At 37.0% G+C, this 941,264-nt stretch overlaps 12 protein-coding genes and 2 long non-coding RNA genes across 27 annotated transcripts; 8 read left to right on the top strand and 6 right to left on the bottom strand.

Annotated features, from left to right (window-relative positions):
• Nucleotides 1-40,612: 40,612 nt before the first annotated feature.
• Nucleotides 40,613-127,478, top strand: LOC126752746 (insulin gene enhancer protein isl-1). Its single transcript, XM_050463708.1, has 9 exons — nt 40,613-41,179; nt 107,254-107,443; nt 115,099-115,229; nt 115,303-115,491; nt 123,425-123,545; nt 125,237-125,399; nt 125,500-125,715; nt 125,793-125,976; nt 126,099-127,478. The coding sequence occupies exons 1-9, from the start codon at nt 41,044-41,046 to the stop codon at nt 126,482-126,484; spliced, it is 1,716 nt and encodes a 571-aa protein (XP_050319665.1). The 5' UTR covers nt 40,613-41,043; the 3' UTR covers nt 126,485-127,478.
• Nucleotides 127,479-133,187: 5,709 nt separating this feature from the next.
• LOC126752240 (39S ribosomal protein L13, mitochondrial) lies at nt 133,188-137,694 on the top strand. Of its 5 annotated transcripts, XM_050462907.1 has the most exons (7): nt 133,188-133,327; nt 133,385-133,508; nt 135,145-135,398; nt 135,469-135,620; nt 135,907-136,645; nt 136,733-137,061; nt 137,131-137,694. In XM_050462907.1, the coding sequence occupies exons 1-7, from the start codon at nt 133,304-133,306 to the stop codon at nt 137,591-137,593; spliced, it is 2,085 nt and encodes a 694-aa protein (XP_050318864.1). In that variant the 5' UTR covers nt 133,188-133,303; the 3' UTR covers nt 137,594-137,694. The 5 variants fall into 5 exon arrangements, with proteins under 5 accessions (XP_050318864.1, XP_050318868.1, XP_050318867.1 ...); XM_050462910.1 differs by lacking the exons at nt 133,188-133,327; nt 133,385-133,508 and adding an exon at nt 134,799-134,918; XM_050462908.1 differs by lacking the exons at nt 133,188-133,327; nt 133,385-133,508 and adding an exon at nt 134,800-135,017.
• A 3,883-nt stretch (nt 137,695-141,577) lies between these two features.
• Nucleotides 141,578-204,843, bottom strand: LOC126752032 (uncharacterized). Of its 3 annotated transcripts, XM_050462558.1 has the most exons (7): nt 194,739-195,299; nt 146,548-146,707; nt 146,001-146,479; nt 145,736-145,930; nt 145,518-145,649; nt 143,577-143,886; nt 141,578-142,319 (listed from the first exon to the last, which is right to left on the bottom strand). In XM_050462558.1, the coding sequence occupies exons 3-7, from the start codon at nt 146,319-146,321 to the stop codon at nt 142,117-142,119; spliced, it is 1,161 nt and encodes a 386-aa protein (XP_050318515.1). In that variant the 5' UTR covers nt 146,322-146,479; nt 146,548-146,707; nt 194,739-195,299; the 3' UTR covers nt 141,578-142,116. The 3 variants fall into 3 exon arrangements, with proteins under 3 accessions (XP_050318515.1, XP_050318516.1, XP_050318514.1); XM_050462559.1 differs by lacking the exon at nt 194,739-195,299 and adding an exon at nt 204,694-204,843 and having other exon boundaries at nt 146,001-146,707; XM_050462557.1 differs by having other exon boundaries at nt 146,001-146,707.
• LOC126752031 (uncharacterized) lies at nt 198,010-206,778 on the top strand. 2 transcript variants are annotated; one of them, XM_050462556.1, is made up of 6 exons: nt 198,010-198,250; nt 198,340-198,427; nt 203,067-203,355; nt 204,834-205,062; nt 205,131-206,505; nt 206,575-206,778. In XM_050462556.1, exons 2-6 carry the CDS (start codon nt 198,379-198,381, stop codon nt 206,703-206,705), a joined length of 2,073 nt encoding a protein of 690 aa, XP_050318513.1. In that variant the 5' UTR covers nt 198,010-198,250; nt 198,340-198,378; the 3' UTR covers nt 206,706-206,778. The 2 variants fall into 2 exon arrangements, with proteins under 2 accessions (XP_050318513.1, XP_050318512.1); XM_050462555.1 differs by having other exon boundaries at nt 198,340-198,431.
• Nucleotides 206,779-208,053: 1,275 nt separating this feature from the next.
• On the top strand, nt 208,054-209,185 carry LOC126752033 (uncharacterized). The gene is made up of 2 exons (XM_050462560.1): nt 208,054-208,222; nt 208,281-209,185. The coding sequence occupies exons 1-2, from the start codon at nt 208,148-208,150 to the stop codon at nt 209,130-209,132; spliced, it is 927 nt and encodes a 308-aa protein (XP_050318517.1). The 5' UTR covers nt 208,054-208,147; the 3' UTR covers nt 209,133-209,185.
• Nucleotides 209,186-209,269: 84 nt separating this feature from the next.
• Nucleotides 209,270-209,858, bottom strand: LOC126752034 (uncharacterized). The gene is made up of 2 exons (XM_050462562.1): nt 209,505-209,858; nt 209,270-209,443 (listed from the first exon to the last, which is right to left on the bottom strand). The coding sequence occupies exons 1-2, from the start codon at nt 209,742-209,744 to the stop codon at nt 209,342-209,344; spliced, it is 342 nt and encodes a 113-aa protein (XP_050318519.1). The 5' UTR covers nt 209,745-209,858; the 3' UTR covers nt 209,270-209,341.
• A 289-nt stretch (nt 209,859-210,147) lies between these two features.
• On the top strand, nt 210,148-216,282 carry LOC126752063 (uncharacterized). Its single transcript, XM_050462608.1, has 13 exons — nt 210,148-210,655; nt 211,325-211,482; nt 211,553-211,813; nt 211,893-212,089; nt 212,158-212,241; nt 212,303-212,577; nt 212,696-212,773; nt 212,842-213,030; nt 213,321-213,500; nt 213,649-213,967; nt 214,029-214,193; nt 214,265-214,559; nt 214,625-216,282. The coding sequence occupies exons 1-13, from the start codon at nt 210,652-210,654 to the stop codon at nt 215,105-215,107; spliced, it is 2,688 nt and encodes an 895-aa protein (XP_050318565.1). The 5' UTR covers nt 210,148-210,651; the 3' UTR covers nt 215,108-216,282.
• Nucleotides 216,283-216,293: 11 nt separating this feature from the next.
• On the bottom strand, nt 216,294-217,297 carry LOC126752064 (probable RNA-binding protein EIF1AD). The gene is made up of 2 exons (XM_050462609.1): nt 217,100-217,297; nt 216,294-216,995 (listed from the first exon to the last, which is right to left on the bottom strand). Exons 1-2 carry the CDS (start codon nt 217,280-217,282, stop codon nt 216,501-216,503), a joined length of 678 nt encoding a protein of 225 aa, XP_050318566.1. The 5' UTR covers nt 217,283-217,297; the 3' UTR covers nt 216,294-216,500.
• A 2,428-nt stretch (nt 217,298-219,725) lies between these two features.
• LOC126754034 (protein cappuccino) lies at nt 219,726-342,223 on the bottom strand. 6 transcript variants are annotated; one of them, XM_050465884.1, is made up of 11 exons: nt 341,774-342,223; nt 287,430-287,787; nt 272,715-273,413; nt 269,821-270,261; nt 262,662-263,405; nt 251,063-251,629; nt 235,079-235,239; nt 221,636-222,488; nt 220,600-221,574; nt 220,158-220,455; nt 219,726-220,095 (listed from the first exon to the last, which is right to left on the bottom strand). In XM_050465884.1, the coding sequence occupies exons 1-11, from the start codon at nt 342,206-342,208 to the stop codon at nt 219,987-219,989; spliced, it is 5,640 nt and encodes a 1,879-aa protein (XP_050321841.1). In that variant the 5' UTR covers nt 342,209-342,223; the 3' UTR covers nt 219,726-219,986. The 6 variants fall into 6 exon arrangements, with proteins under 6 accessions (XP_050321841.1, XP_050321844.1, XP_050321843.1 ...); XM_050465886.1 differs by lacking the exon at nt 341,774-342,223 and adding an exon at nt 293,036-293,633 and having other exon boundaries at nt 219,729-220,095; XM_050465885.1 differs by lacking the exon at nt 341,774-342,223 and adding an exon at nt 293,042-293,633 and having other exon boundaries at nt 219,729-220,095.
• LOC126754035 (uncharacterized) lies at nt 296,404-297,544 on the bottom strand. Its single transcript, XR_007666250.1, has 2 exons — nt 297,376-297,544; nt 296,404-296,598 (listed from the first exon to the last, which is right to left on the bottom strand). It is a non-coding gene; the product is annotated as an uncharacterized LOC126754035 (long non-coding RNA).
• A 15,305-nt stretch (nt 342,224-357,528) lies between the features above and the next one.
• Nucleotides 357,529-750,958, bottom strand: LOC126752280 (hemicentin-1). Of its 2 annotated transcripts, XM_050462979.1 has the most exons (8): nt 750,109-750,958; nt 550,752-550,950; nt 465,071-465,331; nt 456,866-457,062; nt 412,285-414,519; nt 410,636-411,169; nt 392,071-392,727; nt 357,529-362,192 (listed from the first exon to the last, which is right to left on the bottom strand). In XM_050462979.1, exons 1-8 carry the CDS (start codon nt 750,170-750,172, stop codon nt 362,164-362,166), a joined length of 4,176 nt encoding a protein of 1,391 aa, XP_050318936.1. In that variant the 5' UTR covers nt 750,173-750,958; the 3' UTR covers nt 357,529-362,163. The 2 variants fall into 2 exon arrangements, with proteins under 2 accessions (XP_050318936.1, XP_050318937.1); XM_050462980.1 differs by lacking the exons at nt 357,529-362,192; nt 392,071-392,727 and adding an exon at nt 397,204-397,636.
• LOC126752282 (uncharacterized) lies at nt 744,484-818,580 on the top strand. The gene is made up of 3 exons (XR_007665981.1): nt 744,484-744,550; nt 769,277-769,335; nt 817,992-818,580. It is a non-coding gene; the product is annotated as an uncharacterized LOC126752282 (long non-coding RNA).
• LOC126752281 (uncharacterized) lies at nt 815,081-815,888 on the top strand. The gene has a single exon (XM_050462981.1). It carries the CDS (start codon nt 815,271-815,273, stop codon nt 815,553-815,555), a length of 285 nt encoding a protein of 94 aa, XP_050318938.1. The 5' UTR covers nt 815,081-815,270; the 3' UTR covers nt 815,556-815,888.
• A 2,140-nt stretch (nt 818,581-820,720) lies between the features above and the next one.
• On the top strand, nt 820,721-821,053 carry LOC126752941 (splicing factor 1). The gene has a single exon (XM_050463989.1). It carries the CDS (start codon nt 820,721-820,723, stop codon nt 821,051-821,053), a length of 333 nt encoding a protein of 110 aa, XP_050319946.1.
• Nucleotides 821,054-941,264: the final 120,211 nt, after the last annotated feature.

Genomic DNA, 941,264 nt, shown 5'->3' with positions numbered 1-941,264 from the left:
TTTAGTGGTTAGATATGTAGATATATGTATGTATATACTACATACATATATTATAATGGCCAATGTTCTTTAGGACGTCACTCTTTTTCTTTTTGTATTCTATTCGCATCCTGAAATTAATACTTACATGGGTTGCATGGGTTTCCTCGGGTAAAAAACAGTCTATTTTCACCAATTTTTCTCATATAAAAAATAAAATATTTTTTTATAATTTTTTATTGTTATAAATGCATTATACACTATGAAAAAAGAAATTCTGAAATTTTTGGAAAAAAATATTTTAAACTCGACCATCGCGATACCATTTCCGGTGACTTCTTGGAAAAAACAGCGTCGGCGTTGGCAGGATAACTCTTTATGAGATCATCTAAAGTGAACAGAAATGATTGTTTTAGTGAAAAACCTTAACTTACAACTTTGAAAATTGTATCACAATTACTTGTGTAAAATTTCATGAAGATTGGTTGAGTAGTTATCGAGTAATCTTGCCAACCGACTTCGAAAACCGAGTTTCGGAAAAAACGCGTTTAAAGACGAGCACACAAGTTCTCGCTATATCTCCGAAACTATTACTCGAATCAATTTAAAATAATATTCTAGAGGTGTTGTAGAATTTAATATGACAAAAAATTCGATTCTTTGAAATCCGAAAATTCATGTAACCCCTTAAGACATCTGACCAGTCTGGGATTTCCTAAGAATCCAAAACTATTTAACTTGAATGTGTTTGAGACTCCTTATAAAATTATGAAAAAGGTAAAATCGTGAAAAAAATTGTTTCTATGTCGAAGGTGCTTTAGTATCGAAGCATTGAGTTCACTCATCTAGGCCCATTTGTCAAGGCCCTATTGAAAGGGGTCTAATAGTCGCCATTTTGTATCAACATGTCAATGTAAAGGATATGTCATACACCCAAATGCATTTTCATAAGGCCTGAAAGTGAAAAGTACGATTTTTTCCTAACACCCATAATTAAGCGTATGGTCTAGCCCTTAAAATGAGGGTGTTGTTTTGAGGATAATTGATTTTACAGAGGATTATTTCGGTAGGAATAAAAGAGGTCACTATTTATTCATATAATACGTGCCTTTTTAGAAGTGTGGTTTTCAATGAAGGAACACCTTTTTCAGAATTGATCTTTTTGACAGCTGTAACTTGAGTTTTACTCAAATTGAATAACCATTTCATAATGAATAGACTTACTCTGACACAATGTTTGCAAATCGTTAAAACTAACAAAATACTGATTTGGTTCGCACATCGCGCGCTTCGTTCAACATCCAGTCGATATAATACTCCCTCAAAGTAGGTAGTAGGTAATTCGAGTAACCATGGATCGGTTTCGCACCACGTTTACTCTAGTGGATAATGTACATCCTCAGAGACTCAGAGTATCCAAGAAAACGCGAATGGAGATATCCGCCATCGAGCGCAAGAATTGGAGCTGAGCTCATCCTTTTTATATGCTATGGTGCCATGATTAAAGACTTTTTCGTATCTGAATTGGATGATGTTGATATGGATGACCTGGTCTTGGTTTCAACAAGACGGCGCTGAACCCCCTACAGCCAATGAAATAATCAATTGATTCGAAAACTTTTGGTGAGCAATCGTGGTCTTTGGCGTGGCCTACAAGATCGTGCAATTTAATGCCCACTGGACTATTTTTGTGGGATTATGTGAAGTCGCTTGTCGTTGGAAGATAATATATGGCTCGTTATTGCTGACATACATATGTACGTCGCCAATTGTTGCAAATGCGTCTCGCTTTCCTTTTTAACTTTCGGTATCTATCTCATCCCGCACGTGTTGTGGTCGATTGTAACGTTCCGAGGCAGGCAGCCTGTTTTCTCTCCGCTGCGACACCGCACTCCTTATCGTACCAGCTGTTCTTTAGCCTTTTTCGAAAATCAAAGGTTTCGTTTGCAGCTGTACGTAAAGAGCTTGAAATGCTGGCCCACAATTCCCATATACCGAGCAGGAGTGCAAGTAGAATAGATAAACGTTCGGCTGTCTGTTGTGATTGCAGCTTCTCGAAGTCGAACTTTCCTTGCGTTTGTGAATGTTCGTTTTGTACTGCACAGAGGCTGGTGTATACCAAGATAGTGGTCCGAGTCAATGTTAGGACATCGGAGCGTACGCACGTCTAAAACACTGGAAAAGTGTCTTCGGTCTATCATAACATGATTGGTCTGGTTGGGGGATTGAATCCTATACCAAATTTGCGCTCTTTTATATGCCACTGTAGTAAACGCCACACGGACCTACTCATGTCAATGCTTGTCCCGTCCATCACACTTCTTGGACGGCGGTGATGTCAGCCTTTACTTTTACGAGGACATCAATCAGCTGGGCAGCGGCACCTTCCCAATTAAGGAACCGAATATTCCAGGTGCATGCCCTTAAATTATAGTCCTTATTACGTTTGCAGCGGTCGTCATCAAAAGGGGCGTTTCTCTTCCGAAGCCGCTCTTTACGTCTCATTGGGGCGCTTTTTTACGTGGAGGGTCCCAAACCCAACGCACAACCTTGGGAGGGATGATGCAAACGGATATTCTTTGGCTACCTAGAGGATACTTGGTCTAAGAACGGAAGTCGTGAGCTGCTTGAGCCATATGTAAACGAATCGTTTCTGGCCACTCCCAAGTGAATGGCGATCAGAGAACTTTCCTCATTTGCGTGAACTTTTACAAATGGCTCCATTCTCCTTAGTAACATTAGGATAACTAAATCCATGCAAAACGTTGATCCGCTAGCGATTGTCATGTGTTCAAAGAGAAGCTTCAAAAAATTAGAATCAACAGTAAAAACCAACTTAAAAAATTTAAAAAATGAGGTTAGGTAATAATACAATATGTGAAATAGTAATAGAATAGATAATTACTGACTCAATTACGAGCAGCTCTGCAGTCGCAAGGTCCTTCCGGTCGTCAGAGGTTTAGGGAACTCTTCGCTCTCAGCTAGGTTCACCTTCCAATGGTTGAAGGAGTTCTAACTGGACGCTGTCCTATCGGAGTTTTTGCAGAAAGATTGATGAAAGAAAGAAAAAAATGGGAGGTGTTCAAATAAAGCAGATCCTTCTCTCGATAATATTTTTAGCAGCTGCTTAATGTTTAAGTATAATAATAGAACCAAACGACTGAATTCATTTAAAGGACATTTAGTAATGGCCTGCCCGAAGTGGCTATGAGTTTGCGAGATATTTCTGTTTGTAAATATACTATATTTGCTACATATGTATGTACATTTCTGTGTTATTTGGAGTGAACATTATTGGACGCGCGTAAATGTCAGTCAACAACAACAAAAACAAAGCAAACGCTCTAAAAATTTAAAGCACTGCGCGATGCAATAATAAAAATGAAACGAAAGCAATGGTGTGCAGAGCAGTCAAACTGAAACAAAGAACTTTAAAACGACGAAAGAATATAAAAATTAAAAGTAAAACGAAATAAAAACAAAAGCAATGAAATCAGACGACAACAAAAAAGGCAAGAAAACAAATGGAATACGCACAACTGCCAAGGCAGTCAGGCAGCCAACAACAAATGGAACAAGCGACGCGTACGGGCCGGCGAATGGACGAACGAATAAACGCAGCAGCGGAATTTACGTGTGTCCGAGCGATTGCATTGGCGCCATGTTTATCTAATTTGGGGACATTATGCATGACATTCCGCGCGGTTGTTTATAGGTTCGGTTAAACCTGCACTGATAACAGCCCGCCACGGCTGCTCCAACGGCACAGACTGTGCGCGCACACACATATAAAAGCGCGCGCACAAATACATTCACACACAAACGTGCGCGCTTGCATACGCCTATACAGATATAAGAGCGCGCTGTCTACATGATACCACAAGCTGCAGGCGCTTGGCTTGAAATGAAGAAGAAGCAGCAGCTGACTACAAGATGCCAACGCGCGCTGCACTCGGGCTGTGACTCACCGCCCGAACAAAAGGTGGCAATACATGCCGTAAACAACGGTCAGCGGTCAGCAAGACAACAGCGCTGGTCAGTCAGTCAAGCAGTCAGCCTGACGTATACTTCAGTTATGGAAGCGCTTCAGCGCATAGCGCTCACCGCCACCGCGCGCTACCTTTTTATATATATTTTGTATTGATGTGAATGTCTGCGCGCGTATGTGTATGCGTATAAGACAATTAAGCAAATGCGGCTGGCGGCTGAAATTTTATAGCGCCTGTGTCCATTTTTTATACGCTTTCAGCGATTTTATTTTATTGAGCCACATACATACATATAAATATATTTATAACAACGGACTTACGAGCGCGTCGCACCGCCAACGACTACTACTGAATATTGATGATGAACGCCAGCGCGCTGGACTACTCCACAGCGGCAGCAGTTATGTGCGCGCAAGCGAAAGCTGTGCATCCTTTGGCAGAGCGCGCCTCTTCCTTCACCCTCTACTACCGCTTTCTTTACGACGCTGCTGCTGCTTGGTTTTCGTGCGCTGGCCGCTTATCTAAAGAATGTTCTTAAACTTTAAGGATTACTACCTTCAATAAATCTGCGATTTTTATATACCAAAACAAATGAGACGCAACAAAACGAATGACAGAGATTTTTATAGCGCGCGCAGCCGCTGCAGCCGCCCCAAAATCAAAGCGAAACCTATATGAGGCACAATCATATAAATATATTTGTATGTCGCGCGCGCGCGCTAATTGAAATAAAAGCAAATGCAACCGCCAGCAAAATGGTTAAGTGCAAAATAAAAGCAACAATAAAAATAACAGAAAAATAACAACAACAAAAAATGCCTATGCCATGAAAATGTATACCCTGTATGGCGCATACGAGAACTTTCGCACAATCTCACCCGCCTATCTAATGCCCGCTCTCGCCTGCGGCTACTAACCATTTAACCCTTTTTCGCAACCTTGGTGATTGTCGGCGACGGCGGCGGCGGTGGCGCGCAACCAGAGCAACTGCAGATTGACGCTTAATTAGACACCGTTCACGTTACGGGTAATCACTCGCACCGCCTGTCAAGCGTCAGTCCTTAGCGTTAATTAGCTGCAAAGTATGTGCGTTTCTGTTGCAAATGCTTGTGTGTTAGTGCTTGCCACGTAGGAAATTAGCGCGACTACATCACATGGATATAACCCCATAAGTACTAGGATACCGTTGCTCCCACATAAAAAGCTTTAATTATTCATCATCCTAAACGCATCCCATGTTAATGCCGCCACTGATTCACCTAGTGTTTACATGACAGACTTCAGAGCAAAGTGTCCGAAATTAAGACCTTGATCTCTCATGAAGTTTTACTGATTTGCATAGGTTAGGTTAATCTGGTACGCCAATAAGCCACGCATAGACCAGTTTTTGTTCTTGTGCTACCAGATGTAGTTCAGTTCCTAGGTCCAAGAGATGTAGTCATCTTATAGAATGCCTGCGCTTGACGCGAATTTTAACAGACTCTGCCGCCTCACTATCGATAACTCCTCCAGTGTATCATACCGTGAGGACCACAGATGCCTACAGCGTAGTATTGCCAGTTCGGAACAAGTGTACAAGAGAGTATCCATTGTTTCCCTAGTGACCTGCTCTAGACATTTCCTGCAGTTTTCTCGATCTGTCAGCCCCATCCTACGGGCTTGTGCCGCCACCAGACAGTGACCAGTTAGCATTCCCATCATGTTCCTACAGTCTCTTCTATCTTTTCTTTTTTCTGCAGTAGCCAGCTATGGTTCTAAATGTCTTGCTGCATATGGCATCACTGGACATAACCGCGAAGTATATGGCTTCGAAAGCTGCAGTCAGACTCAGAGAATCTGATCGTCTTAGATGACTGCGAACCTAGACACTCTGGAATCCTAGCAAACTTTTATTTCGTTTCAAAATACTTAGATTACCAAGTCATGGAGCCTAGCTCTAGCTCTGGTTTCTCTGTTCACATACCTTAGAGGGAGGCATGGGAAGAATGAAAGGACTCGCTAAAGGAGAGGGAAAGTGAGGGATGGATTGGTTGAAAAGTACACTGTAGACAATTTCAGCGTCTTTCACATGAAGCTGGCTGCCATAAAGGTAGCAGCCGATCTACTGCTTTGGAGCGTAGCCTGCTTAAGAGTAGTGACTATCCATTCCAATAATAAAGCAGAGGTATTAGCTTTGAGTTTTGACTCTACGCTCAAGATTAGTGAAAGGATGTCTAGACTTCTTATCTCTAGCATCGAACTACTTTATTATTATATTGGTTTGGGTACCTGATCACTGCGGTATTGTAGGAAACAATAAGACAGATGCGCTTGCTAAAATAAGTACTTCAGTCTCAATTACTGAGGAATGGGAACGGGTTGGAGCTCCATCTGGCACCTTGTGGTTCAGTACTGTACTGTTAGGCCTCAGACTTAGTTAGCAAGCGCTGGTCAACTACGAGCTGTTGTGCAGTCGTAAGGTCCTTCTGAGGCTCTGAGTAAGGTTAACCTATCAATGGTTGAAGAGTTCTAACTGGACACCGTCCGATTGGAAATCATGCAGAAAAATTTATTAAAATCGATTCCTTGTATAAAATCCTTTGTATCTGTGTAGCGTATTACAGCTTCGGTACAAACGAAGTTAACGTCTTCCCCTTTTATTTATCAAAGTGACAAATATTTAATTTCATCTGAAATGAATTTTTCCTACAGGGTAGTTTTGATAACGGATACATTTAAGCATTAACAAGGATTTCCTTTTGTAATTATTACGCTATATCTTCGTGTTTTGACAAAATACCTTCAACCCAATAAAAGAGTTGAATTACAACAACACCGAAGGTCATGAAAAGTGATATCTTCCTCAGATATGTAACTTATCATTAATTTCTTGTGTATTTGCAGGTGACTTCAAGTTCGCAAGTCCTTAGCTAATTATTCAAACGTAATTGATATATTTTCGTGTAGAATAGCTAACATTGAGAACGAGGAGGTTCTGTTTATATGTAAAGTAATAATTCGATTGCGTTTGTTTTTGTTTCTATTTTTTTGTTGTTTTAGAGGGGGAATGTTCCAAGAATGCTGCCGCTGTTGAAAGAGTTAGTATTATCTAACTTTTCTTGATTTGAGAAATAGTACTCCTACGTACTAAACCCTTAACTCAGGCTTTAGCTTGAATTTGGGCCTGCGGTATCGCCGTTAAACATTACTTCGCAGGACCAAGCCGGGCAAAAATGCCTCCTCACAAACTCACTGCGGGATTATTTAGCTCGCCTTGCGCTTCGCCACTGCCGTTCTCTTTTTATCCTTAGTTCTGGGATCGCTATTGCAGCCCACTCTTTCATTTTCGTCCATGCCAACTTTGATTGCAGCATGAGACTTATAATGTTGTCGGGGGCATTCCTTTGGTTATTTGTTCGATAGTAGTTCTCATCGTAGCCGAATCTATGAGATACTACCTGAAATAGCCATGGCCCGTCCAGAATTACGTCAGATAAAAGTCTGTCCCCCCGTGTTGTCTCTCAAACGATGTTACCGTTTCTAGTTTTTTAGCAGTCTGTCAGACAGATAGCTACTAATTATCTTCAGTAGATAACCCGGCGTATTTCTTGCCTACACTGCCCCCATGATATGTGGCCAGAATGCAGAATTAAAAGCATTTCACGTCAAGTGTAACAACTGCGCATTATGTTTTATCGCCATGTATCCTTCTGATTCCCTTTATGGCCTTGAGCACAATGTCCGTCAACTTTCCGACTGCGTTTATGGTGGATCGATGTCTCCTGATTCAAATTTTTTTTCTGACAAGCCAGGTAGCTCTTTTTCTAGATGACGTTCATCAGCTTCTCCAATATTTTAGCCATCGTATCGGTCATACAAAGCATTTCAGCTTGTCGCTCTAAGTCGATCGAGCTACCCACGCTTTCTTTCCTCATTTAGCGTCTTCACCTTTTATCCTTTTTTTCGTGGCTTTTTCAGAATGCCCCGATTTCGTGTCTGCTTGCCAATTTACAGCATAATGAGAGATGATCGCGATGTATGTAGAAGTCGCACACTTTCCAACATGCAGATCGAGCCAGTGAGCTGCTGATGAGCGTAACATCTATAATCGATCCACGACCCTTCTTCTCGAAGATATTTATATTATTAAGGTATTAAGCAGCACTGCACCTAGCAAGGCGAATGCTTTTAGCAGAGCATTACCCCGTCTGTTTGTGTTGCTACTATCCCATACTTGTACAATTGCCCACGGATTAAAATCGCCTGCTAAAACGTTTGGAGTGGTAGTAAGGGCATATGGACCAGTTCGTCGAGAATTTATTCATAATCACCTTACAGTACACTCGGTGGGAGATAGCAGTTATAGAAATAGATTCCTCCTATTTTCGCCCGCATAAAGTAGGATTTCCCCAAGAGCGGCTTGTGTTGGAAGGCATTTTCCTTACAGGTCCAAATGGCAATTTTGATTTCTTTGTCGGAAATTCAGGTACCAGCGCTTATGATTTTATACTGAATATTGTCACATCTTCTCCTCGTAGATTATCTGCTTCAGTAATTCTAGAGCAGCTGAGCAGTGATTTAGGTTGATTTGTACAACTCTCATACCGTTTGATAGCGTATTTATTTTTGTATGTAAATAAAATTATAATGCAAATCCTGGACGTTTCTTTCGCGTTTCAGAACTGTTTATTACGTATTTTTAGGTTATTTCTCCTTACCGATTTTTTTAACGATAACCATAGTGTACATATGGCTTGATAAAGGCTTCTGCCATAGACCTAATTTCCATTAGCAGACTCTTTAATTGTCGGAGATTCTGATTTTAGAACAAAAAACTGATCTCAAATAGTTAACAATTTTCTCAATACTAACGGAATCGACTCAGTTTATTTGCGAGGATTCTTCAAAGCCTCACCAACTCAAATGGCTCGGGAAGGTCCCGTTGAAGATTAACTTCAAATTCACTATATTAATTTAAACAGTATGTGAGGAGTGAAAGAATCTTGACTTTGAGTTTAGAAAAAAGAAAAGTAAAGTCTTAAGAACAGTAAATTTAACTTCTCTTATATCATGTGTTTCGAATTTCATGTTCTCATGTATCAGGGTTAGCACTGCATTGTAAAAATAACCAACTATTAACTTCGGAAAAAGATGAAATTGTGACACCAGAGTGAGCAACCAACATTATTAACATTAAAGGATAATTCCATTTTTCCATCCTCCAAACCTGTTATCACTGCTAAGGCTTCGGTTCGAGCAAGAAAATTTGAATCTATGAGAAATTCAATCACTTTTGTCTTTCAAACTCTTGAAGAAAACAAAAATTTTTATTACGAAGAATCAAAAGTTATAGCTAATTTTTCTTTCCAGCGCCTTAAACTATATTTTAATTTGCTTGAAAACTCTTTAAATTTTTCTAATATCCCTTCTATTTTCTTTTCAAAAGCTAAATCGCAGGATTTTTCCTTCCAACGCCTTAAACTATGCTTCAATTTCCTTGAAATTTCTATAAATCCCTCAACCAGTGTTGCCAATTTGCCATTTTCTTCTTCATAACGAAAGCGCACACACATAAGAAAATATTATTCAGCTTTTTATGAAAGCTACGCAAAATTAATTGAATATTTACAAGATAAACTTTTGTCAATTTAGATAAGACAACAAAATAACAGCTGCCAAGCGCGAAGCAAAGGGAGAAATTGCGAAAAAGTACGGATATAAGCGGCAAATAATAACAACAGTGTGCGGGAAAAGTAAGCAAACGATGAGAACAGCAAGAGGAAAAATAATATAACGGTAAAAGTGTACATTTACATATCATTTATGAGCAGCGACGCTTACCCTGCGCTGCCCCTTCCGCAACTCTACACAACACCACTGCTTGTAGCTGTGAGTCGTCGCTCCAAAGAGTTGCAGTTGAGTGCGACGGACCCTTGAGGCAAAATGGCATAAACTTTTATGAAAACAAATAAAGAAAAATTTGTATTTTTTATTTGACGTTGTCGCTTTGCCTTTGTAACGACGCTGCCTCGCCACCGCGCTTCCTTCACATTCAACACGGCAAAATCATAGTTAGACGGCGCTTTATGCTTAAAGCAGTTAAGTTGTTGTTGTTGGTGTTGTTGCCTTTTGCTGGGCACGCAGCTTTCTTATTTTCGGTCTTCAATTGCACTTGCTTTGTTTTTGTTGTAGTTTTGCTTACTTTTTTTTGCTCGGGGCTGCTAGTAACGGTTTATCTCGGTTATACTTTGACGAAAGGGTTACTCAGCTGCCAGCTCAGTGGGCGCAAAGCGATTGTTAGCTCATGCAAGTTGTCTAAGTTTCCCCCCAAGAATTGCTAGCACAACAACAGCAACAACAATATGTGTATACACCAACCCCAAATTGTACAACAACAAATAAAAAATGTATGCCCCTTTACCCATTCGCCCAGCATTTCGCATTCGAGCGCAGCACCCAGTTCCACCCACAGACAGTTTGTCATACAAGTGGCCATACAAATGCTCATATACATACACACAAACCAGTAGTGTCTGTTCGTAGCGTTTGCGCTTGTCCGCCATATTGAACAAAGTGGCAAAAGTATGACAGCAACAACAATAACAAGTGGTGGCGGAGGAGCTGGGTAGAAGCTGCCAGTGTTGGTGTTGGCAAAGTGTTGAAAGCAAAAATGCAAAACAGTAAAAAACGTGCATTTATTTTTGTTGTAGTCCTTTTTTTCTTGCATTTTATTTTCTTCTTTTTTTCATTGTTTTTTTGTGCTGCTAAGCGCGTTGGTAGCATGTTCTGCATGAGGTTGCCAATTAGGTTGAAACAGAATTTAAATTTTATATAAAATTATTTAAGAGTTAGAGAGAGAATAAAAATATTATTAGATCGTATTTATTCCTTTACTGTCTATTCAAATATATCTGAAACATATTTTGCTATGAAAAGCTCATAACCATCTCCAATGTTAGTAAGATGCTATTGGAAGTAAGTTCACCTTTGACCTTCAAAAGTCGCACGACTTTGTCATTATCCACAAAGCACATATTTTTTCTGGAAGCAACAAATTCAGTTGAAGTCCATCAAATACTTCTCTAGAAAAGCGCGTCTTCAAATCTCCGCCGATTGTATCCAACAGAGAATGTACACTGAGACCCTATAGTATTCTTTGTAAGTTCTCACGCATAAATTTTCGTTTTTAATCGGCCGCAAATTCTTGGTTTTTATTCGTTAACTTTCAGTTCTGCCGCCATTTTTTTCGTGTCTGTATAAATAGATAAATGGTTCCTCGGCGTTTTGTCTTCGATTTCGGAACATTTCAAGTAGCGTATCTATCATATTTGATGCCTTTTCCAGATCGAGCGGTTCTTTCTGAAGAATCACGCTGAGCGAATGAGTTTGAGATAGAATTCACATAAGCAAAAGAGTTTATAGGGGCCATTTTGTTTACTGAGTTATGTACATTTTGGTCAATGTAAGGTTTGCCATTTCATCATGTCTCTTTTCACTTTGGTACAACAGTTAGAAATTGTCCAAGATTATTATGCAAATTATCGTTCTGCGGTGGCTACTGTAAATAGAAAAATCATTCTCTCAGATGGGACCATTTCTGACCTAATTGCTTCATCAGCAAACAAAATTGTCGTTATTCAAGGTCACATCCTCGTTTGGTTCAAGAAACGCAATTGCATTAGTGAAAATTGACCGTTTGGTGCGGATATTATGAATAACGAGCATTATAAAAGGATGCTGACCGACTTTTTTTTACCGGAAATTGGTGAGATGGACGCGGACACTCACCATTTCCGACAAGACGGTTAAATCAAAGATTTACAAATCAACCAGCAAGTCTCGAGTAGCGCGAAGACAGCATTCAGTGTACTATAGCCGAAATTCTGCATCGAATTATCGTAAATTGGTGGGTTGAATATAGACAAACGTAGCCATGCTGGCCATTCGGGCGATATTTTGCTCAAATAATAAAAAATTACACAAAATTATATACACAACAAACAAAGAGAACCCCTTTTTACCAAATTTGAGTGTTATATTTCATTTTAAAATCACATCACTGAACACTCTATAGGTATATGAAAGCAGGAATAGTACGGTTTTTAAAATCTATTGCTGAAACTAAACCAGTCCTTTCTGATAACCTAAGTCATTGTCGAAGTGCTCTGAAGTTATCACAATGCTGTTGACAGATGATTTCAATTCCAAACTATTCTAAGCGTTAGCATTGTGATGGAGTTTAAGTCCGAATATTTCATTTATTCCATATTAATCGCAATCGTGATTCGTTTAATAAATAAAGCTGTGGATATGTGAGGACTGAAACAAGAGTCGTTCTATAGAAATCCACCAGAGAGATGCGGCCTGGCTCTTACCACTTTAATACCAGAAATTTCAGTTAAATTTTAGTAACACCGTGATGGATCTGGTAATGTAATTTTGAATCAATTATGTAATAATCTGATTTTGAATGTCACATTAAGGGGGTATTCTGGTCTAGGATTTTGAAAAAATCGATTTTTTTTTGCATATTTTGAAAGTTTAGACTTTCAAAAATATGACCTTATCAGAATTTTTCAAAATTCGACTTATTTTCGGAGATACAGCCGATTTTGTGACGTGGCGTTCGTTTTCACTAGAATTGTCTCCTAAACTTTAAACGCGTTTTTCTCGAAACTACTTTTTTTGAGGTGGTTGACATGATATCTCAAGTTCTACTGAACCGATGCCTTTGAAATTTGGTATATATCTTCTTTATACAATGCTCTATCGTGTCTGCCTTGGATTTCCAAAAATTTTGATTTGAAGTATTTTTAAAAAATTCGAAAAGGTCGAAAAAATCGGGTCCAAAAAAAATTTTTTTTTCAAGTCGACGCCATTTTGTTTTTTATTATTATTATTTTTTTTTTTTGAAAATGGTCAACCCGATAACGACATCCTTACTAATGAAGAATCTTCTTGTTTTTAGTGTTTTAGATCTTTACAATGGTTGAAATCACGTCAACCAGGACGAATATGGAATATGAGAAATTATGTAAGAAACTGTTGCTACATGTTTCATACTAACCTCACTTCCAAAGTGAAAGCAAAAAATCAGTTCAAAATCTGATAGTCACGTAACAGAATTTTCTCTCTTTAAGCAGAAATTTAGTCCTTATTGTGGCAAAGCTTAAGTTAAACTTAGTTTAAATTCTGTACAACATATTTATTTTCTACTTAAAATGAAGTTAGTTGGCAACCACGTTCGTGGACCACTGACTCTGTGCACAATACTTATATTATATACACAGAACAGAAATCTTCTTGCCATTGCCGCTCATCGCTTGGCTGGTTGGCTGTCGGTGCTTCCCTTTCTTCACTCACTTTTATGGCGCTGGATTTGCATGAAACGCCACAAAACAAACGCCAAAGCAGTCGCAAACATTCCGCACAAAAACCTGCATACATATATACAAGCATGTGCGTGTGTGTGTATGTAAATTTTTATATTCGCCAACTAAGCCATAAACTTGTAGAACCAAATGCGGGCGGTTTTATTATGCCATGCTAAATATGCAAATGCCCATTTATACAAATACACATGTATGTATGTATGTATGTGAATATATACTCATATGTGTCTGAGTGTGTGTATGCAAGCCAAAGTAAATGTAAGCTTGCATAAATGCACACATATGGTTGGATATACACGGCGAGCATACAACACGCAAATACACCCGTTCTATGTTTATGTACTTTTAATGGCGTCTAAGAGCCACCGCTGCTGCGCCGGTTGTGTGGTGTGCTCCTCCACCAATTGGATTCTCAATTGATATGCAAACTTGAAAGAGAACCGCAGAAATTATGCTCAAGTGAACTTTTGAGACGCAAGGATCAGTCATAGAACTTTCGAAAAGACAATAGTAGATGATTTAAGATGGTTGTGGATATAATACAAGGTGCGTTCCAAAGTAAACAGGACTTTGAAAAAAAAAACAGAACAAATGTTTTTTTCGGCAAAATTAATTTATTTTATTCAAAATAGCCGCCTTCTGCTTCAATACAGCTTTTTGCACGGTCCAAAAGCATGTTGAACGAGTGTTTTAGCTCGTTGGCCGGTATGGCCGCCAGTATGCCGGTGCAAGCCTTTTGAATGGCCTCTACGTCTGCATAACGCTTTCCTTTTATGGGCAAATGCATTTTTCCGAAAAGGAAGAAGTCGCACGGTGCCATATCAGGTGAATACGGGGAGTGGTTAATGGTTAAAATGTGATTTTTGGTCAAATAATCGGTCACAAGCGTCCTTCGAATGTTGGATTCTGAGCAATTTTTGGTCGTCAGTCAATTTGTGCGGAACAAATCGTGCACACACCTTTCGTAAGCCCAAATGTTCGGTTAAAATGCGATAAATCGATGTGGTGAGATGTTCAATTCCATTTCCATGAACTTAGATGTTGATTTCGGATGATTTTTGATGAATTCACGCACAGTTTCGATGGAATTTCCGGTGATCACGGATTTTGATTGGCCCACATGTTGATCGTCATTTATGTCCTCACGACCACTTTGAAAACGTTGAAACCACTCGTGCACTCTGCTGCGGGATAGGCAATCATTGCCATAAACTTGTTTCATCAATTGAAACGTTTCGATAAAAGTTTTACCAATTTTAAAACAAAATTTAATCTTGGCTCTTTGTTTGAAGCTAATTTTCGCACCAATAACACAAACGTACTGACACATAAAACGCAATAACTTTACTTCCAATCAATAAAATGTCAAGAAATTCTCACTGGACAATCGATAAAGATAGCAGATTCTAACGCACCAGTCAACATATAGATGGCGCCATCAGGGGACGATAGATTCAAAAAGTCCTGTTTACTTAGGAACGCACCTTGTATATATGCAAATATGTAGATATGTATATGTGTGTGTTATGTAGTAAATTCTACTTAAAATACATAAAAAAGGTATAAATATGGCAATTTAAACAAAAAAATATAAATCTTGGATTTCACACAAGAACTTGATTTTGGTGGTCCAGTTTGTTTGATTGAAATATGATATAGTAGTTCGATTTGGATAATTTCTTCAAATATTGTAGCGCTGCCTTAGATAATAATCCATGCCAAATTTCATAAATACATTTAATGGAATAAAAATTTTCCCATACATGGACTATATTTTGACCGATCTGTTTGTTTGACTCGATCTTAACAATTTCTCCGTAAATTGTAGCGCTACTTTATAGAATAAGTCATGCCAAATTTCGTAAATATATTTTGTCAAATGAAAAAGCTCACCCTAATATACGAATATCTGTATATAGCATTTTGAGCCCAGATATTTGAACTGATAATGTTTGTAGATGCCTATGCCCTTCTCCCACCAGCATACATTCGATATTGCTTTTGTTAAAACACAATTTTCAAAAAATGTTCTTTGGTGACTGACAATCGATCTTAACAATTTCTCTAATTCAAAAAATTGGCACAGGTAGAATCATGGATATATGCGTATACGAGCAATCGACCGTGTGGGTCTTCCAAGACGAGCCAAATCCAACGAAAGTTGTTCGTGGAAGAAGCACTTCGAAGCAAATGGTCGACTGTTTCTTCGGCAAAAGGTCATGTGGTGACTGTTTTGCTTGAGCACCGTAGGACGGTCAATTCTGAGTGGTACACCACCATTTGTTTGCCTGAAGTCTTCGGAGAAATTCGAAAAACGAACAAGAGAAGACGAATATTGTGCACCATGACATATGCGAGCTCTCATATAGCTCACCGGCCAAAACGTCGAATTGATATGTATAATGACTTCTTTTTATCCCACACATCAAGAAAATATGTACATATATAGCATTCAAGAAATGTTTTGAGTTGTCTCAATCGGAGGAAAAAGTGCTTCTGAAATTTATTTACTATATAAATCTTGATGGAGAATATTTTGAAAAACAATAAAACCATTTTCGTTGATAAATATTCCTATTTTCATTATTAGGCCAGAAATATGTATAGCAGCCCTCGTATAATATCCATATGTACATATAGTCTACAGTTAGGTAATTTAGTTGAGCTTAAGTATAATATATATTTGCATACTTATATCTTCTTCAGTTTTGATAATCTTGCTCTAAGCTCAGTTAAAGTGATAAAGGTCATGAAAAATTGGATGGCTTGCCCTTCTCCAACAAGCGTTATGCTTTACTTGACAAATTTAAAGCTTTTTGTTAAATTTAGAGTGAACTAACTAAACAATTTTCAATGTTGAATTGATTATTATAGTCTTTCCAATTCATTTTAATTTTTTTCCAAGGAAAAGTTAGCGTAAACCCTATACCATATAGTCATCCTTTAAATACACAGCAATATACATAGTTTCCCTCAAGTTTTACCGCAATTTCAAAGATAATAAATAAATAATTCAATAAAGTGACTCTTCCATTATTAGATTTGATTATATGTATGTATATCTCACGACCGAAATATTTAAGAAAATAATCCATCGAAATTTTGAAGCTATAATCATCGCAAGCCGTGTAAAGGATGATGTTTTGGCTCGACTTTATCCAAATTTACTTTATAATTGCTACGTCCTAAATTACATTCACTTTTATCACGTTTTACTTGTTTCTCGATAATATTTTTTAGACTAAACACGTCAGCATTATATCATTATATTGAGTATATGAAGGCCAGGGGCTCTTACGAACTGATTTAATCGAAGTTGGAGAGAAAAGAATCATATGTACGCAACTATCTGTGGTTTCGTTATATTTCTTATGGCAGAAAAAAAAATTGCTTTAATCGATTATTTACACTATAATTTTTTCTGAGTTATATTTTGCGGTGTCAAAAATTAGATTCAATAGTCTTCAGTTAAAAAAAAATTAAACTGATTTATGTCTTTTGATTTTAATAATGGTCTTGAGCGAAGCAAATTGTGAAATTGAATATTGCTTGATTTAATCAAACTAAAAGTTAGCCGTTCCGATCGTCGATACCGACTCTCTTTCGTGTGACTTCTTCAACCTACTTCTGGAGAAAATAATTCGAGCTGCAGAACTAAACCGAGAAGGTACAATCTTCTATAAGAGTGTACAGCTGGCGTTTGCTGATGATATTGATATCATTGGCCTTAACAACCGCGCCGTTAGTTCTGATTTCTCCAGAATGGATAAGACAGCGAAGCAAATGGGTCTGGTGGTGAACGAGGGCAAGACGAAACATCTCTTGCCATCAAACAAACGGTCGTCGCACTTCGCAACTTCGAAGTTGTAGATAATTTCGTCTATCTGGGAACCAGCATTAACACTAACAAGAACGTCAGCCTCGAAATCCAACGCAGAATAACTCTTGTCAATAGGTGCTACTTCGGACTGAGTAGACAATTGAGAAGTAAAGTCCTCTCCCGACGAACAAAAAAAGAACTCTCTAAGTCACTCATCATTCCCCCGTCCTGCTATGTATGTATATGGTGCAGAGGCATGGACGATGACATCATCTGACGATTTTTTTGCAATTATATTAATAGGAAAATTTATTTTTATAAGAAAAATTAAGTATTACATATAAGATAAGTGACATACAAAAGATAATTAAATATTATAGAGTTGCCAGCTGCTTAAGTTTTTATTTAAGAATAACATAAATTAAACGGCACAAAATAGACATCAAACTTTAAATCAAAAACCATTTTGTTTAGATATAATGAACAGAGAGTTAAGAATTTTTTTATTAAAGAGTTGCCACCTTTTTAAATTTAAATTAAAATAAATAAATGAAATGGTGCAAAATATGTTTTAAAATAAATAATTTTGATTTATTAAACTACAACTTAAAAGTTTTTTAGTGGAAGAGTTGCCACCTAATTCTTTTTTTTTAACAAACTAAATGAAATAATGAAAACAGACAACAAAATTAATAGTTTAGTCTTAATAAACTTAGAGTTAAAAATATTTTGGAGAAGAGTTGCCACCTATTTAACTTTTTTTAAATTAAAGTTGGTACAATGATATAGTGAAAATCAGACATAAAAAAAAATGATGAAAAAAAAATCTGCCGCATTGCTACATTATTAAGTAGGGTTGCCACTGCAATTTAATTAAAATAGATTCGAATACTAATGGCACCCTACTGTGGCAAGGAGTTCTATGAAAACCATTTTTTCTGTTAAAATAAAAAAATTTATTTCAAGAATAAACTCTTCCTTTCACCGACTTAACGGTTTTCACCGTATATTCCAATAACAATAAAATTTAAATAAATGAAAAAAAAGAAAGCAGGAAAAATATGCAAAATCGATAAAATGTTAAACCAGAAAAAAGCGCTGCCAACACAAATAGTCCGCAATTTCACGTGGAATTAGAATGTTTATTTGCGTGGGAGCTGCCAATATACAAACATACATATATATGTACATACATATGTACAACCGTTCATAGATATGTAAATTCAGTAAGCGTGTATGTGGCACAACGGAACTGAGCGCCACACAAGCCGAATCCTTCGTACGTGCTGTTGCATACTTAATTGGGAATTTGTTGCAAGCGCATAACAGCTGAGCCGGTGCATGGCGGCAAAGTTGAATGTGAAAGCGATTAGGTAGACAAATCAACACAAATACAACAATGAGTGCATGCCATATACTATACATACGCGTATATATGCATACGTACATATGTACATATGTGTGGTAAGTATATATGTATGTATGTGCCACTTGTCGATGTGGCATATTGCATGCATATGTGAAAGCAACGACTTACCGTTATAAACATGTGAAATCACTATGTCTTTTTATGTGTGTGTGTGTGTGTATGTGGCATAAAGTTGAGGCAGACACCGAATCAATGTACTGCGGTTGCACGTCATTCACGGCATATGCAGACAAAATTTGCTTAAATATGTAGGCTTTTAAACGGTATATGTATATGTACATATGTATTTACATACATACATACAAGCATATGTAGTCAGCTATGTATGTATTGTGTGGCACATAAAAGTCGTTGCAAGACACGAGTTCGGCATATTCAATTGTGGTTGCATGATTAAAAGGACGACGGAGGCTGGCTTGGCATTTAGGCGGCGCTAACGGTAATGAATAACGGTAAATATACAAATTTAATATACATACATACATATGTACATATGTATATAGTATTATATGCATATATGTATATACAAGTGTGTATGTAACTGTGTTGCAAGCGACAACGAAAATTCCAATTCGGCAATGTCTGCCAACGACGCGACGTTAAGGACGACGAGGATGCGCACGAAACAGTGTAGGCTCACCGCAAGCAGCGTTAAAGGCAGCAGCAAAGCAGCGACATGAAAGGAGCTGCTATGACGTTGCATGACGTGGCCAATGTGGCATGATTGCTACAACGCTGACTGACGACAGAGTTGTGGTTGCAACACGAATGCCACACTCAATCACAACAACAACACACAAACCCAAGAGTGTGTGTGTGTGTGTGTGTGTATCGGCGACGCTCTACAAAAGCTTTTGCTCCATTGCTCGTTGGTTTCTGTGTCAGTCGCACACCGCACAGTTTGCCACATGGACAATGGTTGCAGGCAGCCGGCGCGCGGTCGGGCGGATCACAGCAAGTGCCATGAGGTAAGGCGCAAGACTTACAAGAACAACAAAAACATTTTACATACTTGTATATAGGTATACATAACAACAACAACAGCTATAATAATAACAACAATAACAATAATAATAACAACAACAACACAAGCAACAGCTATGCCATGCCAGCGAGCAGTAGTAGCAACAGCCAATACACGTGCAAAAGTTGACTTTTATAGAGTCGCAATCACAATAAAGGAGTCTATTATCCTTTTTATATGCGGCAAAGGAAGTCAGTGGAAGGATCGATATCCATTAGGAAAATTAAAATTGTGGCAGAGGCAATGAACGCAAACGTAAACGTGCTACAACCAACAAAGACGGCATACACATGCACAAAGCATACACATATATACACACACATACATCCATATATAAAAACAAACACACACACACATACATATATATATACATACATATATTTGTATACATACATATCCTGCGAGAAACCGCCACTGTCGCCAGACCAAGCAATATGTAAACAAACACGCACACATGCACAAAACCGCCAAAGCTTCACATAGACATGCACATACACATGCACACTCATTTATATAGTATACATACATATGTATATACTTACACAGAAATTATATCCCCGATTATGTTGGCATTTTCGTTAGTTGTTGTTGTTGCTATTTTGGTTTTATTCCCTCTTTTGCGGAATTTGAATTTAATTTCGTTTTCAACGACGCGTTACAACACCGTTTCTCCGTCTGTCTCTTCGGCTGTCTGTCAGTCTGTCTAACGGCGCACTATTTGTTACGTTTGGTTGAAAGGCCAGGCCATAAGCGTACTTATGTATTTGTGCTGTGCGTACGTTAGGCGCTTTAAAGCAGTAAATTTTTCGATTCGAAATTTTTTCTAATGTTGCAAGTGATTCAAAATGGTCAATTGTTGGTCGTTGAACGGCACTGATACTGAAAGTTAATATGTATGTATATTCCTTTGAGATTCGCCTTGACACTTACTGCCGACCTTACCTCTTATTACTATTCTTCGACTGAAAACCCGTGATTCAAACTTAATCTAACCTTTATTTCGGTTAGCTAAATAGTATAAGTCCGTTTTTTTGTCGAACTTGGACTTTGTAAGGCCCTTGATGAAATAACATATAACCCATATGTGCACCAGGGAGCGAAATGTGAAGCAATCACAGTAGCAAGCGTGTTTTGTGGCAACCCTTATGTGACAAATGACCATTACTTTGCCTTTAAAGTCGAACCAACCACAATGCCTGGTTGACCTCCGCTTTAAGGGGCACACCTGGTGTAAAATTTCGAAAAAATCAATCAAAAAACAAACCTTTGAGTTTGTTACACCTAAAGGGAAGCGTCGGAGACTCTTTACGACAATAATGTGCGAAAAAGACCATGATCCAAGCGTGGTGAAGCTCAACAAATGGTCGCAAAGTCAGTCATTGACGTCTCGAAAGGTTATGCTGAGTGTTTGGTAAGATTGGAAAGGAATTATCCACTATGAGCTGCTCCAGCCTAGTCGAACTATTGATTCTACATTTTACAGTAAACAACTGATGAGATTGAAGCAAGCAATCGAAAAATAACGGCCAGAACAGTTAACAGAAAAGGCTTCGTCTTCCATCAGCACAACGCTAGACCACACACATCTTTGATCACTCGGCAAAAATTGGGAGAACTTGGCTGGGAAGTTTTGATGCATCCTCCATATAGCCCTGACTTTGCACCATGGGACTACCATTTGTTCCGTTCACTGCAGAACTCGCTTAATGGAGTGAAGTTTGCTTCAAGAGAAGCCTGTGAAAATTACTTGTCGCAGTTTTTCGCCGAGAAACCAGAAAAGTTTTACCCTGTTGGAATAATGTCTCTAGCAGAAAAATGCCAAAGTTGGTCGATATAGTCATAACCGTCTATTTATCTGTCTGTACAAGTACATATATTCATGAACTTGTCCTTCAGAGTTTAAGATATTGACCTGAAATTGTTTGCACGTTCCATTCGTAGGCACACCTGACGAGCTCGTATAACCAGTTGTACCAACCGCAACTCACACTCGTGTAACCAGTTTTGTGACCACCATCATGAAAACCGCGGATATAGCCGACCGCGACCCACTTTCACTCTCTTATTGTGGTTGCTGTAGCGGCAGAATTCTGGCGAGTTGACAGTCCTTGAGCACATAAAAAAATCAGGGTCCATTCAGATTTCGTAGATCCGATTGTCGTGGGAACGGCACACCTCATGGGAGATGGCTCCATCTATCCTGCTGCGTTCATACACCATCAGTTGTATTGAGTTAGCCCTTTAGTCTTACCGAAGCAAATTTCTTCTTATGCAACCTCCATTGCTTAATTGTTGCTTGGCACTCAGTCGAGCTCACTTATCCGCCGTCCGTGACGCCGCTAAGCGCTCTTCTAGCTCACCCAAGTGTGCTGACATGTTATTCAAATTTTTAAACAGTCTCTCTGCTACAGTAGCGAACTATTATTTTTTCTGATATGTGGTGGTCCGAGTTCAATTTCCTAGTTGTCGTCGCTTGTTTTCTACCGAAACTTTGAGTATTACATATACGGAAGCTCCCACCATGAAGTTAGCAGGGTCTCTCTGCTGTTGCTGGCGTCCCGCACTTCCGCCCTACCTACATACATATATGTCCAACCGGCAGATTTTGTTGACTAACTTTCTAGCCCCAAGCTGATTGCCGCACTTTAAAAATAAGGTTTTCCCGCTGCTTTTCGTGGAGTACTGTCCGACTTGATTTGATCCGCTGTGCTTTTCAGCGCCGTGGAGTAAGGCTGTCGTCAGCAGGTGCCCACGTAAAACACACCGGACGTTGTCCGACTTTAAGATCGGTTCCGACTTACTTCAACCCACATTCCTTCCAGTATTTTTGTTTAAATTACTCATGTCTGTCCCCACTCAAAGCCGTTATCTAACTCTCCGAAGGTAGTCGCATTTAATGGTCCCAAGGTCCTCTGTTAAGGAACCAAGCATAGGGTTGACCAACGTCTCTATGAGGCAATGCGTTCTGAGCCGCCCTGCGAAAACAGGTATTCTTCTCAACCTACAACTACCACATGAACTTAATGATGACGGAAGAAGAACGAACACCGAGGCTTGATAGGATTTTAACGGGTCTTTTTAGGTTTCAGGTGGCAACCCTTAAAAAAATAATATTAAAATAATATGAAAATACTTGAGGTCGTTAAATTATGGATAGATTGGAAAACAAATCCTTCTGAGATCTCGGCCGTCCAGATATTTAGATAACATATTACTCCATAGTCTCGAAAGAAGCGGGGTATATTGCATTAAGTTAAGATCACAATATGAGCTAAATTTGGAAGTGTAGATAATTTTATGAATTATTTCGACACCAGCGCCACCTATGATGTAGATTTTTGGTCCGAATATAAAAATTGTTATATGAGTTTCCTTGGGTAACAACCAGGCTTTCTCAAAAATTTTTCTCTCATATTAAAAATTAAATATTTTTTTGAATTTTTTATTGGTACAAACTTACACTATCAACAAATAAATTCTAAAAATTTTTGGAAAACTATATTTTAAACTCGGTCATTGCGATGCCATTTTCGGTGACCCCGCGGAAAAAAGATGTGCGAGGATAACTCCTTACAGGCTCATCTAAAGTGAAAAAAAGTGTTTTAGTTAAACCCTTCACTTGGAACTTGGACGAAGGAAAAAAAAACAGAAAGTTGGATATTTGGCAGACATTCTACAAAACAAATGAAAATTTCAGGGAAAATTTCGCCAACTTTTTTTGTAATCTTGCCAACCGACTTCAAAAACACAGTTTCGAGAAGAACGTGTTTAAAGACGGCGCATTTAGCTTAGCTAGCCTCGAGCGCCAAGTTTTCAAGGCTGTATCTCCGAAACTACTACTCGGATCAACTTGAAACTTTAGGAAAATATTGTAGAGGTATTGTAGAATTTAATAACATAATAAAAATATTCGCTTTTTTGAAACCCATAAACCCATGTAACCCCTTAAGCTCTCTATTATTTTATTTTATGTGAAGATATGTGTTCTCAATATGAATCCAGATAAACCAGAATATAAATAGGTTCGACAAACTGTGTATATTTTTTCAATTTCTAAAATATTGTTATATACATACATAATTATGTATATAATTATACTTGAAATAAGGTGTGATCAAGTTTTTTTTATTATAATTCCGGTTATACCTATCGGATACAGATACTGGAAGGGCTCATTGGACATGATCTGCTGTTTTCTGGTATAAACTTACATTTATTTTAATATTTTCAGTAGCATTCTTTAAGAAGAAGAATATTCTTTATAAATATTTATTTTTTTTATTTATTTTTTATATTAATTCTTTTTACAATCCCCCTGCTGTTCCACTATTTTCCAACTTTTTCTATTTGCTGCTCTCACTCGGCGCTTTTTTCTCTCATATTTTTCATTGGCCATTCAGTCCGCAATTCTCGTTTTTAATAGTTTCTTTTTTGTTTTTGTATTTTACGCTTTGTGACGATATATTCGCTTGATCATTGAATGTTGTAACATTTAACGGTAACTTTTGTTCAACACTTTTCCACGTTTTTTCTTTTAATTTTTTGCTCTATTCAGCCGTGTTTCTATTATGACCGTTATACACACGTTTGCATACATTGTGTGCATATTGTTTGTAGTTGTTGTTTTTGTTGCTGTCGCTCACCTGCCATCGTCTTTTTAGACATTGGCTGCCACACTGTCCGTTCGTGCGCCAAATTCAATCCATCAAATGTCAAAAGTGCACGCCATGCTTGCGCTCCAGCTTTTGTGCTATTGCCAACACTTTTTGTTGTTGCGCATTCATACACAAACATACATATGATATGAATGTGTGTTCATAGGTAAAGTATCACAATTGACTTTCATTAAAAAGTTGCTAGTCACATTTCAAATTGTGTTTGTAATTTTAAATGTTACGAAAGCAAATTGAAAAGCAACGGTAAATTTTCATGCGGCAACTTTTCACAAATTGTTTGGCAGTGATTTTTATAGATTTTTATAGTTGTGGTGAAGTAAAAGCAAAAAGTTGGTATAACGGCAGTGTGTAGGTACGTATGTATATACATACTATATAGGTAAAATCTTGTTATATAGGATTTAGAATTTAATATTAATATATGTATTAGAGTGCGTCGATTTTCATAATAGAAATAGAAATTTTATAGAAAATAATTTTATATGAAATTTTAACAAACAAAAAAATTAATTATATAATATTTTTCATTCTTTATTAATTTCTGATTGAGAATTGCAATATCCATTCATAAATTTAGCTTATAAACTACAATTTGCTTGAGAATTGCTTCAACTTGACTTCTCTAACACCTATCTGTAGCATACTTTTGTGCGCTAAAAATTTCTTGGTTTATTTTTAACCTTTTCTGTCAAATTTACCATATTTTCTGCTTAATTATACTGCAATAATTTAAGTAACGGTACGTTTTTGAGAACATGCGTAAGAAAATCTACTCAGTATCAAAATTTTTGAGTATTTTGTCTACATATATATGTACATATGAAATGCATTTGATGAGCTTCATGAACCAACGTATTATTTTTTAGGTATTATTTATCACACAGTGATAATTCTTTGGTCACAAAATTCTGGCATTTTTCAAAATTTTGGTTTTTTCTATATCAGATTTTGGTTAAAATACCCAATCAACTAAATTTTCAAGCAAAAAATAGAGTCTTCTTGTCTTTACATATTTGAGCTTGAGCAGAAAACAGAAAGCTTCTACGACGTTTTGAATAACAGAAGTCTGTAGTATTAGTTGTTAATGGAAAATGTAATTTTAACGAGATTGAGCTGCTGCCTCGGTATTTCAGTTTCGGTAGCCTGGTTGTAATACTGGCTGTAAATATGTTTTTTTTTTTCTTACTTTTTTCAAGAATTTGGCAACCCTTGTGTCCTTATTTTTATATCGAAGTGCTTTCGAATATATTTTTCTCTAACCTTCCATTTGTTATTTATTCTTTGCTAATAATAATGTAGGAAATTTAATTTTACAAACAGGTGGCAACGCTTTTTAAAATATTCAAAGTTCACAGGAATATCCAGCTGTTTTTTATACAGCGAATTTGATTTAAATTTCTGCAAAATTGGTGCAGTGATTTCGTTTTTACAATCTCCTGTAGTTTAAAGAAATTAATGCCTTAAGAAAGAAAAAGCGTTAACTTCGGCTGTTCCATAGCTATAATACCCTTTACTGGTGCATTCCTTACAGCAATGTCTATACTATGCTATACTATGCTATAGTCATCCGATCTGAACAATTTTTTCAGAGATTGTACCGTTGCCTTGTCCAAGAGAAGGATATACATATATTTGATCAGTTAGTTGTATGGCAACTAAACGCTATAGTGGTGCAATCTGAACAATTTCCTTGGAGATTATAGTGTTAACTTCAAAAATTATCCACACCGAAGTTCGTGAAGATATTTCATCAAATAAAAAAGTTTTCCATACAAGCACTCCATTCGAATCGAGCAATTAGTATGGCAACTATAGCCTATACTGATCCGATATTGGCAGTTCGAACTTATTAGCAACTTCTTGGGAAGAAAGGAAAAACATGCAAGATTTCAGCTCGATAACTCTATATATTGTTAATAAAGGATGATCCATTTCAAAGTTCCCTACTTTTTAAAGAAAAAATACAGAAACTTAAAATTTAATTGGGAATGTTTATTATCATTCAAAAGAACATTCTTTGGTATTAATTTCTTGAAGATAATCTCTTTCAAATGTTAGCCGCGGCAACGTCTTAGATAGTCCATCCGTTAAGTCAAATTTTCGTTGTCTAATTCGAGCATTTCGACTGGTAACTGGCGAATGACAGCGTGATGTTTTGCTCCAAGGACCGAATCGAAGCGGGATTGTCCATATGGACTTTAGACATTACACATCCCCTAAGAAAAAATCTAACGGTGTGATATCACACGATCTTGGTGACCACTCGACCGGCCGAAAACGTCAAATTATCTGCTCATTCAAGTGTTCTCTAAATAAATCCATTTATTGATGCGATGTGTGGGAAGTGGCGTCGTCTTGTTGAAACCAAATGTTGCCGAGATGACGAGTTTCCATTTCAGGCATCGGTTATTATGCCGCGATAACGATCACCATTGACGGATAAGTTCTCATCGGCATCATTGTTGAAAAAATATCGACCGATGATTCCACCGGGACACAAACTACACCAAACCGTCGTTTTTCTGAATGAAATGGCAGCTCTTGATTCTCTGCAGGTTGCTCTTCATTCCAATTGTGGCAATTTTACTTGTTTACATATCCATTGAGCCACAAATGGGCTTCATTGCTGAACAAAATTGGCTCGAAAACGTCCGATCTTCTTGGAACTTTTCAGGAACCCATAGATCGAAGCGATGACGTAAATCTTTCCATTATGAAATTATGAAATGCCAAACAATACTGAACAAAATAACATGACAGCTCGACACGACTCACGCCTGATCTGTCACGAAAAGGCTTTAAAAATGTACCTCAACTTGAATCACCCGTTATTTTAAAGAGTCTACGATATTTTCTTCTGTGTGTTAAAAACTTCATGGCCAAATTAATATACCCTTTCCATTAGGGGTTATAGTATAGCAAAATAGACTAGTTATTGTCTCATAAATATTCAGGCGTCAATTAATTGAATTTGACAAAGAATTGATTCCGTTATCGAGAAATAAATTGTCTACTCTGACACAAAATTCTCATAAAATTTAAGTAATTAAGTTGGAACAACTTGTTGTGCTGCCAGAAAAACTTAAAAATTCAAATATACTTAAATAAAAAAAACAAGTAAAATCATTAAATCAAATTTTGATGTCACCGCCATAATAAAAATGCAAATTTTTTTAATTAAAACGCCGAATTGCATAAGTAAACTGCGGAAAATTTGCGTAAAAATTTAAGATTCAAGAAGAAATGCTGAAAAAACAGTTGCAAATCGATTTTTAGGAAGGCGCGTGTAGGGCAAAAGTAAAATAACGGCAAATAATATATATATGTATATACATATGTATATATAAATATATGCACATATACCAGTATATTTATGTATTTGTATGTAAAAATTGCTCAACTACATGGCCAGCTGGCGCAACAGGAATTTTGAGTGACACGTCCTAATTTTAGAAACACTTTTACCGGCAGCCATTTTGCTTGCAACACATACATATGTATGTATGTACATGGTGGCAACAACAATATTGGCAGTGGCTGCGGCAACATTTCAATTAACCCAATTAATGGACGAACCTAATTAAATTTTGAGCACGAGCAACAACTACTACGACTAAAACAACAATTACAACTACAACAACAACAATAAAAAATTTACGACAATGAAAGTCATCGACCATACAGCCAATTGAATGCCACCACCAACCAACGGGCGGCTGTATGTAACGGTGATTACAATAACAACAACAAAAATAATAACAACAGCATAAACAAGCGTAATAAAACCAAAGTAATGGCTACTAGAACAGCTGATTTGGAAATTAAGTGCGCACAAACACATTAACATATACATACGTGTATATATATATACATGCATATATATAGTATATACACGCAAAATATTATATACATAAGGTAAATGCATATATTTATAATATACATATGTATGCATGTATATGCGTCGCATGCCACAAGTGTAGCGTCGCTTGACACTAACGTTGCCTGTTTGACTGCTGCTGGCTCAAATGGATGGACAGACGGACGAATGGTTGGTGGCCAGCTGAATAACAGCACTCCTTATGGCGCTGACGTTCGTATCGAGTGTGACTCGTTGTCGCTCGATATTTTGGCGACCATAAGCACTCGAGTGGCGCGCTGTCAAGGTCCAATGCGAATGACCTTGAGACGTAGCAAAGGAAGCTGGCGCAGCGACCAAAGTGTTATTACTCAAATTCGTCGTTTATTTTTTTTGGTTGCTGCTGTTCATTAGCCACGTCATTATATCGAATATAATTGTCCATTTAGCGGCGGGCGAGAGTTGACTGCGCGTGGTGACAGACAACGACTAGCAGCCATGCTTGCTAATCAAAGGAAATAAATTAAAGCAAAGAATTGACTTAACAATTAAAAAATAAAGATGGAATTGCAATAAAAAATAAAAATTTGTGAGAAAGGCTGGCAGTCTTTAGTTAAACTGAAAATTCTGTTATTTAAAAACAAAAATTAGTGCGCACGTTCAACTTTTTTAAACTCGCTTAAATGTGACGAAACGAACAAGCAAATGGCATAAATCAAGCAATTATAGAATAGCAAGTTATTTTATCATTTTTGATCAGTTTCAAGAAACATGCAAATGAAATAAGTATAGAATAGACGGTTATTATACCAATTTCGGCCAGTTTTGAGGAACATGCATAACGACATAAATGGAATAAGTATAAATTAGCTGGTTATTATACCATTTTCGACCAGTCTCGTGGAACATTCAATTGACATAAATGAAATAATTATGGAATAGCAAGTGATTATACCATTTTCGACCAGTCTCGAGCAACATGTAAATGACATAAATAAAATAAGTATAAAATAGCAAGTTATTATACCATTTTCGACCAGTATCGAGAAACACGTAAATGACATAAATAAAATAAATATAGAATAGCAATTTATTATACCATTTTCGACCAGTCTGGTGGAACATGCAAATGACATAAAGGAAATAAATATGGAATATAAAGTTATTATACCATTTTCGACCAGTCTAGAGTTCTTGAAAAAGGCTTAATTTTCACAATTTTTTCAGAGAGTAGCGAAAAAGGAATCGAATTTCTTTCATTCAGTATAATTTTTTTATATATTGTGACATTTTTATATGAAATGGCCGCTACTTTATCAATCTTCGGAATCACATTTTTCAAAAAGCGTTTACTTCGACTGCAGCGAAGCTATAATACCTCTCAGAGGCAAATTTCTTATTTCTTTTTTTTTATCTTGAATTTGATCGGTTAGTCTTAATGGCGTCTACATGCTATACTGGTCCAACTTGAGTAATATGTTCGTAGATTGGACCGTTTCAGTAACCACCGGTGTAAGCAGAGGAAGCAGAAGACCTTCACTCTGTTCGAGAGATCAGGTGGAGTAAGACCTGGCTACACTTGGTATCTCAAACCAATAAACGGTTGACACGCTCTTGTTAACTTGGCTATAACCGCGTAAGCGGTGTCTACGCCAATAAAGAAGAAATAAATTTGTACCGTTATCCACCTTATTGTTATTGTTATTTCGTGAAAATATCTTATCAAATGAGAAGGGTTTCAATACAAACACTTAATTTTGACCTATCAGTTTATAAGGCAGCTATACGATATAAAGGTCCGATCGCGAAAATTTCTTCCGATATTGTAGCATTGTCTTAAACAATAAGCTGTGCCAAATTTCGTGACGATATATTATTATATTAAAAAGTTTTCCATACAAGGACTTTATTTTCATCGTTCAGTTTGTATGGCAGCTATATGCTATAGTAGTCCGATATCGGATATTTCGACATATGTGCTACTTCTTGGGAAGAGAAAGATGTATGCAAAATTTCAGCTTGATAGCTCAAAAACTTCTCCACGATACGGGAACTCTTATATACAAAGAGAGGGACTTGGCGAAGTTCACTCAACTTTTAAAAGCTTGATTAAAATATGCTCTGTTTAGGGTATACTAATAGCTAAATATGAATACAACTGTAATTCAAGCACATAAATAACAAGTAAGGAAGAGCTAAGTATTGAGCATTTTAAACGCTTGCAACATGCAAGGATTAAAGCCAGGGAAATGCCTTCAGGTTACACAAGGCTTGTTAGTTATATTGTGTCTAGAGCGGATTTCACCCGATTTTATTCATTCTAAGAGATAACTCACTTGGCTATTGGCCGATATATGCGGTATAAAGTCTCCTGGAAGTTCGAAAATTCTTATATTAGGTACATATATGCGGGTTAAGCGAAGTATTGACCCGATTCAAACAATTTTTAGCACACAGAATTCCATTATCAGGAATGGATTCTCACTGAACTTGAATTACATATCTCACACATTGACCGACATTTTCGGTAAAAAGTCAGCTATAAGCACTGGGTCCACATATTCCGTACCTAGGGGCTACCTGACTGCCTCCTCTAGCAACATGTTGCTAAAGTCTAAAAATTTTACGCCTTTCAAACGATGACTTAGACACTACTAAACTTTACTGCAGAGTTTATATATTACACCCACACATATGCATATACACCTGTTCATATCTACACATACATACATATATTTACTGCTTTGACTTGTGCCATCGCCACTACTAAGGCACCTACAAAATGGCAAAAATACTCGTCTGCCACAAAATAAAGCATGAACTGCTACAATTTCGTCTCATTAAAACTGCATGAGAACTGCTACAACAGCGCGCAACAACAATAACAAAAAAGAAATAGAAATTCTTGAAAATAGATTGCTAGAAGCTGGCATGGTAAGCGTTGGCGCAAGCGAGACAGAGTAAACTGGCAAAAACCACAAAAGCAGACAAAATCAAAAGATCAATAATTATAACGATGTTGCAACATTGATGGCAGTCAACCACACCACAAGACACATGCGGCTTACTATGCAGCAAAATGTCTTGTCGTACAACAAGCGAGATCAAACGAATAGAAACATACAACCATACTTTTCTAGATATTTACTTATATAGAAGGATACATAAACTATTAATGCAGTATTCTTTTGCTACGGTGATACACCCAGTGGACAAAAAGAGACTGATTTGGAAATTTCTTTTAAAGGTCTAAGGTACAAATTTTGAGATAATATTCATTTAATTGGCAGGAAAACGAATACAGGACTTTTTTATTATTATTATTATTATTATTATTATTATTATTATTATTATTATTATTATTATTATTATTATTATTATTATTATTATTATTATTATTATTATTATTATTATTACATCTTTTTTGAATAAGCTATGTTTTATTTGCCACTTCTGCGTTTGAAATCTTGCACTCTTGTGAAAAAACTCTCATACATACATACATACATATACATATACATATGTATACTAAACAGAACCAACTAAATCACTTGGATTCTGCATAACAGTGTTTGGGGGTACTTTATTAAAAGTAATATGCTAATTTAATTTATTTATACCAGTTGTTTGTTCGATTGCCGTTCTTCAAATCATTATGCCAGTTTATAGAATCACACTAGTTGCCTGTTCGATTTGGCGTTCTCCAAAGTATTATACCAGTCTACATATTTATACCAGTTGATTGTTCGATTTGCCGTTCTCCAAAGTAATATGGTTTATAAGGTTCAAATCAATTGTTTGTTCGATTTGCCGATTTCCAAAGTGTTATGCCAGTTTATGAATTTATACCAGTTTTTTGATCGATTTGTTTTTTTTTCTCCACAGTGTTATGCGAATCTATTAGCTTTACACTAGTTGTTTTTTCGATTTGTCGTTTTCCTAATAGTTGTGCCAGTTTATAATATATAAATTTATACCAGTTGCTTGTTCGATTTTTCATTCTCCAATGTCAATTATTATGTCAATCTATTAGACTTATATTAGCTACCTGTTCGATTCACCACTCTATGAACACTGACGAATACGCAGCGAACAGCTCCCTTTTTAACTTATTATAAAATAATAGTTCAAACTTAGACTTATAATAGTTGTTTTTTCCATTTTCTGTTTTTCAATGTGTTATACCAGTTCTTAATTTATACCAGTTTTTTGATCGATTTGACTTTCTCCAAAGTGTTACGCCAATCCATTAGTTTTACACCAGTTGTTCGTTCGATTTGCCGATTTTCTCCTAAATTTGAAATCTGAAGTCTAAACCTCACAGAAATGTTCAAACATAATTTGCCGAAAATCGAGAGTATGAAAGGTACAACGGGCATTAACTTAAGTGGATTTCAAGAGAGGGACTAGAAAAAATACCGCCTTAACCTCTGAAACTCGTAATACCTAGAAAATATTACTATAATCAATGGTCAATAAAACAGACTCAAGTCATGTTACAAAATATGGATTTTGAAGGTGATTTGTCCATGATTTGAGATCGTTAATTTTTATGGCTTGTGCGGAAAATTGTAAAGTACAGTAGGCATGTTAGTTCACATAAAAATATAATAACTTTCGGCGATAGAGGATGCTGCTGAACACACTTCCACACGTTTCTGGGTTTTATATAACATATAGAACACATTATATTAAGTTTAATATGAAATTTGTATAACCTATATACCCTATAAAGTATACACAGTTGAACTTACCTAACTGGAATCACCATAATCCACAAAAAAACTTCGAGTTAGACTTCTAGTTCTGTAGACCTCGAGTCATGGAAGGAAATTTTTCTGAAATATGACTGATATGTATATTCCAATTCAAAAGTTCGAGTTATAGAGCACTTCAAGTTAAGAAGCACAAGTTATGGAAGTTCAACTATATTTAAATGATCAGCGCGACGAGTTGTCTTGATTTGTCCAGATTCATCTGTTCGTCTCTCTGTTTATACTAACTAGTAACTACACCAAATTAGCCCTCAGTTCTTGAGATATCGATGTGAAATTTAGCGCACGCTTTCCCTCACTAAGGAGCTCCTCACTTGTCAAAACCATTGATGTCGGACCACTATAGCATATAGCTGCCATACAAACTGAACTATGAAAATAAAGTCCTTGTATGGAAAACTTTTTTATTTGCAAACTATATTCACGAAATTTGGTAGACATTATTATTCAAAGCTATGCTACAATATCGGTAGGAATTTTTCAGATCGAAATAATATATTATATACCTGCCATACAAACTGAACATAAGAAATCTAGTCTTTATATAGAAAACTTCTTCATTTGACAAGATATCTTCATGAAATTTAGCAGATATTATTGCCTAAGAGTACGGTGAAATTTCGTGATAAATTTCTTTAGGCCGGACTTATATAGCATATAGCTGCCATACAAACTGAACTATGAAAATAAAGTCCTTGTATGGAAAACTTTTTTATTTGACAAGATATCTTAATCAAATTTGGTATGGTTTATTATTTAAGGCAATGCCATAATATCGAAAGAAATTTTTTAGATCAGACAATTATAGCATATAGCTGCCATACAAACTGAACATTGAAAATAAAGTCCTTGTATGGAAAACTTTTTTATTTGACAAGATATTTTAATCAAATTTGGTATGGTTTATTATTTAAGGCAATGCCATAATATCGGAAGAAATTTTTTAGATCAGGCAATTATAGCATATAGCTGGCATACAAACTGATCGATCAGAATAAAAATAAAGTTCTTTTAATATTTTAATTAAATAAAAAATAATTTGTGGGAATAGATATTAAAAAAATACAAAAATCTTAATTTTTAATTTTGGTATTAATATTTTGTTGCCTAGTGTATTTATATTTAAGTTTTTACATTGTTCTTCAAATTGTGCGCTGGTGCGGAAAATTGTTAACACCCAAAGCGTTGCTTTATGGCATTCACAGCACTAAAGCATACACTTTTTTAGTTATATACATATGTATAAATATATGTACATACTTATTTATATACCATATATGTATACAAAACTCTATACACACAAACATACATACATACGTAAGCTTAGAACGCGAAAAGAACTCTCCGCAGCCACCAAAGCCCATAAGGAATTTTATGAGCGCAAGTGTAGACATTGCAAACGGAGGGTGTATACATACCAAGTACATGCATATATGTATATTTACACACACACATCCACACATAAGCACATAACTACAGCAAGTGCAACCATTTTGTACGAAGAATGGCAACAGCAAGCTTTGCAAGTGCTGCAAGCGCTGCGAAACAGTAGCTAAGGTGAAGCATGCAAACAAAGGCAGTTTTTTTTTGGATGCATCAACAACAACAACAGTCACAAAGTGACACAATAAAGCGGTGCAACAAATTGACGAAGAGTACGAACACCATTTTGATTGTACTTTGCAACACACAGCGACAGCCGTGGACGCAACAACAAGTAGCGTCTTAAAGCAAAAACAACAAAAAATAAATTAGAACTTGCCAGCAGCAAGCGAAGCTGGAAACTAAACAAAAAATATAAATACAGCAAAAGAAGAGCACTCATATCAGCATCAGCTGCTGCGCTAAATCCACTAACAATTCTTGCAGCGGCAACTCACTAAATATTCTATGTAACTGTATATGTGCAGCAGCGCAAAATCTGCTTATGAATGTATGTAGAAAGCAAATTTAAGGCAGCGCAACTTAAAGCAGCATACCAATTGCGCAATGCGGCTCAACTTGTGTTGCACGTTGATCCATGCAACATACCGTATATACGCTTGTGTGGTTGTGTTCGCTTAAGATTATGCCCGCGACTGTGACTCGGCCAGCCAACACGCGCAATTAACGCCACGAAGCGGCAAACTTAAATGATAGAGGATTTTTTTGTTTCGGGTTTTGCAGCGCACAGCGCCCATTGGCGCACAATGGCGACGCACAGTGGTGTGGTAATGCGAAAATTCGGCCGAATATGTTGTCTTGCATATTCAATTAAAAACATTGCAACAAGTGATAATGATGACTTGCTCTGAGCTCTTTTCTGAAATTATCGCCGCTCATTTCCTCTAATCCCGGTACAATAACGGAGGTACCGGGATTAGAGGAAATGATTGAAAATTAAGAACTTGTCACGAAGTGATGCAAAATTAAACAACAACAAAAACACTTTGCTTTAGTAATTGGGTTTAACTGGAACTTCCTTAAACCACATCCAAAAACTCGTCCGTAGCCCACCTTTTGACACTCGCCTGGAACCAGACATTCTAGCAGCTAAAATGCTGACTGAAAATCATTTAGTTAGGTTTCTTAGTAACGATCCTATCGCAGTATTGTCGTCTTAGCTGTATGTTGGAAAAGTCGGCAGGTCACAATAGCTGAACGTAATAAAAAACGAGAAGATAAGAAGGAAAACAAGATAGTTCCCCTAAAATTTGGGCTACTTGAATCGAACAATATTTATACATATACATACATACATATCATTGTAACCACTCTCATATCAACACCACCCACCTAAACTATCAGAAAAAACTGCAATGTTTCTTAACATTTCAAAATAATAATAACCATATTGTTTTACAGATGGAACAGAATACCGAATACTCCAAGAAATAAAAAGTCTAAAGTCTAGTCTAGAAATAAAAAAATGTTTTTTTTTTCAAAGTCTAGTTATTCAAGAATATGTCTGTAAGAGAATTTTTCAAATTTAAAATTATTTTCGGAAATTTATCTGACTCGAAATCCAACTGGTTCGGCCGAAACTGAAACTGCTGCTTTTTCAAAACGATACCCACGATATTTCAGGTTCTACTTGATCGATTTACCTGAGGAGGAGTCTTCTTAGTAGACTTGTCTATGTCTCGAACTTCCATATCCCCGAATTTCAATTTTTAATATTTTTTCAAAACGTCGAAACAATCAAAAAAAATTTCCCATCTTCTTAATAGACTTGTCTATATCTGAAACTATCCCTATACCCAAAGTTCAATTTTTACTATTTTTTAAATTCGAAACAGTCAAAAAAAGTGTTAAAAAAATGTTCTTCTTTCGCAGTCAATTTCAATTTGATGAATAAGAAAATATCAGACAAAGCCAAATCTTCGGTCACAATCGTGGCTCGATGCGAGAAAATTCAGCTTTATCAGTGCGAGTCGAGCAAAAACGCGTTTCATACCCACAATATTCACCAAAATCATTCGAACGGACTCGGGAGAGATATCGAGCTCTCTTGCTATCCCTCTAACACTTGTTTAACGATTTTCAAGCCCATATCCTTCACTTTTTTAATATCTCTCGACCGTCTTTGAAGGCTTTGCAGACCTGTGTTTTTGATAAAACTCAATCACCGTAAGCCTCTTTCAACATTTGCAACGATTCCAAACACTATATAGTACGTAGATTAATGGATTTTGCATAGATTTTTATTTCAATGTATTCCAAGAACGATTGGTTAAATATAAAATAATAAATATAGATTTATAACATATGCATATATCAGTATATGACTATATAAGTAGTATGTGCTCACTATCTCTTCAAAATGATAATAAAAATTCTCCACAAGACTCTCGGAGAACCCATTTCTAATGCTTGGTTCTATATTCCAGATTTTCAATTAAAGCATCACATCCGCATACCATATTTTCTACAAGCTTCTCGCATCTCTTCTTTGGTATGGAGTACCAAGCTTCCTTAATGCTTTCCCATAAATCCTCAAAATTCAAAATTTTGTAAAAATTTTAGCTGCAATTTTAAGGTTAACATCGTTCCATAAGTTTTATATTGGATTAAGGTCAGGGCTTAACGCTGGCTAATCCAAAGCATTTATTTTTTCTTTCTTAAGCCAATCTTTTGTGATTTTCGCTGTGTGGTTAGGGTCGTTATCCTGCATAAATATACAGCGAAGGGGCATGCAATTCCAATGCAATTCAATGGTTCCATTTCGTTCCTTAATATGTCTAAATATTGATACCAATCCATTTTTCCCAAAATGGGAATAATTGGGCCAAAGCCATGCCAGGAAAAGGCTTCCCATATCATCATATTTCCACCTGCGTATTTTATCGTCTTTTTTGTATACCTGGGATCTAACGATGATGAATACTACTTTTATGTTTTCCCATCAGAAACGATTCTGGATTATTTTTGTGACAGAAGTGATTTTTTTCGACTAGGGCTGCCAAAGTTGTACCTCATTTAAACGTCTTCCAACAGTCTTCCGCGATATATTTAATCCATATTCTTCGTTGATTTCCGGCATTATTTGTCATGAAGATGTAAAAGGGTCGGTCATGCTTCTGCAGGCTATGGCTCTATCTTCAGTATTTGTTGTCTTTCGCGGTGCTTGTAGTTTTTTTATTTTTGGTCAAATAGATCTCGTTAGCTTTTAGGAGTTTAAGAGCATTATAAACCATTTTCCGGGAACAATTCAATAAAACAATGATTTCTGCAACAGTTTTCCCGGATTTGTTCATATTGTGCATAATGTGTCTTTTTCAGGATTACAGTGCTCACCACAATACCCATTTCCACTCGAATTAAATCACTTTATCGTAGACAACCTTAATTAGTAATAAAAATTCACTCTTTATAATTTTTTTTGCAAACAAATCTTCATTTTCTAAAAAATGTGCTCATTACTTTGGTATTATTTATTTTTTTTGCTCACCCTAACATTCATAGATGATTTTTTGCAAATTTAAATTTTTTTAAATATTTTAATAAAAATAACCAAACTGAGCAAACTACCCTAAACCCAACTACCAAGTATAAAAATAAATACATATGGCGCCCACTGCTTGTTCGAAAAATCATAAATTTCGTATTCTTCAAACCATCATTCTATTTTTAAACGATTTGATAAAAATTATTTATTTCTACGAAACACTGTGCAGCACCTTCGTCTAGCGGCAATAAATTCATATACATCTACATACATATTCATAACACCCATACAGCCATACACGTATTTACATGCATATGTACATACATACATGCAGTAACAAATTCACGCACAGAGGTGGGGCAGCACAAACCAGTTGGAGCCACTATTCGTGCCAAGCAAACGGTTGCATTTCCTGCTGCCACAACTACAACACCAACAACAACAAAGCAACGACATCACTGCACGCTCGGCCGACTTGCATGCACAATGCCCCCGAACACGTCAATGGGCAGCCAAACGCAGGCGCACTAGCCTCACCCGATTGGCCCGCTTGGACGCCATTTACAAAAATAAAACACGCACACACAACAACACGACGACCGAGTGAACGGACATGAAATGTCGCACACGGCTGGCTTCTAAAGAAAAAATGAAGAAGCAGAAAAAATGAAAAAATTCTATGCAGCGCCAGCAAAAGAAATAGCAAAAGCAAAGGAAGCAGCACGACGAATTGTCGTGAGTGGTTGGCGGCGGCCAACAACAAAGCGCACATGTCGTGTGGCGGCGCAAGTGCGAGCGAGACGAGGCAACTGCGAAAACAGGCGGATTGCAACGAACACCTGTTTTTCGAAGTTGAGAAAAGTATGTGAGTAAATGTGTGTGTGTGTGTGTGTGTGTGTGTGTGTGTGTGGGCAATGTGAGCGGCGTAATGAGCAAATAAAAGGCAGCGCGAGGCATAAAAGTACAACAACAGCAACAAAAGCGCTAAACAAAAGTGCCCACAGTGTTTCAGACTGCTGTTCGAGTTCGAAACCGGTTGCACCACTTGGACAACGCACTGCCAAATACAAAATAAATAACAACAGCAACAACAACAATTGCTGGCAGACACTCGCACTAGAGTGTTGCCGCTCTAACACATACTGCAGCTGCTTGGGCGCTTGCAGGCGTTGGCAGAGTGCGGCATGATGTTCGAAAAGGGGTGGGCACGCCACACACGCACACACTCATGCACACAGATGTTTTTCAACATTTTACAGCGCACAGCCTGCGTACAAGCACACATACACTCCGTGCGGCTGCTGCTGCTGTTGCTTTGGCCTTTTTGTGCAGCGCTGTCGGGTGGCTGACGGTTGGCGTGCGGACTTGACTCCGATACCGGTTTAGTCGCTCGTGAGACCTTGTCATAAGCATAGTATTTACCACGCAGAACGCTGTGTGTTGCCCAACTCGGTAGTGTTGGTGCGTTCTCGTGCAGTCGTTTGCCGTCGTTATTGTCTCTGATCCCAAACGTTCGGTGCGGATTTTTTCTGGTGAATTTAATAAAATATGTACGAAGTGCAGCGCGTTTGACAAATGTGCATTTATTGGAAGACAAATTAGAAACAAAATTTAAATGTGCGCAAGTGAGTGTGTGTACGCGGGAACGCAACGCCGTTAGCTGTAGTGCATTGCGTACAACGAAAGCGGAACTGGAGAAACATATTAACAAAGTGAAAAATGTTATAATGTGTGCTGAATTTTGAGTTATGCAATGAAATTCGGAAACCCAAAACTAGAAAAAAGTAGGAGCTGACTTGAAATTTGGCTCAGAGCGTGTTCTTCTGTTGTGTGAGGTGTCTCAAAACAGGAAAGTTGTTGTTGTGAATATTGTGCGCGTATTTAAAATGCACCGACGCATTGGAACAACAACAGTGGGAGAGAGATATATATAAAAAAATTAATAGAAGTTAAAATAAAGAAAAAAAAACTTTGAAAAAATCGCTAAATTGAGTTTTAAAATTTTTTTAAAAAGTTAAAGAAAAAATATTTTATAATATGTATATAAGCACAGCAGCAAAAAATAGATAAACTGAGGTCCTTAAGGATTTGCAAAACAATCGAATCAGTGTAAACTATGCCAAAGCGCCGTTTGGTAGTGCCTTAAAATAGCAAAAAAATATAAAAATAAAAACACAATTGAATAAAAAAATAATATATAAAACATAAAAACAAATTTAATACATAAAAAATAATATAAAAAAATAATTAAAAAAAATTGAAGCAAAAATATAAAAAAATAACAATAAAATTAAAAATAAAAGAAATATATAAAAAATAAACAGAAATTTAAGAAATTAAAGTAAAAATAACAATATAAAAAATAAAAATAATACATAAAAAAATTAAATTAATATATAAAAATTTCAAAATAAAATTTAAAAATTAATAATAATATATAAAAAAATTTAAAGGCAAAACAACAAACTAAAACTTCAATATTTATTTAACAATTTGCTCAAACGAAAACTCTTCGCTTCGCCTATAAGAGTTTTGATTTGCTTGAAAAATAATTAATTCAAACTAAGATCGGACTGTGTAAAAAAATAATACAAGAAAAAAGTTTTAAAAATAACAAAAATAATAAGAAACAAGAATAAAGATCAAATATTAAAAAAAAAAAACAAATATAATATACATACATACATATGTATGTATGTTAAAAATTCAGTAAAAAATAAATACAAAATTAGCTGATGACTTCTATAAAAATATAAAAATAATTAATAATAAATAAAAATAAATAAATAATATTAACAAATTATTTGTTTTCAAAAATCAAAAAAAAAACATTAAACGCTTCAAAATCCCTACAAATTCACTTCGTCGCGTTGTCCGTCGCTTAAATCACTTAAATCTGCTCTTCGTTTCACCTGCGCCGTCAAAGCGCAATTATTAATGCCAAATTCCAATATTCGTTTTGTGCTCAACATTCGCTTTAGTTACATTTTACGTTGTGCCCTTGCCAACATAATACAACAAACGCAACAACAATAATAATTAGAATAATTATAGATAACAGTGATTTAGTGTCGCGCTGGCAATCAATGTTGTCATAGTGTTTGTGCGTGTGTGTGTGTGTTTGCTTTAAAACTGCATTCTTAAACCATAAATTCATTCATTATCTATCAGCAAGACGCCCGCTTTAAGCTTAATATATGGTAATGGCAGAGATTGGTGGCCATTTGGCTCACCAGCTACCAAATTTGCACAATCACACACAAAGTGGATTACAACCGTCGCTGGTGATGAATCATCACCTGGAATTGGATTGCCATGGACATGATGTGATAAGTGAGTACAGCGAATGGCAAATATATTTTCAATATTTCTTATTATATATAATATGCAAATGAAATGCTAGAAAAGTGTATTTATGATGCTGTGTTGCTGTTAGTGAGCAAAGTTGGTTAAAAGCGCGCTAACAGCCATACAATTCTGCTGCGGCACTGTGTTGGGTAAATTTGTATCGCATTTAATGAGCTGAGGTTTTCTCAAAGACAAGAACTTATAAATTTGGTTGAAGTGAAGATTTTGAATTCTTGTGCAGAACTGCAAAAATTTGGTTTAGTAAACAAACTTCTCATATCTGCACTTGTTCTTATATTTATAATAACTCTAAAGCTGTAAGATTCATCGGAGGTGCATTTCTAATAGCATGAAAGGGTATAAAAAGTACTTTCTCTTGACTTAGATCAATTAGTTTGTATGGCAGCTATAAGCTATAGAGCTTCAATTTGCACAAATTCTTCGGAGATTGTACTGTTAGCTTGGGCATTTAGCCGTGTTAAATTTCGTGAGGATAACTCATCAAATGAAAAAGTTTTCCATACAAAAACTTGATTTTGAACGTTGAGTTTGTATGGCAGCTATATGTTATAGTGATCCGATCTCAAAAATTTCTTCGATGACTACACTATTGCCTTAGGTAATACCGTATATCAAATTTCATGAAGATATCTCGTCAAATGAAAAAGTTTTCCATACAAAAACTTGATTTTGAACGTTGAGTTTGTATGCCAGCTATATGTTATAGTGATCCGATTTCAAAAATTTCTTCGATGACTACACTATTGCCTTAGGTAATACCGTATATCAAATTTCATGAAGATATCTCGTCAAATGAAAAAGTTTTCCATACAAAAACTTGATTTTGAACGTTGAGTTTATATGCCAGCTATATGCTATAGTGATCCGTTCTAAGAAATTTTTACGGAGATTGCATTGTTGGCTTAGTTTATATTATATATTAAATTTCGTAAAGATATCTCAAATGAAAAAGTACAAAAACTTAAAAGTTGTGCCCTATATGTTATAGTCATCCGATTTCAAAAATTTCCTGATTATTTATACCGTATATCAAATTTATTCGTTGTACGACTTGAGAACGTTGAGTTTATATGCTGTAGTAGTCCGTTCTAAGAACAATATCTTCGTAAAGATATCTCGGAAGATATTAATTTCTTAGTATTTTGTACGACAGCTACATATATGCTGTAGTAGTCCGATCTGAACAATTTCTTTCGAGAAGATATTAATTGCTTAGGTAATAATCTGTGCCAATTTTCGTGGCGATATCTCGTCAAATAGAAAAGTTGTTCATATAAGGATCTGATTTTGATCAGTAATTTTGTATGGTAGCTATATGCTATAGTTGTCCGATATCGGCAGTTCTAACAAATGTGCAACTTTTTGATACGAAAAAGATGTATGCAAAATTTCAAATCGATAGCTCAAAAACTTTGGGACCAAATCGCATGTAAAGACTGGATTATGGCCGTTCAAAACTCATAAAAATGCTATCTTCCAGCATAAACTTATAAATAAGCTAAAAAATGTAAGAATGTACGAAAATCTTAAAAAATGGCGTTTAAAATCTTAAAAAATGGCGTTTAAGAATTTTCGCATAAAAAGTACAAACATTTTGAAGTCTCCTTTGTGGCACATTAAAGCTTTCGCGTACAAATAAAAAGTGATTTATTTTATAATGGTGGTAATATATGACATCGTAAATTCTTTCCTGCTCATTTCAGGAAAGAATTCTAATTTTGAAAATTTAATTAAAATTGAATATCTAATTTTCAATGATTTACAATACAATGAACAACAAGTTTCAAACTGAAAATTCGTGTTTAATGCAAATCGTTTTAATCCACCCGATACTTATAAACAAAAGTAAGCGCGAACATTGTCTAAAATTAAAAGAGAAAACGAGTTGTAGAAATAAAGAGATGAAAATTTGATGGTACGGTGTCCTGCGAAACCTAAAACCTGTTACACTTTTGAAGAAAATACAATTAATTTGAGTAGTCGGAGAGAATGAACTTTGTGTGAAATAAAACTGCAAGATTCTTATAACACAAATACTTGTACTTAATGAATAAACAACAATTATATAAGTTATATAGAAGACAGTCTGATATCTCGAACGTATTAAGAGGAGTTAGTTTTCTAATATTCAAAAAAATGCGAAATTCCACATCAAGTCATTGGGATCGCTTTGGCGATTTAAAGCAATCGTGATCTTTTTTTCAAATACTCGATGCTGAGCAAAAAACTTTAAAAGTGCAATAACTTGTTGTCAATATTTGCAGTAAAAAGTATTAAGCTCAGCGTGCTTATACTCCTATAAGTACATATATTAGGAGGAACTACTTACAGGGAAAAATTTTATTCGTATAAATTCTAAAAAATATTTCTATAGAATGTCCACTCATTAAGAAACACTCAATTCTTTGAAGAAAAATTGAAGGAATGACTGAACAATGCAGTTTGTTGATCAAATGCCAGAACAATTTTCTAAAAAATACCTTTGAAGAGCCTATAAACATTGATGAAGTCAACTTTTGAAACCGATAATAACAAGTGAATTGAAAAGTCAACGACCAACTATAGTTAAACACATTTTTTTATACATTTTTGTGTTTTCTTTATTGAACATAGTTCCCTTTAAAGATGATACACTGATTATAGCGAACCAACTTTTCGATACCATTTTTGTAGTACGACTTGTGCTTTGCTACAAAAGAAGAATCAGTTTCAGTTATTTATAATATATTTTTTGAGAAATGCTAAGATTTGCAGAAGACATTGACTTATTCGGAAAAGTATTAGTGATAAATTATCCCTTGCATTTGAGTAACGAGGGCAATAAAATGATACATGTTCAGAGTCTTATACTTACATATATACTCTGTACACGTCGGACTAATGTCATTGTGAAATCTGTAAACGTAGCTTCTAAAGCAACCATGTTCACAAAGTATTTGGGTCAAATGGAAATCCAGGTTCCCATGTCGTCTGTATATCCACGAGTGGATGTCCAGTATAAGTCTGTGGGTCCAGCGACCTTTGGATGAGGAATTTCACCGCTGCTGCCACATTTTAGTGCTATTGTTCCTCTCCTCTGTCGATACTGTTTCGGGCGCTGAAAGCTGTTCGAGTTCATCTCTCTGGATGTCAATTACTTCAGCAGCGTCGGTTGTCATAGTTCGAAAAGCACTTTTTACTCGAATTGCAGAAAGCCTATGCACTGCAATTATTTGTTATTTGCTTTTATATCCATTGACTTTATTTATATTCGTGCTGCATACAATATTACGGAACTTATTGCTTTTGCTTTTAAATCCAATATTACTCTCAGATACTTCAACTGCGGCTGTGAAGTAATCTCGCACTCCCCTATGGTGAACCATTGGCCTAAATGATGGCGGACTAATTTCATTTTTAAATAATATTTTTTTTGTTTGCTTATTTAGTTTCAAGGTCACATAGCTTAGATTATGAGCTTAATGTAATTTTAAATGGCCACATTTAATTCACGTTTATCAATGATAAAATGATTGTTGCTAGTGTCAGAACTAAATATTTCTAATGCGAAATTAAGTAATTTCGTTTAGTCGAATCGATTTTTAATTGTCTAGTGTTATTAAAAGCCAGTTATATGCACTGAAAAATACCAAAAAAAATATATCCATATATTTGAAAAGAAAATAAGAAAAAAATTTAATCAGAAAAATTAATCAGAAAAAAAAAAATTGGTTTGTATCAGCTGGATTTGTTAAAATTTTTATAAATAATGTGTTTATTATAATAATCACATAATTATTTTTTAGTGACAAAGGTTTTGTAAAATCACATTTTGTATAATTTATGCTCTCATTATGAAATATTGTTCATATATTTCGTCGAATTTGTTATGCCGGCTAGCACTTCAACTAACTGTGAGCTTCGCATGTGAAAATCAAAAATTTTAAAATTTTTCAAAACTTCATTTATGAGTATTTCGTTGAAATACAACGAAAAATATACAATTTTAAAAATATCTTGATTTTAAAACAAATAAAAAAATTTTCATTTATAAATTTTTAATTTTAAAATTAAATTTTTTTTAATTTTAATTTTTAAAACAAATAAAAAAATTTTAATTTCTAAATTTTTAATTTTAAAATTAAATTTTTTTTTTTTAATTTTAATTTTTTCTATTTAATCTGTGACTTTTGGCGCGCTCATAATATTTTTGCTAATTTTTTCTATATTTTTCTTTTAGATTTTTTCCTCTATTTTTTTCTTTATTCGGCTATAACCGCGTAAGCCGTGTCTATGACAAAAGAAAAATTCTTGTTTTGCTTATTATTATTATTTTTATAATATTTTTTATTTATTTTCGTTTTTATAATTGTACAAATGTATGTACATATATTCTTCGCTTATTTTTTTTTATTATTTTCGCCTTGTAAGCGGCGCTTAAAAATTAAATATTCCAAAATTCATTACCGCCGCCACACCTGACTGCCTCTGTGTGCCTGCACAGCTAGCATCTCAACACAACACAAAACCCTCTGCACTCTACTCTAAACATAAATAGAAATATTAAACTAAAAATGTCCATTCTCAGCCGCACTGAACTTAGACTTTATTTTATTTTGCACAAAAAATTTGTTGCAAAGTTGCTTGAAATGAAATTTATGTGTCTAGCAAGTGAATGAAAATGGCTTAGGTTAAGCTTTGCTCGCGTTTTTACATCGCTCAGCGCTATTTATTTTCATTTTTACACATCAAATTCTACTTTTATGCGCTTAAATTGTATTTCGTTCGTTTAATTATCGTTTTTAATGTGCGCCCGTTGCGACTGCGCTTGGACGATTTTTAACTGCGCGTTGATTTATGGCATCAACAATTGTTGGTCGTGTGTAATTACAGTGGTATCTGATGCTTTTGAGCTCGATTAGTTGGTTGAATGACATTTTAATTGTGTGCGCACTGCATGTCACTGCGCGTCAAAGTGGCTGCAAAAGTATATTTTTACTCTGCGGCGATAAAACACAGATTTCAATTTGTTTAATTTTTGTTAAATTTTTTTTTTAAAAGTGCAGGGAAATTAAAGTAAATGTTGTTAAATGCATTATAATTGTATGCAAACATAAATGAGTGATGTTTAAAAAAAATATCTATATGTATTTGAGTTCAAAATACAGATTTTTAATGCATTTTTGTTAAATCAGCTGCATAATAGAATTTTGTCATAAATTTATTAATTAAGTGGAGAGAAGTTAAGAAAAAATAGCTTAAAATTAAATATGTATAAAATTCACCAAAACTTAAAAAGACTTTCTATGAATAAAAAACACATATTATGTTATTTTCTGATCTCAAAATATGTATTAATGATCGAATCATTTCCATAAAAATTTTTTTTTGACAAATTTTAAAAATAAATATATTTTATTTTTTGAAATTTTGTATAAATATTTTAAACATTTTTTTTTGTCCTAACAATGGAATTTTTAAATTTCAAGCAGTCTGCTGTCAGTCAGTCTCTAAGCATATTTATGTAAATAAAAATTACTTCAAAATCCAAAACTTGAGAATTAATTCTTAATTTCAAATTGCACAGACATATTATTATTATTCATGTTTTAATTAAATTAACCGAATGTTTGAGGAATTTCTTAGAAAAGAATTTCTTATCCGTTTTTGAATATTAAGAATATGTAGAACTATGCGATTTTTTCTTAAAAAAAGTAAATTAATTATTAAAAAATATTCACCATAATCTTAAAAAGCTAATTAATTATTTTCTTTATTTAATAAAAATTAATCTAATTAAAATTAATTAAAATAAAACAATCTTTAATTAGATGCCCAAAATTAATTTAAATTTTGATATTAAACGTCTAAAATTTCAAAAATAAAAATTCAAAATTGCTTAAAACTTAAAAACTTTTAAAAATCAAAAATTTTCCGAAACCTCAAAATTTTGCGAAATTAAAATTTTTTAAAACTAAAAAATGTTTAAAAAATAAAAAAATTTCAAAAATAAAATATTTTCAAAAATTTACTCAACATTAAAAATTGATTGATTGATTTTTTAAATCAATAATTTTTTTGTATTTGCTAATGTGTACTGTAAGCATTGTTAAAAATAAAAATAAAATATAAATTTTGATAAGTTTTAAAGTTATTTTAAACATATAAATTAATTTCCTTCCAAAACATATTGCTGTTCATACAAGAAAGATTCGCAAATTAACAAGATTTCAAAACATTTTATGTATTGTTACATGTATAACTGCTAAAAAAATAAATTAAGAAAAAATTAAAATTAAATTAACAACATTTGCAAATGTAATTTTATATCTGCTATTACAAGACTAATTCGCCAAATTTTAATAAAAAAGCAAAAAAAAAATTAAATTAAGAAAACTTTGAAACATAAAAAAATAATTAAAAATTTTAATTTGAAAAAAATATATTGATTATTAAAAAAATTAAAGTAAAATAAATATTTTCATTAAAAAAATAAAAAAAATTTTAAAATTATTTAAAAATTATAAATAAAAAAATTTAAATTAAGAAAAAAATAAAATAAAATTAACAACATTTAATTTTATATTTGCTATTAGAAGACTAATTTGCCAAATTTTAATTAAAAAGCAAAATAAATTAAAATAAGAAAATTTTGAAAATGAAAAAATAAATTAATTAAAAAAGTTTGAAAATTAAAAAAACTAATTAAAAAATTTAATTTGAAAAAAAAATATTGATTATTGAAAAAAATTAAAATATAATAAAAATTTTAATTAAAAAAAAAGTAATTAAAAAATTTAAAAAATTAATTTAAAAAAATTTAAGAAACAAAAATTTTAAAATTAAATAAAAATTATGATTAAAAAATTTAAAGAAAATTTAAATTAAAATTGAAAAACAGTGACATTAAAAAAACATTTAACAATTAAAAAAAAAAATAACTAATTAACACCACAGAATGCATTTTTAAACGAATTATAATAATTATTATTACGCAATGAAAATAAAATAAAAATTGAAATTTGAAAAATTATTTTAAATAAAAAAAAAAATATAAATAAAAATAAAAATTAAAAAAACTAAAATTTGAAAGTAAATATCTAATTTTAATTAAAAACAGCATGCCATTTGAAAAGAAATTTTAATTACTTTTTTATGAGCGCTTTGAGGAACAATAACCAAATAAAACTTCAAACTTCTACACTTCAAATAAAGTATTCCACAAGCAACACCATAAATTTAAACAACAACAATTTTGTGCCCAACCTGCTGCCGCAGATCTCGTGCCATCAACTGTTTGCCATAAATTTTAGAGCGAACTTTGCAAAATTTACAAGCGTTAAATAAAAATTAATTACAATTGCAATAGTAAATATTGTACAAACCACAACAACAAAAACACTAAACAATGACAGCCAACATTTGCCCACACCCATGTGTGTGTGTGTGCATGTGCGTGTGTGCACAGCTATGCATACATAAATAGCAATAACTAATATTTGGGTAGAAACGCATAAATTATTTGTGACAGCCATCAAAACGCAGCGCACTAAAAGGCGGACGGACAAACTGCTGAGCGGTGTGGCTGGCCGGCGTTTGGACGGCCGAGTGGGTTCAACCTATGACCGCCAACTGCAGCGATCCTTTGGAGACACTTTAGAAGTGCGCAAATAGTGCAGCAAATTAATATTTTCAAAGCGATCTCTGGTGTTTGCCGTGATGGCACGCAGCGTGTGGAGCGCGTATGTGACGAAAGCGGGCGTTCGGTGGGGTTGTGGCGTGAAGTTGGCTGCGCTTTGAAGTACGCGCGGCAGCAAAACACACATTTAAAATTAGCTAAAAGCGCGATTTTTGTTTAAAATTAGTGAAAATCGGTGTTTGGTGTGCGTGTGTGAGTGTGAAGGGGGGAGAAGGCTTGAAGCGCTGGTTGCAAATAGCAAGGGAGCAGAGTATTTGAGGAACAAATATAATTATATAGACATATTTTAAAATTATTATGCAATTTAAGGAGGTATTTTTATATGAAAATGCTGTGGGATTCGAAGAATTTTTTATTTTAAAGATTTTTATAATTTTTTCACTTTAATTCGAATTATATTTAATGAGTATTACAGTTAAAGTTATCTTGCGGAAATAAGTATGTATATGCAATATTTTTATTAAGTTTTCGTATCAAAAAATGTTTAAAATTAAAAAATAATAAAATTTTTAAACAATTTTGAGAATTAAAAAAAATTTTAAAAATAAAAAGAAACAAATATTTAATATATTAATTTTTTCCGAAAAATTTTGTCTTATTTTAAAAATTTTCTAGGAAAAATTCTGTTGTTGTACTACAATCCTTTCCATTATTGCAAATTTTATTTATAATTGAAAAAAAAATTCAAAATTAAAATAAAAATATTTACCAAAGGCATAAAATTAAAGTAAGACTACAAAATTTATTTTTTTTCCGAAAACATTTCGAATATCCAAAATTTTTTTCAAATAATTTTAAGAGATATTTTATAGAAGCTCTATTAAAAGTGGTCAATTAATTTGTGATACTTCAAAAAAAAAAAACAAAACTAAGAAAAATCAAAATAATTTTTTTTATTAAATAAAAAAATTAAAAAAAATTAAAAAAAAAACAATAAAAAAAATTAAAAATAAAATTAAAAAAAAATAAAAAAACCAAAATCATTTTTAAATTATGAAAAAAAAATACAAAACTTGTTTAAAAATATTAAAAAAGTTACCAAAAATTATTTAAAAAAAAAATATAAAAAAAAATATAAAAAAAATATAATGTTAAAAAATATTAAAAAACAAAATTTATTAAATACAGTGTCATTTAACTGCCTGAAATATTGCATAAAAACTAAGTTACCAAAAAATATTGAAAAACAAAATACTCGTTAAAACTTCTAAGATCCAAATTTTCCAAAAACAAAGCTCATTTCAACCAAACAACTTCACCAACGTCACTCCCTTGCCACAAAAAACACCAACATTTTTTTCCAGCAACACCTCATCAACTTGCTGAAACAATGCACGCGGTTGACAAGCGAGCGTGCGTTGAATGCGCGGCGTAACTTTGGTTTATAGCCGCAGCGAAAACAATTAAAATACTTAAATATGTATGTTAAATATACATACGTACATACCTTTACTGTTTTCTGTGCAAAGTTGCAACTTTTGCTCTGTTGTTTGTTTGTTTATTTTTTATATTTTGCACTTCTGCGCGAACGTAAATATTTTAATGAGTTTCTCGTGTTTTAATATTTTTTTGTTTGGCGCAGGGTTGTTTGTTTTTGTAACGCCACCGCTGATAACTTCTCAAGTAGTCGTCAAATTAATTAAATAGAACTAAATTTTTGTTGTTTTTTGGGTCTCTTTTGTTTAATTTTGCTGGGATTTGTTTAAATAATTTTATAAATATTTATTTTGGAAATTTTTATTTTGTTTAAATTTTTTTTGTTTATAGGCTTTTAAACATTTTTTTTTATTTCTTGTTTACTTTAATTATTTGTTATATTTTATTTTAATTTTATTCATTTTTAATTTATATTGTTTAACATTATGTTTTTTTTTTATTTTTATATATTTAAGAAATTTTTGAAATTTTTTTATGTTTTTATGTTTATATTTTTCCACTATTATTTTTTTACTTGTTTACAATTTAATTATTTATTATTTATTTGCATTTCTTGTTTTAATACGTTTTCGCCCTTTTTGTTTAATTAGAATATTAATTTTAAAATTTTTATAAATGTTTATTTTGGTTTTATTTGTTTATTTCAATATTTTATTTATACGTTTTGATAACATTTTTAATTTTTACCAAGATTTTCGATTTTCTTTTAATTTTTTTATACAATTTTTGTTTATTCAATTGAAATTTTATTTATTTATTTAAAATTCTCATTGCATTTTTTTATTTGTATATTTCTAACATTTTTATTTATTAAATTTATTTTTGAAATTTTTTATTTATTTTAAGTTTTTATTTAGGCATTATTGTATTATTTTTTTACTTTATTTTATTTTTTTCTATTTAAAAAAAATAATATTTTATTTATAATTTTTTTTAACATAATAAATAAATTGTATATACATACATACATACATACATATGTATGTATTTTTAATTATTTTTTATCTTTTTTAAAACTCTAATATTTTTTTTAGACTTTCTAATACCTTTTTTATATTTAATAGTTTTCTGAATTATTAATGTTTAATATTTTTTATTAAAATTGTTGGTTTATTCAATTTTGTAATTTTTGTCGTTTTTTGAAAGGTCGTTTGCTTTTACATTTTATACATATGTATGTACATAGTTTTTACATATGCATACATACACGCAAATTTTAATTCATATACATATGTATGTATGTACATTTTACTTTTTTTTTAATTTCTTCGTTTTTTTATTTTTATTTTAGGTTTTTTTATCCAGTAAAATTGCTTATTTTTCCCCATAAATAAACTTAATTCATTTTTTTTAAATTTATTTGTATTTTTTATTTTTTTTTTTTAATTTCTTTGTTTTTTATTTTTTTTTGTAATTTTTTTATCCAATAAAATTACTTATTTTTATTTTTTCACATAAATAAATTTATTTCCAAAAAATTTTCATAATATTTATTTCTGTTTTCATTAATTTTTTACACACAACTCTTTTTTTCCATTTGCTTTTCCGTAAATATTTATTTGTTTATGCGCAAATTTGCCAAGTTGGCAATTGATAGTCTCCTTCTGCTGCTGCTGCCGCTACACCAATAAAGTTTCCTTCGACAATTACTTAACTGCGTCAGCTCCGTACTGTCATTAACGACAAATTTATTTCAGTAAACTTTTCACAAGATTCTGCAAATACGCGTACTTTAGTTATATAGACACATACATATGTATATACACAAGTGCGTTTGTGTGTGTGTTTTTGTCACCCAAAGGCAACTCTTCACTTTTCACAAGTAGTTTCAGTATTTATTATTTGCCTGCGCAAACAAATCACGCGTCAAGTGTAAGCTTTTGTATGCGTGTGTACGTGTGTGTGTGTGCGTACCGCTGAGTGATACTTTAGCGAATTTATTTAGCTGTTAAAAAGCAAATCAGCGCGCTAATTCAACCGCCGCCGTGTCTTGAGCTGAGAAAACCGATCGACCATCGAGCAAAATCGCCGCACTCGCCAGCCGTCCAGCCGTCTAATCCAGTTTCAGTGTGGCGCTTTTTCGCTTTTTCGTGCGCTCACTCGTAAAGTAAACAATTTTATGTCACCTTATAAATAATAACAACGCTAATGACCATGAAACGTTGTAATGAAGTGGCAAAAAGTGCGGCAGCCTAAGGATAGCGGTGGTTAAGTTAATTTATCGTTAATTTTTTTAAATGCCTTTTAAATAAATATTGAATTGCACACACATAAATTATTGTGTTTAAACAAATTAGAATTATATATTGACATAAAATGTTAGTTTTATTCAGTGAATATGCATTTCTAATGCTTCCCTTTAATTTATGACAAACGCGCTGTGACAGTGTTAGTAATTGGCGTAGATAAAAATTAAAAATTTATATATGTATGTATGTATGTATATGTGGCAATATTTTACAGTGACGTAAGTCAAGTTAGTTTAATGAGCACATATTTATTACTTTGAGACTCGTTGGAAGCTTTTGAAATGCTCAGCAACGGAAGCTGAAAATTATAGTGAGATACCGACGCTATAATAGCCGTCACAGGCGCATTTCTTATGATCATGAAAGCGTATAAAAAGATATTCAACTAGATTTAGAAGGTTCAGTTTATGTGGTAACTATATACATACATACCATAGTGGTCACTTGTCGACGGTTCCAACGATGACTGGCGAATGATACGCGTTATGTTTTGCTTCAAAGCCTGAATCGAAGCGGGATTGTCCGCATAGACTATAGAAAAAGTCTAGTGATGTGATATCACACGATCTTGGTGGCTACCGTCGCAAAACGTGAAATTATCTGCTTACCGAAGTGTTCTCTCAATAAATCTATTGAAATTAAATGATTCCATCGACTCACAAACCGTTGTTTTTCTCAAAGAAATGTCAACTCTTAAGTCTCTTCAAAATTCTATTGATAAAAGTACTTTCTCACCCGTTATATATTTTTTTTTCTATGAGATCTCCCAGGTGTCCTTTGCGATGTTACAAATTTTGTCGCAAATTCTTCTTAAGGACTATTATGAGTTCATCTATCGATAAACCTAACTGACCAGCAGTCTCTATGCGTTTGGATCATGGCTAAAAACATCTTAATTGAATGAGATCTTATGATCCTTTATATCTGTTGATCTCTGTCAGCCGATCCATGTAACATTAGGTAAGTCCAAGTCTAACCTGATCACAAAGGAATTTGTTCTACATATCTAAGTCATCACTAAATAACTCAGATCCAGTGCTGCAATTCGATCTCTACATCACTGATGTGTAATAGTTCGATTCTCTTAAGTGTTTAATGTTCTCTACTGACTACTCTAAGTTTGATTCTGCATGTAAAACGATACACCTCTTGATATCAGTATGAAAGGACTTAGTTTGTGGCAATTATTGTAATAATAATTTTTTTTTGTAATACCAGTTCACTTAAAAAAATGCGTCCAACAGCATTCTTTTCTCAGTGGACTACAGTAAGACGTTAAACTATTGGTATTTCCTTCATAAAAGTCTGCATGTTTTTTTCTCCAAAGATTGTGTGATATTTGTCATCTTTCTTTAAAGCCATTAATAAATATTGTGCTACCTTTGAAACCATTTCCTAGAGCTTTAAGATTAGGTAACATGTAAAATGCTGCTCTAAAATCTTCAGGATATTTTGATATATTGAATCTTGCTTGAGTTATACATTTTATGATTTATTGTCTTTTTCTTCAAAGTTTTCAAGGTTGTGTGACTAAAGAACTTTGCACCCAAAAATCCCAAGCATATACTCGTATAACATGTGGAGGCCTTAGATTTTGTGGTTTATGGAATGTTTGCTGAAGGTTTTCAAGTTTATGTGATTTTCAGATCACCATTAGCGGTCCATCTCTCTCTCACTCACTCAATTAACTGATTATAAGTGTCTGCCAAGCTTTTTATAACATGTGGAGTCCTTAGATTTTGAGGATTATGGAATATTTTCAAGTTTATTTGAGTTTTAGCTACGTCTTATTGATGAGTTTTTATGCATTTAGGATCTCTCTCCAGCATTCTCCCACAATTACTTGTATAAGTGTTTCCTAGTTGGAAAAGAATGACATTATAAGACTAGCTTCTCCAATAGTTTCACGTCATTCTTGATGAACTTGAAGTACGTCTGTCTACCGAGTTTCGATATCTAAGAGAAATAATCGCATTTAAGCACATAATTTAAGACATACATATGTATGTATGTACCTATAACACTACCACTAACAGTATATCGTCACCTAAAATGCAAAAAAAAAAAATCATCAAAATAATCCAATTTGAGTTTTATATTGCTTACTATTAACTACATCATATTACATATACATAGGTATGTAGCATAACATAACATGTGTGCTTCAATGTGAGTGCTTTCTATTATATGCTTTTTCCTTCGCATGTCAACTTATGAAAGGTAATGTTATTTTTTTTGCATTTAAGGTGAAACAAAATTTGAGTTTTGGTTATTAAATGGTTATATATTGGTTATCATACACTCATATTGAAACAAAATTAGAGTTTTCGTCATAAAATAATTATATATTGTTTATTATATCTGACAACGATTTCCAATTTTTTTTTTGATGATGCTTTGTTATGCATTTGAGGTGACGATATGTATGTCTCTCATCCAGTTCAAATCCGACGAATTCGAATTATCCAAGTTTTGCATATACAATCGATTACTTTTTTTGTTTATTAACAAATTACTAAGCATTATATTAATCCATACAATCACACATACTTAAGTTATGCATATACATATGTAGTTACCTTATATATACATATTTCTGTATATAATATATACCGACGCCATTGCTTCTCCCGAAATTTCGAAATTTCCAGCAAGTCTCTTAAGCGCAAGCAAACAAGTTTATTTTAATTAAAAGATTGTCACTGATTTAATTATATAAAAAATAAGCAGAAGAAGAAGCACAAAATACAAATTGGCTTATAAATTGCTTGTCAATTATTGCCTGCATATACATATGTATGCATGTATGCATTTTATTGCTTACAAATTTTTACGAGCCTCGCAAATTTAATGAATTTCTTGAATACCGCGAAAAAGTTTCCAATACTTAGGCGTAACCTCACCTTAACGGTATTTTATTTATTTAATTTTTTAAGCATTATTTTCTTTACGCAAATTTTTTACTCGTTCTGCTAATGAAGTGTTGATAAGCTGTAATTTGCATACAAGCGATTTGCGTATATCTCCGTTAACCAATAATATTTTTATTATCCTACATAACTTAAAAAATATTAATTATTGCATAAAATTAACGGCATTGGCTGTTAACTGGTTGTTGCGGTCAATCAAACTGGCATCAAATTACAGATTTTAGCGTACATAACTTTTTATTCGAGGTTAGGTGCACTTGTTGCTGCAATGGTTGTATAAATTTATATAGGTTTGGGTTAATTATAGCTAAAATTTAGAGTTAGAGGTATAAGTTAGCAATTTTTGGTAAATAATATTATAAAATTATCGCTTATAGACGAGTTTCAGGTATTTTATCGCACCTATACTGAACTCCTCAGTAGAAAATTTTCGAGAAAACGAACCCATTCAGGTTTATTCTAGATTTCGATATTCTTGATTTAAATCTCTGAATGACTTTTCGGGTATCTAACGAGCTAACTTCGTTGTTTAAAGTTCTTGGCGTGACATTTTTTTACTCATCAATTCGAATTGAAGCACAGAACTGCTCTGAGCTAAAAAATCCTACATTGCGATTAAGCAAAATTTGGTCGAATTGAAGTAGAAGTATGTCGCTGTTTAAAATTCCACTTTTTAAACTTTCTATATTCGAAGAAAGCTTAAAATTTTCCATAACTACAAAAACTTTTTCATTCTATATTCAATTAGTATATCTTTTACTAAGGTTCATAACGATTTATACCAGTTTTTAAGCGAGTTTACAAAGAAATGTATGTGTATATAAAGAAAACATCATTTTGAATGTAAAAAATCCGACGTAGGTTCCAAAACATCTTGTTTTAAATAAAAACCGGCTTTCGTTTGGTCAAAATCATCTAAAATATACGATGTGGCGAATCGAACAAGCAACTCGCATAAGCCAAACAAACTAGAATATTCAAATAGAGCTGAAAAAGCAATAGGTTATAACCCTTTAAGGAGGTATTCTAATAATATCTTCTGTTGAGGTTTATAACAATTTATACTAGTTTTTAAGCGAGTTTCCCAAAAAATATATGTAATATAAAGAAAACATTGTTTTGAATGCACAAAATCTGGCGTGGGTTCCAAAAAGTCATATTTTAAATTAAAGTCGAATTCGGTTTGGTCAAAATCACCTAAAATATATGATGTGGCGAATCGAACAAGCTACTCACATAGACCAAACAAACTGGCATATTCAAATTGAGCTGAAAAGCAAGTGTTTACAACATTTTAAGGGGATTTTCTTATAAACTCTAATACTAAATACTACTAAAAGCAATGGCGGGCACCGAATTGCTTTCTGGGGGGTTTTCTTTCCAACATATTTTTATTACTATGAAAATGCTTTCAACATATTTTTGATATTGACGTGACTATGTAAATTCTGCTGAATTTGAATTAAAAACTCCGATTGGCGCTCAAACTCCTACACCCCCGGACTCCGCGACTGTCTACAGCACACTGTTGTTACCCTCTCTTATAAATATGATAACCAAAAAACGGCGCTCAAACATAGCGAATGGAGAATTGCCGCAACAAAGGTGTCTATTATGACTAGTCTTTATTGCCAGTATTTTTAAAACCGAAATCGCTGAGTTTTCAAAACAAGCGGCGCCTAAACTAATGCGAATGATAAGTGTATGCGATTTTATGTTTGCGAATACTGATACGATATACGATAATACTACTGATTTTTACGACTTTCATATTAGCAGCCGAACAGTAACATATTAGCGCGCATCCTAGACTTTGTATTAGGACAGACAGTCACTGGAAAGCATACTAATTGAGTTGTTGCTGCAGTCGTAAAATTATAAATTACTTTATAATTAGGAGTAAATTATTATAAAGCTCATTATTGGCGCTGGAATTCAAATAACCGTTAAACAAAGTTGACACTTTTTATGGAGACAAATTTTCACGCTACAAAAATGCTTGTTCGACAACATAATTTCGCAAAGGTTAAGCCGCACAAGTGGTAGCACACATATATAATGGATTATGAATACACACATATAGTATATGCATAAGTATATGTATGTATATATAAGAATATATACATATACAATTTGCTTGCAACCCAAACCGGTTCTATAAATTAAGCCGCTGATTAACTGATTAACTAATTGATTGAGTATATGTAATAAAATGGTTGACAGTGTTGATTGCTGCAAAATGGTGGTGATTTTGCAAATGTTGCAAGTTGAAAAAGACTAACTGCAAGCGATATGGAAATTTTGTAAAACATATGTATATTCGTTACGTGCTTACATACATACTTTGATACTATGACTGTACATATAAATATAGGCATAACTGCCATGTACACAAGTGGCAGCAATTTTTATTTTTTTGTGCTCAAGTAGTCACAAGACACAATATCAAAAAATCTAGTTTTTATATATTTAAAAATTTGATTTCAATTTATTTTGTATTATAAAAAAAAATTAAATAATAAACCACACCCGGAACATTAAAAAAAGGGTGGAGTGGATCCATGAGAGATACTACGATCCTCTACTATTTTGCATAGTTTTTGCAAAAGATTGATGTATTTTGATAGCAATCTAGTATTTACACGCTTCATATCCAATACTATACCCAAAACATTAATTAAAATGTGTGGAGTTGATCCATAAGAGATACTGAGAACCTCTGCTATTTCTATAATGCCGACACGTCCATTTTCAAGAACTGTTTCTTTAAATTTTTGAATGTTATCGTCATTAACAGCGGTGAATGTACGACTCGCTCGAGTCAAGTTTTCGATGACTACACGACTTTATCTTTGAGCCATTCAAATATTCGTTAGCCTTGCAGCTCTATGCTATTTGGTAAGAAAGGTGGTAGAAACTTCTATTAGAAGACCTCAAAATATTCAGTATGACAATTTTAAACTAATAAAGTCGCTATAAACTGAAAAATAAAAGAATTTATGACGAAAAGAAAATACTTTCAACTAGCTCGTAAAGTGAAGACAGTCTTGTTTGATTCACCATATTATATCAATATATGTGGCTATATTTGAGGGTATATTGCTTTCATAAAATGTACATGAGAAAGCAACAACAATATAAGACAGTAGGAGAAATATGCATCACTCTTTCAGCTCAACATGTTCATACAAGTATTTGTGCTTTATACCAGTTTTTTTATTTTATACCAGTTTGTTCTATTCGCCAATTATAAGTAATTTTTTTTTATAAAAGCAAAATTAAATTAAATAGAGTTAATATTAAAATAGCCAGGCACTTTTTAGCGACTACATCTGTTTTTCAACATCATCTACTAACCATATTTTTTGCTATTTTTTTCATAAAATGTATATAAGAAATCAACAACAAAATAAAACAGTAGAAGAGATATTCAACACTCTTCTCAACATGGTTATACCAATTTTTGTCATTTATACCAATTTTTTTATTTTATACCAGTTTGTTCGATTCGTCAATTATATGTAGATTTTTTTTTATAAAAGCATAATTCAATTAAATGGAGTTAATTTTGAAATACCCAGCCACCCTTTTAGCGACTACATCTGTTTTTGCTCAAATTCACGCATAAATCAATTCAAGTCGCATTTGCATTTCTTTTTTTTTTTAATATTTCATTTCATTAAATTTTTGCGCATTTCTGCATTTGTTGCTTGTAGTCAGCAGCTGAAATTAATTTGCCATAAATTAGTGGAAATAATTGCTATGTCTGTGAAACAAACTAACCAATTTAACTAATTAGTGCAAACGCTACTCTTCACAATCGAATACAAATTATCGTTAATCAAATTATTGGCAACCGCGGTGAAAGAAACAGGTGTAGGCATTTGCATATAAATATGAAAAATATTCGCTTACTCATCTATATCCATATATCTTTGTATGTGCTCGCATGCTATTTCACATATGGCGCAGGGATAAGTGATGAGCCAATCAATTTAAAAACTAAGTCACTTTTTACATGTTGCCTTTTTTATTTTATTTTTTTCTATAACACGCATATTTTTATAATTTTTTTGAAGTTTTAACATAGTTACTAAGCGGCTTGGGTAAAGAGAAAACGGATTGGAAGTATGATGTTTCTAAGTATAATATATGTGTATACAATTTAGAGCGTGGTCTGATTAAATCGAATATATTTTTACTCTACTTCTACAAGACTCATCGCCAGTAATAATACGTTTCCTGATCCCATCGAGCTCTCACTTTCCTTAGACCTTTCCAATGACCTTTCAAAATGGTTTTCACTGATACTTCCGATATTCCAAGAATGTCAGTAAGATTTCTAACTGTCTCAAGCACCAATTTCTTCATTTTATTGACCCGTTGATCATCAGTAACTACATAGTGTTGCTAATCCACTAAAACTAAATTTCAACTGAATTGCAGCCTTCTTTAGGGGTTATATTACTGTAAAATGAAACTTTAAATACAGCAAACAGCTGAAAATGATTAGAAGAATGAATAAAATTATGATGTTAACTCTTTAACAATCTTCTAATTTTGGTGTATTGAACAAACAGCTGGTATAAGTCTAATATACTGGCAGAAGCAGATTTAGATAGAATAGCAGACGTTACACAAATTCAAAGAAAAAGAAGGAGGTCTTGAATAGAATTTAATTAACAATCCATAAAATTTGGCAAAACAAATAAACAACTGGTATAAGCCAAATAGACTGGTCTAATAGTTAAGTGATAAAATGGAAATAAAAACGATATATCACTCATAGTCTATTCAAATAACAGTTTCTAAGGTTTGGTGAATCGAACAAACAACTGGTATAAGTCTGATATACTGGTATAATAAGATTAAGAAAGAATAGAAAAAAATTATTCAAATTAAAATAGGAATAAAATCTTGAATAGAACTAACTAATACTTAATAAGGTTTGGCGAATCAATTAAAAAACTGGTATAAGTCAAATAGACTGATCTAATAGAATTGCAATGGAACAGAAATAAAATATGCCACTTTAAAAAGGTACATATAGTATCTTACCTAACACTCTTTAAGGTTGGTAAATCGAAGAAAAAACTTATATTAGCCAAGTGGTATAAAATAATTGAGATGGTTTAAAAAAGCTTTGAATCCTTTATTTTTGTTTTAATAAATTTTGACCCTTATGCTCACTAATTTCTAATCCCACACACAGCACTTGGAATTTATGGCATCACAATAGTTTAGTTATATCAATTTTATATTTTCCAGCACAAATCCATCATAAACGCTACTAAGTGGCGCTACCCAAACATTTATACCACCTCCACTAATTAGAGCCAACACACCGTCATATAAATCAACTCAAAATTATCTTGCTTTCTACCTTTACTTCACTTAAATTCCACGCTTATCTCACAGCGCACAGCTGCACCCACAAACCTACTAGAATCGCGCGCAGATGACACATAGGCTAAATGTATGTATGTACATTTGTGTGCAGGTAGCAATAAATATTTAACTCAAATTAACTATCCACCAGCAGCGAACGGCCAAAAAGGTATGCAAATACTTGAAAAGTGTTGGACTCTCTGGAATTTATGATTTGCACACGAAAATCTCAATCAGTGCAAAAAAAAAACAAAAAGTCAACAACAGCAGCAACAACCACAATGGGTACACAATACAAAAGAATGTTGGCACAAAAGTCAACTTAAGTCTAAAAACAAAATAATATGCTTAGCTATTGAAGCAGTTTTTTCTCACAGCCACACACACACACTCGCACCTACAATTATAGCTATAAAACACCGCTTATGTGTGTGTGTGTGTGTTTCCTTTCACATTTTAATCAGCACACATCTGTCAGCTGGAGATCGTATTTAAGCGCGGCTGTTCGTGGGCACTCGATTTCATTGTCGCTCTTGTTCCCAGCGCAAATCGCCATGTCACACCGGATGTGCAAAATCTTTGTGGCTCATAAACAAAACTACTCGATAGAACACCCTCACACTCAGTTATTTGTATGTGTTCATGTGTATTATATACATACATATATACAGCCTGCGTTGTTTAAGGCGCATAAATAAACCTAAATATTTACCTGTGGCCAATTTGAATGCCATAAATTTTTTTGTCACATTTTAGTGTCTTTATTTTTTGCCTCTTCTGCTGATCCCTGTGTCGTCTTTGTTTTTTTTTTTTTGCTGTTTACTTACCTCAAATACTTTACCTGATTATGCGGCGATAATGTTTGCCTAGCTTGCTGGCGTTACCCTTCCGTTTGGCATGACATTTTTCGTTTTCAAATTTGTTTTGCCAAATTTCGTAAAGGTAACAAAGTGGAAAGTATGCGAGTACCCATATGTACAATACATATATGTAAGCATCTTTTTCTTCTAGTCATATTTAAGTACACCAGTCTATGAAATTTATACCAGTTACTTGTTCGATTCGCCATTCTACGTTTTCCTTACACCTAAAGCAGGCGATTTCCTAATAGACAACTAAAGTGTTTTTGTAAATTTTTATTGTACTTAATTATACTTTTGTCCACTTGCTGAATTCTAAACGTATGTCAAATAAGCTAAGTAAATTTGCTAATATTAAGGTTGTAAGAAAGTGTTAAAAAAGGTTCAACTTGGATTATATTTTCTTAAAGATATTTAACAACAATACTAACAGCTCAGTATTCTTTTATACGCTACAATTTATTGACTGTGCTGTAATTATTTGCAGAATATTACTTTTGCAGTTACTTAGTTTATTATAAAGTTACCGAGCAGCTGTTTTACAAACATTTTACTATTTTAGCGAGTGTTCTTTTGAGGTTCGCTTACAAAATACTGATGCTGAGGCTGTTATATATAAATATTAATTTCAATTGTAGTAAAATAGTAGGTATTTATCCGTTAGAGACTGCAATTCGCAAAAAAGTTGCTCCTAGTTTACGAAAAGTCTTAAACAGATTTATTATTTTTAGAAAATTACTTTTGCAGTTGCTTAGTTTATAAAAAAATTCACTGAAATTTACCGAACTGCTGCTTTAGAAGTATTCCACTAACTTAGCGAGTGTTCTTTTGAGGTTTCCTTACAAAATATTGAATTTGGTGCTGTTATACATAAATATTAATGCTCAATTGTAGTAAAATAGTAGCTATTTACCGTTATAGACTCCAATTTGCAAAAAAAAGTTGGTCCTAGCATACGGAGAGTCTAAAAAGCTTCATTATTTTCAGCATATTACTTTTGAACTTGCCCGCTGTATAAATAAACTCGCTAAAATTTGCCGAGTTGCTGTTTTACAAGAATTTCACTAATTTAGCGAGTGTTCTTTTGAAGTTCGCTTGCAAAATATTGATACTAATGCTGTTATATATACATAGTAATAGTCAGTTGTAGTAAAATAGTAGCTATTTACCAGTTATAGACTACAATTCGACAAAAAGTTGGTCCTAGTATACGAAGGGCCTTAAAAAGCTTAATTATTTTCAAAATATTATTTTTGAAGTTACTGGCTTTATAAATAAGCTCGCTAAAGTTTTGCGAACTGCTGAATAGAAACATTTTACTATTTTAGCAAGTGTTATTTTGAGGTTCGCTTACAAAATATTGATGCTGATGCTCTTATATATAAGTAGTAGTACTCAATTGTTCTAAAATAGTAGCTATTTAGCCGTTATAGACTGGTTGTTGCACTAAAGCTTTAATTTTGATACTATCATACCGATTTACTAGAAATTTTAGTATTTTGTACATACTGCTTCCTAAATTCTCAAAGCGTGTTCATAAATATTTCGCTAAGAAACGATTCTCAAACATAAATCATGTATTTTTTTCTGTTTTTCTTCCCTCCACTCATTAAATACCGCAAATGAAAAAAACGTGGCATTTTTTGCCAGTATTTGTGGCATGCAACACTGCAGCACAGTGACACCAATGCCGTGCCCAATTGCGTGACAGGCGCACTGAGTGCCACAATCAAACATGCAAATGCACAAAAATACGAAATTATTCATTGGGGCACAAGGCGGCCGCCATTGTGGTCATTGTTGTGTAGCTGCCGCCAGTGTGGCATAAAATTGGCCAACCAACCCAAACGCGGCTGACGTTGCATGTCGCTTGCCGGTCGCTTGCATGTAGCGCGGCATATTGTGGCACATAAAGCGGCATAAGGAACGCCATATTGTCGGCACGTTTAAAGTCAAACGTCAGCGCGGCGCGTTTTTGCTGTTGTTTTTATTTTTAAAAATTCTTTTGCTGATTTTTATTTTTGCTTTCAGTGGTAGTTTTCCTTGTAGCTTTTTATTTTATTTTTGTATTATTTTTATTTTGAATTTTATTTTTATTTTGAATTTTATTTTGAATTTATTTTTAAAACGCTTACTGCTAGCTAGCCGCAGCTGACAGTTGATGGCCGCGCTGACTACTGGTGTTACTGCGGCCTCCTTTTAGCCCACCGCAGCGCGTATTAGGCACAGCGTTTTGCACCTGAGCGCATGCAACATGCATGAGGCGCATATGCAAAATACACAAACACATACAGCGACTTAACTGTAAATTTATGAATTCACGTGCTTGTGTGTGCGCGCCGCTCACGCTTGCACCCGCGACCACAGCGCAAAGTGTCATAACGCACAGCGGGCGTTCGGCGTGTGTGCTCCCAGGACGCTGCTGCTCATTTGCGCGCGCCTACCGTTAGCCGGTTGGTGGAGTGCGACTGCCGGCACGGTCGTCTGCTTAGTCCCGCGGGAATGCGCCGCTTAATGAGCGCGTAGCGGCATTCACACGCGATAAACGGGCGTGGCGCTCATTATGGTAATATTTATGTATTTTTCTTGTACATATGTATGTGTGTATAGACATTTGTAACTATGCGGTAGACTAAATAAATATCACATGACCGCAAAGTTAGCAAACGCCCCGCGCATTAGTAGAAAAGGTGCAAGCGGCGCTTTCAAATACAGTCAACCGTGTTTCTATGCATGTTTGTGTGTTTGTATGTATGTGTGCGTGATTTTGATTAATAAAAGCGCGTGTCTGTATGTGTTCTACTGCCAATAAGTGCACCCAAAAGGCAATATTTCTCTCTAAGTAACACAGTTCACGCTACACACACTTCGTAACCAGCCTTAGTGTTGCTGCGCTTTACGTTAAAGCGCGTTCTTGTTGTAATTGTGCACTTTTTGAAATTTAATATCTTTGTGCCACACAACGTGTCTGTATGTATGTGTGCGAGCGTTGTCAAAACTTGCACTTTTGATAAATAACTACTCCTTTGGCGCTTGCATTTGCAAATTGTTGTTGTTGTGGCATATTTTGTTACGCTGTTGGCTGTTGGCGGTAGCCAAAACGCTGACAAGCGCTGACACTTGCCAAGACAAGCTGCCAGCTGAGAAAACATATCGTTTGGCAAATGTCGGCGAGATAAAGTGTGGATTTGAGCGTGTGATAAGGAAAGCTGCACAGAGCTGCAAATATGTTTAAAAAAAAATTAAAAAAATAGCAACAACAATAAATGAGTATGTATGTACATATATATATACCTATACATTTAAAAAAAATTTAAAATTAAGTAAAATTTAATGAAGTAAATTGAAATAAAAATGGATTAAAAAAGACTGAATTTAAAATAAATTCAAGAAAATTAAAAAAAAATTAAAAAAAAAAATAAATTATATTAAATTAAAATAAATTAATTTAAGTTAAATTAAATTTAATTAAATAAAATATAAATTACTAAATAAGCAAACAATATACGATAATATATGAATTATATAAAAAACTAAGTAAAATTAAGTAAAAATAATTTAAATTAATTAAAATAATTTAAAAAAATTAAAAAAACTTTTATTAAATTATATTCAAATTAATTAAAATAAATCTATAAAATTAAATATACTCGTATTAAAGTATTTAAAATATAAATTATTAAATAAAAAAATTAAAAATGCTATTAATAAGTTTAATAAGTAATTCAAATGAAATAGTAAACATAAATAATATTAAAAAAAATATATATTTAAAAAATGTGCACTTGTCGAAGGTTTTTTTCAAATGTACATATACCATACTTTTTTTTAGCAAAAATTTATTATATATTATAAAAATTTTTTTTAAATTTTTTAATAATTTTTTAAAACACTAAATATTTCATATTCTACTTCTAAATTGTTTCGTTTTCAATTTTTTAAAAAGTTGCACTTTAATTTTTAAATAAATGCATATTTTTTAAAGGATTTATTTTTTTATTTATATTATAATTTTTTAAATAATTTAGGAAAAAAATCTTAAAAATATAACATATATTTAAAAAAAAATATTAAATATTATATTTAACACTTTATAGTTATAATTACTATAATTAAATTCATATAATTCTAAAACCCACTTCAAAAGTATATAAAGAAGAAGTCTTAATTTTGTAAACTTATTAATAATAAATTTAAAAAAATATGCATATATATATTAAGTTTTCTTTGTTGTTCTTTGTTCTGGAAATTATTTTTTTTCGACTTTTTTTCTTGCAAAAATGATTTAAAGAAATTAAAAAACATGAAAAGGTAAAAATCATTAAAAAGGAATGCTAAACTTTTTACATTATAAATTTTAATAATTTAATAATAAATTAAAACAATTAAAAAAAAGTAAAAATTTAAAAATTAAAAAAAAAAATAATGCTTAAGGGGGGGTAAGGTTTTAAAGGCAAAGAAAAGGATATATTTGTGTTTTTTTTTTTTGCTGCGACATGAGTAATATAATTTTATTAAATTTAATGACATATACATACATAATTGTACAACTTTTGAAGTATATTAGAAAAAATTTTCAATGAAAAATATTAATAAATAAGGCTGCATCGGGGAATCTCCAGAAGCGTTTTGAAAAAAAGTGGCTTAGCGGCGAACATTATAGCTCGTTACCGGATCATCTGAAACAAAAAAATGTTTGGTACGGGTGTTAAATTTTCTTCTTTTTGAAAAAAATATGTCGAAAATAATTGGAATGAACTAAATATTTTGTAAACTGGTTATTTTTGAAATATGTTTCCAAAAACTACACAAAAAACAAGGTCTTATTTGCAATACATACTGCATATAAACTGGCATATGCAGCATCCACAACAGCTTCCGTCGCTAAACCATCTCTTTATACACATGAATAAGTTCATCTACATAAGCATGTATGCATCAAAAAACGATTTCCCATGCACATATGCAATCGTTATAGTTTTCCCACATAAATACAAATGTACAAATTTTCTCTATTTCCCTACTTTTTTCCATTTTTTTTTATTTCTTCTAATTTTTTCTCAAGTGGCGGCATCGATATGACAACCGGTTCTAAACAGATTTCCACAATAACAACTTTGTACAAGTTGAGCAGCGTCTTTCAAAACATACCCTCAATCGGCTTAAAACTTGCACACTTTTTTACACGATTTATTTTGTTGTTGTACCCTTTTCGAAGTTGTTTTGTATGGAGCCTACACCAAAACGGCTTTACTATTTTGTTTTCTCGCCGTGTTTTTTAAACCCTTGCATGTTTTTAATATTCTTTAGACTTTTTTGTTCTTGTATATTTTTTTTTTTTTTTATTTCTTCTTCTTCTTTTTTATTTTATTTTTTATACTTTCTTTATTTTGTTCTATATACTTTCATTACTTGCGCTCAGGCATTTAATTAAACTCACTGTCGCTTGTAGTTTACACACGACCTTTGACATGATGCTTTTTTGAGATTTTTATTAGTTTTTTGTTTTTGTTTTGTTTTTTTTTTTGTTTTATAGCAAACTCAAAGCCTTTGCTGCTCTTATTTTGATCTGTGTTTTCATTATTTTTAAGTTCTCATGAAAAAAAATTGTGATAAAATTTTTAAATTGCATTCGCTCATAAGACGAGGAAAGTTGTAATGAATGTTAAAGTTTTGTATATATGTTCATATGTACATACATTTATATGCATAGTCAGCCTCTGCATTTTTATGAACATGCTTCTGATTTTCAAATAAAATTATGTATGAGCCAACATACATATACATACATATGTATGTATGTTGGCTCATATATACATACTTACCAACACATCTTTATGTCGTAAATGCAATAAAAGTTAGACCTAAAACTGACTTTTCGACAGTTCACTAGTTCACTAACAGTTAAGGGGCATTACGAGTGCAGTGAAAAAATTTATTATCTATATACATACATATATATATACATACATATAATTCCAGTCAATACTATTTAAGTTAAAAAAATATATGTAATAAAAAATTAATATTAAATACAATTTTTGAAACAAAGAGGGAGTCCTTTAAAAATTCTAGATTAAAGATTAAGATAAGAAAGTAATTATAATAAAAAAATTAAAAGAAAATTAACGAATTTTAATTCTAAAAAAATTAAAAAAAATATGAATTTTAATTCTAATTAATTTTAATTTTTTGTTATAATTAATTAAGTAATTAAAATTAAAAAAAAAATTACATATATGTATTATAGATAAATTTTTTAAAAAATTTAATTAATTTTAATTTTTTGTTATAATTAATTAAGTAATTAAAATTAAAAAAAAATTACATATACGAGTATTCATATAAATATATATTATACATACATTTTTTTAAAAATTTAATTAATTTTAATTTTTTTATTATAATTACTTGTTTTTATTTTTTATTTAAAACTAATTATAATAAAAAAAATTGAAATTAATTAAAATTTTAATTTTTTAATTATAATTACTTTTTTTAACTTAAGCTTTGTTTCTAAAATATTTTTAGAATATATTTAGATAATTTTATTTACTTTTATTATAATTACCTTTTTTAATTAAAAAAAATTAAACATATTTTTATATTATTTTTTTATGAACCAATACTTTAAAAGAACTCTGCCTTTATTTAATACATTTTTCTTCAATTCTCGCCTTGAAAAATTCTTCACCCCTGCTGCTCACAAAAACTGAAGTCAGTTTTAAGTGGCGCTTATGTAATTCAATACCACTTGTACTTACACACATACAAACATACTTATATACTTCATGTCGCGCCAGCAATGTCTAGCCGCAATTACTCATCGCATACATTAGACGCTTGTATATTTAAAAATCTTCATAGTGACACGTGAAATTGAGTTGTAAGACGTTTTGAATACGCAGCAACGCCAGCAAATGTCCATCAAGCGCCACTTTAAGACGCGCACACCACTTGAGTTGCCAAATGTTGCATCATATTGCGGCATAGAATTACTTACGCGCAGTCAGAAAAGCGAGAGCAAGGCGAAGAAGTGAGTGTAGAATGAATGTAGAGCAGTAAGAAGGTGTGCACGAACATGTGTTTGTATGTTTATGATATTATATATATGTACACATATATATATATAGTCCATATTTAAGTGTGTCACATGCCACTTGCGTTGCGGAAGGTACTTCAAAAGTCAAAGTACTTGTGCGAAGTATATATTTTTCTCTTGTGTATATGTTTGTATACATGTATAAATACATATCTATTTAATACTCCAGGGACCACCTATATAATAGTCGAAATTTCGCTGACCTTTGAAGTTATGTCATTTAGACATTGATTGAAGTAAGAGCAAGCGCTGGCTGGCGCCATATGGCAGTTAACTGAGACTGGGAGTATATACATATATACTATATGTACATACTTGCAACGTGAGTAAATATATATTTATTCAACAAGGTGATTGATTTCTATTCAATAAAAAATAGATTTCCGCATTCGTAATACCCCATCATGTCAATTTTAGGCAAAAAACCAAACTTCAAAATCCTAACCTCAAAATATGTTCCTACAAATTTACTGGTTGTCATCAACGAAAGTACCGTAAATTGGATTGAAATTAGATTATCAAATATAAAAAAGCAATAATTATTCACCAATAAATCATTTTTGCGCCAAAAACTTAAGCCTCAAAATCCTAACCTCAAAAAAAATTTCGAAAATAAGTACTATTTATCATCACCGAAAGTTTCGTAAAAATTTAAATGAATTTAGAATATCAAAACTCCCTTAAAAAGTAATAATTATCCATCAATAAGCCATTTTTATGTGAAAAACTTAAACCTCAAAATCCTAACCTCAAAAAAATTGTCGAAAAAATGTTCTTATGGTCATCACGAAAAGTAACGTAAATTGAATTGACATTAGATAATCAACAGCGATAAGTAATTTTTATCTAAAAAACTTAAACCTCAAAATCCTAACCTCAAAAACAAATTCGAAAATATATACCATTTGTCATCACCGGAAGTTTCATAAAAATGGCAATGAAATTAGACAATCAAAATTCCTATCAAAAAACGTATTTTGAATGAAACCACCGTCCACCGTCCATGTTCAACACACGCTCTCACCCTCATACTCCTCAGCAGCTCGTTGTGTCTGCTCACCACCAGCCACTCCTTCTGTCAACAAACAACAAAACCAGCAGCGCTGCTGACGCGCCTACTCTTTCATTTGGGTCCCGCGGCGCTGTCACCATTAATCCCTACACCAATAACTTAACAAATTCGGAAATTGACTCGCCGCAATTCGTTGCGCCTCGCCTCTTTTTGGTCGTGCGTTATCCGCGTCGAACGCAGCGGGTGATTTTTCATTCATAACTTGGTTGGGACGACGCGCGTAAGACACGATCGCCATGTCGTCAAGTGGTATTTTAAGGTTAGCTCATCTTACCGCCGCGCTGAGGGGCGTCTACACACAGCAGTGGCCGTCGCCACTAGCTGGAAGACACTTCATCATGTCAGTTATGTCTTTATATGTGTGCGTTTGTAGATTTCTCTCTCACTTCATATAAGGTGGCGCAAAACAATTAACCGAAATACGCCGCCGTCCAGCCTACAGCTACCTAAAAATCACGCACTTCTGTTTTTTCTATTCTTTTTCTCTTTTTACTGCTTACCTGTGCGCGTCGGCAGGACTTCTATGCATGCGCCCTGTCTAATAACCGCATATCCGCATTAAACTAGCAACTAATTTCTATTAATATTTATTTACATTGTTAAAATATTCCTGCAGACAGACGGCGCTCTTGCGAACATACACGAATATGTACGACTGTGTTTGTTGCCGCGTTTCGCCTTTTCGACGCGTCGTCGTACTTGCCTTTGAGATCCTTTTTGGTTCACATTAGCTGCTTTGTTGTCTTCCTAACGTTGTTTGCCAACAGTCAATCTCAAGCGCGCTTGCTTTCTCTTTCTTCTCCTCCTCTTTCCTTCCCTCCTTCTCTTTCCCTTTTGCTTACTCAGTTATGGTTTACCATGTGATTTCCTTGTTTCTTCCATTTAGTTGTTTGGGTCTGCTTCTATTTATTTATATAGGTACTCATTATAATGGTAATAGGCATTTTATGACCACTCATAAATACTTGACGTCGTAATTAGACGTGTCTATACGCCTAAGTAGTTGACCAGGTGTCGCGCCGCTTCACTGCTGCGTTATGACTTATTGGCTGGTGGCGCAGGTAGACGGCGGAAATATTTCCAGTGCCAGTGACTATGTATGCTGGACTAAAGAGTTAAGCATTTGTGTAAACGCTGCTTACTTGAACCTCGGTTAATTGCTTTCCGGCTCTTGGAGTCTACGATTTTACTATTGATTTTCAATTGCTTATGATAAATATACGAGGATTGCGCCGGGATCTTAGGTCTATTGTGCTTAGAGATACTTATTTTTGCAGGTTTTTATAATGAAATATATATTTTCTTCGCGAATTGTGAATCGAACATGCAACTGGCATAAATTTAGTAGAGCTAGATGATGCCGCGGTTATGGTTTATTTCTTAATCTTGTATCGTATTGAATTAGGTTATCTGAAGTCTTTGTGTCTATATTTTTGTGTAAAGAGAGTAGAGATGAAATATAGAGAGCCCAGAAGTGTCGAATCGAAGATGTCCAGTTAGGACTTAAGCGAGTTGTTGAATTGTAGAAAATTATAAGATAATGTTTGGATTTGTTAGCTATTGATTTCGGCAATTAATCCAACTAATGTGAACTTAAAGCGCCTAAAGGCCTTGCACATTATGAGATGGGTTTTTGGGTTATCATTGACTACTCGGGTTATAAACTAAGTAGGGAACCTCAAAATGACCACCCTTTACAATCGTTCAGCTTTGAATTTTCTCATCTCAGACTGCTGAAATTGGTTGAGATTGAAGAAAAACCAAATGAGAGAGCTTCGAAATCTAAGCTTTCTCAACACTTATCTTAGGTTTGAGTTCCAAGAACAAACTCTACCAAATTCTTTGTCATCTAAGCTTGAGATTTATATAAAACTCAACGCTTTCTACAGGAATGAACGATAGATTGAGCTCGTCAACGCTTAATTTTGAGTCGTAAGACTTCGAAAAATTCCAGGTCATTACTTTCAAGTCTCTTCCGCTTTAACAGCGATGATAACACAAACAAAGAGAAGTCCGATTTCGAAACTTTAAATAAGTGAGACACTTGAGAATGTTGTAGGTTGATACATTGACCCTAAGCTTAAGAAGTTAGATCCAAAGGACTTGAAGAAAAGCAAGGTCTAAATTTGAAAATGCTGCTTCTTCTTTATTTGGCTATATTCCCCGTAGCTAACGCGCAAAGACCATAAATCTTTCGCAGAACCCTTCACTCAAATATTCGTAACGATCTTGTATTGGTCCATGCCTCTGTACCACAAAGCAGGACGGGAATAATATTGTTTGGTTTTTGCTCGTCGAGAGAGGACTTAACTTCTCAATTGCCTACTCAGTCCGAAGTAGCACCTGTTGGCAAGAGTTATTCTGCGTTGGATTTCGAGGCTAACATTATTAATGGTTCCAAGATAGACGAAATTATCTACGACTTCGAAATTATGGCTGTCAACAACAATGACGTGGGATTCAAGTCGTGAATGCAACGACTGTCTGATGACAGGAGACATTTCGTCTTGCCCACGTTCACTAACAGACCCATTTGCTTCTCTTTTTTGTCCAACCTAGAAAAAGCAGAACTAACGGCCCGTCCTTTTCATTGAAGCGCTTTTAACATAGCGGGTCCCAAACCCAGCGCACAACCCTGGGAAGGAATGGTTCGGCTTCTCAATTTAGTTCGCCTTCAAACGGATGTTCTTTAGCTACCCAGAGGATACTTGGTCTAAGGAAGTCGTGAGCTGCTTGAGCCATATGTAAAATAATCATTTCTGGACACTCCCAAAGTGAATGGCACTCAGAGAACTTTCCACACTTGTATGAACTTTTACACATGACTCCATCCATGAAAAAGCTAACCTAAAAAATAAAAAAATAATCCAACTTGATGGAAGAGAACAAAATTGCTTTGCGATATCCAAAAGCTTTACAAGTCGCTACAGAGTCACTACTTATAAACGCTGCAAACTAAATGAAACGCAAAAAAAGATAGTGCGTGATAACAACAACAACAACGACAATAACAACAACGACAACAACTAACAGGGCAACCAACATATCAGCGCAACGCGCTCAAACAATCGGTGCGCTTCGCCGCTTCATTGATGAAGTACAAGTAAAGTAGCGCGGCAAGTTAAATATTACCTTATTACCAACAAAAAGCCACTTGCCGCAGATTATTGTAACATACAAACACTGCACTACTTGCCGCAACCAGTTAAGAGTGACTAATTTATGAGCAAAGCTTCAGCTTTAGCGGTTGCTACACATTTTTGCATTAAGCGCGCGGCACACACAACGCGCGGCTGGTGAGCAAGATGGCGGCGCGGTAGTAGTAAGGGCTGTAGGCAAAGCAAAGAGGCTGCGTATAGGTTGAACTGGTTGTCAGTGTGTAACGGCGAGTGTGTATGTGTAGCAAAATATAGCATTGTGGCTAACAGGTTACAATGCGTCGCGGCTTACCTATAGTGAGTGCAGCGTGCGCGCACTTGCTACGAGTAATTAATGCGAAACAGCTCGAACGCGCGCGCAACCTCAACCGCGCCACTTATTGCTATTTTGTAGTCAGGCGCGGCATGAGAGTGTATACAAGTATTTCTCATTATGTCAAATTGAAATGTTGCAGTGAATGAATGTGCGACCAGCTACACGTACGCTGCGCTGCGCGTTGCGGACAAAATGCGTACGAGAAGCGCACGTGTACTTCAAATCAGCATATGAAACGCCGCTTATGGTGACAAATCGCTGCGATCTATATTACAGATATGCGCTTGCGTTGAATTGTTGTAAATAGTTAGTTGCTTACTTAAATGTATTTGCACAACGGCGCGTCATTGGATACGTAATAGATTTTATCTCAACGCTTTTGTAAGATTTACTGTTGGCGCCGCGCGCGCTTTTACTTTGCTTATAGCTTTGAATAAATGCATGCGGGATGCATAGCGCGCATGTCTTAAGGTTATATTCACAAAGCAAAAAAATTTAATGAATGCAACAACAATTACCGCAATAATAATAAAAATTATTTTTACAACACCATTGGCAAGTGTTGCGCGAATGGGCCACCGCTGACCGTTGCCGCTAATTTTTATAGCGCGCATCATAAAGCTGGTATCTTAGCTGGTTGGCTTTTTGTGCGACTCGAAGTGCTGAAGCATAGAGTGATGGTTATAGCGCTTGAGCGCGCTGCGCGCTAGACTGAAGATGACTGAAGATTTAGTGGCGCGCGCAGTTGGAACACCCAAGTTGTGCGGCTAAACAGCGTGAAATTTATGTGTGTGCCTTAAATAAGTTTACCGCCAGCCCAAATATTCATTCACATATACTCATAGCGCGCTGTGTTATGCGCATATAAACGCTTGCGCGCACACACACATCCAGGCGTTTTTTCAAAATGCAAACATAATAAAAGTTTATAAAAGTAAAGGATGGCAGCGCCTATATTGCAACAATACTTAAATTGCAATAAAATCAGCAATTTATGTGGCGCAGTCGATCAGCTGATAGCAGGTAAGAACAGCGCGCAGCCAAAGCGTGTGCGTAGCGCCAGGCGGCGCGCGGTAAGGAAAACGCGCAAAATCGCACCAGAAGAGCACACTGACGAGAACTCATACATATGCGCGCGTAATTAAAAAGAAATCATCAGAAAAAAACAGCCGACTCCAACTCCTGTCATCAACGCGTCTACCTTAAGTCAACGCGCGGTGCGCTCAAAAGCAGCCACAGTCAGAGCAACAAGTATAGCAAACATGCCGCAGCGGTATTTTCCTCTTGAAATTCAAATTTTATGCCACTCATTAAATATAAATTTGTCGTTGGGTATTTTGTGGCGTGCAGCAAGCGCAGCGACAGTACGTATAGTAGCGGCAGCGGCAGCTGTGCGCCCAAATAAAACTTACGACGCCGCGTTTCATTATCCAGTCAGCAGCCAATGCCACTCAACGCACGCTCACGTGGTCTACATAAATGCTTTGTGAAACTCGTGCAACGGCCGGCAGCGCCGACGGCTCATTCAATGTTGATCATTGTAAAAGCAGAAACAGAAACAGAAACAAAAAAGAAAAGCAAATAAACAGCGCGCACGAAATACGACACCCAAATAAAATAATATAAATTAATTAACAAAACGTACCACAATGAACGCGGCGCAATGCAACGACGATGGTGGCACCGTCCACAAGCCGCTTTGCGGTATTTTACGGTTGCTGTTGATGATGTGCTGGCGCTGGCTTTTTAGTGGTAGCAGGCGTTGAAGGCTCCACAATATGTTGCATGCGCGCCGCATCACCACCTTAGTGTGGGTCGTATAAATCGCAATGAAAATTTGCATAAAATCAAAAGCGGCGCGCAAGCAGCAGAGACAAAAGGAAAGACTAAAGCGCTATGACGATTGAAGGCGCGGTCAACGCCGCACAAAATATAAGAAATAAAACCGCTTGCGTGCGTACTGTTGACCGAGAATGCGTGCGCGTAATCGCTTGCATGAAACCGCTGCGCGGCTTGCAAAGGACGACACTCATAAAATTGGTCAGTAAAAATTCGTAACTGAAAAAAAAAAAACAACAACAAGCGCAAAAGTATAAAAAAAGGATTCGCGTATATTTGACACACATTTGTGTGTGCAGGCGTCAGCGGTTAACAGCTAAATTGCTGTGGCGCGCCAAAAAGGTGTTGCCGCTACGGTTATTATTAGCGGCGCGGCGTTTATTGATTTTTTATTTATTGATGTGGAGTCGCCCTAGCAAGCGCGCTAACGAGGCGTTACCATAAATGCGCCACCTAACGGTTGTTGGGTGGAAAATGTCAGCCATTTATAAGCGCTTGGGCTAGGCGCGCTTATTCCTTAATAATTTGGAAGTGAGTTGAATAGTTTGCAACAAACTAGATATTATTTGATAAACTATACCATATATCGCGATATTTTAGCCGATAGTAGAACAAGCATATATTTGCCTAACAAACGTTAGCAAGCAATCAAGCAATCATTTGACTTTGTCGTGTCGCATTTCGCACTTTGCTCTGAAATACTTTCAAAGCAAATAGGTTCACAAGTGAAGGCAACGCGCAACTTTCTGTCAAATACGCGTGCGCGCTTCAAGTTCGATTGTCTTCGGAGTCTAGTGTAGCTAGCTCACACGTTCCTTATTTGCGGTAAATCGCGCCAGCTGCACAATATTTACACTTTGTTGAGAATGTTAAAGCTCGCACTAGTCTTATACTTTCCGCAAATATCTACGAAAAATGCCAACAAACAAATGTGAGTGCCCTGTGAGAATGGAAGACATTATGGGGAAAATAATGTATACCAAATGAGCTTTAAATTCAGAGTAGCCGGAGATTGAAAGAATTTGAAACAGTTGCCGAAAAAGCTTTCAGCCCCAGAAGAGCTTTTATAGCAACATCATTTAGTAAAATAGTTCTGGAGTAAGATAAAAAAGTTTAAGATTTATTTCTTTGCAAAACTTTCACTGATAGTTCTTTAGAATAAGAGTTTTTAACATAAAATGCGCTAGTAATATTCCGGTAGGTAAAAATTATACAAAGCTTTCTGTGTTCCCAAGGTTTAACTCCTGAAAAAGCTTTCACTTAAAGCTTACTTTAAAATAATTTTTTACCTCAAAAAAATATTTGCACTGAAAGCTTACTTTGAAATATTTTATAACCTCCTGAAAAAGCTTGAAAATTATCAGAAATTGAAAGCACTAGAAAAAGTCGCAAAAAACTTTCAGCCCCAGAAGTGCTTCTACAGCAACATCATTTAATCAAATAGTTCCGCAGAAAACTAAATAGTAAAAGCATATTTAAGAAAACTCTGACGCAAGCTTTTTTATGATAAGAGCTTTATTCCTTTGAAAAGATTTTACTGAAAGCTATTTAGAATAATAGTTTTAAATTCGAAATACTCTAGTAATATTCCGGAGGAAAAAGTTAGACAAAGTTTTCTGTGCTCGCAAAGCTTTATCTCCCGAAAAAGCTTTCACTGAAAGCCAACTTTGAAATATTTTATGATCTCCTGAAAATGCTTTCACTGAAAGCTTACTTTGAAATATTTTATTACCTCCTGAAAATGCTTTCACTGAAAGCTTACTTTAAAATATTTTATTAGCTCCTGAAAAAGCTTTCACACAATGCTTACTTTGAAGCATATTTTTACCTCAAAAAAAAAAAAGCTTTCACTTAAAGCTTACTATAAAATATTTTTTTATTTCCCAACGAGGTACTTTGTTTAGCCAAACCTAAACATACCTCTATAGATATAATTTTTGCTGTGTTTGTGCAACACATTCTTTTTGCTAATACTCCGCCGCCGCCTCGTCTCCGATTCATGGTAATTGTTAATCAAGTCTGCCCATTGCAACGATTACTTTGCGGCATATTTGCAACATTCGCTTACAACGCATTCCAACATTGTTTGCTGCATATTGCTACAATATTTGAACTTGCCACATGCGAACTGGTGACCTGGTGATCAGTACATTGTGAGAAATTATTGACATATTGAAAGAAAGTATGAAAGGCTTTTATTAACCACATTTACCAACAGTTCATTGAACTGATTGGACGAACCATATTGGTGCCATATTTGAACTTGCAACATGCGAGCTGATGACTTAGAGATGATTATTACTCTATTTTTTTTTTTAATATTAAAGAAATTGGTTCATAGAGGTCAAAGAACGAGTATTTCATTGATTGGATGAACCATATAGCTGCCATATTTGAGTTTGCAACATGCAAATTAATAACTTGGAGATGAGTAAACTAATTAAATTGTTAAAGAGGACGAGATGGCGCTTCGTAAAATTCGCTTTGTGAAGAATTCATCGATTGGATGAATATTATAATTAATGAAAAATCAGCAAATAAATAATTTCCCAGTGAAAATCTATAAAAAAAACTACGAAAAATTCCTTTCCAAAGGAATTCATCGAATGGACGAATATAAATATAGTTATCAAAATCGAACAAAAGTGTCAAAGAGATCCTCTCTAACATCTATAGATCTAATACTATCGAAAAACTGAAATAAAAATCCACTTTCGCTCAGTGTAGCCCACCACCATTGTTGCAAACCTTTACAATGCGTGCTTTCAAAGCAGTGCGTCTTCAAAGAGCCGTGTCCAACGTAACATTGTGTCGAGGTGAGACTGCAACAGAGCATAAGTTGTAGTTATTTGCTCGCATATGAGTTCTTGACAATGCAAAATGCCGATGCACAATGTTGCCAATGCTGCGTTTCCCTCGTGCTTATGTGCCGAAAGGCATTTTTGTGAAAAAAGGCGCGGAAAAACAACGCATTTCATAAGAATTGCGAAAGAATGTGTGTAAAGCAGTGTTAACGTTACACTGTGAAGCAAATATCAGCGAGATTTTTCACCCATTATTTGTAACAAATAAACTATAAAACCCAAAAGTCAATATGCAAACCGAACGCGCACAAATATTTGCGCAAAACAAGGCAATGTTGCAAATCACACACACACAAAAAGTCTAATGTGCACACATATTTGTATATGTGTGTGAAGCGAAACAAAGCGCTAGTAATGCGCTTAGAAGCGAAATAAACATTAAGCTCGACTTACTTGCATTACAAAAACAACACATGCAATAGTAAATTAGAGACAACTGACGGTTATTAAAAACAACAACAAAAGCTTCGGTATCATTAAGAATAAAGCTAAGTTTTACGACGTTTTTGTCTGCTAACCGAGAAAAGTTACAAGTTTGGACAGGTGCAAAGCTATGGTGAAAGGTGATGAAATTTACTGGTTTGGGGGCATTTAGCCTGCAACTGTCATTTGTCAGAAGATTCCACACAATATGTTGGCCCTAAATTCATTTCGAATAACTTAAAAAAAAATAATAATAATAAAAAATAAAGTTTAAAACATGAAAAAATAATTATAAAAATTAAACTTAATATATTTAAAATACATAATTATAATTATTCATTTAAATCATAATTAAATTAAGAAAGTATACATCACTAATTAGTAATTTTGAAAATTAAAATTAATTAAGCATAACAAACCAGTTATTAATTAATTTTTTTAATTGACTGTTTTTTTCTAGTTTTTGAAATCTATTAATTTTTTTTTTACCAAAGAACGTTTTAATCATAAAATACCCACTTGAACGATATTTGGGAGTAAATATATTTTTAAACTAATGCAATTAAATAAAAGTAATTACAGAAAACTTGCTTGAGTTAATTAGTTTTAATTTAATTACAATTAATTTAAACAATGTACAACTTCTAGTATTCGCTAATTAATTTTAATTAAAATTAAGAAAATTATTAAAAATTAATTTAATTAAAATCAAAAATATTTTAAATCCAAAAAAAATAATAATATAAACAAAAATTAGTAAAATTAAATTAAATTAATTAAGAATTCAAATAAAAAATTAAATGAATTTTAATGAGAATTAATAAAATTATACAAAGTTAATTTAATTAAAATTAAATCAAATCCAAAAAAATAATATAAACAAAAATTAGTAAAATTAAATTAAATTAATTAAGAATTCAAATAAAAAATTAAATGAATTTTAATTAGAATTAATAAAATTATACAAAGTTAATTTAATTAAAATTAAATCAAATCTAAAAAAATTAATATAAACGGCAATGAGCTAAAGCAAATTAAATTAATGAAAAAAATTAGGTAAATTAAAAATAATTAATTAAACAAAAATAAATTAAATCAAATGAAAACATATTGCAATAATATAAAGTAATTAAAAACTTTATTTCATTTAATTAAACTGAACCAAATAAAATAAAATATAAATAATAAAAAATTTATAATTTGTAATTAAATTGAATTAAATCATAATGAATTTAAATTAATTAAGTCAAATTCACAAAAATAATTTTATTGACCAAAACTAATTTTTTTCGCGGGTGAGGGGGTGTAACCCCCGCAACGGTTTGTGCCCCTTTCATATTCTTAAAAACCCCCCTCTAAGAAACCGTCAGCACATCCTGGAATCTCATTTGCATTACTTCAGGGTGACGTGCCATATTTCTCATTGAGAGATTTACATTTGTACACCTGTGTTATTGGGCCAATCAGGTCTTCTACGGCGGTGCGTTCTTGTTGCCATCGCACCCATTCAAAGACTGTGTGTCAGCGTCGTCTTCTGTCGCGTCGTTGTATAGGCATGACGGCTCTTCGACTTTTCCCATTCTGTGGAGGTACTTTTTGAAGTATCCGTGATCGTATAACAAATGAGTTGTGTAAAAGTCTGATTCTCCCATCATCGTTGTCATGTGAGCATCGTGTCTTTCTCTATTCTGTTGTTTCGTCTCGTCTAGCATTTCTAGTTTTACTTGTAGTATAGCGTTGTAGATGATGTTCCACAAGTCTCTAGTTTGGTACAGCAGTTTTCTGTTACGAAGGTAGCTCCGCACCACAGCTCTGAGGTTGTCGGGGATTTTAAAGCTTTTTCGAGGGCGTCGATCATCTCCACCCATCTAGCACTGTTGAAGGCGTTTCGTACATTTCTCGTCGTCGTTCGTTTTTTTTGTATTTATGCCAAAAAAAAATAGCAAAAAGTCCTAGCAAATCCTCAAATTTTCATACCGATATATATATTTTTTTTTTTGCTTTTTTTAACGTTTTCAATAAATCAATTTATTTTCTATTTTGTGCCATACTTTTGTACCGCACTGTAAACACGCAAGTGCCTTACTCGCAATACAACTTTTTTTTCATTAAATGAGCTATAAACCTTTGTTCCATATACTTTCTACAAGTGAACGAAGACAAAACATTGACGCTTACGAATTTGACAAGTGACCATTGTAAGTTTGACGTTAATTTGACAGCTCGTATGAGTTTATACGGACAACTATGACGTGTTATTTGCTGGTTTCGAACTGGTTAACATGCTGATGCTTTGAGTTGGTTCATATACTATATATGTATATGTATATATGTATGTAAGTATACATATGTATGTAGCAACTTTTTTGAAAAACTTTCGTGAAGATAATTCTGTTATAGAATATGAATGTAAAGCTGGTTTTTATGTTATTTTTACTGGTTTAATTGGAATTTCTAAAATTTTTTGCTGCATAAAGTTGATGTTGACTGTTATAAATATCATAAAAATATCTTTTTATTTAATTTTTATATCGTGAACAGGGTTTGTCAGCAAGTTTGTAACAACTAGAGAGTAACGTCGGATAGCCTATAAAATATATTTACATATATATTGATATTTTTAAAATATCAGTCTGAAATTTTTGTACACTTACTTTTTTCTTTAAGTAGCTACTTATTTGTTGGAACCACCTATGTACATACATACATATGTATATCGGACTCTGACCATCAATATCAACTTATTGTAGAGAAAACTTTTTTATTTGACACGATATCTTCATGAAATTTGGCATGGATTATTTTCCAAAGTAACAGTATAATCTCCGAAGAAATTGTTCAGAACGGTTCACTATAACATATAGCTGCCATACAAATTGACCGATCAAAATCAACTTCTTGTATAGAAAACTTTTTTATTTGAAAAGAAATCTTCTTGAAATTTGGCATGGATTATTTTCCAAGGCTATAGTATAACCTTCAAAAATTTTGATCAGATCGGACCCCTATAGCATATAGCTGCCATACAAATTGACCGATCCAAATCAACTTCTTGTATAGAAAACATTTTTATTTGACAAAATATCTTCATGAAATTTAGCATGAATTATTTTTGAAAGCAAAAGTATAATCTCCGAAGAAATTGTTCAGAACGGAGCACTTTAGCATATAGCCGCCATACAAACTGACCGATTAAAATCAAGATTAATATCTATTTATACATTTTTTTGTTAAAGAATTGCACATTTTTTTTAATTTTTAAAATTTTTTTTTTTCATTTTTTAATATAGTAGTATGTGTATAAAATTGCTCTTCTGTCTCCTATCATTCATTACCAAACTCATCAAAGTCAACAAATACCCTCGAATCACCCAATTAATCGCCACTTTCAGTTAGCACTCCCTCAAATTAGGCACAAATTGCGACACTTGTGCTCATACATCTATGCTGTCGGCCTAATGAAAATGAAAGCAAAGCAAAAAAAAAAATTAAAAAAAAAAAAAAATAAAAAATTTTTTTAATTAAAAAAATTATAAAAAAAATTAAAAAAAATAAGTGAAAAATCGTTAGCAAAAGTTTACATTTCATCAACAAATACTCAAACACCAACCTTCATAAGACTTGCAGACACCTACATATGCCAACTACCTTGCATACATACATATACACATATAAATATACAAATATATTTTGAATGTCGGCAAATCCTTTCATTTTGATGCGCCTTGTTTTGTGTCTTCAAGTGAGGGCTCCATCCTTTTCGTAATTTATTTTGTTTTTGTTGTTTTTGCCTCCACTTACAACTAATGTTTTATTTGTATTGACATTTGCTTGCCTCGGCTGTGTGTGCGTGTGTGCTGTTTGTGGTTGCATACAACATAAATTGTTGCATCCGTCAGCAGCATGAAAAAAAAGCAAAAACAACTAGCAAAACAACAACAACGCAAGCACAGCATCATTGAACAAAATCGGCTGCAGCTCGGTTGGTCAGCAACTTTGTCGCGCAGAAAAGTGTGGGCTTGACACAGGACGTGGCACACAAACCCATAAAGATACAGAAATACATATATATATATATACATACATACATACTTATATGTGCATATGTATGTATAAATATGTATGTGCATCGGTCAGTTTGTGCTTAAAAAGTCATTTGGCCGTGTCTGTCGGCTAGTTATCTGCGGCTCTGACAATTTTCTTTTTTGTTTTTCACTGTTTTTATTCTTCTTCTTCTTCTTGTTTTCTATGACCATCACCTTTGGCGGCAAGTTGTGAGCCGCACACTTCATTTATTCAAATGCTTTTTCAATAAACACTCACAGCACTTGAAGGTGCGCAGTGATTTTGTTGTTGTTGTGTTGTTGGTAGTCGGCATTTAGGCTGTCGTTTATATTAGCCGAGTAGCGCTTGACAAAATCTGCTTACTTTTTTGTTGTTATTTGTTTTTATTGTATTTTTGTTTGTTGTATGTTTTTGTTTTTGTTGTTTTTGATATCTTTTGTTGTTTTTTTTTATTACGATAGCATCTGCGCGCCAGTTGTGTCGCTTGTCACTCGTCTGGCAGCGCCTCGGTCATCGATTTGTGTGGTGCCAATACACTCACCGCCTGCCGCTTGACTCCTCACCCGCCTCCGCCGAATTTAATTAGCCACAAGCTCAACGTAAGTCTGCACCTCCATCGATTTATGGCATGAAATTAATGACGGACGGCATAAAAGAATGCAATATTTCGGTTGTATTGATGCTCTTTGTTTCCGCTCGCTTCTAGGAAATCGTAAATATTCGCCAATTTGATGCCAAACCAAAAATCTCGTGTCCCCATTTGCAACATTTTTCACATGTCAACACAGTAATTGCCTTAATTTCTCCGACACTGCAGCAATCCTTTCGTGTACGTGAATCATTTAGTCAGTCAATAAAAATCACCCACAATCACTGCTCGTAAATTAATTGACATTTATTAAGGCACAGGCGCTGGCGCAGGCGCAGGCACTATATGTGAACGTTCGCTGTTGAGTATGTTGTGTGCGGGCTGCTGTGGCAGTAATGAAGAAAGATCTGTCGATCAAATGGCATGTCGAGATTTCTTCAATTTGTGTGGTGAGGAGAGAAGAAAGGATTATACGAGGTATTGAGTTAAAGTAGGAGAAATTATAAGAAAAAATTGTTAAATTTAAATGAAAATTAAAGTAAATTAAAGTGAATTAAACTTAATTAATTAAATCAAATTAAAACGAATTAAAATTAAATTAAGTTAAATTTAATAAAATTTTTAAATAAAATAAAGTAAATAAAATAAAACAAATCAACAAAAAATTAAATTAAAATTAAAGAAAATTAAACTTAATCAAATTAAATTAAATTAAATTGAACTGAATTGAATTAAATTAAAATAAAATTAATTAACAAAAAATTAAAAAAAAAATATGAATTAAAATTAAAACAAATTAAATTAAATTTAATTAAATGAATCTTAATCAAATTAAATTTTAAAAAAATTAAAAAAATTAAATTAAATTAAATTAAATAAAATAAATTGAAATAAAATAAAATAAAATAAAATAAAATGAATTAACAGAAATTAAATAAAGTTGAATTAAATTAAAAGAAAATGAACTAACAAAAATTAAAAAAAAAGATTAAATTAAAATTAATTAAATTAAATCAAATAAAATTAAAATTAATTATATTATATAAAATTAAATTACATTAAATTGAATCAAATTAAATTAAAATGAATTAAATTAAAATAATTTTAAAAAAATAAATTAATTTTAATTAACTTAAATTACAAAAATTAAACTAAATGGAATTAAATTAATTAAAAATAAAATTAATTAAATTAAATAAAAAAGATAAAATAAAATTAATTTAATTTAATAAGTTAAAAGGAAGTATAAAGTAAATTAAATTTAAAAAAATAAAACAAAATATAAAAGAAACAAAATTGTCAAAGTTGGAAAAAATAATTTAATTACATCAGGTGAATTAAATATTAGAATTCAATTGAGTAATTTTGAAACAAATACACCAAAAAAGACTAGTATTGAAGCAAACACTAAATTCAATATCCAATTATTTTAACAGTAATTAAATAAAAAAAAACTAGAAAAAACACCATAGCTTTAATACCCTTCACAGGATCATTTCTTATAGCATAAAAGATTAGAAAAGGATCTTATCTTGATTTTGATCGGTGGGATTTTTATGGGAGCTATATGCTATAGCTCTTCTATCTGAACAATATTTTCGGATATTGTACTATTTTTTTCACAATAAAATCAAATCAAATCAAATTTCGTGAAGATATCTCGACAAATAAAAAAAAAAATTCATACAAGCACTTGATTTTGGTCGACCAATTTCAACATGCTTTAGTGAATCGAACTGATAAATATCTTGGGATATTGTAGCACTATCTTTAATAATATGTGTCCAATTTTGTGACGATATCTCGACAAATAAAAATACTTTCCATACCAGAACTTACTTTTTAACGTTCGGTTTGTATGACAGCTATATGCTATAGTCATCCGATTTGAACAATTTCTTCGGTGATTATGCTGTGGCTTTGGAAAATAATCCATGCTGAATTTCATGAAGATATCTTCTCAAATATAACAGTTTTCTATATAAGGAGTTGATTTTGATCGATCAGTTTGTATGACAGCTGCATGCTATAGTGATCCGATATAAAATATTTCTTTAGATACCGTAGTTTCTTGTAGGGAAAACAATATGTGCAAAATTTCAGATCGATATCTCGAAAACTGAAGGACTAATTCGCTTATATACGGATGGACAGCCGAAGGAAATGGCTAAATCGACTCAGCTCGGTACTCTAATCATTTATATACCTTTATGTATGTACATATATATATTATATGATATGCAAAGTTTCTTTTTACTTTATACCCTATATTCATATCAAATGCACATCCTTCCTAAAAAAACCCATTTGCCTCACATTCCTCGCTTATGGAAATTAATTAAATACATTTAACTAATCATGCACAAACTGAATTAACAATATCTGCCCTTATGTCAAACTTCCACTTCCATGCATTGCTTAACATGCAGCGCCAATGACACACGAAACCCTCTAAACCAACACCTACCCACACATACCTACATACATACACACTCACGTACCGTACCGCGTTCACGCCAAAAATGTGTCGCCTCCGTGCTTATCTACAAAATTGATGAGCCTGTCAAAATGGGCATTTCACGGGCACGTGTTCATACGTTGCGTTGGCGCGGCGTGAATGCCACGCCGAGGACGTCATCCCGCTTGAATCGAACAGAAGATTGAATTCGAACAGCAACAGTGACAGCCGTTGGCTGTGGTGGCACCGATGACGCCAATCGCCAATTGCCAATCGCACGTCCACCGACGCCACCAAGCGGCCCAAAGGCCGCAAACTCCGGCTACCTACACGCTTACACTCACACATATCCGTAGATATGGGATATGAGCCGCATTAGCGCTGGTATGTGTTTTATGTCTTCCTCTTTAGCAGCTCGCCGACAGGTAAGGCACAATGCTTGAGGGAAGACTGATTTCAGTTCTCTTTTTTTATGTGGCTAAAATTGAGCAAAAGAAACATCCTCGCATTAATGAATTAACGTAAATTGTAGGAAAGCAGGTAGTAAGAAGTGTATCACTGGATTTTTATTCCAGGAATATTGCTGATTTTTCGTAGAATCTACACCTTGTTGGTAATACGTTGCAAAGTGGCTGCTTACTGCTTGTGCTGCGGGTATTTCCCCAAAAGTGCAATACGAGCACATACAAATATATACATATACATATATATATAAATGTCTGTGTGTGTAGTAATTGTAACAAACAGTCTTTTTTAGATTTTTTTATTTTTTGTAAATATATCTCTAACATTTTTAAGCCATTAGGACTTATTATGAAATTTCAGTGTATTGCCTTCAGCTGATATCCAGTATTAGACTGTATATACTGACCAAATTTAAGACACGCCAATGATTTTTGCTTTAAAAGCAGGTTTCTAAGTGATTTTCCTATATAAAATACTGAAACTATTAACAGTCCCTGCAATTTTGTATGAAATCATTTAAGACTCTTTATAAAGTTCCTTTTTTACGGTTTTGAAATTATTTGAAATTATTTATTTTATGTTAGTTTGGTCTCGAATCAAAAAATGGCTGAGTGACGGAACATTTTTTCATACACAGTACATTCGAATGTTCCAAGATGGGCACAATGACCCTAGGTCACGGAGCAATCCTCACTTACTTATCTAATCTAATCTCCAGAAACCACTTCTACTATTGGTCGTGTTGTTTAAAATCATATTTTTACAAATAGTCTTCAGTCATAAGAAGCGGTTCTCAGTAATTTTCCTATAAGAGACACTGGAAGCTCTAACACACCCTTCTATTTTGCAAAAATATCTAAAAATTCGTTTGTAATGTTCCTTAAATATAAATTTTTTAGTTTATTTGACCTCATAAAAATTTTAGTTAGGTTTTGTTAATCTCTTTTGCTGTCTCCCGAAACAAAACACATTGAAGAGAGGAAGAGAATAACGAATTTAATAAACGAACTCTTTGCATGTTCCAAGTTGATATGTTTTCTCCTTGCCACCTTACAATATTTGTCGAGTCTTTTAAAAACAATGATGGTTCAAATAATCTTGACGATCTCGACCTGTAGTATAAGTTAGTTTGGGTTAGTCTGGTAGACCAATGAGCCTCGCATAGACCTGACTTTAAAATAAGCCTGTACACTACAACTATATTGCGAGAATCGCTATTCAACCGGACTCGGATATAGCCCACAAGGTAATAAGTGATTTTTTACTAGTTTCTGCGCTATGAAACTTGCTCATAACACCTGTAAGAGTTAGCTAACTGTTTCAAGGAATTTATGCTCATCTTTTATCTCTTACTTTTTATTAGATTTCTTCGTAAGTACGTCTAAAATCAGTTGACAACTGATTTCTATTTACTATTGAGAGATTTTACTCAAATTTCTTATACATAACCTCGGAAGAGGAAAAGTTTTGGGGACCAGTTTCTTTTGAAAAATTGTTTTTGAAAAGATAATGTGTAGTAATCGAGTATATTTCTGACACTTCCTGCAACTTATTCTCTCATTAATCATAAATCCTTTGAAAAAATCTTCGAATTTGCTGAGTTCCCAACTTTTTAGCATACTAACAAGACGCAACATACAATTTATAGAATAAGGTCGGTAAAAATATCAGTGAACCCTCACTTTTATCTGTTTATGAGCACAAAAAGAGAAAGAGATAAGGTTTTATCAGAACTGCTGCCGAAAAAACTTTCGAAAGCAAACCAGAGTTAAGAACAAAAACGTCGCAAATCTGTTTGTGAGCCCGATATTTTATATCATTATGAGCATATCAGAACTTCTCCCGCAAACTTTCGAAAGCAAACCAGAATTATGAACAGAAACGTCTCAAGACTCTTTGTTCTAAGCTTTTATGCCTGTAGATCACATAAAATCATAATTCCACACAAATCTTCGAAATCTTCAGCTACTTCATCAGCAACTTACAATTGTAAGACAAAGTGATTCGTATCGTCTAACTACACGAACACAACATGCCTTCGAAATTTATGCCGCATCTGCAGCTTTTTGTGTCTGGTCACGCTTGACGCGCCTAGCAATTACAAGACCTGTGACTATATACGGTAATATATTGTATTTTTTATGAACATGTGAAATTCCCTAGTCTACTGCGATTTGACTACACCAAACCAGTTAAACAAAGAATCAATGTTTTCATTGAAAAAACAACGAAAAAAACGAAAAAATATCGTTTTATGATGCCTCACATATGCTCGTGTGTTGATTTTGGCTGACTTTGTTGCTGTTCTTGTCCGTAACATTTACGATATGTTTTTAATCCGCTTTACAACAAAATCAAGCGCAGTAAATTTTACACACACTTTGTTGTATGATGCGCGCTTTGTTTTAGAGTTATGAGTCATAACTTCTACTCGTGCGATTAGCCAATAATACCCATAAGGCAAACATAAGCGCAACAATGTTAGAAAACAGACAATCGTTGACAAAGACTTAATAGATTTGTTGTCGCTTTCGGTAACTGGTAACTATTGGCTTATTTACCCATTAAACGCGGTTGGTGAATGGTCGCGTTGGACGCATATTTCGCAAGTCTTGACGTAGAACAGGCTGAAAGTGCAAAGAAAAAATCAAAAGTCGGGCTAGCAGACCGGCTTTGGCGGCCTATTGCTGGCTGTAAAGTATTGCGGATGCGCTAAAGTCGCACACACATGCATGCTATACATACATACATACACATATATCGATCAGCGATCGCCGTGCCGCTGGCGGTGCACACAAATCTCTGCCGATCGCTTGTCGCTGCACAGTAGTTGCAACGGATTTGCGTTTGCCTGCAGCTTCCATGATTTGCTGCTGCACTGCCGCTATGCAAATGCGCTGTTTGTTGTTATTATTGCAGTTGTTTTGTTCAAAGGCTATCGATATCTTATCAGCGGCCGCATTTGCGCAAGAGATTTGTGTTGTTGCGCTGTTGTTGTGCCCGTAGCAGACGCAACCAACTCCTTGTAGTCAAAGCAAAAGCAAGAAAAAACACAAAGCGTGTAAAAAAAAATTTTAAAAGAAGTCACAGAAGAGCACGTCTGGCAGGACGTGTGCGTTGTGCATCGTCAAAACTATGCCAGCAACATTTCTGCGCCGTCCTACTTAAATTTATGCTGTTCTTGTTGTTTTTTTCTCATTTTTTCTTCTCTATATTTTAGTTCATTTTATTATATTCCTTTTTTGTTCATTTTCTTCTCATAGCCAGTTCGCCTTGTTTAGGCCTTTCCTGTTCGCTTTGAGAGATTTCCGACTTGATAAGCAAATTCACGATCGTCGGCGATCGGCCAGCGATCGCGTTCAACAAACGCTATAACCACGAATAAATAAACTGTAATAAAAGTAAAAATGCCTTCAAATTGCAGCAATATAATAATAAGAAAAATGTGGAAAGGGTTGCCAATAACTGAGTTCGAAAAAACAACAACCAGAAATAGACAACGCCAAATAACAACAACGGCGAAATGCCTAAAACATTAAAGTGTATACGAAAATGGTGATAATCAATGTTGAAAAAGAACACAAAAGTGCGCAAAGCAACCAAAAGATTTACATAACATAAAAATCGCAAAAGGGAGGCAGCACTATAACCAATTTTGGAAGTTTTCGTAGTTTTTGTAGATCCAAGCTCACCGTTTATGACTTTTTTGAAATTAGTTCAATGTAAAATTCTATATATTTGGTTGGAAAAACAGATACATATGTACATAACCATCTCGTATTAAATTTTGAGTTTTCTATATATATTTTCATAAGAAATTTTTACTCGTATACCCGAGTTTAAATAACAAAAAAACTCAGAAATAATCTCAAAAAATAATTTAGTCGAAAGTTTAGTTTATTTAAGTAAAATATTAGTAACGGGTTCTTCAATAATAGTGCTACAAAAGGTTTTGTTTACATAAAACAAAAACGGTAGAACTCGATTTCTTTTGCATGGCCACCATGGACACATTTGCATTAGTCCAGACGCTGAATCCAATTCTCGACGGTTTTCAAGCATAAAACGGCCAATACTGCTGCAATTTCACGTTCGATATTCGTACGAAGTTCATCAATCGTCGCTGCCTTATCGGCCTAGTCCGCAGACTTGACGTAGCCCCACCGGAAATAGTCTAACTACGTCAAATCGCACAACCGAGGCGGCCAATTGACTGGCCCATTTCGTGAGATAACACGTTCGCCAAATTTGGTTTTCAATAAATCGATTGTGAGTGAATCGACATTCATTGTGTGGCTTCTGGCGCCGTCCTGTTGGAACCACATATTGTCCAAGTCCATATTATTTATACAATTCGAGCCAAAAATATTTGATTATCAATGAGCGGTTGCGATTCCCATTCACAGTAACGTGCAATGACGCCGCCGGTCCATAAACCGCACCAAACCGAACTTGTACTGTACTTGTTGGAAACAAATCAAAATTTTACGAATTGCCGTGAACAATCTCTGGTCTGTCAGGTCTTAAAACAGCTAGTAAGCATTTTTCATTTGAATAAGTCCATACTAGTATCGTCTCTTACTTGCCTACCCAGTAATCGGTACTTCATGAAAATAAACCACAAACAGCTGGTAAGCCCATATTTTTAACAGCTTCTTGGATCTTCACTTCCAGGTCAGAACGTAAAACACCCGGTAGTCGGTACTTGATGAAAATAAAAAAAAATTACTAAGTAACCGAAATCTTCACTCTACCATCAGGTCTTGAAACAACCCATATTTCATTCTTGATGGAAGTATTTTTAGAAGTATTGCGTATCTTCACTTTCCTGACTACCGGGTAGTGAGTACTTGATGGAAATAATCTAAATTTTTTAGAAATTATTGCTAATCTTCACATTGATTAAGGTCTTAAAATCCTCGAAATTCGATTCTTGAAGCAAATGAGCTCTTCTATCAGGTCTTCTTAGAATAGCAAGTAATCCATTATATGTACATAGATGGAATAAACTTAAATTTTAGGAAGTGACTTGTATCCGCGCTTCCTTATAAGCTACTAGCTCAAAATATCAGAACACCGGTATTGTTAAAAATAAGTCCGAATTTTACGATGTAGAAACTGTTAACAGAAAAAACTCCAATTGTTGCCTGCTTTGCCTGAACTAGAGGAAGATCATCTTAATGTAAATTATGCGCCTTTCGAGTAAAATAACCGTTAAAATTAAAATCGTTAGAGTCAAAGTATTTTTTATATTATTCACTGGTGGAAAAGTGAACATGCTCCCTACAAAAACAAAAAAAAACGTTATTTTCTGTTTGTAAAATGCCTTGTCATATATTTCAAATGAACGCGCCTCCCCCTGGACAGCACACATACATCATTTCATGTCAAACAACTGCAACAACAATTACTAAGTGTGGCGGTAAAAAAAAAGTCGCAACAAGCCGGCAAGCCGACAAGGCAAAAACCAGCCGGCAGTCGCTGCAAGTACCATACTTACAAAACGCTTAATAAAATGGAGAAAACCGAATGAAGGCTGAAAAGCCAACAAACACACTTATACATGTATATGTATGCCTAGTAGAGAAGGTGGGCGAAGGCAAACGTGTATGAGTATGCTTGTGTGTGTGTTGGCCGACAAGACGTATAGTTATGTATTCAAGAAAAACACGACAAAATGCGTGTAATTAGATAAAATAAAATGTAAAGTTTGTAAGATACGCTTTGACGCGTCACGAGCAGTCCGCTGGCAGTGGCGTGAAGTAGCGGCGGACAAAGCGATGGATAGTGAACAAGAACACGCCTTCGCCTTTCGCACAAGCGCAAAGACAAATGTAACTACAACGAATATACATATGTATATGCATATGTATGTACATAAATATATGTTTGAATGCATATATGTACATATGTATATAAATATTTATGTATGTATGTAAATCTGGCTGTTTGAAAGTTCTGTAATAAATATATACATATATAAACATAATGTATATAAAAGTGTGTTTGTTATCGCAAATGTACATATGTATATTTTTGCATATTATGCACATATGTATGTACATATATACATACATGCTTAGGTAATAAATATGCATTTAATAATGCTTATATTCAAGGTATTAGGGTCGCTCATAATTTTTTTAAGATTTTAATTTATTTTGTTCTAAAAATATTTTTTATAATAAGTCACCACTTCTCTGATTGTTACAATTCTATTCTGCTCTCTTTTCAAAAAAGTACAATAACAAGAAAAACCCTACACAGGTGCATTTCTCATAGCATAAAAGGGTATAAAAGGATATAAATCTTGATACTGATCGGCTAGTTTGTATGACAACTATTTGTTTTAGTGGTCCGATCTGAACAATTTCTTCGGAGATTATACCGTTACTTTGGAAAATAATCCATGCCAAATTTCATAAAAATATCTTGTTAAATGAAACAGTTTTCCATACAAGAGCTTGATCCCGAACGTTCACTTTGTATGACAGCTATACGCTATACTAGTCCGATCCGAACAATTTCTTCGAAGATTATACTTTTGCTTTTGGAAAATAATCCATGCCAAATTTCATAAAAATATCTTGTTAAATGAAAAAGTTTTCCATACAAGAGCTTGATCCCGAACGTTCACTTTGTATGACAGCTATATGCTATAGTGATCCTATATCGGCGATTCCAACAAATGAACAACTTTTTTAGAGAGAAAGTGACGTGTGTAAAATTTCAGATCCATATCTCAAAAACTGAGGAACTAGACATGGCTAAACTCTGCTCGTCAGGCTGAACGTTTATATTCAGGGTATTAAACTGAAACGAGAAATAAAGAACGGCTACCCAGTTGAACTTAATGCTATTTAGCTTGTGAAAACATCATAACAGTGACATAAACTCTTAATATTCCCTCTCAAACAGAATACACCAGCATATTTTACTTAAACGAGTTGCTTGTTCGTTTCGCCATTTACCATATGTGATCAAATCCAACCAATTTTTTGTATGTTATTTAATAAGACAGCTTTGAGGCAAAAACTACTTGAGTTAGTAAGAAATTAATGCTGGATTTGACTTATGCCAGTAGTGTGTTCTATTCACCACTTCTCAAATTCGGTGAAATTAGCGAATATTTTTACCGCATAAGTGATTATGACAGCTTTCAAAGCAAAAAATAAAATACCTGACCGAGTATGAAATCATTGCTACTATTCAAAGTACAAACTTGTATTTATGTACTACCCTAATGTGGTCACTTTCGCTGTACTAAAGTGTGTATATATTTATGGTCATTTTGCAATTTGAATTGTTGTGGAGGCTTATCGCAAAAAATAGTAAAAGTCGACGAATGGCAAAGCCAAAGTCGTATGAAGCAACAGCAAATAATCAGCAAGCTGGAAATAACAACAACTACCGAATGCCGATAGTGCTACGCCGATTTGAATATACTGCTCAATACCTGTATAGGTTTGTCGTATGTACATGTACATAGATGGATGTGTGTAACTCTGTAATAAACTAGTTATAGATATGATTTTTTGCTTGAGAAAAGGGGATTAAAGGATTAAAAGGCTAAGTCTTAAAAAATCCAAATTTTAGAAAGGGAGGCAAAAATCGAATTTTTCCCTATATTATTAAATTTTTTTTCTAATTGCAATAAAAAATCAGTATAAACTCATTTAATGTTATTATGTTAGTAAATGCAATTAGAAGTAATTCAAAATAAATAAAAATGATTTTTTGTATAATTTTTTAATTTTTTTTATTTTCATAATTTTTTTATATTTTTTTTATTTTTTATCACTTAAATGTTTTCTTTTGTCAAACAAATTTTTTTTTTTTAACTTTTTTCGATTACTCTCCGCTCTAGCTACTCTTTTATAAAAATACCTTCCACACACACATTAAAAATTTCTTAATAGAGGTAAATTCCCCCACCAGCTACGAGTGAACTGTATATAAATATACTAACTTATCTACGCACCAATTTCTTTTCATTTTCTACTACGATCTGCAAGTATCGATAAAAAAATAAAAAAAATTAGTCACTCTTTCATTTATACATACACTATCAACTACAATGCAACAAAGTCGCTTGAAATAGGACACTTTTCAGCATAAACGCCACCACAAACCATGTTAACCGCAGGCAAACTCTGTGTAGTAGTCCAAAAAAAGCCTGAAGCTCATCATCACACTTTGCTACTCTCGAGAATTTTCATACATTTTGTTGTAAGAGTTCATATACTAACACAGATACTTGCTATTTCTCATATAGTTGAGTGTATGAGTGACCTAATGATTTGCATACGTTGCATGGAGTTTATATAGTATAACGGTAAGAACTGCACTGGAAATGTTAGAGGGAAGCAAGAAAGGTTTAAACCTATAAATTGTGTTTCGGATCTTTTATTTTCATTAAACATACGCTTAACTACTAAATACAATTTTTTTGCACAAACTCGAGTTTATCCATTAAACTCTACACATAAACTCTGAGTTTATCGTATGAAAAAAATTACTCTGTCATGCCTTTAACACCATTTTCTTGTATTAATAAACATACAAAAATTATTTTAATGATAATTTTGAACTTGCATTGAAAAAATCTGGCAACATTGTTAAATATTTTGAGTCTACAACATTTTATAAACTTTGCGTTTATGAAACTCTTCAAAGATAATAGTCAATAGTTGTCTAAAAATATATTTGATTGATATTTTCCAACCATTTTGACAAATTTTTTAAATTAAAAATATCAAAATATTCGAAAAAATAAAAGAAATAAAAATAAAAATAAATAATTAAAAAAAGCTATATTTTTAAATTTTTAAACAATAATAAAATTAAAAAAAAAAAATATTTTTAAATATTAGCTCACATACTTTTTTATTAAAAATCAGTTCCCATACTAAATATTTTCAGTGTGTAAAAATTATGTACGTTAAAAAGTACCGAAATTTTCAAAAAAAAATTTAAAAATTATAAATTGTTTTTTCGAAATAAACTTAAAAAAAATATTTTTCCCCTAAAAAAGTTTTTTTTTTTTTCAAAATAAACTTAAAATAAATTTTTTTCCATAAATTTTTTTTTTTCGAAATAAACTTAACATAAAAAAATATTTTTTTCCTCTAAAAAAGTTTTTTTATTCAACTTAAAATAATTTTTTTTCCATAAAATTTTTGTTTTTGTTTTCAAAATAAACTTAACATTTTTTTTCCAAAATAATCTTAAGTGTTTAATTTTACCAAAATGCTGCTCCCATACTAAATATTTTCAAACATGATAAATATTGCATCCTACTCCTTAATCCACCCTGTGCTCCTATTCAAGAAAACAAAAAAAAAAAACCAAAACAGAAAAGTAAAGCAAAAAATAAAACAAAAAAAATCGCATTCAGCTGCTCGCCTGAATTGTGGATACAGAAATACTCCACCATACGCTCAAATTCCCATTATGACCGCAATGACAGTATCGGCTATATGCGCTAGTGGCCGACACATTCACCACCAAATGCCGGAAATACACGCATGCCTTACCCCACCACCCACTAGCCACAAAAACCCGCTAACCCCGCGTACACCACGCGCAAAGCGTTTCAGCTGCAGCAACATGAAACCACTGTACGTACCTCCGCCCCTCCAAAGTATGCATACAGTCAGCATGGCTGCCGCTAACGGGAAAAATTCTTAAAATAAAAATTAAGCAGAAAAAAATGGCGAGCAACTGTTGCGGCTGCGGTGTTTATGCAGCTGTTGTTGTTGCTTTTTATTGTTGCCCACCGTGCGCTAAGGGTTGTCAGCAGCCTCCCGCCTTTGCTTGCCAGTCGCCCAGCTTGGCAGTCAGTCTGTTTAACAAATGCGAACAAATATGGGGTCGACATACTTTGAGTGGGCGCAATGCTGCTACACGGAGCGCCAACAACAGTAACAACAACAACTACAATTATTAAGGTAGTAATAACTACCATTTGAGAGCACAATGTGGCAACAACAATTTCTACTATGTATTTTTTTTGGTATGATCCCTTATCCTTTGGTTTTAGTGTCGGTTCCACGCACGCACTGCGCAGAATCCATCATGGATTTGTTGTTTTTGTAGTTACAAGCATGCGATTTATGCGATTTATATACATAGATGTGTGTGTATGGGTGCACCGCCCGAGCACCGAATGCCGAGAACATACAGTCATATCCAATTATAGCCACGTTGCAAAAGACGATGCCGCTGCCGATGCTTGCCGACGGTCAGTCACGCATAGTTGTTATTCGGGTCGTGTATCCAACAGATACAGTTACATGTGGGGCGAGAAAAATCATATTAAAGCAATTGAAAAGGAAAATTTAACAATTTGTAATTTTTTCCTCGGTGAAAAGGAGTGGAAAAGAAGTGAAAAGCAGTGAAAAAACGAAAGGAGAACAGTGCGGTTTAGAATATGTAACGGTTATTTAAAAAATGTGAAAATTAAAGAGGTGTTTATGGGAAATTTGTGAGTATATTTGCATGCAGAAGGGAGTGTAACACGCTTCGTCAGTAAATGTTGAAGACGGAAGTATTGTAGGTAATTGAAAATGCAAAACTAGCGAGTTGAAAGGCAATTGAAAATATATAATTTAACTAAGGAAACATATAAAGACTAAAATATACTATATGACTAATTAAAACTTATATAAACAATTTCGTTATTGCTTAGAGTATTAAGTTCTTTACGGTTGAATTTAACCCTCCGTTGGTGGTGTCGGGTCATAATGACCCGTGGATTATAGTAAAGTATTTTTAGACCAAAAAAGAATTTTAAAAGCGAAAAATGTTGAATATACATATATAATTTTTTTCAATTTAAAGATACCGTTAAATGTTGAAAAAATGTTAAATATGTATTGAATAAATATTCGTTAAAATGAAGAGTTAAGACCAGTTCACGTATACATATCCCCCAATATATGCATATACTCATTGAGAAAAATTTGTCGACGAACTTGATCAATTACACTGTCTGATATTAAAAAAAAATATATAAATAAATATATATGTATATATAAAAGTATATATAATATGTACAGTTTTCTTAAGAAATGGGTGAATGAGGAAGCAATATCTTACTGATGTTTTCTCTCTCTATAAACTTTTCTTTTTTCAAATATAACCCACACTCTTCTTGAGATACATATATACTCCGGTGATTGTTTCACCTTGTTTTTAGAGATCTAGAGACCAAATACTTTCGCAAAGATATGTATTCATAAACAATTTCATGAAGAGGTATCCCGAAAAAATTAGTTATACATACATAAATCCAGTGGATAGCCTTAGCTAGTTTTAGTCTAGGCACCCATAATTTTGGAAAAAATGTATTCAAAAGCCATTTCATGAAGAGATGTACTGAAAAACTTACATAAATCCAGTTGACAGCCTTAGCTTCATCTCGAAAACTACTGCGAAAACCCAAGTGATTTCAAAAATATATATAATTATTGACAGGGATCTATGAGATAAACATATTTCTTTAACTTTTTATGTTTCAACAAGAATCTGAGAAACATTTACCTCCTTTTATCATAGTCCAGGAAACCAAATAAAGAGTTTAGTGAAGAAAAATAGCTGTCAGCTATGCAAATATCCAGCTGATAGCCTTAGCCTTATCTCAAAAACTGCTGTGAGAGACCGAGTGATTTCCAAAAATATAGTACAGGATAATTATTTAAAGGCTCTATCTGATAAACCTATTTCTTTAACTTTTCATGCTTCAACAAGAAGTTGAGATAGATTTAGCTCAGTTTATCTTCCTCCAGGAATCCGATATTGAAAAGCTCGTGAAGCCAAATAAAGAGTTCTTATATTTTATCTAAAGAACAAACTTCCATTACTTTAACATTTTATAAATCTGCCTGAGTTTGACAGTTTGTGAACCCTGATGATAGATTATGAATTTCTTAAAATACTGTTGTGATAGATCTCGTGGATCTCCAAAACGTGTGGCTACAATTTGATTGATAGACGGGCATCTTGGATATACATACATATGTATATTATCGCTTACTGCAACGGCACTTAGGAAACCATGTTGAATCCTGAATATAATATCTCTTACTTCATAGGCTCTTAGGAAACCATGTTGAATCCTGAATGTAATATCTCTTACTTCAAAGGATCTTAGGAATCCAAGTTGTAGCCAAAAACCCTGGTTATACTACATATTTTCTCTTCCTAGAGCCGTTGAACACTAAGATTCCTGTAACCTTGTTGTATTCAGGGTTCTGAAGTTCCTGGATATGTTATATCTTACTTCGGCGGTTCTTAGGTTCCTGCAACCATGTTGTATCCAGGGTTCTAAAGTTCCTTAAATGCTATTTTTTTTGCTATTTTGAGTATTTTTTTAGAACTTTGGAGTATCGGAAAATTATTCCTCTCTCGCTAGTAGTTCCTTTCAGTAAAAATATTTAAGATATGAAGGAATGCAATTTGATTTAGACAGTCAGAGCTCCAGACTCTTGACTAATTACAGATTTTTTGATTTTCTACTAACTTTCCATTGGCTTGATCGGCGATTTTTGGCTTAGTGATTCCTTTACCTGGGGCTTCAGATCCCTTAACCTGTGGCTTCAATTACATGGGTTCAATCGTAAGTTTTTGAGATCCCTTATATTTTTACAAAAAATATTCACTTACTCTCTTCTTGCAACTACACATACCGACGTGACAGTTATTTGTTTACCAAGCTACATACATATGTATATGGACCAAGCCTTAAACCATTCTTATAGGCAATTGTTAATTTATCAAACCATCTAAATATATAATAATTGCAATAAATTTATAATGCTAGCAAAAGCAGCAAAATTAAAACGGAGAACAAAAATAAGAACAACAACAATAACAACAAAGTAAAAACTTCAACCATAGCGGCGAAGATTCAACCAATGCGCCAATACTCGCACTCGTCCACTCACAAGCGCGAATATACACACATACAACACATACAAATACATAAAAACAAAAACAAATGCAAAATGCACAAAAGCCGAATGGAGGGCCGTAACTTTGCGCTGCCAACAGCAACAAAAGCAAAGCACAGCACAATAAGAATGCTGCTATACGCACACACACACACGCACCCAAAAGCGCTAAGTGCGCACACACACACACCCGTTTAAAAAGAAGAATAAGACATAAAATACATATATGTATATACACTCAAGACCACAGATATTCATCCATTCACGCAACGTTTGGCATCGCACCGCAACCATACACACTGGCTCGGCAGTCACCCTTTGCTCCCCTTTTCCCCTTTGTTCCTCACTCAAACACTCATTTTGCGCCATAGCACTCGCCTACTCGGTCTACTCGCTGCGCTTGTTGTTACTGCCTTCGCGTCTGTTGTTGTTGTGCGTTTGCGTTTTTTGCTTTTTGCCTTTGTGAGGGAAAAAATCTTGTCTGCTCCGCCTTCATAAATAATTCATGGAATCAGAAAACGCGCGATAAAACAGAAAAAGTAAAAGAAAAAAAGAAAAAAGAAATAAATGAAAAGAAAAGAAAAATCAAAAGCGACAAACGCCTGTTGTAGAGATACTCACTCAAGAAGGTAGACACTTGCGCACGCACACATACACACACAAACACACACTTAGTATAAGCACTTGCTCTCCACTAGCTGTTCGGATAGGGCGGTTGGTTACACATGGCAACCCTGTGGCTGCTCGTGGAGTAGCTGTGGCTATGACTGTTTGGCAAATGTGCGTTTTGCTGTACAAAAATATATAATAAATTACAACAACAAAAATATACTACGTACACGGTAGTGGTAGCGTCAGAAATATCTGATTTACTATCTACTCAAATGAAATTATAAAAAATGTATATGCGTCAGCAATAAATTTGTTGAGAATTTTTTCAAAAATTTTTGAAGTTATTTTTAGTTTGAGGGAGCATAAAGGAAGCGCTAATGATTTAATAACATACGACTTGAAGCGTCGTTTCACATTTAGAGACCAAAATATGCTTTAAGGAGCTTCAACATTTTTATAATGGAACTAAATTGTTTTCAATTAATGCTAATTGAATCAAAATTAAGCGTTCGATTTGCTTGATTATACTTAAATTCAAAATAACTGTATATATTTCTGTTATATAACATTTATTTTGCCACTTCAAACGTAGAAGCATTATAATTATTTCTGTGAATCTTTATTATTGTTCGAAAGAACATTCTTTGGCATTTATTTTTTGAAAATTATCTCTTTCAAATGTTTCCGCGGTACGTCTCAGATCGTCTATCCGTTGAGTCCAATTTTCGATGACTCGTTCGAGCATTTCGACTGCTAACTGGCGAATGACACGCGCGATGTTTTGTTCCAAGGCCTGAATCGAAGCGGGATTGTCCGCATATACCTTAGGCTTTACATATCCCAACAGAAAAAAATCTAACGATGTCATATTACGCGATCTTAGTGCCTAATCGACTGGCCTAGAACGTGAAATTATCTACTCACCGAGGTGTTCTCTCAATAAATCAATTGATTGATGCGATGTGTGGGAAGTGGCGCCATTTTGTTGAAACCAAATGTCGCTGAGATCACGAGCTTCAATTTCAGGCATCAAATAGTCGGTTATCATGTCACGATAACGGTCGCCATTGAAGGTTACATTCTCACCGGCATCATTTTTGAAAAGATATGAACCGATGAGTCCACCAGTCATTTTTTTTAGATGAAATGGCAGCTCTTGAATCTCTTCAGGTCGCTCTTCGTCCTAAATGCGGCAATTTAGCTTGTATACATACCCACTGAGCCAGAAAAATGGCAAATCGGTGAACAAAATTTGCCTGGAAAGCCAAAACTTCTTCTTGGAACTTTTCAAGAGCCCATAGAGCGAAGCGATTTCTATTGGGAAGGTCGAGCGGCTTCAGTTCTAGCATGAGCTGTATTTTGTTCGCTTTCAATTTAAGATCTCGACGTAAAATGCGCAAGTCGTTCCATACGTCAGTCCGAGTTGCTGCGATCTTCGCAGAATCGACTCTTTACGGTCTTCGTGTACACTCTCAGCTACGGCTGCTACATTTTATTCACTGCGTGCTGGACGTGGTCTATTCATTCGGTCGAATATTATCTAATAATGAGTGCTAGTTCTCGAGATGGGTGATGATATTGCGAATAGTCCGCTGAGTTGGCCGATACATATGTTGATCATAAGTTAAACGAAGGGTGTCAAACACATTCTTTTCAGAAGGTGAATTTTCGTAGTAATGTTGAACGATTTGTAGACATTGTTCAGACGTAAGTCATTCCACGATGAAATGTCAAACTGAAAAAATAACATGACAGCTTGACAGGACTCACGCGGGATCTGACAAAGAAAAGGCTATTGATAAAAGTACCTATAATTGGATCACCTGGGCTAGACCATCTAAGTCCCTTAAAAAACGTTGACAACTTTTACTGAAATCAGGCTTCATTAGAAAATTATTTAAATGTATAAAAAACCTTGTATAGTGACATTTTGTTACAAAATGGCGACTATTGAGCAAATATTCGGATTCAATTGCTTGAAGGGGGTCTAAACGTCGGAGTTGGTGACTTCTAATTGTTATGTTCAATAGTCTCCAAGTACGTTCGTTCAATTCGAAAATTGCTATTGCAATTGCAAAATATCGCGTTTGACGCGCTAAAACTGATTGTCACAGAGGATTGATGAGGATTTTTTCGATTTTTTTATAATTTAAAACATTTTATGAAATTATATAAACTCTATATTTATCCAATAACTTTCGTCATTTTTTGGACAAGAATTTTTGCTCCTTGCTGGTAAAAAACTGGTCCAAGTGGATTTTGATGTTCTGATTTGTGGCTGAGGGTACTCCCATCCGAAAAATTTTGCAAAGATCGGAGCTAGTAATAGTCTGAAGGTACCATGTCTGGAGAATATGGTGTGTGTGGGTGGCGAGTTATCAAATTTGTCTAAGATTTCGTTTTATCCTGCTGGAATAGAACACATTTTCTATTGATCAATTTCAGCCTCTGCTGTTTGAGCGCATCACTCAATTTGTCCAGCTGATCACAATACAGGATTAATCACGGTATTGTCGGACAAAAGCGCAAAATAAACGATATCTTTGAAATGTCATAAAACAGATAGCATAACCTTTTTTGGTAACTATCAGCCTTCGAAGTGGTTCAAAATTGGATCGCTTTTTTGACATTTGATTAGCAAATCTCAGTCGTTAAGCTGGCGAAAGAAATTTCGTTCTGTAAGTGCATGAGGAATACAAATGTCATGCTTTGAAATTAATCCTAAACGTTTCATGTGCTTGTAAACCGACGCGTTAGATAAATTTAATCTTTCAGCAAACTCTCGAATTTTTATGCGATGATTTGCCTTGATATCGATCAAAAAGTTTGAAAATTTTGTTTTACAAACAAACCTTACTTTATCAGCTGTTTAAATATATAACGGTAATGCGTTTAAGTGTGAAGTTAGCTGTGAAAAATTCAGCTGTTGTCATCAAACAAAAGTAACTAGTGAACGACCAATAATAATCGGTACAATAAAAAAATGGCGAAAAAGTTTCCCTGAACATTTTATTGAATATTATATTATTTGCTACAAAAATATATCAAATCTACCCAAAAACCTATAAAACCTTTGACACTTCTACGTTTTTTCCATCCACATGTCAATATAATCACGATTATTTTCTGCTTTACAAAAAATTTTAATACAAAATCTGCTACCAAATTTCACCCAAAATATTTTTATCACTTAAATTATGTACTTTTACCCTTTAACCTTAAATATCCGCCAGGCTTATGGCGCAAATAACACGAATACCCAGAAAACGGAAATGCAAATAGACACAAATTCGTTTGCAGCAAGATATTTTCAGAAATAAAAAATGCAGAACCAAAAGAAAATTACCAAAAAAATTCAAGATTTCCAACAGCTAAATGAAAAAAAATCAGACTTGCTTGCCACGCTGGCAATTCGGCCGGATAAAACGGCATTTAAAAACATTTAAGACGCAGGCAAAGGAAAAAAACTTGCAACATGACATGCCGAAGTTTTTGTGCCGTTACAGCAACTCACACTTGTGCCAAAAAGCCTTACGCAGCAAGTATAGCAAAAGTCCTTACACCAAATCGCTTCTATATGCGCCCGCACATATTTACAAAAAAGAAAAAATAAAAAAATGAAAACAAAGAAAAAAGGTAAAACAAGTCTTCCCATTGAGCTTAAGCAGCAAAGAGTCCGCCAACTTTGTTAATCCGTCGTGCTCGTCTTCTTTGCCACACTTTCATGCACCTTCTGCTGCGATTCTAAAATTCTGCAGATTCTTCGTTTTGTACATTTTCCGCCATTTTGGTAAATAAGTTGCATACACACGCACAAATACATACGTATAAGTATATAGCGCATATTTAGAGGGTTACTATGTGCTGCATTGATTTTTTTTTTCGCACAACTCATACACACACCTATATTTATATGTATATCACTTCCTCTCTCTTATCTTACTATTTTTGCTGCTATTCCCTTTCCTAATTTCACCACCTATCCACCGGGACGTATACTTAACTTACTTGCATTCCCTCGACAGAATCGTAACTGCTCCGCATTTTGCTACTTTTGTGCTACGACACACACATACAAGTGAGTAAGTGTGTATATATGTATTATTATATGTATATACTTAAACTTTTTCCTCTTAAAAGTGTGTGTGTGTGTGTATTTATGCGCACTTTTTCCACACTTTTGCAAGTTTGTCTTCATTTAGTTGCTGTCGTTTTTGTTTATTTTTTGTGAGTGGTGGTGGGGGTCCACAGGCAAGGTATGTAAGTTGCAAAAAATTGCAAGCACACAAAAGTTAGTAAAAAATGCCACTAAAAGAACGTTAAATGTGCGTAATAACGTTGAAGTTTTCATTTCGTTTATTATGAAGGATGGCATATTCCACTTGCCAAGTCCCCCGAGCGGCACTACAACTCACGTCTCGGCACGCTTTTGTGTATCTGTGTATGTGTGTGCGTAATTTTGCTTTAATAGAAATTTAAGTTTTGCGAGGATATAACGTTTTATGGCAAACTGGGGAAAACTTGTAGGCATATACTTATATGTATATGTAGATATACATACATACATATATGTACATGTGTATGTATATGCATTAAGGTGCTCCTAAAAAAATTTTAATGAAATTAATTTAATAAAAAATTTAAATTTCACCAGAGTCCCAGCATGGATAAAAATATTATTTATTAAATTTTTCGCACTAAGGTGCTCCTAAAAATCAAATCAATTTAAATTTATACAATTTTTAAGTTTCATCCGCTCACTTAGTGCCACCATGGTTAAAAATTTTATTTATTATTTTTTTTCATTGGAGTGTTCCAAAAATAAATAAAATTTAATTAAGTAAATATTTTTTTTAAATTTCACCACCTCAATGAGTGCCCCCAGGGATATAAATATTACTTAGTAAATTACGTGCTTAAAGTAACATTTAGCGTATGTCAAAAAGGTTAAAGGACAAGTTGATAGAGATGAAAAAAATCAATTCTTCTGTGGGGTATATAAATTAGTATGCGATACTTTTGATTACTATCGATGCTGAATACGAAAAAATATTTTATATTTTCGAGTCTCCATAGACAAATTAAATTCTGTGCGTGATGTAACTCAATTTAATTACTTCCAATCATTACCCAAATTTATACGTGATATATTCAGCCATAATAGTGTAGATTTAAAACCTGAAGTTTGAAAAATTTTTCTTCATATTTTTTTTTTTTTGAGAATTAAGGCACACCCTAAAAAATTTTTTTTTATTAAAATTGGTTTATAAAAATTAATTTTTGCTTCTTATGTTCGAAAAACGTTTTGGCAATTACACTTTGAGCTTTTAAGATATATTTTTTTTTACTCTTTAAGATATTTTTTTTTAAAAACCGAACTTAAACAAAATTGGTCAAAAATTTTTTCCCTCAAAATTAAAAAAAAAAATATTATTTAAAAAAATTAAGTAAAATAATTATTTTTTTTTGTACAGTAGCTAAAGTTTAAAAAATTTGCCTTCAAACATTTTTTTCGACAATTAAGGCACACCCTAAAAAATTCTTTTTACTAATATTAGCTTAAATTAATTTTGATTTATTATGCTCAAAAAAAGTGTTTGAAAATTACTATTTAAATTTTTCAGATTTTTTTTTCAATTTCTAAGAAGTATACTTAAATTTTATACGAATTTTTCATTAAAAAATGTTGATCAAAATTGTTTTTTCTTCGAAATTTAAGTACAATATTTTTTTTGGTGGTTGAGTAGCTGAAGTTTGAAAATGAATCTTCAAAAATTTTAAATTTCAACAATTTTCTTCAGGAAAATTAAAAAATTATTATCTTTAGTATTTGTTTAGAAATATTAAAAAAATGTCTTCAAAAATTTTAAGTAAAAAAAAAATTTTTAATAAATTAAAAAAAAAATTTCTTTCGTAAAATGTTTTCTACAGAAAGAAATCTTTAACAAACAATTTTCTTTATTAAAAACATTTTTTTTTCTTTAGTAATATTTTCTTTAGAAATTTTTATTTATTTATTTTTTTGTAATATTAATTAATAAATGTAATTTTTGGTTTTTAAGTTCAAAAAGTAGCTGAAATTACACTTTGAAATTCCTATAAATATTTTTCTTTAACTTTTTAAGTTAAAAAATATATATTTTTGATTAACAAATTTTGGTCAAAAAATTTTTTTTGCTCAAAATTCAAGCGAAATATTTTTTTTGTGAGTTCTATATGATTATTAATAATTTTAAACAATTCAAGTTCTCGAATTTTCAAACATACAACAACAAATGCGTGTATTTAAGCTTTCTGCTTTAATCAATATAGAATTTCCCATATTTGGACTCTTTCTGCGGTGCAGAGAAATATGAAAAATATAAATGAATAAATGTGTGTATATATTGTTCTATGTACGCATGTGTGAATTGAAAAAAATATTTCTATGTATTCGTATTTTTACTTAGCCGCCATTTTTTTCCAAGACCACAAAAAAAGGAATAAATTCATTTCAATTTGCGGCAGAAATAATTTATAATACAAAAACATTGAACACGTCAAAAATTTATAATATAATACCAAACCGAATTTTTACTGTAAAATAAAGTGAAGAGGAAAATACAAAATATGGCATAATAAATCACAAAAATCTGGAAAAAAGTACTATATGTAGTTGAGTTTGAAAATTAAGCAGATTAAAATATTTCCACCGAAAAAATCATAACGGAATTAATTACGAAAACCGCAGAGAAACAATTTACTTTTTGAGGATTTTGAAAAAAAAATAAATAGAAATAATTGGAATAGATTTAAATTGACTGAGTGTAAGCAGATTATTTCGATTATTTTTAGTTTTTGATTGGAAAATAAGCAAAAACTGATTTTTAAGGCTTCAAAAGCATGTACTGAAGTGCTTATTGTGGGCAAAAAATAGTGAGACTTTTTAATTTCAATTTCAGACTAAGACCCATTCGTCGAAATATTGTTTTCTAGGTTGATATGACTGTCAGTGACAGCTGGAGCCAAAAAAAATTTATTAGAATTTTAAAAATGCAAAATTACCCATACTTACTTTTGTCATATTTTCTGCTCATTCGACGTTGATGCATTAATTTGCACTAGCGAAAAAATTTTATTATAAAAATGCAAATGTTCTGAAGTGGAGAGCGTGTGCTAAATAAATTTAAAAAAAATTTTGCATAAATTATTGTTAGACAATACTAAAAAAAATTTAAAAGCCTTTTTATGTATTTTTTCATTTATTTTATTTTGTTTATAAACAAAAATTCCAACTCATTCTGGCCAATTCATATGTATAGTATACGCAAAAATTATTTTAGTGCATTAATTAAATATCTAAGCATATAAATATACATATGTATGTATATCTAAAGCAATATTTCACAATTAATGCTTTTCGAAAATATAAATTGATTTTTCGAATATTATTAAATTTGCAATAACCTAATTTTGAATAATAAAAATATTATTAACTTTTTAATTACTTAATTTTTAATAAAAAAAATATCATTACCTTTGATGAATGAAGATTTTTAATAAAAATATCATTTAATAAAAAAATCATTTTTTTTTTACAGAAAAACAACGTTTATCACTTTGCGTGGGCTGTGGCGGTCAAATTCACGATCAGTACATCCTGCGTGTCGCCCCCGATCTGGAATGGCATGCGGCATGCCTCAAGTGTCAGGAATGCCGACAATTTCTGGACGAAAGCTGTACGTGTTTTGTGCGTGACGGCAAGACGTACTGTAAGCGTGATTATGTTAGGTGAGTAGCGCAAGCAGATAGTCATTGTTATAAGCCATTCATAATAGCATGGAAATGAATATAAAATTAATAATAAATTAGCACATTTGCTATTGAGTAAAAAAAAAATAAAAAAAATAAAATAAAATAAAAAATTAAATAAAATAAAATAAATAAAATAAAATCAAATCAAAGAAAATAAAACAGCTAAACCAAAAAATATATAAAAAATCTAAGCATTTTTTAAAAGTTATATATCGTCACCTGAAATGCAAAACAACGTGTCAAAAAAAATCGAAGTTGAGTTTTTCGTTGCTTATGACATCACGTTACATATACATATGTATATAGCATAAAATTTTCAGCTTCCGCTCTCGGATATATCCAATATATAATCGATATATAACCATCTTATAACCATAGAAATAACCAATATATAACCAATTTATAACCAAAACTCCAATTTTTTTCAATAAGAGTGGTTTCTATTATATCGTTTTTCCTTTACCTGCAAACTCATGAAAAGTGATGTTAATTATTTTGCATTTTAGGTAACGATATGCTACATACAAATACACGCTTTAGTGTGAACTTTGCCTGAACAGATTTATTTTTACTCCTCAGCACGCTTATGTTTATTTAATCATAGTTGTGGTTGCTTTGCCATGAACTGCGAGTCTCTATGTTATTATACTTATATATAAATAAATTTTGTACATTTTTGTTGTTGTTTCCGCAATTAGTTTGATTTTGCTGAAATTTCCGCATGGCAACGATTGGAGTTCCTTTGAAAATAGTACAGAAATGTCAGGCGCTTTAAACACGCTCTTGCTTGCTTCTCGCGATGCCACGCGCCCACTTTCTTGGCTATTTATAGATCTCAAAGTCGTGAGGCGCTTAAGACCTACTTTAATGTGATTCACTTACATATGTACATGTCTAATATAACAGAAAAAATAATAATTTGAGTCATTTGATCATCTGATTATGATATACTTATATACCTGTATTGCTTAGGGATGGTTATTTTGAAGAATTTTACCTAAAAATATGACTTCAGGATAATAAATTGAAAGAATTTAACCCTGGATGTGCTTTGTTAGACGATTCGACTAAGAATCAAACAGCAAAATAACGATGCCCGTCCAGAATTAAGAATTAAGTACTATATATGGGAATAAATGTTATGACAGATATTTATCATATCTTAATAAGATACAAGTTTTCATTTCATTAAACATGGACTGGTCACATTTTTTAGTTATTGAAATAATTGTAGTGAATTTTTTTATTCAGAAAGTCCTTAGAGCTTTGCGTCCACAGCCTGTAAGCGCATCTCCATAATCTTTACAAGTCTTTACGCGTATTAAATTAGGTTAGATTAGCCTGGGAGAGTAATGTGCCACGCATAGACAAGTTTTGGTCCTTTGCAATATTAAATGGAGTTCAGTTACGAGGTTCGTAAGGAATAGCCTTCCTCAGGTAGATCATTTCATCGCGTTTTGATCTTTCTTACTATGCTTCTGTCCAGATTTTCGTAAAGACAATGTATGGATTTACCAATGCCGGTCACGTTTTCAGTCGTAATCGTCCACTATCTCATGCCGATATACGAAACGAGGCCTTGGTTTCTACTTGGCTGTCCACGTAGATGTTAACTGTGGAGCTCTCTGCCGAGGCATTAGACTTCGCGGTTTTTCCAATAGCACAAACCTCTGCTTGAAAAAGACTGCAGTACTCCGGCAGGTTAAAAAGCTGTCTTATACCTAACTCTGGACAGTATATATAATCATATAAAGCCTCATCAGGTAGTCGGTGCTTACCAAACCGCCATTACCAACCGAACTTTGCCCAAAGGTTCTATGTGAATATTTTCTTGTAGCCAATAGTCGCCACCTGATTTTGCCGCGCAGCTTTCAGCGAAGAGGTCTATAGGTGGCAGAGCTCCTGTTATATGTACTCGTACATAGGCAGATTTTTGTAACCCTGTCCACCACACTACTGCAACGTAGAGAGGAATTGGTCTCAGACAGCAGCTTATACTGCTTTTTGGATCTATTATACATATGTACGCTCATATACATATATGGTAATAAATTTATATTTAATTGTACCCAGAAGGGATGAGTCTAATTGTATTTACTACTCTAATTGTTGTCAATAGCAAAAAAACAGGCGACTAGTCTTAGTTTTGATCGCGTTTCAGGATCCTTATGTTCCAGCATCTCCTATGGAAGCACAAATTGTAAACTTCGGTACCTTACTGAATATAATTCTAGAGAGTGAAATAAAGAAATATCTTTTTTAATCTGCCCTAAGACGTTTCAAACCAATATATACCAGTTACACCCGTTAGTTATTCACTTAAAGCTACTTTATACCAAATGGTACACGCAAGAGCTGAGCTCAGAACAAATTTGTGGTCAACTGTAAGCTATAGAAAGAGAGAGAGCGAGAGGAGAAAGATGGAGTGGTGCGTCTGTACACTATTAAAAAAAAATAATAATAATTTTCGTAGACGATTTCGCACTACGTACGAATATATATAAATATCCAGAGGTGCGACTAAAGCTTCTGCTTATAGATTCATATAACTAGATGCTATAAAATAATATTGACATGTTAATTTGAGCACACAAAAAATCAGCTGATGAAATCTACGCAATTAGCAGTGTGAGATTTAAAAAAGTTTATAATTAGACTTTGAGGTTATGTCCGAAATTGACTGGTGGCAAGTGCGTGGTCACATGATTGTGGATGAAATGCGGTGTTTATGTTGTTAGGAGCAGCCGATTGAAATGAATAATAATAAAAATAAGCTAATTACTGGTAACATAGAGGAAATGGGAGAGCGGGAAAAAGAGAGCAACTAAACGAGAGTGAGAGAGAAAGAAAAAAGACAGAGATAGAACGATCAATATCATTTATGACTGGATATCCGATTTTTTGAAATGAATGTAGTGCAGTTAAGTATAATGAGAGCCAGTGAAAAAGAGAAAGCGAGAGTGAGAGAGGGAGAGGAAGAGAGAAAAAAACCAAAAGAAAGAGATAGAACGATAAATATTAGATATGACTGGAAAAAATTTTTTAAAAGAATTTAGATTTTTTTGAATTTTTTTATTTATTTTATTTTATTTTTCAATTTAGATTTTACTTTATTTTTTTGTTGTTTTTAATTTTACAAAATAATTTTTTTTTAGTACAGTCGCCTCATAAATATGAAAGCACATATTTATTTTTATATATTTTTATTTTTTTATTATAATTTTTTTTTTATAAAAAAATTCAAATAATTTTTTTTTCAACCAATCAATCACTTCTGCCGCGCTTCTGCATATTTACCACAAGAAATACCGTCAATATGCAAATGAATTGTACAAATTAAAATCTCCGAGCGCAAATTTGTACTCCACTACAATGGCATTTAGCAAATCTTCGATAAATAATGCGACAACAAAAGCATTTAAATAACAATGTGCGAGTATTTAACTCCGGTAGCCGAAATGCGCACACACCAACACACATACACACACACACGCGCATGTATTTATTTACAAATGTAGGTGTATAATAATTATAGCAAATATTTGTAAATAAACTTGTTTTTGTAACAAAACATGCGCGCTGTAGAAAGATGAAAATGCTTTACAAAAACAAGAACAAAACAACAACAATGCAACAATATTCAAATGCGGTGTTGCGGTGTTGCCGTGTACGAAAATGCCTCAATTTGTTTAACGATCCGACGATATACTCTAATAAAAGCTGTTAAACAGTTAAAAATAAACTTTGGCAGCATAGAGCAAACGCTTTGTAGTTGTTTATGTGTTTGTGCCGGCGCTGGCACTACCGTTGCCACTGTGTGCACAATGTACATGCGTAAACATTTAAATAATTCATTAACACGCGCCAGGCAATCGATAAAAAATTAGCACAATTTTCACCTCAAAATAAATAAACTCAAATAACGTCAAATAAAATGAGAAATAGATACAAAAATTAAAAAATTTAATAATAAAAAAAAAAAAAAATAAAAATAAAATAAATAACTTTTTTTACACACAATTTTTTTATTTATTTAAATGCCCTACCAGCGCTATATACGCTTTAAAGTTATGAAAATTCATTTTGTATAGATAAATTTAAAGTAAACAAGGAAATATAAACAAAGCACTGCACACACTTAGAATTTGTTAATAAATTCACAAAGCAATTTATCCAAATAAAAATTTGTTTAAATATTTAAATTACATGGTCGTGTAAGCAATAAAAATATGAAATTTTTACGATAATGTGGCAAGGTTGAGAAATACCTATACACTTGGTTGCATTCTTTGTTGTAAAATTTTTGTAAATCATAAAAACGTGATTTTTCTTTACAAAAGTATGGCAAGGTCATTTAATAACTATACAATTTTTTGCTTGTTTTTGTTGTAATTCTTGATTTTTCTTATTTCCCGTACTTATTTTATAAAATCCTTGATTTTTATTAAAAAAATAAATTTTATGGTCGTGTAAACAATAAAAATATGAAATTTTTTCAGTAATGTGGCAAGGTTATAAAACGGCTATACACTTGGTGGCATTTCGTGTTGTAGAAACATAAAAGCATGATTTTTAACCAAAATAAGGCAGGCTTTTTTTATAATATACAAAAATTATATATATGTATGTACAATAGAGTGATTCCAAAAAAAAAAAATTTTTTTTTCGTTTTGTACTCGGAAAAATAGGTTCCTGGACACCTCTAAGAAAGCCTCTCCAAACATGAGTTTTTAATTGTAACGGGAAGGTCCTCCTACATACAGTTTTCTATATTTTCATATTATCAGATAGAAAAGTCTTTATGATTTTTAACTAAAGGCATATTGTTTTTTTTATTAAACGTTTAAAAGATATTTACAGTTAAAGTTTGATTATTTTTGGGAAAATTTTTTATTTCTTATGAATTTTATAACTCAATGGAAAAAAATTATTATGAATGATGAAATTCACAGTTTTGTAGGAAATTTACTGCTCTATAAAAATGGTCTTATTTGTTTTTCGATTAATGCATATTATATATGTACTCTGAAAAATGTACATTGCCTCTCCAAAAATCTATTCATAATAATAATATTTTTTTATCACTCTTGTACAATGTACATTGCTTGTTTTTGTTGTAATTTTTTTTTTTATTTCCTGTAGTTGTTTTTAAACATAAAATCTTGAATTTTTATTACAAAAATAAATTTTGTGGTTGTGTGAGCAATAAAAAGATAAATTTTTCTACAATAATATGGCAAGGTTTACTTGTTTTTGTTGTAAATCTTAATTTTTTTAAACTTCATTCAAAAAAACTATAATTTTTAAAAACATTCTTCATGCAATCAATAAAACTTTCATTTTTTCACAAAAATATGGCAGCACCACAAAATTATATACATGATTTTACATTTGGTTGCATTTTTTTGTTTGTAGATTTTATTTTTTTCAGTTCAAAATTCATAAAAATATGATTTTTTACAGTAATATGGCAGTTTAACAAGGTTATTAAGAAATATTTGTTGTATTTGGTTGTATTTTTTGTTGTAAAATTTAATTTTCTATTTATATTTTCATTAAAAAAAAATTATGATTTATATTACAAAAGTAAATTACGATATTATTTCAGTCATATGAATATAATTTTTCTACAATATGGCAACTTAACAAGGTTATAAACATGACTATACACTTGGTTGTATTAATTATTATTATTTTAATAATAGTTTCAAATAACCTCATCAATTTTATAACAAAAATAAATAACACAGTTTTTATTATTTATGATTTATTTATGGCTTTATGACTTTTTTGAAAAATATATGGCAAGGTCATATATACAAAAGCTGTTATTTTTTATTTTCTATATTTTGTATTTAAGAAATTCTATACTTTCATTTGGAAAATAAATTTAATACTTTTTTTAAGCTTTGAAAGTGTAATTTTGCTTCAACAATCTGGCAACTTTAAAATATTATTTATATTATTTTTATTTTATTTTGTTCAAAAAAAAAAAACCTTATAAATTTAATTACTTAAATATATGGCTTTGTATGTTTTTATGGCTTTATTATTTTTCTAAAAAAATATGGCAAGGTCACATACATAAATTTAATGTTTTTATTAATTTTGTTTTTTAATTCAATACTTTTATTTGAAAAATAAATTTCGTGTTTATGTGAGCTAAAAATCTATGACTTTTCTTCAACAATATGGCAACTTTAAAATATTATTTCTAAAAAAATATGGCAGGGTCACAAACATAAATTTAAATTTATTCATTTCATTTATTTATAAATTCTTATATAAAAATTCAATACTTTTGTTTGAGAAATAAATTTCATTTTGCAAGCTATGAAAGTAAAAGTTGTCTTCAATAATATGGCAACTTTAAAATATTATCTAAATTAATTTTACATTATTATTATTATATTATTTTTAATAAAATAAATCAACTGTGAAAAAATTCATAAAAAAATACAATAATATGGCAGCTTTGCAAGGTTATATACACTTGGTTGCATATTTTTGTTGTAAATTTTAATTAAAAAAAACAATAAATTAAGAAAAAAACCAAAAAAAATATAGCAAATAGAAATTATATAGTTTTTATATTTTTATGGCTATAAGATTAAAAAATAAAATGGCAAGGTCAAATACATACAGAATTTTTTTGTTTTCTTTGTTTTTATTTGAAAAATGATTCTTTATTGGCAAAAAAATTTCTGGTCATGTAAGCCATGAGAATATGATTTATATTTAACAATATGGCAACTCTAAAATATTATACTTACGGATGTTTACTTGTTTTTGGTGTAAATTTAATTTTTTTATTTAAAAGAATATGTTGCTAAAAAAATATATTTCTATATATCTCTTATAATACGGCAACTCTAAACATTTTATTTTTTTGTAATTTTATAAGTTTTTGTTGAAACTTTGTTCTGTATTTTTTTTTATTTAAAAAATTAAGTTTTATTTGAAAAAAATATTAATTTTCAAGTTATCCATGAAAATATGATTTATTTTTGACAATATGGCAACTTAAAAATTTATTTTCAAGTTGTTTTTGTTGTAAATTTAAATTTAAAATTTTTTTATTTAAAAGAATATGTATGCCAAAAAAAATTTTTTTCTCCAATAATATGGCAACTTTAAAAATAAAAAAAGGTTACTTTTTGTTGTAACTTTAAAGATGTTTATTTAAAAATTTTACTTAAAATTTTGTAATGATTTTGATTTGAAATATTTTTATTTATTTTTCAAATATTTATAATTTTCATTACAAAAATAACAATATCAAGTTTTGCTATACATATCATTATTTGTAAAAAAAATATTAGAAAAGTAATAATAAATATTGGTAAAAAATAGAAAAAAAAATTATACTATATAGTTTTTTCTAACGATAAAACAATACAATATTTTTTTTAATATCAATAATAAACGTATTATACAATTTTTTTTTAATTTTCCCCCTTCTTATGTTGAATATTAAAAAAAATATTTATAGCAAAAATAATAATAAATTTTAATAAAAAAATGTTTAAAATAAATATATTATACACTATATAATTATTTTTAACTAATTTAACAACTATAATTCTTCAAATATTTTTTTTAATCTCAAACAATTTTCCTCCCAATTTTAGGTTATTTGGTACAAAATGTGATAAATGCGGCAACTCATTTAGTAAAAATGACTTTGTGATGCGCGCAAAAACGAAAATCTTTCATATTGAATGCTTTCGTTGTTCGGCGTGTGCGAGACAGCTGCTGCCAGGTAAATATTTTATTATAACAAACAACAAATAAAATAATTAAATTCTATTAATTCTGCTATTTTTCTGCTGCAGGCGATGAGTTTGCGTTGCGAGATGGCGGCATTTTATATTGTAAAGAAGATCATGATGTTCTAGAGAAATCCTCACAAAGTAGTCTAACGTCATCATCCATAGAGAGCAACAACAATAATAGTAGTAGTAATAATAATAACACGAGTCTTAGTAATAATAATCATTCCAGCGAGTTGGGTTCAATGTCAGGTGAGCCAGCAATAAAATTATTATTTTTTATTTTAACTATATTATTGGTAATTATTAGTGATGTCTATAAATAATAGGCTTTTAATTTGTTAGTTACATATTATAAATATTTATTTTTATATGAAATGAGATATTATAAAAAATTTTTACAACCAACAAATAAGCAACTAGATTCACTTGAACTATTTCATACTTAACCAAATGATGTATCTGCGATTTCCAGCTGTCAATATTTTTCGTTATAAACTGCTAATAAGCTCTCGGGATCTTATGTGATCGGAGAGATAAGCCGTCAAGGAAATAAAAATCATAACAGAAGGTGTCACTGTGTCACACTTTTCTCATTAACTAAGAGCTTTTGGAGCTTTTTTAGTCAACAAAATCAAAGCTGCGGCTTTTGGTTTTAAATACGGTCCGCAATAAACTGCGGATCGACTTTCTGAGTAAGACTTAGTTCAACGAAAAGCATAAGAACCTTAAAAAAGTGAAAGCTTTCTCATGATACATAAGCTTTTTGAACCAATAAAACAGTTTTTCATAGTTAGCCAAATAATGTATCCACTACTGTCAATATTTTCCTTATTAACTGCTAATAAGCTCTCGCGATGTTAGGTGATCGGAGAGATATCATAAGAGCCGTGAAGGAAATAAAAATCAGAACAAAGTTGTCAATCTTTCCTTATTAACTAAGAGCTTTTGGAGCTTTTTTGGTCAACAAAATCAAAGTTGCAACTTTCAGTTTTAAATATAGTCTTCTATACTATGCGGATCGACTTTCCGAGAAAGACTCAGATCAACGGAAAATATAAGAACCTTCAAAGAAGTAAATGCTTTCTCATGCCACGTAAGCTTTTTGAACCAATAAATCAAAGAAACAGCTTCCAGTTCTGATCTGAGTACCTTTGGGAACTTATTTCCTGAAAGCTGATGCTTCAAGCGGTGTTACAACGCAGTAAGCACAGCCCTTGGCCGAAAAAACCAGGTTAATTCACGTATTTTGTTCTGTCTGATTATTGCAATTAAGGAGTAGATCGGCGCACGTTTTTTCGAGTCATTTATATTGATATTTATAAAGACCATTCAAGCTCAGCGCTCCCAGTTTTTTAGACTAAGGGTCTGCCTTTGTACTCACTGTCTTATCGAGCTCACTAGTTTCACTACAAATAACTAAATACCTAGACAGAGCCACCACTTGTGGATATTTCGCTTTTGATGTTTTGACAGAAGTCAAAAATCCTCCAGAATCATCACTCTAGATCTGACTACTTTTCTGAAAGTATTAAATTTTTTACAGTAGACTCACAAATCCCCTAATCACCTAATCTGCTGTTTCTAAATCGCTTAACCACACACACGCATATCATTAACCGCATCTTCAATATGTTTTCTATTATCAAAATCTGTAATTTTCTAATCTACACTCCAATCTTTTTGTATCGCCTTGTAGCGACAATTGTGAGAACATTCTTAATTATGCCTTGTTCCCCGACATGACTACAAGTTGTTATCTAATTGCGGTCGCTTTTTGTTCTACAACTGCCCTGCCAACGTGCCCCCATCTCCCTCTCTACGTAATTTCTATTTCCGACAATCGATATTCAGTCAAGCGATTACAGTTCGAAGAACATTCATTTGTGTGCGTCGGCCGCTTTTTGATCTTAACTTCGTATAATGAAACAAAATGAATGAAATTAAAAACTGTAACAGTGAACAAGCTGGTAAACGAGATATCGCCCACGCTCTTGATTTTGATCGTGTTCATAACTGTTTTTCTTTTGTACTCTCTTTTTTTTGCTTGTTAACATGTGTGTATATGAAATAAAAAATCTTGGGAGAAATACTTTTCGTACATATTGAAAACAGAAATTTGGCTCGTGGCAAGGTCATTGGAAAAGTGGGGCAATAGTCCCACCTGTCTCATTGCGTAGAGAGTTGCTAATTTAACAGAGCGTTTAGATTCTATAGACTTTTTCTCATGAGAGTTGAGTTAAGTTTGAAGGGTTTAGGCTAGACCAAGGTTGACCAAAAAATTTAACTCCAGAGCCACACGACAACAACATTAAATAAAAATTATTAAATATAGTTCTCAGAATGACAAAAAATTATGTATGTCGACTCAAAAGCATATCTATTAGATCTGAGTCAGTGTCAGCCAGCACTGAATGAAGGAGGATTATCCGGTTAGTTTCGACCGAGCTACCGCCCGCCAGCCGACGCCAGCGCAAATTAATTTGCTTAAGATAAGATAAATAGACGAGGATTGCACCGCAACCTTAAGTCTTTGTACCATCTTCTAAATCACAAAGACACACCTAGCCCCAGTATATTGATAAAGTCCAATATACTTTTACTGCTAGTGACGCGATGTGATCTCTATTTGGAAATATGGATCCCAAGGCCTTTAAAATGCGTCTGCAGACTGCTATACAGTCAATTAAAAGGTGTCCTGGAGTTTCAGGCTCCCTGACGCTGAACCAGCAATTTACTCAAGATGCTAGTCCCATAGTTCTATTTTCAACTTGCAGTGGGCAGTGTAGAATGAGAGAAGTAGCCTCAGTTTGTCCCTTGAGAGGTTGCTTACATATTTAAGCCTGCTGAGTTTATAACCCCCATTAGTAATTTGGCATGGCGCATGCCTTGAAGTTTTTTGCCAATACCTCTCTCTGCTTACTTCTTCTTCCTTGCGGAAGTGTTTGTATGTCCGCGATGAAGAGTTCAGGTCTTACCATGTTAGTAGTTGCTGCAGAACGTGCGAGCTTATCAGTCAATTCATTCCTGACTATATCTTTGTGACCGGGGACCCAGATGATGTGCAATTGGTTACGTTCCGCTAGACCCTTCCCCTAGTAGCGATTTGATCTCATAGGCAGAGATTGTTTTAAGTGCCGCTTGACTATCGTTGCGATAGTTGTGTTAAGAGTATTGAGGCATGGTCCTGTGACACCTGCACCAATTCCTTCCAACGTTTTCGAGCCGTCGGTGTAATTAACTGGCTTAGAGCAGATATACCTCATGTCAACTGAGATGTTTATCTATCGAAAAGATGCAGATGCGCTATATTTTTTGCCCAAGAGATTGTTACAAGAAGCTTTCTCCATATTTTTCATAATTGACCACCTTGCGAGGTCCGGAAGAATATACTTAAATATACTGTGGTACTATTATTCTTTTTAAAGGATCTCTCGCTGAACTACCACGTTGAACCTTGAGGTATTGGATCTAGAGGATCTTGAATTCAAGTATATCAGTGTTTCAGGGAACAAGTCCCATGCTTTTATAATACTAAGAGCCTCAGTTAAGTTGATCTTAAGCATGTTTTTGCGGGACTTCTTCTAGAAGAAAACACTGACTGTGATTCGTTAATGACTTAGAGTGGCTTGGGGCTATGTAAACCATCTTTAGGCAACCAATATCGCTGTAAAAGACTCGACGCCCATTCATAGGTATTTGAAAAAATTATGTTTACACCAGCTTAAGAACAGTCTTCTGCTGCCTAGTTCCATAAGTACAACCAGTCCACTCTCTAAAACTGTCAAAAAACGTTGAACTATACACACACCAGCACGATGAACGTTCGTGCTCAGCTGAACAAGCGTCGTAGCAATGTTCGTTATGACGATCTAAGCAACATAAAAAGTGCCGCTAAAAATAAACAAACAACTATTGTACAGCAAAATGACAAGAGGAACAACAATTTCGATAGTTCATCAAACAATTGCCAACGATTGGAAATCAAACAGAAATCAAAAGCATAAAGAACAACAAAATCAAAACAGTGATCGCTATGATAAACACCAAACAACACGATCGCAATCGCGGACATACAAACACACACACATTTCGATTATAACGACTGCGATCGCGCGGTATATTTGTGGGCGGCCGGCAGTCGGAGACAGAGCGCACCGGCAGACAGGTGACACTGCCGACTATAAGAGACCATGTGTGCCGGTTTGTGTGTGCGTGTGTGTGTGAAACTTTCCCAAGAAGTTGTCAACAAAAAATCGACCAACATTGTAGTCTGCAGAGCAACTATGCCAACCAACCAACCAACGAAGCAGCTAACCGGGCAGCCATGCCACCAGCCAGCCAGCCAGCCGTTCACTTGCTCACTCATGCAACCCTGAGGCGCAGTTAGCCTAGTCATCTACTACACATTGTATTGACCCTTTGGTCTTGACCATCCACTACTTGTACGTAAGTAAATATGGAGTCTAACTGGCTGACTGACTGGGAACACGGCTGAGCGCTTCGCTGCTTTTTGTTTGTGTTTCATTGGCAACGCGGCGGTGTTCTTTAAAGTCGTTGTTTTTTTGCACATATCGAAATTCCATGGCCCGATGACGTTATATAAATATACATAGTGTGTGTTTGTATGTATTAAGAAAAATATTTACATACAACCCTGCTTGCATTGTCAACCAGCGAATTACAAGTTGACCAATGTAGGTAAATATACATATTTAGTACATATGCCTGTATATATATCTGTATATGTATACTTCTATATATGATACATATATGTATAGCAGAAAATATCTTTTCTAAATATTTTTATATACATACATATACACCTGCTTTCGTCCTCATGCTCTATTGGCCTTAGTCGCTCGTAACTTCTTAACTTTATGAGATACCGCCGCTCCAATCGGTGTCAACAACGCTATGATAAGTATACATGTATGTATGTACACGTAGTCGTTATGTAGCCACGTCGTTTTCATTCGCTTAAATAGCAATTCGCATTTTTCACTCGTTATGCGTACTAAATGTGCCAATTTCTTCCGACCGGACCGCGGATACCTTAATTATCGTAAATACCGAGATTGTAACTGCGATATCGTATTTGCAATCGACTGTGAATGGCTTACTCCATGGTAATCGCAATGAAATACATATACATACATACAGAATTCTGCCGCTACAACAACAACCATATACATACATACATACATATAAAAATTTATATAAGTATATACTTGTATGTAAATTTGAGCAAGCCTAGAACTTTACATTGACACATTTTTTCTTCAGGCATCTATGGGGTACACCTAGGACCTGAAAACACACAATTTTTTTCATACATCAATAGGTTATACCTTTAAATATAACATTATAAAATTTTAAATCGATATCTCAAATATTTTTTACAACTGGGCTGTAACAGCCTTCTAAGTAGCCGCTCAGTTGAATCAGTTTCTTCAGTTTATCTTTAAAAGGGGTTCTCAAAGCTACATTTTTCAAAGTTACTGTAGTGAATGCACGGAGATAAATAATTCTCATATGATGGCCTACCAGATTTTTGATCTAACCAAAAATCGTATTTCGCAGGCCTATAACGAGAAAATGCTTGAGTCAAAACCAACGCAAATCAAAAAGACGCCACCTTTTTATCAGTTTTGCGCCAAATCTCGGAAATCTTATTTTTCGACTATAATTCACTCTACGTACAATATTTTCTATACGAGATTTTATTAAATTTCATCCACGGAGAAGACCAGCATCACTGCAACGGCAGAGTACATTTTTAGCGCCATCGCCTTCTTCTTTACTGGTGCAAACACAGCTTACGCGGTTATAGGCGAGTTAACAACAGCGCACCAGTCGTTTCTTCTTTTTGCTATTTGGTGTCAATTCGAGATACTAAGTGCAGCCTTCTTCTTCATCTGATCTCTCCAGCGGAGTGTAGGTCTTCTTCTGCTTTTACCGGCGGGTACTGAATCGAAAACCTATAAAGGTGGGATGTTCTCATTCATACAGACAACATGACCTAGCTTGTGCAGCCGCTGTCTCTTGATTTGCTGTATATCTCACACAGTAGGCGATGTTGAGGAGCTATCCCGCGCAGATTGTGCGGTGTGCCTTCTTGTGGATTGGCCAAAGCACAGTTAAATTTCAACAAACTCCAAATTCTACAAAGAAACTGATGACGGCTCCTTATTGCTTCTTCGCCGCTGTATTTGAATAGCTCGGCCGGCAATCCATCTCCCCGCTTTGTTGTTCTTCAGACGGGTAATTGCAGAGTTGGGTGGGTGCGTAGCTTAGCTAGTACAAGATAGTGCTCCGAGCCAATGCTAAGACTTCGGAGAGTACGCACATCTAAAACACTAGAGACATGTTTTCCGTCTATCACAACAATTTGGTTGGCGGCTTTTCGATCCCAAGGTAGCCAGGTAGTAGTAGGAGATGCATTTTCGTATGTTGGAATCTAGTACTACAATAACCATATTTCGGGTCCCAGCGAAGTTGATCATTCTCAACTCATTTGGGTAGGTTTAATCATGGAAGCTGAATTTACCGACGTTGTGCCAAAGAAATCTTCTTTGTCCATAAACTGTGGAAATAAAATAACCCCTGAAGGGGTAAAAGAATAGTTTGGCGTAATATAAAAGATTACCAGGCATCAATAATATTTTTTTTTAACAAAATACCCACGCTTTTACAAAAACATTAGTTCATTCCTAAGTCACGAAGCGAAAACCTAAACGGGTCAATTAATGACACTCTCTATCACTGAGATAGCATTTTTTGGGTGTGGTTTAAGTTAAAGGATCCCGAAAACAAATTTTTCTATTCGAAATCTTTAAAATTTTCCGATAACACATGCCAAAAATGAGTGGATCGGAGATATGAAACATAATTGAGGAAATTATAGTATTCGACTTTTAGCAAGATCTTTCGAATACCACAGTGTATTCTTGATATACATATTCTCAGACAAAAATCCATCGGTTACGAAGCTTATGTAAGTCAAGCATATCAGAAACCCACAAAAATGTTTTTTGGGATTATGGTTTAAAAGTTTTTTTCGTTAGAGGAAGCTCGCAGCATGCTAACCTAACCCGTATACATACTATATAAAAGATGATTCATTTCGAGGTTCTCTACTTTTTTTTTTAAGAAAAATCACAGACATTTCAAGTTTCATGAGGAATGTTTACGACCAATGGAAAAAAACTTCTTTGGCTTTTATTTTTTGAAGATAATCTCTTTCAAATATTGACCGCGGCTTTTTCAAGATTATCTCTTTCAAATGTTATTCGCGGCTACGTCTCAGATAGTCCATCCAATTTTCGATGTCTCGTTTTTGCATATAATTGAATCACGAACTCATCCCGACTCTAAGAAATCTGACTTTTAGTAACAAAGATCAAAAATTGAAATATCTGAGATATTTCTTCTTTTCATACGCAATATAAGCTCCGGTTTTCCGTATAATATTGACAAGTGCACAGCTTGGGAGCTCATTTTTACACATGTTAACACCGAAAAAATAAAAAAAAAATTATTGAACTTTTTTAAGTTTTTATCTTACTGTAAAAATTTACAATCATGCTTAAGAATATTCACAAAAAGTCCCCACTCATTATTGATATGTAAAGACCATACAACAAAAAGAAATTATCGCATTTCTTTAGAGTTAATTTTAAAATCGGCAACATCTCAAAAATTCCACTGATTTCGAACAATTGATCTCGATACTTGTCGCTTTGTCGCAAATATTCGCTTTGAACACGCCGAAACGCGCCGGCAAGTAAATATTTTGTATGCAATTTTTCAACACATTCGGTGGAGAAAACTAATTATAGTTTTGCACAGCAAAAACAACAGCAACAAAAGTCGAAATCGAAATCGAAATCAAGTGCGCGAATGTCATCTGCTGGTTATGCTTTTTTTGTGTTGCTTTATGTGATTTTGGGCTGAGGAAATTGCCGATGCAAATTGTAAGGAAAAGCATTATTGTTATGTATACTTCTATATATTTAAAATTTTACTAATTTTTTTTTAGCCTAAGTGAGGTTATGTTAATTTTTTTTTTTCATTTGGTTAGATTCCGTTCTGGTTTAAAACCTAAACTAATTCTAAAATAATTTATTTTAAAAGTTTTTTTTAATAATTAATTTTCATCAAGATTTTTCAATTTCTTTTACAGATTCTGGTAGCGAATCAGGCTCACATAAAAGTATTAGGGAAAAAAGGCCTTCGGGTCCATCGGACGGTAAGCCGACACGGGTGCGAACGGTCTTGAATGAGAAGCAACTACACACGTTAAGGTAAGTTTCAACAAACTGCACGAAAGTTCTCAATAAAACCTTTAGAAGATATTTAGCTGAGGTGCGTTTCCTGTTTTCGATATGTGTCTTCATTTTTTGCCACAATTTCATGGCCCTATGACTATATATAAGCTAATAGGAAGTTTAAGTGGCCTTCGAACGATTTAAGTATTTTTATGATTAAAGCTTTCTTATCAAAAATATATTCGAAAACTTAATATTGTGTGCCGAAGAGCGGTTGCGTCTAGAAACAATGTGACTTAGCTCAAAATATTGGAAGAAGCACCCCGAAATCCATACCAGTCTTATCAGAAAGCCATTCGATGATATTGATAGCTAGGTTAGAGCAGCCCTGAAGGCTCTGTTAATAAGTTCAAGGCTAGTTTCGCTACTCCGCTATCTGAGTGGATGGTCACTTCTCTGAAGGCGGCTGCAATCCGAAGCAGTATATCCACTGCTACCTTAATGGCTGCAACCTCGACCTGGAAAACACTGGAATAGTCTGTAAGTCTGAAGCTGGAGTCGATAGAGAGATCCTGATAATAAATCCCTCCACCAACATTCCCACAAGCTTTGACGCATCCGTGAAGAAGCTCGCTGCACCTCTCCTCCAACGGCTGTTTCCCAACGCGCAACTCCCTCGCCGGTATATGGGTAGAGAAGGAGCCGGCAGAGTTTGGTTTGGCTGTCTAAAAGTATGAGATCCGAGATGTTTCTGCCTTTATCTGACAAAGGCGGAACATTCGAGGATTGTTCTTTCAAACAGCTGACGGAACTGGCAAAGTAAAAAGTACAAGGTCCACCTTCTGTATGCCAATCGGACAGTGTCCATATAGAACTCCTACAACCCTTAAAAGGTGGACTTTGCTGAGAATGAACTATTATGATTAATCTTGGGCCAGAGGACCTTGCACAGCTACTAGGAGTTGACCAACGCCTGCTGAGCTAATTTGACGCCTAACAGTCCAGTAGAGTACTGGAAAGACGAAAACCCTTTCCTACCATATCGCTTGAAACTACGTTTCTCTCAGAAAATTATTCTCTTGACCTTATTTACTGACAGTCTCATCTTTCCTTTGTATTTAGCTCTTCGACTCTATTCTATCTATCGTCTGATAATTATCCATAACTTTTTTCGACGATGATATCTTCAGAATGGCTTAAAAACAGTTGATAATTATGGGATTGTAAATAAAACCCTTTAAAGGACTTTTTTTTCCTTCAATCGGTTCTTTAAAATTAGATTGCGAAATCGTTACAAATTCACAAAAAAGCTCAGTAAGGTGGCAAAACTCCTAATCTTTCGTAAAAAAGGCTAGAGTTGAGAAAAGTCCATACAATCAAGGCTCATTAATGATTTTTCATAAGCAAAATACCAGAAGCCGTTAACCGCCATGCAAAAAATGCACTGTTTTGTAAATGACTTGGAAAATTGCTGTTGGCAACGTTCCGGTGAAGACCATCGTTTATCAAACGTCTCTTCAATTGTCAATGAAGGACAAGTTATAGTGTCTCGGAGTATAATTAAAACCTTATTCCAAAAAGTCAACAAACGAAAATGTCTTCTTCAAATCAATCTATCGAGTAACATAACCCTAACGTTTCTTAATTAAATTTCCTTGCCATCTTCTATGCCTAAAAGTATTTTTCATACCAAGAAATAAGGCAATCATTACTTTTCTTACTTGCAGAACCTGCTACAATGCTAATCCGCGACCTGATGCGCTCATGAAAGAGCAGCTTGTGGAGATGACTGGTCTATCGCCACGCGTCATACGAGTCTGGTTTCAGAACAAACGCTGCAAAGACAAGAAGAAAACCATACAAATGAAACTGCAAATGCAGCAGGAGAAGGTATGTACAATTCAGGAAGCTTCCGCGCGCATTAACCCTCTAGCAAGGGCATTCAATTGAGCTTAATTGATGAAAGTTTCTCTTTGCTTTGCGTTTATAGGAGGGACGAAAGCTCGGCTATGGCGCCATGCAGGGCATACCGATGATAGCGAGTTCGCCGGTGCGCCACGATTCGCCATTGAATTTGCAGGGCATCGATGTGCAAACATATCAGCCGCCATGGAAGGCCTTATCCGACTTCGCGCTGCATGCGGACTTGGACAGCAACGGTGCGATCAATACGCACACGCCCGCGTTCCAGCAACTTGTCAATCAGGTGGGTGCCGCTCAACTACAATTACACGCCAGTGCTGTGACTAAATTTGTAATTTTTTATCTCCTTCCTTCTAACAGATGCACGGTTATGATCTCAATGGCATGCCGCCGTTGCCGCCGCATCAACAGCAAGGACCACATCCGCCACCGCCCGGTCAGCAAATGAATGGACCACCCATTGGCAGCATGGACTCGGGCATCACATCACATCATCACCCGGACAGCACTGACTCATATGTGACCTATCTGGAGAGCGATGACAGTATGCAAGGCAGTCCGTAGAAAAGCATGTGCAAACGTATCTAATTTGCTCTTCTTCTTCTTCTCGTTCTTGTCGATCCAAAAAAAAAATTGAAAAAAACACAAAAAAAATTACAAAAACAGAGTCCAAACTGGCTTTGACACCAACATCGTCAATGTCTTTGTCAATGTCATCATCTTCATCGCTATCATCCGCATCGACATCGGCGGCCACCTCAATCGCTTCGCCACCATCAGCCTCGAACACGGCCGGTGCACTTTTGGGTAGTGCCGCGGCAGCTGGCGCTATTGGCGGTCTTGGTGTCGGTGGTGTTGTAGCAGCGGCTTGTGCGCTCAATCCCGGACTCGCTTTGGGAGGCATGGCAGTGGGCGGCGGTGGTGGTGGTGGTGTTGTTGGCAGTCTTGGTGTTGGCAACACGGCGAGCTGTGGACAGGCACAGTCTGCTACGGAGCAGTTGATGCAAATGTTGCAAAAGGTGACGGCTTCGCCGACGCACGCGGTGCTGTGAAGGATGTACGAGGAGTTCTGCCGTCAAGCCGGAACTCAGTGATGCGTGCGCAAAGGGGCAAATGTGCAATTTTACGGGGAGCGTAGCAGCAGTTGGTATGCGGAAGATGTAGAAAGCAGTTAGACGAAGTGCGTGTGTGACTAGTAGCCAGTGCGAGTAGCGCCTCATGAGAAAAATTTTGAGCACGTAGCACCAATAAAGCTCTCGTAGTGAAAGCTCTGAGTCGCTAAAGAGTCAAAAAGCTGCAGTGTTGGCATATTGTAAGACATTTTGCTGAAATTTCAACCAAAAAACTGTATAACGGTTTTTGTGAAATTTTTTAATAAATATAAAAAACGTTTACCGTTATTTGTGGATGAAGTTTTAGTAAAGTGTGTTACAAAATGCCCACATTGTCACTAATCTAAGTATTGTTACTTTCACTTATTCATTGTTGTATTATTTTTGCAAAATTTTAAAGTTTAATTTTCAAAAAAAAAAAAATTAATAAAATTCATGTGAATAGTTTAGAAACTTTCAAAGAAAACTTGCACGTAGGCATTCAAAAATGGCTGCAAATGCAAACGGAAATGCTCACTCACTTAAAAAGTTCTTTTATTAAAGCAAAAAAAATATTATTCTTAAAAATTAAATAATTATTATTAATGTAATTATTAAACAAAAAAAAAACAAAAACAAGCTGCAACTAAAACCAAAAGCAAAATAAATACTTATAGGGAATTAGAAGTTTGTAAAAGTATGAGCATTCATATATCCTAAATAACTGTATATACTTATGTAAGTACTTAATGCATAAATTTAGAAAGGACATAATTAAACAAAAATTTATGATAATTAAATTTCTAGTTAAACTAAACAACAACAAATAAATAAATAAAAACTAAAAATAAAAATTAAATCAAGAATAGATGCAACAAGAAAGAGAATAATTTGAGAAAAATACAACCCTGTAAAACAGCAAAAAGCGGTATGTTAGGCAAACTTGCGGTAAAAACATGTTTGTATGTGTGTACATATACTTGTATATATTTGTGTATACAAATATTTTCGACTTTAAAAATTCAAAAAATTAATTTTTTAATAAAAAAAATAATAAATATTTAAAAAAAATAATAAAACTTTTCTGTATTCTTTGTACGGACTGTATTCTGTATAAAAAAAAACTAAAAATTTTAAAAATATATTTTTCTGTAATTCGCGTCATCACGTTTTTCGAAATTGATTTTTACAAATTAACCAAAAAAAACGCTCAAAGTACGAAACTAATTTTTTAATAAAGAAAATAATACAATTTTTGTAAATATATTTTTTTGAAATTTTGAGTTTTTCGAAATTAATTTTTACAAATTAACAAAGAATTAAAACAAATTAAAAAATTTTAAAAATATGTTTTTCCGTAATTCTGTTTTTTCTTTCGAAATTAATTTTCATAAATTAACTAAAAAAAACGATTAAAGTTCAAAATTAATTTAAAAAAAAAAATAGTAAATAATTTATTTTTGTGTTTTTGTATAGTTCTGAGTTTTTAAGTTTTTTCAAAATTTATACAAATTAACCGAGAACACGCTTAAAGTTCGAAATTTATTTTGTGAAAAACATTAAAAATATATTTTTGCGTAATGATGCAATTTCGCGTTTTTCGAAATTAGTTCTTAAAAATTAACCAAAAAATTTAAATTGATTTGAAAAAAATTAAAATTGAATTGAAAATTTTTTTCCAGAGCTCTGAATTTCCACGCTTCTTGTTTGCAACTAAAAATTTTTCAAAACTAATTTTCAGAATAAAAATTTTACTTAAAAAAATTAACTACAAAAAATTAAAAAAAAATGTTGACTATAAAAAACCAAGAATGTACGTACATCTGTATGTATGTGCATATATACATATTTGTTTGGATTCAAAAACATTTCGACTTTGAAAATTAGAAATTAATTTTTTTAATTAAGAAAATATATATAAAATTATAAAAATAGATTTTTCAATAATTCTCAATTTTACGTTTTTAAAATCAACACAAAAAAAACAAAAGTTATAACAAAAACTTATTTTTCCAGAGCTATGAATTTTCATGTTTCGGTTTTTTTATCCAAAAAGTTATCAAAAATAGTTTTCACAATAAAAATTTTATTTTTAAATAAAAAAACCACAAATTCAAAACTTATTTGGTGAATTAAAAAAATTTTTAAGTAACAAAATATTAAAAAAATATATATTCTTTTAACATTTTTTTTGTGGATCCAAAAAATTTTCAGAAATAATTTTCAAAATAAAAATTTTACATCAAAAAAATAACTCACAAAAAATTACGAAAATTAAATTTCGCCTATGCCTATGTATGTATGTACATTTGTATTTGGACTTAAAAACAGTGGCAACTTTCAAAATTCGAAATTAATTTTTTTTAATCAAAAATGAAAAAACTTTAAATAAATTTATTTTTCGAAAAGTTTTCCAAAATTCGAAATTAATTTTTTGAATTTTGAAAAAAGTCAAAATATTAAAAAAAATATATTTTTCAAAAATTCATTGCTTTCAAGTTTTCCAAAATTCAAAATTAATTTTATGAATTAAAAAGGTAAAAATATTAAAAAAATATAGTTTTCGAAAATTCATTGTTTTCAAGTTTTCCAAAATTCGAAAGTAATTTTTTGAATTAAAAAAGTCAAAATATTAATAAAATATATTATATATTTTCCTAAATTCAGTGTTTTCAAGTTTCTCTAAATTAGTTTGACGAAAAAAAAATTATTTTTCGTCAGCTATTTGCTTTTCACTTTCGGATCTAAACGCTTAACAAAAATAGTTTACACAAAAGATATTTTATTTCTAAATAAATAAAACACAAACAAATTTCCAAAACTAATTTTTTGGGGTATTTGAAAAAAATTATAATGTAATAATTTCATTAATTTTACATAAAAAAATTGTATTATATAAAATATTTTGTGAAAAATTAATTTTTCAAAACAATAAGAGTTTTTTTTTCATAAAAAACTGTGGATATCCAAAATTATGCATTTGAAAAAAAGTAATATAATACCTGAATTCATTTTATACAAAAAAAAAGTTATAATATAAAAAATTTTGTGAAAAAATTATTTATCTAAAATACTAGAAAATTTGTTTCCCTGAAAAATTGTGAGATACAAAAAATTATGCATTTCATAGTACATGCCACTCAGCCCAAATGTATGTTATGTAATTTTTTTCAAATTATTTTTTATATTATAAATTTCCGAAACAAATTTTAAAAACTCATATATGTACAGCTTTTAAATACTTTCAGCAAGCCTAAATGTATGCTGTGTGAAAATGAAGCTTATTATTGTTCAGGCATAAATAATATATTTATCTTCATACTTAGTGCTTTAACAATGAAAAAAATAATAATTAAAAGCAAGAATTTAAAAAAATTAATTTAAACAAGTATATAAAAAATTAAAAAGAAAATTATTAAAAGAAATTATTAAAAAAAAATTATTAAAAAATATTATCTAAAAAAAATTATCTAAAAAAAATTATTTAAAAAAAATATTAAAAGAAAATTTTAATTATTAAATTTTTATTTAAAAAAATCAAAAACAAAAAAACAATGATTTTAAAAATTTTAGATTTCCAATACATAGCTAAATACAAGCATATGTACATTTTGTCGCAATTTTTACAAAGTACCGTTTTTTGCTGCGAAAATATTCGCACGAAAGTGCCATTCAAATGTTAACTAAACACCCAGCATTAGAAAAAAGAATAAAAGTCTTTATTAATATACAATGTAAATTAAAAAAAAAAAAACATTTATGTAATATAGCTAAAGAACATACATAGATAAGTAAGTAAACAAAGAAAAATGATTGTATATAGTATGATAAATAGGTACTTAACAAAAATTGTAACTATTAACATTATAACTAACTCAACAATAAATCTTAAAATGATTATGACAGAAATAAATTTAAATAAAAAATTGTTAGTTTTTAGTTATTTCAGTATGTGAAACAGTTGTATTATGCATTGTGAGAAATAAAGTAATAAAAAATAAATAATTAAAAAAACAGTGGCAGAATGCTGCAGGAGCGTGTCGATATGTATGTTGCTTTTACAGGCTGCCAACAACAAAGGGGCACACAAGCAGCGCTTGCAAGGCCAGCATTTTCTCATTTCTATGAAGGAAGGCAACTAATACAAACTAAATTAAAATAAATTTTAAAAAATAATAAAAATGTCACACTGTAATTAATTTTAGTATTCATAGAAAATGTTTGAAAATTATAAAAATGAATGAAAAACAAAAAACAAATAAACAAAATATTATTACAATATTGAAATTGAGTTGTGTTGTTGCTATTTGAACTTTTTTTACCTAACTCTGGAAGTTTATTTCAAACTAAGGCACTAACCGTTAAGAAAGCAAGAGAGAGGGCCATTTTTTTTCGAAGGTGCAACAGACGGGCATTAAAGCGAGCGAAGAGCCAGCTGTGGAGAGCATCTCTTGAAAATTAAGACATAAATATTTAAAGCATCTAAACTCATCAGATCTGGACTGCCTGATTGTCAAAAAGAGTTATCAAACAATAAGTTGGATATTGTCATCAGAAACCAATCGCTTATGGACAAAATGTTCGAATTTAAAAGTTTTGGACTCGGAATAAATAGAAAGATACTCGGAAACCCTCCCACAGCTCATTTCAATACCCTCACTTAGGAGAAAAAATCTTTTGAACGATTTTTTCCTCAAAAACCGGCGATTTGGGACACAATTTTTATTTTCTAAGTTTCTGGGTAAACTCAAATTTAAATTTTCTTGAATAAAAATATGCCCCATGCGATTCTACAAATTTCTGCATTTTTAGATTTTCTCTACAACCAGTAGTTTAGAAGTTATAAGCATTTTTGCAATCATTTGGATTCGGCGGCTGCTTGCTACATGCTCCTGGTCGCCTGGTAGAAATCCGAGATTTTGGCACCAAATTGAATGCAATTTTTCTGCAGCGGCGGCGAGTGCACTGCAAATTTGCGTGGTGTGTTGCATACGCAAAGGAGTAAAAATCGGAACACGGATGCGGCTATATACAACGCCCGGAAGTGGAGCCTCGACCGGAAGTGAAGTAACGGTACCACACTTCCGGCCCGAAGTCCAGGCCGGAAGTTACAAACCGGAAACCTTCGGCCGGAAACGGAAATGATAGTTATGTACTTCCGGTCTGAGGTCCAAACAGGAAGTCGCAAACCGGAAACGGATATTATCCGGTCCGGATGTTGTAAAACGGAAAACAACTTTCCATCCGTTTCCGGTTTATGACTTCCTGTTTGGACTTCAGACCGGAAGTATAGTACCGTGATTTCATTTCCGGTCAAGGACCTTTTCCGGTTTCCGAGCATTGCATATGGCCGCATCCGTGTTCCCAATTCTGCCCCTTTGCGTATGCTATACCCACCGCGCAAATTTGCAGTGCACCCGCCGCCGCTGCAGAAAAATTGCATTCAATTTGGTGCCAAAATCTCGGATTTCTACCAGGCGACCAGGAGCATGTAGCAAGCAGCCGCCGAATACAAATGATTGCAAAAATGCTTATAACTTCTAAACTACTGGTTGTAGAGAAAATCTAAAAATGCAGAAATTTGCAGAATCTCATGGGGCATATTTTTATTAAAGAAAATGTAAATTTGAGTTTACCCAGAAATTTAGAAAATAAAAATTGTGTACCAAATCGCCGGTTTTCAAAGAAATTCTGCAAAATGCCTTAGTATTTTGATTACATTATTTAGTTAAGGCACCAGGTTAAAGCTTTGTAACTAAAATATTAGGGTTACAAGAAAAAAATGCGCTCCTCGATTTGCTTCCTTTCATTGAAAACATTTAACCAAATCCTTTAATTGGCCAGTTTAGACCTTTCTTTGGCAAGCTGAGAATATCTGGAGGCTCGATTTTTTCAGAGATCTGCAGAAAATCTTGTAAGGAATTCCTTGAAAGCATGAAATCACCCCCCATACCAAATTAAGTAAGAACATCTTACAAATACTACATAATACATCGTACATTTGTACAACTAGCATACTACTAAAGAGTGATCTATTTAATTAAAGTGAGATTCCTTCAATTCCACTTATGACATGGCTAAGTCCACTCAGCTCGTCATGCTGATCATCAATTGTTTTTTTGTTGTTGTTTTGACAATTCTACATTTTAATGGTTTGAAACTAAATATCTAAAATCAAAACGGATAAAAACTGAAATTTCAATCAATGACTTACTTTTAGGTGCTAGATTTAGTTTTGTGCTGACTAGTAAATTTTTTCCTTCGAAAATTAAACAATTACAAATCATATATTGAAATATAGAAATAGGCAAAACTCATTCACTGATATGTAAAAATAAAAAATAAAATATTATCTTTACCAACTTCCCTTTACTGTTTCGTTTCCATACCATCCCTATATTTTTTCATTTTTAACATCAAAACACTATCAGCTGACAACAAGCGTCGCCACTTAGAAAAAATAAATTAAAGTGTTTGTTTATTTAAATTATTGCTGAATTATGCGCTAACAACATTTCAGCAAGTTGCTAAAAAAGTTTATAAATATTTCATATAAACATATTTTAATTATTTTGTAGCTCCTGTGCAACGCTCTTCGCATAATTTTGCAGAATAATTGAAGTCAAATACAAATCATTTTCCGAGTGATACCAAAAACTAACATCTGGCAACACGAATTCGTTCCAAGCACACCGTCCTCCAGCTGAAATGTGCAGCTAATTAGAAAATTGTTATTTAACAACATAAATCACTAAAGTATTGAATTAAAAACGCTGAAACATGTCGATTGTGAAACGTGTGCAGGTAAGCGATTATAAGAAACTTAAAAATACATTAATAATTGTTAATATACGGTTGCAGCAATGGGCAACCTTTGCGAGAACTTGGCACGTCTATGATTGCACCTGGCAAAATCCCTTCGAGTCGGCGCTGCTAATAAAGACACATTTGATGGGCTTGCATAAACCCATCTATCATCCAATGAGTGAGTAAATCCGTTTCATAAATATTAATGTTAAAGCCGGTTATCAGTATTTCGCCTGTGCGCATTTAATTTGATTTTTACATTACCGGTAAACGTAATTTCTTCTAAGTGTCTTGGTTTCTTACAAAAATGGAAATGAATTCCAATATGATCGTGTATTTATTTACAAATTTTAATTTGAAGTGAATTTGTTTGAAACCTTTGGTAAATATTAAATATTATTTTCCACTTCAAAATCAATTAATGCGCTTTACTTTTAGGCTGACACTGATTTTCGGCTTTAACTTTAATGGTACTCAAGTATAGCACAATTTTACACTTCTGCACTTCCAGATGACTGTGGTGATCATGTTGTTTGCATCAATACCAAAGAAATTGCGTTGCCCGGTGATGAGTGGATTAAGCGCGTTTACTTCCATCACACCGGCTATCCAGGTGGTGCTTCATGGACGCTAGCGTGGCAGTTGCACGAAAAGGATGCTACGATGATTATCAAAAAAGCTGTATACAATGCGATGCGTGGCAATTTACAACGTAGACACACCATGCAGCGGTTACATTTGTTCGCTGATGATCAGCTGCCGGAAGAAATACTAGAAAACATAACAAATCAAATTAGAACACCAAGAGAAGTGCCACAACGTCTGGATCACATTGATAAGGAGACGCTGGAGAATTTCCCATCTATTATGGATTATCCAAAAGATTATGTTTTACGTTAATAAGTGGAAGTGTGTTTAATAATGTTTACTATTAAATAAAGTTGAATTGTGAAAACATATAGAGATTTTAACTTGCTTAATTGGGATCTTTGCAATAATAATCAATTAAAGTAAGCGGAACACATATCATCAAGTAATATGAAAATTAACACAGCGTTGCGAGTTTTTTAAATAATTTTTAATAATAGTTAAGTTTCTAATATCGTCTTTGATTATAATTTATTTTTTTATATACAATCCTAATTACCGGATTGACAAAAAAATAATTTGATGTTTATAATTAAAATGCAAAAAAGAAATTGTTTTAAAATTCACATTTTTTCGTACTTCGTGTTCCGCCATTTTTTTCTTTATTTTTTTAAAACGAAAATTATTTTAATTTTAAAACCGATTATTGAGTTAATTTTTTTTTTTTTTTTTTTGATAAATGAGCTATTGCTTTAACAATCACAATTTATTTACTTTAAATGTGAAATCGATAGGTTATCGATAACTGCTATTTAATATCTGACTTCGCTGCTGTCTGGTTACACTGAATGCTGTGATGTTTGGTTTTAACTGTGTCATTTGTATTTGTTTTGCTTGGATTATTCCATTACGCTTTGCAGATTATTCGTGAAGAAATCTTCAACAATTGTACGTACATTTAAGTGAGAGTCTTTTTTTCAACACATTAATAAAGAAAAAGGTGATTTCATTCCGTTTTTTGGAAAAAAGGAAAAACGTAATAAACATACTAATTTAAACGCGTACATACTTATATGTGTTCCTGTTGAACGTAATATATGTAAGTTGCATTTAATAACTCCGACGTCAGCAGTTGCGATAAGATTGGCAATATTTATTACATTTTTACGAAGCAGATTAAAACTTCGAGTAGCACGTACTTATATATTTATTAACTCCACTTTTAGCAAACACACGTTCAGTTAGCACTCATCGACGCATTCTACAACAACCTTTCGCCAGTAGCAGTTCACTGATTTACGCTCAACAGCAACGCAATATGGGTCGTTTAAGTAAAGTAGATCCCAGCTCTTATTCCGAGCCCGAGCGCATTGTTACCAAACATAGCGCCTTCAAATGGACCGTCGATTTTACAAATACAAAGCTGTTGGGCAGTGTAACGCATAAATTTAATGTGTTGGAAGCAAACTTACCGGCTATTGTAAGGATCGCATTATCTCTCGCATTTTTTCTTTATCTGTATTTGGTATTTGCTTTCTCTTTGTGTACAGCTGTTGGATGTACGTGACATCAGCATAAAGAATGCATCTATACTCTGTAGTGGCGGCTCAGCCATACCCATCAACTACTTTATCAGTGATCCAGTGGATGATATTGGTGCTAAGTTGACATTGGAGCTACCGGAGGGTACTGCTAAGGGAGAGTAAGTAATAAATTTAAGATTTTGAAAGAATTTAAGTTAGCGCAAAGATAGTAGCAAATATTTTATCGATTAACACGCAATTGTAGCCAAGTCAAAATTATCTTTATTACTGGGTAGACCAAAAATTATAAATCATTTTGTGGTAAATTACAAACCAAATTTGCTTATCGCAAAATGTGGTCACTTATTCGCTCACTTGTAACGGAGTGTGAAATGTAGATAGTGAAATAATTTTGCTTTTCGCTGTAAAAAATATTCTTGAATTATTGTTTTTTTTTTCCATCAGCCTACTCGTACGCATCGACTATGAAACTTCCAATCGTGCTAGCGGTCTGCAATGGCTCACACCCGAACAAACACTGGGCAAGCAACATCCATATCTATTCAGTCAGTGTCAAGCGATTCACGCACGTTCTGTATTGCCATGCCAAGATACGCCCGCCGTAAAATTCACCTACGAGGCTACAGTGGAACATCCAAAGGAGTTGACTGCCCTGATGAGTGCTTTAGTTGAAAAGAAGGAAACCGGTGTAACCAAATTCAAGCAGGAAGTACCCATACCAGCATATTTGTTGGCTATAGCAATCGGCGATTTAGTTTCGCGTCCACTCGGTCCCCAATCCAATGTCTGGGCTGAAGCTGGTATTGTAGAAGCGGCCGCGGAAGAGTTCTCCGAAACGGATAAAATGTTGAAAACCGCATCGGATATTTGTGGACCCTATGTTTGGAAGCAATACGACTTGCTCGTGATGCCACCATCTTTTCCTTTTGGTGGTATGGAGAATCCTTGCCTAACCTTTGTAACGCCAACAGTGTTGGCTGGTGACAAGTCTTTAGCTGATGTAGTGGCGCACGAAATTGCGCACAGTTGGACAGGTAATCTAGTAACAAACAAAAACTTTGAGCATTTCTGGTTGAATGAGGGTTTCACGGTATTTGTGGAAACGAAAATCGTGGGACGCTTGCAAGGCGATAAGGAGCGCGACTTTCATATGCTGCGCAATCTGACTGAGCTGAGAGAGTGTGTAAGTACACAATAGGTATTTAGATGAGTTTAATATATACAAAAGTTATAAAAAAAAATCGTTAATTCTTTCACACTTCAACCTTAGATACGCACCCAATTGGCCAACAACCCTGAACTCACTAAGTTGGTGGTGGATCTTTCGAACTGTGGACCAGACGATGCTTTCTCCAGCGTGCCCTACAACAAGGGCTCAACATTCTTACGCTACATTGAAGATTTGCTGGGAGGACCAGAGGTCTTCGAGCCATTCCTACGTAGTTACTTGCAAAAGTACGCCTACAAATCGGTTGTGACTGATGATTTCAAAAGTGCCTTATATGATTACTTCAACAATACCGACAAAAAGGATAAGCTAACCGAAATCGATTGGGACTTGTGGCTTAGCCACGAGGGTATGCCACCAATAATACCAAAGTGAGCACACAAGCTTCGAAGTATATGTAAAATTTTAATAATACAATATTTCTGTTTAAACACTTACAGATTCGATGAAACACTCGCTGCTGTTTCGGAACAATTAGCGAAATTGTGGAGCACCAAGTCCACCACTGAGTTACGCGCTGACTCTGATATAACTAAACCGATTTCTTCACATCAACTAATCGATTTCCTCGGCAAATTAATCGAAAGCAGCGAAATTGTTGATTTGAATGCGGAAAAAATCGAATTCCTAGAGAACACTTACAAGCTAAAGGACACCAAAAATTCCGAGGTGCGTTTTCGGTTTTTGCGTTTAGTCATTAGAGCGCGGTTGCTGAAACGTATCGATGAGATTATTGCATTTGCCAATTCCAACTTCCGCATGAAATTCTGTCGTCCCATATATCGTGACTTGGGACAATGGCCGGAGGCTAAACCTATTGCGATTAAAAGCTTCGAGAGTGTCAAAAATCAAATGATGGCGGTTTGTGCGCACACCATCGAGAAGGATTTGGGCTTGAAATAAGCATTTATTAGCTCTTACTTTTTTTTATAAATCGTTAAACTAATGTATTAACTGGACGCATAATATTTTTTTTATTAAACAAAGTGTTTAACCAAAGAAAATTCGTTTTTTTTTTATCAAAAGGTTGAGTTGAAATTCTTAAAAAAAAGTATTAATGTATGTACAGCAAGTAACTGTGGGTGTTCGAAGTTTTTAATGTTGAGACTGTATAAAAAAATATATGTTTTGAATAAAACGCAGCTTGAGACGCTGCTCCCCCCGTCGATTGTAAAGCTTTTTGCGCGCGCACTTTTTGATATTAGTGTTTTATTAAAAAATAAGCAAAACTACGATTATAACAAGATGATTTTCTCTTCCATGCTTAGCCATCATTATTTTACTGATTTTCTTTAATTTTTTTTGCTTTATTTTTGCGGCTGTTTTCTAGTGTTCTTTTCGTATGTGTTTTTGTTTACTCTTACTTTGTCAAACGTCACAAAATCAGTGTTGTCGGCTAGCATTTCATTGTATTCATGATTTATTTTGTTTTTTATTTTTAATCATAATGATTCAATGTTTTTTTGCTTTATATGTTTTTGTTGCAGTGTTTTTTCGTTCATTGTTTTTTCTTCTTATTTTTATTTAAATCTCTTTTTATACTTTTATAATTGTTTCAAGTTACATTTGTTCTTCTAATATCAAATATTATAACTACCGGCTGCAGGATATTTTCCAAAAAAAATATATATATTATTTTAATTATTTGGATGTATACATTTATGAATGATTTTACAGTTTCTTGTTTTCATTTTTTTGTTTTCATTTAATTGATTTTATATTTCTTACTTATTCGTTTAATTACTGCAAATGATTTATTTATTTAATAGTTTCGCAAATTTGTTTTCGAATTACTTATTATTTTTTTATGTGCCTACAATTTTGTTTCGAATTCTGACTTTTTTTGTGCCTATATGCTTTCAAAACCCTAACTTCGTTTAAACGTACATGTACATACATATTTATTTCTTTATTCATATATCGACGTAGTTACTACAAATGTTGCTGCTGAGGGTTTGCTTGAATGTCTTCGTGCATACATACTTATGTACATACAAACTTGTTGCTGCATTGAAGTCTAGAGACAAGTGCGCTTGCACTTGAAAATTGTATTGAAAGAGGGAGAATATTTACCAAAGGCAAGGTAGTGGGTTTTCAGGAAATTTATTGCACAATTGGGTGAATTTCGTGGTTTGGTGAAATTAAAATAATAATTTAAAGTAATAATAAATATATTCATACATATGTATATGTACATATTTATTTAATATTCTATAAAAATTAATAAAAATATAAAAAAGTAAAAAGAATTATCCTAAATAGAAAAGCTAATGATTTCTAGAATTTAAAAATTAACACTGAAATTACGAAATTTACTAGTTTTCTATTTTTGTATTTTTTTTTTAATTATTGAATTCAGAAAGAAGATACTAAAGTTGTATTTTAGTCTCATAAAACATTTTTAAAATATTTAATTTGTGTAACAAATTTATTGAAATATACATATATAAAGCTATTAATCGTAAATAAAAAATTTTGATTTTTTGAAAAAATAAAAAAAGCAATGAAAATTAAATGTAAATATGTAACGTTAAAACAAACGTATTAAATTTTACTTTGATACAATTTTTGATGTTATGTAAAATAAAACTGATTTTAATTGCAAAATTTTTAAGCTTTTGAACTGAAATTAAGAAATTTTATTTTAATTTAATTTTAATTTAAAAAAATAGCCGAAATTATAAAACTTTGTAATTTTTTTTACATTTAAATTCATGAAATAAAACTTCAATGATTAAACATTAGAAAACTTATGCAAAAGTTGTATTTCAGTCCCATAATTTTTTTAAAAATTTTTCCACTCCTTTTTTGAGTACAAATTGAAATTTATGAATATTAAATTTCATTATTGTAAAAAATAAGAACAAATCATTTTATAAGAATTTACAAAAATATATAAAATTTAAAAATAATAACAATGAATAAAAAACAAATAAAATTAAAAATAAATATAAGAAATATAAAAAAACTAATAGCAACAAAATAAAAAACTAATTAAAAGAATTTAATAAAAATAAAAATTATTAAAAAAAAACAATGAAAGTACGAAATAATAACATAAAATAATTTAATAAAAATAAATAAATTTTAAAATTAGTTTAAAAAAAAACAATTAAAGTAAAAAATTATTGTAAAAAAAATAATGTATTATATTTCAAACTTTAATAAAAAAATTTTAAAATTATATGTATATGTATGTATGTATATTAAAATATGATATTTAAAATAATGCAAAAGAATTAATACTGAAATTAAAAAAATATTTAAAAAAAAAACTAAAATATATTTTTTTTAAATATTAAAATAATCAAAGTCAGAAATAATTTCAAAAACATAAAAACGAAAAATAAATAATTTAGAAATGTTTTTTTTTTTTTTATTAATTAAAAGCAAAATAAACAAAAAAGTGCTGCTTTGAACATTGTACTTTCGACTTCAAAAAGTTGTTTGTTTATAGATAAAGTATTTGAAAAATATGAAAATAACATTTTCGAACCAAGAACAACACAAATAATTGTATATTAAATATTTTGTATAAACAAATTTTTCTATAGTAATATAAATATTTTATTTTAATTTTCAAAATATTTATAAAATTTCCAAATAAATTATAAAAATTTAGTAGCTTCATTTTAATTTAATTTTTTTTTTTCAAAAAATGTAATAAATTATTTATTTATTTATAAAAATATACAAGATTTATAAATAATTAATTATTAATTTATAAGAAAATAATGTTCTCAGAAAGTTTTGTCATTATTAGCAAAAACAATTATAAAAATTATTAAAAAAAATAATATAAAAAAGTAAAAACCCACTTACATACATACATATGCATGTATGTATGTATGTACATATGTACTATGTGAAAAATATTAACAAATTGTTATAAAAATAAAAGGAAAAATATTTTTTTAAACATTACGTTATAGGCAAAGTAAAAAATTACCATAAAAGAAACTTAAAAAAATTAATATAAAAAAAATTAAGAGAAAAAAATACTTTTTAAACATTATTTTATTGGAAAAATAAGAAATTATTATTAAAATTATTTAAAAAAAGAGTAATATAAAAAAACCAAGGCAAAATAGTAAAAAATTAGTATAAAAATTATAAAAAAATAATATAAAAAATAAATATATATAAAAGAAAAAAATATATTTTTTAAACATTGCATTACAAGCAAAGTAAAAAATTATTGTAAAAATAATTTTAAAAATTACAATAAAAAAATAAGAGAAAATTATATTATTTAATCATTACATACATCACATTACATTTATACAAATAATTAAAAAAAATAATAATAAAAAAAAATGTATCATAAAAATAAGAGAAAAAAATTGTTTAAATTAATAATAAAATTTTGGCAAACTCACCAAATGTCAGAAATTTCTAAAAGTATAACTTGGAGTGGCTTGGACTACAAGCCAATTGCTTTCTCTTACTTTACAAACTTACATTTAATCTTTAGCAGCAAATGCAGACAAATGTATTTTTTCAACAACTTCGTAGTTTCTCGACATCATGGGACTCACAAAAATCTGAGTCCCTTTCAAAATGATGATTTCTAAACACTACTGGACGCTTTATTTGGCGCTGCCAACGTTTTGCAACCAAACCAATTGGTTATTCGATATTTAATTGCTATTATTACTTTTGGATTTTCTTTTATATTTTATTCTTTATATTTATTTTAGTACCTAACATACATAAATACATATGTCTGATCGTTACCTACGTTTACAATGTAATTTTAATTATTCTTTGTCGCCATGCTACTTCGTCTCCGTTATTGCAGTGTTTAAATTCATTGAATTCTTAGTGTTTTGCATTTACCATAATTTTTTATATTTTCTTTTATTTGTTTCGTAATTCGTTAAACTCTGTTTTACACACACACATTTAAAACTATTATTTATGTATTTATTATTGTTGCTGTTGTTTGCCTTTTTCACTTGGGTTTCATTTAAATGTTTGTTTCTTTATTTATTTATGTTTTGTTTTTCTTTGTTTTTGTTCAGCTATAAACAATTCGTTACAATTACCAAATGCATTTTGTTTAAATAGATTTTTCTTCAGTATTCGTTGCTGAAACAAAATTCAGCTGCTTAATTATGATTTTTTATTCATTTCTCATACCCGCAGATATACTTTTGCTTTTGCTTTTCTTATTGTTTTGTTGCTTCTCTCTTACTCTCTCTATCTCCCTCCCTAACTGTCTGCAACAACTAATCGTTAATATGTGTTGCGCATTTTCTTTCAATGCCATTTTTGCATTGCATACGCCTTCTTTGTTTCTTTTGTTGTATTTTTTTTTGCAAATTTTTTTATTAATTTTTTTTGTTGTCTTAATTGTTTTCTATTATTATTTTTTTGCATTTTATATTTTAAATTTATTACATTATTATGAGGAATAAAAACTATCACGCACTAGAATTATCATTGGATCGGGATGTGGATGGACCGGCCCCAATGTCATCGCCTAGGACGAATGTGGGACTCTGGCGGGACGTTGACGCAACTGGTTGATAATGATAGCCTTCACGGTAACGAGTATTTGGTTTCCTGGTTGTTTGGGTGTGACCCAGTGTTGGTCTTTGGTTAATCAATTCATTGGGTCGTTTGGCTGTAAGTAAAAGAGAATTATGGATTTCTTTTTGAATGGAGAGTAATACTACTTTTAAAATTGAAAAAAAAAATAATATTGAAATTGTGTAATTTCATCCAGTCGATGAAAAGCTACTATTCCGAATTTCTTCCAAGCCGTTCTCAAGAATTTGGACTGTCTCAAACCTGACAACTTTGCGGATTTTGAGAAAGGGTTTGAAAAGGATTCCAAGACGTTCTCAATAATTTTTGTTCTTATTTAAATATTGAAGCCATTTGACCACCGTAAACCTTGTGGCGTCCCCAAATGCTTAAAGCGTAGCCTTGCACATGCGAGACAAATGCACAAGATATACACCATTGTTTCCGTGGTGCTTTACTCTTGACATTTCCTGAAGTCTTCTAGGTCTGTTAACCCCATTATACAGGCATGTGCCCCCACCAGTGAATATTCCATGTTCCTCTAGTCCTTTTTATATTTCCGATCTACCGTTTAAAACAAGACTTTTGCACCCGAAGGTAGATTTCTCCATAGCCTTTTAATTTTCTTTGTCATGCCCCTGTCCGGGTTATCGTATGGACAATGCATAATGTTGCACAGGATTTCGTGTGACAGCCGTACATGTTGTCAATCTCAACCGCTATCTAATTGCACTCGATGTCTTTTCTGCTTGAAATATACTGCAGAGGTCTAGTCTCTGCCTAACTCTGGACAGCATATCGCTGCACCAACTTCGTCCTCCATTTTCGAGCCGTTCGTATACATTTTTAACGTGTTGCGCGCAGCTAACCCGCTTTTAGCCAAACATATTCTCAAACTCTGAATCCTCTTTCTCTTTTCACCGATGTATGCCGGAAGGTTTTATGTGTTAATTCTCCGCATATTGTGCCGCAAACCTCTAAGAACATTCCATTGGATTCCGGAAGATAGATAGGTCTTACAATCGCTATGGAAGAAAGCCCCCACGATGGGCCGAGCACCTGCCTGCACGTATATATGTATGGCATTGTTCGCCTTTCTTACTCTTTCTTCCACATTCTGCTTCCCCAGTAATTGACTGTCCAAGACTAATTCAAGGAATTTGGTGCGGTCCTTGAGAGGATTGTGTCCCATGTATCGAAAGGAGGCTCAACGGAGCGATTTTGTACATTTTAGTGAAAACAAAACAGATCAGTTTTTTGGATTCAACCCCACACCCGTTCTTGCAAAAATATTTTTCGATTCGATGAAGTAAAAACTAGGAATTTATACGAAATTCAATAAGTTGCTACTCACCAGGTATATAAGGCTTTTGATTATAGGACGACGACGATGATATTCGATTGTATTGTTGTTGTTGTTGCTGTTGCTGATTATTGTGATTTGATTCGCTGTGTGCAGTGCTATTATTTCGATTGTTATATTGTGTTTGATGGTGTGTATTCGGCACATCAGTACTCTCGATTGGACTCATTGGTGTCATTTCACGATCTTCGATATACATTTCGCTGCCATCATCGGGCACCTGACGATAATATTGCGTCCATGGCCATGAGGCGATGCCAGACAGTATAAACGACTCGATGGCACAAATGTAACCGATAAACTGCGGAGAAAGAAAAATTAAATTTTATGAAATTATTTTTGCTTCTACGAATCGGAGTAGCTATTCGATCACTGATTCTGCTTGTGTGGTTCTACTTATTGCATACTAGAAATTCGCTAATTATATTAATCTATGATAGAATGAATAATCCTTATTTATAGGGGGCTTAGTGAGGACTTTTCTAATATGAGCATTAAAAGAGCTCTCATTGATATCTAAGAACTCGGTAAGCCAGATGGTATAACCGATATAAGCGCCGATGGGAACACATCTGCTGATAACTGTACGATTATGGAATCGGAGTTACCGAATGATTATGGACGGTCGACCGCGGATGCAAAAATTGTATGTCATACAATATACGAGACTTCGGTTAGGGACAGGATGCTTTCTGATGTTCCCTGAGCTCCGACTACACAATTTAGGAATCTACTGACATCTACACAGAAGGGTGTTAGAATATTTAATGTTGACGTTCTGAAATTATGGGTTCAAGAGCTCGAGTTTCGACACGAGACTCACGTAATCCTTCCGCAATTACGGTCCGCATCTTATTAAGTATCTGACTACTTAGGCACATGACCTGCAATAATTGACTATAATCAAATGATACTAATCACCATTCTATTTGATTCAGTTCTGACGAAACAGCTCTAAACCTCGAATTTGATAGCTTTTCACGAAGAATGGTTTGGGTATTTGCCACAACAACTTCACCAACATATCTAGATCAGATGTATCGCTATTACACTAACTTTCTTAGTAAAAAGTTGATCCCAGCCACTTCGCTAGGTTCTCGGAAGGTGTGTCAACCGAGACATTTCAACCGCAGCCTGGAAAAGCCCGGGAATAGATGAGAACGTGAAATTATGAGTCCCCTTCGACTTCCACCATACAGCTTTGGTAACGGGCGTTCGACAAAATATCTTTTCGCACCGCGTATGTTCCCATTGAACAGTGTCTAGTCAGAATACTTACAATTGCAGCGAGATTGACTTTGCTAAGTGAAAACAGTTCGGAGGAGGACCTCTTACGATACACTTAGGGCCAGAAGAATAGCGCAGTCGCACAAGTTCTGGTTATTGACCAGCGGCTGCCAAGCTCGCTGGATTTCTATAGACCTAGCGCTAGAACGCAAGAGAACATCAGACAAGAATGACTAAACACATACTGATACATACGTCCAAAAAGTAGAAAGAGCTTTGCTTAAACTGTAGGCCTAAACCGTCTAGTATTAACCGACTAAATATTAATGAAACTAGAAAAGAGACTTCAGAATTTAAACTACTTTGTTGCAATCTGACATACAAGTAGTTCAGCGAATCAAAAGACAGCCGCCACACTGGCTAGGTCATGTCATCCGAATGGATGAAAATACTCCAGCTCTGAAAGTATTCGACGCAGTACCCGCCGGAGGAAACAGAGGAAGTAGAAGACCACCGCTCCGTTGGAAAGACCAGGTGGAGAAGGATCTGAAGAAGAAAAATGACTGGCGCGCTGTCGTTAACTCGGCTATAACCTAGTAAAGAAGAAGAAAAATATTTGCGATTGAGGGCTCTCCTCCCGCAAAACCTCTCTTGTGGATCGAATAAATAAAAACAATAATTTATACGCATAGTTTCTTGACATACCGCTGAAGTAAACAGTGTGTCTTTGGTGTGCTTGTTGACCAAAACGTATTCTTCTGCATAGAGCACCATATGCATGACCAGTGTCGAGCTCAAAATTAATATCAAACCAATGCTCAGGTACATCCATGTATTCTGCAAGAAATATTCAATACAAATAAAAAATATTTATTTGGAAAGATATAAATTATATTAAAATTGATAAAAAATCACTTGCTTACAACTTTAGTCCAATTGAATGGGAACATGAGTGCTATATGTGAAATGTCTAGAAATAACATCAGACAGGTGATTAGTAGGGAGAAGATCGCACAGAAGACCATTAATCTCAAGCGTCCGATGAGTGGCAGTAAAAAGAGGCCGACTTGTACCGTGCCGGCGGAGCATTCGCAGGCTAGACAAGCGGCTGACGATAACTGCATAGTAAAACAGAATATATTATATATAAATACATAGTAGCATAGTATTAATGATTTGACCACTGACCACCAAGAGAATACGCACAATCCCTGTAGGCGTTTTCAAGTGTTGCGGATCACAGTGTAGGGCTACACCCCATGGCAGTGGCGTTTGGCCGCTGCGCTGTTTATAATTGGCGTGCGAGTCCCACGACGTGCACGTGCCCAGCGGCGATTCTAAGGATAGTGACAGCTCACCGGCTCTGCTGCCAGCTATTTCAAAATCCTGTTCATCATCCAGCTGACAGCAGACCGGTTCTAATTCGCGTATTTCGTCCAGTAGGAGTTCTATCTCGTCCGTCCCATATAAATCAGATACAGACGGTATATAACGTTGGGTTTGTTGCATTTCCCGCTGCGGGGGTTGTCCCACATCACCGGATCTTGTGCGAAATTATGATGTATTTAAAAATACCGAAAAATAACACACCAACCGCCAATTTGATGTTTTATGTTGACACTTTGTTGGACGTTAAAGTGGCGCCCACCCCTTAAATCGATGTGCTCCTTTATGCCAGATGTCCAATAAACAAACCGGCGCTTAAATATATATATATATATAAGTATGTTTATACCTTGAATGTTTGTATGTAGTAGTTATTATTAGTAGTAGACGACGGATGGGAGGTATCGTGTTAACGCTGCTGCAAATATGTTTGTAGAATCTGTTTCGAGTTGGGAATTGTAGCCAATTTAGAAGGGTTTGCACTTAACGGACGATCTTCAATGTAAAATCTGTGAACGGAAATGTATTAAATATAGTGAAGTGCTTATATTTATTATTTTTATTAGTCATACATAGAAAGCTATAACTAAATATAATATTTATAAAAAACAAAAACAAACAAATAAATAACTTAAAGGACTAACAGAAAATCAGTTATGATGAAAAAAGCTGTTAAATACACTTAATAATAAAAAAAAATTAATTCCTTAAAATAAATTATTGTTTCTTTAAGCTTTTAATTTTCAAATAAATACTTTTGATTTTGAAATTTTTATTCTTTTTAATTTTTTTTTGTTTTCTTATTGCCTGTATTGTCGGTCCTCACTAGCAATACGAGGATTGCCTTTTATATTTGAGGATTAGAGAAAAAAATATTTATTAATCATCAAAAGCTTAATTGTTTTGAAAAATATGCTCGATTAAGGTCTATACACTTTTGCATCCGTCTGATTTTAGTCAAACCAACTTTCGAAGCACTTTTGCCACCTTGATTGAGGTATCTCCACAACATGCGTTTTGAACGCATAAAACGCGGGTTCGGGTATCGAAAAACGTTGACCTCTTTGTTTATCTCTTACGTACGGGAATAAAAAGAAGTCATTCGGTGCCAAAACAGGACTATACGGACGATGACTCATCAAATTGATGTTTTGAGTGCTCAAACATGCAGTTGTTTCAGTTGATGGATGAGAGATCGTATCGGTGGTTTGTTTTCCTGATTTCATGAAAGACAACTTACAAAAAAATGGTTGTGCACCATCGATGAACTCGGACTGGTCTTTCATTGACAATAATCGATGTACTGTTGCTAGGTTAATCCACGGCGAAAATTCTAAAAGATAACCGCCCGAAAATGTTAGCGATTTTTTTCCATTTTTTGGCCAAGATGAATATTTTCAGTTACTGTAAACAACACAAAAACAACTCTACCATATTCCCAGAATATACCACGGTGCCAAAACCCGAAAAATAAAAGGCAACATACATAATATGAAGCTATTTCATTATCAGATCGTTTGACTGCCGGGTCATAGTGGAATCGCTGGAGACTGCAAAACCGATGAGCTAGCAAGATGAAGCAGCCGCTCACAGCGGGTGTTTTCGCTATATACCTATCAACTTCATGTGGTCGACGACCAGCTTCTGTGCGACTGCGAGGTCCTTCTGACCTAGAGTAGAACGCAGGAGTTCTACTGAAGTACGTGACTGAGTGAATGAACCGAGAGTTCTTAGTAGACATTGGACAAGCAATTATGTGGTAAGACTAAAAATCTTGTCGGACGCAAGTTCTCAATGTTGTATGGAAGAAAGTGTGGTAGAAATATCTCGACAATCATACCTTCGGCCATACCTTACTAGCACTTCAACAAATTTGTGATGGGGTTACAGCGCACTGTCGATTTATGATGTTGTTTATGATCACTTTTATAGGGGTATTAGGTATCACAACGGACCGGCGTTATAAGCAGTCCAGGTAAAGTCTAGTTATAATGAACCGAGAGATTGAGTCCTTAGTGAGAAAGTAAAAACATGTAAAAGATTTTTCGGTCAAGCTTATAAGACAGATACTATAGAGTCAAGTATTTTTAAAATATAAAAAGTTTTTTCGGAGATCCGACCAGAAAGTGTGAATATTCTCTGTTAATAATAATATTTTCAACAATCCCGATTTTGAAATTGGGTGGCAAATATTGTATGTAATATATGTATATCTTGAGAGCAAAAAGATACATCAATGCCTGCGAGTGAACTCAAGACGACAAAAAGTCAAAAATTTCCAACTGGTATTTCACATCACACCACCGCCATACTTTCACAACTCAGTTTCGGAGGAGGATCAATGTTCTGAAGTCTTACTTTGCATTCTTCCGATCTAAATAGAGAACTAAATAGAGAAGGTACCATCTTCTATAAGAGTGTACAGCTGCTGGCGTATGCCGATGATATTGATATCATCGGCTTCAACACCCGCGTCGTTAGTTCTGCTTTCTCCAGGCTGGACAAGGAAGCACAGAAAATTGGTCTGGCAGTGAACGAGGGCAAGACGAAATATCTCCTGTCATCAAACAAACAGTCGTCGCACTCGCGACTTGGCACTCACGTCACTGTTGACAGTCATAACTTTGAAGTCGTAGATAATTTCGTCTATCTTGGAACCAGCGTAAACACCACCAACAATGTCAGCCTAGAAATCCAACGCAGGATAACTCTTGCCAACAGGTGCTACTTCGGACTGAGTAGGCAATTGAGAAGCAAAGTCCTCTCTCGACAAACAAAATCCAAACTCTATAAGTCACTCATAATTCCCGTCCTGCTGTATGGTGCAGAGTCTTGGACGATGTCAACAACGGATGAGTCGACGTTGCGAGTTTTCGAGAGAAAAGTTTTGCGAAAGATTTATGGTCCTTTGCGCGTTAGCCACGGCGAATACCCCATTCGATGGAACGATGAGCTGTACGAGATATACGACGACATCGACATAGTTCAGCGAATTAAAAGACAGCGGCTACACTGGCTAGGTCATGTTGTCCGGATGGACGAAAATACTCCAGCTCTGAAAGTATTCGACGCAGTACCCGCCGGGGGAAGCAGAGGAGGAGGAAGACCTCCACTCCGTTGGAAGGACCAAGTGGAGAAGGACCTGGTTTCGCTTGGAATATCCAATTGGCGCCACGTAGCGAAAAGAAGAAACGACTGGCGCGCTGTTGTTAACTCGGCTATAATCGCTTAAGCGGTTTCTACGCCAATTAAGAAGAAGAAGTTATTCTGGCTGGGTAGTTATAACTGTGACGAAAGCATTCTTTGAACAGAAATATTGAGCCGATGCAGTTTCGTGGAGCGGACTATGGTGGGGCCGGTATATAAATGAAGCCTCAAATTTCACTTGACCAGTAGTAAATTAACGGTTTTATAATTTTAGTAAAAGTGGCTCTCATTATAAAACTAGTAGCTAGTAAGGTAATAAATTTACTCCGCTGCGAGCTCTGATATAACACTTTTTAGAATGGGTTCAATGACACCTGTAAAACCATTGGTGTTGTCCTTAATAAAGACAAAATTCTTCCCATATATTTTGCTATTACTAAAAATATACACTTTTCTTCTTATCTTTAAGGATCCGCAAAATCCGGATGACACGCATTTCCTTCATTGGGATCTTTTTATAGACAGCTTTCACGTTGTTAAAAACGTTATTCGAATATTTCCATATACACAAATATATTACCGTTACACCGTTTTCTAAAACCTGTATGATATATGTAGATACTCTGTTCGAAGTTCTTTTCGACTTCCTTTCAATGGTTAACGGTTATTTTTGTTTGCACGCAAATCGGGTTCATAAATAACGAACGAATGCGCCCAACCAGGCAGACAACACTCACGAGTCAAGTCAACTATAAACAGGCCAAGTCAACTAAGTGCAACTTTTGCACATTACCGTTAGAGTGTGGTGCAACGTGCGATTTGTGCGACAACAACAACTGCAATGCATTGGTGCAACAATATGTCGGCATATTATGCCCAAGATACACATACCTACACACAAACACCACAATCAACACCGAAGCGAACTGCAATGCACGGCCGAACCGGCAAACTAACGGCGCGTGCTGACTCTGTGAACGCCTCAAGGAGTTGCATATGAAAGAAGGTGCAAAAAATCTATGGCTTTTATGCACTTCAATTGACAAATTTTGTTCGACGATGAGCCGGATGCACAGGCGACGACGACGACAATCGTTTAATGGTTAAGAGTCGCTTGCTGGATCAGGAGGGTGAGAGGTAAGGTGGGTGAAGGCGACAAGTGGTGAATGCGAGTTTTGACCGGAAATAAGTGGGGGCAGAGCGGTGCACTAAAGCCGTTTATATGCAGATGAGCATAATTGATTTCATATTGAATGCACTCAACACGACTATAAAAGCAAATGGGGTTTATCTATGGGCTGTGTGCTCAGCGACTACCGCACTTATGCATATGTACCCCTATGTACACACATCGCTTGGTTAGCAAATATTGTTATGCAGAAAAGTTGATATTAGTATGCAATCATATGCCACCGCCTACAGTCATATGAAAATATAAAGGACGTTGTAAGTTTTATTATGCATTTTGAGAGATCCGGTAGGAAATTTATGGGAAGAAAAATATTGGAAGTACTTTCTTTAACATTTTTGGTGTAAGCTTTCTTTCGGGAATTAATCTTTTCATGCCGAACATGAAGCGTGTGTACCAAATCGAAATATTTACAGGACGGTTCAAGGCTTGAAATAGGAACAGCAACGGAGCTTTTCTATACTAATCTTTCTCAGAAGATAGCTCCAAACTTAAAAAATACGAGACATCTCTGGAATCTTACCATGGGCCTACGTACTAACCAACAATTCCATTCACATTCTGGTGGACAGCCAAGCAGCAATTAATGTTATCTGTAGGGTCTCTACTAAGTCTCACTGCGTTAGGTTACGCAAGGAGACAATAACTAGAGCCTGAGTGGAAAACTTGATGAAAATGGGTACCCAGTCATATAGGAACAGAAGTAAACGACAAAATAACAAATTGGCTTGTTCGGAAGCCAACGGAAATAATAATTCAGCTCTTTCCCTTAACAGGCAAGAGGGAATTTAGTAATATTGTAGTAATCTCTAACTTCCCACATTCAAAAAATTGGTAAAGTAGATTCGGCGAATTGAATCATGCGTGGAGGAAAAAGAGACGCTAGAACACTACCTTCGCGAATGCATTTAGCCGGTTGAGGCGAAATATCTTCCACAGCTTCCAAAGTTCCAACTTAAGTGACATTGGGAAACTGTGGTGAAAAAATCAGGTATTTCGCCAAATCCACTTCATTGCTGGATAAGGCCTAACACATACTGGTCCAAATATAGCCTTTGATGATCTTGCCAACCAATCCAAACTTTCTTTAACGTTCCAGATGTTCGTTATAAATATGGGTTTCGGGAATCTAAAATTTCTTTAGTCACATCTTGCCTTCCCGATAACCCTTGGCCGATAAATCAAGGCTTGGTTAATATGTCGGTCGTTCCTTTATATTGATTGCTTATAGAGTTCCTATATTGAATGCCAATCGGACCCATCAGGGATAGTTCTATATAGTTTGAGAACCCTTAAAAAATATATATATATGGTATACTTGGCGCTAACATCTTTATAAAATACCTGGCTCAGCTTTTTATTCTAATTGTCTACAGTTTTTTTTTTTTTTGATGCAATTGGGGTCTGGTGGATCTAATTACTAATTTTATCCTTCAAAAATACTTTAGGCTGTATAAGAATGCCTTTTGTAAGTATTTTCCAACTATCTGATGTATCAGTTCACTTTGCTAAGTCGGGTCTCCAGCTACTTTCTTCTCTATTGGCCGACGTTTGCAAGACTGAGGCTGAAACATCTCTGGAATCTAACCATCGGCGAACCAAAAGACATATCCGAACTGTGATAGGCTCGAAGCGCTTTGTTGATCTGTAACCCCTTATGATTAAATTTTTAGAAGTTTAAGCGACCACAACGGATCGCCGTCCTCAGCTGTACAAGTGAGATACTTCTTAGTATCGACCTCGGTCTTAGGGTCTATTATTGAAATAAAAATTCTGTGTCAATTTAGAAGGTTCACGCCTGAGATTTCATATTAAACGTTTCCGTTCTTAGACAATCGGTTCTCATAACTGGAACGGATACGGATTTTATATCTGGCTTAACCCAGGCTAAGTTAGATTGGATGGCTGATCCAGAGAGATCGCACTTGAACTACTACTATATATAGTTCTTTGTGAAGTCATCGAGAAGTAGAACTTCTGTGTTCGATCAAAGTTGTACAGGCGTTTAATTTTCATTCCCACCAATCTGGTGGGATGTCTGAAGGTATGCGCTTCCAAGTAGTTAAGCCTCGATCTTCCAAACGCGGGACAGTTAAGAAGGAAGTGTTGAGATGCTTCCACCTCGTCTTCTTCCATACAGCTTCTGCAGCTGGCGTCCGCTATTATTCCCTACCTTACAGCATGGACGCCGATAGGGCAATCGGCTCAAGATCTCTTGCGATCGGTCCTGGGCAAAAAGGATATTGCGATAGCGCTGGCCAAGCTCACGCGAAACCCAGCTATCTAGTAGCAGAACACAAGAGGAGAAAGGAGCACCGACCTTCTCCTATTCTACTGACAGCGGTTCTATGGTGCCTTTCCATGCTAGTTCATCAGCTATACAGTTACCTTCTTTTTCGCTATGGCCTGGCACCCATATCAGGCTTATCACAAAGTGATTCGATGTCATTGATAACAAAATTAGGAATTCCTTAAGCGGCTCTGAACGCACTGTTAATGAGATCAATGCTAGTATAGCTGCCCTGTTATCCAAGTGGGATGGTCATTTCTCTGAAAGCGATCCCAATCCATCTCTAAACGAATTTTACTTGTATACAAGTAAAACGGCTTGACTCGAAAAATTAAATAATAATAAATAATGTATTTTTAACAGTATCTTCCGATAATGACATATTTTCCAAGCGAGTACTTCACTTCGAAATTCCTACAGGGTCGTCGGCATATTAAAGTCCCTACTGCATAATGCAAGTATTAGATTATACATATGTACATATAAGCTGATAGGACATTCATGCATCGATGCACCAATACAAATGGGTATATACACGAGTACACACGAGTGAGCATTTATTTTACGAACATATGTGTGTGCGCGCCTAATAGTATGCAAAGCAAATAGCACTTTCAATGGGCTATTGTGTGTGCGATATTGGTGCAGGCAATGCCTGCTTCACGGAGGAAACGCGCAAATAGCTTAAAAAAGAATTCATATAAAAATACAACAACAATGTAGTGTGTTTTGTTGTACTCTAATGTCGTTGCAATTTGATTGTTTTCCCCGCAACGCGAACTATGAAGTGCATGCACCACTTGATGGATGGATGTCGTTGATCGTGCGCCTGCGGAAGTGTAAACGAGCGACAAATAATGCCGCGTACCATGAAAAGTAACAATAGCAACAACATGCGGTATTGAATTCATGCATTTGCACACACTCCCAGCCCCCACACATACATACATTCATATTTGAGTGATAGCGCACGTAACGGCTGCCATTAGGAAGTTAGACGTGTTGCAAATACTTGCTCTAAGTATTTATTAAGTGTTTTTAAGGAGTTGAAACGCTTCTCGATGATATTCTGTGGAAATCGCTTAATTAAGTGCTTCCCATTTAATATGCAGTGCTTATAAAAATAAGCGCTTATGTGTGTGTAATGGAGGCATTGAGCGGCAGCTCCTTAAAAAATGCAGCATCAGTCGAAGGACACGCTTAGTAGTGAGCTACTCAGCGATTTGTAAGCATTTTTTACCCATGCATGCTTTCTATTGTTTGTAAGGAAGCATTCAAGGGGCAGAACAATGCCTGTCTTTAGATATAAAGAACGTGCAAAGAGGTGCTTGAGTGTATAATTACACTACATGTATATTAACTGCAACATTTTCTCCCCCTATTTTGCTGGCTAATACAAAACAGAGGCGGTATTTAAACAATGGAAAATATTGTAATATATACTAGTTCGCATACCGTCCTATATATAAAGATTTCCAATATAAGTGATATGATTTCTCTACAAAAAAAAAAAAGAACTCGGAGGCCATTCAATGTAACTATTTCTTGAAATTATCGAATCTCCAAATTTTTCTTGCAATAATTCGGTTGTTGCACGAGCTTGTGTGCCACGTAGGCCGACTTGTTCGAACCAGATGTTATCAAGATCAACTTCTACCAATTGTGGCCATAAAAAGTTGGTTATCGTCGATCTATACCTCTCTCCATTGACAGTAGCCAAGTCACCAGCTGCATTTCCAATGAAGTGATTTAGGTGAATGTAAGGGTTTGGAAGGATGGAGCCATGTGTAGAAGTTTACGCAAGTGAGGAAAGTTGTCTGACCGCCATTCAGTTGGGAGTGCCAGAAACGATTCCTTTACATACGGCTCAAGCAGCTCACGACTTCCGGTCTTAGAACATTTATCTTTTCGGTAGCCAAAAAACATCCGTTTGAAGGCGAGCTAGAGTGAGAAGGGTAAACATCCCTCCCCAGGGTTGTGCACTGGGTTTGGGACCCGAAACATAAAAAACACCCCCAATAAAAAGAAGAAAACAGCCTCCGATGGACGACTCCCATGTTGATGACGACCACTGCAAAGGATTACGATTTAAGAGCATACACCTGGAATGTCAGGGCCCTTAATTGGGTAGGTGCCGCTGCTTAGCTGGTTGATGTCCTCATAAGAGTAAAGGTTTACATCACCGGTGGCCAAGTAGTGTGTTGGACGGGACAAGGACTGAGACGAGTAGGTCTAAGTGGCATTTAGTACATTGGTCATATAAAGTAGCGCAAATTCGGGATTCATGATGGGAGAGAAACTTCGTCGCCGAGTCCTGGCAATCACCCCTGTGGATAAACGTCTAGCCACAATCCGCATCAAAAAAGTTCTGATTTACGCTCACGCTCCGACTGTAGAGAAGGACGATGCGACCAAATATGTCTTCTTTGAGCACTTGGAGCGCACCTATGAAAGCTGCTCCCACCATGATGTCAAAATCGTGCTTGTCGACTTTAACACCAGGACGGACTAAGAAGTTATATTTGGCACAACGGTCGGTAAATTCAGTGTCCATGATGAAAAAACCCCAAAAGGGTTAAGGCTGATCGACTTCGCCAGGGCTCGAAATATGGTTATCTGTAGTACGAGATTCCAGCATAGGAAAATTCATCAAGCTACCTGGCTGTCTCCGTGTCGAAAGGCCACCAAAATAAAATAACAGCTGCTACGATGACGATCGCAGTGGAAAAACCAGAGACGAGACGCATTTGCAGATAAAAAAAGAGAGAGTCCGAAATGCATGAGTACGAAGAGCTTGACAAGCTGGCCGACAATGGTAGTGCTCGAAAATTTTACTAAAAAATGCGGCAGCTAACAGAAGGTTTCAAGACCGGAGCATACTCTTATAGAACTACCAGAGATGATCTAGTGACTGATTCCCAGAGCATACTGAAATTATAGAGGGAACACTTCTCCAGCCTGCTGAATGGCAGTGTAAGCATAACACCAGGAGATGGTGAACTCGATTCCAGAACTGACAACAATGGAGTGGACGTTCCGATGCCAGCCCATGAAAAAGTTCGAATAGCAATCACTCGTCTGAAAAACAACAAAGCGGCGGGGGCCAATGGATTGTCGGTCGAGCTATTCAAATACGGCGGCGAAGAACAGATACTTAAGTGTGACACTTAAGTGTGCTCTGGTCAATCCACAAAAAGGGAGACCCCACTATCTGCACCAACTAGTGCCGCCGCAAGTTCTGCTTTCTCCAGGTTGGAGAAAAAAGGGAAGCAAAGGGGTTTGGTAATGAATGATAAGTGAATGCTGTCATCAGAGAAACAGTCGACTCCCACATCATAGATAATTTCGTCTATCTTGAAACCAGCATTCTGATCTGTAAAATCTAAATGAAATAAATACACAACTAACAAGCCCAAAGCCTAAAAAAATACCCCCACACATGCCTGCAGCTACCTCATTTATGCAAATGCATTTTCAAAATTAATTAAAATTGACTTAAGCACACCCTGTGCAATTATGCCGCCTTAATCCAATATTGTTGCGCTGTCGAATGAGAGCCCGAAACTAGTTTTAGGGGAAGTTGCTTACTTCTTAAATAATGAATCACAAACAAATGTATGTGTGTGTATGTATGTGAATGTCCTTGCAGCATTTTACTTCAGTTTTATGTGAAAGGATGCAGCAAACAAATTCCCCTGCTTGCTTACCTTACAAAGATGCAGCTTAAAAAGTTTTATTTCAGAGAATGACAGATGAGTGTGTGTGTGTGTGTGTGGTTGTTTGTTCATTACTATACATACATATGGCATGTACGCTAAGTATGTCAGAGTCTTATTTGCGAATATGCAACAACTCCGAAAAGTTGGCGCGCGTGTCCTTGCTCCACTTGCAACGCCGGCAACAATAACAAACAATCCGATGTTGTAGCCAAGCAGCCAAAACGAACGAGTCGGTCAGTATTGTTGTATATATGTAGGTATGTATATAAGCTGAACAAAGCATAATACTAAACTATAACAACAACAATAATAATATAGCTAGGATAATAGATTGAATGGATTTCCTTTTGATTATGCTTTATTCGTAAATTTCACATCATTTCACAGTTTCAGCTGAATTTAGGCCAACATGGCAGCATCTGCAAACGGGCTTTACCTCGACGAGTGCATACCGATTTACATCTTCATTCGCATTCGACATTGTCTGTCCGCACATCGGTTTTATATGTATGTTTGATGGGGTGTTAACAACGTGCTGTCTGTTTCATTGACTATTTCTGGTGGCCGAGTGAAAGCTGAGCGATTGTGCAACACGCTGTGCACACGAAATTGAAGGAGAATGCTTTTTGCTGAGATTTTTTGTGGGTTTCTGCATTGATTGATATTTACATATTTATATATACATATATACACAAGCAGCTACGGGATTATGGGCTTTATTGTCTTGTCTGCTTATCCTAAAAAATATTCTTCGTGTTGAGGAAATAGTTATGATGGTTTCCTTTTAAGTATTCAAAAATATATAATATAGTTTTTCGAACTTTATGTCATCGAAACTGCCAATATTATGGATCACTATTTCCTTTACGTGTCTACATTTACTCGCTTCATAATAGCGAACGTTCTTAACCCAGTTATCCAAGACCAAATTGTCTCCATCTAACATTTACGAGGATCATTCAATAAGTAATTAGCCTCGCCGCCCGAGGGCGATAGTATAGCAAGAGAGATTTATTGTTGCCAAGTTCTCGTAAACGAAGACAGTTGTCAAATTTCTGAGATTCCTTTTTTGATTTAAAAAAAAAGTGGAAAAAGAGCGATCAGTGCTTCAATTTTGGAAGCGAATCGCACAATGAGATTCCGATCTTGATGGTCTGTATCACTCTGCTACTTCGATGCTCCCTATCAAAAATTAATTTAACGAGTTTCAATGTGGTTGCATGTCCGGGCGCCCAGGCGCCCCTTAAATGACTACTGTGGAGAATAACATAACATATGTATGTATGTTCAACCACAATCCCGTATTGCCACATAGCTTTTTGAAGGTGCACGATGTAGCTGTGACAGTAAGCAACCCCAAATATCTGGCGAGTGACATCCTGCATTAAATATTGGATAAGAGAAAGCTGCCATCGCGGCTTCTTAGCAACGGAAACCACGAGAATTCACCACAGCTGTAGTTGATGCTATTTATGTGCAGTTCTTGCTCTGACTGGGTACCGTCGACCCGTTTGAATGCGGTTCAACTGATACACAACGGAGTTCAAGGAACGAAAAGGAGCCGAAACAGTGGACATCACCCGATCCTATACCGAAGAATGCGAATATTATTCCATCAATCGAAGCCCGCCCATGTTTCAACGTATTTCTTTGATACTCAACAGAATCTAAGAAACAGTCGAAACAGTGGACATCATGCGATCCAGTTCCGAAGAAGGCAGAGATTGTGTTCTGAGATTCACAATATGTGAGTGAAAAAGGTAAACCCCATTTAGCGAAAAAATTTGTACTCTTTCAACATGATAGCGCACCGGCTCACACCTTATCCATCTAAATGGTATTTTTTGAATTGGTAACTACTTATTTCTAAACTTAAGAAAGTCATCAGTCGGGAAGAAATTTGTGTCGAATAAGAAGTTTATTACCGCCACGGTACCTTACTTTCCAGACTCCATAGCAATATATTTTTTATATGATATATGTTAATGAAGTTGGAGCATCGCTGGGTCAAATAGTCGCATCTTTCCAAAACTTTGGGTTTTCTTTTGTAAGCTAAGTACTTATTCGCCAGCCGCAACTCATTTAAGGGTGTTTCAATATGGAGTCGAATTTACCGACCGTTCAGCCAAAGATATCTTCTTTGTCCACCCCGGCGTTAAAGTCGTCAAGCGTGATTTTGACATCGTAGCGGGAGCAACTCTCTTAGGATATGTTGCAGAGCTTCGCTTTGATGCGAATTGTGGCTAGACGTTTATCCACCGGGGTGAATGCCAGGACTTGGTGACGGAGTCTCTCTCCCACTACGAATCCCACACCAAATTTGTCCTCCTTTATATGGCCACTGTAGTAAATGGCACAAGGATCTACTCGTGTCAGTTCTTGTCCCGTCCAACACACTACTTAGACAGCGGTGATGTAAACCTTTACTCTTGCGAGGACATCAACCAGCTGAGCAGCCGCAGCTTTCCAATTAAGAGACCGGACATTCCAGGTCGTAAATCGTGATTCTTAGTACGTTTGCAGTGGTCGTCACCTCACAATATATTTAAGTAAATTCCGTTTCGCTACTACTTTTTTTGCTAAGCTTGAGCTCTATCGTCCTGTTATAAATTTGACAAGCATATTTGGATTCAACGCAAAGTAGTTTCAGATGTGTGATTCGGGTGGTGTAAGCGCCTTTCACTCTATTTTTATTTCATTATGCCAGTATTTATACCAATTTGTTCGATTCACTTAGTTCTGGCAATAAGAACTGACCATATCTTCTTAAGCGATTGTAGTAATCTTAAATAAATGAACTCTCCACACTTTCGATTGCCGAAGTGCAACAAATAGTTATACACTTAATGACCACAGCAACAACAACACAATGATCAGCGTTGCTATGTAGTCGTAGTGTTATAGTATGGGAAATGTTGATATAATCCGATATAGAGCATTGGTATATAAATCGTACATTCGGTCAGCCAACATAATCGTTTTCAGCGGTTTTAGCGAATGAGCGAATGAACAATAGTACGCAACTGAGCACACACATACCACAAACATATAATGAAAGCGAGTATGAGTGAATAGAGCTCCATTTGAGTGTGCTCCAACATGCAGTTCGACTCATTTGTACATTTGTGATACAATGTGACTCGTAAACTGAGACTCTTGTTGCGGCTTTATCGATTTTCATCAGCGTGAGGTGAGCCAAATGGTCTGGCTGCTGACTGTTTGTTCGCCGTTCGCTTCGGTTGAACTAGAATTATTTCAGTTTACTGCGGCTGACTGTGGTTTTGTTCTGGCTTTGGTTTTTGGTTTGGTCTCCTATGACAAGGCTTTCTTAGCAACGCATGTACTATTCGGTGTTGTTGTTGTTGTTGTAGTTGTAGTAATTATTGCCTTCATTGGATTCAAAGAGCGAGGGTAATAGCCTTATGTTGTTAAAATTAGTATTTCTGTGAGTATGGCTCGTACTTACATGGGCATGGCATGTGTTGTAGCACTTGGCTTGTTGGCCTAGAAGGCAAGCGACGCGTAACTATATTTAGCAGCATCTAACTTTGACTCCGCACACACATACTTCAAAGCAAACACACACACAAAAAAAGAGAGTGTACTAAATTTACAAAACAGCAGCGACATTGCCGCAAAGCCACCAAATGGCCGGCATAGAAAGGCGGCCAAGTAGAGTAGCGCAGTGTCGCGTAGAGCGGCTGGGTCGAGACGCCGCCACTCATTGCAATCAATATTAGTTAATGTGACGTCGTGGTGTCTGTCTGCACTTAGTGCCATGAAATTTCGCCTTTTGCCACGCATTCATTGCATTCGCTACATGAAAGGGTTGTAGGTTAACAACAATAACACCAAATGACATGATTTTCTAGTAAACAGAAATCAATTCCCACCCAATGTCTTTGGAACCAATGTTTAATTACCAGAAATATTGAGCTTTTGCACCCGCGGAAGTAGAAGCGAACATTAGTATCATTCTCCTGCAAGCGAGCGAGCAAAAACAAAAAAAAAAACAAGAAAACTTATGTGTTAATGGGTTCTTTAGGAACTACATACTAAACATATTTCAAAACGCGAATAGAATGGAAATAAAGCAAAAATAAAGTAAAATCTAAGATACCATTCGCGTTTCTCCGCTTGTCTGACAAATTTTTAAAGTCCTCTCTCGATGAATAAAGAACAAATTCTACCAGTCACTCATCACCCACGTCTACTTGGTGCTGAGGCATGGACGATGTCAACAACTGATGAGTCGGTGTTACGAGTTTTCAAGAGAAAGATTCTGCGGAAGATTTATGGTCCTTTGCATTCGATGGAACGATGAGCTGTGTGAGATATACGACGACATTGACATAGTTCAGCGAATTAAGAGACAGCGGCTACGCTGGCAAGGTCATGTCGTCCGAATGGATGAAAATATTTCAGCTCTGAGAGATTTCGACACAGTATCCGCCGGGGGAAGCAGAGGAAGAGGAAGACCTGCACTCCATTGGAAAGACCATGTGGAGAAGAACCTGGCTACCCTTGGAATCTCCAATTGGCGCCAAACAGTGAAAAGGAAGAATCACTGTCGCGCTGTTGCAAACTCAGCTATAACCGCGTAAGCGATGTCTACGCCAATAAAGAATGGGAAGTGAATCGCCTAAGATGGGAATGTATGTACTACTGGAGCTTGAAAACAGCCTGAAGTTGTATTTATCTCAAAGATCGAAGAAATCTCGCGACTGACAACGCTTCTGTCAGATAAAAATTTGAACGGCGTCAACAAGTCATTAAACCCATCGAATAAATTCCAGCCGAGAGGCCCAATTTCCGACCACTTATTCAACAACTGTGTCCAATTTTGTCGAGCTCTTTATCATAGGATGCCGACCTCACATAATTCAACAAGAAAGAAGAATGAATCAATGATCAGAAATCAGTCTTTTGGTGTACTCGATCTCAAAATGGCTTACTACATGAATTTCGAATTCGAATTTTTGAAGAATAGCCGGAGGAGGATTACCATAAGAAAATAAGTTTGATTCCGAATTGTTCATATTTGAAGAGCTTAAAGCACCAATTTTTGTGCTTTGCTAGTAGTCCAGCGCAGTTTCGTCACCATTGCATTAAGTTTATGGTTGATTAGCGCTCTGCTCAGTTCCTTCCACAAGTTGTAAACATGAGCTTCACTTAACACATATACACACTGACACACACAATACAATTTGGAGCATTCATACCAATTTATGACAGCATAATTTCAAGGGAGTGTATTACAATGGGTCCACCAGCTGTCACGCGAGCGCACATAATGAAAACTTAAATACACATTGTGACATGCGTCAAAAAAGTGGCCACTTTACAAACGCACACATACAAACAAAACACAAATGACGACCATAAACACATACAAACACATGCAAAGCTGAATCAAAAGGTAAATTGTCTGTTAGTTGTCAAAGCGTGTCGTGTCCTGTCGCTCATCAAATTCCTATTGTCTTCATTGTACTTGTGTTTATTTGTATTTTTATAGGCCACATTAAATGCTTACAAACATTTGTATATGCATGAGTATGTATATGTGTGTGCATATAGGAAAGGACGACAACACCTGTCATAAAGTGTAGCCGACCGCCTGAAAGCATTTTAGGCAACATTATCTTCAGTGGCCTCATTCAAAAACACACACACACACACACACATGACAGAGAAATCCGTAACTTTGCGCTAGCCAAGCCACATGAGTACTGTTAGGTTTGTGTGTATGGATTTGTAATGTTTGTATGTATGTTTGCATTTAATTTTAACTCCATGACACCTCAGTGGGGATGTTGCGCACTAATTACAGCCAACATGAAAGCCATCTATCGCCAAACAGCGGTAACAGCAATAACACACATACAGACACATATATTTGCATGCGCACATCCTTCAATGCTGTCAACCAGTATTCCGACGATTTGAATAAAAACGCACAAAGAAAAGAAATTGTGTAAAAAAGTGTTTAAAACATTTTCCAACACGTCACTCATTGCTTTCCGCACACAATCACACACAACCAACTATCTTTCTATATACATGTAAATGTGTGTGTAAGACGATATTGGTTGCTTTGGCGCGTGTTTGTGCCTCTGTGTTCTATGCTGACGCTTTTCTGCACATTTCAGCATAACTGTTTCTTGTTTGTTTGTGCTTTAGAACATTTAAATGTATGTTCTCTTTGCTTTCTGCCGGCGTTTGAATGAGTAACTGGCGTGCATGTAACACATATGCGCGCTGGTAGGCAAAAGGTACATGCAGGTGTTATATACCTAAGTTTCTATATATCCTGCAGGGAAACGCGTCAATTACAGACGGACTAGTTTTACTGTGCTTAGTACCACTAAGCGCCCGCAAGCTTTTTTCTTAGAGCAAAAATAATTATCTGTTTTTTAGATAAATATTTTATGAAATAAGAGATTTTTGCATATTGGTCCGGTTTGAACTAGTTTCGGTTTAGTCCTGTTTGAACTAGTTTCGGTCTAATGTTTTCTGGAATTTAGCCCATGAAGTATAAAATGTTGCGAAGATATGTTTTTCACTAGTTTTGGACTAATACTATCTTCGAAATTCACTGCATTTGGAGTAGCACTTGCTTGAAATTTATCGATCGAGTATGGTGGTATGGTATAAGATGTCAGCGGAGATATAGAGAGCTTTTGAACTTGAACTAACTTGAAGTTTACCCTATGAAATATATAATATTATTGGATGTATCCTTTACCACAACTGCTGGACTAAAACTAACTTGTAATTTATTACATTATGTGTAAAAAGTACATGGAGGAATCTTTTTTGAAGAGCACTTGATTTGAACTAACCAAAAATTTATTCATTGATGTATAAAAAGTACCTGCAGGGACTTTTTCAAAAAGTTCTTGACTTTTACTAATCAAAAATTATCCGCTGGAGTATAAAATTTCCCTGAATGTTTCCTTTTTCACTACTTATAGACGAGTGCTAACTTAAAATTTAGCGCATTTAATATAAAATATCCACGCAGATACTATTTTTAACATGTCCTGAACACTTACTAACTAAAATATATTTTATGAAGAATCGCTGGTGCTGAACTATTTCTAACTTGAAATTTCGCGCTTAAAATTTCACAGGAAGTATCCATTCGCACTACTTCAGGACTAGTACCAAATAGGAATTTAAGCTATGAAACCTTTTTCACTAGTTTTGGACTAGTACTGAGTCGGAATCCATTCTATGAAATATAAAATTGTTCTCTTCAAGAAACCTTTGTATTAGTTGTGAACCAGTACCGATACAGAATTTGTCATATCATGTATAAAATATCCCTTGAAATATTATTTTTCTCTCTTTCGACACTAGTACCAACTTAAGAAGAGTAAAGAAGCGAAGAAATGATTAATCTAATCTGGACTAGTATCAACAAAGAATTATTTCTATGAAATATGTCTCAGAATTTGTGGACTAGAACCAAGTTGGAATCCATTCTAGGAAATATACAATTTTTCTCTTCAAGAATTCATTTTCATTAGTTCTGGACTAATACCAAGAAACTGCTCCAAAACAGGTATTAAAAGGTGATTCAGATAATATAGGCAATATAAGTTATTGAAACCCGTAAAGAGCTCATAAAAGAGAGCAGAAGTTTAGGAGAGGGTTAATCTAGAGCAATGCGCGCTAATAAGTTTCAGAGCATTATTCTAAAAGAACGTCAAGCTCGTCTTAATTCTATTATTTAGAGCATTATTCTAAAAGTACGTCAAGCTCGTCTTAATTCTGGACTTAATTATTTCGTTTACAACTAGGCAGTGAAATAACCCGATTAACTTTAAAAGAACATAATCTCAAGAGAAAGTCACGAATTTTAGCGACTTCGTAAGGCTTCTAAGAGCTATTTTAAAAAGTCCATAACGAAAAAAGACGACAAAGCTAAGATATCGAATGATCGGGGCTCATCAAAATGCCTACATTTTAATTTATTACAGACATAGACCACCTGAAGCACACTCTGTATATAATTTCCACTGGTTCTGCCATGAAACCCGAACAATTTCTTCCACAGGCTGACTTTCCTACCTACATACTCCCATACATCACACATACATATATGTATATGTATATACATACATATATATACTTGTATGTATATAGGTGAAAACTACACTCGTTTTCGTAGCGTGTCTTTTATATTACGAGTGCCGTTGCAAGTGCTGAAGTATATATGTATGTGTGTACTGTGTTGGCTCATGTGAAAAGCGTGACCAACTGTAATGTCGCATTTCTGGTAACGAGCCTTAAATGATGTTGTCTTTGAAGCCATTATGGGCGCACTCATAAAGATTCAAGAGGACCCGCACAAATGTTAGCTATAAATGTATGTAGATATAATACATATGTATGCAAGTAGATATAAAGGTACTCAGGAACATTATAATCTTTGCTTTAAACTAAAGCTTTGCAGCATTAGAATAGTTTGTATGCTTGGAAAGTCTATTTTTCGCTGCAATGAGGCGCTAATTTGTATTGTTTGAAGAGCGAAAAAGATGGAACATTAATGGGATCAAGGACATTTTATTTTACACTTTAGAAACTATATTTTTTGTCACATTTGTTTTAGTAATTTGCGATTGTCGTGCTTTGCCACTTTTACTATGAAGTTTCGGTTTTGGTGTTTCACCATTGTCAGGTTTCGACAAAAGCTCTATAATTGCGCTCAAGCTATATAATTTTTACACAAGAATTGAGGTACAGCAGCCTAAAAACAAAAAAAAATAATATATATTTAATAGCTACCTAACCGCGCTATTATAGTCGATTATATACCGGGTCGGTCTACGCTAATAGTAAACGTTGAAAACCCCTCTGGATTGCCACATGGGTAGTTGGACTCAGACATTGATGGAAAGTTACTCATACGCCCTGTAATATTTTTCCAAAGTTGTTAAATGACATATATTATTTTCCGATTTATTCTAGACCCGGTAGTAAAAAATATGGTAGGAGTAACTCTGTTCGTAAAGCTAGCCCTTCATTAGTCGACCATAAGAGGCAAATTAGTTTATCATTACTTGTATAATAAGTAACATATATTAGTGTACATTGCTATATGAAATATTTACGGTTATAATTTTTTTGTATCTCTACAAACCTTTGTAAATATGCTCTACTGTACTTGTATGGTGGAGAATATTGCTTAAAACATCTAATATGTATGTATGTGGCAGCACCGCCATTCAAAGAAATTACGACACTCGTCCTCTTTTTTCGAAGAAGCTAATACATATATACATAGATGTTCAGCTGGAGGAGTATTTTGCAGTCATTCAATTGAAGGGCTAAGTTGTTTAGGATAAACTAGTTGCCGTCATGTTACTAATATTTTTCAGATGATGAATAGGAAGAATAAAATTCCAAGTAAAGAAGTAGATGAACCAATTGTAGAAACTACATTTCATGCTGTGTAGGTATTTGGGTAGTCTGAATACCGGCGAGGCATGCTAATAGAGACACCCTCTAGACGTTTGGTTTTTAATGTGGCAATATATTTTTTTTCCAAGTTGATCTTTTTAACAGCTCTTAACAATTCTAGCTCTGACCTATTACTTTACCAAATCGTGCAAGTATTGAGGCCAAATGACCATCAAGCGCGTTGCATGTTCGGTTTATGAGCTCAAAATAAGATGACTTTCGCTCCCGATTTTTTCAAGAAATTTTGCTCAGTGATGAAGCTTATTTTTGGTTGAGAAACCAAGTCACAGTTTGGTGTGTTATATTTGGGTGTATGTATGCCTTGATTAACGACTTTTTCGTGCCTGAGTTGGAGGCTATTGATGTGGACAAGCTTTCGTTTCAACAAGAACAGCCAACGAAACAGTCATTTTAGTGAAGAAAACTTTTGGTGAGCGATTATCTCTTGTCGTGGGCTTATGGCGAAGCCTTCAAGATCGTACAATTGAATACCGCTGAACGGTTTTTGTGCAGTTATGTGAAATTTCTTGTCTACTCAGATAAGTCAGCGATAATTTATGCCTTGGAAGAGCCTAATTGCTGCAAAAAGTGGTCAAAAGCTGGACAACTCGGACTGGACATTTATTCGAGCCGGCCACGGCGGTAACGCTCCCGAAATAATTTTTAAAAATTTGTATATAAAAGCTAAGTTTTTGGCCATAACATAAAAGTATATGCTTTTTATTTCTTCTTGAAAACCACGTGTTTAAAAAACACCCTTTATAAACGTTTGTTTAAAAAAACACAAAGGAAAAATATCCAAACCACTGAAGACAATATAAATAAATCAATTAGCCTTATTGATTAAATAAGTCGAAAAAGTTTTCGAACATCCAGTAATATCCAATATTAAGAGAAGTATTTTCCAGTTCAGAAATATTGTCGAGCATCTGCCAAAGGTGCTGACACTGTTGGACATAAATGCTTTATGCTAGTTGGCATAGGTTTAGAACCCAGGTACTACATCACGATCACTGCATAATCCCTTTGGTGCATTAAATTATTGCTTTGAGTACGCTTATTGCTTGCTGCGAGGCTATAAATTGCCGAACATGAAAAATTATCATTCTAAATAAATGTCACTCATACGCCATGTAGATCGAATTTGTGAAACTATTATGAAGGAGAAGTTAGAAAATGTCAGGTTATGTTGCAAAATATTTAATAACAGAGTTAATGTGAATGCATTGTAAAGACATTCCCTAAATAATTTTGAATAATGCAGCCGAGGATCACATTGTTGAGCGGCTATAACTTGTGACACCCGGAAATTGTATTTTAATTCCCCTGGTAAATGATATATTTAAAAAAATGTATTTTGTTAAGTTAGTAGGTCTGTCCTTAATTACTATGCCAAGTATGAGTACGATATTTAGTTTGTTTACAACTGCTTAAGTCGGTACACCTCAGTAGTGTTTTGCGATTTTTACAATGGATTGAGATATCGAGCAAAGAAATTGTCTCAACTTTTGTATTTTTAACCAAATTTCGTTGGGAATGTTGAAAAAGGCTTACGGTGGTCAATTTTATCAAAAATACAAGCCTACAAGTGGTGCAAAGCCTTCAAAATCAGTCGAAAAATCGTTGAAGACATGCCTTGTTCTGAACGACCTTCGACCTCTTCAACTGATGAAAATATTAAAAAAGTGAAGGCAATGGTGCTTGAAAATCGTAAGGCAAGTGTTAGAGAAATGGAGAGGCTTGACATCTCTCGCGAGTCTTTTAGAGTGATTTTGTGGATATTTTGGGTATTAAACGCGTTCTTGCTCGACTCGTCCCAATGAAATTGAATTTCTTTCAAAAAGAGTAAACATATCCTTTTGGACATGCTTGATCGTGCAAATTTCGATCTCACATTCATGGAGAGTATTATAACTGCCGATGAGATATGGTTTTATGAGTTTGAGATGCAAATAAGTCAACAATAATCGGAATGGAGGAAAAAACGAGCGGCAATCAAAAAAAACCACGCCAAATCCGCTCAAAACTCAAGATGATGCTCATTGTTTTTTCCATATTCGTGGTTTGGTGCATCATGAATTTGTTCCGGATGGACAGACAGTCAATAAGGAGTTCTATTTCGCCACATTGAGAAGTGTGCGTGAGAATATCAGTCGAAAACGGCTGGATTGTGGATTGGGGAAGAACAAAATCATGGATTTTACATGTTGATAATGAACCATTGCATCGAGCTACGTTTGTGACGGAATTTAAAGCCAAAACGCAATGATCGATCAACCACCGTATTTACCAGATTTGGCTCCGTTTGACTTTTTCTTGTTCCCCAAACTGAAATTGCCGCTCCGTGGAGCTTGTTTTCAGTCGATTGAAGTGATAAAATCAATTTCACTGAAGGAGCTGATGCCATCCTAAAAAGTGTTTCGAGGACCGGAAAAATCGTTGATATAAGTGTACTACAGTTGGTGGGCATTACTTTGCAGACGACAAAATAAATATTGATGAATAATTTAATATTTTGCGTTTTATTTAAAATTTCCGGGTATCGTTTTTGTTACAGTTCTTTTCTTTTTTTTCAATCTTACACTTAAAGTTGTATTCGGTTTCCAAACGATATTTTCGACTTTCTAACCACGAAATGCATTAGCAAGTCTACTAACGAATTGAGTTGCTTAAATGGAGGCATTTTTTATAATATTTCATATAATATTCATTTCACTTGAACACAAAATGTGCATTTAGTGTTAAAAACACCAACAGCAATTAGAACAGCGTAAACCCTCTAATTATTCACTTTATGACCATTTAATCATACACCATGGAAAAACTCGCAGTTCCGTCGTTTCTTTAATATTTCTGTTTGCCTTTACGAATATAGTTTAGGCAATTTGCAATTATAGCGCGCATATGAGTGCGCAAAGGACAAAAAAGTAATGTGAAAGCGCATAAAAAATTTTTACAAGCGAAAGGCAGAAGAAATGCTTTGCATACGACGCCTAAATGGAAAGTGAAATGCCAACACTATAATTTAAACGACGCGCCATATATACGTATCTATATACAAGTCAACACATAATTAAGCATATATGGTGTACATGTATGTAAGTGCATGTATTTATGTATGCATGGCATAGGCATTGCATATGCACACGCGACACAGGTGAAGGCAGCACCGCGGCAATTGAAATGGAAGCGCATGAAAATGCTGTTAAACACTTACCGAAGTACAGGCGCACACACAAATACATATTTACTTAAATATATACATATGTATATATATATAGACATATGTATATGTATTCTTTTATATACAATATATTTCCGAACTAGCTTCCAAACACGACGGCAACAGGCGAAGAGCAGACGCGCGCTGCGTCGCCTAGGCGAATGCGGCCGAACAAGCAACCGACCGCCTGCCAGCTGACTACGAACGCCACGAACCGTTAGCGTCGTGACACACGCGACAATCAAATAGTTGACAATGACGATTTTCGACACGCGAACTTTTTACGGCAGCTACTTTGCACAGCTTTTAACGCTTAAAATGAGAAAACGTAATGAAAAGTGAGCAAAAGTATGCACATTTCAAAAGCGAAATGACAAAGTAAAAGGAAGCACAAGCGCACACACAGCACGAAATACGCAAGAGAAAATAATTAAAAGCCCAAAAAAGTGAAAAAGTGGCAAAAAATAAAAACAACAACAACAAAAAATGAAAACAACCACAACAAAACATAAACAACAACAATAAAAACGGAAAAAACAACAAAAATAAAATACAACAACAACAACAGCAGAAATAATATACAACAACAACAATTAGAAATCAACAGCAAAAATAAAAAACAACAACAACAAAACAAAAAGCGACTAACAAAAAATAAAACAAAAAATAAAACACAAGAACAACAAAAAATACACCAACAACAAAAAAATAAATAAAACAACAACAACAATAACAAATAAAAGTTCAAAATCAAGTAAATAGCACATAAATGTTGAGTACGTTTGTGGTGCGCGGCTAAAGCGTAAACGCTGCGGTGCACAGTTACTGCAATTCATACGTAAGCGCACAAGCACAACAGCAGCAACAACAATAACAAACAATTAAAAATAAATAAAATCGCAAATTAAAAGCGAGCGAAATAGGCAAGCAAAGTCGCTGCACCCAAGCGGAATAAGGGAATAACGGTATAAGCAACGCGAACAACATGTAAATAATGCAACGGCACAAATGGCAACAAACACAAACACACACACACATACACATATTCGTGCCAATTGCAGCACGAAGCGCCTGCACATAGAGGCAAGTGCATAAAGCGGCGCTTAAGTGCGCTAAAGTCAACAGCAAGTGACTCTTACCATTGCCACACCCATAACACCAAAACAACAACAACAACAGCAGCACAGGTGCAACGCTGATGGACAAGTTTAACGCGCGAGTTCACCAGCTAGCAGTTTAGACGTGGCGTTTAGCCACTTTCACTGAAAATAAGCGGGGGTGACGTTGTAGGGGAGGGGTGTAGCGTGACTTTGATAATGGATGCGTTTTTTATGTATGCATATACATATGTATGTATAGACTTGCATGCAACTGTCATTGAGTTAATGTGCGAAAATACGAGCGCACCTATGTACACATATACACACATGCAAATAAGCGTGTGTGTGTGTGTGCACTGTGTGGCAGCCCGTTGACCTTGTTCCACTTAACTTGTATCTGCATAAACATAACAGCGCACCATATGCTCGTATTTACTACTTACTATGTACGGCTGCATTTGGAGGTAACAAATTAAACAGATTTACATGCACGTGCATATGTGTGCTTGTATGTATGCATACATGCAAGTATGTATGTCTTATATGTTAAGAAAGTGGCCAGCCATCGAAGCATAAGCGTGCACATGATCTGTCCACAATTGACAAGCTATAGACAAGTTGTTAGCGTCGTGTGTTGGTGTGCTGAGTGGCGCTCGGCATGGCCGAATGTCAATAGTGTGAAGATTTCGGGAATTATTTTCTTCAGGATATTTATTAAATGGTATTTCCTGTCGTAATCAACTTTTAAACCACAGGCGGCAATTGAAAATTTAATTGTGGTGTGTTTACTGCAGTTTCAGTGGACCTAGGTCAATGAGACTTAAATGAGAATTGTATGCAGACAAAATGTTAAGTGCGGGAATGAATTTGAAGATAAGCAGTGTTTGGATCAGCAACTTCTACTGTAAAGCGCTCAAATTCAAAAATAGAAAGACGACATTTTGATTATCACACTAAGGTGGTGTCTTCTATATGAAAGATTAGGTTAGGTTTTCCACTTTGAGGATAGGGTTGTTTCCACATATGATGTTCACACTTGGAGAATTTCAATCATATTTGTTGTGTTGGCAAATATTTCCGAACACAAATTACGAGATGTGTTCAAAAAATAATGGGAATTCTAAAACTAAAATTTCGCCGGCTTGGAGAGTTCAATTGTCAAAAACTTTTGTACCCTTGAAACATGTTGCTGCAGAGTATAATAGTTTTGTTCAGCTAATGGTTGTACGTGCCACATAAGTATAAATGATCAGGATGACGAAAAAAGCTGAAATCTGGGTGACTGTCTGACTGACCGTCCGTCCGTGCAAGCTGTAACTTCAGCAAAAATTGATATATCCGCTTGAAACCTGGTACACGCGTACCTTAATAAAAAGAAAAGTAAGAATTCGTAAATGGGCGTAAGCGGACCACTACCACGCCCACGAAACGCCACTCCTCATATAACGGTAATGATCCTAACTACTTAAAGCGCTATAAATTAATAGCTAATTACGCCAGAAACGTTAAATGGCACGAGAGAGCTTTATGGTAACCAGTGTGAAAATTGGACGATGGGTGCGGCACCACCAACTTTTTGGTGAAATCACATATCCCGGGACCCGACCGACCGATTTCGACTAAATTTAGTACGTGTCATTCTTATCAACATCCTATGTGACAGCGCGAAAGTGGGTGAAATCGGACTACAACCACGCCTACTTTCCATATAACACCATTTTAAATTCCATTTGATTCTTTCATTTAAATAATTAATATAACGGTATAATATTTTGCGCTAATGATTCCTTGAAAGCATGCCACTTTATAACCAAAAATTGCCCAAATCAAAACAAAAACTGTTTAAGCCCTTAGGTACCGAATATGTGGAAGCCAGTATCCATAGTTGAATTTTTATCAAAAATATCGATCAATGTATAAGAGATACAATTGAAATTCAGAGAGAACATGTATGTTTAATTAGCTCCAAAACTCCAAAAATTACCGAAATATTTACATTTACAACTCTGAATCACTTTTTTGAATCTAGCACCCCCTGGTCTCACCATCTATATGTCGACTAGTGCGTTAGAATCTGCTATCTTTATCGATTGTCCAGTGAGAATTTCATGACATTTCATTGATTGGAAGTGAAGTTATTGCGTTTTAAGTGTCAGTATCTTTGTGTTATCGGTGCAAAAATGAGCTTCGAACAAAGAGCCAACACTTAAATTTTGTTTTAAAATTGGTAAAATTTTTACGTTTCACGTTTAGAATAATATATATTCTTTCTTGAACCAATAACTTATTTACTTGGATAATTCTTTTTGTTTTTATAATTATTATTTTATAAATTGATGAAACAAGTTTATGGTGATGATTGCCTATCCCGCAGCAGAGTGCACGAGTGGTTTCAATGTTTTCAAAGTGGTCGTGAGGACATAAATGACGATCAACATGTGGGCCAATCAAAATCCGTGATCACCAGAAATTCCATCGAAACTGTGCGTGAATTCATCAAAAATCAGTCGAAATCATCATTGAAATTCATGGAAATGGAATTGAACATCTCCAAAACATCGATTTATCGCATTTCGACCGAACATTTGGGCTTACGAAAGGTGTGTGCACGGTTTGTTCCGCACAAATTGACTGACGACCAAAAATTGCTCAGAATCCAACATTCGAAGGACGATTATTTGACCAAAAATCACATTTTAACCATTAACCACTTCCCGTATTCACCTGATATGGCACCGTGCGACTTCTGCCTTTTCGGAAAAATGCATTTGCCCATGAAAGGAAAGCGTTATGCAGACGTAAAGGCCATTCAAAAGGCTTGCACCGGCATACTGGCGGTCATACCGGCCAACGAGCTAAAACACTCCTTCGACAGGCTTTTGGACCGTGCAAAAAGGGCATTGAAGCAGAAGGAGACTATTTTGAATAAAATAAATTGGTTTTGCCGAAAAAACCATTTGTTCTGTTTTTTTTTTAAGTCCTGTTTACTATGGAAAAACCCTTGTAATAATAATTGAACATTTGGTACTCCCTGCATTGTGTCAAAATATGTTATAAATAAGCGGGTTCTCATATGCTCAAATATAACACAACGCAGCTGATATATTCTTTATATTATGATTTCATAGTAATGTATTACACACACTGATTTATGCAAGAAACAGCAGGACTGCCAGTGCGTATGAGTGATTTTTTTTTCGATTCACCTAAAAAGGTTATACCATCTGATCAATTATGACCCAAACGTGGGTATAGACAGCGCGGATAAGCCCAATCGGTAGACATTTTTTTCGACAATCGCTTTTTGTATTCATGTGAAGTTTGATCTCCACATCTCAATTAGTTTGTGTTTGGCAACTCTTTGGAAAAAAATTGTCTGGCGATTTTTGCTGGGGAAACAAATTTATCAACGCGTTTGCTGGAATCGTTGAAAATATTGCATGAAATTTAAAGAATCTCAACATTTGCTATGAATCGATTATATTATTATTTTGCGTATGAAGCGCGTGAATTCTAGAGTCATGCGAAAATATCTGAATTTGCTACAAAAAAGACGACGTTTTGCATTTTAAGTGACGATATAAGGTTTATTGCTTCTATGTCAATTGATTCCTTTCTAATTTTGTAGCACACTAATACCTTCAATATAATTGCATTAAATGCCTACAAAAAATGATTAATTGCTTGATTGCCAAGTACTACAACAATGTATGGAAAAATCAATACGTACTCAATACACAAAACAACAAAGACAAAGCGACTAAAAATAGTAGGTAAAATAAAGAGATCCACTCGAAAGCCATATACTTAAATTTGAATAACATAATACTAATGCTAACACACCTCCTTAGTATTATTATTGTTAAATCTGCTATTTATACTTAAAAATATTCTTGTATGCAACCTGTACATGGCGTACCCCACATGTAAAATCTAATTTGGTCCCCTTGTTTTATACCAATTGCCTGCTTCAATGCCAATGGCCGAATATTTGCTGACGGCAAACAATAAACAAAACATTTGCATATAAATAATTGACTAGACACAAATGCATACATGCGTGGTTGTAAATATATCTATATACTAGGAAGTCTTGTCTTACTCCACCTACACCTTTCTTAAATAATATTGAGTGACCTTAAATGGGTCACATGCTTAGAATGACATTTATAACTATAAGTATATATATGTATATATATATCTGAAAAAAAAATTAGGGTGTCCGTTATTTCACAAGTCAATTGTTGTTTTTTTTGGAAGCTCCAACTGAAGTTATAGTTTTTGCCTTACAAAAAGGATTCAATGTAATAACGCTTTTTATTTTCAATTTAAACTGTGTCTAAATCATTTTACTTTTCCCATATCTATATATTCAAAAGAAAGTCGTATTAGTTACAATATTTATAACTCAAGAATGGCTGACCTGATTTTGGCTGAATATTAGTGGGGAGGTAGCTTAGAACCAGGGGACGGACGTAGGATACTTTTAATCCTTTTATTTTAAAAGTCAATATAATACATAAATACTAAAATCGTAAGCATTTGTTCAAAATTCATGTTTGTAAGAATCATTTGAATATTTTATTAATTCAAACAAGAAAAAACGTTAACTTCGGCTGCACTGAAGCTAATATACCTTTCACAGGTGCATTTCTTTTAGTAACTATGTGTCCAGTTTGTATGGAAGCTATACGCTATAGTAATCCGATCTGAACAAATTTTTTCGGAGATTATGTTATTACCTTAAGCAGTAATCCATGTCAAATTTCGTGAAGATACCACGTCAAATGCGACAGTTTTCCATACAAGCCCTTGTTTCCGATCGTTCGCTTTGTATGGCAGCTATATGCTATAGTTAACCGATCTGAACAATTTCTTCGGAGATTACAATGTTGCTTTAGAAAATAGTCTATACCAAATTTCGTGAATATATCTTGTCAAATGTAAAAGTTTTTCATACAAGCCCTTTTTTCTGATCGTTCAGTTTGTATGGCAGCAATATGCTATAGTAAGCCGATCTGAACAATTTCTTCGGAGATTACATTGTTGCCCTAAAAAATTATCTGTGCCAACTTTTGTGAAGATACATTGTCAAATGTGAAAGCTTTCCATACAAGAACTTGATTCCGATCATTTAGTTTGTATGACAGCTATATGTTATAGTGGTCCGATATCGGCATTTCCGACAAATGAGCAGCTTCTTGAAGAGAAAATGACGTTTGCAAAATTTCAAAATGATATCTTAAAAACTGAGGGACTAGTTCGTATATATATACAGACAGACAGACAGACGGACATGGCTAAATCGATTCAGCTGATCATTTATATATATATACTTTGTAGGGTCTCCGACGCTTCCTTCTGGGTGTTACAAACTTCGTGACAAACTTAATATACCCTGTTCAGGGTATAAATATAAAATATCAAGCCATAGCTGCAAGAGTACAATCAATTCAATTTTATGTTCCGGTGTGACTTGACATAAGAAAGTCATCATTATACCGAATATCTCCCGACAAGGCCGTAAAGAGCCAGCTGCCAGCTCTCCATGAAGTCACCTTGTGACTTCCAAATTGAATCACATAGAGGCACGAGCGTCACATAAGCACTTTCCCTGAACGGTGGCTGCTTTTCTTTTATAGAGCTAGCTGGCAGCATCTGAAGGCACCTTGTGACTTTCAAATCATATCATAATGAGACGCGAGACTCGCCTGTGCATTGGTCAGGCCACTTTTATAGAGCCAGCTGGCAGTCAGCTCTCTTTGAAGTCACCTTATGACTTCCAAATCACATTACATCGCACCGTGAGAGTCATCTGAGCACTGGCCTGGCCTGGTCCGTTGCTTGCATTACTTATATAGCGCCAACTGGCTGTTAGTTTCCCGTGACGTTAGCTCATGACTTTTAAATCACATCACATTGAGACGCAGTGACCAGGCACGGTGCCTGCTTTTCTTTTATAGAGCCAGCTTGCTGCGAGATCTTCCTGTAGTCATCTTGTGACTTCCAGGCACGGTGCCTGTATTAGTTATATACACCCAACAGACAGCCAGCTCTTGACTTCCAAATCATATCACATCGAGGCATAAGAGTCACCTGAGCAATGGCCAGGACGTTCCCTGCATTATTATATAAAGCCAGCTTGCAGCTCGTATTTTATATAGGATCTTTTCATCTTTCTCAATAAATTTTTAATCTCCAAAGCAAATAAATCTGCAATCTTTAAAAAGTGATACTCTAACACAAAATTATGCGTGACTTATGAAAAAGTTCAACATTTCATTAAAAGTTATACGTATCAAATGTACCGTTTACATATAGTACACCATGCCGGATGAGCAACACAGAATGTATAAATCACTTGTATGAATGCCCAGGCCGTTTAAGGTATAACTTTAACTGCATATAACTTTTAAAGGAATGTTCGTATGAAAAAATTCACTTGGACCTTTTTTGTAGAGTGAAAAATTCTAAATTAGAATATCACTTTTTCGAAGTTGTACATTTAGTTGCTTAAAGCAAAATATCAAAAAATCTCATGTTATATATGTATATGGGAAAAGAAAAATGCTCTAAGCGCAGTTTAAATCGAAAATAAAGGGCTTATCTTCGTTGGATCTTCATTTTTAAGACAAAATTATAAACTTCAGAGGATGTTTGCAAAAACACAATCAACTTGAGAAATAACGGATAGCCTAATGTACATATCGTCACCTAAAATGCAAAATAACGTAACATCACCTTTCATAAGTTCACAGGCGAAGGAAAAACGATATAATAGAAACCACTCATTTTGAAATAATATATGAGTTTTGGTTATAAAGAGGTTATATGTTGGTTATATATTGGTTATACACACTCATATTGAAACAAAATTTGAGTTTTCGTTACAAAATGGTTATATGTATATTGGTTATTATATCTGACAGCGATTTTCGATTTTTTTTAATGATACGCTGTTTTGCATTTTGGAGACGACGTAGACTATATACATACATATGTAGGTAAATTTCGAACTACATTGTAACGAAAGATCAAATTTATATGTAATATATTAGCTTACAACTAAAACTTATGATCAGGATAACACTAGAGTATATAATTCGAATTTCCAGACTAAAGGTGAACTAGTAAGGAAAGAACTAGTTTGCAACTAGAATCGTTTGACTGAAAACTAAGTAAGGAACTAGTTTACAACTAGCAACCTTTGACTAAAAACCCAGCCAGTCAAAACTTGGAAACGAGTTTACTGCGAATATTATCTAATTTATGACGCACTAGTCTCGAAACCTTTACTTAACCACTAGAAGTTTCGAAATAATATTCAATCAGCACACTACTAGTTTCTAATTGAAATTTCAGACAAAAAACTAACTAGTCTAAATAATACTAGCATAAAAATTATCTGCAAATTTTGGTTTAGCCAAAAAGACTTCGGACTAATAACGGACTAGTCACAGAAGAGACTAGTCACTACTTGAATTTTCGAAAGGAAATTGAATATATCAAGAAATTACTAGTTTCTATTATAAATATAAATTCGGACCAAAAATTAACTAGTGCAACAATTAACTAGTCCGTAATATACTAGTCCAAAAATGAAAATTATACATTGAAATCGAAACAGACCGCATAAAACTAACTTACAATTGAAATTTTACTCAAATTTTCTCAAAAACTGAGGAGCCAGTTCGCGTATATACAGTCGGAAAGATATGTATATGATCATGGTTAAATAAACTCAGCTCATACTGCTGATTATTCATATAAATATTTTATAGAAATTTCGACATTTTGAATGTTACAAGTATCGTGGAAAACTTAATTTAGCTTACTCAGGGTATAGAAATAACTTTCAGTTATGAAAAGATAACCGGTACTACACACGTACTAGTTGGAAAGTATGCGTTATGCCACTAGTTATTTTCACTGCCGCCTACTGATTAAATTAGTACTCGCTTATGAAATCTACATATTAGCTTCCCATTAACATTTAAGCACAGCTCAATATGCTAAACTACCTATTGTTTACCATAATATGCTTGAAGTTTACGCTTGTCAAGCACAGCAAGTCATATTTATGATTTTGTACATACGAGTATTTATAAACATATTTAAGCAGTATATATTAAAGGGATTGTTATTTGGGCGCTTAATGAGAAATCATAACTATGCGCTTAGCAATTTTGACTCATCTTCCTCATATATATGCACAACGCTGTATAATTAACAGTAAGAACACATGCTTACAATGCAATTATTTGTGTGCAAGTGTAAATGAGCTAAATCGTGCATTGCACTTAAGCTAATATTAGAAAATGAAGGCGTCCATTAAGACAAACCAAACTTCTCAAGGGACCGCTGTCAGCAGCAAAGCAAACTCAGCTCCACTCAGTCGATATTTGGCGTTGGGCGTTTATCACACAAAATCAAAGCATATATTTAGGAGAATTACATACAAATATTATATATAGAAGTAAATACATATGTATATACAAATACAAATTACTAATAATATATAAACGCATAAATGTACTTAAATAAGTCAATGCTCTCAATATATGCCTCTCTTATCACCTGCCATCAGTAAAAGGCACACTACCCACTCATACATACAAACCTACACAATCGCACAGATTGTTTTTGTTGAAAATATATTTATTACTTATTTAAGTCCACATGTTAAGTACACATGTATGTGTGTGTAAGTGCATAATTTATGCTTGCGTGGGAGTAATGAGGTCCTAACAGTGTTAAACAATTATGTGTCAATCCACTGGGACATGACCAAGTACACGTACGCCCTGGCAGATGAAGACTCAAACATGGCAGACAGTGCGAGCTGAGTGCTGTCCCTTCACTGGCGCATTACATACATTACATACAGTTTTTTTTTCAACATTAGATTTATGACTTAATTGCTGGTAATGGTCGCTTTATGTTGCGAGGCAATGGTAGTTTTAGACAAATAAATTATTGAGTAAATAAACTCACTTATTTACATAGGATCCTTGAGTAGATGGAAAAATTGGTTCATAGAGTTCTTGTTTAGAGCTTTATTGAGTCTTGGAAGTCTATGCAATATTAAATTATTTGACTATTAACTACTTGCCTGTTTGCTTTCAACCGAGGACTACCGGAGAAAAAGTACCACTCAGTACAAAATCATATTGATTTAGACTATTTGTCGTCATTACGTCAAAATTCTGTCATTAATTTAGTCGATTTTTCCAACATTTAAGGAACGATATGTGCACATAAATTTCTCTACATTTTCAACGCTTCTTTAAGGAGTAACAGATACCGAGAGTTGAAGAAGGAAGCGAGACCCATATGCAGACAAAAACAGAAAGCGGCCGAAATGTTTGAGTACGAAGAGCTTGTGAAACTGGCCGACAGGGGTAGTGCTCGAAAATTCTACAAAAAGATGCGGCGACTAACAAATGGATTATCGGCCGAGGTATTCAAATACGGCGCAGAAGAACTGATAAAGAATATGCATCGGTTTATATATAGAATATGGTCGGACGAAAGCATGACTGACGATTATAATTTAAGAGTGCTCTGCCCAATTCAAAAAAGGAGACCCTACAATCAACGCCAACTACCGTGGGGTAATCCATAGTAAGTATAAGGTTCAAACGAAAGTATTGAATGAAATATTATATTAAAGTCCACCGTCAACAAACTGATTGGACCATATCAGTGTGGCTTTAGGCCTGGAAAATCAGCAAGTCATCAGATATTCACCATGCGCCAAATCTTGAAAGAGACCCATGAAAAGAGGATCGACAAACACCACCTCTTCATCGATATCAAAACTGCTTTTGACAGGACGAATAGGAGCTGCCTCTATGTCTTTATGCCATTATATCTGAATTTGATATTCCCATTAGCTAATACGGCTATGCAATCTGACGTTGAGCAATACCAAAAGCTCCATCAGTATCGAGTAGGACGCCTCCGAGCCGTTCGAGACCAAACAAAGTTTCTGACAAGGCAACTTCTTATCGTGCGACTTCTTCAATCTATTGCTGGAGAAAGTAACACGAGCTGCAGATCTGAATAGAGAGAGTACAATCTTCTCTAAGAGTGTATAGCTGCTGGCGTACGTAGATGATATTGATATCATTGGCCGCGCCGTTATTTCTGCTTTCTCCAGACTAGATAAGATGGGTCTGGTAGTGAACGAGGACAAGACGAAACATATTCTGTCATCAAACAAACAGCTATCGTATTCGCGTTGTAAACACACCAGCTCGGAGACGCAGTACCCGAAGGGGGCAGCAGAGGAATAAGAAGATTTCTACTCTTTTGGAAAGAACAGTTGGAGAAGGTACACTTGGAATCTCCAATTTGCGTCAAACAGTGAAAAAAAGAGCGAGCGGTGTGCTGTCGTAAACTCGGCTATAACCACGCAAGCGGTTTCTACGCCAATAAAGAATTGTCAAGTCAATGAAAACTGTTATCAAAATATTTTCATAGAACATAATGAGAATACTGAAGAAAGTTCTCTGATTGCCATTCACTTTGGAGTGACCAGAAATTATTCTTTTACATATGGCTCAAGCAGATCTCAACTTCCGGTCTCAGACCAAGTATCCTCTGGGTAGCCAAAGAACATCGTTTTGAAGGCGAGTTGAAGTGAGAAGGCGAAACATCCACTCCACAGGGTTGTGTGCTGGCTTTGGGACCCGCCCTGTAAAAAACGACCCGAATGAAAAATTACCAACAGCTTCGGAAGAGAACCCCCCTTTGGGATCTCCAATTGGCGTTTTGCTATGTAGCGGGGAAGTGACTAACGCGCTGTTGTTAACTCGGCTATAACTGCTTAAGCGGTGTCTACGTCAGTAAAGAAGAAGAAGAAGTTCGTCAAATATAGAGGTCTTAAAATGAAAATCATATATTTAAAAATTTGATTGGCCGACCTTAATCAAATTTTTGCAAAACTAAATGTTAAAAATTCTAACTTTCATTAATCGTACACTGGAGCTAGACAAAATTTCAGTAATTCAGAGGATCTTAAAATATTAGTTTGCGAATAGCATGAATTGTTTCTGGAACAACAACTTCATTTTGGACAACCTTCACGAAATTCGTTTTGCAATGATCAAAGACCTCGATTGGATTCATCATACCATCGATAAACGCTGATGGAGCTTCATCGCCAAAAATTTAATTAAGTTCATCGAAGCACTATTGGTGAGATAGTCCACGTTGATAGTTGTAATAATTAATCACGTGAAAATCTTCTCAAATTAATCTTATTTTTTGGCCGAGATGAATATTTCAAATTACTGTAAGCAACACAAGTAGCGGTCGTATGTCAAAACGATTTGAGTATGCAATGTCAAACTTTACCATAAAAATATGAGTTGCCAGATTGCAACAGATTGACAACCCCAAATTCCGAAATATCACGAAAGGCAACCTACGTAACGGTTCAAACCGTTCAGCTGAGGCAGCCAAAACGGAACAGACCGCGATTTACATTCGACAAAGGACTTCCTACTGAAACTCATTTCTTAAACTTATTTTGTTAATGTTTTCTGATAAAACAACAACATGTCAAAATTAAATTCTACATTATTTTCGTCCGCACGGCAACTTTTATTTCGTTTATGTAAGGTAATATGAGAGATTTCGTCCTAAAATTAGCTGAACATGATTCCCTTGGTAAAATTTGGCTTCCACACGAACCTAGCTTCCCTTCCATATTTTTTCCTGTATACTGGTTGAGCGAACTGCCTAATAGACGAGTACAATAAGAATTTTTGGCGAAATGCCGATGTAAAATTATTTCATGTAAATTTATTAATTTCAAAAATATTCGACGCATAAATTACTTATCCTACAGATGATGGACATAGTCAACACATATCCTTAGGTAAGCAAAGGCATATATGCTACATATGTATATGTATTTATGCATGTATGTACATACGAGTATGTATTCGTATAATTGGTATGCGCCTCAAATATCATGGTAAGTTTTATATTTAGCGTCTTCAGTAATGAAAATCCACCCAAACTATGGAATCCAGCAAGCAACCAATCAACCAAACTATCAGTCAGAGTTTTGCAGCCGAAAGAACTTTGTGCGCTGCAGTGAAATTGTCAGAAGTTATAAATAAACAAACAAAACATAAAAGCAGCAAGGAGTGGAGAGAAACACATATGTAATCACTAGAGAACAAACGAGAGTCTAAAGAAAGAAAACGAGGGAGAAAATGTGTAGGTGTGCGTAATTGTAATCCTTAAAAGAGCGCATACATAGAGAGAGAGAGAAAGCGAGAGAGTGAGCGAGGTGAACAAGTGATTTGAGCTGTTATAGGAGCGCCAGGCTGAGCAGGTGCGCTTGATGGGGCGCATGCGCCAAGACAGAAAGCTTTTCACCGCGGAACACTGAGACATTGAGTAGATTCAATGAAAAGAGAAACATGAAAAGCTAAAACAAATAAGTTTGAAGCACGCTGCTGCTTTATAGTACATAGAAATTTGTGTGTATGCGAATGCGGTATACACAGATACAAACACATTTATTTGTATATGAGTTTGCACATACGGAGGCACTTCAAGGAAGTGGAAACGTTTCTGCATTTTGGGCTATAAAAAGAAACACGTTTTCATGTGACGGCTGCGGCGGCTGGCAAACTGGCAGGCTGCTTGGCTGTTAGCTGCTTTGGCTACTTAGTCGTGCCGTTAATGTGAGTGTATTTGTGTGTGTGTAGATATGCCATGTAGGAAAATGATATTTCATGAGACAAAGCTTTTTCTTAAAAAAAGAATAGGAAAATATGTAAATAAAATAAGACTGACGAAAATAAAATATATAAAGAGATCTGATAAAAATATATAGTATTTCGGCTACACCGAAGCTATAATAACCTTCACAAAAAAGAAATTCAACAAAAACTTGTTTTCGAGCGGTCAGTTTATATGACAGCTATATGCTATAGTCATCCGATCTGAAAAATTTGTTATAAGAGTAAACCTTTGCCTTGGAGCATATTCGATACCATATAATTTTTTGAAGATATTTCGTCAAATAAAAGAGTTTTCCTTACAAGGACTTGCTTTAGAACGATCAGTTTGTATGGCAGCTATATGCTATAGTGGTGCGGTATCGGCGGTTTCGACAAATGAGCAGCTTCTGGCGGTAAAAAGAACGTGTGCGAAATTTCGTATCGATATTTCAAAAAATGAGGGTCTAGTTCATCTGTATATGTGCAGACAAACGGAGAGAGGGCCATAACTAAATCGACTCAGTATATTTATAAGTATATTTTATAAGGTCTCCGACATTTCTTTCTCGATTTTACGAATTCCAGGGTATAAAAGTAAAGCACAGTATGAATTTTTTCTTCAACTTGTGAATTTTTTAATTTTGAATTTAGAATTAAATTTTAAAATTTTATCTCGAATTTTAGGATTAATTGAAAATTTAATTTTTAACTACAAAACAATTTTTCAATCCGATACTTAGAATAAAATTTTAGTTTTTAATACGAGATTTAGGGTTAGAAATTTTAAAACTATTTTTAAGTAAGATTTTCTGGCTTACAAAATAAGAAAAAAATAATTCAATAATTCCAGATGCTTTGAACCTTGTAATGTCTAATTCAACTGTTGACCTTATGAAAAACAAGATGAAGACGCTCTGATAATGGATTTTGCTTTAATGGAGTACACTAACTTAAAGCTTGCTCATTTCCTACAGGGTTGCTACACGTGCTTGAAATCTATTCACTTAAAAGGGGCAACTCCAGCAATTTTCATTCAAGCAACTTTTGTTTCCACGAAAATGCTGTAGTGAATAGTGTGACTTAGGGGAGTTCTATAATGTTTTGTTATGCAAAGTTGGATCTCACAAACTACGAAAATCAAAGCGTTTAAATTTGAACAATTTCGAGAAGCAAAATTAAAATTAAAAATCTTTTCAAATTTGGAAATATTTATGAAAAGACCTCCATGAAGTAAAATCTTAATACCTCAAGTTGTTAATATTTTTCTTAAAGCAGGACATTGATGCAACCAATTTGAACCAATCTAGTTTTTTACTTAACCTGTCTTAAACGAAATAAAACTTTAAACATAGAGAAGGAAAATCTCATCAGGCTAGCGCATAGAAAGTGTACTACCGAACACTGGGAGAAGATTTTTTTCCCATCTTTCCTAGGCTCAGAATAATTTAGGAACGGAATTCAATTCAGACCGCCGGAGGAAGCAAAGAAAGAGAAATACCTTCACTCCACTACACTTGGAAAGATCAGGTGGATCCAATTGGCGTCAAGCAGCGAAAAGGAAGAACGACTGGCGCGCTGTTGTAAATTCGGCTATGATCGCGTAAAGAGCGTCTACGCCAGTAAAGAGGAAGAGTTCAAATCAGAGCGCCATGAAACAGTTGAATGAAGTTTAGTGTCAGCTGAGCGTTACAGAGAAAATAGCCACAGAAGGAGATGCTTTAAATGAGAACTGAAGTAATATTTCTATAAATATGGTATGTGGGGGATATATGTATATACTTAGATCCTCTGGAGGAAAATATAACCGCAGGCAGACAGCTGGCTTAAACAAATAACTGCAACGTGATTTGGTGGTAGATTTAATGATATTTTCACTGTAAGCTTTGTTTTCTACTTTTTGGTACTAGTTTGCTCATTCACAGTCTTTTCCAAGAGTTGTTCGACACAATGGATAGAGAAATCATCATACATTGACTAAATATGAATGGAGATCAAACCACATATGTTTACAACAGTGATTCTGGCAGGCAATAATACCCATCCAATAAAATTCTGACACTATATAGACACGAACATGTCTTCAGCCGAAATATGTTCGAAGTTTTGACTATGTCTGCCGGGAACTTCCCCCAGCGTACAGGAGGTAGAATTTGCGTGCGGTAAGCAAGCATGTCGTAAGTGGCGACTAAAATCTAATATGCATTATGCCTGTTATTTGGATGACCTGGAAATTTCAGCATAGTCTTGTCAGAAATAGTGCTAAAACAGTCTGCTTGAACTGTTATCAGGGACTCTTAATGAGATTCCTTCTAATGAAAAGACATTTGAAGTTCAAGCGACAAATGTCACCAGCCATTGAGTTTGATGGGTTCTCAACAGGTAATAGGTCTGATCGAGGCTTAAATCTGGTATCACGGGGAACAGTTAGCCCTTGGGGTTCGATCCAATCAGTTCGTTGGGTTCGGTCTTTTGGGGAGATTCATGGTGACTGTGGTTTAAACAGGTAAGTACTGAAGGCAGGTAGAATTGAAAATTCCGTTGAGTGTGGAGTCGCTCTGCAGCCGGGTGCCGGACCTACAGCGCTGCAGGGCTATTAGGTTGGCCTCGAACCAGAACATGGTGGAAAAGAAGTCCCTACCACCTAAGCAATTGGAACTAAAGAATACTTTAGTATTTGGAGCGCCACCATCGGCAGGTACTTACGTCAAAACACAATGACTGTTTGCCTGCCGGGGGTCATTCAGGTAGGAATTCGGTAGCCAAGCCCAGAAGGATTACGAAAGATTGCCTAGCCTTATCTCTGGCATTGAGTTATTTTTGCTTAAACTGGTTACTAGCCGGCATTGCAAGAAACTGAGTAGCTGATAAGCTTGCTAAGACAAATACTTCTGTCTCAATAACTGGGGAATGGCAACGAGTAGGACTCTGTTGGCTGCTGGTGATTCCCTACTACAACAGTTGTTTAGTCGCAAGGTCCCTCTGGTCTATGGTAAGTAAGTCTACGGAACTATTTGATCTCAGCAAGGTCCACTTTTCAATGGATGTCGAAGCTCAAACTGGACACTACCCGATTGGAATTCATGTGGTAGAATTGAGCAACTTACCGCATGTCAGCTGCATCAGCTGTTGGAAGAAGATGGGACTCAAATCTTAACACTTCCTTCTCGAATTTCAACTGTTAAGGAGACTAGATTGGATATAGTCGTTGTAGAACAGTTGTTCAGTCGTAAGGTCCTTCGGACCAAGGGTAGGTAGATCTTGGGAATTCTTCGATCCCAGTAAGGTTCACTTTTCAATGGGTTCAGGACGCTTTTGCCCATAGCTGGGAGCTTTTCCGTCTGGCTTCACAAAAGATTGTAAATGCGATTCTCGAAGAAAAGGTTGAGGCAAATAAGACCCTTAAAACTATTATCTGGGAAACCTTTCGCGAACGCAGATAAGACACGATTTTGTTATAAAAATTTGCATACCAGAAGATAAACTTACATGAAGGCGACATCAAATATGAGCTTTCATAAAGCCAAGAAATTTATATATTGTTGAGTGTCTAGGAATTTTTAACTTTCTCTGAGCGGCACTCGCTTGGGAGAGAAACGATTCTTTTGCATATGGCTCAAGCAGCTCACGACTTCTGGTCTTAGACCAAGTATCCTCTGGGTAGCCAAAAAACATCCGTTTGAAGGCGAGCTAAAGTTAAAAAAGCGAAACATCTCCTCCGAAGGGTTGTGTACTGGGTTTGAGACCCGCCACATAAAAAACACCCCCAACAGCCTCGGACGCCACCTTGAATTATATTGACCATAAGGCATAGTGCAATTGATACAGAAGACGAGCCTACTTATGAGTTTAAACCACAAAGTAGCTCTCATTTCTTCTAAACAAGCTGGCTGAATTTTCGGCTTTAACCTCAGTATTATAGAGCCTGGAGTTAAACGATTTGTGGATGCCATTGAGTTATGTTAATATATATTGAAAGAGTGGAACGTTTGAGTGTGGGTTAATGCTTCTTAAGCAGATTATAATTGCATGGAATCAGTCGTAAACATAATGGCTGTATACACGCCCAAACATAGAACACACACACACATACACATACACGCGAATAGTAGAGTTATGCCAATGTTAAGTTTGGTCCAATGAATTGAAGCGCGAACAGTCGCGGCGCAACGAATGGGGGTTGTGGAGATTTGTAGCTATTGTTACGTACTGATATTACAGCAAATGTGCCAACAATAACAACAATGCGCTAAGCAAACAAAATCAGAAGCAGCAGCAGCAGCAGCAGTTGTGGCAAGCGACATCAAAGTTTATGTTGGCGCTGTACACAGCGGCGCAGAGGCCAATGTTGCCTTACACAAACACACAACTACAACGTGTATACACGAAGGCGAATGTGTGTGAGTGTGTGTGCGTAATATGTTGGGGCATAAATTTCACATTCGCGTTCGTGCTGGCGCATTTGTTGTTGGCACAATAAACTGGCTTACAAACACACACATGCATGTGTATGTACATATATGAATGTGAGTGTGTGTTTTTGTTGTAATGGCTACACTTTAGTAAGCTGACATGTATGTACATACATATGTATATGCACTTGTGAGCATGAATTCGCGCTTATTGTGTGTTGTGTGGCATGTCCTGCCGCAGGCGTGCTGATAATTTATGAAACTGGGCATAACCTCAACATAAATTTATCATCGGCCGAAGCAGCAGACGTGTCTTCGTAAGCATGTTACAATATTTCTTGAGTATTTTTCACAATAATTCATCTATACATATGGGTGTAAATGCACATGCATGTAACGGCTTTTTAGGTCATTGCGAGCGATATCTTTGCGCCAAGACTTCTTTTACTTATGATTTAATGCTTCTAATAATGTCACTGATTTTTTTGCTATTGTAGCGTAAGGTCGACGTTAAAGACGCGCGCTGCCCTCAAATGAAGCTGGCTTATTGGCACATAAAAATAATGTGTTTTTTTCACATTTGTATGTGTGTGCAAATACACACATACACTTACATATGTATCCTTTTCAAGCACATTCAATTATATACAGCAGCTCCTTTCAAAGCACATATGTACATTTGTATGTGTATGTGTGTGTGTACATATGTGTAAGCGCCGTCCTTTAGCGCCTCTTTAGTATTCACCAGCTTGCCTGTTTTCTGCACTTGACCCACCTTTTTGCAGCAATGCAGCTGTAGTAACTGTAATTTCGCGTGCTTTGCACTCTCACCTTTTCACTTTGTGCGCTCACCAGTTGTTTGTAATGGCATTTTGTTGGCGTAGGTGCACACATTTTTAGCGCACTGACGAATTTTCTAAAATTGTCAACACAAACAGCCATACATATATGTAGTACATACGTACATGGTGTAAGTGAAAATATTAAGAGTAAGCAAACACGCACGAGCATACAACAACAAGCATGCTAAAATTTTAGTTTAGCGAATTTAATGAGCTCAGCGCTCAGCCCGGTTGATTCTTCTACAAAGCAGATAACTTTTTAATTTTCAACAAGTTAAATATTGACATTAACGAGTTCGCGTTTAATCCTGGTTTATCTGGAACTGCAATACATGAGGTTTCTGAATTTTTATATTTTCAGAACACGTTGCATGAAGAGTAACTGCTCAAAATCTACAAAAAAAGGCGAGACAAATTGATTTCGAGATGACAGCTTGTCTGTGCGTACACGATATTACGGTGGAACAAGAACAAACCTTTCACAAATACAAACAACTATTTATAAGAACTTTGATAGACCAATGTGTATGGCCGAACATTTCTTCGGAGATGAAAAAGTTTTCCACACAAGTGATTCCAATAGTTCAGTTTGTATGACAGGTGCATGCCGTAGTGGTTCGATGTCGGGTGTTCCGATACGTGAGCAGCTAATTGGTGAGAAAAGAACGGGTGCAAAATTTCAAATCGATATCTCAAAAACGGAGGGACTAGTTCGAATGCATTGTGATAAAGAAGAAATTGCAATTTAAATTGTCCGGATAAATGATATTTCAAAAAAAAAAAATGTAGTTTGCTAAGTTGGTAGGACTGTCCTTAATTACTATGCGAAATATGATCACGATTTGTCAATCAGTTTGTTTACAGTAGCTTCTTAAGTCGGTACACCTCAGTGATTTTTACAATGGATCAAAATATTGAACAAAGAATTTGTCGCAAGTTTTGTATTTGTAACCAAATTTCGTGTACAGAATCATTGCTAATGTTGAAAAAGGCTTACGGTGTTTCAGTTTTATCAAAAACACAAGCCTACGAGTGGTATAAAGCCTTCAAAGACAGTCGTGAAGACATGTCTAGTTCTGGACGACCTACAACCTCTTCAACTGAAGAAAATATTAAAAAAAAGTGGAAGATATGGTGCTTGAAAATCATCAGGTCAGACAAGTATTAGAGAGATGGCAAAAGAGCTCCACATCTCTCGCGGGTAAATTCGAATGATTTTGCTAAATATTTTGGGTATGAAACGCTGAGGTTTTTTTTCCAAAAGAGTACCGCAAATAGCTCTCTTTGAACATGGTTGAACGTACGAATTCGCACATTTACGGAGAACATTATAACTGCCTATGAGACATAGGTTTATGAGTTTGATATGCAAACAAATCATTGGAATAGAAGGGAAAAAAACGAACCTAAACCAAAAAAAAAAAAAAACACGGCAAAAATCAAGTTGATTCTCATTGCTTTTTTCGATATTCGTGGTATGGTGCAATTTGAATTTGTACCGGAGGGTCAGACGGTCAATAAGGATTTCTATTTGGCCGTATTGAGGCGTTTGCGTGAGAACATCCGTCGAAAACGGCAGAAATTGTGGAAGAACAATTCATAGATTTTACACGCTGATAATGTATCGTCGCATTGAGCCACGATTGTGACCGAATTTAAGGCCAAAAACTATAAATCAACCACCGTATTCACCAGATTTGACACCGTGTGGTTTTTCTGGTACCCCAAATTGAAATTGCCGCTCAATGGAAACTGTTTTCAGTCGTTCGAAGAGATAAAACAAAATTCGCTGAAGGTGTTAAAGGCCATCCCAAAAAGTGCTTATGAAAAGTGTTACGGGGACTGGAAAAATCGTTGGCATAAGTGTATCACAATCTGGTCCAATGAAAGGGGCTGCATAGTAAGAGTTTTACCACCTCCTTTACAATGATGAACTTGCTCGCTCTGCAGCGGCTACTAAGCTGCTGGGGCCTGAACCCTTCTTTGCAGTGGCTATAAAATAATTATGCCGGAAGGAAGAAAGATTGGAAAGAGATAAGCATTAGCAGCAAGCCAGTGGGTTGCTGGAAGGCTCAACCTTAGGTTTAAACTGGTTAAAAAAATTATATCGTAGATGCTCTAAATATAACGATAACAAAATCCATAAATGCCAGCTTTAGGCATTCTCATAATCTTGCTCATAAGCACAGGAAAGGTGGAAGAAAGGGTATCAGTCACCATAAGGGAGTTCGAGATTACTTCAGCTGAAGTATTTGGGAGTAATATTAGACACTAAGTTAAAACTTAAGGAACACTTGGCGTATACTTCAAATCAAAACAAATATTTAATGCTCTATCGAGAATGATGGCCAATAGAGGCTGCGGGCGTTCCAACCAGCATTTTTTTAATAGCAAAAGCAATGAGTTCCGTGATATTACATGCAGCACCAATATGGATACAGGCGCTAGACATAAAATGATATCAAGCGATGCTGCTGAAGTACCAGCCAGCATGTCGTCTATTGACATTCAGGTAGACGAATTCACCCGACTATGCCAGCTATCAGAGCCGTCTAAAAGGAGGAAAAAAGCAGAAAGAACTTAGAGCCTTACAATGTGGCGGCAACGGTGGCAAATCTCATCCAAAAGACGATGGACCCACAGACTGAACCCAGACATTAATTCGTTGAGGGACAGACGATATGGGAATCTGAATTTCCACCTAACCCAAATAATGAGTGGAACACGTATTTTTTCAGTTCTCCCATTTTCTAAACATAAATAATAGCTAAAATCTAGGTAGTATAACGGTGGAACACTTATAGTATGTATCAGTCCTCTGATAAATGGAAAGCTATCTGCGAAGCGTCAGCTCTAATTAGGACACAACTAAGAAACTCACAATAGATTAGAAGTCAGTCAGTCCGTGCAATTAAAGAGACTTAAATGTATATTTCTCTCACATGAAGTAACACCTAATCCGGTGGTTCCGTAAGAGGGGATCCATGAGTTTGGAGTAGGGTAGGTTTAGCGGGATAAAGTCCGCACTCCGGCTTTTGATGCTTCTCCCTAAAAAAAGGCATACAATGCGGTAAAGACGTTGTTGACTGGAACAAGGCAAAAACCGCAAGTTTAGAAGAGGTCGAAGTGCTTACCCTTATCAGTTGGACTGACCTATTTCGTGACAAGGGTGCCTGTTCATCGGCGAATGGACAGGAATAGCAAGGTTGATGTGCTAGCAAGGAAACAAATCTTATTCTCGTTATTACCGATTTCTTTCGTTGTCTGCTTGCCGTATTCAGTACAACAGTTAAGCCCGACGAGTCCTGTTATACTGTCATTACAAGCGCAATTCTTTTTCTTCCTTCTCTCTTGCCAAACATTTTCTGATTGGAATTCATGCGGTAAGATAAAGTATTTTCAGAAGCTAAAACTGTTTTTGAGATGGCAAGAAAGAATTATCTTAGCATATACTTTTTGACTAAACAAAGTTTGACTCTCACTTTTTAAATCATCTTGAAGAACTCTGTGAAAATTAATCGCCATTGGATTAGTCGTTATACAAAGGTTTAATTTATCTTCAAGAATATTAGATTTGTAAAAGACGCGAGTGTAGTGTTTTTCCCTTATCGGAGTTAAGGAACGAAACCTAACCTCATGGTAAAACCTCCTTATCACATGTTTCTTTAGTGCTTTGCCTGTGAGGCTAAGGGATACTGGTCCAAGTAGAGGTATTTTTTTCAAAAGCCTCTTTTTGACAGATCACACGTGTGTCGAGTAAAGCTGTCATGCTATTTTGTTCAGTATTGTTTGGCATTTCATTATGGAAAGACTTACATACATTTGAACAATGTGTACACGAAGACCGTGAAAAGTCGATTCGGCGCCGTTTGCAGTAAATTGAAAGCGTTCAAAATACAGCTTCTACAAGTTCTGTTTGTACAAGTACTGAAGCCGGTCTATGGGCTCTTGAAAAGTTCCAAGAAGATTCGACGTTTTCGAGCCAAATTTTGTTCAGTGATGAGGCCCATTTCTGGGTCACATAAAGAGGCAAAATTGCAACATTTGGTACAAAGAGCAAGAGCTGAAGAGATTCAAGAGCTGTCATTTCATCCAAAAAACACAACTGTTTGATGTGCTTTGTGGGCCGGTGAAATCATCGTTCCATATTTCTTTAAAAATGATGCCGGTGAGAACGTAACCATCAATGGCGACCGTTGTCGCGCCATAATAACCGACTATTTGATGCCTGAACTTGAAGTTCTCAATCTCGACGACACTTCCCACATATCGCATCAATTAGTCATCGAAAATTGGACTCAACGGATGGACCATCTGAGACTAGCCGCGGGCAACATTTGAAAGAGATATTTTTCAAAAATTAATTGTAAAGAAAGTTCTTTCGGATGACAACAAACATTTCTCATTAAATTTGAAGCATCTGTGTTTTTATTTTTTAACTAGGGAATGGATCACTTTAGCACCTACTTATCACGTGTTTCTGTAGTACCTTGCCTGTGAGGCTAAGGGTTACTCTTATTTACATGTTTTAGAATATTCTCACAAACTCTACTAGTGTCTCCAAAACCATTCTTGTTGGAATATGAAATGTTTGGCTTTTTAAGTAGTACGCACTTGTCTTCTAGGAAACCTCTATAAGAAATTTGCATCGAATTTTAAGTAGCTTATTAACTTTAGTACCCACTGTACAACCTATATTCTACGCGAATTATTTCTACGCATATACATATATGTATATGTGTATATATATGTATGTACATAGGTATATTTTCGTGAATGCTGCTGAGCCTCTGCGTATATTTAGAGAATTTCAACTTGTTTTTTGCTTTACATCATAGTGGGTGTGTATGCAACGTGGGTGTATGGGTGTGCCTTTACAGATGCGAGTGCGAGTACGCTACACACGGAAATACAAACGAAATAGTGTTTGAGTGCGTTTGTGTGTGTGTGTGTTGAAGCTTGCGCGTGATTTTTCCTGGCAGGGGGTGAATTATACATATATTTCCATTCATGCTCAACACTCGGCTTCATGCACAGTCAATGAGTCTGCTGAGACGCGCTGCAAGCCATAGCGTAGCTGCTGCTTTGCTTTCGCCTGCCTATTTGCTGATATTTATTTTTTATTTATATTTTTATTTTTGGCAGCAAAAGACGGCAGAGTTTAAAAGAAATGTCCGAAAATTTTGCATATATTTTTATAAATAAGAAAAATATATATATATTTTAATTTTATGCGCTCTTCCTTTCACTTTTCGTTTTTCTACACACTTCACAAAATATTTGCACGTTACTGTAATTATGCGCAAATTTATTGCTTAACTCATATTTCGATTTTTTCACACTTTCGCACATTTTTTTTTTTTTTTTTTTTTCGCTCACTCTCCCTTAAAGTCACTTTCTTCTTCTTTCTTTACATATTTATTTGTTATATATATATTTGTCATATTTGCTGCCGTCGTAGTTTTCCCACATTTGCGCTTTATTTCACTCATATTTTGTGTGTGTGTGTTTTTTGTTGTTTTCTTGTTTTGTCATTTGGCTTTTACCGTTGCTGATGGCCGTTTTTACGCACTGCGGTGGACACTGCGGTCCAATGGTGCTTTCAAAATTAATTATTCACTTGCCCTGTTAAATTAACATTTGTTTAAGGCCTCATCATCATCAGCAACAACAACAACAACAGCAAAAATAGCAAAAACAATATCATCATCATTACCATCTTTGCTTGCTGGCCGTATGAATGGATGGCTAACAACGCTTGCACGAGGAAATTGAGTGCGCGAGAGAATGGTTGGGCAGGAAGTTGCCTGCACATGGACGTAACTGTAAAAAAAGAGCGTTGGGCACACAGCTACACACATTTATATGTATGTACATACATATATAATATATAAACTTATATAGTATATTATATTGAACTCCTACAAAAGTGAGCCGACGTACGAATGAGTACAAGGACTCTATAAAATTTTCAGCCTTTGCGAATGTACGACCAACCAAGCGACCTACCGACCGAACGAGCAACTGTAAAACGGCTGCCTGTGACACTAGAGCGACCAGCAAAACGCTGGCAGCACAGAAAGGCAGAAAAAAATTTAATAATTTCAAAAAAAAAAAATTAAGAAAATTAAAAAAAAATTAAAAAAATTAAAAAAATTTGGAAAAATTAAAAAAAAATTAAGAAAAATTAAAAAAAAAATTAAAAAAAAGATACGAAAAATTAAAAAAACATTAAGAAAAATGAAAAAAAAATTTACGTTAAAAAATTCATACAAAAATTTTTATTTTTCAATTTTTCTTAATTCACTTTGCGTTACAAAAACGTCATTTAAAGACTTGTGTCCAATAAAAATCACAGAAAAAATCTACTAAGGCCTACTGCAGGCAATGCCTTTCAGCAGCTTTACCGTCGTTTTTGGGCAGCGTAACACAAAACCGTAGATCAGTTACACATTTCCGCAACAACTTTGCAGCTTTCACGTATATATTTTCTGCCAAACATAGAAGCGCAGAATTATCATACATAATTTTTTGCACGATTATTACATTTCATTTTCGCATTTGCTTTGCGCACATTTCACATGTAATTTTCACGATTTCCGCAAATTGCACAATTTTCTTTCTTCTTGCTTTTTTTCCACACGATTTTCGCACAAAATCTTCAACTTGCTTTCATTGCTTCATTTTCAGCGAATTCCAATTACCGTGAAAAACTGTTACCGAAGTATTTGATGGAAAAGCACAAAAAATAATGGAAAAGTTGTCGCGAGTAAGGAAAGAAAAAACACAAATTTCTTTAATTCCAACAAAATCCACAACGGCAGCGGCGCAGCACAGCACAGCACAGCAAATTATCAACGACACCGACAGCGACTACAACGACTTCGAACGACGGCGACGACTACGACCACAACGCACGAACAGCAACGCCAGTACTCATCAGGCCAAACGGCTCACGTATCCTGCGAACCCAATATTGACGACAGCTGCTCCTGCCAATGCTGCTGCTGCAGTGTACAAGTATAAGCGCCTATTTCTATGCTTTGTGCGATGTTTTCGTTGTTGCTCAGTATTCACCGCTGCAGCAATGTAAGCGCGCTCACTACACATGCTCGCTGCTCTCTCTCTCTCTACACGCTGCGCTAAATTATGTACAAAGTACTTCCTAAGCGTATGTCGCACTAGCTACGCGCTCTCTTTGGCAGTTCCTTGATATTTTTTTTCGTCCTTAAAGTACATTAAAATTTCGAAATATTTTCACCATGGCGCCTTTCAGTTTCCTTAGCCGCTCAAAGCTTGCTGGCATGTGTGCTTTTGTACCCACGCGCGCTGTTTGGTATACTGTTGGCACTCTCTCTCTCTCTCTCTCTTCTTGTAAGAGAACGAGAGCGCCAGCAGAAATTGTGACGTGACAAGGATAACAGTATATTTGGCGTTTAGTTTGGCGTCAGCGTCGAAATGACAAAAAAAAAAACATCGCACAAACCATGTGCTGTTTGGTAAGGCAAATTAGTGTGCCGGAATTCGGATTTAGATTTTTATTTTGAACCAGAGGCTCGGAATCTAGACAATTATATATACAGTTGAACTTCCCTAACTGGAATCACTCAAGATTTCGAGTTATGGAAGTTCACTGTTATATATTTACATATGTACACGAAGACTGTGAAGAGTCGATTCGTTGCCTTTTGCAGCAACTCTGACTGACGAATGGAACGACTTGTCGCCGTTTAAGTCCAGATCTTAAACGGAAAACGTACGATATACAGCTTGGGCAAGAACTGAAGCCGATCGACCTTTCCAAGTGACATCGCTTCGCTCTATGGGGTCTTGAAAAGTTTGAAGAAGATGCGACGTTTTCGAGCCAAATTTTGTTCAGCGATGAGGCTAATTTCTGGCTCAATGGCAAAACAAGCAAAATTGTCGCATTTAGGACGAAGAGCAACCTGAAGGGATTCAAGAGCTGCCATTTCATTCAGAAAAACAACGGTTTGGTGTAGTTAGTTGGCCGGTGGAACTATCGGTCCATATTTCTTCAAAAATGATGCGGGTGAGAACGTAACCGTAAATGGCGACCATTATCACGCAATGATAACCGACTATTTGATGACTGAAATTTAAGCTCGTGATCTCGATGACTTTTGGTTTGAACAAGACGACGCCACTTCTCACTCATCGCATCAATAAATGGATTTGAGAGATCACTTCGGTAAGTAGATAATTTCACGTTCTGGGCCGTTCGATTGGCTACCAAGCTCATGTGATATCTCACCTATGTATGTGGATATGTAAAGTCTAAAGTCTATGGGGACAATTCTGCTTCGATTCAGGCCCTAGTGCAAAACATCACGCGCGTCATTCGCCAGTTACCAGTCGAAATGCTCGAACGAGTCATCGAAAGTTGGACGGATGGATCAACTGAGATGTAGATAATCTTAAAAAAATAAGTTCCAAGGGATGATCTTTCGACTGAAAATAAACATTCCCCATTACTTTTGTAGTTTCTGTGTGTTTCTTTCAAAAAGTAGGCAACCTCGAAATGGTTCACAAAGGTACATTTTTATCAGTAAAAAACGATCTCTCATTTTCACATGTTGGAGTTCAAAAATCATTGTATTGAGTCTATGTGAGCTAAGGGAAGTACTGACCCGATTCAACTCATTTTGGACACACAGGTATACCATTGTCATAAAGGATTATAACGCTAAACAATATTTGGTTCGAAGACGTAGGATCTACTTGCAACTTTTCAAGAGTCTATAGAGCGAAGCGATGTCAGTTGGGAAGGTCGAGGGCTCTAGTGCTTGCACAAGCTGAACAACGTGAATTTTCGTAAAAAAGTTGAACGATTTATAAACGTGGTTCAGAGCTAAGTCTTTCGATGATGAAATACCAAACAACACTGAAGAAAAATAACATGGCAGCTTGACACGACTCATAAAAAAAGTAGCTCTACTTGGATCACCAGTTAAATAGGAAAAAAATACATTTTTCTTATTGCTTTTGTATATTAATTGCCTTCGCTTCACGCGCCTTTCTGTGATAACGACTAAAATAGTAAAAATATACTAGTTTTGTTGTTGTATATAAAAATAGGCATATTTTCTAGTGGAGACAAGAAAAGTAGCATATTTTAGTCCTCTGAACATTCGTACGCAATAGGGTTATTCACTTTTTAGGTTTCACCCATGGATAAGTCCGAAATCACAGTATCATTAGAGGTCCTGTTTTAGCGCCATCGAATACTCCAAAAACCAAAAAATTAGTTCACGTATATAGGACAGACGGCTCATTCTCTTGAACTTACTGCATCTAACCTATGTAAAATCCGAAAAAGATTCCTGCATCTTTCCAAGAAATTAGTTGCCTCAGCACCCGACATGTACTTCAATTTCGGTTCGGTTCGAGCAGAGCACTACCTTACTAATGGCACTATCAACTACTGCGTGATGATGAATACGCTACTCATTCATTGCTGTTAGTAAAAAGCAGCTTCTATGGCGGTCTCTTTTGATTGTGCGCCTCTTCTACTCAACGAAGAGTGTATTTATAATTTGATGATAAGCGGACGGACGCTTGACACACGATCCGTGATAAGAGCAGTTGGCTGGCGCACCAAACAGATTACCCCCGGCGATCCAATTGAGCTAATAATTCAGTTTCAAATCAATACTCAAACGGAATAGACTGACTAATCGCCGCGAATGGTGTTTGATACGGAATAGTGGTTGATGAAATTTTGAAAAAGTGAAGACGAATTTGAAAAAGTGCAGTCAAATTTTAAAATAAAGTAATATTGAAAATTTAAGAAAATATTCGTGTTTTAAAATAAATGAACTTTACTAAAAGACAACAAAAAAGTGTGTCTCAAACGTTCAATTAGTTAATCCAGTGAAGTGGTGATGTGAAAAATGGAAAAGTAAAGTATTGCAAATTGCAATTCCAAGATGAAGTTATTCGCATTCAGCAAAAATAACCGAAATATTTATTACTTTATTTTTTTTTTAGAATTCTGCGTCAAGTAAAATCGTTTTTCAAAGCCTTATTATGTTTCCTAATTGCCTGCTGTCTGTTGCCGATGGTGATATTGTCCTTTGTATGTAAGTACGGTGATCATGTGTGCGCTTAACTAACAGGCATGATCATCAAATAGTGTATAAAAATTATACAAAAATCATTGTTATATTGAAAAACGAAATGCGGAGTTTTTTTTAAATTAAAAATAATACTAATATTACTTTAAAAAATTAATAAAAATAATCAATAAAAAATATAAAAAATCAGCGTAAAAAATATAAAAAATCATTGAAAATTTTATAACAATAATATGCACTGTATATTAGGGAGGTCCTTAAGAAAACAAATGAGCGTTTTTTTAATGGCTTTAAACATATAAAATATGTAAAGCCAATGAAAACAAATCACAATGTGCAAAAAATAGTACGACTTTGTTCATAATTTCAAAATTCTTAATTTAGTCTTCAAACACTAAGTCGTCTCACTCAAAGTAATCCAGTTCTGCGCCAATATACTTGTGCCAAGGTTTTTTCCAATCCTCGAAACAGTCTTCAATTGATTCAAAACGGTTTCTCCGGGGTAGTTATTTGAGTTCGCTGAATAGCCAGAAGTCACACGGCGCTAAATCAGGTGAATACGGTAGTCGCAGTACGATATTGGGTGAAAATTTGACTAGAAACTCACGAAGAATCAATTCAGTATGCGACGGTTCATTATCGTGGTGCAAAAACCAAGAATTCTCGAACCATAATTACGTTCTTTTTTACGAATAGCTTCACGAAAACGATGCATATAACTCAATTGGTAACCCTTGTTGACAGTTTGGCCGGTCGGAAGGAATTCGGAGTGCAACACACCTCACACCTTGATTTTTGACATGGTTTTTTTTGGCTTCTTCTCACCTTTGTCACAATATTCGGCCGATTGATCTCAGTTTCTGGCATCGTCATAGATCAAAGTCTCTGATTGATGGTCGAAGTCCTTTTTCGATCGTGCTTCTTTTTTTTTCAAATTATCTTTGCTGATCTTTCTGATATTCCAAGATCTCTGATTGATGGTTCGATTCTCAAGCACCAATTTCTATATTTTGTTGACGTATTGATCATCAGTTGATGTTTCTGGCCATACTGAACGTTTCGGCACCAGAAATTAATAAATACTAAACACTAATGATTGTTTTGATGTGACATTTGGCACAGAAGTCACTGACAATCATACCCACCTAAAAAAAGAATATTACGACCAATGGCCTTTCGCACGAAATTTAAATTCAGTCTTACTATTTTTTGCCCACAATAGAATTATGTGGTCATACTATCAGCGGAGATAAGTATATACATATAACCTTTCTAAAATTGAAACAATAATTATACCCAAACTTTGAGCAGCCACTGTATGCATGTCCTATGCAAAGAGTCTCTAAACTCTATGCACAAAAAATCATATTCATATATTTTGGTGGCTGCACTTTTTTTTTTGAAATATTCGGTGATAACAAATTATTGACTACAAACAAACCCATGCACTAGCAATCAAACGTATTTATGTATATATTTTGTACATAGTCCACCTATCAGCTAAATAAATTAAAGCAATGTGAAGGTATAGTGATAGCCGGTGTTGCGCACCGGCTCTAGTCTACAAAAGTTCCAACAAAAATGTTTATTTTTATTCTAAATAATAAAATACTATTTCGGATTTAAAGTTCAAGGCCAGATGCAGGGAAATACAACAACAAATATTGATAATAATATTATATATTGTAGAGTATGCAATGATTTCGAAGCGATGGGAGGAAGATTGTTTTCGAATTCGAAATTAATTTTGAAGCTGACATTGTTGTGGTGTTTATGTTGGTTTCAAGGGAAGCTAAATTAGTTGAGTACCCAGCTCAAGTTCAGGCTTAATCGATTATTGAGACTAGGATTTGGACTACATTCACAAACCACAATAAATTAATAAGCCCAGGATAAACTTAGAAGCTTAGAATTTGGAACACCTTCTCCTCTCCGTTCTGATTTATTTCGAATAGAACTAAAGAGGTTAAAAGTGTAGTTGCGTCAATGCATTTTTTGTTTTATCCTACACACATACATACATACATATATTTGTATTTGCATTTGTATTTGTAATACATATATGCCACAGAGTGGGAACCTATCCAACTAGCCAATCAAATCAAATAAATCACAGTGAACTTTGCACACTTCTCGAACTGTGTTAAGCATAAGCGTCATCAACAACAACAATTACAACAACGAAACAAAGTCAGTCATTATGAACTTTGAATGTTTCTATTACTCATTAATCGCCTTTTTCTGTGTGAAGATAAGCAAGCATTGGGCCTCACTCAATAAAAATTGTAAACAAAAAGAGAAAAGCATATATATGTACATAAGTATACATTATGACAAAAAAGCTGCCGGGAATCGTAATTAAATTCTAAATGATATTTCAAGAAATGTAAACAACCAGATAGCTTGATGACTTTTCCTATGCTAGAATCTAGTACTACAGATAACCATATTTCCTGACCCCTTTTGGTGTTGTTTCGTCATGGAGACTGAATTTACCGACCGTTGTGCCTAAGATACTTTCTTTGCCCACCTTGGCATTAAGTCACCGCTACTTTGTATGGCCCTGTAGTAAATGCCACATGAACTTACAACGCCAAACGCACTACTTGGACAGCGGTGATGTCAATCTTTACTCTTACGAGAATATCAGCCATCTCGGCAGCGGCATCTTCCCAATTAAGGGACCGGACAATCTAGGAGCATGCTCTTAAATTGTAATCTTTAATACGTTTGCAGTAGTCGTCATCCAAAGGGGGATCGCTCATCCGAGGCTGTTTTAATCTTTTCATAAAGATACTTAGCCCAAGACCGGAAGTCGTGAGCTGCTGGAGCCATATGTAAAAGACACGATTCTGGCCACTCCCAAGTGAATGGCGCTCAGAGAACTTCCCTCACTTGCGTGAACTTTAACACTTGGCTCCATCCATTCAATTTTGTGTGCGGAATCACATTTCTGGGACCGCAAATTCAGAACGTTCGATACGGTCCTCGGTGATAATTGTTTGTCGCGAGATTAATAGAAACTATTTAAAGAGGGTCGAGAATGCGTTGACGACGAAGCGCGCCCAGGAAGGCGATCAACAACTCTGTCAAACAACAACAACAACTGTCAATAAAATAAAGTAATTGGTGCTTGAGAATCGACCATTAACAGTCAGCAGTCTTACTGGTATCGTTGGAATATCGGAAGAATCAGTGAAAACCATTTTTAAATATCATTTAAGTCTAAGAAAAGTGAAAGCACGATTGGTTCCAAAATCATTCAATTTTTTCGAAAAACAGTGCGGCATTAACGTCTATGAAACAATACTCTCCGACTGCCTGCGTGTCAAGAAACGTATTATTATTGACGAAGAGTCTTGGATCTATGCTTACGGCCCGGAAACAGACGATCAATCGGCCGAATATCGTAGCCCCGATGAGCCGAAGACGAAAAAAACCACGTCAAAGCGTCAAAAATCAAGGTTATGTTTACAGTTTTCTTCGATTATCGAGGGGTGGTGCATTCCCAATTTCTTCCGACCGGCAAAACTGTAAACAAGGAATACTATTTCACTGTTATGTATCGTTTGCGCGAAGCTTTACGTAAAAAGGGCCGGAATTACGGGCCGACAACTCTTGGTTTTTGCACCACGATAATGCATCGTCGCATACTGTATTGATGCTTCGTGAGTTTTTCGCTTAATTTTCAACCAGTATCGTGTCGTGATCACCGTATTCACCTGATTTAGCTTCGTGTGACTTCTGGCTATCCAACAAACTCAAACGACCGCTCCGGGGAAACCATTTTGAGTCAATTGGAGACATTAAACGTGTATCGCTACGCGCATTGGAGGCTATTCCGAAAATTTACTTTAACAACTGTTTTTAGGATTCGAAAAAACGTTGGCACAAGTGTATTGTGGTCAAGGGGGATTACTTTAAGGGAGACGCCATAGATTTTGAAGTAAAAATGAACAATTTTAAAATTAGAAATAAAGTCCTACTATTTGTTGCCCACATTTTATAAATTTGGTTATCTCCGATCACGTCTCCAGGGTGTCCTAAATCTGCTCGGACTAAGATTCTAGAAGATGTTCCAAATATTTGTGCCTAGACTCCGAAGATAAAATATAGTTTCAATACCTTTGTAATTTGTTGAGAATATATGTAAGTGCTTTGATGCATATGTTATCAAGTGTGCTTTGAATGGAAGTATACTGTATACATATACATACATATGTATAGACAAGAAACTTTATCGCCAAATAAAAATGCACAATTCAAAGAAGCCAAATCTACAACCTTCCAAAATAGATTTATTAGCACTGCTCTTATCACAATGCAAGCTCTGAATATACATAAATAGAAATATATATGTATATATGTATATATATATATACATACAAACAATTATGTATATATATACTATATACAATAACATTCATAAGCACTTTTGTGGAATTCCGAATTAGATCCGGCATGCGGTCCAAAATTCAGATGTCAAAACGGCGCAGTTGTACATACGACTACAGTTAGACTTATACACATACCAATGCATTTTATTAAGAAATATGCACACTTATTATATAGTCATATATTAGCTTGCATCTACAAACACCCTTTACTTGATTAATTCTTTATTAAACCAATGCATTTCAGGTGTCCACTACAGTGATGAGCTGGTTAATTATGTGCTTAGCATCAAATACCCCACACTCACCATCTCAAAATCCAAGAAGATTCGTACTTTTGTCGATACACCACGCAATGCGGGAATATTTCACTTTCTTCTTCAAATTAAAGGTCAGTGTGACTTTGAACAAATAAGACAGTACTATGCCGACAATCTGACGGATGCGCGTGACAAGGCTGGCTACTTGCGTTTTCCGAAATTGCGCCAAAAGCTGGTGACCTGTTGGGGTCACTATGCTTGGGTGAATGATAATAGGTGAGTATAAATAAATATAAGTAAGGAAGAGTCGACTTTGAACGGAATCGAATGAAAGATACTCGCGTAAACTTTAGGATGGTTTTAGATATGCGTCACACTTATTGGCAGGAAAATATATAGTACTATTACCGGAGGAAATGGACAATATTTTTTCTCCTTATACAAAAGATAGGGGAAGTTTTTGTTCAATTTCGTCCTTATTTAGAACAAAACCCTCTTTGTGGTGCGGATACAGATGGAAAACCTAAGCAAACTACCTTCTTTTAGGTAGCGAAGCTTCAGATGAAAACAGTGAACGAGAGAGGGGTGTAGATCGGGGACAATTCATTCCGAGCATGGAATGCTCAGAGGTCTGTATTCTATATCCTCCACGCGCACCGATTTTTTCTTTATGGCCCTGGATAGATCTCTAATTTTGAAAGTTATAATTTATGAGACTGACGAATTTTACTATAATCTTTCCGAGTAGGAACAGATAAGTCCAATGCCACACTTGGACAATTACAAACCAAACCTTTGCAGCGCCAAAAATTCGTGGTAATAGTCCAAAAATTTGGTAAAGGGATTGGTTCATATGGATGGCTGAAGGTGTGAAAACCAAATTATTTTAAGTTTCCAATCGCGAAAGTGGGTAGTCAAGAATGGAGTACCAAACACTTCGACTGTAGGAAACATTTTAGCATTACCACATAGGTAACCCCATATATAGGAAGAGATGAGCTTCAATAAGTCCAAGAAGCTCACTACACCTCTTCATGGTATTAAGTGAGGTTAGGTTAAACTGGTATGCCAATAAGTCACGCTTAGACCAGTTTTGGTCCTTTGCGATACCGGTTGGAGTTCAATTCCTAGGTCCAAGAGAAGTAAACATACTTTAGGATGACTGCGCTTGATGCGAATTTTAACAAACTCTATATATCGAAACCTCTTCCAGTGTATCACACAGCTCTAAGAGTATTCGACGCAGTACCCGTCGGGGGAAGCAGAGGAAAAGAAAGAAAGACCTCCTTGGGAAAGACCAGGTGGAGAAGGACCTGGCCACACTTGGAATTTTCAATTGGCGCCAAACAGCGAAAAGGAAGAAACTGTGCCTATGCCAATAAAGAAGAAGACGAAACCCCTTATACTTTTATGGCGTTAGTAAAACAACACTGTAAATAGGTACCTTCGAACCTCTTGTTAGTCCAATATATTGATACATTTCAAGGAGAAATATGATTAAAAGCAGGACATTGTCACCCTAAGTGGGGTTCCAATATTTGTAAAAACAAATGAGAATTCAAAAATACTTTTTTGGCGACTCAAATAAAATAATTAAGAATTGCAGGTACTTACCAAGTTGTAAGAGATTTGATCTTGATCCAAAGTTCACTATTTATCTGGATCTCAATATATAAGCGCTTTACCAGGAACTTCAAAATACATTTCACCCATGCCTTTTTTCTTCCTTTTCTTCCATGCCTTTCTTCTTTCAGTTCCTTCAATATAAACAATCATGTTGTGCTCAGTGCACGCACGTATCGTGGACGTCCAGTGAGCGACAGTAATATACAAGATTTCGTAAGCGAATTGGCCACTAAGTACATACCGTCCGACTTGCCACAATGGCAAGTAATCATTATACCAACTGCAGTGACTACGTCCAATACAACGAATACAACAGAGGCTGAAAACGAAAATACGTCAGCTGCGACACAAACCATGGTTGGTATACTTACTAACTGATCGCTGTTGAACTCCTTTGTTTATTAAGTTTCTTCTTGCAACCTTAGGCCGATCACTACTACGTGCTCGTGAAAGTACACCATCTAATCATAGCCGAAGAGGAAGATTTACATATTAGCGAAATCTTAATGCTGCAGGAGAATGGACGCAAACCAGTGATAGATATCGATCAATATGGTGGTAGACGGAAGTCGCAAGCCCTATCCTATTTCGTGCGTGAACCCGTGCACATACGACGTCTGCTCCAACACATTGCCGCGCAGATAGTGAATGCCTGGAATGCTTTCATCTATGAGTTTGAATCGCTAGAGACACCAGATGGCTATAGGCCCGTGCATATTACGAACGTTACGCAATTGCTATCGGTGTTACTGATCGTCAGCGTGAATGTGTGCATCGATTATTGGCGCACAATGCAATTGCGTCAGAAGCTGCAACGGCGCTACAATGTGCAGAAAGATAACTATGGTCGTCTCAGAATATTCACGATGTTGTTGATGAAGGAGATCGAGCGACGCAATCTCTCATGGCAGTCGGCTTGGATGTCGATCTGCACTTCGTGGCATCCAACGAATATTGTGAAGACTTGGACTAAATTCTTGTGGCGACTCAATATTAACAATACCATCTTGCTGCCCTACCGCATCTACTGCGAACTGATGGCCATACGTGAGCTCATATTTCGGGGACAAACTCATCTAACGCACACGCATGTGGGTCGCATATCGATATATCTGCCAATGTTGTTGTATGCGCAAATCGAATTTCTCAAGATATGCTATGAAATCTTCAAGGCGCCAGTGAATATTTACGAAGAACTCTTTGTGAAACCTTCAAAAGAAGCGAATATACTGCAATTGAAGTCATATTCTGGACGTAAAATCGTTTCATTCTCCAAGTCCATCAATGCCGCCGAATTGCGTCAACGCCACAACTTTGATGCGACGACTTGTGAATCCGACTTCATACTGGCCTGCCTCGCTGGCGCATTACGTGATTACTTCGCTGTGCATAGTAGTCAGGCGCCAGTGCCACAGGTGCTCAATACGACGTGTCGCACCATTGCCAAGGGTTACTTCACGGAGAACACGGGCAATAAGGCAGAGAATATTGGTGGTGTGGTCTTTCTACAATTGCCGTTGCAGGCACCCAGCCGTGAGCTCGTCCATAAAGTACACACGATTGTGGAAGATATACGTCGCAAGCAAATCATGATCTATTTGGCGTCGCTGGGGCAAACACGCTTCGATCTGCTGACCGCTTTGTTGCCGCGTGTGTTGACGAAGGTTTGTTTGAATTTCTTCTCACACAATTTTCCCGTTACTATTACGGAGATACACGGCGCTACGTCAGATTTTGAAACACTCTGGGGTCATGTGGTGGAGGATGTATTGCTCTTCAGGCCGCCGCAATCGAAAACTTGTGGGTTTCTTCAATTGTTGTGAAATATGAATGTTAATTACCTGAAATAATTTTTTTATATTATTCCAGGTTTATCTTTGAATATTCATCGCTTTGGTGATAGATATCGTTTGGCGATAATGGCCGATACACAACTGGGTCCGGATCATTCTCAAATATCTCGTGCATTTGAAAATTATATAGAAACATTACAACTATGAAGGGGTTTCAACTTATTCATTCATTTCTGTGATTAAATAATTTTGTAATAAAAGTCGGCTAACGAAATTAAAATATTAATAGTTTAATGGGTTGAGGTCGGTATCAACTAATATCTAGTAAGCATTTCAACCAACTAGTCTGAATCATTCATTGAGTCACGTAACCCGTTCCCACGGTAGTCGGTTCAACGTAACCGGAACGGACCTGGATTTTTATCCGGCCAAGGACTGTCAACTCAGCATAATTCTGCCCCTACAACAACAACATTAATTGTGTCATGGGGTAGTTACTGTGTAGAAGATGGAAGGCAAATATTGAACTGTAAAATCTTAAACAGTGAATTTGAGAACTCTTCTGATATTAATGGCTGAGATCTTAAAGTTCTATTCAAGGAAATTGTGGAAATACAATTGGACATCTATATTTAACGTAGATTGTCAATATCGGACTACTGAAGGACACAGTTCCTTTCTCCTTCTTTCTTTTATCAAATCCTTGAACGCGGATCAAGCGGACCATTTTTCGCTGATTAAGCTAGAGTATGTAGTGGTGTATTTCGGAAGATTTGCAGGTATTCAGAAGATTTTACTGCCTCAGAATTTGCCTAGGTAAAAATAAGACGATAACTCCTGAGGTAGTTAAGGGCTTCTGGCGATTCCGATGTCCATCAAAAGGAATGCGTCAACGCGAACGGCAATAGGTAGTTGACAGTTCTTGGTCGAATGTAAATATTGGTCCAATCGGGTTCGGTCAAGTCAGTTACATAAAATCAGCAGTTCTTGTTGTTGTAGTGGCAGAAAACATTCCTGAAGAAATTTCGACGGTTGTTGCCAAGTTGACAGTACTTGCCTGCATAAAAATCCGTGTTCGTTCCAGTTACTTAGATCCGAATGTCGTGTGAACGGACGTAAAATCGACAGTCCTTGGAAGCGCCTTCGTGGTTTAGCGAATTCTTCGCAGTTATGAACTTGTTTCTGGGAGGATTGTATAACACTTACAACAAAGTGTTCAAATAAAGGAAAATATTTCCAGAACTTTTCCTGTGGACAGGCGACACAAAGTTTAAGGAAAAAGAACAGTAGATATCCGTCCTTTTTGATCAATCCTCTCAACAGTTTTCTGAATTGGTTAGAAACAAAGCTGTAGGTAGAGTACCAGTTAGGTATTAGGAAAAAAAAAATACCACTTCTTAGGTCGTGTATATAAAATCTTAATATTTTATAAAACATATAATGGCCAATATGTACATACATATATTACACTTTGTTCTGAAACGATGTCAGCTACAGCAAAAACTTAACTTTACATCAGATTCACAAGTCAAAACGGACAGATATTTTTGTGATTAGAAAAACATTTTTATGTACAAATCAGTAATTTTAAACTTCTTTTCTCTGCTGTATATATATTTTGTAAATCATTATTAAATTAGCCTTTAGCAATGGACAACACGACTGAAGAATATCGTACACAATGGAAACACCATTTTTTTGATCACATGAAATCGAAATTACAAGTAAGCGGCAAGGGCAGTTAACGGTAGTATCAATATTTATTCATGCTCAAACTTTCAGCCAAGTACCGGACAGACATGCCAGGAACATACGAGTCACATGAGCAAATTGCCCGAATTTGAGAGCTTCAAACAACAACGCCGGCATGCACAGCGCTCCAGCGGTGGGGATGCAGATCGAGCGCTCTACGATATGCATTTTCCCGGTCATAGCAGTCAGGCCGACAGTTATCGCGGTAATAGTTACAACGACAACGGCAACTTTAATCGTCACTACCAGCCCAAATCGAAACAAGCGCCTGCATTACCTTCGTCTAGTAACGCTAATTCACACAAAATGCATGGCATGGATACCAATGTGTATTTATATGAAACTGATTCCAATATGGGCGGCGTTGGACCAGGTTCCGAGGAAAGTAATAAATCACAGAAGTCTTCAAAAACTGTGGTTAGCAAAAAGAGTTCACAAGACTTACGCAAGATGGTGAAATCGCAATGTAAGCTACACGAAGTGATTGATGAGACTTTGAAACAAATGTGTACCACCGAACCGTTTACTTACTCTGAGAGTGTCAATGCTAGCACGAAGGAACAGACGGCACAAATGGGTTTGCAGAAAACACCGGGTTCGTGCAAGCGTTGCACCGATAAAGTGTATACACGTTCAAGCCAAAAAGATGTGATGACTGAAATGTCCAAAGGTGATTTTCTTGAATGCCGCTCAGGCGATACGTTAACTATATCGGTGGATGATGTTGTGAACTCGAAAGTTATTAATCCGATGATACGTAAATTGCAACGCATGTATCTGAACAACTTGCGCGAAGAGATGTCACTGATGGAAGATTTGGAACGTTTGCCACATAAAGTAAATGAAGTTTACAAAGCCACCATATTCAAACAGAAAGAATAAGACGCTGTTCGGTAATGTTACTTGAAGAAAGTTTCTTGTGGAGAATGCGTGAAATGGGCGTTGTGCATTTTAAATACATTTATTTTTTTATAAACACAATTCATCAACGCATTTTTTCGAATAAATATCATTCCTGATTATCGCACCAAACTGTATATTTTCGATTTCAATTAACTGCAAACAAAACAAAAACTTTATATTTAACTGTTTTAACCACTTCTGTAAAGCTCCTTGCAGTTGTTCAAAAATTCTACCATCATATTGTAGGCGTCTTCGTCGAGTTCCGGATCATCTTCGGCAAATAAAATGGACTATAAGATAAAAGCAAAATATGAAACTTACATACTTTAGTAGTCTTTCTCTAATAAATACCTCTTTGGCATCGATAACATCGCTTCCCATTGGCTTGCCAATGATTTCCACCCAGCTGCCGCTACGTCCACCGGTTGAATCATGCAGTTTTACGCGAATTTTTTGTTTGTCCGTCGACATGCCCACAAGATTTGTACCGGCTTCCTCTTCGATGCGCAGGAATATGCTCACATTTTGGCCATTGAATTTCCGTAGCATGCCACCATTTACAAATGTACGCCCCTCAAAAGACGGTGCCATTTTTAATAACTTTTGTGGAAAATTAAGTAAATTAAACAGTTAAGAATAATAAAATGGAATTGCAAAAATTCCGCCAAACGATGACAGTGGACGCTAAATCAGCTGTTAGAAGTGTTGTAAGGCGTAATACGATGTTTGTAGACTAAAATATTTTGTTATTTCTTTCAGCACAACTTTTATACAAGTATTGCGTTTAATTGAAATGCACGTTGCATAAAATATTTTTATACTTTATATAGTTAGTTTTGGAAATATAAAACCATCTTTATAGTGCTTTCAATAAAAATTTACCGTTCTAATACTAATTGCTTTTGAAACTATGGCAACTTTCCAATACCAATCGGAAATTTTATTTTCCAATTGGACCAGCAACCCTGACATTTAATTTTTTTCGCGGCAACCCGGTAAATGTACAAAAATCAATCGAGGCAAATCAAATTCTGCTACTGCTGCCAAAATTTTCAATTTGAAAAAATTCTAAATAAAAATTCTTTGCAAAATTTGCTCATCTTTATTAAATTAATTCCCTTACACATCATGCTAAGATCTTGCAACATAAAGTCGAGTTTTTAATTGAAAAATTTGTGAAAAGTGAAGAGATTAAAAAAAAAAAAAATTAATATAGAAAAGTGTATGGAAAAACCGTCAAGTCGCTTTTGTGTTCATTTTTTCACACCGCCCATCTACCACCGCAAAAAAACAACATCAACTTAATATTGCTACAATTCTAACAACATCGTCGTCGCCGTCAACGTTTTCCGGGCAGCATAAACAATACAATTGGAGTATTTAAATTTATTCATTAACACAGCAAAATTGAACGGACCATTGATTTTTCTCAGTTGTTTCAGCATACTGCTGGAATTTTTAGCGTTTGGAAGTAGTAGTGCGACAAAGAGCTGCTAAAATGAGTAGGTTAACTTATTAAAAATGTACATTAGAATTAAATATGTTTTTATTTTTTAATTCATTTATTTTATACGCTTTTATGTCAAGGACAAAAATGCCTGTCATCATGATGGTTAGGAACGATTTGTTTTGACTATATTTTTTCTTTTAATATGTACATATATTTTTTGTTTACACACTATTTGGTATGTGTTGCGATGTCGTCATCGCCGACAATGCCGCAGGCGCACAACAACAAATAATATCCTTAAATTCGTATAGGAAGCATGGGGTAGGATATTAATGGAGTGCCGTGACTCTAGACTTTAGAAGTCCTTGCTTGTTTAAAAATGCATTAATTGACTTAATTTCGTTACGCATGTAAGATATATTCTAGTATTTTAATTGTGGCATAAATAGAAATTAATATTGATTTTTAGTTTGGTGAACGTGCATATATAAAATATTTATGAATAAATACATGCATACACTTAATTATTATAATGTCACTAAGATTTTTTTAATTGTTTTACTCCTAATATTTATTTGAATTATAAATGTTTAGTTTCTAGTTTTTTTTAAATAAATACATATATATAATATTTTTTTTTTTTAATTTAAAAAGCGTTACACTCTGCAGAGACCTCTAAATCTAGTCCACAATTTTATTATTTATTCCTTTTTTGTAACAGGTGAAGAGGAGAACGATAAAGTCACTTTGGATCTCTCGCGGAAGCAATTGAAGAAAGTGCCAAAACAGGATGATGCCCAAAATGTGCGTGTACTCAAACTGGACGAGAATGAGCTGCAGAAGATCGACAACATCGACTCCTATTTGAAAATTGAAGTTGTAAGTGCGCTAACAGTAATAAAAACTACAGTAAAATTAAAAAAAAAAACGTTATTATATCACATTACAGCTTTCACTTAGTAAAAACCAGCTGCTACGCATGTATGGCGTCTGTCGTTTACACTGTCTGCGCGAACTAAATCTCTCGTTCAATGGCATACTCTCCATTGAGGGCTTAAAAGATTGCATACATCTGAGGCATTTGAATTTGGAGGGCAACAACATAAAAACCATTGAGCATTTAAATAATAATATTAAATTAGAATATTTAAATTTGGCTGAGAATAGTATAGGCAGTATATCGGATATATCGTTTTTGAAGAATTTAAAGGTATGAAAATCATATAAAAACTTATTTAAAGAAAAATAAAAATAATTTGAAAAAAATAATAATTTTTACTGCTTTTCAGGAATTATATCTGCAAGGCAACCGCTTAACGCATCTCCGACAATGTGATAAATATTTACCCGTATCCTTGGAAATTTTAACCTTAGCAAAAAATTCTATTAGCGATTTAAATGAGATCTGCACGCTGTCTAATTTGTCAAATTTGCATAGTCTAACGTTGAGTGAGAACCCATGTATTATGATGACTGGCAACGCCGAGTATGTTTTGCTTATATTTGAAAATTTTGCTGCATATTTTAATACTACTTACCACACATTTCTTACAGCGGCTTCGATCATCGTCCTTTCGTGTTGAATTGGTGTATGAGCTTAAAAGTGATTGATGGCTTTGTAGTAGATCCCATAGAGAGGTATTTATATCGATAGATATTGAAAAATATATATATTTATTGCTCTCAAATTCAATTGCAGCCTCAAAGCAGAATGGCTCTACAGTCAGGGGCGTGGGCGACAATTTCGCATTGGTGAACAAGCTCCTTTGGCTAAATATTTAAGTTCGGTTTGTCCACTTATTGGCAAAGCTTTGGAGAATGAGAATGAACGCAAATTACGTTTGATACTTAGCAAAGCTCAACAGCACCAACGACAGTTGCAAGAGGAAATCTCAGAGAATTCAAATGCGTCGAGCAATAATTCACCTTCTTCGTGTAGACGAAAGACCAGCAGTCGCATACAATCACCGAGATGTAAGAAAATATGCACATTTAATTAATTGTAGTTTCGGTGCAACCGTAGCTGACGTTTTTTCTTGTTTTTTGTTTCGTTGTACCTCACATTTTAATTTCGCCTCTAATTTATTTTTAGTTTCACGTTTAAGTGGGCGTCAAGGCTCACCTGACTCAATGGTGAATAGCTATCATGGCAACACTTCAAGTGAAACGAGTAAGTAATTGGATTTGGAATAAAAATTCTGTAATTTTCAATTTCTTGCGTAAACAATTTTCTTTCAGTTACGAACAATATAAATCATACCACACCGATGACCACTTCTTTGATAGAGAATATTAAACATGATTCGTTGTTAATGTCACAAAGCACATGTGATAGCTCAACAACCGGCGGTGGCAGTAATATGAATACACGCACGAATAATTCGCAGGAATCTACGCCTCGCACGATAACGCCAAATCCATATAACGGTTAGTGTGATTAAAATTTGTTGGTTAGGAAATGATATTTTTAGGTTAGGAGATGATATTTTTATAAGAAAATAATATTTTTAGCTTAGAAAATGATATTTTTATACTTGGAAATGATATACATAGCTTATAATATGATATTTTTGGGTTAGATATCGTTAACTTAACTATCATAAGCTAATTGTGACGCTATTCGTATGAAATTTTTAGGTTAAGTATCGCTAATTTATCGAACATAAAATAATTTGGTTGCTATTGCCTCAAACTAACGGTATTTTTCTATATTACAGATCAAAATTATACCAATATGCCCGTTAACGTTGGAGGTCCTTTGGCTGCCGCCTCCAAAATGGTGCCCGTACCAGAGGCACTCATGAGTCCAGATGTTTGTCCCGCCGCTGTGGCGCAACGCGTCACCGTCAACGCAATCAATACGCAAATGCAAAATTCGAAAACACACAAAAACAAAGGTGATTTCCGTTTGCTGTCTATTTTTTATATTTTTCATTTCGGCATAAGAGATTTTTGTATATTGTATTTTTTTTACAAATTTTTTGTTGTACAACTGTCATTTATTGTTTGTAAATATGAGAGTCATCGATATTGAAATCGTTTTAGATAACAAACTCAATTCACCAAAGATGCGCAGTCCGCACTTGAAACGCAATACAGAACGCTATAGTCCCAATATGAGTCCACGACGGGGCAGTAGCACTTCGAATATGACACAGCAACATAACAATGTAACGAACTTGAATCGCGCCGTGGCCGCGCATGCGCAGGCGCAAGTGGATAATCAAATGAAGTCGCGTCTAACGGGCAATACGATGCATGTGGTGGCGCCGGATACCGGTTCGGGCGGCATCAGTTCGGATGACGACAGCGATCACATAAATATTGACAAGCTGAAAACGATACGCAACAAGGCGGCACAGCGGTAATGCTAAATTATTACGCTGCTGAGATTTTGGAAAAATAATTTTTATTTACAATTACAGCACACAACAACAACAGAAAGAGGCAAGTGTGCAACATGCAGAGAATCATGCTACAGAGTCTTCGGCGGTTGTTATACAGAAGATTTGGCGCGGCTATCGTACACGCAAGAAAACCAAGGATATTGCAGAGAAGCTGCTTAAGATACGCACACACGAGTATATTGAGTAAGCAGTGATTGAAACTCGCCACGTTTTGGCTTTCCTTATTAATATTATTTCTTCTGCTCTACTTGCAGCAAACTTACCAAAGACATGGAGCTCACCAAAGCGCAACTGGAGAACGAACGTAAAATACAGCAACTACAAATGCAGGCTATAAATGCGCTGTGGAAGAAGGTCTCCACAATGCAGGGTGGCGCAACAGTTAGTAGCGCCACAACTAGTATGACTGACAGCGCCGCAACTGCTACTGTGGACGGCGGTAGCAATATCAGTGTTTCGACGGAGAGTGGGCGTACCTTAGCGCTGGATAACAGCTCCACCGCCGCGGTGCACGACTTGGCCAAGACGTGTACAATGCTCACCAATCAGGTAAAGTCGTTGTTTATCTCTTCATATAAAACTCTTTTTTTTTATAAAATTCGCGCTGCCAATAGGTGCAACAACTGCAAGGCTCCATGCGTGACATACTCAACTGCCTAACGTTATTCTGCAACTTGCCACAGGAGAATGTCAAGAAATTGCTTTCAGCCGGCGTAGCCGACGCACTGGCCACCAATGAGAAACGTGATTGCGCTGCTACGCAAACTGAAATCATCGCTGTGCACACACCACAAATTGAGAATCAAAGTAATTTTCCATTCTCAAAAATACGCCCATCAACATTGCCGCTGGACAAGCAGAAATGTGGCGCTGGCGCTGGTGGTTTGGGAAATACAAATCAACAGCAGACTATATCAACGAGCGTTGGTTGTGGCATGCAAACGCAACCATACCAACACTTGCAGCATGAACAAATCACCGAAGTTGCTGAGCCGGCAGAGCAGTTCAATGAGAGCGGCATACAGAGTGAGGACGTGCACAGCGTGGATGAGCAGGCCGATATGTGCGGTGAGAAATCCGATGGTGGCAAGGAATAAGCTGCAGTTTCTTAATTTTCGAATGTAAAATTTAATTGCGTGAAGTGAATTGGGTGTGTGTATGTGGAAAAAGTGGAAGCTTCTCACAAAGCAAATAGTTTACGTCATGTTATCTGCGCAAAAAAGATCTCAGCTACGGAATGTTTCTATTCCTTTTCCACTTTCTATTTTATAAGTGCTATGCTTCTTTGTGATTTTTATACATGAGCAACCTGAATTAGTTTCGGCGTCCACTCTCAGCCTTTGATAGTGTACATTTTGAATTTTACTCTTTTTTTTGGTTCTTTTGTGGTATTTATTTGGTTTAAGCAAAATTTACAATTTTATGTACATAATTTTATGGCTAATGATTTGTTAAAGAATTTTCCAAAATGATAAATGCTAAAACAATACAAACGGAAAATTATTTGTAAAACAAATAATGTTTGTACTCTTTTTTTAATGGAATTTTGCGGATTTAGTAATTTAAATGAAACCAAACATTGAATGTGTGAACACAAGCTTGTTTTAACAGCTGTTATTGTGCAGCAAACAGAAGTGTAGAAATTAAGTTTTTATTTACTTTTTAGTTTAAAAATCACTAAATAACACCAAGTATATGTATTGAACGAGAATTCAATGTTTATAACTCGATTTGGTTACAACCAAAAGGATTTAAGAGTATAAGTATACCAAAGTTTGTGGCTTCAACGCTTACATGGCTATGTGTACAATGAGATTTTTCGCATACTTTAAAGAATTTACCATTTATAAATATAATTTATGAATTTTAATTTAGTTCTAAATTTAAATTATTTTCATTTGCATTCCATTGCTTTTAATTAAAAGAAAAGTACTATTCGTTGATAAATGTAGTGAATATTTAGCTTGGTCAACGACTCGTTTGTGAAAAGCTTAAGGCGACGTCCACTGAGGAGCACTGAATATGCTTTATAACAATTAAGATTTAAATAAATGCTTTCACTCATACAATTTAGCGAAAAATATTCATTAATACACAAAAAAGTTAGTGCTATGCTTACGAAAATAAAAATGCAAAAACGAAAATAAAAAAATGTAAATTTCGAGCTTTTGCACTTTTTACTGATTTATACACTCTAAGTAACATTTGCATCTTAAACATTGCAGAGTTTGAATAAAAATGCAAATAAAAGCAAAATTTGGAAAAAAATCAACGCAGAAAAACTTTTGTTTCGCTCCTATTTATTACAATACAAAACCTAGAAACCTATTCAATTAACATATTACTGAAATACTTTAGCTCTAAATAGTTTATAACATACATACGTAGTTGCAAAAATAACGCAAATTAGTTGATAGCACAGTAAAGCACTCATTTGTTGACAGTATAATGGCTTAGGTTGCTGCAGGTTACAGCCACAATATGACATTTTTAATCGTCATCACTTGAGTTCTCTTCATCCTCGTCTTCATCACTATCACTATCTTCCTGCGTTTGCGCCGGTCTATTGGGATTTCTCATCAACAAGTCATCACCGTCTGTGTCTTCATCGCTATCCATTTCTACTTGTTCGTGTTCACGTTTTTTACCAAACGCTTTTGGCCATACACCCGCTTTGGTGTATTCCTTTATGTGTTCGGGTGTGAGGATTTTACATATTTCTGCCTTCACTTTGTCACCTTCTTCGATGGGTTCTACCAGCACATAATCGCCACGTTTAACCCAAACATTTTTACGAAACTTATTCGGCATGGATGCTAGGAAATTTTCCGCGTTTGCTTCGGCTGTTTCCACTTCGTGCAGATTATTGCCACGACTACTGACCACACGCACAATTTGTTGCTTCTCGGTGGGCAGCTCGAAATCATCTTCCATCATTTCCTTAAGCACATGTTTGCGGCGTACTACGCGAGACATTTTGTAGCGCTGGTGATTTGTGAAAATAAGCATGTTAATTTGGAGTTGGTGCTTGTAAACAGTAAGCTGTGCGGTGTTTTACTCCGGACACAATAAATATATATTCCACGTACCTTTAGTGTATTCAAGATTTCAACTCGACTCGTTTTCTTATATGTTTCTTTTTTATGCAATGTTGTGCTTGTAAATGCATTTAAAACCAAGTTAATTTGCGAAAATTGCCGCAAAATGCGTGCTTTGGAATTTTTTGTTAACCACGAAAAATTCACTACAATGACAATCAGCTGTTTGCGCATGAGTTGCCAGAGCGTGTGGGAAATTATTTAGCTTCATTAAAACTCGTATTGAAACGATATAGCATATCGGAACGGAAACGTTGGCAGCCCAGAAAGTAACGGGAAATCGTCCATTTGTTGCAGTTTTTCGTCCGGGAGTGCGTGTTTTAATTCGCAAATTTTTATTTGTAAGTTATAGTGTTTAAAAGTGTGTAAATATTAAAAAAATAGTGAAAAGTAGTGAAAGTGAAGTGCGTGTAATGAAAATTATATGAAATTCCGATTCGTGATTAGGTTTTAAGCGTTTAAATTGTGTTTGTAAATTTGACTCTTACGGCGTTACTTCCGCAGCCATTTTCAAATCATTCGGTCGCGTCGGGAATGTAGTTCGTTTGTATAAAAAGTTTGGTTAATTCGCGTTAAATATTCGTGTGTGTGTGTAATGCGTCGGGAAACAAGTTCGTTTGTATAATTTGGTTAATTCTGCGTTTAATTCGCGTTAAATATTCGTGTGTGTGTGTGTGTTAAAAATATGGACACAATTAAAATGCGTCGTTGGAGCCCTACGTTCTTGCTTACATACATATGTATGTGTTGGCGTAAAGGTTAGTGAAATTATATTACAAACATGCTTATGTGCCTATTTACATGTGTATAACCCAACATAGAAGTTGTAGATGTAGGAACTGCAAGTGGTCAGCAGCCATATTTAGAATTCCATTGCAGCAAATCTGTTCTAACGTACTTAAATTATTGAATGCGTGTGTCAAAAACTGACTATTGCTGCATTACTTAATATACATACACATACAGAAGAATGCAAATATTTTATATTTCGTTACCATGCACTGCAGTACGATTATGTTACTATGAAAGTATCTTCTCTTCTGACTGTTTTTACGAAATTTATTTCTCTTTTTTTTTAGAAGTAATCTATTATAAAGCGTTATCGGTAATAATGACTGGTGTTATTGATTTCTTCATTTATAGTTTGTTAAATATTGCAAATAAATATAATACGACTTATAGAACCATCTAGTTCTCCAGTAATAAGCACATAATAAATAGACAGAAAGCAAATTTTTACTATGTCGGTAGAATATAAAATGGAGCAATAACAATAAGCATATATTATTAAGTATTGAATTTAAATCCGACTTCCATTCCTCATTTTTCACATTTTTTCACTACTTGCTTTGGAAATTTTGCCATTCACACGAAATTCACTACAATGTCAATCAGCTGTTTCTGTGCTGCCAGAGCGTATAAAAAATGTATTGAGCTGAAAATGTAAATATATTTGTATGGATGTGTGTGCATACATATACACATGCAGAAACAATATTGAATTTCGGAACGGAAATATAGTTGGCAACGCTGCATGCAGCAGGAAACGGTTCATTCATGAATATTTCCTTCCTTAAATATATTTTGGCAGTACATATGGAAATTAAATTAAAAATTTTAAATTATATTTTAAAAGTGAATAATACATTTAAAGTTATGTTATAATATTATCGAAATATTTAATATAGAAATAAATATAAGAAATTTTATTTGGGACTACGTTTTATGCGTATAAATAAATATTGTAAATTTAGCTTTACTTCGGAATCTTCTTCTTGAAATCATATTCCTATAGGAAATCAGTTAAAACTGGTAAATTTGTGTGCGCAAAAAATTGTAAAATTTTTTATTTAAATTTCGAGCGAAAACCCATTCGTAGAAATATATTTTTTTCTAGGTTTGTATGACTGTCAGTGATATCTGTGCCAAATGTCATGATTTTGCACCACGATAATACACTGTCCCATATCGCATTTTTTCTTCGTAAATTTTTCGCCAAATTTTCAACGACCGTTTTCGCTTGATTTAGCTCGGTGTGACTTCTGGCTGGTTATTCAGCAAAGTGAAATGACCGTTCCGGGGAAACCGTTTTGGGTCAATTCCAGACATTAAACGTCTTTTTGGGCAAAGGGGTATTACTTTGAGGGGGATGACATATGTATGTACATAGATTTTGAAAAATAAATAAACAATTTTAAAATTATGAACAAAGTCTTACTATTTTTTGTTCATAGTAGTATTTAGTGGAAAATGTTTTTAAATAACCACGATTATTACATTTTCATTATTTTACTATTATTTTAGTAACAGTGTGACGGAGTACTACAAGTATTAAAATGAGATATGCTTTGAAAGATTTTTACATAATTATTTATTAGGTTTTTAGAGACAGCTTAAGACTTTAAGAAAATTTCATAGGGGGGAAATCTTGCTTGAATAAGAAAAAATATACTATGTTTTCTATATTTTTCAAAATTATACTTACAAAAAGTTAAATATTAAATAATTGACTGGGTCCAAACTCAATAAATTCAAAGTTTCTTCTGCATTACCTACATATGTATATGTATAAGCCGTAGTAAAAAACTTTTTTTTCGTAATTCTTTAATTTAAGCGTTTTTATTTAACAATTTCGAATTAAATATTTTCTGTAGTTTAAAAAAAGAACAAAAATAATATTTCTTATATAAACTTAATTTAGTCTAAAGGCTAATCATTATATAAGGCTACTTAGCTAATATTACAATTATAATAAATACAATGCGTAAAAAGCTTTTAGAGCAATATTAATGTATATATGAATGATTTCGTAAAATAATTATATTTCTAACAATTTTGCTCTCATTCTAATAAAAAAATTCGAACTGTGAGACAAATTTTATTTTTTACTCAATCGCAAGATACGTTCCTTAAGGCAGCCTGGTGTCACTTTTGTCGTTTTCACCTTCTTACGTGATTGTGTTTGTATCTGTTTCGACTTGCGTAACCTAAAAAGTGATACATTTGTTTAAAAAATGTTTTTTTTTTTTGTTTTGTGAAATGTACTTACAAGTCGTCATACAATGTGGCTATCTCCTTCTTCCATATGTCCTTAAAGTCATTCGTGAAATTGGTCCAATACTCAAAGAACTGATCGGGTGTGCATTGCTCCAGCGCACGTGATTTGGGGGTAAAATGATAGAAACGCATTGTCTCGATGAAGGTCGAACGTGATTCATCCAAGTCTTTGTTGAGCTTATCAATCGTTTTGGTTGCGCTCTCTATAAACTCTTCCATTTTCGACTTAAACGGCTCCAAAGTGTTGGGGGTTGAGGCGCTTACAACACGTTCCGTGGTTTTTTGATTAGCTATAATGACGAAAATATTTATTAAGTTCGCATTAAACATTTTTGTTTCGTTAGTGATATTATTACGTTAAAGTCATTAAAAATATTCTTAAAATGTATTTTATTCTTCTATAACTAATTTTTAACCTCTCATTCTCCACTCACCTTTAAGTTTTTTATGCAGGTCCATTATTTGCTGTTTAACCTCATCGAAATCCACTTGTGCAGCACGCTCTACGTCCGAGGGTTCCGGTATAGGTAATATCATTTCTAGCAACTGTACGCCTTCCTTTCGTCGCCTACTTATATAGGTACGCACGATGAAGTGCAGTAACGTTGTATGTGACTCTTTCGACTTGACGTCTTTGAGTTTGCCTAAAATCTCCAATGTAAAACCGTCCGCTTGTCCTCTCTGTCGATTGCCACCGTTCATATAGTTTCCCAGCGTCAATATTATAGCGAATACATGCTTCAAGTCTTCGCTCTCGATCAGATATTGCGAGAGTTGTGTGACAACCTCTAATTTTCGCGTAATTACCGTGGCGGCCTCTTCGAACTCAGCTTGGAAGACGATGCATGATATGCGCTCCGTAGACATTGAGATCTGTGAGATTTTGAGCAGAAATTGCTCGGGATAGTCTAGCGGTATGTCGCTTTGTGCTGCGTCCTTGATGAGTTCCAATTCCTCGTTTGTTGCTTTAATGTTAATAATCTGCTGCAAAGTTTCCAAACTAACCACCGATGTGTCGACGTGATAGATGGCGTGTTCGATCTCACAGAAGTCAACATGCAGACTCCGGGACACAATACCGACGTTCTGCGAACGTTTACTATCCAGCACCTTCATTGCCTTCACACGTACTACTTTTTTCTCTTTCGGCTTGCTAATGGGCACCACGGCCTGCCTTGAAAAAAGTTCGGTAAATTCGTCGATATTATCGAGATTTGTCTCCTCAATTTCCTGCCAGATTTCTTTGGGTGTTGCTGAGTCGACAGCATCATCTGGTGAGCTACCACTACCGCTGGAGTCTGTGCTGGCTTGTGGTGGTGGCGGTTTAGGTAGTGGTGCGTTCGTAACTATGCGTGTCCAGTAAAGCGGCTTCATAGGTTTGGGTGGGTTAACGGCAGTCTTTCGTAGAGCTGAAAGAAATAAATTCTTGAAGTAATTTAGATTTTCAAATAGCGCATATTTACTACTTACTATTCGTGGTGTGAAACCAAGAGCCTTCCGTTGGATTCGGCAGTGGCGCCGGCGTTGTGGAGGAAGGTGGTTTTGGCGCACCTGGTGGAGGTGGGGGTGGCACAGCTGAAACGTTTAGTGGAGGCAACGCAGGTGGTGGCGGTGGTGGTGGACCGGCTGCTGGAGCTCCGAGCGCTGGTGGTGGTGGTGGCGGCGGTGCCGGTGCATTCATGCCTGGCGGAGGAGGAGGTGGTGGCGGTGGCGGTGCTGTTGATGTTGGCGCTGTTGGAGGTGGCGGCGGCGGTGGCGGCGGTGCCAGTGCTGCATCGAATGGGGGTGGCGGCGGTGGTGGAGGTTTAGGCGCACTCGGCGCTACTTCCGCTTCCGTTTGTATTTCTTGATCACTGGTTTCTTTCGCTTTTACTTTGCATAGGGGACAAGTGGTTGTCGCCGTCACTAATATTTCATCAGTCTGTATTGCTATATCTTGTAGAGATTGCTTGGGAATAACGCCAGTTGGCGCTGCTGTTGGTTTATCAATTTCGTAAATAGTCGCTTCACTAGCATTTAGCAGATCGGTTAGTTCAATGCAGCGCTTAGATGGACGTCGTGTCATTTCGCTAACATTGAGCAGCTCGTTGACCACCGTTTGCACTTCGGTTAGGTTGCCACAGGCAAGCAGCCGCTTGCGGAGATTCTGTTGAAATGTGAGATCACCTGTGGTGGTATCCACTTGTACGCCCTTTGGTATGCGCGGCACTGTGCTGGGTGTACTGCAATGCGGCCAAACGGCTACTGTGTCCAACCGGCCAGGTGTCAGTGGCACAGATGTGGTTGGCGCCTCCGTGTGGGTCCATTGATACATATAATAAGGCTGAAGAAAACGAAAATGAAATTTCAAAAAAGGTTAGTTTTTATAGTAATACTATGCATAACATTTTTACGAAGGTAAGCAACATTAATTCTTTCTAAATTTTCTCATATTTTTTTCTTTATACTAATATATTTGAGGGTTCTTGGATTGCTTTTGTTTAATTTGATTTCATTATACCTATAATGCATGAAATTTTCTCTAAAGTGTCAGATATACTCAATACTAAATTTGATCAGAAAATTTCTGAGCACCACTGTAATTTTTTACCCCTAAAAGTAGTGCCATTAGGAAAGGCTAAACATTGGAATTTCACCAATTTTCATTTAAAAAGTCCTCTTTAATTCTGAATTTTCATTTAAAGCCGGAACAATTGCAAGGAGCGGCACTTGACGAAGAAAAACTTGTTAGCTACTGTAATACGGACGATGCCAAATTTGTTCGAGAGTGGCAAAAATATATCAGCGGAAACTCTCAGTTCTTTTGTGACCTCAAAATTTCTGGCAGTTATATAAACATTTTCCTTAGCTCATGGTGAGGTATCTCACTTTTTGTTTTAGATATACGGTTAACGTCCAAAACCATCCAAACCTCTTAAACACGTTGATCATCCGTCGAGGTAGAGAGCTAAGAACACTTCGAAGCAGTAAGTTACAGCTCAATGTTTTTGAGGTAGTGAAAATAGTCAGTTAGTCAGTCAGTATCAAAACACTGAGATACAAACATCGGAATCAATGAAAGTCCGCGTTATCTCCGATTGATCTCCATATGTCAGCTGTTTGATTTCGATACCAAAAGTTTGTCTGCCGATTTTTTTTAGATTGCTGCAACCATTTCTTTGTTCATCTGTAGATTGGTCTCCATATATCAGCTTTTTGTTTTCGACACCAAATGTATGTCTAGCAATTTTTACCACAAAAAAAAAAATTTAGCAGCGATTTTGCTGGAAATTTTGTGTGTTTCAATGTAATTATGGCTGCGGAATCGTTATGTACAGTGTTTTGGGGAGTCTATTTTGTCGCGATCCAAGTAATTGAGTGACACATAAACGTCGGTAAGGGTCGTGAAATCTTCAAAAACTTGCTATTAGGTATATACGGGCTCAGGGAAGCACTGAACCGATTCAATCATGACATACAGACAGACTATTATCAAAATAAAATTCTCTCCAAATATCAATTATATATCTCACACATTGACCGATATTTTCGTTAAAAAGTCAGCTGCAGGCACTGGACCATATTCGATTCCTAAGGGGTTACTTGGTACCTAAGGACTTCCGTGGTGTTCCTGTAGTCCGACTTCTCTCAATTTTGCACTTTCACATAGAAATATCAGAAGAATGTTATGTAAAAAATTTAGTTGATATCGCTCCAGTAGGTCCCTACATATGGATTCTCACCTCTGCCACGCCTACCGTTCAAATTTGTTTTCGGTTCCTATAAAGCTTTCCCACATAATTTATTGTCTTTGACGCAGTGATTTATTGATTTATAGTTCTTTTAGTATGATTATTTAGATAAATTTGAACACAACAAAGTCTACTACTAATGATTTAATCTTGGGTATAAGATCCGGGAAAAAGTACGGCACAAATTGGAACATTCGTTCATAAGGTCCATTCATTTGTCGTACTTGTAAATAATTTCAAGAAAGTCTATACGAGTATATTTAAAAAAAATAAGTCAACTCATAGTTTTCAATTTAACGTTTTGGTATGAAGAAACATATATTTATATCCAATGTTTCATTTGTTCACATAACGGTAAGCCTAAAACAAAAACCAGATATAGGGTTATATATAAAATGTCAATATTCCGATCCGGGAAAAAGCGAACTTGAGTAAAAATTGAGTCATGAACGGCAAACCCTCCAAACGTAATCGGCCCACTACGCCACGAAACCCTTAAAAGAGATCTCAGAAGTATGTAGGTCCATTCATTTGTCGAATTTTAAGAAGAAGCTCGGTTAAGCATGTAGTAGAGACCTAGGTCTATACGAGTATATGTAAAAATTTCTAATATTACGATCCATAATTCTTCTATATAGTTTTTAGAAGATCCCTTGAAACACGTGGCGTTTTGGTAGATGAAGTGAAGGAATGATATTTTCATCTATTTTTGTAAGATCTTCTACTTAAGAAAGACTTAAAATCATTTAAGGCTTTGAGCGACACTCACAATGTATCATTGGCCTCAAATCTTCCTGTGGAAAATTAAATTCCTAAAAACATAACTGAACTGTGTAAAAGCAAAAAATTTAAAAATTTCATTTCCAACAGTATTGCCTCACATTACCTGGAGTTATGCAATGTACAGCGCTTGTGACAAAAAAATTCGAAAATCACAACCAGGATAAGCCAACAGGGGACAGTGTAAGAATCTGCAATTCAGAAGTGTCGCGCGAAATAAGCAAAAGGGTAGGAGCAAACAACAAAAATAGAGGAAGAAAAAGAAGAAAAATCGAAAAAATTAGCAACATCATACTTACAATTGCACAAAGAGCGCAGCAACAGCCGTCGCGCAAATGAAAGCTGCTGCAAGAGAGAAGCTAGGAAGGGCTTCGAGTATCGGAGAAGCGCATAGCAATTTGCCAAGCCAAATTGTTAATGCCGAGGGGATTGAATATGCAACGGTACAAGGCAAAGGATATTGCGCGCTAACGAATATGAAGCGGGAAATGTGTAGGTGTGTGTGGTGGCGAATATATGTGTCTACAAACATTGTTTATACCCTGCACGGGGTATATTAAGTTTGCCACAATGTTTGTAATATCTAAAAGGAAGCGTTGGAGATCCTATATATATAAATTATCACCGTGACGAGCTGAGCCGATTTAGCCATGCTCGTCTGTCTGCTCGTCAGTATAGATGCAAAGTACTCTCTTATTTTTAAGATTTTGGTCTGAAAATTTGCATACGTTCTTTTTTCCCCAAGACGCTCCTCATTTGTCGGAACTGCCGATATCGAACCACTATAGCATATAGCTGTCATACAAACTGAGCGATCGGAAACAAGTCTTTCTATGGAGAACTCTTTTATTTGTCGAGATATATTCATGAAACTCGACATGAATTATTACTTAGGACAATGGTGTAATCTCTGAAGAAATTGATCTGATCGGACCACTATAGCATATAGCTGTCATACAAACTGAGCGATCAAACTTAAGTCTTTGTATGGAGTACACTTTTATTTGTCAGAATATCTTTACGAAACTCGACACAGGTTATTATCAAAGGCAATGGTGTAATCTATGAACGAATGGATCGGATCGGATTACTATAGTATATAGCTGTCATACAAACTGAAAGATCGGAAACAAGTGCTAGTATGTAAATCTTTTTTATTTGTTAAGATATCTTCATGAAATTCGACATGGGTTATTGCTTATGGCAATGGTGTTATCTCCGAAGAAATTAAACTGATCGGACCACTATAGCATATAGCTGTCATACAAACTGTATCCTCAAAATCATAAAAAAAATATTGGTATACCCTTTTTATGCCATAACAAAGCGCCTACGAAGGGTATTGCAGCTTCGGTGCAATCGTAGTTAACGGTTTTGTTTGTTTTGTTCTTCCTTCCAACATAAATGCTTGTGTATGTGTTGGTATAAACGTAAATGCAGGTGTATATTTGTGTAGCTGCTTGAAGTCATGCAATCTTTTTCAAAGTTAAACGTCACCAAACGTTGATTGGCATAACAAAATGTGTGGGTGTGAGGGGGCGAGGGGAAAAACGCTTGGTATTAAAAGGCTAATAGCTGCTGAGGTGCAAATCTGTACCCACACATATACATTTTTATGTTTATGTGCATGTGAGCGTGTGTGTAGATGTCCTGCCGTTCACCTCCCAATTACAAAATTGCTAATACCGAATCACTAAATACATATGTATGTATGTGTCCATATTCTATGTTGGATATGCCCCGTCACACACACACACACATATATACCGTCCACATCTGTGTTTGTTTACCGCTTTTTGTGGCGCATTTTAGGTTTAACAGCCGCTACATACTCCAACACTTCGCATTGAACACACACTCACACATACAAATGTTTGTATTTACCGTTGCATATGCACATACACACATTCATGCCACAAATGCATGTGGTTGTGTTCGTTTGTGCACTTGTTTGCAGAGTGCAAATTATCAACAGTGTGTAAACACTCTTCACAAATGGTGTGAAATGCGATTAAAGGTTCGTGTGTGATTTTTTTTTCATTCATTTTTTTATTTTTATTTTTTTTTGCTTGCAACTTGCCCTTTAAACTTGATTTGCATTTTTATGCGCGAACGTGTGTGGTGCATATGCTAGAGGTTGGGCGGGGAGAGCGCTTTAAAATTTTTCAAAAGTGTTTAGTGCCTTTGAGCGGCTGAAAGAGAGTATTTACTGTGTTTATTGATGGTGGCTGACTTATGAACATATATGGTACATTCATATACTTACTATGTACATACATAGTACATGCTTATGACTATGTTTCCATAAGTGCATAATACACACATATTCATTTATATATAAAACAAAAAGCAGATTCAATAAATAAAAAAGATATTGAAACAAAAAAAAAAAAAATTATATATACAAACATTGTATATTGATAGTGTTCGAAGAAAATCTTTAATAAGTTCAGAGAAAGAGGAATGATGTTAATCACAGTTTTGTTGCTGTTGTGGAATTTACTTAGTTTACAATTTAATGTTTTCTGCAAACTGGGATGAAATTAGAGGCTTAAGCTTATCAAACAAACTTAATTTTTTAGCTTAAAGTGCACTTTTGGATTCTAAAAATTTTATTCAATTAGCAAAAATTAAAAAAAAAAAATCGTTTATCTGTCCTATCAACTGTCGTGTCGAAGTGTTGAGCCAGTGAACTTCGTGTTTTTCTCGAAATCGGATTTTTCAAATCAAGACTACGCCAAAAAATTTAACTGTAACTTCACAGTATGATTTTCTAGATATTTATCACTCCAAAGTTTGACGTTTTCTTTAAAGACTGAAATTTTGGAAAAAAAAATTATTTAAAGTTACAAATATATACATATATGTACATTACTAAAAAGTCTAATACTATACTTTATACTCTTGCAACATGTTGCCACAGAGTATAATAGTTTTGTTCACCTAACGGTTGTACGTCTAACCTAAAACTAATCGATATAGATAGACTTGATGGGTTATTTATATATAGTTATAAATAATCAGGATGACGAGACGAGTTGAAATCCGGATGACTGTCTGTCTGTCCGTCCTTGCAAGCTGTAACTTGAGTAAAAATTTGGATATCTTGATGAAACTTGGTATGCGCGTTCTTTAGTTCGTAGATGGGCGTAATCGGACTACTGCCACACCCATAAAACGCCAATAACCGAAAACGTCTAAAGTGCCATATCTAAGCCCTAAATTAAGCTATAAAACTGTGATTTGGCATAGAGGATTGCAGTAGATAATGAAAAAAAAATTGGGTACAAAATTTTGAAGTGTGGATGGCCCCGCCCTCTAATAAGTTTAATGCACACATCTCCTAAACTACTAGCGTTGCTACAACCGAATTTGCTGAACGCAAATATTATAAGAACTCCTAACGAAAATGTGAAAACTCACTCCCCATATAACGGTACTATTAAATACTACATAAAGTGTAAAAATTGTACGATATGCGTGGCTTCGTCCACTTTTAGGGGAGAACACATATCTCGAGACCCGCTCGACCAAAGTCGGTGTATGACATCCTACTGACATGTCTATGTATGTATGAATGCGAATATGAGTGAAATTGAACAACAACCACGCCTGCTTTGCATACTCGTACTATAGTAAATTTTAAGTTACACTTGATTCTTTCACTTTCCTGTGTACAAATCAAGACGAAATTAATATAACGGTATAAAACTTTGCACGAACATTGCCTTTAAAGTGTGCCACTTTATGACCAAAAATTGTATAAATGGAACCAAAACAGTTCGATCTCCTGGGTACCGAATATGTGGACCCCAGTATCTATGGCTGACTTTTGACCGATAATATCGGTCAATGTGTGATATAATAGGTTGTCAAAAAAGTCTTGCGGTATTTTCGCTAGTTGGCGCTGAAAGCGCGTAGTTCTAGTTTTATTCGTCGCATCGGGTCATGCTATACCTTTTGGAAAGCTCATTTCACGCGCTAACACGTGTTTGATTGATTGTCGTTTCTCTTAAGTCGTTCGTGAGTTATAGTGTCGCAAACATGGAGCAAAATAAAGAGAAAATACGGCATATTTTACAGTACTACTACGATAAAGGCAAAAATGCATCTCAAGCCGCCAATAAAATTTGTGCAGTTTATGGACCCGATACAGTTTCTATTTCCACCGCACAACGATGGTTTCAACGTTTTCGTTCTGGTGTGGAGGTGGTCGAAGATGCGCCACGCTCCGGAAGGCCTGTCGTCGAAAATTGCGATAAAATCGCTGAATTGGTCGAAAGAGACCGGCATAGTAGCAGCCGTAGCATCGGTCAAGAGCTGGGCATGAGTCATCAAAAATTCATTTCAATTTCAAAAAAAAAAAAAAAAATTCAATAAAAATACCGCAAGACTTTTTTGACAAACCATTATAATAGAAATTCAGAGAGACTCGCTTCTTGATAGTACTATATTTGTGTGTTAGAAATGGGTTGAAATGGGTTAATATTTCCCTTACCCACCATATTAATAATCTAAAGATTTTCGAACTTCTAGGTGATTTTATACCGCATATATCGGTCATCTTAATAAAATTGAGAGAGATTTTCTGATAACGGTTCATTTTTGTACTTAGAATGAATAAAATCGTATGAAGACCTGCCCTAGACCCCATATAATTAACAAGCCTTATGTACCTGAAAGTATTACCCCGGTTTTAATCCTTGTAAGTTGCAAGATTATAAAATATTCGGTAATACCCGAACTTCTTTTTCTTCTTTACTGGCGTAGACTGAGCTGGAGTGTTTTCGTCCATTCGGACAACATGACCGTAGCCGCTGTCTTTTAATTCGCTGAACTATGTCAATGTCGTCATATAGAGTTTGGTTTTTGTTCGTCGAGAGAGGACTTTACCCTTCCTTATTTGTTAATATTATTTCAGATAGTTTCGATTTCCTAGAACCACCGTTGCTCGTAGAGACCCTCTAGGAAAAGATAACATCGAAGATTGACCCAGTTGTCGTTGAAATAATCTTTTCAGATTTAATACCTTTTTCATAAGTCTTCGAAAAGTTTTAGTGAAAACCACTTAAAAATATAATTGAAATAGCAATATTTTGTTGTTAAACAATTAAAGTTAAAATTTTTATTGAATCAAGTGAGAGCGGATTAAGTTGGACGAACGCGATCGCTTGATCGGATTGTAAACAGCACCATAATTGGATGTCAGACAAAGTCTATGTACGATTTTAAGAAGTGAAAACGTCCATCTTGTGATGAAAGAGGGTAAGACAAAGCACCTGGAGTCCAAATACAAAGATTCTTCATATCTTCGGACCCAGAATGAATTCCACCAATAAACTAAGCCTGAACATTAAACGCAGAATAACTCTTGCAAACAGGGGCTACTTCGGCATCGATAGGCAATTGGAAAGAAGATCTCTCTCGACGAATTTATATTAGTGAGAAAGTACTTGGAGCATTCGAGAGAATCTCGGTCACAATACCGCATCCGTTCGCGTGGCCGATGAATATCGAAGAAGATGGAACCACGAACTTTATGAGTTCTTCGGCGATATGCAAATAGTTAAGCGTAGTGGCAAAAAATATTCTTGAAGTAATTTCGAGGAATGGTGCCGCGTTGACAGTCTTTGGCTGTATAAAAATCCAGGTCAGTTCCGCTTCCTTAGAGCCGACTGGCGTGGGATAGTAGCTATTTTCTGCTGGTAGCAATTTCACTCTTCAGCTTTTTACGCTCTCAACTTGTGCTCTCTTCTTATAAGTTAAGAAACAGTTTTTTATGCTTGCCTAAACCCTCTTCGATTCGCCAGTTTTGTGCATGCTGTATTTGAGCTTCGTGCCCTTGTACAACCAAAAAATGAGAACATCAATACAACAGACAGTTGAAACCAATAACACTTTGGTTGGTTTAATGCACCAGGATCAGATGCGGATAAAAATCCTGGCAAAGCCTGTCAACTAACTAGCACGCTAATTCAACAAATTTTGTCTAAGCTTAGCTCTTGATTGCAGTAAAGAGTTTAAAGGATATGCTAAAACAACATATTTTGTTTGTTAAGCTTACTATCTTCCGTCTAGCAGCAAAACTTCGGCACCTTCAAAGACAAAGTTCAGTGAAACAGCAACAATGACATATTGGCTCTCACATTTTGCAGTTATTTAAGAGGAATTTTTGTTATAACCGAGCCAAGTTGCTTAATTATTAATTTAACTTTTACCTACTTCATTTACAAATCCCTGCCGCATATTCCACGTTTTACTTCAACCTTAACGGCTTTCATTATCCCTTCTGTAGTTAGTGTGTTAACAGCTGTAAATAAGTTTCGCTATTCTTTTATTGTGTCTACGTGACGCTTAACGGTGATAAAAGCCAAAAGGGCCAATGAAAAACTTAGAACACGTATTCCTAATTATTTCAACCGACCAACAGACTAAATTGGCGTGAAGTCACCTGTCATTTGATTTATTAACTTTGTTGCTTGACTATGTAATCGATTGAGTTAGCGAAGAATGCACTAAGCGGACACGAGCAAACGAAAGCAAAGTTCTAGCCACCTGTACACCGTGGCCACCACACCGAAGTGGACGCCAGTTTGTGTGGGACTTTGTGGCGGATCAAGGGAGTTTAAGAAAGTTGTAATCGTGCTAAACATATATAATTTGTGTGATAATCATTTTCGATGGCCATCGAAGCTTGTCCTCCCAATCTTATCGCATAAAAATGCATGTAATTGAATAAAGTTCGGCATTAAAGTCTTACACATAAAAAACTCAGCTACGCTTTTCGAACTTTTAATTACATTACTCGGACACATATTTGGTTTTTGCTTCTCTCCCTCGCTCTCGCTCAACCAAAGTTGTGAAGCGAAAAACTCGAAGACATTTTAATAATTGCGCATTCATCAAGCTGTCGGTCTTTATTTACTGTCCAGTTCAAAATTTACACTGTCTCGTCTTAACCACTCAAAGAATTGCGTGAATTTCAGGAAGTGCTAAAAGCAAAGCACCGAAGTCATTTCTTTAGATTGAATCTAAAATGGAAAATGCAATTTTTTTGCGCCGAAAGTCAACACAGACTTGTTGTAAGCGACGAGTCGAAATGTTGCTGAACTTTGTGGCTCTGAAATCTGCGACAAAAATTCCTCGGATTCTTTAAGATTCAGCTTTTCGACTGCTCTAAAGCATTGAAAGCGGCTATGCAGCGTTGCACTCAATGAATTTGCATTAAAAGTACCGTTATCAAGCGAAATAAAATGAAATAGAACAAAATGAAAGGAGTAAAAAGGAAAAAACAAAAATTTTGAAAGAGCAAAGAAGCAGCTCGGAAAAAATTGACACTTGAAACTGGGCACAGTTGTTAATGACACTTAATAACAACAACACTGGCAACAACAACCGTGCCCACGTCAAGCCTTTCATAGCCGTTGCGACCGTTTTCGTATTTTTTTTTGCAGCTAAAGCTATCTAAGTTTCTGTGCGCGCTTAACTGTCATAACTCTTCTACGAGGTGCGCTCCACAGTAAACGGAGTTTTGCGAAGTAAAGGAAATTATTGTTTTGTGAGCTCGCTCAGCTCGCTGATCAGATAAAAAAGAAAGTCTGCACGATCTCAGCAGTAGGGAAAGAACTTCAGAATGCCTCCTCTAACCAAAAAATATAAAGTCGAAATGCTTGGAGCGCGTTGCTCCTTTTTTGAGCAACGTTACGCTGATATTGGACAAATAGAAAATAGATGTCTCCTTACAGCCACCTCTGATTAGGGGATAGCTGTTGTGAGAAGCGTCTTTAAGTCAGCAATATACTCGGCCCTGCCCGATGAAAGAAAATAGTTTCAGGCGAAAACAATCTAATAAGCTTTTCGCACAGCCAAATTAATTCACTACTCGATAAATGATCAGCTGTTATACTTGTTTAGTTATTAATTTTTTATTTTTTCTAATGATTAAATTCATCATTTGATTGCTATTTTAGCAATGCACCCACCAACCAAATTTATAGCATAGACAGAAACCTTCAGAGTTAAACACAGCCTACAGTGTGGACAGAAACCTTCAGAGTTAAACACAACTCAACTTACAGTGTGGACAACAACCCGCAGAGTTGTAGTCCAGTTTCATATCCATTTGAATTCGATTAAGAATTAATGTAGTAAAATAACATTTTTATTTTGTATGGTAAACTGTCCGAATTTGCGCTTTAATTAAGAGAAGGCTGGTTAATTTACCAACTAATTACTTTACGAAAAGGCTATAAAATGGCTTTAGTCCCCTAGACTAGGACTTCAATTTCGCTCTACACTTTTCAGACGGTCTCACAAACGCTCAGTGCTCTAAAAAATTCCAAGATACTGCTGGGTGCTATTGAGGAGATATGATCCATATTAGGGATTATTATAAAACTTTAAGACCTTTAAAGCTGGGTTTACCGTTTGCTGTGCAGTCTAGAATCAGGTGCTCTCAAGTTTCCGACTCCATGTCGCCAAATCAGGTGTTTTCATAAGAGGCTAAACCCAAGTTGAGCAGGTGCGCGAGCCAGCTTAAAATGCTATTAAAATGAAATTTGTCTCTGGAGTTCAAATGGAACTTTTCAACCTTATGAGGTTACAACCCCAGTAGCAACTTTGCCTAGCGTTTGACTTTAGACGGCGTGACCATGGTCAAGCGCCCAATGCAATCATCTTAAAACGGTATAAAGGTACACGTTTTCCCCTTGGAATCTAAGTATATGCATAGAAGTTCGGATTACTTCGAAAGCAGAGCCGTAATACTCATGTATAGATCGCCGTCACCTTGATGGTAAGCACTTGAAAGCTAAACGAACAGTCTTGAGTTTAGGAATGTGGCTTTTAATGGAAACCAACTGTGTAGAAACTGAGTATACGAAGATAGAACACCAATGAGGTTTCTGACTACAAAAAGTACATTGTTGATCACGACGATCGCGGTAAAAGTTTAGCATTCAATACAATAAAGTCAGCCAAATATTGAAGAAAATGTAGATTGACTTGAAGAGAATGAAGGCTGGCTTGAATTTAATCAGTATTGAGTTTGTCAGTTGAAAAATTTCTTTATCGGGTTTCGAGTTCCAAAGATCTTTCAATTAGAAACTCTTGTTTAAATCCCAACCGATCTTCAATGGAAAATTTGTTTTTGAAGAAAATTAATTTTTTTTTGAAGAAAATAATTTTTGTTTTTTTAAATTAAAGAGGATGTGGTTTGTCAGTTGAAATTTTTCTATATAAAGTTACGAGTTCCAAAAATCTTTCAATTAGTAACTGATCTGTTTGAATCCGATTGAATTTTAGACAGAAAAAAATATTTTGAAGCAATAGAAAATATTTTTTCCAATCTTATTAGGATGGAGTTCGGCAGTTGAAAAATTTCTGTATCGGGTTCCGAGTTCCAAAGATCTTTCAATTAGATACTCATCTGTTTAAATCCGATCCGATTTTCGATAGGAAGAAATTGTTTTTGAAGTGATATATTTTTTCAAGATTTAAACAGTTTGTTGGTTGCAAGGTCTCTATATCAGGTTACGAGTTCCAAAGATCTCGATCTAATCGTCGACAGTAAATAATTATTTTTGAAGGGTATTTTTTCCAAACTGTAGTAGGAACAATTTCTATATAAGGTTCCGAATTCCGAACATCTTTAAATTAGTAACTGATCCGTATAATTTCGATTGAATTTTCGTTGGAAAAATTTTTTTTTGGAGCAAAGGATTGCTTTTTCTCTAATATCTTTTCAAACTCTAAGCATAATTTGAAGACCCCTTAATCCTCAGCAAATTATGTCCACACAATATGGAGCGCACCTTGTTGCTGTTGTGTGAATAGTTTAGTATGAATCGAAGCTGTAGGAAGTGCAAAACACTCGAAGGCAAGTAACTAAGTCGTCGGTTGGCTGGCCGGTCGGTGGTGGTGCGCCCGCCTTGACAACTTCAAAGTACTCTGAAAAGTTTGGTTGCATTCTTGCTTGAGCAAAGGATTTGTATTTTTCTTTATTTTTTTTTTCCGTTTTCTGTTTTGAGTTTTTTGCATTTTTGTAGCAATGGCTCACTCACGCTGAAGGAGTTGATAAGTTTTTTAATTCTTAAAAGTACCGTTTTTTGTATTTTTTGCTATTTCTTAAGTTTTCTAAGTGCAGTGGCAAAAGTCACTGAACGTTGGAATATCAATTTTTAATTTGTGGCAGGAAGTGTTGGTTGCGCTTTGGTTTTTTTTCTAGTTTTTAGTTTATTTTCGTTCACTTTTTGCCATTACTCCTTTCCACAACTTAGTTTTCGTTAGCTTCGACGGTAATTAATATGCATTAAACTTTACTACAGTTCGACTTTAAATGGTGTCTATAGCGCGCTTGCATTTTACAAATTCAATTTTTGAGTTATGTCATTTATATACTTACACTGAAGTTTTTAATATCCGTTTCCTCGGAGATCTGCTTTAACACACCCACATTGATTAGATTGTTACAATACTGTATTGTTAGATTATTCAAGTCTTGTTCATTGAGATTACTGCCCGATTGTTGCAGCGATGAAATCAGCCATTTCATTAGCATTTGACCTGTGGAGCAAAAGGAAGTTGAAATTCTGCTTTATAAAAATTCAAGTTATTCAATAAAAATTTCATTTTCTTTTAAAGCAAAATAAGTTTTGTCTCTCTGCTCTGCTTTCTGTCCGCTTTCACTCACTTATCTTGTAGGAACTATAGATCATGTGTAACATTTGTAAGAACGCCACCATACTGTGTAACGGTATATATATTAGCTCAAAATAGACGCTCTCACACATTGAACTGTTACAAAATTGTTTAAATAGAGCTTTTTTTAGTTATTTTTGTAAAGCTTTTAAAATAAAACAGGAAAAAAATATTTTCAAATTGTGACAAAAAAAGAATCAAAGAACGAAATATAGTGGAATTTCTTTACCTTAGAAACAATATTTAAGTATATTTATGAAAAAGTTTTTGAATACAGAAATACACAACAAATAAAAAAAAAATAAATTTTTAAGTTAAGGTTTTAGGATAACAATGAATAAGGCAAGCTACTTGGGAATAATTTTAGACAGGAAGCTTTCATGGAAACCAAAGTTAGATGCTAAGGTGAAGAAAGCAGCTACAACACTTTGCACTTATAAAAGAATGATGGGGTCCTTGGCTAGCTCATTGGCTCTATACAGCAGTTGTAAGGCCGAATACATCGAAAAGGAAATACGCGGTAGAAATAAGGAAAACTTTCATAGATAAGCTATTATATGCATCAGTGGAGCTCCCAGAATGACGCTAAATCAGGTACTAAGTCATTTCACATTTACTGCCAAAGACTTGTTCTGTAAGCAACTAACAGCGAAATCAACTCTTAGACTTAGGCATTCTTTCCTATTAGTTACCTGTAATAAGAGGCATTCAATGAATAGTGCTTTGATGTTTCTACCCAATACCACGGGTTTTCGAAATCCTACAAAATTTAACTTAAATTCGGTCCCCAATATTGCCTTTCCATCCAGAGAAGATTGAAAATGAGGTGAGGTGAACAGAGACGCAGGGATAGGCTTCTGTACGTATTGGTCCAAACTAGATAAATGAGTTGAAGGTGGTGTCTTCTCAGCAAAATTATATACCAGAATCACATTTCGTCTACCAGACACTCCAAGCGGAGATCAAAGGAATTAATCAAAGCCTTTTTGTTTTACAAGGAGTATGCTCACCACAAAGAACCAATTTTTATGCACTGAGTGTTTAAGATCACTAAAGTCTCTTAAGGTTTCATCACAGAAAGACTGCCATGACTTTTTGGTGGATCTATCATCCAATTGCAAGATAAATCTGCAATGGGTTCCAGGACATAGTGTTATACCAAATGAAGCTAGACAGAATACCACCCTACTATTTGCCTTTGACTACTTTTAGATATTTATTGGAAAAATATGTTAGTATATAACTGAGTCTCGGTGAAGTCAATATTTCAACAAGCTGACAAACGTGTTATGAATGAAAACATCTTTTATACGAAAGCAAAGCTTTGTATAAGAAAATAATGGCAACTATCGGTCGAGGGTTTCTTGACGAAGTTTCGGAAGTTGCACAGATAAAACCTTTTGTGCTGATGTACTTCATCAGAAGCATAAGGTGATGACAATAGATTGAAGGAATTTCAGTCCAGGTGGCATCACAATGGATCAACTAAAGGTACGTCGTCAGACAGCTATTTTATGCTCTGAAGGGTGATAAGCTGTAGATATAATAAGGTGAAAATGTCGTAAAATTCCGAAGTAGTTTTGAATAATATTAGCGAAGATCTTTGGAATAGTCCGCGTGAGCAATGGGTATCGAAGAAAATGGAACGACGAATTGTATGAGCTCTACGGTGAGATGGTTATAGTTAAGCTCATGAAACTCAACGTGCTCCGATGCTCCAGCGAAAAGCTCCTTCGACTCGAGACCTATGGGTGGATGACAGAAGCAAGGCGCCCACGCATCCAATGAAAGGACAAAGTGCATAGCGACATGTCTGCACTTGGGATGTACAACTGGAGTGAACTCGCAAAGGATAGAGGCAACTGGAGAAGTTTCGTTTCCTCAGCCACAGACAAACCCAAGGTTGTAGTGCCAAAGTAGAAGAAGAAGATAATTTTGATTTACCCTCTTATTTAAAACAAAGGAACGAAAGTTGGTAGAAGAGCCAAACAAACCTCTTTCGATAAAAAATGAAGTTGGAAAATCAAGTTCGAGGAAGACTGAAAATACTTTCCCGGAACATCTTTTGTTGGAAAATCGTTCAGATTTTATTGAGTTAAAATCTCATTCTGCCATACACAAGACGGATAATATTAAAAATTAAAAAAAAAAAGTAAAATTAGTTTACAGTTGATGAAAAGTCAAAGGTAGTCCGGTAATTGAAAGTAATAAAATGGCGCTAAACAATAAAGTAATGGTTGTGTTCAACTAATAGTTTAAAAAAAGAAGTCGTTCTTTATAACTTCCTTTAGGCAATCTTATCAGAGGACTAAAAGTTATATTTTGCTTGTGTATGATTGGGTATGGGTAATTATGAAAATTGGCTTGTCTGGCAATAACACGTACATATTGTATTAGAAGTGCATTTGGTTTTAGTACTCAATCGTCAGATAAGAGGTTTACAAGAAAAATAAATCAAGGTTGATATTTTTAGTAGAGATAACGCCTATAATCTAAGACCCTGGCCTTCACAAGGCCACACAAATGTTAACCACTTTGATTTATCATCATTTGGCTGACAAATCTTCAAATCAAGTACATTTCGATATTTTCAATAAGTTTTCTCAAATGTGAATAATTTGAAAATTCTGAATTAATAACTACATATTATTGAAATTTTGTCTTAGAGAATCTAAGGCTAAAATCGTAGTGAAACAAAGGTGAGAAAATACACCGTTTAAGAAAATTAATCAAAAATTTCCATATTTTCAATTAAGAGGTTAACTCAGGGTTCTATGATAAAGACAGCTTTTTATTTCAGTTTCGCATTTTTTTTTAAATTTATTAACTTAAAACAAGGGACTACAATCTGTCTCTATTGATTTCTGATGATAGAACCTTAGTGTTGATAACGACAGCATTTAGCTCCATACTATATACCATACAAAGAAAGAAGAATGTGCTTGAAGGTAAATAAAATTACGTAGAAAGACAAATACATAAAGCAATACAGTAGAGGCCCGCTAATCCGGATCAATTAAAACCGGCCCCTATCCGGAATATAAGGAAATCCGGATTACCAAAGACATGTATTATGAAAAAATATTTATAAATTTTATTACGTATATAACAAATAATACACATGTTCCAAAAAAAAACAAAAAAACTTAAACCAATAAAGCATAAAAGCATAAAAGCGAATGTAGTGAATAATAAACATGTGATCCGGATTAGAGAATGTCGGTCCGGATTACAAGGGACATAATAGAAATTTTGAGGTTTTTAACCCTGTCCGGATTACAGTGGAATCCGGATTAGGCCATGTCCGGATTAGCGGGCCTCTACTGTAAAAGCTTTCGGAGAAAGAGACTTATTTTAGTAGAGTGCTGCCACCTATCAATAATTCTAAAACCGGAATTTCGAAGGGTAAAATGTTTTAGGAAGTCTTCCCAAAAATTTTACATCTTTAAAGTAGAGAAATTTCGGAAACATTTGCTTTGAGTAAATTTTTTTATAATAGAGTTGCCACCTTTAAAAATCTAGAACCGGAAGTATTGGAAAATGTTAGTTACCATAGAAAGCGTTTGCTAGAATTTGTAGCTCTTTAAAGTGGATAAATTTTAGAAAGATTTGATGCGATTAAAAGTTCTATTTAATAGAGTTGCCACATTTCACAAAATATAAAACTGAGAGTTTTAGAAAATAAAAAATGTCGTATACAGTAAGCATTTACAAAAGTCTGATATGCTTCGAGTAAAATTTTTTTCCAATAGGGTTGCCACATTTCAAAAAATGTAAACCTGCAAGTACTTCTATCTATTTCAAGTGGAGAAATGTTGGAAATATTTGCTAGTAGTAACATTTCTTTATAATAGAGTTGCTACCTTTCACAGAATTTATAAAAGTGGATTTATTGGCAAATGTAAGGTATCTTGGAAAGCGTTCCACAAAATATGATCCTCTTTTAAACAGAGAAATTTTGTAAGGATTTGCTTTGAGTAAAATTTTTTCTAGTAGAGTTGCCACCTTTAACAAATTTATATCCGGAAGTATTAGAAACTAAAATTTAAGGTGGAGAAATTTTGGAAATACATATTTGCTATGAGCGCAAATTTTTTTCTAATAGAGTTGCCATCAGTTCCTTTAATAGAAGATGTAAGGTATTCCCCAAAATTGGATCTTTTTTAAAATACAGAAGTTTTGGAAAGCTTTGTTATGAGTATAACGCTTTTCTAATAGAGTTGCCACCTTCAAAAAAGTAAATCTGTAGTTATTAGAAGATCTCAGACATCTTAGCAAGCGTTCCCCAAAATCGTTTTCTTTTTAATGAAGAGAAAATATGTAAGACATTTTTTTGATTAAATTTTTTTGTAATGGAGTTGCCAGCTTTCAAAAAATGTAAACCTGCAGTTATAAGAAAATGTAAGGTATCTTAGCAAGAGTTCCCCAAAATCTTTTTCTCGTAGATGTAGAGAAAATTTGTAAGAATTTGTTTTAAAATTTTTTTCTAATGGAGTTGCCAGCTTTAAAAAAATTGAAGTTATTTAAAAATTAATTTAGGTATCTTAGAAAGCGTTCCATTAAATCTGTTCGTCTTTAAACAGAGAACTTTTGTAAGATTTTGCTTTGAGCAATTTTGCTTTAATAGAGTTGCCACATTTTATAAATTTAAGCCTGTGATTATTAGAAAGTGTAACGCGTTTTAGAAAGCGTTCCCCAAAAACGGTAGCTATGTTTTTAAAAATTTTACAAAACAGTGTTGCCACCTGTCAAAAATATAATAATTTTCGAAAATTTCTAATTCGTTTCGAAAATCGCTTTAAAATTAAATAAATTTTGGAAAGTAGAGTTGCCATCACATCACATACATATCGAGTTTCGAAAATCGCCGTCAAATACTCTTTACAATGTTTCAGCTAAATTTACTCAAGTTAAACATTAATTGCCTCAGCTTTAACTGAGTTGTTTGAACACGGTATAATTATTCGTAATTATCGGTGCTTCGATTTCAGAAATAAATTTAAAACTCTGCTGAGTAACTAGGAAATGTGTTTGTATTTAATCGTTCAACACTTGTGAGAAAACCTAATGAACTAGTAAATAAGAATGAACGGCTGAGCTCCGATGACGTAGGACAATCGGATATATAACACTTGAAAATCATTGTTTATATTTACTTTTTTATTTATTTAAGAATCTTTGTGCGTGTAAGTTCATAAGTATACCGCAGTATGAGTCAATAACACTCCATTTATCGATTGATTATTATTGTTGATATAATTTGTTATTGTTGTCTTTTATATAACTTCTAATCTGGCGCTGCACAGTGAGTTGTCAAAGCTACACCATAAATTTTATTGAATCATTAATTTAATTTTTATTTGTTGTAAACTTACATTTTGCTGCGAATTCGGTGGATGAATAAGCCACTGGGTGCAATTGTGGCAACGCCAATTTATCAGACGCGCCCACGTTGCCATTGTTTGCGATGCAAGGTTGGACGTGGGCTGATAACTTAGGTGCTAATACGGTTAAAGAACGCAATGGGCGTTCAATATGCGCCGCCAAGTAAATATCACAATAGTAAAGAGTGAGAAAATTTTGTAATTTGTGTGCGGAGATCGAAAAATTATATTCCTCATGCGTACTTCGTATGACCTTGAAGTTTAATTTGTCAAAATTTTGTGTGTGTGTCAACTTTATAGTACTGCCGAAATCACCAGCTGACACTACAAGTGCTTTACTTGCTGAAACGACACTTTCCGCTAACTGCTTTAGTGTCTGGTTCCCTGTCGTCGCTTCGCCGCCGTGTAGTACTAGGCTTTGCTGCGTCGGCACATCGATTTTGTAATCTTGCGCATCAATGCTGACCAATTTGGCGAGTAAAGGACACCAACCGGCCGACAACTGCATTTTGCCACGATTTCTCGCTTGTATGGGTGGGCTCAGTGGCGCTATGCGCAGCTCCTGCTCCCAATCACAGTTTTTTAGTTGCATCACAGTTAAGGCGTTCGCTGGCTGGAGTTCCAAGCTCTCGGCATAGTCTATGTCATCGTAAGCGAACATATCCGCGCTTTCCAGCTCATCGTAGAAACCTTGTAAATTCGGTGTTTTGAATATTTTCTGCACGATCTCATCACTTTTGTGATACTTTTCGCCATTTGTCAGAGACATTGTTTTATTTTTAAACACCTGTTTTCCTTTAATGCAATTTTTATTCTATTTTTTGTTTAAATTTTTTTATTTAATTTCAATTCTTTTCACATTTCCAGCAATTTATTTTTTATGAAATTGTTTCCGTTCGCGCTTACTTTTAACATTTGCATGCGTCAAACACTCGCGAAAAACTAACAATTTTGTTGACACACTCAACAATTGTGCAAGTCAAGTCAAGGTGTTTTCTAGCTGGCAAACACTTGAAAATGCGTCGAACGCTTATCAAATCACCGGCTTGTAGCTGATAACCGTTGACTGCTGCGCTGAGCGTAACACTGCCAGTCAGTCTGCGAGCAACTGATTTATTTTGGTAACTAATATTTGTTTTCACAAGAGTTGATGTCATTAGAGAGATAGAGCATTAAGTACTTTTGTGTGGCTACCCAGTTGGAAAGCGATAACTAATCTGACACCTCGATAATCGAAAAAAACTGTCAACATAACTTTGATTTTTGATACACTTTGAAGAGTTTTTTTGGTCTTCGGCTCATCTTAGCCACGATATTCGTGCAATTGCTCGTCTGTTTCTCGGTCTTAAGCATAGATCCAAGACTCATCGCCCATAATAATACATTTTATGACATCCTGGTAGTCAGAACGCATTGTTTCAAAGGCGCGAAACGCTACTTAAAAAAAATTCTGATTTAGTAACTAATCGTGCTTTCACTTTTCATAGGTTCAAATGGTTTTCATTGATCCCTCCGATATTTCAACGATGCCAGTAAGATCTCTGACGGTTGATTGTCCATTCTCAAGCACCAGCTCTTTTACTTTCTTGACGTGCTGATTATCAATTGAGGTTGATGGCCGTTCTGGACGTGGTTTATCGCCAACGCGTTCTTGAGCCTCTTTGAATAATTTGTACCAATCAGAAACCCTTTGCCCGCGACAAATAATTATCACCGAAGGTCTTTTCCATAATTCTGAATGTTTCGTCACTGGAAATTTGATTCCGCATACAAAATTTAATGGAATTGATAGATTGGAGACTAGATTAGAGCCCTCAAAATGGCCTAACTGGGACAATTTATTCTGGGAGTGAACAAATGCAATCGAATTCTATCTTCTAAGCTTTATTAAACATGAATTTGAGTATATAAAATCTTGTTCTATTACATTATGATTCAAATTGGTAGATTCCAGTCTTTAGAATCCCCTACCTAACTTCTAATCTCAAAAATTTCCCTTTTCTTTTGCGTCAGTTCGATTCTTGTAAGGAACCACTTATTACTTCCTGAGTCATCACATTATTAAATCTCCCTAACACTTGTATGGAAATCAGCTTGAATTCGTCTTCACGTAGGTCTCCTCTTAACTTACTGACGTCCTATCGATTCGTTACAATTGCCTTTCCTACAGGGTATTTCTAAATATGACTATACTAAACAGAGTCTTGTGAGGCATACTAAGCGAGTGTTTAGCATTTGCTTTATCGCACTGATAATTTCTAAACACTCTTCGATCATTTGTTTGCACTGAGCGCAAAATTTAACGTGTGTGCATTAGCTCGATGACACTGCTGTGTGAAATAATTTACAGTTATTAGAAATATATAAATTTATTGTTTTGAAAATAAATGTTTAGCGTGGGCGTGGGAAAAATTGAGTTGTGAAAATTATTGAGTTGTTTTTATTTCTACACATTAACAAAGAGCTTTCTTTTATGAAGTTTCTGTTTTGTAACAACCGTTATACAATGTATTTTGACCTTGAGCTTTTCAAAGTTAGAATTTTTCCAACTTTTACTACAAGTTTGAAAACTTTCTTTACACATTTTAATTTTTAGTATTTTTCAAATATATTGAAGTTTTTTTCAATAACTAATCTCTTTTTAAACCCGTTAGTATACACTGTATACTGAGTTTGCTGATTTTGTGTGTTCAGACGGCGCTAAAATTAAGTTCTTTTCCGTATACTTATGCTCTGATTTAGCTAATTCTCTAATTATATATTCACCAGGCTAGTTCTCCTTTTACAAAAAAAAAAAGCTCTCGCTAGATGGCGCAACAGCAGAATTATTACCAAAAATCGATTTGCTATCGGTTTTGGTTTATATCAGAAATATTTACTGACACCGGTATTGATACAAGGTATGAAAAAAGTTTTTCCGCTAGGTGGCGCTAGATCCTCGATAATAAAATTAGTATTTTCGGTGTAATTATTATAAATTATATAAAATCCATTGTTTATATAGTAAACTCATGAATCTTTTAAGGTAATTTAAGCTTTCATCCTAAAATATTTGCTTTTCAAGTTTCAAGTTGGGAAATTCTAAACATTTTATTAAATTTCAGTTTTATCTCTGTCATATGAACTCTGAAATTTAGTATTTATATATTATAATTATATTAATTAATATATCCATAATAGATAATTCCATATCGTCAAAATCATGTATAAAAATAAATTTGTCGTTGTTGTTCACCGAGTGAGCCGAACGAATTTTTGGTATCCGAAAAGCCGTTTGGGATATTAACTGCTTTTATTAAATTTCCTTATCTACTTGTGGTTGGATTTTTTGGATATTATAGCTTTGCGTTGCGAATGAAAACTGATCAATTTAAGTCTCTTATCTCTCTCTAGTCCAAATATTTGTTATGGTCGATGGATGAGAAAAGGAAACATGCATTGAGGAGGTTCCTATCTTGATTTTTACGATCTTTCACCAGAAGTCACAATAGCTTATCGAAACTGATACAAACTCTCTATCTCCGAAAGTATTTCCTGTGGAACAAGCTAGGCATAACAGAGGGAAACGTTTCTATAAAAGGAATAAATGTAAAAAATGGTTCTCATTTTGTGCTTTTAATATGGTGTCGACATACGAAATGAGGAAATACGAAGAAAAATATGCTAACAGACCGCTTACGCGGTTATGGGAGCTTGCAACAGCGCGCCAGTCGTTTTTCCTTTTCGCTGTTTTGCACTAATTGGAGATTCCAACTGTGGTCAGGACCTTCTCCATTTGGTCCTTCCTCTTACTTTGCTTCCCCGGGCGCGTACTGTGTCGAATACTCTCAGAGCTTGAGTGTATTCATCCATTCGGACGACATGACTTAGCTAGCGTGGCCGCTGTCTCTTAAGTCGCTAAGCTATGTCAATGGCGTCGTATATCTCGTACAGCTCATAGATCCGTCGACTGCGGTATTTGCCGTTGCCAGTGCGCAAAGGATCATAAATCGTTCGTGGAACCTTTCTCTCGAAAACTCATAACGCTGACTCAACAGCTGTTGTCATCGTCCATATTAGTAGCTAGACGGTAATAATGAGTGACTTATAAGAGTTTGGTTTTTATTCGTCGAGAGAGAACTTTACTTCTCAATGGCCTACTCAGTCCGAAGTAGCATCTGTTGACAAGAGTTATTCTGCATTGAATTTCGAGGCTGACGCATCGCATCGAATGGTTTAGAGAGGTCCTTCGCGATCCTTACGGAGCTTTTCGTATTGCTTAACGTCTGTTCACACACCCGTATTAGTTTTGAGGGATTTCTAAGATTTGGCGCTTGGTGGCAAATCTGGTCAGTCATAGATTCGCCAGGCCTGAAGTCACACTGGTAAGGTCCAATCAGCTTGTTGACTGTGGGCCGTAATTTTTAACACAAAACTCTCGATAGAAGTTTATAGGCGCCCTTAAGGAGGCTTATTCCATGGTAGTTGGCGCAGTTTGTGGTCTCTCTTTTTGTGGATTGGACAGAGCACACTAAAATTCCAATCGTCGGGCACTTTATTGTCCGACCACATTCTACAAAGAAACTGAGGCATTTCGTCGTATTTGAATAGCTCGGACGGCAATTCAGACGAGTAATTGCTATTCAAACTTCTTCATGGTCGGGCAATGGAACGTCCGCTCCATCGTCATTGAATGGGGAATCGGTTTCATCATCTCCTGGTTTTATGCTTTCACTGCCATTCAGCAGGATGGAGAAGTGTTCTCTCCATAATTTCAGTATGCCTTGCTCTCTGCCGTGAGCTGCTTGAGCTATCTGTAAAATAATCGTTTCTAGCCACTCCTAAGTGAACGGCGCTCTGAGAACTTTCCTCACTGGCGTGAACTTTTACACACGGCCGCATCTTCCGTACGGAAAAGCCAAATTTGTAGATAGATAGATACAATTATTGGTCTAAACATAACGAAAACCTCAGTAGAATTTGTTGGTTTTGTTCGATTTAAACTCTAAGCTCTTCAAATCTTCGAATTCTTGAGATTTCCCAGAAATTCCACTAAAATATTTTCAGTATACATATATTAAGCTATGAATACACCCTTAACACTTTCGTAATATTTTAATTTGAATATTGGTCCTTAAGTACTTGTAATAATTCAATAACTAAGCGAGCACAAGCAATCTTCACTACCTTCGTATCGTAACACCGCTAAATCCATCTATAAAATTTTCAATTCTCAAACCTAACAAAACACACTTTATTTTATCACCCACGTATGCCCTGTATGTCACTTGTTAAAGTAGGATTTACGACTTGCAACCAATTCGTTTTATATGTCATTTTCAGCGCCTCACCGCGACCTCATTACGCCTTCAAGTGCCTATTTCTCAACGCTACTAATTAAACAAACTTCATTTGCGCCATAATGATAATTTATAGCGCGTTCTTCGTGCCACCAACGTCTCACAAAATATCCCAAATTCCTCCCTTTCAAGCCTCCAGCACATTCCCCGAGCACCGAACTGATGAAAACGATAAGCCAATAGCGCATTTGAGATCGCGCGCACCTTACCTAATGAGATAAAATTTTTAATGCGTTACCGGTTAACGGTGTTGCAATGCAAAGCCATCTTCCCGGCTGCAGCCGCACATTGTCAGTGTCCTTCAGCTTGCCAGCAGCGCGCTTATACGGTTGCACCAACAAAGTTTAGATGATTATTGCCACCATCAGCGGTGTTTGCAAAATAAACGCATTCAAGTTGGCAGTCTTCACTGCACACACCCTCACTCCCTGCCTAGTCCACGCTAAACCCGAAGCGCCGCGCTCCTCTCGACCGTTTGTTGTGTGCTTTGACGGTATGGATTTTCGGTAAACAACGAAAATCTGATTTATACGCGACAGCAATAAAACTGACAACAGTAACAGCGGCAGGAAGACAGGCAGGCAGGAAGGCAGCTCGAGTGTTGCAAGGTTCCTTGCAATAACAACACTTGTCGCTGTAAGTATCCTGTGCGCCACAATACAAGTCATCGCAGATGGTTGGCGTGTGAGCTTTCGTTTCACGTCGTGATAAAACTGCTAAAATGCCAAAGGTGGCGGCTGGTGGGCGGTTCTCTGAATGTTGCTGTTTTTGTTATCTCTGGTGCTGAAAGCGGCAGGGTAAGGGAGGAGGGAGTGTCGCTGCACAGATGGTCGCTCCGTGTATTGCAATAATGAAATGCGTTGCCGCATCTGCATCTGTTTGCAATGTAAAATGTTGCATGCACATAATTTTGCAACAATATTTGCACTACGATCACTCTTTGCACTGCTATGCTCTATGCCGTTCAGCGATTTTATGGCATCTGTTTTGTTGTTGCCTTTAATTTTGTTGTTTGCATTGTTTGGTAATATGCAACAGTGTCGGTTGCTGGCTGGCTGGCTTGGTTATGTGGTTGTTGTAATATTCATTGTAGGTTGACTGTTGCGGAATGATGGCGCACAGAAGTTTTGCTAAGCTCAAAAGTCGCACAGTGGTGTTGTTGGGTTGAAAAATGTGTTAAAATATTTTTTTTTATCGATGAAGAACACTGAATGGTCGAATATATTTTTATCCAGAATAATCTATCACACTTTCGGGTATCGAACTGAAATTTTGCACACATCCTTCTCTCTACAAGAAGCTACTTATTTGTCGGAACCGCCGATATCGGATTACCATGGCATATAGCTGCCATATAAACTGAACGATCGCTTCTATTGAAAGTTCCTTTATTTGATATCTTCAAGGAATTTGTCATGATTTATTGTCCTAAGCAGCGGTACAGTCTTCGAAAAAACTGTTCAAATCGGACCACTATAGTCTATAGCTGCCATACAAACTGATCGATCAACGACTTCAATTTTTCTAAGATTGTAGTGACGATATTAGATTCTAGTACCGCTCAATTTTACTTATGGACAAAGATCATGTTCTTCATACCATTTTATGTAATCATTATTTGCACACCTCGTCTATCTGTTCGAACGCAACTTAGGTTTTCAAACCTTGAGTGCTGTGCTGCTAACTAAATCCAAATTTTTCAAAGGCCAAATTTTGATAGGTGCGAAGACATGATCATGTGATCTGATATAAAATGATGCTCTCTTCTTCTTGCATAGACATCGAACATATCTCAAATGGTTTTTTGGAAGAGGCAGTGCTTGGTCGATTATTAACCCATTTCGTTTTAATGGTCACAATTGTTGTTAAAAGTTAGACCTCCATCATCTTGTAACATATTGCTCGAGAAAAATATTCGCCCCTATCGACAACAGAAATTAATATTTCTAAATGATATCAATATAGTATATTGGTCGACGTATTGTTTATACTACATTTATAATAAATATTTTATGAACCAAAGATGTACCATTTTGGTCGACCACTTTTTGCCATTTTTCTGCTAGAGATATTATTCTATCAGTGTGTTCCTTTCCACTCCCACCAAACACTGAGCAAAATCTTTCGAGGCGTCAATCCTGGCTTTGCGACCATTTGTTGAGCTTCACCAAGCTTGGACCATGATCTTTTTCGCACATTATTTTCGTATTTGATCCATTTTTCGTTTCCCATTACCAATCGCTTCAGAAATGGTTCGAATTCATTTTGTTTCAGCAAAAAATCGCAAATGTTAATTCCGTCCCCTAAATTTTTCACAGACAATTCATGTGGTATCCAAACATCGAGCTTCTTTTTGTAGCCAGCCTTTTTTAAATGATTCAAAACCGTTCGTTGATGAATGTTAAGTTCCTTAGCAATGTGATGGCTGCTTATGAGATGGTCCTGGTCAATCCTTTCCATAATTTCATCGACTTTTTCAACGATAGGTCGACCAGAGCAAGATGCGTCTGATACAGCAACGTCTCCGTAAACTTCACAAATTTCATTGGTTTAAGTTTAGTTTAAAAGGTGAATAAATATGAACATTCTAAGATGCCTTTGTTTTTCCTTCATTCATATTGAGCCTTTTTTTAATTAATTCGGAATCCTTTTGTCTGTTTTAATATTTTATACAAAAGTTTAGGTCTTTTATTTATCGATTGAGGCAGTGCAAGGTTTCGAGTGTCAGCTAGTATGTATACATATATAACATCATAACAAATTTTCATCTTCGAGCTGCTTTTAGGAACAAGCTTAACAAAGCAGATTGTTCTCTGCTTACGATTGTTTATTCGACTGGAGTTGTGTTGTTGAATTCCGGTCATAATTTTCAGCGAAAAAGAACGGTCAAAATATGAAAATATCTCACTTATTACTTCTTCGGACTTTTACAGTCTCACAGGCGTATCCGTTGTATTGTAAGCCGAGTGTTATTACGATGCTCTTCACTTTATATTTGTCAGTAATCTCGATAGTTTCAGTTATCGCATGTCATTATGTACCTATGCCGTTTGGTTACCATTCCTGTAGATGCCTTATATTGAGGTTAAGTTTACTATGACCTTAATATTCTTTGCTGTATGTAACATTCATTGGAGTTTTTTCTAAAACTTATACAACTTATACAAAGATAGATAACTATTACAGATCCTATTTTATATAGGGTTCTGTAATGGTTATCAATCTTTGTATTTAAAAAAAAAACTCTTTAATCTCATGGTTTGAAGAATGTTCCATGCTTTAACAAAGTATTATTTTTAAAACTTGAATTGGGAATATGTGGATCTTTTTACTCATCGTCTGCTCGACAACTCTCTGATAAATGTATATTTACTCAAGTTCCTTTTGATCTTTCTAAGTAGTTTCGGCGGCCTGTGATTATTATTGCCTGGCTATATGAGTTCAGGATCGCTTATATTTAATACTTGTAAGGATTACATTTGATCTAAAACTGGAATAAAAGAATAAATTATGTATTTGGACAATAAGGAGCTTTTTATACCCAGAACAGGGGTTTTTAAGTTTGCCACGAAGTTGGTAAGGCCTAGAAGAAAACTACGGACACTATAAAATATATAAAAGAGTCGACTTATCCATGCCCCTCTGTCTGTTTGTTTGTATATACGCGATCTAATCTCTCCGTTTTCGAGATATCGACCTGAAATTTTGCTCATTTGACAGGAATTATCGTTTAAAGGAACGTTATAATCTTTTATAATCCCATTGAAGGAATAACGCATTTTAATATTTTTCCTGGGTACAAAAAAATCCGAGAAAGTTTTAGAGGTCCCTGTGATTATAAGAGCTTATCTTTACGAATACGGGATCTCTTATATTTAGTCTACATATATTTAGTCTATATACTACAGGTAGATCTAAAACCGGATAAAAACCATATCTTGTGTTTCTTGGAAAATAAACAGCTCTCTAGAGGTTGGATAGGACATCTTTTGACATTTATACACCGTTACATTTTTAAATAATAAAAAGACTGCAGAAAATCCTAATTCGAAGCTAAATTTAACACACTGTGCGACTGTTACTCTTCCAACTTTGCAATGTAGTTAGATTAACTGAGCTTGTGGCATCAAAATTTATCAACGCAACTTAAGATATTATTTCATAAAATTCACTTACAGTATGCGACAAAAGTTTTCGCATTCTCGCATAAATTTCAAGGAAAACTTAAGGCACTTTATTAACACTGCTGCAAGAATTTAAACCTTTCAATTACCTACCATTTAACGGCATTACTCTGCTATGTCGCTTGAATTTTTTTCTTGACTGCGCACAATTAAACCGTTTTTTTCGCAGCGAAAAGCTAATCGAAGATTATTTGCCTCAAACATCATTATAAAATTCTACATTAAATATTCGAGAGCTGGAAATTTCCGTTCTTCAAAGTAGGTAACTGAGGAGCTGAGGAGACGGCAAGCGCTGGAAAGGATGAGCGCGCATTGAGTAAGATTCCTTATACTTTTACTTAACGGTAGGTACGTTCGACTTGGCTGATTCTCAAGATTACAATTTCCGCTTACAATATGCGTCAATATTTAAACAGAAATTAAAAGAGAAAATTTCGTAGAAGGGAAAAAATCTTTCGCACAAAGTGTGAGTAGAAAAAAATATCAACACACTCTGATAAAGTTAACAAAAGGTAAATACCGGTGCATGAATAATAAAAACGTGTGCAAATTTGCGCACCAAATCACACACAAAAGTGAGAGCGGGCGGGGAAGCCAGCCGGCAGCGGCGGCGAAGAAGACACTACACAATGCCATAACATCCTTTCGCGGCACACTCATTTGACAGGACAAAGGCGTTGCGGACTAAGTAAAGCTAGCAGTAGGGTACCAAGGCAAGCACAGAGGCAGTCAGGCAGAGAGGCAGGTTGGCATAACACAGGCACACGCTTGTTTTACTTACCTTCGAACTTTTCATACGCAGCGAAGCTTAACTTCTCCGGCACATAAGATAGACGCCGACAGCCGCTGATATACTCCAAATGCGCGGCCATGCCGGTGGCGCTCGCACTTCCGTTTGCATTGGCGTTAATAGCGTTGGCGGCGGCGGCGGCTGCTGTAGCTGCTGCCTTCTCAGCCGTGAGTGAGGCGACTCGTTTGAGTACATTGTTGCTGGGTGTGGCGGGTGTTAAAGGTGTTGCTGCTGTTAGAACGCCAGTTTCTGTGGATGCCAACGCTCCTGCTGTTGTAGTTGTTGTTGTTGCTGTAGCGTTCGTAGGCGTTGATGCAGCAACTTCCGATGCTGTGCCAGTCGCCGCAGCCGCTGTCGCTGTGGTTGTGGTTGGGGTAGACACGCTAGCGGTTTCCCGTTTCGTTCTTGTCGTTGGAGGCGGTGTCGCTGGTGTTGGCGATTGTTGCTGTAGCTGTTGCTGAGACTGAACAGGTGTTTGCGATGATTTAAACGAAATTATAACGGTTGATTGAGTTTCTGTCGAAGGCGGCAACTGTTTGCTGTTCGTTGTGCTGGCATCTGGCGAATGTGAAGGTGTTGTTGTAGGCGGTTGTCGGTGTTGGTGGTGGTGGGAGTGTGGTATCCGCCGGTGAAACCATGAAAGAAACAAGAAAAAGAAAAACACACGTTTCTTTGTTAACAAAAATGAGACGAACTTATATTCTTTGTAATTGTTTGCGGGCTCTACTTTGGCGGGCGGTGATGAGCCGGAAAAAAGGAAATGAAAAGAAAAAGGAAATCAGCAAAAAGTAATAAAAAATCCATATAAAAAAATAAAGAAACAAAAAAAAGAACAAATGAAAGGCAATGAACCTTGCCAATAAACACAATAAAGGGATAATAAAATAAATAACCTCGGAAAAACAACCCCAACTGCGGCTTAACAAGAAAGAAACATTTGTGCCGTGGTTTGCCTTAAAGATGCGTTAATAAGAAGTCGATATATGTATATGGTAGATCATGTTTACAATTTGTTGTAAGCGAGCTAAGAAGCTAGACCAAAGTAAAAATTTCCGCATGCTTGGTAGTTTGATGTGGATCCAGTTTTACTTTGTTTCTCGCGATGCTTGCGCTTGAATTGCTTTGAGAAACACAAATGCTAGTAAGATCGGTAGAAAGTATTCTACCTAGCTGATAAAGACACGTAGAACGTGAGATCCCACCTTTTACGCTTCCGTTACTGCTATTCTGAGAGCACCTACACTTAAAGTACAACTTTTCAAAGCAACCACCCTGAGAAAGATTTAGTTTGGTAGATGAAGGAAAAAGTTATTAGAGCTGTGACACGACTCTCCACGTAGATACACAGATGGCTTCAGACGAGCAAGCTTCCAACTAATAATGATTCTTCCCGCAAGAGAGCGGCCTATAGACGGATATTGAGTACCGGTAGTTTCCAGTATAAAGCTTCAGTTTACCGTCCACTGTCGATTCAACAGATTAGTAAAGATTTCAGTTTTGGCATCGGCATGTGAGCTGGCTACAAATCATGCCACTTAAGGAGCCTTGTGGAGATCGGAGTAGCGGTTAGGTCTACAAAAAGTTTTTCTTCGGGAGAGTAAGCTTTCAACTGATATTGTTTACAGTAGCTTCCAGTATCAAGCTACAGTTTATCGTCCACAAACGATTCAATAAATTAGTAGAGTTTTCAGCTTAGCTTTGGTTGGTTTGCTTCGGAAGAGAGAGCTTTCAAATATTAACGATACCTTCCAAAAGAGAACGGTCCATAGCGGGGCGCAACTGGTAGCTTCCTATATCAAGCTCTTGTTTAAAGTCTTTAATTGGTTCAATATATTAATAGGATTTATAGCTCGGTTTCGATATGAGAACCTGATCTTCAATCCTTAAAAGATCGCTGGTGGAGATCTGAGTAGAGGGTATTTGATGAACTAAACTCGAAAGATGCTAGAAAAAGGAAACCTTATCTAAGAATTCTGAAAGAGAGGACAACTCAAAAAGAAAACGGCCTGTAGACGGTTGTTGGATACCAGGAGCTTCCAGTAGCAAGCACTAGTTTACCGACCACGGTTGATTGAATAAATTAGTATGGTTTTCAGCTTGACTACGGTATGTGAGCAGACTGCAAATCATAACCCTAAAGGATCCTTGTGTGGAACGGAGTAGCGGATAGGTCTACAAAAAAGGTTTGCTTCGGAAGCGAATGCTTTCAAATATTAAGGTTGTTTCGGAAGAGCAAGTTTCCAAATAATAATGATCCTTCCCGCAACGGCCCATAGACGGATGTTGGATACTGGTACCCAGTCGAATCAATAAATTAGTATAGTTTTCAGTTCAGTTCAGTTCACCTGAAGGATCCTGAAGATCGAAGCAGCGGGTAGGTCTACAAAAAATGTTTGCTTCGGAAGAGAAAGCTTTCAAATATTAAAGATAACTTCCACAAGAGAACGGTCCATAGCGGGACGCTTATAACCGATGGCTTCCAATATCAAGCTTCAGTTTACAGTCTTTAGTTGGTTAAATAAATTAGTAGGATTTATAGCTCGATTTCGATTTGCTAACCTGATCTTTAAATCGTAAAGGATCCCTGCGGAGGTCTGAGTAGAGGATATTTTATGAAGTAAACTAAAAAAATGCTAGAAGAAAAGTAGCATATCACACAACTCTAAAAGAGGCTTTAGGATTGACTCGACTTGAACGAATGAACAGCACTCGGAAATTGTACCAGTACCATGATCGGAAGAAGTTTTAAGAATGCGGAGCTCTTTCGGAATTTGTTGAAGGAGTGCTTCACGAGGAATGTATTTGAAGTACAGTAGTCTTTTTTCAATCTTATTTCTCGCTTCTTCTGAACGGTTTCAGCAGCCAACAACTATGCGTCAAAAGTAGACAAATTCAGGTCAGCGAACTGGTGGTATGTCTCATACAAACTCTGGTTCCTGGTGATTTTTGGCAGTTCTTTAGAGCTTGAAGAATCAGCTTATTTATGGTTGATGTTGTTGTAGCGGCAAAAAACATTCCTGAGGTAAGTTCGAGAAATGGTGCCGAGTTGATAGTCCTTGACCGTATAAAATTTCGAATTCCGGTTACTTAAACCCGACGGTCGTGGGAACAGAATTTAAGTATGTCCGTTAATTACAATAAAAATATGGTGATCCTATAGCGTCATGTGGCAAGCCATAAAATTATACTTCTACATCTAGCACGCGTTTTATATTACCCAATCCTAAAGAATTTTTCTTTAACCACGCATCTCTTTTCCCAATGCTTCGACACCCTTAATTTTTTTATTTTTAAGTTTCCGGGTTTTGTACATAAGTATTATAATATTTATCATTACTTTTTTAATATTTTTTAACTTTTATGTTTATGATTTTTACAAAAATGCTCAGTGCAAAGACACCAAACAGTATCCCTTAAGTAAGTCGTTTTCCATTTACCCACACCAAATAGGCTATCCCTCTCTCATCTCCGTCAGTCTCGAACGGCTCATTTATTTAGCCGAAGCCCTTCTTCTCGTTCGTGAAGTGTTTGTAAAGTAACTTGATTTAATTAACAGTAAAAAAATGTGCACAAGTACTTGTGTTTGTGCAACGAGCTTTCAATATAATTGTAAAAATGCTTTTAAGGTCAATAAACATGAAAAGAAGACGCAAGAAAAATGAAAAAATTATCTCGATAAAAGCTTAGGCAATAACGTTTAAAAACTTATCGTTGTGAGAGAGGGAGACGGAGAACCTGCAAGTTTGTTTGTTTGGCGGTGTTAAGGGTAAGAGGTATAATTAATATGTTTGCATTTTTTTGGGTTGAAGGATTTTAATTAGAGGCTAACGGATGCTGTTGGAAAGTTTTAAAATAACAGCGCATTTGCATACAATTTACAGCTGATAGGCGTATTGATATGCCGGAAAGTTTTTACAGAAAAAAAGGTTATTTATCGCAATTTTATTAGAAAAATATTATGGATGATTGTTATGAAATCAATTAAGGTATATTTTTTTAAATAATTTTGGTAAAAAAATGATTTTTTATCGACACTTTCGAGTTTCTGCTTTGTTATTATTAGTAGCGAAGAAAAGTTGTAATGTAATCTAAAAGTTTTTCAACAAATACACAAGGCCAAAGCATTAAGTTGGTGTTGCTATTGTAATAAATGTATCACTAAATTACAAGATCTGTCGCAAAAGAAACAGGACTGTTAAAAAAAACAACAAAAAATTAATATTTTTCAAAAGTTATATTTTTTTATTCAAAGTAGTTTCCTTGTGCTTCAATACAGCGTTTAGTCCGGTCAATTAGCATTTCAAATGAGTGTTTAAGGTCATTTTTCGGAATGCTCTTGAGAATATCGGTCGTCGCCTTTTGGATAGCTGAAATGTCCTGAAACCAGTGTCCTTTCATGGGCAAATGAAGTTTTCCAAATAGGTAAAAATCACAGGGTGCCAGATCAGCTGAGTAGGGTGAGTGATTAATGGTTAATATGGAGTTTTTTGTCAAAAAATCAGTGACAAGCGTTGACCGATGACACGGCGCATTATCGTGCAACAGGCGCCAGGACCCTGCCTCACGGTATTGTGGTCGAGCACGACGAATGCGTGACAAAAGACGCTTCATAACACCAAAGTAAAACACAGCATTAATCGTTTGGCCAGGTGGGACGAACTCTCGGTGTACAATACCTCGGAATCGTAAAAACAAATCAGCATTGTCTTTGTTTTTGACTTCTGAAGACGACCGACTTCTGATCGTCACAGAGGTCCTCACGACCTTCTTGGAATCGCTTAAACCACTCATGCACATTACTACGGATAGGCACTGATCACCATAAACTTTTTTCATCATTTGAAATGTTTCAGTAAACGTTTTCCCAAGTTTAAAACAAAATTTAATATTTGCTCTTTGCATTTTACGACCGATGACCAAAAGCTGCTGTCACTTTTTGATCGATAACATCGATTGTAGTTATCCAATTGTCCTTAAAATTTTTACGAAATGTCAACAAGAGACCAAACTTTTTATTTCATATACCCACGAATAGGTGGCGCCACCAGCAACAGTTATATTTAAAAAGTTCTGTTTTTTTTGCGACAGACCTTGTACTTTATACAAAATCATATTCTAAAGTATATTTTACTCGCAACCAAACTTGTTCGTAAATGTCATAAGTCAAAATTTTAATACAAGATACTATATTGATTCGTCTTATTGAATAGATGAGGTCGGCAGTCTTCCAGCAATCGAAGAGCCGCGACCCGCTACCAACCACTTGGTGGTTTTTGTATCAATTTTTCTTCTACTCTGAACAACATTACATGAGGTTAAGCGGAAATTTGTTGTTTTAGTTGTACCCCTCTACGAGGTTTTTGAAATATTTGCTCTATTTATTTGAAAAATTAAGAAAATTTAGTGGGTCCTCAAAGGGACTTCTGCGCAAGGAAGAAGGAGTAGGTAGAGATATGTATTAGCCACAACTCCAAGGCATGAGCTATGCCAACCTCAACCTCAGCAGCTTTAAATATATAATCAACCTCCCTAAGAACAAATTCAAATTACAAGCTGCTGGCGGAAGCCGACGATATTGATATCATCGGCCTCAACACCCGCGCCGTTAGTTCTGCTTTCTCTAGGCTAGACAAGGAAGCACAGAAAATGGGTCTGGTAGTGAACGAGGGCAAAACGAAATATCTCCTGTCATCAAATAAAGAATCAGGTCAGTCATAACTTTGAAGTTGTAGCTACCTATTTAGAAACCAGCATAACACCACTAATAATGTCGGCCTGGAAATTCCAACGCAGGATTGCTCTTGCCAACAGGTCTACTCGGACATTGAATGAAGGCAATTGAAAAGTAAAACAAAAATTCCCGTCCTGCTATATGGTGCAGAGATGACAGCAAAAAAACGAGTTTTCAGAAAAATTCTGCAGAAGTTACGAGATATATGTCTAAGCGAACAGCGGCTAGAGAGGACTGGATGGATGAAAACACTCCAGCTCTGAGATTCGACCAGCCTTAAAATTAGACCTGGCTTCGCTTTAAGGCCACGTAGCGAAAAGAAGAAACAGGCACTCGGCTATAATCGCGTAAGCAGGTTTAAATTATAATCAAAAGAGGCTACCTGTATAAGAAAAATAATGATAAAAAACTCAGCCATACTTTGTCTAACGAAATAGAGAGGACTGGAATCAATGATTCCAGCTTAAAATTAAATTTCGGATGGAAACAGGCACACAAAGATCTATCAATCGGTCTGACTATGTATTGGGGATTTCAGTAGTTGTAAAATGACGATCTTTTCGGAAACGAAAGAAGATAAATAATATATTTATGATCTCGCTCATATAAATAGACAAGGAGCAGAGCAGTGGAACGCAGAGTTCAGATGATTAACCAGAACTTCTGAACTGTGACAATGTTATTGCCGCTTCATCACCGGGTTATGAGAAATTTAGAAAGGCGTGCCTAAAAGACAAAAATCCTGTGTGTGCTGATGGTTCCTCGGCCAAATTAGTTAATTCGTCGTCTATGAGCTCATAAAATACTATACGTTCGACCTCTCAATTATCTCAATATCATTGCTTGAAGAAAGCGAGTTATGTCATAAGTATACTCTGGCCATTCTAAAAGATCGTTGATGCTATAATCGACACAAACTAACATGAGTTTGGCTTCTTAATATTGCGTATGGGATCTGTTGGTTGAAGCTCATGGAACTTTAAGGGCCGCTTTTTCATTGACTGGTTCGCAGAAATCTGTCAGTTAAATTCTATATAAAAAACAAGGTTATATACCGAAAGAAGGTGTCTTGGTTAAGTTAACCAGAACTTGACTAACAGATGGTTGCTAAGGCGATATTGGCCGGAACCGAAATTGGATTACTTGTCCACTTTTAAATCAGTTGCGGTATCAAAATCGGACTCGGCTTTCTTATCGATAAGACTAGAAATGAGTACTCTGCTCTTAAGAAAGTCAGCACAATATATACAAGGAGCGTTCCACAGTAAACAGGACTTAAAAAAAATAGAACAAATAATTTTTTCGGCAAAATCAATTTATTTTATTCAAAATAGTCTCCTTTTGCTTCAATACAGCTTTTTGCACGGTCCAAAAGCATGTCGAACGAGTGTTTTAGCTCGTTGGCCGGCATGGTCGACAGTATGCCGGTGCAAACCTTTTGAATGGCCTCTACGTCTGCATAACGCTTTCCTTTCATGAGCAAATGCATTTTTCTGAAAAGGAAAAAGTTGCACTGTGCCACATCAGGTGAATACGGGAAGTGGTTAATGGTTAAAATGTGATTTTTGGACAAATAATCGGTCACAAGCGTCGATTGCCGAGAGCAATTTTTGGTCGTCAGTCAATTTGTGCGGAACAAACCGTGCACACACCTTTCGTAAGCCCAAATGTTCGGTCAAAATGCGATAAATCGATGTTTTGGAAATGTTCAATTCCATTTCCATGAATTTCAATGATGATTTCGGCTGATTTTTGATGAATTCACGCACAGTTTCGATGGAATTTCCGGTGTTCACGGATTTTGATTGGCCCACATGTTGATCGTCATTTATGTCCTCACGACCAATTCTAAAACGTTGAAACCACTCGTGCACTCTGCTACGGGATAGACAATCATCGCCATAAACTTGTTTCATCAATTGAAACGTTTCGGTAAAAGTTTTACCAATTTTAAAACAAAATTTAATGTTGGCTCTTTGTTCGAAGCTCATTTTCGCACCGATAACACAAACATACTGACACTTAAACGCAATAACTTCACTTGCAATCGATGAAATGTCATGAAATTCTCACAAGACAATCGATAAAGATAGCAGATTCTAACGCACCAGTTGACATATAGATGGTGCCACCAGGTGGCGCTATATTCAAAAGGTCCTGTTTACTTTGAATTTGAGGGATTATCTTCACGAAATTTCGTATAGATTATTATTCAAACCGTCGCCACAATCGCCAAACGTACTATTAGATCGAACCATTATATCTTATAGCTGCCATTCAAACTGACCTATTAAAATCAGAATAAAGATTTTGTTTTATCCTTTTTTATGCTATAAAAAATTCAGCTGTGTTCTAACGGTAGTTAACGTTTTTTCCTTTTTTTCGGAACTTCGGAAGCATAGTGATGGCTGTCGAACTATGGTAGACTCTCTCAGAACTACTTAGTTTGTAACAGGACCAATATTGAAGTAGGAATGTCTTAAAATGCATAAAGAAGTTATCTCATTATCAGTATTACAACTTCTTGTATTTACTTCGAGCTTTTGCACTAGGAATGTTCTCTAAATATTTGGTAATATTTCATGTGTATGTATCCCCAATTATTGCGGTTGCAATTCCGCAACCATTTATTTACTTCGCATACACACGCACTGTCTCGTCGCTAGCCAAATGGAGTCGTGTATGATCTAGGATTTTTTGGTCAAAAGGGTATTTAAATAATTCCCAGCTTGTGCCGAGCACGTGTGTCTATTATATGCATGTGTGTGTGTGAACACAGCTGATGCGGTGCATGTACACAGCTCTTACTTATATCCAAGTAACGGTATTATAATTGTAAACGAATCGTTTCTACATACATACATCTCGGTCTCCTTTGAGCTTGTAGCTTTTTTATTTTGTTTGTGTGTGTGTGTGTGCATGTGCAAAATGAAAAGCATCCACTGAGGTCACATTCTCACGTCCACTATCAAATTTTAGCCAGAGTGAATTTATATGTGTCTGTATGTGTGTATGTACGTTCGTATGTCTGTTCACATGCAACTCAATTGCGCCGGCAGTGTGTTAAGGGGTAAAGTAAATGTTTTTGCCGCATTTGTTTTGACTGGGTTAATGGGTAAATAAATACTAGCAGCATGCGCCTAAAAGCCGGTCATATGTGTTTGACCTACCATATATGTATGTGTATGTGAGTGTGTGTGTGTAATGTGAGCGCATACCGTAATGGCACGTTGATAGGTTGGCGCTGTTTATTTATTATTTTTACGCAAATGGAGCGCTTAATGGAATGCAAACACGGAGCAGCAAGTGGATGAGCTTAAAGACTTAAATATTTTTATTAAATATTATTTTATTTTGTTTTGGTTTGATTGCCTGTTAAGGCCTCAGCCTTTGAATGCAAATATTTGCAAATGTATTAACTGAAAACATATTAGAAATACTCGAAAAATTACTTGAAATGTTTTTGGAAAATAAATGGTATACCGAAGGAAGAACTTACACAGAGTGTAAGGGCTCTCTTTGCAAATGCAAACAGACTGTTAGTTGGTCCCCAAGGGATTCAGTATTTATGTAGCTATATAAAGGTAGGCTTCAGTAAAAGTATTCAATTAACATTTGCATTCAATTGAAGGTCTTATTTAGGTTTGTTAGAATGATTCGATTTAGGTAAAATGTGCACCGTTATGTTCGAAAACTTGCTGTCATTTTGAGGGTATTTTCGTAATATCCCTCTCATAGAAACTCTTGTCGCTATTGGCAAAAACGTGCCAAAGTCCATATTCACAAGTTTTTCTTAAGGCAAATTTTCATCAGCAAACTCATTCGCCATAGACGAGAACAGATAGTAATCACCTTTGGTAGACTTATAAAAACTTCTCAACCAAGTTCTCTGAGCTTCTGGCTAGTCTCATTTAAACTATTGTCTCTATTAGCACAAAACTGGGATATAGACTATACACAAGTTTCTCTTAAGTCAAATTTTCTATCAGCGAAATCATTCGCCATAGACGAGAGCAGATTATAATCACTTGGTGCCAGGCCCAGACTATAACGTAGACTCCATAAAAACCTCTCAACCAAGTTCTCTCAGCACCTGACTATCGATATATGTAGAACACAATTTTTCTCCTATTGTTCAAAGCTGGCTGCTTCTGGACGACAGCTTCCTTCTGATGGTCCAATTTTCGACAGTACAGGTCCGTATTAAGAGTTTGGCCGTGGAGAAGCAGCTCATAAGAGAGTAGATACAATGTCAACTCAACACTACAAAATGCAGAAACCTTTCCGACTGTCAATTTTGTCTTACGCTGGCTAACGACCGCTTCTCTTGACGTTTGTCGTAAGTGAAAGGAAAAATGTAGAAACGATTCGTTTTTAGTGCGATTCAGCGTCAAATCGCTGATTCGGTTCATGAGTTTGTTTGGCGTTAACTTTGACATCACTTGATCACTTACCAGGTTTGGACTATAAAGTGGATACATAAGAACTTTCTAAACAAGCTCCTGGAGCTCCTGAGGAGTTCTTAAGCGTGTGTGTATCCTGTCTTTGTCCTGATGGAACACAATGCCTAGTCTATTGGTAAAAGTGGACCGCTTTTGGGCGATTTTTTTTTCAGACGGTTCGAATTAAGAGTTTGATGATATTTGGTGCCATGTTCGGGCCATAACTTGAATACATAATAACCTTCCATACAATCTCCTGGAGCTTTTGACGAGTCCCTAACGGTGTTTGTAGCTTGGCCTGATAGAACACAATGTCTCGAACCTTTTTTGGTCGATGGTTTTCTTCAGATGGTACAAATTTAGAGTTTAACGATATTTGGTGCCATGTTCGGACTACAAGGTGGATACATAGGAACCTTCCAAACAAGATCCTGGAGCTTCTGACGAGTCCCTAACGGTGTGTATAGCCTTGGGTTGCCTTGATGGCTTCCCGGATGTTGGCCAAAACTGACTACTTCTAAACGAATACTTTCTTCAAACGGTCCGAATTAAGAGTTTGACCACAAGGTATCAGCTCATAGTCAATGATTCCCTGCCAATCTCACTAGAAACATAGCGAAAGCGTCCTGGCCGTCAATCTTGGCTAGGTCATAACTGAGATAAAATTGGATGATATCCAGCTAAGTTATTTCTAGTACCCATATACCCATTATAATGTTTGACTTTTACTATGTTCCATATATGATATATCGGTCAATATGTGAGATATTTTGATGAACCTTATCGATAATGCTACTCTTAACAAAAGGTAGACTCCTATAAACAATGGATGACCTTGGTTCATTTTTCTGAGGCTATATATTTCCCCGATAGGCTTTGTCTCCTTTATAAAGTCAGTATGTTCCTTGAGAGATTTCACTAAACTCATGTTAGGATGCCTATATTTCTCTAAACTCCTTAAGTCCTCTTTCCGATCTGGAAGGTAGAACTTCAAAATGCACCTAAGGTAAAATTTTTAAAAGAAGTCGGACATTCCCCGGCAGTCAATACTAAACTTCCCAGAATTTTTTACCTTAAAAGTCTGGTGTTCGAAGGTAACCTGAAATTCATATGGAAGATGAACTTAATGCTAATTGGGGCCAAACAATATTTATGCGTGTTATTGCCTTTATATTAAGTAAATTTGTAATATCCGAGGGTTGAGGGTGTGTATTTTAACGAACTTTTACATTTTTATGCGAAGTTCAATATACATACGTATACAAGTATAAGTATAAGAAATCAGGATGGGATTTTCGGCTAATCAAGGTCATGGATCAGGCTTAAGAAACTCAGCCAATGCCTATTATTAAAATACCTTTTTTTGAAATGAGATCTTAAAGCTAATAAAGTATTATAAACCGAACTACACACTCACCTGTTTTCTCCTCAGTTGGCGTTGTGGTTGCTGCCGTTCCCAATCTCGACGATAAATTATGCAATTCGATTTTCTTGGTCTTCGCCAGGTTACCAAAGAGATCCGCACCGCCCACAGTGCCCACGGCAGCATTATCTTGTGGCGTCACTGTGGCAGCGCTGCCACTACTGCCGCTACTACTCAGCACTTGTGCCAATTTCTTACCCAGCTGCAACGCCATCTGCTCATCCGGACTGTCCGACTCGAGCTCGGGACTCGTATCGGGCACTAATTCCAAGTATGTCGTTTGTGAGACGGACAAATGCGCTACCTTATCGGCGCGATGTCGACGCTGTAGCTCGTGCACAGCACGTGCTGTTGTCGGCGAGAGTATGCCCGAAGTATCGGCCGATGTTATGCTGATCTCGCTGATCGGTCGATCTTTGATAAGCGTTGGCAAATCGTTGAGGCCACGCGCTGCCAAACGATTATATGTGCGTAAGGGTGTACGTTTGTCCGATTCATTTGCTGCTGTCTCTGCACTGTGTTGCTGTTGTTGTTCGCCAATGCTACGCGGTGATATGGGGTCTGTAAAGAGTGAATCAGAACTTGTTGACAATTCCTTAAGTAAAACAATATCATAGTTATTGTGTTGTTGCTGTTGTTGTTGTTGCTGTAGTTGTGGCTCTTGCCGTGCACTGTGGCGACCGGAGGAGATGAGCATGTTGTTGTACTCATCATAGACTTCCCCTTCATCGAGTGCGTCTGCAGCGGTGCCAAAGCGATTTTGAGTGGAAAATTGTGCCGCAGCAGCGAAAGTGAAGCAAAAGGTGTGGAAGAACAATCAAAAGTTAGAGAAAAGTAGTGCTTTTCATTTTACTTTACTTTATGTTAAGTATCTTAATATACTGAAGCCAAGGTAAAGGTGATAAGGAGGTGAAATGTTGCGGAATTCCTGTTGTTGGGTAAATGGTAGTTTCCGATTTTGTAGTGAGCGAGTGTTCATATATTTTTTTCTAATTAAAATTTTGTCTCTAAAAACACTACAAAATAGAGATGAGGTCTGTAGTTTGAGCGAAATGATTTCTAGTTTATATAACACATGATTAAGTTAATGAGTCAAAATTTTCATTTTTAAATAAATTAGAACTGAATGATTTAAAGATTTTCTCTATGGTTTTTGATCTCTAAAACTAGAACCATTTTACGTTATTATCGTTAATGATTTCATTGTATCCTTTATATTTGTGGCCAAAAAATACTCCTAAATTAACCTGAAAGTCTCTTCAAAACTTTTTTTGCGAAATAAAGTCCTTCATCAGACTGAGCTATGAAGGTTTTCGAAGAGAAACATTTGTTTAACGAGACAAAATGCAGTCCACCTCTGTAATAGATAAAATTCATAGGACTACCTTTGTAAAGCGCATTTCAGATTATGTTCACTCCTTATAATTTTATTCAATAGAGAGGTCACTGAAATTATCTTCAAAAGTGAGAGACCAAGAAAAGCTTTGTCTTTCATAACACCACCTCAAAGCGGCACCAATTTACTCTTTGGCTCAATTCAACTAAATGGTTTATCGTTACATTATTCACAAGATGCGGTTTCCGAAAATATTTTCAAGAAATCTTCTTTTTAGTAAAATCTCCTAGAAAAATGTTAATGAAATTCCTGCTTTAAGCACAATAGAGAGCTATATTAAAATTTTGTTCAAAGTCTTTCGAGGTGCGGAAACTGAATGAATATGATACCGGGTACACTGAGAGAGAGAGAGAGAGACAGCAGAGGAAAGAGCGCTTAAAGAGCGCTACGTCCAATTTATAGTCTTCATAATCGTCCTGTCAGATCAACAATTGAGCATCTAGTGGACAAAGAAGCTCCCGTAGTGTTGAGAATATGGCCGCCGCTAGCGCATCAATTGAGGTAGACCCAAATCAGTCTCTCACACGTCTTTCCCAAGCGTTGGGCATCTCTGTGACGTTGTTGTGGCGAATTTTGCGAAAAGATCTTGGTCTACATCGTTACAAGATTAAATTGACGTAAGAACTGAAGCCGCTTGACCACCAGAATCGTTGTATATTCGTGAACTAGGCTGAGCAACAACTTGAATGTGATCCGGATTTTCATTGAAAAATCATCTTCAGCGATTAGGCTCACTTCTGACTGAATAACTTCGTCAATAAGCGTTATTGGTCAGGCGGCAATCCACACGTACTCCGTGAGTCACCGAAAAAATTACGGTTTGGTGAGGTTTGTGGGCAGCGGCGTCCTGTGGCCGTACTTCTTCTGTGATGATCAAGACCGGCACGTTACTGTGAACGGGAATCGCTACCGCTCAATATCGAATAATCGAATATTTTTGGGCCCAATTGCATGATATGGACTTGGACATTATATATATGTAGTTCCAACCAGACGGTGCCGCAAGCCACATAACGAATGTTACAATCAATTTATTGAAAAGCTAGTTTAGTGAACGTGTCATCGCACGAAATGAATTGGTCGTCTCGGTCGTTCGATTTGACGCCGTTAGACTGCTTCCTGTGGTGCTACGTCAAGTCTATGGTCTAAGCCAACAAGCCAGCGACGATTGATGAGCATCGTACGTATATCGAACGTGAAATTGCAGCAGTATCGGCCGATTTATGACTAAAAGCCGTCGAAAATTGGGTTCAGCGTCTGGACTTCTGCTAGCGTGCCCGTGCTGGCCATGCAAAAGAGCTCGAGTATCGGTACCATACATAATGACATCGAATGTACTTTCACAGGAATAAAGAATTTCATTGATATCCCAAGCTGTTTTCCTTTTTTTGTTTTAAATTTACCCTCGATGTCCGAATTTCTTCCCCCATGTGTACAAACATCAAGTTTTCAATCGATATTTGACTGCTTCCGAATTCCGATTGGGTGTGTTTTTACATCAAACGAAAACTACTTGCACAATTACTTTAGTTTTTAATAAATAATGATGCCTATCAGCTATTTATAACTATTATGTGTTTACCCAACACACACAGGAATCTATGTCCGATCCACAAAAAAAAATCCATTACAAATTGTTCGAATACTTTCGCATTCACAATCAATCTTACTACACAACATATGCTTGGAATAAACAATTAAAGCAAAAGATTTATGACATCAAAATTTTAATATGCGGCAAATTTATGAAACCCCTTTTTTACCAAGCTGAGAGATGCCACACATCGCCTATATGTATGTACATACATACTTGTATGTACGCAACTTTTTTTTATTGGCGACCCACACATGACAAATAGAGACTTTCAGCGGCAGACGCAAAAGTGACAACGCCAGCATAAACAAAAGTCAGTTGCCAGAAGGTGACGGTGAAGAAAGAATGTAAAAAACAAACTTCCAGCGCTTAAGAGAGCCCCAACGCACATTTACATAGCACGAATATGAGGAAAAGAACAACCAAAATATAGCGACTGGAAGGTAAAGTGGACAAAGACAGAGAGAAGGGCCACAGTAGAGCTGTCAAGCAGGGTGAAAAACAGCCGGTTACTAGCACTGAGCCGGACAGTAGAAAGTATGGTGTCTTAAAAACTAGAATAACAAAACAAAAAATCGAAAAAAGCGATTTACAGAAGAAAATAGAAAGAAGTAAGACATTAAAAAATGACCGGAAACGTGCTAAGGTCGCTAGCTGACAGCCAAAGGTCATGTGTGGTATTAGAAAGGTATTTGGCATACTCATAAACACAGTTGTGTATAAAAAGCTGCACATACGTACATATATGTATGTAATGAATTAGCCCGCTTGCGATCCACAAATAATCTGTGCCGTAAAAACTGCGCTTCTGTCGCGCTTTGTTAGTTTAAGGGACGCGTTGGAGCATCACACGCACATACTTTTACATAGAGTTCATACATATACATACATATATGTATGTATGTCTGCCTGTATTTAACAATTTGCTTGTAATGCCATTGGCAGACTGCTATTAGTGGTTACTCGCTTGGAACTGGAATTCATAACACCGGAGTCGGTGAACTGCGGAGGCGGTTGCGTGCAACATGACATGGCTGGAGAATGACCAAAACGTTATACCTAAGTGGCAGCTAAATATTTAGACGAGTTTGCATTCACACGCAGTGCGCTACATGCAGCATAGTGAGAGAAGCTCACAAAACAAGAAAAAATAAATAAAAGTTGTGTTGAACAGTGTTGGTGTGGCTGTAGATGTGCTGCGGTTGGGTGAAGGGGCATAATGAAGCGCTGGAAAATCAGTGAATGAAAAGCATGAAGCTCGTAGTTGGTACTAATTATCGCAAATGTATAAGTTACATATATGTACATATGTATTATATTGGAAAATATAAAAAGACCTTTGTACTCGTAACTCCATTTCTCGGTGCTAGAGATTTCTAATGATTCTTTTTTACAAGACATTTTGGTTCATAATTCTTTCGTTTGATTTTAAAGTTGGATAAACATAAATTGTTATACATACATTTTCTATGTTAGTTGAATTTGCTTATTACATTTTTGTGGGTCATAAGAGTTTTGGGAATTTTTTTGATACTTCTGGAAACTCTACCGAAAAATATTATTTTCAATTAAAGGAGAATCGGATGATCTATCTTTTAGGAGTTTTTGTGAGACACAAACACAAATTTCTGTCCAAGTGATATTCATTGACTTTGGATTAAAGCACGAATATAACATCAAATTAGAATCATTGACTTTGGAACCACCCTCTGTCCTAACCTAACCTAAAGAAGACTAGCCACTTTTGCTTTACTATAACTTTTGTGTCTCTTGATCTCTTTTTTAATAAAAATGCTTCGTTATAACGGGTGATCCAGTAAGGTACTTTTTTCAATAGCCTTTTTTTTTGGACAGAACACGCTTGAATCATGTCAAGCTGTCATGTTACTTTTGTTCAGTATTTTTTGGCATTTCATCATGGAAAGACTAACGCCTGACAAACGTTTGCAAATCGTTCAACTTTTTTACGAAAACTCACGTTCTGTAATAAAAGTTTTTCCTGCGCTTAGTTCAACTTATGGTCAACATAGTAGGTCTACTGAGCGTACTATTCGCAACACCATTATTCATCTTGACTTGGACTAACGTATGGAACGGTTTTGCGCATTTTACATTAAGATCTTAAATTGGAAGCGTACGAAATACAGCTTGTGCAAAAACTAAAGCTGGTCGACCCTCCCAAGCGACATCGCTTCGCTTTATGGGATCTTCTTTAAAAGTTTCAAGAAGATCCGAGGTTTTCGAGCCAAGTTTTGTTCAGCATTGGCCCAATGGGTATGTATGTAAGCAAGCAAATTTGCCGCATTTGGGACGAAGAACAACCTGAAGAGATTCAAAAGCTGCCCTTTCATCCAGAAAAACAACGGTTTGGTGTGGTTTGTGGGCCGGTGGAATCATCGGTCTTTATTTCTTCAACAATGATGCCGGTGGGAACGTATTCGTCAATAACGACCGCTATCGTTAGATAATAACCGACTATTTAAGGCCTAAAATTGAAGCTCGTTAATAATATAACAGTTAATAATCTTCAAAAAATAAATGCCAAAGGATATTCCTCAAGCTAAAACTTGGCCTAATAACCAATTTCCGGACACTGCCCCAGGAAAGTCTTGAAGTCTGCAAAATGATTTTGTATAACCGTAAAGCTAAGTTCTTCGAGATAGCAGACACCCTGAAGATATCAACTAAACGTGTACATCATATCCTTCACGAATATTTGGGTATGAGAAAGCTATATGCAATGTGGATGCTGCGGGACCTCACTTTTGACCAAAAACAACGACGAGTTGATGATTCGGATCAGTGTTGGATAAGTTCAAGCGCAATAAAACTGGGTTTTTGTATTGCTATGTGAGAACGGATGAAACATGGATCCATAATTTGAAGCCAGATCGACAATGATCCAAGTGGACTGAATACAATGAAGCCGCTCCAAAGCATGGAAAAACGCAAAAGTCGACTCGCAAGGTTACGGCGTCTGTATTTTGTGGTGCGCTTGGAATTTTTTTTTTATTGAATATCTTGAAAAAGAAAGGATCATCAACAGCGACTATTACATATCGTTGTTCTCCCGACAGTCGAGTCTACGTAATCGGAACGAAACCCGATTTTAATCAGGCCGAGAACAACAACGACAATTACATAGCGATATTGGAACGTTTGAAGGACGAAATCGGCCACATTCTAAGAAAATATAAGAGATGTTTCATCAAGAGAGAGTGTCACAAGTCAGTGAAAACGATGGAAATAATTCATTACTTGGACTTCGAATTGCTTCCGGATCCTCCGTAGTTTCCAGATCTGACATTCAAAGATTACTTTCTGTTCTCATATATCAAAAGAATGACCGCTGGGAAAACATTTTCGTCGAATGAAGCGGTGATCGCCGAAACTGTGGCCTGTTTAGAAATAAAGATTAAATCGTACTACAAAAATGGTATCGAAAATTTGGACGTAGCGATAATCAGATCGCTTTATAAAGAGTTTAGAAACTCTAACAAATAGTTCTCTCGGCAGGGTCTACGTAAGAGAAACAGCTCCGGATTTATGCCAAGGACTCGCTATTTGGCAGCGTTATTCATCTTTTAGTTGACTCTAACAACTATACCAACAAGCTCCAATAAGACGGCTTTATGATCCCACAATTTAATATTAAGCTTCTGAACATTGTAGAACTCAAAGAAGACGGATATTTGTTTTTTCGATTTTTTCTTATTTCCGCGTATTTTATTTGTATTATTTTACTATTTATTATGATTATTTTACTATTATTTGTTATTATTTATTATTATTATTTCTAATTAAATTACTTTTTATTATTATTAATATTTTTATTTTTATTTTGATTGCTTTGATGTCATAATTCATTTTCGATTTTTGTGCCATATTTTTTATATTCTTCTGCATTTATGCATTTTTGCGAGTGCAAAGGTTATGAAATCACATGAAATGCAATATATGTATATATGTATCTATATATGCGGGTATGTATGCATATTATATATTCACTACCTTTTACACTACTTTAGCAACAACTAAATATATTTTTTTATATTCGTTAAGCACGCAAAACTATTTTCTTTGATGTTTTCATGCACTTATTTTTTCTTCTTGAACTCTTTCATTTCATCACTACCATAATTTGAACCTTTTCGTTTGCCCACCTGTGGCTTCTTTGCGTGTAATTGCACTTTCTGCTCCCACCGTCTGCTCGTTTACACTTTCGGCTGGCTCTTGTGCTTTCGTTCGCTGCTCTCCACGATATTGAACTTCAACACGTTTTATGGCATTCGCCGTTTTCCACGATTCTGTTTGTACGACCAACTTGCGGACGCACAATTTCTTCGCATTCTTTACACGCTTACCGTCGGTTACGGATTTTTCCGATTTTTCCAATTTTTCACTATCAACACACTGATCCACTGAGGCATTAATTTCAGCTTTAGCTCGTTGCCTCTGATATGTGTACCGCTGTGGCTGGTTTAGACCACAATCGGCAGCAACAATTACATTAATCGATTGCGCCGCGTCGCTGTCTTTGTCACTGTCAGCAATGAGACTTTTTGACGTTTCAACTCGTTTCACGTAAGTCGCCGAACCGTCGCCTGTGAAATGTAAAGCATTACTGAAGTCACACTGGAAATTAGTTTGTGTGACTTGTAGATTGGCAGTTGTAGAACACGGTTTGAGGCTCCAATTGGAGCTGTGCCTGCATTGTTGCTGCTGCTAACGCTGCTAAGCGCAGAGAAAGCCCAACAATGGGCATTGAAAGCAACAGCGGTAAAAAAGAGCAGCAGCAGCGGCGGCGTCGCGTTATTGACTGTTGCGGCGCTTTTGTTGGAGCGCCGTCAGTGTTGTTCATTCTGTAATTTTTCGCACTGCTTTGGAGAGTTTAAATGTGTGTGCATATAATATGGCATATGTAATGAGCGGCTTTGTGGTTTGGTGATTTTTAAGGTGTGCTACACGCCGTTTTATTAAACAGTCATTTATAGTTGCGTGCCGCAGTTGTAAAACGGAAATAAAACATACACATGTGCGCAGTATGAAGGTCCGTCGGGGTCAAACTTAATCAAATTAATAAGCTTCGAGTTTTAAGTATGTAAAAAATTAGTCAGAAAGCAGAGGTCATGTCATTAACGTGTGTAATTTACAGTTAGCCAGTAGATTTTAGCAATGTTTATAGGTGTTTATGATCACTTAGCGCAAGGTCCATTGAAAAATCTCCGGCCTGTCACACTGATGGCCCAGAATTGAATTCATATGTTACTTAGTTAACCCTAACCTTGCGAATTGTGATCATTTTGAATGCAGCAGCTTTTGTTATTGTGAAAAAAATAGATAAACGGGATTTGCTACAGTTAAAGAAAAACTTAGCTTGATGATGAGTTCCGGACACTGCACCAGGAGAACTAACCATCAAAGAATGTTATGCTAAGTTTAGACATGGTGAAATGAGCATCGAAGACGGTGTACTCAGTGGAGCCCCAAAAGATGTTGTTACCGAAGAAAACATCAAAAAAAGACCATATAATAATTTCTGAGGACACTAAAGTGAAGATCTTCGAGATAGCAGGCACTCTAAAGATATCAACTGTACATCTTATCGTTCTCGAATATTTGGATATAAGAAAGATCTGTGCAAAGTGGGTGAACTCATTTTTGACTAAAATGAAGTACAAGTTGATGATTCGGAGTAGTGTTTGGAGATGTTCAAGTTGAATAAACCCGAGTTTTTGCATTGATATGTGAGAACGGTTGAAAAATGGCTCCACAATTTAACTCCGAAGCGCACTAGATAGTCGTCAAACTAGACTGGCCACAATGAACCCGCTCCAAAGCGTGGAAACATGCAACAGTCGGCTGGCAGGGTTACGGCGACTTTATTTTGGGATGCGCATGGAATAATTTTTACTGACTACCTTGAAAGGAGTAGCATCATGAACAGCGATTATTACAAAGCTTTATTGGGCTGTTTGAGGGACGAAATCGTAGAAAATGGCAGCATTTGAAGAAAACTAAAGTGCTGTCTCACCAAGACAATGCAGGGCGTCACAAGTCAGTGAATTTGATGAAAAATCCAGGAATTGGGTTACGAATTCATTCCGCATCCCCCGCAATCTCAAGATCGGGCTTTTAGCGACTGTTTCCGGTTCTTAAATCTCAAAGGAATGCTCGTTGGGAAGAAAATTTCGTCGGATGACGAGATGATCACCGAAACAAAGACGAAATGACAACTCGTACTACAAAAGTGGTATCGAAAATTTGGAGGGTCACTGGAATCAGTGCATCGCCCTCAAATGGAACCATGTTTTACTACGTTAGGGGACTATTCAATTGACCCGTTGTTCACTTTATAAGGTTACTACCTACAGGATACTTTTCCATTGATCTGTTATTCACTTATTAAGATTTCCGACGTTTTCTTAAAAATATACGAACAGATCAATTTTCATTTCAAGTCCTTAAACTAACTTCATGGTTAAACTATGCTTCACAATTTCGAAAGTGGTCTATTACTTAATGGGAAATATTACTACATAGTAGAAGTTTAGACTGACTTGAACCTCTTCTCAGCTTTTCAAAATTTCTAGATCACTTTTAGGTATTTCGGAAGCTCTATTACGATCTAAGATTGTTGTGCTCATGACTGGTAGAGCATTTTAAATGCTGAAGAGACAATAGTTAGAAAATGAGTAAGTTTTATAACTAAAAAACCGAAAAGTCATTGAGCACAAAGCTGCTGGGCAAATTATCCAAATCAAGAAATAACCAAGCTTATGCAAGGGCCTATTACAATATGAAGCGCTTGAGATATGATAACGGTTGTGTACTATATTGCATACAATTCTACACAACTCTACACCAGCATATAAGCTCAACACTGACAACGCGCGCTCTCTCAACTAAGCCTCTCTGCTATAGTGGTTCAGTGAGCACTTGAGTACCACGCTCAACAACACAACCGGCTTGCTGGTACCACTACACCCCTCCGTCACATTCAATGCGTGTTTCATTATAGCCCTACGTTTCGTAGCGGCTTGTTTTTGTACTCTACCATTTTGCTTTGCGTTGACATTCCAATTGGTGGCCGCGTTGTTGTTTATTGTCGGCGTCGTCGATAGCGCTTGGAAATCTTCCAGCGACACGGTGGAATGAACTGCTGTTGCTTCCATTTGGCCAGCTTCCAAGGCATGTTTTCGTGTTTGTTTTGCTTGTCTGCTTCTAGCATTCGTTGTCTCACGCGATATAACACCAGCGTTGTTCACGTTGTAGCCGTCATCATCATCGTAGTCTAACGATTCACGCTCTTCGTCCGTTGCCTCAGCAGCGTCGCTGTATACTGTGCCGCCAACGGCTTCGCTGCCGCTATTACTGATGGCCGCTGCGAAGAGATGCTCAATGAACTCACGGTGATCTTCATGCTCTCGCTGTGATGATCGGCTTGTGGGTGCTGCGTGTTCGAAATCTCTTGTTGATCTTATTTCTTTGCTTGTAGTTGTTGTTGATTTTATTGTTTTCACTTGTTGCGCTGCTGTTATCGCTTGTTCTGTGCTTGTGGTGTTTGCTTTTGGAACAACTGTCGGCGTTTCTTTTGTCTCAGGCGGCTTTGGTGCGGGTCGCTTTGGCTTGGTACCTGTCAATTTCTTGTTATCTTCTGTGGTGGCTGCTTCTACTGCCGTCGTCTCGTGTTCCACTTTTCTGCTGAAGAACTTCGATATCTTTTTCTTTGTCGTTTGTGGTTTTTGACTTTTTCCTGTGCGCGTTTCGGATTTATTAAAATTTTCAAAATATTGTTATTGTTAGCATCTCTTATAGGGATTAAATCTTACTTTTGATAACGCAACTTGAACTTTAACTCGAAAACAGGTGGAGAAAGTCCGAACATAACTGCATGCAAGTTATTATAGTACATATGTAGATATAAGAAGGCTTTTAGATATCTATTGTATATAAGAGGAAAGAATAATACATTCTAGTAGAACAATACTAAACTAAAGGTTTTTAAACTCGAATACAAATTTCGTATGACTGATGTTATGAAAAACTAACGGATTTACAACTCAAATACTAATTTCTTTAGAGTGTTTTTATGATGACAGCGATATGGTAGAAACATATACATACATATAAGTATAAATATATAACAATTGATTGGTTTTACCTCGTCGGTATTTCAAATCTTCAAAGACACCGAACTTTTCAGCTAGGCACTACGAAGGAACTACCCTTCTAAATCTCAAGATTTCGAAATACACAGTTGGTGATGTAAGTATCTCTTTATCTCAAAGGTGTGTAGATCCTCATGATGTCTAGATACTGATGTAACTTTTTAACTTAGAAATCTCTAGATTCTGATGAAATATATATTGAGCATAGATTTCCCAACACTCAACACAAGTGGTACCTCCCAATATTTTCAGATTTGTCACGGCGATATCATAGAAAAACCTTTTAAACATATTTTTATATGAAAGGTTTCAAATGTCGTCAGAATTCTACATAGAGTTGGTTGATATTGTATGTACATATAGTATATAGTGATCTCTTGACCTTTTCCACTTTTTTCAGCATTCTATTGTGGAAGATAAAAGTGGTGGTACTTTACATTCAACATAGTAATAAAAGTTATTTTAAAATCCAAATTTTAAGCGACCTAACTCGTTCTTCATTTACTTGAGTATTCTTTTGGTTTTTCAGAAAGTTCTATATAATATATAAGTGGTCATTATACATCAATAGCTTGAGGATTAAAGTCAATTCGAATTTAAGCGACCTGACTCGTTCTTCGTCTACTTGAGTGTTCGTTTGGTTTATCAGAATTTTGTATTTCGAAGGTGATCATTATACATCAGGAGCTTGAGAATAAATGTCATTCCGAGGTTAAACGACGTAGCTCATTCTTCGTCTACTTGTGTGTTCGTTTGATTTTTTAGAATGTTGAATATCGTAAGTGATCATTACACACCAATAGCTTGATGATAAAAGTCATTCCAAATTTAAGCGACCTAGCTCGTTCTTTGCCTACTTGAGTGTTCGTTTGGTATTTCACAATATTGTACATCCTAGATGATCATTATACATCAATAGCTTGATTGTAAAAGTCATTCCAAGTTTAAGCGACCTAGCTCCTTCCTCGTCTATTTGAGTGTTCGTTTGGTTTTTCGGAACGTTGTATACTGTGGGTGATTATTACACATCAATAGCTTGTGGATAAAAGTCATACCGAGTTCGATATAAAATAATTAACAACATAGCTATGTTACATAACATATTATAAAAAATCATTAGCAAGAGTCGATCGTAGGTTTAATAACCATTTAGATGATATAAGTTCTCTTTATTCTATAGGTTATAATAACTGTATTATTGAGCTGGGAGACCACATTTGGGGTCAAGGTTCCAGATATTTGTATACTATTCTATATTTAATCTCTGTTCCTATACTTTTCTTCAAAAATTAATAAATTTATGGAAAAGTTATAATAATTTGTATGAAAGAAACTAAATATTTCTGCAGAGAGTAGACACTGTATAGGAAATTTTTGAAAATTTTCTGATTAGAAAAATCTATTTCACTCACACTTTTGGTACTCTTTAATTGAATTATTAATGAAATCAAAGAGGTTGATATGTATAGCAAATTGTAAATTAGCTTAATAATTTCCATTGTAAGGTGAGCATATTTAAAGAGAGCTTCATCCCTTATATCCTCGATATGTTTCTCGCCGAATTTAAACCTTTTTTCCTGAGTTCTATTCTTATCAACATTTACAAGGTTTACCCTATTTTGCTTTATGAAAATTTTAAATGAGTTGCATTTCTATAATTGATCAGACATTCATAAAAAGACGCACACCAAAGACTATTTCAATGTCATGAAAAATAACTGACCCTATGTCCTGAAGCCTAAAACTGTGTCATTGATGAAAAATCCCTGATAGTGTACTCCACCACCAACCTTCACCGCAAGCTTCTAATCTTTCCAAAAAAAGCTCACCGTCCCTCTTCTCCAGCGAGTCTTACCTTCCCATGCCTCCCATGAAGGTGTGTTAGCAGAGAAACGACAACTAAGGCTAGGCTCGGCTACCTGGTAATCCAATTATTTTTGAGTGAAATCGAAGTCTCGAAGATTCCATAGTGCCCAGCAGTTATCTAAATACCCAGATTCGTTAGTTTAAGTTCACTGCAACAAGGCAATCAGCGCCATATTTGGTGCGATTCACCACCCTTTGCCTATAGCTCTCCGTCAGCAATACAGGGCAACAGATGTCTGTCATCTCGTTGTTGGTAGGTACCTCGGTACTTAAAACTGTCAAAAGTTCGAAGACTCTGTTGATGGTAGATGGGACTTCGGGATTTTGTACTTCCGAGTGAGTAAAATTAGTTCAGTGTTACTAAGATTTATGGAGAGACCAACCCAGTTGTTTAAAATACTAAGGTATCCCTGAGTTCGCTTATACACCGTATTTAGAATTTTTCCCTCAATTCTGAGAGCTACGTTATCCGTATAGGCAATCACTCGACAGTCGAATTTCTCAACCTTTTCCAGAATATCATTGACAACCGTGATCAGAAGTGGCGAGAGAACTCCAACTTGTGAGCTGGCCCTACTTACTTACATACCGCTGTATTTGCGCACTGCGCCCTTTTACTATGATTGTTCTATCATAGAATAGTTTCAAAACTATATGCTTCAGATTCGATAATCTCAAACCTATTCGAAGCTGTAATGACCGCTTCCAAAACTTTGAATGTCTGCTCGTTAGTGAAATGTCTGCAAACTTCTTGTTCCTTATGGTCCTCTCGAGACATGAGATTAGATATACAAGGTGCCAGTAATAGGTATGCGTGGCGCTGATTTCACTTCCACTGATAATAGTAGCTCATTTTGTTAGTTTCGAGGTCATCGAACTCCATTTAAGAAAAAATAAATGTTAGTGTTATAGACGGATACCAATTTCCATTGGAACTTGGAATTTTCCGAGGGGAATCTTTTAGTTTATGGAACGATTAGTGCAACTATTTATGAATTTTTCTATGACACCTACTTCGTTAAACGTTTGAGAATTTTATATATCCTTCCCTTGAGTGAATGAAATAAGCTCACATCATTTAGCGCCAAAAAGTATGCAACATAAGTTTTTATTGACTAAATTTTGTGAATTTAGCCACTAACACAAGACTAAATAATTTACCCTTATCTATAAAATTAAGTTTCCTTAGACATCACAGTTTCGAGAAAGAGTTTGAATTTATAATCAGTAGCCACTATGGATTTCAATATTCAAAATACAACTCTGCATAAGTTTTATTTTTAATTTGCACAAGCGTTACGCTTATGCAATCAGCATACATAACTGTTTTATATCCGTACGAGTATAACTGTGCATTTTAATATGCGCGAATTTATCGTTTGCCTATGCCAGATCGCCTGGCGAAAAGTTTATTCTCACACACACACACATACACACTCGAACGCCTGCGGCAACACACGGGAGTTGTCAATGAGCGAAACAGGCAACCAAGCGCATTCGGGAGCGTATGCTCCGCAGCCACGGTATTGATGCACCGTTAGGTGTTGGGGCACGCGTGTGGGTGTGTAGCGGTGCATATTTTGCATTTTGTGCAGCACCGCCGGTAATGACGGCAATGCAACGACATAATTCGGTAGTTGTGCAGCGTTCTGTGGCAAGTTATACTAACTGTAAATGTACATTCAATTACAGTCACCCACACACACACACACACACGCATGCGAACCGTGGCACATAAATATGGTACACGCCAGCGCGTTGTTACGTTGCAAACTTAATTGACCACGTTTCAGCTGCGAAACTCCCCGGAGCGCAACGCAACGCAACACGCCGTAACGCTCAACTCGTTCACAACGCAACACCGCAGCAAAGAATCAAATTCACGCGGCAAAAGCGCAGCGGTGGGTAGTGGCACCTACGCACACACATACCCACAAACAACAGCACAAAGAGAATGGCTGAAAAAATGAATTGGAAACCGATGGCGGTGCGGGGCATGTGGGCACAGAAAAATTGCCATAAAAATATTTGAAGCGTACGAAATTTGATTTTGAATTTAGACTTTTGGCCGCGTGACGAGCGGCAACACAAGCGCTGCTGTTACGTAATGGCGTGTGTTCAAATGTGTGTGGCAACACCGTCGCCACGCAAAGGCTATAGGAAAGTGTCAACAAGTGTGTGCAGGTGTATGTACACACATGTATATATATATAATGCTTATTAGGGTGAGCCCAAAGTATTGAAAAAAAAATTATTTATTTTCAGAGACAAAGATATCAATAATATTTTTTCGACAGATCGAGCTTGAGTCGTGTCCAGCGGTCATGTTATTTTTATTCAGTGTTGTTAGCATTTCATCATGGAACGACTTACGTCTGAACAGCGTTTCCAAACCGTTCAACTTTTTTACAAAAACTCACTTTCTGTAAATAACGGTTTCGCGCGCTTCGCTCAACTTTTGGTCAACATAGCCGGTCTACTGAACGTACTATTCGCCACACCATCACCCATCTTGGGACCCAGCATTCATTATTGGATAATATTCGACCGGATAGAGCACGCCCAGCACGCAGCGAAGAAAATATAGTAGACGAAGGAGGCAGAGAGTCGATTTGGCGTCGTTCGCAGCAATTCAGATTGCCGTATTGAGCGACTTGGCGCATCTTATGTTGAAATTTTAAGGCGTACAAAATACAGTTTGTGAAAGAACTGAAGCCCTTCGAACTTCCCAAGCGACATCGCTTCGCTCCATGTATTGGCCGCATTTGGGATAAAGAGGGATAAAGAGCAACCTGAAGAGATCCAAGAGCTGCCATTTTATTCAGAAAAAATAACGGTTTGGAGTGGTTTCTACGCCGGTAGAATCATCGAAACATATTTATTCAAAAATAATGCCAGTGAGAACGTAACCGGTAATGGCGACCGTTATCGCGCCATGATAACCGACTGCTTTATGCCTGGAATCGAATCTTGTGATCTCGGCGACATTTGGTTTCAACAAGACGGCGCCACTTCCCACACATCGCATCAATCAATGGATTTATTGAGAGAACACTTCGTGAGCAGATAATTTCACGTTTTGGGTTGGTCAAGATAAACTTCAGAAAATAAATGCCAAACAATGTTCTTTCGAATGTTAGTAAACATTCCCCATTAAATTTTAAACTTTTCTTTAAAAAAGTAGGGAACCTCGAAATGGATCACCCTTTCTAAAGGGTGTTTTTAAAACTATTGAAAGCTGTCAACAAATCTATGTGTGATATTTATATTGTCAACTTAATATGCGAAAATTTACAGCTGAAAAAGAAGATTCTGATGTGCATGCCTAAAGAATTATTGATTCACACTGTCTTAAAACTGAAGATAACTTTATGTAATTTGACCCTGGCCACTGTGAACACACCGTTTTGGACATATCTTCCTGTTTTCGAACCAAAAAAACTGTTTTTGAAAAATGCAAGCCGATTAATCGGACAACTGAAGTCGGCGGCTATCCTCAAACGTCAGTGGCGAGACGCCAGTCCTCCGATTCGTGCATCATCAATATTAACTCGACCACATCATTCACAGCGCAGCACTAGTAACACAACAGCTGGTCTATAGCACGAAACTAATATCAGCCGCCATATACTACTTGCACTCCATATGGCCTCTGCTGACAGACTAGTTGCGATTGAGCTGCTGGAGTCCACATCCGAAGACAATGTGATTTTTTTCGAAAAACAAAGACAAATTGACCGACAAGTGGATCTTAATAAGATGCAGACACGCTGATCATACTATAGATCAAATTTGACTCGGACCGATCCATTTAAACTGCGAATCATTAACAATGTTCGTGTGAAGTTTGATCTCCATATGTCAATGACTTTGTTTGGCAGCTGTTTATATACGACTCGAAGGTTGCTTCTGGCGATTTTTACCATGGAAAAAATGGACTCACAAGTTTGTTTGAAATTGTGTATTTCCAATGGAATCAATGCTACAAAATCGTTGAAAACAATTGTGTTTTGAGAGTCCACTTTTTCACCAACACAAGTATTTGAGTGGCACCGGGCATTCAGTGAAGGTCGCAAAATCTTCGAAAGCATGCTTGAAAATCGCTGTATCGACTTCAGAGATAGCAGAGGATCTCCACATTTCTTATGGATCCACTCAACACATTTGGTTAATGCTTTGGATATGAAGCGTGTCAATGTTTAGAACTCGTACTAAAATATCACAGCGCTTTGCATAAATGACGCCGAGAAGAGGTCGTAATAGAGATACTAGACACCACAGCTGAAGTTCCTACATTCATTAAACGCATTTTTACTGGCGACGAGATGTTGGTTTATCAATATGATGTCGAAACTCTTCAACTATATCGTGAGTAGTGGTCCAAAAACGGACAGAAATCGATGACAACAAAGTTCGCTCAAAGCATTAAAGTCCATCCCAGCCAAGGCTTATAAGAAGTGTATGGAAAACTCGATTAACCCTTCTTGGCATGATTGTATTGGCTCAAAAGGAGACTATTTTGAAGGCGATAATAGTACAAAATTACGTGAATCGAAATATTTTTTGGCAATCCGGGTCAAATTTGATCAGATTGTATATAGCTTTTGAGGCTGTTAAGCCGTTTTGTTAGGCCTGTTTTTTTATAAATCATAATTTCTTTACCGTGAGAAACTACATTTATGTAAAATATGTGTTTGTTAGGAGCTAAAGACTTACGATGTCTGAAAAAATGTGTCGAATTTACCCTACATGATGGCGCAAAATTGGAAGACAGAGTTCATGAGAGATATATTATATTGTCCAGAGTTAGACAAAGGTCAGCCTTTTAAGCAGCCGAAACACTGGAGTTTATTACAAGCAGAGGTCTTTGCGGGAAAGCTGCTGAGCGTGCTTCTAATGCATTAGCAGACAACTCCAGAGCCAATGTCTAGGTGGTCATTCAAACAGCTATCAAGATCTTAACCTCGTTTCGCTTATCGACCAGAAGTGTCTTGGATGCAGGGCAGCTGTGCAGAGTGTAGCCAGATCCAAGCGACTTTACTTCTACTGACAGCCAGGTCACGAAGGCATCGAGGGCAATGAGATTGTAGACAAGATTTTCAAGAGTAGTCTACGACGCTCACCCGTGAAAAATGTGATCCATATTGGAAAACCTATGTGGTGTCCATACGACGATCTGGACAGGAGCATGGCAAGGGAAACCAAATTCAACGAAAAGATTTAACTGGTTGCTAAACTGCAAAAGTCATGTGTACTAGACTAAAGCTTCTAGCTGTCACTTGATAAAAGCGACTGTTGGAACATGTTTGGAATACTCACTGGTCACAGTCTGGTGTTGACACACGGCACTGAAAAATAGGGCTAACAGATCGAGAAGCCTGCAGAAAATGTTTAGAGCAATTCAGGGATTCATTAGTGAATCTCTTGTGCATTTGTCCCGCACTGTAAGCACTTGGCGTCCAACGGTATGAAAGACTGGAAGAGGTATCCTCAGTGTGTCCAAAGTGTCTGTTGAAATTCGTGTCCTGAAGGATTACTACACGTCAGGGAGTTCGTAACGTAACTCCTTCTGGTATCGCAATGGAACAAAACTGGTCTAAGCGTGTCCTTTCTAAGGCACGCAAAAGGACTACACTAATGTTATAGTTATCTAACTGTATGTATGTGTAGGTGAAAAAATAACGTTGGGGTGTGTGTAGTTTTATATGAATGGCTTTCAACCAAAAGCTGATAGGTTTGTTACACCAGCCTCAACGCTATCTATAGGAGATTGTATGCGTGAGAGGTCTCGGTGTTGCCGCCGACTTTAGATAAACAAGCGAAAAACTGTAAAGGTGAATGTATTAACGAACGGATTGCCGCTGCTTTGACTGTGTCACATGTACTCACATACACACAAACACCGTTGCATCCACACAAAAATACTTACAAATATATAGACACACGTAAACATGTCATTATAATGCGCGACATTGCCAAACTAACTGCATTCTGTCTGTGGTTGCTTTGGCTATATGCACGAACGCCTAAAAGCACACTTCTCGCTACGTGCGAAAGGCTTAAAAAATATTCAATTCCATTCAATGTATAGCTTATGAATTATGAATTTTGTTGCGATTGCAGTTAACACTTGATCTCTGTGTATGTGTATGTGTGTGTGCGTTTGTGTTGGTATTTGTGTGCAAATACAGTTTGAAATAGTTGTTAGTGCTTGTGTACAAAGTATTACTGCTTCAAAAGAATGCAAATCAGTTTTGAAGTGTTTGGAAGCGACGACACTTCTGTTGGTGTTAATAGTAATATGGCTTTCATAAATACATATATACAGTTATAAGTGTATTTATAAATATTTCTGTGAGTTTTCAAAGGATTTGTTAAGCTAAGCGCTTCAGTGACAGCTGCTAAATTTGTGATATTATTATATTTAGTAAAATATTGCAACTGAAATACATTCGGCTTTGCGAATATTTTAGGCATTCAATACAATTCAAAGGTTATTTTAAAGTATTAAGAATTTGTTCATAAAATCTCTGAAATTCATCCGTTTGAGTTTGATATTTTAATATTGAAACTAAGCTTAATGCCGACCATTGCAGCGTTTTTAAAGCAGCGGATATTGTCTTTGCCGAAGAAGTAGATTTATTCCTTCGAAATGTAATCTGACCTGACCTGAACCTGACTTTACTGACCAAGAGATAAAAATTAGTTAGATACCGCGTTTTATTCATTAATAACTGCTACTGAGCTTGTAAGCCTTTACTATGACAGTTTTATAGCTAACCCTGCACCTGGACCTGAATTGTAAGGTTGATGAGTTTGCAAAGAGGGCACTCTCAGATAATTATCTCCGATCTCCGGGCTGCTAGGGAGCTTTTCTGCTCTTGTGTCATACTACACGTTAAACTTATGATTACAGAGGCTCTGCAAGATTCGCTACTACAAAATTTTTCTAACGAGAGAGGCATTTTGACGGTGTCTAGAGAACTTCTCATTTTCAGTATGACTCATATTTTTCGAAATACCGAGATTATAGCTGATTAAAAACCAAAATTTATTTATTGTCGAAATATGGAAAATGGCTCCACTTTAAATTATTTCCTTTATTAAGACTTAATTTGAAGCGTCTGGCTCTCAGTAGTTTATCAATCTAAGGACATCAATCTAAGAATAGAAATAGTTGCGTTATGTTGAGTTTCAGATCTACTGTCGATACTATTTAGTTTTAAATTATTTTAAGACGGAAAGCATTTTTACGGTCTTGTGAGCATCTGTTCTTATTAAGAGTCACATTCCGCTAGATGTAGGAACCCATATTTCTCCATACTCCTTTAGATATAGGAATTATTTACCTACTGTTGCAGCCTGGGTGAAGTTGAGTTGAATTTATTCCAAGTCCGTTTCTTGTTTGAGATTTCAGATGAACCGTCTTGGCTCTTTATCAATCCAGGCAAATCAATTACATATTTTAAATATTCGCCTTAGCATTTTTATGTTGAGTTGCGGATGTTCCATCAATACTTAGGTTTCTTTCATCTTCCTTACATCATTTCAAACAGACATCTATGAAGCTGCCTATTAGGTTAGGTATATTAATAGATCCTTGGGGTCTATTATTAAAGTTTTGATACAATATTCGAAAGTAAAAGAAGGGTCTGACAAGTTATGTGTCTCATAAGATCATTTATTGTTTCATACCTGTGCTGGTCTATTTAAACTGAAATAAGTTTGCTTGAAATTTTGTATTCTACATGGAATCTTGGCTACCGAATCATTTTAAATCTTGCAGAAATGTATTGGGGAGTATACAAGGATTGTTCCAAAGTAAAAAGGACTTTTTGATTTTGCCGAAAAACCATTTGTTTTGTTTTTTTTTTGTTTTAAGTCCGGGTTGCTTTGGAACGAACCTTGTATTTTATAACAAACAGAAGTTAGTGAGTGGCACAAAGCATTCATTGATGGGGGTGAAGCCATCGACCCTTTGTTAATGACGATAACATCGAAAGAGTTAAAGAAATAGGTCAAAGTAACAGTGCTTTAAAATCGTAGTGTTGGCTTCAGAGTATTAACATTTTTTATAGATCGACTCAACACGTGTCAACGCTACACTCGTACCAAAATAAGTAAATACGCAATCTATAGCATTATTTGGATTGAGTTTTTAGCCAAATACGAAACTACAATCATTGCTTAGCCACCGTACTCGCCAGATTTGGCTTCATGTGAGATTTTTCTTTTTTCGGAGCTGGTATTTAGCGTATATCCTTATTTTTCTAAGGCACAATAGATTTTAGGTCCCGGTGCAATCCTCATTTATTTATCTAATCTAATATCCTTTTTTGTATCCTTATTGCATATTGTCTCCCTATTTATCCTTTAATAAATGAGTTTTCCTTTTAATAATATCCATGGAAGTAGTATATATTGCATTATCAATGCACAAAACATATATTATGGAGCATAACTGTGCTCATTTCTCAAAATGAGATCTCTTGAAAGAAAGTTTAAAAGCGAAAAAATATCTGGTAGTGCGCAAAAAGTATAGAAGTGACGCTCATCAGCAAAATTGGTACAATGTTAGTTATCTAAGAGTGAAGATAATCTCAAAATCCTATACTGAGGAACTAGTTTAATACTTAATATCTCTCTCATCATATCAGTCGTAATAAATGTTATGTAATCGTAGAATATGATAATAACAGATGAGTTGAAAACATCTGCGAAGGTTCTATGAACAATTGAAACGAACGAGAAGAAATCTTTCATCAGTAGACGTTTAGACCATAATAACTAGTTAAGCAGTATATTCAGTTGTGAGTTAAAAATAATATCGGTGTTTTGTTTCGTATAAATATAATATTTTGAATCTACACATATTTGTGAATATTTTCCAAAAATTTGGGGCTAATTCGGCAAATACTTTTAGAGATATGAGCAGTGGCGTAGCTACAACTTCGGGCGCCCGGGGCCAAGGATGTTCTGCCGCCCCCCTTTATCTACCTACCTTCAAGTTTCATGAAGTGGTTCGAACAAAAGTGAAGTTTTACAAAATACCTTCGATATTAAGTATTCAAAACTTAGGAACTAGAAACCACGCTAATTCTGAAGTTCCAAAATTCTCTCAATACGGTTTTTGAGGAAATTGATAGTAAATTTACAAGACATCTTATTAAGCTATAGAAAAAACCCATTTTCTCCCTATATCTTGTACACTTTTGACACAATTTGCAGGAATTTTTGCCCGAATTGGAGTTTTTAAATACCATTTTTCCGCACCCAAGACGTTGCGCCCGGGGCGACGGCCCCCTTCGCCCCCCACTAGCTACGCCACTGGATATGAGTGTAGTTGTAATAGATTTTTAAGTGAGCGTAGGCAGCTCCTAAAACCTTATATGCTCGAAACGCTGTTTTCAGAGTTGATGAGTAAAATTGTTCCGTAATGGCTGGACTTATCGGGTGAAAGTTGCACATGACCTTCTTTAACTACTTTTTTGAGTAGCTGCCATTTCGTCAAAAATCAATAATTTCACTATTATATAGATACCTACTTGTATTACTATTTCTCTGTATACTTCACTCCTTCCCATTCCTCTATGGAAGGGAAGGTAATATTGAGAACCGATTCAAGTCTAATTCTACAGCATTTCGAAAAGTCCGTTGATCATTGCCTATATTCATCTAAGTGAATAGTTAAGTAGGTAGAGTGGATATTTGACAATTTACCAAAGCCTTTTGCGAAACTACAGGGATTAAGATTCCGCCACTCCTGTTCTCCGTCACTGGTGTTCTTTCTCAACCACCCTGTGCTGTTCTTGAAGTTCATCAGTACAATAGATTTTATTTGTATTACCTCCAAGTTATCGTCAAGAATAGTTGCGATTATTTTCCTATAGTCTTTCCTTGTTTAACTTCCTGACAGTTTCTATAGTCTTATGGTATGAAGTTCTCAGTCTGCTGGTACGTTTGCCAATTGGACATTGACTCGTTAACACCCCCACAAGAGTTTTTTGTAGCCAGAAGCATATCTGGTCTGGTGTCTAATTATAGGGTTGTGTTTGCTCCGGCCAATTCAACTGAAATCTCATCGCGAAATAGGAATAGGAAGATGTCACGGAATTCTTTCACTGGCTATGTCGAAACCGTCAAAGGTTTAGTGATCTAACAGCCGGTTGGCTATCTGTATATGTGGATATATTTGTTGTCAGAATAAAAAGTCTTTCTTTAACTGTTGTGATCTCCGCTTGGAAGATACTGTAGTTATCTGGTATTCGGAAGACGATTCTGGTGTGTTTTCAACTCCCACTCGATTATCTAGTTAGGACCTATCCATATACAAGTAGGTGTTTATTACTTCTTCCCTGTACACTTCACCCCTTTCCCATTCTTCTATGGACGGGAAGGCAATGAGAACCGAATTCATGTTTAATTTTACAGAACTTAGAAAACCCATTGTATTTGGTTAGAGAGAGACGCTGGAACACCTTCTATGCGTTTGTTCAGCATTAAGTATTTAGAACTCGACCCAAGTATCTAGGAGCTTCGGAGTTCAAAAAACTGGACAAAGTATCAAATGTAAACAACAAATCGCTCTTAAAGTTCGCAAAAAACGTTGACGTCCTGTGTGACAAATTCTTCACCTCAAATTAAACTGAACCTCCAACTGGCATTACTAAGGACCAGTAGGTCTATGCATGGCGTTATAGTCGGCCAGTATAACAATACTATATTTATGTCTTTGGAGACTACATACGAATTTCCACAAATGCGGCCGAGTTCTTATCGCTGGGCTCGAGGCAGAAGAGATGATCAGAGCGACTCGCTGTTATTTCGGCGTTGAAACTCTTTTGGGAAAGATAAAAAGTACAAACCACAAGAGAGTCTTTACAATTGTCGGCAATGCTTGATGTTTAGATTATCGGTCAAACTATTCTTCTGACATTTTCTACAAAACCGTACTTTTTACCAAATATAGTCGAAGAAAATATTTCAAAAACTTTTTAAGACTTTATTTAAAAAAATTGGATTTTTGAGTAGATGTACGTTTAGCGAAATCGCCTTGGGTATTTGCTTGTATTTAATGAAATGATTTGCCAATTGTTTTCTACACACACTACGCGGAAACTACAACAACATAGAGGAAAGAGGAAAATCGCAAAAAAATTAACTTTCAACTTTTCGCAAAAAAAAACTCTTTTTTCTGCGATATTTTCCAACTTTTTAAAAGGCAATCAAAATGTCTATAAAAGTAGCATTAAAGTTAAGAACAACGAAACATGAAAAGACGAAAGAACGAATAATGAACAATAAATAACAATTATAAAACGAAACGCTAGTAAATCAGCCAACTGCCAAAATCAGTAAATATTTAACGCTACAAATTGCATTTCCGTTTAATTTAAAAATACATAGACATATTTATAGAATTTCGCAACTTCTTCGCAGGAAGTACAGAGTAACGGTAACAAATGTAACAAGCAAACAAGTCAACATGAACAACAATAATAATAAAAACAACAATTTGGTGAAACTTGATAAGCAACTGCTGTAGCATTAGGGTATATATGTATATATGTATAAGGGTATATACTATAGAGTAGAGTATACGTGTAGAGGGATTTCAGGAGCAAGTTTTTAATATGTACACCAACAACAAAGTAAGAACCAAACAAAACGGAGGAGGAAGAAAGTAAACCAAAACTGTTTTACAAGACACAATAGAATGAAAGCCACAAACTTACGAAAATCCATTTGTTCATCCTCCAATTGCCTTATCACAGACGCATGACTTTGGCGTAGCATCAGCAGCTCCTCCTCGATCGAGTCATCGTAAGCGGAAGTCGATGTGGGTGTGGCGACGATGGCCTCCTTCGATGCGGACGCTGTCGGCTGTTGCTGCGTTGCTTGTTTCCTTTGGCTGAAACGTGCAAAAACTTTGACTCGACTGCCGCGACGACTCTTCAGCGTGCCACCAGCGCCGCCACCAGTGCCACCACCTGCGCCATTTGTCGGCGTTTGCGGCTCATGAGCTGGCGCGCTATTGTTTGTTTGCGTATTGCCCATACTGTCGGCGTTAGTCGGCGCGCTTGAGCGGGTTTGCTACAATTGCAAGAGAAGCGATGAACGGAGAGGTGTAGAGAAGAGAAGAAAATCAAAAAGTATTAAAGTCAATTACAACATTGTTTAATCGTATTAATTTTCTACTTAAATTCAAAGTGAAGTGATATCGAATGAATTCGAGAAAGCAATGTTTTGTTAATGAGTGATTCTTAAGTATTTTCTTAATGATCTTATTGCTACCCCATACTGTCTCGAGTTGATTTGAAAGCAAAAAAAAATACTGGAAATAAGCATTATTTGAGTAGATAACTTATTCTAAGGGATTTTTAAAGGTTCAAGAATTGCTTTCTTTTTAATAAAATAAAAGAAGAAGAGAAAATAGTTTAGGCACAGAAGAAAGAGAAGGTAACAAATTGTGTGAAACCTAAAATTAGCATCATATCAGCTTGTTTAACTAACGTTACCTAAGTTGGGTTCGTGGAATATGTGTCCATTCGCATAGGATATGAACCCAATTTAGGTAGGGTTACGTAATCAGGTCGATATTCGAGAGGTCATAAGTAGTCCTACTTAAACAGCTAGAAACGCTGGTACGTTGTAATATCCAGAACTCCTAATAATGAATCAAAAAGATCTGAGAAGGGTTTTGAGTTTGTCCCATATTTTTTGACCGGTTAATATATATTCGAAGCAATGCAAAAGTTAGACTACGAAAATACTTCACCTTTAGTCGAGCGAAAGGTGAATTGTGTATGAGAGCGTGCCTGAATGATTCCACTGCACCCTCCCCAATGCAGAAAATTACCGGGGCACCGATTAGTTCCCAGTCTAATGAGATTGAGGTAAAGATGACTTTTCTTGCAAGCTCATAGTCTTTGTAGTTTCCAGCGACTCCGCTATTAAAAACAATCTGATAATGAAGTAATTTGATGCTATTACCATTGAGGTCAGACACTTCTTGACTACCCTGAAGGCACTGACAGCGAGCTAAATGTCAATATTACCGTTTTGCTAACAGAGTGCATACTTCGCTGTTTAAAACTCTGTCTAAAACTTAAAGTAATGGAGAGCTTTCGATAGAAAACTTCTCCTCCAACGTTCCCCCTTAGGTTCGATCCATTCGTGATAAAGCGAACTGCGTCTCTTCTCTAGCGACTTCGTTCAACCCACCTAATCATGTGGGTATAAGTGCAAAGAAGAAACCATCAAGTGAACATTCCCCGACATTTTCAAAGCTCATCGGATGTTCCCTGCATCATCTTCGAGACTCCCTAACTAAGTTGCCCTAGTACCATTCTACTCAGCCCGCCTCAGATTGTACCGACGTTCCAACTTTTTAATACTATATTTGCAGTACGATTTGTCCTTTGCTTTAAAATATAGTAGGCCTCCGTTTCGACGATCATTTCTTCACTCGCCGAGAACTTCTTCACAGCGAGCATTCTTTTGAGATCTATGAACAGGAAATTGTCACTTGGAGTCAGATCTGGAGAATATGAAGGATGCATAGGTACTTATAAACTCAACTCATGATTCTTGCCATCGCTTACACTGGCTTTGATGCGATTTTTTGTGGCGATTTCGTCCCTCAAAGGGTCCTATAACGATGTATATGTAATAGTCGCTGTTGATGGTCTTTCCTTTTCCAAGGTAGTCAATAAAACTTATTCCACGCGCATCCCAATATACAGACGCCATAACCTTGCCAGCCTATTGTTCCGATTTTCCACGCTTTGCAGCGGGTTCATAGTGTGCCGTCCACTCGGATGGCTGTCGATTGGACTTCAGAGTGAAATGGTGGGTTCATCCGTTGTCACATTTCGATGCAAAAAATTGGTTTGAAATCGATTTAATATACTCCAAACACTGCTGCGAATCATCAACTTTTAGTCAAAAGATCCCGCGGCACCAACTTTGCAGAGAGCCACCCAAATATTCGTGAATGGCACATTCATAATATCTTTACAGTCTCTGCTATCTCGAACAATTTCATTTTACAGTCATTCGGTATTCAGAAGACGATTCTGGTATCTAATTCTGCCGAAAACCCACTAACTCACACTCGATTATCTAGTTTGGACCCATCTGTATAGATGCTTATCACTGCTTCCCAGTTCACTTCGCCTCCTTCAGTTTACAGTCATTCAAAATTATTTGGCGAACTTTTTTGTGTTTTCATCGGAAACAACCTCTTTGGGTGTCCACTGAGTTCTTCTTCGTCTTCTTCTTCCGTCGTCGGTGTTTATTTCACCAAGTTTAATCTTAGCATGTCAATCTTTGATGGTTGATTTTCCTGGGATAGCCTAAGTCAGTGAGGTCAGCCTGCTTAAGATTGAAGCTCGGATATTTCGGTGGATAAACTCACACAATGAATGTCGATGATTTCATCTCCTGGTGTTATATCTTAGTCCTAGACTTTTTATTACAGTAGAGGCCCGCTAATCCGGATCAATTAAAACCGGCCCCTATCCGGAATATAAGGAAATCCGGATTACCAAAGACATATCAGCACTATGTATTATGAAAAAATATTTATAAATTTCTGTTTGTTTGTTATAACAAATAATACACATGTTCCAAAAAAACAAAAAAAACTTAAACCAATAAAGCATAAAAGCGAATGTAGTGAATAATAAACACGTGATCCGGATTAGAGAATACGGATAGAGAATGTCGGTCCGGATTACAAGGGACATAATAGAAATTTTGAGTTTTTTAACCCTGTCCGGATTACAGTGGAATCCGGATTAGGCCATGTCCGGATTAGCGGGCCTCTACTGTATTGTTGTTTATTTAAAGTTCTTGAGAGTTTTTATTCAGGTTTCCCTACACCTTGCTGTACACAACTATTATGCTACGCAATATGGGTCAGAATATAAGGACTACACGGTTTCGGTGAACCCCAAGTAAATCGCTTATTATTTGGAAACATTATTTTACTACTTCTTTTATATACATATGTATTATGTGTGACCGTCGAAAAAATCAGAAAACAGGGTATTTTTTGTAACTCGTGTAAGTGAACTCAAACCAACCTCGTTTTCAGTAAGAGTTGGGTACAGTTTCAAGTCCACCTCATGAGTCCCATGGTATGCAAGTCATCGCAATTAAAAATATAAGCTTACGACAAGCTATAAAGTAAATTAAAATTCCAATGAACTTTTGTCATACTCATATCAATTACACTCTTAATTATTGAAAAAATAACCCTTCGGCATTATTGTTTTTGCTGATTAGTAACACTTGTAAATTACTTGTGCATATATTGACTCCGGTGGATTATTTGAAATAAATGTTATGACGCTTTGCAAGTAAACCGCAAATATATAATATATGCATGTACGAATGGGTGTTAACTTGAGTCATACACTCGGAATTTTTAAGATGGATTTCGTAACGTTATCCGATGTTAAGGTGTTAATGTAGCTGAGTGTACAGGGCAGATATGACTTTTTATCAAATGATTTTAAAGGTATTATCTTATAATGTGCTGCGGCTTATGCCATGTATGCCACAAATAACGATATAGTAGTTCAATAACTCTCTAAAAAATAACGCTCAAAGGTATGTGGAATACTCTCTAAGTCTATTTTAAATATTGATCTTGTGCGTGTTGGCAGCAACTTCTGGTTTAAATTTCGGATGATTGATTAATAAACGAGGAAAAACAGCGACCTTAGGTCTATTGTGCTACTTGAACTTCCGGGCTCTCCGAAGAGTAAAACATAGCTGAAAAATGAGCTTTAGCATTAACGCAGTATGCATTCTGTCCCTAGTCCTATTTTCTAAACATTATTGATTGTATATCACATATAAGGTCTAGTAAAAAGATATCCTTTATTTTTATATTCAATTGAAAGTTATATTTTGCATAGTTAGAATGATCCGATTTAGGTCAAACAAGCACTGTTTGGTTCGATAACTTGCTGATATTTTGAAGGTAATTTCACAATGCTACTCTCATTTTTATTGGCGAAAAGCTGGAAGAGTCGGTTTTAATAGGCTACTTTTGAATTAGGTATTCAGCAGCAGAACCATACGCCACAGACAGTAACAGGTAGTAATCACTTGGTACCAAGTTCCGACTATAAGGTGGCTTCCCAGCCATAAGAGCTTTTCAGAGCTAATTGTCGATGTGCTGGTCCGGCGTTGTTTTGATGAAGCACTGTTCTGTTTTTTGACACAATTGAATGCTTGTGGGCGATGGTTGCCTTAAGACAGTCCAATTGTTAGCAGTACAGGTCCGAATTAATAGTTTGATCTTATGGAATCAGCTCATTGTAAATTTTACCCTGCCGATCGAGAGTTCGAAGTTATCAATTGGACAATTCGGTGACCACCGTGAAGCATTAGTTACACGTTCTTAGTTCGATGACAGTTTCTACTAACTTGGAAGGAAATCCTAGAATTTTTTGCCATGATAAAGCTTCTCTTAAGGTCCATAAGCCATCCCCTGCTTTAATTGTTGTGTTGTCATATAACTAAACTAGATTTTTGTGGTAGTGGCATTATTGTTATTGGTCCTCATCGCCATTCTCTTTAATTCTGTGATAGTAATATTCAGCCAACTCAGAATCACTCTTGCCAACATGTGCCTCCTTGAACTGAGTGGGAAATTGAAAAGTAAAGTTCCTCTCGACGAACAAAGACCAAACTCTACAAGTTCCTCATCATTCCAGTCCTGCTTTATGGCATGGAGGTATGGACTATGACATAGGGGGTGTTCGAGAGAAAAGATTTGCGGAAGATTTATGGTCCTTTGCGCATTGATAACGGCGAATACCGCGCAGTTGATGGAACGATGAGCTGTACGAGATATACGACGGCATTGACATAGTTCAGCAAATTAAGAGACAGCGGCAGCGTTGGCTAGGTCATGTTGTCCTGATAGAAACTTTGAAGGTTTTCAATTCAGTACTCGCCGGTGGAAGCAGAGGAAGAAGAAGGCCTACTCTCCGTGGGAGATATCAGGTGGATAATGATCTGATCGAATTGGCGCTAAATAGTGGAAAGGAGAAACGACAGGCGGGCAGTTGTTTACTCGACTATAAACGCGGAAGTGGAGTCTACGCCAGTAAAGAAGAGGAAGAATATCGGTTCATCAAGCGTAAAAGCCTTGTCTAAGCTTCTAAATATCGATTTTCTTGCTCTATATATATCGTTTAAATAAATATATGTAACTGTGACTTCCGACCAAAGCATTTCTTATAAACTGCAATGCCGCCCCAAATAAAGCTTTCTTACTAGCATACCGTAATTTTCTTTCTAGACTGAAATTAATACTCACACTTACTTTTAATTATGATTGCGGCTAATTTGTTGGAGGGAAATAATTTCCCAGCGCCGGAATTGCCTGCAATTCTGTTCGAGTGAACTGAAGGCAAACCAAACGTTCCTTTGGTTATGTAATAACCAAATATTTTTGCTTTGATTTGACTTCTGATTCGTTCGTGTGAAAAACGATGGCGTAAAACTGAATTTAATTGTTCGGTTGTGCTTTATTGTGCTCGTTTTTTCTCCGTTACCTAACTTTGAGCTTAGTATTGTTGTGCGACGTTTGTTGGTTCTTATTTGTTTCTTTGTTGATTGTGGAATTTGTTTAGATTTTTTTACATTTGTTTTATTTAAAAATTAGTTTAATATTTTATGGGAATAGTTTTGACATTTTTTTTGGTTTGGCGAAAGCTTTTATATTTGATTTTTATTGGTATTTTCTAATTTTTTGGTATTTTGTTTTTGTAATCACAGTGCTTGGGTAGTTTTTTCGTTATATAAATTAAAAATGTAACTTATATATATTTTTTTTTTTAATTTTTATTCGGTTTCTACTAATTTAAAAAAATCTTTAATTTATAAAATAAATAACTTTTTCTTTTATTTTCAAGTTTATTTTAACGTCATTCCGAAACATTTTTTAAAGTTTTTTTATGTATTTTATTTAATTTATTTTTACATTTTTTAGTACTATTTATACCTATATGTTTTTGTTCTTAGTTCATAATGTTTTCAGCTTCCAGCGGGTTTATTGTGCTTTAGAATTGGGTATTATGTGCAGATTTCTTTTTTGTATGCGTATAGTAAGTTACAATTATTTTATTACAAATATTTTTATTTTATTTGTAATTTGTTTTTAATAAATTTTTTTTTAGTTTTAATTTTATAAATATTTTTTAAATTATTTTTTTTTGAATTTAAATTTTTTATTGGATTTTTAAATTATTTTTTTCTTAATATAATTTTTGTTTTTATTTTAGTTTTAGTTTTTTTTGCATTTTTTTATTATTTAAACTTGCATTTAAAATTTTTTTTTATTTATTTAAAGTTTATTTTATTGGTTTTGTTTTTTAAATATATAAACATTTTTTTAAGTGTGTGCGTTTTTTTAATTTTTTTTTTTTAAATTAATTTAAATTTTTTATTAATTTTAAATTAAATTTTTAAACAATTTTTTTCTTAATATAATTTTGGTTTTTATTTTAGCTTAAGTTTTTTTGTAATTTTTGTTTATTATTTAAACTTGCATTCTAAAGTTTTTTTTTTATTTATTTAAAGTTTATTTTATTGTTTTTGTTTTTTAAATATATAAATCTTTTTTCTCAAGTGTGTGCGTTTTTTTAATTTTATAAATATTTTTTTTACTTAAATTGTTTTAATTTTTTTTTTTTATTTTTAAGTTTATTTAAATTTTGTTCGAATTTAAGTTTAAATTTATTTTTTTATTATATAATTTTTGTTTAATTTTTATTTTTATTTTAGCTTAAGTTGTGTGTTTTTAATGTAATTTTCAATATATTATTAAACTTGCATTTTTAAATTGTTTTTGTTTTTTTTATTATATTTAGAGTTGATTTTATTTTGGTTTCTTCTTATTATTTTTTTGTTTATAAATATTTCTTTATTAATTTTTTTTTAATAATTTAATTTTTATTTTGTTTTATTTTTTTATACGTACATTCGCTCACAGCTATATTATTTTATTATCTTTTTTTGTTTTATTATTTATTGAATACATTCAAATATTTATTTTCTATTTTTAGTTACTTCCTTTATTATGATCTTGTTTTTTTTATTATATATTTTGTAAGGAAAATTAATAATTTTTCAATTATTATAATTGCTCAATTGAATTATTATGTGAGATTATTAAATTTCTCTTTTTAAAATAAGCTCATCTAATATTTGTGCTAAAGTTGTGCACTTTCGTGTATGGTTAAAATGTAAGATATTTTTAAAATATTTTGTTTTATTTTTTATTTTAATTCTGCTTTTATTATTTGTTTTAATTTTTTATTTTATATACCTCTAATTTTTTTTATAACTTTTACCTAATTTTCTATTATTTTTTAATTTTACTTCAGCATTAAATTTTTTTTTTTAATTTTTTTATTTTATATATTTTTTTATAAAATGCCTTCTTAATTTTTTATTTAGTCCGCTTTTATATTTTTTGATAAGTTTTATTTTATATACTTTTTTTAATTAGCTTTTAAATAAAAACTTGTTACAACATAATGTTAGAAAATTCAAATTTGTATAATCTAAATTTGGGAAAATTAAAATTGAATTTTTAAAATATTTTTTTTTAAAATATTTCATTTCTTTTTTTTTCGATCATTTTAATTTTGTAAATTTTAAATATTGTTATAATTTTTATATAAATATTTTTTTTATCAAATATTTTACAAATTTATGTATTTTCATTATTTTTATAAAATATATTTTTATATAAAATTTATGAAATTTAATAAATGATTTTTTTTTGTTTTTTCATTTATTTTATTTTTATTATTATATTTTGTTTTTGTTTTTTATAAATTTTACAAATAGTATTATTTTTATAAAATAATTGTAGAGTGTTAAAATTTATTTATTTTCATCTCATTTTTCATAGATTTTATTAATGCGTATTTTTTATTTATTTAATTTATATTATATATTTTTTATAATATTTTTTTAAAGCTTTTTATAATAAAATTTATGAAATTTGGTATTATTGACAATTTTTATTTTGTTTATATTTTATTTTATTTATTTTATTTTTATTTTTGTTATTTGTGTTTTATTTTTTAATACTTTTATAATTTTTACAACTAATAATCTTTTTTTTACAAAATAATTTTTGGGTATTAAAATTTATTTATTTTTATCTTCTTTTTCATAGTTTTTATTTGCGTATATTTTATTTATATATTTTCCATAATTGTTTTATATTTTAAAAGCTTTTTATATTTCAATAAATTTTGTATAATAAAATTTATGAAAATTGATATACATTTTATTAATTTTTAAATTAAATTTATTTTGTTATTTTTTTAAATTAAGTATATTTTTTTTATTTGTTTATATACTATTAGTAAAACCTCTTTTTGCTCACTTCTCATTAATTGTGCTAATAATTCGCTAGTTAAATAGATACACAGACATATGTTTGTACAGTTATATTGATAAAGTGCCATTAATTTAGTTGTCGCATTATTATCTTCTTATTTACTTTTAATATTTATTTGGCAATTTTTCATAAGTTTCAACTATCAATTTGGGTGCGGCATTAACTTGTGAGCAATTTGCAACACACACACAGTGTTATTGTTGTTGCTTGTGTTTTATTTTTGTTTTTAATATTTCATACTGTGTTTGGCGTTGCTCTGAGCAGCATTACTTTTGTTGTTGTTGTTGGTACTTTTGTTATTGTTGTTGCTTTTGCTACTTTTGTTGTTTTTGCCACTTGCTTGCTGTTTTTGTTGTGCGTGTTTGTTGTTTTCTGACATGGTTTTCGTGCATTTTTGTTGCTTGCTGCCGCCGCCGTTCATTCGCTTGCAAATGCGTTGCTCTCGTGACTTTCTCAATTAACTGTAATTTGATTTTCATTGAATTATTAAGGCTACTAAGTGTGCCGACCACCGCACCGACCATATCCTACATATGTACATATATATATAAACTAAGTAAGAGTGAGATTTATTTGCACTGTCAGCGGTCACTATTGCTGCCTGCGCCCTGGACGCTGCGTCGGCAGCACCTTTTGACGCTGCTAATGGCCGCAAATGATACTTCCGTTCCAAATCGCCAGCATTTATGCGCTCGCTTTGCATTTATTCTTTTCCATTACACATTATTGTTGTGCTTTATAACACATTTCACTGGCGTTTGCACGTTAATGGGTCGAACCGCAGGTCTGCCAAACACACACACACACGCACACACCCACTCATCGCTTTATAACAGTAAACTTTTGCGTTGATTTCTTTTTGCACCGATTTTGCTTTTAATTCCACTTATACAGCTGTATTTCTGGGCTTAACGCCTGGCGGTCGCTCCCGCTGTCGCTGCCGTCTTGCCGAAAAACGCCGCAAACTTTATTGGCACTCACTTCCGACTTGTTTTCCGGCGAAATGTCAGATTTTCAACAAACTGCTCAATAATTACGAACACAGTAGGCAACACTAACCTACAGCAACACGCAACATTTGGTGCAACACAAGCGCGGCAGCAGCAACAACAACTACAGCCATTACGGTGAACGATACTTTGTCAATCGCCTGAAAACCGCACACTTTGCAACTCTTTTTCAAAGCCCGTTTGTAAACAAACAACAAATGACAGCTGATGCATCAGCAAAACTCTCACATTGCACACTTTTCACTCTCGCTCTCGTGCGCTCTCCGTCAACTGCACTTGCAAACTGACATTTGCACTGACAGTTCAATGCGAAATTTCGGCGAGCACGAGTTTGCGCGCGTTTCACTTTCGCACTTTTCAAGCGGCGAAAAATCGATAGCAATAAGCGTCAGCGCTGTGCCACGCTTGGCGTATGACTGGCGACGTGCTGGTGGTTGGGTGTTCGGGCTGTGGAAGCGAGTAGCAGCCCGTTCCGACTTTGACCACAGCGAAGAAGCGCAGCATAGCCCGACGATAATGGCATAATGGCATGTATAGTTCGCGTTGGAGGAAAGTACAAAGTGTAGCAACAACAGTAATAATAACAACAACAATATAAACGACAATAATATAGACGACAACAACAATGGCAATAATAACAATGTGCTGCAATGATAGCGAGCAATTGTTGAAAATTCAAATGTGATTAAGCTCATGAAGGCCCATGTGTACCCTCATATGCCATATACTCATTTATGAACATATATGTCTATGTACACATAACTAAGCACATAAGAACACACATGCACAACAACAATTTCTTTTCATATGTTTACACTGCACATTACTTATTTTCGTTCTGATAAAGCGATTAGCAGCCAGCCGCTTCGTCAGTCAGCTAATTGTGTACAGCGTTGTCGACGTCATTACTGCCTCGTCCGCTGCCTGCTGCCCATCATCGCTCATTTTATATGGTGTCATCAACGGCGCTTTTGAATCGTTATTGCTCTATGTATTTTTGTTGCTATGTGCTTGCTGCATAACAACTTAGCGCGCAAGTGAAAACAGTTAAACACGCTTTTGCGCTATGAATTTTTAAAAGAAATTACGCGATTGACATGCTTGGCAGAAATTTTGGAGACAAAAATACCCAAAAAATTCAGCAAAAGTGAGGCAACTCAGGCAACTTGTAATAGTTAAGTTCGAGCGACATGTTTTGAGATGTTTGCAAATTTTATCCAAAAAACTTGGGCGTATGAGTGCAATACTCTTTTGTGAACGAACTTTTTAGCCTTTCCTCTTATTTTTGTTTCAGATCAGTTTATACTGAAGATCTAAGCAATTAGCTCGGAGATTTTGGCTATGTCTTGGGTCATAATCTGTGTCAAATTTCATGAAGATATCTCGACAAATAAAATAGTCGTACCAGCAAAGACTTGATCATGACCTCTGTTGGTTCAGCAACTATGGTTTAGTGGTCTGATCTGAATAATTTCTTTGGCCATTGCATCAATGCTATAGACAATAAACCATGCCAAATTTTTTGGAGATATCGGTTATACGTTCTTATCGACAAATAAAGAAGCTTTCCATATAAAGGCATGATTTTGATCGTGCACTTTGTAAAGCAGTTATATGTTATACGAGGGCTGCTATATATATTTCTGGCCTAATAATGAAAATTGGAATATTTATCAACGAAAATGGTTTTATTGTTTTTCAAAATATTCTCCATCAAGATTTATACACTTTTGCATGCCCTCAAACCAATTTTCGAAGCACTTTTTCCACTCCGATTGAGACACCTCCAAAACATGGTTTTTGAATGCTTCAACAGCATCTTCTGGCGACGAAAATCGTTGACCACGCATTATTTTCTTGATGTGTGGGAATAAAAGAAGTCATTGGGTGCCAAGTCAGGGCTGTACGGCGGATGACTCATCAATTCGACGTTTTGGCCGGTCAAAAAGGCGCTGGTTTGAGCCGATGTGTGAGAGCTCGCATTGTCATGGTGCACAATGATTCGTCTTCTCTTGTTCGTTTTTCGAATTTCTCCGAATACTTCAGGCAAACAAATGGTGGTGTACCACTCAGAATTGACCGTCCAACGTTGCTCAAGCGGAACAGTCGCCACATGACCAGTTTTGCCGAAGAAACAGGCGACCATTTGCTTCGAAGTGCTTCTTCCACGAACAACTTTCGTTGGATTTGGCTCGTCTTGAAAGACCCACACGGTCGATTGCTTTTTTGTTTCGGGCTCATACGCATAGATCCATGATTCGTCACCTGTGACGATCTTATAAACGTCTTTTGAAGCACCGCGATCGTATTTTTTCAGCATTTCTTTACACCAATCCACACGAGCCTTTTTTTGAGCGATTGTCAAATTGTGCGGGATTCAATGAGAACAAACCTTTTTTACGGCCAGGTGTTCACGCAATATCGAATGTATGCTGCTGGGAGAAATGCATAGGCATGCCTCTATCTGAAGGTATGTTACATGACGGTCTTGCATTATCAGTTCACGTACGGCATCGATGTTTCCTGGCATAACGGCTGTTTTTGGACAACCTTCACGGAATTCGTCTTTGAGCGAGTGTCGGCCACGACTGAATTCGTTGTACTAGTTTTTCACAGTGCTATAGGATGGTGCTTCATAGCCATACAAAGATTTTAGTTCATCAATGCACTCTTGTCGTGATAATCCACGTCGAAAGTTGTGAAAAATGATCGCACGAAAATGTTCACGAGTTTATTCCATTTTTTGGCCGAGATGAATTTTTTAATTCCCTGTAAATAAAACAATTCACGATTAAATGACAAAACGTTCTGAGTGATGTTATGCTAAAAAATGTCAAACTTTCCAATGGAAATGTCAGATTGCCAGAAATATATATAGCAGCCTCCGTAGTAGTCCGATATTGGCAGATCCATTAAATGAGTATTTTCTCGGTGAGAAAAGGACGTTTGCAAATTTTCAGACCAATATCTAAAAAAACCAAGCCACTAGTTCGTGTGTATATGAGGACTAGAAGAATGGGCATGTCCAAACTAAACAAAACGACTCAACTAAATATAATATATAAATTTTAACATCTTAACTTCGCCCAATTTAGATATGTACATACATATTATATATAGCTGGTGATCCAAGTAGCCTTTGGTGATTCAATAGCCTTTCTTTGACAGAAGGGTGGAAATAACAATATTATTTATATGGAGACTTGAAGAATCTATGTATCGATTTAATTTTACTATTTAACTTCAAATAGTATATTATGATGAAGAGAGCAACCCTCAAATAATTTCACGAAGCTATCTCAATTATGACTAATAATATATATGGTAGGTATTTATGGAGCGAAGTTTACTGAAAAAACTATAAAAATAATATTGGGTAAATGGAGATCCCAGAAGAAGCTGTAACCAATATTATCTATTTTTTGCAACAAACCACTTTAGGATTAAGGAAGTCAGAAAATCTAAATTCGTCACACTTGGTAAATCCGGAAGCAAGGAGGTTATGTAACGATTTTATTAGTTTTTGACATCGAAATTGTTTTTAAGCACTTAATACGTGATAAATATTACAATACTGATCGATATGTATAAAACGAGGTCTATTGACCTTAATTGAATGCGTGATTTCTTTTCGACTTTCTTCACTGTTGAACTGCGCTGAGAGGGTACGTCGAGTAGGTATAAAATAAAATTTGTTCAAACCAATTATGAAATCGGAATCCCGAATTCCTCGTAAAAGTGAGCGGTGTTACGTCAATTGTTCACTTTTTGAACTAATCAACATCTAAAGCTGTTGGGTGGTATTTGTGGTGAATGCTCGATTTGACACTATAGTATTACGTGCTGAAATGTGATGTGTTATATAAAAAGCTTTTAAAAGCCTTATGAACGCTTTAAACCTGCTTCAATAAGTTTGAGATGAGCAGTATTGCCAGATTACATTTCTTTACGTATTTCGGCATAAAGCCGCGTTATGGGCGTGCCACATGTCTGATTCTGTACATATATGTATCAAGCTTCATTAAGATATATTACAGATAATATCTCACTATGCCTGAATTTTGAATTTTTTACTTGCTTTAGCGAAAATTAGTCAACATTTAAAATTTGACGTTGTTAATTTTTCTCCCTTTAGGTGCGCTCGAACTCCGCTTATCTGTTTTGTGTTTACAAAAAATAAAACTAAGAATATAAAGCAAATATTTTTTCATGAAATGTTTATTTTTTGATATCATAAAAATGTACATAATACATACATATGTATAATATTTCTGATCTAATTGATTTTTGTTTTATAATTTCAGGTATGTATTACGTAGACATGACATGTATAGTATATGAGTTTATCAAATTCTGTCAAGTAAATGTGGATCCAATCGGCGAAAGTTAACAAGGTGAAAATTGTGGCGTTAAAAATTTTTTTTTCTACATTATAATTATTATGACATTTTTGCAATTTTTTTTCGAATAAACTAGTTAATCCTACAATTTACTCGTTATCTTCGAACCATGACTAATTATTTAAGATACTAGTTTTTCCATTTTGGATACATTTTTCAACTGTTGAAATATTTTTATAAATTAGTATCTACTATTATATCCTAATATATAAAAAGTACGTGTCACGTTGTTTGTCCGCGATGGACTTCTAAACTTCTGAACCGATTTTAATAAAATTTAGCAGCCTGTGTCCAGTTCGAACCAACTTAGAGGATAGGATTTGAAACAATTCATAAATAAAGAATACAGTGAAAGCTCTCTTAAATAGACGCCATAAAATGTATACCACAGCAACGCGTGGCCGGATCCCCTAGTATACATATAAATTACGAACTACGTTTGTCCGTGGTAAACTCCTCAACTACAGAACTGATTTTCGTTAAATTGAACACACTTCGCCACATCCCTCTCTATTCTAGAGCAGCAGTTTTCTATTACTTGGATAGCTTTGTACCACAGCATTTTGGAAATCGGGAATTCTGAAATTTTTTTCCAAAGCATCGATAATTTCCGTCCATTTCGCGCTCTTGAAGGCGTTTCGAACGTCTAAAGTCGTAAACAGAACCATTCATTTGTATTTGAGGCATCTATGCTATGCGACTTCTACACTTTAAATGACGCTTCGGTTGGCGCTTAGAGTTGACCTTTCGGGTCTAAAACCGTGCTATCTGGGGGAGAGTCCGCCAGCTGCATTGATAGCCGCTTCCAGTCTAGGCTTAAGTAGTCTTTCATAGAGCTTTCCCGCTGTGTCGAGCATGTATAGTGGGCGGCAAGCTGGAATCCCCTTTTCCTGTTCTGATTAGGACAAGATGTTGTTTCTTCCAAATTTCAGGAAATCTTTCAGCTTTCTGAAAGTCTTATAGTCTGTTTTGGTTCCCCCGACTCTTTTTTGGATGAGAAAGAATGCATTTTGACAGGGTTTAAGTCAGGTGGCTTGGTTCGAGCTCTGAGTTTCTTCATAACTATTTTATACCCGAGTACTCAGGGATTTTTGTTAACATCCTCGCGTAGTTGCTCTCATTTTTTCTTTTTGCATGCCTCAACGGCATGCTTAAGCTCCTTTTCGCCGATTAATTTTGAACGGCTTCTTCGGTTGCTGCTTCTCTGTCATGTGCATCTTAGGTCAGCGATATCTTCTGTCCACCAGTAAACTATTGCTTTAGTTTTCTCAGTGAAGTCTTGGGCATTGATTTCTTATACGAAGCATAGTGTGCAACACAATTTTCCTGACAACTTTGGGAGAGCTGTTAAGCGGAATATGCTAGTCTATTTCTGAAATTAATTTCGGAGTGTTTAATTACCAAACGTTCCATTTTCGTGTCCATGTATTTTTCCTTTTCTGTGTGGCGTTTATTCCGTTGTCGATCATGAAGGATATATACTGAGTATCGTTGCCAGTATAGTCTTCTGGGATTCTCCATCTCTTTAGTGAGCCTGTCATGTGCTCTGATGCTGAGGTAATGTCTGGTGTATATTCCTCGCATCCCGATCTTCTTAAAGTGGTTGCGTTCCACGTATTGAACACTATTAAATCAAACCGCATAGGCATTTCTAGAATGCGTTGTCCTCTCGTGTCCGTGTTTGGCATGCCCCGCTCTATGGCTTTCGAATTTAGCTCTCCGGCGATCAAAATTCGACCTTCTATAGATTTGGCTGTATCTTCTATATTGTAAAAGATTTTTCGTATGTGAATTGAAGAGGAAACTAAAATAAAAATAGCGCCTCTTAGAGGTAAACAATACGGCCAATTGGAGAAAATTTCTTTACATCAAGTATAAATACAAGTATTTGAGAGGGAAAGATTCAAAAAAAAATATTAAAAAATGTGTGAAGCCTCTTATAATATAAACATTTGTTTACAATTATATAATATATATGCACATTTTAGATTTGTATGTTGTTGCCAGCTTTCTCACATCAACTCGATAATTTCGCCACCTAACCGTCTCAACGGCGGCAGTGACAAATTAACACTCAGTCGGCTCGCTGTCGCTGAGCACAACATTCACTTTTCGCTATATTTTCATTTGAGTCATAACTATTTTTGAGCCCTGTTGCTGTTATTTTTGTTTAGTATTTTACAAGTAACACACCACAACATACATATGAATATGTATGAACAATATATAAATAAATATATATTTATAATTAAACTGGTACTCGTGCACTGGTAAACGACTTTATTTAAAATATAATGAACACACTATTCTTTATGTTCGTAATTCCAAACGATTAATGAAAATACATATGTATGTACATACAGACAAAAGTTTCCTTATCTAAAATTAAAACAAAAAATAATAATGTTTGTTTGAGACTTACGTGTTGCCTAACCCGTTTGTATGGTTTCGATAAAATTTTATCAACTTATTATTGTTTTGTAGACGGTTGCACCATATGGATTATAATATTTTGATAGCGGGTGATCGAAGTAGAGGTATTTTTTTCAATAGCATTTTTTTTAACCGAATACGCGTGAGTCGTGCCAAGCTACAGGATCCGGCTCTCGAAGTGTAACCAATTAAAAAAACCATAAATTCGGTTTGGAAAATTAATTTTTATTTATTTTAAAGTACAACATGTGTGAACATAATCATAAGTTCAGGACCAATTCACTTTTGCTCAATATGATCACCTTTTGCCTTAACTATGGTCTTGAGACGGTCAAAAAACGAATTGCCAGCTGCCCGAAAGTGACTCGCCGGTATTTTGGCCCACTCACGGACAATGGCTTTCTTCAGCATCTCGAGACTGGTGTATTTTTTACTTCGGACCTTGCTCTCCGAAATGGCCCAGAGAGAATAATCCATTGGATTCGTATCTGGTGAATTCGAGAGCCATTGTGTGGTCGTAATGAAGTTCGGAACGTTGTTTTTCAGCCATTCTTGGTTCACTCGCGCTTTGTGAGATGGTGCTGAGTCTTGTTGAAACGTCCATGGTTTGCGACCGAAATGTTCCCGATAATACATTATGTCGTATTTACTTTGACGCCAGGCTCGATGAAAACAATTGGAGAGTGCCCATCTGCGGTGACAGCGGCCCAAACCATTATTTGTGGCGGGTGCTGCCTCCTGGTGGCCAACCAATGACTTAGATTCTCGTATGAGCGGTCGGTCAAGTAAACCCTATCGTTTTGAGAGTTTACGAATTGCTCAATTGGAGAAATTTTTTCGTCAGAAAACACAATGTTTGGAATTTGACCGCTTTCGGCCAAGCGAAGCAACTGCTTCGCTGTCTCAAGTCTTATTTGTTGCTGCTTCGGTGTGAGATCATGGGTCTTTTGGAACTTGTAAGGATTGACCTTGAGCTCATTTTTCAATATGTGGCGGATGCTGCGGTCGGACTTTTCAATTCTATCGCTGATCAATTTTTTTGCGTTCACTTTTGGCAAAACGCTTTTGTACACTTGTGAACAATACTCCGAACTGTCATTCAGCAAATTTATTAACAGCTGATTCCAGTGCGACAGCTGCGCGAACAGTCTGAAGGTGGTTACACTCTGACTCTGTAGTTGTGTTCAGTATTGTTTCGCATTTTATCGTGGAAAGACTTACGCCTGAATATCGTTCATCTCGTTCATCGTCCATCTTGGATAATATTCGACCGAATAGATCACGTGGAAAATTGATTTGGCGCCGTTCGCAGCAACTTGGCTGACGTATGGAACGATTTGACGTATATGACATCGAGATCTTAAATTGAAAGCGTTCAAAATATAGCTTGTGCAAGAATTGATGCCGCTCGACCTTCCAAAGCGACATCGCTTCGCTCTATGGGCTGAAAAGTTCCAAGAAGATTCGACGTTTTCGAGCCAAATTTTGTTCAGCGATAAGGCCCATTTCTGCCTCAATGGGTATGTAAATAAACGAAATTGTCGCATTTGGGACGAAGAGCAATCTGAAGATATTCAAAGCTGCCACTTCATCCAGAATAAGCAACGGTTTGATGTATTTTCTGGCCCGGTAGAATCATCGGTCTATATTTCTTCAAAAATACTGGATACTGGTGGGAATTCAACCGTCGATGGCGATCGTTATCGCGCCATGATAACCGACTATTTGATACCTGAAATTAAAGCACGCGTTCCTGGCGATATTTGGTTACAAGGAGATGGCGACACTTCCCACACATCGGATCAATCAATTGATTTATTGAAAAAAAACTTTGATGAGCAGATAACTTCACGTTTTGGGTCGGTCGATTGGCCAGCAAGATCGTGTGATATCAGCCAAACTTATATTTGTGATCTGTTTTGGTTTTACTCAATTAACTGGAACGGAATGGAGAACTGTACTTGAAACAAGTAAGGAAGGGCTAAGTTCGGGTGTCACCGAATATTTTATACTCTCGCATGATAAAGTGATAATCGAGATTTCATTATCCGTCATTTATATATTTTTCAAATACCGTATTTTTGTAAAGTTTTATTCCGCTATCATCATTGGTTCCTAATGTATATACTCGTATTATACAGAGAAGGCATCAGATGGAATTCAAAATAGCGTTATATTGGAAGAAGACGTGGTTGTGAACCGATTTCACCCATATTTCGTACATGTCATCAGGGTGTTAAGAAAATATTATATACCGAATTTCATTGAAATCGGTCTAGTAGCTCCTGAGATATGGTTCTTGGTCCATAAGTGGGCGGCGCCACGCCCATTTTCAATTTTTAAAAAAAGCCTGGGTGCAGCTTCTTCTGCCATTTCTTCCGTAAAATTTAGTGTTCCTGACGTTTTTTGTTAGTCGGTTAACGCACTTTTAGTGATTTTGAACATAACCTTTGTATGGGAGGTGGGCGTGGTTATTATCCGATTTCTTCCATTTTTGAACTGTATATGGAAATACCTGAAGAAAACGACTCTGTAGAGTTTGATTGACATAGCTATAGTAGTTTCCGAGATATGTACAAAAACTTAGTAGGGGGCGGGGCCACGCCCACTTTTCCAAAAAAATTACGTCCACATATGCCCCTCCCTAATGCGATCCTTTGTGTCAAATTTCATTTTAATATCTTTATTTATGGCTTAGTTATGACACTTTATAGGTTTTCGGTTTCCGCCATTTTGTGCGCGTGGCAGTGGGCCGATTTTGCCCATCTTCGAACTTAACCTTCTTATTCAGCCAATAAATACGTGTAAAAAGTTTCATCATGATATCTCAATTTTTACTCAAGTTACAGCTTGCACGGACGGACGGACGGACGGACGGACAGACGGACGGATAAACGGATTTCAACTCTACTCGTCACCCTGATCACTTTGGTATATATAACCCTATATCTGACTCTTTTAGTTTTAGGACTTACAAACAACCGTTATGTGAACAAAACTATAATACTCTCCTTAGCAACTTTGTTGCGAGAGTATAAAAATCATTCACTAGCTGGCGCCGTATTGAATTTATGACAAAACTTCTTTTACTGGGTCTAGTAAAAAGAAATCCATTATGTCTCCAATAGATGACTTTAGTGATTTATATCTCGTGTTTGGTGCTACTGAGTTTCGTAAAACCCCTTATGAACCAAGCTTCCGTCTGCGAATCGCATAAAACCGATTCAGCAGATGATTACTGGTAATAAAGAGTGGGTAACTTGAGACCTCCGACAACATCTAACGAAACGATCGTTGTCGAATACGGTGAGCCGGCGCAAACTGTGGCCTAGACAGGATTGAACGTTAAGAAAATCTACAACGTCTACTATGAGCTACTTATGTAAGGCCAAATTCTTAATTCCGACCTGTACTGTTAACAATTGGAGCGTTTGAAGGAAGCAATGGCTCAGTAGTGGCCAGCTTTGGCCAATAGAAGCTATGGACAGTCGGATACGGACCCAAATTTTTATCCGACCAAGCACTGTCAACTCGACAGCATTCCTTCAAATTATTTCAGCAAATTTTTTCAACCATACAACATAACAACAACAGCCTATAGAAGAAGAACTGTGTTTCACCTACACAACAGCAGGCCCCACGTATCGACAATGACGCTCCTAAGCTCCGTCAGCTTGGTTCAGAGGCTCTTATGAATCTAACTTAAAGTCTAATCCTTAACCTGGAATAAAGTGATTACTACCAGATTCTGTCTGCGGTGATTAACTATACTGGTGAAAATTTCAAGCACTTAGCTTGATGACGAGTTTCCGTACACTGTCCCGGGAAAATAAACCATCAAGGTATGCAAATATTCGGGTATAAAAAAGTTCTGTGAAAAACGACGAGTTGATGATTCGAAAGAGTGTTTGGAGATGTTCAAGCGTAATAAAACTGAGTTTATGCGTCGATATGTGACAATGAATAAAACATCCGTAGTCCAATCAATAGTCATCCGAATGGACTGCACACGATGAACCCGCTCCAAAGCATGGAAAAATTCAACAGGTGACTGGCAGGTTATGGCGTCTGTATTTTGGGATGCGCATGGAATAATTGCTATTTACTATCTTGAAAAAAGAAGGACTCTCAGCAGGATTATTGGCCCCTTTGAAAGATGAAATCGCCGAAAAAACGGCATTCCTGTTCTCAGATCTCAAAAGTATGCTCGCTGGGAAGAAATTTTCATCGAATGAAGAGGTGGTCTCCAATACTGACGCCTATTTGGAAGGAAAGAACAAATCATACTACAAAAATGGTATGGGAAAGTTTTAGGGTCGTTATAAGCAGTGTATCGTCGGCCGGGGACTTTTCAATTGACCTGTGAGCTAAGCAACTTTCAGGCCAATGTACCATTGCAAAAGCTTATGATTCCTCAGAAAGATCACATAAATTAAGATTTCTGCTGACTAATACAGATTTTTCTCGCAAATCAAAGCGTTGTCGCAACTGAAAAATTAGAGGAAAATGCAGACTCTTATCGCCTACACAAGAAACCAATAACAATAATTGTAAAAAAAAATAAATCCGGAAAGCAATTGCGCTGCTTACCTCTAAACAGTAGTAAGCGCATCCCCGGAGCTTTGCGTGCTTTCGTTGACAAAGCGGGAAAATCCACTCGCGCGTCTACGCGCAATCAACTGAGCTAAGAATGTCCGCAGGCGCTCCAGGTACGACAATACTGATTTGCCGTACGAATGTTGTTGCTGCTATTAGCGTGGCGCTACCTCTTAAGCTACTTGCAGGCGTCCGAGCTGAAACGCGTCTTTGCTTGCGTGTATAATCCTCGAGACCAACACAATGAAGACTGCGATTGCTAGTTATTGCGACCTCAATTCCAGAGTGGACGAATAAGCTGAAGGACGAATGTACGGATGGACGGTCGGACGGACGGAATGAAATGGAAAGCAAGTTTATATGTCGTCTACTTGGAGCGATTGCACAAAAGCAGCAATAAAAGCGATAACAATTGCAGCTGCAATTTCCCAGCAACATTGTACACGAGCAGCAACATTGCCGACTTGCTGCAATTTGTCAAACAATGTCGCAGCAGCTGCGCTGAGGTGAGCATGCGGCAGCGTGTAAACGCAGTTGAGTGGGGCACAAGGCGGTGTAGAGTTGAAGGATGTGTCGCTTGATATGCTTTTTCTTTAAATTAATTAAATGACACGCCGCACAGTCTTCATGTTGCTAAGTGTGTATGTGTGTATGTTACATGGCTGCGTGACTTGTGTGTTCTACCCACGCATCAGCTTATGTTCAGGTGAAGCTGCACACACTCAGCTATACATAAATGCGCGTGCTTGCATGTGTGTCTTCCAGTCGGTTTTGTGTACCCAACAGTTGCAGCTTGCAACAGCTCCACACTTCTTATCTCATTCCGCAACACTTTGTTTCGTTACAGTTTTCTTTTTGGCGCAACTTTGCGCTGTGCCCAAGTTTTACTCCTCGCGGCTGACACATTTATTGCTGCCGCACAGTTCCTGCTCCTGTTCCTGTCGCACTCTTTTGCCATGTTGACAAAAGTATACTTGCAACATCAACAAAAGCGCCGAGTAGTTTGCCCGCTGCACGCACGCATTTATTCATAGCGGGTATATATTAAATATATATTTTTATATACAGGGTCCTCCAGTTTGCCACATATACGTAGAATACTGTAAAACATGAAAAAGGATAACCGAACCTTTATTTTGTCTATAAGGTTCCTGTTGATGAGAAAGCTCAAATAGTTGGAGACGAGGTTATAGCCGGAAGACTGAGTCTCCCCTGCAAAAGACGCTTAAATTAATTGATAGGTTAATTAGCGACCTCTATCGGACAGCTTAAAACACTGGTCCTATCTCTGTATGACGAAACGAGTTGAAATCTGGGTAATTGTCTATATATTTTTCATTTATAATTTAAAAATCATTAATTTATTCTTCAAAATCTTTGTCATCTCCCTCAAATTAATTCCCCTTGGCCCTTCTACATTTGTGCTAACGTTTTTTCCAATCCTAGAAACAGTTTTTAAAGTCAATTTCCGGAATACTCAAAATGGTTTCCCCAGAGCGGTCGTTTGACTTTCCTGAATAGCCAGAAGTCACGCAGCTAAATCAGGCGAATATGTTGATCACGGTACGATATTGGTTGAAAATTTGGTGAAAAACTCACGAAGATCAATGCAATATGGGTGCAAAAACCAAGAGTTGTCGGCTCATAATTCCGGCGCCAGCGACGCATAGCGCTCATTAATCCTTCTTGACGGTTGCAGATCGGAAGGAGTTCGGAGTGCACCACACCCCGACAATCGAAGAAAGCTGTCAACATAATCTTGATTTTTGAACTGCTTTGACGTGGTTTTTTCGGCATCGGCTCACTTTTGCCACTATATTTGGCCGACTGAACGTTTGTTTCCGGGTTGTAAGCATAGTTTGAAGACTCATAGCCAGTAATAATAAGTTTTAAGGCATCCTAGTAGTCGGGAAGCACTGTTTCACAGACGATAACAAATCAATATACTGTTTTTCGAAAAATTAAGAGATTTTAGAACTAATTTTAATTTAATCTTTAAGGCCCAATGATCTTCCAAAATGGTTTTCATTGATCCTTCCGATATTCCAACGCCGCCAGTAAGATCTTTGACTGTTTATCGTCAGTGATTCTCACACACCAATTTCATTATTTTATTGACGTATTGATCAACAGTTGATGATGATGGCCGTCCTGGCCATCTTGCTAGCGACAAGCAATTATCACCGAAGGCCTCTTTTCTGAACGTTTCGTCACCAGAAATTTGATTGCGGACACAAAATTTAATGGACACAAAATTTAATGGAACTTATTGGAATTTGACTTAAGCCTAGGCGGTAACCGATTTAGGTTTTGGAATACAATAAAATATCGTGTAATCGCAAGCGGCATGAGCTTGCCTGGGAAGCCATACTCAACGCATTAACCGGCGGCTCATCCAACTGAATATGTATCAGTTTGCGCAGCGTCAGCTGTCTACAGCCGGTGGTCCTAAGAACTTGTGAGGCTAAAAAATCGCTGTTTTCGATAGCAGACTTTTACTGAACTTATTACTCGTATTATCGTTTTCTCCATGCTGGCATGCTGAAGCCACCTCGGCTTTTGTTAGCTGTTTAGAAACCATCGTAATAGCATCATCGTATTTATTATAATATTTGCTCGCAAAGTATTTTTAAAAAGGGTGTTGTTGTAGTTCTGGTTAATGGTATAATTATTACATAGAGGAGTTCCGATGTGGAAAAAAGTGGTACCCAAACAAATTGCATGCTTAGTTCTGTGAACCAAAGGTAGACCAAGCTTTGTTGTTGGAAGGTTCAAAGTAGCTCAAAATGTAATGAAAACTGTATGGATCTGGGCATGCATAGATCAATGCATTGTATAGGTTTTCGTTAAATATTGCTTAGTCATTTGATCCCCAATTATCTGATTACTGGTATTTCTTTAAAGCCGTTGAGATAGGTCACAATGCCCTGGGAACTAGACCCTCAGTTTTGTAAGTATCGATATGAATTTTTTCACACGTCCTTTTCTCCCCAAGAAGCTGCTCATTTGCCGGAATCGCCGATATCGGATCACTATAGCATATACAAAGCTTCAAATTCGGAATGAAGTTATTGTTTAGAAACTTTTTCAATTGGCGAGATATCTTAAGCGGTTATATACAGTTAAAAATTCCAAAAAACGAATTTTCCAGAATTTTTCTTAGAAAACTTTTAAACGTATTGTTCAAAAATTTGTACCTTTGGCTGTAATTTAATATTTTGTATTAGTAAAAATATTTATTTGGAAAAGAACTACAGCTGAACTCCGGGAGCTCCTCTCAAAAAAGACGTTTTACGATGATCACTATATCTCTGAAATGGATCATCTAAAACTAAAAAACCAAACAGATTTCGTTAAAGTAATGTTAAATCTACTAACTAATAAGAAGGAATAAGCAAAACACAATTTTTTGACAAAATATCGGTTATCCAAAAAAAAAAAATCGATTTTTCACCAAAATTTTGGCCTTAAATTGCTTATAAAAAAAAATTATCGGTTGGAAAAAATTTTTGTTCAGTTACTAAAAGATATATTTGAGAAGATCGTGCTAAAATTTGAGACTTAACGGTTTATCCGTTTTCGAGTAAAGTTGATCACCGACTTTGATAACACCAATTTTTGGAAAAACGCGTTTAAAGTTTGGAACGCCTCTTCGAATTTTCGTGTTACTTCGAAAATATTTTACGGAACGATATGAAATTTTCTGTGTGTATTCTTAAATATATGTACATTAAGAAAATAAAATTTAAAAAATTGAGTTTTTGAAATTTCTAACTTTTAACCCCCTAAAAAATTTTGCTGCGATAATTGCCCAAAAAATTGTGCAATTTCCGAAGAAATCGTTCAGATCGATTCAAGGCAAGGCGATATTCGAAGAACTTTACCAGGTAGTACGACTATATCATATAGCTAGCTTATGAATTGAAAGACCCAAATCAAGTTCTTATATGGAAACTTCGAGCAACCAACGTTAGTTTCTTCATAATGATTTCGTTTCGTTTATTTTTTTTTGCATTTTCTATTTCATTTTTTGCATTTGATGCAATCTTGTCCTTTATTCTTTCTATCACCTTCTATCCATGCTTTCTTTTTTAAATTCGTATATTTTTCTTTCTATGCTTAGTCTTCTTTGAGTTCGGTTTGACGAAAAAAAATCCTATTGTTTTTGCTTTCGTTTGCATTTCCTCTCGTTTCCTTTATTTTCCTTCTCTTTCCTAAAAGAGCTTTAGAAGGCTTTAATTTTAGCAGAGGATTTTAATTTTATTTTCCAAAATCACACCCTGTATCATACAGCTCTTGAAAGTTCTCATCACCTTCACATACACATACATATGTATGTGAGTATGTGCCCTGCGTTGCTGCACCAACTTTATTTCACTTGTGACTGTGGCAGTTGGCCCTAAAGTGCAAGCGTTCTTTACATCAACTACATACACACGCAAGCACACTTGCAGGAGATCAGCATAGATACATGCGTAGTTGGTTGTGTTTCTTGTATGTTAAATTAATTAAAATTAATCTGATTACCTTTGTGTGCATTTTCCTTTTGAGTTTTTCACTTTGTTGCAAAACTTAAACACCATTCTGTCAAGAGCGTAGAAATTTTTCGCTTTCATTTGTCCCATACAAATACCCAGCCGCACACACACATACATATGCATCACAGAAAAGGCAGAGAATTGCACGCACACACACATAGATATATTTACATAAAGAGTGCATTTAAATGAATTCAGAAAGTTGGTCAGAATTCACAAATGAATACCAACGTCACTGAGTGGAATAATCTCAAAACTACTAAATGCAAAATCAAAAAGATAAAAGTAATTAAGAGACTACGAAAACTTTATTTTTGTTTTTTTTTTGTTTTTTTTTGTAATGTGGAAGTGAATTATCTTTGCTTTTTTGAGTGCATGCGTCGAGCAGCTGGTGAGGTCACATTGAATTCAATTACAACTCATCTTATACCCACTTGCTGTACGTTGTACGTAGAGCGCGGAAGAAGGAGAGCCATAGCCGAAGGATTGCCGATCGAGCTATTTAAATATGGTGGCGAAGAGTTAATAAGTAGCATGCATTACCTTCTTTGTAGATTATGATCGGATGAAAGCATACCCGAGAATTGAAATTTAAGTATGCTCTGCCCAATTCTCAAAAAGGGAGACCACACACCACACATTTATTGTATTTTCTCTGCACAGAATTTCTCTCAATATAACTGTAAAGCAATTTTTCGAAGTGAGAATCAAAGTATTCCCGCCCTTTTAGTTACTAATAATGATATAAAAAGGAAGATATTCCATATTTTGGTACTTAATTGAACTTGTGGAACGGTTGAGCCTGATTGAAAACTTCATTAAGTCCTAAACACTTCGCATTATGAGCTTCTATTTAATTTTTCTCTCTGAAAATATATTTTTTTATTTGCCTTAGATAAATTCTACAATTATCTTCAGATTTAATTTATTTGTGATTTTTACAGCTATAAATCAGATTACTTTTTCAGAAACAACTCGAAACAGTAGTCAGTTTGTATCTTCCAATAAAGTTTTTAGTATTATAAGGTTTACAATATACAATCCACACTTTTGACTGTCATTTAAAGCATTTTTCGTGTTTCAGTACTTAAATGAACTTGTGAAACGCTTATTGTAAACATCACTGGATTGTGGAATTTCGAAACATTTATCGTCTATTCAACTCTGCAACGGACCACCAACTGCACACATCATAATTATGCTCCCTTCTCCTACAATAATAACAATTAAAATATAATAGTAATTGTAACGCGAATGTAATAAAGCAAATCGGCGGCGGCACACCATGGCGTATGAGTGCGCTCGCATATTGTCGCCGCATGTGACGAGTACTACTGTGATCGACTGCATCGATACGCCGCAGTCGCGCTGTCACAAATGTCACGAAAGTCACGCATTTGTAAAATTATATTTATATTTAGTTTCGGCGAAATGTAACTAAAAACATTACGTAATAACGGAAAATGCCACCGCGGTTGCGGCACACACGCACCACACAGGCACCGGGCCGGCCAAACGACCGCAGTGAAACAAAATTACAGCGACTACATTTTAATTATGCTACGAATTTGTTTTGGCGGCGTTGAAAATCTCTGTTTCCGAGTTGCATAAAATTCATTATATTACATTTGTGAGGTTAAGTTCGTCCGTTTCCCGTTAGCCACGCCATACTACACGCATTTGCTGGTGACAGGGTTTTTTCTTTGTGTGTGTGATACCCTGAACAGGGTTTATAAAGTTTGTCATGAAGTTTGCAGCACCAAAAGTAAATGTTGGAGGCCTTATAAAATATATACGAGTATATGACCTGATCATGTGACGAACTGACTGTCCGTCTGAACGATCAAAATTAAGATCTTGTATGAAAAACTCTTTTATTTGACAAGATATCTTCATCAAATTCGGCATGATTTATTGCCTAAAACAGTGGTGCAATCTCTGAAGAAATTGATCACATCGGATCACTATAGCATATAGCTGCCATACAAATTGAACGATCAAAATTAAGATCTTGTATGAAAAATATTTTTATTTGACAAGATATCTTCACCAAATTCGGCATGATTCGACATGAATTATTGCCTGAGATAATGGTACAATCTTCGAAGAAATCGTTGAGATCGGCTCACTATAGCATATAGCTGCCATACAAACTGAACGATCAAAATTAAGATCTTGTATGAAAAACTCTTTTATTTGACAAGATATCTTCACAAAATTTTGTAAAGATTATTGTGCAAGGCAACAAAATAGTTCTCGAAAAAATTGTTCAGATCGGATCACTATAGCATATAGCTGCCATACAAACTGAACGATCAAAATTAAGATCTTGTATGAAAAACTCTTTTATTTGACAAGATATCTTCACCAAATTTTGTTTGAATTATTTTCTAAGTTAATGGCATAATCCCTGAAAAAATTGTTCAGATCGAATCACTATAGCATATAGCTGCCATACAAACTGAACGATCAAAATTAAGATCTTGTATGAAAAACTCTTTTATTTGACAAGATATCTTCACCAAATTTTGTTTGCGTTATTTTCTAAGTTAATGGCATAATACCTGAAAAAATTGTTCAGATCGGATCACTATAGCATATAGCTGTCATACAAACTACAAACTAAACTATGAAAATCAATTTCTTTTAAGAATAACTTGAAAGTATGAAGGGTATTATAGCTTCGGTGCAATAATTTTTCTTGTTGTTTTTTGTTTTTGTTGTTAGTAATTTGTTTATAATTTATGACAGCGCGCGACATTTGTGTGTTGGCCGTTGAAGGATTGCACTGGTGTTGGTGTTGTTGCGCTTTGGTTGCGCCCTTAGTTGGTTGCTTGATTTAGTTCTGTGATTTGACATCGCGGCTTTGTTGTTGCACGTAATGTATACATGACATGTGTGTGTGTATGTGTGTAGGTAGAACTATATATTATATGAATTTGTCCGCTGACAAGCTAACTGTTTGATATTGTCGGCAACGCTGACATGAGTCCTCAGCTGTGTAGCGGTTTTTGGGGTCTGCGGTCGCTTTGGTCTCCGCATTTGCCGCGCCGACCGCCCAAAAATTTGCGTGTGAGTTCATATGAAAAATTGAATTTTGCGGTTGCCATAGTGCCGGCTCCGCAACGCAGGCAGGTGCGAGCTCATTGGTTTGGTGAATACGTCGGCGACCAGTACGACAAATTATATTCTCTTATTCTCCAACTGTGTTATGTTTGTGTGCGTGTGTTTGTTTGTTTGTGAAACCGCAAAATGTTAACAAAGTTCTAGGTTAATTCGAGCTGTGAGGTTGCACATGCTAGATAGACAAATTAATTATGTTTCCATGAGTTAGGTTCTGCTCACTCAGAGCGTAGCTGTTATGCTCGAGTGAGATTCGCTGGCTGATAAGGTAAAGTCGTGGTGTACTTTTTCGTTCGTTTCCAAAAAAAAAAAAAAACACAAGATAAAATTTAACTTCAGCTGCACCTAAGCTGTCATTTCCTTCACAACTGCATATCTTATAGTATAAAAGGATATAAAAAGATCTATATATTGCTTTCGGTCCGTTTGTATGGCAGATATATGCTCTAATGTTTTGTGTTGAACAGTTATTTACGCAGAAAGTGAGGGATTATTAAAAAGAAAAGTTAGTGCGTACTTTCCTGGGTATAAGAATCCATTTAGTTTTAGCTTCGAAGGAAATAGTGCAGTAAAATTTCGAATAAAGTACATCATTACAGAGAATAAAATGTAATATGCAATATGGAACTATTCTAGCCATGTTGCAAACTGTGCTTTGTTCTTTAGAGGGGCTTAAAGTTCAGCTATATGCAGTACTCATGAAGAGCGGCTAGGGTAGCTTTCAACCTCTCAGGCCTCTAAGCTAAACTTCCTTTCTTAAAGCATTAGAAAAAATCTTGAACGTGCATAACACGGCCGCAGCGCCTCCTAAAAGCTTGTCCAAAGCGCAAGTCGTAAAAGGCAGATCCGTAGACGCTGCCTATATTGGTATTTAACATAAAATGGTTCTTGAATGTAAGGAATACGTTCCTGGAGTGTTCCTCTTTATATCTGTAGCATTCAATGACGTTTCTCGGTATCTATTCTAAATAGTTACGAGTCAATAGGTGTTGATTCTGCTATACAGCGTTGCGTCAAAAGCCTCTAGGTCTCTAGATGGTTAAAAGCAGAATGAAGCGATGCTGGAATGTCCAAGGAAGTATGTAGAGGTTTTCCACAGGGAAGAAGTATACGCTATGAGCAACACATCAATCATTTATACGGATGGCTCGGAAATACATTACGGAATTGGTGCAGGGTACTGTACAGAGTTAGTCATAATACAATCTTTTAAGCTGTCGGGCTTTTGCTATGGGGAAAGCCGAGGAGCATTGAGGGCAATGAGATAGAGGAAGGGATTCCAAGAATAGATTACGGCTGTTACGCGAAAACTTGATCGATATTGGTAAATCGAAGTATTGCCTATACAACGATCTGGAAGGGAGATCAAAGCTTTATGGAAAGATCTATCAAGGTATAAAACTGCATAAGTCATGTATAAAGAGGTATAACTTAAATACACAAAGTATTTTCCGAAACATCCGCAGAGTAAACAGTGCTAACAGTGCTTGAAATACAAAATAGAATCCCATCTGAAAGCATCCAAATCCATCCAAAAAAACCATCTAATCAATTCCTTTATGTGCCTGATTACAATTCAGTTCAATGGCAATCGAGAGGTTGTGTATGCTCTCGTCCAAATTTTTCAGAACCGTCTGTATTTTTTCAAGGGTACCGAAAATCCAATATCTAATAGCACAATACCGTAGGAAGAGCGTGCGGGATCAGTGGATAATCTGGCACAAGAACCCTAATACTTCGCCGGAATGGCTAGTAGTTATCTAAGAAGACGTATTACGTTTTTTCACGATCTTACAACTTGGTTTGTTTCCTGAAAAGACAAAAAATCTCTATGTAAGGGATTCCAGATTTGATAAGGAATGAATAGATTGCTACATACTCCTTAGTACATGTATTCTTTTATATCAAACTTACTATCTCGTGTAGAAAAAGATACAACTTTCTGGCGAATTAACTTCAGTAGAGATTTTGTGTTTTAAGTGGACCCGTCGATTTCAGCGCTAAAAAATATATTAGGATAACAATTGCTTCGAACTTATGTGTGAGTTAAGAGGTTTCATTGGTTTCCTCGGGTAAAAAACAACCGTTTTTCAAAATGTTTTTCTCATATAAAATTAAATATTTTATTAGAATTTTGCATTGTTACAAATATACACATACTTGGAAACAATATTTTAAACTAGGCCATTGCGATGCCATTTCCGGCGATCCCTTGGAAAAATGATGCGCCCGCATCGGCAGGATAACTCCTTACAAGATCATCTTAAGTGAAAAAAACGCACTTTAGTTAAAACCTTAACTTAGAACTTGGACGAAGGAAAAAAACTGAAAATTGAATTTTTGGCAGACATTGAAATAAAAATTTTCGTGCAAATTTCGCGACTCTGTTTTTAAATAGTCGAAAAAAGAACTTTAAGAGTTGTATCTCAAAGGCCTGTGTAAGATTTCATTCTCGAGAAATCTTGCCAACCAACTTCAAAAGAACAGTTTCGAGAAAAACACGTTTGTAGACGGCGCACTTAGCTTAGCTAGCCTCAAGCGCACAAGTTCTCAAGACTGTATCTCTGAAACTACTACTCGGATCAACATGAAAATTTAAGATAATATTCTAGAGGTGTTATAGAATTTAATCAGACCATAAACCCGTAAACCCATGTAACCCCTTATATATCATATGCTACATTCCTAACAAGCGTAGAGAAATATCTAACTTTTCTATTTCATTCCTTAAAATTTGACACCAATTCTAAGTCATTCTAAACTTAATCAGATTGTTAGATTAAATTATCGTAATGACAAATATATTCTTAACATAATCTTTAGATTATGTGAGCCTTAAAAGGTAACTGTACAACCAGAAAAATAATTTAACAACGAATTTGCATGAAATTTTGTGTTTACAATGGAATTTCGGTTATATAATCGTTTAAATGTGGGTGAAGTGCTTTGGAGAGTCTATATTATATATATTTCAGTGACACAAAAAATTCCGCGAAAATCGTGAAATCATCAAAAACTTACTTTATGAGAGCTGAGTGTTGGATCAGAGCCATACAATCCACCTAATGACGATAACATCAAAAAAACAGTGCAAAAAATTGTTTGACTAGGTAAAAAATTGTTAGAATAGGCATTTAGAAGAGGATATCAATATGTTTTAAGGATCGATTCAATCAATTTTGGTTCATGTCTTGGCTATGAAACGTGTCAATGCTAGATTAGTACCAAAAAACCGGAAAAGATATACTTGACAACGTATCAAATACATTATTACTGGTGATGAGACGTGAATTAATAGTTGTTTTGTCAGACCGGGTCAAATTTGGTAGTTTGGTTTGGTGACTTTTAGTTTAAAGTCTTAATTTATTCTTCCTCCTTTGAGTATAACCGTTACCTTCTGAATATTATCTTGTGGTTGAGTTTAAACTTAAACTTAACACTCCAAACTGAATTTTAACTTATCCTTAATCAGATAACCTTAGTAATACTCTTTACTCTAAATCTAACATTTCGTGTAACCTTAAATATGTATATAAAACTCAATCCTAATGTTTAACACCTTAATTTTCGGTTTGACCAAATCGTTAATTTAAGAATTAATCTCCATCGACACATTGCCCCATAATGTGGTTGCGCTTAAATCAGTTTATCGGTAAAATTGAATATCATTTCAATATGCTAATGTGGATTTCAAACAAATACCGCAAGCAATTAATTTGCTGTTTAACAAGGTGACCCACAGTGACTACAAATAACCGACAGAATTTCCCAAAGGTAGTCAGTGATTCATGTATTGCCGTTTCTTATCTGCTCGACCCCGAACAACATAGGACTCCATACACCAACACACACTTACACACACACTTCACTAAACTCACCAACCCACTTCACACCTAAAACGAATTCTCATTTGGCACCACTACACAGATACTGTTGATACACCAAAGGCAACGCTAACGGTATTTATTCATATATACCTATATACATATATGAATCTGTGGAGATTTAGCATTGTTGTATTTATTATTGTTATCATGCTTTCTATTTTGGCCGAAAGTGTTGAGATAGTGGTAATCACTGTTCATAGATAAATAATTTGAAAATACTGAATACATTTGGGGGCAAGAATCCAATAACTAAAAGTTTAATTACTTTAGCGGTTTGGTGTGTTAATCGAATCTAAGGAAAAGTAAGTTGGGATAACAAAAACGGAGAAAGACGATTGACCAGCGGCTAATTGGGTTTAGAGTGAAGTAGTAATATGTTAGATGTGTATATTGGGTCTATAAACATATTCGTGCGGTTTGCCAAGAGTTGGAGTAGCGTAATAATTATTCCATTGTTTCAATATTCCAAACATGCGTTGGAAAGTTAATGCCATTGTGCGACCTTTTCAGTATAAAACAATCATTTGAAGCGCAAATAAGACATTTTTTCAATCAAATATGTCGAACTTTGTGCCTGAAAAAATGTGTTGTTGAGGGGATTTCTTCTTCATTACTTAAATATGGTATGAAGAAAACCTCAGCCGCAGGTTATTGTACTTTGGTGTAAATCTATGATGAACATGGGCGAGTTGACCGAATATACCAAAGGTGTTGGCTTCGAAGATGAAGAACGTCCTGGGCGGCTAATAAGTTTGAAGATGAGGAATTGGAAGCATTACTCGATGAAGATTGTTGTCAAATAAAAGAAGAGCGTGCAGAATCTTGGTCAATTGCCTAAGTAGCCTTTTTCAGGCGTTTAGAAGTAGCTGCATACATGTTTTTGGATTGGATTGTGACTGGGAATGAAAATAGATACATTACGGCAACACACTTAGACACAAAAAATCATATCTGAAGCCTAGCCAATCAGTCAAATCAATAGCATACACGAATATCCATGACACTAAGGCAAAACTCCGTGTTTGATGAGGTCTGTAGTAAGGCGTGTTGTATTTTGAGCTTCTTAAATTAGATGAAATCATTAATTGAGGAACACTACCGACAACAACTCATGAAATTGAAGCCAGCTATTGCCGAAAAGCGCCTAGACACGAGTTAATAATTTTCCATCAAGACAACACTCGGTCTCATGTTGCAAGACCTGTTAAAAGCCATTTGAAAAACAGTGGCTGGGAAGTTTTCCACCACCCGCCTTATATCCCAGACCTTGCCGCTTCTGACTACCATTTGTTCCGGCCGATGCAGACTGCCCTCTCTGTTATAAGATACGGTTCACATCAGAACAGGATATCAAAACTGAGCTGTATTCTTTCGTGACTGGCTGGATGGCATAGTTCTTTTAAGATAGAATACAAAAATTCCCAAAAGGATGGGAAAGTGTTATAGCCTCTGACGGGTAATACTTAGAGTTTTTTTTCGATCAACGTAAAAAATTTGAATAAAAAGAAAAAGTCCGCACGAAAATAGCTATAGACCCAACATAAGAAAGCAGTGTTCAAAGTCTTATATATACACATACAGTCGAGTGGAGGTCTTCGTTGAGCCATATATACATCATTATAGTTGGGCCTCTGTTTTCAAAGGTATAAAGACTTTAATATTTTCTTAATGAACCATATTCTTCAAAGAAGCTAATACATTCCGCTTTGTTGTTCTTCAGATCGGTAATTGCTGTACGAACTTCCACATGGTTGGGCAATTAAACGACTGCTCCATTGGGGAGTCCTAGTGTTATGTTTTCACTACCATTCAGCAGGCTGGAGAAGTGCTCCGTCCATACTTTCAGTGTTTTTTGGGCCTTAGTCCCTAGATCACCTCTGGGGGTTCTATAAGAGTATGCTCCGGTATTGAAACCTTCTGTTAGTGCATTACCCTCATCGGCCAGCTGGCAAGCTCTTCATACTCACACATTTCGACCTTTCTCTTTTTTGTCCGCAAATGTGTCTCGTTTTCATATTCAGCTCTCGGTATCTATCCCATCCCGCACGAATTTTGGTCAATTGTAACATTGGGAGCTAGGCAGTCTGCTTTCTCTCCACTGCGACACGGCACTCCTCATCGTACCAGCTCTTCTTTTGCTTTTTCCGAAAACCAATGGTTTGGGTGGCAGCTCTTTACTTACCGAGCTGTAAGAGTTGTTGACGAGTGCTCTCAGAGAGCAGCAGTGCAAGTCGAGTCGAAAATCGTTTGGCTGTCTGTTGTGATTGCAGCTTCTCGACGTCGGCGTCGTCCTTCTCTTCCGTCGGGGCATGGGCGCAAATCAGCGATGTGTTGAAGAACTTCGTTTTGATGCACATTGTGGTTAGACCAGGGTAAATGCCACTACTCGGCGACGGAGTCTCTCTCCCACCGCCAATCCCATGCTGAATTTGCGCTGCTTTATGTGGCCATTGTAGTAAATGCCATAAGAACGTAATCACCTCAGTCCTTGTTCCGCCCATCGCATTTCTTGCACGACGATTATGTCAGCCTTTACTCTAATGAAGACATCAACCAACTGTGCAGTGCCACCTTCCTAAAGAACCGGACGTTCCAGGTGCATGCCCTTAAATCATAATCTTTAACACGGTTGCAGGGACCGTCATCGAAAGGGGGTCACTTATCCGAGGCAGTTTTTCTCTTTTATTTGGTAGGGTTTTCTACGTGGCTGGTCCCAAGCCCAGCGCACAACCCTGATGAGGGGATGTTTCGCCTTCTCACCTTAGCACACTTTCAAGTTAATGTTTCTTGGCTACCCAGAGGATACTTGATCTAGCCGGAAGTGGTGAGCTGCTTGAGCCACGACTACGTTGAAAGAAACTGTAAAAGTAGTTACCAGCAATATACTCTACACCTTTCAATGATATTTACTGTAAAATGTGGGAATTAATAATTGCAAATTTTTACCATTTTCCCTAAAAAATATCCATTAAAATAATTTTTGCCTAGCACTTTCATGCCTGAATACTTTTCTTCCTCCATAAATTTCCCTTTTTATTTATTTTTTTATTTTTTTCCTAATTTCACACAATTTATTATGACAATTTCTAATTTGAATTGCTTCAGACAACGCATAAAAGTTAGTCAGCCTGCAAGCAGCAGTAATTTTAATGTTGCCAGCATACCTGCTTGCCTGCTCGCGAGCACTACACGCACCCAATGCCCCAATCCGACTGTCGCATGTAAATGATTAACGCGTCGTGCATGCGCCGAACATCTATCAGTGGCATCCGTTGTTCGCCCATTGTAATACCCACTGCGGAGTTTTTGCATTCACCACGAAATTAGCTGCATACGCGGCTGTTTCGCGCTGTACTTGTATATTCAGTAGGAGGCATTTGTGTGACTATACCCTAAAGTTGTGCTGAAAAATGCACGGTGGCTTCAAGTTTACTATAGAGTGCTTAAAATCTGATTTTATAAAGTTCATTTTCATGCGGTCTTGCTTAGGTGCTTGTCTGTTATCAACTATTACCAAATAGAATACTTTGTGTTTTGGAGAGTTAGTCGTGATTAAACGAAATTCCGGAACCAGTGCGTCCACAGCATTTTTCAGACACTCCTTACTCTCTTTGCGTTTTCATCAATAACACTTCAGAAAATACGAAATTTATCATGAGTTTCGTATTGAACATTTTGGAGTTCGGTTCTTCACGGACCGGGTATACGTCATTTTAATTTCCCATCAACTATTTGCGGTCCACGAAGATTTGAACTTCAACAGTTATGTTTAGGAATTTTTCAAAAAAGCTAAGTTTTTTCGGAAACAAAAAGTCTAACTTCCCTTCATCAAAATCCGATCCTGGGCGCAAAACAGCAAAATTCGTATGCAAAACGGAAGATGGAAGTACACGAAATTCCTATTGACACTTGATATAAGAGACTGTAGAGGAGCATGATGAAAATACTAACTAGTCACTGTCTGGTGGCGACACACGCCCGCCTACTCTTCTTGGACTTGGCATCTGAACTTCATCTGGTATCGCATGGGACCAAACAAGTCTATGCGTGGCTTATTGGCCTAGCCTAACCTAAAAGGATATTTGGCCTATATTACTTCTGCTTATCAGTTGACTGAAATTATTCCAAAAGTGGTTACGGTCTACGCTTCTGCTTCGGGTTACATACATATATCCTTAGATTTCTGGGATAATACAATGAACTTGACTGGATTATGGTATGTTTGCTCAGCTCCCACAAAACAGGAGATAGGTATTGATCTCTTTCTATCTATTATCTTTCGTTTTTCAGATCGACTTTATTATTACTTCATTGTTACACACACCTCTTACACGATTATAATGATTTTTGATTCGGTTCGCATGAACCCTTTCTTCTTCTCGCACTTCTTTGTGGCACAAAGTGAATACACCTAGCGAAACCACTTTGGTCTTCACTTGATTTATTCAACGGAGTCGAGTTTTTCTCTGTTTTCTGTTACCACTGGCCGATACTGAATCGAACACCTTCACAGCTGTAATGCTATCGTCCATTGGGATGACTTGACCCAGCCAGTTTAGTCACTGTCTTTTTATTCAATCAAGTACAAGGTGTTTTCCAAAGTAAACAGGACTTAAAAAAAAAACAGAACAAATGGTTTTTTCGGTAAAATCAATTTATTTTATTCAAAATAGTCCCCTTCTCCTTCAATACAGCTGTTTGCACGGTCCAAAAGCATGTCGAAGGAGTGTTTTAGCTTGTTGGCCGGTTTGGCCGCCAGTATGCCGGTGCAAGCCTTTTGAATGGCCTCTACGTCTGCATAACGCTTTCCTTTCATGAGCAAATGCATTTTTCTGAAGAGGAAGAAGTCGCACGGTGCCATATCAGGTAAATACGGGAAGTGGTTAATGGTTAAAATGTTATTTTCGGACAAATAATCGGTCAAAGCGTCGATCGTTTCTGTTCTTCTGAGCAATTTTTGGTCGTCAGTCAATTTGTGCGAAACAAACCATGATCACGCCTTTCGTAAGCCCAAATTTTCGGTCAAAATGCGATAAATCGATGTTTTGGAGATGTTCAATTCCATTTCCATGAATTTCAAAGATGATTTCGGCTGATTTTTGATGAATTCACGCACAATTTCGATGAAATTTCCGGTGATCACGGGTTTTTATTGGCCCTCATGTTGATCGTCATTTACTTGTATGTCTCACGACCAATTTTAAAACGTTGAAACCACTCGTGTACTCTGCTACGGGATAGGCAATCAGCGCCATAAACTTGTTTCATCAATTGAAACGTTTCGGTAACAGTTTTACCAATTTTCAAAAAAATTTAATGTTGGCTCTTTGTTCGAAGCTCATTTTCGCACCGATAACACCAACATACTGACACTTAAAACGCAATAACTTCACCTCCAATCTATGAAATGTCATGAAATTCTCACTGGACAATCGATAAAGATAGCAGATTCTAACGCACCAGTAGATGGCGACACCAGGTGGCGCTAGATTCAAAAGTCCTGTTTACTTTGGAACACCACTTGTATGTCAGTGTCGTTGTATAATTCGTGCAGCTTATCGTTCAATTGTCTGCGACATTCGTCTTAAGCAATGTTCAAGGAACCATAAAACCAAACCATTCAATCGAAAACTCCGAGTACCGTATTAAATACAACTTTAGAACTATAACGATCAACGGTGATGTAGGAGCTAAGACGTCAATGCGTTGATTGTTTATCACATTTGAAAACAGAAGACATTTTGGGTTGGCTTTGTTCACCACCTGACCCATTTGCTTTGCTTCTTTGTCTAGCCGGGTGAAAGTTGAACTAACGGCGCTCATGTTATGCTCTATTTAGCTCTGCGGATTTTATGATTTTCTTTAGCATCAGGTTGAAAAAATCTTGACTGCGCTTTTGGTATTGTTCAGATCGACTTGAGATCGAAAATATTGGTCAGTATATGAGGTAACAGGGTGTTTTTTACGTGGCGGGTCCCAAACCCAGCGAACAACCCTATGTAGGGGATGTTTCGCCTTTAGCTCGCCTTCAAACGGATGTCCTTAGGCTATCCAGAGGATACTTGGTCAACGACCGGAAGTTGTGAGCTGCTTGAGCAAGTGAATGGCCATCAGAGAACTTTCCTCACATGCGTGAACTTCTACACATGACTCCATCCTCCAATTGAGAAGTAAAGTCCTCTCTCGATGAACAAAAGCTAAACTCTATAAGTCACTCATTATTCCAGTCCTGCTATATGGTACAGAGGCTTTGACGATGACAACAACTGATGGGTCGACGTTGCGAGTTTTCAAGAGAGCTTTGCGCATTGGCCACGGGAAATATCGCATTCGATGAACGATGAGCTGTACGTAGCAAGTAGTAAATAGGCAAGAATATTTCCCTAGCCTGAATATGAGGATTATACTGATTCTTACATAAATCAACTGAGGACCTAGAACTTTCAGAATTCTACTTATTAATCAAGAGCTGTCTGAATCGAGTTTTAGAAACTTTCTTGAACTCTGCGTTTGAAAGGAGTATGTCTTTTGACTTCGATTAGATCTTTATTAATAGACGAACTCTGATTGGCTCCCAAATGTTTTTTGTTACCCCAGCTTTAATACGAGACGAGGGATATACTGATCCTTACATAAATTAACTTAGAATTTTAGAACTTTCATGATCCTTCATATTTGGTAATACTTTGGAGTAAAATCTTTTTAATTTCGAAGCTTCCCAAGTAAACAAATATTTTCCCGATGACTAGTTTGTTGTTCAGGAGCTGTCTGGATCGTGCTTTAGAAACCTTCTCGAATTCTCTGTTAAAAATGGAGATGTGTTTTGACTCAGATTAGAACTTTATTATTAGATAACCTTAGTTTCCTTACCAATATGGAACTGTAGTCTTCGGATTTTCAATCCTAACCTCATTTCTTTCGGTAAATTACAACACTGTATGCCATAAATGCATTGCCTGGTGCCCCAATTATGGCGTCGTCACGTTCCGATATGTAACTCGGCGCTCCAACGCGCGACGTGTCAAATTTGCAGTGTGCACCCAAAGGAGCAGCAAAGCGCTGGCAGCCTCAGGACCGCACACACATACATCTGCTCTAGGCGCACTAAACTGCGTTAAAATTATGCAAACCTATATGGGAGCAGCTAACTATCTAACGCAATAGCCTACGGTCAACAACTTACAACTACTTAGGCGCACACACACACACACACACATACGCAAACAAATATGGATAGATGTAATGCATATTGGAGGCTCGTAAATGAGTTTGTATCGGAGGCACATTGTACACGACCCCAGGGAAGCCGCAATGATCAAAGCGATATGCGTTGAGGTGCTGAACAGATGAAACACACACAACGCACACAAACGCACACATATACACCGACGCATACATTCATCGTCACGCCTCAATGAAAATTCTAAGCAAACTTAATAGCTGATGGGATGCTCAGCTAGCTGCTCACAGCGTCGGGGGACTCAAGTACTCATTGTAAATTTTTGTAAAAGACTGCCTCTCTGTGGGTGTGTGTGTGTGAGTATCTGCGCCCGTGTCCGCGCGTGTGTGTGTTGTGTCTTTGTGTTTTAAGTCACTGAGACTATAAAGTGGCAATCAAATTGATTTATTTTACTTGTTTACGTGCGAGCAGCGTCACAAGTGTATCTTTTTCTTTGTTTACCGTTATTTAAATTAAATAGAGCTAGGCGTTTGTGTGTGTGTGTGTGTTCCCTGTTTGTTTACAAACTTTTATTCCGGTCTATAGTGGTAGTCTTAAGTACTTGTGTAAGCACAAATCATGTCTGCAGGCTATGCCTTGTTGGTCCCGGTAGGGCATCAAAGTTGAAAATTTAAATTACAGGAAGTTTAAGCTTTAATTTTCTTAGGTGAATTTGTTTCTAGTGTTTGGAGAGATATTTTACTTGGTTGATTAGTCGGTTCGTTGTAATGTGCAACGTATCAGTGCCAAACTGCAGGCGGTCGCACTTAGACCATAATTTAGACCATTGTATCCCCGGGCGGTAACTAAATTATGTCTTATTGAGCACCTCAATGGATTTGGTAAACAACCTGTTTCTTTTCCATCCCAGCTAACTAATGTTTTTAAGTTGTAGTATTGGGAGCCGTGGAATATCTTCAGTCTGTGTCTTATAATGATCCCTACAATGTTACTAAGTTTCCTTTTGTCTAGAACTAGAAACTTTTTGGTCTGTCTACCATCAATACTAGCCCAAAGTAATTTCGTGGTAAACCATGTGTTCCAAAGCCTGAAGTGTTCCACTAGGATCCATTGCTCTGTATCCAAGAACTGAAGTATTCCACTGGTGTCCTTTGCTTAAAACAATCACTGAAGGAACTGAAAGACCTGGGAAGCTTTAGAAGATAGCCCCCTGCGATTTCTTGCTCACTTGTAAGCAGGATAAATATTCGTGAATAAACATCCCATTAGGACTGCTGTTGCTTAATAGCAATTAACTACAGCGGAAACTAGCTCTTGGGTGACAAGGTTTGGATTAGTTTTCATCGAAGTTAATTAACAGAAGACCCAGAAATCGTGCTGTTTGGATGGAGGCGGACCATAGGAAGAGGCGTGTTAGATGAGTGGCTATGCAAAGAGATGTTTAGCGTCATGTGGGAACTCACGGCTCGCAGGACATTTATTTGGTATTTCCAGGTCGATTCTGGATAAATAGGAGATCAACCTGTTACAGTGTGCAGAACGATGTTAGACAAATGTCAGTTTAGATTTTCGGAACAACTCGAGCTCTTCGCCTGCAATGAGTGGTGTTTTGACTATGTTTTATGCCATTCACTGGGAAGGATGCCAGGTTCCTAATTCTAACTATGAATCGAACAGCAAACAGTAAGGACACTTAAAAACACCCAATCGCCACCTCCAGTGTTCCTCAAAACTACCAGCGGCTAGTCCCTTCATATCATTTGATAACAACTACATTTCCATCTATTTTAGTACACATTTTTATTATTTTTGTTATTATTATCGTCAAACTAAGTTCCTTTATAGCCAATATGATATGCCTGTCATATTTTTATTCAAGCTCATTACACTTGCCATAAACCTCGCTTGAGACAACCTTCACTACCTGGTTTCGGCTCATTTAGGTTGTTGGACAATTTCGACTTCATATTCAAAAACCCACATTTTGCCACCTGTAATAAGGCGTTAATGAATCTACAGTCTGCTACGTTCTCAAGCATATCCTTTGCGACCTGTACTCGACGCCGTTTTTGTAAAAAATTCAGGTCATTGAGTAAGTGTTTAGCATTGATATCCAAACCATTAACCAAAATATGGTAAGTCAATTCACAAGAGATGTTGAGTTCATCTGCTATCCATCTGAAGCACAGCTTTTTTCACATTCTCGATGTTATCTTCAATAACAGAGGCCGACTCGAATAAGGCAAGGTGTCGATGACTTCACGACCTTCGCTGAACGCTCTGTTTAGTCAAATACTAGTGTTCTGTACAAAGTGGACTCCCCAAAACACTTCAAAATAGAATCCGTACCCGTGATTCCATTGAAAAGCCAAAATTAAAAAAAAAAAAATAGTTGTTTACTTTCGTTCCTGGTAAAACTTGTTATACTGTGTTACGATTACTGTACTTAAGACTTTTGTATCGCCTTTTTTTTTGCAGTTGAAACTAGGTTTACGAAATTATGAGCTCAGCAGAATAACTAATCGAATTACTAAACCCAAGATAAATTAGATATAGTGCAGTAGGACCGAGTGTTTATAGAAAACATAGCTTCTTCTTCTTCTTTATTGGCGTATACACCGCTTATGTGATTATGTCTGAGTTTAACACAGCGCGCCAGTCGTTCTTCCTCTTCGCTTTGTCGTGCAAATTGGAGATTCCAAGTGTAGCCAATTCCTTCTCCACTTGGTCTTTCCAACGGAGTACAGGTCTTCCACTGCTTCCCCCGGCGGGAACCGCGTCAAATACTTTCAGAACTGGAGTATTTTCAATCGGAGACCGGAACTGCTTGAGTCATATGTAAACGAATCACTTCAGGCTACTTCCAAGTGAATGGCGCTCAGAGAACTTTCCTCACTTGCATGAACTTCTACACATGACTCCATCCTCCATAGAAAACGTAACACTTAGACCCAACCTTAGGTATTATATGAACGTAAATTGCTGCAAAATGCTCATACAGAAATTTTCTATACATTTAACGTTAAGTTCCTCTTTATCCTAGAACTTGTCTCTCAATTACCTCATTACAACTAAGTTCGTATTGTCGACTATACAAGAAAAAAATCTTCGGGATTATAAGAGAGATCATAACCATTCAGTCGATCTGACGGACGGTACGTCAATGTACAAAAATATTGTTCACTTTAAGTAAAAGTGAATTTAGCTGTCTCCCTGAAAACCCTGTTCTAAAAAAATTGATTTTGTGAAGTATAATGAGACTCTGCTGACTGCAACGTTTCCACATTCCGATCCAAAAATGACAAAACTTTACCAAATTGAACAAAAGTCTATAGGTCAACGTTGTGATGAGTTTTTTGGTTCTTTGGAAAGATTGAAATACATATCATCGCCGGTTCCGATTTTCTTATAAAAGATCCCCACGAATATTTTTCACCTTCTGCGTCTATCTTCGAAACAGAATTATTAGGAAATAGGTGAAGAATAACAAGGTACTGAGCAGACACCGCTATGAAATTTATCAAAAAAATTGAAATGCTTTTGTATTCTTGGATCTCAATTTACCTTATTGCAGAATAGAAAGCGAAGACCGGTTAGCTAAGATCTCGGTAAACACTTGTTTGGTATTAGAACATCGGTTTATAAGACAAAAACGTTGTGAGCTCCAGACACAACATTTGCGGTTTCTTGTCAATTTTGAATGCCAAGTTTATTCATTTCTTGCTCTTTTCCTTGCCTTAGTGGTGAATGTTGTGGCTTCCAAAGAGTATAACATTTTCATCTTTTATAGGACGGTTTAATTCATGGTTCCCCTTATGCGCCACTCTTCATTATCTTTTATAGTTCCAAACATTTTTCTTAGGATCTGTTTTACGGAGATTTACCGTTGAGTTTTGTATTTTTATAGTAGCGTCCGTGATTCTGCCCAACAATGATAGAATGATGAGCTTTTGGAGGGCCAGTTTATATTACTGAAAGGCTTTCATAGTTTCAAATCTGAATTGGTCAGTTTCATCGCCTCAGTGAGTATAGTAAGATCTAACCTCAACTTGGTTCTGAACCCAGTCATTTCTTTAAAATACTGACACATAAAGACTAGAAAGCTATCTAAATCTTAAGAAAAACCCGGTTAACTAGGCAACTAAGTAAGCGGTACTCAGTAGAGTTTTCAGTAAACAATATGCCTTACCAGCTTACATCTCTCGCATCTCTCACATTTTCCTCTTGAATATCAAAATATTTAAGAGGTCAGGGGGAAATTGTTTGAACAATAATAAATGAGCATTTTAGTCCTATTGACTCGATGTTTAAGGCCTTAAATATGTATGGGCGTAATGCTGTGCACATTTGTTTAGTTTCCAAGCTGTATTTAGTAGTTTGTGTGAGTTATGTTCTCGTGCCTGCCATATTTTATGAATAATACACCATGGCATGCAGCAAAGACTTCTAGCATGTTGCTCTGCTGCGCTGCCGCAAGGCAAATTCCAGTGAACTAGAAACAATAGGATTTAAACACGTTACTAGGCCAATGGCGTTTTAGCTGCAAGCGACTTAAACACAAAACAAAAACAAACAAGCGCTTACATGCTAAGGAAGCTGCATAAAGTGAGCCGACGAAATCACAGTGTCAAAAAGGGAGGATTTCATGAGAAGCAGAGCGGCAGTGGAAATTCGACTCGACGGTACCTAAGCATGTACATGCTGTTGCCCTAAGTTATTATTAAATTTATGAAATTAAACGTGTTTACATAAATATACGTATTATGTCGTATCTTGCCTAGACGGAACTTAAAGGCAAGAAAAATTGCAAGTAAAGTAGTTGAAGTTTCATAAACGTCAGGTTCTTAAGACTACGTACTTTTTTTTGTAACCAAATTTCATAAGCTGAATCGTTGCGAATGTTGGAAAAGGCTTACTGTGATTCAGTTTTATCAAAAACACAAGTGGTACGAGGCCTTTAAAGACGGTCGAGAGATCGTTGAAGACATTCCTCGTTCTCGACAACCTCTTCAACTGATGAAAATATTTGCAAAGTGAAGGATATGGTACTTAAAAATCATCAGACAAGTGTTAGAGAGTTGACAAGAGAGCTCAACATTACTCGCAAGTCCGTTCGACTGATTTTGGTGGATATTTTGGGCAAGAAACACGTTCTTGCTCGACACGTGCTGATAAAGCTGATATTTTTTTTCAAAAAGGGTACCAGAGTCAGGTTCCTTTGGACATGCTTGCTCATGCGAATTCCGAATTAATGTAGAGCCATTTAACTGCGGAGATGAGACATGGATTTATGAGTTTGATAAGCAAACAAGTCAACAAACATCGGAATCGAAGGGGAAAAACAAAACGCCAAAGTCGCTCAAAAATCAAGACGATGCTTATTTTTGTTTTCGATATTCATCGTTTGGTGTATCATGAATTTGTTCCGACGAGACAGATGGTCAATAAGGAGTAAGGCCAAATAGTATTGAGACGTTTGCTTGCGAACATTCGTCGAAAATGGCCAGAATTGTGGCAGAACAGTGCCTGGATTAAACACGCTGATAATCATCGTCGCATCGAGCCACTATTGTGACCGAATTTAAAGCCAAACACGCAATGAATACTATCGATCAACCACCGTATGTACCAGACTTAGCTCCGTGTGATTTTTTCTTGTTCCCAAACTGAAATTACCGCTCCGTGGAACCCGTTTTCAGTCCATCGAAGAGATAAAACAAAATTCGCTGAAGGAGCTGAAGGCCATGCCAAAAAGTTCTTATGAAAATTGTTTCGAGGACTGGAAAATTCGTTGGCATAAGCGTATTACATCTGGTGGGAATAACTTTGAAGTCGACAAAACAAATATTGATGAATAATTAAATATTTTACGCATTATTTACAATTTCTGAGCACTTTTTATAAACACAATGTACCTTAGGATAGAAGTTGAGATTGGTCGAGCTGGCTTCGGTATGAAATTCTTAGAAGGGTTATCATAGTAACTTAACTAAGTATGTATATTCGCGGTTTTTTTTTTCAAATTTGAACGTTAGTATTAAAAGCATTGCCTTATGGGACCTACAACATTTTTCCATAGTTCTGATAATTTGTGGATTCCGTCCCAAACGAAGAGCGCCGGTTTGACAGCCAAGAATGAATTAAGGCTACTTTTGTGCCGACCTGGTTGTTAAATCAAGCCAATCCCTATACCTGTTTTGAAATGAACCGTATTCCAGAGAGGCCATTCTACATTAACCAAGGCAAATGGTAGCAGAAGGGGCAAGGTTTGGGCCATTAGTCCGGTGAGGCAAAAAGTAGCGTACAAGCAGAATTTCTGATTTGCAAAATAGTCTTTCAAAGTCTGTTGGCATTCAATTTTTGCACTACTTGCGGGTTTCACCTGCCGAAAAACACTAAGATTAGGTGATTCTGAGAGCTTACATATATGTACATATATGCACATGAGGGTTTTAACAAAATAATTTGTATCAGTTGACGTAGCGTTGACATTTGATATGAAATATCGCATGCGAGTAAATTGCAACAAGAGAGCCTACACACATCATACCATATGATTTGTCGCGAGTGCAACTAAAGCAATAACACAACTTAAATATCCCATGACACACCAGTGACGACTGAGAAGGAATGAGCAGAATAAGCACTCTCAAACAACACAAATGAGCATCAATGTCACCAATAACGGATCAGCTCTTTTGTTTATGAGCAACGAAATGAAGTGAACAAATATTTTGACGCGAAAAGTTGATGCGGAATATTTTATAGTGAAAAATTAAATTGTATTAAGTGTTTATAAGTGTTTAGTGAATATTTTTGTGAAATTTTATCGTCAAGTTAGTGCGCGTTCTAATAATATGAAAATAAAATAATGAAATGTGTGGTGCTTGTGAATAAAGTGTTGTGAAAGTTGCGATTCATGTTTGTGCGTATTTCATTTCTTTTGTTGTAAGTAAGTCAATATGAAGGCAGCTGAGACAGGAGCGATGCTGTATGACTGGAAAGTCAGGATAGCAAACGGTAAGACCATATTTTATCGATGTAAATGCATGCCTGCATAAAAATGCTTATAATTGCTCAAATTAATTATTACATTTTAATAATAATATATTTTTTAATATATTTGTGGATGATTTTTACTTGTTGAACAGAAAATGTTCAGCAAATGTGTTTAGAATTTCTATATGGTAAAATATATGTACATACATATATAGTATGCTCAAAAAAGAGGGTACGAAAAACAAGATTTTAAACAATACTATAATAATTTAATAACTTCTTTCTGTTTCTTAACTACTTTTTTCTATAATGTAAAGGAAGACCGTCTTAAAACCCATTTGAAAATATACCGTCGAGTTAAACGACTATTAAAGACTTAGACTGTTAAGAGAAGAATTTAAGTTCGGGTCAATTCGGTTACGGAGTGTTTTGTTCTTGTGTTTTTGCCTATCTTATATTAATTCAATGGAAAACTAATGAAATCAGCCGTATATTTTCATTCCGAACCCACAACAAATAGAAAGAGGAAACCTCAAAACTGTCAAAGTGTGGCATTGTAACGAACATTAATTGCTAAAAGTTAATGATTTTCGAAAGGGAACGCAATAAATGCATTTGTACACCACCTTGTGTTGGAAAATTTTCGGCTGATTTTAAGCATTTTAAAATGGCACAGCTTCTGCGATCTCTTCTTATGTTTGGCAACAATCTTCATACAGTAATGATTGCTGTTCTTCTGCTTCAAACTTTTTGGCGTTCTTTGAGAACGACTTTAAATTCATTTCTGTGTGTTTGAATGGAATGCGGTTTTAAATGTGACAGAAGTGTTTTGGGGAGTCTTCTTTATCACAAACACAAGTTTTTGAGTGCCACAGAGCATTCAGTAAAGGTCGTGAAGTCATCGAAAACTTGCCGATAATGACGATGAAACAGTGCTTGGAAATTGTCGTGTTGTCATTAGAGAGATAGCTACAGGGTTTGTCCGGAAAGTATTACGACTGAGTTGATTTAAAAAAAATTATTGAACCAATCGTTATAATTCTTTAAAAAATTTCGAAATAGGCTCCTTTTGCGCCGATGCAGCGCTGCCAGCGCGATCTTCAAGCATTGAAGGCGTCACAAGGAATAGCCTTGAATGCCGAGGAGCAGGCTGCTTGGATCCCCTCTGTCGTCTGGATCCTCAAAATGCTTGCCTTACATCGGCCTTTCCAGGCAAGGAAACAAAAAAAGTCCGGGAGCCACATCTGGGCTGCTGCGGAAGCGTTGGAAAGCCGACCTTGGTTAGGTAGCTGTTCATAAGAAAGGTGGTGTTCGCCGGGGCGTTGACGTGGTGCAACTTCCAATCGACTGCGATGTCTTGTCGGACCCGATTGCACCTTTGCTTGAGTCTCTTTAGGACTTCCACGTAAAACTTGGCGTTGACGGTTTGACCAGGAGGAACAAATTCACGGTGGACGATGCCTTTGATGACAAAATAGACAATGAACATCGTTTTCATTTTGGATTTGCTCATTCAATAGTGATCTCTACCCGGCCATCCCAAAAGGCCTGGTGCCACCGAAGCACACCACTTCTTGCTAAAGCAACATCTGGGTAAGCCCGCTTGAATATATCAAATGTCTTTGTCGTAGATTTACCGAGTTTCACACAGAATTTAAACGCGTACTTCTGCTCTAACGAACGCTGCATTTTCGGCTTGCACCACTCACAGAAACACGTCGTGCGAAAATGTTTGTCCTTAGTCTCCAGGTGCTCGGAGACAACTGACCAGGCGTTCGTTTGTTAGCTAGGAACGCCCTATACCGAATCCATTTGGTGCGCGCATTCACCGAAGTACAGTCGCGGCGGAAAGAAATCAGTCGTATTACTTTCCGGACAAACCGTGAAAATGCATTTTTTAGTCAGTCTGGGTTAAATTTGGTATCGGGGACGGGTGCAAAGTTTGGGCTTGCAAAGCCGATGAGCTTGCCCTGCTCAGATCGGAAGGGGACCGAGTTCTCCATTGGCATCCTGCGTTCTGCGTTTCAGCACAAGACAGTGGACCTCGCTTGCATTTGGCAGACGTTTGTCGACGAACCGCTTCTGTGCGAATGTAAGATCCTTTTGCTCTATACTGGAACGCAGGAGATACTTGCTTTTAGCGAACTCATGTTTCTTCTTCTTCTTGTCGAACGCAAGTTGTCAAAATTTATTGGAAGATTGTGATGTGGAAACATCCAAGTACTTTGTGCAGCCTTTGCAAAACTGAGGTTAAAACCGTCTTACCTTCGGCAAACCAAGAGACATAGCTGAAACTGACATTAGCCACCTCAAAACCGGGGTTCCAAGCTGTCCCAGTGAGATCCCTGTGAACGAACATCGACGTCTAAACCTAACTTAATCTAATGGGCCATTTCTGGTAGATCTTATGTCTAATGTATGTATAGCGGCAATTATTCTTATCATATAAGTAAACTTCTTTCTCCTGCGAATACTTTAAATTCGCTGAAATTATCTATACGCCAATTAAGTCCTTGGCCGCCTTAAGTAAAATGAAATTATTTACATTCTCAGAAACACAATAACAGTAAAAGGTGAGTAAGAGAGATTAGCTGTACATTACCTTAACGGCAGCCGCGAGCTTCCTAACGGTAAGCGCTTATCTCGCACACAAGCACAAACGCATTAGCTAAAGCGTATTATAGGTTTTGCAATTTTGTGGTAAATGAGATGCAGCACTGTATTTATTAACGCGCTCCATCTCTTTTACTCACTCTTCTTGGCGCTCATCACATACAAATCCACCATTTTACTTTCACTTTGGAGAATTTCGCGGTTTTCTACAATTTTGTTTGCGGCTCTTTGTATTACTACATTGTTGCTGGCAAGTGGCGTGGAAATCTAAAGGAGATTTATGAAAATATACGCATAGAAAGTGTGTGCAACAACAACTATGCAGCATTAGCAAAACAACTTCAACATTACTTTAAAAGTACTCGAGAAACCGTTTTTCGCCTACTTTGCATACTTTTAGGGGCGCCATGAACTTTAAGTAACCGAAAAAATGTGGACGAGTACTTCGTAATATGATTTCGACAGTTCGCCGGCGAAGTGTTGGTATGAGTAAGTTTTGCTAATTTTTTGTTGCCTTTTTCGCAGACATTCCTTCATCCGTTGTAATTCGCACTTTTGAGCGATACAAATTAGAACGATTCGTTGCAAGTAGTGCCCATGTGTTCGTGTAGCCGAGCTTGGCAAACGACTTCGCAATCTGTTTAACATTGCACGTAAAATATAAGCCCATTTTGTGGAAATTTGATGCTTATCATTAAATTGTTTTCACTCCTCGCCAGCAAAATGGCAATCGGAGAGTGTTTAATGTGCGTAACGGCGACAATGGCAACAACAATTGCGACAAAAAAACAGTGAAAGTAAATGCTTAATCGTATTGCTGGCAATAACAATTACTGCACCTTTAAGTATGCACTTAAGATTATGGCAGATATTAAGAAAATCGCTTGCTCGAGTCGCTTGAAGTAAATTTGGAGTGAAGAGAAGGCGATACAGCGTACCTGAAACTTGTAATTAGTTGTAGGTGGTTGACACTGTATTTTCATGTTAAGTGCTTTCAATAAAAGAAATCGGTAAGTTCTTCTTGCCTAAATAGTATCTACTTAGGCGGATATCCGTTACTTATTTTTCAATAATGCCAAAAACACTTTTGGAAAAAATGAAAGAGATCCCTCAAGTCGAAAATAGGGCTATTGTTTAGGTCCTTCATTCTTAACTGAAATTTTAAATACCTAAACCATACATATGACTCCAGCAGCTCACTACTTCCGGTCTTTGACCAATGATATTGATATCATCGGCCTTAACACCCGCGTCGTTAGTTCTGGCAGTGAACGAGGGCAAGACGAAATATCTCCTGTCATCAAACAAACAGTCGTCGCGCTCGCGACTTGGCACTCACGTCACTGTTGACAGTCATAACTTTGAAGTTGTAGATAATTTCGTCTATCTTGGAACCAGCGTAAACACCACCAACAATGTCAGCCTAGAAATCCAACGCAGGATAACTCTTGCCAACAGGTGCTAACTGAGTAGGCAATTGAGAAAAAAAGTCCTCTCTTCACTCATAATTCCCGTCCTGCTTAACTGATGTCAACAACGGATGAGTTGACATTGCGAGTTTTCGAGAGCGAAGTTCTGCCAAAGATTTATGGTCTTTTGCGCGTTAGCCACGGCGAATACCGCATTCGATGGAACGATGAGCTATACGAGATATACGACGACATTGACATAGTTCAGCGAATTAAAAGACAGCGGCTACGCTGGCTAGGTAATGTTGTCCGGATGGACGAAAACACTCCAGCTCTGAAAGTATTCGACCCAGTAACCGTCGGGGGAAGAAGAAGAAGAGAAAGACCTCCACTCCGTTGGAAGAACCAAGTGGAGAAACGTAGCGAAAAGAAGAAACGACTGGCGCGCTGTTGTTAACTCGGCTATAATCGCGTAAGCGGTGTCTACGCCAATTAAGAAGAAGAAGAAACCATCACTTACTAACTCAAAATAGTTATAAAGATGATCCATTTCACGGTTCCCTACTTTTTGAAGAAAAAAAAAACAGATTTTAAATTTAATGGAAAGTGCTTAACACATTTATTATATTTTCGATGGGATTGTCTGCATAGACTTTAGATTTTACATTTCCGCCGTCTTGTTGAAATCAAATGTGAGATCACGAGCTTCAACTGACGACCTCACTTCCTCAGTTAACATTATTTGATTTCCCATAGTTATTTTCAGCTGACTATAGCTCCATCGACGGCTTAAAACCTAGATCGTAAATCTCCAGGTACATTAATCTAAGAAAACCTATTTCGCATCTATGACCACTCAATTTTTGATAAGCAGAATCTTGAAGAAAACCTCGATATTAGTATTTTAGAATGCAGGATGTCTTTCAGCTATCCAGAGACTATTTTGTCGAAGACCGGAAGTCATGAGCTGCGTGAACCATATGTAAATGAATCGTTTCTTTTCATTCCCAAGTTAATGACACTCAGAAAACTTTCCTCACTTACGTCAACTTCTACAATTGGCTCTATTCTCCCCGTGAGAGTCTGAAGTCCACCGTCAACAAACTGATTGAATATTTTTAGTGTGGCTTTAGAAATGGAGAATCTAAAACCGATCAGTTTTCACCATGTATCAAATCCTGGGAAAAGAACCATGAAAGGAAGATCGATACACACCACCCTTCATCTGGTTTCCCGCAAAACTTATGTGGCTGTGTAAACTGACATTAAGCAATACCAAAAGCTCCATAAGGATCGGGAAGGACCTCTCCGATCCGTTCGATACCAAACGAGGTTTTAACAAAAACGACTAGGACGCAAAAAATTCGAGGTACAGAGCTGAATAGAGGAATGTACAACTGCTGGCATATGCCGATAATATCGATATCAATGGCCTCAATATCCGCGCCGTTAGTTCTGCTTTCTCCAGAATGGATAAGGCAGCGAAGCAAATGGGTCTGGTGGTGAACGAGGGCAAGACAAAATATCTCCTGTCATCAAATAAACAGTCGTCGTATTCACGTTTGGCGCCCAGATCACTTTTGACAGTCATTACTTCGAAGTCTTTTACGCTGGAGGAAGCAGAGGAAGAGGATTAGGCTCTTTAAGCATCTTATTATATCCGTCCTGTTATATGGCGGAGAAACATGAACGATGACGAATCGTTATGAGAAAGCATTTGGAGTATTCGGGAGAACTACTCCGCAAGATCTTTGGAGCTGTTCCAGAGAGCAATGAATATCGAAAAAGGTGAAACCACTAACAGTATGAACTCTCCGACTACATGGATATACATATGTAGTTAAGCGCATAAAAATTGAACGAATGCCGTGTCGTAAACAATAGAGGCGAAGTTTTGTGTTCTAGGCCCACACCGACCCGACTGTTCTAGTGCCAAAAAAGAAGAAGAAACTTGTTTTTTTGAAAATCGTTAAGTTCTCTAAGCTTATTGTGACCAACAAATACTGTGAGCCTTTACAATTGTATATTAATCCTCTATGAATTTTATTGAGGACATAACAGTGTGAGCTCGTCGACATATGATACAATTCTATCGAATATGTTCCAAGCTGTTTCTTAGAATCTCCATTCGTTTGGCGTTTAAAATGTGACAGCAATTGGTCATTTATTTATATTTATTTGACTTACTTCTTTCTTGGACTGAGGATAGACTTTTTAAAGTAGGTTAAGATCAGGAGGGCTGATTTTAATTGGTTTTATTATTTTCCTTTCGGTTATTTATTTCCGAAGGACTGGAAATCTCTCTAACTAGTTTCGAATAATATAGTAAAAGTAAGACCAATTCGGTTGCTCCCAATCGGAGTAAAGGGTGCTGCATTCGACCGGAGCCTACCCAACATCGGGCCGCCTTGGGAAGTAAAGATGGCCCTACGGCGTCATGGAGCTTTGATGCGGCGGATTTTTGTGTACTCTGAACAGTCTATCAGCTTGCAACTTAGTGTACCTTATCTGAGTGCCAGATCCCAAGGGTATATAGGAATGTTTTCGCTGATAAGCTTGAACGCTTTGCAGCTGCTTTCAGGATGATAGGACCCGAACCCTACATTGCAGTTGGTACCCTTACCAGAAGCTGCTCTGTAAAGAGGTGAGATTTGGTAACAACTCTCTATCATGCGTTAGGGAAAGTTGCCAATGGGAGCTTACAACCCCTGTAGGTTTAATAGTGTAATCAATCTACCGAGAGAAAATTCCTGCTACTTGTGGCATTTTATACTGGGCACTGTAGACTCAGGAAGCACTCCTTCAACACCGGTATAGCTTTTTGGCAAACATTGTGCCGGTTATGCGACATTGTGCCGAAAACTCCCGAAGACCTGATGATAGACTGCAGCACTCTGCATACGCAGAATACAGGACCTTGGTACTATGTATGTGTGTATCATATCGGCTCAAAAGGTCTCAATAGCACCCAGCAAGATACTGGAAATTATCAGCGTGCTTGGCTCATGGATTCGTTGTGACACAATAGATTTTAGGTAGCCTTGTAAGCCTAAATAAAGAAGGAAAGCGAAAAAATTTCATAACTTTTGATGTTCAATACTCGAACCAATATCCATTTCCCAAAGTGAAGTTAAGAAATTTACAGTGAATGCCCCAAAAACTGAGAACTACATTGAAGCTAAAAAACGCGTGGTGGTCAATTAAAGGCAACCATACTTCGGCCCTCCGCTCAAGCGCTCTCTCATCAGATAGAACGGCGAACCTAACCTAATACATTAATTTTATTCGTGCATTTGTTTGTCGATGATTTTATATGCGAACATACCAATACACCCACACATGCACCTTACGATGCTGTTGTTGTTATTACAACACTAGTTCCGTTGTGTGCATTTGTTAATTAAAATTTCAGAAAAAGCCAACCAGTTCTTCTATGCGATCGACTTACCTGCATCGATGGTTTGTGCGTTTTCGGCTCGTTCAGCGCACGTTTGGGCGCCTGGTGGCAGGCTTCATTGTTTGCTATTGTAGGGTTTTCAGCGCTGCTCGTGGCTTTGTTTGGTTTGTTTATCTTCTTGTTGTGGCTATTGTTTTCCTGGCTATTGCTGCAGCTCAAGCTTCTGCTTTTGTTGGTATTGTTGCTGCTGTTGTTGTTGCTCTTTTTGTTTTCGCTATGGCAGCGCCGTACGGCATGCGTTTTTCCTGTTGCTGTTGCTATTGTTGTTGTTTTTGTTGTTGTTGCTGCTGCCTTCGCTTCCACATACTCTGCATATTGAGTTGTTGTTATTGCAAATAACGGTAGTATTTCGTAGCAACAAGCTAAAATGAAATTGATGCAAATACTCAGCGTTCGGCGAACATTTTTCAATAATCCCTTCGTCATTCGGTTGCGATTCACTGCCTCGTGTGCTCTCCTGCCTCAGAACTTCATGAACACGAAATCGGGAATCGGTTTATTTCTGCTCGCTGTGCAAGAATGTGTGGATGTATGTATGAAATTTGTTTTTATTTTCTATCGAAGAATTTGGTTTTAATTAGCGAATTTTTATGTATTTAAAAATTTGGTTGACATATTTCACCGAAAGTTTTCGAAACTGAAAATGTAAAGTCGAAAAGATTTTAGACACAAAAGGCCATATTATAGGTTTTCAAAAATTCTATTAAAAGTTCAATGATTTTATAAAGTTCTTGTTTGGTAATTTTGGTCATATTTGCAGACTGATAGAACAACTCAAGGTCATTTTACCGACATTCCCCCCCGAAAATTGTTATTGGTTATTTTTATGGCCTTAAGAGGGCTTCCGAACTGCTTTTAATACTCTGCAACAAGTTGATACATATTATAACACGTAGGTTCTCTTTAATATTTCAGGATTAGAGAACAAAAATCAATTTTAGTCATCGAAAATCGCTTAATTGTTTTTCAAAATATTCACAGTTAAGATCTATCACTTTTGTCGATCTGATTGATGTATCTCAAAACCTGAACGCCGCAACCGAATCTTCAGACGTCGAAAAATGCTGACTTCTTAGTTTATCTTTAACGTACGGGAATATAAAGATGTCATTCGGTCCCTCGTCGAGACTATACCGTCAATGAGTCATCAAATTAATATTTTGAGTACTCATAAATGTAGTTGTTTCAGTCGATGTGTGAGAGTTCGCATTGTCTTAGAGAAGAGTGATCCGTCTTCGGCGGCTGGTGTCCTGATTTGTTGAAAGACTTTTGGCAAACGAATGGTTGTATACCACTCAGAATTTATTATTCTGCGTTGTTCTAGTGGTATGGTCTTCGCTTTCGATTCGGCTGAAATTTTGACAGTAGTCGCCTTAGAAAATATTCAGCATAAAAGGGCCTACCCTTATGCCGCTATTTTTGAATTTGGTAGCTCCACAAAAGTAATACGGCTGTGTAAACTGACATTGAGCAATATCAAAAACTCCGTCTGCATCGGGAAGGACCTCTCCGAGCCGTTCGATACCAAACGTGGTTTCAGACAAGCGGCTCGCTATTGTGCCGCTCGCTTCTGGATAATCTATTTCGAGCTGCAGAGCTGAACAGAGAAGGTACATATATCTTCTACAAGAGCGTACAACTGCTAGCGTATGCCGATTACATCGATTTAATTGGCCATAATCTCCGCGCCGTTAGTTCTGCATTCTCCAGGTTGAACAAAAAAATGAAACAAATGGATTTTGTAGTGAACTTCGAAGTCGTAGATAATTTCGTCAACACCAACATGATGATGTCATCAGCCTCGAAATCCAATGCTAAATAACTCTGGCCTCTGCTTCATAGGTTCGGCTAGATGGATCGCACGTGAACGATATATGGTGTCCTTTGGAAGTCACAGAAAAGAAGAAAATTAGCAAAACGCTTAGCAACCAATACAAATTTGAACAGACCGCCAGTTCGGTGAGATGACTGAAGGTATGCGCTTCCAAGTGCTTAAGTTTTGACCTCCTAAACGCGGGATAGTCAAGAAGGAAGTGTTGAGATGTTGCCACCTCATCTTCTTCCCTTCAGCTTCTGCAAGTGGAGTCTGGTAAGATTCCCAACCTTGCAGCATGGACGCCAATAGAGCAATGTCCTGTTAAAAGCCCTACAATTAGGGAGAGACTAGCCTTACTGAGGCAAAGAAATCAGTAGATCTCTTACGATCGATATTGGGCCAAAAGGCTTTTGCGACATGTACTGATGGTGGCCCAGCTTTCGTGAAGCCTAGCTATCTAGTTGAGAACTAAAGTCCTATCTCGACGAACAAAGACCAAGTTCTAGAAGTCACTCATCATCGCCGTCCTGATATATGGTGCAGAGGCATGAACTAAGACAACATCTTATTGGCAACAGCGAATACTGCATTTAATGGAAAGATGAGCTGGACGAGATATACGACGTCATTGACATACAAGTGGTTCAGCGAATAGAGAGAACTCAGCTGCTCGCCAGCTCTCGGTACCCGCCGAGAGAGGCAGAGCAAGAGGAAGATCTCCGCTCCGTTAGAAAGGCCTGTTGGAGAAAGAACTGGCTACATTTGAAATCTCCAATTGGCACCAAAAAAGTGCTATAACCGCGTATGCGGTGTCTACGCCAATAAAGAAGAAGAAGAAGGTTATTATAGCCTCGGTGCAGCTCAAGCTGTATTTTCTTATTATACCCTGAACAGGGTATATTAAGTTTGTCTCGAAGTTTGTAACACCCAGAAGGAAGCGTCGGAGACCCTATGAAGTATATATATAAATGATCAGTATGTTGAGCTGAGTCGATTTAGTCATGTCCCTCTGTCTGTCTGTCCGTCCGTCAGTCCGTCTGTATATATGTATACGTCCGTCCGTATATATATGAACTAATCCCTCAGTTTTTAAGTTATCGTTTTGAAATTTTGAAAACGTTATTTTCTCTTTAAGAAGCTGCTCATTTGTCGGAACTGCCGATATCGGACCACTATAACATATAGCTGCTATACAAACTGAATGATCGGAATCAAGTTCTTGTATGGAAAACTTTCACATTTGACAAGATATATTCACGAAATTTGGTATAGATTATTTTCTAAGGCAACAATGTAATCTCCGAAGAAATTGTTCAGATCGGCCGACTATAGCATATAGCTGCCATACAAACTCAAAGATCGGAATCAAGTTCTTGTATGGAAAACTGTCACATTTGACAAGATATATTCACGAAATTTGGTATAGATTATTGTTACAATGTAATCTCCGAAGAAATTGTTCAGATCGGCCGACTATAGCATATAGCTTCCATATAAACTGAACACATAGTTACTAAAAGAAATGCACCTGTGAAGGGTATATTAGCTTCGGTGCGACCGAAGTTAACGTTTTTTCTTATTTTATAGTTTATTTTTCATATTTTTCACAAATATTGATCTCAAATTTTATTAGTATTTACTTACTCAGCACATTTTGGTTTCATAGTAAATGAGATACACACTTCCCAACTCAGTTTTATTCATTTCATTTATTTTTCATTACTCTTTCATAATTTCTTTGCATTCATTTTCATTTTGTTTGTATATCATTTCGTATTTCGTTTTACTTAAATTTCAATTGAATAACTTTAGTCTTGTGTATGTATGCAATTGCATATGCAATGCTAATGTATACTATATATTTGTTCTTGTTTTTGGTTTTGCTTTGCCTCTCGGCTGCGCTAAGTCTAATATTTAAAAGAAAGTCTAAGAGCTACTTAAGGAATAAGAAGTACAATAAAAACTATTTGCATTGATTCTTGCCATCATAAATTTCACTTAACGGTAATGTATAAGTATACGTGTATGTATGTATATTCACTTACATAATACATTTACATGCTTGTATATATGTATATCTATATTTATTAATAATAACCGTGCTGTTACTTAAATTTCATGTGCGTGGCTGTGCTGCGCTTTCCGCTGTTTTCTTTATGGCAGGCACATGCAAATCTCGCATGCGATTTTTTTGTGAAGCATTGCTGTGTTATGTGTTTTTCATACAATTTACAATGAGAGTAGACGCACACATACATAAGTAGTTGGCTGTAGTGGTAAAATTATGATTTCAATTATTTACAAATATTTCATTTTTCATTTTGAGTTTTTAACCGCTATTTTATCAATATTTTTTTTAGCGATTTTTGCAGTAATTGCGAGCGAATACTTTTTGCCGCGCCTTTCGGTACTTATTTACACAAATATATGATTTCTTTAAATAAATAAACGAGTTTGTTGCATAAAAGTTAATTATTTCAAAATTTCTAAAAAACATTTTATTTTAAAATTGTTGCGTTTTTATCTCTATACACTTACATTTTCAGTTTTATATAGTTTCTCTAATGCTTTTCGCAAATATTTTCGCAATAATACATAATTTTTGTATTTTTGTAATTTTGAGTTTTGTTTAATGTTTGTTACTTTTTCTAATTTTGTTTTGTTTGTTAATTTTTTTATTTAATTATGTTTGATTTTTTTTAAATTTTGTTAATTGTTTTCATTTTATTATTTTTAGTTTTATTTTATTATTTATTTTTACATTTCTTTTAAATCGTATTAATTATTTTTAATTTTATTTTTTTATTTTATTATTTTTTAATTTTAATTTCAATACTTTTTGTTTTGTCAATTTTTTTTATTTTCTTTATTTTTTTTAGTTCAATTTTATTATTTTTAGTTTTTATTATTTTTAATTTTTATTTCAAACTTTTTGTTATTTCAGTTTTTTTATTTTTGTTTTATTTTTTTTTTTTAATTTTTAGTATTTCATTTTTTTTTTTAGTTTTTAATTTCAATGTTTGTACATATTTTTTTATGTTTTTAATTTTGTTAATTTTAATTTTATATTTTATTTTTTATTTTTTTTTAGTTTTATTTTATTTTTTTTTTTTTTTGTTATTTTTTACATTTCTTTTAATTCGTATTTCATTATTTTAAATTTTGTTTATTTTTTATTTTATTATTTTTAGTTTTAATTTCAATAATTTTTTACATTTATTTGAATTTTAATTAGTTTTTCTGAATTTTGTTAATTGTTTTTAATTTATTATTTTTAGTCTTAATATTTTTATTTTTAAATTTTGATTTCAATACTCTCTTGTTTCGTTATTTTTTTTATTTCATTATTTTTAGTTTTTAATTTCAATGTTTTTACATATTTTTTATGTTTTTAATTTTTTGTTTAATATTGTTAATATTGTTAATTTTTTCATTTTATTATTTTTAGTCTTTATTTTTACCTTTCTTTTAATTCGTATTTAATTATTTTAAATTTTTTATTTTTTTTCATTATTTTTTTTTATTATTTTTAGTTTTTAATTTCAAAATTTTTTACATTAATTTGAATTTTAATTAATTTTTCTGAATTTTGTTAATTGTTTTTAATTTATGTTATTTTTAGTCTTAATTTTATTATTTTTAAATTTTAATTTCAATACTTTCTTGTTTTGTCAATTTTTTATTTCATTATTTTTAGTTTTTATTTTATTATGTTTTTACATTTATTTAACTTTAATTAATTACTCGAATTTTATTAACTTTTTTTTGAGTTTGTTGTTTTTAATTTTAGTATTTTTTTAGTTTTTAATTTCAATGTTTTTACAATTTTTTATTTTTAATGTTTTTATTTTTTTTAATTTTGTTAATTTTTTTCATTTTATTATTTTTAGTTTTATTTCATTATTTATTTTTACATTTTTTTTAATTCGTATTAATTATTTAAAAATTTTTTTTTATTTTATTAGTTTTAGGTTTTAATTTCAATAATTTTGTACATTTATTTGAGTTTTAATTAATTTTTCTGAATTTTGTTTATTGTTTTTAATTTATTATTTGTAGTCTTTATTTTGTTATGTTTTTTCATTTATTTTTTTTCAGTTTTGTTGTTTTTTAATTTATTATTTTTAGTTCTTAATTTCAAAAAAACTAATTATTTTTTTTAAATTTATTTATTTTATTATTTTTAGTTTTTTTTTTCAAATATTTTTTTGCATTTTTTTTAGTCTTCCCTATTATATTTTTTGTAAGTTTAATATACAATCTTTATTTCTTGTTTAATTTTTTCATTCCAAGCATATTTTTTTTTCTTCTTTTTAGTTTATTCCGTGCATACAAGCGTGTGTTTAATCGTTATATAACTATATTAGTGCTGTATACGAAGGTAAGTTCTACATATGTATATTACTTCTATTTAAATATCACCAGTGCAAATAACAGCATTACAACCCTTTCGAAATTGCTGCTTCTCTCACTGTTTTATGTACGAAATTTAATTACATGCAACAAATATTTATTGTACATAGATATATTTTGAAAAAAAAAAAAATTTGATCACAAAAAAAAATAGCGACAATTTTTCTTGTTGATGAAGTCGCTAGGCTAGAAATGCACCTCAGCTTAAAATGATTTTTTTAGAAAGTTTAATATACAATCTTCAAATACCTGTCAGTTTCAGTTCTTGTTTAGTTTTTTTTTTGGGACGCAGAGCCAAATTCAGTCGGTTAAGAAAGAGCTTATGTTTTTTGTTTCTTCATTTTGGAGTCATGCTCGAATTTATCAACTGTGCGTTTCAAACTGGCGATTCGAACAAAAAAAAAAAAACTGGTATAAACTGGTCTAATAAAATAAATAGCATAGAAAACTGTTGCACCTTTAGTAATGAATTCTAATTGAAGAGTTTCTTGTTTCTTCAATCGAAAATTTTTTTCCTTGAAAACGCACTTGAACAAAGCGAATAGAGCTTAGAGAATAAAGTGAGCGCTGAATCCTAAGATGTTTTGTTATAAATTAATCAGATTTCTGGGCTTGTGGCAATGCATATTTCTTCGTTAATAAACTTGTTGCGGTCTCTTCAGTTTGCTACATTTGTGCTTTCTGGTTATGATATTTTAGGGTTAATGCGTAGTTTTACTCTTTTTATGATGTTAAAATCTACATTTTCTATACAAAAATGTAATCCTTTATATAAATGCATTAGTTTTGAACTATTGAAATTTACATAAAATAATATTTTTTAGTTTTTATAGCTTGAGTTAGCGCTACCTATACACTGTGCGAAACATTTTGTGGTAGATGTGGGTGGTCCAGAAGTGGAAAAATTTAATTTCCCAAATGCTAAAGTAATTGGAAAGAGCGTGAGAGAAAAAGAAAAGTGGGGAAAAATATTAATAATTATAGTATGCACTTATTGCGAGCATTTGAGTATAAACACATTTCAAAAGGAATTCCATCGAAGGACAGCAATAACTGAAACTTGCCTTAAACACTAGGCGATTATTTCAAAATTTTCATAATATTAAAATTAATTTTTTTACTTTATTATTGTTTAGTTTATACTGCAGATGTTATAGAAAAAGTCGGAGAGACTTTGCTATATTTACTCGTATTGTATGTATAAATGATCAGCATGATGAGCTGAGTCGATTTAGCCAGGTCCTTCTAGCCAACTATATATAGCCAAACTGGTGCCACAATTTTTGAGTTATCGATCTGAAAATTTGCACATCGCCGTTTTTGCTCAAAAAGCTGCTTATTTGTTGGATTCGCCGATATCGGGCCACTATAGCATATAGCTGTCATACAAACCGACCGACTAAAATCATATCTTTGTATGGAAAACTTTTCTATTTGTCTAGATATATTCATGAAATTTGGCATGAGTTATTGCCCAAAGCAACGGTACAAACTGCGTAGGAGTTGTTCAGATCGGACCACTATAGCATATAGCTGTCATACACACTGACGAACAAAACCAAATCCTTGTATTGAAAACTTTTATATTTTAAGAGATATCTTTATGAAGTTTGGCGGGAATTATTTTGCGAGTCAACGGTGTAAGCTCCGAATAAATTTTTCAGATCGGACCACTATAGCATATACCTGTCATACAAACTGTTCAATCAAAATCATATCTTTGTAAGGAAACCTCTTATTTTAGGAAATATCTTCGGGAAATCAGACTGAAGTTATCGTCTAAAGCAATGGTACGAACTCCGACGAAACTTTTCTGATCGGACTACTATAGCATATAGCTGCCATATAAACTGAACGATCGAGCTCATACCCTTGTATGAAAAACTCTTTTATTTTAAGAGATATCTTTACAAAGTTTTTGCGTGAATTATATTCCGAACCGACGGTATAAACCCCAAAGAAATTTTTCAGTTTGTACCACTCTGGCATACAGCTGCCATACAAACTGAATGATGGAAAACATGTTATTCCATCGAAATTTTGTATTTGTGAATAATAATCTATTCTCTTTTCTTATAAATTTTTCTTGCAAGTTAAAGAAAATTCAGTGAAATTAATTTAAAAACCCAAGTTTATGTCGCACAGTGTATGTAGATGGTAACCCGGTCACTGCAAGTACATATCGCCGCCTTAAATGCAAAGAAACGTGTCAAGAAAAAATCTAAATTGAGTTTTTTATTGCTTACGATTCACTACAGCATATTACATATATGTATGCATCAATTGTTAAATTTTCGCTAACAGTTATAACCAATATATAACCCATATATAACCAATATATAACTCATATATAACCAATTTATAACCACTTATAATAACTATTATATAATGTATGCATACATTTTTAAGTTCCGGCTAACAGTTATAACCAATATATAACCCATATATAACCAATTTATAACCATTTATCATAACTATTTTATAACCGAAACTCAAATTTTATGTCAATATTAGTGGTTCCTAATACATACATCATTTTCCTTGGCCTGTAAACTTATGAAAAGTGGTGCAAAATGCAAAATATCGTAGCATTTTAGGTGACGATATGGACTCAAATTCGGTTGTATGTTTGAATTTAATAATTTTATCTTCAAATTAATGTTTTTAAACACTTATTTCCAGTATACTGTGAGTTTTTCATGTTGAGTGCTTGTAAAGTCTCTATTTTGTATTTCTTGTTATTCATAAATTATGATTTCTACTTACATTTACATATAAATAATACATACATACATTTTTGTTGCTTTATTTACATTTAAATTGCAATAAAAAATATTTCTAAGTCAAATTCATTTTATTTTACAATTAATGATAACTACCTCAACTGTGCATTTCCGGTTGATGTTGCACACTAAAAATTGCTGCAAATTTCGCTTTGTAAATGAGCAAATAAACCGTTAACGCTAAGTGCATTCACTCGCCTTAACAAACTGTCTGCTAATGCATAAATTCAATTACGCATGACTTTTCTTGGAAGCAAAATCAATTAAAAATCATTTAACTAATACACGCGTCTAATTGTGTTTGTGCATTTGTGGCTTATTGTTTGCACGCACACACTCATACTCATGCGAGCATTTCTTCGGTGCAAAATTATGTTTTAATTACCATTACTTGCGTGCGCCTGTGCTTATGCTAACATTTTGTGTCCAAAGCATATAAATTGCCAGGCATTTGCCATTGTCAATGGATTTCCATGAATTTTTGATTAAGTAATGAATTTTCTATGATTTTATTTACGTTATTTGACGAATTTTGTTATGTCCTACCAGTGTCTGTGTCTGTCTGTCGGTGTGTATACATTGCTGTTTGCTCGTGTTTACACATTTATGCAAATAAATACGCAAATATTTGTTTTTGCTTGCAAATATTTGCACTTTGAAATCTCAAATATGTGTGTTATGTGTAAATAATTTAGTGAAAAATAAATTGTAAAGGCATTTACACAAACACACACACTTAAACACAGACAACATTAGTTGAGTCAGTCTATTTGGACTGGACTGTGTGCAGGACTGACTGGCTGCCGCTTTAAAGCAGGTGAAATGTCATTTTCACGCGCCAGCAATTGCTTTAAGTTAGTAGAAGTCTGTTCAATAATTTACGGCGCCGTAATCGCCAAAAGATTTTCATCGAAAATGAGAAATGTATTTGACAAAAGCTGATTTTTAATCATTTCAAAATTAATTGAATTTGTCAAAATTTTTGAAATGTTCTATTATGTGTTACTTTGTATCAGAAATGACATTGTAACAATAGTTGCCAATGAAGCTTCCTCGCTTCACACAATTTAAAACCTTTTCTTCTTTCCGTTCAAGCCATACCCCAATAAACCTGAACGAACGATTGCGGCTTCAAATGTCGGCGTCCTTCATTATTGCTTTTAAATGGTAAAGAGATCTCACTCTTAGTTTACTTTTTCACGTTTACAACTCAAAACTTCTGCCTCGCGTGTCTCAATTCTTTCTGTCAGTCAGTTCTCAATTGTATCCCGCTAAGTTAAAAGCGCTGCTGATTAGTTCTGCTATCTCCAGACTGAATAAGAAAGCGAAGCAAATCGGTCTGGTATTGAACGAGGGCAAGACGAAATAGAAAAAAGACGGTTGACAGTCATAACTTCGAAGTCGTAGATAATTTCGTCTATCTTGGAACCAGTATTCAAACCAACAACAATGTCAGCCTCGAAATCCAACGCAAAATTACTCTTACCAACACGAAATTGAGAAGTAAAGTCCTCTCTCGACAAACAAAGACCAAACTCTATAAGTCCCGCACTATCCCCGTTCTGCTAAATGGTACAGAGGCACTGACGTTGATAACATCTGATGAGTCGACGTTATGAGTTTTTCAGAGAATAGTTTTGCGAAAGATTTATGGTCTTTTGTGCATTGGCAACGGCGAAAACGTCAGTCGATGGAACGATGAGCTACGAGGTATACGATGCCATTGACATTGTTGAGAGAATTAAAAGAGACGGCTACGCTGGCTAGGTGATGTTGTCCGTGTGGATGAAAACACTCCAGTTTTGAGAGTATTTGACGCAGTAACCGTCGTGGAAGCAGAGGAAGAGGAAGACCTCCATTCTGTTGGAAAACCACGTGGAGTAGGACCTGGCTACTCTTGCAATTTCCAATGGTGAAAAGGAAGAACGTGTGACGCGCTATTGTAAACTCGGCTATAACCGCATAAGCATTGTCTACGCTAATAAAGAAGAAAAAGTAATAAGATCTATCGCAAAAGAGGAATTTGGCAGGCGCGCTGCTATACAGTATTCATTTAGCGTTTTTCTTAGCTAGTTTGCAGCCGGAATCCTAAAGGATAAAAGGTCAGGTCTTTCTGTTTCTTTCTTTTGTTTGTAACTCATTACAAGCCGGTACTTATTAAGAAGTAAACTCATCATTCGAGACCGTGAGTTTGTATTCAGTTCCTTTTATAACGGGTTTTCTTTTTAGACTTTTATGGGAGTTGGTCTCTTTTAGAACTGTTCCTTGATTTATATGATTTATTGAGCAATGTTGTAAATTCTTGAACATTTCTTACCGAAATAAGGGTTGGGTCCGCGCAACGCATCGCGCTCTGTGTCCAATATTCGTTCGACATAATCGCCCAGTGGAGTCGGAAATTCAAACAAATGTGTGCCGATTTCGCACCACGTTGACACCAGTAAATAAACGTGTCTGAAATTATGTAATATTAAAACGAATTGCGTTTTCTTTGAAACAAAGTCTGGGACGAGCAACTCTTTAGAACCCAAGCGTAACTTCTAATGTGTCTTTTATTTCGCCTAATATGCTCCTTTTTCATTGGTGTTGCATTCATCTGTTGATAATTGGTGTCTGCAGAAGTAGATAGCTTATGACTTAAGCTTGTGAAAGGCAATAAAGAGATTTCGGTCAAAGAAAGTGTATTAACATTTTTGTTGAATGTTGAAGAAGAAATATCCAGGTATTTTCCCTTGAAATGTTCAGCTTTTGAAAAACTGATGTCCTCATAATAATAAACCTTCGCATTGAGTCACGATTGTGATCGAATTTAAAACCAAAAACTTAATGAATACCACCGATCGACTAAAGTATTCACCAGATGTGGCTCCGTGTGATTGTTTCTTGCTCCACGAACTGAAATTGCTGGTCCATGGAAGACTTTTTCTGTCGATCGAAGAGATAAAACAAAGTTCGGTCAAGGAGCTGGAGGCCATGCCAAAAAGTACTTATCAAAGTGTTTCGGGTCTGAAAAAATCATTGGCATAAGTGTGTTATATCTAGTCGGGGATACAGTGTTGGTACGAAAGTAATAGGACTGAATCAATTTAAAAAGAAATTACTTAACCAATCGTAACAATTCTTTAAAAACTTTCAAAACAGGCTCTTTCTGCGTCGATGTAGCGCTGCCAACGCGATTTCCAAGCATTGAAGGCTTCACGGAAGGCATTCTCTGGAATAGCCTTGGATTCCCTCTGTCATCTCAAAATGCTTGCCTTATATCGGCCTTTCCAGGCAAGGCAACAAAAAAAGTGCGGAGGCCACATCTGAGCTGCTGCGGAGCGTTGGGATGCCGGCCTTGGTTAGGTAGCTATTCAAAAGAAAGATGGTGTGAGTCGGGGCGTTGTCGTGGTGCAACTTCCAATCGGCTGCGATGTCTTGTCGGACGATTGACTCTTCGTTGGAGTCTTCTGAAGACTTCCACGTAAAACTTGGCGTTGACGGTTTGACCAGTAGGCACAAATTCATGGTGGACGATGTCTTTGGTGTCGAAAATGACAATGAGCATAGTTTTCACCTTGGATTTGCTCATTCATCAGCGATCTCTTCCCGGCCCTCCAAATAGGGCTGGTGCCACCAAAACACACCACTTCTTGCCAAAGCAACATCTGAGTAAGCCTGCTTGATCATATTAAACGTCTCTGTCGCAGATTTACCGAGTTTCCATAGAATATAATCGCGTTCCTCTGCTCTAACGAACACGTCTCGCGAAAATGTTTGTCCGCGCTCTGCGGGTACTCGGAGACAACTGAGCAGCCGCTCGTTCGTTAGCTATGGTAGGAGCGTCCTCTACCGAATCCAGTCGGTGCACGCACGCTGCGAAGTACTGTCGCGGTGAAAGAAAATCAGTACTATTACTTTCCGAACAAACTCTGTATTTCGATATTTTTGCGCTTTATTTACAATTTCCGGGTACTTTTCTGTCACAATGTAGTTCGATCGAAGAGCCACCTAAAAGAAACATATATTTTTAACAAATATTTTGTTTTATGTATCGTTTCGTTTGAAGACTGATGCAAATAGCGACACATTTGAGGACTCGATTCTAATATCCCAACAAAATTTTGATTTTGAATTCGAAAATTAGTTCTTGGAACAGTACAAATATGATAACACAACATGCTCTGACCTTTAGCGGGCATTCTATTGCAAATTTAACGCACTAATTTCTGACAAATTTACATAGAATCGCTTGCATAGTACGCAAATAACTGTAATGCAATCAAATAAATTTGTTACCCCGCGCCGCGCCATCTATAGTATTCTTGTGAATTCGCGTATACAAATAATGCCCGAAATGATATTAAACGTGCGTTTGGCAAATAATTCTCCAATTATATTTATTACCAGGAATTCGAATATTAATTCAACAAATTATATTACGATGGCCAATGTGAGGCATTTAGTTGCGTACGCTCATTGAATCACCTGCATTCAGGCGAAAGCGTCGCCGCGCGCTCCGCTGTGCGTTAATAAAATAATAGGCGACACGCCGATTTTTCGGAAATTCAAAATGCAAATGTTACATGGTAAATAGTAAATAGTAAGCTTTGATTTGGTAATATACGCTAATGCAATAATTAAAATCTCGGTGAAAAATATGCGCCAGAAAGCAAACAGCAATTTGTATGAATTTACACAGCAGGGTTGGTTGATAAACGGCAAGAGAAAGTGAAAGAGCGTAAAACAGTGTGTGAGTGAGCGAGAGAAATCGAAACTAGGCGCGAGCGTGTAAAATCAGCACAGTTGGGCGCGCCCTAATTATCCGCTAAACTAATATAATGCCCAAAAGCAGGCTAAACAAATGTTGAATTTTATTAGAGACCAGAAGGACAATGCTAACGAAGCGGTTAATCATGGGCGTCAACATGCCAGGTTGCCAGCTGTGAAAAACAACTAATTCGATACTAAAATTGTACATGTGTGTTTATAATTTTTGTAGCGTTTACATAAAAATTATATAAAAAAAGGTGTTTTATTAGCAAATAAAAAAAATTATTTGATTTTTTTTATTTCACATTTATTAGACCATTATTAGCAGCGCCCACTGTAAATAATTTGCTCCATTTTGCCTTTTTAATGCGCCAAATATGTAAGCGCATGCATTTTACAGCTAAGCGCCTAATGATAGGCAACGATAACTGCATCATATTAATAGAAATCTCAACCAAACACAAATTAAATCGGATTAACTGTGCATTTTCGGTGGGCGCTGCTTTGTGGTCGGTTTTCCATGTATAATGCAAATTATTAAGCGTTCACGTGGCTTGCACCCATAACAGTACATGCATACATATATTTTATGTGAAAATGTTTCTAAAATCACAGATAATAATGAAAATCAGTGTTTCGGTCGTTACCTATTGTTTTACAAATATTAGAGTTACGCAATAATTTAGCGCTCATTTGCGCGGGAAAGCGTAGTTTGTTACGTGTGCCTAAAGGTAGGCAACACATTTTTATATGTGTAATTTTGTAATTTTTATCTTTTCTGTGGACTCACATACATAAGTGTGATAGGTTGTTAACTGTTTTCCGTATCCTATAATATAAAGACTCAGTTAAGCTTGCTCAAATATTTTTCCTTAATTCCTTGATTCTCGGAAATACTTGTTTATTTCCTAACTAAGAATATTGTGAGTTAAATATTAACTAGAACAATTAAAGTGTTGCCGAGCACACAAAACCTTCCAAGTGCAGACAGTTCGCCATCTACTTGGCTCTTCTATTGGATGCGTGGACGCGCTTGCTTCCGTTGTCCACCCATGGGCTTTGAGTCGAAAGAGCATTTGGCTGGATCATCATTCATGTCGCCGTAGAGCTGATACAGTTCGTGGTTCCATATTCTTCGATACTCATCGCTCACTCGGACGGCTCCCTTGACCTTGCAAAAAACAGTTCTCTCAAATGCTCTAAATACTTTCTCATTTGGGGACGTCATCGTCCATGTTTCTGCTCCATGTCTTAATTATTGGTGAAATTTGTGCTAGTTCCGAGATGTAAGCTCTAATTTTTTAAAACGTATGGCTGTCAACGGGGACGTAGTTCCCCGAGAAATCGTTTATGTGGCTTTCAGGTACTTTGTCTTACCCTCGATATCAATATCATCTGCGTTCCCCAGTAGTACTGTAATTTTGGAATAGACAGTACTACTGCGGCTCAGATTAGCCGCCCTTTTTCTAGCATAATATTGACCCTGTCTAAAACATCATCTGGTATTGAAGAGCTCGCTTTCCTGATTTGGATGGAGCGTCAACGTTATTCTGCATAACCATAGGAGTTTCGCATGGATTTCGAATTTAGTCATCGCGTCGAATAGGTAGTTTCTATCAGTGATGTTGGAAGCGGACTTGACATCGATGAAAAGGTGATTGTTGTCGGTATGTCAAGTGTCGTATCTAGGATTTGCTTAAGTCTGTATAATATATCAGACAATACTACCGAAAGAACTTTATATGAAATATTAAGAATGTTGATCTCGCGATAATTAGCGCAGATTGTGGAGTTTCTCTGATGTGAATTGACATCGATGAAAAGGTATTGTTGTCGGTACAAGTGTCGTATCATATTCCAATCATTAGGTCTAAAGCCATACTGATAAAGTCCGACCAAATCAAGAACTATGAAATAAAGAATGTTGAATATAGCGCATTTCTCTTGTGAATAAGGCAGAGTACACTCATATTCCAACTTCACCGCCGACTTTAGACAGTTTAGTCGGTAATCCATCGGCCTCTGGATTTTTGTTGTACTTAAACCAACTTAGAGCTTTTTTCACCTTTGCATGGTCGAGTGGAGGGACAACAATGTTGTCGCGGTAGATTGTTGGTGCAGGTTGTTCATCCGGAAAAAAACAGCAAATATTGCTCCCAAATCCAAATAATATGAATATCTTCTTCATTATACTTTTATTTTATATAAAGACTTTTTCTTGTCATAAAAACTTGTAGTTTTGATATTATGACATAATTTATCAAAAAACTAAGAATTATCTCAAACTCCAGTTCATATCAATAATCAGGTGAGGGATAATTCCCCACGTTTTAACTCATTACACTCAATTGATCTAATAAAACCTAAACTCACCACACATAAATTCATTAAATTTATAATGAAGATGTCGAACACACAACCGCTGAACTGTAAATACTTGAACTCTCCGCACAAAAAACTCACCACACTCAAACTCACCACACTTAAACTCACCCCAACTCACCACACTTAAACTCACCTCAACTGAACTCACCACATTTAAATTTTATAGTTTGATTTATTTTTCTAACTAAGTTTAGATAAACTCACTACTTTTTTTTAAGTTTCAAACGTGTTTCCGGTGTTTATTAATGATAATTGTGTGAAATTCTTTCAATATTCTACATTTCTGTAGGCTGTCTTTTCTCATCACTGGACTACTCGTCTTTGATAAAATAATAATAATTTTTGCCTAATTCCATATATTATCTAATTTTGAAGAAAATTTGTATGTCTACGGTTTTAAATTCAAAATTAACTCAATTCAGTTGTGCTTTCGGATAAAGTTGCATTAAACGGTTTTGCAAAAATTTAAACTTTTACAAAAGTACAGTAGTGCAAAAAATTTAGTTTTTTCAACAGTTTTTTAACAGCTGGAAATGTCATACATTTTTCTGGCATTTTTCGCTCGGCAATTAATCCAGCTCATTATACACATACTAACATGTGTGTTATGCTTGTTAAATTATCCGCAAAAGCAAATATTTTTAGTGTAACAGCAACAATAGCGTGGTATTTCGCCTGCTAAGCGCTGAAACATAAATCATTTCGGCAAATTCCGAACTAATCACGCGTGAATTTTACTAATACCGCACAATTTACTGCGTATTTCTAAATTGTTATTGTTGTTGCTTTATTTATTGCAAAAACTGTTATTGTAGCCATACAGAACAATTATAATTTGCATATTAGCTTTCAAGCTTTCAGTGCTGTGTTGTTGTTGTAAATTTGCTCAATGAGTACACAGAATATATGTACTATTCTTCTTGATACCTAACTATCCCAATAAGAACGTCAGTGTTGGAATTAGTACTTAAGTAGAAAAAGATATAGAAAAGGGAGGATTTAGCTGCCTGGGTTTCTAAGCATCTTATGGTACAGTTTTCTTCAAATTTGATATGCATCCAAAATTATTTTAATGAGGATCTCTACATTCGCTTAACTCATACTACTCGAGTGATTATATTGAATGCCCGAGGAACCCACAATTTGGTATTTGTATTGATGTTACTGCTCCCTTTTCTTGCTTTATTTACTCGACTTATTTCCTTATTGCGTATCCCTGATTCCTGTACGTCTACAGGTTTCGCAAGAATATATCCGGTTTCGCTATTTCTATATACGAAAGAACCTCCTGTCGATTGTACTCGTATTGGAAGCTTGCACTCGATGAACGATCGAGCCGAAATTGTTTTTCTAGATCACTCACTTATCTTGGATCTCCTTATGCTCATTTGTCCTTGTTTCTTGCTCTTAAGTTTTACTTGAACTTGAAGGAATCGAAGTAGGTAACCTCCTAGGTTGAGCTTAGTATTTTGAAGTTCCCTAAACAGCGTTTACTTTCGAAGCCGGTCTCGATAAGTTTTGATTAAAAGGAGTTAAATTTCATAAAGCAAAACAAAGAAATAAAGACCATGTTGAGCTACCATGAAACTAGCGTTGTGGGATGAAGAGATTATTGTGAAACAAATTAATTTTAGATTCCAAGAACCCATTAGTCGTTAGCGTTTGTGTAATTTCTAAAGCTTTTCAGGTATAATAGACTTTCCAGATCATCAACCTGTAAGCAGTTTGCAGATTGCTTGTCCGTTCCTTTCTAGGCAGACTTATTTCTTTTCCTTTCTAACCAGACTTATTTGTATTTAGAGGTTGAGAAAACTTTAGTTTTCAAAACTAGTTTGAAAATATTGACTGAGCTAATCGTTTTTTATGAACTAAAGTCTTATCAGATGATTACTTCGAGTTTTTTAAGGAAAAGGAATTACAATTCTCATTTCTAAATGTAGTGTCGATTTCATAAGGTGACTTTAAATTAATATTCCGTAGAGTTCAACTCTTTGCTATCATTTTTATAAGCTTTGGCTTCAAACGCTGTATTCAGCTGCCATTATCTTGGGCTGAATAAGCGCTGAAATTCAAAAGAACCTAATAGTGAAACACCTTACAAAGCTTTTCAAGAGTTTTGGTATTCAGGGCACTATTCAGCTACTATTATCTTCACTATATGGAGCTGAATAAGCACTAAAATCGAAAAGCACAAAACAGTGAGCCACCTAAACGACATTTCAAGTAGCTTTTGTATTCAGCATATTACTCAGCTAACATTATATTGAGCTGAATAAGCGCTGAAATTCGAAAGAATTAAATAGTGAAACACTTCATCAGTCTTTTCAAGAGTATTAGTATTAAGCGCATTATTCAGCTATCATTATCTTCATTACATTTAGCTGAATAAACATTGAAATCCAAAAGCACAAAATAGTGAGCCAACTAAACAATAATTCAAATTGTTTTGGTAGTCAGCACATTATTCAGCCAACATTATAATGAGCTGAGTAAGCGTTGAATTCCAAAAGAACTATATAGTGAAGCACCTTATTCAGCTACCACTATCTTCATTATATGGAGCTGAATAAACACTGAAATCCAAAGACACCAAATAGTGAACCACCTAAGCAACATTCCAAGTAGTATTCACATTCAGCGCATTATTCAGCTGACGTAATATTGAGCTGAATAAGTACCGAAATCCAAAAGCACCAAATAGTAAACCACCTAAAAAAATTTCAAGTACTTTTGGTATTCAGCAGATTATTCAGCTAACATTATATTGAGCTTAATTGGTGCTGAATGGCAAAATACATGAAAACAGACATGGAGTTGCATTGCTAGCATATATGAAGCAGTTTAATTTTACAGTACATGCGTGTATCATAGGCTCAAGCTACTAAAATTCATATCATATCGCTGAAACTTGTTCAGATATCGAGAATTTGTCTGAACTTACTTCTTTTAGTACAAACCACGGTCATGTTATAATTAAGACAATTAGAAATTTTTAGTTTTTAACTATTTAGTTGAATAAATTAAGGAAGCAGACTGTTCTTGTCGTTTTCAATATTTCTTTAGAGTAGTCTCGGTACTTGAGCGCATATTTCCGCATTGCATCGCACTTTCGTCTCTCAGCCCTCGCATCAACCTTCGTAAAATTATCAAAAACAATAATTTTTCTGCAGGACATTTTTGGCGGCTTGCTAAACGTATTAAACATTAATCGGCACACGAGTGATTGAATTTGCTGCAAAGTGTTGAGCAAGCATTGCATTGTGTTGCATACTTTGCGGCGCGTAAAAGTTAAATATTTCAAAAACCAAAAAAAAAAAAACAATACATTTCAAAACATTCCCGCATTGTTTGCATACATATTCATCATACACACATACTACTACACACAATTCGATTTTTCGTGCGTGTGTGTGTGCGTGCTTTTCTGAGCGTTCGTTTGTGTTTGTGCGTGCCACAATAGAAATTAGTGTGAAATGCTAAGTTTGTTTGCACAATTTTTCCGGCATTTTTGTGTTTAACATTTTTTTGTTGTTGCTGTTGTTATTGCTATTGGCATCATTGCGTTAATGCGCAATTTAAATGCTTTGTTCGAGTGCGAATTTCGGCAAAAATCACACACAAAACCACTAAATGACTTTTCCGCCTCAACAATTTTGCTCCAAAACTACAACAAACACAAATGAAACATGCATATTTGGTTAATTGTTTTTGCTTTTGTTGTGGCATGCGGTTTGTTCGGCTTTTTGGTTTTTCGGTTATTTCATAGCTTCAAACAGTCAATAAAATTCCTTAATTTCCTTTATGTACCATATTTAGTCAGCTAATCAGTGTCCTATTGCCTTATTTACTAATTTTGTTTTTGTTTTCCATTTTATTTTTCACTTATTTACTATGCGTATCACTATGTACTTAGCTTACGTACATACAATATAATAAGTGGTAAATATATATATATATTTATTTTTAAATACAACAGTGCCGGATGTGAAGAGCGTAATGTGCGTGTACAAATATGTACATATGTATATGTCTATATATATATGTTTGTATGTGTGTGTATTCACAAATTTGTGGAGTTCTAATTAATTTTAATTTTTTCTTTGTTTTTTCGATTTTATTTTATTTTTTTGGTATTTTGCTATAACTACTCCTAAGCTTACCACATATATAAAAAATTTAATATCAGTTGCTTTGTTTGTTGTTGTTGTTATTTTACTCCTTATTTGATTTAATTAATTAGCTAAATCCTGTATGATGTCCGCTGAAACGAGATTGTAGTGAAGAGAGAATAGAAAAGAAATTAAGATTAATGTTAGTTGCTTGGCAGAAAATCGATTTCTTTGTGGCATGTGCTGATAGATTACAGTTATTTTCATTTTTCACACACATTTTTTTGCTGAGGTTAGAAAAATTCATTATAAAATAATTTGTAACGGAAATAATTAGTGCAGTTAGCGCTTATGGAAAATATTTAAAATGTGGGATGGTGGCCGTTGGCTGTTTTTCATAAAGACTGATTAAATCTAAGCATTGTTGTTTTTGCTATGAATTGGACTTGTGTAGCTTCTGTCCGAAGAATTTTTTTTTTCAACTAAAGAAAGGTACATAGTCGCAATTAAACTCACCATACCTAAATTCACCACCCATAAATTCACCACACTTAAATTCACCATACATAATTTCACCACACCTAAATTTGTTACACCAAAACTCATTAGATTAGATTAGGCTAGATAAATAAATTAGGATTGCACCGCGAAACATTCATTTAGCCACAGCATATTGATAAATTCGAATATACTGCTAGGTGCTGTTTGTTTAGAAACATGTATCCAAGGGTCTTTATCCTGCGTCTACAGACTGCTGTGCAGTCAATAAGCAAATGTTCTGGAGTTTTAGGCCTCATGTTGCAGAACCGGCAACTCGCAAAAGAAACTAGGCTCATGTTAAGTAAGTGCATCTTGAGCTTGCAATGGTCATTGTAGAAGGAAACAATTTGCTTGAGTTTGTCCCTTGTGACTAACTTGGCATGGCTCATGCTATGCAGTTGTTGTCAATACCATTCCCTATCCAGCCCTTCAACCTTGCGGAGCATCTCCTTTGTGGCATGGGGTCAACCGCAATTAGCGGTTTGGGTCCTAAATACTTTGTTTGATGGATGTTGCGGAGCGAGCGAGCTCATCAGTCAGTTCATTTCCAGCTATAACTTTGTGACGGGGTACCCAGATAAAATGCACATGGTTACGAGCTGACAGATTGTTGTGCCGTTCTATACACTCCAGCAGAAAAAGCGATTTGATCTCGTATGCAGGGATTGCTTTAAGGACCACTTGACTGTCGTTCATTGCTATAGTTGCGTTTCAAATTTATCTTTACGTACCGACTTATTACAAATACCTCTGTTTGGGATATGCTCGGAAAACTACCTATAGGTATGGAAAGTTTGGTGCGTGGTCCTGCGCCAATTCACTCCAACGTTTTCGAGCCGTCATAACACAGCCATCGAGATCGTTCAGAACTTACCTGCGACGCAATTTTGGAAACGTCAAAAACATGATTCTTATAATCTCAATATGATATGACCGATGTTAGATCGATATATTCTAAACACAAAATACAGCCACTTGAATAACATTTTCTTCTTCTTTATTGGCGTATACACCGTTTTCATAACTTACACACAATCAGAAAACTTTTCGGGATACCATGGCTGGAGCTGTCACAACAAATCTGATTATATAGTACGCTTCTGTATTGGTACAAAAGCTGTTTCATAAAAAATATAAGCTTACAATGACTGATGGTGATTACGGTCAATTAAGAGAAAGAAAGGAGCTAATGGTTTATTACTCAGCCCGGTTCACAACCCAGCCGGGCCTACTTTGAAAAATACATTCTTAGACCCGTCTAATAAAGTCTCTCTAAGTATGAGGTCATAATTGTAAAGGGACGGTCTTATAGGAAAATTCATATCGTTTTCAACTACTATTTTTTCAATAATATTGGGTAGTCGAAAAAGTCTTTTTGTATTTAGTCAGTCAATCACATTGTGTCATACCATATAGCGTTGGAAAGGCGAGATTTCAAGCTTCATTCAACCAAAACTAAATTCGGAGAAGTTGAAAAAAAGTAGCAGTTGTTCAAAAATGAGTGAATATAATGACGAAATTTGCTATATTGTGAAATTTTTGCATAAAAAAGGGAAGAATGCCACGCAGGCCACCAATGAAATTTGTGAAGTTTACAGAGGTTCGCTAGCTTCCGTTCTAGAAATTCCGTTCTTTAACTCTGGTCGTCGTTGAAAAAGGCGATGAAATTATAGAAAATATTTACCAGGATCGTCATATAAGCAGCCGTGACATCGCTAAGGAACTTAACATTCATCATCAAACGGTTTTGAAACATTCAAAAAATGCTGGCTACAAAAAGAGCTCGATGTTTGGATCCACATGAATTGTCTGTGAAAAATTCAATGAGCTGAATTAACATCTGTGATTCTTTGTGAAACGAAACGAAATCGAACCATTTTTGAAGCGAATGGTAACAACGTGGTGAAGCTCAAAAAATGGTCGCAAACCGAGGATTGACGCCTCGAAAGATTATGCTAAGTGGTTGGTGGGATTGGAAAGAAATCGTTCACTATGAACTGATCCAGCCTGGTTGAACGATTTATTCTACATTTTACTGTCAGCAACTGATGAAATTGAAGCAATCAATAGAATAAAAACGGCCAGAACTGATCAACATAAAGGGCTTCGTCTTCTATCAGGACAACGCCAGACCACACACATCTTTGATGACTCGGCAAAAACTGGGAGAGCTTGGCTGGGAAGTTTTAATGCATCTACCATATAGCTCTGACATTGCACCATTGGAATACTATTTGTTTCGGTCAATGCAGAACTCCCTTAATGGAGTAAAGTTGGCTTCCAGAGAAGCCTGTGAAAATTACTTGACGCAGTTTTTCGCCGAGAAACCAGAAAAGTTTTACACTGATGGAATAGTCTTTCTAGAAAGCTCTCTAGAAAAGATCTTATACAATTTTTTCAATTATACTTTTAGAGATTGGTATTTTTATAAAACCAGACGGACTCCATATATCATACAAGAGTTCAGAAGAAACAAAAAAATCATATATTTTGCATGATAGAGCTGAAAGGAATCTCAAGTAACACTTTACGAGTTGAATTTTGTCAAGGCTCTAAAACCTTCCTAATCGTTGTTTGTGTTCATATCTATTTGCCCATTTCAACTTCCTTTTTCGTGATTTTATGAAATTATTATTGAAGCTATCAGCTTTTCCCTCTTAAGCTATGATCCGTCTCGTCGCAAGAAAAGCCCTTGTGTATAAAAAAAATATACATTTACACTATAAAACTAAGCAAACAAATTACCGTCGCACCAGCACAACAACAACACCAAGCGGTGGAGGTGCACTGAAACGGCGTTGCAAATAATGAGTTGGAAATGAGTTTAGAAAGAGCACACACCAAAGTCATACTTGAGCTATTCTGCGCTGCCAAACGAGTTAGAAACTTAAAAGCACTTCAAAGGCGTTGAATGATAGCAAAAAGAAAAGAAAAACGACTGCAGAATATGCGCATCAAAATCACGAGTGCGGAGAAGCGGGCAAAGAAGATGCGTTGGATGAACGAAATTCAATGAAACCAGCGTGAGGAAAGGTTAAAGCACTAACCGTCGTTTAATGCTTTTAATGAAAGCGTTGGTGTTGCTTACAAAGACAGGACATTAGAGAGGAGTTTAGTGTGACGCATTGTGGAAGTAATACATCACTAATGGCTTTTCTGTATAGATAAAGATCTTTGTAGGAGTGTGTGGATGCTTCGAGGGTGACAAAATGGGTAATGTTATTGAAATACAAGTATAAAAAGTATTTTCAGTTAGTAAGACCCCTTAAAAGGGAGTTAAACAATTATATTTCATGTGTTGCTTTTTTTTTGAAGTGCTACAGAAGAAAACAAAACCGTAAAACAAACGTTCTCCCAAAAAAAAATGCATTTTAGTCGCAGCTTTTCTGACTTTACCCTTGGAACTACTTGTAACTAATAGAACTAGTTAAGTTGATATAAAACCTCTTCAAAGAATAACGTATCTATCCATTATATTGCCGATGTATAAAGTATGGAATCACACCGAGAGAAGCGAAGCTTCCGTGGTCCGCCTAAGTTCTAATTTGTAGTCTTTAAAACACTATGAAAGCTATAACTATATTTATTGGATCCCAATTTTTTTCGAATAGCGGTACTTTTTGGTATTTTTGTATTGGCCGGATCATCTATTTCGCACATAATTCATATTGAGAAAGTATTGGTATAATAGTATTTGGGAAAAATAAAAAGTACAAAAGTACAAAGTTTCTTGAAAGAATTTCTTAGTCGTCGAACGGTGTGAACAACTTTTTAGGCTCGTCTTAATTTAAAACAAGTGTCTTAAAATCTAAATGATGATATGAGAAGATGGTAATTTGCCTGTAAAATTTTTACTTTTGCTAATAATTTTTATTATCTCATCTTTCATAATATCCATGTATCCCTCTGCACTGAACAATCTTTCTAGATACATATCTTTAGTCGGTAATAATTTTCTTCTTAGAACAACCTTAATAAGATAACAAGATAAGACTGCAGGGTGAACTCGAAGGTTTCCATCAGAACCATAACGCAGGTGTGTTAGCTAATTTTAAGGGCTCCATCTTAAGAGCGTAGTAAATGTAAGGCTAAAACCTCCAGTTATGAAATCTAGAGAAGATGTCGTGCGATGGAGAGAACTGTTCGTTAATCACCAAAGAATTACACTTTCAGGGCCTAGAAGAAATAATTCCACTTAGAAATGTCCACTCTTTTCCAAAGCTGTGTCAAAACTGGTTTTGTGTTGCCCTGGACTTTATAGAGCCTAAAAATTCAGAACTCTAACTTAGTATCCAGCCAAAAACATATTATTTGAAGTATAGTAGAGTGTTATGCGTTCGGCATTATTTCATTTCTCACTGTATGATGGATAATAAACTTAACTCTTCTCACCACTTAGTGTTTGATGAAACTATTATTGGTAGTCTCTGAAGCTAGTAGTAAGCTGAGGATCGCCTCAAATTCTTTTGAATCCTTTCATGTCTCTTTTTAGCTGATTTATTAAGGAAGAATTACATGCATGGCTTTAGTTGACCCAATCGATTGGAACAGCCGGAAATTCTGCCTTGAGCTCGTCTTTCGCGCGGAAATTGTTAGCGTACACTTTGCTCTTAAACAATCTGAAAAGCAAAGTCGAGGAAGTCAAAACTGAAGTTGGTCAAGATGAGGTTAGGTTAGGTTAGATCATGTTATGAGATGGGGGTCTCACTTTAGCTTAGAACATCGGTCCGTTGTGTTTAAAAGAACATTCATTGTGTTCTCTTTTTGAAGTCAGACGTCCAAGGTTTGTTTTTTTGTAAAAGAGACACAATAGCCGGATTCAGTCAGAAATAATTAGTCGAACCACAACCTTCGTTCGTTTTGTTTGAACAAAAGTGTTACACTTGCATGCAATGACATTTCGTAAATCTCCTAAAAACTATAAATATACATATGTATATCTTATTTAGTTATTGTATCTTTTATAAATATGTACTACTGTAGTCTCGGTGTGGTAAACGACTTCTTCATCAATTATGCCTCATTCGAAAAATCGCATAAATTTCAATTCAGCTTGTCACAACACGCTGCAGCTCGCAGTAGGCAAAGTTATACGGCGAGTGATTTCAATTTGAGATCGACAACTTGAGCTGGACAATTTTATTGTAACTTTCATATCAGATTCTTAAATTTTCTTGTAAAATTTATGTCTTCTTCTCCTTTGGCCTGTCTGGGACGCGAAGGCAAAGTTTCGCCAGTTGCCTCTATCCTTTGAGAGGTCACGCTAGCTGTACGTCCGAAATGCAGACAGGTCACTATGAACGTGTCCTCTCTTTTGGTTACGTGGGCGCCCTTTCTGCCGTTAACAACCCGCAGGTCTCGAATCGAAGGGCGTTTTGCTCGAGCATCATCTTCCATGCAATTGATATGGCCTAAAAAGTACATTCATAGATTTTCATGAGCTTAACTATAACCATATCACGCGAACGTCTCCAAAGATGTTGTGAAAAACATTTATCTCGAATGCTCCAAGTACTTTCTCATCTAGGGTCGTCATCTTCCTAGTTTCTGCTCCGTATAATAGAACGGGAATAATGAGAGACTTTTAGAGCGTAATTTTTGTTCGTCGAGAGAGGGATCTGCTACTCAGTTATCTACCAAACGCAAAGTAGCACCTGTTGGCAAGAGTTATTCTACGCTAGATCTTCAGGCTTAGATTGGTGGAATCTGTGCTACTTCCGAGATATACAAAGTCATCTGAGGACCAGCCTTTTTTGCTTCTTTTTCTAGGCTGGAAGGCTGCGCTAACAGCTCTGTTGTTAAAGCCTACGACGTCAATATCATCTGCGTAGCCCAGTAGCATTGTACTGCATGAGAAGGAATATCTTTTTCTTAAACCTGATAGCGAACGTTTCGAAGAGATCCTTCCCGATTTTGACGGAGCTGATGGTTCTGCTCGACGTCATTCTGCATAACCGTATGAGTTTCGCAGGGATGCCGAATTTAGTCGTGACATCGTACAAGTAACTTCTATCAGTGCTGTCAAAAGCGACTTTGAAATCGTCAAAAAGGTGATGTGTGTCGATACCATGACATATGGTCAGTCGAAGTGCTCGAACGAGTCATCGAAAATTAGACTCAGGGGCGGTTTTTCCTCGACTACAAAAAAACAGTCAAAAGAGTCCTTGTGTAAAGACAGTTTTATAGTGTTCTTGCTTCGAACGCAGTTAACATTTTCAGCGATTGTTTTGTCATTTTTTTCCTGCCATGTGAAGAGTCATAAACTCCGTTACACAGAATCTACACAGAGATGCTTTCGGCATGCTTCACGGCGACTTTTATCAAAATCTCATTTTTGAGTGTCTATACTTACAGTCATACATATATTATATATGGTGCTAGTGCTGCCAGGCGACACTTAAGATATTTGCTGTTCCATACGGATGCTCATTGTAGCTGTTGTTGTTATTGTTGCTGTTTTTTCTGTATTCCTGCACCTTTGTATTTTCGTTGGTCGATATTTTCGCATTAAATATTCGCACACGGCTGTGTCGTAGCAAAAATATTTGCACTTATTGTTGTTGTTGTTGTTACGCTTTCACGCATATTTATGTTTATATGCGGCTGTCCACATTTGTGGCTTCATGTCACATATTTTTTTCGCAGTTATTCACCATTTCTCCACACTTTGTTTACCACACGCTTTCACCGCCTGCCGTACAGTGTGTCATAAAAGTGTTGTACACCTTTCGAAATCCACATTTTCCTGCGCTCGCATGCATGATTGTGTGCATTTATTTGGTTTATGCGAAAACAGCGTGCCATCACAGCGCCGCGCTGCTTATGTTTGTTTGTATTTGTGTATTGCATGCCACAAATGATTATTGTTTTTTTTTTGTTTTTATTTTTTCATTCACAAACATTTTTCAACACATTAAAACCGCAAAACAGCTGCCTGTTTACACTCGGTGTGCCACTATAATCACAAAACAAAAGCAATGTTATTAAAAATTGTGATTTTCATTAATGCAAAGTGTTTTCTGGTCAACCCTTCGCAGCGCTCTTCTCTCTCTGCCTCTGCCTACGCATCGTCGACCGATTTCATTTGCAGCGCCCTCTTTGCCCCGCTTATTCGTGGTTTTTGCGATGAAGTCATTCCGATGCGGTGAATATTCATATTGTTTATGCCGTTGGTTTGTGTGGTTCCATATTTACTTTGACAGAAAAGGGGTCAAAAGCGTGAAGATTCCTCTTCTTTGTTTGTTTTGATAACTCGCTGGGAATATTTGCAGTCACTTTGAATGTTAATCAGTTGTGACTTGACAAAGGGCTGGCATAAATCAAGATTGTTTGTGGACAAAATTCTTGTAAAGGGTGTTTATTTAGAGGGACGGAATTTGGTTTTTCAAAAAATTCACGAAATAGGACGAATTTGGCTTTTTTCGTTCGAAAATTTTACAACATTGAGTCTTGAGAAGGATTTCGTTCCATCGTTACAGTGTTAAATGATCTTTAGGTTGGGCTTGGTTGTAGGGTTTATCCTCGCACCGAACGTAGTGTTTAATATCACTTGCTGACGGCTGTGAATGTTGATCCTTTGTGATTCCCAAAAACGTATAAAAATAGATCACTAGATCCTCACAAATCGACAAAACGTTGGTAGCTTACCACAATTTTTTTAAGGCGGTTAATATCAATTCCAGCTACTTCGTCAAAGGACGTCAATCTCAGTCTGGCTAGGGCTGGGGAGTAGAGAAGAAAGGAGCTGGATGATACCACTTTATCTTCCTTCTTACAGTTTTTGCAAAAAGCATCCACAAAAGTATTTGGTATCACCGGTGTGAGCTCATTGGACAGTATCCACTCAAAATAACCACAATCGCGATGAGATTGCCTTTGTTAGGAGTGAGTAGTTTAGCAGGTCTTTAGGGTTCTCTCTGTGCCAGAAGGAACTTTCAGCCGCACAAGTTCTGGTTCTTGACCAGCGCTTACATAGCACCGGTGGATACTAAGATTCAAAAGGATAATGAAGCACCGACTCGCTTCCAAGCGATTGAAATTGTGGTAAAGATGTTCTCTCAAACAAGCTCATCACTTTAAAATTACTGCTGATACCGCAAATCCAATATAGAAGAAGATTAATGCTATGGCAAATGAGGTCATGAACTGCACGTTTAGCTTTAAGCGCACAGTCATGAATATGGTAGGTCTATGAGTTTAAGGCCAGTATAGCTGCGCTGCTGTCGGAGTGAATTCGAAATTGTTTAGAATCTTTAAATATCCTTGGAACCTGTCATGTACTCCGCTTCTCTGATACTAATAGCAGTCTTCAATTATTTGTCAAACCAAAACTGAGTGCATTCTCAAGTGGTTCGAAAGTTTCGAGTTTTTTGCCAAACAGCGAAAATAAAGAACGACTGAAGAAGAAGTTTGACACATAGATGGTGCTACTAGAATTAAATCCACATGATTGTTAGTTAGACCTGACCTCCAATATACGTATATATAAATTTGACAGCTGTCGGACCATTAGATTGCAAATCATAACATTTTGAGTGAGGCGACTTTTGATATTGCGATAAAAATGGACAAAAAGGAATTTCATAATGATAAATATTGATTTTTGAAGAGAAAAAATATAGAACTTGGCTTGATGACGAGTTTCCGGACACCGGCCCAAGAAAATCAACCATCAAGAATTGGTATGACAAGTTTAGAGATGATGAAATTAGGAGCGAAGATGGTGAACGCCACAGACGCTCAAAATAATTTGTTACCGACGGAAACATCAAAAAATGTCTCAAAATAATGACTCTAGAGAGAAGTTGTTCGAGATCTTTCATGAAAATTTAGGTATGGGAAAGATCTGTGCAAAGTGGGTGCCGCAGAGCTCACTTTTGATCAAAAACAACGACGAGTTGATGATTCTGAGAAGTGTTTGGAGATGTTCAAGCATATTAAACACAAGTTTTTGCATTGATATGCGAGAATGGATGAAACGCGGCTCCATCATTTCACTTCGAAGTCCAATCAACAGTCATCCGAGCAAATACGCATGAAATAATTTTTATTGACTACCCTAAAAAAAAAGGATCATCAATAGCGACCATTATATAGCTTTATTGGACCGGTTGAAGGACGAAAGAAAGAAACACGACCCGCGAAGAAAGATCAATCACGAAAAGGAACTGCCTCTATACCGCTATGTCTGAACTTGGTACTTCGCGACTTAGCTCCAACGTGACTGTTGACAGTCATAACCAACAACAAGGTCTGATTCGAAATCCCACGCAGAATAACTCTTCCCCACAGATGCTGCTTCGAACTGAGTAGGTAATTGATAAGTAAAGTCTCCCCTCCACGAACAAAGACCAAACTCTACAAGTCACTCATCATCATCGTCCTGCTCTGTGGTGCAGAGGGATGGACGATGACAAGATCTGATGAGTCGGCGTTACGAGAAAATTTATGATCTATTGCGGCTGCACGAGATATACGATCTATATACAATATGTATATATATAAATCTGGCGCCAAACAGTGAAAAAGAAGAACAACTGGCGACCTGTTGTAAACTTCGCTTTAATCGCGTAAAAGATGGCCGCATTTGAAGAAGAAGAAGGCGCTCTTTCGCAGTGTCACAACACTGAGTTCTCTGTCCTCACTATCGATACCTCTTCCAGTGTATCATACTGTTGGGATCCCAAATGCTTACAGGCCAGTCTTGCCCATATTGGTCAAGTGCCCAAGGGATGCTCTATTGTTTCCCTTGTGCCTTTCTCTAGACATTACCTGCAGTATTCTCGATCTGTCAGCCCCTTGCGGGCGTGTGTGGCCACTAGACAGTGACTAGTTATTATTCCGATCATGTTCCTACAGTCACTTCTATCGAGTGCCAATAGAAATTTTGTATATTTTCGAACTACCGTTTAACACATGACTTTTGCAGTTTTGCACACAGGTAGCTCGTCCCATAAGGTTTTGAGTTTTTACAATGCTTAAGTCTAGATCGTCGTAAAGGCAATGCATGGGTTTTCAATATTGCTCACGTTTTTAGGTGTTAGCCGTACACTATTATTGGCAATCTCGTCTACTATTGCCCTCGATGTCTTTGTGACCTGGCACTAAGTAGAAATGCAGTTGCTTGCTTCTGGCAACACTTCAGCCCTGCTTCCCAAAACACTTTTGGTCGATATGCGATAGGAGGTTACTGCTTCGATTGCTGCTTGGCTGTCTACGAAGATGTTGACTTCGGAAATGCCGACAGGTGCATTAGAGATCAGCTCTCCGGATTTGGAAAGAGCAAAGACCTCTGCTTGAAATATACTGCAGTGGCTGCCTTATGTCTATCTCTGGGCAGCATATCTGCGTACTAATTCCATCCTCCATTTTCGAGAATGTTTAGAGTGTTACGCGCAGCTTACATATCCTTATGCCATCCATTTGTTTTCTACGTTTACTTTAAACCCACTTTCCCAATTGAAAAGCGAGATCATGTATTCGGTGCTTGTCAAACCGTCACTATCCACCAAGTATATTAGTTATAAGTGTAGATTAAAAGTTCAGAAATGCAATGTGACATGTTTATGGTCCATTATGCTCCAAAGTTCTATCTCTATCTCATAAATTTGAAAGCAACTTTTTAGTCTATCGTCTTCTTCATAAGCAGTCACCACGATTTTTGCCTATTTATACCCTGAATAGAGTACATATCTATATACATATTAAGTTTGCCACGAGTTTATAACACGCAGAAGGAAACGTCGGAGACCTTATAAAGTACATATCGTTACCTAAAATGCAAAATAACGTAAAATCACTTTTTATAAGTGTACAGGTGAAGGAAAACTCATAAAACAAAAGCACTCATACTGATACAAAACTTTAGTTTTGGTTACCAACTGGTTATATATTGGTTATATCTGTTAGCGGAAGCTAAAAATTTTATGCTAAAAGACTCAATTTCGATATTTTTGGTGATACGTTGTTTTGCATTTTAGGTATATATATATGTAAATGATCAGTGTGGCGAGTCCAGTCCGTCTGTTTTTTTCTGTATATGTATGTATATATACAGTTACAGTTTCCGACATATCACTCTGAAATTTTGCACAAATCCTGCCCTCACCAAAAATGCACATTTGGTGGAACCGCCTATATCGGACCACTATGGCTTACAGCTGTCATTCAAATTGACCGATTGAACTCAAATGCTTGGCAAATTATCTTCACGAAATTTGGTGCAAATTATTCCACAAAGGAACGCTATAATATATGAAGAAATTGTTCAGATCGGTCCAATATAGCATATAGTTGCCATACAACTGACCGATCAGAGTAAATTCCTTGTATGGAAAACTCTTTTAATCTCTAAGGTATCTTCACGAAGTTTCGTACAAATTATTATCCAAGGTGCGGCTATAATCTTTTTGTTCAGATCGGGCCACTATAGCATATAGCTGCTATACAAACTTACCTAAAAAAATGAAGTAAAGATCTTTTTGTATCCTTTTATGCCATAAAAAATGCACCTGTGAAGGGTATTCTAGCTTCGGTGCAGTCGAATATCAGTTTTTTCTTGTTTTACCTACCATCGACTAATTTTTGCAACTTCGGACTAGTTAAGAACTAGTACTATGGTAACTGAAATGTGTTTAAATGGAGACAATTAACACTCTGGTGGGCATTGCAAAAACAAAATCGCCTGCGTAAGAGGGTGAGCTACTAAAGTCATATATAGTACATACATTTGAATCGGAATATTTTGGCACTGGTACATTTTCCTACAGGGTAACATCCAGATATAAAATACATTAGCGCGCATGTGAGGAGGCAATAAAAAGGGCTTGATGACTTTTTCAATGCCGAAAAGAGTACACTTACCGTGAAAAGGTACGGAGCAGGTAAGTAGCAATAAATGTGATGGCATGACGACACACACTGACGACACAGGAGTGATATGAAGGTGAAGGAAAGGTTAAATGGGAATCTGAAGTGTGGCACAGCATTCGGGGTGTTTTATAGAAACGAAAAAGTGGCGGGCAAAGGACGTGAAGTGTCAAAGCACTTAACCCAAACGCGCAGTAAGATATGTACACACACATTCACACGTTAAACGCATTTTAAAGTGAAGTATTTTGCGCGCCACACACAATTAAATCATAAAATTCGCCTCACACATACATACATATGTGAGAGTGTGCATGAAAATATAGCATTTCAAGCAACACAAATGCGACAATGTATGTGTGCGCTGGTATACGTGTGTGTATTTGCATGTGAGCCTGCAATTACGGACAGTAATTAAATTTTGAAGCGATGCTTTGAAGTGGAAAATGCGCCGCGCATCGAGCGTTAGCGACGGCTGCGGTGGCCGGCGAACACACCGATCCACACATACATACAAGCGTGTAATATACAACTACAGCCATGTACACATGCGCACACATTCGCGCCCATTAGCGGCATTCACGAGGGTCAACGGGGCGTATGAGTGCCACTTAAACGTGCACCGGAAACAGTGAAGCATATTTACAGGCGAGCCGAAACAGTTAGGCCGCGGAGTCGATTGTTGTTGATGGGTGGCGTGCACAACACCTGCGCGAAGTCACTTAAGCGCGCTCACACTGGTACGCCGGGAATGTGTTTGGCTGTTTTGTTGCGGTTTGCCGTGTGAATTGCCGCACATACAGCTTTATATGTGTGTGTAAAAACACACACACACATCTGTTGTTGGGCATGTAATATTTTTGTATTCTATGCGGTTATTGCCATGCAAATTTCTCAAATATGTGTGTACCTGCAAGCTGAAATAGCTCATTTTGCCTGTGTATTGGTGCTTCCCATACACACACACACATACAGACACATACATCCACATTTGAATTGCACATAATTGGCATACTTCGTGTATTGTAAGAATTTCATTGAGCGTAAAAGTTGTTGTAGCTGCTGTGTTGCGAGGTGTCAATATGACCGTCATCACTGGCGTCACCGTTGCCAATATACCGTTATCAGCAGCAATGCTGACAGCGTGTGCTGTCAATAGCGTCAACGTTAGTGCCAACACATCAGTAATCAACTTTAACTTCTATTGATTTCAAGCTAAAATACCCTTCACACACATAGCAGTTTCCATACTGGAACATGTTTTTATACCCTGAACAGGGTACGAGTATATTAAGTTTGTCACGAAGTTTGTAACACCCAGAAGGAAGCATCGGAGACCCTATAAAGTATATATATAAATGATCAGTATGTTGAGCTGAGTCGATTTAGGCATGTAGGGCTGTCTGTGTATATACGAACTAGTCCCTCAGATATCGTTTTGAAATTTTGCCAACGTCATTTTCTCTTCAAGAAGCTGCTCATTTGTCGGAACTGCGGATATCGGACCACTATAACATACAAACTGAACGATCGGAAAAAAGTTTTTATTGGCATTTGACAAGATATATTCGAAATTTGGTATAGTTTTGAAATATTTGCCAATCGGAATCAAATGCTTGCATGGAAAACTTTCACATTTGACAAGATATCTTCACGAAATTTGGTATAGATTATTTTCTAATGCAACAATGTAATCTCCGAAAAAATTGTTCACATCGGATTACTATAGCATATAGCTTCCATATAAACTGAACACATAGTTACTAAAAGAAATGCACCTGTGAAGGGTATATTAGCTTCGGTACAGCCGAAGTTAACGTTTTTTCTTGTTGATCAGTTTGTATGACAGCTTTTTAATACTGTGGCCCGATATCAGCGGTTCCGACAAATAAGCTGCTTCTTGAGAATAAAAAGACGTGTCCGAAATTTCAGATCAATATCCAAAAAACCGACAGAGTAACGGGCAGACGGAGAGTAGAAATCCGCAGGCCCTCTCTATGCCTAGTACTTCCTTCAAGAATAATTTGCGTTATAATTATAAGTGGAGTTGTTATCAGCATATATTTAGGACATGTCTGAGTAAATGAGTGTTTGGAATCTCTCGAGGAGCTTTGCTACCGAGAGATGTTGTTTAAATTTTCGATATAGTAAATCATCAGCATTCTTTCGTCGCAGCTTTATTGGAATAACCACTTAACATCTGCTTGAAAATAAGGTTAAGTGGGGTTAGATTAAAACTCTTCAACATTTAGTATTATAAAATATGTTAGGTTAGAAGGTTCTGTGAAGGTTCTGGGTTATGCTGGGAGTTTTAAATCGTGGAATCCGCTTTTATATTATAAACTGAAATTTGAGGTTATGTAGGGTTCGGTTAAAGTTAGTCTTCGATATTTCGAAAATACTTCGATTTTTCGAGACCAACGTGAAATCCTTCCGTTTCGAAGCAATAATACATGAGCCAAGTCAACAATAAGTAACCTAAAATCAAGTCGAAGCTTAACTCTGCGTTAATTAAGCGTACACTAATGTAATGTCGTTCCGGCTCATAACGAAAAGCCTCTTGATTAGTACACGGTTGAAACTTGACATTGCGAAGTAAGCGTTTGTAGCCACCCACAGTTGATTGTCAATCACCGAGCGGTGTGACGCCACAACAACCGCCATATTACCGTTTATGCAATTAGCCACTTATTTGTTGCGCCGCTGACGCCGTTGCTGCTTTCAAGCCAATTTCCTAGGGTTTTTTTCGTTTTTGCAATTTTCGTTTGCCACTTGAGCCATGTCATGCCACCTGCTTGAACTGCACAAGTGCAATATGCAGTCTCAATTGTTATTTTTGTAGTGGCAAATTAATGCATATGTTTGCTGGTTGTTGTTGTTGTGTCGCTCGTTGCTCTGTTGCTGGTTGTTGCTGGTTCTTGACTATGCGGATGCTGATGTTGTTGCTGTTTTGGTTTTTGCTGTGGTTTTTTTGTTGTTGACAAAGCTGCTGTTGTTATTATTGTTTTTGCTACTGTTGTGTTTGTACGGCTACATGATGCTGTTGTTTTGGCTTATTTTTAATGTAGTTGTATTGCAAGTTTTTGTTGTTGTTGTTAATATTATTAATATTGTTGTTGTCGCCGCCGTTGTTGTTGTAGTTGTAGTTGTGTTATCAGCGCAAACAAAACTTTTGGTGTTGTTGTTTCTGTTGCAATCGTTGTGGGATTTTACATATGTTGTTGTTGTAAGTGATGTTCTGTTGTTGTTAGTGCTGCTGCAAATATGTATGTTGTTATGTCTGCTGTATTTGCAGAGAATGCTTATGTAGGAAATGTAGATGTTTTCGTTGTTGTTGGTGATGTTGTTGTTGTGCTTGCATTACCAGGAAAAGCAATATTTGTATTGTTTTGTTGTTGTTGCCTCAGATTTTTGTTGTTTTTGTTGTTGTTTTTACATGTACATACATACATATTATTGTTGTTGTTGCTGTTGTAAGAAATGTTGTTGTTTTAGTTAATGTTGTTGTTGTGCTTGCATTACCACGAAAAATTAATATTTTTTGTTGCTGTTGTTTTTGTTTTACTTTTCTTGTTGTTGTTTTCACATGCATTATTGTTGTTGCTGCTGCCGCTGTAACCCGACTACCTTCGTGTGTTATTGCATGTGATTGAGCGCTCTGCGCAATATTGTTATTGTCCTCATTGTCGTGTTTTTGTTGTTGTGCGAAATTGTGAATTTCTCCCGCTACCGTTGTGGCCTAACGGCAATGCGAGCGGAAAAAAAATCAAAAAAAAAAAAATATTTCATGAAAGCGCACTTAATTATGCACACATATATGCATATGCATGGATAAATTGCTGATGTATTTATATGCAAGCAAGTTGTTGTTGTTTTTGTTGTCATGAATATTTCATTTAATTGCCACATATTTTACGCGCGCTCCAACTTACACCTGTATATGTATGTGTGTGTGAGAAATATTTATCCATATATGTACATATGTGTGGGCGTGTGTGTGGCCGCCACCATATTTGCCACAGCATTTCGTCTAGGAATAATATATTGTGCTCGTACATTATGCAGCGGCCACTTCAGCACCTGTCCGCACACACATACACCAACATGCATGTATATTTTTATGTATATGTGGGTGTTTACAAATACATATGCCAGCAAGTGTACTTTGTTGAACATGCTCACCCACCCACACACACATACACATGTATATGAATATGTATAGTATATGCGCATATGCAGCAATAATTTAATATTGCTCTGTCGATGCATTGCCACAACGGAAATTGGTGTGGTTAACACGCGCGATTGATTATCGCCAAGATTCAATTAAACGCACTCGCTTCACGTTCGCACACCGGTGCAGCGTGTGGGTGTAGCGGCTGCGCAGGGGTGTGCCATGCAATTGATGTTACTATAATTTACCGTTATACACAAGTAGGCTGCACTTGAGTGGCTGTAAGCGCGTGTGCTGCCAAGCAATTTGAGTGTTCCGAGTAAATTGTTCAGAATTCATTCATAGAGGGGTACAAATTAGCTGCGGTGAAATTTAAATGAGCATTGTGTCGGCAGTGGCTGTTATACGTAATCCCGGACTTACACATAGTACATATACGGATATACATATGTACGTATTCATATGTTTTTCATATTTTGAAGAGAGTTGAACACTTTAATTTTAACAAATTCGAAAGCAATCACCGCGTGATTGCGCTAGCAGTTATTTCATCCAAGTCCTGGAAATGAATTTGAGAGCTACGAGTACGAAATCGATTAATTACATAATTAAATTGAAGAGGAAGAGAAAGCTAAGTCTAGAAAGTTGAATATCTAGTATTTTGCTGTAAGATAATATTAGATCTATTGTGCTCTTTCCTAAATCACAACGATCCATCTAGCCCCAGCTTATTGATAAAATTCCAATATATTGCTAGGTGCTAATGAGGCGATGTGATCTCTATTTGGAAGTATGGATACAAGGGCCTTTATCCTGTATCTGCAGACTTCTACGCAGTCAATTAGCAGATGCTCTGGAGTTTCAGGCTTCCTGTCGCAGAATCGGCAATTTACACAAGAAGCTAAGCCCTTTTTATATAAGTGCTGCTTAAGCTTGCTCTTTTCAGTCTGTATGCGACAAGTATTCTGAGTTTGTCCCTAGGGAGATTACATATTAAAATTTGCTGAGATTATAACCCACCATTAGCAACTTGGCATGACGCATGTCTTAGAGTTGTTACCAATACCTCTCTTTGCCAACTGCTTTTTCCATATTTATAGTATGGGGAGCAACCGCAATGAACGGAGCGGGCGAGCTCATCATCCAGTTCATTCTCGGCGGTTACTTTGTGACCGGGCACCCAGATTCCGCTGGATCATTTAGCCGTTCTCTACACGCCTGCTAGCAGAGATTGCTGTAAGTGTCGCTTGACAGTCGCTAAGTATGGTTATACGTTCGTTGCGATAGTGCTTGAAAAATGCTCGAAAAACTTCCCATAGGTATGAAGAGTTTGGTCCATGGTTCTGGGAATCCTGTATCAATTCCCTCCGATGTTTTCGAACCCTCGGTGTACGTTTTGATTGTACTATCCCTAAGCAGTAGTTCGAGAGTGGGATAATTCCATTCCGTGAACTTCTTGGTGAAGTTTACTCTTCTCCTTTGGGAGAAGAGACTATAGTACGAGTATTACATCACTTAATTCCTTCATCAGGTGCGAGGAGATTACTTTACGACATACAGATGCATGCAAGCCGTTTCAGCTTCTACAGTTGTAGCCCTGCCGAAGTCTGTGATGTCTTTGAGACCGAAGCCGATATGCAAAGCCGCGCACATAATTCTTTAGTTGACCGTTAACTTCGCAGTGAGCTACTTATAAGTAATAAATTTGAAGATATCGCCATCAGAATTTGGCCTGTATAGGTAATACTGCTATTAGAAAACACAATTTTGACTCTAGTCGACAAATATATCGACATTAGGCTCTATGTAGTGGCAGTGTTCAACTCTCACAACTAAATCAAGACGCTTATTCAATTACGAACTAATATGAAAACCATAGTAGAAGATTTCGGGGAAAGCTTCAGCAAAAGCAGAATGTTTCTCATACCATACGCGATCTTGCGAATTTGAAATATACATTGAAGACTTGCCATTCAGTTGGCTAAAGATAGTGAAAAATGCTCAATACCTATGAAAGTATGTATAGCGAAAGTTTAGAAATTAAATTTTGTTGTAAATAGAAATGTTAGAGAAGTATTTTGGGAAGTCTACTTTATCACGAACACAAGCGTTCGAGTGGGACAAACGACTTAGTGGAGGTTGTGGAGCTATCGAAACTTGCCTCATTCGGGTTGTCCATCCACCACTGTTACTATTTTATTTAACATCGAAAAGTCGCAGTGTTTGAAAATTGTTTTGTTGATATCAGAGAGATAGCTGAGTAACTCAAGATCTCTTATGGATCGATTCAAGATATTTTGGTTATCTCGCGGATATGAAGCGTGAGAATGTTAGACCCGTACCGAAGGTCCTGCATCTTTTGAAAAAAAATCATTATTAGTAATAAAAGAGATGCTGTATAATACAGCATTATCTCATCGTTTTCTGTTTTTCATGGTTCACGAATTCGTTCAACAAAGTAAACGGTTAGTAAGGAATACTACTTGGGGATTTTGAGGCGTCTAACTGTAGTAAATTGGTGGAAACGAGAGGATTTGTGGGCAAACCACGATAATGGCACGTCACATTCCATGATTGAGACTGATTTTTTTGAGCAAGCATGGAGCCAGAGTCATCGCTTAGCCACCACATTTGCCAAATTATGCTTCTTGTGACTTTTTTCTTTCTTCGAAACTGAAAAATTCTTTTCGGAGAAGGCACTATTAGCTTATTAAGACCATTGAAACTCAGTCGCTGAAGGCACATTTTATTAAAGAATACTCTTTTCATAGTTAAGTTCAACAATGAATACCAATAATTAGATTCTGAGCCTTAGACTAAAAGTTCGTCGTCAAAAATAGGAAACTCATAAGCATTTTTCTTTTATCACTTAAACGAGGCTTTAATGATTATGAACTCAGCAATGCAAAGTACAATTGAACAGGGTATATTAAGTTTGCCTCTAGTTTAATCGATTTTTAATATTTTGCCCGGCAATAAATTGTCACTTGACTACAGCAGCTGTCGCTTGATATAAAATATTAGGGCGATTCTCAAATGATCATCATGAAAACCTTGAATCAATTTATCTCTTATTTGCAATGGTATATAAATATCAGAATTAGTTCTCGTTTTTTCGGAGATATCGATCTCAAATTTTGCATATTACGTTGATTTTTGCATTTTGTGTCATCGTTGCACTTATCTTGCAAGAGCAAGAACTTCCGATAGTTGTCAAGGGTGAAAACTTATCAAAAAACACGTTGGAACGAAGATTCCACAAGATAACATTTTTCAAAATGCTTTTTCTTTTTGGTCCGAACATAGTATAACCAAGGCTTTAGTTCGCAGTATCAAAACTTGTACCAGTGGTAAGGCAAATCTTTCAGAATCATGGTTTCATGCTTTTCCTAATTGAAAGGGATCAAAAAGATTAAATCATTATTGGGTCATTTGTCTAATGGCACACTACAATAGGCAGTCTGAAAGTTTCTTTAAAATGTTGGTTTTCCCGATAACAAGTCGATATTGCAGAACTTCTGGATTAGTGGATTCTATATTTTCAGTAATATCTGGAATTGGTGCTAAAGAACTTTGATTGGTTTCAGTTTGCAATACATTGTGACAAAAAAGCATAGGGAAAATGTGATTAAATTACCCTGGTAAATGATATTTTCAAAAATTTTATTTTGCTAAGTTGTTAGGACTGTCTTTAATTACGCTGCCAAATATGAGGGCGATCTGCCAACAGATTTGTTTATAGCAGCTGCTCAAGGCCCTACACCTCAGTAGTGCGTTGCGATTTGGATAAAAATATCGAACAAAGAATTTGTCTCAAATTTTGTATTTCTAACCAAATTTCGTGTGCGGAATCGTTGCGAGTCATCTAAAATGCTTACTGTGATTCAAAAACAAAAGCCTACAAGTGGTACAAAGCCTTCAACTCGTCAACTGATGAAGTGAAGCTTAAAAATCGGCAGGCAAGTGTTAGAGAGATGGTAAGAGAGCTCGACATCTCTCGCAAGTCCTTTCGGATGATTTTGGAAAATGTTTTGTGTATGAAACGCGTTCTTGTTCGACCCCACCCGATAAAGCTGACGCCACGTCAAGTCGCTTAAAAATCAAGGTGATGCTCATTGTGTTTTTCGATATTCGTTGTTTGGTGCATCATGCATTTGTGCTGGATGGACAGACGGTCAATAACGAGCTCTATTAGGCCGCATTGAGGCGTTTGCGTGAGAACATCCGTTAAAAACGACCAAAATTGTGAAAGAACAATTCGCGGATTCGTGAGCGAATTTGTAGCCAAAAACGTAATGAATACCAGCGATCCACCACCGTATTCACTAGATTTGGCTCGGTGCCATTTTTTTTTTGTGTTCCTAAACTGAAATTGCGGCTCCGTGAAACTCGGCCGAAAGTCGATCGAAGAGCTAAAGGCCATACGCTGGAAGAGCTGAGGGCCATACCAAAAAGTGCTTATGAAAAGTGTTTCGAGGACTGGAAAAATCGTTGGCATAAGTGCATTACATCTGGTGGGGATTACTTTGAAGGTGATAAAATGAATATTGATGAATAACTAAATATTTTGCATTTTATTTGCATGTACTTTTTCGCCAAAATCTAGTTAACAATTAATTCAACCGCGAGGTAATTCAGTTGCTACCGCGGACTTTTAAATTATTGACCGGCTGTCAAGATTTCCAGTTACTGCTCTTCTACTAGTATAAGTTAGAAATATCAAACCACAAATGTTCCATATATTCAGTTCATTTTCCTTGCAATTAAATTTTTTACGGCGCCTCGTTGGTTAAATGCATTCCAAGAGACTTACCATGCAACGGCAGAGTCCTTGAGAATCCTATAAAATTTATTTAAGTGTGAATTTCAATCTGCAATTGTGTTTAAAAGCATTTCCATTCCACGCAGCTGCACCCACACAAATGCACGTAGTTTCACACACACACTAGCATACGCACCGCTGCAGAAGCAACCTGCCATCAGCGCCGCCGGCTTCCTCGTTACCTGCCAGGCGGATGTGCCTTGACAGTTGGCATTTGAATTTAAATTTAAGTACAATTTTTTTCTTCTTTTCATATTTGCCAGTCAAGCACAGTTAGCTTTGCGTGTGTTGCAACGTGTGCATTGCGTATATCCTTTATTGATTGTGTGATAAAAACACACACACACACCGACATACAAGTTTGTATGCAGTGCCAGCAAGGCTTTAAGGCGCACGTGTGTGTGCGTTTACAGTTATTCGTAGATATGCGATTACTTTTAAGTTATGCAGCCTGTCGCATCACTCCGATTGCACTCAAGTGTAACAAACGGCAGTGCAACGCGCACATGCGACTTTATGTGTAAGTGTGTGTGTGGGTTTATGCATGTGTGCGAGTTTTATTTGTATTTGCTGTCGCTTCTTCTTTGTCATTTCTATTTTACTACGTTTTATTACCGCTACTTATTCTTTTGCTTCGTCGCTTACGCGTCGCTAGTCCAAGACAATGTGAGACACACGTGAGCACTCACACATATACACATACACGCATACATATATGCCATTTTATGGCGCACCTTGAAAGCTACGAATTCCTTTGCTCGTAGCTGGATACTTGCGAAACATTCTCCTTTATAAAATCATATGTACAATAGCGTGCAAAAAGTTTGTAACTGGTAATCAAGTATTTTTTATAATGCTGAATTGTATACTGTCGGGAACTATCTATCACCTCCAGTTTTAGGCTTTCTGGCCACCGCGGGTCGTCCTCTTCTAAGCGGAAGTAGTAGCAGAAGATCTACTGCTCCGGAGCAGAGCTTCTTACAGATGGGGCACAGTGGTTATTCATTCTCATAATATGTCAGCGATATTAGCCTTGAGCTCGCTTACTGTGCTCTAAAGACTAAACTTATTATCTTTAGCATCGGCTTACTTATTGATTAAACTGGTTTGGGTGCCAATTCAAAACGGTATTGCTGGAAATTGTAAGGCTGAGGAGCTTCCTAGGACGGGTACTTTAGTTCCGTTGGCTTACTGTGGTTCACAACTGGAATGTTGGACCTCTGACCCATTGCACAAGCCCTAATTGACTACCAGTAGCTATGCAGTCGCAAGGTCCTTCTGGCTCGGGGAAAATCGTAAGAGGTCTAGGGAACTATTCGCGCTTAGAAAAGTCTAAATGGACACTGTCCAATCGGGATTCATGCGGTAAGATAGACATTTTTTTTCGGATGCCAGTTACCTCAACTGTTCGGAAGAAGGCCTCCTCAATGTCCGATCTTTTGTCTTTGTCTGATCAAGACAAAAACACCTCGGATCTTATATTTTGGACATCCAGGTGAAAAAACGGAAATATAAATAAAACAGCTAAGCATATTTGTGAAAGGTTCAGAACGCTTTGCTAAAATCTGACATCCAACTTTAAGAGTTCTTCATCTGGCTTCACAAATAACTGTACATTACAGTCTAAGTGTGATCTCCTGTCATGTTAAGGATCAGCCATCTAACCTAACCTAACTTTTTCTCGTCAAAAAACCACCGAGACAAACTGAATGGACAAACACAAGCTTTTTCATGGCAAACTTGTTTTGTGAGAACGTAAAAATAAAAGGCTTGTATCCGGTCTGCAAAGCCTCTCATGGCAAGTACAAATTTGATTAGTTGTTTAATTTGTTCCAGCCCTGTTGGTGGGATCAGTGGAAACCCCCAAGTACTTATGCCTTGATATCACAAACGTATGACAATCTAGAAAGCAGTGATGAGATGTTTCTAACTCGTTTTCTTCCATATAGCTACTGTAGCTTGAATCCGATAATTCCTAATCTTATTCTTGGATGCAGGTAGTACAATTTCATAGTGGGAAGACTAAGATAAACCTCGTTTTATTGAGGAAAAAGAGCTCACTGGGTCTCTTACGATCAACCTGGGGCCAAAAAGATCTTGCGAATGTGCCGATAGTAGTAGAGCGCTGGCCAAGCTCCCGCGAAGCCCAGCTATCCAGTAGTATAAAATACGAGGAGAGTGTTGTATCAACTTATTCCCATTATATTGATAGCGAGCTAGGGTGCTTTCCTTGCCAGCTCGTCACATTTGCAGTTAGTTGTGATTCCGCTGTAACCTCGCATCCATTGCTCACAAAGTGACTCGATGCCTTTGATAGTGACATAACGCATACCGTTCCCAAGACAACTGTTCCCACGACAGTCGGGTCTTCGTAACCAGAATTTTTATCCGGATTTTTTATTTGACTAAGAACTGTCAACTCTGGCAATATGCTCCTCCACCAACCTGCCATCTGAACTTTGATCCATCAGTGAAGAAGGTCTAACCTTCTACCTCCTTCAAGTATGTGGGCAGAGAAAAATACGTCTAAATTTGGTTTGTATTCAAAGCGAGCAGGGATTTCCGAATGTTAAGGCACATGTTTATTTAGAAACTCAGATTCTATGAGTCTGATGGCGAATTACGCAGAAGGTTTGATATACTATACTTTTGAGCGTGGTGAATAGAAGAAATAAGTGTCACAAAACCAACTTACTCAACTAGGACCCCTTCTGTAAATTTCGTTAGCAGATGCAAGCTTTACTACGCATTTAAATGTTGAAGTTATACTCCAATTTATGTATATTACTATTTATATTAGATATATGCATTATTAAGGAAAAGTCAATTTAGTAATAAAAACATATTACCGCTAGGTGGCGCCGTATTCAAAAGTAGTTTAATTTACCCGAAATGGCCCTAGCATCATTACTTTCTAACCAATAAACATAATAATTGAAAGCAATTAAAAAGAGCTAAACTAAGCTGCTTATATTTTGCACAATACTGTACACATCACATATGTATAATTTATGCTTGAATAGAAGGCAGTATGCCAAGTGGTTGTGCGCAAATCTGCGGATAACATGAAAAATCTAACGCATGCATATGTTTGTAGCAAATTTATATATTTATTTTATGCACAGTTATGTTATGTCAGATATCTTGGCTGGATAGATACTTTTCGTTTGCTATATAAAAGTATGAAATATATATATACATAGGTATGTGCGAGTTTATTTTTGCACAAGGACGGATTTATGCACCTACGCGGAGGGGTTGCAAGATATCTGACGTTGCTGACACCACTGACGAGACAAAAGCCCAAGCAAAGCGATGAAAATATGCTCATTCTAGTAATATCGGGTTGAAGTTGTTCAGTTGATAGAAAGATCGTCAACCTGCAGGCTTTTTTCAGCGTGCTCATAAGATTCCACTGTCGTTGAAATTGAAATATGTTCGAAACTAAAAATTAATTGATATGATTGGAATCAAAGCAAGGGCTCATCGAAGGTGTTAAATGTGAAATGAGGAAAAATTTTATATTCAAGTTTATAGCATTCATCGGCTTCCATATACTTATGCTTCCAGCGGAGCGTTCGATATTGTAACACTGCTTTTCTCTGCGACCTAGTATAAGTTAGGACGGCGTCATCATGAATATATGCGTGATTTAACTGGTAAGTAACTAATAAGAAACCGTGATCTAACTGATAAATTATCGTTATCTAACTGGTAAGTAACTAATAAGTAACCGTGATCTAACTGATAAGTGTCCGCAAACTAACTGGTAAGTAACCGTGTCCGAACTAATAAGTAACCGTGATCTAACTAATAAGTGTCCGTGAACTAACTGATAAATAACCGTAATCTAACTAATAAGTGACTGTTAATCATCCAATTGCCTCTGCAAAGAAAAGTTATCTATTCAATGATCATCAGTAGATAAGTTTAGCAGTATTTTACAATATCCACACGCTGATCTTGAACTGAGAAAAGGGTAAGATGATACACAAGAGTTAGAGTTTTCTTCGATAAAAAGGTGCACTGAATGCCGCAGCGGCAACCATTTTCATGTTTAGATGTTTCAGTTAAGAGTGTCCGATACGAGGAAAAAGTCCTTTTAGAATTCAGCAAAGTCAAAGATAGAATTGTTTCCTCTAAACCTCCACAAAGCTTGCGAGATAGATGTGGCGTTCAAGTTAGAAACTCAAAGTATCATTCTGATTATCCTTATCCTTATATTAGACAATTTTGAGGTTGGTCGGAACCAGCATCGAACTGGGTTTTGCCTATGTGCAATAACACCCATTAATCCATTAGTTTCGCAATCACTACTTTCTCTAGTTTGATTTGATGCCTGGGGATGCTAGTAGCTGATATAACTAGTGAAATTTTTGTAGTCAAAAGCTACCAAAATGTCCTCCCACGAACATTTTCTGCTTCCACCAGTGTGGAAGAAAGCAACTGCATAGTCACAATTTATATGTATATTGTATTTGTATATGGTAAAGTAGATGTATGTATATGTGACTTTCTTTGACTGTGCTAAGAAATATGCTTTCTCATTTGAAGCATAACAAGCGTACGTCAGCATCTAATGGATTGCTGAGTGAGGTGCTTAATTTTGGGCCTGAAGTTCTGAAGTCGTTGAAAGTTAAGTGTACTGCGAATAGAACAAATTGGGAACTAAATGCCATTCTGGAGGGTAGAAACTCCGAAATCAGATAGTTTGGCTCATGAAGTGTTGCTATAGAAGACGAATATGACAGCTAGTGATACCATAAGTTGTTACAGAAACTTTATATATGTACTGTATATTCTATAATAATTTTTCTTCTTCTTTCTCCTTATTTTATTTGCCCCTAAAAGTAAGCGATCTCTCTAAGTCTCGACTTGATCTTTTCAGCGCTTTAAAAAATTTCAATCCTTGAGAATATATGGTTTCTTCTTCAAATTATGACTGAAGAGCGGGTGTTTTTCAATATCATAATGCTTGAGATTTTTTAAATTGAGAGCTTTTAAAGGGTGTCATACTCTAAGATCTGATTAATCGGGTGCCCATATGTGAAAAGACGAATGTACCATCAAACATTATCTTTTATAACCTTCTCATCTCAACCTAACAAAGCAAGCCAATGCTCGAAAATCACTCTCAGTGATGCTCTCTTATTGTCACTAGTTTCTCATAGTCGTGAGTTTGGGCCCATTAACCCGCAAAACGCTCCTGTTTTTCACGTAGTAAATATATATAATTGTAAAAGCGCAGCACATATGTATGTATGTACTATACGTATAGAAAAGTAGAAGCAGAGAAAGAACTGACTTCCTTGCTGTCTATCACATTGTTCCTATTCATTGTTGTTTTTGTTGTGCTTGTGCGCTAAGTGCATAATCAATCACAGTGATTTGCCTGCTTATCTGCTTTGTTTTATTATTTATATTTTTTCTCATCCTTACGCACACTCACACGCATGCAAATGCGGAAATGTACGGACATTTTCTATTTCTGATTGCTTTGTGGTAATATTTTTAGAAAATAAGTGGCTTTAATGCCGAAAAGCGCACATCATCTTCTTGTGTTGTGTATTATTGTGTAATTTGTTATTGTTATTGTTATTATTTTTAACTCGTTTTTGTGTTCACCTGTTTTTGTATTTTTGGAATGACTGAAGGTTTAGGTTAATAGTGGTATGGTTATTGCTTAATAAGATTCAAGGAAGGCAGGTAAATAAATCTTTCAAAATGGCTTTCTGTAATATCGAATAATATCTAATGAAAATTTTGATCAGAATCAAAGAATGTTGTGGATTGTAGAAGGCAGAGTTTTTTCAAGTTTTCGTCTGAACTTATGTACGTCATAAATTCTCCAAACTAATTTTAAATACCAGCATTTCTTAGACCCACCTTTGTCTTAAAGGCCATTATTCATTGAGTTGCTAGAAGAGTAAGAAAAGAAAGTTTTAAATATAGCTTACGCTTTCATTTGTAAATAAAGTTTAAAAATTCTTTCATTCGTAAACTCTGTTACCCCTTTAGGGATCGAATCATATGGAAAGTCAATAAAGAGAAAATTTTTATAAAATGGTCCCTGTTCTTTCTTTTTATAATGAAGTCGAAACTCATGCTATTCATTACGGCTACTTTAGAGAGTTAAATTACTCAGGCGCTGTAAAATATCTCGCAGTAATCCCAGGTAAATAAGCTTTGCTGAAAAAATATATTAAAGCTAGGGATGCCAAAGTTCCACGATTGTTGAAAATGAAATGTGGTCAAAAAATGTCTGGAGCCAAGCCAAAGGCTCATCGAATGACTATATTGAAGTGTATTGCATTCATAGATCTTCTGTGAAACTTTGATATATCTATTCAGCGCTCAGTATTATAACCCTGTTTTTCTCTGCGACTTCGTATACGTTAGGTTTCAGACCGCACTATCTTGAATATATGCGTGATCTAACTTTTAAGTGACCGTTAGTCATCTAACTGCCTCTGAAGAACTGCAAAGAAGAGTTGTCTATTCAATGATTATCAGTAGATGAGTTCATAAGCATTTTTCGATACCCAAACTCTGATTTTTGAATTGAGAAAAGAACTTTCCTCAAAGAGTAAATTGATATACGAGAATTAAAGTTTTGTTCGATAAAAAGGTACACTGAATTCCATACTTGGAGGTAGGGTTTCCAAAGCTCTTGTTGTGCTCTTAAATTTCTTGTAAAAAGTGTTTGCTCCTGAGTCGCGTACATCTGTTCTTTTGTCTTACACGGTTATCAGCACGAAGTGATGTTTTATAGTGACACAAATTCTGAGTGTTAACTTTGGAGGCCACTGTTTATTTCGGCAACATCTCTGACCGGAGTAAAAATATTTAAGCAGTGTATTAGAAAGTGTTTACTGCGAAACTTTTCAAAGAGACGACTGAATTCAGGCTGAGAGCCATCAAGTTCGGTAGTTAAAATAAGGTGATTTCTAGACGATACAAACAATATAGGATAAGGTCTTTGATTTTCTTCATGGATTCTCTGAATTCAAAATTAAATACCTGAACATTTGATCGTTTTTCTTTGAATACCGCTATCGGATTGCATATTCGTTGCACCCAAAACTACAGATCTCTTTAATAACTTCTGATCATGTATTTGCTCTCAACTACTTGAAGTCACTCTTCTTAGATACAAGTAGTACTTGATGTGGAGAATTTCGAAACTGTTCTCAGAAACCCTTACATCCTGAGGTGGTGAATTTCGGTATGCAGAGTAAGATCTCTTATGGCATTTTTTCTGTACAAGCAGAAATCTTAAATTATAGTATAGCACACGGTACAAAGTTTCCTAACAGGACAATAACTATCTTTTGTGTCAAGTAGGTTAGTTGGTCTCAAAAGTATTATATTTCCCATCAGTAGCCCTAAATATAAAAATTGGTACTATAAAAATATCTACATAGACCCTGAAGTTAGATCCACCTGTAGAATGTAAAATATTTGCCCAGTTTATTAGGAGTTTGTGCTTCCAGGCTAACCATATTAAAGAGTTAAACGGAGAAAACTTCGAAGATAGACGGATCTAAGGTATTATATCTCTGTAGAATGCATCTTTTTTATTACTAAAATTGGTACTATAAAAAATATCTATGCTGGGAGTTAAGCAATCAGTTTAGGTGTAGGTTTCAATATTTTTACTATTCCGATCTAACCATAAAATATACAGGTTATATAATCAGTGAAAATGACTTGCACAGTTTTTATGGTTCCTTCTCTTTATAAAAGTTGATATCGAACTTAGTAGCTAAAAAATAATAAAGGTAGACCATAGGCCACTTGTCATAATGGAATACCATAAAAAGTCAGAAAAAACCGGTTAAGCTAAGTGAATGAAGAGCCAACGAAAATAAGACCACCACGCGGTCTTCATGTTAGATAAAAAAAAGCCATTAGAATGGTAGAAACTAAAATATACATAAAATCAGCAAGTTATTAGATGACTAGACTCCATTGGGTATCATTGAGGACCCTTATAAACCTACTAATAGCTTCGAAGTGTTCTCAACCCACTTCTTAAACAAAAAAAAGTTAAAAAGTGCAGCCAAAAAATCTGCATTATTTTAAATTTCAATAAAGTGCCTCAAAATATAAAAGATTTTAAATTTATGTTGGGATGCGGGTTTCCAACTCATCCAGGGCTGTATGTAAAAGCAAAAATCTGGCTTAAATACCTAAGTAACTGGGCTCATCTCACCTAGAGTGAAATGTGCTGAACTAAAAGTATTTAAATCACGGAATTTATGGTCACGATTCGGTACCATTAATTCGCTGTCAACCAAAGCCGCGATACGCTCTGCTTTGTCTTACGCAGTCAATCGATAGCGCCTGCGGCTCCGCGCTTATTGCTTGACTGCCGATTGGAAAATTAACTGCTGCGAACACACAGCATTTCAATTACGAATTTCGGGAATCAGCAGTAAACGCAAACTTGAACTTCAGCGCCTCCGCAAGGAGTCACATACATACACACACGGTGCTATTAGGTGCAAATGCAATCAATTCTGAAGGCCTCTCTCCTTGGTTACTCCACTTCAGCACCTCATTTTGGCGCACACACACACACACACACCAACAAAAGAGCGATATTAATACTGGTCACACTTACCTAACTGCTGCTCCATGCGCTGCTGTTGCTGCTGTTGTTGCTGACGCGACTTTTTCAATGTGCCAAAACGTTGTGGCGGCTGTGGCGGTGATTGCAGCTGTTGCTGATGTTGTTGCTGCAACTGATGCTGATACTGTTGGTGCTGTAGTTGCTGCTCGTGCAACTGTTGCAGCTCCGCCACATACTCCTGCCGCTGACCGCTCTCGCCTATAGCGGCGGCTTGGCTGACGACACTCAACCCGCTGTTGGTGGGCGCGCAAGGACTTTGACTGCTGCCGGAGCTTGAAAAATCGTGCGGAATGCCATTGCCACAAGTGCCAGCCGTCGACGTTGCCACCGTTGCGGCGGCGACGGCGGATGCTTGCGTTATATGCGGTGGCGGTGGCACCGGATATCCGACATAGTCCACGACGCATTGCGTCAGCGGATCCAGACAAGTGCCATACGCTATCGAACCGGGCGGCTGTTCGATGTAGATTTGTGCGCCAGCTGCTGCCGCCGCCGCCGCCGCTGCCACCGCGGCGGAGGAGTGCTGTTGTGCGGCAGCCATTTTCACACGCCACAATGTATCCTGCGCGCTGGCTAGACTGCTGCAGATGCTGTTCGACTTGGTGGAGTAATTATTTTCGGCTGACGGATAGTGCAGGCCTGTGGACCCTGCCAGCGTTGTGGATTGGTGGTAGAAGCGCAGCAGCAACAATGTGGAAGAAAAACAACAATGAAATTAATTGTATTTTTAGCGGTATGTGAAGCAGTTGATAAAGAGAGCGTGGCAAGAAAATTGGCATTTTGTGCTTTTGGTGCAAATTGAAAATGAGTGAGTGAGTGAGGTGGGAAGAGACGTATTGCATAAAGAATGGTGCATATTAGTTTTAATTATATTTTATTTTATTTACATATTTTAAATAGTTTATATTTACAAAAACATATAAAATTTGGTTGAAAAATTGCTTATAAAATTCTATTTTTTTCTTTTCTTTTTCACAGGTAAGCTGTCACATAAATAAATCGTTGATAAGCGTGCCTGGAACTGAAATATTCATGTTCTTCGCGAAATTATAAAAAATGGAATGGTTGGTCGGCAATAGCGCCCTCTATTCAAAATACTCGAATGTTGTATTCCTTTGAGACCCTGTGTTTCTTTAACTTAACCAGAGGCTACGCAAATTTAGTAAGTCTACCCTCAAAAATGCATACGAAATTAGTACATTCTGAGAACAAAAAATTATTATAACAGTTATCTATGTATATCCACGTCCGAAGATACCTCGGCATGAAATTTCATTTGATAACCGTTTCGACGACAGTCGCGGTCTTCATAAGCTAAGCAGACCCGGACTTAAAACCATTTAAGAACTGCCAATTCTTCAGAATTTCTCAAAATTATAAAAAAAAAATATTTTTGTCACTGTGAAACCGCCAACAAAAAAGCGTTTTCGTATCATAAAGAGGCTGAGATTCGAAGTTATCGATATATTCCTAAATTAACTTTAAGTTGGTGCTCCTCCTTGATCAATATTTCGTCACCTAAAATGCAAACCAACGTATCATCAAAAAATCGAAATGTTATTTTTTCTGGCTTACGATTCAATACATCATATTACATATATATGTCAGATATAACCGATATATGTATAACCATTCTATAACCAAAACTCAAATTTTGTTCAATATGAGTAAAGTTATGAAAAGTGGTGTTACGTTATTTTGCATTTTAGGTGACAATTTGTTTTGTAGATCAATGCGAAATTTAATATTTAAGCTGGTGAAAACGCTTAGTGAGCGATGTTTACGCAGAAAGTAATATACCTCTCTCTAGATGCTGACAATGATGCTGGCTTAGCAGGACACTTGGTGTAGCGACGCCAGGTAGGATATGTTGAATTTTTAAAGAAGAGTTTTATAATCCATGAGGTGAAGCTTGAGTTACCTACAAACAGTTCTATATAAAATTTATGGCGGAGGGTGTAGTGAAAAGATATTTTTCTTCGAGATGCTTAGATTTAGTTGTAAGAAAAGTCTAGGAGCAAACTTATGATATAGCTGACATCAAGAGTTTAGGTTAAGCTTTCTCGGGTACATTGTCCACAAGTCCGTATAGTTTCCTAGTTTTATGATATATACTCGTTAGTTCAATTTCTTTAAAAACCATCTAATCCGAAGTACTAAATATGTCATCCAATCGAAGGCCATCAATTCAAAACGAGATAGATATATATATATATATATTGTGACAAAAAAGTACCCGAAAATTGTAATAAAATTCCCTGGGTAAAGAATTTTTGAAAAAAAATAAAATATTTATTTTGTTAAGTTAGTAGGGCTGTTCTTAATTACTATGCCAAATATGAGCGCGGTCTGTCAACCAGTGCGTTGAATGTCGAATGACTGTTTGCCCGTTAATACTACGTCTGTCTGTACAAGCGATAACTTGAAAATTTGTGATATACTGCAGATGGATGAAATCGGATCACTGCCACGTCCATAAAACCGCCGAAAATGAAAGACAATTTAATAACATAACTATGCACTGAGTTAAGACACTAAACTGTAATTTTTACTTATACAGAGACTAGGCTTAGAGAGTAGCGAGATGTGAGCTAAATTTCTTTAAAAGTAGACGTGGCCGTAACTCCTAAATGATTTAATGTAACGAGTTTTTCAATAGGGATGCTACAAAAGTAGATGGATAGGGACTGCAAACGATGCCATATTTTTTTCTCGTTCTTTTGACATTTATTTTTACTAAGGTTTGCCATTTCATCATGAAAAGATATACGATCCAACAACGAGTCAAAATTTTTAAAATTTACTACTGAATTTCGGAATCAATTTTAAGAGCGCTACGTCCAATTTATGGTCGTCAATAATAATTGAGGAAGACCCAGATCAGTCCCTCACACGTCGTTTTCAAGCGTTGGGGCATCTCTGTGACGTCGTTGTGGTAAATTTTGCGAAAATATCTTAAACCACATCCTTACAAGATCACATTGATGCAAGAATTGAAGCCGCTTGACCACCAGAATCGTCGTATATTCGTGAATTGGGCTGAGCAACAACTGTCGCGGTTATGAACTGGCGTTACTGTGAATGGGAATCGCTACCATTTAATGATAACCGAATCTTTATGGCCTGAATTGGAGTCTATGCCAACAAGCCAGCCACGATTGATGAGCTTCGTATGAATATCGAACGTGAAATTGCAGCAGTAGCGGCCGATTTATGCTTGAAAACCGTCGAAAATTGTGTTCAGTGTTTGAAATTCTACAAGTGTGCCCGTGGTGTTCAACAGTTTATTTAGCTGATCTTTTACAGAACATTTCGATCAATCTGTGAGTTCTAGTACTGAAGTTCGTGGATAATATTTTCTTGATATGTTGTTATCAAGGGTTTCATCAAAGGTTTAAAAAAATCGATTTTTTGATTATCGTATTAAATCTATTATCTTATCTAGGCTAAGTGCGCCGTCTTTAAAATCATTTTTCTCTAAGTAGGGTTTTTGAAGTCGGTTGGCAAGATTTCTCAATTTACACAGGTCTTCGAGACACAATTGTTAAAGACTTGGACGAAGAATTTTTTCGATCACAACTGTTTGAAAAGAAATGTCGCGAAAATTTCACTGAAATTTTCATTTTGTATTTTTACAACAGTTCAGTCTGCCAGAAATCCATTTTTCAGTTTTTTTCTCCATCCGCCATCTTCCAAGTTCTATTTTAAGGTTTTAACTAAAACACGTACTTTTTCACTTTAGATGGTGCTGTAAGAAGTTATTCTACCAACGCGATGTATCTGTTTTTGGAGGGGTCGCCAGAAATGGCATCGCAAAATCAGAGTTTAAAATACTTTTTTCCAAAAATTTCAGAAGTTCATTGTTAATAGTATAAAAATATTTAATTTTTTATGCGAAAAAAAATTTTTTGAAAAATGCTTTCTTTTAGCCGAGGAAACCCATGTAACCTCTTATGCCAAAAATTGGTTAAAATCGGGTCAATTATTTCCAATGATTCCACCAGCGTACAAACCACACCAAACAGTGCATTTTTCGGGATGCATGGGCAGTTCTTGAACGGCTTCTGGTTGCTCTTCACCCCAAATGCGGATTCCATATGCCTAATATAAATATTTCTGAATTTTAGGTTGACTTTTTGCCGCGTGTATGGGTCAATACGTAAGAAATCTTAACGAAATTCAGAAATAGTCTGATTCTAATGACTGAGTAACTTCTTGCCTAAAATGGCTGAAATTAGGACAATACTTCACTTTGTTTAATATAAGGTTTTGCCAACAGCTCAAGGTATTTCCTGGGCTTTTATCTTTATTTAGACAAAAGGAAGCGCTTCGCTTTGGTTTCGCTTCATTTATGTATATTCCACTGAAAAATTATTCGAGTACTAACCAATATCGGCTCCTTAACTAAATATTAATATTCTCTGATCATAAAAGCTTCTTTGATTTCTTTACCTTGACTAAAAATTCGCAACAAACCTGAATATTGCGCACAATTGACGCGTAAGCTGATTATATATTACTCATACATATAAATATACTTAACTATAACGGTAAAAAGTCGAATAAACAGAAGTATGCAGCGTGCTATGAAGTAGTAGAATGAAATAAGAAAGAAGCTTAAGAAACTGTGCAAAAGTTAGTGCGCGCTTGCAAAAAGCCAAGACTTCAGTGCATTAGACCGGCAGATAACGGTGTGGACGCGCCACCAGGCGTGCAATGTGGCAGAAGTGCTAACAGGCGTGCGGCAGCGTTGGCAACAAAGCGTACAAAGGATACAACAAACAAACAGCGCAACTGCCTACACATTTCATAAGCACGCAAACCAAAACAAAAAAAAAACAACAAAACGAGGTAGAAGACAACTAACTAAAACACCGTTAGACAAAAAGTGCAATGTGCAACATCCACATGCCACGTAGCGGCGGCTGTCACGACGCTCCCCACGCAACGCGATTGTGCGGCAATTGTTAAGTTTGCGGAGCCACCGCCAACACGCCCCCAACCGCCATCGCTGTCGCCACCGCCACGCCACGGCACGCCGAGGGGTGCAAATTAAATTTACCTGAAACTGCTGGCGGTTTCGCGGTTTTGCGGACATACGCCGCTGCTGTCAGCGACATAAGCGCTCTTGACACGCCCGCTGTGCCAATGTCACAGCCCGTTTGTATTGTTGTTGCCGTTGTCGTTGTTCTCGTTGCGTCCGCCGCCTTCGTTGTTGTTGCTGCGGCTAATTTTGTAGTTGCAACACATTTTGCGGTGCGATCGCCGACAGCGGCGTCCCCTGCGCCGTCATTCGTGCCATTAACGCGGCTAGTGTAAATATTGTTGCTGTTGTCGCTGCTGCCACCAACGCCATCGCCACCGCCAGCCTTGCTGTTGCACGAGTACGTTGGCACGTGACCAATAGTCAGTGCGGTGGGTTTGCTCGGCTGCTCGTTGTTGCTGTTGCATTGCAAGTTATTAATATTGTTGTTGTTGTTGTTGTTGCTGCTGCCATTGTGTTGTTTATTGTTGTTACTGTTGCTGCCGCCATATACATCCAAACCAAATGGTGGTCCTATATATTTGCGGTGAACGAAATAGATAAGATTGCCAGCATGACAAAGAGTCGGCGAGAGAATGATAGAGAGCGCGCAAATGGGGGGAAGAGCGTATGTAAATGTGTTTATAGAGCTTAGACTTATTTTATGTAAATTTATGTGTTTGAAAGTTATTGTTGTAGTTTGATTTATTTACATATTTTCTCTCAAAAGCGTTGCAAAGAGAATATAGAAATCATGTTGAGGGCGTTCGTGATAACGGTGACTTACAAAAGGTCACGAAAAGTAGTATCGATTTTGTGAGAAGCTTTTATTTTGAATTCTATTTACTCACTCGTTCTTTTTTCATAAAAAAAATCCTAAATTTTTTTATCAAAAGATTTGGTGAGCTCATAGAATTCGGTGCTTGACACAATTTCAGAAAAAAAAATTACAAATAAATATCGCGTACCATCATAAATATTTCTTAAATATAACTATAACTGTCTTATAGGGTGTTCCAACATTATTTGGTAGTTATTCTGTGATTTGTCAAGTTTTCTCCTTCTTTACATCAATTTCAAGGAAAATGGTTAGATAAACCAAAGAGAAATAACCAGAATCACTTAAGTATAATTTAAAATATAGGTAGAGCGGCAGTCCAATGGCGCACCTTGGTCCTTATTGAGACCCATTGTGACACCATTACGACTAAAGTCCTCTCACTCTAATGGCACCTCTCAGAACCACGACGTGCTTCTGGTAAAGTTCATTAGCACGAAAAGTTTAATCGGCATAACTTCCGAGACATCGTCAAGAAACCCTCTGTTGATAGTTGTTATTCTCTTCCTGTAGAGAGCCTTACCATCGTATAGAAAATATTTAATTGTCTCATTCTCTTCTACCAGCTGACAGTTTCTAACGGGCGATACAAGTAAAGGTACTTTTTTAAATAGCCTACTGATCATATCATTCGCAACACTGTCACCCATCTTGAGAGCAGCATTCATTATTGGTTAATATTCGACCGAATAGATCACGTCCCGCTCGCAGTGAAGAAAATATAGCAGCCGTGGCTGAGAGTGTACACGAAGACGATTTGACACCTTTCGCAGCAACTCCGACAGACGTATGCCACGACTTGACGCATTTTACGTCGAAATCTTAAATTGAAAGCGTACAAACTACAGCTTGTGTCTTCGCATTTGGGTGCTCTTCGTCAATTCAAGATTCAAGAGCAGCAATTTCGTTCAAAAAAAAGGATATTTTTGTATGTCTGTAGACAATATTGAACGACTTTTGCATCAAAATTGAGTTCACCTCCTTAAACCCCATATAAAAAACTGTAATACCGGCTAAAATATGTTTATATGACAGCAAATACTTGTGAGCTGTGTTCCTAACTAACTAACTTCGGTTGCACCGAAACTATAATACCTTACACAAATACAAAAGACTTCCGTGCAGTCCAGCAGCAGGTGCTAGGCAGTTTTAGGCCCCATATCACAAAGCCGGCACTTTGTGCAAGAGGCTATACTTCTGCTACTTGAGCTTGAGCTGGGAACATGCTTGGAAAACGTCTGATTGGAACAATTTAGTCCTGCGATACCTGCACTAATGCCTTCCGACGTTTTCAAGCCGTCACTGTACCACTTAATAGTGCTGTCCCTTAACAGTACGTCATGCGTGTAGTTACTCTATAGTCTTACTGATGAGGATAACTACAAACTTTCTTCTCAACTTTATCCTTTTGCTAATAGTGTTCCATACAACCTTCTTCTGCTGGGATGAAATTACCTTCCCTCTAGCATACCCTTCGTTTGCAGCACTGTATGTTTAGCTGTTTGATTGATTACTAGGTTAAGCGGTGTGAGCTCTAGCATGACTTCTAGTGCTGCCGCCGAGCATGGACGCATGCCACTTGATGCGCAGAGTCTTTGAAGTTTGAATAGTTGAAGTTCTAAAGAAATTTCCGATGCCTTCTAATCATACTACCGCTCCATATGTAATAAATGGTATTTCGATCATGGTGTAAACCCATTTGATAATCCTTGACTAGCAGCTCCAGGAATACCAATCAGGCGATTGTACACCATGAGTGCCTTTGGCCATAGTCAGTGCCACATACTGTTTCCAACCTACACATTTGTCCTCATTGCAAATCTTTAACACTTTGCCGTCATGGACTCCTACGGCCCGGCAGGGATCTTCTCTTAATAAATGGGACTACACTGTTCTTTTGTCAGGGTCAAATATTCTAGTCAACATATGTTCAAATGACTACACAAGAAGTTCTCTTTATTGTTACCTTAAAAGTTAAGCAGAGTGTCAGAGCACTTTCTGAGTTAAATGAAGGATATATGAATACTTGTAGTCAGGAGGATTTTCCCACTGTTTTGCTGCTTTTTATAACGAAAATTGACTTCACTTTACTTCTACAAAAAGTTTTCGCCATACGAACCCTCAACTCATCGAAAGTAAATCTCGGATCTCTCGATCTTGGATCTCGGAGTTATAATACTCAATTAAAAGAATTGTGTTCGTATCGTACTTTTTCTGAAGTCGAATTAGTTGAAAACAGTGAAGACTAAGCAAGCTCTCTAAGATTGGATCAGATCAGATAAGATTAGATTATTAATTCGTACGGTCATGTGTTGGATCGCTCTCAGTTGGCTGTATACCAGTCCTTTCAAGCTTCACTGAGTGAAGAGTGGCTTGCATGCCGAGAAAAGACTATCAAAGCCTAACACTAGCTCAATAGTGAAGCGCCAAGTAACCTGGATATAACGCCTATTTATGTCGAACTTCGCTGCCACAATAAAAGCTTCCCAGGAACCCTAAAACTAAGTTTAGTGCTCACATTGAGCCCACTTAACCTCAATTCATCTAATTTAACCACTGTGGTCAGGCCATTGTGGGAGAGTTATTCACTTCGACTCGACCAGTTAGCGACGCGCCTCCATGGCACATGGCTAGTCGGCGAGGTACAAGCAGTTGGCAACACTAATAAGCATAAAACACATACAACAACAACAACAACAAATGTACGCCGCGCCGTACGCTAAGCCACAGGCCAACAGCATTAAATAACAAGCGGAAAGCGGCAGAACCGGCGTCGACGGCCGGCGATGACTAGAATGAAAGTGACGATAACGCAAAAACTATGGCGGAGGACAAACGTGCGCTGGTTAAGGCAACAGTAACGGTAAATGGTGAAAGTAATCAAAGCGGAAGCGGAAATGTATACAAATGAAACTTGAGCATTTTCCCCTTTTAATTATGCGCACTTATAAATTTCAAGTAACTGTGGACACAACACAGCACTAACAATAATAACTAGCGAAACAACAAACATTGGTGAACAACGTAAACAAATGCTAAACAAGTACAATAATAATAATAACAACAACAACAACGACGCGCAGACAAGCACTTGTGACAACCGTAAATTTACAACAAAACCAACAGCAACAAAGCAGCGTACAATGAAAAGTTCTGGAACAAAATGTAACAAGAAAAAGTTGAAAAAATATAAATTCAATGAACATCGGTTGTGTGCCAAGAGGAAAAGTTACCGACAAATACTGCAATACAGTGGAAGTGCACGCAACAACAATTTGCATGTTTATACACATGAAGCTTGTGCTTGTGTAAGTAGCTCAGCGGGTTTAAGGGAGTGGTGCTTTTCTCATTAATAAGGTATTGAGTTGCACCGATGTTATAATACCTGGTTCGATCAGGAAAATTTGTAGACAGATTATACCGTTACTTTCTATATTAATCTGTGCAAATTTCGTGGAAATGTCTCAGAAAATAGAAAAGTTTTCCATACAAGCACTTGAGTTGGAACGTTCAGTTTGCTTCGTAGCTACAAATTATTTTGACCCGAACAATACTGCTGTGGGCAAAAACTAGTAAGACTTTTTACTTTAAATTTTACGCGAAAACCCATTTGTCGCACTGTATTTTTTTCTAGATTAGTACGATTGTCAGTGACATCTGTGCCAAATGTGACATCAAAATAATCATTACTGTTTAGTATACACTTGACTTTCTGAAGTATATGATACGCATTCGGCGATTTTTACGGGTGGGTCATTACGTGCGAAATTGTTCAACAAAGAAGTTCTATTAAATTTTGTGTGCGGAATCAAATTTCTGGTGCCGAAACATTCAAAATGTTGGAAAAGACCTTCGGTGATAATTGTTTGTCGCGAACAAGTGTTTTTGTTTGGACAAATTATATCAAATGGTTTGAGAAGACGTTGACGACGAACCACGTCCAGAACGGCCATCAACATCAACTGATGATCAGCACGTCAATAAAATAAAGAAATTGGAGTTTGAGAAACGACAATTTACAGTCAGAGATTTTACTTGTATTGTAGGAATATCAGAAGGTTCAGTGAAAACCATTTTGAGAGATCAATTAGGCCTAAGAAAAGTGAAAGCTTTTTGTGTTTCCAAAATCACTAAATTTTTTCGATGAACAACGTCGCGTCAAGGTCTGTGAAAGAATGCTTTCCACCTACCAGGATGTCATGAAATATATTATAACTGGCGATGAGTCATAGTTCTATGCTTATGACGCGGAAACAGATGATCAATAGGCCTAACAAAGGTGAGGCGGAGCCGAAGCCAAAAAACTACGTCTAAACAAGTCATAAACCAAGGTTTTGTTGACAGTTTTCTTTGATTAAAGAGGTGTGGTGCAATCTGAATGCCTTCCGACCGTCGAAACTGTCAACAAGGAATGTTATTTGAGTGTTAAGCGTTGTTTGCGTGAAGGTGTTCGTAAAACAAGGCCGGACTTATGGGCCGACAACTCTTGACTTTTGTACTACGATTATGCACCGTCGCATACTGCACTGATTCTTGGTGAGTTTTTCGCCAAATTTTTAACTATATAGTGCCGCAACCACCGTTTTCGCCTGATATAGATCCGTGTGTCTTCTAGCTATTCAGCAAACTCAAACGATCGCTCAAGGAAAACCGTTTTAAGCCAATTGAGGACATTAAACTTGAATCGCTACGCGCATTGAAGGCTATCCAGAAATTGACTTTAACAATCGTTTCGAGGATTCGAAGGCACGTTGGATTACCCTGAGGGGACGACATAGATTTTGAGGAATAAATTAATAATTTTAAAGTTAGGAACAAAGTACTACTATTTTTTGCTACATATTATAAGGAAGTTAGCAGACTATTCCGTTGCCTTAGATAACAATCGAATTTGTTTATTTATCGCGCTTTCAGTATATTTGACCAGTACCGTTAATTGGGGAGTGAACGGGGTTTTCATCCGATTTCATCTAATTTCACAAACTCGGTAGAAGTTCTTGCGAAATTCGGGTTGGGCGAATTTGGTTGTTACCCGGCTTTCAACTTTTCAACAGCTTGCAAGAGTATAAAAAGGCTGTGCATATACGAACTTGATTTTGAACGTTTAGTTTGAAGGGAAGAAAAATATCTTTGCCAAATTTCAGATAGATATTTTAAAAAATGAAATCCTAGTGCGCTTATATACAGCCATACATATGCCCGGCCTGAATGGACTTAGTATACGCGTTATATGTATGTATGTATGTATGTTTTACTTACAAAAACTTTACCTGGTCCGGATACATACATACAAATATATGTTTCTTTCGTATAATAATTTTATAGTAAAGTAATTGAAATCGTCGAATTAATTGTCACTCTGAACTGAACTTAGGGGGCTTTACTCAACTATAAATTCTGCACTTATAAAAGGGTAGAAAAAATAGTTTTCATGTAGAACACTGCGGTTTGGTAGCTATAATTTATATCTGTTAGCAAAATGCCGAAACTTAAATCTTCCCCGTTAAGTTAGGGCCATCTCTGAATAAAGTGGTCAGAATTCTCTCTTCCCGCATTTAAAATAATGAAGGGTTTATATGAAGTAAGCGCGGGCTGAGAATAATTTGTGTAAGATTTCTATAAGAAATATTTGTCTACAAGCTAGTATATCCCTTTGACACAAATCTGGTCTACGAATGGCAAAGCGAGGTCGGGTTTTGGTTATGAACTGTTTAGAAACGCCCAAAATAATATAGCTGAAAGAGAGATAATTATACAAAATTGTAATGAGTCGGGCAAAGTATGGAACTGGCGTTGATTTTCTTACTAAAGAACTTCATCAGAAGTATGAGCAGGTTCAGAGAGGAGAAAATTAAATGAAAGAATATTAGTCCCGGTGGTATCACATTAGACCTCATTAAGGCTTAGATGCGTCATCTAACAGCCTCACATATATTCTAGTAATTTTCCACATTTCAAAGAACTTTGTCATACACATGGGGCTTAAAAACTGTTATCTAAAATTTAGGCCCCATCGAGAAAACCTAAACTTCTTCTATGATATAAAACTCAAAATTTTCGTCCTGGTATCGACCTTGTCTTTAAACTACAGACCTTTAGTACATTACCTATAAAAAAAATTTGAAACCATGAATCCAATGAAGTAAACAAAAGCGCCTCAGAGACATTTCTCATTGTTTCACGTACAGCTTTGTGCTCATGGTTCGAGCGTTTGCCTTCACTTTGCGCCCAAAGTATCACAACACTGACTATCGACATTGTGAACACAGCGTCGCTTATGCAACGCTCCGTTTTCTTTTGTTTGCATTGTTGTTGTGCTTGTAATTGCATTGAGCTCACAGCATCATGCCAACAGTTACGTGAGGCCCCCGGTATCCGCTTGGCGGCAGTTGGCGCTTGTCTTACAATTCATATTTCCTCCTTTGGGTGCATTTTTGCGCTCCTTTGGAGGGTTGCCAAGCGCTTTTACTATTTTTTTTACGGATTGCAAGTACAAATATTGGCATTGTTTGGCTTTTGTTCTCGCCCTCAATGTGATTTGCTGCTCGCAACAGTTTAACACAAACAGCACTAATTTTTTTATTGAAAAGCGAAAGAGCGTAATAATAATAATGGTAAAATTCCTTAAAATCATTAACTTCAAATGTAATTGTGTTGCATTACTATTAGTTTCCGTTCTTTTTCCTTCAGCTTGCCGCGCTCATTTTGTTTTTACCTAACCCTCCTTTCAGAAGTCATTTGTTGCTCACCACTGTGAAACAATTAAAGCCGCGTAATTTTTGATTGCTCTCATTTATTGTTATGTTTAGCAATAATCCCCACTCTTCTGCTTCGCCCTCGCCCATCATTTTAGGTGGCATGTCGCATTACATGCTAAATATTATTTAGAAATCATAGAAAATTGTATTTTTTCCGTTTCATTGTTTTTCAAGTATGCCGTATAGCAGAAACTTTCGAGAGAGGTATATTGGGGGCAAAGTTATTAACGCGAAATTATTTGAAAATCAGCGAGTTTTGCTAATTGAATTCAGGAGAATATTTTAAGCTAAAGTTTTCCACTGAAAATTTTCGAGTGAAGTTCGATTAACTCTGAGGGCAATACAACTCTGCGCATAAAATTGAAAGTATCTTTAATTAGGACAATCATCATGCTTAGAAAGCGTGTATTGTTTGAAGTCTTGATAGTTTTTGAACGGAACTGAAGATCACGAAACATTTTTTTATGTGTTGATAGAAAATGTCTTAGAAACCAGATTTTATTTTATGAATAGTCTAAAATCCACTCAAAGTTTTCAAAATTTTTTTAACGCGATTATATCTACATATACCTAGGAAGAGTTTGACGAAGCATCCAAGCCTTTAGGAGGCTCGTTGTGAAAATACCGGGAATAAATATCAGTGTTGTATCCTCTCTCTCTACTTTAGATGAAGCCCACGAAAAGTTTCAATTTGAGAATAATTATTTTGATAAAAAAAATTGAACAATTTGTAGACGTTGCTCTTGTGTATATTATTCCATGATGAAATTGCAAACATTACTGAATGCAATTAAAAAAAAAACAAGTAAGGAAGGGCTAAGTTCGGGTGTCACCGAACATTTTATACTCTCACATGGTAAAGTGATAATCGAGATTTCATAATACGTCATTTACATATTTTTCAAATACCGTATTTTTGTAAAGTTTTATTCCGCTATCATCATTGGTTCCTCGTATTATACAGAGAAGGCATCAGATGGAATTCAAAATAGCTTTATATTGGAAGAAGGCGTGGTTGCGAACCGATTTCACCCATATTTCGTACATGTCATCAGGGTGTTAAGAAAATATTATATACCGAATTTCATTGAAATCGGTCTAGTAGCTCCTGAGATATGGTTCTTGGTCCATAAGTGGGCGGCGCCACGCCCATTTTCAATTTTTAAAAAAAGCCTGGGTGCAGCTTCCTTCTGCCACTTCTTCCGTAAAATTTAGTGTTTCTGACGTTTTTTGTTAGTCGGTTATCGCACTTTTAGTGATTTTGAACATAACCTTTGTATGGGAGGTGGGCGTGGTTATTATCCGATTTCTTCCATTTTTGAACTGTACATGGAAATGCCTGAAGGAAACGACTCTGTAGACTTTGGTTGACATAGCTATAGTAGTTTCCGAGATATGTACAAAAAACTTAGTAGGGGGCAGGGCCACGCCCACTTTTCCAAAACAATTGCGTCCAAATATGCCCCTCCCTAATGCGATCCTTTGTGCCAAATTTCATTTTAATATCTTTATTTACAAGTTACAGCTTGCACGGACGGACGGACAGACGGACGGACAGACAGACATCCGGATTTCGACTCTACTCGTCGCCCTAATCACTTTGGTATATATAACCCTATATCTGACTCTTTTAGTTTTAGGACTTACAAACAACCGTTATGTGAACAAAACTATAATACTCTCGTTAGCAACATTGTTGCGAGAGTATAAAAATGACTGACCATGACATATTAAAAACGGTCGGAACAGCACATATGTACATAAGAATCATATCATCTCCGTTGGAAAACCCGATGCAATTTTCATGACTTAATAATAAATTATTTTATTATTTTGACAGTGAAATTTTAATTACCAAAATGTTATAATTTTTATAGGTTCTCAATATATATATGTACAAAAAAAAGGTTCTGCACAACTTGCTATTTCGCTTGCCGAAAAAACACTTAAATCAGGTGATTCTGAGCACGTACATATATATATATATGCACATGAGAGTTTTTGCAAAATATGTTGTAACAGTTGACGTAGCGGACATTTTATATGAAAAATCGCATGCGAGTAAAATGCAACAAGAGAGCCTACACACATCATAACCTCTTCTTTTGTCGCTAATGCAGCGAAAGCAATAACACAACTTAAATGTCTCATGAAACAGCAGTGCTGACTGAGCAGGAATGAGAAGAATACGCACTCTCGAACAATAAATGAGCATCAATGCCACCAATAACGGACAAACTCTTTAGTTTTTGAGCAACGAAATGAAGTGAAGGAATTTTATGACGCGAAAGTTGGTGTCTAATATATTATGGTGAAAAATTATATTGTGTAAAGTGTTTATAAGTGTTTATTGAATATTTTTGTGAAATTTTGAAGTCAAGTTAGTGCGCGTTCTAATAATATGAAAATAAAATAATAAAATGTGTGGTGCTTGTGAATAAAGTGTTGTGAAAGTTGCAATTCATGTTTGTGCGCAATTCAATGTAAGTAAGTCAATATGAAGGCTGCTGAGACAGGAGCGATGCTGCATGGCTGGAAAGTCAGCATAACAAACGGTAAGTCCATATTATATCTACATATGTATGTATGTATGAAAATGAATGCATGCATAAACATGCTTATAATTGCTCAAATTAATTATTACATTTTTCTAATAATATATTTTTAATATATGTTTGTGGAAGATTTTTACTTGCTGAACAGAAAATTTTAGCAAATATGTTTAAAACTTCTATATTATGTACATACATATGGGGAACAAAAATGAGTACAAGTGTTTGCTTTGTGTTTTTATATCTGTATAAGTATAGAAGTAGCATATACATATGTATGTACATTTTAAAAAGCTGTTTATCCCTTTAGTTCATATTCAATTCCGAATAGAATGGTTAATAATCAGGGGTGTTGTGGTATTCAAGACAGATTTGAATTGAAAACCAATTCTGTTTTTCAATGGTGTTACTGAATCTGATTGGATTTTCATCTCTTCGAGCATACGCAAAATCAATATTCGAATCAGATGTTAACTAATGTGACAAATGACTTGCAAAAGAATACAAATTCTGTTTTGAACATCAAAGCAATACTTAATATCTGAATTCGTGACACATATTCATTTTTTTGTCGGTTTCAATTCTGATTCCGACAACTAGCAGATTCCACAACACCACTGAATATAAAATATCGAGTTCTTTAATTCATAATACATATCATAATACATAATTCATAATTCAAGCTTTGGAGGTTTGGCATACTTTCGACCAAATTCTGTGTAAAATAATTTGGAATGTCACTATGTGTTGTCCTAACCTTCATTTGATGATTGACCACAAGTTCTCAATCGGATTGAGATCAGAACTTTGGACTGGCCACTTCATCAATAACAAATTTAAGTCGCCAAGCCATTACTTCAAGTTTTGGATGTTCGTTTTGGGTCATCATTATATTGAAAAATAACTTATATTTTGCAACAAGCACTCCTTTCCATAAAATCAGGTATATTCTTTGCAAAATATGCAGAAAGTCTTGTTTTCTCATTATACCGTAGAAGTTTGTGGAGGTATTACATGTAACCATGTGAAGCAATTCTATACCATTACGGGACTTTCACCATACTTCATTATTTGTGTAACATGGTTCCTGTGGATGATCTCACCATTGGTAATGCCAGCAATATTGGTTGCCAACTGGTTGGAAATAATTAAATTTTGATTCGAGTGACCAGATTACAAGCTTCCAGTCATCTGTTATCTCATTTCGGTGCTCAGTGAATTTCAACTGTTCCTTAACATTTTATACTGGCAATGCACTGGGTTGTATCCTAAGCTATTTTGTAGACTTTGATTCCAGCAAGTTGAAAAAGTATAAAATGTTCGGTTGCAGCCGAACTTAGCCCTTTCTTACTTGGCCTACATTCTTGCAAGATCAAATTGACGCAAGAACTGAAGCCGCTTGACCACCAAAATCGTCGGATGTTCATGAATTGGATTGAGCAACGATCTGAAAATGATCCGGATTTTTATCAAAAAATCATCTTCAGCGATAAGGCTCATTTCAAATTCGTCAATAAACAAAATGTGCGTTATTGGTCAGGCAGCAATTCACACGTATTCCATGAGTCACCATTGCATCCCGAAAAAATTACAGTTTGGTGCGATTTATGGGTCGGCGGCGTAATTGGGTTTTACTTCTTCCTTGATGATTAAAACCGGCAAGTTTCTGTAAATGGGAAGCGCTACCGCTCAATGATAACCAACCAAATAATGTATTTGGCCCGAATTGGATGATATGTACTTGGATAATATTGAAAACCTAGTTTGGTGAACGTGTTATCTCACGAAATGGCCCAGTCAATTGGTCACCTTGGTCTTGCGATTTGACGCCGTTAGACTATTTCCTGTGGAGCTACGATTGATGAACGCTTGAGTTCCCTACATAATGGCATCGAATGTACTTACACAGGAATAAAGAATTTCATTGACATTCCAACCCCTTTTTGTTTGCTCTTATTGAAAAATACGTTTGATTCGAACATTTCTTTTACTTGAGCCTACGCGCCCTATGCATCTCAAGTTTGAGCCAATTATAAACAACCAGTCTTTCTTCCTTGATATATACGATGTTGGAAATGTTATTCTCTCTCCGCTACCACTAGCTGTAGGGTTTTTATTCATTTGCACTGGTCCCATCCTAACCTTTGTACGATTCATATAACTCATCTATCTATCTTTCGCAAAGTTCACCGTCATTAAAAGCTAAATCCGCCTGGCGGCTTTCCATTAGTCTTATTCGTAGACAAGCTTCATAAATTTCGCGCAGTTTTGCGATTACCACTGACTTAAAACCTCTTTCTGTTCCTGAACTGGAAAAGACGAAGCTATCGAAATAGTTATTTAATTTCAAGCTAGATGAGGAAGAGACATTATTAAATGGTCCTACCTATGAGAGGCTTCACATAATAACCAAGGGTTAGTAGAGACCCTTTCGAATCTAGCTGAGCTCGTGGTGGTCTTATAGCAAATACTCTTTTTGTTATTCTACTTTAACCTTTCCGAACAAGAATGTAGAGTCGTAATCTGGTTTGCACAAGGTTTCAGCTTTCATTAATAGTACAACTGCTGAAGTTAAACTGTCTAGAGTCGAACTATTTTGGACGAAATTGCGAGGAGAACTTTAAAACTAAACTGTAAATTTCGATCTTGTCAAGAAAGGTTACATTTTCTACTTAGTTAGAGCTTAATTGCGTTAATATTAATCATTGCATAAGCCGCACTCTGACACGCCCGCGCTGACCTTCCATGTGGGACCTACTGCGAGAACAGTGCGCTCCTTGTCATTGTCACATTCAATAAATTTCAACTTCAATGTGTCAACGCCTGCGACATGTCAAAATTAGCAACATTTGAAATTCATCCTAAACTCTAACGCCCACACACGCACGCAACGTGAACTGAAAGTAGTTGAAATAGTGAAGGATGCAACTTGCCAATTTAGCGTGAAACGCCTCGAACTCGTACACGACTCTCTACAAAGGCAACTTCAATTTTCATTTCGCTCATTATGCTGAGAATTGCATTTGTGCATCACACCCGCCGACGTCTCACTGTGGCCAGTTCGCTGTCTGACTGCCTGACCAACCGGACAAATTTCATCCGCTAACTACTTTTGTACGGTCCAACAGCGCTGCGCTGTCTTGTTGGGCCACTGCCGAAATGAGATTACGATTCGACGCCGCATGAAAACATTCAACGAAAGAGCGAACGCCGCATCAGCACAATTATGAATGCAAACATAATCCTTGCGAGCTTTGTCTTTACACGCACGCCAAATGAGGGTGAGATGTTCATGATGCAATGGGAGCTGGGTGCTTTGGACGGGTGGTCAATTGGTGCATTGCACATTCAGAAACTTACACACTATATACTATTGGGTACTTACACTCGTTGCGCCCCGCCATGGCCGAGTGCGCTAATGGCGTCACTTGGTAGCTATCCGCATCACTGCCAACACTGCTGCCGCCGCCTCCACCACCACTGCCAAGCGTCGATGTGACATGATAGCCATAACCATTCTGCGAGCCATAGACTGTCATGCCCGCTACAGTGGCGGCGGATTTCTGGTGTTGCTGTTGCTGCTGCTGATGCAGTTGTTCCTCGTTATCCTGCACAGCTGTGAGTGTTAGCTCCATCGCATGCGAATCTCGTGATTTGCTGCTATCCAGACTACCGGTTGGATAATAGGGTGGTGGCGCTTGATTTGTTTGCGCCACTATAGATGGACGACCCGAGTCGAGGTCGTATTCTTTGGCCGGTGAGCTGGTGTTGGTCTTCTTCTTGTTGGATGCCACGCGTCGGCAGTGACAAAAGAGCAATAAGAGTCCGACGAGCAGTAGGAATGCAATGGACGAGACGATTATGGCTATTACAGCGGATGTCGTTAGCGTTGATGTCTCAGGCATATATGATTTGCCAACTGCGGTGATTTGCGTTCAAATCCATGCCAAATGTTTGCGGAGTCGATTGATGAATGGTGACGTGTGAAGAAAAGAAAAAAATTAGCGATGAGTTTGGCGAAATGTGAAGTAGGAATGGTGTCATGGAAGTGGACATGAACTTTAGAAAGTGTAATGGAACAGGGTTAACCTAGAAAGGTGAGGAAGTTGTGTTTGTACTACATATGTATATGGATTCATGTAAGGCAGCCATTTGTGGATCTCCACATGTGATCAGTCGAAGTTAACAAAGACATCAAAGAATATTATTAGTATTTAGAGGTTATGGACGGAAATACTTGGATACAGCGAAATAGTCTGCTCGCTGTGATAGCTGAAATTCCAAACTAGTTTGGTCCTTTATCTTAAAACACTAAGCGCCTTGTTTATGTCTCCTAAGAAGATTATTAAAAACGAAAGTCCGGTAGCTGTTGAATTTCTATTACGGCTAGGCTGGCTAGGTCATGTCGTCCGAATGGACGAAACCAGCTCTGAAAGTTTTCGATGTAGTACCCACCTGGGGAAGTAGAGGAAGAGGAAGACCTCCACTCCGTTGGAAAGAAGGACCTGGCTTCGCTTGGAATCTCCAATTGTCGCCACCTTGTGAAAAGACGAAACGACTGCGAGCGGGTTTTACACCAGTAAAGAAGAATAAGAGGTTGAATAACTGAGCATTGAGTATAAGATCTCTATAAAGGAGGCTGGGCTCAGGAGTATTTTGGGTGGATGTGTTAACTTCGTAGGATCGGAATCCAATGGTAGTTGAAATGAAGACTGTCATAATTCATCTATATAGAGGATGGGCTCTTTACACGCAGAAGGTTAACTGGGTCAAACCCTATTTTCTTTATAGATTTATTGTGTTCTGGGTGATTACTACTTCTGCCTATGTGAATATAAGAAATTTCCAACTGTAGTAGCTTCCAACAAAAACTCTCGAATTCGCAATGATGGGCTATATATCAGAGAGTTTTGAAATGAAAGAGCAATGTAAACCGCGGTAAAGGCGCTGCCGAGAGGAAGCAATATTTCAAACTAAATACATCTGGGACACTCACATCAACTTCACTCACTACTTTGTACTGGCTATACTCACTTTCCGCATTCGCATACTGTCCGCAATGGTCGTGATTGGTGCGTAGGCACAATTTCACACGCACCGTCGGTCCCTGCGCCGTCTCCGCCAGCGCCAACGTTATGTCCTCAGCATGGCCCAGTGTACGGCCCGATGCGCTGTAATGTGTCGTTTGTGGAATGTGATTAATTACTGCCTCTTTGAATGTGGCCTCACTGCCGGATGGGAGTAATGTCACTGTATCCACAATCTCCCATGTGGCCATTGGCGTTTCGCGATTCACCAATGATTCGACTATTGCAATTAATGACAGACATGTCGCCGCCACATTGATACCCAGAACATGCGAGTTGGGATCATAGGTGACATGCAGGGGTGGCGGAATTTTACTGACTTTTGTGGTGGCCAACACTTCGTTGGAGTAGCCCGAACTGCCTTTCGAATTCAGCGCATACACACGAAACATATAACTTTGATACTGATCCAACGGCATTACTTTACAGGGATTCTCACGATAGCAATCGAACTCTAACCAATCTGCTGAGCCAGCGCTACTGCCAGAGGTAAAGCTCGCAGCAGCGCTACTGCTGCTGCTACTGCTCACAATGGAAGTGGTGTAGGTGTGTGTGGCGCAGTCGGAAAGCGTTTGTTCGCGCGGTGTTGCCACGCGACGATAAGTGACAAGGAATTTTGTGCTCAACAAGCCGCCATTGAAGCCCGGTATCCAGCTGAGTATGGCATAATTGTGCGATATTTCCATTACTTTGAGCGCGGTGGGCCGCTCCGGTGCACCCTTGGGTTGCAGTCTAATCTGCGTGCGTATTGTGTCGAGTGGATTGACAGCACGACAAGTGTAGTCGCCATAATCGGAATGCGAGATATGGTTTATGCGCAATATCGAGGTATAGACATCATTATTATCCGTGCGTATTGCAATTTCATAATGACCATCCGAAGACATTGTAAGCGGCGAAGGATTATTTGCAAATTGCCATTGGAATTCTGGCTTTGGATATGCTTGCACCTTGCACATAACCTCCGCCGACTCGCGCACATCGTAAGCCACCTTATTATACTGATGCAAAACAATCGGCTCGTGCTCGATGCGTAAATGCATGCTCGAGTTGGCCGAGTTCACCTCATTCTCGTAGAGACAAGTGTAGAGTCCACGATCACCAGGCACCAACTGATTGCCATTCGGCCGCCCTTTGCCGCGGAACTTCAGTATGCTTTGCACTGTTACGACGCCACCTTGACCCTCGGTAGGCGTTGTGCGTATATCATACATCTTACGACCTGGCAGTACCTCGGTACCGTCCTTGATCCAACGTATAATGGGCGTAGGTTTACCCTTGGCGCTGCAAGTGACCGCATAATCGACATCGCCCACACGTCGTGTCATGTGTTGTTGTAGTTTGGCCAGAAATTGTGGTGGCTGGTGCACTTCGAGTATAATCGTAGCCATCTTACCAATACCCAACTCATTAACGGCATGACAATGATACTTGCCTTCGCTACCGAGATGCGCCTTCGGTATGGAGTATTGTGGTCCTTGCGCCAAAATCTTTTGTGTATTACTAAACTCACCATCCACATCACGAAACCAGCGATACTGTGGCACTGGCCAACCGGGCGGATTAGCCGAGCAACTGAGCGTAACACCATTGCCCACATGCACAATCGGTTTATTCGGTGTTATGTAGGCTTGCCCGGGTCGGTGTCGCACCAACAGCGCCACCGTGGAGTTGCCAACACCTTCTACACGTTTCGAGTTGTAGGGGTTCATCAGATTGACAGCACGGCAAATGTAGTTGCCGGCGTGTTCGGCGCGCACAGTTACCAAAGTGAGCAGTTCGCCAGTGAAGCGAAAATCCGGCGCTCCCTCCTTCAACCATTCGATGGTAATGGGTGGCGGGTTGGCGGTGACATTACAACGCACCATAACTGTTTCGCCCTCCTCGGCTTCGTGTGTCTTCGATTCGATGACGACTATGGGTGGGAAGAGCACATCAAGTATTATGTCCTTCTCGCCTGATTTGCCCAGCCCATTGTCCGCGTTGCAAGTATATTTGCCCGCATGATGGCGCCCCACGCGATAGATAGTGTGCGTAGGCGTGGCACTAACATATTGCCCGTTGCGTGACCAACGTACATTGGAGACTTTGGGTTTTGCATCGACATTGCATTCCAATTTGGCGATGTGATCACGTTCGATGCGCAACGGATTTTGTGGTCCCACCTCGACGCGTGGATAAACTACAAGTAAATAAGATCATAATGACGTAATTAGAAGAAGCACAAATATAATGAAGTAAAGCGTCTTCAAAGCATATATGTGACCTGCTGCTCCGGCGTTATGGATTTCTATAAAATAAACCCATAATATGTGGGTTTAATTTATGAGATAAGAAACGATTATTTTTAACGCTTTTGAAAACTAGAGTTAGCCCCCTTTTCAACCAGATCGTATTTTTGAAATTGATCGTATGTTTTTTGGATTTGTAATTTCGATTTGTTTTGAAAAGATAGAATTGGTCAATATACTTTATAGTGGTCGTTTTATAGTGAACCGTTTCATCCCTAAAAGGCTCGGTATATTCTCAGATTATTCTCAAGTTATATTGTGAAGAGTTTCTTAATGGTGAGCTTAAAGAGAACTCGATTATAAATGCAAGGGTGGTAACATCTCACACAGTGGTGGCATAAATGTGGTGAATTTGGGTGGGGTGAAAAAATTATAATAATATTATTATATAATATATGCTTTCGGGGTATAAATTTGATAATGTGAAGAGAAATTTATCGCATGGTGTGAAGTAGTTTGGTATGGTGTATTTAAATTACTGTAGGCTTAAAGCTTATTTCGAATACGAAGACTAAGCGCAACTCATAAAAAATTGCTGAAATAATAACTATACACAATTAGGTATATTTTAGGTGTTAAAGACCACGTTTACAAAGATTTTTATGTGGTGAATTCAACTGTGGTGTATTAAAATGTGGTGAATTTAGGTGTGTTGCGAAAATGCATTATAAATTCCAGCGTGATATTTTTATGATTATATGATTTGCAAGATATTTTTGTGTGGTGAATTCAAACTTTAGTGTGTTAAATGTGGTGAACTTAGCTGTGTTGAAAAAAGTTTTGATAATTTAAGAGCGATATTTTCATGTGTTGAATTCAACTTTGTGAGTTAAATCGTGGTGAATTTAGGTATGGTGAAAAAATACAATAAAATTTCATGGGTGATAAATAAGATAAAGTAATTAAAAACTCTTAAGTTCTACTTAAATGCTGAGTTAAAGCTTACTTCACGAAGGAGACCACTCTAGTCTAACCTCAAATTTAACTGCATACAATGTCAACACTAAACCTAAATAGGATATATGATGTTGATTGTTTTTTGACAATATTTTCAAAATTGGCACATCTGAGTTGAATCGTGGTAGGTGAAACATGAAAAGTTAAGGTGTGGTGAGAAAAATATATTATGTAGTAAATTCAATATTGTCAGGTGAAACACGAGAAGTTCAGGTGTGGGGAGAAAAATATTTCGATGTTACAATCGACAGGGAGTGTGGTGAGTTTATGCTTATTTAGTTTGTGAATATTGGCTTAGCTGTTGGGAAATCGAGTTGAGTTGAGTTGACATATAATTTTTAAGGTGTGGTGAGAAAAATATAATGTGTGGTAAATTCAATTCTGGAAGGTCAAACATGGAAAGTTAGGGTGTAGGAGAAAGATATGTCGATGTTAATATTGACAGGGAGTGTGGTGAGTTTATGCTTGTTTAGCTTGTGTATGTTGGCTTATCAGTGGGGAAATCAAGAAGTAGTGTTTTGACATTACACTAATATACCATATGCATATAATTTTGTCTCTCCTTTTTTTCAATTTTGTGTTTTTGTACTGATCTTCACCATTCTCTCAATTTTTACCTGTATAAATAAAATATATTATACCCCTTTCACAAATAAGTGAAGAGCACATATGACTATTTATGAACTTACGCTAAACTCTTACAGATTGCAATAACTATTATAAATATTAGAATATACTGTTAAACTGCGTCCATTTACAGAAATTCACCATACTAATGGTGAATTTAAGTTGGTCATTAATATATATTTTTTCTTTAAGTGTCTTTAGAAATACTTGAAACAGAAAATTTCCGAAAAAAATTTGTCGAAAATTTATAAACTCAGCAGCGTTGAATTATCTGGGCTCACTTCAATCCCTCAGATCCCTAATGCCCTCACAGTACATGGCAATTAATGCTTCCTATTTTCATTCACTTAAAATTCAAAATAGCATCCCACTCGCCACCCCTCATTGGCCGTTACGGCCATCTGTTAATATTCCCAAAAGCCGATGTTTACGCTAGCGGTAAATTCGGCTCGCTTGCATTGGCTGTAATAAATATGAATATCAATTTTATGCAGCAAATTGTGTGCAACGCATCAAAATGCTGCCAGGCATGGCGGCTCACTTATAGCGGTAAATGCAAATTTTTATGACCACCTTTTTGGTATGCGTGTTCATATTTAATTTGTAAATGCTGCCACGAAAGCAGCAGCACCCCACCACTCAGTGCGACTCTTAGCGCTGCCATTGCACACGCACACATACTCACATACTTGCGTATATATGTACATACATATACATATAAACACCTATGCATGTCGTCAGTGCCACTCATGCAGGCGAGCGCATAAATGTTGGTTGATAGCTGAAAAATGGCAAAACATGTTTGTGCTGCGGGAACCGTGTGGCAGGATATGAGGCAGCCGCAAGCGTAAATAACGATGACACCAAAACGTTGCGTTGCGTGAGAGGACGCGCTTCAGCGTTGGCTTGTAAAAAACATACAAATAAAGTCACTCAGCTGCGGCAATTAGTGGGTTGTTGTTGTTTCGATGATAGTTGTTTTTATTTTAAATTGGGGTTGTTGTTGTTGCAATTGCTCTTGAAGGTGTAAGTGATGTTGTTTTTCTACATTTGGTGTTGTTGTTTTTCGAGAATTGTTGTTGGTTTTGGAAATTGTTGTTGTTGCTGTATTTTGTTGTTGTTGTTTTTTGGTGTAGCCATAGTTTTTTTAGGAATGTTGTTATAAAATATTGTTGCTGTTGTTGTTTTTGGTTACTGTTGTTGTCGTTGTTTTTCGATACTATTGTTGTTGTTAAATTTTTTAATTGCTGTTGTTTTCGCATTTCTTCTGAAATTGCTGGTTTTAAATTAATTTTTGTTGTTTTTTTTTTTGGGAAATTGTTATTGGAAATTAGTTGTTGTTGTTAATTTTTGTTGCTGTTGTTACCATAACAGGTTTTATAGAAATTGTTGTGTTTAATATTTTCTTGTTATTTTTGTTGCAACTATAGCTTTTTTTGGGAAATGTTGTTATTAAATATTTTTGTTGTTTTTGTATTTTTTTAGGAATTTTAGGATTTAAGTTTTTTTAATGTTTTTGTGAAATTGCTGTTTTTGTCAATTGCTGTTGTTGTTATTTTTTTGTTGCTGTCGTTGTTTGCATTACAGGTTGTATAGGAATTGTTTTTGTTGTGTTTGGAAATTGTTGGCGTTGTTGCATATATTTGTTGTTGTTGTTGTGTTTTTGTTGCAATTACATTTTTCGCTGTACAATTTTTTATTGCTGTTTTTTTTGCAATTTTTTTCTAAAATTGTTGGTTTTAAATTTGTTTTTGTTGCTTTTTGGAAATTGTTATTCTCCGAAATTGTTGTTTTTGGCATGTGTTGTTGTTGTTATTTTTTTTGTGGTCGTTGTTACCATTATATATTTTGTAGCAATTGTTAGTTTTAAAAATTTGTTGTTGTTGTTGCAGTAAATTTTATATTTTCAATTGTTGTTGTTGTTCTTGTTATGATTGCCATTTTTACAACATCAGTTGACCACTAATAACGAGCTCGGCCCACACGCTGTCATCACCTCACCTTTATTTCTCATATCCAACCTGCCGTCCTTCACTCACCCCATCGCTGGTCTTCGTCGGGCGCAGAAATAAAGTTGTCGTTCAACGCGTGTTGACAACGTTCATTGCCGCTGCGCCATTATGTACACGCCTGTCGTTCCTGCCACTCACGCTGTTGTCGCTCAATTAAATGTGCCACATTTTTTTGTTTACCCTTTTTTTTGTTATTGTTGTTTTTTCATATACGCATTCATTATTGCTTTATATAGTATAGAACATATGTATACATATATACAACATCCGCTAGCATCGATAGTTCACCATTGCATAGGCGCTCTGCACTGACGCGGCCGCCAAACGCCCATCGGCTGTGGCTGAACTCGTTAGAAACGAAGCTGAAGCAAGTCGGCTACTTGTACGAGTACCTACTAACGTTCATAAGCTTATGACCCATAATAGTTTGACTTTTGTCCAGCACCATGCCTACACTCACAAATATGTATATGTATATATGTATGTACATATATGTATATGCATATACATATACATACATATATACATACATGTATATGTACATGTGTCCGATTTTTATGATCCGTGACGTTGGACATTTCCTGCTCAATGGGTGTGCGCAATTAGACGCATAAGCTATGTTGCTGTTGTTGCTATTATTACTGCCATCGCCATGCAACGCCCGGCGGCATCATTTAAATTAAGTGAAATTGCACGTAAATGTCGGTCATTAGCAGCGAGAAAACATATGCACTGCTTTCTGCCCATGCACAGCCATAAAGAGGGTACACATACACAGACATACTATGTATAGGTATACGAGCATAACTGCATTAAAAATGGCGGATGTGAAAGGTGCCCACAGGGTTCGGTAAACTTTGTTTATGGCCGCCTAAGTGTTGATATTGGTGTCATAAATCAATGTGTTGTCAGGGGTGAGCGGAAAGACCGAGTTGCTATTGTTGTTACCTGCTGTTATTCATACAACAAAAACAAATAGGTTGCTCTACAAATAATATTGTTTAAACTTGGAAATTAGATACAAACGGTTGCGGTAGAAGCGGAGCTTAGCTGGTCAGCACAATTAATTCGAGGTCAGGTCGTTTTGTTATTTCCTTCGTTAATGAGAGCTATAAAATTGTCAATAGTAAAGAAAGAGAAATTGTAAATAGTAAAGAAAGATACTTATACGAGTCTAGTGAGAGATGTCGCCGCCTTTGATAAACCGACATTTGGTTTAAGTACACAAAAACATCGTATTCTTCGGAGAGAAATTTTTTCACAAACCAGTAATAATGCCCCGTCATCGTCGAGACAAAGTCCGTTGTAGTATATGTAAAAAGTCATTACTTCTAAAAGAATATTCTGCGATCTGTTACGATTTTTTGTCGTTTTCTAGATAAAACATAAATTCGACCTCAGAAAACAGAGCATTTCGGAGCTTGTAAGTTAATCGTCTACAATCTACTGCCATTTTCGTTGCCTTTCAAGACAAAGCTGACATTCGTCTCAGAAAGAGTACCAGTTCAATAATTAAGTTATAACAAGTAAATAAATAACACTAAATTCTAAATAAGAATCTCGTTTCTTCAAACACGGTTAATCAGCCTTCTTTCCTTGCATTGATCTTTCGATATTGCATATCTTACATCTGTCAAGAAATTGCTACTTCGGTGTAAAAAGCCGGGAATAACAGTACATTATAAATATTGTTACAAGTTCGGTCCAGTGAATAGATTAGGTTAGGTTAGGTAAATAGGCTGATTTTTTCGTGAGCTCCCGAATAACTCTCCTTTGGCAGCTAGCGTGCATTTTGATGCCCAGAACTCCTTGGTATGGATCAAAAAGTCCGTCGCATATCGACACAGAGCCTTGGGGACACCGAAATGATTCAAACTTAGTCTGACGAAAGCTGGACAGAGAAGGAAAAGTGTCGAGAAGTTCCCTTTCATCATCTTCCGTCTTCCAACTTTGACCAGTTGCATTCTCCAGAATCTTTAGCCGCACCGCGTGGATTCTAATGGAATAATCTCCTGATAGGACGGCGATGTAAATTTTTCTAAGAGCTGGTAATTCAATAGATCTTTTCCGTTTTACTCTGGGTTAGAAGGTTTTCGCAACCCCACAAGTGCTGGTTGCTGATTCAGCACCCGAATACACGAATATAGCGACCCATACTCGTTCCAATCGGGATATGATTTAGGCAAGGGTGCTTTTCTTGCAAGCTCTCGACTTGTAAAATTGTAACTGATATATATATACAGCTCTTGACAGCTAATTAGAAACACTCACTTTTTTGTAGGTGGGTTGGTGATATTTCTGGTAAGGGTGTGTTTCAACGTGGTGTTTGAAAATGTATTATTCAAGTTTTTTAATGGGGAAAAGCTGCAGCTGTACTCCTACCCTTCCCAGGTACATTTTTGACCTTCGTCAGTCTGGAAAGAAGTCCCAAGAAATTCGAATAAAGACAAATGCGCAAAAAAAATTGTTTTGAATTTCAAGAGAACAATTGCCAGACGTTTGGTCAAATCTGGACTTCACGGCAGAGCAGCACGCAGGAACCCACTAAAATTTGTAGAATCGACGCGTAGACTTTGCCAACTCTCATTGGTCTAAGACAACAAATCAACAGAGGTATGTCATTTGGATTGATGTAACAAAAATTAATCGCTTAGGACCTGATGGTCGAAGGTATGTTCGCCGTCCAATAATTCCAGAATGTGATCCGCGCTAGGTTCCACGCGTGGTTGAGTATGGTGAAGGATCAATCATGGTATGGGAATGTTTTACCTGATATGGTGTTGGTCCACTGCATAACATTGATGGAATTTTAAACAAGGAGCAATACGTTGGCATCCTAAAAAATGTCATGTTGCCATGGGCTGAGGAAAATTTTTCTGTTATAAGGAAGATAACTATAGAGAGCATATGTCTAAGTTGACACAAAGGTTTTTTAATGAAAATTCTATCAATGTTTTGGAGTGGGAATCGTCCAGCCCAGACTTAAACCCTACAGAACATCTCTGGGTGATGTTAAAAGAGCTATATGCACCAAAAATATTGAAAATATAGATGTTCTTTGCGATGCAATTAGAACGGTATGGCAAGCTACATCATTGGTGCTTCGGCAAAATCAATTTATTTTATTCAAAATAATCTCCTTCTGCTTCAATACAGCTTTTTGCATGGTCCAAAAGCATGTCGAACTAGTGTTTTAGCTCGTTGGCCGGTATGGCCGCCAGTATGCCGGTGCAAGACTTTTAAATGTACTCTACGTTTGCATAACGCTTTCTTTCATGGGCAAATGAATTTTTCCGAAAAGGAAGAAATCGCAAGGTGCCATATCAGGTGAATATGGGGAGTGGTTAATGGTTAAAATGTGATTTTTGGTCAAATAATCGGTCACAAGCGTCGATCGAATGTTGGATTCTGAGCAATTTTTGGTCGTCAGTCAATTTGTGCCGAACAAACCGTGCACACACCTTTCGTAAGCCCAAATGTTTGGTCAAAATGATATAAATTGATGTTTTGGAGATGTTCAATTCCATTTCCATGAATTTTAATGATGATTTCGGCTGACTTTTGATGAATTCACGAACAGTTTCGATAGAATTTTAAGTGATCACAGATTTTGATTCACCCACATGTTGATCGTCATTTATGTCCTCACGACCACTTTGAAAACGTTGAAACCACTCATGCACTCTGCTACGGGATAGGCAATCATCGCCATAAACTTGTTTCATCAATTGAAATGTTTCGGTAAAAGTTTTACTAATTTTAAAACAAAATTTAATGTTGGCTCTTTCTTCGAAGCTCATTTTCTAACCGATAACACAAACATACTGACACTTAAAACGCAATAACTTCACTTCCAATTGATAAGAATCATCAAATGCTGACCGCAGCTACATACGTCTCAGATGGTCCATCTGTTGAGTCCCAGTTTTGATGACTCGTTCGAGCATTTTGACTGGTAACTGGCGAATGACACGCATTGCTGCGAACAGCGCCGATTCGAGGCCTAAATGTTCTGGATAATAACCTTGTTCTCCACTGATGCGCTTTGAAGTCGTTAATAATTTCATTGCTATTTTAGTCAGTGGAATCCAGGCCCCAGGCACTTACTAGCAAATTCTCGCAATCAAGCTTTTGCTTCCTTATGCCCGTAAATCTGGCTTTCATCAGTATTACCAGTTCCAACTGTTCTCAGCGGGAAAATTGCTCCTATTTATAGGTACGTGGTAATTTGTGTATGTGTGTGTTTGTGTATGCATTTCAGCTCGTCACTCTGACGCCAGGGTTCAACGAGCGAAAAAATGTGTAAATTGAATTTTCCGCTATGCGCGAAAGCGGAATAAACGCATGCACGCACACATTTACACGCACACGTGCCATATGTTGATGCAACAAAAGCAATGCAACAAATTTAAAAATACACCGTTACATTGTATCGCCGCTTTGCGACAATATTGCACTGTGACGAGCGTTTTTTTGAATTCTGCGCTGCTTGTTTTTTCTCGTTTTGTGCCACATTGTCAGCTAGTTTTTGCATTTTCACGCGCACACGCATGACGCTCACGGCGTTCAATCAGTCAAAAGTATATACATACATACATACACATTCATACAAGCATGTATGTGTATGTTATTGCATATTTTTCCCATTTACACGCTTACTTTTTTGAAACACTGTATGTAAATATACTTATGTTCACCTTCGCTGCGCACTATTCATTAAAAATACGTGTACGTTTGTGTAAAAACATACATATATCCCGTTATTTTGCCACCTTTTCTACGCTTCGCTTTGTTTTCCTTCGCGCCTTTTCATTTCACTATTCGCCCATTCTCCGTCTTGTCAACTCAATACAATTTTTATTTCTTCCTCTGCCTTTATTTCTTTCCCTTCTTTGTTGTTGTTATGCGTAGGTACTTAATGTGTCACGGTTACGTGCAATTGGCACGCAATTAATGGTTTAATAAAAAATCACTTCCAGCTTGTTTAATTGAATTTTTCGCCATTCGCTTTCTTTCACGACTCAACTGAAGTTCGTACACTGTCAGCCATAAGTGGCGGACAAGGAAGCTGTAGGGAAATTGGCACTTAAAAGTTGGCATTCCAACTTTGAAAATTTCAGAATAAAGTTTCCATCCAACTTTAGAACCTTTCGTCTATTGCTATCTATATTTATTGGACCCTTCCAAAATGGACTACAGACTAGGAATGTATTTATACTCCAAAGGTCTTGAGATCTCTCTATTTATCTGGCTACCAAACTCAGCCAGCACCTTCCCAGCGAAAGTACTAGGCATAAGGAAAACCTTAGGATTTCTACTGTATAATTACCAGAGGATCTTCCAAATAAAAGTACTTAGCATAGAGAAGCCCTTAAGAGTTCTACTGATTAGCTATGGAAGGATTCAGAAAGCTACGATATACACTGACAAACAAATGGCATTGCCGGCCTTATCGTCACCATACAACAATTCCAGCGTAATAAAAAAATGTATGAAGGCTTTAAGCCCACTGTCAGATAAACTTCAGTTCTCCATAATTTGGGTTCCCGTTCATAGCAACATTTTCGGGAAGGAAAAAGTATACGAGCTGGCCAAGTAAAGTAATTTGCACAAATAGCTAAGAACAAGATTGCGAACCAAATGGCAAAATAGAACGACTTAGGACTTATTTAGACCGAGAAAAGAATATCGGAACGATTAAGAGCAACTTTTAAAAAAAAACGCATAAAATTTGCTTTACAAACGTTAAGAATGGCAATTTACTTTTGAAGATAATTTCATTTAAATGTTGACTCATGGTTTCAAAATATGCCCCCAGCTCGCGATTCTATGGCCATTTTGAGGGAAAACTTCGGAGAACAATTCATCTCAAGAAATGGACCCTTATTAAGATCATGCGATTTAACGAAAAAGCTAATAATAAGCCAGCAAATTCCAGCTTTGGAAGACAACATTTCCGAAGAAATTCGGGCTATTTCGGCCGAAATGCTCGAAAAAGTTGCTCAAAATTGGACTTTCCGAATGGACCACCTAAGACGCAGCCGCGGTCAACATTTAAATGAAATTATCTTTAAAAAGTAAATGTCATGAACCAATCTAACGATTCAAATAAAGAACCGATGAGATTTTGCAAATTTTATGCGTTTTTTTTTTAAAAAAAGTTATCAAGCTCTTAAAAAATCACCCGATATATACAAACTTACATCTACTAACTATAACGGGGCATTGGCCATTTGGAAGACCTTCCTCAATTCCTCTGAGCGTGCATAGCTCTATCACAAACCCGGCATCGATCTCTTGGAATCCATCAGGTACTAAGCCGATAGTGTATCAAAACACCGCATTTAGTGGTAATTGAGCATGAAGAGACTGCATTCCTACCAACCTAAAGGGCCGACCAACAAGAATGCCGTGATGTTAAAATGATATGGAACACTTAAGTTTGGTAAGAATGGTTTTTTTTTGTCATGCAGATAATTTTATGCCCTTAGAAATTGAGTAAAATGTCGACAAGATGGCGACTCCCACCTCGTTTGCATATCTTCACCCCTATAACCCAATTTCCGATGACCCGGTGCAGCATTTCTGCTATAGTGCAGTGAATATTGTCCTCGAGCTTCTCAAACGTATCCCCTTGATTTAACGAAACCTCAGAGAAAATAATCTAGAGACGCTAAATCGCATAATTTTTAGACCGAAAATTTGAGGCAGCCTACCATTTAGCTAGAAATAGTAGATCGTCCGCGTCCATTTCATAAAATTGCGGGAAAAAAGTCGGTCAACATCACGTTATAATGATCGCTATTGATAGTAATCCCTATCAATCCCCTTTGATTTTGAAAGAAATAAGCCCCTATGACGACGCCATACCACAATCCGCATCAAACAGTAAATTTTTGAGAATGCAACGAGCAATATTTGACACAAATCCTACACAAACATAGCCAGCACGTGCTGTAAAAACCACGTCATCCCTATTAGTAGCACAAACTTGCCCCGTACTTCTCCGATTCAGCCGTCGCTGTCTTTTACAAAGCTTTGCCTGTGAATTCGGAGTAATTTATTCAGTATGAGCTCTATCATATTTATTTTATATAAAGTTCGTCCAGTGTTGACGAGGAAATAAGAACGGATGTGCGACTAATGTAACCATTCTATTTGACTTGGTTAACCAAAGCAAGACCGTAAATACTCGTAATGGATATATTAATATATGTAAGATTAACCGATGAAGTTAACAATCGTTGTGATTTGCGTCAATACCTGCCGGCGACTCTCACAGCGCTTTTAAAAGCACATAAATCAATACAATGCGTTGATCAGCACCTTAAATAATAAATGACTTTTGCACGTATTTTTTTGTTCCAATTAGTCGGGTGGAAGGGACACTTTTTCCACCTTGGTTGGGTTCGAGGATGATGTAAAATCTCTGGCGTTCTGTAGGTCCGGCACCCGGCCACAGTGTGACTCCATACTGAATTGAATTATTCCATCCTACCTGCCTTTAGGTTTAAGCCACAGCCGCCATGAATCTCCCGAAAGGGCCAAACCCAATGAAGAGATTGTAGCGAACTGCAAGGGCTAATTGCTCCCCGTGGTACAAATTTTTAGTCTTCGGTCAGACCTTGTAGCTTATACTACTACCAGTTGAGTATGCCACAACTCAATGACTGGTGACTTTTGTCGCTTGAACTTCAAATGTCTTTTCCTTAGAAGCAATCTCATTTGAAGTCTATGATATCATTTATGTACTATTTATGGATTTTAATCGCCTCTTACGACAGGAATACCTTACGGAAGGCGAATTATCCCCCTGCCCGCTGTGGGAAGCCGATGAAGTTAGTTAGTTTTAGAAATTTGGGAGGAATGTCGTTGGTTTCGTATTTTATTGTGATCTCCGGCTACTGTAACCATTCTTTTTGAGAGCGTTCAACTCCTGCATGACCCTGGATCTTCAAAATAGAAACTCTTTTCACTCTTTTCCACATTTAAAATCTATAATAAGTTTGCCAAAGATATCTCTACTTGAAGCTTGATGAGTGATGTATTCGAAAGAGTATTTTTCTCAAAGTTCAGTAATGACCTTAAGAGTGACAATTAGCTCTGAAATTTCCTGAATTCTGCCTGAAGGAAATACTGAAACTATTTAACAATTAAAGGCTTTATTAATCCAACATTATGTGTACATGATATTCTCCATGCTGCACACATGCTGTAAGACCGACTAAGCTACAAAAGGATGGCTCGAGTTATAACTTTATTTTCCCAGCTACTTATGAAGAGAGTTGATTTCGTCTATCGTCGTGTCGCTTTTTTCGTTACTTATCCAGTCTACTACTTTAATTCAAGCGAATATACAACTTGAAGCCAAAAATTCACAACTTACAGCGAGCTAATTGTAGACGACATTCTCTTCTTGCAGTCTCGTCCTTGATCGAGCTAGTGACCTCAAAGATTCTAAAAAAACTATATTTTTATTTATAAGCAATAGCATATATATATATACAATGTATGTATACATTATATGCAATTATTTATGAAATTTCTTTATAGAAATCCTCTTCACCGCACTTGAGCTCCAATTTATGCGGTTCTCATTTTCGCCGAACTGTTAGGTATATTTTTATGAAAAGCTTTCTCGACCCTTTGCTAACTAAGAAAAATAACGGTAAACTTTATTTTTGTGTATATATTTCTTGAAAATATAACGGTAAAAACTTTGTTTTCTGCGCATTTATTTCTTGACATTCTAAAACTTTTCGCTTTTCCGAAAAATTTCATTTGTTGCAGCACAAAAGAAAGAAAAATTTCCACCGCAACAGAACTTAATAACCAAGTTGACATATTGCTACGTATATTTGTATATATATATTACGTATTTCACCTTCTCTACTGGCAAATAGTTGCTTTACCTTGTTGTAGCATGAGTATTTAATTCCATTGTACTTAATTTCTTTGAAAATCAAATTGCTTTCTCTGAAAAGTTATTTTTGTGTGCCACAAGATTTATTCTATTCTATGTGTATGTATGTGTTTAAACCGTTATGTGTGCTTTGCTACAAACTCAAGATCAAATCGAAAAAGTTATTATTCAAGAAATGACATTTAATTTTGTTGATTCAGATTTGTTTATTTAACTTTTATATGATGTATATACGTAAATATATTAGAATTGTTGGAAAAGCTCTCTAAAAGCTTTATGCAAATATTGGTATTAAGATTTATATTTGTATGTTCGCATGGTAATTTTTTGATGGATAAAAAGTTTTGCTGTTGAAAATTAACAATTTCCATATTCATCGAAATTCGATTCCCATATTTTATATCCAAACATATGTGTATGTGATATATAAATCAATGCATCGTATATCAAAAGCATCTTTCATATTTCAACTCTCCATTTTACTGCCGAAATTCATACAAACACTTCACTTAATTTCAGTTGTGATGCTAAGACTGTATCAGAATAATTTTTTCAAGCTAAATATTTTTTAATCGAAACTTAATCTCATTCAGAATAGCACCCATATTAAAGTTCAAAAGACTTTTCTAGCATTTTCATCGAAGAGAGTGAGTTTTTTATAGTCTTTAAGAGACTACAGAGGCATACCAGGTGTATCCTTGTTAGTAGCAATAACACTTTTCCAACGAAAATTAACAATAAAAACTATCAATCCGTCCGTTTTGAAGCTGGAATAGTAACGAGAAATAACAGTAGTCGCATTTGTACATAAATTGTTCACAGATCAGTGGAGAAACCTTAAAATTTGTACTAGAAAGCCTTCTAGGTTTCCGTAACGAAAACTTTGTGAAAGTCGAGCAAACCATGAAAATAGGCTAGAATGAGCGAAGTTGCTTCGAACTTTTTATTGCTCTCATTTAGAAACTGCATAAGTTGAAGAAGTTCTTCAAGATTTAACTTTTTAGTACCGCAGTTAATTAAACCAGGATTTCAGAAAATTAGCTTGAACAAGTTGCTCAGTTAAAAACTTTAGTAAAGCAATACCAGATCTAAATATTAAATAAGGGTTCTAGAATTTTAGCCACTGTAATAATTTATACTTTCATTAACAACTTATTTCGATTTGAAAACTAAAAAACTCGCGTCAAGCGCAGGCATGACTACTCCTCACGGACCTAGTAACTAAACTCCATTCTAACCTAATCTAACATACTTCTATTTGGATACAAGAACTCTAAAGAAGCTACAGGAAAATATATATTTTGTTATCTCAATATATTTCGTACCATAAATTTGTACGAAGGCTTCGCTTTAGAAACTTTCATCCTAAGCTTTTATTACCTCAGCATCGATAATTATTAGAAGGGACCTATTGCTGTGAACTCATTAGGTATGTGTTTAGTTCAATTGCCTTCGACACAACTCAAGAACAGACAAACTTTTAGTGCTCTTGGAAACGAGTCTTCGATCAAATTTCAATTTTGTATCCACAAAGTTGGTAGATGTTCGAAGTTCTGAAAAAGAGCGCGCTGAACACTATGTGGTGAATTCGGCCGTTAGCCTGGACGGACTTAAAAAGCGTTTCTTAAATGTAATACAGTAAAAGTGACAATTCTGTCTCAGTAAAGGCTTGTTGTAAACTACAGGGTAGGTTAGATTAGCTAAATAAGTTGATTTTTTTGTGAGGCCACGAATAATCTCACTTGGACCGCTTGAGATGTCTCTCTCTTGTAATGCCCAGCACTCCTAGGTATAGAACAAGAAGAATGTTGGATATCGGCAAAACGCCTAGAATGCCACAAATTTATTAAGGCGCCCATATTATCCCAATCAATTCATCGGGTTTGTAGGAAGTTTGACAACAAAGCTTCATGCTTATTTTGACGAAATTTGGACGGTGAAGAAGACAAGTTGAGTACTCAAAAACCCTTAGCCTCGCCCCATGAGTACCAATGGAATAGTGTCTAGTTAGGCCAATTGTCATTGAGGCGATGTGCAGTTCGCTAAGAGCTAATATCTTAAAGGATCTCTAAGGTTCCACTGTAATCTAGAAGGCTTTCGCAACCCCAATAGTTCTGATTGCTGACCAACGTCCGCTGAGTTCGCACGAGGCTCTTAGATCCAAACCCGCATACATGAATACTGAGAAGACAAGCTCGTTTCCATTCTGAACGGATTTGGCTATTTCTTTCAAGAAAACCTTTATTGTTTCTGACGATTCTGTTGCGGCAAGGCACTCAGACAAGTTTTAGTGTGGTATAGCTTGATGTTATTGCAAGTGAGGTCTTGAACTCCTTGATCAGTTTTGAGCTCACTGTCAGTGACGAAATGAGAGATGATTTTAGAATATTCCTTTCTGGGACCTTCATGTAGTGCACCACTGACTTAATCAGTATAAACTTAATCAAGGTTTCACAGCAATCAAGGCAGTAACCTCGTATCGCATATCGGCCAAAAGTGGCTTGAAAAGCAGGCAACAGTGGAAAGTGTTGTCAGAGTAACTTCATTTCTACTCGGTGCCAGGCCGCAAAGACATCGAGGGCAATGAAATAATGGACGATATTGCCTAGAATGGTGTACGGCTAACAACCGAAAACGTGACAAAAATTGGGAAACTCATGCATTGTCTATATGATGATTTCGACAGAAGTTTGTTAAAGAAAATCAAAATCCGACGGAACTAGCTACTTGAGGGCGAAACTGCAAAAGCCATGTGCAAAGCTTAGATCAGAAAAAAAATTCCTATTGGCACTCGATAGAAGAGACTACAGGAGCATGGTGGGAATACTAATAAATCACTGTCTGGTGAAAACCCACGGCCTCAGGATGGGGCCGACAGATGGAGAAGACTGCAGGAAATATCTAGATCGGGGCACCAGGGAAACAATGGAGCATCTCTTGTGCACTTGTCCCGCATTGACAAGACTACGCGTAAGCATCTGGGGTCCTCACGGTATGATACACTGGAGGAGGTATCGATAGTGAGGCCGTAGAGTCTGTTAAAATTCGCGTCACGCCTAGGCATCCTAAATGATATCTACTCCTCTTGGCCCTAGAAACTGAACCCCATCTGGTATCGCAAAGAACCAAAACTGGTTTATGCATGGCTTATTGGCCTACCAGGCTAACATAACCTAATCTAATCACGGTTTCGTAGCGCCAAATCACAGCTTTAGGTGCGAGATTCTACCGCTTCTCAGTAGCTTCTTTGCAATAATACAACGCAACCTTCGGTATTCAAGTCTCAAAGAGAGAAATCAACAAGCGCTTTACACTTTGGACTAATTGGACAACTATTTGATTGTTAATTAACTGTTAATTGCCTCATATGTCAAACATTAAGAGGTTGAGTTGATGGAATTTTCCTAATTACTCAATAATGAGTATTCCAGATAAATTAATAAGTATGTCTAAGTCAATTCTGCCCACAAAAATGTGAACTCCAGCCAAAAACTCCTCAGTGCAGTCAGCAAAATTTTAAAGCAAGTAAACATTAATTACTTTAAATTGAGTTCCATGGAAATTTTTGGCTTTTATATAAACACGCATAAGTTGATGAAAGTCTTAAATAGCAGAAATGGCAAAATGCTCTTGCCACAAGGCAACAACTTTGCGGCGAGGAGAGCAGACGTGGCGTCGACTTCTTGCCATAGCTGCTGGCTAGCGGTTTATTTATTTGTTAGCTTGGTTTTCGGCAAAGTTTTGATTGATTTCAATGTATTCGCATGATTTTGTGCAAACACCGAAGAACATACGCGCCGACAAACGAGCAGCAAATTGGTGTACGCACACCGCTCGGCTTTGGTAGGCGCAGCCACAAGTGGAAAAGTTGTTCAAGTTGAAGTTTTCGAAATTTTTGATTTTTTCATACATTTTTGCTGTGGTTGCTGGTAGTATTTTGTGTGTTTATGCAACCAAAAACAATTTTATATTTTTGTTTTTTGTTTGCATTTTCGGTTGTGTCTTGTTTTTTGTCTAATTTGAGTGTGTGTGTGTATTGATTAGACTGTGTGATATTCGAAAATTAACTTAGTTGCTTGATTGATGGATTGATTGGTTTCATGCCGCACGGTAGCTGACTGAGTAAGCGCCACATAAACTGGCAGACAATGCTCGCGTGCGAAAAGATAGAAAAGCAACAAGAAATGGAGAAAAGATTCTACGAAATTTTTAGAAAACTTCTTACTTAAAGTCTGAACCAAGGTTTTTGTGTTTTTACTGTCTGCTCTTTAATATCTTAATTGATGGAGCAGCTCTTCAAACAGCTAATTTTTATATGTTTTCTATGAGTGTAAATGATTGGTTTAACGATGCAACGGAATTTGGGAGACTAAAATAAAGGTGGCCAAGTGATGTATTTGAAGTTCGAATGTAATGCTTTTTAATTGAAAGTATTGTGTGAAAAGTCCTAAGTCCAATTTTAGCTATTTTCGAGTATAAGTGACCTTAGATCGACAGTAACTCGCCGTATATTGGTCTCTATCAGCATGGAATGTGATCCAAATTAATACTAAATAGTAAAATTTCTGTAATTTAATGGAGTTGAACTATGTAACCTAGATTACCAATATAACAAATCCATTTACTGTTACAAATATGTTTCTTTTTCCCGCTGTTTGGATTGTGGCTTTGGGACTTTGGTCCATCCCAATAAGTAACACCATCCCAGATGTTTACTCTATACCTTCCTTATTTTTTTTTAAACAAAACTAGTGAATTCGTTTTCAGGGAAACTGGTAACTCTGATGGATCCAAAATGTACCGCATGAGATGGATTCCAGATCAGGCCGATCTATTCGGTCTATTAATAAATTAGCGCGGTTTTCCAAGTGATGCATTAAGTTGATTAGTATTCTATTGCTTAAATTTTCCGTACATGCAATGGAAAGCATCTTTTTCAGAATGTTTTATTCATCTGAAGGCTAAGTTAAATGGTCGATCCTAATAGCGAGCTCATTTGGACAGCTTCTAACGTCAGTCCGTTGGGGTATCTGGAACTGTGAAAAAATGTATCTTAAAAGTCCTCATAAATTGACTACGGGCTTTAAGCCGATCACAAATTATGGCGATTAATGTCAAGTTCGTCCCTGTCTCCCTGTTACCCGAAAGTATGGCTGCCGAAATGTATTAACCTCATTCTTACAAGTGCCAGAACAATGGATGTCTGCATGTTTTTATCTCACCTTCTTCCAAACAACTTTGATCCTTTACGTACGATAAGATATTTAGATCTACAAGCTTATACCTAATGAGCGATGTCCAGCAAGAACTTATGCGATTGTGTCGAAATAAACCTTGTCAAAATTAGGGGTGACCATCGATCAACTCACTAAGCTCACGAGAGCTCCGTAGGTTAAGTGCTAGAACACACGAAGCCAACTAGAATACAGCTCGTTTGCACTCTAATGTAGTTAGAGAACGGAGCGAAGTCGTAAGTTTGCTGCTAGTAGCAGGTAGTTCAGCCTGAAAGAAACAGCAGTGGTGCGGTAGCCAAAAACTAACTTGACAAAGCTCCTTACAGCAGACTCTCCTTGTTTTTCTAGTTTTTCGACCCACACAAAAAAAGCTTACTGAATTTTTTTCCAGCGACTTCGCCCAGTTCACATATCCTCGTCGTATATAAGCAGAGGAACAGCACTACAGAATATTATAAGCTTTACTATGGCTTCGTAGACAGATCCATAAGTGTCTCCAACGTTTTCAAGAGAAAAGTGGATAGTCCAATGAACCTGACTGCCTTGGCGCCGACATGAGAACTCTTTCCAGCCTACGGTATAAACGCCACCTCAAACAATTAGCAAGCCTTCGGAACATGGCCGATTCTACACAATCGCAGTTCGTATAGTTGGTGACCAACCAGCTGCATGACACCTTGACCTTCGGTTGCAGCTGTGCTGGTATGATGCCATCAAAGCCTGAGGACTTCAAAGGCTTGCATGCATTTAGCGCCCAGATGAGGTGACGTACATCCTGAATGTTCAAGAAGACAGAACAGCACTCCACACCCCAATGGCACTTCTTCAGCCGAATGATTCAACGGAAAGCATTAGTGATTCTTTGCTGCTCACAATCTATATACCATTAGCATTCCCTAGATGGTCCAGTGGAGTAGCCCTCTACACTTCTGAAAAAGGCTCTTCACCAGGCTCTCTTGGCTTTTTAAGCTCGGTCTTATAAATAATGGTCATGTTTTTTAAAGCGCCGATTTATTCTTGGCCGCTCTTTCTTGGGGCGAAAAATGTTATAGCCTTAGATGAACAATCCTTTGAATAATTCTTTTTCGGCTTGGAGAGTGATTTAATAGCGATAATTGGTATTTTAAATAAGTTCGGAGGGACTTTACGCATAAAACATTCAGCCATCAGTTTCGTATTGATTGAAATGGTCGGATATAAAATTTTAAAACACGAATAATATGCACACACTCGTGAGCTTGAGTAACCGAAAATGTCATTTAAAAATGATCAGCATAAAACCGAGTGAAGTTGTGAACTCCATCAGCAAGCACAACTGACAGGAACAGTAGAAACTCCACGAGTCGCATAAAAGCCATTGAAGTTTGCGGCATAAAAGCGTGCCAACAGCGGATGCCAGCGTGCCTTGTGGACAAGAGAGGATGGCAATGCCAAACGCCAGCCATGAATTCAGCCATCCAGCCATTCAAGCATCCAACCAACCAAAGCCATTTGCTGATAAAACATGTGCCACGCAGCGCGAGACGCTGTGCATCCATTTCGCCTCATTTTACGGCACTCATGTATTTTACTTTTCTTTCCAAAATATTCAAAAATTGCAAAAGGTAATTCAGTCGTACGCGTATGCATGACTTCGTACCTGCGTCGTGTGCGCGAGTGAGTGGCGTCAGGAAGTATTTTAAATCTCACAGCTTCGCTGTCACGTATTGGCTGTATGAAGGAAATTGAAGTTACGATTATATTCCAACAAACGCCAAGCGTGTAGACCGAATGCTGCTGGTTGGGTTCGGTGTTGTCGTCGACTTTAGTAAAGTCTGTGTTGGTGTGAAGCGCAGCGTATCATATAATGCTATATGCTGGCAGTTATTTATGAAGTGAAAATCACAAAAGGTGAAATATTTACGCATACTCCCGGATATGTGCCTTGCTATGGCTTGAGTATGCAGTGCTATTACAATACAAACCCGCTGTAGTGTGGCAGAAAACTTTTGAATAATAAATTGAATATTTATGTGTTTTCAAAATGTGATGCCGACCTGGTTCATATAAAATATTATATTTTTATTATCTCTCTTGATGCTTCTCGTCAAAACGCAAGTTATATATGTTGTAAGGTATCTAGCCTTTAACTCATTAATAGTGCTTTCAGGGCAGGGCTATTAATAGCATCGAGTGTCTTTGTGAAAAGACTGGTGTGGGTGCCAGGCCACAGCGGAATCACAGGCAATTGTAAAGCTGATGAGCTAGCAAGGAAAGGCACTCTTGAATCGCTATCGGTAGAATGAGAGCGTTTTGTGCTCCCATATCCTATTGTGTTCTACTAGTACTAAATAGCTGGGCTTCGCGGAAGCTTGGAAAGCGCTGGCCCACCATCGGCAAGATTGCCGATCGGCCCTTTGAGCCAGGATTGATCGCAAAAGATCTAGTAATCTCTTTGGCCTCAGTAAGGCTAGCTTATACCTGGTTGTGGCTCCTTTAACAGGCCATTGCCCTATCGGCGTCCCTGCCAATACCAGCCTTACAGGAAATCTTACCAGACGTCGTTTGTAGAAACTATATGGAAAAAGATGAGGTGGAATCAACTCAACACTTTTTGCTTGACTGCCCCGCGTTAGGAAGGTAAAAAAAAAAAAAACAAAAAAAAAAAACAAAAAAATGCAGAACGTTTTTGGTATTCAACAAATCACGTGGCTATCTAAACGTGCGGTCCGATAATGACGTAACTTTATCAACCGAGACTTAACTAGCATACTTTCTGCCGAATCAGACTCCTAGTTCAGTTTTTACCACGGGTGGAAGCGGGTGTATCCACGAGTTTTAGAAGAAAGGTGTAGCCGAAGTATCGGTTAGAGATTCAATTCTCAGATTTTAGAAAAAATGAGTAGGAGCAATATCGGTTCTTTGGGAGCGAGTCACTCTAGTCAAAGGTGACAGCATAACGAGTTCCACCGTAATTGCATGTCTCTTCTAATGAACCGCATTTAGAAGATGCAGAAAAAAAGTCCGAGATCTCGTATTAGCCGATCGCCGTTTGAAGATGTCCGAGATAGCTGAGCTGATGGCCAAACCCATCATAAAATATTGATAATAAGAAAGCTGTCGGAGAGTAGAGTAAATGGGAGATCTCTTCATGGTTGTATGAGATCATGTGGCGGACCGTAGCAGTTTCTGTGTTCTTTTGTAAACATCGACTTAGCATGAATCCAGTGGCTTAATACCAAGAAACTGTCTGTTGCTTACTCCAAAGAAGTTTAAAACAGAAAAAGCGGCTCCATTTGGCGAAGAAGAAAGTGTACCGCCGCCGTTAACAGGGTCTTACAAATTATAACTTTTGGCAAAGGCAATTGAGTATGAGATATGTTGCAAAAGAGCAGCCATGTATACTGGTGCGGATGCTAATCACATTTATGGTATTAACGAAGGCAGCAGGATCTGACTTAAGAAGATATTCGTTCTTTAAGTTATCCGTACGTTGCTAAAAGTTGATTACCATGAAATGCATTATCTCGCTTAATATCAACCCTAGAATCACCAAAGGTGTGTGCCGAGAAGTAAGTGGTAAGATGACTCCACCTCGCCTTACACCACTCTGTTTTTTGGCAAAGCGCAACTGACGAAATAATTACCCACACCGTGTGTGTACCTTTTAGCCAGCGTCCAGTTAGAAAACCCCCAATTGCGGCAAGACTGACTATATTTGAGAGGATCTTTTACGAAAAGGACCTTTGCTCTGCTTCATTCTGTTTACTGTAGCAGGTTAAACTCGTACTTATCTAGAATCGACCCCGACATATCAAATGTATATCCAACGTGCAAAAGGTCCCGGTATGACACTAACTACCTCTTTGCGTGTCCAGCTAATCCTACAAATCTGACAGCCCTCACGCTATGGTCCGACCCCATCGAAATGGCACGTTTACTGGACCTACCGATGGATGACTTCGATGACAACTTATATGTACCTTACCATCTTAACGTGGAGTAGATAACTGTTAAAACAACAATAACAACATCTTTTCCGGTTCACTCTGGGCCAGGAGGATTACGCAGTCGCAGAAGTCCTGGTTATAGACCAACGTTTCGCCAAGCTCTCTGGAGTTCCAAAGGTGCAACGCCAGAATACAAGAAGACATCGGAACACCTACCGAAAACCTTGATGCCAGAAACCTCCACTTGAAAGACCGCAAAGTGGTCTGGTAGTATGAAACTAGAGTTAATGCAGAGCTCCCGACAGAAGACTGCACCTCCTACTCTCCCTTTTAACTTCGATCTATTTGTAAAAAAGCTCACTGACAAATCCCTCGCGAGCTAATTTGCCTTACTTAAAGTGAATTCAATAATAAATAGAAAGCCTGCAACAAAATTAGAAAAATAAAAAGGCAGCGGGACCTTCGGAGAACCAGCAGCTTCACTAACTAGGACAACAAACAGCGACAGCAAATTGTTTGGACACTCTGTGATAGCGTGCAAAGGCGCATGCAAAGTACAAATAACGGTGCCCATAACGGTTGATGACGCTGCCAGCAGTCACACGCACGCACACACAGACAATGGAATTTATTTAGCATACATATAGGCTGAAACAGGCGCTTGTGCTAGAAAAGCAGGCAGGAGCAACAAGAGTTATATGGAGAGCGCCAACAACACCAATAATGATAACAACAACAACACCAATGTGGACAGCAACAACAAACGGCGTCAGCATCAGTGTCGGCGGCATTGCTGCAATTTACTCATATTTATGATGCTCATTTAAAATCCATTAGCAATGTCAGCCAACAAGCGCGCACTCACACACACACACATACACTCATACACATATGTAAACGCGCTCTCTCCAACAAAGTAATATTGCAATTTAGACATGCTGGCAAGCAGACGTAATAGAAAAAATTCATTGAGAAATATGTGCAAAAATATAGAAAATTCATGGCTTGCGAAATAATGGCGTTCGAATTGGCTGCCACTGCGCGCCATTTTGTTGTTGCCAGCTAATGCTTTTATTTCTCGATTCCTGCTTTTCAATTCTTATTTCATTTTATTATTCTTTTGCTTCTGTAGGCAGTCAGTCGTGTCGCTGCTCAGATCGTTGGGGCCGATCAGTGACGCGTCGCAACTCTTCACTTGCTGGGGCGGTCATGCGAAGGCGCGCCTAACCTAGTTCTTTGCCTGGCTACTACCACAGTTTTCTATGCATTTTTAAAGGTCTTAAATTATTCGCTTTCCATCGCCTTCCAACTTTTGCCATTCATTTTTCATATTTGAACCGCAGCGCCGCATCAGTCTTCAAGGCTTGGCGATACTTATGCGCGCGCCGTGTGTGTCTGCGTGTGCACCAAAATTTATGAGCGGTTTATTTGTGTGTTAGTATGCGCATATTTGCTCGGTTGTGTGTGCTTTTTGATATTTCGGCTCTTATGCAGCTACTGATAAATATGCAATTGAGCCAATATGATCATTTATGTATTTGCAGCTATTATTCAGCGGTCGCAATATATTGATATATGGAGGTGATAAAAAATCAATTTCGTTTATTAAACTCTGCGCAAATGAAAGTTTCATGCATAGATAACATCAAGTATTATATGATGAGCTCAAATATGGTTGATCGAGTATTGAAAGCGTAAATTTATTACGTAAATTTTTCTAAAATAGTTGGTCTATTTGGGCACCCTGAAGTAATATGGTTCGTTTTGAATACCTCCTAATATCTTAATTTATTCTTCAAAATCTATGTCGTCTTCCTAAAAGTAATCCCTCCTGGCCCTAATACACTTGTCTCAACGTTTTTTCTAATCTTCAAAACAGTTGTTAAGGTCAGTTTCCGGAATAGCTTTCAATCCGCGTAGCAATTCACGTTTAATGTCATCAAAATGTTTAATGGCTCAAAACAGCTTCCCCGGTTTCATACTTTATCAAAGCTCTGGTTGAAATATGTGCCTCTGCATGCCTCGTAAACATTATAATGAGTTCTTTTAAAAATAGAAGGCCAAACAAATAATTGCAGTACAGAGGCTTTTTGCAATTCGAGCAATAAGTGCTCTTCGGACTATTTCAACCGACGTTGCTTAAGTATTAGCCAGTATGCCACCCATTGACAACCAGGAAGACGAACGCGAGCGATTATTTCAGCTATCAGCGCCTAAAATAGTATCGGCAAAGTCAGAGGACAGGTACAAAAGCAACAAATTGTGACAGCAGCGGTGCCAATCCGTATGCAAAGGGCGCTGGACCCACAGACTTATTCCGGACATCCACTCGTGGTTAGATAGACGACTTGAGGTTCCGGATTTCCATCTGACCCAAATATTTAGTGGATATGAGTGCTTTCCACAATGGCATTAGTCTGAACTGTATATACAGTAGAGGCCCGCTAATCCGGATCAATTAAAACCGGCCCCTATCCGGAATATAAGGAAATCCGGATTACCAAAGACATATCAGAACTATGTATTATGAAAAAATATTTATAAATTTCTGTTTGTTTATTGTAACAAATAATATACATGTTCCAAAAAAAAAACAAAAACACTTAAACCAATAAAGCATAAAAGCGAATGTAGTGAATAATAAACATGTGATCCGGATTAGAGAATACGGATAGAGAACGTCGGTCCGGATTACAAGGGACCTAATAGAAATTTTGAGTTTTTTAACCCTGTCCGGATTACAGTGGTATCCGGATTAGGCCATGTCCGGCTTAGCGGGCCTCTACTGTATAGAAGACTCTGAACATATACAAGTATTATTTTATTGCCCTCGCTCGTTGATACTTTAACGGCACTCGTGTGTCAGTCGACTGAGAAATGGAATGCTGTTAACGATTCCCTTCAGCATTCCATTCTCAGCCAGCGTCTGCTTTCATAATGACAAAACTGATAGAGAATACTTAGATGTTCTGTTTCTACCACGAAGTAACACTTAACTGGTGATACCGTGGGAGAGTCTTGAGTTGGGAGTTGGTTAGGTTTAGCGGATTAAGCTTCTAAAAACCGGCTATTGATGCTTCCCCCTCACTCATTTTCCCACTGTTCCATAGGAATGTGAGAAGGATGTCACGTACCAAATTAACTTGAAATAGGTCGGATGGGCCCGAGATATGTGAGGTACCATGCCCATCAGCCACTTTGTACGCTGAAAAGTTTTGTGTCTCTGGCGTATTTAGCCAACGATTTATCGCACTTTCAGTACTTTTTTGACAGCATCGTTAAATGGAGAGTGGACGGGGTTATCTTCCGATTTCATCCAATTATAGTACACAGTGTCAGTAGGAGTGCTAAAGGGATTTGTCCTGAGCGAATTTGCCCGGAGTTCTTGGTCATTAAAAGTGACTCATTAGCTTTTGATTTTAAGCAAAATCGGATCTGGTCGAATCGTGGTAATCCAGCACAAACGGCGATCAAGCCAGGATTGATTGCCTTGAAGTGTTTGTTGTGTATTTGATGAGATTTGCATGGAATTATATACTTTCTGATTTTCTCCTACCTTTAATTTCTTTATTCAGACCTGAACCGTCAACAATTGAAGGAAGGAGCGTCCAGAAGCGGCCAGGCTTGCTCATTAGGAAAGGAATCCATTAGGAAGGTGATCCTTAGATCATATACATCGATGGTAATACGCCAATAGCCCCTGATGTTGGGAAGTTTTTATGTATCCATCTTATATCATGGATCTGGTTAAAATTCGCCTCAAGGGAAAGTATGAAAATCGACTGTCCCAGTTTATTGCATGACCAAATCCACTCAGCTCATCATGCTGATCACTTATATAATTAATTTAAAGTGTCTTAGACGTTTTCTTCGGGGATTAAAAAGGTGTAAGTCAAGATTCAAAACGATTAGCTAACTTTGCCATACAAAGATTCTCTTTCGGTGAATTGTTAAGCACAGATGTGTGGGTAATTCTTTAGACTTTCAGACCGTCCTTAAGGGGTTACATGGGTTTACGGGTTTCAAAAAATCGAAGTTATTTATTGTCTTAATAAATTCTACAACACATCTAAAATACTGTCCTAAGTCTTCAATAGTTTTGGAGATACAGCTTTGAGAACTTGTGCGCTATAGGCGAGCTTGGCTAAGTGCGCCGTCTTTTAACGCGTTTTTCAAAAATTTTTTTTTATAAAAATGTCAGCCAAATAATCCATTTTTCGTTTCTTTCCTTCTTTCAAGTTCTAGATGAAGGTTTTAACTAAAACACGTATTGTGTGGCTGATGTGAGTATGCAGCAACTCAGCAATTTACATAACCTAACTTATTAGTTCCTAACAATATAGTTTTTATACTCTCGCAACAATGTTGCTAACGAGAGTATTATAGTTTTGTTCACATAACGGTTGTTTGTAAGTCCTAAAACTAAAAGAGTCAGATATAGGGTTATATATACCAAAGTGATCAGGGCGACGAGTAGAGTCGAAACCGGATGTCTGTCTGTCTGTCCGTCCGTCCGTGCAAGCTGTAACTTGAGTAAAAATTGAGATATCATGATGAAACTTGGTACACGTATTCCTTGGCTCCATAAGAAGGTTAAGTTCGAAGATGGGCAAAATCGGCCCACTGCCACGCCCACAAAATGGCGGAAACCGAAAACCTATAAAGTGTCATAACTAAGCCATAAGTAAAGATATTAAAGTGAAATTTGGCACAAAGGATCGCATTAGGGAGGGACATATTTGGAAGTAATTTTTTTTTGGAAAAGTGGGCGTGGCCCCGCCCCCTACTAAGTTTTTTGTACATATCTCGGAAACTATTATAGCTATGTCAACCAAACTCTACAGAGTCGTTTTCTTCAGGTATTTCCATATACAGTTCAAAAATGGAAGAAATCGGATAATAACCACGCCCACCTCCCATACAAAGGTTATGTTGAAAATCACTAAAAGTGCGTTAACCGACTAACAAAAAACGTCAGAAACACTAAATTTTACGGAAGAAGTGGCAGAAGGAAGCTTAGGCTTTTTTTAAAAATTGAAAATGGGCGTGGAGCCGCCCACTTATGGACCAAGAACCATATCTCAGGAGCTACTAGACCGATTTCAATGAAATTCGGTATATAATGTTTTCTTAACACCCTGATGACATGTACGAAATATGGCTGAAATCGGTTCACAACCACGCCTTCTTCCAATATAAAGCTATTTTGAATTCCATCTGATGCCTTCTTTGTATAATACAGTATAAACATTAGGAACCAATGATGATAGCGGAATAAAACTTTACAAAAATACGGTATTTGAAAAATATGTAAATGACGTATTATGAAATCTCGATTATCACTTTACCATGCGAGAGTATAAAATGTTCGGTGACACCCGAACTTAGCCCTTCCTTACTTGTTATTTTTGTATTTATTGGCTCTTACATATTATTCCTTCGACTGGTACATCCAATTACAATAACTACATATTCGAAATTTGCCTTCGAATCCCCTCAACATAAAATGTGTTATTAAAGTTTAGTTGCTCTTACTAAAGAGTAGGGTCAACTCTTGCGCCACAAGGGACATCAATAATAATACAGCACCCATGTTGGGTATTTTGTTGGAATTACACTTAATTTACCCACTTCGTGTGACGGTAAAGGCTTGTGCAACGATAATGTAATAGTAATTTAAAATTTCTTAAAATATTGCCAATGAATGGGCAGCAGATGCAGGAAAATCTCAACTATAATGTGTTAACGAAATATGGTTGAGCAAGTAAGGTATTGTTAAGTTTGGGTCAAACCAAACACTAGTAACTGAAAATTAGCGTAGTGTCTGAATAAGATATTACTTTTTGGTTCTGAAAATTTGATTATTTCCTAAGGGAGCTTATATATATGTATTTTTGATTTCGAAAACTTTATTCTTTCGTAGGGGAACTTATACACAATACATGTACCTTATGCCAATTTTCTGGGAGTGAGATATGCGATTAGGGACTTTTTCGATATTAGACAGGTGCTATTCACATATCTTGAGCGTTGCCAGAATAAAGTAAAATGAACTGGAAGTGATTAAAAATGGTATACCATAAGAAGTGGACGTACTGGGTTCAGATTTTGGTTATTTGAAGTAAACAGGACTTTTTGAATCTATCCACCCCCTGGTGCCGCCATCTATGTGACGATTGGTGCGTTAGAATCTGCTATTTTTATTGATTGTCCAGTGGGAATTTCATTATATTTCATGGATGGGAAGTGAAGTTATTGCGTCAGTATGTTTGTGTTATCGGTGTGAAAATGAACTTCGAACAAAGAGCCAACATTAAATTTTGTTTTAAAATTGGTAAAACTTTTACCGAAACGTTTCTATTGATGAAACAACTTCATGGCGATAATTGCCTATCCCGTAGCAGAGTACACTAGTGGTTTCAACGTTTTCAAAATGGTCGTGAGCACATAAATGACGATCAACATGTGGGCCAATCAAAATCCGTGATCACCGGAAACTCCATCGAAACTGCGCGTGAATTCATCAAAAATCAGTCTAAATCATCATTGAAATTCATGAAAATGGAATTGAGCTTCTCCAAAACATCGATTTATCGCATTTTGACCGAACATTTGGGCTTACGAAAGGTGTGTGCTGACTGACGACCAAAAATTGCTCAGAATCCAACATTCGATCGACGTTTCTGAGCGATTATGTGACCAAAAATCACATTTTACCATTAACCACTCTCCGTATTCAGCTGATATGGCACCATGCGACTTTTTCCTTTTCGGAAAACTGCTTTTGCCCATGGAAGAAAAGCGTTATGCAGACGTAGAGGCCATTCAAAAGGCTTGCACCGGCATACTGGCGGCCATACCGGCCAACGAGCTAAAAACTCATTCGACATGCTTTTGGACCATGGAAAAAGCTGTATTGAAGCAAAAGAAGACTATTTATAATAAAATAAATTGATTTTGTCGAAAAAACCATTTGTTCTGTTTTTTTAAGTCCTGTTTACTTTGGAACGCACCTTGTAGGTCGATGTTAACATGGATATTATTTGAACAGCTAAAAACTTCGATCTGTTGTAATGCCTAAAAACTCCTATATTCTGAATCATAATACTACCAGAAAAGGACAAAGCACTTTGAGCGTCCCCTAAAGGTGTTGAGCTGTCCATTGGTCCGGTCCATTGATAGAAGACAGGACGCCAATGAGGATCCAACACGGTCCTATTTCGACGTGAGCGGGGCATGGATAACACCTCTGGCTAGCTAGCTAGCGCAAACGAGCTTGATGTTGAAAGAGCTTGAATCTGATCTAGTAGCTTCCAGAAGACTCGTTCTCCAACCTTCCCACCTAAAGCTGGATGAGCTATGTGTTTTGGTTTGCCAAAGTTAAGTTAAGCCCCAGTCGTGCAAAGCTGGACAGTGGATGTTAAAGTGCTTAGATGTTTCCTGCTCACCCTCTTCCATACAACTCTCACAACTAGCCTAACCACAGAGTTTGATTACATTTTTTATGAACGCCGTTTTTTAGGCGCTACAATGTCCCGATTAATTGCGATTTCGATCCGATTTTCAGCTCCAGCTGTTTAGAGAATTCGAACGCTATGATCTTTTTACACATATAATTTATATAAAAGCTTTGTTCTTAAAGCCTTTCTGGATCACTCGCTGCCCCATCTATAGACCATAAATTCCTAACGGCGTGTCATATGCCGTAAGTTTGTCCTTTAATATAATGGATAACTAACGGTCTTACCAGACGTTGCGACAAGTCTATTTCCAAACCATGGAGGTACTACCTAAAACACGAAGTGATTTCTTGTTTAGTTTAAGAGTCTATCCGTTGTATATTAATGGGTTTTTAAATATTTTCCGATCTTGGAGCCACCTAGTGGACATATTTATGAAATGGAAATATTATTTGATGTGGCGAATATGTCCCTGAAATATAAAATCACTTCTTTTGTAAATATGGCTTGTGGAACCACTTCGATCTTGGCGTCATCTATCGACTATGCTTTATATTATTACATAATAATATTTCTTGTGATAAACTTGTCGTAATATAAACTCAATCGGATTGCAAATACGTTTTCAGTGCCATCTGGCGGACCGAAATGACAATTCTGCTATACCTGCAACATATAAGAAATTTCCTCCAAATATAAAAAGACGTCTGTAGTAAAGATTGCTTGTAGAACCACTTTGATCTCAGCGCCATCTACCGGATATGCCTTTGTATTATTATATAATAAGATTTATTGTAATATACAAATAATAAACTTAATCGAATTGCAAATAAGCTTTCAGTGCCATCTAGCGGATCAAATTGACAACTATATTTATCTTTGCTATACCCACAAGATATACGATCCTCGTTGAAATCGTTCAATTTGCTTTTTAATCAATGTCTAGAGTCCATCAGATCTTTTCAAACTTCTCACATCTATACATATGTATGTCTCGAATAGTGAAAGATGTTACGAATAACTGTCAGTTGAACAAAACCATTATACTCCGCGCAACATGTTACGAGTGTCTAGAAATAGCCTACAAAATTATATTGTTAAACCCACAAACATGTTAGCGTGTGTATGTGCACCTAAATGTAGGCAACATAATAGCCCGAGAATTTGATTATATTCTAAGTGGCATTTGTTGGTTACCTTTGGGTTAAAACTGTGGTCCAGCGCCTGAAAGTAGACTTGTACGGCAAATATACATATAAAAATGCTTGTCTGCAGGCACATAGCAATTTTTATTTTTATTTATTTTTGCTTTGTTTACAATAACTAACAATAGCGCCAAGAATTATGAAGAACTTACTGTAAACACACCGCATGCTCGGGTAAAGGCAGGAATGCCTGCAGCACAACATGATACTAGACAATACCAGAGGAAGGATCACATGCCGTTCCTGCAAGTATGAGTGTGTGTGTGTGTGCGTGCTTGGTTGTGTGTGTTTACGACATAACTATGCGTATTATATTCTGATTTCAGACTTAATCCTCACAATTTTGCCGCCACCCGCCTGCTGCCTGCAGTGCCCCTCTCCGGGCTGGTGTTGCCTGTGCGAGTGGTAAACATGTGAAACAGCTTTCAGCCTACTGTCACGAGTGTTTCTTTTCTTGTTGTTGTTTTTGTTGTTATAGATGTTGCTGCCAGTATGTGCTAGTAAATTTACTTCTCAATATTATTTATGAGATTTTTGTTGTGCAACTCGTACTCGTTTATGAATTCCTGTCGCATTCTGCGTAATTCAAAAATATACAATACCTTACAACAGATAAGAGCTTATAGCTTTTCATGCGCGTACACACCCATATATCCACTTCTATTTGTGTGCTTGTGTGTGTGTGTGTGTGTGTGAGTTTTGCTGAATTCCAACATGTCTACGTACTCGTATAACTTTCAGCAGGTTCGTTGGCTTGTAGTGCCGTTACTTGTCCAGTGGCACGCATTGTGGAAATCTTTGTCGCAATCACAGTCCTGCATGCCGTTATAGCTTCATGTGACACGTTGATCCTGCCACGGGGTGCAATTCCAGGCGCGAATGTGAAAGCTTTTGTGTGAAGAGTTTGCCATTTTTCAGCGTCTTAACAATAAATTTCTAAAAATTTACTTTTTTGTCCACAGTAGCTAGTGGAAATATAAACGGAACTTAGGCTGGTCTTGTATAGACTAAGTAAGTATATAAAATAGTTTTCGCAGGGTTCCGATCCGATTTGGCTTTTACTGTTAAAATTCTCTATAGCTGCTTCTTAAGATTAGTTTGGAGTTTTCATGAGCCGCTCCAACCTTTTGACTTCCGACAAACACTTCTTTGCCCACGTGACACATTGTAAATGAAGCTATCTTATTAACTTTCTAAATAGCCAAGACCCATGAATCTTTTTATTTCTAAGTCCTGACCTATTCTCAACTATTCTAATCTCTAATCACAACCTAACCTCAACTAACAGATGAACCCCGAATCTAATCTGACCTAATCTAAAATAACTTAAGCCAGCCTCTTTTAATTTAGTTCAACCGAAGCTGAAATTATTTAATCGTACTTAGATTAGGTCAGATATGATGACTGATCCACAAAATGGGAATTGTACTTGGCCTACTTTATATGGTTCTTTGGGAAGCTATAAAAATATAACTCCTACATCTAATCTTATTAGTCGGTTAAGCTTTGAGTCCATTTCAAATCTGCCGATGCTTTTCATTTCTTTTCCTCTGTTCTGTCTGAGCTCCCAAGTGTTTCAGTCTTGAACTCGCAGAGATAGAACAGTCAAGAAGGAAGTGTTGAAAGATTTCTAGGATTCATAGGTTTTCTCCTATGCACATTCCACAGCTGACATTCGGTAAGAGTTTCAACCTTACAGCTTGTACAACAAAGAAAAAATTACAAGTATGAACCTCCACAACTAGAGAGAGTCCGACTTTACTGCGGTCAAAGAAGCTTACTCGAACACTCGCGATCGAGAGGGGTCAAGATCCTGTGAAGCCCGCATGAAGGGAGTGGAAAACTGACCTTTTTCCATTCTCCTGCTGACGGAGCTAGGATGCCTTTCTTTGCCACCTCGTCAGCTTGGCAATTACCTCTGATTCCGCTGGGGCTTAGGATCCAAACTAGTCTCAACACATAGTGATTCGTTACCACTGATAACGAGGCGGAATGTCATACTTGGTTTAAACTAACCGAATCTAACAGATGAATTCCGATTAAAGTCAAACCAAATGAGTGTTGATATAAAGTCAAACCTTATCCTATGTAACTTAAGCTCATCATTAATATCTCAACTTACCCTAGACTCATTTAATTTTATTCCATCTAAACACATTTAATCTTATTTTACCTCACTGCATTCTAAGTTTTTCAATGTTAAGTTTTAAGAATTGGAAGTTTTATGTTATGTTACTCAATTTACTTAATACAATCTAACTTAACTTAACTTAACTTAACTTAACTTAACTTAACTTAATCAAAACATAACGAAATTTAGTCTAATATTTCTTAAATTTACTTAACTTAATTTCACTTAACCGAACTTAACATAACTTAATTAAATTCAGCTTTAATTTCACATAATTTCATAATTTTAACTTAACTTCTTCAAAAAATTTAATTTAACGTAAACAAACTTAACTTAACTTAAACAAAACATAACAAAATTTAGTCTCATATTAATTGAACTACCTTCACTTAATTTCGCTTATACTCACTCAATCTGATTCAGCTCTAATTTAACATGACATAACTTAATTTCACTTAACCTTACTTAACTTACCTTACTTAAACTTCACTAAACTTAAACAAAACATAACAAAATTTTGTATAAATTACTTAAGCTTACTTAACTCAATTTTACTTGACTCAACTTACTCCGATTCAGGTCTAATTTAACATCACTTTACTTAACATCACTTTATTTAACCTTACTTAACTTAACTTTAACCAAGTTAACTAAAATAAACTTAGCTTGACTTAAACAAAACATAACTAAATTTAATAAAATATTACTTAAACTTACTTAACTTAATTTCACTTAACCTAACTTAACTTAATTTTAACCAACTTTAACATCACTTTACTTAACATCGCTTTATTTAACCTTACTTAACTTAACTTTAACTAAGTTAACTAAAATAAACTTAACTTGACTTAAACAGAACATAACAAAATTTAGTCTTATATTACTTAAACTTACTTAACTTAATTTCACTTAACCTAACTTAACTTAACTTTAACCAACTTTAACATCACTTTACTTAACATCGCCTTATTTAACCTTACTTAACTTAACTTTAACCAAGTTAACTAAAATAAACCTAACTTGACTTAAACAAAACATAACAAAATTTAGTTTTATATTACTTAAACTTACTTAACTTAATTTTACTTAACTTAACATAACTTTATCCGATTCAGCTCTAATTTTAATTTAACTGAACTTTACTTAACCTAACTTAAACTAATTTAGCTCTAATTTAACATCACATAACTTAACTTAACTTGACTTAACTTAACTTAACATAACTTAATCTGACTTATCTTGGCAGTCTTAAGGGGGTATTCTACTCTAGAATTTTGAAAAATTCGATTTTTTTTCATATATTTAAAGTTTAGACCCTTAAGAACATATCCTCCAAAGGATTTTTAAATATTAAAATTATTTTAAGAGCTACAGTTACTTTAGCGACGCAGTACCTAGCACGGTTCGGCCGTATCCAATTTTTTAAACGCTATTTTCTCGAAACTACTTTTTTCCTCACAGTACCGGCATTATCTCAAGTTCAATACAACCGATTTACTTGAAATTTTGTGTGAACTTTCTTTATATAATCCTTTATCGTTCCTACCAGCATCGTGTCAAATTTTTTTTTTGTAATTTTAAAAAAATTCAGGAATTTCAAAAAAAAAGCGTAAAAAATGATTTTTATTTTCAGGCAGTCGCCATTTTTCAAAAAATTTGTTTTCTTGTTCCCTGAGGTAGGGACTATAACAGCATCCTTACTGATTAAGAATTTCTTTTGATTTTTTTTTTCAGATCACCAGGAGAGTCAGGATCAATGTCGCCAGGATGCGCCATTTTTTTTTACACCTGTCTCTCCCCCCTTTAATTATTTTAATTTTTAATATTTTTTTGTAAAATTTGTTTTCTGTATTCTTAAGATATCAATAAAAACACCATAAAAAGATGGATAGTAAGCATATATTTTGGTTTTTTTTTTAATAAAATTCAAAAACCTGCCCAAAATTTGATTTCTAGACTAGAATACCAACACTAACCAACACTCTATGTTTCTAGTAGTAAAATTTAGAACAGTGACGGATTCCGACCAACCTTTAAATTGCAGTATCTTTGGAATTGCCCCAATATTTATGACCATTCATATTTCTCTTCACTGTCTCATATATAGGCATCTTATGTCTTCTGCTAGAGACTAAAAAATTACCAAACTCCACGCTTCGGTATCTGCCACGCCACAAAGTGGACCTTATTGCAGCAAGTTGCCATATGCCGAAGCCTTTTGTGTCACATCACGAATGCAGGCGGCTCAGCAAGGCATGATTAATGTTCGCAAGCAAAAGTCAGGCATGTAAGACATGTAAGGGCTAAAAATGCTTAATATTTACATATGCGAGCATAATTCAACACAAATACACATACACATGTATGCCTGGTGAGAGTAAGAGAAATAAAAATAAAATGTGCCAACAACTGAAAACTTGTCGTAAAAGTCCGGCATTATCAGGCACTTTCGACTGCTTATTGAAATGACATTTTTACCCAAAAAGATATATTTTTGCATAATAGAATAGCATTTCCAGTGAGCATGTGTAGATATTTGCAGCTGTGCGTATGTGTGCTCACTTGCATAGTTTACATTTTTAGGTATTTTCGACCAAAATTAATATTTTAATTCAGCTTTAGGCCGAAACGATATAAAGCAAAGGACCTGCTGCAACCAAAGCCATTACAACGCACATATACAGACATACGTCTGATTTTTTCACACACACATGTTTGCATATGTTGTTACATAAATTGTCCTTTTTTCGTACGAAATTTCATTTCCCAAGCACTCTTCACAAACTATGCAAATGCTGAGGAGTTTATACTCTAACATACTGAGGTATGCTCTTGAAATGTGGATTTGGTATTGTTGTTTAATATGATTTTTGTGATTTCATACAGCTGGTTAAGTCAGTTGCACTTATACGGGTTTACTTTATTGGGGTAACCAATTTAATTTGCAGCTTTTGCTGGAATTTTTTTTACTGAAGTACTCTGTTGTCACTATTAGGGAAATTGCTGTGCAGCTGCTGGTTATTTGCATAGTGGAGGTATATATTTTTCGGTACGTGTGTATAAATATGCTTTCCTTAATACAGTCCGAAAAATTCTAACTGAGTATATATTGTACATTTAATAAATATAATAATCATACTGTGAGCACTTCAGTGGGTACATGGCGTACATGGCGTATGAGTGATATTTCACTGTAATGTAATAAAATGTAAAATGTAAATAAGAAGTGCTTGGCGTTTATTGTTACATTTGCTTGCTCGGTTGAATATTTGCATGATTTGAGGTCCACTTTAGAGGCGCTGTAGCCGAGTTATTGTTACTGATCCGTCCGGTCTATATTTGGAGCATTTTTTGCCTACTCAAAAGCAAAACTTCAGCATATATGAAAACGCTGTAGTTGAGATGTTTCTACAAATCGTCTCTTTCACTCCGAAAACTGAACTCTTACTATACGACTACGGAGCATAGTAGAAAGTTAAAACCTCTTATTGACTTTTACAATTACAAAAAACAGTCGCTGGGTGTGTCACTTAGAGTTTAATAATATTATAACAAGAACTTTGCCACATCCAAACAAAAATGTCCGAAACCTTACAAACATATATAAAAATTATCAACGTGACGAGCCATGTCCGTCTGTCTGTCCGTATATAGGTGAACTAGTCCACCACTTTTAGAAACATCGCACAGGTAATTTTCCTCTTTGTCGAGACAGTTGATATCGGACCACTATGGCTTATAGCTGCCATACAGATCGATCAACCTCAAGTCCTTGTATGGAACTGTTTTATTTGTAAATAGTGAGACCGAAGTTAACATTTTTTCTTGCTGATAATTATTTTTTGGCTGCTTTTAGTTCGTTGGTTGGATGAAAGATAAGCTTCGGACCACGGGGGCCGCATTTCGACCATCATTGGGCACATTGTGCTCCCAGATAGTAACCGATTTAAGTCTAATCCAACAACTCAGATGATTTGGTGAATTATCAGATTCTTTACCACCCCAGCTGCCCAATGTCTCTTAAGATGGAGTTGTGGAAGCCGTAGAATATATCCCTTCTTATCCGGTTGAAATCTGGGTATTCACGTAGATGATGTTCCGGTGTTTCAACATGCGCTGCGCATGCCTTGCATTGTGCCAAATCCACTTTTTCCATTTTCTGAAGGTGAGCTTCTAAGGGTAGATGCCCTGTGATGATCCCCACAATGTTGCTAAGTAAATTTTTGTAAAGAAATTGAAGCTTTTGGTCTAACCACCTTCAAAACTACCCAAAGTAACTTTGCGGAATGCCTTGTGCTAGCACTGTTCTAAGACTTGAGATCCACTGCTACAAGTAACTCTTGAATGAGCTAAACGGCCTGAAGCAGATTAGGGGAATTGTGCCTTCAGCTACACCGAGCGGACCTTGTTTGAAAAATTAGCTTTTCCTCTATACCCAGACGATATTAGCTGAGTTGCCTACTAAAAGTCTAGTAATTGCCAGTAAGTGAGATTAATTATTGATACTATGGATAGTCTTAACTGCCACTTGGCTATTCACCAGAAGCTTTATGGACTCGCTGGTTAGAGCAGAAGCCCACTTGACACCTTTTGTTTTGCCAAAAATGTCTGCCTGAATACCAAGTGGTAGGCATTTAGTTTCAAGCTGCATTCTGTGTATGGATTACTATTGAAGAAGCCCACTCCTCTTTCTGTTTTAACTTTTGATACGTCAGTGAATGTATAGATTTCGCAGTTGGAAGGGTCAATCACAGAACCATTGGCCCAATATTTTATACTGGGAAATTAAAATTTTGTGTTTAATTCCTTATGGATCTCCTTTTAACAAATGTGGTATGATACAATGTCCGTAGCCTGGTACCAGCTGGCCGTAAGCATTGCCTCATACCTCACTTGTATGTACTATATATTGGCCGGAAGTTGAGGATAACCTCCAGAGCTTTTGTAGAAGTGGTTTCCATTGCGACCGTTAGCCCCAGCAAGCAGGAAACATACGTTAGCTTGGGACAAGTGATACTTGTATAGGGCCAATGGATAATGTAGAGTTGTAAACCCCACTTTGAGGCAATAACTCTTTGTAGGAGTTGCAGATTCGAAGAGTTTGGAAGCTATGCCCTTAATATGTTCTCTCCAGCTTAGTTTTATATCTGGGAAAACTGTGAGATATATGACATAGCTCGATAGTGCAATAGTTCTACCCCTTAAGGAGCAAAAGAAAAAGATATTAAAATTCAAAGTACTGTGAGGTTGTTCGCATAACAGACAACCTTGAAGTTCTCCCTGTTGAGGAGAAGTAATAATGCGTTCATATAGGTAACCCAAAGCAAGGGGGATAGGATGCCTTCCTGCCCAACGTGGATGGATTGTCTTTTTTGTTTAGCGTATAGCTGAACCAGGCCAACAGGTTCTGGTTAAAGTCAAAAGAAGCGATATTCAATAACAGCATTGTTGAATGAATCTTCCACGTCAATAAATGTCGCCAGGGTGAGTTATCGTTTTTGTAGGGAATATAAAATTTTCCCAACTACTTACATGTAGAACAGTATAAACGGATTTCTCTTTGACATACGGTTTGGCGGGATTGGTTCGAAATATCTCGCATCTGACAGTGGGAAATGTGTATTTAGTATTATTTTTATTGAATCCTTTAAATTCGATGTCCTATCGTCTTGATTGCTAACCATTAGTCACCACTGAATCGCAATGGAGGGACCCAGTTCTTTTTTTGTAGTAAATTTTTTATTAATTCGTAAATTCAAGTCTTGGCTAACTATGAATTTGTCCACTACCGAAAATTGTAAATATTTGGCGGGACAATTTTTGCTAGGAATTATATATTATAATTACAAAAATATACTTGTAATAAAACGGGTGATCCAAGTGGAGGTACTTTTTTCATTTTCTTCCAACAAAACGGCGTCACATCGCATCACTGTATTTATTGAGAAAACACTGCGGTGATCAGATAATTTTATTTTACGTTTTGGGCCTTTGAGCATATGTAAATTCTAAATCTCTTAAAATCTCGATTTGGTCAAAACATCGCTTTTATATCGAACAAATCATCGAAAATTGGACTCAACTGATTGACCATCTGAAACGTAGCCGCGGTCAACATTTGAAAGAGGGACTCTTCATCTTCTGTTCTTTCGAATGATAGTTTATATTCCCCAATAAATTTGAAGTTTCTGGGGTTCTTCTCTAAAAAAATTGGGGAACCTCGAAATGGATCACCCTTTAATATGTGAAAGTGTTACTTTAAATCATGATCTAATTTCAAATTTTCTTTTATTTTCTTTCCAGCTTATACTTTTAATATTAGCGTTAAATGAAAGAAGTTTGCCACTGCGTATACGTAACGTTTGAAGTTTATACCAATAACTTCAGCATCATATGGATTGAGTGGGATATGGCGTATACGTAACATTTGGTGAGTGTTTTTTTTGCAAATTAAATTGTTATGAATTATTTCTCCGTTTGATGTTTATGATGAGTAATTTTGAATCGCTGCGTTGAATTTGAGATTTTTCTTCATTTGAAACTTATATTCCCGTGGAGAACTTTGATTATTTTCCGATCAGAGTCATAGCTGCCTTAATTTCATTGCCGCTTATTGGAGGAAAGATAATGTCATATTTTTGATGTAAAATAATGAAAATAACTAGAGTCTCATGATCATGAGTTTAGTTTGCTTTTAGCAGATACTCATACTCTTTTTTGGTCGTTCTGTTTGTTAAAATTTGTTAAAGTAAGAATGTAGTCTGTTCCAAAGAGACCCAACATCGACAAGCAGAGACCATTTTTATTTTACACAAACCTTTTCTTTTACTACAACGAGTTGAGAAATAAGTACGGTATCTATTAGAGGAATGACGTTGAAAATATCATAAAAAGGGGGCAGATAGATTTATTTAAAATTTGTTTAAGCTTCAAATTTCAATAAAACATTATCAATACTGAACTTGTAACAGACAAAAAAAAAATAAATATAAAACATATTGGTTTTACAAAGACTGCTTCAAACTTTCGAATCTTCATACTACTTGTAAAATGCCCGACCATGCGTTGAGTCTAAAGATCTTTACGTGTGCAAAAACTTTCTTAGAAGTAGATAAACTTCTTTATCGTGCGGCTTTTAGGAGACTAGATCGATACAGCATGGGTCTCTTACTTTAAGTTATCCTATCGAAAAAGCTTTAAGTGGTTAAACACAGGCAGAAGGCCGAAAAAGGCGAATTTTTCAGAACTTTTTCTGCGAAAACGTTTAAATTTGTTGATCCAAAAATTTATTTTCGACCAAAATTTCGGCTTAAAATTGCTTATAAAAAAAAACATATTTATCGGTGAGAAGAAATCTTCTATTAGTAACTAAAAAATATATATAAGAAGTTGGTGTTAAAATTTGAGGCTAAACAGTGTAGCCATTTTCGAATAATGTTAGTCACCGACTTTGAAAATACCATTTGGCCTTTTACTTCCAAGCACTCTGAAACGCCTTTTAAAATTTGCGTGTAACTTCCAAAATATTCACCGGAACAATGTGAAATTTTCTGTGTGTATTCTTAAATATAAGTAGATTAAGAATATAAAATAAAAAAAAATTTTTTTTTAAAGTATAACAGTATATAACCCCTTAATCAAAATCAATTTTCTAAGGAGGTTGATTCAAAGTGCTATGTACTATATACGGATTGTATTATTTTGATCACTTCTAGGCACCACTTGCGTTAGATTTGGGAAAGAAAATAAATGAGTGGTCTTTTATATATTTTTTTTGTGTTAAAAAATGTTAAAAACCGTACAAAATTCAGTAGAGAAGCTAGACAAGCGAATTGCTAGTTTTGGTTTTCAGTTTACATAAAGATCACTTCACAAAGACTCTCCAAATACTTGTATGTAAAATGAAGTTATTGCGTTTTAAGTGTCAGTATGTTTGTGTTTTCGGTGCAAAAATGAGCTTCGAACAAAGAGCCATTAATTTTATTTTTGTTTTAAAATTCGTAAAATTTTTACCGAAACGTTTCAATTGATGAGGCAAGTTTATGGCGTAAAAGGGTGCACGAGTGGTTTCAACGTTTTCAAAATGGTAGTGAGGACATAAATGATGATAAACATGTGGACCAATCAAAATCAAAATCCGTGATCACCGGAAATTCCATCGAAACTGTGCGTGAACTCGTCAAAGATCAGCCGAAATCATCATTGAAATTCATGTAAATGGAATTGAACATCTCCAAAACATTAATTTATCGCGTGTTGACCGAACATTTGGGCTTACGAAAGGTGTGTGCACGGTTTGTTCCGCACAAATTGACTGACGACCAAAAATTGCTCAGAATCCAACATTCGAAGGACGATTCTTCTTCTTCTTAATTGGCGTAGACACCGCTTGCGCGATTATAGCCGAGTTAACAACAGCGCGCCAGTCGTATCTTCTTTTCGCTACGTGGCGCCAATTGGATATTCTAAGCTTATTGATTATTTGACTAAAAATCACATTTTAACCATTAACCACCCCCCGTATTCACCTGATATGGCACCGTGCGACTTCATCCTTTTCGGAAAAATGCATTTGCCCATGAAAGAAAATCGTTATGCAGACGTAGAAGTCATTCAAAAGGCTTGCACCGGCATACTGGCGGCCATACCGGCCAACGAGCTAAAACACTCGTTCGACATGCTTTTGGACCGTGCAAAAAACTGTATTGAAGCAGAAGGAGACAATTTTGAATAAAATAAATTGATTTTGCCGAAAAAACCAATTGTTCTGTTTTTTGTTTTAAGTCCTGTTTACTTTGGAAAGGACCTTGTATAATTTGGACAATAATGTTGCAGGGATATTTAGTTCAATTTAGACGTTTTGCCATGCTAATCGGTTCTTTACAAATCCCAATCATGAGTGCCTTAGTTAGAGATCTGATTTTGTGTAGAGTAATTGCTCTCACAAACAGAGTAATGCGTCTTCCGTCTGAGTTTGAGATGAGCTCTAGCTTGTGAGACTGCACCAACTCATTAAACCAACTAACCGAAACTCTACCATAATACCAAGGTCGTTGATTTTAACACAGATTAACTGATATCGTTTGTTGTACAATTGAACTAATTACCACAAAAGTATTGAAAAACTGCAGTAATCACCATTTCTTAAAGTTGTCCGTCGTTCCTTCGTTCCCCTACTCTCTGCCTTAATGTGCTTTCCTTTTTTCAAATTGATGAGATAATTACCATAATTTGCTTACTTTTTAAGTCGCTCTTTAAAAATTTCTGCAGCAGAAAGTGGCAATTTTAAATCATTGGCCGCGACCACTCTCTTACTGCCAGACAAGCATTTTTCGCATTTTTCGTAATCGCTTTCCACCGCCTTCGCTATCAACTTAAAAATGAAATTTTTCGCTTTTCTGCGCTCATTAGTGCAAAGAATTAACGGAACAATTGCTAGATATCAACTCGCATGCGTTTTATTTGTGGCTTCTTGTTATCGGCAGACAGCAGTCGGACGGCCACACGGGCAGCCAGCCAGCGCAACGACCAGCCAACTATCCAACCGGCCAAGCGTTCAGCCAGCCAACCGTCCAACCGGCCAACCGTTCAGCCAGTCAAGCAAACAAAATTTTTAGTTTCACTGATTTCGCCGCGCAATTCCAATAAACTCGCTTAACTGAGAGAGTGTATGTATATATGTGTGTGCATCTGTGTGTACATTTGTGCGTGTGTGTGTTTGTGCGGGCGCAAAAGCAATTAATTTGATTGCCTACTTACAGTTCACATTCAGCGTGACAGTTGTCTCCAGCTTATGACCCTCGGAGATGGCACGATTCCAAACGACGCATTTATATTTGGCGCCATCGTCAGCGCGTCTTGGCAGTATTTGTAATGTTGCATTGGTGTAATGATTTTTGGAGCCGCCTTTCAGTATGTACGATTGTAACGGTACGCTGCTGCCCTCGCGAAACCAACTGCAATAACAATAAAAACATGTATCACGGTATAAAATGTGAAAAAGCCAGAGAGAGAGGGAAAGTGAAATATTGTAAATGAAGAAGGTAGGGCACATGCACGCAAATACATAAATATATATATTTGTATGAATACTGACATACATATATATATATATATATATATATATGTAAGAAATTATATATATCAAAGTCTATTTGTACAATCAAGTGTAGCTATCGCTTGGCTGGCGCATTAGAGCAGGACGCCTTGGCGAAATTACAAAATAATTTATCGAATTTCTTGTCCGACTTGACTATCTCGCGTTGCTCATTCTATGTCTGTGTGTGTTGCTTTGTTTGTTCGTGTATGTGTGCTCCTGCAGCAAATCGTTTTACTTTTCGTTGCTCATTTCTTTTTAATTAAGTCTTAATGTCGCTGTGGCTTCAGTGATTCTTTCGTACTTTGCTTTGTGGAGTACTGGCGGAAAGTAGATTGCGTGTCTGTAGTAGAAACCGATACTAGGCGAAAAATGTCTAATTCGAATTTGAAATAATCAGCCTATTCTGTAAGAATCTTCTTCAAGTCAGCTACGATGTATATAAATATTTTTTTGATTTAAAATTTGAATTAAAGAAGAGCCTTTTAAATTTAAAATTTTTTTTCGTATAATCGGAAAGAAGAAGGAAGAAATAGGCGTTTCTTTAACAGATTACGCAAGTTTTGAAATTTAAAAAATATCAATTTCCCAAAGTTTCAAGGCAATCACAGTAAAAGTGTAGGAAGTAGTACCTTTGGGAGCGCGGCCCGTCAGGCCAGATTGCTCGGCTACTGCAATCTGCGATAGTGTTTTTCTTGAAACATCGTTTTCAAAGTTCTCTGACTACGTGATTGCTGTCAATACCTGTACTGACCATGAGGGCTGACTATGAGTGAAAGAATGTGTGTTCACTCCATACTTGGCGAATGTGAAGGAGCGACTGCAGGCAATCGTATGCAAAATACGACGCGTTTTGCGGAGTGTTTGGGGTTCCAAAAACTCCTCTCAAAACAGGCTGTATGCCGCAACGTTTCAACGGATGCTATGCAGTTTCTGTTAGCTGTACCTCCTCTTGACCTGATTGTCATATAGGGTGTTGCATTCAGGTTAAGCAGTGGCTTGAGTGTGTTACCGCTGTTTAATGACTGAATATCCGACATGGTCAAGTGAAGGTAGCAATACCGCTCAGACAATAGTCCTATCGGTCGAGTGACTTCTGAGTGCATTCGGTACGTTGATTTGTTAAGGGTAGCCCAGACTTCAGATTATGTCGGGGTTTGGTTCTGGGCCTCTAAATGCATTTTTGCATCGTAGGAACCTGTCTGATAGGTCGGGGTGTTAGTGTGGAGCTCGGTTCGTGGATTGATTGCATGTTATTGCTGTGACATTAGGGATCTGGGTGGTATGGTGGTTAGATGGACTGATCAACGTTTATTTTGAACAATTATGGTCGTTTAGACGACAAAGGCGTTTAACTGAGAATTAGAGTTAGCTTTTTGTCTGAATGGTGTGTGCGTATAATGTGCGTATGGGGTCCAACCCCTGGTCACTAGTCCAGAGCAGTATGGAATTCTGACGGGAGACCTAATTCTGGTAACACACGAGGTCTTGAAATTCACTCCAACCTGCTCATACGGACTGGACCTTCGGGGAGTATCGAGGTGGTTAAAACCGAATGCTGGGAGAACGTACACTTTACTCAATTGGACGTAGATTTAGTTGTTTTAGGGAATCAAATTACTATATACACTTTATTTATTTGTACATTTGCTTTAAAATAGGCTTCAGTTTCGGTGATCACCTATTCATTCGACGAAAAATTCTTCCCAGCAAATATTCTTTTAAGATCTGAGAACAGGAAATAGTCGTTGAGGGAGAATCTGGAGAATTGGATGGATGCGCAAGCAATTCCAAGCCCAATTCATGAATTTTTGTCATCGTTTTTACTGAAACCGGCCGCTTTTCAGTAACGCTTTGTAGTAGTCGCTGTGGGTGGTTCTTCCTTACTCAAGGTAGTCAATAAAAATTATGCCATGCTTTGGAGCGGATTCATTGTGTGCAGTCCACTTGGATGACTGTCGACTAGACTTCGGAGTGAAATGATGGAGCCATGTTTTATTCATTGTCACATATCGGCGCAAAAACATATTTATTACGCTTAAGCATCTCTAAATATTTATTTGTCAACCGTTCTGAAAACCATTGTCAGATGAATAGGTGATCCTAAAATAATATGATATGCAACAGTTGATATCAGCATCTAAGTATTTGATGACTTTCCAATTGACCTAAATTCCATTGCGTTATTTTTTTTTATGAAACAAGAAGAACAGCGACTGCAATGAAGCAATTATACTCTTCAGGTGTATAAAAAGATCTTTAACTTGATTTTGGTCGACCGTTGTATGGCATATATATTATATCAAATATCTTTCGATTTGAAAAATATTTTCCGGGATGGGGGCGTTGCATTGGCCACTAATCTGTGCCAAATTAAAAAAAAAATAACTGTCAAACAAAAAAGTTTTCCATACAAGGATATGATTTTGATTGGTAATTTTGTATGTTGCATATATGCTATAGTGGTCCGATATCGACGGTTATGAAAAACGAGCTGGTTCTTAGGAAAATGAAGGCATGTGTAGAATTTCAGCTTAAAAACTGAGGTACTACTTCGTGAACATGTCCAAATTTATTCAGCTTGCCTCGCTGATGAAATAAATATATTCTTTCAGTTTCGCCGGCGTTTGCTTCGTTGACACCCAGAACATCATGGCAAACAGAAATCGTTCAGGGTGTATAAAAACGTCTGAAATTCGAGTGAAAACTATTAAGAAAACGACTCCAAGCTCTGAACGATAAAAGTAATAGGAAAGCTAAGATTTCTTTTCATATTTTTTCTTTATATAAAAAGAGAAATGCGTTATCAACTTAATATTTCTTTGTGCACTAATACTTCTACGCTAATCAACTCTTTGTGATATAGCCAAGGGTTAGCGAAGGAGAAACTTAACTGTGCGAAAAGTTGAATATGAAAAAGCTCATTAATATTTAATTGAATTGAAATTTGATAACCGTTCTGAAAACCATTGTCAAATATGCATTGGCCACAACTATCAGCATCTATGCTTTAACTCAACCTAAATTCTTCTGTTAAAAATATCTATATTCAATAGCAGTCAGTTTGTCCATTAGTGATACTTCGACTTCTCTTATGAAAGTGATTTGTTAATATGTATATGGTATCAGATATCCAAATATTATGGAGTCTATGCATGAATGTCTTTTAATTCAGGCTTGGTGTGACCAAGAGTTCCGTTTTTTTGCAAAGCACTTACTTCTAATCCAAACCATATTCGTTGAACAACTTGTATTCCTTATCTTTAGTTAATATTGAGTATTTTGTAACTTTATCTATGCACGTAAACCATAAAGTACTAAATAGGCAACTGCAGCTATTAGCGAAATTGGACGCGCACCATCAAAAATGCAACAAAAAATTATAAAAATAAATAACTAAAATAAATCTCGCTGCAAGTGAAGTAAATACTCATATACTAATTTGCTACCAAGCTTTTAAAGTTTCCAGCTGCTTTGTATGCCACCGCTTCACTTCAAATTATCCTTCATAAAGTACTACACTGCGTATACGTTACATGAAAAATTCCGTTTCTGTTCTCGCACTTTGTTCTTAAGTCAACATAATTTTCGAAGTCAATCAATTTAGGTTTACTTTTAATTTCATTTTGACCTTAACTTAACTTTGCTTTACTTTCCTTTACGAACAGTTGATAGCTTAGGCTTGATTTGGCTGAGCAAAATGCAGCAATCTCAATCACACATAAAAGTGCTACAGTGCCAACTAGCAGTAGATTGGGTGCTAAAGGCACTGTGAGAGCTTTGTGACGCAAAGCAAAATTATGCTTTAAAATCTACTAAAAGATAATTCATTGCAGCGAATAATTTGTTAAGGTTTTTATGCGCCTTTTCCGTCAGACAGGTGCTTGTGTAGTCATATTTTCCGGTAGTTCTGCGATAAGTGGAGCCCTCTCTGATCGAAATTTAAATGAAATATAACCATCTTTTAAAATCGCCGGCAATGAAAAAGCAAATATTAGTAATGTGTAATGATTGTTGATAGACTTTTGTAGGACCAATGCTTTAAATCCATGTCGAGTTGACACATTTTCGAATCACTACAGCAGGAAAATTTGTTTGCTGTCCATTCTGTAGAAAGCCGTAACATTGTTCTGATCATACATTATCGTATATTTGAAGAAGAAGAGTTCATACAAGCTGATTTCATCCTAGTAGAATACAGTCATTTCTACTCGATTTTAGGCGATAATAATGTTTGATTTATCCTGACAGTAAGTCCTTGCCATTGGGAGGTTTAAAGAACTCGTAGTTTAATATAATTCTTTTATGTAACCAGCACTTCTTTTATATTAATGTGTGTGTTTCTTTAATTTGTTTCGAGTTTGTTTGCTTATGGTCTTTAAGAAATTATGTGTTTGGTACAATCTGAGTTTAATTTAGTTTGTGTTTTATTCGAAGTGACTTAACTTTGGTGCTTAATAGAGTAGTGTCAAATGAAACTGACATTCTTTATTCGTATACATTGGTGGTTAATGAGGTGCCCATTATTTAACTGGATAGTGTTTTTTTATAAGTTTGGATGGTTAAATAGAAAACTGTAATTTCTAATTGTGTAAACACTTTTATACGCTTGCAACATGTTGGTGTGGAGTATAGTATAGTTTAGTTCACCTAACGGTTGTATGTATCAACTAAAACTAATCCAGATAGTTATAGAGTTATATATAGAGTAAATGATACGAATAAAATTCTGCTTGTCTGGTAGCAACGTCTTTCGTTTGTAAAGTTTTGGAAATGTAGGCATGGCTTCGGTTCTTAATGTGTCTTAAATACATATATATATCTCAAACCATTGATGTTAAATCAACCAAACTTTTTCAATACAAATAGTTACGGTCTAACTTACTGCATTGTAAAAATAGACTAAATCGAATTTAAACCACCCGCATTACCCATATAACGGTTATGATGAAAACTAGTACAAGTGCGTCAACTCACTAAATATACTCAATGCGTAAAATTAGATAACGAATTACGCCAGATTTCGTATTCTACATAGGTTGTCTTTTACATTTCGGAATTAGAGAAAAAATATATGTTAATAATCGAAAATTGCTTAGTTCTTTTTTCGAAATATTCTTTATACCATCAATAAACACTGGTCCTTTATATAGCTTCTAGACCAAAAATTAAACTAATTTCATCAATGCATTGCTGCTGAGTGAATTAACATGGAAAGTTGAAAAAAAAAATAATAATCGCGGTGAAATGCTCGCGTTTTAATTAAATTTTTTGGCCGAGATGAATATTTTAAGTTACTGTGGACAACACAAATAGCGCTCATATGTTAAAACAGTCTGAGTAACATAAAATCAAAAATGTCAAACTTAATATGAAGTTGTGAGTGAGACCGGTTGAGACCGGTATCAAATAAGTGGATCCTGTCTTCAGCTTAACTGGTCGATGTTTACCTCATACCGATTATACTATAATTAGTCTATTGGGTTGAGTTGATATCACACATATCTAATTTAGTTAACTGCGTTGACTTTTGTACCAATATTACGGATATAAAGCCTAATATAGCAAAGTGACCAAGGGAGTTTACGACCTAGAATATAATTTAATGAGTTATGAACTTTTCGCAAAATGCTTAATTCAAAGTTTTGCATACACCTGAAAATACAGGGTGTCTCAAAATTATCGCAAGATTTAAATTTCCCGTCATTTCAAAACTTTTTCACAAATTGTGATTAAATTAAAAAATACCAAAAATGGTTGCGATGGTTGTAAAGACTTGCGTTGATTCAAAAACACAAGTCTACAAGTGGTACAAAGCCTTCAAAGACGGTCGAGCTATTCTTGACGACCTTCGACCTCTTCAACTGATGAAAATATTAAAAAACAAGAAAAAACGTTAACTTCGGCTGCACCGAAGCTAATATACGCTTCACAGGTGCATTTCTTTCAGTAACTATGTGTTCCGTTTATATGGCAGCTATATGCTATAGTTAAGCGATCTGAACAATTTCTTCGGAGATTACATTGTTGCCTTAGAAAATAATCTATACCAAATTTCGTGAATATATTTTGTAAAATGCAAAACTTTTCCATACAAGAACTTTTTTCCGATCGTTCAGTTTGTATGGCAGCTGTATGCTATAGCAAGCTGATCTGAAAAATTTCTTCGAAAATTGCATCGTTGCTTTAGAAAATAATCTATACCAAATTTCATGAATGTATCTTGTCAAATGCAAAAGTTTTCCATACAAGAACTTTTTCCGATCGTTCAGTTTGTATGGCAGCTATATGCTATAGTTAACCGATCTGAACAATTTTTTCGGCGACTACATTGTTGCCTTAGAAAATAATCTATATCAAATTTCGTGAATATATCTTGTAAAATGTGAAAGTTTTCCATACAAGAACTTGATTCCGATTGTTCAGTTTGTATGGCAGCTATATGTTATAGTGGTCCAATATCGGCAGTTCCGACAAATGAGCAGCTCCTTGAAGAGAAAATGACGTTGGCAAAATTTCAAAACGATTTCTTAAAAACTGAGGGACTAGTTCGTATATATACAGACAGACGGACATGGCTAAATCGACTCAGCTCAACATACTGATCATTTATATATATACTTTATAGAGTCTCCGACGCTTCCTTCTGGGTGTTACAAACTTCGTGACAAACTTAATATACCCTGTTCAGGGTATAAAAAGGGAAAGGTATAGCCGTTCGAATGAGTCTGATGTATATTGAGAGCATTATACTTGTAAATGCCGATTGCATCGAGCCACGATTGTAACTGAGTTTAAAGCCAAAATCGTAATGAATACCATCGATCAACTACCGTATTCATCTGAATTGGCTCTGTCTGATTCTTGCTTGTTCCACAAGTAGGAATTGCCACTCCGTGGAAGCTGTTTTTAGTCGATCGAAAGGATGAAATGAAATTCGCTGAAGGAGCTGAAGAATATCCCAAAAAGTGTTTATAAAAAATGTTCTACTATATAGTACATCTGGTGGAGATTACTTTGAAGGAGACAAAATAAATATTAATGAGTAATTTAATATGAAACGTTTTATACAATTTTTGAAATTTCCGGGTACTTTTATGTCAGAATGCATAGTTCAGTAATGAAGGTCTGTCGTTTTATACTAAACTGTCAGCTGTCGATTTGGGGTTTTTAGGGTTGTGAACACTTTACTATATAGATAGTGCCAAATTTAAATAGTGCGTTGGTTTTGAGACACCCTGTATGAAATTCCAATCTTGCGTTAAACTAGGAATACACCTTAAATCGCCATCTTTGATTCATAAGAGAGTGTGAAACCGAACTTAACTTTTACTTACTTATTTTTCACTTCTGATTTACTATGGTTGTGATATGAGCTGTTTACAGATTTAGCCTGAGTTTTATTAATTTTACATATGAAGTCAACATAGGTGTGATTCTTACTAGTTACCACATATGCAGTTAGAAGGAGGAGCTAATAGACACTGAAAATAAAATGTATACAGCTTTTCTTTACAAATTTTTACTCTAACTCCACTTGTGCTTTGTAGAGCTGCGGACAACTCCAGTATTCAAAATTAGATTATTGCATTACTATAACGCTAATATTTTTATCTTGCTCATCAAGTCGTTTACACCTGCTTTAGTGCTTTAAATCCACTTATTTCTTGGCAGCTACTTGTTTTTACATTTCCGCTTGTGTGGTGAATACTTAGTGTGTGTGTGTACTTTTTAAACTATCTAATATACATTGTATAACCATATATGTATGTATGTGTGTATGCTTGGTGAGACTAAATTTATTTACTTTCTATCCACTGACCTGTCGTTAAGTCACAATTTTCACTTAACAATTTCACTTTACTTACGTTATCGTCGGATCCGGTGAGCCACCCACACTGCTGCAAGTCAATTCTAACGGTTTATCCTCGGTGGCAATGGCTATGTTGCCCGGCGTTATCATTGGCGGATGTGGCGGTGTCAAAACTGTCAAATTGTAAAATTCCTGATGTACATCGGCACCGGTGCCTTTGGCCTTGATCCGACACTCGAAGCGGCCATTATCGCGATTGTATGAGGTGTTTTTTATTTGCAAGTCATAAATCCCACGACCTGGACGAAAATCCACTCTGCAAAAGAGAACAAGGACAAAATGTGTAAGAAAAAGAAGATGAAGTGGAGAATGGCCTGAAAGTGTGTGGGAAAAATTCATATAGATACAGATATTTCTTGATTTTTTTTTTCGGTTTTTGCAAGCACAGTGGCAACTGCATTGTGAGTGCGACGAGAGAGGGAGGCGGGTTGAGGCATATTTATATTGAAAAAGTGATAATGGTGAAAGCGTGCAAACTGCTGGCTACCGACCAGTGATGGCAGCAGCTGGCTAGCCACTCAGGGCAACAGCTGCGGTTGAAGCTCCCAGCTATGAGAGCTATGCCTGACGCTTGACGGTCGCTGCTGCTGCTGCTTCTGTGGCAACAACAAAGTTATTGTGTGCATGTCAAAGTTATTGTATGCACAGCGGCTACATTGCCACTCGGTTGCTGTGGCGGCGCAATGAAGGACAACGTTGGTGATGTTGTATACACACACCGACCCCCAACCAACAATAGCCCAGCACCTCAGCGCCTCCTCACTGCCACACCACCGCATTTGCTCCAATTTCGAGTTGGTTTGTTTGTTGATTTGTTTGTTTGCTGGCTGGCAAGTGAAAATTAGAAAATGGCAATGACAGCGCGTTTGCGCGCGCGCGCCAAGTGGCACAAGTAAACAAAAGTGTGTTGATGAAGTTGGCGCGGCAGCAATGGCGTTGGGCGGCGGTCGGAGGCTTGCTTCGTTGGTGGCAGCAGCTGCAGCCGTCGTTTTTGTTGTTTGCGTTTGGCTACTTGGCCATTTGGGCATTCTGTGTGATTTACAACAGTTTGTTGCCTTGTTGCCTCTGCCCGGCCACCATTTTTCTTTTAGTGGCCGTAAAAGTTTTTCGCCACATTTCTTGGCGACACAAAATTATTTTCGCTCTCCGCCTTGAGTTATTCCTTTTTGATATTTTTATGTGCAACTTTTTTATGCGCTTTTGTGTGGCGATTCGCAGGTTTGCTTTTAGGGAAATATTTTTAAAATATCTCATTTTCATGCCACCATCTTTTCTGGGTCATTGTTTTCAGCCGCTAATTTGTTTTTGGTCTATTTCTGTGAGCTATTATGCAAAGAAAGATATCTTGTCATGACAGCGTGGGGTGCGCAAGGTGCGCGTAAGTTTGTTGGTTGTAATGCTATAATTTCTCAAAGTTGATGGTGAAGGTTGTGTTTATTACTTTTACTTCGAGTGAAACATAAAAATTACTACGGTCAATATTAAGGCTTTATTGGCAAGCAAATTGTATGGAATTTGTTGTTTGGTCAGTATTTCGACTTTATGACAGTTTTTTATGAAGACCATGCTCTCGGTTCAAGTTAAAGCCACTTTTTTGTCAAGTATCGCCGAGTCTTGAATTTAAACCAGCTAGGAACAAAATTTAAGTCAACGGCACCCTCTCATTTCAGCACACGTCAATTATATTTACTGTATCAGCATGACTCAGTCAACAAAAGTTAGTCTCAATGTAGTATTTTGGTATCTCTTCTCAACTAGACTATTTGTTATTGACGGTAGGAACATAGAAGTCGCCGTTCATTTGTCTGCTTAATTTTAATTGCAACTTAGTTTCAGTTTTCAAAATGTGTCGCTAAAATTATTTTGATTTCAGTTATATATTCCCAAAAAGCTCAACCGCTAGTAAAGTCACCTTAAGTCTTTGCACGAAAGTTCGTGAAATTATTCTGTAAATAAATGTCAACATCATGCGTTCTCTTTGATAGCTGATTTGGCAGCTATCCCTCTAGGAAATTCTACACTTCTAAAAATATATTTTCTATAGACGTAGCATAAATATTATGGTCAGTAAAAAATATACCGAAAACCAGAAAGTTTAAATAAAACTTGTTTTAGTATAGGCCTAATATCAATTTGTCTCCTACCATTTTATCAAAAAATAAATATACATATACTGATAGGCAGATACATAAGCAGGCGCATTCCGAGGGACCATTTATCAGGCGAGCAACATGCCTATTTTAATGGCAGGTCGATGGGTACTGCCCTGCATACTACATTATTATGGCTTAAAAAGGCTTTAAGGTTTAAGAAACCGCTGTTGGAGCCTTCCTTAATATTAAGGAAGCTTTCAACAACGTTCTGCCGGAAACAGTCGTAACTTCTCTGGACATTTTTGGGGTTGAAACAAACCTCAAACACCTCATTTTCAGTCTTCTGTGCAACAGAGTAATTGAAACTGAATGGAGCAACGCATGTGCTTGACGAAATGTGAGTAGGGGAACCCCAGAAGTTGAAGTTCTCTTTCATTCTACTGCTGTGGATCCTGGTCGTTAACGATCTGCTAAAAGACTTGAGGATCGGGGCTGCCGGGTGATTACCTATGCAGTTGTTGTAGAACTTATGGTCAAAGAAAAGCTCCTGAGTACCGCGTAAGTATGAGTAGATGCAAGGGTAGGACAAAGGAACCTAGGTGGTTTTAATTACTAGAATATACAAAATTCGGTTGGTACCGTTGCTGCAAATGAGAGGTATCCGTCTGCAACCGGCGGTTGCTGTGAAAATTCAGTTGATAGGAAGCTATCATGGAAGCTGAATATCGAAGAAAGAGTAAAAATGGCATCGATTGCTTTATACTAGTGTAGATGAGCCATTAGTGAAAGGTGGGTCTCTCTCCAAAATTGGTCCCCTGGCTCTAGGACACCATTCAATGATGAAGCTTTTATGTAGTGGAGGGCTTTTGTGATGTGGAAAGGCGCTCTAGAACCACTATGAGTAGAATGCGAGCGGGTCGGTGCTCCCGTATCCTATTGAGTTCTACTACTAGATAACTGGACTTCGCGGGAGTTGGGTCCACGTCGGTATCCTTTTGGCCCAAGATCGATCGCAATAAGGGGTTTCAACAGGCTATTGCCCTATGTCTATGGCTCTATGCTATAAAGCTGGAAATTTTAGCAGACTAAGCGTTTTGTAAAGCAATTCTTTTTTTCATGGTTTCCCAAAGGACTACACGATACGTGTGATATTTCAGGTCCGCCATCTAACCTAACCTAACCTAACCTATACATAACGTTGATTTGGAAGATTTATGCAACATTTGAATAGTTTTAGTCCAGCGACTTAGGTTTTTTCAGACTTTCCAAATTTTTGTAAAAGGCCGTATTCTCTAACTCTGGCCACAAGCTGTAATTTAATACATTCGTATCAAAATGGCAAATCATCTGCGGCTATAAAACTAGGAATATTTATTTTTGTCCCGCTGTTTGATGCTTGCTTTATGGAATGGAGCAGTATCATGCTGAAAGATCCAATACTTTCCATTGAAGAAGTGAAGAGATGTAAAGCCAGACTTAACGTGTAAAAGTACACTGCCTATTAAACCATTACAGCAACTGAACGGTGACAACATTGGACCCTTGGAATTAAATTTTTAGTATCTTTGAAAGTTTTTGCGTAAACTTTGTCGTCTTGCTTATTAAAAGCTTTCTAAAACTTTCTTCTTTCATCTGTATAAAAGAGACAGAATAGTCCAGAGTAACCGAAATTATGAATAAATTGGTTGATACCTTGAATCCTAGAGACTTGTTCAGTTAAGAAACTGTCAAATTAAGTCGAATCAAAGCTTGAGCTTTTCGATCCGTCAGTAAAGTTATGGTTAACTGTCAACAAAGCTTTATTTGGCAAAAATTTCAGTATATGATCTAACATACGGCATATACTGAACATTTTTTAGCCAACTTAAAATCTATTATTATTTTATTATTATTGCTAGCTTTACGAATAAACTGGTACAAATCTATTAAAAGAACCGTTCGTATATCATTCTCAACGAAAGCAGAAAATATGGCTTAAATGTAATTGATTTTGTGAAAGCTTTAAGCAGTTGAATTTGTAACGGTGCCACGAAAGGCTGAAACAGAAAGTTCTACGAGTTTTATGATGATTTCCGATTGGATTACTTAAGGTCTGTAGAAGTGGAGGTGCCATATCATCTGATGAGAACGAAATACTCCCTATGAGATGAGTGTACCAAGAAGAGTGATGTTTGAGTTTCTTGGTTTTTAAAATTATGGAAAAGCGTCCGACGCATTTTTGTAAATAATATAAAACCTCTTCGTAAACCAGAAATCGTGATAAAGAATAAGAACTTGAATGAAGTTTTTGTTAAAGTTGGACGGGTTAAGCTCGAAGTAGAGCGCTAGAGGTAATTACACCATGAAGAGGGTATATTAAGTTTACCACGATGTTTGTTACTTCTTGGAGGAAACATTGGTGACTGAATAAAAAATGTGTATAACTGATCGGTATGACAACCCGAGTCGATTTAGCCTGTATATGTCTATCTAACTGTATATACGAAAGCTGGTTCCACAGTTTTTTCAGATATGGATCTGAAATTTTGAACACGACCTTTTCTTTCCAACAGGAAGCTCAGTTGTCGGAATCGTCGATATCGTAACACTACAGCATTTATTTGTCGGAATCAAGTGTTGTATGGAGAACCTTTTCATTTAACGAGTTATCAGCACGAAATTCGGCTTGGGTTATTGTCCAAATTAATGGTGGAATATTCGAAGAAATCATTCATATACATACTGCCATACAAACTGAATGTTCCAACTATTGTTACAGTATGAACCACTTCTCCTTTTCGAGCTAGCTTCATGTAATTTGACACGGGTTATTGTGCAAGATAACTCTGCAATTTTCGAGTTTCGGATTTTATTCTTTTTGTTTTTTTTTTCTTCAGAGTACCTGAAGATCTAAAGAAATTTAGGATAACCTTATTGTAAGAGCATGATATTGCCTGCTGCGGGCCAAACGCTCGTCGATTTTTGTCTGCCGAAGAAATAGCAAAGATCTAATATCAAGCAGTGACAACTGACAAAGCCAAGCAAGACAACTTTCGATAAAGCGGATATAAGCGGAAGCGGAATTTATTTTTTTTTTTACTTTGGCACCATATTTTTTGGCATCTGGCTAAACTGTGTGGGCGGCGTTGTGCGAATGGCAAAAACTCATAATAGATACTAGAAGGGCTGGAGCTGCTGCTAAGCTTTTTAACTTACTTCATTCTTCGCTTGCACTTTGGCTTCGCCATTTCTGCCAGTGACACTTATTTATATGAATTTGAAAGTTTCAAGCCGCCCACTGCCAGCAACTTTCAGCATATTTTTCCATTCACGAAACATATTCTCCTCACTTGTATCGCAGTTAAACGCTTCGCGCTTATTTCGTTATATAATACATATATATATATATATATATATATAATATGTATGTGCATAATATTTTTATGCGATTTTGCTTTATGGCTGCTTTGTGTCATCGCTGATTTATTCACTTAAAAAAAATTTTTTGCTTTGAAAGAAGAACAAGAGAAATTGTGAAACTTATCACTTTCATCCGTTTAAAAAGTTCAACATCTTCGATGCGAAGCCGAAGCAAGCAATGCTGGAAACTGGATGGGGGGGAGAGTGGCTTAGACGGGGCTTAAGGCAAGAATACATACATACAAGTGTATATATTCCTAACACCGAAGACGACGTGCGCTGCGTTACCTTGCTCCGAGCGTTTTCTTCAGCGTCAGCTACTCAACTGCCTCGCCCTGACTGCCACTCAATGGCTGAAGCTTCGTATATACAAGTTTATATATTAATATAGCTATATATATAAGCACTTTGCATATGCCACTCACACACACATACACACTAACACATTCTCTAAAACCAAGTGAGACACAAAAGACGCGACATGTCTGTGCCAGCTGCTAGTTGACTGACTGGCGGTTGGCCTTAATCTTATCCTTCATACTTTCTTTACTTTTTTTTTGTTGAAATTCTTTCATGCCACTTTTTTCCTTGTTTCGTACAAATTTTCTCTGCTCCCCTTTGGCAGCTTAGTTTTTGTATCCAATTTTTCTTTATTTTTCTTCACACTATGTCGGCACATGTAAAACAGCTGTCAGCGTTCTGACAGCGCTGTTTCAAGACACTTAGTTTCGTATATATACGTCGAGTTGACTGCTGACACATGCTCATATCCTTTGGTAAGATTTAGAGGGTAATTTAGCATTAACTCGGTTCATGATTGGCTCTAAATGTGGTTATTTCTTTTGGTATAAGTTCCTGCTTTTTGTAGGAAGATGTAATAGGTCCAATAGTCTGAACTTCAAAAGTGTGGATTTATAGATAAGCTTTGTTCTGTTTGCTAGGTGCTGATAGTTCTGGAAAAATAATCCAAGTTTATTAAATACGACTTTCCGAATAAGAAAGTAACGCACTCTGAGATTTTCGATTCTCAGAAACAAAACCGTGAATAATAGTAGAGTAGGACGGTAGTTAAAGGAGACCCCTAGAAGGAACGTGTCTCCTTGAAGAGTGACTGAACCTTTGTGTTGTTATTGAATGTTCTTGTGAGTTCAAGCAATACAGCTAACGTTATAAAACTATAGGTTCAAAGATTGTGGAACTTTATCTGCCAAATTTCTGTCTTTATCGGACTAATATATATATATATATATATATATATATTGTATCCTGCAGCTTCGAGGTTACACTGTAGCAAAGAATACACTGACACTGTCTCATTTATTTCGATTTTGTGCTATATTCTTATTTTAGCTGCAACTTTTTTTTTTGACCTTAGATATTTCGGTCTCCGAATTTATTCTACAAGTGGGAATAGTTCGGCCTCTCTGTCGGCTGCCATGTTTTGACGATAACGATATTTCCAGTCAATAACGTGCCAGGTTATTGTGTCGGGATCTCGTCTCAGCCTTCAGCCTTCAGCCTGTCCCATTTTATTTTGAGAATCTCGGTCCCTTGGGTTGATTGGCTGATCATAAGTACAATCCTTTATTTCGCTATCTTCTCTTTTTAACTATAACTATTTTGGACTTTAGATATTTCGGTCCTCAAATTTATGCTACAGGCATATCGACCTATCGGTCTCATTGACGGCTGCCATGTGGATTCCAGTCGAAAACGTTTCAGGTTATTGTGTCGGGATTTTGTCTCAGAACAGGCCCAAGCAAGTCACATTTTAGTTTTGAGAATCTCAGTCCATAAGGTTGATCAACTTCTGCGTGGCCATAAATTCGTATTAGCGAGAGTGACGAGCCAGGAAATGTCGAAAATACTGTGAAGGCATCGGTTTGTGGAAACTGGTAGGTCAGAGGCTGTGAGGTTCCATATTTCGCAGCCTCATAGAAGTATATACTTAACTTTGAAGTTGAAATCTTTGGTTTTTGTACACCGCATAAAGATTGCGAAGCTCCAGTTCGCATTGAGGCTGTCGCTAGCTTGGCGTTTTTGTGGGGTCGGTGATGTTTTCTTATGATCTTACGAAGATAGTTATAAAACTGTCCAAGTAACAAGTGGTAGATATGGCTAGGTGATACGTGACTGCTTTTCATATAAACTCATTGTGGTTAAGAGGATCGTAAGGAAATAGGGAAAAGTTCAAGCTTAACTGCGGTATTCGAGAGGGTTATTCAAAGAGAATCGAGAATGCGTTGACGACGAACCATGTTCAGGACGGCCATCAACATCCACTGATGATTAACACGTCAGTATAATAAAGGAATTGGTGTTTGATAATCGATAATTAACAGTCAGAGATCTTACTGGCATCGTTGGAATATCGGAAGGATCAGTGAAAACCACTTTGAGGGATCATTTGAGTCAAAAAAAAGTGAAAGCACGATTGGTTCCAAAATCACAAAGTTTTTTCGAAAAACATAGATCCAAGACTCATCGCTAGTAATAACACGTTTCATGACATCCTTTCCTACTACCAGGATGTCATGAATTACTAGAGATGAGTTATTACTAGAGATGAGTCTTCAAACTATGCTTACGACGCGGAAACAGATTATCAGCCGAATATGATGGCAAAAGTGAGCCGAAGCTGAAAAAAGCACGTCAAAATAGGTCAAAAATCTAGGCTATGTTGACAGTTTTCTTCGATTGCCGAGTTGCGGTGCACTCCGAATCCCTTCCGACCGGCCAAACTGTCGAGAAGGAATACTACTTGAGGGTTATGCGTCGTTTTTGGAAAACTTTCCGTAAAAAGAGGTCGGAATTATGCGCCAAAAACTTTTGGTTTTTGCAGGAGGATAATGCACCGTCGCAAACTGCATTGATTCTTCTTGAGTTTTTTACCAAATTTTCAATCAATATCGTGTCACAACCACTGACTTCAACTGATATAGCTTCATGTGACTTTCGGGCCATTCAGCAAACTCTAACGATCGCTCCAGGAAACCGTTTTGAGTCAATTGTAGCCCTGAAACGCTAAGCGCATTGACAGCTAATCGGGAAAATGACTTCAACAACTGTTTCGAGGTTTGGAAAAAACGTTGGCACAAGTCCATTGGGGCCACAGAGGTTTGCTTGGTGGGGACGACATAGATTTTAGAATAATTTATGAATTTTAAGGTTGTAAACAAAATCTTACTATTTTTTGCTCTTAATAGTATACCATATATTTCTGAATATCTACATGTGAACAGCTTTGGTGTCAGTCCTTGTTATAGCTTACATTAGCACTTGTCGGCATTTCACAAATACACAAACACACATGCCATATATATATACATGCGATATTATTTTTTACTACTTTCATATAATTTGGCGCTGTCATAGCGAGCAAAAAGCATAGAGGAATGTATCAAATAAGCATAACTACAAAAAAATGATAAACACATACATATAAATGTCTTCATGCTTAGCATACGTCGCTGACACTCAACACCCACTTGCCGCGCTGGTGTCGCGCGTGAAGATTCTCAAGCAGATGTCATTTGTCAGCGACGCTCAAGTGTGGATATGTATGGTATATAGGTATATACATAGTTATGAGTGTGGATTAGGTACCCCTGTAGGGAAATTCAATAGTACAAACATAGTATTTCTAGTTCAACAAGTGCTATTACTAGTAAGAGTTCAGAACCTTTCTATTAAAGAAACCATCAAATTAAACATAATCAAGTTCTTCGCAGAGTTAATTCAAATCTTTCACTTTAATTTTTAAGTTTGCTATAGCTCAAGGCTAGTATGAATTAGTTAAAAGAACAAGTGGAACACCTGGCCTGCTTTTCCCTACAGGGCACTACCCTCTCAAGTACATATAAGCATGCTTATATCCTAGCCTGTGTCTACTCACTTTCATGTTTATTCTTATAATTGGCTTTTGCGCTACGTTCTTGCTGCTTCCCTTTTTCTTTCGCCATATTACCCATTCCATTATAGCCTAATTTGCTTATGATTATGCGGCTTATAAGCGCTTAAAGCTGTTTTCTGTTTTCTGCTTTCTAGATTTTTTCTTATCTTTATATTTCGCAAAATTCGCTTTGTTATTCTCTCATACACATTTGTTGCTTAATTTTATTGTTTCCATCTCTTATTGTTATTTGTGTCATTTTCATATTTTATTTGTCATTCATATTTATATTTATTTCCGTCTACGCCATAATGGTTTGCTCTTTAACCAATGCAGGGTTGCCTACACTTTATTATTATAGCTGTAGTCATTTGATATCATTCTTACATATTATTGTGAAATACAAAAGATAAATTTTGAAATTAGCTGTGGATACGAAGTAATGATTCCAGTTTTGGACGAAGTAATGATTCCAGTTCCCATCTCTGTGTCGGAATTCCATAGAGTTTGTAGAGAGTCGAAACGTACAAACAACTCGCATAATCCACCTATATTGGGTTATGCAAGTAAGGGTACGTTTTTCAAAAGCCTTGTTTTGACAGATCACGCATGAGTCATGTCCGTCTGCTTATGGTATATGCGAACGAGTCCATGAATTTTTCAGTTATCGATTTATAACGTCGTTACCTTCCCAAGAAGCTGCCAATTTGTCAAAACCGCCGATAATCGTTTTCATCATAGAAAGACTTAGGCCTGAAAAACGTTTTCAAATTGTTCAACTATATTCCTAAAAATCTTGTTCTGTAAAGAGTTCGCGAGCTACGCTAAGCTTATGTTCAACATAATCGGCCTACTGAGTGTACTATTCGCAACACCATCGTTCAATTTGAGACCCAGCATTTATTATTGAATAACATTCAACCGAACAGACCACGTCCAGCACGAAGGAAATAAAATAAAGCAGCCGTAGCTGTAACTGTACACACAGGCGATGGAGAGGGGATTCGGCGCCGTTCGCTGTAACTCGGACTGACGTATGAAAAGACTTGGCGCCTTTTACGTCGAGATCTTAAATTGAAAGCGTACAAAATACAGCTTGCGCAAGACCTGATACTTCTCGCTCTTCCTAAGCAACAACACTTCACTCTATGGGCTCTTGAAAAGCTCCAAGAAGATCCGACGTTTTCGAGCCAAATTTGGTCAGTGATCAGAATCATTTCTAATTCAATGGGTATGTAGACAATCAAAATTGCCGCATTTCGGACGAATAACAACCTAAAGAGATTCAAAAGCTGTTATTTCATCTAGAAAACACAACGCTTTGGATGTGGTTCGTGAATTCGGCGCAGTACCCGCCGGTGGAATCATTGCATTGAGGGACCAGGTCGAGAAAACTTCGTTTGGAACGCAGTGCCACTTTGCGAAAAGAAGAAACGTCTGGCGCGCTTATGACGAAATGAACCCCGAACGAGTCATTGCGAAATTGAATACAACTACAACGGATGGACCATAGACGTAGCCGCGGCCAACATTTGAAAAAGATCATCCTCAAAAAATGAATGCCAAAGAGCGTTCTTTCGAATGATAATAAATACGCCCCAATAAATTTGTAGTTTTTGTGTGTTTTATTTAAAAAAGTAGGGAACCTGGAAATAGATCACCCTTTCTTAGCAATTTTTATATGGGTTCTTTTCAGGGAGTTCCACATTTTTCCTTGTCAGTAATCCCTTAATAAATTCTGAATTTTCAGTATTTTAAATTAATACTTCAATTCTTAAGTCAAATCGGTTAGTAAACACCGGTTTTGTTACTAACTTGTGTACAGCGCCACCTAACGTGCATAGCCTTTTGCAAAAGTACCAGCCCTTCCACTTTTTCCTCGACTCTATTGCCACCTGCCCACATATTGTAAATCTAAATTATAGTAAAATCTAACATATTCTCTTTGAGTTTTATCTTTAATCACTTTCCTTTCACCCATTTCGCAGACGCCTTTAGTTGTTCAACAGGGCGTATGATTGATGTATTCGTGAAATGCTTGCACACCTCTATCCTTCAATTCGCTCTGCTTCGCACCGCGCTCGTTTCATGTCAGCGCTTCCAATTTAGTGTGGTGTTAAAATGACATTCCCCATTATCTAATTAAAATTGACATGCAAAGCAAATCAACGGAAGACAGCTGGTTTTTTTTTTGGAAACAAGCTCAAGGAAACGTATGTACATACATATATATACATTAGTATGTTTGTATGTGTGTGTGTATTTACAGTTTTACTTTACTTTTGAGTTATTCCACCGCTTTTATTCCGCATTCAGTGAGCTTTAAATTTTCGACTTTGCCGTGCTTAAGTTGACTTGAATGCGACTGGCAAAGCAAATTTGAGAAGAGCGGGATGTTGAAGTAGTAGAAAATCTTAAATAATTAAAAATTTAAGCAGTTTTTCTCAAGAAATTTTTTTTACAAAATATTTCGCATTTAATTTGTTTCATTTTAAAATTTTTTCCATTTGGAGTGCGCTTTTGAATTCATATTATGATACCGTTCCCAAAATAAATGAGCTTTGAAAATAATAAATTAAGAAAATGCATTTTAAGAAAGGTTTACTGTCTTTCATTACTACCTAAGAGTTTTTTCTGTGATCAGTTGTCATCTGGTGTGATTTGTGGTTAAAAAGTCAGATAATTGAGGTTGTTTTTTACGTATGTAGATCTCCATTCCACAACTAAATACTCAAGGTATACGTATAGGGCGAAACCTCTGGAGCATCTTATTAATTTACTGCTTTGTTAGTAAATTAGTCACTAAGGCCGTCACCAACAACCAATCACGTACCATTTGTGGAAAAGAACTTGCATTCAATACCATCAGTTTTCATGCGGAATGACACAATTCGTCAACCTCTTCAAATTTTCCAATGTCAAAGTCCAAGAATCAAAAGGACGTAAAGATTTCATCGGCCGGTTAAAATATGTTTTCCGTCTGGGTTCCGACAAATGAGCAATACTAAGAATCAAAAAAACTTGTACAAAATCTCAGATCTGTATCCCACAAACTCAGGGACTAGTGCGTAGCGGACAGACTGGCGGATATACGGACGTATTTTTTAGGGAGACTTTTCATTTCTTTTTATACACTACAGTTACATGCAATCTATAGCTACTCTGAAAATGGGTCCCCGATTGCTGCAGTGATTCTCGCATTTTCAAGGCTTAACCTAGAACTAAATTACTACTGGAAAGGATACAGTCCACTGGACCACTGCGCCGTGAAATCTACTCCTAGCGGCAGCTTCTCCGCGTACATACTTCCGCGAGATATCTCGGTGGGGTGGAGTCGCAGGCGAAAATGCGCAGTGTGCTTTTTCACGAAGGAATCGAAGCTCAAGTGGAAGATTATAGAGGGTATCTCTAAATCAACTGGAGCTCTAAATCAACTCTTTTTTCGAACAGCCAGATCACTGTAATGTCACTGATGTGTACATTCCGAAGGCCGAGCTACTTTACTGACCTTGAACTCGCTCAGAGTGAGGTCAAAGCAATTTAAGGAGTGCAGGATATCACTAGCAGTATCATCGAGCTACTTCTATATTAAAGTTGGCTGGGATGTCTGGTCACAGCAGAATTGTCGGATTTTGTAATGTAAGTAGATGAGCTTGCAAAAAGCGGACTCATACCTAAATTCCATCAGGATAGGAACGAGCAGGCGTCTCCCTGTCTTCGATCATTCGCACACTGGAACTTTGTACTTCGCGCGATCTCAGGAAGCGTTGGCCAGCAAGCAGCACTTGTGGGATTGCGTATGCCGTCTGAACAAGGGTGAAACATAAAAGATCCATTGGACTGCTAGCAAGGCTCACATTGCTGCAATGATAGGCGTACTAACTGGACACTCTCCCATTGGTGCTCACGCGGTGAGGCAAAGGATTTTGGAGAACGCGACTTGTCAAAGATGAAAAGAAGAAGATGACGTGGAAAAATTTAGACACTTTCGCATCCACTGTCCAACTTTCGCCAGACTAAGATTAACGCGAACCGTATGAGCCAGGCTGGAAGTGATATTAGTCGTCTCAAGGAATTTGTAGCATTTTCAAGGCGTTTTGTCGACATGCGAGGGTTTTGTGATCCATACTTGGAATACTGGGCGATATAACAGACAAAAGTCTCTAGGTGATCAAATGGAAATATTCATGGTTTCACGGGAAATTATCCTATTTATCTAAACTCATATATTAGATTATATTGTCAATACCACCAATGGCAGACAAAATAATAGTTGTGGGTCATTGCATGGAGAAAAATATACAGAACTTGAAAAAAAAAATATCTGGGAATCGAACAATTTGTCTCCAAGAAATCACTTTAACTAATTTTTGTAAAGGTAGAACTAGTGGCTTGCTGTATGCCTACTAAGCCCACAACCTACACTACTAAGCACTGAAATGATTGTTTTATTAGTTCCCGACTAATATAAGTTTGCCTCGCCTTCCTCTTACACAACCAGTCCTATTCTTTTTGCAGCATAAGCACTGACCTATCCATATTCACCTCACCAAACCGCGTTTGCGACAAATTGCTTTCAGCCATTGTGTTGCCAACTATTTGCATGCACCCACACTCACACCTTTCATGCCCCGGCACCGAAGTTTATTAAAATTGAAATTCTATTTAAAAACTTTTCCACTTTCGAATGGGCAAAAAGTTTTCCGGCATTCAAGAGGTCCGCTGCCATAGCCAATACACTGTCGCACACAGTTTCGGTATACCACCAATACGCCGGACAACAGCAATAAACAAAAGTCGTAACGCCGTTACTTTTGCCACGCCTGCACTTCACGCATTTCACATTCGAGTTCAGTACACCGCAGAGTTTCGCTCCCAATATTAGCGCTCCGGGCGAGCACAATACGCCATTAGCAATTCGGTTATTCCCGTTACTCCGCACACTTTAGTTGCTGTCTTTCAAATCAGTTCACTTTTATACATTGTACATCGGTACTCGCATTCGTTGCGCTGCTTTTTTTGGTCATTCTTCAGATGTATTCTCTCCACCTCTCATCCTCCGCTGCTCATAAATTAACATCAAATACGCAAATGGCAACATTATTTAAAAATCTCCACGATACAATAGCGCAAAATAAATTTGTTAAAACCAATTTCGAAGTCGTTTTGTCGTCGCGTCGCCGCCGCCCAATAGTCCGAACTTCCTGCCAGCCGTGGATTGCTTAAAAACTACGGATACTTAGCGCCAGTACTCAAAAAATTCTCAAACTGTTATGCAATTATTCTTTTATTCCACGATCCGAGCATAAATAAAAGCCGAAAAAATGAAGTTATAGCTGTGGCTGTGCGGTCGGAGTTGAGGACTTTGGTTTGCTCCAGCGAGTTCGGTTGTGCGTCTGCCGCTTCAAATGCTTGTGAAGCGCTGTTCACGTTGAAAGCGGCGGCATGGGCTGTCAGTTGTGTCGCTTTTGCTGCGCGTTTCTTCTTTCTCGTCTTTCTTCGCTTTGCTTTTCGTTTTTAGTTCGTTTTTAAGCTCGTTTTTTTTCATTTTTTGCTCCGCTTGTCGCTTTGGCATTTTGGCAGCGCTAAAATTTATTACACCGCTGCCCACAATGAAATGTTACAAATTTGTACTACTTAAAATGCGCTGGCGACACTGACTTCGGGGACTCCGCTGTGTTGTTGTCAAGTGTGTGTGTGTTTTTTTTTTGTGCTTTTTTGTGATTTCTTGCAAAAAATTGTGTTTTTGTCTGCCTTACGCTCTTCGTGTTAATGCTTCACTTTCTGCTTGCATTTTGCCTGCTACTTCGTGCATTCCTTCGCGAAACTTTCGTGCAACTTTAAATCGAAACCTTAGAGAGCTTTAAAAATGTATAAAGAGTATTAAAAAGAGCGGTTTCTTTTCTTTAGCGAAGACGTCTAAAGACAGATTCGAGACAAAATGTAGAATAAACTTAAATCGCATTTATATTTAAATTCGCTTAAATCGGCTGATTCTTGTTAAAAAGTCGCAGCAGCTCGGAGAGGCAGTAGTAAGTTCATAACAATTTGAGAGCAACGGGAATATTAGACATCTGAGCACAATCAAAAAGTGTTTAGAATGTTTAGCTACCGATTCGGAAATCGGTCTCATATGTCCTTTTGACTCATTCCTCGCGAGTAGTTTGACACTCTCACCCACCAAATTCACAGCAATCATTTTCACGAATAACACGACGATCCAGTCTATACTGATCTAAATATTGCAGACGATGGATTAAAATTCCAACTGTTAGCACCAGCAAAAATGTTAGGTGGTACCTTCGTCAGCCGTTCTTTCGATAACAATTATTCTCAACTTTGAGAGCCTCAACCAAACCCGCAAGTCATTAGCCCGCAGCATCTGGGGAAAAAAATAAAGCTTTGTTGTGAGCTTACATGTTAATCGACCGGTTGGTCATGAATTACGCAGTACCGGTACGGTCACTTTGATGATGTAGAACGAAAAAGCTTCAGACTTGTGCCCCGTACATAAAAGAATGTCTCCCGGTGTCTCCAATCGAAGAGCTGTATAGTGAGAGCTGAATGCTTCCTGTTAAGAGGCACAGTGCAGGCTTCTCAAAGCAGTTTCTACTAGGATGCAATCGTGAAAACCAGCCGCCTAGAGCCTAGGAGCATCAAGAGATCACTCCTTGCTTATGTGAACGAAATAGTATAATTCACCGACCTGACTGCGAACGCAATTGAGTTCAGACATGCACTGAACACAATTAATCGTGGAGTTATAACCACGTTTCTTCATTCCCTCCCAGCGAATGGCGCCTTTGGAGTCAAACCACCACCCATTGCAGTTGAAAAGTTCGAGTTTGCTCGCGAATATAGAGCAAACCATAGTAGATCAAGGTTCGACTTATCCAAAATCGACCTCGGCATACTACCTTTTTCATGCTCTATAAAACATAGTCATCTAATACCGATCTCTCTATGATTCGACCCCATGGAAGCAACCCGGTCTTCTTTTAGAAGGCCTTTGTGTCTTGTCACCTCTCCAGAAAAACTGAATAACTGCTACAACAATAGCCACAGGTTTTATAATTATCTAAGACTTTAACGCAGGATTTTTCATTTCTGATATTTTAAATTTTAACTCACATTAGCGTTTTGAAGAAAAATTCTTCAGTAAGATGAATTGATGCGTCTCCAGTAGGAAAAGTGTCATTGCGATTGAGGAGCAAATGTCGGCATATCTAAAGTAATTAATAAGGCCTCAAATTTTCGAACTTTTTATTATGGAAATAAGACGAAGATGTTTGAGATTAGACCTTGGAAAGGCAACACCTACAAGGTGCGTTCCAAAGTAAGGAGTACTTACAAAAAAAAAGAGAAGAATTGGTTTTTTCGGCAAAATCAATTTATTTTATTCAAAATGGCCGCCAGTATGCTGGTGCATGTCTTTTGAATGGCCTCTACGTCTGCCTAACGCTTTCCTTTCGTGGGCAAATGCATTTTTCGTATACAAAGAAGTACCAATGCTACGGGACCATGTCAATGAATACGGAGTGGTTAATGGTTATACCAAATGTGATTTTTGGTCAAATAATCGGTATTCAAACGTCGACCGAATGTTGGATTGAGCAATTTTGGTATTTTAATTTTATTGTAAACCGTGGACACAATTTCGTAAGCCCAAATGTTTGGTCAAAATGCCATAAATCAATGTTTTGGAGATATTCAATTTCATTTCCATGAATCTCAATGATGATTTCGGCTGATTTTTGATGAATTCACGCACAGATTCCATGGAATTTCCGGTGATCACGGACTTTGATTGGCCCACATGTTGATCGTCATTTATGTCCTCACGACCACTTTGAAAACGTTGAAACCACTCGTGCACTCTGCTATGGGATAGGCAATCATCGCCATAAACTTGTTTCATCAATTGAAACGTTTCGGTAAAAGTTTTAAAAATTTTGAAACAAAATTTAATGTTGGCTTTTTGTTCAAAGCTCTTTTTCGCACCGATAACACAAACATATTGACACTTAAAACGCAATAACTTCACTTCCAGGAAATGAAATGTCATGAACTTCTCACTAGGCAATCGATAAAGATAGTAGATTCTAACGCACCAGTCGACATATAGATGGCGCCACTTTTCAATGCGCTAGTTTCAAAAGTCTTTTTTTCTGAACGCATCTTGTTTATCTGTGATCAAATGGAAAGGTGAATTTTGTCCTGATTTTTCATCTCAATGATGCTTTAATTTCTCTGTCGTCAGTAGATCGTCGATTTTTATGCTCATAATTATTTTCCAGTCATCCCTGCACTGGGAAATTAAAGTTTTGTCGTGATGATCATCAATCTTCTTCGATTCGGCCTTTATATCCTCAATTGAGTCAGAACGGTGTCCTCGGAGTGGTCATGTTAATTTGATGAACAGCCAGCAGTTACACGAAGGTAAATCAGGCGAATAAGGTGGTTGCGGCACGATATTGGTATAAAATTTGCCGAAAAATTATGCGACAGTGTATTATCTTGGTGCGTAAACCAAGAGTTGTCGGTGAGAACGACGCGTAACAATCAACTAGTACTATTTCTTGTTGACAGTTTAGAAGGTTGGATGGAATTGGGAGTGCACACCTCGATAATCAAAGAATACTGTCAACATAACCTCAATTTTTGACATGCTTTATGTGGTTTTTTCGGCTTCGGCTCACCTCTGTCGCGATATTCTTTCGACTGATCATATGTTTCCGAGTCGTGAACCTAGATAGTATTCTCTAACTAGTGGTATTAGAAAGTAAATTTGCCGGGATGAAGTCGAATATAATAGATTTTTTTCTTAACTAAGCTACCTCGTTAAATAAGGCTATGTACGTAGTCGGAAACCATAGTATCACAAAGATGGTATTACAAACAACGAAAAACAAAAACCAAAGTTGTGGAGTGTTTTGATTATTATCCCTATTCATCTTTAATAGCAATGAGTTTTTTTGGCTTTTTCGATCTGATATAAGTTTAGGCAGAAACATTTTTCTCATCGCCAGACACCTTTCTTCGGAAGTCCTTTTGAGGATCGGCTACGCGATGAAGAGAATCCAAAACTTCTCAAAATGAATCGACGATTATTGCAGTACATTAAATTCTACAAATGTTCATTATTTTTATTTCTAATTAAATAATATTACCCAAAAAATACCCTTTTTTATTGGAAAGTTATATAACCCGTTAATTCCAATAATGTACTCCTACCTCCACTCACCTTATCCTTTAGCATACAACTCACTGCATATTACCTGCTGCATTCAAACCATTATTCAAACCACAATCCTCTCTTTAACTAACGGTTTATCGTATACTAATTTTTCATTCATTCGCCAAGCTAAGAGGCTAGCCTTGTTTATCTACAGGATTTACAGACTCAGGCGTTTAGAGTTATTTTTTTTATCTACATGAAAGCACATATGTGAGGTTATGTGTGTTTATAGGAATGAGCACAAGTATACCCTTGAGAATCTCATTTTCCACGCATCGAACAACTTTAATTCCCTGCTCGTGTCGTTGATTTTTTCGAACACAAATACACATATCTGAATGGCTGCATGCGAGTAGCATACTTATAGGCGTTTAAATGGGGTACCAAAAATATACACAACAACAACAAACATATTGGCAGCGTCTGCAACACACATCTAATAATTGCCTGTTGCGGCGTCAGCTGCGGGCATATTCTCACGTGCGTTAGCTTTCACCGCCACACTGTTGTTGTTGGTGGGCATTCAACCACTTTTCCAAGCGACTGCTCGGTGGCAGCTTTCATTTTGTCGGTGGCGAGCTAATATGAAGCTAAGTAGGCGGCATACCGTTAACATCGCAACACGTGAGCGACCAAGAAAGTGAGGAGTGTGTGGTGTGTTTTTATTGTTGTTGTGTGGCAAGCATGTTATGTTGTTGTGTGTCAAGAAAGAATTGAAGGCGGAGGTAGCAGTAGCCTAGCTGCTGTTATTTACAAGTTCGCCTGCTCCCTACACCCTCCCTAGCTGCCGCGTACTCCTCCCTGTCTTCAGGCCACATTTGCCATTCTCTCAGTAAGCCATCTCACAAGACCGCCGGCGCATTAGTTCTATCAGCGATATCGTTTGCATTAGCGCGTCTTCCCCAAAGCTCCTCCCGTCAATTGCAGCTCTAACTTCTACACAATGTATGCTAACTGTATATTGCCTTGGATCTTCGTCTCCCACCCTTCAGCGTCTCGCACGGCGAACTCGACTTTCATCGCTGAAGCTGCCACTGCTGTCTTGAGAATTATGCAAAGCAGCCAGTTGGGATTGTTATGCAAATTGCAGGCAATTACCTTGGCAAAAGACATGAAAGTTGTTGTTGTTGCTGTTTTATTTCCATTTTCTTTTCCTTTCGTTCTTTTTGCTCGTATATGTTGTTGTAGTTGGCGCGGTAAAAGGTATCGAATCATAATTTCAATGCGCGCAGAGAAAAACAAGCGCGAACACACACATACACAAAATATTACAACCACAACAATAGCAACAACAAAGCCGACTAATGTCAGTCGGCTAATGTTGGCGAACATGAAAGTGCTTTTTACCGTTACATGGCGCGACGAGTTTTTACACATAAGTAGCTTTGTTATGTGTGTTTTTTTTTGTTGTCATTTTTGTTGTTGTTGCTTTTGTTGTCGCGTGGGAAATATCTCAAAAAGCTTTCGCCGTTGTTGCCAGTCTGCGGCTGTGCTCTTTAATAACTTTTTGATCAAATATGTTTTATGCACAAAAGTACCTTTGATTTTTTGGCTCCAACTAGAATGTCTTTTGAGGTCAGCACAGCTGTGTCTAACTTCAGTTCAGTAAATGGAAAACAACATCTAACGACTATTAACGACGAACGGAATGTCTTTGGGTCTAATTTTCAGGGGTTTACTTCATTTTTTAGGATCCAAAAACTTGAAAATTAAGGAGACTCTCACAATTTTGTCTGAGCCGTTAAAACCTCTTTGACAATTTTTTTACTATTCCCAAATTCGCTCTTTTCTTTAAACATTCTAGAATTGTCTGCCGACATATGATAAGTTTTTCTATAATTTTGTCTTCTTTAGGTTGACTAAACCCACAACCCTCCCTTTAGTATAACTACGTATGTACGTCCCTCGTACCTCCCTCCACTATGGCTGCCAGCTTCTAGAGCAATATTCTATATCCGCTTGTTACACTGTCTGTTGTAGACATATCAAGTTGCAACATCACATTCTACCGTTAGGTTAGTTTAGGTCGGAGGACTGATCCAGAGCTCACACTTGGACTTCTTCCATCTTTGTGAATCCATATATACAGAACTCCTTTATCTTACCTTATAAACTAGCAAAGTGCCTTGTAGCCAATGGAAAAATGCTCAGATTTTTAGTTTCTGTTTCCACAAGCTCAGTGAGATATCTGAAAGTCTGAATGCCCAAGTCTTGAACTCGAAATCGCGCTATAATAAAGGTGGAATTATTAAAGATATTCCTACCTCGTCTTCCTTCATACATCTTCTGCAGCTGGAATCCAGTAAGATTCTTAACCTTAAAACAGGAACGCCGTAATTAGAACTCCTACAACTTGGGAGAGGCTAACCTCACTGAGGACAAAGAGCTCACTTGATCTCTTACTATCGAACTTGGGCCAAAAGAATCTTGAGACAGCGCATGAACGGTTGGCAAAATAGCGCTTACCAAGCTTCTGCGAAGAACAGCTATAAAGTAGTAGAACACAAAAGGAGAGGAGAGCTCCAAACGCTAGCTCAATGATGAGTTCTTGGCTTGAAAATGTCAGCTAATGTCTCAAAGAGTTGAACTCCGAACTTTTCCGATTGATCTGGAAACAACATATCGAGATCAAAATTCTTTTTTCTAGATAAGAGCTTTGAAGTACTTCCTTCAAAACTTGAAAACAAAGGCCCACTTAGCCCCAGTATATTGATAAATTCTAATATACTGCTAGGTACTATTAAGGCGATTTAATCTCTATTTGGAAACATGGAACCAAAGGCCTTTATTTTGCATCTGCAGACTGGAGTTTCAGCCTCTATTCCGCAGAACTGGAAATCTAGGGCACAATAGACCTAAGGTCGCGGTACATTCCTTGTTAATCAATCTTGGTCCATGTTATTTAAGTGCTTCTTGAGCTTACAGTGGCCAGTCTAGAATGCCTGATTTTGTCCCTTGGAAGGCTGACTACTTCTTCTTTCTTGCTTAGCAGCTCCTTTATTATATGAAGACCCCCCGCGATGAAGGGTTCAGGTCCTACCAAGTTAGTGGATGCTGCGGAGCGAGCGAGCTCATCAGTCAGTTCATTCCTGCCTATGTCTTTGTGACCAGGCGCCCATATAAGGTGCACTTGGTTACATTCCGATAGACTGTTCAGTCGTTCTCTAAACTCCTTTCCTGGACTTGAGTTCGGTTACACGCGCTAGTACGGTTATACGTTCGTGGCGATCCGACTTATGACAAAGAATTCTCTAGATATGGAGAGTTTCTGAGCGAATTCTCTCCGACGTTTGTGTACCACTTGATTGTACTATCCCTAAGCTGTAGCTAGAGAGCGGAATCATTTCATTCAGTCTTATTGCTAAGGATGACACTGAACTTCTTAGTGAAGTTTACTCTTTGAGTAAGGCTGTCTTTTGGGGGAAGGGCCAATGGTATTTCACCACTTAAGTCCTTCATACGCTGGAATGAGATTATCTTAGCTCTTCCAAAACCATCTGTTATCAATTGAGGGCGTTTATCTACCTGACCGATTACTAGGTGAAGTGGTGTGAGGTTAAGTATTACTTCAAGGGCTGCCGTCGGTCATGTGGACATGGCACCGCAGAGTGGAATCCAGTGTGAGACCAAGTTATTTCACCACATTAGTCATTTCTATCTCTCTGCCCTGAAGGGTCAGGTTCCTGAGGCCGTGCAGGGACTTACGTCTCGTATATGGAACGATGGTCGTCTTCGAGGTGTTTATATACAGTTCAACCCCACTGCACAATCCCTTAGCCAGGTTAAATTCCCTTATGACTAAGCCACAGAGAGTTTTGTATCAGGTTAAGGACTTTAAAATTGGCAGCATCTGAAAGTTTTGGCAGCAAAAGCTCAGTTTGAAAAAGCTCAAGATGAGAAAGTTTAAATTGATTGGTATACATGACCATTGGTAAAAGATTTATGAAGTATACTCGTTCTTAAACCGAATTTAGTATATATGCATTTCTTTCCAAAAGTAATCCTGAGACCATATAGAAAAAGTAAACGATTCTCTTGATGTTGTAACTTCAAGAGTTTGTGTTTATTTGACGTTATCCTCCGTTAGGTGTTTAAGATAAATGCCGCCCTGATACTGTAGTGACTAGAATCTGCTAAGATCGCCAACCTTTTTGAAAGCTCTTTCAACCTGCCACAAATATGCTTAGAACTGTGATATGGATTCCAACTGGGCATATTCTAATTGCTTGAAATAGGTTAGATGTGTTTCAACTTTAGTTCCGCAAAAGTGGGAATATCAAGAAATATGTGCGGTTATTATTCTACCTCTTCTTTCTTTACTCGTCCTTTTCCAAACTACACGACTTCTATTAAAAATTATTAAACGTCACAAAACATAAATCTCTCAGTTTACGATCTTTTCACTGCAATCGCCGCTATCAGTACTCCGCATGCCGTATTTTTTCAGATTATTTATAATTTATGCCTTCAGATGTAAACATATATTTTTAGTCCGCTTCGTAGTTTTGCGCAGTGTTGCCGTCACTCTATTTGCTTTGCATGGAGTAGCCTCAGGAGGGCAATATATCTTGAATGAGCGTAAGGACAGACTGAACCGCCGCCACGCGCTGCACAGCATCAATTGCTATACTCGTGCACGCGGTTAGCTGTCAAAGTTGTGCGACTGACATATATATCTTTATCTACATATAGAGCACATTTGTCACACACCTCATTATTGCGGTTAGAACCGAGCTTCTTTTAATCTCACATTCGTTGCGCCCTTTTTAAATTATTTTTCAGCTACACTTATCGCATTGCCCATTTTTTACCATTTTTTATAAAGAGTTTTCAATTGTATGAGGTACTAAACTATACCCCTTGTTTTTGCGCCTAAAAGCACACAATGAACTAGTGATGCGAGTTAATGATAGTTATTAGGAATCGGTTACTTTGGTTTCAATATTTTTGTGAGAATGAGTTTTCGTTAAAAAAGAAATAGTTCAGAGACATGCTTTAGCAGAGTCAATTAATTTGCAGGAATTCATAAACCTAAGAGACGTTTTAAAGTACTCGAAAGTAATGATATTTGTTTAAAATTAATACCAGCAAGCTGAGAACAATTATTTAATTTATTTTTTCGTAAATTAAGAGCTGTTTGGTTGACTTTCTGTTGGCTAATATATTTTTTCATTTTGATCTTCTTCTTCTTTGGCACTTCGACCGTTGGTCGGTCTGGGCCGAGAACATAAAACTTTCCCAGATGTCCTTGTCCTTTGCGAGGTCTCGAAGGAATTCTGAAACCATATGGAAGAAGTGAAGAAGTAGACAGTTTTACATTCTAAAGGCAGACAGGTCGCTTGATTTTGTTGCTCACCCATGGGACTTGAGTCGAACGTGTTTTTCGCTGGAGCATCGTCTTCCACGCGAACGACACGCCCTAACCTGTGCGACCATGGGATTTTTATGTGCCTAACTATATCCATGCCGCCGTAGAGCTCATACAGAGTGTGGTACCATCACCCTCCTTATTAATCGTTCACGCGGACGGCTCCAAAGATGTTGCGAAGAATAGTACTCGCTAATACTCCATGTGCTTTCTAATCTCGGTTCGTTATCATTCATGTTTCTTCGCCGTATAGATTGACAGCAATTATTAGAGAAGTACAGAGCGTATTTTTTGTTTGTCGAGGGAGGGATAGGCTTCTCAATCAGCAGTAGCATTGTACTTTTAGAGTAGAGAGTGTCACTGCAGTTCCGATTAGCAGCATGTTTTCACCAGCATTATACTGAAAAAGCAACGGTTGAAAGAGGTTCTTCCCGATTTTGAAGCAGCTGATGATCGGACTCAACTTCATTCTCTATAAACGTTTGATTTTCGCAGGCATACCAAATTGAGATAACAGGCAGCAGCTGTCAGTGCTGTCAAAAGCCGCCTAGAAAGCTGATGGTGTGTTGATCCTTTTGGTGAGGATCTTTGGTCTTAGGGGTTTCAGTCTGGTTACAATCATTGTTTTAGTTTCATGTTAAGCTCTTTGATATTCAAAAAATTAAATCGAAAATAAGTTTAACGAACTACTGGAAGATTTTTCATTACAATGGTGCCATATTATGGAATTTCGAAATGGAAGTTCTTCTAGATAAAATACGACTATAAACGTCAAAGCTTTCATAATTTTAACAAATAAGAACTAATTCCAAACATATGAGGATTTATTTTCCTTGTTTGGTTCCGTATAATATCTTAATTATTGGTTTCGAGTGTTAAAAGTATAAAAACATATTAGATGTGGTTCAATGTATATAAAATTTAAGTATATTGAACTTGTGAAACACCAATAAACTCAAAAGTTTTATAATTTAAGCGAATTGAACTTGTGGAACACCTAGATTTTCTTAGAAGAATAAAGAAATAGGAAAAATTATTTCATAAATTAATGGTAATTGGAAGTTTATAATAAGACTTATATGCGAGAAATTATATACCGCGTTTTCAGCATTACATTAAGCACTTCCAAATCTAAGTCGATACTTGGATGGATGGTAGTTGTAATCGTTATTCAGTACTTTTTATCGCTACACAGTCTCTTAAAAGTGACCGATTAACTGAAACTGAATATAATCTATATTATTTAGGAATATTTTCTAACTAGCTGTCAATAAGTCAACAAAAGACCTGTTAGGTATACACCTAGAAACTCTTGACTGTTATGTCGAGATACTTAACTGCCGACTACTTTAAACTATATCAGTTTCATACACCATAAAAACCGATTACTTCCACTTTCCTTGGCGCATTGCACGACACTCACTAACAGAAGCGTTTATTTTTCTCACCTCTTCCATTTATGCCAATTATAATATAGTTTGCTGCCCTCTTCCCCGCCAAAGGGACGACCATCGTTATTTCATTTTGTTGCTTTTTTTTTGTTGTTGTCTTGTTTGTGTTTACTTACACATTACTCCCTTCGGACATTGCGTTGATTATTAGAATATGTTTGCGCTTCTTGTTAATGTTGTTTTTGTGTGTGTGTTGTTCGTGTACGCACCATTTACTTTCTGTTACATTGCTGTTGTTGTTGTTGTTGTTTGTTTTTTATATTTGAAAATTTATTAAAGCCGGCCAATGTGTATTTAGTTTGCACATTTATCTCGCCATAACTATTGAAATTTATTACCCTGCCCGGCCTGGGGCCAAACAGGCAACTACAATGAATGAAGGTAAGCAGCAGCAATGTCCGTCTCTCGGGCATAACAAAGGGGTTGCTGGTATTTAATATAAATGTACTATGTTGCCTACTTATTTACTTATTGCTTTATGTTGCTTTTGTTGTGTTGCGGTGCAGGTGAGAGCGATTTAAAGTTTCTTAATGAATTTAATCGCTTTAAAGATTACTACTAACGAGTTAATATTGTTTAATGGGCATAAAACTTATGGCTTATAAAGTTGGTTGGTTTGAAATGGAGTGGGAAAGAAAAGAGAGAAAAAAATGTCGGGTGCATCGAAGCTTTGATAAAATACCCTTTACAGGTATTAAAAATGGTAATTTTTTGGGCCAATTTCGTGTCTATTGCTTGTCAAATTAAAAAGTTTCCGCCGTAATTATAACTCCAACAATTTCGGAGAGGCTAGCCTCATTGAGAGCTTACAGCTCACTAGATCTCTTACTATCGATCTTTGACCAAAATAATCTTGAGACAGCACATCAACGGCCGACAGTCCAGCGTTGGCGAAGCTCCGTTATGGTAACGGGCAACTTCTTGAGGAGAAGCGCTTTGTGCAACATTTCAGATCTATATCCAAAAAACTGTGGGACTAGTTTAAGTATATAAAGCTGGACGGACAGGCGAACACGGGTAAATTGACTTAGCTCGCCACGCTGAACATTTTATACACATATATCTTATAGAGACTGTGATGTTTCCTACCGATCCGTACCACCTTTGCGAATAACTTTACTTGCCCTATTAAGGACATATTTGCTTCAAGAAGTTATACATTTCTGAATGCATTTTGTGTTTTTATTGACCATTGAAAAGAATATTTGTTTAGAAAAGAGCGCTCACCAAAAAAGTGTCCTTAGGGAAATAGTATGGGCTGTGCAAGCTGTAACCTGAGTATATCCTAATGAAACTTGGCACACGTGTTTTTTGGCAAAAAGTTAGGACAAGCTCAAAGATAGGCGTAATCTGAGTACTGCCACGACCACAAAATGTCATTAAATGAATATCTACAACTAAGCACTAAATTAAGGTATAGAACTGTAATTTTGCGCAGGGATCGCAGTAACAAGGGGATCCTTTGGACTGAAAATAAAAAAAAAATGGGTCTCGTCCGCCCTCTAAGAGGTTTCGTGTACAAAAGTAATGTAATGTATCAACTTTGCTCAGGATAAATCCCTTAATCACGCCAACCGACACTGTAAAAATGGATCAAATCGGGAGGTAATCCCGACCACTCCCATATAATGGTTCCGTTAAAAACTACAAAAAGCGATATAAATCAATAAATATACAAGTATAAGCAGACACATTACATTTTAGACCTAGGTTGATACAAGAGGGCTTCATAGGAGTCGGTGTTAAAATTGGACGATGGGCGTGACATCGCCCACATTACGGTATATAATATTACCATGACATTAATATGTGCCACTTTGAAAACGAGCGAAATCGGACTACAACCACGCCTTATAAGGAAAGTGGGCGTAGTTGTTGTCCATTTTTAATTTCATCCGATCCTTTGACATGCCAGTGTTCCAATTCGACACCAGTAAATGTAACGTGATACAGTTTCGTACGAATAATGCACTTAAAGTAAATCATTTTATGTCCAAAATTGTCCAAATCGGACCATAACTATTCAATCCTCCAGATACCGAATATGTGCATCAAAGTTCCAATTGCGAACCTTTTATTAGAAATATCGGACACATTGTGAGATATGTTAAAAGAATTGGAAGTGAATTACTATGCTTGTAAGCCAAAAGTCGGTTGAATTGAATCAATAATTCTCTTAGCCCACATATATCGCCCAGTTGACTTCGTACCGCATATATTAGCAATAATCGGATGAAAACTTGTTCTAGATCTCATATAACTTGCAAGCCATTTCACCAGAATGGAACGTTTAGAGCTAGAAAAAGGTCTCCAGTTTGAGCTGAAGTGTTTCTCAGCATAAGAAATCGCTATAGATTTTTCCATTACCTTTTTTCTAAGACATTGTTTAACAAAATTAATTAAATCAGCCGTACTGTAAGGTTTCAGTCCAAACATATTCTATAAGTAAACTATATACCTTTATAATCCTCATTTTCGAGATTTCAGTGAATAATGTACTAACCACAAGCAAATATTTTTGATAAATTTTTTTCTCGATTAATTTCTATCTACATGTATTTTAAGTACCTATTACAGTCCTTGTGACTTGAACAACGATCTACAAAGTCATAGTCACAATTTCTACACACCAAAGATTGCTGATTGCCTACAGCCAATATCGCACTAAAAACTGATGAGCAACTAAACTTGCTTATCGACTCAAAAGTAATGATTTCGAAATGTATTTTACGACCACTTTTTCACACTCTTATCAACTATCACATTCAAACTACACTTCAAGCCATTCAAAATCGTAGTTTTGCAAAAAGAAATAGAAAAAGCGCTTTAACGCAATTGTTAATAAATTGAAAAAAGTATCAAATTGTTGACTTTATCACTTCCTCAATAGCAAACTATTTGCACAGCATGTTTCCGTTACACAACGCTGAGATCTTATTTATATTTGTTTATTAAGGAAGACGGAGTGGTGCATACACTTACACACATATGTAAAAGTGGGAGTAAATAGTTGCTTGAAACACTGCTGCACATCTTTATACTCTCGCAACAATGTTGCTAAGGAGAGTATTATAGTTTTGTTCACATAACGGTTGTTTGTAAGCCCTAAAACTAAAAGAGTCAGATATAGGGTTATATATACCAAAGTGATCAGGGTGACGAGTAGAGTTGAAATCCCGATGTCTGTCTGTCCGTCCGTCCGTCTGTCCGTCCGTCTGTCCGTCCGTCCGTCCGTGCAAGCTGTAACTTGAGTAAAAATTGAGATATCATGATGAAACTTGGTACACGTATTCCTTGGCTCCATAAGAAGGTTAAGTTCGAAGATGGGCAAAATCGGTTCTGCCACGCCCACAAAATGGCGGAAACCGAAAACCTATAAAGTGTCATAACTAAGCCATAAATAAAGATATTAAAGTGCAATTTGGCACAAAGGATCGCATTAGGGAGGGGCATATTTGGACGTAATTTTTTTGGAAAAGTAGGCGTGGCCCCGCCCCTACTAAGTTTTTTGTACATATCTCGGAAACTACTATAGCTATGTCAACCAAACTCTACAGAGTCGTTTTTTTCAGGCATTTCCATATACAGTTTAAAAATGGAAGAAATCGGATAATAACCACGCCCACCTCCCATACAAAGGTTATGTTGAAAATCACTAAAAGTGCGTTAATCGACTAACAAAAAACGTCAGAAACACTAAATTTTACGGAAGAAATTGCAGAAGGAAGCTGCACTCAGGCTTTTTTTCAAAATTGAAAATGGGCGTGGCCTCGCCCACTTATGGACCAAAAACCATATCTCAGGAACTACTAGACCGATTTCAATGAAAATCGGTATATAATATGTTCTTAACACCCTGATGACATGTACGAAATATGGGTGAAATCGGTTCACAGCCACGCCTTCTTCCAACATAACGCTATTTTGAATTCCATTTGATGCCTTCTCTGTATAATACGAGTATATACATTAGGAATCAATGATGATAGCGGAGTAAAACTTTACACAAATACGGTATTTGAAAAATATGTAAATGACGGATAATGAAATCTCGATTATCACTTTATCATGCGAGAGTATAAAATGTTCGGTGACACCCGAACTTAGCCCTTCCTTACTTGTTTTACTTCTCTTTTCACTTGGGAGAACACATGTATATTAATATGAGTATACACAAACTGTTCATAGTACATATGTTCTTATATGTTTGTATACAAGTATACCCCATAGAAACAAATACGCTAGTCTCTTATTGAACTTGTGAAACAAAAAACTAGTTTTCAGTGGAAAGTTCTTTACACAAATTCAAATAGTCAGAAAAATACTAAAATTGTTAAAAACAGAACACTCTATTAAGCAGCTAAAGATATACGTATCTAATTCAAAATCACTAAACGTAATGCGGTTATCTATAACATATATGTAGCTTAAAGCAACTTAAAGAGCTTAAAGAGCTGCCATTAAATCCAGAAAAAATAACGGTTTGGTGTGGTTTATGAGCCAGTGGATGCATCGGTTCACATTTCTTCAAGAATGGTTCCGGTGAGAAAGTAGCCGCCAACGGCGACCGTTATCGCACCATGATAACCTACAATTTGATGCCTGAAATTGAAGCTCGTAGTAATCTCGGCGACATTTGGCTTCAACAAGAGGGCGTCTCTTCCCACAAATCGCATCAGTCAATGGATTTAGAGAGAACACTTCGGTGAGCAGATAATTTCACGTTTTGGGCTGGTCGATTGGCCACCAAAATCATGTGATATCACACCGTTAGACTTTTCTTATGGGAATATGTAAAAGTCAATAGTGCATGCGGACAATTCCCCTTCGATTTAGGCCTTGGAGCTAAATAGCCAGTTACCAGTCGAAATTCTCGTACGAGTAATCGAAAATTGGACTCAACTAATGGATATAGCCGCGGCCAACAAATGATTATCCTCCAAAAATAAATGCCAAAGTATAATCTTTTGAATGATAATAAACATTCCCCAGTAAATCTGAAGTTTCTGTGTTTGTTCTTTAAAAAAGTAGGAAGCTCTATTTAAAACGGTCAAGTTAAAATTTTAGACATCGGCTAACCTTTCGTCAAATATTAATTTAGAAAATGAGCCAATAAAACGGCGGTTGAAGTATCCGAAAAAAAACTTTTTCTTCTCTACTGGCGTAGACAACGCTTACGCGGTTATAGCCGAGCTTACAACAGCGCGCCAGTCGTTTTTCCCTTTTGCTGCTTGACGGGAATTGGAGATTTCAAGCGAAGTCAGGTTCTCCTTCCAACTGGTCTTTCCAACGAAGTGGAGGTCTTTCTCGTGCTCTGCTTCCCGCGGCGGGTACTGCGTCGAATACTTTCAGAGCTGGAGTGTCTGAGTGGACGAAGAAAACTTAGGGATGTTAATTTGGGGATTTTGAGTTTGGCGATCTTAATTTTGGGAATTGTTTTTATATTGCTGATTGAGTTTTTGGCTGTTTTAAAGTTCTCACACCCGACCGGATCCAAATTCTTAATATAGTTAGACCCTGGAAAAGTGGTTTAGAAGCAAGTGTGTTTTTAAATAGGAATAAAATATCTCTCGATGCATTATCGTTTCCAAAGAGTCTATATCTATCATCTATTTTTCGAAAATGCCCACTAGTTTGGAGGAGACTTTAATAATTTTAGTTCTTTTTTAGTACGAAAATAAGTGAATTAAGATAATAGTAGACCCGTTGTTATTTTTTTTTTTAGTTTGGTGTGAACTAGTTTGTAACTGGTCTATTTCCGATCGAAATGTTTTAATTGAAAGCTTCTTAAGAGCTCACGCTGCAAAAATCTGCCAGTTGCTTTCACAGATGGACTAACTAACTAGTTGTCTAACTAGTTGTAAGACAGTTTAATACAAGTTCTTCTGCTTGCGTGGTAAAAATGTGGAAGTTTCTGTATACATGCGGATGCATGTCACAAAGTCACCAATTGCGCCAATAACACCGTTAGTGCAAATAAAACAGAAACATGAAAACAACAGTACAAACTTTACGCTTGGCCTAGAAACTTCGCAACGTGCCCACCTTCACTTTTGTACTTTTGAACTGAGGCGCTCAAAGGTGCTTATGTGTATATGTAAATATATATAAATATGTATATGTATGTACATAGTATATACATATATATATGTATGTACGCATGTGTGTTTTCTATTGCAAGTGTTTAAGTGCACATAACAGTATTTTGCCAAGGTTTACATAGCCACCATAAAATACTGCTTCGCACCAGCTACACTCACTGTAACACCCACAGCCACACATACACAGTCACCAACTCACACACACACATACATACATGGAAGTGTGTGCTAGCAAGCAGCGACCTGCATTTACTTGCTTCTTTATGTAGAAAGTAGCAGATGACAGCACAATCGCTACTGCCAATATTATCAGCATCGGATGTCAGCAGCGTTGCCGCTGTCTGTCCATGTTGCCGTTGGATCTTTTGCATTGCAACACAAATGCCGGCGACAGCTGTCATTGATGTGAATTATTTACAAATTGTGTTCAATGGTTTTGTAATTTAGCATCGTTTTTGTTTTTGTCCTTTGTCCTTTGTCGCTTTTCCTCATCTTCTCTCTCACTTTCTTACTTAACTTATTTTATTTCAACTTTTATGCGCATTAATATTGTTGTTGTTGTTGTTAAATCAGCATTCACCTAGTTTCTGGGTAATGCCTGTGTGCAGCACGTGCCCAGCGGGAGGAGCACGCTAATCTATTAGATAAAGTTGGCAACCATGAGAGAGGCAAGTGCTTGTATACGCTTTGGTGTAGAGTTTCTTAAAAATTGCAATCGATAAGGGGACTCAAGAAAAGTAGCGAGGAAGAGAAAGAGTTACAGAAGTGAGATAGTGATATAGAGGATCCTACTTTACATATTTAATTGTATGGTGTCAAAGTATACAAGGGATTAGTGTGTCGTGGCGATTCAAGGCAGTTCGAGTCACTCGTTTAAGATTCTCTTTTCTGGAAGTGTTCTTACGAAATCTTGTTGTTTGTTTCTATATTTAGCAGCACAAATTGGGTTACTTCTGTGGCAGAGTTGCATTTTACAATTTTCTGTTGTTTTTGCAACCAACAAGTCACTTTAATACGTTGTCCTTGGAACAAATTTGCATAGGCGTTAAATTTAATGAGTTCTAAGGCAGTATCGCCGCTCTCCTATCTGAGGGGATGGTCACTTCTCTGAAGGAGGCTGCATTCCGGAGCAATAGTTAGGAAGTCTGAAGCTGGAGTTGGTAGAGAGCTCCTGATGGTAAACCTCTTCACCAAAATTTTACCCATCCTTAAAGAACTGCCCTCTTCTTCAACGGCTTCTTTCCACCGACAACTCCTTCACCGGTATATGGGTAGAGAGTTCGGATCGATGCAATTTTTGCTCTCTCTTCGATATTCGGGTTTCTATTGAGGATGAGCCCTAGATATTTCACTATATTCGCTGGTTGTAGACGTATTTTTCCCCTTTTTGTCAGCGGTGCCACTGGTGTCTTGTATCTTTTAGTGAACTGTTCAACAACTGCCGACAACTTTCAAACAAATTTATTGGATTTAGAAAAGAAGGGGGGTATATTTTGTGACTTACCCTTATGATGTGTCTGTTTCGGTTAGAAATAAATTCCCGAATACGCTAAGTAACCTTATATTTTGTAAGTAAATGACAGCAAAATCAGCTCTTAGAGAGAGAATTCTCCCTACGAGCTAGTAACAAGAAGCATTCGATAATACTTAAAAGTACTTGTCTCTTACCATAATCACGAACTTTCGAAATCTTACAGAGTTGAGTTTAAATTCGGTACCCAATATTACTTTCCTCTCCAGATAAACGTAGGAAAAGAGCGAGGTAGACAAGGGTGCTGAGATAAGCATCTGTACTGATGGTTTCGAACCGATTGGGAGGTGGAGTATTCTAGAACAACAAGCTATCAAAATCGCCTTTCATCTATCAGATCAGTGTAGTGTCTTCCAAGCAGAGATCTAATTGCTGTGATGAAAAAGCCTCCAAGAAGTAAGCTCACAAAAAGGAATATACTTCTACTATATATAGACAGCCAGGTAGCTTTGAAAATTCTTAAGTCTCTTAGGATTTCAACTAAGTTAGAGAAAGAATACCTTGATCTACCTTGAGATTCTCAATATAGTGTTTATAGAATGAGGGCACTTTAGTGCAGTATCGTAATAGGTCTCTCAAAGCCTTAGATGCGTCGATATGCAACTACTCCACCTCCACCTACCTACCTACCTAACCTAGTCCACAAATATCTAACTAAGGATTTTCAAATGGCAATTAACTCTACACCGCAAATAGCGGCCAATCTGTGCGAAATTTCAATGAAATTTAATGGGTCCACAAGTTCCGCTTTAGAATGAGTAGTTGTAATTTTAATTTATTTTAAAGAAATTTCTTGTAATTCAAACGCTTGGAAAAAATTTTCTCAAAAGCAATACTTATAATTTTCATGATTTGACAAAACATTACTTAAGTATGTAATTTCAATTATTTTAACAGTCAAATGTTATTTAAAATTATCATATTTTTTATAGGTTATCAATGCATACAAGAAAAGTTGTACAGAGCAACTGGCTTTTTCGCCTGCCGAAAAAATACTCGAATAAGGTGATTCAAAGCACTTGTGTATGTACATGTATGCACATGAGAGTTTTACAAAAATATGTTGTAACAGTTGACATAGCGGACATTTGATATGAAATATCGCATGCGAGTAAATTGCATCAAGAGAGCCTACACGCATCATAACCTCGTCATTTGTCGCGAATGCAACTAAAGCAATAACACAACTTAAATGTCTCATGAAACACTAGTGATGACTGAGAACTAATGAGAAGAATTATATGCACTCTCGATCAACACAAATGAGCATCAATGCCAACAATAACGGATAAACTCTTTAGTTTATGGGCAACGAAATAAAGTGAACAAATTTTGTGACGCGAAAAGCTGGTGCGGAATATTTTATAATGAAAAATTAAATTGTGTAATGTGTTTATAAGTGTTTAGTGAATATTTTTGTGAAATTTAATCCGTCAAGTTAGTGCGCGATCTAATAATATGAAAATATAAATAAAGTGTTGTGAAAGTTTCAATTCTAGAAGTTTGTGCGCGTTTAAATCGTTTTGTTGTAACTCAATATTAAGGTTGCTGAGACAGGAGCGATGCTGCATGGCTGGAACGTCAGCATAGCAAACGGTAAGTCCAAATTATATAAATATTAATATATATGTAAGTAAATGCATGCTTGCATAAGGATGTCTATAATTGCTCAAATTAATTATTACATTTTATAAATAATATATTTTTAATATGTAAGTATCTGTAAGATTTTTATTTGCTGAAAAATTTTCAGCAATTGTGTTTAAAATTAAAATATTATGTACATACCATACATACATACATATGTATATTGTTTTAAATTATTCTTTACAATCATCTATGCACTTTTTGTTCATATAAACTAGTTCTAAACTGTTGGTTTAGTTGAATTTAAATCGCTTTATAGATTTCTGCACTTTCCTACTGAAACCATTCAGTGGTTAGATGAGTGGTATTTTTCCCTATAGTATTCAATCCGGTAACATTGACCTTTGAAAAAGTATACTATGCTAGTGTACACCAACAGTGCTTATATAAACTTGACAAAATCCACTTCTTTTCTTCAAAGCAAAATAATATCGGGATTGAATGTAACTTCTTCGCTAAGTCAGAGTTGTGCCTTCTTAATAAAATTAAAAGTATAAAAAATTAGAATTAAAATAACTGATTTTCAGTTGTAGACCACGATTCCTCCTCAAAATTATCCACTATGTTGAAAAGTTGTATAATTTATCAGTTGGTTTGTAAAAAAATTCTCCAGGAAGTTAGATTAGGTTAGGTCGTGGGGTGGATCCAAAGTCGTTGAATCTCACTTCGTCCTTTGTGTTACTCAAAAACACTTAATATATAGAGCATCAGATCCATATCGATCGACGAATCGTTTTGTGCTTACGATAAGGCGGTTAATATCTATCCCAGCAACTTCGCTGGGTTCTCCGAAGGTGTGTCTACAAAGATATTTCAATCTCAGTCTAGCAAAAGCTGGGCAATAAAAGACGAAGTGCCAAAAAGGTTTCACCTCGCCTTCCACCATACAACCTTGACAAATAGTGTCCGGCAGAATACCCAGCCGCACCGCATATACTATTAGACAATCTTCAGTCAGAACACCTATAATTGTAGCGAGAATCGATTTGCTAAGAGCCTCTAGTTCGGATAATCTCTTACAATTCCTTCCGGGCTAGAAGGCTGTCGTAGTCGCACAAGTTTTGGTTGTTGACCAGCGCCTGCTGAGCTCACTGGAGGTCCAATGGTCTAACGCCAGAACGCAAGCGGGTGTTAGAGAACCGACATCGATTCCATTATGGCCGGGTACCCTTACTAGTCTAATATGGAAGAAGCTTGAAGGTATTGCTAATGAACTCCTTGACTAGTTTTGACCGCATAGTCAGCGATGTCGGAGTTAGTATAACCACTGTCGGAGTGAATTCTCTCAGAAGATAGCGGCACTTCGGAACAGTAAATCTACCGCTGCATGGATGGACGCTTGGAAGACGCTACAGAGGTGTGGTAATCCGAAACAAATGTTGAGTGAGAGCTTCGGACAGAGGACTGGATCAACTACTCTCCGCCTCAACTTCGATCCATCCGTAAATAAGCTTATTCCACTCTTCCTCCAACGTCTTTGGCCTGTCCACAAATCCTTCGTAGGAGTATGAGCCGAGAAGTAACCGTCAGGAGAAAGTTCTGTGGTGCAGAGATCTAGGTTGGAAAAATTCAGTCGAAGCCGTGTAGAATTTCAGTCTGTCCCTGTCCGAAACCCTCAAATACCCAACTTCCCTAAGTCTAATAGCAGCCTTTATTGTCAAGCATCTACCAGCTATGTCTACAGGTGCAACGTGTAGAATGACATTGAATGTCAGTGTTGAGATAATGCTTAGTGCAGCACTGATGCCGATGAGGACCGCTCTTTGAATAAGGTCCAGCTGCTTAGGTAGTGTGAAAGTTCTATACCCATAAAAATGTCTGTTACATTGTTCAGCAATAGAGAAAATAAGGTATTAAACTATAAGAATGAGTTGTCTCCTTTAGCAATAAAATATACAGCAAATAGACTGTACACATTATATGAAGACCGATGAACAAGCCTAATCGATTAAGGCCTCTTTTAGTACAGAGTTTAATTTATTGGCAGAATTGAAAGAAGGCATACAATTTTACTATAAAGCGGGCCTAGCTCTCAAATTTTGAACCGATAAGGGATGTAGCCTATCACCCAATTTCTCGTCTATGACTTTGTGGTGCATTTATATGTTCGGAACGGGAGACTCAATGTTGGCCCATTTCGTCCATATTTTACATAGTCGATCTTCTATTACTATACTGTCAGACCAATGGTTTGGTTAACTTTGAAATGAAAATACAGTTTGTTTGAGAATGAATGTGGTTACTGCCTGACTTCGGGTTTTAGACTGGACTTTATACACTAGTTTCGCGCTAGAAAAGTGAAGCTCGTCCAAATAAAGAACCATATTTTTTATAATTTTTAAAACAAGCTTTTGCTCAGCTCTTTGCATTGCTTTAAATCGCAATAGACTAAAAATTTATTTCGCAAAAATCCTCAAAAATATATTTTTATTGAGTATTAAACGACAGTGTCCACACCAACGACTGATAAACGCCACCCACACCAGCTAAGAGCCGGCACAGCAACAGCAATCACACTAGATTACACCCACGCGAGTACAAGGCACACGATTACCGCATAACGTGCACATAAAGTAAGGCTTTTATGCTAACGCATAGCACCTCAAGCACCATCAGGGGGGTAGCCAAAGCGCACATCAAAAGCTCGTATCAAAGCAAGCGGCGCACATTTGCGGCTAAATCGGCCGAAATGCTCGGGCGCTGAAGGACGACTAACTGCCCACATTGTAATCTGCTTAAAAGCAAACACCGAAAAGCAAGCGCACAAGGGCCAGCCATGGGATAAACAGAGCATGGGTGAAGATATCAGTGGGGGGAGGGGAGAAGGGCGGACGAAGGCGCCACAAAGTGAAGTTCAACTTCAACATGGCAATAAGCGATTGTAGTGTAAATGATGTAAACAAAAAAGCAAAAACAAAAAACCTAAATCGAAAACAAAGAAGAGGGTAGCGGTCTTTTAGGCGCAAAAGGAGCGCTGGCGAGGGTTACGTTAAAAGGGCGCTGCTTAAACCGAAAATTCGCATCTCCAAAAAGCACCAAAGGGAAGCGGAAAGTTTTAAGTTGAGAAAAAAAAACAAAAAAATAAAACAACAGCAACAAATTTCGAATCGTCAAAGATTACGCCTTAGCTAAGCACTGCACGATTGTTTATACGCTTTTAAAGCGCACTTATGGGCGTAATTCGACAACACGCAAATGTGACGCTTGTGTGACGTTCCAGTTAATGGGCACGGGCGAACACGCCAGCTGACGCCCCACCAAAGCGAAACATAGCAAATACCAACAACAATGCAAAGCTCATTCTGTTGCTACAAAGGCACGTGTACGGCGCTCAAATGCAACGCTGTGTGAGTTGGAAACACCAAAACAGGTCAGTAAGATCAACAGCGCAACGTGCTGCGTCTCCACTGCCGGCATAACGAATACACCAATTTGTATATGTATATACACACCATACATATATACACGCTGGCGGCGTGGGCGTTGAGTGGCGGTTGCCAATTGTGTGGCATTTCCGTTGAAATTAGCGTAAACGACATTTGTCTTTGATGACCGAAATTATCATTTAAGCGAATTTAAGTGCGCGCACTCGTCCGTCAGTGGCATCTTTACTGCGGCACTGCGCTAGCTAATAATTTGATGGGCTGAGGTCACGGCGCTTAGACCTCGAATACTCTACTTGCCTTCCTATATACTTCGCATATTGTTGTTGTTTTCATTAATGTTTTGTTTTCTGTGTTTCTGCGTGCTGTTTGTTTTTGTTTGTCTTTAGCAGTTTACAGTTGGGAAATTGCTTCATGAATTTATGCATAAAAGCAACACGAAACAAAAAACAACAATTTGAAGACATTCAAAATTATGACAGCTCATAGATTTTAATATTTTCAGCATATTTATACACTGTTGCTGTTGTTGTAGAGTAATGATTTTCGATATGCATACATACATATAGTATATACCTCTAAGGCTAAGGAATTTTCTTTTCAATTTTGTTGGAATATTGCTTTGGTAACAGCTTTTGTGTAATAATTTACTTGTTATGGTGCCAAGAACATTAAAAAATACGGACCTGATGGTCCTGGAAAGCATATCTACTTCACGTATTCTTTTCCTATATCTATTACGTTCCTTATATACATATTGAGGTCAATTCAATATCTGATTCTTCCAGCTGTTAACTGCTGACTAAAAGTATATGTAGTCTAATCCATAGATATAGTCTTTGTTTCTTTGAAGGTTTTTTAGAGAGTTTTCTGAATTGTTTTTCTAACTTTCACAGGGAACATAGATGAAACTCCACTAATTATTTGATACTAAGCGAATACTGTATTGGTTAAAACGAGTTTTAATGAAATGATGTTGTTTTGAATGAAATAGTGGCATTATTCCTTTTGAAAATTTCCATCAAGAATTGGCTAATTTATTCTTTCGGCCCCTCAAACTATATTCACACAAGCACAATACTGACTCGCAGTATTCACCACATTAATTCACTACTTCAGAAGGTACAACACTGACACGCCTCAACACACCACACTTGGACAGTCGTGTCGATATTTTCAATCACAAATCTCTCAAATCATCTGCGCGAGCATCTTGTTTCCAGTTTTCGATAAAATGATGAAAGTTTGGGCCGCAAGTTAGACAAGAATAATGTAACTACTCTAGGGTTGAATTTAGATCAAGACTGAGGACTGAAGCGTTAATAGTTCGAGCGTAGACGGATGCTATAGGACGTCAGAGTGAAAGCGAGCAAAACGATACAAAGTTCAATATTTCGAACTGTGTCTGAATGTCTTGGATAATAGTTCAAGCGAATTCGAACTTAATAAGGATGATCATACCGCTCGATGGACGATCAGAGTGAAAGACATAGTTCAGCGAAATAAGAAACAGCTGTTACGCTGGCGAGGTCATGTCGTTTGAATTGATGAAAACACTCCAGCTCTGGGACCAGCGGGGGGAAACAGGGGAAGATCACCACTACGTGAAAAAAGCAGGTAGAGAAGAACTTGGGTACACCAATAAAACCGCGTAAACGGTGTCTACCAATAAAGAAGAAAAAATTGAATTATGTTAGAAGTAGCGCTATCTTATAGCATTGCTTCTCGCTTCCACTCTGACATTATTTTAATAGTCCACTCGATACCGGTACGAGATGGTTAAGCTTTCGTTTTCATCATATGAGTGAAATGTTTTTGGTTTTGGAGCAAGCCCTATTTAAAGATATTTCGTTCAATTTATTGATTCTAACAAAACATGAATGAGTCGAAAGTGGACCGTTCTGGTTGAAAGAGCAAGTTTTTCTTCGCCAATAGGGGACTACTGGCTTTGAGCTCTAAGTTCAATCAATCTAATAACACACAGTATTAATATTGTTTGTTCATTGTTTTATCATGTTCGAGTTAGTCAAAAAATACTTCATATTACCTCTACAGAACTGAATAAAAGCTTCGGCGCCTTTCTTTCTGCCAAACAGACTCACATAGGTCCTGTACCTGGACTAGTCCAGGCTATAATTGCACTGGGGGGATAAAAAGCAAAGCCTGGGCTAAGTTCTACGGCTAAATCCCGAGATTGGAGTCACACTTTTTAAATAGATAAGATAGTCCTTGTGAAGTCAGGGAACTCCTTTGCCTGAATTTCACGTATAAACAAAACGTTTTGAAACTATATCCCTTGCTTAGGAGTTCTTTTTTACTTGAGCTGATTGATGGTGTGAGATCCAAAGAGTTTTAGCCTTGAGCCTGCAAAGTTAGATACTCAAAAGAAAGAAACGTATTGAATTCAACTTAGAAAGTTGACAGCTCACTGTAAAGACTTGTAGGACCCTCTGGTTGTTGGCTAAGCTCAAGAGGCACAACATGGAAAGGAGGACGTTCGTTGAAAGGATTGGATTCAACTTAAGATGTTGACAGCTCACTGTAAAGACTTGTAGGACCTCAGGTTGTTGGCTAAGCTCAAGATGCATAAGATAGAACGAAGGAAGGTCGGTGAAAAGATTGGATTCAACTGAGAATATTGACAGCTCACTGTAAAGACCTGTAGGACCTTCAAATTGTTAGCAAAGCTTAAGAGGCACAACATGGAAAAGACAAAGGTCGATGAAAGCTCTCGACAGTACCACATTATTTTCAATTCATTTTAATAATTAAAGGAATAGGTAATTCAGGGAACAAAAAAAGGATAATTTCATTATGTAGTGGAACTAATTCCCATAAGCTCGTGTCCATATTCAACCAGGCACCAGCAGACGTCCTTAGCTACTCCCATCAGTTACCTACTTATTCATTCATTTGCTCGCAATGTTATGGCAACACATAATTCTGCATGTCATAACTTATAATCCAGCCGCATGAGGCGCACACATTGACGCAGCGGTGCAGAATTGGTGGATAACGTAGTGCAACGGCGTACTACTGCAGCGTGTAAGCGGATTTACGATGCGTACCACCAAAACACACACACGTACACATACAAACGCCACTTATGCATCCATGTATTTGTATGCGTGTGTGTGTGTGTATGTGTGCCACCAATATAACATCACCATCAACGGAGAGCTTTCAGCAGCTTATTTCAATAACTTGGAGAACACTGCAAGCAGCAGTTGTTGTAACTGAAGAGCTATGGGAGATGACAACGTTGTAATTTCCAGCTACTACTTTATCAACTTTACTTTTTATCTCTTATCTGCAATATCGAAATCGCCAATAAGCGTAGCTGTAGCGCTGTACCGCCGCGTTGAGCACCATCTCTACAACGTTGCCAGTGTCGAGTCATTACTTATCATCAATAGCATCGATGCGTCAGCGCTGAGGGATTTCGTAAGTACACCAGCATGCGCTCGCTGTCGTTGATGGAAAATGCGTTTCGATAACGCTTTATGCACACGCACCACGTTTGGGAAGGAGTATATTGATTTTGTTAAGAAAGTGGTTGTTTCATCTCAGTAGAATATTCTGGAAAGATACCGGTTTACTTTTGTAGGTACAAAGGGATGTATGAACTGATTTTTAGTTTTCAATTTTTTCGTTCCAGTAAGCGAATTTCGTACTCCTTGGTGTTTTGAGAAAATTGGAGCTTGTAAATTCCAACTCAAAAAAAGTTATCAGAGAGAAGATGGGCATTTGCGGATTCTCTTTCCCACCACGAATCCCACACCGAATTTTCGATCCTTTATATGGCCACTGTAGTAAACGCCACAAGGACCTACTCGTCTCAGTATTTGCCCCGTCCATTGCACTTCTTGGACAGCGGTGATGTCAGCCTTTACTTTTACGAGGACAAGAATCAGCTGGTCATCAAAAGGAGGGTCTCTCATCTAAGGCTGTCGTTTCTTTTTCATTTGGTTTTTTTTCAGTTCGCGGGTCCCAAACCTAGCGCACAACCCTGGGGAGGAATGGTTCGCCTACTCACTTTAGCTCGCCTTCAAATGGATGTTCTTTGGCTACCCTGAGGATACTTGGTCTAAGACTTCGTCTTGATTTTTTAACTTATTTTATGGAACAATATCCAATACTTCAAAAAATTAGGTTATCGAGTTACAATTACATAATGAGAGTTGGTCCGAAGTAAGGAAGAATTCCCTTAATGCCTCCCTTAGATCTCATGTTTTAATGTTTCGGTCTTTCGGCTTAATTTTATTCCATAACCGCTTACAGTCTCCTTGAATATTTAGTATTCGGCTTTACCCGAAATAATATCTACCTTACTTTCTTCCATTCGTATAAGAACTTCAGCGCAAACCACTCACTTCAAAGGCGTGTAGGCGCTTGTGTGTGGTCGGACAGCGGCTGGTAAGCTTGGTACAAAGCAGTATCGGTAGATAAGTAGCGGTTACACTGGCTACTGTGCGTGAAGTTGCCATTGTTGTTATTGTAATGCGTTCCTGTTGCGTATGTGCTGCCGAAATATGAAGTTTTCATTGTTAAGTTGCTTTTTTCTACGCCTGAAAGGAGTTACGTTATGTGTTTGCTGATACATAACGGCTTTCATGGTTTCTAGCTTACCAAAAATAAATAAAAAATAAAAGAAGACTTTAAAAAATTGCCCCAAAAAATTGCACATTTTCTTATGGTAACAGCTAAAATATTACCAAGAAAATGGCTTATGTCCTTGGAGCTATAAGACGGTGTCATAAAACGGGATTACTACTTACAAGCAATTTAAGTATGAAGGAATTACAAGCATATAATGTTAAGTGTGTGTGTGTGTGTGTGAAAGATTTATGAGTGACTTGAGTATATGCAAATTTATGTCTTACACATGTTGCTTTCGTGGCTGGAGTTGACATAAATTTCGCTTTATCTCAATTCCAATTATATAACATTATACTGATACTCATATGTATATGTATGTACATATATATATGTACAGCCTTGAGAAAATGAGAAAGCTATTCGATGAAGCTTAATAATAGGCTAAGCTTATATTCAAGCCCATTAGCAGAAGGCTAGTAGGTATCGAAGCGGAGCGTAGCTCAAATAGCGCTGTTTTTTCCAAAGGTTTAAAATCCTCCAACACTTTGTGCAATCTTCATACCGATTGTTCAGTTTTCTGTTCCCCAGTTGACCTTATACCGTACATATATATCGGTAGATGAGTTTTATTAGGTCAATTTGTATGACAGCTACATATATGCTATAATCGTCCGATCTGAACAAGATTTAAGTGATCAAACCGATGCTCTCGATATCTTGTTAAATATAAAAGTTTTTCGTATGAGGACTGTTTTTTGATCGCTCAGTTTGTAAGGCAGCTGTCATGTTGATCATTTACATATCTATAGGTTTAATGGTGAATGAGAAGTTTACTTCGGAATGTTACAAGGGTAAGATTAGGTTAGGTTAGATGGCTGATCAAAGATCGCACGTGGACTATACGTAGTCCTTTGTGATGCCATAGAAAATAGAACTCCAGTGTTCGGACTTACAGATCCGCAAATCGCTTAGTAGCCAATACAAATTTGCAAAGGCGCTTAATATCTACATCCACCAGTTCGGTAGGATGTCTGAAGGTATGTGCCCCCAAGTGCCTAAGTCTTAATCTCCCAAATGTGCGACAGTCAAGAAGGAAGTGCTGGCTAGTTTCTGCCGCATCTTCTTCTAAGTAAGTAAGCCCTACTAATAAAGAGAGGCTAGCCTTACTGAGGGCAAAGAGATCGTTAGATCTTCTGTGATCTATCTTGGGCCAGAATGCTTTTGCGACCGCGCAAGTACCAATGCTGGCCCAGCGTTGACCAAGCATCCGCGAGGCCCAACTATCCAGTAGTTGGACACAAGAGGACACAGGAGCACCGACCCGTTCCCATTCTACCGATAGTGACTCTAGTGTGCTCTTCCTTGCTAGCTCATCAGCTTTGCAGTTACCCGCTATTCCGCTGTGGCCCGGCACCCATACAAGTCTTATAATAAATACTGTCGCCGCCAGGGACAGTGCCGCCAGACGCTCCTCAACCAGCCCTGAACGCACTGTGAATGAGTTCAGGACTAGTATCGCTGCTCTGCTATCTGAGTGAATGGTCACTTCCCTGACACCCTCCGGAGTAGCAGATCTGCTGCTATCTCGATGGCTGCAACCTCAGCCTGGAAGACACTGCAGTAGTCGGGACTCCATAGAACATTGGAGTGTTACAAACTTCATGGCAATCTTAATATACTCCGTTCAGTCGAAGTTAAGTTAGGTTAGGTTAATCTGGTAATCCAATAAGCCAAGCATAGACCAGTTTTGGTCCTTTGCGATACCAAATGCTTTGAGGTCAGTTGCTAGATCCAAGAGGAATAGTCATCCTTTAAAATGCCTGCGCTTGACGTGGATTTTAACGGACTCTGCGGCCTCACTATCTATCTACCTCTTCTAGTGTATCATAAAATGTGAACCCCAGATGCGAGACAAGTGCACAAGAGATGCTTTACTGTTTCCGTGGTGTTCTGCTCAGAGCATTTCCTGCAGTCTTATGCGCGTTTGTGTGTCGCCACCAGACAGTGACCAGTTAGTATTCCCATCATGTTCCTACAGTCTTTTATATCGAGTGCCAATAGAAATTCAGTGTACTTCCTATCTACCGTTTTGCACTCGACTTTTGCGATTTTGCACACAGGTAGCTCGTTGCATCGGGTTTTGATTTTCTTTAACATGCTTCTGTCGAGTTCGTCGTATAGACAATGCATGGGTTTCCCAATATGGACCACGTTTTCGAGTGTTAGCCGTACAGCATTCTTGGCAATCTCGTCCACTATTTTATGGCCTTCGATGTCTTTGTAACCTGGCACCTAGTAGACGTGAGTTGCTTGCTTCTGGCAACACTTTCCACTGTTTCACAGCTGCTTGGCTGTCTACGTACTTATGTTGATGTTGGCTCTGGAATCACCTGAAAGTGCATTATAGGGCAGCTCCGCGGCTTTCGCAATAGCAATTAGTCGAAGATAACTTCTCAAAGAGATTAATTTTTCTTCGTCGTCTTCAAAAGACTTGTTTGGCTAGTTAAGATCGAAATAATTCGATGTTACAGGAAGACCAAATTACGAAAGGGCTCTTCTTGTGGGGATCGGACTAGTATAAAATGAAATGAGTTACCAATAAAGATCTGGTGAGAGAATCATGATAAGCGGTAGACAAAAATATATCTTATAACAGATGTGGAGAGGGCCGAGGTCGGACGATAGATTGTATTGTGATCGAGGGGAAAACCTGATATGGCTATATTATTAAGGTAACGAACGCAGACATACCGTCAAATCGCTACGTTTGGCTTTGACCTGCTTGGACTTCTACACCGTAGTCTCTTATAAAAATCGTGGCCTTAAAATGAAGTTTGTATATAGTATAAAGTTGATACTCGAACAAAATCGAGCATATTGAGCCTATTTATATGTGAATATTTGGAAGTTCTGTACTGTCTAGGGGGTACCACGCATGTTTAGAATCGACGAAAATTACGAAAACAGCGGAATTCTATTGCTGAGCACTAGTTGGTGCTTTAAGTGGTTATAATGGTCCAAATCGCAGAGATCGTGAAGAAGTTAAGCTTTGTTTGATTAAAACTTTGCTGAAAATCGAAAAATGGTGGCTTGTTTGATTGAACTTCTCTTCGAAGGACATCAATATGAAGAACGCTGAAAATAAATTTTCCCACAATGAAGCCACTTTTGAAGAATAATATCATATCGCATCATTATTTGAACGCTTTTGAGGTTAACAGCTTGAAATACATATATGTATGCTTGAAATTAGCGTCGTATCGTTCTGTTCCGTTCGTTTATAGACTTTCGTTTCGTTTATTAATAAAACTTCTCACCACTAATTAATTTAGTAATCTAATTAGTATGAAAATAGTAAGAATATTTGAATATATTTTCCGCTGTTTACGCTGCATAATGATGTGCAATCCTTTTGTCCTCGTTACCCGCTCGTGCTCGGCGTTGTCACATGTTTTATGCACTGTTGTTGTTATAACAACACGATTATTACATTACAATCTGCTTATTTATACATAAGTCACATGAGAATCGCGCACACAATGCACGTGTGTGATTCTTATAACGGTATATCGTTTGAATGTTGCATGCCTGTAGGAAAAATATGGGTAGGGTACTTATTAATATTGATACGAAAGAGTTAAGGAAAGTATTGAGATTTAGCGAGCATATGTACATAGGTTGACGGAAGTTTTACTGAATTTTTTCTAAAATTTACATGAAAGCTTGACTTAAGTGAAAACGACAATTTTTCCTTCAATTTTTGATTTTTTCGGTGATAAAAAAATCATATGTAACAAAGAAATTCTCCATTTTTTAAGCCAACATATTTTGAGTCCGAGAATTTCCCTGTTTTGCAGCACTTACATTTTTTCGTATCTATATCGCAGCTTTATTTGTCAAATAGTGAGGGAATAGCTTTTATATTCCAACAGAGTTGACGATATTACTCAATGTCATTTTGCAAAACAGTGGTAATTTTAAGCAGTAAGTGATTTCAGATATTAGATACAGAAGTAAGTATTTATGGAGAAGTGTCTCAACCTTAAGTCTTCTATATACCAACAGTACTCTTCATCGTTATCGTCGCCTCTCTCTTCGATTAGCATTTAAAGTCGCAATTCCAATATTTTCCTACAGGGTCCGAACTCAATTCCTTCAATATGCCTGCCTACCTCAATCTATGTGTATATGTCATTCCACTTGTCTCTTCGTTCCCACTCACTATCCATTTGACTTTATGCGTTAGTCGTGCTCTAACCCAACCCAGAACATACGAGTATGTATGTCACATCGTCTTTTCCACACTCAGCTTTACATTTTCATCTCGACTCTTTTGTTATCGCCTTGACAAACTGTCAACGCGAATTTGCATTAATTTTCTCACAATTCTACACAAATTTTATAATCGGTGAAGAGACGAAGCGGAAGACAAATTTCATACATAGCGCCGCATTGCTGTTAAGGCATAAAATAAACTACAACAACAAAAGCTTGTGATTTTTGTTTAGAAAGATTTCACTACGAATGCCAACACTTGCCGTGGCATACGACTGCCGCTCGTGTTTTACGCTCGCAAATAATGACATGTCATTTCAAATTAGTTATGTCATAAAGCTTAGCAAGCGATGACGCTGCTGCTGCAATGAGCAGCTGAGTTGGTGGTTACACATGCATATTTACATATGTATATACACATATATATGTATATATGTGTGTATGTATGTATATATAGATTTATATATGTTAGTTTATGAGTATTTATGTATATGCTGCGCTGCATGTTGAAGCTGTCAAGTAATCCTTAGTGAATACTCGCTAAAATACAGACATAAATATGTACACAGATATTGAGTGATAAGCTGATATGATTGAAATGCTTAGCATAACTGCTCACTTACATACATACATACATGCATATGTATGTATATATTCATGCGTAAGCTTTTTATTTGAAAACTTTATAACTTTGTTATATGCTTATAAGCACTTAAGTGTAGCAGCCACTAAACTCAACGGCGTGCTTTTCAAATATTTATGGGTGCATAAAGATATATGTATGTATGTACATTAGGGTTTCCCCTATTTGCCAAGTGGATTTTTTTTCGTTTTTGCAAGCATTCCCGGAAGTGTCAGTTTTTCCAAAGATGGATCCAATGCAAAATATTTCCTTATTTTAGTTTTAAGCCTTGCCAAAATAATATATCGCTTCTCTTGCATATAACGTCGTTTATTTAGATATTTTATATTAAAAAAATTAGCTTATGACTTTGGGACAGCGATATTCTGATACAAAGTTTTCCACTCAATGAAAAATGTTTAAACAATTTTTTCGATAAAATTACTCATTCAAGAGTTATACGCAGTCAAACTTATACATTAAATATACTGCGCTGTCATACAAGTGCCTTATGCAATCTATGTTGCTCATACCACATGGTGTACTATACGAATGCAGTACATTTGAGGCATAATTTCAACTGCGTATGACTTTTAAAGCAATAATTTTACGAAAAAAGTTATTAAGATCTTTTTTTTTTTGCAGAATATTCAATTTTCTAATAGAATGCCGTTCTTTTAAAGTTAGAGGATGCTTTGTTTTTGAGAAAAAAAAATTATTGCAAAAGATCAAAAAAATTCCATGTATAGTTATACAATATGTAAGGTAAAACGCTTTAAATTGGAAATATAGAGTGAAATATAGATCTTGTTTGAGTCGCATTCTACTTTTTAGGGCAAAAGCTTAAAGTTAAGATGGCGTTTGTAATAAAAAACTAAATTCTGAATGTGCGATCTTAAGGTGAGCTGCCCCGTGACGAACCCTTAATATTTCTCAGTCCTTTTTTGCATAGAAGTTGAAGCTTTTAGGTATATTCACCATCAAATCTACCCAAAGTAACTTTGCGGAATGCATTGTGCTTAGCGTTCTATGACTTGATCTGTTCTCTAGGGTACATTGCTTTAAGCTGTCATTGAAGGAGTTCAATGGTCTGGGCCAGAAGTCACATCCTGTATACAGAAAGGTTTATGTACTTACTCGCTAGAGTAGCGGTCCACTACCTTTTAGTTTGCCCACAGTGTCGGCCTGAAAGACTGGATTACAGTCATATAGTTTGAAGCTATCTATCTTTATATATATAAATCTTCTGACCGTGTGTTTGTAGTTGAACTGCTCCTAAACGGCTGGACCGATTTTGATGAAATTTTTTGTGTGTGTTGAAGGAGATTCGAGAATGGTTTAGATTCACAATTTGGTCCACTGGAAAATGTTTTTTAAATTAATTTTTCATTTTTAATCAATTCTTAATTTTGGAATGTTTGACCGATAAATGGCGCTATCATGGCAGTATCCAATATTCAAACCTTAAATTGTCGTAAACGTGCAATAAACAAAACGATGCCAAAGTAAAAGGCGACATCTGTAGACAGGTTTTCATAACGTGAACAGAGTTGTTTATTCTTAAGTAATAAATTGGGTGATTCAATACATCTATGGGTAGCTATAACATTTCTTTGATACCTGCTAACTATTGGAGGGGGTATCTTGACAGGCAATTTAAAATTGCAAAAGACCTGGCATAAAAAATAGGTGCATACTGAAGTGTTGTTTTGATTCATTTTTGTTGCTTCATCAAAAATGCGATTATTCCTTAACTAATACTTATAATATAACTAATAAAAATCATATACATAGATGGTATTATTAGTACTACCTATGTATCAGCCACAGTAAAACATGGGCGGGTCCTCTAGTGTATTATATGTATATATATGTATTACTATAAAAAAAAGCCCGCTCTTGTACCTATTTCTGCCTCTAATGGACCGGTGAATATGTAGATTTTCCACTTGGTACTGTCAATAATATAATCATTGGTCCATTCTTCTCTTCTGAGGCATAAAAACCAACTTGTGAGTTAAGGCCACCCTAATGTATCATACATATACATATAAAAATACGTGAATATAAATATGTTTATGCAGATTTTGTCCACAAGTCCCTGTCTTCTTCATTTCACAAGAAAATTCCTGTCATTCTTCTTGATTATGTGTTCTTCGCTTTTATGTCACATACATGCATACATTATTTTATCACATAGCGTTTATCGCTTCTAAACGCTTCAAATTGACATTAAACTAATAAAATTACAGCGTGGCGAATGAGTATGAGTATTTTTGTATGCTTTTTAAACATTTCACAGCTTGATTTATGACGTTGAAAATACTCGCATGAAGAAAAAATTTATATTTTAACACGTTCTCGCTTTATGCCATAAAGTGAGGTTCAGTATGAATGCTATTCAATTATAACAAAAAACCATATTCAATTTCTTTAATTAGCTGAGGCAATTAACAGTTAAATCGCCTCATTTTTTCCTCTCCGATGTATTCAATTTAGCTGGAGCAATTATAATTTAATAGCTGTCGAAATTTTGTTTCAATTTTCTACATGAAATAGTTTTTATTGGTTTGCAAAGAAAAATCGAACATTTCTGTTTAATATAGAAGAGTTCTGAATATAAAAAGGCTTTGTATTGGAAAGGGTGAAAAAGAAATATAAAAGTCTCCAAACTTAGTGCTGCAGTAGAAAGATTATCTTTTTACAATATGAAATCAGCATTCTAGTGGGATCAATTGCCATAAAAGTGACTAAGAGTTTTTAAGCCTCTATTGAAAATCAAATGCCGAGTTGCGCCAACTTCTGTGTTCCTGTATGGTATATAAAGATTCCTGAAATATATCTCCTCTTTTCCGGAAAATAATAAACACATGCATAGTTAATATTCCAGCGCCTCGTCCTCCTCCGTGAAAGCTTTAAATTCGACGAATCTAGTTTTCCAATTCTCTGAAGGTCTGATCTTAAGGTTAGGTGCCCTGTGAGGAGCCCTAAAATATTACTTACTTAATTTTTGCACAGAATTAGCAGATTTTTAGTACTTCTACCATCTAAACTAGCCAAAGTAACTTTGCGGTATGCATTGTGGCCAGTGTTTTAAGAAATGATGTGTTCCTCTAGGGTCCACTGCTTCAAACAGCCATTGAGGGAGTTGAATGTTCTGGAGCAGTTTAAGGAAACTGTGTTCCGAGCTGACCCCGACCGTGTTCCCCTAGAGTCCATTTTTTCAAACAAGTATTAAAACAGCTGACTAACAGGTCTGCGGGTTCATTTCCTTCTACTTTTTTAACATGGGTACCTTAACATAACCTAATGCAGTGAGACTTCATATTGGCAATTCTCACAACAATCAGTCCAATAGAAGGCTTATGTACTTACTGGTTAGAACAGGATTCCACTTGGCATCTTCTTTTATGTCCACAATTTCGCCTTGAAAGACTCAATTATAATCATTCAGTTTGAAGCTACCTCCTATGTATGGATTACTACAGAAAAGACCCGCTCCTGCACCTATTTATCCATGTTGTTGTAGTTGTATGGGTACGTAATCCCCGTTAGGATGGTAAGGATTAGCTAAGTCGTCATCGACGTCATCCAACGGAAAGCCCAAGAAACGTGTCAGATTAGTGAGGTTATTGGGACATGCAAAGAGGTGGCCAGTGTCATGCGGAGACTCATTGCACGCAGGATATGTCGGGGTCTATTCTGAATAAGTAGGAGTTTAACCTGCTCCATTATCCAGAACAAAGCTGCGCAAGGGTCACTCTCGTTTCTCGCGACAACTCGAGCTCTTCGTCTGCAATGGGTGGTGACGGCTCCACTGTGAATGGCGATCAGTGCTTGTTGGAAGTTAGATGCGTTTGAAGTCTTGTCGGCGTATTGTTTGAAGTCGTCGACGTAATTGAAGAATGACCTCTGGATGACCCTAGGAGGCGGTTCCGCTCCAAGCAGGTGACTGCAGGGATGATTTCTGCGAAAGCACCCCAGCTGGAACTGCCTGGAAAGGAGTTAATTATGCTTCTTAATTGGGACCATACGGGCCTCACTATGCAGGTGTTCGATAGAAGACATCAAAATGCATCCTGTCGTAGTCTGGAGTGCAGAGTCTGGAGCTTCCTCGTCTACGTTTCACTTCATCCAGGCGACTATATTGCTTCGGCGTGGTTAAGGACCGACCGGCCGATGGCCTTGTAAATTGCCAACACCGTTTCTGTGTCCTTTCCCCATGTGCTGCTGACTAGCGACTTGAAAATTTTGTTGCGGCTCTGTAGTTTGGCGATGATCGCGGTCGTACAGGGAGTGAAGATGCACATACTGTCAAAAGTTATATCTAAAATTTTAGGACTATTGACAGTCGGAATCTTGACGCCATCGACTAAATCCTATTTCTCTCTCTAGTGCATTGGTAAATATGTAGACTTCCCAGCAGAAACTAGGTATGAAAACGATCTGCTTAATTCCACAAAGGTCTCCTTTTTCGGTCATGTTGCCAATTTAGGCCGATAACTATGCACGTAGTGATGCCAAGTCTGCCTCCAAATCTGGAGCCGGTTGGCTGTAATCATTATATCGTTTTTCATTTGAATATGTATTGGCCGGATAACGAGTTCAACCTTCAGATACATAGACATTTCTTGCCGTCTTGTTGAAGCAGAGACTGTTAAGCTTCCTTTCTTGGACAAATATAATGGCTAACAAACGATATTGACTTCTATCAGCTGTTATTCGTTTCCTTTAAAAAAACGTGGTCCAATTAAGGTCTATCTGGCAGTTTTTGGTCTCAAATGTATTCGTGTTATCAAGAAAGTTCTTTTTAGAGATAAGAAATTAAATTGCATTTGAAATGGATAATTATTCTAATATGTATATGATAGCTCTTATTGCTATTATTGTAATCTTGTCTCTCGGAATTAAATATATAATGTACGGCTTAGTATTTCAAGCAGCATAAGTACCAAAAAATGCCTCCGCAAACGACTTAGCGATGAAATTTCAGTACAAGGAAACCGAATTCCACCCGAAAGTGAGGCAAAAGGCGTAAGACAAGCGGCAACATGGCCGCAGCATGCCACGCCAACGTGTTGTCAACAACAAGAAATATGGAGGCAGACAACAAATAGCGAAGAAGGACAACAAAAACAGCATTTCGACCGAAAGCAGACCGTATGAGATAAAACGGAAGTGCGATGTATGCGAAGTAGCAGCGACAAGGATCAGGTGAGCGTGTTAAAACTGCTGGCGGCGCTAGAAAAAAGTACGCGAAGGCTGGCAATAGCAAAAAAGTAGGATACCGTGGGCAATAAGAAAACAGCAACAAAATAAGGGTATGTCTAACAGCAAACAGGATGCAAAACACTTTCGAGCGTTCGCAGGCACAGCAGCTGCGCCACGAGAGTAGGATGTCCTGGTAAAGACTAAGTGGTCTGGGCGTTGCGCGGAAGTCAACTTCTCACTTGTAATTTGTACATTTTTGCTGACTTTTTTCCTTTATTTGTTTGTGTGTTTTTCGTGGCGGGTATTCACCACTCCGCTGTTGGAAAATAACATTATTATTATTATTATCGCTTTTTTATTTGAGCTAGCGGAAGTGGTAGCAAATGAGATTTTTGCCATTTCCGCTGACAACTGCAGTGGATACTCATATGTTGATGTCTAAACTCATTCTATTCATTCTATTTGTATGCCATATACATATATGTATAAATAGATTGCCACCTGATAAGAGCGCTGCGCCAAGCTGTCAGCTAGCTAATGTGAAAATTAAATAATCTAGAGGAAATTTATGTTCAAAAATAATTTGCAAAATTAAAATAATGAAATGTGGCATGTTAAGGGATGGAGACACATGTATCCGGTGTCTAGAGTGCTGCATCCATATTTCATGCTTTAGCATGTTTTAGAAATATGCCATTCTTTTAACGAATTCACTTTGTATTGCTGTAATGCTGTTTCAAAGTGTACGCTTTCGAGTATGGCGATGCTTTAAATTGAGATTCGGGTTTTTTTTATGTAATAAAATATTGTGTCTTTCACGGAGAAGTGCCACCTATCAAGGTAGTAGCAGATGCATTTATCTCAAGAGCGGCTTTCTTTAGGCTGGTATCCTAACAGGATACCCTCCCATCGACAGCCACGATATGGAATTTGAAAGGACGGAAGGATTTGTATTTAGAAGGACACATCTCGTCAAAGCTGCAATCAGGAAGATGAGTTAGAAACATCTAGACACTTTCTCTTCCATTGTCTAGCCTTCGTCGGACTAAGGTTGAGGCTTCACAGCCGCTATATTTTCTGCGAACCTAGCGAATTGGCAGGAATTGACATTGGCTGCCTTAATAAATTTGTTGCAAGCTGAAGGCATTTTGTCGATAGGCGATGGGCATAGCAATGGACAAGTGTCCCTAGCTATCCAAGTGGGATTACATATGGCCTTACGAGAAATCAGCCCATTGACCTAACCTTAACTTACCTATGCCTTATAGAGTGTTAAAGAAAATTCCATTATTTTTCCATAAAAACAACTTAAAGCAGGGCACACGGATTGAGTTCACCTGAGTTTCTAGATCTATACAAAAAAGTTCCTAAAGGGATAGCTATTACATTAGCTGTCATGTCGAAATCGTGTCTTTGAAACTTACGTTCGCCGATATATCCTGTGAAGGCTTGCACCGAAACTACGTTTAAAAGTGGACTAAAACTACTTCCAAAACTAGTGTTAAACGCTGATGAGAATCACTTATAGCTTAGTGGGTACCGCCAATATAGAAGGCTATAGTCATATGATTTGCGAGTTTTTGTTTCTTTCCATCAAGACCACATTGTTGGTATGAGATTTTGTTGCTCGAATCTTTGAGTCTCTCTTATGGCTACACTTTCTTTATCCGGCTACGTTAGGTTCAGAACAACTGATAAACCAGGTACTATGCATTATTGGTGGGTTCGGCAAGGTGGAAAGATTGAAGAACTTATACATTTCTTCACTTTATTTATATGAGATAAAAGTCCCATATCTCTAAAAGCACCCTTTATTTCTAATCTGTTAAAAGTAATAATAGTTCTGATAAAGAAGCCAATGAGTTGTCGAATCTCTACTGTTTTTTTAGATAGCACTAAACAGCTGGCATGAAGTTCCTCCGAAAGATAAATGGATTTTTAGGCTTTGTACCAGTTGAGTAGGGTTTTTGTGGCAGAATCACTCGAATCCACATGTTTTGCAAAAAATATAACACAAAAGCATTCAGAATTTTATTTGCTTAAATAATAAAGAAGTTGGCCGCGATATTTTTATTACCCAAAAGGAAACTTTGGAGACCCTATAAAGCCCATTTATAAATGAACGTGGCAAACGGAATCGATTTAGCCATGTCCGTTTCTATATACGCCAACTAGTTTCTGGAGTTTATAGAAATCGATCTGAAATTTTTTACTTGTGCTTTTCTCACCAAGAAGATCATTTCTCGGAACGCCGAAGACTGGAAACCATAGCTTATAGTTCCCGATCCAACTCAAGTCCTAGTATGGAGACCTTTTCTATTTAAGCAGGTATCATCACGAAATTTAACGTAGATTATTATCCAAGGCGTCGCTACAATATACGAACATTTAACGAGCCAAGACCGGATCGGTCTTTAAACACCCGAAATAAAGGTAATGGCATTTCTTGTTTTACGCTATTTACCTTAAACATTTTAGAATCTAAACGACCTATGTATACTATTCAGGGATGGTATTTTGGGCTGGATCATCGTTTTAATCACCAACCAGACAGGCATAGCTGATGCAAGTTGGAAAGATATGCACCGCGGTATTGTTTGACCGCGGATCCTTGACTTTTACATTAGATATTATATTCTCAAAGTTGATTTGTCTAATTTTGTAGTGCGACGACCTATGGACTATTCTGAAATAAAGTTTAGTTCATTTATTGGGGAGGAAATTGTCGTATCCTATAAAGTTAACTAATTATTAATTTTCCTAAAAAGTACGTGTTTCAACAGGTCATGGTATCTTTTGTGGATATTGCAATGTTTTTGAGAACTTTGATTCTGGCAACACTATAGAGATATTATGATGATTACACTGTAATTCTAAGAGACATCTCTACACATGTTTGAAAACTTTTTAGAGCAGAATTTTTTAAGAACTCGAATGTAGGTGCTAGCAGGGATGGATCTAAGATCTCAAAAAGGGGTTTGCTGCTATTGAACTTTGGAACAACAGGTATTGATGAAAATATAGACTAATACCATTATTTTTGTATTAGGTATGGTAACATTTTCTTCTCCTTAATACGGGATGATAGTTTGAAAAAAGTAGTTAACAAAATTACCTCGATTCAAAAATATGTTACTGGAAATGTAATAAACATTATTAAATTTTCGAAATAAATTGTAAATACTCTAACCTCCTACGTATAGTATCTGGCACTGGGTGCAAGTATACCTCCAGTATGTACTTTTGGTTTACTCTACCAAAAATTTAAGACGCAAGTAAGAAGACATCTGCTAACGACATGACCAAACGATATGCTATATAAACCAACCGCAAAGACAAGAATAATAGCATGGCAGGGAAAGCCAAAAGCAAAAACAAAAACAACAGTTATAACAACCACAGAACTGCGACAAGTAAAGCACCAAAAAAGGAAACATCAGACGAACGTATGCTCTACGTCGTACAAGCAACGAAACGACAACAATAACAACATTGATAACAAACCAAGCTGCATTCTACAACCAATAACAACAATAAAAACGTCAACGAGAACGAGTACAACATCAACAAGCATAATAAATGTTAACGAAGGACCTACACTTTTCGCTGCCACAGTTAGTTAGCGAGAACATTGCGCTCCAGCTTCGAACACCAAGCGCGCTGTTGCCTTAAGATTGAAAACATGTTAAGCAGGTGTTACATCGCAAACCAGCAAATAAATAAAACAAAAAATCAAAAAAAAAAAAAATCAAAAAAGAAAGAGACAAGAAAACAACTCGAACAGCTGCCAAGAATCAAGTGAAGTGAGCGGAGTAAGCGCAAGGACAAGACCGCAAGAACACTTCCAAATATCGTTAACAACATTAGCAGGCGTAAAATTTTCACCTGCGGAAAAGTCAAAGCCAACATAGCCGCAGACAGGCTACAAAGCATATGTTTGGCGCAAAGAGGAAGAAAACAAAGCAAGTGTGCCTGAAAAATTCGGAGATTCGTTAGGCAGGCATATGCTTGAAAGCTTCAAATGCAAGGGGTGCACAGTATAGAACAAGTGAACTCTACATTCTTCGTTGTATACGAACAAGAATATGTTTAAAATAGGCTGAGACATGACAAACAAGTCTTGCTTGTGTTCTTAAGCGGTTGAGACAAATGGTGGTAACAGAAAGCGCCCAATTTATAGCAACTCAATGCTTGACGACAGTTTATTGAAGTTTAGTAAAATATTCGTATGTGTTTGATTTTTCTGGAACCGGGAAGTGCTGAATTGTTAAACAATCAAAGTTTGTTATTTTCAGTGCTGTTTTCGTTGGGATGTGTGGTTCAGGAGCTGGTTGTATAGTGAGTTGTACCGATGATTGAGAGTCACATTCCGCTAGTGCGTTGTCATCTTAGAGATCTCATTGAAAGATGGATGATTTTTGGAGACAAGTTTAAAAATGTTTCAGAATATATGTAAAGATCATTTTAGAAAGTACCATAAGAAATGAGGGAAGAAGAGGAAAAATGGATGGAAACTAGAAATTTCTCCCAGAGACTTTTAATAAAATAGTTTCTTTATACTTCATAATTATTTATTAGAGAGGATATGATCCTCAAACTCGAAACTGTAAGTCCTCGGAAAATAGTTCTCAAAAAACTTGTCGGATCCTTATTTATTAGATAACGTTAAGAAACATGGAAAGATAAGGAGAAATATGAATAATGGTGAAGAAAAGTTGGTGATAATTCTGAAAGGCGAGCTCACGTTCCCGAAAAAAGAAAGAAAATGTGTTAACTAAAGGGCTCGAGATCAAGATAAAGGTAATGTCGTCTGAAAAATATAAAACTTTAAAAAAATTAAGATGAAAAAATTAAAAACAATAGATATAAAGGGAGATATATAATAGATATGGATATAGATATAGATATAGATATATAGATATAGATATATGTAGATATAGATATAGTATAGATTTGGATATGGATATGGATATGGATATAGGTAGGGATAGAGATAGAGATGGTGATGAAGATGGAGACAGAGTTAAAGACAGAGATAGATATAGAGACAGATAAAGATAAGACAGTTTTAGAAATAAAATTGCTGGGAGGTCTGGTGATAAAGGGAAAAATTAAATAAATTAAAAATTAAAAAATAATCAAAGAACGTAACGGTATAATGTTCAAAATTCTAAGGATATTATATTATTAAGGAGTTGGAAGCAGAAGATGCAGAACGCTGCTCTAGTCACGAAATTTTTTTTACTGAAAACACACAAGCTCTATAATTTCTCTTCACTAAACAAACAGTCGCCTCTTTCATCTCTCAAAAACTCCTTCTCTTCAAATCGCTAGGCATACAAACAACAACCTACATGAGCCAACATGTTCCGCCAAATTTCTATAATTAATAAGACAAATCTGCCGCAGCGACGAAAGAGTGAAACATATGGCAAGAGAATGAATGCCAAACAAAAAACGCGACAGCTAAATTATTCATAAACTTTGTCCACAATGTGGGTACAGCGCAGAGTATGTTCGCTCCTATCGATAGTAAAGGTTAAAGCGATGACGACGATGATAGCACTAAAGATAAACGAGGAATGGAGGACAAAGCTGAGTGCAGCACGGCACGACCAAAACCAGTGAAGGGTAAAGTAAGTGACGGCCATGAAAGTGAAGCAAAACGGACGAGGTACGGAAGCGCAAATCAGCAAGCGACACTTGCGATGCGACGACCACTTCCGTCTAGCATGATGGGCATAACTTGAAGGGAGGCGTAAAGGTATTATAACGCCAGCTTGCGTGGAAGACTGGCGTCGAAGTGAACCCAAAATTTGCATGTAGATGAGTTGAACACGAAGACATAAAGACATGTATGCTTTTGTAGGCGGCTCGTGTGCTCAATGTGGCGGCACCCTACCCCTCTCAATTGCCCTGCAGAGTAAAATTGGTTTTCACAAGGTCAGGTGGCCTTGCGGTTAAATTCGTTAACGTTGCGGCTGCGATAGCGAGCCATTGAAAGCGCTTGCTTTTGGTGAACTTTCTGCATAACTGCCCGCGTGGGCTGCCACCAGCTTCCATAACGTTCGAAATTCAGTTTGCGAAAGGCATAAATTTACACTTGAAGAGTTTATAAATTTTGAAGCGCCACAAAGAGAGTACGCAACGTTCGAACTCACCTAGGCGGCTTGTCTTACCGACGCGGTCGCGCTCGTGGTCGCTTTTTCGCATGCACGTGTCGTGGTGTAGCGGTAAAAACACTCGAAGCGTCGGTTCGTAAGCAAACAAGCGCCGCGTGAAAAAGGAAATTTATGTTGTCGGCAGACATTTTTGCTTCATTAAATACTCAAAACTCTAGCTCAGCTACGCATAGCCGTACACTTTGGCGGCTTTTCTTGTTGCTTTGAAAGGGTAATGCCGCAGCGCCTTGAAGAATGCTTTGCGCTGCTGCCTTGCCAGCTCTGCTGGTATTAAATTCTTTAGCGTTGCTTAAATCAGCGAACATTTTTTCGGTGTTCGTGTATTTTTCGCTGGCATAAATAGTAAGCTTTTTAGTATTAGTCCACTACATGCACCTTTTTCAAGTTTTTGGTGGCAGTTGGTATTCGTTTTTGCGTTGGTTTCTGTAAATCTTGATTTTCTTTGAGAAAACTCAAAGCCAGGAATAAGGGAAATTGAATTTTAAGTAAGTCTATTTAAGTATTGGACGGCACAAGTTTGGCTGTTTAGAATAGTGGCAGTATTTTCAAAAAAAAACTAAGCTGGGACTACTGCTAGGCAGTTCCAACACTGTAATTCAAAATATTGTTTGGAAAGGAAGAAGCTTGCTGAACAAGGGTTTAAGTTCATCGGATTCTATATAGAGAGACTTTTTCAGTTAGACTTATGTTAACAATTCGATAATGATTGCCAGAGAGGACCCCACCACGTTGTCTTCTCGCGTTCCTACGTTGGATTTACGGACCTATCGTGAGTTCGACAAGCGCTACTCAACAAACGGCATTTGTATGGCTGCAATATTCTTCTGGCTCAGAGTGAGCTGGAAGGCGTCTCCAAGCAAAATCAATTTCGATATTATTGTGGTTCATGTCTGTATATGATTTTTTAAGAGCTTGATAACTTTTTTTAAAAAAAAAACGCATAAAATTTGCAAAATCTCATCGGTTCTTTATTTGAAAGATTTGTTAGATTGGTTCATGACATTTACTTTTTGAAGATAATTTCATTTAAATGTTGACCGCGGCTGCGTCTTAGGTGGTCCATTCGGAAAGTCCAATTTTGGGCAACTTTTTCGAGCATTTCGGCCGGAATAGCCCGAATTTCTTCGGAAATGTTGTCTTCCAAAGCTGGAATAGTTGCTGGCTTATTTCTGTAGACTTTAGACTTGACGTAGCCCCACAAAAAATAGTCTAAAGGCGTTAAATCGCATGATCTTGGTGGCCAACTTACGGGTCCATTTCTTGAGATGAATTGTTCTCCGAAGTTTTCCCTCAAAATGGCCATAGAATCGCGAGCTGTGTGGCATGTAGCGCCATCTTGTTGAAACCACATGAGTCAACATTTAAATGAACTTATCTTCAAAAAGTAAATGTCATGAACCAATCTAACGTTTCAAATAAAGAACCGATGAGATTTTGCAAATTTTATGCGTTTTTTTTTTTTTAAAAAGTTATCAAGCTCTTAAAAAATCACCCGATATAAAGGAAGATGAGGTGAAATCATCTTGTTAATTTCTTCTCTTTGGCCTGGTTCTTGTCAGACTGAGCTAGGATTTACTATATTTACCGCCATAACCCTTCATGAAGCTATGATAATCTGGTGATTAATTTATAAGAGATTTTCGATAACACGAGGGACCACTCTTCAAAGTTGTTCAAGTGGCATCCATCGTTAGGATCAATCTTACATACGTCCTAAGTTAGCCTAGGTTATGATTTTATAAATGAGTTATAGCAAATTCAAATAGTAGCGAAAATAACAGTAAGAAATCTTGGCGTTTATACTTTATACCTCAAATAACCAAAGTTTCTTGGAATACAGACCTACTATGTATATATCAAACCCAACGATTATATTCCGACCAAAACCGACAAATTCTGCGAACACAACTCGACAGCATTTTACAGAAATAGTTTGGGTACATTTTTTACAACAACAATAATTTACTAAAGCCTAGACCAGGCCTGTCCAACATACGGCCCCCGGGCCACCATCCGGCCCGCCATCTCTTAGAGCCTTTGGGCATCCCAGTTGTATAGGCCTGAAACACGTGATAGATAAAGTAGTGCAGGCAGACCGCAAGAAACCGACAGATTCTGCGAAACATAAACGTTTCGACAGCATTTTAAAGATGACAACAAAGAGCTACTTATGTATACTTACACCCAGTCAATACCCAAACTAATATTCAACAAATCCACCGATTGTATTCCGACCAAAACCGACAAATTCTGCGAACACAACTCGACAGCATTTTACAGAAATAGTTTGGGTACATTTTTTACAACAACAATAATTTACTAAAGCCTAGACCTTATGACTTTATACTACATTTTATGAGCAAAACTCTCCAAATATGCTGGGTTGTTTCAAGTCATCTATTATTTTAGAAACATCCACTTAATTAAAGTTTAATTATGGAAAACCAGAGAGTACCGTTAATGATTCAAATATGAAGGGTATACTGTTTAAATTAGCGGTATATTGTCCCAATACATATACCAAAATATTCTGGGTTATTAAGTGAGCTTAAGTTAGAAGGCTTATCATAATAGGTATTTCATTTAGACACCTTAGTGGTACCCGAGTTCCCATAAAATTGATCATAAAGACTCTCATAAGTCGAGAATTTGAGAATTTGCTGATGTCAATTTCAGTTATACTCCTGGTTCGCCGGACGTATGGTTGCTGAGATGTTACCACCTCTGTCTTGCAAACGCTAGGTAGCCGAAAGTGCCTGCATACTTGCAACTCGCTTTATTACATAAAACTTTCACAATTTGCATCTGATAACTACCCATATTAGCCCTGTCTAAAATCCCAGTATGAACTCTTACGATTGCGGCAAGTTGAACTTTGTTAAGTGTTTGTAGAGCTCCTGCGTCAGGCTGGACGTCGACCAACGCCTGCTTAACACACCCGAGGTCCATAGGTTCAGTGCCAGAACGCAAGTAGAGAATGGAGATACAACTCATTTTCACTACGGTGGGACAAGTACATATGTCTCGACTTTGCAGTTTCTAGCGATTCCGGCATGAGCAGGAACCCAAACGAGTCTAATAATAAAGTAGTTTAATGCTATTACCACTAAGCACCGACACTTCCTATCTGGTTTTGAGCACACAGTTCTCGAGTTTAACGGTATTATTGTGGGTCTGCTTATGTTGTTGTTGTTGTTGTAACGGTTACCTGTTAAGATGGTAACGTGCTGTTTCGACGGGTTCGGACCATAGGGAGAGGGGTGTCATATGTGTAGGGTTAGGTGATTAGTCCCATGAAGGGAGTCTTAGCAAGCCGGACATATGTTGGAGTCAGGGTATATTCTGGATAAGTAGGAGTTTAACCAGCTACAGTATCCAGAAAGAAGCTACGCAAGGGTCACTCTCGATTCTCGCGGCAACTCGAGCTTTTCGGCCGCAATGGGTGGTGGTTTGACAACAAGTACGCCATGCACTGAGAGGGAATTGGTGGCGGCGTTAGGGTTTTAATTGATTATGAGACCGTGGGTCTGCTGTTGTAGTGAATGCTCACATCTCTGAATGAGAGTGCATTTCAGAGCTATACACCTTCTTCTTCTTAATTGGCGTAGACACCGCTTACGCGATTATAGCCGAGTTAATAACAGCGCGCCAGTCGTTTCTTCTTTTCGCTACGTGGCGCCAATTGGATATTCCAAGCGAAGTCAGGTCCTTCTCCACTTGGTCCTTCCAACGGAGTGGAGATCTTCCTCTTCCTCTGCTTCCCCCGGCGGGTACTGCGTCGAATACTTTCAGAGCTGGAGTGTTTCCGTCCATTCGGACAACATGACCTAGCCAGCGTAGCCGCTGTCTTTTAATTCGCTGAACTATGTCGATGTCGTCGTATATCTCGTACAGCTCATCGTTCCATCGAATGCGATATTCGCCGTGGCTAACGCGCAAAGGACCATAAATCTTTCGCGGAACTTTTCTCTCGAAAACTCGCAACGTCTACTCATCATTGTTGACATCGTCCAAGACTCTGCACCATACAGCAGGACGGGAATTATGAGTGACTTATAGAGTTTGGTTTTTGTTTGTCGAGAGAGGGCTTTGCTTCTCAATTGCCTACTCAGTCCGAAGTAACACCTGTTGGCAAGAGTTATTCTGCGTTGGATTTCTAGGCTGACATTGTTAGTGGTGTTTACGCTGGTTCCAAGATAGACGAAATTATCTACAACTTCAAAGTTATGACTGTCAACAGTGACGTGAGTGTCAAGTCGCGAGCGCGACGACTGTTTGTTTGATGACAGGAGATATTTCGTCGCAATACACCTACTATTACCTTAATAGTAGTCACTGTTGCCTAAAAAAACAATACAGTGGTCCGCTAGTCTATAATTTAGCTTGACGGAGAGCTCATTTCTGTCCAGGTTTACTAACTATTTATCCCTAGTTAGTAAACCTGGACTTAGTAGCTTATTGCTATTATAGCCAATGGGTGTTACAGACTTCGTGCTATCACTGTCAGTTAACTTTAAATTAAATATCTCCAATATTAATATAAAATTTCAGTGCAAGTTAGTATTTATAAGGGGTTTTCCAACAAGAGTGATATGAAAAAACACACTAATTGTTTTTATTTAATGTAAAGCACAAACGATACAATTGGCCTGACCGACTGCTTTTGCAGGAAAGAATGCGATAAACCCAATTTTCGAGTACTCTTTCCACTAACTCAAGTCGTGTGCCATGACTAGCACGTTCAATATTGTCTTCTAAAGCTTGAAGAGAGTCTAGTTCATTGCTAAAGGCCAATCACTTCAAATAACTCTACAAGAAGTGGTCTAGTGGTGTTAAATCACAACTTCTTCGACGCCGTTCCGAGGTCTCCATTTCTTGATATAATCGAATATCCAAACTTTATTTTGTTAAGATCAACTTCTTCTAATTGCGGCCATAAAAATTTGGTAATCAACGATCTACACCGCCTTCCATTGACAGTAACGGTGTCACGAGCTTCATTTCGAAAGTAGTACGGATCGATGATTCCAACATACCAAAAACACAGCTAACTGTCAATATGAGTGAATTTTATGGTTGTTCATGAATAATTTGTGGATTTCCCTCTCAACGGAATCGACAGTGTTTTATATTTATATTTATATATAATATTATATATTATAGATTTATATATAAGCATATAACCAAACATTTCTCTATGACTCGAAAGTTTCCAACGACTAGTGTGTGGAGGAATACTTAACCTGCACAATGTCTAGATATAGAGCCCCACAGAACCGTATTTCAATATGGGTCTAACCAAAGTTATTTAGTAACTTAAGCATCTCTAAAGTCTTTAGACCAACTTTTAACAAAACTGAAATACCTTTTTCTGTCAAGACTATGATAACATTATGAAGACTAAACTTAAGCTTATGATCCATAGTAATGCCGAAATCAATAAAGTTAAGAACTTGTTCTAGTAACATGTCTTTTATTACATAAGAAAGGGGAATCCAGATCTATGAGCAAAGAACATTGTCTTACATGTTTTGAGATTCAATGGCAAATCATTTCTATCACACCAGGTATATAACAAAATATTTGAAAATTCTATGACAGAAGAGATATCGTTAATACGAGTAAATAATGAAAACAAAATCAAACCAAGATGACTAGCTTGTGGAACATCTGAAGAGACATTAATTGAGTCTTCAGAAATAATTGGAGCGTTAATTGACATATTAAAAATAGCCGTAACGACACTTAGACATCATATCATCTCTATCAGAAAAACCGGTATTTTCTAGAGCAAATCTATCAGTTTGTTAAATAATGTGTACGTCGACACATTTTTCGAAACGATTTTTTTACAGCCTTCATCTAATTGTTAATTTTCTGTTTCACAAGAATTCCACCTTTTACTCTTACTTTTATATTTTATATTTTCTATTTTCTGGTATGATGTGCATATATCAAAGCATTTATTTGCAAGCAAACTTAAAAAGCTTAAATTGAAGAAAATTCTAAAGCTTAAAGAAAAATGCTGCAATTCTATTTGCTTCGAATTTACTGTAGCCCCATGAAGCATTAAAAATTGAAACGCTTTCTTAGGCAAGCAAAATAATAAATAAATAAAAATGGAAAATTCACATTTCTATTTGGTGTTTTAAAATTCTAGGATGTAAATATATTATTTACTAGAAATTTTTCCTTGAAAAGCACGTCACTGGTAAATTTTCGTCAAAATACCGGAAACTTATCGGCCATATTCTAGCTTAATATGAATTGCTTATTATAGCGTGCATGAGAAAAATAAAAAATATCTAAAATCTAAAAAAATATGCCTAAAGAATTGAAAATTGCTTGAAATTCGCTTTTGGACAGCACGAAATTGCCTTAAAAATTTTCGCAACCATTTTAAAACTTTTCAATAAATTAATATGTTATTTTCAAAAACGAAACTGGTAATGCAAAAATAGTTTGTAATTTAAAAAATAAAGCATGTAACATTTTTTGAATTAAAAATTTCATTATTTTCACCGTCTACATTTCAGTTCAAAAAATTGTCAATTTCATTTGCATTTAATTGCGGACTAGTAAAAACATTATTTGCCTGTAGCGGTGTGGGTACAAAGTATCAAATGAAGCCGTAAATAAAATATAATACGCTAGCTAGATATCAACACAAATATGTCTGCAAAGTACACGTGCAAATATATGTATATGTGTATGAATTATCCAACTAAGCATATTGCAATAAATAAGCGCTGTATTTGTCATTTGAATTTTCCGCTCGAAGTCGCATAATATTTTTGGCAATTTTTTTTAATTTTTGTTTTAAATTCGCTTTCCGAGTTTTCTGCTGTTTATGGCAACAGGAGTGGCGATATGAAAAAATTATGCAGTAATCTGGCGGTTAAGAATATTGTTATACAGCTGAAAATCTGACAACGTGGTTACATTGAGGTTGGATACGGTCTTAGTTACGGTCTGTCCGCTGTTCAGTATTTCAGCTGATCAACTGTCATGGGCTCGCTGGTAGCCTAAAAATTTTTTGTTATCAAGTACATATGCTTCTAAAAGAGGGGAAGCCGAAATCTACTGCTCACAGCTAGGTTTCAGATGACTCTTCAAGCTTCCGATATACTGCAGTATCTTCCAGGCGGCAGTCTTTGCAGTGAGGAAAGCGGTTGACTTAGCTAAGAATGTAAGAAACAACATAAATAAGATTAATATATAGCTAAACAGCAATTTATGGAAGAGTCTCGCGTCGCAATACGTCGGAGAATGCCCTTAGAAGCAGGGAGACAGTAGCTGTAGCGGCGGCATATAACAGGTTAAAAGTCCACGGCCTGACATATGTATAGATGACACTTCTAGATTTAAACACTTGCGATAGTTAGCCGTAGTCTTCAAAAAGGGCGTGTATAAATTCGACAGCTGTCGGACCATAAATTTGTCAAATATATCATCTTTAAAATATTGATTTTTGAAAAGAAAAACTTTTCTATTGTGAAAAATTGACAAAAGGAGTTCAAGGCGTTTGTTTTACCCACGAAAACATCAAAAAGGTTCAGAAAATAATTTCGGATGACCGTAAAGTGAAGTCACGTGAGTCACTCTGAAGAAATCAGCTGAATGTGTAGATCTAATCACTCACGAATAATGACGAGTTCATGATTCGAAGCAGTGCTTGTAGATGTGCAAGCGTAATAAGCCCGAGTTTTTGCATCAATATGTGACAATGTTTGGAGCATGGTTCCATTATTCCATTCCGGAGTCCAATCGACAGTCATTCGAGTGGACTGCATACTATGGACCCTTTCCAAAGCGTGGAAGAACTCAACAGTCGACTGGCAAAGTTATGGCGTCTGTATTTCGAGATGCGCATGGAATAGTTTTATTGACTACCTTGAAAAAAGAAGAACCATGAACAGCGTCTATAACTTAGCCTTACACTGTGTCGCAAGTCAGTGAAAACTTTCGAAAAATTCAAAAAATTGGGTTTCGAATGGCTTCTGCAACCACCGTATTCTCCATATCTGGCGCTCAGCCACAATTTCCTGTACTCACATCTCAAAAGAATGCTCGCTGAAAAGAATGTTTCGTTGAATAATATGGGGATCGTCGAAAGTGAGCCCTATTTTGAAGCAGAGGACAATTCGTGGTTGGAGCGCCCCCTGTATCAGCCTTGAAGGGACTTGTATTTAATAGAAAATAAAAATATGTACTAATGTACTAAAGTCCAGTGGAAAAACACGCTTGCGTTTTACTCACACGGTTAAAAGGGCTGCGGAACGGTTGCTAGCCTATTGACAGGTCACAAACTACTGGCATCACATTCTAGCCGGATGGGCATAAGTAACGACGAGACATGCCGAAAGTTCAGGGCATTTGGCATGACAGATACCATGAAACACTTTCTACGCTTCTGTCCAGCTTTATCTAGAACTCGGCGTATATACTTGTATATATGGGAGCTTCGCAGTTTAAGAGACTACAATGAGTACCAAAATTAGATATCAAGTCGTTCTTAAATTTCGCAAAAAGCGTTGACGTCCTGTATGATCAATACTTCAGCTCAGATTAAACTATACCTCCATCTGGCATTAATAAGTATCTAAGACCTATGTATGAAGTAGCCGCTGGCCAGTAACCTTAACATAATAGAGTTTCAGCTATTTCTATATCGTTGTTTCTTAAACATAAGAAGATTTTGACAATCTAAAATCACAAATTTGACATTATACTAGTCAACTGCTTGAGCATTTCGTTCCAATATACGACTTAAGAAGATACATTTTTATACCCTGAACAGGGTATATTTAGTTTGTCGCGAAGTTTGTAACGCCAAGAAGGAAGCGCCGGAGACCCTATAAATTATATATATAAATGATCAGTATGTCGAGCTGAGTCGATTTAGCCATGTCCGTCTGTCTGTCCGTCTGTCTGTCTGTATATATACGAACTAGTCCCTCAGTTTTTATACTCTCGCAACAATGTTGCTAAGGAGAGTATTATAGTTTTGTTCTCATAACGGTTGTTTGTAAGTCCTAAAACTAAAAGAGTTAGATATAGGGTTATATATACCAAAGTGATCAGGGTGACGAGTATAGTTGAAATCCGGATGTCTGTCTGTCTGTCCGTCCATCCGTGCAAGCTGTAACTTGAGTAAAAATTGAGATATCATGATGAAACTTGGTACACGTATTCCTTGGCTCCATAAGAAGGTTAAGTTCGAAGATGGGCAAAATCGGCCCACTGCCACGCCCACAAAATGGCGGAAACCGAAAACCTATAAAGTGTCATAACTAAGCCATAAATAAAGATATTAAAGTGAAATTTGGCACAAGGGATCGCATTTGGGAGGGGCATATTTGGACGTAATTTTTTTGGAAAAGTGGGCGTGGCCCCGCGCCCTACTAAGTTTTTTGTACATATCTCGGAAACTACTATAGCTATGTCAACCAAACTCTACAGAGTCGTTTTCTTCAGGCATTTCCATATACAGTTCAAAAATGGAAGAAATCGGATAATAACCACGCCCACCTCCCATACAAAGGTTATGTTGAAAATCACTAAAATTGCGTTAACGGACTAACAAAAAACGTCAGAAACACTAAATTTTACGGAAGAAATTGCAGAAGGAAGCTGCACCCAGGTTTTTTTTTTAAATTGAAAATGGGCGTGGCCTCGCCCACTTATGGACTAAAAGCCATATCTCAGGAACTACTAGACCGATTTCAATGAAATTCGGTATATAATATTTTCTTAACACTCTGATGACATGTACGAAATATAGGTGAAATCGGTTCACAACCACGCCTTCTTCCAATATAACGCTATTTTGAATTCCATCTGTTGCCTTCTCTGTATAATATATAGTACATTAGGAACCAATGATGACAGCGGAATAAAACTTTACAAAAATACGGTATTTGAAAAATATGTAAATGACGTATAATGAAATCTCGATTATCACTTTATCATGCGAGAGTATAAAATGTTCGGTGACACCCAAACTTAGCCCTTCCTTACTTGTTAAGATATCGTTTTAAAATTTTGCAAACGTCATTTTCTTTTCAAGAAGCTGCTCATTTGTCGGAACGACCGATATCGGACCACTATAACATATAGCTGCCATACAAATTGAACGATCGGAATCAAGTTCTTGTATGGGCAACTTTCACATTTGACAAGATATATTCACGAAATTTGGTATAGATTATTTTTTTTAAGCAACAGTGTAATCTCCGAAGAAATTGTTTAGATCGGTTAACTATAGCATATAGCTGCCATACAAACTAAACACATAATTACTAACAGAAATGCACATGTGAAGGGTATTTAGCTTCGGTGTAACCGAAGTTAACGTTTTTTCTTGTTAATATATATATTTAACAGCTTTTGAAGCGTTTCCATTTTTAATTCTGCCCTTCCAATTTTATTGGTTGTTGAAGTGTTAATAGAGACTTAAGTGTTTTTGCTAGTAGCAATGGTGCTGTCGCCTCTAGTTGCTTTGTGACAATTTAAGTTGCTTGCATCTAGGGCTTTTTATTATGGAAATTTGACAGCTTATTGTTATTTTGCTTGTTGCAAGCGAATTCAATTGAAAGACATATTACATGTGTATGTACTGACTCACGGAAGAATATTACCGTTAAAAACAAAAGGTGAAGACAAATGACGCTATTTTGTTGTGTCATTATTGTAGTTATATATTACCTTTGCGAGGCCAGGGGCTATAAAAGATAACAATAGGAAAATTTTATATCAAATATAGGTGTACCTTCATGGTAGTGATAAAAGATATTATTGCAGGCAAATAAATATATAACTGTACAAATTAATAGTTAGGGTGGACACATAGTGTAAATTAACTTTCAGTGGAAGAAGTGTTTAAAATTTGTCCGTTGCGAAAGCTTCAAGCTTAAGTTATTTAAATTAAGAGTTCCTTTCGAAACTGTCGAAGCTAGGCGTTACTAATGACAGAGAGTCTGATCGAATGAAACGCTAACTATAAGAAAGCGTTACTATATGAGAGATCACAAGATGAGACCTCACAAAGATGTTAAAAGCAAACTTCTGGAATGTTCAACCAAAAATCCTGCAGTAAGAAAGCACGTGTGAAGAAACGGTTGGAATACTGATACTGGTTTATTGATAGGAACATTTTTTTCAGAAGAGCTCAGAGGCATGCCTGAGCTCAAATCCGATCGATTGCAAACCTGTAGCTGCGGTGGAGCAGATTACACTGGTAGACATATAATTTGTGACATTAAAATTCTTAGGTGTCTCTAATGCAGTTTGATACCCTGAAGTCAAACCTGAAAACAGAATTTTTCTATCATCCACAGATATTGTGTAACCTGCGGCTTTAGATTTTACAAAAATTATATAATTTTTTCTATTTTGTTATGACTGTCAGTGACGTCATTAATCTTTAGTATATGCTTGTCTTTCTGAAGTACATAAATACGGCAATGAGTGAAATTATTCCACAAAGAAGTTTTGTTAATTTTTATCCGCGGAATCAAATGCCTGCTGCCGAAGCGTTCAGAATGATGAGAAAGTCCTTCGGTGATAATTGTTCGTCACGTACAAGTGTACAAATTATTCAAAAACGCTCGAGAACGCGTTGATGATGAGCTGATGATCAACAAATCAATAAAATAAAGATTTTGGTGCTTGAGAATCGGCAATTAATAATCAGAGTTCTTATTGGCATCACTAGAATATCGGAAGAAACAGTGGAAACCATTTTGAAAGATCATTGGGGCCTTAGAAAATTGAAAGCGCGATTGGTTGCAAAACCACTAAATTTTTTCAAAAAACGGCGTCGCGTTAACGTCTGTGAAACAATGCTTTTCGACTACTTGGAAATCATGAAACGTATAATTACTGGCGTTGAGCATTGGATCTATGCTTACGACCCGAAAACAGACGATTAATCGGCCGAATACCGTGGCAAAGGTTAACCAAAGCCGAAAAAACCACGTCGAAGCAGGTCAAAAATCAACGTTATGTTGACAGTTTACTTCGATTATCGAAGTCTGCTGCTCTCCCAACTCCTTCCGCTCGTCCGAACTGTCAGCAAGGTTATGCGTCGTTTGCGCGAAGTTATTCGTAAAAAGTGGTCGAAATTATGGACCTTCAACTCTTGGTTTTAGCATCGCGATAATGCACCGTCGCATACTGCATTGATTCTTCGTGAGTTTTACGCCAACTTTTCAACCAATATCGCGCCGCAACCATCGTATTTTCCTGATGTAGCTACGTGTGACTTCTGACTATTTAGCGAACTCATACATACAAGCGCCCCGACGAAACCGTTTTGAGTCAATTGAAGTCATTAAACAAGATTCGCTATGCGCATTGAAGGTTATTCCTGGATTTGACTTTAAGCACTGTTTCGAAGATTGGAGAAAACGTAAAACACGCACAAGTGTATTAGAGCCAAAGGGATTACTTTGAAGGGGACGACTTAGATTTTCTGGAATAAATTTACAATTCTAAAATTATGAACAAAGTCTTACTATTGTTTGCTAATAGAAGTTTATCTTCCTTGAAGTTTCAAGTAATCGCTTGTGGTTCAAATTACATTTTCTAAGAAGTTGGTTTTCTGATGCCTCATTATAGAACTTTTACGAGCCTGTTGAAGAGATCTTCTTGCAGACCTAATATAACATTTATTTTCATATTTAATAGAAGGATATGTTCTTTCTGTGTTTGGTTGGGTTTGTTCAAAAGTATATTGGAAATATACAATAAATCTACAATAAAGTTAAACTTCAATTGCACCGAAGTTAGAACACGCTTCACTAATAAAAGTATATCTCAAAAATTTAGGAACTAATCGGCGTATATACGGATAACAAGGCGTCAAGATCACTAAGCATAACGTTCAAATAATATTCCTGGTTGACTGTTTGACCGGTTGGAAGGAATTCATAATGCACAACACCACGGTAATCGAAGAAAACGGGCAACATGACCTTGATTTTTGATAGACTTTGGCGCGATTTTTTTTGGTCTCGGCTCTCTTTTGGCACGATATTCGCTCGATTGATCGGTTGTTTCGGGGTCGTAAGCATAGATCCAAGCCTCATCGCCAGATATAATGCATTTCATGATACCCTGGTAGTCGGAAAGCATCGTCTCACACACTTCAACGCGACGCCTTTTTTCCAAAAAATTCAATGTTTCCGGTACCAGTCGAGATTTGACGCGCTTGAGGCCCAAAACATCCTTCAAAATAGTATTGGCTGAGCCTTTCGATATGCCAACTTCATCAGCAAGGTCTCTTATTGTTAATCGACGGTTTTTCAACACCAAATCTTTGATTTGTTGAACGTGAGCTTCGTCGGTTGAGGTTGATGGTCGCCCTGGACGCTCTTCGTCTTCGACACGTTCACGGCCGGCTTGGAACTCACTGTACCACTTGTTAACATTTTTTTTAGACATAGCCTCATCACCAAAGGCTTTCTGCACCATCCTCAACGTATCCGCAGCAGAAAATTGATTCCGTAAACAAAATTTAATGCAAATTCTTTGCTCAACAAATTTCGACATCGCAAAAAACGAAAAACTCACTTTTAGCAGCTCACAAAACGACACGTATCTCAAACACTAATGAATATTTTGACATGAAATTTGACATAAATGTGTCTGACAGTACTACCAACCTAAAAAAAAATAATTCTCCAAATCCTTCGACGCGCGCAGTTTAAATTCAAATGTCACCTTATTTTTTGGGCACAGTAGTACCATGTCAATATGTTTTATAAGATCTCCAACGTTCCTTTCTGGGTTTTACTGGCGTCGGGTCAAACATAATGTACCAAGTTCAGGACATCATAAATACGCAGGACGATGCCCAATGTTCTAAGAAAAATGTTAACCATATTAGTTTAAACTCTTTCATAAAGTTGGGTGGTGTATCAGGTTACTGAATCAGCATTTTGGTATTTAAGTTATCGATGGGGGCGTAAAATCTATATTGATGTTCTTAAGTTTTCGCGAAGGAAATTATAAAACTAGTTTTGTATATTTGGGAACCAGTGTAAACACCACCAACAATTTCAGCCTGGAAATCCAACGCAGGATAACTCTGGCCAACAGGTGCTACTTCGGACTGAGTAGGCAATTGAGAAAAAAAAATCCTCTCCCGACGAACAAAAACCAAACTCTATAAGTCACTCATAATTCCCGTCTTGCTATATGGTGCAGAGGCTTGGACGATGACAGCAACCGATGAGTTGACGTTGCGAGTTTTCGAGAGAAAAGTGCTGCGAAAGATTTATGGTTCCTTGCGCGTTGGCCACGGCGAATATCGCATTCGATGGAACGATGTGCTATATGAGATATATGACGACATTGGCATAGTTCAGCGAATTAAAAGACAAGGGCTACGCTGGCTAGGTCATGTTGTCCGGATGGACGAAAACACTCCAGCTCTGAAAGTATTCAACGCAGTACCCGCCGGGAGAAGCAGAGGAAGAGGAAGACCTCCACTCCGTTGGAAGGACCAAGTGGAGAAGGACCTGACTTCGCTTGCAATATCCAATTGGCGCCACGCAGCGAAAAGAAGAAATGACTGGCGCGCTGTTGTTAACTCGGCTATAATCGCGTAAGCGGTGTCTACGCCAATTAAGAAGAAGAAGAAGCTGTGCAACCGAATTACAAAGTTCAATAAAATCTGCGTATGCTACAAGTTCAGTTCAGTTGTATGAACTATGTGAAACTATATTACAAAAAACTTAACCCACATAAAGTACGACAATAGCCCACTGTGCAGCGCCGTTATTACATTTTCATTGCACAAGAGGAAGCTGCGAACTCACACACACATTTTGATTGATGAGCGCAATAATTTCGCCTATTTATCCATGAAAATGGCAAAAATGGATCAAGTGATGTTTGTTGTTGTTGTACGTTTTTGGTGTTTGCTGTGCTTTGTTGGTTTTGTAACCAGAGTTGCGCATACATATGTAAATGTGGCAAGAACGAATGTGGGTTTGCAACAGTGTCACACAAACGCTTGCACCATATATACACACACATACATACATGCATACGTGCGCGTGTATGCGCTTTTGTATATGTGGCACATACTTTTATTGCCGAGTGTATGACTGCGCAATTCATTGTGGCTGGCACACTTCTTTTACCCATATTTGTTTGTTGTGGTTGTTGTTGACCGCAATGGCTCAACTGATTGAGGTTCGTCGCTGTTGCTAATGTTTTTGTTGTCACGCTGTTGCTGCTGCCGCTGTTGTCGGCGGCGCAGGTTCTCTGGTGCTGCTGTGCTACATTTATTTTTTGGCCGCAATTTTATGCAATGTTCCAGTTTGCGGGAGCAGATATAGTGCGAGGCCCGGTGAGTTGTATATATATCAGTAAATGTATATATGTATATTTGTGTGTGCATATATGTACTGGCACACCTACGCGCCTCCAATTGAGTATTTGTATATAGTGTATGTGTGTGTGGGTGTAAGTATGGAATATATATAGTCGCATTTGTGCGTTCACTTGATTGCTTTGGTATGTATGTATGTGTGTGTGACAGCGTTTAACCTTCACCCCACGCATGAATACATCATGAAGTTGCATGGTGCGGGGCGTTGTGGCAGCTTTTCACATTTTGACGCGTAGGTGTTGGCTGCTGGTGGGAATATTGTGTTGTTTGTGCTACACAATTGCACTGTATAAACATTACAGTTATATAAAATACCGTACATACATACATATATTTGCCACCAACACAGGCGTCCTATATTTTATAAGTCGCTTTATGTAAACACCTACAAACATCACTTCACACGCACAATTTTTGTTGCAAATCCGTTGGCTCAACACATACACACACATCCATACATAGCCGTATGTATGTATATACCTACATACGCATACATTTGCAATTTCGTTCACTTTACCACATATAATCCATATAACGGTAACCTGTTCGCTGACTTTAGCGCGCCACTTTCAACAACTTTCCCTTATCGACGCGCGGACATCTCTATGCTGTTGCCCCCTCACCCACTTTATAACCCTATATACATGTATGTATATGTGTATATGGCGTCTCCTATTCATAGTCAATGCCGCTTGTCATCGCATTCTGTCATTTCAGCGCATGCAAATTGAAATGCAAATAAGTTAAAAGGGACTTTTGCGTTGAGCTGGATAAAAGCGCAAAAATATCTACATAAATAAATATGCAGTTGTGTCGCATACATATACAAATATATGTATGTATGTGTGTGTGTGTGTGTGTGTTTTTTTGTCCAAAGTAGTCGCGTCTACCTTTAAACTCGTGAAATTTGGTTATGAAATGCTTTAACAGTGTCGAAACCTTTAAACAGCGATCTCCCAATATAGCCAAGGGGTCTAAACATTATGTTGGATTTGAGAACAAATATTGTTTCATATATCAAGAATCGCATATTGTGAGAGGTCTATTCAACAGTGGATCCCACTTCAACAGACGAAAATACCGATCTAATGTGATATCTAAATTCTATTAAAGATTGATCGAAAGGATTTTTAAAAATCGATAAAGCTAGGTACTCCAAGCTTTGTTTTGTCGAGTTGTCTTCATCTCAGTGTTGCGATTGTTCGCTGGCTTCAATAATAATAATTACATGCTATTACTTCTGAGCTTGTTAAGCGAAAACCTGGAAGCTCAACCTCAAATTTCTGAAAGTTCTTTTTAAAGACATGCGTAAAATCTAAATTAAATTTTATACATTAATAAAATCTGAAGGGAGGGTCTAGCAATCTTCTACGTTGTAAACTATTCTGCAGCGCTTGAATCGCAAATATATTTTCATGATGCTCCAAACGAAGGAGTCTAAAATCTTTGAGTACGTCCACATCGCCCTAAGTATTACTTTTTCTTCAGACTGCAGCGGTATATTGACCTAAGTAGCCAGTAAAGCTGCGCCAACTTTAGTCTTAGCTGAGCTCCTTTGTGCGTCTTCTATCAATTGTAATTTCCAAATATTTTGCGCACGTGTTTATTGGTAACAACTGACCATATAAAGCCACTTGAGGGCAGTTTTCAAGGGTATATACTACTTGTACGGACTTTTCAGTATTCATACCAATGCTCCATTTGGTGAGTCACGGTTCTATAGCACTCAATTGCATCTGCAGTTGCCAGAAACAGTATTAGGGCTGCCACTTGATGCTAGCAATGCAGTATCATCAGCATACTGTGCCTACGGGCACACCAGCACGAATAGGTCTCAAATCCGACTCAGCTTCACGGCATCTAACGTAACACGTCCGATTGTGCAAGTAGGGCTTTAGTAGCAAATAATAAAGATTAGCTGCCAGACTTTGTCAAATGATTGGCGGACAGCAAGGAACATAGCAGAGCAGTATTTATTATTTTCCATAGCATCATTTATCAGGTGTTCTACTGCATTACATTGTTTTGCCATGAAATTTTTTGAAGGCAAACTAATGGTTACTTTGTCTGTTTGTCTTTCATCTTCTACTAATTTTTGTAGAAGTTGAAGTCGCTTGTCAGCTATAATACGCCGAATATTCTCATTTTAAGGTGTCAGTAGTATCGTATTTTTCTCAGTAGACCAGTGGCTGCACATAACCCCACAAAAAATATTTTTTGAGCCACGCCACAAACCCCGGCACGAGTTAATGTGCCCACCAAAAGTTAAGTTCAATAAATATACTGTTTTGTTGAACATATTACGGTATCTCAATAATGGCTTGACGATCATCATCGGTCCTAACGAAACCGTTTTGTTTATTAACGTATTCAAACGAAAGTGAGCTTTGTCGCCGTCTCGTTTCGAGTCCATTTACCGAACGGTCGCTTTATGGTCGTTCTTCTTGAGTTCTTGCACGACTTTAATTTTGTAAGTCCGTAAACCAAGATCTTTTCGCAAAAGTTTCCATAAAATGGATAGGAATAGGTCCAATTATTGCGTGCGTTAGCGGATAGGCTCACTTTGGTCTTCTTTGATACTCTGCTACACAGCAGCAAAGGCGTATTCGATGCGAACTGCACGGCATCTCTGAGGATGCGCATTATCCACCAGAGCAAACGTGATACGAAACCGATTCATAATTGCTCGTATTACTGGGTGATAATATCGACCCAATTGTGAGGGTGTCAGTTAAAGAGGGCAGGGAGTTAAAGCGTATCGATTTAGCCTTTTTTGGCTAAGCGGTCAATTCTCGAACTCTAAGGATATTTCTGTCAAAGACGTACTTTATTTCATATTCCATCAAATACGTTAGTTATGCAGAGGTGACTTGAAATTTCTATATGTTGTACAAAATCTAGAGAAAGACCATGACTGCCTTAGCTAGCAACAGATATAAGAAGCAGCTATACATGTAAGAATTTGTCTAGACTATCAATTGTCGTGCCAAATGCTGAAATCTTTCTTAAACCTTTGATTATGTTTGCTGAAATCCTTAGAATAATCGAATACCGATAAAAGTGCGGTATCCGCCTGACTAAGTGCTTATGCTGATTACAAAAACTCATATGGAAAACAATATAATAAGGAGGAGAAATCAAAAATTTTGAAATGAGGTACAAATCGCTCTTGAAGACTTCGTAAAACACCTCACTGTTCACAAAAAAGGGTGTAAAACAAACTGTTCACCAGAGTGAACAATTCATAAAGGCTCAGACTGGGACTGGCTCGGGTCGTAATATTTGTTCAGATGGGTTCATAGATTTGACGTTGACTTTCATTTATCGTATCAATTGCTAAAATCTTTCGTTTTAAGAAAATATTGTCTCAGGGGAGTGTCGAAACAAACGTTATACTAATTGCATAATACAGTTGAGTTCAAAATTACCCCATTCTCATATGGGAGAAGTATCGGACAGGAAAATTTAGTCAAATTCAGATGTATCTTCATTCAAAGCGTTTCGGACAAGTGTATGAAACATAAGGTTATATAAAGTCTTTATATTGTGTACAGCACGGTAGTTAGAAATTTTAGTATTGAAAGATAAAAGTCAATCTATATTATACCAGTCTAAGCGATTTACACTATTTGTTTGTTCGAATCGCGCTGGCCGAATTTTAAAGTTCTACGCAGATTTTTGTTTTCAATGGAGGGATTAAATTGCTGAAAAGAGATGTTTGGAAGAAAATGTCTTTTCATCTAAGAACTTCTTTTTTGATTATACCAGTCTAAGCGATTTATACCAGTTGTTTGTTCGTACCGCCACTGTACGAATTTAAAGTTTTTGCTCTCAATGGGAAATTAAATTGCTGAAAAGAGATTTCTGGTGAAAATATCTTCTCACCTGAGAAGACACAATCGCCTATGCTTGGTCAATTTTACTACAATTTGAGGTGAGGTAAGGGTAGAATTTGCACCTCTCACATTAAACGCAATTTTTGCAAATTAATATAGTGCTTTTTCATTTGCTTTCCGCGACTTCCCTTCAAAAAAGATTATCAATTTGTACAAAAGCAGCACCAAAGCATAACAATTAAGCATAACAATTAAGTAGTTGTAAAAATTTCGCGCTGTTTAACGGCCAATTAACACTTTTAAGTTAATCTTCTTCACTTTGGTGCAACAACAAAAATATCAATGTATTTGCCATTGCGTAAGCAACAACAAACAATTCACGCGCAATTTGCTACACTATTGTGCCACAAATTGTTGCATGGAAGAATGAGGATATGAAAATGTTGATGATTACTTGCCGATACACACACATACCCACATTGACGTTCATTCGGCGTACACAACAACACAATAAATGAAGCAGACAGCGACGCTGAGCGCAACACAAAGACGTCGGCGTAGGCGTTGCTCCCAGCAGTAACAATAAACACACAGAACACAGAAGTGAAAACAAAAACAATGTTACAATAATTGCAACAATGTAGCGGCGGCAATGCCTCTGCTGCCAAAGGCCAGGTCGTGCAAATAAACAGAATGACTGATAAATTTCAATCAGCGGGGCAACAATGTGACCATCAGTGGCTTGCGGAGCGCAAGAATAAAAGCGCTGAATGACTGCCATTGTCATTGAGTGCGGTTGAAAGCGTGCGCAATAAATAGTAGTGTGGCAGACCCACTTATGTATGCGTGCACAACAACAAAAGGCGGTAATAATGGCAGTTTTTGCAACATTGTGTGGCGCGAATATCAAAATATTATCAACAGAAACAACTTTGAAGACTAGACAGCAAAAATTTCCTCCAGACAAGGACCTCTTGCGTTGAACCCGTTATGGGTTCGGCTGGAATTATGTATGAACTGGAACAAAAGTGCTGGTAAACCACTCAACCGTCTTTCATAGACGATGGGTTTTTGGAGACGCAAAACTCGCTTGCAAAGTTCTGGGCAAGTCTCTTGCTTTTACAAATGGATTCAAGCTCTAAACGATGGTTCTAAGCTCTGATCAATCGATAGAATGCCTGATAAACCTATTTGGACTCTTGCCAGCTCGTTTAATTGGTTAAAGTTATAAGATCTAAGTTGTTTCAACCTTTTTCTCGCCCAAGCAGTAAGCCAAGATGTTACATTTTCTATCACTTTGAATCAACTCCTTCAAAACAACAGCGATAAATGGCATTGAGCAGGATTTAAAGCCCCACCGTAAAAAGTTCTGTTTCAGTATAGTAACTATGATAAGAAGAACTCTACTTAAGCTCACTGAACGTTTTACAATTTGATAGGGGTTCCTGACACATCTTGCTACCGATTTGGTTGATCAGACATTCGTACAAAAGAAAAACAAGAACACTGGACATTCAGAGTGCAGTGATAAAGAGATGAGCATGATTTACAAAGCTGGCATCACTAAAGATTTTCCGCTAAGGCTTGTTTAATACTTTTTTCAACATTCCAAATGTTGATAATTATTTATCTTGTAGAAAGGGATCATTCGCGGCATTAACCACTCATTCCGTTGAGTCAAAGCTTCACACGACTTCTTGAAATGAAAATGTTGAATTTTTAGATTAACTACATCTAAATCTTGGAAAAGTTAATCTAAAAGTTTTTTTATTGAGTTTTCATTGATATCTGCAAGCTTTAAGATAGATCTATGTCCAAGAAATGCTCCTCATTGATGTAAAATTAGACGTCGCCATGGTCTAGGGTATAAACGAAATATGCGGCCGACGAATTTTTATTTGATCTTTGCGCATTGGCAACGGCGAATGCCGCAGTCGATGGATCTATGAGCTGTACGAGATAAACGACGACGAATTGACATCGTCCCAATGGATAAAAACTCTCTAGCTCTGAGATTATTCGGCGCGGTACCCGCGGCAGGAAGACAGGCAGATGAAGCAAGGCCTGATTGAATTTGGTATCTCCAATTGGCGTTAAGCAGTGAAAAGGAAGAATGACTGACGCGCTGTTGTAAACTCGGCTATAAGCGAGTAAGCGATGTCTTCGCCAATAAAGAAGAAATATGACTCTGCTCTAAAGTGCTCCAATAAGGAATCTTGGATGGATGCTCACTTTTTCTATATGAAATGTATAAGCATTACAAAAATGGTGTGTAATTTCTTTCAATAAGGGATGTGGTGAATGCTAAAAACATGCCGAGTACGCACTTAACCGTAAAGCCAAGCTTTAAACGTGGTCGGTCTTAAAATTTTAAGAGTTTCCATTTATCGGATCTTTTATAGTTAACGGGGATCTCACTCGGATAGCTAGTCGCCGATCCATTCTGGTACCTAGAACTCCTATAAAATTCATCAAATCGACAAAGCGCTTTGAGTCGATGATAAACTTGTTGAGACGGCTAATGTCAGTTTCGCCGAAAGTAAGACTGGCGAGCTGTTTCAAGCTCAGTCTTGCAAAGTCTGAACAAAGAAGGAAAAAGTGCCTGCTTCCAGTGCCATAAAACTCTGACAACTTGCGTCTGACAAAATTTCAAGCCTTGACTTGCAGGCTCATTGGTTAGTAAGCATTAAATACATCTACGATTACGGCAAGATGAGCTTTGCTAAGGGCAAGTGTTCTACCCTAGGCCAAAAAGATCGGACAGTCATATAGGAGCAACAAAAAGGTGTTGGTACCAAGTATTACTCTAGGTGTAACAATAACGGTTTTGGAAAGAACAACGAAAAATTAGATAATGGTATTTCGGAAATCTTAAGAAAGCTGAAACCAACAAAAAATAATTCCTTCTTGTCCCTCCGAGATCGTTCATATTGAGAAGTGCTATATGGAATGGAATTTAAGAACACTATTCAAGATTGGCTGCTTGAAATTCGCAAATTTCTGCCCTAAATTATGCGACCAAAGTTAACGAACCGGAAAATAAGCAACTCAAAACAGCAAGAATCTTCCTAGAAATCGCACGAAAACGTTGGTAAACTGTAAACAATTAAGCAGATGAAGATAACAGCAGATATAACCCACAAAAAGCAAAAACAACAACAAGCATACTTCCAGCGAGTATGAAAAAGACACCATAGATACACAATAATGTAAGTGTATTGTTGTTTTTGTTTTGTTTTGCCATTGTAATGCCGCCATTATTGACCGTATGGTGAACGTAATACCGCCGTCAGTTTTTTTTTTTACCGTTATTCTCTCATTGTTTATACTTTATGTAATAGTTTTTGCTGTCGCTTCCGCTCGACTTTGCGCGGCCAGCGTTCGTGTGCGCGTCAAGTGGCCCATGTTAATGATATCTTTTGTTATCGGTGCTTCCTGCATTGTTGGCTTTGTTGTAGCGCAGCCGCCGTGGAACAACATGTTTTGCGTCAACAGCTGTTGCTGATGTTTTTATGTCAACGCTATAAAGCTGTTGCTGTCAATGTTCAACGGTACTTTGCTATACACTGCAAGTAGTTATTGTTTTTGTTGTGTTTTTTTTGTTGAGCTATCCTGTCTTCTGCGCTTACGTTATTGTAATAGTAATTTTTGTTTTTGTCTTTTGCGTTTTTGTTGTAATTTTTTCTTGTACCCTTATTTTTGTAGTTGTTGTTTCCGTATAGCCTCTGCGTTGCAATATTGCTGCTCATTTGCCGAAGATCGATAAAAATTGCTGAAAATGAATTACTGGCTGCTGTTGTTGCATCAATAAGTGCCACTTACACTTACAAATTTATGACATGCTCACATACACACACATTTATATACATTTATCTGTATATATGCCCTCACACCTGCAGTCATCTTTATCGCTCGCAGCTACTCGTTTTAACCGATGAATTATTGTAATACGAATTCTGTAGCTGATTTATGGAGTGATGCCGGATCTAGCGAAATTTTTAGCGGGTAACCGTAAACAAATTTTTGAAAAATTTGGAGTTTCCACAAAATTCATATTTTCTTTTCTGGTATGATTCGAATAGTGAAAGCGTTAAATGCGTGATTTAATAGCATTTGAGAGTGGCGAATCGAACAAACGATTGAGCAAAAAATGCGTATAGAATAGGAAGTCGTTATACCATATTAATGAGTTGCTTCGTCAGCTTGCTTGCGACCAGTAGTCTAAGTTTATCCTACTTCTTTGCGGAGGAGCTTCCTATGCTATGGGGACCCACCCTTGTAAATGGTTCAGGTCCTACCATGTTAGTGGATGCTGCGGAGCGGGAGACTTTAAGCCAGCTTGTTGCTATACTTTTGCGTAGGCACTCAGATATGGTACTTGGTTACGTTCCCTTGGTTGTTCTACGATAGCTACTTTAGTGCCCCTATTTTTATATAATCTACCTTAGTGTGAATAATGTAGAGCCTCCTTTGAGTAGTTAAGACCTTGTGATCGCTTTCGGATCAAATGTGAATCGGATGGTTGTAGTTTTGTTGGGTTTTAAAGCTAACTGTATGGTATTTCATAGTCATATGGTTAGTCTTCAAAACATAAATTGTTTTTTGTGAATATGGTAAAGCCCTGAAAAATTTTGAGATGGAATCAAAGACCTCATACATAGTCCTCTTTGCGACAGAACGGTCATAACGGAGTGTGGTAGTGCAAAGACATCTCGAAAGGTTAATACGAGTAGGGGCACTCCACAGGACGGGATACTTTCTCCATTGCTTTGCGTCTTGCTGGTTAATGACCTATTCAAAGAACATAAGAAGCGGACAGTCGGGTCATAGCCGATGTTGTTCTAATGGTTAAAGGAAAATTCCTAAATACAGTCAACGAACTAACTGAATTGTACCTCAAAGTGATATCTAACTATGTATACTAACTAACAATAAAGCGGCTTAGCAGTCAATCCTAGTAAAATGGTCTTAATTTACTAGAAGGTATAAGATCTCTAATGTGCCCCACTCTTTGGGGGGTTCCGGTCTTCAACCTGTTGATAAGGTGAAATACCTAGGACTTATCCTTGATAGAGAACCTTTATGGAAACCAGATATTGCGGAGAGGGTAAGGAAGTCATCAGCTGCTTTAAAAAGCTGTATAGAAGCTATTGGGGAAAGTTGGAGACCCTCATCAAAGGTGGTGTTTTGGCTCTACGAAACCGTAGTCAAACCAATTATGTGCTGTGGTGAATTTGTCTGGTGAAGGGCGCTCGAAAAGGTCACACTTGTTAAAAAGCTTGAACATGTCCAAATGGCGGTTCTAATCGGCATATACTGTGCACTATGTTCTACACCAACAATAGCATTTAATGCTTTAAACATAGCATTTGCGGACTGGTAGACGTAATGCTGCGAAGTGGTATATGAAGACCACTACTGGCGACCTTTTCTCTGATCACATACCATAGAGGGAGATATAAATGGGAAGTCGCTGAAGAAGACGCGCAGTGCGGGTTTTTACTTTCCTTTGAGATTTTTAGACCCATCGAAGCTAGGAGGAAATTTTGAAGAGAGCGTTTCCTACAGGGAACTAGAAATTGCATGAAGCTGCTTCAACTTCAGGCTCATTTGGGTGCTAAATCGCTGGCAACTGCAAAACCAATAAGTTAGCCGAAAGGACACCTTTGTCCCGCTCACATTGGAATGAGACCGGAGTTCTTGTGCATCTTGCGTTCTAGGTCCTTATGGCCTAGAGTAGCACGCAAGAGATCTACTGGAACAACTTGCCCCGAGCAAAGTAAAGTTCATCTTGCCGCAATTGTACGAGTTTTTACTGGAAACTGTCCTATAGACAATCTTCTCGGGCGCTAGTTTTCAAAGTTTATCTTTCTTTGTTCAGCCAGCCTTTGCAAGACTGAGGCTGAAGCAGCTCGGTGACTTTACCTTCGGCAAACCAGAAGATATAACCGAAACTGTTAAACCGGCTCAAAGCGCTTGTCGATCTGTAAGAGTCGTATAATCCAGTATTTATTATACAAACGACCGGCATTTTTTTACTGAAGAAATCAATAAGTATTGCCGTACGAAGTTTGTAACACGAGGAAGGAAAAGTCGGTGTTGTCTATTTACATAAATGATAAGCTTGATGAGCTCTGTCAATCAAGCTATTTATTGTCTCTCTGACCTTTTCTTCCAAAAACCTGCTTTTTTAGTAGAACCGCGGAATTCGGCCCTTTACGGAATATAGCTGCCGTCCGAACTGATCGATCAATATCAAATTCTTATATGGAAAACTTTTTTCTCCGCGAAATTTGCTTTGGATTATTTTCCAAGGCAGCGTTATAGTTTCCGAGTATATTGCTCAGATCTGAGCCACAAACTGTGAGGGGTATTGCAGCTTCTATTCTTGTATAATATTTAATTTTACATTAAACATAAAATTTATAGCTTTTTTGAAAGCGGAATTTCTCCCCTCCCACTTATGATTTATATGAAATATTTGCAACTTTAACTTTACCATCTGGCAACTCCCGGCCAACATCATATATCATTGGCACCTTTTGCCTTACGGTCATTCGCTGGCCACGGCCGATGTGTATATGCTTGCCGTTTGCCTTTTTAACAAGCAAGGCAACAACAGCACAACCATACAACAACAATGAAGCAATAAATTCAATACCACACGCGAATGCACATCAAATTGGCAATAATTCGTGCAAATTACGTCAAGTGCTGATTTTATTAACCATTCGAATGAACCGATGAAATTGCTGCGGCAACATAAATATGGCAAAAGCACGCACACACACTCACATGTATATAAACACATACATACAAACACATATGCGGAACTGTATAAGAGGATGCGTACCATGCTTCTGTTGTTGTTGTTGTTGTTTGCTACACATTTACTCACATCAGTCCGCATATCAAACCTGTAAAGAGCGAAAACAATACTAACAATAACAATAAGAACAACAGCAGCAGCTAAAAACTTTCAACGGCAAATGCTGTCCGTAATGCGCGTACGTTTTATGGCAGCGGTTGCGTTTTATTGGCGCACAAATGGAAAAATATTAAAATGCGGCAAACAAAGAAGGACGGACCAGGAATAGCGGTGTGTGTAGTAGTCGACACACATACATATTCATACATATAATTGAGTAAATGATTGAATATTTGGTCGGTTGAGCAAAGTACGGCGCTTACTTACAGACATACATATGTAAGTATGTATGTCTATACACCCATACACTCATATATTACATGTCCATAGGCCTCCCGGTAATGTGCTTAACTTGCCCGGATTTTCGTAGCGCGCTTACTGTTTTATTGCTCAACGCTCACCATTCACCATTCAGCACTCACCGCTTGCTGATTGTTTACTGCTTACAGTTTGCTCTTTACGGCTTATAGCTTACACACTTACTTACATACTGATATAGTTGAATACTTGCGCTTACCTGTAATTCATGTTCAGCTGCACATCGCCGATGGCCACATTCTCAAATTGCGTCGGACAGCAATTCCAGCGCGCCCAGTAAAAGCTGAAATCCTTGGCATCGTAGTGCTCGGTGAAGCGGCATTTCAACACCAAATCAACACCTTCACGTGTGTCGAGTGATTCATTCGCATCGATGGCATGTGGCAGATAGGCGAGCGCTGCGCGTTGAGAAAGAGAAGAGAAGAGCGGGAAAAAAGTAGGCATAAAAATTAATGAAGCCATGGAAATATATTTGAGTGCAACATTTATTTCAATTACATTAAGTTGCATGAGAATTTAATTTTTTTTGTTTTTCTTATGCACAATTAGTGCGCTTGAAATCCCTTAAGGTATTATATGGGCTTGCGGGTTTCAAAAAATCGAAATTTTTATTGTCTTATTAAATTCTACAACACCTCTAGAATATTGTCTTAAATTTTCAAGTTGTTTCGAGTAATAGCTTCGGAGATACAGCCTTGAGAACTTGTGCGACGCTAGCTAGGTTAAGGCTCTGTCTTTAAACGCGTTTATGTGGAAATTTTGTTTTTGAAGTCCGTTGCCAAGACTTTTCGAGAACTGCTCAACCAATCTTTATGACATTTTACACAGTTCCTTGAGATACAATTTTTAAATACTTGGACGAATAATTTTTTTTCGATTACAACTATTTGAAAAAAATGTTGCGAGTTTAAAATATTTTTTCCAACTATTTCCGAATGTTTTTGTTAATAGTATATATTTGCAACAATAAAAAAATCGTATAAAATATTACATTTTTATATGAGAATACAATTTTTGTAAAAAGCTTATTTTTATCCGAGGAAACGCATGTAACCCCTTAAATTGTTTGTTATTAAAAATACACTATTTGCACCTTTTTTGGTTTCGATCCGATCTAAAACCTCTGCCGTGCTCTGAGTCCGACACCCGGCCGCAATGCGACTCCAAACTGAACTAAATTTTTCAATTTTATCTGCATTTAAGTTTAACCACGAATCTCCCCAAAAGATCAAACACAATGAGCAGATTGGAGCGAACTCCAAGAGCTTACTGCTCCCCATGGTACCAGAATTAAGTCTCCGGTCAGACCATGTGTAGTTGGATATTAGCTATCAGCAAATCTGGTTAGGTGCTTTATTTCAATTTCCAGTATATTCTCTGAATGCCTTAAAGTATAAGATTTGAGGTGTTTTAGCCTTGATTTGACAAAGGCGGCACATTCGAGGAGGGAGAAATTGTTGAGATGCTTCTATCTTATCTTTTTCCAAACAGCTGGTGCACTGGCAATGAATCCTAATCGGACAGTATCCAGTTAAACCCATTGAAAGGTAGACTTCGCTGAGAGTGAAAATATTGCGTTGGTCGCGCTCTCTTATAAGCGAGTGGCTATTTTGTGCTTATTCCGAGAATGGCTTCGCTCAAACTTTTTCAGATGATCAAGAGCTTTTCAAAATAACTTCAAAGAACTCGTTTATTAAGATCAACCTAGAACACAGAGAACCCATAATTTTTTGGACTAATTTAAATATACATTTTTCTTCCTTAAATATATACCAAAAAATTTTCTTTTCTCACCACTCGTGAAAGGCATCTTTTTGACTGCAAGCTATAGCGGAGCAGATTCATCCAATCTCGACTTCAACAAAAATGATGGTAAGAGTTGAGAGTCAAATTCAAGTCTCTTGGTTAAGGAAGATTTAAGTTAAGTTAGATGGCTGATATAGAGAGATCGCACGTGGACTGCTATATGTAGTCCTTTGTGAATCCATAGAAATGAAGAACTCCTGTGCTCGAACTATAAATTAGCAAAACGCTTAGAAACCAATACAAATTTGCACAAGCATTAAATTTCCACTCCCAGTTCGGTGGGTTGACTGAAGGTATGCGTTCCCAAGTGTTTAAGTCTTAACCTCCATACGCGGCACAGTCAAGAAGGAAGTGTAGAGTTATTTTCAACTCGCCTTCTTCCATACGGTTCCTGCAGATGGCGCCTGGGAAGATTCCCAGCCCTACAGCATGAACACCAATAAGGCAATGACCTATTAAAGTACCCATAACTTGGGAGAGGCTGGCTTTACTTAGAGCAAAGAGATTATTAGATCACTAGATCACTTGCAATAGATTGTGGGCCAAAAATCTTTTGCGACAGCGCATGTATCCTATATTGTCAAAAGTATGCTCAATAATGTACAAAAGGTCCGAATAAAATCACTCAATCCATATTTAAGAAATAAATTTGCAAAAAAAAAGTAATTGTTTTACCATGAAAACCTTAACAAACCCCTCCCCGCCCCTAAATAGATGCAACATCGGCTTGGAAATCACTGCAATAGTCAGAAAGTCTGAAGCTGGAGTTATAGAGAGCTTCTGACAGTAAACACCTCCACCAATCCTCCTCTGAAGCTTTGATCAATCACTAAAAAAGCTCACTGCCTCTATCTTCCAATGACTTCTTAATTTCCCCGCCGGTATATGGGCAGAGAAGGAGCCGCCGGATTTCGGTTTGACGACTCCATGATCCAATTGATCCGGTATGAAGTCAAAGTGTGTGAGGGTTTCAGAAAATCAAAAAAAAATTTAAGTAGCAATTAGTTTTTTGATACATTTTTCTGCAAGGTCAGTTCGCTTCCCATATATATTGCCAACAACGCGCTGTTTATTGGTTTTCCAAGTCGCAAATTGACATTGCTACGTTTTCATTGAGCCAAAACACCACTTTTGGTGAGAGACCACACCTCTTGCTTTTCTCTTCACTAAATTAAGGCGACCAATGCCTTCCTCACTCTCACTACCATTTTTAGAGCCGCGAGTACTTCACACTGTCCTCTGGATGAACAATATAGCCCCTCAACGAGCGGAAAGTAACAACAGAGTCAGTTTTATTTGGATTTATGACCAAACAGTTTTGTTTCTGCCACTTGGTTAGCACATTTGGATATCTTTGGGTGAGATCGTAAACGCTTGGGAGTTTGAGTTTGAGAGGAGAAGGCTGTTAGATATGAGAAAAATACATTTTTAGCTTAAAATTGGTGGGTAACTGTGCTAAGTTCAAGATTCTGTAGAACGATTTTACACTCTGCTAATCATTTTAGCGACGCACTCGAACTTCTAGTGACATTATACCAAAATTTACAAATGAGAGCAGCTACACGAGTCTGTACCCAACAAAGTGAAAATATAGAATTCATAAATTGTTAAAATTTCAGTTTATATGCACAATATAATTATTCAAAAAAATATTCCTCATTCTCATTCAAAAACTGCAAAACCTTCTCTCTCTCACTCCCCACCATACACAAAAATTCTAAACAATTTCAATAAACTGCACAATAAGTGCACATGTCATTTAAACACTTTGACACCGCTACTCCCATTGGGCTAATTAATAAACAATTTCCACAATTTTGTATTATTTCATTTTTGCTTTGCAACTAATCACACTGCTAATCGCACACAATGATATCTCAATAAAATTTACGCTACATTTAGCAATGTCTAAAACACAGCAAACATTAATCGGCGTACAAGCAAAGGCAATAATAAATTTATATGCAATATAAATGAATATTAAAATATGAAAATGGAGAATGCGAAATGAGTCAGCAGCCAGCAGCCGGCAGCAACAACCATGCATTATATATACTACGTATGTATTGTATGCATGCCGTAGTGTTTGACTAGGCTCAACATGACGTATGAGCAACAAATTCCCCAAATGCGCACAGAGTTCATATTTCAGGCGCTTAACTAATTGCAAACGATCAGGCATACCACACACAGTTACACCTGTATACACACACTCATAAGCTTGTGTGTGCGTGTGTGTATTGTGTATGAATCGAAAATTGGCAAAATGAAAGAAAAATATTCAAATAAAATAGAATTAAAAGGGAAAAGGTATATTGAAATTTTACAAGCCACATAACAGTAGTTAGTTTTGTGGCAGATGGAGCGTAAATGTTGCATGAATTTACTTGACTATACATGTGTACATATAACAAAATGCTACATACAACTGGAGGTGTATGCAAATTTATATATATAACACCCTAATACGTGTTTGTGTTCCCTCATATGGCCATATTTATATCGAAAAAATAAATTCAACAGCGCTTACTAAAACTACAACGCTTGCTTGTGTGTTTGTTGGTGCAGAAAAATACAACGAATTTCCAGCAAATAGTCGAGGTTTGCCATAACATTACTCTCCTAATGACCACAGATTTCAATGTATGAATATATATTATATATATATAACTATAAGTATACTTTACAGTTGTTGAAACAATTTTTCGAAGTTAAATTAAAGCTAAATCCAACAACAACAAATGGAAAATAGCAAAAACGCAAACTTCGGCTGCACCGAAGTTTCAACACCCTTAACAGGAGCATTTCTTCTAACATAAAAGATATAAAAGACTTTTATATGGATTTCGATCAGTCAGTTTGCGTGACAGCTATATGTTATAGTTGTCCGATCCGAAAAATCTACTCAGAGATCGTAGAAATGTGTTTGACAGTAAACTGTGACAAATTTCGCGCCGATACTGTTTCAAATTAAAAAGTATTCCATGCCAGAACTTGAGTTTATTTGATTATTTTATATGGCAGCTTTGACCTATAGCGGTCCGATGTGAACGATTTCTCTGCAAACTGTACCGTTGGCTTGGGTTATAGTCCACGCAAAAATTTGTGAAGATATCTTATCAAATAAAAGGGTTTTCCTTACAATAATTTCCTTCGGATCGTTCAGTTTGTATGCTACATTATTCCGATATCGGTGATTCCGACAAATGAACAGTTGCTTGGGAAGGTTAAAACGTGCGTATAATTTCAGATCGATATCTCAGAAACTGAGAGACTAGTTCGCATTAATCCAAACAAACAGGCAAAGAGGTCCGTCTCTTTCAATCAGATAAGCTCATCATGCTGAAATTTGTACATATATTTTATAGAGTCTTCTGGGTGCTGCAACCTTTTTTGGCAACTCGTTCAGGATATAAAAAAAAGACAGAGGGCGCTGTGGTTTGAATATCGAAAATTAATACTTTACTAGGGTCACCAGTAGTCGAAATTCGACCAATAGAAATTACAATCTTCCTGTAGCCACCTGCATTAAGCGGAACTGCCACCTAGGAGCATCAAGAGGCATTTCCTCAACTAAGTTGACGACAGAAGACAATAAGCATGACTTTCACCACCTCTTTGTATACCCAGCTTACTCGACACATCTGACATCCGTCTTCTATGGTCCGAGCCCGTCGAAACAGCACGTGGATCAAAGTCAAGATAAAATTTTTTTATTCCCATTTTTTTGTGGGTGATGGGTGGTAAATGCCTTCCGCATCATCAGAGCTGTCGTCAAAGCAACGGTATGTGCCAGTTGAAGGTCACTAAGAACCCCCCTCTCTACCCGTTCTAAGGAACCGTCGCCCACCCTGGTACCGCGTTTGCATTACATCTGTGTGGCGTTCCATTTTTCTCATTGATAGATTTACATCTGCGCACCTGCGTCCTGCTTTTTTCGGCGTAACAAAATTGCTACGTATTTCTGATAATCCTGCCTTTTTTCCAACAATTAAATTGGCCACATTTACTGGATCAACTAGGTCTTCTAGGGCTGTGCGTTCCCTATGACATGGCACAAATTAAAATAATGTGCATTCTGCGTCGTCTCTGCTGTGTAGTTATATAGGCAAGACAACTCTTCGACTTTACCCAATATCTATACTTTTATTTGTCGTGGTCCCTCTCTAGTCTGGTACAACACTTTTCTTTTACTAAGATAGCTCCGCACCACAGCATTGAGAGATTCGGGGATTTTAGATTTTTTCTCAAGGCGTCGATCATGTCTGTCTATCTCGCGCTATTGAAAGCGTTTCTAACGTCGAAACTCGCCGAGACTACTATTCGCTTGTATTTGGGGCATCTACACTGTGCGACTTCTACACTTTCGAATATACTTCGAATGGCGGCTAGAGTTGTCATGCCTATTATGCTATAAGTTCTGCACCACCTGGGTAGGGTAATAAAGCTTCGGCGCAACCAAAGGTAATATTTTTTTACCCTGAACAGGGTATATTAAGTTTGTCACGAAGTTTGTAACACCAAGAAGGAAGCGTCGGAGACCCTATAAAGTATATACTATATATAATTGATCAGTATGTTGAGCTGAGTCGATTTAGCTATGTCCGTCTGTCTCTCCGTCTGTCTGTCTGTATATATGTATACGAACTAGTCCCTCAGTTTTTAAGATATCGTTTTGAAATTTTGCAAACGTCATTTTCTCTTCAAGAAGCAGCTCATTTGTCGGAACGGCCGATATCGGAATACTATAACATATAGCTGCCATACAAACTGAACGATCGGAATCAAATGCTTGTATGGAAAACTTTCTCATTTGACAATGTATCTTCACAAAAGTTGGCACAGGTTATTTTCCAAGACAATATTGTAATATGCGAAGAAATTGTTTAGATCGGCTGACTATAGTACATAGTTGCCATACAAACTTAACGATCGAAAACAAGTTCTTGTATGGAAAACTTTTGCATTCGACAAGATATATTCACGAAATTTGGTATGAGTCATTATTTATAGAAACAATGTATTCTCTGCAAAAATTGTTCCGATCGGATTACTATAGCTTATAGCTTCCATACAAACTGAACGATCGGAAAAAAGTTCTTGTATGGAAAACTTTTGCACTTTACAAGATATAATCACACAATTTGGTATAGATTATTTTCTAAGGCAGCAATGTAATCTCCGAAAAAATTGTTCAGATCGGTTAACTATAGCATATAGCTGCCTATATAAACTGAACACATAGTTACTAAAAGAAATGCACCTGTGAGGGGTATATTAGCTTCGTTGCAACGTTTTTTCTTGTTTTATATTTATTTAAATTTTACATAATTTTCTAAAAAAATAATAAAAAACAAATTACTGCAATACAATACTATACAAGTCAATCAGAGTTCACCAACTTTTAGTAAGCCAGCTTAATCTATGACACAAATGTGACACCAATTCATTATGCAATATATATATTATGTTGTTTTCAAATAAATTAAAAAAAAAAATAAAAAAAATTAGGTTGTCCTAATTTAATTACTGACGCACATAAAAACGGCAAATCAAATATATTTGTGTTGCAGCACTAACAAAAAAAAAAAAACACAAAAACTAAGAAAAAACGCAATAATAATTAAATATGCGCTCCGTGTGGCAAGCGTGCGCAAGTGAATTATATAAGTTTGCGCTACGTGCAAATACACGGCAAATAAATTGGATGCGCTTCAAAACAAAAACCGAAAACCTGCCAACGGAGCAACAAACAACAAGAAATCGGCAAAATATCATAACGAAAACATTACGGTAAAAACAGCAGTGTTCAATAAATATCGAATGCATGCCACACGCCACATGACGATTTTCATTAAATCATTGTCAACACAATCACCGTTCGGCGGCGTGCAACAAAAACACAATTAAAATGACGTTTGAAGAAAAAACTCGCAACACAAAAATGGCAATCAAGCAAACGGACAGGCGGGGCAGGTATGCTTTTCAAAGAAACAGCAAAACCACAACAACAAAAACTATGCAAATATTGTGCAGCAAAAATATTGAAGCGCCAAATTTAAATAATAAATAAATACAGTTACAAAAACACGCACACAAAATTGGGGATCAACAAAATCGCAGACAACAATTTCATGGCAATTTTTCGGGTTGATTTCTTTTGCTTCGAAGCATTTGCTTTTTCTCGTTTTTTTTTCTGGAGAATTTATTTCAATTTGCGCTGCATTTGTTGCGAGCTGCTTTATTTTGTTGGCTGTGTTTTTGTAGTTGTAATATTTTTATTTCGGTAAAATTTTGCCGTTGGCATGGTGCCGGCTCTTTTGCTGCACACACGCGTTGTTGCACACCGTTTCGTTTCGTTTCGTGTTATTTATTTATATATGTATGTGTGTGTGTTTTGCATATGAAAAATTTCCGATTCATTCGTGCAACAAAACGCCGAACAGCGTGTACAACATGAAAATTTATGCCGCAAATTCATCGATACACAAAAGCCTGCCCAAATGAATGCCTGCCGAAATCCCAGACTTGCCACGCGCACACCGACACAGTCGCCCGTTATGTGCTGTTGAGCCACTGCCGCCCAAATCAGGGCGTATTATGATGGCTACCTTGTTAGTCTGGCTGGATTTGTTGCGTTGAGTTACGCCTGAGTTCTCAATGACTCAGCGCAGTGCTTAGATTTCCAAAGCCCAAGACCAACAAGCGCTCACACGCATACATATGTATATACCATTTATACATATGTATGTATATATTTATTTATGGTTGTATGAATTTGGTCACAAAGGCTTTGTTACCTGAAATATTGGTGGGCGCCGATTTTATGTATTTTTGGTTAGTTAGTTCGTTAGTTGCCAGACGAGATTATTTGAATTTTAACTTCGATTGATGATTTATGCCTCGCTCCGCACTTCTTCGTTGACAGGTTGAAGAGTCAACTTTCGGGAAAAATGCATAAAAATGTGAAAAAGTAAGAGACTAAGTAAGAGACCGACTAGCGCGAAGTACGTGCGGAATCGAACCGCTCATTGCAGACGGAGAGCTCGGGTTGACGCGAGAAGCGAGAGTGACCCTTGCGCAGCTTCGTTCTGGATATTGTAGCAGTTTAAACTCCCACCTATCCAGAATAGACTATGATATATCCGATATATGTCCTGCGTCCAATGAGTCTCCGCATGACACTGGCCAACTCTTTGCATGCCCAACCAACCCACTCATCTGATACCCTTTTCCCTTTGGTCCTACCTCGTTGAAACAGCATGTTTCTTGGCCCTTCCGTTAGATGGCGTCGACGACATCTTACCTAATCCTTACCATCCTAACGGGAACAATGTACCCGTTAAAACACCAACAACAGTGGAATCGTGATGACTCTTGTTTCAGTTCGTTTAGGGTATTGTAGTCGACTAAATTCCGAAAATCATGCTTGGAATCCTGGAGCCTCTTGTGCCAGTTTATAGCCGAGTTAATAACAGCGCGCCAGTCGTTTATTCTTTACGCTATTTAGCGCCAACCTTCAAAACTGTAGTGTTCTCTTCCATCCGGACAACATGACCTTGCCAGCGCAGCCGCTGTCTCTTCATTCGCTGATGTTAGGTTTGCCGCATCGTTCTATCGACTGCGATACTCGCCGTTGCCAATGCCCAAAGGACCATATATCTTCCGCAAAACCTTTCTCTCAAACAATCATAAGGCCGACTCGTCAGATGATATTATTGTCCATGCCTCTGCACCATATATCAGGACGGGAATGATGACGAACTAGTGTTTGGTGTTTGTTTGTCGGGAGAAGACTTTACTTTTCAATTGCCTGCTCAATCCAAAGTAAGTTGCACCTATTCACAAGAGTTATTCTGCGTTGGATCTCGATTCAGATATTGTTGTTGGTGTTGATGGCATGTTTCATTTTCATTGGGAGTGGTGTCTACTTGGCACAACCCTGCTAGGCGAGTGGTATAAAGATCGACGCCCGCTCGCATCCGCAGAGCAGATGCTGCAATTAGACTTTAGCGAGCTCTTAAACCGAATATATCCGGGTGGCTGCGCTTAAGCTTCCTCCCTTTTAGCTGTGACCCAAGACTTCACAAGGCTTGGCTAGCGCATGTTATAAAAGGGACTTGAAAACCGCTGAAACAACAAAGTTCAAACCGAGGATTGTTTTCGATTTGCCACTACTCTGCTAACTAAGAGTGAGCTCTGATCTTTATGTATAAAAGAACCGACAAAGAGATAATAAGATTATCAAAATCCTTCGTTTGATTAGTTTAAGTTTAGTTGTTGATTTCAGATTTTGTCCATTATAAAACTTAAAAATTGCTGAGAAGGAAGTATATTTTCATTATCCAAAGATCTTAAGCTCATCAAAATAATAATTGCTCCTATTTAATGCCAAAAGTTTGATCTTAGCCTCACAAGAGCGGTGCATTCGAAAAGGAAGAGCTGAGCTGATTGTATCTCGTCACAACCCGGACAACTTCGACCGTAAACTACGGACACTAACTTTAGCTTTAAAGCGTGTTTAAGGCAATGCCTACTGAAACTCTCTATAACTAAATCGATGCGATAGATGACAGAGCGCAAAGAGGTTACTAAATTCTGTTTGGATGACTTAAACCACATCTTCAGCTCTAGTGTAAGTGGAAAATTCGTTCTCTTATGGCTTACTTTTGGATCGAACTCAGCTATTACCATAAGCTAAGTTGTGACTCAGCTATAAAAAAGTAAACCATAAGTAAACGGGGTTTCAACTTCCGCGAACGTACACTTTGTTCAAGCCCTCGTTTTAGTATTTTCACGAAATAAGTCCACGCAATTGATAGTGAGGGCAAACATGCCTTAAGTAGAACCGTGTGCCAGGGCTAGAGCTTAGAGCTAATATCTGTGCCCAGCTCGCAGTGTATATGGTACACAGCACTCTCTGAAAGATGCTGCAATTCGAAGCAACAAATCTACTGCCAACTTAAACTGCTATAACTGCTTGCTATCCAATACCAGTTGAATTATACCAGTCTCAAGTTTTTATACCAGCTAATTGTTCTATTCGCCACACTCTAAGTATTGGCGAAACGAAGATAGCTGATATGTAGCTTAATTGTGGCATTTGGAAACAACTTTGCAGTGCACAAAACCAATATACTCTATGTAACATGTTGTAAGTGTTTAAAAAACATAATCCAGGCGGCAATACTTCCGGTCTGCAGCTACACCAAAACACACACAAAAAACTCAATTTTCGATTCTATTTAAATAAACGCATAAACTCGGAACTGCTTTCGACAAAATCGTGTAGCCGCAGCGTTACGCTTGAATGCAGCTGCAGCTAATGCCGATTCGCCGGTATTAAAAGACTTGCGGCGAAAATTCAATATTTGAAAATTCAAGAAGAGGAATGAAGAGGCTTTTTTGTGTGCAAAACAAAACTTTTTGCATGAAAGGCATAAAAAAACGATATTCAGAGCAAATACACAGCGCTGCCAAATAGAAAAGCGGCATTCGTTTTTTGCACGAAATAAAGCCTAGCGCCGAATTAATCCTTCAAATACTGGAAAAATGCTCCTATATCGAATTACATACAAGCGTACATATGTTTGTGTATGTGTGCAAGCTCGAACAAAAACCCCAGAAAATATTCATTCGACATTTTTGAAAAACATCGGAAACCCCGCAATTGGCATTAGTTCAGAGAGCGAATTTTCTGCACGCGCTATTTTGCCTGCGCTTAGCGTTGTTAAGCTGCTGCAAAAAATATTTGACGTAAATTTAATGTATGCACTCATTTGTTTGGCTTAAAACACCACGATTCTGCAAATGAGATTAACCAAAGTGTCAGCAATGCAAGCACGAATAATTTTGGAAAAGCTCTAGCGAATAATAAATAAAATGTTAAAAAATGCAGCGATACAGGATTAAATTGACAAATTGGGTCGCACTTTATTTCCATGTAACCGCAGTGAATCTTCTGGCTATTATCTAAATAATCTGGTTAAATATATTTACTACGTGGAAATAGTTACCTTTTTGGTATAAAAGGTAGTTGGCCATGAGAAAATTAGAAATCGTGCATGGATCAGTTAAAAAAATGATGTACAAAAAAGTTTTTGCGCTCTTGTTGCTCATATATGTAAATTTGAAAAGTTAAACAAAGTTAACAATTAGAGAAAGTCATACTCGAAAATTCAGTAATTTAAACGCGCCTACCTCCAGACGTTACAATCAACGACAACACCTACGGAATGATATACATACATACCAAGAGCTGAAGAGGGAAGCGAAACGCATTTGCAGACAAAAAGGAGAGGAAAGCCGAAATGCGTGGGTACGAAGAGCTTGACAAGCTGACTGAGAGGGGTATTTCTCAAAAATTTTGCGAAAAGATGCGGTGACTAACAGAAGGTTTCAAGTCCGGAGCATACTCTTATGATTTAGTGACTGATGCCCAGAGCATACTGAAATAATGGAGGGAACACTTCTCCAGCCTGCTGAAGGGCAGTGAAAGTGTGACGTCAGGAGATGACGAACATGATTTCCCAATCGATAACGATGGAATAGATGATCCATTGCCCGACTGTGGTAAGGTTCGTATAACAATTACCTGTCTGAAGAACAACAAAGCGGCGGGGACCGATGGATTGCCGGCCGAGCTTTTCAAATACAGCGGCTAAGATCTGATAAGAAGAATGCATCAGCTTTGTAGAATATGGTCGGACGAACGCACGCCAGACGATTGGAATTTAACTGTGCCCAATCCATGAAAAAGGAGACACCGCAATCTGCGCCATCTACCATGGAATAAGTCTCCTCAACATCGCATATAAGGCTCTATCGAGTGTAATGTGTGAAAGATTATGGCCCACCAACAACAAACTGTTAGGACCTTGTCAGTGTGGCTTCAGGCCTGGAAAATCAACAACTGGCCAGATACTCACAATGTGCAAAACCTTAGAAGACACCCGTGAAAAGAGCATCGACCCACACCACCTCTTCGACAATTCTAAAGCTGCTTTTGACAGCACGAATAGGAGTTGTATTTTTGTCCCTAAGTCCGAATTTGGAATCCCCGAAAAACGAATACGGCTGTGTAAACTGACGTTGAGCAATACCAAAAGCTCTGTCAGGATGAGAAGGACCTCTCGGAGCCGTTCGATATCAAACGATGATTCAGACAAGGTGACTCTCTTTCGACCGACTTCTTCAATTTACTCTTGGAGAAAATAATTCGAGCTACGGAGCTGAATAGAGAAGGTACAATATTCTACAAAAGTGTACAACTGTTAATTTTCTTCAGTTTAGACAAAGAAGCGAAACAAAATGGTTAAGATGTGAACGGAGACAAGACGAAATATCTCCTGCCATTAAACAAACAGTTGTCGCATTTGGGTGCTGTAAAAAATATATGGTTCTTCGCGCATTGGCAACGTGGAATACCGCAGTCGATGGAACGAGGTGCTGTACGAGACATGCGACGACATTAACAGAGAATTAAGAGACAGATGTTTACGCTGGGTAGATCATGTCGTCCGAATGAATGAAAACATTCCAGCTCTGAATGTATTCGACGCAGTACCCGCCTGTTAAGCAGAGGAAGAGTAAGACCTCCATTCTGTTGGAAAGATCAGTTGGATAAAAACCTGTCCACACTTGGAATCTCCAATTGGCACCAAACAGCGAAATGGAAGAACGACTGGCGCGCTGTTGTAAACGCGGCTATAACCGTGTAAACCGGGTCTACGCCAATAAAGAAGAAGAAGAAAAATATATCCCGAGATAAAATACGTGAGGAAGATTAAAAGGTAGCGACTTGAAAGGAAGTACGGCACAGAAAATCTCATTTTAACAACTTCCCTAGGAATTGGTCATTGGAATATGTTTAGGATAGTAATATATATTCAAACAGGCAACTTTGTTTAAAAATAAGCTTTGTTCGACAAATTAGCTGAATATTGCAAAAGCCCAAAACTGGAAGGCCATCGATCCCAAATTTCACAAAACATATTGCTCAGCGGTGAAGCTCACTGTTTGTTGAGTAGTAAATTAGTAGTAAATAAAATTGTCGCATTTGGAGTGATGATGATCCACAAGACATTGCTGAAACGTAACATCCGTTACATCTTCAAAAAGCTGTTCGGTGTGCTCTATGGACAGAGAAAAGCTTCGGTCCATATTTTATCAAAAAATAAAGCCGGATATAGTATTGCTGTCAATGGAGAATGCCATAGACCATGGTTGCTCACTTTTCATATCTCAATTTGAGAATGCTTATTTGGACGACTTTTAGATCCAAGAAGACGGAGCTAAATGCCATGCAACAGTCAACGAAACAAACAATTTATTGAAGGAAACTTATTGTGAGGGTATTATCTTGCGGGCATGTGGCGCCGTCGGCAAGATTATGCGTTTTAGCAACGACGGACCATTTTTTGGAGGCTTATATGAAGTCGCTTGTGTACTCAGATAAGCTCGAGACGATTGACGCTTTTGAAGAGAATATTCTGCGCTTTGTTGCTGACATATGGCCCCAACTGTTGCCAAAGCTGGTCTAGCAATGGGCCTCACTGCTGGAATTTATAGGAGTGAACCGCAGCAGTCAGTGCTGTTTTTGATTTACCAAGCCTTGCATATTATCGGATGGAACAAACAATTTATATAATTCCCACAAACTAACATATTCTGACAGAGACAAAATAGCAAGTGGTTGTGCGATTCTTGCGCGGTATTTACATAACTGGATAACTGTGTTACTGCTTTCAAATATAAACCTTTTGACAATAGACATTTCATAGGGTATAGCTATATCACATATCAACTGTTTACATTAAAAGAGTTAACTCCGTCTAACTGGTAGTGATTGCGGTTTATTTCGGTTGTTACACAAGTACTACCTTACTTCGTTTCGCTGTGAAACTGAATTCCGGTCACACACATATTTTCTTACCATAATTTTTGAACGAGAAACTCCTTCGTAACACGCACTGTCGTCCTTAGTTTCATTTTAGATTGTAGTTTTTGTTCTCCAGCTACACATACATAAAAATGTAGGCGACAGTTTCCTAACACCTACGACACCTGTCACTGACAGTTCCAGCTATGGGAGCAACACTACAAAACCACACAATGTAGAAGCTGTGAGACAATAAAAATGAAAATGTGCCGTATTCACTGATTTGGTATTTTGACTTTTTTTGCGCTTTGTCAACCAAAGGCCCTGAAGGTGCGTTCTGTTGTTGTTTATTTGTCAATAGTTTTACCCGGAGTCGTTGAGATATTGGAGTAGTTGTAGTTCAGTACTCTTTATGTGGAATATTTTTTTTTAAGTACCCTGTAGGAAACTTCTTGGCTCTAGCGAACTACCTGGTAATACGAACTAGTGTAAATTTGACAGAAATTTGGATATTGGTAAAGTAAAATGTGCTTAATTAAATTGCACCACCGTCAAAGCCAAAGTTTGGTGCTTTTACTTCTTATTATGAGGTCTATTATTTATCATTATATATTTGTTCTATTTCTCTAGAGTACTTTGATAAATATATACTACTTTACATTTTTATATTTTCTACTTGCAGTCTTCATGTTCAGTTTGGTTGAAATTTGCTAGTTTGATAATACGAATTTACAGATTTCGGAACACCAGAGTTGGTAAGTGAATTATGGTATTATTTACAATGATAAAAATTTTGTGAAATCCTTGCATACTCTGTGTATTATTCAGAGAGTATCAAATATTCCTACAGGGTATGTACTTAAGTTGAGTCACGTGTGCTGTGTTTGGAGGGAACTCGTCTTGTTGTTAGCATTCTTTATTGCACTTGGGAATGCTTGAAGGTAATGTCAAATCGCTTTGGCAGCTAAGCGGGCTATCTGGAAGAATATCGACTGGCAAATGCCTATTGGTTGAAGTGTTAGTAGGTACAAGTATTTATATACATATATAAGAGGATGTAAAGCTGATATTTTAAAGCAGCCCACCTGCTAAGTATTAGGCATAACTGACTTTTTAAAATAAAAACTAAGTACATTTTAATACAACTGCTGACTTTATTCACAATCTAGCGCTTATTCGATGATTTCGTAAGAAAATCTAATATTTATTTATAACAACAACTTTCATAACTGTGTTTCTAGCAAATAATAGTCCAATTGATACCCTTGTAGTATGACAGAACTCTCTGCCTGGCGCAGCAACGAGGGCTTTTGTTTCGTGTTTGTCTTTTTGGCCTTTGCCAACTAAAACTTAAGTACCTTGCCTATTATCCATTCAAATTCAATAGTTGGATTGAAATTTACCTTAGATCGATAAGATAGATAGAGTTTTGTGGTTGTTAAGGGAGTTTTGTTGATATGTAACCCGAAGAATCCTAACCTTAAATGGAAAGCTGCTGAACTTACATCAATTTAATAGACCAGTCTTAAATTCTTGAGTTTGATGATACAAAGTCGACGACGCAAAATAAAGTCCTCATTGACAAATTCTTCAGATTACACATATTTGTTGTGTTTATAGCTTAATTCGCTTAGTTGCACAAAGTATCGAAGCAAATGATTCTGGTTGCCAACGAGGCCAAGCCAAATATCCCCTGTCATCAGACAAACAGTCGTCGCATTCGCTACTTGGCTCCTATATCACTGTTGACAACGTCCGGTGTATTTAATGTGGGTACCTGCTGACAGCAGCCTTACCCCAAAGCGCTCAAAAGCACAGCGGATCAAATCAATGCGTTGAAAATGCCTTGCATTTTTAGTACCAGTTGGCAGTGTGAAATGGACACAATGGCTGCAATGCCAAAATCTGAAGTCTGGGTTATCTTCAACAAACCCAACATCCCGAATGCGTTAATAAGTCACTCGGCCGTTAGAACTAATGTCCCAACTTCTTGTCACCCACACCTGACCCTACTATCTAGAAGCTTCCTGCTCCCTAGATATCCCTTCCTCTCCCCATCATCATCGGAGATCCAGTCATTCCACAGCACGCTGTATGACAATCAGCTCAAGATAGGGTGCATCTAACAGAACCTCCATAGCGTGCGTTGAGACGGTGCGACATACAGGCAAACAGACAAGCATCATACAACGCTGAATTGAGAGGAGTTTTTGGGACCCTAAGACTGTCGTGGCTGCTTCTCACCATGCAGACTATACACAAGCCACAATATATGGTGCGGAGAGCATGACGTCCAAGACCCCAAATTCGTCGTATTTTGCCTACGTTTGTCTGCAATCGCTCCTTTATGTTCGCTAAGTATTTGACTTGCGTCACATGCCTGATACCAACCAAATACAGCTTGTGCAAAAACTGAAGCCGCTCGACCTTCTCAAGTCACATCGCTTCGCTCTAGGGTTAGGGAAAGTTCCAAGAAGATCGACGTTTTCGAGTCATATTTTGTTCAGCGATGAGGCCTATTTCTGCCACTATAGCCATTGTAATAAGCAAAATTTCCACTATTGCGTCGAAGAGCAATCTGAAGCGATTCAAGAGCTGCCATTTCATCCACAAAAAAATGGTTTTGTTGCGATATAACCGTCAATGGCGATTGTTATTAGGTTATGATAACCGAATATTCGATGCCTAACATTGAGGCTGCGCACAATCCTGTTTCGATTCAGGCCTTGGAACAAAATATCACGGGTGTCTCTCGTCAGTTACCAGTCGATCGAGTCAATCTAAAATTGAACTAAACGGATGGACCATCTGAGTTGTAGCCGCGGCAACATTTGAAAGAGATAATCTTCAAAAATACGTAACAAGAAAGTTCTTTTGAATTATATTAAACATTGCTTTTTTCATTTTAAGTTTCTGTATTTTTCCTTTAAAACCTCGAGATGGATCACCTTTTACTTTGTCAATCTTCCAAAATATTATTTGTTTTTTATTTCTACAATAAAGGTAATTCCTATACGAAACGCATAATTTTTATTCGGTTCATTATGGGAACAATAATGAGTTTTATAAGATCGATTGACGATATTAATGTTTTTTCATACCCTCAACACGGTATATTTAAATTACAATACCCAGAGTGAAAGATCGGAGACTCTTTGAAATATATGTATACGCGAATGATCAGCATCTGAGGCGATTGTCTGTCTGTATACGAAGTAGTTCCTTAGTTTTTGATATATTTATCTGAAATTTATTTACCGCAAAGAACTGCTCTTTCGTGAGAATCACCTATATCGGACCGCTGCTATACAAGCGGAACCATCGTAATCAAATTCTTGTATGAAAAATTTTTTTATTTGATTTGGTATTTTCAAGAAAAATTTACATGGATTGTTGCCTAAGGCAATGTTGTAATCTTCAAAGAAATTTCTCAAATCGCTCAAATCGTATCGGATAGGTGCCATACAAACTGAAGATCATTAGCAAGTTCTTGTGTGGACTATTTTGTATTTTTTTCTAGTTTTTGCTAAATTACATTGAAATTGTGTTGACTATCAGAGTATTATCAAAGAGAAAATCATAGTAGCCTCAAAAAATTAGTTTAAGCTCAGAATATTTTTTTTTCTTACTTAAAGAAGCTCCATTGTTGGATTGAATTTAAATTTTACTTAACTTTCCAGTCTAAGCTAAAGAAGTTAAATTAAATAAAAGTGAAGTGAAATGAAATTAAAAATATATTTCTACGAAAGTAATTCGAAAAGTTGTTTTGCCTTATGATTTCCTCTACCGTCCGCTCGCCACACCGGCCCGTCCTGAGTTGATATTCCAAATCAAAGTTTGCGCTTATCAGTCTTTGCCAACAAAATGAATTTGATGCGTGTAAATTAATCTGCAGCGCAGCCACACAATAAAGCACTCAAAACAAATACAACACAAACACACAGCGACCGCACACACATACATACACTCTACGGTGTGCTCACATTTCAACGCAATCTCCTGCGTTAAGCTGCTCAGGCTTAGATTTTACAGAATTTGAAAATTCAACACACGCAGAATTTTCGTTTTCGTGTTTTCCTTTTCGAAGAAGCGAACAAAACGAAATTCGGCAATTGGTAGTGAGCCGTGCAAGCGTTGGTGTATGTGTGTTATGATGTCGGCATGGCATTGTAGGCCTACAAATAATTCATTAATTTCGTTGTATCTGCTGCTGCTGGTCAAATATCCTGCAATGCAGCCGATAAACAACTGGGCAATTATTTTTCTTCAATTTAATTGAAGCCGACAAGAACGAACAAAAAGCAAAAATCGAACGCAATTTTATCAAAAATGAACTCAGGGGGAAGCGGCGTGGAAACTTAAGCAGCTATGGAGAAAATTGGTAGCGCAAATAGATAACGGTTGCTAACAATAGATTGCAAAGCAACAACAATAGCAACTGGTGTGACTTGGAATTAAGTGCCGCTTCGACTCTATTACATACACACATACTATATATGTATGTATGTCTATTATTTGCAAAAAAAATTGTCTGTGTTGTCTGAGATAAATTTTATTATTCCCGACACAACTTGATGCTCATTTCAGACAAATGAAATTATATGAAATCAAGCATTACGAGCTGTATTACGTGTCAATCATCAGCGGATGAGCCAAATGAATGCGCCAGCATGAAAAAAGGCAAGCAAAAAATCAAACAACAAGTAAGGAGGAGCTAAGTTCGAGTGGAAATAACGAATTAGAAAATTTAAAAATATTTTATTGGTATAAAACATTGTATTTATTTTAATATTTATTGCTTCGAACGTGATTTTTGATCGCTTAGTTTGTATGACAGCTATATGCTGTAGTCATTAAATGTATGACAGTTTTCCCTACAAGAACTTGAGTTGGATACGCCAGTTTGTATGACAGTTATAGGCTATATTGATCCGGTCGTAAAAAAATTTATCGGATATTAAGGCCTTGCTTTAGAAAAAAGGGTAAACGAAATATTGAAAATATATTTCCTCAAATAAAAAAGTTTTTCTTAAAAAGACATTATTTTGATCGCTAAGTTTGTATGACAGCTATGTGCCATAGAGGTCCAATGTAAGAAATTTTTGTCAGATGTTAAGGCGTTGCCTCAAAAAGAGTGTGCATGAATGATGTGAATGAAAAAGTCTTGCCTACAAGGACTTGAGAAGGATATGCAAATTTTTATGACATGTATATGCTATATTGAACCGATCTACAATAAAGGTCTCAGGTATTATAGCGTTGTCTTAAAAAATAGCGGGTACGAAATATCGTCAATATAATATGTATCTTGTCAAATGAAAAAGTTTTCCATACAAGGACTTGAGATGGATGGGCCAGTTTGTATGACAGCTACATATGTATATGCTATAGTGGCGCAATCTGGAAAATTTTCTTCAAGATTGTACCATTCCTTCAAGCAATAAATCATAGCTAATTTCGTGAAGATAACACTTCAAACAAAAAAGTTTTCCTTACAAAGACATGATTTTGATCTTTCAGCTTGTATGACAGCTTTATGCTATAGTGGTCCAATCGAAAAAAAAACTCTCGCGTATTAAAGCGTTGGCTTAGAAAATAGTGCGTAAGAAATATCGTGCAGATAACACTTCAAATAAAAAAATTTTCCTTACAAAGGCTTGTGTTGTGTAATCCAGTTTGCATGGGAGCTAAATAATTTTCATGCCTTCATAATTTATTATTATTATTTACTATGTAACTTTTATTAATTTTCAGTAAAATTTTCATAAAAAAATTATTATAATTTTTATACATTATCAATATACTTATATAAAAAAGGATGCTCTGCACAACTTGTTATTTCGCCTACCGAAAAAACACTAAAATCAGATGATTCTGAGCACCAATTTATGCACATGAGATTTTTTTTTTACAAAATAAATTGTATCAGCTAACGTAGCGGATATTTGATATAAAATATCGCATGCGAGTAAATGTCAATTGCATCAGGAGAGCCTACACATATCATAGCCTCATGATTTGTCGCGAATGCAACGAAAGCAATAACACAACATAAATATCGCATGACAAACCACTGATCACTGAGCAGCAATGAGAAGAATAAGCACTCTCGAATAACACAAATGAGCATCAATGCCACCGATAACGGATAAACTCTTTAGTTTATGAGCAACGAAATGAAGTGAACAAATATTTTGATGCGAAAAGTTGGTGCGAAATATTTTATAGTGAAAAATTAAGTTGTGTAAAGTTTTTATAAGTGTTTAGTGAATATTTTTGTGGAATTCTGATGCGTCAAGTTAGTGCGCGTTTAAAGAATGTGAAAATCAAATAATTTGTGTGGTGCTTGTGAATAAGTGTTGTGAAAGTTTCAATTCATATTTATGCGCGTTTCAATTCTTTTGTTGTAAGTCAATATGAAGGCTGCTGAGACAGGAGCGATGCTGCATGACTTCATAGCAAACGGTAAGTCCATATTGTATGTAAATGCATGCATGCATAAACATGCTTATAATTGCTCAAATTAATTATTACATTTTATTAATAATATATTTTTAAATATTTGTAAGATTTTTGCTTCTTAAATAGAAAATTTTCGCAATTGTGTTTAAACTTATATAATATGCATGTACATACTATACATGAATATGTAAGTATGTATGTATATTGTTTTAAATAAGGCTTTACAATGATCAATACATACTTGTGTTCATATAAACTAGCTCTTAGGCGTATTTCAGTTTAATTTAAATGGCTTTATAGATTATTGCATTTTCTGCTGTAACCATTTGGTGTTTGGATGAGTAGTATTTTTTCCTATAGTACTCAACTTCGTGATACTGAATATACTAACCAAAGTCTTGCTGATATTAAAAAAGCATACGACTGAACAAAAATCCTGTGAAGTGGTACTGAATATTTGTTTTCAACGATTCGACTAAGCTTTCTCAAGTAGTTTCTTAACTGAATATTATTATTAATACCGAGCATCAGGCTAATTAGCATCACACTTGAAAGAAAATTTTATATCACAGGAAAAAAATGCTTTCCAGATTGACATTTTTGAATATTTTTGTATTGCGTTGGTCTTCAAAAGCTATTTTCTTACTCAATGAAAAATTTTGCGAGAGGATAAAATAAAAGCATTATGTATGTGCCTGTGTACATATGTATATATTAATGTTGAAGTAAATCTTGAGACTTTGCCTTTTGCTCGTTAGTGTGGAAAAAAGCATTGGAGGCATATGAATTTATCTGCTGATATATACACGGTTGCACTTAGCAACACATATTTATATAAAAGCAGCGCTTAGTTACTTTGTCTAGCTATTGAACTTAACTTTATATAACTGACAGGCTGTTACTTAGCTCATAAGTCGTTCATAAATTGCCATAAAATTTTAAAGTTAGATTTCTTTACCACGCACTTTGGAAAACCCAGAAGCAAGCGTCGGAGCTCCTATTAAATATGTTTGGGAGATTCCATGAAACACTTATATGCAAATTGTTTTTCATAAAAACCATTTTTTTTACTTCTTTGGGGAAATTATTGAACATTTTTTTATTTGGACTTAATATAATAATTTGGAGTTGTGAATTTTCAAAATTTCTACTTTTGAAGAAAATGCCTTTATATATTTCTTTATACGCAAAAAGTGTTTCATTTAAAAATAACTAGAAGGCTTATTTTTTTTTTTTGATTTTTTCTCTGCTTTTCAACGATACATAAATAGATTTTTCGAGCTTTTCATACAATTTTTTTTTTTTAAATTAGAAAAATTATTTTTCATTTTTAATGTAAAATGTACAATCTTTGAAATATTGATCTGAAACGTCCTCCATTGCTACCTAAGAAACTGCTCATTTGTCGGAACCGCCGATATCGGACCTTTATGATATATACTAGCTGTTATACAAACTGAACGATTAGAATCAAGTGGTTGTGTGAAGAACTTTTTCATTTTACCAGATATCTTCACGAAATACTGCACTGTTTATTGCCTAAGACAAAGGTACAATCTTGGAGGAAATTTCTTAAATCGCATCACTAGACGCTCTATTTCCTATAAAAACTGATCGATCAAAAACGAGTTCTTGATCTTCTTTATTTGTGGAGGTTACTTTAGCATGTTATAACATGTTGTTATGGAGTATAATAATTCACCAAACGATTGTATGCATCTCCTGAAACTTATCGAGAAAGTTTTGGGATTATGTATACATATAGTATATTAATGATCAGGATGACCAAACGAAAACCGAGTGGTAAACCGATAAGTAAAAATTAATTTATCTTAATGAAACTTGTTAGACGGTGAGCCCCCATATACCTAATATAGAGGTTTCCGAACCTTCGAATAACTTTATATCGCATAAATCGGGCAAAATGTCAGTTATCTCATTGAAAATCTTTTCTTTCTGAAGAAAAGAAGAGGTAACACATATAAATGAAGATTGCACCTAAGATCTATTGTGCCCTTTCCTAAGTCGCAACGACCCACTTAGACCCAGCATATTGATACGATAAGGTGCTAATGAGGCGATGTGATCCCTATTTGAAACCATTGATACAAGTGGCTTGTTCGGGCGTTTCAGGCTCCCTCTCTCAGAAACGGCAATTCGTACAGAAAGCTAGGCCCATGTTAGGTAAGTGTTTATTGAGCTTACAGTGGCCAGTGTATAATGCGACAAGTAGCCTGATTTTGTCCATTGGAAGGTTGATTACACCCTTCGATGAAAACATGTAATTCTGCTGTGGTTGTAACCAATCATTAGCAACTTGGCAAAGCGCATGCCTTGGAGTTATTGCTAATATCTCCCCCTATCCTTCTTCTTTGAGGGGTCGTTCTTTTATGGTTCAGATCCTACCATGTTAGTGAATGCGAGTTCATTCCCGCCTATACTTTTGTAACTGGGCACACAGACTATTGGACCGTTCTCTACATTCATGTACCAGTAGCGATTTGATCTTGTAGGCAGATATTGCTTTAAGTAGCGCTTGGCTGTCGCTAAGTATGGTTATACATTCGTTGCGATAGTTGCGTTGGAGGTTTATCTCTACGCACTGACTTATGGCAGATTTCGGCTTGAAAAATACTCGGATAACTTCCCATAGGTATAGAGAGTTTGCTGCGTGGTCTTGCGACTCTTGCAGCCATTCTCTCCGACGTTTTCAAGCTGTCCGTATACCACTTGATTGCACTATCCCTAGTTAGTAGTTCGAGAGTGGAATCATTCCATTCAGCTTTGCTGCTAAGGGTAACCTAGAGCTTCATAGTGAAGTTTACTCTTTTGGTAAACTGTGTCTGGGAAGAATATCCATTGGTAATACACCACTTAGATAAGTCCTTCTTACGCTGGGATGAGGTTACCTTAACTCTGCCAAACACTTCTGCTATCATTTTAAGCCGTGTATGTTTGGCTAACGCATCTGAATACTTCTCGAAGTACACATTTTAAAGCACTCACCTTGATTTCATTTTATAGTAGTTTTATTTTGTAAATTTTATATAGTGTAATGAGTGTGTTGAGTGGTAACTCTATACTAAAATACGTATTCAAACATCTTCCAAGAAAAACAGTATCTTCTATTAGTCTCACATGGGAAATTTTTTGTGGGTTGTAACTCTATAGAAACAAAATATTGATTTAAATACAGAAAACTTTCCGAAAGAATGATCTCTTAGCCATCTAAAGTTTTAATTCTTTTCTGCCAAACTTTCAACTATCTGTTCACATTTTACGTGCTGCCACTTAAATTCCCACAGAAATAATTTTGAAAAAATAATAAATTTTACTCTCCGAAATGAATACTTGATGACATTTGAAAACGCCACTTCATAACAACGCACCGCAGCTTGAAGCTCAGCTAAGCATAGTTTTAGCGTCAAATGCAGCGCATGCCACGTGTGCCACATGCTCATACACACACGCACACGAACACAACGGGCATATGAGTACAATTGAGTTAGAGGTTACACCGAGTGAACACCTAAAATTATGTGGCATTGTGAATTATGTATGTAGTGTTGCAACATTGCAACAGGCGCATGCTGCACTTGACCTAAAACAGCTGCTCAACGCAGATTCAACAATTGCCACAATTTGTAATGGCCACAATAAGAGCTACAACGTAAGGACAGCAACAACGAAAACAACAACAACAACCACTAACGACATTAGCAACAAAAATATTAAATAGGTCTACTTGTAGCAGCAGGTTAGTGGCAACAATGGCATGGCAATGGCATACCAGCAGCAACATAAATGACAAGTAACAGTAACAACAACAACAATAACAACAGCAGTGGCAGGTATGCTAGAGCGGCGGGTGGTACACACGGGCGTATGAGTGATATTAGAAAGCATGAAATTCGCAAATAAATTGCATGCCACTTGGCGTATGCGTGTTTTGGATGTTGCACGCAGCAGCGCGCTGCCACACATATAATGCATTATAATAAGCGAATTTGTAGGTTACGCATACGCCATGGCGACCTCGCTTGAATTTTGCGCACAGTTGATATTTTAAGCATCGCATGCATGCATGCATATACTGTTATAAATGTACATACATATACGCATAGTGGCGTACTGTATATGCGTATGTATATGTTGGTGTTGGTGTGTGCGTGCAGCTGCTAATTTGCGTTGTTAATCTGCGGTAGACCGTTAATGTTGCACTTGCACACTTTTGGCGGGCATCTCGGGCCAGTTTGGCAGCTGACATGCACATTCACGCTGTTTCGCAGTCAAAGTTCGCTTATTTTTCATACATTTCACAGCCCCAACGCCAGTTTGCGCCGTGAGCACGTTGCGCGCATATTGTAATTAAATAAACATAACTTTTAATTGAATTATAATGTGAATTATTTTCCATGCATATGGTTGCCTACGTCAGCGTGCGGCAGCACTCACTATATGTATACTAGTACTATATGTATGTAGATACACTGGAGAGAAATAATGTCGTAGTAGTATTTTGTGAGTATAATGAAAAAGTTGGTTAAGACGTTTCCATACTAAAACATGAGTTTGATCGGTCAGCTGTATGGCAGCTACACGCTATAGTAGCCTGATCTGAAAGATTCAGTTGGAGATTATAGCAATATTTTAGATAACACTCTGTGCCAAATTTCATGAAGATACCTCGTCAAATAAAAAAGTTTTCCCTACAAGGACTGGATTTCGATCGTTCAATTTGTATGACAGCTATATGATATACTAGTCCGATCTCAAAAATATTTTCGTTAGAGAGATGTTTTGAATAATAATCTGTGCTAAATTTCATGAAGATATCTTGACAAATAAAAGAATTTGCCATATAAGGCCTTGATTTTGATTGTGCAGTTTGTATGACAGCTATTAGATATAGTGGTCCGATTTGAGAGATGTCTTTAAATAATAATAATCTGTGCTACAAAAAATTTCATTGAAGATATCATTGACAAATAACATAATTTGCCATATAAGATATCTTGATTTTGATTGATTTCAGTTTGTATGACAGCTATATGATATAGTGGTCCGATCTGAAGCATTTCTGTCGAGAATGCGTCTATGTCTTGGAAAATAAATTCATGCCAAATTTCATGAGGATAACTTGTCAAATAAAAAAGTTTTCCTTACAAGTACTTGATTTTGACCGTTCAGTTTGTATGACAGCTACATATGATATAGTTGTCCGATATGAAAGAAATCTTCGCAGATTACAGCAATATCTTTAGTAAAAATCTGTACAAAATTTCATTAAGATATATTGACAAATGAAAAAAATTCTTATATAAAGACTTGATTTTGAAATATTTCTCTTAAGGTTTACATTTTTTAGATGAGAATGAAAATTCCAATCACAGTCTCATAGAAACGAAAAAATTTTGTAAAAAAAATTCCTACCATAATTACCTTTGCTTTCTATTGATTTACCTCCGACATTTTGTTTGAGCCTGCGGCATTAACTGTGAACCAAGCAAATATTTTTTTAAAGCCCATTTTACTCTTCCGTGCAGTCACAATAAAAATAAAATAACTCGTCAACTGCATGCCAACTCTACCATCTACACTTCGTCCACGCGAAATATTGCTATTTTAATGTGTCCAACTGTGCACGCAAAGCCCATTTCCAGTTTGTCAATCACACACGCACACAGCCAGCCGCCGCTTTATAAACTTCATTCGCATAATGCATTTGTTTTCATCACGGTGCGTGTGAATAAACATATGTACATACATAAATCCTAGCAGAAAACTCAAATTCAAATATTGAGCATTACTTTATCGAAAATTTAAAAATCTGGCAACACGTTTTCATTTCTTATTTTTCTCAAGTAGATAATAAATATTGACCAAAGTGATTAATCTTCTTTCTTCTTCAATATTATAATCAATAAATCTTCTAATTTCCTACTGGGTATCTTTACACATATACGCGCATACTTAAGCACACACACATAAATAGCATTAAAATGTTTTGCCTTTTATTCCCGACACTTCAGTTTGCTTTACGCATTTTTGAGTTTTAATTTCTGCTATTCATTTGCAAATGCAATACACATGAGCAAAGTGCATTTACCGGCGTTATACATATATGCATTATGTAGATATCTACATACGTATATAACGTTGCGCTCTCAATTGCAATTAAAATAATAGCGAACGCCTGCTTTTGGCGTCGCTTTGGTGCAGGAGTCAAATCTGCCACAGTGTGGTGGGGAAGCTTAACAATATTATTGCAGTTTTAAATTAAAAAGAAAATGTTTGTATTATTATAAATTATTTAAATAAGCGCCTAATGACTTTTTGAAATAGAATTGACAGTTATTTTCATAAGTCAACAATCGAAATGTACGCTAAATCCCGAGGAAAGCGAAACAGGATAAATGTATTAATTATCATACATATTCCCAAAGTCATATCTGTAAAATTGAACATACTGTTCTACTTTTTGGACACCGCTTACGCGGTTAAAGTCGAGTTTAAAACGCCAGTCGTTCTCCCTTTTCACTGCTTGGCGTCAATTGCAGATTCCAAATGTAGTCAGATGCTTCGCCACCTTCTCTTTCCGAGGTGTGGAAGGGTTCCTCTTCCTCTGCTTCCATCGGCGCGTACTGCTTAGAATACTCTCAAAGCAGGAGTGATTTCATCCATTCGGACGACATGACCTAGCCAGCGCAGCTGCTGTCTTTTAATTCGCTGAACTACAAGGTCTGTCGCAAAAGAAACAGGACTATTAAAAAAAACAACAAAAAATTAATATTTTTCAAAAGTTATATTTTTTTATTCAAAGTAGTTTCCTTGTGCTTCGATACAGCGTTTAGCCCGATTAGCCCAATTGGCATTTCAAATGAGCGTTTAAAATCATTTTTTGGAAGGCTCTTGAGAATATCGGTTGTCGCCTTTTGGATAGCTGAAATGTCCTGAAACCAGTGTCCTTTCATGGGCAAATTAAGTTTTCCAAATAGGTAAAAATCACAGGGTGCCAGATCAGGTGAGTAGGGTGAGTGATTAATGGTTAATGTGGAGTTTTTTGTCAAAATATCAGTGACAAGCGTCGACCGATGACACGCGCATTATCGTGCAACAGGCGCCGGGACTCTGCCTCAAGGTATTGTGGTCGAGCACGACGAATGCGTGACAAAAGACGCTTCATAACACCAAGGTAAAACACTGCATTCATCGTTTGGCGAGGTGGGACGAACTCTCGGTGTACAATACCCTCGGAATCGTAAAAACAAATCAGCATTGTCATTATTTTTGACTTCTGAAGATGACTGACTTCAGATCGTCACAGAGGTCTTTACGACCTTAAACCACTCATGCACATTACTACGGGATAGGCACTGATCACCATAAACATCATTTGAAATGTCTCAGTAAACGTTTTCCCAAGTTTAAAACAAAATTTAATATTTGCTCTTTGCATTTTACGACCGATGACCAGAAGCTGCTGTCACTTTTTGATCGATAACATCGATTGTAGTTATCCAATTGTCTTAAAATTTTTACGAAATGTCGACAAGAGATCAAACTTTTTATTTCATATACCCACCAATAGGTGGCGCCACCAGAAACAGTTATATTTAAAAAGTTCTGTTTCTTTTGCGACAGACCTTGTACGCCAATGTCTTCGTATATCTTGCACAGCTCACCGTTCCATCGACTGCGGTATTCACAGTTGCCAATGCGCAAAGAAATTTGATCTTTGTTTATCGAAAGATCCGTACTAGCACCTATTTTTTTGAGAACAGAAGATATTTCGGCTTGCCTTTGTTCACAACCAAGCATCGCTACTTTCTCCAACCTGGAAAAAGTAGAACTAACGGCGCGATTGTTATGGGCAATGCTATCGATCTCATCGGCATACGCCAGCAGTTGTACACTATACAGATTAAAAGAGTCGGACTATAAGGAGTCGTCTTGTCTGAAATCAAATACCAGTCATTGTGGGAATCAGCCAAACTTTTCGGACAGTAAAAAAGAACTTAGTAACGGGAGTGATAGTGGATGCGTGTACGGTTCGTCAAAAATTCAGAAAGGTAGTCTTTAGGAAACAGCGATATGTAGTACGAGCAAAAGATCATGAAAATAGGTTTTTGAAGTAATGGCAGGCCGTAATTTTCTCAGATTAATCGAAATATAATATCTTTGGATCAGATGGCATCTATGTTATGCGGAAAATAGGTTAGTTGTAGAACTACATATACCCAATTCCTACTCTTACGTTAAACCTTGTGTAATATGCGGTAGCCAACCCGTTGAAGCCTCAGCGGAGCCACTCCGATATATTCGGTTTAAGGATTCGCTGAAGTGTAATTGCAGCGTCTACTCACCAGAGGTTTGGGAGTCAGTCTTGATTGAAATGTGTATAAAGCTTTATACTACTCGCCTAGCAAGGTTGTGCGTAGAGTTTGCGATCCCCCACGTAGAAACCACTCCAAATGAAAAGAAAACAACAGCATCGGATGAGAAATCCCACTTTTGATGACAACCACAGCAAACGTAATAAGAACTATGATTTAAGGCCAAGCACCTGAAATGTCCGGTCGTCGAATTGGTAAGGTATCCTCTTAAAAGTAAAGGCTGTCATCACCGCCGTCCAAAAAATGCGAAGGAAGGAACAAGGACGGAGACCATATAAAGTAGCGCAATTTCGGTGTGGGATTCGTGGTGGGAGAAAAACTTAGTCGTTGAGTCACTACGGTTAATGAGCAAACGTTTTCAACATAACACCGTCAACACAAAGAAGGTACGACAACGAGAAGCTACTATCATAGACAGCTAAACGGTTGCGATTTCTGCTCTCTGAGAGCACTCATCAGCAACTCGGTACTAGGGTGGGATAGATATCGAGAGTTGAAGAGGGAAGCATATGCAGCCACAAAAGGAAATAGTGTGAAATGCGTGACTATGAAGAGCTTGAGAAGCTGACCGACAGCAGTGTAACATCTGGAAATGGCGAACCCGATTCCCCAATTGATGACGATGGAATTGATGTTCCATAGTCTGACAAGATATGGTCGGATGATGCCGGACGGTTGGAATCTAAGTGTGCTCTGCCTAGTCCACAAAACGAGAGACTACACAATCTGCGCCAATTATCGTGGGATAAGCTTCTTTAATATCGCATAAAAGGTTTTAATAAAGCGTAGTGTGTGAAAGATTAAAGCCCACCCTCAACAAACTGATTGGACCTTCTCAGTGTGGCTTTAGACTTGGAAAATCTACTATCGACCAGATTTTCACACACACCAGTTTTGAAATCAGTTATTTTAATATTATTTTTCTGAAGTTTACGATATTTTCAAGGCTTTATGAAGACAGTAACCATTCCGAATATATATATATCTAAACAACTGATTTCTGATTTTTGTGTTTTTGTCCTGTTATTAAGCCAGTGAAATTAGAGAAAACTTTTGTCAGCAATAAGTGAACTGATTATAACCCTGCTTAAACCTGATAAAATAGTCAGAAGTCAAAAAGGTTCGGAGAAACTTTAGTAAAAGCAAAGTGGTCGCAAATCCATAAATCCTTTGTGAAATAATCTTTACAATTAAAATTAGCAGCAGCAGCAAATTGCGTACAAAATGCAACATCTGCAACTTGGCTGCAATATAGAGCCGTTATAAAATGTATATATACGTAGCTTTATATATAAAAATATGTACGTGGAGGCATGCATACATTTATATTCATGTTCAAATCGAGTGCAGAGTAATGACTGCGACAACCACTGGCGCCTCCGAAGCGCCAGAAAGGTGTTGATATTAGCTGTGTATGTAGGGTTTGTGTATAAGGTTGGTTCTTAAATTTGATATGATGATTTAGACTCAAGACAACAATAGCGGTTATGGTAGTTGAAAGTAATAATTTCGGACATGGTAAAGGTGTATCACACAGAGGTTAGGTTTTGCATTGTATTTCGAGAAGTTACAAAATTAAATTTATCATCAGGGCTTGTTCCACAGTTGTTGAGATATAGCTCTGAAATTTTGTACACAGCGTTTTTTTCTTGAGAAGTTACTCATTTGTCAGAACCGCCAATATCGGACCATTATATCATATAGCTGCCATATAAACTTAACTATAGTAATAAAGTGCTTGTATGGAAAACTTTTTTATTTGAGGAGATATCTACACGAAATTTGGCATGAAATATTTTCCAAGACATAGAGGCATTCTCCATAGAAATGCTTCAGATCGGACCACTATATCATATAGCTGTCATACAAACTCAAAGATCAAAATTAAGTTCTTATATGGCAAAAGTTTCATTTCTCAAGATATATTCATGAAATGTGACAAGAATGATAGTGTACAAGACCACGCTATAATCTCCGATCTAAAAAAGAAGATTTTCTTCAGAAATCGATTTTTTGTACATTTAACGAGCTCCCCTAATGCTCATACATGTAAAGGAAGTGCACTGCATACAAATTAAACAGGGCGATATACTCGATTTTACTTTAATTAAAACATTTACAAAACAGAAGCAAACGCATGCGCGCACACAGCGACACATAACATTGCGAAAACGTGAGCAAACACTACGGCGAGACGCAAAGACACCAGCCAAACACACACATATGTCTATATAATAGAGAACCAAGTCAATTTCCGAACAAACATAACATGAAATATATATCTATATATATATATATATATATACTTATATGTGTGTATTTTTCTATATATTCATATGTTAACATGTATCTGTGCCTGTGTGTGCGTGAGACGCCTATAAGGGCTAAGTGTAATAACTACTTTTTGCTGCTGCAATCAAAGTTGAGTTTGCGGCGGCGTCGATCACAACAACGCAGCCTGTTGATAGCACACACAAGCTCGATTTGAACACGGGGATACAGCTTGTGACACACACACATACATAGAGCTATGCATATGGTATATATTACATAATACGCCATTAATAAAAGTGTTTAAAGTTCACTTAAAAGCTGAGTCGGGCAGCGAGTTGTGCAGCAAAAGACCAGAGTCAGCTTTCGTGGAGGCTGTGGCTTGTGGGGTAAAGAAGAAGAAATCAAGATTTATATGCGGTGAACGTAAGGCAAATATACAAGACAGTGTGGCACACACGTAACCACACTTACACACATATATATACATATACATGTAAGATACAACAGCTACTGCTACCGCTGTGCGTATTCGTGCAACAACAACAGCAACGTGCTTTGGTTACTGCAACGACTGGTTGACCAGTGACTCGACCACTGCCTGGTAGCGCAAGTAATTTGCTGCTGTGCTGCAGTTTCAGTTTGGTGTCGGTCTAGATACTTACATATATACAAGCATATATATAGAAATATATTTATATACATATGTTTGTATGTATCAAATTGGTAGTGTCTTCGTTTTGTATGCGCATCGGCGAGTGTCCAAAGTTATTGTGTCACGTATGGAAATGTATACAGCGCCACTTGTGCTGCACCCATACATGCATACAAATACTCACACACCTATAACCGTTGATTTTTACACACATAGCTATCAATTGCATGCACTAATTTATAAATATGTCACTACATTTTTTGCTTCATACATGCCTAGTAGGAAAAATATGACTTAGGCATTCTCGCTGTGAAATCAGCATAAGCTAAACTCACAGGTTTGCTCGCTAGAGTCTAATATTTATGGTTTTGAATATTGAAAATCTTAAGTTGTAAAGTCTAGTAAAAATAAATCCTTTACTTCCTTGCGACTGTCCAATAGATGACGGTAGAAGTCACATTTAGGTGTTTGACCGTAAGGGGTAGCTATATTGGATTTCTGATCGTAAGTCCTCGTTTATCACTGTTTGTCCAGCTGGTCTTGCGTCCACGATTCTTTCCCGTCATACTTTCCTAATGCTCCTCGAGCTTTCGTATTACGAAATTAATTCGTTGCGCTGCACGCTGTGGTCTATTGTGCCCGCCATCTTCTGTTATCACATCATTTCGTTTAATATCTTCGCTCACTGGATTGATTTGCCCGAAAGCCTGACACCTTCTTCTTGTGATCGCCGGTTAATTCACTAGTATATGCTTTGGTGTCTCTGCTAACACACACAGATCCGTGAAGCAGAACCCAATCTGTGACGACGACACCGTAGCCTACAATGACCCGTACAAAATCACACAAGCTGTCTTAATTTTGTGCTGAAAAGAGCGATTCGTTTCTTGAATTGTTTTATATCGAACTCTCGCAATGACAGTCTCGCCTTTAGAAGCACAGACACTTGCTGCCAGAAATGTTTTCTACTTTCCTCCTTTCATGCCTCCTCTCGTAATGTTATGAAGTAATACTTGGTCCAAAGGTTGGAGATTGGAATAGGTTAGGTTTAGTGGATTAAAGTCCCGTACACCGGCTTTCGATGCTTCCTCCTACAATAAGAAAAAAACTTCCACTCGTAAAGTGTGAGGGTCCACAATGAAGAACGACTCCGTTCCTATCGGATTGGTTTCACAAATTTCTTTCACCAGGAGATCGGCTAGCTCATTACTATTGATGCCTCTATATCCAGGCATCCATGATAGTAAGGCGTTATTTGCAGTGGCAACCCAGTGAATTGAGCTTGTACGACCATATTCCTCAAGAATCCTCCCTTTAAATCTTTCTGCCAGTGAGTCTTTGAATCCTTTTACAAAGTAAATTCTTTTGGTAATGCTGTCGCTTGGAGTGCATGTCAACCCTGTATCTCGTTTCTGAGCGCATACTCCGTTCCTACCATGTCCAGCAGAACTAAACTAGAACAGCAGGAAGAAGGTAGATCTCTTCGTTGTCATCTCCGCAACAATATGGAGCAGAGTGAGATCCAGAGTGACCTCTAGTGCGGCTGAGCGCGTACACTTGGCAACAGTCCAGCTGGAAGCTTGAGAATAGCTGAATAATCCCGCAGGGAGCTTGTGAAGAGGCATTCTTGCCCAGCTTAGTCCTGCGAAGAAATGCTCAACGGCGGTCCCGCAGACCCAAATACAAGCTAAAGCAATCGGGGTTAAGGGTTTAGTACGTAGGCGTACTGTTCCGCAAGTCCAGTAAAGTTAGATAATACTAACTATGCGTGATCCCGATAGAGGTGCATCCTTAGCAGGCAATATGAATCATGCATGCTGCCTTTCTACAAAGGCAGTATCTTTTGGAAGATTCCCCCCCTGACAAAAAAAAATTATTAATACGTACTCATACCAGACTCTACATTTTGATCAGCTGTTTCCCAACAGTTTTGAATGAGAATCTTGACACCCACGTTGCCGCTCCATATATGATCATTGGTCTGACAACCATGGTATTCATTCAAGTTCTTGAGATCCTTAAATCAGTAGCAAAAGTTCTAAGATGGATTCGTTAAAATATGCTCTCTCATTTGTAAATTCATAAATTCTAGCGTATTGTAGGAGAGAGAAGTTATGGGATTAGAACATACATCTAAATAAAGAGAAAGATAAAGCTGGCAGCTTACTTCCGACTCTACTGCATTTTCCTACAGCACACATGTGTCATCTGCATATACATATGTATATCTACATATCAGTATATATCCAAGCGTTGCTAATATTTGCACTTCTCTCGTCCGCATGTGTGCCAACGTTTACGTATATCTCTCATGTTTTTTTTTTGTTTGGTTGTCCATTCGCCTGTCTCCGGCACTTGTGTCAATATGAAAGATGCAGCAACGGTTCCCCTTAATGGGATTTGGTTAGTTCGAGGCACGATTCTGTGGGCAAGCATATTAACAACGCCCGGAAATGTAAATGGTTAAACGCGCACGCATACGTGAAAGCAGATATATAAATACATATACAAGTATATCGTACATATCCACATCTTACACTACAGAATCGGTCGTAGCTACGATGTACTAAAAATTATCTCGACTTGATGCTTATAGATGCCGAAGTCAACCTAAATCGAATGAAAATTAAGCGATGAATTAGGTCGACGCCTGTCCGGTGGTCTACGACACTTTGCAGTGGCTATTAATTACTCATAATCATTGAAAGGCGAAAATGTTAAGCTCTAAATTTAGCGAGACGAAGATGGATATTAAGTTGTAGAATTGAGTTAAAATCAGAAAATGATTGGCTAATTTTGAACTTATAAATTCTGGTTTTTTCTCTACATATGTATCTGTGGCTTATGTGGAATCTTTAATCGACTTTCTACTTAAGAAGTAGACAATGTATTAAACCAGAACTGAAAATAAAATCTACTTCTCATGTGACGATGGTTATTGTCGTTGAAAAGGTAAAGATATCCTAACGAGCGAAATCGGATATACTCGTATTCTAGGATAGGTTTGATTACGTTCAATGACTGATCCACGTTTTTATTTTATTTGAGTATGACCTGCAAAAAAATTTACAGACAAACTAGAAAACTAAAGGAACCGGCCTTCGTCCCAGGTAGACTAATACATAAACCTTACTTAAACCCCTAAACGCATTCCTTTGTACATCTAAAATAGAAACATACCTCCTTTATTCGATCTCGTTCCAATCTCGTAAGTCAGCAAGGTGCCGTGTGAACAATACAAGCTTGCTGCTAAGTCGTTTAATTTTCATCCCCACCATCTTGGTCGGACAACTTGGTTTTCGCAAACGCGGGCCAATCAAAGGAATTGTTGGGATGTTTCCACCTAGTCCTCCTCAAGCTGTCAGCTGCCGTCCGATAAGATTTTCAACCCTTGAGCATGGGCGCCGAGAAGACAATGGTCTGTTAGAATTCCCACAACTAGGAAGGGGGTAGGGTCTGAAGGCAAAGAGCTCATTGGATATTTTACTATCGATCTTGGGCTCAAAAATTCTAACGACATCGCATAGACCGTTGGTGGCCCTGCGTTGACCAATCTTTCACCAAGTCCTGCTATCCAGTAGTACTTAAAACACACGAAGAGTTATCCGCAATTCCTCTGTGGCCTGCCATGCATATGGGTTTTATCACAAGGTGACTCGATGACATTGATACGAGATGAGGCTTCCTTTTATTTACCAGATCTGAAGGCACGGTTAATGAGTTCAAGGCTCAGAATGGATAGTCACTTTTCTTAACGAGGCTACACAACCTCGGTTTGAAAAACACTCCAGTAGTCACTCGAGTTCCTGACAATAAACCCCTAGCCCAACAAACAGGTACAAACAGTGACTAAGTCAGGACTTACGATCAGATAGGCTTTGTTTGGTGCTTGGTGGGACTGGCAAAGATTCATGTAGTTTGACCTACTCCTCTGCGGTTAAACTTTTATTTCGAAACTGTACAACTGACTACAATTGGATCGACTAAAGGAAGCAATCGTCCAGATGCGCCCATCTTTGCACAGTAGGAGAGGAATTATATTCCATCAGCTCAACACCAGGTAATAAACTTCGATGGGAACTCGCTCTGGGAACTTGGTTGGGAAGTCCTTATGTATCCCTTTTACAACGGGTGATCCAAGGTGAAGTAGTTCCAAGAAGATCCGACGTTTTCGAGCCAAATTTTGTTCAGCGATGACGCCCATTTCTGGCTCAATTGGTATAAAAACTAGTAAGTTTTCAGCATTTGGGACGAAGAGCAACCTGAAGAGATTCAAGAGTTGCCATTTTATCCAGAAAAAACCAACAGTTTGATGTGATTTGTGAGCCGGTGAAATCACCGATTCATATTTCTTCAAAAATGATGCCGGAGAGAACGTAACCAGCAATGGCGACTGTTATCGCGCCATGATAACCGACTATTAAATGCCTGAAATTGATTCTCGACGGCATTTGGTTTCAACAAAATGGCGTTAATTCCCACACATCGCATCAAACAATGGATTTATTGAGAAAACACTTCGTTGAGCAAATAATTTCAGGTTTTGGGCCGATATTGTAATATCACATCATTAGATCATCATTTTTCCTGTGCGGATACGTAAAGTCTAAAGTCCATGCGGACGATCCCGCTTCATTTCAGGTTTTGGGAAGGTAGATAACCTGATTTTAAAATCATATCGAGGGAGAAGTAGTCTTGATTGTATTCAAAGTTCGAGGAATGAAATTTAATCTAAAATTGGTCAGCACTACGCTCAAGGCTTAAATTTTGAACTGATTCACATGAGAGCTTTACGTTTCAATAGTAATATTAAATTTAATTTTTGTGCTGAAATTTGTTAAAATAATACTCTCAATTCAGTAGTTTCCAACGAAAGGAAGGTGAACGTGGTGAATAACCGATTTAACTTATATAAAAGTCAAATAACAATAAAAAAAAATAGCAATTCCACGAAGCCATGCCAAATTCATTAAAAAATGTATGTTTTCCCAGTAAAACTACCGTTATTAAAATAAATCCATTTTATACTCGCAATTACATCACCTGAACGAAATCGCTGAGTAGAATTTTAATGAAATAATTATTGCTGCAGCATAAATAAATTCATTTGCGGTTGCACTCGAGCGCAAACAATCACAGCAGCTGAGAGCAAACAGTGAAAACAACAATTGCAGCCACACAAGAGTGTGTGTGCAAGAGAGTTTATATGTGTGTGATTTTATTTGCGATGGTGAGGTGTGCAAACGATGGCGATTAATTGCTATGGATAGCGGACAAATATGCTAAAAGGTATATTGGAATATCAATATTTGGAAAGCAGTTAAATGAGAAAATCAAAACAAAGAGAAAGAGAGAGAGAAGACAGCGAAAACGATATGTGAGAAATAAAAGTAAAAGAATTTTTCGAAGAAATTAAGATAAAGGATAGTAATGAAAATAAAAATGAAAAACAAAACAAACAGCGAAAATATTGAGAAACAAGTAAACAAGAGATAATAAAATAAATAAAAAAAAACGTTAACTTTTGTCGCTCCGAAGCTAGTATAATACCCTTCACAAATACAAAAGATTCCTTAAAAGAACTGATCGTTCAGTTTGTGATGTCCGATAAACAGTTTCTTTACATCTTACACCGTTGCTTTGGAAGATTGAAGTCAAACAAAAAAATGTTTCCATACAAGGACTTCATACTAATCGTTCAGTTTGTATGACAGCTATAACGGGTCACTTGGGAATCCTTGGCTTGACACATAAATTGATGGCGCTACTAGACCATATGAGTCTAAATTTGACAAATTCAACAATTGAAAAAAATAGAAAGATGAATCAAAAGGATAAAAAACTTGACTTGCTGACGAGTTTCCAGAAACTGGCCCTGGAAACTAACCATCAAGAATTGGTATGCTAAGTTTAGACGTGGTGAAATGACGAACACAGTGGCCGCCCAAAAGAGTTTGTCGTGGACGAAAACATCAAAAAAGTCCAGAAAATAATTTTATATGACCGAAAAGTGAAGTTGTTCGAGATAGCAGGCACTCTAAAGATATCAACTGAACGTGTATATAATAATATTGACGAGCATTTTACGTACGAGAAAGATCTGTGCAAAGTGTGTGCGGCGCGAGCTCACTTTTGACCGAAAAAACAATGAGCTGATGATTCGGAGCAGTGTTTGGAAATGTTCAAGCGTAACAAACCCGAGTTTTTGACTCAATACGTGGCAAGGAATGAAACATGGCTTCATCACTTCATTCCGAAGTCCAATCGAAAGTCATCGTAGTGGACTGCACATGATGAACCCGCTCCGAAGTGTGGAAAAACACAACAGCCGGTTGGAAAGCTTATGGCGTTTGTATTTCGGGGTGCGAAAAGTACATAGCGTTACTGAACCGTCACCGTATTCTTCAGATCTGGCCACCAGCGACTATCTGTTGTTCTGTGATCTGAAAAGAAAGCTCGCTAGAAAGAAATTTTTGTCAAAAGATGAGGTTATCACCAAAACACAGGACAAATCGTGATAAAAATGTGGTATTGTAAGGTTGAACAGTCAATATAGTCAGTGTATCAGTGAGTTGGATCGGTCAATTTGTATAGCATCTATACGCTATGGTTGTCCAATACCGGCGGCGCCGACAAATGCGCAGCTTCTTTAAGAAAAAAGGATCCATACAAAATTTCAAATCGATATCTCGAAAACTGAGGGGCTAGTTTGCTTATACAATATATCGACAGACGGACATGGCATATATTTTATAAACACTCCGATGCTTCCTTCGGCAGCTAAAAACTTCGCGCCAAATTCAAAAACAGCTTTAGCTTTAACGTAAATTTGATGATGAGTGTTCTGGATACACGATATCTTGGCGAAGAGTTAACTGGCTGTTTTATAAAGTTACCAAAAAACAATTTTTTGGAGAGTATATAGCAAGTCCATCAAATATAAGTCTAAATAGGGTTTCCATCGAATATATTACATATCATAGGATCGCCAATGTTTCTTATGAGTGTTACAAACTTTGTGGTATATTTAATACACCCTGTTTAGGGTATAAATACTGAAATTCCTCTAAGGAACGGAAGTGAATTCTTTAAATGCGAAAGTCAACACAATTGCATAGCAACAAGCAAGCAGCAACAATAACAACAACACTAATCTAAAGTGGTCATAAAAGGAACACCATTAAATGGAGAAAAATATAGTGCCATTTAAAGCAGAAACAACAATGAAAACAGCTGCAACGAATGCACTACAATGCAATGAATAAATGTAATAAAAATATATGAAAAAGAAAAAGGAGCAAGAAGAGCAGCAGCAGCAGCAACAGCAGCAGCGATGCAGTCAAGTGAAAAAGGGAAAATACGGGCATCGCTTAAAGCGACAAGAAAAACAACAATAACAACAAAACGAAACGCAATATGTGCCACGGAGATAAACTAAAGGCAGTCCAATAGTCCAGTCAGCAAAGTGGAAAACTCGAAGGCAAACATGGCGAGCGAGCAAGCAGGCAATGATAAGCAAAGGAAGGGTGAAGAGAAAATGCGGAGAAGCAACATACGCTGGAACGCATGCAACTTCAAGATGGTAGATAAATTGATATACATAATATACATACACTTACACACATACATGTATCGTATACTGTAAAATATAAATATATAGTCAGCAGAGAATGCGCTTTGATCTCCCGAGGATTAGCTGCGAATGGAAGAGCAATCGTGCGTAACTTGCTTGCGGAAGAATGCAAGATATTGCATTTAAATATATACTTCGTTTATATAATCTCAACATATATGTATATATACTGCTGCAAGCAGTTGAAGAAATGTGGAACACATGTTTGTCAAAGAGAAAGAGACGGAAGCTAATTTCCTGCATAGGAACAATCTTAAATTAACTACGTTTGTTGCAGGCTATCAAAGCTGTCCGAAGAATGGCAATTTAATATCTGTTTAGGTGACGTATGAGCATCCTTTTTATGTATTGTCATCTTACCTTGCATATTCAAAGTGCCAAAGCCATAGCTGAGCATAACCAGAAGAAGTGAAAAGTATGAAATTGTAACCCGAACATAGCTTGTTGTTTGCTACCTAGATCCATTTATGCCGCATATTCTACAAATCGACGATATTCTGTTATTGGAACCAAGAGCTTTTATCGATGCTTTGTCTCTCTTCTTTTTCTTTGTGGGCGTAGAACCGCTTATACGGTTAAAGCTGATTTTACAATAGCACGTCAGTCGTTCTTCCTTTTCACTGTTTGTCGCCAATCGGAGAGGAAGTGTTGCCAACAGAGTGTAGGTCTTGCTCTTCCTCTGCTTCTCTCTGCGGGTACTGCGTCGAGTATTCTCAGAGCTGAAGTGTTTTCATCTTTTTGGACGACCTAACCTTGCCAGTGTAGCCGCTGTCTCTTGATTCCCTGAACTTTGTTAACATCGTCGTATATCTCATACAGTTCATCGCTCAGCGACTACGGTATTCGCCGTTGCCAATGCGCAAATGGCCATAAATCTAGCGCAGAATCTTTCTCTCGATAACCCGTAATGCCAACTCGTCAGATCGTCAATGTTCTTGCACAGGACGGGGCTGATAAAGGACTGTCTTTGTTCGTCCAGGGAGGACTTTACTTCTCAATTACCTACTCAGTCCGAAATAGCACCAGTTGGCAAAACAGGTTAATCGAATGGTTGACGACTTACGACTATCCTAATACTGCAAACCGAATCTTATTATTCGGGTATTGCCCTATCAGATTAATCCAATTAGTCGATAACTCGAATAACAAGAGCTCTTGTACGTATGGTCGTTCCAAACTTAAAAAGGCGGTCTGATATTTGAGTTGACTGAGGAGATTATCGCTACCATGAATGACTTGTATGTAGACCTCCAGAAAGTGCAGTTTTCAGAAGAAAAAAAAAGAAAGAGGGAGCATGGAAGACAAAAAGCTTACGTTTTTCGTTTGTTGCTAAGTACATATTGCACTGCCCGCAGAGATGACCAAAATACAATCTATAGGATAGCTAAAAATAATTGTTGGTATCGAAATAATTCTGGACCTTCCTGGGCTTGGCGGCTCTTTTAAAGACCTAACTCTTTTTCGAGTTAAGATGATGGCATAAGTATGTGAAATATTTACGAACTCTCCAATAGCTGAGTAGTAACATAAGATAAAAAGGTATTTTTTTGTTTTGTTAGATAGACCTTTCACTTCAATAGAGCTTTAGGTTACCTGCCCGAAAATGGCCTGATTTCCATTTTGAACACCTTAAGACCTACCTAGAATGGATATCTGACGACGCATCTAGAGTTTTAGAAGTCTATTGTGAAATTTCTGGGACTAAAATCTCCACATTGTATTATGTTCTCTCCTTGTTTTTGATGAAATTCATCAGTACAAAACATATCTGTGCAACCGATCGACAATCCGAAACATCGTCGAGAAACTTTCGAAGGTTAGTTGCGATTCTTTTCACCTTTAATATCTGGTTCAATCTACAGTTGGATCCATAAAAAACTGGAGAAGAGCCATCGGTGAGAAGGTTCTGAGATTAATTTGATCTTTCCTGCTTAAGATCAAAATATTTAATTAAGAGTCAATCTGAGAAACAGAAATCTGCAACTTTATCATATTGGTGATTAATGAAGCTATTCCAGAGATCAATAGTTTTTAATAATAAATCCCAACAACAGAAGAAAACCAAATACATCCAAAATGACGAATCGAACAAAAAATTGGTTTCATGACATTGCGATGAAATATCCATCATTCTTGTTTTGAATTGCATTGAATGATTTTGTTGTTGCTTGCTTATAATAGGAAGAGAGCAGCTTTCAAATATAGAGTGGGGAGAAATTGCGATGGGAAGACGGTTAACTGAATTATAATATAATGTCTCTGAAGATTTCAAGCTGGTCACAAAAACTTCAATTATAAATAGTGGCATCATTCATAAGAGTTTGCCACAGCTATTAACCAACTTCAATCCATATACAATGTTGCGCTAATTGAAAGTATATTCTCTATCCAACAAATTATAAAAAGTCCAGAAAACACATACATAACAACAAAATATTAAATTGCTGAATAAACCGAAGCTTTTAACACGCCATAATATACAATGGCAGAGTTGTTAAAGTTGTATCTTGAGCCATGTCTTCATAAAAAATACTGCGAGGTAAATTCTTGTCGTCCATTAATATTCATTTATGCACATTTGTAGTTGGTCTCATTCCTATAACTACAGAGATCACATTTTCATCGGCATGATTCGCTGTAAACAAAGTTGCTACAATGAGGCTTTTAGTGTCACAAAGTGCAACAGTGTTGTTGCACCGGAAGTGTCCTGTGTCAGGACATGCCTGCTTAAGAGGCACAATTATTTTCTGTTGCTTCATTTTTATAGCGATGAACTGTGAGTACATAAACAATAACAACCACATTAAGAATGACAGCAGCAACAATGTGCTGAAGGAAAGTAAAGTGCAGAAAAATCAAATTAATGCAACAAATACGATATTTTGATTGTGAATGCGAGTGTGCGCATGTGCAATGGGGGACAATGTGCGTCCGGTTTATCGCTACAGTAAAATTAATTCCTGTAAACAGTAAACAATGTATAGTAAACAATGTATAGTAGTAGAAAGCGTCACAGCTATATTAGGTAGTCGAAAAAGTCGTTTCGTATTTTGTCAATAGATATCGTTGCAGTCGTATATCTCTAGTGCTACCAATCACATTGTGTCGTATCATATAGCGTTGGAAAGGCGAGATTTCAAGCTTTATTCAACCAAAAAAATTAAATTCGGTAAAGTTGAAAAAAAGTAACAGCTGTTCAAAAATGAGTGAAAATAATGAGGAAATTCGGTAGACTAATATTTGAAATATTTTATAAACAAGGTAAGAATGCCTCGTAAGCCACCAATGAAAGATGTGAAGTTTACGGAGACGATGCTGTATCAGTTTGTGTAGTACAACAATGGTTCGCTCGTTCTAGAAATTTCGATGTGGAAGATACACCTCGCTCTGGTCGACCTATCGTTGAAAACGTCGAAAAAATTATGGAAAAGATTGACCAGGACCGTCACATAAGCAGCCATTACAACGCTAAGGAACTAAAAATTCATCATCAAACGGTTTTGAACCATTTAAAAAAGGCTGGCTACAAAAAAATCTCAATGGCTGGGTACCACCTAATTGTCTGTGAAAAGTTTAATATACCGAATTAACATCTACGATTCTTTGCTGAAATGAAATCGAACCATTTCTGAAGCGAACGGTAACAGGGAACGAAAAGTGGATCAAATACGATAATAATGTACGAAAAAGATCATGGTTCAAGCGTGGTGTAGCTAAACAAATGGTTGCAAATCCAGTATTGACGTTTTAAAAGGTTATGCTGAGTGTTTGCTGGGATTGGAAAGGAATCATGCACTACGAGCTGCTCCAGCCTGGTCGAACGATTGATTCTACATTTTTATGGTCAACAACTGATGAGATTGAAGCAACTAATCGAAAAAAACGGCCAGAACTGATCAACAGAAAGGGCTTCGTCTTTCATCAGGACAACGGAGTTTGTATTGATATCTTGTCAAATAAGACTGCTACGGACAACTGGGCCTGAGTTAGATGGGTCATAGTATTGTGTGGGAACTAAATACTACATTGGTATTGTTAAATTTGTATCCTGAGCGAATAAAGCGAAGCACATGTTATATATAGAGCTTGGCTGGGAAGGTTTGATGCCTCCACCATATAGCCCTGACCTTGCACCATCAGACTACAATTCCTTTTGGTGAATGCAGAACTCCCTTAATGAAGTAAAGTTGGCTTCAAGAAAAGCCAGCAGTTTTTCGCCGAGTAACCAGAAAAGTTTTACACTGATGGAATAATGTCTCTAGCGGAAAAATGGCAAAAAGCAGTCGACCAAAATGGTAAAAAGAATTGTAAGTTTGAATGGAAATACGAAAAGACTTTTTCGACTCTTCAATTTAATTAACTTACTTTGCTGCTTTAAATACAGTCTAATTTGGGAGCAATGAAATAATATAAGTAATAATTGTTTACCCCCAAATGAAATCGATGAAAAGGTTTAACCCTAGTATAACTTATATTCTGACTTGCGCCCCACCGGCTACAATTTGCAGAGCATTTATTATTCGAATTCCCCCGCATTTGGTACGTCCCTAATTGTTTTGTTTTATTTGATATTGTTTTTTATTTTTTTAAGATTGTAAGCAACATTTTTCCACCTTTCTCGCGAATTCCATGATTTCATACAATTTCCTTATAACCCGTCTTTGTTTGTGTCCGTGCATGTGTTGTAAAGCACTTTTCCCTATTGCGAACCGGAAAACACTTAAACCACATGACACAATACTCTGACAGTGGACTTTCTTATACAGTTACAAAGCGACGGTCACACAGGGGCACAAATGCGAGTATAATGCGTGTCAGCGCTGCCATAAGGAAGTGATAGCTGTTGTCTCCTCGCACACTCACTTCTGTTCACCCCCTTTAGTCCTTTAGTACAGCGGAAAAGATTGCAGCGACATTAAGAGCGATGGATGATGCTACACCGTTGCAGATAGAAATTCACCGTTGGGTGTCTGCAGTGCGAGGTGCTGGTAAAATAAATGCATGATATTTCGAATTGGACTCAGTAGGTTTTTACAACGAAATAAAAGAAATCATAAAAACATATACATATAAGGATGTCTATTGAGGCATACAAACACATTAATATGATTCCTCTGCATGACTGCATTACGCAAGAAGTAACTTTTAAACTTACCCTGTGCTTCAGAAAGAAATTCTAAGCGGCATCCCTAATTTCCATTGCAAACCGTTTTCTTTTACATCAAAGAATATCCATAATTCCCAACTAAGCACCTGGGTTAATGAAAATTTCATAATCTGGATATCAGAGAGCCTCTTTTGATCACCAAGAATTAACGAAACATCAGAGCATCGTCAATGTTTTGGAAATTCTTTTTAAATCACTGGCAAGCGCTTGTGCCACCGCTTTCAAATTCTCAACTTTGAGCAAAGATTCGATTCGCACTTGTTATACATATTATGTAATACAATACACATACTATAAATCATAGCTGGTTAAGCTCCTTAAAACGAAAATGGTTGATCGTTTAGTTCTATGGCTGAAGCCAAGAAGGGCATATAACAATTTTTTCTGAAGCTTTCCATAGTTGGATCTCTTTTCTTAAATTTGCTTGGGCATGTTATTTCTAATCGCCACAAAGTCTTTATAAACTGAGTTAACAAGAAGATTTATGTCGTATACTGTCAAGAGCATCAAATGATCGAAATTACCTCGATCAAATAACTAGAAAGTTAGCATTTTCAAACCATTGAATTTTCAAAAAAAAAAGTTTCTCTATATAATGAGTGCTTTTTGGGTTTTTTAGTGGTATTTTAAATAGAAGAGTTGGCAGGGCGCATGCTTGACGACGCACATAGACCTTTAAGTGAAATCACCGGAGCTGAAATCCCTTTATTCTATAAGGTCTCTCTGAGCAACTCTCTGTTGATGAAGTTCATAATACCAAAAGTTTTATGTGCAACTTTCGGGACAGTGACATGAAACCCTAGACCGACATGTTGTATTCGTATTAAAGATGTTTTATAGGCTCTTCTTCTTTTACCGCTCGGCAGCTGCTATGGCTATTTTATGGTTTTTTGATCTGTTAACACTCCTCCTAAGGCTCTTACGCCATATATTCCATTTATGGCATGTTTGTCTGCTTGTTGAACAAGTTAACGATTGATTCCACCGAGACTCAGCTACATAGCTATATATATTGGCCAGAAGTAAATATATTCCTTCTTTGTCGGAGTCTGATTATGATATTGTGCCTGCTCTAGCTAGTTCATCTGCCTCACAGTTACCAGGATTATCACTATATCCTGGAATTAATTGCAAGTATATCTTGAAAGTGGATGTTAGATCTACTAATAGTATATATATATATATATTATACAAGTATATATATATATATATATAAATATTTTTCTCTGGTCGTGAGCACATCTTTAGTCAGAACATATAGGCTTTGCTTAATTGCTGTGATCTCCGCTTGGAATATACTACTCGTAAAGTGATGTGGTATTCCGAAAGTGATTCCGATGTATAATTTTATTAAAAAGGCACACCTTCCGACATTCGAAACTCGCACATCCTCAGCGTGGGCCATAATATGTGCACCCCTCGTTTTAGTTTATGCATATAGTGTTTGAAAGAGATTTAGGGCATATGACAATCGTCTTTAGAAGAATATTCTGTATATCAAATTTTACATCAATACCTCAGGATAATCGGTTCTTTCTTCTCAAAAGTTAACTGGGATACTGGAATCAAATCATGAGCTGATTGGCCACAAACTGAAACTGATTTGACGATAAAGATTACTCTAGTGAGCAGGGGATATAATTTGCCGGACTTAAGGTATGAGTGTCGTAAGAGGCGACTAAAATCTAATGTACTATATACTATGTCTGTTATTTGGCTTACCTCGAAATTTAAATTTCAGCATAGTCTTCTAAGAAGTAGTGCTGTAATACTCAGCCTGAACTGATATTATAGACTTTGAATGAGGTTGCTTCTAATGAAAAGACATTTGAAGTTTAAGCGACAAATGTAACCAGTTATTGGGTTTGATGGGTACTCAACTGGTAGTAGCAAAAGCTACAGGGTCTGACCGGTGACTTAAATCTGGTAACATGGCGGGCAGTTAGCCTTTGGAGTTCGTTCGAATTCGAGTTTGGAGTTTGGGGAGATTCGTGGTGGCTGTGGTTTAAACCTAAAGAAAAGTAGAATTGAAAATTCAGTTCAGTGTGTAGTCGCACTTCGCCCGAGTGCCGGACCCACAGCACGGCAGTGGTTTTAGGTCGGCTTCGAACTCGACAAAGATGGAAAAGGTGTCCCTTCCATCTGACCAATTGGAACCAAGTAGTACTTGCAAAAAATACTTATTATGTAGGGCGCTGATCAACGCATTGTTTTGGTCTATGTGCTTTAAAGCACCGTGAGGTAAGGCCGTCATCGGCCGGTACTCACCTGAAACCACAACTACTGTTGACGGTAACTATAATTCTATAGGAGCAAGTTTGCATGTTTTGGTCAGAAATTTCCAAGTCTTGTTTCATTTGCCGAATTATATTGAGAATAAAGGACAAACACTTGTTTTATTTTGACAGCCGGTATGACAGATATCCCTCAAGGAAAGTTTATGGCTCTAAAAAGACACCCTTTATTCACAGAAATACGATTTCTAGTATATCTATTCCTTCTCAAGTGCCTTTATATCCATAGACATGAGTGTATTTGTGCTTTATTGCAGAATAAATTTAATTATTTGAGTTAGTGCAACCTTAGCGGCTACCAAACCATATGCAAGCAAACAAATTCACACAAGCAACTCAACACTTTGGCCCAAGTGACGCTGCTACGAGTGGTGGAACGTGCGTGGGGCACCGCAACGCAATAAAGGTACATGGTTGTATGCATATATGCATATGTGAGTGTGTGTGCACGGGTCTAAGTACCCCTGCGCATGATGAGCAAATAATGGTTTGTCCTCTACGTTCATATGTGTGTATGTGTGTGCGCTTGCGAGTATAAGTGAAATAAATAATTACTTGCTTAGTGCAAATGCTAAGTGCTTTGCCACTCCAAAACAACAAGAACTCGCACACAAGCACGCGTACATATATACAAATTCATGCGTGTGTGTGTGTGCGTGTGAATTCCTTATTTAAGCATGCATTTACATTTCACCGAATGCAACTATGCAAAGCTATTATTGTTTTAGTAGTTGGCACCGCAACTGTCTGCGCAACGATGTGACTGTGGCAACTACAGCGAAACAATGAGTGAGTGCCACAAAGTTGTTACCGCCGCCGCATGCGGCAACAACACGCTATAGCAATAAATATATGGGTGTGTGCCAACGTGCAACTACTAACCAACGATAAACAAGCAATAATAGTCACATGTAACAACAACAACAACTACAATCAAACAACAACCATAAGTAAACCCAACAACAACAACAACAACAAAAAATGCCTGAGTGGAATGCGATGCATACAACAACAAGAAGAAAAAATTCCACAACAACAACTAGGAGAAAACAACAACAATTACAACAACAACTTGAAAAACGTCAACAACAACAACAAGGAACCGCAAACGCGACACAACAACAAAAGCAAACAGCAAAAGCGGAACACCATGCATACACGGAAAAAAACAGCAACGAACACTAAGCGACCAGCGTAGTCCACACCTAAGCTGTGCGGTAAATGTTGGCTTTATAACATTTGTCGTTTTGTAACATTTGTCGTTCGTTGCAAGTAACCGTAAAAGCCAGTAAAAGCAAGCTTACGCCACATACAGCCACTCGTACACCCACGCATACACATATTGGGACACCAACACATACATACATATGCGCATAGAGACACTCATACACACATACAATTATACTTGCAACCATATGTGGTAGGCAGTTAAGTTGCACAAAACGTAGTAGCGGTAAATCCTCGGTTAAGCGGCAGCTCAACTAAAACTGACTTTGAGCACTGAAGATGGTGTGGGTGTGAGGGGTTGTGGTAGGCGATTCGTGGCAGTCGCAACAAAGTGACTCTGAGCAGTGGCAAATCTTCAAGCTTCTTTTCCGCTATAATCGCATTGTTATGACTATTGTTGTTGTTGCAGTGGTTGTTGTTGTTGCATTTATGACTCCTGCGTCAGCTTTGTGCATATGTAGTTGCCACACAACTACATACGTCTGTATGTATGTGTGCATACATTTGTGTAACTAAAGTTGTTATTTATGTTGCCAAGTAAAGTGGCGGCTGCGGCGCATATATTGCATGTTTACATATATCTACACCATATATAAAACATATGTATGTGTGTGTATGTAGGCGTTTGTTGAGCAATGCTCTGTCGCTACTTTGATTTCCATTTGTTGCAATTGTTATTTACTCATACTTGTCGGCTGACGTTTGTAGGCTGCGGAATTTGTTTCAACAGCACTTTTAACTAGAGCTATTTTTAGACCCAAGTACAGCACAATGCATAGAGTATATTGTCATTGTTACATTTAGTGAAAATAATCAACATCAAACTGTACTTGTAAACCATATTCTTCTTCTTCTTTACTAGCTAGAAACCGCGGCATATAGCCTAGTTGTTTCTTCTTTTTGCTCCAATTCGAGAAGCCAAGTGCAGCCAGGTCCTTCTCCGCCTGATCTCTTCAACAGAGTAGAGGTCTTTCTCTTCCATCCTGACAAAATTACCTAGCCAGCGTAGCCGGTGCCTTTTAATTCGCTGAACTATGTCAATGTCGTCGTATATCTCATACAGCTCGTCGTTCCATCGAATGCGGTATTCGCCGTCGCCAATACGCAAAAGATCATAAGTCTTCCGCAGAACCCTTTCTTTAAAAAAATCGTAACGCCGACTTTAGAGAGAGACTTTACTTCTGATTTGCCTACTTAGTTTGAAATAGCGCCTGTTGTTGACGAGGTTGACATTAATACTGGTTTCAAGATAGACGGAATTATCTACGACTTCGAAGTTATGACTATCAACAATGACGTGAGAGACAAGTCGCGATCGCGACGACAGATTGTTGGATGACAGGAGATATTTTGTCTAGCCTTCGTTCACTACCAGACCTACTTGCATCGCTTCCGTATCCATTCTGGAGAACGCTGAACGAAAATCGCAGATGGTACCTCGAATTTTTTTTCCAATACTAGATTGGAAAAGTCGCACTAAAGGGAGTAGCCTTGTCTGAAACCTCGTTTGGTATCTAACGGAAATTTTGGTATTGGCAGTTAGGCAGGATTTACTCTGAATTTGTTGGTAAGAACTGGAAATTCTAATTCGGACATGTACCTTAGAGATTGGACCGCTTGAAAAAACCAATAAGTCAGAAGTGATCAGGCTTGGCCAATAGGATAAAGATGGGGTTCCATCAGGACTACACCAAACCTATGCATCCACCGTAAAGGCCGAAAATGGCAAAAAGGTTTGTGTCTTTGACATATGTTTTTGCTAGAGTCGAGCATATGGTCGAAGTGCTGATACAAAGAAATTTACGCTGGTCTCTACTATTCTCATTAATTTTCTAAACATTTGATTCAAGAAGGATGATTTCTGAGTCCAGTATACGAAGAGGGATGACGACTTGAGTACCTGAAGGATACACCGCTCGCACAGTTTACTTTGAATGACTTGTATCTGTAAGAAAACCTGATCTAAACACAATTACAAAACACGAAATTTGGACGCTGTAGAGATTAAGAGATCTGATATAGGATATCGCTCTTCCTTAGTCAGATTAACTTAATTTCTATTTAGGCGACAGAATAGTAAACCTCCTCTTATTTGTACCACTTTTAGTTTGGTAAAGAGATCTTTAGACAGCTTATAGCCGGTTCGTTGTGTTCCTTAGATTTCAAATATAAATGATAAAAATGACTCTGATAAATCAACAAAATGCTTTAAGCGAATAACAAATTTGTTGATGTTAATATCAGTTGTCTCCAGGTACGCCGAAGACATGACTGCCGATATGTCGCAAACTCAATCTGTCTAAAGCTGGACGAAAGAGCAAAATGTCCCGTAATTTTTTGGCTTCACCTTCTTTCATGCATCTTTGACAATTTGCGTTCGATTGGATATTTAGACCTTTAGCATGAAGGCCTATTGGACAATATTCATTAAGAACTTCAACGATGACAGCCGGGATCCAGCTCATTCCCGTTCCCATGTGAGCGGGTAAAGGTGTCTTCTCTTGCTAGCTAATCGGGTAAGCAGTTTCCATCAATTCCGCTATAACCAGGTATCTAAAAGAGTCTGCTAATGAAATAGTTAGGTGCTACTTATATCTAATCAGGTTAGACACTCCTTGACTCCTAGTATTGTCCCTCTGTTGTAGAAATGAATACCGGCCTCTCTGAAGGAAGTTGTAGAACGGTGTAGTAGGTCTACTGCTACTTTAATAGCAACCACTACTGCCTTAAAGACGCTAAAGCAGTCCAGTAGCCTAAAGATAAGATTGAGGTAGCGCTCTTTATAGAAGGCTCCACCTCAAAACTTCCGCCCAGCTTTTTTAGTGCTCTTCTTGAATTATTTTCACTCTACAACCGATTTCCGATGCTCAGTATTCTGAGAACGTTCCTTAAAAATGGAATATATTAATCAGTTGGTGGTTGGTGGTGTTATCGAATTTTGACTGAAGTTTTTGACATACTTCTGTAGAACCATTTTTTCCATATCGAGTTGCTCTTTCATAGCAATTATTCATTGCAAATAATAATCCGAGTTTAGCACGATTTCAGAGCGTTCTTACTCACTTTGTTTGCTTTTTACTTTACTTGCTGTAGTTATTGTTGTTGCTACTGCTTTCAACCACTAAAGCCACTCTTGTTTTTCACATTCCCAAGCAATCTAATAGCCACTTTAGCAACTATTTACAAGCGTATAGGCTTTGCTTGCCTTTGCGCACTGCTAACGGTTGTTGGTAGTTAACCAACAATGCTGAGTTGTTGGAACAGCGATAAGCCATATTTGTGAAGTAGTAAGAATCCGTTAAGTAAACATTAATTGCATAGCAATTGTAATTACTAAAGTTTCGAAAACCAATATCAATTAAAAGCGATGAGTTGTTTCGATTTCTCGACGATTGGATGAGGGTAAACGGCTTGGGGAGGGAAAGGGAAAATTATAACAGAACGTCATATTAGTCTAACGCTGGAATTATATCAATCACTCAAAGCTTGAAAAATGTTAGAGAAAAATATTTTTAAACAAGAAAGAAATCTGTTTAAATGATTAAGCATCCCCCCACTCTCCCTGGGAAAAACTGGCGCACCCTAGCAAGACAATACACCACAACCGATGGCGCCATCCACTTACATCACCACACTACACCAACACAACTCACCACACCTGTACCCTCTCAACAAAAAGAATGGACAACAGGACAGGAGGCACAATTCGTTTTTAAACCTTTCGAGCAACACATTCGCTTCGATACTGCGCAGCAGTGATAAATCGTCCCCGGAATTGGAGTGTCGCCGCCTCGCCCGTCGATATCGTTTCTAATGATTTTATACATATATGTATAATAAAATCAATAAATTTAAATAAACTTGTTAAAAATCCCAACGTGTACAAAATTAAACAGACATTTTTATTTCATTTAACTAAGTGGTGAGTGCTCCCCAATGTATCGAATATACATTTAAATAAAATCAAAGATTATTGCTGGTTAATCACGAGGTAATACTAGCGAAGCCAAATGTAGTGATCAGACGTTTTTTTCCATCTAAATCATTCTCTATCTCTACATAATTAAACTATACCAAAGTCTACATTTTTGCTAGGTGTTCGGAACTTCGAAAAATTATTCGAATTTTCATTTTTTATATTCGAAGGCAATTATTTCGATTTTCGAAAAACTCAATCTCTCGAAAAAATTGATTGACATTTACTGCTGGGTCTGAAATAAGAATTTTTCTGTTTTTCGAAATTAGCCTCGAATATCGGACCGGAGTCGGAACTTCGAATAAATAATTCGAATTTTATAATTCTCATTTTTTAAATTCGTCGGAAATTATTTCGATTTTCGAAAAATCAATTTCTCGAAAAAATGGTTTTAGTTCCACACTTAACGCTCGGTCAAAAAAAAAAAAGAAAACAGATATTTTCGTTTTTCGAAATTAGTCTTAAATATCGGGTCCAGGTCGGAACTTTGAATAAATAATTCGAATTTCATCGTGCTAATTTTTGAAATTTTAAAGAACTTATTTTAATTTCCGAAAAACTAAATTTCTCGAAAGAATGGGTTTGGTGCCAAACCCAGCCCCGGTTCAGAAATAAAAAAGAAATGTCTCCATTTTTCGAACTTAGCCTCCAAAATCGTATGACAGCCGTAGCTTCGAAAAAATAATTTGTGTTTTAATATACTCTATTTACAATTCTAAGGCAGTAATTTCGATTTTTCGAAAACTCAATCTCGGTACCACGTTTAAACTCTGTCAATTTTTCTGTTTTTCAAAATTAGCCTCGAATAACGGATAAAAGTCGGAACTTCGAATGAATGATTTGAACTTTTTCATGCTCGTTTAAGAAATCCGAAGCAAATTATTTCGTTTCACGAATAACTCTCAAAAAAATGATTTCGGTGCCAGTCCCGGCTCAGAAATAAGAAAGAATTTATGCATTTTTTCATCAAAGCCGTTTCTTCGAAAAAAATAATTCCAATTTTAATAAACTCTATTTTAAAATTCGAAAGCAATAATTTCGGTTTTCGAAAAACTCAATTTCTCAAGAACAAAAAAGAATGGTTTTGGTTCCATAAAAAACCATTCTCCGTTTTTCGAAGTTGGCCTTCAAAATCGTATCAAAGCTGAATCTGGGAAAAAAATGATATGAATTTTAATAAGTGGCACTTTTAAATTCAAAGGCGATAAATTAGATTTTCAAAAAATGAAAAATTGCGTTTTTATCTTTGACTCAATCTCTCTAAAAAACTTGGTTTGGACCCATACTAAGTCGGATGTTGTATACTGTGATTATTGAACATCCGCTTAATTTTCTCTCGAAGCGATGAGGTTAAATTAATAAAAGTCACAATCCTTTCCTTAATAACGTACATTGTAAGAGTTTCAATACACGAGATTCTCTTCGTTAAGCTCTTGGCTGTAAATCAAAATTTTTTTCATGTATTCAAATTAAATTTAAAATAATCGCTTAAATGCAAGTTCCACGCTTAAAAAACGCCACTTGGCTTCCTCTCTCGGCTTAATGGTCAATACCATTTAAAACATAAAAGAAAAAATATACAAATATAACCAAACAACCGCTAAATCAATTGGACAACTTTTTACAGTTACGCCATTTCAATTTAAATTTTCCACCCATTTTTGGTTCCAGCGAAGAATGAAAAAAATGGCGACTTCAAAACGCAAAAATAAAGAACTAAATAAATGACCAGCTCATTCAATCGTTTAAAGTCCTTTGACATTGCTGCGCCAGCAAATCACTAATGAATGAGAGCAACAAAAAGCGGAGCAATATTCGTATAAAGATACATAGATGCGGAGGGAAAACATGCCAAAAAAGGGAAAAGCAGATTAACCTAAAAACTGTTTGGGTGATAAAAGTGCATTGCGGTCCTGCAAACAACAAAAACAAAAATGAAACTCAAAATAAGAACGGAAAAATATGCAAATTGAAGAGAAAAGTTTTTGTCCGAAACCGTTATATGAACGTTATTCGAATTTTTATTTTCATTCTACTGTGCGCGCGTACTATAAAATATCTAACGGAATTACGTAACCTCAAACATATTAGGGAAAAAATGCGCTCCGCTAAATAATAAATATAAATTGACTTTATTATGGAAAATATGACGTAAATTTTGAATGGCATTTTACTGGAATAACATTTAATTTGTAGACCAGGCTATCAATAGCCGGCAAAGGAAAAATATATAAACCTTTTGAGAATTGGCGGAGCGATGTTAGAAGTATTGAAAGTTTAAGTTGAAAAGAAAATATATTTATAAAAAATTTGTATGTTAGATAGACGCTCCATTTCATTCAAAAATGTGTCAATTCAGAGACGGTGCTAATGCTTCTTGCATTCTCTATTTCAATATATTTGAAATAGACCTCTCATAATGTCACTAAAAAAGTTCTAACTTATATTTCGAGTACCTGAAAACCAAAAATTATGCTGCTGAAAATCTCACAAATAATAACGTTGGACAAATCAATGGCTAATTCAAGTCTTATGCTTGCAACATTATCACCATCCGGCTTTATAGTTCCTATAAAGCTTTGGCCCATTAAACAATGCACATCCATGTTGCTCTGCTTTTTGCCGTCTCTCTCCATTTATGCCGTTGGTGTTTCATTAGATTATGTCTCCAATGTCCGTATGCTCCGAGGACATAATATCGACTCGGACTACTATATTGTTTTAGCAAAGATACGCACCCGCCTCTGTACAGAAAAGCACATCTATTAACAAACACAGAGAAGGTACGACTTACGAAGATGCGAAGCTACTGCCACAACCGACTTTCAGTGATTTCCTATTCGCACACACCTACTCTCTGAGAGCACTCATCAGCAACTCGGTATAAGGGAATTGTGGGACGGCATTTCACATTCCTTACGTACAGTTGCAAGCGAAACCATTGGTTTTCGTAAAGATCGATGAAACAGCTGGGACGAAGAGGATGGCATAAATACCGAGAGTTGAAGAAGGAAGCGAGACGCTTATACAGACAAAAAAGAAACGGGTAAGTAAGGGGCTTCCGAAGCTGGCCGATAGGGCAGTGTTCGAAAATTCTACGAAAGGAAGCGACGACTAACGGAAGGTTTCAAGACCGAAGCATACTCTTGTACGATCCAAAGTGGTGATCTAGTGGCTAATTTTCAGAGCATATCGAAGTTATGGATGGAACACTTGGACTATCTTGGAAGCAGCAAAACCAATAACAATATCAGCCATTAAATTTAACGCAGAACCATTCTTGCCAATAGGTGCTTCTTTGGACTAAGTATGCAATTGAGAAGTAAAATCCTCTCCCGACGAACAAAGACCAAACTCTACATGTCACTCATCATTCCCCTCTTGCTATACTAAAGTGCAGAGACTTAACCAAGTAGTAGTACCATTGTCTTCTTACTGTAAAATAACTGAAGTTTGAGTCTCATGTGAGCACTTGAATACTTGTGAGATCATTCAAGTCCGAGGTAAATGCTCTTCGCTCTCAATAAATTCAATCTCCTTATAAACAGGTGTGATTCATTTTAATTTTCAGTTGTAGAAGTTGCATGGAGAAAGGCAAGGTATAATTATTACAATACTTACTGCTTGATTCATGCGATATCGAGGTTAAAATACTTTGAGTCTCACTTCTTCAAACATTCAGGAGAATTAAGAAATGAAAATAAAATGTCTAAGCAGATTTGTGATAGACTCAACTCGCATAGTTATAACTTAATGTTCCACTCGAAGATTTCCTCGCTTTATAAAGGACAGTCACTTGTCTTTTAATCCCTTACTTGGAGTTCACCTATTGAACCCAGCCATAGCACCCAACCGTTACGTTCTTCTAATGTTATATACGAGAACAAATTTAAGTTTGATTGTGCCTCAAAGATTTTTTTTGGAGTTCTGACAAATAGACACCGCTTGGCCATATAGTATAAATTTTAATTTTTTCTTATTAAGTGATAGATAGATTAAACTACTTTGAATATCTCATCTTTAGATATTCAGGTGAATTAGAGGGAATGAAAATCGAACGATTAAGCTATTTGTTGAGACTCGGCAAATGCGTATATTTTCCGATTAAGTGGTCCTTCTGTTTACTACTGAGGGTTGTACGTGATATGAAAAAAATATATAAAAATGGCTCAATAAAGCTGAACGAGGGCATTGATTGTGCCACATAACGACATTTAACATCCACTTACATGCAGGTCCCCGGCTATTCTAAATTCATTCTCTATCCTACTCTATCGTTCAACAACTTCATGGAAACCCTCGTCTCTATGAACAAACAACTGATAGAGTCCATCCGGAGTTTGGCCATAGAAGTGCTTCTCATACAAATTGTTTTCCTGCCAATTCCGCCATACAAATCGCAGAATCTGCTTCAACGTCAATCGTCGCTCGGCTACGGTTCACCGCGATACGACCAGGCTCGTTTTCGCTTATCGTTGTCGCAGAAGCTTTGACTTTAATATAGAAGAGAAGATGCTTTCTTAAAATGTTTTAATTGCTTGCTATTCTGTATCTATTTTATTATGCCAATCTGTTTCGTTTAGACCAATTGCGTGTTCGATTCGTCAATTTTCATACACACTATTTCTTTTAATACACTTTCATAAAAAATTTCTCTCCCTCTCACTGCTTTTCAGCTGATTTTATTATATTCCCACCCATACCACCCCTACAACACCTCCAACGCTGCTATAGTTTTCCAGGAAATTGTATTTTTAGTCGCAATTTTTATTTCACTAACCATTTATTTGCAACGATATCCGCTCGTTTATGCCATGCTAAGTCACTGAGCCAACGAACCAACGAGCCGACGAGCTAGCTGAGGGAAGCTGGGTAGTCACTCATTCGGCAAGTGAATTGTTTGTGTGGTCAATGCAATGCCATTAACGGCGGTTAGAGTGACCAGATGAACATGTACGCTCTCCTAGATTTTGGGATTTAGTCTGCAGTTAAATGTTGTCGGAAACTGTGTGGAAGAGTGGGAGAATGTGTGTGTGCATGTGAGTTTGTGTATGACTATGTACTTGTGCCTGCCAAATTTTTGTATATTACTTGCTTCCTTCCTCTACAAAATTGTACAATACGAAAAGGTAAAAAACAGAAATGCAACGTTTATTTGTGTGTGGATTTTATGTCCGCTGTGTTCACCCGCACACACGCACATAAATACATACACATACTTCCATTAAATGTTTGAAGTAAAGAACTATTCGAGTTGCAGCAGCAATGCGATTGTAAACGAGTTGTTGCAGAGACAAAAATATTTGCTGTCAACAACAACAGCAACAACAAAGACAAAATACAACAACTACACAAACAAGAGTAACAACAAACGTATCAACAATACCGACAACTTAAACAGAAATACGAACAAGAAAAACGGCAACAACTAAACAACAAAGACCCACCAACTCATCCATTACGTCCAAATGCTGGTTGAGCTGCCAGCGCTGGTCGCAATGTACCATGCATTCCGGTCGTTCAACACCCTCAGCTTGCTTTGTTTACGAATACTTCGTCAGCTTTGTGCTTAACCTGAAGCTAAACTTTCCTATCGCGGCGAATTCATTAGTGCCCGTTTGTGTGTGTGTGTGCGTTGTGCAACATTTTAAGCTGCTGCAGCTCACCTTTATGCTGTTGTTGGCGTGCAACTGATCTCCGTACCTCGTTTTGTGCTTTGTTCTCACTTTTGTGTTTATTTTAGCTCTATCCCCTTGTGTGACGATACATGAGATATACGAGCATGTGAATTAGTGAGAATTTGAGTGCGCCAGTTTTGAAGTACAGTATATGCATATTAGGGTGATCCTTAAGTGTGGGGATAATATTGTTAGCTGTAATTCAACCCTTGTTGGTAGAACTAGAATTGAATATGGAATCCTTCAGTCCTCTCAAGGAATCCAAAGGAGCCGTTAGCTGGCTGGATGCCAGACGGATGGCCATCAACCCTCTAGTAAGGCAGAGGAAAAGGAACAAGACAATTTAGAGATCATGGTAGTAGACCCACCCGGTCTCCACCCGGAATCATCAATTAGCGACTATTAGAGAAGGAGCGGAGTGATAAGGAACAGGGCACTGATCTAGCGCTGCTGGAGAACAGCCTGCAGAATGAAGTTTTTTCATGTTAACCTCCAATATGCAAAGGCGGGTTACGCAAACTAACTGTTCCAATAAACTGTTGAGCTGTTCACGATAAGCGATGCATGACTTACTTGCTAATGCGGAACGAAACAAAAGTTTTTCTCTTACCTAATGTCAGCGATATCGCCCACATGGCGCACTAGGATGAGATGGAATCACCTTTCACGCTGCTAAGAAAAGCACATGAACAAGCCCGGTAAAAAGGAACCATGTCGTCATTGGCTCCATGGCAAACTCGCGACATGCAATCTGGGAAAGCTCGAACACAAATCAGAGAGATGAGTTGCTTTTCGAATTTATTACAGACGAAGATCTTTTTATGTTTAACAAGGGTAACCCACCCATTTTTTCACATTAACCAGGGAGGAGGTTCTCCTCAGCTAGCCTCAAACGCAAAGGGAGCTCGGATCTTAGATTGAAAGGAACTATAGGACCATTCATTCTTTGACCATAGGTATATCGCATTAAGCTTAGACCCAGTGAGTTCGTCTAAGGAAACCTATGGGAACTTCAAAAACCGAACTGGGGTCTATACTGCAGGAAGCGCCGACGAGCGCTTCTAGATGAGCGCTTCTAGATGGGCCAACAGAGGTCCTTTCTTACTTCTAAGTGCGTCGAAGTCTTCAGCACGGCTTGGAAAGCATCTTTTGAGAGCTCTTCTTCTATTACATCACCAATCGGCGAGGGACAACTTTTGGTGGCTCTCGGAAATCGGAGACTCTTTTATACGGCTCTTTAAAAAGGCCCGTAGGAATGCGACTATCAGCAATTAAGCGTTGTACAATCTATAGGTTCCAAATAAGGAATATGAAAAGGTCTTTGTGGAGAGCTGGAAGGCTGTTACTAATCTTCACGGCTTAGGCGCATCCACGCAAATAACTCCTTGGCGTATTTAAAGGATGGAATAGTAGCTGGACCCAGATCAGTCCGGACACCTTTAAGAAAGATGCTCCTAGACCCTCACTTTCCTAGATGTAATTTCTGACACGAAAATGTTGAAACTAGTCGCTATGGTAGCTTCAGCGGGTTGATCTTCTCTGTAACAAGAATGCTGGATAAGAATTCAACTTTCATGGAAAATATGTCAGTTTTCCAGTAATGGGCCGATTATTGGGTGAAAACACAAGCCATATAATCGATATTAGTATACTTATTCCACAAGTAAGGTTAAAGATCTCTAACTCAAGCCAGAACCTTAATAATTAACTTTGGCATACACCACTTAAACCCCTATGTTGTTAAATCCTATTTACTTTATACATTTCCCCCTTGCATCCAATTCCGTATCTAAATTAAATGAGTTAGCGTATTTTTTGACTCCGCGCGTATTTACTTACCTCTACAAGACACTGTGCAACAGCTTGTAAAAGTTGCCATCCCTCGACAAATTGTTTGAGAAGTGTCTAAATTGGTGTATCCGTTTGCCGAAAAGTTGCGCGCCGCCACACCACTCCTCGCGCATACGCTCGCGGCGCACGCCAACTCAAAGACACCTGCCGCACCGGCAGCGCGCGCGCGAATTGAACCAGCAAGTTTGCTGATTGTAAACGCGTAGCATCGAATGGGGTAACTCTGCGCTTACGGCAGACGCGGACTGTTAGTTAGTTCCCTTCGCTTTTTCGCTTTGCTTGCAACGCTCTTTTTCCTCTTCATTTCACCGACGCCTTGGCGCCTGGCGCGCGCTCCTGCTCCAGCTGTATAGGAATGCGCGTAACGAGTTGCCAAACGTTCATTTGATTTCATTTCGTTTCATGAGAATTCGCTTTTGGCAATCAGCAGCTGCAGCCGCGTACAAAACAGCAGACAAACAAACACACCAACGATCGCATAATACATATACGAATTTATTGCTCGCTGCCGGTGGGGGGCGTGCAGTCGAAACACCAACAGCAACAGCAACCAAGAGTGCGTAGTCGGAATGCGTTCAAAAGTTTCATCCGTTCAATTGTTTTGTTTGTTGTTTCGCGTAGCTTTTGCTGTTTTCGCGCTTTTCGCTTCCAAAAGTTCTGTGTTTTTTTTGCAATTTACTTTTCGTTCGGTTGTAAAAGGACTCTGTTGTCCTTAAACGAATATCAATTGCATGTAGACAGGTGCGCAAATATTTCGCTTTATTGCTGCACAACAATGTTAATAAAACGATTGGCCGAAACTGTCGGCAAAACGGAAGTTTACGAGCTGATTGTTAGTAAAATCTTATTTCGTGTACTACTTTCCGGTAGGAATGCTCAGTAGATGTCTTTGATTATCCAAAACTGGTACAATTGCGAATCGAATAAGCAACTAATATAAGTGAAATTAACTGGAATAATCAAATGATAATCACATCACGATATGCGTGAGTATAAAGTGCTTGAAAAGCTGGACGACAGAGGTAATGCTCGAAAATTCTACAAAAAGATGCGGCGACTAACAGAAGGTTTCAAGACCGAAGCACACTCTTGTAGAACCTCCAGAGGTGATCTAGTGACGATAGTATATTAAAATTATGGAGGGAACATTTCTCCAGCCTGCTGAATGGCATAAAACCAGGAGATGCTGAACCCGATTTCCCAATGGATAACAGTGGAGCAGACGTTCCATTGTCCAACCATGAAAAAGTTCGAATAGCAAGTAGTACACGTCTGAAGAACAACAAAGCGTTGGCCGATGGATTGCCGGCCGAGTCATTTAAAGACGGCAGCGATAAATTGATAAGGAGCATGCATTAGAAAAAAAATAGCGAGGAGCTATTAATTCAAAAAAATATGTTTAATTATTCGCAAAAGCTCTGTAAAACAGAGACATTATCACCGATACCTGTATAAATGTATAAAATGCGCATCAAGATTGCTCCGCTCTTACATGTATGCTACGAAAAATCTTTGCAGTCCATGTATATTGTCCGCTCCTACATGTATGCTACGAAAAATCTTTGCAGTCCATATAATTGACATAGGAATATTCCAGCACTGCCGCTTCTGGACAACACTGTCAGGTGTTGCATAAATCATGATTTCCTTTTCGCTGTCAAAGAGAAAGCTTTGCGAAATTGTTTTTGTACAGAAACTGCAGCAAAAACAATTTCACAAACTCATTTTCAGCTCAATCCATAATAAGTACTATAAACATATGTAGTTGTATGTGATGTCTGTATGTGTGTGTGTTTGGAATGTTTGGGCTTTAGGCACATATGCCATAAAAGACATTTGTCTTGCAGTTATTTGTGTGAAAAGTTTTGGCCAAATGTGTTAACAGGTAGGAAAGTAAAGTAACTTAAGTGAAACAATTTTCGACACTGGCTATTGTTGTAAGGATTAGCGCGGCAGCAAATGACAGGCATGAGACAGGAGATAAAAACGGTATGACAGGCGAAATGCTTAAGGATATGAAAGGGAATATAAATGTAGAAAGCCTTTCTTATAAAAGAAATTATTATATATATACATATATTAAGAGGCAACAGAAAAACCCAGCTGTGAGAATGGTGGGTTGGAGCTTTCGTAAATTTTACCTTAAATTCAGATTTTACAGGGAATGGTGAGGAATTATTGGAAAGCGCGTATGGTAGAGTAGCTGAGAAATAAAGAAAAATCTGTTGGATTATTTTCTAGAATTGAATGCTGAATTATTTGTTAGAAGGCTGCTATTAAATGTTTGTCAAATGACTTTCAAAGAACTGTCAATTGGCTGTCATATGGAAGCTGTCAATGGGATACTGTCAGATGGCTGTCAGACGGCTACTGTCATTTAGCTGCTGCCAGTTGACAGTGAAGGGCTTGTTGTCGTATATGAAATATACCTATTAATAAAGAATCGTTGCTTTAAGACTTCGTCCATGTAGGGTGATGGAAATCGAGTCAAATAATATGTATGTATATAGTGGATATTTGATACCGACCGATAAAGGAACTATTCTAGGTTGATTTATTTATAAATAAATATTAATAAAATAAATTCTATAATATAAATAAGGTGAATGCTGTAGTTCAACCAAGTCATATATTTTTTGTAACAAATTCAAAACTAGTTCATAACTAGTTCGTAACCACTTCAAAATTTCCGCTAAGGTTTTAACTCCTTCGCTAAACGTCATATCACATTTAACGATCCATTTAATTTGGTAAACTATCCTATTTAATAACTAGTCTGTTTGTAACTATCTTATTTAGTAACTAGTCTTTTTCTAACCACTTCATAACTAGTTCCTAGGTTTTTACCTCTCCACTACATATCATATCACATTTAATAAACCAATTAACTTGCTAAAAATATATCTTTAATAACTAGTTTTTTTCTAACCACTTCATAACTAGTTTCGTAATGACAAAATGTGATGCGAGCGGCATTCTTATGCTGTAGATAAACAGTCAGCTGCAAATCTAATAAGTTTTTCACCAACTCAATATGGAAAGTTTGATGCAAGGCCATAGCTACCATCACCAAATACCGTTAGCCACAGTATACGATTTGGTTGTACCGACATGAGTGGCAAACAGTTCTTGTTGATACTCCCATCAACCTTTCTTGCCCAGCGTAGTGCGAAATAAGCGGGTAAGGGGCGGTTTACGAAACCATTTTAGTACTGCGGGGCAAGTAGCAGCTGTTCGGAGTGGTTAGCGCCGCACATCAACACAACTTCATGCTAACTGTTGTTACTAACGCCGTGGTTGCATAAGCAAATTGTCATTGGTACATAAATAATGCATGATTTATAATGTGTCAACATGCTTTTATTGTCTTTGGTGTAGGAAAATATTTGCTAAATACAGTTATGTTTATATACACAAGCATATATGTACATATGTGGATATGGAGAACTCACTATGCGTCAAGTTCGCAACCGAGTGAGGCAACATGAAAAAGATGAACTGAGTAAAGCAATAAAACAATAATGCAAATAAATAAATCTAAACATGAAGTATATGATATATATTTGGTTTTTATATTTGTGTGTGTCGTCAATCGAATTGAATTGAAATATTACTTAAAAATTGGCACACTCTAGCATTTGCCGCGAGCTGCAACAAATGCCACATACCACAGTGAAGCTGTACCCGATGAAATAGCACTCATTTCGATGAGTTTAAGCCTTGCTACTGGTAGATCGTATAGCTCATTGTTCCATCGACTGCGGTATTCGCCGTTGCCAATGCGAAAAGGATCATAAATCTTCCGCAGAACTATTCTCTCGTATCGCAGACTCATCATATATTGTCATCGTCCATGCCTTTGCACCATATAACAGGACAGGGATGATGAGTGACTTGTAGTATTTGGCTTTGTTCGTCGATAGACGACTTTACTTCTCAATTGCCTACTCAATCAGAATAAGCTCCTGTTGGCAAGAGTTATTCTCATTGAATCTCGAGTCTGACGTTGTGATTGCTAATAATGCTGGTTCCAAGACAGACGTAATTATTTACGATTTTAAGGAGTCAGTAGGGTAATCTGGCCTGGTTTTTGACAATTTTTTTTTTCATAGAAATTTTTATTCTACAATAGAACCTTTTTTACATATCATGAGATATATCGTGGAGTGTATAAACAACTTTTTCGGAATTACTCGACGACAACTTTCGGAGAAATGGCAAAGGAATGAGATACGTTTTTTCACTGGCGGACACTATTTTTCATGTTGGGATCATCTGAAACACAAAAACCCAATTTATTCTTAAAAAGTACGTGAATGGTTATCATCCCTACGAGAATCATGAAAAAAATGTTCATAAATAAAAAAGTAAATAACGTTTTTTTTTTTTTAATTTTTCCCATGTTTTTTTGACATAAAATTTGTCATAACATTGTCAATAAATTATAAAAAATTATGCATCTAGTAGGAACAGGCGTTTTGTGAACATTAAAAAAATAATTAAGCAAATCGGTTTAGTTGTTCGACCGGAATCAAAAACGCGAGAAAAACGCGTTTAAAGTTTGAGGTGTGCACTCCGAGCGCTCCGAACGTCGAGCGGTATTATTATTTTTGGGCCTTTTTCGAAACCTTCCAATGGTAAAGTGGGTTTCTAAGGGCATAAGAGAACAGAAAATGCAAAAAAAAAATTGAAAAAAGATTACCCTACTGACCCGTCAAAGTTATGGCTGTCAACAGTGGCTTGGGTGTCAAGTCGCGATTTTTTGTTTCATAACAGGAAATATTTCGTCGTTCACTATCAAATCCATTTAAGCTTTTAAACTAACAGATATAAAATTAAACTAATTATGAAAGTAAGATTTTAGGTTGTTTTAGATGCCTGCACCTTCAGCATGGCCTAGATCACAGTTCTTTTGTGCAGCTAGACGAAAAGTTCTGTAGTTGGATATCAGCTACTGACAAAAACACCTTGAATAATTTCCATTTAAGCTATATCACCTGTATCTCTAAAAGGACGAGATCCAAGGTGTTTTTGTTTTGATTTGGTAAAAGCAGAACATTCGAGGAGAAGTGTTGCGATGATTCTATCTCATTTTCTTCCAATGAGCCGAAGCAATTGGCATCCGGTTACAGTGTCCGATTAGAACTCCTACAACCGTTGATTTACCCTGAGCTAGAATAACCTACAGCGCTGGTAGTTGACCATCGATTGCTGAGCTGGTCTGAAGACCAACATTTCAGTAGTAAATTACAAGAAGCCAACGGACCCATTCCGCAGTTATTGAAATTGAAGTACCTTTGTTAGCAAGTTCATCGTTGTGGCCAGGTACCAAAAGCGGGGTAATCATCAAATAACGCGGTGCTTCAGATAAGGAGTGTGGAGATCCTTTCACTATTTCTGAACGCACAGTCAGCGAACTCAAGGCTAATATCGTTGCCATGATATCGAAATAGACAGCGAACTTTATGGCAAATGAAGTAGGATCTTTAATTGGTACATATATTTATACCCTGAACAGGGTATATTAAGTTTGTCACGAAGTTTGTTCAGAAAGAATCGTCGGAGACCCTATAAAGTATATATATAAATGATCAGTATGTTGAGCTGAGTCGATTTAGACATGTCGGTCTGTCCCTCAGTTTTTAAGATATCGTTTTGAAATTTTGCAAACGTCATTTTCTCTTCAAGAAGCTGCTCATTTGTCGGAACGGCCGATATCGGACCACTATAACATATAGCTGCCATACAAACTGAACGATCGGAATCAAATGCTTGTATGGAAAACTTTCACATTTGACAAAATATATTCACGAAATTTGGTATAGATTATTTTCTAAAGCAACAATGTAATCTCCGAAGAAATTGATCAGATCGGTTAACTAAAGCATATAGCTTCCATACAAACTGAACACATAGTTACTAACAAAAATGCACCTGTGAAGGGTATTTAGCTTCGGTGCAACCGAAGTTAACGTTTTTTCTTGTTTTAGAAATAATCTGAACTATAGGAGTTCATATTATACGGACAGAATTTGAAAGAAAATATCGATGACTGTTCGGTATAACTAATCTTAAGAGCTTACCTGCCGAAATCAAAGTACCTTCGAAGAACTAAGCACATTTATATCGTGTTATTGTTTTTCTTCATGCCTTACTTTCTAGCAAACAGACGACTGTCATGTCTTAAATGGTGTGTCTTTTTTGCTATAAACCGTGGCAGTGGCGTGTCGTATAAAGACAGGTTGTAATAACTCTGGGGTCCTATTGCTAATTTAACGTCATTCAGTGAAGAGATTTCCAATAACCATAACATTTGTCTTCATTTAGCAAGAGAAGTTGGGATTAACGTTTAGAGATAAGACAAACTTCTGAAATCTTATATGCTGTGGTCCGGTAATTGTCATAATGTAGAGGAGCACATTCGTAGGTTTCAGAAGACGATATTAGCTGTGGTTCTTAATTTTTGTTTTTTATTTTGTAGCTTATGACTAGGTGTTAGAACCCGTTGTAAACATTTCATCCTTCGCAGCAATCTCAATATTGATAAAAATGGCTCTAATGATAGATAGATATTTGGTTAATCAGTGCGGTGTGAATTTGGTAGAATTTCTATAAATTCACCAGTTTCTCTATAATTCCATTAATAAATTTAGGGCAGATAATTTTTGTGACTTATTCCACATTCCTCTATTCTATTCTTTCAGTTATTATCAAATATGAATACTTTATTTTTGTCCGCTTGGTTCCATATTGGTCTTTCACTTCTTAACATCTTCCTCTCCTTCGACTAGGTACCCTTACTTACCTAGGTTGCTTCATATTCTCCAACAATAATAAACTAGCATCACCACCATTTTACAAAGATCGCAATATAAATTATTTTATTTGCCCATATTATTCTTCACTAGAACCCGAGTTTCTTCGGTATAATGAATATGCTTAGTTCCTTTAATTTGGAGCTAGCTTTATCTACACTTTAAATGTCTCAGCTACATACAAACATATATATAAATACAGTGTTTTCCCTTTATTTTCAGATCCAATAAGCAACTGTCTGAGCATATCCTGACACTTGGATGTGTCAAATTAATTGCGACAGCAATGCACCACTAAATGTCACAAATTGAATTATTAGTTGTCATTAACCGCTGTGCGTCTACTAAATAACTGCGTGTGTACAGGTATTTATGTTCATATATTGATACATGTAAGCTAGTATTTAAGTATATTTATTCGAGTTCAGATGTCGTCAGTTTGTAGACATTCATGTTCCCTTATGTAAACATACTTCTGCACCGATAATTAGCTTGTTATTTGACAGCTTAGTCGACCGTAATTGCGGTCATTGTGTTTTTACTGGATCTCCAGCTATTCTTTTGCGTTACAATAACCTAACAAATTGTTTCGTGGAATCCCCAAGGAAAACTTAAGCCTTAAGTGTGGGGAAATCAATATGTTGCTTGGTTTTTTTTCGATCGAAACATTTATTTTTTCACCATGTTTGAAAAGTTAAACGAGAGTATGTTCGCAACACTCAAAAGGTAAATTCGGAGAGGCTATAAAAATATATATATATTATCATCGCCCGTCCGCGCACCTCAATCCAGTACGCTTCATGGTTTGGATTTTAGTAGTCCCTTTAGAAGGATTGTATACGCCATGCAATAATAGTTTCCTCCATATTGTTGGATTTAATTACTAATTTCAGAGGTCTTACTCGTATTATAGTCGCCTTGGTACCAGTTTCCGTTAAAATTTGACATAATCCAAAGCCTTAAGGAATGTCTTGAAAGTCTGCAGTTTTTCATATTAATCTTGTTATCATATTGACTGTTGAGAGACTACTTCGTATAGTGTATACAAACAGAGGGATGGAGAGACGGACAGACAGACACACATGGCTAAATGGACTTAGCTCATCACACTGATTATTTATATACATTTACATTTTCGCTATTTGCATCTATACGGACGGACATTGTCCCTTAATTCGCTGAAATATGTCAATGTTGTCATATATCTTGTTCAGCTTATCGTTCCATCAACTGAGGACCATAAATCTTTCGCAGAACCTTTTTCTCGAAAGCTCGTAACGCCGACTCATCAACTGTAGTCATCGTCCATGCCTATACATCATATAGCATGACGAGAATGATGAGTGACTTGTAGAGTTTCGCCTTTGTTCGTCGAGTTAGGACTTTACTTCTCAACTATATACTCAGTCAGAAGCAGCATCTGTTCGCAAGAGGTATTCTGAGTTGGATTTCTAGGCTGAAATTGTGTTATTGTTAATGCTAGTTCCAAGATAGGCAAAACTATCTACGACGTTTGATGACAGGATATATTCCGTTTTACCCTCGGTTGGCTATCCATCCATCAGCCCCCATCGCTTTGTTGTTCTATAGACGGGAAATTGCTATTCGAACTTGCTCCATCGTCATCGATTAGGGAATCGGGTTCACTATGTCCAGGTGTTATGCTTTCACTGACATTCAGCAGGCTAGAGAAGTGCTCCCTCCATAATTTCAGTATGTTCTGGGCATCAGTCACTGGTTCATCTATGGGGACTCTACAAGAATATGCTCCGGTCTCGAAAACTTCCGTTAGTCGCCGCATCCTTTAGTAGAGTTTTAGATCATTACCCCTATCGGCCAGCTTGTCAAGCTCCTTACTCATTTCAGCCTCTCTTGTCTATCGGTATCTATCCCATCCTACACGTGTTGTAAAGAGGTAGGCAGTCTGTTTTTTTCTTCTATTTTGCGACACGGCACCCCTCATCGTACCACCTGTTCTTTTGCCTTTTCCGAAAACCAATGGTTTTTTTGGATCTGTACATATGGAACTTTGGCAGGTTATTATTTAGATTTTTTAAAAAAGAATGCTCGGCATACCCAAAAGGGGGCTTACATGATTCAGCGATACAATGTTTTGCTGTCTCTCATTTCCGTCCAAAGGAATCTCATATCTTATAAACTACTTGATCAATTTTAAGGCGACCAAGTTTGCTTCTTATTCAACACAGCTTTGGTTGGAGGGTACACTGAAGCTTTCTGCAGACAACTTTCACACGAATTTTTACCAGATTTCGGAAAGCAATTTAAATGCTACCTGGAGAATACTGCTTTCCGACCTTTTCGAAAACAATTAGTGGAATGTCTTCAAGACTCTACTATAATTAAATGCAACATTAATAATAAAAAGCTTTTGTTTCGCTATGTACATATGTAATATGTCCCAAATGTTTAACTAAAACCAACTCAACATAACAAATGAACCACTCAATGCCATTAACAAACGACCCGCTAGACCGCAAAATGTTCGCCTAGTCTTAGGCTTGTCAAGCAGTTAAGCCCACATTACCTAAGCGTGGGCTTAATATGCAAGCACATACTTGTAAGCATACTATATATAACTGTGCATATGTATACAAGTATATGTAAATAGTAGTTATAGATAATGCTGTGAACCCGCTGGCAACTTGCCGCTACTGCTACAACAACACAATTGAATTGCTTGAGTGTATTTCAACGCTTGATTTGCGCTTTGGGTTTGATTGTTTATATGTAACCATCATCGTTCGCCTAGTCGCTGCAACATTTAATTTTCCACTTCATCTCGCTTTCAATTTATGTCATTTGCGTATGGCGTAAGTGTCCTTTGAAGTGGACCGAGGCGGACATTTCACACAATTGGAGAACCCTTCCAATATATAAGTATATATATATTATGTATGTAAATCTAAAAGTAAAAGGTGCGATTTTTAGAAGTTGACAGTTGTTATTTGAAGTAGCAGTAGTGATCCTTACAGGGAATCCACTTGGACAGCTTATAGCCGAGGCGTTGGGATAACTAGGACTCTTATAAATTTGAATATGAAGACCCTCATAAATCGTGGAGGCGATTTGAGCTGTTCACAAATTGTCTGAGGCGGCTAATGTCAGTTGCGACTATGTTTCTTGAATGGTCGAAAGTATGACTACCGAAATGTTTCAATCTCAATCTTGCAAAAGCTGGATAATGATAGAGAAAGCGCAGAAATATTTCCACTTCAGCTCTTTCAATATAAATTTAACAGTTTGCGTTCGACTGCATTTTCACCTTCCGGCATGAATGTCTATTAGACAATGTCCAATGAGTATTCTTACAATTGCTGCAAGTTAAACTTTACTATTGGCAAGTAGATGAGCTGATCGGTTACTCTTTCTACTCTAGGCCGCATTCGCGTGGAGGCCGCTCGTTAAGCAACGTCTGCTAAGCGCTCGTTTGTTCCATAAGTCCAATGCTAGAATGCAAGATGATAACGGCGATCCTACAAGTTTGATTTCTAATTTGATTTTATCGAATCAGTTTCCAGCGATTCCGCTATGACTAGACCCCCAAACACGTCTGATAATAAACTTGGTTTTCAATAAATCGATTGTGACATTCGCTGTGTGGGTCAAGTGGCTTCAGCTCTTGCGTCAATTTAATCTCGTAAGGATGTAGGCCAGGGTCTTTTCGCAAAATCATCGTCACGGAGATGCCCAACCTTTGAGAATGATGTGTGAGAGACTTATTTGGGTCTTCCTCAATTGATGCGTTAGCGACAGTAATATTTTCGACACGACGGGTACTTATTTTTCTTTCAGGCACGGGAACATTTTGTGCTGTGCTTATGGATTCAAATTTTTCCACTAGACGCTCAATTGTTGATGTCACAAGACCATAAATTAAACTTGGCGCTCTTGCAGGTTTTATAACACTCCGAATATTGGTCGCAGTTTGTTTTTCGCTCTGAAACATTGTCTTGAAACACCATTTAAAAACAGAGTCCAACGAATTGAAACCTCATTACTTACCCATACAATTGACAGACCTTCGTTTTGAAAGAACCAGGCTAGTAACAAAGGCTATATATTTCTCGACCGACCTGCTTGAACCTTTTACCACTTTGGTGGAAGAGTTAGATTCATATTCATTTTGTAAGAGATTAATGGATCAGCAAAGGTTCTGAGTTACAAGCATTGAATGCATATATGTTAGTAGATTTGAAAGATCTCAACAAAAAGTGATAATTTTGTACACTTATACACCCACAAAGGCAGAAATCATTGTCATTGCGGAAAGTTTCACGGTTCTTTGGTTTCACGGAGAATTTGGAAATAGGTTCTCATGTTAAGCATCATGTTAAAATCACATTTTCGGTTGTGGTCTCTTTCTCTGGTAATATTTGCAAGTATCTCCAACCGAACCATCAAATATTTGTATTTACTTTGACTGCCGATTCAACTTTCTACACCTCTTATAAACACACCCTTTATCAGCAAATGCCAATAGCTGCCGGAAGCAGCAAGTTACACTTTCTTTTCTAACTGAAAAAAAACTGCCCGAAATTTTAAAGTTTTGTCACTGTTGCGCTTGAGTTTCCTATCCTTTTGTCACTTTGCAGATTCTGCAAATTCTTGCTAAATTCTAATCGTCCGTTGCGTCTAATACATTTTTCCTCTATTCTGAACATTTTTACACACCGTTTTGTTTTATGCTGATTATGGGTAAAAGAATTGCGGCCAAAGTTCGAGCGCATGCCGTAAAGTTGCTTAGCGAAATCTTTTTTGCCGCCCACCCGCTGCGCAGCGCAACGCCCTTACTTCAATTTAATTCCTTATACTTCATTAACTTTTACGAAATTTTTGCCGTTTTGCCTTAAATACTCGTTTGTGCGCTGCAACCCGTTTCCACAGCAATAATTTATGGCAACTTTTTTCAGCGCCAACTCTTCTTCTACTTCTTGTGCGCAAATTGTTCAGTTTGGTTATATGGATACATGTACATATATAGCTCACTTGTTTTTCGATTTCTTTTCTCTGTCGGTTTTCTTCCAGTTTACCCTTTTTTTGGTGAACACCACTTGTTTACACCAAATGAAATTTTTATCAAATACCAACGGCAATGGAATGCCTTGATCAAAATAAAACCACCGTCAGGATAAAGTTTTTTATACTCGTGTCATTTTTTATTGTTGTTATTATTGTTGTTATTCTGTGCCTTTTATTATCTTTCGCATTGTTTTAGTAAAAATTTATTGTGTTTCTCATTTTTTCCCGCATTTTTGTTTCACTTCTTTTTTCATTATTTTAATGTGGTTTCCCATTCTGGCCATGGCACTTCCTCGTTTCGAGAAATTCTCACTCATTTACGCTAATTTGCGTAATTATACGCTCCATAAAGCATTTTACCTTTTTCCATCGTGTCTCTGCTGCATCTTCTTCTCGGTAATGCTTAATTGTGGCATGCAAAGCAAGCCTGAAAATTGCTCACAACTTTTCCCCAGCAACAGTAATTCGAAGAGATGGTCGGGGAAATGCAAAAATTATTTATTAGGCGACAAAGTCTTGTCGAGGGGTTTCAAGAGAATTTTCAGATATTTCAGGAAGAGCAAAACGCTGAGATTAAAAAGAAGAGCCAAGCCGTTTGTATTATTGTGATATAAATAACCTCCATATGAGAAAATGCATCAAGTTTGTCCTTTCCTCTAGTCCAGAGCAAAACACTCGATAAAGAAGAAAGCTGCATAAGGTATAAAACTTATATTTTCAGACGTCGAATAAGAAATCTGAATTTTTTCCTCACTTGAGTTTGAGCTAGAAACCAAGAACGAAATCTGTCCTTATATGCATCGTCACTTTTGAATATTGTAAATCTTCTATTCTCCAAACAAGATTTGATTTGAAAAATCTGCATCTTACTTTGAAAGAATCTTGGATTTCTGACTTCTATGTATATTTAAGGCTATGGTTAGCTTCCAAGGCTGAACCAGAGGTCGCGCTTGGAATACTATTATAGTATTTTGTGGAGTCCTAAAAGTGAAACTCCTATGGTGAATACAAATTGGATCACATGTTTAATTTCTATTCCCGCAAGCTGGGTGGGATATCCGAAGTTGTGAGCTCCTAACTGTTTTAGCTTGGATTTTGCAAGCGCACGACAATCAAGAAATAAGTCTTGAGATGTTTTCACATTGACTTTTTCCACACCTTCATTGGAGCTCTTATAATAGATCTTAGACCAAAAGGGACTTGCAATAGCGCATAACCGATGATAGCCCAGCGTTTACCAAAAGCTCTGTGAAGCCCTGCTATGCAGTAGTAGAATACATAAGGCACCGACTGTTGCCATACTACTGATAGCAGGAATAGGGTGCCTCTCTGACCACTTCGTCAGTTTTTCATTTACCTATGACTCCACTGTGGCCAGGCACCCATACTTGTGCTATCACAAAGTGACTAAATGCCTTTGATAACTGGGTTAACAGCCCTGAATACACGTTTAGTGGACTCAAGCCTAGTATCGCCGTGCAGAGTTGAAAGTCATTTCTCTGAGGAAAGCTGCTATCCGTGGCAGAAAATCTACTGGTATCTTAATGGCAGATGCCCTGACATGAAAAACAGTGCAATAACCAGGAAATCTAAAGCTGCCTTTGATCGGCTTCTACTCACCCACAACTCGCTCGGAGGTAAGTGGGCAGACAAAAAACCGTCAGAGTTTGGTTTGGCGACTCTTTGATCCAAAGTACACGTCTAAAGTCCAAACGTGTTAGTATTTTGGAATGCTCAGAAGCTTGATCATTGAAGTACACAGATACTAAGAGCCGGATAGCAACATTCGTGTCCATACACTTTCCGTCGGTATATATAGCGATGATGAGCGCCACTCTTTGAACGCTCTCTAGCTTACTTGCACGTTTGGTCTTTTCTAGGGCGCTTCACCGCTCGAATACGTCATGGAACTTTTTAGAACATAGGACTACTTCGGTAAGAGATCGACAGCTATGGGTTATAATGCATTTTGTCCGAATAAATTCGACAGAAGGTATCAGTGCTGTCAGATCTCGAATATTGCGGTGGGTCGGTAATCAAAGAAGTCTTAAAGTACTTTTTTCGCCAGTAAGAATTTTTTCGTTTATTGAGGATACCATTCAAATGCCATTGCAGACATAATGGATATGTTCGGTATGGCCCAAAAAAAGTTGGGTATCAAAAATATTTCAAAGAGTAGAGTTCCACAGTGAGTTTCCAGAGTTGTCAGAAAGATGAAATATCAGAAAAAATTGCATCTCCATGGTTCAAGTTCTCTTCTGTTCGTCTTTTTTAGAAGAATTATTTTACAAGAACTATTAATGTTTACTTTATCTATGAGGTGTCTTCTTATTTTTGTTATATATGTATTTACGTTTACTGCACAAAAGGGTCCGATCGCAGTAGGTTTGCGAACTTAAATTTGAACCTCAGTCATCAACTGAAGTTCGTTAAAATTTTCACTAATGTTCAAGTTGCCTTTATTCGAGAAAATATTCTCCATTTCTTGAGTTTTCTATAATAAAAGAGAATTATATCATCTGCTCTTGAATTTTGCACTAGATACCCGAACTTTCTCGCATAAAAGTCATGTTTTGTTCAGAGAGCGCAGAACTGAATACCGGCTTGAACGGAGATTATAGAGTTGGTACTCTTTAGAGTCAGAAGGGACCAACTGCAAACTTTCGTTTGTCCTTTCTTCTCTTATCTAAAATCTAATGGATTCTATTTTTAATTTAAAAAAATTAAAAAAAAAGGAATTAAATTCCTATCAATCAAATTAAGAACAAAATCGGAGAAAATGAAAGTGAAAGCAAACAAACACATAACAAATGAGAGAAAATCAACAGAATGAAAATAAAATTTACAGTTGCAACGCCAACACGCCGGACACCCAGCAGCATTTTTACATGTAATGTACAACATAACAATAAAAGCAACAATAATAACAACAACAACTGGCAACAACTGACAATCGATGATAAACTGCAAAATACATTTCCGTTTCCGGAAGTTTGCTGCTGAACTGCGCTTAAGCTGTAAATGCAGCAGGATAATATTTGTACGATAATAACCGAAAAGTAAGAAGCAGCAATGAAATTGTGAAAGCACAACGTACCAACCAAAACAATAACAACTACAATGTAAGCAACACATAAACCCACGAAATAAATGGATTGGAGGACTTTGCCCGGAAAGACAGTGAAAAATATCCAATTTATAGATAAACATAAAAAAATCCATTAATCACAAATACCGACGAAATAAACAAGCAGCCGAAATAGCCGAGGCGCAACACGACGCGTCCAAGCAGCAACAGATGCAACACGCAGCAAACACGTACAGCAAACAGAGTAGCAACGGCGGAGTCGGCACAGCGTTGCTACTGGCAGTGGTGGGTTCTCCGCAGAAAAGCAACTGCTTGATCCGCTGACCATTCGCCTTCGCTAAGTCCATACCAACACCGCATGACCTTCGCGCGGTCGCTTACATTCGCCGCGCTTCTGACTGCGTTGATAGATAGCTCGGCGCGCCGTACTTTATTTCATAATGGAGTATTTGGCGCGCTGAAACGCCGGCAAACAAAAAAATGTGCGATTTGCTCGCATTGCGGCGATCTGCCTTGACTCGCACACATTCCGCACGTTCATTCTCCCCTTTTATCATCCTTTATGCACTGTTTGCCCGCTCAACCGTTACTCACTTACCGCGCACTCGTTGCTTTTGTTATTGTTTTATTATTGTTTGTTGTTTTATTATTTTTGCTTTGGTTTTATTTTCGCTCCGCTGCTGGTCTTTGGGCGCTGATATATGATGCGGGTTCTTGCCATTTTATGGCGTTTAAATTGAAGTTTTATGGTTTGCCCGATTTCCAACGGAAGCTACTCAATTTTTAATGCATCCACAATGAAGTTGAATGCGTAGTGCTTTTACGGGTTTTACTACTTTACTTATTTGGCTTAAGGGGCGAAAATGGTTGCAGTAAAATTTTCGCCGATTTACTGACTTTACCGAGGTATTTATGACACCAGTACGAGTTTGTAAGGAGTTCAGTTTAAAGTTTAGTTCCTCTTTTCGGTCGAAAATGTATAAAAGACCTAAACCTCATAACTACTTTTTTCAAAATAACTGTCGGTGGTAGTCGGCTCCAGACCTGAGCCTACTCTCGTAGAACCCTCAGAGGTGATCTAGTGACCTAAGGTTTGACGCCCATAGCGTAACACCAGGAGATAGTGAACCCAATTCCCCAATTGATGACGATGGAGTGGACATTCCATTGCCTGAATTTGAAGAAGTTCGAATAACAATACCCGTTTGAAAAACAATAAGGCGACAACGAAGTGTTAAGAAGAATGCATCAGCTTATTTGTAGAATATGGTCGGCAGTGCAAACAAACGTTTGCAATACGAAAAGCTTCGTCAGAATAGGGAAGAGATCTCCCAGCCGTTCTATACCAAAAAAGGATTCAGTCAAGGTTACTCCCCATTGCGCAAATTCTTCAATCTACTCCTGAAGAAATAGAAGATCTGAATGGAGAAAGTACAATATGCTCCAAGAGTGCACAGCTGCTGGCGTTCGCGCCATTACTTCTCCTTTCTCCAGACTTGACAAAGAAGCGAAGCAGTCGGATCTGGTAGTGAACGAGGGCAAGACGAAATATCTCCTGCCATTAAACAAACAATCATCGCATTCGCGACTTGGATCCCACGTCATAAGTTCGAAGTCGTAGATAATTTCGTCTTTCTTTGAACCACCATTAACACCAATACCAACGTCTCAAAATCGAACGCAGGATAGCTCTTGCAAACAGGTGCGACTTCGGACTAAGTAGACAATTGAGAAGTAAAGTTCTCTTTCGACGAACAAAAACCAAATTCTACAAGTCAGTCATCATCCCCTTTCTGTTATATTGTGCAGAGGCATGTACGATGTACATCTGGTGAGTTTACGAGTAACGAGTTTTCGAGAGAAAGGTCCTACGGAATTGGCAACGATGACTATCGAATCGATGGAACAGATGAACTGTACAAGTTATATGACGAAATTGACATTGTTCAGCGAATTAAGAGACAGCGGCTACACTGGCTAGGTCTTGTCGTCGGCAGTAACCGCCAGAGGACGAGAAAAATTTCCACTCCGTTGAAAAGACCAGGTTTGAATCGCCACTTAGAAAAAAAACAGCTGAAAGGAAGAACCTCTAGCAGTGTCCTTCCAAATGGATGAAAATGGAGAAAAAGTGCGCTTCCTAGCAAGCTAATCGGCCATGCAAATATATGTAGAAGAAACTTGAAGCTATCGATAATGAGATCATGTTCTCTTTTTCTAGTTTTGAGAGTGCGGTCAGCGATCTCAAAGTTTGTAAGGAAGCTGCACTTCGGAGCAATTCGTCTAGTGCTGTCTTGATGGTTGCCATCTCCTATTGAAAGAAGTTACTGTGATCTGGAAGCCTGAAACTCGAGTTATTGAAAAGCTAACAGCTGAAAATTACATTTCCTAACCCCTATTCTGACTTCGATCCCTTAGTAAAAAAGCTTACTGTACTTTTTCCACTTCTAACGTCTTTGCCCATAAATCCATCGCAGGTATGTGTGTAGAAATGAAACCAACAGGAGAAGATTCCACGAGGCAATGTATAGATTATAGGAGTGTAATTGAAGTAGTGCAGAATTTCAGTATGTCGTGGGAGGTGGGGGCTTTTTCCCGGAACGCTCATATACCCAACTTACCTAAGTTGAATAGTAGCCTTCGGCGCAACGCACCTACCAGCTGTGTCTTTAGGTAGAATGGCAATGATTGCCAATGTTGATGGTGTCGTTAGTGCTCCACAGATGCTGATGAGAGCCGCTCTTTAAAAACGCTCCAGCTGCACAGCTAGTGCGTTGTTTCCGAGCGGTCTTCACCATATAATGACATCATCCAGAGCAAAGTGAAAAGAAACGAAACTCGCGGGGTGCCGTGACTTTCCCCAGAAAGGTGTACAAGCAGATATGGATATATATCATGATTTCTGTTGGTGTAGAAAACCAAATATTTGTACTGCGGCGTTTGGAAACATAAGAATAATTTAAAATTTGAGTAAATTGTCAAAGTAGAAAAACTCTATCAAATTAAAGCTTCTTCGAAAAACGATTTAGCACGATCTCATGCTTTGAGAGGAACGGAATATTAATTACAAATTATCAAATTATTTTTTGGGCACATTTGTTTTTAGATAAACTACTGTCATGAAATAATAGTATGACTTTGTTCAAAATTTTAAAATTCTTAATTTATTCTTCCAAAACTATGGTGCAAAAACCAATAGTTGCCGGCCCGTATTTCCGGCTTCTTGTTACGAATAGCTTCGCGCAAACGACGCATAACATTCAATTAGTATTCCTTGTTGACAGTTTGTCCGATCGGAAGAAATTCAGAGTGCACCATATCTCGATAACTAAAGAAAGCGGTCAACATAACCTAGATTTTTAATCTGCTTTGAGAAGTTTTTTTTCGGCTTTTGACCTTTACCACAAATCGACTATTTTCGGGTCGAAAGCATAGGTCCAACACGCATCGCCAGCAATAATATGTTTCACAACATCCTGGTATTCAGAAAGCATTGTTTCACAGACGATAACGCGAGGCTGCTTTTCGAAAAAAGTTGAGTGATTTTGAAACCAATCGTGCTTTCGCTGAGCAAAATGGGTTTCACTGATCCCTCCAACATTCCAACGATGCCAGTGAGATCTTTAATTGTTAATCGTCAATTCTCAAACACCAGTTCCTTTATTTCTCGACCTTCCTTGAATAATTTGCACCAATCAAACACACTTACTCGCAACAAACAATTATCAGCGAAGAACTTTTCGAATATTTTGAACATTTCGATACCAGAAATTTGATTCCGCATACAAAAATTAATAGAACTGCTTTAGAAGCTATCTGTTTCGATTCCATCATCTTGGGAGCACGTAATGCCCTCGTTTTTCGAATCTAAGGGAAAAGTGCAAAGCTTTACTTGGCGGTAGATTTTCGGTGGAAAATTGAACAGCACTTTGCGCTCTGGTAAATGGAAAGCTGTCAGCGAAGCATCAGCTCTAATTACAACAAAATTAAGGCGTTAACAGTATGTGTATTAGGCTTCAGTCAGTCCATAGTATAGACTAGACTTAGACCTTTGCTCTCTCCCATGAATTAATATATAATCCGGTGGTTTCGTGGGAGAGATATGTGTTGGGAGTCGGTAAGGTTTAGTGGATTAAAGTTCCGAATTCGGCTTTTGATGCTTCCTCTATCTAAAAAAGCATAATCAGTAATGATTATTTGATATGACATTTGGCACAGATAATACTGACAGTCATGCTAACTTAAAAAAAGTATTCTGTCGAACGGTTTTTGAAGCGAAATTTAAATTAAAAAGTTTTACTATTTCTTGCCCACTGCAGTATGTAGAATACCTTTTATGATAACAATCTCAAGAACTCGATTACTCGGGGAAAACATTCTTTTAAATAATCATGTTGAGAATAAAAAAAAAACGAGGTTTGTTGATGTAGTTATGATATCTACTATCTGTAGGGTCCAATGTTTCATAACAAAGCCTCCTCTAGCTCTGAACCCGGTTTATTAATTGAGTTTTGCAGAGCTTTCGCCTTTTTTGCAGTTTTATCTTTTAATTGATGGATGAGAACATGCTGCGTGAGCATGTTGATTCCATAAATAATTTACTAAAATCATGCTTTGGTGCCATCCAAATAAACTTCATGTACACATAACTGTTTAGGTTAGAGCTTTACAATTTTATACAGCATGCTCACTAGGAACAGATATGTGCACATTAGGGCGGGTTCATTTACAAGTAGCGGAAAAACGGAAAAACCGCGGCTGCGGGAAATGTTTTGCGGATCATTCTGAACAACTTTACCTGAGAGACTATGGGTTTTGAGATATCCGAATGAAATTTTATTCACAGTTGCATTTTAGAATTCTCTTGACAAACTATATCACATATCTCCCATCCAATCATTCATGTTTTTTAAAGTTCGCGGTAAAAATCGCAAGTTTATCGATTATAGACTTATAGTCCCTAAGAAAAAATTGTTCAGAATGCTCCATCGCACATTTCTCGCGTACTATTTGTAACTTATATATCTAATATTTAGCAGGTATTTAGTTTTCCGCTTCATAATTGCTACAAAGGCGAATCATTAATCACAACAGCATCAATGCGCTCACCAATCACCAGCGCCACAACTGAGGCAACGGAAGCATGCTTATAAGTAGGTTGATGAGAAAGAAGGCAGTAGAAAGTTAAAAATAGAAGTAGTAAAGACCGGAAGAAACTCTGCGCAAGCAGCTGGAATTGCAGCTGGGCTTGCTACTTGCCACTTGCTGCTGCTGCTGCTGCTGCTGATGGTTGGCGAGTCCACATCATTACTTGCTAAAAACTTTTGCCTTTCGAATGCCATTAAAACTTAAATTTCATACAAACAACAACAATGAATATTCATAGCCATATCCATGCACTTCAAATAGCGTTTTTGCACTTATTTCTTCATGCCTGTAATTTGAGCATTTCGCACGGACACACACACGCACACAGTTATACGAGTATGCACACCTACTCAGCGCAGTGCTGCCAACGGCAACAAAAATAGTCGCTGGGCACAAAAGCACCGAAAAAAGCAACAAAACTTTGTGATGCCATTAATTGGCCAACTTTTGTGGCCTTGAGCCTAAATTACTTGGCGCGTTGGTGAGCCACAAAATTTAAAGCAAGCAGGAAGTGTGTAAGTCTCAAGCTCAACAGCGCAGCTAACTAAGTGAACTCGGTGGAAGAAAACACTCACACAGATACAGTTAGATAAACACATATATACGTATATTGGCATATTGGTGAGGTCGTTTACGGTTCGGCTCTTTATACATTAGGTATGTACTAAGTGTTTGTCATTCTTAAATTTTTTCTCTCTTGAGAACTGAAAAGTTGAAAGCACGTAACGCTTTCCATGTCCAACCCTACATCTATATATTTTCAGAGAACCAAAATGATATTATAAGGGAAAATTTTCCCTTGATAACTGTCCAAGTCACCGGAATCGACCAAATCCTATAAGTTCAACTTAAACGGTCCATAAGGCTATATATAATATTTTTCCAAAGCTGTCAAATAAGGCCTCAACTCAAAGGTCCTGCAAGTCGTTAGATAAGCTGGGTTCTTGTTTGAATCATTGAGGATCTCTCCACATTTTTTAAAACTATTGTAGACATTTCACCGTACCGGTCCATACAGAGCGTCGGTCCAATGATCCGAAATAAATTTGGTCGTATTTGCTTTTCTGTACTCTCAAAAAAAGTTAATATGTTTTTTCTTAATACTATCTGTCGATCATTTTATGTAAAGATCTCGTATTCCATAAAATTTTAATAACCCTTTTTCTCTACCTCTTTTGCTCCCTCATACAATTTCTTACTCTCTATCTATCTAACATTCCCTTTAGACTCTCTTTTTATCTCTGTCTATCTCACATTCACTTTACGTACCTCTCGCATGACATAAAAATTTAATTACCTCTCTTACTTTTCTCTTTCACGTTCTCTTTCTCTCTCTCTCTAACTTTCGTTTTCAATCTCTAACTGACTCTTCTTCTCTCAAAGAGTATATAAAGGTTCCCTTCATGTATTTTACTTAACTGGATAAAACTCGTGATATTCTCAGAAATTGTATCATAAATGACCAGTTAAAAGGGAGAATTTACATATATAGAATGTTACGGAATACTATATACAGCCTTGATTTTATTCTCTCCAATGAGCTTTGGCAAAATAACGTTTTTTTTTTTTAAATAGGAACGTTACAAAAGTAGACAGATAGGGACGGCAAACGACGCCATACTTTTTCCCGGTCTTTTGATATTTCTCTTCCATAAGGTATACGATCCAACAACAAGTCGAAATTATTAAAATTTACTACCGAAATTCGGAGCAGTGGTCTTAACTTTAAGAGCGCTACGTCCAATTTATGGTCGTCATAATCGTCCTGTCAGATCAACAATTGAGCGTCTAGTGGAAAAATTTGAATCCACAGGCACAGTTCAAAATGTTCCCGTGCCAGTGAGACAAAAAGTGCCCGTAGTGTCGAAAATATTGCTGCCGCTATCGCATCAATTGAGGAAGACCCAAATCAGTCTCTCACACGTCGTTCACAAGCGTTGGGCATATCTCTGCGAAAAGATCTTGGCCTATATTCTAACAAGATCAAATTGACACAAGAACTGAAGCCGTTTGCAACCAGAATCGTCGTATGTTCGTGAATTGGCCTGAGCAACAATTTGAAAATGATCCGGATTTTCATCGAAAAATCATCTTCAGCGATGAGGCTCATTTCTGGCTGAATAGCTTCGTCAATAAGCAAAATATTCATTATTGGTCAGGCAGTGTGAATTTCGCGTACTCCATGAGTCACCAATGCATCCCAAAAATTACAGTTTCGTGCGGTTTATGGGTGGGCGGCGTCATACGGCCCGATGTTGATCAAGACCGGCACGTTACTGTAAATGGGAATCGCTACCGCTCAATGATAACCGTGTATTTTTGGCCCGAATTGGTTCATATGGACTTGGACAATATGTGGTTCCAACAGGGCGGCGCCACAAGCCACTCAGCGAATGTCACAATCAATTTATTGAAAACCAAGCTTGGTGAACGTGTTATCTCTCGAAATGGCCCACTGAATTGGCCGCCTCGTTCGTGGATTTGAGGCCGTTAGACTATTTTCTGTGGAACTACTTGAAATTTATGGTCTATGACAACAAGCCAGCGACGATTGATGAACTTCGTACAAATATCGTACGTGAAATTGTAGCGGCATCAGACATTTTATGATTGAAACTGGTCGAAAATTGAGTTCAGCGTCTAGACTTCTACTAGCGTGCCCGTGGGACTGCGACATTATAAAGCGACCATATCGCTCTTAACTGTTTCCATGTTATATGCGCTTTCTGTAGTTCTTCTATCAATATTCTCCACTTCAGACCCACCCTAATGCGTGTGTGTAAATTAAATCGTCCCTAAATAGTATACATGCGTTTGTCTAAATGAAAAATATACAATAAATTACCCACACAAGTAAAGGATGTGCTGTTACCTATTAGCGCGGTGAGGGCATTGACGCCTTAAAATATGCAATGCAATGACATGCTAAAAAGGCAAACGGGCGAGTAACAAGATAAACGAGCAGCGAGCCGAAAAAAGGTAAACGGCAGATGGAGTCACAAATTTTTGGGAAATAAAATCAAGTAAAATGAAACTTAACAGAAAATTAAATTAAATGAAAAACTTTCGACTGACCGCACGCGGTGAATACAAACAAAAGACGGCACTTTTGAACCCTAAAAAGCAATGAATAGAAGCGCATGACATACAGACAGCGCCATTATAGCAACTCATGCTTAGGAAAGCTAAAAATGTACGAATGCGTGTGTGTGTGTGTGTACTGCAAGCTTCGAAAACCCGAAAATGCAGCGAGCTCTCAAATAGAGCCATGCAACTTCCATTTGAAATTATTGTCTATATTTCATGGAATACTTATCAGCTCACTGCGCTCAGCTTCCCACATCCAGCGCAGGCAGGTGAGCTACTGTTCGCCGTACGCTTTTGTGAGTTTCTGCATTTCACTTCAGCACATTCAATATTTCACCTTCGAAAGTTTTGGCAGTGCGCTGATATCTTTGTGTGTCTTATATAAGAGTTATGCAGTTGTAGTTGTAAGTGCCTGTGTGTGTGTGTATTTGCTGCGTGAAACTATGAATTCGTTTAACCAGCAAGCTCTTAGCTTCGTTATTCCTGACGCGCTGGTCATTTATCTTCACGGCAGTCTTTTTCTAACGCAGACTTTCTTTTTTGTTTCCAAACAATCCTTTTTGTGCTTTCGGTTTTGGTGCAGGCTTTCACGTAAGCGTTCGGTTGTAGTTGTGGTGGTAGTTGGCGCATATATTCAGAATCATTAGATATTGGTGACCACAATGACTGAAGGGATTTATTTGACAGGTTGGGTAGAAGTTGGGTGTGAGCGTAAAGAATGGAAGAAGAATTCTGAAATTCAGTTGGTGGACATGTGCTTGAATAGCGTAGAAAACAATGGGTCTATTGGAGCATTTTAAATTATATAATTTGAGTTAAATATCTGAGATTTTTAGATTTATGGTCCTTATAATAGGAGTAAATCTTTCGAGCAATGACAGTGTATGGGATTTTAATAAATCTTGAGTCTAAACAGCGAAAGATTTACTGTTAAGTCTTTATCAAAGTTAAGTTAGGTTGCCGAGTTTATACAAACATCGATGGATCTCACTTGGTCAGATATTTGTGTTACCAATAAACATCTAAACGCGGGTCAGCAGATCCTCATAGATCGACGAAGCGTTTTGTGCTTTCCAAAAATTTACTAAGGAGGTTAAAATCCAAGCCCAGCCACTTCGCTAGACTCACCTAAGGTGTGTGTCTTGATCTCAGTCTGGCAAACGCAGAGAAATGGAGAAGAAAGCGACGGGCTATAACGGGAAAGTGATTCCTGCTCGCCTTCCTCCATACAGCTTTGGCAAAGAGCGTCCGACAAAATATAGTATCTACAATATTTAGCCACGTCACGTGTGAGCTTATTGGACAGTGTCCAGTCAAAACACCTACAATTGCGGCGGCTTTTCTAATTGCTTGTAGTCCGAAAGATCTCTTATGATTAACGTTGCACCATAAAGACCTCGAAGTTCTGGTGGTTGACCAGCGCTTTCGAAGCTTACCGGACATCCATAGGGTCAACGCCGTAACGCAAGAACACATCTAAAAACCGACTGTTTTCCAGGCGGATGAAATTTGGTTGCCTTACGTAGGGAAGGGTACCTCATTTGTTTTACGTCGAAAAACTAGCAGACCTTATATAAGAGATTTAGATATCTTAGTTAGTGGACAAAATGCCATTTCCGTTCATTTTTTTTCTATATTCCTTTCTATCCGCGGTAGGCTTTTTCAACTTAGAAAAATAAGCGGAAGAGGCTGATCTTGAGTTGAACGAGGACAAAACAAAGGATTTGGAGATCACATACAAAATTCTTTTCATCTTCGGTCACTATTAGCTATAAACTTGAAAAAGTGAAGGTATCTCTTTATTTCGGAACCAGAAAAGTTCAAACAAGCGTAGAATATCTATTCTACCATAGACGGGTGCCACTTTAGCAATGGTTTTCATTTGAGTTTAAGGTTTCTTTCTCGAGAAACGAAAATTTCACGCTTTAAGTCTGTTATCTTTCCCGTCCTATTACTATGACGCTATATAGGACGCGTCCAAATAATGGCGAATAGAGCTGGGAAAGTATTTAAGGCATTCGAAATAACTGTTATTTGCAAAATTGGCTACCGAAAAAGAATTAATATCGAACTCAAGAGCTCTACGGCGACATGCATCTGGTAGAGCGCATACAAATCTAATAAATGCGCTGGTTAGGTGATGTCGTAAATGAGAAAGACGATGATCCAGTAAAAAGCTCCTTCGATACGAGATCCATGAATGGACAATGACGCCGACATAACCATTAAAAGCAACTAGTGCCATTCTGTACTTGGAAAGCACAGCTGGCGTGACCTCATAAGGGATGAACGCAACAGGCCAATGGAAGGAACTAGCGCATAGAGGATGGTATGTACTTATGATGGTATGTACTGGGATGGCGAAATTTGCATTCTCGATCCACGCCGATATATCGTTGTTGTTCCAAGAAAACTGGGAAGTTTCTGCTGTAGAGATTTTGTGCCTACTACTTTAGTGACCTCGCGATATTTCTATTCTATTCGAAATAATATCTAATTAAAAAAAAATACATATAAGAGCCGAAGCATCTTTTGTACTCGTATAAGCATCCCTGCGCTCTGCGGAATCCATCACTATCGCTGAAAATTATTCAATTCACTATAACGCCAGATGATTGAGCTCGAGAGAAGAAGCTAAATATGATCGCATTGCAAGAGACGACAGTAAAAACTGGCGATCAGGTAAATTAAGAGAGTAGAGGTATAGTGATAGGAGGTTTAACGACGATCGCTGATTAACAGACGATGTCGATACTTCGGGTTCCAAAAATATTCTCGAAGCAGTTCTGACTTAATAAAACCTTGTTATGTTTGACGTTTCGGCTTCATAAAAATATTTTTTCGAAGGTATGCTTAAGTCCAAGGTTATCGTTTATTCTCTCACTTTCAGTATTTTTCTCTTTAAACTAACTTAACGGTTTTGCAAAACTCTGGTACATGTGAATTATGCCATGTAATTAGTTCCACTCATCTTGATATGCATCAGAAACACAACACTATTTTAATTCTCTTGCACACTCATGAATTCCTAACCGGAATACGTCATTCTACACAATGTAAACACCAATTTATTTGCAAACATTGTGTGCTCCATAAAGTCTCTGCAACCAGCTCGCGCCGCCACAGTTGCATAGTTTCTTGCGCGCACTTCTTGTAGCATCGCTCAAATCACATCGCGTAGCTTCAAGTGTCGTGGAAATACATATCTCATGAGTACATCAAATGAGAAAAGTCAGCTGAGTGGCAAGTGCTTAATGTGGGATTTCCAGCTAAGTCCTCAAACAGTCATATAACATAAAATGGCAGTAGTGTACTAGGTATGATAGCGGTAGTGGTACGCCGTAAGACTACATTAGGGCGGTGCTTAAATTGAGGAAAAGAAATTTTTAGATCAGATTTGAAGCACCTAAATCGCAAAAACCCACAGCTGGTACTGGTCGAGGGTGCTAAACTAGCATATATTATGGACTCTACTGAAGACCAACTGTTTAAAGATTCATCTGAGAGCATTTCGGATTTCTTTGAAGATACTTCTCAAACTTTACTAATCTTCATTTATAAAGCAGAAGTTCTCGTCACGATCGGAGCCCATTCAATGAACCCAAAAAAATAACATACTTGCTTTTTAAAGGTTCACCCTAATATACTCCTATATATAGAAATATATATGAAGTTGAGGTTATGTGTATTTAGTGGTGTACTCTCGTTGTAAGTCAACAATTGACATTGTATTAGTGTGTTTAGTAAACATTTTGATGGCAAAGTCGCGCATGAGCTTGCCTGGGTAACAGCTGGTTAGTTATGCGCCAGCATTGACGGTACTTAAACTTTACAGCTGTCATAAATAACTGACACTTGGCCCTCGTCAATCTGATAAGCAGCACAAAAGTTGACTTGACTTAACTTTACTTCTTTTGCAGTGTCGTGACATTTGCAACACTGTTGCAAATTAGTGAACTGAGAATAGATAGCGGAATTTGTGTGCGCCGCAGCGGTGGCAAGCGCGGGGGATTGCAAGACCGAACTAAAAGGAAGTATCGCTAATGTGAAAAGGAGTTGCACTTAAGCAGTAAGCGGTAGCAAATTAGTAGCAGAGACGCATAGTGACATGAAATTGAAACATTGAAATGGCGACTTTTTGCTGCGATTGGCGGCAAATTTAAAGTGTGGGAGCTCTTATTCTTGTTTAGTTTTTTTTCGGAATACGTGTTTTTGATAGTATTTATTATGCCTTAAGAAGATAAGGGATTGGCCATGATTATTTTATAACGCTGGTTGAATTACTTTATGCCTGTCTGCAGTCCCGAGACACTATCCACTCTGAAAGTAAGATTTTCGAGATCTCTATGTTCTTTCAAAAAGTTTGATGTCAACAAAAGCTAATACTTCACGTAACCAAAATAACAAAATCTTATTTACATGCCAATATCTACATCTTAACTTATATTCATATTCTCATCTATTTGGCCTATTGGAGTGGCTCCAACACGATCACTGTGTCACTTCGCTGTGATCACATCTGGTCCGTTGTTGTTATTGTTGTAACGACAGAAATCTGCCGAGTTGGCAATCCTTGACCGGATTTCGGGTCCATTCCGTTTGCGTAGACCCGACTGTCTTGGGAACGGAGAACGGAAAGCATTTAAGCGATACTTCAGGTTCGTCAACTTCTTCGTTGATTTTGCTGATTTTATACTGCGGAGGTCTTTATCCATATTTTGTGTAGATTCATTATAAACGGGACGGACTTTAGACGATCTCCTCCCAACATACTACTTTGGTTATCTATGCCTAAATTTGACAACAAAACCTGAAAGACAGAGAGCTCATAATTGAAAATACTATATCAGACTTACGTTATGTTAAATCTTGATCAAATTGAAAGGGCACAAATTTATCTGGTGTAACCATAGATTAGTTAAAGTTAGTCTGGTGGAATAATGAGTCAAGCCTAGTTTCGGTCTTCTGCGATACCAGATAGAGTTCCGAAGGAGTAGTCGTCATTTAGGATGCCTGAGCTTGACGCGAATTTCAATAGACTCAGTGGTGCCACTAACAGTACCTCTTCCAGTGACGCATAGCGTGAGGTCCCCAAATGCTTAAAGTAGCCTTACCAACACGAGACAAGTGCAAAAGATATGCCCTGTTGCTTCTTTGGGGCTTTGCTCTTTATATTTCCTGCAGTCTTTTCAAACTGTGACCCCAATTGTGCAACGTCTTTTTCCCCGTTTTCGGGGGACAGCCGCACATCTCTCTTGGTAATCTCGTTCACTATCTCATTGCCTTCTAGTTATGGGGCTTGGCACGCAGTAAAAGTGAGATGGCTTGGCGACACTCTCCATTACTGCCTTGCTTTCCAAGATATCTCGAGCCATTATGCGGAACGAAGTTAAAGCTCCTCAGCTTTCCTAATAACTAACACTTCTGTTTGAAAATTACTGCAGTGGTCCGGCTGCCTCCCTCCCCAGGGTTGTGCACTCGGCTTGAGACCCACCACGTAAAAAATAAAAAGGAATAAATAAATAAAGAATAATGTCCGGCTACCTTGCGCCTAACTCTGGGTAGTTTGTCCCCTTTTTTCGCAACTGAAAAGTCAGGTCATGTAGTCGGTGTTTGCCAAACCCCCAATACTTCGAAGGTTCTATGTAAAAATCTAATGCAGGTAATAGTTGCCCCGCTTTAAACGAAGAGGTCTATAGAAGACAGGTTTAGTACTAGTGGCTTCTGGTAGGCAGAGTTCCATAAGTCTGTCCATCACACTACTGCACAGTAAAGCGGAATTGGTCTTAAAATCGATAGGTAACACCAGTACATGAGAGCGGTTTATGTTATGTACAGTGTGTCGCAAAGTTGTTAGACTTAAATATTTCTATTTTAAAATCATTTGCTTTATAGCATTAAACATTCTTGCAAATTACTAGTCACTAAATGAAGTATACTTTTACCGGTATTTAATTAGTGCTCCTGTTCTACAAAAGCCATTTCCGCTGGCATCAACTCACGCGCCGAGCTTTTATGTCTATGGCATACATTCAGTATCAAAGATTTCTCACAAAACTAACAAGCCGGCATATGGCAGCCAAATAGTAAGAATAACGATGCTCAGCAATAAAATGCAATATAAAGTTCGAGGCAACATTGCGTTAACTGTTATTAATAAAATCGCAATAAAGCGTAAACGTAAGTGAAGCGTCGAAGCGCAAGAGAAACCAGCTGTAAATGAAAGTTCGCGCAAAAAGTTTATATTTGTCTTAATGCCTTACTCGGACTGGCTTCTCTTTGTCGTTGCTTTTGGGGTCTCACATTCGGTTATAGCAAAGGAAATCGGCAGTTACCCTAGGGACTACTTTTGTTCGTGTGTCTTTTAATTTACTTTACTTTATCTTTGATTTTCAATACTTTTAGTATGCTTCTCAGATTAATTTTATTTTGTTGGTAAGGCAATTGCTATTCGAAATTCTTCATGGTCGGACAATGGAACGTCTGCTCCATCATCATCAGTCACTAGATAACCTCTGGGGGTTCCACTAAAGTATGCTCCGATATTGAAACCTTCTATTAGTCACCGCATCTTTTTCGAACATTACCCCTGTCGGCCAGTTTGTCAAGCTCTTCGTACTCACACATTTTGGCCTCCCTCTTTTTTTGTCTGCAAATGCGTCTCGCTTCCTTCTTCAGCTCCCGGTATCTATCCCATCCCGCACATGTTGTGGTCGATTGTAACGTTGCGAGGTAGGCAACCTGTTTTCTCTCCACTGCGACACGGCACTCCTCATCGTACCAGCTGTTCTTTTGCCTTTTCCGAAAACCAATGGTTTGGCAGCTGTACGTAAGGAGCTTAAAATGCCATGCCACAGTTCCTTATACCGAATTGCTGAAGAGTACTCTCAGAGAACAGGAGTGCAAGTCGAGTAGAAACTCGTACGGACACAGAGGCAGATGCTAATCTTCGCTGCAAAAAGATATTGGTCCGAGTCAATGGTAGGACCTCGGAGCGTACGCACGTCTAAAATACTGGAGACGTGTCTTCCGCCTATCACAACATAATGGATCTGGTTGTTGGCTTTACGATCCAAGTTACCTTAATGGATTTTCCTGGAAGTGCTACAGATAACCATATTTCGGGTCCCAGTGAAGTCGATCAGCCTCTACCCGTTTGGGGATGTTACATCATGAAATCTATATATACCTACCGTTATTCCAAAGATACCTTCTTTGCCAAATATAAGTCGCTATAGCAGACATCTTTGATCACATCGTCTTTCTCTTCAATTGGAACGTGGGCGCAAATCAGCAACATGCTGAGGAACTTCGCTTTGATGCGGATTGTGGCTAGACGTTCATCCACTGGGGTGAATGCCAGGACTCGGCGACAGAGTCTCATTCTCACCACGAATACCACATTGAATTTGCGGCATTTTATACAGCCATTGTAATAAATGCCACAAGGACCTGCTCATCTCAGTCCCGTCCATTGCACTTCTTGGACGGCTCAACCATCTGGGCAGCGGCACCTTCCCAATTAAGGAAGCGGATATTCCATGTGCTTATTCTTAGTTCATTTGCAGCGGTCGTCATCAAAAGATGGGTCTCTCATCCGAGGAATTTTTGTTCTTTTGATTTGGGATGTCTGTTTACGTGCCGGATCCAGCTTACAGCCTTGAGGAGAGATTCCTTCAAATGTATGTTTTTTGGCTAGCCGGAAGATATGTACTTGGTCTAAGACTAGAAGTCGTGAGCTGCTTGGGTCGTTTCTGGTTTCTTTCCTGAATAGCGTTCAGAGAACTTTCCTCACATGCGTGAACTTCTACACTTGACTAAGTTCTTCTTTTAAGAGACTAAAGCTCTAAAATTTGGAAAATCAAATTAAATTCATAGACAGAGTAATGCATCCGAAAACTTGGGATTAATAATTTCCAATTAACATGTAATTCAAAGCACCCTGCCCTGGCACATAGATAGGGCTACTGGAACTAAATGCATTTGATCTTTAGTTAGTCATGACTATAGCACGTGTATGAATTTGACGGATCATTAGTTTGTGAATTATATTATTTTGAGTAAAGCAACTTTTTTTGTAAAAAATCGGATGAAAAAAATTTCATGTGTAAATAAAGCATTGGGCACTGCGCCAAGGATATCCACCTTTAAAAAGTGGCTCACTAAGTTTAAACGAGGCGAAATGAACATCGAGGACTATGAATGTAGAACGCATAGAAAAGGTTTTTACCGACGAAAGCCTCAAAAAGGCCACAAAATAAGTATGAATGACTCGTACATTTGGGTATGGGAAAGCTCTGTGCAAAGAGGGGACCCCACGAGATCACTTTCGACCAAAAACAACGACGACTTAAAGATTCGGACCAGTGTTTGGAGATATTCAAGCGTATTAAACCCGAGTTAGATGAATAGGTGAAACGTGGCTCCCTCATTTCACTCTGAGGTCCAATCGACAGTCATCCGTGTGCACTACACACTGTAAACCCACCTCAAAACGTGGAAAAAACGCAACAGACTGCGGACAAGATTATTCTCTCTGTATTTTAGGACGCGTATGGAATGTTTTTTGTCAACTACCTTAAAAAACCAACCAGGGGACCATCAAGAGCGACTACCACATAGTCGTTACTGAAGCGTCTGAAAGACGAAATCGCTAAAAAATAGGTCGCATTCGATGGAAAAGAAACCAAGACAATCTACCTTGTCACAAGTCAGTGAAAATCATGACAAAAATCGGTTAATTGAGCCTCGAATCGCTTGCCCGTCCCGTCGTATTCTCCAAATCTGGCATCCTGCTACTTTTTTCTGTTCTCTGATCTCCAAAGAATACTCGCTGGAAAAAAATTTCATCGAGTCATGAGGTGATCGCCGAAACTGAGGGCTATTTTGAAGCAAAGGACAAATCGTACTATAATAATGCTTTTGAAAAATTGGATGTTCGCCATAATCTGATACACTGAATGGAACTTTGTTGAAAAAAGAACGAATTTTGCCAAACATTTTTTGTTTAACTATGGTAGGCCGGAGACTTTTCAATTGACCTGCTAAATCAACATTTGATAGCAGGCGTTGGATCATAGCTTTTATTCCGATATTGAACAAGAACTAGCTTCGAAACATTGGTTAACCTTCAGCTGTAGTCCTGACATGAAAAATCTTTCGTAAAAACAATCTTCAGTTTGGAAGTGCCCCAAAACCTTCAGCAACTTTTTGCTTCAGAGTAATTTCTAGAGAGATCTTACTCCGACTGGAATTGACCTTGCGTTCCTCTACATGTTTTTTTCCATATGAGTTGGGAATCAGAGATTGTTTGATGGTCTTAATATTTTTCATATATAGGAATACTATATATCCATGAAATGTTATGTACTAGAATACTGAGCCATCTCTTTGTCTTCTTGCATCAATAGGGGTGATTTTCCTGAACAATCCTTTTTTTCATTTTCTTGTCCTGATTTCTTCCAAAGTTTTGTTGACACTTGGGTGATTATTTTAACGAGACTGCGCTCTCAAGTCAAGTCTCTAAAAAAATATTTTACCATAGATTACTTAACTTTATGGTAAGCTATATTTTGGGTCGGATAATATTATTTCTTTTCTAGTAGTCTTCTGCTTATACATAGGTATTATATCTACCTTCTAAGTTGCTGTACTAAGCGGGAACTTCTTGTTTTTTTTGTCTTTTGCAACTTCTTCAGATCCACTTACTATTCTTTTATCATTTTTAGACCGCAGCGCCACTAGAATCAACTGTTGCATCAAAGTTGTAGCAGTAAAGACGCCGTAAAATACATGGCAATGTAAACTGCATAAACTTTGTTGCAAGTTGCATGTTGCATGTGGCATGTTGCACGTGCCACGCTACTAGTTTTGTGTTTGCGTGTGTTTATGTAGTAAAAGCGAAAATTTTAACTAGAGAAGTAGTTAGCCAAGTGTGGTGAGTTAGTACAACAACTACAATGTCGAGCAATAAACAACATGTACGTGCGTAAGACAACAACAACAATACTTATAAAAGTATTAAGTTTAAGAAGCTGGAGGAACTGTAGCATGAACGAGAATGCAGAATGTTTAATATACTCGAGTGGGTTAAGCTAGAGAATGCATAGGAATAGGTATACCGTTATTTATATAGAATAATATTGCAGTCAAAGTTTGGTTGCTGGCTGTGCTTTAAACTGCATTTTCTTAAATTATTTTCGGTTTTCAAATGCACATGTGTCTTCTAAGCGTTTGCTTCAGTCTGTTCTCTCTACATGAGAGTAAGCTAAAAAGTGATTGATTTAGAGAGAAAGAAATTTAAGCTATAAAACTGTGCATCGTTTGTATGTTCTAATGGCATTATGCGCATGAACTACCCAAAATGAAACTAGTGATACGCTAGATGTTAGATTAGGTTAGGTTAAAATGTCGATCCTAACAGGAATCTCACTTAGACAGCTTATGCCCGTTCCATTGTGGTACCTAGAACTCCTATAAAATATTTGAGCCAATCACAAATTTGTTGAGGCGGCGAACGCCAATTTCGGCTATGTCTCCTGGTTTGCCGAAGGTATGACTGCCCGGAAGTTTCAACTTCAGTCTTCCAAAAGCTTGACAATGGAAGTGAAAGAGTACTATTCCATGCAACTTTGAATGTTTGCCACCAGTAAGAACTCATACGATAGCGGCAAGATGAACTTTTATAAAGGCAAGTAGTTCAACAGATTCAACTCGTTCCAATTCCGCAGTGAACGGGGTAAAAGTACCATCTCTTGCTAGCTCATCGGCTATGAAGTTTCTAGCAATTGCGATATGACCAAGCACCGAAATGAGTCTTATAATGAAGTAGCTAAGTGCTGTGTCTAATAAGGTTAGGGACATCTTGACTAACTCTGAGTGCACAGTGTGCGAGCTCAACGCTAGTAGTACCACTTTGTTGCCAGAGTGAAAGACCCTGTACTTTGGGGCAGTAAGTCTACTGCTACTTTAATGTGCCTGCTAAAAAGACACTATAGTAGTCGCTTAGCCTAAAGCTATGCTGTTTTTGAGGAATACTCCCTCTCCAAACTATTCTCCTAGCTTCGACCCTTCCATGAAGAAGCCCAATGCGTCTCAGCTTCAGCGACTTCTGCCTGTCTACATATTCCTCATCAGTATGTGAGCGAAGAAGCAGCCACCAGGAATAGCCTCCGTGACACGGTGCTCCGTGGTTTTAGGAATACAATCATCGTTCGGAGACTTAAAAACCTTAAATTATTTGAGCAATTAAGTAAGGTGTAGTTCATGCAAAAGGTCTAAGATGTATCTAAACTCCTCTCGAATCTCCCTCAGTGACACATCTTGAACGGAATAGTTCAACGAAAATTAAGCACCCAATAGTAGTGTCAGCGACTCCTCACTGCTCACGGTCCAACCTCTATGTGAAATTCGTAGAACCCGGTGGGTTAGTGTTTTTTTTTTCGCTAGAATTTGCCTAAACCATTAGCAATCATGAAAACTCTCTCCACTTCCATGAAGTTCACTTGGCTTCCTTTAACTTGGACTTGTATATAGCCAGACTTGCCTTATACAACGCCTAATCGTTACTAGAGTCACTTTTGCGGAAATTGCTGAAGAGTCTTCTGCTCAAAAATCTGTCTCCCATTAGCTCCGAAGTCCACCAAAGCGGTTTCCCTTTACTTTTCTGAGTTTTCAGAGATCAAAATATGGTCCCATGTACAATTAACTGCAAACCTCATTGAGCTCATCAATCGCGCACGCGGATAGCATCAAGAATTTTTTCGGGCTCGGTTTCGGGCTGTTCAAAGCTTTCTGTGTAGACTATGTCACTAGAGTGTAGACAATATGCTCGAGTAGATACATATATAATACTAATACCTTAAATATACAAGCACTTGAAAAGCGGAAAGAAATATACATATTTTCAATTAAAAAACTATGTTTTTCTTTAATCTGAAATTATTGCCATAATTTTGAGGTTAGAAATATTTTGCTCCTTTCGACTACTTTCATCTTTCCTGCGCTTTTTAAGCAGTGTTTACCCTCCTTATTTGCTTTCCTATTCGTGTTTAAAATCTGTTCAAAGTGTTCTTCAAAAAATTTACCACTACATATGTGGAAAATAAAGCCAAGACTTCACCCTTCACTATTCTACTCTTTCGTTGCCTACGCCCTCATATACTCCGGCAGGCACGTGACCAGGCGTGAAGGATATGCACGCCAGTAGATCGTAGGTGGCAAAGCATGTGCAAATATAGTCACCCCTCGAAGTGAAAGTTTTTCAAAGAGCGTCTGCTAGCTTCGTAAATTTCCTTACCCTTCACTTCGCTCCGCATTTGCAAAGTTGCTCAAACAACAATGTTTGCTTTTTATGCAATTGCCTGTCGCAACATTGTTGTTGTTTTTTGAGTCTATGTTGTTTCTGTTGTTGTGCACTTTAATGCAAGTTAGTATTATGTTACTTGCAAAGCATTTTCTTCCTTTGTCGCTCTTGTTTTATAGCTTATTGGTATTTACGATGGAACTTCTGTTTCGGTGCGCTTTGATTTCTCCTTCATTTTCTACAATGTGAGGTGATTTTGAATGTGTATGTGTTTGTTTTTGAGGGTATTTCTGAGATATATTTTCTCAATATTCTGAGAAAGTGTTTTTGTTTTGTGACTTACATATATCCACTTACAACAATTTAAGAAATCCCAAAATACTTGAAAAGTGTGTGAATAAACGTATTCACTTATATATTTATAACTAATATTATCGATTATTTTTTATACCCCGAACAGGTTATACGAGTACTAAGTTTGCCACAAAGTTTGTTAAACCTAAATAAGATATCTTTTAAAATATTTACGAGTATATAACAAAAATATATGGGTGCTAAAGAGGTGTCCGGATTTAGCCAAGTCCAACACCTATCTGTATATACGCGAACTAGTACCTTAGTCTTTGAGATATTAATCTGAAATTTTGCACACTTCCTTTTATCTTGAAGAAGCTGCTTATTTGCGAGAACCGTCTATATCGGGCCACTATAGCATATAGCTGTCATACAAACTGAACGATCAGAATAAATTGCTTGTATGGAAAACTCTTTTATTTTTCAAGATATATTTATGAAATCTGGCACATATTATTACCCAAAATATTACTATAATCTCCGAAGAAATGGCTTAGATCGAACCACTATAGCATATAGCTACCATACAAACTGACCGAACAAACTCAGGCCCTTGTATGGAAAACTTTTTTATTCCAAAAGATACCATCACGAAATTTCTCATGAATCATTCTCTAAGATATCGCTACAATCTTCGGAGAAATTGTTGAGGTTGGACCACTATAGCATATAGCTGTCATGCAAACTGAACGATCAAAATCAAGTGCTTGTATAGAAAACTTTTCATTTGGCAAGTTATGATCACGAAATTTCGCATGGATCATTCTTTAAGACATTACTATAATCTCCGAAGAAATCGTTTGGATCGTATCGATATAACATATAGATGTTATACAACCGACCGACAAAACTCAAGTCTTTGTTTGAAAAACTATTTTATTTGTCAAGATTTGTTCATGAAATTTTACATAGATTATTGCTCAAGGCATAGCTATAACCTCGACACATTTTGTGCAGATCAGACCAATATAAATTATAGCTACCATACAAGCTGTCTGCTCACAAAAAACGTAAATATATTTTTAAAGCCGTATATGCTATGAAAATTTAATTATGAAGGTTATTATTCGGAGTAGCGAAAGTGAGACCTTTCTTTATTTCATTTAGTTTTCTAAAATTTACCAGAGTCATCTCAAATTTTTACTCAAAAAATAAATATTTTAACATTTATATAGCAGTTTTAATTATTAATGCACTCTAAATATAATCCTAGTACTCATGCTTACACTTCCACACTAGCATACATTAATAAATAAATTATTGCTGGCGTCATGCAGCATGCTTGTGAAATGCCAAATAAGTTTTACTTACGCAAAGTTTCTTTGAAGCAATCAAATATTCCGCATATAATTCACTCTACACTTTACCGTTAGTTTTTTTTTATTTCCACATACAAACACGCATAACTCTATTAGCTGGCAGGCATATATGAATAGTAATAAATACAAGCCAGCATAACTACATAAATACAATTTAAACTTTGCAATTGAAATAAAGCATGTTGCGTATACGCCGTGTAGGGCTTCCCTGCGGCAATCATAACTAATTGCCTTGCATTGTGTGTGTGTGTGGGTGTGAGTGTGGCAAAGTTACTTATTAGTTATATAGTATTATGTATGCACACATCACAGTCGTGTGCATGCACACATACACTCATACTTTCACACATAAGTATGTATGTGCTCGTGCTTTCTAAATTTTGTCGTAGACATCTCCAGCTCATAGACCGAAAATAAAATTTGTAAAGTGAACGAACTCCAAGTGTCAGTTTACTACATAAATATAACTGTCTTTCATCTGTCCAATTCTATGCGTATTTATTGAATAATTTTGTAGAGATGTTATTATGGTCACAAAGGTTATTGCTTCCCGTTTTGAGCGGCATTGCTTAATTGAATAACTAGAATCCACTTCAGTTGCATTATTTGGAAGCTTAAAAATGCAGACATTGCTATTGCGCTAACAGATTTGTATTTAGTCAGATGATAAAAGCAATGCTGAGCTGAAAAAAATAACCATTAACGAAGAAGGAAGTTCGAATTAGCATTGATAACGCTCGTTAGAGAAAGATCGGAGCGACTAATTACAGTGCTTTCGAAAAACATATTTTTGTTTTCCAATAGAAAATACATTATTTTAATATAGCTGACATTTATTCACCAGTTGATGCAATCTCCAACGTCGTCTACTATAGTCTGTCACTTATGATGGTAACTTGCAGCTAAATTTTCATATTCACACACAGTACTTTACCTTCAAGTATGTTGTAGTTGACCAATGAATCTTTTGTAGACGTTCAAAGTAAATTAGGTTAACATTTGGTGACTATGCTGACCAATCTAAAGCAACAATATCTTTCTATTTTTTGTCTTCTACAGTGTTGATACGGGTAATTTACCTTGAAGTGTATTATCTGGCTTCAGAAAACCGTTTTTAAAGAATTTTATCATTCTAACAGCATTCACGTTTTCTGTGAAGCACCTCCAAACCCCAAATATGCCCTTCTTTCGTTCAAATATAATTTCTTAGGACTTGCTCGATCGATTTCAGTCCAATTCGGTTTAAAATATTCTTTCAGCATTTATATGTTAGCTAGATAAATATCAAATTTTCCATTGCGACCTGAGCTCTACTGCACCCTACTCTATATCACTTATGGTCACCAAGGTTCAGTATCCTGAGCAATTCCAGGAGGCTGCTGGGTGCAACTGAGGCGATGTGATCCCTGTCCATGTAGATGGAACCTAAGGCCTGCTTCTGCAAATTACATGGCAATCCAAAATCAGGTTTTCTGGAGCTTCCTGTTCGATGTCGCAGACAACAGTTTGCGCAAGTGCTTTCTGAGACTGCAGTGTTCTGTATAGAAGAAGAATTCGTCACTAGAGTAGTTGATTATTCCTTAAACCTTGCAAGGTTATACCATCCCAAAAGAAGTTTGCATGCCGCCTGCTACCAATGCTGTTCTCTTCCCAATCCCTCCTCCATTCGGAGCTGCTCCGTTATTGTGTGGGACCCCATTGCAATGCATGGTTCTGGCGTCATTATCATGGACTCTGCCGCAAAGCGGGCTAATTCGTCAGTTATCTCATTGCTGGATACCCCTTTATACCCCGGCACCCAAATTAGGTATACCCGGTTGCACACTGATAATCAGTTCAGCCTTTCTAAACACTCCTCCACTAAAAGCGATTTAATCTCATACGCTGATGTTGCCTTTAGTGCCGCTTGCTTGACTCGAAAGTTGCGGTGGAAATTGATTTCTGCACACCGACTTATAGCAAAGACTTCTGCTTGAGAGATGCTCGCAAAACCTCCCATTAGTATGGATAGTTTAGTTTGCGGTCCCGCATTGCCTGCTCTAATGCTTCCAGTGTTTTTGAGCTGTCAGTGTACCACTGGATAGTGCTGGCCCTCAGTAGTATGTCGAGCGTAGAGTCGTTCCACTCCTCTTTACTGCCGAGGGTAACTCCGAATTTCTTTATAAAGTTAACGCTCATCGTAACACCGTCCCTTGGAAGAAGGGCCAATGGTGTGCCTTCCCCTAGGGTTTTCATTTGTTGAGACGACATAATCTTCTCTTTGCCGAAACCTTCTGTTGTCATTGGTATGCATCGCTAGATACAAAGATGTGAGCTCCAGCATGTCTTTAAGTGCTGCGATTGAGCAAGTGCACATTGTCCCTGAAGCTCAGAAACATCGATAGTTGAAGGCCCACCGAAGACGGCGTTGGCTGAGACACCCAAGCAACCGCTCCATAAATGGCAATAGACCCTACGAAATTAGTATACAGCTATCTTATGATACCTGGCTTGCAGCCCCAGGATCTGCCGGGTATTTATATTTTACAGTATGAATATAAACGAAATCAGGCTACAACCACACCTACTTCCCACTTTCTAGTAAATAAATCAAGAAGAAATTAATATACCGAGTATACCACTTCATTATCAAAAATAGAAAAATCTAATTGAATCTGTTCAAGCTCCTGGGTGTTGAATATGTGCACCCCAATACCTAAAGTTGACTTTTTACCGAAAATATTGGTCATTGTGGGAGATATATAATTAAAATTGGGAGATAATCATTTCCTTACAAAAGTAATTTTGTGTATCAAAAATGGGTTGAATCAGACCAGTACTTCCCTCAGCCACTATATACCTAATATAAAGGTTTTCCTACTTCCGTGTGACTTCATACCACAATATTTGCCAATATGTGAGTACATAACATCATTCAACTATAATCCACGACTTCTTTTACAAGAACGAGTCTGATGAACTGAACTGTCGAGTACCTCTTCCAATAAATCAAGCTGTATGTCATGAATAGCAAGCTCAATTTCGACTTCTAAAGCTTGAGTAGAGTCTGGTTTATTGCTAAAGATCAATGATGTCAAATAACCCTACAAGAAGTAGTCTAATGATGTTAAATCACAACTTTTTGAACGCCATTCAATGTCACAATTACTTGAAGTAATCGAATCTCCAAACTTTTCTCGCAATAATTCGTTTGTCGCAGGTGCTGTGTGGCTTTTAGCCGCGTCTTGTTGGAACCAGGTGTTATCAAGATCAACAGCTTCCAATTGCGGCCATAAAAAGTTGGTTATCATCGATCTGCACAGCTCTCCTTTGACAGTAATGGTGTTACCATTCTCATTTCGAAAGAAGTGTGGATAGTTCAGTCATTATAGTAAGTTCACCTCGGAATTCGATATACCGATATAGACATATAAATAGTCTGTAAATACTTGTATAATGACACCCTAAAGTTGTCTAAAAACCTACATATGGTAGGTATACCCTTCAATACCTAATTTAAGCTTAAAAGACTCGACTAAGATCGATGGCGCCACCAGACCAAAAACAACATCAAACTGTCATTTTAGGTGAGTAAAATGGTTGAATAATTGTGGGGTTTCTACGCACCGAAATCGATAGAGTTGTTTATTTACAGCATCACTCAGATGAAAAAGAGCCTTATCGGAGAAGGTGTAATTCTTAAAACATCGTTATCGTTTTCAAGTTGTTCCAAGGCAACATCAGAAACTTGAAGACGTGCAGGATGGTCCAATGGCTTCAGTTCGTCAATGAGAACATTTTTATACGGATGCAAATCCAAATCCTTTCTCTAAAGTCGCCAGGTTGTGGTTTGAGACAGGCCCAATTCTTGGGAGCGTCTTGGAATCGACAAATTGAGGTCCGCAGCAATACTTGGCTGAACGGCAGCAATATTTTCATTACTTCTAGCGGTCTTACAGACCATGACATATTTAAAATGTTCAAAACGACACATAAAAATCATATCATCCCTATTGAAAAATCCGATATAATTTTCATGCCTTAACAATAAATTATTTTAGTATGCAACTTCTATTATTACAGGTTCTCAAAATATATATAAGAAAAGAATTTCTGCACTACTTTCGGGTTCTACCAGCCGATAAGACACTTATATCAGGTGATTCTGAGCATGTATGTACATATGTACGTATGCACATGAGAGTTTTTACAAAATAAATTGTATCAGCTAACGTAGCGGATATTTGATATAAAATATCGCATGCGAGTAAATGTAAGTTGAATCAGGAGAGCCTACACATCATAACCTCATGCAAATGCAGCGAAAGCAATAACACAACTTAAACATGTCATGAAACACTAGTGACGACTGAGAACGAACAACAACACTCTCAAACAACACAAATGAGCAACAGTGCCATTAATAACGGATCAACTCTTTGGTTTATGGGCGACGAAATAAAGTGAAGGAATTTTATGATGCGAAAAGTTGGTGCGGAATATTTTATAGTGAAAAATTAAATTGTGTGAAGTTTTTATAAGTGTTAAGTGAATATTTTTGTGAAAATTTATTCGTCAAGTTAGTGCGCGTTCTAATAATATGAAAATAAGATAATTTGTGTAGTGCTTGTGAATAAAGTGTTTTGATAGTTTCAATTCATATTTGTGCGCGTTTCAAGTCTTTTGTTGTTAATAAATAGGAAGGTTGCTGAGACACGAGCGATGCTGCATGACTGCATAGCAAACGGTAAGTCCATATTGTATGTATGTAAATGCATGCATGCATAAACATGCTTATAATTGCTCAAATTAATTATTACATTTTACTAATAATATCTATATTAATATGTTTGTGTAAAACTTTTACTTCCTGAAGAGAAAATTTTCACCAAATATGTTTAAAATTTCTAAATTATGTAAATTTGTACATACATATCTACATATACATACATATATGTATGTATACTTTTAAATCACTCTTTACAATCATCAAGCACTTCTTGTTCACATAAACTAGTTCTAAATTGTTTGTCTAGTTCAAATTAAAAAAGTTTGTAGATTATTGCACTTTCCTAGTTAAACCAATTAGCGCTTAGATGAGTGGTATTTTTTTCATATAATCCTGTCCATGGAAATATTGAGTGTTGAAAAAGTATAAACCAATAATACAAATCACACCAAACACAGCTTCTTCGATGCAAAAGAATCACGAGATTTAATGGCAGTTTTTTAGTCTCAAAATATGGCAATCTTGAAGGTAACTTTTTCGATGAACCAGAGTTGTTCCTTCTCAGTTGTGGACCAAGATTCCTGCTCAAATTTTTTCACAATGTGATTCGGAAATTTTCGTGCTCTTGAGACAGCTAACATAGTATAGCACTAACTTAGTATAGTATGTAGTCAAATGCCAAGCAAATGTTGATACACTGTCAGCTGGTTTGTAAAACAATTCTTCAGGACGTTAGTTTAGGTTAGATCGCTGCATTGATCCAAAGTTGTTCAATCTCACTTGTACAGAAATTCGTCCTTTGTGTGACGCAAAATTCTTAGAAGAAGTTTGTTGCTTACAATAACTTCGCTTATTTCTCCAAAGGCATGTCTACAGAGATATTAATCTCAAACTAGCAAAAGCTGGCAACAGCGGACGAAGTGATAAGGTGATTCCACCATACAGCCTTGGCAAAGAGCGTCCGATAGAATACACAGCCGCAATGCATGTAAACTTATTGGACAATATCCACTCAGAACACCAATAATTGTAGCGAGAAGTTTTTAAGCACATCAATTGATACAGATATGTATTGAGCGGGTTGGAGCGAGGAGTTCAAAAAGAGAATATTAGCCTTCATCGCTTTGCCTTTTCCTTGCTAGCTAACTTTGGGCATATTTTTGTCGTGAGAGCATACGTTACAAGAGAATATGTACAGAATATTTCATTATAATTATAGTAATGTTTCTTCAAGGCTATTAAGTTTTGTTTCACAGATTTTATATCAGTGTAATTATTGTAAATGACTTCAAGGCGAAAAAGTCTCGAAATTGACAGTAGAAAATTTTTTGAGTTTGCAACCACAAAAAACTAAACAAAAACTATTCATTAAAATGTCAATCTTTTTACCAGTTTCCTCATATTTCTCAAATATTAGCTTTACAAGAGTTAAAATATAGCGCGCTGAAAGAAGAGGGTTCGAAAAACAACAATATAATATTGAAATATTTTCATTCTGTTCCTTTTCACTTTTTTCCTCTTTTATCTATAATATAAATGAAGAATGTCCTAAAGCCGAGTCTAAAAATAGTTTTGGAAATATGTATACCGCCGAGTTAAGCAATTGTTAAAGACCTAGGCTGAAGAGGGAATGTCCGAAAGCCTATAATGTTACTGAAGTTACGAATATTCTGATTTTATAAATGTTGAATTCTATTCATATGTAGTTCCAACTAATGAGCTCTCCATAATAATTCACAATTCATGAACAGTCCCAGCGTAGTGTCGTCTTGTCAGTATCGTTGTTAGTGTTCAGCCTCTCTCAAATGTATTCAATTGAAAACTAATGAAATCATCCGTATATTTTCATGCGGAACCCACAACAAAGAGGAAGAGGAAATCTCAAACCATTTTCGGCAGTGAGGACTCAGCTGTCAAAGTGTGACATTGTATCGAACATTAATTGCTAGAAATTTATGATTTTCGAAAGGGAACGCAATAAATGCATTTGCACACAGTTACACACACATACATACAGATTTATCACCACTCACTCACTCACTCATTGAAATGAAATTTGGTGCAATGTTGCGTGAATAAATACGGGTAGAGCTTGTTTGAAAGAAATAATGCCAAATATAATAACGAATGCACGCACAAACACACTAACAATGGAGAAAGGGAGTGTGTTTGTGAAGGACTGGGAGTGTATGTGTGTGTTTGCGAGTCTGCGAAAAATCAGTTTATTTTAGAATGTGATTTATCTCAATAAAATTGCAATTTGCCGAAAATTTACAGACGCACGCTGGCACACTTATCACACACACAGACACATGAAAGCACACACACACACTTATACATGCTCTTTATTACGCATATACTCACATTCACACTTATACAAATAGTAGCATGTAAATGATAGTAAGTGAAGAGGAAATCAATTTAAGTGCTGCTGAAAGGCGCACGCTGCGTTGGGGAAGAGGCAGTAATTGCTTTCGAGTAGATGGAGTGCAAGGAGACACACGCAGTTTCACTGACAAATACACGCACATACAACCATGTGCGGCACAGTGTAACGTTTAAGAACAAGCTCCGAGCAGAATTAGTAAAAGTGCTCCGATTTCAATGTAAATAGTTACAGGTCTCTTTCTGCTATGGAAAGTAAAAATATAGTCCGCGAAAAACAGTAAAGTGCTGTAATTTATATGAAATACGAGTCCTCCTTTTAGATCAACACAAAAAGTAAAAATTTTTAATTTCGAAGATATCGGATTTTATAAACGCTCAGCACAGCGTAAAAGCTTTCAAAAAAAGTTTCAGAAAATCAGTTATTTTTTATTATTATTCAGTATCAAGCAATTTGATTTCAAAATAATTATATTTAAAAGTCCGAAAATGGGGTTTATGGGGACTGGTTGAAGTATTGTCCGGATTTCTTCCATTTTAGATAAGAGGTTACACTGTTATTAGAAAGAAATTCTTTCTGAATTCCTTTAAGTTTTCTTACATATGGACCGATAAAAGTCCACTATAAATTCGAGAATATTTATATTTGTATGGAGGCTGAGGGAAGTATAGACTCGACTGCACACATTCAAGTTATTACAAAAATATTATTCCCGAATTTCAATACTAGACCTCACAGATAGACCGATTTGTTCAGTGTAAAAGCAGTCTCTTGTACTGGGCTTCACATGTTTGGTGCTTGGGTCCTTGAAAAGTTAACAGATCAGTTGAAAGTCGCCGGCCTGACACATAGATGGCGCTACTAGAATTAAATCGCTATGAGTTTTAGTTAGCCCAAGCCTTCAATAGACGCTTGTATGAATATAACAGCTGTCCAATCATGAGTTTATGAATTACATATATGTATCATTTTGATTGAACTTTTCTCAATGTGAAAAAACTGGACAAACAGGAATTATTTCTGAAGAGAAAGGATACAGTTGAAGCAAACCTTGGCTTGATGATGAGTTCCGGACACTGGCTCAGGAAAAGCATTCATCAAGGATTGGGTGCTAAATTAAGACACGGTTAAATAAAAACCGAATATGATGAAAGCATGGACGCTCGAAAGTGGTTGTTACTGACGAAAGCATCAAAAAACTAAACAAATTAATTTTGGGTAACCGTAAACTGAAGTTGTTCGAGATAGCAGGCGCTCTACAGATATCAACTGAATGTATATATCAAATCACCCACGAATATTTGGGAATGATAAAGCTCTGAGCAAAGTGGATGCTGCGAGAGCTCATTTTTGACCAAAAACAACGGTAAGTTAAGGATTCAGAGCAATGTTCGGAGATGTTCAAGTGTAAATAACCCGAGCTTTTGGACCGCTTGATTTTCGAAATCGCCGAAAATCGGCATTTCAATCAAAAGAGAATGATGCTTCACCAAGGCAAAACACCGTGTTACAAGCCAGTAAAAATGATCGCAAAATCCATGAATTAGACCTCGAATTGCTTTCGCTACTGCCGTATGCTTCAGATCTGGGACCCCACGATTATTTACTGTTCTCAGATATCAAAAAAATACTCGCTGAGAAAAAATGTTTGTCGAATGAAGAGGTGATCGCCGAAACTGAAGCCTGGTTTGAAGCAAAGTACAAATCGTACTACAAAATGGTATCGAAAAATTGGAGGGGCTCTATAATCAGTGTGTCAGCCTTGAAGAGAACTATGTTGAATAAAAAAAAATTATTTTCCCAAAAATTGTTTTTTTTTTTTTTTAATGTGATAGGCTGGGACTTTTCTATTGACCTGTTATAATCAGACTTCTACAATTTTTTTTGGCGTAAAACAGAGTAGTTTGAGAGCGCTATTTGTGTAAAGTTTTAATCTAATAATTTTGCTGATTTATTCAATTTATTACTGCGCCGGGATATAACAGTTCTTATTTTTTTATAAAATGTTTACTGAAACCTCGCAAGACATTCGCCAACGAACCCTTTTACTCAATTTTCGATTTTTAATTTTTTCTAATTTTTCTTCCCATTCGCCCCACTGTGCGCACACACAAACCGCAAACGCAGTGTTGTCGGAAGTCAGCACGCAATGTTGAATACGTACTGCAACAACAAAAAAATAACGCACTTGTGACGAGCAACCCCAACTGCAAGGTTACATGCAACATGCAACTCTTATAAAATGTTGCCTTTGTTGTTGTCATTGTAGTTGCAGTAACATTCGAATGTTATTTCAGCGCTGTGGCATAATAAAGCGAGCGTGTACAAGCCAAAGAAGCATAATCGGTGGTTGAAAGCGCCGAACACTGTGAAGTGGGTGTTCCACTGCAGAGCAGAGCATGGCATAGGAAGGGGCATGGCTTGGCATATTCGGTCGACATAATGTAATCAAACAAAGTCGAAACGCAACGGAAATGTCTATTGCTGCTGCTGTTGCAATAAATCTCCCGAATGGTAGCAACGCAGCGACACAGGCAACTTGCAACATCACAGAGACCCTCAGCAGGCTGCGTTTGCCGCAAAAGCACTGAGTCGTGAACACCAATAAAATATACAGCATTCACTAAAGCAATTTATCATGACGCAATATTTTACTAACAACTAGTATATGCAGACATACATGCACATATATATGTATATATGTATATGTTTATATGTAAGTGTAAAACAATTAGATGCTGTGTCACATATGTAGGCGTGTGTGTAGCCCGAAAAACTAATACAAATGCAAATTTTCGAAAAATATTGCTGACATTTGTTGTTGTGGATGACCAAGTAGAATGATGCGTTGAAAACTGGAATGTTGCTAGCGAGCAGTGTTGATTGAGCCGCTGTCATGTCAGCCACAAATCAATCAGCAAAGCGGACAAATCAAAATAAATTAAATATTTAATAGTTGACTGTTATACATACATACATATGGACAGAATGCAGCGCTTCTATTTTACCCGCAGCTGTGATGATTTCGGAATTCAATATCATTTAGGAAGAAGAGGGGTAGACAGTATTTACAGAAACGATAAAAGTTTGGCTAGATTGTTAAATAATCTTCTGCAAAATCTAAGGATTTAAAGAAAAGTCAGACTTAACTAGATTCAGAAAGGATTTTCGACATTATTGCCTCTTTTCTATACGTCGTTCCTAGTCGCCCATTAGTTTCTGTTCATGTTGTCATCAAATAAATGTAAATTGTTTTCGAAAATAGTAAAAATAACCTCAGTGACTTTTAGCATGGCTTAAATTTCGAGTTGACTCACATTTTGTTTTAAGTAAAGTATATGCTCGCACCAAAGGTATGAATATTTTTGAGAAAAATAACACCGATTATAATCAAATTTCTGGTGCCGAAACGTTCTGAATCTAGGAAAAGATTTTCGATGATGATTGTTTGTCACGAGCAAGTGTTTTTATTGGTACAAATTGTTCAGAGAGTATCGAGAACGCGTTACCGACGAACCACATCCAGGACAGCTATCAACATCAACTGATAATAAACACGTTAAAAAAGTATTTGTGTTTAAGAATCGATGATTATTAGTCACTGATCTTACTTTCATCCTTTGAGTAATGGAAGGAACAAGGAAAGCTGTTTGGAAAGATTATTTGGGCCTAAAAAAATGAAAGCACGATTGGTTCCAAAATCACTGAAATTTTCGAAAAACAGCGTCGCATTAACGTCTGTGAAACAATGCTTTCCGACGCCAGCATATCAGGAAACGCATTATAACTGGCGATGAGTCATGAATCTACGCTTACGAACCAGAAACGATGATCAATCAGCCGAATATCGTAGCAAAGTTGAGCCGAAGCCGAAAAAACCTCGTCAATGCAGGTCAAAAAAGTTATTTTGACAGTTTTCTTTAGTTTTCGAGATGTGATGCATTCTGAATTTCTTCCGATCGCCAAACTCTCAACGCTTGCGCGAAGCTATTCGTAAAAAGTGACCGTAATTATGGCCCGAAAACTATTGGTTTTTGCACCACGATAATGCACCGTCGTGAGTTTTTCGCCAAATTCTCAACTAATATCGTGCCGCAACCACCGCATTCGTCTGATTAAGTTGCGTGTGACTTCTGGCTATTCAGTAAGCTCAAACGACCGCTCCGGGGAAACCGTCTTGAGACAATTAAATACATTAAACTTGAATATGAATTGAAATTTAACAATTGTTTCGAGGGTTATAAAACACGTTGGCGCAAGTGTATTTGGGCCAAGGGGGATTACTTTGAAGGAGACGATATAGATTTTGAAGAATAAATAAAGAATTTTATAATAATGAACCAAGTCTTACTATTTTTTGCTCATAGTAGTATACTTTATCGAACGCCTATACCAGAAAATAATTTACTACTTTAGTCAAGATATTAACAAGAAAAGATTTTACAGTTATGGCGTAAATGAAGATAGGCATCTTTAAAACTACTGATGATAGGAAAGTATTTCTATGTATTTTTTCCTCACCATTTACTCATATATTTATTTTTCTAAATCCAAGTAATACATAACACTTACATGCGCGAGATCCTCTAAATGACGACGTTCAGGTATTCTGCAATTTACGAATATTCTCATAGAAATTAGTCCGCATTTCAGAGGAAACTTAAAACGCCGTCCGTGAATCCAGCAAATATGATTATAACAGCTAACCTAACACCAATGCTTCACGTTCATACCCAGTATGTATGAGTATGTATTTCTATATTTTTGCCAGCGCAAATAAGATGAGTCGCTGAACTCAACTTAACTTACTTTTACTTATAGAACTTCGACTTACCTGAAAATACAAGAAAATAAATTAATTAATTGACAAATCTTGGTAGGAGAAAAGTTTAAAAGTAAATATTTTCATTTTTCTAATAAGCACATATTTGAGAGAGAACCAAATCTGACAGATGACGTGGTTAAATAATATATATTTTTATGTTTCATTGGCGAGAATATTTTGTACGAATTATTCACGACAACCATTTAGCAATCTTTTACAACAGAAAGCATAAATCTGAAATAAGCTACTTCTTCTATCGATAACAGCCACTTCATCTTTCTTACGCCGGCTCTATTTGCAGCGCACATACAAGATAGGTCTCTCACGATTGGAAGCGATATATTAAATATTTAATATTTGCTCAGTTTGTAAGGAATAGAAGATATGGTCCGATTTGAGTACACCTTGTTAGGAGTATAACATTTACTTGCTTCTGTTGTGATTATACAACATTTAGAAGAAACATATTAGGGACTAAACTAGGGAGAAACCGCGCTCAGACCTAAAAAGCGCATAAACTACCACTGTGTGATGGCTTGTGGGAATAGTAGCTTTCTAACTTAACTGAATAAAGCGAAAACTTGTTGGAATTTTTAAGCTAATTTCATAGGATTTCACCAGCCTATTTGCATAAAAACTGGTTCAGTCGATTTTCATAAGCTCCACTTGAGGAGAATTTTTCACCCGAAAAATCTATTGACTTAAAAACGAAAAGGTAGCAATCATTTAATGCGATGTCCAAGTTATAAGGTGGTTGCATAAGAACCTTCCAACCATGTTCTCTGCTTCTGGCAAATCACTTTCGTTCTGGCGTTGTTTTGATGGAAAACAATCGGTTTTCTTTTGACCGAAGCTCGTTTTTCTGGGCGATTATTACCTGCAGACATCCAAATTATTAACACTACTGGTTAGAGCTAAGAGATTGGCACTAGGCGAGTATCTCATACTACAAGATTCATTGCCAATCCCACCAAACGCATAACAAAACATTCCTGACTGTTAATCCTGGCTTAGCCACCGTTTGCACCTTTGTTGTCGTAAGTGACCCATTTTTCAACACTAGTAAACTGTGCTTCATTTATCCATATATCTTTTTTAAAAGTTCCAATCCATGTTTTGTGCTCCTAGGCAATCGAAATAGCTTGCATGATGGTTGGAATTTTCAATACTTTTTCCATATTTTCGATTCTTGATAGCAGAGCGATGATACTAGCCTTGAACTCATTAACAGTGCATTCAGGGCTGGTCAAAGAGTGCCTAACCTCGCTAACAGTAGCATTAAGCGTCTTTGTAATAAGACTGGTGCGGAATCGCAGGAAACTGTCAACTGACGAGCTCGCAAGAAAAGATACCCTAGAACCGCTCTTGGTAGAATGGGAGCGGGTCCGTTCTTCCGTATCCTCTTGTGTTCTACTACTTGAGCTTCGCGAAAGCATGGCCAGCGCTGGGCCACCTTGGATACATGCGCTGCCGTTAAAGACTTTTGACCCAAGACCTTTTGGCTCATCTATTCCAGGACCAGACTGCACTTGGTATCTCTAATTAACGGCAAATATCGAAAAGGAGAAACGACTGGTGTTGCTAACTCGGATATTACCGCGTAAGCGGTGTCTACGCCAGTAAAGAAGAAGAAGAAATATTGTTGCTATGATCTCACTGTAGCGCTTAGGGTACATGGCATATGTAAATACCTATAATGCTAACTTCCTAAGCACTTTTAGTTCGATAAGTATTTACTTCTGTTAAAGTCTTAAACATTTTTAGAAAATATAATCCCCAGATAATACAATTATTTTGAAATAATCAATATTCTCCCTGTAACTGAACTGTATATAGTATTTGTATATTAAGAAGAGTAAGCATGCAAAATCAATATCAAGCCGCGCATTCAGCTTATCATTACTGGTAATGGCATTATCATTTTCGTAATCACTTGCCACTCAAGCAATATTATATACATTATTTAGCATATGGCTGCCGGTTGGCAGGATGAGTGCAACTGTTGTGCCAACTCATTATCATTTATTTCCACACACTCATTTCCTAGCTGATTTTCAGCTCAGGGCCCCACACACCCTCAGCACCGCAGCACTCATCCACTTGCAAGCCACGCGCTATTTTATTTTGTATCAACATTTGCGACAATCATCATTGTCTCTCGGCAAAAGTTGTCAGCAAAATGGATGACAGATTGTCGGGGGTGGCAACGTTTGAGGGGAAAACTGTTGATGTTAATCTGCGCACACAGACGCTCGAATATATGGGTGTGGGTGTGTGTGTGTGGCACACACTTGCCGAGTATTTGCAATCAGAACGCATCCTCATCAGCTTGGCTACGATTAACAAGCGGCAAAAAACGCTCTCCCCACGCCCTTAAGCGCGCGGCGTCACGCGCCAACGGTGGGACATGGTATAAACAAGCAAGTTAAGCTCTAAAATTTACAAGAGTAACGGTAACGAGATGTGTGCAGCAGTGCCCTGTTGATACGTTTGCGGCGTTGGAAGGGTGAGTGGATGTGTGTAGTGTTGGAGACAAGCGACGGCCTGTTGCTGACAAGCCTTATTGCAAATCAGAGCCTTCTGTTTCGATATTGACAATATTGCTGTATTTGTTATTGTTGTTATTATTGTTGCTGGTGTGCTTGTTATCGCTTTTATTGTTGTCATTGTTGCTAATACAATCGACAATGTTTTGTTTTGCGATAGAAATTTTTTTTCAGCTCGTCGTTTTTCCGCGATCTCATCACTTTTGTTATTTCAACTGATTGCTTTTGTTGCTGCATTGTTGTTGTACTATATGTTTTTCTTGTGTTTTTGTGCCAACCAATTGCTCTTGTGCATGCTGCTGCCGTGCAAGTGCCCCACGACGATTATTGTTGCAATTGTTTATTGTTGTTGTTGTTATTGTTGCTGCCAGTTATTGTCGCGACTGTCATAAAAACAAACGCATTCGCACAACAAATGGCACATTTGACAATTGCCATCAGCGACTGGCAGACGGTTAGTGCGCATCTGAGCGTCAATGTAAATGACATGTTTACCTTTCATTGGCGGCGGTAAAAAATCTGCACGAGGGGTGTTGCCATATGGTCCTTAAAAATCATTTATAAATACTCCGAATCATGCCAGTACGATTTTTTAACGACTGTTCTGTAGCACAGTATCTAAAGATAAGGCTGGAGACAGATAGAAAACATTTTCCACGAAAATCAACAGTGGCCTCTGCGTAACATCGTTCTGAATATTTTGGAATTGTCCCCGACATACCAAATGTTTGTCCAGCATGCAATAAGTCCCATCATGACTCTAACCACGTTTTTTGCAAAACCCATTCTTTCAACACATACTACCTATGGCCCGACCCTTCGAAAACAGCACGCCGAAACCTGTCGAAACAGTCCTACGTTTCGACACCACTGACAACGTTTACATCTTTTCGCAGATTTTTAGCAAGCGCCTTAATAATGGCTATAAGTTTGTATATAATTCGCCTTCTACTATTTTTCAGGACCACTGTTAGGTTTAGTCATACTGTGACGCATTCAGTTAAGTTCTTTCGGTTTAGTTCTATTACGTATGGTTATGGAAATACTATAATATTAAAAGTATCTCGCCTTGAATTCTCTTAGAGGAATTGTACTATTTGCCTCTCCGTGTATATGATTGATTGCATTATATTTCCTCTCAGAGCCCTTTCTTTCCAATAATGCTGAAGTTAGGTAAATGGGAAGAGAGAGAAATATTTACTTTCTTAGGGCACCTCTGTGTCCAGAACAAAGTTAATATTAAAGCAATTACCGCGTCGCCTATTACTACAAAGTTTTGTTTAGCTTAAAGTACCGCTTATCCAAAATTAAATCCGACAATTAACATACTAAAAGGTTACTTGCTCGATTTTCGGCCTCAATAGTTTTGACTTTTAGTCCAAACAAAAACAGAGGGTTTCCTGCGACTGCTCTGTTGTACTAATAAGTTTCCTTCAAGCCCTGTTTCATAACTTAAATCTTTTGAGATAGCATCTGTTTAAATTTCTCTTTTGGATGTACAAATGCCTTAATTTGATCAGACAAGTGGATAATCCTGAAAACCTGAAGCCAATTTCGAAAGAATATTCTATCATTACTTATGCCTTGATCAGGGTATATTAAATTTGTCGCGCAGTTTGCAACACCAAAAGAGAACGAAAGACTTTAGGAGCTGTGTCGATTAAGTCATGTCCTCTTTATATATACGAGTCAATACTTGAGTTTTTGAGATATCAATCTGTAATACTATATGCCTTCTGTTTCGTCAGAACCGCCGATATCGGACCACGATGGTATATAGAACCTTTAAAAATCAAGATAAAAGTATTGTTTCTTATTAAGTGGAATTAATCCGACTTCAAAGTTACTTACTGGATTGAAGTCGTTGTCCGGTTACGTTTTCAGATTTTGTTATACAAGGAGCTTTTCAAAGTAAACAGGACTTTTAGATTTTAGCGCCACCTGATGGCGCCATCTATATGTCGACTAGTGCGTTAGAAACTACAGAATCTGTTATCTTTATCGATTGTCCAGTGAGAATTTCATGACATTTCATAGATTGGAAGTGAAATTATTGTGTTCTAAGTGTCAGTATGTTTGTGTTATCAATAAAATAACGGAATTGGAACCGACGATTAACAGTCAGAGATCTTGCTGGTATCGTTGGATTATCGGAGGGATCAGTGAAAACTATTCTGAAAGATCATTTAGGGTTAAGAAAAGTGATAGCACGATTGGTTCCAAAATTACTAATTAAAAAAAGTGGTGTTGCGTTAAAATCTGTGAAACAATGCTTTCAGACTACCAGGATGTTATGTGTTCTATTACTACTGGCGATTAGTTTTGGATCTACGCTTACTTTCGGTTTTTGGACCCGTGATTTTCCGTGAGTTTTTTGCAAAATTTTTTACCGATATCATGTCGAAACTACCGTGTTCGCCGGATTAAGCTCCGTGTGACCTCTAGCTACTCATCAAACTCAAACGACGCCTCCGAGGAAACCGTTTTAAGTCAATTGAAGACAACAAACGTGAATCACTACGCGCATCGAAGGCAATTCCGGAAATTGATTTTAACATTTGTTTCTGGGATTGGAAAAAACGTTGAAATAAGTGTATTTAGGCCAAGATAGATTGCTTTTGAGGTTTGAGGTTGAGAACACAGATTTTGAGTAAAAAATTAAGAATTTAAAAATTATGGCCACACTGTCTTACTATTTTTTGGTCATCGTAGTACATATAGTTGCTATAAGAAATGCAACTGTGTATAGTTCAGTACAGCCGAAGATAACGTGTTTTTTTTTTGGTTTAAGATACATCTGCTATAAAAATTATGAAAGCAAAATCTAAAAAAAATATATATAATAAAATATATGTACATATATATGTATCTTTTTCAGTGACCAAATACCCACCGTCAAAGGATTTTTGTATACAGCGTCATGCAAGTGCAGATATGATAATCGTGAGACTTAAGGTAAGTCACTAGGCATTTTCTTATATAATATTAAGCCCCTCTGTAAAATTTTCTTATCACCACCCCTGTATTTGCATCATTTTACAAGTTCATATAAAATAGGCATTATTTACCTTCCCCCTTTCCGCACTGTGTCAGTGCACATTTTACAACTACCAATTAACTGGCAACGCCATTGTTTATCATTAGGTTGCACCGTTTTCAATTTTCTCTCATTTTATCGTAGTTTTTGTTGCTGCACTGCATAACTTCCGCTAAGATTTTTTCTGTCTACTACACAGTATTTGCCCCACACGCACCCGCTTTAGTTATTGTACTTTTGTGATTATTATGATTATTATGACCACCATTGTTGTTGTTCCTGTTCTGTTGCTCTGCCACTCATTTGCGCAATTGACGTAATAAAAATATAAATAAAATGTAGCTAAAAAAAACTTTGTCTGCAAATCTCCATGGCTCAACAGCTGTTTTTTGATATACATACATATATACTTGTATGTGAGTGAGTGTTTGTTGCAATATGCGTTGGTTGTTGTTACCAATTTCGGCATGCGTCAGTTGTGCTTCGAACGTTTGCATTTTCTGCTTGGCTGTCTGTCGCCGCCGATTCCATCATCGCTGACGTTTTGTTGTGGCATTTGCTCCCCGCCAGCTTGCCTCTCTTCAGCTGGTGCGTAGCCCTTTGTGTTGCCACAACACATAAACCGAATATCGCAATTTGTGGTATTTCGCTTTGTTCATACGAGAAATACTTACGTATGTACAAATGTATATATTTTATTGTGTAACAACTGATATTTTATATAAGGAAATATTCGTGTGTGTGTGTTTCAAGAACACACATTGCTGCATTTTGTTAAAAGAAACTTAAAGAGAATTTTAACCGCAACAAATTAATAACGTTTTGGCTGAGCATGAAACTCTTGGGTCATCCATTCTTCGCATATCTAATTTAGTTGTGAACCTGTATGATTCCTTTTCAATCAAAGCTCCTTGTGGTGGGGCTTGTAATTTGATTTACACGAATTTTGATCCATATCATATAGCAATAGCCTGAAAGGCTAACAGGTTAGAGTTTAATCAATTAGAATTATCGGGTAGAACTGAAGTCTTCAGCTATAGTTCCTTCGAAGTTACAATAAATCCTCTGAATCTTAAAATATGACACTGCGAGGACCATCTCTGTAATACAATGAACGCGGAAGTGCTCGAAGTTTTTACCCATAAAAAAAATAAACACAAAAGAGACTATGAACGCTCTGAGCCTTGTTTATGTAATACTACGGAAATACTACGGAGAGCATCTCTCTAATACATTGTGACAAAAAGACACCTGCAATTTGTAACTAAATTCCACTGATAAATAATATTTACTGAAATGTGTTGTGCCAAGTTGGTAGGACTGTCCTTAATTGCTAAGTCAAATATGAGCGCGATCTGCCATAGTCAGTCTGTCCGTTTGTTTACAGCAGCTGCTTATGTCGGTATACCTCAGCAGTGTGTTGCGATTTTTACAGTGATGAAAATATCGAACAAAGATTTTATCTCATATTTTGTATTTCTAATCGTTACGAATGTTGGAAAACATTCATGGTGATTCAGTTTTATCAAAAAAACAAGCCTACTAGTGGTACAAAGCCTTCAAATACGGAGGAGAGATTGTTACAGATATGCCTCGTTCTGGACGACCTACGACCTCTTGAACTGATGTAAATATTAAAAGAGTGAAGAAAATTTGTTGAAAATTATCAGGCAAGTGTTAGAGAGATGGCAAGGGAGCGTCACAGTTCGAATGATTTTGGTGAATATTTTAAGTAGGAAACGCGTTCTCGCTGAAATTTTTTCAAAAAGTGTACCGTAAACAAATCTCTTTCGACATGCTTGATCGTGCGATAAGTGCTGATGAGACATGAGTTTATGAGTTGGACATACAAACAAGTCAACAACCGCTGAAGGAATCATTTTGTTCGATAACTCGTTGCTACTTTGAAACTAATTTCATAATATCACTTGCATATAAACCATCGCCCATATTGGAAAAAACTGAGGGAGGCAATTTTTACAAACTTCTTTAGAATAAAATTTTAACAGCAAAATCATTCACCATAGCCAGGAACAGGTTGCAATCACTTGGTGTTAGGTCTGGTATAAGATTGTTGCTTTGGAACTTCTCAACTAAATTTCAGAGATAACTAGCTGCGTCTGGACGACTGTTTCCTTCAGTTGGTCTAATTGCTGTACAGACTCGAATTAAGAATTTGGTATCAGAGAAGCAGTTCAAGTAAATTATTCTCTGCCAATACCACTAAACTCATAACAAAACCTTTCCACTCTACTTTATAATGATAATATGTAAAATCGGCGAAAAACCATGCCCCCCGCATATAATGTAACAGTACTGTTCGAAATTAAGTTGTGAGTAAAATGGGAAGCAAAAATGTTATACATACATACATATATGGTATTACTTTTGAGTCGGTTGAATATACTAGAGATGTATCTCCGTACACTTTTAGATATAATTTTACATATAACAAACTGTTCGATTGATGTTTCGCAAATTTACAGCATATTGTATCCTTTATATTATACATGAGATCGAGAGTTATATCTCATTCTAGACACCCTATAACGCATATTATGCGCATAATTATTAATGGACAAATATCAAGCGAAACATAAATTAAAAAAATATATATTTAATATCCTAATAATATTGAAATAGCTCAAACGTTAAATTGCTACATATAACTAGACTATCTGATTACTTACGCACACTATTCAATAAACTTCTGGCTATGGAGGAACCAGCCGGATTCAACGTGCAAGTTCAACACAGACATTAATTATAACATGTCATATTGAGCAGACACATGCTGTCATGACATTTTCACAGACGACAGTGAACATTGAATGAAGAGAGCGCAGCACACGGGCATGACCTCTCGACACAACAATAACACTATTACGTCATATGCAAATGGCATCATACGGTAATTACATTACAATGTCAATTATTAGGGAGGCGCGTGTGTGCGCAATTGATGAAGATCGAGATAAATACATATGTCACAAATACCACACGTTCCTTTATTTCCTACGGCAGCGCTATGTATATTATTCAAAGTGAAAGTGAAAGAGCTATTCGAAGCAATGACTCCTCGGAATGTATTGAAAAATATTGAAGATTTTATCTACTATTAAAAAGCTTCTAATTAGTAAGTCTAAGTATCCGTCCATTTGAGTATGGAAAGTTATATGAAAACGGCCTCCGACTTTGAACGATGACCAAGTAAACAACGATATCACGACTAAATACTCTTGGCATCTCCAAAATAATAAACTGTAGGATTCTCTCAGCCCTGAAATCCAACCGCAGGATCACTCTTGCACACGGGTGCTACTTGGGACTGAGTAGGATATTGAAAAATAAAGTCCTCTCTCGACGAACAAAGACCAAACTATATAAGTCCTTCATAATTCCCATCCTGCTATATGGTGGTGAGGCATGGACAATGATATAATATGACGGGTGGGCCTGAGTGTTCGAGAAAAAGGCTTTGGATTTACGGTGAATACCACAGTCGATTGAACGATGAGGTGTACGAGATATACGACGAGATTGACATAGTTCAGCGAATTAAGAGACCGCGACTACGTTGGCTTGGTCATGTCGTCCCAATGGATGAAAACACTCCAGATCTGAGAGTATTCAATGCAGTACCCGCCGGTGGAAGCAGAGTAAAAGGAAGACCTCCACTCCGTTGGAGTTTGAGACGGATCGGGCTGTAGTTGGTATCTCTAATAAACGCCAAATAGCGAAAAGAAGAAACGACAGGCTACCTGTTGTTATATCGGCTATAACCGCGTAAGCGCTGTCTATGCCAGAAAAAGATGTAAGATTACTTAACAAGTTTTTGGATCTTTTCAAAGTATACGAGGATGATGTGAGAGATTATATTGAAAGACTGGCGCACGATGCTGCTTTGTGAGCAATCTTTATATTCAGATGATATTGACATTGTTTTCTTTGAGAGCCGTCAGCGCATTCTTTTACAGCGTAGAAAAAGCGAAAAAGGTTGATCTGAAGGCCTTGTCAACTAAGTCTCTGTTGGCAGCTATACATTTGAAAAAATTAAGGACTTCATACGTCTCGACCAGCATAAATTCCACTAATAATAAGAGCCTGATACTATGAGAACGAAGAACAATTGAGTAGTTTCTCATTATTCCCATATTATGACGATGACGAACCGAGATGAGAAAGCACTTGAAAGATTTGAGGCAACTGGCTTTGCAAGATCTTTGCTGACGTCTGCGTGAGCGCTGAATAGCGAAGAAGTTGGAACCACGTACTGTATGAGCTCCACGAGTTCTTGGACATAGAATGAAGAAAAAGAAATCGACTCATACTTTTTAAGTTGATTAATTTCAAGACTAGATAGTTACCCTGGTTGAAAGATGGAAAATAAGTTCTAATGAGCTTTAATTTTAGCATTATAAATGAAGTGCTGAAGTGATTCTACCACACCATAGATCTTATAACAACAACAATATGTCTCAGGCAAGGATTTTGGTACTTACAAAAAGGTGACCCCACAAAGAGAATTGGGTGAAGTAAAGTAGCAAAGCGATTCATATCGACTCCTCGTCATACTTTTTAAGTAAAATGATTAATTTCAAGACGTGTATGCGAGTTACCAATATATAGTATAACTAGTGTTAGAGTGTTATGTGACTTAGTATGGACTCAACTATATACTTTTAAAAGCAGATTCTCAACTTCGAAGCTACTGCTCTGAGTATTGCCACCACGAAACTATTTTCCTTTATTAAATTGAAGTGTTCGCTTCAGTGATCAGAAAGCATTCGAGTTTGTTGCAGGCTTGCTCTCTTTTCCTTTCTCTTTGTAAAAGTAACTAATAGTAATACAATAATAATAACAATAACCATGGCAATAGCACACCGCAACAATATGCAGAGCATGAAACCAGCCTGTGACGCAGAGCAATAAAAGCATTATTTTTCCATATGAGAAATTGTTATTTGCGCAGCGAAATGAAAATATGTATAAGCACATAGCAAAGGCAGAGAGATGAACTCACAGCTGAGTGAGGGTGTGCGTGCGCTTGTATTGAGACCAAATTGAAAATAAACAAAACACACTACGAATATCAAAAGTAGTTAAATTTCACAAGGCTGCAGCAATAGCAATACCAATAACAACAAAAATAAAAACAACACTAACAATCGCGGCGGGGGAAACGAATAAAAATTCATATTACGTATACGCACCGTTGGACATCCGCGTGCTTGCCGTTCATGTGAGTGCGCACTCATACGCGCATATGCCACAATAACAATAACAACAACAACTGACTAACTACATGTAGAAAAGGCTGCTAGTGGCAGTTGTAGCGCCACTGTGGATATTGACGATGATGATGATGACGATGACTCTGCTGTTGCTGTTGCTGTTGCTGCTGCTTTCTGATTGCCAACTGGCAGCATTCAATGCTTGTAAATTGATTGTCTGCGTGTAAAGCGTGTGTGTGTGGTGGTCGAGTGGGGTCCACCAGCAATGCAGATAAACACTGGATATGGTCACACATATGAAGAGGAGTGTGTGCTCGCCACCGAATGCGTTTGTTTATTTTGTGCTTTGCGTGGGAGCTGCGGCGCCCGGCATTTTGGAAATTGAAATATCTTGAACCGAAAAATACACTAATCTACAATAACGCGCAAAACAAATACACAACCAAGGATTTCGCAATACTTGTGCCTAACAAAAACAATAGGTAGTAACTCTCTTCAGTGAAATGCTTGCATTGTCGATTGAGGCAGTGAAAATTTCGCTTTACTTTCTATGATGAATATCAATTTTTCGAAACATACATTTTCGTCACTGAACGTTACATGAAGAATGAGCACTCAAACATTAGTTGAACTTGTTTTTGCTGTTTTAAGAACAATTTGATTTTTTTTTTTTCAAATTTCTATCTTCTCTCTTTATCTATTTATGAAACCATAATATAATAGTTAGATAAGTACTAAGCTGGGAAGATAAAGTCTTGTATTTCAAATTTTCTTAAGAGGTCTTTGAACAAATCTAATGAGCTCTACGTCCACCATGTTTCTATCTACAATTTTAGCAAGTAAGAGGTTTAAAGTTCTTGACTATTCGCAGCAGAATAAATCCTTGTATCGAGGATGATGTGTAGAGATATTTGGGGTTGAAGTATTTTTTCTAAATCGGCTCCGCATGACATTACTTTCAAAGTTACTGATTGCGATAAAGATAAGATAAGGATATTATAAAGTTCAAAAAAGGATAGTTCTTTACACTTAAGGATAGAGAGCACATTTCAAATACTGATACTTTTTCGCGTAGACAAACCAAGAAAACGACAACTTGATGTCACCGACTCTTTATAAACAAATAATTGATCCGTTTATAATTTTCGAAAAAGTCACAGCTTTGATAAAGCTTAATACACCGTATAATATACAGCAAATCCAATTACTGTTGACTCGGCGATCCCTATAGGTCAGGTAGAGTAGAGTTTGGTGTTGATACCTCACTGAGAGGAAGGAGTGTTTTTTTATCGTGCGTCGGATTAATTAAAATTTTTCATTGGTCCTGCAAATCCTCATTGAACCTGAGGATATATAAGATTAAGTCTATAAAGGATAGTGAGGCACTTACTCACACTCGCTCTGTTGCTGAGAGGGGGGAATATGACGAACAAGACAAATTTTGGGAAGACGGGATCCCCCACGGGGATCTCTCATGAAGATTTCGTGGAAGTATTACGGAGGAGATTCCAAGCATAGCCAAGTCCTTCTCCACCTGACCTTACCAACTGACGGGAGGTCTTCCTCTTCCTCTGCTTCTGCTGTCGAGCACTGCGTCGAATACTCAGAGTTGGAGTGTTTTCATTAATTCGGACGACATGACATAGCCAGACATGCAGAATCTTTCTTTCGAAAACTCTTAACTGCGACTCATTGAATGTAGTTATCGTCTATGCCTCTGCATCATATAGCAGGACGGAGATGATGAGTGACTTGTAGAATTTGGTTTTTGTTTATCGAGAGGGGACTTTACTTCTGTCCGAAATAACAGCTATTGGCAAGAATTATTTTGCCTTTGATTTCGAGGCTGACATTGTTGGTGGTGTTGATAGTGGTTCCCAGATAGATGAAATTATCTACGACTTCGAAGTTATGACTGTCAACAGTAACGTGGGGGCCAAGTCGCGAGAGCGATAACTTTTTGTTTGATGACAGGTAATATTTCTAATACATGCTCCTTAAATGATCTTCAAAGTCGTATTTGAATATGTTGTTCTTCAGACTTGTAATTGCTATTGGAAGTTCTTCATGTTCCGGCAATGGAACATCTGCTCCATCGTCATCGATTGGGGAATGAGGTTGACCATCTCCTGGCGTTAGGCTTCCTCTACCATTCAACAGGCTGGAGAAGTGTTCCCTCCATAATTTCTATATGCTAAGTGCTTCAGTCACAAGATCGTCACATTGGGTTCGTAAATAGTATAATCCGGTTTTGAAAGCTTCCATTAGTCGCTTGGCTTGAAAAAATTAGATATAATTGAAAAAATAAATCCGTCTATCAGTTACGATATCATCATATTTAGAAGAACTGTGAACATTTTTTAATATAATCGCATAACTAATTTCTGAGAAACCGTAACCACCGCCTTTGAAGTAGCCAGTCAGTCTAGCCTGAGGAGCCACACTTTTATTACGAATGCCTCGAATCTTTGGGAAAATATTCTAGACTAGATGCGGCTTCATTCTTTGTTCCCATAATAATGTGAAAGAGAGAGTTATTGTTAATACAAGTGTCACCCTAGTCGAGGTAATAGCAAGACCTCAATATATCTGACTTGTATTTGGTGAACACGTTGCTAACGGAGAGTAAAATTGTTTTTTGAAAGAGATGGTAAAATAGTTATACACTAGATGTCGCTCAAGTCAGGTTATTGCTACAATTGGTATGCACCGAACCTATAGTACCCTACATAGGTACATTTATCTTGGCATAAAGGCTATACAAAGATTTATCTTAGTTTTGATCGGTCAGCTTAGATGACAGTTATATGCTATAGAAATCCGATTTAAACAATATACTTGGAGATTGTGGCATTGCCTTGTACAATAATCTGTGTAAAATTTTGTGAAGATATTTTGTCAAATAAGAAATTTTTCCAAACAAAAACCTGATTTTGACGGGTTAGTTTCTATGGCAGCTTTACGACATGGTATGGTATCAGCAGTGTCAACAAATGGTTAGCTCTTTCGGAAGAGAAGGACTTCTGCAAAATAAAATTTCAGATGGATATCTCAAAACTGAAGTTCTAGTACACATACCATACGGTACGATATATATGTAGTATATACGGCCGGACAGTCGGACCGGCATGGCTAAAGGGACACAGCGCGTCACGCTGTTCAATTGTATATTCTATATTTTTTATGGAAGCTCCAACGTTACTTCTTCTCTGGGTGTTACAAACTTCTTTTTAAGCTTAATATACCCTGTTTAGAGTATCAAAACTCAAAACAATGTTTTCGAATATCGCATATACTTTTTAAACGCGCATGTCAACCAAGGAAAGCCATCAATATACCGTTATAACCAATTTGTGATGCTTACCATTTAAGAATCTAACTTTTTTTAATAATTTCCACAAGTCTTTTGATTGATTGGAACAAAATTACATTTCTTTCATTGCGTTGTGTGGATATAAATATAACTGTAATTTAACTGTAGCCATGATTACATAGAAACCATTAAACTTAAATACATTCCCGTTATGGTTGCAGCCTAATGTACGCCATAAACGGTACATTGCATAAATAATATTGCACAAGCAAAACCAATCAAAAGAAACACCGAAAAGAGTAAATCAATTTCACTTAATTCGTTCTCAAATTGAAAGCAAACCTACGAGTGCGCATAGAAATTGAGCGGTGGGTGTTAACCCAGAGCCCAGAGCAGACAATAAAGACATAACCAGCTTGTGTATAATCGCGTAGCAGCACATCACAGCATCAATATATTTACGTTTTAACATATTAATAATGGAAATTTAACAATGAACAACAGCGCTAGGGTTGCCAACGAGGGTTGCTCCGTTGCGCGCACTGAATGAGTCATGCCAAGTGGAATGCCGAGAAAACACCGTGAATTGTGAAAGCAATCACAAAACCATACCGCCAACACAGTAACAACAACAATAGCAGCAATTTAACTGAAATAGTAACAAGAATGACAATATTTTACACGAAACAACAACAACAACAATGAATGTATGACAAATTGCTACCACGCCGCTGAAAATAAGAATAGATGATTTGAGAACGGTTACATTCATGTTTTGCATGACAACTGCCGCCGCACCAGTCGCCGGCCCCAAACACAAAAAAAGAAAAAAACAAGTAAGGAGGTGCTAAGTTTGGGTGCAACCGGTCACTTTATAGTTTTGCAACTTGCAGGAATCAAAGTCCGAGAAATAACTTCAGTTGCATTAAAATTTTTATATAAGATTATTTATGTGGTATAAAGTCGACCGGAAGCTCGACAACCTCCATATTAGGTATATGGGGGCTCGGGGACCCAATCGAGCTCATTTTTAATGCACGGACTTACTAATGCCAGGAAAGGTTTCTCTCAAAATTTCAGTTGTATTTCTCATATACTTGTATACAAGGTTTGTCCGGAAAGTAATAGGACTGTGTCAATTTAATACAATTTATTCAACCAATCATTACAATTCTTTAAAAACTTTCAAAATAGGTGCCTTCTTCGTCACTGCAGCGCGATTTCCTAGCATTGAAGGCGTCGCGGAAGGCATTCTCTGTAACAGCCTTAAAAGCCCATACTTCTGGTATTGGATTCCCTCTGTGATCTCAAAATGCTTGCCTTTCATCGGTCTTTTCAGGCAAGGAAACAAAAAAAGTCCTGGGGAGCCACATCTGAGCTGTAGGGCGGCTGCTGAAACGTTGGCATGTGGGCCTTGGTTAGGTAGCTGTTCACAATAAAGGTGGTGTGAGCCGGGACGTTGTCATGATGCAACTTTCAATCGGCTGCGATGTCTTCTCGGACCCGATTGACCCTTCGTTTGAGTCTCTTAAGGACTTCCAGGTGAAACTTGGCGTTGACGGCTTGTCCAGGAGAAACAAATTCATGGTGGATGATGCCTTTGATGTCAAAAATGACAATGAGTATCGTTTTCACTTTGGATTTGCCCATTCTTCCGATCTTCATCAGCGACCTCTTCTCGGCCCATCAAAAAAGCCTGTTCCCACCGAAACACACACTCCTTGCTAAAGCAACATCTGGGTAAGCCTGCTTGATCATATCACACGTCTCTGTCACAGTTTCACACAGAATTTAATTGCGTACCGCTGCTTTAAAGAACGCTTCATTTTCGGCTTGCACCACTCACAGAAACACGTCGCGCGAAAATGTTTGTCATGTCTCTCCAGGTGCTCGGAGACAACTGACCAGCCTTTCGTTCGTTAGCTAGGAACACCTTCTACAGAATCCAGTCGTTGCGTGCACTCTCCGAAGTACAGTCGCGGCGGAAGAAAATCAGTCCTATTACTTTCCGAACAAACCCAATACAAAAGACAACTATAGATACTGGAGTCCACATATTCGGTACCTAGGGACTTGAACAGTTTTGGTCATAAAGCGGCTTTGAAGGAATTATTAGTGCAACATTTTATCCCGTTATATTAATTGCTTCTTATTTTGTGCACTAGAAAGTGAAAGAATTAAGTGGAATTTAAAATTGTGTTATATGGGAAGTAGGCGTGGTTGTAGTCCGATTTCGGCAATTTTCACACTGTAACATAGGGATGTGAGAGGAATACCATGAACTAAATTTAGTCAAAATCGGTCGGACGGTCCCGCAATATGGTATCACCTTCACCTAAAAATGTGCGATCCCACCCAATTTTCACACCGACTCCTATAAAACCTGCACACACCATCTCGGAGGTAAAATTTAATGTCTCTGCCGTATTTAGTTAAGGGTTTATTGCGCTGTTAGTAGTTTTTAACAGTACGGTTATATGGGGAGGGTTCCGGTTTATCCGCGAACTTCATTTATTTTCACTTTATCGGTAGTAGTTCTTATAATATTTGTGCTAGGCAATTTGTTGTAGCGTCAGTGGTGTAAGAGGTATGTACAGTAAACCTAGAGGGCGGGGTCATGCCCACTTTTTCGGAACTTAAATTTTTTTCTTGATTTCAACTCGTCTCGTCATCCTGATCATATATGTATATATATGTATATAACCCTACATCTAAATCGATTAGGTTTTGATGATGCAAACAACCGTTAGGTGAACAAAACTATTGTACTCTGTAGCAACATGTTGCATGAGTATACAAATTTACGCCTCCATTAGCATTTAGCATTAAAAGCGTAAATATAGTAGACCAGCGCGGGCAGTTCGCCTATCAACAAGCGTCGCCAACGTCGTCTAGACGAACCATAAAATGTGCTCAAAAACTTATGTTTTTTATTGTTTTTGTTGTTGTTGTTCGCTTACACATTTGCAATTACTAAAAGCATTTGTTGATTGTATGCTCTTCCTTCCGCTGCGACAAATGTGCGCGTTATACGCAACCAATTTCACTCAGCGCAATGTAGCCAACGCAACCGTTACTTACATACATATGTAATTGTGTGTGTGTGGTTATGTGGCTGGGCTAGCAACAATGGTGGCAGTACGCACACACCAGTTACACCGGCGGTAACACTGCGTAGCAACTACTTTAAATAAGGTTTTGGAAACGAATGGTATTTCCTGTTCAAATACATGCATACTACGTATTTGGATGGGAAAATTGACATAAAAATAGACAGTATGCGTGACACTTACACACTCACATATGTATGTACACATATATTCACTTACATATACATACTTGTATGATGTATATTTCGGGTAAGGCGTGGGCGGACACTTCCATTTTCTAACAATCATATAAAAATATCTGCAAAACCGATAATCAGAGTGGAGTTTGCTGCTTGTTTGGAAGTGGATAGCAAACTGTACATAGTTTCCATGGAAATTTGCGAAACAAAAATTTCGCAAGCTTCTCTTGAGTGCAATTTTTAACAGAAAATTTATCCGCCATAGCAAAAAACAGGTTATAATCTCTTGGTGCTAGGTCCGCTGTGAAAATAGGATGTTTAAGAAGCTCTAAAGTGCTTTTGATGTTTGTGACCTAGCTTGTTCTGATAGAATGCAATTCCTCCTATTGGCCGTTTGTGGGATGTCACCTGATTTAATTCATATGGTATTTTCGGACCATACATGTGTCAGATGTATCAAACTGTAGTCGAAATATCTTGCAGTGCTTATATTCCATATGATCATAGGTGAATTAGACATTTATTACAGAGGTGACAGACTTACAAAGTGACAAAGCGTACAGTACCCATTACATCAAATGTAACTACGACAAATTGACAATGATGCCACTTCGATGAATTGAATAACTTTTTAAAATCGTCTACTCTTCAACACCAAGTGCTATAACGATCATGAAGAGAGATCTCTGAAGTGATTTGCCAATTAATTTCATAATAAGTATTGATGTTAGACATTGCTGTGAATTACCCAGTTTATTACCAAAAATATTTTCAAAAGTATGTGTATTTTATTAAACACTGAAAAATGAAGCGTATTTTTCTTCAATAAGAACTTCCATTAGGATGTTTAAGCTTTGGTTTGTAGAAAGAACTCAAGAACTCATTAATGTTGTCGTTTGGCACAAACTTTGTGGCAACCTATCCCATACCCAAATCATTGGTTCAAATCGAATGGTACTAGCCAATCGGTATGTTTAGTTCCTCCACAATTTCTCTAATGCTGATTCGACGATTGGCTAATACTATATTCCAGACTTCATTAATGTTTTCGTCTTTCCTTGGCGCGCTCCGGCGCCCGGCACGATCTTCGTCGTACACATCTGATCGGCCAATCTGAGAAGATTAGGTAACATAGCTTAACAGTCAACAACGAAATACGTCCGCGCACTTAGTTTGAGGTTTTTTCACAAAATTTTAGCAGTTTCTTTAAGTACTTTTTTTTTTTGAATAAGCAAAAATCGAAGACGTAAAAAAACGTGTCCAAGCAAAACAGCTGTAGAAAATTAGCTAAACATTCAAATTGGAAGTTGTCAGCTTTCATTAAAAAAGAAATAGAAATAGAACGTAAAAAAAAACAATCGAAAACCAAATACACGTCTTTCTTCTTCTTTATTGGCGGCGTTATAGCCGAGTTTACCACAGCGCGCAAGTCGTTCCTCCTTTTCTATGTCTGGCGCCAATGTAGCCAGGTCCCTTTCCACTTGATTTCTCCAACAGAGTGAATGTCTTCTTCTTTCTCTACTGCCATCGGTAGGTCCTGAATCGAATACTCTCAGAACTGAAGTATTTTCATCCATTACATAGCAGCTGTCTCTTCATTCGCTAAACTACAAGGTGCGTTTCAAAGTAAAAAGGACGGAATAAACTAGTTTTTCAGCAAAATCAATTTATTTTATTCAAAATAGTCTCCATCTGCTTCAATACAGCTTTTTGCACGGTCCAAAAGCATGTCGAACGAGTGTTTTAGCTCGTTGGCCGGTATGGCCGCCAGTATGCCGGTGCAAGCCTTTTGAATGGCCTCTACGTCTGCATAACGCTTTCCTTTTATGGGCAAATGCATTTTTCCGAAAAGGAAGAAGTCGCACGGTGCCATATCAAGTGAATATGGGCAATGGTTAATGGTTAAAATGTGGTTTTTGGTCAAATAATCGGTCACAAGCGTCGATCGAATGTTGGATTCTGAGCAATTTTTGGTCGTCAGTCAATTTGTGCGAAACAAACCGTGCACACACCTTTCGTAAGCCCAAATGTTTGGTCAAAATGCGATAAATCGATGTTTTGGAGATGTTTGATTCCATTTCCATGAATTTCAGTGATGATTTCGGCTGATTTTTGATGAATTCACGCACAGTTTCGATGGAATTTCCAGTGATCACGGATTTTGTTTGGCCCACATGTTGATCGTCATTTACTTGTATGTCCTCACGACCACTTTGAAAACGCTGAAACCACTCGTGCACTCTGCTGCGGGATAGGCAATCATTACCATAAACTTGTTTCATCAATGGAAACGTTTCGGCAAAAGTTTTACCAATTTCAAAACAAAATTTAATGTTGACTCTTTGTTCGAAGCTCATTTTCGCTTCGATAACACAAACATACTGACACTTAAAACGCAATAACTTCTCTCCAATCTATGCAATGTCATGAAATTCTCACCGGACAAAGAAGAAGAGGGGGTGTGTTGGCGATTCTCATTTCACGGGTCTGTTTGTAGAGTTGGCGCATAGTGAATATCTGGTCAGTTGTTGATTTTCCAGGCCCAAGGCTATAGAGATAAAATCCAATCGGTTTGTTGACAGTGGGTTTTAATCTTTTACACAATACGCTTGATAAAATATTATACGCGATGGTGAGGAGGCTTATCCCACGTTAGTTGGCGCAAATTGTGCGGTATCCCTTTTTGGTATACGTAGCTGGCGAAAATTCGCGATAATTTCTATACAAATCTGGTATTTTATTATTCTATATAAGTAGTGGCTATTAGAAGTCATGTCTCGGCCCATATTCTCATCATTTCATTTGAGTAAATCATTTACCAATTATCATTTCTGACTTGCCATTAGTGATCTTAAATTGCATGAGGATTATTATAAGTATCAAAAAAATAATATAAAAAAGAGGCTAATGCTAAAACTTTGTTGAAATCTACTATAGATGGAGTTTACATTATATTCCGCTGTTAGGTTCTCTGATATGTTGAACAATTTTGTTTAAGCAATCTTTTCCTTTCTTTGAGACAATGCTTTGTGCTCTGAAATTCTTTCGAATTAGTCGCCAACTGATTGTATATTGACTCAACATTACTGCTTCTATAAGCGCTTTATGAAATCTCTTTGCAGAAATTAAATTAAATTTCTTAGAACTAAGTATAATTTATCTTCCAAATATTTGCAATAGCCTCATTTGATTTACAACTCACTTAATGATTACCAAAGGAAATTATTTGTATAGATTTGAGCAGTGAAGTATTTTGAATTTAACTTAAATAGCAAAAAAAGCCAACAGAGCCGCATTAAATTTTAATGCCTTCAAATGCGAAATTAAATTCTAAGCACTTTCTTATTATCTCTGTGCATTGCACTTTATCATATAATTATAACGTAGTGTGTTTCTCAAGTCAATCTATAATTTAGAAATTATAATTAATTTCGAACAATTCACTTGCAAATTATATGAATTTCTGTTTTTGTCGCGTTGAAAATATTATTTGCTTCAATTCTATGACTTTATCTCCGTTTGTAGTTGTTGCCACAAATCTGCTGAAATACGCAAATAACTGTAAATACCGCAGTATAACTGATGTCCAAACTCAGCAGTAGAAAGGATAGCCCGTCTTTCTAAAGCACTAGTTGTGTTATATATATTTCAAGACTAACTGAGAACTAGTACAAAACGGTTGCAGAGTGGATGAGTTGTTATTGACTTGTAATGATATCTTGTCTAACGATTTATGCTGCTAAGCGATGCTTTCAAAACTTCTTCAACAGTGTGTGATTGATACTACCTAAAACAACATTGGCTTTCAAAGAAACAGTGAAATTAATGGCGTTGTGGTAGCTTGGGGACTAGTTTGGAATTATAATGGCCTAGTTCTGCACTGGTTTGGTATAACTCGACTTTTGCCTACTTAATTCGGTCAAATAGCTTTTTGTCATAATTACTTATTTGTTAAACCTACTCAATACAAATGCCAGATAATGTCGGCTTTAGTCTTAGCAATCAAGCTCTGGCACTAAGTACATTTTATTTGATTTTAAAGTGAAAACAAGTTAATATCTGCTTATGTATGTATTAAATCTTAATAATATATTATAATTACTGGTCTTGCTAAGCACTTTGTTGCATCACTGCAGATTACACAGTTTATTGCACAATATTCTTAAGTGTACAACAAATGTTATTAGATTTAAAGCGATTGTGGAAGCAAACAATATACAGTGGTGTTCAGCAAATATGGTTGATAGAAGTGAAATTTTTATGATGTGTATTCATTACTATCTAAATGAAATATGGAAAGGTGTAGGTTTAATCACAAACTTTTAGGAAAATTTAATAATTCATATTCTTATATTTTTTTCCTTTTTCTTGGCTTAACAACCGTGGGTCGGTTTGTGCCGAGAACACGAAACATCGTCAGTTGCCTCCAACCTTTGTGAGGTCACGCTAGTTGTACATTCCAAGTGCAGACAGGTCCCTATGCACTTGGTCCTTTCATTGGATACGGGTGCGCCCTTACTTCCGCTGTTCAACTATGGGTTTCGAGCCAATACATGATTCGCTGGAAAATAATATTTTATGCGAATGAAATGGCCTAGCCAGCGTCGTGCTCCCTTCTGATTTTCTGTAGTCGTCAATAGCCGAGGCTTTCGTGCTTCTTTCATTGAAATAACATTTTTACGTGCCGGGTCCTAAAATTAGCGGTACAAACCTAGCGAGGGAGATAGTTTTGCTGAACACGTTTTTGTACCGAGCCGCTTGATCCCACTTGCAGCCGCACCTCCTGTTGGAGAGATGCTGTATACCTATTGAACCTTTAAAGCATTTACGATCCACACAGGTTGGTTATCACATCTGATTCAAAGTTGTCACGTTGAACAAGGTGTTTACACGAACGTAGGAATAAGGATTGCGTATAGTATCTCATCTGTGGCTGGGTACCTATTCCCCATTTTTCTTTAAATTATTATATTTTTTTTGCACTTTTACCATATGATATTTGGTTGGTTGGTTTAAAAAGGAGGCTAATTTACACCTACTGCGGCCGCACTTAAGCCATCATTAGGCTCATTGTACTCTCAGATGACAATCAAATTAAGCCTTATCCAGAAACTCAGCAGATTTGGTAAAAAACTTGATTTTTTCCTTCCCACCTGCCAAATATCTTTTACCTAAAAATACTGGAAGCCGTGAGGTTCAACTCGTCTCATCTGGATGAAAGCTTGGCATTCGCGTAGATAATATTCCAGCGTCTTGTCATTCTCGGCGTATGCTCTGCATTCCGTTAAATCTATTTTTCCAATTTTCTGGCTTCATGAAGGTAGGTGACCTGCAATGACTCCTACAATCCCTTTTACCTAGTAGTAAGTGCTTTTTGATCTGTTTTGTTTGTCCACCATCAACACTACCTCAAAGTTAACTTGTTGTATGCCCTGCGTGCCAAGACTTGAGGTGTTCCTATATGACTTGGTACCCGGATGATATTAACCGAGTTACCAAATGAAAGTCTCGTTATTACCTGATTACTTGACATAATGCTGTGCCCCTTGGCTATCCACTTGAAGGCCGACTTGGCACCTTCTGTTATACTATTTCGGCCTAAAGGTCCAACTTGTCGTCATTTATTTTGCAGCTGCCTTCTGTATGTAGAATCTATACAATAGATTGCTACATAAGCAGCCCGCTCCTGTACATTTTTCACCCTCTTAACCGTTAGTTAATATGAAGATTTTGTCATTAAAATTCTCGAGCACAAAACCATTGGTCCATTGCTCTTTACTGGGGACTGAAAAGTTTGCTTTTAATTCTCATACAACTCCTTATCTCGGTCACATTTTCAACTAACCCAAGTTCCTTGACAAGGTTGAATACAATGCCTCCAGTGGCTTAAAAACATGTATTGGCTGGCCGTAAGAATTGCCTCATACTTTACTTGCATATGTATGTCGAGGATAGCTTTCATTTCTCTCGTAATCCGCAACAAGCAGGTCCGTTGCAGCTGTTCGAGAGGCTTAATAAATACTTCTTCGATAATGCCATCCACCATACTACCGCGCCATAGTTATGCTATTACTTGATTATTTTTAGGGCGTTCATTTGAAGCCTAATTAATGATTGTTTTTTTTACTAAAAAACGGGATTTTATGGTCTAGCTGAGCGAACGTGCCAAAGGGGTTTGAACAATTTGAATGTGGTAATTTTTGCTTGGAAGACAAAGAACGACCTGGGCGGCGAAAATGGTTTAAAGTACCGCAGCTGGGACGTTTTACCTCAATCGCCTTGTAATCCAAACCTTGGCCGTTCTGTCTGCCATTTGATCGAACAATGACCTCACATCAGAACAGTGTTTCAAAATATGTTTTAGCTTCAGAAATGGATCATTATATTAAAAACAAAATTCAAATTACTTTTTCGGCAATGCTTAAAGACATTATATAAAAATTCTGTTTCACAAATGTGTACCCAATCTCTCTCTCTCTCTCTCTCTGTTGTATATAATAGCATAACTCCAAATTGGTTTGAAACTCCACTGTGATTGGTTCTTATCTTGGCTTGCATAACATAACTAGTCTTCAAATCATTAATTTCTAAGTGTGATCAATGCTTTTTAATCAAATAGAAGAAAAGATTTGTATCTCATTTTTGTTGTTCATGTAGAGTATAGTATATATCTAGTTCTGGCTTGAACCTATATGTCCTATATAAGGGTATTAAGGATCTATGTTCATTCTTCAATCGGTCATTAACATCTTCGGTGACATTTTCATTCGATAATATTTATATCGACGATTTTGAGCATAAAAATCTTTTATTTTTAACGGCACAGCAGTTTGCTGTAAGCCGAAGAATTGTATAAAAATCTTTTCTAAGTTGTCTTGTTGTCGTTATAGATTTATAACCTAAAAGTTATGCTCGCTGACATCACAAAATCTAAAAGTATGCAAAATTCTCTTTGACCCTGATCAGGGCCCAAGTTGTGGCCACATATTCGATTACTCCGTTTAAACTGAAACTAACTTCACTTACTTTCCCTACACCCCCTCGTATTGCGGTTTATATAAATATGCTTTCCTACTTGTTGCGGTAATATTTCATTAAATTACATAAATTCTTCCAAACTGTATAGAAAATCCGTAATGCTAAAAGCCACACAAATGTCACTCAAAGCAAAGCAAAGTAATTACGGTTGATTAAGGAAAAACAAGTGGCACAACACACGAAAATAATTACTAATTGTATGTGCACATATTATTAATTAGTAGTTTAAATTACATTTAATCTAGAAACTATTTGCGGAAACCAGCATTCACACGCAAATATGCCGAAAATTCAATATTCAATAAATCTGCCAGCCAAGTTGATAAGTTGATAATTCAAAGCCGCTTCCTAATATTTAATTCAATTAAGAAAAGCATTTATGTATTTAGCATTACATTCCACGGTTGGTTTGCGCACAGATGTAATTAAATATTTGTTGTAGATATTTAACTTGGCACATTACTTTTTACTACGGAGGACTCAAGTCACAACTTTTAAGTTCAGCCAGCAAGGTTTTAGGCAGAAAAAAATTGTCTTTGCTATTACTTTCATTGAAACGATTATATTTAACTGCAGTTTTTGCCTTGGATACTACTTTTATTTTTATTTTATTTTGCTTTTATTTTTATTACCTCATTTAGCCAATCACTGCGCTCATAAAGGCAATCGCTTTGCCAAGCACTCAGAGACCGACGTTTTAGGCAAAACTTCCGCCTGCAATTTATGACAGACAGTCAGACATAACAATAAAAAAATAGTAACTGAGGACGGTTTATATTCAGATGCAACCAAATATTATTTTTATTTAATATGTGAGTAATAATATTTGGGATCTATTACAAAAATATTGTGAAGGTAATCAGTGGTCGTCTCTAAACCAAATTATGAACGGATTACGCTCGAATTTTCCACAATATTAACTATGATACTTGTTATTAGGTTCCGTGTACATTTGGTTACAAGCGATTTTTGTAACCGAAATATGATATACTACAGTGATCAAATTGAAAGGTGAATTTCGTCCATTTCATCTCCTTCAAAGTAATCCCCTCCCGCTGCAATACACTTATAACAACGAGTTTTCCAGTCATCATAGCACTGGGAAAAATTCTCCGTCGTGACGGCCATCAGAGCCTTCTTCGATTCAGCTTTTATATACTCAATTGAGTCAAAACGGTTTCCTCGGATGGTCATATGAATTTGCTGAATAGCCAGAAGTTACACGAAGGTAAATTAGGCGAATGCGGTGAAGTCGGTCAGTCACATATCGATGCAAAAACTCATGCTTCTTACGCTTAAACATCTCACATTTCCGAATCATGAGTAGTTGTTTTGGTCACTTTCCACAAAGTATTCTTATACCCAAATATTCGTGAATGATATGATGATCCATATGATCATTATATTGTGGACTTTTTTGATGTTTTCGTTGGTAGCAACCTCTTTTGGCGTCTAATGCGTCCACCGTCGATGGTGCTCATTTCACCGCGTCTAAACTTAGCATAGCTATCCTTGATGATTGATTTTCCTAGGACACTGTCCGTAAACTCGTATCCCAGCCAAGTTTTTGCTTTAACTGTATTTTTCTACGTGTCCGGCCGGGAACTTTTCAATTGACGTGTTTTTTTCTTCATTATTGGCGTATACCCCGATTACGCGGTTATAGCCGAGTTTACTACAGCGCGCCAGTCGGTCATCCTTTTCGCTGTGTGGCCCCAGTTGGAGATTCCAAGTGTAGCCAGATCTTTCTCCACCTGGTCTTTACAACGGAATGGAGGTCTTCCGATACCTCTGCTTCTCCCGTCGGGTACTAAATCGAAACCCTCCAATGCTGGAGTGTTCTCTTCCACTCGGATGATATGACCTAGCCAGCGTAGTCGCAGGAACGTTTAATTCGAAAACTCGTAACGTCGACTCGTCAGTTGACCATGTCTATGCATATATCAGAACGGAGATGAGTGACTTGTATTATTTGATCTTTGTTCGTCGAGAGAGAACTTTACTTCTCAATTATCTACTCAGTCATCGAAACATCCCCTTATCTATATTGATTATATCTTATGCCAGTGTAAACCAACAAGACGAATATAATCCTGCTCAAAACGTTTATATAAAAAGAAGTCCGGATTTCCCTGCAGTTGAAACGGATATGGAAAGCAACAAGCGAAGCCAAGTGTCCATATAAATTTTGTTTTTGTATTTGCGATTGCGTTTAGTGGTGCAAGTCTATAGTCGCATTTGCGTGAGTTTAATGGATGCTGTCGTCTGTCTGCTATTCGCAGTCAAATTACTGCTGATGACGCAAAAACTATTCCGGTGAATCATACTTCAGTTCAGCTTGAAAATAAAGTTGGGGATAGAAATAAAGTTGCGTTGAACCAGTAAGGGAGTTTTCAATAATTTTTTGGATGACTCATTCAATTTGTTTCTAATAGTCTGGTAGTACGACAAAGTTGCGAGTTTTTATTTAAGTGGTAATGTAAAGTTAGAGCATTTTTGGTACATTTGGTTAGGCATATCTTCACCAAATACGGAATTTTCCAATAGAAGTGATACGATTTCCAAGTGCCGTTTCGGCTATTTTTAATATGTCATGATCTGCAATTTTGTTTCATTGTATTTAGTAATGTTTACAATAGCATCATGGAAAGACATACGCAAGAGCAACGTTTACAAATTATATAATTTTCTTTTTTTCAAATTAAACGTTCTCCAATTTCAACTTTTCGAAAGAGCACTCGTTGGCATTCATTTTTTGAATATTTGAATATTTACATTTTTGATGACTCGTTCGAGCATTTCGACTGGTAATTGGCGAGTGACACACGTAATGTTTTGCTCTACTGCTGGAATTTTAGCGGCATTGTCCACAGAGACTATATAGACTTTACATATCCCCAGAGGAAAAAGTCTAACGGCGTGATATCAGACGATCTTGGTGGACAATCGATCGGCCCAAAACGTGAAATTATCTGCTCACCGAAGTGTTCGCTCAATTAATCCATTGCTTAATGCGATGTGTGGAAAATGGCGCTGTCTTGTTGAAATCAAATGTGGCTGAGATCGCGAGCTTCAATTTTAGTCATCAAAAAGTCGGTTATCATGGCACGATTACGGTCGCCATTGACGGTAACGTTTTCGCCGGCACCATTTTTGAAGAAATATGGACCGTTATTCCACCAGCTCACAAAGCACACCAAACCGTTGCTTTTTTATATATGAAATGGCACCTCTTGAATCTCTTGAGGTTGCTCTTCGTCCCAAATGTGGCATTTTCGCTTTTTTACATACTCATTGAGTCAGAAATGGTTTTCATTCCTGAACAAAATTTGGCCCGAAAACGTCGGATCTTCATGGAACTTTTCAAGATCCCATTAGAACGAAGCTGGGTCTTATATGCTTGCAATTTAAGTTACCGACGTAAAATGCGCCAAGTCGTTCCATATGTCAGTCCGAGTTGCTATGAACGGCGTCTGAATGCTGGGTCTCAAGATGGCTGATATTGTTGCGAATAGTAGACTCGGTAGGCCGATTAAGTTGACCATAAGAAGAGCAAAGCGCACGAAACACATTATTTAAAGATTCAAAACAAACATTATGTTAAGGTCCAGAATCAACGATGAATTTGGTTGCTCGAAGCAACAATGAAAATTACTACCACTTCTAAATTAAGTCCACAAATATCAGTTTGCGACTTTTCATATTTGCTGTTTTTTTTTTGTGGTGTAAATAGACCAGGTACGACTTTTTTGTACCTGTACCTGTTTTGCAGCAAACATGTCGGGCCCTCGTGTCATTCGGCAAAACTACGGATCGTGCTTTGCACTTCTTTGGTATATCCAAGAGAAAAATAATCCATATGAATTGAAGAAGTGGTTTCCAGCTACTTTGATAATAGTTCTTTGGTGATACTTTAAAATACATAAAAATATTTATGGAAATCAAAAAATAGTCGGAATATTAAGAAAAGTGTACCAAAAATATTGCATGGCAAACCGATGAACGAAATGAAATCAAAGTTAAGCCTACCTGAGTCGGCAAAAAAAGAAAATAATGAAGAAAAAGTATATCAACTGTTTCTAACAGCGCAGGCTTTATTCTGGAACAAAAACCTAAATATTCCAGAATGAAAATGGGAAAGTGTTAAAAGAGATGCCAAAAGAATGTACAAAACCAAAGCTGTATTGCCAGCGTAAGAGAATTTCAGATTAGCGCGACTCACAACCCGAAGATTCGTATATACTGAAAGAAATACAGCAAATACCGTTAAGTCTAAATGGCGACATAAAATTAAAGCATTTGAGAGCACGGCAAGGCAAGTGCTGCACCGCGGACGGTCAGGGTTGCATTGCTTTGCGCACGTCTGACACTATCTTACGCATATTAAGCAGTCCATTCTGCAAATGATAGAGCTGATGACACAAGATAGCACATATATATTTATATATACATATATATATGTAATGAAAATGTGCATCCCACACTTTCGCAGTTTGTGTGTAAGCGCGTCGGTTTGCGCCTGGTTACCTTTGCTGCAGAGTTCGCCGGAAGGCCTGCAGTCACCGGCAGGAAGGCAACCACTAATTGCATGCGGTTTGCTAAGCGTACGCCGGTCTTGAAAGATGCAGATGCATGTGACTAACTGACTGGCCTCTGCATGCCCCTATATGCTGGCGTGGATTGACGTTTAAGGCTTGACTCGGCCACGCGCTGACATGCGGCAGACGTTGATGACATTATATGATAATGATGTTGCAGTGGTGGCGGCGCTGTAGCGTGTCTCGTAACCCGCACACCTTGCGAGTTAATATTGCATAGCTTCACTGCGAATTTCATGGCAATGACTGTTTGATGATGCTTGGAATTTACTTATTATTGGGTATTATGGTTGATTTGCATAAAATGTGTAGAATTTCAAGGTTCAGCGGAATTGCATTAGGTTAGATTAGTCTGGTAAGATAATGAGCCACGCATAGATGGAGTTCAGTTATAAGGTCTTTGAGGAGTAGTCAACTTTTAGGATGCCTGCGCTTGATGCGCTTGATTATGTGGTCTTACTAACGATACCTTTTTCTGTGTGTGGAATCCCAGATGTTTACGCCAGATACTTACAGCATAATCTTTAATGCGGGAGAAGTGCACAAAAGATAAACCTTTGTTTCTTTGGTGCCTTGCTCTAGACATCTTCTGTAGTTTTCTCGATCTGTCAGCCACATTCTGCGGGAGTGTATTGCTTCCTCCAGCCTCTTCTATCGAGCGCCAACATAACTTTTGCAATTAAATAATGAAAAGGATTTTATCTCAAAGAGTTCCAGACAATTGCAAACTATCAGATATTTTGACCGTGTCTCACCATTAACTGATTCACACTGATCATATATTTGTCGAATATTAGAAGTCGCGAAATCTTGAGATGCACCGAAAGTTCTTCACGCCTTTTACAATCTTTTGGATCATTCGGAAATTGGCTTTAATAAGCAGTTGATCATAAAAGGACCCCATTCTAGTACTCACACAGCGTTTTTAACAATCTGTTAAATTTGAATATTATCGCAAGACTTTGACTATAACTTTTCTGTTTGGAAGCGAAAAAGAACATTTCGTTTAGTGCAAGTTCCAGAACTAAGTCGGGTTAGGTACGATATTGCGTACGAAGTAACTTATAAAGAAATGAGTAACTTCAGATATGACCTTGGGTTTTACATAGTCGTTTATAGATCTTGATAAAACCTTTCAACCTCAGTATCAATACTCGAGGTCGCAATGCAAACATACACATCACGATGAGCTCAAGATGGGCAGGAAAACAATTACCTTCCAGCGATTCTAAATGAATTATCGAGAGAGCGATTTCAGTACTCACATTACGATTGGGAGGAATTGCTGGCATGGGCTTTTGAATGTTTCTGGTTTGGGGTCTTCAATATCAAAGTAAGAGAAATTAGGATCCCAGGTGGCTTTTGTGCGCCCATTTAATAATTTTATAAGAGCCCATAGAGCGATGCGATGTCGCTAAGATAGGTCGAACGGCTTCCACTTAGATCTCCCGTTATAACTCAGTTATAACTTCGGAATAATATAGAACGACTGAACGACAAATGCCTCAGAATACGCACTTTAGAACTTTTTAGAGGCTATACCAGCCGGAAATAAGAGTGTTCGCATTTCTTCTAAGGTAAACTGTCGGAATTTCAAATTCTAATTAAACTTTGGTCAGATATTTTGAGCTGTTCCATTTTAGATATAAATCTTACAAATCTTTTGGTTGCTCTACTAAGTGCTCTCTTCATTGCGGTACAGTTATGTGGGCGCTTTTGTGTAGGTACACACACAAATGTATGTATAAATTAAATATCGTATGTATATATATATATGCTCTGCGTTAAATATGCAAGTCCATTTGTTTGCCCACTTCCTATTCTCGCACAGGATATAACCACTTTACCTCCGCTCGACCTACATGCGGCGGCATGCCGTCTGCCCTGTCTTTTTACCATATAAATGCATGTATGTGTGGGTGTTTGTCTTTCTCTGCTGCAGAATGCAATACTTAGCTGTCTGCCAGTTGGCCTGTCTGCCGGACATGCTGTTATTCATGCATGCAGATTTCCAACTTCGCACACAGGCGCTCACCCACCCACGCACACACACCCACCCACGCACAGTCAAGTGCAATTATTTTATGTTTTTTATTTGTTTGCTTTTTTTTTATCGCTTTTGTTCGTTTTGTTGGAATCTTGATTGACGTATGACGCTTAAATGGCAAATTAAATTCCACACAATGTCCTTAGGGTACCTGTCTTTTACGTTGCTCCCTTCCATTTTGTCTTGTGACTTTTATGCGGTCTCCTGAATAGCAGCTAAAGAATGACCGCAATGAATGAAGCAGCAAAGCATTTGGCAAAACAGAACAAAAAAATCACCGAAATTGCTAAAACGTAGAAAAACATAGAAAGACATAGAAAACATAGAAAAAACATCGAAGAGCGTAAAAAGCATAGAAAAGTGTAAAAAGCGTAGCAAGTCACACATACATGGATAGCGCTTGGCAGTTTAAGGCTCATCAGTCAAATACTCCTGCCAGGATACCAAGTCATGCAAATAAATGCGTCTATATACACAAATGTATATGTATATGTATACATACATTTTTGTATGTAAATGTGTGTTCGTGTGTGTATAAGTGCAACCTTTAGCTGATAATTTACAGTAAATACACGTTCAGTGCGAGCCAATGTAAAGCAATGCCACTTAGTGCGCCTTCATTTAGCAGTGAGTGTGTGTGTATGTGTGTCCATTTCCTACTTTTTGCCATTTCACCCTTTCCTCGTTTCTCTGTAAAATTACGCTTTGTTTTTGTTGCTGTGGCAATTTTTGATGTTCCGAATTGCAGAGATTTTCTGTTTTGAATGTTGTCGTTTTTCTTACTGCTGTTTTCGCTTGCACATTTACCGTTATTGTTTTCGTTTTGCTGTTATTTTTTGGCCCACCATTAATTGGCAGTCGGAAAAAGCTTTAAAGCTTGCCTGACGCATGCTTTGGTTTGCATCAAATTCGCTGTCAGTTGAGCTGTTAAGAATGCATGCCCACTTGTATCCTTAGCAAATCTCCAATGACTTGTGATTTTAAAATTCTCTCTTTTTTGCCTACTTCAATTGCTGCCTCAAAAATGATTTCGTATGAAGTCCTTACAGGTTCTTGTGTTCTTTTCTCCTGTGTATTTGCTTGTGCGAGATTTTTTTTGGATTTATTTCACTCTTTCTTGCAATTGGACTAAATGAGTTTTAAACTTTTCGTAATACTATAAGGTTCAGGGGATAATTTAGGTAATTTTTTGGCAGATTTGTGAAAATATCTTTATTATGCTTTAAAGAGAATATCTCTTACGAAAAGTGGGTAAACATCCTTCGTTCTTTTCACATTGACACCAGCATACCTTTTAAAATGGATTTCAGGGAAAAGAAAGATTCAGAAGACTTTTAGAACTAAATGTTGTTGAAATGACTATTTGGATCAATCGCCAGGAGAAGCTTCGAAGTCGTACTAAGTGCAGCTAAAAGTTCGAAAGAGCTTTAATACAAAAATATCAGAAACTAAACCAACTAATCCAATCAAGTTCAATAACAAACAGGCTCATAGTCGATGAAAAAACTATTCTAATCATAAACCTTTTCAAAGCCACTCTTAGCGCTTTATGTGGATAGATCAAAGCCAAATGTCGACAAAATATTTTTTGTTTTTAATAAAAATGAATTGGAAAGAACTGGAAAGACGAATAACTGTGTTCCTGATTTTTCCCTGGAAGACTTACGTAGTAAGATGCAAATTTCTACAAGCTTCTTTAGTCTTATACCATAACCTTAGACAGTTCCAACTATCCTTCCTTCAGACAACTTCGTCGGTGCGGAACAGAATAATTTTGTAGTCTTACTGTATGGACGACTATCGGACAATAACTAGACAGAATCTTTATGCAGAACAGAATTCCAAAAGTATGCGGAGCAAAGGCCAACAAGCGTTCAAAGGCCAACGGAATAGGAAAATTTTGTAGCTATAGTGCATATCTTACTTATTGGATGACTTTAGAACTCGTAAAAATCTTTATGCATAGCAGAGTCCAAAAAGTATGCGTAGCAGAGCCCAAAATACTTTCAACGTAACAAGAAAATTTTGTAGCCTTACTGCACGTGTAACCCCCGGCCTACTCAAAATCCTTATGCAGTATGCGAATCAGAGTCAAAAAAGCTTCCGAAAACCTTTATACTTCATCGTCTAGTCAAAATTCTTTTACGGTACCTGCTGAGAGTAAAAAGCTTCGAAGACCACATAACATTCTAACACCGGACCAAAAAGTGGTCCTAAAATTACGCTTGTATTTGAATCCAAAACATGATGAGCTTACGTGAGCTCCAACTGACCAAGAGTATAACTTCCGAATTCCGAATTTCTAATCCGTCCCGTCTGGTACTTATGATGAGTGCACCGTCTACCGCTTCAGCGATTCTGATATGGTCTATCAGCCTTACCGAAAAAGGTCGACGCAAACAACCCTGAGGTTTTAAAAATCCCAATTAATTTTGAGTGTGTGGTGAGAGAGTTCAGCGTGAATCTGTGTGAGAATTCTGAAGATAAGTGCCTCGTCTTGTTTTAATATTGCTGGGATATGGAAGTCTAAAGCTGATAGAAGCTTACGACAGTCGACAACCGTACAAGCTTGAGCTGCGGTACAGCCATGAAAAGATCACAGTTTCCCATTTCTTCATGATTTTTTTTTGAAAGTAAGTCGAGAATTGTCAAGGTTATGACGAAAAGTAAATGAGATAGTTTTATGACTGTTTTCATATTTGGTAATAAGGTTGGGTCAATCATTTTCAGTTTCAAATCCAATGCACAGAAAAATATTATGCTTCTTCCAAACGAGGTTAGATCTCCGAAAAAACAACCCTCGGACGGATAAAATTCGAATTAATTCTGGTAACGTAGAACCGGCTGTCATGGGGATTGTATTTCCACGATTCTTCTCGTTCTGGATACTGTAGCAGGTTAAACTCCTAGTTATCCAGAATCTACTCGACATACCAAACATATGTCCAGCATGCAAGGTGTCCCTGCATGACTCTAACTCCGTCGAAGCAGCAAGTTTTCTGAGCCTACCTTTGGATGACTTCGATGACTAATTGACTGAACCTTACCACCCTTAGGGAACTAGATAACCATTACAACAACAACAACATTTGGATCCTTCCCTCAGCCAAATAATATCTCAAGACGCAACTTCTTGTAACTGTTGTTAAGAAAAAGGCAGAGGGTCAAAAACTAGCCTTGAATACTCAAAGATCAGATGATTTTAATTTTTTCGCCATCTTCTTACCACTTCTTTGGTTTGGAGACTTTTATTTCAACTCCGACTCCGAAATTACTACCAACATACTCCTTGAAAATATTTTCTAAGTAAGTCTTCCTATTTAAAGCACTCACTTTGACGTCACCTCTGACTTGAAGCAAAAAACACTGTCGCAAGTCAAACAGAATACGCAAATATATTTCAATAATGTTTAGCAAATTCCATTCAAAACAGTGTGAATGACGGAGATAAACAAATACAAATAAAAATAGCTTCTTGATTTGTTTTCTTTTGCAAATCATAGCAAGAAGAAGAAGAACTTGAAATGTAATCACAACACATACACGCACATGCACACATTTTTATACGCAATTAATTCCGTTGGATTAGACACAAAGCACAAACAGCCTTGAAATCGCTGCGGTTGCCAAATCCCCCACAGAGAGCTCAGCAAATTAAAGATATCCTTTTTGACAGCAGTCATCAATCTTATGCAACAGTAGTGGTGATCCAAATGGCACAAGCACAAATAAATATATGCAAACACACATGCGTACTTGTATATAGATCTGTATGTACACAATAATTTGTGGCGTTGATTGCGTGTTTGTTTGCGCAGAGCCAAAAGCGTGTTTACATTGAAATTTGGGTATGTTTGTTTAAGTGTGTGTGTGTGTATGTATGTGCTCTCTGTCATGAATTCAACTAGTTATAAACTACTTTAGAGTTGATATGAACTGTTTGGCTGACTAAAGGGTGACAAAGTGACTTTTTTTTCTTCTCAAAAGCGCAATTTTTACCTGTCGTTTGACCGTTTTCTATCAGAAATCTTTTAATTATATAATTAATTCATAAAAATTTCTTATGCGATTAAATGACTAAGTAGAACGTTTATTAAAAAATTATTTATTTAATTACGTCTCATTTTGAGCTAAAACACTCGAATGCAAGGAGCGTTCCAAAGTAAACAGGACTTAAAAAAAAACAGAACAAATGGTTTTTTCAATACAGCTTTTTGCACGGTCCAAAAGCATGTCGAACGAGTGTTTTAGCTCGTTGGCCGGTATGGCCGTCAGTATGCCGGTGCAAGCCTTTTGAATGGCCTCTACGTCTGCATAATGCTTTCCTTTTATGGGCAAATGCATTTTTCCGAAAAGGAAGAAGTCGCACGGTGCCATATCAGGTGAATACGGGGAGTAGTTAATGGTTAAAATGTGATTTTTGGTCACATAATCGGTCACATGCGTCCTTCGAATGTTGGATTCTGAGCAATTTTTGATCGTCAGTCAATTTGTGCGGAACAAACCGTGCACATACCTTTCGTAAGCCCAAATGTTCAGTCAAAAAGCGATAAATCGATGTTTTTGAGATGTTCAATTCCAGTTCCATGAATTTCAAAGAAGATTTCGGCTGATTTTTGATGAATTCTCGCACAGTTTCGATGAAATTTCCGGTGTTCACGGATTTTGATTGGCCCATATGTTGATCCTGATTTATGTTCTCACGACCAGTTTGAAAACGTTGAAACCACTCGTGCATTCTGCTACGGGATAGGCAATCATCGCCATAAACTTGTTTCATCAATTGAAACGTTTCGGTAAAAGTTTTACCAATTTCAAAACAAAATTTAATGTTGGCTCTTTGTTCGAAGCTCATTTTCGCACCGATAACACAAACTTACTGACACTTAAAACTCACTAACTTCACTTCCAATCTATGAAATGTCATGAAATTCTCACTGAATAATCGATAAAGATAGCAGATTCTAACGCACTAGTCGACGTATAGATGGCGCCACGAGGGGAACGCATCTTGTAGTCCAATGCCCAAGCTTAGAAATACTATAATAAAAATAAAAACCGTAAACTTCGGCTGTACCGAAGCTATAATACCCTTTACAGGTGCATTTCTTATAGCATAAAGAGCGATAAATATTTTTTCTTGATTATGGTCAGTCAATTTTTATGATAGCTACGAGGGTTGCCTTTTATTGGGATTGAAGAACAAAAAAATAAATTATATTTGAAAATCTCTTTATTGTGTTTCAAAGTATTCTTCCTTAAGACCTATTAACTTTTGCATACGTTTAAAAAAATTGGCTAAGTACTTTCGCCACTTTGATAGAGGCATCTCCAGGTGTCAGATGTCGAAAAAGGTTGATCTCTTCAATTATTTTTTACGAGCGGAAATAAAAAGTAGTCATTCGGTGCAGTCAAGATTACACGATGGATAACCGATCAAATCGTTCTTTTGCGTGCTCAAAAATGCATTTTTTGCAGTCGAAGTGTGAGAGTTTGCATTGCCAGGGTGAAGAGTGAACCGTTTTCGGGGGTTGGTTGTCCTGATTTCTTGAAAAACAACAGTCAAACAAATGGTTCTGTACCACTCAGAATTTATTGTTCTGCGTTACTCTAGTGGTATAGTTGCGACATGCCAAGTATAAAAAGAAGAGACAGACATTCATTGACTGGAAGTGCTTCGTTCGCGAACAACTTTTCTTAGATTCGGCTCATCTTGAAACACGATACAGTTGACTACTCTTTACTTTCGGGCACATACACGTGAATCTACGTTGCATCATCTTTCATGACGCCAGAGACGTGTTTCGAAACACTGCTATGGAATGTTTTTTTTTTAATTTTTCCCGACGAATCGAAATTTTTGAGCGATTGAAAGATTGTTTGTGGTCTAAGGTGATTAAAGTTTTTTACCGTCAAATTGTCGTAGGATTTTGAATGTATGCTGGTACTACTAATGCCCACTAATCGAACTAATCCCTGTAGTCAATCTCATGATAGCTCACATGACGATTGTTTTTAACAGCTTAAGCACAGCATCAATAGTGTCCGAAACAGAAACTGATGATGTAGTCCAAACCTCTACGAAATTCGTCTTGGAGTGATCTTACACCTCGATCGAATTCCTCGATAAATGAACTAAAAATTTTTCGACTATCTTAGACAGAAGCAAGAACTATTGGTTAAGGCAATTGTAAGGTTTCTCGTTAAAGCCTGTGAAGTTCCGCCTCAAATCAGATTTACGCTTGAGATAAATATCAACCAAATTATCTCAAAAGATCAGAACATGATTAAAACTCGATTTTCTAGCGTTATTACTTACAAGCAATAATTGATAACAAAATCCTTCCAAATGACATAGTAAGTATAGTCCAAGTTGTAATCGAAGAAGAATCCATTTTTCTCACTAATTTGATTTCAATTATGAAATTCTAATTGTAAATTGATATTTTTCTAAATAGTTCAGCAGGCAGTTGTAATTGTTGTCTAGTATTTTTATTGATTAGTTTGATGATCCATTCAGCTTTTGCTTCGCTTCGACTTTTATTGATTTAGTCTTAGGTACCAAGGCCCCCTAAGTACTATTGATGGGGCCTAATGAATTAATTACATATTTGGAAGCGTGGAAAAATGAACGCTATAAAAAGATGACAGTAAATATGATAATTGGAGCTTAAACAATTCAGTCTCTCAATCAATCAATCTCTGAATAATTACATGTATAGCTCTACTGCTTATTCTCATTCTATTAACCTGACAGCTGCGATCATAAATCTGTGAAATGTGATAAGTGTCAGTTTTGAACTTTTGACATATAGGAATTCTGCAAAGGAAAATAGCTGACAACATATAAAATTCCCTCTAAAAACTATCCACCACTTATGCCTTCACATTTTTAGCAAAAATTTAAATTGTTTTGCGACATTTCAAGGCTTACTACTTTGTTGTCACTTTTTGACAAATGCTAATTTGCTCTGAAATCTATGTGGTGATCTCTTTCACTACCGCCATTTAAAATAATGATAACCATTTTACCGTTCATATGGCAGTAAATACTGAGAGCAATGAGTTGCTTCATGCTCACATACATAATATTTCAGTCAAGTCAATTATGTCAAGGGTATCTCTTTTTTGACAATCACAATGACAAACGTTTATACAAACTAAAAATCAAAGCTGTAAGTTTGAGTAATTCGCTGCCGTTGTTTATACAATTATATGCTCGCTTATTTGTATTAGAGCTCTCCGGACTCGTGAGTAAAACAATATATGTCAGTACACTTATTGAAAGCGCATGCAAAAAAATTAAAAGCTTTTTATGGGATTCTAAATGCATTAAGCTGCCGAACTTCTGGCTACAGCTGCCAGTTTGTCACTTCGCCTCTGCGCCACGACACACTTGTCGCTCAGCGATTGTTTGTCGTCGATAATGTTTGCGCAAACAAACATATATAAACAAACACACACACATTACGGTACATGCTGTGGTATGTGGTCGTCGGTTTGATTTGCTAATTAGCAAGCTTTTGTTCAATATACCAAATACACATACACATCAATAGATATACTTATATATATATATTGTATGCATATTTGTTTCTATTGGAAATTGTATGGATCCTTTTGTGTGGCGCTCATATTTTATTTGCTCGAATATTGAACCGATTGATTTTATTAAAGCGAAAATCTTTATTTTGAAATTTGCATTGTGTGTGTGCAGTTTGGAAATTAATTATTTAAAGCGTATTTCAAAATAATTGTGATTACGACAAATACTAATCCTGAAAATAATGACAATCATCAGAACAATGTTATTGTTTGCAAGCAATCATTTGTTTTGTGGGTGCCTTTGCATAAATATTTTAATTAAAATATGTACAATGAAAGCCAACAGGGCCAAGTATTGAGGTTATGGAATAGGAATGTCGCCATTGTGAAAACTCTGTTGTGGCTTGAAAAACGTACAAACAATTTTTTCAAATGAAAATATTGTCCAGAAAATTATGATGCTAGTAGATCAAGTAGCACCGTCATTTGTAACGGGTTTTTCAATAAGAACGCTACAAAAAATTTTTTTAAATATTTTTTTGTGATATCAATATAAGCGTAAATCGCCCGAAACTGCTTCAAATTCATCGAGGCGGCCAATTTACTGGGTAATTTTGTGAGATAACACGTTTACCAAACTTGGTGTCCAATAAATCGATTCAGTGTGTGGCTTGTGGCGCCGTTCTGTTGGAACCACATGTTCTCCAAGTCTATATCATTTATTCGGGCCAAAAATACTCGATTATTTCTTTGTCTCATTGGCACGGGAACATTTTGTACTAATAAATTGGACGTATCGCTTTTAAAGTTGAGGCCACTGACTCTGATTTTCGGGAGTAAATTTTAATAATTTCGACTCTTTGTTGGATCGTTTATGTTTCTATGAGGAAATGACAAACCTTGCTGAAAAAAAATATAATATGGCGTCATTTGCTGTCCCTATTGATCTATTTTTGTAGCGTCCTTATTGAGAACCCGTTAGTTCAAGTGAAGACCGATGCTATAGGATGTCAGGGTGAAAGCAGCTAAGTGGCGAGCCCAATTCCGCCACTTTCACTTTATAAGGTATTGAGATACACCATCGAGGTTTGCTAAGATCAGGGGCGGATCGACGGGAAAGGTTGGGAACTATCCGCAGTTAAATGTATTATTTCATATTACACCTCTTCGCTTTTCTGAGAAAAAGCTCAAAACTGGGGTCAAATTGTACCAGCAGGATGTTTTAGAAGGCGTGGTTAAGCAATACTCTCTTCGATGGACTGCATTATATTTTGCCAAGTAAAAAACCGAAACTGTATAGCAAAATTCCTAGTTCCATAGCATTCAAGTTATGAAAGTATCAAAAAAAGAAGAATATAGCGCTTGAAAATTGTGAGTCATGGCAAGAGAGCTCGACATCTCTCACGAGTCTGTTAGCATGATTTTGGTGGATACTTTGGGTACAAAACACGTTCTTGATCGTCGTACCCCGACAAAGCTGAAGTGTTTTCTTTTCCAACCCAGCTTGTGACTGAATTAAAAGCTTAAAACGCAATGAATACCATCGATCAGCCACTGTATTCATCAGATTTGGCTCCGTGTGATTTTTTCTTGTTCCCCAAACTGAAATTGCTACTCCGTGGAACCCGTTTTCAGTCTATCGAAGAGATAAAACAAAATTCGCTGAAGGAGCTCAAGTCCAACCCAAAAGAGTGCTTCTGAAAAATGTTTTGAGGATTGGAAAAATCGTTGGCATAAGTGTATTGCATCTGGTGGGGAATTACTTTGAGACGTCGAAACAAATATTGATAAATATTTAAATATTTCGCGTTTTATTCACAATTTCCGGGTAGTTTTTTGTCACAATATATAACGGCGTGAACTTGTCACAGAACGTATGACAGTACTAAGGACTCGTATTATGTAAAATAATGACATAACTTGACACAGTGCAGCTTAGAAAATGTAAAACTATGTGCTACATAACCATATACATAATTGCATAAAATACTGCTGTACAAGCTCTTCTTTTGACATAGTAATAATAAACTATAAATAATGCAACATGCACCTTAACATAGAAGACACTCACAAAGTGCAATTAACTCATAAATAGCGACTTTTTAACTCATCTCAGTTATTACTAATGGTTTTGAACAAGTAATTTTTGTAATTATCATTTTCAATCCCCAACGACTTTAATGACTAATTGGCATCGCCCAGAATACAACAGTGCTGAGCGTCTTTGGGAGTTATTCTTTTCACTGCATTTCTCTCAAGTATTTTTCGCACAGCTTACGATATTCAATAAGCTACTGGAGAGTTATTAACTCAGTCATTGAGTATCAGCAGGAAGGTGGATGACACCAAGCGCCCGTAACCTACCCACTCTCGATATTATTAGTTGATACATAGCGAGTGCGAGGACTTGGCACAATACAATGATGAGGAGAGAGGTACTGAAGAGGTAATGAAAGATATGCTTCAAGGATTACGGCACAGTATTGGTGTATTTACACTTATCGATGTTGATGGCAAAGTATGTGCCAATGTACAAGGGAATCAACAGCGATAAGTGCAATAAGAAATGCAACGGTATTAATGCTCACTCCTCAGAGGCAGAGGCACTGCGCTTAAAAGCGAATATAATGACAGAAAACCTTTTGAGGGGGGGCGACTGAAGCATAAATTGAAGAAAAAAGAATCTGAAAGGAGGTGCTCAAAGAAACATTGTATAAAGATTGAGTGACAGGAGGCTGTATGTAAGCCCTAAGTGTGCGAGAGGGGCATGAACAGTGGCGCATGAGGGGCGCAGCCATTTATGAGAGGACCAGTCTGTAGGATCAAAGCAAAGGTAAGGTGTAAATATAGATTCAATACAAAGTGGCAATGAGCGGTTGAAGGCAGAGTAAATGAGACATGAAAGCAAAATATGAAGGATGTTGCTTTTTTGTTTCGTTTTTTTCGGTAATGTGAAACTGAGTAATCCACCATTATGATTTAAGTACTCAAGGTACATCTGGTCATTTACGACAGTGCATACATGATGAAGTAAATGGCTTACGAGCGTTATGTTGTTTAAGTTGTTCTCATCTCTGAACGATAAGAAAGTTTTTCCCAAGACTTTAGTCCAGATTTCGGAGATCATATTTTCCAAAGAGAAAACATAGTATCGCCCAGCGAAAGGTCTAAAAAACTTCAAGAGATTGAAAAAATCTAAAATGAAGGAGAAGCAGAATTATTAATTTATTGACGTGCGTTTTTAGCTGCACAGAGGTGTTGCGTATCTTGGCTGCAAGATAGTGGTCCGAGCCGATGTTAAGACCTCAGAGTAATCGTACGTCTAAAACACTGGAGACGTGTCTTCCGTCTATCACAACATTATCGATTTGTTTGAAGAACTTTCGCGTTCATCCACCAGGATGAATTCTAGGGCTCGGCGACGGAGTCTCTCTCGCACCACTTATCCCACACCGAATTTGCGCTCCATTTTGGCCACTGTGGTAAATGCCACAAGGACCTACTCGCCTCAGTCCATCACGTTTTTTGGACGGCAGCAGTATCTTCCCAATTAAGGAACCGGACATTCCAGGTGCTAAATCGTAATCCTTAATACGTTTGCAGTGGTCGTCGTCAAAAGGGGGGTCTCTCATCCGATGCTGTTGTCTCCTTTTTATTTGGAATATTTCTAACGTGGCGGGTCCCAAACCCAGCGCACAACCCTGTGGGGGATATTTTGCCTTCTAACTTTAGTTCGCCTTCAAAAGGACGTTCTTTGGCTACCCAAAAGATACTTGGTCAAAGGCCGGAAGTCGTGAACTGTTTGAGCCATATGTAAACGAATCTTTTCTGGTCATTCCCAAGTGAATGTCACTCAGCGAACGTGGATTTCTACACATGACCCTCTTCTCCCGGGATAAACTTCTTAAAAACAGAGACTCCTTCATAAATCGTAATTCCTTTCATAGTTATTCCATCCACCTACTTTTTGGCATGCCCTCGTATGCAGCCATATCTCTCACGTTTATGCGCCTCACCAAGCAACAAGTAATTACGCAACATCACTCTGCCTCTCAGCGCCTCACTGCACCAACAGAATGACAGACTGTCAGTCAGAGTTCAATTGTGAATCGAACCAACGCACTTACGCACACACTGATACACTCGTATTCATACAAACGCTATGTGTAATGTACACCAAGAAAATGAATAAGCTTTTTCATGGCGAATCCTTGACAACGCTTGGGTGAAGCAGCCAGTGGGACCGGCCATCTTGCTGGCACAAAGTGCATAATGAAGAAAGATGTCAGTTTTGTTTCGAAATTAAGAAAAACACAATGTGATTGAAATGAGAAATTACAACAACAACAAAAACAATGAGAAATTGGTAAATAACAAAATGAGTAACGGCGTTCAGGGTTGCAAATATTTGAACCTCACTCAGTAATTACTTTGTCCAACGCACGCATGCAGATTTCCGAAATGAAAGCCTCAATCACTAGTCGCTGAAGCAGCAGCATTGATGGCCGCGAAAGGTGATACCGTTATTTGCGCTCTCAAGCGCGTGTGGCGCTTTGCGCTCATGTGGTCTTAAGGTTACGTGTCTTTTTTTGTAGTTTCTTCTTATTTTTTGCGTATTTCATATTCTTGTTCTTTTCTTTGATGTGCAGTGAGCTTTTTCTCGGATTAATCGAAGTAAAAAGGGAACGAAAGAGGTTTAATATTTTTCGGGAGCTCTTCTTCAACTCCAGTTTCAGGCTACCAGACCGCCGTACCATCTTTCAAGTGGAGTTGGCTCCTATAAAAGTTGGAGTACATTTGCTGCATCATAGTGCAGCTTCGTTCGGAGAAGTAACACTCCGATAACCTAACGGCTATACTGTTTTCGATCGCTGATTGTGCGCTCCAAATTAGTCAAGGAGCACATGACCTCTTTAGCATTAGTTTCTAATCTCTTTCATATTAAAATTCTGTGGGTGCTCAGAGGCTGCAAAGCCGATGAGCTTGCTAGGGATCCCCCTTTACCCCAATTTCAGTCGATTGTAAACGATTCTGTTTTCCGATGGTCTAGCATTTTGGCTTTGGACCTATGGATCTCCAATGAGTTCAGTCAACAACTTGACTTGTGGGGGTATGGGATCCTTTTGGTACAGAGTGAACCGTAAAAGGAACTCCAAACTACTTGCTCTTAGCAAAGTCAATCTCGCCGCCATGTCAAATAAACTCAAACGCGGTGCCGTTAAATATTTTGTAGGCCACTCTTTGTGATCTTTACAAAGAAAAAGACGAAGTGTCGCTTCCTCTTCTATTGACACACTTTTGCTGGAGTGAAATTGAAATATCTCGGTAGATACACCTTTGAAAAACGCAAAGAAGTGGCTGGGATTGAAATTAACAACCGTCATAAGTGTGTGGTAAGCTCAAAATGCTTCGCCGAACTATGATCCACTTTTTGGAGGTTATGGGACTATAAAGACGTATCGGTCCTAGTGAGATCCATCGATTTTGGAAAAACCGTATGAGGGTAACCTATTTGGAAATCGAATTAATTACGTAAACTTTCCAAAAACTCTGTAAGAGACAGAAGATTTCAATAAGTATCTTCAGTGGGAGCGCCAAAACTGTGAACAACGAAAACGTAACGGTGCAGATCCGCCTATATTTTCGACTGTCATCTCGATAGGATTAGTCAAAATTGTTTGTGAAATATTTACTGCCACTGCTACAAAAACAATAATAACTACGAATGCCGAGAGTAATGCAATATCGACTCGTGACATAGAAAGGGAGAGCTAAGCCTACTCTTTTTTGAGCATTGCTGTCTACCTCTCACTCTTCTTCTGCACTCTTCTACACAGCAGACTTCTTCATGGTGACAAATAGGTTAAACAGCAAAGGGCTCCGTGCGCTTAATGCCTTGAAGGCAACCAAGCTTAATCTTCAAGAAGAACGAGTCAACAGCGCATCCTAACTTCCACACCTGCCCCAAAAGGTGTTCAAGAAAAAGACGACGAAGAAGCAAACGCATCAAGATGACTGTAAGCGGGATGCACCAACGCACAGTGCAAATTACACGAAAGTTCAACGACTCGGAATGAAAACGCAGCTGCCGGAGATGAGATATAGGGTGAGCGCGGAAGCGGAAAGTGCAAAAGTGCGCAAGAAGTGCCTGAAAAAGTGCAAACGGTCTTGGCGAAAACAAAGAAAAAGAAAATTGCAAGTCAAAATACAACAGCAGCAACAACAACAATTATCGTATTGCGACAACAATAACCGACAGTCAGACATAAAGGTCTCATGTACGCGCACCAAGCTTCGGTGAAGCGACAAGCGCACGGCCAGGCAACAAGATGCTAAAGACTCGGCGCGTAAAACAATGAAACAGCAAAGGAACAAAGAACGACAAAGGCTGCGTAGCTAAGTCCACACGAAAACGCGAACAACGGGGCAGGTGCACCAAAAAGCGTGGCTCTAGGTGCCGCCGAAGAAGTAACAACAACAGCAACTAAAAACGAAGAGATGTTAACGCAGCACAAGTGGCTAGGGGAAGTAGTGCCCAAGTGAAAGCTCACACAACAAGTTGGCGCAACAGTGCAGCGTTGAAGTGCAAGCTTATGTCTCATAAGTAAAAATAAAAAAGAAAACGAAGAATAGAAAAACACAAAAAAGTATGAAAACAAAAGCCAGAAATTGTGGAAAAATACGGGCATTAACTGCAATACAAAAGTGATGTGAATATCAACGCTGCCATAAAAGATGCACTCGAAAGCACGAACGCAACTGATAGAAAATGCAAAGCGCTCACTTATACACTCATGCATAGAAAGCAGCAAAACTGCAAGAGCAGTCATAAAACCCAAAAGTTTCGGCAGACACATATATGTATATATATACATATACATATATTGAGGATCAGTGTTAGTTACTGCTGGAAGATAGCACAGAATAGATATGTGTGTAAAAGAGCAAGTTTCTTGGACAAACAAAACACAGTTTTTCACATAAACAACAGTATAATAATAACAAAAACATTGTAATAGAGTAGCAAGTGTTACAAGAAGGAAAGCAAAGAAATTCATCTAACAATGGAAGACTAAATTGCCAATACACTGAGAGAAAAATTAACAAGGCCAAGTAATTTAAACAAAAATTCTACCTAAGAGTACTTGTTTGTGAACGCTTATCGTAATTATGGTTAGTTTTAAATATTAAAAGTTTAAATATCATAATCTTGCCCTCACGGATGACTTTAAAGATATACATAGTTGGTTTTAGACCTTTGACAAAGCTAACTGAAAGATCGTTTTACTAATCCTACTTCACATATGGTTTGGTATGGTAGGAGTGTTATCACTATGGTTTCAATTAGCGCCATTTGTTGCCCTATATGGGACCTTTATAGTCTTTCTGTCCCGTTTCATTTTTTACGCTCTCAATGAACTACTTCCATTCGTTGTACTCTTCCTGGATAGATATTCATGGTTTGTTGCCTAATGGATTCCCAGTATTCTGTGTTTGGATTGTGTAAGAGCTGATCATTTACAAAGAAAGTGGAAAGTCGTGTACTTATTCCCTTCTAGCTTGCACTTACGGCATAAAACCATTCTTAACACATGTTTTTCAATTCTCCATTATAGTAACTGTAGATCTGTAAATACTGTGGTCTATAAATACTATTCCTGTACCTTTTTAGTTTTATCGTACTGTCTTCTACTTCATTATCTCTATTTGGTTATTGATTCCCATCTGATCTGAGCTAATTTTTCAAAATGAGTATAAAGCTATAATTTTATTGGATTAACTCCGCCTTGGATTCATCTCAAAAGGTTCTTAGCTTCGCCAATTTGTTTGCTTTTTCGTTGGCAAAAATACTCCCATGGCCGGGAGCCCAAATTATAGATAAGTGGAATTGACCTGCCTGACGCAGGAATTAATAAGTGGCATCGACAAGGCCAGCAATCCTGCCTGACTGTCAGTGTATATCGTTGCTTTCGGTATCCTCTTGTAGTTCTTCAATACCATAGAACCCCACAGGCCTTCTCTATACCTAGTATTTAAGCTTGAAACTAATTGAGTTTGGTAGCTGAATAGAGAGAAAAAGAGATTTCGAGATCACTGGAGTTTTCACCCGACCATACTCTGCAGTTTTGGACACATCTCTATAGAGAAATGTTGTTTCAACATTTCCCTACTAAACCTTTTCTCCATTCACGTCTATTAAGACACCCATATCCGAAAGTGGCTATCGAAATATAACTTGAGAGGATATAGTCTGAGTTACGACCCTTACTCGAAATGTGACTATTGAAATTTAGCTTGAGAGAATATAGTCTGAGTTACGACTTCACATAATTCAATGAAATTTCATTAGTGTTTTTGGCCTTGGTCTAAGAAAAAGCGGCTTATTAGATATTGCCTTGGATTTAGTCTATGGATTGATAACATTTTTTGTCTTAAAACACTTATATGAATCTTTTTTTGATCTTCTTCTAGTTCTGATCTTGAGATTTTTCCAAATGTTCAATTAAATGTTGCATCAAACTCGGTCATTTTGCTGCTGAAGAAGCAAAGAGAAGGTTTTTTAGAGTTCACAGATACGTAGCCTGTTTCCCGGGTTCTTTGGTTTTTTCCAAATCTGGTATTAATAGAATATCTGAACAAATTTAGACTTTTAAGGTATAAAATCACAGTGATAAGGTCCGACGAGTTGGCGGATTACTTTTACCGTTACAACAACAAGGTCGATGTAATTTTCTCTACGATATTTAATGGGCTGGTTCAATGACTTCTGCCTCGATTTCTCGAATAACTTCTGCTTTTATGTTAGATTTGATTAAGAGGTCAATCCTAATAGCGGTATCTGCTGAACAACGTAGTACGCCTACCCGTGGTGGTACCTAAGTAAAATCGTATGTACTGGATCATGAGATCCTTACAAATAGATAAAACGGTATGAGCTTATAACAATATTTCGGTTTGTCTTCTGGTACGTAAAACTGCTTTGATGTGTCAGTCTGATGTCTTGCAAAAGCTGGACAATGAATGAAAAAATGTCGGGCTGTTCCCATCTCACCTTCCTCCACAGAGTACAGTACGAAACACTACTAAGTAGTTCCAAAGATCTTTTGCATTGTTATTAAGGACAAAAGACCTTGCAGTCACACAGGATCGGGTCGTCGACCATCGTCGTCCAAGGCATTGTGGAGCTGAGCTGCAAGCTTAGTACAAGGAGATCTTAGCAATTTTGGGATGTCTATTCTTTTTGGTCTTCAATATACCATTAAATCGAATAGTCGGAACGAAATGCCTCCATTAATCCACTTTCCCTTTCACCAATATCCCAACATCTATTATAGCTCGGCCTTCATGTGAATCTCTTATCTGTTTATAAAAAATGTCTTTCAAATTCAATTCTGACATTCCATAAGAATTTCTCCCAGCGCATAATGTAATTGAGACCGACACTTACATTTACATTGTCTCAGCCGGACGTCGAGGCGTATACGTAACAAACGTCAAGTATAATTTGTGTTGATATTCAAAAGTTGTTTGCCTCTTTGTTTCGACTTCATTTATGCACTACACCGTTGCCAGTGTATTTGAATGGAAATATGAATGCAGTGAAAGTTGCAAGTGCAAGTGACAAAAGCGTCAACGAAAAGTGCAAACAATAATAACAACAAAGGAAAGTTAAGAACGAAATTGAAGAGAAATTAAAATGAAAGCCGACAATGTGCAAATAAAATAAAGAGGCCAACTGCCACTGCCGGCTATGGTACAAACACGCAAAAAAGGCAACAATAGTAAGAATAGTAAGAATAGCAACAACTACAACAACTACAACATACGATAGATAAAAACGTCATATTACGATTTACGCCAAGCAAAACAAAAGCAGGCAACAAAGCAGAAGAAAAGCTAACAAAAAAGTGTCAAAACAAAGAATGCAAAAATGAGCAAGACAATCAACGCAGGTACGTAGAAAAATATGCTGCAACAAGAAAACACACGCGTATCGAAGAGAAAGAAGATAGTATGTTATGCGAATCTCGATTGCAAGTCTTTGATTGAAATTTCATGCGGAAGCGGAAGGATATGAGCCACAATGGGCGTGCTGATCCTGGCGCTCTTTTATGCTTATGTACGTGTATGTTGTTTGTTTTTGTTCCCCTTATATCAGTGCATAATTATTGTTGTGATGAGTTGTTGCCAATAACAAGCAGCGACTTGTGGCAACCACAACAGACAATGCAATTACGGAATGGAGAGGCAGAAATTGCAAGATAAATAGTAATTGAGGAAATGGCAATAACAAAAACAAAACTTAGCGTTGTAACGAAATGATTTGTTTGCCAACAAAAATGTCACATATTAAACGCGGTGTGTAATTGAATGAGAGTAAGGTGTGAAAGGAGTGCAGGATTTAGGAGATATGTGAAAATTGGAAATGTGATGAAAATAGTTGTACTCAAATTAATTTATATAGAAAGCGGCGTTTGTTCTTTGAAAGGAAAGTCAGCAAAATTTTGTTGTTAAGCGATAGAATATATAGGATTTTGCAGGTTATAATCGCTTTTCTTTGCTTTTCTTTGCTTTTATTTTCTTTTTATATTTTGACTCAAACATTTTGAGAAAATAAGCAATATGGACAACCTTTTCTTAGTAAAGCAGAATTTAATTTTCTTAAAAACAAAAACAATTACAACATAATTTCTTTCAAGTCCTTTACATAAAAAACTATAAAAATGAATTGAACATCATAATTACAAATAATTATTACTAAATCAAAAAATATTAGTTTAGTAAACTTCAAGATTTTCTGAGATTTTTTTAACTTTTAATCAAATATAAAATAAAATTATTTTGTTTCCATTTAACATTGTAGTATTTACTACTTTTTTATAAATTCATAAATTTTATTTACAATTTTATTTATATTTTTTAAAAAACTGTAAAAGTTTAAAATTAAAAAACAAAAAAAATTCTGCTTATAAAATTTTTTAATTCACATTACTGGGTTTGTACTCCCATTTAAATTTTAAAGGAATTGTTTTTTTCACACCCATTACATAAAAACGCAATAAAAATTATTTAAGCATACAAATTAAAAGCAAAACAGGGTCCGGCACTCGAAGTGTAACCCAATAAATTCGGTTTGAAAAGTTATTTTTAAGTACAAAATGTATGAAAATAATCAGGACCAATTCACTTTTGCTCGATATGATCACCTTTTGCCTTAACTGTGGCCTTGAGACGGTCAAAAAACGAGTCGCAAGCTGCCCGAATGTGACTTGCCGGTATTTTGGCCCACTCACGGACAATGGCTTTCTTCAGCATCTCGAGACTGGTGTATTTTTTACTTCGGACCTTGTTCTCCAAAATGGCCCAGAGAGAATAATCCTTTGGATTCGCATCTGGTGAAGACCTTTTTTGTGCATTTATTTCTCAAATTTTTATTGAGTAATTTTATTCGGACCTTTTGTACATTGTTTAGCACACTTTTGACAATATATTGTAATTTTTTCATGCAGAAATATAGAAGCATATGCCGGTAACAGATATTCTCCCAGAAACACTTGACAAAATAGGCCTTTGCGGTGTTCACCATAACTCGGCTGGAAATTATGCGAAAGTAAAAAATTAAGAAAAATTAGTTTAACTATAATCAAATCTTCCCCCCAACGTTCTCTGAATTTTTTTTTTTGCATTCAAAAATTTTTGGCGCCATCTAAAGTGTAAAACTGTTATTTTCCACTAAAAATTCCGCCATTTTGTGGGTAATGAAAAAAAAAATTATTTAATAAACTTTGGGGGGCGGTATTTTATATGTTAAAAATGTGTTCAAAGTTTGAAATGAATCGATCAAGTAGTTTTGAAATGACAGTGAACACGGACTTTGAAAAAGTAGTTTTGAGAAAAACGCGTCTAAAGCTGCACTTCTATCCCGACCGCCCTCAGCTGTTAGAGTTAGAGCGTTAAAGGCCAGGAGACTAATAAGACGATAACTCTAAGAATATTACTTCTATCGACATAAAATTTTAAGGACATATTCTTGAAATGTTAAACAATAAGATAAGACAAAAAAATTTTCGAAAGTGAAAACCCCTACCCCCCTTAAGCAACTGCTGTAAAAAAAACTGGTTGACAGATTGCGCTCATATTTAAAAAAATTTATTTACAATTTTCGGGTGCTCTTCTAACTCAATGTATATAAACCATGTCTATCTGTCACTCCGTCCGTCTGTCTAACCGTCTGAATATATATGAACTACTTCATCAGTTATTGAGATATCTATCTGAAACATTTCACCCGTACTTTTCTCACAAAGAACGGCCGATAACATGTAGGACTTGTATGGAAAACTTTTTCATTTAAAGAGATATCTTCATAAAATCTGCCATGGGTTATATTCGAAGGCAAATGTGCAATCTCCAAGAAAATTGTTCAGATCTAGTCAGTATGGCTGCCTTACAAATTGATCTTTAAAAGTCCTCCTGTGGAAGATTTTGTCCATGCGAAGGGTATTATAGCTTCTGCACAACTAGCGGAAATATTTATACCCTGAACAGGGTATATTAAGTTTGTCACGAAGTTTGTAACACACAGAAGGAAGGGTCGGAGACCCTATAAAGTATATATATAATGATCAGTATGTCGAGCTGAGTCGATTTAGCCATGTCCGTCTGTCTGTCTGTATATATACGAACTAGTCCTTCAGTTTTCAAGATATCGTTTTGAAATTTTATAAACGTCATTCTCTCTTCCAGAAGCTGCTCATTTGTCGGAACTGCCGATATCGGACCACTATAACATATAGCTGCCATACAAACTGAACGATCGGAATCAAATGTTTTGTATGCAAAACTTTCACATTTGGCAAGATATATTCACGAAATTTGGTATAGATTATTTTCTAAAGCAACATTGTAATCTCCGAAGAAATTGTTCAGATCGGTTAACTACAGCATATAGCTGCCATACAAACTGAATGATCGGAATCAAGTTTTTGTATGGAAAACTTTCATATTTGACGACATATCTTCACAAAATTTGGCATGAGTTATTGTTTATAGAAATAATGTAATATCAGAAGAAATTGTTCAGATCGGTTAACTATAGCATATAGCTGCCATACAAACCGAACGCTCGGAATCAAAGGCTTGTATGGACAACTTTCGCATTTGACGTGGTATCTTCACGAAATTTGGCATGGATTACTGCTTAAGGTAACAATATAATCTCCAAAAAAATTGTTCAGAACGAATTACTATAGCATGTAGCTTCCATACAAACTGAACACATAGTTACCAACAGCTATGCATCTGTGAATAGGTACATATTAGCTGCGGTGCTTGCCGAAGTTAACGTTTTTTCTTGTTTGAGATAGAGTGTAGCCAAAAGCAACTAAACTTGGCCAAAAGAAATCATTCCATTTCAAAGCTAGTCATATGGCTTTCTTTGACAATAATTTTAAAAAATTCGCCGGGTATCAGAGAGTTAGAATCGCATGGCATTAGCATGACGGCGCTAAACACTTGCTCTTACTTTTTGTTGTTACCAAAAATTTCTACAAAAGTTTGCTTGCACTTTATCTTGAACCGAAATAGAGGATTGGAGAGTATTTCATTCTCACTTTTTCTTCTCTTCTTTACTGGCGTAGACACCGCTTACGTGAATATAGCCCAGTTTATATTCATTCTTACTTAATCCCCGCGGTAGATCAATAAAGATTTTGTGCGAAATAATTGTCTTGATTAAGTTGACCTGTCATCTGAATAGCAAAAATAATATTATTCAAGTCTGTATTTTAAATTTTTTTCTTTCCCTCCACCACTTTTTTTTCTCGCGCTCTCTTTCTCTCACACGTGCGACGCGTTGGTCGATCGCTCCAGGTGAAATTCAAGCAAACTCCGACTAACACAATCCATAATTGCTTGATTTTAGTGAAAATTTACTTGCTTTCGCTTGAAACCACTTAGCGGTAATGCCTTTTCAACATAACCTATAATATGCACGTTAATTGACTTTAAGCAGCGCTTTAATACGTAATCACGGCGCACCACTAATGCAGTTTTTATTCCGTGCCAGCTGCTTTTTAACGCACAAACGCCCTCATATTACGAATGCATGGGCGCATCGCTGGCGGAGTTGGAGAGGGGCGGGCGGGCAGCAGGCGCGGCCGCCAATTACACGTATTTCTCCACAACAACAAAGAAAATACTGCTTTAAAAACATAGCAAGCAACGGTAAACACACCGACCTCGCGACCTAATTTCGACGCAGTTAGTGCAACATTGCGTGGCAGGCAACAGCAAAATAAAAAGTTAAAAACACACACAGAAAGTAAAAAATGGGCATTTTTCCGCTCGAACATAACGCCGCACACATACATGCAAATCTCTGCGGGTGTATAGGTGTGCGTGAGTGTGTGTAGTGCTTTACTTTTTCCTGTTATTTGTTTGCTCACTGCCTGCTGCTGCACAACTAGCAGGCGAGCAGTGCAACTTGCAACATTGCTGAAGTGTCGTCATTGTGCGCCCCGACGAGGACGACAACGACGAATGCTGGGCGGCGGAGGTATGCAAATGAAAAATTCATAACGCATAATGACTGACAGCAAGCAAAGCGGAAGCACTACGCACGCGTATGTGTGCGTTTGCGAGAGCAGCCATTGTAACGGCGACGGGCGCAAACAGCATTAGTGGCCTGCTGCCGGCTGCCTGACTGCCGTTAGCTGGCGTTGGCACACCAATGGGCCGCTAGCTGCCACACAGCATCACATTGCCACGCGGCACATAGCAAAATACCGGAAAAGCTGCTGTTTTGTGTTCTCGCATGCAACAGCGCGCGTGTGGCAAGCTGAGCTGTGTAGCTGTAGCACTGTATGATGCATGCAACAATATGCAAAATTCAAAAGTGGCAGCCACCTGATGCAGCCTGTCATATTTCCATGCATATATGCACACATACACATACACAAATACAATACATGCGCGCACAAACACACACACTCGCAGGCACTTACATATACATACGAGCGAGTGACTGTTGACGTTGGCGGCTACGCAGAGCACGTGTTGCATGCCACATGTGCAGCGCATACGAAATTCGCCTGGCAGTCAACCAGCCACCCAGCGACGCAACCAACGAGCCAAGCGAGCTGGCAACCAGCAACCCGGCAGCCAGCCAGCCAGCCAGCGCGGAAAGAAAGAAAGGCCAGCAAATGGCTAATTGAAATGTAATGAATGTCGACGTCTGCCTGCCGCGCGCCAACCGCCGCCACCTGCAAAGCGCGCCCCCTGCCAAGTGACGCTGTGGCGCACAATTAGCGCACACCAACGACAACAACAACAACCGGCAACCCCGTTATATGCATAAAAATGCTTTAAACTTTTCTCTTTTACATAAATTTTCATGCATATTACATTTTCGCTGCTGCTGCCGCCGCTCTTGTTGTTGTTGTCTTGTGTATTTTGTATTTTTTTTCACCGTTTTTAATTTTTTGTGGCAATGTTAAGAGTTTTATGAAATTGAAGTGGTGGAAGTTTGTGAAGCGTTTGAGTGGCGCTAACTGCCTGTTACCTACTCACTTAGGTCGAGTTTAAATGGGTCATGAATTTGTTAAGTAACTTTTCGTAATTGCTGTGTGTATGTATATGTGTGTGTGTGTATGTTTGTTGGTGAAAGGGTGCGCGAAAGGCTAAAGGAGCAGACTTGTGGACTTAACTTGTGGTGAGACTGGAATGTGTGCATTTGATGGTTGGATGTATGCTTTGCATATTTAAGAAATGGTTTGTGGAGGTATGATAACGTACAAGCGATTTCTGCGGGAAATTAAATTTCGCGCGAAAACCCATTAGTCGAAATATTAGTATCAGTGACATCTGTGTCAAATGTCACATCAAAATTATCATTAGTGTTTGGTATATGTACTATATGTTTGTCTCTCTGAAGTGCATTTGACAAACCCCGTCCAGGATAGCCAACGCCAACAACTGATGATTAACACGTTAATAAAATAAAGGAATTGGTGCTCAAGAATCGAAAATTAACAGTCAGAGGTCTTAGTGGCATCGTAGGAATATCGAAACGGTCAATGAAAACCATTTTGAAAGATCACTTGGACCTAAGAGAAGTGAAAGCACGATTGGTTCCATATCACAAATTTATTCCCAAAATAGCGTATTATTACTGGCGGCGAGTCTTAAATCTACGCCTACGACAGAAATATACGTTTAATCTGCCGAATATCGTGGCAAAAGTATGCCAAAGTCGAAGAGCTGCGTCAAAGCAGGTCAAAAATCAGGGTTATGTTGACAGTTTTCTTCAATTATCGAGTTTTGACGCACTCCGAATTAATTCCGACAGGGAATATTATTTAAGTGTTATGTGTCGTTTGCGCGAAGCTAATCGTAAAAATAACAACAACAACTTTTTGCATGAGTTTTTCCACCAAATTTTCAACGAATATCGTGCCGCAACATGTGACATTAGTCAGTATTCACTACAATGTTTCGTATTATTTTTCTTAGGTAGTGGTATGAATGTAGATTTTAACCGGTCTTTTGGATATTGGCCGTAGCCATAAATGTGGTTAAAAAGCGTTACGTCATCTTTTTGTCACTTGTTAACTTTAAAATTTCAGCTGGAACCTCCTCTAGACCTTTTTTTTTGTAATTTTTAATTGGTTGTATAGTTCTCTCTATTTCGTATTTCGTAATATAACTGCCAGTTGGTCTGTTATGGAGATGAAGGTTCTGGTTCAATCTACTGTCATCCGAAAAAACGTTTTCAATCTATTTTTTCCATATACTTTTCTTTTCGAAATCCGGATGTCCGTCCGTCTGTGTCCGTCCGTGCAAGCTGTAACTTGAATGAAAATTGAGATATCATGATGAAACTTGGTACACGTATTCCTTGGCTCCATAAGAAGGTTAAGTTCGAAGATGGGCCGCCCACTTCCTGTAAAGTGTCATAACTATCAAATACATATTTAAACCTTCTAAGTTTTTTGCTATCTCGGATATCATGAATTTTTCATTAATTTCACTTTCAAATAGGCGTTCCACACTTTCACCTCTCAATTTATCCAGATTTAGCTTAATTTTAGGCTTACTTTCGTAAGCAATTTTGCCAGTAGTAAGTTGTGATCCGTAGGTACATCCGCTCCTGGATATGTATTGACCTTTTTTATTGAGAACACAAGCGATTATTTCTCAGGATGTAATCTATTTGAATTCTGATGATATTATCAGAGGCGTCCGATGGAGATCTCCATGTATAAAGTTTTCTAAACTAAATAATGTGTTCGAAATTGTCCATTGAACAAATTAATCGTGAATCGCTACGCATATTGAAGACTATTCCTGAAATTGACTTTAATAACAGTTTCGTGGATTGGGCAAAATATTGCCACAAGTGTGTTTTTGGGTCCAAGGGGATTTTCTTTGGGGGTAACGATATAGATTTTGGGGAATAAATTAAGCATTTTAAAATTATAAACAAAGTTTTACTATTTTTTGCTCATAGCAATATATTATGCTGACTTAAAAATAATACAAATCAAAAATATTTTCCCACATATCGTAAAACTTGGCATTCGGCAGGCCATAACAATTTCTAATGAATCAATCTTCGGATTTATTCGAATCGTACTAAATCCGTTGCCACAGAGACAAGGAACACGTTCTAAACAGATGTCAGTTATACCACACAATAGAATGACTTCCAGCTTCCTACTCATTTTATAACCGAATAGTTTGCATTTCTTCACAGTTATCCTCTTATCAATAATTTGTCTCTGAAAGGTTCACCACGAAAAAGGAAGTGAATGAGTCTATCAATGTTACAGAAATCTTACTATTTTATATGGTCGGCAAGACACTCTCAACTACTTTCGTTACTTGCTTTTGTAGCGATATGAACTTATACCATGGTACGAGTTCTGCCTTTTATATTTCGGAAATTGAGATCAAAAACAAATATTATTATTACCGAAAGAGTTTTTGTTTTTGCTTTTTTTAATATTCCCCATTAAGATCTATACATTTTGCATGCGTTTGAACCGATTCTCTAAGCACTTTTGCAACCCAAATTGAGGTATCTTCAAAACCTGCATTCTAAACGCATCAACTGCCTCTTCAGGTGTGAAAAAACGTTGACCTCTTGGTTTATTTCTTACGTACGCGGGAACAAACGCAAGTTAAGTCACTCATCACCTGACGTGTTTCGAAACACCGCTATAGTATTGTTTTAACATTTCTCTCGACCAATCGACACGAGCCTTTGCTTGAGTGATTGACAGATCATGCGGGATCCAACATTAACAATTTTTTCAGTCAATTGTTCATGCAATAGTTAATGCATGCTGACCCTACTAATGTCTATTATTGGCCAAATTTTATGATAGGTCATATGACGTTCTCCCAATATCAGTTTGTGCACAGCAAAAATAGTTTGCAGTAAAACAAATAATTTCCTTTTGTAATGGATCTACGCTCTCGATCGAATTCATCAAACCATCGATAAAAAATGGTCCTCGGTGAAGGCTCATCATGCCAAAAATTTACATTAAATTCATCTCTCTCCACTGTTACTGGGTTAATCCACTTGGAAAGTTGCAAAAATTGGTCGAGCAGAAATATTCGCGATTCCAATTTTTGGTTGTGACGAATATTTTAAGTTACTGTAAACAACACAAGTAGCGCTCGTAGGCCAAAACAACTAAAATGTCAAACTTTGCTACAAAGTTGTGAGTTGCCAGATTGCAACCCCAGGACTTGCCGTCATTAGAGGCCCACAAAAACCGCTGAACATCCAAGGTTAAATCAGATTTCCCTATTGTGGTTTTTAATGTGAGTTTCAATGCTTTTGCTATGTAAATCTAAAAATTCATCAAGAAACAAGATCTTAACTTATAAATGTGTATAAATGGTATGGGCTAAGACTTAGTCTGACTTCGAACTTCGGCTTAACAGAGCACTATGTTGTACTGGAAAGTTTCATCAAAATATTGAATTATTTCAGACGCAAGGTCAAGTAGAAAGTATGTAAGTCATACTATGCTCTCAGAACTGACTTTTCCACTTATCTTTTTCACATAGTTTTCTAGCTTTAAAGATTTTTTTCAAAGTAGAAATGTGTACGTAAAGATAATACAATGCAGCTATTTGGCCCAAATATAATGTATTATAGCTCGGACCGATTCACTCAATTTAATCAGAAGCGAGTCTCCATTCACATGATTTGATTTTATATATTGTAAAGTATAATAATACAAAATTAAATATTTAGCCATACCAATACTTCACGGTGTATCAATTATCGTTCGTTGTTGAAAACAATTAAGTCCCATATTCTCAAATGATGACTTACCTGAAAATAAAGAAATAGAAAGAATTAGAAATATTACTACAACACAATATAATATGTATATAAAAGTCTGCCTAACCATGACCTTCTCGGAAGAAACCTCTTAACGTAAACAATACAACATGAAGCCGCCACCAACTTTTTAGGAACACTACTCATAATTCCAGAGTGAGCTAAGAAGTATAGAACTTCGATCTGCCAAAACTGGAAAGTCTAGAAGATTATTTCATCCCACCATCTTTTTGTCATAAGTCAGTCCTCATTATTAGAAAGATATCTGTCCTTACAGCAGCTTAGACCGCTTTGAATATGATATATCTTTTGCCGGACATACGGGAACTATGAAGCTCCCAACAGTTTCTTGGAATATAACGAGGATGACGCCATTACTTTTGGTGTTATCAGGATTGATGTCATACTAGCTGAGGTTAAAAAACTTCTAACCAATATTGCAAGTTCAATCACTGAACTCAAGGTAAATTTCGGAGCTTTGTTATCGTTTTAAGGATAGCAATTTTTTTTTTCTAATCTAAAACTGAAACTTGTCATTAAAACTGAAAAGAACCGTCGAGCTGTTATCAAACGAGAAATATGTATTAAGGAATCACTGTCAAATTCATCTAGTTAGTTAAATATAGACCTTCCACTGTGTGTGAGTACATTATATGAGAGATTAGAGTATGATTATCACTTTATGAGTCGAGTTTAAATCAACGTTTTCATTCCCCAATAAAGAAGACCGGACCAGTAGTTCTGCGATCGACAGTACCAAGGGCGAAATCTACATATTCACCAATGAAATAAGGAACGAAATAGAGACAGTAGCGGGCTTCTTCTATATTTAGTAATATATACACAGTTTTACAGGCCAAAATTGTGGGCATAAAAGAAACTCCGCCAAGCAAATCCATAATCCTTCTAGTGGATAGCCATGCGGCAATTAAGGTTATACATAGCATGCAAACAGGAAATAACAAGACATCCAGTACGTATCTGACGTAACAAGGCAGACGTGAGCAGCTGGAAACACAATTTCCCTCACATACAAGTATAATGACATTAGTCACCTCTTTTCATGGGCTGTTAACCCTATACATCTGAAACCCCACTATTTTTGTCCAACTCCGTCGAAAAACCATGTTTCCTGGGTCTACCGTTGGATGACGTCGATGACAACTATCGAATCTTCACTATCCTATCAAGGAGTAGGTACCCGTTACAACAACAACATCAATTCTCCTAAGTTCATCTAGACTATTCAGCTTCTTCAAGGGTTGTTTAGTCTATAAACGAACACCTCAGGTCTTGGAACACTATCATCACTGGCTATATCACAAAGTTACTTTGGGGTAATTTTAATGGTAGACAGCAAAAAACTCCTACTTCTCGGCAAAAGGAAACGTTAATATTTTGGGAACAATCATAGGTCGACTACCTTCAAGATCGTAGCTGGGGTGGAAAAAATCAGTTTTTTTTTACCCAATAGACTGAGTTGCTGATTGATATTGCTTCTAACCCGGGAGCACAATGAGCCTAATGATGACCTGCAGTTTGGCGCTCATTTGCCTCCCTTTTCAACCAATCAACCAATGTTAAAGCAACTTCTCACAGAAGTCGTTACCAGGCAATCTACTGAAATATTTCGAGGAGTATTTAAGATTTAGTTGTAAATTTTGGTGCCTTAATATTGCCAAAATACTGTAAAAAGATTTAACTTTGTATCACAAAAGGTTTTTGGTATACAGTATTTTTAAAAAAATGTGTACCACTGTGTCATTTTATATACCTTTATTTCTATTATTATTTTTCCTTAAAAATTCAATTTTTGAGTCTACACACTCGTACGGTATGTTTTTTGAGAGACTACCTAATGACATGGCTCCCAAATGTAGGCAATGCATTGGAAATAAACCGAAAATGTTTGTACCAGAAAAATTTCAGATTCTAAAGAGAGAGTGCTTGGCATAGCCACTTACACGCACACATTGCTAGAAATGTAAAATGAAGACAATATTTAAACAAATTTGAAAAACGAAAGTTTAAAAAAAAAATTTGCAAAAAAATTATATTTATTTATTATATTTTTTAATTTTTTTTTTTTTTTTTTTAATTTTATTTTTTTTTTTTAATTTTTCTCTCAAACTGATGGCTAAATAAATACGCTGCTTGAAAAGTGGAGCATATTCATTACGAAAAATTGCAAATGCATTAAAATGCATAAATGAGAATTGCGAAATTAAATGAAGAGCGCCCCGCGATCCCGAAATTCAGCCAAGATACACGAGCATAGCGATGTGGCGCAAAAATCTTCAGCTGTTAATGCGTTTGTTCGCCATGCCGCAACAAAATGGGTCAAGGTGTATCGGTGCAGTGGCAGCAAAGCATTTCTGAACCTATGTATGTGTGAGTGTGTTTGTATGTGTGCGACTAGAGCATTCGCATCGCATTGCAAATGAGGCTAATTTAGTGCAAATTTGTGTTGCATTTCTCTCATTCGTTATCAGTTTACTTTCTTGTTTGCTCCGTTTAAAACCGAGTGATAACTGCAGCTGCAGAAAAGTACAGCTTTTCCTTTTGCAAATGTCGAGCGCATTTTCCAGCAATTAACTATGCGAAAATGTTAATTTCTCACCAAAAGGATTTATGCATACAGCGGAGCTTTCGAGGCAGCACGGCGCAGCATGCAATTTGAGAAGTGTGCGCTTGGCTAGAGTGGGTTGGCTTAACTTTTATTAAGTATACCACTGGCCTAACTATCTGCATGTGAGTTTGCATTAAATTTCATAATCTACTCTTGGATCTGCAGATAAGTGGAGCTTTTGGGTTTTGTGCATTGCTTGATATGTAATTGTTGCCAGATGTGAACGTTCATTAAGACTGAGGAAAAATACAAATATGAGTTTTGTCAGTTTAACAATATCGCTCTGAATATTGCGTAAGACACTGAGTATAGACAAACAACTAACGCTTTTTGAAGCAGGACCCTTTTCTACCACCGCGCTACCTTCTTCCCACGTCATCTTCCCGAACCTTACGAACAAAGTTTCCTCGGCCGATTTGTTCATTAGGAGTTTTACTGTGCGAGATATAAGCACCTTCAATTTTGAAATGGTTCTGATGCAGTTTCGGCCCACTATTTCAAGGTCACAAGTCTTGAAACTTCACCACCACTTCCTTTCCCCATAGCACTATATTCAGCCAACCCGCAAAGTTAGCATAGGCGTTCCCGTCTCCATCCATTTTCGGGAAGGCATCTAGCAGCTTCAGCTCTACTGTCTTCCACTGCTTCACTGTTATTTGCCTGAGATGTTGCTTCGGTAAATGAACCTAGTAGTGCTCAGAAGTTTGTAATTTTCTACTCGTCTACCCTGACGCAATTAACCTTAAACTGTCGGCTTTTCGTTTTGGTCGTCTGACTGACCCCAACTGTTTCGCTTTAAGTTTCAATTCTAGCATTTGACCACAAAATCCCTGTTCGATCCGAAAATTCGCATCGTTCGACCATAATGGTGGTCGCGATGCATAGTAAGTTAGGACTTCCTCCATTTTTTTCTTAGCCCAAGCCGACCTCTACTCTTCTTTCTACATGCAGTTGAACTTGACTTGGACTTTGAATGCTTCTTTCTATATAGCTTCGTCTTGAAATCTTCTTGTTCAGGTTTTGCACTGAGCCCAGTCTTTATTAACATACTATCACCTTTAGCATCAACCGGAGAGCATGGCAAAGCTTCCTTTTCGATCTTGTTAATGCTTTCGCGGTTCGTCCATTCATGAATCAGCATTTTAAAGCGAATTTGTCAGTAGCACTACAACCGCTTTGAACTGCTAACTTCACAACAGTATGTCCGTTGGCGGCACAGCAAGTAGCCTCACTCTGGCCGCCGTTGGTGGCTGTCACTTCTCCGACGGACGTTTTGGATGATATCTCTGCCCACTTTTTCCATTTTTTCCATTCTTTTCCTCCATATTGAGTTTTGATATCAGGAAACCTTTACTTTTAGCATTTTCTACCTTCCTCCAAGGCCCCTTATTAGCAACTGCAGATGTAACTGTAGACTCCTTTCCCCAATGTCGTATGTATAGCAAAGTTATCGAGAAGCGAATAATGAATAGATAGCTCTGCTTAGCTAGAAGAAGAGAGAGAAGAGCTTTTATTGCTCCAAGCAGCTCACTTAGAATCTTTCTTTCGCAGATTTGCAGTTTGGTTTTGTCCTTTTCGAATAGCGCCCATGATTCTGGTGTATAGCACTATGCTGTTCGAATGATGGTATATTGAATAGTTTTGCTTTAAATATCTCCTATCCAAATTATTCTTTAAATTTATCCAATTTTTTACGGCCTTTGTCGCCTATATTTTCCATATTTACTTCGATTCCATGGTTCGATCTGCAGATAAACTCAAATTCCATTACGAAACTACATGTTTTCATTGAAGAAGGCACTCCAGGTAAACATTTTTAATCAGAAGAACGACTCGCTTGGTTGGCAACTCTAATTAACCGCATTTATTTTCTGTTCTTTTTGGGGTTATTGGAAACCCTATTCACTTTAAACCTTTTTTAATTATTTTTTGTTTGCAAGCCATTATATATTTTTGATGTGAAACGAATATTTTACTATATTTTAGTTTTTTTAATTAGGTGGCAACTCTCTTCAGAATATTTTCTTAGTTTATAAGTGTTCCTAAATTGATGTGTTAAATGCCCCCGATCAGGAAATATATTCTTTATTTACATATTGAATTTAATTTTATCAGAAGGGTGGCAACTATTCAAAAAATATTGAAATTTACACATATGCATATGGAGTAGCACTAAAACTCGACTGTATTCCATAAGGATATTTTATTATGTAAAAAAAATCCACTATATAAAATTAAACATCACGCGTTCGCTTTTCTCACGCAGCTACCATAAACATATGCACTTACATATGTATGTATATACATACATAGTACATCGCTGTGAAAAAAATATACATACTTATAAGCACACATGCATATATGTACACTTACATGTACACTCCTCATAATCAGCAAGTTACTCACACATACATGTACATATATTACATATCAGGCATGGCTATAAAACAACAATGCGAAACTTAAGTCATTTGACTACTTTCTCATTTCCTTCAACATATTTTCCTCGTGCTTTCTCCTTTGCTTGGCAAATATATCATTAAAAATTCAAACATGTAAATAGCATATCATGCTCAAGTGATGCCGTACTTGCTGCTGTTGTTGCTTTGGTGCGTTGAAAAACATAATATTTTACTTAAAGGCAAATTGAGGGTGCAGAAGACGTGCTGGCAAAACCAATGGCAAAGGGAAAACACAGCATTTTTGAGCAGTTTTGCTCATACAAATATGTATGTGTGTGTGTGCATGCAGCGTTAGACACACACACGCTGACACTCCAGTTAACTCGCATGTCGGAAAACTCTTTGATGTGAAGCACATTTCAAGGCTGCCATTTCCATGTGAAACGCATATTTTTACCCTCAATTAGATTACCGTTAAGACCAGTTTGCAAAGCGTTTGCTGAAATTTTTACTAAAATTTTGTAATGACGAGACTTTGATTCAGTGTGTTATCGCTTGTGGCATTTAAGTTGAACTCACTATCTCAATGACTGAGCTGCTTTAAACAGAGAAAGAGAAGGAAGAAAGGTTATGAAATTACATGACTACACGAGACTACAAGAGCTTAAAGAAAGCATGTCAAAGAGAAAACATTTATGTAAATTTATATACTAACATTCGACTCTTTGTTGAACCAACGTCCAACCAGATAGACTTGCTGTGGTACTAACCTTCACAGGACTCTCATAAACTCTCAGTCAATTTATTCCTCCAGCACCGTTTCTCGAACGGAGTGAAGGTCTTGCTTTTTCACCGGCAGGTACTCAATCGAAAACTTTCAAAACTGTAGTGTTCTCTACCAACCGGACAACATGACCTAGCCACCGCAGCCGCTGTCTCTTAATTCGCTAAAATATGTCAATGTCGCGGTATATTTCATACAGCTCATTGTTCCATCGACTGCGGTACTCGCCGTTGTCAATACGCAAAGGACCATAAATCTTCCACAAAACCTTTCGCTCGAACACTCCTAAGGCCGACTCATCAGATGGTGTCATGCCTCCGCACCATATAGTAGGACGGAAGGTATGAGAAACTTGTAAAATTCGGTATTTGTTCGCCGAGAGAGGACTTTACTCTTCAATTGCCTATTCAGTCCAAAGTGTAATGGGGTGTAGTCATTCTTTTGATTAGGCAGTTAAAGTCGTAGAGCTATTCACAATTCCTACCAAGGCAAAATCAGCAAATTCACCACGTTGACGGCTTCAGTTCTTGAGGGAGATTAATTTCATACGGATGTAAGCCCAAATCCTTTCTCAAAATCCGTCAGGTTGTGGTTTGAGATAGTTCCAATCTTGAGAATGTCTTGGAATAGACAAATTGCGTTGTCAGGAACACTGGCCTGAGCGGCAGCAATATTTTCATTGCTTCGAGCGAATGAAATTGTTAACATTACTGAAGACGATGAAAAAAATGGAACGGTCTTATTAAAAATGGTCGAAACGACACATAAATTCTTATCATCCCTATTTTCATGCCTTAACAATGAATTACTTTAGTATGTAACTTCTATTATTTTAGCAGTCACAATTTAATAAACAAATCATTATAACTTTTATAGGTTATCAATTTATCAAATAAGGGATTCTGCACAACTTGTTATTTCGCCTGCCGAAAAATACTTATGTACATCAGGTGATTCTAAACACATACATACATAGTATGTATACACATGAGAGTTTTTTCCAAAGAAATTGTATCAGCTAACGTAGCGGATATTTGATATAAAATATCGCATGCGAGTAAATTGCATCAAGAGAGCCTACACACATCATAACCTTATGATTTGTCGCAAATGTAACTAAAGCAATAACACAACTTAAATATGTCATGAAACACCAGTGACGACTGAGAACGAATGAGAAGAATAAGCACTCTCAAACAACACAAATGAGCATCAATGTCATCAATAACGGATTAACTCTTTGGTTTATGAGCAAAGAAATAAAGTGAACAAATATTTTGACGCGAAAGTTGGTGCGGAATATTTTATAGTGAAAAATTAAATTGTGCAAAGTTTTTCTAAGTTTTTAGTGAATATTTTTGTGTATTTTGATCGTCAAGTTAGTGCGCGTTTAAATAATGTGAAAATGAAATAATTTGTGTAGTGCTTGTGAATAAAGTGTTGTGAAAGTCTCAATTAATTTTTGTGCGCATTTCAATTCTTTTGTTGGAAGTCAATGTGAAGGTTGTAGAGACAAGCACGTTGCTGTATGATGGAAGGGCAGCACAACAAACGGTAAGTCCATATTAAATGTAAGTGTATGCATGCATAAACACGCATATAATTTCTTAAATTAATTATTACATATTATAAATAATATATTTTTTTCATATATACAAGTACCTATGTATGTGTAAAATTTTTACTTCCTGAGCAGAAAATTTTCCGCAAATGTGTTTAAAAATTCTCTATTATTTACATAGATAAGTATGTCTTTATGCATGTATGTATATATTTTCAAATTAATCTTTGCAATCATTAACACTCTTTTTGTTCATACAAACTTCTTCTAAACTATTTGTCTAGTTTAATTTAAATCAGCTTGTAGATTATTGCACTTTCCTACTAAAACCATTTAGCCCTTAGATGAATGGTATTTTTATACTCTTGCAACATGTTACTAAGACTACTCGAAATAGATATAGGATATATATGTAGATAAATAATGAGGATGACGAAAAAAGCAGAAATCCTGTCTATCTGTCCGTCCGTGCAAATTGTAACTTGAAAAAAACTAAGATATCTTGTTGAACGTCATTTTGAGATACCAAGTACAACCAAGCCCTACTCTACTTGATTTCTACAACGAAGTGGAGGGCTTATTCTTCCTCCGCTACCATCGGCGAATACCTTCAAAGATGGAGCTATGCCAATGTTACAGCAGTTGGATACCAGCTTTCAGAAATAAAGTCCTGAATCTGTTACAAAACTGTTTGGGTATTTTATCTCAATTCCGGTATTTCACCTATATGGTTGAAAGTCTGCGATCCGAGTTCTTTTTTGCCTTTATCTGCCAAAAGCGGTATATTGAAGGAGGATGAGAGGATTCAAAAGGGTGATCTTTTTAGAGGTTCCCTGCTTCAACACAGAGAAACTTCAAATTTAATCGGGAGTATTTATTATCGTTTGAAAGAACATTCTTTGGCATTTTTTTTTTGAAGATTATGTCTTTCAACTGCGCAGATGGCCCATCCTTTGAGTGCAATTTTCGATGACTCCTTCGAGCATTTCGACTGATAATTGACAAATGACAAGCCTGATGTTTTGCTCCAAGGATTGCTTCGAGATTTTCCGCATAGACTATAAACTTTACGTATCTCCACAGAAAAGTCTTACGGTGTGATATCACACGATTTTGGTAGCCAATCCACCGGTCCACAACGTGAAATCATTTGCTCACCCAAGTCTTCTCTCAACAAATCCATTGACTGATGGGATGTGCGGGAAGTAACGCCATCTTGCTGAAACCAAATGTCGCCGAGATCACGAGCTTCACACCCGCATCATTTTTAAAGAAAATGGACCGATGGACCAACAATCCGTTGCTTTTTCTGGTTGAAATGGCAGCTCTTGAATCTCTTCAGGTTGATCTTCGTTACAAATGCAGCAATTTTGCTTGTTTACATACCCATTGAACCAGAAATGAGTCTCTTCGTTGAACAAAATTTGGCTAGAAAACGTCGGATCTTCTTGGAACTTTTCTGAAGCCCATAGAACGAAGCGATGTCACTTGGGAATGTCAAACGGCGTCAGTTCTCGGAAAGAAAGGATATTGAAAAAGTTCCTCTGCTTGGATCACCCGTTACAAGTAATAACACACTTGATCTATGGCACACTCAGAACTTGTCACAAGATATTTTTTTTAAATCAAAAAAATCATTTTTAAGTAGCTTGGTTGCGTACACTTCTACAAAGCTTTTCTTTTCACGAACTATTTTTAGAGCTCTTCAAATAAATATGTAGTTACATATCGTTCTTATTATTAGCGATTATCGCCCATATTCAGCTCCTCATTTGCCTCCTCGAACCACTTCAGAAAACTTCTAAAAAGTAATAGTTTGAGCGATTGAAAGCAATTATTTCAAAATTATATGAAATTGCCAACTTATTTTAATTTCCATTCATAAACCAATTTTCAAATTAGCAAAATAAAACATGCAAATAAAACAAAACAAAACAAAAGCGTCACTTCCCATTTCCATTTAGAATTCCAACCAACTAATTGGGTCAAAAGCACCATAACAATTTTCACCATTTTCTACATTTTTCTATGCACAATTCTCCTAATCACTTCTTCGTGCTCCTCTTTTCATATTATTTTAACCTTTTATTTAGTTACCATACAAATTGGCCTTTGTGGCTGATGATGGAATAAATGGAATGAATTCTATGTAATGGAAAATATGAGATCAAGATATTAATTGAAATATGAATACCAGCGGGAGTTTCAGAGAAAGTGGTTGTAAAAAGAAGGATGCAGATATTAGCAAAATAAAAATTAACCCACACGCACACACATCCACAAGGGATCTGTGTATCTAGAAGCATTCATTCCACACATTCAATTTAAATTAGTCGTCTGTAAAAACAAGTCGCTCCTCTGCATGTGCCATGCTCAATTTGATTTTATTTTGTTGTTCGATATAATCAAAGCAACAGAAATTGCACACCGAGCAATGCTTTGACAGCATGCAATAAGTGGAGATGGCTGTGGTGTGGAAAGTAGCGGCATTTAAAAAACACACCATATATATTTACAAGTATGAGAGCGACCCTGTAGGAATTAATGGAGCTCGAAAGGGGAATGAAATTATTTGTTACAATTTAATAAATTCACTGCCATCGTTGTAGTTCAATACCTAGAAATGAGCAGAATTAAACCAATAGGACTCTATTTCAGTTTTCGTTCCTTAAAAATAGCTGGTAATGCTCTAGACAGTTGAAACACACTTTATAAAGGTTTATTAAAGTAACATAAGTCTTGAAGTTTTGATATCTATTATCCTTTTTACAAGATTATGGTAATGAAGCAATTACCTAATTGCTAAATTAGTATCTAATTATATTAGTACACAATTGATAATTACTTCAGGTAATACTTGTAACTGTCTTGCAATAAGACCGCTAGCAGAAGGTTGGCCCGAAAATTTTTGTCAGAAGTTAAAGCAGTTAAAGAAGTCGAAACTTCTAAATGGCCGCACCACACGATCAAGACTAGCTGAAAAGAGCTGTAAGGTGGCTTAAGAACAACAAAGCCCATGGTGCCGCTGGATTACCGGCTGAGATGTTTATAAAGCGTAGCGCGGAGCTGAAGAGGTGCATATTTCAGCCACATAGCATGATTTGATCAGATGATTAGAATTGATTAATGATTAGAATATGAGTGTACTCTGCCCTATACACAAGAAGGGATATTCGTAGTCAGCGCAAATCCTCACTGGATCGATCTTTTTAATATTGCCTATAAGATTCTTTCGACAGTGTTGTGTGAAAGACTGCAGTACATTGTAAATAAACTGATTGGACCTTATCAGTGTGCCTTTAACCAGACCAGATCATAGAGAAAATCATTGAAAAGCAACTGATGATGAAGTTTTAGACACGGTGAATTGCCTGTCTTATGTGTGTTCTTCAACATAATGCTGGAAGTGCACCACAGTGTCACTGAATACTCTATAAGTACAATGCTACTGGGGTTTCGCAGACGATATCGACAGTCTTTTTCAACCAAGAAAAAGAAGCGATAAAGGTTGGTCTTGTGTCGAACGAGGGCAAGACAAAGTACCTGGAGGCCACACATACAAATTTCTTCCATTAGGGACTACGTCATTGTTGGCAACTGCAAATTTATAAAGTTAATGTTGGCAACTATCTTGGAAACAGCATAAATTCCACCAATAATCTATGCCTGGAGATCAAGCGCAGAATAACTCTTGCCAACAGGTGCTACTTTGGGATCGAGAGAAATTTGAGTAGAAGATTTCTCTCTCGACGAACCAAAACTGCATTATATAATATGAATCTCCTATCATTCACGTCCTATTTATTATACGGCGCAGAAATACAGACGATAGCGAACTGAGATGAGAAATCATTCAAAGCATTGGAGTGATCTTTTTGGAGCCGTCTGTATGCGCGATAAGTACCGAATAAAATAGAACCGTGAACTGTATTAGAGGTACAATGACATAAAATATTCAACGAATGCATTGGTTGGGTCATATCATTCGCATGGAAGATGGTGCTTCAGCGAAAAGTTCCTTCAATTGGGAGACCCATGTATGGACAGCGGAAGCAAAAGCTCTCACTCTTCCAATAGAAGTACAAAGGTATGAGCTGTAAATACGGATAATTATTAAAGTCCCCGATAACCTTCAGTATTTACAGTTCAATGCGCAAAAACAAAGATTAAGATGAAAACTGACTATAACCAGCTATAGTATATAGATTATCGAAATTATTTAATCGGAATTCATCTTGTTCTCGATTAGGTTCTCGCAGAACCTTAACCTTTAATTTTCCAAAATAAAATTAGGATGCCGTATATCCATGTGCCATATGTGAATATTTTGAATGTGTGTGTGTGTGGATGTCGTTGCGTCGGTGTTTCTTCCTGGCGACTTGTAGGCGTTTACACATGAAATTGATCTAGTCAATCGTAAGGTGAAATCGAGTAGCTAACTTAAAGTTAAAAGTGGAACATGTTTTATGTAAATATCATAATTTGCTTTGTTTGGAAAGAGAGTGTACTTCAAAGGCGCTAGAAATCAATTACTAATAGATGAACAAGTGCAGAGCTACACAAACAAATTTAAAAATGATTGGCGATGACAAGAACTTTTCAAAGTAAATACATAAGAATAGACAATGGATTTGAATATAGAACAATTTGATTGGGAATACTGCTTAGAAAGCATAATGGTCAAAATGTTTTTTTTTGTTAAAAAAAAATTTATTGATTTTTAATTAAAACATTTTATTAATAATTTTTTATTTAAACTTCTTTTTCTAAAATTATTGTTTTGCTACAAAATGTCAGCGATTGGGTACAAAAAGATCGATAAAAATCAGAGCTGAACTTCTCTAAGTAAAACATATGCAATGAAATTACATTCTCACACATCCGTACACACATATATGTAAATTATACTGTATATACAACTAAAATATGGAGCTGTTTTCCCTCACACTTTTAATGCGTCAAAAATTGTTATCATTCAACGGCTTGTCAATCATTCGCTATGCCGGCTGTAAGCGGCAGACAACAATGCGGTAAGCAGACAGACACTTATATCGGGTGATTTTTTAAGAGCTTGATAACTTTTAAAAAAAAAAAAAACGCATAAAATTTGCAAAATCTCATCGGTTCTTTATTTGAAACGTTAGACTGGTTCATGACATTTACTTTTTGAAGATAATTTCATTTAAATGTTGACCGCGGCTGCGTCTTAGGTGGTCCATTCGGAAAGTCCAATTTTGGGCAACTTTTGGGCCGGAATAGCCCGAATTTCTTCGGAAATGTTGTCTTCCAAAGCTGGAATAGTTGCTGGCTTATTTCTGTAGGCTTTAGACTTGACGTAGCCCCACAAAAAATAGTCTAAAGGCGTTAAATCGCATGATCTTGGTGGCCAACTGCCCATGCATCCCGAAAAATGCACTGCTTGGTGTGGTTTGTACGCTGGTGGAATCATTGGACCGTATTTTTTCAAAGATGCTGTTGGACGCAACGTTACGGTGAATGGCGATCGTTCGATGCTAACAAACTTTTTGTTGCCAAAAATGGAAGAACTGAACTTGGTTGACATGTGGTTTCAACAAGATGGCGCTACATGCCACACAGCTCGCGATTCTATGGCCATTTTGAGGGAAAACTTCGGAGAACAATTCATCTCAAGAAATGGACCCGTAAGTTGGCCACCAAGATCATGCGATTTAACGCCTTTAGACTATTTTTTGTGGGGCTACGTCAAGTCTAAAGTCTACAGAAATAAGCCAGCAACTATTCCAGCTTTGGAAGACAACATTTCCGAAGAAATTCGGGCTATTCCGGCCAAAATGCTCGAAAAAGTTGCCCAAAATTGGACTTTCCGAATGGACCACCCAAGACGCAGCCGCGGTCAACATTTAAATGAAATTATCTTCAAAAAGTAAATGTCATGAACCAATCTAACGTTTCAAATAAAGAACCGATGAGATTTTGCAAATTTTATGCGTTTTTTTTTTTTAAAAAAGTTATCAAGCTCTTAAAAAATCACCCGATATATATGTACATATATATATAATGATAAAGGGTGATTAAATTTGAGCAAATGGAAAGGAAGTTCCAATCAATCAACTTGATTGATTCAACAAACAGATTGCCACCGCGACTTATAGGTCAATTATTTTCACAATGACTGTGTTCAAAAATCAAAAATCATCTTATTGTTTTTGTTAAATAGTGTCACAATATATTATCGAAATATTTTCGGAAATATCGCCGAATTGAGAATTCCTGACCTCATTTTTACTCTCTATAATCACCGAACTCACGACCTCTCTTGAAACAATACATTATTATAGGCCGAACACTTTAATGACTTCAACATAATCACATTTCTATTTCTTACCCTTATCCAGCCCTGTTGTACCTGATCAAAGTTCCAAAAATCTACGAAATCAGAACCTCCTCACTGACTGAAATGATATCCGTTTTATAATGACTGAAAAGTGGAATGTCTATATTACAGCAACACAATAAACAATCATTGTCACATGGTCACCCTCTTTCAAGCGGCAATCAGACGTTTTGTCGTGTGAAACACAATTCAAAGCAAAGCACCAATTTACCAAATCACATGTATAAGACAGACACACTTAAACAATGTGTTTGTAAAGCAAAGAATTCGAAAAAAATCAATAAAACAACAACAATCGAAGGCCCTGCAGCTGACATTGTATGACGGGCGTACAGGAGAATTCTTCGAATCAGCATCAACACCAGCAAACCGCAATCAAACAAAATGTCCTTTGGGTGTAAATCGATTAAAGCATCACAAACGGAAGTCAATCAACTGGAGCGGTGTGGTGAGGAAGTGGGAGGCACACATATGTACATATATATACAATATGTACTGTACTGTGTGCACGCCGCATAAGCAAACGTAGACAGCGTATGGCAACACGAAAAAGCCAGGCGAGCGCTGCCTGCGAAAGTAAGTTGGAAATCGTGAAACCCAGTCTGTGGCGTTGTTCAAAAAGCAAAATTTTGTAAACTCCAGTGTTGGTTTTTACATGAACTTAGTAAAGAATTCCACTACTTTCATGGAAAGTTGGTGTCGCACAAAGCCTTATAGTGCACAGAGATCTGACTCGTTGGGTGCCCGTCTTGATATTTCATCGGCTTTGTAGTTTCCAACGATTTCACTATGATCAGACACCCAAACGAGTTTGATGATGAAGTAAGTTGATGCTTTTTCTAGTGAGGAATAAAGCTCTTTGTCTTTATCCTCTACATTAAAAGCTCAAACAGCTCGATTTTATATAAATTTGTGTAGATACCTTTAGCTGTGTAACTTCTTCCATAATCATATTCGGTATATTATGGCGAGCTTTTCAGTTCACTTTTTGTTGCATACATTTAGGAAAATAGTGTATGACCCTGAGGTTCGAACAGGTACTTATCGAATTCCGTCATAAAAATGCCCTAAATAAATGCAAAATATCTAGTCAACGTATTAGAAATTTTCAAAAAGTGGTCTTTGAAGTCGCTTTGTTCTCAAAACGGACATTTCAATCTAAAAGATATATGTCCATTTTAGATAACTAATGATATAACCGATCAATTGAAAAGTCCCCGGCCTACCATAGTAAAACACATCTTTTTGACAAAATTCGTTTATTTAAGTCCTGCAGTTACTTAAACATAGCTAGCGGAGTCCGGAAGAGGATGTTAGGTCGATAGGTCTGCTAATGAGGCTTTTAAGCTAATTTATTTCTTCTTTCTCAATCTCCCTACCAAAACTTAAGTCCTGCTCCCTGAAAAGTTGTAAAAAGTATGTTTTTATTAGGACATAATCTTGGATAGGCTATACTGCTCTGTTGGAATCCATAAGAGTATCATAGGCTTCCTTCATTCCAACATGATTTCTTTATAGATCAACAATGATGCGCCGAAACTGTTATTTTGACTCTAGATTAATGAGATCTGTGATAAAACAGAAGAAACTGGGGTTCATTTATCTAATTTATGTATTTCAAAATATGGAATCCGCAAAGATTTTGTAAACTCTGAACACGGATGGTTATTATTGGTAATTACCCTACGGACCCATACACATATTAAGTCCCACTTTTGACTACGTAACTAGAACTCGAATTTCTTATTGAAAATGTAGCTAAATATGGGTCGTTCGAATGCCGGGATCTTCTGACGTTAACCAAATTGGCTAATATATAAATAAAGTCGGATTTAAATCCTTCACTGCTCACTGTCGGTATCCCCAAGTTCCAAAACATCTCCGTCGACATTATTTCTGATGTCTGGATATGTTACAGTAGGTTTTTCATGGGAGCAACAATCTGATAAATACTGTATCTAACTTCTTGACTGAAACTTTGAACACTGAGAGCTCAAATCTTGACTGAGTTTGTCTAAATTTCTAAAAGAAAAAAACGAAAGAGTTTGGTGTTCAAATTTAAGGTTCGAGGTTTAAAATACATTATGTATTCTTGAGCTGCCAGAAAATAACCGTGAGCGTTCATTCTTACATACCTATTGTCCTCTTACATATTTTGCAAATCTAATCCTAATTTTTGAAATAGGGTACCTTTGTAACCTATACCTCAACATACCAGCTTCAGCTTTCCTAATGGGAGCTAACTCTTATATAAAAGGAGCTGACTGTTATATGAAACCGTTCGCTTATTTGTTCCAAAGGAGTATGGAGCTGTGCTTATTACAGTGTAACACAAAAATTCCATATGACACCGTGTGCTATCTTCATTTGTGTTTTGCAATTCCTCCAGACTTCCTGCCGCAGTACTTTATCAAAGCCACCAAACGCTGCCAACACTTCTGTCAAAGCACATACACACTAATATATATATTGTCTGCATTAGTGGATAGCTACGGCTATGTGTAAATAAAACCACAAACTCCAGCAAGCTGACTGGCATTTCGGCATCAACATGTGTTTTGCAAGGCTTCCGCTCCATTCTACACACACACACGCCGCTCGAGGCAGCATACTCCGTTTATTTTCGATATTCTGTGCGAAATGTTTACTTCTATTTTTGTTTGCCTTGAGCACACAACGTAGGTTTGTTCGAATATAAATATATACTTAGATGTGTGTGTGTGTGTATCCTGGCCCTCGCTGCAAGACTGTAGCTTTAACACTTTGTGGCTTCTCGTGTCTAATCCATCTGCTTTGATTTCATTTATTGCTAAATTGTCAAAATTAAGAACGTGCCTGCAGTAGCAGACGGAGAGGTGTGAGCAAAATTTGTAGAAACCGTTTTGTGTACGAAAGTGTATGCGAAGCAACAATGAGTATGTATGCATGTATGTGTTTTTGACTGCAGGGTTTAAAGCTTTTAACTGATTTTTGCCGATGTTGCAGATAAATAAATCGTGTTCTCACTGCAGCAGTTGGTTGCAGACTAATTGATTTTTTATTGTTTTCTGATTTCCATTTGTTTCGAAGCAAATCAAAAATTTTCAGTATGAAACATTGATTTGCAACATCAATAGTTATGGACAGACACATTGAAAATTAATATATGAAGATATATAAATATTTAATTTTAAAGTAAAATACAAGGTGCGCAAATTTTTTATTTCGTTCAATAAGCGTTTGACTTAAGCTTCGTCAATAGTTCATGGAAACTTAGCTTTGCCAATAAAACTTGATAAAATAATTCAGAGAGAGACCAATCTAACGACTAGGTTGCTGGTTAGGTTATCCGCTCCTTTGGTCGACTTTTCTGACTTTATACTAAGCGATATCAATGGTAGGGCTTCAATATTTTTAATGTTAGCTCTGATTTTTCTGTAAACAAATTTTAATTCATTCCCGAAGTGGCTTAAGTGACGTTAAAATACTGGCATGGCTATCAGATGACTGTAATTAAATTAGATTAGGTTAACTTGCCAATACTAATACGGATCTCACTTGTATAGCTTATAACGCGGGTGTGTTGTGGTATCTAGATCTCCTATAAAATTGATCCTAGAAACCCTCATAAATCGACGAAGCGCTTTGAACCGATCACAAATTTGTTGAGGGAGTTTCGACTAACTCTATTAGTACCCCGAGGGCAGGACTGCCGAAATCTTTCAAGATCCTCTACACCAGTAGGATCTCGCAGTTACAGAGGAGCTGGGTCCATGGGTCCAGTACTAGATGACAACGGAGATCAGTTTGTTGAGGCGACTAATGGAACTTTCAGCTAACTCTGCTTGTTACCCGAGGGCAGGACTGCCGAAATCTTTCAAGATCCATCAATCCAGATTCACAGATCTCCTACGTTCTACTCTACACCAGAAGGATCTCGCAGTTACAGAGAAGCTGGGTCCATAGGTCGAGTACTAGATGATAACGGAGATCTGACGCGTTGGTTTTTTCAGCGATTTCGCTATTAACAGGAACCCAAGCGAATCTGCCCATGAAATAAGTTGATTTCTAGTGGGGACAGACAGCCCTTGACTAACTATGAACGCACAGTTTGTGACCTTAACGGTCATATCGACGCTCTGCTGTAGAAATAAATGCTCACCTCGTTAAAATAAGCTGCACTCCTACTAGCATTAATGCTACCGCTGGTAGTCCGATAATCTAAAGCTAAGCTTTAAGTAGAGCTCTTCACAGAAAACTCCCCTTCCAAACTTGCCTGCAATCTCTGACCCATCAGTGAAACAGCTCGAGGAGACCCTTCTTCAGCTACCGCTCGCCATACTCACATCCCACATTGGTATGTAAACGAAGAAAAAACCACCAGGAAAGCCTCAGTAATGCAGTCGTCCAAGTTTTCAGCGATGCAATTGAAGGAGAAGAGAACAGACAAAACTATCTCCAATAGCTTTACTCAGTTAATCCGAATAAACAGATCTTTGATGAATTGCATCTTAACTATCTACTGTCCTTCCGCGCTCAACCTGTCTGGTACCTGTTGCTCCCGATCTATTCCACGAGTCCAAGGAGTATGTGCATTTGCAAGTTGCTGCGGCATGAAGTAATTTTTGGTTAGAGCTGAAGTCTCTAATGAATTGAGGTTCTTAAATGTCTAATCCACTATACTGGCATGGAGAATGGCTCACCCTGTATTTACAAATATATAAAAACACACAATTTCTCCACTACCATATCAATAATACAAACCGCAAAATCTTTGAATGGCAAATTACATATTCACACACATACATACAGACATCCAAAATGTATGCACATATCTGACCCCCACCTCTTGAGCGTATTTGTGTCTTTGCTACGTGTAGAAAGCCTTAACCCACACAATGGCCACACAATAGCATTAGCAGCCATCAAACGCCTATTCGAAAACAAACACAATCAAAGGATGAATGTGCTCATACATAATGCACATTAGGGTGGCTCTTTTTAAAATTTTTTTATAGTTTTTTTTTTATAATTTTTTAGTCTATCGAATAACAAATTGTTTTTTTTTTTTTTTAATAAAGAAGCGTCTGAAAGGCGAACAATACCATAAGCATAACAAGTAAGGAAGGGCTAAGTTCGGGTGTCACCGAACATTTTATACTCTCCCATGATAAAGTGATAATTGAGATTTCATTATCCGTCATTTACATATTTTTCAAATACCGTATTTGTGTAAAGTTTATATCATCATTGGTTCCTGATGTACATACATATATATTAAACAGAGAAGGCATCAGATGGAATTCAAAATAGCGTTTTATTGGAAGAAGGCGTGGTTGTGAACCGATTTCACCCATATTTCGTACATGTTATCAGGGTGTTAAGAATAAAAAATGTTCAGTTCCTGAAATTAAAATGCCTGATTTATTGGCAAATTTCAAACTCGACTGATTTGTGTTGAATTTTTTTGCATTTTTCATTGAACGAGCTATGTTATATCATTAATTAAATCAGATATAGACCCGTTTTGCTCTTATATAACGGTGCTTAAAGCTCTAAATGTACGATCTCTCGGAGAGAGTATTCTGGACTATTTTCACTGCAATCGAGTCTACGAAAATGCCAAGAAATGACAACGATTTTGTTTACCTTAACTATTTCAAATACTGAAATCAATATTCTTTCACCTCTCGCATTTTTTATTTGCCGCAAAAGTTTTATATTTCTCCAAAAATTCAATTACTCGAAAAATGTATACCACCCTAATATACATATTCGTGCTGTTAAGGCCGAGTGATGAGCCAATGGATAAGCTATAGAGAGATAGTTTACTCAGCATTTACCAATTCAATCGAATGTCTGATTGATGGCTGGCTATCTCTACCTGTCACACAATAGCGAATGTGTGTCTCAATACACACGCAAGGCTACGCACACACATTCGACATATATATACATACAAATGTACATATATAAACAAAGACAATTTCGCCTACTCAACGTCTGTACAAATGTGTGTGTGTCTCGAATTAAATTAAGTAATTTATACCGTTCTATGTTTACTGCTTCAGGTGATATAATATTTAAATGATACTGTCTGATTGCTGAGTATTGAGCACAAGCCATTGGCGATGATTAAAGGAAATAATATATTATTTGTGCAGGTTGTTTATGGATATATTTTGTGCATATACTGTGTGTTAGTAAAATATTTTTAAAATATAAAAAGGAGGTTTGTACGTAATCTTTAATGCCTTCCACAAATATAAAAAGTGATTGTTTTGATTTTGATCAATCGGTTTATATGGCGGTTATACGAGTATGTTGTAGAGATCCCGTCTGAGCAATTTGTTCGGAAATTGTAGCTTAACACAATAATCTATACGAAATTTATATATTTTCTTAATCTCTTAGGTGCCATATCACGATTTTCATTGGCCTAAGGGGATTCAAAAATCTTTACTGCGCTTCATTTGTTTAATCTTACCATACTTATCCTCCTTATCCTTCCCAATATTGTCTTTAATCTCAAGTATTTTTTAAGTGGAAAAGCCATTTCTTCACTCACATTTGCCTTTGCTGTTATTTCTAATAACATTATCCGTCGTATTGTTGTAATTATACACTGATCTGACGTAAATTAACTAATCCCCTTCCTTATAAGAATACATTTTGACCTTATTGCTTTCGAATATCTCAGATATTGCCCGATATACATCATTCTAGGCCATTCGATAGGGAATATACTTATAGGTATTTGAATATAGAGGGCAGTATAGGCAACACCATTACGATAACTTCGGCATCATAATTGCCACATGATAGAAGCCCATCACATTTGTGATACAAATTTGTATTTGTTTTACGAAATCCACGACGAAGTGCCAATCAAACTGCATCATCCGACGCATATTGAAAAATGAGTTCAAGGTCAAGCCTTACAAGTTCCAAAAGGCCCATGATCGCACACCGAAGCAGCAATAAGTAAGACTTGAGAGAGCGAAGCAGTTGCTTCGCTTGGCCGAAAGCGGTCAAATTCCGAACATTATGTTTTCTGACGAAACAATTTTTCCAATTGAGCAATTCGTAAACTCACAGAACGATAGGGTTTATTGACCGACCGTTCATAAGAGAATTTAAGTCATCGGTTGGCCACCAGGAGGCAGCACCCGCCACAAATAATGGTTTGGGCCGCTGTCAGCGCAGATGGGCGCTTTCCAATTGTTGTCATCGAGCCCGGCGTCAAAGTAAATACGACATATTATCGGGAAAGTCTTCTGGAGGCTGCTTTGAAGCCGTGGGCAAACAAACATTTCGGTCGCAAACCATGGACGTTTCAACAAGACTCAGCACCGTCTCACCAAGCGCGAGTGAACCAAGAATGGCTGAAAAACAACGTTCCGAACTTCATTATAACCACACAATGGCCCTCGAATTCACCAGATGCGAATCCAATGGATTATTCTCTCTGGGCCATTTTGGAAAGCAAAATCCGAAGTAAAAAATACATCAGTCTGGAGATGCTGAAGAAAGCCATTGTCCGTCGGTGGGCCAAAATACCGGCAAGTCACATTCGGGCAGCTTGCGATTCGTTTTTTGACCTTCTCAAGGCCATTGTTAAGGCAAAAGGTAGGTGATCATATCGAGCAAAAGTGAATTGGTCCTGAATTTATGATTATTTTCACACATTTTGCACTTTAAAATAAATAAAAATAATTTTCCAAATCGAATTTATGCCTTTTTTAATTTGTTACACTTTCCCTGTATATACATATGTATAGCCGTAATTTGTTCTAAGTACAAGTTTTAATCTCTCATTTGGAGTGAAATCTTTTATATAAAGATCAGTGGACAATAGTTTGTGAAATCCAAAATTTTAAACGAAAAGGTCTTAGAAGCTCAATACATCAGCTCAGGCTAATATTAAAATCTTTCCCCTGAGGAATTAGTAGAGAGAGAGTTATGTTGTTATAAATAACTGATAGTCTACATATTTCTAGCCTCGCAGACTGCATGCCTTATTTACCATATATGCTTAGCGATATTCTTTAACATATTGAAAATAGCGGGACCTGTGAAAGCTCTAGTAATTGCAATGTTCTTCAAGTAACAGTTAGTGGCTTTTTTACGAAAGTGAATGATTTTGCTTTTTTTAGGCGATTTTATATTATTTATTAAAAAAAATTTAAATTATTGGTATATTTGTAATGTTGCCACATAGCTCTCACCATGAGTTTATAACAAGCCAATGGAAAAGTGCCCAGCCCTGATGGCGCTACAAGAATTAAGTCAATCAGATTTATAGTTAACGCTAACCTTCAAAAAACGTGCGCATAAATTTGACAGCTGTCGGTTCATGAGTATTTGATTTATATCAGTTTGAGTAAAGTAACTTTTTTATTGTAAAAAAAAAATTTTAAATTGATTTTCCTGTGTTAATGAAGCATTGGTTTTGGTACGAAAAAATAATGTTGAAGCCAAGTTTTGAATTTATTAACATTATTTATACTCAATCGTTGAAAATTGGGTTTCTAAGTTTGAACGAGGCGAAATTAGCATTGAGAACGATGAAGGTAGTGGACCCCCAAAAGAAGTTGTTGCAGAAAAACACATCAAAAAGTCCACTAAATAAGTTCGAATGACCATAAAGTGCAATTGTTGGAGATATGTAGCATATCAATGATATCTCTCTATTTGGAAAGCTTCAAATGTAATAAACCCGAGTTTTTGCATCGACATGTGACAATGTATAAAACATGGATCCATAATTTCACACCGAAGTCCAATCGACAGTCATCCGAGTGGACTGCACACGCTCCAAAACGTGGTAAAACGAAACAACTCGCTGGCATGTTTATGGTGTCGGTATTTTTAGATGCACATTGGATAAGTTTTACTGACTACCTTGAAGAAGGAAGAACTATCAAAAGCCATGAAAGCTATGGCAAAAGGTAATGAATTGCATACACATCCATTGTGTTCTCTAGATCTGGCCCGAATCGACTATTTCCTGTTTTCAGTCCTCAAAAGAATGCTCGCTGTGAAGAAATTTTCGTTGAATGAAGAGATGATCGCCGACACTGAGATCCATTTTGAAGCATAGGACAAATCATACTACAAGAATGGAATGGAATAGTGGGATTGATTTGATATCAGATGAGTGTCATTGCAGCTATAATCAGTGTATCACTCTTGAATAGAACTATGTTAAATAAAAAAACGAATTTTGCCAAAAAAAAGTGTTTTACAATGGTACGTCGGGTACTTTTCAATTGACCTGTTACGTCTGAAGCCACTAAATCCACAACACGCTATAGTAGTTGAGGTTAGTGAAGCGAAAATCGCAATTATGGCCACTAAAGGATTGGGTTTTAGACCAATACTAACTAAGAAAACTACTCAGTTCCATCGACCTTTCATAAGCTACCTCCTTCACTTATAAACTAACTCACTCACACGTTTGTAAATTGTGAACCCTTACTAATATTTTCGACTACCAGTCGAAGCGCCTACGGCTCGGTTTAAGCATAGATTTTCGCATGAGTTTCTGCTCGCAGACTTGCGTGTTTAAAATTGTAAATCCGCAACTTATTCGAATGCCAGCAACAGAAACAGTTAAGCTGTGCTATACATGTGCGCACACGCTATCCCCCTGCCCCTTTTCTAGCTAGCAAACGTAATTTATAGGTGGCACCATGTTTGCATATTAGAAATGAACATTAAGAGGTGAAGACAACGTTGTTAGAGATTTGGCGGAATAAAAGGCACAAAGCAAGGAGGAAAAAAACAAAAGCCTGCTGTGCACACCTGGGTAATTTGAGCACTCAAAAATGAATAGGAAATGTGTGTGTGAATGTGTGCAAATGGCATGTGATATCGCGGCGTTGGTGGTGGCGGTCGGTGTATGTGAAACCGCAAAAAGTCGCGGTTGAAATTCTCATTTGTCGCATTAAATTACAAATTCCATTAAAGTGATTACCTGAGTTCTCTATAATCATTTATGTATATAACTATGTGGGTGCATATGTAACAATATATGGGCATATGTATGTATATATGATATGTGCATATGTGTATATGTATCTCTGTATATTTGTAGTTGTGTATGTTTGCTGTTTATTGCTTCTCGGTGTGTATGTGTTGTTGGCAGCTCACATAGTTGTAGTATATATGTAGTTGATAATTAATTTGCAACGCCTACAGGCCATTAATAAATCCAAGCCCCCGTTAAACTGCACACACACATACGCAAGTATATGTATGCGTATAAATAATAAACCAAATTATGCCTTGTTCCATCGCATTAACAATAATAAAAGCGAATGCAAATTTATTTATACATATTCATGTCTGTGTGTGTGTTTGTGCTTTTTTATATACATATTCATATGTCTGTGTATGTGTTTTTGTGCTCGCGAATACACCTGTTTACATAAAGCTGACAAATTAATTATGCGCTTTTGGAAGTGTGCTTAAGAATCATTTCTCAAGCCCATATTCGATTAAGTGCTTTAGCGCTTTGCGGTTGTAATCGTAGATGTACCCTAAGTTCAATTTAGTGGCGCGATTTCGCGGCTGAAAAGAAGCTCTTTTATAGTCTCATGATTATCAATTATTGTTGTTGTCTTAGAAACGGCTCATCATTCTAAATTTCAGAAATTTTAAGCAACTTTTAAATCTTCAAGCAAAAGACACCATTGCAATATCTGAAATATGAGACTCGGTACTGGGTTTTGAGTAGTGATCAGTTGCTATGGCTATTCCTGGAAAAAGTAACCCTTCGACAATTTTAAAAGCCTGAAAACCCTTCTCAGACTTACTTAACAAGCGTCATCTCACGTGCGCTATGAACCATTTTAAGCCGTTTAAGCCTCGGAGAGACGATGGCAATATACCTGCTCAGCTCCAAGGTCTAACAAAGGTATCACTCATGTGATTGGCCACCGGCGACTAGTAGGCACCTTAGAGTGGCGTTCGTTCCGAAGTCCAGTAAAAGCTCTCATATCACTACTAATGACTATACAGGGTTTTTTTCGGAAAGTAAAAGGACTGAATCGATTTGAAAAATTGAACCAATCGTTACAATTCTTTAAAAACTTCCAAAATAGGCTCCTTCAGCGCTGCCAGCGCGATTTCCAAGCATTGAAGGCGTCATTCATCAGCGACCTCTTCTTGGACATCCAAAAAGGTCTGATACCACCGAAACACACCACTTCTTGCTAAAGCAGCATGCTTGATCATATCAAACGTCTCTGTCGCAGGTTTACCGGGTTTCGGCTTGCCCCACTCACAGAAACAGGTTGCGCGAAAATGTTTGTCCTGGCTCTCCAGCTGCTCGGAGACAACTGACCAGCCGCTATTTCTTTCCGGACAAACCCTGTACTCATATCGGTCTCACCGCGTTTCTAGAGAGACTTATCGAACATTAAAAGTCAAATACATAGGAACGAGCTTTTAGGCGCTGAGCATGCCTACAGCTAAGACAAGGCGGTTGACACTGCTTTGTTTCGAGTAGCTCATTTATAGATAAAATATACTGTGGGCAACTTAAGTGAACTTCGGCCATCAATATCGTACAGCCGAGATCAATATTGGAGCTCTTAATAGCTTTGAGGTCGAAGCAATCATATACAGTCTTCTCTGGGACGAGCGCTTGTGGCGGAGTGAGGAAAGCAGCAGTTCTCGGAAAGTAAATAGGGGCAGCGCGTAATGTTCTTTCTTCTTTGCTCTGTGTCCTAGTGATGGACGATTTATTGAAGGAACTTGAATAAAGAAGTTGCCAAATGGTTGTCCATGGAGACGATAAAGCTTATTTGGTAAAAGGAAAAGAACACCGTTTACTATCTAACCCAAAGTTATCTAAATGTGGTAACACAGTGAGCAGAGAGAATCAAACTAATGATTCTACCAGAAGATTTAAAAGCCCTGATATAACTTTCCCCTCGTTGGAAGGCTCTGTTCTTCAATCGGTGGACAGGTTGAAATACTTGAGTCTTATCCTTGATAGGAAGCTCTCTTGCAAGCCAAAAATCGGGGAGAAAATGGAAGAATACATCGATCGCCTTACACTGCTATAAAGCAGCAATTGGGAAGAGGTAGAGCCTTTTACCAAAAGTAGTATTTTTGATTGAAAAAAGACAAACTAGCTAAGCAGTTGGAGTATTTTCCAAGAGTGACGCTCATCGGCAACTGTGGTGTACTAAGGAAAACTCAAACAATGGCACTCAATACCATTCTACACGTTGCACTTGTAGATATAGCTGGTAGGTGCTTGGCAGCGAAGGCTACTATTAGACTTAGGGAAGATGGATATATGTATTAAAGTCCTACAATCCTTACTATCAATATCACTGCATCGATCCTTCTCCAGGCGATTCCCTTTAAGCTCATACTTGAATTTTTATGCCTAAAAATCGAAAATAATCAAAGATCATATCTTTTTATCATTACCTGACAAATATATCTAAGAAAGAAACTTTTAGTCGATCGGTCCATCTCTTTCAAAGAAGCTTTCCTTACCGACTCTGAAATCAACGTTTCGAGAAAAAGCGCCTAAGGCTTTAGAAGCCGATTACATAACCTAAAAAAAATTGGATCAACCTCAAATTTTGGGATAATAATTTCGGGCATATACATATATATGTGATCTATAAGCTAAAAGAATTAAATTTAAAAGTAGATATAACAGCATAAATAATTTTTTGAGCTTTTATTTTTAACTCTGGCAACCCCAAGCAAAAATATCTGTGTTAAATTATATCCAAATTTTCCTCATTCTAAGAATTTTCATGCTTACTCTTATTATTATTTATTTCCAGTTGCATTTTTCTACCTTCTGTGACCATCCATCACGTGACACCAACATATCTCATCTTCATCTTTTATTTCTGGTGAGTTTCCAAAATAATTTTTTAAATTATTCATAAGGAGAAATTCAAAAATATTTTACTAAACGAACTGAGTATATATGTAATGACAAGGCTTGGCTCAAATGAGTGGGAAATGCAAAAAGACTAAAAAAGCATCATTAATATACACACACATAGATATATTTTTCTGAATAAATACATCAACTTAAAACACATGTCTATAAATATACGCTGGTATTAATATTTCAATTTATATATACAGATACATATTTCCATGTATTTCTATGCTTCTAATACGTAATAACAAATCTATGCGAGCTATAATTGAGAGCCAATGACACTCATACGCCATGGCAACCTTTATGTACCGCACCATTTGCAAATGTACGAATGGATAGCTTGTATTATGTTTCAAATATAGCATAATTTCATCCATTTCTATGTCAGGGTTAAAAAAGGAAAAGGTTCGCCTTATGCAAGCAACAAGAAAATCTAAGTTAAGTAAAAACTGGTTATAAATAGTACAAAAAAAACAGAATCCGACAACAGCTGTCGCAGAAAATGTGACATTTTTAATTAGCGCAGCACGTGGAATTTCGCAAGCCACTAGTAAATGCTGTCCCCCCCTCTCATTCATCATTCTGCCGCGCACCACAAACAAACACCTCCGAGCTGAGCGGCCGCATATTGCTCTCGCACTGACCACGATGCAAGTGTCAACTAAACTTAGCTAGCGGCAAGTTCCTGGTGGTTGCGGTCCTTTTGAGCGCTTGTTAATCTCCCGCTCATGCATGTGTGTTTGCGAGTGAGTGCGTGTGTGTACTCTAAGCATATATAACTTTGTCGTGTTGTGTCGTGTGTGCTTATCGCTCCGGCAAATGACGCAACTCGTGGCAGCGCGTTTCGCGATTTAATGAAATATTAAATTTTATTGCCTGCGTGCCTGTCAACAACTTCGCATTTCACTGCGGGTTGTTTGTGTTTATTTGTTGGTGTACCGGTGTGTTTATGGCTGACTTGGTCACACCTGCGCTTCCACTGAACACACTCCTTCTCTTTGTATATACTTAGACTCAGTTTCTCGTTTATCTCTGTTCGTTTTGCACTTTAGTTTGATTATTTGAAGAATCTTTTGAACTACTCAAAAGGCTACCTAACTTACATTCAGTCCCTATAACTATATGTGTATCTATGCTTTAAAGTTTTTTACTTAAATTTTTTTTTATTTGCTTATGTGTCTATTAGACGTAATTAATAATGATAGAATAGCAAGCAGACATACTGCATTAATGAGTTATCCCGTAATTCCTTTTATTAAGTTCAATGTCGTTGTTGACTCAACTGAGTTCTGCCATAAGTTCTGTTACAAGTTCAGGTCTTTATAAAAATTAAATGTATTATACTTATTTTTTTTTTTTTATTTAATAATGGATATATTAAATCAACAATGTGCATTTTTTTCGAAATGGTCACCTTTTACTTACACACAAGCCCTCAAACCATACGGTCGTCGATCAAAAGCAGTATGTACAGTTTCTATTAGCATAGACGACTCTGTTCGAAGTAATTATTTATTGATAGTCTCGAGGTTACTGTGGCGTAAATTATATTTTTATATATTCGACAGCTTATGTCCCCCAACTCTGACCACAAACTGTAGTCCAATGGATGAAAATCTATACTTCCAGACTGTCAATTATCTGCAGCTATGAAATCTGGAGTATTGCTTTTTAACCACTGCTGCATGGTTTTGGCCTTGGGTAATGGAGCAGCATCTTGATGGCAAACACAATAAGAAAAGAGTATTGCTTAATTGCTCCAGCACGCCTGCTAAAACATTCTGCTGTTACACTTTTGGCCCAATTTTATTTATTTTTTACACAAAAGTGAAGAGGTGAAAAGCCTCTTTTACAGAAGTGAGGAATTGTAATGCCTTTACAGAAGACTACCCATCAAAGCTACAACATACAGTAGCTAGATGTTCACCACGTTCAACTCTATAGCTTCTTTGAAAATTTTTGCGTAAATTTTATCGTTTGCTTATTAAAAATTTTTTCAAATGTGAACATTTTTTCACCTGTAAAAGGGATGCTTTCATGGCGGTTGACTGCGTGGTACTGCAGAAGCCGTGGAAATCATCTCAAATAAGTCTCTAAGATCTGGTCTATATATACATTTACCTTGACAAATGTTTTACTGTTTAAGGAGATTTCTTTGTATACATTCGCAAATAGTTTCTATGGTTGCAACCACGCCAGGCGGACCACTTCTCTTTCTGCCACCAACTGCAGACGCCACTTTTTTCTGAAAATTTCTCCACTCTATATATAACGTAAACTTTGTAGCACAATCTATGCCAAAACTAAGTACGTGCAACCGTTTTGCAAGAGAATGAAATTAGACAAGCGAGCAGAATGACGAATCGAAATCGTCGCTTGAGAAAGATGGAAAAGTTAATTTTTTTTTACGGTTAGTTAATATACATAATATATGTATAATTCTGCTGCAATCCTAGCCTTGATGCAGCACTTAATATTCGTATGGGGCTTGAAAATTTTATTTTGATATTTTTAGTTAAAATCAGCAGGACTACACGACTTGTCCGTTTTTTTTTATCGAATCCCATATTTGTCGGATATATAATATGGTCCGATTCCTCTCTTATTATAATAAACCTCGAACACACGTCTGGGACTGTTTTGACTTTTCGGTGCATTTTGCAGTCTAAAAGTTGTTCTGTCGACACATCATGTATGCAAATATATATATATGAAAAGTTATATTTCGTACCAAATTACTGTAAATATGTGAATTAGGTGTCTTGATGAGCTCTCACTGGTACTTTCATTTGGAAGAACTTGCTTTTAGATTTCGTACAAAACTGAGTATAGTATATATACTGCTACACAGAAACACTTAAACGACTTTATCATGGGGCACTGATCACAATGACGCTATCGCTATGACAGAATTTCAAAGAGCACGAACTCGCCAAATGCTGAGCGTCACAATTCAATCGAGAGGATTCGCAAATGATTGTGTAAATATCGGTCAAACTCATGCCTGTACACATTTACCTTCATATGTGTATGTACGATACACATTATGGTGAATCAACTGAGTCCAAGCACTTTTGCCAAATGTCCCGCTATGCGTGACAGTGTCCAGCCTAGCGTCGGAATGCCACAGCAAACTCGCACACAAAGCTCAACTCCGTATGTGTATATGTGTGAGTATGTCAGTGTGTGCACATTTGGCGACGGGGTCACGCATTTGCGTTTTATTGTGTCGCCAATGGCAAGCTGATGGCGAAAGGTGCGATAGTGGACGAGCGCAAACAGCCGAAATGAAAGGTGAAGCAGTCGAATAAACCTAGTACCGAGGCAACTAACGCACCGTGTAGGCTGAGAAAAACAGAAAGAACGAAGCTTAAATGGTGGTCCTTCAATACTAGACGAGCCGGTCTCCACCGTTATGTGTAACGAAACGACACGCATGTGAGCGTTTTTTGCAAAGTACAGTGAAGTTTTGATACGAAAGGCATAAAATAAATGAAGTTTTAAGTATGTTATAAAAACTGTTAATTTTTTTTATTTTTATCAAAAAGAAAGTAATTAAAAAATATTTTAAAATTTTCAAAAATCATCAAAAACAAATTTATTTGAACTTTATATTTATATAATGTCAAGCTATTTAATATTCTGCTGATTGAAAGTAAAAAAGATGGTGTGTTAAGAGCTGTTACACAAAGATAGTTTTAGTAGAGTTGCCAGATGTATGTATGAATTTAAGTGAAGGAAAAATTACCTTTTTTTGATAATAATTTTAGTAGAGTTGCCAGATGCACAAAAATATAAATGAAGGAAAATGTTATCTTTTACTGATCAAAGTTTTAGTAGAGTTGCCAAATGTCACAAAAATTTAAATGAAGGGAAAATTATATTTTTTTGATAATCGCCTAAAAAATGTCACATTCATTTATGTATGTATATTATTCATTACATTATAAAATGTGGGGTTGCCAATCATCAGATATTTTTCATACTTTTTTTCCGTTAAATTATTAATTAAAACTCACCCAAATATTTTTTGAAGGTATTACAGCGTAATTTCAATGTAGGGTTGCCAAGCTTTAAAATATTTAAGATTTTCATGCGAATTTGTTTAAAATTTAGAAGTAATCGGAAATAGCATCAGAGAAAACTCGAATTAAAATTTTCTTTTACATAATTTCCAGTAGGGTTGCCAGATATTTAAAAAACTAATATATAAAAAACTAAAAAAGTTGAGTGACTCTTGGAGACAGAAAAATTTTATAAGATAATTGGATCAATGGGTATAATGGTAATTATGGTTATTGTCGGTACAAAATTCTAACAAGAAAATTTTTTTAACTTATTTTTCCTTGAACAGGGTATATGAAGTACCCCAGAGGTGCCATAAAAGCCTGACTAGCTGAGTTGATTAAGCCATGTCGATCTGTCTGTTCGTCTCTATATATGCGAACTAGTCTTTCGAATTTTGAAAATATCGAACACTCTCTTTTCCACCTTAGAAGCTGCTCTTTTGTCGGAACTGTCGATATCGGACCACCACGCAAACAGCTGCCATACTGAACGATCAAAATTGAGTTCTTGAATGTAAAATTTTTTTATTCCAAAAAAATTCACGAAATTTTGCACGGATTATTATCAAAGACTGCGATATAATCTCCGAAAAACTGGCCAAATTGGATCACTATTGCATACAGCTGTCATACAAACTGACAAATTGGAAGCTTCTCATATGGAAAACTTTTTCATTTGACAATGTATCTTCACAAAAGTTGGCATAGGTTATTTTCTAAGGCAACATTGTAATCTCCGAAGAAATTGTTCAGTTCGATTAACTATAACATATAGTTGTCATGCAAACTAAGAAATCGGAATCAAATCCTTGTATGGAAAACTTTTTCCGTTGACGAGATATCTTCCCGAAATTTGTCCCAGATTATCAGTTAGGGCATCGCTATAATCCCCGAAAAAATTGTTTAGATGGGACAATTAAGGCAAATAGCTGCCATACAAACTTACTTATTGAACTGAAGTTCTTGTCATGAAATTTGGTATAGATTTTTACTCATTATAATAATATCCGATTAAATTATTCAGATCTGACCGCTATAGCATTTAGCTGCCATTTAAAATCACCGAGCAAAACAAATAAATGCACCTGTGAAGGATACTATCTTTTTTCTTGTTATATTTAATATGTATATGATGTATTTGTAATTTGAAATGTTGCAAAATGCTTTTATGTTACCATTTACTGCGTACCCACTGTAGGAGTACTTAAAACCAACATGGTCAAGCGTACAACACACCTTTGTGTCTTTCGTATCAGCGTGTTTATCACTAACAGAGCACTCATACGACCTGGTGTACCCATACTACTAATTACTATGCCATGAACGAAGCTTGCATGTATATGAGGGTATAAGGTATATGTCATCATACGCATGAATATGCATGTGTGTGTGTGCGAGTGTATTGTGAATTTAAGCGGATCATAAAAACTTTAATTGTCTCAGTTAAACTCACCGATAATGAGCAGTTTTATGGCTGCCCTGTTGGCGGCACTGCCGCAACACCGCCACGACGACATTTTGGCACCTCTCCTCTATGCTTTTAGATTTCCCCGGTGACGCGCGATGTTGACAATATACTCGCGTGTGTGTGTTGCAATTATATATGTGTCCTTATTTGCCGAAAATTATTGCCACCACTGGCGTTTTGTTTAACGCTGCCGGTTACTGCTTTTCATGTAATCGACCACAGCAATTTTTTTGTTTTACTTTTTCTGCCTTTTTTAATACGTTTAGGGCAGGTCGTCGTTTTCGCTTTTTTGTTCTTTATATGTTTTCGTTTATTTTATGGGCCTTTGTTTCTGGTGGCAAGTTGTTTACTGCTCAGGTCTTAGTTAATGCCTTTTCTTTTGTGATTATCGTTTCCGTTTATAATCAACATGCGACAGCACTTGACCAGCTGCTGACGAGATCCAGGTCATTGATATGTGTGCCGCTGTGCTTTTCCGAGTTTTTCACTTTTCGAAGGCAGGTTTTGAGTAAAAATTGTGTTGAAGGTTTTTTTCAGTCGTTTATTTTTAATCAACCGGCTTTCCCTTGTTGTTGTTACAAGCTTTTGGTTTTATGTATTGTAATCTGAACACTTTTTCCACATAACATACATATATTTTTTAATGGACAGATATTGTTTTGAGTTAAGTCATTTTATGAAGAAGTCATGTTATTTGTTTTTGCAATATTTTTTTTTATTTGTTCAGAAGCCAATTCATTTGATATTAATGAGATTAAACGAAAAAAGCAAATTTATTTTTTTGGAATTTTTTTTCATAACAATTTTCAAAAATTTCGTTTTCAAAAATATCTTATTTTTTTATTTTCTTTTTTTACAAATATTTTTTTCACCTTTTATTTATAATATTTCTTTCATAAAAATTTTCAAAAATTTAGTTTTTCAAAATGTTTAATTTTTTGGAATTTTTTTCACAAAAAATGTTTTCACCATTTATTTATTATATTTTTCTTAATTGTTTTTAAGAACTGCTTTCACTATTTTTGTGTTTTTTTATTTTTTTTTATTTTTTTTTTTTTTTTAATTTTTTATTTTTAATTTTTTTTTTTATTCAAATTAACAATTTTTTTGCATTTTTAATACAGCATTTTTTTTCAATATTTATTTAATACATTTCTACTTCTCATCTTAAATTTTTGTTGTCTTTTATTGCAGCCTAATTCATAGATTTCATAATTTTCTTATATATCAATATAGATATTTTGTTAAAATTCCCTTTTTTTAAATGTATTTATATTTTAAATCCGTATTATTTTCTGGCAGTAATCTGTTTACTTATGTATGTTTGTAATTAAAGTTTTATCCATTTAATTATTCCACGTAAATATATACTTCGACACTTACACTCTCAAGTTTCAGTTATTTTTTCTGTTATTTATCACCAGTTCACATACTTTTTTCCAAAGCCATTTTGTTATCCATCTGAAAAATACAAAAAGAAAGTAGTTAAATATGAAAAAATATTGGAAATACAAATATTAAAGTATCAATGCTCTACTATGTAGAACAAATCTATGCAACGGTACACAAAACAAATTATTATATATATTAAAATTGCCGATAAACTGCATTACTGTATACAATAGGAGCCATAAGACTAGAAGTAAATATTTTTGTTCTATCGGACACCTACAATACACCAGAGTGTTTTTATGGTCTGTTCTATGTTGCTAGTGTCCTCTAAAAATATTGTGAATTAATTTTTTGAAGTTTTAAAACTATTTTATTGATAAAAGAGTACTCAGTTTTTAAAAAAGGTACCACTGTGTTTCAGTATTGAGTTCATTAAACATCATTCATTACCCTTTTCACGGCAAACACTGACAGAGTGAGAGATAAGGTACGGTTATATCGCAATATGACAGATTGCGAGATCACAAGTCATTTTCTAATACAAAATTGTCTGCTCTAAAAAAATATTTTAATAATTTTTCTCATAAAAATATTTATTTCAAAGTTATACGCAGTTTAAGCAATACATTAAATTACTTGAGCATCCTTACAAGTGATTCATATATAATATGTTGCTTATACGGCATGGTATATAAGATAAGGTACGGATATATGGCTAAAGGACAGATCGCGAGATCACATAGTAGAATTAAATTGTGAGAATAATTTGTAGAATTGAAACTTTGCTTTCGAAAAAATACCCTTGTGGGTGTTGCAAAGAAAGGTATCACAATAAAAATTATTCTCAACAATCTACCATCAAGGTTGTTCAATATGAGAAAGTAGGTATAAAATTCATGCAGCTGTTCACAGAAACGAAATTTTCAGGCTTAGAAGAAGAAAATATTATAAGAAAGAAGTAATGTAATAATAATAATAATAATTATAAATTTTAAATATATAAAATCAATTGTAAGACATCATTATCGATGTGTAAGAGATTGGCTAAAGGAACGTAGGTATTAGCTGGGTTTCGGATAAGCCAAACTATATTTGAGTTATCTATTCTGATAGGAAGTTCCACCAAAAGTTGTGCTTTGGCTTCACGAAACCGCAGTTAGGCCAAAACTATGGTGTGTTTGCGTGGTGGAGGGCGATGGGTAAAGCAACATTCGCTAAACAGTTAAATCATGTTCAACGAGTGGCTCTCATTTACTTTACTGCAGTACCTACAACGCCAACGATGGCATTTAATGTCATTCTACATATAACACCCGAGGACAGACTCCAAGAAACCGGACATAATACATAAGGGCCCCTTATATCCTCTCACATCGATAACATCCTTAATAGCTCGGACCACTTCGCCGTGGAGCCTACTCCTAAGGGGATTTTCTACGTTTGGAAGATAAAGGGGAAAGTTATTCGGTCAGTCTATTGTTGGAAACTGTCAGTCAACTCTTTTTTAAGATTGCCAGTACACCGCAGTGTCTTTCAAGCATTCACTATGATCGCAGAGTTGCTAATTAGACCCTGAGGTTGCTGATAGTGAGCTCAAAACTAGTCAAAGAGTACATAACCTCATCAGCTGTAGCAATCAAACAATTTCCCCATTAAACTTGTCTGGATGCCGGGCCACAGCGGAATCTTCCGAAACTGTAAAGCCAATGAACTCGAAATAAAAGACACCGTTACCCAACTCCCGTCAGTATGGGAACGAGCTGGTGTTTCCCTGGCTTCGTGCACTCGAAAATCGGATCAATGGGCTACGCTCACTAAGCATTGGTCAGCAACCAGCACGGTTGGGTTTGCCAAAGACTTCTGTCCCAAAGCGGAACGTAAAAGATCCATGGAACTACTAGCTTTTAGCACGGTTCACATGGTTGCATTGATAGTTGTCCTAATTGGATACTGTCCCATTGGCACTCAAGCGGTGCGGCTGAAGATTTTGGAGGACGCAACTTGTCAAAAATAGTTACAATGAAGAAGATGAGGTGGAAATATCTAAACATTTTCTTCTCCACTATCGACGCCAGACCAAGGTTGCAGAATTTCGGTTACCATAATTTATACGAACCCGAAGACTTAGCTAGAACGATATTGGCTGGCTCAAGGCGCTTTGTAGATACATACATATGTGACGGTCTTTCGATCCATACTTAGTGCTTCTCTAGCTGTCCAAGTGGGATTCTAACGTGGCCTCACGAGAAATCAGTATACAAGGTAGGTTCCAAACTAAACAGAACTTTTTCAATCTAGAGCCCCCTGGTGGCGCCTTCTATATGTCAACTGATGCGTTAGAATTTGCTATCTTTATCGATTGTCCAGTGGGAATTTCATGACATTGCATTGATTGGAAGTGAAGTTATTGCGTTTTAAGTGTCAGTATGTTTGTGTTATCGGTGCGAAAATAAGCTTCGAACAAAGAGCCAACATTAAATTTTGTTTCAAAATTGTTAAAACTTTTAACGAAACGTTTCAATTGATGAAACAAGTTTATGGCGATGATTGCCTATCCCGCAGCAGAGTGCACGAGTGGTTTCAGCGTTTTCAAAGTGGTCGTGACAAAATCCGTGATCACCGAAAATTCCATTGAACCGTGCTGTCGTTATTTTTGAGCATGAATTTTGCTTACTTTGGTACCATTACTGTTAATATCTCACGAATTTCGCATAAATGTCCACCTTATTAATGAGTTCAAAGAAATTTAATTTGAAAAATGAGATTTTCAAATATTTATAAAAAAATTAAGCTTATAGGGTTTTAAAAGCCCAAGAAAATTAAAGTTCATTTTGCTTATGAATTGCCGATAAAGTGGTTCGTTTGCTGGTAAATGAGTTCATGATTCAACACTCAATTTATTTTTTTCGGATTTTATACGAACCCTTGACATTTAAATAACCTCCACTTTTTTATTTTTTTGTTTTTTGTAAAAAATTAAATAATACAGTTTAATTACTGTCTAAAAGCACGATTAAGACTTAACGGCATATTATTACCTAATACTTTTGCGATTTATTTTCCGTTAATTATGTTTAATCCCGACGGTTTTATTTATAACCTGAAGTACGCTTAAGTTTAATTCACGCTGAATTTAAGTTAATAACTGTAGTGTTCAAGTGTTCAAGTTATGTTCTGTTTTGTTAATTATCAAACAACTGTTTTTTCAACTCATTTTAATTCGACGCATATGGCAACATTTTGTACGCAATAAACATTTGCATATTTTTTACTAAAGTACATATAATTATAACTGTATACGCAGTGAAAACCAAATCATTTTTTTGCACTGATTTTTTAGGTCTTTGTATTTTTGAATTTTTTATTTATTTTATTATTTTTATAAATTTTTTTATGGCAATTGAAAACAAAGGTAATTTATAACATCACACCATTGCCGCAAAGCAAATAAATTACGACTGTATTTTTATAAGTACTTATATATCAGTTTGTTTGTTTGCTTAGCATTTTGCCTTGCATATCGCTTGACTTTCTCGCCTGTTTTAATACAAAAATTTGCAACCCATTGTACCAACTAGTGAAGCAATTATATATTTCATTCATCAACTTTTTACACTTTGCTCCCATATGCTAATGCCTTACATACGAGTATATATGGTATACATTAGGGTGTGCGTTATTTCTAAAAATGATTTTTATGTTTTCTTTTCCTCTGAATTTTCAGTTTTTGTCCAAAAAGAGATAATCCAAAGTAAACAATATTTATGCTTTCACTTTAAACGTTGCCTAAAGCATATTACTTCTTATATTTTTTAATGCGATATTTTGCCTGAAATTAGTAAGTCTTGTAAAGTAATTCTACAACTTTGAAGAAGTCTTCTGCTAATACAAAATTGTCTGCTCTAGAAAAACGGTCTGACTAATTTTTTCATAAAAATATTTATTTCAAAATTATACGCAGTTAAAGCAATACATTAAAAAAACTGAGCTTCCATACAAGGGATTTGTATTATATGCCATGTTGCTCATACAGCATGGTGTCCTATAAGCATACAGTACATTTCAAGCATAAATTTAATTGCGTATGACGTTTAAAGGAACGCTTTTCTGGAAAAAATGTTTAAGCCCTTTCTGGTACAGCGGAGAGTTTTGTATTAGAATATCACTTTTTCAAAATGGTAGAGTTATTTGCTTTGGCGATAAAAATTTATTGCAAAAGAAAAAAAACATACTTATCAAATATATGGCAAAAAAGTGATTTATTTTGTTTTAATTAAAAATTGAGAACTGTTTACGTCGGATCCTTGTTTTCTTTTTGTTGAAATAAATTAAACAAGAAGAAGAGCAGAAAAAACAAAAATTAACTTGGGAAATAACAGACACCCTAATATACATATGTACATACATTTATATTTATACAGTTTTTCATACATATTTTTTTACTTATTTTGTTTTAATAATTTAGCTTATTGCATTTGAAAAGTTTTCACTCGACTGTTTTCTAGTTAAATGCACTTATATAGGGTGTTTGTTTGGAGCTATACTTTTTTTCAAATTAGATACTGAAACATAATAGTGAGTCCAATATTTTGGTTATCTCTCGAGTATTTTCTACTCAACTGCACATACATATAAAGGGTATTTTTTTAGAGCTATACTTTTTTACAAATAGGACGCCGAAATATAAAAGTAAACTCCCATATTTTGGTTATTTCTCGAGTGTTTTCTAATTATATGCGCATATAAAGGGTGTTTTTAGAGCTATACTTTTTGCAAATAAGATACCAAAGCATAAATGTAAGATCCAGCATTTTAGTTAACTCTGGTATATTTTCTAATTAAATACACATATATAGGATGTGTTTTTAGAGCTATACTTTTTGCAAATATGATACCGAAACATAAAACTAAAGTCCAATATGTTGGTTATCGCTCGGGTATTCCTAGTTTAAAACACGTATAAAGGGTGTAATTTTAGAGCTCTACTTTTTGCAAATAATAAACCGAAACATAAAAGTTAAGTCCAATATTTTGGTTACCTCTCGAATATTATCAAGTTAAACACACTTATATAGTGAGTTTTTTTAGAGCTATACTTTATATCGAAACAAAAAAGTAAGTTCCAATATCGGTTTACATTAGTCAACAAATTGTATGCAATTTTCCATCTCAATAAATATTTCTCAGGATAATTATTCTTTCAATCTCACTTTGCAACAGTATTTCAGTCGTAGCATTTCATGTAAAATTATCTTTTTGGTCTTATTCTAAAATAATTTCCAGACTAGGCAATAGTATCTCAACAATAACGCACCCAATATTCAGTCTTTCATCGTACTCTGCTGAAGCTAGATTAACGGCATCAAATCACACTATCTAGAATAGTTCCATATTTTAGTAGGATTTGGTGACTAAATACTCTTCCCAATGGATTGATTCTATCACGAACTTTATGATTTATTGAATCAACCAGCCAGGACTTAGACACTTGCTTTTGATTTGGGGAAGCAATGAGTTTTCAATATGCCCCAACTTGAAAACTATGGACCAATAGTGCCTCAGTCATGGTAAATATGCTGGACAGCAATTTTTTGTAGTTAGTTGTAGAGAGTTACGGCTAAGCGTAAGCTGTGTCTACGCCAATAAAGAAGAAGAATTGAGTTCCGAGAGAGTTTCTGCAGAAAATAGAGAGAATTGTCAATTATTTTCAAAAGGTAGCTTAACGCCAAAAATGTAGATACACATTCAAAGCCAGAAACTTGAGCTTTGAAAAGAATTTTTCACGCCTTTTCAACTCTTTGCCAATATAAGCCGTAACCGTGTACATTACTAAACCAAATCAGCAAAAATGTCAAAAACAAATGTCTGCTTTGACAGCTATCCCTGTAGGAAAATTCTACACATCTTAGATAACATAGGATGTACATATGTATATGTAAAATGATGTGTATATATCTGAAAACCACACCCTTTATTTGAGTAATTGTAGAGCTCTTTAGCTTTTTTCAAGCGTCCGCATGATTTTCTGTCAATTTATACTGAGCATAATTGTCATAGCCATGTAATTTTTGATAGCTCGTTTGAGAACTAACCCTCTAGGAAAATATATATGAACCTGCAGAAACCTCTTCATGTGTGTTATATACCACGCGTCCACACTTTAGAAATTAATATGAGCACAAGTGTTTGCTTTGACAGCTCGTTTGACAGCTATCCCTCTAGGAAATGCTACACCTCCAAGCAAGCACCCTTTTTATATGTTAATTTAACTATATAAATGCACGTCTGCAGTTCATACATTTATGTGAGTAATTATATAGCTCTTTTATTATAATTATTTTTTGTTTTAAGTGCTTTCATTAATAATTCATTTGCGGTACTCAATCAGAGCCCTTCAGCCACATGCGCTCAATACAATGTACAGTGAAACTTCGATAACTCGTATTTGCAAGGGACCACAATTTAAATACGAGTTATGGAGTTTTTCAAGTTATCAAGTTATACAACTTATGGAGGCAACATACAGAATATACGAATTATAGAGTTTTTTTTATTCATTTTTTCAATTTTACATAAAAAACAAGAAATGATTGTACATATTTAAATTTTAAAATATAAAGTACATATGTTATTCAATCAATATATGTATGTATGTATTTTGAAAAATTGTACAAAAAAATTAAGAAAAGTGTTCATTTTTCATTATTTTGGCGTGTTTTATCTATGGCATTATCAATGTTTACAATGTCATTAAAAATAGTGTCTTCAACATTTGATGCCATGAAAAAAAGACGCAAATTTTCAATTGAAGCTTTCGTAACCTTTGTGGAAACTGAGGGAATTTCAAATGTTTCATCGTTTTCATCGTCAATGTTTTCGAAACCCAGAATTAGAAGAAAAACATGAATGTAGTCATCAAAGTTTACACGTGTTTCTGCATTTTGCATCCTTAACAAAACCGCAAGCTCGAAAACAGTTTTTAATAGTCGATTTACTGATATTTGTCCAGGCTTTATGAGCAATATTCATTGCATCATAAATCGAAATGAAATAATCCTTTTCTCCTCGATGCTTTCAAGCAGTTTAACAACAACTTCTTTACGGTAAAATGTTTTGAAACTTTTGATTATGCTCAATTTGCCACCATGACAACTTTGGCCTTTTAAAAACAAAGTGCGATCAGGAAGACACTTGTAAAAAAGACCCGTTTCATCTGCGTTGAAAATATTCTTGGGCTCATAATTCTCTATTAACTTTTGAATGTTTTCTCTCCATTTTTTCATCATATCACCGCAAACTTTTTTTGAAACTTACATTATTTCTCTTCTTGAAATTGTCCAACCAGCCATTACTTGTGTTGAATTGTGTTAAGCCCAATTTTGCGGCATACACCTTTGCTTTTTATTTTAGTAAATGTCCTCCAACTGGAATAATATTAGATTCTCGGCATTGCAAAAACCAAGTGAGTACTCTCTTTTCTAATTCCGGGTATTCTGGTAATTTTTGGCGCTTACGTTTGGTGTTTGAGGGCAAACCCAAATACAGATCACTTTTTTTCAAAATTGATGTGATGTGTGTTTATTTCTACTTGTTTTTCACCATTTTTTACGGCATGAATAATTTTTTTTTTTTAATTGGCAATATTTTGCACTTACGAGAACTTGACATCATTACTAATCTACGCTAGTTGTAGAAAACAAAGCAAAACTTATGAATAAGCGTAACTGTAAAATAGTAACGGTCCAAAAACGTACATGTTTTCGTCACGTATAAAAAAATACGAGTTTGCTGGTACACATTTTTCAATTTTTGTCTCATAGTTATCAAAGGGACCGAAATACATGCATTTTTCCAAATTTTTTCAAGAAATACATATCAAGGTTTTTCAATCGAGGTTACGACTTATCGAAGTTTCACTGTATTACGCAAATGCTCACCTATATATACATATACTGATGTATATATATGCGTTTATGTGCACAGTTAATTTTATTGTGTTAACGGTAGTCTTTTTTTAACGAAATAAAAGAAATGCAATTTTATGCATGAGTCTTTTTGTATGCAATCTATTTGATTATAATTTTTTACATTGTCCGCCCATTTATGCTCATTCATTGATTCATTCAATTTGTCACTTGCCACGGTCATTATGTTCAATTATTATGCTGATTTCCACTGAAAAGTTAATGCGCTCGCTTTGCATTGCTTGAAGTGCCTCAATGTTGTACTAATTTACGCAAACGCGCAAACACACATACACACTCAAACACCCACTTATATGGCTGAGTGCGCATTGATTCAATTATATTACATAACAAAATGCTTGTCTGTGTGTGTGTGTGGGAGTTTTTTGTTAAGTGCCTGTATTTTTATTAAAATCGAAATGACCACACGCAATTGAGCAGAGCTTTGATTCCAGCAAATAAATGCAATATGCTGTGGAATCCCGTTATAACTAACGCGCACACACATACAAGCTTTACAATATGCATAAAATTATATGTATGTAGTGCTTTAGGTAAGTGCGTTTTTTAATTTTTTTTACAAAATTAATTCCGCGATTAACCCCAGATGAGCATTGAATTAATTCTCTACGCATTACTCAATGTATTGCATTGTAAGGTTTTTACATATGAGCCCATATTGAGCAAAGTGAAGTATTAGTAAAAAAATGTTTGAAGAAACTTAATTGTATAACTCGCTTTTTAGTTGCTCGTCATTATTTTCTAGTTTTCCAATTATTAAATCTACCTTTAGGTACTCTATGTAATATTATTATATGCAAAAAACAATTGCACAGGATTTCATTCGTTCAATTGTTCTAGCATAAGCAATTTTCAAACACTTAATGGAAAGGAACTTTTATAACTTATCCTGCAAGTGGTTAATGTAAGCATGTGAATGAAGAAAAAAAACAGAAGTTGAACTGAAGGAAAATTTCATATTCAACTTTTTATTAACAATTAAATATTGTTATAAATAAACAAGCGCTGACGTCGCTAGTATAAAGGGGTATGCAAAGATTTTAAACCTGAATTTGATCTTTTAGTTTGCATGTTAGCTATATGCTATGGTTGTTCGATATCAGCAGTTCCGACAAATCAATAGCTGCTTGTTGAGAAAAGAACGTCTGCAAAATTTCACATCGATATTTCAAAATCTGAGAGACTAGTATGCGTATATACAGATGTAGAGGCAAAAGTCATTCCACTGATCATTTATAAGTTAGGTTAGGTTAGGTTAATCTGGTAGGCCAATAAGCCATGCATAGACCAGCTTTGGTCCTTTGCGATATCAGATGGAGTTCAGTTCTAAGGTCCAATAATACTAGTCAGCCTTTAGAATGCGCTTGACGCGAATTTCAAAAGACTCTGCAGCCTCACTATCGATCCCCCCTCCAGTGTAACATACCGGGGTGACCCCAGATGCATACAGCTTAGTCTTGCCAATACGGAAAAAATGCACAAGAGATGCTCCACTGTTTCCCTGGTACCCTGCTCTAAACATCTCCTGCAGTCTTATCGATCTGTCAGTTTGATGATTAGAGTGTGGCCAACATACCTTTACGGCAGCTATCTTTTTCCATGTTTACTGTGAACCTGCTTTCCCTGTTGCCCGACCGCCATTACCCATTGAGCTATGCCTGAATTCTATTTGCTTAGGTGGATTTCCGTAGGACCGTACACCATAGTACTGCATCGTAGAGCAGAATTGGTCTAACAATAGCTGCGTAGCACCAGAGTACATTTGAGAGGGAAAAAGCCCCCAAGTTGCGCGAGCATCTGCCTACACGCATTATATACAATAAGTATACTTCATAGGGTCTCAGATCTTACTTTCTGGGTTTTATAAAAATTGAGGTTCAACCTTCCTCTATGGACAACTATGAATCACTACAAGTATCAACGCCACATCTTATGCCGTTCCAGAAAAAAACTTTGTACTTCAGAATTCAGTAGTATATGTGTTATGAATCCTTCATCAAAACTTAGTAAATTTTTATAACGATTTGTGTTCTTTCAAACTTTTTATACCACACAAGTGAACTGGTCTGCCTGTCTACTTCCAATAATGCACAGAAACAAATGCGTTCGTGTCGTCATTACTATAAAAATTTCTGTCAAACACACTATCAAAAGATTGTATAGTCGTAGTCACCTCTTCTATTATTATTTATTCCACGTGTTAGCCCCTCAGTGCAATGGTCCGAAAAACTGTTGGTCGTGCTGGAAAGTAACCAGACAATACAGATGCTGGAAAATTCAGCACGGCGATTCCAAATATTTTTGAGGTTGTAAGGCACAGCAGCTAGTCGCATAGATCATATCAGAAGTTCACCTTCTAACATGCCAGTCTTAAAGATTGATATGGTATGCTTCATAACTATCTTCAATTTGACAGACAACTCTGTAAAGGCTGTTACAATGATTTAGCCACAACAAAAAAGTAACAACATTTAATCGAAATTTGTGGTAAATATTATAATGGCGACTTTTAGGATGAATTGGGTAGCTAATTTTCTGAGTGTGAAGAAATATCAGAGCGTTATCTCTGTGAGGCCGTCTTTTAATCCGATGCTAATACATATGATTTCTAATAGCCTTTCCTAATCCAATCTCACAGGCATGCGCTTATTGGAATGGAAGAAAATAAAATCTTCAATTCGGCATGTCCAAAGCAAATATTTTGGTGGTGATTAGCTTTGATTTTTTAAGGAACACGATGTCCAATTGAGTTATCAGCAGTATCACAGTACTAAGAGTCTCTCAGAATTTTGGCTGATTTAACATTATAAGTATTCTAAATCAGGAATAATAGTATTAAATGTCATACTAAATATAGTTTAAAGTTCTTCGCACGATTTTTGTTGATATAATTGTCATATGATATAGAAGGAAGCAGGGCCTAGTACAATTTGAGCCAAGGACAATAATCTGTAAGTTACAAAATGTGTAAGGAACTCACCGTAGACGTTCACATATGGACGATAGGATTATATGAGAGAGCATTAGAGAGAATAATTAAGTTTTTTTTTTCTGCAAACATGAGTTTTTCATTAACATATCTCATGCATGAACTGATCTTCGTTGATATAATACTTGAACATTTAAATCAATATGTATGTTTCCCCATTAATTATTGTTTTTTTTTTTACTGCAGTGGCAATCAGCCACGTTTTTAATTAAATTTTACATCAAAGTATCTCCACTTAATATAAGTACTCGTAAATCATTGAATTAATTGTAGAAGTTTTATGTTGGCGAGCTCAATCAATTGCAACTTATTTTACAAAAGCACCGTTAACCGTGGGCGGATGAATTTATTACACACACACCCACACAAACACATGCATACATACATATACATACATACGATTTAAGTGCATTTGCAAGCGGTTAATTTAAATTAAATGCGTCTGTCATAGCAACTGACCGCAGTTGCCGAGCTCAAGCCACACCTTTAGCTCTGCGCTGCCCTGCTCATGAATGGATTATGGCAAATTAGCCTAAGAACAATTTAAAGAGATTTACAATTAATTGCATGATATTTAATTATAAATTTAATTAAGAGTTTTTGAAAGGCTCAATTGTGTGATATTTATGGTACTTGAGTATTGAATAATGACGAAACACACAAAAAAGAAACCACGCAAACCACAGATTTCTGGGAAATATTACAATTGAAATGCTATTGTTAAGCTATTTTTTTTTTCATTTCTGTACTGTTAACATCATCGTCATTCCAATAAGAGATCTTAAAATGTTATATTATCTGTAAGCAAAAATAAAGACTATCACTTTCTAGGCGGTAGCCAAGTGAATCGAATTTGAAGAATTTGTAGGAAAAGTGTCCATAAGCAGCTAGTTTCATAGATCGTATCAGAAGTTCTAACATGCTTGTCTAACAGATTGAAACGTTATTCTTCGAAACTATTTTCTTAGATTTAACAGACAGCTACTTTAAGGCTGCTATGATCCGTTAGCGACACCCAAAAGTTTTTCAAACTTAATCGAAATTTGTGTTAAAGGTTATAATGACAATTTTTTGGATATCTTGGCATATTTGGTAGATATCTATAGACAACGTTACGAGTATTCATCTCAGTGTAAACAAACGCCAACTTGGAACATAGACTTTATATATTAAGCGCAGGATTTTCTTAATTTATAATCTTCAAAAATACTTATGCAAATGCAACTCTGTATTATTAGGAGTGTAGAAATTGCAAAATAGAAAAAAAACTTCAAGATTTTTACTGTCCTAACTGAGTCTAAAAATATAAAATATTATAATATCCGTCACCTAAAATGCAAAATAACGTAACTTTACTTTTCATAATTTGAAAAGCGAAGGGAAAACGATATAATAGAAACCACTCATATTCAAATAAAATTTGAATTGTGGTCATAAAATGGTTATATATTGGTTATATCTGACAGCGTATATCTAATATGATGTAGTGAATCGTAATCAATAAAAAACTGAATAAAGATGACAATGAGATAGCTCCAATGATATACAAAACACGAACAAACGTTAACTTCATATGTGTTCAAACTACTATATAACATTTCCATACAAGGAATTGCTTGGGCAATATGGCATGTCACATTTCGTAAAGATGTCTTATCGAGTGGAAGAGCTTTCCAAACAAGAACTTGATTCCATCGCTTCAGTTTATAAAGGAGTTATAGTGTTTCGATCATTTCGACAAATGTGCAGCAATGAGAAAATCACGTGTATAAAATTTCAGATCGATATCTCAAAAACTCAGAGAATAGTTTTCGTATATACAGATAGACAGATTGATAACTTTGTTAATCGCCGAAATTGCCGCTTTTTGGGTTCTGAGAAACCATATGCGATTGTCGAAAAACAAATACATCCACAATATTTTGTTTGGTGTGAATTTTGGATTGCATAAGTGAACCAAACTTTTTTGAAAATGAGGCTGATCAAGCAGTCATGGTTACTTGTGCTCGATATCGTGACATGATAACCCAGTTAGTTTTGCCAAAATTGGATGATATTGATGTGCCCAATAGGTGGTTTCAACAAAACGGTGCCACATGTCATACAGCCCATGAAACACTCCAATTACTGCATGAAATATTTCCGTGATCAGAATTGGCCCATAGATCGGGTGATTTCGCACCATTAGAGTTCTTTTTATGGGGTTATTTGAAATCACAGCTCTACTGCAGCAAGCCCACAATCATGCATGCTTTAAAGGAAGAGGTACAGCATAGTCATGAAGATCAAGATCTCGTTGTTCTGATCATTCACATATACTTTATGGGGTATTGGCAATTCCTTTCGGGTGTTAGAAACATGTTGGTAAACTTAATTTACCCTTTCAGGGTATAAAAACAACTCCATAGTGAAATATTTGTATTTTTGATAACCATTCAAAAAAAGTAGCCTCTTTTGACTAAAGGTGGATGACTTTTCTGCCCAATAAATGTTGTCGCTTCGTTTTTTACCACTGACCACGGTTTAAGCGACAACCTAAACAATTATTTGTTTCTGACTCTTAGGTGGTATAAACTTAGTTTTAATACGGTATGTCTATAATAAATTTTTGCGATCTCAAATGTCGCAACTGGAAAAGTGAAGAGCAAAGATATTGCAGAGACACGATGAGACGGAGTCTTAAACTTTTTGTGGCATAAAAAGCTTTTCTTTCACACCTGTGCTCTTAAAGGATATAAACAGACATAAAAACAAAAATTTCGTTAGTATTCGCTGCCATGATGGCCATAAAATAAAATTAAATATATTAAAACATAAAAAAATATGAAATTTTGCATTCATCCACATCTTTTTTTTATTAATTTTTGTCATTTCAGTAATGCCTTGAATACTTTGAAATAAACTTTCGAACAATCAAAGACAAATTGTGATGAGCTTTGAACTTTCAGATTATATATTTGTTTGCCAATCTACCGGCAACTTTGGTTAATGGCTTGTCAAATACACAAGGCCGCATTTGGCATTAAGAGCGTTTGACAAAATCTATTTATAGCTCTATTTTATATTCAAATTTATACATAAGAGTGTGTTAGTTAGTATGTTTTTGTGTTAATTTGCTTATAGCACTCTAATACTTGGTAATATTTTGCAACAACATGGATATATTCCGTCTAAAACATCTAAGCAATTGCTTGAGTACCTCCGCCTAAGCCCGTATTTAGAGCTAATTGAAATAAAAGCCTGTCATATACGAAATTCATTTAACAATGAAACCTGAATTATTAAAATAGCAATCTAATCATGATATGTATTTTTGCGTACATTTCCAACAGAGCGATTACAAGAAGTTTAAAATTTAAAAAGAAAATTTCCACTGCATATCATTTATTAGTACAGCAATTGCCACTTAAATGAAACCAGTTTGCATAATTTTCGCTTAATAAAAACTCTTCCCATGAAATACGAGCAAATGTCTTGCTTAATTGAAGTTGGTACAAAAAGTTCTCACAAGTTGTTTAAAAATGTGTGCCAAAAGGCGAAATCAGCCAAACAATTTCAAAATTTCAACTAGAAATATTTTTCTAACAATATTACTCCTTTCTTTAACGCCTAAAACACATACGCACGCACATCTTAAGTAAACTTCTTAGCAATAATAACTTTTTTCCATATTTATTAATTTTTTAAATATTTTTTATTTTCGAAAATTTTCGAACATATTATTTTTTAAAGATTTAAAGTAATAATAAAATTTTTAACTAAATTAAAACGGAAGCCTTAAGAGAGAGAGTCTCATGTTATAACAATAATTATTATTTTATTAGAATTTTTAAATTTTTTCCGAAAATTTTCAAACATCTTATTCCTTGAGGATTTTAAGAAATAATACAATTTTTAGCAAAATTAAAACGCACAATTTAAGTAAAGATCCCCTACTATAACAATAATTATTATTTTTATTCGAATTTCTTAACTTTTAAATTTTTTTTTCGAAAAATTTTCGAACACATTATTTTTTAAAGCGTTTAGTAGGTGAAAGTTCCATGCTTTAACTACAATTACTTTTATTCGCACTTATTAATATTCTCAATTTTTTTTTATTTTCGAAAATTTTCGAACATGTTATTTCGTAAGGCTTTTAGTTGGTAATGCAATTTTTAGCTAAATTACAATAAAGTTTCATTAATATATTAGTCACTTTTTCAGATTTAAGCACACAACAATTTCACTGCCTCCAATTCTCTAACAGTATACTGTGCGTCTAAGACATTTTGCCGCGCTTTGTCACTACTTTGTAGCGTTGCTCAAGTCACTATGTAAACACAATCAACAAATGCCATAATCAGCCATAACAACAACAACAACAATTACAATAACCACAGCAATGAGACTAGTTGCACGACTGGCTTTGAAGCATAAACCTCAAACTTGCTGACGCAAGCACGTTTTTATTTCTCTTACCACTGACGCCGTTGCTTTTGTTATTGTTTTCGCTTATCCAAACAATGAACTTGACAGTTTTACAAAACAAAACAAAGTTGTGTGTGTGTGTTTTCGTGTGTGCATAGCAGTTTGTTTCCTTACATGTACGCAGCGGTTGAGCACACCGGAACAGCGCTTGGCTAACTTTTATTTGATATGCTGGCCCATGTGACTGGTGAATTTCACAGTTATACTGCACGCGGCCGCCATGACGATTTTAAGCGCACTATAAAGCAGAAAAACCACGAAACACGCGCTTGTTAATATTTTGCCAGCTTTGTAGTGTGTTTTCAGGCGCACGCCACGACGTATACGTAACTTTTGAACGATTTTCTGGAAATGTGACTATTTTCGCGTGTGGCGGCTGGAACACGGCATAGCTTTATAATATTTCACTTTAAATGCGCACATCTATGTACGACAACAACAAAAACAAATACTACTTTCATTCACTTTCTACACTTTCAGCTTCGTCAATACCGCTTATCAATTCACATGCGCTGTATGTGTGTGTTTATTTGTACATAACTGTATTTCACACACACACACTCACTTGCTGTACGTTCTATTTTTCGCGCCGCTTATTTGTTTTTGTGTGATTTTTTTCTTTCACTTATTCTTCTTCTTCTTTCACTATATGCCATTTGCTTCTTGCCTTTGTGGCTTTGTCGGAGCTCGCGTCTTCTTCCTTCGGATTTGCACCGCCCGTAGCCGCAGGATTCTTCTTACCAACTAAGCGACAACTAAGTTTTGTAACTGTTTATGAATTGTGCTAGTCACGAGACAGCGTGCGAGTTGACCTGTGCGTTCGTCACTTGTCGCACGTTCGGCTGTTGTTTCGTGCAGGCGTTCGTTGAATTTCGGACTCACAAACAGGCTGTTTGGCCAAAGCGGGTTGTGCGCTTGATTTGTAAAAGTTTCAGTTATACATTAAAAAGCTCCTTTTGCTCAGCTTCCATTCATCGGTGGTGTCATTCGTTGGTTTGCCTTCGTATTTACTCCTAATTCGTGTTGTATGCTAAAGCAGATATTGCACAACATGTTGCCAAGCGAAGCACAGCTGATTGTCCGTTAGCTTAGAAGTGAGCGCCTGGAAGTTAAGCTCAGCGGCTGGTTCTCTTTTAAAGACACTCTTCGCACTTCTAGCGACTGACTGCTGCTTTAAGCGTATTTTCTCTCACTCATCTGCTCTCTTATTAGCTGTTCATTTTCACTAACGCATTCATCCTTTTGTGCTCTTTTCGCTCGCCTTGCTCGTTGTGTGCTCTGCGTAGCTCAATTTCTATTGCTTATGCAAATTGTAGCATACTTTTCGGCGCAATGCGAAATTGATGTAGGTTAGTTTCGCTTCGGTTAGACTGTTTGTAGTGTTTTTTTTTCGTGCTTTTAAAGATATTTATATTTATTATCGTAACTAATGGTATGAGCTATGGAAGCGAGCGGTTGAAAAATGCATGCTTCCAATTAAGCTTCTTCAAAATTTTAAGAGTTTCTTTTATTAAAGAAGTTTCAGATAATAAAGTGTTTTATGAGTACCTTGTATACTTAAATGTTATCGTATTTTCTTTGAGTATTTTGAATATTAAGGGCAGCTTATAGATTATTGAATGCTGGAAAAGAAATATCTGTTTTAATTTAAAAATTTTTGCATTTCATTTTTGAGGCTTCCACACTTTTCTCGATTGCAAGAAGAAAAAAGTTACCCTTTAATTGTTTCCCCTCAAAATGTTGGGAGTCATGGGGTGTTTTTCGCATTAGCTTTTGTATTCATTTTAGCTGCCAAGCATATTAATTTCTTAATTAATACGTACTAATTTTTTTAGATTTGTTAAGAACTAGTTTTTATGATTTGAGTGAGAAGCCTTTTAGTGTTACTCCCAAATGTATGCAACATATTATTTTAATCTCCCTTAGTTCTTTTTTTGTAGCTTAGAGCACATAAAGCTTGCCTACATTTAGGATTAGATTAACTTCCAAGCACATTACTTACTTAATAAGAACTAGTTTTTAAGATTTGAATAAGAGGCTCTTTAGAATTACTTCTAGATGTAGGCAACATTTTTTGTTAATCTCCTTTAGTTCTCTTATTTTACCTTAAAGCACATAAACCTTACCTACATTTAGGATCAGACCATATTAAAAGCAGTAACAACCTAAAAATACCAAATAGCTAAAAAAATTCAATTTTTATGAAATTTTTTCATTAAAATTTACTGCAATTTTTAGTTCGAAAAAGTTTATTCTATGAAAAAATAATTGAATTCTGTTTTACGCACCTAATTTTGCTTTTTTCTTACTTTTTCAGTTATTACAGAAATCAAGAGTTGCATCAAGCAAGCTTATATCAACATGAAAAACGATTTGGTAAGTGCCAGCTTTTTCAAATATATTCTTACCATTGCAATATTATACATTTATTAAGTTGTTTCGATTTGCCTATGATTTATAAGGAATGAAGACTCTTACCGCTCTCAAAAATTTCTAACTTTTTTATGAAGATTGTCGCTCTCGATGTAATCTGACGCAGCTATATTTAAGGTTATTTGCCAATATCTTTTCAACTCTTCAAAGATTCAAGTTTTCACATTTTCTTTGGCCTTGCAGACCCTGGTTGTTTCAATGAAGCTGCACTTTAATCTTCTATTGATAGAAAAGCTTAATTTCTTCCTGAGTTTCTTGAGCTTTGGCAACAGGCTGAAGGTCGCATATAGCTTTATTTAGGGTATATGGTAGCTAGGGGGGTATTTTGGTGCGAAATTTCATTAAAAAATTACGAAAAAGCAAGCAGATAATCAGTTTTACTACTTTGATATAAGAACCATAACTCCTATCTTCTAAATTCCGAACGTTTTTAGTATTACTGCTCTCAAACAACATCCAACTTCAAGTTAAGACTAAAAACCTATGGGTTTTAAGATTCTTGTAGTGGTGAAATTTTTAGACAAAATGCTACGTTGGTCCTAAAGTAATCTGAGCATAACACTGACATTTTCTCAAACGTGAAATTCGTTCGTAGTCTTCCATTTGTAGCAGCATACTTTGAATTCCCTGACTATAAAAAATATTCAGTCATTAATCGTCAGTATAAGCCTTCGAAAAAATTTTCATCTATTTTCTTAACAATATGATTATGTTTAAAATATATAGAAAATTCAATTTACAATTTCATTCCAAAGCCAGACGTTCTCAAACATCCACTTCGCCTAATATATTTTACTGAATAGAATATATACAAAAATATACGTATGTATTACAACACATCCTTTTCCTTCCACATAACAACTCATTAAACAGCTTCTTGCAGCAATACAAAAATATCAGCAACAACAATAGCAAAGCAAAAGCAGCAAACCCAACTGCATACCATTTTTATGTAGGTCAATTTTTCAAGCACAGCACACTTTTATCAAATGTCATTTGTCTCCAGCTGCCACTTGATGTCGTGTGTGCTTTTGCCTTCATTTCATTTTTTGCCATATTCACTTTACCTTCTTCTTTGTAATGTTTTTCGTCTTGAGCACCACTCTGCAGGCCTCTATGCCACACACATGCCCGCATGCACACATACACACACACACACATGAGGTAGTTGTACAGTTTAGAAAGCGCACTCACTCGACGCTCAACAACTGCGCTTCGGCTGGGCAAATCTCCTTAAGGAAAAACAAATTAAATAAATTTCACTTTTATTTTAATTCGAGAGAGCGCAAATACTCGGCTTTCGCTGTTCGTTTGGCTCCCTCAGCTGTTTGTTGTTTGGCGTGTGTGCTGCTGCATTGTTTGTCGTGTTGTTGTTTATGCGCTAAGTCGAGACTATTTCCATTCGCCTTTTAACCTGATTTCATTTTGCGTGTCCGAACGCAATATCTCTTTTGTTGTCACATTTAAAAGCGTGAGCATCACGCCACATGTTGCTGTGAGTAAATTGTGGTGAAACAATGTTGCTGCAACATGATTTTGTTTTTTGTTTGGTAAGCGACAACTTGCAGCAATTTTGGTTTGTGCAAACGCCAATGTGGTGTGTAATCTGAGAACAGTCTGTGCAAGATTGGATTTTTACTGTGGTTACGTTCTCACCGGCATCATTTTTGTAGAAATACGGACCGACAATTTCTCCGGCCTACACACCACACCAAACCCTTTTTACTTCTGTTCTGGATGATCACTTCAGATTGCTTTCGTTCCAAATGCGGCAATTTTTAGTTTACATACGCTTTTGGCCTAAAATAGGCCTCATCTCTGAACAAAATTTGGCTCGCAAACTTCTCGGATCTTCTTTGAACTTCTTAGAAACCCTCAGAGCGAAGCGATGTCGCTTAGGAAGCTCGCGGTGCCTCAGTTCTTGCACAACGAAACATACGAAAGGTCGTTCCATACGTCAGTCTGAGTAGCAACTCAGCTGCAACGCAGCAGCGACTGGTGCCGAATCGATTCTCAACGGTATGCGTGTATACTCTCAGTTATGGCTGCTTTATTTTCTTCACTGCGTGCTGAGTGAGATCTACATGGTCAAATATTATCCAATAATGTATCCTGGATTTCAAGATGGGTGATGGTGTTGCGAACAGTATGCTCAGTTGGCCGATTATGTTGACCATAAGTGGAGCGAAGCGCGCAAAACACATTCTTTACCGAACGTGAATTTTCGTGTAAACGGCGTAAGACTTTCCATGATAAAATGCCATACAATAGAGACCAAAAATAACATGACAGCTTGATGCTTTTTTCAACAAATCTTTCTTTTTCATTTGAATATAATATATCGATCATTACTGTAAAGTAAAGCAGGCGGAAACATCAAACGCCGGAGTGCGGAACTTCAATCCGTTAAATCTAACCTACTCCCAACTCCAGACTCTCCCACGGAACCACCTGATTAAGTTTTACTTCGTGGGAGTGATGAGACTTAAGTCTCTTCTACGGCGTAGACTGATGGACGCCTAATCTGCTCTATATAGTATATCTTAGTTTTGTCATGATTGGGGCTGCCGCTTCGCTGACAGCTTTCCAGTTCTCAGTGAACTGACACATGTGTACAGTTTTAAGTTTTCCCTTGCACTTAAAAAAAGAATCGGTATATGTAACTTCTAAAGTACACATGTTCACTTAGCATTTGGGTTAGGAGAAAATCCAGGTCCCCATGTCGCCTGTGGCTCCGAAAATGGAAGTCCGGTATCAATCTGTGGGTTGACCTTCCTTTGAGTGAGGTTTGCCACCGTTGCTGCCATATTGTTAAGCTTTTGACTCTCTCTTCTCTTTTAGCTTCTATAGATGTTTCTTATAGCTTGTATACCAACTCCTCTTCGTCTCCCTGAATATCAAACGGCACCATACTGGCTATTATTTCAGCAGCATCGCTTGATATTTTTCAAAAAACACTGAACACTTTTAGTGCAGACGGCCTGGGCTGAAACGCACGCAGCCTTTATTTACTATCATTCTTAATAAGGCGTTAAGGATGTTAGTATTATTCGTAGTCCCAAAATTTGAGCCTTGGGTCTATTATTACTCCCAGACACTTTAGTTGTGGCTGTGAATGAGTCTCACACTCCTATGGTTAGAAATATACTTTACTCCACTTTTCTAGTATTTTCGAGCAAGACTTCTCTCTTTTGCTCAGCCAGTTCTAAAATTATTGAGGAGAACTATTGGCGCGGATCATTTTTGGACTCACTGCATTTGCTCCGTAGCTCATCTAGGTGCTTAGACACTCCACAATAAGGTCATCTGAGTAAGCAACTAAGTGACTTTTGGTTGATGTCTCTTTAAAAAATCGATTTTCACTTAGTACTCTGAGGTTCTTAGACCCATGCAAGAAAATATTTCTAAATAGTTGCTCTTAATTCTAACAAGAAGGTTCTCCGCCTTAGAATTTTCTATTTTTTTTTGTTTTTTTCTTAATATCAGATAGAAAAAAATCAAATCTCGCTTCTAACTACTTGAAAAAATATCTCGTTTCATAGATTTTGTAGGATATTGAATGCGCTTCAAAAAGGTTTCGTACGAATTTTTCTTAAACCTAAGCTTTCAAACGATACTAAAAGTTAAATCTTTATTATTCTAAGGTAATTTTGTTTTTAAAGAAGAAAATAATTAGAAATCGAAAAACACATAGTCTTGTAGGAAACATACATTTTGTTTTTCTTATAAGTGACCATTTTTGCAAAGCAGACAATTTTTACAAAACTTAGAGTTTCCCGATTTTGAATGTTTTTTTCTTTTTGACCCACTTATTACACACATACCTTGCAAGCTAATATATTAAGGCAAAAATACTTTACTAAAGGAAACTAGCCACATCTCTGACTTTTGCAACCAATTCGATCAGAACTTCATATCTTGTTTACTTTCTTTAAATAAAATCTGGATAAAAAAAATTTTTGTCTACACCGACTTTTTTTTTGACCTATATACATACAGATTTCATATTCTTTGGGTCCTTTGTTGTTTAGTCTCATAATAACTTGGAGGTTTGGACAAAAATGAAAAGCTAACGCTATTGAAATAAAACTGAATACTTGACGTTGTCTTTTCGAGAACAAGATCTTTGAATTGCATTGACAAATGTGAGCACACATATATTATTTTATTATTTTTTTTTTAACTTTCGCTTTTATGAACAATTTTCATTAATTATTAAAAAAATATTAATTAACAAATATAGGCAAAAAAATTTAATTATAGAACTTCAGAATGACTGTAGCAATCCATTTTGTTGAAGTGGAAATAATGTCATTACAAATTAAGGCAATAAACACACAGTTACACAAATACATACAATGGTTAAAAGAAAATTCCAATTCCTATATTATATTGGTACAACAGTGCGTATACGCAACATTCATGCAGCGCAGTAGAATAGCCCAATTAATGCGTATACTATAAGCCCGTACACATTCACACAATCATACACCAAAACACATGTACAAATACACATACACATACCACCATACCACCATTCCACCATACCATCATACCATCATACCCCTGAAGACAGCCATTGCAATTACAAATATCGATTTTTTGATAAAATCTACAATTTCGACAAAATACATTTAAAATGTAATAATCATTTTGTAAACTTCTTACAAAAACAATACAGCATAACACAGCAACAACAATTATACTCATTTGCATAGCTATTATGAGAACAGCAAATATTTGTTGGACTACTTAGGCAGCAGAGACCCGAAATGCGGGCCACTACGGCACAAAACACTGGCGACGCAATATAAATTTCAAATGCCAACAACAATAAAGTATCTACGTGCTTATGACTGTGTGTGTGTGTGTGTGTCTGTGCATTTGCGTTTTGGTGAAAGAGTTTGCATAAAATTACGCTTACGAAGACATAAGGAATGCATAAAATTAATTGACGTCGCATTTTGCATACTAAAATGTTGGCCGAAACGAAATACAAAATTTGTAATTGTATATGTATGTTTGTAATGAAGCAACTCTTTAGCAACAAAATTGAATGAGTAAATGAAGTACATGAATATTAATTTTAATTTGTGCGAACAGCAGGCAAACAGCGTTCAATGCTTGTGGGAATAGTTCAAGAGCGCATTGAGAGCCGAAAAAAGGTACGCCGGGAGAAGAATCGCTAAAAAATGCTAATTCTATCTTCTAGTAAGGAGCAAGCACATTCTCAAGGTTGAATAAGAAAATATTGGAAATAGTATTCGCTGACCATCTGTCACATGAAAGAGTTCTCGTGACTATTTTTAAATTTAATAAAAGTTCACATATTTCGTCAAATTTTTGTTATGCAAAAAGTGCGAAACGAAGTAAACTTATATAAGGCGTTTATAGTAAACGAAATTATAATAACAATTTTCATTAATGACTTATTCTCTTCTAAAAATTGTAACTCATTTGTATTAAACTCCACTTTGTATGAGTTTACACGACGTAGTTCTTGGCTTTAATGAAGCAGGCGCCTCATTGTAGGCAATATTTTTAAAAATTCTATTAAAGCATTCATCAAACTGCATTGCCTACATTTGAGAGCCAACGAGTAATGCAAAATATTTTTATCGCTGCCTAAATATGCACTTAATTCTATTTTCGTAATGATCGACTTTTAAAAAACGTCTCGAGAGAAGTTCGTAATCCCAACCAAGGAATTCTATCGAGGTTCTATGAATCACTGTATTGTGGGTTTAAAATAAAAGTAAATAACGAATTTACTATACCTAAATCATATTGACATCATTTATAGTAATTGTAAAGCCATTCGTAAGTATGCTTAGATCCGGCTTTTTTAAAGATCCATCGATTTCTAGGAATCCTTTCTTAAAGTCCTTTTTCCGGAGAAAGTTTTTAATCTCCGAATTAATTTAAATAATTATTAAAAATGCTATGGCCAACGGATTTGGGGTGCTTATTAAGTTTTGCACATATCTGATAATATTTTCCTCAGTTTCGGTTTTATTGATAGGTGCCAACTCTTTTACAAAAAATTCCAAATATCAAATTTTTCGAATAGCCTTGTACCTTGTACCTTGTTAAGAGTTGTGTAAGGGGCTTGGGTGTGGAAAAATTTTGAAATATAAGTATATATATTTTTTTTTTACAAATGGCAACCCCTTATTAAAATATGACTAAATAAAAGATTTATGGAACACTTGTGGGAATAGTTTTTAACTGTTTATGTATACATATTTCAAATCATTTTATAATATATACAGTACAGTTTTTCACAGGTGGCAACTCTTCTAAATTTTGTCTGAATGAAAAATCTCGCAAATATGCGCGTGGTAAATGTTGTTTTACTTGTATATTAATTATTAAAGTCTTTGGAATATATAAAAATTTTCATGATGACCGATCGGTCTTTCTTAGCGCTTTAGTTAAGTCATTGTAAATACAATTACTTTGTAATCGAGAAGTCTATCATTAGTCTACAGTCTTTCGGTTCAAAGTACTACAATCGTCTAACAAAATTTTATGAATATTAAAGAAGACAATTAGTATTGCCTAACTTATTGTAATATTAGCATTCTAATGGAAATAAGCCTTTGTTGTATTCTTTTCTTCTACAACTATTTCTACAAAGAAGGTGCAGTTCGTTTAGGGCCCAAAGCACTCTCGTAATTGTAATAACAAGCCGCCGAAGGTGGTGAGTTAAACAGCCGCACGCGTCTAATTATATATTAAATGTTTAGCGCCTACTTGCTTTGCATTACGGGACACGCCCAATTCGCGCATAATATACAAATTAAATATTTATAACCCTCAATTGCCGACGGCTGTCGGCAGTTATGACCATCAATGGGCAAATACAACAATGCGCGCTGAATGAGCACAAGCAAAACAGCACAATAATCAAAATAACAAATAGCTCCTAGCTGCCACTGTACCCTCACCCTCACCTTTACGCGCTGGTCAGCCCACAATTTGGTTGCGGCGTCGGCGGCGAGAATTCCACGCTGTAGGCGCTTACTCTTCCGCCTTGATTATTCAGCGAAATGGTTATTACGCGCGCAAGCTTGTTATTTTAACACCTACGAAATTAGCCGTCTCCGAGACAGTTGAGTCATCAGAAAATGAATGTTGCTTTGTTAGTTGTGGTAGGGATGCTAAACGTTGGTAGCTATGTGGCGTCTTTTAGAGCCACTTTTAAGTGGTTTAATTAGTGGTAATTAAGAAAAGTGAATGGAATATGTTTTTGGTTCTGCAATCACCAAAGCTGTATTAAATACTTTTCTTAAACTGCCAGCAGAATTTTATAACAACTATATAGTTCAGAATGACTGTAAATTCTAGCCTAAAACACCCAAATGCATTTATTTTAATAAAGATATTTCTTAAGCGATTCCCTGAATACATAACTTAGTCTCATGGGTACCCAATTGATGAACCATAGTTACAGTATAAAAATGCGAAAATAAAAAATTAAAAAAAAAGAGCTGCCACCTTTGAAAAATTACTGAGTATATCATAAACTGATTCCAAATTGTTATAAATACTTGAAAAAATATTCCGGCAAGGGTTCCAAAAATCTGCAATTCATTCATATTTCAATAAAGGGTTTACATCTATGAAAAAAAATTATTTGAAAATTTATCTAAACACAAGGCAGTTATGTCGACATATACCAAATATAGTATATATTTGAGGAATTTTTCATTTAAGAATATTTTGTAAAAGAGTTGACACCTATGCAAAATACTGAATATATCACATATTGCTTTTAAATATAAATACTTAAAAAAATATATATTAACAAGTGATCCATAGATATTTGATTTAGACATATTATAATAAGGGGTTGCCATCTGTCGGGAAAAATTATTTATGTAAAAAATTGCCTAAACTCAAGGCAATTAACGGTAAATGCTGTCACGTATATGTTTAAGAGATTTTTTATTTAAAAGGGTTGCCACTTATAAAAAGTTTTGAGTAATCACAAAATGCTTCCAAATATAAATATTTCGGAAAATGTTCCATAAATCTTTAATTAAGTCGTAGTTTACTAAAGGGTTGCCATATATCAAAAAAAATATTTCAAAATTTGTCGTATTCAAGCCGATTACGAGTATGAATAGCTGGATAGTCTACACTAATGTAATTCAAATGACTGTTGAGTTAAATATCCTTCAAATGTTTCAACAAAGCAATTTACTATAACTCTACTATATTATAACTTTACTATAAGGACCTCAAGTCTTCCGCAAAATCTTTCTATCGAAAACTCGTAGCGCCGACTATTCAGATGTCGTCATTTCCAAGATTAGGCGCATGGTTAAAATCTGGTAGATTGTAGATTGTCCAGGTCTACAGCTAACTGATAAGGTCCAATTAATTTATGACGGTGGGCTTCAGTCTATCTCATACTAAGCTCGATAAAAGGCTTGTGATACGGTAATTGGCTTAGAGTTTGCGGTCCCCCGTTTTGTGGACTGGGTAGCGCACACTTAGGTTCTACATTTCTGTCATGCTTTCATCCGATCTTACACATCTTGCAAAGAAACTGATGCATGCACCTTGTCAGTTTTTCGCTGTCGTATTTGAATAGCTCGGCCGGTAATCCATCGGCCCCTGCCGCTTTGTTGTTCTTCAGGCGGGTAAATGAACCTCATCGCAGTCGGGCAATGGAACATATATTCCATCGTCATTGATTGGGGAATGGGGTTCGCCATCCCCAGATGTTACTCGTTGACTGCCCTTCAGCAGGTAAGAGAAGAGATACCTTCATAATCTCATTATGCTTTGGGGATCAGTCACAAGATCACTACTTTGGGTCCAACAAGAGTATGCTCCGGTCTTGAAACCTTCCGTTTGTCACAGCATTTTTTCGTAGAATATTTGAACATTACCGCTGTCAGCCAGCTTCTCTCAGTATTATTTTGTATCTATCGTCAAATATGTAAGTCGTAGTAGCTTTTTCTCGGTTTAAAGTTGTTTTTGGTTCAATTTAACTTTTGTCAACAGTTGGCAACCCTGCTTGAAATCGAAATTAGATCCTAAGGGAGAGTGTGTGATAATTATATTTCCATAATAAAACGTTAACTTCGTCTGCACCGAAGCTAATATACCCTTCACAGGTGCATTTTTTTAGTAACTATGTGTTCAGTTTGTATGGAAGCTATTTGCTATAGTTAACCGATCTGAATAATTTTTTCGAAGATTACATCGTTATCTTAGAAAATAACCTGTGCCAACTTTTGTGAAAATACATTGTCAAATGTGAAAGTTTTCCATACAAGCATTTGATTCCGATCGTTCAGTTTGTATGGCAGCTATATGTTATAGAGGTCTGATATTGGCATCAAATGAGCAGCTTCTTGAAGAGAAAATGACGTTTGCAAAATTTCAAAACGATATCTTAAAAACTGAGGGACTAGTTCGTATATATACAGACGGATGGACAGACAGACAGACGGACATGGCTAAATCGACTCAGCTCGACATACTGATCATTTATATATACACTTTATAGGGTCTCCGACGCTTCCTTTTGGGTATTACAAACAAATTTAATACACCCTGTTCAGGGTATAATAATTTTTGAATAAGTAAAGAAATTCTCTTTAGTAGCTCCTTTACTGGTCGAAAGTGATACTTGGTTCAGTTTTGCTTCTTTAAGCAGGTGTCGCTTCTAATTAAAATTTGATAAATTGGAGACAAACCCATTACTTTTCTAAAAAAATTCTCAAATGTTTGGCAAAAATTCTGTTCCCACTATAAGAGCTACTCGCACCTGACGCCTCCTCCTCAAAAGGCATAGATGTATGTATCAAAGCTTTTTCTCCTACTGACGAAAGCAAACGCATCTGAAAGTATAAACCAAAGGAGCATTTGAGTTACTGCTAAAAAGTAGCGGTTGTATGTGTTGTTTTTGCGAAAATCAGTGAGTGCGTCCAATATTTCCGCACCCAGCACCGTGATGCTTTCAAAGTGAGAAAAAGCAAGTAAAAGTTGTCTTGTTTTAAATAAAGCACAAACCAGCACTTCAGCAAAGTTAAAACTCTATATTATTTACAGCCGACAGATGCAAATAGGAATTTACAACCAAAGTATGTGACGAGTGGCACTAGTGCTTGCGCGTTCTGTTGACAGCGAAGTGAGCGAAACTCTAAAAGTCTCTTCTTAAGAAAAATAAAAAGTAGCATATGCATGTCTGTGTATGTGTTTCTGTTTACGAAGTGTTTAAAATTTACGTTACCTCAGCATAGCGAAAGTGGTCATCAACATATTTTATGGCCCACATTTTTTTGGTGAAAATATTTTTAGTTTTCTTTTATATTATTTTTATTTACCTTATAAAGCACTGTGTTTGTAAACAAATATTTGGCAAAACTTTTATTCTATATGTATGTGTGTATGTGCTTGAGTCTGGGACTGAAAGTGTGGAAATTCGTAATATGTATATGCGAGGTTGGTTGGTTGGTTGATAAACAACCAGTTAACTGCACAAACGATATACTTATACAATCATTCCAGATATATCAACTACTTCTTATAAAATGGCTATTAGGAGTCAATGTATTACTTGATGTTGGCAACCAAAATATCGTGACTCATTTGCCTATATCGCTCCCTTTCGAGAGTAACCTTAACTCCATATGAACCAATACACTTCAGTAGCAAATGAATGCCGAGCCAAAGCTGTATTGCAGGAAGTTGCAAGGCTTATGAGCTTGCTAGAACAGGTTCAGCTTCAAAAACAGCGGTCTGGGTTGTTGGGCCTCAGACCAAATCAGCAAGCATAGGTCAACTACCAACAGCTGTTGGATCTTCTGACTCAGGATAAATAGTAAGAAATCTAGTCAACTCCTCGCACTCGGCAAAGTCCAGCTTCCAATGGTTCTTGGAGCTCTGACTGGACATGTACAAACGGAACTTATGCAGTAAGATTGAATATTTTTCCGATTGCCAGTTGCATGATTCACTTTTCATTTGGCTTCATCAAAGAGTCTACGTGTGGTCAAACGCCACATTGAGGGATCATCCATCAAACCGAATGGAGCACCTTCCTGTTCCCAAAAATTAGTTATTGAGACTGAAGTAGCTCTTCTAGCTAGCTCATCAGCGTCTTCTAGCTAGATCAATACCGCTGTGGTCGGGGACCTCAACCAGTAGCTCGATGCCAGAGACATGGAGTCAAGCCATCATTACACTAGTCTTGAGCGTACACTTAGGGGATTCACCGCTGTCCTACCATCGGATTGAATAGTAACCACTCTGAAGGAGGCTACGTTCCAGAGTAGTAGATCTTCTGCTACCTTTGTTTTAGCCACCACCGCTTGGAAGACGCCACGGTGATCAGGAAGCCTAAAATAAAAACTAATCGAAAGCTTCCGACAGCAAGCAAGCCCTTACCGTAAATCTTCACCTATAAACAGATAAGCGAAAACCAAGGCTAGGTTCGACGAGCTAACTATCCACGTATTTTGGAATGAAATGAAGGTGTGCGAGTAACCCAGAGTGCCCACGTGCAAAGTCGTCGAATTATCCAGATTCTCTGAGCAGCCAAGGTTCGAATTTACCCTTTCCAAAGTTTAGGAGATTACCTCATTTATATACACGAGTCTGACTGAAAAAAAATAGTTCAGTTGAAGTTTTATTTTGTATTTATTAAAATTTCCTAGTGTTTCCAATTTATCAAACTGTCCTAGTAATAAAATAGATGTCTTTCAGTGAAAATAAATTTGCTTTGATATACATACTTACTTGTACTTTTGCTTTCAAACCCGCTAAAACATATGCAGCTTCAAGTGCTTTGTAAATAAATTCTCCAACAAATGGTTGCACTTCGGTGGTTTTTGCAGTTTTGTTGAAGAAGATTGAATATGTTATTCAATTATTAACAAATTATTCGATCTGAAAAGTATTTGTTCTGAATTTTATGAAGTGTTAAATTTTCATTGGAAGTTAAAGTATGTATTTGAGAATATTCCATGTATAGGAGAAAATTACTTGGTTCAGATAGGCAACGCCGCTTGAGTTCATTAGGGTGAAAATGTTTGCGCAAGAAAGACCTTACTAAACTTAACTTTGACTGTCGCAAGTCATAACAGTTAAAATCACACTGATGTATTGGCATCCATTCGATTTTCTAAAGTGAACAAATCGATATAGACCTGCTTTATAATTCCCCCTCTATCAAATTTAGGGTATAACAAACCAATGTTTCTCAGAAATATCTAACGTTAGACGTCAGGTTATGACTATACCGATAATTGGTGTACTTTCATGAAATAGCTCGCCATTTTATATATGAAGAGTCCACTTACCACGGTCGCTAACACACCATTTGAATAGAGATGATGAAAGTGTGATGAACAACGGTACGAATTACTATTTTGTGTTATTCAGAGAGCCCAACTGTACAGCATTTCTCAAGTTCTAAATCCCGCCTCGACTACTATACCCAGTTTTTTTGAAGCCATAAGAACAAAACTCATGTATTCGATCTTATAAATCGCAAAGCGCTTATGGCATATGCAAATTTTCTTAGGCGTTTAATGTGTATTTCCACCATCTCTGAGCTGACAAAAGTGGGTCAATGAAGAAGGAGGTGTTGAGATGCTTCCACCTCGTCTTCCTCCATACAGTGTCTGCAGCTGGCGTCCGTTGCTCCGAGCTCAATCTTACAGAATGGATGTCGGCAAGCCAAGAAATCCCACAACTAAGAAGAGGCTGGGCTTACTAAGGGCAAAAAGCTCCTTTCATATCTTACGATCGATCTTGCGACAGCGTATACAATGATGACATTGGGAAAGCTCCCGTAAAATAAAACAAGTTACCATTGTACTGACAGCGGGAGTAAGGTGCCTTTCCTTGCCAACTCGACAGTTTTGGCGCTTTTCCGCTATGGATTGGCACCCATACTAGCGTGGTATTGACCGTAAGACCGTAACTTAAACGCCTTATCCAGCAACTCAGTAGATTTGGTAAAAAACCTGATTCTTTTCTTCCCCAGCTATCCAATGTCTCTTAAGTTGTAGTATTGATAGCTCTTTTCGCCCATCATAAGGCTAGGCATTCGAATAAATAATCAGTCAGCGTCTTATCATCATCCACACATTCCGCTGAAATTGCCATATTGGCAGCAAATTTGGCTTGAAAAGCACTTTAATAGTCAAGACGTCTGAAGCTGACGTTGATAAGGAGTTCCAAAAAATATACCAATCCACCAACTTTGACAGAACTTGAAAGAAGCTCACTGCCTATCTACTTTAACGGGTTCTAATGCACCCATATCTCCTTCGCAAGTACTAACTATATGTGAACAGAAAAAAGGGCTAGAGATAGTGTGCTAAGAGTTCGGAATGTTCAGACCGTGTGCACTTAGAGACTCTAGTTCCCTGAGTCTGATAGCAACTTTCGAGGCCAAACACTTAGCGGCGATATCTATGGGTAGCAAATATGTGTTAAAAATTCACTCGTTGGATTGAAAAGATGGCCTCTGCGAAAGCAATACAAAATTAGGAAACATATTTTTGTATCTCCTATTCGATTTTCGTTTAGTTTTTTTTTCTTGTCAGTTTTATTTTTCAGCCAGGCTTACCACAAGACAATAATTTAAGTAATGACCTTTTTACTATATTCTCTCTTTTCTATGGAACTATTCTTCCGATAAGGAACTATATATAAACTACGTCCACTGCTTCTACTGAAAACCTCAGTTCCGGCAAAATGGTTTCTTAGAGCTGTTCTTTTTAGTCATAGGTTGATTTTAGGTGCAGGACTAAGAAACATTAGTTTCAAATATCGATCAAATACTCACCTATACTAAAAAGCTTACATAAATAAACAAAAGGGCTATTGTGCGCTCTGTGCAACATGTTACGAGAGCTAAGAGATGGAGGTTATGCCCCGAATCGTTCAAAATCTCAAGGTTATACGCCATTAATTAGCTCATTTCCTATATGTGCCTCAAAGAACGGGAGAGAAAAATACAATTACAGTTAACTTAATTACAGAAATTAATTGCATATACGTAAGTACCGTTACTCGTACTCCAGTGGCTGCAATAACTTAAAATACGCAGGAAAATTCGGTTTAATAAAAATTCGGAGAACAAAACGAAACAGACGCACAGACACACACGCACGCCTACTGGAGCTGCGCGAAAATTGAAAGTGATCGGAAAGCGAGAAGGAAAAAATGCACAAAAGCAGGTGAAGGAAGAAACAAAAGTCCAATCTACAAGATCTCAACAGCGCTGTCTTCGCTACCGGTTGCACCTGACTCGCACGACGCGCGCTTAAAAAGTAGCGAAACGCCAGCAGGCAATGCGAAAGGATGAAGTAACGGTATTCGCAGCAAGGACACGACAGCGCACAATTACGTTGCAAGCAAATGTTGCACACAAAAAGATGTGGCAAATAACGAGACGATACATAAACATGAGGCAGCGAAAGGACTGCGCAGCAACAACAGCAACAATATTTTCTTAAAAACATGCTGAAAATATACGAAATTTAATTAAAAATTCTTGACGAAAAAGTTCACCGCTCCTGTCGAATCGCTGGAGCTTGAGCTGTGCTCCACTTGTTGTTGTAAAATGTTAAATGCTTTCATTTGCTTTCAGCTGTTGCTTTCATTACACGAATGACTATGCGAATGAGTGGGTGGAAATTATGCGTTGCACGTTTTGTGGTTTGCAGCCGCGCAAGAAATTACCTTTAGCTCTCCTTAATGAAAATCGTTCGTCGAAAGGATACACAGGACTTACAGTGGATTGGGAAAAGGTTGCCGCTATACTTGCTGAAAGTTTTTTTTTTTCTCGTTGTCCAGTTATTTTTACAGGCGAGCGAGTGTAAATGCAAATGTAATTATGCCACATCAAAGTGATTCGATAAGGATTAAGCGTTAATGATAAATAATTGAATCGTATTGGGAAATACGTTAAGGGGTTTTGGGCCACTGGGCGTTTGGCACGTAAGCAAAAAATTGAAATTACTGATGAACGCGGTCCGTATGCAGATATAAAAGATAAGTTTGCTGCTTTCAGTAGCACGGAACGAGTTATAATGCTGCGCGAGGTGTTGAGCTCGGTTGGCAGTTCCTGGGATGTCTTAGTTGGTGACAGGCTCTGCCCTTAGCTGTACGCGAACAGAGAATATATGACAATACTCATAAGCTGTCAGCGATTTAGCGCTGATCATTAGAAAATCAGCAGAACTAATTCATTGGACTATGCGAACGATATCATTCAGTTGTCCTAGCAATTTCACATTTAAAGAAAACTTAGAATCAATATCGGAAAGACAAAAATTATGTGCAGCAAAACAATTGAGACGCCAGTCTTGCAAATAGCCACCACGCCCTTCGAAGTAGTCGATGAGTTTTGCTATTTAACCACTGATGGGTCAGTGTTATAGCTGAATCATATATTTAAGGGTTGCGCTAAACGTTGTCCACGTTGGATAAAGTTTGGAGATCAACATTTGTATCCAAGCGTTAGAAGATTAAAACATTGTAGCGACTGTTTGAATTGCAAACGCTTTTTTAACGGATGTCCTCGAAAGCTATTCTGATCAAGCATTACCAGTAGTAGTAAGGCTAATGACTGGATCTCTCCAAATCGAAACGCGGCATCATAAATGGAAATGAATCGGTCATATTTTGCATAGGACGTTATTCCTAGAATATCGGTAGACTGAAACCCGCAAGGAAGTCGAATTTGAGGAAAACAGTGAACACATGGAACCGCGAAATCAAAGTCTACACAGCCATGAAGGAATTGCTGAGTTTTTTCCACCTCATTTTCTTCCATACCGCTTCTGCAGATGGCATCTGGGAGAATTCCCAGCCAAACTGCGTGGATGCCAATATGGCAAAGACCCTTTAAAAGCCCCAAAACTAGGGAGAGGATAGCCTGAAGGCAAACAGATCACTGAACCTCTGGTGATCGATTTTGGGCCCAAGGGCTTCTGTGACAGCGCATTTACCGCTGGCCAAAGCTTCCGCGAAGCCCAGTCATCTAGTAGTAGAACACATTAGTGGATACGGGAGCACCGACCCGCCCCATTCTACCGATAGCGGCTCTAGGGTATCTTAGCTGCAACCACGGCCTGGAAAACACTGCAATAGTCAGGAAGTCTGAAGTTTCAATAGCTTTACTGATTTGTAAGTTAGATTAAATTAGGTTCGCTGACTTGTCAGCATGTCGAGGACTCACACTTAGACTGTTATGTACAGGCCATTGTGAAGCCAGACTAAAAACGCCAGTAATTCGAAATCAGTTGTTGGAAAAAATGCCCTGAACCTACCACAAATCTACTTCGGTGTTATATACTTGTATATATTTCCGCTATATCGGCTGGACGTGTAAAGGTATGATTTTCGAAGTGTTTTTAGCTTGGGACATTCGTAAAGGAAGTGTTGAGATAATTCTATCTGATCTTCTTCCAAATAGCAGTTGTACTACATGAACCACGATCGGACAGTGTTCATTGAGATCGCCGTTAACAATTGAAAGATAGACCTTGCTGAGAGCGAAGTGTTCCTACGATTATCCTCAGCTAGAAGGACTTTGCGACTACACAGCCTCTGCTAGTTGACGAACGGTTAGCTTAGCTTAACTGGTCCCAGGTCTAACAATCCAATAGTGAACCACATGTAACCAATGGATCTCTTACTCGTTCCGTCTTCGCAGATATTGAGACTGAAGTACCTATCATAGCAAGCACGTCTGCTTTACAGTTTCCTGCAATACCACCGTGGTCAGCACCTAAACCACTCTAATCATAAAAAATGTCTCGATGCTAGAGATAAGTAGACAACCCGACCGAGCTTGTGCGTATATCGCTGTCTTACTGTAGGATTGAACGAGGAGCAACCTGTAGAGTTTCCAGAGCTGCCATTTCATCCAGAAAAGACAATGATTTAGTATGGTTTGTGGACCGTTGGAATCATCAGTCCATTTTTTTCAAAAATTATGCCAATGAAAACATAATCGTCAATGGCAACCATGTTGATGCCTGCTTTTTGATGCCTGAAATTGAAGCTCGAGATCTCGGTTTCAACAAGACGGCGCCACTTCCCACACATCGTATCAATCAATGGATTTATTGATAGATCACTTCGGTGAGCATACAATTTCATCTTTTGGGCCGGTCGATTGGCCGCCACGATCATGTGAAGTCACATTGTTAGACCTTTTCCTGTTGGGATTAGACTATTTTAAACTTTTACAAACAATCTTTAGTTCAACAAGACTTCTATACTCGACACAACATGCTGCCTGGGTATAAAACGTTTTCTAAAACTACAGAGCCGTTCAATTAGTATCGGGATTTCTAGAAAATTTTAACACCATTTCCACCAAACCTTCAGCCATATTTAAACGTCAATAAAATGCCATCACACTTCTAGGTATCGATGTGTATGTGCGAGCGCCCATCAAATGGCCGGCGATTTTATGATTTTAATCGCGTGTGCGTGTCTTTACTGCATTTCCTTCAAACGCGCCGTTAACACACACGTCGATATGAATGTACCATATATGTGTGTATGTATGTAGTAATGTCGGGCAATCGTTATGAGTTATTAAAAACTTTATTGGCACATTGATGACAAAAGCTTTTGCCGTCAGCCGGTAAATGCGCTCTAACACCGCAACACCGAAACTATTAAAGCGGATTAAAAGCTAAGTTAGGTCGAGCGCGTGCACGTCCTCGAACGCCAAACGCCGACGGCAACTCGGTGTGTGTACTCACCGGGAGCTGTCACACAGCGATAGTTTGAATTGAGTTGCTCGGAATAATGATTGGCTGGCTGGTTGGCCTCACCGGTTCGGGTGGTCGATGGGTCGGGTGGTGGACGGTCGGTCGCATGGTTCACCTGCGCTGGGTGACTGGCGCTTTTGTGGCAGCTGTCACTTTGCATGTGGAAAACAATTACTCCAGCGGCGCTTCGTGGCATTTTATGTCAGTGAGTGCCACAGTGCCACCGTTAGTTGGCCGCCGCTGCTGTGGTTTCAATCTGCGCCAGCGGCAACTTTTCCGTTTCTTCAAAACGCCAAAATGACATGGCATATTTATTATTTTCCATATTGCATGTGTATATGCGGATGTGTGTATGCGGGTGTGTGTGGCAAAGTTCAGCTAAGCATTATGCCTGTTGCAAGTTGCAAGTGAACTTTTATTAGAAAATGCACTCCGTTGCTGGCGCTGTTGCATATCTTTTCAACTAGGTGTGCGAGTATACCTTCAATTTGTACTCTTTTGTTGTTGCACTTCTTTCTTTTTTATACCCTGAACAGGGTAAATAAAGTCTGTTCTGATGTCACTCAGTTTTTGAGATATTAAGCTGAAATTTCGCTCACATCCGTTTCCCAGCAAGAGGCAGCTCATTCATCGAAACCATTGATATCAAGCCACTATAGCATATAGCTGCCATATAAACTGAACGTTCAAAACCCTGTCCTTATATGGAAAACTTTTTAAGTTGGCAAGATATCGTCACAAAATTTGGAATAGGTTATTATTCAAAGCAACGCTACAATATCTGAAGAAATTTTTCCAATCGGATCACTATAGCATATAGCTGCCATACAAACTGAGCGATCAAAACCCTGTCCTTGTATGGAAAATTTTTTAAGTTGGCGAGATATGGTCACGAAATTTTGCCTGGAATATTGTCCAAGTTAACGATTCAATCTCTGAAAAAAGTGTTGCGTTCCAGTCAATACAGCAGACACCTGTCATACAAACTGATGGATCAAGTTCCTTTAAGGCATATTTTGTATTTGTAAAGGGTATTATACTTCTTTTTCTTATTTTTTTTTAATATGGTTTTTTTGCTCTTCGCTTGCATGCCACTTGCAATTTGGCACACTTGCCGATATGTAAATTAAGTCGTTGTGTTAAACGGCATGCAAGTTTTGCCTGCGTCTGATCATCGCTTTTCCGTGAATGCTTGCATGTGTACGTGTGTGTGTTTGTTGTTGTGCAATTTCATACTCCACCGTGTACCGTTAAGTGTATGAATACATAATAGCCTGTATGCGCAGCGATATTCATATTTGTGCAGCTTTGACATTCCTGTCCACAATGGCTTGAGTTGTTCGACGTGGCGCAGGCGGTTGCCACTTCGGTTGGGTGCCACTTCCTTTCACGCGTTTACACTTAACTTCGCATATATTCAATCACACTCCTCCATATATATTCATGTGTGTATGTGCGTGCAGTTCTCGAAAGTTTTGCACGCTTTTGTTGCATGTTGTGCGAAATGTGCAACATATCAGCGTTGCACATGCGGCACAAACACAGCGACACAAGAATAGTAAAACACTTTCAATTGACGTTGCATAATTTGTTGCCTGTCGTTCTCCTTGTATTGTTTATGCCACACTCGATGTATTGCAGTGAATTCTAATACGGCTCGAATCACAACAACAGCAACAGCAGCAGAAGAAATAGCAAATGTAGAAGGAAACTTTAAAAGTTTTTCAACTAAGTCAAGATTTAGTTTCTGGCAACATTTTATGCTTTATGTAACATTATGTTCTGCCACCCCTGCCACCGTTCTGTGTCTTACATAATAATGATATATTCGCCTCTCGCCTTTCTAAAACTGTTGGAGAACATATTCTAAAAATTTTAGAAAACATGAAAATTTTACACCGGGTCAGTGGAATTTGTACTTCAACTATGATTTATACAAATAATCTCATCTTTTTTTTAGGACAGAATGAATAAGTCAAAAACAGTTAGATAATAATTGGAAAGCTGTAATATTTCTAGACATACTTTGAAAGAAATTACTAATAGAAATAAGACAATGAAAAGAAGGTACAATAGGCTAGGTTAGGCTAAAAGATGGTTGTGGTACCTAAAGTTCCCATAAAATTGATGATTCGCCGAAGTGCTTAGGACGATGTCAGTTTCGGCTTTGTCTCCTAGTTCGATGAAGGTGTGCCTGCCAAGATGTTTCAGTCTTTTAAAAGCTAAGCAATGGAGGAGAAAGCGCCTTAATGTTTCAATCTCACCTTCTTCCACACAACTCTACCAGTTTGCATCCACTTGAACCTAGTGAGCAATGTCTAAAAAAATACTCATACGACAACGGCAAGATGAGCTTTGCTAAAGTCCGGTTCAGGCCAGAAAGGCTACTCGTCAATCAACACCTGGTGCAGCGCTAGAACAATGACAAGTACACATTCCGATATGAGCCAGGTCATTTAGCTATCTCATCGCCAATGCAAGCTGCTAGCGATTTTGCACCAGGCACTCTAACGAGCTCGAAAATGAAGTAGCTTGATGTTATATCTGGTCAGGTTAAACTCTCTTTGTTTAACTTTGAGCACACAATTTGCAAGCCCAAGGCTACCAGCACTCTGCTGAATACTCACCCCCCTGAAAGAAACTGCACTTCGGAAATGTACTACTACTTTAATAGCAGTCCCTTCTGCCTGAAGAATACTCGTCTGGTAGTCCAAAGCTACGCTTGACGGAGAGCTCCTTACAGAATACTCCCCTCTAACATTTTCCCCTAGCATTAACCCATCCATGAAATAGCTTATTCTGTCGCTTCTCCAGCGATTTCTCTCTGTCTACATATCACTGGTCGAAATGCCCAGGCCCAGTCATTTCTTCTTTTTGCAATGTGGCGTCAATTGGAGATTCCAAACGAAGCCAGGTCCTTCTCTACCTGGTCTTTCCGACGGAGTGGAGATCTTCCTCTTCCTCTGCTTCCGCCGGCGGGTACTGCGTCGAATACTTTCAGAGCTGGAGTGTTTTCGTCCATTCGCACGAAATGACCTCGCCAGCGTAACCGCTGTCTTTTAATGGACCCCGCCATCCTTTTACAGGTGTAAAATCTTGTAGCTGCTTTTACGCTAGTTTGGTTTCCGTAAAAGCTTCTTCTCAAAAATTAATCCCAACTAGCTTGCTTTCTATTCTATTGTAAGTCTGGCGCAATTTATTATATATTTTCTGGTAACATGTGTTTCCTAGTGAGCAATACTAGTTATTTTTTACAAGCATATCAGTTTAGCCCGTATGATACGTCCCATTGATTTATGTTGTTTATGGTTTAAGGTTTTCATAAGTTTAGCGAGTGTATTTGAGAATTTACTTCTAACCGAAATCGTCGCATCATCAGCGTAGACCACAATATGTAACACCATATCTTCAAGATCTATTAACAATTTATTCATTGTTGAGGTCTACAGAAGTGGAGATACCACGTCTCCTTGAGGTATACCTCTTTATAAAGAGCCACACATCATTGAAACTCTCAGCGTTGACACTCATTTTTGGCCCCCAGAAAAATGTTTAATCGTTAGCTTCTCAATCTCTGCAGGAACTTCGGAAGACTTCTCCGAACTTCGAACTTGTGGGTAGCCTAAATTAACTAAATTAATTAAGACGATGCATGTCCCAAAGTTCATTAATAATATTTTTCAAGCTCAGCCTTATAAGACAACTCCAACTGCCCTTAGGTTAGATGGTTGATCGATGATTCCACATGGACTGGTAAATGTAGTCCTTTATGAAGCCATATAAAAGAAGAACTCCTAAATTTGGGCTTATAAATTATCAAAACGCTTAGTAAGCAATATAATTGCTCAGGCGTTTAATTTCCATTCTCACTCGTTCGGTGGGATGTCTGGGGTATACGCTCTCAAGTGTTTAAGTCTTGTCCACCCAAACGCGGAACAGTCAAAAAGAAAGTGTTGATTGGTTTCCACCTCATCTTCTTCCATACAGCTTCTACAAACGGCGTCTGGTAAGATTCCCAACCTTACATCATTGATGCCAATAAAGCAATGGTCAGTTAAAAGCCCAAAAACTAAGGAGAAACTAGCCTTACCGAAGGCAAAGGGATCACTAGGTCTCCTGTAATCAATCTTTGGCCAAACGCTGGCTAAGCTTCCGCGAAGCTCATGAGAATACGGGTACACCTACCAGCTCCCATCCTACTGATATCCATTCTAGGGTTCCTTGCTAGCTCATCAGTTTTACAATTTCCTGCTATTCCACTATTATCCGGCACGCATACCAGTCTTATCACAAAAACACTCGATGCTACTGATAGTGAGGTTAGGCACTCCTCGAGTAACCTTGAACACAGTGTAAATGAGTTCAAGGCTAGTATCGCCGCTCTGCTATCTGAGTGAATGGTCACTTCTCTGAAGGAGGCTGCACTACGGGGCAGCAGATCTACTAGTACTTGAATGGCTACAACCTAGGTTTGGGAGGATCTGCAATAGACAGGAAGTCTAAATATGGACCTCCATTTACTTGTATAGTGAAAAGATTATCTGTCAAGCTTTCAAAGATAGCATATAGTAAAAAACTTTCGAAATTAAATGTCTATGTAGAGCTCATGAAGATCTATAAAAATTCTATCCGTACAATATTAAGTCATAAACAATATTTGAAAAAAACGCACACAACATATTTTATGATATCTGACAAAGGTGGAGAAAATCCATTAGTTTTTTGACGTTGGTTCTGTTCTAAGTTCTCCAGTCCAGTACTACTAATGTTCTATGACTTTTTTCAAGATTAGTTAAGACCGTGAAGGAACATAAAATAATTCTCAGGCGAAGATCACACAGACAAAATGAACCTTCAGCAACACTCAGCCAGTCAGTGGTTTCGGGTTTTTAGTTCCTCCTTCTTTAATTTCATGAAATTCAGTCTGCAATCTTAGTCGTGATAATTAATTAACTACAAAATCTGCTACAAGAAATAAGCCGGATTCAATAATATGATCCATGAAGTCCGCAGAACCGTCGAAGAGATAAATTCTAAGATAGAATTCAGCTGTCTTTTCTCTGAGTTCTACTACTGACACTCCCCAAAAAACTAACCAAATTAAGTTGCAAAGTTATTTACGTTCACGAAACATCTTCTCAATTATCAAGCACTATAGTCTTTAAATATTTCTCTTCAAAGAAGCGTACCTTCGGCGGTGTAAATTTAATACAACGGTCATTCAAGTAAATCGGAGCTTGTACGCTCACACCATATTTTTCTGAACAAATTCAAATAGCATGAGAAAGAAACTGTCTATAATTGATGTCTTCGACAAACTGGAAGCGCAATAAATTGATTGTCGTCAAATTATTTGAGTAGGGTCAAGTGGGCAAGACAGAAAGCATTGTACTCTCAGCTAAATAAATATTGACAGTGTGTGTAGAATTGTAGGCAAACATGGCACTGAATGAACACAACGTCCGAAAACAGTGGAAACACTCTGCGAGTAGGTATTTATGCATCTGCTCACTTCCGGCAATAAACGAGCAGAACAAACGGTTCACTCGTGTGTATAAATTGTTGTCTTAGCTGCTCAATTAAGTGCAAATAAGTGGTTTTTGCGCGCCTGCAAATATGCAAGGACCATAAAAATTTCTAACGAAATTCCATCCTCTACTAATTTGGCCTTTTGCAGCGTTATAATGTATATTTTCGTTGGTCACCAAAGAAATACGAAAAAATAAGCGCATACACATACATACACACGCCAACAAACAATAATTTGTGATTTATTTCCTTGAATATGAAATTACGATTTCACCGCACGGCTAGTGAGGGAGCACTTGGCTGGAGTATCAAAAGCAAGCATTTCATGTGCCAGGTGTTTGAGTGTGCAAATGTATTATATATCCCAAGCGTATAAGTAACTAAGAAACCACCACGCCGCTCCAGCAGTTGCCAAAGCAAATACACGCCCAGCTTAGTGACCAAAGCAATACTGTCACAGTCGCCCTGTCCATATTTGCTTAATGAACGCCTCGTAAGCTGCTATGGTAGGCATATTCGAGGAAATTGCGTGGAGGCCCTCTTGAGTGGCAACGGAAATTATTGTGCAAAGGCTATAGTTACAGCCTTGTTGTTGCTATTTATGAGCTTGTATTTGTCCGAGAAGGTATCAAGCGTAATGAAAGCAGCCGAAATTACAGCAACAACTGCTGCGACAAGCATTGAATTTTAAATGTAATAAAAATGGCCTACAGCTGAATTGAATTCACACCTTGTCACTGGAATTTGTCGTTGATTTACGAAGTAGCACATTTTTTCTTTATTATGTAAATGTGTGTTGGGGCATGTCCTGTAGGAAATTTGTACATTTTTTTTAAATAATTAGTCGATAAAAAAACTTATATTTTGATCTCTTCCGGATTATTTCTATAGACAAATCTTTGTGTTATATGTATACTAATTGATTTACTGAATGAAATAAAAAAATTATGATAAAAATTGACAGTAAAAATCGAATCTTCTAAAGGAAACCGCAAAACCATGCCAGATTCGAGGCCCATCTAAGACCTTTTCCGTACTTTGGGTCCGGCTCTCGGTTGCCATGTAATACCACATTCAACTGACAAAGTGTTAATTCTTCTCGCATTCGGGTTTTATCCACAACCACCACGATACTCCTCGAGGAGCAAGTCCACGTGAGCAGGTTAGAGCGAACACCAAGAGCTCCTACTCCCCGCGGTACCAGAATTATAACTCCGGTCAGACTTTGTAGCCGACAAGCTGAGCCTTCATACTGCTCCGGAATGGTGATCAGGGCTTGGACCTCATACATCACATACATACACCACTCATACCAAGACTAACCCTAATTCCCAGTTAAACGTCTTCGCCGCCAAAATAATTCACGCGCAAACCACCGTAACTGTTCGGTATTCCGACTAGTGGAGATCACACCGCTAACATCTAAACGTCCATCAGTCCAGCTAATCCCTATACCACCCAGATCTCTAATGTCCGTGTACATAGGACATTCTGCAATTACATGTACCCAATGCTAGACTCTTGCCCCACAGAAACACGCCGAACTATCAGATAGGTGCCTCTGATGCAAAATTGTATTGCAACGTTAGCAGAAAACCCAGACGCAGACAGAATATGAAGTCTGGGTTACCCTCAACAAAACTAACGTCTCGAAAGTACTCTTAAGTCTCTCGACCGTTAGGACTATTGCCACGCCTACATCTGACCCTAGCATCTAGAAACATCCTGCACATTTTGCAGAAAAGACACACTCAAGCACTTTCTTTACCTGAATGTAACAGTCCCTGGGATGATAATTAGGTCAAGACGGGGTGGTTTGCGTCACATACCTGTTAGTATCTCATGTACTCAGACAATCGGTGGACGAACCGGCGACAATCTGCCCTTAAACAGCATTTTCACCGTTTTTTCATCGTTATGTCTACCCCCACACCTAAACGCCAAGTATTTACAATTTGTACTCTTGTCCACTCTAACTCAGACTGCGCACAACACTTGTCTTGAGCTGCCCAAGCAAAGAGTCCATCATGAGACTCCAAATATATTGACCACAGATAGAATCCTGCGGCCAGCCACGAACCACTCCGATCCCCACACTGCCATTCATGCCGACTGGAGAGGCCTTTCTGTTGGAAAAGTAGCTCCGGCAAAGAGTAATTTCCGAAAAGCCAAGCTCCTCCATTCGTTGCACCACTCGATCCCCGCTTAGGTAGTCAAACGCCTCCTTGACATTCTCCCTAACAACATTCTGAATATATTTGAAACCATGTTGATTCTATACTGCGTCCTTTTCTGAACCCATACTGGCTATCCGAACACATACTCCGCGTTAGCTCCTGAAGCCGTTCCACCATAACTCTTTTCAGCACTTTTCCAAATACCTAAAGGAGACTGATGCCCCGATAAGAACGAAGATTGCTCCTAATTTTGTATGGGGACTTCAGGAGAGGGGCAATCCTTGCACTTTTCCACTCGGTGAAAATTATCTCTCGCAGAAGCACTTATTATAAATGGCCTCCAGGTATTATGGAATGAACTTCCGCTGGCTTTTGCACATATCTCCGCTCAAACCTGGCGACCGTTTAGACCTAAACAGACCAACATTGAAAGGCGACTCAGAACTCGCTTTGTCACCCTTACTTCCCGAAATCCACACTTCTCACATTTCCTACAGGGCATAATCGCATACAAACCTTTGCGCCGCAAGCTAACTGCTGAAAGGTAGCATAAATTACAGTTATGCTTCATGTGATTGTGTGTCTACATAGGTTCAACGCGTCTGTGATGTTTTTTTTTTTTCTATTTTATTTTCGCTTCCTTTAAGTTGTTGGTCAGCATCTTGTGCAATCGGTGGTAGAATATAAAAATAGCTTTGATTTATTCTCTTCTACTTCCTGTGTGTGCTGTGCTCGAGTCAATTTCGGCTTTGGCTTAGCAAAATATTTTAATTAGATTTTTATTTTCATTTTTGCGGGCATGAATAGAAATTTAATTTCGCAGCAGGTTTATGAATACAGATCTTTATAGATATTGTTTGCTTATGAAAGAGAGATCAAAGTGCGAGTCGATGGTGAGATTAAATTAAAATTCAAAACAAATCGCTTTGGAGCTGTTGCGGTGTAAAATATGAAAAATATTGTTCCAAAAACTCACTGGCTGATATTTGGAAAACTTAAAGCTCCTCTTTAAATGCAAAAGGTAAAGAAGATGTTTAAACAACCACACATTTCTAAATACATATATATTCAGAGATTTATATATACATCTACGTAAGTATATATCTAAGATTTATTTAATCTCTCAATATAATTCCATATAAACCGCTCTGGCAGCCTCAAGTTCATATCAATTATGCTTTGTCCTTATTCAAATACCTAGTCCTAATTACATATTTAGTAATTGAGGCCAATGTAATGTGTGCTTATGCATAGTGGACTTGTCTAATCTGCTCAAGTTTAAATTTTAATGACCACACAATTGTAACACACATTTACCACATGTAATTCAATCTGCAACACCAATAATGTAGACTTACATACATATTGGACTAACTCAGTATTCATCTATTTAAGTTGAATTATAATTACAGTGTGTGTATTTATCTCCTCTATCAATTTTGACCTTTTGTTTCTCCAGCGTGTTTTAATTGAAGTCGACCGGGTTGCGCTACTTGAGACGAAGATGTTTGCTACCTACGCCCAAACCATCTACACGAACCTTTAATATATCATCAGCCGAAGGAGGATTGATTTGACCTTTAGCATACGCTTCCTCCCCAAAATCTTCGGTCGGCACATCGGGATTGTAGATTCAGTGCATCTTTCAGTTTTACCGTGCGTGGTACGAGCACCTTAGGATTCCGAATGTACGACATGTAACGACGATCCACTATTTCCAGAACAGCGCTCCTCCTTGAAACTTCCGAACCACTTACTTCACCAATAACACTGAGGGGTCGTCATTATATTTTATGTCCGGATCCGCAACAGAATGAAACTGCGTTCCATTTTTTCCAGAACGACGCAATTCCAAGAGCTTGGAACTTCCTAACCATATCCTTTACCCATAGCAGTAACGCGTCGTCCATACATTTTAGGATCTTTACCCCACTAAGCCAACTCGCAACATCCAAATTTGGCACAGGCGTGTCCGAACGTCCACTCAATGTTGCGAAGACCGCTTCCAATAATTTCAGCTTAAACGCTTTTCAATTGTCCAAGGGGTTGTATTGATCAATGAGTGCTATGATTAAATGTCTAGCTGGCCGTAGCTGCAGCCCTGGACGTTGAAGGTTTCTCCCGATCGCGGTTTCGCTTCCAGCTGACAGCTTCTTTTTGGCTGCAATTTCTTACTCGTTCCGATTTGCTTATATCAGTTTCTCGGATGAGAAATACGACTGCGACGCATAGTAAGCTCAGCCTTCCTCCATTTTTTGTCGCTGCCTAAGCCAACCTGTCCTCTTACACCTTCATCCAGTTGGACTTGCAGATAAGTCTTCCGTGGACTTTTAGCACCGGTTTATGGGTTGCTTTCGTTTTCGATCCCGCCTTACTGAGTTTTGCTCTCATCCTAGTCTTTTTCGCCGAAGAAGCACCATTGATATCCTCCGAGGAGCGTAGCAAAGCTTCCTCTTCCGTGGAGTTGGCGCTTTCTACCCTTTCGAGGTCTGAGTTTTATAGACATGCTAAAGCGCGTTTGGTAGTAGCTCCACAAGCGCTGAGGACTGCTCCATTCATATTGGAGGTATGGCCGCTGGTGACACAGTAAGCAGTTACTTCTTCAAGCGATGTTTGGGCTAATATCCCAGATCCCTTTTCTTTTTTATTGAGTGAGTGAGTTTTATCTTCAAGGAATATCTACCCTTAGCATTTTATACTTATCGCTTTAGATAACAATATATGCCATCTTTTGTGAAGAGTTCACGATATGGCTAAGTCGACTTAGCTCCTCCTGCTGATCAATTGCAAACTTTTACATTTACAAACTTCGGAAGGCTAAGTTCGCGCGAAATTCATAGATTCAGCACCTTGTCTACCACTTCTATTTGAAGGATACGTAGGTTGCTATATATATTTCTGGCCTCATAATGTAAATAGGCAAATTTATCAACGAAAATGGTTTTTCTTTTTTTTTTTTTTGTCGATTGCTGTTTTGTTTCGGGCTCATACGCATAGATCCATGATTCGTCACCTGTGTCGATCTTATAAACGTCTTTTGAAGCACCGCGTTCGTATTTTTTCAGCATTTCTTTACACCAATCCACACGAGCCTTTTTTTGAGCGATTGTCAAATTGTGCGGGATCCAACGAGAACAAACCTTTTTTACGGCCAGGTGTTCATGCAATATTGAATGTATGCTGGTGGGAGAAATGCATAGGCATGCCTCTATCTGAAGGTATGTTACATGGCGGTCTTGCATTATCAGTTCACGTACGGCATCGATGTTTTCTGGCACAACGGCTGTTTTTGGACGACCTTCACGGAATTCGTGTTTGAGCGAGCGTCGGCCACGACACGAAAATGTTCACGAGTTAATTCCATTTTTTGGCCGAGATGAATTTTTTAATTCCCTGTAAATAAAACAATTCACGATTAATTCGTTCTGAGTGATGTTATGCTAGAAAATGTCAAACGTTCCAATGGAAATGTATACATGGCAACATTAGTGTTGCCCCACGAATATATACAGCCCTCGTACATACTGCCGAACGTTAAAAGAATGCGCGGAGACTCCTCCAGTCTTACCAGCTTCGATTCAGAAAAAGCTAGCCTCTTCTCTAGTGACTTCGCCCCCGGATATACATACATATTTCACGAAGGTTAATGCGCGGAGAAGCTACCACCAGAAGTAGACTCCGTGACGCAGTAGTCCAGGTTATCTGAATGTACCACGCGGGGACCCTTAATGGGGATTATGTATATATACGCCTCAATATGTCAAAGAAAACTTCTTTTTAAAAATATTAAAGGTGCTCTTTCCAATACAAAAATTTCAGTTTTAGGACACGCGCTTTGGTTATTATATGGGGTTATATTTCTGGATCAAATTTTTAATAAACTTTTTAGAATTGAGCATAGAATCATAGCTACTTTATTTTAATTTAATCCATTGAGACTTCTGCTATTACAACAACAAACATATTCCTCAAATTTCAAAAATTCCAGGAATTCTTCTAAATATATCAAACAAGAGCATCTACTTATTTATAAATATTTACCGTTTCACTTATGACCAGCAGAAATTAACTGGAATTTCAATTCAAAATAGATTTCTACATTTGCGTCACTGATAAGCACATACCATATAAATGGTACACTGATAAATATATCTGATATTTTATCGACTTATTTACATAAGCCCACACACACATAGACACTACATATGGTGTCTGCTTCATTAGCAACATTTCCGTTACTGACTTTTCGCTTAATTGCCATATTCCGCATTCCCGTGAAAATCAATCAACTCTTCCACTTCCTTCCTTCCACAAGCCACAGCAGGTGGCATGCACCCGCCCCCACCACACACACACACACAACATCATAAACTCTGCTCTGCATTTATGAAAATGGGCATAACTAAGTGCGACTGCACTCGCATTGATAACTATTTATACGCGAAAGCATTTAATCGGAACAAAGCGACGTAGATTATCCCTTACACTCCGCCCTTCATACTAATTGAATCGGTTGGTAAGCTTCACTAATTAGTTAACTAATAATGCTGTATACATATGAATGTAGGTGTACACATACAGCTCATTTACAACAACAACTCTGCAGATAAGGGATATAATTCGCCGTTATTGTTGCAACAGTCAATGATGTTTGTTGTGACATCTGATGTGCCATTGTTGCTATGATAAACTTGATTGTTATGATTAAGTGTCAAATTACTCTCACGCACATACACTTAGTATACATATACATACTTGTATACAGAATACATGAATATACATTTGGGGTCGTTTACTGTGTTGCCCTGAGACTGCACAAGTCACACGCATTGAAATATTTAGGTTAAGAGCAGTTCCAAACTAATGAAAACATTTCCGAGATCTATCCTAATCGTAAGGTAAATATAATCTGATCTCGATTTTGATTTTGGTTTTGATTCTATGAGCCGACATAGAATTATTCAGAATGTTGTATGTGCTGTTCTAAGCTGTACATTTACCAAGCTCAATTTTTTCACCTTCACAACTTATTTTAATGGCACTAAGTCTTCTAAGTATTTCCATTAGATCAGTCACCAGAAGGATTCCATATTTTTATCACCATAAGTAGACCTTAAAATTACTATTTTATAACGCTTTGTATCTTCCGGATTCTATAAGCCAGCGCCATAGAAATTTAGTAACAAATGAAGACAAGGGTCTCAAGTTTAGATATAAAGGAATAACCAGTTCGAGATTTCCTACATTTTTAAAGAAAAAACACAGAAACTTCATATTTAATTCGAAAGAACTTTGGCATTTATTTTTTGAAGATTATCTCTTTCAAATATTGGCCGCTGCTACACCTCTGATGATCCATGCGTTTCCGATTTTCGACGACTCGTACCATCATTTCGACAGGTTCAGGACGTTTTTTTCCATGAGCCTGAATCAAACAATTCTAAACATAAATAACAAGATCGTGATCTGTCAAAAAAGACTATTGAACAAAGTACCTTTAAGAGGATCATCCGTTACTTACCCTAAAGTTTGTTTGGAGGTATTTGAAATCCAATTTTAAATCGACTATCCTCGTACCACTGACGAGGATAGGGCCAAACATTCGTTCCGAATTCATTGCTATACAAGCAAAGAGGCTCGAAAAGGTAAACAAAAACACAGCGAAGAGAATTCGTTCAGCTGTGACCATAGATAAAGAGAACTTATAAAGATATGTGCAATTTTTAGTGTTTCTTCATCAAATAATGGTTAGTTCTAACTCTACTGGAAACTGAGACTTTTGAGCAAATTTTATAATTACTATAGTTTCTCCGTCTATGAGGTGATTTCTCGCCGTATGGTACAATGTATACCATTTTCCTACCAAACTATTTATTACACTCCAAAGCTGTAAAGAGGATGGCAAGGTGGAATCGTCTTCTCACTTTCTCCTCTCATGCCCGAATTAGATTCAAATATCTCAGAGACACACCTTCGATATGCAACGAAACGGCTGGTATTCATCTATGATGTCTATGAGGGTGCACTTTATGGAGATTGTGGGTAACACCAAAGACAAATATCTGTTCAACTGAGATCCATCTTTTTTTGGATCAACCCTACGACCTAACCTAACCTAACCTTTTATTGCAACACAAAACATTATACAACTATGTTTCAAACATTGACTCTGTAGCAAAGATACTAATGTGGACTTGATGTTTAACTTTAAATTCTTTTATCTCCAACTGAAAAATTCATAATTACAACAGTTGTAACCTTGTCATCTCACCTTTGAAACAGTTCATTTGCGCTCGAGTTTCCCAACTTTAACTTCTCCCTAAACCTCAACATGTTTATTAAGTTCTTTGCCTACAAGAATACCTCATAGACACTGCATCGCGTAGTACATAGAGCAGGAGGCTTTTGTTACTCTCTCCTCAATTCAACACTGTCACCTCTCCAGCCTTGAATTTAGTTAATTCACGCCATCATTAATGCAATCCGTATATTTGCGCTGCCTAAACTGCTTAAGTTTCCAAAACTCGTTAGTTATCTAAAGAATATGTTTATGTAAATTCTAATGTAAATAGTGGTTTGTATGTGTGTATATAGTTGCCACCAGTTAGCAGTTAAAACAAACAGGAACACAAACTTCAACGCGTTACATAATTAACCAGTTGGAATTGCTTTAACGAATTACATAACTAGCTTAACGCGAATGAAAACTTTCGACTTCCAAGCAATAAACCATTAATTCATATGAAAATTGCATAAAATTATGCATGTTGGTGGGTATGGGTGTGTGTACTAGTACATAAATTAATTAGTTAAGACATCAGGAACGAAAAGCGACATGTAAATGTGGAAAGTGTTACAGCAGTGGAGAAAGTGTGCGCATGAATGGATAACCCGGCAGAAACATTTATTGATGCCAAAAAAGTTTTTAACTCAAAAATCAGGTGGAGCTCAACAGATTATCCTTGAAAATAAGATAGCTGTTAAGTCTGAAAAGCGAAAAAAAATACTAACAACAGAGCTCGAGCTTATGAATGAGATTAGAGGTCTGGGAAAGAAAACTTTATTTCAAGCGAAGCTTTGAGGAGTTAAAAGGAATGATGACGGCAATGATGGATAAAAACGTATTTCACGTGTTTTTGCAGGGAAAACAAACAGTTGAAGCTAAAAGTTGGCTTCATGATGAGTTTCCGGACACTGCCCCAGGAAAATCAACTGTCAAGGATTGATATGCTAAGATAGACGCGGTGAAATGAGCAGCGTAGCCGGTGAACGCAATGAAATGCAAAAAGAAGTTGTTACCGACGAAAACATCAAAACAGTCCACGAAATAAGTTTGGCTGATCCTAAAGTGAAGTTATTGAAGATAGCAGACACTTTAAAGATATCAACTAGATGTGTACTTAATATCATTCATGAATATTTGGACATGAGAAAGCTCTGTGTAAAGTGGGTGCCGCGCGAACTCACTCTTGACCAAAAACCACGACGACTTGATTACTCGGAGCAATGTTTAGAGATGTTCAACCATAATAAACCAAAGTTTTTGCATCAATATGTGACAATGAATGGTACATTGCTCCATCATTTCATTCCGAAGTGCAATGATCATATCATTCCGTAGGATGAACCCGCTCCAAAGCATGCAAAAACGCAACAGTGGGCTGGCAAGCTTATGGCGTCTGTATTTTGCGATGCGTACGGAATAATTTTTATTGACTTCTTTGAAAAGGAAAGAACTATTAACAGCGACTATTATACAGCGTTTGAAGGCCGTAATCACTGAAAAACGACATTTGAAGATAAAAAAAATTGTTTCACCAAGATAATACATCGTGTCAAGTCAATGAAAACTATGGCAAAAATCCGCGAATTCGATTTTGCATTACTTCCGCATCTACTATTTCCTATTCTCAGATACCAAAGGAATGCTTGCTGGTAAGAAAATTGTATCGAAAGAAAATGTGTTCGCCAAAACTTAGGCCTATTTTGAAGCGAAGGACAAATCGTACATCAAAACTTGATATCGAAAAGTTGGAGGGTCACTATAATCAGAGTATCAACCTTGAATGGAACTTTCTTGAATACAAAAAAAAACGAATTTTGTCCAAAAAATGTTTTACTATGGTAGGCTGGGGACTTTCCAATTGATCTGTAACCTTTTACTCACAAATATATGCCAACTGTTTTATGAATGCATATAAACTAACCTTGTTAATTGATATTATAGAAGCCTTGAAAATTGATGTTAAATACGTTTTTGGATAAATAGTGCCATAACCTTTCGAACTATAAAGCTTAACTTACGTTCACAGAAGACTTATCGCAAAAAAACTTACCTTTATGTAACAAGCAGAACGTTCACAATATTCCTACTTGGAAACCTTGTCGTACAAGGATATTCCACAAATTGTTTTGAGTCGCCTAACAACCAGCTAAAGTTATATGAGAAATAAAATAATAAGTTTCAAACTTAGTTAAAAAGAATAACTTCTCCAAAAAGTGATCTGAGAATAGTCAAAAACAGGTTTTTATTCTACAATACAACTCAGATTGCTTTTGTGGTTGTTTTCACATAGCACGTTTGCCAATGGAGTATCCAATTTATAGAAATTATCAAGCCACTGAGGGTTTCGGAGGAGAATTGCTATCGCCATCCGAGGGATGAGAATTTCTATCGCCATCCTTATCCAATTCAAGCGTTACTCATTCCAGCTTACTACTAGATGGAATGGTGAATTTTATGAGATCGATATCTTATTTAATTTCCATTTAATCGTATTTTAAGTTTCTGGAGCGCTTTTCTGGGAGTGTACATAAAAGTTTTCCAGTCGGAAAAAAAGTCCTACAATACCTCCAATGTTAATCGCGAGTCGATAGACAATGCGAAAATTTGGAGTCCTTTAAAGGCGGCTTAAAATTTGTTGCTACTCTTATTTCTTCCCACTAATGGGTAAACGCAGCAAACTACCAAACTCACAGCCCACTGAGTAGCACTAGTTCCACTCTTACCCACATTGCATTAATTATAAGACTTGTCGTGTGATAAGAAGGTGGAAACTTTATGTTTAACAGGCTCTGATGTAGTTAACTCAAGAGCTCACATGCACACCTTTTCCTACCCACTTCGTGACAGCCCACACACAAACTCAACCTAAACCGGCGACTTTGTATTTTAGTGCTCATAATGCGCTTGTAATGCGTCCAACTGGGATTTATCACGGCCTAGTTTGAGGAGAGAGGACAGGCTCATATGAAGGTAGTCGCTTTCCATAGGCCTCTTTCACTTTCTTCGCTTTCGCTTGTTTAGCAAAGCTTACCGTATGTGTTTACCTGCCTTTCATTATTCGCCTCAGTCATTTAGCACTAACGGTACCAAGAGTAAGGCTGGCGGGGCAGTTCAACTCATTTTAAATGCGCGCAACAATTTCACCGCTGAGAATACTTCGCGCACGCAACTAAGCACCCACCCACCCCACGCTCACACCATAAACACACTAGTCAAAGCTTAAATGGCTGCGTGTGAATTGTAGGCGTGCCCAAGTGGTGGGCCGTTGAAGTAGCAGCGCCGACAACGCCAAAGCGGCAACAAAGTTTTAACCTCTTAGCACAAAAGTTAAACTACAGCCGAACTTCTAAATCGACGCTGGAGCTGCGTGTGCGGCGGGGGCAAGCCCGGCATTAACCCCTTTTAATGGCTAACAATGCCAAACAAAATGCTACTCAAGATTATGCGCGGCCGGTGCGGCGGCTGTGGCATGAGCTATGAAGACGTGAAGTGGTTAGCGTGGCGTAGCAGACGCTGATGAACGCTGCCGCGTAGTCGTTGTTTTTGTTGCTTTTCTATTATTACTGTTTCTATTTAACGGTTATTTTTATTGCACGCACACACAGTGCAGTTTGCGGGGCCCGACTCGTTGTTATCACAGTTGTTGGAGTTGTTGTTAGTGCCAGTTTTTTCCTGCTGTTAATGCTGCTCATTTTACGGCTAGTAAATGCCATTTCCCCGAATATTGTACAGGGTGTTGTGAGGGAAAATTAAGTAATATATATAATGAAGAGATTGAATTCCAACTAAAACTTCCATCCAAAACTCTTAGTAGGGAAACAAGAAAAGGGATCGAGACTGAAAACTATACCGGAAACTCATGTGAAATATCCCTCAGCTACCGTAAAAACGTTTGCCTCGAAGGAATTTATTACTCCTCTGATGAAGAGATCGATGAAATCGGTTCCGGTTATAGTCTTTGTCAATCCCAATCCAATTCAGAAGCCTTTAGAAATTTCTTGGTCATCCCGTCCGAACTTCTTTACTATCATAGATTTGCTTGAAGCTAGGACAATGTATAGACATTTTGCTACTCGGACGACATTTTAACCACCACAATGCTGCTCTTTCTCCATTTTATACTACACGCAGACCCAGAAAATCCCCTAACATTCTTAGATCAGATTTAATATAACAGAATTCAGTATTCCCGAATCGATCTACAGCGCGTCTACATTTGAAAGATTAGCTTAGTACCAGGGGATCAAGCTTGGTAGGAGGGTAGATGAATAAGTTTACTGTCATGAACTCTCCATCAACTCTAGCTTCAGACTTCCTGACTATTGCAGTTTTTTCCAAGCCGAGGTTGCAGCCGTTAAAATAGTAGTAGATTTACTTCTCCGGAGTGCAGCTTTCTTCAGAGAAGTGACCATTCACTCATAGCAGAACGACAATACAAGCCTTCAACCCATTAACAGTGCATTCCGGGTTGCTCAAGGAGTGCCTAACCTCGCTATCAATAGCATCGAGTGTCTTTGTGATAAAACCAGTATGAGTGCCGGGTAGCATGGGATTTGCAGGAAATTGTAAAGCTTATGAGCTAGCAACAAAAGGCAGTCTAGAACCGATATCGGTAGAATGGTCGGTGCTACCGTTTCCTCTTGTGTTCTAGTACAAGATAACTGGGCTTCGCGGAAGCTTGGCCAGCGCTGAGCCATCATCGATACATGCGCTATCACAAAAGCCTTATGGCCCATGATCAATCGCAAGAGATCTAGTGATCTAGGCTAGTCTCTCCCTAATTGTAGGGCTTTTAACGGACCATTGCCCTATTGGCAGCCACAGTGAAGCTGAGAATCCTACCAGACGCCATCTGCAGAAGCTGTATGGAAGAAGATGGGGTGGAAACAACTCAACATCCTTCTTGACTGTCCCGCGTCCCATCGAACTTTGCCCCAATTTAAATTAAATAGTCTTCATTCCCTTTTCCTTCCACACTTTTCTTGAAAACTAAAACTTCTTTTTCGCAACATTCTAAGATCTCTTTCCTTTCTTAAGTTCAATTCTCATGCCATACCCTGTTAGACGACATATGTTGCGGTGTACTTATGCGTCGTTTGCTTGAGGCGACCACTTCTCAGTCACTCACTTCGTAATGAGATCATAATATTTTGCAACGCTAGCGACAACAAAACCAATGGGGCTTCTAAGTGGCAACATTACATACAAACATTGTCGGAATAGCTTGACGCTTAACTAACACCAAGGAAACTGTAGAGATAATAATAATATTATTTAGTTGAAAGTGTTTGCCAACTTACAAAAGGAAACATTGAATAGATTTGAATAGTAGGAAATGTTCTCGGGTTTTTACTTGCAACATTCGTACTTAAATTTGTTTCTATATTCAACAAGCGGAATGTGAGTTATAAAACTTTTTTCTGCTTCATTGGTTCTTCATACTACGGAAGTGGTTTCTTCGTTTGGCAAGTTAACGCCAGTGTGAAACTCGAAGTTGTTTTCCGCTGAACCGCTTTGCAGGGTTGCGGCTTTAATTTTTTTTAGCATAGCTGTCTGTTAATACTTTCGGAAATGGGGAGTCTGTATAATAACTTCGTTGATTTGGCTGCCTGTTTGGCCTTTCGATATTCCGTTGCAACACTTGGCTAAGGCAACTGTCGAACTCTTGACGGCTTCTTTAAAATTAAAGGTTTAAAACCTTTGGTCTTTGATCTCACACGTGATCCCCAATCTACAAGTTACGTCAAGTTATCATTACAATTACTAATAAGCTAAGGAGCTCCAAGGGAAACTTCTTTTCAAAAGCATTTATATTAGTCTAAGACTTTTCATTAGTATTTTGTGCTTTTAAAAGTAGTCCTTGCAAAAGTTCCCTTCAGCTCCTAATGTACCACTTAAAGGACCTAAAATTTATGTGAAAAAAAAAACCAAAAAATTTAAATAATTGACCAAAAAATGTGTTTCTTTTACGAAATTCGATGGAAGCTTACATTTTAATGTTTCAAATACACAACCTTGTTTTTAATTAAAAATATTTATTATCCTCTTTATTTTGATTGTAAATTCTTCTAGTAAGCAATTTTTTTTGTATTTGAGGAGGGTATTATAGCTTCCTCGCAACCGGAGGTAACGTTTTCTCTTGTTTAATAAGAAGTTTTGCAAAACCTGAAAGTATTTACCCACCTTTAATCTTCCCAATTTGTGAGAGTATAAAACGCTCCCTCACATTGGTACACTTTTCTTCCTTATATGATTTTTTTAGATGAATAATGCTTCTAAGCGGATTTCTCCATTTTAAGTCCAGCTATGTGTGGCATCCTTTCCAAGCGCATGCTTTGCTTTATTAGAAACAAGCCTTTACTTAACTCTCTTCTTCTTCTTCTTCTCCCTCACTGGCGTAGACACCGCTTACATGGTTATAGCCGAGTTACCAATAGCGTACCAGTCGTTTCTTCTTTTTCTCGCTATTTGACGAAAGTTCGAGATACCAAGTGCAGCCAGGTCCTTTTCTACCTGATCTCTCAAACGAAGTGGAGGCCTTCACCTTCCTCTGCTTCTACCATCAAGTACTGAACTTTCAAAGCTGGAGTGTTCTCATTCATCCGGACAACGTGACCTAGCCAATGCAGCCGTTGTCTCTTGATTTGCTAAACTATGTCAATATCGCCGTATGTCTCGTAGAGCTTACCGTCCTCGTAAGGCCGACTTATCGGATGATGTCATTGTCCATGTATCCGCACTTTATAGCAGGACAGGAATGATAAGGGCCTTAATGAGTTTGGTATTTGTTCGTCCAGAGAGGACTTTACTCCTCAATTGCCCACGCATTTCAAAGTAGCACCTGTTGGCAAGAGTGAGCCTGCGTTGGATATCAAGGCTGATATTGTTGTTGATGTTAATGTTGGACAGACAAAATTATCTACGACTTCAAAGTTATGACTGAGGCCAATGATATCAATTTCATCGGCGTACGCCAGCATTTGTTTACTCTTGTAGAAGATTGTACCTCCCTTATTCAGTTCTCCAGCTCGAATTATTTCCTACAGCCGTAGGTTGAGGAAGTCACACGATAGGGAGTCGCATTGTCTGAAACCTCGGAGAGGTCCTCATTGATCCTGATGGACCTTTTGGTATTGCTCAACGTCAGTTTACACATCCGTATTAGCTTTGTGGAGATACCAAACTCAGACATAGTGACATAGAAGCAGTTGCTTTTCGTGCTATCGAAGGCGACTTTAAAATCGAAGAAGAGGTGGTGTGTGTCGATCTTCCTTTAATTTGTCTTGTCTAAGATTTGGTGTATGGTGAAAATCTGGTAGATAGTAAATTTTCGAGATCTAATAAGATCCAATCAGTTTCTTAACGGTGGGCTTCAAGTCTTTAACAACGACTCATGATAAAACCTTATATGCGATATTAAGGAGGCTTATTCCACAGTAATTGGCCGGATTGTGGTGTCACCTTTTTACCGAAATTCCAATCGTCGGTCATGCTTTTATCCAACCTTATCTTGCAAAGAAGCTGAAGTATGCATCTTGTCAGTTTTTCGCCGCCGTATTTGAATAGCTCGGCCAGTAAGCCATCGGCCCCTGTCGCTGTGTTGTTCTTCAGATGGGTAATTGCTATTTAAACCGCATCACAGTCGGGCAATGGAACATCTATTCCATCGTCCTCGATTGAGGAATCGTGTGCACCATGTCCTGTTGTTACTCTTTCAATGCCGCTCAGCAGGCTGGAAAAGTACTCCCTCCATAATTTTAGTATGCTCTGAACATCATATACTATTATATATCAGCTAGTTTGGGTCCTACAAGAATATGCTCCGACCTTGAAACATTCCTTTAGTCGCCGCATCTTTTCGTAGAATTTTTAAGCATTACCCCTGTCGGCCAGCTTCTCAAGCTCTTCATACTAACTTATTTCTGCCATTTTATTTTTATAGGTTTCTCTTAGATATTGATATCGTTTTTGTAGAACAAACCTGTTCAGAATGTATTAAATTTCATTTCAACTGCTCGAAGTCTACTTCAATAGATTATGGATTATATAGACAAAAATATATATAGAGACACATTCGGAAGTCATTTGATCCTGTCATTCAGGTTTATTTGAAATTAGTATATGTATATAACCCCATATTTCCACCGATTATTCTACAACATTACAAGCAACCGTTAGCTGAAGAACTCTCTTTATTACGCTCTTGTGCAACAAGCTTTGTTGATGCAAAAACAATAAAAAAAAAAAAAAATTGAACCGCAAATCAAAAATTTCTGTCAAACCGCAGAAACACTAAACTTTAATTTCCACTCAAAGCAAAAGCGACAAAAACAAAAGCAAACGCAGAGAAGAGAAGAAGAAGAAGAGGAAAATTTAAATTGCTGCAGCAGCAAGTTTGCACAGTCAGCAGTCAGTCAGTTAGCAACGCTTCGGTAGCGCTGAACACCTAAAATTTTTATAAAATGCATTTCTTAAATTGAAATGTCGTCGTCGTCGTCCTTTTTGTGTTGTTGTTTTTGTTATTATCGCTGTTGCTGCTGCAGTTATCGTAGTTCTTGTTGTTGTAGTCGTCCTAGACGCTGCGTTTGGCCACAAAATCACAAGCAACTGTATGCAAGTGTGCGAATATTTGCACCAATCCACATGCATATGCACATGTATGTGTGCGTGTATAACTGTGCATTTACTTTTTGGTGGCGCTGCTGTCGATGCTGCCGCTGCGGTTGCAAGCTCTCAACGCAATTCCTTCGTCTTGTAGTAAAATTCCATTTAATGGCTGTGTGAAGTGACTTGTCTTGTGTTGCCACTGACAGACTGCATAGATGAAGGCGGGTGCACACATACTTGTATATTAGGGTGTCCGTTATTTACAAATTGATTATTTTTGACACGTCCCATAAACTTTTAGTTTTCCATCTAAAAAAAAAATATCAGACCATGTGAACATGGGATTTTGCCACTTTTTACGAATACACACATATTCTTGTATAGAATTGTACAAAAAAGTCTTGACAATTTTTCGATATACTCACTCTTTAAAAGTTTTTAAGGTCAAATAAGTTCTGTAATTTCTGGAATTTTCGAACTTTTCCGGCATATTGAAATTTTTTTTTGTAAAATTCAATTGTTTATTCTAAAAAATATATTATGCTATAGTTTTAAGATAAAAATAAGAAAAATTTGCAAATCAAATCAAATTTAAACCATTTGAGTACATCAGATTTCCTTTATTAAACATTCCTTAGTTACATTTGCATATTACTCAGAAGTTAATTTTAACCTCGAATAACTTTTAAAGGAGTAAGTATATCAAAAAATTGTCAATACACATTCTGTACAAGAATATGTGTGGCAAAATATGTAATTTCAATGGGAAATGATCGTGTTTGGGGCAAGGTTTATAATGAAAATTAAGGGCTTTTTATGGTCTGATATTTGTTTTTAGATGTAAAACTAAGCGTTTAGGGGGCGTCTCGTCAAAAATAATCAATTTGGTAAATCACCCTATTGTATATGAACACATATACACACATATGTACATATATATATGATGATATGTATGTTGCTGCGGCAAGATAATAATATTCACTTGCACATAAAATAAATATGTTACTGTATGCGTGTATATATGTATGTGTGTGTGCTTGTACGCTGCAGCTGCTCTCACCAGAGTCCGGGTCCCAAGATACCGTGGCAGCACTTCACTGTGTAATTCACTTCGTACTCTTTAGCTGCGATTGTTGGCGGCGCCGGAGCCTTTCTGACTGCGCTGCAGCACTTCTTCTCGGTCTTAACTTCATAGCTGAGTTTTGAGTGTTGTTGTCAATTCATGTATGGTGTGTGTGTGTGTGTGCGCGCAAATATGCGTCGTGGCTATGGAGGCGTCTTTCAACTGCTTTTTCATTTCATATTCAACTCTTTTTTGCTTTGCCATCACTTGCACACAAACCCAAGCACACATATACATACACATGTGTGCGTGTGTGTTTGTATCAATTTTGGTATTCGATAAATATTTAAATTCCCTACATTTGACAGTTATCGATTTACGAGTAACTGCGTGCAGTTCTTTTATTATTTGCTTTTATTCTTCGTTTTTCTTCGTACTTTTGCATCGTCTAATTTCAACCTCGCTGTGAAAATAAAATCAGCCAAAGAAATAAATAATAAAGTTTTTGCGAGTCTCTGCATATATGGCAATGTTGAGGTTGAAAGGAGGAGAAAATTTGACAGTCGCTGTCAAGCGATTTCGTTTTGACAGTATAGCATAAATTTTGCAAGGCGCATTGACGCTGCAGCAGACATTGGCACTAACGCATACATGTATACAAAAACCTACACAAGCACACATATTTCAATTTCATGCTGTAAGAAATGAGGTGGTAATTTATTTTCTGAAATGATTTTTACTCGAAATTTTATACATACATACATACATTATACAAGTATATAGCTAAATTTGTACCTAGGACTAGAGTTAATAAGTCGGTTTATTTTCGACAGCTTAAATGTATGTATATATGTATAGACTTTTCTCAAAGTTACATTTCTAGTGACTTCAGGTCTTCGACCGCACTATGTACGTCAAGTCTTCCAGCGTTGCCTTAATCATTAGGTATCTGTCATACATATTTAGTATATAAAGTACTGATAATCGAAGGAAAATCAAATTGCCTACAATTAGGCGCATGCCTTGAGATTGCACATTACAGTGAGCCAATTTTTTTTCTAGAAAATGGCGTATGCCAGAGGTCAATCAAGGACCTCTGCGAGCGGTTCAATACCAAACGAGGTAATAATTATAATTCGAGCTGCAGATCTGCATAGAGAAGGTACAATCCGTTAGTTTTATTTTCTTCCGTTTGAACAAAGAAGCGAAACAAATGGGTTTAGTAGTAAAGGAGGGCAAGACCAAATACAGGATACAAACAGGGGATGTCAACAAAAAACAGACGTCCACTCGCGGCTTGGCTCCCACAAGACTGTTGACAAATTCTACTTACTTGCTAATGACAGCCATACCTCACGACGCTCAAAACCACAGCAGATCAAATCAAAGCGTTGATCAGCGCTCTGAAAATACCAAGCCTTTTCGGAGTCAATTGGCAGTGTGAAATGGACACACTAACCTTTACTTACGTTACGTACTTTGGCTCCGGCACCTGATTTCAGTGTAACTCCACATTCAACTGACAAAGCGCCAGTTCTTCTCGCATTCGGGTTTTAACCACAACCACCACGATACTCCCCGAGGTGTCAGTCTGCATGAGCAGGTTGAAGCGAACTCCAAGGGCTCCTGCTCCCCGTAGTACCAGAATTAAATCTCCGGTCAGACCTCGTAGTCGAAATTACTGCTAGTTGAGCTTCCGTACGCTCTGGACTGGAGACATTACACGCACACACCATTCACACATAAAAAGTGTAAGAATGTGACTCGAAATTTCAGTCTAAAGGCCCAATTTTCACCCACTTTTTCAGTGATTGGAGCCGTATGTCAGCAATGAAATGCCGAAAATTCTCTCTTTCAAGACGTCAATCGTTTTAGGATTATCTGCATAGATAAGTGACTTCACATAGCCGCACATAAAATAATCCACCAATGTTAAATCGCTCGATCTTGAAGTTCACATCACAGGCACCTGATCGCTCACCAAAGGTCTCTTTCACCAGGTTGATTATTTCGTTGCATTGTCCAATTCAGACATGAAAAAGTCAGTAGGCGTAGATCTATAGCGTTCCTCATTGATTGAGACATTATAGCCGGTTTCAGTTTTGTTGAAATATAGACCTCTGCCAATAGAGCACACCAAACAGCGATTTTTTGAAGATGTAACGACGTCTCAACAATGGCTTGAATATTATCATCACTTCAAATACGACAATTTTATTTGCCAACGCACCCATTCAACTAAAAGTGAACTTAGTCGCTGAAAAAAATAATCCTTCTGAAAATAGGGATCGGCGGCCAACTCGCTTGTTAGTCGTTTTCTTCAACTCTTGCACGAGTTCATAGTAAAATCCTACATAAAGTGAATGGGCACAGCTCCAATTAATACGCTGGTTAGCGAATGGACTCATTGGCGTCTTCTTCACTACTCTGCACTCTACCTATACCTTTTATCTGGAGTAAAGGTGGTGCGAAATCGATCCATGATTGCTCGAATTACCGACACTGCTGGGCAATTATTTCGACCGCATATTGAACGAAGCGCACGGTGCATCTTCCGAACCGAACAATTCTTAATAATTGGTACACAATTTGGCCCGATTTGCAAACTTTGTTCTTGCGTAGATCTGTTCATTATAAAATGGCAAACCAAACTGAGTACAAATCAAGTAACAGATGTCAAAACGACCAACTCTTTCTCCAATATTATAATAATGATTATAATATTGGAGTAATTTGAAAAATTTTATTCAAATTAAAACTTAGTGTGAAGGTCCCGAGGACGTTACTTTACTACTGTGAACAAAAAACACTAAGACTTTTTAATTTAAATTTCGCGCGAAAACCTATTCGTCGAAAATTTTTTCTAGGTTGAAGCGAATTGCTGGGGTGGAAACGTTCAGAATTTTGAAAAACCCTTCGAAGATAATTGTTTCTCGTGATTAAGTATTTTTTTATTGGTACAAATTATTCAAAGAGGGTCGAGCACGCGTTGGCGACAAACCACGCCCAGGATGGTCATCAACTGATGATCAATACTTCAATAAAATAAAGAAATTGATGCTTGAGAATATATGATTAACAGTCAGAGTTGTTACTGGCATCGTTGGAATATCGGAAGGATCAGTAAAAACCATTTTGAAAGATCATTTGGGCCTAGGAAAAGTGAAAGCACGATTGGTTCTAAAATCACAAAACTTTTCGAAAAACAGCGTCGCGTTAACGTCTATGAAACAATGCTTACCGACTAGCAGGATGTCATAAAACGTATTATTACTGGTAACGAGTCTTGCATCTATGCTTACAATCCGGAAACAGATTAATCGGCCGTATATCGTGACAAAGGTGAGCCGAAACCGAAGAAATGACGTCAAAGCAGGTCGAAAATCAAAGTTATGTTGACCGTTTTCTTCGATTATCGAGGTTTGGTGCACTCGGAATTCCTTCCGACCTGCCAAACTGTCAACAAGGAATACTATTTCAGTGCTATTCGTTGTTTGCGTGAAACTATTCCTAAAAAGAGGATGGAAATTCAAGCCGACAACAGTTAGTTTTTGCACCACGCTAATGCACCGTGATTTTTTGGGAGTTTTTCAACATATTTTTAATCAATATCTAGCCGTAACCACAGTATTCGTCTGATTTAGCTCCCTGTGACTTCTGGCTATTCAGGAATTTCAAAAGACCGCTCCGAGGAAACCGTTTTGAGTCAATTGCAGACAATAAACATTGACTTTAACAACTATTTCGGGGATTGGAAAATGCGTTGGCGCAAGGTATTCTTTCAAATTCAGTAGTGATAATAACCCATAAGACAGCTCGGAAAAACACTTCCCTTTCTGTTTGAGCCGACGGTGGTGCTTACTGACATTTTACAACGCCATTTCATCCCACTGTAGGAGTTTGTATTTCGCCGTAAACAAAACTGTGCAAAAAGCACCCGTTTGAGAATTGCAATTCATAGTTCAACAACAAGTTTTTGAAACTGAGTCATCAATAAAAGTGCTTTCCATAAAAGCCTAATCCACATATGCGTACATGCACAGATCCACCCCACTATATTATCCACAACTGTTGAAGTCACAACAACAACAGCAACACACAATTGTAATAGTACTGGCACACCATTTTATCACCGCCACAGCGCTTATCTTTACAACACCTCTGCGCAATGCAACGCACACAGCACTGCGATAAGTAATCTCTGAATTTACGATTATTGATTTCACATATAGCCCATACACAGGTGTCACAACGATAACTAACTGCGAACATAGCGAACGCATTGCGACCAACTCTAATGAGTAGACGCTACTTCATTTATCATTACGCTGACATACACAGTAAGTCACCGGACAGCGGCAAATTAAGACGTAGCATTAGACCTGGTCGAGCAATTCAATTAAGGCGAAACAGCACTCCAACATTTGTAAGAGAGATTGATTAGTGTAATGGCACCGCCACCACCACCACCACACGGCGGACCACCCGGACCGCCACCGGGACCACCACGGCGACCATTAGTTAAAGTGGAAATTATACCACCGTGGCGACGACGCCATCATCACCATCACCACCACCATCACTCACCGCCGCCGCCGCCACCGCCCAGTCAGCCGGTCGTTGTGGTAGTACCCGGGCAGCCACAGCCGCCACCGCCACCATACGGCGCTGGTTACTATCCACCGCCACCACCGGGGCCTGATTCACACTACCACAATCCGCCGCGTTATTGAGAAATTCGGTAGAAGTCAATTGGAACAATTTAGTGTTTAAGTGCTGTTTTAAAGGAAATATTTAGTAAGACACCTTGTGTGGTGAAATATGCATTTTTATAGTACTTATATATGAATGTGTATTAGTTATAATTGCTTGAAATTCTTTAATAAAATTTATTTTTTACCATACCAAGTATAAGAAATGTTAGTTTTTGCTAAAATATAACAGTTTATTTGTGTCTGCGCTGCTATCGGCCTGCAGTTATCAATTGTCATAAATAATTAATCAGCGTATGTTCTGTTTTTCGAAGGCGCTCAAGCTCAAGGGTTTAATAAAAAGCTTATAAACAATTTTTGTTTACTTCCATATTTATCTACAGGTAATAAGTGAATTTGATTGGTAGTAATTCTGCAGAATTAAACAGATATTAAGTGAAGGCCAGCGTAATCCAATTGAATAGAGCCTCTAAGTCTATATTGAGACTAGATAAATTTGATGGAGATATATTATATACCAAATATGTATGATTTAGATATTTGTTTCTTTATTTTAAGAGTTCTCCAGACTCACGGACTCATTTGATATTGAACCTTACATTAGCCGTCTTCGTGGATCGATATGGTCGAGTTTTTATTTGATCATTTGCTTCTTATGCGGCTTTTCTATACAGTTTACAACTCTGGTAGATGCTTGTTAGAGCTTCTCGTTGAAAAATGAAAGCACCTATTGTCATTAGACCTACTCTAAACTGTTGAATTCTCTGAAAATCATTTTTATAATAGATATACGTATGAAGCTTTTCCATACTCTTTCGTGAGAACAAAGAAAAAACTGTTTGATATTATATAGTTCGAACCAAAAAGATACTACTTACATATAACCCCAATACCAAGTTATACTACCTAGTAACTGAAACAATCATATGTTTCGTGAATACCTTTATTAAATTCTTATTCAAGCTCCTCCGCTTTCTTTACCCACCTTTTCATGCAAAACCTATGTCCGAGTATGCCATATCGTAAGGTAAACAAGGAAGCTTTTTCGCACAAGTAGATAAGGAAATAAATAATATTTTTTTCTGGTCACTCTAAGACGAATGTATATCAAAAGCTTTTTTCACGAAGTGGCCAAAGATTTGCTTGCAAACGAATGTTTTATAAGCTTTTGTAATACTAAAGGGTGATCCAAATCAAAGTTCCCTACTTTTTTTTTAAAGAAAACACACAGAAACTTCAAATTTAATGGGGAATGTTTATTATCATTCAAAAGAATGAAGATTATGTCCTTCAAATATTGGCGTAGTTACCTCTCAGACAATCCGTTCGTTGAGTCCAATTTTCGATGACTCGTTCGAGCATTTCGACTGGTATCTAGGGAATGACACGAGTGATGTTTTGCTCCAAGTCCTGAATCACGGGATTGTACGCCAAGACTTTAGACTTTAATACCTGCTCAACGAAGTATTCTCTCAATAATTCCACTGATTGATGCGATGCATGGAAAGTGGCGCCGTCTTGTTGAAACCAAGTGCCGTCGAGATCATGAGTTTCAATTTCAGGCATCAAATAGTCGGTTAACATGACTCGGTTACGTTCTCACCGGCATCATTTTTAAAGAAATATTCCGATGATTCCACAGCCCCGAAAACCAAGCATTCATAAGTCTAGTCACGAATGGTGTTGCGTTTTATGAGTGTAGAGTCCTCCGCTAAGTAGTCAAGCATCTCTTTTCTGACCTACTTATATTCGAAGACGTTTTTTCAAAAGATACAGATCTTTTGATACGAGTCTAACATTGACACACTTCATAGCCAAGACATTAACCCAAATGTAAGAGATCGTCAAGCAACCATTTTTCATTTTCAAAAAAATTGCTAGGATTTCCAATAGTATATTTCTACATACAATAAAGATGCTTCAGGATTATTTTTCACATTATGCTTTCTCCTCCTTCTCTTTTCCATTGTAATCCAATATTTTTTTTTGCACAAGAATATAATCAATTTTTTATTATATATAATTACTTTCTGTGTTTTTAGGGTTCCTTATGGAAATATGTAAGTGCTCAAATTGAATAGAACGATTATTAAGCAATAATTTTTTTTAACTTTAAAATATTACTTACATATATAATTTTTCAGAAGTCACATATTTATTTGTATTTTTATATTATATGTATTTTTGCTTTTCATTCGAGAATGAACTTTAGTAAATTTTTATATTAAAATTTACATTTTTACATTAATTTGAATATTTAAAAGAGTTAAAAGAAAATGTCAATGCGTAAGTGCATATCTAGTTCAATTTTAAGTTCTCTGAGAGCGCTTTTATTGCATGCGAAAATTGATCAAATGAATTATGCACACACATACCTTAAAAATAATTTACTTGAGTCCATAACAACTAGTCAGTTAAAAGTGAAGATATAAGCTAATTCTTTTATTATCCTTTTAGGTTCCAAATGCCTGCAAAAAACAACAAAACCAGGTGAGACTGCGAGCTTATGCACATGCGAGTTTGTTGAAATAAGTTGCCTCAAATGAGCTAACGAGCATTTGAAATGAAATATCGCATGCGAGTAAATTGTATCACGAGAACCTCTCCGCTCATAACTTATCACAACGAAAACAATAAACAATAACACAACTTAATTATCTCATGAAATGTCAGTTGTGTTTGAGCGCTGATGAGAAGGAATGCGCTCTCGAATAACGCAAATGAGCATCAATGTCATCTATAACGGATAAGCTCTTCAGTTTATGTGCAACGAAATCAAGTGAAACAATTTTTCCACGTGAAAATTAGTGCGCATTATTTTATGGTAAAAAATAAGTGTTTTCAAGTGTTTAGTGGATATTTTTGTGAAATTTTAAATCGTAAGTTAGTGCGCGTTGTGTTAAAATTAGTTAATTTGTGTAGTGTTTGTGAATAAAGTGTTGTGATAGTTTCAATTCAAGTTTGTGCGCGTTTGAAGGTCATATTTCTGTTGGAGCGCAGTGTGAATGGCGAATGTCGAGACTCCTTTATGATCGGAAAATCAACAAGGTAAGGTAAGTCAATATTACAAATACATGCATGCATAAACATGTCCATAAATGCGCAAATTAGTTATGTATAAGTCCATACAAACAATACCCTTTGAATTTGATTTAATATGTTCGCTTGTTGTACAGAAAATGTCCAAACCTTTAAATTAAAAATGATAAAAAATTATATTTTTCATATTTACAACATTTTTATGTTCATTTCAAGTAGTTTCCGAACTGCCATGTCTAGTCCTGTTGAAGTTATGTTGAAATGTGCAAATAAGCACGAATCATAACGTGGTCTTATGTGGTTATTCATTCATTCAGGGATTTTCTCCCATAATTAAAACTTGAAATACGTGTATTAATCCTGAGGTGACTGTAAAAATAATAAAATAACTACAAATTATATGCGTGGAACTAAAATAAAGTGAAATTCTGAGAATGCAGTCATGAATAAATGTTTTAAGAAGAAAAAAATCAACAATTCTTCCAAAATTCAGACTTCTTAATCTTTAATTATATATTTTATCCCACAAATTTTATCAATATTGCAATAATTCTGTGAATTTATCATCAAAACTGAAAATCAAGAAAAAACGTTAACTATACGCTGTAGGAATCCGATCTTCTGAGATTGCATTTTTGCTTTAGATAATGATCCATGGCTGATTTCGTGAAAATATCTCATAAAATTAAAAAGTTTTCCATGCACGCTTGTTCTGTTTGTACTATAGTGGTCTACTACCGGTGGTTCCGAGAAATGAGAAGCTTATCGAGGAGAAAAGGACGTACAGAGGAACAGACGGACGGACAGACACACGGACAGACAGACGGACATGGCTAAATCGACTCAGTTTTCCATTCAAATATATGATTACGCTGGTTCTGTTTGTATTATAATGGTCCGATACCTACGGTTCCTACAAATGAGAAGCTTCTAGATATGAAAGATGTACAGAGGAACAGACGGACGGGCAGACAGGCAGACATGTCTAAATTGACTCTGCTCATCAACCTGATCATTTATATATTTGTATATTTTATAATGTTTCTGACGTTTCCTTTTTGGTGTTACAAACATCGTGGCAAATTTAATATACCTTGCTCAGTATACAAAAAATATTTAAACCGTTTCAAAATTTCACCAAACTTTTTTCAATTATAAATATCCATCAGTCTTCTTACGTTAGGTTCGGTAAGGTTAATTTGGAAAGGCCAATAGACCAGTTTTGGTCCTTTGCGATACCACATGGAATTCAGTTGCTCTGCGACCTCACTATCAATACCCCCTCCAGTGTAACATATCGTGGGGACCCCAGATGCATACAGCATAGTTTTGTCAAGTGCACAAGAGATGATTCATTATTTCCCTGATGCCTTGCTCTATACATTCCTTGCAGTCTACCAGATAGTGAGCAGTTAGTATTCCGGTCATATTTCTACAGTCTCTTCTATCGATTGCAAATAGGAATTGCGGTTTTTGTTTTTCTTTACCATGTCTTTAAATATTACCAATTTCTGAATATCATCCTTGGCAATCTCGTCCAATATTTCAATGTCCTCAATGCCTTTGTGGCCTGGCACCCAGAGAAGTGAAGTTGCTTACTACAGAAATTAGTTGAACAGCTGGCAACTCTTTTTCATATTCTACGAGAGCACCTAAAATTCGTTGAGCAATGCACCTAACTGTGTTTCTCTTTCTATTTTTTTATCTTCCTGAAAATATCCATTAACATTTATTTAACTCAGTGCAAAATTTCGCGCTATCACCATCACTCGCATTGATAAAAGTAATCACGCATAATTTGTCTAACCTTATCAAACTTATTTGGTGCGCACAAACCAACATCCATGGCCACATAACTTATCAGCCAAAACTGACTCATAATTAATGCCGCCAAGAATCCCCGATTTTTATTTGTGCGTATTTCGGTTTGCACCTAAGTAATCTACCTCAAATCAGTGGTTTAACACTTTTGGTTATATGTAAACAATTACGCCATTGAACTGGCAGTTTCAACGCAACACTTCCAGCAAATAGACGTCCCAGAGCAAACGACAGCTGCTGGCATTCAAATCGCGTACGCTGCAGTGCGCCTCTAAAAGGCAGAATTTTTGGTTTACTTATTGTTTGATTGAATTTAATTGCGTGTCATGCCGCCACCGATAGTATACTATGAAGATCCATATTGCGATCGCGCTTATTATAACAATCGTCGTCCAGGTTTTGAGATTGATATTTTTCCCGGAGGGATTGTCGATGCGTTCTTTAATCGGCCTCCTCCACCGCCGCCGCCGCCTCGGACTGAGATCGTAGTTATGACTCAAGGTAATGCTGCCGGCTATCCGCCACCACCTCCTCCACCTCCGCCATATATGCCGCCGCAAGCACCATACTACAACAACAATAATGGCGGTTATAATAACGGCGCTGGCGCCTACGGTTATCCGCGACACTACAATAATCCGCCCAATCCGCGTTGGTAGCACTGAAATGCCTGAAGGAATTCGCGTGCAAATCAGTGACAGTGAAAAACTGATTGAAGACAATTGTACATACTTCAATTGAAATTCTACTGAGTGATGTTTGTTATGGTTGCTCAATAAAAATGTTTAATAATTTTAAGTTATTTATTTATTTAATAAAGCGATGTTTGTTGTTTTAAGAAATGTGAAGCTTTTCGTAAGTGTTTAAAAACCGTCTTTTTATCAGCTGTTTTCAGAAAGGAATGCTGAAGATATTTTCCATTGTCAATAATTTATATGTTAAGGTTTAAGTGTTGAAAAGCTTGTTTCTTCATTAACTTCATCATTGCATTAAGTAGCTATACCAGTGTAAGACATGAAATATTAAGCGATTTTCGTAAATTTTTTTGTAAGAAAGTACTCGATTGAATGCATTGAACTTCTTTACACGTAATAATTTTCCGCTATATTTGAAGACTTTTTTTTAACTAAAATATTGAAAAATAACGGAGTTTTGTGCATCCTTCGGAGGTGCCAAAAAAAAGTGCCCAACTGCTGACATGATTCTGAATGAATAGCTCAAACAAAAAAATGGTCGTTTTTTAATGCCAAATTAACAATTTTCAACCAATCAAAAAGATCGTTTGTCATTGTATAGTAAATATGTTTAACAATACTCAGTTTTAAGTCGATCGGTTAATTTCTCGTTCAGTTATGACGTCAGCGATTTTGAAAAATGTCGGTTCGAGAAAAACGCGTTCAAAGTTTCACTTATAGTATACGAGGTGTGTTCAAAAAGTATCGCGAATTTTGTGTTTTTTCAAAATTATTTATTTATTCATGAATATCTATTTTGTCCCCTTCAAAGTAATCCCCATGAGATATTATACACTTGTGCCAACGGTTTTTCCAATCTTCGAAGCACTTCAAAAAATCATTTTTTTTTTTTTATTTTCTTCAGTTCCTCCTTCGATGCCGTCTTTATCTCGTCAAAAGAAGCGTAACGTCGTCCGTTCATGGGCCTCTTCAGCTTAGGGAACAAGAAAAAGTCAGAGGGGGCCAGAACTGGGGAGCAGGGGCGTTATCGTGGTGCAAAAAAGCTTTCATAAATCCGGGCGGTTGTTCAAATTGCGCATAACTTGTAGGTAATATTCTTATTGACCGTTCTTTTGCAAGAACTCATGATGCACCACGCCCCTGCAATCGAGGAAAACTGTCAGCAAACTGTCGCGATTCTTTTTGAACACACCTCGTATGCTTGTACCTGTGAGCGGTCGGTCTTTAAAACGCTGCCAACCAAAAAGTATTCAAGATACGACCTTACAGATTTCACAGGATATCTTTGGAAATATAAGCTATCGAAAAAGCAAAAACATTTTTTTTTTTGAAATTGTCACACTGGTATAGCCCCTTACGTCCCAAAATAAGCCGCAGTTTCTGCAATTACCTCTTTATTATTGCTAAATTTCTTTCAAGCGAGCATTCTCTTGAGGTCTCACAATCGGAAATAGTCACTGGAGACCAAATCTGGGGAAAAAGGTTAATGCGGAAGCAATTCGAATGCCAATCCTTGAAATCTTTACATTGGATTCATTGATTTGTGACACAGTGCGTTGTTTTGATGAAACAGCACTTTCTTCTTCTTCAAATGGGACCGTCTTTTTCGATATTTTGTATTTCAAATGCACCAATAATCCAATGTAATAGTCGCTGTTAATGATTTTCCTCTTTTGAAGATAGCAGATGAATATTATACCACATGCGTTCCGAAATACAAACCTTATAATCTTGCCAACCGACTGTTGCGTTTTTCCACGTTTTGGAGCGGATTCATTGCGTGCAGTCCAATCGGCTGACTGTCGATTGAACTTTGAAGTGAAATCATAGAGCCATGTTTCATCCATTGTTACATATCGACGCAAAACTCCGGGTTTATTGAGCTTGAACATCTCCAAACATTGCCCCGGATCATCAACTCGTCGTTGTTTTTGGTCAGAAATGAGCTCGCTCAGCGCAAAGCTTTTGCATACCCAAATATTCAATCACAATATATCCAATACGTTTCTTTGAAAACTTTAGAGCCACAGCTCTCTCGAACATTTTCACTTTAGGAGCATCCGAAACTATTTTGGGGACCTTTTCGATATCTTCAGCCTCTTGAGGACGTCCACTGCTTTCATGTTGTTGTTGTTATAACGGTTATCAATCCCCGTTAGGATGGCAAAGGTTATCTGTGATGTCGTCGACGTCATCTAACGGAAGGCCCAGGAAACGTGCTGTTTCGACGGGGTCGGACCAACGGGAAAAGGGTGTTAGATGAGTGGGGTTGGCAGGTCATGCAAAGAGGTGGTCAGTGTTATGCGGAGGCTCGTTGCATGCAGGGCATACATTGGATATGTCGGGGTCTATTCTGGATAAGTAGGAGTTTAACCTGCTACAGTATCCAGAACGAAGCTGCGCTAGGGTCACTCGCGTTTCTCGCGGCAGCTCGACCACTTCGTCTGCAATGGATGGTGATTTGATTCCAAAAACGCCATTAACTGGAAGGGAGTCGGTGAAGGTGTTGATAGTTCCACTGTGAGTGGCGGTCAGTACCTGTCGGAAGTTAGTAGCGTCCGAAGTCCGGTCGGCGTACTGTTCAATGTCGTCGACGTATTTAAGGGATGACCTCTTGATGTTCCTAGGAGGCGGTTCCGCTTCTAGCAGGTGGCTGCGAGGGTGATTTCTACGAAAACATCCTAGCAGGAACTGCTTTGAGAGGAGTTCATTATGCTCCTTAACTGGGAGCATAAGCGTCTCACTATGTAGGTGTTCGATGGGAGACATCAAGAGGCATTCTGTCGTGGTCCGGAGTGCAGTGTTCTGGCAGGTCTGAAGTTTCTTCATCTGCGTACCACTGCATCCAGACGACCATATTGGTGCAGCGTAATTGAGGACCGGCCGGCCGATTGCCTTGTATGTTGCCAACAACGTCTCTTTGTCTTTTCCCCATGTGCTACCGGCTAGTGACTTGAGGATTTTGTTGCGGCTCCGTATCTTGGCGATAAATGCGGTCGTATGGGGAGTGAAGGAGCATCGACTATCAAAAGTTACAGCTAAAATCTTAGGATTATTGACTGTCGGAATTTTGATGCCATCGACTGTAATATTAAGCTGAAATCTATACTCCTTCGTCCATTTCGTAAATATGGTCGCTGTGGATTTGGTGGGGGAATGTGTTAGGTTCCATGCAGTGAGGAAACGAGAAAGGTCGGAGAGATAGCCGTTTACTTTTGAATACATGCCATCGATTCCATTGCCCGACGTCAATATCGTGCAATCATCAGCGTACGAGGTTATGGAATCTCCCTCTGGTGGATGTGTTAGAGTTTCGAGTTGAAGATGTTAAACAGTAGCGGGGAGAGGACACCACCCTGCGGAAAACCCTGTTTAATTCTTCTCAGTTTAGATATTTCACCTCGAAATAGTACGGATGATTGCCGACCGCTCAAGTAGTTCATGGTCCACCTCATCAGTCCTGGAGAAAGCGTAGTTTTTTCGATGTCCTGCAGTAGCGTTGTGTGCCTTCAGTGCTTATTTGGCCTCATTCAAACTTAGTAAACCACTTTTCAACCGTTGATTTCCTTGGTGCAGTGTCCAAATAATGTTGACCAATTCCAACTAGAGCTGGTTAAAAATGTGTTAGTCTATTTCGCTGAATTCCGAGACATTATTGTGAAGATCTGCAAGAAATTTACTGATTCTTTAATTAGTAGAACCAGAAGCACGCTCAGGATCAAGGTCATGCCTTTCGCTTTAATCCTCTTTGTATTTAATAAAAAAAACATTGACATTGCCTGCAACGACGCCATAGCACCCTACTCAGGTGCTTTTTTATATCATAAAAGTGTATCCACAGATCTGGTAATATCTGGATTTTGATCCGCCTGTTTAAATGGCAGCTAAAGTAGTACAATCCGAACAATATGTTAAGAGATTGTAGCAAGGCCTAAAAAAGTTTGTAATTGAAGTTTATTCATTGAAGAACTTAGTTCTGATCGTTTAGTTTCTATATCAACCATCTCAAAAATTTCTTCAGATATCGTAGTAATGCTTTAGATAATACTCGTAGTACATGCGAAATTTTGTGAACAAATCCAAAGGTTTGCCAAATAAAAAGGTTTTCATTACAGTTTGTGTGGCAGCTATAGTGTTCTGATATAGGCGGCTCCGAAAAATTAACAGCTTTTTGTTGAGAAAAGGGCGATATCTTAAAAACTGTGGGACTAGTTCGCGTATACATATATAGACAGTCGCCGGATGACTAAATGAACCCAGCTCGTCATGTTTATCATTTATATTTACATTTTACAAGGTCACCGGCGTTTAAATATAGTTATGCACGTCATCATAGTCTTAATCAGTACAAAGTATAAAGTCTAAAACAATTAGTCACATCATAAACAGAATAAATACTAATAATATGTGTTTGGGTATAAGATTTCACGCTGGGAAGCACCTTCAATGGCCATGTAGACTGTACTTTGTAATTAAAATAATTTTCTTTGTTAAAAAAGCTTTTCGCACACATAACACATATGACTTCGTGATGGGTGAGACCTCGCATTAGCACCTGAATGTTTACGCCAGAGGTATTTATAGTTATGCCTTTGGTAAATATTTTGTTTTTGTCGGCAAAAAAACAAAAGAAGCTCCGCGTGGCTTAATTTCAAATCAAAGCGATAAATACATTCGTAAACATTGCATTGAAACAGTTATGTTGACTCACGCAGCGCTACATGAATACCTAATATTCTTATCAAGCCATAATCCGGTAGGGGCTTAATTCTTCACACATTTAGTTATGTATATCGTTATTCCACGAAGCTCCCAATAACATAGCCATGATAAAATGTTTGATCGATCGCTCCAATTAGTAATATCTGCTTTTCGACAACACAATAGATAGACGAGTAACATCGGAATTTCTGTTCTAAATATTTATAAATTAACATTTCGTTTGTTATCGCTCAGTTGTAAACGGTCAGTCTAACGGTCGCTAGTAAGTGGAGCACACGTAGAGTCCTTTTTAGTAACAAAAAAACAAACGTCGTTAACGCAAAATGTCTTTCTTCCATCATCATCACGATCGCCCCAATGTTGATGTTAACATCACCGAGAATATAAACGAACCCGGCTACCAACAGCCCTACCAACAACCTTACCAACAGCCCTACCAACAGCCTTACCAACAGCCCTATCAACAACCATATGGCCAGGTGACGGAGCGCGTTGAAGTGATTAAGGAAGGTCCTTACGGTAATGTTGAGGTGGATACAATTACAGAACGTGTGCGACCGGATGGTACCGTGATTGTGGAGGAGGTCAGACGTGAGGGTTACAACTCGGGCTGGTAGTGACAAACTGAGATTGCAGTTATAATTTTATAAAAAAAAAATTGTGTATTTTCTGTTTTGGTTTAGAAGATTATATATATTATTTAATGGTGAACAATTTTTGGTGTATTTTAAAAGTATTTATATTGACATGAGGTGTATGTGCATGTTTCATAGAAAAATAAACTCGTTGCTCGAAATTTTGCTATGAATATTTCTTGTGAAGTTTATCGAAATTATTTTCTTCAACTCTCTCTTCACTTTGTGTTTTCGTAGCAAATAACATATTTTGGAAAGCATTAGCATTTTGTTTCTTCAATACTGACCTTCGAAATTGATAGCCATATCACATATTATGATTATTCTTCTTGATTGGCATAGACGATGCGGTTATAGTCGAGTTTACAACAGTGCACCAGTCGTTCTTCCTTTTCGCTGCTTAGCGACAATTGGTGATACCAAGCGAAGCCAGATGCTTCTCCACTTGGTTTTTCCGAAAAAGTAGAGGTCTTCCTCCTCCTCTGTTTTTCCCGTCGGGTACTGCGTCGAGTGGCTGCAGTGTTTTCATTCATTTGGACGTAGCCGCTGTCTTTTAATTCGTGGGGCAAAGTAGGCGCGGTTTTTTCACATAATATGATTATGGCCAAGAATTTAGCCCTCTTATAAAAATAAAAGTTTACCATGATGTTTACAAATGATTTTGACAAATGATCGCCGTTGCTGGCTCAAATAAACTCCATCCACTTTTTCAGGAATTGGGACCGTACTTTAGCAATAACGCTCCGAATATTTTCTTCAAAGGAGTCAATCGTCTCGGTCTTATCCGCGTAGACGAGCGATTTCACATAACCTCACCAGATAAAACCTTTTTTTTTCACGTGCCCTTTCAACTAAATGAGAGCTTAATTGCTGAACAAAATTTTCTTGTGAAAATCGAGATCGGTGAACATCTGTTTTTGGACCCATTCACGGAAATTGCAACAAGCTTTTGATGGTCGCTGGGCTTCAATTCTTTCTGTTGCTCTTGAGTTGAATTATCTAAAGCCCGAAAACCAAGACGCTTCCGCAAAATCTTTCATTAAGTGGATCTCTGCCGATTGTTGCGCGCTATGGCGGATAGACTCATTCGGGTCTTTTTCGGTACTCTGCTCAACACAGTAGCACAGCAGCAATAGGGTCTTCGATGCACTCAGCAAAGCGTCGTTAACGATCCGCATTAACCACAAGGGGTTTACCGATTCATGGAAATTCCGACTCTGCTGGGCGATTATGTTCACCGAATTTTGAAGAAGTGCGCGATGCGTCACACAAATCGAACTATTTAAAAAGGCCAATCTCTAAAGCGTGTCAAAACGCAACAGTCGGCTGGCAAGGAGAAGACGCCCATAATTTAAGACGCACATGAAATAATTTTTGTTGACTAAAGTGAATAAGGAAGGACCGTTAGACCGTTTGGAGGACGAAATCGCTGAAAAACGGCTTGAAGAAAAAGAAAGTGCTGTTTCACCAAGGCAATGCAATATGCTTCCACATCCACCACATTTTTTAAATCTGGCCCCGACTTACCATTTCATATTCTCAGATACTAAAAAAATCTCGCTGGTAAGAAATTTTCATCAAATGTACAGGAGACCGCCGAAACTGAGACCTATTTCAAAGCAAAACACAAACCTGACTTCAAAATTGTAGGATCGCTATAAACAGTCTGTCACCCTTGAAGGGAACTATGTTGAATAAAAAAAAAAAATTTAGCCAAAAATATTTGTTTTAATATGGTAGGCCGAGAACCTACATCTGAAGTTATTGGTAGCTTTGAAACTATTGTTTAAAAGGGATTCAATGTTATATAATGTTTGTCGAAGTTATTGTCCAGCGTTAGAAAACGACGGTGCTCTTAGAATATTACGTAATAATTTGATTGATTTTTAAACTTTTTTATGCTCATAAACTCTTTCTTACTCACCTTCAAAAAAAAAATTGTATAATTCTGAAACTTCGTCTAACCAGTACATTTTTAGTCTGAAATTCTTCCTCTAATCTTGCCGTTTTCTCTCAACGATTCATGATTCAACGCATTCAACCTGTTCATGTACTAAACTCTTCGATAGTATTAGAAATGTGAGCATATTTTGTCCTGTAGTTTCTGTCATATCTGCTTAAACTGCTTAAACGATTATTGCTGAATATCTAACAATGACTAAATTCAACTGTAAAGTGAAGTTTGCTGGAAGTAAGTCGAGCAGAAACGTTTGATATCCGTAGGAAGAAGTTGAAATTTCCAAACTCAACGAAAGTGTTGACAGAAGTTGTTGCTTCATTCAAATGTTATTGGGAAATGCAAATACATACATAAGTCGACTTGGAAATACCTGAGGTATTTAATAAGCTTTAGATACAAATGTGGTCGTAAACTGGCATACGAACGACATAACATTTCGAGATTTCCATGTGCTGTATTTTGCAAATTTCGCTTATTTATCAAACTTTTTTCTCCTACGGAAATTAGATTTCCTGCACGACACTTAAATAGCTAGATATGCTATCTGGATGCTTAAATATATAATTATGTGTAAATATAGCATAACAGCGCTTTGCTTAAAAACTATTATCCAGATATTTAATAATTATATGTAGCTTCTTGTATGAATAAATACATAAGACGCCACTTCTCAGGTATTAAACTCTTTACTCCTTTCCTCACTGAATAATATTTACAATTTATTAAAGAAATATTCATGGATTGCTATCAGTATTTTTCAAATTCTATAAAGCGGATATCACAAAACCGTTAAAGTATATTTAAGCATGTGTTCTCCACAATCGCTCGCAAAGCTCTACAGAGAAGTTTCTGCTAAACTGCCGTGATTCGATAGCGCTTCTGTTATATAAATACTCCAAAATATTTTATTTTTGATAAATTATTTTTTAAAAGAATTTTTGGTCGAAGCTTTCTCGTTTTACTCTCCAAAATATTAGTGGATTTATTAAATTTTACCATGTATACCATCTGATCGAATCTAAGCCAGACTACCAAAATAAAACTTTTTCAAATATCTTTTGTAGTCTCCAAAACAGGCTCTTTCTCAGCCAACATCAGCATGCTAAAGGTTTATCCAATTTCGTCCTGTTTTCGACCATTCGGCTTAAGCTTCGGCTTTAGGATGATTAGGCACAGAATTTATACTTTTGAAAACAGAAAAAAATCACAATTAGACAAATCTGGAGAATATCGTGGCTGAGCGATGAATCTCGTTTCTTGTTACCCAAAAATTCTGTCACAACTTTTGATGTAATTTTTCGGTTTTAACTCATTTTGGAGGGTCATTCACCAGATTGTGGGACAGTCTCCACATCACATTCATAAACCCGTGCTTATTCAACAGTAGTAATGCATCTGATGAATGTAGGGTTCTCAGGTACTTTCTCAAGTTTTTCTTTTGCCACCTTTACGCGACGTCGTTTGTGCAAATGATTCAGGTCTTTGGGTAAGAGTTCTTTCCAATAAAATAAGCATTTCAAGCACGGTACAGTCAGTTGATCTGTTCTATTTGAATCTAATTGAGTTCGATTTGAATCCATCGATTTGAATCCATTTTGTTCAGAAAATAATGTAATTTTGAAATTTCGCTAGTTCATGTTGATGTGCATGCCCCAAAAATACGATAAATATTTATATTCTTGCAACATGTTGCTACAGAGTATAATAGGTTTGTTCCCCTTACGGTTGTACGTATCACCCAAAACTAAGCGAGATATTGTAGATATTTCTGGCAAAAAAGTAACGCGAATTTCATAAATGGACGTAGTCGGACCACTGCTTGGATTCCGATTTTCTGTTTGACGTTTTGTGCCTTAAGGTATAAGCGGCTCCAAGATGGTCATAAAGACGTTGCAGATGACGAGAGGCCCAGACGCCCCAGCACATCAACAACCGATAAAAAAGTGAAAGCAATGGTTATGAATGAAGCTTGCCTCAAGATCAAACGGTTAATTTGGCGCACTACGTACAAGTTCAACGCCATTTATGTGAAGCATCACCAAAAAAATCGCCCGGATTTGTGGAAGAACAATTCATAGCTTTTCACCACGATAGTTCACCTGTTCACACTTCGTTACTCGCTCGTGAATTTTTGGCCAAAAAGAATACTTTAACTATGCCCAAGTCCCCATGTTCACCAGACTTGGCTCCGTGTGACCTTTTCCTACTTGAGTTTAAGAAGTGTTTATACGATTGGAAGAACCGCTAGCATTTTGACTATTTGAAAGGTGAGAACGGAAAAGAAAAAAGAAGAAGGAATAAATATTTTTTCCAAAAAAGAAAATTCAGGTTTTACATTTTTTGAGCACATCTGGTATGTGTAGAGCAAAAATACCTTCAGTGTTCAAATTGACAGTCCTTGGCCGTATAAAATACCGGGTCCATTACGGTTACTTATATCCGATTGTTGTGGGAACGGTTTCAGCATTCAAATCTCAACAGACGTTGACTGTTGCATCTTATAAAAAACAACTTTCCATGTAATCTGAAGTTTAATATGCCTCTCGCCGATAATCATTGAAAGGATTCCTGCGAATTCAATAAAAATTCCAACAAATTAAGGTCAGTCCGCACTCTACTCCAGTCAATACCATTAAAATATTAGCAGACATTCAAAGAAGTGCAAAGGCTTAGTAGTGTGAAGCAAATAGAAAACCTGCTAATGCATTGGCGCTCGACATGCAAAACAGCTTTATTATCGCAAACTACAACAACTACCGCTACAGAGCCACCCACCAAGCTGTTAAGCAATGTTACCGGTTTAATACCCCACACGCGATTCAAATGCAATTAAAATGGACGAAGCGGAGAAATTGCGGTCGGAAATGCTTCGCTTTCGCCAGCTCAGTCGATTCTAATATTACCGTTACCCATACACTCAATGCTTTTGCCGCTCCAAAGTAACTTTATACTATTGTGCTATTGTTTTTGTAACATATTATTTATTATAACATGTTGTTGTTGCAATGAGGGTTGCATGAAATGATAGACGCCGACGCCGTCTCGCACGCCACAACTAACTACATAAACTGACCTGGTCAACATGTAGCGCCGTAACAAACCGACGAAGCATGCAATCGCGACCCTGCAACCATTCAACCAAGTCGCCGAGCCATGTAAGGGATCAGACATGTGTATTAGTTTAAACATGGACTACCGCATAGCATGGTGCGCTTGAGTATTTGAACTGTGTTAACATGCTGCGGGTGGGGTTAAATATGATTTATGAAGTGGCAAAAGTCGTGTTTTTTAAAGGCTACGCTGATTTTGTAGCAAAGCGAAAGAGATTAGCAGTTGTTGTTGACGAGCGAAAGGCACGAGTATCAAGTGGATTACCATTCTGTAGATATGTATGTTTATAGGAGACAATTTGTTTTCATTAAAAAACACTAATAAATAAAAAATGAGTTTTTTGTTTTTGTATTTTTTTATACAGGGTCTGTCGCAAAAGAAATATAACTCTTTAAGTATAACTGTTTCTGGTGGAGCCACCTATTGGTGGGTATATGAGATAAAAAGTTTGATCTCTTGTTGACATTTCATAAAAATTTTAAGACAACTGGATAACTGCAATCGATGTTATCGATCAAAAAGTGACAACAGCTTTTGGTCATCGGTCGTAAAATGCAAAGAGCAAATATTAAATTTTGTTTTAAACTTGGGAAAACGTTTACTGAAACATTTCAAATGATGAAAAAAGTTTATGGTGATCACTGATCAGTGCCTATCCCGTAGTAATGTGCATGAGTGGTTTAAGTGATTCCAAGAAGGTCGTGAGGACCTCTGTGACGATCAGAAGTCGTCTTCAGAAGTCAAAAATAAAGGCAATGCTGATTTGTTTTTACGATTCCGAGGGTATTGTACACCGAGAGTTCGTCCCACCTGGCCAAACGATTAATGCTGTGTTTTACCTTGGTGTTATGAAGCGTCTTTTGTCACGCATTCGTCGTGCTCGACCACAATACCGTGAGGCACCGTGATAAATAAATGAGAATTGCACAGCGACCTAAGGTCTATCCTAAGCCACAAAGACTCACTGCTGAGGCTAAAGAGTATTGATAAATTTCAATATAATGCTTGGTGCTATTGAAGCGAGGTGATCCCTATTTAGAAACATGGATCCAAGATCCTTTATCCTGCGCCTGCATTCTGCTGTGCAGTCAATTAGCAAGTGTTTTGGTCTTTCAGGCTCCATATCGCAGAACCGGCATATTGCACAAGAAGCTAGCCCCATGTTATAGGATATAAATGCTTCTTGAGCATACAATGGCCAGTATAGAAAGCGACAAGTAGTCTGAGTTAGTCCCTTTTGAGGTTGATTACATACTTAAATCTATTAAGCTTGTAACCATTCATTAGGAACTTGGCTTGGCGCATGCCTTGAAGCAACTCCTTTATAGTATGGGGACCAACCGCAATGAAAGATTCAGGTCCTACCATATCGGTGGATGCTGCGGAGCGGGCGAGCTCATCAGCAAGTTCATTCCCGACTATACCTTTGTGTCCGGGCACTCAGATAAAGTGCTCTTGGTTACGATCTGATAGACTGTTCAGCCGTTCTGTGCACTCCTACACCAATAGCGATTAGATCTCGTACGCAGAGATCGCTTTAAGTGCCGCTAAACTGTCGCTGAGTATAACTTTACGTTCGTTACGATGGTTCGTTGCTTTAACTCTACGCACCGACTTACAGCAAAGACTTGGAATATGAACGGGAAACTTCTCATATATGTATATGGAGAGTTTTGCTTGTGGTCCTACGAATCCTGCACCAATTCCCTCCGACGTTTTCGAGCCGTCGGTGATTGTACTATCCCTAAGCAGTAGCTCGAGAGCAGAATCATTACATACAGCCTTGCTGCTAAAAGTAACCTTGAACTTCTTACATAATAACGTTCATACTTCAGATAATAACTGCAATATGTCTAATAGGAAGCGGTCCGAATTTGTATGTAAAATGTAACGCAACAACTGTTTTTAGATATGTCGTTTTCAAGATAAAATAGAAAGTATATAGCTTCATGCTATGGTCAAGAATTTGGGCTAATTATAAAGATAAGGGTTTACAATTATTTTTTAAAAATGATTTCCTGCAAGTGATCACGACGTCTGGCTCTAATAAATTCCTGGCTAGAGGACCAATGGTCGACTACTTTTTGTAGCTATTAGGACCGCATTTTATCAGTAACGTGCCAAAAATTCTCTTTGTTTTCTCTTTATCAGTGTCACAACCTCATCAGAATAGTCGAGCGGTGTTAAATGGCACGATCTTGGAAGCCAGGCCACAGGCACACGACGTGAGAGAATGCTTTGTCAAAATTTTCCTTCAAAAACTTGATTGTTTCATTGGCTGCTTGGTATGTAGCGTTATCTTGTTCGAACCAAAGGTCATCCACATCAATGTTCTCTAATTCACGCACGATAAAGTCATTAATTATGATCCCAATGATTTCTTCTGGGAGCACAGCAATCAATAACTTTTTGAGGATGTCCCAACTTTTCAACAACGGCTTGTGGATTATCAACACCTCAAATGCGACAATTTTGATTTTAGACGTACACATTCAACCAAAAGTGAACGTCATCACTGAAATGGTGGACAGCTCGTGTTGAGTCCATTCATTGCGCGTACGATGTGCTTAATGATCATTCGGCTTTATTTCTAGCAGAAGTTGAGTTTTCTAAGAACGTGTAGACACCATTTACGTGATTTTAACCGTCTTTTTAGCAGCGGGTGCCAAACCTAGCACACAACTCTGAGGAGAAATGTTTCGCTTTTTCACTTAAGCTCGATTTCAAACGGATGTACGGTATCTCAACAATAACTTGTCAGTCTTTATCATCACGGAAGGAGTACGGCTGAAAGACGTCGCCGTCCTATAAATCGCACCATACCGTAATTTTTTCGAGATGCAATAGTGACTCATAGAGTACGTGTGGATTGCTGCTTGACCAATAACGCATATTTTTTTATTAACAAGGCCATTTAGCTCATTTATCATCGCTGAAGATAATTTTTCGATGAAAATCCGGATCACTTTCAAGTTGTTGCTCAGCACAATTCACGAACATACGACGATTCTGGTGGTCAAGCGGCTTCAGTTCTTGCGTCAATTTGATCTTGTAAGGATGTAGGCCAAGATATTTTCTCAAAATTCGCCACAACGTCGTCACAGAGATGCCCAACGCTTGAAAATGACGTGTGAGAAACTGATTTAGGTCTTCCTCAATTGATGCGCTAGCGGCAGCAATATTCTCGCCACTACGTGCACTTCTTTGTCTCGCTGGCACGGGAACACTCTTAAATTTGAAGCCACTGGCTCCGAATTCCGGGTAGTAAATTTTAATATTTTGACTCGTTTTTGGATCGTATATCTTTTCATGATGAAATGGCTAATCTTATTGGAGAGAAATATCAAAAGAGCGGGAAAAAATGGTATCATTTGCTGTTCCTATCAGTCTACTTTTGAAGTGTTCCTATTAAAAAACCCGTAAGTTATATCGTTACAGTTTCTGAAATAAGCATTACATTTCGCCTTGCTATTTGTTCATTTTGGTATTAACGGAAATAATTAGATTTCGAAATTTTTACTCTTCTCGTTCCTTGAGCTTTTACAAATCTAAATCCGAATTCTAAGTGATAACACCATAGCCTTGGTCACTTCCAAAAATCATTGTAGTAGCTAATTAACATTTCTGTTTTTGGGGCATAATACATTGAAAAAAGAGTATTCACCCAATTCTTGCGAAATTCAAGCAGTCTATATTTCGTACCGCTAGAAATGACAACAAAAGTGCTAAGCTCAAATCATGCTTGCCAGTGTGGTTTCTGTCGGAAATGCACAGAAGAAAATTGTATCAATATTTGGTGTTAATGCGAGTGCGCTTTTGTGGCTATGTGTGTGTATGCGCACTTATCTTCACTTGATTTGATAAACTTGAAAATACACAGGGTTGTTGAAAGACAGCCAAAATGAGTTTCTACGAAATGTTCACACACTAACTCCTTTACTAAGTATTCATGCGGGTTCGTATAACATACAAAGCAACAACATCGTTATGCTTTCATTTTCCACAAATCCACAAATCTTTCATTCGTCCAACACCAAATACTAGAATCGATCTGGAATTGACGTAGGTCTGTGCGAGTAGTTTTTGATATTTCAAACTGTATAAATTACATTGCCGCTCGACAGCACATTTACTCAATGGCTGTGTGCGGAAAGCATTGTAAGCGCATGAATATGCAATTATTCCAACAGACAATCCGACATACACTCTACCGAATTGCTAAACACAAAAGTAGGTAGCTTAAAAATACGAGCAGGCAACAAAACAAAATAAGGAATTTCTAAAATGGACTAGTTATGGAATGACTGCTTTTATACTCAACTCAGGGTAGTTGAAAGTGAATGTAACGTGCTACCAGCTTAGTATATTTCTGTATGTATGCCTCTAACCCGCACGATCAAAAATTCATCTGGTAAAGCGGAATTTGGAAAGTCCAGGAACTATAACGGTAGTTTGCGTAGACTCTCTAAGTTTTTTTTTAGTCTTTACCTAAACTTTTCTAGTGCTTGTAGAATACTAAATTTTTATAACCTTCTCTTGATGCGAGTAATTTCCTTGCAAAATCATGCGCCAAGAACTTGAGCAGGTAGTAATCACTTGATTCCAGATTCAAACTACCTGGTGAATGCAAAAAACATCTTAGCCAAGTTGCCGAAGTTTTTAGCAAGTCACAGTCAATGTGTGTAGTCTGGCGTTGCTCTTATAGAACATTTCTAGGCAGTTGCGCACTTTAGACGATCCAATTGTTGACGGTATAAGTTCGAGTTAAAAGGTTAGTTGTAGAGTAGAAGCTTATAGTCCTTATATGTGATTCCTTGTCAAACCAGGATACCGTTTCTGAAGCTAGGATCTTGTTCAACGTTTGCGCCGGGTCACCGAACCGGGTCACCGAAAACGTTATTACCATAAATGACCCACATTTCATAAGCAGGAATAATCCGCTTCAGAAATAAATCAATTATGTTGCGATTCAGCAGCGAGTTGCATATGGAAATTCGGTCCGTGTGGTCTTTTGAGTTCAACATGTGGCTCGATATATGAGCTTTATATCGGGTTTTTGTTTTTTTTTTTTTAACTTTAATCCATTAAACCTAAGTTACTCCCATTTCATATCTCTCCCACGGAACCAACTGATTAAGCATTATTTCATGGGAAAGAGGAATATTTTAAGTCTGATCTATCATATGGACTGAGTGACGCCTAATATACTGTAAATGCCTCAGTTTTGTCATAATTAGAGCTGACGCTTCGTTTGCAGCTTTCCATTTACCAGAGGACTGACACATGTGTGCTGTCAAATTTTTCACCAAAAAAACTACCGCCAAGTGAAGTTTTTAACTTTTCTCTCACATCTGAAAACGAGAGCATTGAAAAATAAGTACTTAGAATCTGCGATGCACTCCATATACGTCAACGGACTAAGATCGTGATGGAATCGGAACAAATAGCTTCTAAAGCATCCATGACCACTCAGTATTTAGGTTAGGTGGAAGTCCATATCCCCATGTGTATCTACCCTCGAATGGAAGTCTGCAATTAGAAGTGAGTCCACCGTCCTTTCGTTGATGTTTTGCCGCCGTTGCTGCCACATTGTTATGCTTTTGGTTCTCTCCTCTTTTTTTATGCCTGCAGACGGCTATGATAGGTGGTTCAATCGTTACAGCTGTGAAATAAAATTTCGCACTCCCTATGGTGAGTGATACCTTTTCTTCCACCTTCCCTGTGCTTATGAGCAAGCTCTGCTACCCAAACTCTAATCTCATGGTAGCAAACCATTGACGCAGACCATTTGTTCTATCATTGCACAGCCGGAGGTCATCCAGATGTTTCGCCACTGCTCTCACCATGAGATCATCCGCTTATGCGATTGCTTTCATGCTTTTTGGATGATGTACAAGTATTCTTAACACCCCATCGTACATCAAGTTCCATAGTAGAGGGCCTAGGATCGAGCCTTGCAGTAATCCCCTCGATATAGTGTATCTCTGAGTGTCCTAATCCATGTCGAATAACAATCTCCTATTTTCGAAATAGCTCATTATAGTATCTATTTACGAGATACTAGGGTGTACGTACTTTGTATAGAGCTTTGATTATATTTTCCCACTTTGCGAGTTGAACGAATTCTTCACATCCAGGGTAATTAGCGCGCAATATTTTTTGTGCCATCTTTTACCACTTACTGCACATTTCGCAGTATCAGCGACTTCTCTTGGTGCGTCAAGAGTGGACCTCTTTTTTATAGAGTCATATTGTCTCTCTGATAATCCGCGGCTTTTTTGATCGCTAATTCCAAGTGATATGTGTCGAGCATGCACAAAGGTCGGCAAGATGAAAGTTTTTCTGGTGGCTTTTTTGGTTTTGGAAGTAGAACCAAACTTCCACGGGTCGGAGAACACATCTTCTATTATAAACGCGTTGTACATTTTGTCGAATAAGCTGGGTCTTAGAGTCATTGCTTCTTTTAGTGCTCTTTTTGGTATACCAATGTGCCATATTTAGCAACTGGACAATGCTTAGTTGAGGATCGGACTCGACGATTTCCATTATCCTGTAGCGACGAAACCAAAATTGCACCTGTTTGACTCCATCAGTATCTAAATTAGAAACACTATTCACATCTTCAGCCGCTTTCCTTGAGTTTCACCTACATCGTAGAAAATGTGCCAAGATATACTGATTCAAGCAATCCATAACTGTCTGAGAATATCTTTTAATAAAAAAATTGATCTTTGAAACGCCATACCTCTACAATGCGAGATATAGATTACTAACGCCATCTATCGGAATAATAATGGATTTCTATTTAGTAGACCTAATATTTTGATACCAATGCTTACCTCCTACTGGAGCCGTTTCGCACATAAATGAAGGATATTGCTTTGGGAACAAAAATACAAAAATAACTAACCGTTAGTGGTACCGTAGACGAAATCCATATATTGCAAAAAGTACCGATTTTATAACCTCAATATTTTTTTCTGGTCATAAGATCCGAGGGACTCTCCAAAATTGTTTGTGCTTCAAAAATATTAAATTAATAAACCAAGTATTTTAAATGATATTAATTTAACAGTAAAACTTGAAATGTAAGTTAGGAGCACAGGGCGCAAGTTTCGAATATACATTTTCAAGTTTTTTGAACCCTTTCTTTTAGATTCAGACATTTATATTTGACTTAATACTTGAACCCTTCTTATACCAACCTCTCCATTGAAAATAAAAGTTTGCGCAAATATCTGAAAAAGTTAGTTTGAGGCCTCAGCTACCACTTTCTGTCAGATACTTGAAATTGTATCTTTTTAGTCACACGAAAGGCCATTCCACAATATTTGTCGAGATCTGAAAAGTGACTATTGGTACCTTAGGTTTTAGAAAGTATTATAAAACTAAACCCCAATCCATAAGTTTCAGGAATATTGCACTCTTCAAATCCACCAGTTCAGCACTCTCTCAAGCAGTCAATACCTTTTACCACAAGGTAAAAACGAACTTAATTACATACATACAAGCAAATATATATATTTACATATTATATGTAGAAAAGTGAGCTCCACAAAATCATCGATCCTGCATCATTCACATCTTCTCGTGCGATTTTGTTCTTGTTTGTAGTTCATGAATATCCACATGCAAGATGAATCCTTGCGCATAAACTTAATTGTTACACAGAACCGCACAAACACATATACATACATATGCGACTACAATTCTGTATGGTCGTGTATATGCATTTTCGAATTAATTAAGCATAGAATTGCGCAATCTTTAACCTCCATTTTGTTTTTGCTCAAGACGCAAACATTTGCAATGCAAATGCGTATTTTTCAATTCTTGGTTGAAATCGGATTTGTGTTGCACTTCAAAAATGGTTGTGTTGAGTGTTTTAGCTACGAAAATAAAATCATGCTTGTTTGTAAAACAATTTAAGTGTTAAATCTAGTTTAGATAAAGTTCTGTTGGTAGAAAATAAATATAAAAAAAATGTAAATGAAAAACGAAAATCAAGTTAAAATTTGCAAATGAAGTTTTAATCTAATAAGCAAATGCATTGACAATATGAGAAATTTATTTGCTCGACATTGCACAGAACAGCTTAGACTTAGAAGAAAATCAACTTGTCACACTTGCTTTATTAGAAATGATTTGATTAGACTACAGTCAAATGAACCACATGTTCTTAATATAAAGAAGGTCCACACTGGTTGTTCATATTCAATTTGTGTTCATTGTGAAGACCTTAGTAGGAGGTTAACAGAGAGCATTGCTTACCGCTACCCTATTTTTACAACTTTGTATCCTACTGACATAGAAGAGTTGCGTGAGAGACTTCTAACAATGTCCCACTAACTATACTTCTCGATCTTAAATGGTCAGTTTTCAAGATTTAGAAGTACAGACATAAAAAATGTTTTGAAGCAGCTTTCCAACGAAGCTTACTAAAGGTTCCAAATAGACTTTTAAAAGACTGCAAAGTATATAAATACGAGTTGTATGTTTACAAAGAGATGGACTAGTCATTATGGAGAAGCTGGAAACTTAGATAATAAGCAGCGCTCGTCCATATAGGCCAGTTAGGCAATTGCCTAGAGCGCAATAATTTTAAAGCCGCTTTTTGGCCAATTTTTTTTTACATTTTTAAACCCTTAACAACTTGTAAAAACTTGGCCTTTGCTTAGGGGGATAAATTGCCTTGGACCGGCAATGATGACAAGCCTGGAAGAGTAAGGAATACGTGACATCCAAAAGTTAGGACAAAGCTATTGTACGCCTTTTTCAATAGAAACCACTGTTCAGTCTAAGAAAAGCTGTGTGGCTGTGATGATAAACATTTATTCAAAGGACTGTTATCCGCCCCCACAGGGTACAAGTTTATACATCTGCTCATGAACAACTCTCAACTCTTTCTGCTGTCTCTAACATCTTCACTTTACGGTCATCCAAAATGATTTTGCTCAGTAATATGAGGTTTTGAGATGCTTTACAGAAAAAGTTAACGCTCTTAGAATAAATTGTATAAAAATGGTTTACTGAAGTCAGCTGAAATACTTCACGAAAAAATAATCATGATTTGTTACTGCAAGATGACAATGATCCAAAACATTGAAGCATACTCTGTAGTCAATGGAAACAAGAAAACCATATTGTAACTTTAGATTGGTCAACTTGTTTGCACGTTTGGACTTTAATGAATGCCAAAATATCTATAAAATATTTAACATCAACAAAAGATTTTATTCGGCTACTAACATATGTAGAGATCGATTCCTGTGGAAGACTTATACGGAAAATACATTTTCAAATTGCCATCAAGAGGCAGTGCAAGAGCACTGGAAAAGTTTGAGATGGAAGCGAACCTCAAACACCTTATTTGTAGTCTTCTTTGCGACAGACTGATCGTAGTAAAAAGATTAATAAGAGCACACCGCAGGATGGGGTATTTTTATCACTGCTTTGGGTCCTGCTAATTAACGACCTACTTAAAGAAAATGACGATGTTTCTATGGTTAAAGGAAAATTCCTAAATACCATCAACGAGCTAACCGGAGGGCACCTCAACGTGATATCCAACTAGGCGAAATAAAAACCAAGTAAAACTGAAATAGTTTTATTTACTAAGAGGTATAAGATCCTTAACGTACCGCTGTCCTCTTTCGGGGATCACGTCTTTAACCTGTTGGTAAGATGATGAATATTTTTGATAGAAAGCTTTCGTGGGTTTTGATGCGTCCGATTGAACGTGTCCAAATGGCGGTTCTCATCGGGTTCTCCAGTGCAGTATTTAGAAAAAGGGCACACTAAGCTTTTTTATGAAGGGGTCGAAACTGTTAGGGTAGGTTGGAGGAGTTTTCTTCAGGGAACTCTTTGTCAATCTTAGTTTTTAGGCTACCGGATCACTAGAGGGTTTTTGAGGCAGAACTGGCTGTTATCAAGGTGGCGATAGACATACTTGTACTGCTTCGAAGTGCAATCTCTTTCTGGGAGGTTAACATTCACTCCAACAGCAGAACGGCAATACTTGCTATAAAGCTAGTTAAGGAGTGTCTGTCTGAGTCGGATTTTACCAGAAATAGCTTGAAGCTACTTCAACAGCAGCATCAATTGCAAAGCTGATGAGCTAGCCAGAGAGAGCCTTTGCCCCGCTGACTTCGGAATGGGACCGGGTTAGATCTGCAATTGAAAGGTCCTCGGCGTACCATAACAAAATAAATTTTTGGGCAAAATTGGCTTCTTTTTTATTTAACATAGTTACCTTCAAGGGTGAAACACTGATTATAGCGCGATCCAATATATTATTTTCAATACCATTTTTGTAGTACGATTTGTTTTTTGCTTCGAAATAGGCCTCAATTTCGGCGATTATCTCTTCATTCGACCCAAATTTCTTTTCAGCAAACACTTTTATGAGATCTGAGAATACGAAATATTTACTGGTGGCCTGGCTGGTGGTGAAGAATCCGATGAAGCGTTAGCAATTTGAAACCCAATTTATGGATTTTTTGCTGTCGTTTTCACTGACTTGAGCTGCGGTGCATTGTCTTGGTAAAACATCACTTTCTTTTTCTTCAAATGCGGCCGTTTTTCGGTGATTTCGGCCTTTAAACGATCCAATAACGCTACGCAATAGTCGCCGTTGTTGGTTCTTGGTAGTCAGTAGTCCTTCACGATAGTCATTAAGAATTATTCCATGCGCATTCCAAAATACAGACGCCATAACCTTGCCGGCTGACTCTTGCATTTTTCTAAGCTTTGGAGCGGGTTCATCGGGTGCAATCCACTCAGATGACTATCGATTGGACTTCAGAGTGAAATGATGGAACCATGTTTCATCCATGGTCACATGTCAAGTCAAAAACTCGGGTTTATTACGCTGGAACATCTCCAAACACTGCTCCCAATAATCAACTCGTCGTTGTTTTTGTCAAAAGTGAGCTCGGGCGGCATCCACTTTGTACAGAGCTTTCTTATACCCAAATATTCGTGAATAATATGATGTACACGTTCAGTTGATATCATTAGAGGGCCTGTTGTCTCGAACAACTTCACTTTACGGTCATCCAAAATTATTTTGTGGACTTTTATACATATATCCAATCTTATCTGATTTTTATTACAAGGGCATGATTATGACTGTTTGGATCTTTTTATCTGAAATACGAAGTACATTTGTACATCAAAGTTTCATTGAGACACCGCGCTTCACTAAGTTAGGGATAGCATTATTCCAAATTTATAATATTTATTCTAAAAGAAACATTTTGATCAGACAATGTGTCTGTCATAGCCAAAGCAATTTAAAAAGAGTTTATTTTTCGGATCAGACCATACTTACAGCATAAGATATTTGTGTGCGCGCGGCATGAGGGGCGTGCATGAAATACCACAAACATGCTTTTAGCACATATTCGCTTTAGCAGTTCATTCGAGTGAAAGCTTTTAAAAACTCTTTCAGTATTTGATATATTTGAATTTTACGATTTTTACACGCAAACCGTTGGCGAGCACGTGCTTGTGTTCGCCATTCGCCACATAGTACGTGTATGTGCGTGTGTGTGTATTACAATTTGCTCATGCGTGCGCGCTGGTGCGTGTTTGTGTTAGTGTGCGTCCCTTTGTATTACCAGTTTGGCCTGCGAATTTGAATGCAAGCAATAAAATTTATCATTTTTATGACAGAACGCAAAGTTTAAACGCGTTGAAAAAGCGCCAGAAATTTATAGAGACAAACCAGGGCAAGTTAACATGTGAAATACAAACATGCCGACGCAAACACACACACACACACCCAACCGAATACAGAGCATATGCAAATATATGTATTACATGCTTGCGCATACAAACAGTTAAATAAAAAGCCAAAAAATGCCAGCGCCTGAGAATGGTCAAAGGGCACAACAATAACAAATACTAATGTACGTATATATGTATATGGAGGTCCGTTATGTGGTTCTTTTTCAAAATTAAAACAAGAAACAGTGTTGACGTCATTTGCACCGAAGTTTTAATATGCTTCACAAATCCAAACTATTCCTTATATAGTTTCTATGACGCCTATATGGTATAATGATCCGATCTGAATAATTTGTTCGGATATTTTAGAATGTTTGGGCAGCCCTCTAATTTCTCGCAGAAGCTTTTCCATGAAGTTCTCTTTGCCTTCCTTAACTCGTACTTGTATATTGCAAGTCCCATTTTATATAACGCCGAGTCGTCAGTTGACCTACTCCTACAGGCCTAATTGAATATTCTTGACGCTCTATTTTCTTTACATACATATAGTGGACAGAAAAGCTCTCCCTGCCTTTCGGTGTTTTTTACAGTGACAGCTGAAGACTTCGTCCGTCCACCGTCGGTGATGAGCGCTCCCGGCGCGCGTGGGAGTGTTTGTCGAAGCCTTTCGGTACATTACACACTTTGTATTCCTAGAATTTCTAAAAGAATTTTTAGGCAGACATTCTCCTACTAGACTGAACCTGTTATATATATAAACAGAGAAGGAGTGATCGTTAAGGACCCTCCAGTTTGAGATCAATGCACACTTCCGTTTCAAGTCAGGGTGAGGTGAAGAGCTTCCTCCCTACCTGCAGTCACACGAATGTAGGAGGGTTTGCACTATTACAAATGAACAAGTTTTCGCTTATAATGAAATCAATTAGCGTGTCAGCTCCAGATTGAATGCCGCGATTTGGCGTCGAAACCAATGATGACGCCGGTTCCTCTTCGTGACGCTTCAGCGAAGGTCCTTCTCGACAATTAAGATGGTAGTTCCACCATAACCCCGTGCGGCATGTCTGCGAGAATAACCAGGAATCTCCGTTGTCCAACTTTGCCATATCAGCGTTACTGAAATTAGGTAAAAGAAATATCAATAAAAAGTACCATTAATTCATTTTGGACCAGCATACAGGCTCTACAGCTTATGACTATTCGCCCTCAATCCAGAGATGCCGTTACTCGTCCGCCCCGGTTCCAGGATCAGGACGACATCGGCTTCGTCTTGTTTTTGACAAAGCAGTAAATTGACGGAGGTCGCCTTCGCATGTTGGAGGTTCATCTGGAGGATTCTCCTTCAGAAGCCTTACTTCATCGCCCACTTCGTGCTTGACCCACACCTCCTTAAACAGCTGTTCGAGACTGAGGACTGAGTCTCCAATTGACGAACCGGTCCTAGAACTCGCTATGTCCCAAAGAGTCGGGTCGTTCTCCATGATCATTTGACCATCCCCACCTGTCATATCCGCCACATCTGAAGCCTGAGCGCTATCAGCTTTCCCATCCATCGGGAGTATCGAATCCATAGATGGCTCCCTTTGTTTTCTTAACCCACTCGAGTGTATTAGCCTGCTGCTCAGATGCCTATCATCGTAGAACTCTACGATTTTGGACGGCAAACGGCGGTCTGAATTCAGCTTCCTTGCTATCGATGTCTTGTTTAATCTTTTGTAAGATCGTATTGATCGTCTTTGAAGCAACAGATCCTCATAATGTTTGGGGTTTAATCAACAACGCATCAAAAATACAAAACAAAAATAACCTAAATTGAAAATGTTTAATGCAAAGAGAGGATCGATAATGCTTCGATAGGGCATGTGTATTCATTGATAGGTTAAAGACCTAACTTCCAACCGATCCAGGTAATTCTCTTTTGTCCAAAACTACTTTTCAGTAAACCCTTTTTGTTGGTTACAGTTGGTTTGGTTTGAAAAAGGATGCGAATGAGCGCCAGACGGCAGGCATTCGCACTTAAGCCATCATTAACCACTCGGTGAATTTGTAAAAAACTCAGATTTTTTCCACCCAAGCTGTCATTACCCCAAAGTAACTTTATGGTATGCCCTGGGTTGTTAGTGTTCTGAGAGCTGAGGTGTTCCGCTAGAGTCCATTACTTCAAACAACACTTGAAGTAAGTGAAGAGCCTATGATAGCTGGAAATGAAATTTCCCAAAGCTGAGAAGACATTTGTCCTAAGTGATCCAACGCATCTGCCTTTCTCTTTCCTTTTATTTATTAACTTCAAACCGATTTACCCTACTGAGAATCTAGTTACTGTGTACTGGCATAGCGCAGGGAGACTTATGTTAGTATTGGCGCTACGGATAGCCATAATTGTCGATAGGCTATCCACTAGAAGGTTTATGGACTTGCTTGTTACAACAGAAACCCACTTGGTACCTTCTCTTATATCCTTAGTTGCGGCTGGAAAGACTGAATTGTAGTCATTTATTTTGACGCTATCTTCTGTGCATAGATTACTATAGAAGAAGCCCGCTTCTACTTCTATTTCACCCTTTGATTCGTCGGTGAATATTTGAAGTTAGCCATTAGAACTGTTGATCACAGTTCACTGGTCCATTATTCTAATGAAAATCTTACGTTTAAGCGATTTTCATGTAACTCTTTTTCTAGGTTGCATTGCCCGAATTCATTTCCTTTACAACAGTGTGCAATATCTTGCTAATAGTAAGATGATTTATAGGATTCTGACTTTCAAAAGAATTTTCCAGTCTAAATTCTCTGTTATTTTTCAAATAGTTTTTGATTATTAAAAATATGGACCACCCTGTACATGTATATCTAGCACTACCAATAAAATGACTTTTAAACACATTTACATACCAACACTTTCACTGTCCTTTACAAGTATATATATTTTAGCAAGGCTAGCGATTCTTTTGAACTTTTCCACACATATAGTACCTTCACACACGCACACATACAAGTACACACTTAGTATGCGCACATAAAATAGGATTTAGCAACGTGTTCCAGTTGATTTTCAATGGTTTTTTTGTTGTTTTTTTTTTTTTTGCTTCTTGCAAAGAAATTAAATGTTTCTCCATGAGAAAGGCGTTAAGCGGAATCAGCTACATAAAGAATTGGCAGTGGCCTATCGCGCCTCGACAAAGGCCATCAAGGGCCGCACACTTTCAGCGACCTAAACGCGATTACGATTGTGTGTTTGCCGAGTAATAAATGTGAAATTATAATTTAAGTTGCAAACGTTGTGCGTATGTGTGTGTGTGTTTGTGTGCATTGGCAAAATCACCTTTGCTTTGTCGCTAGAAATGTCACAGCCACAAGATGAAAGCGCCACAACAAATCAAGTGTCAAGTGGCTTTGCGTGCGTGACAGCCCAAAAATGGCGCTGGCAATGAAATTTATGAAGTACACGCCCACCCTCCGCCTTTGCGACCACCATACAAACATTTGTAGGCCAAGGCGCTTTGCTATGCTCGTACTCTAGCGGAGTTGTAAAAATTGGCATAATATTTCTGATACTTTTTTATACGCTTCGCTTTTCCCAAGCCTCACATTTGTGTACTCTAATCTTTTGACATTTACTTTTGTAAAGATCAAAGCTAAATACTGCTTGTACATAGGCATGTCCGCTTTTATTACCATGCGAGCGCATACGTGGAGGCAATCGTTTAAAAAACCTCCATCTTAATAGGTTTCGAAATTTATTACTCGACGCATGTGTAATTTTATTTACATAACTGTAAAGGCGTATGTGAATGTGTAATGTTGATGGGAGTGGAAAACCCCAAAGGACCTTGATATCGCTAGGCTTATTTCTGTTGGCTGTAAACGATCTGCTACTGCAATATTTGCGAGCTTTAAGCTCTTTCAATATACGCAAGATACAGATTTTATCATTTTTTATAGCAAAAGTACATATGTCATATTCAAGCATTGTTCCAATCTCCCGCGTTGTCTATTACACCTGACATCTTTGATAGCACCTTGCGAATAAATTTTCCGCATATTCCACAGGATGCGACTTCCAGGTTAGTGGGAGTAGCCGAATGAAATATTTTGTTGACTTTGAATGTTTTCTTGATAGTTATGCTTTCATCAAAACCTAATTTTTCTTTATTGGATTGGGGTCTGGTGATTGGGATGGCCTGTCTAAAGTAACAATATGGATTTCTTGTTTCCGTTGTGTACAAAGTCTGCTGCTATGTTCTGATCATTGTCTTCTCGTAATGTCCAATAACGGTTATTTTTTCAGTATAATAGTTTAGCTGACTTCAGTAAACCCATTTTATACAATTTCATCATTCTAACGGAGTTCAAGTTCTCTGTGAATCATCTTAAAACCTTATATACATCGGCAGATTAGCACGAGTAGCAGGTGTTTAACATGTCTTTGAATAAATCTGTGACCAGTTTTTTAGCCAAACACCTCCATATCGATGGGTTGAACAATGCAGAAGTTGAACCGTCTGTAAATATTAGGTAACTTAACCACACTTTTATTCTGCTATTTCGAATTCACACAAAATCAGGTGTATATTTTCGGAGACACGACTTGGAGTTTTCTAACCCGAGTTTGGATATTAATTAATATTTAGCCTTCGATTCGAAAGTAGTGGATGGAACTAAGCTGTAGTTTGCACCAGATCTCTATAAAAATGTTTCGTCAAACTAAACCCAGGAACTCTACTATATGACGAAACAGTAGCTCTCAATGCTAGACAAATTAATGCGCACAGCATCCAAGTAATACTTGTAGTTGAGAAATCATTGTACAATCTTCCTATACCATCTTAGCAAATATATTTTATTTTAATATCATTTACCCTGTGAATTTAAGTTACAAATTCGGGGTACTATTTTATCACAATGTACATAATACAGAGGTTTGTCAAGGCCTATAAGTAGCTAAGTGCTAATGTGATATATTTTGCTTTGGAAAAGCGAAATTCACAGAGATCATAAGCAGTGAAGAAGTTAGTGGGGAGATCGCGGACAATTCCTTTCGAGCCCGGAGATCTTAGAGTGTCTAGTGCTCTTCAACAATATTTTTAAGATTTTTTTCTCCGATACTTCACCACAATCATTCCCGTGCCCCTGTTTTCTCTCTATGACCTTGATCGCAAATATAGAACGAAAGTCAATCCATTCGTTCAAATTTTAAGGAGCAATTGAAAACTAATAGCACGAATAAATGCAATGAGTTAAAAACAATTTGAATTAATGGGTTACGAAGTAGTATCGCCTCCCGAATCGATTGAAAATATGTTTACCAAATTTTTCAGTGGCGGTACACAAAGTCAAGAACTACGTTAACATTAGATAATTCGATCGATTTCTTGAAAAATAAAATTCCTCAAAACTTTATATGTATATAGCATGCCTTAGCTTCTATTCCTGTTGTTGAAAAATTTTCATAGTACATACAAATAATACCTCGCGTATATCTTTTCATGATAAAATCGCAAACATTACTGAAGACAATGAAAATGACCGAAACGATCGTCCGGTATAATTTTTATGCCTTAATAATAAATAACTTTTGTATGTAACTTCTATTATTATACCCTGAACAGGGTATATTAAGTTTGTCACGAAGTTTGTAACACCCAGAAGGAAGCGCCGGAGACCCCATAAAGTATGTATATAAATGATCAGTATCTTGAGCTGAGTCGATTTAGCCATGTAGGTCTGTCTGTCCATCTGTCTGTGTATATACGAACTAGTCCCTCAGTTTTAAAGGTATCGTTTTTAAATTTTGCCAACATCATTTTCTCTTCAAGAAGCTGCTCATTTGTCGGAACGGCCGATATCGGAAAACTATAACATACAGCTGCCATACAAACTGAACGACCGAATTCAAATGCTTGCATGGGAAACTTCCTCATTTGACGATATATCTTCACGAAATTTGGTATGAGTTATAGTTCATATAAATAATGTAATATAGGAAGAAATTGTTCAGATCGGCTCACTATAGCATATAGCTGCCATACAAACCGAACGATCGGAATCAAGGGCTTGTATGGAAAACTTTCACATTTGACAAGATATATTCACGAAATTTGGTATAGATTATTTTCTAAGGCAACAATGTAATCTCCGAAAAAATTGTTCAGATCGGATAACTATAGCATATAGCTTCCATACAAACTGAACGCATAGTTACTAAAAGAAATGCACCTGTGAAAGGTATGTTAGCTTCGGTGCAGCCGAAGTTAACGTTTTTTCTTGTTTTTTAATAAACAAATGATTATAATTTTTATAGGTTCTCAATATATACAAGAAAAGGATTTTTGCACAACTTTCTATTTCACCTGCCGAAACAACACTTAAATCAGGTGATTCTGAGCACTTCCATATGTATACACATGAGAGTTTTTACAAAATAAGTTGTATGAGTTGACGTAGCGGACCTTTGATGTGAAATATCGCATGCGAATAAATTGCATCAAGAGAGCCTACACACATCATAACCTCATGATTTGTCGCAAATGTAACTAAAGCAATAACACAACTTAAATATATCATGAAACAGCACTGATGATTGAGAACGAATGAGAAGAATAAGCACTCTCGGACAACACAAATGAGCAACAATGCCATCAATAACGGATCAACTCTTTAGTTTAGGAGCAAAGAAATAAAGTGAACAAATACATATTTTGATGCGAAAAGTTGGTGCGGAATATTTTATAATAAAAAATTAAATTGTGTAATGTGTTTATAAGTATTTAGTGAATATTTTTGTGAAATTTAATTCGTCGAGTAAGTGCGCGTTTTAATAATGTGAAAATTAAATAATTTGTATAGTGTTTGTGAATAATGTGTCGTTTGTTTTGTTGTAAGTGAATATGAAGGTTGCTGAGACAAGCACGATGCGGTATGATCGGAATGGCGGCATAGCAATCGGTAAGTCCTTATTACATGTAAATGCATACATGCTTAAATATGATTATCATTGTTCAAATTAATTATTATGTGTTACTAAGAATATATTTTTAATATGTATGTACATATGTGCAAGATTTTTTACTTGCTGAACAGAAAATTTTTAGCAAATGTGTTATATTTTTAAATTATTCTTTACAATCAATAATGCACTTTTTGTTCATATAAACTTTTTCTAAACTGTTTGTCTAGTTTAATTTAAATAAGTTTATAGATTATTTCACTTTTCCACTAAAACCATTTAGCGCTTAGATAAGTGGTATTTTTTCATATAGTGCTGTCCATGGAAACATTGAGTGTTGAAAAAGTACAGACGCAACAATATAAACTACATCAAACCGAATTATTTTTGTAGTCTCGAATGTGTTGAATGTAACCTTTTCGCTGCGCCAGAGTTGTGCCTTCTCATTTAAATAAAAAGTGTGGAAAATTAAAGTTCAAGTAATTGATTTTCAATCGGAAATTTTCGAGCTGTTGAGACAACTAACATAGTATACTTAGTATGTATGTTAAATTCCAAGAAAATGTTTTTACTCTGTCAGCTGGTTTGTAAAACATTTCTCTAAGAAGTTAAGTTAGTTAGTGGGGCTGGTCCAAAGTCGTTGAATCTCACTTGTACAGAAATTCGTACTTTGTGCTAACCAAAAAATCTTAAAATCTTAAAATCTTAATATCTACATATATCGATCAACGAATCGTTGGGTTCTCCAAAGATGTGTCTACAGACATATTTTAATCTCAATATAGCAAAATCAGGGCAATAGGGGACGAAATGGCAAGATTATTTCTCCTCGCCTTCCACCATATAGCCTTGGCAAAGAGCGTCCAATAGAATACTCCGCCGCAACGCATTTAAGCCTATTGGACAGTGTTCTGTCAGAACATCAGAACACCTAAGTATAATTTTAATGAAATTAGATCTGCTTAAAGTCAGTAGTCCGGATAATCTCTTACGGTTCTCTCCTTGCTGGAATGATGTCACAGTCGCACAAGTTCTGATTGTTGACCAGCGCTTGCTGAGCTCACTAGAGGTCCAACGGTATAACGCCAGAACAAACATTTTAGAATCTTCTCGACTCCAATTGAGTATTACGACAATAAAATGGCCAAAGCGCACGAAAAGTTGGAATTGGAAGACTACAAATTGAATAATTTTTAAACGTTGTTCTTACTTACATATATCTTTCCACGAGAAAATTGTAAACATTACTGAGTACAATGAAAAAAATTACAGATGATGGCCGAAACGACTCTTTGAAACCACATCATCATTATTGAAAACCCGGCATTATTGAGCTTTTTGAAAAATATCATATTACTCGTCCAACGGGAAGGGCTAACTCTTCATTGCGGTATGTCTCTCTCACCCACCCAGGCATGGATGAAATTCACTTCACTCTTTGCTTTGATATGACGCTGTTTTGGTATATCTAGGCAACCAACTATCCTAATGAAAGGCTTCTCAGCACTGAATTTGAGACGCAATATATAAAACACCAACCCTCTCAATTACCATACTTAAACATACAGATTTATTATTTCATTAAATTCGTATTCGAAAGGAAAATTTTTTTTGAAATAATGAAATTTCAAGTTTCGCAAATGCAAATTAATGACTACTTCATTATCCAAAATTTTGTGTAAGTTCAATTCTTGCAAAATTCGTTAGGCTTTCAATTTAGTGAAGCAAATTTGTAAAATTGCTTACGTATTACGTAGCTGTGTATATGGTAGTAAGTGTCGATATGTTTTCAGCTTTAATAAAATTGTGAATAAAAATATTTTCAAATTTTTGGCTTCATTTTTTCTTTTAGACTGAAGTTGAGCTTCTAAATAACATTCGATATCGTTTTAGGCAATATACCTTCCACAGGGTATTTTAAGCTTGCAAAAATTTTGTAACAACCAGAAGAAAACGTCGGAGACCCTTAGAGTATATAAACGGTCAGCGTGATGAGCTGAGTCAATTTAGTCGTGTCCGTTTGTCTATATATACGCCAGCCAGTCTCTCAGTTTTTAAAATATCGATCTGCAACATTGCACATGTTCATAGACTCGTCATATCAGGCCACTCTAGGCTATAGCTGTCATACAAACTGAACGACCACAATCAGGTCTTTCTATGGACAACTTTTTTTATTTGGCAAGATATCTTCAAGAAATTTGTATAGATTACTACAATCCCTGAACAAATTGTTCAGATCACACCAATATAGCATATAAGAAGCTGCCATAAAAACTTACCTCTCGAAATCCAGTGCTCTATGGACACATTTTTATTCGTGAAAGGTATTTTAGTTTCAGTGCAGCCAAAGTTAACATTTTTACTTGATTTTATAGTATTTTTGCTTAATTTTTCTCTCTAATTCTAAAAATATTGGTACCGCTCTGCATACATGCACTTGTTTCGAAATTGTTTATGAATGTGTAATATGTGTAAATTTGTATTACAAACTTCATCCGAAAGCCATAATTCTGTTATAACTAATCTCATGTGCAATTCCACTTCTGCGCACACATACACAGACACAAGTCTATTATGCACTATGAAACTTGCCAGGCAAACGCTTTTAAAATCTACAACTTTTAATACACCAAACAAAAGTTGACCAAGAGCCACCGCAGAGTGCTGTAAACATCGAGTGAACTCCGAGCTCCTCAGAGCTGAACGACGGCGATTGATAGAGTTTTCGAACGAGGGGTTTCGAAGATTATGAAATTGGACTGTATACATTGCCGATGAAATTCAAAAGCTATTTAATGTGCAATTTCCAAACGGAGAAAATGTGAAAATTATGCCAAATAACAGAGCAACGACCAGATACAAGCCAATTAATGTGAGCCAATGTGCCTGTGCGCGTGTACATGAGCGATGGTGCCTGTGCGTGCGAGAGTGTGTGTGTGTGTGCGAAGTTAAGGAGTTGCCAAAACGAGGCTAACTACAATTACCAATGGCAGTCATAAGCCCAAAGGACATAACATTTAATGGACTTTGCAATGGCAAACGATGCGAAATCATCATCATCTTCTGTGTATGACTGCAAATGTTCGCCGAGAGGCAGCTACCGAGCAAGCGAGGGGTGTATGTAGTGTGGTAAAGCGGCAAAAGTGAGTACAATGAGCAGTGAAATTGTTTGTGTGGAAAAGTAGCTGGAGCAGCACGTATCGATTGCTAGCGTTTGGTTGGCGAATTGTTTGTGCTGAGAGGCGCTTGCATTGCTACGAACTCGATTGCTATTTGTTGGCGATTTAAACGAGTTAGATTACTTGTAGTGGATTGAAGGTCCTTTCATGCTATTTTTGCCATTTTTGTTTGTATTGCTGCTTGCAGAATATCCCATTAGTTTGTGTTGTGTTCCTTTGGAGAATTTCGGTGCAAACAACACGCGCAAACACACACACATAAACGAATGAAACACAGAGTCTCGGTCTGGGCGGCACGCAAACACAAACAAATCGCTTAATCAAGCAACAATAACAACAAACGACAACATAAGGTTCGTACATAATCAACAACAATGAGCAACGTGCTCTATTATGACCATGGCGGGGCCAGGCACCAGCTGGACAACTGAGCAGTCGTAGCGGCCGCACCAGCACCAGCAACAGCAACAATGACGCCGTCGTCGAAATGGACAAGGCGAGCAGCAGCTCGGCAAATATCAACAACTTGATGCCGCAAACGGAGTAGCCGTAAATGAGCCAAATGAAGGGGTTTCTAAGGAGTTGTGACTCTGTAGGAAAGCATGCTGCGAATATCTGGTGTTATTGAGAGTAGGTTAAGGTCTGTTGCTTAGAGCATCATTCTAAGATATACGAAGGAGAGCGCTCCAAAAACTTGACCGTCAATCGACCATCTGACTTCAGCTTTCTAACTGCCGACACATGCTTACTAACAAAGTCATTAACAGTCGCTGGGAACCCTAGTACTAGCGATTCCGCCTCGAATTTCAGGTATACATTTATTTTCTGTCGGCAGTCTACCCTCTTGTGGCGATAAATCATATTATATCGGCTTTTCTATTCCTCCCGAAAAATTATCCATCAAAATCGGTTCCGACCTTACCTCTCCTTCATATTTTTTAAATTCTATTTTGTCATTACTATGCATGTTGTAAAGAAGAAACCTGTACGCTTCGTATGATTCCAAGGTTACCTCAGTTAAGAGGCCAAGGTCAGGCTTTACTCATGCTCATATGAGGCAGTGCGTTCAGAGCCGACCAATGCAAATAAATAGTCATCTCAACTTACGCCTACCATTCCGACTTAATGATGACAGAAGGAAAACATGCTCCGAGACTTGTCAAGGTTTTAACGGGAAGGAGGCCGCCTTAGTATTATTCCATCAGCCATTTGCGCAATCAATCCATCTAACAGTCTATAGTAAGACTCCTGTCAAGCAAAGATCAAAAATACGTAGGAGTCTTGAGACCGTGGAGGCCTTGGATCAAGTGAAGCTCGTAATTGGTGTACAGATATTTTCCAGCATGAAACTTCTAAGGCCGAGCTATCACCTATATATATGTACATACTGTGATATATGTATCTTGTAGATTATAGTGCAGTAAATTTCAAATAGAGTGCTACAGCGATGCCCATTCGGTGAATATTTTATTCCGTAGATTAAATCGAAATCTTACGCATTTATAGCATCAAATATTATAATTGCATTTTCTAATATAGCCAGGTTTCTATTACTTGTTATTAATTTGAGATTCCAACGAGTTGAGCATCTTCTTCTTCCTCTGCTTCCACCGGTGGATACTGCGTCGAATATGTTTTCGGAGTGATTTCATCCATTCGGACGAAAAAACTAAGCTAATCTACCCGCTGCCTCATAATTTGGACTATGTTTACGTCTTTCTCTCGAAAACTAGGAACGCCGACTTATCATTGTTTTCAACGTCCATGCCACTGTACCATATAGCAGGATGGGGATGATGAGTGACAAGAGTTATTCTACGTTGGTTTTCGGTGTTGACGTTGGCCGCAGAAAATTCATGAACTCTTGGACATTAGATTACATATGTAGATTCCATGACTGATCCTCAAGACGGGGATCGCACTTGGACTACTAAATACTATCAATGTCAAAAATAGGAATGCTGTGTACAGATCATATGAGACGAAAAGCGTCTTGAGACCTATACAAATCTGTTCAGGCATTTTATTTCGATGCCCACTAGCTGAGCACGATAGCTCAAAGTGTGAACTTCCAGGTGTTTAAGCCTTGATCTTACAAAGGCAAGACAATTTTCTTTCATAAGTGTTGAAATATTGGCTCGTATTTTTCCAGACACCTTCTACAACTACCAAGCAATAAGATGCTCAACTTTTCGCTTGGACATTGGTAATGATGAATTTGAAATGGGCAGGAAATACATGATTCACCACACGATCTTAGATAGACTAAAGGGAGTGCGGTTCGTTTGGGTTTGAAGTATAAATTGGAAACTTACTATGTACCACACTCACTCAGAATCATTTGGAGAATTATAATGATAAACTAGGTAGCAAGAATTCAATTTCGACTGAAAGGTCTCCAAGTAAAACCCCTTCAACGTCGAAATAAACAAGATGACTATTTTTCCTACAGGGAACTCGTCAAGTCCATATCGGAATTCAACAATGTCACAAAGGCTGCTTTGAATGGGCACTTGCTTTACGTATGAATGTGTGTTCATGCCTTTGCGTGCACTCTACGCTCATAAAAGTCATTTTGTTTACCAATCTTTGCTACAACAACAACAAACAACCACACCACAATGAAAAAATAGTTTACTCATGTTCTGTAATTCAATTGGAAATCGATGCTCGCCGTAGCGGGCAACTGCGACTGCGACAAGTCTGCGACTTTGACTACTATTAAAAGTCTATCTAAAGTTGCAAGAGCCATCGCCGGCACAAGTCTTGTGTGTAATGATGCGCAAAACCCGAAATTGGCGGTGCAGCCGGAGGTTAAGTGTGTAAAGTCGCACCAGAAGCAAAGCGAAAGCAATTCGAATGTGTTTTGCGGGCCAAGCAAGGACATACGCTACCATTGCATGTATGTATGTATGTATATACCATATGTTATAATGCAGTCGCTGAAGGTCTCCGGATAAGGCGTAGATAAGCAAGCGATTTGGGGATTTTGTTGGACGGAGCGTGGATATCAGAATAGTTGTTGACTGGGTCAATTGGCAATTAGTAATTGCCAAACGCAGAAGTACACACAATCACGCACCAATACATGCGCACACACACACCCATATGCGAAAGTATTTGCGAATCGAACACACACGCACGCGAAGTGTGGCCAAGCATCACTTGCTCACTCGACCGCTATGACTGACCAATTTGCTTGTTGTTTTTTGTGTTTTTTTTCCTGTTGATTTGCTTTTGCTTTCATTATAATGGCAACAATGTGGCACAAAGCTCATTGAAACAATGCAACAACGTTCAATTAGCGTTTCCATTTAGCTATTTGACTACTCGCTTATTTGCTATTTGCACTGTGACCAAACCAATGTGCCACATTGTCGCTTTGGACACTCGCGCTGAGGCGCATGCAGTGCGTCACAAGCTCACTTTAAATTGCATCTCGCTTTCAATGCTCATTTCGTATGCGCTCATTTATTTTTCATTTTCGAAAATTGTTCTTTTTCCGTTGAATTCTGAACTGCTTTGCGTAATTTGGTTTTAATCAATTAAAGAAAACATGGAAATTAGCGATAGTTGCCGTTTAGGCATTTGTCCACATAACCTCATTGCTAAAAGGGTACTGATTTATTAAGTAGCTCTCTTGTGCATAACAGAGAAAGTGAAGGACAACTGTGAATGCAAAGTGATCCACTGTTTGATGCTTGCATTTTAGGTAAAAAAATTGAAAGAGATTGCTTTAGAACTTTACAAATTATTTGTCATTTGAAATTGAGATCGGTTACGTAATAAATATACTACTATGAGCTAAAACTATTAAGGCTATGTACATAATTTTCAAATTATTAATTTATTCCTCAAACTCTATGTCTTCAACCTCAAAGTAATTCCCCTTGACCCCTATACACTTATGTCAACGTTTTTTACAATCTTTAAAACAGTTGTTAGAGTCAACACGGAGCTAAATCAAGCAAATACGTTGATTGCGGCATGATAACGGTTGAAAATGTGGCGAAAAACTCTCGAAGAATCAATGCAGTATGCGACGGTGCATTTTTTGGTGCAAAAAGCTTAAGTTATCAGCCCATAATCCCGACCACTTTTTGCGAATAGTTTCACGCAAACGACGCCAACACTCATAGCATTCCTTGTTGACAGTTTGGCGGATCGAAAGGAATTCGGAGTGCAACACACCTCGATAATCGAAGAAAACTGTCAACATAACATTCATTTTTGATGTGGTTTTTTCGGTTTCGGCCCACCATTGCCACGTTACTCGAACGACTTATCCTCTGTGTCCGGGTCGTAAGCTTGGATATAAGACTCATCGACAGTAATAACATGTTTCGTGACAACCTGGTAGTCAGTAAGCATTGTTTCACAGACGTTAACGCTACGCTATTTTCGAAAAGTTTTGTGATTTTGGAACCAATAGTGCTTTCACTTTTCTTAGACCCAAATGATCTTTCAAAACGGTTTTCAGTGATTCTTCCGATATTCTAACGATGCCAGTGAGATCTCTGACTGTTAATCGTCGATACTCAAGCCCCAATTTCTTTATTATATTGACGTTGTATATTGATAATCAGTTGACATTGATCGCTGTTTTGGACTTAGTTCGTCGTCAACGCGTTCTCGACCCACTTTGAATAATTTGTACCAATCGAAAACACATGTTGGCGACAAACAATTATCACCGAAGGCCTTCTCGAACATTGTGAACGTTTTAGCACCAGAAATTTGATTCCACACTTTTACACATTACGCTCGATAGAACCTTATAACTCAGTCGGTAGTCCATCGGCTCCTATCGTTTTGTTGTTCCTTAGGCGAGTGATTTCTGTTTAAACCCCATTATAGTTGAGCAATAGAACATCTGTTCCATTGGTATCGATTGGGAAATCGGGCTCGCCTTCTGCAGGTGTTACATTTACACTGCCGCACATGCGGGCTGAAGAAGTGTTCCCTCCATAAGTACATTCTACACGAGTATGTTCCAGTCTTTCATTTCGTCAGTCGCTGCAACTTTTCGTAGAATTTTCGGGTATTACCCCTGTCAGCCTGCTTCTTAAGCTCTTCATACTCACGAATTTCCGACTCTTTCTTTTTTTGTCTGTTTATGTGTCTCGCTTCTCTTTTCACTCTCGGTATTTATCCCACTCTTTTTCAAGTCGATCACAACATTGCGAAGTAGACGTTCGCTTTCTTTCCACTGCGAAACGATTGCTCTGATCGTACCAGCTGATCTTTCGACCTTTTCGAAATCCAACGGTTTCCCTTTCGTACGTAAAGAGTTTGAAATGCCGTGCCACAGTTTCCTTATACCGAGTTGCTGATGAGTGTTCTCAGAGAACAGGAGTACAAGTCGAGCAGAAAACCGTTTCGCTGTCGATGCCTTCTTTGCCCACCCAGTCGTTAAAATCGCCAAACACAATTTTTACATCGTTGTCATATCGTCCTTCTCTTCCGTCGGAGCGGGGCTCAAATCAGTGTTATGTTAAAAATTGTTTCTCTGATGCGGATTGTGGCTAGACGCTCCTCCACCTGAGTGAAAACCGGGACTCCACGTCTGAATCTCTCTCCAGCCACAAATGCCACACCGAATTTGCACTCCTTTATATGCCGCTGTAGTAAATGTCACGAGGATGTTCTCGTCTCCGTCCTTATCCCGTCCATCACATTTCTTGAACGGTGGTGATGTCACACTTTATGTCACAGATTTGCGGACCGACAAGAGTAAAGTTTAGTCCTTATTACATTTGCTGCGGTCGTCATCAAAACTGGGGCTTTCATCAGAGGCTGTTGTTTCTTCTTCATTGTGAGTGGTTTATGCGGGGCGGTTCCCAAACTCCGCGCACACCCTCGCTGGGCGAGTAGTATAAAGTCTTATACACATTTATAGCGCGAACGGCTTGTTTCAAAACCGACGCCTGTTCGCAGGTTTGCAGATTTGGGTAAAGCCTTCCTGCTGTAACTACTTACCCAGAAGTATGACTTCTTACATTACATTAACCTCAGTAAATAACTTAACTGTCGGATTGAATTGTTTAACTATAAAAAAAAACTCAAAATCAATAATACATATAAATAATTAGGATTCCATTAAAGTTAAAAGTAGAAGAAATTTTAATTTTAAAAATTAAATTAAATTATTAATTTCTTTAACCCTTTCCTCATAACTGGCAGGTATGTATATTAAATTTTTCTTTTTCAATCAATTTTTAAAAGCTCCATCCTCCCACGACTAAATAGCTTCTGTCAATCACCTGTTTGAAACGAGTGCTTTCATCCGCATACACGTGTAACGGTTTCTACAATACTTATTTGAAACGATTTAAGTACTTGTATTTACATAGCGCTCATAAAAGCAAAGTATTTCAATTTCGATAGACCGACGCACGTGCAAATGCGCAATATCCTTTAATTTATAATATACACATATCTATACTATATGTATATGTATGTATATTATAATCGAAATTCGAAGCATTTAACACGCACAAATTCACAATGCGCAAGAAAGAGAAAATGCAAAATTTACTATTTTTTGGAGCTTGACAACATTTAAGGAAAGCTATAACCAAATAGATACGTATGTATATATGTACTTTGTACCTTTAAAATTTAAGTTTCAAAAATATAAATACAAATAAATATTATTAGAAAGAGATTATTTCTAAATTTCGTTGAGATTTCTAACATATTGGTTCATACATACGCTATAAAGTCAACCGAAAGTGAGAAAATATTTATGTAAAGTATATCTGGGCCAAGTAAAGTATTGACATGATTTTATCCATATTTGACACAAGGGCGTGCTGTCATCGCCAAATTATTCTCCAATTATTCTTCTCGCTTCCATCTTCAACTCTCGGTATCTATCACATTCCGCACGTGTCGGGGTCGATTGTAAAGTTGTGAGGTAGTCTGTTTTCACTCACTTGCGGCACGACACTCCTCATCGTAACAGCTGTTCTTTTGCCTTTTCCAAAAAAACCTATAGTTTCGTTTCCAACTGTATGTAAGGAGCTTGAAGGCCGTCCCACAGTTTCCTTACATCGAGTTGCTGATGACTGCTCTCAGAGAGCGGAATTTACCGGCCGTTGTGTCAAAGATTTCTTTTCTGCTCACCCCTGCCAAGGTCGCCAAGAACGATTTTGTCATCCTTGCTTAGCCAGCTCTCATAGGTGTGCCCCAAACACTCATAGATGACCTATTTGGGCACATAATCCTCTTCTTTCGTCGGGTCGTGGGCACTAATCATAAGCATTGTAGTAAATGGCACAAAGACTTACTCGTCTCAGTCTTTGTTCCATCCATAGCACGGACTCTCTTATTTACTCTTACGAAGCCATCACCCAGCTGGCAGCAGCACTTTCCCAATTAAAGGATTGGACATTCCTGGTGTATGTCGTTAAATAGTAATCCTTAATACGTTTTCAGTGGTCCTCATCAAAAGGGGGTCTCTCATCCGAGGCTGTTGCATTTTGGTCATTGGGGGTAGTTTTTTACGTAGCGGGTCACAAACCCAGTGCACTACCCTGTGGAGGTGATGATTTGCCTTCTTACTTTACCTCGCCTTTAAACGGATGTTTTTTGGCTACCCAGAGGATACTTGGTCTAAGGCCGGAATTCATGAGCTACTTGAGCCGTATGGAAAATAATCATTTCTGGCCACTCCCAAGTGAATGGGGCTCAAAGAACTTTCCTCACTCGAGTGAACTTCTGCTCATGACTCCATCCTCAATTTACTGCTTTAGACAGGAGTCCGATTAAATTTAATAAATTAATTATTTCTCAAGTTGAACGTTTTGTCTTCCTGATCTTTTATGTATACTCCATATCTATCTCGATTTATTTTAGGTGATAGAAACAACCGTTAGGTGAACAAAACTATTATAAGCACTCTCTGTTCCTTGTGTATAAAAATGAATGAAATCAGTCTATATGTTCATATATCCAAAATTCAATAATGAATGTCGTGTTTAGCAAATAATCAGTATGGTTTCGTCGTAGAAATTCGCGAAATTCTTCATTACATATATCTTCCCATAATCCCTTTTAATTAAGATTTTATCTTTTCGGATGCTTTTGTATCAAATATTTTATAATAAATAAGCTCTATTGGAGTAATCTTACTAACATTTTTTACTTAGTATATCTTTCAAATACTCATTGTTTTATACCGAATATAATTGGAAACGATTTGGTCGATTCTAACCCGATTATATTCAGAATATGAAAAATTTGTTTGCTTTTATTTGAATAACCAAATCGTATAAAAGGCATTATAAGTTAGTACCTATACATATTAGTTAGAAAATTATGATATTCCTTGTCAGATTCAGCGTTCCATGCTTCACTTACTTCACACAAACCCCTTAAACCCATTTACATATGTGTCCCATACCTAAGTACATTTACACACTTGGTTGTTTCATAGCGCCAGTAAAGGCTATTGCAAGTATTTATTGAGATTGAAAATCATATCGAGCGCAGCAATTTCAATATTGGCTAATGTCACCAGAAGGCGAAAATTGACTGCTAACACGCCAACCATCAGCAAAGTGGTCAGTAAGAAATGTTTGCATTAATAATGTGGGAAGCGATGACTTTCTGTATCTTTATTTCCAAAGCAGTTCGCCTAGCATAGCCCTACTTGCCATTCCTCTGTTCACATACCTTCGAGGAAGGCATAGAAGCGTAAGACTAGCTGAAGAAGGGGGGCAGTGGGCTTTTGACTCGTTGACTGTGTTCTCAAAACTAGTTAAGGAATGTGTAGACTTCTTATCTTTAGCATCAAGTTAGTTCTGGTTTCGGTAGAGGTATTGCAAAAATTGGAAGGCTGAAGAGCTTACCAAGACAGGTACTTCAGTCCTAGTAACTACGTAAAGGGAACGCGTAGGAAGTCCGTTGACTTCTTGTAATTCACTATGGGACTATTGAGCCTCAGGCCAGCTCAGCAAGCGTTAGTCAAATACCAAATGTTGCGTAGTCACAAGCTCTTTCTATGGAACTCTTCGTTTTCAGCAAGGTCCCCTTTCAATAGTTGTAGGATAATAACTATTTACCAGATGCCAGTTGCTTGCAAGATGGTGAAGTAAAAACATCTCAACACTTCCTCCAAGAATGTTTCGATTTTTCCAGATCAGGCCAAAACCATCTCGGTTCTGCATTGAACGTACTTGAAGACCTACCAGGGTTTTAACGAGACGTAGATGAGAACTCTATTAGCCTGCCAGCCATTTTGGTAAGATGTCACTCTTACCCACTGAGGTGAGAGAATACTGCCCTCACGAGCCTTTTGTCAAACTAATCCGTTCCGGGTTTCCAGTACTATAGCATTATAGTATAATTGGTATCTTACTGGCCTCCATTCTGATGGGCGCTTGTCCAGGGTTTTTGTCGACGTCTGTGCACGTTTAGTGCTGGTCGCTGTACTGTTCTTTCGTCGCTTTGTTGCTTCCCTCTCGTAAGTAGATTCTCCCTCAGTGCAACCCCGTTGGGCTTTTTGGACGCTTATTTAAAGGCGACATCTGTCTGCCTCTTCGACGAAGTTTCATGGGGGGCATGAGGCGTTTTGAGGCAAGCCTTCCTCTCTGCAGTTCTTGGTGGTGGGCTGCATATTACTATTCGCAGCTAAACTACTTAGCATAGACCGTCCACTATCCGCCAGCTGTGACCCCTGTAGTCGCCTGAGCTCAGCCTTACCTGAGCTTTAAGGCATAAGCTTCGAAAGTCTTACACATATATTTCAGATAAACTATTATACTTTTGGCGAATGGAATGTTAGTTATACGTATAGACGATATCTTGATATCGGAAATCAACGATTTCACGGTTAGAGGTTAGGGTAGCACACGACTGTTAATATCGAGTTCTTAAAATAAATGATTTCTCATTAGACTCCGACGAACGTTCGAAGAAGAAAAGTTAAAAAATATTTGTCTGGTGCTGTGATTTCCTACAGGGCAAACCCTATCAGCCATTTGGAACCAGTCTTGAAAATAATCACGTATGGGCACACCCGTTCACTCAACGGCAGGCCCTCAGCTCATTTCATTCGACAGCTATGATAAGTTTATATACCTTCAAAGCCACCTAAGCAAAGGCGTAGAAGCATAATGGCACATCTATATATGTACAGTGTACATAAATGCACTAGCCATTCAGTTAGTTAGCAAGGATAACTCTACGGACGTCGTGGACGCTATTCCAGCTAGGGACAGCACATATGCTCCTATAGTTTTTGGCGGTAATAAACAGCATATATGTATGTAAGAGTGTTTGTGTATGTGTTTACGAAGCAATATTATGAAATGAGTCGTCAATGCGATTTCATTCATTTGCTGTTGGGCTTCAAAAGAACAGGCAAACGGAAATGGCCAAAGCTATTGAAGCAAAATCAAGTAACGCCATCAAATTACATACTCACATATACACAACTTCTTTCTATATATTTATATGTAAATAAGTGTATATGTGTGAACTCGCTCGTCTATTGCCTTATTATGCACACCTTATTTACATATGATTTTCATACAGTTAGTACTCAACAACACACACTTTTACTTATTCCTACAAATGTTTATGTGTTTACTCACAATCATGGACGTACACACACACACACACATTTATAGCCAAATTCTACAGAGCTACTCTGCTGGAAGGCGTTATTAGACAAATGTTGGTAAACACAGGCTAGGCATATGTGAAGCTTTTATTCAGAGGCTTGATTAGTAGCATTGAAATTGCTCGGCATGAGCAAACACACAGTTCACAACTCAAGTAGCTCAATACTCATACTTAGCAGTTCCTTAAAGGCACACTTACATATACATACATATATATTTGTATATGTAAATATTGACAGCATTTTTCACGCATAGAAGGCAAGCAATTTGATTATTTATTTAAGATGTCCGACTCATTCATAGTTAGCCCTTTCGATTGACAATTCATTATTTATATATATATATACATTTACATATGTATATATGTATATATGCAACTAAACTAAACGATTTTCTGTTTGCAAATGAAATTAGATGTTGAAATTATTTATGGCATTGAATGTGCTTGAATCAATATGCTTTCGGGTGAGTGCTTTAAACTACAATACATTAAGGTGGTTCCTAAAAGGCTAGGTATGAGCGTAGGAAAAATCCAAATCGACAAGAGCACATTTCCATTTCATTTCAGTAAGATACATTCTTTATTGCCGAGCTTCGGTTAGGTTAATCTGGTAGGCCAATCAACCACGTATAGATCAGATTTGCTTCTTTGCGATACCGGATGAAGTTCCGTTATTAAGTCCATGAGAAGTAGTCATACTTTAGGTTGCCTGCGCTTGACGCGAATTTAAACAGACTCAACGGCCTCACTATCGAAACTTCCTTCAGTGTATCATATCGTAGGAACGCCAGATGTTTACAGCGTGGACTTGCCAATGCGGGTCAAGTGCACAAGAGATGGTCTATTGTTTCCCTGGTGCCTTGCTCTAGACATTTCCTACGTTATTACTCTAGACATTTACTGCAGTCTTCTCGATCTGCCAGCTCCAATATGCGAGCTTGTATATTCCGATTATGTTCCTACAGTATCTTTTATCGAGCTTTGATTTTCTTTACCATTCTTTTATCCAGATCATCGTATAGACAATGCATGGGTTTCCCAATGTTAATCACGTTTTCGGGTGTTAGCCGTACACTATTCTTGGCAATCTTATCCACTATCTCATTGCTTTCGCAATAACGAAGGCCTCAACTTGAAATATACTTCATTAGTCCGGCAACTAAAAAGGCTGCCTTATGTCTAATTCTGAACAGTATATCCCCGCACCAACTCCATCTTCCATTTTCGAGTCATTCACATAAATGTTTAAAGTGTTGCAAGTAGATAACATAACTTTACGCCAACCATCTTTTTTAATGTTTAATTTGATGCTACTTTACCAGTTGAAAAGTTGGATCATGTAGCCGCTGTTTGCTAAACCGCCATTACCCACCGAGCTATGCCCGATGATTCTATATGTAAATTCTCCTGCAGCCAGTAGCTGTCCCGCCGATTTTGCTGCGCAGTTTCAGCGAAGAGGTCTATAGGTAGCAAGTTTAGAACCAGTTCAAGCGCCGCCGTTGGAGTTGTTCTTAAAACTCCCTTTATGCATAGGGCAGCGAGCCTCTGAACCCTTTCCATTGGCCTATCCCCCAAAATACTGCACTGTAGATCGGAATTGGATTAAAAAAGCTGCATAGCACAGTACATGAGAGAGGAATAGAACCCTCAGGTTGTGCCGAGCATTTACCTACACGCATATAAAGCACGGCTAGCTTTTCTCACTATTTCTTTCACGTTGTGCTTCCACAGCAGTTTGCTGTCAAAGACTACCCCAAGTTACTTGGTGCGGTCCTTGAGAGAGAGCTGTAACTCATTTATGGAAGAGAAGCTCCATAGAGGAATTTTGTGCTTTCCTGTGAACACAAACAGATACATTTTCTCTAAGATCTACAGATCCTCTTGCGATGCTCGATTGGGGACTGTATTGAGAGTGATGGCCATAATACAGCTAATGGTCTGCAGACACCAACTCGTTATTAAGATGGCAATGTCGTCAGCATATGCCACTATCTTAGGGGCACCAAAAGTCCAAGTTCCATAACAGTTTATTCATCATTAATTCCATCTTCAATTTCATGCATCCTTTAAAAATCGCTTCCCTCCGTACCGGGAGATTTGTATCAGTCGAATGAGCGGATTGCGCATTCTACTTTATTCTTCGTAAATATGTGTTCGGAAAAGTTTACCGCACTACTCCCTTCCTAGTTAGAACTTATCTTATCTTTACAGCCTGGAAACCACTCTGACTTCTGGTCTTCCAAGGTGTACGGGCAGTTGTCCGTCCACTCTCCGCTACTTTTGTGAATTAGACCGGCGAGGATTTTCGAAAATAGTTTCCTAAGCCTCGCCACCTCGTGGGTCTTTTCAAAGCCACTACAAAAGTTTTTCCAGGATTCTAGCTTTGTCCTGCGCACCAACTTCTTGTAGACCCTTAGAAGATCTTTATATTCGTTCCAACAATCCTCGCTTTCTGCTATCTTGATCCAGTTGAAGCATTGAGGGACTTAAAAGTTACAATGATTCATTCGTAGTCAGAAAATTATGCTACCTTTATAACCTTAAGATACTTCTATTAATTAACTATACTTTCGGTCAGTAATACTCGTAGGTAATGAGCTCCTCATATTCTCGTTTTAGATTAGAAACCATCTGGCAAAGCAAGTTTCCTAATCAAAATTATTAAGAAATGTCGTTAGAAAATGTTCCTCGTACATTTTAGGATCCCCCTATTTGCATAAATTCATTGATTTGTGTCTTTACTTAAGTTAATGATGTTATTATTGAGTCAAAGACTTGAGTTTTCAATGGCTTTCTAGTCAGCTTATTTTGTCATATGCCAGTACATATGTCAAGTATCTTAATAATAGTCTGTAAGTGGAAGTAATGGCATTCAACAATTGGTTACACATATTCTATTGAAAGCAGCATTTCTACAAACAGAAGTCGAATATAACAGAGAAAGTCAAATAAAGTGCTTAGAAATAACTCAGCTAGTAGTAATATTCAGTTTCAAGTCTTTAGGATTTGATCTATTTGTATTTATGTTTAACTTAGCAAGTTGCATGAACTTAAGACTTGGTAGTAGGTCTTTGTTGTTTACTATCTTGCTTACATATAACAATTGCAAGAATTATTGGGAATTTAAAATTTCTCTTTTCCTCTACTGCTAATAATTGGAAAATTTCGCCCATTAAGAAAAGCCTAATTTTATTTAGGACTTTGGAGTTAGAAGAGAAATACTATGGAATTGTTCATGGCAAAGATTATCCAGTATCTCAGCGGATTTGAAAAAAAAATGATTTTTTCCAACCCGGCTGCCTAATGTATCTTAAGTTGGACCTTTAAGAGCTGTGGATCTTATCCGATTGAAGGCTTTACATTAGCTAAGATAATATTCCAGCGTCTCATCATCATCTGCGTATGCTCTGCATTCCTCTGAATCCACTTTTCCAATTTTCCTGAGGTAATGACTTAAGAGAAGGTGCTATGTAATGATCCCTACAATATTACTAAGGTTTGTTTCCTTCTATTGCCATATATATTATTAACTAAGTTACCTAATGAGAGTCTAGTCATTGTCTGTATGCATATCCTAATAAAGTGGAACTTAGAATTGGGACGGCAACTTCATAATACCTCCTTCGTAGAAGCACCCCTCCTTATTTGCGAAGAATTCAGACAGCCACTTTTCACAAGCCTCTTTTGAGTTTTACTTTACACCAACAAACGCGTTCGCCATGGACGGGAACTGGTGGTAATCACTTGGCGCTATATCCGGGCTATATGGTGGATGCGATAAAACCTCCCATCCGAGCTCCCCTAGCTTTTGACAAGTCATGAACGAAGTATGTGGTCTAGCGTTGTCCTGGTGGAACACTACACTCTAGCTGTTGGCCAATTCTGGACGCTTCAGGTCGATCGCCTGCTTCAAGTGGTCCAGTTGTTCACAGTAGATGGTTGAATTAAGCGTCCGGCTATATGGGAGCAGCTCATAGTGGATGATTCCCTTCCAATCACACCAAGCACACAGCAAAACCTTCCTGGCCGTCAATCCGAGCTTGGCCACTGTTTGGGACGATTCACCGACCTTCGACCACGACCGCTTTCGCTCGATATTGTCGTATGTGAGTTTTCGTTGGCAGTCACCATCCGCTTCAAAACTGGATCGAGTTCATTCCGTTTCAGCAGCATATCGCAAGCGTTGATTCGGTCCAGCAGGTTTTTTTGCGTCAAATCATGCGGCACCCAAACATCAATCTTTTTTGTGTATCCAGCCCTTGCAGATGGTTTAAAAGGGTTTGGTGACTAAATCCCATCTTCTGTGCGATGTCACGAGATGCCACATGCCGGTCTAACTCAATGTTTTCCATGATTTGATCGGTATTCGTCGTCACGGGTGCTCCGCCGGCTGGCTTGTTCCTTTTTATCCGCACTTAATCGTCGAAACCATTCCTCCGCAATTCGAAGTGATAGAGCACCCTCCCCCAAAACACCATTAATTCTGTGAGATTAATTATTATTATTATTCTTAAGCGGATTTGCCTTTAACGAAGGAACACTTTAAAATAGCGCGAATTTCGGCATTAGTGAACTCCATGTTTATACGTCTATAACTGCTGAACGCAATATCCAAACTAATCATGCATAGCATTGTAGGTTATGTCAAGACCTTTCAAAGATGTATAGTATTGCCAGATACGAGCTCTGTAGCGCTTCATACATAGCCGTGAAATTCAAAAGACAAAAAGGCGGATATTTGATAACCTAAAACATAAAATTGCAAATATATGAGTTCCTTAATAAAATTAAGAGAGCGTGTTTTTCTTATAAGCTTAAAGAATGCTTAGAATGAATACAATCAGTGAAAACTCGCCCTAGACCCATATAACTAAAAGGCCTTTTGTACCTGAAGGTACTTCCCTGGCTATTATCCTTACCAGTTGCAAGAGCATGAAATGTTCGCTTATACCCGAGTTTAGTCCTTCCTTACTTGTTTTATCTATGATATTTTTGAGATATATGACAGAGCTCTAGAGTATAATGGCACTACCCCCTAAAGAAAGAAGACTGAATTGCGAAATTTTTGTCCTTCTTGTGAAGAGACAGATTTCTCCGTATTGACCGCAGGGCGTGACCCTCCGCCTTGTTAGCGGAGATATCAATAGCACTTTCTACGACCTAGGTTCGGCGATTAAGATTTAAAGCTGAACCAAAAACAGTTGAAGTATTAACTTATCAAGGTAAACCAAAGAAAGGAGGATACGTTGCCTGCTTGCAGGATGTCACAAGTGAAAAAGTGCTATACTGGGTACTCTAATATTAACGTCCAAATAAATGGGATAACTTAATTTGACTTGTATTGAGTAAATAAGTTAAATATATGTTTCGTCCACTCGAGTATATAAGTAGAAGGACCCCTGTATATTAAGCCTTTTATGTACAATTAAATAATTACTTAAGAATAATTCATCCAAAACTCTACTTTTATTAATTTAAACCATACAACTTTACCCTTCATACGCTCACCAATACTTGTAAATTAAATAAGTTTCAGTTTTACGATATTCCTAAGGTAATTTCCCCATAGACAGTTGCACAAACTATTCTAATCTTCAGCTAGTAATAAAATAATAAATTTGTCAAAACTTCTGTGCCAACTTCTTAGCTACGCACGATTTCACCGTTATAACTTAAAGCGTATTATTCTGCTTCTGCTTCCACAAGTCAGGAGTGCGCATAAAGAACTCGCCATAAAACGGAACTTGTACGAGTGAGTACATTTGCATTTTTGCCAAGTTCTTAATTGATATTCCATACTTCTAGCGAAGTATAATTTACGAGCGCATAATAAACAAATCTACATAATTTCTATCATAACCATCTATACAGAGTGAATACATTCCCAGCAGAAAATGTATATGCGAAAAGTAGGTGATGAATCCGCGAGTAGTCGCAAAGGAACTTGTGACCAGTGGCACTTTAGATCCTTTTCTTTGAAATTAATTTTAATTTGTTGGTGGATTTCCTAGATAGAGACTGTGAAATTAGTCTTCACACTTGTACTCGAAAAGCTTCGAAAATGAAGAAATTTCTAAGGTTTTTCGAACTAGGCACCTTTACTAATTCAGCCGACATTGGATTAGACTTCATTTTACAGCCTGATTCTATTCGTATGAGACTAATTAATACCTCTATGTGGTGGTGTATTGGACACTAATTAATTCTAAGGCAAACAGAGAGTTCGGGTGTAGTCTTTTTGAAAAAAGTTGTACAGTTTATACCTAACTTTCTTACTTCATTCTCAATCAGACCCAATAGAAAGTAAATCCGTTGTAGTCTCTTTAATGATTACTCGCACAATTTGTTACTGGGTTATAAAGGCTGTGTGAGTGTAGTAGCAAATCAATAAAGGATTAAGGCTACGCTTAGAAGTAGGCAAACAAAGTGTAACTAATTCAACTCACTGAAGTCATTAAGTAATAAAAGTTTATTTATTGATAAATAAAATAGGAAAATAAACGAAGAAATAAAGTGGCGAAAATATTCTTAAAAACATACAACCGCACAGGCACTTTATATATATACGAGGGTGGTTCAATAAATATGCTTTTCCTCTCCGCCTATTTGTATCGTATAGTACAATCTCGTAGACTGCCCCTGTAAAAATTTCCGCCGAATTGAGCGAGCGAGTCGAAGCAGGCATGTCTCTGGATCTTAAAAAAATTGTACAAGTTAAATGTCAGTCGATGACTCGACGTCCAGGGCAAGCAAAGAGCTCTTGAACACTGTAGACGGGGACTCTTCCTCTTTAATAGCGACTGTCAATATTGAAACAGACTCTGCGGCCTCACTATCGATACCTCCTGCAGTGTATCGTACCATGGGGACCCCAGATATTTAGAGATACAAGAGATGCTCCATTGTTTCCCTGGTGCCCTGCTCTAGACATTTCCTGTAGTCTTCTCAATGAGTCAGGCCCATCCTGCGGACGTGTGTCGCTACCAAACAGTGACCAGTTAGTATTCCCATCATGTTCCTACAGTCTCTTCTATCGAGTGCCAATATGAATTTTGTGTTTGTCCAATCTACCGTTTTGCACCCAGATAGCTCGCTTCAACAGGTTTTGTTTTTCTTTACCATGCTTATGTCGAGATCGTCGTATAGACATTGCATGGGTTTCCCAACGTGGATAGCGTGACAAAAGACCACCATCTCTTATTGGCAAACAGTCAGTCCGTACTCCGAAGAAACGTGAATCATGTGAAACATGAATCAATTGATACATAATAAAGGCCAAGGAACAGTGAAAACAGTGAACTCTTCCTTATGAACCTTCTCTGAAGAAAGTCGAAGTCGTCTGTTTTCTCTAATACTAGGTTCTAACCTATAGAGGGCCACGTTGTACCAAATTAATCGGCAGATTCAGTGGTAAATTAAAGGAAAAGCGTTCCCCTCTCCATCGTACAATTCTTTTGCCGGGTTGGTTACATTCTCTCTAAACTTAAAATGTTCACTCATAAAACCAAAATATAGGCCGAATGCGCCTGCTTTGGAGTCCTTCAGAAAAGGTATATTTCAGACGTCTACAAATTATTGTAGCATCGCCGATTCAACTGTATCGAGCTAAATGGAGACTATGTTAAAAACTAAATCCTCTCTTTCCTAAATATTCATATCTCTTCCATAAGCTATGTATTTATCGGTTCACCCTCGTATATATTATGCGCAACAATCGCTTCACGCCGAAATGAATTCCGAGTAATTCAAGTGATAAACAAAAATTGATAGTCCTTTAGTGTGAATGACCACCGCAGCTAATTGAAGAGCATATTATTTGTTGGCCAGTCAGCAATGCGTGACATTTTCTGAATGTGACGACAGCAACAGTAGCAGTAGCAACAGCAATCAAAGTGACTCAGTGAAGCGCGGACTGTGGCGTGTGCAATGGTGGCGTTTCAAATTGGTTAGGAAGTCAGAAGTATACGCTGAAATATGCCCACTACCATAAATGCCTACATAAATAGCAATAATAATGGCATGGCCTTCGTTCGCAAGCGCACCCCACTCTCATATACTCACCCCCACCGCCAAAGCTATGCATTCATTAGCACCCACTCACTGGCTTATTACTGCTGCGACTCGGATTGCTGCGGCGGCGAAATGTGCGATTCCAATGAGTACTAATGAAACGACTCAAGCGTAACAAATACATAAATGCGTAAAGGAATAAAAAGGAAACTTTCGCCCGCTTTGCTCTCTAAGTACAAGGCAGCCGTAAGAGAACGGAGTAGCCGTCGCAAGGCATCGTACTCAAGCACTTCGAGAGTCAGAATTATGTGGCGACAATTGTGCGTCTTTAGTGATGTGAGGATAAGGAGACCTTGCACACTTTTCCCAGACCGAATGCTCGTTTGCATGGGAGACGACGACGCATACTTATGTAAATGCCCACTTGAAATCGGCGCTATTTCAAATAAGAAGAGGACAAAAACGGGCAGTACGGAATTTAATTAGGCTTGCAAAAAATATGATAAATAAATATTGACAGAAGTCTACCAACTCGATTTTTAATACCGACTTCGGTTCAAAGTACAACTATAATATCAAGTTGGTGGCTTTTCGATCCGGAGACAGCCAGGTAACTTGGTGAATTTTCCTATGCTGGAATCCACTAATACAGATAACCATTTTTCGGGCCCGACGAAGTCGATCAGACTCAGCCCATGTAGGGATGTGTTTCACCATGAAATCCGTCGAGGCGTGGGCTCTAATCAGAAGTTCATCCACCGGGGTGAAATCCAGGGCTCGTTGACGGAGTCTCTCTCCCACCATGAATCGAATATCGCATTTGCGCTCTTTTATGTAGCCACTTTAGTAAATGTCACAAGAACCTGCCCGTCTCAGTCTTTGTGTGATCCATCGCACTTCTTGGACGGCGGTGATATCAGTCTTTATTTCCACGAGGACATCAACCAGCTGGGTAACGGCACTTTCCCCATTAAGGGACCAGACATTCCATGTTCATGTCCACAATCCTTATACCCGTCATCAAAAGACGACGATGGTTCGACTTCTCACTTTAGCTCGCTCTCAAGCGGATATTTTTTAGCTACCCAGAGGATACTTGGTTTAGGGTCAGAAGTCGTGAGCTGCTTAAGCCATGTGTAAAATAATTGTTTCTGGCCAATCCCAAGTAAATGGCGACCAGAGAACTTTTCTCATTTCCATGAACTTCTACACATGACTCCATTCTCCGTCCTTCAATAGCACAGATACATTATAAATTTCGATTGCTATGGTAAAGCTTGATGGGCGACTTAGCCTAACAAAAAAAATTTTGAGCTAATACCTGAGCCAATGGGTGATATAAGTACTACAACTACTTCGGTACAAGTAGGCGATTAAAAATATTTTCCTTCAACTCTATATCCTCACATTTTTCTCCCTCTCTTCCTCCAATGAGCGAACTTTTGCTACTGGTCATAAAATCTATATCAAACTTACAATCCTCACACTCGGTTCTAACCCAATTCAAGTGCGTTCGCAAAGTCTTTTCCGCTGTTTCAAGTAATCCGACAAAATTTACGACAAACGGAAACTGGCGAAAGTAGCAGTAATAGACGACAATGACTGCACCACAAGGCATAAGCAACAGGAATAAATACTAGAAAGATGGTATAAATGACAGGCACGCGACGAATGGAGGAGCGAAGCGGATGGACTTGTGGACGACGCACGTTGAAACAAAGGACACATATCAAGGAGAGGCAAGGAGCACTAAAACGAAGAAAAAATCACACATGTAGTGTAGAAATGAAACAAAGAATTTCAACATGCTTGCAAATATGTTTTTCGCAATGCTGTCGAAATGATAAGACGTCAGTTGGGTAGTGCTGGAATACATTAAAGTGTGGGGGCAGCATGAACAGTAGGGAGAGTTTGATATGGAAAGGAAATGAGCATATGTGGCGTGTGTAGAGGAGATTGCATACATTGTTGTGTACACTGGAGACAAGACAATTGAATGACCAATACAGAGCTTGGAAATAATCAACGTTGCTTTCATTCTGCGAAGCTTTACGAATCGTTCGCATGCGAACAACAAACTATTGTATCAAAGACGGAACACGACAGGCGAAACAAACAATAAACACTAGACAAATGCAACATGATATACATATATGTATATATACATATGTCTACTGGTATACATATATATACATATATTTGAGGAATATATCTCGGCTGCCACAAACAGGCGTGGTTACAACTTTGTACAACACGCAAGCTTGAATCTCGCAAGACATGAAAATCCATTGATGACCACTTCAATCATGAGTGCTGCGCAAAAATACACACACATACATACATTTATGCATGTTGTTGTAAATAACACATCACATCAGTGCTTGAGCAGCTCGCTTCGGGTGCATGCTGCGGTGCATGGCATCTAAGGCCACTCGCTTTCAAGTGAAGCACCCAGTGCATGCAACTGAAAGTCAGCAAAGGGTTTCGTGCGGATTTTTTTTATGCTCAGCATGCTGCATATTTATACAGTTTGCAACACTCCTGCTGCTGCGAATTCTCCAGCTGCTGATGAGTAAGCGAATAGTTTTTCGAAAAGTGAAAATAGTCCTTGCCACACACTTATTGTATTCACGCTGCTGAGTTCATAAATTTTTATGGTCGCTAACAAGGAATTAATGATAGTGGCTGTCTTTTGTGTTTGCAGGTGACAAATGTTGCCACAGTGATACACTAAAATATTTCTTTTGCTAACAAGCGCATGTGTACTATCTACTTAAGGATACGCAAAAGTACTTTGTTGCTTTAAGTAGTTATTTGTAAAAAATATGATTAAATTAATCATGATGGTACGCGGTGTTAACATTTGTAAGCCGCGTAGTTTTTATTTTATGAAATTGTTGTTGCAAATCCCGAATTTTTTTCGGGATTTTTCGGGATTGTGTAAAATTTATCAAAAAGCTTTCTGAGACTAATTATTTCTATTTCATCGAGTTATTTCAAATAAATACATCGGGATCCCGAAAATATCAGTATAATGCAATATATCCAAGATTATGAGAAACCTCATACAAATAACGTATTATGTAAAAAAAATCGGCATGCCGAAAAAAGTATATTTTCAAAAAAAACACATCGGGATCCCGAAAATAGAAGTATCATGTAATCAAGACAAGAAGGAAATTAAAAACAAAGAAAAATCATAATGTTTTCAAAAAAAGTCGGAATTAATAAAATATGTGGGATTATGTTTAAAAAAAATCGGGATCCCGAAAAAAGTGTAATATGTATAATAATGAATAAAACATGTAAGCCTTATGTAGGAAACTCTCAAAAAAACCTAGGAAAATCATGAAAAAGTGCTGAAATGATTTCACCTCATCTTCTTCCAAAAAGCTTCTACAGCTAGGATCCGGCAAGATAATCAACCTTACAGCTTGAACGTCGATAGGGCAATGGGCTGTTAGACCCAGCTCACTGCATCGCTTACGATCGATCTTGGGCCAAAAAGATCTTGCGAAAGCACATGAACCGATGTTAGTCCATCGCTGGCCAAGTTCCCGCGAAGCCCAGCTATCCAGTGATTAGGCACATGAGAAAAGAGGAGCACAGACCCGTTCCCATGACGAGATATCCTTCCTTGCTAGTTACGCAGCTTCACAGTTAACTGCGATTCTGTTTTGTCCAGACACTTCACAGTTAACTGCAATTCTGCTTTGTCCTGACACCTAGACTAGCCTTATCACAAAGTGACTCGATGCCATTGATAACGAGATTAGGTATTTTTTAAACGAATGGTTAGTGGGCTCAAGGCTAGTATCGCCTCCTCGCTATCAAAGTTGATAGTCGCTCCTCTTGTCTTTGAAGGCAGCTGCACTGCAGAGTAGTAGATTCACTACCTTAATGACTGCAACCTCTGTTTGAAAAACACTGCAATAGTTAGTAAGTCTGACTCTGAAACTGATAGATTATTCCTGTTAATATACCGCGCCATCAATCTTCCCCCAAGCATTCACCCATCCGTAAAGAAACCCACTGTCCCATTTCACCCAACGGTTTCTACGCACCTACAGCTCCCTCGCAGATATGTGGACAGAAAAGAGCCGTCAGAGCTTAATTTAACGACTCTATGATCCAAAAGATCCAGTACAAAGTCAAAGCGTGTCGGGATTTCCGAATCTTATGTTTTAAAAAAATTACTATTTTCTTACTTTCAAAATAAATTGTTAAAATTATACCATTTCAATGGTTGTAGACTTGAATCAAATTTTTTCAAGAGGAATGTCTGACTAAATTTTATTAAACCTCATTCTTATAGATTCAGGTAATACAAGTAGTGGACATAAAGATTCACTATAGGTTTTCTCAACTTTCAAACATGTTCCGAATCATTGCCAAAGCTAAACTCTAATTTCTTCCATACAACTGTGGGATCAAAATCAAGTTCGATTTAAAATTTTTTTTTTAAAATATTTTCGAAAATTACGATTTTTTAACTCAAAAAGTTGAACTGGGCAGCAATTATCTTCACTTAGGGACACACCCTTAGCATGTAGACACACATCTATTTGTAGTAAAATAAAAAAATCCAAAACTCGGTTTCATAAGATTATCCCTGCTCCACTTTGCTAAGCTGCATGTGGCACAATTCATTTTTTATTGCCAAGCGCTGAAGCATAGTGTAACACCTTTCAGCAGCGCCGCTTCAAAGGATGAAGAAATTTACCAGTTGAAGCATTTTTATTATGCTGCCACTTTTTGCTACTTGCCACGCTTTGTTCCTCAAGTTACTGCAATACACAGCACTTAAGTGGCCATTGTCGGGTTGCCACATTTATGCATTGTTGATGATCACGATTATGATTTATGACGCGTTGGCCTATGAGCAGCAGCAGCTTGTAAAAAAAGTGCAAAAGAAGCGTTATGGAATAACTGTACATGCATTGAAGTGTATACTTATGGTACTTTAACACCTTTGCGGTTGAGCTACCCAGTAGGCACAAGCAAGCAAAGTGAAGTTGAAAAAAATATTTTTAATTTTTTTTTTTATTTTAATATAAAGTTTGCTAACTAGATTAGAGGCGTAAAACTAAAGTTCTCCCTTTGTTTAAAAATAAATTGCTAACTGTATGAAAAAAGTAATATTTGGTTATATTTATGCCAAAATTTTTCCTACTGACAATGTATCACACATTTTTCATGTATTGCATTTACATATGCATATGTATGTGTTTGTGTGTGTGTTCAATGTATGTGCTTTTCTGCACTTCATTGTGTTGCATATCACCACTTTTCTTACTTATACACTTACATACACACTCGTACATGCACATATGACCAACTATTTGCAACTTTTTGTTTAACTATTTCTACGCCATTTTAGTTACTTTTTATTTAACTACAAAACCCCTTTTTGCATGTCTAAATTTTTCATGTTGTTGCTTTCGTTTTGCTTTTTTGCAGTTTGAAATCCCAGCAATTTGTATACACGAAATTGTCGGCTTAAAGCTGCAAGCGAGTATTTTATCGGCCAGCAAAGGAAAGCTATAAAATTCGAGTTGTCATGCAAATCACGCAATATACTACCACATATACAGGTTTCTACAGTTATAAAGATATATATAAATGCCGTTATACACATCATTTGGCCAGTGAAATAAAGGTAAGCGCTCAACTTCTTTCTAGTTTGCCTACACTTTTCAACTACTGCATATAAGCGCGCCTAAATGTAGACTATATTTTGTGTTTTAATAAAAGCCAGTGTTACCCATTGTGTTTCATATATTATCTACATTATTGAACCAATTCGAACGAATTTGTTAATAAAAGCTGTGTCTCTACCAAGAACAAAATTGATTGGACTATTCCTTCGGTATAATAATGATAAAACCTTGCCAACAAAATAAGTCAGACGCTTAGTTTTTAATTGTTTTATAATAAAAGCTTATCGTGATAAGTTTGGCAATATGCGAAGAAAACTGTGAACTGTGGGGTATAGGTCTACATCGCTGTTCTTCAACGTTTTCAATACAGTAGTTGGTAACTTGTTGTCTTTTGACTTTTGTTTCTGCCCTCAATGGCACTGCCAGGAATCATGATCACCTTTGAGCTTCAAACGTCGCATGGCGTTGTCGCTATCCAAAAGACCTTTGAATCTATCTATCAAACAGTCAATAAGGTTTTCCATTTCTTTGGTTTCCAAACCACATAGTTTTTCTGGAAGCAGCAAACTCAGTTGAAATCCATCCAATACTTCTCTAGAAAAGCGCGAAAAGCGCGTACCCTACACTGAGACCCGGTAGTATTCCTCAAATTCTCTCATAGAAATTTTCGCGTTTTGTTTGTCGGACAGTTCTGCCAAGTTCTCTATCAAGCCTTGTTGCTTCAAATTTAGCACTTATAGTTAAGGATCTGAATGGATTTATTAACAATTTAATCTTGCATACTTTGCTACACTTTGTAACTTCAGTGGTAGCTTAGCAGTATTTATTATATTCAAAAATGGAGACAGTCTTTAATTTTGCTTCTGAAATAAAATGCCAAATTTCTGCATTATATTTCTGCTACTTTATATTTTTTCTGAGTAGTAAAATTATTAACAAGCTATTTAGCCCTTGGCGCCCGCCCATGCTTAATCTGAAGAATCAGCGTGAAGAAAAATTAAATTCCGTCACATTTGTTCTTTGAAAGATATTTCGTACAACCAAAAATTGAATGTTAAAAATCTGTCACTTTCTTTCGAAATATTCGTTTAAAAACTACTTTTTTCGCTGTCATGAATTATTATGATTTAGATTTGAATATTGAAATGATTTAATTTTGTAGGAAAATTTTGTAACATTTATTTGCGAAAAGAAGCTTCTTGAACTTCTTGTGTGATAATTCGTTTGAAAAAAGCTTTTTTCAGGCCTTCTTTGATTTTCTGAAATTTTAAGCAATAACCTACGAAATTTTTTTTGAAATATGGGATTTTGTTAAATAAACTGTCTGATGAATTAACATAATCAAACTATTTTTCCAATAATTCTATGATTTTGAAGAATTTCAAAATTTGTAAATAATTTATGAAGATGTAAGGCACAATAGACCTTAGGTCGTGGTGCAAAACTCATTTATTTATCTAAGATTTTTAGGCCATGAAACTATGGTTTAAAATTTCATTGCTTTCTTCTATTACTTTTTTAGGTTTTATCAATTTTTTCTTTTTTGTAAATTTTTGTATTTTATCATTTTTTTCTTCTTTTTTTTATACATTTTTGAACACGTACGTAGTGTACAGAAAACACTAGTATTGATAGTTGTATTAAGCCCAAAGAATCACCAATGCTTCACTTTTGATTACTCTTTTATAGAAAATACTTCAGCTGGCAACATTATTTATATAAGACGATCATATTTAATACCAAAGCATACTTTTAGGCGTTCAAAAAATTGAATTTTGGCACGACGACTGCGCGTAGAGACCTCTAGTGTGTAATTTTTAGCGTATGATTTGATGATATGACATCAATATCATGATCGCGATCACTTTTATGGGCCTTAATTTTAGGATTTGTAAATTTTGGATGATGATTTAACGACGATATCGCGGAAGTAAGTGATTTAATCACAATATCACATGATCCTGATCGCGCTCACTTTCATAGGATTTAATATTTTTTAAGACGAATAAGCTTATGTATAAAACAACAAAAAACAACGAAGTTATAAAAATACAGATACAAATATCCTCTTGCACAATAGTAATATCACATACATATGTATGTATATGTGTGACTGTGCATATATCCATACGTTCAACACATACCATTGTTGCGCTAATACAAAGTTATATTGTATATCCAAAGTTGTAGTAACAACAACTAACAACAACAACAATACATGCTAACTTTGTGTATTCCATATGGCTGGGTGTGCTCCAATGATAAAGGGCAGCAAAACCGCAACAAACGAATAGCGAAAAATACACACATTTGTATGTGTGAGCTTGTTATTTTCCATTGTTTTCGTTTTTCCATTGGCCTTTGCTATTGCTCATTTGACATTATCGACAACAAGTTGCAAAATGGAAGAAGCCAACCAACAATAGCAACCGAAATGCTATGACTTTAAGCGGCAAACGATATTGGCAACAGCAAAGGTTACATAGTATGTTTGTATCTCTACTGAGTAAATAGGCACAGTAGTGTCGATAAGTGCATTATTTATTTTGTGCTTGTTGGCAGTCAAACCCAATTCCAGGGGCGTCGTAGTTGATCTCTAGATCAGTAAACGATCATATTTGATGTAAAAAACTTATTTCTTAGACCTTCAAGAATTTTACGCTGGTGAGTTACTGTACAGTTAGACGAGTATTTCGTACATTTTCTCGGAGATTTTTTTCTCTAATGACAAAACTATAATGACTTACGGTGTCTGTTGGAAATATTGCCAATTCTCGAGATTTCAGAAAACTCGCTTTACCTTTTTGTTATCGACTTATGTTGTATCGATTAAAAGTTATCGATATATAAATATACATATATTATCGATTATTCAAAGTTAAACAAAATATAAAATTTGATAGTTTTGCGGCATAAATTTAAATTAAATCAATATCTTTTAAAAATTATCAAAATGAGTTAATCGATTAATCGGATGATGAAAAAAATTCAATTTAAAAATACCGACTGATATTTTTTGGTATGAATAAAAATTATATCGATTAAAAGTTATCAATACAAATACAAAATTTCATAATTTTGTGGAATGAGTTAAAATAAAAGTAATATCGATTAAAATTTACAGAAATTATATAGTCGATTAATCGTATTATGAGAAAAATCATTTTTGTAATTTTATAGATTGTGTTGAAATTAAAAAAATATCGATAAAAAATTATCGAAATTAGATCTATATCGATATAATTTTATCGAAATTATGTAATCGATTAATCGTATTATGAAAAAAATTTTGTAATTATGTGAAATGTGTTGAAGTTAAATGACATCGATTAAAATTTATCGAAATTGTATAATCGATTAATCGTATGATGAAAAAAATCAATTTTTAAATTACCGGAATGTTCAAGTTGCAACGATTTCATTATATTAATATCTACAAATTAAAGTTGTTCCGTTCAAAAATCTTCTTTTTAAAACCTGTTTCAAGCGCCAACAGAGATCTCACTTACGTGAGCTTAGAACGCTGATACCTTTTGATACTTAATACGTTTACATATTGATCATAAAGTCCCTCATAAATCGACAAAGAGCTTTGAGCCTTAGTGATAGGCTGGTGAGGAAGTTGAGGTGGCTAATGTGTTTCGGCACAATAGAGGAGAAAGTACAAATTTAAAAATATTTTAGTCATAGACCAACGCTTGGTAAACTCAGCTCTAGTGATAGCCATATATGTAACGCTGGAATATCCGATATACGTGGGACTATTGAGGTATGAAACTCGTAATTCTAAAAGAAAGTTCTTTTTTCATAAAGTACTTTGAGAATTACTTGTCAATGTCAGTCAAACATTTCTCTTTAATGTCTCAGATCTTATCAAACAATTTCAAAAACACAGTTTCGAAAAAAACGTGTTTAAAGACGGCGCACTTAGCCGGCTAGCTTCGAGTGGGGAAGTTCTCAAGGCTGTATCTCCGAAACTATTACACGGATCAACTTGAAAATTTAGGACATCATTCTAGAGGTGTTATAGAATTTATCAAGGTCATAATAAAACTGATTTTTTGAAACCCAAAAACCCATGTAACCCTTTGAGGCGGTAGAAAAAATTATTTCCTTTTTGACAGCGGAAAAACTTAGTATTTTCGTAATATTTTTTCCAACTCTATGCACTGTATACCAAATCTAAACTCGTTTATAACAAGGAAGGACAAAAGCAATACAAGAAAAATCATAAATATTTAGCGTGTGTTAGCTGCCCGCTGCCACAAGGGGTTAATAGCTTTTACCCTGTCACATGTGCGCAGCGACACATGAACATATATTTGAAAAAGGACATAAAACCGAAAAACCTTAGCTGATCCACAGGTCGTAAAGCATAGTGAACAGATCAGCTGCATAGAATTCAAAAGAGTAGTTCAATTGTGTTTCACTTAGTTAAGGTAGGCGTAAACCATGTGAGCGCTTGCTACCAAGTTGTTACCCCTTAGAAGGCTTAAATATTACTTCGATTAATTTCAGTAAACTTAACGCTTAAGGCAACAAACTAGAAAATAAGGAATTGCGTATAATCTCGTTAATGTGTAGTTAAAGAAAAATTATCTTCACATTCCCTCATTTTTCACTACATTCAGTTACTACTCCTCGCCCTCTCTATCACCTTCTCTTCCTCACTTTCAACTACATATTTGTATGCATGTATTTACTGCTTTTCTTGCAAATTCTTCGATTTCAATTTCCTATTGCAAGAGCTCATATTTTCCACCGCCCCACTAAGGTAGTAGAGAGCTTGTACGCTTACTGAAAGATTTGTTTTTTTTTTTACTTTTATCACAGCACCGTGCTTGTTGGCGCTCTCGGTAGGGAGCAAATGGGTATTCTGCGCTACGCTTTGTACCACACCAAAAATGGCTAATGGATTCTATTTAACTTTACTGACTGTTAATGGATTTTTCTTGACCCCAAATGTGAAATGCGCTTAGAAAATATATAATGTGCATATAAAAAATGGTAATAAAAATGAAATTGAAAATAGAAATAAGAATGAAAAAATAAAATAAAAAAGTGCCCCCTCTGGCTGGCAAGCTGGCAAGCTTTTTATATTACTTACATACTACTTTGCGTTCCGAGTATTCCCCGTTTGCGCGCTCTCGCCCCCTAGAGACGTTGGCAAGAGACGCACCTTGTTTATGGCCACACGCAGCGCGCCATTGCCGTAATACAGGATATTCACGAACCCACACACATACACACACACACACTCAATCAGTCACTCACACACACTCAGTCGCAATGCAGCCTCTTCTCTTTCGCTGTAAATCAATGTCGGTGCTTAAACTTGATTTTAAATTTTACTACTTAAAAAAAGGTATATCGTCCAATAAACTCGTCTGAAGGACAACATTAAATATTTCAACTGGAATTTTCACTTAAATGTCGTTTGGCGCTTAATGCTCGTATTAAATGGATATCAAGTGGCAAGAAAAATATTGCCGCGATTCGCAACTGTGCATCTTAAATGTGTTCAAATGGCGAGTGTAATAACCAAGTTGCTGCGGGTCTTTAAGTTTGTGGCTCTATAAAAATTCCATTTGCTGTAATTCGAGTAATTAGAAAGGTAGTCAATTGTACAGGCCCTTTAGTCATCAATGATGTATAGTATAACTTCATTATAATGTTGGTGTTTAATTTTGGCAAATTTTAACAACTTCATTGAGTTTTCGTGAACAATTAACGAGAGGGAAGAAAGTACCATGGTCGGAAGAGGTTAATACGACATTGCGGGAAGTCAAAGACTGGATTTATTGATGAATAAAAATCTTAAAGTAGGATAATTAATAGTAAGAATTAGTATTTAACGTTTCTTTTTCTTCTATTTTATTGTCCGGGTTTACAAAAAAGCGCCAGCCATTCTTCCTTTTCGCTACGTTTGGCGCCAAGTGTAGCCAGATTTTCCTCCTCCTTGTCTTTTCACCAAAGGAGAGGTCTTCCTTTGCTTCCCCGACGGGTAATGCGACGAATACTTTCAGAACTGGAGTGTTATAGTCCATATAGACAACATGATCTAGCCAGCGTAACCGCTGTCTCTTAATTTGCTGAGCTATGTCAATGTCGTATATCTCGTACAGCTCTTCGTTCTATTGGCTACGGTATTCGCCATTGCCAATGCGCAAAGGACCATAAATTTTCTGTAAAAACCTTTCTCTCGAAAATTCGTAACGCCGACTCATCAGATGTTGTTCATGCCTCTACACCATATAGCAGGACGAAGATGATGAGTGGCTTCTAGAATTTGATCTTTATTCTCCAAGGCAGTACTTTACTTTTCAATTGCTTACTCAGTCCAAAGCAGCACTTGTTGTTGGTGTTGATGGTTCCAAGATAGACGAAATTATCCAAGAAATCAAAGTTATAAAGGTCAACAGTGTCAAGGGAGCCAAAAAACAGTTATGAAATCGACGAAGAGGTGGTGTATGTCGATCCTCATGGTGAAAGCCACACTGATAAGGTTCAATGAATGGACTTTGATCTTTCACACAATACGCTCTATAGAATCTTATATGCGATGTTGAGGAGGCTTATCCCACGGTAGGTTTTTGGGTCTCCCTGTTTGTGGATTCGCGTATGCTTTTGTTCGAGACCATATTTTACACATAAGCTCCTTATCAGTTCCTCGCCGCCGTATTTGAATAGCTTGACCGGCAATCCATCGGTCCCCTCCGCTTTGTTGTTCTTCAATCGGGTAATTGCTTTTCGAACTTCTTCATGGTCGGGAGATGGAACGTCCACTCCATCGTCATCGATTGGGGAATCAGGTTCACCGTCTTCTTGTGTTATACTTTCACTGCTATTCAGCAGCCTGTCAAAATGTTTCCTCAATAATTTGAGAATGATCTGGGCATCAGTCACTAGATAACCTTTGGGGGTTCTACAAGAGTATGTATCGACCAGCTTGTCTAGCTTTTCGTACTCACGCATTTCGGTCTCTCTTTTTTTTTTTTTGTCTGCATATGCGTCTCGCTTCTCTCTTAAACTCTCGGTATCTATTCCAGGATTTACTGATGATTAACAGTTTTAAAGTAGGATAATTAATAGTGAGGACTAACTATTTAGTAGTAAAAATAAATTTTTGCATTAAATTGAAGGTTTTATTTAGCATAGCTAGAATGTTTGGTAACTTCATTTTTAAGTTAATTTCATAATGCCACTCTCATAGAAACCTCCAGCAATATCTTTCGCTATAAACAATAACAGATTAGAATCTCATGATACGTTCAGGCGTTTTCCGGATGGAAGACAATTCTTCTCATATTACTCAAAGCTGCCGCTTCTGGTGATTATCTTTTTCAAATGATCCAGTCACTGTACGTTATAATTTCCAGGCATTTTCAATACCAATTGGCAGTGTGGAATGGGCACACTAACCACCTTGGTAGAGTTTGAGGCCCATATAAAACTTCTGCCGTACTTTGGGTCCGACACCCGGCTGCAATGCAACTCCATATTCAACTGACAAAGTATCAGTTCTTCCCGCATTCGGGTTTTAATCACAACCTCTACGATACTCACCGAGGGGCCAGTCCGCATGAGCATGTTGGAGCGAACTCCAACTCCCCGGAGTACCACAATTAAGTATAAGGTCAGACCTCTTAGCCGAAACTACTACCAGTTGAGCCGCCATACTGCTCTAGACTGGTGACCAGGGGTTGGACCCCACACACCCCTCACACAAATACTAGCACTAGTTCCTATTTAAACGCCAATTCACGCGCAAACGACCCTTACTGTTCGGCATTCCTACTAGTGGACATCATTCCGCTAACATCTACACGTCCATCAGTCCAACTAATTCCCATACCACACAGGTCCCTAATGTTTGAACGTAGGAAAACAGCTCACAGTAATTGATTCTCTGCTAATTCCACCAGACACATAGTAAAACATTGCGAACCGTCAATGCAACCCTGCAAAAATGAACCGATTTTGTTGCGATTCAATCGCGATTCGCAGATGGAAATGCGGTTTTATTGTGTTAACTCATGGCACCCATACATCGGTTTTCATTTTGTATTCACCCTTATTTAAATGGTTCCAAACGGTTTTTTGTGTAATTTTTAACTTCTTAGTAATAGAAACAATTCTTATATGATGATGGTAGAACTCAACGACTTCCGTCATTTTAACGATTTTTTCGACAATTGGTCTTCTTTGACATAAAAATTACTGGAACGGAATCGACGAAAGCAAATCTTTCCGCCTTTGGTTATTACAGTATCAGGTTCATAAGGTTTAGGTCAATAGTCGATCCTAATAGGTATCTAATTTGTCCAGCTCAAAACTCCGACCCGTTTTGGTATCTAGAACTCCTATTAAAAATGTTTCATAAAGATTTGACGCGGCCAATGTCAGTTTCGACTAAATCTCCTGGTTCGCTGAAGGTCTGAATGTCAAAATGCTTCAGCTTCAGTCTTGCAAAGGGTAAACAATGGAGGAGAAAGTGCCTGGTTGTTTCTACCTCACCTTCTTTCATTCAACTTTGACATTTTATGTCCGACAGGATTTTTAGCCCTTTAGCATGAATGAAGATGAACTTTGCTAAGCTGTTTAGCTTTTAAGCTGTTTAGTAGATCTCTTATGTTCTACTTTAGGTCAAAATGATCTCTCAAGTCGCACAAGAGCTGGTCGTCAACTAACGCCTACTAAGCGCACGTGAGTTCGGTAGTTCTAGTGCTAGAGCACAAGATGACAACGAAGATCCGATTCATTCCCACTTCGATGTCAGGTCATCGTAAAATAAAGTCATCTAGTAATTTATCCTAGCTTTATCAATGTATAACTTAGAGTCTCCTCCGGGGAAGATGGGATTTGAATCAGTTATTAGATCCTTCTAGTTACGCATGGTCAAACGATGGATATAGTTCTGGAGTGAACTAAACCATTAGAGTAGAAATGAGTCCTCCTAGAGCTCTTGATGTGATAGAGTTCAAACTCAAAGAGCCTGAATCAGCATAATTAACTTACCTCACTAGAACTGTAAAAGATATGTCCTTAATATCCTATTAAAATTCCAAGTGCTAAACAGACGCCGTATTTGAGCAGCTAATTGTGCTAAGTAGTGAAGTCAAATCCAAAATTAAATCCAATTGAGCTCCTGCTCTACTGTGAAACACAATACAAAAGGAAAACCATACGATTCCCAACGATTAGCTCAATCACTGAATGCAATTCAAATCAGATGAAAATCAAATCGTTCGCTATGCACCAAATTCCACATAACTACCACACCTCATATCCGGCCATCCAGCCGCAACGAGCGGAAGCCGCAGTGATTCAATAATTTAGTGAGTGCAATGCTGCGCACGATGAGCCAACGATTGAACGCGCACTGTGTGAGCTTTAAAGTGAAACTAGAAAAATTCGCAAAATTATTGGTATTACAGAAGACACCTTGGGAGCCGGGAGGTATTGTGGAAAATTCTCTCACCATAACAATAGCTGAGGAAACAGAGAAAAGAAACGACGACAGAAGACGGTTAAATAAATCAACTTCCGCTTGACTACGCAAATGTCTTCAACTTCAAAAGTCTTTCAACTCATGTGGGCAGAGAAATGAGGGGGCGAAGAAACGAACCCAAATTGATGACGGTTGCTCGAGGAATACCCACGAGAAGGGCGGTGTTATGTCGAACTTCACCGAGCGCATCGATGAGCAGCGATGTCTGAACAGGTGTGGGTAAAACCAAAGCGCATTAAACTGAACGGCGGCCACCAACTCGGAAGAACCTACCACCGAAATGTACAAAACCAAGAAAAGCGGCGAAATTCTTCATACCCAACTGAAATCGAAAATGACCACATGTCTGGCGGAAAGTTGATTTGAATGCCTAACTATTAAAAAGGTATAAGAGAAGATAGCAAAAGCGGAGAAGCAAAATAACTTTACAGCCACAACAAACGATTTGTGGGCTCGGACGCCAGTCAAAGGCCAATCGAAAATTTGCTTTTTACAAATTTAATAAATTTACACAAACGCCGCTGAGGTAATAAGACGCGGTTAAAAACAGCTACAACAACATTTGCAATTACAATAAAAACATAAGATCATTACGACGAGAAAACAGTCCGAAAAGGCGCGACAATCAGCCAACCACGCAGCTAGACCGTAAGCCGGCCAGACAAGACGCTCAAGACGCAACCACCACTGACCACACATTACTGCAAAGTCTGACTACATTGACCGCTGCAAGACAGTGAATACGACGGCGATGATATTGGTGGTGGTGGTGGTTACGCTGTTGGCCTGTTGCTACGTACGCACCCTTGCCCGGCCCGAACATTTGAGTGCACCGAAAAAGTCATTGAAACGTAAAAGTTCAAAGTCAAGTGAAGTGTACGCGAGTCAAGTCATCCGTCACGCTTGCGTGAATATAACTGAAAATAAAACGAAATGAAAAATTCAATAAAAGAAAAACGTAAAAAACTCAACCAAACTCGGTAACTTCTCATCATTTCCAGCGTACGCAAGTGTTCGTGGGCAGTTCATAACTTCCACCTACAGCGGCTGGAGTGCCACTCCTTCCGGTGTCGCGGAGGCGAACAAGTGTTCATAGTAAACAATGAGCTATGTCGTGCATTTGCCGTTAGCACTTCGTTTCCCCATTCCAGCCGCTATGCATGTGGAAATACCCAAGAAGCTGTTATAAATAATAATGATGGGAATTTGCTGCTCGTAAGATTATTCCTTTGTAATAAGTACCCTTATTATGTCTTATCATTATCGGATGTGTTTGATTCCCGGTCTTTACTTAGTGCCCTGCAGGGAAAAGTAGTGTAGATGGAATGGTTACTTATACTATATGACTAAATTCGATTGTCGGAATTTATTAATGTATAAACTTGTTCTAAGGCTGCCATGATCACCGATTAGCTTAAGTTTGCCGAGATGCCAAGTTAGCTCAGCTCTGACTTTATATTTCCATAACCACAGGTAAATCTTGATGAACTAGTGAGCGATATTCCGAACGACTTCCTCCAAAACCACAATACCTTGCTATTCACCTAGCCTCGTCGAGTTTCCCCTGCAAGCTACTTTTCGCCAGTTTGCAATAATGTGGACAACTTGTTCTAGTCACCATATTTAATGGGGTTCCAATCCCCATTCGAAAGTGTTTTTAAATATCGAGAGCCCCATCATTATTGATGTTGGTTTTGATTCTAAAATAGATAAACTAATATACTACTTAAAATTTTAGATAATAGCACGGATGTTAAATTCTAAGCCAAAAATTTCGAGGTTCCCCACTTTTTTGTAAAAAAAAACACAGAAACTTCAAATTTAATGGGGAAAGTCAACTATCACTCGAAAGAACATTCTTCGGCTTTTATTTATTGAAGATTACCTCTTTCCCATGTTAGCCGTCGGTACGTCTCAGATGGTCCCTCCGTGGAGTCCAATTTTCGATGACTCGTTCGAGCATTTCGACTGCTAATTGGCGAATAACCCGCGTGATGTATTGCTCCAAGACCTGAATCGAAGCAGGATTGCTCGTAAAAACTTTAAACTTTATATATCCCCTCAGGAAAAAGTCTAAGGGTGTGATATCACACGATCTTGGTGGTCAATCCACCGGCCCAAAACTTGAAATTATCTGCTCACCGAAGTCTTTCCTCAATAAATCCATTTATTGATGCGATGTGTGGGAAAGGGTACCGTTTTGTTGAAATCAAGTGTCGCCGAGATCACGAGCTTCAATTTCAGGCATGAAATTGTCGGTTATCATGGCGCGATAACGGTCGGCAGTGATACGTTCTCAATGGCATAATTTTTGAAAAAATATGGACCGATGATTCCACCGGACTACAAACCACACCAAACCGTTGTTTTTTTCTGGTTAAAATGGGATCTCTTGAATCTCTTTAGTTTGCTCTTCGTCCAAAATGCGGCAATTTGCTTGTTGACATATCTATTGAGTCAGAAATGAGCCTCTTCGCTGAACAAAATTTGGCTCGAAAACGTCGGATCTTCTTGGACCTTTTCAAGAGGCCATAGAGTGAAGCAATGTCGCGTGGGAAAGTCGAGCGGCTTCAGCTTTTGCACACGCTGTATTTTGTATGCTTTCAATTTAAGATCTCGACTTAAAATGCGCCATGTCGTTCCATACGTCAGTCCAAATTGCTGCGAACGGCGCCGGATCGACTCTCCACGGCCTTCGTGTACACTCTCAGCTACGGCTGCTATAAGTTTCGAGTCTCTCTTATTATAAAGTCTCATTTGGCTCAAGAAAGCATCATTCTAGAAATGTCTTCCGAAGCTGTTGACTACCGTTTTATCAAGCAACATCTTCTTATGGCCCTTGTAGTTATTTTCCCGACTGGGTTAGTGCGTTTGGCAGTACCAGTACATATGTATATGTGTTTGTGTATATTTACAGTTGACCCCGAGCACTTGTACCCAGTTCACTGGTACTTTGAAGTTAATTTGAAAATTATACAATTATTATTTATTTTTATGAAGTTGTTGTAATATACTCGCATTTTCAGAAAAGATAGCGCATTAAATGAAATTCTATAATAATAATAATAATTGGTTGTAGCGAAGTAATAACTACACTGTAAAAAAAACTAGTACAACTAGTATCAAAATACTTTTTAACTTTCGAAAAAATGTTCTAATGGTATTATAGTTTTGTTCACATAAATGTTTTAAGTCCTAAAACTAAAAGAGTCAGATATAGGGTTATATATACCAAAGTGATCAGCCAAACTAGAAAGAGCCTTTGCATGTTTGCTGAACTGGTAGGTAAAACTAAGCTCTTCCTAAATAAGTATACGGCTCCGGTTGTTAGTTAGCAGATAATTTCGAATCTTTTTGAATCTCTGTAACTACCGGCAATCTTTGACAACCGACTTTATTGGAACAAATTGCAGTATTCTACTCTGCCAGGCCAAGTACTGACACAATCTGTGACGATCGACTTTGTTGCAATGAATTGAGGTCATATACTATTACAGACTTAACTTCGACTTCGTAAGTCCTAACTGTCTAAGCAATGCATTCGGATTTGGCAATAATGAACCAGACTTCTTCCCAGTCCTGAGACCACACTTATCGACCGCAAGTTCTGCTTTTTTTTATGGTCGCTATGGTAGAAGTCCAAAGATCTTTGATAATTGGCTTGATTGACCGGTTTTTCTCTTAAAAAGGGCTCTCATTCGAGGATATATTCTTTTAGTCGCTCTCATTTAAAGTGATGAGTTTCTAGTCCACTGTTCTCGCACTGCTAGACCCAATTCAGAATTAAATATATATGTATGTACCGTGGATCAACTGACTTCACTGGATTCTTACACAAAATTCTTACAAAAAAGTTTGCAGAGAAGATAGCTCTCACGAGGTTTATTTGGGGCCACAAAATATGATCCCATAAACAACATTAAAGGTTTGGGTTGGGTTTAGGCCTTTTTGTAAGCTATGTATTTCCTCAAAATTTTGTCTGTTTGTCTGTCCGTATTTCTTTTCTTCTATACATATGCGAACTTGTCAGAGTTCAGTCTCAGATTTTGAGATATCGATCTGAAATTTCGCATACGTCCTTTTCTTCCCAAGAAGCTGCTCATTTGTCGGAACCGCCGACATCGTACCACTATAACATATCGATCTCCATAGAAATTGTTTAGATAGGATCAGGATAGGACTTTATAGCTGCTATACAAACTAACCGATCAAAGCAAGATCTTGTATGGAATATTTGTATTTATGAAGGGTAATGTAGCTTCTGTCCAACCGAGATTAAGGGGTTTTTCTTGTTTATAAAAATATTTTAGGCTCCGACTTTCTTAAAGTCTTCAATAGAGGAATTCACTCTAGAATGTTGGTTCTCTCAGTGTACTTATCACTAAGTAAAAGTTGCAATCGTTCAATTAGTTGTTCACGTCATTATCAAACTACTTAACACATCAACGGATACACAAACACCGGCACGCACGCCAACATATGTTCGAAAGCGTAATGTGGCACCTTTTACCATGCAATTCTCTCCGACATTCACTGCCCTTATCGTCGCACCCACACACCGACGCACCACTTCAAACGACGCCAGCGACTCGCTACTCGCTCACCAATAATAATAATCTCCCCTCATAGAAGCAGCGAGGAATGCCCTTGGCAAACACCATGCGCTCACAAACAATCTAATAATACTGTAATAAGTTTGGTTGCAGCAAATTGTGGCAAGTGCAACCTGAGGTATAATGACAGACGACAGCGCGCTGGACGCAAAGAGGGATCAGCACCGACGCTCTGCATTGACGTGCCGTTCAGCGCCAGTCAGTGGAAGATGAGTAGCGCAAACTATAGATATCATCGAGCTCAAACGATTGTTGTTGCAGTTGTTGTAGCGCCAGTGGCAATTATGATTACATATTAACAGAGAATATTTTGAATTTCCCACAGTTTTCGCTGTTGCACCCCTATTCTCCCGCCGGTGCTAATATACGGTGTGGAAGTGGTGCGGTGTGGCAAGTGCGGATAGCGTGTCGGATGCGCCTTTAAGTTACACTATTTGTCTCTACAACAAACATGTTCTTGAGTACACAAGCAAACATATACGATTTTAATGCTTACTTACATTGTTGCTTTTGTTGCCTTTGGTAAAACACTCCGGTGGCCGTAATTGTTGTTGCGCTTCGTTGATTTTCTGGCCAAACTCATTTCTTGTTCCCCCGCCAGCTTACTCATTTCCTTATATCTAAGATATGATTGTCAGCCACTTGTTTGAATTCTCCCTTTTTGGACAATTAATAGTCGTCGATGGTGGGGCAGGATAAGCGCTACATGTAGCAAGGGAAGAATGCTTCTAAGACGTTATGTTATTATTAATTTCCCTTTTTTTACCTGCGAATTGTTTCAAGGTACATAATTATATAACTTCAATTAGGGCTTGATTAAAGTAGTTGTTGAAGACGTGACTTACCATAAGACTAATAATCCATTGGAGGAACTGTTACAGATAGGCTTTGGAAGTCGAAGAACGCATTTGATTCAAGAAAATGGATGATGACCGCAGCATCAAAGAAACTTCTACTTGGAAAGATGAAAATAGTAAATATATTTCTCCAGTTCGCTGCGCGTTGGTAGGACTGAGTTACGCGGTGGAAAGAATGAGCCTTAAACGCCGTATGTAAAAGTTTATAAGAAGAGTTTAAAAGGAGTACGAGCCCAATACATAATATAGCCAGAAGAAAAAGTGCGAGTACCATAGTAACCTGCAGATCAATGATCGAATTCTAATGTGACCCAATTCCTTTTTCATCCCTACGAGACCGAAACGAACTGCCGACAACGTGATCTCATTCGGAATTGGGAAAAACCAAAAACAAAACTATCTTCAAAAAGTACTTAAGAACTGAAAGTTAGAGAATAAGTTTGCCTTGATTTGGATAACTTTCTGAGTCTCGAGATATTTCTTTTTTATATAAATAACACCAGTTCTGGGCACTGCTCCTTTCGGAATATTTTCAAGCGTTGTAGGCGTCACGGAAGGTATTCTCCGGAATATCCTTGAGAGCCGAGGCGCATGCTGCTTGAGTCCACTTTCATCGGCCGTTTCAGGCAAGGAAACAATAAAAGGCCAGGGGGGCACATCTGGGCTACAGGATTGATTATGTAGCTGTTCACAAGAAAGACGGTGTGAGCCGAGGCGTTGTCGGGCTACAACTTCCAATCGACTGCGATGCCTTGTCGGACTCGATTGACTCTTCGTTCTTGAAAACTTCCACGTAAAACTTGGGGTTGACGGTTTGTCCAGGAGGAACAAATTCATGGTGGACAATACCTTTGATGTCAAGAAAGACAATGAGCATCGTTTTCACTTTACATTTGCTCATTCTTTCGGTCTTCAACAGAGACCTCTTGCTGGCCCTCCAAAAAGGCCTGGTGCCACCGAAACTCACCACTTCTTGCTAAGGCAACATCAGGGTAAACCTGCTTGATCATATCAAACGTCTCTTTCGCAGATTTATCGAGTTTTTCACAGAATTTATCCACATTTTTGTTGTATAATAATCCACCTCGCCATGTTTCCTGTTGGACCTCTTTTATCTTTCTGATTAGCTTGGCAATCCATGACATTCCTGCTTTCTATGAGTTTACCATTGTTCCAAGGTATCGTTCCTTATTCTCTCTTTTGTTATGATGACATTGACCAGCATTCGCCAAATTCATATGGAGGCCCGTCATCCAATAGTAAGCCACAAGGAGACATCGGAGCAAAAGCTCATTAACTTACAAACCAACATCAATGACTAATTGACTGTTTCGAGTACCATATCTGGTAATAGGCTTCGGCCAACCTACCGTACAAGCTTTAAATAAGCCATCAAAAAGATCACTGTTATCTCCTAAACTGGGTCCTACCTCCGATATCTCCCTTGCCACGATTAAGCTCAGCTCCGCATTGAGAGCAGTTAGAGGCTCAGGTAATCAGGAATGAAGCTGAACTTCACAAAGATTTCTGAGTATGAAGACGTACTGTCTCCTAGGGTATCTAGCTTCTCTGAATCTAGTGGCTATTTTCTGCTACTAGCTGTTTCAGCGACTGCTTTATTCAAAGTGGCATTGAAAGCAATTCTTGGTGTGATTCATAGCGCACCAAATTTGCAAAAATAAACCAATATAATTAGCGAGAATTTAAAAAAATAACAGAGAGGAATCAAGGATATCAAGAGCAAAATGAATCCTTCTGAACGAAGCACATTTATTCCAAGAATTAGAAATGTCAATAAAATTGTAAGCTCGAATATTAAATGAAACGACGAAATTTGTCGACAGCAACAAAAAAATTAAAAATCAAATACATACATATGTATATTCACCTGTCGCTGACAAGCAAATCAGGTCCGTTGCCGCTATTAAGTACATGAAAAACTAATTTCCGCTACCCTTGTGGCGGTGGCACAGAGCTGCGGGGCATATGAGTACACTGTTGCCGCATTGGCACTCTGCAGTGGTTGGGTACATATTACGGACTCGTAGAAAGGTATGCGAGCTGTCGCTGGTCACGTGTGTGCAAGTGCAAATGTATTTGTTTGTGGCAGTTTTTCAAATCAATTAAAAACAATTGATGAGCTGATGTGCGATTCTCTTTCGTTTTGTGGCCAATGTGGCAACCACTGACGCAACAACAACAATAACAGCAATAAATACTCAAGTTGCACGCTGCGAAAGAGTTAGTTGCGGACTCTGCTGACAGGGCAGTGGACACCAATACTATACTGAAAATTTGCTACTTACCTTGTTGTTGTTGCACTATGCACTTACATATGTATATAACTTGCAACTTGCATTGGACTGCAGTAAGTTCGGCTACGCGCTGCAATGTATTTGCCACCATTGCTTTCGACGGATTATGTTACGTTAATTGCTTTTGGCTACAAAACACATCTACACAACAACAAAATCAAAAACAAAACAGTAAACGAGAACATAAAACTCACCAAAAGCTCCGCAGAGGAGAGTTGCAGCTGGCGGTACGGGGTTTTCGGGTTTTGTTGAGTTACTAAAATAAATGCACTTGCTGCAAATTCAATCAAATTGCTTTCATTTGTAAGTTGCAACAAATTTTCAATGGCCATTCAGAATTTTTGAAAAACACTACTCGCTTATACAAATAACAAAGAGTTTTAAATTGAAAACGTAATGGAAAAAGGTGAAAATTAAAACTCCGTGCATTCGATTGAATGTGTGCTTTATTTAATTTAAATCGTAGTGAAAGGAGCTAGAAGTAGTCTTGGAAAAAAATCAATCAAATATAAATTTTTTTAGCTACTTGAGCATCTTATACGAAATGCAACTTCCACATCAAAATCGTTAGCCTTAGACACTTTGTATTTCGATCACCTCCTCATCAACTTAAGGTGGAAGTACAGAAGCATTTCGATTTTTCATTGATTTGTTTAGTCTTGATAAAGGAACGCTCTCTTTTTTTCCTGCAAAGTGGTTTTCCTTTTCAACTGATTGTTGCGTTTTTTAATGCTTTGTATTCGAAAAATCTGGCGGTGTTATTCGGTAGTGGCATCCGCGATGAAATCATGGATGTTTTTTTCATTAATTGTCGCACATTGGCTAAAAAGTTCCAATTTTATTTTTGTACTTTAATATTTACGAACGATTTCTTCTGCAGGTTCTTTTTATATCTGTAGAGTTTGTAACCAATATCGTTTTGTATATTTTTTGGACGTTCGCTGTCTTAACCTCCTTCAGAGGTGATATAGGTAGTACGGCCTTCAGAATGTTCTTACGAATGGTTGTTTCGACTCACCCCTTTTTGATGTTAACATCCAAGTAATAGGTCAATTGAAGAGCCTAACACATAAATGGAGCTACCAAACTTGGTTTTCAATAAATTTATTGTAATATTCGCTGTGTGGCTTGTGGCGCCGTCCTGTTGAAACCACATATCTTTCAAGTCCATATCATCCCATTCGGGCCAAAAACATTCGGTTATCATTGAGCAGTAGCGATTCCCATTCACAGTACTATGATGGTCTTGATCTTCACGGAAGAAGTTCGGCCCAATGACGCCGCTGTCCCATAAACCGCACCAAACCGTAATTTTTTCGGGATACAATGGTGACTCATGGAGTACGTGTGAATTGCTGCCTGACCAATAACGCATATTTTGCTTATTGCCAAACTATCCAGCCAGAATCGAGCTTCATCGATGAAGATAATTTTCCATGAAAATCCGGAACAATTTCAAGTTGTTGCTCAACCCAATTCGCGAACATACGACGATTGTGGTGGTCAAGCGGCTTCAGTTCTTACATCAATTTGATCTTATAAGGATGTAGTCCGAGATCTTTTCGCAAAATTCGCCACTACGACGTCACAGAGGAATTGGGTCTTCCTCAATTGATGCGCTGGCGGCAGCAATATTTTACGGGCACATATTTTTTTCACTGGCACGGGAACATTTTGTACTGTACCTGTGGATTCAAATTTTTGCGCAAGACGTTCCATTGTTGATCTGACAGGACTATTATGACCATGATTGAAGCCACTGATTCCAAATTTCGGTAGGAAATTTTAATAATTTCGACACGTTGTTGGATGATGAAATGGTAAACCTTACTGAAGAGAAATGTCAAAAGGGCGGGGAAAGTGTGGCGTTGTTTGATGTTCATATCGGTCTACTTTCGTGTATATATAATTTTAATTGAAGCAACAATTGCAATGTGGTTTTTGCATCCACCGTATTCTCCAGATCTGGCTCCCAGCTACTATTTTCTGTCCTCAGATCTCAAGAGAATACTCGCTGGGAAAAAATTTTCGCTGAATGAAAAGGTAATCGCCGAAACTGAGGCCTATCTGAAGCAATACAAAAATGGTATTGAAAAATTGGAGCGTCGCTATAATCAGTGCATCACCCTTGAAGGAAACTATGTTGAATAAAAAAACCGAATTTTAACAAAATTTTTGTTTTACCTGTAGCCACAATCTATGCAAAATAAAGATCTGCTCTCTCATTTGTATTTATTGTACATTAATATAGATATTATAACCAGTCTGAACTGGTAAGACCAAGGACCTTCGTAAGCTTTATAGTATAATGCACTTAACTGTTTCTAATACTAAATGCTGTTTTCTCCTGGCTAACCGAATAATGGCGAACTCGGTTAGATGAATGTTGTAACACCTCCCGGGCATTCGTCGATAGCTACAATTATTGGCACATTCTTTTCGCAACTCACTTAGTCCATAAAAGCTGCTTTGTCTCAAGTCTATTGCCTCTAACTCTTTACGATTTCTTACAAATTGCGCAATAATACATTATATCAAAATCTTTACATCTCTAAAAAGCGGTGATAATTCTTACGCATCATACTTAACTTGATTACTTCACTACTTTTTGCCAGCATTAGCCAATATTTTAGCACTTTTATCGCATTAACCCAGTTTAAAAGTAAAAAGTTTTCATCTGATTTTGCCACACGTTTTTTTGCATAACCAGTATAATTGGCTTATGAGAATTGAAGACGGCAAGAAGCTTTTTAATTACTTCAGCATTTACATACTGTGGTTATTATACAAATTAAAAAGCCAGCATATTCATTTTATGGCTTTTTATTGCAAAAATACGTAAGAAGTGACAGATGCGTAACTGTAAGTCTGTCACAATATGAGATTGATATCTTGACAAAAGATGACAGTATGAGTTATATATGTAAGTATGTATGTATGTATAGAAAGAATACGTGAATTATCCACTTATATTTTCTTGCATGTTATATTTATTAATGTAACTTTAGATAATTTAAACAAAAAGAAACTGACTTTTCTTTAATATTTCATCATTACCATGCATATCATCTCTTGCATCGTCATTAGACTTACGTTGAAATCCTCTTGATTTCATGAATTGCTTCGAAAACTGTAATTTGATGTATCAATCATTCAGCTTCTAAAACGTTTCTTCCGTCAGTTTCCACGTCTGCTATCTGATATTGGTACCATCTGATCAAAATTAACTCGGACTGGGCCATTTAAATGATTATACGTACTAACCAAATCGATAAACATATTTCGGATTTTTATACCCTGAACAAGGTATATTAAGTTTGTCACGAAGTTTGTAACACCCGGAAGGAAGCGTCGGAGACCCTATAAAGTATATACATTATATAAATGCTCAGTATGTTGAGCTGAGTCGATTTAGCCATGTCCAACTGTCTATCTGTCCGTCTGTCTGTATATATACGAACTAGGCTCTCAGTTTTTAAGATATCGTTTTGAAATTTTGTAAACGTCATTTTCTCTTCAGGAAGCTGCTCATTTGTCGGAAGCTGCCATACAAACTGAACGATCGGAATCAAGTTCTTGTATGGAAAACTTTTGTATTTGACAATGTATCTTCATAAAAGTTAGCACAGATTATTTTCTAAGGTGATTATGTAATATACGAAAAAATTGTTCAGATCGGCTTACTATAGCACATAGCTACCATACAAACTTTGTATTATTAGTGGAATTATGAAATCACAAAATCGTTGAAAGTATTACAGCAGTGTTTTGGGGAGTCTACTTTATCCCGAACGCTAGTAATTGAATTACACAGACCGTTCAATAGAGGAAGTCATCGAGAACTTGCCACCAGCGAGTCCTCCAGCCATCTCTGTTAATGACGATAACAGTGCTTGAAATTCGACATCGAGTACAGGTCGCAAAAGAGATGATTGAAAACGTAGCAGAGAACCCTATTTTTATCACGCCGATTACTACTGCTAACGAGACGTGGACTTGTAAATATGATGTCCAAGAATCTAACGCCTGGCGCTTCAAGAATAGTTTCAAAGTTATTCTAGTCTTTTAGACTATCATACTCACCAATTTGTATCCTTTTTGAATCGACAAAAAATACTCTATTCCCCAAATAATGTTAAGGAACGCTACAGAGTTGTCAGTCCTTGAATGAAATGAACAACTCCATTCATCTCTGCCTCCATTTAGTTAGCTTTCGGCCTTTACAGCAATCATGCTTATTACCAAAGCAAATTATTTTATTCCAGCTAATCGTATTGTATTTAATTATTGTTGATGTTGGTGCAATTACAAAAGTTCTACGAAATGCAAAATACTATACAAACACTTGTAATAAATTTGTTGCCGAATGTGAAAGTGTGTGTTGAAATATGGCGACCACTGGAGGTGCCACATAAATGTGCCAAACAATTAGTTTGGCAACAGTTGGAGCTCATCAATTGCAATTATGTACTGTTATATAATACACCTGTATACGAGAGATATTTATGTATGCCTGTTGGTATGTACTTTGAAATTAGGTGCCAAGTGAAGACATTTGTAGAGCTAACCTGTAGGAACAGCTGTGTGGTGAGTTGCTGTGCTCAAAGAGAATCTGTGTTGTTATAAATAATATGTTTTAATTTTTTCTAGAAATCGATAGTATTCTATTATTTAAAACCTACAGTCATCTTCTGAAGAGTTTGACCAACTAAGCTAAGATTTTTCTTTGAATAAACTTACATATATAATACTTCAAGTTCCTTTCTACTTCTGGATTAGTTATATAAATCCCTCAACATTTGTTAGCCTATGTAAGAGGGACAATAAAAAAAAATCAACTAAAAATAGTCAATGTGATTTTTAAATTGTTTGCCCTCAGAGTTTAAGCCTCAGAATTAATCGCTGTAGACAAGGCTTAAAATTTCGAACTAACTCTAAACAGCTTCAGAGTTCGAAAGTGATTTTCATTTTGGATTTGTTGCTCCCTTTCGAGCTTCCCTACTTGTTTAAAGAAAAAACACAGAAACTTCAATTTTAATGGAGAATGTTTATAATCATTTGAAAGAACATTCTATGGCATATATTTTTGAAGATTATCTCTTTCGAATGTTGACCGAGGTTACTTCTCAGATCGTCCATTAACTGAGCATAATTTTCAATGACTTGTTCAAGAATTTCGACGGGTAACTGTCGAATGACACGCGTGATATTTTGTTCCAAGGCTTGAAACAAAGCGGGATTATCCGCATAAACTTTTGAATTTACATAACCTCACTCGATCTCCCAATCTAACGGTGGGATCTTGTTGGGATCGACCATCCCAAAACGTGGAATTATCTGCTCTCCGAAATGTTCCCTCAATAAATCCATTGATTGTTGCGATGTGTGGGAAGTGGCGCCGTTTTGTTGAAATCAAATGTCGCCCAGATCGCGAGCTTCAATTTCAGGCATCAAAGAGTCGGTTATCATGGTGCGATAACGGTCGCCATTGCCTGTAACGTCCTCACTGGCATTATTTTTGAAGAAATATGGACCGATATTCCACCGGTCCACAAATCACACCAAACCGTTGCTTTTTCTGGATGAAATGGCAGCCCTTGAATCTCTTTAGGATGCTCTTCGTCCCAAATGCGACACATTTGCCTGTTTCGTGGAATAAAATTTGGTTCAAAAACGTCGGATCTCTTTAAAACTTTTCAAGAGCCCATCGAGCAAAGCGATGTCGTTTAGGGAAATCGCCCGTCTTCTGTTTTTGCACAAGCTGTATTTTGTACGCTTTCCGTTTGAGATCTCGATGTAAAATGCCCTTTCCTACCGATCACAAGCATTACCTCACGAACTCAAATGTAGCCAGTTGTTAAAATTACTTATTGATTACAACACAAATTTAGTGGGGAACACAAATACAATCACAGCGGAAACAAATAGTTTATGATTTCGTGTGTGTGTGTGTGTGTGTGGAATGGAGTGCCATTGTGAACTGATCGGTTAGGAATTAATAATTGTGCGGTTTAATTCCATTGGAAGCGTGCGAGGGCAGCTGTTGGCCAAAATGAATTAACTACACACAGGACCACTCTCACTCTCACACATACACAGTTATACAGGAACTGCACACATGAAAGTCCACATTGTTGTTGATGTTCAGCAATATTTGCTGCTGCAAGTAAATGCTTCCTCCGTTTGTATTGGCAAAACTGCCATTATGAATCGGATATACGTATCTATGTGAGTCTTATAATTATTGTGCACCCACATACATACATATTTATGTTTCTATTAACATCTTGTACACTTGCATGCGTATTTACTTATTTGCAATGTACCGTTATACGTTTATGTGCTGCTATTTCTGTGTGCCTGCTCCAATCGTGCTCTAATTGCATGTGTGTTAGTGTTTGAGTGTGTACCTTAACCTCCATGCGGTTTCACAGTTGGCACCTGTAAATGAGTCTGTGTATGTGTGCGAGCAACATGATTCGTCTGAACGGCTATACAGATTGCTAAATGCTGCAGTAACCGTTGCAACCGATTATGTTGTTGATCAACACGAGCGGCTAGCCAGTGTGCACCCCGCAGTGAAATGAACTAATTTCAAATTACCATCTGACCAAACAGTTGAAACTTTTTAGTTACATATGTATGTATATGTAACGAAATTTTGGACTGAAATATGCCAGTCTCTCACTAGTTCAAAATTGACCAAAATAATTTTAATGAAATATTAAAAAAAAATCAAAAATACGCTTTTGCCAATTATAATGGAATGTAATAATTGGTTTAATATACATTTTCAAACATGTGGCAACCCGTCCAAAATTTTTTTCCGAAACTTTGTTCTTAAAACTAATTACTTGAATAACTAAATTTGTACATAGTATGTATGTCAGCACTGAAAACAAAAACAAACCAGTGGCAACCCTTTTTAAAAATATTATCCTCTATTAAATATGGAACACTTTCCGTTCAAGGTACTTCTTGTATTATTTATTGCAAAATTTAATTTAAAAAACAAATTTAAAAGGTGGCAACCTTGTACATACATATTTTAAGATGTGCGAATTTTAAGGTCCTCTTAAATATTTTTAAGCTGTTAGTCTTATTGCAATAATTCGTTAAATTAACCATTTAGTTGGTATACGTTTTTTAATAAAAAATAAACCAATGGCAACCCTTTTGAAAAATATTATCCTCTAATAACTGTAGAGCACTTTCGATTCAATGTCCTTGTTGTACAATTTACTGCAAAATTTAATTCAAACAAGAAATAAAACAGGTGGCAACCTTGTTCTAATATATTTTAATATGTATAACTTTTAAGGTCTTCTTAAATATCTTTAAGATGTTAGCGTTTTTGTAATAATTCATTAAATAAATCTTATTGATAGAATACCTTTTTTGAAAAATGTGGCAATCCTCTCAAAAAGTGTTCTCAGCTATAAGCGTTCTTTTACCTTTCTAATTTTATAGCTATATTCTAATTGAAAGTTGACTTACACTCTGTTTTATCCAATATATTTAAACAGGTGGCAAACTTATAACTTTATAAGTCTTAATGATACCGGCACTATATAGAAGCATATCTCAATAAATACTAATTTTGCATTTGTCTGTTCGTATTCGGTCTAGTTCGTTTACAGTCTGAAAGTACTTTAATTTTTTATTACCCGGTATATAGGCGCATCTCAAAATACATACATAGTATGTACATACATAGTGTTAGGCAACAATTAGTCCAGAATTTCGAGTAAATTTGATTTGTAAGTAGAAAATTATAAGCTTTACTTCTTCGTAATTGCTGAGACACATTTTCTGGCGTCTACATTAAATATTGTCCGATAGGAAGGAGTGTCAATGTACATATATGAATTTTAATTACTGTTAGCATTTTCTTGCTAAATCGCTGCTCAAATAATCTTTAAAGATAATTTCTGTTTAACCTACAAATATAAAATTATGAAAGTTTCAATTTTTTAATTTTTTTAATTCGAAATACACCGGCAACGTTAATAACGTCCATTGCGTGGGGTATAGGGATATATTACTTTTGTACTGAAAACTCAATAATAACCTTAATAACCGTCATTTTGCCTTAGAAACAAGTTGTACTGCTTGTTTTAAGAAAAGTGAGTTCTCGTTTCCTTTATTCCTTCAGAAGTCTGTTCTATGTATATAACCTAACTGTCATCATGTCGCCAGTGACATGTAAACCGAGACAATACCAATACTAACTAGTTTCAATATCAGACATTCGTTAGTGAGCTTGATAGATTATTTCCAAATATGGATCAGTTTAAAAGTTGTCCCAATTTTTAGGGAATTATTTAGATAATAAACTGCTGGACTAATTTTAAGCTGGTTTGAAGCTAAAGCTTCACTTAATGCTGTTGTCCTGACATGGATGAAATCTTTTCATACTTAGCCATATACTTGTAGAGTATTTATAAGGTATGAGAATCTGTTGGGTTACGTTAAACAGATGGAGTTCAGTTACAAGGTCCATGAGGAGTCCATTAGGATACCTGCGCTTGACCCGAATTTTAACAGACTCTGCAGTCACACTATCGATACCTACTCGAGTGTATCACACCGTTGGACCCCAGATGCTTACAGCGTAGCCTTGCCAAAACGAGAGAAGTGCACAAGAGATTCTCCTTTGTTTCCCTGGTGCCTGGATCTAGATATTTCCTGCAGTTTTCTCGATCTGTCAAACCCATTTTGCGGGCGTGTGTCACCAACAGACAGTGACCAGTTAGTATTCCCGTCATGTTCCTACAGTCTCTTCTATCGATAGTTCCCGATCTACCGTTTTGCACATGTCTTTTGCTGTTTTGCACTCAGGTAGCTCGATCCATCGGATTTTGATTTTCTTTACTATGCTTCTGCCCAGATTGTCGTATAGACCATGCAAGGATTTCCCAAATTTGATCACATTTTCGGGGGTTATCCGTACACCATTCTTGGCAATCTCGTCCACTATTTCATTGCTCTCGAAGCCTTTGCTTTCTTTTAGCAACACTTTCTACCACATAAATATATGTGTATATAGTTTTCATATGTATGTATGTGTGTAAATACCTAATAATGTTCATATATTGGAATATTACAGCAAAATAGGGTGTAACAAGGCAATTCGATGCAAAAACTGTTGGAAAGAAGTTTTAAAAATGTTTATTTGAAAAATGCATAGAGATATACATACATGCACACATATTTATACATAAATGTATATAAGATATGTGTGGAACAAGAACACTCATTGCCAATATTAATTAAGCCACCTTAGCTCTTCTACACTCAATCCTACTGACGCTTACTACTCATACTCTATATGTGAGTACACATACACGTCATCCAACAAAAGCTAAAAGGAGAATTTTAATAACAACAACAAACACTTTGTATAATGAGGAAGTTTGCTGAAATTTCCATTTGGACTTATGTGAAACTCAAACGGATAAGAATGAAAATGCAAAAGCTGTCCAGGAGTTGCGAGCAAAACAGCGGTTCACAAACTCTTTCTTGAAGCTTTTGAGTTAGATTTTGAACTCTGTTAGAGATTCTCGTAAAATTGAAGTATCTAAACACGCTTCTAGTTATGAAATCTCGGAAGTATTGTGAAATATTTGTTGAACTTCTTCAGGTCACTGGTTTTAATATCAAATCACTGGTTCCTTGGTCTCTGAGTTAACGGAAGGGTAGTTTAGGATTGAAATGTGATTTTAAATGATCACAGAAAAAGCAGAGATTAATAAGTAATTTTAAATGAGCAAAGTTTAAAGTTATTCCTGGTTCAAGTTTTATATTAAAAGAGTTCTTCCTCGAACTTATGGATCAAGAACCTACATTAACACAATACAACGATGAAAATTAAATCTTAGAAAAAAAACTATATCTATCGCAATTTTTTCTTCAGATTTGTTGAGTAATGTTATTTTTAAGATGACTAATCCGTAAAAAGTCAGGTTATATCAATTTCCAGTGGGGATAACTTCTAAAGTTTCGATAGAGAAAGACAAGTAATTCTCAGTATGGTGCTGTTGCTTCGGTAGTGCTATTAATTGTAAAACTGGTATTGCCATACTGGGAAAAAGCTATGAGGAATAGTAAATAGTCTGTTCAATTCAATTTTGTGGAACTTTTGCACTCAATTTTTGTCTTCTGAATTTCGAACAGACTAAAAAGTTTCGGATATCTCTCTTGATCTGAAGGTTTTCTCAAATCTAAATAATCTTAGAATAGCCTCGGTAAATTTACTGGAAGCATTTGGTAAAACCAACACATCGTTTTATTGAGTGAAACTTTCTCTGTGATCTCAAACGAGCCATATCCAAATTACTCCAATATAGAACCCACTAAAGGCGAAGAAAGTAGGCTCACACCATAAGACTTTAAGAATTTTTAATTTACGTCAACATTTCGAAACCGCTGCTGCAACGCACTCGTAGAAAACGAACTATGTGAATGAAACAGAAAAGCCGAGAAAAAGAAATTCCGTAATTTTCGTTAGTTGACAGTTTGTACTTTTAAGTTGTTGTGAAGTGTTGTTGCCCACATGGTTTACCTGTCAATTGCTGTTTTTAATTGCCTGTGGGGCTGACAGGATTCAACCGTAGTCGGACAGTTGTGTGTTTGGTATAGATTACGAATAAGCAACAACAGTTTATGTGATAGGACGAATGCACCAAAGTGTTGAGCTCACCGTTGATTGCTTACCTGCTCATCTGGTGTAATCCATCTGTAGTAGTCCAAGCCAAACGCATTTTTGTGCTGCACTTCGGACTATCAAATATTTAAAAGAATTGTGTGTTGAATTGTTTTTGCTGTTTTCGTTATTTAATGTAAATTCGTTTGATGAAATATTCAAACGTTTTGTGCATGTTCTCAGGCACCAGAGTATAGTTGTGCTTATTTACCCACTAAAACCAAGGCAATCCATTAGTTTAGCAAAACATGAAATTGTACAATTTTGTAGCGGCAAACAACATAAAATAAAATAAGCAACTAAGTAAAACGAATGCAAATAAATAAGGAGGAAAACAGCATCAAAAGTAAACGCAAAATAAAATACCAACGTCTGCGGTCGAAAACTATTGACTAAACTGATGTTTTATTCAATCAATGGTGTGCTTCAAAACTGTTACATGTAAAGGGTGTTGCAGGTGTTTATTTTCTAGAAATATTACACTTTTTGTTTGGAAAATGCAAGAAAAATTTGTGTAGTAGCCCAGTACCGATATTATTTATGTACATAATATTTTTTTTGAGGAAACTGAGGAAAAATTTAGATCTTTTGATGACACTTGGTACACGTGTTCCTAGTTTAAAAACGTAAAGATGAGTTTGTGCAACGCCGCTAATTAAGATACATATTTCAAATTTTGATAGAATGAATCACACTCGTGGTTTGAAAACTTTTAAAAAGTGGACATGATCCCGCCCGGGCGCGCCCCTATAAAGTTTAATGTTTAATATATCTTCCAAACCATTCAAGCCATATCAACCAAATTTGCACAGGACAATTTTTTCAGCCCTTCTTTAATAAAGGAAATCGAACGGTAATCCCGCCGCTTCTCCATTTAAAGGTTTTGTTAAAAACTACTAAAAGAGGTAAAATCTATAACTAAATACGGTATAGACATAAAATTATACACCCGAGATGTTATGCAAGGGTTTTATATGAGAAGCAGCATCAAAATTAGACGATGGACGTGGCACCTCCCACTTTTAAGCAAAATCACATATCTCGGGACCTGCACGCCCAACTTTTTTTACATTTAAAAAGTAAGATTCTCCTGACATTCCATATATTACAGTGTGAACACGAGCGAGATCAAGCTGCAAACACGCCTACTTTTCATATATCACAATTTTAAATTTCATTTAATTCTTTCAATTTCCGATATCCGAATCAATAAGCAATTAAAAGAGATAAAACTTTGCAGGAATAGCCTCTTTGAAGTTTGTCATCTTATGGCCCGAGATTGGACCAAAACTGTTCGAGCCCCTAAGTACCAAATATGTGAACCCCAGTGCCTTTAGTTGAGCTTTTATCGAAAACATCGGTCAATGTTTGAAATATATAATTGGAATTTGGGGCGAATGCTTTTCTGATAATTGTATGTCTGAATGACAAAAACTGCTTGAATCGGGTCAATACTTCCCTTAGCCTCTTATTCCTAATATAAAGTTTTTCGAACTTCTGGGTGACTTTATACTGGGTATATTGGTCAATATGTGATTTATCTAAATCAAAATAAGAGATCGTGTTTTTCTAGCAACAATGTATCTTTCTGTCTAAAATGGATAAAATTGGGTGAAAACCTGATCTAACTCCCATATAACTAATAATAGAATTTTCGGAAGCCGACTGACCTTAATCCATGTAGTATTATGTATTATTATGATATAATACGTACCTTAATGACACCCAGAGAACATTTAATTAGAATGTGTCATATAAATACTTAGTATGTGGTGTAGGTTGAAATAAATTATATCGGGTCGATATTACCTCCAACTTTCATATACTACACACTAATGTGGGCAAAAAATAGTAAGAAATTTTAATTTAAATTTCGTGTGAAAACCTGTCCTTACTGGCATCGTTTGAATATCGGAAGTGAAAGCACGATTGGTTCCAAAATCAATACATTTTTTCGAAAACAGTTTCGCGTTAACGTCTGTAAAACAATGCTTTCCGATTACCCAGATGTCATAAAACGTATAATTGAGTATTGGATTACCGTGAATACCGTGGCAAAGGTAAGCCCAAGTCAAAAAAAAACGTCAAAGAGGACAAAATCAATGTTATGTTGACAATTGTCTTCGAAGATCGAGATATGGTGCATCTGAATTCCTACCGACCGGCCAAACTGTCAACAAGGAATATTATTTGAGTGTTATGTGTCGGTTTGCCTGATTTAGCTTCGTGTGACTTCTGGCTATTCAGCAAAATCCGATAAAAGTTCCGTTTTCAGTCAATTGAAGATATTATGCGTGAATCGCTACGCACAGTGAAGGCTATTCCGGAAATTGACTTAACAACTGTTTCGCGGCTTGAAACAAAAATTATGCAAGTGTATTGGGATTAAGGGGGATAACTTTGATATATTTGTCGTATTTTTAACTAACCTTATGCCGAATATAACTGACCCTCAGTTATGAGTTATAAATATATATGTATATATAATTGCTTGGAATCCGATACTCTGGTTGGCGACGCGGAGGTGCAAAGCTACTAAGTTCGGGTGAAATCGAACTTTTTATACTATGCAAATCAAAGCCAGGAAAAATTGTTTCTCTTTCCTCTTTTTTTTCACTTTCTCGCTCTCTATCTCTGCCGCCTCTCTTGGTAAATCTATCTTATCTCTCTCTATCCCTCTCTCTCTACTTTTGGAAACCCATATAAATTAATTGAACTCTGTGAGTTGTTGGCAGGACCAGGTTCCATTATATCCATATAGTATACCTATATTATTACTTTCGAATCGAAAAGCGAAGAACCAAATTGAATTCATTATTGGAGATAAAATACATGTTTCTCCGGTTTTGAAACATTGAAGAATTTAATATATGGCATGATGTGTTCTATTCCCTCCCATCGCACCGACATGGAAGAAATATATGGGTATAATTCCAGCAAGATAACATCACAGATTAAATGGTGATTGTCTTGCTTCAGAACACATCAGTTGAGTGCAACGTAAACTCTATAAGAGCTTTAATGAGAAAACAATTAATAATCCTAGCACAGACTTAGCTCTACTACAGGTCTATAGGGTTGGGAAGGAAAAGTATATAAAATTTCGCACAAATACCTCGAAAACTTCCAAACGATTTCAGAACCGATAAAAGCTAATAAATAAGCACTCAAGGCACCATTTGACTTACACACCCTATATTTTGGATTTATTAGAGCTTTCGCAATGTGAAAATAGACTTTTTGCCCATTTGCGTTTTAACAAATTTACACAAAATTTTTGTGCATTCATCCATGCAGCAGTTTTTCTATGAAACACGCATACATTTACACTCTACATTTTTGAACTTACAAATATCCTTTTTCCGATTTTGGTGTTTTGGTTAAATTTTTGCTCAGTCTCATTGATTGTTTTTCATGTTTGTGTGTTTGACTTTTGCAATGTTTTGTTGTAGTAAGCCAGTTCAAATGTCAAAAGTTGATTAGATTGTTTTTCGGTTTACAACATAACACTGACACCGAGCTGATCCAGCTCCCCGTCAGTGTAACCGTCGACTGCCACAGCCTCTGTCTCTCTTTTGGTTGCGGTTTTTTGCAATATTTATGGTATACGGCATTAATTGTTATTGTATGTATTTAAAATAGAATAAATTTGTCACAACCGATTTGGCATCGATTATCGAGTGGCTTTTGTACATTAAATATTTACGAGCATATTTCAAATTAAATAATTGAGTGTAGAATTTTAGGTTAGGTAGCATAAAAAATGTGACAAGCATGTTGGGAATACATACCTGAGGCGAAAGCCTTTAATAGCTTTATTTCATTTCTAAAATAAAATTATTTGGCAGATGAACAATTCACAAGTGATGTTAATTAAATGTAATTTTAATGCAGATTTTTGAGATTTTTTTTTGTTTTTTTTTGAAAAGCCAAATGAGTTTTGACTATTGCTCTTTGTAGTTACTCTTTATAGGTATAAAAGACTGTAGACTGTGGGTACTCAATATACAAGTATTTACAAATTATGTGTAAAATATTATTCGGTTTTTGATATCATGAAAGGTATCGAAGATCTTTTAGTTCGCCGAATTCTTCCAGCAGCCTTTGGGTTCCCAAATGCAAATGCATACTGAATTTAAGTGTTCGTACTTTTTCTATGAAATTATTTGACAACTCATTTCTAAAAACTCCTAATTTGCTGACTATTTCTTCCTTATTTGCGTAGACACCGTTTACGCGGGTATAGCAGAGCTTACAACAGCGCGCAAGTCATTCTTCCTTTTCGCTGTTTAGCGCCAATGGGTTATTCGAAATGTCCTTCTCCACCTGGTCTTTCTAACGGAATGGAGATCTTCTTCTTCTTCTGCTTCCCTCGAAGAGTACTGTGTCGGATACTCTCAAAGCTACAGTGTTTTCATCCTTTCGGACGTCATTACCTAGCCAGCGTGGCCGCTTTTTCTTAATTCGCCAAACTACGAGTATGTCAATGCGTTTGTCTATCTCATACAGTTCATCGTTCCATCGACTGCGGTATTCGCCGTTGCCAATGCGCAAAAGACCATAATCTTTGGCAGAACCTTTCTCTTAAAAACTCGTAACGCCGACTCATCAGATGTTGTCATCGTCCATGCCTCTGCACCACGTAGCAGGCCGGGGTGATAAGTGACTTGTAGAATTGGGTGTTTGTGCGAAGTTGGGTTGCGAGCCAGCAGCTGTACACTTTTATAAATGTTTGTGCTTTCCCTATTCAGATCTGCAGCTCGAATTATTTTCTCCAAGATTGAAGAAGTCGCTCGATAAGGAGTCGCCTTGGCTGAAATCTCCTGTGGTATCGAATGACTCGTAGAGGACCTTCCCGATTCTGAAGGGGTTTGCAAGGATACCAAATTCATACATAGCGGCATACAGAGAACTACTTTTCGTGCTGAAATCGACAAAAAGATGATGTATGTCAGGTTTTTTCCAAGATTTGGCGGATTTTCCAGGCTTGAAGTCATAATGATAAGGTCCAATCAGTTTGTTGACGATAGGCTTTAACCATTAACACAGTACGCTCGATAGAACCTTATTTGCGATGTTGAGGACATTTATCCCACGGTAGTTGGCGCAGATTGTGGGGTATACCTTTTTGTTGATTGCGCGGAAAGCAAGGTCTATTATATAATGATTTACAATTATGAAATCCGCTGGATAATACGAAAGTCCGTAAATATCCGTCAACTCTTTTTTTCTGGTTTACCAAATTTCTTTAAATTGTTGTTATTATATTTGAACTGAGTCAGTAATCCTCTCTCAACAGTGAAAAGTTTAACGACACTCGCTTAAATGGTAAAATTTTTAACTTAAGAAGATTTTTAACTAAGCTCGACAAATTAAACTTAATCTTAGGTTTGTAGCGAGTCCTACAAGTGGATGCAAAAGTCCCAGCATTTAGGTACTCCAATCTTTACCTAAAACCTGATCAAATAAGAATAAAAGGTTACTCTGCTTTTTATGTAAAGAGTTATAATAACCTTCAAAAGATTAATAAAATATCTTTTCCTCAATCAGAGTTCTACATTTATTCATAATTCTCTTTATTCTCTTCTTCAGTGTGTCCAGAAATTGCATGACCATCCTTGAGTTTTGAGTTTTCGAAATTTTTTTTCAGATAGATTTATGTAAATATACTCTCTACTAATCTTACTTTAGAAGGTTGTGCGAAAGATGTAAGTTGATGAAGAGTTTAGATTAGGTTAGCTTGTCACGCCATACATTGATCTGCTGGTCTTTAGTAATGCCAGATGGCGGTTCAGTTTAATTATTCGTCATATATGTAGATCAACAACGCTTTTTGCGAACTTTGTGAGCAACTCGATATCTAATTTTGTTACGTTATCTAGTTCCTCGAACTGCAGAGCTCCTAGATATTTAAAATGAGTTCCAGATAATGCTAGATAGCATCATAGGAAGTGTTCCAGCGTCTCCCTTATGCCTACCTTCCTTCACTTTTGCATGTATTGTCGTTACTTATGCCCATTTGGATAGTAATGACAATAGGTTGTGACCTGGCATTAGGTCAACAATCGCCCAGCAGTTTTTTCGGGACCGTATGAGTAAAAAGCACGCTTCTTTTCTTGGCGATCCTGCATCTCCTTAAGACATTCCATCTCGCCCTGAATCACCTGTCTTTCCTTTAGGAAATTTCATTGCGTATTATTTTAGTAACTTCCGTATTTCCTGTACTAGTCCGGTAGCCAGATGGATGGTACTTTTGCAATCATTTCTCAAAAATTCTTTTTAATCTGGATCCCAGTAAATATGCAGCCACCTTGCATATACCTGATTTAAGTTTTTCGCCTCTAAACCATCTCGGTTTTCCAACACATATTAGCTTGATTCTGTAAATTGCCCCAATAACTTATTACCGCCAGAAATGAATGTGAAATTCTCCTTCAGAAGGAGTTGAAGTAATCAGTTAAAGATGGTTTGGAAAGAAGCAAAAGGATTAGTCTCCGTTCTAAATACCCAACCTGGGGGCAGTATTCCTATCACTGATTGATGATCTAATAGAAATGAACCAAACTTTATAGCGCCTTTTTATCAGGCGAGCTATGGTGGAAGCTCTTATACCAGATAGTAAAGAAATGAGACATAGTCTAATAGAAAATCTAGTAAAGTTTTTGTTGAAAAACGATTTTTCGTTTAAAAATTAAAAATATAAAGATCGGATTATCAATTGCACCGTACGGTCAATATTCTCGTAGCTGAAGTAAAATGTGAGACGTGAGGAAAGAATTAAGACAGCTAGTGATCTACATATATCATGAAACTATTAGGCGAATATTGTACATAAACTACATTACCAATAGTACTGAGCTCATTGGTTGTCAGTAACTTCAATTCTGTTGCTGAAAGTAGACATCTCGTCGATGTCTGTCAACTGTTTGAGAATTAAGAAGATACAAGTCCAGCTGTCAATAATTGACAATGTTCACCACTTCGATTAACATTTCTTCAATCATTCGCAATTTGGCGGTTCTCTTTTCTGTCAGTCATCTCAGCTCACAAACATCCGACTAAGACTCCTCACTGATGAATATTTCTCATGTTCTTTACAAGTTCCTGCAATTAGGATCAGACAGATGTTACCATTATGAAGTCCGCCTTTCAAGAAAAAGCATTTATATATAATATATGTAGACTAAATTGTGTGTATATAAAATTGCATTTACTGCAAGCATGTCTTATTTCGGACAGCTCTTTCGTGCAAAAACTTTCACCGTGTTGAGCGATTAATTAAGCGAAAGCTTTGTGGTTGTCGACTGCCACGAAATGGGCGTGTATAGTAGCTAGCAACTGCAGCCCATGCCAACTTTGGTAGCTGCAAATAACAGCAACAGCAACAACAACGGAACCACCATCTCAACCGCATGGAGAATAACTGTAATGTGGGTCAAAACGCCAATATACCAAGTCGTACAGCGAAATGAACAGGCCAAGCGTGTGTTTACTGCACTCAAAATTGCAGCTGCTTGAATGCAAGCGAATAAAACATTAAAATAAAAAAAGAAAAGCAAATCGACGAAGAGGAAGCAACAGGCAAACGCGAGTGGACAAACCAAAAAATGAAATTGGGAAAGGTTAACGGAAGAAGAACTTCAAAATGAAATGAAACTGACAATAACAGAAGCTGGCGGAAAATTATGCATGCCAGGGTTGCCATTGCAGCAAAATACTGGAATATTAATTCCACCACAGCGTTGTCTAAACAACAAAAATGAATTAGCATAAAGAGTTGTAAAAGTTTCCCAGCTGTCAATCCAGGTTAGGAGTTCAAATCGATGTTGGCAAAGCGCGCGGTGAGCAGGGTAATTGTCCCTCTTTCCAGGAGTGATCATAAGTAATTCTGAAATACTTTTTATGGTTTAGGGTTAGTCCCCCAATAATATAAATCAAAGATCTTTTGATCAAACAGGATATGATCCTTATCTGACGATACACGTACATACTTTCATCTTCTTTTGACTCATCAAAAAATAATAAATGGCTTATAGTATGTTCTTCGACGTGAAGCATTAAGACCCATCTAAGGAGCTACATTGAACATTTTACTCACCAGAGGTTCCAAAAATTGCAAAGTGACAGAAGACTCGGCAGGTACTCTCGAGGATTTGTTCATTTACTCAGAGACGGGAACGCTTACGAAGCGTTAGTCGTAAATTATATCGAATTCGGGGAACCTAAAAGATTACAGACTTTCTCATGAATTAGTTCTAAGAATCTAAGCACCTAGTATTCACTTTGTATAGAATTCGGGTGACCTGAAATATAACAGACTTTCTCATGAAGAAGAATCTAAGCACCTGATATTCACTTTGGCTTACCGAAGCCTGGTTTTACCTAAAAAAATCCTTACGAGAATATAGATAATCCATGTTGTTGAATAGTACTTGAAATATGATATTGAAACTATTTCGGTTTCCGCAAAATCTGCCTATACAAACTGGAAAAGTAAGGATTATCGCATTTTCTGATTCATGCATATTCATCGACCAACTTGTTCTTCTTCTTTATAGGTATAAACACCGTTTATGCGGTTATAGTCGAGTTTACAACAGCGCGCCAGTCGTTGATTCCAAATGTAACCAGGTCCTTTTCCACCTGGTCTTTCCAACGGAGTGGAGATCTTCCTCTTCCTCTGCTCCCTCCCTTCCTCTGTTGTCAATGCGCAAAGGATCATAAATCTTCCGGAGAACCTTTTCATCAGATGTTGTCATCGTCCGTGCATAGCAGGACTGGCAATGATGACTGACTTGTATAATTTGGTCTTTGTTCGTCAAGACTTTACTTCTCAATTGTCTCTCTTATCCGGGGCTGACCATCCTCTCTCATCCGATACATCCCAAACCCAGCGCCCAACCCTGGCGAGGGATGTTTCGTCTTCTTACTTTAGCACGCATTCAAACGGAAATTTTGTTACCGAGAGAATACTTGGTCTAAGACCGGAAATCGTGTGCTACTTGAGCCATATGTTAAAGAATGTTTTCTGGCCACTCCCAAGTGAATGGCGCTCCATCCTCCAACGTATTAGAATTCCAAATATACCTTCCTGTATCAGAATGATATTCATATCGAGATTTTTGCCAGTTACGGGTATTTTATTTATCTAGTAAATGTCTATGTAAAGCTGATATGGAGTTCCTAAAAATTCTGGTATAAAGTTCCAATTTGAGTATATTACTACTATTTGTGGAAAAGCTTTCGAAATACTCGCGGCCAACATTTTTTATTTAAGACTTCTATATCTTTGTCTTGGGCTTGGTTAACGGACACAAGCCAAACAAGCTCACAGCAGTTTTGAAAGTCTTAACTTTTAATCCGTTGCTATCAGAGAATCTTCCCGTAGTAAACAGCCTTCAGGAATATAATCCTTAGTTCCGTCGTCCCATATAAGGCAGCTGGAATTGCTGGTCGAAGCTTATATATTCCATTTGTTGAACAACCTCCAAAACACACACTACGAAAACTCGGCCTAAAGATGGAAATAACATGTGGCAACACTGCTCTTAATGTGTGGAACAAAAAAAAAAGACTATAAAAGAGAACCAAAGAAATTTTTACAACCACCAGGACCAGATTGCCTGCATTTTCGACTCCATGCACCGTTATGTGACCTCATATATGCGCCAACATACAAACCGTCATCGAATAACTGGCAAATATTTGCGTACCGCTGTCGCTGTGGCTGTGCGTGTGCATTTGCCGGCGGCGTACGCGGCTGGCGCGCAGTTTATTGCCGCCTATTGAGAGTGTCCAAAGCACCATTGGCCAACACGTTGCACACATGGCACTCGCAACACAAACGATCGAACGAAAAACAAGTTCAAGTCATTGCCTACACCTTGACATGGAGGTGGAGGAGAAGGTCGCGTGAAATTGCTTGCTGCACCAAGCCACATTCTGCTACATGCAACATACTCGTATAGAAAGGAAGACAAAAAAGTTCAAGTGGGGAGCGGAAAAAAACCTGAAATGCAATAAAGAGTTGATGCCACAAGTTGGCGACCATTCGCCAACAACTTGCATCAAGCGAAAAACAACGCATTGCCCCAGCCAGGCCATGTCGTCTCGTTGCTGTCGTCGTGGTTGGTGATGGCACGAACAAATGCGGCAAGTTGTCAATACAAACGACCGCGTATGTTTGCAGTTACTGCTCCAACGGTAATCTCAATAACAACACCAACTGGCATTGCCAACTATGGTTATGTACAAAACAGGCCTGCGCGACAACAGGCCTCCGGTTCAACATTGAATTGCTTTTTGTTATAATTGCATATATGGCTTTGCAGTTGTATGTGTATTTAAAAGTCTGGAACTCAGACTATTCAGGCGTAAAAGCTCGTTAATCAGATTCCGTAATGTTGCTTCTAATGCTTATAGACTACAGGTCTATGGCAAGTCTGCATTTATAATTCCGGTGATTTAATATCAGTTTTTTGCTTTGAATTGACAAGCTGATGTCATGATCGTAAAATTTCTAGCTGTGGAAATGTCGGATCAATTTCTTAACTTTGTGGTATCATTTTGAAAGATTTCAATATTGTATCGGATCTTAGATGGTATACAGCTTAGCGTCTTATTTTCTATTTAGCTGGATATGACTGGGTTTACATACGAACACTTTTGTCCCTCATTTATCATTCTCTGTTGGTGCCCGTTGCAACACGAATCCGACATGAAGCTTCTTCATACTATCCTATCCACATTTACATGTCTTCCAAATAAAAGTTCTCCTTTGTTTAGAGATTTGAAGCTTCTTGTACACTGAACTTTCCCCAGACTGACTGCTTTTCGATCAAATAAGACGATCTCTTCCGGGCTTTTGGACCCTAACCCTTGATCTCAGGGAGTGGAAGATGTCTAAGGAAGTCAAATACATAGGGCTCACATTTCATTCCATTAGGTATGTGGAACTAACACTGTCTAAAGCTAAAAAGGCACTCATGGTATGCAGACGCCAATAACCGGACACTCTTGAGCATCTGAGTGATGAGATTACACAACAATCTGTGGCCTCAAAGTCCTTGGTTCCATATATTTGGATAGGAATCACATCACCTCAATAGAGTCTAGCAAGTTTCTGTAATTTATCAGAGTGCTAGGCTTTTTGAATATGTGGATGGCCTTCATATGAAGACCTTATGTTGGAGGAGAAGAAAATAGTAAAGATGAATGTACTCTTTAATAAACCTATAACAACAAACAACAAAAATGTGGAATTAAGGAGGTATAACCTAACACAGCCTCGAAGTCCTACCCTTGTCAACAGGTGCTATTTCAGACTGAATAGGCAATTGAGAAGTAAAGTCCTCTCTCGACGAACATAAACTAAATTCTACAAGTCACTCATCATCCCCGTCCTGCTTTAGGTGCAGAGGAATGGACAATGACAATATCTGAAGAGTCGGCGTTACGAGTTTTCGAAAGAAACGCACGGCGGAAGATTTTTGGTCTTTTTTGCGTGGGCAACGACGAATATCGCATTCGATGGAACGATGTGCTGTATGAGATATACGACGACATTGATATAGTTCAGCGAGTTAAGAGACAGCGGCTACGCTGGCTAGGTCATGTTGTCCGGATGGATGAAAACACTCCAGCTCTGAAAGTATTCGACGCAGTACCCGCCGGGGGAAGCAGATGAAGAGGAAAACCTCCACTCCGTTGGAAAGACCAGATGAATTAGGACCTGACTACAATTTGAATCTCCAATTGGCGCAAAACAACGAAAAGAAGAACCGACTGGCGCGCTGTTGTAAGCTCGGCTGTAACTGCGTATGCGATGTCTACGCCAATAAAGAAGAAGAAGCTTTTGTTGAAATCGGTTTACAAATGTAGTTTTTGGATAAACAAATATCTACGTTACGTACCGTAAGAAAGTTAGTATAGCAGACACAAGGCACTTAACTAACATGTGACACGACCTAAAGGAGAAAAATCACAGCAAATCAGAGCTTCGCAATCTAATTAAAGCATAGACTATACACTTGAGAGACACTATTACTAGCCAAATAAAAACCCAAGTTGTTTGTTATTGCTTGACCTATTAAGGTGATCCACTTTAATGGAGACATAAGACCATTTGAGCTTGCGTTTCTTCCTGTTGCGCTGAGCTGCCTCATCATCGTGCGAATGTTGATCTTATAACTTGCGGTACTGGTACTTGCTTGCCCGGTATGAGGCTTCCCTATTTCCTGTGTGTGGTTGTTGTAGCTCATGCATTAATTTGCAGCCACTTTGTGGCATGTGGCATGTGGCAATGCGATGAAACCGATGAAGTTGATGATTACGATGTTATGTGTAGCTTTTTAGCGTACCAATGAGTAGGCACTTTTCGTGGCAAGCACACGTGTATGTGTCTATGTGTGTGTTTGTGTGGCAAGAACCAACCGGACAGCGAACGCTTTCGATGGAGATGAGGAAAATCAATTCAGCGGCATGTCAAGTCAAGCGATGGACCAGTTCAACCAGCCAAGGTTGGCCAATGCCGCCCATTTCCAGCGCAGGACAGCGCGCACCTCTGCGCAAAAACAACAAAATCGTCTGCAGTGAAGCCAATAAAAATGCAAAGCGAATGACTTTTCATGCGTTGCTTGCTGCAAGTTGTCGTCTCGAGTGTTGGAGTGCTTTTGTGTGTGTATGTATGTCGTGTAAGGCTGTTCATATGCTTGGCTCTTGTGTCCTAAGTCATGTTGCTGGCCCGGAGTGCTGCTGCATTGCTGCATTTAGAAACGTTGCTGCGTGTTGTTGTTGATGTTGTTGTTTTTGTGTGTTTTTTCCAGCTTTTCCTCTGCCATGTTTGTTGCCAATGCTGATCTCGGCTTTTGCTTGCAACAGCGCTCAGCAGCTGCTTATGTGCGCTAGCTCGGCTGATGTGGCACGAACGAGCCATTGTCGTTGCTATTGCCGTTATGAGCTGTTTGCGATAATCCTGCCACTTTTGCAGCGACATCATGTTGCACATACATACACACACAACCATTGTTGCTAATGCCATGCGCTGGTTATTGTTGTTGTTCGAAATGCATGCGTTACTGCAGCTTTTGCCTGAATTTGATTAATGCGCACATTTGCCAGCGCAAAACGCAAATTATTCATTGCAGCGCTGCTCTAATGATGTTGTTATTTGCTGGCGTTGCAAATGGAAGTTGTTGTTATTGTGGTTGTTGCTTATTTGCCGATTCATTGCATTACAGTTAGGTGCACGCACACATACATTTGCACACATGTTCACTTTGCTGTTGTTGTTTTTGTTGTTTTGTGTGTTTCTTTTTGTTGGCATCAGGTTTCAGTTGCGGCTTTTACGCGGTCACCGCTTGTTGACGGCGTTCTTTTTCGGTCGCCAACTCTTCGTTTAACCAAAGTTGGGCCAGCAGCTGTGGCAGCACGATTTTATTTAATGTTGCGACCTAATGGTCGACGAGTGGTTGCTCGTTTGGTTGGGCGAACGGTCCTCTGTTATCATGTGGCTACTATCCACGTGCTTGTTGTTGTTTTCATTGTGCAATTGATAATGTTGGTAATTGAGTTAAATTATTGCTTGTCTTGTTGTTGTTTTTGTTTCATGTCAAATTAGTTCGCTTTTGATTTTGCTGCGCATTAACTTGCATGTTGCATGTTTACCTCTAAATAAATATATTGTATGTGTGTATGTGTGTTTACATATGTATACATATATAAATATTTTGTATTTATTTACTATGGTGTTGCTACTTCAGGTACGAAAGCTACTTATTTGCATGTTTGCATGTTGCAGTTGTTTGTGTACTCAGCTAAATGATTATCTGCTCACTTTGCAGAGAGCGATGGGAGTTGATATCGAAGCACAAGCATGGGGACATTGTACATATGTGCATTTTCTTTAAATATATTTACATATAAATATTAGTACCAAAATTATTAGTAGCTGGACGTTAGGGCATTACTAAGCTTTCGGCTATATGATCAAAATTGACCCGGATTGTGATAATTCTAAAATTACATAACCTTGTTTTGTTATAAGCCTCGGCTGGATTGGTCTTCAGTGCCTTCAGCGAATTTGGTTTCAGCTCATTTTTGTAGCGCCATTCGTTAGAATGTCTCGTCACTAGTCGCTTGATGAAACTTACATCTCAGCTAGGCTTCTACGCATTTCTTTTTTGACCTCTAGTTGACGTCCTTTAAGCAGTTTTTTTAGTACGACTCTAGCGTTGACACGCTTCATACTAAAAACGCTAACCAAACGAAAAATTAACCAGTTTGTTTCCGATTGTATGATCAAAATTGACCCAGACTGATTATACAATCTGATCAGAGTTGACCCTGACTGGTTAATTATTAATTTGAAGTAAGAAATGGAGAGAGTGACGTTATAACAAGTCGTGGGCCCAAGTCCGCGGCGTAAATTAAAATAATATGTAGAAACAGTTTTTATTTTTTTAAGATAGATTCTCTCAAGCTATTTATTATGTTTCGGAACAAAATTTCTTATAGAACCATAACAGATATTGGCTAAATATTGCATCCCCTCTACGAAGGATATTCTTGATTGGCGTAGACACCGCTTACACGATTATAGCCGAGTTAACAACAGCGCGCCAGTCGTTTCTTCTTTTCGCTACGTGGCGCCAATTGGATATTCCAAGCGAAGCCAGGTCCTTCTCCACTTGGTCCTTCCAACGGAGTGGAGGTCTTCCTCTTCCTCTGCTTCCCCCGGCGGGTATTGCGTCGAATACTTTCAGAGCTGTAACGTCATCAAAAGGGGGGTCTCTCATCCGAGGCTGTCGCTTACTTTTCATTGGTATTGTTTTTTACGTGGCGGGTCCCAAACCCAGCGCACAACCCTATGAAGGATATTCTTCTTCTTCTTAATTGGCGTAGAAACCGCTTAAGCGATTATACCCGAGTTAACAACAGCGCGCCAGTCGTTTCTTCTTTCGCTACGTGGCGCCAATTGGATATTCCAAGCGAAGCCAGGTCCTTCTCCACTTGGTCCTTCCAACGGAGTGGAGGTCTTCCTCTTCCTCTGCTTCCCCCGGCGGGTACTGCGTCGAATATTTTCAGAGCTGGAGTGTTTTCGTCCATCCGGACAACATGACCTAGCCAGCGTAGCCGCTGTCTTTTAATTCGCTGAACTATGTCGATGTCGTCGTATATCTCGTACAGCTCATCGTTCCATCGAATGCGGTATTCGCCGTGGCTAACGCGCAAAGGACCATAAATCTTTCGCAGAACTTTTCTCTCGAAAACTCGCAACGTCGACTCATCCGTTGTTGACATCGTCCAAGACTCTGCACCATACAGCAGGACGGGAATTATGAGTGACTTATAGAGTTTGGTTTTTGTTTGTCGAGAGAGGACTTATTTCTCAATTGCCTACTCAGTCCGAAGTAGCACCTGTTGGCAAGAGTTATCCTGCGTTGGATTTCTAGGCTGACATTGTTGGTGGTGTTTACGTTGGTTCCAAGATAGACGAAATTATCTACGACTTCAAAGTTATGACTGTCAACAGTGACGTGAGAGCCAAGTCGCGAATGCGACGACTGTTTGTTTGATGACAGGAGATATTTCGTCTTGCCCTCGTTCACTGCCAGACCCATTTTCTGTGCTTCCTTGTCCAGCCTGGAGAAAGCAGAACTAACGGCGCGGGTGTTGAGGCCGATGATATCAATATCATCGGCATACGCCAACAGCTGTACACTCTTATAGAAGATGGTACCTTCTCTATTTAGTTCTGCGGCTCGAACTATTTTCTCCAAAAGCAGGTTGAAAAAGTCGCACGAATTTGAATTTGTTATGAAGGATATTACGATATTTAAAAATCAAATCTTTACTCAATCAAAAAATACTCACTTTTTATATAACAGGTCAATTAAAAAGTTCCTAACCTAACATGGTACACATTTTTGGCAAAATTGTTTTTTTTTTTTGTACTCAACGTAGTTTCTTTCAAGGGTGATACACAGATCATAGCGACCCTTCAACTTATCGACACCATTTTTGATGTACAATTTGTCCTTTGCTTCAAAAAAGCCTCAGTTTCGGCGATCACCTCTACAATCGACGAAAATTTATTACCAGCGAGCATTATTTTGAGAGAAAGGAAATAGAATAGTCGCTCCGGGTGTATCTGGAGAATACGGTGGATGCGGAAGCAGTTCGAAACCAAATTCTTGGTTTTTAGCCATCGTTTTCACTGGCTTGTAACACGGTGCATTGTCTTGGCGAAACAATACTCTCTTTACCGTCAAATACGGTCATTTTTCGGCGATTTCGTCCTTCAAACTATCCAATAAGTTATATTGGTATATATAGTTGATGTTTCTTCCTTTTCCAAGGAAGTCAATAAAAATTTGCCTATACGAATCCCATAATACAGACGTCATAACCTTGCAAGCCGACAAGCGGGTTCATCGTGTGCATTTCATTCGTAAGACCGTCGATTAGACTTTGGAATGAAGTGATGGAGCCATGTGTCATCCATTATCACTTTTCGACACAAAACATCGTGTTTATTACGCTTGAACATCTCCAAACACTGCTCCGACTCATCAACTCGTCGTTGTTTTTGGTCAAAAGTGAGCTCACACGGCACTTACTTTGCGCATATCTTTCTCATACCCAAATATTCGTGAATGATAACAATCCTTGATGATTGATTTTCCTGGGTCAAGTTTACCTTCAACGGTATATTTTCCATTTAAAATGCAATATTTTATCAACACGCGAAATTTCTTTCTATCCAATATTATCACAAAAACAAAAGTTGCTTTATTCAAAATGTTATAATTCACAAACTAATGATTCTTTTGAAGATTAGAGCTAACTAAAAATCATACGGATATAATTCTCGTATTGCAATTTACTCTTGACATACAGCTATGTCCGTATAGATTTTGATTCGTTCACTGACTGTATTTTATTTATAATCGCATTCTAAGAGCAGATTTTAAAATTTGAAGCAGCGAAGAGTGGATCCGTAAGTGATATTGAGAACATTGACTAGTTTTTTATTACTAACACTTCCACTTGCTAGCATAATTTTTTTATATTTTCGCTGTAGCTATCCTAATGAAAGGATAGTGGCATGATTTTATAAAATTTTGAACCATTTCAAACCTGCTTTGAATTAATTATCCTTTCAGATATTTGCTTCATTGATAAAGTCAGCTCCCCAAAGCCATTTTATGAGGGATATAATTTATAGCGGGCTTGAATCTTATACAGTTAGCTATAATATCAATACGTCATACAATATGTAATGATCGGCTGCCTTCAGGGTTAGATGAAGACCCTATCATTTGAGTTCTGCTCTCTTGTTCCTAAATTTACGTTGGTAAAAATCAAATACATTATAATACCCCATAGAAGCCGTATAACCGAACCTCTATTTGATTATGTCTTGTATACCAGTTGACTGTTCGAGTCACAGCAGTCAAAGGTCTAACGAATATCATACACGAATTTTCAAACAGGCTGGGATGATTAATAAAACTTACTCCTATAAAGTGCTTGTATATGTACATAATCTTGACCAGGGTTTGCTAGATGGTGTTTACCTAGTACTTCTAAGATACTTTCTCCTTCTTTTTCGAAACTTATACGTATACCCGTACATACCGCAGACAACTTTTTTAAGGAGTCGCTTTCAGAAAGGGCTTTCCAATTTGAAAGAACTTCTAAAATCCTCTATCAGTCTTCCTAACCGTTTTTTGTAATATTCGATTCAGTTTTTATGCTAACCTCAAGATATGTGCTTTGAAATTCATTATTTTCATAAAGAAGGTATTAATGTACAGATATCTCTTCTTAAAGATACATTTTCTTGTGCAAATATGTATAAGCAAACGAAGAAATTTTGGCCAATATTAATTCAATATAAAAGAAGCTTATATGGTATAAAATTAATCGTGTACACACCCTAGTATTTATATTACGATGCGAAAATACCATCAAGATTTATATTTGTTGTTGACTTAATTAACTTTGCTCCAGATTTTAATTAAATAAATGGTAATTAGCCTGAACGAAAATATTCTTAATTTGATTATTATTAAATTAATTCTCCTCAGTAATCGTAAACATGTTTTCAAGAAATTGGTAATTCAATGATTGCAACGAAGCCCGGGCGAGGTTAACTGCTTCGTTAATTTGTTTTGCAGATTAGAAAAAACGAACATGATTTTAACACGTTACCATCCTGATAACCGATGAAGTTTCAGTATGTGTGGATATTAGTTTTTGAAATTAAATTATTTCGATAAAATGCTTTCTCGATGGCAAATAACACTGAGTCGTACGCAGAAATAAATTTCAGAGGAGTTTTCTGTTCAAATGTTAGGAATGAGAAAGTAAAAATTGTTAGTGCTGAAAATTTGTTTTCAATTGAAAAAAAATGTTTCGCAAATGCAAAAAGTGCTTAGAAAACGGTATCCAGTCTTCTGGGCTGGGAAGTCATGATGTTCGAAATTTCTGCGCTCGAAGCATCAATGTGTTAATGGATGTTGAGAGAAGCATGATAACCGATTATTTAATGCTTGAAATTGGAGCTCGTGATTTCGGCGACATTTGGTTTCAACAAGACGGCGGTACTTCTCACACATCGCATCAATCAATGGATTTTTTGAGAGAACACTTCGGTGAGTAGATAATTTCACGTTTTGAGCCGGTCGATTGGTCAGCAAGATCGTCTGATATCACACCGTTACAGTTTTTCCTGTGGGGATATGTAAAGTCTAAAGTCTATGCGGATAATCCCGCTTCGATTCAGATCTTGGAGCAACACATCACGTGTGTCATTCGGCAGTTACCAGTCAAAATGTTCGAACCAGTCATCCAAAATTGGACTCAACGGATGGACCAACTGAGACGTAGCCGCGGCCAACATTTGAAAGAGATAATCTTCAAAAAATAAATGCCAAAAAATTTTCTTGCGAATGATAGTAAACATTCCTCATTAGATTGAAGTTTCCGTTTTTTTCTTTAAAAAAGTAGTAGTCTAAATAAATTACCTTTTATGTAACAGTATGTACCTAAGTATGAACAATTCACTCAAAATCTATCCTTCGTTATCATAAATGAACACACTTCATTACGAAAAAGGATTTTCTACATTTAAAAATACGAAATCAGTCAATGAACCTTAAATCTGAACAAAACAAATAATGAATGCATTAAAAGGCCTAAGAAAATGAAATCGAAGATAATGCCCGAAATTAAACGATTTATAAAATCACATTAAAAAGGGAATAACCGATAATTTTTCTAAATTGAGAGTTGATGGGAAAATTACAACAAATCAAGCGACAATCACGGACTAAAGCAACAAAAGCAAGTTGAATCAATGAAATGAAAGCGGAAGAGTCAAAGATTGCATAATGGAGGGGACACATTTTCTGTTTGAGTTCAGGTGTCGAAGTGAATTGACGACGATTGGGAAATGAACAAGAAAATGTAAAGAGTTTTTCATAGAATGTATGGATGTGCACGTAAGATATGTAACAAAAAGGGCAATGAAGACATAAGAGTCCTAAGCCAAGCTGTGACTTATGAGAAAAATTGAGATTTCGGAGCACAACAAAAAACGAAGATTACAGTTTATACTTTCAAGTGTTTAATGACAAGTAACCCAACACTTTTTAGATACCGCTTTAATTTAAAAGGTCTTCACTATTGTTGCAATTGTGGCACGAACAAGTGCAGGGCAATCGAAGCTGAGAAAATGTATTTAATAAATAAAAAAAGGCAACAAAACGCAGTAAGCGCACAAGAAACGGAAAATGTAAGTGTAAAAAATCGCAGAAGAAAGTGAAAAACTGCTGATTGTCATAGCGATTAGAAGGCCTCTAAGTGATGGTAAAACATTTTTTCAACTTTTTTCGAACCAAATAACCCGCAGCAGCTTCCACAAAGGTAGGAGCGCAGCCAACTACAACATTACGCTGAGCCCAAGCCGATACAAATACATTCAAACACACTTACGCCAACTACTTTTGTACATTTCCTTAACCACAAAGCGCATTTTCCGTTCTTTTTTTTTGGCCGTTTGTCGATTCGACCAAAGCTATTCCTGACCAGGCTCACTGAGTCTCTCTGCTGCTTACCATTTTTCTATTCTCATTTGTATTTGTTGTTTTTGTCTACTTCTAATTGCCACTTTACATTCACTTTGTGTAGGCAGATGATAGCCAGCCAGCCAGCCAAGCCGTTTGTTGTTATAAAGTTATTGTTGTTGGTCAGGCCAAATTGGAAATGTGGCAACAACGCTCACCACTTGTGGTCAGTGGGCATTCACTCAAACGCTCGGCTACTTACATACATACATAGTTACTTTACTCTGTCATACACACTTTCACATGGGCATGCAGAGTCGCCGCTTGCCACATGTGGGCGCTTGTGCAACATGCAAGCTGGCGCATTTGTATGTGTGCTTCTACACATGTGCATATATTTCAGTGCATTTTATGTGGGCTTACATGCTTAGCCCGCCACACACACACACACACACACGCGCGCGCTTCTTCTCTCTTAACTTCTTTTGCTGCCCACTTCTCTTTTGCTTTAGCTTCTCAACAGTTTTTGTTTTTTTGCTGTTTTTCGTTTTTTTTTTCTTTACCCTTCGTTCTATGTCTTCTGCTGTTGCACCTAAGCTTGTTTTGTCGTTGTTGCTGGACAATGCATTTTAGGCCGCCGCAAGCGTAGAGTTCGTAAACCTCAACCTGTAATTAACGTGCAAATTATAATGCGACCACAAGACGTGGTAGAGGGGCAAAGCGGCAAGGCGCGAGTGGTAAATGAGGCAATTTGAAAGAAGGTCGCTGCGTTCTTACTTCTTCTGTTTGTTGGCACGTATGTGCGTGTGTATGTATGCATGTATGAGCACGTCTTGCGTGCAGCAATTGTGCAAATGGCTTTTGTTGCCACTTAGCAGTGAGAATTACAATGCTGGCGGGGTCAATTTTAAGAGAAATAGCTCTCCACTTTGAATTTTATATAGTCACCTATGTAACCGTAAATATATATATATATGTACATATGTATATAGAGTAAAGTAATGGATTTCCAAAGCTTGCTTGGTTTTTATAGTGCGGGATGGACTATGGACCAGGTCTCTGAAAGAAGAATTGTACATCCAAGACCAAGCGGTAAGATCCAAAATGTTCTTGGGTGGCAGTTGTAAAAGTTATTCGAAAGACAGTTACGTAGAATAATTTCGATACTTAAATCTGGACTTTTCCGTGGACTATCCCGCTTTTAAATATGTTAATTAGGGTAGACCCGACCCGACCGACGCAGTACCCGCTGTGGGAAGCAGAGGTAGAGGAAGACCTCCACTCCGTTGGAAAGACCAGGTGGAGAAGGACCTGGCTTCGCTTGAAATATCCAATTGGCGTCACATTGCAAAAAGAAGAAACGACTGGCGTGCTGTTGTTAACTCGGCTACGCCAGTAAAGAAGAAGAAAGAAGAAAAAGGGTAAACAGCCTAGATCGGCGCTTGGTCTATACATCAAGGCTATATCCATAATATCTAATCGAGTCTAATCCAGGTCCTTCAACTTTCTTGACTGTTCCTCACTGCAAGTCTTGGAACCTGGATGTAAGTAGTATATTTAGCCCTCGAAAAGAACTCATGAACTTCTCAGAATTTATAGGAAAAAAACTCTGTTTGGCTGTTTCCTTAATTTCGGAAATTCAAACAAGCTCTGGTTCTCCGTTAAACCACTCAAATATACAATATCCAAGGTCTACCGACCAAGCTAGCTTTGCTATCAATTGAGGAAATCAGTGGAGAGTTTCAAAGAACCGGTTTTCCTGGTTGACGTAATCCTAAACAGGTCCCATTGCTAAGCCCTTGTTTCCACGCCATAAATTGACATATTTCGAGAAAGTTTAAACCCAAAACCCGGTTGACCAGTCTTCAGAAAACAAACCAAGAATGAATGTTAAGCTCAGTCCTTAGAGTTTTAAGGATTTTTGAGTCCACACTGCTATAAATCGACTAAACAAAGTCTGAGTCGATATCTTCAAAAAATAACAACCGTATTTGCCTCAGAAAGCCTAAAAAATAGAACAAAATGTCAAATCCTTTTATAAAGACCGAGGTGTTTATCTTTTTTTAGAAATGCCTCTTAGTTTAACCTCTGACAAGCGACACTGCATGTCGTACCCGTAGTAAAATCATTACTCTACCTTCTGCCGCACGATTCCAATTTCAAACTCATAAGTAAGCCTAATTGCCTAGAGAGAGAGGCAGAAATTGTTAGCCCACCATCGAGCGGCAAAGTCGTGAAACCTTGAAGCTATGTAGTTGAAAAGTGGACTTCTAAGTGGCTGATATCACGACCTACAGAACATTATAATGCCATCATCCTTATGTGTACGAACGTGTAGCATTTGTATTTACAGACACATGGACATTTAATTCTACACATAAGCAGCGCCACTTATGTCGTTACCTTCGGGCAACAGAGCGCGCTCAGCAGTGCTTAGCTAGTACTCAGCCACGCTCAATCTGCTTGAGTTTAGCTTACGAGTGAACCTACTGCAGTCGACATAAATGACGTTAGCTGACATTGACGTGTGGTTTTTATTTTGTTTTTGCCACAAAACGCTCGCTTGTCTCGCACCGCTCACTGCTCGATCATTCCTTCCTCTGCATCTACAGGTTTGTTGAGCTTTCTTAAGTCCTGTACTCCTTCTTCGTCATCAGCTATACGTCAGCTTATGCCACAATGGTTTTTGTTGCGCTTGTCTTCGAATTTGGTCATGTTCTTCCGCCGACGCGGCTCTTCTAGGGTCACTCTACCGCCGACTTGCCCAACGCTGCAACTACCCGCCAATGAGCAAAAACACAGTCTATATTACCACTGCACTGCCCTCATCTATAAGCATAGCATAAGCTTATGTATATGCTTTTATCTTCGCGTATATGTTACCAAGCTCAGTTGCTCCGCCGCTGTCCTCGAGTCTTTGGTGCAATAAGACAATAGACAAGTATTGTCTATCACGAATCTATACTTCTCGTACAACGTTTACTGCTGCCATAGCGGCCACATTGCCGTTTTTTATTGTTATACCCTGAACAGCGTGTATTAAGTTTGCCATGAAGTTTGAGGTTTGTAATCAAGGTGAGAATCTGAGTCGATCCATCTCTTGGTGTGTCTGTCAGTTCTTGAGTTATTGATCTGAAAATTTGTACACGTCCTTTTCTCTCGAAGGTGCTACTTATTTATTGGACCTGCGGTTATCGGATCACTATAGCATATAGCTGCCATACAAACTGAACGATCCAAATTAAGTTTTTGTATAGGAAACTTTTCTATTTGACAATATATCTTCCCAAAATTTGGCATGGATTATTTTCTGAGGCAAAGATATAATCTTAGAACTTATTGTGCAGATCGGATGACTATAACATATAGCTGCGGTACAAACTGATTGGTCAAAGTCAAATCCTTGTATGGAAAACTCTTTTATTTTAAAAGATATCGTCACGAAATTTGGCATGAATAATTGTCTAAGATAACGCTATAATCTCCAAATAACTTATTGAGATCGGACCACTATAGCCTATAGCTGCCATACAAACTGCACGATCGAAACCAACTCCTTGTATGGAAACTTGCTTATTTGTGAAGGGTATCATTGCTTTCGTGCAACCGTAGTTAACGATTCTCTTGTTTTTGTTGTCTGTGTATCTTTTTTTTTGTTGTTTTTCAACCTTCCATACCTGTTGTACAATTTGTAACCTAATATGTTTTTGATGAAGTTCTGCGTGTTGCTCTTCCTGCGCTACTTCCCTGCTACTCCCTTTTGCAGTTGTTGTTGCTGTTCGTGTTTTTTTGTTGCGCCGTCGTGTTTTCTGGTATATTCATTCCTTTGGCTAACGGCTGAGCAAAAAACTCAAAAACAACAACAAAAATTTACCTCGCATTTAGCATTCGTACTCCTCCAGCTCGCACGGCGAATGCTTTTGTAAAGTCCTAAGTGTTTTTTATTGTTCTTACCATGTCGTTGTTGTTGTTGCTGTTGTTTTCAATATACTCCTTTCGTTTGCTTGAGTGCACTCTTTCTGCCTGTTTCCATTTCGGCCTTAACTACATTCATTTGTGTCTTCAATTCACCTCTTCGCTCCACTCGAGCGCTACTCCGGACCATCCGTTCGCCTTTCAAGTGCTTCAGGTTGCATTCGTTGTTGGTTTTTGTTTTTTGTCTGTGTGTATGTTTGTATGCATTTTATTTTATTTGTTCATTGGTATGTTTGTTGTTCGCCTGTTGTAATATAAAGTGGCTCGGGGTCATTCGATTGGTTTAATTCCCTTGCAAACACACACACACACACTCATGCACCCTTACGTTGTGGTTTTCACACACGCGTACACACAACCATCGCTCATCCTGCGCCTATGGTCATTTGTGTTAAATCTAGACTTGATGACCATTGTTTTTCATTTGATATATTCTCAGTAGACTTGAGGCCTCAAATCGTTACTCAAATGTATTTATACCCTATAAATATTTATGCCCTTGTATTTGCATTCTATTTGAAATGGTTGTGTTGCTGCATGTGTGCCTGTGTCTTTGTGAAATTTTAATGTTGCACATGCCTAGCATTCTGACTGATTTGTACTCTTTTTAAGTACTCGAAAGGAAATAAAGGCAGAAGCGAGCCTTAATCGCTGCATTTACGCGGAAGCGTGTGTAGGCGGCTTAATTTAAAGGGACACGTGGCAAAATACAAATTTTAGGGAATTAAAAAAAAATACTGCATCAATTATTTTACAATTTAAAGATTTTAATGATATTTTTAAAAATTTAGTCTATCGAAATTTCAAATGAATATGGGGTATTCCATACCAAATCGACCACTTTTGAACCCGACCCCTTTAGATTTTGCTGAAACTTATCCATCCTTTTCTACCCTTTGAAAAACATTTTTGAGAATTTTTTCAAAATTTTTTGTTCAACTTCAAAAAAGTTATGAATTTTTCAAAAAAATGGCTTTTTTATTTTCAAATAGCCATAACTTTTGTAGAAATTGACTTTTGGGGACCTTTTTTTTTAAAAAAAATTTTTGTTTTTGAATGAACTTTTCGAAAAAATACACGAAAAAAATTTAACACGATCAATTATATAAAATAATCGGTTTTTTTTGGAAGTTAGCCATTTTTTTTTGTTTGGTCCTGAAAAAAAAACTTCAATTAATCAAAAATGTTTTTTGACAACTATGGAATACCCCCATGCTAATCCCGGAGTGGGCCGATTGAGATAGAAACTTTGTATTATCTATATTTTAAGTCTTCTGACTCTCTTCTTCTTCTTCATGTTCTTTATTAGCGTAGAGATCTCTTACGCGGTTATAGTCGACTTTTCAACAGCGCGACAGTCGTTCCTTCTTTTCGCTGTTTGGCGCCAATTGGAAATTCCAAGTGTAGACAGGTCCTGGAGGTATTCCTCTGCTTCCCCCGGCGGGTACTATGTCGAATACTCTCAGAGCTAAAGAGTTTTCACCCATTCGGACGTCAATGGCGTCGTATATCTCTTAAAGCTCATTGCTCCGTCGACTGCGGTATTCGGCGTAGCCAATGCGCAAAGGGTCATAAATCTTCCGCAGAACCTTTCTCTCGAAAATTCGTAACGCCACCTCATCAGATGTTGTCATCGTCCATGCCTCTGCACTATATTGCAGGACTGGGATGATGAGTGAGATCTGCAGGTCGAATTATTTTCTCCAACAGTAGATTGAAAAAGTCGCAAGATATGGAGTCGCCTTGTCTGAAACCTTCCGGATCCTAATGGAGCTTTTGGTATTGCGCAACTTAAGTTTATGCAGCCGTATTAGTTTTGCGGGGATACCAAATTCAGACATCGCGGTATAAAGGCAGTTCCTTTTCGAGTTGTCAAAAGCAGCTTTCAAATCGACGAAGTGGTGGTGTGTGTCGATCTTCAATTTACGGGTCTTATCCAAGATTTGGCGCATGTTCAATAGCTGTTCAGTTTTCGATTTTCCATGCCCAAAGCCACAGTGATATGGTCCAATCAGTTTGCTGACGATGGGAGTTAATCCTACACACAGTACGCACGATAGAACCTTATATGCGATGTTGAGAAAGCTTATCCTACGGTAGTTGACGCAGATTGTGGGGTCTCCCTTTTTGTGGATTGGGTAGAACACACTTTAATTCCAATCCTCGGGCATGCTTTCGTCTGTCTATATTCTACAAAGAAGTTGATGCAGAGTATGTTCCGGTCTTGAAACCTTCTGTTAGTCACCGCATCTTTTCGTAGAATTTTCGATCATTATCTCTGCCGACCAACTTGTCAAGCTCTTCGTACTCAGGCATTTCGCATGTCGTACTCATGGAAGACGACGCTTCGGTGAAAAACTCTTTGAATTTGAGACCTATGGGTGAATAAAGAGAACAAGGGCCACGCAATCAATAAAAGGACCAAGTCAAAGAAAAAGAAGAAGAACGAAAATATCTTCACGAATATGTATGTACATACATACATCCATTAATCAGAAAAAAACATTTCATCCAACCTTTCTTTCACTACTAAACGAGCTCATATGATTGACTAGGATCGCAGGGTTTCAATTCTTGAGTAGGTTAAATCGCATATTGCTATTGATATATGTATATATGTACATCCCACAATTAAATAAATTGGGTTAATGAGCGCCAAATCGACATATCAGACTAGTTTCTAATATTGGCGGAAGCCCAAACGTAGCTGAACAATGCCAAATCTTGATTGATTGGTCTCTTTTACTACTGACAGCTGAACAATTGAGGTTATCGACAAAAAAAAAAGCTACATACTTATATGGATCGTAACCGAGACTTACTGCTGTCTAGTCGAGGTGAACTGTGTTAAATCCATTTTTCTGGCAACTGCTCGCTGCTGGTCGCAGACTACTCGTTCTTGCTGAGTGCGCCAGCTGTCCCACTTAGTGGAACCAAAACAATTTGGGCTTTCTTCAATAAAACTCAGTACGCAATTCCACTAGTTGGAGCCGAATCGTATTTTCTTCTTAAACCCCCCAACCGGCAGGGGGTAGAATTTGCCCGCGGTAAGGTATGCCTGTCGTAAGAGGCGCTAAAATCCAATATGCACTATGTTTATTTTAGGCTTGCCTCAAAATTTCACATAGTCTTGTCAGAAATAGTGCTTGAACGAATATTATAGACATTTGAAGTTCAAGCGACAAATGTCACCAGTCATTGAGTTTTATGGGTGCTCAACTGGTAGTAGCAAAAGCTACAAGGTCTGACCGGAGACTTAAATCTGGTACCACGGGAAGCAGTTAGCACTTGGAGTTCGCTCCAATCTGCTCATTGGGTTTGGCTCTTTGGGCACCTTCTTGTTGGCTGTGGTTTAAACCTAAAGACAAGTAGTATTGAATAATCAGTTCAGTGTGGAGTAACACTGCGACCAGCAGAGGCTTTAGGTCGACATCTTAACCGACCAAGGTGGAAAAGGTTTCTCTTCCAACTGACCAATTGGAATCAAATAATACTAGCAAAAAGCATATATTATTTGGGGCGCTGATCAACGTTTTTTTTTTGTCTATGAGCTTTTAAGCACCGGGGAGAAAGGCCGTCTCCGACACAACAAATATTTCCTCTTAAGAATTCGAAGCTACCTGTAAGCTAGTTACTACAGTCTCATCTTTGTGACAAATAAAAGCGCGGAATTTCTTAAAGATTTCACTTTATTGAGGTAATAATTTTTACTTAAAAAAATCAAGTTTACGAATGTTGGCCGCTTTCGTTTTATATTTACACATTTCTCTCCAAACCCATTTCAGTTCCACAGCTTTTGAGCCTCCACAGTCTCTTTCTTTGGGCATTTCTTAAGACGTGTAATAAAACTTCGTCGCTTGCTTCACATAAATATTCCGAGAATTTACATTTTACAGGAAGTTCTTACATAATTTAAAATTTTATATCGTCACACGCATACACACATACGTGCATACATGCATACATGTGTGTTATACATTGCTGTATGTATGTGCTGTGGAAAAAATTAGCATAATTTAATATTAAGTGGCTAATAAAGCGTGTATTCTCCACTTTTGTCTTCTCTACAAAACAACAATAACGAGTAACTAGATATTCTCAAAGATATTGCCAACCCGTATGCAGACTTATAGATATGCCCATAATTAGTATGCGCCCATACATATATGACAAAACGTGGAAAGGCTACTAAATCAGTCAAGAATGCTCAGAATAACTATAAAACAACAACAACAACGATGTGGTGTAAGAGAAAGCGGCAAACGGTTGACAGGCAATGCATATTTCCAATGGCACGCCTTTAAGTTGTTGTTGTAATTAGAAGAAAAAGAAGAAGAACAACAACAACTAGCAGCAGCAGTCAACTGCAGCGGCAGCTTTACGAACCCTGAAATCGTGGGTGTAGGCGCTATGTTTTATGCGCGTCAACAAAGAATGGCTACTGCGAATATGGCAGTCATAAATGTGAAGAATTGATTTGTGAGAGATTGTGCAGTTTGATTGCTAGAAGGATCGCTTACTACATGCATATATACTAATGGTAAAGATTTTATGTATTCATGTATATATTTATACGTTTGACACGAAGTATGTAATACCCAGAAGGAAACGTCGGAGTCCCTATGAAATATGATCAGCGTGACTAGCTGAGTTGATTTAGTCATACTCCTCTGTCGTTCCTTATAGATATACTCGAACAACTCCCGTAATTTTTGAGATACCGTTCTGAAATTTTGCACCAGATCTTTTCTCTCTAAGATGTTACTTATTTGTTGGAACCGCCGATATCGGATCACTATAGCATATAGCTGTCATTCAAGCTGATCGATCAAAATCAAGTCGTTGTATGGAAAACTTTTATATTTATCGAGATATCTCCACAAAATTTGGCATCGATTATTGCCTAAGACAACATTATAGTATCTGAAAAAATTGTTGAGATCGGACCACTATAGCATATAGCGGCCATACAAGCTGACCAATCAAAATCAAGTCCTTGTATGGAAACCCATTTTATTTGACGAGAAATCTCCACAAAATTTGGCAGGGGTTATTTGCTTAGGCAACTGCATAATCTCCGAACAAATTTTTCAGATCGGATTACTATATCATATAGCTACCATATGAACTCTGGGAAAAAATCAAATCCTTGCATGAAAACTGTCTTATTTGTGAAGACTAATGTTTAACTTCGGTTGCCTATAACATTTTTTTTGTTGTTTTTTTCTGATTTTTCCCCTTCTCTTCATTAGCACCCGCATACTGCAACTCTCAGCTATAGCACAATGCTCATATTTACAGCTGCCTTGGCAAATCCAGCTGCTGCCTTCAGCGGGTGCCAAGTAATGCAGCGCCAAACAGCAGAGCTTCTCCAACACTTTGACAGCCCACTTGCAGCTACAAAGGTGCTTAGTATTCTGTTTGGGTGCACGCCGGCGTCGCTGGCTTTTAAATCGGGCCAAGTCGGCCAGCAACAATGCGGGAAACATGTTTTCAGTATTAATGCTCAAGGCTTACACGCACACAACTGCAAATATAGTTGCTGTATACATATGTATGTGTGTATATAGACGCACAATCAAATCGCTCTAAGCCAGGGGTTTTAAATCTTAGAAGATATCTACATAAATGTGTATCTAAGCACAACTCAATTCGTTGTAGAAACTCGTTTCTTGGCTCGTTGCTTGGCAGTCAACCAGCAGCTAGCGCTGGATTTGTTGAAATAAACATGAGTCTCAAGCCAAGTCTACACAGCAGACGGCTCAAAACAGATTAACAATATAAAAAAATGACAACAACAAGCATTGCGGCCAGCTACAAAACAAAAACAGCAGCAAAGTGGCTTGTGAACAAAAAGAATTAACATAAAAAGAACAACATTTGTCTTGTACTTCAAGCGAACGAGTTTAAAGTGGTTTTACCAACACAGCGACAAGCTTGACTTTGTTTGCGTAGATGACAAGCGCAATAGCAGCCATCTTAGCCAGAGAACATAAAACATAGAGAAGGTGCAGGTTCGATGTCGAACAATTTATAAGATTGGAGTAATGAATTCACCTCACAACTTCGGAATTCACGATGTGAAATGTTAACATTTTTAACAGTTCTCCACATGCTCAAACAGAGAATATGAAGAGAAATAATATACGTACGGCTTATGATGCCATAGCATGTACATACATATGCGCAATCAGGGAATATCGAAGAAAAATAAGTTCTTTGATATTCCATTTTTAACAGCGAAAAAATGTGTACAAATACAGCTCTCTCACATACTCATGATCGTTTGTTAGTTTCTTTCGGCACAGCTCGGATTTTCTATCATCACATACATAAGTGCTGAACCAATGAGCGCGACACATATTAGAATACACACGTTCTTAGGGACACAGTTATTAAGCCAGCTGCACAACTACAAAACTGTGTCCATAAGAACGTGTGTATTTTAATATTTGACAGATGTCGCTTGCAGTCTGTCGTGCTCAATTTGTTCAGCACTTGACTCTTTGACAAAACGCAAGTTTCGGCCATTGGTTGACCATGAAAACGGAGATGCGAAAGAAGCGTGCGACACTTGTTATTATGAATGTATGTACATATGTATGTATGTGGCTCGCATTTGCTTTCGTAAACATACAGACAAATGTGCCAAAGAAATAATATATGTATGTACAATAGAAATTCTATTGGTACAAATATGGAAATGATAACGAAATAATGCGAATATGCATATTTCATGAAGGTCATTAATTTTTTTTAAGAAATGGAAGGAATGAATGGAAGTGTTTATATGAGCACATTTAAGTTCATTTCATAATAGTCGAAATTAATATCATTTTTGAAATAATAATTTATAGAAAATTATTTTTTGTTAAATTTTATAACATAAAATTTTTACCATTTTTCGGAAAACAATGGTTCTTATAACACAAAATAATCACGCATACTTATGTGACAATGGTTCATATAATACATGCATATGCTACTATGAGAATGCTTTTTTACATTATCAAATTATTTTTGTTTAATTTTATCACATAAAATTTTTATCATTTTTACCAAAGTAATCACGCATATGTGACAATGGTTCATATAATTCACTATAAGCATGCATATGTCACTCAGAGAATGCTTGTTTACATTCTCTGTGTGATTGTATATTTTGTATATTTTTCTACAAAGCAATTCTCTTTATTTATTCTCAGTCGTTTTACATATATTTCTGCCATTGAACGTGCTCATATCTGCTAAATAGCAGCGAGAATGGTGAATTCCTTACTTCAATCTTATAAGCTCTGTTAGCCGTCCAATCGAACATCATACAGAATTCAATTTGCACCTTCTCTATGTTTTATGTTCTCTGATTGAACGTGCTCATATCTGCTAAATAGCAGCGAGAATGGTGAATTCCTTACTTCAATCTTATAAGCTCTGTTAGCCGTCCAATCGAACATCATACAGAATTCAATTTGCACCTTCTCTATGTTTTATGTTCTCTGCATCAGACGGGTCTGAATGTGTTGAGGGCATGTTCGATGCGACAAAAATGTTGCAACTGCTGTTTGTTGCCATTGCTGGAGTGGATAAATGCCCCCAATTGAAAAACTGGCATACTACGATTAGAGAGCGCAAAGTATACGAGCTCAGCTTAATTGGTTGGGGAACATTTGTAGCTGGGGTAGAGCAACGTCGTCAAGCCGGTTTTGAAGTTATGTTTAGTCACTCCGTGTGTGTATATGAAAGCATATACATATATATGTGTATGGCTGTGTGTTAAAGGGGAGCTCGTTTCGAGCTCAAAAGCTGCATGCAACAGTGGCTAAGACAGAGAACATAAAACATAGAGAAGGTGCAAATTGAATTCTGTATGATGTTCGATTGGACGGCTAACAGAGCTTATAAGATTGAAGTAAGGAATTCACCATTCTCGCTGCTATTTAGCAGATATGAGCACGTTCAATGGCAGAAATATATGTAAAACGACTGAGAATAAATAAAGAGAATTGCTTTGTATAGAAAAATATACAAAATATACAATCACACAGAGAATGTAAACAAGCATTCTCTGAGTGACATATGCATGCTTATAGTGAATTATATGAACCATTGTCACATATGCGTGATTACTTTGGTAAAAATGATAAAAATTTTATGTGATAAAATTAAACAAAAATTAATTTGATAATGTAAAAAAGCATTCTCATAGTAGCATATGCATGTATTATATGAACCATTGTCACATAAGTATGCGTGATTATTTTGTGTTATAAGAACCATTGTTTTCCGAAAAATGGTAAAAATTTTATGTTATAAAATTTAACAAAAAATAATTTTCTATAAATTATTATTTCAAAAATGATATTAATTTCGACTATTATGAAATGAACTTAAATGTGCTCATATAAACACTTCCATTCATTCCTTCCATTTCTTAAAAAAATTAATGACCTTCATGAAATATGCATATTCGCATTATTTCGTTATCATTTCCATATTTGTACCAATAGAATTTCTATTGTACATACATATATTATTTCTTTGGCACATTTGTCTGTATGTTTACGAAAGCAAATGCGAGCCACATACATACATATGTACATACATTCATAATAACAAGTGTCGCACGCTTCTTTCGCATCTCCGTTTTCATGGTCAACCAATGGCCGAAACTTGCGTTTTGTCAAAAAGTCAAGTGCTGAACAAATTGAGCACGACAGACTGCAAGCGACATCTGTCAAATATTAAAATACACACGTTCTTATGGACACAGTTTTGTAGTTGTGCAGCTGGCTTAATAACTGTGTCCCTAAGAACGTGTGTATTCTAATATTTGTCGCGCTCATTGGTTCAGCACTTATGTATGTGATGATAGAAAATCCGAGCTGTGCCGAAAGAAACTAACAAACGATCATGAGTATGTGAGAGAGCTGTATTTGTACACATTTTTCGCTGTTAAAAATGGAATATCAAAGAACTTATTTTTCTTCGATATTCCCTGATTGCGCATATGTATGTACATGCTATGGCATCATAAGCCGTACGTATATTATTTCTCTTCATATTCTCTGTTTGAGCATGTGGAGAACTGTTAAAAATGTTAACATTTCACATCGTGAATTTTGAAGTTGTGAGGTGAATTCCTTACTCCAATCTTATAAATTGTTCGACATCGAACCTGCACCTTCTCTATGTTTTATGTTCTCTGTCTGATGTTGCTAGCTGTTTCGACTGGGAACAGTTACATGTTGCTGGCGTGCGATTTGCGCAATAGTTTTTAGCAACACTGCTGCTGGTGTTTCTTCACTGGCAATATTGTTGCTTGGCGCAAGGACAGGGTTGTTAGCGTGTTGCTGCCCGGTTTGCTTCAATTTTGTTGCTTTAAGCTGCAAACTTGTTCGCAGCGAACAATAATAAAGAAACTTGTTGATTCAAACAATTTTAATGGATTTGCGCAAAGTTGCTGTAAAATCTAGTGGAGGCAAATTTGCTTAGAAATCTTGATAGAAAATGGATTTTAAATGGAAATTATGTGAAGTTGTTATGAAATTGAAATAAATCCTGTTTTTTCCTTTTTTTTGCAGAACATATTTTATAAATATTTATTATATTTTTCAGTAACACTTAATTATTTCTACTAATCTAAAAGTAAACTGAATAGTTTAGTTTAAATAAAATAATACAAAAATGGAATTATTACTTGAAGATTTTCTCAAAACTTTAAAAATGATAAGGAAAGCTAACAATTTGTAAATATTTCAGGACCGCCAAATGCATCCGAATATTTTCAGTTTAACTTTGAAAGATGTAAAGCCCCAAGGTTTGCTAAGATCTACTTTATGACGGCCCTTACCAATGAATATATTTCACATTTCTTCTTGAGTATAATTTTTAGTTTCCTCAAACATTTTTTTTACATCCCTACTTTATTTAGTATACAGAAAATACATTTTTCCTCTGTACAGTGCCTTCCTCTAACCTTTGAAAAAAGAAAATATTCCGTCATAATATTTAGACCATATCCTTTATTTAGATTTAGAACCACATCGGACCAAAAAGCCCTATATTTGGTAATAAATATAGATTACGTTCTGATGGGTAATCTTTCTACATTAATGGTACATGATTTTTCTGTATTCAATGTTCATATACATATGTACATATGTATGTCTATATCACCACCAGCTGTATTCTTAATCAGAAATTGAGAGAAAAATAAGCACTTGCCTTAAAATTGGTATTTCTTTTTTCTCCTGAACACAGAAATGCGTTCAACCGTCCTTAAGACATATGCGAAAAAATTAAAAAAAATAAAGAGCCTGTCTCGAAGAAGCGGTGGTCCACTTCAAACCGAGAAATTTCATGAAGAATAATTTAACGACGAAAGATTTACAAATGCTGTAGCCGGCTGTACTTACCCGTGGCAAAAACGTGTGTTTAAAATGTATTCTAAGTCCGAAGCTGCAATTCAGAACTATATTTCTGCTGAACTAATAAATGCGAGACAAAGTTAGCAAGGAGTGAATGAATGACAATTATATTACTAGTTTCCCTTTAAGAATTAAAAAAAAGCGGACATGAATTGGACCCAATTTTCTTGGCATTGTTTATGAAATCTTGTCTGTTTATCAGAGATAATTTGAAAGAAATAGTATCAGTGTCCGTGTCCGTTCATTGGAATGTATTCATGTCCGATTATAGGAATTCATAATACCCAAATAGTATTCTCTGTTGACAGTTTGATCGGTCGGAAGGAAATCAGAATGCACCACAACTTGATAATAAAAGAAAACTGTTAACATAACCTTGATTTTTGACCTGCTTTGATGTGGTTTTTTGGCTTCGGCTCACCTCTGCCTCGATATTCGGCCGACTGATCGTCTGTTTACGGGTCGTAAGCAAAGATCGAAGCCTCATCGCTAGTAATAATACGTTTCACGACATCTTGGTTGTCCGAAAGCATTGTTTGCTTCAAAAAGTGATATTGGAACCAATCGTGCTTCCACTTTTCTTAGGCCCAAATGATCTTTCAAAATGATTTTGATTGATCCTTCCGATATTCCAACGATGCCAGTAAGATCTCTGAGTGTTAGTTGTCGATTTTCAAGCACCAATTCCTTTATTTTATTGACGTGTTGATGATCAGTTGATGTTCATGGCCGTTATAAACGTGTTTCGTCGTCAACGCGTTGTTGATCCTCTTTGAATAATTTGTAACAATCAATAACATTTGTTCGCCACAAACAATCATCGCCGAAAGTCTTTTCCAAAATTCTGAAGGTTTCGGCACCAGAAAGTTGATTCCACACACAAAATTCAACGGAACTACTTTGTTGAATAATTTCACACCGACCTAATGCAAGTGTTTTTAAATAGGCGATAATTTCAATCTTGGCATTTGCCTTTTATTTGACTTTTTCAATCCTTTAGGCAAAAGAAAAAATATTTATTTTTTTCCTTTTACTTTCCCTTAATATATAAAATATTTAAATCTATTCTGACTAATTTATTCCATTTCGATAAACATCATTATATTAAATATATGTAT

This window comes from Bactrocera neohumeralis, chromosome 3 (assembly GCF_024586455.1).
Source record: "Bactrocera neohumeralis isolate Rockhampton chromosome 3, APGP_CSIRO_Bneo_wtdbg2-racon-allhic-juicebox.fasta_v2, whole genome shotgun sequence".
NCBI lineage: Eukaryota > Metazoa > Arthropoda > Insecta > Diptera > Tephritidae > Bactrocera > Bactrocera neohumeralis.
This window is presented reverse-complemented; position numbering and strand designations above follow the sequence as displayed.

Bases quoted from the DNA above. Each gene is read 5' to 3' on its own strand.
- LOC126752941 (XM_050463989.1), top strand. From the start codon at position 820,721: ATGCCGCCACCGATAGTATACTATGAAGATCCATATTGCGATCGCGCT.
- LOC126752033 (XM_050462560.1), top strand. From the start codon at position 208,148: ATGGACAACACGACTGAAGAATATCGTACACAATGGAAACACCATTTT. The intron at 208,223-208,280 runs GTAAGCGGCAAG...TCAAACTTTCAG, and splicing joins ACATGAAATCGAAATTACAA to CCAAGTACCGGACAGACATG.
- LOC126752281 (XM_050462981.1), top strand. From the start codon at position 815,271: ATGGCACCGCCACCACCACCACCACACGGCGGACCACCCGGACCGCCA.
- LOC126752064 (XM_050462609.1), bottom strand. From the start codon at position 217,282: ATGCGCAAACAGCTGATTGTCATTGTAGTGAATTTTTCGTGGTTAACA. The intron at 216,996-217,099 runs GTACGTGGAATA...ACAAATCACCAG, and splicing joins AAATCTTGAATACACTAAAG to CGCTACAAAATGTCTCGCGT.
- LOC126752032 (XM_050462559.1), bottom strand. From the start codon at position 146,321: ATGCAACAAACCCAACGTTATATACCGTCTGTATCTGATTTATATGGG. The intron at 145,931-146,000 runs GTCAGTGGTCAA...TTTACTATGCAG, and splicing joins TTGTGCGTATTCTCTTGGTG to TTATCGTCAGCCGCTTGTCT. The intron at 143,887-145,517 runs GTATGTCAAGAA...CTTTCTCCGCAG, and splicing joins ACACACTGTTTACTTCAGCG to TTTATCGGTTACATTTGTGC.
- LOC126752063 (XM_050462608.1), top strand. The intron at 211,814-211,892 runs GTATGAAAATCA...ACTGCTTTTCAG, and splicing joins CGTTTTTGAAGAATTTAAAG to GAATTATATCTGCAAGGCAA. The intron at 213,968-214,028 runs GTAATGCTAAAT...TTACAATTACAG, and splicing joins CGCAACAAGGCGGCACAGCG to CACACAACAACAACAGAAAG.
- LOC126752280 (XM_050462979.1), bottom strand. From the start codon at position 750,172: ATGTCGTCGTGGCGGTGTTGCGGCAGTGCCGCCAACAGGGCAGCCATA. The intron at 550,951-750,108 runs GTGAGTTTAACT...CTCAACGCGCAG, and splicing joins CATAAAACTGCTCATTATCG to CGCTCGCCTATCTGCCACAT. The intron at 392,728-410,635 runs GTAAGTACCCAA...CAACGCTGGCAG, and splicing joins CATGGCGGGGCGCAACGAGT to GGTCCACAGGCCTGCACTAT.
- LOC126752031 (XM_050462555.1), top strand. The intron at 198,432-203,066 runs GTAAGTACGGTG...AATGCATTTCAG, and splicing joins GGTGATATTGTCCTTTGTAT to GTGTCCACTACAGTGATGAG. The intron at 203,356-204,833 runs GTGAGTATAAAT...TTCTTCTTTCAG, and splicing joins GCTTGGGTGAATGATAATAG to TTCCTTCAATATAAACAATC.
- LOC126754034 (XM_050465884.1), bottom strand. From the start codon at position 342,208: ATGACGAAGGGATTATTGAAAAATGTTCGCCGAACGCTGAGTATTTGC. The intron at 251,630-262,661 runs GTGAGTGTGTAG...CACATTCGCCAG, and splicing joins GCCAACTGAGGAGAAAACAG to ATGCCAGCACAACGAACAGC. The intron at 220,096-220,157 runs GTAAGTACATTT...ATCACTTTTTAG, and splicing joins GCCACATTGTATGACGACTT to GTTACGCAAGTCGAAACAGA.
- LOC126752746 (XM_050463708.1), top strand. From the start codon at position 41,044: ATGGTAATGGCAGAGATTGGTGGCCATTTGGCTCACCAGCTACCAAAT. The intron at 107,444-115,098 runs GTGAGTAGCGCA...TCCCAATTTTAG, and splicing joins TGTAAGCGTGATTATGTTAG to GTTATTTGGTACAAAATGTG. The intron at 115,492-123,424 runs GTGAGCCAGCAA...TTTCTTTTACAG, and splicing joins CGAGTTGGGTTCAATGTCAG to ATTCTGGTAGCGAATCAGGC.
- LOC126752034 (XM_050462562.1), bottom strand. From the start codon at position 209,744: ATGGCACCGTCTTTTGAGGGGCGTACATTTGTAAATGGTGGCATGCTA. The intron at 209,444-209,504 runs GTATTTATTAGA...TTTATCTTATAG, and splicing joins ATGTTATCGATGCCAAAGAG to TCCATTTTATTTGCCGAAGA.
- LOC126752240 (XM_050462907.1), top strand. From the start codon at position 133,304: ATGTCGATTGTGAAACGTGTGCAG. The intron at 133,509-135,144 runs GTGAGTAAATCC...CTCCACTTTTAG, and splicing joins ACCCATCTATCATCCAATGA to CAAACACACGTTCAGTTAGC. The intron at 137,062-137,130 runs GTGAGCACACAA...AAACACTTACAG, and splicing joins ATGCCACCAATAATACCAAA to ATTCGATGAAACACTCGCTG.